Source organism: Plectropomus leopardus, chromosome 12 (assembly GCF_026936395.1).
Source record: "Plectropomus leopardus strain MGB_pleo_1.0 chromosome 12, ASM2693639v1, whole genome shotgun sequence".
Classification (NCBI taxonomy): domain Eukaryota; kingdom Metazoa; phylum Chordata; class Actinopteri; order Perciformes; family Serranidae; genus Plectropomus; species Plectropomus leopardus.
The window spans coordinates 5335345-6442500 of record NC_142187.1 but is presented as its reverse complement, the minus strand read 5'-3'; the positions used below and the strand labels follow the sequence as shown (position 1 = coordinate 6442500).

General features: G+C 38.5%; 5 protein-coding genes across 9 annotated transcripts in view; 2 read left to right on the top strand and 3 right to left on the bottom strand.

Annotated features, from left to right (window-relative positions):
- Positions 1-27249, bottom strand: part of xrn1 (5'-3' exoribonuclease 1) — a 41675-nt gene extending 14426 nt beyond the window's left edge. For 2 of the 3 annotated variants that reach the window (XR_015778233.1, XM_088085933.1), the window contains exons 1-35: positions 27023-27248; positions 24725-24957; positions 23971-24068; positions 22172-22281; positions 21918-22028; positions 21741-21826; positions 21529-21616; positions 20549-20717; positions 20248-20315; positions 19087-19224; positions 18841-18989; positions 18532-18621; positions 17161-17317; positions 16865-16984; positions 16597-16766; positions 14822-14939; positions 14512-14607; positions 12666-12769; positions 11702-11836; positions 11171-11333; positions 9756-9869; positions 8756-8854; positions 8475-8590; positions 8014-8160; positions 7288-7377; positions 6863-6998; positions 6590-6646; positions 5844-5976; positions 5591-5660; positions 4265-4460; positions 4049-4138; positions 3873-3944; positions 1570-1614; positions 1260-1340; positions 33-170 (exon numbers count right to left, since the gene is read on the bottom strand). Coding sequence is in view for 2 of the 3 variants with exons in the window: in XM_088085933.1 (XP_087942059.1) it covers positions 33-170; positions 1260-1340; positions 1570-1614; positions 3873-3944; positions 4049-4138; positions 4265-4460; positions 5591-5660; positions 5844-5976; positions 6590-6646; positions 6863-6998; positions 7288-7377; positions 8014-8160; positions 8475-8590; positions 8756-8854; positions 9756-9869; positions 11171-11333; positions 11702-11836; positions 12666-12769; positions 14512-14607; positions 14822-14939; positions 16597-16766; positions 16865-16984; positions 17161-17317; positions 18532-18621; positions 18841-18989; positions 19087-19224; positions 20248-20315; positions 20549-20717; positions 21529-21616; positions 21741-21826; positions 21918-22028; positions 22172-22281; positions 23971-24068; positions 24725-24957; positions 27023-27097 (4062 nt within the window). In the remaining variant the exon portion in view is untranslated. Of the gene's footprint in view, positions 1-32; positions 171-1259; positions 1341-1569; positions 1615-3872; positions 3945-4048; positions 4139-4264; positions 4461-5590; positions 5661-5843; positions 5977-6589; positions 6647-6862; positions 6999-7287; positions 7378-8013; positions 8161-8474; positions 8591-8755; positions 8855-9755; positions 9870-11170; positions 11334-11701; positions 11837-12665; positions 12770-14511; positions 14608-14821; positions 14940-16596; positions 16767-16864; positions 16985-17160; positions 17318-18531; positions 18622-18840; positions 18990-19086; positions 19225-20247; positions 20316-20548; positions 20718-21528; positions 21617-21740; positions 21827-21917; positions 22029-22171; positions 22282-23970; positions 24069-24724; positions 24958-27022 lie in introns of all 3 variants that reach the window. The other variant, XM_088085936.1, reaches the window with a different exon arrangement.
- A 1771-nt stretch (positions 27250-29020) lies between these two features.
- Positions 29021-52544, bottom strand: cop1 (COP1 E3 ubiquitin ligase). Of its 2 annotated transcripts, XM_042498335.2 has the most exons (21): positions 51803-52544; positions 51615-51674; positions 50208-50305; positions 49566-49630; positions 49317-49436; positions 44074-44142; positions 42722-42781; positions 42524-42603; positions 42213-42276; positions 40636-40750; positions 38948-39001; positions 37997-38132; positions 37696-37839; positions 35663-35771; positions 35062-35143; positions 34859-34975; positions 33850-33967; positions 32886-33010; positions 32496-32656; positions 31998-32042; positions 29021-30188 (listed from the first exon to the last, which is right to left on the bottom strand). In XM_042498335.2, the coding sequence occupies exons 1-21, from the start codon at positions 52159-52161 to the stop codon at positions 30171-30173; spliced, it is 2199 nt and encodes a 732-aa protein (XP_042354269.2). In that variant the 5' UTR covers positions 52162-52544; the 3' UTR covers positions 29021-30170. The 2 variants fall into 2 exon arrangements, with proteins under 2 accessions (XP_042354269.2, XP_087941482.1); XM_088085356.1 differs by lacking the exon at positions 38948-39001.
- A 7933-nt stretch (positions 52545-60477) lies between these two features.
- On the top strand, positions 60478-161664 carry pappa2 (pappalysin 2). Its single transcript, XM_042497715.2, has 27 exons — positions 60478-62531; positions 69895-70127; positions 71867-72094; positions 72791-73389; positions 83978-84126; positions 87649-87788; positions 88129-88282; positions 89551-89743; positions 91271-91404; positions 96538-96720; positions 98065-98368; positions 105406-105534; positions 105642-105727; positions 112879-113075; positions 117588-117701; positions 119696-119831; positions 119975-120149; positions 121520-121585; positions 121673-121769; positions 122329-122506; positions 126731-126944; positions 129083-129251; positions 130385-130517; positions 132666-132787; positions 140704-140775; positions 153678-153776; positions 160122-161664. The coding sequence occupies exons 1-27, from the start codon at positions 61541-61543 to the stop codon at positions 160245-160247; spliced, it is 5421 nt and encodes a 1806-aa protein (XP_042353649.2). The 5' UTR covers positions 60478-61540; the 3' UTR covers positions 160248-161664.
- A 1821-nt stretch (positions 161665-163485) lies between these two features.
- astn1 (astrotactin 1) lies at positions 163486-677385 on the bottom strand. 2 transcript variants are annotated; one of them, XM_088085587.1, is made up of 26 exons: positions 677293-677385; positions 674848-674909; positions 674033-674474; positions 592655-592836; positions 569118-569368; positions 568726-568868; positions 563460-563609; positions 540618-540725; positions 537982-538131; positions 530745-530912; positions 513258-513342; positions 507489-507563; positions 501047-501184; positions 487305-487455; positions 453709-453875; positions 445156-445350; positions 423871-423998; positions 386633-386737; positions 375789-375977; positions 229465-229742; positions 225201-225334; positions 224484-224635; positions 188758-188893; positions 184569-184669; positions 182041-182224; positions 163486-168166 (listed from the first exon to the last, which is right to left on the bottom strand). In XM_088085587.1, the coding sequence occupies exons 1-26, from the start codon at positions 677357-677359 to the stop codon at positions 167929-167931; spliced, it is 4179 nt and encodes a 1392-aa protein (XP_087941713.1). In that variant the 5' UTR covers positions 677360-677385; the 3' UTR covers positions 163486-167928. The 2 variants fall into 2 exon arrangements, with proteins under 2 accessions (XP_087941713.1, XP_042353456.2); XM_042497522.2 differs by having other exon boundaries at positions 540576-540725; positions 677293-677383.
- A 43734-nt stretch (positions 677386-721119) lies between these two features.
- Positions 721120-988877, top strand: brinp2 (BMP/retinoic acid inducible neural specific 2). Its single transcript, XM_042498336.2, has 9 exons — positions 721120-721856; positions 841760-842212; positions 892712-892902; positions 895984-896165; positions 912774-912879; positions 934206-934442; positions 977665-977887; positions 984706-985012; positions 986415-988877. The coding sequence occupies exons 2-9, from the start codon at positions 841827-841829 to the stop codon at positions 987234-987236; spliced, it is 2454 nt and encodes an 817-aa protein (XP_042354270.2). The 5' UTR covers positions 721120-721856; positions 841760-841826; the 3' UTR covers positions 987237-988877.
- Positions 988878-1107156: the final 118279 nt, after the last annotated feature.

Here is a 1107156-nt window from a genome sequence, read left to right as displayed (position 1 = left end):
CTTATGCATTGCTAAATAATCTTAGTGCTCACCATGGCGAAGGACTGTGGAGACAACGGGCCATCTGACTGGCTGGTGGGCACTTGTGCAGGAGCAGGAGGGGGCGGGGCCTCCTGGTTTCCTGTGGAGATCTTGAGACTGGCAATCAGGTCCTCAAATTCAGTTGTAGCCTGAGTGACAAAAAAAATGTGAGGAGACAGAAGTATGGTAGTGGGGACTTTAGTTTACACGTACCATGGGCAAAACTTTTATAGACTTTTATACTGCCTGTTACAGCTCAAACACAAACACAAACATTAATGATCCAGGGAAAAAGAGGCAAGGGGAAGGGACATTAAGCTTTCATTTTTGCCACTTTTTCAGAAATTTCTGGCAATTTGTAATATATTTCACAATTTTGCAGCCATGGTTTTTTATTAATTTCAGCTTTAAGCATCCACATGTATGTTCCACAGGAAATGAAATTTCTAGTTTTTACTGTTTTCCACCTGATTATGTCTTTTTTTCTTAACAACCATATTTGGCATATGGAAAAAATACATGCTATTCTCAGAAGGTGTACTGTCACAATCAATGTTGCTGCAAATCATTTGTCTGAGGCTGTAAAATTTCAAACAGAAAGTAACAAACTAAAAATCTACTTTGCATGTAGTATGTTGAAAATAATAATAATTTTTTCATCTGAAAACATAGTGGCATCACAACAAAAACCTCTGATATTTATGATTTAAAAACAAATTAAAATTAAATTTAAAAAATCAATTAAAGTAGAAAAATCCTAGAAATGTATAATATATTTTATAGCCTGATTTTGAAAAGCGCATTTTGTGTGCAGAGCAATACGAGTGAGTATTTTGAGTAAATTATAATGTATAAAAATCAATGTTGCTGCTAATCACTGACATATCCTAGGCTGTGATGATATATTTTTTTTCAATCTAAAAACATAGTGGCACCATGAAAAAAACCTGGCATTGTAAGGGTTAAAATTCTGAAAATTAATGAGTATTTGACATTTATGATTAGAACTGATGTTGGTTAAAAAATTAAGTCAATGAAAGTAGAAAATCATATTAATGTATAATATTTTTTAAGGCTTGATTCTAAAGTGTTTTTTTTGCACAGAGCGATACGTGTGTGTATAATATTAAAGCTGGGCCTAAGGGTGAATTATTTGTATATTTGTATGCTGTCTGTGTCTGTGTGTGTGTGTGTGTGTGTGTGTGTGTGTGTGTGTGTGTGTGTGTGTGTGTGTGTACCTTATTGGCTGTGTTCTGTGGGGGTAAAATGGAGTTGGCGTCTTCATTTTTCTTCAACAGTCTAATGCCACCAACTGGGGCCTACAAATCAAACACACAAATATTATTCTAACCGCACAATTACACCTTTAAATACATCATAAAACACACAGTCAATAAATACAGCAAAGGTCTGCTTCTAAAATTACACCAACACAGTTGTGAAACCGTCAGCCTCATCCTGTTCTTCAGCTGATGACCTAACATGCTGCAGTGATAGGCTGTCTGGCTGGTAAAGCCTGCAGGTGTGTGTGCGTGTGTGTGTACTTACAGCTTTGTTAGAGGGTTGATTCTTCCCCTGTTGGGAAAGTCCCTCCTGAATTGGAAACACAGTAACATCTCAGTGAGTTTGTTTCCAAAATAGTAAGTGTAAAATCTCCCACATTTCACCAACACTTTGTATCAATGATTGCAAAGTCAAGTTAACTTTAAACCTTTTCATTTCAAAGCGACTGGCTTTTTTTCTTTTACTTAAAGTCTCCTGTGGTCCCTGACACACAGCTGGGCTACCATGAACACATGGAGGCTCCATACAATCAAAGTCCCAAGTAGAATTTCTAAATCATACCAGACATGTATTATCTGATTTGTGTTCTCATTTATCAACACACCTGTGCTTTGCACATGTGCTACAGAAAGAACATTCTTTGGGTTTGAACATACATAACGCCCCTCGAGTTTTGATGTTTTCCCAGTGGCAGTTTGACTTAGCTGCAACTCATGTAATGTGTCTTAGCTATAGATTGAAAATAGATTGAGAGACTGAGATAGATTGAAAACAACCTAAGCAACTTTAGGTAAATAATTGTTGTTAGACAATGGTCTGTTCACAGCTTGATATGTAAGGAGTGCTTATGCGCAGATTACAAACAGTAGCAACATTAAGTTTCAAAAATTGTGTATAACTTTGCAGGTCTTACAGAACGTTATTGGAATTTGTGAAAAAGGGAAAAAATGTTCAGATTTTTTTTTTAATTATTATAATTATATTTCTAAAATTGTTATAGAAAGAAATCCTCTCTCTCTCTCTCTCTCTCTCTCTATATATATATATATATATATACTGCACTTTTTTCAGGTTATTTATATACTTATTTATCTAACTAGTTTTCAGGACATTTTTCTGTAACTTTTACAAATTTCTTGCTAGGGTTAGGGTTAGGGTTTGGGGTCATTTCTTCTTAAATTGCTAATTTCCTTTTTCTTGTGTTCTTGAAAGGAATCAGTTGTGTTTTAAAGGGTTAGACAAATTAAAAAAATTCTTCTGATATGACATGATGCCAATATGTCAGAATGAAGTGCAAGGGTCACAGTTTGCAATAGTGGGAGCTGATTAACAGCACGTACAGAAAAAAAAACGAAAATTGTCAGGACAGTTGTTTTGAACTGTTTTTTCAATCCAAAAAACATCTTGGGAGTGAGGGACTTCCACTGCCATGGCATATCCATCTCAGTGGAATTTTATGGCATATATCGATGGAGCAGATGATGGACTTGTAACATTATAACTTGTCTAAGGGAAGATTAATGACTGGCTTCAGCGAAGACACAACTGCATGTCCGGAATCACTCAAATTGAAATATTAAAACATTTTGGCACGTGTAGCCTAGAGATAAATTGTGTCTGAAGCAAGGGAGAATACATTCTTTAGATTAACGTCTGATGGATCCACTTATGTTAGTACATCTGAGCAGTTTCCCTGTAGCTCCTGTGACCATGTGCACACAAAGTCATGCACGCACATTTATACAGCACAGCACCCCTCAGTGAAAATATGTTAAAAATGTGGTTAATGAAATGTGCCCTATATTAACACATGACAAATTGTAGCAAATCCCAGCTTGCTAGTTGAAAAATAGGTGTAAATGGGCCCCTGAACCACAACAGAGCTGTACAATAATATGGAAACTTTGTAATAACTTGACGAACAACATACAGTATGAATGTACGTCCATGTATGTTTTCAAACACACATGTCACATTCGCCATTGGAACACATTCAAACTGCAATTTTAGACCCCACAGCCATCAAAGCATAAATACACACACTGTATTATTTCTGGGTGTCATTCTGGGCTTTTGCCATGGAATTTGTCATTTTTGATGTTTTCGACCTGATGACATGACCAGATTTTGCATATAGAGTAAATTCATGCTTTTTCCACTGGGTGTACTGTCACAGTCAATGTTGCTGCAAATCACTGACATATCCCAGGCTGTGATAATCTAACAAAAAAATCTACTTTACATAGTATAGTGTATTGATAGTGTATAGTGTATTCAATAGTATATTAGAAATAATTGTTTTTTTTAGTGGCATCTTGACAAAAACCTGGCACTTAAAGGGTTAAAATTCTGAAAATTCGTATTTGATATTTATGATTACGATGATGTTGGTTAAAAAAAAAGAATCAACTCAATAAAAGTAAAAAACAATATTATTGCATAATTGTTTTTTTAAGCTCCATTAAGCTCATTTTGTGCGCAGAGCGATTCAAGTGTGTGTAATATTAAAGTGGGCCCTAAGGGTTGATATTTTAAAAAGCCCCCAAAAAACAGTCACACAGACTTACATTTTGCCAGTGAGCAGGAGGTTTGAGAGGAGGTCCAGAGTTCTGCAGAGACTGCCACACATTACTGTACTCCTGAGGATGCAAAGAGAGACCGAAACAGACACAATGTTGGAGAATGCACATTTGTAAGGTCACAAGAATGAGAAGGTGCAACGTACATGTGACCCTGAGCTTACCTTGGCCTGTTGTTTCTGGATGGGACCTTTAGAGGGAGAGTTCCTGTTGCCCTGCGAGGCCGCCTTCACCACACCATGTTTGTTGTTATGCTACAGGAGCAGAGAGATGGAATGCACAAAGAAAAAGAAGAGTGGTAAGCCATCCAAGAAGACATTTCTTTTTTTTTTTTTCATTTCGATGATAAAAAATGTGGTTGTGTGGGGTGCTCCTCTTACCTGTGTGGGTATGAAGGGTGAACGTGGAGAGTGGTTCAGGCCGGACAGCTGGCGGTTAGAGTTGAAGTTTGCAGCTGCGGCAGGTTGAGGCTTGACGATGGCGGTGAGTTTGTGGGAGGAGTGATCTACCCGGGCTCCGTGGGAAAGGTTAATGAGAGCGCAGGGAGGGAGGCGATAACAACGAGGTGACGTACACCTGAGGACACAGGAGTCATGTCTGCTCAGAAATCGCTATGGTGTGGAGTGGGAGGCTTTTACAGACATGCCAATTATATTTTACCCATATATCATATCAGTATATCATGTTACATATATCATATATATCATATATCATGTTACAGTCACATTGATTCCAGCACAGAGAATTAAAGCAAGTAGAAATAAGTACCAGCATAAGTGTAATAAAATCTAAAATAATAAATAGAAATACAGTAAGAATTAACAATATGCACAGTATGTAAATATTTAAATATTTACAGTAAAGTATGTAAATATGCTCAGTATGTAAGTGTGGAAACATAAATAAAAATACAGTACAAAACGTAAAAATACAGTAATGGACAATCAGCACTAATATGTGAATATTTAAAAAATAATAATATGGATAATGTGCTGTGCCTTATGTTACGATGCCATGTATCAAACTAATATGCAAGTTGAAAATAAAAAAAGATAAATAGGTGTGCAAAGCTACAATCATGAACAAGATAAACATAAGCCAGAATAGCAATAAGAATATATAAAAAATATACAATGTGTAATATGTTAAATATGGCCTACATTCAAGAGTTGGAAAAATATACATTTATATATATATATATATATATATATATATACCTGATTAAATAAAAGGTTAAGTAATTAAGAAAAAGAAAGAGAAAAAGAGCAAAGGTAACATTACAAAATTATTCTCTTTTATAACTCACAAGGTTCACCAACAAAATAACTGTCTTATACTAGACATGTTTTCTCCACATATACAGAATTTAAATACTGTTAGCTAAGACACTGACATTTCTTGTTGTATAAATTAGCCTAGCAGCTAGCAGAGTTTCCCTCTACTCAAATGACGACAGGATGAATCGCACACAAGACTTAAAATGCTATTTTGTGGGGTTTTATTATCTTCACAATTTATTCGCTTATCTGTGAAATTAAGCTTCTGTGGTCTGTGTGATTACATTTCTGGAGAGGTGTATGTCGGTGTGTATTTTATAGGTATGGTGTCTCTTCAATGCAGAAGTATAAACCCCACTTAAAGAAGGCTCAACAAAACAGTGACAGCGGCAGCAATAAACACACTACAGCCTCACTTAGTGTAATTACCTGATGGTGAGACCTCCACTGAATTCTTCATCAAAAACCACTTCATAGAGGACCTCTGCCTCTCGCTCCGCTGAAGACACAAAAGCAGACAGAGATAAACTGAGATAGATAATGTGAGAAGATAAGATAAACTGTGAGAATTCTATGGATTTTTTTTTACATGTCATGCACATGCATGATACCCATTAAAAGTGAAATGATTTGGTAAAATCAGGATAGAAATTAGGATAAAAGAATTAAAGTGCGTCCTCACCTCCTTTGATACCGATGATGGTTCCTCTGAGTCCCAGGGGGACGGTGAAGCTCTCCCTGATGTTGATGACTCTGTCAAACAGGCGGTACTCTGAGTCCGGGTCTGGAACCACTCCCTGCTGCTGCTCAAGGGGCTACACACACACACAAACACACACACACACACACACACACACACACACACACACACAAAATTATATTCAATACGTTGTAAACGTAAATGTAGGTTTCAATTAGCACTTATCTTCATCATCATTCATTATTATGAATCAACCACTTTTTGGATTAATTTACTGTTTAGTCAATAATCTTTCAATAAAATACACATCATAATGTCATAAATCTCAAGGTGACATCTTCAAAATTACTTGATTATGTCCAAGCCACAGTCCAGATATCGTAAAGATGTCTGCCTTGTCTCCAATATAATGGAACTAAATGGCACTCTGTTTGTGGTGCTCAAAGCGTCACATAGACACATTTGAAAAACTCATCAGCAATGTCTCTTTCCCGAGATCATGACTTGGTTACTCAATATAATCCACAGACCTTGTTATGAATTGTTTCATGTAGGAAATATTTTCTTTCTACTGAACTACATCCAGCAACTTTATCATTGTGCAGGAGGAAGTGGAAGCATCTACTGTTAGCTCACCTCGCACTACTGAGCAAACTAATGTTACAGCTCAGCCGAGGAGGACGCCATTAATGTAAAAGCAATGACATATACATGCAAAATGTGCTCACCCTGAAGAGGAGATGAGGCTTGACTGTCACACGGACTTTCTTAGTGCTTTTCTTCACCTGAGAGAAAGATGATGAGAGTGAGAAAGCAGCAGAGGACACAGGGCATCTTTGAGTTTACTGGGGAACAGTGAGTCCACACAAAAAGAAAGAGAACTCGATATTAGTACATGAAAAGTGTTCTGTAGTTTGAGCCTGTGTGTGTGTGTGTGTGTGTGTGTGTGTGTGTGTGTGTGTGTGTGTGTGTGTGTGTGTGTGTGTGTGTGTCAGAGTCACCTTGGTTTTCTCCACCGCCTCCTCGATCTTCTCCACGATGGCGAAGTCCAGCACCTGTAGGTCACATGACGTCCTGCCGATGGAGCTCACTGGGTGGCTTTTCAGCCATGAGGTGATTTCGGCAACCTTCTCAGCCCTGTGGGGGGTGTCCATCAGTTATCAGGCAACATCATTAATACAACACCCATTTCAATCATTCAGAAGACAGATTTTGAACAAACTGTAAGAGCTGAAAAAAGTTCTATGGGAGGTGCAAAGACATCACATGCTTCGGAGCCTATTTAAGGCTGTCATGGATTAGTTCTTCATATGACAGGGCTGATAAATATTTAGGTTTTACTTAGAAATTGTGCAACTACATTTAGGTTAAATACTATCAGTGTGTATCTAATATGTGTTTTTGTGTGCATGAGTGACTGTTTTACCCATTCTGGTCGTCTTCGGGCCAGATGTCGTCTTCATAGAAAACATCATCATGACTGTTTCTGGACACTGTGTTGAATACCTCTGAAAATCTAGAAAAGCATAAAAAAAATTTTTTAAATAAAACAAAAATTCTGCTTTAGATTCTACAAATTTCAAACAAATGATTCAAAACGTTGCAATACAACCATAGACTGCATAAAAGAAGTGGAGGTAGTCTCTGTGTTGGAAGCCAATGTAGACGTGTCTTAACCTGCATTCTTTCAGACATTGATAAAGTCGTTACCCACGTTGGTACAAATGACATTTCAAAAGAGCAGTCCGAATTACTAAAATGTGACTTTCTCCATCTTTTCAACACCATAAAACAATCCCACTGCAGCATCATCACCTCTGATCCAACTCCCACCAGTGACAGTGGACGCTGCGTGGTAGTAACAAAATAAGAACAAATCATGGAAACAAGCAAAAATAAGAAGATAATTTCTTTGTTTATCATTTCTTGCATGACGACTTAGACCCTACCTCTCACTTCTCAAACCACAGTCCACAAAGTCAGGGGTGACACCTCAAAGGTAAAGTCCACTTCTTTTATACAGCCTATGAGCGCAACTACATTTTCAGTGCAGCTACTGAACTGTTCCACTCAAACAGCTGAAGGATGCAGGACTCCCCTAACAGCAGTATTGTTGTTTTTACTCTATACTTGTTTGCATATTATTCTGTACCTGTCCAGGTATTCAGCCAGCAGCTCCTCCACAGCAGCAGAGTAGAGCCACTCCTTCTCAGTCCTCTTGGTGTATCCAGGAACCTCCTCATTCTTCTTGTTGAACTTCAGATTCAGGCCAACATTAGCTTTCTGCTCCCCACAGGGACTGCAAACAATAACGAAGAAAAAAAAGCATCAGTGCAGAGACAATAGGAAAAGTCAAGTTTAGTGGAACTAACATGAACAAAATGAACATACATGGCAAAATGCAGAACAGTCATGTCAAAATAGGCCAATAATAATAATAACAAGACTTCTTTTAGTGCAACTGAAGGTTACAATCTCCAATGTAAAATGGTCTGCTCAGATTTTATTCATGATAGATTTACACAGATCATAACAGAAAAATTTGCACACTTTTACATTTCAAAAAGAAGATATAAATGTCAGAACAGTAAATAAATAACTTTGACCACATACTTCTTCTTAGAGCCTCGCCCGATGAAGATGCTTCCTGAGAAACGGGAGACGAGGTAGCTGGTGATGCCGAGACGAGATGCCAGAACATATCCGGGACTGTACTTCACACAGTACTTCTACAAAATACAAACATATGCAGGCATACAGTACATATGTCAGGCACAAACGGCTGAGCATGGGAAGTATTTACAGAATCAACATTATAGGTAGGTAGGTGTGTGTGTGTGTGTGTGTGTGTGTGTGTGTGTGTGTGTGTGTGTGTGTGTGTGTGTGTGTCTTACATGCTGATTCTGAATTAATGGCTCCAGCTGTGGTTCATGTGGCACACTGAAGACAACTCGTACCCGACCATCTTTAATGACATCACTGGAATCTTGCACCTGTTAAGAAAGTAAGGAAATATAATTAATCATTTCAATTAGCTGACAATTGGACGTGTTGCTCTCCAAAAATGATTAACAATAACAGAAAGAGCACTTGTCATAGCCAATACATACTGAATACTACTAATCAGGTTAACTTTACTGATATTACTGATTACTGACAAGTTTGAAGGACGACTCAAACTTCTGTCACTTCCTGATGTCCAACCAGGACTGAGAGTGGTTAAGTGTAATTATAACATTATTAAGTTGCATGGGGTTAATCCTTTAAATGCCAAAAAAACACAAGAAAATTAATTATTAATATACTACATAAGTAGTATAAGTAAAATAAAAGTACATTTTTCGGGTGATCACAGCCTGGGATGTATCAGTGACCTGCAGCAACATTGATTGTGACAGTGCACCGAGTGGAAATAGCATGCATTTTCTCCATATGCCAAACATGGTAAAAACGATGCCATCAGGTGGAAAATAGTAAAAAAAAAAAATTACAAATTCCAACCCAGAATCAATACAATGCATGTTTTTATGCTTTGATTGTTGTGGGATCCAAAATTGCAGTTTGGATGTGTTTCAATGGTGCATTTTTTGCACTTAACAGTATGAATGTAACAATTTTGTTTACAGTGTATTTTAAAAATATTGAAGGAGCTCAGCTGGAATTTCCAAGAGAATCAAAAAAATACACAATTTTGCCAAAATGTATGCGATATACATCAACACAGCCAAAATTAGGAAAATGAAAGGCCCATAAAATGCAAAAGTCCCTGAGGGTTAAATTTAGCTTCATTTACTGTTAAAAAAAAGTATAACACTTGTGAGTTCTTGTGTTTGACCGTCCGTTATTTCTGCCATGATGTGACTCTCTGACTGAAATAGAGAGGTGATGACATACCTCGCCCATGGCTCCGTAGTAAGGGTTCCCCACCATGAAGACCGTGGTTGCAGGAGGGAAGAGCTCATCTAAGCTCTTAAAGCAGTTCAGAGACGAGTAAAAGGCCTTGATGTCCTGAGAAACAAAGAGAAACAAGAATTGATAAGTGACATGGGATGAAACACTCTTTGGGATTATCAGCTAACAAGGTGTCTCAGATTCAGAAGTTGTCTGCACTCAGCTCAACATGGTGGTGGCCGATCCAGCGGCTAGCAGCTAATGGTGCTAACAGCGCAAACAAGTGCTATCAACAGCAACAGTGCCAGATCAGAGGGAAGCTTCCCCAATATCAGCAGTAACCATCATGTGAGTGCAGTGCAGAGTGCTGGTGATTAGCCAGCCAGTGTGTTACACACACAGGGATTGACATGCACGAACATGCATGTTCAACTAGACCAGCTACCACAACAAGAAACAGAGAAGCTCAGATTGTTTAAGAACATGAGATTTGCTGTTTGTTTTTGTTTTTTTACCGTGGTATCGAATTAGGTATCCAGCATCGCAGAATTTCACTGGTATTGATACTGACTACTAAATATCTGCTATCATGACATGCCAGGGTTTTTCTCACAATTATTAATTTGTGGCGACCTGCCACGATTAAAACATGTGCCGTCATAAACAGATTTTCTATTTTAGGAGCTGGACCACTCATTAGGAGTGCTGTTAAAATACATATACCATTTGGTTATTCACTGAACCTCTGGGAGTGCAGTGAGTACTCTGGACACAGATGGAGCTGAAGAACATCAGGCGCACTGAAAGTGAAACTTCATTGTTCAATCTGCTAGGTCTTGAAAGTTTGCATTCACTTGTAGCAGCTGCTCCTCTCATCCATTAATCTGATCTGATCAGTTCTGTTCGGATTAACATATCAATGACAACCCCCAAACTCACAAACTGCTACTGAGGAAATTAAAAACTAGATTCTACTATATCTCTATAATAAATAAAGGATATCTGATTATGGAGTGTGTGTGCTAAATTTCACTCAACATTGCTCATGTGACTAACAGACACATATTGTTTGCATTTGCAAGGTTTATTTTAAAGTTTAGACTGATTGAGCTCCTCTGAATTTTTCAGCTCGGGCAGTTTTTTCAGCATCCTTTCCAACCTGCTGGAAAACACAACATCTTAGCACAAAACCTGGAGCTGTGTAGTGCTACAACTAAATGTGCAGCAGATAGAAAATAAGTATGTATGTGAGTAAATAAACCTAAATTACAAGTAACTGTAACAATGACTAAAATCTTTTCCTAAATGTTGCCAATATGTTTTTTGTTTTAAACATACTGTATTCATGGAGCTTAACTGGTCACAGGTTCCCATGAGTTTTATCAGTGTATTCCTGTTCTGTATGTGTGTGCATGTACCTTAACCACTGTCTGGTAGGCGAAAGGGAGGATCTGCTTTGCCCACTGTTTCTCGAGTTCCACCACCCCGTTGGCCTTGGGGACGTATTTCCTTCCTGTCAGCAACTGGCCGTACAAAACCACCGATGTCTCCTTCACAATGATGCCTTTCCTCTTCAAGAAACTGCAAGAAAGAAAAATCACTTTTGTTATCTTTGATTGCTACTTACTTTACTTGTTAATGTAGTTGTATTTTTGTATTAGCATTAACATTGTTATTATTTTTTATTTGTTCACTTATTTACTACTGATTACTATTCATTTTTTATCACTGTTTGTTTCTGTCGTTATGTAATGTTATGTTGTCTTGGACCCCAGGAAGGGGCTGTCAGCTAATGGGGATCCTTAAAATAAACAATGGCTTTTAAGGTCTTTTGGCCACATAAGGGGGAATCAAAACGTTTTTTAAAAAGACATTAATACAAAACAATTGTAAAATAGCTGTTTTTTCCATATGAATTTATACAATAAAGCATCTTTTTTGTGCCTTACTGTTCAGTGATTCCCTGAACATCCTTCACCCAGTCCTTCTGCTCCTTGTCAGACAGGCAGGTGACTTTGGTGGGAGGAGGAGTGGAGGGCCGCTCATACACTCTTTGGACGCCAGGAGGTTCATCTAGAGAAAACCTGACAAACAGAGGTAAAGATTTCACCTGTAATAGCTAAATTAAAGACAAAAGCTTTAATAGCTTTAACCCTTTAAACCCATTTTTTGTGCAGCATTCAGATGCCTTTCACAAGCATTTAAACATTTGGAACAGAAAATTTGCATGAATTCTTTCAAAAACATACAGAAAAAGGCAATGAAAAGACTGCAAGAAATGACCTCCAAAATCAGCAAGAAATCAGTAAAAGTTATGAGAAGAATGACCTGAAAGAAAATTGTAAAAAGTAAATAAATAAATTTAAAAAAAGGAAACTGGGGAAAATTGATATATATTTATTATAATTATACATTTAAATCAATTTGTCATTACAATATATTTATATATTATTTTTGCACTTTTTTAGGTCATTTCCTTGTTTTTTTTTTGTTTTGTACTTTTCTCTTTCTGCTAATTTTTAGGAAATTTCCTTGCAACTTTTACTAAATTCCTGCAAAATGTTTCAAGTCATTTCCTGTAAAGTGGCACAGTGGCTTCTTATGTTTTTGGAAGAAAACAGCCCAATTTGCTCAGAATTTAAAGGGGTCACTTTGTGTACAATTTGGCACCTCCTAGTGGTCGTGTCTAAAAGGTTTGTCAGCATGACTTTTTCCATCAACATAATCTTTAATTTCAGTTCTTGTTGACTGATAAAATGCTTCAATGAAAAAAATGGCGAGAACATCGTACACTGACAGTTACCACATGGGTACAATTTATCCAGATTGAAAAAAAAACATAATTTCAAAACTACAAAAACTTTTAATGAGACATGTTCAATACATTATTTTTGGCCAAATGGTGACTCTTACTTGACGTCTCCATCTGACACAGCGATGATGCGCGCTTCCTCTAGATGCGGCCAGTTGACAAACACCGACTTCCCCAGGACTTGTGTCGCAACATCATCACATACCTAAAGAGGCAAAGAAAAAAAAACAAGAAAGAGGGAAACAGTAAATTTGATACTTACAGTGAAACGCAGAGTAGGATAAGTAGACAAGAACAAACCTAAGCTTATTCCTTCTTTTTATTTCTTTAACATTTATTCAATTCTAATTTGACGTAGTTTTAAAATTCTGTATCATTTTCAAACAAAACCAAAAGTGATTTCCACACATTCAATTCAAAATTCAATAACTGGTGAAAACACACTATTTACAGGTGTTTTAATCATTCTTTCTTCTCTAAAGCTTAGTTATTGTGTTGATGAGGAGCTCAAGTCCTGTCTCTATGTTTATTTATTTATTATTCATTTTAACATTTATTTAAAATGGGACAAGTTTGTAGCACATTTATAGCTATATAGCTAATTTGCTATGTCCATCCCAACATGGGCCTTTAGAATACATAAAACTTCACAACAAGTACACAAATTAAACAATAAATGTGTACACTAAGTTACAATAAGAAATTATAAGACAGAACACCAACTATGATACAATAAAGCACCACAAAACAAGAAGCACCAGATTATTCATGACTACATGACTGATCCCTCTTCAGAAGCAGTTTCAGTCTGAGTTTAAAATCATATCAGTCTGGATCCAGTTTAAGTTCTGCAGGTAAAGAATTCCACATGTTCTTCCTTGGAACATGAAACGCTGTTCATCTAAATGAGGATTTACGTAAAGTTCCCGTTGGATGCTCCAAGTTACTCAGTCTGCAACTCTAAATGGAAACACCAGGTCCCGAGCGCCTGATTATGTAGTCAATCGCAGAGGAGTTTCAGATTCGCAAATTCAATAAAATGATCAAAACTTTACATATTTGCTTTTTTTAAAAGGTAACTTTTTCAACATGGACCCTGTTTTCCCATGTTTTAGGGTCTAACTGATGAACGGAAACAACAGGTTTTGAAACTGGTCCAGTATTGAGCGAGAGGGCTGCAGCTGACGGCTTGGAAACAGGCTGCAATGTGACTACTCGGGGCATGTTCACGCTGTCATCTTATTTCCACTGAAAGTGCTTGCATCACTGCAGTGTCAGATGAAGACGCAGAGTAAGATCAGTACTGCAGCACTAATGATGTCAGAAGTTCATGCTATTATCAGTCATTTAAAAAAGAATGAAAGCTCTCAAAAATCCATTTTCAATGTCTGCAAAACATCTTTACCAATCTATCAGCCTTTTTTAACCCCCTGAAACCTAAGCAAATTGGTTTGATTTCTTTCAAAAAAGTGAGAAGGCAACATGCAACTTTTCAAGCAATGTCCCAAATATTTCAACAAGAAAATGACCGAAAAATTTAAAAAACGCATCACATGTGGTGACAAGTGTCCAAGTATTTTAAATACAGTTATTTTATTCTTTTTTTAAACATTATTTTAGATCACAAGACATAATTGCTAATAGAGAAGGAACAATTAATGACTATGAAAGAAAATGGAATACATTATGGCAATATTTAGAAGACTGATGATGACATGATGACTTTGGTTTTGTTTGTTTTGTTCTTTGCCTGTTTTTTTTTTTTTTTTTACTCATTTTGTGACATCTGTTTGTGGCACATTGATGGTTTGTGATGCGTTGGTAATACAGTTGAGTCTTGTGTTTACTGCTTTAATGTAATAAAATAACATATATATATATATATATATATATATATATATATATTTGTTATTTTTTTAGACCATTAAAAATCAAATGAAAGCTCACCGCCTCTGCCTCCTGGCTGTGCAGGATCTCCAGCATCATGTTCTCCCCTCTGCTGCTCTGCTGGAACACAACAACCCCGCTCTTCTTCTTAAAGAACTAAAAGTGTGTGCGCCCATGGACAAGAGACAGGAAGTTAGACAAGGAGTCCAATTTCAATTCTCTTAATTGCAAGAAGTCTACAATAAACGAACAGGAACTATTCATCGGACACTTTGCTCAGACTTAGATCCTTTAAATGTAATCCGGCCATTCAGCATCATGTATTTGTTGTTGTTTGTATTTGTATGCACACACACACACACACACACACCTTGTGTTTGATGTGTTGCAGTGTGGGGAAGCCGCAGAAATACAGAGCTGAGCGGTCGACGCGTCTGCTGACGTGGGTCAGTGATACGTGCCATGTGTCCATAGGGATGTCTGCTTTCCTGTAACAAAAAACACAATACAGTGCAGTGTACATCAGGCCGCATGGGCACTAAGAGGGTAAACCGGCTAAAGTGGTTTTCTTTGGTTGTGTTTTTGTGTGAAAGCATAAACAAACTAAACTGCTTCCTAAAACGTGCAATTTGACAGTAAAACCAGCAGCAAGTCAATGCTGCAAAAATCTGAAACAATGTCCCATTAGCTCTTCAGAACTTGTTTTTAGCTGTGTCTTTGTTGTTCTTTATTAATAGTCAGCTTGGCTTCTATATATTGAATACTAAATGCAGCTTTGTCAGAAAAAAAAAGTGATCAAAAAATGTTACATCTTCATGCTATACGACCAGATTTGATGACTGTACTTCCATCACCACGTATTCATTCCAGATCACGGTGTAAAACATGCCCATGTAACTGTTTTATTTCACAATAATCAGCATGAATGCTCTACATTATATACTGATCATATTCTTGCATGAACATAGGCGATTCTGCATTGCACAACTCTGTAATCTAACTTCCGTTTTAAAACAGAAATCGATTGTCATAATTTACTTTTGGTAAGTTGGTTTGGTAATTTGCACCAATTTTTTTTCAAGCTGTGAAGAGCTGCTCTGTTGAGCACTGTGACCTGCCGTGTAAACTATTATAAATGTCTACTCTCTGTTGTGGACCTTTGTCTACCCCCTCTGGCAGTGAGAGTTCGGTACAAAAACACTGTCAACACGTGCTTTTGTATGTGGACTGGCTGGCACACAGCCAGCAGCTCCTCACAGCAGCACTGAGCATGTTATTGTGCACTGCTACGAAAAAAAGTGCATGATCATTGATTGCAATCAAAGAAGTGGAGAGAGAAAACAGCTTAAAAACCTTCAGGGTTGGATGTTTGGACTAACATATTAGCGACTGCCTGATTACATCTCTGCTTTATTTTGGGGGGGGGTTCCAGTGAGTAGGATTTACTAGCATCTTAGCATTGAGGTTGCAGATTGTGTGTGAGAGGACTACAGTGGCTGATGAAGACACGTGAATGGTCTGATCTAGAGCCAGTTTGGTTTGTCCGTTCACAGCGACTGTAGAAACAACATGGCGGGCTCCGTAGACAAGTATGTAGATATAAACACTCATATTCTTAGGTAACAAAAAATCAGCAATTCTTTTCAGGTGATTATAAACTAATGTAATATCATATACCATTTCTGCCAATAGAAACACCTAAATCCTACTCATCGAAACTTTACTGGTCAACGAGTGAGAGAGTGAGTGCTCAGCAATAATAATTTAAGGTAAAAAGGGAAAAAATTATAATGACAAAAATAAAATAATAACATCAGTCCAATTTTCTTATGTTGTCTGCCTAGTCACTTATGCCTGATGGATGCATTACTGTAAAACCATCTGATAACAGTAAAGCTGCTGACTGTTACCGAATTTCATTCACCGTTCACAATGCCAGAAGAGAAAAACATTGCGCAGGACACCCTAAGGCCAATATATAGAATATAGAATATTCCTTCCTTCTTGTGATCTTTTGTATCCCACTACGTGTGTTTGCAGACTTAAATGGTGATATAAAAATATCATTTGACAAAACTTTTTTTAAAGTCACATTAAATCAGTGCCAGGGCCGGAGGGAATGTGTGTGTGTGTGTGTGTACCTACCTGACATGGCAGTGGATGATGTCTGGGAACAGCTGAGGCAGGGTGGAGGTGTATGAGACGTCTATTTCAGGGTCATATGAGTAGACTGCGCACTGTGTGTGACAATTCCTCCCCTTCTCCTCTTTAGTCAGCTTGTGATTGTAGGGCTCCATGGCTGCCAGCAAACACCTCTGTTCAACAAACATACAAACACACACACACATTTAAAAAAGTGTTACTTTTTTAAAATAACTGTAAAATGACTTTTCCTCCAAGTGTGCGTGTGTACCTCATCTATGAAGGGAATGAGAACCACGGCCTCCCATTCCTGTTGCTTGCCATTGAGGTCCGTTTTAAAGTCGACAGGGTAGTACTCAATGATGGGTGAGCTTTCGCTGGTCATCAGGTACTGAGATATTAAAAACAATATATGATCATTTTTATCATTTTATGTTTTGGTCTTGCATAGACCTGAATATCTGCTGCTTTTAAAATGTTGTTCCACACGTAGACAAATGTGATACTTGTGCCAAGTTTGTGCATATACTGTATATATTATGTGCATGTGTGTGAGGGTGCTATTACCCTGTAACTCTCAGGCAGCAGCTCTGAGCTGGCAGCAGGCAGGACTGCCAACAGTTGCTGGAAGGGCATGAAAGGCTTCCCAAGGTCAAAGGTCAACTTTAACCCTGATATGTTCCTGATGTCAGATAGGAAGGGAGCATAGTGGTAGGGGTAGTACCTAAAGAGCCACACACACACACACACACACACACACACACACACACACACACACACACACACACACACACACACACACACACACACACACACACACAGATGTAAGACAAACTGAAGACAGCAGATACAAGTGGTGCTCCAAAAGGCAAAAAGAGTGCTCCTATGGACATCCTCAATGTAAAATCAGTCATTTTTTCAGAGCTTTCCATAACTAAATGCTGCAGTGACTCAAAATATTAATTGTTTTTCTGATTCCTTTTTGACTTAAAAACATGGTTCTGAGAAACTAACATTTACTAAAGCTGGGCTTGCTCTACATACATGTAGCAAAATAGAAATATTATCTAAAGAGGTAGGAATTGATAATCAGATTCTTATGGCCTTAAGCTTATCAATTCTTTCCTTGAAATTTGATATTTTATTTTGTTCTCCTTTTTTTTTAATTTGGCATGTTCAAAATAAAGGTCTAACTACTACTAAGTTCTAGAACTGAGGGTAAATATCCTCTGGTATAATAACATAAGCACCACGCAGGCAGGCTCTTTTGTTGACAAAAAAAACCGAACACTAAAACGAATGCTGTGCAGATGCTCTCTCACTTCATCCATTTTAGACTGTCAGACAGACAGATGCTACAGCTAGCTCTTAGGCTACAGCCAACTCCACTTGCCAATAAGCTGCCCCTTTCATGCTTACTGCACAGGGAGGGAAAACGAGCAGAGAAAGGGCGAATGAAGGTCATCATGCGGTCGCAAAATTAGCAGTGAAAGATTTGGTCCTTTCTTAACAGTATGAGGACCAGAATTACCTGCTTTCCTAGAGGTTAGTTACCGGTATGTGTCAGTAGATGTATATTTTAATGTGGTATAAACTGAATGATTTCTCCTGGATACGCCTTTAACGGCCAATTAAATACAGATTACATACAGCAGCATGGTACAGTGTATGTTTTTTTTCCTGAGATAGGGGCTAAAACTTTTGCACACCTGAGTCACACACATGCCTTTTTTCTACTTGGTTTCTACGCCGTTTACAGACAAACAGATAATTTTTTTCTCTTCCGCAGAAAATGAATCAAGAATCAATAAGGGAACTGATAAAGAATTGAAACAAACAAACAGAATCGATAATGGCATTTGGTATGAATAAAATACTAATAATATGAAAAGAAAAGAAACAAAGAATAAAAGTGACATATATAGAAGCTGTTCTCACCAGCTCCAGGACTGAACCCCATGGTAATAGTAGTGCAGAATCCACTGGATACCTTCCACGTAACACCTTGCCTGCTTGGCTAGAAACTCACTGCGGATGAGGAAAAAAAACAAACACATTTCAGCGTCACCTGCACTTTACAAGTTGATGTATAGGCAGCAAATAATTTACAGTGGTGCATAATGTTTATAGACACATAATGTTTATAGTAATTTGTAGACTCTATATGTAATCAGTGTTTATATAAGGGAGCTCTGCCTCCTAGAGAAAGTGTGTTTCAGCATTGTATGTGTGTGTTATTACACTCACTCAGACACCACATCCACGCCCATCTTGGTCATATAGTAGGTGCGCTTGTACTGTCTGAACTCAGTTTCAAACATGTCGTCCTCCTCTTCTTCATCATCTCCTCCCGCTGCCTTTCCTTCTGCTATCACTCCTTCTGACAAGGTAGAATCCTACACAGACACACACAAATTACAAAAGTTATTACTTAAAGGATGCTCAAAGGATGTGTGCCTGTTTATGTAGAAATGCTCTGATAAAACAGCTGACCTCATTCTCGTTGCTGTCTTTGCTGGCAGCTTCCTTTTCTGCTGCCAATCCAGCCGCCTCGTTCAGATACTTGTTACCGACTTTACTCTCAAACCACTTCAGGTCCACGAAGACCTCGCTGAAATGTTCCCGGTCAAACTGGAGGAAAGAAGGAACACTTTCACAGACTGAAAAAAAAAGTATTTACGGTGGCTTCACGAAAATATATATGCCATCATGTAAAACTGCATGAAAAACAACTTAGGTTCTTACTAACTTTGTGACAAACATTTCTGCAGACTGAACTTCTCAAACCAAACATGTATAATATTAAGTATTATGGCACTTTAACCAACGTTAGTCTTAGTTCAGTCAAAGAGAAACTTTCAGTTGCATTTTTTATGTTTAATTTAAAAAAATGGTTATCAGAATCACTGCATTAAAACAGGTAACTAAAGGATGGGAAAAAATGATTCAAGAAGTAAAATAAATGGAAAAAGTGACACAAAATAAGGAATATGGGAGATGTGTTTGAGAAAAGGTGGATTTTGGAAGATGGGAAACTGTAACTACACCATTAAATTTAATTAATTTAATGTATAAAAATGTGCAAACTGTATTACTAACTAGAATCCAGTAGTCATTACCTCTATTAAATTGTCTGCATCTCTTAAACTTATTTTTTTCTTCTTTTTTTTTACTTTCTTTCTCTCTTTTTATGGTAGAGAAATTGGTTATTTATGTCCTTTAATATATATTTTGATTCTGACTGAAAAAAATGTCTTTTTAATGTATTGCAAACTGAAAAAAATTATGAAAAAGGTATGGGAAAAAATAAAGTATAAAAAACCCTATATATCAGCAATAAGGAAAAATAGGTGTAAGAAACAGCCAAGAGGGTGCTCTTGAATTGGTCTTAAAATTATCTGCCCCACTGATGTGAGTTATCACCATAATTAACAACAATCGCCAAAATTGGCAAACACTTCAATACCCTTTCTGTCCATTCTAGTTCTATGAGAAGAACATGCAGGCAGTGCGGATAAGTACAAAAAAATAGTACAGAAAGTGTAAGAACAATTGGTGCTAAGAGTCAACATTACAGCTGAAGGCATGACATAGATAGAAGTATCCACTATAGATCTGGTTTGAACAACAGATGGTGGTAAAATATTGTCTCACCTCTGAAAGTTTCTCCATGTATTTCTCAAAGTTTTTTAGGTTAAGATGTCCGTTCTCATTCAGGTAACCTGAGGAAGAAAACAGGATTCAGTCTGGGTATTTTTATAGGTGATGTGTATTATAGAGACTGGCTGGTCCAGTACAAACAATACCTTAAAAAAATTCACTTTTGAATTACTGCATCAAGACCATGAGAAATTCAGCATCTTGGTCATGCTTGACATTTGCACACAGTATTTAAAATCTTATTTGGAATAAGTATGTGGTAACAATGTTTGTTTGTTTGTGTGCCGTCTCTCACCCCCCATGCTGGGCAGAGCACTGATGTAGGTCTTGTACAGCAGCGGCAGAGCGTCATGACTGATGTGAAGGTGAGGGAGGTGAGGGATGAAATCGTTTCCCACCAGGAAACCCATCAGAATCCAGTCGTCTATTATTCGCTCCAAGTCATAAGCAGAACCGATCTGATTCTGTCAAAGCACGCACAGACAATAATCAGAATACACAGTGGATATGATACAGTAAAGTGGAATGCATCAAAGGGACAGTTCCCCTTAAAATCAAAAACACATATTTTTCTTCCCATCTGTAGTGCTATTTAACCCTTAGGGCCCTGCTTTAATAACACACACTCATATCGATCTGTGCACGTGATGCACTTTGCAGAATCAAGCTTTAAAAAAAAACATTAATATTATTTTCCACTTTCACTTAGTTCCGTTTTTAAACCAACATCAGTTCTACAATTATACCGCTCTGCATACAAAATACACTTTTTTAAATGGGGCTATAAAAACCAGTATACATTAATATAATTTTCTACTATCTCTGAGTTTATTTTTAATCAACATCATACTTAACCATAAATATCAAATATTTATTCATTTTCAGAATTTATACCCTTTAAATGTCAGCGCTTGTCACAATGCCACTATTCTTTAAAATGAAAAAAGAAAGAAAAAATAAATTTATTTTCAAAATACTACATGCAAAGTAGATTTTTAAAAATTATTATCACACACTGGGATATGTCAATGATTACCAGCAACATTGATTGTGACAGTCCAACTAGTGGAAATAGCATGTGTTTTCTCCACATGCCAATTATGGTAAAAAAAATAATAATAACAACAATACATTTTTAAAAAAAGACGTCATCAAGTGGAAAATAGTAAAAATTACAAATTCCAAGACAAAAGCCCAGTAATAATAATACTATGCATGTTTTTATGCTCTGAACTGCAGTTTGTGTGTGTTTGTGTGTGTGTGTGTATGTCTCACCCTGAGCTCAGAGAACTCGTAATCTATGTACTCCCTCATCAGAGACAAGTGAAGCAAGTGAAAAGTAGTCTCCTCTGGAGCCGTTATTCTGAAAGAGAAGAACAGAAAGGGGTTCAGAGAAGGACGTGAAACTGGTAGAACAGAGGATGACAGAACAGCTACATCAATAACATAAAACAAAAGGCATGAAATAAAATGGAGAGGAAGAGAACCTTTTCTGGTTTTTCTTTCCTCCGAAGCGGACCTCTTCTCTGAGCAGGGAGAAATTTGGCTCGTGGCTGGTCAGACCCAACATAATCTACGACATGGAGAGAAGGATGTGTGTGAGCATCCTAAAAAAAGGTTTGTGCAATAATGCACAGTCTCATGTAAGTCCATGCAATCCCTACCAGGTCAGCATCCAGGCCATACAGGCAATGTCGGGTGTTGGGGTTGTGACCCGGCTTGGCGTTCTCAGAGCGAATAAACTCCATGATCTTGTGTTCTCCCTCCCCTGGAGTCTGGAGGGAAGAGAAACACACACTTTGGTATGAGTGATGCTGAAACTTTAACACAATCACAGTGACTGAAGAGTGGCACTTTGCCAGCATGCCGCCACTGACACTGCAGTGGCCGTTTTCTTTTTAAACAGCTGTTAACACACCTCATGGCCGGACAGGTAGACGTTGACGTTCTGCCAAAGCTTGTCGGTGGAGAGCTTGTTGTGGACGAAATACTTGAGCTGCTCCTGGAGTCTTGCCATGAAGTCAGTGCCTGGAAGAGGAGGTGTGATTAAAGGAGATGCTGCCAACTCTCTCAGAACAGACACATTTTCATCAGATAAGTTTGCATTGCATCAAATATGTCTGTGTTCAAAACATTATTTTGCTGATAATGATGGTTGCAGTAGTCACATTTTTTTAAAAAACAATGCAGCTTCACCAAAGACATGAAAAATAAAAGAAAGAGGGGGAAAAAATGCATGCACGAGCACAGGCATGGCACTTGGCCGGCATTTTTTTTTTTAGCAAAACTGCATATGTTTGAGAAGAACTGAGCACACCGCTGGATAAATGAGACTTGGATTACAACACATGAGCTGTGACAGTTTGTAAACACACATTTTGATTTAGTTTTGCTGTTATTAACTTTGAAACTCATTCATTACATTGAATCTGTTTGTTTTGGATTCCCTTTTAACTGTTGAGGCAACCGAAACTTTGTTTTATTCATTCAATAAATATTTCAGCAGTAAGCAGGACAGTGAGCGGGAAATTGCACCCTCCTTGTTTGTTCTGCTGTTTTGTGTATGTTTCATTTTGTTTAATTTTTTTCTTCTTTATTTTTATCTTCTTTTCCTTTTTTAAGTTTTTTTTTCAAATGCACGAATGGAAACGGATATATTTTTTGAATTGGAATTGTACTGTTAATAAAAACAATATCAAAACAATAAAAACAAATCATTGCAAAAAAAAACAAAAAAAACAACTGCACCCTCCTTAGACGCACCTGTCGCACACTCAGGTGTGCAGAGATTCCCTTCAGGTATTTTGAGTTATTTAATATACAAATGGTCATTTTGGCGATGAAGTATGACTTTAAGTTAAGCAGAACTTTGACTCTTGTTAGGGGTGACTGGTGTGTTAGTGTAAAGGCCCTGACACACCAAGGCGACAGTAAGCCACTGGTCAATGTCTGGCCGTTGGTGAGCGTCCGTCGCTCTGGTCGCTGGCCTTCGTCATGTGTTTGGGCCTTGACATGTGAAATGGGTGTAAACTGAGCCGCGCAGCGATCGCAAATGAACATATTTGTGGCAACCAGGTAGTGGCTTGTTTTTTTATGTGAAGAAACCTTAGAACAGTTTTCAAACAATATGGAGTCCTAATTTTATTCATAAATGAAATATGATAACTTCTCATGGTTTGGAAAAAAAATCCTATCATTGTAGAGGTGTTAGAAAAAACTGTACATTTACATGATGTTAGAAAATGTCAAATTATTGTGTTTGTGCAACTCAAACTGGACTTTGAATATACATTAGTCCAGCTGAAATCAGACTAAATCAAATCTCTTGAAATCGGACTAACACACCAAGATAATTCCACTGGAAGTCCAGCTTTTGAATATAACAGCTTCAAATCCCCGTCAGTAATGGCTGTTTTGCAGCAAGGTAAATTGGTGAAAATATTCTAAATATCGCGTGGGCTACACTTAACCCTCTGAAACCTGGATCAAGTTTCACAAGTATTTAAAGCTTTGAACCACAAAGAAATTGTTTTTATTTCTATCAAAAGAGACAAAAAAATCTCTTGCAAACTGAAAGAAATAAGAAGATTTTGAATTTTAAAAAAAGCAATGGGAAATGTTCAGTCAACTAAATTCATAATTCTAATAATTATGTGTTTAAAATTCTGTTACAGAAGTGTGCTGTTCATTAGGTGTTATACTTGAGAGCGTTCCTACCAGGAGTGATACAGTTGGAGTCGAAGCGAGCCTCCGTGGGAAGCACCTCGCCTTTATCCAGAGCTTTTTTTATCTTTTCCTCTGCTTCTTTGGCAGACCTAGACATACAGACACCCACACACACAGACACAGACACAGACACACACACACACACAAACACACAGATATAAAAGAGAGCAGGTCAGACTCACAGTCTCGGGCTGTTATCTTGCCTCTAGTCTGGTTTCTTCAGTCCTTACCAAAGCAAATGTTGCATTTTAGCTCTAGTCTGGGGCTCATTCTGCCTTATTAGGCAGTACCACCAACACCACTGCTAAACCAAAATTATACCAGACATTGCATAAATACATTTGCAAATAAAGTTGTCATCTTGATCAGATAACTAAAAGAGAACGTGCCATTATTTATGCTTGACAACATGGGGCAGAAATGTCCATAAAATACCATCTCTTTATTTGGTTAACCTTAAGAAAAGCTACTGCAATGACCTAAATTTAACAATCAATTTTTTAACAGTCTTTGAGATTGAGAGGAGAGGCATTTATGGGTGAGAGGGTTGCAAATTATATTTTACTACGTGGTAAAAAATTATTCCTTAATTATTAAATAATAACAAAAGCCAGAAAGAAAACAAACATTTAAATTCAGATCTGTTCAAGGTCATTGGGAAAAATTAGGTGACCCGAGCTGACCCCATCTTGGATGTCACGTTGTACACAAACAGAGGTGAAATTTATGCCGTGTCCATCTCTACCTGAATCTCCGTCCTCTCTGCTGGTTCATCTTCGCCCTCGGTGCCACACCGTCCACCGCCATGAAGAAGACCTTACGAGGCTTGATGATCCTGAAGAGCACCTCCAGGTAATGGAAGATGTCGGCAAAAATCTTTTCCTCGGAAATGCGAAAGTGGACGTCCTCGTCATTCGGGTGGGAACATTGGTGGATGATCCCATTCATGTCCAGATAAAGATTGTCAAATTCTGGAATCTGAAGAGAGAAAGAAAAAAAATGCAGCGAAAATGTGTGGTGATTTGTAAAAATGTATTCCTGTAAAGAATTTTTGACATCTACTGATATTTCTGGACTGCCTGGAATAGCAACAGGAATATCACAGTTAGTTTTATTTTAACATACATCAGTGTGCCTGCAAGGGGGTATCCTTCACATGACATATTTTGGGAGCCACAAATGAAAGAATCAACGCTTCTTTGTTTTGTTTAATAGTGACATGCACTGACAACAGAAGAGAGAGAAATGTGGTAAAAACAAACAATGATACAGCAAAAACATGCACGCAGATGGATATCTGTGTCTGTGTGTGTGTGTGTGTGTGCGTGTGTGTGTGTGTGTGTGTTTGTGTGGGTGAGAGACAGATTGGGTTGAGTGTCTGTAGTGGGAAATGAGGATATAAAAATGTATGTAATCTACAGACAACTGCATATATACTATATTAGAACAGTTTTATGCATACATTGTTGTGTAATTATTTAGAAAAAAATGGAAACAAATGGAGGGGGAAAAAAGTAAAAAAAAAAAAAAAAATACAAAAAAGTCATTATTACTACTGTTATCATGAATAATTAGGTGTGTAGGCGTGTGTGTTGTAACTCATCTCTGTCAATCACCAAAACTATTGTAATGGAGTCTTCCAGTCTGATACAGACATAGAACCTAAACCTAACCTAAATACTCTCAATCGTGACACATTAAATTAACACCTAGAATTAATTACAGAGGGGCAAAATGTCATTTCTGTTTTAGGAACTGACATGACCTAAAAAGGCCCCATGTTCATTTTGAGGTTCATAATTGTATTGTTGCGATTAAAACATGTTTACATGTTTACATGTTTTTGTTTTTTAATCACAGTTTTTCTTGCACTGTCTACTTGAATATACCTCTATGTATGTGTCTGGCATACTCTGTTTTAGCGTGTGTCTTTTTAAGCCCCCTGAAGAAGCACAGACTGCTCTGATTGGTCAGTGTTTGTGGATCTTCCACATCTGCACCATAACTGCAGCCCAGGGGATGACTGTAACTGCACTGTAGCAGCACTTTCTGTGTTAATAAAAACATCTATTTTTCACTGGGATTGAATTGCTAATCAACAGCTTGGGTGCATGTTTCCTTCCTGTCAGCTGATGATACATGATACAGATAACAAGCAAAATGCAAAATATCAGCCTGGCCTAGCCGATAATCTGTCTACCCCGACAAAATACATAGAAATTTGACATTTTACAACATGGGACCTTTACGTATTAGACAATGACATACGACATTTTTTTTCATATCTATTGTCATGTAATATAAAGTGACTTTTTTATTGTCTTATCACACGTATCAAAGGTGGCTTATGCAATGAGAGTGACACAGAGCACATTCCAGCTGATGAAACTGCTGCCAAAGCAGTGAAACACTATCTGCCTTACTACACAGGGAAGTAGGTCACTAAAGTCAAATCAGGCAGCCCACATAACTGAGCCAAAATAACAAAGTCATTTAGGATTAACTCAAAATGTCCCGCTTAGTATCAACTACAGTCTGACTACGATAATATTACATTTCCAACAACTTTTACAGACATTGGAGAACAAGGTGAATGTACACTAGCTGGTAACAATAACTCGCTGCTGCCTCTTGTTAACGTCAAGTAGTTAGCTAGCTGTCTGAGAGAGGTTAATTGTTTTGAGAAATGTTCTTGTCCAACAAAAACCTCAGCTACCCGGTGGCAAAATGTTTACTAACTTATATTAACGCTGACCTGTTTACGGTAAATGTGTACACGTAGAGGATACCAAAACAGAGGGCGAGTTTGTGTTGGAATTACGCAGATAACGTCGCGTGTATGTTGAGTTTATTTAAATAATGAAGTCGCAAGTGAATGACAAGAGTTTGCCCTGTCGCCGGGTAAAAACATAGGTGAGCTAGGAGGGTTAAAAGTTCCACGGCCCGCTGTACTCGGCTCGCTGATAGCCAACAGACAGCTAAGCTAACGCTGCGGCTATCAGCAACAGCGGCTTGAAAGGCTAATGATATCACTGTTTTCTACCTGATGCTCCTTGACAACTTCACTCAAACAAGGATAGCGCTCCGAAATCCATCGGTAAAACTTCGGCACTCCCATTTTTACCACGAAAGTCTCGACCTCTGGATGAAATGAGTAAAAACCACTTCAGAATAGAGTCCGGTTTTGTTTCCAACGGCCGCTAACTAGCTAGTTGTCCGTGGTCCATCCGCTAAAACAACCCGCCGTTACCCTGAAGACACTCGTTCCATTTTTTGGTTCCTATCGATCGCTTCCTGCCCTCCCTTGTCTGTTTGGAAACCAGTTCCCGCCCAAAAATAAATAAGGGAGGGAAAACGCAAATAAAAAACTGAACTACTGAATGAATAAATAAAGAAATACTAAAAAGTCAAAATATTAACTTTTTAACAGAAAACCATACAATAATAAGCCAAAATGTTTAGACGCCATAATCAAAGCAGCACCTTTACTGATGTGGAGGACCATAAGTTTAACAGAAATTGTAATCAAGCATTTAATTAAATTATAAGCAATTGTAAAATAAAAAATAGAGATTATTTAATTAAAAATTTTAATTTCTTAATGTTTACATAGATAGACTAAATTACAAAGTAATTCATTACTTGATATTTTAATGGGCAAGTTAAAAAAAAGGTACAGAAAATAATTTACAAATAAAAGATAAATCAGTTAATTCATAGTTCCATTTAAAAAGCAACATAAAACAGCCATTAAGTGCCTTACTTAAAAATACAATAATGAATTCATAAACAAATTAAAGAACTTAAACAAATACATTTACAAATGAAGTTTAAAAAGAGATTCAAAAAATGAATTGAGGATAGTTTACAGATTTTTATCTACATCTTAAAACTAATTTTTACAGACTTGCTTTTATGTGATGTCACCTTCATTTATCTATTTATTCTTTTTTTTTTTTTTTTTACATTTCACCTCCTCTATTCTACTCTATTTGCTGCTCTGACTCTGTTTATCTGTGTTTTATCCTCTGATGTTCGGTTCTTACCATCTCTTCATGTTTTAATGCATTGATCTTAAGCCATCTCTTTTTCAACTGTTTTTTTTTTTTTTTTAAATCTTCTTATCTTTGTTTTATCTCCACTGATGTGATGATGTCTTTTAATATTATTCCTTATACTATTTTTTATCATCTTCATCTACATCTAAAAGAGTTCATTCTTTTATTTTCTATAAGTCATATTCAGAACACCATTTCAAGATCTGCCTGTTTTATTCCTTTTATTTGCTTCATTTTTGTTGACCTTCTGTAAATGCATAATGTTCTTGCATTTTTGTTTGACTTTGCTTTGTCTGTCAAAGCACTTAGAAAACAACTGTTTGCTATATGAAGTTATCATCATCATCATCATCATCATCATCATTACCTAAAAGTGCAGTGTCTTTTTCTCATCCCCTCATCCTTTTCCTATGAACCCTTAGATTTGCTTATTGATTTGGAAAAGGCAAGCTACAGAATAAGATGTTACATACAGTTTAAGAACAAATCTGGTAATTGCTGATACAATCTTGAGGCCTTTAATAATAAACAGATTGATGAGTAATTAAGAAACAAAATGCTTACTGTGAAATTCTTTTTTAAAAATTGGCAGTATCTCATTTAATTTATTTCATTTACTATTTTGACATTTCTCTCTGAAACTTTGTTCATATATTTGTTTCATTATAATAAAGAACAGTGTCCTGTTGCACCATTGACACCGCTAAACTTTTGTTTACATCGTTTATCAGGACAGCCAAAATTTCCAGAGTAAAACAGCCATCGTGAAAAAGGCACTTGCATTAATAGGCGTCACACATGAAGCACAACCAGGAATAAATTTCACATTTAGTGGCTCCACAGTATTTCAGCTGATACCTAAAAAAATAATGGATTACAATTTCACAGCAGGTTCAAAGGTCCCATATAATACCCATTACCATCAGTAAAAAATGCTTTAAAAGCCAAAAATATGTGATGAAAGCATGACAAACGCGACAAAATTGTTTCGAAATAATTTATTCAGTTATACAAATACAAAACACCTCTCTCACTCAGTTATCATAAAATAGGTAGGTCTTGGTGGTGTTTTTACCAAATCCTTATGATGTCACTGTTGTCAACATGGATCACCCCTCCACAGAAACTGACAGCAGTTGGCGTGAAGTTAAAAATGCAGATGTTTCAACCTACAGTATGTGAAGAGTAATTCCATTGCTACTGTAAAAGAACTAAATCTGATTGTGAGGTTCTCATTTTTCAACAACCAACAAACAGCTCGTGTACGTGTAGAAAACAATTATCCAGTTTGATGTGGCATTGCAGATCAGTGCCTTAAATTACACAAGAATCGCTGTGATCACAGACATACATGTCAAATCTTATTTAGTTCCAGCAGAAACAGAAATATCACTTTCTCAATATTTCCATGATCCATGAGTCTTCCTTGACTTCCATACGTTATCTCACATTCTACACTCGTAAGCTGGAAAAGGAACTGACAATACGCTTGACAGAATGAAATTCAAGTCATATTTATTAAAACTGGTTTCTCCCAATCTGAAAAACACAAAAAACTACACATAAACGGGAGAAAAAAACAGGTGGTTGACAAACAATGAAGGGGAGGGGTTAAAAGCTTCATGTGAAGACATTATTTTTGCATGTCATTTTGTTTGTGCTTTGGCCTTAAAAAGGAGAAAAAAATGCATCACACTAGTAGCATTTGGCTGGCTGTAGTAGCCTTGAGTGCGACAGCTTGATTTTAAAAAAAGGTACAAGTTTTGATTTGACCTAAAACCATAAAGAGGCGTCCTATTGTAGCCGATATAACTTCACTGAGAAAAAAAAAACAACAACCAAAAACTAAAATACTTTCTATAGTCTTTTGTTCCATTTGTGCCCGAGCTCAGTCCTCGTGTCTTTGCTGTAAAATGACAGCACATCTTCTCCTGCTATACTGATGCACTTGATCCAGAGTCTTTCGGCTGTAGCTCATTAAAATAAGACAGGTTCAGTTTATTTCGGCTCTCCAACTGTCGTCGGATATCCAAGTTCAGCAGGCAGCCTGGGCTCTCCCTGCGCCAGACTGATCCTCTGACAAACAAAGAGGCTGATGGTCGTTCCATCGCACACTGATGATGTGGTTGGCCTTCAGACGAGCTCAAGTACCTGTATGGAGGGGGAAAAAAAAACCTGTGGTGTTATCTGTAGCTCACTGTCACTGGAAACAAAGAGTTAAAAAAAAGTGCTTTGATAGGTAACAAAAGTGCCACGTGGCGGAAAATTTGAAGTCCAATATTACAGACTGCGTCATAATGGGACACAATGCTGGAAAATCCACTTTGCTCTGTTCTGTGCACTACCATATATCTATATACTCCTCAGCTAACAACATTCACACTCACATTTTTCACACTCATGCTGCCATCTCTTGTGTTAAGCCAACAGGGAATATACTTCATTTATTTGAGATTATTTCAAAATAAAAGCCAAAAAAGACATTTATTTCAGCTTTAATTTATCACTTTCTTGCTTTTACTTTGATATTACCTCTTATAAAAAATTACAATATATACGCTGTAGAGTACCACAAGAATGAGTCCTTAAACCTAGAAATCAGTTAGCATTTCAGCACTTCAGTTTCCTCATCTTGAAGTCAATGGGTTTTTGGTCTGATATTTGAAATAAGATCTGTAGTTAACTCAAGCTTAAGAGATTTTCTACAGTTATAAATTGCGTCAGCAAACTGCCCACCTGTGAAATTTGGAGGTTTTAAGCATCTTAAAAAGTGGTGATTGCTAATAAGTGGCTAAATGAGACTACAGAGGTTGTCGGAGATAATAACCGTCATCAAGCTCAGTGGCAGTGACACTGAAGTTATGCCACCATGGTGTAGTTTTTTTAAAAGCTTTTTACTTCTGCTGATTGCGTTTACGCGTTAAAGTGATTGATTGATTATAATATCTATTGCAGTAAGATGGAAGCCACCTCACACACTTTGCATTTCACATCGTTGTCTTATTCCTTGATGTTAATTATTTGAAAATATCCACAGTCGCATTCACAATGCAAAACAAGAGAATATTATGTCTCAGCATGTGGCAGCTGAGAAAATTAAAGCCAAATTCAGGAAACTGAATTAAACTGAAAACTTGTTGCTGTTTTTGTCTTTTTAGCTTTAGAGTTGTCCAGGTTCTGTTGGTGGGTAAGGGAAGATGGTAATAATAACAACAATAATAATAATAATAATAATAATATCTAACTGACACTGTATGCCATTATCAATTCCTTCTTCTTTGGTGTGAATAAAAAGATTTGATCACAAAAATGATTTGTTGAATTGTCAAAATTATCTTGCTGAACAAAATTGTGTACCTAAGATAAACTTTTGTTTGCCATACGGCTTATTTTTGGCAGTACTCCAAATTCCAATGAAAAAATCCCATAGACTTTTTGACAAGGGGGCCAGCTTGAGTTACAAAAAAAGTCATCCCTGCACCACTGTATAGACTCAACACATGAAATGTACAAGTGGGGCCACAAGTCCAACTGCAGAGTGGACTTGTAGCCCCCAAAACAACAGTTTCACCACACAGTGAAACTAAAACACATTAATACACTCTTTTCCCCTGATCACTGGTGCTATCTTGTTATGCAGATCACTTTGATTTGATGTAGTTTGGTTTTGAAATTTCTGTCACTTAATAAAGCTGCATGGCTTTTTTTGTGAACTCAAAGCATCCAGAACCTACATTTTACATACCGACTATTGTCTATATAACATACTAACTGTTACTAACTGTTACTAACTTTAGTAACGTACTAACAAATGTCAAAGGCATTGCATTTAGAGTTTTCTGTCAACTGGCAGATTGTCTCAGCTCTAATTAGACATCACATCTTCACAACAGTCTAACACTTGATGCAGTAAGACTGTGCTTACTAATGTGTTTTATGGATAACCTTCAAAACACAAACCTTGATTGTTCCTTGACTGTTTGCTGCAATCAGTACATTTGACTCCTGAAAAAAACAAAGTATCATTAATGAGACACAACATAGTTAACCATGGATATATCTCACCTGTATGACAATATTAGTTTTTAAAAACTAAATGTGACATAAAAATAGGATTCTCTTTGTCCAGTGGAATAAGACAAAGTGAATGTGAATGCGTTACTCATATGCCTGTGATCAGTGCAAAGGTTGAAAACGTTAATAGTTTTCATTAACTAAAACTACTGTTTTACTTGTAGCCAACTAAAAATTGACCGAATGTTAATGTAATACAATAAAAAATAACATAACATAAGGGACAGGGACATTTGACACTAGACTAAAACTATATATAACAAAATAGCTGACAAAATGAAAGCAATTTTGGTGACTGACCTTCTAATATAGCATTTATAAAAATTATCAGAACATGTAAAATGAACATACAACAACAATAGTGAAACAAAGAGGTGAACTCACTCCATCAGGCAGAGCTCTCCAGCAGACAGCACTGACAAACTCATTGGTGTCGTCCTCCTTCTTGTCCTTGTCCAGGACACTCTTCACTGTGTCAAACTTGAATGTTAACAGTGTCTTAGAAAGTCCTTTGTAGTACAGGTACAGGGAGTTGTTTTCACTGCCTTTACAAACACAAAAAGTTGATGTTCTATAAAGATTATGACCACTTTAAGATTGATATTTGCACGTGCTGAGTAATAAGAGGGAAATACATAATAAACACTTAGATTTTGTGGTACAGTGGTGCTTTTCTTGCAGTGATGCCCCTGCATGGCTGAGCACATAATATAAGGAGTGGGTATATGTATCAGAATTAGTCTAGTCTTTCAGTAATTTGGAAGGGATTCTTACCACAGGCAACATAGTCTCCATTGGAGGCCAGGCCTACAAAGTTCTTCTCATTGATGTGACCCTTGAAGGATCGCAGGCAGTGAGGTTTGTTGACGTTCCACAGCTTCAGCTGGCTGTCTGTTGAACTGAAAGAGCGCAAATTTACAGTGAGTCAAGAACTGAAAGGTATTTACTGACTTTTTAGCCTGTGAATCTGGAATCAGTAAACAGGGTGTCTACAGGTATCAGACACCTAAATTTAATGACTTTGAACCCTTAGGAACTGTTTGGTGCATTTAATGCACTTTTCATTCTTCTTTTTTTAAAAATTTGGCTGTGTTCATGCATATGTGTATTTTGTTTGATCCTGGAATTTCCAGCTCAGCGCCTACATTAAGCCTAAAATACACGGTATAAACAAAATTGGTACATTCATACTGTTTAGTGGCAAAAAAATAAATAATTGCGCCATTCAAACTGCAACTTTTGATCCCACAGCCATCAAAGCACAAAAACATGCATTCTATTATTTCTGGGTGTCATTCTGGGCTTTTGCCTTGGAATTTGTCATTTTTACTATTTTCCACCTGATGACATTTTTTTTTAACATATTTGGCAGAAATACATGCTATTTTCACGAGGTGCTGGAAATTAATGAATATTCAATATTTATGATTTTGACAAAAAGAAATTAAAAAAATGGATTCATAAAAATAGATCAAATGTTAATAAAAAATAAGACTATTGAAGTACTTCATGGTCTAATATTTAGTAAATTTAGGACATCTTAAAATTTTTAGGGACCTGTAGACACCCATCATATATAGTAGATAGTGTAAGAGTGTCTTTACAGAGGATAAATAAACTGGAAATTTAAAAAACATATATATATATATAATGAAACTCGGGATTTCTTGTAATGACTCTTGTACACTCAAAAATATGACGGCACAGTACTGCTAAAAATGAGACTGAACTGACTTACGCTGAAACAATTTCCTCGCCGTTGACAAACTTGGCGTAGGACACAGCCTTCCTGTGGCCTTTGAACACCATGATTGGCTGCTTAGTGTTCCGTAGATCATAGTAGTGGACACAGTGGTCTGTGAGCAAATAAAAAAAGAAAAAGAGATGCAATCATATAGGAGGGAACACCGAAGAAGAGAGAGGGGAGGGGCTGTTGTATGCGAGGCTGCTCAGCTGGTGTCCTTGATAACTGGAAAATACTCTCAGCGTCAGTCATATCAAGTAACCACCGAGGCACGCCGCCCCGCTCAAGTGATGGTGCAATGCATTTGTTTTTCCCACTCTTACAAGCGATGTGTTCTCCATCAGTTCTTGTTTTTGAATGAACGCTACACTGTGCCTGCTGGCTTTGACTCTAATGTCTGAGCTTTGCTCCAGACAGTAAACCAACAGCTTCAAGGTCAAGGAGGGGTTTCCTTTCACAGACTTGGACCTCAGAGACACGGGGAATGGAGTAAATAAGCCGGGGCAATTCACCGCTGGATAACACAGAGGGTTCTGTGCTGCTTGGCTCATCCAACGCTAGTCACTCAAAGGATTGTCTCTGTGTACAAGAGAATATTTCAGATTCTTATTTCTCCTTTGGGAAAGTAGCAAATTAAGTTTTCAGAAGTTTGTCTGGACCACCAGAGTCTGTGAAACCACAGAATAAATTTGGGGGTTCACAAGGACAAAAAGCAGTGTTGTGAGGTGTGTGCACCCTGTCAGAGCGCAAGTTTCTTTGCCTGTGATTTACAGGAGACACATTTTTATCTCATTGTTTACCCAATGGACTTTTAACATCTGGAATAAAATCAGCTGCTTGTATGCATACGGGACATGTTGGTGAAACGTAGTCTATAGACAATTGCACAGATTACAATAATTACATGTTTGCATATATGATTTTGTCCTCTACCAACAGTAGAGTCTTAACAGGACGAAGACAAGAGAAATCTCAAACTTGAAACCGGAAAACCAATTCTTACCCGCACAGCCGAAGGCCAGGTGATACCTGGAGGTGGGGCTGAATTTCACGCAGCAGACGTTGGCCTTGGCCTCGATGCTGGCCACTGAGTTGTCAAGATTGGTTGACCATAACTTCACTAAAATAACAAAAACACGCGAGAAAATTTCATCATGAGCTGGAATTATAAAAGGATGACTTACAGAAAAATCATATTTCAGTTACCTTTAGCATCATCAGAACCGGAGGCTAACAGTTTAGGGTCCATCAGATTGAAGTCAACGCTCCAACACCTTTTTTCGTGTTCCTGAAAAGATAAATATTCATTTTGATCATGTAAACCACACAAATAGAAAAAGATACAAAATCAAACAAAATGATAATAACACAAAATGGATAATAACTCATACAAAAATGTCAATGAAAACATTTTAAAAAGGCAAAAACAAATTCGCATTTTAAGTATAAACTTATTATTTCCTACCACTTTTCATCTAATCAGTTAATTAATTTAAGAACTTCATCTCACATATATAGATACACTCACACACTTACAGATATACAAACATATCAATCTACATATATATAGTACATACACGTATATATAAACGTCCCACTGAATTTACACATACGCGCATACGCATACATATTAAACATGACACGCATAGATAGAATACAACAACAGTGGAAGAAACATTATCAGTAAAGTGCCTAAATTTAGTGAGTGAGCCATGCAGTCAAAACTGTAATTCACCAGTACTGAGAATTCAAATGAAGAATGGAGACTGAACCCTTAACAAAGTGATGTAAGACCTGAGTATCATACCTGGTAGACTTTGGACCTCTGGCCGGTGAATCCATCCCACAGGATGACGGTGCCCTCATAGTCGCTGCTGGCCAGAAGGTTTTTGTGATAGCTGCTCCAGCTGATACAGCTACAACAGACAGGGTCGGGATCACTTTTACTTTAAGATCTAATTTCACAATTTGTCACAGTAAGTAATTTGTTCTTAATACCTGTTTCAATCTAGGGCTGCACCATATGAGGAAATTATGCAATTAAGTTGTTGAATATCACCATAAACATATTAAATGTGATGAACAAACTGTCTTATGTAAAACTTCTGGAAAGTTAAAGCAATTTCGTTAAATGGGAAAAGAAAAAGAATCTAAACTCTTCTTCCTCTTGTGAAGGGCTTTCCTTCCTTAACGGGAATCAAATCCCCTCCCCTGTCTCCTTTAACTATTATGGAACGAAGAGCATATTTAAATATAGTGTACACTTATACTGGTATTGATTTTTTTTTAGGTGGCTAAAATATGTTTTGCTGCAGCCCCGTCCACAGCAGGACATCCCTTTGCTTCCCTGCCGGTGTTGTGGGACTGTACTTTATTTTTCAGAGGATGGGGAGGGACTTTTTCATTTAAACTAAAAATAACATACTGCCTTTTCAAGTTGTACGTCCCTCACCTAAGCCAAAATAAAAAACACAAGACCCTCTTCAGTGCTTACATGTTTTTAGTGCTTTACCCATTTTGCAGCACTCCTTCCCCCCTCATTAGTAACGGACAGTCCGTTACCACCGTGGGAAGCCGGCACGGCGACTACGAGCATGCGCAGATTACCTAGTCCAGTTAGTCAGACTGAGGTGTTTACATGAAGGAATAGCTTGACTTCCAGTCGCATTATCTGAGTGTGTTAGTCCCATTTTCAAGAAATTCAGTTTAGTCCAATTTCAGTCAGACGAACACATTCACATGTATTTTACAGGTCCAGTTTGGTTGCACTAATACAATTATTCCACTTTCTCTAACATCATGTAAACGTACTTTCACAGATTACAACGGGATTGTAACATCATTTTTACACACGAAAAATCCTCTACAGCCGTCATTAAGGAAGCCCTTTTGTGGGGGAGAGAAGATACTTAAAGGGATATTTTGCTGATTTTTTTAACCAGCTTTGAGTGATAACAGTGTGTGTAGTACGTGTAAATAAACTGTGGTAAACTCTATCTAAACAGCAGCCTGAACTCTTTGCTCAGCTGAAATCTGCTGAATGACGCATTTCCTCCAGCAGATCTTTGCAGGCTGTTACTCGAACTGCATATTGTACTCCATCATTTCTGTTGCCTTGCCCACCACCATCAACACAAAGACTATAGAAGAGGATAGAGACAGAGCAACATTTTTTAAGTATTTGCGTCTTTCCACTGCATAGACAGCCTAATTTGTGAAAAGACCATCTTTCCAGCAGTGTAACACTTCTATGATGTATCCAACACAAAACACAGAGATAAACTCAAGCAAGAGTTTTAAAATAGCGGCTGCAGACAGAACATAATTTAACATGTTGTTACGATGTTAAAAAATGCAATACTCGAGTATTTCAAGATGTGTTTTGTCACTCAGGGTGGAATCACAATGACAATTTAAAAAAAATGCTGTGCAGGCCTACTTTATTGATGATTTCTTTTGACTCTGACTTTGCTTTCTAGAAAGATTTTGATTTGGTATGTTAAGGTTTTACAAATCTGAAACAAAAATTGGACCTGCAGAGGTCTGCACAACAACACAACTCATGCCCAAACAAAAACAGAAATATTCTTTTTTCCTTTGCACTGCTATTATGTGTCATGAAATGTCTGGTGTTTTCTGTCACACCATGTGCACATAAGAGTACATTTTATTTGAATGACGAATGCAAATGCTGTGGGGGGAAAATATCATCAGTACTGTTTTTGAATGTGTGCACAAATATGTGTGAAAAGCAGATCAGAACCACTCTAAAGGCTGCGCTGAAGGATCTGAAAACGACTGCTTTTCCCTTTATGTTTGGGCAGAAATGATTTCTCCTACCTGATTTTGGAATTGCAGGTCATCTCATTGACAGGGTAGTGGATGTCCACTGCATCCTGGATCACTGTGCCGTACTCAAACACCTTGATCTTCTTTGTCACACCGGCGATGGCAAAGTAGTCACAGTCTCGGTCAAACTCAATACTGAAACACAGGTGAGAATACAATCGATGTGAGTGGGATGATTAAGATTACACTGTTAGAAAATGCATCTGCGACTCATTATAATGAATAAAAAAATATCATAAAGCCAATTCTATACAAGATTTATAAGACTAAAACACATTTTTCCTTTTTGTACCTGGAGACGATACTGGAGCCGTTATAGAGGTCACTGGCGTAGGAGAGGGTGGCGAGCGGTCGCACAGAGTTATAGCGGGTAAACTTAGACAGACACTCCATAAAATCATCCAGCTGGTTCAGGTTTCTGCCTTCATCTGGACATAATAGACACACCATTAAAATACTGTTCACAAGGAGGAATGGGAATATGAACCATATATTGCATGTTATGAAAAAAAAAACTTAAAATGTAGCCACAGTGAATGTTAAAGAAGCCTTATATCATATGAAACCCTTTGAAACCTGAGGAAATCGGCTTAATTTATTTCAAAAAGATGGGAAGAAGGCAATGAGCAACTTCAGAAGAAATTACCCAAAACTGAGCAAGAAATTAGTAAAACAAATAAAAATAAACACAAGCCTGAAAGAAATCAACAAAACAAAAAAAGATACAGAACATACAAACAAACCTAAAAATTAAAGAAAACATGGCAATACAAATAATAACAATAAAAAGAAGGGAATGACCTCAAAAAGTTTTTTTAATAAATAAAATTAATAAATAAATAATAAATTTAAGAAATATATATGCCAAGTTGCTCAATTCCTTTTTTTCCATCTTTCAATAAGAGTTCAAACCAATTTGCACATTTAAATACTAGTGAAAGGTGTCTGATTGCAGTAGAGGAAAAATTACGCTGATCCAGGTTTCAAAGGGTTAAAAGTGGTAAGTTTTTTTCAAAGTTATACAATAAACAAAAATAAAGATCTTTTGTACTGTGTGTCTGGTGTCTGCTTTGTGTCTCTGATTTTTTTTTTTTTTTTTTTAATCAGAAACACAATCTTTTCAACAGCAAGCAGTGAAATTTTCAGTAAATGTGGTTTTCATTTTAGGAAACAGTAACTTCAGCAATAACACAGGGCCAAGGCAGATGCTGCCATCCATCCACCATGTGATGTGAATACCCACTTCTAAGAGCTGAAGCTTCCTCATGCCGTCCTTCATGGAAGTGTGGTCCAGTTTCTGCAGTGATGCACAGAATCAAACAGCAGATACGTAGCTGCCTACAGATGTTTCTAGACAAATTGCTTTTGTTCTGAGAATGAATAAGGCCCCCATTTACTGCAGGTTTTGGACCTAGGGTTAGAGTTGCTTTATGAACTCTGGTGTTGGCCAAATAACGTCAGTACTAAAATTCATATGAAATCAATTGGTGCCAAATTCTGGTACCTGACAATGCATCTGGGTGAGAGAGTAAGAGAGACCCTGTCACCCCTGGAGTTCGTTCAAGTCACAGTCAGTGCGTTTACGTGACATTAGAAAAAGTCGAATTATTGCGTTAGTCCGACTAAAACTGGACTTTTAAAATACATGTTTACATGTTAGTCCGACTGAAATTGGACTGACTTGTGTTTTTAATTTTGGCTTGGGTAAGGGACATACAACTTGAAAAAGTAGTATTTTAAATTCATTTTAAATAAAAAAGTCACACTCCATCCACCCCCCTTCTCTATAGATAAAGCGCAGTCCCACAACACCAGCATGAAAGCTAAGTGATGTACTGCTGTGGACTCGGCTGCAGCAAAACATATTTTAGCCACCTAAAATAATCAATAAGCGAACACTATTTGATTATTTGTTCTTCTTTACCTTTAACTTCTACAACAGCAGGTGGAGGCAGCAGCAAACCTGCCGTTCAGTGGAGTAAAATGAATGTTTTTCTTAATTGAGTTTTTGATATAACGGCTTAAAATCCCCATCGGTAAAGGCTGTCGTACAGCCAGACAAATTGGTGAAAATATTCTAAATATAGCATAAACTTAAACTGATATTGATTTTTTTTAGATGGCTTAAAGCTAATCAATGAAGGCAGAGTTTGCTCAGCACTGTCTGACTGTATGTCCATGACGCAGTACATGGGGTTTTCTACCCCAGAGGTACTGTAAATAAAAAGTTATGATTGTGATGCAAGCTATATCATAGACAGCATAGATAATATCGGCCTGTAGCAACTACGTAAAAGGGATTATATTTCTACCTGTTGTGTAGGAGTCAGACATACTTCCATTAATAAACAGATTCTTTCCCTGTGCTTGTATACTGTGACAAGGACAGTAGCCCAATTTAATGGCCTGATAAGAGCTAAAACTGTAGCTCAACTGTGACAGACTGGAAGTTGTGGGGGCAGATAAGAAAGAGGTTTTATATTGATAAGTGTGTATAATGTTATAAATAAACACATATGAGGGTAATAAAATAATGACACAGAGGATAGTATAGCATAGTCTAAAACCAAGATGTTAAACTCTTAAAGCTTCCCACACTGTCAACAGCAGCTGATACAGCTTCTCTCCTTCAATTCTTACCTTTCACAATAAAAGCCCTAGACACATAAATCGCATCACAGCTTACCAGTAGGTGCTTAGAATTCACCTGGAGCATTTTGCTAAGAAAATATGATACCATAAATTGTAAAATGTTCAAAATAAAAACTGCATCTTTAAATAGAGGATTTTGGACTTAATTTTATACCTGAAATTACATTTTTCTGTTATTACAGACACAGAAAGTACCGCAAAAAAAAAACTTCAGTGGGGTGCCGGTACTGAATTCAAGGTACAAGTTTGGTTTCAAAAGCAAACGGTGACAATGCCTACCTGTGATTCGTGACATTTTGTTGGAGAAGTAGCACTGCTCCAGATCCTCAAAATGAGCGGTCAGCCTCTTCCTCCTTGACGCCAGGGTGCTGTTGTACCAGGTCTGTCTTTTACCCTGGAAAAAAATAAAATTGTTTGAGTACAATCAAGTCAGTGCCGAAGTCATATTCACATTTATTATGTGAAACAGGACAAAATTTGAAAACTTTTCCATGACTTTTCAAGGAGCCATAGTTACTTTTTTAGCTACAGAAATAAATTTGCTTTTATGTTACATTACTTGGAAGGTAATCCACAGCAGATTACTGTAACAATTTCATAACATACAACCAAAATTCAATGACTTTTCTAGAACTTTTAATAATTTTAAACTTAAATCGTCATCATTCAGAGGCCTTTCACAAGTACTTTGAGCCCTGCGCAAATTGTTTTGATTTTTTTCAAAAACATGGGAAAATGGCAATGACCAACTTGGCAAGAAATGTCTAGCATATTGCAAGACATTAGTAGATTTAGTAAATGTAGAATAAATGTAGAAAAAATCCAGAAAAACTAGAATGATCATAATTGTAAATTGAAAACTTTTTTTGTTTTTTTATTTTCGCTAATTTATAGGTAAATTTCTTCTACTTTTTTACTTATTTCTTGCTAATTTTTGGGCAGTTTCTTCTGATAGATTTGCTCATTGCCTTCTTCCCATTTTTGAAAGAAATTGAGCCAATTTGCTCAGATTTCAAAGGGTTAATAATTCAATAACTTTTTCTTAAACTTTAAGGACTTTTCCAAGACTGGAAAACATTTTGAAATTCCATGACTTTTCCAGGTTCTCCATGACTATGGGAACCCTGGTTAAAAACGAATTTATAGTTTTCGATTTGAAAAGAATTACATTTATTTTGACGGTAAAATAAACATTCCAACCAACACTATCTCTCAAAACTTATGAGATCTCGTGTACAAAAACGTAACATTATCTTATTGCTTTGGAGGCAAAACAAATGGCCTTAATCAATATTATAAAACCTGTTTAACCCTTTAAAACCTGGAACAACATCACGTTGCTTGTGCTGCTTTCAGAGCCTTTCACAAGTATTTAAACGTTTGAACACTAAATGGTGTGATTTCTTTCAAAAACATAGGGGAGACTATGAGCACCTTGGTAAGACATGTTCCAAAAATTGCAAGAAATGAGTAGATTTCTAGGGGAAAACTATATTTTTTATTATCATAACTACATGTTTAAAATTATGTTACTGAATTGTTATATTTTAAGCACCTTATCAAAGTTTTGTTTTACCTTGTTTTTTTGTTATTTTCTTAGTTATTTAGTTTTTTCTTTTTTTGTTTTTACTAATATTCACATCATTATTTTGTTTTTTGTTTTTTATGATCTTCTTGCGTTGCTCCTTCTTCTCATTTTTTTTAAATTAGGCCAATTTGCTCAGGTTTCAAAGGGTTAAAAAGAGATACACAAGTTTACAAGTCATATCACAAGATGAAGAAACAAGATGTGACTTTCAAAGGGGGTTAGAAATTTAAAGGCGACTGAACAAACAGCATGTGTGTTTCTTACTTACCTGGGTTGTTCCACCAAATCCTGGAGGCTGGCTGTAGTCTGGTGGCTCAATAATACTGCTGCAGCTACTCGACAAACAAATAAACAAATAGATTTACAGACATATAAGGCACACTGTACGGCAATACAGGAGCCCATAACATCATGTTGATAAGCAACTGCTTCATGTAGATAAAGTACTTATTATTAAGAGAAACAGGCAGAACATTTTCATCAGTGAGGGCCATCTGTGCTGAGAGAGCGTTTCTATTCTGGTAAACAACAGAAGCTGAATGTAGTTGGTTGAACTGTGTGTACAAAGGTGAGTTGAACCTGGGTGCTGGTGAGGGAGCCTCAACATTAGGCACCGTGCACTCTGCCTCCATCACTGGACAGTACAACCCACTCATTTCCTGGAAAATGACACAGAAACAAGATGTTTAGTCTGTTGAAAGCCGTGATGACGAGCGGCTCCACTTGTTGCCGTCTAACAATATTTTTTTGTGCTCCTCTACCTTTCTGTTACTTTACCTCAACACGCTTGATGTCATCTTCAAGGAAGTTGAGCTCTTTCTGTAGTTGCTCTAGTTGCTGTTGGCAGAGCAAAAAACACAGATAAATATGCCTGCATGTGGACAGTTTTCAAAAGGATTTCAGGGAATATAGATTTTTATTTTCTTTTTTTTAAATTTTTACTTGAAAACTGCATTGTTCTTTGTACAGCAGTACAATCAGGGGTGGTGACAGATGCTGTAAATATTCGAGGCTCAGCTCATTCTGGGGGTCCATGGGCATGGTCCTGAAGGAAACTTTGCCTTTACAATGCCATATGCATTATCTTTCAATATGAGATAATAGTATGGCTAAAAATCTATACATAATTTGAGTAAACGTGACAGTTGCTGAGGAAAATTATCATCCTGTAAAGCCTACATCCTATTTAGTATCTAATTGTTCTCAAACTGTCATCATCATTCTGAATCAGAACACAACAAATGATGAAGATGACTAAAATTTACTCCAGGCAACAAAAAAAGGTAAAAATGTGTTTGATGTTACTATTTTTAGTCCTTTAAAACCTGAGCATTTGGTTTGATTTCCTTAATATATATATATATATATATAAATATATATATATATATATATATATATATATATATATATATTTATGTCTATATTTGTATGTATTTTAAATGTATAAAACTATAATATTTTTTTTTGCAATTTGAGGAATATTTCAGGTGGATCATTGCTGTCTTCGCCACATTTTTTTTTGTTTTTTTCCAAAGAAATCAAACCAATTTGCACAGGTTTTAAAAGGGTTAATAAGCTTGTGAAAGGTGTCTGAATGCAAAACAAGAAAAGTGATGTTCCAAGTTTTAAAGGGTTAAGTTTAACAACACAGGTAGAGTAGGAATTTGGCAAAAACTGCATTACAAATCTTAAAACCTTTTTTTATATACTATACCAAGGTAGAGCTCACAGAATGACAAATCTGCTACTTTTAGATCCATGCCATTACAATCTAGGCTGTTCTAATTACAATCAAGGATACCTAACAAAACTCATCATTTTGAGTCATTTGTTATTGTATAGAAACTATGTAATGCTGCAATTTGTTCTTTTCTTTCCCATTTATTTTATTTTATTTTTCTTATTTTGCCAGGGTTGGGGGTAAAAAACAAATGTGTTAAATTGCTTATGTGTATGTTCATGTCTCAAACTCAATTAAAAGAGAACCTCCAAGTACATGTGGTCTTCAGTATGCTGAATTTAATTTTAGGCCAACAGAAGAACATGAAGTAAATTATATTATATTTCTTCAGGGCAAAGCATATGAGGATAAACAACACGGGCACTTGCAAATATCTGAAAAACAGTACCTCTCTTTTGTTTCTCCGGGCCTCTTTAAGGAACTCCATGAGGATCTGTCTCTGAGCTGCCTGCGATTCCTGCAGGAGAGACAGACATCAAACATCATCTCACAAAACCACAAGTGAAGCTGCAGAATACCTTTGCTTATCCTCTGAATAGAAATAATAACATCATGTAAAAACATTTTACTTGCCAGCGGGAAAAGCAGATTGAACACTAAAGCTCTGCTCCTTCTACGTGTCTGTTTTATTTTCATTGTCAACATTTACTCAAAGTGCAGTTTAACTGACCATCTTTTCACTTTTATCTGGTAAATGTGCATTTTTGTATAAGTATTTTTACTTTTCTTGAGGGCAATTTCCTAAAAGTTGCAGTATTTTTACTGGAATACAATATTCTCTCCCTCTTTCCATCCCTGTCACTTCCATTTGAACGTGTTGCCAACTAAAGCTCTGTTGTGTCGAAAAGAATGATCAAAACTGGGCTTAATTTATTAGAAGCAAGTATGTTATTCAATTCAACTTCAATCCAGAACTCGAGGGTTTATGGGTGTTTGGAGATGCTTTCTGACAAATGTGGCTGGAAGTTTCTCATGCTTTGAATGTCTAGCATAACAAAATGAACCGAGAACAGGAAGTCAAGTCATATTTTGGATTGATGCTCGTATTTGGCCATTTCTTTATGCGGTCTCAACTAATGAAAATACCAAGGAAGGTAAGCTTCAACATCCACTGCAGATATATCCATCAAAGTCTGCTTTAAAGGCAAAAATCCTCTGTGAAACCCCAACAACAACATTCAAGCAAACTTGTTTACCACAGTGAGTAAGGTTTCTGAAAGTCTAAAAGGTTTGTTTACATCAGTTCTGTGTGTATATACTGTACATAAGTAATAGAGGCCAGTATTCCCTGTCATCTATACTGCTTGTGCAGATTACATGGTCAAACAAACATTTGGGGGAAAAAAAAATTTTTTTTAGAGAGTGTGTATTTCATTCAGCCACCAAAAGCCATCTTGACATATAGATCTAAAATTTCTCACTGATCACACCAAACCCAATCAGGTAAAAACTAAAAAAATCAAATATGCCCTGGGGCAAATAATTTGGCTCAAAAGAGAAGATGCACCAACAAAAATGTATCAAGAACATGACCTGCAAGAGAAATATGAGCAGCCGCTGAGGCCTACTGGCGAGACGAACAATTCCACCAGGAAGATGAACTGGTTGACCCGACCTTACACGTCATATTTCCACCAGGAAGATGAACTGGTTGACCCGACCTAACACGTCATATTTGGCATCTGAATCACAGCCACCACATTAATTGAAGGAAATATGAGAGGAATGACATGGAATCAAAGGAGTGGAAGGTAGCACCAGAGAGCAGGAGTACCAGCAGTTTAATAGATGGCAAATATTTGACCTGGTTGCTTTATTTAATATGGAAAATGAGAATCCTCCCTTGGAAGCAGCTTCAAGATAAATGAAACAACGGTGTTGGTTATTCAGAACATTTTGATTGACTGATGAGCCCTTGCACTCATCTAAATGTGTTCTTTGTTGAATCAAGCAACTATTTCTGTAATAATCCTAGAATTACCATCACTACTTAAAAGTCCCTAGAGGCTTCTTGAGAAATTGTAAAAGGTTACAGCGACCTTGACCTCTGAAATTCTACCCAGTTCATTGTGAAGTCAAAGTGGACGTTTGCGTCTAATCTGAAGAAATTCCATCAATGTGTTCTTGAGATATTGCGGTCACAAAAATGAAAAAGAGGATGTCACAGTGACCTCTGATCGATGAACGTCAAATTCGAATCAATTCATCGTTGAGTCCAGGTGGACGGCAAAATATCATGAAGAAATCCCCTCAAGGCGTTTTTGAGATACCGCAATCAAGAGAATGAGACAGACATACGTGGGGTGGGGGTGGGGGTGGGGGGTTGTATGATGGTTGTATGATGGTTGTATGATGGGGGTTGTATGATTCCATGTTTCACACTAAATATTGACTTCAGTCAGAAGAAGCCCTTTTGTTTTGACTTTTTTGCTGTTTTAAAACATTGTACTCTGTATTTTTTTGTATCTTCATAAAGAGACTAAGCAATAAATGTATATATTATGTCCTAATTACAACTTTTCTAAGACAAAAAAATCTATGGTGGCCCAAGATTTTTGCACAATACTGTATATCAGTTCAAATTGTCGCTATCAGTCTCATTTATTACTAATAATCTTTATCGTATTGGCCCTGAAAAACAAATATCTGTCGACTGCTACTAAGTACTTTCCACAACCATAGCTGAAGAAGTGTGATGCCAAATCAAACCCAGATTACTGTTTTTTTTACTTCCTGTAAGTAATGTCATGGCTGACCATGTAGCAAGAGTAGCTGCCAAATATATTCTTTTGTTTCTTGTGTGCTCACATCAAGGTGGGTTCAGACTGCAGGAAGTTCAAGTATATACGAGTAGTTTACAGGCTGAACTCTACTAGAAGATTCAACAGGGCCTTGATAACTTCATACATGGTTGACATCTGCAAAAATGTTTCATTACTCCCCTGCTTTCAAGTCATTGCACTCTGAATTGACTGAGAATTAATTCAATAGAAGGAATGGAGAGGACGTTTGAGAGAGAGACAACAGACTAGTGTAGACTCAAGGTTTGATGAACAACTATGAGGGAGGAAAGGATCAGTGGAATATGTCAAGAGTCGTCTACAGACGAATGTGTCATGAACAAACACAAAGAAAGAAGAGCTGAAGGGAATTTCCGTTCATGAGTGTTTCTAAGAACCTGACTCAAACACGATTTTTGTAATGCAATGTCCTTAATCCAATATTGGTAAAATTAACTATCAATTGATCGAAAAAAACCCCAAAAAAAACACACACAAAAAATGAGGAAAATAGCAAATTAATCTTTTCCCTAAAGATCACAGCAACATATTGCATATACTTTGACGTTATTGCACAGCCTATAGATTAATCGATCAAATTTCACATACCCGATTAAATTCTTAACAACCGATTAATTGATCGTCGATTAATGGTTATCATCCCTACTTGCTACCAGCGACAGGCAAATACACAGATATGCATGTGCTTGTGTGTGTGTGTGTGTGTGTGTGTGTGTGTGAAGGAGAAAGAAATATAGACGTGTTGGACAGAGAGAAAGACAAAGGTGGTGTGTAGTTCCCTCTGGAAGACTTAACAATATAAACAATGCAGTGCTCATCAATAATCCCACAGTGACTGTTTGCAGTTCAGAAGAAGATACTCAGTGAAATTTTACCTCACATTTGAGGCAACTAAATTTCAAAACTGGTTTGGATTTTCAATCTCTGTTGCTGCTGTCACTTAGAGATATTGCTGATGTGACAGGACACAAGTCAACAGGATAGGTTGTGGCTCCTACTTCTCTTTTCCTGTAAATTGTTTTCAAATCACAAGCATTGTCAAGACGAGAAAAAGGGGATGTTCTTGGCCATTCAGACAGAGAAAAGTCAACCAGGTTTCACTGCTGTAATCCAGTCAACACGCATATTTAAATCTAGCCTAAAGTAACTTTTTAGATACATCTACAACTGATGGAAGATGTAATTCCCCGCTCTATTATGACCCCATTCACAAGACTAGCTCGCCCACATAAACACTGATGATTCAAATAATCAGTCAAAAGCTGCCTGAGTTGAATCATATTTTTTCAGCTGCATCACTCTACACAACGCAATGCAGGATAACAACATGACACACCATAAACTTAAAAAAAACCCAACAGGATCTTATTGTCTCAAAATGACCTAATTACACAACTAACTGACAGAGCAGGAGAAGGGTGGTGGAAACAGAGCATGGTGTGAGACACCACAGTGGGATGTGTTTCTGTTGTCTTATTTTAAGTTTTATATTATTGAAAATATTTCTTACTGTCAAAATTATTGGTTATGGTCCAAAATGTATCCTTTGCAGGGCTGCAGAGAGAGGGGTCTTCCTGGTGTGTAGTGACAGTTCTGACCCCGGATTCCAGGGTTTATCAAATTAAATGTAAGAGTTTTTCAAGACCTTTTATCACCACATAGAGAGAATTAACACCCCTCTAGAAAACTCCCATGTGCAAAATCGACTGTGAACCCTGGAGGCTGTTCAGTCCTTTTTGTGAAGTGCCAAACACTGTTACTACTCTTGGTACAGTAGCTAAGAACCTCACTGACTTATAATAGGTAAGTGTTTATTTTACTAAAAACTGATTTTTTTGAATTGGTTGATCCATCATGCATTTTCCGAAATGTAACTGATTGCAAACCTACAAGATATTGTTACAGCTTAGAGGTATGTGATATAAATATCAATAAATGCATGTACTTCAGGGTATCCCACACATTTATTGATTGTGATATTGCCTTTTGTCACCACATATTGATTTTCTATAAAGGGCTGTTGGTACATATATGTATAATACATGTCCCTACTAGTTCATATGTTGCATCGGTACAACCATCTACTGCAGGGAGAAAAAAAAATCAAGACCTTTGACCATGACATTTAAAATATATTACAGTATACATATGCTGTAAAATGATTTTATAACATTTATATATATATATATATATATATATATATATATATATATATATATATATATATATATATATATATATATATATATATATATATATATATATATATATAGATATTATATATTTTTTTAATAAAAATCCATTTTTTATTTATAAATATATATGCATTTCTATATATTGCTAGGTTTTAATTTCTAGCACTCTCACATGTAAAGCACTTTGAGCAACATTTTATGTATGACAGGTGCTATACAAATAATCATCAGCATTATTATTAGTAGCAGTAGTAGTATTAGAGTTAAAAGGGGCATTTTGAAAGGGACCTCTGAAAGACTTTTTAAAATCTGCAGATACCCTGGGTTCAGTGCATCACCTACTTCTCAGTGTAACACACTGGCATGGATCTGCTGCAATCATGTGGTCACTTCACTGTGGTCAGAGTTAACTCATTAACGATTAATCCCTATCACCATGTGTGATCCTTGCATTTGGTGTGTGACTCTGTGTCATCCTCCTTTAATATAACAGGTTCTGAGTCACCTGTGACACAGAAATCACTATTACACCTTCTGTCATGGAGTATTGTCCAGCCATGTGTGAAGCTAAGCAGCTAGGCTGCAGATCAAAGACAATGAAAAGCATGTGTGATCACTCTCATACTGTTACTTACTGCCTCCAACTGCTTCTTCTTCTGGACCAGAAGCTCCAGCATCAGATTGACATTTGCCAGGTCCAAGTTCTCCTGGTCAGGACTCAACACGTCCTGGAACACCTGCCACCTTGACCCATTCTGAGGGTCAGAGACACCGGTCAGTTAGAAGTAACAGACTTCTCTAGTAAGCAAACAGGTGTGTGAGTTTTACAGGATTCTCAGGTAGAAAGAAGCAAAGCAGTTACAGGATGCATGTGTTGTACTTACAGGGTGATCCAATTGTAGTCTCTTCTCCTCCGACCTTTGTTTCTGTTTAAGGATCAGCTCATTTACTGGAAGATTGGGACATGGGGTGAAGTAAGTGGTGGGGGGGTGTAAATGAAAAAGGTGGAAACGCTTCGTAAGTATATGACCGAAACAAGACCAGTGTGTGACTTCAACAGTAAAGCAATGAGAGAGACACCTAAGTTGTGATATAAACATCAGAGACAACGCTATAACTACCAGTTTTGTTACCATAATGGGCGGCCATTTTACTTTCAGTGTACTTTCGTAGCATGACTGTAGCGTGATCAAATATTTATTGATAACACATAGAGTGTTCATGCTTTTGCTAACTATTTTTAGCTTCAATTAACTTCAAATGTATTTAAAATATACATCTCCCTTTTACTTTGTGACAAGCTACATAAATGCCAAATATTAAATCTAATGATGGAATTCTAAGACCATCATGTTGTATGCAACAGTTGCTATGCAACAGTTGCTATGCTAACTGTGTCTTGATATGTAAATCTGTGTGATCTGTGGCCCCTTCCATTTGCTTTCTGAGCATCTGTGAAAGCAGAAAAGACCTGAACAACGACTTTGACGTAAACACACTTCGACATTGTAACACAAAGTACCTACCAAGAAAGTTTGGGTAAAGCTGATCCACGTTGTCGACGATATAGTTACACTTTGGACACCTGTTGCTGTCCTCAAGACTCTGTCGGATGCACTTGAAACTGCAGGAGGGAGAAACAACTGAATGTTGTGGCCATAACTGAAACAGCACAAATATGAGGACAAAATAACACTGGTAGAGTATGAGTCACTAGCAATTAAGTCAAGTTGTTTGAGGTCGACTGATATTGTTTTTTTAGGGCCAATACCGCTACGGATTTATAGTAGTAGCTAAGACCGATAACCAATATTTGGAACCGATATGCGTTTACAATAAAAATGAAAATATTTCTGCCGAAATTTATAATTTGGAATATAACCAACTCCAATACAAAACTTTGTTTAAATGCTTTTAGCAAATGTTTAATCAAAACTGAGACTTTAAACATTATTTAAAGCAAGTTCCCAGCAAGTCTTTAAATAAATTTAAGTAAAAACTTTTTAAAAAAATAGCTCCCTGAAATTTTACAAAGTAAAAGTTCCTCTCATGCTGACAGCTTCTTTGCACTTTTTAATAAATTAATTTGATCAGCTATCACTAAAATAAAACAACGCCACAGATAATTGGCAAAATGCCAAATATCAGCCCTAATAATCAGCCAGGCTGATAAACTGTCGACCCTTACAAGTGTGCTGGAAGTGCTAAAATGCCAGTACAAAAGTTGTTACTTTGTGCATGTTCTTAATTTATCCATTTGTTGCATCATTTGTTCAAATCAGGGTTCACACACATTTCTAATGGACAAAAGTAACCACAATTACATCCTTGCAAAACCTGCATGCTGTTTTTTTAGACATGATTTTCACACTCTAAAAGTTGGCAGGAAATTAAGACATGTACAAGATGGCATATCAAAACGTTGATGCACACATAAGGTACATTACATCGACATGATCCAGAAAATTATTGTTTTGTTATGTTAGATTATGTTATTGATATCTTGTTTTTTTTTTGCTTCATGTGTCAATGACCAGCTCTCATAGGAATGAACGAAGCCCTGCCTCCATGGATGTATCCAGACTTTCTTAGTGAAAACGAGAATGTTTAACCTAAAGACAAAGCAGTGAAAATACTCTAAATATAGAAAACTTTTAGACTGATTTGTTTGATTTGGGTGGGACCTTTTTTTTAGGTGGCTCAAATACAATTTGTTGCGGACCCCATCCAATGCAGTACATTGCTTAGCTTCTGCGTCAGACACCAGCCTGCTTCTCCAAACTGGGGGCAAGCAGACTGACATCTACTGTTTGCAATACACTGACTACACAGAAATGCCTCATACAACCCCACTTCAGAATAAACAACAAAAAAGAACTATCCCTTTAAAACCCTTTACTGTGAAACAACTACCCCTACAACGGAACACTTACCAAAAACTGTGTCCACACTTCGTCATGTGTGCCTCCTCGATCATCTCGAAGCAAATGGGGCTGGAAAAGAAGACAGAAAAGTCGTGTCAAGTGCATGCCAATGTAGCTTTCACACTGTACCAACACTACATACTGCAACCACCATGAGAAGAGGAAAACAATGTCCAGACTTAGAAGAGCAAACTAACCAGACAAAGTCGTTGCTTTTATCCTCGTAGGAATTTAAGAGGCCGTTGTAAAGCGGTGCTTGATGGAGGGATTTCTTCCTGCTGCCTGAGGACGCAGAGGGTCTGCTCAGGGAAGCCAACCCGTTCCGGGACGACGGCACGGCGGCCAAAGTTGGCACCGACAAGCCCCCGTCGCTGGCTGGTGCCAAGGTCCGGGAGGGCACAACATTTCCAGAATTGTTCCCATTACTTGTGACGGCGCTGCTCCCACCGCTCCCGTTAGTGTTCCCGGTGCCTCCCGTGCTGCTGTTGCTGCTGCTACTTGTGCTGGGCACTGAACTCGCCCCGCCAGCGCTTTGCTGTGGCCGGTTGCTTGACATAATGCAAGGACGACTAGGAACTCCACCAAAATCCGCTGCGTTGCTGTTCAAAGCATCCGGACACTGCTGCTATTTGGCTACTTTAGCAGGTCGGCTAGCTAGCTGCTTTGCTTATGTGCTAGCATCCTGGGAGAAAGCAACAGTGGCCAAACATCCAGCGGATTTAAACTTGTCCGTCGGTGTCTGCCTCACTTTTGTCACTGGCGGCGTATTAGAAAATGACTGTATTATAACGGACAAGAAGACACAAACATTGAAACGGGCGATAAAACAATCACAAACTGCGTTGTGCAGGAGATTAGCCGGCTAGCTACTGTTAGCTACGGAGAGAAATCTCTTTTAGTTTCCTCGATTACCCAGGCACCAGCGCGCCCCCTGCTTTCAATCACCGCCCCCTAGCGAGAAGGAGTGTAACTCCTAATAATACCACAAACTTTGAATTATGGGTATTTATGATGAAGGGTAGGTCATGCATTTTCTCTTATTAATTCACGGAGGCTGAAGGAAAAATATTTGGAGCTCAGGGAAGGGTAATGATTTAAAAAAAAAAGTTTTAAAATGAAAAAAAAGTCACCCCCCATCCACCCCCTACTATGATAAATAAAGCACAGACGCTGAATTGATTTTTGAGTTAAGATCATACTGAATCCAATGCGCAGAAACTGAGTTAACACAAAAACCTGTAAAATAGTCATCTTCCCAAAATAATTTTGAAATAAGCATCTAGGTTCACAAAGGCATTTTGCATTGCATGTTTTTTGGGTTTTTTTGGGGTTTTTTTTTTCATAGAGTATCATAAAAGCTCTAGTCTTAAACCAAATTTATATCAATTTTTCTTTTAATTGGCAAAATTCCCAGTTGAAACTTTTGAAAAAAAACCATCAACAACCATGACAAAATTTTATAAAATAATACTACAAAATCAGATCAACATAAAGGCAAATGAAGGGCTTCCCATCTATTATGTTGTAATCAGTATTCTACACTGTAAAACCTGACAAGTTGATCTGACTTAAAATAATATTGCAAACTATCTGACTTGAAAAAGTTAAGTAAATATAACTATTCACCACGTTTACTTTAAAAGTAAAATAAACTTGTCAGAGTTTACAGTTTATAAAAGAAAATATATGAGCAGAGAACAGCATCAACAGAAAAGACCAGTAGGTTTTTAACAGTTGGCATTATAGCTCTAAAGCTTTATTAAAAATACAGTTTTATACGCCACACATCAGATGAATAATTTAAAAATATTACAAGACACATATAGTTATCCCCCCAAAGCTAAAAAAAAATGGCAAGTCCTTCTCTGGAAATTATAGAATTATATACATAAACATTATGTCTTCTAAGATCAAATGTACCTCAAAGCATATAGAGCACCAGACACATAAGTTCCTTTTGAATATCCTCTAAATATTATGATTTCAGTCCCCCCAGATGATATTGCCTTTACATCAAAAACAAGCAGGTAGGTCACCTCCACAAAGTGCAGCCAGCCAGCTGCCTGGCCAAGAAAAACAAGTGTCGTGTCATTCAAACATCCACCTGCAGCTCTGCAAATAAAATCTAAGGAGCACTAACGTATTCACGCTCACAGTTTATCCAGACTGCTACTTGCTTTTCCATTTTTACCTCCGCGTGGACAAATAAAGGGGTGCTCCATGTAGGCACGCGCAACATGGATTTTCCCATGTTTTTGTTTGTGGAAGAAGTTTATATGTATCATTATGGAGCCCAGTTAGGATGTGTAGTAAGGTTTTCAGCAAGGGGAAAATTACTGGATGCATCGAGGAGTAAGTTCCCTGGAAAGGACCACCGTGTACTATGAGATGTCTTTCTATGTGCTGCACAGGTTAATCATACTGGGCTAAATTTAATGTATAACTCAAAAATATGGTATGGAAAGTCAGTATGCTGACACTGCACATTTCAGTCTAATTGCATTTAAAATATTTTAAAATGTGAATCATATAAGTACTTATCAAACTACAAATTGGGAAAAATGTATTTATTTTTTATATATATATTTTTTATCTTTACATACCTATAAATATGACTATATGAATATGATGGATTTTAGATTGATAATGTACAGCCATGGATGGATTACTGAACAGGCCTTGTGGGTACAGGCCTTGGGGCCCAAAGTGTCAGGGGCCACCCTGGCCTTCAATGGCAAAATGTATCTCGCAGGGACACCAAATGAATAATAAAATGACTAAAAAAAGAGAGAGAGAAATAAAAAGCAAAATGCTTCTGAGACACAGAGACTCACAGCGAGCAAAAAAAACACAAAAACAAAAAAAAGACCACAAAATTACCCAAAGCAAATGCAAAAAATGCGAAGACACTCAAAATGGCAACTGAAAAACACAAAACAACTACAAAGAGATACAAAACCACAGAGATGTGCAACAACCTCAAAGAGACACAAAAAGACCACAAAGAGATGCGCAACAGCTACACAGAGACTCAGAGACTCAAAATTACTATAAAAAAGGGAAAAGCAACTACAGAGAGAAACAACATGACCACAAAGTGATCCAAAGCAACTACAAGAAGACTCAAAATGACCACTATGAGACACAAAATGACTACAAAGAGACAAACAACCACATAGGAACTAAAGCATAAAGAGATGCAAAGCAGCTGCAAAGATACACACAGAGACTCACAACAACTAAAAAATGGGGTAAAACAACCACAAAGAGAAACAAAATGATCACAGAGTGATCCAAAGCAGCTACAAAGAGATTCAAACTGATTACAGAGACACAAAATCACTTCAAAGAGACAAAAAGCAAGAACAAGGAGAGACAAATCAGTACAAAGAGAAACACAAGAACTACAAAGATACAGAAAAAGACTACAAAGAGATGCAAAACAGCTGCATAGAAGCACACAGAGATTTACTATCAAAAGGGGCAACGCAAACACAAAGTTACACAAAAAGACCACAAAATGACCCAAAGCAACTACATAGAGACTGAAAAATAACCATTAAGAGAAACAAAACGACTAGAGACTCTAATCCACAGAGAGATGCTTAACGACTACAATATGATACAAAATGACCATAAAGCAGCTCTTAGCAACTACAACAAGACTCAAAATTACCACTAGGAGACACAAAATTACCACGAAGTGACCCAAAGTTACCACAAAGAGACTTAAAATGACCACTAAGAGACACAAAGAGACAAAAAACTCAGAGAGTAACTGCTATAAAGAGATGGAAAAACAACAACAAAAAACTATAGTCTTGCTCCTGTGTAGGAGAGGTGGTGGGGCCTTCTGCATGTCTGTGCCCAGGGGCCTAATATCTCATTTTCCACCCATGCATGCAGTGCAGATTAATAGCAGGGATGCACAAATAAATAATTAATAATGGAATGAACCAAGATTTTAAGAAGTGCAAATTGCATATAACATCAGACACAAACATCAGTTATAGCTCATAATTTGATCACCTTAACTGCTACATATCCATGCAACAACTGACTCTGAATGAGATCCTTTGAGCCAAACACCTACATTACTATATATACACTGTGTTGCATTTGCCCCCCCTGCTATTTTATACCAGCGGTGCTGAAAAGCTCGCTGTCTTTCCCTTTCCCCTTTTCTTCTTTATTCCCCTCCTCATTTGTCCTGCACATCAGCCTGGATTTTCTCCCATTGGGTCCCCCGTCTTTTGCATGAGGAACTAGGTTGTGTGTGTGTATGTGTGTGTGTGTGGTGGGGTGGAGTTGTAGGGTCAGCGGTGTTGGTGCGTTGGAGGTTAGTGAGCGGCAGAGACGTGAAAGAGAAAGAGTGAGTGACACGGAGGAAATAATGAGGGTGTATATAGAAATGAATGAGTGAGTGAGTGGGAGAAAGTGTGTGTGTGTGTGTGTGTGTGTGTGTGTGAGAGAGAGAGAGAGAGAGAGAGGGGGGAAGACAGAGAGTGGGCCTCAGCCTCAGGGTTGGTGGGGTCAAGACCGACAAGCTCAGATGAAGGATAATCTGTGGAGGTCCTTTACAGCGGGGGGTGAGGCCCTGGTGGGGCACGCCCATTCAGACTCTCTCTCACTCACACACACTCTCTCACACACACACACACACACACACACACACCGTTCTCTTCCTCTCTTTCTCTTCTCCTTCATCCTCCCCTTCCCTCCCTTTTTTGTTGCTTCTCTTAAACCCACCCCTCCTATTTCTCTTGTTTCCTTTTTTTCTTTCCCCCAACACAGTTGCAGCTGGATTTCAAAGGGCACTTCGCCAGCAGAAAAAGCTGAATGTTTAGCAGGCAGATCCCTCAGTCAGGCAGGCTAGGATTGTGGAATTCCTGCCTCCCACTCTTTAGGAACCGTTTTTGCCCCTTCGGGGGCCCCTGCCATAACTGCCAGCGGCCTCCTCCTCCATCTCCATCTCCAGCCTCGAGCCAGGGCCCTGTTTGCAAATTGAGCCTGACAAAAATACTGGGGTCTAGGCGGGACGAAGGGGAAGCGTTTCAGAAGGTGTGGAACGGCAGCAGCTGCCTGCTGTAGCCAGTTTTTTTTTAAATAATGAGTGGCTGCATCATGTTTAAATACATGAATGAATTTGTCTGCATGTCATATGCATGAACACAGTTGCAATATCTTGCAAAAAGGTTTACCCTGAAAAAACATCAAGTGGTAAAACAAACGTCTACAAGCAGATGACAGAATATTGAAACTATAAAAGTTTTATAGCACTTTCAACATCAGCACTATAGGTTTTGTTTGCAGTGTCTGGAAACATCTCAGTGGGAGCACCTGTCTTTTGAGTTAGGAGGGCCTGCACGATGCGCCAAAAGCAATGTTTCCAAGTATTATTCATGAGTCCAAATATTAATCCCTATATGATAAGCTACTAAAAACACCACACAGCTTGGCTTGAAGCTACAAACAGTCAGGACATTAGGTGCTTCTGTAACTTTATAATGTTTTTTTTCTTTGTCTTTTCCTTTTTTTTTTACCACATGGAAAGGTCAGAGATGTAGAGTAACAATGCTTCCGGTGAAGAAGGTGGAACCTCAAAAGCAATAGCTGCATCTGCCATAAAACAGAAAGAAGAACAACCAACGATGCACAGTTGGGAAAGGAAGCACCATGACATTTCCACCATTAAGTCATGCAGTAAAGCAGGTAGAAATCTCCAGAGAAGATAAGTAAGTGGACCTTGAGTTAAGAGTTGTTTTGTCAAACAACCAGTGGCACCTCCAGGAGGGCGCCAGAGGGGCCATGGTCCCCCAATAGAATTGCTGTTCTTTGGATGTATAAAACTGGGTTATTGGCTAACCGCTGGAGTTAATTTTAGTTCAGTTAGTTTAGATCACGCACACAAAAATGTATATGTTTAAACTTTTGTCAATATGGACATACGACTCAAAAGAAAAAAAGCTAGGGGAAAAATGTCCAGATCCAAATGTCCAAATCTATCTGTCTCTGTATACACATATATTTATCATATTTAAAATTATTTAAAGAATTATTATACTTTTTAAAGATTTTTTTCAGGCCATTTTTCCATTTTTTTTGCACGTTTGTTATTAGTCTATTAGAGACTTTATGCATTTCTATATACTTCTTATTACTTTTTCCCTGCTTTTATTCTCCCATCTTACCCGACGCTTCCTATCCCTGTTCTTTTTTTTTTTTTTCAGGCCTAGCTCGGCCCACATGAGAGTTCCGCATAAGGCAGGTAGCATATTTGGATGATAAAAAGCTTGACAAAAAAACCTTTTTCATGTGCGAGACAGATGTTGTGCCTGTCTGTGTTGTACCAGTGAAGAGAGCCAGAGCATGAGTGAGTGAGATGGATAGTGCAAGAGAAGGAGAGGGAGGGAGGAAAAGGGGAGAGGAAAAAGAGAAACAGGGGTGGAAGGAGGGTTACTCAAACCTCACCTCCTTCACTTTGGTGTGTGTGTGTGTGTGTGTGTGTGTGTGTGTGTGTGAGAGAGAGAGAGAGAGAGAGAGAGAGAGAGATGAGAAGAAAGACAGTGAGCAAAGGAGAGATCAAACACACTTCTGTTACTGTAGCAGGAGCAAACACCCCTCCACCCCGATCTCAGCCACCTCCACCATCATTCATCCATTGCCAGGCTGACAGCAGAGCGTCCCATTAAGAAGACACGGACAGTGGTGGAATGAAACTCAGCACATTAAATCAATCACTGTACTTAATACGATTTTGAGGTATTTCTACTTCATTCAGTATATTTATACTTCTGTCACCACATTTCATTCGCAAGTACTTTTTTTGTTTCTTCCATTCCATTAAAAACCAGTTTAGCTCCAGCTTGACCAACAGTAAAATGAAAGTGCTGCTTACACATAAATGCATTAGTTTAAATAATTCAATATTATATTATTCAATTCAATAATAGGTTGTGTTGACATTATAATGTTTATAATAACACCAGCTTATTATTGTGCTAAATTTAAACTCAAATTCATGTTAATTAAGTGAAAACAAAACTGAAGTTTCAAACACTTTCAATTGCTTTTATGAAAAAAATTAGAACAAGTTAATTTTTCTAATTAATCAAATTATTTTATTTATTGATTTAATGTTTATTTAAAAGGGACACTGATTATTAATGAACATCATGAGATAGCAGGACTGCTAATTTATATCTGTGGTCCCCTGGCAGGTAACAGACAATAGAAAGAAAGAAAGAAAGAAAGTAAGTGAGTAAGAAAGAAAGAAAGAAAGAAAGAAAGAAAGAAAGAAAGAAAAAGGAAAAATAGAAAAAAAGTTTTTATGCTACCAACTATTAAGTGAGCACCTTATTAAAAGTACCTTTGATTGTAGAAGAAAAGATAATACCCCTAACTAATTTTAGTTCTTTGGCTGAACATGATTTCAGTTGAAAAAGACTGATACAAACCATTGCGTTATTTTATTTATTTATTTTTTTGCCCAAAAAATTATTCAGAGTGTGTACAGTTCTGCTTTACAACATTTTGCCATGGTTGTAGAAGTACTCAAATCAAATATATTATAATAAAAGTTATAATGCTTTAGAAAAATTCTCTATCGCAAGTAAACGTCCTGCACTAACAATGTCAAATACGTAAAGTAAATATTAGCAAAATTAACTTTTAGTATAAAAAGTAAAAATAAAATGTAAAAAAATGTCATATCATTTGTACACCTATAATGATAGTAATTATTAGTGATGCATTCATGTGTAAATGAAATTTAACAGTTATAGTTGGTTTAAGTGGAGATAATTTAATTCGTATGCATGGGACATATGTCCCCCTCATTATTTAGAACATGTGCCTCCCCAGTAAAAACATGACAGCAGCAGAGGGCTTTTATTAGATTCCATCACAAATTGATGCAAAAAGCCAAAAAATAATGCATAAAAATTCACCAGAATGCAGGAAACAAAGTGACGCTCAAAATTTCCAAGGGGGAGGACTCCCAAACGTCCAGTTATATATGTGTGCCTCCCCCAATGCTGTGAAAACAAAAAAACAAAACCTACACCCTTACTAGTGAAAGCTGTCACATAAGTAAAGCAAAAAACAATATTTAAATCTGAAATAGTGGTGTGGAATGAAGTGTAAATACTTAAGTACACAGTCTTAAAATTTTCAAAAAAACATTTAAAAACAAAATACTTAACACACAAATGAATTAAGTTTCCTCAACTCAGTTTCAAAGCAGTTGTGTTAATGGAACTTGTTAACTTGATTTGAGAAGAACTGAATTCATTTATGTGCTTCGATTGAAGTCGTCATTTTAAGATGGTTAACAATTTTCTTTTTTCAGTATGTTCCACCACTGAATTTCACTATTACTATTTTTTAAAATGGACTATTACTTAAAAATGAAGATTTTTACATTCTTGTATTGCGACATCTACTTAAATCGAAGTTCTGAATTCTTCTTCCTCGACTAGAGATGGATAAATGGATGAGATCAGGACAAGAATAATAAATACTTTTTTTTTTTTAAATTTACAATCTCTTTCCTTTTACTCCTGTGCATCAGAGGGATGTACAGCCCTGGATTTGGGAGGAGAATGAGGAGAGGATTTCCCTTGTAAAACACAAGTGTGAGGCAAGGGAGCAAGGCCCCCCCCTCCAACCCTCCCCTCCACCACCTCAACCGCACTTCCCCTACCGGTGATGTCAGGGCGGGCAGGGGCTCCCTGATAAAAAAAAAGAGGAAAAAAAACCCTTTGGACTCGAGAGAATGAGAGAGAGAGAGAGAGAGAGAGAGAGAGAGAGAGAGAGAGAGAGAGAGAGAGAGAGAGAGATGGAGGAGTGAATGGAGGAGGATATTACTACTACTGCATGGACCGGTGCAGAGGAGCAGCAAGTCGCTCTCTGAAGCGCACACAGACGCACAACAAAAACCGAGAGGAGCTGACGCGCAGACGCCGAACCATGATTTAATGGACTAATATTTTTGATGTCTTCTCTCAGAAATTATAGGAAAGCTTCTGCTCAACAAGTAGGACAGCTATTTTAGGGCTGGCACTTTGCACTGCACTTCACTTTGCCTCTGGAGTGACTTTTTTTCCTCCTCCTTATTACTCTGATTCACCTTGCAGCCATATTTTGGAACAAGGACGCACTAAATGATGCCGCAGTGGTCAGGTAAAAGAGGCTTTGTGCAAAGTCAGCATGGAGTGAAATGATCTCATTTCACCTGATTTATTCATGCAATTTCAAATATGGTTGTTTTTTAAACTAGGGGAACATTTCCTTAGTCATTAATTAATTCTGTTTGTTTATTTCAAAATTTAAATCAGCCTGGTGACGTTTAAAAATAGTTTCTTTACCTCACAGGCTTACTGAGACAGACAGAAGTAGTAGGACATTATTTTTCTACTTGTAAACAAACAAAGTGACAGAGGCTGCGGATATTTTGCAGACACGGATGGAAAGGAGGCAAAGCTTTGCAACCAAAGGTCCGCGCAAAGTGCAGGAGTGTGGAGATCCACTGCAGCTGCGCCAAAACAGGATTTAGATTAATTTAGCTGAAGATCTGATTCTAACTAAACTTCAACTTTATTCAAAATTACTACCAAACATATACTGAAAACCTCAATATGCAATAAGTTCACGTGAGAAACTTTGAATGTGATATATTAGTTTGATCTCTTTGGAATGCACTGATAGTTTTTATTTGATTATTCATAATTTGTTTACCAAAATAGATTAATTTTTATTCCAAAAACCGCCATCAAACCTCTCTTAAATGTGCGCAAATAAATCTAAAGTCTGGTGTGAGACCTCTTGCTGCTGACCTGGAAACCAGAGACAGACTTTTTAAGAGCTACAATCTTTTTTTTTCTTCTTCTTATCTTCAACAAAACCCCGCCAAATACCTTACCTAACCTGACACAATGTTGTTGATCAGACTACTGGCAATCTTCCTCGTCCTCATCACTAACACGTGGCTGCTCAGCCCGGTCAACTCGGACGCACTCAGCCGGTACAAACGCGACATGGCCCGGCGGGCAGACCGTGAGCTCTCCAGGCTAGCAGGTGAACCCTGCACCGTCTCCGGCGTCTGGAGGTCCCGGCGGCAACCCCGCTCCCTCTCTCCGTCCCAACACCGCCCTCCAGCGGCTCGTCCGCGGACGCACACGATCCGGAGAGAGCTGTACACTGTCAGGAGCGCTCCTGCGGTTTGTACGGGAGGGTGCAGGTTTGACACCGGGTTGAGCCGGGTCGCTGCTGCGGGGGAGGAGAAGCGAGGCTGGGGAGAAGCGGAGGATGTGGCGGTGGGAGCTGGGGATGACTACGCTTCATTGCCAGGACGGTTCTATGAAAAACGCTCCACAAACGACAACAGAGAGACGAATAATGTCAGTGAAAACACCACACAACCGCCCGGGATGTCTTTACTTAAAGACGCCGGGCAGACCGCCTCTTCCTCCGGCCACGCGCAGTCCCCTCGCGCCCTCCGCCACAGGTTCACCCGCAGCCTCGGCGGGACGTTTTCGAACGACGAAGACGGCAACTCCAGCTGGGAGAAAGTTTTCCCCGACAGTTCAACAGACTCCAGAGGGCTCCAGGTTCTTTACAGACTCCAACAGGAAGATGGAGACCAGCAGTCCTCGACTGGGACCCTGGAGGACGTTACCGAGGACTACTCCGGGGAGGTGGAAGAGGCGGATACACCCGCGAGCCTGCCCTTGGGGAGCGCCTCTCCCTGGGGCAGCCCCGTGCCGAGGGTGCCCCCTTCCTGGATGACCGCCCTGTACTTCAGCGGGCGCCGGGAGCAGCTGAAGCTGAAACCGGCTGCAGAGGTGGAGCTGCCGAGGTCCAAGTTCAGCCTGGAGCTGTGGGTGAAGCCTGAGGGAGGGCAGAGCAACCCGGCAGTCATAGCAGGTGGGTGAACACTGCTAATATATCATGGGCACCGATGTAACCAAGCTATGCCACTTCAGAGTTGGTAACAGTCATTGTCATTGAGACAGATGCCCCATTACAGCAATGGGGGGATATGTATATCAGTGGTTCCCAACTGGTGGGTGGTGGTCCAAAGGTGGTCCATTCTGAATGGACTGCCAGTGACTCGTGAATGTGCAAGTTTGACAAAAATCACTTTATTTTGAATTTGCGAGACAGAGCTTTTATTTTGAATAGGGCTGACTATTCGTTTTTAAAATCCTGATTAATCGCAGAATTTCAATAGTTAATCACAGTTAATTGCATTTTGTAGTCACGTTTTCAATTCCGTTATTTTGAATCCTTACCAGATTGTCTTGATTAGCGATTAAATTAAAACAAAAAACTACATTGGACTTGCACAAAGTTTGTATGTCTGTAAAGGGGAGACTCACAGTTACCCGTAGAACTCATTTTCATTCAAAAATGTTGAGGTCAGAGGTCAAGGGGCCCCTGTAAAAGGGCCATACCATTTTTCTGTCACCAAAATGTAACTTTGAAGTGTTATTTTGCCTCCTTTCTGAGAAATGTGGTTGGTACCGAAGGATTCCTCAATTCTTCTAGTTTCAGATAACGTCATCACTCGACCTTTAAAACTCTGCCTGGTACAGCCTCTTAAAGACAGGAATGTTGGCCAGCCATTAAAGAAAAAAAATTAATGTGTTAATTGTAGACCCTAATCGCATCACGATTAACAGATTGACACCCTAACACTGACAGCCCTAATTTGAGGTGATGTTTCTGTTTACTTTTGCCGTTTCATTTCTTTGTGTACTACGCCAACATGTTAACAACTTGTGAAATTACACTGAACATGTGGTAATTTATCTAATGCGCGGACCTTGAACTATTGACTAAGGAGAAATCTTGACCCCGTGGCTGAACCAGTTGGGAACCATTGGCCTGTTTTATTATTTTTCTCTAATCACACCGTCCCAGTATGAAAGCATATGAAGTCAAGCTCTAGATGTGACCCTCTGCATAGTCAATCTGTTTGTGTATTTATCAGTTTCTGCTGTTTGACATGTCTGCATATCCAGCATCTGTATTGCCTTATGTCTCCAACATCTTTCTGCCTGCTATTGCCTGTTCTCTGCCTCTGTTTAAGTAGCCTCCACTTAATTCTGACACACAAGGCTCATGTTGTTGCAAATAGCTTGTGACAGCTGTAGGCTACTCTATCCTAACAGCATTTGGGTTTTCCCTTTTACCAGCAATCTCTTGTGCCGTGTGAAGTTTGTGTTAAATGGTTTCCAAGAAAAAGATACTGCAGCAGGCTGCTGTTCACGACAAGGTCAAAAAGAGTTCGTCCAGGGTTTAGTCTGTTTGGTTTCTGCCACGGACACGGTGACAGTGACGACAGAAAGAAATGCAATGATCTGAACTACATGATGGCATTGCTGATTAATAGCTTAGCTGAATGACAGACAATCAACCATCAGTTTTGATAATCATTTATCATTGAAGTCATTCATCAAGCAAAATAACCAAACTGTTTTGAGTGTCTCAAATGTGAGGATTGCTCAGCTTTGTATGTTTGATTTTGTATGATTATATATGCAATATCTTTGGGATTTGGACTGTAGGGTAGACACATTTGATATTATTGGATGTCAGGTTGGACTCTGACATTTTTAATGGACATTACTTATCCCCAGTTTCTCAGTTTTGAGATCAATAAAGTATATCTATCTATCTATCTATCTATCTATCTATCTATCTATCTATCTGTCTTATTTCTGATACCCCCTGACACAGACAGTTGCCACTCAGACAATTGTCAGCTGCCACTGATGGCACAGAGGTCATGTTGTTATCAGATGCAAGACAGGTATGCTTCCAGAGCTGCGCCAGGCCAATATATCGGCTGATATATCGGCTATTATTAGCTTATTGCAGTCTGTATTCATGCGTGTACACTACAAAAATACAAACTATTTGTTTTAACTTAAAAGTAAGAGTCTGGTTTGCCTTAATTTTTTAAGTTGACTGGATTTTAGAAGACAAGCTGAATACAATACAATACAATACAAAATTACTTCAATTGTCTTCTCAAATTAAGTCCACTTAAAAATTTTTGGCAAAAAATCTAAGGGATCAGTCATATCATATCAAGATTGTATGATTAAGTGTTTATTTTTCTGGCTCCTCCTCTGCTTTTACTGGCATTTGCAGGAATCCACCACACATGAATGAAAACAACCAATCAGAATGAAGCAGTCTCTCATGCAGCTGTCAATCATGTCAGTCACTGCTTGTGAACTTTGGTCATACTGTCAAACTAGGCAGCGCTGATCAAATATGAATCAAGATTCTGTTCCTGCACTGTCTGCTTCGCATATCAGATGTTTTCAGAAACATATTTTAGTGTAAAGTTTAGCTGTAAAATGAGCCTGAGACAGGGCTGCTATGTTGAAAACAGACAAGCAAAAACTAAGCACGACCCACCAGCTGGAGACAATGTTTGCATTTTACAGCTAAACAGTGCACTGAAATCTGTTTCTGAAAACATCTGAGGTGAGAAACAGGGAATGCAGGAACAGAATCTTAATGCATTTTCAAAAGCTCTGCCTTGTTTGACAGTTTGACCGCAGTTTATGAGCAGTGGTCAACATGATTGACTGCTGCTTTAAAGACTCCTCAGCTCTGACAAGAGCAAACAGGAGTCTCATTTTACAATTAAACAGTACACTAAAATATATTTGTGAAAACATTCGAGAGAGAAATAGGCAATGCAGTAACAGAATTGTTTTGTATTTGACCAGCGCAACTGAGTTTGATAGTGCAACCCCAGTTTGCAAGCAGTATTGACATGATTGACAGCTGCATCAGAGACTCTTCAGCTCTGACTGGTTGTTTTTGATGTTCTGTGATCAATTCAAGCAAATGCCATGAGAAGCACTATGATAAAGAGGATGAGCATGTTTTTCTGTCTCATGTGCTGCTGTATGGACGTAGTGACAGTTTCAGCAAATATGACAAATTATTTTCATAAAAGTTACCAATTGCAGCTTCAAGGCGTGCTTGCTGACAGGTGTCAGCATAAGAAATAAAATGCTAAACAATACAGTTTTTGTTGTATTATTTTTTAATCATATTAATTACAACCAAACATTTATGTGCCGTCAAATGACCAAATTACAGACAAAACTATAATAACCACAGCTACAAAACAGCATGCTCTCATTGTCCCGGTTTAAACTCCCACCCTACTATAATTTAACCTCTTTGACCTTGGCATTTTTTAGCTTCTGGTTACACCCCTGCTGACAAGACTAATAATTATGATTACTATAATGGAGTAATAATACTGACAACAATAGTGCAATTATAATGAGTATGATGGGATAATGCTACTGACAATGTGATTATGATGACAGTGTTATAGGATACCCATAAATTGGCACAGTACTGATTCCAGGATGGTTATGATAATGATGCTCACTATTATTAATACATTATTAATGATAATGGTGTTGTTTAACACTTTTCTTTACTTAACTGTATATTAAATAAGCGATTCTAATTTGATTCTGTATTAGTGTTAAGAAGTAGCAAATAGCTTCCACAATAATCCATAATGAATTTTCTGAAGACAGCAACATGGTTTTAGGCCATCTTTTTGTTTTCTAAATTAATTTTTTATTCAAGACACAGTCTCTAAATAGATACGTAGATACATGACCATAAAAATTCCCAGGTTGTTTTTTATTCAGTCTCTTTTCTCATCGTTAGCTTGCCTGTGGGTTTCAAATGATTGCGAGCAATGGCTGCAGACACTTTTATCGATCCAATGAAACCCTTATTCAACCAAGCTCCTCACATGAAGATGAACATCCCTGTTTTTCTCAACATTACATTTGAAAAGCTGCACATTTGACAGAACAGCGCATACATCAAACAAATTGAAGAGGATAAAAGCGCTATGGTGCAGCACCACAGCTGTCCAGATAGTGAGGGAGACCACAAACTGTTACGTCCGCTCACATTTACTCTGATCAAAGATCCGACTCCATTACTCAACTTTTTTTCCCCCCTCATTGCTTCCTTATGTGAGGGCGGCATTTTGTGGCATGGGCCTTTCTCTTTGTAGTGTCCTGAAGGAATCTGACAAATACAGTGAAAAACAAACTCCCATTGTTCCTGCCAGACGTGACACTAACATTGCTTTGACTTCTGATGGTCACTGATGATCTTATAAATCTATTTGTTTGTGCATTGCATTCTTTATTGTTATGTTACTGTTTGTGTTGCCAAATGCTGAAAGTCCAAAGTGCACTTCTCGACAAACAACAATGATGACACTGATTCTATATATCTATACGTGCTGCATTACTATGAAATGCACTGCCATTATTTTACTGCGTTTTGGCGATACGAATGTGCTAACTGATTATGCAGTTGGCCGATAAAAATGACCAGTATTGGCAAATACATTGACAAACTCAACAAGAGTGCAATTCCGTACAAGGTTCAAATAGTTTGCCAAAAACTGGTTTAAAGAGCCTCCAGTGGTGCTATGTGTGTTTTAGGGCCACATTGCGTATAAAAAATTAAATAAGGTCGTAATATTAGGAAAAAGTCGTAGTTCTATGAGAATTAAGTTGTAATTTTACCAGAAAAAAAGTCTTAATTTTAGGAAAATAAAGTCGGAATATTATGAGTTGTAAGTTAAGTTGTAATATTAAGAGAAAGAAAAGTCGGAATTTTACGAGAATAAAGTCGTGCCACACGTAGCACCCACAGTCAGCCTTGGCTGACTGTGTGTGGCTCGACAGGAACAGGGAACAGTGGTTGCCAAGGAGGCTGCGTTCACTCATTTCTGTTTTATAGTTTGCTGGCAATATGTTTATATCTGTAATACAATATCCCCTTTCTTGTAAAATTACGACTTTATTCTCATAAAATTATTATTTTTTTCCCATATAAGTATGACTTCATTCTCATTATATTATAGCTTTATTCTCGTAAAATTACGTTGTTATTTTTCTGAAAAATAATATGATTTTAAAGTGGATTTCTTTTTTCTTTTTCTTTTTTTTTTTTTTTTTTTTCAAATTTAGGCAACTTATTAAATTTAGACTACATATTAATTATTAATTAAAATGTGACTTGGATGTAAACTGCAAGTGCAACTTTTCTGGTGCGGAAAATCAGCAGACAAACAAAGTTTGTGAATAGCGAGTATACATAGTGGAGCATGTAGCAGCTTAAGAACTAGATATTCCCCTCAGGAGTTGGTGGCAACTAAAACAGACTCAAAATGAGAGTGAATATTTCATTGCTAGCAACAAAAGGGCAAGTAAATGCTAATGTTGCTTACTGTCTGCTGAACGTGTAAATAGCCAGTTGATTGCAAACATGTTTGCCATTACAACTTTAGATGGCAGACAGTTTTGTTATGTCAGTGCTGTGTTTTCGGCTAGTTCCGCTGCCCCCAGCTGTTTACTGAATGTGTAACTAACTTACTGTTTGCTAGCATGTTCTCCATTACAACTTTAGACAGTAGATAGTGTTACATTAATAAGTTTTCGCCTAGTTTCGCTGCACAAAACAGCGGACAAAGAAAGTTAGTGACGTGAAGATAGTGAAGCATTTAGCAGCTAAATATCCAGACACTCTCCTCAGGAGTTGGTGGAAACTGAAAGAAAGTTAAAAAAAGAGAGAATATTGGGCTTACATTGACAGAAACATAAGGCCAAGTGAATGCTAATGTTGCTCACTTTCTGCTGAATGTGAAAATAGCCAATTGTTTGCTAGCATGTTCACCATTACAACTTTACAGTAGATGGTGTTATGTTAATGTGTTCTCACGTAGTTACGCTGCACAAAACAAAATAAAGCTAGTGACCAGCCATTAAACATATTGAACTATTTAGCAGCTAAAGAACTAAATAATCCCTCCAAGAGTTAGTGGAAACTAAAGCGGTCTCAGAATGAGAGTGAATATTGTGCTTACATTGCCAGAAATGTGATGCCAAGTGAATGCTAATGTTGCTCACTGTCTGCTGAATTTGTAACAAGCTTATTGTTTGGTAGCATGTTTTAAATGGTAGACAGTGTTGTTATGTCAATGTTGCGTTTTCTGCAACTTCCACTGCCCTGAACCCCCCCCACACACAAACACACAAACACGCACACACACACACACACAAACACACACACACACACACACACACACACATACACACACACACACACACACACACAAAAACACAGCTTTAAAACTAAAGTACCTAACCTAATAAAGCCTATGAATTATGGTAAACAAGTTAGACCACAATGGTGATGAATGGTAGCCATGAATTAATGTGCGGTTGTGCAAATGTCTCACAACATAAAGACCACATTTCCTGTAAACCTTATTGTTTCCTTTTGCAAATAAAAGTTGTCCCTTTTTTGGCAGAGTTTTTTCACCATCTGCCATTGCATGAAACTCAGACAGCTATAGATCAATTTGAGATTGACTGAAACAATGCTGTCTTCCTGTTGTGTCCTCATGTGCCATTAAATAATGTACTTGCATTACACTGTGCAGTGTAAAGCAATTTAGCGTATTTCCCAGGACATGACATTGTAATATACTGTAGATTTGGCAATACAATGCATGTAACTGCTGACTTTTAATCTCCAAATGCTATTACTATACTATTTATCAATGATGTTACTGTAGATATGCATAGATTGATACCAGTGCATTTGTGTAATTACATTTTGTGGTGCTGTATAATCTAATTCACTTGGCAAAGCTATATCCCCCTAACCGCTGCTTCCCTTAACTGAATTAAATGCTTAACCATGAAACTGGCTCACCTCCTTGGGGATGTTTTGCTACAGTTGCCCGCTTTACACACTCACGCACACATGTGCATGTAAACATATACACATGCACATACAGCGTTGAGGCGGGTGAAGGGGTTCCCTGACCCCTCGCTGTCCCAGTGTTACACATCTGGGAAGCAGATGTGGATCTGTGTGTGTCTGTTGCAACAGCAGATGGAAACATCAGGGCCTTGCCTTGGCTGAGTGAAATACCTCCGTCCTCCTTCCCCTCTCTGTTCTCTCCCGCTGTCTCTGGCTCTGTCTATTCTCCACTCTCTATATATCTGTGTGTCTCAGCCTCTCTGTTGTCCCCACGACTACAATTACTCAGAAAGATTGCTTGTTTGTGTGTTTATTTAGTCATTTTCCCCAAGGGCAATGGCTATTTGAAAAGTTGCTGTCCTTTGACTCTGCAGGATGATATTTGCATGTCCCCCCAAAATAATATATTTTACTTTCCCCAATTCCCCCTTTCTCATAGGTGTATTTGACAACTGTTCCCATTCACTGAGTGAGAAAGGCTGGTCGGTAGGCATCCGCACTGTGGAACCTGCCGGCATTAAAGACGCACGGTTCTACTTCACGCTTCGCACAGACCGAGCCGTCAAGTCCACCACCATCTATAGCCACCAGCGGTACAGAGCCAACGTCTGGACTCACCTGATGGCCACTTACAACGGCCACAACATGACCCTGTATGTTGATGGAGCTAAGGTGTGTGGTTTTAATGCATGCTTGAACGTTTGGTTCACACTATGGTTGTGTGGCTTTTAACCTCTTAGTTAAGCTGACCTACTGTTATAGCGCGATTAGGTATTTTCATTGGACTACTGTCCTTGTCCCAGTATACAAGCACTGGGGGAGAATTGATTAATGACTGAGGTATGTCCAGCACTGCCATGGTAGGTGGCGATATGCCCACTTTCAGCCAGTTGCTATTACGTCAAATACCAAACAAGTTAGCAAGCAGGTTGCATGTCAAACGGTGACAACATAGATAACTTCTTCACACTGTACATTTTGTACATACTTTATGCTTTACTCGGTACCTTCATCTTGTTTTGTTTACTTCCCTTCCTCCTCTTCTTCTTCTATTTTTCCTGGCTTTCTTCTAAGAATTTATGCTATTTGACTTCTGGATCAAAGCCCAGTGCAGGGACTATGGAGCATGCGCACATAACACGTAGTCCAGGTCCGATTGAGGCGTATACATAAAATAATAAATCAACCCCCAACTGTGTTATCTAGGTGTTTTAGTTCAACTTCAGCAAACTCAACTCAGTACAATTTCAGTTGGACTAACATGTCATTTGTCATTTGTCTTTATGGAACATCATGTAAACCTAGTGACTGAAATACAATAGCAATTCCAACTCAAGGTCCCCTTACTTAACTGTCACCCACTTCACATGATCTTTAATTTTCAAGGTCAAAAATGGTCTTTCATGCTTAGCCTGAAAATGCCATGGGTCTAATCTCAACAGCTACTGAGCTTACATGTCAACAGGCTCATCTTAATGATCTAACTCCATCTGATAAACACTGTGTAATATGGCTGAAAGCTGAGGAAAAACTAGTAAGAGGGATACAAAGGAGGTCTGCACACTGTAAAAGATCACTACTATTTTTCAAGATCTTGTACATTGCCGAAAAAAAATGAAACAATTTATTTTGAGCTTACAGCAGGGCTAAACAATAATGAATGCCTGAGGCAAGTATGCCAGATTGGACTAGTGAATCTATCAACTCGATTGCCCAATCGACAAAAAAAGAATCAAACACTTGTTTTTTCTGAAGCTGAAGATGGATGCAGCGAAGGAGTGAGTCATCTCGTTTTAAAATTCAGAACTGAAGAGGTTGCTCAGATGAGACGCGAATTGTCTTCAAGAAAGTCAAGCAAATCCCGTTGCCTTCTTTGCCTAGAGTCAACATGACCTGGATAACTGAGAATCTTCACCAACGTAAATGCGCAATGTTTCCAAAGTCAATAGATAATTGTGGTAAAGAATCGTGATCTCAGTACTGACCAGAAATAATTGTGATTATGATTTTTCCCATAATCAAGCCGCCCTGTTAATAAACATCCGTGAATAATCAATCATCAAATTCACATTTAAGCAGTTGTTTTGTCTTTTGAGAGAGGGCAGGACACCTGATTAATGTGTAAGCTGTTGCGGTGTCATCCAATCAGAGCATTCAGGGAATTGAGTGAAAATCAGTCTTAGTTGACAACCAGATGGAAAGCTTCTCAAGTGTCATTGCCACAACAGCAGCTGTAAAGCCTGGCTCATTAATGCTAAGACGTTCCTTTTAAAAAGTGTTATGAAATTTGGAAATTGTCTCTGGATTACTAAACCATCAATCATTTATTATATCCATAACATAATGAAATGAAGATATATTTTTTTGTTCCCCTTCCTCTCTTCTTGGCTGTCCTCTGCGTTTCCTCTCAGGTGGGAGAGAGCAGTCTGCAGTTGGGGAATCTCTACAGTCCCTTCATGAAGACGTGCAGAACCCTTTTCCTTGGCAGTAACCAATCAGATCAGGGACGCAGCTTCAGGGGCCATATAGGGGGTGTGGTCTTGTGGGGCTACGCCCGCTCACATGAGGACCTGCTGAAGCGGCCTCTTCAAATCGACAAAAGCGAGCCGCTCCTGGCGATGTGGGCCGACTTCTCTAATGTAACTGACCATATTTAACTGTAGTTTTTCAGAATTTACTTTTAGGGGTCAACAGATAATGGGCCTGGCCAATTATCGGATCCGATATTTGGCATTTTGCTGATTATCTGTATCAGCTTTTTATTTTATGATCGCCAATAAAATTAATTAATGAAAAAGTGTGCGTATAATACTCAACTAACAGGAGGAAAGGCAGTTTGCAATACCCTCAAAGAACGTGTCAGCATGGGGGGATCTTTTACATTGTAAATCCTCAGGGAGCTATTTTTATTTATTCATTTTTTATTTAAAATTTCCCTGAACTTTATGAAAAAACTTGCTTTATATGATGTTGCAAGTTTTTGTTTTTTGATGAAACATTTGTTAAAAGCATATAAACAAAGTTTCATGATGGAGTTTGTTATACTCCAAATTCTAAATTTAGTCAGAAATATTTTAATTTTTATTGTAAATGCATATTGTTTCTGAATATTGGTTATCTACTAATCATTGCTATATGTTTCAGCCCTGAAACACCAATATCGGTCAACCCCTAATACATTTTTTAGCAGTAATCATATTATAAATTATAATAAATTATGAAGCTTATTGGCATTATTAGTTTGATCACTGCATTTTGAAATTAGTTAATATAAAATATGAAATAATAATTAATATACAATTAACTGTAATATTCATTTTGCTTCTAACTTTGAGGTGGAAGAGCTGTGGACTCCATTTAAAGTTGGCCTCCACCCGACCATCATTACCACTCCTGTCCCTGAACAAGAAGTCGTCTCCTCATTCCTGCCGCCACCCTGTGGCCTGACACCCTGTGATAACACCGACATCATCTCTGGGTACAACATAAATTGGGAGCTCCGTACCAGCAAACAAGTACGCTACCGGATAGTCAACCTCTCTGACGACGATGGTGGGAACCCCACAGTGTCAGAAACCCAGATCCAGCTCCAGCACCTGGCTCTGACTGAGGCCTTTCACCCGTACAACATCACCCTGGACCTAAGCGTGCACACTGTCAGAAACTCCAGCCTCAGACAGCGGTTTATTCTCAGCAATTGTCGAATTGGGAAGATTGGGAACCGCCAGTGCGACCCTGAGTGCGACCACCCGCGGACAGGCCACGATGGAGGGGACTGCCTCAGACTGGGGCCCTGCTACAACTGGAAGAGACAGGATGGAGTTTGTAACATGGAGTGCAACAGCATACACTATGACTACGATGATGGAGACTGCTGTGACCCAGAGGTCACCGACGTCTTCAAGACCTGCTTCGATCCCGAGTCACCTGACAGGTGAGGTCAATAGACAGAAGTCATGTCACTTACACCGCTCTGCTGTTCTGGGGTTCTCTTTATAACAGAAATGTTGGTTTCAATTTAATAATAACTTCCAAGTGCTATAACATTTAAATTTTATGTCGACCCCTGTTAAGCTACTGTGAATGAAACTTAAAGGGACAGTTCACCCCCAAGTCAAAAAAGCATATTTTTCCTCTTGAATGTACTGCTATTTATCAATCTATATAGTTTTGGTGTGAGTTGCCAAATGTTGGAGATATCGGCTGTAGAGATGTCGCCTTCTCTCCAATATAATGACACTAACTGGCACTCGTGGGGCTCAATGTGAAAAAAAAAAAGACACAATTTGATTTAACCCCCCCCTCCCAACAAACTCAACAGCAATGTCTCTTTCAAGAAATCATGACCTCGTTACTCAAGATAACCCACAGACCTTGTTGTGAGCAGTTTCATGTTGGAACTAGTGAAGTATGCCCGCCAACTGTATCACTTTGCAAAAGAAAGTGTGCATCTATTCATGGACGAGGAGCTCATGTTCATGACAGCACAAGATGTGAACATTAATGGCGTCCTTATTGGCATAGCTGTGTTAGCAAGCTCAGTGGTGCTATATGAGTCAGTAGTAGATGCATGCTTCTGCACAGTGATACAGTTGGCAGTTGTAGTTTCAAAGAAAGAAATTTGTTCCTATAAGAAACTGCTCACAACGAGGTTTTTGGATAATCTTGAGTAATCAGGTCATGATATCTGGAAATAGACATTGTTGTTGAGTTTTTCATATGTATTTTTTTGATGCTTTGAGCACCACAAGCCAAGTGCCATCTCGTTCCATTATATTGGAGAGAAGTCAAACATCTGTAAGGCTGATGTCTTCAACACTCTGCATCTCACAACAAAATAATCTAGACTGATAAACAGCACTACAGGTAAGAGGAAAAACATGTTGTATTTAATCGAATATGTGAAATTTGATAAGTCGATAGGCTATGCAGTACTGTCAAAGTATATGCAATATGTTGCTGTGAGCTTTGACTAATGAAAAAATATATATTTGCTATTGTTTGACATAAGAAAAGTTTTTTTTCAAATAATGATTAATTGATTAATTGATTGTTAATTTTACCATTAATCGATTAAGGAAAGTGCTTTACGCCCTAGACTTAGCCACTATGTGAGAATTTATGGTAATCAAAACTCTAGGCAGCAAAGATCATAATTTCCATGAACAAAAGGGACATTAGTTGGCAAAAAATGGACACAGGGTTTTACTATTAAGGGCCTTTTGAGTAAAAATTTGAAATTTATTATTTATGTATATATATATATATATATATATATATATATATATATATATATATATATATATACATATATATATATATATGTATATATATATATGCATAGTGCTCAGTCTATCAAAGTAGCCTATATCAGTTTATATTAAGACAGAAGGAAAATGTAAAAGGCTCCATGGTTGCAGAGACACAGCAGAGAGAGCACCAGAGGGATACATATTTCAGCCAGTGAGGACAACATGTTTTTCCAGAGGCAAGAAGCCCAAATGGCCACTAATAGGACTATTTCTCCCCATGAGGTGAATATCTGCCGTAGCACGCTGCATTGTGCTTCAGCGGGATGTGCAATGAGCAGCTCGACATGCTACATGTACAAATTGGTCCTCTCACTTTCCCCAGTGGTTTCAGAGAGAGCTCTGTGAAGTGGGGATGGCGGGTGAAGAGGCCAAAGTACACACTTATTTTTACTAAACAACTGGAGCGGCAGCCCGCTGCCTTCCATTTGCTCTGACAGACAGGCTCATGCAGAGTTCCAAATAGCTTGCATGAAGTCTCGCCATGAAGTCGTCGGCCCTGCTTCTTAAAGACCTCCATCCTTAATCCAAATTCTAACCTCAAGTTTTACACTGTGCCGCTGGGAAACAGAACATGGGAACTGGAGATGTTTGTTCAAATGATTTAGCGCTCGATGTCTGGAGTTACAGAGTGTGACAGCTTAACACAGGGATGTATTAATGTTTTTTAAACCAGCAGAATAACTATTTCTTTCCATTTATGCTTTGGTCAGATGGACCTCTCTTTACCAATTTACAGGATTTGTTATTGCAAGTCCTTGTGCCATCATACAAATCCCAACTTTAGGGCTAAAGCAAAAGCTGAAATTTCTACCTTCAGATCTCTTAAAGACTCAATTGGTGTCTATGAAACTGTGATTTAATGCATGAAAAAAAATCCACTCTTATAATAAATTGCACTCTGTCTTTATGTAATACTTATCTTCACAACCTATTTATGGCTTCTTTTGGAATAAAGGAGTAAAATATAATAATGTTGAACATTAAGTTGGCTTTGTGTTGCCTGTTATCAGACAGAATTGCTTAAAAACTAAACTTTGTTTCAGTCTCACATTGTGTCAACTTTAACTTCTTTCCATTGGAGAGGAGGATTTGATTTTCTGAATCTGAATCCAATGTCATTTAAAGTCAACACCACTGGTGCATAGTCATGCCAACATACATTACTAGTTTTGATGGGTATGAAGAGTAGAGTGGAGCGAAGAAAGAATAAACTACAATGTCCTACCCAGCCCTAGTTTGGGGATTGCAATTCAGCTAATGCATTATCCCTCTCCACACGGACTGTTTACCTGCTGCTTAAATGTGATTGGTCAACACTATATAGACTACAACCACAAACTGGACTGCTTGCAATAAAAACTTATCTGTTATCTACAAATTCTGCATACAAATGGAGAAATCTGTTGATTAATAAGGAATCGGTAGCAAAGACCAGTTGTTGGTTCCCCTTCCCTCTGTCCAAGATACAGTATAACAGTATAATATAAACAGTATTTGGGTGACTGCTGGATGTGATAAAACCTTTAACAAGTAGAAATACAGTGCAGCTTAGCTATCTTGTTTGGGGTATTGCAGAGTAGCGATGTCTCTGATTTAACTACATTTCAAGTTTAATTTCGGTAGTAACTTTGTCAAAATTACGTAACTTCTCCAGCAGCAACGATTAAGTACAGTCATACAACAAAATGCCACACTGCAGAGTTTATTTTATTCTCAGGATCCTTTATGGCTGAGTGATTTATGATTGATTTCTTTCAAAATCATGGGATTAACATGTGCCCCCTGTCGTGTCAGCATTGCACACATTGCATCAAATGAACCTGTGTTGAACTGAGCACTTTAAATACGCTGCACTTTCATATTAAATACATGGATGTCTGTGCTGATATATATGCTGCTCCTGTATTGTTATTTCTTGTTCTTAAGATTTTTAGATCCAATTTTTAGCAAGGTTGTTTTTAACATGAAGTTTTTAGATAGGTAGATTATACTTATATAGTCGTATTATAGTACTGATAGTTGTTTCAATATATATACTTTGTTATTTTCTGTTGTACTCCTGTGCCCTTTGATGACAGCATTTTGTCTTTTTTTAATTTATGCAGATACATAAGAAAAATGACAAATAAACTGAATCTTAAGTCTTGGATAGGCAATGAGAACATTTCAAGACATGGCCCAAAAATGTGCAAGAAATTAGGAAACAAGCAAAAAAGAATACCTGAAGATAAACAAATAAAAACATTTTAAAATGAGACAAGATAACCTAGAAAGTGTTTTTTTTTTTTTATTTACTGTAACATAACTTTAGAAATAGAATTATAAGAATTATAACTATAGTTTTCTGGACATTTTTTCCCTTTTTTCTTGATATTATCTTACAATCTTCCCACAGATAACTTTCAAGTAATTATCTTGTTACCCTTTACTTTTTTTAAACCTCTCATTGCTTTTTTTCATGTTTTCAAAAAAAATCAAACTGTTTTTTTCAAGTTCCATAGGTTCAAATGCTTGTAAAATGCATCTGAACGCAGCACAAGAAAACTGATGTCAATCCAGGTTCTAAAGGGTTAGATAGTTAAAGTCATACCTTCTTCACTTACCTTAACCAAAACACTAGTTGTCCTTGAGCAATTCTGACTCTTTCAATGGCCAACAGAAGAAGGCAAGTTAACCAAATGGACATCAGTAGGAGACTGTAGTTGCAGCCGTGCAGCTTCCAGGTGTGAACATGAAACGGGCTGTTTCTGAAAAAAGTGCCCGGTGCTGGGTTGACTCTCCCTAAAAGACACAGATTAAAATAATGCTAAGATTAAAAAAAGGTAGCTTGCATGTGTGTGGTCTCATTGCTTGGACATATGCAGGAAGTTTTTTAAGTGTGTCATAAGTACATGTAAATTTATGTTGTCCTGTCACGAGCTTGGTGGGACAGACACAGCGAGACGGACAGGAAAAAAAAAAAAGAAACTGGTTGGGAAGTTGTTATGGTCAGATGTTCCCCTCTGCTCAGCCTTAGCTGTGTACCCTGCAGAGAGGAGATGGACACTAATGAAAAAAGCTGGACAGCAGACAGCACTCTGCTCTGTTGTTTTGCACAAACAGGGATTTCTGCTCCTTTGGCTTCAATTACATAAAACGTTCTGTGATTTATTCGAGATTTAATGTGATGGTTATTGCAAAGGATATTCCAAAGAACAAATGGAAATACATCCACCACACTTACCTTTGGGTAATAACTGGAATCCGTTTGAGTTTGATATACGGCGGGGGATTGGAGAGATCAATGTAATGTGTTGATGTCGATGCAAGCGCGCTTTTATAAATCATGGCTCTGGATTTGATCTGGTTTTGTGCAGAATGTTTTTGCATGAGAGACTTCCATAAATAAGGCCTCTGCTGTTCAGATTTTGAAGCAAAACGCTAAAGTCACAGTATGTGTGTGCTTATACGCAGTGATGTAACTCCTGCAGTGAATCTTGCCAGAGTTCCTGTCTATAAGCTCCTGACCCCCCACTTAAAACAACATGGACAGCCAATACACAGGAAGCCAGAGTGTAGTAAAACTGGGCCCAGTAGACTAACAGTAGTGTAGGTCTCCTGGAGAGGTCCTGACCCCGGCTTGTTGAAAACGTTTGTGTGTGTGAGCGCACCGACATGCCTGTGTGCATGTGTGCGTCGCTGGATCCTAACTTTCTCAGGCAGAGAGACAATTAATGTGAGGATGACATTTTTCTGTTTGTGGAGCGCTGAACCATTTTTATGTTTGGGATCTGGGTTTTTGATATCCCCCTTCCCCCTTTCTTTCTGAGCTCTTGGCCAGGTATTCCGATTGTGGGACCCTATATGTGTGCAGCTGCTGCTGGCCAGCACAGGGCCAGAGGGTTTACCGAAGCCAGCTGCTGTCACGACACAAATTTGTTGTGGAGAGCCAGTTCTCGAGCAATGGCCAGGTACGCTCCAGATTCTGGCGTTGCAATAAAGAAAAAAGGGAGCACGAAGGGGAAAGATGGACAGAGCCGGAGAGACGCAAGGGTGGAGAGGGAGTTATGGGGTGGTGGGGGACATCACGTTCATTTATGCAGAGACACATGTCCAAGTTTTTTGTCTGTAAATCCTGGACAGTGAACTTGTGTGCAAAGAGCCTCAGGCAACTCCCCTGACAGAACAATCCTGTTCCAACCTTGTTTGACGCTTTCCGTGAACGTGAATCTTAAGTTTTTTATTCAGGTCAAGTTTTATTGCGGTCATGTTTTATTCACTAATAAAAACATAACTGCAGTGTTTCCCAGAACAGTCAAGGCATCTTACAATTGATCTATGGATGTTGATGCTTGCCATATGCTTTCTATGTTTGCCATATGCTTTCTATGCAAGCTTGCAAGTCCAGCGTACTTGTTAGTTGGACACTTGCTAAGCCCCACCCCTGTTGTAGTTACAATATATGTCGAGCTTTCTGTGTTTGCATGACCCATATGCAGTTTACAACGATAACGCTGCCACCATAGACTGCATCAAAGAAGTGAACTCAGCCAACGTGACGTCACTCATTGGTTTGTGGACTACCAATTTGAAGCCTTGAATTTGGCAATTTGACCGCCATCTTTGTTTTTTGGAGCCAGAAGTGAACATATTTAGACAAAAGTGTGGAGATGTGGAGGAGTGAGGGATGGATCTGACTGAGAAACCCAAGGACACAATGCATGTCCACCTATACCAGCAACTTGACTGCACCTGACAATTGGCTTCCTGGTGCAAAGTGGCAATTAACATGGTTAGGTTCCATTATTAGAAGTAAACTCTCTGGCTAAGTAATCTTAGTCTTCTTTTATACAGCCCCATGGCAGTGCTTCAGCCTGATTGACAGATTGCCATAGCAGCGACATGTCATCGGTAGTTAGCCATACCCTAAAGCATACCCTGCTTTATCATCCATTTCACTCTAAATGGGACCACAAGATACAAAATGTACATCATGCTATATTGATAAAAACTGGAATAAAGGGACCCTCAACAAAACTCTTTAGATCACGTTTACTACACTTACTTCAGCCCCATATACTCATTGCTTTAACTTACTGAGAAAGCCAAAGCTTAGTTATGTTTTTAGATATGTCTGGACAGTTGCTTTCCAGGACGCCTCTACAAATTTGAAACATCAGGTGGACTTTCATTACAGATTTGCGCAAATCTGGAGCAATATTTTGAAATGTGGATAAAACACAGTTGCAAGATGACTGTGTTTCCATTGTGTGATGTTATGTGAGCTCTCTCACAATGCTATGTGACTTCTCCTCTGGTGAAGAAGAAGCACGGCAATGGATGTTCAAAACATCAGCAGGTTAATTTCTATTGCAGCCACCGCACTAGCCATCATTATTTCCAAATGAGGGCCATGTAGGCGTGTTATTCTAGTGTTAATGGAAAGACAAGCCCCTCATTAGTGGGAACGGCCACGCATGAGGGATTTCTGTGAAATGATTGTCCACGATTTCACAGAGGAATTGCGGGTTTAAAACTTCCAGATGATCTGCTCAACTTTTTGAAGTTATGCGATGCAATAACACCTCTTGGAGCGCCTGCTGCATCATGAGGGAGCCAGTTCCTACAGACAAAAAACTGTGTATAAGAAACTGAGCATAAAAACGTTATGCTGTTTTTGCAATAAATGAGAGTTTTTTTGAAATTGACATGTTTCTATTTGGCGTATTTCACATTCATAATTTCAGTTGCGCAGTTTGAGGGTCAATGGAAACAAGCCTATTGTTGCATGCAAATGTGACTACTGGTTGTAGGTGACTGGTTCTCTGTATGTGGTAGTACACTCTACTCCTGCACTGAAGGAGTCTGCGCTCCTGCAAGGAAAGTAACTTTTAATACATTACCTGGGAGTGCTGGTATCTTTTCCTAGCACTGCATTCATCAAGCGCTCAGGAGCAACTGTTTGGATTGTAGATGCTTTGTATTTACTTTATGTCAGCACCTAACACTGCATGAACATAAGTGAAGTGCACAGTAAAGTATATAATATATTCAAATGTTTGACTGCTGTTGGTGTGATATTTTTAGAGTCTGTCTTCTGAATCTTGAGGCTTCAAAGTATCGGACTCGTCAACAATAATATTTGATGTGGACACACATGAACACTTTTACATGGTGACAGCGCTTACGCTGACTCCGCTGTTGCTTCACGCTGTGCTCGACTCGCCCACAAATGGTAATTTTGTTAATTCATAACCATGGTTTTCACTTCAATCGTGCAGAGCCATTTATTTTTTGCCAGGTCTGACTTAGACTTCCATCGAGGCATCCTCTGAGTCTCAGAAGTTGAGGAGTCAACTCTTTAGTGGTCAACTTTCTGTCACTTGTAATTGCACAGGCCCGGGTGATGGATACTGCACGCAGCCTCGGCTGAACTCGGCTTCAGTAATGCAGCGCGAGCAGGGTTTCCCTGAAGTATCTTCAATCTCAAACCTCATTTAGTTGGGCAAAGTGCCTGAGAAAACACATTCTTATTTACAGTAGGCTACAACACATGCACTAAGGGAGGACTTGCATTCAGGGGAGGATTACAAACATGCAGGACTTTTGGCTGCTGAGTAACACCTTTGGACCAATTTAGAAGCATAGTGCTTCACTTAATGGCACATTGAAAGTAGTGAATGGGAGAACAGGGGATTGCTGCTTTCTTGTTTCATCCATCTAGATTTTTCCCGTTGAAAACTGAGACTTTACTAGCTCACCTGAGTATCCTTCAGGCTATTGGAACAATGCAAGCAATACTGAGCCAAAGTTAAAGTATTCCTAACAAGCAATTACATAAATTATATTCGTGATGATATAATGAGCACTTTTTAATCTCTCAAGATTGAAACCTGGTTAAGTAATATTCATAAATGTGGAGCTTACAGCTGAGCTTGATCAAAAGCATTAACCTTTTAAGAAACCAACATCATCCAAATCCACTCGAAGTGATTGAGGTAAAGATTAAAGTATGGCTTAGTAGATTTAATAAAGTTAGCCCCACAGCTGAGCTTGATCACATAAAAACCTCCCTGCTTGAAATGTACAACATTAAACAATAATCCATGACGTTATAATAATTGAAAAACACTTAAATCCCAAGCTTTGCCTGTGTGAGATGAAAGAAAACACGACTTCACAAACAACATTATGTATGATTCATACATTTAAGTTGTAAATATGAACTGATTTGACCCAACACTATAGTGATGCACCACTGGATGACTTGGCACTGTTGGTATTTATTACACTGTACATAAAGCAGACGCAAAGAAGTGTATACACACAAATAGTCTCATACAGGGACAGCCAGATTTTTTTTCCCCATCATGTGGTTGTAGTGCTCCAGAAAACCATAGGAGGCTCAGCTAAAAGCCTTAAAAGTCTGGCATGCACGAATTGGGCAGCCAGTAAGACCCCACTGCAAGCCTCTCAGACCATGCACGGCCTAACGGTGATGGGTGCAAAAGCTTTCCAGCTATGAAAGCAAAGGAGAAAAATGACATGTGACATCACCACAGCCGGGGAAAAACAAAGTCGGCTTCACACATCAAAGTGCCTCCAGGGTAATTTATCACAGTCAGAGGGGGAAGGAGGCGGGGGGCAGCGGTTTGAAGCACCCTGACCAATTCAAACAATTATGATTTGGAAGCTACACACGGGGCATGAGGAGATGGTGATGGATTAGAGCAAACTGTCGTCTGCTGAAGAGAAGCCCTGCACCAAGAATACATGTTCCTAAGTTCACTCTATCACTTGAACAAACACCAGGGTGATGAGAACTACCTTCAGTGACAGAAACTGTCTTTGGGAAAAATTTATTTGGTGTGTACTTTGAGTTTTTAGTTTGGCCTATGTCTACTCATTAACATAGAGAACGGGCTTGATGACCTATACTGCAGGCAGACACCAGGGGGCGATGCAGATTGAAAAGTTACACTTCGGAGTCTATGGATGTGATGCACACAGAAAGCTAGCTTGCCAGCTAATGTTAGCTAGCTAATGATGGATCATGGAGTTCTTTTTTTAAATCAACATCAGTCTGAATCATAAATATCAAATATTCATTCATTTTTAGAACTTTAACCCTTTAAAATGCTAGGTTTTTTGTCATGATACCAATATGTTTCATGATGAAAAAAAAAAACAGAAAAAATGAATTGTGTTCAAACTACTACATGCAAAGTATTTATTTATTTATTTTTGGATCACAGCCTGGGACATGCAATTAATATCATATATGCCAAAAAATTACAAATATGCCATATGCCAAAAAAATACAAATTCAAAGGCAAAAGCCCAGTATGACATCCAGAAGTAACACTGTGGGATCAAAAAATGCTGTTTGAATGGATTTTACTGGTGCATTTTTTGCACATAACAGAATTAATCTAACAATTTTGTTTACACAGTGTATTTTAGACTTATTGTAGGAGCTGAGCTGTAAAATGCAAAGATTAAACAAAAATACATCATCTTGCCAAAATATGTGCCATATGCATGAACACAGCCAAAATGCTAAAAAAAAAAGAAAAGAAAAGAATGAAAAGCACGTAACATGCGCCAAACAGTCCCAGAGGGTTAAAGTTGGTTCACTGGTCCACTTATCTGTTAAACTAATGACTTTAAACTCCTTCAGCATGACACTACATTGTATTTAAAAACTACAGCATATGCAGTGTATTTTTTAAACTAAAACACTGACCTAGCAAAAATATGTTATGAATGCTTTTTTATGTTAAGGTCCATAAACAAACTAAAAATATTTTCACTCAATATATCTGGTGTATGCCAGGCGTATTTTGAGAACAGTAACAGTAAACCTGGTCTGTAAGTCCAGTCTGTAACTGATCTGTAACTTTCCTATTAGCCCTCCATCTTAGTTTGCAAAGGATACAAGGAAAATATTAGTTTATTTCACAACAGTAGGTAAAACTTGTATACATGGTCACATTACTCAATGTTTGGAGCTGCTACTAAGTTTTGCTCTTGCGGTGTGCGGTATGGATTATTGAAACCAGGATTTACCAGGGACAGAGATCATTCTTGGATTCATTTTTTACACACATTTTACTTACATTTTCAGGTGCTGTACATTCAAATTTATAGTAGAGTTTAACTAATATCTAAAATGACGATATAAGTGTTCTAATATTTTCATGTTTTTTTTTCCCTTTTCCATTCCTGCAGGGCCTATATGAGTGTGAAAGAGCTAAAGGAGGAGCTACAACTGAGCGGCACTGACACACTCAATGTTTTCTTTGCAAGCAACTCGGTGCGAGAAGAGCTGGCAGGAGCTGCAACCTGGCCATGGGCGAAGGAGGCTCTTACCCACCAAGGTAACTTAAATGACATCAAACTATAATAAATGTCAGCGTCTGTTGTTTCTGTCTTTATTCCCATTAGTAGTTAAATTGGTTATCTATCATCCTCTTTCTTCTATTCTACTTTCTTTCTCCTTTCTTATATCCTGTCTTTCTTTCTCTGTTTCTTTCTTCAAACCTTTCCCTTGCCCTCCACACTTTGTTGTCCGCTGTGGCTAAATATCCAAATGAGATGGGGAGAGCAATTGGAGCTGGCAGAGATTTTCCCGGCACGTTGCCTCTTTCCTCTTCCAATCATTAGGCCCTTTCCACTGGAAAAGGCTAATCAACCCAACAACAACCAAACAAACAAACGGCAGTGTGGGCTCCGTACCATTGTTGCCACCCATGCCCACTCGCCAGCTGTTCTTTATTTATTTATGCACTTTGTTTTCTTCTTGTTCTAGTGCAAAGTAGTGAGTGGAATCAAAAGTAGGAGGCATGTGAGGTACATGTACTTCTAGTGGAAGTATTTATCTCAATGGAAGAATTCACATGTACACACATGTAGACCAAACAAACAAAATGTGTGAAATGCTGCTACCTTGGAGAATCTAGCGTCGAAATGTTAGTCAGTTGTAGATGGAAATGATGGATGTTTGAAAACTTTTCACTAGTTTTACTGTGTCCAGCTTTTGTTAAAAAAACAAAAAAACAAAAAACAAACTATAATTCCATTTTGGGTCAATGTCATCCCTTGTTGTTTCTTCATAATCAACTGATTATTATGTAATGTAATGTGTTGCAGGTCTATAGCTATAGCTATAACTATATACTAATTTAAATTGGGATAATTTGTTGCTACCAGTTACTGCATTGCCAGAATCGATGTTATATTTTCAAATTAGACTGTTGAATTTAGCTCTCCTCTGAATGTCTCCCACATGACATTTGTTTCAGTTGCTCAGCATCTGTCCCTGTTTAAAAACAAGTTAGCGGATGACAAGTCGTCTCCGGAGGCCCTGTTGTTTAGTGTCTTCGTATTTAATGTCTTCATTGTTCAATGTCTTCACCACTGAGCACGCTGTTTCTAATTAGAAAACCAATAACTGTCATGTCTGTTCTTGATTCTGCGATTATCAGCTCGCTGCAGAAAACCTGTAACTCCACTTGAAGGCCATTTTTGTAAGAATTCATCATAGCCCCCATAACCATAACTGATTTTAAAATGGCTTTATTTAATATTGTTAGTTAAGGATTTTTATTTTTTATTTATTATTTTACTCTTTTATTATTAGAACAAAATGTTGACCTTTTTTTTTAATCCACATCTTAAACTCCATTAAAATACTTAATTAGCAAAAATGCACTCTTACTCTTTTAAGAAATCATTTTTAACAGTCCAGATGCACACTTTTGCTATTAACTTTCTTTGGGAATTTGAATTGTGGCTTCTTTTTTGTAAGCAAGAATACAATTTAGATGGTCATGTACAGAGTTAGTTTCACCACTCCAACTTGTGTTAAGTCCAAGAAACAGGACTAAAAACTGATAAACAGAACTAAAAACACAACCTCCTTGATCTAGACAAGGGGCAGAGCATGCAAACAAGATCCAAGCAAAAAGGAAATACTGCAGGAGAGCTTTCAGCAAATTAATATACAGACTTAACCATGTACTTCAGAGCAGGGTCAATATCATTGTTATTAGAAAAGTAATTCAGTGTGCTTATGGAAACATCACAATGGTATTTTTCCACTCTGTTCTTCCATTCAGGCTTGTTAAAAAATGCTTTTCCAAGTAACTATTCATGGTTAGACGGAAGGCCTGATTTTCCTTCTGTTCTCTCATTATGACCTGTCTGTCTGAATCCAGCCTGTCTACCTACCATTTACACTTTGCTAACTGAGGGTCACTCAGACTTTATAACCCACCTCTTTATAAGTTAATGGCCTTAAAGTACTAACTGTATGAGTCCTTTAAAGCACTTACACATTGAAAGTTCTGCTGCAATTTAAAGGATTAGTTCACCCAAAAATGAAAATTCAGTCATTATCTACTTACTTTCATGCCGATGGAAGGTCAGGTGAGGTTTTACAATCCACAAAACACTGCCACAGGAAAAAGGCTTCAGTGACATTTTTCAAAACAACTTGGCATGTCGGGGCTTCAGGAAACTTGGGTTACTTCAGATGAGCAGTAAGAAGCATTTTACAATTATTTTTTTTATTACATTTGAATCTTGGTCACCATAATCTTCAATTTTTTTGGGAGGTGAGTGCAAGCCAGCTGTTTTGTGGATTGTAAAACTTCACCTGATTTTCCACTGACATGAGGTTGAGTAGATAGATCTTCATTTTTGGGCAAACTTTTACACTCTTACTTTAATATTTATGTATTATGCTTATATTCAGAATGTTACCATATGATTACCTGAGACTTTTTTCTCATTCATAGTATCCGTGGTATTTAGTAGTATATTTAAGTGAATTTTCAGTGGCATGGGTAAGCTCCAAGGCCATGAAACTTCTTCTGTAAAAGTAAGACTTACTTATTTACTTCATTTATTTATTATTTACTTTATTCTATTTTATTTTAATTTTTTTCTCTCTAATTACTTACTTATTTATTTATTTTTTCTTTTCCTCTTTTTTTTTTTTTACTCATTTCCTGCCTGCTTCCACCGTTAATACTGTTGTAAATACTTGCAGCTGTCAATATTGTAATTAGCATTGTTGTCATCGTTTTCATTGTTGTTGTTGTTGTTATTGTTGCTGTTGTTTTTGTTGTCTCTTGTGTCTTCCCCTCCCCTCTGTGTCCCCCAACCTCTCTCTTTTCTCTCTTCCTATCCACTCTAATGTTGTGCTGTCCGGTAGCCTTGCCAATAAATCTCAGTACGGACTGCAACAGGAGGAAGTATGTCAGACTCCTCCTTTGCAGAGTAAATCTGTTATGGCACCTCAAGGCATCCAGACCTCTCATACTGCATGCCTAAGCTGCCGAACAGGACAGGTTAAAAAAAAAAAAAAAAAAAGTAAGACAGTGATATTTTTTTTTAGGAAAACAGGCAAATGGCAGTTAACAAGATGTGCAGTTAGTTAAGACACTTTTGCAACCATTTAAAATACAAGCTTTCTGCAGAGCATTTCTCTATATTCAAAGCAGGAAAAAGCAGCCCATGTCCACCCGTAGCCACCTTACTGAATCCCGTTTCCTGTTTTGGGATTAAAGTACTCAAGTTTTACTTCATTCCTAATTGGTTTTAAATGACACCGGGCTTAGTCTTTTTACTGTGGAAGTCTGTTTCTCTTTTGGAGATTTTCTCTGGTGGCAGAGAATAGGCCTAAACCTGGAGTTGACTAGACACAGCTGGTAGTTAAAATCTGGACTTTCACAACAATACCACTCTTGTTTGAGATCAGTTGTTTTTTGTTGGGTGCTTCTGATATTCTTTCAAAAAATATTTGAAATTTTCTGACATAATAATCTCAGTGAATATCCAGTGATATTATGACGCATATTATGACACATACCATGAATATGATCTTTTGTCCTCAGGTGGGATGGTTCTGAACCCGTCCTACTTTGGTACCATGGGCCACCACAACACCATGATCCATGAGATGGGACACATCTTTGGACTGTACCATGTCTTCAAGGGGGTGAGTGAGCGGGACTCTTGTGATGACCCTTGTCAGGTATGTTAAATCTCCCCTTAATGATGCTTAATGTGATGAAGGTTTTCCTTATGCAAAGCTGTAATGTATTTACTTTTGGGGAATTTTAATCAAATTTATGTTGTTCTGTAGTCTTATCAAAAATGCTCCTTTGTGTGGAATAGTGTCTTTCTACATGCTTTATATCTATGCTTGCAACATGCTTTACCCAAAAACCGCTGATATTTACAATTATTTAAATGACATACTGGATGTTAAAGTAAAAACTAAGAGGGTGGTTGTCTGTTTACTCCTGCTGTCTGTAAATTGAAGACACTCTTCTGTGATCATTTACTAGTAGTTCGGTCATATGCACATGCAGGAGACCACCCCCTCCATGGAAACAGGAGATCTGTGTGCTGACACTGCACCAACACCCAAATCCAAAGCCTGCCATGACCCCGGAGCTGTCAATGACACCTGTGGAGTCGCCATGTACCAGGACACACCTTATAGCAACTACATGAGTTACACAGGTACTGTAAATACACATTATTTACAACACTAACTTGCAGACGTACAGTAAGACTAAAGAATGACCCGCAGAACAAGTTGATTACACTGTATTGTAGAATATACGCTTTACATTATCGGGATAGTGATGATAGAGGACATGGAACCAACAAATTGTAACATCATACTGCATAAATAGAAACTGCGATTTTTGTGCAAGACGAGATTCAGTTAGAATATAAACACATGGTTCTTGGTAACAAAAATTGAAATTGTTGTGATAGTGAATGGGTTCCGAATTTGCATTTTGGCCAATGCGTTCTGCCTCTTTTGCTCTCCACATGGACCTGTGTGCAAGCAAATCCTGCTCAAACGTGATTATTTTATATTACACGCACAACAGATGATGATCCTCATGTAACTTTTTGTCTGATATGATATGACAATGCACATATACCAGTTTGTGCGATATCTTACAAATTAGGTTACTATGGTTAGGTCAATAAAAAAAAAACATGGTGAGGACGTGGCTTAAAATGACTCAAAGTTCACATAGGTCAGAGCACCGGTTTCCAGGAGAAATTCACAGAGGGAAGTCCTGTGTTTTGTGACCCATCTCCCACCCCAAACTGCCTTCTAACTAGACTGCCTGTGACCACTTCCCTTTTTACTCCATGGAAATCTGGTCTGCAGTTTCTGGGCAACCAGCCCATAAAGCCGAGCAACTGCAGACCAGATTTCACTGCGCATCTGCTGTACCCTGGTTGTGTGATGTCATTTGAGACCGTGACTTTTCCTCTTTTGACCCTCCTTGATTTATTTCCAATTAGCCTATGTGATCGCAGCCCTCCAAAATACATGAATTACTGGGTTATCATTACATGGAACGTGATATGTATGAATTTTGATGCATTACTTTTTGCATGAAAACATATGAACAGTGAATGATAACAGCCTGATGTGGACTACAAATGAAAAACCAGAATACCTCCCATCCCAAATCTAAATCACCCATGTGCCGGTTAAACTTAAGAACAGAACATTATGATCAATTTAATCATTTCTATTCAAAATAACCCCTGATCTTAAAGTTTCATGCACTCTTAAAGGTTCATTGAAGACATTACTGTGTTCATGTGTACATGTGTTCATTGGGTTTTTTCTCACTTCCTCTCCTCAGATGTCTGTACTAAACCGAATTACTTCAACCATGTGATTAACACTGAGGTTCAATGAAGGCTAATGTTTGAATGTGATCCATGAGCTCTCTCTTTTCATCGCACCACGTCAGATGACAACTGCACCAACCATTTCACTCCCAACCAAGTGGCCCGGATGCACTGTTATCTTGATCTGGTCTACCAGAAGTGGCTGATGGACCAGCAACCTGTTCCCATCCCTCTGGCTCCCATAGTGACAGACCAGAGCCCAGACTCTGTCTCTATCTACTGGCTGCCTCCTATAAGAGGACCACTTTATCAGAGGTACGACTGCATGAGTTCAAAATCTTGATTATTTACCTCATCAATGGATACACCAAATTGAGGTTCGTTTGTCTGCACTGTCTACTTATTTAAATGGTTATTTTACAAAAAGTGTAATCCTAACAATCGAACACATATGTTCAGTGTTCAAATATTGTTTTTAAACTCATATGAGTAGAAAAGTATATGTTCATCTGCTCCTACGACTGCTTCAGTGAGAAAAGCACTTTTGATATCATGAGCAAGACGGAGATTATAGCTCTTGTAACTTGCCACGATCAACTAAGTTGACGGTACTGTTTTGCCTAAATAAATCAATCAATGACATCATACATGAAGCTAAATCCCAACTCATACACTACTTTTCCAAATGTGACAAGCCAAACTGGACCAGAGCCTGCTGATGCAGCATTTCATGTTATCTTCTCAACAACATGTTAAGTTAAGTACCTGTCATCAGGCGGTTGCTCCCAAATGTACGAAGTAGAACACTTGTGATAAAATACACTTCCGAAAAAAGTTAACAATAGAGATATCATTAAAACACATAATACACTACTGGTAAATAGTGTAATGAGCAATTTCCATGCAACACCTGGTGAGTCAAAACCTACTCAGGCTGCTAATGAGAACTATAAGTTGATGCCTGCTTCTACCTTAATTTGTTGTCATGTTTCGTATTTACCTGTACATGGTTACCACCTGAACAGAAATACAGCTGACCAGTGTGCAATGGATTGTGGGATTCTCAACATATTCGTATATATTCTCAACAATGGCTTGTATCTCCAAATCTAAGTGAAATAAGACTGCGTTTCTGTCGAGATCTTGAAATGACGTAAGCCTTGTTGGGTCACTGTAACAGCTGTAACTAAATAAACTACACAATTCATTAAATTGCCATTTTTTTACCCGAAACCGCAACTCATCCCTCTCTATTATTCTGTCTGTCTGCCTTGTTCATGGTGTTTCTGGATTTGTCCATTTAGAGTAAAAAAAACCTACAGAAGTCAAGAATGGCCATGTCTACAAGTGTTCTTTTTGCCTTCATCTAAAGATAATTATTTGTTAACTTGGTTAAAAAAAAAAAAAGCTTTGTCATGTCCAGATAATGAGATCATCAAACTGTTATTACAAGAACTTTTTTTCCCTCTTATAACTTAAAATGTTTATTTGGAGTGTCAAGCCAGTATGCGCAGATGCTGTCTTGACAATTAATTGACTAGAAATTAACCAATGTAGATTGAAAATATCTAAATATCTATTCAAGGAGCACCGTCATTGTTCAAAGCCTCACACTGTACCACATTTTCTGCCTCAACTTATGATCTTGACATAATGGCTGTAAACCCCCCCCCCCTAAAAAAAACACCAAGTATGGCTCTTCTTGGCTTCTGTTAAAATACAGAGCAAGCAGGTCTGAAATTATTGCAGGCCTGGTCTTTACAGAGGTACATTTGCCTTGTTACAAGCAAAAGACGAAGTGCAATGTTTCAGAATCAGCAACTCTGCTTCCTTTTGTCCCAGCTCCTCCTTCCATATGTCTGGAATCAACTGTGGAGACTGTGAGAAAGATGGAGTTTTTCACCAGTACGCGTCCGAGGCTACCTCACCTCGCATCTGTGACACGTCAGGCTACTGGACACCCGAGGAGGCTGTTGGTAAGTGAAAATACACTGTGTAGTGTGTAAAAACCTTTTTCTTAACATACATACAGCCCTTCTTCAAATCAATGTGAATATAAACAGAACGCAGTGTGAGATGTTGTTGGAACTGCACATAAAGCCACAGCCAAATTGTCAACACTTTGGGTTGAGGCTGGTCTGCGAATCATCGATCGTCCAGTTATTTCATTTTATCTGGCATACTAAAAACAAAAGAACGAGTCAGTATTTTATTTTTTGGGTTATTGTTTTGGTTTCTTTAAAAAAAATAATAAAGAATGCGTGTTTTTCTTGTTTTTGTCTTGAAACGGCTAATCTAATAAACATGGAAGCCAAAACCAAAGAGCGAGTCTTCATTCTGTTATTTGGTTTAGTCCTGTTTCTCCACTGTGCACAATCATGACTGATGTGCAGCGGGAACTTACCTCGCAGAAGCATGCACATTCAAAGCAAGCATATTTTAAATAGAAAATTGAGGCAAACTTTTAGAAGTCTGAAAAAAATGTTGGAAAAATGAATCAGAGATAATAACCAGGTTCATCAGTGATGAATGCAGCCTGTTATAAATGTAGAACTGAAGCTCACGATAACATATTACACAATGAAAAATGAAAAAAAGAAAACATGCATTCATTTTCCTTTTTAACTTAAAAACCTGAGCTATATCTGTTTGATTTTCTTTTGAAAAAACATGGGGCAAATATCAAAGAGCAACTTGGCAAAAAATGTCCCACAAATGGTAAGAAATTATTTGATAGAGAATAAAATATTAATATTTTCTGATTATCATTATTATATATTTAAATTCATTTTAACAGAATTATTATTATTATTATTATTTACAAATTTCTTGTCAATATTTCGGTTATTTCTTTTGAAGTTGCTCATTGCCTTCTTCCTATGTTTTTGTAAGAAATCAAACCAAATTGCTTAGGTTTCAAAGGGTTAAAGCGTACAAGATGTGGAATAAAAAAAGGCTGGTTGACTCACTCTTTTGTTTTTCATTTGCCAGATTAAATGGAATAAATGAATGATCGGATGATACACAGACAGAGGTTGTGTTAGTGATGAATTACTTGATCAAAATAGATTATTTTTTTACTATTGGAATTTATTCAAATAAATATTGGCCCAGTTAAAATGAAAACAGGCAGTGGCGCAGAGGCAAATTGTTGATTGCTCATATTTCATCAGCTGACTAACACTTCGCCCTGTACGCTCTTCTCTGTCAATGATTATTGACATTGAGGATTGTGGCGGTTTCAGGTTTGAGTTTGTGTCCTTGAGTTCTAACTTCTGTCTCTTGTTTCCATGGAGCACATCAACCCCCTTCCCTTGCCTCCAAACACACACACACACACACACACACACACACACACACGCACACACACACACACACACACACACACACACACACACACACACACACAAACACAGATCTCTTCCCTGTAAATTTCAGGTGCGTGCAAGGCTAATGGTTCCTGGAAGAGGAAAAAGTAGAAAATCATTAAATGATAATTGCCATCAGCTACAGACCTCTCTCTGTCTCTGTCTTGTTTTAACCAAAGCGAGAACAAGGATTATTAAGCAAAGTGTCTACTCTGGGTAATGTTTGGGTGCTATTCAAACATCGAACCTCTGTCATAAACAAAGAAGCATAAAAAATAGTGTATCTTGTAGCACTGTACTTTGAAACATTACGCCTCATGTAAGCACATGGTCCTTGTTATTCCAATCATAATTTCTGCAGAAGCCCGGTTTCCTTTGGCAGGATGCGTAGGATGAGGGTGAAAGAAACAAGAGAGAGAAAAAGGGGAACACAAGGAAGCAAACAAAAAATGCAAAGAGAAAGATATAGAGATAGAAAAGAGCAAAAAACCTCCTCCGAACACAATAACACTTTCCTTTTTCTTCCGTGGAAACTCTACCCAAATATGTGGAAATCCTCTGCTGGAATTTATGCTTTGAAAACAAGCGGCGAGGAGGGACAGGGGGGGATTACGGCTCCCTCTGTTTCGCTGCGGGATCATAATGATGATAAAGAGTCAATTACAGTCTTACTCTAAACAGTGGTATGCACACAGCTGAGGAGACAGCCAGTCTGCTGGCTTCCCTGGCTCCCTTTTCACTCTTTCCCACTTCTAAAAGACGATGATGCGCCGGGTCACTTTGTCAGCCAGCGGAGATGGGCAATATCGCCTTCAGCGGGGAAAGGGAGAGGGGGAAATTGGACAAATTCAATGCGGATATCACAGCTGGCAACACAAAAAGTTTTTAATGGCAAAACGGCTGTTGCCGAGAATTGTTGGCAAGATTGTCCTTTTTACATCCCCTGAAATGCTTCCTGTGCCACAGTCCTGACTGGTTTGAGTTTTCAGGCTGAGGGAAAACACCTCAGCCTGTTTCAGGAGCCTGAATGAATGTAAGATTACATTTGTTTACAACCGAGCATTAAAGCGCTTCATGATTCAAAATGAGAAAATTAAAAGCATCATTATATTGACTGTGCTGCAATTTGCAGAGTAAAACAAGGGGGTGAAAGGTAAAACACACGTGCAGGGTGAATGAAAATCCACATTTCTAATCCGACTGATGGAGGAAGATTGAAATGTATAATACCTGTGGAGGAAATAGGCTGTGGCAGTAGTAATGCAATAATCAGTGAAAATAAGTGTAAAGAGGAAGATCAAAACTATGCATGAAAAGCATTTAACATAACGGCAAAATATGAGAATTAGGAGCATGTTGCTAACAGAAAAAACAAACAGCTAATGCTTAAACTTAATATATGTTGAGAAATAAAAATATAAGAATATAAAAATAAGTCAGCATTAGCCCTGTTGTGCTGCAAACAAAGTATGACGATTTTATAATGTCTTGTGCTTTAATTGTCGTGAAATGTTGGAAGCTACGGAATGTCATCAGCCTCCAGAGTTCATGGTTTACATTTCGGCCTCATTTTACACCTGTCAAGGCCAATCTTGACATCATTCACCTGCGTGGTGTTCTTTGTCTGTCTGACAGTTTGGCAATTCACCGAGCCTCCACAGATGGCTAATCACAGTGGGTGTGAAATATGTAACACATTAACATTCTGATTTTATTTGACTTTCTGTGACACAGCTAATAATAAAACAAAATAAAACAACCGTAATGTGATTGCATTGTGTTAATTACTAACACTGTAACAACGAACAACTCATTTGGCCTGCTGTAATGGTGGCACTGCTGCGTTTTTGAAAGTGGGCCATGATTTTAGAAAGGGGGCATGACTTTTTCTCAACTGGAAATTTTTGCTCCTTCTGGTTACTGAGGATAAAAAGTTTGCCGGTAGCTTTTGAAATTAATACTGGGAAATGGGTTAACTTGGTCATTACTAAAGAGAAGTGGAAAAGACATGCTGAGGCAGAAAACCAAAAGAAAAGTCTTACTGGAGGTATTATTTAATAAAACTTGATGAATCTGCGTCATCAGGACTATGTGAGTGTGTTTAATCAGATTTGATTCACAGTGGCATCTACCTAATAATACATATTAGAAAACCATCCCTCTGTCGTATTCAAATGCTGCATTTTGTTACGTGCACAAAAACACATCATCTTTGTCCTATTGCGCCTCGCTACTTCAAACCAGCAAGAAAAGCACTGACAGAAATAAAATGCAGACATTTCTAAACTAAAATAACTAAAAGTGCCCTAGCTTTGACTGAAGATTGTTTATTTATGAAAGATCCCGTTGTTTGAGGACAAAGTTGGAATAAGGCTTCCCAGCTCGGAAAATACGACCCTCCATCATCACATGAATGCAGCAATAGTTACTACAGTCCTTTACAGCCGAGCAAAGAGCAGTTCCACTCAGAGGAGAGGATGTTACTCATATGTTCTTCCCAGACTTACAGGTCAAGAGGCAAAGGCAAGACCAGTGTGTTCAACCCATTAAGAAAGGAAGGGGTTCATGTTATTGTTTAAATGAACAAAACACGAGTCAGTCAGGTGCACGGATGGATCTGGGGTCTAGTCTGTCCACTGACAATGAAGACGCTGCAGGCTCACCACATTTTATCACCATGGCAGAATCAGGATTGTGAATGGGCTGCACAGGATGTGTTCCCAGCTCTGGGATTATGCAATGGATGAAGTCACTGAAAGCCTTTGCAATACACCAATATAAATAAAAAACAAAATCGAGCGCTTCACGCTGAAGAACTTTACTGTGACGAGTGGCAGCGTTAGATTGAATGCCACGAAAAAACATGGAAACCACATCTGAAATGGGGAAGAGCTGTTGTGCAATTGACTGTTCAAATAGATTCAACAAGCAGTGGGAGCGATCTTTTATCAGAAAGCCGAAAAGAGAAGAAAATGGATCACTGCAATTCATATCAGCAACTAGAATCCAGGCACCAGGACATGGATTTGTGGTTCCCATTTTGAATGAACTGTTCTTGAGTATCAAAAGTAATTTTCTGGCAATAAACTTCTCATCTATCAAAAGTACAAGTACAAGTAAATTATACATACATGTATATGTACATGTGTCAATAACCTTTATACTGTAAGTTGACTTATAATCAGTTGATTGTCTGATTTGATATTTAGCATTTTTTGATCATTGTTATCAGTTTTACTTTGTCCATGGACCACTGGTTCTAAGGTAAGTTGTAAGGATCATTGTCGAGTCCAGCTGCCCTAAATTTGAGCAGATAAATTGTTTATTTTACTCCCGGTTTCACTGTTTTCACTGCTAAACTCAGAGAGCATAAAAAATATGTCAATATTTACTGAACATATGAAAAAACATCAAGGATTTTATGACTTATCATAATTAACGTAACAATATTTACAAAATAACATTTATCAAAAGCATGAAGCCTAGAATAGAACACATTGCACCATTATATCACAATAAGGAAACTAACTGCTATCCAGCGGACTAAATTTCTTAAAAATTATAAACCACCAGTCCTACAGCTGTCCTTCAGTGTGTGGTGGTCAAGTTTTTGTTTTTGTTTTTGGCTTTAAATGTTTCTGCTGCCAACCAGCACCCGATGATCACACTGCCTGTGCACGGGGAGTTTTGTTCACATAAATATGAATGTTTGTGTGTTTGTGTGATGTCATTGAATCACAGGCCCACCTGATGTGGAGCAGCCCTGTGATCCCAGCCTCCAGGCCTGGAGTCCTGAGCTCAGCCTTTATGACACTAATGTGACCTCGCCGTGTCCCGACACGGAGGGCTGCACCCTCACACTAAAGTTCCTCCACCCTATCGTTCCACACGCACTCACCCTCTGGGTCACCTACATCTCTTCAGGTGAGTAACAAATTAAAACCATCAGTGTGACATGTGAGATAGCACTACAGTAAATATGGCTTCTACAAAGAGCAGTCACAGTATGTATAAAGTCAGCAGACACAAAACTGAAAAGATGAGACAAGAGCCTCCAGACCTCCAGCTGCTGATGCAAATCAAAAAAGAAAGACCTTTTTTTGTTTTTAGAATTAAAAAAATATTTTGGATCACTCAGTTCATTAAAGACACAAGTCCCTCCCTAGTGCTTACATTTTTCTTATTGCCTTCCCACTTTACAGCACCCTTTCTCCCATAAAAAATAACCAACAATCCCTATCTCTAACCACCAAGGGAGGCCAACACAGCGATGAGGAGCACGCGCAGATCACATAGTCCAGTTAAAGTTTGGATACGAGGTTTAGCCGATAGACGGCAGCAACAGGTCCTTTTGGATTTCTCTCTGTTGTGGAAATTGAGCCATAGCAACAAAATCTGAGCTCTAGCTCAGCTAGCAAAAGGGAACAGAATAAAAGTGATGCATTTTGTCTGCAAGTTTTACAGTTTTAACCATTGTGATTGGATGCTGCTCATGGAGAATATGATCCTTGGCTCTTACATCTGGCAGTTTTTATATACACAGTCTTTAAAGGGAACCTGCAGCCTGTTCTAACACCATACTTGTCATATAGCGCCGCTCTGTCAGCACTTTTGTTTGAAGAGCATGATGCCAAAAGCCACCTTCCGGATCCAACGGAACACGGCTGGACAATGTCAGATGAGAAAGCGCTCGGAGAGAACTAGTGGTGTTAATATAATGCGTCGTGTGCAGGTGTACAGAGTTCACTTCCCATGTGGCGAGGTGTTTTTTTTTCTCTACACCTTACCATGTGCCTCTTGTGCCGATCAAACCGTCTGTGACTGTTGTGTAAGGACCGTGCTGCTTCATCTCACAATGTGCATTTGTTGAGATCACTGTAACGGCATCCCGGAGTGTAAACAGCTGACGCAGAGGGATACGGAAAAAGTGTCATAAGCATACATGGGAGGTCACTGACAGAGCGACACCATGTGACGAGCTGAGATGAGAATGTGTTGAATACAGGTTTTCCAGCAGACAGTATGAAAAAGAAAGTGTTTTTGAACATTAAAGCATCTACAAGTAGAAACCCCAAATATTAGTATGAACCTGAGAGTGACCTTTAACCAAGAGATAAATGCTAGAAAACCAGTAGAACAGTACCACTGTCCATGAATAAGACTTAACTTCCAAAGTCCTGGCCTGGTTAAACACAGTTGAACATTAAAGTTCTAAATGACAGAAATAACAGCAGTCACACTAAGACGATCTGTATTTCCCTGTCACAGACAATCCAGCCGTAGCCAACATAGAGCTGATAACCGACACGGGGAAAAGCATCAACCTTGGACCCCAGCATGTCTTCTGCGACATGCCCCTCACCCTGAGCCTCGACACCCACAACACTGCTGTCGCCGCCATAAAACTGTGCACCTTCGATGAGAAGTTGGAGATTGATGCTGTCATGCTGTCGTCAGGCCCCGGCAGCGCCCTATGTGCCGGCTGCCAACCTCTGCTCTACAGGATCCAGCGGCAGCCGCCCTTCACCGGCAAAACCCCCTCACCTCAGACCCAGCAGACCTTCACTGACAGGTAGATGCCAAATGTTGTCATGTGTTTTAAAGGCAAAATCATTAATTTATTTATTTTTTACTTAAGTTCATTTGTACTAAAGATTACTGTGAGGTAGGGCTTCACAAGTCTTGCTGAAATGTTAAGCACAATTTTTCTCCCAAACAATTGCGATCACTATTCTCTCGCAATTTTTAGTTTTTCAACTAAAACATTTATAGCATGCTGAGCTTTAAACAGACATTGACAGAAGACATATCACAGTGGCTGACTTAAAGTCTCATGTAACAAAAAAAAACAAAAACAAACCTCAAGGCTCTTTTTGTCTCCTATTTAAGAACATAATATTGTTAAACCTAAATGCTACTGATTATAACAAAAAAGAGAAATATTGGGTTTTTTAGGTATCTTATTCATTTGAAAGGTAACATGAAACCGTAAAGTAAAGCAGATATCCAAAAGTACAAACAGCAATGCAGTTCAATACAAATATGTGACGATTTGTTTTGTTTTGTAAAGTTTTAAAGTTTTAAAGTTTGTATGGGGCTCAGCAGTATGTTGAGTGTGATGGCGGCATTCACGTAATATAAGATATAATTTTTTTGCGAACACTAGATATCTAACAAAAGAGAGACTGTGCACTGACAATGAGCAATTTGGCTTGATTTCTGTTTGATTTGGGTTTAAATACTTGAAAAAGGCATCTGAAATTAGCACACAAAAAATGATGTGGCTCCAGGTTTCAAAGGGATAACTTGCTGTGAGCTGTAATCTCACCACTTCTAAGCAGCCTCTCTATCTTCCTTTGCACCAAATACCTCCTCTGTGCTGCTGCCTGCATGTCCTCAACTGCTTGTACCAAAGAGTAGCGTGAAAGTCAAGAACGCTCACCCTGCAGCAAAATCTGCAGCAAAAAAGAGACCAAAACACCCCAAGCAATTCACCGCATAGCTCACTGACCAGCAAAAAACAAACAAAAAAACAAATGCTCGACTTAAAGCCTCATTCTGGACACACAGCTGTAAGTTCAGTGGCAGTGGGAAAAGAGACATTTAGCGGGTTTAAGTGTGTTTAAAAAGCCCACGTACACCTGCTAAGTACAGTTGGGATTAGGCATCAGTTGACAGAGGGGTCTCTGATTGATGATTTTAATCTCCGCCCTAGCAACGTCACCTGTGTAGGCACGTTATTCTGCAGCAGGTGAGTCAACACGTGAATGCAGCATGATAAGAAAGCATAGGGAAATAAGAGCAAGTAAATTTTCATCATTTAGAAGTGAGATCACATAGATGTATGAATCAAGATTTTGATTTTTTTAATAATATTGCAGACCTATGAGGTCATCAGTTTTATTTTGCAACCAAAGCAAATTTCATCAATCTACTCTCAGCTCTCTAAAGTCACTGCACATTTTGTAACAGTGATCCCAGATAGGGAATAAACCCCGAACAGGTCAAGGTAACCACAATGCATAATGGGAATTGACAGGTGTGCTGTGTTGCTGTCCAAACCACCCTAAAATACCACCTGGGGCAGGTTCCCAAGACTGGTTTTCTCTCAGGTGCAGATGAATATTTATAACTGTTGCCTGGAGGCCGCGCCAACTACTAATGCTGGGTACACACACGCAGACACACACACACGCTGCCTCAGACGTCGGCAGCTCAGGAGGAAATAAGACTGAAAAATAAAAGTTAGTCAGAGCTAATATGGTGTCCTGAAGCAAACCTCTGTGTCTGTGTGTTCCTCAGATCTGCAGGATCCACAGTTATCGCTCTCTCAAAAGTGTTTAGGTCTGTTTGAAAAGCTCCAAATGTTTCCAACACAGGGATGCCAAACTGTGGCTACTGATCCAAACGTGTTTCAACAAGCATACACTCGATTGAAAGCACGCTGACGTTTCGGGGCTAAGTCAAATCAGTTTGTACAGTGTCCTGTCTGATTACCAGAATCCAGTTGTAAAGCCACAAGCCTGCCGTTTCTATCTCACCAAATAGCTGCTAGGATATGACGGTCGTGTCACATGATTTGCAGATTATTTAAGGGCTTAAATTAAACGTTGCGACTCTCCGAGTAGCCTGAGAAGCCATTACCGTTTTACAGAGCAGGGCGGATGTTAGGTGGACACAGCTTCAAAAAACAGTTTATTTTTCAGGGAACACGTCTCCTGCGTTACACAAGCTGTGTCTAAGTGCAAAAAGATGTAAGAACCGGTGGGAATTGAGTTATGTGGGACTGAGGAGGGCAGAGAAGGGTTGATGTGAGGAGAAGAGAGTGTTTGAGAGCAATGAGTTTGGAGAGGGAGCGCGGGAGGGCGGGATAATAGGAAGAAGAGAAGATGAAAAAGAAGAGGAAAGAGCAGGGGGAGACAAAGGGAACTGGACGGGACACAGATATGGGAGACAGAAAAAAGAGATGTGGGAGGAAGGGGTTTGAGGGGAAGAAATGAAGGTGAGAAGCAAGGGATGAGGAAGGGTGAGAGGGGACAGAGGCAGACGACGGCACAGCTGAGGTGAAGCAAAGTAAGCAGACGCAGATTTTTTTTTTCTTTTTTGGAATACAAACAAAATGTGAGCAACAGAGGCCATAAACACCAGTGACTGCTTGGATCGGCTCCTCAGCCGTTTCCTCCTGCTGAACTCGCACTTTGGTCAGCACAGGCTGAATGAGGAGAGAGGGAGAGAGTGACGAGGGCGAGGAGAACTGCTCAAATAATGTAAACACTGACATACTTAAGTTTGCTTTGTTTACTATGTTAATCAGGCATTTTGTCATTGAACATTAACCCTTTGAAACCTGGGTCAACGTCATTTTTGTGTGTTGCTTTCGAACACCCTGTAAAAGTGTCTCTACCTCTGAAACCTCTCTCTTGGAAATTGTGGAAAAAAAAGGCAATGAGCAACTTTGCAAGAAATGTTCTGGAAAGTGTAAGAAAATAGTAGATTTGGAATTCAAAAAAGCTAGAGAAAAATGTCAAGAAAGGTATAATAATTATTTTCATAATTCTATATTCAAAATTAACCTACAGAATTACTATAGTCTTTATCTTTTTTCAGGTCATTTCCTAGGTTTTTTTGCCTCTTTCTTTCTTTCTCTCTTTCTTTCTTTCTTTCTTTCTTTCTTTCTTTCTTTCTTTCTTTCTTTCTTTCTGTCTGTCTGTGATTCTTTCTTTTTATCTCTTTTTTCTGTCTCTCTCTTCCTGTCTTTTTTTCTTTCTTTTTAGCTCATTTTCAGACAATATTCTTGTGACGTTTTACTAATGTCTTGCCAACTTTGGGTCATTTCATGTTAAGTTGCTCATCCCCTTTTTCTCAGGTTTTTTTTTTAAGAATCAAAAACAATTTTCTCAGATTTTAAATGGTTAAAGGATAACTGGGAATTATTTAAATTTTCAAACCACAAAGTGAATCAATGGATGCTGCACAATTGAAGTGACACAGAAACAGAAAAAAAAAGTCAGGACTAGTTTGTAATTCATGCTGTGTGACCACATCAGAATTTAAAAAGGTGTTTAAAGGCCGCTGTGTCGAAGTCTGTTTCCCTGTCGATATGTGTTTATCCTTACCTTGCCTGAACCTAACTTTATCCTGAATCGTGGAGTGAAAGGGGTAACAGACTGCCATCATACAGAGTGAGGAGATGCAATAATATTCTAGTATGGGGTTTTAGGACGGCGCACATTTTCACACTCCCTTGGAAGACATTTATAGTTTTGCACTTGGTTGTTCACATAAAAGGCCTCAAATAGTTTTGTAAAGAATGAAAAAAAGGGAGCGAGAGAGAGGAGCTGCTTTTCACCTTCGCCTGTCGGCCAATCACAGCGTGAAGTGGGTGTGAATGTCAGATTGTTGGGATTGTTACAGAATCAGTCAGACACAGACCCCCTAATCCGGCGTCGGAAAGGTGAGTGGGTAGAAGGTTTCCGAAGCTATTCGATCATCTGACAAGTGCTTGTCAAACCGCCTCGTCCACATCTTTTTGACATAGGAATGGGTGGAGGAGTGTGTGTGGGAGGGGTCGGGGGTTTGTGATATTTATGGACAGGATCCAAAGGCACAGCTGGGGGGAGAAAAAGGTCCTGTTTGGGGACCTAAAAATTGCATCTCTGCTCTTTGCAGATGATGTGGTTCTGTTAGCTTCATCCCACTGTGACTTCCAGCATGCACTGGGGTGGTTTGTAGCCGAGAGTAAAGTGGTTGGTACGAGAGTCAGCACCTCCAAGTCAGAGGCCATGGTTCTTTACCGGAAAATGGTGGATTGCCTTCTGTGGTTGGGAAGTCAGTCACTGCCCCAAGCGAAGGATTCAAGTATCTCATGGTCTAGTTCACATGTGAGGGCCTGATCACACCGAGACGCATCGCGTCAGGTGCAACCGCTCCAAAAACGCCTTGAAAGTACATCTGGAAAAACAGCTGGGAGTGCATGTGGAGTATTGCTGCGTGTGTGGCCAAAAGTGACATTGACAAGCGCTGTGACTCCGTGCCTTAAACGGAAAAAAAAGTTGACAATATTTTAACTTTTATGCATGCACAAAAACGCCAGAAAAACGCATTGTGCAGCAGCAACTGAGTAGCACCCAACAGGTGTGCTGTACCAAAGGAAACAATGGCTTTGCCGGTGATGCTCCTGTAGTGATGCGTCTCAGTGTGATTGGCCCCTGAGGGTAGCATGGAGAAAAAGGGAGCTGGAGAGAGGAGCTGCTTTTCACCTTCGCCTGTGAAATGGATTGACAGACTCTTTGGTGCGGCATCTGCAGTTGTGTGGGTGCTGTGCTGAACTTCCGTGGTGAAGAAGGAGCTGAGCAAGAAGACAAAGCTCTCAAACTGCCAGTCCATCTATGTTAAAACCCTGACCTACGGTCATGAGCTCTTGGTAATGACCAAAACAATGAGATTGCAGATACAAGCAGCTGAAATTAATTTTCTCTGGAGGGTGTCTGGGCTCAGCCTTAGCGATAAAGGGAGGAGTTCAGACATCAGGAGGGAGCTCAGAGTAGAGCCGCTGCTGCTTTGAGTCGAAGGGGGCCAGTTGAGGTGGTTCAGGCATCTGATCAGGGTGCCTCCTGGGCTCCTCTTGCTAGAGGTGTTCTGGACATGTTCAACTAGTAGGAGGTCCCGTGGCAGACCCAGAACACTCTGGAGGGATTATATATCTCATCTGGCCTGGGAATACCTTTGGGGTCCCCCAGGAGTAGTTGGAAAGAGTTGATAGGGAGAGGGACATCTGGAGTGCTTTGCTCAGCCTGCTGACCCCACAACTTGGCCTCGTATAAGCAGATGAAAATGGATGGATGGTACTCGGTGCAACACCACCCATCCATGTCCCAGACTGTTGTAGTGAAGAATGAGCTGAGCTTATTTGATGCTTTTTATTATGCATGTAAGACCCTAAATTACACATTAATAGTTTTTTGTTGATTTGGGTTCCCAAAGGCTTTAAAATGTCAATTGTGTACAAAAGCATCTTGTGTCCTCAGATTACATCTCCACACTCAGTGTTTCCAAACTATTACTTATGCTACACTACTGGCACATGAGTAATTGTAGCTATTTAGTTAACACACATTTTTTTGTACCAACGTGTAGATTTAAAGGACGTTTTCTTGGAAGTACATTAGCTCAGTCTAAAAAAAACTTAATTGCTTAATGATTTTTGTTAATTAAGTTCACAGTTTAAGAGGCAATTGGGCATGTCGGGAGGAAGTGTGGAGTGCAAATAGGGAAAGGGGAAAGGATGACCTAAGCCTCACCATAATTATCATGAAGAGGTCTCTGAGAGGAGAGAGGGAGAGATCCGAGCATACATGTATATCAAAACATAGATACAGATAAACAGGGAATTCGTCATTTCCTTCTCTGATCCATAATTAATAAAGGAAATTGTAGAGTCAGAAGAAGGCAGACATACTGAGAGATTTGTACGTCCCCGGGTTAACTCTCGCACCAGGCGGGCACTGAAGCGCAGGGAGGAGGCTCTTTTTATAGACGCACACCACCAAAACAGATCAATAGTCCTGACACTGGAGCCAAGATATCGTCCTTACACACACTTCCTGCTGCGTGGCATAAAGGTCACAGGATACTGCAAGGTTACAGATACAAGCCACTCTGAGTGCAAGTTTGTTGCTGCGATCCCATGAGCCAGCGCTTGCAGAATCCATCAGGAGGGATGCAGAATTGATTTGTTGGCAGGCAAATACAACGCTTCCTCTCTCCATGGCACACAGTATGCGGTGACTGCACCACACTGGCACTAACAACAGCAATCATTCTTTCAGGGTTTGTCAGGTAGTGAATGAGTCATCGCTATCAAAGATTATATGATCAGTTTGTACCACAGAGCAGGAGAAATCTCTCCCACTGCTCCTCGCAAGAACACAACTAACCTCCCTTTTGAACTTTATTATGCCAGTATTTATTTTCACTATTAAAACAATCACAAAACTGTTTTTCCTCTCCTCTCCTCCTTCCTCTTCTCTTCTCTCTCCACTCTCTTCTTTCCTCCGCTCTTGACATATCTTATCTTCTCTCCTTTCCTCCACTCCCCTCTCTCATCTCTGTCTGTCTGTATGTCCTCTTCTCTTTCCCTGTCTCCTCTCCTCTGCTCTCCTGTCCCCTCCTCTCTTCTTTGCCTTACTTTCCCCTCCTCCCCCTTCTCTCTCTTCTCATTCTCTCTGCCTCTCTTTCCTCTGCTGTCCTTTTTTTTTACCTCTCCTCTCCTCTCCTCTCCTCTCCTCTCCTTTCGCTGTCCTGTTCTCCTTTATGACACTCTGTCCTTTCCTCCACTCTTGACATTTCGCATCTTCTCTCCTTTCCTTCGCTCTCACCTCCTCTCTTCTCTTGTCTCCCTACTGTCCTCTTCTCTTCTCTCTTCCTGTCTCCTCTCCTCTGCTATCTTCTTCTTCTCTCTCCTCCTCTCTTTCCTCCACTCACCCCTCTTCTCCTCTACTCCTCTTTTCTCATTCTCTCTGCCTCTCTTTTCTTTCCTCCTCGCTTGTCCTTTTTTTTTTTTTTACCTCTCCTCTCCTCCCCTCTCCTCTCCTCTCCTCTCCTCTCCAGCTCTGTGAGGCAGGGAGTCCAGTACGAGTACACAGTCCAAGTGGAAGCAGACGGTCTCCTCAGCAATCCCTCCTTGCCGCTCCTCTACACCCATGGCCAGTCCTACTGTGGAGACGGCCTCGTACAGGGGTCTGTGCACTTCCGCCCATGTTTCAGCATGTGTAATTACATGTTGAAAAATGTAGAGGACATGGGAAATGAATGTCATAATGATGCTTCTGCTTCTCTCTGTGCAGGACAGAGGAGTGTGACGACAGTAATCTGCTGGATGGTGACGGCTGCTCGAAGAAATGTAACAAGGAGACAGGCTTTAACTGTAACGGTGAGTGAGTCCCATTTTTAAGATACCCCATCTTTGGTTCACACACATGCAGTTTGAAACCAAAAGCATGTGAGGCAACACTTTTTTTTTATTGTCACACATCAATCCCACCAACTCTGCCCTCTCATACATGCGAAACATGAACACCATATAAAGTTTTAGTGTGAAAGAGCTGAAATCTCTCATTTGTGCATGCAGCAGTAATAAGAAAAAAAAAATTCAAGACAATCAAATTTAATTTACAAGACATAAAAGCTTCTGGCTTGAACTCATTCCACAAACCATTAATGTAGCAACGCCGCAACGTAAGAGGAAACAGATGAACCGAAGGGTGAAAAACCAAGTTTTTGCTTTGCTAAGTCTTGTTTAGAAATCTGAAGCGTTTTGACATTCAGGCTGGCAGAGAAACACCAGAAAAACACTTTTCAGCACTAACTGTTCAGTCTCAAAACACATGTCAGGCGTGTTTGCTTTATTAAATAAGTTTGGGCCTTTATAAGATTTCAAGCAATCGATACAGGCTTGGGAATATTGATAAACGAAGTGTATTGGTTTGGACACGCAAAAATCAGCTCCCAGTAACAGTTGTTGTTTAGTCATTGTTGCCATTTTTCATTATATCTGATATGCTGTATCGAAAGAAAGTAATACGTTTTTTATTATAACAATCACATCTGCACAGTCAGCCAGCTCTCCCCAGCGAGAGAGATCATAACCAGCTGTGAAAGCCGTTGCTTCTGACAATTGTTGTACAATGACACCATAGCAAAGTGATCAGAGGCCACCTTGTAGGTCTGACCGCCAGAATCTAATCATGCGAAGGGGGATGGTGGGTTTCATTATTTCTTGTCCTTTCTTGGCAAAGTTTAAAAAAAAAAAAAAAAATCCCAACGAGAAGCTTAGAATTAGGAAAGAGCGACTGTGGTTAGAGTTTAGGCCAGGTTAACGTTTGTTGAGGTTTAGGCAAGAATGCATGATTTGTTCTTAGAATTAACAACCAGAGATTTATCGTGAGACGAGAAACATTATGAAAGAGCTGCTTTGTAGCTCAGTGAGTTATGTGGCTGCAAGAAAACATCTTGGTGGGTGTTCAAGATTTAGTTACTGAAAACAGATTCACCTGTTACGGCTCTTTAATTCTGACCCTAAGGCTCTGTTTTACTCAGGTTTTGATCTAATTTATATTTTTCCCTCCAATCTGTATCCAATTAAACATAAAGAGCTTTACAGTTTACAGTAACGCTGGATCAGTGCTGACACAAGCACTCTCGGGATCTTTACGGGAGCTTTATATGATATTCAGAGTCTGATTCAGATTGTCTGCACACGGCTCTCAACATGGAGGTGGCCTAGCTGGCGGCTAGCAGGACTAACAAGTGCGAACACTGCTACAAAACAACAAGAAGAGTCTTGACAGAGCTAACGGTGTTGACCAGGTGGAACTGGGGTGGTCACTACGCTTCCACAACAACGCTATCCAGATGTCAGCAGTAACTGGTGTATCACTGCCAGGGATTCACATGCACCAATGTGCACGCATGGCTGGACTGTCGACCACAACAAACAGAGAAGCTCAGATTACAACACACACAGAGGGAGCATGACTTTATGCTCCATTACTCAACTTTATGCAGAGGGCTTTGCTGCTTTTTTAATGCACTGAATGTCCTATACAGCTCCCTAAAGTTCACAGCTAATGTCCACTTCTCCATTATGTGTATAGAATAACAGTAATTGCCATGTACTGATCTACAGACCATCCTTGTGACAAGTCTTTGCAAAATATTTAAAAAAATATGCAATCCTTTTGTATATAAATCCCATATAAAGTTTCACCCATGAGACTGGGGCTGAATGTTGCTCAGTCAACCCTGGGCCAGGTGGTTAAAGAAGCAGTAAAAAGGACCAAAAACACACAGCATAACGTGGCAAAAGACAAACAAAGAAGCCACAGAGAGTGCCCCGATCGTTTGTGATCCCACCACAGGACAACAGTACTTTGTGTCTGCGCCCTCGCCCAGTCTGAAGCATGCAGACAGGCCACAACAGAAGCCTCACAGCACGACATGGAGGGGAGTTTACCCAAAACACTCCATTGTAAGCAGAAGGTTGAAGACTACCTCTGTCAACATGTGTTTTCTGACCTTGACCTCTAAATAGTGCAATGTGGTGGAGTAAAGCCAGACACACAGCATGGAGAACAGGAGCCTCATGTATGATTTGATCATGTAACATGGTTAGAATTGTCTGTTAATTCATGTGTACATACTTACCCACACTTATATATCCCCGAACACACATTAAACCCTTTGAAACCTGAACAAATTGGGTTTTTTCAAATATATGAGGAGAAGGCATCTTAAAGAGCAACTTGACAATACATAACCCAAAAATTAGCAGAATATATACAGAAATAAAAAAAGTGATAAAAAGTTACAAGAAAATTATCTGAAAAATATGCAAAAAAAGGAGTAAAAATCAGGGCGCCTAGTAGTTCACCTAGTAGAGCGGGTGCCCCAGGTACAAAGGCTGTGTCCTTGCTGCAGCAGCCGTGGGTTCAGATCCAAGCATGGCCTTTTCCTGCATCTCTTCCCCTCCCTCACCCCTTTTCTTTCTAATTATCTGTCCTTTCAAATAAAGCTGAAAAGCCTAAAAAATAATCTTTAAAAAAGTATAAATCAAAAACAGAAAGAGAACGAAAGAAAGTAAATAAATAAAATGACCTTAAAAAATGCTAATCCCCCAAAATGTATTTTATATATTTTGTCATATTTTTATCTGTAACTAAATTTTAATTCTAAAATTACTAGAACGTTTTTTTATATATATATATATATATATAAAAAGAAAAAAAGTATATATATATATATATATATATATATATTATATATATAAAGAAAAAAGTTCTAGTAGTTTTAGAATTAAAATTTAGTTACAGATAAAAATATGACAAAATATATAAAATACATTTTGGGGGTTTAGCATTTTTTAAGGTCATTTTATTTATTTACTTTCTTTCGTATATATATATACATATATGTGTGTGTGTGTGTGTGTAAATAAATACATAATACTGTGTTATATTGCGACGTCTCTCCTAACAGCCTCGTATAAATCGCGAGGCAACACGTCCATGTGTCTGTGATTGTCTATGTTTCTCATTGAGAGACTCGGGCTGGATGAGAACAGGCATTAGCCACAATGACACGAGAAATCAGCTCTACTGTTGTGGCGTGTGGTGTTCCTCCATAGGCCTTAAATTCATCCTCTGTATAGAGGAGTGTTCGCCCTGAATGCTCCTCAGACATCAGAAGCTAAGTTGAATGAGAATAGCTTTTATTTTAACCAACTTTATGGTGATTTCATCAGTATTCCATAAAAATGCCAAGATGACCTGACAGCTTGGTTTAGATGATGAAGTGTGTTAGTTTCCTTTTTAGGCCATGTGTTGTTTCCACCAGCAGCTGGATGGTACTGTAGTTAGTCATGTGTGGTGAAAGGGTTTGTGTTACGAGAGCTTGTTACGGGGCTAAAATTTCCATCATCCAGTCAATTTATTTGTCAGGGGGAAACAAGCGGAGACCAATCCCCCCCGTTTCTCTCCCACCAGGACTAGCCATGTCGTGACTGAAGCTATTACATCTCTTGTTTTACAATAAAAGACATCATGACTAGGAAGGAAAACAATTTGGCAAAAACAACTTTTTACAAATTGCAACACTTAAAACCAATTATTCAGTTGTACTTCTTAGTCATGGCCAGAATATTTGTTTGGGTTTTCTTGCCACATTTGCCTGTTAACTCCAGCTACACCAGAATGTCTTGCTCTGCTGTGTTTATAGAATTGATTATAGTTCGGCGGCAACCACACAAACTGCTTTTACAGTCATCGCGTCACAGGCAAGCTATGGACAAGCTGCGTTTGTTAAAGAATTGCCGCTTTCAGATTATTATTTTTTTTTTTTATGGTTTCTTTTTTTTTTAACTGCCTGATTAAATAAAGGTTAAATTGCACAATATGATTACAGCATGCAAACTTTAAATAAAAAACAGATGGCCTTAATAGTTAAGTCAACGATTGTCAAGTTGTCCTCTTTTGTGAGGCTTGATAAATAGACAGACTTGGAATTAAAAAGACTTAATCATTTTCACAGGTGTTTTCAAAGCAGGGGTGTGGTGTCGGCTGAGTTCACTCAGTGTAGCTTTGCCAAATGAACTCAGGGTGACAATATGGCATTGAATTGTTTAGGCCCAATTTGCCTTTTATCAGAAACATGTTTCCGTCGACTAATTGAAGCCAATTGTGCGGCGCTGACTCTCTGACACAGCTCTGTCTGTCTAACTTCTGCAGCTGTCCAGATGTTAATGAGGCCAAACTTCTGAAGTGTATTGATGTTTTCCGCCCTTTTTTATGAATAGCTGCTGCATTACAAGCTGTTGTTCATCTCATACTTCCCACTGTCTCTGATACTCTCCTGCAGCATAGTTTATCAATACGCTTACTCTGTTTCCATGTATTCATTGCTCATGGCTAAGGAGCAACAGTGTTATGGAAAATTTAGCCTATTTTTTTCTCCTGCTATAATTCAAATATCATCAATTACATCCCAAGTAAAGCCAAAGATTCATATGCACTTTTGCTCAGAAAAACAGCAAGACCTGATGGCTAAGGAGCACAGCTCATGTGGTCTTTACTATAATATACATGTATTTTTTAACCTTCTAACAAAATCTTAAAGCATCTTTGAGATTTTTCTATCTCTGAACAGTCAGACTGAGAACATTGTTGCAAGATAGCTTACACTAAATGAAACAATATTAAGCAAAAAAAAAAAAACAGTCTTGCTCCTGAAGGGGGGTGGGAGCACCCTGACACAACTGCTGGCCCCCCATACCCCCTTTCCACCAAAATGAGCACTTCTATGTGGGATTTTAAAGATGGGAAAACCCACTAGAATAGGATAGACTTCCTTTCCCCTTCCTTTGCCAGTAGAGCAGAGCTGTATCCCCAGCTCTGCAGAAGTCCGCAGCTCTGTGTCTTATTACCTAGTGTGTCACATTCACAGACAGGCCGGAAAGCAAGTTAGAAAGCAGTAAAAAGCAGCATGGAGGCCAGTGAAAATGTAATGATGGTTACTTCTTTTATAAATGTCTTACTTGTTCAGTCTTTCTTTCAAACATGGTGCAGATTTATTTGGAGCGATGTTTGAACAATACACGGGCAGACGGTATGTGAAGGTATTGCATTTCACTAGTTAATGGGCTAAAATTGACACGATCACCAGTCACCCGGGTTTTAACTGTCCATTGCTATCAATTGGAGCTGGAGCAGATAAATGCCCGTGACTATTGCAGAGTCATTTGATCCGGCCGGTCATGACTGCCGATTAAAACCTTTCCCAATACATACAACAGCCAAATGTTAGTGGATACTAGTAGTTGTATGTGCCGTAGGTAAGGGGCTTAGTAGAGGCAGACATTACTATCTTAAAGAGCCATTGGCATGCTCATTTATCAACATAGTGACAGTGGCATTTTCTAAAATAAGACAACATAAAGCATCCATTGATACCAACTAAGTTTACATAGCTTGTCAGGGAAAGGGTGTAAGTCATGCTTTTCATTCAGGCAAAATTTTGGCAATGGAACAACTGGTGTGAGATATCGGGATGAAAATGAGTCCCTTAGGTACCCACAAATCTCTAAACTTGAAAAGGGATGCTCCCAGTAAATGCTTTGTGTCTTCCAATCAATGAGGTCCTTTAAATTAAAATTGTATATTTGTCTGTTTAAGGAACCAGTACAACCAGCCTATTGGAAGAACAATGAATCGCCTAAGGTATACACAAAAATAATAAATTAAAAAACACTGGGTTTTGTCGACATAGTTTTCAACTATCCTATATATTTCAACAGCATAATCGAATTCCTATAATTCAGTTATGGCTTTTGGTTTGGGTGTGCCACCCAAAGAAGTGGCGCCATATGGCTACCCCTATCAAAATTTTCTGGAGGCGCCACTGCAAAAAAGTACATGAAAACATAATCATGAAAGTTATTGTCTTCTTCTAAACACAATTTTGATCAAGACAGAACCAAATAAACTTAAAGATGTTTACTGTCAAACAGTAAAAAATGCACTTTTGCATCTCGCTGATCTGTATCCATGACAAATGAGCAACCTCCATTCACTAGTGGAGACCATGAGATGTGGTGGAAATCCTTTGTAACACATAACATATCTTCATATACCATGAAAAGTCTTAAAAGTTGGCAAGTAGTTTTTGTGGGATGGCATTTTAACAATTATGTAATTCAGTGGAAACCATAAAAAATGTAATTCCCAATATTCTCTCTCAAAATGAATTCAGTCATGCGGAAACATCTGCGACGGAGCATATTTGTCCATCAACACCCTCAGAATCAAGTGGTCGACGATAAACATTTTATTCTGAAATGTCCAGTAATGACAAAATGCCATAAAAAAATGTGTTTCATGTTGCATGAGATTAAGTTTTACTACTCTGGCGTTACTTTCCACTTACATGGACAGGCTTTTATGGATTTATTTCCCCATTGCTCACTGTTATTGAACTTTTGAGAGCTGATTAAAGTTGAGTTGTTAAAAAAATAAAACAAAATTCAAAATTTATTAGCAGATACAATAATAGCAAAAGCAATCCTGTCTGTATTTTTATTTTCTACTAGACTTGGAACCGTATTTGATCATTGCTTTGACAGTTCTCTGTAACACATAATGCTGCTGTTGTTACTTAGATACCCATGGCCCATTGAGGTGCTTTTGGGATTGAACTCACAGGCCAAGTCACATATTAGGTTCTCTTTCTGCCTATTAACATTGCAAAACGATTGTGATCTTCAATAATTAATTGAAGTCAAAGTTCATTTTGGTCCATAATTTACAGACTGTTGACAGCGGAGAGAGTCAGGTATGGTTGAGTTGACGCGGCTAACATGAAAAGCGGCCAATGAAAATACGAAATAGACTTGCTCAGATTTGGTTCACTGACAGATAGATTTGGATGGGAGTCTAACAGTGGGGGATGAGTGCACACCCTGCCAGATTAAGAAACCAGGTTTTATATCTTTTCATAAATCCTCCTGTCTCATTCTCCTCTCCATCTCCCAAGGCGAACCCAGCCAGTGTTATGTTTTTGACGGTGACGGTGTGTGCGAGGAGTTTGAGCGGGGCTCTAGTGTTCAGGACTGTGGTTACTTCACACCTTTGGGCTACACAGACCAGTGGGCATCCACCGCCACCGCTTCTCACCAGGACCTCAACCGCTGTCCCGCCCATGCTGTCACTGGGGAGCCATCACTTACCAAGGTATGAAGTAAAAACCACGGGGCACATAAATGACTTCCAGATGACAATTAACTCTCTGTGGAGACCATTGTGGAAATCCTAAACTCTAGGGCAAAAATGTTAACAGCTGGCTGCATCTCAAACAACTAAAGAATGTATCAATCTCTGTATTATTTTTCTACTGGATAGTACAATAGGTATATAATTGCCCCAATTGCTTGGACTCAGGTATTGTTGCTTGCACCTGTCTTGTAAACTGCTCTTACAACAACCTTGTATGCCAAAACACGCTTCCTTGGGTTCTCAGCAATACACCTGGCATGACATAATGCTTTTTCTTCAACTCCAAAGACGTAGCAGGATCTAGTACAAATTCTTATGTATTTTTTTTACTATATTTAAAAAAAAAACCTAATCAATCTACCTTGTACCTTGTACATTATTGCATCCCCTAGCAATGCTTGAGTTTATGCATAATTTATATAGACTGTAAAAATAAAAGATATTGCAACTGTAACTTCACATGTTGCTTTGCAGACTCCCGTTTTGAAGCCTCAAGTTCGGCATTTTGGCTGTTGCCATCTTGTTTTTTTGGAGCTAGAGGTGGCCATATTTGGGTGAGAGGGTGGTGCTATCAAAGTGGCCTGACCTTAATTATACGTAACATTAAGCCTTAGAAAAATGTAATCAGGTGAATTATATAGAAATTCATCCCCTGTAAAAATTAGCTATCAGAACCAAAACTGTTTTTTTGTACCAGGCTGTAAAAGTAAAGTTGGGCATTTTGTCTTCTGAGTCCATAGGGATTTACTCTGTTTTGGAGCCAGACTCAAATATCCATTCAAAGAACAGCATTCATTGGCACTTCCATTTTGCGCTCATTTTTCAACCCCTGAGGCTGTGGCTATATAATTTGCTAACAGCTAACTCTTTGGAACCAGGCTGGTTGGGGGCATAAAAGTATTCATTCTGAACATCATTGATGCTTACATTGTTTGAATTTGCTACAGTGTAACATATTCAGGCTCATAGGTCTCACTTTCTTGTCTGTTGTTGAATGAACTGTAGAGCAATGGATGGATGTATAAAGAAGTGGATACCAAATTTGAGATGGGGCCCAGTTCTTTCCTATGAAAGTTGCTTGAAGCCAAAAAGAAGTTCCACTTCCTGAGTATAAAATTATCTGGATCTCCCACATGGTGGGAACCATAGAGCAAGTGCACGTGAGACTTCCAACAACCGAGCTGCTAATATACAGTTAAGCTCTCCGCTAACTTGAATGGGGATAAAATGATACAGTCCAACAGCTCTTCTAGACTTTCCAAATTGGACCAAATGGATCAAATCCCTAGGGTGAAACGAGTCATTTCGTGAGGTTTGTAGACATCTCTTTCACACTGGGGTATATTCAATGGATCCTTTGGAATTATATGACATACTCAGAATTTGTAATTCTGCGGTTTGGCCACTATGTCAAATTGGCTTCAAAGCACAGCACTGTTCCTGAGGGCTCGTTTCTTGAATTTATTGTAGCAAGCAATGGAGAGCGGTGTGGTGGTTTTCAGCGGTGAACAGTTTATTGGGGTTGCCTCTAAATACACTACACAGTAGGTACATAACACACTGCTAACTAATATGTCCTATAGATCTCAAGAGCTTACACTCAACACTGCACTTCCTTCAGTTCTCAGCAATACACCTGCCAATTTTGAAGTCGATGGATGAATGGTTGTTACTTAGATTGCACCTTATTTTCTACTAACGGCAAACTACTAGACTTCAAGAGAAAGATGGTTTTGCTGCAGAGCTTTGCAAGCCCTGATGCAGAGCTATTCTACTACCGTAAATCACAACAGATTACTTCCAGAAATATTGAAAACCAAACACACCAGAAAAAGGAGAGACATTTTTGGATTATTCATGTGAGTTTCAGGACTTGTAATGGATTGTGGATACAGTAAATTCTGTTAAAATCAATACAACCCATGTGCAGTTCAAGAGGGAGTATAATTCCTGCCTCACTTACTGATTGGAGTTCTGGAAGCTGTATTGCAACAGTCTGCTCTGAAAATCAATATTCCAACCACTGGTTATACAAACAACAGTTATACACAAGACTCAGTAGTTCTGCTCAAGCAGATATTTCCCAAAGTATAAAGACAAGTATCAAAATTTCAGTTTCTTTCTTTTTCTCTTTATTGATTGCTCTCGTTGCCTCTGTCAGTCCATATTTGCTTCGCTTACATCATTCTAATTTTCTGAACAATCAAAATATTCATGAGTCCAGAGTTTTTCTATGAGGGAAGAGCCTTGTTTTTACATACTCGAGACAAGCAAATTTGAAGAAAAGTGGTTTAGCAAGGTGATTCTTCAGGTCACAGTAATTTACACGACAGAATCAAATGGCAAGCCTGTGATGAGTCAGTGCATCATTGGTTACTGTAAAAGTATCTCTGTTTTGAGAGATGGAAGCTGAGCAGCGACTGGTAAGGATGAGCCTAAAGAGGAAGCACTTTGAACATAACTTTGGAGGACACCTTGGCAGAGCTTTGTATGAAAGCACAGCTCCCTTTTTTCTTTTACAACTTTATTAAAAAAAACCAAAAAAACCCCATCATTTTCCAGCTCCCATAAAATGTCTGCAATTACACGATACCCCACATAGCTTCCAAATTACGTCACAGTTTTAGAAACATGCTCTCATCACCCTCGCTCCTCTAGACAGTAGGTCAGATGCAGAGTAACTTCTGCTCAGCTGGGTGAAGAACATGATTTAAGCCACTTTTATCATGGGAGGATTGGTGGTTACAGACTAACTGGTTCCAGTGTCTCAGAACTGGCAAACCTCCCAGGATTTTTCGTGCTACAGTGTCCATACAAAGAAAGGTGCAATAAACAAAACAAATCAAAGTGTCATGTTTAAAGGCAGCATGACCTGTCAAATGTTTAACTACTATAGAATTTGGGTTCTTCTCAAAGCTCAAAATAAGGCCATTAATTTTATGATATTAGCGCAAAACCTGTAATTCGGATTAAATGAACCTTCTGTTGTGGAGGGTTCATGATGTGGAATATGTGATGAAGCCACAAATTAGACTGTGTGCCAGTACAACCAGTGGGATACAGTTCTAATGCAAAGTACTTGTCACAATTAAAGGTCAGCTAAAGTCAGGTTACCTTTTGGACAAGATCATTTAAGATTATGGTTAATGTTATGGATTAGAAACAAGATTACTGACAATTATATATCATAAAATCAGAATAGCAGCCCGTTCTTAGTCCGAAGTCGTCAAATATTGCCGCTTCGACAGTGCTTTGGCGTATAATCCCCATGCTAAGAGCCACCTTTTGCGTCCGCATGATATGCCCCTGGATGGCTTCAGTTGAAAACATGGACACCAACAGAACCGGTCGTAGTGTTATTATTCATTGCCTTATAGAAGCCTGATATGCGGACGGGTGGCATCTTTTGAGAACACAGCCATATGAAACCTGTCGCTTCTGTATGATACCCCACAGAACGGCATCATCTTGAAATGCTGCCAGTTATTATAAGGGGCACGAAGACAGCCAAGAGGGGCGGTGGATGGGTCCAACAAACCCCAGATTTTTCAGTGTTCGCTTCCTGCCTGAATGAGGGTTTTTTTCCTACACCTTAACATGTGCCTCTTTTACCCAATCCTTACCACCCATGCACTGTAAAAATCAGAAAAGATGATTTTACTTAAAAACACAAAGGAAACCAATTACTTATTACTCAAAAAATGTCAGTAAATATAACTATTGCTTCATATCTCTGTCGAGTTTAAATAAATCAGTCTTTTAAAGTTTTAGCAACTTCAGTGAACCAAGTTTACTTTGCTTTATATCTGTATTCCGATGGTTGAAAACTAGCCAGTCATATTTGTATATTCTTAAACAAACACTCGCAGATCTCCTAACTTCATCATTGGCAAAATCCTATTTGTCATGATCAAGTTAAATCAGACTAACTTGGTTTACTGAAGTTGCTAACACTTAGAAGGAACAAGGTAATTTTTCAAAGTTGTAATTTTAAGTTGCAACAACTTCCCAAAACTCACAGTACACAGTAACACAGTAAATTCAGCTTAATTTTGAGTAAATGTAACAATTGGATATAAAGTAAAGAAATTAAAATTGATAGTTATATTAACTTTCCCTTTTCAAGGCAATCGGTTTCCAAGATTATTTTAAAAAAGATCAACTTTTCAGATATTACAGTGTGCCCTTGTTGCCTAATCCTGACCATCTGTGCCAGTATTTACATTTGCTGATGTCACGGTGTCGGTTGCCATGAGCTGTTGTTGCCGAAACATAAGGCATATTCTATAGGGTGTATTCCAACCATGTGCTTTTGTTGACATTACATTAGCAGCATCCTGGAGCATAAATATCAGATGCAGACGGACACCTAGTAACGTAGGTGCAACAGTCCACTGCAAAGCGGCAACATGTGACAATTTGGGATGAGAACATGTTGAGCATTGTGTGTTTGCTTTGTTCTGTGTGAAGCTCTGCAGGTATCAGCACCTGGAGGTGAGTGAGAAAGTGCCCACAGGCACCTGGTCCCCATGCACAGCCCAGTCCGACACAAATAATGACCTGGAACATTCATTTTGGCTCAAGGTACGTGTGTGTTTGTGTATATGTATGTGTGTGTGTGTGTGTGTGTGTGTTCGCGAAAATACTGTATCTGTTTTCGCCTCCACTGAATGACTGTGGGTGGCTACTCTGTCTTCAACAGCTTCCAGCACTTTCCAATACTTTTTATAAATGGGGTTGAAGGACCTCTTCCACAGTCTGCTGGCTTTAAACGTCCACACACGCACACATTCCTAATGTTCCAACAACTGCATTATTCATACGATTCATTTTTTACATTAATAACTCGTTTTCCAGGACAACTTTGAATTATGAGTACTAATTATCTGTAGATGATTACAGTATCATGACTAAGCCTCTACTTATTCTCTATTTGCACTTGTGCTATTTTTTACCCAGCGCGCACTAATCATCAAAATCCTTCAATAATGACTGAGTTAACTCATCATGGAAGTGTTAACTCATCATTCATAATTAGTGCTTAAAATGCTCACAAGTTATTCAAATACTGGCATCTGAAGGAATAATAGTAATTTTGTAATCATAAATAGATCATAATGAATAAATAATGTATAATTATAATTTACTTTGGCTCCGGAAAATGCAAAGCAACAAAAAAAAAGTTAATTATCTGATGTTTTTAATCATTTAAAAGTGACTCTCAAACATTAAATATCATTAACTAATAGTTTATTTGTGATTAGAAAATGACATTTAGATTTGATGACTTTTGCATTTGTAGTCAAAGCCAGTGTCGGCAGAAAATTACAAAAGCAATCAGGCATGATTCGCATGCCTAATTGCCTTGCTTATCTTCGCAGCACCATTATTCTCCAGCCAACACAGATGTCTATGTGTCCGTGTGTTTGTGTACTGCACTGTATTTGGACCTGGCTTTCCATTCCAGGCCTGTGTCTGGTTCTCATATTTAGACGTTTTGCATTATTTACTCTTTCCACAGCCACAGTTCCCACAATCAGCTCTGCAGGTCCAGACTAAGCGTAGGCAAGCTGTTGATTTGAGTGATAACTTCAAAACCTTGTCCGTCGCACTCTGGATTATAGGGTCCTTAACAGTCATGCCTCTTTCCTCCCTTGCACACATTCATTCATTTTCTTTCTCCTCATCATTTCCACTTCGTTGTTGAATGACTCATCTTTCCATCCCCTGCTTCCTTTATGGATGCCCTCTTTATCAGACACACGTCTGTTACCTCTCTGGAAGGCCGCCTTCACCCTAAAGACTCTTTCACCCTCTGAAAAGCCTTCATGATAACACCCATTTCTGCCAGCTCTCCCCGAAACACCTCTTTTCCCTTGAAGTGTTCTTTCTATCTCTGAAAGGTCTCCTTCGCTCTAAATATCCAGTCTCCACTCTATCTCAAAAGTGTTCCCATCATATCCATCTCTGCCAGCTCTCTAAAAAGGCCTCAGTCTCATTTAACAGTTCTGCTTCTTCATTTGGAAACCCTTCCACATTTTCCAAAAGTGATACTCCAAAATCCATCTTTTGAGTATAAAACACTCACAGTCTGTAGGCCTGACAGGTGGCTGTGAAAAGTAGAACTTCCATCACAGGAAACAAAGGCCAGGGTGAACTTGGAATCTCAGCAGTCACATTAGATTTAAGTCACAACTACCGCATCGGCTCTCCAGCATAATGCAGGAGCACATGCATTGGTTAAGACGTGCTACAGCATCCACATCCACCTCCAAATTCTTGTCATTGCTAACACCTGTGTACAACTGCACACAGACGTGTGGCTGCCATGACACAATGCATTAATAGGCGCTTTTCACCTGCCACCAGGAGCTTCACACAATCCTCCAAAGCTCCAGCACACACTGTGCAGGTCACTGTCCAACCAGGAGTAGTCCTTGTCACTAGTACAGTTACAAGGACAAACATGAAGAGCCCTTAGTTGTAGAGCCCTACCCAACTCAGAATTCGGATATCTTTTGAAAGCCTTAGGTCGACATTTTTCTTTCTTTGTGTCTTTGAAATGATTATTGATCCAGGTGGGATTTGCCCATCCTGGAGTGGCAGCCTCTGTGATGGTGTACCTGGCTTCAGATGGGTCGTGGTCTGAGGAGCAGTGTCGGAGGACAGCCACCATCCTCCTGTCTGATACTACTGGCAAGAACCACTCACTAGGTGCTTTTTACTAGTATTGATTTATACGTATTGTGCAGTTTTTAAAGTAAGATAATGCCATATGTAAAGGCAATAAAGTACAGTATAAACAAACAGTAAGGTTAGAAGCTAAAGGACTACTTGAAACTTTTCCATCTGCCCAGGCACACATGACCTCTCATGCCATCGGAATCCGCTGGTGGTGAATGTGACCCACGACCTCTCTCGACCCTTCTTCATCACCGCCTCTGTTATTCTCCTCTTCTCCTCCCCCTATGTGGCAGTGGGAGGCGTGGCCCTGAGGACCTCCTGCCACTTCAGCACCTTCGCCCTGACCGGGTGCGCATCAGAGGGTGGGCTTTCCCACAACTACCTACTTAACACACACACGCATGCCTTCACACACACTGCAGTAAGTGTTTCATACAGTTCCTTTAAAGGGGCTATATGAACACATCTCATAATATTGAATACAAATAGATATTTAATGTTCTCATTTAAGCCATAAAAAACTTAGCATCTAAGTTCAAACATGAAGCAATGTCTAAATTAAAGATGATTAAAGGAATATGTCCATGCATCTGGGAGTTTGACACATCAGTTATAAAAACACAACTGTGTTAGTATAGCTTATAAAATATCATTATTGAATATAATAAAATAATATGATATTATTATTTCAATATTCATTCATTCATTAATATTATTATATTATTGACCAGACTTATGATGGACAGTTTAAAAAGAATGGAATGCGAAGCAGCACAATCACAGATATCGCCATTTCTATTCCATACATTCTTCTTCCTCAACAAAACCTGCTGCCTACATTTCCCACAATGCAACTCAACCATTCAATGAGAGCTCTAGCTAGTGTTGTGCTTATTGAGCTGCTAGGCTCATGCAGAGATGAGGAGCTAGTTACAGAGAACCTCAGTTCATTCTGGCTGAGGTTTGATACGTTGACTGACAACATGCAGAGCCCTCACACCAAGCGCAAAATATCTTGTCACGTTTTCTCGTGCACCTTCGCGCAGTGGACACTACACTAGACAATAATTTATTTGCTGACGCCCGCCATGATAAAAAATCTTCCACCACATATGGTATCAATATTTTCTGAGCTGGAGCCTTCACTAGGATTGGTAGTAGAATATATACCATTCGGTTATTCATTGCACCTCACTCTTGGAGCGCAGAACGTACTCTGGGCACAAATGGAGCAGCAGAATGACCGTCGCAGTGAAACTTAATCGTTAATTGCGCTGGATCTTAAAAAGTTTTGCAAACTTACCTCCTCCACTCATCCATTGATCTAATCTGATCAGCTTTGACTGGATCGACAAATGGATTGGCCACACCACCACTCAAATGTAACGAAGTGATGCTGAGAATTTAGAGTTTAGCTAACCCTGCATTCACACACCCGAAAAAACATCTGAATTTAGAGAGGGGACACAGAATGATAAAAAAGGGGACACACACATAGGATAAAAAAAAGGTTGCTACAGCATGCTGAACTGTAACCATAACAGATAAATTCCTCAATTGACAGCCTCCCAAACCCTTGGAGTATTCCTTTAATCTTACTTAATTTGCTTTCCCAAACACAACACTCAGTTTAGGCCTCCTAGTTGCTTCCCCTGTTTCTCCCAGCCTCTCATCTCTCGCCTTCTCCCTCTCCCTTTCACCCTCCGTCCCTGAAATAGCTGTTTGCGGCAGCCGTGTCAGATGGACAGCTGCAGTCCTCCTCAGTTAGAGCACGCACATGTCAGGTAAACCCACTGGAATGAAACACTGAACAATCAGAGAGCTGAAGCACCAAACAAAAGAACTATCCATATATCAGTGTGTCTCTGTAGGTGTACAGGAGGAGGGGAGTCCTCTCACTGCTCCGTTCAGTGTCACCGTGGGTTCAGTGTCTCCGTCCTCAACAGCAGGGGAACCCCACCATACCAGGTACACTATGTTGCACTGTTGAAACATCATACAATGTATACTATGCAAGAAAGTGATGGGTGGGTGTTGAGTAACAAGGCGACATCGACAGACACTTTTACTCTTTACTGCTCACAAATTCTAGAGTGGTACTGCAATCATTTGCTCCACTACTTGTAACATTTTGGTTTATTTTACTCACTGAACATTTGTGGTCGTATCCACTTTTGCTTCCAAAAAAGTGGGGTAACTCAATTACACCTCCTATGAGTGACGAGGGAAAGCAAACAGATTCTATGTTCTCAGTTTCACAGATGACACGGCATGTTAAAGAGGACGTCCAAGAAATTGTCTCCAAAATTCAGACAGAATTTAAGGAATCATATCGGTAAAGGTATAAAGTGTAAAAGATGTGTAAAAGGGATCAAATCAACAAATTCACTTCTAAAGATTACAAAGGGTCATTTAGATTAGTTGTACTTTTTTTGGTTATTTTGTGGTTATATTTTTAACTACAATGAGGATTTGATTGGCACTGTCTGTTTGTTTTTTTTCTCTCTCTCTCTTTCTTTATTTCCAGAGAGAAATGCACCTGCAGTGTTTCCATGGTTCGTGGGATCGCGTAGTAAGCTGTCAGCCTGTAGACTGCGGCCTGCCCGATCAGTCTCATGTCTACCACGCCATATTCAGCTGCCCTTGGGGAACCACCTTTGGCAAGCAATGCTCCTTCACCTGTGGAGCACCAGCTATACTACAAGGTAAGCAGTGAGTTTGTCTTTTCTGTTCCATTCTAGTTCTAGTCTTGCCTTGTCTATTAGTAGCATATTCTCTGGCTATTTTCTCATATGAACTTTGGACTAGTCACTTAATCGCCGGGGCGAGCTAGGGGGAGATTCAAGGGTCATCACAGTGTTTCTGCAGCAACGCATTTCGGCACTGGGATGGCTTTGCCGGTTGTAATCACAGAATGAGCACGGCGCCACTAGCTACTAACAGTTAGCTCCCACCAGACCCGGCTGGTGTGCAGCGCAGAGGGCCAGGAACCAGTGGAGACTCGAGGTTGAAAGGTGGGCATGCTCCGACATGTTACTGTAGCTGTCCGACAGTCTGACAGCAAAGCCAACAGAAAATTAAGTAAAAGTCAAGACATGCACATTGCAAAACATTCAAATTTCACCACCTCTAAATGGATAGTGCTTTGAAATGAGGTAGAAAAGCTCACTGAGGCGATGGAGCACCGGACTAAAAGGAAAGGCCTCTTGTATTATATGCTTTTTTACTCTTAAAAATTAACTACTTAAATAGCCAACAATCAGAGGCAGAATAAGGTAGGCCATTCCTTCACCATCGCAGGATTTGCATTTGGTTTTCCTTCTCCGCATGTTACTCACAACAGGAGATTGTTGTGTCAGAAGCATTCTCACCTACTGTAAATCTGCTTGTCTGGTTTAACTGAGGGGTGGTGTGGGGGTAGCCCTTCAGCCCTTAAAGACAAAAGTTCCTAAATCTCGTTATCATTCCAGTTCAACATGGACTTTATACTCAGGAGCTGGCAGCATGAAGTCTGTTTAATGCCCAATCCAACTTTCTCAGAAACTTACTTTAGTTCTCACATACAGCTCCTGCAGGTAATGTCTAGATCATTTCAAGTTTGCATTGCTTTGGTTGGATATCAATGAATTATGCACTTTCAGAATTTTTCAAAAAAATTGCCTTAATGCCTCAAGATTATGATACCGCTATTACTTTTTTGCTGCTGCTCTCAGTGAGGTCAAGTGAAATTCAATAAGTCTCAATCAAACTGATAAAAAAGCCATTAAGAATTAAAAGAGCCTGATTTGACAAACACACTTCTTGAATTTCTCATAATTACTCACATTACTGAATGATAGAGGTCAACAATGTGGCTGCAATTATTCAATAAAACAGAGTTTAATGAATGGTTACGAGCCACCTTCTGACACTTAAAGCTCAGGTTAGTGAAGTCAAACCACAGCAAGATGCTTCCACTACTTACAGTCCATAAAATGAAATGGACATTAAACCTTGATTTTACCCAATTACAGTTTAAAATTGGAGGCCTGTTTATTTTAACAGTGCGCATCCTGTTAGAGTTAAAGACAGTGTTTAAAACAAATTAGTTTGAAAAACAGCTTAGACAAGGAAAGCTAATCCACAGAGCTGCAATAAAATCACAGTGGAAATGCCATTTACAAAAATCACAACCATGTCTTCTCTCAGTGAGCTTCACTCCTCACAGTGCTTCTGTTTGCTTTATGGCCTTTAAAAGTGCGGATTGCTGCTGAAATCCAGGGCAAACACCGATAAAAACATAACCATGGCGTATTCCTGTTACCTTAACACACACAGCCCTCTACTCAGATGTCAACAATGTTTATAAAAACAGGACTTGCACCATAATTAGTCAGAACAAATTTAACCCGTGGCAGCCGTAATTGGGAGCACCACCACACATGCAGATATTCATAGTTAAGCACTAAAGCAAAAAAGCATCACCACTTCTTTGCAAGTTATGCAACACAGCATGCTTCTTGAAGTGATTAGATGGAACAAGCGTGATGTCCACACACTTGTTTGTGGTCGGAAAGCCACAGTGAACGCTCAAATGTCGTGGTAGAGTCAGCAGTAAGACCCACGTATTCATGATCTAAATACAGATTGCACAGAAATAATTCTATTTGTGGCTTTTGGTTTAGTGAAATATGTTCGAAGGCCATCATGTGTCACTCAGCAGTGAGAACACGCTACAGTTCACAGGGATACACGGTAGTACAGCTGCAATGGATTTTGATCATCACAGTGCAGCACAATGTTTAAATAGCTTATAAAAATGTGATGCCATGTTAAAGATTCATTACATTTTATAGACCCATTAAAAATTGGGAAAGGTTTAGGGTGTTATGATTCTCCACACATACCAACACTCATATGCTTCATGTGAGGCCATACATTGAAAATATTAGCTTTGGGCAACGTTGAAGATATAGTCTTCCTCTTCCCATAACTGTATAGAGCCATGAAACCAAAGCAGAATGTTTAGTGGGACCAAAATGAATCCATGCTGTAGACCTCCGTGTGCTTTTCTCATGTACCTCTTTGTGTTTGAGTGGTATAGTACAGAACATACAGCCCTTATAAATGGATGTTTTAGTAAGGCTAAAAGGCTATCCAGACTTTAAATGAAAGAATCATGGACTCATTCTCTTTCATGAGCAATGAAATGAACCCTCGCTCACCTCAACACACTCACGGGTTTTGGTGGTACCGCAACACTTAGTCTGGTACGACCCATGGACTGTATATAAAGATGGATGATGCGCTGCCACTTATCTCTGCTACACTTAAGTGAAACTAAAATATTGCAGATACGGCAGTTGCCATCTTAAGCTGGTGATGTCATTCAGAGACAGAGACTGTGCAGTAGTGACATCTGTGGAGGAGGAGTTCCTGCCAAAACCCCTGTCGACCAATTGTAAGCAAAGGCTAGCTTTGTAAATCAGGCCCCCCGGAAGTGCCCTGGGCCTTAAAACCAATTTTTGTAGCAACCAAACAGTGGAATTACAACTTCTAGATCTGTCACATGATGCCATTGAGCCCAGAAAGACTTTTTCTCATAGACTTACATTGGGAAAGAGATGTCTGTAAATATGTGGATACATTTTTTTTGAGCATCACAACCACAAAATAACTCATCTCACTATCAGAATTTGATCCATTTGGTCCGGTAACAATTGAAAAGTCCAGAAGAGTCGCAAGATTAAATAATTTTATCTTCATTCAATTTAGCAGAGTGCCAAACTTGAAGTAGCCGTCTGGGCTGGTGGAAATCTCCAGTGCACGTGCTCTATGGGCTCAATGATATGTAAGCAGCACTGATCATCCATGTATTTTGTTATTGTATTATAATTATTAATTTTTTTTTTTTTATGTTTTAAATAATTTTGTAAGGGTGTTTTGCCTTTTATGTAATAGGTCAAAGGACTAGGGGTCAAAAGTCAAGTTGTTCCACATAATGCTCCACCTAGAGGCTGGGGGAACTTCCATTGTGTTGCCTAGATATGCAGCATTTTTCTATTACATTTGTTTTTGGGGTTTGTGTTTTTGTCTTTGCTTTGTTTACATATTTGCAGCATTATTGCTGTCATATTTTGACTATTAGTTTATTTTGACTTTCTATGGCCTCTGTACATAAGGTTATAAAGTCAGTTAGGTGACTTTATTACTCTTTTCTACTCAGTGTAGTTACACTATACTTTGTTTTTTAAGGAAAAAGAAGTTAAACCACCAAGAGACATGCTTGTTGTTTCCCCTTTGTGGTTCAATTGCTCGCTCACACTCAGGCCCAGTCACTGTTTAGCAAATGTTATGTAGTCTCAGGAATAGTCATGTTCAATCACGCACTCTGATTCAAGAGCTGGCTAAATTTTGTAGAGGTGAAGTCAGATCTGTCCAAAAGTGAAATCTCACTCGAAATAACTCTATTTCTCTTCTTGCATTCACATGGTTGTTATGACGATGATGGTGCATGTAGATGCAGCAGACAGTAGCTCCTCAAATCCTTGCTACTTTTTTGTTTTATTTTTCTTCAATGGAAAAAGTTGTGTGAGTTTTTGGACTCAATGTAGCAGACTACGAGAGGATCTCCACCAATCAAAGGCATATGCTGAGCGGCCAGTCAGACCACATGGGAGAAACAAACCGAAATCGCCGGACAAAGAGAGGTGGAAAGAAGATTCTATGAAGATCCTGCTGCCATATCAGTGAAAACAGCATTACGAAGCAACATCACTAACGATAAATATAATGCAAAACAAATTCAGTGCATTAATATGGATTTATGCAGGTTCAAAATAATGGGGAAATAGAAAAATAGAATATTGTTCACAAAGTGTATTTTTCTTCCTCTGTCCAGCTGTACTCTAAAATCCTGTTGAATTGAAACATCCCTCTCTGCTCCTCAGGTGACAGTGACAGGTTGGTGTGTTTGGAGGACGGCCTGTGGTCTTTCCCAGAGGCCTACTGCAAGATCGAGTGTCCAGAGGTTCCAAACATACCCGATGCCAAGCTGCTAACAGCGGACTGTCTGGCTTCGGGGCACGATGTTGGCTCTGTCTGCCGTTACAAATGCAACCCAGGCTTCTATGTAATGGGGAGCCTCAAAAAGAAGACACCAAGGTGAGTGTTTTGGGATTTTTGGCAGCTCAGTGGACAGAGAGTAGTGCTACAGCTGACTGGGTTTGGATGGTCATCTATACTAGCATCACTTATATGAGATAATGTATGTATTTATAGCAGCATATGACACTTTGAATCATCTTTGAATCATCTGTATAATCTTATCTTTTATCTTGTTCCAGTAAGCTCTCTCTTCTGATTGACACCTTAAATTATCATTGAGATTTATTCTTTCAGGTATTTTATTTCTTTTTATGTACAAAGACATAAAAAGCCCAGCAAGAACAATGGATCAGATATTATGGGTTGTGCAATGCCTTTAAATATCAGTAAATCTGTGTAGACAGCAGACCAAAGTAAATGCAGTGTTTTATCACATATGCCTCCCTGCGTAATGGAGGAAATTCCTTCTTTTCCTTTATTTTACAAGATTCCCATTACGCACTGTTTGATAAAATTGAGATTTTATTTATCAGTTTTGACGTAGGTATTTTAAGCAAACAGTATGAGTACCCAAACCTCAAGGGCAAAGTCTAAATTTCAAAAGGTAGAAATTTAAAGAGGCGTTTTTCACTCCATCATCAACGAAACGGCATTCTGTTTCGGAGCAAGCTCACATCAGGGTCCAATAAAACACGTACCGCAGCTAACAGGGCCTCGTCATTACTTAGCCAATTGTAATCACTGGGTAACTGCTCATTACTGAACACAGTTCACATGCTGTTAATGAGGGTTTTCCAATAGGAGACGCAGCCTCTAGGGTAAGTTTACATCCTGCTTCAGATGGAGTCAGCTATCTTTCGTCACACATTTCATCAGTGTAGTCGTATACGGTAACGCTACATTTTCCCTGCTGTTTTGAATTGTAGTAAAAAAAATACAGTGTATCAAATAGGCTGACTTTTACTATCAAACCAGGGCGGTAATAAATATACATTTTATAGTTCTGTATACATTAAGTTTCCACCAAATACGGTAAAAAGGTATCTGATGTAAAAATCCATTTGCAGCTGTGCATCTTTATGAGTTACGCTTTCTCAAACATATATGTGTAAACATTTTAATAACCCCCGATGCTTTATTGGTCCAACATGTGAGAGTGAACAGCAGTAGTTATTAAAGAGCTTTAAACAGGACTTTCAGCCTTACCTTTTACACATGCACCCACATAAATTTATATCGTAACACATACTGTTGCATTTACACTCTACTGCATCACACCGGAGATGTGATTTTTTTTTTTTTTCTGCACTCTGTGTTTGTTATTGAAACAATAAAAATAAAATGGGACAGTGGAGAAGGTGAGTGGGGCTATGGAGTGCATGTGGTTCTACAGTGAGTTTGTTTATAATAAATCTCAACACAAGTGTTTCTTTAATAAATGTGTCCACTCAATACAATAAGGATGATCACCGCATGCTTGGGGGCCTCTTTTGCAAAATGACAGGGGCCGGTTGCAGAAGCCACATACGTGTTTCTACGATTTGAGGACATTTCTAGGACCTAAGGAGAATTTTAAGATGTTAGGATGTTCCGAGGATTTGAGGACATATCTTGGAATTTAGGATGTTTCTGGGATCTTAGGGACTTTCTAGGATTTTAGGACATTTTTCAGATTGTAGGACATTTTTCGGATTTTAGAACATTTCTTGGATTCTAGGACCTTTATAGGATTAGGACATTTCTAGGATTTAAGGACGCTTTAGGGATTTTATTACATTTCCAGGATTTTAGGATGTTTCTAGGATTTTTGTTATATTTCTCATTTTTTAGCACCAGAATTTCAGCATGTTAACAGGATTTTGACGCATTTCTAGGGCCTTAAAATGTTTCTAGAACTTTTGTTCCATGGACAAATCAATGGTGGCCCTTAGAAACATTTTGCGTGGCCTGAATGTGCCATGAAATGCATGCATTATATCTTAATCATGAATGAATCAATGAACTAGCAATGACGAACTCAAAACTCCAATAAAACCCCAAAAAATGTGACAATAATGTCTGGCCTCAAAACAGTTTTTTGCTGCTTGCAACTAAGAACTATTTTGAACTCTTTGAATGTAATTTAAACATTAAAAAATGTTTTGCTCAGAATTGAGATTACATAGAGATACTGTAATTTACTCTCTTGTCTCTAGAAAGTATTTCAAGTTGGAGTGCCAGGAGGGTGGGCATTGGGAAGAAACTAACTGTGAGCCGATATCCTGCCCAGCCCTGCCTGATGTGTTCCAGGGCATGTACACCTGCACCAACGGCCTGTACTACGACACCGTCTGCACCCTGCAGTGCCCAGATGCTACAGAAAATGTAAGACTTCAACAGCTGTCCATCTATTCCTCAGGTCAAAGAGAAACCACATCCTCATACCTAACAACAGATGGAGTAGTTTTGCAGTGTCCCCTAAAATTACATATACATTATATAATTACATATTACAGTTATTGGGGCTGATAGTTGGCATTTTGCCGATTATCTGTATCAGCGTTTTATATTGATAAAATTGATTAATCAAAAAGTCCAAAGAAATTGTCAGCATGGAAGGAACTTTTATTTTGTAAAACCTCAAATTCTAAATATTGACAGAAAAATTTTCATTTTTATTGTTATTGCATATCGGTTCCAATATATCAGTCTCATTAACTACTAATAATCGGTACCAGCCCTCATTACCAACATCTTTATCAACACAGTCATGTGCCCATCAAGTCTATTTTCAGTTGAACAGGGTGAGTCCCCTATGCTGGATGTGATTAAACTTGGTCATCAATATATTTCAAGACCAACAATCTTGAACATAAAACAGACTGCAGCACAGAAGTGCTCTAAATCTGCATTTTTAAAGTCAAAGAGTTGGACATGATCCCTTGCAGTCGTTCCTGTCAAGACAACGGACACCACATTAAGTGCATGCCCAGCAGCTGTGGCTTTAGCTGCACTCATGCAGCACTGACACCTTGTCATGTTCATGTTGCTGCATTATGGTAGTGTTTTTTTGCTCCGGACTTCGAGAGGAATCACTTTTTCGAAAAATCCAGTGGCATAAATTAAGCATTGGCTGCGTGTATTTGTATTTAAAAAATGCACACTTCAACCAAGTTTCCCCAGGCACGGTCAAAGCAGTTGTACAACATAATATATTTCCTCCAGAGAATGATGCTTTAAATTTCTGGGCGCCATCACTTTATTGAAACCACATTTAGTATGTGTGTTAAAAAGATTATGGGATAAAAGCATTTAAAGCGTTTTTCATTAAAAAAGGATGTCATTTCAATTCAGAGCAAGAAAAAATAATAATAGACTACCAAGTTATGATTGGAACTAAACTGACTAAATGAATGTTTTCCCAAAATGTTTCTGTTGAGCTGTCTGTGGCAAAAGTGTAGGCCTCATATACTTCATTGATGACCACAATGAATTTTGGTATCTGCGTTTGCTTCCAGAGGGAGATTCGCTGCACTAAGGAGGGTGACTGGACTTCAGAGTTCACTATGTGCTCCAAGCTCCAAGGATCGTGCTCCCCTCCTCCTGATCTCAACTCTGTGGAGTACAGCTGTGACCAGGGGATGGATGTCGGTGAGTGTAACCTTCCTTCAGGGATGAGGGTGTAATCCATCAAAAATAAACAGTCCTGATTATATTCTCTTCCCCCTGTCAAACAAAATAAAGCCATACACAGTAGCCTGCCTGGGCTTTGGCTTGTCTGGTTACACACTACTCGACTGAGCACACAAAGCAATCATTGGCAACGGAGCATCTTTTTGTCAACACTAATGCTTTTTCTCTTCTCACACTTATTCCTTCTTTTCTATTGATATTCTTTGGTTTATATTTGAGTCACTGACCAGCTCACACATGATCAAATACTTAAGTACAGTGTTCAAGTTTTAGTAGAAAGTAGTCATGTATTATTTATACAGCCATTAAAAAGCTTCTTGTCACAGCTTCTCCAAGAGTGATGATGGTAAACAAACGTGTTCGATTGCACTTATAGCTCTATTTCATCTGTTACACATATCCCATGACTGGTTATTGTGTGTATTTTGATGAAAATCTGAAACAGAGGCAAAGGAATAAAAAAACTAAACTATTTCTTTTGGTAAAATAACAACTATGGAGGAAATGGACACAGTCACACATGAGCGAAATTAACACTGGCTGTTCACGTTCATTTAATGCAAACAACTGGGCAATAAAACATTTGCTTCTGGTGTCAAAGCAATTTCGCATCGTCATACTTTCCTGAAATTTCAGCAGGGAATGCAATATATGACAATATAAGTGTGAGACGCTAAACCCGTTACTAGTAATCCAATTAGTAAGACTGTTCCAACAATCACCAGCTCTGGCTTGGTCCAAATAAATCCTTAATGACCCCATGCAGCATTTGCAGAGATTCATGCGCACTGAAGGGCAAATTCACAAAGAATTGATTGTAACTGCTAATAACACTATGAATTGTGTACAGCTTGCAACTGCTATCTGAACTGTCTTAGGCTCCCATACAGAAAAGATATAATGACACTGCAGTGGTACATAAAATTCTACAGCTGACTGCATTTTCCGTCTAACTGCAATTAACCATATGGCAAAGTGTAAATGAAGAACCACAGGCAAAACTATGACAGAAAGAAAAAGAAAAGTGAAATTTTCAGACGGTAAGCAACTAGTCCCGACCAATGTGATACAGAGGCAGTCCTCAAGACTTCAGGCATGGAATTTAAACATGATAGAAAAAAAACAAAAACATATTTGGGGTTAAATATCCTAGTCTGTCAATACGCTTCTCTAACCACCAACTCTCTCAGGAAATAAATACATTCACTGTAACTGCATGTGGCCAGTATATCTGATCTTTGTGAGTAGAACTGTTTTAGCAGTGAGGCTCGTTTGCATAGAAAGGGGCCAATTTTGTGTAAAATGTATGCATATTACCAAATTTAAATACATGCAAATAACACAGGAGCAACGAGACGCTATGTGCTTGGCAGCAAAGTTAGGGGTATACTTCATGCTTTGTGGGTGCTTTAATAATTACAGTTTCATACACTTGGTTGTGCAGGTTTAGCAGCCACTAAAGCCGCACAATCCTTTTGTGAATTCACCCACGAGTGCTTTGCACTATGTAAATACCGAATGAGACATTTTTAGAAATCTCATTGTACGGACCCAATGCAAATATAAATAAATGATATACTCTACTTACTTAATATAGTATCACATGAAGTTTGGAAGAGTTTTTGACATTGAGTGCCCAGTATAAAATTAAATCACTGCAATGCATGCTTGTTTGCTGAACAGCTAAAGTAACTTGGCAGCGTCAAACTGAAACGTAAATTATGATATTACACACTGGCAAGCTGACAATACATGCGTTATAGAGAGTTTGTTAAACTATGGTTGAATTACATTGACTTTATGGTAGATTGTTATAAAATGCCAGAAGGAGACTCCTGAGGACTCCAACACACACACACACACACACACACACACACACACACACACACACACGCACGTAAACAAACAGTAGCAGCCGTCTCATAGTGACGGTTGCCAAAAGTCCAGACCACAGATGACAGATGACGGTGTGGTCTGAAGTTATGTGGTCTGTTTTTTTTCCTCAATATTTGAACATGAATAAATTCATCAGATGCTAATGAGAGTTAGAGGTAAGTGTGATTTGATTTGTGTGTATTTTTTTTTTTTTCTTCCTTTTCCTCGCAGGTGCTGTTTGCTACCCAACATGCATTGTTGCTCTGGACATGGATTTGCGTGACCCGGTGGTTCTGCCCAATGACACCACGGTTGAATCTTTAAAGCACTGGATGCTACCCACCAAAGTCAAGGTGAGACGTCTGAAGAGGCGAGTCAAGTTCGGTTTCTCCAGTGATTTCCTTTGAGTTCACTTAAGGTTTCTACATTTGCCAGTAATCATATACTAAACAACTTAATTTTTCTATAATCTGTGTATAAAAACTGTAATGTAACCCAAAGGTATTTTTTAAACTTTTGAGTTATCTTTTATTTAATAAGCTAAATTTAAGCAAAACTAAACACTTCTAACATCCTCATCCCAAAAATTGCAAAAGCAGTCAGCCAAGAGGAATGTTTTCTATTACAGTTACACAAATAACACTGCCCCACAAACACAAATATGTGCAGGAGACATACTGTAGCAGCAGATTTTCTAGTCTCTTCCTTTGTACACTGATCATTTCTGCTCACTGGTTGCTAACACATCAGAGAGTTGCTCCTTTTACAACTGCAGCTAGGACACTGTCAGTCTGTAAAACCTATGTAACAAGCCTCACCCTGCTTTAAAAGTTTACCTGGCTGTTGCCTATCTATTGTACACTATTGTACATTCAACTACTATCTCCTCAACAGCCAGTTTTCTTTTGGTATGAAAGGGTAACTTGAGGAAATTGGTATTGCGCTTCCATAAAGTTGGAACAATTGAAAGAGAAGAGTTTTAAAAAGTAAATGGTGAAATCTGAAGCTAGAGCTTTATCCTCAAACTCAAGCATTAAAAACATGAGAGCTTATCATAATGCAATGCTGAAGTGTTTTTTATTAGACACTCCCTGCATGGGAAATCAGTCTCGCTCAGTTCCACGCTTTCTGTTAAAAATTTGTACTGAGCGAGCCCAATCTGAGATAACTCATTTAATGCCATCTAAGTAGTTCTCTCACACTTGACAAACATCTTATACAAGGATTTTCACAGGCTGAACAGTTCTCCCCGTGACTAATAAATGGACTTTTACATATAATCAGTGGAGTGCCCTGTTAAATTTCAACCTGCAGAACAGTGGATGACTTTTAGGGACATCCTGATCTGGTCTTAAACTTCGGACTCAGTGCCAATCAAAGCATTTTGTGACTTATCGGGATTGGAAATATTTAGCTTATAGAGCAACCTGAGCCTTTATTAATGTCAGCTGTCGCACAGGTGTTTTCACTTTCATACACAACAACATGGAGCGCAACCTTTGTCAACTCTCTATCACTCAGCTGTCTGTCTCCCCTCTGTTAAGCTCCTGTGTGTGTAAGAACAATGGCTGAGCTCTGTCTGCTGCAAAACACCCCAGAACATAAACACAAGAGGCAGTATCGGACAGTATATTTATCTTATTTACCAAAGTTATGAGCACTCGTTTTATTGAATCTCAGTGTTGCCTTTTGCCTTCAACTATAGTGCACAGTGTTTCTCCGCCCTGCTCAAAGGAGAGACAGACAGGGCTGGAGAGCTCAAACAACCACACTCACCACTGCAAGTATGCAAGCTCCACGAGCAAAAAGCCAACATGGCTCATGTATTAATAACGCATAATCTGCCCAAAAGATGTAAGGACAACAAAAATAAACACTCAAGGGAACCCAGTTCATTCAAGTAAGTCAGACAAAAACTGCACTGAAACAACAAACACTGGAGAATACTCTCTTAAAGGGACAGCTACAAGGCCAAACAGATTTCAGGGAGAGTTTGTAATTTAAACTGTAAAATAAATGCAAAAATAAATATTAATAATAAAATTGCTAATGTATTGCATAGCTATTTATTCGTGTTGTCAAGCATAGGCTATACATTAGATGGATTTTAAGTAACTTTAAAGAAGCCTACTTTAAGTGTGCACTGTGCAGCTGTATTATCTAGGAAAACTGTCGGAAAAAGTGTCAAATAGTGACTTGGTATCGGTAGATACTTAATATTAAATGACTCAGATCAGGATTGGGATCCTTTTAAATGTTATCATCCCATAATCTTATAAATGCAATTTCAGAGGATTTTTCAAGCACAAAGAAAGTAACATCAGATCCTTTAAAAAAAAATCCTTTTCTCATGACCATTTTGCTGATATTTTTTTATCATAAAAATGACAATATCAACCTATGGCTGCTTGAGTGCAGTTTTGCAAAGCAGTCTAACATATCTTTATAAACACATATCTGCATATGTAGATTTTGGAATCGGTGGTAAAAAAAGGTGAAACACACTGGCCAAAATGCAATCTCGGAACCAGTCGACTATTGTTTGACTATGACTTCCTATCAGCTTCATTACCTGGCTACTTGTTACACAATCTGGTCGTAAGCGTTGCCTGTCAGTTCCAACTCCACTGTTGCGTCTCAAGCAGCTAAAAGGACTGTTAAGAATAACCGGTGCATGGAGGAGAAAGTCTTGGCCTGGAAATCAGTTAACGGGAAATCCATTTTCTATACTGGAACTCCCAAAATATTGGCCGTTGCACCTGAGGCCAAATCGTCATCAGACTGATAGCAGAAGGAGTCTAAGATTGCTGTTTAACTGAGTCAGTATGGAAAAATCCATATTTGTCAAACACTACTTTCATTCACACACTGGTATGACATTTCTAAATATACTTATATGCTGTAAATCAATGTCCATTCCAATGAAGTACAGAGGCTGTACAGATCAGCTTGCACAACTGTTTGCACCTGTTGCTAAGCTGTTTCATGTTGCATGATGTGGTGAAATACGAGAACGCTTGATTGGTTTAAATCACCGCAACTGAGCAAAGGTTGTGGTTTCGCTACTATTTGGAAACTCTTGGCAGCTTTTGTAAAACAGTTGTTGTTTTGCTCACTTGCTGCCATGCGACCAGGCCAGAGCGCCATGAAAGCCGATCCGTTGACAAACAGTGCGGAGATTTTTACACAAAAACACCCATCAGAATGAATAATGCATCCAAACATCTGGTGGTCTGAACAACAGCGTGGAGTACACGGAGCTACTGCTCCAGACTGACTCACTGAGGAACAAAGCAAAGTTCACTGCAGTTTAAGACAAAGACAACTCGGGTGGGGGACAATCAACAGACAACACATAAAGGACTGGCTCCATGTGCAATAGATTTCACATCTCCTCATTCTGTTAGCTACCCGTTACCTTTGAAATGATTATATTTATTTTTTTGACGTCTTGCCAGGGCAATATTTTAAACCCAGGACATATACAATAGATGGGCCAGACATATGCAAAATAGAAGAGGACAGACATTAATAAGAAAGCTAAAAAGAAAGAGTTAAACTGAACCTACCTATGCTGGCAACAGTTTTCAATCCGGTCAGGTCCCATAGCTCTCTGTGAAACTCCTGACAGAGATGAGAAGAAAGGGAGATGGTTTACTTGGCAGCTTACTCCATACAATAAATATGTAGCTTAAAAGTTTTATCACATATCAGATTTAGGGATGCTGGGCCCCTCTGGTTTTGCTTCTAGGTCAGATTTGGCCTGCAGACCACCAATAGACCCTCTGAAACATCATTTTTTTTTGTGCTGTGTTTAGACACCTTTCACAAGCTTTTTAACTACATTGAAATCTGTGCAAATTGGTTTGATTTCTTTTAGAAAATGGGGAAAAGCCAATGAGCAACTTGGCAAGAAATGTCCCCAAAATTGCAAGCAATGCCGTGATAAGTTGCTTATCGCTTCTGCCAATATTTTAAAAAGAAATCCCCAATTTACTCAGGCTTCAAGGGGTTAAACAGGCTAGTATGAACCTTAGTGACACTGTCCGGTCTTGAAACATTTCAAGCTTTGTTTTAAAATGAACACAAAGTTCTACAGCATTAGAAAAGGATGGCACTAAGAGGATGTTTTTTGTTGGTTTAGAGTCAATGGTGTGTGAGAAAATAGATGAAGCAAGATGATGACTTTTCTTCCAATTTATCTTAAATTAAACAACATGGTTATGAGCTGCAACAAGGTATCCAGGTCGATTCATACCCCCTAAATACCAGTTACACTAAAATAATAAATAAATAAATAAATAAAGTACAAGTAAATTACAACCACATTCAAGTTTGAAAATGAGCTAACGCAGAACAAAAAAAATCCTTTTGAGTCATCAACAAATGCACTGTGAAATTGGTCAATGGGGTGAGATCATTTCCAGCTCTTTCTAATAAAGATCAATTATTATGCTTTCCTGGATTCAGGTCACATCCTTGAGTCTACTGAAGTGATCAGCCACATTGTCTGTACAGACGACGGAAAATTGCAATGGAAACTCGAATTATCTCATCAATTTAGCATTTAGAGAAATGTTTGTTGAAAGAGTGACTAAACCCCCAAACAGCCTTTTTTCAGTTGAAAAGCATTATATATGGGTATTTAGCTGTGTTGTTGTTTGATTCAGGTCCAACTCTTGACATTTGAGTCATTAAAATTCTACGTATTGTGTATAAATAAGCACAGCAAGTGCACTCTAAAAGTTGAAAACCTGACTACTGTAACTGAATTTTGCTATTGGCTGATCCTGGTAGCAGGATCCTGCTTTCATCACCATTCGAGGCCCCTGTCACCGTCCCAACGCCACACTCTCACCAACAGACCACTTTGTGTGTGTGCGAGCAAGGAGGTGCTGTGTTTTGAGAGGCAGCATGTTAGGGTGACTGGAAATGTCAGTTTGTTTGCCCAGTTTTGAGACTTTTTCTCACATTCCAGGGTGCCAGAATTGGGGGGTTTAGTTACTCCTTCAACAGCTTTCAAATTTAAGTAATATTTTAAAATGTGAAATGGACACACTTGGCAGAGTACAAGTAAAATAATTTACAAGTTCAGAGTTGATTTTTCATTTTTAAAAAAGTCTGTATTTTACTCATACTCATATTTTGTGAGTAATTAAATTAAAACGTGTGTTCAGAAATATGGTTTTAAGTACTTTAGAACACTTTAGAATTTCTCTTAGATAATGTGGAAAACTTAATTGGAACAAATTAACTTGTATGGATTATCAACTGAAAAACTTGCGTTCAGAATTATGGCAATTAAGTATTAAATTACCATATATATGAACACTCATTTTTAAGTTGATTCCTCATTTAAAAAAAAAAAAAAAATCTACATTATTTAATTAGGTACGGTTACCGTAATTATGAACACAAGTTTTTAAGCTGATTAGTAGTAAACACTAAATTGGTCCAACACATTTTTCCACATTATTTAAAAGGAATTTTAAAGTGTTATACACTTAATTACCACCATTATGAGCACAGCTGATTCCTTATACAATTATGTTATGGCAACTAATTTTTTCACATTAGTTTAAAGAATGATTTAATTTTAACATGTTAAACGGATTCTGTACAGGATTCTTGGAACCTTGGTGCTACTGGAGGGTGCTGCACAAAGCACAACAGTAGAGGCAAAATCACAGATTCTATTGTTTAGCTGTGAAATTTTGTTCAGATATTACAGATCTTTGTTTATACCCAAAAGCCTGAACCAACAAATTAGGTTTGGGAACTAGAACAGAGTCAGTTCTATGTTGGTGGAAAAAGGGATATTTGAATAATTGAGAATGCCAAAAAATGAATCCTTTTGTCAAATTGCAACAGAGATTTCTGAATTCATCACTACGTGCAAATTTGTTTCATATCAGATATTACTGGCAGGACGGTATCTTTCAAATTTTGAAGGTAAACATTTTAATTCCCATCTGCACCAGCCAGTCACACACTATCACACAACAACATTCACCTCGTGTGATAGTGAGTTTGTTATCATCAAGTGTTTTTGCATTACTGGAAATCATAGACAGATAGCAAGAGTAAAGGTTCCAGCTGACGTCAAGCCTTTTAGGAAATACACACACAGCGTATACAAGTCACAACAAACTCGAAGGAATGTTAGATTTTGGGTCTGACTTAGAGCGCTGTTGTTTTTCTTTAAAGGTAGGTCATGTTACCCAATATCATATCTTAGAAATCGCTGCTACGTTAATGCTGTCGCAAACACTGCTCCAGTTTTGCCTCACTTTTGGGTGGTCAGTCAGCCAGCCAGCCAGCCAGCCAGCCAGTTAATCCACCCTTGCCAAGGTCAAATAGTTGGACGGAGCTGTGGTTACTTACGCCATATCTCTGACACTGCCTTGTGATTTCGAGGCATTGTGTTATCTCTGATCTCAGAATCAGGTCTCCCTGCCTGGGTCAGGCTGCACAGGAAATCACAGGGGAGGATCCACTTTCTCTGTCCATATTTGTTAGTCAATCAGCTATCTGCTAACCATCTTGTAAATTCTCAGGGTCAAGGAAATATCAGAAGACCACAGCCTCACCCAAATTTCACCACAAAATTTGGAGTTTTGCATCCACTCAAGCTGTGCAAAACACTTATTGATCTCCATCACAAGGTTTTCATGCAAACAAACACTTGCAAAAAGGCAACAAAAACTCAAAATAGTCATAATGTATTGCATATGTCCATGAAAACAATATGATATCTGCAAGTCTGCAATCATAATGAGTGCAGGATGTAGTCTTTCAATTCACGTTAAGGGACGCCAAGTGCTAGTGAATCACTGACAATAGGGGACATAACAGTATTTACACTAGTCCTAATGTAATGTATTGTTTTGTATTTGAAATCCTAAACTTAGCATACATAGGGGGAAAGTGTGTGAATGTTGCATTTCATGTGGAATGGTTGTTTTAGGATACAGAAACAACAACCAAAAAAAAAAAGTATACAGTAGTCAGATTACCATAAATGTTGCTGTAATAGATCTGAGCCACTCACACATTTCACTGAATTTGAAACAAACACAGAGTAGAATTTGGTAAACAATCTAACCACAAGGTCCATTAGTAGCTGTACTGGAGCTTTTGTTGTCTTTCAAGTTGAGTTTGAAAATAATTTTCTAACCTCAGAATAACAATCTCACCACAAACATAATGTTCTCAACTTTAAAAAGTTACATAAAAATGTTTCTGTTCATGTATCAGAGTTTAGGTTCCTTTAAAAGTCCTTAATTTATATTTAAAAAGTATTTAATTAATCTTTATAAAGTCTTAAAAATGCCAAGACAAGGAAAGCAGGAACTTTTTAAAACTCTCTTTTTCTAAGGGTCACATTTTAAAGCAGTAAAAAATGTATAGTATATATAATAGTTTCTATAATTTACTAAATGCCTCTCACATTAATGTCACATTGGATAGTGGAACTAACAGTACTCATATTTGGTTTCTGGACAGAATGCTTGTTCAGAAGATCCACTGTCTGCTAGTTTGCTATCACTGTACCCTGGACAACATCAGAAAGTACAAATTCATGAAAATTGACCTTTTAACCAAGATTTTGCAGCATGAGTTGTGTGTATTTTATGCAAAGGGTTTTTTGCAACTCGGCTCAACGGGAATCAAGGCAAAAGAAACACAAAATCATCCAAAAAAGCCCCTATCAAATGCCAGGTATTTACCAAAAAGTAGTCATTAAGGTTACAATAAACATTTGCAAAATTGTCCCTTAGTATTTGATGTCGGTTCATGTTTTTTTTTTAATTCAATTTTGGTTATTTTAAAATTGGTCTTAAATTCCAATCCAAGTGGCATTTAAATTGTTTTGAGAAGTCTTAAATATAACTTGCTTTAAGCTGTAGGAACCCTGATCAGAACTAGAGAACAAAGATGTGATCTAATTTCTGTTAATCACCAATCATATCAGAACATTTTCTAAAAGACAGCAAAATAGATCAATTGGTGGTTCGATATTTTGATCTACATTTGGAGAGCCACTGGTTTGGTACGTGAGTTGGTTGGCATTATCCTCCACCTGTGGCCACTTTATAGATTAAATCAAAGTTTCTTCCTCGACTGGTGCTACTTTGAAGCCTCAGGCTCAGAGAACTCCCACAAAATTGCTTTTGGGACTGAAAGTGATATTGTTTTCTATGGCAAACACAGTGGATATCCATTTCCTGTGACCACGTTGCTCAATCTTACGTGCTTTGTTTTCCAGAGCATAGTCTGTACGGGGATGATGAAGTGGTACCCTGACCCTCAACACATCCATTGCATCCAGTCATGTGAGGTAAGAGTCCAGACAGCCAAGCAGCCCTGCATCAAATACAGGAGTATGTGCAAATACTTTCCATCCAGATATCAGCCTTACCAAGGTCTTTGGATCTGTTAAATGAGTGTCTATTTTAGTCTCGACTGATACTGTATCTGGCCAAGGACTAGAAAAGTATTTACTGCAGCTGAGAGTACCTGAGATTGTTTTTTCCCCCGTCACTGATCTGATTTTTTTTACTATTGTGAGAAAAGGTCAAAAAAATAGCTTTGTGTATGTTTTGTACCAGTCATTGGTGGTGATACACTGTTGTCCTTTGGTGTTGATTCAAGCTGACTTCGCAACCTGGAGCAACATCACTGTTCTCCTTTCACAAGTATTGAAACCTTTGAACTCTGAGTAGAAAATTGTCAATTTCTTTCAAAAACATGGAGGGTGGGGGTGGGGGTGGGTGGGGGGTGGGGGTGGGGGGGGGGCAAGGAGCAACTTGGTGAAAAATGGATTGGGAAAAGGTGATAAGCTTTTTTTTCTTTCTTTATTTATATACTTATTTATCTACTTATTTATCAGTTTTTTTAAACACATTTTAGGTATTTTTTTTTATAAATCAACTTCTTGTTATTTTTGGGTTATTTTTTTCCATGCTTTTGAAAGAAAAATGTCCAATTTGCTCAGGTTTTAAAAGGTTAATGTAACTAAGCACCTTTGTGAGCACATTGTTTGACATGTCTTTGCTCTGTTTTCACAAACATTTAGTGCCATTCATTTATGTCTATCATCTTCTTATGTTTGCTCTCAAAGCCTCGAGGTCCAGAAGATCTCAATTTGGCTTTCATCCTGTCATTATCAAGGATATTTTATTAATGTCAAGATAGGGAAAACTAAATCCTTAAAACAGTTACACCATTTCTGGGCATAACCACATTAAATTTACTGCCCCAGACAGACTTCTCCAATAATATTAAACATGAGGCAAAACATACTGTCTCTCTGTATCCCTGTTGTCATCACTTCTTAAGATACCAGAGCCAGTGAGCAATGTGCTTCATATTTCGTGATGACAAATCTCAGGGAGAAATATATTTATTTCTCACACTTAAAACTTTGCAAGAATTCTTTTCAAATCCGTCCAAAGAACTTTTTTTTTCTTTTTTAAACAAGAACCCTGGCTTTGTAAAATGGATTATCTGATAAAGGGAAATAAATTAATCACTGCATTATGTTAGATTATGATGAATTATTTAGGCTGACACAAGGCTTTGAAATATTTTTGCTTGGTTAAAGAACATGTTTACCTTGTGTGTGCTGGAACTCTTACTGTGTTCCTAAAGGAGCTGGATGAAGTTTAATGCTTATTGACAAGGTAACAAAGTCAGATTTCTTGTGAATTTACATGCATTTACAAGGAAAATAAATGAAATTTTTATTGGAAACAACACCTGGATACTTGTAGTCACAAACTTTATCTGGTTAGTTTGTACACTACTGCACTGAATATATTTTTGACAGACAGCTTATGTGTAAACAGTGGTAGCACGTCCATATAAGACAAAGGTGAATAATACAATAGGTTTAATGGATTTTTTCCTTGTTTGATGTTGTTTACTCACTGAGCAAACCACAAACAAATGGAACAAAGAAGTACAGGGGAAGACCCTTTGAATCAATTCCTAAAACTAAATCTTGACTATAAAAGATGACAAAACTAGATGTAGATCCTCACCATTGCATCACAGATTGTGTCACTATCTGCATCAGATAAGCAGTGAACTTTTTACACTTTAAAATTCATTTTAAATAATACGGAAAACGTTGTTGGACCAAATTAATTTTTACTAGTAACAATCTTCAAAATGTGTATTCATAATTATGGTAACAGTACATAAGATTTTAAAATAAGGAATCAACTTAAAAATTGGTGTTCAAAAATATGGTACTGAAATACCTAATAACCAGAATTATGAACACACGTTTTTAAGTTGATAACCCATAACATTTGTTCAAACTAAGTTTTCCACATGATCTAAAAGAATTTCCAGAGTATTATGTACTTAATTGACATAGTTATGAACAAAAATAAAGTTGGTCCAACACATTTTTCACATTATTTAAAATGAGTTCTAAAGTATTAAAATGTTGATATCCAACATTTTTTTACAGCTATTAGCTACATTTACATTTCGTTTTCTCTCTGTTTGTTGGAAGGCTAAACGTGTGATGATACAGCTCAGTAAGCCAGTCAGTCCACCCTACACACTCCCAAACAAGATTTTGCGTTGACGACTACAAATACAGCAAGATGATTTTTACAGTGAATTTGTGAACTACAGACGAAGCACCACTGTTAGTTTTAAAATTTCCCTTTCACCACATCTCTATTTCGTGAGAATAATGGAAGACTTAAAGGTGTAGTTAGGAACTTAAAAATAAATAAATATAAAACTTTGCAGAAACTATCACATTATCCACAGTCATTAATGACACAGTTAATCTGTAAAAAAAATCCTAGTTTTCATTCTCCTCATATTTTTAGAATGGCATTGCTGCTCTAACTGTCGATCATGTCAATCACTGCTGGTGAACCACAGTCAAACTAGACAGCGCTGCTTAAATACCAATCAGGAGTCTGTCATTGTTTTGCCTATTTCTCTCAAATGTTTTCAGAAACATAGTTTAGAGTACTGTTTAGCTGTAAAGTTGGTCTATCCAGTGGGTGTTGCTTGGTTTTTGCTTGACTGTTTCCTACATTATGGCAGGATCACAAACCTCCTCATATTGCAGTCTGTCAGGTCTGTCAAAATACTAAATAGTCTGTTGATATTAATGGTTTCCAAAAGACAGTCTGTTTCAACCAAATCATCTTAACTCAAGGTCCTCTTACTTGATTTATTCTGGAACACTTAATTAAGAAAAATCTATCTGTTGATGAATATGTAGTTGTAAGAGATAGCTGTTGGCTGGCTCAATTGTCATTACATAATCTGTTTATGGAAATGGTCATGTGACACCAGGTATTTGTGGAGGGGGTGAATATAACCACCTCTGTTTAAAGATAGTCTTTTGACAAGAGAGCCATGATGATAACAACTTGCCAAAAACCATCCACTGATTAAGACCCTGAGATTTCACTGAAAGCCTCAGGAAAAAGGTTCAAGTGGACTTTGAATTGTCATTTTTTTTACCTTGACAAATTCTAGTTGACCCTTGACCTTTGACCATTCGGCCAAAAACAAATATATGTACACAATGTTTAATCTAGTCGACAGATTAAAATGAATTTTCCTGGACATATTCAAGTCCTTTCCTCCAGCGTCTTCAAGATAAACGCTCTATTACTCGGATAACCATTACTGGTAGAAAAAAAATGGTCAGGACATTGATTGTTCAGTCAAACATATTGTGGAGGAAAAATAAATATTGCAGCCTCTAGAGGCCACTATAGCACGACTTAAAACATGGGCTTGTTCAATGTTATTCTATTTTTGCGTGTTGTAGTTCATATCATAATTGAAAGTTAGTTGCAATTTAATGTCTGTCTCTGCTCAGCAATTTTTAAGCAATGGCCGTAAATCATCTAAAATCATAAACCCAGATAGCTTTTATTTGGCATTCATCCGTTGGGTTCAGAAAAGGCTGGAACTACCGATGGAACACATAAACTGTTGATGTCTCACGGTATTAAAATATTCTCCCTACCTGCCAGCACTACATTTTCCCCTTCCACCTTCCCGTGAATGTTGCTAGGCAAAACAGTTGCTTATAACCCGTTCCTCCATGACAACACTGTAAATTATACCAGACCACATGTGCTGCATATACTCTATGCCAGATCTCATCCAGATGCCATTGCTCCCAATCTTTCTCTTATTGGGCCTCTTTTTCCCTTCTTTCTTAAAATCAGGTTGAGAATTAGTGTAAAAGTCAGCAAAAGATTCTTATCAGCACAGCAGCCCCTGTACAACTGTCAGGCTGAGACTATTCTGTAATGGTTTTATCTATTATTATTTTATAGCCTTCAAAAGAGTTGCATCTGCTGTGTAATTACTTGAGGTGCATTCATATTTTCTCAGAATGTTCTCAGCATGATATGAAATATTTGATGGACCAATGTGGATGAGGTATTCGATAAGAGTATGCAACACAAAGCCGATTAAAAACGCATTGACTCATGCATCACTTAATATGAGGCATTTAGGCAAAGAGGACAGAATCTATTCGAACCATTTGGTTGGTGGACGCTGTGTTAATCCCCTTGATCACATCATGAAGCACTGTATACTGTAGTAGCCTTCCAGTCTGACAAAGGTAACAATAAGTTTCACAATGAGGATTAGGGAAAGTTGTGTTTATGTCAAAATAGTTCTGCAGTTCAACAGTTCTGATTCTAACCTCTGCCACATAAAGTTCTTCACTGGCTCAAATAGGTGAAATGTTTGCTGTTTGCTTTAGATGGGAGATTAGGGTAGTTAAGACAAAGTGGACCAACAGTGAACTCAATCAATCACCACCTGCTGTAATTAGAGTTGCAAAACTTCAAGACTAAGGATAAAGACATCTTTTTTTTCCTTGCATGGCTCTATTTCGAATGTAATTTTTTCTGAAACACATGCTGGAGTTTTAATTGAACCAAAGCAAATTAACAAAAATGAGTCCCTGTAGACTAAACACAGCCAGAAGAGTAGAGGTTGTTAGTTTAGAAATCCCTAAAAGTTAGACAGCGAAATCATTTATGATTTTTGGAGGGATAAATTCACAGTTACTGAAAATAGGGTCCCATTCTTAGTCCAAATTGAGTAAAAGGAACAGATGTCTCCACAGAGCAAATAATTTGGTAGAGGTTTTTTTTGCTTTCCAAAAACAAAGCTTGCTAACCAAGAAAGAGTCAAGGATTCTTGATCAGCTAAGATGGAAACTGTCAGACTGTGAACACCTACACCAATCAGGTGAAGTGAATAACACTGATAATCCTATCAAAGTGCAATATTTGGCTGGTATATCTTGGGTTCTGGTATTCATGTGGATGCCATTTGGTAGTGCCCATGAAATAGGACAATGTGTTATACAATACCAAAAAAATACATGGTTTGAACAAAGTGACAAAGAACTTAAGGCATTGACTGGGCTCTCAAATTCACCTTATCCCAAACTGATTTAGAGTTCGTTGGATGTGTAAATACTCAAGAGCCAAGCAGATCTATGGTGGGGCTACTTTGGATCAGACTTGGCTCTGAGCTTTCAAGGCATGACCAGAGAACTTGTAGGAGATGTGCTGTGGTGTCTGGCACCAGGGCATTGGCTGCAGATCCTTTGATCCTGTCCTGTGATGTGGGGTATCGGGATGTTCAACAAAAGCATGATCAGATGGGATCTGGGGAGATTGTTGGCCAGGTCAATGCCTTGGACTCTTTATGAGTGTTTGCATTGTGTCAGGGCGCATTTTCCTGTTTCAGGGGCGGTGCCTTCAGGGAATGCTGTTGCCATGAGGGAATTAACTTGGTATGCTACAGTGTTTGGGTGGGTGTTGCATTTCAAGTGGCATCCACATGAATGTCAGGATGCAAGGTTACCCAGATGAACTTTGTGTTGTAATGATATGATCAGCGTTATTCAGATTTAGTATCTCATTGTTGGAAATGACAGACTTTACATGGCTGTAGCTTGCTTTGCTTGCTTGGATGTTTGTTCACCATGTCCCTTAATGTAACTATTGTTTCCTTCCTTTACATTGAGTACAATTCCCTGCTGTTTCCAGACAGCACACATATTTTTTTTCAAACTATTCACATCTGGGGGATTCCCCTGCTAACCAGCTTTCCATTTTCAGCAACCTTTGCGGGTCCAATTTACAGACTTAACAGAGCAGGCCAAATGTGAATTGCCCCAGCCACATCTTCTTGTCCCGCTGCGTTTGCGAGCTGTTCAGTGAATTTTATCTCTCCAGCATGTTCTGGGTCTTCCCTGGGGCCTCCCTTTGAATCTTCCTGTTGGACCCGCCTGAAAAATCTCCACAGGGAGTTACTTAGGAGGTAACTACTGGGAAAATCTACCCACCGTCTAGTTTCTCCTCGAATCGAAGATATATAGGGCTAAGCACTGGTGAAAGTCCAGAACTATCAACCCATGTTCCAGGACATTCTCTACTTCCTGCAAGGGCTTTTTGAAAATGTGTTAACCCAGGAGGGGGTGTTTGAAGCAGAAATTATTGTCGCTATTGAGGATTCTAACTGCTTTGGAGCTCAGAACCACCAACTGGTGCAGTGGTTTTTGAGTGAAGTCATGGGTCTTATGCTGAATTTTCATGCAGTCAGGACATGTGCAAGACTGTATTTCCATAAAACAGAATGGCGCCATTCACTGGGATGCTTACTTCAATGTGTTTTAGGACTGTTAAGAAACACCTTGACTGTAAAACTGCTGATATCTTTTGGCACAGACCAGGGAGTTAGTGTTCGTCAGTCTATAACCTCAGTGTCATTGATTCACAATAAAAGCCTTTCAGTGGTTCACAGAAGGAAAGGTAGAACACACCTACCTGCCCTACTATTTAAGCTGAGTGCACTCAACTGTGAGGATGGCACAGGGACATATAGTCAGCCCACTGCTGGAAAACATGCATTAGAAATGGTTCTTCCGTGAAACAGAGATTTTACAGGTGACCTGGTGACATATCATGTTTTAATACGGAAGTACAAGCAGCAATAGTTGGCAGTCAACTGGCAATGAGTGACATTTTGAAGAGCAGGCACCAGACTTCAGTCATGTGTTTATGTGCACTTAAGTCATCTGATTATTAACATATTTTTGGCAGTAACCTGACTTCTTAAACGTGTAAATGGGAAACCTGGTTTCCTTTTTTAAAGGTTAAAGGATTAAAAGAAATACAGCCAGATTTCTGAAACTTGACTGCTTGGCCACGCTAACCAAATTTTAAAGTTTTTTTTTTACATGCATGTGCATGATATAGACCAAAAAAAATAGTAAGTATCACTTTGTCAAGCTCTCACTTCTTGCTGTGCATTGTTGTTTGTGGAATAACTCCATCCAAAGTCTGACAAAAAAAGATCACAAGATCAATAATCTGGTTTCCACAAACATGTCTATTTGTAAAACTCAAACAAAGCAGAAACTGCCCAGAGTTTTTCCTCTCACTGTGTCATCAGTCCAATGCTCCAACCATAAATATACAAAATTCTTAATGAGGCAGTCAAACAACTTAACAGGTTTCACCACTTAACATGGCTCCAACAGTCAATAACACAATAAACCACAATCATGGTTCAAAAACACGGTAAGTGATGTTAACTGTGTTTTTAATCTATACTCTCTATCTTGCACATGTATACACATTAATCACAGTACAGTCCTACTGTCTTGGCAGACATGGGATGTTCTAAACAATAATGAGTTTTCTTTAGTATATAATCACCTGAGATTAAGAATCAAAGTGTTTTCGTTACCTTAGAATAAACCATTTATATCTCCATGAGGAGCAAGTCCTTATCTAAGGAGATCGTTATGTTGCACCGCTATGTTTCTTTAGCAGACTACTCAGAACAAACCAAACACTGGCTTTAGATAAGGCTGTTTGCATTGTTATGTCAGCCACCATAGTTAGCAGACCACCCATGACAAGAGCATCAGAAAAACACTCTTTTTTTCTTGTGAAACCAAAACGTTGAGTGTTTTTAAATAATTGGATCTGTTTGTTTTGAAGAGGGAGAGGCTTCCATGTATAATTCGACTCCTGGCAAAACTTACTAAATATTTGGATCTTAAGCTATCAGAGAAAAAATGTGAGAATGGATTGGCAGGTGCTAGTCTGGTAGCTAGTCTTTGACATGCCAAACAGCAGTCGAGAAACCCTGATTTGTAAGATCAAACTGCTTTAGGGTTTTGTTCTGTATACCTTACGACTACATGTTGTCATTTTATGTCCAGGTAACAGTAGCAAGATGTTTGGAGAGAATGGATATGGGTAACTTGGCAACACAACTTAAAAATATCAACATCATCTGTCATCAGTACTCAATTTCAAATTGAAGCTGGCAATAGACATTATCCTGACATTGAATTTTGGCCACTTGACGTCACAACCTAAATTTTTAACCACATTTAATTTCTATTGATGTTGGTGGCCAAAGGGGTTTGCAACAGAAATAAACATGTTTGCAGCCATGTGCAAAAAATGAGTTTGGTCTCTATAGCTAATTTCCTAGTTCATTACAACCTTACTGGGGATGCATTTTTTACATAAATCACCAGTTTACATTTTGAAAAAGGTCTAAAGTTATGCATAATTAAGGGCGTGGCTGCTTTGAGTGACAGGCTATATGCAACCCACTCCAAATATGGTCTCTGGCTCCAGTAATCCAAAATGGTCAAAGTACTAAACTCAAGTCTTCAAAACAGGAGTCCACAAACCAGTGGTTGATGTCATGATGGCTACGTCCATTATTTTTATGCCATCTATGCTCTAACTTATTTCTCACAGTGCTTTTCTTCTGAACACATAAAAATAGCCCATAATTGATTAAGTACCATGGCTTATATCCCATAATGCTATGGCACACTATGGTGGACTGTGACCTATACTACAACCACAATCATTAGACACACATACACAAATCTCCCTTGCAGTGATCAAGGGAGGTCTGCTTTTCCTACCAAAAGGAAGAAAAAAAACAAAAACCACTTTGAGTCATGGAGTGAAGAGAAAAGGGCAAACCTCACCCTCCCCCAACTGATTTTGGAGAGATCTGGGCAAGAGTGGCGAACAGGGTGAAGGAGGGGGAAATGATAAAATGTCTGCTATTAAAAGAATGATACAGATACTTGGTAGGAGGTGAAAAATAAATATATTGCAGCTTGACATATCTGTGTTTTATAATGTTCTGATGAAGAGCTTGGCTGCTGCTGCTGATGACAGCCAATGCTCCCATAGAAATAGCCAATGCTAGGAGGTGGAATATTTATGTTAGTGAGGTGTGGGGTTGGCTGCCGCTGCTTTGTATATCTCTTTTACACTGATTTAAAGGGAGTTACTGTATAATGGTAATACGCAAACCAGTTGACCTTTTAATTACCCATGGGAGACTACAGTGCACAGCCAACTCTGGCTGGTTTAATACTCTTCATGGGTCTGTGGAATAAGGTATATGCTGCCTGGAGGGGAATGTAAATAACAATTAACCTCAGCATGATCTCTGACCTCAAAATTAACCTCATGTGGGTAATGTGTGGGGTCTGCTAATTTTTAACAGTCTTGAGCAAGGAAAGATGTATGTGAAAAGGGGATCAAACCCACATTAAAGGTGCAGCCAGTGATTCCAATCCAATACAAATTTTTGCCAGATTCAGAATATGTCCGCTTTGTGTGTGCACTGAAAAAAATGTAGTGTTCATGCACAGCCCTGGCTTAGTAAATGGTAAACAAACCAAGTTGCTCAGATAGTGCTGCACAACACTAAGCCAACTAATCTCCCTCTTCCACGTAAACACCAGGTTCCCAGGAGGTGCACTGTGCTAAACCATGGAATTACAACTTTTTGAGTTTTTCATGTGATGCATTTGGGCCCCAGTAGACCTCAGTCCATTGACTGACAGAGGGAAAAAGACTGTGGATGCATTTTTTTGAACGTTATACTTGAGCTTGGGCAGTGTGTAATATTTCATACCTTCCTTAAATTTCCAAATCTCTGGGTATACAGCATATGACCCCCTCTCCCCGATGTCAAGTGCTCTTCTTTCTTTCAGCTTTTTAGACAAATAAATACACACCAGAAACAGAAAACAACTGTACACCCTTCAATTTCAACTTACGCTCAGTCACAGAAGACTGACAAGTCTTCATTGCCTATTTATTTCCTCATAAAACACGCTTCATTCAAACATCACAGGAGCACAATTAAAACTCATCCAAACCATCTTGGTTACACTTGGTAGTAATCTAGTAAGTAAGTTCACTGTCCCAACAATCAACAGCTCCAATTTGATAGAAATAAATCCTTAATTCACCAAATTCAAAGTAAAAACATGCTGTTATTCCCCAGGGTCTCTCTCTGCCTGCTGGCTGCTGGCTATTTACAGTCTTGTAACTTATCATCCCTCCACCATTAGATGTCGCGATGTCTTTCTGCTTAGTTGCCTGTTCCACCAGTAGAGACCAGAGACTGAGCTCTGGTGGTGCCTGCTGTCACTACTTACAATAAGTTTAACAGAAAGCGGAGCGCCTGTATTTGTGATGTTATTGAAAAACATGCCTTGGGTTTGTCTTAATACCCTGGTATACCATAAAACTGTGATACTGACCAAGCCAAGTTATACCACAAATAAAACAGCCCGTTTCACTGTCAGGATTTGATCCATTTGGGATGATCATATATGGCAAGTTAAGGAAACACACAGAATTTTAAAAAAAATTATCAATTAGCAGAGTGCTTAACTTGAAGTAGCCGACTTGGCCGTCAGAAGTCTCTAGTGTGCTTGCTCCATGGGCCTTATTGTGCAGAAGCAGCACTGAACATCTGGGTAATTTTATATGCAGTAGTTGACATTTTTAGCTTCATGCACCACTAAGCAACTTTCAAGGGACTGAATGGATTTCCACCTCCAATGCTGCATCCAGGTCTCCTCATACATCCATGGTTCTCACCAGTGAAGAAAACAGCTACACCATGACGGTAATAAAATGTAAATATCATCAGAGATATTAATGTAGCTTCTGAAGGAACGCTGACAGAAGTGGAGTATGAGTTTTAGTGTTGAGTTAAAATACCAATCATTCTCCAAAATCCCAGATTCCACCTTTAAATCTAAACTCTGGAAATATGTAGAATTCAAATAAAACTGACAAAGGGCTAAGCCAGTCTGTATTAAGCATGACTGCCCTAAAACTATAAAGGTAATTCAAAGATTTATGCACTAGCAGTAGTAGTGATTTGGGTGAGGCCTCTGGTGCAATTGCTGGTAAAGTATTTACTCAGAAACAGAACGATTAAATAGATTTATTTATGCCACGGCAGTTTAGTCGGGAAAGGCAAGGGGATTCGTCAAGTAGGGAGTTCTTTGAAGTGAAGAGAAAACTGCAGAAATGTTCTCAGCAGCTGCTCTCTCCCCCTGCGCCGCTTAGGTAGAACCCTAAGTCTTTGAAATGACTCCATCAGCTCATCGGAGAAAGCCAAAAGTATCTTTGGCACTCAGCGCTTATTTTCATATTGTTGGCACTTCAGGGAAACCCTCATGGTTTTGCCTAAAACATTAAAAAGGTTTTCATCATGACGTGTTTGAGATTCTCTGTAACTTAAATTCCACAAATTTACGTGCCACTCCAGAGTTTACTCAGAAGGACTCCCACACCGGCCAGAGCGTTGCATAAACAGTTTGAGGAATTGTCATTAATATTCTTAGGAAGGTGAAGCATAACAGTCATCAGTTGACATCTGTCTGTCTACTCTTTTTATCCTCATTTAAATAGAAGGTCAATGAGTTGTAAAAATAAACCTTTCTGGCTTAATTATACTGATGAGTTTGTCACATTGCTTATACAAAAATGCCAAAAGAAGCAATTTACACTTAATGTTTCTTTAAAAAAGACTTCCAAAATGAGAGCCATTTCTACTTCTGAGTTGTTTATCAGTGCATTCAGTATTATGTATCCATCAGTGGTGCTATAATTCAGGCCAGACTTTAAACAAATACTATGCCACTATTCAAATAACTACCATAACAGCCATATCACAACATAGCAGGGCGGTAATCATTTATTTTAAGTTTTTAACTTAAAGATTGGGGGGACAGTTTTCAATGTATGCCTTCTGCAAACTCACCCTCCAGGGGGGTGATTTGTTAAGGTTAAGCTATTATGATCTTTGACTTACAATGACACCTCGAGTTGTCACCATTCACATTGAGTATCTTCACTTGTAAACATATTTCTGGGTTTGTTTGTTTTTTATGCCCATATTCGGTCAATACTAATACAAATACAAAAAGACAATATTTATCATGTTAATATATTGAACAGTGGAACAACTGGAGCTGTTTGTGTCATTTTGCAACTTAATATCAACATGGGAGTTTTTCAAAGTTTCCTACCAGTGTTAGATTTCTTGGTCAGTGCGAACACAGATTCCCTCTTATATTCCTTCAACCACCTTCTTGAAAAGGTTGTCGCATAATTTTCAAAAGTAGGCGTGAGTTAGGCCAACACCTCAGCCTCAGTAGTGGAGTACAACATCCCGTTTGGCCTCATGATGTGCAAAAATGGAATGTTTTATGAAGCTAATGTGAAGGATAAATGGCTGATTTATCCAGAGAATTACACCAATTTAAGATGATCTTACCATTTAACCATTTAACACCAAACTAAAAATCCTACTGTCAGCCATTACAACAAATCATGCTAAGCTAGGTAGCACCCCAGGTAGTTTACCTGCTACATGTGTGTTGCTAATCACAAATTCAACACACACACACACACACACACACACACACACATGCATACAATATGCATGAGCTAAATAAATCACCGACCTGTTTGTGCTTTAAAGTGAAGACCCGCCCACCAGTTAGTTTAATGAGCAGAGATCATCCTCTTTAATTGGCTGTTGCGTAAGCTTTGTCAGAGCAGCCAATGAGCATGACACGGACTCTCTCCTTTGACTGAACGTACAACTTGGACCGGACTGGGATTATGCCGCACGGGTGTTTATTTTGATTTGTTTCATGGTCATTTGTTCCAAACAATTGAATTGTGTGACAATGTCAGCCACTTACTGAAAATCTCTTTTCTGGGAACAAGTCGTTTTTTCTTTTCTTTTTTTTTCTTTTCTTTTGGCCTCCTCGGCCTTCCATGCTGAGAGGTAAACTGATCGTTTTGGGGAGAACATTAACACAGTTTCTTGTTTATAACTTGTGTCTAGCCTTTTGGAGGGGATGGCTGGTGTGACACCATCAACAACCGGGCCTACTGCCAGTATGATGGAGGAGACTGCTGCCCGTCCACACTCTCCACCAGAAAGGTACACAAACACACATTTCCAGCGCTGCACCTCCTGTTTGCCATATTTACACAGGAAGAGACAGATTGATTTTCATCACTTTTATACCATCTGTTTTTGTTTTAATAATAAATACATATTTTTTTGGGGGGGTATTCTTTCAACACAAATAACTCACAATTTCTGTTCACTTTGTTTAAAAGGTGGCAAAGTGTTGTTTGGCTCGCTCGGGGGTTGCATCTTGCAATCAAGACGGAGCTTAGAAGCCGAAGCTGGATTCAAAGCCAGATTCTTCCTGTTTACAGTAGTAGAAATCCGTCTTCTTTGGCACGAGCACTGCGCCGCTACGCAGGAGACTTCCACTAAGCAAACAAACACAGATCCCTGCTACTTTCCCCTCTCTCCTGTTAACGACTGCGCCTATTTAGTCTCCCTCATCTGTACTTAAAACAACAGAGGAGACTTGTGCCCTCCAGCTTTTCCACTCAAATGGTAAATAAGCAGGTTTTCATCACCCCATGCTGCTGGACACTTTCTCACCTCTCAGATTAAGCCTGTAGAGGGGACTAATCGGGGTTCAGGACGTCAGAAAACACTGGACAAAATATACTTAATGAGATTTTCATCTATTACCCTCTTTAGCTAGTGGTGGTCCTTAAAATGTCCAAGCATCTTTAGACTGGGTTAGACCAAACAGAATTTAAACTGAGTTTAATTAATACAGACAAGCGTCATATCAAATTTGAAGTTATAGATACAAAACTAAATAAAAAAATAAATAAAAACATACATAGTCAGCATGCTATCTGGAGCCAATCCCAGCTGTCATCGGGCAGAAGGTGGGGTACACCCTGGATAGGTTGCCAGACCATTGCAGGGCCGACACATATAGACAGACAACCATACACGCTCATAGTCACACTTAAGAGAGTCACCAATCAACCTAAGCTGCATGTCTTTGGACTGTGGGAGGAAGCCGGAGAACCCACGCAGACATGGGGAGAACATGCAAACGCCACACAGAAGGGCCCCCGCCTGGACCGAACCCCGTTCCAACCCGGGTTCAAACCAGGGACTCTCTTGCTGTCAGGCAACAGCGCTAACCACGATGCCAGCGTGTAGCCCACAAATAAAGTTTATTATTATTATTATTATAATAAACTTAGCAAATCTTAATTTAAAATTATGCATAGCTCTGTCACAGTCATGAAAACTAATCTTGGTTTAGTAAAGCCAAGTTTATTTATTTATTTAAGCATAACTTAATTGAGTTTAATCAATAGGGACAAGCCTCATTTCGAAATAATTTAAAAAAACAATTATGTAGCAATTATGATCATTATAAGAATGTTTTTTCCCTATAGTTCTTTTTTTTTGTAAATCTACAAATTTCTTTCAATTTTTGGAACTTTTCTTACCCCATTGCACTTTTCCTTTTTGTTCCCCATGTTGTTTTACGAAACTGCACCAATTTGCTTTGGCTTCAAAGGTTTAAAAGGCTTCTGAAAGCAGTACAAGAAAAGTGACATCGCTCCAGGTTTCAAATGGTTAAACATAAACTGTGATTTAATCAAGGTTAAAAAAAAAAAGTTACCCCTCCTTGGTGCATCTCAGCCTTCGTGGAGATGTTCTGGCATTGCCGCTCTGCAGTGTGATGTAGGTCCATAATCTAATTTTAAAATATAAGCATTTAATGTGAGCCTAATCAGTTTGACAAATATGTCGAATATCTGCGTGTTTGTCCATCCTAACACACGCTCCCTGGTGATAGCTGGTTCGTGCTCGCTACAAATGCAAATGCATCACATTACACTAATTGCTCTAAATGATTGCTGTATATATTGGGTGGCTAAGAGGAATGGTATGAATAATAATGAGCAGGTTGGGCTGGTGGTGGAAACCAGGCCACTCATTCCCTAAACTGCTGCTACATAAACACATCTTTTTTTTCCTATTTTTCTGTGCTTTCATGAGAACTTCTCTCCCATGTGGACATTTGTTGGGAAGTAGCCCCCCCCCCGCCTCTCGCTATACCCTATTTGGCTACTGTACAGCCACATATTCATGACACTCATTCAGGGGGCCCTGCCTATTAATTTCTGGGGCCCAAAGTTGGCTGAGCCCCGGCTGTCTCCTTCATGTCCGCAGCACACCATGACTCACTGGCAGCTCCTTCCTAAAAGGAGAAGGAGTTCAGCGAGTGTGTAGCTGCCATCGTAATAAATGAGCTGCCAGGCTGCTACTAACTGCTCTTTTACAGGGGAAGGTGGAGGTGGAGGGTATGAGGGTGGGAGTGGCGAGGTGTCCGACGGTCGGCAAGTTTAGTCGGCCACTTTAAAACGGCAGCTCGGCGAGCGGGGGTCGTTCTGAGGAAGTGAACTAAACCGCCGTGAGAGTCAGCATCCTGACTGCCACCGCGGCTCCAGCAGAGCGATGAGGTGGGGGGGAGGGGGGTGAAGAGTGGCGGTTTGTTTACAGAACTCTCTGTTTCTATGTGGCTCGACTTGTGCAGGTGTAGGAAATAACAGGTTTTTAATACAGCATGGCCCACATCGCACATTTTCCCTGCTGCCACATAAGACAGTCTTGAAAGCTGGAATATTACATGGAAGTTTGCTGCAGTTTTGATAAATTTTCAATCATTAACAGGTCACAGTGAGGTAGGGCTATAATCAAAAAAAAGAAAAACCCGGTCGACTAAAATTCTACCACCTCTTCAACCGAACAATTGGTTGATTGTGTAAAACATCTTCACGTTATCACTAGATTAACTAAATCACGACAGATCACTGAGTGCTTACTACCTGGTAGTGTTGTGTGTCCACCAAAGTGTTTTCTCCTGTCACAGGGCTCGACATTAACACTTTCCAAGCGCAAGTAAACTCCATGTTCAGACAAGTGGGATACCTTGAGTGGAAAGTAAATGTGATGTCCAATGTATTTCTTTTATAGCAGTTTTATACAAAAGGAAAACAACAGGATAAGTCATATTTTTATCAAGAAGACAAGGACAGTATCTATAAAGAAAAGACAGTATATACTGTATATTAATAACAGCTATCGTAATGATACTAAAATAAACCCATCGCACCCCCTACCTTGCAAAAACGACAAAAAAAACCCAACAAATCATGACATTAGGGCAACAGCATCAGTACTTTTCACTCATCTTCACTGCTGTCTTGAGAGAGATATTCCAGCATAATATTATCTGACAATAAACTGCCAGCCTGTTCTCATTCTAAAGTCGTCAAATACTGTCACTTCTGAAGAGGTTTTGGTGTAACATCCCGAAAACCAGAGGCCACCTTCCACAGCTACATGATATGCCACCAGGCAACGACATTTTGGAATGCGGCCAGACAGAACTGGTCACGGTGTCATGATATGCAGCCATATCACAAGTGCTACAGCAGCATGATGCACAGATGTTTGCCGTCAGTTGGCCAAACAAAACCGCTCGCATGTTACACCACTGGATGGGGCTAGGTTGAATGTAACAAACTGGACACTATAGAAGTTTACTCAGGGGTTGACAATTTCATATATGACATAACGTTACTAACGTTAAAGATCTTAGAGACTCGCTATTTTTACCCCAGAAGCTGATGTTTATCATCCTATCTCTCCAAAAAGGATCTGGTGTGATTAGTGTCCCTTTCAGAAGCTTTTTAATCCAGCTTTGAACTGCAGTGTCTTTTTGGCGACTTAGTAAAATCAATCCATAATGATAAATCCAACACTGAATGTCTTCTATGATTACTTATCCATTTTTCAGATTAAAAATGAGATAAAAAAAAAAATGCATTGTCAACAGCCGTCCAATCACAGTGGAGAAGGGGCGGGACAAATACAGCAAAGACCAGCTATCACAGAAGACAAAAATGAGAGTTAAACAGCAATTGTTGTCAGCTGGGAAAAGAAACACTTTGGTTGACAAACAGTCTTATTAAAGAAACACCAGCAATTTGCCGAACAATGAGAATTTGGTAGCATGAGCACAATGACCAACCAATCGACCAACTGACCAAAAGTTTACAGTCCTATGATGAAGTGCAGTTGATTTCTTTTTACCTTATTTTTCCAGTAACATGGCCACCTGACAGTTTTCTCCATTATTTGGCAGGATAAGAAACCCACATCTGAACTGCATCAAATATTTGAATCAATATTTATATCTATTTGTGTCTGGATCAGTCTAACAAGGCCAGCTGCCTCCTTTTTATGGAGCTCAGGCAGTATTGGTTTTATTTACAGGGGTAGTTGTGGCGATGACAAGGGAGGAGGGATACACGAGAGATGATTCAGGTGGGATTCAGTCATCGGCCAACAGGGGAAAACTCCAGAAGAAAAGATCTGAGCTGCCACACCATCTATGGAAACACAAAATCTTCCTTTGATTTGTTAACTGGAGTCTGCGCTTTAGTCCAGCACAGGGCCAAAGCAGTAAAAGCAGCAAAGAACAAACAGGGAAGACAAAGAGGACATGTTTTTTTTTTACTTAACCCTTTGAAACCCACATCGACATCACTTTACTTGTGCTGCGTTCCATACACCTTTACATGTATTTGAACCTTTAAGATCTGAGCACTTTCGATAGATTTCTTTTGAAAACATGGGGAAAAAAGGCTATGAGCCATTTGGCAAGAACTAAATTGCAAGAAATTATTTTGAAAGAAGCTTAGGAAAAATGTCCAAAAACAACCCAATGTTACTATTATTATTATTATATTTCAAATTACTTTACTGAATTATGATTGTGCTTTTAGGACTTTTTTTTTGATCTTTTCTTTTTTAAAAATTCATTTTTTAATTTTTTTTTCTTATTTTCATGTCATTGTTTTGCACTCCTCAATTTCTTTTTCTTCTGATTTTTGAGTAGTTTCCTCTAATATTGCTCACTGCCTTTTAACTACGTTTTTGAAAGACATCAGGCCAGTTTGCTCAGGTCTCAAAGGGTTAAAGCTTTTGGTTTTGATTGCACGCAAGGTTGAAATCATCACTTTGAAACCTTTTTTTGTCACATGAGTTCTGCTCATGAATATGTTGCAGTAAACAGCAGGGAGGCAGCAAATCCAAACACTCCGAAACCGCCAAAAAGACTTTGGCTTTTGTTTCTGTGGATGGGGCAAAAACAAGCCCTTTCTTTGCATCCAGAGGTTGTTAGGAGGCATCAAAGGTGGAGTATTGCTTGGCTCGGTCTGCGCGTGCATCAATGAATCAAGATGAAGCTGTTAAGGAAACATTTAATGGGCGCGCCAATTCGTCTTAAATGGGACTGCTGGCATTTTGAGTGAAGCCTGGGCCTTCTGCAGCTTGTTGAGAGCCCTCAGCGAAACTATTACCCCGCCATCAACCCCCGTCTCCCTCCAAAACCGAGTGCAATCAGCAGTGAAGGCCGACAAGCTGCTACCTCCCACTCTCCTGCTCGCCTCGCTCCCAGTCATCCTTATTTTCTTTCTCTGCCTTCCACCCTCCCGTTCTCCCTCTCCCTTTTCTTTCTCCCAATCTTCCTCTCACTCCTTCCCTCCAGGAGCGAATGTTTACATTTCTTGCAACAGACTGCTTCGCGGGGCACCAGAGTTTATTTTGCAACCTGTGGTGATGGCTCGCTTCCTAGACAAGAGCTGGCAGCCTCTTGTTGTTGATTCTTAACATGTGTTCATCCGTTCACCTCCACGGCGGTGCGTTCCTCCCTCCGCCCAACCCCCCCATCCAAAGACCCTCAGGGTTTCTCGCCATTCAAAGGCCACGTCGAACTGTTTGACATCATGGGCTTTATCGGCCTCCGGGGGGCCGTTGGAAGCTCGCTTTTAAACTGTGAGGAAACACAACAAGTCTACTAAGACCACGCTCCGATTACTGAGAGCTCCTCACCTTTCAGCACAAATGCGGTGTAGAAGCGGGGGCGACGTTGTTCACTAGCTGCTCGGTCAGTTCAAGCAAATGTATTTTTTATTGTCTGTTTTTGCCATTCAAAGTCGTGCTCTCTGCTACAGTTGAAATGTAACAACCCCGCAGGGAAGCCTCCTCAACCGGTACATTTTTCAGTGACTCTGCTTTTACTGAAAGCTCTGATGTAATATTTCCTTTGCTGCTTTTCACCCTTTTTCTCTGCACTTTAGGTCCACCTCTTAACAGTGGAACAGGGAGTACATATGCACAGTATTTTATCGGATTTCATCAAACAGAGTCACAGGAAGTCTCAAACATGCAAACAAACCAAACGGAATGTGTGTTTTCTTGGTTTAGTCATCCATTAAAATATGACTGGTGCACCAGACAGACACATCTTGTGTTTTTGTTTGAACCCAGCCACAGATTGAAAGAAGCCGAGTGGTCAATGTTGTGCTTGTGTACCAACAGGTCATCCAGTTTGGGGCCGACTGCAACCAGGACGAGTGCACTTGCCGTGATCCGGACGCCGAGGAGAATAAGAGCAAAGCGAGGGACTCGGGAGGAGGAGGCGGAGCCGGAGGAGGAATGCAATAAGATTGAGGGATGAAAGAGGCTGAACTTGTGTTAAAAAGAGTCAAGCCGCAGACGATACACCACAACAAACAAACAAACAAAAAAAAATGACATTTTTAACATTTGTAATGCAAAGAATGCGATTGAAGTCATACAATAAAAGGCTGTTTTTATTTTATCATCAGTGATTACATGAGTCATTTTAGCTTAAAAATGTGATTCCTTCCTGCACAAATCCAGCCAAATATCCACACATGAATATATTCTTTTCCTGTGAAGAAGTCATCTTCACTGCTGGATTTGTGTAAGAGACACAAACTGAGAAAGCACTGATGTCCAGTTCAAACAGGGTTAAAAAGCAGACTATCCACTCCTGTACAAATTAAGTCATCATAATTGGATCAAATCGCTGTTGTAAATGGATTCAAGCACTTTTCTGGACTTGATTATTGGGGTTAAGAAACCAAAAGCACTGGCCGTGCATGAAAATGTTTTTTTCAGTGCATGCACAGACCTTACAGCAAGGGCTAATGCTGCTAACTGTGTTTACCGGAGGAGAAACATTATTAAAGTACCACCTTTAAATCACACCGAGCCAAAATAATTATTTTTTAACTCGTCTGATGGCTACACAAAAGCAAATGAGGACTAGTCGAATCTAAGTCAAGGGGGCAAAAGAAGAACTGCCTGATTTCTGCTCCACTATGCTGAAACATTAACCTTATCCCTCGTCGATGAAACAAATCCTCGCAAATCCTAAAATTAGTCACCGTCTTCATTATATGATCCTTCTTTCTGACACGTAGCTTGTTAGAGATGTAAAAGGGTACGTCCTCTGTAAAGACTAACATTTATAGACTAATATATTTGGATCACCTAACATATCTAACAGATCAAGTAATTAGTCACACAAGTCAACTCTATTTATATCACAGATCCAGTAAGATTTATCTGTAACATACACCACATGCACCGGGCTTTCCAAAAGTTTATCTCCTGTCTGTTTTTTTTTTTGTACTTACACAAAAAGAAATAATAGAGATTATGTCAAATGTTTGTCATAAAAAACAGTCTGTCCATATCTAAATATATCGACTGTACAAAGTTAACATTATGTCAGAAGTATTGTTCTAAAATGTTATAGATTTCCACTGAACAAAGAAACACTTCAAATTGGAATGTTGGAGTCAGAACAACAGTGGATAAAAGACAAACCTAAAAAATTAAGATAAAAAAGACTTTTGGGAAGCCTGGGCATATCTCTTGCACACAGACATCGAACTTCTCCTGCTTGCATGTTTGTATGTCAGGTTCTGGTATCCATTAGCCAGGAGTGATGAAGTACCCCATATTGTATCTATAAAAGTATAATCATGTTCTTTGTGATATTTTACAGTACTTTATACTCTATATGAAATAAATAGCATCTTTATATTGACCCTTATACTGTCTCGCTTTATTTGATTTATGTGCATTCATGGAGATGGTGTCATTGTGGGGTTTAACATGTTACAATGTTAAAATAACATGTGGTTGACACACACACACACACACACACACACACACACACACACACACACACACACACACACACACACACACACACACATTTTGTCTATTTTTGGCCTTACTGTAATGCTTTCGCTCCATAGATATTATGCAGTACATGACTCACAAATATAATATTGGTACATTCCAACCTGTTCTCATTCTGAAGTCATCAAATATTGCCACTTTGGTAGTGCTTTTGGCATAAGATCCAGACACCAAGAGCCACCTTTCACATCCGCATGATACACCTCTGGACGATGTCAGGTGAGAACTCGGCTGTCCAGTTGAAACGCTGCTGATACTGATGTAATGTAAGGAGCACGAAGCTCCCTATAAGGTGGGTGGGAGAAGCGGTACATGGATCCATCAAACCCTGGACTTTTATGCTGGGGTCTGGTGTTCGCTTCCTATCTGAGCATGATTTTTTCCCTTCCCCTAATCCTAACTACCTATGACAACAGGTGCTTTAGTTGATGTCCTAGCATTGGTTGCCATGTGCTTTTGCTGCCTAAATATAACCCCGTGCAGTGTTAACCCACCATGTGCTTGTGTTGAAATCCTGGTAGCACTATATCGGAATTCAAAGCACAGATGCAGAAGGATACCTAAAGTTCACTGCAGTGCGCAAGCGGCATTATGTGGCAACTTGGGATGTTGGCCATTCTCCTTAGCAAGTTTAAAGGGTCTGTTCACCAAAATTATAAAAACTGAAACAAATAAACAAAAAGATGTCCAATACTGCAGAAATTGCACCAGAACACACACATCAATATGAAGGTATAAATTCAGTATTATGACCACCTGCCACTGACAAGGTTACAAAGAAATACCTGAATCTTTGTTCCTACTGCTACTGAAACTTCAGTCATATAAGCCACGTTTCCATCAAATACTTCAGGTATGGTACATTTAGAACTGTACGTAACCCACATGGTTATGTTCCCAGACCCCATGCCATTAAGATTAGTCAAGTGTTTCTACTGTAGACAGTACTTTTAAATGTAGATGAGGTTGTTGTCACTGACTGCTCTGTCCAGCTCCTGTTGTATTTCCTCATCACTGCTGATGCAGAAGAACGTCTGTAGCTTGTTTATTGTCCTGACCAAGAGTGGTGGTTCTCCATTGACCAATCAATGGACTGCGGTGTGTCTAGCTCCACCTTTTGGTATCTAAGAGTGTGCTAAATACCCCAACAGAGGGAGGACAAGAAATAGGGACCGTAAGAAACAGTTCCATTGGTACCACCACAATTTTTCACAATCGTAAGACATGTATATGTATTTTCATGTGTACCACACATAACTGAAGTGAAACAGACTACTTGGTGAAAACGAGACTTAGAGGCCTCTCTCAATCTGCATTCTTGTCTGTACTTGTGTTCTCGTGGACTTGAGAAACATCATCACTCACAGCCCAAACACTGTTCCAATTCAAAGTCCACATCTAGCCAAGTGCAGTCCAAATGTTCTTGCTCTGCCCATTTTATCAAGACTCTGAGAGCTGACTTGTTTGGATTTGGGGTATCTAAGTATCACAGAATGCATTTTGTACCAACCACTGGTTATTGCAGAGATTTGAAGTCATGCTTAAAGCTTTTATCATTTTTATCACTTAAACATTAGAGCTGAGCTGTTGTGTTAGAGCTGCCAGAGCATGGAAATCTAGGCTTTGTTGGATAATGCACAGTTAAGGATCTCTACACATCCACTTTTCGTAATATATTCTTTATTGTTCTTTGAAGTAGCAAAGATCAAAGTGAAAAAGTTAAGTTTATGATAGCCACAGACATTATAGACAATAATATCATGCATATTGTAGATGGTTGGTTTCCATTTCTGTTAAAGTCCAGGAGGTCTCATCTTGTTGCTTTATTCATTTTACATTCAATTCCACTCAATTAGTTTGCCATTTTAATCTTTTTTTCTAAAGATATTTTGTTAATCACCAATCACTTACAGTTCATGAAAAGAGCCCAATTTTGTTTCATTAATCCAATCGCTAGACAAAGCTACACAGCAGATATTACAATACAATATTTGATCTACTAAAGCACATGTAAATGTTGTAAAATATCACTTGTTGTACATTTATATACAGAAGAAAAACACTGTACTGTGCTATTATGTGATGCATTTATGAAATACTTTGCTGCCTATACAAAAATCTACAAGTGTTCATTTTAGTATTCACATATGAGTTTTGTTAAAAAACAACAACCAATATACATTTGCATTTCTTTGACATCAATCTCCAACATGGCCACTGCACAATGATAAAATTAGAACAGAAGAAATAAAGTTCAAACTAAAGTGAAAATACGCTCACAATAAACACACATTAGTGGGAATATCAGATAAATCTCATCATTGATAAAACATCATTGCATGAAGTATAAACATACAGAGAAGCTGTTAATTTGCTGTTTCAAAACAGAATTATCACTATAAAACAGCATTGATTGGTTAGATTGTTAATTATGTGAAAACAATAAAAAAAATACTGTCAAATGGTTTGGCAGCTTTTACTGATCATGTAGATACAATGGGCTGATCTGTGTACTTCCTCTGTGATGCCTGTTTAGTAAAACTCCTTTACAACAGCTTTACTTATAAATGCAAACTATAAATACTACATTCAGCAGGTTATATCGCTAATATTTTATGATAATGTTATGTACAAGTTTGTTTTGAATGTTTAAACTTCTAAAATAACTTTGTGGAGACCATCCTCTCTTATCTTTACTTAATATTTTTAGTAAAACCTCTTAGACTGCTTACATGCTACCTTGCCTCTCTCACAGAAACATGTATAAATTCTTATTTTTCTGATGTTATCAACCTATTAAATGGCTGTTATCAGTTATCATGACTATTATAATTCTTCACATGGGGCACATTGCCCCTTCCACTAGACCAGAAGGTGCAAAGTAGCATAACCTTGGTTCAACGTTATCTCACAGAAACACATGCAATAACTTGGACCTCTCAACATCGCATTATGTGGTGGTAGCACATAATGAGTTAGATTAGTTAGATTTATATGTCACGTAACCTAATTTCATAAAGTGCATGCATCGTAAATTAAAAAGTCAAAATAAGTAAACACTGATTTTTAGTTTCATACAAGACATAAGCAGCAGTCTCACAGGTGAAAGTCCTGTGTTCCATATGGGACATAAAGTAATTCCGAAAGTCACATGAAATCGTCATGTAAAGTGACGTATCTACGTAAAGGACGCCAGTATTTATTGTCATAAGTCAAAAAGAAGTCAATGCTCACTTGAAATCCGGGACACATACAGTGGTCTCCTAGGAGAAAGTCAGGATAAAAAGTGATCGTGTGGACCAAATTCAACAATGACTTTTGACACAAACAGCTGTCTCACAGGTCATAGTCCTGTGTTTGGTTGACTCATTTCTCCCCTCCTGACCTCCTCTCTACATGTACATTGTCGTTCTTCACACTATGTCACCTGACTTCCTCCTTTGCACCTGCCGTAATTACAGTGGCCACTGATAACTGATAACAGTCATATAATGGGCTGATAACATACGAAGTAAATGGTAAAATACTGTCTTTTTCCCCAGTGTTGCTACATGACTTTTTTTTTTTTTTTTAAAGTATGTTCCATTGCATTAACTTTTCAAGTTGTTTGAATTACATAAGACAAAACTAGGTTTATGAGGACTCCTTGGACTTGTTCATGACTTAATATGAAATATGTTTAAAGAAACATGATATTTTAAACATGTTTTAAGCAACTCTGCACAATACAGCAGCCAGTACCAAATCACAGCAGAAGGAGATACATGACGTTTCAGCCCATGAAGAGCTCACCTTCAGGGTGTGCTGCAGTTATTCATAATAAATGCGTACAACAAGCATCAGAAGCTGTAAAATATTAACCAATGGTTGGAACGAACAAGTGAAACTGAAGCTACAATGAATTTTACAAGACCTAAGAATCTTCGATCCATCATTGATGTAAATGTTACGAGAACAAAACCTTGATTTTAGGTTAGAAGTCATGTCAAAGAAGCAACTAGCTGTATCCAGGTTATGGGATGGATGTGGGCACCCTTAAAAAATCACAATCACCATCAGTTTGGTTTCTTATTTGACATCACGAGTTGCCTTTTATCATTTTCTTCCAAAAATTCAAAAATATGACTAAGTTTGTATTGAAACAGGAACAAAAGAGCTCCTGTGTGACCCTTTATATTCCAGATCTGAACTTTCAATATTGGACTGAATAAATTAAATTGCACTTTCATAACTAGATTAGACCAGTAAGATGTCAAATATTGGCAACGGGGTGAAAGAAAGTGCCCTTTTAATGTATCAGTGTTTTAAAATGATGATCCTCGAGTCCAACAAAGAAATATATTGAAATAAAATGCATGGTCTTATGTTTAGTTCCTGTAAGTTATTTGTATTTCCAATAATTGCATTTAATGTCATGACTGAAAACAAAAAAGAAAATTGAAATAGCATATGTTTCACCATTTCCCCCCATTGTTTTACATGTCATTTTTAAAAATGCATTCTTTCATGCTGTCCGACTGCTGTCCTGCTTTAGAATGATAAAAACTGGAAAAATGGTAGAACCTTGGCTAGGGCTGGGCATCCTTTAAAAAAATGTTGATACCAGTACCTTTAAAATGATAACAATATCGATTGATTCCTCAATTCGATACCTATAATGGGAATTGAGTAATTGCACAGGCTTTTATCTGGTTTAATCACTAGAGAGAGAGAGAGAGAGAGAGAGAGAGAGAGAGAGAGAGAGAGAGAGAGAGAGAGAGAGATTTACAGCACTGGAGAATTACAGCACTGGGCTATACCGTCAAAACACCTCTTTTTATTCTCTTAAAACAACCTGGCTGACTACTAGTGTTGTTAGACATTGATATTTTGTTGAATTTGGGTTGAGATGTCTGGTGACCAAAGAAACTGAGGCTGCTGCTGCTGCTGAGTGTGAGCACTGTACCAGGGAAAGTCGAGGCTGCATGGCTGCACAAACACAGTGATCAGACTAACCATTAGCACCACGCAACTTTTCAACATCATGTTTAACAACAGAGTTAAGCTGGTTCAGTTTTGAAGTTTGTTGGGACTGTTTACTAACATAGAATTGGATGTAAAGCTGCTGCTGCGGCTGTGTAGCTCATGCTTACAGGGTAGATAGTTCACCGTAAGGATGGCGGCTAACGAGATGGCTGAAACAGAAAGAAGGCTGATGTGGCGGAGAGTTGGGATGGTTCGGATCAGACGGCCGGCACAAAAAGAACAGAATGCAGGTATTGTTTGACTGGAGAGGTTAAGATACCACTTGGCACCGAGTACCGATATCCAGCCCTAACCTTGGCATGGCAAAAAATCATTATTTTGATTCATTTGGGTTTGCCATGGTTTTTAAGTCAGTCCATCCCTGTCTTACAATATTTCACTGTGAAAAAATGTAAACACACACCTTTACTATAGCAAAAGCCTGAAGCCTTAGTGGTAAGTTAACATTTTTGTCTTGTACCCTGCAGCTGCTTCACTGAAAATGGCCTCAGTTATATTTCATCTAAAGTGCTTTACAATTTGCCTTTCATTTATCAATCGACACAAAATCTCAGTTTGGGGTTCAGTGTCCTCTGCAAGGACACTTTGAACATGTTGACAGGAGTTGGGGATTAAACCACCAACCCTGTGATTAATGAAGTAAAGTTTTACTTCAGTTTTACTTGCCTTGGTCCATAGGATTTTTCACGTATAGAAAAAAAAGTATGTATTATTATTACGTAGTGTTACAGAAAGAAAAAAAATAAGGAATTAACAAGAAGGCTCTTATTTTGAAGTTTGCGTTATTTTTTTATAATCATTGCAAGAGAGGAATGGACTTCAGCAAGATGTATGGATTATCAAAGCTACAGCCTATTAGATGATGATCAGGCATCAGAGATCATCTCCCACCTGAACGCTATGATGAGACCTTTTATTACACTTATGGTTTTTCAAATTATGTTTATCATTTGCTCATGACAGCATAAATGCATATAGCTTAAAGAAACAAATGTGAAACCTGCATTTTATTTCTTTCTTTGTTGGATCAGACAAGTTTCCCATATCCTGTGCACATCCAAACTAAAGCTTTTGAGTAATCTTACAGCTCCTTGGGCTCACCGTAGTCGTTATACATGACAGTGAGCGTCTGCTCGTCACAGGCTTTGTGGACATCCTGGCCCATGTCAGACCAGTTCAGCCCAAAGGCCTTGGTGTCGGTGTAACGGCAGGACAGGAACTTGAGGGACATCCTGCGGAGGCCAATCTTGGGCTCCTGAAGAAGACCCTTACACCATGGGGAGAGTTCATCCAGCTGGGAGAGGATGAGGCCTGCTTTCCTGTTGGAACAAAGTAAAAAAAATGATTAAAGTATGTTTTCGTTTGCTTTCAAATTAATCCACACACTTGTCAAGAGTAAGAGAATAAGAGCATAACAAATAAGTAAGACAAACAAAACAGAAAACAATAACTCACTACAGGTGTATTCAGTGCAGGATGCAACTATTTACCAGATTATTGGATTTTTTCTTTATTTCAAAGACCATTATGTGATAGTGCCTCTGTCAAATAAAGTCGCCAATATCAACATCATATTTTTCTCTTTCCTAATATACAGCAAGAAATCAAACTGTGGTGGATTTTTTTTATGCACTCAGTAGATATATTCTTCAAATTTTGGTCACAAATTTGTAAAATCGTGTTAGCAAGCACTTCTGAATTTTTTTTTTTTAAAGATTATTTTTTTGGAATTTCCGCCTTTATTAGGTAGGACAGATTAATAGTGTGAAAGGGGGAGAGAGAGTGGGGATGACATGCAGCAAGGGCCCCTGAGTGGAAGTCGAACGCTGTCGACGCTGCCTTTATTCATGGGGTGCCTGCTTTATCCACTCAGCCATCGACGCCCCGCACTGCTGAATTTTCATTTCACAACCATAAGACGTCCACAATGTAATTTCTCTGAATTTGGCAGTAGATCCAACTGGCCTCATAACTGCTCAAGTCTGTTGTGATGACAAACTGCAGTCAGGTAAAGACCCTGATGAGGACAGTGAACATGCAGATGAGCTCCCTGAGACGGTCTCTGACACTGTGCAGATTTCTTCGGTTGTGAAGGCCAATTGTTGCATTAGCTGTTCAGGTGGTTGGTCTTAGATGATCTTGTAGGTGAAGGTGCTGGAGGTTGAGGCTTTGAGCTGATGTGATTACAAGAGGTCTGCAGTTGTTCGACTGGATGGATGTACTGCCAAATTGATGTAAATGACATCAGAGACGTTTTATGGTCGTGAAAAGAACATTCGGTTTACAGGCAACAGCTCTGGTGAACATTCCTACAGACAGCGTATCAATGGCACACTCCAAAACAAAACTTGGGACATCTGTGTTGTGTGATCAAACTGCACATTTTAGAGTGGCTTTTTATTGTGATCACCCCAAGACACACCTGTGTAGTAATCATGTTATTTAATCAGCATCTTGATATGCCACATGCTTAGATGGATGGGTTATCTTGGAAAAGGAGAAATGTTAACTGACACAGATTTTAACAAATTTGCGACCAAAAATTGAGAGAAGTATACCTGTTGAGTGCATAAAAAAAAAGCTTGATGCTGTGTTCACAGCGAGTGCAATGTGAGCGTTTCGCATGGCGAGATTACATCCAAAGTCAATGCAAAGATTTGAAAAGATGCAAATTCATGCTGGCTGATGCAATGGACACCAAATTCAACATCTTTGTGTCCTCCGCTTGAGTTAAAGTGAAATTCGTGTGACGCTGTGTCGCAATAGCCTATCAGCACTGAGATCTAGCTGAGATTTTCCTGATATTACCAAAATTGAGAAATGGCAGACAAACAATTCAATACTGTACAGAGACAGAACAAATAAGGACTTGGAGGGCTTTGAGATCAGTGAGTAAACCTACAACTTTACATGGTGTGTTTTTAACATATAACTGTGACTTGTGTCAGTTATTTTTGTTGAGTTGCTTATTAGCAAAATGCTTTGAGTAAATTAAGTTGATCTTTTATTGTAGATAGTAAACAATGGAGGGTGTGAAGCGGTAACGCATGACAGGGACAGGTAATGACAAGTACTAAGTGTTTTTACTGTCTAGGTTCACTCTGCTTCAGGACACAGAGCCTCCATATTTACCTCCAGCTATCAGTTGTGTTTCACTGCAAACCAAGTTAGCAGTTAGCTGCCTCCCACAGTTAGTTAGCAAGCACAACTGATAGCCCAGCTGTTTTCATGAGCTGCATAATGGAAGCAAACACAAAGGTGTTGCCTTTTTTTGATCAGTATAAAAAAAATAGATGTTTGCATTGCATCCAGCTAGGAAGAGGCGTTAGCCTAAAGATGCAGGGGAATCAGGGCCCTGGTCTGACCAGGCAGCCAGTGGATTGTGTGAACTAACGTCCTCTTAACACCAAATTGCGCTGCAGCACAAGACTGCCACTGCACCTCCCCTCCTACTTTGTCATATAGGAAGTCATCCAAATTCCAAAGGCGAGCAGGCGAGGAAAAAACATTACTACACTACAGGGAACTGTCTCACTTTCACATCTCCTTGTGCTTGTATTGTGGCGTGCATGTAAACTGCCATATTTTGTTTTTAATAGAATGCTAAAGCAGAAAGACGGCTCAATCCTCCACACTGGTTGTTGAAAAGCACTAAACTGTGGGAAACACTTGTTGCCAAACATCTGAAGGGATCTCAGTGTTGATGCACATCAGCCTTCAGACACATTAGACTGTCTACAGTTCATAAATCTCACCATGGCTCTGCTGTTATTTTAGAATGACATCACTGAATGACAGAACTTAAAACCTACCCATCTACCACTGCTTGTGAAGGAGCTCAAAGGGTAAGGTGCACTGTTACTGACACATTCCGACTTTGACCCAAAGCACACAGCGGCTGCTGAAGGTCTGTGTGGGAATGATGGAAGTAAAACAGTGGAAAAATGAATGAATGAAGAAATGAATGACCATGGCGAGTAAAGAGCTGGTCCTGTGGAGGAAAACAGGCTAACGGATGGCTGTACTACTGCGAAGAGGCACAGCGGAGGCTATGAAATGCTTAGAGTTGTCCTTTGGCCAAACCAGGCCAGCTGAAAAATCATCTCCATTTGTAACATGATGCACAGCGTTCACATAAATACATCTCGTAGGGACACTGAGCGCAATAAATAACTATTAATCCTGATGCAGCCTGTTTGGCCCTCGCCATGAAATCCTGTCAAGTGTTTGTCTAAAGTCAGAAAATGGCAGCAGGAGGAGATTTCATTCATTCCACACACACTTTCTCCCCATTCTTCAGCCAAACCAGCACTTCTACAGCACATTGTCACCATTCTGCCAAGCCACAAGTCTGCTGGATGCACCAGAGTCACCAGAGCCACAGCACATTATACTGATGAACTGATGACACATCGGAGCACCCAGGCTACACATTCAATACGCACCAGTTGGAGGAAATTAATGACCGGACTGATAGAATGAACAAAGAGCATCTGTCTAATTGGTTAAGATGCTCTTTGTTCTAAGTGGGTCTACCTCTCTGTAACTCCAATTCTCTGAATTTCTTTTTCACATGTAGACCGCATTCAGATAATTGTTTGGTTTCTCGCCTGTGTGCATCAATTTAAATCAGTTTGGAATGCTAAATGTGCAGGTGCAAGCAAACCACTGTGAATTCACACCGTTACAATAGTTATCATGGGCACTCACCTGGTAGTAATGAAGCAGATCTGATGATGATGATAATGATGATGAACACAATGATGATGATGATGATGATGATGATGATGATGATGATGATGATGACTGGCATGCAAATGAGGATGGACAGTTTAAAATGATGAAAAAAAAATGTCACTGAAAAGGGAGATGATAGCAGGGAAAGTAATGGGGTTGATGAAGTCGTGATTCTAACTGGTGATCTCAACATGACTGGGTAGATTTTACAGATTTGCATAAAACGTAGCCAACATTTTTTGAAATGTTGATAAAAACACAATTGCGAGATGACTACGTTTCCACTGAGTGATTTTCCGCGACTTCTCCTCTGGTGATAACATTTCAAGAAGTCTATCTCCTTATACATATCTAATGTTGAGCACATACAAGTGTCAAGGCTGTAGCAGCAAAACCACTGAGTATATCAAATTATTAATGGTGCATGTTATTGCTTGTGAACTTTCTATTTGTAAGACAATTAATGTTTTTTTATTCTTCCAGAAGTTAGTCAGATTCAGTTGGAAGGTAAAAATATGAGTCTTATTTGAAGTATGAGATCTGAAACTGAACACACATGCACAAATGAGTATGTTGGCATGTACAATTATACTTTCAATGCTCAAAAACAATAAACAAAATATCACTACATAATTTAATAAGTGGCACATGGTCCATTTTGGATTGATTTGCAGTTTGCTGCGAATCTGGATCTTGATCCCGGATAAAACCAACCATCAGGAGTAAGTAAGAAAACATGTTTTCTATTTGTAAGTTGTGTGTTCCAGTCTCTGTGGCAAACGAATATCATCTTGTCGAACACCCAATCAAATGAAGTCTCTTTTCATATTTGAGATTTTGTTGATAAGCCGCAGTACTTTGGTGTTTTGAACTTAAAGTTGGCACTGATCAACACACTGTAACAATACAGACACTGTGTGGTCTGTGGCTTCAACAGGATTTCATCCCCCTGACTCCAAATCAACTGCTCTTCTGTAAACATATAGCACATCACCATATTCCCTGGTATGTGTTCCTGTTATTTCTGGAAAATGAATGTATGCTGTATGCCACAGTAGGCCACAATTCCTTTCAAATAGGCTAACACTTCAAGTCCAACATATTTCTGCATTGTTTTTGGCATTCCTCTCTAATCTGCAAACCATTTTACATATGTAGATACATGAGAAGCGACATCCTTTTTTTGCAGTTACCTGGCTAATGTAAGCACTTTGCACATGGTATTGAATTGGTTTTGGAATTAAAATGTATTCTGAATATTGTATGTACACATGGGGATGCTCAGCAGGACTGCATCCCCTTTGCATATGCATATCGACAAAGTCCTAACAGAAACTTCTACAGCCTCAGTGAAGTTTGGAAACTGCAGAGAAAGGAATAACAATTCTAATGATGTCAGTCTTCTTGGTCAGCCCGTCTGCAGACAAGAACGCCTGTCTTGGTACTAGTGCTGTGCTGCCATACTGTCATTCATATCATTTTTCTGAAACCTCTTTATGTTCCCAATACTTTGCCACAGATTTCAGTGGTTTGAGGAAATCTGGATATTTATTTGCTTTAAAAAATGAAAAAAAAAAAGTGGTTTGTTATGCTTATGTTTTTTTGAAAAGCAAAGGAACGTTTCACAGGTTCCAAATAGCAACAGTTGTCACCATAACTCCTTGTGCATGTATAGGAGTGGAAAATGGTCTCCAAGATACAGCGTGAGTGCCTCTTAAGGAGGCTCTCACCCCAAACTTTAGTGTGGTTTTCAATGTGCACATGCAAGCAGGGATGCAGGCGCCTGTGCATGGTAGTGTGGAATACACATATACTGTACAGATACAGAACTGCAAACACTTGAGGGCACACATTTGCATGGACACACACACACACACACACACACATACACACAAAATTAAGGTGATGAAAACCAGATATGCACAAATCATTTTTAAAAAAATAAAGATCCAATTCCAAAAAAACTGACAATAACCAGACCTAATCCAAAATCTACCTAGACAGACAGCTACAACACATTTTTCTCTTGTGATGATTATGATGCACCATGTGATCAAAGCACAAAGCGAGTCTCTTTGGATTCACCCTTTTAAAAATACTGACACAAAAGGCCTGCAGCAGAAGAACTGGAGTCCCTCAACCTTTGCAGCCAATTGTAATTTCCCTTTCCTGTCATCTCTCAAATGCAAATACCTGTTCAATAAAGGAATAAAATGACCCCAATATAACATTGTCTCCCGAGAATGTGAAAAAAAAAAGTCTCAAAAATTGGCAGGGCTAGGAGGGGGGCTAAGACATCACAATTACCCAACCGTGCTGCCTCTCAATCTGTAGCACCTCCCTGCACCCAGTCCATTGACACAATGGCGGATGGATGATAACAAGCGATCTGGTATTACAGTTAAACCGTAAGCTAAAACTTGAAAAAATGTCGAGTGATGTTCAGGGATGCATCCCTGTCATGACTCAAATGTCATTGAAACACTTTTTTCCCCGCGAAATGTTCCGGAATAGTGTGCAAGCCCACATAAGACCACACATTTTTTTTTTTTGCACATTTTTGGGACATATATTCTTGGTGTGAAACAGCTTTTAAGAAGCTGGAATCAGAGATGTTTTCTTCCCTTAAAAAATACTCAAAATTTATTATCAAATTAGTTGATAACACAATAAATTGCATCAGCAGTACTCGTTTTATGGTTTTTATAAGCTGTACAGGTAAAATACTAATAATTGCTAAAAATACTCCCAATACCTCTGTATGACATTTGAATGGAAGCAGACAAAGCAGCACCTTAGATCTCTTCTAGCGAGGACAGATGAGGCACTTTTAATTGCTAAGTAAACTCATAGCAATGTGTATACTGATATCAATAATGGGATATTTTTACTGGGAATTTCTATCAGAGTATGTAAATATTTTTATGTTGCTGTTCATCACTCAGTATCAACTAATAAATCACTGCTGGACGAGCAGCTGAAAGGCACTTCTCTGAGTGTATTTTTGTCCTTTCAACTATAAAAAGTCAGAAAGCAAAGCAAACAGTCTGCTGTGATTATGATTATGATTTCCTAAGAGAAATTCCAACCATAACAATACTTATTATCGCAAGCACTTGTCTGATTAGAGAGACTGTCATCTAAAAACAGAAAGAAAATAGGAGAAGATCAAATATGCTTCAGTTCATCAAAGGGCACCGAGTCCAACCAAGGACACTGTCAGGACTGAAATGGCTAGGATGGAGGACTTTCTTTCAGCTTGTCCAAAACATCTAGCAGCCAAGCGGCGTGCCTGAAATGATGGGTACTCCCTTGGCGATGACAAGGCCTGGCCCTCGGGAGAAGAAGTGTCAAGCCTTAGAGAGACAGCTTCCCGGTGAGTTTATGGTTCGAGTTAAAACGTCACGCGATGTTGCATGAAAAAGGCAACAAAAATGTCCTCCAGAGGATGCCAAAAGGTCTCGTCAGTGAGATTCGATATGTTTCTACAAACAGCAGATCTGGACGTCTGCTGCCGCGAGAAAGATAAAGCCCACATTTGTCCATTCATTTGTTTCCAGATATTGCTTACTTGGCAGATCAGAGTTTACGTTGAGTCGGAGCCTGAATGGAGTTCGTGTTATCTGTATTTTGACGAGCTAATGAAAATCTTATTCGGTCCTCGGTGTTTGTGACAGGGAAACTGAGGAATTCTCTTCAGAAAACATTGAGCTGATTTGGGGATATGAAACTGTGTGTGTGTCTGTGGCCTGCACATGTACAGTATGAGGTGGATGTGCGTATGTGTGTATGTATGTGTGTGTGTGTGTGTGTGTGTGTGTGTGTGTGTGTGTGTGTGTGTGGCCTGCACATGTACAGTATGAGGTGGATGTGCGTATGTGTGTGTGTGTGTGTGTGTGTGTGTGTGTGTGTGGCCTGCACATGTACAGTATGTGGTGGATGTGTGTGTGCTTGAGGGGAGCCTGTCTGCTCTGTTGTTTACTGTGAGCGGTACCACAGATCTGTGTTGTTTGGGTGGGAGAGGTATATTCCTTCTCAAGTGGCCAAAGAAATGGTGATTTAAGAGAAAACCACAAACAAAGGGGACTTAAAGAGGGGCTGTTATTGAGAACAAGGACTGTTGAGTCTCCAGGCAGATTTTGCTGTCCTGGATGTTATTTAAAGATTCCCTGTGGAGTTTTAGACCTCTAGTAGCTTTGTCTGAGTCCCCGTTTTGTTCATCCCGTGCACAAGGATACACATGGATGACACAATACCCGGTCCCACCAATTGTGTCATAATATTCCATTAATACACAGATAGCGATAAACGCTAGGATATACTGCAATGAGCATACAAAGACATTTCAAGCAAAATACAATTTGAAATTTTGACAGTTTCAAGCCTTTAGTTTTACTTCTCTCAGGAGTAGTTAAAGGTAACCGGAAACAACAGCTAATAAATAGCACCTGTGCCAACTGACTGGTCAACTACACGTGGGCTAGTGATGTCACATGGCTGTGATGTCAACACTTGAAAAAGTTGTTTGGAAGAACTGTTTTTTTTTTAAGATCATTTTTTGGCATTTTAGCCTTTATTGGATAGGGCAGAATAATAGCGTGAAAGGGGGAGAGGGAGGGGATGACATGCAGCAAAGGGCCTTGAGCGGGAAGTCGAACTCGAGGTCGCTGCGGCAAGGACACTGCCTTCATTCATGCAGTGCCTGCTTTATCCACTTAGCCACCGATGCCCCTGGAAAGTCTGTTCAGATGATAATAATGTGACTGTATCTATACTTCCATGTAAATCTGGGAAACATAGGACTCTGGGGACCTAGAACCCTGGAAATATGAGAATGACCCCATAATAATTACAATATTTAGTGTGTAATTTCTAATTCTCAGTGTGAATCAGGTTATGTTAATAACGTTTTGTGAAATTGCCTATTGGTGAAAAAAAAAGTTTATAGAATTTACATAAATCCACATAAATTTACAATTCATAATGTACCACAAAAAGAAAGTTCCAGTCTCATTACACCCTGCAAGAAAACTAAAATCACCACTTAGCTGTATGCCAACATGAACCAGTTACTTTGCAATTACCATTTACATCCATGTCTGTAAGAACATGGACACTTCACACACACCCTCCTCCTGCCAGTACAGAAGATTTCTACAATCAGCACAGTTTAAAGGTGGACAGCCAAGATTAGTGTCACCAATCCACTACCTGACCAAATGTCTCCTCTCTGTTCCAGACATTGAGTAATGACCAGAAAAGTGTTTCTGCAGAACATTATGATGTCACAGTGACTGAACTTTGATCTTTTGGATATGAATTTCATCTTTTTATCCTGTTAGACATCTGTGTGAAATTTTGTCATAATTATAATGAATTCCTGAGTTTTGTTCAAAAAACATGATTTGTGAGGTCACAGTGACCTCAACTTTTGAGCACCAAAATCTATTCACATCTAGCACCACATGAGTCATTCATACACTTGAGTAAAAAAAAAAAAAAGAGAAAACTGTTAATCTAAAATTTCTTCAAAATGGAAGCTTTAAGTTTCAATAATTTTAAGTGTTACAGGTTTCTATATTTACAACTTAACTGTTCTCCAGGTCTAACCAAATCCCATTACCTTGAAGCAGTTAGATCACTTCAAGTCACGTGAAACGCTAGAATCCAACCCGGATTTGCTTCATAACCTGCCCTGAATAGCTCCCACAGCTTTACTTCAACAACAAACTGTTCGTGTACAACCTGGTACATGGGTAATACTGGCTGAAGTAGGTGCTTGTGGGAGAGTATCTACATCTATCTGAACTGAAATTTGATTGGCTTCTGAGATTCAGACACTGGACATTTAGCCAAAAAAAGCAGAGGTGGAACCAAGTAATGGTTTTGCATGTCACAAGTAAGTCTGATGTCTCAAGGTATACCTTGAGTTCTGAGTCCTAAACAAGTCATATTGCGCTCTTCCCAAAATACAAAGTAATTTTAACTGGGGATGAATAGCATTACTGTTCCAGTCTGAGACCAGTTGCAATTCTTCTTTGATTTGTCAAGTTGAGTCTAAACTTATTAAATCTGTGACTCCACTCTCACTCTGACTAGAGCCTTAGTTGTGTGATTCAGGTCTACATCTCCGATAATAAGAGGAGAAATGGAAGAAGAAGACTAACAAGATAAAGACCTCTCACAACAGCAACAAGAACAATAAGGTTTCAGCACTGATGCTTGGACCTTAATGATTTGGTGGATGGAATAAACAGTAGTGCCTCGGCACATCCCTGATGTTTACCAGCTTGCCTCGCTGTGATACTCGATACCAACAAAACACTGGCTTTGAAAAATGCTCAAGAACCTCTTCCCTAATATGACCATGTTTATTCATGCTTAGACAAAAAAACAATCTGGATCAGACTCCACTGTTGGAGTCAGCCGTTGTTCAACTGAATGACAATGATCAAATTGATCTTAGGTGCTTTTGAGGAACTGGGCCAACATCAATAATGCATCCATAAAAAGTCAGGAAAATGATATCAGTAGTATTTTTGTCCTGGCAGCCATTTATCTGTTGCATTTGTTTTTCCCAACGGTCGAATAATGTCAGAGAGACAAAGTGTTTGACGCCACGGGGAAGTTGTCAGCACTTTCAGACACACAGTGGTGTAGCTGTGAGGCCATTAACCTCCCTGACTGGTAACAATAGAAAGCTTCAGCTTCAGAGTCGTTCCTCACACTGAACCAGATACTCAGGAAAGTCTAATGTTCATTTGATGACTTGGCTAACAAAACATGTTTATACTTCCTTCCCCTGTTGCCAGGCCTCACCTTGAATGCACTTCTCTTCTGCTTTTCCAGCTCTGAGGTGCCTTTATTCACATTAATCACCCCTCCCTTTAACTAAATTGGGGGGCTGTTAATCTAAGTGTATTTTAATGGAACACTTCAGAAGCAACTCCCTCAATTACATCAACTCTTTCCAGCATGGTCCCTATTAAAAACAACCTTTCATTTAGGGCGGGGGAACCCACAGACAGAGAGGGAAACAGAGAGAATTAAGGGAGCCTTGCTTAATCAGTTTCACCTGCCAAAGTGAAAGCGCGGACCACAGACTGCCGTTTATAGGTATATTTTACATCGGACACATGGCTCTGTTTATAAAACATTAAGCTACAATTTTACATTATGGGTACTTATCCAGAGTCTGGGGGGAACATTTGGGGCCCTCCCTGGTTGCGCGTTGCTAAATGGCCCCGGTGATGTCACAGAGGTTAAGCTCACTCGGCTTCCCGGTCAGTTTGAATGAATTTCCCCCGTAACTCTAATTCACACAAACAACTGGCTACAATCAAAGACAGCGCTTTGGAAGCTGGGAGCCGGACATCTGCCCACCTTTGAGAATCAAAATAAGTGTCGGACTCTGCTGAGCTTTAAATGGTGCTGATCCCATGGAGACTTGGCTGTGAGAGCCACTGTACAATGTGGTTTGGGAACAAATTACAGCAGTACTGGCTGAATTGCGTAGTGTCACATTAACACCATTTGTAGCACACATCAAACGTAACACATGCTCAGGGTACATTTGAAGAGGTGTGTCGACTTGGGAGTAAAAGTTAAAAAATTGCCACATTTCTATAGTCAAGATGGTTTGGGGGACTTTATATAAGCCCCTTTCACACACAGTTCACGGTAAATTACTGTGATAACCTTTCAGGCACTTTCATGCCATGGAAATGTCAAAATAGATGGACCAAGGGACAGTCCAGCACAAAAAGTCAACAGAAGATGGGGGCAGAAGATGTTTCTTATTATTTTCAAAAACATGTTCTAATCTTCTTGTGATATTTTTAATATTCAACAAGTTTACAAGATGAGCAATATTTTTTGTTGTTTTTTTGGGATCTATTTCAATCAGAAACAATTAATAGATTCAAAGACATCATCAGCGGAGTCTTGTAATTTGTTCGCTCGCTGCATTTGAAATCCTCTTTCGTAAAACTGACATAACCCTTTACTGTACATGGATTCTAGGATAGCGAAGGAATGACCTGCCCTACTTCTTCTATCACAGGCTAGTACTCGTTGCCTTTGTTGGTTAGACTGGTTGGGTTTAGGCAAGAGGAGTGGGGTTGGTTAAGTTATTGTAAGAATGTCAGGGCAAGCCAATCAGAGGCAGAGTAAAGGGGGCCATTCCATAGCCATTCTAGGATTTGCAAATTTGCTTACTGCATATCCATGTCCCTGCAGTATTTCTGCTTTCATCCACAACACAGCCATACCAGCATTTTCCCTAAAATGTTACTAGATTTTGAGGTGGTAAATTGGCGGTATACAGATTTCCCTGGATATTAATTTCTGCTTCCATTCATACATGACCCAATGCAAGAAATGTTTCTGAACATTACATCCGTGAAAGGGACTTCAGAAAACATTGGATGAAGGTGTTCAGTCAAGAATTGTACATTGTTGGCTACAATGCAATGGGGAGCAAACTGCTTGTGTCTCAAGGGAAATGGACTTTGGGCAGGATTTTGCTTTGCAATGCATCACTTTCAGTCGGTTGCCACTGTTGCTTGGCTAACAAAGCTAAAGTCAGCCCTCTCTGGTGAAGTTCCTAAAGCAGGGATGTTTAAGTTACAAATATGCCGTCAAGCATTGCATCAAAGTAAGGTTTGTGTGATTTGTCCAGATGTTATGGGGCAGATGTACTAAGGAAGAACTTAAATGGCCGAATAGCACCTTTCTGGACATGTCTGTAACTTTTGAAGTTTCTATGATTGGCCAGCTGTGCGGATGTTGAGAGAGGAGCCAAGGTTCAGATTTTACTCTTTAGCTCTCTATTTTTATTCTTGACACATACATTTCTATTGGTTTCATGTGAACAACCCTGTGCAACACTATGAATGTCTTCCGGAAGAGACTGTCTGAAAATAGGCATATTTACACAATACTGTATCTTCCTCCTACCTATGACAACAAACTTTTCATTCCACATTGGACTTTAACTGTTGGAACAACTACAAACACTGATTGTCCAATAATATAGTTGGACAACATGTTCTAAGAGGTTTTGATCAAGTGTACCTTAGTCCTTTACCCGTCTCTCAATACATTGCAGCTTCCATAACATGTTTGTAGCACTCAGCCCCAAGTCCATTCTGTCTTATGAAGACAGAAATCTGTAAAACTGATCACAAACTGGTCATATTCTTTGAAAAACACTAAATAATTTCTTACAACAGCTGCAAACATTGCTCAAACAGGGCAATGCATTATTTTTGCCAGTGGAATAATACGCATTTAATGCACTACAAGTGTATTTTCAGCAGAGCATGCATATGATTCATATATTGAGTCAAAAGAAATTATGGTCATTGCAGTGAAGGAACATCTTATCTGGAGCAACAGTGTGACTCACTGATGCATTCATAACAGTCCCTGAACAACAACAGAGCTCTCTGTCACAGAGGAAGAAGATACATCAGGCTATTGGTTTTGGTCTTTTTGGGGATTTGTAGTTAATGAGAAACAAATACTATCAGAAGAATTATCCTTTAAACTTGCCAGTCAACCTTAGTGACACAAGCTATGATTCAGTCAGCATACGTGATGGTATGTAGGAAGTCTTCTTTGACTAGCTGGGATTGTGAGTGAGGTCAATGACTTATTGTTTGGATGGGAAGAGTTTTGCATGACCAGTGAGGGGTAAAATGGAGCCTATATGTCGCATTAGTCCAGTCCAAATCTTCCATATGTTTTAACAGCATCTGGGTTTTCCCACATATTTGGAATTGCTGGCCAGTATTTCATTCTTAAAAGGATCGTGTGCTCAAATTCAGCTGTAAAGTGGTGTTCACACCAAACCAAGCCAGACCCTGTCTAGTTGCCACTTTTCTTCAATCTTGCAGCCAGGCTGCAAGATTGAAGGCACTGTTACTCTTCAAAGTTCAGAATGACAGATTGCTCTCTCGGTGGGAGGGTAACACACACAAGCACTCACACATCTCTGCAATTTCGGAGACTGACTACAGTGATCACAGTCAACACATTGTTAAAATGGCTCACTCTTTTAGTATTGTGTAACAGTCTGACTTAGGACAGAACTGCAGGGTTTTCCTGACTCAGCCTTGTATATGTATATAGGGTCCTTCTGATAAATTGACCATAAAGTTGATGATCAATTTATTGGAAGGAATGCATATTTCTGATCAGAGGTTATGCATCAGAGGCGTGGGTACCTCTAAAATACACAGTGAATTCCAAATGTTTGACAGTCTTTCACCATCTGTCATTTTCCTTCTTTGCTCACCGCAGATCAGAGCAAAATCTGCCTATAAGTTGATCAATTTCCATCTCCATTTTTTTTCTGTCTATGTTGTTTGTCTTTCTTTTAAAAAATCTGAGCAATTTATTTTTAAGGCAGAAAAATCTGACATGAAAGAAAGGGGTCACATGATCACTGTACCTTGGTCCCAGCTCATCCTCACACCTCCAGGTGAATTCCCCAAAGCTCTCGTAGCGCTGGTTGTAGTGGTAGAGCACGCGGTGGAGTGTGGGAGCGCCCAGATCCATCAGAGTGTTGTAGGCCGTCTGCTGCTCCTTCCCACTGGTGTAACCATTGAACAGGTTGTAGATCTTATCAGCTATTTCTGGAAGGGCAAACACAAGCATGGGTCAACCCTAAACAACCTCACATAGTATCTGCGCTCCAGCTGTTTCAGCAACTTAGCAAAATATTTATTGATGACCTGTTATGACTGCATGTTGCACAAAGAAACAAAAAGAAAAGCAGGAGGATGTGGGTTCACAAAGTTCCTTAAAGACAAGAGAAGTTAGGGGAATCGTACACTGTGTTAGGAGTCATCTTTTGAAGGCAAATTTCGTTCATTTTTGAGTCAACATCAGTTTGATAGTATCCTGGCGAATCTCAAAGACAACATCAGCAAGGACAAGATGAACTTCACAGTCATCGTCAGTGCCAAAGACCGTTTGGCAGTGTGCCTCAGGTAAAAGGTTGATGCTAGCATGGATGGTCCGGAGGGGCAAGGGAGGGACGCTCTGCTGGGATTGGTTATTATATCATCAGTTGACTCATAGCCATATGGAACACTGAATTTGATGAATGTGCTGTTTATCAGAATAGAATGAGACAAGAATAAGCTCATGAACCCCTTGATATCTCCGCCTAAATCCCCTCTGAAAATTTGCAAAGGAACGACCCACCCTACTCTTCTTCTAAATGGCTTGTACTTGTTGCCTTCGTTGGTTGGATTGGTTAGGTTTAGAATGATTTTGATTGTCAGTCAGTACATTTACATGCACATTTAAGTGGAGCTATGGTTATAGCTCGATTAGGCCATTTAGTTGGACTAGTGTCCATAAAAGCATCGGGGAAGAATCGATTTATTGATGGAAGTATGTCCAAGTCCACCACGGCAGGTGGAGACAAGCCCTCCTTCAGCTAGTTGCAATAAACCTATATGATATAGATCGTATCACAATCACAATGTTTATTTACAAAAACTTTGGGGTAGAAAGCTGCTGTACTGTATCTGCTATAGTTTATAATAATTTTCACAGGCTTTACCTTGCTGTGAGACAGCCCTTACCCACGGAGATTTGAAGCTGTTATATCATAAACACCAGACTTCATTCAATTGACTTAACCAAAAAGAAGAGTTATTGGTCTACCGCTGCCTCCATCAGCTGTTGTAGAAGGTAAAGAGGAGTACCGTCCCCCTTAGTTAAGAACAATCCTTATCCCTAACCATCGTGGAGGGCCAACACAACAACTAGGAGCACATGCAAAACGCCTAGTCCAATTAGTGACTAAGGTGTCTACACGACAGAATAGCTCCAATAGACTTGGGTGTGTTTGTCTGATTTTGAGAAATTAGTCAGATTTCAGTCAGGCTACCATGATTACATGTATTTTAAAAGTCAAATTTTAGTTGGACTTACACAATCATTTGACTTTTTCTAGCATATAAACAAAATGACTGTTTTCATCATTCTTCAAATTGCTCTGAAAGTGATCCCAATTAAATTGCTTGAGACTGTTGTACAGATGTGGTCTGAACTCCACCATCCACTTGAGTCAGAATTTGTGCAGAGCAATAGAGAAAATCTATGGGGTCTCCAATAGCAGAAATGTGACACTCTCCCCCTTTTATTTTTCTACTGCAGCCTGACTTTGCAGTTTAGATTAATAAGACAGATGTCATCCAACATGCACGTCTTGGTATTAATAACATTTTCAAATGAATAAATCGTTAACATATCCATGTAAAGCCAAAGTGGTTAAAGATTTCCTGCAAATAGGAAATCATTTTATCATCAGGTGCCCGAGTAGAATGCCCATAAAGTCTGTTCAAAACAGAGCCATAGAGTGAGCATACTGAATTTCACACCATTCATGTACTTCCAGGCATTAAAATCAACCGCCAGTAGTATCACACTTCACTGGTTGGAGTGTTTTTGCATTGACCGATTCAAATCAGAACCGGATCTGCAATAACATCCTTGCCATAAATCTCTCACTAGTACACAGAGTGGCAAAAGATTTCAACTCTGAGTCTTCTTGAATTTTTGACTATACAGAAAGACATTGTTTTATAGTCAATATCCTCATGGAATAGCAGTTTAGTGTCTATAAACAGCCCTACTCCAGAGAGGAAAACTATCTCTCTGTGACTTTACAACCCGCTCTATGAACTGATCTTTAACATCTGGTTTGTGAGGTCTTGAAAAATAACTGCTACCAGAAAGAGCAAACGTCTGCCCTTTGACTCAGCTATTTCATATTTAGTTACAAGAAAACACAGAAACATTATCTTCAGTGTAATCTCTGACCGCCTATATCCCTTTAATACAAAACCTAGATATAGACGTAGCACAGTGTAGATGTTGGAACACGGACCTCATCTCTGTGAGCCACCTGTGATGGTCGCTGAAAGATGATTCACCTTTTTTGACTTTAGCCCCATTCCTCACCTTGTGCTTTGACGTCATCCACAGTTGGACAGGGAGTTTTGATGGTGACCTCACTTGGACTGGAACGCCGGCCTGTGTTGTCTACTGCCCACAGCCGGAACCTAGACGCATAAACACATAAGAATATGTTTAGAAAAGTTGCAGCTGATTGTGAGTGATAAATCATTTTGTCCAAAACCAAAGACATATCCAGCAACGGTGTTTGAAGAATCTACTGCACCAAAATTATATTAGTTTTATGCAATTTGAGTACAAGACTCCCCTTCTTATGGAGATGAGAGCCTGCGTCATCAATACAGGACTTTAACCATTTGAAACCTGAAGTGACATCATATTTCTTGTGCTGCTTTCAGTTGTCTTTCCCAAGTATGAAACCTTTGAACCCTGAAAAATTGGTGTGATTTCTTTCAAAAACATGACACAAAAAGAAAATGAGGAAAACTTAGTAAGAAATGTTCCACGAATTGCAAGAAATTAGTAGAAATTAAAGGGAAAAACTATATTTGTAGGTATTACATTTACATATTTAAAATTATGTCACATGATTATACATTTTTAAGCAATTTTCTCCGATCTTTTCCTTGTTTTCTTTTAAATTTAATTTCATTTAAAAATATATATATATTTATTTTAAACAAATTTTCAGGTAGGTTGTTCTTTTTTATTTATTTATTTTCTTTTTACTAATTTCCTACCAAGCCAATTTGCTAAGGTTTCAAAGGGTTAACTTGTGCCTGACTGACAATCAGCACTTTTGTTCAGAGCTAATAACCTGTCACCACACTGAATGAATATCTCCACCTAGTGAGCAAATCTCAAACTGCATCCACCTGCAGCCCCAAAGATTGAGAAACGGTAGCACAGGTTGCAGGGAAAAAAAATCATCACATTTTTAGCATGGGCCTTGAGATATATATATATATATATATATATATATATATATATATATAGAGAGAGAGAGAGAGAGAGAGAGAGAGAGATATTTTCTATGGATTTAGCTTAAATTACAGATTAAATAAAACTACAGGTATGCATACTTACAGACTTTATATTTTGAGCAACAGATGTTAAACATGTCTTCAAAGACCTTTGATGCATCTGCAGAGCATGTTTCCTGTGTCATGCTTACATAACAGCATGTGCATACCTCTCCCCACACAATGCATTTTCCCCTTATATGGCATAAATCCCAAGCTTTGGAAGGGCTCCTTATGTATAGAAAATATAAGGAGTGTGCAGACAACTGATGAGTGCGACAAGGCCTCAACTGGAGATGAAGGAGATGAATAAGCTGCCAGACAGGATGGAGAGAGCAGGAGCCTCTACTGATGCCAGGATTAAAAAGGGCATGTGTAGCTCAGGCCGCATACATTCAAATGGCTTTCCTGCTTCTTTTTTCTAACTCATTCCCCTTTTTCTTATACTACCCCGATCTTTGCCTCTTTTTTCCTCAATTTCTTTCCCTCCACCTCTTGTTCTCTTTTAAGAAGTGTATGTGGCTTCCCTTCTGGCAGGCTGTCCGTGAGATAAGTGTCTGCATGTGTATGAGAGCATGTGTGTATCTGTGTGCTACATCTTGTTACTGCATTACATCGCACACACACAGACGGAATACAAAATTATTTGACTCTAACATGAAATAAATCCATTTTTTTTAATCATCTTATGAATTTGAAACGTCCTTGTGACTACAGATCCATTTAAATTATTTTTTTAGCCCCAGCCTTGTCCTAAAATTACTCAATTCACATTTAAACTCTACCCGCGAACACTGGAGCAGAAACTCACCTTAGCTATAACTCTTAGTGTAATGTCTAGCTCCTAAATAACCCTGAATTACCTTGGTCAGTAAGCATGTCACACCCAACACATTTAGTGAGTGGTTAGTACAGTATGTGAGGACTTCACTTGGAAATAAACTCACTCTTTCCCTGAGGACTATAAATACATGTGGAGAATAAATTGTGGTCACGAACTTCTGACTTAGCCCTCATTTGACCCACTGGCCTTGTCTGACTTATGATAAGGAAATACTGCAGAATCACTTTGGAAGAATTTAATTACTTGGAATACCTAAGGTAGCGTAGAAACCAACCTAAAGTGTTTAGGTTGACATAAATGGGTTTATAATATGGATTACATTATGTGAAGGTACATCAAAGGTACTATGATTTGAAATATTTAGCACAAACTAATGAAAATAAATAAAATAAATATACTGTTTAAGGGAATACTCAACCCCCCAGATGATCATTTGTATATCAATTACGCATCCAGTGGTACACTGAATACTATAAGAAAATGTTGTTTTTCTCGCATGCCTTCACGGTGAACGAAGAATCCAAAAAGGAAGAGTCTTGATGAATTGAAGTCATAGGGGGCCACATTTATTGACAGCAAAACTATATCATAACATCTGTTTACAAACTCACACCTAACTTGTGCAGTGCCATCCATGTCTAATTTATTCAGTGGCATACTCAGTACTTCAAAAATACATGCATTTTCATTAAAACTGTATTATTCAAAACACTTCAGCATACTTTGCACCAGCACACTACTTGTTTGTGCTGTGTTTTAAATAGGATGCAGTGTTTTAAACAGGAATATTTTAGTGTGAATGTATTTTTTGGGAAGTACAGACCATTCAACTAGATAAACAGGACTTATATTGTACTGCACGAGTTGTGTGAGACTTTGTAAATAATATTTTGATATTGTTTTGCTGTTGTTAAATGCGATCCCCTACTTGCTCAATACATCCAGAATTTTTCTCAATTTTTAGATTCTTTGTTTAGCAGAGGCATGCAACACACATGTTTTCTTTCCATATTAAATACAACACTGGGTGAGAACTTTATATACAAATGATCATTTGGGAGCGAAGTATTTCTCTAATAAATTTCTTACAATGTAGCCTACTTGATTTCACCCCGTTCTGTTGGTTGTGATGCTTGAAAGAGTAAACAGTTTTAGGGAAATTTGCTGGTTTGCTATTTTACCCACAGTCACATAACAAGATCAATTCCATTTGTTCAAGACAGAGATGGCTAAGTGAGGTGTGTAGCCTAGCTTAGCACAGAATGTCTATTTTTTCAACAACTAGCTAAAAAAACAAAAACAAACAAAAACACCCCAAACAAACAAAAAGTCAGAGATTACTTCAAACTGTCAAATTTGTGCAAATAAATTTTGCTACAAGTTCAAAGTGAATGCTAATGGGCTTCTTTTGGTCAATGTTAGCTTCACATGTTGAAGCAAACTACTAGTTCAAACACATGGTCTCTCTCTCTTTTTCTACATTTTTTAAAGACACCAACTTTTAAATGTGACACTTTGGTGATGTCGGAAAGCAGCTTTAAAGGAAATCGATTAGCTACTGTATTTCCCCCTGCTTAAATTGGTGCTAAATTTAGTTAGGCTAAACACATTAGCTAAAAGCACACAGAAATCATCTTGCGAGCTAAAGTTACAGCTAGTATCTGCTTTATCCTGTTTGTGGCAAATTACATTTTATTGTCTCCCAATTCCATAATACCATGGGAATTGTAAAATACTACAACCAAAAGTGGCCTCATGCACATATATTGTTTTTGCAGTTAGTAAACAAGAACTCATACGATCCCGTTTTATTCTGACAGGAAATGATGCAATTTGTGCAACATAAGGCGTCAATCAAACCAGGACTTTGACTGACACTGACAATTAAACTTCATAAAGAGAAAAGCAAACATTTTTCCAAAGATGATTCCTTGTTTGTACTCATTGGTCTTTCTGGAGCTGTCTCACCACATTCGCAATTACTCTAATCTCCTCCAGCTGTGTGAGTACATTTGAGTGAGTTTGACTATTTCCTTTGTGCAATGCATTGTGGGACAATTGCTTTCAGCAGCAGCACACTGAAAAAGCAAGTACTTTTAGTATGAATAGTTAACTTTTTGAGTATGCTTTTACTAACTTTCTACTCCTGAACACTATACAGCAAGAAATGTTTAAAACGATTCAACAACTATATTATCACAAATAAAGTGAGGCAGGGATTTGCTTTACCTTCAATCGAAACACATCTGACAGTGCAGGAGCTTCTTTTACAACTAATTTGGACTGAGATCTGGGAACTGGGTCTGTTTAGTTTATATCATGTTGCTTAGTTTACATGTTCATGAGAGAAAACAAGAGTGTGACTTACATGTATGTGGTGTCAGGCTCCAGGCAGCGAATGATCATACTGATGGAGGAGGACAGGAGGTTAGGGATGTCCCCTAGCATCACACATGGAGACCTGGCCCCAGACAGGATGTCATCCACAAAGCTCAAAAGGGTTTCTGTGGCAGAGAGAAACACATCTGTGTTGAGAAGTTATAATTCATCCAAGGACTTCATCTGAACATGATAAATGGACACTTAAAGAAGACACTTGAAATGTAATGATTAAAAGTTTAGGGATTTGTTCTCAAAACAGTTTTATTTCTTGTCTATTTTCTCGACTTTCTCTTTTTAAAGGGATAGTTCAGATTTTTTTTGAAGTGTGGTTTAATGGGGTATATATCCATAGAAGGTTTATTATATACAGTAGATGTCAGTCGGCACGCTTCCAGATTAGAGAAGCAGGCAGGAGTCCAACATGAAAGCTTAGCAATCTACTGCTGTGGATGGGACAACAAAACAAAAAATATTTTAACAATCTAAAAAAGTCCCACCTAAAACAATCAATATCAGTTTAAGCGTAAGCAAAATTAAGAGTATTTTCTCTGCTTTACCTTAGTGTCACACAGTGATTTCCAAATGGAAAACTATGCTGTTATGTCACTCTCTTCAAAGACAGACTCCATTAAGAAAAATGTAACTTATTTAAACACAAAGTCTGCTGGTGTATTGCTACCTCAGGAATATAGTTTGTTTGTGTTACTGTGTGACTTGGGCGTTTGAAAGGATAAGTTTGGATCCACCAAAGTCACACAATTACACAAACTAACAAGACGATCAAAGCAACCGTAGATCATCAGCTCCCGTGTTCAGATAGCTAAAATTACTGTTTTTTTCAATAGAGTCTGGTGGATTTGACAAGAGCAAAGATGATTAACTGAAGTAGTTAACAGCGTCCTTGCCAAGATGTGCTGTCCAAAGGAAAGGTAAAATGGTGAAAATACTATTAATATAGCGTACACTTAAACAGATATACATTTTTGGGGTGGGTTGTTTTTTAGGTTGTGAAAATAGCCTGTGTGTTGTTGCTGACCCCCATTCACAACCGTACATTGCTTCGCTTCTGTGTGGATCTCCAGCCTGCATCTCCAAACTGGAGGCATTCCGACTGACATCTACTGTACATAATACACGGACTATGGATGAGTAATCTATACAACCCTTCTATAAATCAGAACTATGCCCTTAAGAACTTTTCCACTAAGAGCAGTTTTGCCCAGATACAAAAATCTTAATTTACGTCAAAAGCTATTATTTCCACTTGACAACAGTATGCCTATATTAAGCAAACATTTTGCATGATTGAGTGACTTAACACATTTTAAGGTACTAAAGTAAATGCTACATACAGCATGTACAGGACTGGGATATGCCTGTTGCGTCTAGTTTAATACAGCTTGACATTAGACACTGCTGCACTGTAAACAGACACCTTAACGAAATGTAAAACAGGTGTTGTGCTCTACTAAGACACGCACACTGTAAGTACAGTTTGTACATGAAGGGCCTGTCTATGGAAGTGAAAATGTCAGGTGCTGTTTTTAATAGTTCTAGTGCTGATTTTTATTTCTTTTTTCATGGGCAGAGAGTCTGTCAACCGTGAAAATGTCTTCCTTTAATATCACGTGTGACAATGACATTTTATTGAATGAATGACCAGATACAAGCCTAGTCAGATACATTTAACAGCAGGAATCAGGTTGTCAAACACACTTGCTGAGTGAATGAAAGCCATTAACTTTCATTCACTCTGAGGAATGCAAAAAGAACAGAGTGTTCAGTGTCACACAGTCCATTCAGTGACCTTTACTGTTGCAGATGGGTGTTCAAGGGCACCTTAATGCTCGATGCTGAGGGAAAAGAGTTTTACTCATTCACTGTCCACCCACTTTACCCCAGCAGATTCAAAACACCAAACTTTAGCTAAAAACTTTTTTTCTCACCTCTAGTCTACCACCGTTTGCATAATCTGCAATCGTCTGGACAGCTTAAAAAAAAAAAAGTCTTTGACGTCATCTACAAGGTTATAAAAACAACACACACATTAAGTAGGTGTCAAAACCTTAAAAAAAAACCCCAATAAAATAAAGGTGAAGAGAAACTCTTGCGTAAAACAAATTTACAATACACTATTTTTAGTTTACATGTGTAACACGATTAAAAAAAGGAACTTTGGGCAAAGACACTGGGTGGTTTTAACTATCAGCATTATCTACCTATGACAAAAGGTTTGTAAAATAGAGACTGTTTACAGAGTAGTTTTCAGTTTAGTTTTATCAAATTTAGTCATTGCAGAGATGAGAGTAGCGTATATACACATGTACATAGCGACCACCCACCTCAGCAGGGGGGTTACCATATTACCAGTGATACCCCACCAACCACGTGCAAAGTCTGGCTCCAAGCAGGGTGCCAGGAGGCCCTCCAACCATTTTGTTATTCACAATGAAAATAAAGTGATTCATTTTGGGGTATTTTTTTTTTCTTACCTTTTGTATACATAAGCTGCCAGAGTGCATAAAAGACATCGACATACAACATTTTTGTTTATCTAAAAGAGTGCCCGTGCAGGATATGGGACCTAAAATCTTAAAAATGTCCAGAAATCTAGAAATGCCCTAGAAATGTTCTAAAATCTTAGAAACATCCTTCAAATTCTTTAAACATCCTAAAATCATGGAAATGTCCTAAAAAAAATCCTAGAAACGTGCCCAAATCCTAGAAATTTACTAAAATCCAAGAAATATCCTAAAACTCTTGAAACATGGTAATATCCTAGAAATTCCCCCAGAATCTTAGAAATGTCCTAAAATCCCAGAAACATCTTAAAATCCTACAAATGACTTAAAATCCTAAAAATGTCCTAAAATCTTAGGAAACTCCTTAAATCCTAGAGACATCCCCAAACCCTAGAAACATCGTAATATCCTAGAAATGTCCTAAAATCTTAGAAATGTCCTAAAATTCTAGAAACAGGTAAGGGGTTGCTGGTCTCTGGCCTCTTGTCATTTTACAAAAGTGAACCCCAAGTAAAGCAAGTTGATTACTCCTTCCATGTACCTTCCTAAAACTGCAAAATCCCAGTTACAGTATTTCATATAATCTATGGTATTAATTGCACATAGGAGATTTTTGTTCTCTGACGTTAGCTTTTTAGGCAGATCCTCCTTCACAGCGAATGGTTTAGTTCCCTGAGGAGATGCACTGCCTTTAAAAATCAACTCAGAAAAAAAAGCTCCTTCCCTTGCTCTTGTTCCATACCTTAAGCCAGGATCTAGATAATTATGCACAAGCACAACTAAAGATGTAAATGAACATACCAGGCACATTATTAAATTTTTTCAGGAAGATAGCTGCAAGCTAACTAGAGGGAAAGACGGAAATGATGACTATGGTGTAATGTTTGTTTACAGTGTTCATCGGCAGCTGAGGCACCACAGGGTTTCACAGTGCTGATCAATGCCAGACCAACGTTACCTCAACAGGTGCAAAGGTTCCAAACTCTTTTAACACGCAAGGTTGTCCAGTGGTGTTTTGGTCTGTGAAAACACCAGTGGTGGAAAGTAAAGCAGCACATTTACTCAAGTACGAAGACTAAGTCCATTTCAGGCTGTTTTGTATTTGTATTCCCAAACAATTCAGAGGGAAACATTGCATTTTTTTTTATCTCGTACATTCATGTAAAGTAGACTTCATTATTGATTCAGAGTGGATGTTTGTGCCAAATTCGGAAAAAAAATCCATCAAGGTGAGCTATTATGTTATGCTATATTATGTTCGCAAGTATAAACTAGCAGGAAGGTTACAGTGGTATGGGCTTTTGGCCCACCAAAATCTAATCAAATCTTGGTTGTGTCCAGTTGGATGTTTGGGCCAAATTTGAGTGAAGCAGCTATAGCTACATAGATTGTGACAGTGCACCTCATGTAAATAGCATGTATTTTTTTTCAATATGCCAAATATGGTAGAAGGGATTATAGTATTATTATAGTATAGGGATCATTTGGTAGAAAATACTAAAAATAACAAATTCCAGAAATAATTCAATGCATGTTTTTAAGCTTTGTTCAAAAAATTGCAAGTTGAATGGGTTTCATTGGTGCATTTTTTGCACTTAACAGTATGAATGTAACAATTCTGTTTACACAGTGTATCTTATTGTAGACAAGATTAAACAAAAATACACAATCTTGCCAAAATTCATGCCATATGGATGAACACAGCCAAAATTATCAAAAAACGAAGAATGAAAAGAGCGTAAAATGCGCCAAACAGTCCACAGGGGTTAAACCGGTGTCATAGTGTAGCCTTTATTACATCAGTGTGTTACTGAAGTAAAATTTCGATGCAAGAGTTTTACGTGTAATGAGGTACAGTATCCTTAAGTTGAAGGAGTGATGGGTACAGTATACCACCTACCAACCACTACACCACTGAATCAAGGATAACACCTGAGACTTGAGAGAGAAGCAACCCTCTGACCTCCAGCCCTCCTCCTCCATCACCTCCTCGTCAGGGCTTCTCTTCTGTTCCCCAGGCTGCTGGTGACACATGCAGCCAGCTATGTTTTCCCAGCTGGCACTGCGTACGTCAAAAGGGCATCTGGCCACCGAGGTGTGTGTTTCACTGTAAGGGGAAAAACCTTCTGCTTGGAAAAGCCAAGTCTGCGTGTGTGAGTGTGCGAAGGTGTTGTGAAGTGATGGGTGCTGCTCTGAGGTGGTCATCTGTGACCCTCTACTACACAAGCAGTGCCTGTCTATGTGTATTTACACAATATGTGTGTGAAGTGATGGACGTCCCGAGGTGGTCACCTGCGCCTTTCCTCAACAAGAGCTTTCCCTCTCTGTGTGCCTTCGTGTGTGTGTGTGTGTGTAAATATGTGTATGTGTGAGTGATGGATGCTCCGAGGTGGTCACCTATGTCTTCCCTGTCGACTCTGGCCGGTGTCACCAGCTGGTAAACAGCAGGCCGGGTGCCACGGAGTCATGGAGAGAGAGACTGAGGATGAAAAAAAGGTGTGTAGCAGCTGTCAGAGAGAGGTGTTTACCGAGCACAGAGACTGACACGCGAGTGAAAGATATAAACAGTGCTGGAGATGTAAATGAAAAGTGACATTGTGAGGCTTTGCACCACTTAGCATATTAATTGCAAAGCCGTTTGGAATGTCTATCTAGCGTGTAAGGAGGCGTATAAAAAGGAAACTGTTTGAAACTTCGCCGGAGAACGCAGTTTGGAAATATGTTGAGTAATTCTCTCAATATCCGAACAAGTTGAGCTCTGAATGGGAAATTGCGACTAAAATCAATCTTCATATTCAGTTACAGTCTGTCTGAGCAACATAAGCTATTCAGTTTGGATTTGTGGATGTAGTAACTACACTGTAAAATCTGACAAGTTGATCTTACTTAAAATAATCTTGGAAAGTGATTGCCTTGAAAAGGGGGAAAACTAGGCTATTAATCTTAATTTTTGTTTACTTTATATCAAATTTTTAAGTTCACTAATAATTTAGCTGTATTTACTTAATTATTTGTATTTAATTTTAACTTAAAAATGACAAGAGAAATAACTTTGTTCTTTTTAAGTGTTGGCAACTTCAGTAAACCAAGTGAATCTGGACTTAACTTGATCATGACAAAGATGTGTTTGCAAATGGTGAAGTTAGATCTGGGAGTTCTCTTATGTTAACATTTGTAAGAATACACAAAAACATATGAGCAACCAGCAGAATCCAGATATATATATATATATATATATATAGCACAGTTAACTTGGCTTACTGAAGTTGCCAACACAAGAACAAAGTTATTTCACTTGTCATTTTTAAATTGTAACAACTTCCCAAAATTAAGTAAACATAACTAAATTTAAGTACACCTAACAATTAGATATAAAGAAATAGATATATTTACTTACATTTTTTAAGGTAATCTGTTAGATGTTTTTAAGTTAAATCATCTTGTCATATTTTATTATGCACGGATGGTTAGGATTAGGGAAAAGACGCATCTGTTAAGGTGTAAAAAACAGACATCAAATTCAGGCAGGAAGCAAACACTGGCCTCCCACATGAAAGTCTGGGGATTGTTGGACCCATGTACTGCCCGTCCTCCTTTTATTACGTCATATTTGGCAGCAATTTGAGATGATGTTGTTCTATGGGGTGTCATGCAGACACAACAGATTCCGTCTGTTTTATCAAAAGATGCCAACCGGCCGCATATCAGGCTTCCGCGGCGGGTGCCATCCGGCCGCCCAGCAGCGTAAAATAACACTGGAACTGTTTCTGCCTACATCCAAATTCTCAGCTGATGCCGTCCGGACGTTATGATTTCGTAAAGTTGTTGCATCTTAAAAATGGCAAATGGAATAAGTGTTCGCAAACGTTAGCAAATTCAGTAAACCAAATTAGCTTGACTTAACTTGATCATCTCAAACTTAAGAATTAGATGTAAAGCAAACATAAAGTAAGACTATTAGTAATATTAACTTACATCGTTCAAGGTAATCGGTTTCCTAGGTTTTTAAAAAGTAAAATCACCTTGTCAGAGTTCACAGTGTACTGTATTTTGCACTGACTGTGTTTGCCACAACTGCCTCATTCTGCATGCCTTTATGAGGTGAACTAGAGGACCCGTAATACAATCAGTATAAGAACTGATGTACTCTTTTTCTTAAGCATTCATGGAGCAAATTCAGTTTCTAGCTTTTTATTATTTCCCCTCTCAGCTACAGCAGAAAACAAGAAAAACACAGGACAGAAAGGGGTTAAACAGTTTCCTGTGTTTGTTTTTCTGTCACAATTCACTGTGAGAGCGCTGATTCTAAGGGCTTGGTACATTAATAGATTGACAGCCTGTTTCTTTTTACTTCACCTCATGATCACTGCAGCTGAACAATGGAGCGCTTTTTGAACAGGGCTTTAATGAGTGAGCCAGCTACAGTATACTGTATTGTTTCTTTATATTGACCTCAACAGATGTTCCAATTTAGATGAAAAAGCTTGATATTTGATATGACCCCTCAAAAAAAAAAAAAAAACCCCAAAAAACAAATGCGTTTCTCTAATAAGGTTTCCCTATTGTCGACATTGTCTGTCGGATGGATGGGTGGTTTATTTACATTGTGATTCTCTACACTATAAAATCTGACAAGTTGACTTAATTTTAAAAAAAAATCTAGGAGAGAGGGTGCCTTGAAAAATGTAAGTAAATATAGCTGTCTAAGTCTTAATTTATTTGCTTTATATCTAATTGGTAAGTGTAATGTAGTCATATTTATTTGTTTTCATTAGGCATATTTTACATTCGCAGTTTCAATTGCAGTTTGAAAGTTAATGGAAATCCATCTAGTGACTACATTTTTTAAGTATGACATCTTTTACTTCAATATAGGACTATCTGATGGCTGATAGACATGAAGATTCCCCCAGTAAAAACATTATCGATTTTGTAAAGTTGTTGCAGCTTAAAAATGACTGATTTTATTTAATCAATCTATCTAAGTTTTAGCAACTTAAGTAAACCAAGTATACTGTGATAGATATATGTGTATATATTCTACCCGTTGCATCTGCCGGTTGTATTTTATTAACATGTTCACATAACAGAACTCACAGATCTCCTAATTTATTAGCAACTTATTATTGGCAAAAATCCTCTTTTTCATGATCAAGTTTAGTCAGATTAACCTGGTTTACTGAAGTTGCCAACACTTGGCAACACTAACTCTACTTACTAATCATTTTTCTTTTCAAATCGTGGTGGCTCAATAAAGTTTTGTCGTGTTGAATGGAAAAGCTGTTGATAAAGATGATATACTGCAAGCAGATTCTTAGGTTTAGCATGAAGCCAATATGAGGCTTTAACAGTCTCACTTACAAAACTCGAGTCAACTAGCAGGATGTCTCCTTCTGCTGCAGGGAGGATGGAAATGCTGTGCAAAGAAACATGATAGGGCAGTTTGTTGAAAAAAATAAGTAGCTTTTGAAGATGCGCACTCAGTTTGACTAACTCAGATTGCTGGAGCTTCGTATGAACGTGATCATGTTAAAAGACATCGACAGTTGGTCAGAGATGAGATGTAAACCGTCCTCTCTGGTGTTGAACTCTGATGCTTTTTACACCCATTCATTCACAACAGCCTCTGCTCAGAGAGAATACGAGCAGTCAGACTAATAGACAGGTTGTAAATAGACCCAGATTAGCCAAATTTATTAGGAAGACAGAATGGAGACGTACGGTGAATCTGATGTAAGCATCCATTACAGTTTACAGACTGGCCCCCTGGTTCAACTTTAACCTACAATACTTGTTCTTAGCCTGCTCGTTCAGACTCCACTGCAGCAGTGTCAGTGTGTTCCCAGATCTCAGAGATTTGCTGAGTACGAAGTGAACTAAAACATAAGACCCCAAGTCGTGATACACAGGAATTCTCCTGCTGTCCAGAAAATCCGTTATATTGCTCTCCTGAACCATATTTCATGTTTGGCTTCGCCTCAATCAGTGATGTCAAGGCACGTACTTTGCCTTTGGCAGTGTCAGACGGACTGTGATTAAAAAGTTGTTAGCCAAGTACAGATGGGTGATCCATTATCACATACTCACATCTCTGTGTGCTCTCACTCCCAAACCACTTTCCTCACATGTTGTAAAGTTGTGCAGGAGAAGACTCAAAAACCGACTGAACCCTTTAACAAGCTCAAAGTCACAAGCTCATTAAAACACAGCGTTGGTGCAGATATGGGTGTCTGAAAATATGAAAGGACCTTGGAGCCTTTGGATCTTTTTAGACTGTGGTGGACTCATAACATTATTACTCTGTGGGCTCAAAAGCTGCCATCCATCCACTCTTTATCTGTCCGATCTTTCCTGTCAATCCTATCTTCCCTGCCTATAAAAACCACCTGACGCAGCAGAACTCCAGTACCCAGCCCAGTGAAAACAGTTTGAGGATCCCTGCTGTGCACTGTCATGGCGAGAGGAATGCTTTATGTGGGTGGCCTGCTGGCCAGGAGAACATCAAGTGCACCTAAGTCGACTACATCAAATATCTCAGTCAAAGGAGACGTGTAACTCTGCAAACACTGTGTGCTGCCATGGCATTTATGGACACGACTCAACATCAGTTGGATCAGAAAAAAATACATAGAAACAAAATGTTTCTCTAGTGCCTTGATTGCTGACAGACAGCTAAAAAAATGAAATTGATTCTGGAAGCGAATCAGAGCAGTACTTCATCCTTGACGGCTGCTGACTTGGCCAGCGTGTGACAGGTACTGTGAACTTGAAGAAAACAGTATGTGAGGAATTCAGAACTTTTGCAGATTATTTCATTTATAGGTGTAATTCCTGAGCCGTTGTATCATTGTTAATCTCTGCCCAGGTTGCAAAGTGATTGTTGTGATTGCAATTCCTCTGAATAGATGCATAAACCTCCCCAAGAAATCTACAACTTTACCAGGGCAAAGATTTACAGTGAGCCACAGTACAAAAAGGAAATCCATTTCTCATTGTTGAATCGACTCTAAAGCCATTATTATCCATCAAAATCTTTATAGTCTTTATGTTTAGTGAGAAAAAAAAGTAATCGTATAAAGGGAACAGATTGTGGCAAAAAAGCAGCTGAATGACACCTTGAATCCAAAAAGGAAATTGGAGGTCTGATGATTTATCCCATCTTGGAAGAGACTGTTGGCGAGAAACAATGAGCACATTTTGCATAGTTTTTCAAAACATATTGAAATGTATTTTCTCTCAGCTGGTGTAACAGGCTGTGATTTCCACCATCCAAGGAACATGATGCCGCATTTAATTTTTACTGCGCAGGGCAGCCAGCTCATCCTGAGATGATCTGGTTCATAGGCTGTTAAAGGTTCCGTTGGTAGCGGTTGTAAATCTGTCTTTTCAGCAAAATCAGTAAATCTGCTTGGATAGTTACTGATTGGGCATCAAAGATTTCAGGAAGCCACTTTCTGAGATACTGTTAAAGTTCAACTAAAAATATGATACTGAGAAAAACTGTTGTTTGATCATTTAAAGCTTACAACTAAAGGCACAGATCTGCTTGTTTTTGCACAGGCTTTCGAACCAACAAAACTACTGGAAATCAGACAAACATCCATGAAATTGCTCCTTCATGCTACAGTTAGATTAAGATTTCCAATGTTGGGGTTTTCATTTGGAAAAGCAGTGGATGAATTACTGTGGCTCAGATCGGCTGTGGATGATAAACATTTAATGAAAGTAAATAATGATAGCAATATTAATTGACCACACTCTAAATTTCACTCTCAATCAGCACTGTTAGATCACAGCTTGATGACTGTAACTAGGCATGGCAGACCTGTCAAGCTTCAAATTTCTCTACATGGTATAAAATGTGCATGGGGTTCTAATAATTATGATTGCTTATTGTTTTTTAGCATTTCCAAAACCAAAAACACAAAAGTAAAACTGTAAGGAATGGATTAATCTGTGTGTTCTATCTTCTACTGAAAGTTGCAAACTTATTTCAAGTTATTCATTTTGCATGTCATTTGCCCAATGTAACCTTAAAGAAATAGAAATAAAGAAAGGCTGAGGTAGACGTGATAAATGTTGATAACTCATAGCAACTGACCTGGCTGTTTGAAAAAGAAACATTTAGATAGAAACTTATTTTGAGAAAGCTTGGGACATGAGAAAGGGAGCACTTTTCCACCAGGTGTACTATGTGTATTTAAGTATTTTTATTTGCCTATTTATTGAGTTTTTGAATATATTTTAGTTTTTTTTTTCTTGGTCAGCTGTAATTATGATGTTTGACCAGCATTACCGTAAGCAGTTTTATGTAATTAAACATGTATAGTGGATTATTGTTCTCTTTAATGTAAAGGTGTCTAAAAATCCCATGGCGGCTGGGCCACTAAGTGGCATGAAACTAAAATAAAATCATTAATTCATTCATACACTGAACAGATAGACCCAGGCACATGGGCATGCAAAGATATACAGAGATACAAACAGTACTAATATTACTGCCTTGTAGTTGTATGCCTCCGCTAAACAGACAAGTTGCATATACAGTTTACATCCATGTCTGTAAAAACGTGGATGCACCCGAACACAGGTTTTCATTTTATCATTTATTTAAATCATTTATGTGCAAATTAAAAGAGGCGTGAAGGAAAACACACCTAAGACCTAGAGCAGAAGATACAGAGCATGACCAAAGGTACCACCAAATTAATTGTGTCTTCAAAGATACCGGGTTTATATCAGGTGAAGTAACACTGAGTCCCATTTGCAATGGAAAATCATGTTATATGCGAAGCAATACGATGACACACACCACGGAGACCCAGTTTTCGTGGGGGAGAGCCACAACTCTGAGGAACTTGTCATTCAGCTGGAGTTGTTTACCCTCAGCATTCTTAAAGTATGATTTGTTGGAAAAACCAATGATTGCCAGGAGACTGATGTGAGTTATGGGATGTCTCACCTTTTGAAGTTCTGCCTGCTGTCGTCAGTTCAGTTGTGCAGACCCTAAGTGTGCGTGTGTGTGTAGCCCCTTCCAGCCAATCCACTGCTGTTTTTCTCTGCTTCTTAATGGAAAGGACAGGTGCTTTAAAGATGATAATGTTTTTACTGGGGGAATCTTAATGTCTATCAGCCATCAGATAGTCCTATATTGAAGTAAAAGATGTCACGCTTAAAAAATGTAGTCACTAGACGGATTTCCATTGACCTTCAAACTGCAATTGAAATTGCGAATGTAAAATACGCCTAATGAAAACACGTTCATTTAAAAAAAGAACAAAAAAACCCTCCTATTTATCACAAAGGTTTTTTTTCACTCAAGAGGTGGTATTTCTAGCAATTCAAAAAAGCTGTTTTTCACAAAAGTGCAATGGACACACCTCTTCTATGACTGTGCACTTGTCGGTAGGAACTGGCCTCCTCATGATGCAGCAGGCACTATAAGAGGTGTTATGCATCACATAACTCTTCAACTTGAGCAGATCATTCAGAAGTTTTGAATCCACAATTCCTCTGTGAAATCGTGAACTATCACCTCCCAGAAATTCCTCATACGTGGCAGCTGCATTAATCGCTGGCATAACACGCCTACGTCACCTTCCATTGGAAATAACGACGGCTAGTGTGGTGGCTTCTATAGAAATAAACCTGCCGATGTTTTGAACATCTATCACCATGCTTCTTGGAATGTTATTGCCATAGGAGAAGTAGGAAAACATCACTCAATGGAAATGCAGTCGTCTCGCAATTACGTTTTATCAACATTTCGAAAATATGGCTTAAGTTTTGCACAAATATGTAATAGAAACCTGCCTACTGAAATCCTTTCTTATATACTGTATGTTTTAAGTCGTGTCACTTTGTCACACCAAGCTTTTTGATAGCCTGTGAAGATGCTACAGCACATCCAAAATAAGTTAACAAACCCTCCTTATGATATTGTTTTTCTCAAATCCTATACAGTGTTTTGAAAGCCATTCATTACACTGTGTTTTTAACAGACTCGGAAGCTCATTTAGTGATCGCTGCAGTGTTCTTCTGAACATCAAAATGGCAACTGAGATGTATTTCATAATGTGACAAGGTTAACCATGCCCCAAACATGAATGCGGACTGCAATTTAATTTTTTTCTTTTTCTTCTTCCTGCTATGATAGCACCATGTTTTGCATTGAAATCAGTCATCCACTTATGCAGGAGTCAAGTTTAGAGAGGCAAATATCATGAACTCGGTGAACTAAAAGGAGGGGGCAAAACAAGAGCGAGGCACAGAGAGGGAGAGAGCTAATGGGAAGTTTACAGAGCTGCACTCCACACACACACACACACACACACACACACACACACACACACACACACACACACACACACACACACACACACAGACACTGCCTGTAATGGTAAACACTTCAGCCTAAATGTTCTCCACTCCTATAACAGGTTTCACTACAGGCTGCCTGGGAATTCATCCACTTCTGTTAAAGCAGACAGCTTCCTTGTAACTAGCTGTAATTGGCAGCTGCGCACACACACACACACACACACACACACACACACACACACACACACACACACACACACACACACACACACGCACACACACACACACAATTGGCAAAAGCCTTAACAAGCAACATCTGGATTTGGTTGTCTACCTTTCCATTGAATAAAAGGCAAAGCGAGCAGCAACACAACAACAACAGATCACCGACAAACCCGCCACTGTTGTTTCTTGGCACTTCAGCGCTGGTCACAACCACTACCAGACCATGTGGATTGGCCACACAGAGAGGACTGTTTTTAACTTTTGAAGAACATCTTATATGATATGAAGGGGTAATTGTGGAGGACCAGAAGGAGGAAGATAAGGAAGATGAGGACAAAGAACATGAGATGTCTTGAAGGTCTCTCAAAAAATGCCTTGTGTGAAAAAAGAAGGACCAACCCTCCAATCTCTGAGTGTTTTCTCACAATTTCTGACTGATATGTGTGCTGCCGAGCTGCCATGTGCGTCACGGCAATGTAATTTATAGAACATTACATCTTCAGAGAGGCGATAAATTGTTTTATAATTTGATAGAAGTGCGTCTGACCAAATTGATAGCAGTTGCTGTGAGAGTGCTTTGCACGCCAACCGTGAATTTAGCCAAATAGGTCAATAAAGGAATGAAACACCTTGGACAAAGGCGGATACAACAGTCTAATAGACAAGCATGGCCGTCATACCTTGTGAACAACTAAACAGTTACAAAACAATGAAACTAAACCTGCATGCCCGCATATTAGTACAAGTGGGTTATTTGAGGAAGGTCAGGATGTTGGCTTCTCTTTACATAACTGTTTTCTTTCATCACTCTTACTTCCTTCTTTCCCACTTTGCCTTTTTTTCTCACAAGTTGTCTAGATTGAGCTCCCCTCTCTCATGAGCAAATTACTTTTTTTTAAAGCGCTTCTGGAGTGTTTAGGCTGTCCGTCAGTCATTCGTCTCACGCAACCAGCTCCTAGTTCTACAAATGTGTCAGCTCACACCGATTTCAGTGAAGCACAAACCCCAAAATGAGTCACTCAAATCATGCAGATTTCAAGCTTTGTATGAACTCGTGAACTGAACTACGACAATCAATCCCGGTCCACAGCCTCACTATGAACTTTTCTGTCTCACTGAAGCTTCAAAAACAATTCCTGTATGCAGTTTTTTTGTCTATATAACCTGTAGTTTTGGTGATATTCCTTATATTAGACAGTGAAAATCATGATGAAGATGGACGCTGTCCTTTCAGCACCAAAGGCTGCTAAAAGGACAGCTACCTTTGTGGATAGTGATCGAGTTGTTATAATGGTTAGATTGCTTCTGTTGTGATTATACATCCTTCTTTTCATTCTTTTGACAATCCAGTCTTTTTATTCTTCCCTGGCAGTTAGTTAGAAACCACTCTAAACTCTTGGTTGAGCCACCAGACTCCCCTGGACCAGAGTCTGAGAATATTTTTGGGCTATCTTTTCCTTGTTTTGACCAGTGATTGGTGTGCAATGAAAGATACTTTTCTGTTCAACTTGCATTGTTTTTTGTGCAAAACAGCACAGACATGACGTTCAAGCTCACTGTTAACAGGTAACTCTTATTTATCTTTTTTTTCTCAAGACTTTTTAGCATACTCTTCACCAAAGTGCTGGAATGATGACTGAATAACGTTAGGCATTTTTAGACCTAATAGTTTTGGGGAAGAGGGAGTGACCACTGGATAACCAGTTACATACCTTACAGGGCTGTTTTCTTTAAAATTTACCAATATAAACACTGACGTTACTTCGGCCACCCTACACCTGTTTCAAGATGACAAGTCAAAATTGGATTGTATTTCCCTTGTTGCAATTAAGCTTAATTAAGTGTGGACTTCACTGTTGGTTTGTCTGTGTTTTCTTTCTTTTTTTTTGTTCCAAGCTGTTTAGTGAGTCTTATGTTTTCTGTTGTTTTTACAAATGGCATTCACTGGTGCAGCACTGGCTCATGAGTTGAGCAACTCTGAAAGTGAGGCAAAAAAAAAGTTCCTCAAAATGTCGTTTTGAGAACTACTATGGTTCCAAGATCTTGCACAATAAAAAGGAGGGTTCTTCCAGCTATCCTTTAAGCTATTAAAAGTTCTGCCAGTGTGAAAACTTTTGCCATCACGAGAGCCACTTGCCACTGCTGCAAACTTTTGTAATTTGTTGATCGTTATAATATTTTACTCCTTTTTTTGTTGCAAAAGACATAAATAAATCAATCATTTGTCACATAAAATTATATAGGGTACAACATGCAGTCCTGTCTGTTCCTTCAACCTGTGCAATTTAATTTAGCCCTTTTTTGCTTTTTCATACACTTGAGGCTGCTGCTTTGTAATTGTCTTGTTTTCAGACTGGCTGCAGTGTGTTTATGGCCTCCTGGATGGTTCTGGTAATCCACGGTCCCTGGTTGTGGAATTACTTAACTGTAGTTTCGGGTACAGTTACTTCTGTTGTTTTGCAAATTAAATCCACCACAGACTCCGTGAGTTCATTGAAGTCATCAGTAACGTTGATGGGGGTGTCCTGGAGCGTTCTCCAAAATATGATTGGCTCTGTCACTAGTGTCACTGGGGGCATATACTGTAGTTTGTTTACATTACTTGATCTCAAAAAGATGACCACATGACCGTTTTACCATTTATATTCTATCTATTTATTTGACTATGTTTTACATAAAATCAAGCATTTATATGCTGCACTCACGTCTTCAGTGAAATTGCTAAATTAAATCAAAAGGATACACTCATCATAATGCCCCATCCACACACACTACAACTACACCCTATAAACCTAGTAAGTATAGCAGCACTGGCTAAGATGAAAGTGCCTCAGCTCCAACACTCTGGGACTTTTCAGTATGTACAGCAAGGTTCAGGGCTTGTTGTGAGGTTAAGCTGTAAAACCTTGACTGGACAATGCTGGACAGTAACTCAACCCAACAATAATTCGGGTTTTATTTCTTGAATCTACTAAAACTGTGGAAACTAACACTCAAGATAAATGCAATGCAAGGCCCTCCTTTCCAGAGCATACAAGCACAGTGCGCTCTGCTGTTCATTTCCATGCACTGTAAGCGACGTTTGCAGAGGGCAACAATAAAGGTTCTTTGTGGTATTTACAAGAAGAGTAACAAATCCACATGGAGAATGATATAAGCCAGGCTGGAGGTGAATCAGACAGTACCGGAATGCTTTCACTGAAATGTTTTTCAATCATTTCCATGACCACGTGCCAGAGAGACTGATTTACCAGTGTGGTTTAGCCTCTGACATAATACTACATTTATCTTCTTCATGATTATACCCAAAGAGGCCCATCAGCTTTTCAATAAGGGTTTCAGCCAAAGTACCCCTTTGTGACTGGCAGTTCAAAGCTGCTATCAGAAACTACACAGCTGATGTACGTGATAAAATAATATGGCTTAAATGAATATTTCAGGTGTATCCAATGAAATCTTCTAGTTCTGCCCTGTCTTGATTAGAAGATTTTTCCCATCAGCTGTCTTTCCTTCGGCCTTTCAAGCCCAACAAAGTGGAAAGTGTGAATCTGAGTAGCCTGATATTGTCAATGAACAGCAGAGGAAATACATAAAAAAAGGAATGTATGTGCACATGTGTCTTTGTATGTATTAGGTCATTCCTTCATCCGGATGCCCAGCAGACAAAGTGAGACGCTGGCGGGAAAGCATTCCTCAAAGATGAGGTGTTGTTTCTTTCACCTCAGGGAGCTTCTACAGAGGAGGTTTCAAATACATCTTTGATGGAAACACAAGCAATTAAAAGGATGCAGTTATGGGTCATTGATAAAATTCTTGGATCTTAAATTGCAGGCATGATGAGGTAACATGGCCTCATACAGCATCGTATATTGTACTTTACCGCGACTTTTACGAGTTATCGAATCAACCTTTTAGTTCATTCCTCTATGGATTAGCAAAGAAACTGTTTGTAGCCCTCTCTAAAGGTGTAATCAGGAAAGCAAAAAGGAACAAAAGAAAAAGAGTTTTGGTGTAGTGTTTCTCCATAACTAAAGCAAGGACACATCATTACAGATTACATGAATTCATTATTTTAATATGATCACAGAGCTTTGGTGAAGAGTACAGCAATATTGGTTCTCTAGTTGAGCAGGCAAGTCAATGAACCAAGCTGTTTAAGGCCAAAAGAGTGTTACATATAGGATACAGTATACAAAAATATTTGAATGTAATAACTGTGAGTTGCGAAATGACCCATTAGAGGTAATTAAAAGCTCCCTGCAACAATATGTCTCCCTGCATCTCCCATGCCTGGTTAGTGCCTGGTGATGGATCCTGACAAGGGCAAGGGAAGGGTGTTTGAAGGTGGGCCTCGGCAAAAGCATATGCTGTGGTGCACTGAATGCAAACATGGAATATCATCTGTCTTTAGAGGGAAGGTGCTTGTGTAAGTCTGACTTCATACTGTTGAGTACACCTGCATCCACAGCTGATTCAGGGAACAAACTTATTGATAGCAGCTTGGATTTGTCCTAGGAAAAACACATTAGGTGGTGTAAAGATACCCAGTATCCTCTGATGTATAAGAGGAACACCTCCAGTTATGACTGTTGCAGTGACGGCAAAAGCTCCAATTCCTATCTGTTTATTGAACATTAATTCAAAGAACACAGTCTGTTTGGAAGCAATGGGTGGTTTCCTAGAGAGGGCTCCAATTAGAGTCTTCATAGAGACCCTTCATAGAGAAGGCGAAGGCAGAGAAACCTTGGATCTTAAAATGAAGTGATATTTTATTATTGAACAGCAATAGTAAAGGACTTACCAACACTATGAACAACTGTAAAATACTTCACAAGTGCTCGTGGCAGCAGAGCAGTAGGCCAAAGATCGATGATGAACTTTGCAGTCATGACATCAAATCTGATGCGTTTGTTTTGGACACTTCAGTAAAGAGAAATGCAGAGCCGTCAACTGATGACCACCTGAGGTATGTTGGATCAGATGACTGTGGAGGCTGCTAGAGTTGATAAACCTCAGTGTGAGTTGACTGTGAACTGGGCCCCTGTTAAGAGGATCCTCAAATTCTACCTTAGTAGGAACTTTTCTTGCATTGCAGGGTCATGCTGTGGTGTAGGGGATGATCAAAGTGGTGAATTGCCACCTATGGGTTGGAGTGAGTTGCTGCCCCAAAGGAAAGGTTTTCCAATCTTGGGATCCTGATCACGAATAAGAAGAAGATGCTTGCGCTAAAAGACCGATGGAATGTCCATAGTTGTGCAGATGTTGTATTACGCCGGTCCCTCCCTTACAATCACAGCCTTTGGGGTGATTGCAGATCAAGCATAAAACATGTTTCCTTTGTAGAGTATCTGAGGGCAATGTTAAGGACAAGGTCAAGAGCACATATTTTGGGCATAAAGATGAACCACATCTATGCATTGAAAGAAGCCAGCTGAGGTGGACCAGGCCTCTCATTCAGAGCATGGGTGTATTATTATATGTGGACAATGCATCACAAGATGACACGTATTCAGTCCAATGAGAATTGCTTGAATAGCGCTTGCGGGTTACATCAAGGTTACGCGGCCACAACGCACTGTTGTGTTTCTGCTGCAGGCCCCGCCCAAAAGCTCCTGCTTGGCCCGCAGACTTCACAATGTGATTTATAACTACTTTTCTTGGCTCGAGGCAAGATTTACAAAGAGGAAACCTCCATGGACTGAAAATTCAGAATAGAAAGAGTCATAATTAACCTTGTTTGCATTTTAAGGTGACTTTAAACAGTTTTAAAAATGTCTTATTTATTATGGTGGTCTTTGGAAACACACACACACACACACACACACACACACACACATATACATATATATATATATATATATATATATATATATATATATATATATGGGCTGAAGGGATTTTTTCATAGCAGTGCCGTGCACAGCCAATGTGAAAAATTCAGAGCACCATCAGGCGATGTTACTGGTGGCCTTATGGTTAATGGTGATGGTGGAGTGACAATGTGCCGCATTCAAGAGTACTCTGCGTTGTTGCTTCTTCTGCAACCTGACTCAGAAAAGAGGGAAAAAGTGGTTAGAATTAAAATTTCACCAATTTTTGGAGATTGCACTTACTGTGTTTACACTCAGAAAGGCAGAAATGAATGGACCAAATTGTGATTACTTAAGATGACACATTGCTGCGCTCACTGCAGTAAAGAGAAAGCAGGTGGGATGGGTCATGCAGTGGCAGTTCACAGGAAGTGACTGGTGCTAAGAGGAAGCTGAGCCTGGATAAAGTTTTGGGAGTGAGACACATTTTCCGGTCACATCCCGGTGTCTGTGTGTATGCATGTGTGTGTGATGTAGATAGGTGAGTAATGTGTTTATTGATTGGAATCCGTGTTCCACTGACCCTTGAGCAAACCTTGCCCTCACTGGGCGATCAAAGCTGTTACATCATCTGACTGCTCACAGCTCAGGGGATGTTTGTTTTCACAGTGAGACTAGTCCAGCCGAGCGGTGCCCTGACTTAAAGCAGACTTCCTATTCATGAACCTTCCACACATGTGCTGGGGACTGTGCATATGTGTGTGTGTGTGTGTGTGTGTATGTGTTCACTTACACTATGATCTCACCTTGTGTGCCTGAAGCTTGTTAAGGGAGAGATTACTGCACAAACAAGATGTTGTCAGGTCCAGATCTCACAGAGTCCTGGACGCTATAATCATCAGCTGTATGTATGTGGACTTATCTTGCATTACATAATCGCAAACAGGATTAAAAATACGCAAATGCAACTGTGCAGCCTTCAACAAGTATATGCTGTGTGTATAAACAGCACAGCTTTAAGGATGTTTTGTAGAAAGTGGGGGGGATATTCCGACATCTGTTTCTGATGAACCTTCAGAGAAAGTAAAGGGCAGATATTTGGTCCTTTTTTTTGTTTCGATCGCAGATGATCAGTAGTGTCTGTTCAGATCTTTTCCCGTAAATGGATGCTCTGTTTCGACTGTCCTTCTGGATTTTATCAAGCAAGCCATTTGGGGATTAATTTCAGGGAAGAAATAATATTTCAGATATTGAAGTAGCATCAAACAGTTTCCAAAAGTGTGAAAACAAATGATTTATACTGGGTTGACATGCAAATGGTAGTGCAAACTGTTGATGAAGAGATTCTACCTTTATCCACTTCTCTCATGTATCTATTTAACTTTCTCTACACCTCTACCATTCACATCAGCTTTTTTGGGTTGTGGCCGAGTAGGGAAAGAGACACAGAAGTATGATAACTAATCTAAAATCTAAAAAAAAGAAAGACATATTTCTGAATGTTGTACAACCACCATCTCCTCATCCATTGCATTTTCGCAATCCTGCATTTGGACCTGAATTTATAACAATGTGCTCTTTTTATCGTCTCCATTTAAAGTGAAAAAGTTTGATACTAAATTTTGAAAAATGAAAGAGAGAGAGAGGGATATTAAAAGTTAACAAAGCGCTGAAATAAAGCAGATTCACTTATCTGAAAGTTTAGGGAGGTTGATATCTTTCCCCTGTATTAAAATCCAGAGCCTCCTTCTAATCATCAGATTCTTAGTGAGCTGGCAAGGCATTTGTTTATTAAAATATCTCCCACTGATATATGTTCGCAACTGCAGAAAGCAAGTCCATATGTTCTCTTAGATGGATTCCCCTTGTCACTTATCGAGCATGGAGATTCCATTTGATCTATATTACCACATGACGCCTGTTACAGAATCATTATAGATAGCGCACAGATACTGCAATACATCCATCATAATTCCTACTTTTTCGCCTGTAAAACATGATGTCAAGACTGCAACCTGCATCCATGAAGCTGCTTCCACAGAAAACTACTTTAAGGCCTCCTAAACTGATGTCAATCTCGCTTAATTTTGCTTTCAAAAGCCAGACACGAATAACGGCAACTAACTAAACAAAAAAAAAAAACCCAAACATCATGTAAAATGACAAGAAATACAAGAGGCATTTCCTTTTATGCCACCTCCATATGGAATCCCACAGATGGTAGACGACAAACCCAATGTCATTTAAGTGAATGAGAGCAGGACGGTAAAATTAGGCAAGGACAGCTGAGAATACCGGCAATGGCACATGGCTTTGCCATCCAGAGTTAAGAAATGTACACTTTTTACCATCCACTGTAACAGAATTTTCACCCAGGTTATGTGTAGCTCCCACACAAGGAGAAAATATGGTTAATCTGGACAACAAAAATAATTTTAGTGTTACAGCACCCAGAACTGATCAAAAATGTAAATCCTGCTGATATGTTACAAGGAAAACGGACATATGGCAGGCAATGAACAACGCATAAGGGAATTTAACGTTCTTTAATTTTTAGAGTTAACAATCATTTTAAGTTTGCAACAGAAAATGCAGAGAAAGATTCCTTTTATGGCTATGTCAATTGCTAAAATAATCACATAAAATAATAAACATGAAATAATTTCAATAATTCAATAAATTTATTCAATTTTTGGACACATCACCATGGCAACATATAATGTCATGTGTCTTATATTTTGCTGTCCTGCCATTCCGTTGAATTTTTTTTTCCCATGCTGTCCATGAGGTGTCGCTGATCTGTCACCTAGTGTCTGCCAGATTCCATGTGAACACAACATTAATCTGGTGCTCCACTGACTCAGTGAGCTTTAGCACTGCATTACAAAGCGCTTGTCATTTAGAGGTGGTGACATTTTTATGTTTGTGTTCTACATATCTAAAATTTAAAAACAAAAAGTCTGTTGGCTGAGCTGACAAACAGCCGGCCAGCCCTGACAAATACGGATGTATGTGAAGACCTGGATACAGCATTTGCAGCAGGGCCCTGTTCACTGCTATGGATGTTGCTAAGAGGTGCATGAAGCCACAAGAGCTCCATTTCCACAGTATAAAATCACCCAGTTGAATTAGCTCTGTGTCACCAACGGACCCATAGAGCAAGCACACTGGAGAGACTCCCGCCAACCAAGCAGGCTACTTCTGGTTCAGCACTTAGCTAACTTGAATGGAGACAAAGTCTTGAGAGGGAAACAAGTCATTTTGCGGCCATTATGACGCTCAAACCAATGTATCCTATGAGTTAAAGATGTTTTTTCCAAATGTGAGTCTGTTAGAAGACAGTTTCTTGGGCCAAGTGGCATGAAGTGATGAAACCAGAAGTTGTAATTCCTCTGTTTCGCTACTCCAAAAATGGGCTTCAAAGCCTGACACGCTTCCTGGGGGCCTCCGGATAACATGCGCAAACATGTAGTGCCCACCGCCCACTATCGAGCGGTGAGCTAACATTCGCCTTGGCAATGCAGCATGGCACACCACCTGGATTGATGCTTGCTACTAGTAATGCTTTGCAAGTGCCAGAATGGTGTTGCTGTTGAGTCTCAACAGTGCAGCCAGATGTATGATATTTATTGTATTTGTATGATAATTTTCCCTCTGTACATTGTATGACCAAGAATTCCAAAATGGGCGTAATGTACACTAATTTGAGCAATGTGACACCTACCATTAGCACTTAGTTAAAATTTGGTGTGAACTAAACTAACTTCCTGGCTCCTTTATCTGTGTTCACGAATTTCTCTCATAATCTCCTTACAGCCAATAATAGCTTCTCTCTAAGGCAGTAGGTATGGGTAGATTTGAAGATGTGCCAAAAAGAAATTTAAATACTTGTTTACTAAAATTATAAATTCAACCTATTCGTTCTTGTAATTGGGAGTGGCATACGATCAAAATATTATAATTTTGAGCCTCTGGTCAGACAGTTTTCCAATCTGGCAGCATTGAGCCGCTAAAACCCTTTAAGATTGTTAACTATGTTAGTGCCACTTGCTGTGCTGACACTGCTAGAGGCACTAACAGATTGAACAGAAGTTAAGAATGCCAGAGGGGGTTTGCAGCCGAAAATCAGGGTGCTAACTGAGACAGGCAGGTGGACACAATGTTTCTACATTAACGCTGTTGGGGCGGGACAGCATTACAAATGGTAACCTCCGAATCAATGATGCTGCAAGGTTACATTTGCTTCCACCAGACCTGGGTGCCGTGTAGTGCAGTAAACTGAAAAATGGCAGAATTAATCAATAGACTGGTTAAAAGTATTCTCGATGCTTAACCGAGTAACTGTTGACATTCCTTTCCTGAGTGCAGTAATGGTTGTCTGAAAACTGAAGGCTAACTGTATGTTGTGTGGATGTTTTATCCAACAAATGCTGTTTGACCCATGTCTTACCCTGTCTTAGTGCCTTTTGGGAGAAGAAAACAGGAAAACATGAAAAAGGAGGGAAAGAAAGAGGAGGCCAGAAAAAAGGCCAAACTACGAGAAATAGGATGGAAAAGGATGAGAAAAGAGGAGGTGGTCAGAACAAAAGATTAAAAGAGAGGAGATAAGAATTTCAGGGGAAGAGAAGCGATGGAGAGGAGGAACAGGAGATGAGAGGAAAGATGAGGGAGTGGTGAAGAAAAGGCAAAGAGAGGGGGAGAGAGGCAGCCAAGGGGAGATCTGTGGAGAATTATACATCAGCTCATGTGAGACCGATTCCCTGGGATGACAGAAGACTGACAGCTGAAATCAAAACCACACCGTACAGGCGGATTTCCAGATCTTTCCATCTTTTTCAACCTCGCCACTGTCTTTCTGCTTCCTCCTTTCTTTCCCTCACTCCTCTTCTCTCCTTGGTGGTCTCCCCTTTGCTCTCATCTCCCTCGTAACTCAACGCAACATCCATGCCCAGCCATCTTTGCCTGTGTCTTCACATCAGGGTGCCGGTCTCCGAAGTAATCAATCATCTGCTAAAGATGAGATGCAAAGGCGGGAAGCTCCGATCAAAGCTCTCCTACATAAAGTGTCTTTTTTCTATTTCCCCCTTAAATGCAGCTGAACCACACCAACTTGAGCTGGATGACTTTCACTCAGTGTAATTAGAGGCGCGCCAGGCAATTTCGCACATCGGAGAGTCCAAATGGCACTGAAAGGGAGCTGTTAAAAAGTTTTGACAACTTCAACACCCAGAAGTTACAGAATGTGATCTCAGTAAACTGTGTAATCCTCCGATCTATGCGTTATCTTCTTGGTGTCTGGTCAACGAAAAGGAAGGTGAAGGGGTTCATATATATTTGCAAGTCTAGCTCTCTCTCAACCCTTTGTTCTTTAGGAGAAAGTTTTATGTTTGGATTTGTTTTCAGTGGGTGGAAAGGTTCGGATAGCCATCAGCAAACTTTTATTTGAATACAGAGGGTCACATATATCTCTCCATCATCCTCCGTCTATATCAGGGAAGGCTTTTAATTTGCAGTCATACTTTGTGATATATGCCAAACAATTGTGTGCACTTTGTGTCAGGCTAAAAATGAATGAATCATTTCTGCTTTGGCCTTTCTGAGGTCGGTACATATGGTCTGCAGGAGAACATACTGCTTCCAGCAAGGTCTCGCACTCTCTGACAATAACAAAACCTTAACCTTCTCCCTTCTGCTTGACTTTGCAATGAATATTAACAACGTTATTGCCAGTATTGAAAATGAAAGCATTACATTACAGCTGCACTTTTCAATATAGAATATTGAAAAATACCACCAAATAACTAATTTGTGCAAGTAGCATACAACCAATATTCACATTTATTTTTAGACGCAACTTCCAGTGGTGATAGTGATGCTGACGGTAGTCTTGTAACATAGTATAAAGACCGACAAAGTCCAAGGAGGGTAAGGTGGAGAAGGATTGGTCAAACCAAGCTGTTCCATTCCATTCTTATTTCATTAAATACCGATTCTTTTTTCTGTCCCTCTATGTCTCGTAGCAAAAAATATGTTCGCATATTTTTGTGACACACAGCTGAAACCCATTGTGACACATGATGAATGCTGTAAGACGGTCACAGTTAGGTTTAGGCGACAAAACTACTTGGTTAGGTTTATGCCACAGTTAAACGACAACAGCCCCGCTAAAAATGAAAAAGTCTTTCCTTTGAATTCTTAAAAAAAAATGTTCATATGATAACACTGAAAATTATCCTTGTGTACACAGATCCACAAAAACAACTGAAAACACTGTAACAATGCTAAGCCAGTAGTTTGCGGTGTAAATTTGTACTGACACACCATAGAAGAACACCATGTGCAAAGTGTGGCTGTGATGCCACCGTTCTCACAAAATCTGCGCATATCCAGCTTACATTGCAACAGAAGGGATTGCAACTTCAAAAGATAACACTCTGGAACCCGGTTTCAAAAGTTTGTATTTTTAGGCCCCCAACACACTTTTGGAATGAATGGCCAAACAACAACAAAAGTTTAATGTTTTATGCAAGAACCATTGCCCTGTAAACGGCCCCTAACAAAAGGGGTCATGATTGGGTTAACAGATCATGCTTTATGTTTATAGTTTGTTGCACAAAAATAAACTAATACAACGTAAGTGTGTCATGTGAGTAACATCAATGCACAACTACTGTACGTGAACTACATATGTTAAAACAACATTAACTTTTGGTTTCATGTGGGACACAAACTGTGGTCTCCTAAATGAAAGTCTTGTATGAATGTCACAGATTAACATTTGAATTAGTTGAAAGCCTGGTAAAGGCTATAAGAGGTGCCTTTGGCATCTATATCATACACTGAGGGAAATGAAAAAGGGTTGATATTTGGCGATGTGTCAATTTGAATGGACTGGTCAAACAAACACAGGTCTTTCATCCAACCATGATCTTTATTTCTAAACCTTACCAAGGAGTTTTGCTGCCTCAACCTAATCACATAGTTGGGTGCAACTGTGACCACTTAACTATGTTAACCACATGTTTAAAACTGCAGCTGTAACATACAAGCTATTCTAATGTTCAACTGTAGGGGTGCAAATTTCGGAAACACTCCTGTGGATCATACTAGCGGGTAGGAACATATTGCCTATGTGGTCCTATGGGTTGGAGGTTTTGTCTAGATCTTTATATTAAAAATAAAGAGGATTAAGGATTTGTCTAGTTCTTTATATCAAAAATAAATTAATGAATACATACTTTGAGAGGGTCTGCTCTACAGAGTGGGTTTAAACAGCTTTTTACCTTTTGTTTTGGTTTTCAGGCTGCCAATTCCATTGATTGAGTCTTATGGTTGTCAGCAGCCCTGTTTTCAGCTGCAGCAAATAGGTTTAATCAACCCAATCTGCTCCGCACCAAACTCTAGTCAAATAAGGGAAAAACTGTTGAACGTAGTAAGGCATTTAGTTGATAGTACAGATCTTGCCCCCAAATGTAAAAAAAAACAAAAAAACAACCAACAACTAAAAAGACGAGCAGAGTATAGAACTTAATGAAAAATGACTGTGGATAAAACTTCTGTGGCCATGTCCGTTGGATTTGTAAATTTCACCACAAGTTCATGATGACATGTCAATGAAGTGTCTATGGCTTGCTTGGCTGCACCCATGTGGTCTATAAAATAAGTTGCTACTGCTTTAAACTGGCTCAAAAAGTGTGTGTGGCATGCTTGTCATACCTGCTCTTGTACAGACTACTTTGTGCTGTCCAGACTTCCTATCAAACATGCCATATTACAACTGAATGTTTGGAAAGGATAACTAACCCTAAATTGCTATACATATATTGTATGTTCAGTACTTTTCAATACTGTTCCAGGACATGTTAGCAAGCCCTATACTCTTGTGACCTAAAATGCACTTTTTCTAAGACCTGAAAATTCCCCAAACATGGAGGAGGTGCACTTTGTATGTACCAAAAAAACATATGTTTTACAAATCCCAGTACAACAAATGCAAATATAATTGAACAGCAGTTCTAAAGTAAGGCCTCTTTTAGTTTCAAAGTAGTTTTATAGTCAAGAAAATTAGCATTGATATTTCAGAGGCAGAAACCTTTTTTTCTCTTTCAGAAAGAAAAACTTTTATGATATTTTTCCAAAAAAGGACCTCACATAAAATGTTATTTCCCATTAGAGAACCTTTGATGTGCTTCAACTTGATCCAAAGTGAAGAAACTTGGATGTTGGATCCTCCCTACAACAGCACAACAACAAATATCTCCGTATGGTCACAAAGTCAAAACAGCTGCCCCGCACTTTAAACAGCCCTCAACTGATGTGGAGGTCTTTTGCAATTCAGGGTGGACTTGATTCATCGCCAGCATCAATGTGCTGCAGCAGAAAGGTACGGGTCTTTTGTCTTTATTGGACCAGATGCTAATCTCTCACGTACTACTTCCAACTTCATCAGATAAAATCCTTAAGGAAAAGTCTAGTATTATAAAATAGTAGACAGTGACTTTGTCAAATACTGTTTTATAACATAATAACATACAAATCTTTTTTGATGGGTGGATTATAGCACTGAAATATTTAGTAAACGGGCATATTGAGGAGGTACTCTACTCAAAAGACTACAACTTCCCCCTAATAAAATTAAATATGCCTTGTTACCTTATTTTAAAATGGCCTTGGCTAATATGGCTAATATTGGGTTTTTTTGTTTTTATAAACCCAAGTTTAGGGAATTGAAAAAGGGTCTTGCAAAGAGGTCTATAATACCCTGAAAGAGAGAATTTCTAAAACTAGTTGACCTTATGTCAAACTAGAATTACCACCTCAAAATTATATGCCTCCACGGACCAGTCAAGTTAGAGCTACAATTTTATCTGTCTATGAAAACATGGATGATTCACACACATCTACCCCGCAGCAGCACAGAAGATCTATACAATCAGCACTTTCAAAGTGAACACTCAAGATTAGTATCACCAATTCAGCATCTGATCAAATGTCTCCCTTTCTGTTACTGAATTATGGTGTTGAATAATTGCCAAAAAAGTGTTTTTGCAGACCACTATGATGTAAAAGTGTAGTTGAGCTTTGACCTTTTTTGATATGAATTATCATCATCTTATCATTTCATCCTATTTGACATTTTTGTGAAATTTTGTCATGACAAACGTTTGGATTGTTGAGTTGTAGCCAAAACCATGTTTTGTGAGGTCTTCTTTAGTCCAAGTGGATGTTTGAGCCAAATTTGAAGTAATTTCCTTTAAGTGTTTTTGAGGTCTCATGTTCACAAGAATGAGATGGCTGCATGGTCACAGTGACCTTGACCTTTGACTAGTTAACTGTCCAAATTAACTGAGTCCAAATTAACATTTTTCCCGATTAAAAAAAAAATCCCACAAGCTTTTCCTGAAACATTGCTCTCACAAGACTGAGTCAGATGAGGTTACAGTGACCTTGACTTTGGACCACCAAATTCTAATCAATTCATTATTGAGTCTGAGTGGACGGCTGTGCATTTACAAGAATGAGATAGACATATGGTCACAGTGACCTTGAACTTTAACCACCAACCAAATTATAAATGCTAAATCACTGAGTCAAGAGGACGTTTGAGCCAAATTTGAAAAAAATAAAAATAAAATCCTACTCAGTTCTTGAGATACTGTGTTCACAAAAATGAGACAGATGAGGTCACAGTGACCTTGACCTTTGACCTCCAAAATCGAATCAGTTTGTTCTTCAGTTCAAGTGCATGCTTGAAGGCCATCTTGAGAAATCATATTCATAAGAATGATATGGACGCATTGTTAAAGTGACCTTGACCTTTGACCAACAAATTACCAGTATCAGTTTATCAATGAGCCCAAGTGGACGTTTGTAAAATAATTGTTAAAGTTTTTTTTGAAATATCGCATTCACATCAATAAGCAAGATGATGTAAAAGTGACCTTGACCTTTGATCTCCAAAATCGAATCAGTTCATTGCAGCATTCAAGTGGATATTGCAGAATTTGAAGAAATGCTTTGAGAAGTGAAATGCTTTAAAAGTGTAATTGAGATATCGTTTTCACAAGAATAGGACGGACAGATGGACAACCCCAAACCACAAGCCTCCAGCCATGGCTATCAGTGGTATGGCAGCATAAAAATTAAACTCAGTAGGCTGCAAGTAGAAGCAAACATCGTAAGGAAGAAATTACAGTGCATGTTGTACATAAAAGGCATCTTTAAACCCAAAGACTATGCAAACAGCATAACTAGACTACTTGTAGACTCAGCTTTTTGAACATTGCAAAGTCATGCATTTCTTACAGAGGAGAATGAACAAACTGGGGCTTCAGGCAACAAACGAGTAGAGGCTGATAAATTCATCCTCTGCCTCAATTCCGTAGTGATGAATTGGGCCTCCCAGGCAAGTGGTGTGAGTGAGTTTGTTTCGAAGCAATTAATGAAGTCTGTTTTCTCCAATGCCAACGACGCATAATATCTATGTCATCCTTAAAGGGCCAAGAAAGACTTGTGATTAGCTACGAAACTGGCTGGAAAATGTGAAAAAAATTACCCTGCTGTGGAGCTGAAGGGATAGTAAAGACGTTTCCTTGTGAAAGAAAGCAACCTTCATTATTTTAATGAGGATGGCTAAAGTGCATGACACCATGGAAACATGCATTGTCTTATTTAGAGTGCAACAGAATCGGTAAACTGGAAAAGCTCAGCATGACAGAAACAATCGACTGAGTGGAATATTCCTGTGCCACAGTTCCTGTGTTGCTTGCCCAGTACCAATACTAATTTCCATGAAAACACTGCCATCAGCTCAATGGTAGTTCCAGTATCTTGTTAGATACAAGAACTTTTGCTTTAAGACTGCTTATCTGATTGGAATATCCCTCACTATCTCCTCTATATCTCTGTATGAACCGTTAGCAGATAGCAACAAAGAGACATCAGCAGGTCATTTTTGCTTAAATGACTTAATCTGTACTTGAGATTTCAGCATTTCCTCTTGCGTCACAAAGAAATTATGTTTCTTTTGATATCGCTGATCGTGATTAACTCTTTCCAAAAACGTTAAACTTTGATGCTGTACCAAAGTACCATTCTGATGCCTGAGAGATTGACTTTGTGGCTCGATAAGAACTTTGTTTGAACTTTAAGACTGAGTAAACATTATATCAAGCCACTGCAGCCCCAAAATGTTCTCTCGACCACAGAAAGTCATGCTGGATACTTGAGCATCCACCGTTTTCATCTTCTGTGTTTATCGCTCTGACAGCACAGATTAGGGGATGGGACAAACATTTGTTTTGTTAGGGCAATGGAACACAGCAGTAATGGTGAGCTGACACAGACAATTTGTTCAAAGGGCACAGGAAGAAATTATGTTCCAAAATTCCAAAACAGAAACTGAAAGGTCACATTTGCCATTAAAGCGATATTTCATTGTTGCTCGTCAAAAGTCTCCCCTTGCATTAAAGTTGCAGTTGTCCTCCTGGAGTCACCATACGTTAGTACTGAAGTTCCACTGATGGTGCACTTTCCATCTCTTTACCCTAAGCTTATTGGCAGTAAAGCAGGATTACCACCCTGGCAGGGTGGCCAAAAAACTCCAGGGGCCACAAAAGCCCCATGTTTCATGTGCCAGCTTGTTTGTGGTAATTGTAAGTTTGTTTGGAAAAAACAGAAATGTGTACTACTAAAGCACAGTATCGGCAGCAAAATCTGAAGTCCCTCTAAGTTGGTCATGAGGTCTAGCCCTGTAAAACGTTTTTCCTAACCGTAACCACCTCCAACCCCTTGCCTAAACGTAATATTTTACTACTACGATCATTCCAAATTCATGATCCAAAGAATCATTTCATAATATCAGGTCATTAGCTAAAGATTAATCAACTGTTTAATCTCTTCCCAAGAAAACTCAATTAAAGTGTGATTTTGAATTTCATTCCTAGTCTTACATTACGTTTCTTGCATGCCTTTTCGTGCTTCTTAATTATCATGAATTCTGTGTTTTGAATTTATCATAAAAAGAAATTGGGCATTGACAAATGATCTGGTTGGCCTTAAATTTTATTCTAAAATTATTCATTCCCCTTTTTCAAAAATATTTTAAAAGTATTTTTTTGATTCAGTTTTAAGACTATTAATTTACTCTTTTTTCTTTTAATCTTCTGTCTCTTCTGCTGATTGTACCCCCCATTTTCCTTATTTTATAAAATTTCTACAATACATTTTTCACGGCTACCTCTCCTATATTTTTTTTCAAACCCTCACCACTTACTCCTCCTTGCCTAAACCTAATTTTTTAGTCTATTATGCATAATTTGATTTCATCATTTACACAAACATAGTAATCTACTTTTCCCCCTCTAAACTATATAATCTCTAGCAAATGGGGTAATATCCAATAATATACATGAACTATCATATTTTGTGCAACTCACAACACCTTATTGTGTATTGTTGTCTAGGCAGGTGATAATGTCCTGGCCCAGTTTCCAGAAGAAAATGTAGGCTTCGTACGTTACATTTCATACATATCATATTAATGTTTTTAAAGTGATGTAAACTAATATCTGACTTTGCCATCAGGAGGTGGAGGGGTGGGTGGATGTTGTGTCACCTTGATGAGACGCCTGCCAAGCTGCAGACCGCTGTTGGAGACCAATAAACAACAAAACTGATTGTGATTTAGTAAGTAATTGTTGGGGAGTCCGGTGGCTCAGTGGATAAGCAGGCACCCCATATATGAAGGCAGTGTCCATGCTGCAGTGGCCGTGGGTTCAATTCCACTTTGCGGCTCTTTGCTGCATGTCATCCCCTCTCTCTCCCCTTTTCCCGCTATCACTCTGTCCTATCTAATAAAGGCAAAAAAAAGTAAGTTGTTGTTGTGTGCTGTTTTCAGTGGCTTTTCAACCACCAAACATGTTTTTTTTGTAGTGAGCTGCTGCTGTGTTTCCAGTGGCTTTTTAGGCACGCAAAGGAGTCGTTTCTTTCCCTCGGACATTAATAAATCCTTGTGCTAGGAACGTGGCCCAAAACCAGTTATTATAAGTTAAAACATGATCTTTTTCTAACCATAACCAAGTGTTTTTTGTTTGCTTAACTTAATCCCATGTTAACCACAATGTTGAATTGTATAGTTTCAGTTTATCCACTGCCTCATGTGCAAATCTAATGTAGCCATGGTTTGCAGTGATGTAGCATGACAACATTTTCTTTTTCTCTGGTGACTGTGTTGAATATTCATACAGTACTACTATAATTCACAATTCAGAACTTCACTTCAAGATTCAAGGTCAGAACTGAAAAGCAATAGAAGAAACAATGTTGTAGACCATAAGTGTACAACAAAGAAAATTTCTCAGTATAAAAAAAGATATATGGATGCTAACATATTTCATTAATCACTGTCAGTTGCATCACAACTTGTAATGATACGTCAAAGTATCATTCAGCACCAATTCAATACTTCCATAGGAATGCTATGGATACTTTGGTGACTAACTGACTTGATCTCACTGGGCCATAGGCCTGCTAAAAAAAACTCCCAAAAAATGTCCCAACCACACCTTTGTGGAACCCTCTTTAATGTGTTTACAGCAGGGGGCAATAAGCTCACAGACAGCAGGTTGTCACGTCCAGCTGAATTCAGGGTGATCTGAGGTTGTTTCAACATAATTATACCACTACAGGCAGCACAGTGCGCTTCTGTTCAAATGATCAGTGAATGAGTGAGCAGGTAACATGTTGGGAAACCTAGACCCAAGTACAGTTAAGACAAAGACATTATTAACCCTTTGGGACTTTTTGGGCATTTTACCCACTTTTCATTCTTCAATTTTTGATAATTTTGACTGTGTTCATGCATATGGCATATATTTTGGGAAAATTGTGCATTTTTATGTAATCTTTTAGCTCAGCTCCTACATTAAGTCTAAAATACACTGTGTAAACAAGATATATACATTCATACTGTTAAGTGCAAAAAAAGCACCACTGAAACCCATTCAAGCTGTAATTTTTGATCCCACAGCCATCAAAGCATAAAAACATGCATCGCATTATTTCTGGGTGTCATACTGATGACCATAGTTGGCATATGGAGAAAATACATGCTATTTCCACTAGGTGGACTGTCACAATCAATGTCGCTTTAAATCACCAACATATCCCAGTTAAATATAATGAATATTTCATATTTGTGATTAGGACTGATGTTGGTTGAAAATCTACTCAATGAAAGTAGAAAATGATATTAAGGTATAATATTTTTTATAGCCTGATTTTGAAAAGTGCATTTTGTGCAAAGAGTGTTATGAGTGGCTGTAATATTAAAGCGAGCCCTAAGGGTTAATTACTGAGGTAATTAGCCTGTTTTGTCCCTCCAGCAGAAAAATATTCAAAACTCCTCCTTGGCATTTGATTTGAATATTCAAGAAACATGCATCTCCACAGCTGTGATGGGCAAAATACGGCTGCACGTCTTCATCATCAGGTAGGTTTAGAGTACTGTGAAATAGAAAATGCCCTGTGACAACTGTTTACATTATATTCTTTTGCATTACCGGTCTATGATATATACCGCGCTGCTTGCAATACAATTGTGAAGGGGAGGGAAAGTCAAGCCACTGTTATGTATATGCAGAGTTTACACCACACCGTTGACAATTTTTATAGAGTTGGTGGTAAATGTTTTTTATCTGCAGCCAGAGCTTTGAAATACCAACTTAAATAAATGCTTTAACTTATGGTACACTGTTTTGAAAAGAATATAAAAGCCCTCACAGCTAAAAAGAACATTACTGCAGAGCCTATAGCTCATATTCACTGTAACAGCAGCACTAATAAAGAAAATGCTCACCTGCTCTCCCCTCCCATCTGAATCCCCAGCACTGATTAATGATCCTTACTGTTCTGACTAATACAGTTTATTCTCTCATTAAGCCACAACAAACTTTGCTACTCACAGGGAACTGTAACAGTCTCCGTTATGGATTGGGTCATTACTGCTAAAATAAACTGCCCCTGTTTTGCCAGCTTCCGCTCATATAGCCACAGCCAAATAAGCTGTGCGCTCTGTTATGGATGACAGCGCTACACACACTCCTGCTGCTGCTGTGGCTGTTTATATGATTTCCTCTTGTTTAGTGGAAACTTGAGGGAAAACATACCTGAATAAGCAAATCATTGAATCCGTATGGATTAAACTGGGAACAAAAATATAAACCCCTTTGAAAACAAGCGCTTGGAAAGAGACGAAGAACTTTTACTGTAAAGTTTTAAACACCGTTGTGATGATGTGTTTCATTTTGAGAAAAGACAGGTTCATAAGTGTCATATGTCATTACCAGTATGATGCAGGCTCCCTTCCTGCAACACTGAATACAATTCTAGAAGTAAATTAGACAACAATGCACAGCTGATTATGAGAAACCAGTGTGGAACTGCAGTCCAGATTTCAGTCTCATCAACAAACTAAATCCTGTCAGCCCTCCATTATTATTATTACTTGTGTACACCATCTTGTGGAGGCCTCACAAACTACAGCTAAAATAGGCCTGTAACAAACACTGAGGTGCTTCCCCAAACCTCAGGGCATACTCTTATCATACGACATGAAATTCAAGTTAGCTTTTTGTCTGACAATAGGGGGTTGATACAATGGGTCCATTCAGATGCATACCAATATTCCACTACTATTGTGAATATGACAATATTCTGAATTCGATGAGGGTCATAAACAACATACTCCATTTAGACATTATGAATTAGGTCTTTTTACGAATTCAACATGTTCTGATTTGCCAGTGTATTTCTGGTATTAATAGCATTATTTAGACATGTATACAGCACACTGTGATTATTTATCTCCATTATTTTCTGGGGGAACGGGGGGGCAGGCTGTGCTCGTGCAACACATTTTTGCTCCAGACTCCTCACATTTTGTCGCATGTACAATGGATTTTTGTGTCTGTTGTTGACGTTCTGGGACACCACGTCAATTTACACCTGTTAAATGCATGTTGCCTATTCAAAATACACTTCCATCTTCGAGCAAATGTACAGTTTCTGTTCATTAGATGCATACAGTCTTTCAAATTAAAAGTACGACGGTACAATACTCCCCTGTTTAACTAATACACATGGTTAGTTTCAGAAGAAAAACAAAAATCATTATTTATTTACATTAATATGGGAAGCATACACAGGCCTCAAAGATAAAGTCCTGGAGTATTCTGTATATTTTGCATGTAAAGCCACTCAATGTAGTGCAGCCTTTGTTGCAAACTGCAGACCCACAGTACGATAAAGTCCCTCTTTTCTCACCTTTGGACTGAGATTTCTTCCAGGTGGTAGACTAGATAAAACAAATTGAGCTTATGTGGCCACATGGTGCTGACAAATTGGCGGGTTTCTGCTTTGAGCCAGCATAAATAATGAACACTGGCCAACAGCTGCCCATACAAAGCGAGGCCAACTGACTTACTCATTACCCATCTCAAAGTGGTGCACATCCAAAACATCAACAGTCTCTCTTGCTGGTTCAGTGACTTTTGAAAACACAGGCAGTGAGCTGCAGGAACCGAATGACACAAATCCAAGAGAACAACATCGTTTTGCACCTGTGCCAGCACGTGGATGGTGACATTTTTTTATGTACGTAGCATACGTAAAGTAGTCTAAAAGATATATTTTTCCTGTTTTTCTCAGAAACACTACTAAAGCTGGCATCACTGGTTGCCTGGCAACATAAGCCTTTTTCACAATGCTCCAACTGTTGGTGCCTGTTTATCATCAATAGCCAAACTCTTGATGTGGGCATTTCTGGGCCGACGTACCTGTCTCAACTTTGGAGTGGTCGGTCCTCTCTGTCACCTTCTCCTGGCTAATGAGGTAATCGACGATCCGCACGCCGATTGGCGGCTCCGTGTGGTTCCACTCCATGATGACCAATGAGCTGCTGGGCTCGTAGGTGTAAGACAGCTTCAGCCTGGCAACAGAGTGACAGAGATGCAAAACCACAGCCGCTGAGTGAAAGATGTTGTCAGCAAACCAGTCTCATTACCGTAATTGACAGCTAACATCATCCCCCTGCGTTCCGCAAAAGTGCAACCCAATGAAAACACATCCTGAAATGTCACAAACACTTCTGTCAACAGAAAATACAGCCATTTAGACCTTGATGTCTGACTTGGCTTCCTCTAAAGCAGGGATCTGCAGCTATGTAGCATTGAGACCCATGTGTACAGAGGTTTTCATGCCAACCGATCAATACAGCAGCTCATTTCATTGATTAGCACTCCCGAACCGGACAAGAGAGATAAATCAATGGTCGCTATAATCATGGATGCATTATAAAACTATGGGCCCCTGGGCACAGACACATAACACTCAGCAATCCATCCACGGCTGCAATATTTACTTGCAATAAAATTCGGTGTACACATGCATCCCTATGGCACATTACTTGAGATCAGTGCAGCGTGAGATAGAGTTCTGCCAGTGAAATGACGGATGGTATGTGCTCTGAGGTAATATTGTTCCAAGTTACTAACATAGGTTGGGGAAGTGGGGCGCAGGTGGGCAGCCCGTCTGTGCCAAAAGCGCTGGAATCACACCGACACCAGTCATCGATTACATCACCTTTCCCCGAACACCACAGCATGCTCATCATCGCCTCCTGAAGAGCCTGTGCAGAGAGAGAGACACAAAACAATGCTAAATTCAAAGCACATGTCATATTGAAGCACAATGTGGATAGCAAGAATGAAATTCTATCCTCACATCAACTATTTGATATCAAATTTTATATGAAATGAGGACAATCTTACTTTTATACTATGTTTTTTATTATTTTGGGGCATTCGGTGCTTAGCCTGGATACCTTAAAGAGATAACAGGAAATGAGGTGAGGGAGAATCAGCGGCATTGCACTTCATAGTCTGTGCCATGTTTTCTCATATTGTTATATGTGAATTTTTTTTTAATATGGACATTTTTTAGTTCACAAAAATTTCATACAATTTTGGGTTTATCACACATACACACACCCGCAATATCCGTGACATCCATCATGCATGTCTATCCGGACTATTCCTCTTAAACCACTATCAGACCACTATCAGTGATGGAAAGTGCAAAGAGTGCAACACTACAAAATTCTTTACACCCATGTTGCAGTGCATCTTCCACACATCATGATATTAACCCTTTGAAAACCTGGGTTGACATCATTTTTCTTGTGCTGAGCTCAGACACCTTTCACAAGATATTTGACCATTGAAAGTGAAATGTGTTCATTTTTTTAAACATAGGGCCAAAAGGCTGTGACCAAATTGGCAAGAAATGTCTCTCAAATCACTAAAAATTAGTTTTAAAAAAAGAGGAGAGGATTGTCAGAAAATACTCCAAAAAAGGGGTAACTGTCCAGAAAACTCTTTAAGTGTGTGTTAACACTTTACTTGGTCATTTCTTGTGTTTCTTTCACTTTTTTTGGCTTATTTTAAAGTAATTATATTAGTTTCTTTTTTCCTTTTTTTACAATCGTTTTTGCTCATTTCTGTTCCATGTCTTGTTTATTTGCTATATATTATTATCATCATTATAATCCATGAACATTAAAACCTAGGAGAAGACATCAGACAGACATCTTTTCTGTGTTATCACTCTTGGTTCTGGAAAAAGGATGAAAAATAAACTCTTCAGTTCGGGCAAAGAGTAAAATGGTCACCAAGAGAAATTTTTGTGTTGGCTCCATTTCGGAAATGTTCAGGGCCCTCAAGTGTACCAAGTTTTGTGCTTTTATGAGAAGGTGAACTTAATTTTCACATATCACCTGGACAACTAAATCTCCTCATGGTGACCTTTTTGTAATTTTGTCTGCCGTTTATATTTAAACTTGTATGACAAACAATGGATTATTATGTCTTATTTTGGGTTCCTCATGTGTACCTGATGGCCGTGGCCACACCCTCATAAGAGGTTAAGTGTAGGGCTGCAACAACGAATCGCTAAAATCGATTATAATCGATAAAACCGATTTTTTTACACATGACATGCGCGTTTGTCCGCAGAAATAGACAGTGGAGATGGTGTTTTGATTATTATATTGACTCTATGCTACCTTTTACTGCTGTTTAAAAATCTCTCTCTGTCACAGAGATGAGGAAATACAAAGACGGCTGTTCTACTCCAACTTCCTGGCTTCCCTTTCAAAACAAAAGCCCTCTGACAGCATCTCTGTGGACAGAATCCAATCAGTTGCTGATACAAGGCATTTTATTTTGAAACATTTACAGGACAGTGTTGTAAGCTATGCAGGAGCTTGCACGACTTCATAAATGAGTGGAATTTGTGCTATAAATGTGGAAATACAAAACTAATATCTGTGGGCCGTGACGCAGCAGCGATGTTGCCACGCAGCAGCAACAACACTGCATGTGTGAACACCACAAGCACGACACACGCCGCAGTTCAGCACGGCTGAAGTCAAACTGAACATACATCGTTTTTTGTCGTAAGGAAATTTAATGGTATGTTGTAAAAGCTGTCAACATTTAGTTTTGAATTGTTTCATATTGATTTTTTTAGTTTTTTATTATTTATAATTTAATATTATTTTGACAGCTCAGGGATGTTCAAGCAACCGCCTGTTTATGCATTGCACTTTTTGTTCTGTTGTCAATGATAATCTGTTTTTGAGCAAAGTGATGGGAGAAAACACATTTATTTTATTATTATTTCTATTTCTATTTTTTTAAAAATCTGATTCATCGATTAATCAAAAAAATCGACCGATTAATCCATTATCAAAATAATTGCCCTAGCTGAATGATTCACACACTCACCCACACCACTTATATGACATACAATAGAGTTTGTTTTGTTTAAAGTTACAAGCACATAAACGGCTCTCCAAAGTCCTAATTAGGAGTGGAAAATTTTGATGATACCCGAGTTGTGATGATTGCGCAAGATATTTAAGTTAAACATTTGTTTTTTTAACTTATTTTTAGATCATTTTCTTGTACTTTTTACTAATTTCTTGCAATTTTTTGGGTCATTTCTTACTTTATTGCTAATTCCCTTCTTCGCATGTTTTAGACAGAAATTGAGGCAATTTGCTCAGGGTTTCAAGGGTTAAATAACAATAATGTAGATACTTATTGTAGCAATGGTAGTAAGCTGTTCCACAGAGATGATCCTCTGTATATCAATAAATGTAAAAAAAAAAGCAAAAAAAAAAAGCCAAAAAAACTCATATCAGTTCATAAGAGTTGAATACATTTATGTACACACCTCTAGTAGTAATATGAAGTACAAGCCAAAAAGTAAAATATATATAATCAAAATGTTGCCTGTTCATGGTGTCTATAGCAGCAGCTGCACAGTCAAACACAGGCAACCTCCAAACAGCCTTTGTCAATAACAGCAGCTGTATATCTGCCTGAGCTTGTGGATGAAAGCCTGACCCCCCACGAGCGAGGAAAGCACCACGTCGACCTTTCTTCCTGCTTGAGGAGTAGAAGCGGTAACAACGTGCGGTATCGATGGAGTCAAATAAGTCACAGCACAGCACGGCAGTACGGCACAGCATGCTGCCAGCAGAGGAAGGCGAGATACTCCAAAAGGAAAAGACTTCACTGTTTCTATAACCTCGTTCATAATTTGGCCGCAACGTTTTCCAGCCCTGGTGGATTGTCTACATACAGTCACAAACGCACGGTGGCTCAATGCTAGGATTTTTAAAAATGTTTTTTTGTAATATTAGCTGCAAGTTAAACCTTTGAAATCTACACAAATTAACATGGGAAGAGCGCATTGAGCAACAGAAGAAGAAATGACCCAAAAAATAACAAGAAATTGGCAATCAAGACTTGATGTAAAGTGTTAAAAAATTATATATTTTGGAATCATAATTTTAAATATGTAGTAATAATTACACATATAGCGTTTCACCCTGTATTTTTCCTTTTTCCCTAGCTTTTAACTAAAAACAATTATTTCTGTTTTTAATACCAACTTGCACATTGCCTCTTCCCCATGTTTTTGAAAGACCTCACAACAATTTGATCAGGGTTTAAAGGTTTAACCCTTTGAAACCTGAGCAAATTGGCATGACTTCTTTTAAAAACATGGGAGGAAGACAATGTGCAAGTTGGTATTAAAAAAAGGTTCACAAACTGCAAGAAATAATCCTTTTTAGAAAATGTTTAAAAAGCTAGGGAAAAAAGAAAAAAGGGGAAAAGCTATATGTGTAATTATAATTACATAGTTCAAATTATGTTTCAAAAACATATAATTTTTAACACTTTTCACTAAGTCAGCCAATCAATAAAACTTTGCCAAAAAATTACCTTAAAATTAGCAATAGAAAAAGTACATAAACAAACAAGGATATGGTCTGAAAAAAGTGAAAACATTTTAAAAAATATTATATATCCTGAAACATATTTTGAATATAAAATTCTAATAATCCTAAATATAATTTATGGACATTTTTCCTTATTTTGGGGGGATACATTTGTTGTTATCTCTCTTTTTTTGCTCAGTTTTCAAAGGTTTAAATACTAATTTAAGGTGTCTGAATGCAGCACAACAAAAATCTATGTCAATACAGGTTTTAAAGGGTTTAAGACTTGTTAAAGTTAGATTAGAAAAATCCATAAAAGTTAGATTCTAAGACACAAATGCTTCTTTCACAGGAAATATATGGTCCTATTTTGAGGGCACCACAGAAAATGATATAAAGGGTTCTGTCAGAAATTGGTGTTGACATTAGACAGTTCCAGATAATTAAGGACAAAACACTGTACCCACCTGGTAGGTCTCATTGTTGGACACCAGTTCGTAGATGGGCGCGGCCTTGGTGATCTGCAGCAGGACGGGCTCGGACTGCTGCCGCCCCTGCACCACCCTCGGGCTCATGTGGCAGAGGTGACAGGAGCGCGGGCACTGGCCTTGACTGTTGCAGTCCATACGAACTCCTGCCGCCATGCGCTTCGCACCCGTGTCCAGCAGACTGGCGATGTACGCAGGGTAGGTCAGCGTCCTCGGCTCCTTGTCGCGCTCCTCCGACTCCTCCGAAGGCGAGTTACCTGATAGACGAAAATTGGTTGATTAGCACTTTTTTGTTTTATTGTGACCCCTAACATCAAATGTTTGAGACATAATCAAAAACTGATTTGCCCAAAACACAGAATAAAAGCAATAAAACATATCATGGGAAAATGTTAAGAAAGCAGATAAAGTAGACAGATGGTCACATGTTCCTAATGATGAGATCAGGGAGTGAGGGAATGAGCAAAAGTGTACTGAGAGAATATAGCAACATGGCAAATCTACAAAGCATGAATGTGCTCCCATATCTCCCGTCTAGAGACTTTTTTAGCTTCTTTACATCACAGGCAGAATACATGAGCAGGAGTGTAAATATTTGGGCCACAGCTACAAAGAGCTCCGTGTTCCCTCGAGCAGAGAAGGTGAATGTGGAGGCCTGTGTTGAACAATGAAACACTTACATTGTGTTAAAGGGACTTTGCTGTTAAAGGCTGTTATTGATCTTAATGATTTATTTCCCCGCTCAGCTTATGGGACTTAAATTTCGCTCTTCAAAAACATTGACAACTGATAAAGATACAATATTAACGAGTGAGATGAAACCAGGTTCTTCCCAGCTAGCCGGGAACATTTCCAGAACATTGGCTAACGTTACCTTCAAGTTGCAGCATTTTAAAGAAAACATTTGAATCTAGTGTTCAAAAGAATGTTTTAAGGATGTTTATCATTTCAGATAACGTTCCTGTAAGGTTAAATGCTGCCTAAGACGTAATGTCTTAACTGCAACATTCTGAGGACGTTTTGGTGAGAAGTGACTGATCATAGTGTTCTTTTTATAAAACGATCCCACAATGTTACATGAGAACAAAGGAAGAATGTTTTTGAAGCAACGTTCAGAACAAGTTATTGAGGACTGAGATTACAGATGTTTTTTTTAGATGAAAATGTAATGTAATGTGATGTATTGACTATATATATATATATATATATATATATATATATATATATATATATATATATATATATATATATACACATATATTTAACATTATTTGATGTTTGTCCGAACTTTAAGAAAAACATTCATGGAACACAAAGAAAACTTGCCATTTATAACATTAGTAAAACATTCAGTGGTTGCATTTAAATGTTCCCAGAACGTGTTTAGAACCAAAAATTGCTTGCTGGATTCTCCTTTTTCTTACAATACGTTGAACATACATAAGCCTATTTTGTATTAGTGAATGCAGAAATGTATGGTGGAGAACTACTTTTTGCTCCATAACATTTATGCACCAAGTTTAAATAGTAGTTTTGTTAGTCCATAATACTTGTTATGTACAAACCTGTTAGACAGGTGCATATGTACCGTAGCCTTCTTCCACCAGGATGAAAAAAAAAGTGTAGGTCATAACAATAAGAAATTTGCTCAAAATATCATAGTATCGCAAAAACAATGCATAATAAAATAAATAAAAAAATTACTGACAAAATAATCACAAACTTTTCCAAAAGTAATTACTTATCTGAAAATAACAATGCAGTTTCGCAGATTAATCACTTATTTTAAAATGCCTCAGAATTTCTAATGAGAAATGTTCTCATTAAGAGTAACTCTCAAAAATGACTTATCTCAAAATATTCTCTCCATACTTTTTCCCCATGCCCAGATCCCCAAAAGCAGTCAGTCAGCAGGCCTGATTAAGTCACCTGTGCCTTACTAGTCTAAGTGAAGCAGTCAGTTAGGTGTTTAATCTCCAGTCACCAGTGAAATGTCTCAAAATTATAAACCAGGTTTTGTGTTTGTTTGTTTGTTTGTTTTTTGCATTTTGTTGTCACCTGGTTTATGCCTTCTCTCTGCTTTGTCTATTGCAATAATATTGATAAAAAAATAAGAAAAGTAGTTGTAGCAGTTGTGCATGACCATCAGTGTGGTCTTCTGGTCCACCTTCTCCTCCCTGCTCTTTTTACTGTATCATTAAAGATTTAAAAAATAATGTGAAAATCAATAGTGAGCAAAAATTCTATGCAGAAATTAAGACAGAGTGGGTCTATTCCTAGCATGAAGCTAGCTAGCCGGCCACAGGTAACAATGACATTAGCATTTTCGTTTACCGAGCTTTACCGGTGTCGCATTAATTTGACATTATTTAGCGAACATTATCGACAGGCAGCAGCGTTACTCAACTCACCCGGTTTGTTCTGAAGAAGGAGCGCAGAGTTTGGGGCCTCTCGCTGGTTGGTTTGCTGAACATTATTTGAGGTACTTTAGTTAAAACCGTCAGTTCAGAGCGGAGCTGCCGGCGCACGTTTCAACTGCGTCATCATCACAGCAAGACAGCGCGTGCATGCCGCAGCACATTCATGGTGCGTTTCATGACCGCTCGGAAAAACGAGGTACGACATGTTGCAAATGAAGGACCCCCAAATTGGATTAGCCTCTGCTGCTGACCCCCTGCTGCATTTTTTTAAAATTACATTTACATTATAATGGCAACTATCAAAAATCACACACACATACAACTTCTTAATATATTTTCCTTATTTGATTAATAATAATAATCAGTCTTTCCTCATCAATATTTCTTGTCATTTGCAACGGTAGTATTAACAGTAAATATATGTTCTCTTTTGTTATTTATTCATTACATTCAGTGTGTCTTTCTTCTGTTGTGAACAGTCCTCGTCATTTGGGGGGTCTGTGGTGTCACTGTAATATCCGACGTTTTTGCAGGTCCGTGAATGCAGTGCAGCATGCTAAATTATTTTATCTCCTTCACAGCTGAATGTCACTGGTGGGGTGGATAATTGATCTGTTGACAAGTTCACAGCTGATCAAATCGAAGGATGAAAGAAGATATTTGCAGATTTGTGTATGTGAAAGACAGTTTTAGGCCCAGCAGAATTAATGGTTTAGTTTAACTTTTAAGGCGCCTTACGTTCTGCTGCATGTCTCTTACTCTACTGAATAACCTAACGGTTTATATATTTTAATACTACTCCGAATTATCGGTCCAGCTCCATTCATTGAGACTATGGTGGGACAAACTAAACTATGGCGGCCCACCATACTCTCGGTTATTTTTTTCAATATTCCCCCTTTTTTCCCACAAGTTTCTGCGGGCCCCCTAGCGCCCCTGGAGGCCCTCCAGGGGGTCGCGGCCCCCACTTTGAAAAACAGTGGTCCACCTAACTCCAGAGCCAGCAAGCCACACCAAGAATCCCACATCTTTGGAGTGGTACAGTTTGTAACTCTACGCAGTATCACAAAAATAAAGTCTTCTCTCAAAATCAGAACTTTCTTATAAATATAACTTGCTTATTGCAAAATAAATAGTAACTTACTTAAAAAAAGAAGAAAAAATCTCGTATCTCAATATATTGACCCAAAATGACTATGTAGCTCAACATAACTTAGTATATCAGAAATATATCTATCCAAAATTAATAACTAAATATCATTAAAATAATGACTTAATATCTCAAGAATATTGACTAAGCTTTTTCAACATGACTTAGTGTTACTTGTCATTATTTTGTTTAAGGAAGGCATCATTTTGAATAAATGTTTCATTATTTTGAGCCATTATTCATTATTTTGAAATGCTAAGTCATTATTTTGAGAAAGTTTATTATGTCTTACAGGACTTAAATATATAAAAAATATATATAAATAAAATAAAAAAATCACAATGAAGGTCATAAAAAATATATATATTTTTTTTTTTTTACAAAGGCAGAAATGGGCTTCCATACATCAAGAGATGAAATAATTTAAAAAGAAAGGATTAAGCTCCAACACACTATCAGCACTGACTTTATTAGGGACACAATGTTTTAGTCAAAAACCTTTGTCTGGCACCTGATGCCACTTTTGATTACCCTTTCGGCAAAAGTTTGTTGAGTTGAATGCAAATGTGTGAATCAAATATTTCCGATTAAATGTTGTTTTGCCTGAGGCAGAGTGGGACATCCACCCGCTGGAGAAGAGGGAAAAAAACATGTTTAATGTGGAACTTTGACTGCTATTTTTCTCTTTTAAAAGGGGGGAATTGCTCAGATTACCATTTTGGGAGACTTGCTTGGCTGGGAGAAAACACAGGCAATTTAAAAGCTCAAGCACCAATTAGGGAATAGACTGGTTGTGCGAGCTGCCTTTGATGGAATACAACTCAGGTTTATGAGCCATGGGCGAGCGTACCAGCTCAGGGACCAACGCACGTGTGCACAAGAATGAAGGTGAAGAGAAGGCAATTTTTCTTAGGATAAAATATAAATAATTCCGGCGCTTAAATGTGTACTTTTTGTTTTGCAAGTTCTTTAAAGTGATCTTTTGCACTTTCTTTTCCTGTTTGCTCGGTTGGAACAGATGCTTTTGTTTGTGAAACCTTTTGGTGTCAAGATGTATGCTTTGTAAGAATAGAAATCGTCTAAATAAAGGTTATTCTACTTATGTTAATTGAGATAAACATACAAATCCGAACACTCAATACCTCGACACAAACTCCATTTCTCATACACCTCATGTTTACACCCCCATCCACCCCATTTCTTGCACTTACAAATGTCATCAAAACAATATCTGTTGGACTTTGAAATTAACATTATAAGCAGACAACAATTAAAAGCCAGGAAGACGGCATCAGAATATCTCTATGGATTATCATAATGAGTGTGTACCTGCGTTGTGTGTGTGTGTGTGTGTGTGTCTTGTTTATGTCAGTGTGTGTCACTTGCCATTAAAAAGATATTAAGAATCGACAATAACAATATTCAGTGTTTGCTTCTGCGTTAATAAGGCCTAGTTGATGACACCTCGTCTTCCACACATCTCTGACATGTACACACTTCATTTTGTCTGACACCTACGGAGTCATTCACAAGTTTTCAGAGTCATGTCAAGATTATTACAGTGAATTTAATTCAACTCTGTAATGGGCGTAAAAGTTTCTGTAGTAAGTAAAAAGAAACACTCGAGAAAATACTGTATAATGCTTCAGACTTTTGGGGTGAATCAGGATCTCAATTCACTGAAAATACTCCTGTTATGACCTTAAAGAGGTTTATTTTACAAGGTTGATGAGATATTTCAAACAGACTGAGGAGGTTGTTAAAAAAAAAACGCTTTTTCTTTCTTTTTTTGTGTATGTTAGCCCAAATCAGTACTTAACCCTAACTCTAATCCAAAACTATCCTTAACCCTTTGAAATCGATGTCAGTTTTTTGTGCTTGCACCTTTCACAAGCCATTAAAAACTTTGAGCAAATTGCTAAGGTTTCTTTCAAAAACATGGTGGAAAAAAGCAATGAACAACTTGATTAGAAATGCTCCACAAATTACAATTAATTTGAAGGTTTAGAAAATTAATTTTTTCAAAAGCTAGGGGCAAATGTCTAGGCAAATGAAGAAAAAAAAGGCCAGAGAAAAACTGTACTTATCATTATTATAATTATATAATTAAAAAATATACTAGAGAATTATTAGAATTTCAAACTGTTTCAGGGCTTGTCTCTTTTTTTGTTGTTGCTTATTTTCAGGTAATTTTCTAGTACTTTATGCCAACTTTCAAATTGTGGGGTAATTTATTCTTAATTTGCTTATCACATTCTTCTCATGTTTTGAAATAAATCAACCAAACAACCAAGATTTCACAGGGTAAGATTTCTTTCAAACACAAAAATGGCAATGGGCAACTAGCCAATACATGTCTTACAAATTGCAAGAAATTCTTAAAGGGTGACAAAATAATAAAATAGACAGATAAAATAATTAAATATTATAGACTTTTTTTTTTTTTTAAAAAAAGGAAAATTTAAAGAAAACTGCATTTATGTTTCTTATAATAATGATTAAAATGATAGAGGGATACATTAATTTAGCACAGGTCATTTTCAGGTCTTTCAGGTCATTTTCTTGTTTTTTTTGTTTTGCTTTTTTAAAGTAATTCTCAGGAAATTGTCTTGTAAATTTTATCTTTTTTTCTTGAAAGAAATCAGGCTAGTTTGTTGGGGTTTCAAAGGGTTAACCTCTATGAGCTGATTTAGAAAAAATAGAAAATGCCAACTTTTAGCCCATTTATATATATATAAACCCATAGGTCAGATCTGTGGGACTTAAATATTAAAAAAAATAATCAAACCTAACAAAATCTAGCATAACAAAGAGAAAGAGAGACCCTGAGCCAAGCACCCACTGGCAGACTGGAGTACTGCCCTCAAAGCACAAAAAGATATGAAGGAAATAATAGAAATAAAGCCAAGAAAACCACTCAGAGCACATTAATAAACCAGCAAAGCCAACCAATGAATCATTTCAGAATGCTGCCAAGAAAAAGACCACAGTGCACCTGGGCCCTGGAAATAAATTGACAATCAAACTAAAGTACAGGCGAAAGTAAAATTCAAATAAATGCCACACAGGAGCAGAGTGAACACATATCAACCCAAAGAAATCTAATAAGCTAAACAAAGACAAATGACACCCAACCAGGGAAATTTAAAGGCTATTTTCTCATGTGTTTCTAAGTGGCTAATGGGAAAAACATTTTTTTAAATTGGTCTGGTATTGAATGAGTGAAAACAGGCTGCCATGTAACCACTTGGGCCATATGAGACTGTCAATTTACGTCCACATATAGTGTTTGATTTGTTTTTCTTTTCCCCGCACTGACAGGCTCACATTGTTAGACTAAGGGTCTGACACCATTTTAGAAAGGATCCCTACAGAGATAGAAGTTTTTGTTAAAGAGTAAGATCCTTTTTGGTTACCCAGAAACAGCTCCAAAAACGCTAAACCCAAAAGCACCAGACCCCATTTAGATAAACTTTTATTCTAGCTTGTATAGAAACACCATATTTTTGCATCTAAGTGGGTGAATTAAAACTTTATTTCAACCAAACCAGGGCCATGATTGTTGGAACAATGGAAAGATGAACCAAGATGGCTTTTGTTCATTTTAGTTTGTTTGCTTGACTTTAAATGAAGTGTCTTTTACAATGATAAAATTACTGTATATTTAAATGGAGTCTGGTGGGTTTGGTGACGGCTGTTTCTGGTTAAACGAAAAAGCTCTACCTCTATAGAAATTCTTTCTATAATGTTGCGAGACACTTAGAATAATATTGTGAGCCTGTCAGTGACAAAACCAAGCACTTTTAGTGGACAAAAATTGACAGTACACAATTGTCCCTAATGGATACAATGCAGCCTGTTTTGTCACATCAGCTGCAGTGGTGTCGCACAGTAATGGATCAGTTTGAAAATTTGTTGCTCCTATCAGTCACTTAACCTTTAAAAATTTGGTTTGAAATCAGTTTTCTTGTACTGCATTCAGACGCCTCTCACAATGTACTTCACCCTTTGAAACTGCAGATAATTTGTACATTTTCTTTCAGAAACATGGGGGGAAAAGACACTGACAAACTTGCCATGAAATGTCCTACGAAAAAAAACAAACAAACAAAAAAAAAGAAATTAGGAAAAGCTGACAAAAAAAAATAATCGGAATATTTCTTTAAAAAAAAGATCAAACAATAGGGAAAAACACTAAATAATTATTATAATTACATCCTTAAAATTATGTTATGGGAAAAAAAATCTCTCTCTCTATATATATATATAATGTACACATATATGTTTTTCTGCACTTTTTTACTTCCTTTTTTGGCTTATTTTCAAGTATTTTTAACATTTATTTATCTATTTTTTACTTTTTTGTGCCTATTCTAAAGTAATTTTCCTCTAACTGTATGCTCATTTTTGGGCCATGTCTTGCCGAGTTGGTTATTGCCTTCTCCCCATGATTTTGAAGGAAATCAAACCAGGCTAATCAAACACAAAACACAAAACAATAGGGCCCAGATCTAAAAAAAAAACCAAACAAAATCAAAACAAACCCAAAGTTAACATTTAACAGTAGGTGTAATGAATGACAGTCTGGAAACTGGTATTTATCTGTACACAAACACCACAAAATCAGAACATGCTAATAACATAGTTAATTTGTAATCCCTCTTTTTATTTGGGGGTCCCTTTGCATCTTGTTCCTGACCTTGAACTTGCAACTTCGTGGTCCTCTGATTGGGTCACTGAGACAAATCGATACGCCTTTACCACTCATAGGGATGTTAGGTAAATGAGGTCTGATAGAGGGGCGAATCACATCAGAGGAGAATGAAATCAAAGTCTGGACATTCACACATCTTGACCCCTGGGTGGCGTTGGTGTGTGCAGGTGCGAACATAAAACGTCTGAGTAGAGGCGCTCTGCAGGCCGTGACTCCGGCTGACTAATCAAAGGCGATAAAGGAGAAGATTAGGCTTGTATTTGTGTAAGTGGGTGGGTAGAAATAAATCAATGAGAAATAGAGAACACCCAGGAAAAAAGTCTAAAACCCCATCGTGCGATTGTGTGAGTGCACTGACGCTTGTGCGGAAAATATTTGCATTCACAGACCTCTCCATCCGTATGTTGCCAAGGATGTCGGCGTCCTTGCACTCCTGACCGGCCAAACTTTAAACTATCCCTGTCAAACTGGCTCACTTCCCGCTAATCAGCTCTCATCATTCTATCTTCACTTGCCACCTCCTGGCAGATGGAAATTAAATGTGGCAGTTATATTAGGACAGCTGGGTGCCTTTTAGGGCAAAGAAGATTGGCAATGATTAGTTCAGTTTAGTTTTGGTTTAGGTCAGTGTCAGCTGGGACTACGCGGGGATATTAAAACGGACGAGCAGCTTGGCCTGAAGACACCTGATGGCATAGCATACTCAGCGGCATATTATCACACTTAGCCCCCTGCAACTGACTGCATATTTACAATTTAGGGTAAGTATATAGCTAGATATAGAGATTTTATGTATGCACTCAAAGCAAGGCTGTTCTTTTTTAAAGGAGAAATGGCGCAGTAATACATTTACAAATTAAAAGTTGAACTCATAAGAAATACAATGCAATCTTACTGAATTTAATACACTATGACTGAATTTGGTCTGGACCAATAGCTGTTAGTGGTGATCCTTAAGACACCTACTGTAGCAGGACCTACTGTTGTGAGTACTGTGCCAGATGTTTATATTTCTTTCTGCGTGTCAGATTTTGTCACTGTGGCCACGTCACAATCAATGTAGTCAAAAAACTTTACAATTGTGTAGCTGAAATCACAATGAAGGTCAACTTTGAAAACAGATGTGGCCTGAGCAACGGCTGTTATTATACGCTGATGGATGGCCAGACGACACCAGGCACATCCACATGCAAAGCAAACAGTCACTTAAGAACACGGCCGAACGGAAACGGTTTTGTGCACATGAAATGCTGAAGAGCAGCGTCAGGTAACGATGCTACTGGTGACTATGTGAAGTAAGGAGCATAAATGCACTTATGGGGTGGATGCCACAAACAACTGGCATTTGTGCGGGACTCTGGAGTTCATCCAAATATGGGGAAAAATATATATAAAAAAACATGTAATTATCATAACTTTGCAATAAAGGCTACAGAAAAAATGATATAATAATTATAATTTTTATTTTACTTAGCACTTTTTCAGGTTATTTCCTTGTTTTTTGTTTTTACTTTTCTTTGTTTCCTTTTTTTCTAAAAATTCTGATAATTTTCTTGTAATTTTTCACAAATTTTCTTTGCAAATATTTGGGTCATTTCTTAAAAGGTTGCTCATTGCTTTCTTTCCATGTTTTTGAAAGAAAACCATTTTGCTCAGGTTTTAAAGGGTTAAACACTGACGCATGAAGATACCTAAAACGTCATGAGTAGATGCAGAAGGTCACTGACAGACCGTGTGACGAGTTGAGATGAGAACTTGCTGATACTTCTCTTAAATAGTCATAATTACCGTTGTTTTGCACATGACAACTGTTGTTCCCTTCAACAGGGAGGAAAAAATAACTCTCCAGAACATTTTGTGAAAAGCCTCTCTTGACCACTCAGACACAGACACATCAAGAGTCACTTTAGATTCCCCCAACCAGCTCCTTCGCTGGAGAGCTGGTGGAGTATTGAACTCCAAGGGTGAGTAACTGCTTAATGAGTGTTTATTTCTCCACAGGCTGCTTTACTATTTTATGAATTTCAATTTCTGTGATAAAGCTTATCTGAGGTGGCACTAAGCATGTCTCCAGCACCTGATAAGAGGGCTTTTAGACGGACTTTATGCTCATCACAATATTACAAAATTTAAAAAAAAAGGGCTACTATGTGAATCAGGCAGGAGAAAATACACCTGGCATTTATATGCACATAAATGCTGCTGTACATGAAACGCTGGAACACGTGGAGGATAATATGGGTTCCTTTGTATAGATATCTTCATTCCAGCTACTCGTCTTCTAAAGGTGAACTGTGGGTTGCTGCTGCGAGGTAAGAATGTTATTCTCTCTAATACTCAGGCTGGTTTTTTTTCTGTCGCACAAAAGAAAACAAGAGAGTACCATCTTCTTCTTTGAACTCCCCTTAATGTTTTTCTCCTTTCGTCATTCGCAGCTTTTCTTTGTCTCTTTTAACAGCGTCTCCTCTCTCTGATTCCTCTTTCTCTCTCTCTCCTACCCAGTAAAACCCAGTCACACCTATTTTCACAATGCATGTGTGGTATAGTGTGATGGAGCAAAGCTTCAATATTGCATTACTCTTCTGCATCTCCCTACCTAAAACAAGAGAAACAATCTCTCTTCTTTCATATTTCCTTGCACGTTCTCTGCTTTTGCACTTTCCTAAAACTCTTTGACTCACTTTCTCATTTCCCCCTTTTCTCTTCTGTCAGTCTTTAGCCTGTGTAAAGTCTACAAGGTCAATTTTCTCAGTTATCTAAGCATCTAAACTGCTGTCTACTTCAGCCCACGCACACAAACACACACCTGCTTTTAGGGGAGCCTAATGACTAGCAGTACATCACTTTGAAGAAAATACATCTCTGGAAAATGCAAACACACATGCACCAAGCTCATTAAATGTAATGCGTATCTGACAAGCCAAAATACAGAGAGATAACCTCCTTACCCTTCTCTGCTTTGTACTGTACTTTTAGAAATATAATTTTGGATGTGGACTATAGAGTGCGATTTATTTCTGACCGTAAGGGGTTTAAATCTACGTATCAGTCATTCATTTGTTTTTCAAAATAAAACTAAAAGAAAAAAAAACAAAAAACAATATTTGCCTCCAAGACCAAAATGATAAAAACAGATATTTTTTTTCCCCAGTCTCCGATTTTGTGCTCAAATTATTTTTTTAAAAAAAGAAAAAAATGTAAAACAAGCAAGTTTTGTGAAATGCTTATCAGTTTAATTTTTCATATCAAAAATTAAAAATAAAAAACTGGAAAATTAAATTCAGTTTTCAATTTTTTTTCTCGTTTGTCAAATCAATGTAGAATTGAGATTTCGAAGTCTTTTTTCTAATTTTGTTTATAAATTGTAAATTTGTGAAATGTTGGATAGAAAATTGAGAAATAGAAAATATGTCGTTTCTATTTTTGTGTCACGCTGCCTGAGAGGGCTGGCTCTATGCGCAAGATTCTAACTTGCCTCTGATTGGCTGGCCGTGGTGGCTTGTCCCACCTGCATTCAAGGATAACATTCAGTCATTTATTTTGGGGTTTATTTTGAAAAAAAAAAAAAAAGAACTAATGACACATGGATTGGGTTTTAGCTGTTGTTTTGTGACCCTATGTGTGTGTGTGTTTGTGTATGACTGAGTGTTAAGGGTTTTCAGTCCGTCTTTACTTCTAAAAGGGGCAAATTTGTACTTAAATCTTAAACTAGCTCAATGTTTACACAGAGGGTTACGATTAAAACTCAACTAATCAATATCATCAATATCAGCGATAGTTTAATGACAATGTGCAGTGTTACCCGTTATGTTTGTAGAAGGCAATTGCTATAACTCTTGTGGGAAATTTATTATATTTGTGGGATTATTACATGAAAAACTGCAGATTTGTATCATGTTTGTGGTTTATTACATAGGCGGGTGTTACAGACAAACCCACCCACGTGGGCAAATGGCATGGGGCCCTTACCCATGGACAATCTTATCAGCCAATTTACTGCCCACATGGGCCCACAAAAATGTGAGCTGGCTGGGGGCTTGGGTAATGACAGCAACAGGTTTTAAAAAGGAGGAAGAATGTGTGGTATAAAATAAGATGATGTATATGATTCTGCTGCATCAATTTGGAATCTATATTTAAATATTAGTCTGACAATATTACAATGCTAAATGACTGGAGCACTGTACAATAAAACTGTGGTGGCGGTGAGGGTTAACAGTTCATCACAACAGAAGGCTCAGATATGGCCCGAGAACCAATCTTTGATACCAGCTGAGACCTAATAGGCGTCACTAAACTGTAGACACAGGAGCGGTGCATGATGGGAAACTCGCAGCATGAGCATGTATTAGGATATGTGTTAATCCATGGGTTTGTGTGTGTGTGTGTGTGTGTGTGTGTGTGTGTGAAACTGGGGATTTGGTGCTGCTTTGACCCGTGCTGTACCAAGTGGAATGACTCATCATACACAACAGATGGAGCTCAGAGCTATTCAGATTCATATAATACCTCTCCATCTACCATTTCCTCCCACATTCCCCAGCGAGAGATGACTCCTGCTCAGCCACAACCGACTGACTCAAGTCGGTTCTCGTATTTACAGAAGTATACTTTCCAGTCTATAAATGTTTCTGGGTGATGGGGAGAAAAAGAGGAAGGAGAGACACAGGGGAGGGGGGAAAACATGTTTAAGCATGTGATCTTCACATGTTGCTTGTGTTAAAACAACATGGCGTTTTGAATTCAATTCGCGCAAAAGCGCAATTTTTCCGCTTCTTGCCAGCCCGCCGATCCTTTCTATTATATCGGCTTTCATCAGACTTCTTTGTGAAACGATGACTCATTAAACCATCATTCATCTTTGTGATCAAAGAGTGATGATTTTACCCTCTGACACCATCAGACTCATTTTTTAAAAGGAGGCTTTTAAACTAAATGCCTGACTCCGTGCTCCTGCATTTCCCAGCGTGAACCCATCTCTCCTCCACCATGTGCAGAATACCATTTACTGTGACACCACTGACTCTGGGAATTAAGTAGTACCTGTTTCTAGCCACTAGATGATGCTGGTGGAACACTGGCGAGTTTCAGAGCTATCAGTGTGCATGCTCCACTGTTCAGCAGACAAAAGCAGGGCAAATCCTACCTAACCTTTTTAAATGTGCTTGGCCGAGATGAACATTATATGGTTATGGAACGTAATCATGAGCCGCCGTTGATCTGAGAGCGTCGGAAATCAAAGCAGGCAGTAGCTTAGCAAATGGGAAAGCAACGAGATGGAAAACTGCATTAGAAAAGGGGGGAGTTTTGGTGGGATCCCGCCTATTGTATGTAGAGGAGAGAAATGATAAACAGAATTAGAGGCAGCAAAGAGGAAAGCGAAGGAGACGCAGATAAACAATACTGCTGTGTGTCTGTCCGCGTGATACATTCTCAACTCCAAAACCTGCGAAATGGAATACATCAGAGTGCTTAAACAAATCTGTGTGACAGCAAATCTTCTTAGATGTGTTGTGCACTTTTTTTTTATTGCGCGTGTGTGTTTGAAGCTTCCCAGGCAGCCACATGCAGCTTGTACCTGATAATTCGTGACAGCAGGGGCGACGCTCTGCCCGTATCCAGCTGAAGCAAATTGTAAATAATAATAATAAAAAAGTGTGCATCATTCCTCAGCTGCGAAGCCATGCTGAGATTCGGCGTGATTGCTTCGGTGTGGAGGATATGAGCGAGAAAGAAGGCCAGGCAAAGGGAAGACATTTGTTTGTGGTTGTGGTTGTGTTAGTGCGGGAGGCAGTGAGGGAGGGAGTGAGGGAGGGGTAGGAGCAGAGAGAATTTGTATGTTTTTCTTGTAAGAAAGTGATAAGTTGAGATGAGTGACAGAGAGATAAATGTGTGGGTAGGGTGGCAGGATATGCATTAGCATGTGTACGCTCTGCTCTGCAACAACACTTGAACTCCCGAGTGAATCAGTGTCAGCGGCACAATCAGCCACTTCAACAAGACAATCAGCACCGACGTGCAAATTCCCAGGAAGCGGAATACATTAAATATATCTATGAAATAACATATGCAACTGTAGAATTTATCCATTAAATTCACCTCTGGAGGAGATGACAGCCGGGGCACTGCACTAAAAATATATATTTTTTTGTAATTTTTTTATTGGTTATCTTTTCATAATCTATTCATCATATTTCCACTGTGCAGTAGGCACATTAACTCTTTGCAACATTGTTTTAACTCTACTATAATTGGTGCAATAATTCAACTGCTGCAATATTCAGTATAATATAGTTGTTTTTCTTTGTCTTTCTTAGTAATTTCTTTACCTGTTTTTTTCCAGTTTTGTTTGTTCCAAATTTTTAGTTTTTTTTTTCCTGAAATGTGCTTTGTGTGTTTTTGCGTATGATTTTTGATTCAACTGTGCTATCCTAGTATCCTAATTTATTCTTACCAACACTACTGAAATGCATATTTAACATTTGATGCACATATTGTACATATTTCTTATTTCTATTAATGTTTATATTGTGTTGTGCATTGTAGCATAGATTTCTAAACTTTATATACTAGTTGTATACATTGAAATATAACATTGTGCACATTGTAATTTATAGTTAAATAGCACTTTTAAAAAACAGAGTCTACAAAGTGCGTTGACAATCAAAACAAAGCAGAGGCATGAAACCCCAGAAGCAATAAAACAACAGAAGCCAGACAATAATGCCGAGCTAAAGCCAGACAAGAATTAAGGAAGAATTAACAAGAGATTAGAGGCAAAAAGATATTAGCAAAATACCAAAACAAAATAAGAGCAGTAAAAACAGAATATTAACACTACTACTACTAAAACACAAATTAAAAGATAACATCAAATAGAAGCAAGTCTATAAAAATGGGTTTTAAGAAGTGATTTTAAAAAGTTCACTGATTCTGAGAGCCTTATTCCTTGAAGCAGTTCGTTCCAAAGCCGAGGGGCCACCTTACAATTTAAGCATCGACTTTGGAACAGCCAGTAGGGCCCCACCCGAGGATCTAAGGGTGCCAACTAGCTAGTTTTATACACTGAAATGTAGCATAATGTAAAAACTTTCATATTTCTAAACTCTATATTCTAGTTTTGTACATTAAAATGTAGCATAATGTACATATTTTTGTATTTTTTTACCCACTTTACATGCTTAGTATATTATACATATTTTATGTTTTAAATATCTAAAATACTAGTATTTTATCTACATTTTAGCATAACACACATTATATATATATATATATATATATATATATATATATATATATATATATATATATATATATATATATATATATGTATGTATATATGTGTATATATGTGTGTGTATATATATATATATATATAACAGTGTCATTGTCAGCTCTGGCGTCAGCCCCTTATGTTTTATGCAACTTAAGTCAATAAAGATTTTAATAATAATAATGATAGCATAATAAGATAGATAATAAGATTGCATGTGTTTTGTTTATATTAGTAAAACTAAGATAACAAATACTTAATAATTTTAATCATAATTCAATAAAACTGGAGGGTAAAAATAACACAACAAAATAACAGTTTTTAAGGGTAAATAAGATGCCTGTGTGCACTAAAAAAAAAACAAAACTAAAACAGAACATAAAAATAGAACTTGTTCATTAAAAATAAAATAAAATAAAACAAAACAAAATAACCCCAGACCTCCAACACAAATCTGAGCTAAGAGACACCCCTGATGAATCTATCACAATATTGCCCTGGGGATCAATAAAGTATTTCTGATTCTAAATCATCATTTACCCAAAGACCTGAGTTTTATCCACCACTATTGAAGCATCCTCAAATAAGAAAACTGCTGCTAACTGGCTGACCTGCATCTCAACCAGAGGGCAAAACAAATTTCCCCATCGTATCAATTTACAAATCGCTAATTTGCTGTTGGAGCGGCTTAATTAACCTGGGATTTATCACTAACCTCGCATTAAGGCCTCAGAATGAAGCTGAGGAAACAGATTATAGTCATTTGCTTGATCATTTGCTGGTAATGACTAATCTGTTTGCTGCTGAAGAATGCCTATTTTGCATCAAATGGCAGTTTAATATATCTGCAGTGTACAAATGTACGGCTTTATTATTTTAAAAAAAAAATCGTGCTTTCAGAGGGAATATTTACATTAGCTGATTATTTATGTAAATATGTCAGAAAAAACAGAGCAATAACTGAGGCATATTTCAGGAAACTAAAGGAGTTATTCATCTACAGGGCATGCTGTGATATTTCTTGTTTGGCTGCTGGGTGTTTTCAATAGTTTTCACGAGGATGCGGTGCAGTTGGTGGAGGCTTCATGCGTGAATGGTGCTGACTGGACGTCTCGGACCATCAGGAGGTCCAGTGTGTTTGTTATGGGCCAGATATGCGCGATCTTCTGAGCTCAGTGCTGTGCCACCTGAGCAGGCAGAAATGATTTGGTTGGCAAGTGGTTTGTGTCGCACGCACAAATAAAATGAGCCATAAAACTTTTAAGATTTCAAAGGCCCCTGAAAACAGTTTAACCCTGTGAAACCTAGGGCAACACCAATCTTCTTGAGCTGACTTTAGTATTTATTTGACACAAGTATTTAAACTTTTGAATCCTGAACAAATTGATGTATTTTTTTGTCAGACATTAAAAGGCCAATCACTAACTTGATAAAAAAAATTGTTCCACAAACTGCAAGAAATAAGTAGATTTAGAAAATGACTTTTTTTTAAAGCTAGGGCAAAATTTGAAGGAAATATTTACACTTTTTTTTTTACAGAAGTTTTAAAGCACTTATTTGCCTTGTTATTCTTCTTTTTTCTCCTTTTCCTCTTTCCTTTTTGTTAAAAAAATAATAATTTGCAGATAATTTTTTTGTACATTTTACCCCCCCCCCCTTTTTTTTGCTAATTTTTGAGTCAATTCTTCTTTAATTGCTCATTGCCTTCTTTCCATGTTTTCCACAGAAATAAAGCCGATTTGCACAGGTTTCAAAGAGTTAATCAGCATCTGTGTATGTGCAATGGGATCAGACACGAAAAACACACTTTTCTGCCAAAATTAAAAGATTTTACTTAGTTTACATAAGGGTGAAGTTGATCGTATCTCATCAAACTATGGGGCATCTTCCTGGTCACCCTTGTGTTTTATGCCACCTTCATGTGCTACTTGGAAATATCATATTTACCGCATTTATGAGTTACGAGCACATGAACAGCCCTCCAAAGTCAGAATTAAGAGAGGGAAATTGGGAAATTTAAATGATATCCGGATTGCCGAGTTGAGATGTTTGCGTGATGTTTCAGAGCAGCAGAAATGGTGGAAACCACAGTCTACAGCAAAAAAATGTATATATTTTATTATTTTGTTTCTAGTTGCTATCATTTACTTTTAGTAGTTGCACATTTTAGTATAAAGTAACTATAAGGCATGCCAGGTTAGTATACTAACATCAGTAACAAGGTTATTTTATAATACGAGCTGCTGACTTGTCGTCATAATGAATACATGCATAAACATGGCGTGCAGAAGTCAATGTTTAGTCAATTCATGTATTATATATACATTTTTGCTCACATGTTAAGTGTTATATGGTTTTAATGTTAACTGCTGTTCATACAGAGTTACTTTGATTAAATAAAAAATATATAAAAATATAATATATAAAACACACACACACACACACACACACACACACATACACACACATAAAAATGCAAATAAACTGCAAACAGCTGTCAACTTCTTGTTTAAACACTCTTAGCATTAAAATGGAACCCACCTTCTTTGTAGCTTCCATGTTGAACAACTTTACAACCTCAAAGCTCATGAACACAACGAAGCCGAAAGAATGACTTCCCAACTCCGAAACTATGACCTTCTAGCATCACATGAATGCAGCATTAACCCCTTGCTCACTCCCTGTATTTCCCTGTCTGTATCAAAAACTTCACTGTCTGATAGAGGCAAAATCCCAAAAATACAACTCAAAAATATTAATTCGAACCACAAACAGTCTTGATGAAGCAGATTAGCTGGTGATTTTTTTTTAACTTTAACTTTGATTGCTGCCTGTGTAAATTATAAATATTTAATACTATAGAGAAATACTACCTGCAGACACATTTTACTAATACATACATATTTTATTTGTCATGGTTTATTGCATAAAAAAGGGGGAAAAAACTCTAAATAGAGACTCATCATAGTCACCATCGTTGTCATATCAAGAGTGGTAATGCATTTTTGAATCTATGTGCACTTTTGGCAGAATTTCATGTTGTATCACTGTCTGACCATGACACGTTTCCACCAACCTGCTTTCACGACTATTTTAATACTTTGTACAAAAAAAATAAAAATGAATGAATAGAAATACCGTGAGTTCAAGAAAAAATCACAAATACTAACATTTTTCTCATAGCTCAGTTGGAAAAGTTGGCATATTGATAAAAGCAAGGTGTGATAAAGGCTGATGGAAAGGATTTATAAAAAGGGTTAACAGTGAGATTTCGAGACCCGGTTTTGGCTTGCATGACTGAATGGATGGCAGAAAAAAAATATTCCCCTTGCTCAGGCATGGATCAACGGATAAGGAAGATGGAAACTATCTGACCTCACATCACAGCGAGGACACTACACAAGCTAAAGTTCCCCTAAAGTTCAAGATCGCTTTAGTGCAACTATACAGCTGCAGCGTCGCTCATCCCCCTTTACCCTTTTTACCTATGCAGGCTTTCTTAGTCAAGCCTAGCTGGGCAGGGCTGTTCAATCTGCATCACCCTGCTTTCCAACCCACCTACAAAACTGACACACACACGCACGCACGCACACACACACACACACACACACACACACACACACACACACACACAGACAAGTTATCTGCAGCAGCATCAGCAGACAAGGCTCGCTTAGCCTTGATGGAAGCTTTATGTTTAAAGCAGTATGTGAAGCATGGCATGCTGGGAGCAGACGCTGTTAGTCTAAGTGCTGATTATGGCTGCTGACCGCGGCCTGACAGACCCATTAGTGACATCTCCTTCATGGACGCTGAAGGGCCCCGTGATGCTGTCTGTCTGTCAGCGTGCCTCTCTGCATGTCGTCTGTACGTGTTCATCAGCTTCACTTTGGTAACCTTTCACTTTGTCTCCTTGTCCTTCTTCAAGCATTACCGTCGCTATGTTTTTCACAGTTTTCCTGCAGTAGCAAGGTCTCCTGTATATGCATATTCCCTTCAACTGACATAATCCGGCACAGAAATAATGGACCTAGGAGCTAATATCAACCATTTTGATTGATTTTCACTGTCTGTTAAAAGCAAAATCTGAAATAATTTGCTTTTATCCAATGTTGTCTTTTTATTTCTTTTATTTCTCTTTCATCTTTATTTCATTTTGTTTCTAAATCATGTTTTTTGTTTTTTTCCCCTGTCATTTGTGATTTTATAGCTTTTATTGCTTCTGTTCTTTGTCCATTTCTTTGTATTATTTTATATTGACATTTTACATATTGCATCTTGCATTATTTGTCCTCTGGTTTTAGTTTTATCCCAACTCCACCCTAATTTTGTCTCGCTTAAGTTCATTTGGGTTGTTTGGCTTCACGCTGTTGTATTGACATCTATGTTTCTTCTTCGCTTTATTTGTCAAAGCACTTTGTGAACTCCATTTTTAAAGGAGTTATTATTATTATTATTACCTCCTGGAGAATGACCAAGTTGGCATTAGCATTAGTCTTCTTGAGTTTTTCACTGCATTTCTTGTAACCTAACTATAGCAATAGTATGTTTTCAAGGAAAAGTAAAACACTTTTGAACAACATAATGTTATGAAACATATCTGCAAAAAGTTGATAAGCATAATGAACTTTTTTTTTAACTTCTCCTCTCATGATTCCAAGGAGCATGTTGATGGATGTTCAAAACTTTGGCAGCTTTATTTCTATTGCAGCCACTGCACTAACCGTCATTATTTCCAATCGAAAGCCACGTAGGCGTATGATGCAAACGATAATGAAAAGGCGAACCCCATATATGTGGGAGCAGCCGTGTATGAGGGATTTCTGGGATCTGATGGTCCATGAATTTCACTGAGGAATTGTGGGATCAAAACTTCCTGATGCTCTGCTCAACTTTTGAAGAGTTATATGATGCAATAACACCTGTTGTAGCTCCTGCTGCATCATTAGGAAGTCAGTTCCTACTGACAAGCACACAGCCATAGCATCAAGTGAGCTATAAAAGCCATTGCATTTTTCCATTGCATTTTTGAGAAATATGGCTTCTTTGAATCACCTGAAAGACTACCTCATGTGAGTGTAACAACTGTTTTTGCAATAAATGGGAGTTGTTTTCAAAATATTTATTAACATTAATATTTTATATTCGTAATTTCAATTTTCGCAATTCGAGGGTTGATAGAAACCTGGCTAAAAACAACATTTTAAAATCCAGGGAGAGCCACAAAGGCAGTATCTATGGAACCATAAAGACCCATAAATTACCAGTGCTTTCCAAAGGTTGCCAAGAAAATTGTATTGAACAATGTAAGAGCTTGTATTAACGCAAGCTTTTTTGGTTAACATCACATGCAGTTTGGCTTTAGAGCAGAAAATTCCTCTGAAACAGTTTCCTTACAGCTAATAGAGCAAATCATATCAGTACTGTAAGCTTGTATCCACAGTACTGTTGGGATGTAAATGTAACCACCGTCAGTGATGTTTAATTCTCTTATTTCTCTGTCTTTGCCTCGAGTACCTTTCTTTTTCTGCGCCCCATCTGCTGTTCAACCTACAACACGGTGGGTTTGTTGAGAGATCTTGGCCAGGAGCGATTCATCACTTTTTTTTTTTTTCCCCGCTGCATGCTTCCCAGTCAAACATTACACCAGCGGCTCTTTTCTCTCACAGATGTGTGAATTGTTGAAGGCTGTAATGCAGAGCTGTGTGAGCTCGCCTGCTTCTAAAGACCAGAGTAATGTAGTGTAGCAAAATGTTCCTGAGCTGATGGTGGTCTTTAGTCTGTCTCTGTTGCATCCATGTTACGGGACGCTTGGAGGCGTTAATGAAGCTCCGATCCAGGAGAGATACAAGTGAATACGGTTTAATGGAGTTAGGAACATAACATGAAGCATGACTACAGAAGGCCAGGTTTGCAATGGTGAAAGAGCGCCGCATGAATGTCTGTCACTGACTACAAAAGGACTCGTCTTTGACTAATGACCTTGTCTTTGCTTATATACAGGTTTAAATATTTCTGCTTTTTGAGTGAACGTATAATTCTCGAATAATGTTCTTAGATTCTGTTTTACTGCATTTAAAAATCCAGTATATAAAATAATAAGGAAGGAAGGAATATATAAGGAAACAGCATGAATTTTTTTTTTTATTCCATGATTTTAATTTGAAATATTGCTCCCCATTAAATTAACATTTCTCTGTTAAAAGAGGTCAGAGGTCAAAAGCCAAAGTTTAATTAAATATGTACTTTCATTCACAGTATAGAGATTAAATTTGCCATAAATTGAAAAGGAAAATGTCACAGTTGCACCTCTGAATAAGCGTTGCCACATTTAATGGCAGGTAAAAATAATAAAATAAAATGAAACAAACAAAAAAACACCACCACCACCACCAAAAAAAAAAGCTTGCCCGCAATTTTTTTTTTTAATCTCTATTTAGTGTAATAGATGTAAAGGTTATGGTAGACTATGGAATTAAAATAGTTTGGCATACAGTAAAGGGGAAAAATACATAATTGTACTTAACTGATCTGAAAAAACCCTTACAATAATAAATAGGAATAATAAATGGCATAAATAGGCATCCATGCCAGAACAAAGCAATGCATTATTAAAATCCATTATTATGAGCAGATAATGAGTACAGATTTTCATTACCTCCCACTTATCATTAACAAACTGGGAACACATGAAAGGTCACAGAGCTGCTGTGCTGTGAGAATTGCTGCTGAAATCGTGTTTGAAGTGATGTGAAAAGGCCACGATACATCAGAAAACTTAAGTAGCTCATGAAGAAATGCAGATCTGACTTTTTACAGCAGTTCAACATAAGAAGAAGGGTTAGAAAATCTCCACCGGAACGAAGATGCCTGAGCTCTTTTTTGACACTCAGCTTTTGATGATCGTAAACAAAACCTTATCATGGACCTGCGTTTGCATGGCTTTTTTCATTATTTGACCACTCAAAGTGCTTTCACACTGCGAGTCACATTCACCCATTCACACACCAAGTCATATACTCGTGGCAACCCAACCACTCCAACCAAAAAGAGCAGAGATAACTAGCCAGTCACAGGTGCCATCATGCTTTTGCCATCCTTCGAAAAGAAAATTTACTTCAGGGATGTGTTGTTGTGATGACCAAACATATTCTCCCCCAAAGTTGTCACATGTTGCTGCTTTGCAATGGACTTCCATGGCTACATGTTACACTGTAGGTATCCTTCTGCATTTGCTCTTTACGTTAAATGCTGCTATCATCAACACAAGCGCATGATGGGATTATGCTGCATGTGGTTATGTTAAGGCAATAGAGCACATGGCAACCAACGTTGGGATGTCAACAAAAACATATGCCTCCATGGATGGTTACGATTAACTCAATGAGTGCCATTGACGTATATATACGTCATTCAAAAGCCGACACTTAAGTGCCATTGACGTATATATACGTCAAAGTGTGTTTTCGGTGGCTGGCACAAGGGGGCGCTCTGACGCTCCCTGTGTGTAATTTTGGGGCTGCTGGGATTTGTAGTTCTAGTAAAAAAGACAGTAGATCAAAACATGAAGTGGAGTAGCCAGGATCAGAGAGCAGAGTGATCTGTATGGAGGTGATTTGAAACTACAGCAATGAAGCTACATCAATTCAGTATCGGCATAAAATGCCCCCCAAAAAATGAGAAGGGTCAAGTGGCTAGTTTTACCAGCGGATGCTGGAAGAAACTCTCATGGATCTCGAGCCCCCCCATGCTCTTGACTAAGTGTCCCACGGTGTGTTTACTTTGAAAAAATTTGAGTGTTCAAAGCAGGCCCAGGCGCTTGAATACTGTAGGTAGGAATAATGGAATAGGACTCCAGCTCTATTTTGTGGGTTTTCTCTCTCTGAACTGGGGCCATAATTTGTTGCATTGTGCTGTTCTTTGCATATTTACACAAAAAGATCACATTCAGACGGGAAGCAAACATCGGACTCCTGTATGAAAGTTTGGGGTTTGTTGGATGCCTGATGCCGTTCTGTAGCAAATCATGCAGACGTGATGGGTTTCATCTGGTCGCGTTAACAAAACTGGTTCTGTCTGGCCACCCTCAGCTGGTGTAGGCCTAGCGGCTTATCATGCGAATGTGAAAAGTGGCTTTTGGCGTCTGGATCTTACGTCGAAAGCATTGCAAAAGCATCAGTAATAGACAATGTAGGGATGAGAATGGGTTGTGTGACCACATTGAACACAAATATAAATTAAACTGCATTTTAAATCCACAAACAACAGCTAGGTTGGCAGAAATACGTAATTACGTATGATTGTCCAGCGAGGCAGCAGCTATTAGCCAGTTAGCAAGCTAAGCTATTTGCAAGAAAGCAGCAAGGGTGCTCATGGATATTCAAGTTACTCATGAAGAAAAGACAAGAGCAAGCGTCTGCGTCTCTTTCTCTGATGAAAATATACAAGCTAAAACTGTGATATCGCAACCGAGCCATATAAAAAAGCAATGACTATGCAAATGCTGGAGAATAGCTACGATCGTTCAGTTGTTTAGCTGAACAGAGTGATCAGATCTAAATTGGATCTTAATGTAGACACCAGACACGCAACAATCCCAGGTTATTGTCAGGTGAAATCATACACATTTTAATGCAAGGTTTAAAGTGCATCCCACATCCAAAATGTTGCATTCTTAGCTTACACAACACACTGCTCTAACAACCAAGAGAAAAAGTGACAAGGGAATGCTCAGCAATGATGAAACAGAACATTGCAGAGCAGTCATTTAAAAAGTGTAATTTCCATAATGACATACATTTATGATGGTCACTTAATACAGGTGGCTGATCTTTGCAGATTCCCTTAAAGGGATAATGTCCGTCTGTTCTGCAGTAAGTGACTCATCAAGTAACAAGAGAAAGATAGGAGAAAGAGAACTCCAGTAAAAGGTATGAAAAAAAGGATTCAAACTTAAAGCAGAGGAAAATATTAATATATGGACAGATGGAGGTTCACCTTATTTTAACATTTTGTCTTTATCACAATTGGGTGATGGCAGTTTTAAAGCTGCATTAGGCTGTTTGAGGACTTAATTACCCACGGATCATGCAAGGTGACATACTAGAATGTGAACTTTCAGATCCTTGAACCCTTAAGCTACACTAATCAGTGTTTTCCATAAAAACAATGGATCAGATCATTGTGTGGGAGGATGGAGGAGGCGTCATTATTTGTACAAAGTCCAGTTTTTTTCGGATTGGAGAGCTGTCTGACGGCTGTTAACAACACAGTATATTTCACTCCAGTGACCTCACCCAGTGGGACTGCCATTCATAAAATCTGTGCAAGTAAAATATCTTTTAGGCTAAAATATCTTTTAGGGTTGGGAATCACCAGGGGCCCCACTATACGATACGATACGATACAGTATCATACAGTACAATACGATACGATACGATATGATATGATACGATACGATACGATATGATACTCAAGTCATGATACACTATTGCAATTGTAACCATTTGGTGATATGCCGAGGATAGTTATAACATATTTTCCTTTTTTTCCATCTGCAAATTATTTCCCAAAAGAAAACTTAATGAACATCTGTTTTATGTAATAAAATAAAGTTTTTAGTCCGTTGATCTCACTTCAGTCACGTTGTAGAAAAAATGTATCTAGTGTACTAAAAAAGCTCAGTCTTTTTCAAAATAAACTTACAGCGTTGGTAAAACACATCATGTTTACATCTATTTCCTTGTGAAACTTAAGCTCATGGTTAGGTCTAGGCAATAAAAGCATGCAGTTAGGTTAAGAAAAAACATAATATTTTGGCTCAACGTGCATATGGAAAGTAAACAGTGGGCTTTCAAGTGAAAGTCCAGGGTTTGCTGAACCCATCCACCACCCCTCCTGTCCGACCTGTAGGTACTTCTCCTATTCCTTATAATATATCATTACAGGCAGCATTTCAAAGCGATGTCATCCAGCGGTGTATCCTAACGCTGCGACAGGTGCCTTCGTGCGTAGGTTTCTGATGCCAAGATCACTGACCAGGGGGTGGTATTTGATGACTTTGGAGTGAGAACAGGCTGTCTATTACAGTTCTATTTGGGGGTTTAAGGTCGATATTATTGTGTTTTTCCCAAAAAGTCTTAACTTGTGAAAACCACAAGACCACAAAAATCTTTGCAAAAATATAGCAAGTGTGTTTTCTGCTTAACAGTTTTAGTCCAGTGTATTCTGCTTTCCACTTTACATAAAAGTGACAGACAATGCTCTGAGTGCTTGTAGAGTTGATCTGTCAACACTGAATAACCGTGTGCTGCAGCTGCTGAAAGAAATGTGTCTCCTACTCATCAGCAATCCACCAAAAATAATTTGACTGTCAACAGGAGTACAACTTCTCTTAAGAGACAAAAAGCCCATGGCGCTGACAGCTTATTTAAGGTAATGATAGTTTTAAGGAGGTAAATTATTCTGACGCAACTAAGCCCAAGGTTCTGGTTCTAATTTTGATTACAAAAAATTAATCCTATTCCCTTCCTATTTAAGTACAACTGGAGGGCGATCACCCAGGACATGCTTACAGTGACTGCTCCAGAAATTACTCTCCACCAGGCTTGTTGGTTTGCCTCCTGGAGTTTCAACTTGCATGGGACAGACACACACACACACACACACACACACACACACACACACACACACACACACACACACACATACGCACACACACTCACAGGAGAAAAACATTCACCAATGAAAGGTGAGGACCATAAAGGTCGACGATGCCGTGGGGGATTTCTTTTTTTTCACACCGATAAAGATCAATTTGAGTGTCTGAGGCTGTTGGTAATAAGATATAAGATGGTTGTAGGGGGACTTGTCTGCCAAAAATCTATAGCAGGGGCCATCAATTTTACCCTGCCAACTGGGAGTTACAGTGAAGACTCGACAGCCAGCACACACATGCACACACACGCACACACTCACACACACACACACACACACACACACACACACACACACACACACACACACACACACACACACACACACACACACACACACACACACACACACACACACACACAAGAAATATAATAAAATGGTTTACACATGGTTCTGGTATTTTTCAGGGATCGACTGGTGTGGAGTTATGTGTTGGGATATTTTCCTCCGTTTTTAAATTTTTTTTATCATCTACATATTTCTTCTCTGGCTGTTATTTTGCTGTCGGTGTCCATGCAGGTGCATTTGGGGCTAGGCCCTTATCTTTCCAAATGAGACGGGCAGCTGGCATTTTCTTCACACGGAGATTACAGAGAGGGCGAGGGGAGGGAAAGTTTTCTTCGCACTACTTTTATCGGACATGGCGCTGACCTTCATGGCGGGGTCTGACAGTGTTACAACCACTAAACTCTTGCCTCATCCAAACAAGCTAAGAGAGAAATTGAAAACGGAGGATAAAAGTCGAGTGAAAGGCATCTGACACTTTTGCACCGTGGTGTCATTCTCTGCTATGTCATCCACATTTCAATCCCTGGTAATAGACAGAGCAGCAGTATAAAAAAATATATTTCTTAGCAAGTGGCATAATCTTATATTTATATTTTACCTTGTTTTGATGATGTAGTGGATTATTGGACTATACTCTTATGATTTTAATTTATTTGGGTTATTTTATGTTGTACATATGTCTGTTACAGATCATCCAAAGTATATTTTGTTCTTGGTACAAAATCTCTCATTTCAGCTTTCTTTTCACAACTATATCTTCTCAACCGGTCACATTCCACTGATAAAAACAGTACATCAGATGATTTACATTTCCTCTAATTTAATCAATAATCGAAAAACTACAATTTCCCTTCTCATGATGAACATAATATCAGCCAGCAGTTTGAGGGTTAATGGAAATCTACCTGATGAGATTCTACCTTTGGAGACTGTGAATATCTCAAGCTAAATGTGTCTCAATCCATCCAATAGTTGAAGAGATAATTTAGTTTGGACCAAACCTACCAATCATCATTGCCATCACTGGAGCCACCTCACCAGATGCCAGCTGGCATGGGAGCTCAGTGCTTCCAAAATTTGAAGGTCATGAGTTCTATCTTGTGTGTTTTCTTGTCTAGAAACAAGGTTAAAGGGAGCCGGTGGAGTTAACTTATAACATAACAAAAATAATGTTTACTCACCAAAACACAATGAGTGCATCCTTGAGGTCCAAAGAAAATGTGTCTGGTGCATTTCTTTCCTCATAAAACATTTACAGAGCCCAGTTTTTTTCAGGTATTTCAGTTCCAGCATTGTTTTTGACAGTCTGTTTAAATCTTAAAGTCTTCTTTTTCTCTGTATTTGCTGGTGCATTGTTGCTCATCTTGGTGCTTTAACACCATCTGGTGATTGGTTTGATACCATGACACTATTGTTGGGAATATATAATTGTGCAACCTTAAATGTGTGCAAGAGATAAACAAAATGATAGAAAGCAGCTCCATGGCACTGCTGGAGACTTAAAACTCCACGGGGAACCTTTAACAATCTTATTTTCAGTCATTTAATCTCCTCGTATTGAGTATTAATTGGCGTCTAATTAAATTAACTACAGTAAAAAAGAATAGCCTTTGATGGCAACCTGATTAATTTTAAAATTGTCCAAATTTGGCTTTTTTCAAGAAAATAATTCTCATATATAAACTGCTTTCACTTAGATTTGATGAACTGTGTTTGCAGTGTAGCTTGAAACTGGCGGCATTAGACGAGCTGGCAGTATGTGAAAAGAATGAAAGAGAGGGCGCGGGTTGAAAATATTGAGTTATCGAGTGCGTCATCTCCTGGCTTACATAGAGTAAACCTGTATAAAGTTCACAGCAGTGAGAGGAGAATCACTTTTATGCGGGGTGTGTTTCAATCACTTTTCATTACAGAGGCTCAGAAGCAGCTTGCTGAAGGCTGTTGACAAGCTATAGGGTTGAACATAAAATCTCTCGCTGTGTAGGTAGAATCAAAGCGAGGAGAAAACACACCTCCCCGGGGAGCTCACTTCTCCAGCAATTATCCTCCAACAGCTCATGTCAACTCACATATTGTACAAATTGAGAAGAATGGACTCACTGTCTGTCACTGTTAATTTGTGCAGAGCTGCTTTAAAGCCAGCCAAATCAATTGTTATAGTTTAATGTCAGATATAATTTAGAGCTTTGGGCATATGCACCTATAATGTATGCAGTTCGCATCGTTTCAGGGCATGATCTTGCGAGAATCGGTTTCATTTTTCTTACGTTTTCTGTTCTTTTTTTTCAATTTTCCATCATGTGGGACTCCATGTGATAATGCTGTGGTCAAGAGTGTAAGCACAATGGAAAAAGTTAATTCATTCTGGTTTTTCATATCAGTTTAGCTACTGATCAAACACATTAAAAAGTAGCACTGCGTGATTTCTCTGGAAATGTGGCTGTACATCATTATAATGGAGCTTAAAAAATGGAGAGTATGTTTTGTAGTTTGGTGTCATGTGGCCTTAGAATCAGAGTAAAGAAGACATTTTGTACTGACAGTGGATTGCAGCTTTACAATGCCTGCTAACTAAAATGTAGAACTGTAAAAACTCCTTTGAAATGTCTGTCTGTAGCTTGATAGACAGCTATCAAAATAGGGGAAAAAAAGCTTGGAGAAACATTAATGCAGAGCAAGAAATTATGCTACAGCCATCACAACCACTTGCCAGAAAATCTCCACCCAAATGAACACTACTGGGAGATTTTGGAATAGACAGCTCTCCCCTATTTTTTTTAACATCTGACACAGACTAGCACTGAAACTTTTTGACTCTCATAATGTAAGCTGTGTGTGAAATAAGAAATAAGATATTCAAATGATGCGGGACAGCACGTTTCTGCAACAAAGCCAAAAGAAAAGACAGGAATATTTTCAGAAACATGGTGCTAAGCTTGAGACTGAGACTGATGCAGCTGTACAGGTTAAATGACATATTTCTTCAGTTATCTTGAGAAACATTAACTGCTCCGAGTAACCAATATCAGAGCTCCCATTTCCCTCTGGAAATGATATCAGCGAGACGGATGTGTCACTCACTACTGACTGGTTAGGGCAGAAACACGCCACTGAGACTGAATAATTAAATGAAATGGCAAATGAGTCTGATTATCAGGCCAATAGGGAAGTGATGAGAGAAAGAAGGAAGACAGAATTATACAGCACAGAGGTATTGATGGGAAATTGATTAGAATTCGGAGGGCTTTAGAAGTTGAAAGGGGGAACAGAGGCTGAGTTGCCAGACCTCAATTTGTCTCACAGACACACAGACACACACACACGCACGCACGCACGCACGCACGCACGCACGCACGCACGCACACACACACACACACACACACACACACACACTATATTCTTTCTGCCTCTCCTCTGTTTCTGCCTCCCTGCTCTCTGTGTTCAACAAATTTTCTTTTTCTCTCTCTCACGCTCTACGTCAGCCTCTCTCTACCTCTTCTTACTGATTATAAATAACCTATGGAAGACGTTTCAGAGAGTGCAGCCTTGCCGCAGGAGCTGTCCCTGCAAATGGAATATAATAACCTACACTCGCCACCACCCTCCCCGCGTGCTGCAGGTCCAATTGCTGCAGCAGGAAATATCAGTAATTAGGCAGATAGAAGAGTCTCTCTGCAATTACTGCCTGATATCCGAGACATTTGTTAAGCTTGTTAGTGGGGACTGGTAGCTTCATTAGGAGAGGACTGAGTGGTAGCAACAGCAATAAAGTTGATTCATAGCCACAGTGCTGGTGACCTTTGTCGCACATCATCGCACATCCTCTTATTCTCTTATTTTCATCTGCTCTCGCATTAAATGACAATTTCATACAAAAACAATAATAAACAGATTTTTCAGAGAAATATGATTTCTGTTTTCGGTGGGAGGATGCTATTAGTGATAGGAAATATCATTGCATGGTGATGTATATAGAGGAATCTGTGCCAGTGCAGCGTGGTTAGTAATTTTTAGTGACATTGTATCTCAAATATGTCAACTTCTCATGAAATAAAGAAAAATGCTATTGTTTTAGGCAGCTGACAGCCCAAAAAGGCAATCTCTAAAGTTAATATATATTTTAAAATATACCTCCAAAATAAAAGCTTTTCAAGATAACCAACATTCCAACATAATAATCCAACATTTTCACCAAATTGAAAGACATTTTCTTAAAGTGTTCACAAGAATGAGACAGATGAGGTGACAGTGACCTTGACCTTTGACCACCAAAATCTTATTGGTTCATCCTTAAGTCCAAGTGGATGTTTGTTCAAATTTTGAAGAAATTCCCTTTTGTCATTCTTGAGATTTCACATCCACAAGAATGTGACTGATGGACAGATGGATGAACAGACGGATGAATGGATGGATGGACGTACAACCCAAAAACATAATGCCTCTAGCCTCGGCTATCGCTGCTGGGAGACATAACAAATAATAAAGTTGCTCCTCTACAGACCTCAAAATGATACAAGTAGCAATGAGATAAATGTATAGTTTATGTAGTATTTGAAAGAATATAGAGCAAATATGCTTATTTGAATGTAGTGTAGTGAATGTAGTAGAAATGTAAATATAGATGATGAAAAGAGTAAGTTAATTTTGCTCTTTTTATTAAAAGTTTTGCACACTGAAACTTTGTTGAGAGAACCGAGCCAATAATAAAAAATACTGTAAAATGTGGAATTTATTTGCCTGAATTTCAGCCTCCGTATGTCTGCAAATGTTCCCGAGGAGTGGAGAAAATCCATCTTTGTTACGAACTTTCTTCAGCCATCAAACTCAAACTAAATTATTTTTACTCCAGTGTTGACAAACCGTATGAATGCTTTCTAAGGTGGAGACACACGGCACGACTTGAGTGTAACTGTCATATAATGACACTCACTGTCAGTCCTACTATGGAGCGGAGACAGTTGATTCATGAGCAGAGGACAATGTGTATTCAGGAGAAAAAAATCTCCATGAAAACACAGCCAGGAGTGAATATTGGAAGACACAGAGAATTAAAATGGCCACTGTTTGCAAGCATTGATGAAGTCTTTGAAAGTGCTTCAAAAAAAAGCAATTACAGAGTGCACAAGTGATCATCAGAAAGAGGCGGCTGAAAATGAAAGCCCTGCAAAAGTTTGCAAAAATTGAGGTGGTGACATTTTGTTTTGCATTTTGTTCTGTCAAGCAATATGCAAATAGTCTCACGACGCACACTGCTCTGATGCTGCTGCTTTTTAAATTTTTTACAGTTTGATAGTTTATAAAAGTCAGGGGTAAAAAAATAACAAGGGATCAAAGATGGCAAAGAAAATCAATGCACATACAGAAAAATAGGAATTTGTTTTCCTTCTGTTGTGCAAATTTTCTGCAAATAAAGCCTTGCAGTAAGGATGAGTTTTACGCCCTGCTAGGCAGCAAACTCTGAAATTGTTGAGTATGACCGCTGTAAGCAATATAATGCAATGGGTGTCATCTGAAACATTCATTTTTAAAACTACAGCTTTAGTTTGGTCTCCCTGTCTCTCTAATGGTTTCTTTTACTTCTTTCAGGGGCGGAGCTAAACATTGCAAACATTTGGGGCCCAGCCCAAATCTAGGGGGGTATCCACCAGCATGCTCCCCATTGGAGGTGTTTAATGGCCTGTGATGGCCTAAACTACCCCATGAAGACTTATTTAACCCTTTTATACCTCTAAGCAAATTGGATTGATTTCTCTTTAAAAATAAGTGAGGAGCAACTTCATAAGAATAGCAACATGAAACATGAAACATACATGAAAATTAACAGAAAATGAGCCAAAAAAAAAAAAAAAAATCTCAAGAAAGAGCTAATTAAAGTGTGCTAAATATTCTTTTTTTTTTAATGGTGTGTAACATAATTTTAAAAACATGATTAAGAGAGTTATAAATATATTTAAAAAAAAAAAATATATATATATATATATATATAATTCCTTTCAGCTCATTTTCAGAGCCATTTCTTGTAATTTTTTTGGGGGGGTTTTTTGCAGTGTGTGGGACATTTTTTGTCAAGTTACTCATTATGTTTCTTTCCTGTGTTTTTGCAAGACATCAAACTAGTTTTCTCAGGTTTCAGAGGTTTAAATGCCAGTAAAAAAGCAGCTGAATGCAGCACAATAACACTGATGTCCATCCAGATGTTAAAGGGTGAAAGCACACATAGACTTACTTATCCATAATTACTTACAATAATGGCAGCAGAACAACCATAATGATCTAAATGATCACTCACGCTCCGTTAAATTCTTAACATTACAGCTCTGCCACTTTAAATGAATTTCCTGGTAAAGACTGAACGTGGATGATTAGTGTCTCTCTTTGGGCGAGACATTGGACAGCTCTGTCTATTTTTCATTTACGGCTACAGAGCCAGCAGACCATGTCATGGTTTTTTATTTTTAGGAGAGCTGATCTGGCTGCGGTTTTTGACTCCCGGTCACTGTGAACAGCCTGCTGATTCCTCTGTGTTCCAGCATTTTGTCAAACAGTATGTACAGTGACTGCAACAAGCAGCAAACACAGTTTCCAAAGCTCGGATGACACCTCTCAAATATTTTGCGAGTAAACACGGCAGCAGTGCTTCGCATACAAATGCACAAACAGAATACACGAGCGCACACATTCACATCGAGCCTGTCTCTTTGCTTACTCTCTCTTACACGGCTAATTTGTCGGTGATAATGTACAGGTAGTTAATATTCAGGAAGCAGAGGGCTGAAAGCCAGGTTGGAGCAGCCGAGTGGATCAATATACACGAACAAACACCAGCAAATCTGCTGCTAATGCATCCATGTGTCACTGGGTAACCAGCGGTAACACTGTCATTGTGTAGCTGTGGTGTCATGGGGAAGTCTAAAGACTGTTTGTATGAAGATTTTTCAATAAGCTTTTTTTAACTCTTTGAAATTTGGGTCAACATAACTTTTCTTGTGCTGCACTCGGACGCCTCTTGTAATTTTATACTTTTAACACTGAGTTAATTAGGTTGATTTCTTTCGGAAACATGAGCAAAACTTGGTAACACATGATTCACAAATTTCAAGAAATTGGTAGATTTAGGAAATTATTTTTCAATAGCTAGGGGAAAAATTTAATTTTTAAAGGACTATTTCCAGGTCATTTTTTTCAATGGCAACTATATATATATATATATATTTATATATATATATATATATATATATATATATATATATACATTTTATATCATGTGTATATATGTGTGTGTGTGTGTGTGTGTGTGTGTGTGTGTGTGTGTGTGTTTCTTAAATGCTGAACAGGTTTTTATTATTATTATTTATGTATTCTAGTATCTCAAATGGCTGAAAAAATAGTGAATATTAATAAGCTGCTGTAAATGGAAAAACATGCATGCAACAAGCATGCTGGTGGGACACCCCTGGGTTTGGGCTGGGCCCTGACTGTTTGCCATGAAGCTCCGCCCCTAAAATAAGTAAAAGAAACAGAGTGATAAGGAATCCATACTGAAGCCGTATTTCTAAAAAAAAAAAGAACTTTCCAGATGATACCCATTGCATTTTGTTATTAACATTGGTCATACCCAACAATTACAATCAATTTCTTGTATTTCCACAACTTAATTGCTAATTTGTGGGTATATTTTTCTTCAGTTGCTTTTGTTTTTTAAGAAATCTAGCAAATTTGCTCAGGTTTTAAAAGGATAATCAGTTAACAGTTAAATTATTTTTATGTATGTTTTTATCACTTCATCACTCTGGTTGGTGTTTTAAAGTCTTTACCACACTTCCATGAATACAGAAATGCTAAGGTCTGTATGTGTCCATAATTTGTTACGTCTAAAAGTGCTTAAATGTAAAGATCATGAGTATTAAAATATCAACCGATCAAATAACCAGTAGAATATGAACTGTCCCCTGGTGGTTAAAACCACAAGTTCACAACAAAGAAACCTAATACTGATGGCATGTCCTCAGGGTTTTTCATAACCCTTGACCAATGTCTGCCCTTTCAATCAGTGTTTCCAGGTGAGATATTTTTCTTCTGTCTCATCTACAAATTCAATCAGGATGCCTTAAAAGTAACTTTCGCTGCTAAATACAGAGCAACCTCTCATAGCTGTATCTGCAGCAGTTATGGTTACTTTGGGTTTCATGAGGTCTACAGGTTACTGGACCTTGATTTTCCATCTCCTACAAACTTTTTAGGAGCTTCAACCGACACAATTCAAGAGTGACCTCAGTTCACCACACACAGAGAGCTACTTGCACACATCAATTATTCTCAACATTTACATACAATTGAGCCGTGAGAGTTGATTTAATTTTGAGAAGATGCATGAGGAGGCAGTGGAGGAGGAGCACGCGGTTATATTTTAATTGGGTTATTCATTTCACACAATATATATATATATATATATATATATATATATATATATAAATATATATATTAGTTAACCCTTTAAAACCTTGGCAAATTGGCTTGATTTCTTTCAAAATATGGAAAGAATGCAAAAGAAACTTAAGAAGAAATTACACAAAAATTTAAAAGAAATAGGCATGACGCACTTGACTACCTGAAAATTGGCAAAAAAATTGAATGAGTAAATGAATAAATAAAAAATAAAGGGAAAAAATTAAAGACGTGACCTGAAAAAGTGCATGAAAACTATAAAAATTCTGTAATATAATTTCAATATTAAATATGTAATTATGATAATGATAAAATATTTTCCCTAACTTTTTCTTTTTTTTTCCCTGTACAATTTTTCTCTAGCTTTGAAAAAACAAATCTGAATATTCTAATTTATTTTTCTAATATCTTTCTAATATATTTTTCTGTCATATTCTGTCATATTGTTCGTTGTCATATAAAATACTTGTGTAAGTCACCTGAATGCAGCACGAGGAAAGTGATCTCGATCCAGATTTAAGAAGGATTTAAGTGTCAGGAAACATATGTTAAAACAAACAGATAATGCAGGTTAATGGTGAAAGATCAGATTCAGTATAGAACTTGTTTGCAACTAAAAAAAACTGACATGTTTTGGCTGATGCCACAATTAATGTGTGTTTCTGTTTGATAATTTGGGCTGTTTTAATGTGGCACATTGGAAAATATTACAAGATGTGAGTATTCACAGAATAGATGTTGAACTATCACCAAAATTACCACAAAAAAGTCACATTAAAGTCTAAATGTAGACTTTTTCATTATCTTCTCTCTGCTCTTTTTTGTCTGAGTCCAGTTTACTTGTGAATAATTTTCAGCTCTGCAGACGCGTCATTAGCAGCTTTCATCCAGAGAGGGTGTTAACTACAGAGGTGTCAAATGACTGCTTTTAAATAATGATGAAACCCCTAATCATGCTTTTTCATCCAAGATGATGTGAAATGCGTCTGGCACTCTAAATAAAAATACCTTCCTCTTGCAGACCCCCAAAAAGTCATTTACTGTATGACTAAATGCAAATGTCAAAATGTGTTATTAAAGAATAATTACCCAGCGGCTGAAATGATTCATTTTAACAAGAATTTTGGCAGATAAAATATGCCTTTTTGTCAGGTACAGGGCTGCTTAATTTACTGAGCTCATGAGGAGGATTCTATTAACCTTTATCCCCCAAAATGTTGCACACAGAGTGGACAGAGCTGATGTCATACAGCACTTAAAATATCTAAAAGATTATGTTTTTTTCCCATTCCATTATATCTTTGGAACATTGGTATCTATCTTGTTAAACATCGTAACCTCCTGAATCTGCGGACTCTCTTCTGTGTAGACCTCATCCCCTCTTAAGAGTTTACAATTAATTACACTTTGTGAGTATTCCATGTTGTTTCTGATGTAATTAATACATTTTTTTGTTTGATTATTATATATATTTTTTTCTTATATTTTTATTATATATATATATATTTTTTTCTTTATTTTAGTTTGTCAACCACCCTCTGTCTTTCTAGAAAATAATTAGAAACAGGTTAAAAAATGTTTCATGTGATGGAACATTTATTTTGAGTTTTACAAATATAAAAGCACCAAAAATTCAGTATAGAAAGTGTCATAATTTACTTAATTTGCAGCTCAAGGTGTCCTGTTCACACTTTTACAGACATGTCTTTTATAGTGGTGGTCTGAGGAAATGCTTTTTGAACTGCTGGGGATTTTTTAGCTGCAATACTGCAAGTGGCCACTGGGAAAAAATGTCTGCAAGGCTAAGCAGCTTTCCTGGGGGGGCTGGTAAGCGGCAGAGATCTGCACCCTACTGAGTGCACTTTTCTAGCTTTTACTGCTTTTACATCACCAAGTGAAAAGCAGCAGGAAGTAAACCACATATGTCAATATTTATACATATACAAAATATTGTCTGAAAGCATTCTGATATGTATATAGATGTCATGTGGGAAAAGGAAACAAAAGTTTAACTACCCGTGGCAAAATGTTCTCACTGCTTTGAACTGCATCCGTCCATCCTGAAGCAAAATTTCTTTTTGAGAAAATTGGGACCGTAATCAAGCTAAATGGTCATTTGGTCAACAGCCCTATTCAAACGCTTTAATCAGCCCTGTAAGTGAACACTGTTTGCTCTCTAACATTACCGATACAGTGCTTCAGTGTGCCAAGTCATTAACTGTGACTCCATTTCAGTTACTTCTCAGTTTAAACAACATTATTGACTGACTGCAGTCAAACCTTTTTGAATTATGCAAAGCTCAGTTGTGAGCCGTTTGGATTTTCTGAAACTTGTAGCTCCCAGAATAAAGTTTTTAAGTAGCCCTGTAAGCCAGAACGAGCCTCGCACACTTCCTCCACAGCAAGACACCATCCGCAACAGAGACAGTCTGACAGAGTTGGCCACAAATTGGATGGACGACTCACAGTTTTAGAAGCACATTCACATGGGCGACATAAGCAAAACCCAGTGGAAACATGGAAATAGTGGTGGCAAAGACACACAATCTGTTAAATATATTCTCTTTTATGAAGTTTATGAATGCATGGAAACAAATTAACTACACCGAGGACAACTTCTATGCCCTTTAGTGAGAAATTACTGAACAGGCGGCTATTTACAGCATCTGTGTGCATAAAACCCACGTTACATATAAATTGCTCTCTTTTGCAATAAGCAGCTAAATGTCAGTGAACTATGTGTACATATTGCACATTAGCATAATGTCTATGTTGTGGGCCATGCTGTACTGCATGTAGCTATCAGAGGATAAGGAAAAAGGCCAAAATCAAAAACAAGAGCACTACCTCATTTGTGTAAGAAAAGGTGTTGAGGTGTGATAGGCTTCCTCCCAATGCCCCTGCTCCAGTGGAATACTTCACAGACTCAGATGCTCCTGTCTGAATATAGATCCATCTTTTATGGGACCCCCCCCCCCCTTTTTAAATTTTGGCCGTGCACATCTATCCTGGCAGCAGTCATTTGGTGCACACTGTCACCGTGCTTTATTAATTGATGTGTATTCCCTCACACACATCAATGTGAGTAAGCACATACAGACCACCCCCGAACAATAATTTGTACATTAAATACTCAAATTGTGTAACATAAACGTAACATTTTAACACCTACGTCACACTATAACACAAAGTAACTGATAAAACTGAGGAAGAGGAGCAGCTCCTGTGTCCAAAGTGGTAAAAATAAACATTTTTTTCTTATTGGAGTCAAGCTCTGAAGGGATTCAGTGTTGCCAGATTGGAAATGTTAAACTATTGTACCAGAGGCTCAAAGTTATTGTTCTTGAGAAGAATGATCATATGCCAGTCATAAGCACAAGAAGGAATAGATTAAATGTATAACTTTAGTAAACAAGTATGTAAACGACTTTTTTGACACAGCTACAAATCTACCCTTACCCACTGCGTTAGAAAGAAGCTATTTCTCAGTCTACATGACTCAGCCCACAGCTGATGTCAAGTTTTTTTCCAGCGGGTGGCTGAGTGTTTATGAAAACAAACAACAGTGGTTTGTGCTTGACCCAAACGTAGCCTACACCTAATGTGATTGGTTGTAAGAAGATTATGTGAGAAGTGTATGTAAACACAGATGTAGGGGCCAGGAAAGTACTTAAAATGAGATGTGTAAACTAAAATAAGTGCTTATTGTAAGCATCCCAGTGGTCACATTAACATACATTACGGCAATTTGGAAATTATTGATCGTTCATTGTACAAAGGGGAAAATTATCGTTATCAGGCTATCTATAGCACCACACTGTCGGAGTGCAGAGAGCACTTGGGGCAGAAATGGAGCAGCAGAATGTCCAGCACATAGAATATGAAACTTGGTTGCCTATGACTTCAATTTATGAAGAATTTTCTTGTTTTCTGGGTTCTTATTTGAACATTGAGGCAGATGAGAATTTTTTACAAATTAAACATAATGCAGCAAGAGTCCGCATTAGAAAATAGGTGAACATATGAACACTGAAACAGTTTTAACTTGCTGTAGTTATTCCTCCTGTTCATGCTGGCCATTGAGAGATCCCATCCTAATGCGCTTTTGTATACTGGCACATAACTTGGATCAGATTGGCTGCGCTTTACCATGGTCTTTAATCCTAACTACCCCCAGTGGAGCTACTCAGTGGCTATCAGTGGAACTGTGGGGTTGTAACTGTCAGCTGCCAAGTGAGCACCTTGGCATCTGGGAGAGATTTATTGAGCATGCACACTCTTCGACGCCTGACTTGATATTCACCAGTGTGCTTGAGCAGAACCTGCATCCATCATGCCACTTGTAAACACCGCTGAATGGTAGAAGTGCATGCTGGGTTATTACGGCACAAATTTAGAACCTCTTGAGAAAACCGGAGCAAACATTGTCGTGACTCAGTTGCCACTCAAAAGTTTTCAGCTTTCCCTTCCGTGCGGCTGGGCGGGATGCCCATGAATGGTTCTGTGAACAGTTAGATCAGCTTATTTCTGCGGCCTATCCGGTCAGATGACCGGGATGAATCCAACTGAGCATCTGTGAGATGAGATAGAAAACGAGATACTCCAAGTGGAGATGCACTAAAAGCCTGGCTGGCTGGAGGGCACCTGAATAAACACAAACTACCATCCCTGTTGAGGAGTCCCACCTCGCAAAAACTGCCCTGCTAGCAAGACAGGATGAAACTCAATATTAGTGTGAATCTACAAGTCTTCATATTTCACCACGTACTGTCCTTCTTTTCTATATTTCCCTTGACCAGCTGTCAAACTTTTATCAAATTCCATATGTTTTCCCCTTTCTGCAGTATATCTATTTTTCAAGGTGTCCGCTTTTGTAATGCATGAAATTTCCTTGCTGTCGCTATCAGCTGTAAACCACTTTTGGCTGGGATAGGAGCAAGAGGCTCTGGGGTTATCTCATGCACGCGCGCACGCAAACATACACACAATCACACACACATGCTTGGCAGCCGGGGCCAGGAGTGAGTGACTATAGCTGTTATCTCAGACATATCTCCAGACAGCGGTTATCCAAATCTGTGCACTCGGCTTGGCACAGCACACAACCCCCCAAGCCTTTTAGACACACTAGTCTGGACAGATGGATAGGGTGGAGGGAGGCAGAGACAGAAAGAGAGAAAGAGTCAGTTTAGATGCATTACCAAAGAGAGATGGATGGAGCGAAGGCGGAGGGTGAGAAATTGTAAAGGAGAGGGTGTGAGAGGGAGAGAGAGGGGGAGAGTCAAACCATTTAGATGTGCCACGATGGAGAGAGAGAGAGAGAGAGAGAGAGAGAGAGAAAGAGCGAGAGAGAGAGAGCTATAGGGCAAATGAAAGGAAAATTCCTGATGTGGGCGATGGGGGAAGAAGATAAAGAGCAAGCGGAGAGGAGTGGAGAGATGATGCCCTGTCTGTATTAAGCTGCTCTATGTCAGGAAATTGGACACTGACCTGATGCTTCCTGACAAACCATGACACTGTCTGTCACAATATCCACCTTAACAAGTCATTTAGTCCAGTGCTGAGTCCTAAACTCCCCATTTACTAAACATAAGTGGAAAAAAAGAGCCATTTGAAGGAAATATTGCCACTGCCGGATAAGTGTCAGTACGATGAATACATTTATGAGATGATATGAATAGGAAACAGGTGATATCGTTTTAAAGAATTGAAAGAAGGGAAGAAAGGGCAGGTTGCTGCACCAGAGTAAAAGTGTCAACTGACATTTGATTTTCGGAAAACTTGAAACAAACTGATTTGCACTGAAGCAGGCTGAGGTTTTCTTACTGTGCTCCAAGGTCTGTTCACTTTGTAGTGAAAATGAGACTTCAAGTGCTTTATTTACAGAAATAGATGATTTCAAATATTTTTTTTGACAGTTTATATTCAAACATGCTGCAAAATGCTGTTTTATAAAAGCCAGAGGTTACACAGATATAGCTTTTGTCTCAAAAGAACCTCTATAACCCCTTCCCCACTGCACAAAAAAACCCACTAACACTTACTAACACCTGTATTTTTCAATGTATTTGCAAAGGTTACAACCGGCATTCACACCCGAGTCAAAAGACTTTATAGTAGTTCAACAGAAATACAACACTCCAGTGAATATGGTAATTTTAGTCCCTTTACTGGCAAATTTGAGAGAAAGACTGAATACAAAGAGTAACCACAACTAACAAAAACATTTTCACTGGCCTAAATGCTTCTGCTGCAGAGCTGTGTACACAGCCCCGACCTATTGGCAATGGGCAAACAGTATTGCCTATTTTTTTCTTTTTTTTTTGTTTAAAAAAACTGTGTACATGCACTTATTTGGTGGAAAAAAGGGGTATAAGACTGTTTTCTTGCATTGTGATGTGATGTCAACACTAAGATAGCAAGCTTAGAGGAAAAGCTCATACTTTCTGTCTCCTTTTATACAGTTTGACAGCACAGCTGATGTATATAGTACATGCAAAAAACATGATGTGGTAGTAGGTGGCTGCAGTTATGAAACATCACTACATTTAGACAGCTACAAACAGCTTGCTACTGTACCATCAGCTGTTATATTTAACATGCTAGTCAGCTTACTACCAGGTTGAGCTGATGTTATGTAAGCTATAACGTCCAAGCAGAAAATCAAAAAACCTTGTATAATTATATATGACATCTAAATTCAAGCACTTGAGCATATAACACAGGTGTGTACATGGAATTTGATGCATATATCTAATGCATGTTTCTTAAATGCACTGCAGCTGTCAGTGCAGATGGAGAACACACGCGTTTCATTACAAATGAATGAACTTCCATCTCGAGACAACAGACTGACATAGCTGGTGCGGACAAGGTGTGAGACAGGAGAGGACACAGAGGAAGCAGAAACTGGCTGCTGGTTTGACTCAGCGGTGACTCTGCAGACCAGGGGCATAGCCCCAAATTCTGGGCCCAGTGCGTAGTAAGTTTCTGTGGGGCCCCCTGCCCTTCCTGTATTGATCCATGTCTTTCTCTCACACGTTTTGAATTTTTTTTACAGTCAGTTTTCTTCTTTCTTTCTTTCTTTCTTTCTTTCTTTCTTTCTTTCTTTCTACACCATTTTACATCTTTAGGTGAGAGGGGCTTCAGGGAGGTTACACTATATATATACAGTATATATATAATCTTTTAACCAATTCATTCAGTCAATTTTAATTAAAAAAAATGGAAACAACTGCAAATGAAACAAAACTTTTAATAACTCATCACAATAACACACTGTGATTATAAATATTTTGCATGTTGTAATTGCACTACTACTGCTACTTTTTATACTATCTACTTTGTATTTCCAAAATCTATTACATGTCTGTCTGTCTTGGAGAAGAAACAGCTAATTTGTGTTGCTATTTCTGAGCCCCCTCCCCAATTTCTTTATTTATACAAATTGAGGGTCTAAGGATTGACTTGACTTGATTATATGGCAAGCTAAAATTATCACCTGCCAAGTGCCAATTTCATCTAGATTTTCCACTTGGCGAGTAAGTGTCTTCCACATTTTGTTTACGAGTGGGCTGCCTCTGTCTCGGCTTTCTTTACCAGAGTTAGACACACACAAACACACACACAAACTGGCACTACCAGTTGCAGGTGAAGACTATGATAAGGAGGTTTGGGTAAATTAAAATGTTTAAGCATTGAAATCTTCTTTTAAATTTGATCCCTAAGTATATTTAATAGTGAATATTGCAGTAGAATTTAGCAATCAAGACTTTATGAGTTGTAGTCAAGCTTAAAGCTTCAAACTATGCTTTTTCCTTTTTTTTTGAAAGGTCCATTATGTAAAATTTAAGGATCTATGTTGTTGTTGTTTCTACAGTAGCCCAGGACAGACGAACCAAACACTGGAGCCATTCACATTTCGCGGCAGCCACATTAGAAGCCCATCTAAAACAGGCAGTGATGGAGAAACTGATTTCTAACATGAAATTGCTTTAATCAGGTTTTTTTTTGTAGTGTAAATTGCTAACTCAATTTGTTTTGGAAAGTAGGGGGCCTCTGTGGATAATTCAGCTCCTGGTAGAAACCTCCTGAACATCTGGATCAGAAAAAGGTGAGCACACCTTAAATTATCAGAGAAAAGGGTTGGGCACACTATAGCATGTGGTCGGCAAGCCGCCCGTCTCAGAGATGCCAAACAACATTTGAGAAATGCAGATTTTTGACATCAAACTGTTTTATTTAGCGTTCTTACCTGTTCAAATACCCTGTTCAGTTTGTTTTGGAGAGGAAGAGACCTCTGTTGGTAATTCGGCTCCCAGTAAACAGTGAACACTGAAGGACTCAACAGTGAACACTGAAGGACTTCTAACCAAAAGTTTCAGCTTGTTGAAATCTGCAATTCACCATTATACCTCACCACCAAATATACCTAAATCTTCGTCGTTTGTTTTCAACTACCTTATTATCGTATTTGAATGTATTGAAACTACTGTTTAAATGACATAAAAGGCTCTTTGTTATTTTCTATAGTTTTATTTAACAATTCAGTCTGCCGCTGAGTCAAGAAATTAATTCCGGACACTGATGGCAAGATTTACAAACTTCAGCAAATTCTGAGAACACTCAACACAACCTCTCAGCTCCCCTCAGGCCTAAATGTCATCTTCTCTTTTGAAAGAAATTGATGGTGAAGATGGTGCTCTAATCTCTTCAGTGTTGGTAAAATTGCCCATTTTTGTCATTGTCAAGAGAGCCAAAAACCCGAACTGTCCTTTTAAAAGTCCATCAAGTGGCAGATCAGTCTGTTCTCCAAACAATAGAACAGTTTTGGCCGCAATGTCCATTCAAAAGTATACAACGTTAGCCATCCTCCTTCTTCATACATTCTGTCTTGTCTCTTTGGTTTTGTCCCTCTGTCATTAGAGCCACTTTCTGCCATACTCCCTCTATTCTTGACTTTACTGCCTTTGCTTTTCTTGCTTGTTTTTTTATCTTCCTTTTTCATCTCTCCATCATTGCATGACCTCTCTGTTCTCTCTTGCTCTTTTCCTCCACAATCATCATCATCTCTCAATCTCTCTCTCTCTGTCTCTCTCTCTCACACACACACACGCACACACACACACAAACACACACACTTGTGCAGACATGAAAGCATTGCAGACAGAGATCTATAATACATCTGGACGAGTTGGTCAGAAACTTTCCACTTTGTCAAGGCGGAGCAGATGGACGCTGGCTTAGTAATGACTACACACACCTACACACATGTGGCGACAATTGAGTGCACGAGCACACATGAGTAAAGCAAGTCTAGACACACACAAACACACACACACATGCACACACACACACACACCCCATAGATGTAATGATGTGGCTGTCATAGTGGTTCAGTATGGAAGGAGAAGAGCTATGCTGGCTGACAGACACTCTTCAGAGCCCTGCTGGAGACGGCTGGGCTCTCTGACACCTGCAGCCTCAGTGCGCGCGCGTGTGTGTGTGTGTGTGTGTGTGTGTGTGTGTGAAAGAGAGAGACAGAAAGTGACATAGTGGGAGAAAAAGACAAAGCGTTCCTGCGCATGTGTGTACACTTGAATTCAGCACTATATTTATGTGCATATGTACGGTTGATTGACACAATATACAACGTTTCTATAACCATTCTGTCTTATCATGCCTGCACTCCTTCTCCCATTGTCAGACTCGATAGACAATAGAGATCTGAACGTCACACACACACACACACACACACACACACACACACACACACACACACACACACACACACACGCACACACACACACACACACACACACAGACCTGCGCAAGCACACATACACTTAGACAGAAACCAGAAGGTAGTGTACATGCTTGGACTTCTGAAATCCATTTTCATCTTCTTCTCCTTCCCGTCATCTATCTATCCTGTCTATCCTGTCACCATCACTCACCCAAACTCCACTCACTGATTTACTCCACAGTCCCCTGGGACCGAGCATATGTGTGTGCCTATAAGTATATTTGAGGATGAGAAATGGATTTTGTGGGTGCCTGTGTGTGTGCGTGTGTGTGTGTGTGTGTGTGTGCATCTGTGGTGCAGACATCCATTTCTTTGCATATATGCACTAATAATTGAACTGTAGACTGATGATTTTTTGATTACACATTTGTGTGTAGGCGTGTGTGTTTCAAGGACTTCCGTTGAAAGGCGAACATGACATGCAATCGGGGCTACAAATGACGAGGTGCTGGCATGGCGTCATTCCTCTCGCTGTCACACGAGTTGGGTGTGGAGAGATGAAATGAATTCTGGGTAGTTTAATGGTTGCTTTGTGACCAGATTGTGTCGCAGCATAGAGTGCCACTGAGCCAGACAGAAGAGCGCAAACACACACAAACACACACACATTGATTAAAAAAAAAAAAAAAAAAATCATAGGGGTAACTTTGATTCGAGGGACTGCTTCTTTTCACAGCTACTCCTAACCTACCTGTCTGTTTTCATGTCAAGCCATACTGTTGTACAATGCAAAGTGCAGTAACTACACATTTGGTCCAGTTGAGTTAAGACTTGAAATGGGCTTTGTGATGTCTGTTCTGTCTTGTGACAAAATCTCCTGATTCACCTTTGTCCCTTTTCAGAGAAACAAATGCCAAATTTGCAGTAACTACAAAATCCAAGCGAATACCAACGCAAACCACAGTTAGTGATGTTACTGCATTCTGGCTTTGTTTCTGCCATTTTGACACAGCAGATAATACAATCTGCTTTGGTAGCCTTATCCTGAAGGGGATTCTAACAGTCCACATTATTTAGTTGTGTTTCATTTGCTCTTGAGGCTGTTACCTGAACTACAGGCTGTACTTCCATATTCCCATGTTGCCCTCCAACCATGCTGCCACACCATGATCAAATAGAGAATACAGCTGATCAAGAAACGCACTCGCCCCTCTCTCTGTCCCTAAAACTCAGACTGAAATCCTTTAAAACTAGGCAGTGCTGATCAAATATAAATCAAGATTATGTTACTGCAATGCCTATTTCTTGCTTAAAACAGGATGTGGGCGTCACACTACTTCCCGCAAAGTGAAAACGGACAATTCACAGTTGCAAACAAAAAAACAAAAAGTCTTATGCAACCTGTGAGCTGAAAGTAAGTGGAACAGCATAAAAGCATTGTGACCTTATGTGCCTAAAGAAGAAATGATCCAAATAGGGACCCACGTCTAAAACAACTGTAGCCTACCAAAGTTTTTTAACTTGACCACAGTTCCAACCATTTAGGAAGTTCCTGCTCCCAAAGTGCTTTATTTTAGTCATATGGCTACATTTGTAAGTTTCTGTGGCTTAAGCTCAAAGAAATATTTGAGCCTAAGCCCTACTAGCTATTGTTTTTAACCACATGCTTTTAACAAAAATAGATCATAAAACTTGTAATTACAACTACAAACCACACCATGTCAATTAAAGGGTGAGTCTTCTCTTCTTTTATTAAAGGTCAGTCAATTATTTTGTGTACCAAGACACTCTAACCTAAGGAGAATACTTAATATGGAGACAGAGACTGTGATGCTTGCTGGGGGTGTCAGATTTTAAAATAGCAAAGCTTTTATTAAATAAACCTGCAGCATGGTGTCGATTCAAGTCTGCTACAAACTGTGGCCCCTGAATGATTAAGTTAAGTTTATGTATTGTAGTTTGTGCCCACAGTAATGACATCTCAGTGGTAGTCTGGAACAGACAGCACCTCTGGGGCTCAGAGATAAGCCTCTGGGTATATGACAGATCATCAGCCTCAAAGGTTAACCAGGAGGGTGATAAAAGCCTTGTTATTTGGGTCATGTAGGGAGGGCAGTGACTGCCAACGTGCAGTCAAAAAGCTGCGGTAGGCACAAGCTCTTACAGGGTGTGTCCACACACCTCACAGATCCCTAACAGAGAGTGGTGATTTTTTTTTTTGCTTGAAATATCTTCCTTTTTACAATTTTTTTAATGATTATTCTGTAAAATGTGGCAGGATTGCTCATTGTGTTCTCAACAACTCAGAAAACCTATCTGGCTGGCAGCATGATGATTTATGTTTGGGGGGGTGTACTTTATATTTTAAGGATGAAGTACATGGAGGGTTCAATGCTCATCATTGGCAAAGGTTAGTCAGGAGGAGTAAAGCCTGTGTAGTGAATGTGTCCTGTCTCTTTAGAAAAATTATCTGCCATAAGAATTACACCACTTCAACTCTGTCTTATTCCCAGGTTGTCAGATAGGCCTACTGATGCTTTGTCAGGGTCCTCAGTGTCTGAGATCAATGCATTAAGCACTCTGTTGCATATGTACGAGACGCTCCAGGCTCTCAACTTCCTCCAATGGAATCCCATTTGCTGCAAAGTTAGACACTTAGAGCAACTGACTAAGTATAAAGAGCGAGAAAGTCAGTGTAAGGAGGGGGTTGATGTGGATAGATGGGTCAAACAAACACAGGACTTAGATCCAGGAGACTGCTATTTGTGTTTTGTGTGAAACCAAAATCCAACATAATTTTAACTGAAACTATGATCTTTTCCTTAACATAACGTAAGTAGTTATGTTGCCACAACCTAGATGTCTTGTGTACACAAATGTTCATTTTATAAAAAATAAAATGCATGTAATAAGTGGACATTAATTAAGTTGAGCATCTAAAACTAATGCCAGAGGAGTACGAGAGTGTCCCAGTGTGAAGTGTAGGGCTACCGACTAAGCCGCTGTATATGACAAGCTGGGAGTGAGAACATGTTGTCCAGTTTAGTGCAAATAATAAATGATAAATGACTGCATTTACAGCACATAGTGCTTTTTTAATATTAGCAACCAGTTGAAGACCTTAACATGATAGGCACCATTTACCCATTAAAACACGCATTCACACACTGGTGTCCGAGACCACCACAAAAAATGCCACTGGCTCATCAGATATCATTCACACACACTAATGGTACAGCTATCAGGAGCAAATTAACATTAAGCATCTTGCTCAAGGACCCTTCAACCTCCTCAGTCACGGCCACCCCACAACCTATGGGTCCTAATTGAGTAGTTTCTTGGATTACCAAAGCTCCATTGGACATGAACAAACAGTATGTTGTGTCATTTAATTTGGAGAATTCTAAGCAATTTTAAAGCAACATGGAATAAAATTATTTTTGGTTTCAGTTTCTTAATTGTTAACATTCTCTGGTTATATTAATCTTTGATGTTAGTAAACTCTTTGGGTCTTAAACCGTTGGCCGGAAAAAAAACCCAAACAAGACATTTTATTTATTTCAACAGACTGAGAATTAATAGTAGGTAAATTGCTAACAATAATATTTTTTTATTGCTGAAAAATTGCCCTATAGTGAATTTTTTTTTTACATTTAAGGAATGACTGAATTTCTTTAATAGACTTTAGCAGTGTCTTTGTGTTCCTAGATCTCAGCCATAAACTTGGTGTTTATGATAATACATATATATTGAGAGGAATAATGGCCAGAACCGCAGGTTGTAATACTAGTTATCCTATTATGTATTTTATCTAGTCTTGTATTAAGGGTTTAGTGGTAATGCATGCTGCTAAATTACATTGAGCCATTGTTAGTGCTGTGTCCTGCTAGCTGGTTGTTACATTTACAGCAGGGTACACTTTAAGTGTTAGTGCATGTATTAAATCAGACATATAATTTGAGTTAATATATGCAAATGGCTTTGCTTTGGGCTTGTGTGTGGAGGGAGACAGATGTGTGCAAGGTTTAAGCCAGTGTTTTTTTCCTCAGCATTTTAATAAAAAGGGTTTATTAAGTGAAATCTCTTAACATGTGTGCATGCTCTTTTATTTCCCTCGGCACCCATACATACACACTCTCACCCTCTGTAACCAGTAAAGGTCACTGCCATCTAACTAAACAACAGTTACCATCACCAAAGGTCACCTATTTGCTGTGTACATAACTGCATAATTAAAAGGTCCCTGATTTCAGCGTTTTAGAATTTATTTTGGGATAAAAAGGAAGATGGAAGGTTATCCCCACAGCAACGCTGTCGTTTATCATACATGCTGTTTTTTAGTAAATGCCACATCTAACAGTTCTGACAACTTATTTGTGAGTATTTCCATCAGTGGGAGCGAGCTGTTTTTCCCTCAACCCCACGGTTCTAGCTTTTTGTTCCAGACCTTTTGAAGTGTGAAAATTGACTAACGCCTAGAACGGTGTCAAAAAGAATCCCCATGCCGCCCACTCACGTCCTAAATGGTGAGCAGACTTTTAGAGGACAGGATACTCAGAGAAAAAAAAAATGTTCCGATTTACCCTTTCATCCACCCAGGGAAGTTTAACCCAGTGCCCCATTCACACTTATTCAAAGGTGGGAGCTCACCATTACAGCCCCCATCATTGAGAGGTAATTGCTTCAGTCCAAAGTGCACAGCAGTATTTCTATAGGGAAGGTCAATGCGGCAGCTTTACAATTTCCTATTCATACTCCATTCTCTAGCTTCTGTAATGATTAGTGGATTTAAAGAGAAGACCGTTTGATCAAAAGCTCAAGACCTCAAAGATACGTTGTTCCCCCGACATCCTGCCGTGTCAATCCTTGAAATGACATGTGGTGCGTAACAAGGGAGCGGATTATGGAACTTAAAAGATTTCACAAAGCTTATAATAAGGCTGAATGGTCAGTCACAGGTGTTCAAATGTGTCATTTGCCTTAGTACATTTACAGCACAGTCATTTAAAAGACAAAATAAAGCAGTTGAGTCAAAACTGATAGGTAGATTCTAAGGGTGATAAGGTCTTCCATAAAACAGCAAGGAAATTCTAACATCTTCTTACCCTGATTCCACCCACTGATCTGTCCAAACATTAGCAACAGGAAGTGTCCTCCATCACCTGTCTGACTTCCATTCAGTCAGTTCTGTCACTGTACAGCAGTTCATAAAGGGAATGATATATGAAGCCATTTGACTTTAATGTAACCACATCATGAACACTTAAAACTTCTTATAACTCTGCATCCAAGGCTTCCAAACTAAACCAAACTCAGAACCAAAGACCTGTAATTGTTCATTCTGTCCACAGGGCAAACTCGGAAAACATTATGTGAAGCTGACGTTAAGGCTACTTTAGTTCAAGGAATACCATGTCCTGCATGCAGCAACATTCTCTTAAATTTCTCATATTTCCACTTAATTTTCGTGTAAAACAAAATTTAAAAGACATCAAGATCAGACACCAGATGCACCAAACCTTCTTAACCATCTGAATCTTCTCTGACCACATGTGCTCAATGATGAATCCCACTTGATCGTAAGTCACCTATAAGGTAACGCCCCTTAAACACTATATAAGTGCAGATTTTGTGCTGTGTGCAAAGACTCTGTCACATTGCCAAGACTGGAGAAATGATACCAAACAAAGGTTGTAAGAAGAAGAACATCTGCAGTAGTGAAATCGATGCAGGCCTACTATTTATTAAATAAACATCAACAAAGTAAATGTCATTTCAGGAAAATGTGTCAAAGTACTAAAAGTAAAAGTATGCATGCAAGAACATTCAAATAAATTTAATGAATCAAAATTATTAAAAGGAAAAGCTGAGAGTCCATATACATACAGTATTTATGAGAAGCCGGAACCATGAACTTTTTTTGCATGAAAATTACTTTCATAATTATACAAATAACTAGTAATTAATTTTCTAATTAATCGATTGTTTTAGCTGCATTTGTATAATTTGGTTTGTACACAAAATCTTAATTTGTAAAGAAGTTATCTAATAATAGTAGTGGAGTAAAAAGTACAATATTTCCCTTTCCCTTAAGTGTAGTACAGTACAAGTAGAAAGTGTTATGAGATTAAAATACTCAAGTAATGTAAAATTTAATCATTTATACCGTAGAACAGGACTTGAGTAAATGCACTTTGTTACATTCCAGTCATTGGGATCAGTGCACCTACTGGTATTATTTCTTCAGCCCTGAAATTTAATAATCAAGTCATTATTACTCTAAAACATCATTTAAATTTGATTAAATTATATTCAGGCATTTTTGTGTTCACAATGTTCCCCAAATGTGAAACTATATGTTAAAATATATTTTTTCTTGTTTTGGACAACAATTTGTGGCCAGTGAAAATGAAATGTCTTTCTCTTACCTTGGTACGATGGCCTACAACCACTTAGAAATTTTTGTCTTACCTAAGGAAAGAGCAAAAAAAGGAAAACATTAGTAAATCCCACAAATCAATGGGTACTAACAAAATAAGAAGAAATCGTAGATATCAGCAACAATAAAATGAAAATCTGTTCATATATTGTTTCTTGCATGAGGCCTAATGTCAGTGGCAAATAGGATTTAATTTCAGCTGTCAAAGTCATACACCTTGTTAACCCATCCATCCACCATAAAACATCATCTTTCTTTTCTAAGTAAATGCAAAATTGCAAAAATTACACATAAGTAAAAAAAACCTCAAAATAAACAACTGGAAACAAAATAAAAAGCTCTAACAATATGAAAGACCACACATGTGGGTTACTGGCTTTGTCTCTTTCTTTCTTTAATATAACCAAATCAGTTTTACTTGATCACATTAAGGTCAATTAGCTAATGCCGCGGAGAGCCCTGTAATGAGTGCATAATAGAGTTCCAGTTCAAAATCACTAAATTACCTGCAAACAAAATTAACGAGGGCAAAGGTCAGAGTAGAAGTGTCTACAATACTCCTGACTCCTGACTCCTGACTACGGAACAGAGACGTGAGATTTGAGCCGTAAGGGAAGAAACAGAATTAAAGCCCAGGAAATATCCCATCTGCACTTCTGTTCTCTTATGCTCAGCTGCTGAAACGTTAAGAAAACAAGATTTCTGCTCATGTTTAAAACTGCCTGAACATTCAAAAGCGATACATACCTGTTCTCTGAGAGGTCAAGAAAAAAGTTTTAATTTAACCACAAGTCATGGTAGTTCAAGCAAAGTCTACTTGGTCTATATTCTGTTGTGCATGACATTCAGTCATTCAGGTGCAGACAGAAACACAACCCTATTTGGAACTCTATGGAGTTTAGCCCAAGAGCATGTTTTGTGAGGTCACAGTGACTCTGACGTTTGACGTTCAAGTACGACATCCTAATCAGTTCATTCTTTAATAAAAATGGCCGTTTGTGTCAGATTTGCCAGATATTCCCTCAAGGTTTTCTTAAGATATTGCTTTCTGGAGAATGAGAGAGATGCAAGGTGATAGTAACCTTTGAGCATTCACTTTTAATCAGTTCATCTGTGACCCAAAGTGGACATTTGTGCAGAATTTGGAGAAATTAAAATTCAAAGAAACCCAGGAATTTCATGCAGGAGTCCAGAGGTCGCTTCTCATCTTAATGTGATGCTTTTTTTTTTTTTTTACCTCGTGCCTCTTAATCCTAACTATCTTTGCCAGCATGTGTGTGTTTCAACATCCAGGTATTAGTTGTCGGGCTTTTGTTGCCTAAACATCGACTAAACATACCTAAAGCTAAATATGTAGACGCAAAAGTCCACTTCAAAGCTGCAATATGTGACGACTTGGGATGAGAACATGTTTTCATGTCCCCACCGTCCCCACAAAAATTCTAAACCTGTGGTCCAAAGACGCATTTGTTACCTAAAATAAATTATCGTGCAATTTTGCGCTTCGTGCTATTGATTGACATGTCAGGGATAGCACCTGAAAGAGTGCCTTAAAGTGTTGAAGTAGACACATCAAGAGTAAGTATCAGATACAGAAAGTGCTCTTTATGTTTCAAACTTCCATTTTCCCTTCAGTCTGGGCAACAAGGTGCATAATTCACCGAGGGGCAGAGACAGAAATGAAGCCTGCCACCTCGCGGCGTTTCATTCCCCTCATGATGGCTGTCTGGTGTGCCTAAAGATACTTTATCTGTCAAGTGCCATAAATCAGCCGGGCGAGGATGTGGCTGTGCTTTAATGTACATTTTGCTGTCAAGGTGGGATGAAGAACTACAGCGGGAAAGACCCCTGGAATAACAAAGTAGGAGGGAAGGTGAGAGGGATGGGGGATGGAGGGAAGACAGTGAAAAATCACCACAGAGGAGAAATGAGAGAAGGGAGCGTTTGAAAGAAAGGGAGGTTAGAATTAAAAGTGTGAATCAGAGGTGATGCATGGGTGGGAGAAAAGGTGAGAATGGGAATCACACGCTGGGTTCAGAACCACTTCCATACCGGAAAAAAATAAGGAGGAAGCCGCAAGTTAATGGGCAGAGGGAGAACGGGTAGGAGGTAGGGGAAGGGAAGTGAGCGTCTCCCAAAAGCAGGCCAGTGTGTAAGTGTGGCAGACTTAGTTACCCCGGGGCTTCCTTTACTCCCTTGTCTCCCCAGAGAAGCAATTAACAAAGAAATTATGGCGGAACAATTCACCCAAAGGCTCTTGGTGTCTCTCATGCCGTTTAAGTGTGCTAATCACTTCTTCCATTACAGTACGGAGAGAGGGAGAGAGAGAGAGAGGCGGTGTGTGACAGAGAGAAGATGACAAATATCAAAGATGAAGAGCATGATGGAGAAAGACAGAGAACATGTACAGATTGTGTACAGCCCTATGGTGCATTTAAGCCGATGACATACAGGCCTAATCAAACAGCATGTTATTAAACGTGATCTCGATATCAGGCTGCTGTCATCTTTCCTGTACACGACAGTGTATTTAAGCCACTAAGCTCATGCATTACTGTGCCTCAGGCCGATGTCATGTCAGTGCCAAAAATGCTCCCTATACACTACTGTACTGTAAACTTATGGCACACTTGGGCTGTAATTATTGATACTTAAATCACTTTTTTTGCCACCATACCGATTGTGTATTGTCTATGAGCCTTTTATGAGGCTTTTTTTCTGATCCTTCTTTTGTTGTTTTGTTTGGTGTATATTTGTGAGGGTCAGGCTACGACCAAAAACTCAAGATCCTGGCGGGAGTTCGGTTTGAGAAAACATAATACGATATTTTGTGACTAAAAAAACGTATACAACAGGGCTCTCGTGGGCAGAATGAATGCTGGCAAATCACTTTCATATTTTGCAATTCAATTTTCAATAGGTACTGATTAATAAAAAAAAAAAAAACAAACAAAAAAAAACCCTGAAGTATTACTTTACTTTATCTTTTCAGGCATTATTTTTGATATACAGTAACATTTCGATATTGTTTTACTGACTAAACAGTAAACTTAATTTATTTTGTCACACTTACATTTTAAAACATATCCTTTGTCATTAGCTCTGCGTTTATACTTCATCAACATCCATCTTAGTTTAACGTTCTTTTGCAGCGACTCAAACATCAGTTTCTGATTTTTTTTTACTCAGCATAATAACTGTCAGTCTGTGCTTCCTGTCCAGAGGCTCTACAGATAACAGGGAAGAGATCTGCCTGCCAGTCACACACCACCACTGCCTTATCTATCATTTACCAGCATGAGACTAGGAGCAATGGTGTGTGGCGGGACCTGGACTTTTTCAATACTTGATTAACAAATAGAATTGCACAGATAAAAAACAACACCCAAATGCCTAAAATACAGAAATTTAATTCACTAACTCGTAAATAGAATAGAAGGTGTAGTAGATTTTTTTAATGATATTCAGTAAAGGTGTACACGATTAGCCACTGTTAAAATGGAATTTTTCACATTTTCCCACAAGTATGTTTTATTATAATGTATTAGTTTAAAAGATTAATTATAGAATTAATCTTTTATCCTATGGCCATGCCATAATTACTACGGCCGTCTATGCTCCCAGTGACAACTGATAACAGCCATTTTAATGGGCTGATAATGGGCCATCTGAACATGCTTTTAATTGTAGCCAGCCCCATCTCTTAAAAATTCATAAAATGGAAACAAAATCTTAATGATGCATTATTTTGTTGTGGGCAATGGAAAGTCAATGCTCAAAATAAATAAAAAGAGCGAGAAGGTCCACACGGGATTGATGGGAGTGGTGGTGGATGGTTCAAACAAACATGGACTTTCAACCAAGAGGCAGCTGTTTGTGTCCTGTGTAAAACCAAAAGTCAGCCCATTTATGTTACTTAACGAACTTTGTAACTATGCAAAGTACTATGCATAGGTTATTTAGTTAACTATGCAAAGTACATGAGTTTCTGTCATTTGACATCCTGTGCGTAGTTATTTCAACCCTAACCACAATCATTTACTTAACATAACCAAGTACATGTTTGTTCTCTAAACCTAACCAAACTGTGATCATTTCACAAAGTTAACAATGTTAATGACATATTTGAAACTTATACTTTTTTGGAATTGTTTTCGTGTTGCCAGGAATTAATTTTAACACCTTTTGAGCCCACTACCACATAATGTGTTGCTAAGAGATTGTGTCCATTTCATGTACCCTGTGAGATTGTGTTGGTGTAGCCTTCTAACCCTTATCCATGAGGCTGACAATCACTGTTAACGTGAATACACCATAGCATATATGGAAGCTGTAGTGATGTATGAATTGTGCTGATAGCCATCTAATTACCAAGTGAATGTGCTGTGTGACATTTGACGGATTTTTAAGTCAAAATAAACTGAAAACAAAACTTTACCCAGGTGTTTGCACAACCTCTAAATAATGAACCAGTGTCAGAAATATCAATGTTAATTTACACAAGAAAAACATAGGAGAATTAAATCAGATCTATATGACAAGATTAATGAATGCAGGGAGTTTTCAACCAAACTGAACTTCTTTTTATCATCTACCTACAGCTCAACAGAATGCTGAATTGATTTGGATTAATTGACTTGGTAGGCCTCCGCTTGTTTAATAAGGATGCCTGTGCTGAGCCTAGAGTGCTGATGCTTTCCTCTCCTCTTGGATTTATATCTGGCCTCTGGCGATGTGCACTGTCAGAGAGAATGATTTCATATGCAATCTGGAAACGGACTGTTACCACACCTTGATAAAGTCTCACACAGACAAGCACAAGACTCACTTCTTGTTCCTAAAACTGGATATAGCTCACAAACAGTACCCAGGAGTGGAAATACAGCGGTGCACAGCACAGTGACACAAATACCTCACAGCTGCCGCCCCAGATTACAACTTCACTGTACAACCTGAGGAAGCAGCTCACATCCAACCAACCCTTCGACCCACACTCCTCTAAAACAATCGCTTGCATTCTAATTAAACCCAATCGAACTGAGCACATCTAACGTTTACACTAAACGAAGCTCTATAAATAAAAATGGATCTCTTCTAATTTAGGCATTCAGGCGTGAAAGGCTTTGCAGCACTGCCTGAACTCTTTTGCACCTTGCTGGAAGAAACAAACAAATTAGCCAGCTTTTATTAAAGCACGCCTGCTGCGCACGACAGGCATCTATTTTCAGGTTGAATATTTGTCTCAGATCTGAAGCTAGAGATGGCATTTCTCAAAGAAGTCGTGCAGATTTTTTTTTAACTGTCGGTGGCTTGGGTGTACTCGCATAATCCTCTGAAGAAGTTTGATTTCAAGGTAGGAAATTGGTTGTTGACTTTTTGGGGTTTCTTAGCCAGTCACAGCTTGGAATATAGGTCTGTATTGTCAAAACATGTAGGTTTGCATCAATATGCCGCTGAGGGCAGCCAGTTATTCTCAGTCCAGGATATTAGTTACAAAGGAGCAGACAGTGGGGGCATATTATGAATAAAACGGCTTGATTTCTTCCATTTGGTATAAATTGTCACAGGATTTTGCGATTTTTATGGGTGGGAGCTTCATTTATTTTTTTATTGTTGAATATAAAACAAGACAAAGGAACAACATGGTCTATCTTATCTCATGGTGTGACTGACACATCATTCACACAACAAAATCCCAGATTGTCATGGCATTTAGGATAAAATCTCAGGTTTTTATTTGTGTGTATGCACAGAGTCTGTGTGGGAGGGTGTGTTTTTATCCCCATACCCCCAGGACACCTCTGAGGTGTGAAATGGCTAAATGCAGCTTGGCAGACACCACCCCCAAGACAGATATGAATATGGAAACACGCATGCACAACAACAGATATGCACCCAAACATTCTCTCATCCATTTACAAACAGGTACAGAGTTGTTAAATACACAAAATGGCCAGGAATAAAACCTGACTGGTCTGCAAGTCCCCATCAAACACCTTTTGAATGATCTGGAACATTGATTACAAGTCAGGTCTTATCACTCAACATCAGTGCTAGACCTCACTAATACACTTGTAGCTGAATGGCAGCAAATCCCTGCAGCAAGATACAAAGTTGTGGTAGAATATCTTTACAGAAGAGTATATTTATGTGTCTTTCCAACATGTTCTCACTCCCGACTTGTCAAATAAAGCTTCTTGGTCAGCTGCCTTATGTTACAAACTGGGCACCCTCTGGCATTGGTTTTGGATGCTCAGGGACGCCATGTCAATCTTAACTGATTGCTCGCATTGCGTGTTTTCAAAAGAAACTTTCTTTCTCACATAAGTTTCCTAACCAAAACTACTTTAGGTTTAAGAAGAAAACTTTTTGGTAACTAGGTTTGGTACAAAATTTAAAAATCTAGTGTGTAGGATCTAGTGGAGTCTAGTGCTGAGGTTGCAGATTGTTAGCCAACTTAAACTTCCCCTGTGTGCTGATGCAGATGTGTGCAGATGTGAATGGCTCTACTTAAAGCCAGTGTTTGGTTTATTCTGGGCTACTGTAGAGACAGCATGGCAAGCAACGTGAAAAGGACCACTCCATGTGTAGATATTAATGGATATGGATTCATTTTCAGGTTTTTATAAACAAATGAAAACAGTCTGTATTAGGGGTGTTACTACATAATGGTACTGACCATAACTGATATTTTATCATGAAATATTGAGAAAAAATATTGTGTAAATAATCCAGCGCCTCTTAAATTATTACTTTTCTTCCTGTTCTTACTTTGTCTCCCTTCTCTAATGCTAACAGGTTACCTTTTTTTCTAATAAGTGCAAACGCTCTTTTTGTAGAATTTTGTAAAGTTATGGTTAACTGGATACTGGATACAGAGGTTGTATCCTCGCCGCAGCGGCTGCGAGTTCGATTCCGACCTCATCCCTTTGCTGCATGTGGCCCCCTCTCTCTCTTCCCCTTTCATGCTTAAATTGTCCCATCCATTAAAGGCAATAAAAGCCCAAAAAAATTATCTTAAAAAACAAAACAAGAAACTGGACACTCTGTCTACCTCCATTCACTTGCATTTTGAGTGTAATTTATTTCCCCAGAAAGGAGAAAATATGCATGAAATGCAAAGCTAAAGACAAATTTGACTTGCATTTTCTGTATAAATAACACAATAATGTTAGAATAGATTCTTTTGGCCACAATTATTGTGTGGCGAAAAATGTGATAATGTGCCAGCCCTATTATGAATATTATATTCCATTTCTACAAAGATATCACCCTAAATCCTATGTACCAGACCTTTATGTAAGTTAAATACTATGCCACAAGACATATGATGTGTATGTTATGAGATGTGTGACGTATGCCACATGACACCTATGCTACAAGATGCTAATTAAATTGTTTTTATTTTTAAATCACTATTTCATACAGAACAGAAACGTTTGTCTGTAGGGTGAAAGTCCTGTGTTTGTTTTACCAATTCATCTCCCCTCCCTCCTAAGCTACCCAGACTTTACATCATTGGTATAGATGGATTTACACTTAATTGAAAGCCCTGAACGTCCCATACAGATGCTCAAGGAGGCCTTGTGCATTGGTATCAGATGCTAACGAGCAGCTGCCATATTGCACCCAGAGAATGAGGACAGTCTGGTCCTGCGATTGCATATTTGTGCAATGATCACGTGTTTGTATTTTGGTGATATATTGAATGTCTCTTGCTCTGTCCTGATGGTTAAATATCACTGTGGATGGAACAATACCTTACAACATTAAGTGCTGATGCCATTCTGCCGTCTATGCTGTTTAAAGAGTAAATAAAGAGTAATCCAATAAACCTAATTAAATGACCAAAGGCTGATTCATTTATTCAGAATGATTAGAGAATAACTGCTCAGACTGGCTTTATTGGTTCATTTTTTATCCAATGCACAGCAGCTACTTCAGCTATTGCTTTCTGGCATCAGAAATTTGACTATTCTACCTAGAGCTTTGTAGAGTCTGTCTGTTTTTATCTTCATGCACATTTTAGAAATTAAGTTAGCTTCTCCAAAGCCTCACACTTAATCTTACTTTGTCTCTGAAACAAGGCACTACATTTGATTTTTTTTGTATCTTATAACCCCAGAATTGGAAAACTACTCGGCTCCCTCAAGGGCACAGCACTCAGGAAACCTTTGAACGCAATTCCATTGTAAAAGTACAACACTTTTCAAACCTTAATTCTAGGCTCGGCGGGGGATTGAACAGTTAAATCACAAGTCTCTAAACCATGGCGTCTTTTGATTGAAGCGGTCGTTTCCAAATGAGAGCGGAGACCAGTTTTCCCTCCATCCGCCTTGTCCATCCATCCTCGTTACAAAAACCCCTCTCGCCTCTTTGGCGACCCGTGCCTCAACACTACTCAACTCCTGAAACCAGCCAGTATTAAGACTGACTCTTCAATCCCAGACGATCGATGCCGTCACTTACCAAGCGAGTCACACCGCTGATTACAGTGTCCCTCAATTTACAGTGCTTTTGGTGGAGGAGGAGTGGAGGGAGGGGTGGGGTGTGGGTGAACTGCTAGATGAGCTGGACTCCCTGCTGGGCCAGTGTGGGTATAATAAGGCTCTGCTGTATCCAGGTGTAGTTGGTTGCAAGAAAATAACTTCATTGCTTACAGCAGCTACTATGAATGTTTCTTCTTAAATCATTTTATCCTTAGATGACTTGGAAAATAACACTGCCAGGAGGGCTTCACACTCTGCTACTCTGCTGGAAACCATCCATGTGTGAGCTAAGGTGTGCTCCAATGTGAGGAAGAATGTTGGTCAGTCTCCTGCTGGCTGATAATTACAATTTCACATGCGCATGCATGCCTCGCACACTCAAGAGTCATAAAAAAGTGAAAATAGATATCTGTGTTTTGATGTGAAAAACTAGGAAAAGGCGACGTTTTGTAAAAAGGAAGACTCCCCGCAGATTATCCGGGTCACACATAAACACATGGCCCATTACCTGCTGTCAAACAGCCATTTAAAGACAAATCGAACCAAATTTTTTTTACTGAGGATCACTCGACACATTTCTTCCCTGTGATTCCACATTAAAAGGAGGAAGCCGGGAAAGTTTAGAGACAAAAGGCAGCCGTTTCCTGACAGCTCTCATGTTGGATTACTGAGTGGAGACAGTGCCAGGACTTTCAACGGAGCGAAACACAATGCGACTCATTCTGTGCACTGTCTGACATGCCTCTGTGAGAACATGAAAAACATGAGTGGGAAGACATTAAAATGAGTGTTTCATAGCTCTTACTTGTACACAGCCCTGTGTGATGTTCTGCACAAACGACAACAGGATGGATAAAAAAAGCTGTTGTTTTATCTATCTATCTATCTATCTATCTATCTATCTATCTATCTATCTATCTATCTATCTATCTATCTATCTATCTATCTATCTATCTATCTATCTATCTATCCTCTACTCGACCTTCCCTCATGCTGTCTCATTGTCGGGGCCGATCTTCATCAGCCATCTTAATGAGTTCCATTGGAGCTCATTTAAAGCTGTGATTAGATTCCTGCTAATAAATGATGTGTGTTCTCAGCAGGTTGCTATCCTCGTGTTGGCCGCCACTCACTGCGCGTGTATGTTCGTGTGTTAATGAGCATGTTTCCTTGGGATGGAGCAGAGGCAGAATCAAAACCCGCTTTAATGCCATTTTCACTGCCTAGCTTATCGCTCCATATAAACTGATGTGTGTGTGTGTGTGTGTGTGTGTGAGTGTGATGTGAAAATGCCTGCTAGCTGCGTGCTGACAGATACATGACATCTGGTGTCTTCTTGGTGTTGATCATGAGGGAGGAGCAGTGCTTGTTGGACGGTGTTTGGAGGCATAATAATCATTAAAAAAAAACAGTGCCACTGCCACCGATTACAAGCTCACAATGGAGGCTTTTGCCCTGCGACCACACAAAACCACAGCTTATACAAACCATTATCCCTCGGAAATACATCCGCATTGGACAAATCCACACCTCACACTGTACAGTCAGTTGCAGCGTTCAGTGATTATGCAGAAAGTGGTGTGCCATTTAAGTGAGGTGGAAAGTAAGTGTGTGGAGGTCAGGGTGGCGGATGGTCATGCAGCATGTCTGACTTATGCGAAGAAAATTTCTGTCACAAACACTACCATTATTTGTTGACTGTAACCATGTTCTTTCCCTGACTTTGTGGTTTAATCACCTAATTAAAGTTTATTAGCCATAGCTGTGGATTTTCTCAAAGCTTAAACAGCCCAGTTGCCAGAAGAAAATGTTGGCATTGTGCATTTCTGCAAACCACTGATACATTACTTATGTACATGTCATACTAATCATATTAACTTTTAAAAGTGACATGGTTCTGGTTGCATGTATATGCATTAAGTTCTCATCCCAAGTCATCATATTTTGTCATACTGCTGTAACTGACTTCTGCGTCTACATATTATGGTCTAGGTATCCTTCTGCATATGCTGGTGATGTTCTGGGATGCCACTACCGTGATGTCAACAAAAGCACATGCTGGCAGGAATGGTTAGGATTCCGCAAAAGGGGCACATGGTAAGGTGTAGAAAAAAACATCACATTCAGACAGGAAGCGACACCAGATTCCCACATGAAAGTCTGGAGTCTGTTGGATCCATCCACTGCCCCTTATCATCACCCTATAGGGCCCTTCATGCTTCATACATCAGCTTGTTTCTAGCAATGTTTAATGTTGCTTCCCAGTGGTATATCATGCGAGTGCGACAGGTTCTGTCTGTCTGCATGTTCAACCAACGTCGACTGTAAATGTATCATGCTGCCATGGCAGGTCTCATCTAGCTGTCAGCTGGCACAAAATAACACCCTGAATTGTTCTGTTTGGCTGCGTTCTCAGCTATCTATACTGAATCACTGTTCTCAGTGACTGAACCAGTACCTTTCAGAAATGGAGCTCCCCACTGATGACTGAAAGCTCAATGGTGATAAGCACTATATTACTGGCTGGTTAAAAGCTTGTTGAATGACAGAAAAAAAACAGGAACGATCATAATGGGACAACTGCTGAGCTATTGACCTTATAAACAGTGCTGTATTGGCTATTTTTGTGTTGGACTTACAGTAAAACATTCTACTGAACTGAAGACAGTCAGAATAAGTGCAAAAAAAACAGCAAAAAAACATGGCATCAGAAAGGTGTTCACTTACTGTCATACTAAATATTACTGAACTCTACTTGAACTGTGATGTGATTGCTTAGCTTGGCAAAAAAGTGAGCGACCTACATCGTCAGTGACTACAAATCTTTGAACTGAGCAAAACTAATTATTTACACTTCTACTCTGACAGTCTCTCCTTACACACTATGGCAAGCCAGGGGTTTCTGTCAGAAGAACTCAGTGAGCAGAACTTTCCAGGTCAACAGTGTGCTCTATTAACTTCTCAGAGCAGAGCCTAGACACAGCAACAGACCAACTTTGCACTCACATCTGAAATAGTATCACAAATGCTATACATCAAAAAAACAGTGGCATAACTATATCTGCTTCTACACTGACTGACATATCCACAGATGAACTGAAGGAAACCATAAAGAATAAAATGTTAGACACAATGATACTGGCATTGCAGACACTAGCATATACAGTCAACCTGTTGTATGCTGAGTGTATCTCATCCATCCCCAGAACACCACAATATAGACTGCGGGGACGAAATATGACTGGATTTACCACTTCTTGGTTGTATGCCTGCAGTTTATACAATTTGCATCCAGGACCTCCGTGACCTTTGGCCACCAAAGTCTAACCAGTTCATCACTTGGTTAAGGTTGGAAAAGATTGTGGTTATAGTAAAAAGAAGCCAACACTGACAACCGTCAGGAGACAAGATAACTGCGGTCTCACAAGTCAGACAAACAATAATCTAACAGAGCTTACTCCCAACAAGATTTGTGGTACACCACTGTTACCCTACATCTATATTTGATTTTGAAAATGGATCAGGGGCCTGTTTTTGCACAACCAAATAATGAAGCCTTGAAGCTAAATGCTAACTTAGGTTGTTTTAAGCATACAAACAAATGACAAATGGAAAGAGAACATGACAAAAGTGGCTTCACTGGTATATGCATCAACTTGGTGTTCATGATTTAATATAGGCTATTCTTCATATCAGTTTAAGTAATATGTGTAATATGTGTCTTGAAATGGGATTCTGAAGTTACAATGTTATTGGGAAAGCGGACAGTCCACACAAAGACACAATTGCAATCAAAGCCCCGGCAACCGCCAAATGGCCCATATGTTGCTTATTCTTCCTCCTGTCAAACAAACTTAAAAAAAAAAACAACAACAAAAAAACCTAAACAAAACACAAGTACAAAAGAGGCAAACCTGCACCCTTCAAATCCTTGGGGAAAAACACCTTCCTAGAATAAATGTCATCATACTGAGGAAGTGCACATGAATGCAGCACTGGGACCGGGATGCTCAAGGCTGGGGCCCGTTTTCATTCAAACATCAAAGAAACATAAAAGAAAGAGACAATGACAAGCACACACATACACACACTCTCAGCTTCCTACTGAGTCGCTGAATCCCATCATACTTGACTCAACCTGGGAATACTTACTTAGCATACAATACAGCCAAAATCAACAGACATGACAGCGCTGCGTGGTGTGCACTTCTGCCTGTTTGAAGTAGTTACAAAAGGAGGAGATTTAAAAAAATGTCCACTACAAAGCGGTCACTGAGTATAATATCAAAGGAAGTGAAAGGGCTGATATAGAACTTCTGTATAAGCCTGGACACAGCAGTAGGGGGCTTTAAGAAAGGAGGGTGGGGGTGGGGGGCCAGTGATGGGCATGCAAAATATGAAAAACAGGAGGTCGACTTTGAATGCTTATTAGACACTATTAAAATACACAGCCGTTACTCTTTTGAGGCAAAATGCTTGTTAGATAGAACTAGTCCTGTACTACAAGCCTTCCAAACCTCCAAACAAAAGCATAAGCATGTATTGTAAGTGTTTTTGGACAAGTGTCTGCCAAATGAAATTAAGGTAATGCAGCTGTGTAATGTCTTCTGTCTGTTCTAAAAGGAGCTTTCCAAAGTAAAGAAAAATCCTTCTGGGAAATACCAAGCAGGAAACCTCCAAGGCTAAAAATGATGCCAACGTGGAGTTGCCAAAACTGCAGTTCACTGAGAGGCCACTTGAGGCTGGCTCCAAAACAATAAAGCCCCCTAGACCCCCTCTAGCTTAGTTCATTACCATACTATAATATCATTATCATTGCTATGCTGGTGGGTATTCCTAATTCTGCTATAATCGTATGTAGAATGTGAACATCTAATCTAATCTCACTCACCACACCATACACACTACTATGCTTGGATACTGTTCATAACTGAACTAATACCAGCACCTGAAATGGTCCAGTTTCCAGAGTTTCATGGTCCAGCAAACGTTCACTTTCATTGGTGCTAGCTACAGGCGTGGCAAAGTTAGATGTGACTGCTTCAGGCTATTAAACATGATACACTGTTCAGCTTTTAGATATGTTTTGTGTTTGACCAGGTATTTCCTCAGGTGGAGGCCTTTGCAGACCAGTCCTTATTTTTCATGTATTTTTTAAATTCATCATCTGATTAAAATTATTACACAGAGAAACCTTGCACATTAATTATGATCTGGCTATTTAATTACACTCTGCTGTAAGCATTTAATGGCTGAAATCTGACATCTTCTCTTTGTTAGGAACCCTCAAGAGTACCAAGTTTGGGTACCTAATCCTACACAACGCACAAAACAATATAATATGATATATTATATGTGGTCAGTAGTGATTCATAAAAATATCCTCTTTATTGGTTTAAAGACAAAGTTTTACTAATACAGTGACTCTTTTACATCTAATCTACACACAGAGCGTAGAGACATCTTGTCTTTTTAATTCTGCACAGTCCTTCTTTTTGTGTGTCATGCCTGAACATATATATGCCTTAATTAACCTTTCCTCTCCTGCTCATCTACATCTCTCCTGCAGACTGAAGTGGTTAGGAGGAGACCCATACTTTCAACTTGACATTCATTTAATGAGTCTTTTAAAAAGAACAGGTGATCTTACAATTTTTCGCTGACACAATAATGTGACCATTAAGTAGTTAGTTCCAATATCAGTTGAAACTATAGTGCTGCTGGGATGTTACTATGTAGAGGCCTTGTTCTGAAAGTTAATAAATGAATAAAACAGTCCTGTTGTTTATTAGCCCAGATTCATATCTCCTGCTTCCAAAATCTCCAAGCATCCCTCGTGGTTATAAGCATACTGTATTCATGTGCGCATCACCATTATCAATATTTAATACCTACAGAGACCACTGCACAGCTGCTGAGGAAGCCTGTAATGTGGCTCTGCAGGGGCTGAGACAGCGGGAATATCTGTTCGCTGCACATTCTTATTTATTTATATCAATACGGCAAGAATTTTTATTTTGTTTTTATCAGCTCGCATTAGTTTATACACAACAAGTGACACACAAAATGAAAGACAGTGCTGCATGCAATATGAACTGTGAGCCATGTTCATATCTGTGGCGTCAGCACAGCACAATGAGGCCTATTCTCCTGAGCCGCCAGAAGCTCCAGATATCATTGTCGGGCTATGATACCAATCCTGACGCACAGTAGGCTGGTGGATAGTATATTACTTCTTAATATAACAGCTTTGCAATATCACTATCTGTGCCATATTATGTTTGTTTCTTCTGCTCCATTGTAATGAAGAAATGTTTCTTTGTGTTTTTCTGTAACCCTTATGCAGAGGCATTGCTGAGTAGTTTTGCTTTGAAATCATTTTGCATTTAAATTCTATGGTGTTTAGATAACACATAGGGACTATTTGGTTCTAATGAGCATCCCCCTTGGAGCTGGAATGTTGTGAGGACCTGATATTGACCTCACAACCTACTCTTGTAAATACATTCACAATAAAAATGGTCTCATCCCTCCTTTAGCTCTTATTACATACCCACAATTAATTAAATGTAAAAATGAAAAGTCCTACTACCGAAATGGTGCTAAGAGTATAGCTAACAAAATGTACTTGAAGAATCAAAAGTAAAAGCCATTATAATTAAGAAGAATGGCATAATTTTGAAATTATTAAATGCCATATCATTAAATTATTGTTTCTTACTGATGTGTAAGTGTCATTTTTATTGTAGTTGGTGATTTGGTTTGTTTACTACTTTATAGACTGCTGGGCTTTCCGGCCCTAATAATTAATTGATCCAATTTTATTCTAATTTCATTTTCAGTTCTTTTGTTGGTTTTAACTTATGTGTCCTATTATTTTTTTAATTGGCCAACTGTTGGTCCTCATTATTATTTTATTGTATTTTATTTTAGCGTTACTTTTTTAATTGTATTGATGTTTTATTAATTATTAGTTGTTCATTTTAATCATTTTAATGTGTGTTCCTGCTTTTTCACATTTAGTATTTATGTATCTGTTTTATTTATTTATTTATTTTTTACTAATATCTAATGTTTTCTCCTCACACTGTCGACTTTGTGTTTCCACGACTCCACAGTAGCTCCTGTGTTGTGCAACACATTGTCCTTCTATCTCAGACTGTTATAAAAAGCGGCTTGAGCAATGTTCTCAGCATCACTTTAACAATGTTGAGGGCACACATTTGTATGAGATGTGGCGGATTTTCATCCAACTCTAATGTAAACCCATCTGTGTCGTCAGTAGACCCTCAGAGAGTGTATATGTCCACTTAGTGTTGACTTAAAGGGGGGTGGACTGGTCAAACAAACACTGGACTTTGACCCAGGATAGCCATAATTGACACCAAAGAACAACAACGTTGACTGCAAGGTTTGCAGATCTCAGAGCCGGGTGTTTCTTAGCAACATGCTTCTGCCTTTCAGTATGCATTTGTGTCACTTAGAATTGTGTGTCTTATCGACACATTGCTGCCTTTTACCGTTTGTGGCATACAAATCAGGTGTCTTCTGGCTACATGCAGCTGCCTCATAGGCTGCTCATGGAGCTCAAAGCCGGGTGTTCTTCAGCAACAGAGCTGCATTTCCAGCCACATTTGCAGCACTCAAAGCAGAGCATGTTTTAGTGACTTATCACTGCCTTTTCTGCCATGTTTGTGGCACTCAAAGCCAGGTGTTTTGTTATGACACAAACCGTGTGTGCTTCAGTGTATGACATGCTTTCCAGCTGTATTTGTGCCATTAAAATCCGGGTGTGCTTTCGCAACACACCTGCCTTTTCAGCTGCACTTGTGGCACTTAAAGCTCGGTGTTTTGGGAAACAAGCCACTGCCATTTCAGCCGTGTTTGTGGCAATCAGCTGAGTATATCTTTAGCAACATTCACAATCTATTTTCTAACCATGACCAACTAGTTTTGTTGCCGCCGACCCCCTCTTACAGCTGACCCCCCTGCGTAAAGACAAAAAAGATTGCTCCTGAAGTCATTTTAGTAACACCCACAGCTGCTGTTTTATTAGCTCATCATGTTTGGTATATGAAATCCTAATCATAAAGATAACTCTTAAATTCTGCTGTAAAAAGGAGCTTTCTGTTGCAACTAACTTAAATTACAAGCCAAGGCACAGCATGTTTGTTATAACAATGTATGTGCCCATATACGCAAAGCATTTCTGTGTGGAAAAACGTCTGAGTGATGCATGCTTTGTTTCCATGAAAACAGGTCACTCGGCTCTGCTGTCGCTCTGCTGTGTTTGATCCCATTGCTTACACCATAGCCTGCCACAAATACATTATTTAATGATTACCAACCACACCGAGCAAAGCTATCTCCGGATATTAAACTATAACAACCACAACTTTCTTCTCTGGCCATTCAATTATGGCTGTTGGTGTTGGAACGGGTCAGCCTATTAGAGAGCATGCAACACGGCAGCTGTTTCATCATGATTAGTCAGCTGGGAGAAACATTGTACTTGACTGTCTGAGTTTTTCTGAAAAGTTAAAACCATTCTCTGAACTCTTCAAGGCACTCTGCTCTGCCACAGAATCACTAGGTGTGGCTTAAGTTTTGAAAGTGATTGCATTTTGTGCTCCATATGGCAGCTTTAAGTTTGTTTCAAAGGGGTAGTTTGGGATTTTTGAAGTGAAGTGTATGAAATGGCTCTGTTAAGTCAGTGTATTATGTACAGTAGCCGTACATAATACATTGCGCATTATTATTATTTTTTTATCATATGACATTACAGGAACATTTTATAAAAAAATGTTCCATAATCTCAAGATTTACTAACATCATGAAAACATTTTCTGAATGTTGCATTCAAAATGTTCTTCAAAATTGTGGGAACATTTTATAAAAAAGAACATTCTATGATCTGTCACATTGCAGTTAAAACATTACGTCTTAGTTAGCTTTTAACCTTACGGGGGCACTACGTGAAATGATAAACATCCTTAAAAAGTTTTTCTTCAAAATATTATTACACTTTACAAAAAATGCACTGCAGGAATTGAACACCAACAGCAACATGCCCAACCAACCGGATGGAATTTAGCACACGTAGCAGGATCAAGGAAAAATGAAATTTCGTTTTTTAAACTTTGTTTGAATAAAGACTAATAAATCAGCCTTTTACCTTCAATTTGTAGGTACCATTAGCCTGTGCTGTGGGAACATTCCGTGCTAGCTGGGTACCTAAAAAAAATTTATATCAGTCTAAGTGGATGCTGTATTTAGAGTATTTTCACCACTACCTCGCCGTCACACATCCTTTTCCTTCGGCACTACTTTTCCCATCTGCCGTTAGTCAGCTGTTTGGGTCAGAAAGTGCTGTTAGCGGCCATTACACAATCTCACTGAAAGAAAACTGCAGGTTGAAAACACTATCAATACAGTGTCCACTTGGATGTATGTTGTATTTTTTAGGTAGGTATTTTTAAAGTGGCTAAAACAAATTTTGCTACCAACCTCTCTATAAAGCATGGTAATGCTGAGCTGAGGGATCCGCACCATATGTGTTTCTGCATACTGGGTGCATGCTGACTGCCAACTACTGTAATACACTGACTATATATAAGTATCTCAAACAGCCCTACTAAAACAATCACAAACTATCACCTTAAGTTAGAAAATTTCGACCAAAGACATAAAAGTGAAGAAAGGTAGAAGCTAAGTTGGTAAATGTTTGCTGTTACTTCTATTACTATTGCTCCTCAATGATATTCGCTAGTAATATCATTTTATTATCTTGAGTTCTTTGCTTAAATCAGTTTGCAAGATCGGTTTCAAGCAGCTAAAACTCTCTCACAGTCCTATCTGTGTCAGTGCATTAACCAAAAAGCATTTCACCATTAATCTTACTATGCACAGCAGTATATGTGCACACAAACACGCACATAATTCATCATGACCGATCACTCATAAAAATGTAATCCTGGGTGTTCTCTTACAGCTGTGAGTCGTGGCAAACTTTTGATCAATGTATGCTTGAGTGTGTGCGTCCTCACACGCTCCGACTGACAATTTCTGTGCGAGTTTCAGAATTAGCTGTCAAAATCATTAATCATGATGTGCTAATCAGGTCTGTTTGTGTTTGTTTGTGTCTCCCTCTGAGAACCATGCTGTTTCTAACAAATTAATCCCCCCAACGGGGTTGTGTGTGTGTAAATAAACCAAATGGTCCGTGTTTCGCAAGGTGTTGCTCTGTGTGATTCCTCCACTCTCTTTTGAAATCTGAAAATATGCCAGCATATCGCTAATGATTGCTAATAGAAAGGCGTACAGACGGCGCTCTCTTCATTACCGGCTTTTGATTTTTCGCAAATTTCCTCTCGCTCGGGTGTCGTTCTGCGTCTCTGTGGTGCTGGGTGAAGGAGAAGAGAAAGTGATGCTCATCGAAATTTGCCTTTTTCGCTAAGAAGCATCTGTTATCCCTCTACAAGAACGAGTACTAATCCTAGATCAGTGTAATCTGTTGCCTTATTTGATTGGACATTTAATGTATTTTGTAGATATCTAATAGTCATAAATATAGCCTGGCAGCCAGTACAAGAAACACTGTGGGCGCTTATCTAAAAATGCAGACAGGATGTAACTGGAGAATATAACAGATAAAGTTTTTGCAGAGGAAAGAAAAGCAGAGTCTGCAACGCGTAGAGTATACAGAACAACTTAATTGTCAGAACAGCGTGTTTTAGCTCACGGCCTTCATATATATTGTGTTGCTTAAACTGTGAATTATACAAGTTTTTCTTGTCTCCTTTCTCCATGCACTTAAGTCGGTGAAGATGTGCCATAAATTCCCTGTACATCAGGAAACAATGTTTGCCCTGGCATTTATTTTCTATTTCAGCCCCATCTCATTAATGAACATTGTTTTTCATGTGTAATACACACATTTTATCACTGATTCTTTCGCAGTCAGCCAAACTGTAATTGAGACCCTTGACCCCTTCTATTTACGTAACACCTATTGTGTGACATCAAATCACATGCATGTGAAAACAGATTTTACATGGTGTATAAAATGAGAGAGCACACACAACTTTGTGTTCAAAACTATATTATCCCCGACCACTATGCATGCATTTCAAAGTCTTTCCCACTCATTCATTTATTTGTGGCGGCCTGCCACAATTATTATATTATATAATATATATTGATTTTATATTTTTGAAGTTGGACTGTTCATTAGAAGCACAGTTGGAATATATATGCCATTAAGTACTTAATTGCACAACTCCCTTGAAACGCAGGGTGTACTCTGGGCACATATGGAGCAGTGAAATGTCAGGGGCACTTTACTGTTCACTCTACTGGGTCTAAAAATTTACATTTACACACAGCAGCTGCTCCTCGTTTCATCTATCAATGTGATCTGACCAGCTCTGAATGGATCTACAGGTCAATTATCTATCCCACAAGTCAAACTTCTGCTGAGGGAAAACAGGTACTAAGTTCAGCCTGTTCTGTATTTATGGACCTGAAAGTATGTCCAAATTTACACAGAACGATAGAAAAAGGAACACACACACACACACACACACACACACACACACACACACACACACACACACACACACACACACATGTACACAAGATATATATGTGTCTGTCTGTCACAAATTTTGGCCGTGCAAGTTGCAGTCACAAAACTGTAATGAAACTGAAATGAAGATTAGTTCAAAATGGGTGTGGTCCGGACAAAAATGAACAACCCTCTCCTAAATCCCAAATCTAGAGTGCTAAAATGTGTGATGTCATAGGGTAGAAAGTGTGGAGATGCTCCATGGAGAATGCATGGTGAAAGATGTTATAGATGAGCATAATGAGTATTATGGCACATTTTCTGTTTCAGAACTGAGAATAGTTGAATAAAAATCTTTTAGGTACGACAAAGAAACAAACATTCTGTTGGTTCACAAAATCAGTCATCACAAGTTTTCGACTCACTCCACTGGTTTCTGGTTGTGAGAGCAGGTGATGTTTGCAGATACTGACTGACAGCCAGTGTTACACAAACCGGTATGAACAATTGTATCCCACACAGTATCATTTCATAGTTAGTAAGGCGTCATTAAAGTTGATAGCGAGTCTTCAAGTTAATGCTGGCTTTCAGCTGTCACACAACTGATGTCACTGACGTCGACTCATGCTTAAGTGGCTTGAGGCTCAGATATAATAATACAGTTTCCAAAAATAGTTTTATCCTCTTTAGAAAAAAAAAATGTACAAGAGGTTTGGTATCATTAGAGCTTATATTTCCTTTAAGACAAAGTGAGAAGACTGCAAGTTTAATCATCCTCTAACAGGACTGACTTGTTTTTGATTGTCTGGTGGAAGGTCCCCTTGGAGCTCCATGCGTTGCTTCAAAACATGCTGCTTATGATGCTCAGATATCATTAAATTGGTTTAATTTAATATGACTAGAAGACAAATCATCTTATACAGTTCCTAGTAAATATCAGACTACTCAAAAGCATATGATCTAATTTATTCTTTAAACTCAAGGGTGCTGGCAACTGCAGCAGCTTTCAGAGAGACTGACTTTTGTATGATAACATGTCAATTCAGTTCCACTTTCCTGGAGATACAATCTGTGATATATGGGTACTATGTAAATAATTATATCAGTCTAGATTCACTGATGCATCATGGCAGTGTTTGGAGTGATTATTAAAAGATTTACTGTCCAGAGGTGTAATGCCATAAGTATAGGATGTACTGCGGGTGTGTGTGCTCAAGCACTTAATGTGGGTCTTAGTCGCTGCCTCCGAGCTGCAGGGCACGCCGTTAGAAGGTAGACTTCCTGCGGATACTATGCAAGAACAGGCTGAAGAGTTATCGAAGTGGTGCTGAAGAGATGGGCCTGCTGTTTTTTAAATGAGCAGTGGTTCCAAGGTTAAAAACGATCCATCTTCCTAAGGATGATGCTAAGAGACACTCCATATTAAGATGAAAAAGATGAACGAGAAAGTACTAAGTGAAGAAGAAAAAAGAAGCTACAATTACCCAGCTTTTAGTGGCCAAGTGACACATTTTATCTTAGTATTAGTAATAATAATATTAATAATACCATAAACACTTTTCTTGTGCTTCTTTCAGACAACTTTTACAAGTATTTAACCCCTTGAGACCTGAGCAAATTGATGTGATTTGTTTCAAAAACATGGGGAAAAGGATATGAGCAAATTGGTAAGAAATGTTCCACAAATTGAAAGAAATTATTTTTAAAAAGCTAGGGAAAATATCTAAGAAAGCAAAAAACTAAAGAAAAACTACTTATAATGATCATAACTAATATTTTAAAAATATGTTACAGGATTATTATAAGTTAATAAGGACTTTATAATGTCCTTTTTCTCAATTCTTTTTCCTAAATTTTTTGTTAATTTCTTTTGGTAATATTTACTAATTTCTTACTAATGTTTGGGTGATTTTTTTTCTTTTGTTACTCAATGCCTTCTTTCCATACTTTTGAAATCTAGCCAGTTTGCTGAGGTTTCAAAGGGTTAAAATAATCTTAAAAATTTGTAGCATGAGAAAAAGCTGCTGTATTTTTTTTTTTTTTCAAAAGATGCTGAACATCTTACTGACATCTCATTTATTAGCCGAAGGCTAATCTATCTGCTCATCCACAACACTGACCTCCACCTTCGATTCCCATCCAAACCACCACGCGTTGAGGTCACAGAAGGTCGGCCCTACGCTTTACTCCATTTATGTAATATATGAAAAGTGGGCACATTATGTCTCATAAGATAAACTGAATTTATCATAAGATCAGGCTGAAACTTGATTCACCAGGGCTATTTGTTACCACAAGCAGAAGAAAACAGAACAAGTTGCAGAGGGTTGTTAAGTGCATGCCAACATAACTGCCTGCCAAAGCATTAAACTATGAACAACTGTTCCAAAAGTTCCATATTTTCATTCCAAGGTCATTCTGCATCATTCATCTGTCTGGATGAAAATTTGCATCACTAAAAAAAATGCTAGCAATACTTCTTTACAACAATTTTTTTTTTTTTTTCCCTCCATAAAATAAATTCCAACAAGAGACCAAAACCAGCAATGGATTGATACTATGAACATGTACTGTGTGTATCAAAACCTGATATTTATAATTCCTATGTGTCACGGAGCTCCATTGTTATTCAAAAAGCTATTATCAAAGAGCCACACTGTTGCACTGTTTATTATTTTGAACTGGAGTACTTCTGCTTGTGTAGTGTTTGTTTAGAACTACACTGCCCAGCTGTTTTCAGAATGTTGATGAACAAGTTGTATATCAAAGATGTGCACATACAGTGTATGCAGTGTAAAAAAACTAAAAAAAAATCATATGAAAAATAATTTGAGAAACATATTTGTTAACATTTTTCCCAGTTTTTAAAAAATCCGGTCTTTGACAATAAGTGTGACTTTTCATGTCATCTAAAAAATTGAAAGTTAGATACTTGACCAAAATATGTCTCTATTTGAAGACTTTTGATTGACCTGAACAAATGTCGCTGCATCTTTCCTTATCTTTGGGCATACATGGGGTATTAAAGGTTCCATATTAAGTGACAAAATATGTCCATGACATCCAGAAAGACACTTATAAGTGCTTTCTCATCTGACGATGACATCACTTTTCAGATTACAGTCTAGGAGAAAAAAAACCCACTGTAAGAGAATAGTTCATGGTATAGGTTAAAAAAATAGTTTGTTATGGTTAGGGGATGTTTGCTGTCATGATTACAATAATAACCACAGTAAAGGGTAGGGAATGGTCATGTTAACCAACAGCAGCATCATCTGAAAATTGATCTCCTGTGCAAGTCTGATGTTTTAAGAGATTAACATTTTCTAAAAGAGCGTATTGAGTATTGAGACAACAAATTGTTGGCTTGCATCTTTTCATGGGATTTGCTATCCTAGAACCACCTAGTTTGGGGCCACTCAGTTCATGTTAGAACACCAGGGGACATTATAATAGCAAAATGCCTCTGGACACAATTGGGTGGAATTACAACCAATCACACCAACAAAATGTGTCACAGCTCTGAGCAATGTATGTGAGTTTGGGTGGTGCATGGTCCATTTTCAAATGGAAAAAAAAAATCTGCCTGGTAAAAATTCTCAAATTGCAGCTAAATAGTACACTAAAACATGTTTATGGAAACATCTGAGGCAACAAAAAGCATATTTGAGTGATGCTGGCTTGGTTTTTATGATTTGCGTTTCCTGAACCTGGTACATTGCACTAGAGTAGACAAAACCCAGTTACAACCAATCAGAGCAAAATGGAAAAAAATGGCCACCTGCTAAAAAACATTCTCAAATTACAGCGAAACAGTACATTAAAATATTTTTTTCTGAAAATATTTAAGGCAAATAATGCGCATTTTGAACAGCACTGCCCTGAGAGTATGATCTGACTGTTCGTGAGCCTGATGTATGGTGCAGGATGGAGGTGACTAGATGCAATGAAAACTGGAGCAGCAATATTTATGAAGCATTACATTTCAAATTTGGACCAGTGACGCTCCTCTGTCAATCACTGTATCAAACCTCGCCCGACATTAGATAAATGGCTGTGGCTGCAAATGGCCCAGGCAGGCTGGAAATCGAATAAAACATGAGCTCAGAATCCCAGATTAAGGATTTACTGACAATAGAAAAAAATAAGGAATAATGCCAGTCTTATTGTTTGATTTTTTTCGTTGAGGTTGTAATTTAATGTATGTAGACAAGAACAGATTTCTAGCACGATCTCATGACTGAAATTTGTTTCCAATCATGTTCTCTCCTAGTTTTTACTTCCTGACAATGCAAGTATTAATAAATATAATTCTCTTTTAGTGGAGTAGAAAAATAGTCCAGCCAAGATGATAACCATGAACTTAAAACGTGTGATGACTAGTTGCACTGTGCATAAAAGCCTTTACTTTCTTTGTCAGAGAAAGAGTTTACGCATTGTTAGGGTTCCTTAAGCATTGCCTATTTGTCCATGCTAACAGACACTAAATGAGGCGTTCAGGGCCACAACGAGAGCACATTCAGGCTGGGCTATCCCTTTGAGGACAACTGTAACATCTGCTCTTATGATGCGAGGGAGTTCCAAAGGTCATGGAAGTAAACTGGATTTTAACGGTTCAATTCGGAGCCCGCCCTTCTGAGACAGAATGTAGAGAATTGAGTTATAATTAGGTGAGATTGACAGCGTCTTTGAGGTAATTAAGCAGAAAGGGCTGATGAAAGTCCCCCAGGTGGGCAGGGGGGAGGTGGGCGGGGGGGAGTGGCAGCCAGGAAGTGCTCTTGAGTCTGGAATTAAAAATGATCATTGGGGGATGATGGGTTGGAAGGCGGTGAGAGTGAGCGCGACACAAGGCCCCGTGGGTTCCTCCCTCACTTATTTGTCATGCCTATTTGCTCCCATGTTAGTGCTGCTTACGCGACCTCGGAGCGGCCCCACCCCTCGCCAGCGCCGCCGACTTTATGATGCTATAACAGTTAGCCATGACAATATGCATCCAATTAACAGGCTTTATGCGATTAGTCAGCCTATCCATTCATCTAATGTGATTCGCCTCATTACCGGATGACTTCATAAGGAAGATGATCTGACTGCACACACACTCTGACAAAGACGAGGAGGAGGGTGTGTGTGTGTGTGTGTGTGTGTGTGTGTGTGTGTGTGTGTGTGTGTGTGTGTGTATATGTGTGTGGCGGAGATGATGAAAGCTCATTTAATCAGAGAGCCAATTCCATATGATGAGGGGAACCAATGTTTCCTCCTCTCAATGATAATGATTTGAAAGGACAAAACCATCTCGTCTGATAGCGCCGCATGTAAAAAGCCCATTTTAATGTGTGGAATATATGATATTGTCGCTTCACGTAAGGGCGAGCCGCAAAGACTGATCTGGCAGAGAGTCTCCAAGCAGTAAAAACCCGGACATGATCATTTATTTCAGCTTTTCAGTAGCTTTTAGGATTGACAAGCTAAGTAAGGCAGCTGCAGCCGAGGGATTAGAGAACTGGGATTCTGATTGGAAGAGTGAACCACCTAAAACCTGCGGAGGAAAAAAAAAAGTGAATGACTGCAGCCTGCACTGAAGTCCCAAGGTCTGTGATACCTTGCCTTCAATTTCCTCTGAGATGAATGCGTACGGAATGTGATGCAGGAAAGAGCCGGTGTGCTCAGTCAGCGTTCCCTTGATAAATGAAATGAAAGGTTATCATGTCGTGTAAAAAGAGCTTTCAACTGACTTTCAAAAGCCTGTTTGCTGAGCTGATACTGAACGAGGAAGCTGCCAGACAGAATGCTGGATGACTCCGTTGATGTTAAATGACAGTGTTTTATTTTAGCCGTGCCAGCGATGCGGCTCTATAAGACGGAAGCTCAGGCAGTTCAGTTTCACCAACAACTGGATTTATTGTTTTACATTTATGTAAAATATATTCCAGACCAATCCTTTGCTGATCCCCCTGACTTTTCATTAAGTGCCACTTGCAGATTGACATTTTCGGTTCAGAGCGAAATGTCTTGACAACTGCTGAACGGATTATGATAGAATTTGGTCGAGACACTTCAAGGTCACAGTTGAAATAAGTAATAAAGTTTGCCATCTTGTTTGGAATATGGAGCCTTTGTGTTCTTCTTTTATTATTCTCATGAGCACAACATGATTGGTCTTAGTTTGCATTTTTGAAAAGCTTTTAAAATTTGACACTCTTCTGAAAAAATAATGAGGCTTTTTTGCTGCTAATTGCTAATTAATCACGCATGCGCGCGCACACACACACACACACACACACTCACTCACAAACGCACACACACAATGCCACCACTGTGTAAAGATCTTTAGTCTAAAAATGTTTTTTTCCTTTAAATCTGCATATGGCAAATAGTTAACCCTTTGAAACCTGAGAAAATTGTTTTGATTTCTTTCTAAAACAAAGGGGGAAGGCTAGAAGCTACTTAACAAAAAACATGGTCCAAAAATTAACAAAGCATTATTAAAAAAAATATGAGACGTAAAATACGAAATTACCAGAAAACAAATAAAAAAATTAAATGGAAAACCCGATGAAAACAATTTTTTTTGAATAAAGTATTTATTTTAAAATAATTATAAAAAATATTTTTTTCTTTAACATATTTTTTTTCTCTAAAATTATTATAATTATAAATATAATTTACTGGCTAAATTTGCCTTTTTTATAGATATTTTTTAATAGTCCTCACCTTTTTTTTGGTAACATTTCTTTGAATTGGTGGGACATTTCTTGACAAGTTGGAGATTGCCTTTTTTAGCACGTTTTCAAAAGAAATCAAATCAATTTGCTCACCTTTCAAAGGGTCATATAGCTTGTAAAAGTTGTCTTAATGCCGCACAAAAAAAATCAAACACACATAAAAAAAACCAAAAAGACACGTGTGGATCCAGATTTTGGTTAAAGTAAATGGTTAACGTAAAGTTTGGCTGGTTTATTTTCCGATGAACAAAAAAAGCCAGCAATAACTGTTGCTCTGAGCCAGAATGTAAGACAGTCATACAGTACATGCTACATGCTCGTCCACCTATCTAATTTATACACCTGTAGGTCAAAGCTCTCTGTACTATACGGTGACACCACTTCCTGCATTTGCATGACATTGGCACTGCAGAATCAGACAATAAAAGTAACTAATTCAAAGTTAAACCCACATCTCCTGGGCTGTGTTGTATGTGCATGTTTGACCAGTACAGCTGAGTGTGCAAAAGGTCTTGAGACAAAAAAGTCAAATGAACAAAGTCACGGACACTGACTCTTGGAACATGAAGGCATGAGAGACAGTGAAACATGGAGGAACACGGTGCAGAGAGAGACTGGCCTTTGGCAAGTGCCTTCATCCACATGGGCAGCACACACATCCACTGCCAGACACACACTAAATATGCTGAAATGAGCGTCCAGCAGATGGAAAGCCTGGCTCCTCCAAAGGCGGCACCATACTGGACAATACCAGAAGTCGGAGGAGCATGAGGACGGATGAAGAGAGACACAATGGATTGAGGAATTAAACGTCTCGAAGTGACATGAGCCGTTTTTAGTGATGCAGATCTCGCAGTTTGAGAATGTGATGTCTGTCACTTTTCAGCGGACTCCTGCTTTGCCTAAGTAGCATCTTATTTTTGCAAGTCTCTATTCTTACCCCTGACATTTTAGTGTTTACGTTTGAGAACAGGACTCAGCATTGATTGATTGATTGCATCCATCCTCCATTAGTATTGTAGCAGTAACCGCTCACTTTGGTCCGAGTGGAAACTGTCGTATTTTTTCAAAAAAACCCACCATCTCAATCAACAGGTGTCCGGGACATTTCTTCTGATGTGAAAGCAAACAGCATTTTCCCTAACAATTGCTCTTTGGGGAGTAAAAACACAGAAAAGTGAATGTTATAGAAGTTTTGACATCAGCTGTGAGTGCCGTGTGGTGCACTTGAATTTGATTTTAGTTCCCAAAGGCAAGATAAAAAGAAAAACAAAATCGAATAAAAAAGAAAAAGAGTTTTACCTTCAACTACAGCATATCACCAATAGCATCAGCCTTTTACCCACAACAAATAAAATATTAGAGCCTTAATACACCAAGATATCAATAAGCAGGTTTTCATTACCCATAAAATTGCACAACTTGAAAATGCGAATATAAATAGCCTAATGGAAACACTTCAATTAAAAAAAAAAGTCCCATTTATCACAAAAAAGTTTTCAGGCTTGCATGAGGTGGTATTTCAGGCATTCAGAAAAAAAGCCATATTTTTGCAAAACTGCAATGGAAACACTTTTTTGGCTTTACAGGTCACATGATGCTATGACTATGTGCTTGTCAGTAGGAGCTGGCTCCCTCATGATGCAGCAGGAGCTACAAGAGCTGTTATTGCATCATATAACTCTTCAAAAGTTGAGCGGATCATCCGGAAGTTTTGAATCCACAATTCCTCTGTGAAATCGTGAACTATCACCTCCCAGAAATCCCTCATACGTGGTTGCTCCCACGTATGAGGAACTTGCCTTTTCCTTGTGCGGTGACTGCAATAGAAATAAAGCTGCTGATGTTTTGAACATCCATCACCAGGCTTCTTGGAATGTCATTTCGAGAGTAGAAGTTGCATAACATCACTCAAGTGATATTTATGTCAATAAACTATTGTGAGATGACTGCATTTATCAACCTCTCGTTTAAATGCTCTGCATTACCATGCAGCCCATCCTCTCTGTAGCTTCCATATTGTTCCCACTTTATGACCTGAAAGCACGTGAACACAACGAAGTCGGAAGAACGACTTCCAAATTCGGAAACTCCAACCTTCCATCATCACTGGAAAACAGCATACGCCCTTTACTGACACACACACTGACATGTGTATAACACAAAGGCTTGATTTTAGACTTGACAAAATATAACAAATTAATAATAATGTCTAACATACATTTGACTGTAACCAAGATGTATGCCACATGCATCCTCACTGGACAAAAAGTTATATTTGAGTCACTTATTAATAACTAACTTTTTGCAGTTTGAGTTTTCTTTAATACTTAAACCATGTAGGACGAGTGATCCTTGCTGTACAGGTTGATCATATTGTGGTGACTATCTGTAAAAAAACAACAACAAAAAAACAAAAAGAAAAACTCTTCTGAGAGTTTGCAGAGAACAAACTAAGTTTTCCTCAGCTGCCGAGGTGCTGGGAACCGTGCGGGCGCCGGGGAGAGCGGGAGGCTGCACCACCAGCCTAGAAGGGATCAAGCAGCAAGATAAACCAATCTTATTGCAAAAATAATGAGAAGAAAATGCAGCTTCTGACTGCCGATCAACAAATAAGGCAAACAGCAGCGGCGCCTGACTGTCACGCTCAACACAAAAGCGGGCCAAGTTAAGATAAATGGTTGGTTTTGAACTCCGGCTGCAGCATTGTTTCTGTTTATCTGACCTCGGAAATATATACATCGTAACTATAATACAATAAATTATTACAGTTCGGATATATAAATATATGAAGCAGAATGTCAGAGCTGGATACGGGTGTGTGTGTGCTGCTGGGCTTTGGTTCTAAAACCATCTAGCTCACTAATTAATGCAAGGGCACACCCCAGGGATACCACCGAGGAAGAATACAACAAAACATCTCTGGGCAAGGTGAACGCAATAAACACACACACACACACACACACACCATGAGAGATGTAAAGTGGCCTGTATCACCTACAGTGTGATAGTGGCGGGGTAGAGCCTGTGGATGTGTTCACTGAGCCGTCAGCTCTGCAGCCTTCACTCTGTGTCAGTCACTCTCTTGCCCGTCCTCTCTTGTCTGTCTCTAACACTTGTCTTTTCCTCTCCGAGTCTCTGTCTCTATGTGCTCGTGGAGCTCCGTCCTGCTGCTTTTTCTCTCTCTCTACCCCCCCCTCTCTCTTTCCACAGCCTTTGGGTGTGTCTATGTGTCAGCCATTGGAAGACGTTTTCTGATAAATATTCATCCTCACCCCCCCCAACCACAGCCCTCCCCACTCCCACCCCCCGCAGCCCACTGTGTCTGTTTGAATGCTAATCAATTTCTCTGAAATTTCCACTGGCCTACTTATGGTTTCAGAGCCACTGCTCCCTCCTCCACTCGCCTCCTCCGGTGCTCCTTTACTTTCCTCTCTTCCCCTCTCCTAATCTCTCCACTTGTCATCTCTCCCCTCCTTTCATTTTGTCTCCTTTCTTTCTCTCTCTCACCCTCTCCTCTCCTTTTTTGTCCTCCTTATCTTTCCACTGATCATTTCTCACCTTTAACACCCTGACATCACCTCTCCTTTCTTTTCCCTTCCTTTCATTTCCCTATCTGTTTACTGCTTTCATTTCTTTCCTAGTTTTTCCACTTTTCATCTCTCCCTTTCCCATCCCTCCTTTTCTTTCCTTTCCTTGCTTTTTCACTGTTATCTTCCCTTTAATTACCTCTCCGTTCCTTCTTTCCTTTTCATCTTTTTTTTTACCTTCCTTTCCTTTCCTTTCCTTTCCTTTCCTTTCCTTTCCTTTCCTTTCCTTTCCTTTCCTTTCCTTTCCTTTCCTTTCCTTTCCTTATCTTTCCACATTGTAAATTCTGTCAAGTTGATTTCACTTAAAAAAAATTTAAACCGATTCCTTTAAAACATGTAAGTAAATATAACTGTAAGTATACATTTATGTTTACTTCATAGCTAAGTTAACTTAAAATTAAGTTATATTTGTTTGATTTTTTAACCCTTTGAAACCTGGAGCAATGTCACTTTCCTTGTGCTGTTTTCACATGCTTTTTGAAAGTATTTAGACTTTACAACACAGAGCAAATTGAACTGATTTCTTTCTAAAACGTGGGGAAAAAGCACTGAGCATCTTGATAATAAATGTTTTACAAACCTAAAGAGGTTAGTAATCTTAGAATTCTTTTTAAAAAAGACTAGCGAAAGAACACTTTTGTGATTATCACACTTAGAAATATAAAATATTTAGCAAAATTATTATAATCTTAAGTATATTTTTAAGGTAATTAATGTGTTGTATAAACTTTCTTTTTTCTTTGCTAATTTTCTGGTAATTTTCTTTTACTTTTTCCTAATGTCTTGATAATTCTTTGGTAATTTCTTCTTTCATTTCTCATGACCTTCATCCAATGTTTTTTACAGAAATCATGACAATATTGCTAAATGGTTGGGTTGCAACTTAAAAATGACACGCCGCCCCTTTACCTCATTGTCTTTTCTTTCTTCTCATGTCCTCTCCTTTTCTTTTCTCAGTCCTTGAATTTCTTCTCCTGTCTTTTTCTGTCTCTTTCTCTCTTGCTTTTCTCTCCTTTCCCAGTTTCCAACCTCTTCTTCTCTTTTCTCATCCTTCCCATTCTCTTGCATTTTCTCATGTTTACATCGCTTTGTCCTGCTTTCAGCACACTCATACAGTCCTCTGTCTCACACACTCTTTGGTAAACCAGTGTGGACTTCCCTGCACACACACACACACACACACACACACACACACACACACACACACACACACGCACACGCACACACACACACACACACACACACACACACACACACACACACACACACACACAGGTGAGAGGAGACATAATCCTCCACCTTTCTCACACTCTGCCTCTCTTGCCCGTAGCATACAGATGTATATCACTCAGTGGACAGGAGCATGGGAGTGCGGCGAGCACGTGGAGGTTAGAGCAACTCTGAAAGCTTCAACAGGAGCTTAGGTGGAATGAAGAAAGGAGGCGAGGTGAGAGGATAGTAGAGTATTGCCTTTGGTGTAAATCAATGCTGTGAGATAGTTTCTCTTCCCACTGTGAGTAGGAACTGCTGAGCGTCTCATCTCATCCTGGCTCCAAAGGCCCCCGAGATGTGGTCGCCTGGGAAATGGCAGCATATGGAGGACGGATACAAGTGGAGGGTAAGGTACTTTCTACTAGGAATTTTCTTTTTGCGTTATAAAAATAATTTTAAAAAAAAGATAAATAGAAGAGTGTACTCGGCTTAAAAAAATGTTTTATCATTTTTAAATCAAAATGTGTAATTCATCTGTAGGGACTGGTTCACTTTAAAATAAGTTTACTTTTATTTTTTAAGTTCAATTAAGCTTTACAACCTATTCTGTGATCAAATATTTTTCTTTTAATCTATATTAAGTATCTTTAACTTGTCATTTTTAAATGACAAAACTTTATTTTTGGAGTTGAAGTAAAACAACAACAACAGAAAAGTAAAGCTACATTAATTTTTTTAATCACATCTAAATCCCAATATTTAATTTCTCTCTATGGACTGGTTAACTTTGAATTTAGATAAAAATAATTAAAATTTTACTTTTTTTTTTTCAATAAAGCTGTACAAACTCCTCTATGATTAAAATGTTTCCTTGGTGTATGTGTTAAGTATCTTTTACTGGTCACTTTCAAGTAACACAAATTAATTTTATGAGTTGAAGTAAAAAGAATTAACTTAAATATCTTTAATCACGTTTAAGCCAAAATATGTAATTTATCTCACCTTTAAATTACTTAACTTTTTTAGGTTTGATAAAGCTGTACAAACTTCCTTTCAATCTCTATTAAGTAGCTTTTACTGATCATTTTTAACTGAAACTGACTTAATTTACTGAGTTGAAGTGAGAGAAATAAAGTATAGCTAACTTAAATATTTTTACTCACATTTGAATACAAATACTTACTTAATCTTCAAGGAATGGTTCACTTAAAAATGTCTTAACTTTGGTAAGTTACAAAAAAACTCTCCAAACTCATATTATTTATACAAATTTTGCTTAATTTTAACTCAAAATTGTATATTTAAGTTTGCTTTTTTTAAACTGATCTAAAAAATTGCATAAAGTAGCTTTAACTCAAAATTAGTGCTGTGAGATTTCTCTTCACACTGTAAGTGAGAACTGCTGAGTGTCTCATCTCATCTGGGCTCCAAAGGCCCCCGAGATGTGGTTGCCTGGGAAACGGCAGCATATGGAGGATGGATGGATGGAAGAGGAGAGGAAGGAGGAAAGGAAGGAAGGAAGTAAAACAGAATGAGAAGACAAAAGGGGGGTTAAAAAACTCCAGGGGATAGAGTGAAGGAATGAGCGTCAGCTGCAGGACGGGCGCTTTTTTGAAATATTAACTGTTAAACATAAAAGTGGACACACAGTTTAGCATGAGGGAAAAAGAGCGCAGCGATCAGATAGGCAAACACACCTGGGATATGCAAATGTGGGCCAAGGAGAGAGGAAGGAAGGGAGGAAGGGAGGGGTATGGATGGGAGAAGGAAGGATGCAGGTTGGAGGAAAGAGAGGGAATAAAAGATGACCGCCTCGGAGGGAATCAACGGCAGCGGGCTGTGTGTGGAGAGAAAAGAGCTTCACAGTGGAACTGATTCTTATGGCTCTATATGGGGTCAGTGTAAGTAAAAGATATGCTAATGTATGGAGATGGGTAAGGAAGGTTGGAGGTAAGGATTGATGGGATGAGAAGAAAAAAGGACATGTCAAGGAAAAAAGCAGCGTGGGATTAATCAAGGCATTCAATGACCTGACCTGTTGAAGCAGTCTAATGTGCACCTACTGGTTTCTGTAATAACAGCTTTTTGTCAGCTTACTGTAGTGGCAGTGTAGGATTTACCCAAAATGTGTACAGGCAAAATTATGTAGAAAATTCAACTGCCGTCTTTGAGATTTTGGATGCACAGAACTCAATATGTTAATAAAATTCAAAAGAATTGCTATAACTGATTACATTAAAAAAATATTACAAAATCATTTTTTTAAGTTAAAGAAGCAATCTGCATTAAGTAGCTTTAACTAGTAATTTTTAAGTAACACTAACTATTTTTTAACTATTTAAAGTAACATTCCTGATCAAGTATTCTTAACTTTGAATTTTATTTTCCTGTCACAAAAAATAACTAAATAAATACATTCTAAAAAAGTGTAGCTGACTTATATATGTATATATATATATATATCAATTACTCTAAGCTGCTCTGGACAGGCTTAAACATAAATGGCTACAAAGTGTTGTCGATTGCATATACAGTAAGAACAGAGATGGAGGTAAGTGAAGAAAAGTATCAAATGATGGTATAAAAATTGGATTATCATGCTAAAAGAGAACGTTATTATGGCTTATTATCATCATTATATCTTTAGCACTACTGTCTGGATTTTCTTCTGGGTCCCCAACTGGACCGGGGTCAGAATATTGGGGATGGGAGGGGGAAGAGAGAGAGGAGAGGTATTTGGAAGAGAGGATCTGCTGAAATAGCCTGAATACAAGACAGTGTCTTTTTATGGAAATCCATCCATTAATTATCTACCGTATACCTACAGTGTAGACCCTGCACAGGGTTGTTCCTGGAGCCTATCCAAGTTCAATTTAGGTAAAAAATGGGGTTCACTCTGGACAGCTTATTAGTCTACCACCAGGCTGAGGTTATTTAGAGAAACCAAATAACCCAACCTGCACATCTTAGGAGGGAAGAAAACTGGAGCACCTGGGGAGAACGTGTAAACTCCACACAGACAGGCAGCAGTCTACTGGTGGATTCAACTCTGAAATATCTTGCTGGGAGGCAGCATTGCTAACAACCTCACTGCCACTTTGCTCCATTTTTAAAAAAAGATCATGCTAATCTAAAAAACTGAAAATTTACATATTCATGTCAGCCGGGCCTCTTTTATGACCTTCCTCCTGACCAGGGTTGGACACAGAAGCTGCCCAGTTATGGTGAATTGGTCTAGCTACCAGACTGGGAAATCATTTCAATAAAGTTTTACCCCTTGAAACCTGGATCAACATCAGTTTTCATGTGCTGGGTTTAGATGCCTTTTACAGCTATTTGACTCTTTGATACTGATAACTCTCTCTCTTTGATTTCTTTCAAAAACAAGAAATTAGTAGATTTAGATTTTTTTTAAAAAGCTAGGGAAAAATGTCCATTAAACTATAATTATAATTTCCGTAATTCTGTAATCATTTATTCATAATCATTTTAACTTTTGTTTTTGGCGCTGATTTTCAGGTACCACTTTCGTGCAAACTTTTACCAGTAACTATTTGTTCGTAATATCTGTGGAAGTACACTGCAGACCAGAGCCTTTGTAACACAACAAGCAGGTTGACAGCTGTCTCAAATGAATGTGTTCAAAGCAGGCTGAGTACACATCGAGTACACCCACGTCAACAGTAAATGGACCTGCATTTGTGTCGTGTCTTTCTAGTCCGAATGCTCTAAGAGCTTTTACATGTAATTTTCACCCATTCACGCGCTGTGGCTGCGGCTGCCTCCAAGATGCCACCTGCGCATTAGTTTTGAAACAATCACACACTCTCACACAAATGGCAAAGCCACTGGAAAAAAAAAAAAACACTGCCTGAATTGAACCACCAATCTTCAGACTGGTGGATGATCCGCTCCACTGCCAGTGCTACATTTGGCACCAGGTATATTGCCTGAAAAAGGCATACATAACTGTTGCTGACCACAGGCTGTTTTTCAGTTACTGTTTGTGCTTATATCCATAATACGTAATGCACAATAATAAATTTATAAGCCACATTATTGTGCCAGGAGGCTGTGATCACACGACCTACGCACTGCAGGCTGTCATCAAACAAACACAGGACTTTACCCAGGCGACTGGGCGTTGTTTCCTGTCTGAAACACAGAGGTGCTAATTAGTTATTTTAAGTTGCTAACATAACGTCAAGTCATCACAACACATAGTCATGTGCAACCATGATTCTTCTGCTAAAACTAACTTAACCCTTTGAAACCAGGAATCAACATCAATTTGCGTTCAGATTCCTTTCACAAGTATTTAAATCTTTCAACCCTCATTCTTTAAACAAATTGAGGAAAAAGGCAGAGAACAACTTGGCAAGAGATATCCCTCAATTTGCAAGAAATTAGTAGATATAGAAAATTATTAAAAGGTTTTTTTTAAAGATAGGGGAAAATGTCAATGTACATTCTACTGTAATTATGATTTTAATTAAGTTAGATCAGATTAGGTATTCAAAATTATCTTACAGAATTATTATTATTGCATAAGCACATTTTTTCCATGTTTTTTTTTTTTTTTTAACTTTTTTGGGGCATTTTTTCAAAGTTTTTATTTTTATATTTTTTGTGCTAATTTTTCAGTAATTTTCAGCCAATTTTCTCAGGTTACAAAGGGTAAATTGTTAAGGGCACAGATTCTTAAAGCTCCAGTGTGTAGGATTTAGTGGCATCTAGCAGTGAGGTTGCAAAACTGAAACTTCTCCCGTGTGCCAAGCGTGAAGAAGAATTACAATGGCTAAAACAAAAACGTTTGTGAACGTGAAAACATATGAAAGGCCCCATCCAGAGCCAGTGTTTGGTTTGTCCATTCTGGGCTACTGTAGATACATGATGATGCTGGTGAACTCCGTAGACAAGGACACGCTCACTATGGAGATATAAACAGCTCATTCTAATGTAACAAAACACCATTCTTATTTTCAGGTGATTATACACTAAAGAAAACACGCTTATTATAGTATATTCTGCCAATATATCCCCCTAAATTTTACATACTGAACATTTAAGACAACATCAACCAGAGGATACACTGCTGACCAGCAGCTGCTGTGGCCACTAGTGGCAGTACAGGATAATGGCAGGTAGAGTTTTCTTTCATTTCTGTTACTTTAAAAACATTATTTGGTAAGGAGCCATAAAGTCATCCAGCTGACTCAACCATGTCAGTTAGCTGCATCTGTAAAGCTTGCTAAAATCAGCCGACATTGGCAACCATGAGATTAAAGCCTTTCCTAAAGAAAATTAATGAAAAAGAGAGAGACGACTGGTTGCACTGTAGATGATATTCAAACATAGGTCAAATTCCCAAAATGTGAAAAACAAGGACAAATTAACATTAAAAAATGGTCATTACAGTGGCTAAATCATAAAAAAAATCCAACATGTTTCAACTCTTGGTTAAAAGGAATCTGTTTAATACTCCAAAAACCTAATCATAAAATGGTTATTCATGTCCGTGTAAATGTCTTCATTGTGTAAAAACAAAAAAATCAGATCAGATCAGATTTTTAATCAGAATAATTGTGATTGTGATTTTTGCCATAACTGAGCAGCCCAAGGCAGACGTGAAGCCAGACCAGAAGACACACGCTGAAGCTGAAGCTTGCTTTGTTCACATCTGCTGGCTCAATGGTTTCAAAAAATAGATGTAATTCTAAAATGAGCCTCATACTGTAAACATGCTTGAATGTAATACCATTCAGACATTCCTTTAGCGATACCTTATAGGACTCATTAAAAGAGTTTGTGTTTGACAGAGCCCTCTTGACTCTGGAGTAGGCGTGTGGTGGACTTTGAAGCTGCTGTCAGCCCCCTTCACCCAAAATCGGCCTTGGAGAGGCACCTCGCTGCTTTTTTTTAATAGGGAAACTGTCTGAAAAACTTAGCAGTGTGTTGGCGGCTCAGGCTAAGTTGTCACTGTTTATTACTGCAAAAAATAAACTTTTTAAAGAACACCTGCTCTTAGACAAACGGGAGCGGAGCTGATTTTTCAGTCTTCATTTTGATTTAACTTTTTTTTTTTTTTTTTACTTTTTCGTTGCACCTCTTGAGTTAGGGCAAACTCATCATCTTTGAGAAATGCAGGGACAGAGAAATGAAAAAAAAGTCTCAGTTCGGGACTGAATGTTCTCTCAAGAAAAATGTCAGCAACAGGGCTTCAAAGATGCAAATCTCATCCCAGCACGAGGTAGTACATCCAGCTCTTTAGTTATCTAATAGTCTGTCGGTGTAACACGGAGACCTACACCTTGTGTTCATCCACCGCATCTCGCCTATTAACTAGTGTGATTAATTGCCTTCTCACACCACTGTGCCAGCTTCTGAATCAGATCACAGCTACAGGACCGCAGATTGGACAAACGCTGGAAGAGGATAGATGGGAATGTTAATGAGCGGAGTGCCTGCCAGCCGCACCACCTACCTACTGCCCCGATGAGGGGAATGAAAATGAGATAGAGAATGGTAAAAAAAATTAAGAGAACATCACCTGAGCAGCAACATATGAATTAAGCTGTGGTTTTATTTTGTGTCTGGAGTACCTGTAAGCACTGATTAACAAGATCTATTATGTTTTTTATGCACTCTGGCACCTTCTTACCCTGAAGACTTTTTTCAGAACTAGAGATCCAGTGCTTTATGTGAGGGGAGGGGCTTGTGCAAAAAGGGAGAGACTTGTCAAATAATTTAAGCACTGGGGAGTGACTTTTGTTTAGTTTTTAATTTTGGCTTTAGGGGTAGGGCAAAGAGCTGTTAATGGTTTTCTATTTAATTTACCACAATTTTTTTTTTGGTGATTTTTTTCTTCTTTTAAATTTTTTGATAATTTTTCTTTTCTTTAAAAATATTTGCCCTTGTTTTCTTCTATTTTTTTGTGAATTAAAAGCTTTTTGCTGAATGTTTTATATTATTTTTCTTGAAAAGATTTTCCCCTCTATTGTCTTGGTTCAACAAGGTTTCCTTGAACATGTAATATGGGACAAATGCTTCATGCATTTTCTCCAAACTTAGGGTGGCTCAAGGAAAAATATTTGTCACTTTGGGGATTGCAAAAAAACCCCCAACAAAAACAACAAAGAAAAAAACCCAACAGCCACATACAGATCTGGGGCTTTGTATATAACATTCAGTGCTGAAGCTTCGAACACAAAGACCTAATGACACCACTGCGTAGTAGTTTGGTGCATGGAGCAGATATTTATTTTCCCCGCAAAACTCCAACTTTACTCCACTTCACCATGTTTCAACATGTTCTTTTTCTTGCTCTGTGTTCTGCTTTTCTGTCTGAATATGTTCTTGCTTCTTGAGATCCAAATTTTTCACTCTATTGAACAAAACAAACAAGACTGGAGATCCTAACTTAAGATTCTAGCCCAGACTTTTAAAATTAACCTTCACTTCTGCCTTTGTTCTTGCCTGACACGGTGTGATATTAAACTATGTGCATTGTGATGCAATTTGCATGAATAAACAGAGAGCAGAGTAGGTGTGTAATGACCTATGAGAAGGCTGTAGGCAACAAAGTCTGCACTGAGGTTTGTAAGGAGTCAGAGGGCATTCCGTGTTGAATAATTAGGCTGCATTATCAGGTATGTAAATGAGCTGGTATTAATATTTAATATATCTCCATATGATGCATTGAAAGAAGGCTAATGATTCTGTTACCAAGGATCTTGGCAAGGTCAGTGCTTAAAAATAGCCTTCTTATCCTCTTTGTGTCTTTGAATATTGCATACAGAGGTGCATAGACGCCTGCGTCTGTACATCAGAATAAATACCACATTAGCCCCGTATGTAAAGCCACCCTGGTTATAACACCCCCCCCCCCCCCTTATACATCCCTCTGGTTTCGGATTAAGAGCTTATAATGCTGGCAGGCTGGCATTACCAGATTTAAATGCATCATAATATTTTAACAATATAGTGGTTACGGTAAATCAGTCAAAGCAATATATCAAACCATAGTCTCTTTTGGATATCATTAACCCCCAGAAACCTCAGCAAATCGGCTTGATTTTTATGCAAAAACCTGAGAGGAAGGCAATGAGCTACTTATCAAGTAATGACCCCCCAAAAATAGCATGAAATAAGTAAAAAAAAAAGTAAAACGTAAAATAAAATAAGATAAATAAACAAAGAAATGGCCACAAAAGGTGTGTAAAATTTCACATTATTATAGTCTATAAAATGTTTCGAAATATATAATTCTAATAATCATCAATATAATTTCTAGCAATTTGCTAATTGCCTATTTTTCCCATGTTTCTTAAGATAATTGCACCAGCTTCTTAGGTTTCAAGGGTGAAATACTTGTGAAAGTCATCTGAACGTAGCGCAAGAAAAACTGATGTTGATCCAGGTTTTAAAGGGTTATCCAGCTGACTAAACTATTTCACCTTAAAGGCCCTGAAACTCTGCTTCATTTCTAAAGTCTTTCTCCCTGGTATTAAAAATTCATGACCGAGTAAACAACAAGTTCAGAAAAAAAATCCATAGTTATTACTTATTAAGAGGTGCTTAAAAACTTTGCTTGTCCACATGATGAGGACTGTGTTGGGGATTTGTTCACTTTGATTGACAGTGGTCTAACAACAAAAGCAAACAACCCCATAACTGTTGTCAGACTTTTGCTTTTTAATGATGCTTAACCGTGTTTGGTGTGCGGAATGATGCCACATCTTCTAACCAAATATAGGAGCAATGGTATAAAACACATATATAGAAATATCTTTCGTAAAACAGCACAGGACCACGTTGTTCATAGTGAGAGGCTGACTGAGAAAATACATTTTCAGGGTATATACTGGCAATGTGAAAAACCTGATTTTTCTGCGGTCATGTAAACACCATATCCTGAATATGATCATAACCTTGAGAAGCCACATAAACAAGTAATTCATGACTATGGAATCTGACTGACTGACTTGGGACATCATGCACTGCAAATTTTAACTGAAAAAATGTCTTTTAACAGTTGATTTTCTCAAACTTCAAATATAATTAAACTATAGGTTTCTCATCCTAGCATTTGCACCTCTTGTCTACACTTTTGCTATCTTTAAAGGTGTCTTTTTACTTTAAAAAAAAAATCATTTAGTAACCATTGGCCAATCATTTTACCTTTATATCTTATCTCTCTACTCTTTTATCCGTTATTGTGTTTTTATATGTTATTGCTTTGTAAAGCACTTTGAATTGCCCTAAAATGAAGCTGCCTTGGATTGTCAATAAGGAAGAAAAATAGAGACCATCCTGTGATGGGATCACTTCAGCAGCAATACAAAATCTGCAATTAAAATGAATATGGGCCGGGCGTGCAAAGTGTGGGGCCAAAGGGATCCCTCGCTGGGACCACACCCATCTCCAAACTAGCTTTTCATTTCGATCTCAACTACACATTTCTAAAGCTTCATGGCTGCATCTTTCACGGTTGCAATGCTATCACATCAGAAAAAAATCTGTCCACAGACAGACAGACAGACATATAAACACCGGTAAAAATACTCAAAACGACTTGTGGTTGTTGACAATAAAAAACGTATCACCAGGGCACAGGACATAGACTCATGAAGCGAAAACAATACTCGCCATTTTTACATTGTTGCAGCTGGTAATAACCGAAGACTGTACATAAAGACTGACAACACCTCTCCACTTATCCCTACTGAACAAAAATGAAGCCAAAATAGCCCAGAAATGTCCATTGCCATCTTACGCTGCTGATGTCATTTGGAGCCAGAGTCTGTGCAGTATTGATCTGCTGTGGTATCAAGTACCCGCCCAGACAATGTCCAGCCAATTGTGAGCAGTTTCTCTTCTGGAAGGTGGGGAAAGGGAAAGGGGTGCACCAGATTTATAGCTGAAGACAAATTGAGAGCAAAGCGTATGCTGCTCAATAACAGTTTCATCTCCATTATCTTGTTTTCACAATCATATTTGAAAGAAAATTGTGATTAATCGCCCTGCCCTACCTCTGCCCTCTATGGTGTCATGGCAACAGTCAGAAAAAGCTGAACTCTATAACCGTTTGTTACCATGCATCCATTCTACATGAACAATAAGTCAAAGAAAATGACCCAACATTTCAGAGAGCTTCACAAATGCTCAACAAAGGGTCAAAGAGCCAACATTTATATTACCATTGTGTCCAATACAATATAGCAAGGTCTCCTCATAATACAACTGAGCACATATCATATACACTATTCTGGCAGCAGGCACATGTTGAACAGCCCACTCACCAACACAGACACAGATGATTCTTTAGCATGCATAATGGTGTCTTGGACAAAAAGCGGAGGGAATTGAGTCAGAGATACACTATAAAACTTATAAATAAATAAAAGACTTCATGAATAAGAAATGTAGTGCAGAGATATACTGTCTCAAACCACTGCACATGGTACATGTACGCAACAGTTCAGTATACTACCGAGGCATCACTGATCATGATCAAGGTAAAGGTCACAAAGAACTACACCAACGGATTAAAAAAAGCGAGGAATGACGGATCATCTAAAGGGTAGCAGAGGTTCAGATCCAGATCCAAGGTCTGCTGAAGGTCTTCTGTCACAGTGGGTGTTTTGTCACCATCTCTGTGGCTCTGACACTGGAAGATGTCATCCACATTCTTGCATAAAGCTTTGATGGGCTTGGTTGTGTTTCCAAGAACGTCATCAAAAATTCTGACATGAGATACTATTTAGAGGTCTGGAAACAAATATCTATTCAGAGGGTTTCACAGTGTTGTGATGTCCATTTTTGGTAAGCAAAATGCTTCTGTGTTTATATTTAGCTCTTGCCACATGCTTGGTCAGACTGGGTAGACTGGGATTCAGATCAAGGTGTTATGAACACCAACTGGTATGACTCAGTCATGCTGGCTGCCACAGTCCACAGTCATGCAAGACTGCCACCGACTGTACACCGTCTGGATTCAAAGTGTTTTCATCTTGTAGAAACCATCTGGTTAATGTACAGTGAATGACCAGAACATACACTCCTGTATAGTGAAATTCAATAATGTTATGGTCATTTCCATCTTGACTGCCAACCTAGTGTAAAAAAGACACTGTGATACACAAGATAATGATGAACTTGTGCCAAAACCTCTTGTCAACCGCCCCAAATACCGCCAAGTACATCATGGAACATCTGTAGCACAAGCTGGATGCACCGCACAGAGGTACAGTAGTAGTCAAGGTGCACTAGAGATTATCAAACTATGAGGTGGTATAGGAGAGTGAGAGAGGCCATGTGGAGGAAGAGACATGAGGCAAAGATAGAGAGATAGATAAAAAAAACAGGACGTTATGTACTTTAGCCACTGATTACTTTAAGCAGCCCATGCTCATTCCGGAATTATCAAATGCCGACACTTTGCCTGTGAATTTGGCTTCAGACAACGACACCAGAAGCCAACTATTGCAGGGGTCAGTATTATCTGGGATGTGTGTGTGTGTGTGTGTGCAACAATGTTCCTTCTTTTCTTTAGCACTGAGGTGTGTCTGTGTTGAGTATTATTTGTTGACACAATGATGTGAGTCTTAATGCCATCAGTGTGTGGGTTAACATTACAAACATTAGGTGCAGGTGTTTTGACATGCGTCACACAACACCTGTGCTTGCTGCCCTTTACTGATAATGGATTTTGGGCATTGAGCTGTTCTTTGCATAGCAGCATAGCTTTATAACAACAACATTAATTGAAAAGAGGGAAATATGACAGGAAAAACAACTGACATGAAGAGTAAAGCTTGTGAAAATGCCCTCCAATCCTGTCACATCCGTATTCTTATATTCCCATCACACTGACACACTTCAGCAGTCCTGTTATCGCCCACACAAACAGCATCTGGCAGAAAGTTGGCTACTTAAAGCAAGCAGGAAGAATAGGTGAGGCCAGCGAGCTTTTTATGATCCCCTCACTCTGGTGCGGTCCACATGTCTAAGAGTTTCTCCGGTTGCGTAGACATGGCGAGGTTTGATCTTTACAGTGTAACCAAACCCTGTGGACCTCCAGCGCTCATCACAATTCAGGTGGCAGGAGGGAAAAGCATGAAATATGTATGCCTCGGTTGTTGATGTTGCACAGAAACCCTCAGAAATATCAAACAGCCACAGTCCTACTGTCAAACAAATGTGTAGTGATAAGGACCCATGCCTCTGGAGGAAGGTGTGTTCTCTGTTGCATGTGTGCATCTTAAGTGTGAAGTTCTGTTGCGTGTGTGTGTGCATGCTGAAGCCAATCTTAACACCAGCACATTTCTTTACACAATGCATCTTTTAAGTTGTGATTCTTTTCCTGTTACAGTTTTTTGTACCCTCATTCTCCACTTTTTTCCTCCTTAAATTTCATGAAACCTGGAGTGACATCACTTTACTTGTCCTGCTTTCAGGAGCTTTTCACAAGTATTTAAACCTCTGAACCCTGAGAAAATTGGTGCGATTTCTTTCAAAAACATGGGAAAAAGCAATGAGCAAATTACTCTGAAATGTTCATCAAAATAAAAAAAATAGTCAATCCAGAAAAATGTCTAAAGGAAAAAGAAAAGAGCAAGTAATATATATACACACATATACAATTAAAATTATTTAATGTAATTTTTCCAAGTCTTGTTTGTAATGTTTGCTTTTAAAAAAAAACAAAAAACCTTTTTACATTTTTTTTTTAATTTATTTTTTTAAATGTTTTCAACTATAAATTTCCCTGTTCTTACTGTATTACTGTCTCTTTGCTAATTTTGGAGTAATTTCTTGTTTTGTGGCTCGTTGCCTTTCCATGTTTTTGAAATAAATTAAGAAAACGTTCTCAGGCTTCAAAGGGCTAAAATACATTATGTAATAAATATAGGTTTAAATTCTGAATATAACTGTCTTATGTTGTATTTATGCTGCTCTATTGTACACTTCCATACATAACTTACATTTAAAGGACTCCTACTTAAAGTTAAATGGTACTTAAAATTGGAATTGCAAGTAAATACTAAATGCATTAATGGTCTTTCCATCAGCTCTTAGAAGTGAGATAAACAACTTTTATATTGTTTCTTATTATGATTTTTATCATTTTTTCTTGTTTCAGAGGCTTGGATTTTTAAACATTATCACAGGTAAAAAAAAAAAACAGAAAGAAAGAAAGAAAAAGGTCAGAGTAGTGCGCCGTCTTTGATGTGTGACTGACAGTAATTAGTCTAACTAGTACTGAGAGAATACCAACCTCTGAGGTGTTGAAAAATTCAAGAACTTTTAGAAGAAACTTTCCAAGTCAGGATGAAAACAAAAGATTTTTTGTGTGCATAACAGAATAAAAAACAAAGCGGGCTGGTAAACAAGATTCAGTGCACTAAGGAAGCATAAAAATAAGAGTTCAAAGAGCGAAAACTTCCTTATAATTACATTACATTATCTATACAGGTCTTATTATAGTGCATGTGTAACACTCTAGAGCCCAGTGGTCAGAAGTTGGCATTGTATATTTCTGCAAACCAATAATATGATATATTTTAGGGGATGGCAGATGACATGATACCTAGGCGATGGCTGCCAAACTGCAGGCCACTGATCCAGACCAACAAACAACAAAACTGGTTGTTTTTACTGAGACACTGCTGTGCTTCCAACTTTTTATGAACTACCAAACGACCATTTTTTTCCCTTAGCAGCAGCATGCATAGTTTAAGTCAAGGGTTGGATAGTTGATCAGTCAACGCGATCAGGGTTAATCAGATTGATAGATGAGAGCAACAGTAGTTTCTAGCAAAAGCATCTGTTAGACTCGGCGCAGTGAACGGTTTCACTATGCCTGTCATTCTACTGCTCCATCTGTGCCCAGAGTACACTCTTTGCCCCGAGAGTGTGGTGCAGTGAATAATGGCCCTAATGAACGGTCCAGCTTCAAAAATATAAAAAAAAACTGAAATGTAGTGGCAGATATTCATAACATGGCAGACTGCCACAAATAAATACATGTGTGGGAAATGTTGGGTACATACAGAGTATAAAAGTATAAAATTCATAGTGTGTTTTGTTGCTGAATTTATCCAAAATTGACCCAGAATTTGAAAGTGAACTGAGCTAAACCATAGACTTTGATTTCAGGTTTCTCAACGGCACAATCTTAAAGGGATCGTTCACCCAAAAATCAAAATTCAGTCATTATCTACTTACTTGCTTCAACTATTTGGGAAATGAGTGCAATGCCTTAAAACAATGAAACTCTGGCAGTTTTTTTCTGGAAGTATTTGTGGACTATAAAACTTAATCCGACTTTCTGTTGGCATGAGTGTGAGATAATTACTGAATTTTCATTTTGGGGTGAACTTTCCTTTTAAGCCTCAACCTACTACTTGTGCTGCATATGACAGAAATTTAAACTCTGTGATTGGTTATTTCTTTTCCAAAATGCACCTGGGGAGTCATGTTCAACATCTACCTTGAAGATTTTATGTACAGAGGCTATTACTTTTGACATTTTCTCAAAGAACCAGCTATTTTATGATCATTCTTAATCTTTAAGACTGATTATATAACCAGGAGAGTGTCATGGCAAACCAAGCCATAGTAGCTCCAACTGTGTCGTGTAACATTGAAGAAAATAAATGTGCTCTTAACTTCTGGTATCAAGGGCATTTCCATTTAATAGACATCATGACATAATTCAGAATAAACTGTGACTTCAAAAGCTTTTGACAGCAAACCACATCTATTTATATATGTAAAAAAGGAACACCTTTGAAATATTAGTGAAGACATGGTTGGTTTTGCATAACCATCTTTTGAGTTTGAAGTTAGATCAAATAAATAGAAAATGATGTTTTTGAATCTAACTACAAATTCTGTCAACTCTGCAGTCCATACAGCTGTCTAACATTTAAGCAAAGAAAGAAATACCCTTTTTGTATTGTTAGAAAAAAAACAAACTTTTGGAGTGTAGATAAAAGAAGTTTCACATAAATCTGAAAATCAATGTGTAAAGGCCTTTGATGAATGTGCGTTTTATTTTCTTACAAGGACAGACACAATCAAATTGACGGGAGGAATTTGATTGTGTTGTTACAGGTGCGTCTTTAATCGCGGTAAAACCACACACCTATTTGTTATAGTTGGCAGCAGTTTGTCAAATTCAAGGTTGGTGTTTTTAAAAATAAAACACAAAAAAAAACACATGACACACCAGAGCGCCTTTCAGAACAAAATCTTTGTCTTGTTACATCAAATTATCTTTTCACATTACTTTGGGAAAAACAAGATTCCTTTGTATAGAGTTTGCTTCTGACTACATCCAGCTGTCTGTTCAAACAGCTGCAGGCGGACGCTTTCTCACTCTTTTCTTTTGGATTATGGTGATCGCCGCCACCAAGTGGAAGTACCACCCCACAAGTCTGAGTCAATGACAAACTTCAAACTTAATCAAAACACACCTCACACCCACCCGCCCACACCCTGCACACACACACACACACACACACACACACACACACACACACACACACACACACACACACACACACACACACACACACACACACACACATCTCAGCTGCCATCTCTCAGCTCAAAGTTTGAGTATTCTGTCCAAGGCCAGACGGCTTGTTGGGATTCAGAAGGGGGACTCTTATCTAAAAGAGATTGAAAGCATGCTGATAGACACCTTGGCTTAGGCAGAAAACATTTTAGATTGTCATAAGTCATGGGGTGAGATACAAACCAAGTCTCAAACTTTTTTTTTAATGTTTACCTAACATAAAAAAAGGAAATACATTTTATTTTCAATCAAATGGGGATACTGTTTATGTGTGATAAAATCTGACCTAGTCAAAAAGATAATGTTAAATCCATCAAGCCAGATGAAAAAGATTTTGCAGGTCACATCTGTAGAATACATGTATCTTTTGTTAATAAACTCAAAACCTTTACCCACTGAATTAGAATCTATGACCCAAACCTCCCATTTTTTGTTTACTTTGTATTTGTGTGCCCCTTCTTTAATCATTCTGTGTCCTCTCTTTAAATTCACCTTTTTGTGAGTCAGTTAACGCAGTGTATGGCGGACTGTGGCAGTCCTTTTTTCCCCTCAGCAGGAGTTTAAGTTGCGGGGTGGATAATAAATCCATTGATCCGGTCAGGGCTGATCAGATCAGATCAATGGATGAGAGGAGCAGCTGCTGCAGAATGAAGTGAATGCAAACTTCAGACCCAGCGCAATGAACAATTAAGTTTCACTTTCACTGCATGGAGCAGCAGAATGTTAGGGGTATTGAGAGTGACTTTTAACTCTGCTGGGTCTAAAAGGCTGCATTCATTTAAAGCAGCTGCTCCTCTCATTCATTGATCTGAACTGATCAGCTCTGAACAGATTGACAGATCAACTATCCATCCCCTGAGTCACAAACTGCTGCTGAGGAAAAGAAAAATCATGGAGGGCGCCACTTGCACTGTTTTCATGGACCTCAGAAAAACCTCTGAATTTAAAAATGCAGTATTATATTGGATCTAAATGCGCCTTCACCTGTTTAAGTAAAGGTTTTTTAAGTGCACAACGCTCCACCTCCAAGCTAAAATCTTCCAAGCTCACACTTTTGTCACTTTCCATGCTAACTGTTTGCTTGTTTTTTGATAACAGTTGAGTGGGAGTTTCCATTTGAAAAATGTGGAAAAGAAAGCAGATGGACCCCCATTTAAGTAATTCTTTAACTTGATGGTCCACTGGATTATGTGGCCCAAACAGCCTCAAGATGTTACATTTCAGTCACATTCTTCTACGGAGTATAGCTACAGTATATCCTATGCAGCACGAATTACCATAGGAGACAGCTTCTGACACTAAAGCTTCCTCACTCGGCACACGCTATGAATGAACATTAGACATCCATGCAGTTTAAATACCCTCTAAATGTTTGTTTCATATCAGCTTTTGAAAGTCACATACAAAGTGTGTCATTAATGGACTATGACATGAGCATTTAGTTTCTGTGATGTTCAAAGTGGGTTTCAGTAAAACAACAACTATGTCTGAGTGTGTGTTTCATACCTATGTTTGTTTGCTCAGTGAGGAAAGCATTGCATCAGATGGGCTGCTTTTAGCTACACAGCATGTGGTGGAGATTCATCCAGAAACTGTCGGCTGCAGTATCAGAAAGTGGAGAACTGCAACATTCTCCAGAAACTGTTTGGTATACTGATGACTAAAATGCACTTCCTTCAGACAGCTGTCAAACATACAACATAGGGCAAAGAGAAGGGCCAGTGATTCATAATTGTAACAGATGACTATCTTTCATGTTGAGATGGATTTACACTGGCTGTTAAAGGAATTGAAAATATAACCTTGCTGTCAGAGGATGGTCAATGGAAGCACTCGACCACCTTTCTACTCAAAATAAGTTATCTGTAGCATAAGATACACAGCAACCCTTCTGTGTATATACTGTATAAATGAGATTTGTTTGCAGTATAAAATACTGTATGTAATTATGCTATTTCCTCTGAGTTACCTGCCATAATTTAATGCCCACATATCATATGTGCCACATACATGCAGACACACACCCATGTATCATTGACAATTAATATGTTAGCTGATAAATGACAAGAAATTGAAGTAGTGCAGAAATGCCAGAGATAGTTTTTGAGCATTGACACCATAGCTTGTCCATCAGAGAGTAGTGACAAGATCCTTTTTCAACTGTAAAATGTCTTGCCTGGTACATTTCTTGGTTGCCATTGTTTAAGAACTATATGGCAGGGCTTCCAACACATTCATAAATTTGTGGTGGCTCACCAGATTGAAACATCTGCTGTCACAAACTGATTTTATAGTTTTGGAGCTGGACCATTCATTAGGAGCACTGTTGAAACACATATACCGTTTTGTTACTGCATCACACTTACGGAGCGCAGAGCCTACTCTGGGCACAGAGGGAGCAGAATGTCAGGCACATTGAAAATGAAACTTAAGCATTCATTCTGCTGGGTCTTAAAGTTTGCACTCACTCGCAACAGCTGCTCCTCCGTTACATTGATCTTATCTGATCGACATCAATCTTCCACCCCCGGAATTAAAAACTGCTGCTGAGGAAAAAAAAGGATCACCGATGTGATATACGTTTTTTAAACATTTTAGCACAGACGCAGATTAACTCTAAAAAGCTTGTGTATATGGAGATTGTTTTATTTTTAAAATGTAATTTCAATATGAAAATGTATTAGTGAGGGTGTGGTCGAAATCATCCAATGACAATGTATGATTATAGATTCCTCCTAACTCCACTCTGCCCCCATATGCCCTCTGGGGTATACCAATACTTGAAGTGCACCACAATTCTCTCTGTGCACTGTCACTGTGCAACAGCGTTAAAGTGATAGTTAATGATGTGGGTGCACCACAAGGTAGATGGGTGGGTAACTGACGATGAAGTGTGCGTATATCCTTCACTACACTATTGCTGTACACATTACTGGAAGGGTGTGGGTTGGTTTCAGGCATGGAAACACATGTCAAACAGAAAATAAATCATCCAGAAGTCGTGATGTATTTTTCCAGCCCAAAGTAGTGTCTGCAGGTCTTCTCTTAAGTCTCAATAAAGCCCCAACAGCCTATGATACAAAACCCAGGGCAAATAAATCTGCAGAGCACTTGCGGCTGCTTGTTAAAGGTGCCCTGTGGAGTTTTCTTGTAAACAAACAGAAGTTATATTTACATTCTGTGTTAGTCACCAAACTGCTTTGCGTGTGTCCTTGAGCTCAAACAAATGTGTTGGATGTATTTTTCTCCTCATAAAACATTTGGAAAGAAGATTTCTAAAGTATTTCAAATCTTGCATTGTTTACATCCATTTTTACTACAGAAGCTTGCAGACTTCCTCTTCTCTGGCTTTGTTGGCACATTGCTGCATATATTTACGTGTTACCTCCACCTGCAGATCAATGTGACACAATAGGTAGGATTGTGTAGCGTGCCAACATCATCTTGTGCCTAAATGTAATGAATTAAAAGGTATTAAAAGAAAAACAGTGGCATCATGCTTCTACGGGTCTACCATGTGGTTCATGTATGTACTGCTGCAGTGACTTGCTGCAGTATTAAATTAGGTAAATGTCTGTGTGTTTGTCTGTTTTCCAATTTATCTAAAACTCCACAGGGAACCTTTAAGCTGCAGCCAGATCCATTTACTTGTGTAGTTGTAAACATAACCAGCATTAGCTAGCATGGCTAATGGCCTGACAACAGTTGACAAAGTTGTAAATTATACATTTGATCAAACACTTCCAGAATTTAGTAAGAAACTGGACCTAGACAATGAAAGTTAGGGAAACAAACACAGGGAAGGGGGCATGTACCAAGTGTAAATTACCCCCTTGCTTGACTGTACTTTCTGCTCTTTGCCTTGACTTTGACCCAAATATTAAGTCCAATAGGTTAAAGCTATAACATCCAGGTAAAGCTTATGATGTATTACAACTAGGGTCAGACATTAGAACCCAACACTTGCCAAATGGTGGTAAACTGTTGGCAGTGGTGGGTAAAATTGTCCACGGAGAGAGATTTAAAGAAAAAACACTGCAACGGTGAATAATGGTTCTGTCTTTCAAGCAAAAACTTTTCTGCATGAACTGGAAATTAGTGATAGAATAAGATAGAAGATCCCATAAACCAAGACCAACACATGACCAGGACCAGGATATATTGAGACAAGACCAAAACTGTAAAAGGGTTGAGACCAAGTTAAGACCAAGACCAGAGTGTGTCAAGACAATACCAAGACTTTGGGAGGTTGAGTAAAGACCAAGACCATAGTGTACTGCGACAACACTCAGACTTTGGTGGTTGGGTTAAACCAAGAGTAAAGTAAAGACCAAGACCAGTGTGTGTCAATATAAGACCAAGACTTCTAAGGAGTTTGAGACCAAGTCAAGACCAAGACCAGAGTGTATCGAGACAAATATTAGACCTCGATGGGCTGAAACCAAATCAAGAACAAAACCAGACCAGTGCAAGTCACGCACTGCATGACACACATATGATGAAATGTGGAACTTGCAAACCATAGGTACTCCTCAAAATGATCTGAAATGTCCACATTGCCATAAAAACACAAGCTGAATATAAAAAGATTCCTCCTCGTTAACCAATGTAAACCATTGTACCATACTGTTTATCTATGTATTTGTTAAAGTATACCATGAGAAATGTCTTAAGAATGAGTAATAATAGAGTTAAGTTTGAGACAAGACTGACACCATCAAAAAGTGGTCTTGAGAGATAGACCAATCTTGAGTCCCACATAACTGACTGTTAGTAGGTATACTTTGCATATACTCTTCTACCCCTGAAAAAAGGGCTCTCCGAGAAGCTATGATGGAATTCAGACCCTGGAATTTATAATGCGTGTCATATTTTTCTGTAAAAAGTAAGTATATCGAGCATCAAAAGACACTGCTTAACAACAACTGATGATCGAAGTGGGATCAAAATGTCACTCGTTTACGTAGGGCATAGATAACAAAAGTGGCAAATAAAATTCCTGACTGGCAGACAAACGAAAGCTTGACTGCCACAGAGACAGGCAATGAAAAGTCAAACCCCGATCACAACTATCAAAATATTAACCACATTCAAATCATAATAGTTTCCCCTTTAAAAGAGTGCTTGCTGGGGGCACCCAGACTGCGACAGGCTTTGCGGCAATGACCTTGTAATTACGGCACTTATGTAACTGAATGCCATCCTTTCTCCCCCTTCTCCCATGTCTTGCCATGAAGGGCTTAGGTTTTGTTTCAAAATTAGAAGGGACACATTAAAATGGAGGATTTGGGGGGTCCTCTACCACAGTGTCCCCCTCCTCATCTGTCCCTCCCTACTAAAGGAAAGATGTAATCAGAAGAAAAAAAACTACTGGTCATATGCTTTATTTCAGGCAGATATTGCAATGATAAATACAGTAAATCTGTGTCAGAAACATTTATGTGTTTCCAAAATGAGGAAACTGTCATTTCATCAAAAAAAAAGGAAATAAAAAGGTGTGTGCATTCACTATGAGTGGGTTTGCTTTCCACTATATTCATATATTCATTTCTGCAGGACACTGACAATATTCATTATCCAATCAAACTGATTCAGAAAAAGGCAGCCTGTGCCGGATTCAGACTGAGAGTGCACTGCATGCAAAACGAAATACCCTGGGAAGTCAAATGCCCTCTTCTTTTAGACGACTGTGTGCCCTCCCTTCCGCTGCCTTGTCTTCAGTCGTAATTAAACAAAAGAATAGAACGGAGAGCCTTGGCTCTCATTGCATTCTGCAGGGATAATTAAATGTGAAAATAAACTAGCAGGACTGATACAGCTCAGTTAGCAAACAAAAGGAGGAAGGGAGGGAAGGAGGGGATGGGGAGGTCTCAGGCTGTTACCATATTTAATATTCAGAATTCCAGGGAAATGGAAACCCCCCCAGGCTCTCTTACAGTACAATCACTCACACTACTTTTACTAAAGGTGCTATGGTTATTTTGGCCTGTAGGGGGCAATTTAGTAGCATGACACCGTGCTTGTACTAAAGGGTTTACTTGATTGTGTGTGTGTGTGTGTGTGTTTGTGTGTGCGCGCTAAGGTGAAGACTGCATGTGTGAAGCTTCTGTGTTCAATTCACATGATTTCCTGCAAAATCTGGATACTGAACAGCATTCGGCAGGAGGAGGTTGACACAATCCAACCTAACAAGAAATAATTAAAGGCGAACGGTTTTTCATCAACAAATTAATTGCTGCCTCAATTTACATATGGAAGTGAACGTTAATTTACCGGTGCGTGTGTGTGTGAGAGTGTGTGTGTTTCTTCTTTTCAATGGTGCCACGTGGTGAGGATTAGTGATGGTGGTTTTATTTAGTGTTTTAATTGAAATGCTGCCGCAAAACTAAGTGCTCTATATCCTAATCACACACACTTAACCCCATGAAACAGAATTCAGGGCTCCTTTATAGTGACGTGTTCGCTTTGATGAAAAAGAAATATGGGTGGGAGTCACTGCGGCATCTCAATGGCCACGCTGGCACAGCTGCAGGAACAAAGCAGCAATGATGAAATGTAACTGTAGGCAAACAGATTTTATCATCACACTTTCTCCATCCCACTAGGGAGCTTTGGAGCTTTTTTTGTGCTTGCATGCTTATGTGTGGTAAAAAAATGAACTAACAGAATTATGGATATACTTTACCTATAAAACAAGCCCTCAGCGCAGGACCTTGAGTCTGCTCTGATGTGTTAATCCAGATGCTCGCACACAAAGTAGTTTTCTGTTTTTTTATCATTATTTTTTTGCCTGCGTCTGTTTTTTTTCCACCTCACGATAACGTAAAGCCCTAAACAAACAAAAGAGGTAATTTCCCACTTCAATTCTTTCACAAGTCTCACAGCTCACTTGACAAGTTACGAGGAGTGGCAAACTATGCCACTCACACGGTGATGAATTGTCATGACTTCACAAACACGAAGATGAAACTGTAACAACACCCATCCCTTTCAGACTTAAAGCATTTCAAGTGTTTCTATAAAGTGATGTTTATTTCCACCTGTGCTTTTACTGTCTTGAGTCAAAATTAACTAATTAAAGGAATACTTCACCCATAAAATAATCATTTGTATATCAGTTACTAATCCATTGTTATTTTGAATTACCGAGGAAAACTTTGTTTCTCTTGCATGCTTCCACCGTAAATGAGGAATCAAAAATGGTGAACATTTTTGATTAACTGGAATAAATGGGGTCCTTGTTTAACAACAGCCAAAATACATTAAAACATCTGTTTACAAACTCTCTTATGACTCCAGTAGTATAATCCAGGTCTCATTTACCCAGTTGTGTGCTCAGTTCTTACTGCACCAGTTGTGCGACAGTTTGGAAGCAGATGTTATAATAAAGGTTTGCTGTTGTTAAAGGTGGTCCCCATAGAGTGCCAAAGGACTGATGTTTTTTGTAGGTTGATGCAGAAGTTAACTTCATCCTAGTTCTCTTGTTAAAAGGCCTATGAGATTTTTTTCATTAAATTTAGGCAGAAAATAAGCTCTGTGGCAAACAAATATTTATGGTACTCATAAATTTTGCTCAGCAAGATAGTCTTCACAAATGAACACCACTGAAGACTAAATGCACTTGCGAGAAGTAAAAAGGTAACATTCTACACTGAGGTGGCATGGCCAACAAGGCTGTGTGATGATGTTCTGTCGTCTCATTTAGCCAGTACATAAAAGCTTCAAGGTTTACAAGTTGGGTATTTACTGATTATTCTATTTTATGTTAGTCTCTTCAGCTTGTGTTAACCACAGACCTTATTTCTAGCATGAGCGAACTTGGGTGCTTAAACGCTAACTCATTTCTGGGTTTTAGGACTTACTCCTGGAGCACTCTAATGACTGAAACTCGGCAGAAATTTGTGCTGTTTCTGCATCCTTCATTCGCTGTTCTGACTTGCAAAAATAAACAATGTTTTCTTCATATATTTAAAGTAACGAAGCATTCCTTCTGTTTAAGTTTTCAAAAACTTTGCCATTAAAAGGGTCAATATCAGGGAGAAAAGATGGAGTTGGGGGAATAAGGAAAAACAAGTTATGGCATTACAAATTTAAAATACAGAATATGAGGAAATGTATTCCGTTACACTTGTTGTACATGTTGTACTGAATTCACTGCCTGTCTTGGGATTTGTTGGTTTTTGTTTCATTTGCACTAAAGTTCATGAGTCAATTCCCACTGACAGATTTGACAAAAAGAGTGCAACAATATGTGCATGCACAGAGCACTTGCCACATGGACCACACAAATGTGTTCCAAACGTTAATCAGAGCATTTCATATACATTTGAGTGATGAAATGGAAAGGCTAAAAATGTCATTTTATGACATGTTTTCAGTAATCTGTTGTGAGATTTTGAAGTAACCCCCCACCCCCCCAACACCATGGTAGCAATAATAAAGCGATTTGGGAGTACTAGATATTGCTAATATAGTCAAGAGGTATTCAATAAAATAATAGAAATTATGTGATTGTAAAACTTTTTTGCAACATTCAACCTTCATGTAATGGAAACCTTTGACCACATGTAATGGAAAAATTTAGGTGGTGGACACTTGTGTAATGGAGACTCTTTGGCCTTTAAATGAGGTGCCACAAAGCAGAAAGAATATAACGTAACCTTGCATTTTATGTCTTGTTCCTTGCAGTTTATGTCTTTTCAGGATTTCATAAGCTCTGTGTCTTACATGATGTTTACTCTTTGTCAGTGTGACAAACTGTAAGTGCTTCACTTGAAGGACATGACTAGATGAGATGGCCCAAATTGTTGTATCAGCCCTTCGGATGACGCTAGTTAAAAATAATGGGTAAATAATGCCTGCTCTGACCTACGCAGTTGTTGGTATAAGAATCTGACATCTCCTCCTCACTGTGTTTCACTCAGCTCATTCTCGACTGTTTGTTTTGAGTTCGTCTACAGAAGTCGAATTTAACTTAACAGAAAGACACGTTTTGACTCAACGTGCTTCAGAGAAACTGCCACCAAATGGGTCAGTCAGTAAGTTCTGTAAAGTGTTTAACCCTTTGAAACGAATTAATTCTCTTGATTTCTTTTGAAAACATGGGAAGAGGGTGATAACCAACTTAACAAGACATTGCTAAGACATTGGTTGTGCTCGTGCTGTGGCTGTACTGATACTGTACCCCCCACTCGCCCTGATAGGGCTCTGGTCCTGGTTACACTGATGCTTTGATCTTGCCTTTGGACACCTCCCTATCAACATGTGCATGAGACTTTTATCATTACCCTCAACATCATCATAGAGTGCAATTAATGATTTCACACCCATCGTTATTGTAATATGACATGCATCTGTTTCTACTATTGCTGTGCCTCTCTCCCCCTCTCTCAACCTCTCTCCCCCTCTCCTCCCCTCTCTCTTTCTCTTTCCTTTTTTGCCATGATTGTATTTAATTTTTTATGTTATTTACGACATCTATTGCTCTTCTGTCCGTCCTGGAAGAGGGATCCCTCATCATCCTCTACCGCTCTTCCTGAGCCCCCCCTACATGGGTTCTTTTTCAGGAGTTTTTCTTTGGGTGATGTGAGGGTCTAAGGGCAGAGGGATGTCGTACACTGTAAAGCCCTCTGAGGCAAACCATGTTTTGTGATAATGGGTTCTATAAATAAAATTGACTTGACTTGACATGGCCCAAAAATTTGCTTGAAATTAGTATAGAATTACAAGAAATTACCTGAAGAAAAAAAGATACAAAACAAACAAAAAAAAAACTAAGTAAATGACCTGAAGAGAGTGCAAAAAACCCAAAACACCACAATACAACCAACAACCAACACAATGTGCCACACATTTGACATCCCCCTAAAAATTCAAAATGTTCATTGGATGTCTAATAAAACTCTTTCAATAAAGGATTTAACGGGTAAAATAAAAATAAAAATAAAATGTTATCACCCACAGGGGAACATGAAAAGAGACTCAGGGGACTAACTAACATCTGTGATTATGTTTATCCAAAGTAAAAAATGCCAATTCCCAAAATCAATCTGCCTCCTCTCTTAAACCTGAATTACGACTAACTGGCATCTGTCGTAACTTTACATGGACCACAAAAGCATGCATCATAAGGGCCTGACAGACTGTTTTCCTTATTTAACAAAGTACCAGTCTCAGCTATGTTACATTAAACTTGGTTTCTGTAGTGAGGAAAAACAGAAATGGACAAAAAAAAGAATCCAAAAGATTTAAATCAAGAGATTTTACCTAATCTGATTGGATTGTCATAGGAGAAGGAAGTAGCACAGGTGTAAGTCACTTTAGCTATTGTTAATTATGAAAAACTTTTGTTTTTATCCATCGCAGGGATGACTGTTAAAATGCCGAGGCACGTTCCCTGTTGAAGACACTAAGCAGCCATATGCTCTGCATCCTTATGTGTTTTACTCTTGGCTAGATTTTCCACACACACAAAACTTTGCTGTGAAACATGGCTTTACATTCTGAATACATTTGAATATATTTGTAGAATGTGTGTGTTCAACATGAAACGTTACCTCCTCGTCTCCATCTGGTACATAAGCACACACCTCACACTCATCCCCAGCTTATCTCGCCACACAGCATGGAATGGGACAGAAACCCTATGTGTGTGTGCGTGTGTGTGTTTTCTGTTAATATGTGAAATCTTAAATTGTCGCAGTCATGCAGTCCCATGTGCAGACACACACATTTAGGCATGTCACTTTGAGGCTCCCTCGGCTTCTTTCCTGTGACAGACACACACACGCACAAGCACACACACCACACACACACATTCCCCGGGGCAGAAAGCTAACTCTTCCATTTATTCAATAATGCAGGAGGAGGAGAGAGATTTTGCCCCTGATTCTGTGGAAACAGGAAACGATCGACTGGCAGCAGTGACAAAAAGGGACAGAACAATTACATTCGAGTTCAAGTTACGTTTTTTTTTTTTTTTTAATGAAGGATTTGCAACATCTCTTCTCTTCTTCCCACCGTGTTGGACCCATTGGTTTGTGGACTGTCAGGTTAGAGCCACGACTTTGGCATTTTGTCCATCAATATCTTGGATTTCACTCAAAATGGCCACGCCCTTAATAATCCTTTGAAAACTAGACAGTCAGATTTCTTGTGCTGCGATCAGACAAGCATTTTAACCTTTGAAATCTGAGCAAATTAGTATGATTTCTTTCAAAAAAGGGGACTAAAGGCAATACGTAAATTGGTTAGAATTAGTAAAAAGTGACAAGAAAATGACCTGAAAAATAGCTGAGAGAGAGCAAGAGAAAGAGAGAGAGAGATAATCACTGGAAAATCATTCCAAAAAAAGGACAAAAAAAGAAGTATTTTCATAATTACTAAAAATATCTAACAAAAAATGTTACACAAAAATATGTTTTGATTCATTATTTTAACACCTTTTTCATTTCTCTTTTGTTTTGTTTGCTCGTTTGTTTAGTTGTTTTGTGTGTGCGTGTGTGTGTTTAATTTTTTTACTTTTCTTTTTTGTGTCAACTGTCAGGTAATTTTCTCGTAGGCCTAACTATCTCAATGTTTTGCCCATTTTTGGGTCATTTCTTAAGTTTCACATTGGCCTCTTTCCATATTTTTTTTTAATTTTGAAAGACATCAAGCCAATTTGCTTGGTTAACTATACATAACTTAATATAAAACTTGATATAAAAATTCCTTCCACTAACATGTTGTCATGAAAAGCAGTGCCCGACAAATTTTTTATAGGGGTGGCCATGTGGGTCCACTTAAAATCTTGGGGTGTCACACCAAAGCAACAAGTTATTACTGAATTTCAGGAATTCCATTATATTATTAGTATATAAAGCACATAAAGCAGTTGAAAACTATTTGAATATGGAGCATTGAAGAGTAACTAAACCTCCCACTTTTGACGTCAGTGCCTCTGCCTGGAATTTGAAAAAAATTAGCAGGCATGGGAGGCTAGCTTAGACATACCCAGTCACCAAATTGTGCCACCGCTTGATCCACAGCACCTCCCGTCCCCTGCACACACAAAAGTAGTTGGTTGGTGAGAGGACAGCGACAGAGGGCTTGTTTGGTGATGAAAGCAGGCTCCTGCTACCAGAATCAGCCAATTGCAAAATTGAATTGCAATAGCCAGGTTTCAACCTTTAGAGGGCAGTCACCGTGTATATTTATACACAATATGTAAAATTTTAATACTTCGTGCTAAAATGTCAAGAGTTGGACCTTAATCAACCCATACATACATAAATACCCATACATATTGCTTTTCAACTGAAGGAGATGGCTTGGGATTTAGTTACTCTTTAAGGAATCATGCACTGATTTACTTTTGTTTATTAATTTACAGTTAACATGACTAATTATTAAAAAAACAAACAAACAAAAGAACAAGATGGCGACAGCAAACACCCAAAATCTTAAGGGATGGGAAACAAATGGGTGATGTCATTGTAGCTACATACATTATTTTATACAGAGTATGGATGGTAGCAATAGATGGCTAATTTTACAAGATACTACTATCCTTGCGATAGCTTAAAAAGATTATTGCACCAAAGACTGTTAAAGACAGTAATATTATAAGTTAAAACTAGCTAAAGAGACCAAAACTGTTTTTTGAAGGCTGTAAACATGTTTATCTCTGCTGTAAAGTTGGGCATTTTACCATGTGTGAATTTATAGGGATTCGCTCGTTTTAAAGCAAGCCTCAAGTGGCCATTAAAGGAACTGCCGTTTTTGGCAATGTCGCGTTGGTTTATTATTGGTTGCTTTGATGACAAAGAAAGAAAAGACAGATCTATGAGTGAAGAGCAATGAGGGAGGTGGGAATGGCCTTCAGAAACTACACACACACACACACACACACTCTCACACACTGATGAAACCTCCTGAGCAGCATTGTCATCACTCTTCATTTGCACTGTGGATCACCAGAACCAGCTTAATATACCACAGTGCGCACTCACACACACGTGCACACGCACACACACACACACACACACACACACACACACACACACACAGACTAGTGCATGCACAGCTGCAGACACACACACACACGCACACACACACGCACACACACACACACATCATCATCATAATCTACTATCTCATCGTATTTCCATGTGACTCATCCATTATACTGTGTTCTATAACTTCAGCAATTTTTCATCCGTGACCATCTCAATCTTCAGCAACAAAAATGTCGCTGGGGCGTGAAGCCCTCGCCATATGAGCGGTAATTAAAATACTTAAAGAGCCAATCTGCAGCTCTGAACTTACTTAACACGTGGGCAAAAGGCTTTCACTCTAACTTTAATTAGCAAGGCCTGCTGGAACAAAGCTGGAGTTTTGACAGTTCAACACAAGTTTTGAATATGTTCATCTGCTGTCAAGATTCTGCTAAAATGATCAGTAGCCAAAGCAGTTACAGTTTTGGGTCAGCCAGGAAAAGGTGTTTTCTTATGGCAGTTAGATCACAAACAAGAATAACAATAACATAACAATTTGAAACTTGGAAGAAAGTTGAGTTTTCATTGTAGAAAAGGTTTTTTAAATATGAGTGACAGTGTCAAGTTAACACTGATTTATTTCAAAAATAATCTCATTGACTTATGGATGAAGCATTTATGTCTTACATACGTGATAAACACTGCAGGAACTGATGGAACAGAGCCCACAGAGCGAGTTACAGACATCCAGGGACAGATTTATGTAAACCAGCGTTTTATTCAATCTGTGCACCTGCAATTAACATCTGCTTCACCACAGCAACTGTAATTACAATCTGCAACTGGGGGCGTCTGACAGGCATGTTCTGTCACAAAGCAGTTCAGTGAAAGCATTCGTCAGAAATCAGAAATCAAAAGTGTGTCTCTGAAACAGGATTTAATAGCCCGGCTAGCAGCTCAGAGGTAGAAACAGTCTTTGTGAAGAAAACCAAAGTGTATGAAGTTGAGAATAAAAGTGGAAGTGAAGAAAAATTGTACTTTATAGTATGACTTGTCATGCTTATATGCTCACAATTACAGTGTTAGTTTGTTTTGTCCATTTTCTGTTACTTCAAAGGCTTACTTCTTTACTACATTTCAGAGGGAAATAATGTAATTTTTACTCCACTGCAGTCATTAAAAAACTTTAGTTACTAGTTATTTTGCAGATTCAGATTTGTGATGCAAAACCTAAGCACCAAATGAATGATGATGTATTGTTATGAATAAATGTACACTATTGATCTAAAGGGAAAAATTCATAAGTGACATGGCAGTACCATAAAAAATAAGATCCACCTTTACCAACTGCAACATTAAAGTACTGAATATATCAAAGCATCAATGATTATAACCAATATCAAAATAATCCTATATAAAATTTATTATGAGATTTGTAATTCTGCAATATGAGTAATTCTGCTTTTTTGCAGTAAAACCTATACTTGGTAACTTGTATTAAAAAAACAACAACAACAAAAAAACTTGTGATATTTGTTTGTCTTATTAAAATCAACTCAGACTCTTCTGCCTAATCTATTGCCATTTAGCACTTCTAACAGTGTCACTGCATGTGAATGAAAAGAAGAATTAGAGAAAGGAGTCTGTTCTGCAGTCAAACTGTCAAACGAGGCAGTGCTGATCTAATATGAATCAGAATTCTGTTACTGCATTGTGTTTTTCTAAACTTCAGTGTTTTTGAGAAAAAAACATTTTAGGATACAGTCGAGGGTGCCAAGCAGTACCCACCAGCCAGACCAGTGTTCTAATTTCACAGCTAAACCGTATACTGAAATATGCTTTTTGAAAACATTTAAGGCAAAAAATAGACTTGGGTGATGCACCATGTTCTAATTCTAGAAAATGCCTTTGAGAGAGTACGGAAGGACAAGCATATTTTGAGTGTCTGTCTCATGTACTTTTTTCAGGGTATTGTGAGAGGAAATATGACACTAAGTTATTTTCATAAATCAAACGTTAACAAATGCATTTTCAAAGAATACTTTTGTATTTTTTCTTAAGTAACATTTCAAATGCAGACCATTTGCTTCATAGCATTTTGACACTGTAGTAGTTATATTTGCAATGCTGCGTAGATGTTCAAGTGATTAACAGTGAAATGTAAACAAAATGCAATTAAAAAAATTCTCATTAGATCTTAGTAAACATCAAGTTAGTGTCCACCCAATAGTCTGATCACATTTTGTTTCAAACTCATCCGGCACATGTCCTCTGTGCCAATGTGCCACACGGTAATGAAATGTTTTACCCATCACAGCTATCCTATACCACACCTACACATAAACCTGCACCTGTTTTTGTAAGTAGAGAAATTTCCACAGAAAACAATCCTCAGAAATCCTTGATTCATTGAAAATCCAGCAGGATTGCATAAATCACTGTCTTTATATCACCTTCTTGTTACTTTTGCTTTTCATGCAATCCTTTTTTTTTTTTTTTAATTCAGGATGCACGGATTAATATCAGGTCAGCCTGTAGTCAAAGAAAGTGTAGAAAATGCAGTGCCTCAAAAGCTATCACAATCAATATCCATGATTAATATCTTTACATCGTTTTTGCATATTCAAACTTACAAACACTTGACCAGCGTTTCCATCCAACCTTATAGGTCCAATTCTGGCACTGCCTCTGATGCTGACGTTAGAAAGCATCCAGAATGATCAACTGTAGAGTGGAACTCTGACACTTGGAACTAAAGAACTTCATTTTTCAACCGCGGTTGAAAAACAGTGAAATAAAATGACAGATTGGGGCTTAAGCACAGGGCCCTGACGAGCTGTGCCGGATGGCAGAAACGCCTGCACAATGCCCTGACTTGGCAATATTTTCAACTATGACACACATCAACTCTGCTGATTATGAAAAGGGCTGCAAAAAACTAATTATATTATGCAAAATGTATTGAAAAGCCTGTGAAATTATGTTGTAATACATTTAAAGTGTGACAGTTGATGAATCAGCCTAAAGAATGTCTGTCTATGCAAAAGCACACAAAGAATTATTTCTCTAATTGTAGCTGGCTATATGCAGAGGTGGGACCAAGTCATTGTTTTGAAAGTCACAAGTAAGCCTCAAGTTTCCACTTAAGTCCAGAATCAAGTCCCAAGTCAAGTCAGGCAAGTCCAGAGTCAGGACCTGAGTCAGAGAGTTCAGAATGCTCTCTTCAACAGATATAATGCCTATTTCAAAACTTTTAGAAACCATGACTTCTTTTTAAAATGTTAATAATATAGTAAAAACGAGTCAGTTAAAAGTTCTTTATATGTTAAGCTATTAATATGAGTCTTGACTAATGGTTCTTTGTGCAACTTCAAATGTTAAACAAAACTGCTATCCACTTATTGTTGACCACTTTTGAGTGTATATGCAATTATCTTTGCCATCATTTTTCACAACTGTTGCTCAGCAACGTAACAGCAGTTCTCCATGGCTCTCCTGCAACTATACTGGATGTTGTTAGACTGGTTAGACCTGAGCGAATCTGTGGAATTAAGTACCCACTTGCTGGGAATTTTAGAGTTTCGACATTACGTGACAACCTTATAGGAATGCCACACTGGAGGGAAAAATTATGCTTTTTGCTGCTGCCCGCCAATCAGTTTCTGCCAGGTTTATGGTTTGTTAGAGTTGCTGTTCAATTAGATGCATATACTGACAAAAGGAGGAGATTGTAGATTTTTACTATTAGATATGGCAACCATCACAGCACACGTCTTTGAGGTGAACATTTTGTCAATGGTAAGCCCATATAAACACTATGTTAATTAACAACTTCAGAGACTTTGAAGAGTTAACGTCATGCTTGCTAAAATTAATAACTAGCACTCACCTTTTTGACTTTGACATCACAGGCCTATCTTTAAAATGTATCTTTTAACCCCCAAACTGCAGTATTATCGACCAGTCCAGATTGAAAATACTGTAAAAGAGGATTCTCCACAAAACAAATGTATACATCACTGAAGTGCAGCTCTGTTTTAAGTGACTGAAATATTGTTGCGGGTGCTGTAAATGGATCAAAAGTGCCCAAAATGTGAAGTAAGCTTTGGAGAGGAGATCCAAATATCCATGGCTTGAAACAGATGGAAAACTGGTTGGTTTGTGCGACAGTTCGATGGAGTTCCAAGCATTGGCTACCATGCTGGAATGCTGTTTTGCCCTCTCGGTCTCTGTGCCAGTCATGTGACTGTGAATTATGACCAAAAGCATTCACATTTGTTGATTCAGAAAATGAAGGGGAATATATCAATTCACATAACATTTTTTAAAAAGCAGACTTTTTTTTTTTTTACTGAAGTCACAAGTCATTGCTAAAAGTTCCTATTTTTATTTTGTCAAGTCAAGTCTCAAGTCATCAAATTTGAGTCCACAGCGTATATCCCCAAAGGTGCTTAGGCTTTTGTTATTTATCACCAAAAAGCCGCACTGGTTAACTACCTTGTGCAAACACATTTTGACGGTCATGTTGACACACGGACAGTCCATGGGATTCTACCCAGACAGAAGCAAGCTTTTCCCTGCCAACCTCTCCTGCCAAGCAATGCTTCCAATCTACATGCAGAATGTAGAACACTGCCTAATTAATTCCAGTTGCCAATTTGTCTGCATTTCACTGTGTATGTGAGGTCTTCTGTCTAATCACTGCTCGCGTTATAACATAAAGTGAGGAATGTATTCAACAGCAGGGTCAAGTTCCCCTGTTCACACTGCATGCTGAGAGGGAAAAGAACACAGAATACTAAAACTAGTTAACCTCTACTTCATGCTACATGGAAATCCTGAAACGTGCTCCAATGAATCACCAGAGACTGCAGTAACAGCCTCTTTTAATATTTATATAGACTCGTTTCAATGTGCCTGAAGCTGCTGACAACACCATACAGAAATATGTTTCTCCATTATAAGCCAATTTCAAATAAATAAATCATCAGAGTACGGCTTGCTGTTGTGATGGGACATTTCAATCTCTGCTATGTAAACACTTGTTGCCAAATCATGTTCAATAATGAATAATCAAATGGATTTCTATCCAGCTCATATGTTTATCTAGCCAGGGAATCTTAATATCAAAGTGTTTGGAAAGCCTTCTTATTTATCTGATGTGCTTCCATCTGTTAAAATTTATGTGTAAAATATCATGTAACAGGTTTAAATACTTCGTGTTGTGCATTCATCTCTGTGGTAGTGGGTTATTTGTTACATCGATCTAGGTCGTATTATCAAGATTTGCCTGCATTTTAAAAAAGAAAGTATTGGCTGAAAAAATAATGGTCAATGCTTAATTTCACCTTTAACATCATTTCATTCCACTTTTTTTGTTTTTATTATATTCATGGAATGTTGCCATTTGACAGGGAGGAAACTAAATACTGAGTGATTTTGAGAGTACAAGTAAGCAGCCAGTTGTTTGCTTTGCCTACATTCAATCTACATGCTTTTGAATTGCACACAGGGTGCTTTATCTTTTGTTTGAAATGAAAATGAAACTAAACTGGTGTCACACAGTGTTTACCAGCTATTTGCCTGCTTGCTTGCTTTGTGAGATACACTTCCGTAGTAATTTGTCATTCGGCTCATTGTTCACTGGACCAAGGGTATCAGAAGAAGAAAGAAGAAGAACAAAATGAAATGAATTGACTGCTTTTATAGTCTTACATCCACTTCAAACACGTTACAACACAAGCACCACTTGCCCATTCACACATAGATTCAAACACTGCTGGCTGAGGCTACCATACAAGGTGCTGCCTGCTTTTAGATGAACATCCACATGCACTCAAAGACTGACGGCTCAGCCGTCAGGAGCAATTGGGTGTTCAGTTTCTTTCCCAAGGATACTTCAACATGTTGACTGCAAGGGCCAGATACTGAACTACTGACCTTATGACCGACACACTGATGATAAAGTAGACTTAGACAAGGACAAACAAGAGGAAGATGAGGGCAATAAAGACCTTGAATTTAGGGTTCAAGGTCTTGCCCAAGGATGCTTGGATATGCAGACTACAAGAACAAGGGAACAGCCAACCCAGTGATTGACAAGTTGTCAATGAAGAAGACGAAGACGAAAAGAGATGAGGGGAAAGAAGAAGAGAGAGAAGACAAGGACAAAGACGAGGAAAAAAATACAAGAGGAAGAGAAGGAAGAGACATGAGATGAGGACAAAGACAAAGAAGGTATGCACCTATATACAACTGGCTTAGTTATCAGGAGCAATTTGGGGTTTTGGTGTCTCGTCTGAGGACACTTGGACATTTAGACTGCGAGGGTCAGGGATCAAACCATTGACCTTTTAATTGACGTGTTGAAGATGAAGAAGACTAAGATGAAGAGGATGAGGACAAAGTAGAAGGGAAAAGAAGGCAGAGGAGGTAGAGGAATAAAACAAGGATAAAGAAGACGGAGAAGGAGACCATAAGAAGATAACAAATAACTACTTTATTAAGTTGTAAAGTAAATTATTAAAGTGAAGTTAAAGTAGTTAAGAAAAATTATCTTTACATTTGCTATTTTTATGCTTCTAAACACACATATAAGCTGGGAATACAAACACATACACACAGAGGACATGCAACAAGTGATGTCAGAGTGATGGAGCTGTCGTAGTGCACAGCACAGCGAGCAGTGATGGGGTTTGGTGCCTGGCTCAATGGTACCTTGGCAGTGCTCAGGAGGTAAGTTATACTCCTCTAGCTAATACTCCCAGTTCATACTGACTGGTCATTACTGGACTTGAACTGACAATCTAAGACTTCACAGTCTTCACAGACTACTGTCTGTCTAGAGATTCTGCTGCTCCCAAAAATGTAGAAATAACATAGGCTAGCAAATATCATATGTTTTATATACTGTATATGTATGAATGTTAAAGTCCATCTAAAATTATAATTAGTCACATTTTTGCTGTCAAAAAGTATGTCTGTTTTTTTTAAGCACCCAAGCATGTGAGTGGGTGTGCTGCTGGCTGCATTTGATTGACAGTTGAGCTGGCAGGGGCCAAGAGGAAAAAACACAATACATAAAAAACTGCCCTTTTCCATGTTGAATGTTTCTAGGGCAGCTTGCCAAACAAAGTTGTAAGACAGGTAAAAGAAGAATAACTATGTATAGTGCAAGCTACTATTGTTGGAATGTTACATTTGCTGTTATGGAAAAGCCAATACCTCTGCAAGCTAAGTAAGCTAACTAGAGACACAGTAGGATATAGCTAGAAAGCTGATGTGCAGGTAATGTGTGGCAAACACTGCTGACCTATGGCAAAAGAGTAACCTTACTAATTTATGCAAATTAAGTTTTAGATAGAATGACTGCAAAGAAGATATGATACTGATGATTTAGGGGGGGCAGTGAGGTCAGCTGGGACATTTTTGCATGTTATTCTGACAAAAGATAACCTTCCATTACTCAGAGGCTACTTTAACAGTAATGAAACCAATTTAAGCCCTAATAACTCACAGGTGTCTGCTTAAAACAAATCCAGTTTTTTAGTGCCCAACCCAAATTTGAAAGGCAGAATTTTGGAAAATGTACAAGGTGTGCATTGAATTGGAATTTGGCTGTTTACCAAGCCTTTTGTTTTATATAGGCTATTGGATTTGTTTAGATATGACAAAAACAAGTCAGTGGCATCAACTTAAAAGTTAAATCATGTCAAAAAGCTTAACCTTGCACATTCAAAATATGCTAAGTGGCTGAAATATTGAAAATAAAAGCAGTTAAAGTAAAACCTCTAAATACTGTCCTCTTACTATCCTCCTACAACATCCACGTTCGAGAATCTGAGTTCATGAAAATGTTGACACTCATCTAAGTAGTCTCCAATTTACAGCCTACCATGTGCTCAAAGTAATGAGCTTGAGCCGCGGTAAGAGGTCTGGCAATATTTTTATCCACAGTTAATATTTTCCCAAAAAGATGGCAGAATTGAACATCAGTCAAAGACTAAAGCACGGAGGTCTTTGGGAATTGAGCAAGGGTGTTTACTATAGCTTATGGGTTTCCATTTGAAAAAGCAAGAATGTCTTATATAAAAGTGACATAGTCTAGCTTTAATAATCCTCCCGTACTGAGAGGAGGACAGAATGAGACTGTGTAGAAGTGGTGGCGTTTTGCTTTTGATAACTGATCGTCATGACAGTGAGGACTAAAAGAGGCAATTATATTACCGAGGTTCCCTTGTGTGCGGATACACGCAAAATCCCGTACAGAAAGGCAGAATTTGCAACATCACACACACACACAGCTCAGTAATGTGCCTTGATTGCAAATTAAAATGGACCCAAGTCAGGAAGCAGATTACAAAGCTGGCAAAGCTGCTGCTTTTAGACATTTGTGAAGACACTGGGGATGGCGATGGATTTACCACTAAGACGTCCCAGCTGACTTTACAGATATTTCTCCAACTGTCCTTGATATCTCTCTCTCTCTCTCTGTTCCTCCCTAACACTTTCCTCCTCGCTTCCTGTCTCTCTATGGGAAAGATATTCCTGTCACACGTCCTCATTAAATCACAGACCAGCTAGACTCTGTAAGTTGAGAAAATGTCTTCAAAGTGTGCACACACATACACTATCGTAAATGAACGTGCGTGCCACGCAGCACAGTACACAGTCAGGGCTTGCCTAATCCCTAGTTAATGAAAGCAAGTGGAGGCTGGGTCCAATAAACTCTTGCAGTTTGCCAGCCTGTACAAATCCACTGTGAAATTAATGCTATTTATAGGAAATGCCAATTCTATGATAAGACTGCGTCTCATCAAAATCCATCAAACACACTGACTTTTCAATATTATGATGAAAAGTAGAAATACAGCCGAGTGGTTGCATGCCTCTGCGTGCCCGTCAAGTTGCACTTACAGTTTATGTCATGATGTCGCAGTGAAATTGACCTTTGACCCTTTGGATATGAACTGAATTCATTATTATATCTTATTAGACTTTTTTGTTAAATGTTGTCATAATTCACCTTGACCTTTGACCTTTGACTACTACATTCTAATCAGTTCATTCTGGAATCAATTGTGTCAAGCTTAAAGATATTCCCCCAAGGTGCTCTTGAGATACCATGCTCCTTTAAATATGACAGACAGAGTCACAATGACCTTTGACCACCAAAATCTTATCAGTTTATTATTGAGTCCACATAAAACATTTGTGCCAAATTTGAAGAAATCCCTTATTTCACATTCACAAGATGGAGACAAATAAGGTCAGTGACCTTGACTTTTGACCGACGATGTTATATGATGATCTCATATATCTACTGAATCTAATTAACTCATCGAGTCTAAATAGACTTTTGTAACAAATTTAAAGACATTCTCTTACGAAGTTCTTCAGATGTCATGTTCACCAGAATGAGACAGAAAAGGTCACAGTGGCCTTGACCTTGGACCTTCAGCCATCAAATTCTAATCAGTTAATTGATGCGTCCAAGTGGATATTTGTGCCAAATTTGAAGAAATTCCCTCAAGGTATTCTTGAGAAATTGCGTTCACAAGAATGTAAGGGACAGGGTCACAGCGATCAGTTCAGTGTTAAGTCCAAGTGCCCATTTATGCCAAATGTAAAGAAATTCTTTCAAGTTATTGTTATTGTGATATCATGCTCTCAAGAATGAGAAGAGGTCAGAGAAGAGGTCAAAGTGACCTTCACCTTTGCCCCTCAAATTCTTATTAGTTTATTGTTGAGTCTAAGTGGATGTCTGTGCCAAATTTGAAGAAATTTGAAAGCCTTCTTATATATCTATCTTATATCTTGTAATGATATTGCGTTCGCAAGAATGGAAAGGACGGACAACCCTAAAACTGGCGCAGAGGTATAAAAAATAAAGTCACAGTTCAGTTGTGAAGACTTTTGTTTTTAAATGAAAAAATGAACTTATTGAAAAGCCATTCAGGTTGGGATGACCTGTATCCAACTGTGACTGGCCAATAGAGTCTTTTTTTTACTCAGCTAATTAAACAAAGCAGATTTACTGCTGTAAATACACACAACTTAGCGTTGAGAGAAGGAGAAAAGGGCCAGGGAGAGAGGTTTATAAATGAGAAAAGAAGTCACAAACACTGCAGTTTGGAGCTCGGAGCAGCAGAGGGGCCATGTTGCACAGGACAAACGGCCTGTTCGCTCATCAGCGTCAACACTGGAATGTCCTGGAGGAAGCCGGTGGTCGAGAAAATTGGGTTGACTGATAGTGAAGGGGTGTGGTGCAGCAGGGGTGGAGGTGGCAGAGGTAGGAGCACAGCAACAGACAGAGTTTAATCTAGTACTAAAGTGAGTCCACGCAGCAGGGTTTAATATTTAATATTCAGAAGACACTGTAGATTCCTCTTTGTATACCCACACAAATAACAAATGTGGGATTATTTGAAGCAATATGTGTGTATAGACGATGCAGAGAAATATATTTATTACCTGCAGCACTATTGACATTTCATTACCTCTGTCAGCAAGAGGCTTTCTTTTTTATATTTCCTGTCAGCACAACTCGTAAGAAGCAGCTATAATGTAACACCAGGCACTGCATCAATGAAGAACTCTTGGTCAAGGTTACCGTCACACTTTAAAAGCATTAAGTCATTAAAAACTTTAATGACCCGAGTTCAATTTGAAGCTGTCAGAGAACTTTTCACTTTTTGCTGAATTTGGAGTCATCCAATACTAAGAGAATTGACCTAACTGTACTAAACAAACTGAATTAGTCAGACTTAGGTTATGCTTTTTAGAGTTAAAGTAAAAGAAAAAAACCTTCTAGGATGTTATTATATAACAAATTCAGTAATTGCCTCCTGTTCCACTTTGAACCAGCTTGCTCAAAAGCACCATCTTTAAAGTGACAATAGAGTTTGTCTCTAGTGTCTTAATAGACCTTCTAGATTAGACCTACAATTTAGTAGGTACAGAATTTGCTTTGACCTTACACCAAATGACTTTAAAAGCTATTTTCATTGTTGCAGATGAATTTCAAATGTCTGAATAAAATCCTGAGTTTTCCTTCACTTGGCGCACCTTTTCTGCATGTTTTTCTCATTTGCCATTCCGACAAAGTCCAAAATGTTTCATAATTATCGCAAGATTTGAGTCATGCAAATGCTTAAACTGTATGGTGTGAAAATTGTCAAAAGCCAATAGGTGCACTCTCTTTAGTGCCAAATAAGAACATGAAGGGGAGTCTGGGGAGGTGCAAGAACATGAATAGGTCTGAAAATTGGTTGAATTATGGAGTAAACAAGAGTTTATATTTAATTTGGCATGTATCCGATCCACCAATCAGCACTTTTTTTTAGCATAAAACCCTAATTTTAGAAATAGTTTGATTCCCATGGTCTCCTCCCACTTAAAAAGTGCAACTAACTTCTGGAGGCTGGTAGCAAGTTGAGGCGACAAAATGCAAAATGTAAATTTTGTGTGCAAATAAAATGTATCTCGATGAATTATATTAATGCTAATTTGAAAAGACAACTGTTGACATATGACACTTTTTATCTTGTGTGTCTACTTTTTTGTTTTGTCTTTGCAGACACGTAAGGAAATGCTAATATGTCATATTTCTTCAAGAGAGTTTGGTTTAATGTGTCCACTAGGAGCAGGATGGGAAATAAACTCAAAAGGAATGTAATGTAAATGCAATGTAAAGTCTCGCAATATAGTATGTGACTTAAAACTGTGAGTTTGTCAGACTTCAGTCTTTTAAAAGTCTTTTCAAAGTCTTTAAGGTCTTCTGGCATATAGTAAGCGTTAATTGACATTCCCCTCACTCTCTTGGGACAGCTTACACATTCAGCATACACATTTCTACTGGTACATTGAGTTTGACGGGCTCACATAATCACCAGTTTAGCTTCACCCGACTTAAACCTGAATAGAGGCCTAGAATATTCAATCTTACCCTAACCTTAACCAAATGCTCTAAGTGTCTCAGCATAACCATAAAAAAGTTTAGAAGGCCTTTCTGAAATGAGGTCAGTCAGTATGTTTACATGCACAGTTAAGTAGAGCTTTGGTCATAACTTGATTAGACCATTTAAGTGGACTTCTGTCTTTGTCCCAGTGTAAAAACATCAGGGGAGAATCGATGCAATGACGGAAGTTTCTCTCACTCTGCCATGGCAAGTGGCAATGACCTTTCATGTTACATACAAAACAAACCATCAAGAAGCAAACAGGTTACGTGTTGAACGGTAAAATGTTGATAACTTTTTGGCGCTGTACATAAAGTATAAGTATTCTGCATCTTGATTTGTTTTCATCCTGTCTTCTTCTTCATCTTTTGTTTTTCTTGGCTTCCTTCTACAAATTAATGCTGGTCGACTTTCAGGTCCAGGCCCGGCTTGGGGACTATGGAGCATGCGCATAATGCCTCGGCAAGTTCAAATCTATTTAAAGTGACTCCAAACTGCATGGTCTATGCGTGCCAGTCTGAGAAAGTCTGAGAAAAAAAAATCGGCTGACATGTTTACGTGTGTTTTAAAAGTCCAGTTTTAGTTGGACTTACACAATCATTCAACTTTTTCTAACATCGATATGTACAATATGTCAGACAGAAACTGTCAGGAATCTAGTTGCGGTCTAACAAATAGTGGCTCTGCAAGATACCCAAAATTTGCGAAATCTTAAGAGTGTGTAAAAAGTTACGCTGTCTTTGGATGTGAGAGGGTGTCAGACTTTAGTATTTTTAAAGTATTTTCAAGGCTTTTCACAGTCTTCTAGTGTATGGTCAGCATTTATCGACATTCCCCTCACTCTGTTGGGGCAACTTACACCTTCAGCATTTCTATTGATACATTGAGTTTGGTGAGCTCACATAATCGCCAGCTTAGATCCGACCTGAACCAAAATACATAAAGTGCATGGGGCTTGTGTCTTGGGCCATTTCTTGATTGTGATCAATGTTGCTCTTATACCGGCTTATGTGCTCTAACTTAAGCACCAATTCAAACTCAAGAGGGACCCTGTGCACTAAGCTCTACGACATTGCAATTTATCCGCTCTCATAGGCCCCCACACTATAAACTCTTTGAAACCTAGAGCAGCATCACTTTTCTAGTGCTGCTGTCAGATGACTTTTACAAGTATTTAACTTTTGAACCCTGACTAAACTGGTGACTAAAAAAAATGGGAAAAAAGGCATGAGGCAAGGAATGCTCTACAAATTGCAAGAAATTAATAGATTAAGAAAATTATTTTAAGATAGCTAAGAAAAATTACAAAAAAATTATGCCACAATTATATTTAAAAGTATGTTGAATTACTTTAATTTTTTCAGCAGGGTTTTCATGTCATATCCTTTTATTTTTAACTTTCTTTTTACTCATGATTTTATTTTTTTTTTAACTTATTATCAGGTAGCTTTCTGTACTTTTTTATAAATTTCTTGCTAATTTTTTGAGTAGTTTTTTCTTTCAATGCAACAATTATATTAAAATATGATATAGTGTCTTGGATTGTGTCATTCATATTTCAATGGTAAAAATGTCATACTTCATTTCAAAAGAAAAGTGATTAAAACATGCACTCCAAACTATCTACATTGCATCGTATGTGTCATAAAAAGTTTAGTGTTCCACCCCAGAAATGTATCAACACAGCTCAGGTCAAAACGCAAAATGATTTTACTGCATGTCATGAGAAAAAGGAATAAAAAGAGAAAAGGATAGGAAGAGGCCCCAAAAAGTGACAGAAAAATGCAGGAGTGTGAAGAATGTGAGAGTTGGAACATTTAACAGAGAATTCCCTGCAGGCAGGACTTAGAGAGGAGAGGAAGGAGGGGAAAAAAGATTAGAAAATGAAAAAAATAAATAACAAAAACCTCACTCCTTGGAAAAGAAAAGAAAGTAAACAGGTCAAAATGCTCCTTTTCTGGCAAGAGCAAAAAAACCCCAAGAATAATAAGAGAGTGAAAGTGGTGAGAGGAGGGAGAGTGATGGTGATGCCAGGCCGGCTGCCGCGCCGCTCCTCCATCTCCTCCTCCACGTGTCCCCGCCAAGGAGAATAAAATGTTTGAATTTCATCTGCAGGACGACCTTGACTGGCTGAGAGTGGAATTAAATCTCCGTGGAGATGAGTGGATGTTGGAGTGGCTCGACTCAAACAGATCATGTGGGACATGATTAGAAAATACTGAATAACACAAGGAGAGGCTACAATACATAATGAATCACAACTGGCGCACCGCCTGTACTTCAGCGAGTAGTGCATTACAGAAAAGAGGTGAAGGTGAAGGGATGTCGGGCTTCGTCTCATCATGTAATTTACTTGAGTTTAGAAAAGAGCAAAGTGTGTGCTCTTATTACTGAGAAATGCCAATTCACTGCTTAATTTAAAGTCGGAGTGTGTGTAAACCAACAATAAAAAAAAAGATATTCACATTTTGTTTTTGTATTCTCAGTGCAACTTTGCTGCAGACAAATGATGTAAAAATAAACAATGCGAGTGTTCCTGACCGAACAGCATGATGTATAAAACATGTGTCCATTGGAACTGCTTTGCATTGAGTCAGTTATTGAACATAATGCAAGCCCCATTAACACAAAGTTGCTCGTCATAAAAGGAACTCACCACTTTGTATGTGGATGTCTAATCAGTGTTGATGGTAAATGTAGTCAACCAATGCAATAAATGTATCTGTGTGCGATATTGACAAAGAGAGTACGGTTTTCCTGTGCCTACATGTACCATGATGCATTGTGCATGAACTTCAAAACATAATGTAAGGTGACAAATATATTACAAAATTATAAAAGCAATTTTACAACATGTGTTTGAATCCTAAAAATAACAGTTTTTTTTTTAAATTCCTTGGGTCAAATTTGTATGGGAAAATGTGTTCATTTGTCTTTCTACATTTCTAACTTTAAAAGTCATGCTATTTTCTTTTTTTTTCTTTTTCAGGTTTGGGTACAGGATAGGTATAATAAAGGGTTAAAAATAAACCCCTATGGGACAATATTTCACCCTGGGACCCGGTAGAATGTTAAAATAAGATTAAGACAAAAAAATCCAACCTTTGCGTGTGGATCAATTAAGCTAGTGTTCATGTCAAGGTATAATTATTGTAGAAACAAAACCCATGCACAGCCATTCATAAGAGAAGCACTTAGTGCTGAGATGAAGCATTTGCGATGTTTTGTCAGCAACAGTATCTGTTTTTGCACATTGGTGGTACTTGACAGAGTACCACCAAGATTCAAACTTTAAAGGGCAAGATATAAGTATGTTAAACTGACTGACACAAAGGTGAATTATGTCCACAAATATTACAAATACACATTTAAGTGCTTTATCTTCAAGGATTAAGCATAAAAAATAAAAGTAATCTCTTAATTAATCGCGGCACCATTGTACAAAAAAACATCGATGCAGTCATCTGTGAATATATACAAAGTGCACAAAACAGCCTACTATATGGCACTGCATTCCATATATAATGTAACATAGCAATGCATTGCAACTTTGAATATACAGGATATTTTTCAAGACTTTATTAGACTTTATATGGAGCTGTGAAATACTGCATTCACACAGCAGCAGAGAGCAGGTCCCTCCCCAGCCTCTCCTTCCCCTCCAAACTTAAAATGCCCCAAGTTATCAAACACTAAGCTGACTCAGACAGACTATTCATTCCCTATGATATCTTTCAGGCTCCTACTTTTGATGAAATAAACCTGTCTAAAATGGCTGTTTTGCTGAGCAAGGTAAAAAAGACTCACAGCTGTCTGGTAGATAGCAGATTTAAGGCTGCCAGCGCTTGGTTTTTTTTTGTGTCTTTGGATATACGCGCACGTCTGTGTGTGAGCACAAGCATATGGGAGAAGTATCCATGCTTGTCTGCAGAACCGTAGGTGCCTGTGAATGCCACATCTGCACAATTCACAATCTGATTGAAACGTTCCATACGGATCTGATGAAAGTTTCTGCTGAGAGCCTGACTGGATACATCAATTTGATGGTTGGTCTACTCTATTAAACAGTCTATCGCAGGGCTATAGAAAAACACCCAAACAGAAAATACTTTGTTGTATTTTTCTAAAAAATACATAAAAAGAGACAAATGATTGTGTGATTTGTGCTTTAACTCTTAAAAACCTAGTTAAACATTAGTTTTCTTGTGTTGCGTTCAGACCCAATGACCAACTTGGTAAGAACTATCCCACAAATTGCAAGAAATTAGTAAAAAATGATGATGATGTAAATGACCCTGAACATTACTTAAAAAACAAACAAACAAAAAAAAAGGGTGAGGGGTATTTTAAAATGATCACAAACTAGAGAAAAATGTCCAGAAAATGTTTTTTAATCATTTAATATAATTTTCAATCATATATATATATATATATATATATATATATATATATATATATATATATATATATATAAAATTTCCTGCACTTTTGTTTGGGTCATTTTCTTGTAAAAATGATGATGATATAAATGACCTGAACATTACTTTAAAAAAAGGGGGTAGAAATATTTTTAAAATAATCACAAAATGGAGAAAAATATGCAGATATTTAAAATTATGAAAAATAATTATAAAAATTAACACCAAAACATATTTTTTATTTCCTGCACTTTTGTTTGGGTCTTTTTTCTTTTTCTGTGTATTTCCAAGTCATTTTCATTTTACTAATTTCTTTTTACTTTTTGGTCCATGTGTTGTTAAGCTGCTTATTGACTTCTAACCATGCTTTTGAAAGACATTAACCAATTCGCTCAGGCTTCAATGGGTTAAGTCACATTCTCCATCACTTTAGAGAACACATTGCTTTGAGAATCAACACAGAGACGATGTTTTTCTGTATCATAACATCTGAAGTGTGCACAGACCTGCGGCAGGATAATCAATTACCTAAAAACAAACAGTTTTGTTCTCATTTACACTGTTTATGCCCTACAGTTACATTATGTATATTTATGCTCCTAACGCGCCGCTCGTCCATGTTTATGAGTTGACTTTGAGACATATTTATGTACACTTTGAAAAGTCACATCTTGCTTGCCATATGAGCATAATTATAAATTGAAAAAAAAAACATGTGTAAATGACATTACTGGAAATCAAAGTGCATGCATTACAAGTGTAGATGGAGTTGTGCATCTATTGGTTTAGTGCAGCGCAGTGCAAAAAAAACCAGTCCTTTTTCACAGACTTCAAAAATATTTGCATCTGTCTACTGCATAAACAGCCTAGTTTTACAAAAAGACTATCTTTCCAAAATACTCTTTTACAGTACTTGAGTAAATATACTTGGTTACATTCCAACACTGCCACCTCATGCAGGACACTAAGTTCCGCTTCTGTCCCTATAATAAGCATGTCACACTTCCTGGAGTGACAAAGCAAATTAGTATTAAACATATGCTATATGAGCCTGAATTAAAACTTACTTTTAATTTCTCACAAGCCGACACTGAGCACATTTACTGCGCCAGAGTCTCAATCCTAATATAAGTCTACATTATGTAAAGAAGCACAGTCATCTCTGAAAGTATCAGTAATGTGATTAGTGACTGCTCAGCACCAGTAGCATGTTTCTTTGTCTGTCTTTATTTTCAGATAATCCTGTGCTAATGTGATTTCTGTAATCCTGCTGCATGTAAACTGATACACTCTTGGCTCTGTCTCTTCTGGTGAGCCGAGTTGTCTGTGAATGTGCTGACGAGGCTCGATATCAACCAGTTTTGTGGCGCAGCGGCCGGACAATCTGTTTCTCATCTCCGACTTCAACTTTCGCTGCTGGAGCGGTTCCACTTCGTTAGACTTGGACGACTTAGATGAGACTCTTTTTCTACCCTTCTGCTGCAGAATCGTACACACACACACACACACACACACACACACACACAAACACAAACACACAAACTTTCTTTCAATTACAAAGCTCACACAAGCACGCTCTCGACGCGTGCATAAACTAATGCACAGATTCGCACGCGGATCGTGGGACATTTGAGGAAGCACGTGGACGCAAGACTGCAGAAAAGGTGTTTTGGAGTTAGCAGACATCTGCTCCATGTCTGTCTGTAATTGTCTGGTGAACCGAACAAGCAGAAGACATTTATCACCCTTCCTCCGCCTCGGAGAGGCAGATGACATCTCCTCCAACACCTCCACCCACACCTCCTTAGATCTTCTCTGCTGCCTCCGTATCACAGCTGCTCCACTGTTCACCTCCTCTCCGCAACTTCTCTACTGTTCCTCCTCCACCTTGTCATCCCCCTTCTTTACTCTTTTTAATCTGCTCCTCTCGCCTCCTCGGCTGTCATCTCTTCTTTCTAATTCCCTTCTTATGGTCTCACAAGACTCCTACTCTTTTTTTTTTTTTGGGGAAGTCTGCAACTCTTCTGTCCATCTTTTTTCTAATGACTTCATTCTTTTTCCTCACCTCTTTCACCTTCTTCTCTGCCCTCACCAGTTTCTACTCTTTTTTCCCCCTGCAGGCTGGTGTGGACTCATGCTTTACTGTCACTCCTTGACCTCATCTGTCTCTCACAGTAAGTTTGTCAGGAGAGAAAAAAAAAAGAGGCCAGGAAAAAAAACATAAAAAATACAAGCGCAGGCTCTAAAATGTTCCACATATTGGTGTCATAGCCACACAGAGCATATCATATAGCATTTCAACCTGTATTAGATTTGTTGTTGATAAAGTAATGCAATGTGTAAATCACCATCCTACAAGACAGTAAACAAGTCAAATAAGTAACACCCTGAAAATGTGAAATTTACTGACTTTACTTATTTTTGCATGATTCAACTGCCTTTTGCTGCTGTTTTTCTTTTGTTTTACGCATTAAACATTAAACCTACATGAGAGGGGCTGTTCCTTGTCTCCGTAATCACGGTGGTCGACCTATAGATTTTTTCATTGCGTAACCTTTTGAAACTTGGATCAACATCAGTTTTCTTTTGCTGCTTTCAGATGCCTTGAAATGTTTGAAATGTGAACTATAAAAAAAAGTAAAAGGTGACAAGAAAATTAGCTGAAAATTGTCTTAAAAAGAGTCATTAGAAAATTATCAAATTAGGTTACAGAATAAAGATATACTTATCAATATCTTTATTTAGCATTTTACTCAGTGTTTCTGTTTTGCCTATTTCTTGTAATTGTCTTGTAACTTTTGATTAATTTCTTGCCAATTATTTGGTTGTTTCTTGTTCAGTTGCTTATTGCCGTCTTCCTGTGTTTTTGAAAGAAATCAAGCTGATCTGATCAGATTTCAGAGGGTTAAGAACCCACTTGCTCTGCCTTTTATTTCTTATTTCATGAAGGCAGACCTACGTCATGTTTGTAAGCTGAGAGAGGTTAGACATTTCATCAGTTAAAAAAAAGAATAAATAAATAACATAAAATAGGTTTTTATTATCATTATTATTAATATTATTATTTTTATTATTATTAGTAGCAGTAGTAATCATTTTATTTGTGGTCTTTCTACTTTAATTGTCATGTTTTGGTTGTTAAGGTCAGGTCATTTTCTTATAAATTTTGATTTATTTCTTGTTGTTCATTGCTGTCTTTCCATGTTTTTGAAAGATATCAAGCCAATTTGCTGAGGTAACAAAGGGTTAAGTACCCACACCCCCCGCCTTTTTGCTCATAATCTTATGTATCCAGACCTTTGTCTTGTTACAGTAAGTTGATAGGGTTTCAGAGAAAACTGAATCAGTTAAAAAAAGGAAAAGAAGAAAATAATTCACTGTCCTGATGCAGAAATTTGAATGTGTGTGTGATGTAGAAAACACTCCCTCCCCAAATATAAAACACTCACTGTATCTCTGCCCTTTTCTAACAAGCCATTCATCACAGCAATTTACTGCAGACCTTTGTGGCAGCAGCCACCAAAAAGTGGTTTTCCAAACCAGTTATCTGAAGTAATTGGTATTGATCTTTTATTATCAGTGCTCTTCATATATATTTTTCATAGTACAGTTTGAAACTAATAAGTGCAAATGCTGTAAAGTTAGTCTATAGTAATAAGAAATTACTGGACAAAAGTGCTGCTAAATGACTCTAGCTTATTGTAGTATTGTGTTATGTCTGCATTACATCACATGAATCAGTTTAGGGAAGAAAAAGAGCTAAAGCCTCAGATTCACAGCAGACATGCCCATTATATGAACCAAGGGTCTGCAACCTTTATTGACAAAACAGCCAGCTTTAACAAAAACAACGGTCTCTTGTCTGTTTATGGACTGCTCTGTGTGTTGTCATGGATAAGCTGTACACAAACCAAGTCGCTGGCAGTGTCCTGGATTGTGGCAGTGATGCATGCCAAAAACAAAAAACGTCCACATTTCTGGTCCAAGGAGAAACAAACCTACTTTTAAACGTTTCATAAGCTAAAAGGTTCAAAAGGTATCAGTAGATTTCTGGATATGTGCAAATATCGACATGTTCAGGCACATTAATTTGTATATGCACGGCTGCATGTAAACAGAAATATTAGTGGAACATTCATTTTCATTTGTCATAAAACCGCTCAGTTGGCATTTAACCTTTTTTAGGGAATAAGAGCAAAAACTGGACCATTTTTTTGCAAGTAAACATACTCACTGAAACTGATCGCCCTGTTCAGAGACAGGAAATTCACTCACAAATACAACTTTTAATAAAATTAAATATAGAAAAATGCAGCCTCGTATCAAATAAAGAAATGAAGAAATCCGCTCCACACTTTTGTTGGCTGTGAATGAGCACTGTGAGGTCGCGAGCGTTAAGACTCATACACAAAGCCAGCACTTTGAATCTATGTGTAATAAGTCTCACTAACATTCCTGCTCAGAGACTTTAACATTCATGTCTTGTCATTTTGAATTTAATCAGCAATAATCTGATAAGGATTCTATTAAAACATCGGCAGAAATATTGCTTCTGCAGATGGGATATCTTGTTATTGTATTCTGCGGTTATGGAACTCATTAAAGAAATTTCATGTTTGTGCTATGAGACAAGTTTTCTGACCTCTTTTGTTATTGTGTTAAGCGATAATTACAGTGATAGTGGAATTAAAAGTCCCTTGTGTATATCAGCTATGGCTTGTGGCCTATCAGAATACACAGTGATAAAAAAAAGGTAACATAAAATGATAAGCAATTTATTATTACTGCACTTTTCAAGCCTACACAAAGACTCATTTCTTCTGTTTATAGAGTGAATGCTGTCTAGTATCTATGCTTTTTACTACTGGGTATTTAAAGTAACCTTTTTTGATTATTTACCTGCTTTACTACATTAAGGGCTGTTTTCCTTTTGCTCCCGTTGGGCAACAATGGCAACGATGTTGGGGGAAAACTATCTGCTCCAGCATTCTATGAAATTTCTACATCTGACACTTGGGGATCTACTCTAAAAGACACCAGGCTAAAATATTGCAACAGCACGGCCTTGGAAGAGAAGTGCAAGAATCGGACCAACCTTTGGAGACCACGAGCGAGCGGTGAATGTGTGGAATATTTATTGTCGACTGCATAGCCTTAGGATAAAGGCTCACAATATGACATTTGGTCAGAAAACATCTCACATTTTGTTAGTCTTCTATCTGCCTTGACATGAGAGCAGTGGGAGTGCTGCAAGAGCAGTCAACAAACAGGGTAACACTGGACAACTGCCAAAGAATATATATATATATATATATATATATATATATATATCTGTTTTTGTTTGATAATGAGAAAAATAGATCCACATGAGGTTCCAATGAGCTTATATTGGGGTGGCAAAGAACTTCACTGAAACTAGTCCTGTCCTAATTTGTTACTGCCCATATCCACATTTCTTCAGCTGTTTAAATGTGTCTGCTGTTGCACGTATTGACTTCTGTTTCCCCGCTTGGAAAAAAACTACATCCTATCAGAGCTTTGCAGGTGGGATATTACAGACATAACAACTCTTAAATCAACACATTTCTTCAATCAACATGGCAAACGTTTAATTCACTGCTCCTAGCAACAGCGAAGGCGGCCTTCATGTCAGCTGAAAAAATGACATCAAGCGGACGGATATGCCACTCACTGCTGATTGGTTGGGTCAAAATATCCCAGCCTGCCAACACACTGTCAGTCAGATGAAAGTGTTAACTGTTCCATAGTATCCACGCCTATCTATACCCCGTTTTCTACATGTAGAGTCTTAACCCCTTTAGATAATTCAGTGTTCATTTAAAATTAATGCTGCATATTGCAGCTGAAAACCCTATAATCTGCACATATTTATTTCCATATGAATACTGAGCATCTTGTGCAGCTTTTAAGAACCTTTTACTAGTTATAATGTAATTGATCCAGACATATATATGAGATTATGCCAGCAGAACAAATGAAATGTCATGTATTTATGGATTAAAAAAATAAGCAAATACATTTTGAAACCTTTCACAAGCAAATCTGCAAACAGGTTTGATTTATTTAAAAAAACATGAAATAAAAGGCAATAAGCAAGAAATGGGTATAAATTCACCAGAAAAATACCTACAATTTTTTTTTAAAAAAGAGATAATTATGAGAAAATGATGTGGGTATGCAGCACTAAAGTAAAGTAAAAATATATTTAAGATAATTTAAATTAAATATTTGAAATGGTATCACAGGTGTTACGGGCACTGGCGTTGATTGTTATGTATATGGCGGTTGTTCCAGTGTAATTATTCAGGCAGCGTGACTGGGGATGGTGACGTCATTGGAGCTTAACCAAAACATCGGGGATTCCTTCCTCCCGTAACCTAGCATGTTCCTCTGCCCGCGGCTCGCTTCTCCTCCTCCTGCTGCATGCCTTTCTGCTAACCAATCGGGTGGTGCCACTTGTTCCACCTTCCCCCCTTATGAGGCTTGCTCCAATCATGTGTTTTCCCAATGACCATTTAAGTCCGCCATGCCTTTGGTAGCAGCGGTTGTGATTTCATGTGAGCAGATCGCCTCTGTGCTGTGTGCTCTGTATAACTATTCTTTGTTGTAGGTTGTATTGGTTAACTCACTGGTCACCCTTCGCCCTCTCTTTGTGTTCACATGTTGTCTGCTACTGCTGTTTAGCATAAACATCTAAACAATAAACGGCTTTCTGGCCTGTTTACCACCACAGCACTGTATTGGCTCCCTTTGTCCCTAGATATAACTTCTGTGGGTTGTAACAAAACAATATATATATATATATATATATATATATATATATATATATATATATATATATATATATATATATGTATATATATATATATATATATATATATATATATATATATATATATATATATATATATATATATATATATATATATATATATATATATATATATATATATATATATATATATATATATATATATATATATATATATATATATATATATATATATATATATATATATATATATATATATATATATATATATATATATATATATATATATATATATATATATATATATATATATATATATATATATATATATATATATATATATATATATATATATATATATATATATATATATATATATATATATATAATTTTTCCAAAAAAATCTTGTAACTTTTTACTTTTTTTACACTTTTTTTTTTTTTTTTTGTTGATTTTTTGTTTGGAACATTGATTGCTCAGTTACCCGTTACAGGAATCAAGCCAAATTGCTCAGATTTCAAATGGTTAATTAATCTAGATTTTAGTCCACATCTCTCAGCCCTACATCTTAGTAAACCAGCGTTGCTTCTTCAATCTTGAATTTTTTTCAGATTGCCACATGCGTGAGGAAGAAAAACAAGTATATATAGCAGTGAGCATTGCATGATCCCCAGCTGCTAACCAGGCAGGGCAGGTGGTGGCAGTGCTACTCTGAGGTCTGTGTGTTGCGTGCGGGTGTATAATGGTCACGCAGATCAGGGCCAGTTGCAAATAATTTCTTGTGCGGCTCTGTCCTCCCCCCTCCCCCGCTGCTCCTCTTCTTTGCCCCAGAGCGAGACTTCCTCTGCTGTTTCTTTGTTAAAATGACAGGCCCTAATAGAATAAATAAGGCACCTATTTTTACCTGGCTGCTGGCAGGGTGATCACACTAACACGAATACCAGCACGCAACGTCGTGCTAGAGGCTGGTAAAGAGCTGACGCCTGCTTGGTGGGGGAGGGCGCCGAGGTTGAGGAAAGAGGTCACAGTGATATAACTGAGAGAGAAAGTAAGGAGAGCCAGAGTCAGAGAGGAAGAAAAAGTTCAGTTTATACGTAGATAAAGAAAGAAACAGTAATAAGAAGAGATTAAAGCATCAGTGACACTCTATTTGCTGTTTTCTTACGTTTTCTGCAGACGAACCTTTGCTTGTGTCTGAAAATTTCTGTCCCCATACGTTATTTTCAATTCAATCTGACATTTAACAATTTAACAAGCTCCATAATGTCACCTTAAGGTGTTTTTTGAAGCATATTCAAATTCTAATTGCTGCTGGACTGTTTTGACAGAACTCTAAAGCATCTAATTATTTTCCGAGTAAACTGGTCTTTTTTTCCACGTGACAGTTCACTAAGTGAGAGAGAGAGATGAGGCGAGCGAAATAAGGCTAATCATATTCACGGCCGCTCTGTGTTTTCCAAAGGCACTTTGAGGAGCCTTTTCCCCATTTTATGAGTGTTTTAAAGAAGTTTGGAGGCAGTTCTTGAAACATTTCTAGCAGCCCACACAGTATTTAATGACATGAGTAAAACTATAAAGTATAGAAACATATAATCTTGAGAGATCAACATGTCCTTGCCTCTATTTTAAGAATTTTGAACAAGTTTGGATGCAGATCTTGAGACAGACTTTGTTAAATACACATTTTAAAATAACAGATTTAAAAATCTATAGACAAAGTGGCTTCAGCGCTCCTTTGCATTTTTTTTAAACCTTTGAAACTTGAGCAAAATGCTTTAATTTATTTCAAATCAGAAGCCAACAAGCATATTAGACATGGCAAAAAATACAATAATTACAAAAAAAGTAAAAAAAAAGTTACAAGAAAATTACCTGAAAACAAGCAAAATTAATAAGAAGGTGGGGAACAAACAAACAAAAAAAACATGAAAATGATCTATAAAGTGCTTGAAATTGATAGAAAAAAATACATAGACATATTTATTTTATATATGTTGTAACATAATTATAAATCTAAAAATATTATAATTATAATATAGTTTTCTAGACATTTTCCCCCATTTTCTAATAGTTTTACCCTCTTTTTAAAAACATTTTTTAGTAAATCTATGAGCAATCTTTACTTATTTCTTGCAATTTGATTGATCATAGCCTTTTCCCCCCAATATCTTTGAAAGAAATTCAACTAATCTATTCAGGTTTCAAAGGGTCAATTAGCTTGTGAAACATGTCTGAATGCAGCAAAACTGATGTCAACCTAGGTTTTAAAGAGTTACCATCACCACCAGCTTTGGTTACCATCTTGTCTATTTTTCCTGCAAGGCACATGCAAATCTGAAGAAAGCAATAATAATAATAATAATGTGTTATAAATAACGTAAAGGATATGCTATATGTGATATAAGTGATCTTATTATGATAAATAATAAAATATGCATCCCATGCTTCCAAAAATATGTCACTTTTGTTTATACTGAGGGAAAGAGATGAGCATGGATATGCACACGCACGCACGCACGCACGCATGCGCACACACACGCACACGCACACACACACACACACACACACACACACACACACACACACACACAGATAGAGCTCTATTTGTGGTCAGAACACAGCAGAGGAGCTGAATTGCTTGCTGACCTGCACGAAGAAATGCGCTTTTGGTGTGAACTGCAAGGCGACTGTGCGACAGATACCATGTCGGGGCGTGTACGTGTCAGTGTGAACATGCTGTTACACAACACTGAATATACGTCAGGCTGTGGATCAGCTGTACAACAGCATCAATACATGCTGCATTCAATTATTTTGTGACTTTATGAATGCTAACAATGTCCTATTACACAGAGCAACATGAGAATTCACTTGGACTCGTGTCTCTGACTCTGCATGCATATCAGTTTATTGAGAGCATCCCTTCATCAGTAGTGTTAATAATGGATTTTCATTCATCATGTGTACAAAGGGCAGTTGTTAGTTGCCAGAAAAACATGGTGTTGTACTTATCATGAAGTTTCCAAATTGACGCATTATACTGTATGTGCTGACCTTGTCACTGGAGGGAGGGGTGGGGGCACTGATGGTGGATGGCGTTTAACCTGCCAAGCTGCAGATCACAGTTATAGATGAACAAACGTTGATGTGTTTCCTGTATAGTCTCACAGATAGTGGTTGCATTTTAAAGAGGCATCAATGCATTTCCTGCAAGGATGGGGTGATGAAAAGAGTTGTTTTGTACTGAGACATCACTGCATTAAAAAAAAAAAAAGAATGAGCGCTTTTCGTGTGCCTTAAGCCACAAGCGCAAATGAGAGGTAATACTTTAAAAAAAAAAAAAAAAAAAAAAAAAAGAAAAAAGGGGAAATTCTAACAAAAAAAAGTGCTAGATAAGATTCAGGTCCAGGCGTTCATTTATGGGGCTAGGAACATTAAAAATACACCAAGGCCAATTGGCTTGCACCCTCTTCAAGGTGCAGTGGTAGTAAAAAAAAAAGCAAGCAGTTGTTTTTACTGGTATACAGCTCTTATCCTAATCCTTAGGCCCAATTATGATCTTTTCCTGACCACAATTAGTGTTTTTGTGCCTAAACATACCCACCCCTTAACCACAGTGTTTTTGAAATGCAAATAAATTAGGTTTTGACATCTTCCCTGCATGAAAATGTACATATGTGTTGTGTGTATATGTTTTTCTGGTGACTGGGGTTGCAATGGGACGAGATTATGGTATTGAAAGTGTTCTGGGGTTCACTTGTCGTCAGTGTGTAGTCCAAATAGTATTTACCAATCATGTCTTCCTTACATGAAAACGTATATATGTAACATATCTGTTTGCAAAAAATATACAATGCCAATATTTTTTGCCAACTGAGTTGCAATTGGACAATATTTTAGTATTGAAAGCTTTCTGGAGATCACTTAGTTTGTAGTCTAAGTAGCAGTTAGCGGCAGGTATACATTTCATGTGGAGAGCAAAGGAGGCAGAGTGCATGGGCCAAAGTGCAGTATGGTAACCTATAGGCTTCCCTCTGTCATAATGTATTCACATTTATATGTATATATCTATTTATTGAAATTAGCCAAAATGGCCAGTGCACCGAAGATGAAGTCTTGGAGCAGATATCTGCAGGTTACACCAGGACCTCTGGCCAATGCCCACAGAGCCTCATTATTAAGAGACCAGTAGCTAATGGGTCCCAAGATTGGTGAAGGAAACGCAGCACCACATCAGAGACTTTAAAAGTTAGATACGGAGGAGTTCTATGAACAGCATTCATTTCTAAAGTCCGTCCCAGTTAATGTGGAGTTTACAACCAAACTGTATTGACTGATTGTCCACATGGTAACTAAAGCTGCTTCTAACAGCCTTTAAAGCTCTTTAACCTTCCAATCAAATGCTTTCCTTGATGTAATAAAGCGTCGCGACATGAACAGAGCAGTGGTGGCTTTCTTGCTGTTCATGTCTGATCTGTGGCGTGGTAATTGAGGTCATTTGTCTGACAATAGGAAACTCATATCACAACCTAGTCCCGGGAAGAAAGCGCTATTAATCACCCAGACAAGGCATCACGGCCAAACACACGCATGCACGCACACAGACTGACCACGGTTAATGAGCTATGGCCCCATCTCTACAAACATGACTGATACAGCCATGATAGTCAGGTGCTGTGTGTATATGTGTGTGTGTGTGTGTGTGTGTGTGTGTGTGTGTGTGTGTGTGTGTGTGTGTGTGTGTGTATCCATCTAAGCTCCTGCCTCATTAGGAAACAACTGGTGTAAGTCTTCAATTAACTTTACAGACCGTGGCGGACTATTTGCTCCTTTCACCTGCAGAGCTGTGGTCTGCTGAGTTATAATTCACAGTCAATGCACAATTTGCCACAAAATATCACAGTACCTGGGATCTTTATTGATTTTGTATTAGGGTGAAAATCCACGCCGGAGGAGCGGTTGCTTTAGGGAACAGTGTCGTTTTGAATTTATAGGAATTCACAAAAAGCTTTTTCCCCCTTTTGTTTCCAGGCAGCACACACAATATTTGATTTGGCGAATGAGATTTTCCTCATCCTATACGCCAGATATTTGCAATTCATACAGATGAACGGCGTCGGGGTGCTGGAGTTAAACAAATGAAGGAAGCACAACAAACTCTCTGTTAACAGGAGAGCATCATTTCTCTATGCATGCAGTCCATATGCAGTAAAGTACGTCTTTTTCCTTTAACCCTCCTGTTATGCTCAACTTTAAGGAACATATATATAGTATATATTTTTTCCACAGAAATCTGTAGCTCAATTAATATAAATTTTATAATTGTAAGTGTAATCAAGTTTTTCACCTGTTACAGATCATAGTTTACTGATGAGAATTTTTCTTTTCCATTAAAAATAATTTCCAAACTGTTTTTTTTGCTTTACACTACTTAACAAATATACATTCACCACATTTCTTTCAACACATTTTTTTTTTTTCTGAACATGTTTTTAAAAAGGTTCTGTTATGGAGAAGTGTTGGTTGATTCAAATAACACAAATTTACATCTTAAAACTACTTTTTTTTTTTTTACATTTACAATTTTTATATCAGCAACCCTGAATGGGTTGATTAGTGTGTGTGTGTGTGTTAGTATGGTTTCAATCTCCAAAAAGCTGTTTAAAATATTTTTCCTGTATTTTTTAAACTTCATTCATTTCAACAGAAACATAAAAGGAATGTTAATTCTGTTTCCATTTGATACATAATCATTAACCATATACATAAATAAGCCTTGTAACTGTAGGCAGCAGCTGTGCCTGAGGCAGCTGAGATACAGCAAATGATCAGCCCAACTCCTCACTGAATATGGAGGGAGTCGGGCACATCTTGTATTTGGAGCAAAGGGCGAGGACATGGATCATCAAACTCTCCTGTGAGCTCATTACTCCCTCCAAAAGGCCAGGACGTTTCCAGGAAGCCAGGAAGAGATTAAGAAAGATGACTCCGATTTCAAGTTTTTTTGCCAATGGAATCTATTTCCACTCCTATAGAAAGGGATGGTCCTGGGTCGGGCCTTGAAACAGTTACCCACTTAAGATTGAATCATCTCGGATTTTCACAGCCCAATGTAATCACCGCGCTCTGTGTTTGTCAGGGAAAAATAGATTCTGGATGGATTTTGCAACAGTTCAGACAATCAGATTTGCAGTCCCATGAGCACGAAATCTGATGTTTTTATTGTTGCTCCAACATGATAACGACAGGAATGTCGACTGAGGAAAGTATTGTATGTCCTCTTGTTACTGTTATGTCCATAGCCTGATCAATAGCTATTGACAAAGTGTAAAGGTGCAGTAGAAGTACTTATACATGCATTTAAATTGTATTTATTTCCGTGGAATTAACTCTTAGCTTGTTACTTAACTTTGAAAGCATTTTGAATTGCTCTCGTGTATGAAATGTGCCATACAAATACAGCTGCATTAAATATGACTATTTTAAACATTTCATATACTTTACATTTTTTTTGTTTTAAATTCAAGAGTTGTTCTTTTACTGGCTTTCAACGTCTTTCATATTTCTTTTATCAGCCTCTTATCTGCCTATACTCTCTCAGTTTTTTTCTCCTTAAATGAGGTTAAATCTCTTCTCCACATTTTAAATATTTATCAGGAAATTGTATTTTTAAACTTGTACCCTCATATGTTTTTGTACACACTTTTTTTTATTATTTGTGTGTTAATGTGCTTAGTTTTGGTTATATCATTAGGGGGCAGGTGAAGGTCTGCATCGGTGTCTGGCATTTATTCTGTAAACATTTTTTTGGGGAAACACTTCAGCTTGAAAAGTGCTAAATAAATAAAGTTTATTATTATTAATTATAGAGAAATATTACCTATTTTTTGAACTTTAATTGGTTGAGTAGTTGAGAAGCACATGCAGAGGAATGTCCTTTACAGAACTAATCCATTCCAAGTAAACAGTCATTCATCATCAATTTATTGTAATCTTGATTCTCTGAACATGTTAATTCATATGCTTTCAGATACACAAATTTCACATTTTTTGCACGTTCAGCCGACCTGCTATGCACTGAGTAAAAATAGGTTACATGAGCAATTCACTGGAATTCATTAATTGGCTGCACAGCAACTGAAGTCTTTCCCTACCCAAAATCTTCCCAAAAATAACGACTTCCATATCAGGTCCTATCTAAAAAAAAAAAAACATAAGAAACTACAAAACATAAAAATAACCCCCCCAGAACTTGACTTCGAAAGAATAATAAAAGATAAAAAAGATAATTTGACAATAATCATAGGAAAGCTACAAAGTTCTGAACATTTATTTAAGCCTAATTACTTAACTTTGCAGCTGCGGAGAAATCGCCTTTAAACAACTAATCCACTCCCTGTAAATATTCATTCATTATTAATGTATTGTAATCTTGATTCTCTGAACATGTTAATTTGTGGGCTATCATATACACAAATTTCCTATTTGTGCATGTTCAGCCAACCTGCTATGCACTGACTAAAAATAGGTTACAGTAGCATTTCACTGGAATTCATTAATTGGAAGCATAGCAGCTGAACAAAGTCTTTCTCTACCTAAAACTTTCCTGAGAGTAACAGCTCCATATTAGTTCCTTTCCTAAAAAACCCATGAAACTACAGAATATGTAAATTAAGTGTTTCTGGATATTTGAAAGTAATTATAGGAAAAATGCAAGGTACTGACATTTTATTTGAGTTTATTTTTTGAATAAATTCTAATTTATATGCTTTTAGACACATCAATTTACGTAATTTGTTTTGCCAATCTGCTTACACTGACTAAAACAGGTTACACTAGCATTTGACTGGAATTCATTAATTGGAAGCAACTGAATAGTGTCTCACTTCTGAAAAAAACAACAGTTTCCCCAAAATAACAGTTTCATATCAGCTCCTTTCAAAAAATCTCATGAATCTACAGGATATGTACTATCAAGTATAACTGGAAATTGGTTAGAATTTTATTTTTGTTAGAATCTGTAACAAAAGATTTTTTGCTCACAGTAGCCTTTTCTTCATCTCTTGTCCAAAACAGCCTCGCCAGAGAGGAAATCTTATTTTGAATTTTCCTTTCCTGTGGGTATTTTTCTACTTTTTTTCCAGAAACTTCTTTGGAAATTTTATGATTTAAAACTAATCATGGAAATTATGAAGTTCTGAACATATATTTTGGTTTAATTAGTTTTGGTTTACCAGCAGCTGCGGAGAAATCTCCTTTAAACAACTACTCAACTCCATGTAAATATTCATTCAGCACTGATTTATAAAAACCTTTATTTTCTGAAAATGTTAATTTATATGCTTTCAGATACACATTCACAATTTTTGCATGTTGAGCTGCCCTGCTATGCATGGTTTAAAACTAGGTTATTGGAATTCATTAAATGGAAGGAACTGAACAATGTCTTTCTCTTCCTAAAAACTTCCCCAAAAAAAATCTTATGAAACGACACTAAGTGTCACTGGAAGCTGGTTAGGATTTTAATGATATTCAACATATACAGTCTTTTCCTGTTTTATCAGAAATAAGTTAGCTTCCCATTTGGAGATTATTCAATTCTGATCTGCTTTTCCAAAAAAATTCTAAAATTGAGCAGGCTCATTTATAAGCCAATGAAGTTCTCATTTGGATCTTACTGTTATCTCAAGAGTGCATTATTTAACACAAATATAGATTACTAAAGTGTGTGTGTATGAGTGAGAGAGAAAAAAAAATCCATTTTAAGATCTTAAATTAGGATCAAGCTGAAACAAAAGGAAGGCTGTTTCTCAGGGCTGAATTTAAGAATTATTAGAAAATGGTCAAAGTCTCAGTGATGCCATTTTGAGCTCAGTTACCTAAGAAAGAAGAGATCTTATTTTATATTTTCTTCTCTTCTGGGTATGTCCCAGTAATATTAATGGTGTGGTCTGTAATTTATTATATCAGCATTAAACACACTTTAATGAAATTTTTCTTTCATCCCTCCAAGTTTACTAATATAGCTTATGTCTAATATTCAAACTTGTATAAACAAACTTGTATAAAGTTATGTATTATCTTGTGGACTGCAGGGAAGTTGTTGAAAAGTGCAGGCTCACTCCAACAACCCAAGCAAAAAGACTTCAATTGAACATGAATCGTGGAAAGAAAAAAAAAACGTTTACAAAGAAGAAGCTGGAAAGGGGCAGCATGGCATTTTTTGATTCTGTTGAATCATTTAGCAGCGTCTGCAACCGGTGTGTCAAAGGCAGCTTAAAATGAAGAGTAATGCACTTTTCATGAGGGGTGAGAAAACTCAGTCATCTAATGCCATCTGTCAGTGCAGAGGTAACTGGGAGCAGACAGAGCAGCGCAGCGGGGGTGTCCTTGGACAAAGTAAGGGAGGGGAAGAAAAGTGGCCGAGGCAAACAAAGGAAATGAGCGCGGACAGTTTGGAGCAGTCGAGGTGAATCGGCAGGGAGAGACGGGCTATTACTCATCTCCGCTGCGACTCGCTGAGAAAACGAGCACAGGTAACAACAAGACGGATCGCTGACATATGCTGGCATTTTGAGTAATAAAACAAAAAAAAAAACAGACGTTGCTTCTTTGATTGTTCACTTAAGCAAGAAATGCTTCAAGTGCTTCTGGAGAGCGCTTGAGCAGTTTACTGTAATTGCCCGAGAAAGAACAATGCTGATTATAGCACCGCGCCAAACTATGATGTACAACACATACTTCTTCAGTGTGAGACTCAAACAGATGGTTGTGTCATTGAATGGTTTGTAATGTGTTTGACACAGAGTAGACAACACACAGATGCAACATGCCAACATATTTTGATCTCTTCTAAATGAAACTGATTAAAGCTTGTAGCTGTCATTTAGAGGGATGTCTATAATCTTTGTAATTACATTTAACAGAACTGCTGCTACACATGAGTGTTTATAGTGACTTTTTTTTGGAAACAGGTCATTGAGCAGGTATCAGCTGTTTGGCTCTTAGAGGTATGATTACCACTTTTAACATTTTTCAAAAATCCACTAATGAGTGGGGCCAAGTGTTGAATGGAATTCTAAAAAAGTAGTGCAAATACGAAAAACTTAACACAGCATAGCACTCGAGAAAATATTAGGCTCTCCAAGTTACAATGACTGATGTTAACATACAGTAGCGTGGGCCTTCCATATTCAGCTATATGGTCACTCAGGCAGGTGGCAGGTTTATTCCTAATGTGAAGATTATTTATTGTTGACTGTTGTCAATCACAGCACGCTGTAAAAAGCAGTAGTACTCGATCTGGCATTAAAACCCTTCCACACAGTGCTCATACATCCATCAGGTGCTGTGGAGACTTTACTGGCAACGCTTAAGTTATTGATAGTGGTTTTGGCTTGGCTGACTGTTCTCTTCAGATCCAACAGGGCTGCTGAAAATGATCTCCTCCTGATTGGCAAATCTCTTCCTAATCATTCCCATTTGGAGCCATGTTTGCATAGCCCTCAAACCGTTCAGTTTACCTTTGCCTACTATTGCAATCACAGTTTAACTTGTAACTTATTATGGACATATGCATTGCCCTAATTTTGATAAACTGACTATATGTCCAAGCAAAAAACATAGAAAGGCAAAATTTACTTCAAAATAAATTTCAGGGATCTCAAACCTTAAGATTTTTTTTCATTTCAAATATATTATATTGATTACATTATATGAATTTAAATTTGAGTTTTTTTTTCAAATCTAAAGTTTTTTGGAAATATCTGGTATAACACTACAAGTACAAACGCCATAGTTTGAGAACCAGGTTTTGTCATAAATAACTATATTTTTATGACACTAAACTTCGAGAAATATGATAATATTTCACAGGAAAAAAAATCAACAAAAGAAGCCAAAATTCACAAATTTCAAATATTATCTAAACAGAAGCAGCTGTAAACAAACTTTGACTAAATCAGCAGCTCCCAAAGGTCTTTTGAGAATGGCTGCAAAATGTGTCCATTTTTTACAGTGAACTTTCCTTAAATAGAAAAAGTAGAAATTTAAAACAATTTAAAAAAAAATTTTAACTAATAGCATACTGCACTTTTTTCTTTGTGTATTTTATGTGAAATGTCTTTCTGTCAGAATAAGCCTTTACATTATACATAATACTGATGTTAGTTAATACATGTTATATCAGTTTAAAGGATTAAATATTAATGAGAAGTGTACTGCTTGTTTGTGTGTGTTTGCAAGGTTTATGGTGCCCACATAACATCCTGAACCTCATAAAGAGATCTACCAAAGAAATATACGAGAAGTACTTCCATAAAAAGAAACAGAAAAAAGAAAAAAAAAGAAAAATAGATTTATGGTTCAGACAAGGACCTCCAGAGCATTCCTGCAAGGCTGCCACTCTGGGGCTCCATTACATTTCTTTACAACAGGGTAAAACCAAAAAGAAACAGAACAAGAGACCAGTTTTGTTACAACAGGTCCCAGGTGAGGTTTAAGCATTTCTCCTAGCAAGCATTTACTCTGCAAGTGAATTATGATCAAGAGTCCTGCCAATTCTAAGATTATAACATAGTAATCCAGTCCATCTCTACACACACAAAATTGTTTTCTTCCCTTAGGGGACCACTCACATTTTGCCTAGTTATGGGGTCCACACACAAATGCACAGCATTATGAGCCTCAGTGTACTTTCTGACACTCATGCTCAACTCACCTTTGATTGTCAGGGAAATAATCACTGTTCATTCATTCATTTATATCTTTAACACTCGCTTTTTGTGAGTGTGTGTCCTACCTTTGCTGATGTCCTGGTACTCCAGCCACAGCTGTCTCTGGACCTGTTTGTTGGGGTACCAGATGGTACAGGACTCCTGGAAGCCATACACCGCCTCCTGCACATAGTGGTTCCCAAACTCCCTGAGGATGGAGACAAAATCGCTCCGCTGCGTCGCCCCGTCCAGAGAATGAATGGCAGAGCTGAAAGCTGGGTAGATGGAGGAGAAAGAATACAGAAAAATGATGAAATGGAATAAAAAATAAATAATAAACAAAGAAAAATTCAGGTTAGGAGGAAAAATATAGGAATGTATTTTGTTTGCTCAGTCACTCCCTGTCTTCTGGTACACTCTGAAAATGCATCTTTGTAAGATGTAGGTTTTTTTTCGATTTGTCTTATCAGTAAGGCACACAAAGCTGGAGAGCCTCACAGGCTTTGCATGGATCACAGATAAATACTGGTGCTGCCTTGGTACTAACTAAAGGGAACTCATACTACAACTACTTCAATCTCAGAATAAGAAATTCAGCCGTGGAATTTCTGTATATCCCCACTGCTAATGTCCCACACTTTGTATATTCTCACCTTCTGTTTCTTTTATTTATCTTACTGGGTTACTATGTTAATTTGGGGTTACTTTAAATAAAAAAGTCTAAAATGTGAGTTGTAGTGCTAGCAAACAAAAAAAAATATGTCTGAAAAATATTTCACAAGCAGTAGATGTCGGGGACATTATTATTTTTCGAAGAATTGTGGGATCATTTTTAATGCAAATATTCTTAGCGACCAATAGATTTGTATGATTAACCATCTATTTTCCCCTTCTTTATTAACCTCTGTAAAACAATTTATTACAGTGTAAACTATAGTTGTATACACACACACACACATATATATATAGTCTTTCATGTGTGCATGATATGTCCTTGGACGGCACCAGCTGAGATTATTTTATGCCACAAGATGGCTGGATGGCCCCTGCCGCAGCAGCCTGAATCACGGACAGGCGGCGTTACGTGAAAACTTGGCTGAACGGAACCTGTGACATCTGCATGATACATGACAGGATCACATCAGGTTGAAGCGGTTCTACCTCCCATAATACTAACCATCTGCGCCATTGTTACCTTATCCTAACAATCCTTGGCAGCATGCGTATTTGTTTATGACCCAGTGCTGGTTGCCATGTACTTTTGTTACCTAAACATAACCATGTGAAGTGTAATTCCACCATGTGCTTGTGTTGACATCATGCTAGCGCCATCCCAGAACATTAGTAGCAGACGCAGATGGATACCTAGAGTGTACTATGTAGACATGGAAGTCCAATGCAAAGCGTCAATATGTGACGACTTGGGATGAGAACATGTTGCATGGCTCTAGACATAGAAAGGTCAGTTGTCTCAAAACATTTAGTCCACACTGAAATATCTCAACAACTGTTAAAGTGATTGCCACTGACTTTCACGCAGACATTTATCTTGATGTATCCTGATGATTTCTGGGGATTCCCTGACTGTTCCTGTAGCACTGCTAGCAGGTCAAAATTTTCACTTATCCAGGAAAATATCAAACCATCTACTAGATGGATTGGTGCATCATTTTGTACAGACCTTACATTAAGTTGCACCTAGTTATCAAGCTATACCCAACCTCAGAACCACCTGCTGATGAGGATTTAGCCTCTCTGGGCAAGAGCAAATATTCAGAGGTTCTGGTGTAGCCAGCAGATATCTGGATAACAGATATCCATGCCATAACTTCCATTTTCTGTTTGTTTACGCATTTCTATTTACAAATATCTGCATATACATGTAGACATGTTTCAGACAGCTTAATCATCATCGATGATAGCCGATGGGTTCAGGGGCTGTAATCCGGACAATACATTCTATCTCTTTTTGTTCTATACATGGACTGTTGAACTGCATACAGTCAAAGCCCACTCAGATGTGATTGGTCAATAATACTCTGGTCGTTTATCGAGATTTGGTTATACCTGCTAAACATCAGGAAAACACATAGAACACATAGATAACAATCCCATCAACCTTCACACTACTGTGACAGAAAGTTATACTCTATGAGGACATCTTGTAATATGACATGATGATATAAAGTTTAATTTCAGTTTGTCACATAAAGTCTGATGTTCATTACTTCATAGTAATTTCAATAATTCTCAGAATAATCTGATAATGACATGTTTTCAGTGCAATTTCTAGCAGCAGCAAACTTCTTAAGGGTGACAGATGTGAATATTAAAGACTTCAGTCATCCTTTTTAATCCAGGTTTGTCTCACTTCATTAACACATATTGCACATATTGCAGGTGTTTGGATTTACAGTGGGTAAAGTGACAGTGTCTGTCAGATGTCTGGCACTAAGTCTTAAACGGGTTTAGTTGACATCTGAGCCAGCTGCTTACTATTCATGAACCCTTTCAACCAAACCGTGCTGATTATCCACAGTGACCACACATGGACAGGAAGTAGCACTGGCTCACATGAAAACATGAAAAAATACACAGTGAAATCCTCTTGATTTTGGATTTATTTCACCTGATTTAGATCAGATTTGGTGTGACTAAATAAATAATGCAGTATGCAAGACTTGTGAGAGGCAAAAAGTATAGTACTGTGAGCATCCACAGTTTCAAACAGAATGCAAGAGTGTTCATGTTTACTATTTTACTCTTTATTTAACAATTCTTTATGTATTTTAAAGTCAGCAATTCTTTTTTTCCCCTTGTTCTACTTTGCAGAGGTGCGAAGGTTTGACAATGGTCAGATGTTAGTTTGGCCAAAACATCATTATATCTGAAACACTGAAAGCATTTGTTTGGGTTTGTTTATGTTTGACATTACATTTACCCAGGCACCAAGGAAGTTATGAGACTTGGAAGGCAATTTGACATAGCCAACGAACTAAAACTTCCAGGTCCATCACGTGATGCCATGGGCCCAAAAATGCTTTTACCATAGACTAATATTGGGAAAGAGACATTTTCAAATCAGTGAATACATGAACACCACGACCCATACGATCGGGATTTGATTCATTCAGTCAAATAGCAGTTTGAAAGAAGAAGAGCAGCACGATTAAATCATTTTATCCCCATCTGAGTTAGCTGAGGGCTAAAACGGAAGTAGCCAGCTTGGCCAGTGGAAGTTAGCCACTCTGCGAGTTAAGTCTAGTACGGTTTGTACAGGAGCTCGATGGACCCAGTGATGCAGGGCATCAGTATCACTTTTTTTGGCTTCATGTGGCACTGAGCAACTTTCAGAAGAATGAACAAGACCCCCATCCATCGTGGATCCCACTTCACTTTATACATCTGCGCAGTCACATCAGAATTTCCCGGTTAAATTAAAACTCTCGGCACATATTGTGAAGTTCAACTATTTTTCGTTGATTTAATGTTTAGCTTTCTCCAGCCCGGTCTCACTTCCAACTCATCAAATACCAAAGCTTGAGGTGTGGCCCTTGGTGTCAGACACTGGTGCACAGCGTCACCAGTAGCATTAGTATGATAGGCACCGAGCGACAGTAGTTCCTGACAACGCAGGCAACTATCATAATATAAAAAGCAAGAAAGTCTGCAAAGGGTGGATGGTCAAGCAAAATCCAAAAATCCACCCTGAGTTATTTTAATAACAATGTAGTGTGCTAGTATTTGTAGCATGCTATGCTTTCGGCATATGTCACATGATGTTACAATAATAAAAAAAAAAAACGCGTCATTCATCATCATATTTAGTTCATGGTTGTACCATACATGGATGTTATCATGTTGGGTTATGCTGATTAGCATTTATATAATTATGTAAAGATTCTATAAGTTTTCCCCTTCAAAGTGAGTGCTTAAGTACAGTATTTTGACAATAAGAGATCTGCCTTCAGCTGTACGTTTTTTATTCTAAAAAACAACCTGCTGAGTTTCTTTCAGGGAATATGATGCCACTTGTGTCACGTGCTGCCTAATTTCTGACTGGAAATGACAACACCAGCCTCTGCTGTGTAGCACAGAGACGTCAGAACGACTCAGAGGTTAAAGATTAGCTTTCCCCCTCTTTATTTAGACAGGGATAAGTGGCAGTAAAAACCTCAGGGTTAAGGATTCTTTTTATAGCTAATTTAGACAGCGACTCTCCCTTAGGGACTCTGTGTCCTCGGAGAGACCTAAGCTGAAATGACAGGTTTTTACCCACAATGGAGGAATAAAAGGACTTCTGCAAACCACACTGTAAAAATAATACCTATTAAAGAAAGTTTTTTTTTAAAATTGTGGTAACAGTTTGCAATACTTTTATTGATGTACATCAAGATGATTTTAATTTAATTAAAATGAACACAAATTTATATATTTGGATATACTCTCTAAACGTAACAGTCAATTAAAATGGCAATGCAACTAAATAACTTTAATTTTATTATGTCTGCATCCACTCTATTTTTTTCAATTTTAAGACAAAACAATTTTCTTTATTTTTTTTTACATCTTATCATACGCTTTTACATATAAAAGTTATGCATAAGTAGCAAATGTGCAAATGACAAGTAGCTGGGTGAAGGTAAAAAAGAAAAGAGTGTGGAGTGACTATAATTTGAGCAAGTTTGATTTGAATTTACTTATTTTAAGAAATTATGTAAAATTATTAAAAGCTGCCCATAGGAAGATGCTTAAGATTTAATAAAGAATAGCTATTATGATTTCCTTTAAGTCTTGATTATTGGGAGAGTAATAAAATGTAAAGAAATGGTTACTCATATATATTAAACATTTTCACTTAGAAATTATGTCTCCAAACTAACTATAGCACTATGGCTTTTAAAAGTGCATATATCTCTGTGGATTCTTATTGGTGACCAAATTGAAAACAAGTGAAGAACACGTCCCAAAATGTCATTTAAATGTGAGTGACTGACTGAGCTGCAGAACATAAAGTGCACGAGGATGCATGGTTGATATGATACATTGACCGCACTTGAACAAAATGACCATGTGAGCAGTGGGATTTCTAGCTTAGTAAATATTGGAAAGCAAAAAGTGCAATAGCAATTTATCATTATCATTTCCAGGAGAAGCAGTATTAATATCTCAGCACTCACGCTCCGCTCGTTCTTACTTCTGCTCTAAAATTAAATTAGGGGCTCACTGAAGTGAGAGACAGAGAGCGCAGTGAGGATGAGCGATGGGGGCTTTGCTATCAGACGTAAAAATCAGTAGCCTCCCCCCTCTGGTGGATGTTGAAATATGATGAGCTAAAGTGGGAAATTGGAGTAAAAAAAAAAAAGGCTGCCGAGTTGCTTCTGAGTGAAGGGAAAATAGAAACTGCATCCTCAGCAGACGTGGCAGCCACTTTCAAACCACAGCAGCACCATTGGAACTGCATAAGAGGTGTCAGTACAGTAAGGTGGCTGCCCCTATCAGAATGGAAACTATTAATGATGGCTTTATGAATAATGCATGCACTAAAAACATGACAAAAATCCAAATTGTTGAATGACATTCTCCTTTCAGGCAGCCAGGCAGAATAAATGAATGCTGTAATAATTCAACAGGTTTTGCTTTTTTTTTTACTTTACCCTGAAACACCGCCAACAGAACAACCCAAGTTATCTAGTGAGGCAAATAAAAAGAAAAGAGGCAAATATATTTTTCATAGAATAATACACTTAGTACTGAGAAAGCCGTTGAAATATTCAGTATAATCCTGGATGTGTCAGCAGCCAGGAGCAGCCTTCAGAAGAAGTATTGCTTGACTAAATACCTATCCACAGTTATCTTATTCTGTGAAGTTTCCATGGCAGGCGCTGTCAGAACGTGTTGGTCTTGCTATGGATACAAAGCTTTGTGATGTATGACAGGCTATCAGAGAGACAGAGGAAAAGACAAGGAGACTGAAATGATGCGCATAGTTCTGAAAGCAGACCTCATTTCTGTGATAGAACTGTTTGAATCTGTATTTCTCTGGGAAAAATGACACAGCGGCACACACTCAGTTTTCCACGCACATGAGTACAGAAAATAATGGATGTGCACTTATGAGAATGAGCATATGGGCTTTAATGTAATGAACTACCACTGCTGCTTGATAAGGGGACACACAGTACTGTGGAAAAACACATGAAAATGATAAAAACCCACCTGGGTAGTGTGTCTGTGCAATATCTCATTTCATTGTTTGTTTGCACAATACCAAACAGAAAGTTATGACAGGTTAAAACATAAGGAATCAAGTATGAAATGGTGATTTAACCCTTTGATATATATATATATATATATGTGTGTGTGTGTGTGTGTGTGTGTGTGTGTGTATTTATATCTATCTATCTATCTATCTATCTATCTATTGATCTATCGATAAATAGATATAGATATCATGATCATAATAACATGATCAAAATTATTTCCCTGAATTCTTAGCATTTTTAAGCACTTTTTTCCAGATCATTTACTAGTTTGTTATTTGTTGTTTGTTATTTGTAAAAAAAAAAAAAAGAAAAAAAAAAGGAAAAAGTGTGATTTTCTTGTAGTTTTAATTTATTGTTAATTTTTGGGTATTGTCAGTTGTATTGACATGAACAAGTAAAAAAAAAAGTTTGTAGTGACTAAAGGCTGTCATTGTAAAATTTCTGGTAGATAGTCTACACATCCTCAATGGGCTCCTTTTACCTCAAGACACCAAGGCGGTATTTAAAGATTTATACACTCTGAGACTGTTTTGGAAGATTTGGGGGGAGAAAAACAAGATTTTTGTCTGCACAGAGGGCTGAAATGAAGAGAAAAAATGTCCTTACAACTGTCCTGGCTTTGGGTGGAAGATTTCTAAAACATCTCTTCTATGAATGACACTTTTTGTTACATTGTAGGGTTTTTACCTGTAATACAGTAATTGTATGACATACAAAAAAAGGCCAATTATTACTGTTTCTTTATTATTTCATTTCATTTTATGGTCTTGCTATTGTAAAGATATCATATGTACTTGTGGTTTCCAGTTCAGCTTACACTCAGCCATTTTACAAGGAGTCATGCTGTGTTAAACTTGTGTATTTATAGGCTCCAAAAGCTAACATTTGTAAAGTGGGGGATGCTGTAATATAAACATTACTCAACCTTCTAAACTGACTCTTGAGTATTTATTGCTGCAAAGGCACAACCCAAGCACCAGAATGGAATGTTGGCATTGTAACTCTCTGCAAACCATGGATATGTAGCATTTGTATGATATTATGTTGGGGATATACTTAAACTATGTGTCTTTACGTTTCACCAATGCTGTAGTTAACATGTGGTTGGGAAAAGATCCTGTTTTGGACTAAAAAACTCAATTTTGTTGGTTCAATTGCTGCTAAAAATGAAAACAACCTGTATTGGTGGCGCAATCATGACTGGCAATGCTGCAAATAGTTTTGGTGACATAATTGCAGCTGAAAATGCTGCTCATGTCTTTAAAAACAACAACAACAACAAAAAAAACTACTGGTTTAAGAGTCAAAACTGCAGTCGAGTCTTTTTAAAAAGAATTTGATTTGGTAGCACAATAATGACTAGAAATGCCCCGAATCTGGAATAAACAGCTCCTTTTGGTGACACACTTACTACTGGAACTGTTGCCGATGTCTTGCTGAGAGAAAAACCTCTTTTGGTGGTACAATCATTAGTGGCAATACCACAAATGTTTCCTAAAAAAATGGTTTTGGTGACATAATTGCTGCTGGAAATGCCAACAATGTTTTCCTAAAAAATGGCTATTTTTGCTGCTTGTAGGTATACGTGTCACACTATCTATCATTCCCTTCCATATCCCAATACAAAATCAATTTAATACAAGTAATCAAAGGTTACTAGAAATGTTGTTATGATGCATGCAAATTTAACATAATTGTGGATTTCAGAAACATAAAATGCCAAAACTTTATGGAAACTGGATTGTGGCATTGTATTGAAACTGTATTTTTGAGCAATGCTCTGTTAACAATTTGTTTTCTACCCAGGTGATGGCATATTCTATAATCTTTAATTGTCTCTCCCCCTGTCATTATATGATGTGTTCATCTATTTAAGGCTTTTCTATTTCAGGTTAAGTAAAGAAACATTCATTCCTCCAGGCTATGACACTAACGACTAGGTATTTGCATTGCTCTGTGAGGTGCTAACCTAACTTTAGCATCCCATTATTAGGCTCTGGGTTTGGCTGCTCCCTGGAAAGCCCAGCTTTAAGTCGACTGCTGAATACCTGTGCATTCCACTTCAGCTTTCAAGCTGTAACCGAGACAAACAAATGTTTATGCCGGTTTATTTTCACCTTGTTTGGATACATCTGTCTTCACAACAGACTATGTGTGCCTCCATATCTATTGGATATTAAAAATGATTAGGAGTGATTATAAAATTAACAGCGGACTTGAGGTAGCAATTAGAAGTCAGTGGGCGCCGTGTCTTGCTGCTCTGTGGTCCTCTTGTTTGGCTGCGCTGCTTTTTGAGCAGCTTTTTAGTTTGTGCCCTTTTGAAGTGACATTTTGCTAATTTGTGATTAAAGAGAACTTGACCCCGACCCATTTATTGCCTTTCAGGGTTTGCTCGGAGTAGTGCTCTAAGCAGCAACAACCACAATCGCTCTGTAATTGACTGTTTCAACAAGGCTTTAATTTGATATAATGGACCCAACTTGAACCTTTAAACACCACACTGCAAAATTGCCCTGTGATGATGGTCTTTATGTGTTCAAGAACTTTATTACCATAAAACTGCTGCTGACAAGAACAGATTTACAAATGTGTATTCTTTTGCAGACAATTTTTTATTCTTTATTTTCCAACACTTCATGGACAGGGTCTCAAATCAGTGATGGGATGTAACTATGTACTTTTTCTCGAGCAATTAAGTATAATGCTGAGGTACTTTTACCTTGAGTACCATTTTATGCTATTCTTTACTCTACTGTTTAGTGCATTTTATGCACATACATTTTTGGCAAGATTGTGTGTTTTTGTTTAATCTTTGAATTTCCTGCTCAGCTCCTACAATAATAAATAAACTGTGTAAACAAAATTGTCACACTCATACTGTTAAGTGCAAAAAATGTGCCAATCAAACAATTAAAACTGCAATCAGAGTATTAAAATATGCATTGTATTATTTCTGGGTGTTATTCTGGGCTTTTGCTTTGAAATTTGGAATTTTTACTATTTTCAACCTGATGACATAATTTTTTACCATGTTTGGCAGATGGAGAAAATATATGCTATTTCCACTAGCTGCACTGTCATAATCAATGTTGCTGAAAATAACTGAAATATCCTTGCTGTGATAATCAAAAAATAATAATTCTTAGCATTTAGTATATTGAAAATATTGTATTTTTTGTGTTGTTTTTTTTTTGTGTGTGTGTGTGTGTATGTGTGGGTTTTTTTTAACCTAAAAACATAGTGGTATCAAGACAAAAAACTGGCATTTAAAGAGTTAATAATCTGAAAATCGATGAATATTTAATATTTATGATTAGGACTGAAGTTGATTGAAAAAATGAATGAAAGTATGAAATAATACTGATGTGTAATATTTTTGAAAGCTTGATTTTGAAAAGGGCAATTTGTGCACAAAGCCATACGATTGTGTGTAATATTAAAGCGGGCCCTAAGGGTTAATGCCAGCACTTGCCCCCAAAATAAGTTCCCACCTGACCCCATTTTCCAAGTGCACCTCTACTGCATCCTGGACTTAACACCAATCATGACGACTGTGAGTCGTTTATAGAGTAACAAACAACCCAGAGAATTGTTTTCCCCTTCGTGTGAAATAACGATGGGTTCAGCCAGACCTTCCTCCAGCACTAACGCCATGTGAGATAAATCCGGCTATGCAGCTTTTAAGCACAAGATATACATGCCTGCCAAACTGAAATGTGACAGCCTGCCCGTTAATCACATGGCTGATAAAAAAAAAAAGAAATGAAACAAAGTACCCAAACTGTTATGATGAGCTTCAAACCCTGATGTGTCACGTTAATTACAACGTGATAAATAATTGATAGCCGAGGGTGCTGTTTTTCTCCGCCGAGAACGTGAGAGTTTATGCCACGGAGGCCTGGGCCCGGTTTCCTCCAGCATCAATAAACTACCAGTAATAACAAATTATATATATATATATATATATATATATATATATATATATATATATATATATATATATATATATATATATATTAGTGCTGGGCATAGATTAATTTTTTTGATCTAGATTAATCTCACTGCAATCCTGTAGTTAATCTAGATGAATCTAGATTAAAATTATAGATTTGAATTTTGCCAAAGACATTCAAAATAATATCTATCTATCTAAATAATGAAAATGCATCACAAACTGCTTGAGAAAGCTGTACTACTATAATATTTGATACAGAAAAATAATGTTTCATAAGATTTACTTTGGTGTTTAACTTTTTTTTATTTTGTTAAACACAGACATTTAGGAACACAGGTTCTGTCTCCATGTGGAAAAAGCTTTTTCCTGCTAACTGGAATGAACAGCAGAGGGCGCAGCCTCTGATAACATGACCCTAACTGAACTGTGGGCCTACATTAGAGGTCATGAAGAAGACCATTAACAGTCAGCAGCTTTGTCACTCAGGCAGACCAGCTTCCGCCTTCTTCACGCCTCCGCGTAATTCGACCAGGTATACATCCGCGCTTAAACAACAAAGTGAAATTGGTGCCTTGCTCACTGTATAGACCCAACTTAGTGAATAGTTTATCGCGCGATAAGAATCCCACGTTAACGCCGTTAACGGCCCAGCACTAATATATATGTATATATATATATAATGAATAGCCAGAAGTGCAGAGTGATTTACCTTGAGAGAGGACCCACTGATTGAGTTTGACGTGGTACAGCACAGAACGAAGACTCCAGTGCTGAACGAGGGGGTAGCCAGACACCTCGCTGTAGTTCACCATACCTGCAATAACACATAAAAAAACACATTTATTGATATGGAAGCAAGCCTTGGAGCTAAAATATAGCAAAGTTCAGGGGAGATCTCCACCACACCTGTAAAAAACAAACAGAAAAAATGTACTATAAATGTGTTTCTTTACTCCTATAGAGGAACAGATTCCAGTCTTCGCCGCTAGATCAAAGGACGGCTCTACATCTCATTCTTGTTTACTTTACCTGAAGTATCAGGAGGAATATTTGCTAAATATTAATATTATATTAGATGGCAGGCGAGAGTAGAAAGCAAAGTCTCCAGTGTTAGATCAAAGTGGAGCCCCATCTCCAGAAAACACACACAGGAAATGGCAACATTAACATAAAATCTATTCAGAAATAGCGATATAGTCGGCTGAAGTCTTCAGCATTTGATGAAAGCGAAGGCCGACATCTCACTTGAACATACGGCACATTTATATTAAACGCAAATATTTTCAACCAGACGCCTTCAACTTTTCTCTCTTAGGAAATTGTGTCAAATCGAAAACCAATTTTCAGCAATTTCTGCAGCATCCTCTTTGAAGCACAAGGTCCCTGCCTGATACTGAATATGATCACATATAGATGATGTATAAAAAAAAACCCAAGTCAAAGACTATATTTGTAATAAAAATGAAGTCTGAATCTCAGATTTGACACCTCATTACTGTCCATCTTGTCTACTAAAAGCAATAAAAACACAATGAAATGTGCATGTGATCCTCAGCGCTTTGTCAACATTTAACAGAGATCATGAAGCGATCAAAACAGCTGTGAGACAATACAATGGCATAACAACGTCTTGATTTACAATCTACAACCTCTCACAAAGAGGACAATTTTCTGTGATTAACACTATTCACATTTTATCCCATATAAAAATATCCCACTGACAACGAGAAGGGCGTGATTAATGCATAATGAGGAGTAATTACGTTGATGTCACAGCCTCGGCTCAATCAGACACAACAGCAACAACAAGAAAGAGACGTCAATGAGGCTGAATCTGAGAGATTTTGTTCATGCAGTCTTTAGTGAATATTTGGTTTGCTTTTTCTTGATAAATGATGACTAATTATCACAATTGTTTGGGATTAATTTTTGTCAACTTGATCTGGTTCAAATTTGATTTCATACTCTCTGAGCTCCAAAGCTGACATCAAATCTCATCTCTCCTTGTGTATTTATATTACTAATGTTCATTACATTCAGGAAGCAGATTTTTCATTTTTAGCCAGCACTGATTTCCAAGTTAGGCAGTAAAAATGACAAATTTTGCCACCAGCGGAATATATCAGCTGTAGTATTTAATTTTACAGGACACCATTCTGTGACTGGGAAGAGGCAACACTGTCAAGACAAACAAAGAGATTTTCTGGTTTCACTTTTTTGCATTGATTTACATGTGTGAAAGGGAGTAGGAAGAAGTATAAACAAACTTAATCCTTCCCCTTTATTACATAATTCAACTGTTATCAAAAAACTACCCTATATAAATTAAAGGCTTGTTGTATATGTACCAACGTACACATACACATACCTATATCTCAACATTCACAATTCTAACCATAATATATACTACTTATTACACACAGAAATAGACTCTCGTTTATCTTATCAACAGTTAAACTAAATTATTACCGGTAGTATCTACAATATATACATATGCACATATAGATAGCTAAATTGGGAATCACCAAGATGATCACACATCATCCAGAGGGGTACATGAAGGTGTGTACCAAATTTCATGGCAATTTGCTAAACAGCTGTTGAAACATGTCACTCAAAATCACATCAGTGTTTAACCGATTAATCTCCTGGAAACAATGGATGTCTGAACCAAAGTTTGTGCGAATACATTTAGCAGATATTGGAAGATTTTGCAGGATAAGTGAAAAGTTAACACTAGAGGACAAGTCAAAGGATAATCAAGGTCATTAGGGTTTTTCCCCAGGATCAGGGGGATATTCCAGTTCCAGAACTGCTGATCTGAAATAGTTCAATCAACTCTGAGCATGTTCACCCTGAGTTGAGCACAACCTCAATAAAAAGCCATTATCAATGTAGCTCTGATACCTTGATTCACCATGGCAACCACTGAGAAAAAGAAACCAAGCTACTTTACCCCACTTGAACTAGAGGTCCTCATGCTGCCTACGGCGAGTATGAACCCATATTTAGAAATAAAAGTAACACCGCTGCAGCAGCTAAGGAGAGAAAAGCAGCATGGGAGAAAATCGCTGCCCGTGTCATTTGTGTCAATGTGTATTGAATGCACGTGTCCACTGACTTAATATTAACTGCACTTTATTAAAATAATAGCATGCAGGTGAAAAAGTGGTGGATTGAATACATTTTGATTTTCATTTAGGTGCAATCCCACAGGGGGGGAAATGCACTTGGAAGCAACTGAAGATGAATTATAAAAATATCATTCAGAAAGGTAAGACATAATATTTCACTCAGCCATGATTGTAGGCCGACTTTACTTTGGTTTTATTTATATTTGATGTTAAACAAAGTAAATATAGTGGCTATTTCAACATGTAGTCATTTAAAACCCCAACAGAATGCTGTTTTACCACATATATGTCCTCTCGCCTAATATCCTGCTGAGTAAATTATCGTTTAATATAAATATAAGGCACTCACCATTAACACAATATTAACTTTCTTCATGGAACTGAGAATTACTATGATTTCTTTCATTTAGCTAAGTGATATTTTATTATTGATTTTGTTTACTGTTTTTTTTTGTATGGTAGTATTTTAGCTTTTTGGATGCTTTCTAAAATTAATTTATTATTGGAGATTTATTTTATTGTTTTATTATATTTTGGTGGGAGGAGACAGGTTGAAACTCGGTGTTTCTTATAGAAATATAGACATACAGATATGTTCACAGAGTCAGTTACCATAGTGATTGATTCAGTTTGTCTTAACTCTCTCTCTGGAACAGATATCACAGAGTCCCCCTCATCTCAGGGTTAACATACTCAGAGTTTTCACATAAACTGCTTTCTGGAATGTTTTTTACATGGACTAGAAAGGTTTCAGATTCAATAAAGATTTGATCAAATCCATCAAACTGAAACCATAGGTTAGTTTTTTGTTTTGTTTTTGCACACATTTAAGACAGTATGAGAAGGTGAAGGGCTTTATATTCAAAAACAAAGACTAACATCCACTCTTTGGTACACAGTAACTAAACTCTGGCAACAACATTCTAAATAAGTTAAAGTTGTTCTTGAGATCTTTAAAAAAACAGCTGAGAAAAGACCATTACAGTATTCTAACCGTGTAGAAATGAAAGGATTAATTTCCCTATAGGTTATGCCTACATCAATCCTCTGATTCTTGCTATGTGTTTTAGATGGCAGAATGCAGACTTTGGTATTGATTTGGCTGTTAAAGTTAAACTCTGAGTGAGAGTTTATATCAAGATTCCTGACTTGATTGGTGGTTTTCAGACACCAATTCTCTGGAGATGAACATTAATATTCAGCCCTCCGGTTTTGTCTTCATTTAGCTGGAGAAGGTTCAGACACATCCAATCATTCATTTGTTTAATCCCCTTGAGAAAAGAATCAATGAGACTATAGTCTTTTGTGACAGAACAAGGTATATGTGGCTGATTGAAGCATATGAAGAGTATCATTTGGGGTTAAAAAATTACTATGCTTGTGTAGAAAACTTTCGCAATGTTGTTCTTAAAATGGGATGGTTTGATAATGGTATAGTTGGTGATCACAGAATTGTCTAGACCATAGACTGTACAAAAGTGGATGTAGTTAACGTGATTACCATAAATGTTGACAACATGACAGCCCCCCCAAATTGTAGTTTTTCAATCTCGATCGCCCCTTGGTACCTGGCTGCAGCAGAGGTCTTAAAGCCCGCCCCACCATGTTAGTGAATGGGACACAGGCCAAACTAAAAACTCAACGTACACAACAACTAAATTTTGGTTTAGTTGGATGGTTAGATGGTTTCTGTCACTAAAGGAAGTTCTCTCATTACCCTGATGTTTGTTCAAGTGTTTATTTTCACGATAAGTCCAGTTTTAATGAGCTATTAATGGGGCTGATTGCGATTGGTCAGACGGCGCTTACTCCCGCACCATGTATATTGCTACTGTGGTGAATGCAGCCCTCAATGACATCACCCCTGAAAGATGGCAACACCCGTATCTTATATATCTCATATTTTAATCTCACTTCAGAATAGCGGGGGTAAATGGGGGCACGTCATCCATCTTTATATACAGCCTAAGGTGATCACCCCTTGGTTTATGGTCTTCCCCTTTAAAACCTCAAGTTTGTTATTGTGGCGGTCAGCATCTTGGTTTTTTAAGTGGACCATATTGAGAAAAGAGGGCGGTGCCGTTTGTGAGGACATGGTAGCAACTCGTCAATCAGTAGATAGCCACTTTATCCCTGCTTTATCATCTATTTACCTCCAAATGGGACCATAATTTACAGAAAGAGCATCATGCTTTGTTGAAGAAAACCCACAGCTAGGGACCTAATGAGACCATAATCTCATTAAGAAAATGTTTACTAAGGCAATAAATCAAATAAGAAGTAGAGTCATTTTCTCATAGATCTCTATACAATCAACCTTTCTGCAACCGGTGGATTCGCTGTAAATCGTCACCAAACAGTTAAAAACATTTTTAAATAATTTTGTTAAAGAAACATGACTGCTGTTGGATGGAATTAATTGCTGCAAGATTTTTTTCCAAAGTTCTGCAGTAAATAGCAATCTAATGAGCCTTTTTTTAAAAACCAAATTCCTCCCATGTGAGTGCAGATTGGAATCTAATTTTTTGAACAACACTGGACTTTTAATGGTTGAGTAAACACTTTGAATTTCTTACAGAATAACTCAATAAACTTTCTGTGTTTGTAAGTAAAAAACGAGTTCAGATGGTGCGGGAAGATTGCTCAGCCTAATGCTGATGGTGTTAGAGAAGAAAGATAGCCCAATTCCAACTTTTGCATGTTGAATTTATCTTCAAAAATGCCAAGGTGAATTTGATGTTTTTGGCCAGGAAATTTGTCTTTGTGTTTTTTTTGTTTGTTTGTTTTTTACCATAGGATGACTAAAACCTTGCAGGTGTAATGACATTGGTGACATTCCCATTTTTGTGGTTAAAATGGTCTAGAGGATCATTCACTGAAGGGTAAATCAAAATGAAGGGTAGGGAATTTAGAGTTACCCAAATCAGTTTCTCAATCACTGCAGATTCCAATAAGATTTCACAAAAAAAAAAAATGCAAACTATTCAGTTAAGCTAAAGCCAATACTGTCATACTGTAAATATTATTTAATGTAGCTTTAACACTGTGTTCCTGTGAAGCCCAGTTTATTGATTTTGCTTTTACCAATACTTTCTCGAGCTCAGATCAATAATGCCCATCTCCGTTGCCTGAGGAAGTCACCCATGTAGGAATGTTTTTCACTTTGATGCACTGCAGGGTCTATCAAATGTTGCACATGCATCTTGGTCTGGTGACAAGCAACCTGTTTAGTGGCAGATAAACAACAACACATGGTGTAAATGAAACTGCAATGGGACACATGAGGTAGAGGAAACATTCATCATGCATCACAGTGGGAAAGACCAAGCTGTTCTAGGACAGGTTAGCGTTAAAGGACCAATCAGCCTCTTTTTTTTACCAGATCAATTATAGATAGAGCATGGAGTGATAGAGCACAGATTCTTAGTGAACATGACATGGAGTGAATAAATTATCTCCTTGCCCTCTCCTTTGGTTATGGCGTTATACATAAAACGATTTCATCACTGCAAATGTGACATTATGAAACCTAAGCCGGTAAAAGTGTCTGTCTTCATTTGTTCCAATTAGAGGCAGGAGCCTCCTCATTTTTTAATAAGAATGCAGAATCAGGCCTTTAACATTAACATCACTTATGTGGGGCCATTAGCAACGCTGTGAAATATAAATCATCTTGTCTCCTATGGCAACTGACAGCCGTGTCATGCTGCAGCGATGGGATTATAGCCATACATCACCATGACTGCCCCCACCGATTTCGCAAGCACATCCAGAAGGTATCTGGATAATGCTTGTAACTAAGACACATTTCCCTGCAACCACAGACATGAAAGAAAGGAAAGAGAGAGGAAAAATGAAAGCAATGTGTGTAAAGATGAGAGATTTCTGAAAGGTGTATGAGATACAAAATGTGAGACATGAAAATACGACAATATAAAGATGAATACAGCTCTGCAAACCTATCTAAACTCACATAACATAAGCTTGTGGAAAGCCAAACGCACCTTCTCACAATATTAATGAAAGTGAGAAAAATTTGCCTCAGCATTTGGATCTGCTCCAAATTGTATTTTTTTTTTTTTTTGTCTGAGCAAGACCCTCTCACCAAATTTTATGCATATGCGGTCAGTAGTTTTTCCGTAATGCTGCAGACAGACAAAACAGACTGAAATCATAACCTCCTTGGTTGATGTAATTATGCCTTGAACAAAATAAATCAGTTTATTAAAGCAGTAGTGGGAAAATATTATATCTGTAGAATATATATATATATATATATTCTACAGATATAGTGAAAATATAGATATAATGAAAAAATTAGGGTAAAATGTCCGTAAAACTATATTACTATTTCTCTAAATCACACATTTAAATAGATGTAACTGAGAAAATTTTAAAAAATACTCTTTTAGCACTTTCTTTAGGTCATTTTCTTGGTTTTCATTGTTTTTTTGTTTTGTTTTACTTTTCTCATCATAGTATTTTCAGGTCATTTTCTTCTTTTTAGTAATTTCTTGCTAATTTTTGGACAATTTCTTCTCAAGTTGTTTGTTGCCGTCCTCCCATGAAATCCAGCCAATTTGCTAAGGTTTCAAAGGGTTAAGCTAGAGTGATGATACTGGTATCATATGAAACTATGGAATCAAGTGGTACCAACCCTTTCATGCTAGAATGTCAGTAAGAGGGCTGAATAATGCTCCAAAGTTAGCTTAAATTTTGGCGATGGTTCAATAGCATGACCATTTTACAGGGGTCCCTTGACTTCTGACCTCAAGATATCTGCATGAAAAGTTGTTCTGTGTGTACTCATGAGTCTTCCCTTAACAGACATGCTCACTTTATACTAGTCCTAGTGCATTCTTTTGCTATCCTTAAGACAATCTGGTAAGTTTTGAAATGCAAAACAATGGAAGTGAAAACGTGATTTGAAGTGCAACTTGTTGCAATTCTGTAATCAATCGCAAATCAAAAATTGAAACATTTGACAACCAAACTTTCTACCGCACTACACCCACCCTCTGTGTCACAGTGCAGATGGAGACAAGTACCTACTCATGGACGAAAGGCTCTTGCTTGTGACGCGGCAAGATGTGAACTATAATGGCATTCTCCTTGACTCAGCTGTAACATTACCTAACTCAGTGGTAGCCAACAGTTGATGTACGCTTCCTTCTGCGTGGTGATACTGTGGGTGGGTGTATGTAGTTTGGTAGACAGAAAATAGTTCCTACATGAAACAAGGTTTGTAGATTATTTTGAGTAACTAGGTCATGATTTCTGAAAAGAGACATTGCTGGTAAGTTTTTCAAACTGATTTTTTTGGCTCTTAGGTGCCAGAAGCCAAGTGCCATTTAGTTCCATTATACTGGAGAGATGGCAGACATCTCTACGGCCAATATCTCCAACACTCAGCAACTCACACCAAAACTATCTAGACTGATAAATAACACGACATGTAAAAGAAAAAATATGTATTTTTCATTTTTGGGTGAACTGCCTGTTTAAGTCCAAAAATCTGAAAGAGATAAATATTAGTTCAGTTACTTAAGACAAGGCTTAGATGGGGTTGGGAATGGTCCTGGTCAAAGTTAATGGAAGTTGGAACAATTATCTAAAAAACAACATTAAATTGAGGTAAAAATGTAACCCCGTATGACCCATTTTGAGCATAAACATGTCGACACAAATTAGATATGAAGCATGATGAGTACTGGGATGTGAGCAAGGCCACTAACAGTTCCTTTGCAAGCATGCTGTGAAAATGCAACATTTCGCAGAGGCCTGACACCACCTATGAACTTGATGAATAAGCCTCTAAATGTGATGTTCCTGCATTGTCCTCACCTTCAGCTACATCCATTTATCCCCTCTTATGGGAAATGGCTCCCCGGAACGATAGATATATTCCCCGGCACCGAGAGAGCGAGAGCACACCACTACATAACCTCCCCATCCCCATCCCCATCCCCATCCCCATCCCCCGCCTCCCTCAGTGAAAATGAATAACAAGCCCAAAACATATACAGTAGCGCAGCGTATTCTTCTTCTCGCTGAAAGGCCTTGTCTCCCTTTTAGCCCTGGGGTGCTCTGCTCTCATTGTCTGACAGAATGATTAATTTGACTGAACTTCACTTTGCAAACATCCCAAGTTCACAGGCTCTCTCCATGCAGTCGCTGCCAGAGCCTTTTAAGGGAAGCAGCTTGGTCGGGGCTGTGCTTATGTGCTGCAGCTGATTTCCTTTGTGAAAAAAAAGTTTAAAAAGCCTCAAAATTATTATTATTATTTTTTTGCTTTAGAGTAGTTTATAATGGAGCTAATATGTAATATTCAATAATATAATATGAACATGTAACACTGTCATGAGCCTAACTGTGTTTCTGTACAGCTCTGGTGCAGAACAACAATAACTTTGGCTGAAGGCTGAAGGCTGAGTGACAAAGACATCTATTCAAATACTGCAACAAACCATATTTTGAGGCACTCAAACTGTACTGTGATTCTGCATTGTGAATATGAGATGCATCATTCTCCTTTGCACTTTATATTTTATGATAAATTTATGTTTTAAGTGCCTCTGGAAACAGAATTACAAAGGGCAGAGACTAAAATCTCCCCCTCTGCATTGGGACAATCCTTCCAGACCCTCAATGGATAAACCAGCTTAAGTGACCATCAGAAGCTGGTATGACCAGCTAAACCACCAAAAATTATATGAAAACATACCATATGCCAGTCAAACAAGCTGATCAATGAGTTTAACCATCTTCAGCTGCACATACTTTTTTCCCAGTGGAGCCTGCCAGTCTGCAATGAGGGGAAGGTAAAACAAATGCAAGAACTTCACTGCTGGACTTCAGTCAAATTTCAGGCATCAATCAAAGGAGGGGTCTGCAACATTTTTATATAGATAGATAGATAGATAGATAGATAGATAGATATAGATAGATAGATAGATAGATAGATAGATATACTTTATTGATCTCAAAACTGAGAAATATGTCAAAATGCAAGACTGTTATGCATGAACAGCAAAAACAATAGCATCAGATTTGTGTTATAATCAAATTTATATAATTAAATAAGAACAATTAAGGCTTATCAAGTTAATTTTCCCTTATTTAACAAAATGAAGGTTGACAAGAGTAGAAGATATTTATACTTGAAAATATTCCAGATGGATATAGAAATGGCTGCCATTGCAACATTAAGTAACAAGTTGATGAATTTGATGCATTATTTCAACGAGAAAATTTACTACGTATTTTAGTGGGAACACACCCCCTGTCAAAAAAAAAAATTTAAAAAATGACACACTGATTACCACAATAAATTATTTCTATTAGTTTTATAGTATTGGTAGTAGTAGTAGTATGTCTACTACTATAGATTGTATGTTCCCTATCTATTAATGTCTTTGCAATTTTTAAAGCTCTGGCACTAGTGGAGCAATGGGAGGGGATAAATTTGCCTCACAGTTTGGGGGCAAGTTGTACCGGGGAGACCATAGATTTTTCACAGACATTTGGAGGAAAGAATTACTTTTTTTTTCTGCAAAAGGAAAATAACTTCTGTTTTAAGACCTCTGGGACCAGGGTGAATTAATAGTGTAATAAGGTGAGTGTACACATCATTTACTAAAAAAAGGTGGATTTCAGAGTAAGTAACTCTTTGAACTACCCAACAGTCTGGCCTGTGAAGTTCTTTGACAAACAGCAACATAAAAATACCCTAAGCGACCAGAAACACCTGTGTGATGCAACGTGAAGCAATGCAATACAACAGCCATGTAATAAACACTGCCTTAAAAAGATACTTTAGTGGTTTATTTGTTGCCTTGTGGCTGTACATGTGTGGTGGTGTTTTATTGGATGCATTATATTGAATGGTTATTCTACCATGTTTAACACTGTGAACAATAAAATGAAAGATGGGACACACCTCAGATACTTGAATCAAAACCTCTTTTACAAAGTGACAAAAGAACTATATAAATAATCAGAAGTAGTTTCTATTCACTATTCATGCCAATCATGTCAAATGATTATGATGGATGTTATTGATCTGTCTGATGTTGAATTAGTTTTTGTTTAGTTGGACCACAGATTGTGTCTCCAACCCTTTTTGAGAATTATAAAGTTTTGAATTTGACAAAATTTTACTGTTACTGTTTTTCTTTACTGATCAGTATTGCTATCTTTTACCCAATGAACTATTGATGTTTTTGCTTAATTTGTTAAATAAGAACTAGGGAGACATGTTTAATTCAGGTGTTGTTGCTCCTTATTCCCAATTATTTTCAGTTTTTCAACTAAAAATTGGTTTGGCTCCTCAGACCTCAATACCTGACCCTATTGGCTATTGGACTGGATAGCTTCTGGGGGCAATGGCCACTCTTTCGGGGGTTCTGGTATAGCTGGGGGATATCCAGGCCAAGACTTGAACAGGTCCAGACAGCATTTCAATTAATCTCTCTTGCAGATAAATTGGAAAAAAAAGTTAATATAAAGCTAAGTCATCAAATGGCAGCCAACGGGTTCAAAGATAGCCCTTCGGCCAATGTATTACCCCTCTTTTGCATTAAACATGGACTGTGTACCTTCATGCAACCGAAGCTCACTCACATATGTTGGGTAAAACTACTCCAACTACAAACGGAAACCAGGATGCTTCTGATCTGATCCATTAGTTTATAGAGATTGAGCAAACCTAAAAATCATGTCAGGGTAGGTTTATTGCTCTGACTGACTTCCTTAACAAAAACAAGAAGGTCCTTTTTACTATTTGGAATGCAAAAAAGTGTGAAGCTCAATATCTCAAAACTGCTCAGGACGCAGATAGAACCTATTTTAATTCTAAGGTGGGCACATATTTATTGTATGGTACATAGGTTTTCAGAGTGAACATACTGTTTTTTATATCTACAATGAAAATGACATGAATTATACTTTTAAAATTGATCCTTTTTATATAGTTCTACACTTGAGCTCAGAGTGACTCAGAAAAACTTTTCCTCAGTTGTAGAATTTGATAAAGAATGGGCTACACTGGTCACAGCTCTACTAATGCAGATTAAATGCATGGCGGGGGAGTCTAATAAGGCTAACTGCGTGAATAATGGCGATGTTAAATGTAAAACTCATGAAGGGCACGGAGCTGCATGTTATACATGAGAGCTGAAAATTTTAAAAGCTGTTTTATTTCCTGCTGTGAATGTGTTGTCGCAGAATGAAGGCAGAGCTGTCTTCAAGCTTTATTTTCTGGACTCATATAGGCAGGACAATGCTGAGCCTTGAGTGCATAGCAGTTACATAAATCAAAGCAAAATCGGATCAATATTCCGGCTCTGTGAGAGACTATGAAGTAGTCCATTGGGATGTAAACTCTCCAGTCTTTCTATGAATCCCCCAATGAGGACCAGAGTTCAATTCTCAACTATTGGAGTTTTTTGCTTAGCAATCTGTCTTTGTTAGCCTGTCTGCTTTTTCATTGTTCAAATGGAAAGATAAAACACCAAGTTAAGCTGCATGAAAGTAGGATAGTTTTTTTTCCCCCTCATTCTCTTCATGCGCCTGAATTTTCTAATTTTCCAGCACCTTGTCACACAGAATGACTTTGTTGTGCAATTACATACAAGGTCCCGGAGGGGGGCAAGTCCTCTCCACAAAATCTCTCAAATCTCTGAAAAGTTGAACTAAATTGCTTATTCAAAATAAACAACATGTTCTTACTCCCAATTCGGCAAATGTGGCAGCTTGGTCAGTGGCGTTCGTTCAATCTATATATTGTAGGCATCCCTAGTGTCACTTTTGGACACTCAAGAAAGGCCTGTCAATTTCCTTTCATTCCATGCATATTTGCCCTTTCAAAGTAAACCTCCTTGTCTGCAAGAAATATAGATTTCGTCACTGAAACTACTTTAGGTAAAGGCAAATACAGTACTTTGTTACAACTGGAAGTAAGGGGTGCCCAGTTGCTCACCTGGTAGAGCAAACGCCCCATGTACAAAGGTCTATGTCCTTACCAGAGCGGCCATGGGTTAAATTCCATCTGCAGCCCTTTGCTGGATGCCATCCCCTCGCTCTCCCCCTTTCTCTCTAATATCTGTCCTCTCAAATAAGACAAAAAAGTCACACAAAAAAATACTTTTTAAAAACATAAAATGAGAAGTAAGATTATGGTTTGGGTAAAAAATAACTATTTATAATCAGTTCATCCTTGACTCCAAGTACAAGTTTGTGCCAAATCTAAGGAACTTCACTCAAGGTGCTTTTGAGATACTGCATTCATAAGAATTTGACTGATGCGGTCACAGTGACCTTGACCTTTGACCACCATAATTTAATTTGTTTATCATTGAGTCCAAGTGGATGTTTGCCAAATTTGAAACAGTTCACTTAGGGCGTTCTCAAGAGATGACGTTCACGAGAATGTGACAGACGAGGTCACAGTGACCTTGACCTTTGACCACCAAAATCTAATCACTTCATTCCTGCATCTATGTGGACATTTGTACCAAATATGCTGAAAATCCCTCATTTTTTTATTTTTTTGAGAAATTGGATTAATGAGACTGGGACAGACATCAAGAGAGCACAATGCCTCCGGCCACAGCTATCCCCAGCACAGAGGCAAAAAATTGTGTAGTAAGGTTGGGAAATATGGTATACACTGTGGTGTACACCATGTAGCAAATCAGGGCTGGATTCTTACATGATCTCACAATTCTCACATGATTTTGGGATCCCATGAATCCAGCTGCCTCGCAAGATGATTTTGGCAAACATGGAGAGTGAAGTTATGGACACATAAAACTGAAACACTCAAAATTATTGTTCTCAGTACCTTCAAGCTTCCATTTTGAAATTTTTTTAGTTTTTCTGTTGTGAGTCTTTTGTTTTTCATTCAAGTAGTTTCTCATCTGAGGAAGTTTTTTTTTCCTTGTATGAACGTTCCAAACGAAAGAAGAAAATATTCAAATATGATAAAGTATGGTACGGTTACTCGAAACCTTTTCTTGACTGAATTTACAGAACAATCAATGGTGCCATATATTGTTACAGTGATATAAAATTACAAATACTGAGGTAGAAGATGTTGGCCATACAACCAAAAGTTCCAAATCCTAGGAAAGCAAAAGAATGATTCATCCTGTTTTTCCTATGAATGGCTAATACTTGTTTCCTTCATTGGTTGGATTTGTTAGGTTTAAGCAGGAGGAGTGGGACTGGTTAGGGACTGGTTAGGGTTAGGGTAAAAATATCAGGGTAATGTCAGGTTTATAATTGGAGACAGAGTAAGATGAGTTTTTCCTTTGCTATCCTATGATTTGCACATTTTCCACCCCTACTGCTTAGTCTGCAGAGCATTTATGTAGAGGAGTTAAAAGTACACTCCCCTCTAAAGAGCCATGGAGTAGAAGTATAAAATGACATAGCATTGAGTGCTTAATAAAGAACAAGCACCTCAAAATTGTACTGAACTTCAATACTTGAGCAAATGCACTTGGTTAAATTTCGTATGTTACATCCTCTATCTATAGACTTTCTACTGAAAAAAAGATGAATGTTCTGAATTTTAACCCCACTCGACTAAACCATGACCTACAGTTTGGGTGTTGCCACAACACTATTAGTATGGCAGTGAGCATGATAATGGCAGTGAGTTTAGGTGTCAGTCCAGGTGTCAGTGTTCTGTCTGGTCACAGCCAATAGCGTGGTCACAGCCAAAGTGCTGATACATTTTTAACAACTGCTGCTAAATAGGCCAGTCAGGTTATGAGCATGCCAGGTAACGAGACTCCGCAAAACACACTGAGAAGCAGAGTTGCTGGATGTGAACCAAAATGCCAGCAAAAAAAAACAACTTAAATATCACTTGTGATTTCCATTGAGAAAAAGTTAAATAAAAAAAAAAAGAAAAGAAAAAAACTCCGACCATCTTTGCTCCAGCTCCAATTAGGCTGCTCGGGGAATGTACATTGAGTTCTCTTGTTAACATTTGTGACTCTGTCCCATCGGGAAGCTGGGTAGAGAAAATCCGACAAGTGCAGGGGCTTGCTGATGCTAGACACTGAGAGCACAGAGCTGATGGAAACAGTAGCCTGTCTGAACACCCAACAGTCCCCTGGTAACTTTGCCACACGGCTGGAAGTGGTTTGTTATTGTAGTCGCTTCTCTAAGGAAGATTCATAGGAATGAGCTCAGGTAGGAAAGTAATCTTATGGCTCATAGAACCCCATTAACTAGCCTGGCCTGTGCTCCATTTCACTCTCGGATAAGTCTGGGAATGAATGATTTAGTGGGGAAAGAGAGAGGGAAAAGTGAGTGAGTGAGTGAGTGAGTGAGGAAAAAGCAAAGGACGGGAGGGCGGGGAACAGTAGGAGTTATCCAGCAGGCTCTTTCTCTAATCTAATGGGAAACTAAATGTAATACAGCGCAGCACAGATTTCCTCCCCAGACAATCCTGATAAGAGGGAAAAAAAAATTGCTGGAACAAATGTTGGCCCTCAGAAACGATGAGCGGACACCATGGGGATGGTTAGGTTAGAGCCTAGGCCAAATGCTTTCCATAATTCAAGGAAAAGAAAAATTACTGTGAGGAATTACCATAATACAGGCCTTCAACACTTGTGCTCGTCTCTTTTCAGGCAGGTACTTTCCACAAAATGCTTACACTAATCCCAACATTACTGTTCCAATGGACCATGTTCAACCAGAAAATGTCCTTGGTGGCCTCTGAAGCAACATTTAGACCATGTCCAAAGCTAACATTAGTGTTGCTGTGAACTACTGTTAGTGCAAAAAAGACAGGATTTCAGCTATGTCCAGAGAGTCCTCTAATCCCTGCAGGCAGTGTGGTCCCTGTTCCTCTCACTGGCTTCCTTTCTCTGCACATTTTTATGTTATTCTTAGTTCTTTCAAAATAGCATTTATACAGGTGGCCACATCCGAGGTTTGAAAAAAATGACGCAGATACTGAAGTTTTCGGTAGTTCCTCTAATGGCCACTTGAGGCTGACTTTAAGAGCGAGTTAGTCCCCATAGATATCCATGTCAAAATGTCCAACTTTAAAGCTGAAATAAACATGTTTACAGCCTGGTATAAAAAAACAATTTCGTAGCTAACATTAATAACAACTGCACAGAAGTTGAATTTTATATAACTCACCCACTTTAATTTTTTAATGGTTTAAAGTTACACATAATTAAGAGTAAATGGTAAATGGACTGTACTTGTGTAGTGCTTTTCTAGTCTTTTCGACCACTCAAAGTGTCATTCACCCACTCACATACACATTCCCACAGTGGTGGCAGAGTACCACCTACTAGGTAGTAACCGTTCATATGCGTGCACACTCCAATGAAGCAGCATCGGGAGCAATTTGGAGTTCAGTATCTTGCACAAGGATACTTCGACATGTTGCCCAGAGGAGATGGTGATGCTGGAACAGTGTGCTATTGTCAGATGGGTCCTGAAGATTGAAAAATACCCAACTTTGCAGCAGAAATAAACATGTTTAGAGCTGTGTAAAAAAAAACAAAAAAACAAAAAAAAAAAACTGTTTTGGTCTCTATATATAATTTCTACATTCCTGTATGGAGGGGTTTTTTTTTTATCTCACCCATTTACATTTCATTAAGGTCCAAAATTAGGTATATTTAATTGTAGGGCCGCTTGAGTGTCAGGCTGTCTGTGAGGCCTCAGCACAATCTGCGAATGAGATCCACCTCTCCTCTACAGCAGCAACCTCTCATCCAAATATAGTCACTTCTCCACTACTCCAAAAAAAACTGATATGGCAATGGCCAAAAAACTCAATTTGAGGTTTTTAAACAACATTCCACAAACCAATGCATGACATCTCTGTAGCTATACCCATTATTTATGCAGTCCATACTCATTCCACATGTTGAATCTGGATTTGTCTTCAGGCCTCTCCTTTTGTCTGTCTTTCTCTGTTTGTTCCATTTTCTTATGTGTGTGAATGATATGTTTGAGTTTTGCATCTTATATGTTTAACCCGTCCTCTTTTCAGGGGACATGATGGAGAGGAGGGGATGTGGCTCACACTCTAGCTGTTTGGGGACACCTGGAAGCTGCTTGACATCCTCCTAGATACATTGCCATCCTGTGCACCATTATGTCATATGGATTGTCTGTACTGTAATTTCATTGTGTTGGTTATTCTGTACACACAACATCTATCGCACATCTGTCTGTCCTGGGGAAGGGATCAATCCTCAGTTGCTCTGAGGTTTTGTCCAATTGTTTTTCCTGTTTAAGGGGAGTTCTTCCTTATCCAAAGCAAGGGTCCAAGACTGATTGTCACAGGCTGTGCAGATCATAAATATTTGTGATAATGGGCTACATAAATGAAATGGACTTGAACTGACCTGACACTAGTGCCACCATCCAGAACCTTATCCAATAACATCTAAACATTTTCATTATTGGTTGACACACAACTTGGTACAGACACCATTGGGTTGACACTTTTTGTTCAGATTCAAAAGTCTTGACAACAAATAGGATGCATTGTGATAATTCAACTCATGTTTCCCAAAATGTAAATTGTAAAAATGTTGGTAATCCCTTGACCTTTCATCTTGTGCTACTATGTAGTATTTTGGTTTCATAACCAAAAACTGGCAAAGCTAATCACATTCCCATCAGTCTCATCTCTGTCTGGTGCTAATTACAGTGGCAGAAATTAGCAAGCAAATATACTAAACTATTCCGTTAAAAATGCTGAGCCTTACACTCAGTGAACATTTGCATGCTAAAATTATGAGTTCCCACTCTGGCATTTTGCACACAGCACCATTATGCTAACTGACCATTAAATTATACCTTCTGCTGCCTTTTGACCAACCTCATCTGACTGCTTTAGATCAAAATCACAATATATGTATCATAACGATGAGTATATGGAGTATGGCAGGTGTGGCTGTGTTGATGAGGCCATTTTTTTCTGACAAATATAGCTAACCACTTACAAACCTAAGTGCCAAACAAATTATCAATAAGCCTAAGCACGTGGTAATTAGGGTGGCAGATGTGGCTTGTGACAACTCAAGGTGACACGCTTTTCATTTCCGCTGCGCTGAAGGAAGGCTGAAGGGACCATCGTGCCAGCGACTCAAAATAAGATGCCAAAAAAGTTCTGCAGATACCTTTGTGCTTGCGTGGTCACAAGGCCATATGCTTAGACTTTAATTATGAGGGACTTGGGGAGAGAGGGACTCTGGGTTGAACTATGAATCACTGCCACACTGCCTGCCTCAAAATCCCCGTTCTACTGGATTTAAACACTGCCCACACAGGTCTCCAGCTCTCCTTATAAATAAACCCGGTCCTGATGCGTGTGTTAAACAGGCAGCTGACAGCACAGTTTGCTTTCATTAACACCTTTTTGTGGGCCTTATTAAAATCTGAAAATATACAAGGTTTACGGGTATGAGTAAATGAAAAGAAATGAATGTTGACATTGCACATAAAGCTGTACTGAACCAAGCCGACCCCACCTGAGCCAAAACCACTGAAGCATTTCATAAGCTGCTGGTGGTAGTCTTACTGACATCATGATTTCTTTCTCAAGAGGTGTATAATAAAACATGCACTGTTTAGGCATGTTTAAGATTAAGCAACAGCTGTATCAAAATCACAATTTACATAGACATTAGTTTCACATCAAGAGGAGATATTACAAGTGGAATTGTGTGTTTAATTTATCCTTCACACTTTAAAATGTGTCGTGGTGAATGAACCGTTCTTTTACTGTTCGCAGTTTTCAGTTTCAATTATGAATAGTTCAGTCGAATAAATGTGCAAACACAGACATTAGTTTCACATTAAGAGAAGATATTACAAGTGGAGCTCAAAAAGCTTTCCACAGTGTGTTTAATTTTTCCTTTGCATTGTAAAATTTTGTTATTGGAAATTAACCTTTTTTTTTTTTTTTACTATTCTCAGTTGTCAGTTTCAATTATAAATAGTTCAGTCAAATAAATGTACAAACACGCAGACATTAGTTTCTCATTTAGAGAAGATATTACAAGTGGAATTGAAAATACTTTCCACTGTGTGTTTGATTTATTCTTTGTGCTGTAAAATTTTGACATTAGGAATAAACCTTTCTTTTACGACTCTCAATTTTAAGTTGAATAAATGTAAAAACACGCAGACATTAGTTTCACGTAAAAAAAAAAAAAAAATTACAAGTGGAATTGGAATTACATTCAAATGTGTTTAATCTATTCTTTATTCAATTCTCTCTCTCTCTCTCTCTCTCTCTCTCCCTCATATTTTAAGGTAATTTTCTTTTAATCCTTTGCTCATTTTCCGCTCATTTTTGGGCCATGTCTTGTTAAATTGCTCTTTGACTTCTCCCCATGTTTTTGAATGAAACCAAACCAATTTGCTGAGGATTCAAAGGGTTAATTATCCCGTCTGTTTGAGTCCTCGGCTCCTGATAAAAATCTCCTGAACAGCAATGACAATCATCACTGAAGGAATTCTAACAAGACGTTTCAGCTGGTTCCAATGTGCGATACCTACCGCTATATGCCACTAAATCCCCCTAAATTGTACACAAAGGACTTCTGAGTTGAGTATAAATACAGGTTTTATCCAACATTGTGGAGTATGGCACAAGCGCTAGCTGCGACGTCACAGTCAGGTGGTGTCTCTACCCCATGTGATGGTGTCATCTAATCCCTGATTCGAGAAGCACTCACTATCACTCAAGAGCCAGATCATCCACTTCACCAGTACTTTATCCCCCTTCCTTCTGGACATAAGTATAGACTATCCATGTGCTTTGTTCTCACCGCCATATGAGCTCTTGTTCTGGAATTTCAGCCTGTGGTGTGGTCATATACCATTTTTTTTTTTTTTTTGACTCTTGTGATATGATATATTCCTGTTTAAGGATAAAGAAACTATCTATCTATTGTCTGCAAAATAAATAAATAAATAAAGAAAAATCAGCTTGCCTCTCTGGGCTTCCATACATTTGCACATAATACCAAAAATACCATAAAAAACTGCACATACAGTAGATCTAGCCTGATGAAACCCCAAGGGAATTAAAAATCAAAAAATACAGATATACTATACGTACTTTAGAAATTACGCGTCTCGGTCAGCTTCAGCTAGAGAATCAAAGCCTGAACTGTGTGTGTGTGTGTGTGTGTGTGTGTGTGTGTGTGTGTGTGCGTGTGTGTGTGTGTGTGTGAGGGAATAAAGACAAAACTGGTATAAGTGATGGGCTCTAGATGCCCTTCACCTTCCTCTAAAGACAAACAACTCATACTCAGAAGCCTTTGATAGAGAGGCTTGTTCCACAGTGGATCACAGGGGTCATTATTTATCCACCCAGCATTGTGCTGCTGTAGCACTTGAGTGGCCACTGCAGCCCAGTTCTTTTTCAAATATTAAAAAATGAGGTCTGAAGAGGAGCACTCTGCCTCAAACCTCCAGTCTCATTAGGTCTAAAACATGGGGACTGCAGGTGGCTGCACGGCAGGCAGGTCTGTGTCACTGGGACCCCCCAGCCCGAGCTCTCTTCCTCTGTTAACTTCCTGTGACCCCCCCAGCTGAATTAATTATCCCATCCAATGTTGTCACCTAATTAACTGACGTTTAACACAGGAAATGGCTGGAGCAATTCCACGCAATTAATCAGCTTCGAGGAATAAATTAAAAACCCCTCCTAAACGTGATTACCATTGAGGGTCTGCATTGAAAATTGAATTTTAATTTAGCTTCAGATGTTATATTTGAGTTATGGTTGAAAACAAAAATGGCCATGGCGACAGCTCATGTATTTACAAACGATTTCTATTAGAGTTCTTGCAAATGAAAAGGCACTCCTGACGGCAGATAAGAGCTTAAAATTCAAACTTGTTGACATTACTGATAGAAAACGTAATTAAGTTATAAAGGGCAGAAACAATTAAAACTGAACATTTGGAACCGTTGGACCATTAATGAGACGATGAGTTCCACTGATAATATAATATTTTAAGCACAAAGCACTAAGAAGCAACGTCCTTCAAAGCATTTTTTTTTCCTGAGGCCAGCATTTGTTTTCAATTCTTTGTAATTGGAGAGCCTTGCATTTACGCTGGACTACAAACACCAGCAGCGTGCAGGCCGCTGAGCATCTATTCTGTGCTGAGCTTTGCTCGTTTAGAGTTTTGCTTCAAAGAGAGAAAGAATTGAAAAAAATGTTCCACTTTGGGTAAAATATAACATTTTACAATGAAAGGAGAACCATCACATCTTACAGGTTCAAATGCTGAACAATGACAACGAAGGAGAAATATGTTATAAACTGTATTAATATTAACATATGCTTCCTTTCATGAACCACATAAGCTTATTCTCTTTACAAAGTTAAAGTTGCCAACACCAAAAGCCACCTTTTGTGTCCACATGACACACTGCTGGACAGCATAAGCTGAGAATATGATTAGACAGGATATTAACAAAAGAAGTTCAAGGTGATGAGGCAATATTCTAAAAAAATTGCTGGGTGAGATAATTTGATATTGTCAAAAATATGTTGTTGTTTTTTAAACTATATGTATAATTCTCTTAATATCTTTAAAATTATGTTACGGAAAGAGAAAAAATAGATTTAAAGCACTTTCTGAAAGTAAATTTGTTTTTTTTTTTTGTTTTTTTGGGGGGGTTCTTTTTTAACTTTCTTTTGCTTATCTTTAGATTTTTTTTTTTTTTTACAATTTTCTAGCTAATTTTATTTCTTACTCATTTCTTCTTCAGTTGCTTGTCACCCTCCCATGTTTTTTAAAAGAAATTATATCAATTTTTTTTAGGTTTTGAAGGGATAAAAAAAAGATTTAGCAATCATTTTTTTGTCAAAAACATAGTTAGTGAATAAATCATGGGATAATAAAATAATAAAATAAAATAAAATGCAGCTTTGTGAGCTTGTAAAAATATCAACAATACAAAAACAGACATAAGGCAAACACGTGCCTCCACAGAGAAATGACATCTGTATATTCCCTCGTTATGCATTTTTTATCTTGTTGTATACTCCATAAAGGTTTTACGTCGATGTACAACCACATAAATCCATTTATGAACATCAAGTCATGCTGTAGTAGGATGAATGCAAACAACAATGTCAGTACACTGAGAATACTAAGAGAGACTGACAGGGAGATGGCGAGTGGGACGCACAGGAGCACTTAGGAACAGAGACCTGTGGAGACTGACAAAGCAGAACACTAGTTCCTGTACGAAGAGTGAAGTGACAGGAAGTGTTGCACTGTTGAAACCCCCTTGGCGAGGAAGTGTGGCTAAAGTGCAGTAACATCAACGGGTCAAAGCACAGCACAGGCGAGGTGTGATGGCCGCAGCAGTTTGCAAACAGTTTGCATATGTGAAACGAAGTGTGAGCGTTCACGTCTGACCGTACTGTATGTATGTGAGGATGATTGATGACACAGAGGAAATATACAAAGCTATAAAAGCCCCCATGTCAGCATTAACTGTTTATTGTGTCCCCCAGTGGAGGGAGGGAGGGAGGGGAGGAAGTGAAGGGGAGGTGATGACAGAGTTGGTGAAATGATGGGCTGGAGATGCCCTTCACCAACCTCTGAAGATGAACAACTCAGATCGGAGGCAGTTGATGAAGAGACTTGTTCTGCAGAGGATCGTACAGATATTTCATCGTTTATCCTCCATCTGCCCTGAATTAGTACTGCAGGTGCCACTGAGGATGATTCCTCTTTTTTTCTGTATAAATCTGATCTAAACTCAAAACCTGTGTCTCTAAAAAAGATTTGTACACAGAAGCACGCTGATCGCTCATGTTAACTGCCAGGAAGAACACAAATATTAGCACTTACAACTAAATATGGGACAGGAAGTAAAACTTTGACTGCATTTGTATGAGTGATGTGTCTGTGAATCCAGTATTATCGCCTCAAGGAAACTCCCGGAACCCAACAATACGGCTAGCACTCGGTCATCAGTTTGTCATTTTTACTGTGCATACAATACACAGAGTCCTTTCAACTTCTGATAAAAACATACACATAAAGCAATTATAATTCTACTGTAATAGTATCACTACATTAAAGGGTAAACTTACCAACAATAATATTAAAACTGGATTTTATTACAATAATTTTAAGTAAAAGCTGCCTTATTTGCTTTTTTAGAGCACTGGAGGAATAATGTTATTAACCCTTATATACAGTTTGGCGCATTTTGCACACTTTGCATTCTTCACTTTTTGAGAATTTTGGCTGTGTTCATGCACATGGCATAAATTTTGTCAAGCTTGTGTATGTTTGTTAAGTCTAAAATACACTGTGTAAATAACACAGTTACATCCATAGGAAGTGCATAAAAATGCACCATTGAAACCCATTCAACTGCAATTTTTGATCCCACAGCCACCAAAGTATAAAAACATGGATTCCATTATTTTTAGATGTCATTTTGGGCTTTTGCCTAGGAATTTATCATCGTTACTATTTTCCACCTGAACATGTCTTGTTTTTTTTTTTGGGTGGGTTTACCCAACTGTGCCCCACATGAGTTATGTTAATGCTACCTCAGTGGGAATGGGCCCGAAATTGGCATCTTATCTGCTGCCCATTTTGGTAAACCCTGTGTGCAATTGGCATGGGGCTATTCTGGAACCTGTGGACAATCCCATATAGGGTCCATTTGTCAGCCCATTTACTACAAATACGGGCCTCACATAAAAACGTCGCCCGGAGATCCATTTTATATTGACAGGCACATGCCCGCCATCTGCACTCAGCATACCCCCATGAAAGTCAACTTGTTTGCCTCGAAATGTCTCCTGTAAGAAGCTGTAAAGCTGGTTCTAGGCTCATATTAAGGCCCTGACACAACAGAACTCAGGCTTCTGGTGACGTACGTCAATATCTCGGCAGTCAGAAACAGCTGATAAGCTGTTTGTCGCTCTCTTCAAACATGTTACGTCTGTCTCTGAAGACGTGCTCTCGCCTAAAGGCACAGACTAAAATATCTTCTAGCAAGGTTAGATATGTCATCTTAACACCAGCTTGGAGGTAGATCAAATCTTTTAGCCTGTATACCCTACATGCCTATTAATAATCCTAATTCCATGGCACTAAAATTTGGGTGATCATTACAGGCAAAATCAATAAAAACAATTTAAACCATAACTGTTACATGTGACTGTGGACATTCTCACAGACGTCACTGTAAGCTAGGACTCATTTTTTTAATTATGGCAATAATTGATGAGGATGAAAGGGCATCAGAAAGTGCATGCAATATGTTTGAAAAAAAAAAGTTTGAAATAGTTAAAAAAAAAAGTTGTCAAAAAAGTTTTAATATGTTATGCATTTAGTAACAGGTGTGTTTTACATTTTTTAAGAACGCCAGGCCTTCACCATTTGTGTGTATGCATGGTCTGAGGCAGCTCTAAATTTGTTCATAGTACAAACATTCAGGTAAGAAAACACTGATGAATCCTGGATTTCACCACCTTAGAATTATAAGGTTTTATCTGTGTTCTGAGCGGTTTCAAAAATATGTAATCTGATTATTGCGTTGATCATCCAAATTTAGTTCAAATAAGCAGTTTTGGACACACATTTGATGTGCATAATATTGCTGCAAGTCTTAATATTGTATGTGGTCTTATGTAGTTTGATGCTGGCTCTGCTGGCTGCATAAATGGTTGCTTTATTAGGATAATACAGCTAAAATTTAAAGTTAACTAAAGCTGGAACTGCCCTGTGTTCATTTTCTTTATTCATTTTTTAAATCTATATTTATATTAATGAAATATCAAGAAGACACTTGTATTGTTCCACGTGAATTAATCTGCAACAATAAGCACATTAACGCTTAACAATGATGAGCAAAAGCTAAAAATTAAATCTTGCTGCATATGAAGAGCTGATTGTGGCCTCTTGATTTGATGTGATACAGCGAAGAAATATGTAATTTGCAAAGATAACGGGATAAATTATAAGTTAAATATAAACTGATGTCACAAATTGAGAAAGAGAGAGAAAAAAGAATGTAAACCGAAAGTAGTTAAAAAAAGATATCCACTGCTTTCTGTTTTTACTTACACAGTTTTGAAATGATCTTACAGCTCTGGTAATATTGTTTCTCAAGATTCATGTCAGGGAAATCTCATTAAAGATGTTTTAATATCAAGAAAGGAGGGGAAGGTTGTTCTTTTTCTCCCCTTTTTTTAAATGAAGCAGATTTTTTAAAGGAATAAAAAAGAAGTGGTTGTAAAAGCTGCAAAAACTGTTGAACTGAGTGAACTTATCCTCTGTGAAGCATTCAAAAGACAAACAACCAATAAGGCTTTTTCTCTGCTGCGCCGCAGTCATATCACCAGACAACTGACACAAAACTGACTAAAAACTTTTCACATTTAATAACTTTCATCTCACCAAAAACTCCCAAAAACACACCAGCTATTTTCCCCGATTCTGACACCAAATCAACCCCACGAGCCATGACTGTTGTCGCGCTTAGGAATCCGCTCCAGAGTGTGCTGAATAAATTATAGCCCCCGCATGTTTTTCAAAGTAAATACATGCTGAATAATTGCTGCGCTCCGGCACCCGCTTGCAACTCCACTCCCCTTAAAAAAAAAAAAAAAAAAGCAGCACCGTCCTCACCGACTCATCTGCCTCATCGTGTCTAATCCACATCTTGACTAGAGGGCTGTTGTTTGAGGATTTTGTCTCGGAGAAAGCCATTGGGGAGAAAGATGAGGGCCCCCAAAGGCATGACCTTCCCTCACTGCCACCAATTATATCAAGGCCTTATAAAATATAGATTATGTGCCATCTCAGTGCTGACATATCTAAAGGCTGGTAGCATGGGGAGTGTGCGGAGAGGCCGTGGGCAGAACCCGAGGGGAGGCCAGGTTGAATATGACAAGACAGGGGGAGTACAGTTACACAAAGGATGACCTTGATGAGGAAAACTTGGCCTGCTGCGGCTATGAAAAAGAGAAAGACCCACTTGTGAAGGATCGTGTGATCAATTCAAATCCAGTCAAGGCTCTAAATATTCAAATGCACTGATTGCAATGATATTCATTACCCTAAACTGCAATCCAGACCAATAACCATGTATTATTAATGGACAGGAGCCGAGTTTGGAACAATTGGCATTTAACTTTGCGTCTTAACCTTTCAGCATAAATGTCAAGTCAAATTCTAATAGAAAAAGTTTGAAGTTCATCCAACAGTGATTTCATACATTTCAGCTTAAGAGTGTTTCCAGGGGGCTTACACACACACACACACACACACACATATATATATATATATTTATTCAAACCCTCAAAGGTGGTGTGAAAAGATATCAGGAATTAGATTTACAAACTTTCTTGGTAAGATTTCACATTTCATGGGGATGCATGATAGAAAATCATGAAAAAAAAAGAAAAAAAAAAGCTTTGTAAGTCTCGCCTTCACTTCCCCACACAAACACGCACACACACAGATACACATACACACACACATACACACAGGAAGATACATACCAAACACTGTGAATCACAGGAATAAAAAGATGTGCCGGTGGCAAGATGCTCCTGTGATGTAATCAGCAGCAGTGCAAGAAGACAAATCTTGTCTGGAAGAAAAGAGCCTTACTTCAAGAAAGTGAATTTTGCCTGGTGGTTTTGTAATCAAGTAGGAGGTGCTGCTATCAACATGTAATCTTGTGCGGGGTGCTACATACTCTTTTGGGGAGTGTCGGGGTTAAAAAAAAAAGAGGCTATTACATGATGCTTACAAGATAGGATAAAGACTCAAAAAGGTGTACAGCTGATGTGGAATTGTAATTACTTGACTAGTCTCTGCAAAATTAATTACAAAGCCTGTCGGGATAACTGCTTTTGTTGGAGGATATATTAACCATTACATAACTGCAATAAGTGATAATATTGTCATTTTGAGACCAATTCATGCCACAGTTTGAATGGATGGATGGATGGATGGATGGATAGATAATATAATAACATAATGATTCAAGTATACCCTTTTAAAGAGCAATGGACTTTAAATTCTTAAGAATATTCAAACATTGGAATTATAATATGGAAAAAAATGCTACAAAAAGTAGTTAATGCCTGTTATAAAAACAAATACACACAAACTTTGTGAGTAGCCCATAATTACTCAGTTTGAGAGTTAATAACAAAAACAAAATCATGTTATGCCTCCTGTGACAAATAGACAAGCTATGCAAAGCTCCGGGAACAATAAAGTGACCTCCAGAATCAGGTCGGTGTGCTGCAGTTGGCTTCTGAAGATAGACAGCGAAACTACAAATGAACAGCTACGACCTTTTTGTCTCATTGCCAGGGTTGTTAGTGTAACAACTGTAAGGACTATGCTGCCTTTACTCAAAGGGTGCAGCTGCAAACTACTGGTAAGCTACGCTGTGTGGTCTTTTAAGTGTTTTAGTTTTTCTTTGGACTTGTGCAAGTAGGTGGGGTTGGAGTAACAAAATGGAGAATTGCTGAACCCAAGTAATGGTCTGGAAAATCCTGCCGGCATCAGAACAGCTTAAACGTTGGCAACATATAATGTAAAAAAACAAGCCTTTAATCACAAGAGGCAATACTGGGGGGAGCAAAATGATATCCATATATAGCATCGTAAACCAATCATCAGACAAGAATTTTGCCGTTAGACAGTTCTGCAAACCCTAAAAATTCCAGCCTATATTGAAATTTTTGGTGTCTATCTGTGCAGAACGACTATAGCATGATAGAGTTTAGGGAAAAAGTTTTAGCAGAAAAAAAAGATTAAGGGACTACAATACTTGTTTATTTTAGAGAAAGATCATGGGTACAGGTAATGTAAAGGTAAACACAGACTGCCAGTTTGTAACGGGACACAATCTACAGTCTCCTGCATTTACGTCCAACTCGCCACCCTGACCTCCTCATCCCAGTTTTAATAATATAATATAAAGGGTACAAAGCTTTCTGCATTGCACATTGGCACTGGATATAAATCTTGTAAATGTAACTCATGAGATACCGGGCAGTTATGTCTGGGGCCGGATAAATGGCCCCAAGGCAAAAATAAGCTGTAGGCCTCTTTCTGAGCACCTCCACACACACATCCCCACATTTACCCAGAAACCACCAGAATTGGATTGATACCCTGCCACAGGTTTGCTGTGTCTGAGTAAGTTTGTGATTACACATATTTCTAATAATCTACACCACACCAACATAATATCAACCTCAAAAATATTAACTACAGTGTGATAGAACCCATGTACAAGACAGGGTCTAAAGATTAGGTAAAAATGTAGTAGACAGCTTAGGACACTTAACATTTCAGTTCTATAATAATCTATTAATGTTCAATTTTCTAATCACATTTGGCACACAGAGTAATTGCCTAAAAGAGAACCTCTGACACTCAATTCCCCTTGGTACTGGTTTCACACCTCGAGCTACAAAACTTAACATAAAAAGTGCCCTCCCCAAATGTATAAACTTCCAAAAAAACATCCAGTGCAGCACTCTTCATATCTGTCTCTCTCTTTTTGAAACTTCTCCTCTGAGCACCTAAACTCTTGTGTCAGCTGTTTCTCCGAACCATAAGCAGAAATCCGCGGCTTTGATGAAAGACGACGGGGGATCGGCTGCAGAGCGGCGGTGACTGTCAGGGGCGACTATTTCACCTTTGGCGCTCCTCTGTTGTGCTACATCCGTCTGAACACACAGCCACGTGGGCGCACAGAAAACCATTCAAAGACGCAGAGGTTGATGTGTGTGTGTGTGTCTGCTGCGGACAGCAGAGGCAGAGTCATTATATGGCTGCTAGCGGAGGATGAGGATGAGGTCAAGCCCCCCCCGCTGCCCTTTTAACCTTCGCTGATGGATTCCCTCGTCCTGGCTCTGCCTACTCTCTGCCTGGAGACTGCACAGACAAACGCCTGTCACTCATTCGCTTGTAGATTTTTGGCTTTTCATCCTTAAATTTTCCATTGTTTCTCTTTCCATCTTTCTTCCCCTCTGTCTTTTTTTCCCCTTTTGTCTTTCGTCTTTCGCTCCGTTATCTCCCCAGCTCCATCTTAGGGGAGATCTGCTCAGCAGCCTTGAGCATACTTGCTCTCCAATTAAATCAAGATGTATTTGCCTTTCAAAAGCCTTCGTTTCCTCACTCTTTCTCCCATCGGAATAATTGATGGAGGTCTCTGGCCTCGTGATGAATGGCTTCCAAGCCCAGAGATGAATAGGAAGATGAATGATTTCACCCCTGTAAGGGCCGGAGAAGGCTGGAACAAGGAGTGCTGACATTGTGACAAATACACTGACCATAGCAGCCCAACCTGGCCCAATCAGCAAGGGACGGAGGGGTGGCATGCGCCCATCGCGGCTCAACAGACACTCCTCTGGCCACCGCTGCTGCCGCCTCTGCACGTCTGTCTAACCCCACGGACAATTACCTGAGCCTCGCAATTAACTGTAGGCGCAGTGATAACGCCGACGGCCGTGCCAGCAGATGAGAGGAGGTGGCGGCAAGCCAGCAGGCAGGGCAGGAGAGCGCTGCGTTGGACGCCTGTGTGTGTGTGTGTGTGTGCGCGCTCGGTGGAAATGCGGCCAATTAGAACAGGTGCGGTAAGGTGAGAAGATGCCCCAGGTGACTCCATGTGGATGGCGCCACCGCTTTTACAGCCAAGATTTTGAGGCTGAGACAAGTTTTTGCTCCTGTCTTCACACGACTCGCTGTCACACAGCTGAGAGGGAGCAAATGTTTGGAGGAGTAAATCCAATGAGCGTATGACGGGCCATCTGTTTGAAAGGGCCAATGAGTGAGATTGTTACTGCCCTGTAGAACATAACGACTATAATATATCCACGCAGGGGGTGAAAGGATTCTTGATCAGTACCAATAACTCGATGATTATGTTGCCAGCTGGCTTTCAAAACTTTCTGAGCTTGAAGGTAAATTTGCTCCATCTGAGTTGAGTTGTATAGACTGAAATCTAAAAAAAAGAGCAGTTGTTATATTCTGGACTAAAGGAGAGACAAAGCTAGGAGCTAGGAGCCAAGTGAGCAAATTGGCCACCTCATAATCAAGTAATCTTTGTAAAACATGTGTTGGTCTTCTAAAACACAGCCCCTGATTAGTTATGCTTAAGTTATGCTATAATCATTTCTCTATTTTCTTTTTTAAATGTTCAAAAAAAATTAAATCAAATCTAAAATCTATTCAAAACAAACTAAACTAGGTACAAATCTGCCCCAAAGTATTGAGTAATTTATGGTGTCAAAGTCTAAGCTTTTCAAATAGGGATCACTAAATACATCACAAATCATCCTTCAAACCTCTCAGAAGAAACTGCTGGAGAAATACTCAAGTTTGTAAGTGTGTACAAATTATTTATAGATGTTGGAAAAATAAGTCAAAATATAATTTCAATTCTTGATGCATCTTGTAACCTTGATACCCTTTTGTAGTGTCTGTATTTGCCTTGTTAATATTGTTAGGGGAAAAAATAATACTAAATGTGATGACTATAACTATTGGTTGACTAATACTGGTTGAAATTATTTTGAGTTATCAGATAAACAATGAGGACTAATAAAGCCTAAAATGTGACTAAACAGCATTTTCCTCTTAAATCTGAAAAACAACTCCTGATCATATTGTCAAATTTCTTCCATTTGCCAAAAGCTATAGTTATTTTTGAGACTTACGGGAGAAAATAATGTGATTCAATTTTGGAAAATTCCTTTGTACCTGGGATTTAGTGACTTTAAATCCAATATTCCCTTTGCTGTGTATCACAATAGGCGGGTACACGTGAATCACACTGAATCAAATACAATCTATCAGTGCACGTGTGTCGGCTCTAACAGAGCTCTGACAACCAATCAACTCTTAAAAGCGTTTTTAAGGCAGAACAAAGCAAGTTTAAGGAACAAACGGGACACATTGTTGCTGTCGAAGTGGCTGATGCAGCCGTGTGATGTGGCAAAGGGAAGTGTTTTTATTAATCACGACAATGTGTCAAACACAGAAATATATGCGGCTGCAAAGATTCCCAGAGATAAAATAACTCAACACAGACTAAAGGACACTTAGCAGAACATGAAAGGTGTGTGGGGCTATTGTTCTTACCTGCATTATATTATAAGCTCTTTCTGTTATTCTGTTTACCCCCATGCATGAAAGTAAGTGCTCGGCCAAAATATGAACTCCACTATGTCACACATTTGTTATGCCTGAAGCATCGCGGAGTGCACTGAATGAATGCTTGTCAGCTTTCATGAGGCATTTATAAGACACTTACATCATTTCTGACAAGGCGGTGGGACACTGTCAGCTTATTGAGAAACATCTTAATATAAAACAGCTCTCGGGTAGTGCCTTCTTTCCTCACGCCATCCAACGCCGCATCCGTAACACTGGGTTACCGCGCTGTTGTCAGAAATCGGATCCATTAACATTTGCCTACAAAAGTTGTAGATGTATTGGATCTATAATCACGATGTATGCTGAAGCTGTTGCTGAGCTCTTGAAAAGTTATCACGCACAGACTATGGCATGATGAAAAAGTGTTGTGTGTTTGTTCAAGCAGAATTGCAGAGCTAGTCATGGACATTTAGTTTGAGCACCATCTTAAAAATGCCGGTTTGACAAAATAATTTTAGTGAACCTGATGCTTTAACATCTTTTGTGTCCTTATAAATACTGTTATGCTGAAGAATGTTCATATTAAACATTGCAAAAGTTTTGAAAAATCAGGTAAACATATGCAGAAGCAATCCTCGTTCTGAATAATCCGACTGTTTTATCTGCTCTCGTTACAGCAGTACGATTTGCCCCAGGTACGACACCGCAAGTTACATTACACAAGCCTACACTGCTACATGTAGTTCCATGCTAACGTCAGAGAAACATGGAATCTTGGTTGCGAATGTTAATACAAGAAATTTAAATTTCTGCTGCATCTAGCAGTCTGCCACAGTGGACAGTTTGTTCAGTTTTCAGTTTTCACTGAGGTTGTTTGTGCTTGGTCATGTGACGAACTGAGTTATCTCTGTGAAAAATCAGTTTAGGAAGACCATGAGATGTGCTCAAAAGCTCCAGAAGAAGAAACTTGAGTGAATAATCTTTAGTCATGCATCATTCAGTCTAAGTTTTGCTTCTATGTTCACCACCATCATGGAAATAAAACCCCCGCAGCTTTTACACATGGGAGATCTCACATGTTGCTGTAAAATCAATGGATCAATTGAATTAATTTTTTGCTATTGTAGTGAAAATTAATGTTGAGGAAGAACAAACAAAATAAAAAGAATGTGTGTGGCAAAATGTTCAACTTCAAATGCAATATCACGCCGCAGGTAAATATGTCTCAGTTCTGCATTATTAATTGTCTCGACTTTATGAAGCTTTTGATGAATATCGCGGTGTTCTTGTTGTTTGTTTTTAATACATGTAGAGAGCTGAGGGGAAGTTAAAGCCTCAGTTTTTATTTACACAGCAGAGATAACAGAGTGAGGGTGGTTATGATTTATAATGGAGAAATAACTTTAATGTTTAATGCTTGCACCATTGGTCTGGACAAGTTAATGGTCTAAGGTGTATTTCTTTAAAATGTAAACTTAATGAACCCAGGGTAACGGGTCGGGGTTTAACCCTTTGAAACCTGGATCAACAACAGTTTTCTTGTGCTGCATTCAGGCACCTACATGCGGGAAAAGGCAATCAGACAGATTTTTGGGTTATATCTTGTTAAGCTGCTCACTGCCAATTTTTTCAGGTTTAATAGGATTAAACTTCAAATAGCAAGTGTTGTATTTTATCTTGAAATATGGACAGTGAGCTCTATGGACATGTTTCACACTGAAGACAGATCAGAGGTTGGTCCAGATGTAGCGTCAGAACCTTTGCTCTCTACATGTACATGCTGGATTGTCACATCTTTCCACATGTCGTTCTCTTTGGACCACCGCGTTGTATTCTCAGTGCCCTTTCCAGCATCAGCCATCAGTTCCCTCCCAGCATCAGTTGGGAACAGAGTGAAAACTGCACCACTGTGCCCCAGAGTACACTGTGTGCTTCTGTGGCTCCCCGCTGGACGCTTTGAAATGATATCTCAATTCATGATATTACTCTTCAATAAAAGCCCACGGCTGCTGTGACAAAGGCCCCAACACAGATGTGAGAGAGGAGAAGTGCCACTGAGTCGGCCTCTGTTCTGGGCCGGGTGCACCGCGAGCCCAGGGGCGATGTAGGGGATAAAAAGGTTTGAGCTGTGCACAGAGAAAGCGGGGATGGAAGGGACAGGGGCTCAGGGACGTGACAGCAGAAGTTCCATTTAGATTAGATGGTTTTAATATCCTCTGAAAGTTCCAATAAAACGGCGGTTGGAAGCACGCCGCTCTGTCGTCATTTGATTGTCCATCACCTTGGACGTAACCTCAGATGATGTGGTTTTGAATCGCCGCCCTGACTGGCCTTGTATCTCCGCTGTTATATCAACAACAAGCGATAAACCCATCTTGCAATCTGCTGCTTTCCGCGCTGTAAGGCAATTCAGAGGCAGTTACGCAGGTGCCTGGAATAAGCTTAGCCAGCAGGCTGCCTGAATGAAGTATCTCCAGGAAATATGCTGAAATATAATTATTAATTCTACACTCTCTATTGTAGTGCTCTCTATCGCACTCCAAACATGAAGAAAAAAGGTTATTACTTATGCAGGCAGAGCAGGGGGAGGATATCCTCTCGATTATAGCCGCCCGCTCTTTATAAAAGTCCTGCATGTTCTACAACTTAAATGCCAGCACTGAGAAATAATAAGAGAAATATTATTTTTAGCTTCTGTCAAAGTGGAATGGTTCTTTTTCTTTATCCAACTAGTCAATCACACACTTGCGTAGATGATTGCTCTGCATAATTTCAAACATTTAGAGCAAACTAAGCTAAACAAAGTGAGGTCAAACTCAGCAGATAATGAGGCGTCCAGATGGACCGATACACATCTTTGGCCTTCTGGAATCTCTTGATATATAGCGAGCCAAGATTTTTCTTCTTATTTTCTCTCTCTCTGTCTCCGTATTAATGGCAGCTCAAACATCGGTGCCATGTGCTGCACCGGTAATGAAGAGAACAGCGAGATGGCTTCTGATGCCACCAACTAATGAATCCCGACAGTGGTGGTACAGCCCACCCAGCACCCGCCCCCTTCTCACACACTTTCCAGTTGACAAAAAAAGAAAGGGTTTTGCTAATGTTCTACCTATTCTACCTTACGCATTCATTATTGAGTCGGATGGCGAGCTGAGGAGTGTGAGCTGCCAGTAAGTTGCACTAAGAGAGACAGTAGACAGAAAATTTTTGGGTTATAATTTGGTACTTGGGTGATTTTTGCAGATAATTTATTGTTAAGATAAAGTTATACAGTAACAAATATATGAAAGAAAACATATGTGATGATGAGGATGTGATGGGGGAGCTGATGGGGAGATGCTTAAAGGGGAACTATGAGCATTTTCTTACATTCATACATATTATTCCTATGGTATAAGAAAGTCCAAAAATATTCATAAACATGATCTTTTGAAGACAATCATTGATTATATTGATTTGATGCAAATTTTTGTTCTGTTATTAAATATATTTATGTTTACCCCAAAAAACATATATAGACCAGCTATTTATGAGACTACTGCACTCTCTTTTATTTTTCTGACAATTTCTCACTTCACATGGCCATCCTCTCTTTCCAACCTGTAGAGTGCGACACACCCACCGATGTCTTCATGGTTTGCACTCCAGGTCAAGGAAACCCTACTATTTCTTTGTTCCAGACGAGAACCAATTTTTCCACTTCTGAGCAAATTTATTCTTGGTCAAAAAGCTCTGAATGAATCAAAATTAGGTGCAGAAACCAGAACAGAACCAGTTCCATGCTAGAGAAAAAAAGGGGTATGAGAGCACCTAGGGGACTGTTCTGAGTAACTAATTTGGATATAAAAAAGAAAACAAATATTCTATGGGTCTACAAAATTAGACTCCCAATTCATTCTCAGCTGAGCAGCTCCGGACTTTATACCATATGACATAACAACTTTGTGACAGCTAACTTTTTCACCACAATTAGCTTATGTGTGCAGGTTTTTAAATGCCATTACAAAACCATTACATGTAGGCAATAAACTGCTTTCCCATTGCCAGGTGATGAGAGCTGTGTACACGCATCTGCAGCAGACAAGTACTCCTCTATGGTGTTTACCGGTATGTCATGTTTGATGTCAAGGACAGGCTGGAAAACAGGTTAGTAAACAGTAGAAAGCAGCATGGAGGCCAGTGGTTGGTATTTTGTGGCGGCCATTGTATCATTAAAGGGGCTGAAATTAGGGTGTCCTACAGGGTGCCATATTTCAATCGCTTTCAATCAAGGTCGGTCAAGGCTGGGGATATAATACCTCTGACTACTGCAGAGTCGTTTGTCCCTGTTGTGAAATCTAATTGTAACATTTCCCATCAAATACAAAAGCCAGACGTTAGGCATTGCTGCAGCGAGAGAGTGGCTTAACTTCTCTAGCTTCAGGTTTTGAGAGAGAGCAGCTTATGTTCACATATATAAATTATCTTTCCTTGGCCATGGATATAACATATGGGAATGCTTAATTTAGGTGATGTTCCCCTTTAATTACCAGCAGTCAACTTAATTTCTGACAATATGTTTTTGGATATCTGACAACACAGCACTATGCTGACGCAGTACAATAAAGTACACACTCTGCAATGTGGGTCAATAGTACAAGGCTACAAGTGAAAAATCTGAATGCAGTCCAAATCACAAGCATGGAATTTCTGCTCCCTTGTGTTTTATTATGCTTCACTTCTGACTCCCCTGGCAAGACAAACAACCAAACTTAAAGCCAGAAAAACAAAGAAACATGCAGAACTGTGCCAAATTTTATATTAATGTTGCCAAGAAACAAAGGATCCTGACTTGTAACATGACATGGTTGTACAAACTGGCCTTTCAGTGGATGTGTAAACATGAAATCATCCAACAAGAAAAAGCTTACAAACTGGTGATTACAGAACCAGTGTGTAGGATTTAGGAGGATATACTGGCAAATATAGAATCTAATAAAATAAGTATGTGTTATTTATTGTATAATCAGAATAAGAATCACTGTGTTTTTGTTACCCTAGAATGATCCAATTATATCTACATAGGGAGTGGGTCCTTGTTTATGGAGATCGCCATGTTGCACCGCCATGCTTCTACAGAAGCCCAAAACAGACAAACCAAACACTGGCAGATAAAGCAGTTTACCTCTTTGCTTAATCCAATTTTGTTAGCAGTCCCTCCACACCAAGCAGCACTGGAACATTACTGATTTTAATGTAAAACTGCTTTATTATGCTTGCTTTACTATCCTAGATGCCACTAAATCCTGCTAAGTCTTTCACAAGGTTCCCTTTAAGTGTGGACACAATGCAACTATAGTAAAATCCTCACCGGTTTGAAGATTCCTTCATTAAAAATCAATAGCAACCCCTCCCAAATGTAACCATGCTAAAATACACTTTCAAAACAATGAGAGATAGAGACTAAGCCAAGACTACAGGCTGCAATTATCTAAATAGAATAATAAGCATGTACTGCAAGAGCAGATGTTGTAGATAAGAAAATGACATGTGGACGATTCCTTAATTCACAACATTTCTATTTAAATTGGTAAAAAACTCTGGGCAGTGTTATGTTAATTTTTCTTTCAAATGCATTTGCTGTTGCAAATTACTTGTATCTAAAAGGTAATTTCAAGGAGACAGGTTTGCAAATGGAGTGAGAACTCTAACACTGGCAGCAGCAGGGTGCTCCACCAATTATCAAGGAACCTTGACTAAAAAACTTTTTCTCGGCTTAGATTAAAATGCAGCATCACATCATTACTTCTAGAGTAGTCATGTCTAAAGTCTGGTTTAGGAGCCAATTGTGGCCCTTGGAGCAATTTTTAAATGGCCCTCAACTTGACTTTCAAAATATACTGTGGGCCGCCACACAATATTGTTTAAACAAACATGATTAATTTACATTTTTTTCCCCTACTTCTCACGGTGACAAGACTATAAAACAGCTTGTAGACATACATCAAGTAGGACCTAATGTGCTTTCATAAACAGACAGTGAAAAAGCAAACGAACAGTTACATGGTCACAGCAAAGACACGTAAAGTAGAAAGCAAGGGCCACTGCTTTAAAGAGCAGGAAAAGTTGGATATATAAAGATGAAACTGTTTGTCTTGTTTGTCTGTGATTTTTTATACATATTTGATGCAAGAAACAATCCCCAGGTATATTCACATTACATAACCTGACTCCCATTCAAAAAAGTTTGGACACCCCTGTTGTAGAGTATCTACTTAGATCAACAAACATAATAACACAAACATGCAAGACCTGTTGCAACAAGACCCTACCTGGTCCCAGTCCGAATTGGTTCCTGGGTCACAATGTTAACACAGTGGATCCATTAGGATATCTACTTTATACTGGGGCCCATATGATAAAGTTTGCAGCACTGGGTATGATAAATGACATCTTAAAAGTCAGAATGTTTAAGCAAACACCTTGGGCTACTCAAACAGCATTCCACATTGGTTATCAAACCCTGAGAAGTTGACTTTTTTTTTTTTTCTTTTTGAGTAATGAGGATTTCCGACAGGCTGGTGATGAAGTGCTATTGCACAGCTGCAAGCTAGCAGAGTGAACTATGAAATATGGTTTCATACCTGTGAGGTATTCTGGGTCGGGAATGGGGTCCGACAGCTCCTCGTGGCACTGCACCTCAGTTGGCACCGATGCCACTACCATGCCATCTGGGAGCTGCTGCTCGATGCCTCGGGCAAAGTTCTTCTGCCTTTTGTCAAGAGAGAGAAGAAGATGGGAGGTCCCATTTAAGCACTTCGTCATCCGATATAGGGAGAGGAGAGAAATGAGACACAAAGAGGCAAGTAGGATGGATGGGAAGAAAAGGGAACAATGATGACAGGGAGCTAAAAAGAAGGGAGAGAGGGGGGATAAAGGGCTACATTTACAGCATATCAAAGTCCTTTCAGTGTTAAATTCGAGGTTAATATATATATATATTTTTTTTCCAGAAGAACTCTGCTCTACTGACAATTTGAAGGCCACCTGCTGCACCAGCTCTAATGTGAAAAATCATGCTTTTGCATAACCAATTCATGGTACTCCTGTGACTTAGAATGTGGTTAGTTCTGTTTGTTCCAACCTCAGGCCAATTTACAAAACCCATGCATGCACCATTTCAGCAAATGTGCAGTGAGAATGTCTGTGCCTCAAGCATTCTTAAGCATACTTAAAAAAAAAAAAAGAAAAACATGAATAATAAAATACCATTTGTCCAGCTGTACGCCCATTTTACAGACCCTATAAACTATGATGCAAAATGTTTTTCAGCTAATGATGATTTGCATGTACATGTGATAAATTTACAATGCTATGGGTGGTATAAATAACAAGTCTTGCATAATGATTGCATGTCACCAACATGACACAGACAGTGGAAGATGCCTCTTTTTAGCCGTTCTTTTCATTGACAGGACTAAAGGCTTCTGGAGGAGGCAGCTGATGAAGGGTGCGGTTAGATCCATGGCCAGCTGTCGGAGCAGAGATCAGCTTCGTACATGTGCAACCAGTTTCACAATGGCTGATTTGTAAAAACAGCATTATTCTTTTGCACAAAGTGTTTAGAGCATGCTTTTCTTTCTTTGTTCTATGCATAGCAATTTAGTCACATGCCTGCAAAGTAGTTCATACATTTGAACCCTGGTTTCCAGACCACCAAAAAACAAAACAGTGTTTGAAGCAGTGTTGCAGTCAAGAGAATCTAAACTGAGACTAAGACATGTGTATCAAGATTAAGCCAACACCAAGAACCAATAAGTGTATCAAGACTGAGACAAGACAAACAAACTTTAGGGTTTGGACCAAGAGATGACAAAGACAACGGTGTATTGAGATTGAAACAAGACCAAGAATTTGAAGGGTTGAGACCAAGACGTGGCCAAGAGCAGTGTGTATCAAGATTAAAACAAGAACTTGTGGTATTGAGGCCATGACATGACCAAGACCAGAGTTAATCCAATTTGAAACAAGTGTTGCCATGAATTTGTGGGGTTGAGACCATGACTTGATCAAGACCAGAGTGTATCGAGATTAAGCTTAGAAAAAACTTGTTAGGTTGAGATTATGACAAGACCAAGACCAAATGCAATCAATACTGAAATGAGACCAAGAACACACAACAAAGACTAGAGCTCATCAAGGTTAAAACAAGACCAAGAACTTGTGGGGTTGAAGCCAATACTTGACTTGAGACAAAAGTGTATCGAGTTTGGAGTATGACCATAACGTCTGGGGTTGAGACAATGACATAGCAGAGACCAGAGCATATCAAGGTTAAAGTAAGACAAAGAACTTGTGGGGCTGAAACCAAAATATGACAGAGACCAGAGTGTATTGAGGTTGAAACAAGACCAAACATTTTTGGGTCGGAGACAATGACATGGCCAAGAGCAGAGCAATGATGATTTGTCTTCATCGGCCTCTTTATTTGCGTACTGTATATATGTGTGAATGTATAAGTGTACCATGGAAAATGTACTTCAACACTGCTGTGAAATAAGTAGAAAAATGTTATAAATTGTACAGTAGCACATTCCTGCTCTGAGACCCACTTTAAATTCAGTTTGTTTAATTATTTGAAGTTACGTGTTATTACAAGGTTTTACGAATCTGGATTTCTGCTCTGAAAGTCCCTTGATAGTCTAAAAATCCCATGAATCGTGGCAAGTTGTCTCCTACTGACAATATTTAAACCTCTTACTTAACATTGTACCATCATTTTAAAATATTTGTAGATGAAGAGGACATTGCATTTTTATACTGATGTACTCGCAGTTTGAATTTTACTCATTATGACTTTACAGGGACGTGTTTTCCCCAAACTAACAATTATTTCGGACAACCTTCATGAATGATAAAAGGTGAAGTAGTGAGATGGAAATGACTGGAAAGGATGAATGATGGCTAGAAGGACAGAGTAGATCAAATATGCATAAATAAGTGCACCTCTCATCAGCGGTAGATTGTTAAGCAATACTTTCTGGCACATCATTACGGGAAAATCAATACATAGCAACAATTATGCAGGATCAATTATTGAGGAGACAAAGTCTGACATTATGCATGCTGTTTTTCATTATGTTGCTTGTTCTGCTGCAACGTGAATTATCTTAGGTCTGAGAGCTGATGTCCTCATTTGTCTGTCGCTGCGAGTGACTCGTGGTTGAACTCGCTCATTTCGTCCACTCCATCATTCTTTGTCTCAATGCCAGTTAGGTTCACAACAAGGTTCCATAACTGAATGGCTTCAATAAATCAGAAAGTCAAGTCATTCAGGTGTCTTGGGACCAAAGCGGATGAGGATATATCTTTACTTTACTCCTGTAAGGATCCACAGTCCTCTGATTATTTTGATTGCAGACTCATCATCTTTAAATGTAATGAGCGACCTTGTACATTAGCAGCTGCATTAATTAAACAGCAAGGAATTATGTTTCATTAAATACTGTCACTTTTTTTCATGGCCACATTTGATATACCACAGCCTTTTAAAGTTGACAGCCACCAATAAGTTGGCAATCCATTGCCTGTTTACACATTAGCAAACATGGAGAAAGCTCTTTCAGCCCTGTTTTTGTCTCCACCTACCCCAAAGAAAGAAACAAAATCAAGCTCTTTATGGTAAATTAATTTCACTTGTCTAGTGCTTTTTTTGGTCTTCCGACCACTCAAAGAACTTTTACACTACATGTCACATTCACACACTAGTGGCCAAGGCTGCTGTACAAGGTGCCACCCACTACTCAGTGCCCAATCACATACTCTCACACATTGATGGCATAGCATTGGCAGAAATTTGGGGCTCAGTGTCATGCCTAAGGATACTTCCACATGTTGACCAGGGATCGACCCGTTGATCATCCAATTAGTGGACGACCCACTCTGAGCCACAGCCACCCCCTTTAGAAGTCACTGATGAAAGCAGTCAAAACACTCAAAATGTGAATCTTGCAGACCACAAAAAACAGCAAACCAAAGAAAATGCTAAAAAGCTCTTAAAGCAACCTAAGGAAAGCTAGATTTAAGACTTTTTAAAGACTTTTTAATGCCACTTAGAATTAAGTTTGAGATCAATGTACTAATAGGCTAAAATTGTATTCATCTCAAAACATAAAACATGACTTTTATGACATGCCTTTTTTTATTGAAAAAGTTAGACTGAAACATGGAAGATATGGTAAATATATCATCATAAAACATTTTTTTCTCTATTTATTTTCTCTATTTCTCTATTTATCTCAATTTGCACACAACATTATGATGAGTTTAAGGAAAGGATTTTATTGAATTATTTAACAAACAAAAAAAGATGCTAGGAATTACTTTGAGATTGTATAATGTGATGTCAAAAAAAACTACTTTTCATGTCTGAACAATTTTTAGACTTTTAAAACATTAATTTAAGTTAATATAATACTAAATAAGGCCTTATTTTTAGATTAATTAATTCAGTGCCTTTTAAGACTTTTTAAAAATCCGCAGGAACCCTGCATGATAATCACAATACAGGTCCCAGACAGATCTTTCTTCAACAGAAACTGATGCAGCTGGTTGCCAAGTGCCAACATATTGCAATAATCCACAGAAGACACCATTGCCTTAGTGTAGTGCTTAGCATACAACTGGTGGCTGATCATCTAAGTTTGCGCTATACAAGGTCAGATGCAAACCATCTCAATCCCCCACCGCTTCACAGCCTGCTTTCCTTCTGCTCTCCAAGTGGCCTCCATGTGACCTATACTGTTATGTAATATCAAGGGCTGTGGGTGAGTAAATGAGGGGACATGGAACTACAGGGCTCAGGAGGCAGAGCAGGTTGACTACTAATCGGAAAATTGGTGGTGTGATCTCTGGCTCCTCCTGTAAGCATGTCGAAATATTCTTGGATACTGAAACCCAAATTGCTCTTGATGGCTGTGCCTTTGGATTGTGACTGCATAAAACTGTCTAAACTGAGTAGCAGGTGGTACCTTGTACAGTAGCCTTGGCCACCAGTATGTGAATGTGTGTGGGTGAATGTGGCATGTACGGCAAAAGTGCTTTTAGTGGTTGGAAGACGAGAAAGGCTTTACAAATGTCAATTTTCCATTTCATGAAATGCAGTCTGTGTATTAGTCATTATATAAGATACTGATTAGTTCAGCATTAAGGGACAAGTATTGTTTATTATAAGCCCTTTTCACACAAAGGTCACACGATAGAGTCACTTCTTTTTGCCTCCTTTGCAGTTTTACAGAGAACCAAATGATGGCAGTATCATTCTGCACCAGTTTCTTATTATACACAGCATCCCAATCAAAAAAAGGCATGATGGGCGTGACATATAACACAACAGCAACAGTCTCTAGTGTGACATATGATATATGTGTCTGCAGTGCTTTATAAACAATAAAAATGGCATTGACTTGCCAATCACAATAATGAAGTGTCCCTGTTTTATGGCAGCTGATCTCAACCTCTGCTCTGAGAGTAAGGAGCTCCCGAATCTCATTGTTTTCCCAATTTTCTGATATTTACTGTTCTTATTCTTTGACCTAGCCGCTTTTTAAGTATCCTGCCATCGCCAACATAATATGAAATCAAAATATCACACCACCCCTCCATGGTTACGTCTAACGGCTTTACATTTTACACAGGCCTTGTTTTGGGGATGCTACTACCTCCATTCCCGGCTCAGAGGCAACATAACTCTGTCTCCCCTTTTCGTTATCATACGTTTTATGCAGAACTGTAAGGCAGCATAATGGTGTGATACTCTCACCTTGAACAGGCAGTGTAGAAGCGGCTACAATGTGGCCCACACTTGCATATATTTAGTCATCATTCCCACCAATTCTGGCAATACCAACCAAAAAGAAATTGTTGAGATCCATAAGCACTACAAAATCGCTACAATGAAGACAGACTGAACTATAGACAAAGACCTTTATTCAAATATCTACACCACTTGAGAGTCAAACCAAAAGTATGTGCAGACAACATGTTGATAATAATGACCCACTGAACAAAGTCGATCTGAAAACTCTGATGGATGTTTACCATGGTCAGTTTGGGTAAAAAAACTGATACAATGTGGATAGCTGAAAAACGGGCCCTGTATCGGACTGTCCCTGGGTTCCATGATGGCCCTATGCCAATTGACCACATGGATGTGTTTACCCAAATGGGCCCCGTATGAGTTATGCTAGGGCTATATGGAACCTGTGGACAATCTTATATATGGCCGATTTTTTTGTCAATTCAGCCCACATACAAATATTGTCTGGGAATTAAATTGTTAATGTTATTGGAAGGAATGCAAAAGAAAACTATGACCCCAGCTGGTGTACTAGAATTATCCTGTCACATACCATCAGTGCACGATACCCAGTACTATCAGGTTATCAACATGGCTGTCTATGATTTCCTCTTCCAACTGCACACCCATGGGTCAAGAAAATTAAAGAACAAGTGACTGGAAACATCTCTGGATGAATAACTCATTTGCAGCCGTTTATTTTACTCTCAAATTCCAAATACCCACTTCCTGTATGCTGAGAAGATGTCTTGCCAGTAACCATATCTGACACCAGCTATTAAATTAAGCAAATAAGATCTCGAGTATCTCAATTAGCCTAAATGGATGTACATCTCAGTTGCTGCCCCTTTCCAGACAAGTGTATTTCTATTAAAAATCTGTGATAAAAGCCCTGGCCCTTTAAAAAATACATAGCAGCAGCCATTAAACAAGCATGGGAGGTCGTCATGGTTCACACTGGTTTTCCTATTAATATTCTGTGCACCATGCATAATATACTATTTGATTCATGCAGTGTGTTCTGGGGCTGAGCTGTGAAAATTAAAAAAGCATATACAATCATAAACAAATCAGAAACTGTTGCTTTTGGGAAAGTCACAGCTTGAGAGCAACAGAAGCCACTGGCTGGAGTACAAACAACACTGGAGCAGTTGTGTCAATTACCGTCACTCAAGTGATATTTTATTTGCATGGTCATGGCGTGGCCAGGAGTGTGAGGGTAATAAGATGGAAATCAGGCTCATGAAAACAATGTAAGTTGGCTGCTGGTGGTGTGGAACAAAGTTTATCTGCCGATGTGGGTGGTGGGGTACAATGTCGAACAACACTGTTTCATGCATCCTGAGCCTAAGGGGCCAGATGACTAAAACTCTGTTGTACGTTCATAACTAAAACTGCAGTTCACAGAACAACAAAGATTCTTTTACATTCTTTTTGGAAGATTTAAAAAGTGGCATATACTACGCCACACTCTGTTTTATACATCATTTTGGAAGCGGGCAGTTTTTGGTAAAAAATTCACTTATTCTGAATATGGTGCCTGCAACGGGTTCCAAAAAAGTTGGGACATGGGCAACAAAAGACTGGAAAAGTTGTGGAATGCTTAAAAAACACATGCTTAGAACATTCCACAGGTTAATTGGTTAGGATTGCATATCAAAGGGGTGTAAGCAAAAGGTTCAGTTGTTCACAAGCAGGAACGGTCACTTTATAAAAAAAAATAAAATAAAAAAAATAATGTGGGAAAACAGTTAAACTGTCTAAAAATGTCTTTCAACACACAATTGCAAGGACTGTAGGGGTTTCATATAATCCTCAAAAGCGTTAAATAATCCAAAGTCATCTCTGTATCAAAGGGGCAAGGCTGAAAACCAATACTGAATACCTGTGTGCTCTGATTCCCTAGACAGCACTGCATTAAAATCTCACTTAATTTTATAATGGATATTACTACATGGGCTCAGTCACACTTTGAAATACCATTGTCAATAAACAGAGTTCATTGCTGCATCTACAAATGTAAGTTTAGACTCCAACATGCTAAGCGGAACCCATAAATTCGGAATATGCAGAAACGCTGCCAACTTGTCTGTGCTGGAGCTCATATGAGATAGTCTGACACAAAGTGGTAAAGTGTGCTGTGGTCAGACAAGTCCATATTTCAAATTGTTAATGGAAACTGTGCATATTATGTCCCCCAGGCTGAATAGGAAAATAATAATCCAGATTGCTTATAGCCCAAAGTTTAAAAGCCAACATTTGTGATGGTATGGGGGTGTGCAAGTTCCCATGGTATTATGGGTAACTCTCACATCTGTGTAGGCACCATGAATGCTGAGAAGTACATACAGGTTTTGGAGTAACATATGCTGCCATCCAGATGTCTTTTTCAGAGGCATCCCTTTTTATTCCAGTAGGACAAAGCCAAGCCGCATTCTGCACATATTCCAACAGCATGGCTTCGTAGTAATAGAGTGCAGGTACTAAACTGGTCTGCGTGCAGTCCAGACCTGTCTCTCATTTAAAAAAATATCACATTTATGTTTGGGGAGAGATGTTCACAAGTTTTATGTACATTCACATTATTCATAGGAGGGGAATATTATGGCAGCATGTCTACAGGTATGAGACACTTAAATATAATGCTTTTTAGGAAAATTTTAATCCAAATTAATAGTGGTTTTGGACAAAACATCTTTTCTATTTTAAGCATTGTAGGTATGTATAAAGTGTATAAGTGGTTCCCTGCAGAGGTAGGTTTTTATGTAGGAATATTATCATAATTAGTAAAGTCAATACACATTTTGCTGATGGAGAGGTGCAAGTATAAAAAGACAGTATTAGGTTTAGTGGGAACATTTTTAAGATCAGGACTTTCAGTCACGTCAGGCAGAAGAGCTAAACTCTTTGACAAAAGAAATTAAAAGATGGATATATATGAAAATATATATGTTTGTGGCCATTAAAACCTAAAATACACACAATAAACCTCAATACATTGATTTCAAGACATTTTCATGCTTTTTAGGGACCTGAAGACACCCTGTGTAAAGAAATGCAAAAAAGTGGAATATACAGTGTCACTGCTCTTTGTTTCATACTGTATATGCATCACCAACTTGGACTGTAACACTGTTTATTCACCTACTGATAGATTTGTTTTGCAGAAAGATAAAAAAAGCAAGGCTTGGTGGGATTTTATTGACTCTGAAGTCATTTTCTGCAGAAGCAATTAGAAATGTTGTCCGCTTTTAGTTTTCAAAAGCACACAGATTTGGAATTATGAATGGATCTCTGTTGTTCTGCTGGGGATTTTTGTTTCTTTCTTAGATGCACGCCATGTGGAAAACAGGCCCAGTGACTTCCTGTCACTGCGTTCACGTCTAACAGTTTTCATAGTTAATTTTGTTGTATGATGACATGTAACATTTAACAGCCATCTGGTGCTGTGAGGATGTAATAATTCATTTTCTTAGCGTGAAATCTCTCTAAAATTCAAAGAACTTTTTTGTTTAATTGCCGAAACTTGCCAAAAAAGACATTTCTTTTCCTCTGATGAGAGCTGAGGTTAGGACGCCACCTGTTTAATAAATCACGGCAATATGACAAAACTCAAGGACACTTGATTAACAACCTTTTTTTCCTGTTTTCCTCACAATGATCCCCTGAGTTCCTGACTGGGTAAACTCACAGCTTTCAATAAGAACCAATCTCGGCCCTCCGCATTCTCAGACACATTTCATATTTTAATTAACTGAGTCAATGAAGGTAATCCTCCTGAGGGGTGTGGTACAGTAAACTGAGGCGAGCCAAAAAAACGAAGAGGGAATACATTTTTTTAAAAAAAAGACATACCCGCACAAAGTAGTTTGGGTTGTCAGGTGGGAGCCTGGTCCTAATCATTGATCCTGAGCAGCCACCAGAATGAGAACAAAGGGCGCTAAAATATTCATTAAAAGCTGCTTGGAGCTTGTCGTGAGAGAGGAAGGGGTGGGGGTGGGGGGGAGGTGGTATGGAGTAATGGAGTAATGAGAGGAGGTTAGCTTTTAACATCTCATTACTGGTGTCCACTGGCTCCCGCTGAGACAGGAAGATAGAGACCCTGCCACTGAGCTCTGTAATATGAATACAGATCGCATCGCGCCCTGAGATGTCACAGCAATCGGGGCACGGGTGCTCATATCTCATGTTGTAACCAAAATCATCTCATGCCCCCACAGTTCTGCTGACAATGACAATGACACGACTGGATTTTACCTGCCAGGAAATCAAATAAATAAGCCTTGGAATGACAATAACATGTCTGCCTGTGAGGCAGGTAGATGGGGTGCATCCTGCACGGTGGCAGAGAGGGAGGGGTATGCCTCCGAAAAAACATGAGAGGCATTTGAGGGCTGCTGAGCTTGAAAGATGAAGCATGAGGGAGCCATGCTGGGTGGAGAGAATCAAAACCCGCTTGGTGAATGTGTTTGTGTGAGACGCAGCTGAAAAGGCTTGGCCGTGCAGCAGATAGGGGTCCACATAGCAGCCTTGGCCATGTGTGTGTAAGTGTTAGCACGCATTTACCTGCACACCTGAGAGGCTCTTTTCTTTTCTGTGTGTGTGTGTGTTTTGCCACTGGGCACCTGCTCATACCACTTGCTGCTTTCCTTTTATTCTCTCTCTTTGTGTTTATGCTCCAGAAGGACTAAATAGCAAAATCATGCAGGGGCCACAGAGAAGATCCTTTTTTATTCCTCAAAATAAATAAAACATTAGCTGTCAATCTTTCTCTTGGAGGGATTTACGATTTTCAATTTTTTTGTGGACAACAACGTGATTTTGAGCAATCAAAAGAAGTAAAACTTTGACTCTTTGCAATCTGAGCAAACTGGCTTGATATCTCTCAAAAATACAGAAAGATGGCAATAAGCAGATTAACAAAAAATGACTGAATAATTAGCAGGAAATTAGTCAAAAGTTACATTAGTGAAAAAGTAATAATAATAATAATAATAATAATAATAATAATAAAACACATTTCAGAGTACCTCTAGCCAAGAAGACACTTTTAATTCCCACTGCAATATAAGTACATTTATATGTACAAGTATATAAGTATAGATATCTTATCTGATGACTCTCTACCTTTTCAAGCCAATTTTCGGGTCATTCTCTTGTCACCTTTTTTTCTGTTTGGGGGGCCATCTCATACCAAGTTGCTAATTGCTTTTGTTTCCCAATTTGCTCATGTTTTTAACGTTTAAATGATTGTGAAATGCATCTGAAAGCAGCAAAAGAACACTGATGTTGATCCAATATTCAAAGGGTTAACAGACTGTCATAAACTAGTGGCATGATTTTGAAAAAAGAAAAACAACAACAGCAAAACTCCACTGATGATTACACAATATTCAAATTTTACTTTTCATCGTCACTGAATGACGAAGACAGATGCTTTGCGCCACCCCAGAGCAGTGGGATAGGGGCTTTTGTAGAAGTGCCAGTGAACATCACATAGAGGTTTCCTTACTATCCCTCCCTTCGTCTCTCTCTCTCTCGCTCTGTCTCTCGCTTGCTTCCACTCAAGGGCAAATGGTACATCTAAAAAGGATATGGGAGGACACAGGCCACAGAGCTGTTCCACTTGCATATTATAGTTATCAGTGACTAAGTCAATGACTGTTGAAGGCTGCACATCGCAACTCTGCACTTTTGCCTCGAGTGGCTGGGAAATAACAGAATTTTCAAAAGTTTGAAAGCTTTTTCTGACTGGAGGTCATTTAACCGAGTGGCGGTTATTTGCACAATCTTTGGTCCTCTGTGTTGCTGTCTAGCAGGAAGTGGGAGTGATTAAGAGATCCAGCCACTGAGTCCAGTGTTTGGGACAGACATTTCAAAGCCACAGAGACTTCTCAAAAGTAGAATTCCATTTGGGCCGACACATTTAGAAAGGGAAGAGCACTCTTTCCTGCATTTTTTTTAGATTTGAAGAGTGATTCAGAAATTTAGTTGAAGGCTCCTGCAATAGATTAGTTAAAACAAATTAAAAAAATCCATGTCAGTGATAACATGGACACTATACACATATCTTAGCCCCACCAGCACTCTTTGAAACCTGGACCGACATCAGTTTTCTTTTGCTGCTTTCAAACACCCTTCACAAGCACTTAAACCTTTGGAACGTGAGCAAATTAATTTGACTTCTTTCATAAACATGAGGGAATAAAGCAATCAGCAATGAAAGGTCCCGCAAATTAAAAAAAAAAAAAAAAAAGAATTGTAGAATTTGAAAAGAGAATGACCTAAAAATCATCTTTAAAAAAATGAGAGAATCATTAGGAAATTATTAAATAACAAAGATAAAATATCAAGAAAGCTATATTTATAATTATGATTATGTATATATATTTTAAATTAGGTTGCAGAAAATATATACATATATAATTATGCTTATTATTATTATTGTTATTGTTGTTGTTGTTGTTGTTGTTGTTGTTGTTGTTGTTGTTGTTGTTATTGTTATTGTTATTATTATTTTATGTTTAAATTTTATTTAAAAGAATTCTCCCTGTTTGTGTTTTTGGCAAACATTTTGGCACATTTGTTCTTTCCTAACTGTAGAGCAATTTCTTGTTCAGTTGTTCATTGCCTTCTTTCCATGTTTTTGTAAGAAATAAAGCGAGGTTGCTAAGGTTTAAATAGATAAATAATGGCCAGAAAACTGTTTCTACGGAATATTACAATGGCAGTGAAGTCATCAAACATTTGTTTGAAATTATGTCATAACTACAATACAAATTTTTGACTAACTGCCAAAAGCATGAGTGAAGTCACCTTTGACCACCATATTCTAATCAATTTATTCTTGAGTACGAGTGTATGTTTGTGCCGAATTTGAGGAAACTCCCCCAAGTCAGGAGTTAAGTAATATTGTGTTGATCAGAATGAGACAGGCGTTCACAGGTTCACAGAGACCTTTGACCACGAAATTCTTATCAGACTATCACTGAGTCCAAGTGGATTTGACCACCAAAATCTGATCAGTTCAACCTTGAGTCCAAGTGAAAATTTGTGCCAAATTTGAAGATCACTTCTCACCACGTTTTTACGACATCACATTCACAATATTGAGACACATGAGGTCACAGCAAATTTGACCTTTAACCAATGACCGCCAAAATCTAACCTGTTCCTGCCCAGTAGGACGTTTGTGCCAAATTCTCCCAAGGTGCCTGTGAGATATCGTCTTCACAAGAATAGGACAGACGGACAGACAACCTCAAACCATGAAGCCTCCGGCTACTGCTTCTGCAAGCATAGAGGCATGAAAACATAAAAAGTTGATGTATCAGAGGCCCACATGTCCTGACTTTTGGTCTCTAGTATGGGTTAAGCCCCAAAAACACTGGATCCCACATTACCTATAATAAGGGCAGAGTTCTAATAGCTGCTTCAATTTTGGATCCAATTACCATTTTCTTAAAGAGTAACAAATCAATTAAACTTTTTTTATTAGCAAAGGGCAATGTGCAAATTATTCAGGTAACATTAGCAACGACATTCGCTTCTACTGGTAAAAATGACAAACACGTCTGGCATCAGATAATGAGCTGCAGCTAATTTAAATTCCTTCGGTTAGTAACTTGGCTGTTGCCTGAGGCCTGTGCTACAAAGCAGGGTTTGGGGTTAGTGAGGTAACTTCAGGGTTAACTACCCTGGGTTTTCAGTGCCACAAAGCTGGTTCACTTTTCACAAGGATAAATCATTGCATTTGCTTATGCGAAACAACTAACACGCTCTGGAGTAATTGATCTTCACATCAAAACTTGTCAACACCCCGAAAAATGACCATGTTAGATCACTGAAAGAAATTATACCAATATGGACAGAAGTCCAGAGTGACACGCAGAAAAAAGAGAATCATTTTATTGTTCCAAGCTTTCTGTTTCCATTCTGGCTTTAAAAAAATAGCTTATAACAAAATGCTAAAATGCAAAATGCCAATCATTTAGGATCCTACACACATAATAATGATTTTAACAGCATTTTAATTGTGCAATTCAATTTTTTCAGTGATATCTGTCAGCGTGGCTGATGTTACACACTGATTCCATCACTGCAACTCACAAAGACACCGTTATGATGAAAACTTGAAATAAAAACCAAAGAAAAATAATCCACATTGTTAATTAGCTCCCGTGATTTAAAATGCAAGATTCGATCAGATAGACTCCATTAGTCATTAACTACTTTCCCACTCTTTACTTCAGTAGCACAGGCAGCCTGGCATTACTTTGAAGTGTTTTTATGTGACATATTCAGTAGTTTCTTCATCATTTCTTCATCCAACTAATTAGCAAAAAATACTCACTCTAGATTGAAGTCATATATAATAATACCTACATATATTTAAAGCCTTGGCCTTCTCCATCCTTTCTACATCTTATTCTATAAGCTATTATTACATTTTACTCTGATAATTATGAGTTATAGCTGACACTTAAACCAAACATTCTCGCAGGTGATTAGTGTCATGGTTCATGTCATGCCATATAAAGTATGCTTGTGATTAACAAACTCGCCTTTTTCACATAAACATGCTCGTGGCTGGATGGGAAAACCCAGCACTGCCAAAGCTCGTTGATAACCAGCTTCCTGAAACCAGTTATCCAGACACCAAGTGCTGAGATTAGTAACCAGAACATATCCTGGGTTTGTTGGACTTGCTTGCATGTACTGGCTTCTAGTCAATGGGCTGTCTGAAAGATAATATTTGTACTTGCCAAAATATCTGAGGGAACAGAGAAATTGCTCTGCATCACCAGTGAAAGAGCAAGAGTGCAGTCCAACAAGACCAACAAAAATGATCTAACTGATTCAGCCTGTTCTCATTCCAAAATTGTCAAAAAACTCCACTTTACCAGTAATTTTGGGGACAGACAGCGCCGCCAAAAGTCACCTTTCACAGCGGTATGATACACTGAATGTACACCAGCTGACCAGCCAGCAAGTGTAGCAGCAGCATGACACGTGTACAGATGTTGTCAGTTCATAACGTGGCCTGGCGGCACCTGTCTCTACAGTATGAAACACTGCAGGATGCCCTAAGATTGAGACTGTGCGGGTAATTATGTCATATAAGGAGCTGCAGAGCTGCAAAGTCCCTATACAGCGGGTGGTAGGGTGGGTGGATGGATCAAACTTTCACCCAGGGGCCCAGTGTTTGCTTCCTGTATGAATAGAATTCTGTCCACAGAGAAGGATGGAGGATACTTAGCACGTACGTCTAGACATGAAAGTCCGCTGACAAAGCAGCAATATGTGGCAACTTGGGCTGAGAACATGTTGAAGTGATCACCTTGCATCAGCAACGGAAGTTTGAATCTCAAAATTAAGCTATTGCACTTATCATATAGATAATTAAGCTTAGAAAAATAGTTTAGAAGCTGGCCTTAAATTAATTGGAAGAGGTTCCGAGGTTGTTGCTGCTAGCTGTGAACAGCTACTGTGAAGAAGTCTGGGATGACAAAAAGGTAATAATAAATCTTAAAACAATCATCAAGTCTTTGATTATTTATACATTTAGTTAACTGCAAATTTTAAAAAATCGAATTGATAGAGAATTTTGTTAAAGTAGGTGGATTTGATACTGAATTCAGATTAGATAAAATGTCAAAACTCTTATCATACTCACAATGCAGCCCAATATCGTCTTTTCTCAGATCCTCCTTGCCTGGCTAATGCCCATATCTGTCAAGCTTGTAATGCGGGCTCTCTGTTTAAAGTTTCAAAGGATATATCTTGACTAATTTTCTGTGACTTGAAAAAACGTCAGCCCCAGAAGACATTAAACCATTTAAACAGGTTTGAGCAGTACGCCCTATGACTAGAAAATTGGTATGTACAATCGGTCGAGTGCCCTTCTAACGTTCACTTAATATGTAACATTTTTGGTTCCATTGCAGCATACTGGAAAGCCTAATTTGATACATTTATAAATACAGCATACAGCCATTTGCTACAGACTAGCAGCACACACATTCCCACTGTGGGGCATTAAATTTGACATTTAAATTCCTTGGGGACAGATTTACCACCATGTACCACACACGTACTGCCAAAGGCTGCCTTTCACATGTTACATACACTTTCTGCTTTTTCATTTGATTTTCTAGTTTTAAAATTACTCCTAGATCGAACCCCTGACGGATCTTCCCTGTTCATTTGGAATGCTCTCTTTTGTTCATTTTACATTCAAACGTTCATCTGGTCCAATTAGATTCAATTTCAGCACACAGGCTTCTGGTCAGCTTTAATTCATTTGCTGCCATCTCTTATAATTAGGCCTTGCATTAACCATGCCTCCCAAAAGAGTCTCCCTGCCTCTTCCACCACCTCATCTGCACAGGAAGCATTCTGTGCTCTTCAAAGTCTGCCTGAGACCTCGCTCTCCATTCACAAGCACTTCCAAATGAGATCAGAGCATTTGAGACTTAGATTCTTGATGATATTAACTTTCCAGCTTCACCCATCCCCTCCCTCACTACAACTCCAGTGGTGGATCCCTAAGTGAGTGAGTTGCCTCCGGGCTGCGGAATCCGTGCAGGGCCTAAATTAAATTCCTGGACTGCAGATGACTTTGCTGACCTCCTGGCTTCCTGAGTTCAGTGGAAATGATTGCAGCGTGCGGACAGTAATAATTAACCACCTTCAAAGTGCTCCACCATCCGCATCGAACCTTGTGCAAATCATGAAAGGAATATGACATGTCTTTGGACCCACGTGGCTCAACATCCATAAGCCTCTCCAAAGAGGTTTTGCTTTTTTGGGGGGTATTTCCCCTCAGAGTTTTTGCCTGAGATTAGGAGAAATGTCTTGTGTTTTATAAAGGACAACCCTTGACAGCAGCAGGCTTTACTATCACTATCTTTTCTTTATTGGGAGGAAATTGACATAAAATCTAAGTGAAGCTCCTTTCTCCATAATGAAATAACCTTTAAATACACTGGTTCAATCTGATAGACTTTTAGGGCCTGTATTATTTATGCACTACAACTGTTTCCATTTTAACATTGTGTGATTTAAAGCATATCAACCTGAGAGAGGCAGAAAGGTTGAAATGCATAGTGCTTAGGAAACTAACACCTCTATCAACAGTAGTGTTGTATCTGGGTCCAATTCAATATGCCGTAACTGTTTGAATAGGAATGAAATTGAACATGAGACAGCAAGAGTCCCAGTGGAAGACATTGGACCGAATACTATTGCTTAGCTGCTAGCTTTTTGATGATTATAGGATACATACTAGAAAAGATTCAATCTCTACTCATCACAATGTGATGCTTGGACAAAGGGGGCGGCCTTTGCCTTTGGCACTGTTTCTTGATGCAGAGGTCTGTGGTTAGGTTTGAGGCAACCAAACTACTTGGTTTGGGATAGAACACATGGTGGTTGATGTTGGTTGCATCAGTCGACCCACAGGACTAACAGCTGACATGACAAAATAACTCAACGCTGGCTTTTAGTTTCTCATGGGACATAAACACAAGTGCCCCGAGTCAAACCCCTTTGCTTCCTTACCAGACGCTGCGGTGGACTTTCTGGTTCTTAATTAAACTACCTTTGCTCTGATGTTGATGGGTGTACATTGGAGTTGGTTGATAGCCTGGTGCACCTCATACTGATGCTAAAGGGTGCATTGTTTTTGAAGATTCTCAGTCTCCCATATTATGATATTTTTAGGTAACAAATCGTAGGCAACTGGACTTGCTTGAGCATCTAAAAGATGTTTCACTTCTCATCGAAGAGGCTTCTTCGGTTTGAACTGACTCCCACTAACACTCTGAGGCAGAAGCTCGTCCACGCCAAGCACCAACAGCCCATCCTCACTCCAAGCCTGTCAACTACGTCCTCTCTGTTAGTGCTTTTGGTGTATGAGCCTGATGCCAAAAGCCACCTTTTGCATCGAACTGGAACGTGGCTGGACAGTGTCAGACCAGAACTCATTCGGACAGAACCAGTGGTGTTGTTGTTATACACCAGCAGCCGGCCGCACGACACTAGCTGCATCACTTGAGAACGCGCCTGTTTAGATCCGACCTTGCTCTCAAGTGACAGCCTTGTGTGCATGAAACAGTGGCAGGTAATGACACTGCCGGTAACAGTGTGATATAAGGAGCGCTAGTGCATTTATTGGGCAGGCGCATGGGGGTGTGGATGGGTCCCACATACAACTGACTTGCATGTGGGAGTCCGGAGTTTGCCTCCAGTGTGGATGTGAGTCTTATTCTCTACACCTTACCCTGTGGCTCTTTTGCCCAAACCTAACCATCCATGACTTTGTTGCCTAATCGTCACCATGGTGACGGTCAGTGTTAGTTGCCGTGTGCTTTTGGGAAAACATCCCACCATGTGCATTTGTTGACATCATGGAAATGACATCCTGGAGCGTAAACAGCCAACGCATAAGGACATCTAAAACGTCATAAGTAGACACAGAAGGTCACTGACTGAGTTGTGATGATAATGTGTTGGCAAAAAAGGGGAAGTTTGTAGTGCATGAGTCTCAGTGCAGCCAGGAATGTACAGATCTGTACAGAGTTGAAACTATATAACCACTCCACAAACGCAGGGCACAGCACAGGAGTGCCAACTCCTCAGGTTGAATCTCAACCGACCATCTGAAGGGAAAAGGACATTCCTTCAAGGACAGCAATGTACACATCTTGGCCAGAGAAGACAGATAGTTTGAAAGAGGCGTGAAAGAAGCCATCTATGTCAAACTGGAACGACCATCACTGAACAGAGGAGGTGGCCTATGACACCACTTATCACCCACTTACAATGCAGTCCTGAGCTCCCTCCCCAGACAGCTTTACATCCTTTCACACCTGGATCCATCTAACCATAACGACCCTCATAATGGCCGGGTGGGTCAATGACTCACATGTGACCCGAACAACTCTGCAACTCAAAGCTCATGTGTGACCTCAATGACTCTGTTAGAGATAACACCCACGCAGGATTTAAAGCCTGCGCCTGCTGTCATGTCTGTTAGAGCTGAAGAGGCCTCTTGGATGAGGGGTGAAACATGTTGAAGAAACTTTAGCAAGTCCAGTTTCCTTCAATTTAGCACCTAGAATAAAAGATTGCATTGTACACTCATATTTGATGCAATGGGTCAATGCCAAAGGGAGAGCAGGCAGCTAGTAAGTAAGTATGCAAATTGTGTTGATCAGCAGCCAAATTCTAAACAGTGAACTTTAGTTAAATTATTTATGCAATACAATCTCCTTCAACGGTAAGAAAGCACATTAATGGTGCAGGGTTAAATGTTTTCCCATGATTTTTATTTTTTTTTGCTTCCCATGAATATAGCACTTGTTTGAAGACAAAAGCCACAGAAGCAAAGTCTGATTTTGATTACACAGCTCTTGAAAATTTATCATAAAACAGGGTTTATTCTTTTTTTGTGTGTGTTATTCTTTCATGTTTGCCAGAAAATTTGGGGGGGCACACCACCACTTCTCTATAAAAGTGAATAAAAGTGAAATAAAACCAGTATTATTTGATCGTTTTATTAAACCAGTAAATATTTCTGTATGATATTACTGGACCTTTCTATCATCTTTGTAATGCTGACTTGCAGTTATTATTATGCACAGTAGCAACAAACAAAAATGTGCTATCTTTCATCGTGTTGTTTTTGTGATTTGAGGCACCTCGGCACTATTGTTGGGCGTTAAGTTTTAATGTTTCGTCGATCTTATGAATCCAGCGCTCCAGTGCTTGAATGCACATTTGCACAGTGTTTCAGGGATGGATGTCCAAGTGCGTTGAGGCCACTTAGTTTTCATTGAAATATTTTGCACTCTTTCTCAGGAAGTAATAAGTACTAAGTAGATCTTGGAGAGAATTCGTGGCTCCTAACCAAATCCAAATTTCCAGTATTCAACCTGAATATTGAGCGATATATTTAAACTGTCCCTTTCTGAGAGTGATTTCAAGGATCAGACCCAAAATGTCTCATTATTCTGTTAATAACATCTGATTTTCATTTTGATAGGTTCTCTGGATAATGATATCTCATCACAGGCCTCAGGTCAGGGTTTCTGGAGAGTCAGCCAAGTTAGATAAAAGCTGGCGCAAGGAGGAGGGAGCCAGAACGGCAAACTCATTTTTTCCTGTCTTGATCTTTTATATTCATGTGTTACCCTTTGTATCATTCAGTGACCCCTCTTTAAATTAACATTTTTTTATGGGTCTGTCAACACAACCCAGGTGGAGCTTTACACTGTTCTTTTTTTCCTCAGCAGCAGTTTGTAACTTGTGAGGGGATACTTGATCTGTGGATCTGTTCTTAGCTGATCAAATCAGATCAATGGATGAGAGGAGCAGCTGCTGTGAGTGAATGCAAACTTTTAGGCTAAGCAGAATTAACGTTGAAAGTTTCACTTTCAAAGCTGCTGGTGTTCCGCTGCTCCAAGCATCTGTGCTCAAAGAGTGCGATAAATAACCAAACTGTATATATTTCAATAGTGCTCTCAATGAGGGATCCATCTCCAGACAATAGAAATTTGTGCCAGCAGATGTTTTAATCATGGTGTGCCGCAACAAATAAATAAATGTGTGGGAAACTCAGACGTTTTAATACCACACGGAATGCTGTTCAATACTTGTATTCACAATCATACAGAGAGTATGATGGAAAACCCATGGGGCCTATAATTACTTATTATTATGCAATTTTTTTCTGTATTTCCCGGGAGCATATAACAATTGCTAATGATATAATTACTTCAATTAAGGGATCATGATAACTGGCAAAAAATTGTATAAATGGACTAAGTTTAACTTGATTTTATGATATAATAGACATTTGCCTATGATGACACCATGAGCCTCCTACCCATTGTAGGTAGCAGTAACTGCTGTAGGTTTGATGGTACTGACTTAATTTCCACCAAAAAATAATTGAACTGCCTCCTGCACACACAATCCTCTGTCACAATAACACGTTCTTATCCCAAGTCAACACATGTTGACCGCCATGCAGTGGACTTCCACGTCTACATATTACGCTCTAGGTATCCCTCTATATCTGTTCTGTATGCTTCATGATGCTGATACCATGATGTCAACAAAAACACTTGGTGGGATTACTCTGCACGTGTTAATGTTTAGGCAACCAACATTGCAACCAATGCCGAGATGTTAACAAATGCGCATGCTGGCACGTTAGGATTAGGCAACAAGGGAACAGATGGTTAGGATTAGTGGAAGGAAGTACATGTTAGGGCTTAAAAGAAAAAAAATTATGCCGTTCAGTAGCGTTTCACTGTTGACTTTTGCCGTTGCAATGTTACGCCAAAAGCAATGTCAAAGCAATGGTATTTTAAGAGTTTGGAATGAGAAGGAGCTAGTCAAAACAACCCCAACTTTTATTTTATAGGTGCAAAAGTTCTCCAAACAGCTAAAAAATACTAATTTTATAAAAATCATTACTGCAAGAAGGCATGAGTAAATATTTTATATGTTTATAAATTAAATTTAAGACTTTAATACTTTCTAAGACCGTTTTAGGAAACCAAATTCAATGCTTTAAGTCATTTTAAGACCTGTAGATATCGTGCTGGCATTAATCAGCATTCTTGTTATCATGACTCAGCCTGAGATCAAAATTTACATGTGCAAACTTTGTAGACAAGGCATGTTGACTGGTGAGCAATAATGCCAGTCACTGGTCGAAAAAATAAATAAATCAGCGCTGCATCACAGCTTTACACATGCATTTCTCCTGCAGATCAGAGATCTACATTCACATAGCAGGTGTAAATGAGGTTCATATTTATACTCACAACTCCATCTCCAACTTTAACTGTGGACACATGTTATATACATGAGGCATCTGCCACTTCAGACTGTTTCACCCGAAGCACTTTAAAGAATGATGAGTGAAACACTTCTATCATGTATATCAGCACTGTGGGAGCTAGGAGCCCAAAACCTGCCAAACTGTTCTCCCTGATGAGATACAAATGACAGAACAATATCCCACATGCTCCACTTCACAAATGGCTTGTGTGCTTACCTGAACGTGGCCTTGAGAATCTGTCCGGCGGCACTCTCTTTGGTGTGGTTGTTGTATCCGTAGAACAGGTCTCCGAACACAGTCTGGTTAGCGGGGATGTCTGCTGCCTCCCCGCAGTCGATCCCCTCGGTGCAGGCCTCGGACAGCGGCAGGCATGACCTCCCATCTGGACCACGCTTGTAGTCCTCGATGCACCTAAAGTGACAGAGGTTTGAGTCAACTAACTGATTCATATTTTTCCATTTTCTATCCTAAATGACAACTGTGATATAACTTAATCAAGTTGTTTGTTGTTTTTGTACCATATTGTTTAACTTCCTTGATCCCCTGTCTCTGCTCTTGTATTTACTGGGGTGATACAGCTGTTGTCCTCTGGCTGCATGGACAACCACTGGCAGCAGGTTCATTTAATTGTAGCGGTTTAAGGTTGATTTTGTTAGAAAATCTTTGCTTTGTCTGGTCAATATGCTTAATTATTGCAGCAAGTATCTATATAATATCACACCAGCCAAAGATGGCTGATTTAAAAAAGAAACAGGATCTTGATAATATAAAGAATGTCTCGCCACTAGAGTGACCATCCTATTCATTTTTCTTTTTCATTATTTACATAAAGCTTTAGGTGGTTGCCTCAGGTCAATCTCTGACAGATTTGTGACATTTTTAAGAACTTTATATCAACGTTGTATGCACATAACCTTGAAGTTGAACCTGTGAGGCAGTTGGTCATGTCAGTGTGTGACCCTAAAACAGTCTGTGTAAAGTGATAATTAAAATGTGTTCTGAGTTTGTCACATAACAGATGTGTTATTAAACACCTGACCAAATTTGAATGACCAATTAGTAAAAGAAGGTCTCAAAATCATGAAAAAATGCACAGTATTCTCTGATCTGAAACGCTGGGGGCGTGTCTGTTGGAGGAGCAGAGGCCAAGCCCAGTCGAGGTACTATACCAATGATGCTTCTCATTTTTCTACTGCTACATTGTCAAGGATGGGGTTATGCCGAGTATACCTCCAGTGAGTCACCGAGCAATGGTTTTAGGCCCGCCCAAAAATCTTAAAACATGAAAATGTTGAAAAAACAGGCAACCGTCTAACTCCACAATTCAGTAATATATAGTATAGGGTCTTTGTAACATGTTTCAACAATCAGTTTCCAACATTTATAATGTGTTTTGAAACACATCTTTGAATTCACTTTACATGGACTTTAACAGTCATCCTTATACGACAGAAAACAAAGACTCCATCTTTAACCAATTGAGCTGTCAACACAGGCCAAGCAAAGACTTGAATTTCAATCAACCTGCACACCTCATGCATATTTTTTATGCTTCGAGTCCTTTATATCTGTTTTACACTCATAACCATAGTAAATACGTGCTGGGCTTTGTACATTGTCATAACCCAGCTGAACTGCACTCAGTGCTGTGCCAGAATGCATCCTGTGATGACACGCTGTAACATTATGTTCCCTCACACAGTGTCAGTGCAGAGCAGAGAACGGGATCATTACAGGTCATCACTCACGTACAAAAACAATGTCGAACGTGACTTAGCAGCATTTTTTTCTGGCCTTGGAGATATACACTGTTGAGTATACTAATGGTAATGGACTTGCTGTTGTACAGTGCTTTTCTAGTTATAGTTGTACAACCAGCGGAGTGTTTTAGTACTACAAGTTCCATTCACCCATTCATACACACATTCACACACTGATGGCTGAGGCTACCATACAAGGTGCTACCTGCTACTCAGTTTTTAACCATTCATAAACATCCACACACTGATGGAACAGCCAACAGGACACTTTTGAATATCCCTACTGTATGAACATATTCAGAAGCAGCCTGTCAGAAATATTTAAACCTTGTGATTGAACGGTTATTCTGAAATACTGTCTGCTGCAGTTGTACTGGGTTCAAAATATGCACAGCTCAGACCTGAAAACTCAACAGTGTATAATCAGCAAAATCTATTCTACTCAACTGGCACAAAACCCTCCATGTAAAAAAAAAGGAGCAACACTGACAGTCCTCTCAAGGCTCTTTCATATTGATGATGTTTTGACATCTCGGTGTATAATACTCTCTGTGAAATGAATCAAAGGCGGGCGAAGTAGAGGGAGAAAAATGGGGGATTGGGGGTTAAAGAGAGAAAGATAATCTGTCAGGGATTTACACAGAGAGAAGCTCTCTCTCTCCTGGATGCCAAATGTCTCAAAGCTAATGCCAGTCTCCAGTGGGACCAGTAGAGGATTAGCCACATCTGCACAGTGGAGAGTGACAACAACAGAATGCTGCTGAGAATGAAATAAAACAGTAGTTTGTATATACGCCGCGCCTGCAACATGGTGTTCAATGTATAGACAAAAGCAGGGAACAGCTCGTGCTCAATTAGATAACGGCTGTTTACAGGATCTGCTGATGTTTTCACAGCGGAGATCATCAAAAATTATTGTCTTGTTTTGTCACGTCTCTTGTAGGACACTCGACCATAGCTTCCACATCTATACAGTACATAGTCGTACATGATGAGATAACACAAATATGTGGCTCGTTAGCTGTGGAAAATATTTCTTGGGAGCACCTTTAGATTCTGGTGTCAGTGTTACCAGTTGATTAAATGGGTTATAAGTGGCATCATAGCTTTGGGTTAAAAAGGATCTCGCAACATCACTAGTTAGTTCAGAACGCTATTACCAGCACATTATAAGGACCTTTTTTTATTTTTACACAGAGCTTTGATTTTTAGCCTCAACCAAATTGGGCCCAACCTGACCCACCAGGGTCTGCCTCAGTCAGATTAATTTTTCAAAATTCCTTTGGGCTTGAATCAGTTAGAGTTTGCAAGATTGTGTCACAAATGTCTGTTGAAAAAAGGGTTTAACTGACTTTAACTAGTAATAAAGGTTTTAATATTTATTTATCTTTCAGTAGATATTTAGATTTTTAATCAGACTCGGACCTGAAACAGCTGCCTCGGGTTGAGCTTGGACAGAAACTATGCAGGTTCATATATTTTTGTTATTTTGTTGGACAAATCAAAGTCCTATAGTTGACCTGACATCTTGATCTGTCTTCACACAGTGGTTAGTATGATATCCTATGAATTAGCATCCCATGAATGACATTATGTTCTTGTCATACCATTAATGTAAAGTTTTGGAGATTAGGTTTAGGCAAGTTTCTGTGGTTAGGTTTAGGGAAAGAAACATGGTGAGGAGGTACCTTGAAATGACTTTAAAGTTCATTAAAAGTTCACACACACAATCCGACTTTTAACAATTTTAACTTTTGTTTTAACATGAAGTATGTCATCTCAAATGACAAATTTCACGTAATGTACTTATTTTAAGCCAAACCAGTGATGTTTTTTCTAAACGTTTCCGCATTTTCTTTGCACCTAAATCTAATCAAAGTGAAAGTGAAATCTAACAAAACTGCTGCTGATGCCAACAGGAATTTAACTTTCTAAAAAAGGCATCCTGAACCAACTAGTTGGTGTAGCAGGAACCTTCAAACCCATATCTATGATGGTGATAACCAGTAATATAGGGTGTTATCAGAATCTGAACACCCGAATTTGTGCATATTGCATGTAATCACAGGCCAGTAACTTGTGCATAAGCCATATATTTTGGAAGGGTATGATCACATGATGATGAAGAGTGAAAAAGGAAATGGACCAGAGCGATCTTGTTAGGAGGCAGGTTAGAGTGATGGATCAGTCAAAAACCACAGGATTTTCCTCCTAGCATTTCCTATGGATATACTTATTCAAATCTTTGTCAACTTAAAGTCATTTTAAGGTACAAAGAAAGAGGGAGAGGTTAGACTTGTTATTTCTTTTCTCATTAGGTCAAAACCAAAACATTCCAAGGCACACTTTTGCAAAAGTTAAAAAGCTTTTAATATACAGGCTTGACGCCTATGTGTTTCCCCTGAAGAAGACTAAGTTGAAAGCGTAGGCGTCAAGTCCATATATTATAGGCTTTTTAACTTTTGCAAAACAGTGTGCCTTGGAATCTTTTGGTTATGACTTATTGAAAAGAGAAACAATATAACCTCTCCCTCATTTTTGGTGATTTTTATCCTTGAATCCAAAGAACACCTGCTTTTGAAACCTACATATGTGAAGCAGCTCTCCTCAGCCAAACGTTTTTATAAATCATTGTAAAGTATGTCCTTGCCGTGTTTCTTTTTCTTAACTGAACCACAGTTACTTTGATTGCCTAAAACCTAACTTCCATAACTTTACATTAATTACGTAACTTTATATTAAAGATGTAATGTCATTTGTGGGACGCCATTTCACAGGGTATCATACAAACTGCTGTGCTTGCATTTTTGTAGAATATCATACAAATTGTTCTATGAAGATAGGTTGACTAATAACGCCCAATTAATCTAGACAACATTAAAAATTAGTCTTAGTTTAAAGACTTAGCGACCATGTGGGTATTCTCCGTTATTCTGGCTAATTAAGACTTAGACCAAGATTCAAGTTAGATGACACAATGTTGACATTTATGCAACATCACTAAACTCTGATGATAACAGGCGCAACACAAACAACAGGAGGCTGAGGAAGACATTAATCAGTCTGTGCACGTCCACACAGTCCTGAGAGGAGGTCTAATTACTTTAATGAGTGAAAACACCTGCGGGGCTTTAACATGGCTGTGCACCGGCTTTAGATGATACCGAATCTAACCACCTATGAACTGTAGCAGTGGACCTTTTTTTAATGGCCATTTTCACATGTGACTGTAGAAAAAGCAACGCCGTAAATAATAACATAACTACATAATATCTCTCCATAAAATGCTCACACTCCTTATGAAACAACTCTCTCAGGAGGCTTGTATTCACTTTTAGAATTCCATTTGTTAAGATGTTTGTTGAATTATGCATTTCACCTGATTCCTATAAGAATTCCCGGACTGAGCATTTGTTGAAAGATAACCGTATCCTAACAAATTAAATGTGAAAATGAATGCTGCTTAGTTACAGCACAGAGCATTCACACGCATCCTGTAGAGAAGTTTGGCAAAAACTGTAAATTTAATGTTAGTTTCTCATGGAGCTTGTATCAGCCAGCCTAGTGTTTTTAAGTCTCAGTGACATTGTTCACCATGATCAGTCAAACCATGTGTGTTTTTGGTTTTCAAAGACAGCTTATGTCCATTATTACTCCAGTGTGCCACTGGAGTAATAATGGACTTCTGACAACACACAGTCTTTGAACCAGATGTAGGAGGTGAACTGCATTGTTCACTTTGAAAAAAAAAATTGAAAAAAAAACATTTTTTTTTTAGAAGAATCTGAACTTTGTAACAGCATCCTGCATGAGCACTCACAGAAAGAAAAGTTACTTAGATTTGCAGCCACCCAATTTTGTATTTGAAAAAAAAAATGAGGGTTGAGAATTTCAGGTCGTACTCAGTGTTAAAAAACTTATGTTGTAAAAATATTGAGTGTTCCCCTTAGGAGTTTACACTCAAGGCCACACAAGTAAAAAAGTATTCAGACCAAATCCAAAGAAGATAAACTCTAATGCAGGTTTTACAGTCTTGTTAGGCCTGATTATAAAGAAATGCAGCAAGCTCATTTGTCGCCGTTAACAGTCTGCAGAGTAGTTGACGCACTTCACCTGGGAATTATGTAAAGTTACATCAGGCTTTGTGATCAAACAAAGTTTTTGCGTCTCCACTTCTGTATATGCACGCCTCCTCTGTAAAGATGTATTGTACAATCAAGAGCAATAACCATAATCACATATCCTGTTGTAACAATGGCCCATACAGGTGCTTTCAGACAGCCGGGTGCTTCCAGGTCCCTTTGATGCAGTGTAAAAAATTTGCAGAACCTGTCTTTTGCCACAATTACTGCTATATTACAAACATGTATATGTTTAAGTGACAAAAAAGGGGGAAAACATCATAAGGGAACATTTTACAAGTAAAAACTGAAGTCAGCAGTTTAATTTGGCATCACTGGGCAAAAATCCCATTGCAAACTTTCTGCAAATTTTAATCTAAGTGGTGAGATAAAAGTGAGTAAACTTCTGCACCTTCTCTTGGCTCTGTTTTCAGGCTTTGGAAAACCTATCCTGTGATGGGAGACTTTGGCCAATAACAGGTCATTTCAAAATGCAAATGCAGAGGCGCTAGCACTTCACTTCAGTAAAAGCTTGATTCATTGGCAGAGAATGCTGCAGAGAAAGTTGCTATGTGAGCATTTGCAGCAACTGCCTACTCCGCGAAGCAACCCAAAAAAGCAAGACGGACTAATCAAAATAAAATGTGTCAGTATCTACAAAGCATTTCAGACATGGAGAGAAAATGTTGCTAACAGTTTAGCCTTCTAGTAACCAGAGCCAAAGGCTCAGGGCTGCAGCTTCAGGTTCACGTATATGTAGGCCGGTTACAGTGTCATATCAAAGTGCGTCTCTGCTCCCTGACGGTGCATGCCCACCACAAACAACCAATTTGTCTTAATTCACCAGGAGAAAAGCATGCAGCAGCTCCACAGATGGACCCCCAGTCAGACACTGCTGCAACATGACTCTAACCAGGGCAACTAAATCCTGGGGGCTGACAGCCCAGCCTCCTCACTGGATAATCAAACTTTCTGTTGCTGCTGTTACACATGTTAGACCTAGCACTGCAATTCTAGTTGCTACAGCTGCAAAACAAAGGTCCGTCTATTGAGCTGCTCCCTGCTGTCCTGCAGAAGCAGTCTACAGCAGCGGGGAGTGAGACGGATGGACAGTGGGGCGTTTGGTTTGGTCATTCTCATCTCATTTGTGGTCTGATAAACAGAGAAAGAGAGCGGGGCAAGGAGGGACTCTGTGAATTAGCTTTGAATTCAATAAGATTCTGTAAATCAATGGATAAGAAACACTGGGTTATTATATGGATGTTTAACAGAGGTCATCTAATGGGAGGGGTGTTGAAAGATTGGTAAGAGATGCATAAGATCAGTGTATTTTCAAAGACTTCTGCTCACCCCAAGTTTGATGTTCTTTTATTATGCCTAATTTAATGGCAGTCCAACTTTTGCTCACTCAATCTAGCAGCTCCACTTAGGATGCTCTCTAACTAACAGTCTGTTTGCTTTGTTTTAACCAGTGTGAAACTAATGCTTTTTTTTCATTTGGTTTCAACAGGCAACATTCAGCTCTGCTCTGCGCTAACCGAGCAAATGTATTTCATTTATTTCTAAGGAATTTAGTGACAGTAATAGATATTTTACTTCCACAGTAGATGTAAGGATCTTTACATGGAACTGCACTGGTGGACGTGAGCAGGGAGTGAAAAGAACACAAACCAAGTGCCAGATGCTGGTCTTTAATGGATCATTTTTCAAGGGTCACTTACTATACACGCTGGAAGTACCCCTGAAACGCCTTAGTCATACGCCACTGTGTTAAGACTCTTGGGGAATTCAAGCATTGATCTCAATCCACTGCATTGAAAATGAAGCATATACTGTCATATTGTATATGAAATGTCACTGAAGAAGGCAAGAGCAAAGATATAAGTGACTTGAAAGAAGGTTCAAGGGCACCCACAGGGCACCAGGGCTCACTGAACGCTTTGATGAGGATAACAAAGATGGGAATCAGTTCCTGAGGCCATGACAGCCACCAGATCTCGACCCAGCTGAACACCTTCACACTGAACAAAGTTTAACAATGCTGGTGTTCACATAATGCATAGATTGTGCTTCCAAAATATTTATTCTTGCAGTTTCAGGTTTATCATTTAGGAGTTTGACCAGAGTGTTAACTCTTACGTCGTCTTAACTTTCTGTATACACCACTTGTCCTGCGGGTCAAAAATGATCCGCCTTCACTAAATCGCTAAATTAAAGTGGCTTTATTGAATTTTAAACCTCAAATATATTTTCCATGAAGGAAAATCCTGTCACTCATCACAAACATTGTGAATGTTTAGGTTTTACCTCTTCACAGTGAAGAAAGACTGCATTTAATCATTTTAATTCAATATACTCGTTTTTATTATAACATATAATTATAACACACCTGTCATAACTGTTTTCTTGACTAAAGTAGAGGTTTATTATTATTATTATTATTATTAGTAATAAATATATTTAAAAAAAAATGCTGCATTCCCCTCTCATAATTCTCTCAAATATATAAATATCAATATAAAATAATGCAAGGAAAAACACCAAAAACAAGTGAACCAATAAAATTAATAAAACCACAAATACAAGGCAATAAAGTAAATAATAAACCACACCTGCCATTATAGAGCTTATCAGCCACTTGGGGTGATTGTTGTAGAAATCTAAGTGTAGTTTAAACTTTTCAAACATTTTGACCCTAAAAGGGTGTCTCAATGAAGCGTTTGAGACTTACAGTGAGTTTGCAGGCATTATTTCTTTGCTTTACTATAAAAAGTCGCAAACATTCACATGACAAGACTCCATGCAAAAGACATTTCTCAACATAAAGAGGGTGATGTAGAATAATAATTGTCAACCTAAATATAAAGTTTGAATGTGTTCTTTCTTACCCGCAGAACATCTGGATGTTGTAGAGTGTCGGGTCATCCTCTAGAGGAGCCAGCTGCTGCAGACACAGCTGCTCACATCCTCCATTGAAGCCGTCGGAGCAGTCGATGCCAATGTGGTGGTCGTAGCACCCGGTCCCATCCTTCATAGGACTCAACCCCGGAGGGCACTGCAGGAGGAAGGAGAGTTTTTAAATGACTAATGCAAGCAATTACAGATTTTTACTTCATCCTCAGAGCTGCCTAAACTGCGAGAAGCTGCCACATTAACACTAATCCCAGATGGGACAGGTAAGCAGACCTGATAACATCTGTGCCACAGAATGTAAACAGTCAGATTTCTGTTCCCATTAGTGCTGCCTGTGCGAGCACTGAGCTTAGTCTGTAAAGCAGCACATGGCAAGATGTTTCATGTAAAATTGTCCTATTATCTGCCTAAATAACAGCAGGAGGCTGCAACAGAAGGAGCATCGGCACAGGCTCTTATCTCCCTTCAAATGAAGTGCACAAGTGGAAATCTCATTTTCTGAAATCCAAAAGTTACTTATGAATACTTAAATAACTCGTCCATCAATCAATAATAGACCAAAATATAATTATAAATATAACTATCCATTAATCATCTGAGACATTGAGAAAGGAAAGCTGGTTTCAAATTCTTTACAAGGTAAAACGAAGATTTAAAATAATAAATAATAATTATAATAATAATAATAATATAAACAATTACGCATACTTATTTCATAAGTATAATAATAAATAACACAAATATTAATAATTAGGATAAATTCATAATTTAATACAATTAAATAAATTTACTTGGTACCTTCCCTCTCCTAATATATTATATATAATATATTTAAGTTTTGGACAGTGTTGTGTCAGTCAGACCAAAAAGGCAAATGTGTGTGTATAACATTTAGTTTTGAAATTTTGTTTGATATATCTTAATTATTGTTCCATTTTCTGACATTTTATAAACTAAAATAATCAATTTATCAAAAAAAATAACCATAAGATTAATCAACAATCAAAATATTAAAGCCTCTGGACACATGGCTTGTAAGTGTCTCATTAAGTATCTACATAAATCTGAGTGAAAATAAATCTTCCCTACTATTAGAAAACTGAGTTGAGAACATTTGATTTGACTGTGTGGGCGTGACTGATTACATTTTGACTGACACCTCATCGATCCCACCTTTGTCAACTGTCTCCCATCTCCATGACAACAGCTATGGAGCAAAGCACAGTCTGCGTGGTACAGCTCTATCTGTTCAGCCCTCTGACTCTGGCTGCGTTCCTAAATCAAATCTGACGATCTGCACTAAAATGAGAGAGCTGCTGTTTGAAGCCATGGACCGTTGTTTTTTTTCCTCAATGAATTACGAATAAGTTCATTACAAATTTACTCTGTTCTGCACTTTGCTGCTCCACCTCCCCAGCCAGAGTGCCCAGAGTGTGCTCTGACACTCCCAGAAGGCGGTGGTCTGGATAACCATAAGGTACATCCCAACAGCGCTCCGAATTTACAAACAAGTGAGTGTTTTTGAACGCACCCTATTGAAAGGTGTGTTGAGGGATTTCACTTTGTCATGTTAAGTTCTTATCAACTGACACCTGGCTTTGAATTTTTGATTGTCTTTATCTATAGTACGTGATCTGGACCGGGTATAACCACGCCCAAATCAACCCAGCTTCAGGAAACAGTGAAAAACTAAAATGACAATATTTTGAATTTGGATTGAGGCTACTGTCTGATCATTTTTGATGCATTTTATTAAAGTTCTTGGTGATTTGGGTTCCCTGAGGCTTTAAATTAAGTATTTCTGCCTGACTGGATGCATTAGGGACTGTGACAACAGCATACATAAAAAAAAAGTGGTTTTAGTTTGTTATAATGTGACATGTGTAAGAATAGACTGGAGGGCCGAAACACAAAGGGAGATCTGATTCATTACTGGTCACTATAGCTTTGATCGGGCCTGAAAATCACATCAAATCTACATGAACCTAAATAGTTTCAATACCAGTCTAAACCAAAAGCAGCAGTTTTGGGCCCAAGCCCAATTAAAAACTCAATTTTCCAATGTAAAGAAACATTTTTTACAAGTTAAAGTCAACAAAAGGCCTTAAGTGTGGTAACCGACATTTGTAACACAGATCCTAAATATTCACACAGAGGTCTGAGGTGCATTCGCAGCGCTGTTGAAATACAGCATTTGGTTATTCAGAGCACCAGTGGCAGTCTAAAAAAACAAAAATTGGAAGATAAGTTTCAGAAAACATCAAGATTATTACACATGTTGTGGTAATATTGTGTCTCATTGCAAGGATAGTGCAGTGCTGCTTCCCCAGCTTTACCTCATTCCACATTCAGCCACAGTCGGTAAAACCTTGACTGCATAATCGATACTCAGTTTTCACAAGGGGAGTTTTAAAGTTTTATCTTGTATATGCTAGAAAGGAAATAGCCTTTGCATAGCACTGCCACATGATTATTTACTGTGGCGCTGGGAATGACAAGAACAGTGATGAAATGGCAGACAACCCGTGTCATCTATAATGAAACCCTTTTAAAAGGATCCGTGTTCTGGGGGAGGCAGATGAGGCAACGCCGTGGATTTAAATTCCAATTTCCATACAATCCAGAGAGGACTGTCTTCATATTTGATGAGTGAAATAAAATGCTTTCGTTCGGAAATGTGTGAAGCAGCAATAAGTGCCACAGATAAACTTCAAGAAATTAATAAAACGGCGACATTCTGATGGTTTAACACAGCCGTGGACAAGTTCCTAATTGAAATGCGCTCTGCCGGGGTGACTTCACAAAAGAGCTGCGAGACCTGACTTCACCCCGGTTCCCCTCCCTCTACAGTCTTGTTCAGTATTTCCTGAGTAATTTTTTTTTTTTTCAGGGGCCTGTCAAGTCAAATTCACATTATGTTTTCTGTCAGCTATTACTTCAAAGGAAACTTTGATGGAGTACATTTTAACAAGGCACTGCACCCTCAGAACAGTGACTAGGCAGCTGGTTTCTTATACATTCTGAGGTATCAGCAACTGCTTATTTTATTATTTAGGCCCACTGTATTCATCACAGGGTCCAGGTGGCTCATTTGGCTAATAAAGCTTGCACACTTGTTATGGATTCTTGTCTAATTTTGCGGTGGTACAGTATATCTTGTTTCTGTTGTGAATCCAGAACTTAACAGGAATAATTAGTACAAAATACCATATTTCTATTTGCTCTATTTGAAGTGATTTGTCATTTAAGATATAGTAGATAGATAGATATAGTATAATCTACACTTTCCAGGAGCCTGTTTCAGCTTGAATCCAAAAAAAAGAACAAATTTCACTTAAAAAATAAATTTAAGTGTTGATATAAAGTTTAAAAAAAAACATTGAAGAGTGATACATTTTGAAGTATTTTTGCAGTGAAAAAAAGCTCAGAAAACTCTAAATTGGAAAAAAAAACCTAAACAAAATAAAATTGGGAAAAAAAGGCCACTTTTCCACTACAAAACAGTCACGTTCGGTGCAAAAGTACTCAAAATTTGCTATTGTGAAACTTATTGTTCGTTTCTCTCTTTTTTTCAGAATAAAATGCCGTAAAGAGAGAATAATGAGCTTAAAAAGATGCTTGCTGGACAGATAACTGACTAACAGCCACTAACGTGCTGTTGCACTAATACACACATGCACACATATACACATACCACAACACAACATAAACCATTGACCCTGTTATAAGCTGTTCACCCTCAGGAAAACAGGAAAGGGAAAAATATGGAAGAGGATGGATGTGAATAAATTCTGGAAAAACAACACTTTCAATAATGTTAATTATAATAAAACCTGATATAATTTATTAGAATTAATTAATGGCTCCCATCCCTCATGTTGAATCATTGTAAATGATTCTAACACCAGCAGAGGGCAGCAGTAAGCAGCCAGGCACCAGGCAGCTGCGTTCAAATGCTGCCGTCACAGCGTCGGAAATATTATATGTAGCTAAATCTTGTGCCTTAATGAAGAACCAAACAAAGAAACCTTACATACAACACAAACATGAAATTTGATTTGACAGCCGGTTTCTTCTGTGTGACTTCTGATGGCGCGAAAATTTGAGAATATGTTCAATGCTGGCGACCACAACTGGATAATAAATAAAACTTGCGTGCCTTTCTCTTTATTTTATTGATTGACTTTATGCTTGATATTTGTCCCTGGTAAAAAGGACTGGGTGGGATATAATCTGTCAAATATAATCACTATGAATGAAATCAAGTCATTCTGAGGCAGAAACAGCCTTTTGGTGACAAGATAGGAGCTGCAATCACTTTTTGGAAGGTTGAAAAGGCGAATTTTTCTGTGTTGTATTGTTGTATTAGTAATGCCAAATAGCAATAAATCATGCGGTGACCGGTGTGAACACACAGGCACACGCACGCGATTTACTAGTTTGCCTGCACACGTTAAAAAAAAAAAAACACAAGAATGTCACCTCCCAGGCTCCATACATCTCCAAGAGATAAAAAGTAATTTTGATTGTAATATTTTAAGCATATGGAGGAGAAGTGAGCTCTGGAATAAGCAAAGCAGATGTTTCAAGTAATACAGTATATTTTTATAGAGCTGACATAGACAATGGTGCAGACTATAATACTTGCTAAATGCTACTGTAGCTGGTGAGCTAGCTCAGCCACAACAATGTGCCAGTGTTTAGGCAGGAGTGTAGCAGCTAGAATTAAATGGACCTTTCTAGAAACTTTGGTTACAGACTTACTTTGGGAAGAAGGAGGCAGTCTCACCATGCAAACAAATCCAAATGGCAAAAGACACCTGGCACCAGGTTATGTAGGGTAACAGTGACAGGTAGCTAGAGAACTTTGGGATGAAAGCAACACAGATGAGCAGGAATCAGGAAATGGGGAGCAGGTATGTGGGTGGGTGTGGTGATCAGGTGACTGGGAGAGGCAGGGACACAGTGAGGACATCAGGTGGAGAGATTGGGAATGACAGGGTCAGCACAGCTCAAAGAAAATGCAGGGCTGAGAGAAAACGGGGGTCCTTTCCAACATGGTAATATATGCGTCCTCCCTTCATATCTCCACCAGTGATCCGGAAATCGTTTCCCCTCTGCCATCTTGAAGGAACTTTCAACTGCTAAAATGCACCTGGAGGAGGCGAGGATGGAGGAGAGAGGAGGCTTCTGGAGGAGCCCAGAGCGAGGACACACTGATGTATCCTACACGGAAGTCTTTCATTGAGTGGCGCGACTACGGAGCTCCCCGAGGGTCTTCATGATTCTTCATTTGCGTTGTGTCATATATTTCCTGCACCTCCTTGCGCATGCTGTGGCATCACACAAATCAGCAGCTTATTTCACTCAGGCCTTTTTTAATTTCATTGTTTTAAATTTACCTTACAATAAATGATGCGTGGGTCAGGCCGCCCTCTATCAGCACTAATCCACCGACCGACCCGTTAACGTGCATTAAAAAATGACCTGAACCTGAACCGCACACACCAAAACTGTGTGTGTCTACACAGCACATCTGCACGAAGAAAACAAGTTCTCACCTCTTTCATGTGATTACATCTCCAGTTTGATCTCGTGCGCACAGCTGATATCATACAGAGGTTTGTTTATGTGTATATTTAATATAGCCTATTCAGTGTAGACACAGAGACGCTTCCTTGATATTAAAACACGCAGTTAGACCTTGGTATGTGCAGAGGGAAATATCTACTGGACATTATGACCGGAGAAATTAATCAAAATATGTTGGACTTGAAAAGATGTTCCTGCTCAGATGCAGAATAATGCAGCGCCGCAGCTGATGATGAAGCTGCTGCTGTGTGACAGCGGAGAGAGAAGAGGAGGAGGAGGAGGAGATGGAAAGAGGAGAGGATGAGGGGGAGATGAAGAGAGAGGAGAGGAGGAGGAGGTGGGGAGAGAGGAGGTGGTGGTGGCACAATATTGCTGTTTTTTATATACAGATTAATAAATTACTCTGAATCCTGTTCTGTCACTTTATGACCCACCCGCCCAAATTCTGTGATATTTTTTTTAATAAGGTCACCTGCAGGAGGGTCATCACTAACACACACTCTTACACAGAGAGGCTGTGTGGTGTATAACTGTAAGGGAATAAATGGTTTAAATAATTACAACTCTGATCCCTATATGAATTACATTTTAAAGGGTTCTTCTCTCCCTGTCAGTCTGACAGCTGATCAGCTGTGCAGCACATCATCTGTTACCGACGTCGCTTCAGACAGACGCAGTGGGACCGAGGATTTCCCAATTCACAGCTTCCCCTCCTCTCTCCTCGCGTCTCCTCCTCGACTCCTCCGCCCGCATCCTCTGTGGGAGGGACTAAGACGCGAGGAGAGGAGCCGAGTGGACAAAGCTTGGAGTTGGGTTATCGTGTTGGAAAGCGCCCAGGCAGTGAAGCTGACAGGGAAGAGAAGCATACAGGGCAAGGCTGACATCGGGCCTCATGCAAGAAACTATATACAAAGAAATTTCTCTTATTTTTGCTTGTATCTAGGATGTGTTCTTATTTTGATAGTACTCACTGATTTTTGGGATTCACCAATGTTTTGAGGAACTTTTAAAAATGCACTAATGGTGTATATATATATATATATAATGGGGTTTTAGAGGAATTATAATGACTGGATTATTAAATTTCAGGGATAAAAGGATACCTCTAATTTCAGTGACAGTGGGTCCCTCTGCTGACTAGACCTGAACTGTAATTAAGTACATTTATTCAAGTACTGTACTTAAGTACAAATCTGAGGTGACTTTTACATTACTGGATTATCTTAATTTCATGCCACTTTGCACTTCTGCTCCACTACACTTTAGAGTGAAATATTGCACTTTTACTCCACTTCGATTATTAGAAAACTACTTTACTAATTAAGATTTAAGATCAAAATATGAAAATATGCAAGTGCAGCTGAAACAGTTAGTCATTTAATTAGAAATTTAATTGGCAATATTTCTTTCGTTGTGTATTTTAATTTTAATACAATAAAACATTTCATATACACTGTATGGATGAGGAATTGCTGCTTTTTCTTTTATTTATTAATATTTAATTTATTTCTTTATTTCTTTTATTTCTAATACGTAAATGCATCTTCCCCAAATCACATTTACTTCCTTTGTGTTCCATTTGTGTTCGTTCCATCCCTCCAAATCATGGCCTGTTTTTCGTTACTGCTCAAAATTTACTGATCACTGCTTTGCCCTGCTGGCCACCAATGTCATTAGATGTTGATATTTGGTTGAATTTAGGCTGTAAGTCCAGCGTCTTCCAAATGTCTCATGTCAATGTCATTTTTATGAATAATAATGACATTTAGTTGTAAGATATGGAGAACAAAACCAAACATTTGCAAAACATCATAATGTTAACATTCACACAGGATGAAAGTCTAAATCTAAGTCATTAGACATTTTAGAACATCATCAACTACATAGGACTACAAACAGAAATCAGAATGCTTCTGATACCAGAATATTGTCGTGTTGTCTACAGATTCCGCATGCAAATCCAGATATCTCTTTTTTGAGATAACAGTTTGTAGAACTCCTCAACTGGACACACATTTATTATTTCTGTATTACAAGAAGAAAGGAATGACTGCAGGTCATTAGTTGACTACCAGTGTTTCTCGGCCAAGAACCCAAATCAATTGAAATGAGTTATTTCATCATGATCATCTTATTTAACCCTTTGAAACCTGAGCAAATTTGATTTCTTTCAAAAACACTGGCGAAAGGCTATGAGCAACCTAAGAACACATTGGCCCAAAACAGCAAGAAAGTTACAAGAAAATTACCTGAAAATAAGAAAAAGAGAAAAGTACAAGTACAAGTAACAGACAAACAAGAAAATGAGCAATTTAAGAACACGTGGTCCCAAAAAATAACAAGAAATTAGTCAAATGATACAAGAAAATAAGCAAAAAGAAAAGAAAAAAAAGTACAAAGTTACAAAAAAAGAAAGAAAATGACCTGAAATACATGCAGAAAAATTAAAAATTATATGTATAATTTTTTTTCTGTAACATCATCTTAAATACATAATAACAATCATTATAAACATAGTTTTCTCGACATTTTTCAATAGTTTTTGACAAGAACCCCCTTTTAAAAGCTATTTTCAAGTCATTTTCTTCATCAGCTTTTACTAACGCCTTGCAATTTGTGGAACATTTCTCTTGTCAAGTTGGTCATTGCCTTTTTCTAGGTTTTGAAAGAAATCAGATCGATTTGCTCAGGTTTCAAAGGGTTAATCCTACAGAAAAGGTATACCGTATACTGTGCTGTCCCCTTTAGGGGATTTTTTTCTTATACTGTATTTCTATTCCACTAGCAACAACTGTTTAAAAATGAATGTACTCAAAGTGCTGGGAGATGACTGATCTAACGAATAACTGCTACCTTACAAAGTAAAGTCCTCCAGACTGGTTATATATTAGCTGTGGCACCAGTACAGAATGGGGACATGTGTTAAAAGAGTGCTCCCTGGTCCTGCTCCCTGGCAAACTGATATTGATTGTGTCACTTTGTTAGGGGGCCATGGTGACAAGTGATTTACTACCTGTAATGTAAAGAGAACATGAGACACTGAATCACCTAACACATCAGCATCTTTAAATCACTGGAACTCAGTGCAATCAATGGATGTGAGGCTACGCAGTGCAGACTGAGAGGAATTTGTATTAACGGGTCGCTGCCGTGTTGCTTGCCAGCTACAGATATCTCTAGATATTGACAGCCAGAATAGGCTTCCGAAATAGCGGAATAGTGATAACTCTGGGCCATTTTCCAGCTGTCCATAGGATGATAATCATTAAGAATATGTGCCTGCCAGACTCTTTGTCTGTGGATTGTTATCACTTGAGATTCCCACAAATCTTGTTTATAATCCTGGGTAAATCATTGATAATCCTCTGTTTAAAATCACTCCCCAAGTGAACAGTCCCCAAATCCTTCGAAATTTCATCTGATTAAAAACTTCTCCTGGTTGTTTTATTTGGAACCAGTCTGTTGCTGTGAACGCTGGAATACTTTTAGTGACTCAGCATGAATGACATAATGAGGCAATAATCCAGATTAACACAAAAGTCATGAAAGGCTTTGGTGGGGGGAGAGTGCTTTCAAAACTTTAGCTTCAAGGTGATTTATTCACACAAAATAATGTAATATTGGTGTTTATCCAGTTATTTTACATCTTGCAGTCTCATCTATGGCATCCATAATGTGACAAATATGATACGATATTTCTGAGCTACAGATCATTTGCTCTCACTTGGAATTCGATGTCTAACTGAATTTTATAAAAAGAAAAGGTTCAGAACCTCAACATGGATTTCACTATGACTCAATCCCTCCAGGATAGGAAATATATGAACTTTCAAATCCAGCTTCCAATTCACAGCATTCTGCATTATTCAGGGTTCAAAAGCTCTCTGAGCAGGAAGCAGAAGCACCCTCAGACACAACACAGGGGAGGGGGATGACATAAAGTACCAGGCACTGAGGGTTCAATCATGGCACACATCAGCGTCTTTTCAAACCAACCAGCTTCTGTATTGTGGCCTGCTGCAGGTCAAAGTGTTATGTTGCACAATTCAAAAGCCTTTGAATGATTGCTGTAGAGAAGTATGTTCAGACGGATGCAGGTAGCCGACCTTCACAGGTCCCAATTGTGGACGTTCAACCTTTCAATCTCAGGTCAGACATTCACATTATGAAGCCTCTGAGCATCTGACTGTGTTCTCAAAGGGAAGATGGTCAAAGAGTAGCTGTTTTCCTCAACTGAATCAAGCAGATAGCCTGCAGTTTGTGGATGTTTTCTGCAGTTTTGATTGGCAACTGTGACTGTGACTGTATTGATCAGTATGTCCTAGTGAATCTGTAGTGAAAAGTGCCATTGTGGACCTTATAATATATATCTGTGATTGACTGGAAAGGGCATATTTCATCCCTAAATGATGCACAGGACACTAGTTAATGACCATCCACACTAGCAAAAGAGTCTTTGAAGGCAAAGCAATCACCATTTATCTTAGATCATTTAATAACCGGACACTGAGTGAGAGTACTGTCTGCTCTGCTGTAGAAGAGGCTCGCAGTACAAAGCCAGCTCTGGGAAACCCCTTGAACCACCATGCCTTTTAATCCTGTTTCTTAATGGAGATAAATTCCAGCTCCGCTTTCGAGGCTTAGGGGAATCAGTACTGTGCCATTGCCAAACAGCAACAAATCCCTGTGAGAGCACTTGGATAAGCAATGCACTTTGGAAATTTGTCTGATAGGCAGATTGGTGGGAACTACAATATTAGAGGACTGGTAATGTGTGGTAATTCATTCACTAGGGAAGTATTGATCATTCTTCAAAGAGTCCTGATCAAGAAATTACAAAAGTTCTTGTTTGGATTAATTGTGTTGAGTGAAATACCTCCGGAATTTAAGAAAGCACGCTTTCTGTTTTTGCTTTGGTTTAATACATTTTCTTTCACCCCACTATAAAGCTACTTTGGAGATAATGCTACTAATAAAAATAACATGCATGATATGAAGAGGATGATGAGAACCGACACAATTGCCCCCAAAAATATTGGCATTATGCCTTTCTACAAACCCTGGGTATGTCATGGATATGTTGAAACTATATGTTGAAACTATGCATTTCAACAATGCTGTGTAGTAATGTTCAGGCACAAAAACCATTTGGTCATAGTAAGGAAAAAATCATGTTTTGGCTGAAAAGGCAAAAATTTAGATGGCATCATGAAGGCTGGAAAAGCCGTCAGGTATCAGTCCCTTTTATTGGTACAATCCTTGCTACCACTTTTCATGGCACCATCCCAGTGCAAAAGCAGCAATGGATCCCGCTTTGTAGTTAGGTTTAGGCCCAAAAAACACTTAGTCATGGTTAGGAAACAATCACATTTTGACTGAAAAACAAGGTTTAGGTGCCATCATCAAGGCTGGGGAGGCCAGACAACAGCTTTCTAAACATAATCACAACTGGAGGTGCAGTCACAAAATGACATGAAAAGGTTGAGAACAGCCTGAATTATGACCTTTTTAATGGCACTACCCCGGCAGGAAATGCAGCAATGTCTAGGTCAGTCAGTCAGTCATTTTCTGTAACCGCTTGTCCTCGTAAGGGTCGCGGGGGGGCTGGAGCCAATCCCAGCTGTCATCGGGCGGAAGGCGGGGTACACCCTGGACAGTTCGCCAGACTATCGCAGGGCCGACACATATAGACGAACAACCATACACACTCACAGTCACACCTAAGGGCAATTTAGAGTCATCAATTAACCTGAGCTACATGTCTTTGGACTGTGGGAGGAAGCCGGAGACCCCGGAGAGAACCCACGCGGACACGGGGAGAACATGCAAGCTCCACACAGAAGGGCCCCCACCCGGACCGAACCCCATTCCAACTGGGATTCGAACCAGGGACCCTCTTGCTGTGAGGCAACAGTGCTAACCACAAAGCCACCATGCCGCCCGCGCAATGTCTAGGTAAATAACTAAAACTTTTCTAGGCACAATCTTGGCTAGAATCACAGTCAAATCTTGGTGAAAAATAATACCTTTTGACACGATCCCAGCAGGAAATACAGCAATGTCTCAGTAAAAACCGACTACTTTTCATGGCACTATCCCCCGGTGCAAAAACAGCAACAGGTCCCTAAAAAACACCTATGTTTCGTGTCTATATAGCCCCTGAAAATGTAGCAATAACTCACTAGAAAGTGACAAGTTTTGTTTGTTGGTCTCTAACAGCTGTCTGCAGCTTGGCAGGCATCTCTTCCTAGCTGTCACGCCATCCACCATCCCCTCCTCCTCACAAAGTCAGCCTATATGCTACGACAGTTTAGAAATGTAGATATGATTCGTATGAAAATTACAAATGAACAAATTTGTGGATTGCAGCAATGCACAGTGTCAATATTTTCTTCTGACACCGGGGTTCGGTTTATGGATAGTCCACAATGACCAGCAAGTAAATAATAAAAATATTTGAATTTTATATATTTTTAAACATATTTAACTTTTCTTACAACACTTATACATGTATGGTAAATTAAAATAACTTCAGTAACTTTATGTTGATATGTTTCTTGCTTGCATATTGCAAGAGCAGTGAAAAGGTCATATCCAAAGTAGCTTCAGGGTTTCAGCTGTATAGCACTGCCTTATTATGTTCCTATGTCTGCGCCTGACAGAATTTAGCTGCTGATGTTGGTGTTTTATTTCACTTAGACACTTGCCTCCCGAGAGACATGACAGCATTACTTATAAGTTGAAATGCCTATAGCAACTGGTGTTCACATGGACCAGACAAGGACCTTGTGTGACTGTGTGAATAATGACTGTTGACTCTCAGAGGCGGAGTTTCAACATCATGAATTGTACAAATAGGGATAACAGCGAGCACCTTCAGACAGTCTCTTTGAAGTGATGGAAGAACAAGTGTGAAAAATGGGAAAAAAACATATCTGATTAATCACTGTACCATGTCAATTGTCAGGTTACCAGTTTCAGAAAGTTACAAAACTCTCAAAGGGAAATTTCAGATGCTGTAATATGATCTGACAAGCAATTACTTCGACCCATAAAGAGGCCTTTACGCCACCGCCAAAGCTCTGAAGATAGGGGAAGGCCTCAAATGAACCAAGACGACAATATTTGTTGTACAGAGTGTCGTGCGACCATGGTGGGGGGCAACAGTTATCTTGAAAGCAGTGTGTACTGTGACTGTGATTATTTGACTGTACACTTGTAAAGTGAGAGAAATTGTTGTGAAAAGAACAAAAAAGGACAGAGGGATGTTCAAACCCAGTTTTCTTTCACACCCTCCAATAGTGACATGGGTATGCTTGCAGGACTTGTTGGTTTGGACAGGTGTGGGAGAAGGACGATTCAGTTTCTGTTGATCCATCAAGCTGTGCTAGCCTTTTGGTATTAACTGGGGGTATATGACTGAGACTATATTCAGACTGCAGGCAAATCACGTTTCTAAAGTATGATCTTTAAGACAGACTGTCAATAGATAACACACTTTTACTGTAAGATCACATCCAATATGTGCATCAAGACATCAGCAACCTTTTGGTAACAGCATAAACATCAGTAACTGTGGAGCTACAATGGTGATGTGGCTTTCTAACATGGAAGCATAAGAAATTAAGGTATATCACATTCACACTACAAGCAATCTCACTAACAAGCAGGTGTGCAGAACTCCTGGATATGCCAATAATTGCCTTTGGCCTGGCGGTCTGTACAAGGCATAAAAGATGGGAAACTGCTGTTTGGATCCCATTTCAACATTGGTGTCTTTGCTTAACCAAGGAGTCCAACTTGCCTAAATGTATTCAAATTTTAACCACACATTCAGCAAATCAAAAAATGATCATATGTATCTCGGATTCTGATTAAACTACATTGTTAGTACCAGTTTATATGAAATCCACCAGTGCCAAATCTCAGTGCTCAAGAGAACATCTGGATGAGAATGTGGGGTTCAGAAAAGAGGCCAAAGTGCCCTGGAACCTGGAAACCAGGAAGCCAACAATGGAGCTCTGAGTCCAGCAGCAAAGCTTCACAAAGCCATCAAGTTCAACTTCAGTAAGGAAGCCGAAGTGCCCGAAGCTGGAGTGGAGCACCACAGTTGCTCCGTCGACTTCCCGGCAAGCCAAAACTATCACTGCAGCAATCCAACAGGATAGTTTTGGCATCTGGTCGATTTTCTTTTCTATAATATTTAAGCCTGGAATCACAAAATGTTGTTGTTATAGAGAAAGTGCTCAAAAAATGTACTTTTTGTACCAAATGTATGGTACCCGAACCAGTACCAACTGTCATTTGGAATCTTGTGGGCTCTTGCTAATCACAAAACATTGCTCATAAGGGAAGGCATCAACAAATTACATATGTAGCAGTGTTATTGACATGACTTTTACACAGCAACATTGAAGAAGACGATGTACTTGTAAAATTTACAATCACAAATACAGACAAAACTGAACCATTAAAAAAAAAAAAAAAAAAAAGCTGTAACCGCAAAGGCTTTAACTTGACATTTACCGACTTATTACAACATGATTGTTGTGGTTCCATAAAGCAGTTTTTTGCTGTATGGTCAAGAACAGTATATCTCCTGGGCAATGCTTGTGTAACCACATACAGTATATTAAGGCCATGTATAACTCCAAGCTATAATGAAACCGCCTGTTATAGGTCTATGCATAGTATTAAAAGCTTATTGACTGATATATCAAATAGAGAACTGGGATGATATATTTGCCAGAACTTAAAAGGTTTTTCCGCACTGCAGACCAAAAAGCCCACAGGAACATTTGTGTCAAGTTCACAGAGAAACTTATCAATTCCGAAGAGGTCTGTTAGAGCAATCAAATTTTGTAGCCTAAAACATTATTCCAACATTTCCACTTTCCTTTCATGTTTCCTTATAGAGAAAGTTGTCTTTGGAGAGTTTTTCACAGGCCAGTGTGATGAGATAAGCTGTGTGGGTCAAAGGTCAGCTTATCCCAGAGCGTTCTGTTCCTCTGTCTGGTCTCCTGTGGACGTTATGGTGAGTAAAGCTAAGAGCAGAAAAGCTCGGACATTTAGTAACCCCTCTCACCTCTTTCACAGTAGAGTGCAAAACGCAAAACAGGGAGGGCGCTTAAGGCCAAATGGACACGCTGCAGCTGAAGACTCTTTTAAAAGAGAAAGATCGTGTTCTTATGACCCAAGTTCTTTTCATTAACTGAATGCTGGAGTTTATAGTGGAACACTAGCGTCGCTAAATATGACACTTTTCATCTCAAACTTTAATGATCAAAAATCTGTGTTGAACTGTAGGCTACTGCGACCATCAAAGTATTTCCATTCCAAAATGCAATTTATGAGTTATTTATTGATCTTAATGGACTTTAAGGTTATCTCTGTATATTAGTGTTAAGAAAACTTTTTTTGCTAACTAAAAAAAGAACCTTGTTACTGTGTGGAGAATGAAAGACGCTACATATTACTTTTAAAAAGACAAGCATTATTTATACTGTGTGGAGAGTGAATGCTGAAGACTGAGTTTAAGTTTGAAGCTCCTTGAACTAATGAGATGGTGCAGCCTTTCTGCTGTTTCCAGACACCCTTTGGTCTATGGGGAACCAGACTTTTCAACAGGATTATCTGAGGTCACAAAGTCAAATTCAAATACAGTTCAGGGATTGCTCCACTTGAGGCATATGCTAGCAGCGGTGTGCACTGACAAACAAGTCGGAAAATGAATCTTATAGCTGCTTACTCTTACAGTTCAGGGAAAAAAAAAACGTAAATATGAACATTTTTAAAATAATTTTAATGTTCTGAAAGGCTCACAATCAGGTGCATTACAAATTCTACAATTTTACAGGTCACTTAAATATTAATGAGAAGACATTTGAGAAGCCCTCCACAGCAGATATTTCTATTATCTAATTCAATTTACTTTATTTAATTTTATTTCATTTATAGTTTTGAAAAATATACATATATACTATACATTTTTACACGTACAGATGACATTTTTAAATACTGGTTCCATGGACAAACATTTCGAAATGCGAGGCCATGTGAACGGCTGTATAATTAATGGGCTAACCCTACTTAAAATCATCCTTTTTTTCATGATAGGACTCTGATATTGATACTGTATTTTCTACAGAGAATACTGCCATATCTTTGATTGATGTTCAAGTCCGGTGTCTTTTTGGGAAAATATTAATTAAATAAAAACATAACATGATAGTGACAACTTTCTTTATGTAACACAACTATTGCATAACCTCAGATTCACAAAGCTGTAGCTGTCACTATTTCAATTTGTCGTCAGTTCATGAAAGCTATTTTTAATGTTTCGATCACCTAAAAAAAGTGTTGTTTAGCATTAAGTTGTAATAAAAGACCCTCTAAGGAGTCGGATGTTCAGTTTTTTGGGTAAGTGCCTTTTGTTTTTCATGGTTTTCAGCCTGTTCTGTTCCTAACAAAAATCAGCTTCAGCATGATCAAAGCTAATTATAGCTTTAAACACAACATGCCAACCAAGGTAACAGCTAGCACCCAAATATGGTGACTTCTGGCTCCAAAAATCCAACATGTTGATGGCCAAAATGCCAAACTCAAGGCTTCAAAACGGGGGACTACAAACCAATGGGTGACATTAAGGTGGCTGCGTCCATTATCTTATAAACAGTCTATGGCCCAGAGTAAAGTTGTGTTCTGTACTTAAATACCATTTTGAGGTACTTTAGATGAGTATGTCCAATGTATGCCACTTTTTAAGTGTCCTTGAGTGTCTAGAAAGGCACTTTCAAATAAAATGCATTATTATTATGATTATACTTCACTTAATCTCAGAGGCAAACATTGTACTTTGTACTTCACTACATTTATTTATTAACTCAAGTCATTTGTTACTTTGCAGATTCTGATTAATAATACAAAATCAAAATCTAATAAATAATAACGTATAATCATGAATTAAGCAACCACCAGGCAACATCCTCTTAGGCTGAAAAATGAAGACAATGCAGAGGTGCCAAAAACTGCAGTTCATCAACTGGCCACTTGAGGCTGGCTCAAAAACAGAGTAAATACCCATAATCCTCCATGTTAAAATGCCCAGCGTTACAGCATAAATAAACAACCTGGCACAAAAAAATGGTTTTGGTCTCTTTGGCTAATACTGTACAGGGGGGGATTTCTTTCCCATAACTTAAGGGTGGGGGCTGCTTGAGTGACAGGCTGTCTATGAGACGTTGCTGCAGTCCGTGACTCAGATCCACCCCTCACCACTCCACAGCTCCAACCTCTAGTCCAAATAAAGTCACTTTTGGCTCCAAAAAAACAAGAAGGCCAAAATACTGAACCAGAGGCTTCAAAAAGTCCACAATTAAATGGATGATGTCACAATAGCGATGTCCATTATTTATACAGTCTATGGCTACAGCGCAGTACATGAAGCAATTAGAATTAGCTTTAACTTTACCAGCTACAACATTTAAGCAATGAACATACAATCCATTCAACTCCCCCAGTTCTCAGACTCACAATTTGAAAATCTTTGAGATAGAACAACCTCTATGTTGCCTATGAGACAAAAAAGTGGTTAAAAAAAGTACAAAAATCAATCAGTGGTGCCCTAAAGCCTCATAGCTTTGAGAAAATGGATATAATTAAAGCTGAAACAGGTGCGTGTATCACCATTTGTACTATACTTTTGTATTACACTACAGCTAGACAGTCGATGTAAACTGTTTTTTTTTTTTTTTTATGAAGGAAATCAAGCTGAAACAGTAAATGGGGACAAGAAAAGGTTTTAGAAATACGAGGAGGACATAGTGTAAAAACCAACATTTTTGTGAATGTATTTTAGAATTAATATATAATCCTGGATTTATGTCTGTCCCTGAGCCATTTTACCCTCATGTTACACTACAGTAGCTTCATGCCGATGGCATGTAAACCTTTCTTTTGAAGTAGACTCACTTGTTCTATTAAATGAGAACTACACTGTGAAATCTGACAGATTGATTATACTTAAAAAACTCTCGGAAACTGACTGCCTTGAAAAATGTAAGTAAATATAGCTACTGTTATTCTTAATTTATGCTTACTTCATATCTAATTTTTAAGTTTACTTTAAATTTAGTTATATTTACTTGATTTTATGAAGTTGTTGCAACTTAAAAATGACAAGTGTAATTAAATCAATCTTTGTAAGTTTTAGCAACTTCAGAGAACCAAGTTTACTCAGCTATATATCTGTATTCTGCTGGTTGCAAACTACCATTGTATTTGTATTTTCTTAAATATGTAAACAAAACCAAACTCACTGATTTCCTAACTCCATCATTAGCAAAATCCTCTTTGTGATGATCAAGATTGGTCAGGCTTACTCAGTTTACTCAGCTTGCTAACAGATAAAAACAAGTTATATTTACTTGTCATTCTTAAGAAACGTCACAAAATTAAATAAATATAGCTAAATTTCAAATAAACTTAACAGTTAGATATAATAAGTAATATAATAAGTACACATAACTCAAGATTAATAGTATAGTATATTAATAGTATATTTTTACTTATTGAGTGTAGTATTATATTTACTTTCCTTTTTCAAAGCAAAGCAAAGGTTTCAAAGATTATTTTAAGATCAACTTAAAATTTAACTGTGTACTTTGCAAATATTTTAAAAAATCCTTGAAAAACACATTTTATTCAACAATTCCCCAATGAGCTCTTACAGTGCGTGATGTTGAGCAGATGCTTTTCCCTCTGAGTCTAAACACACACTCCCATAAATCCGATGACCTGAGGAGAGAAACATCAGTAGTGACAATCTAATGTGCTCCTATTCCTCTTTAGGGCTGAGGTCTAGCTATATCTCTGCCAGGTATTGACTCCACTCAACACTGCTTAGTGTCCCAAAATGTGATCCCGGTCAAGATTGGTTTTCGCTGCCTAAGGGGAAGTACACCAATACAGCGTGGCAAGAAGAAGTGCTTAAGTCTGCAGCATACAGTATGGTGCTGAATTATTATTAAAAAAAAAGCTCCTGCTGTAGTGCTGTACATCACGTGTACTTTACATTGTGTAGTTTTGTGTGCAACTCGGACTACCATCGTGCTAATGGTCTATATGGGTTTGATGAAAGGCGACATGATCTAGTTTGAGATGGTAATGCCAAGTGGTGGAAAAACACAAACACATTTGGTTGATTACTCATTGTATTTGTTTTCTACTTATTTTTACGTCTGGAGTACCTCTTTTTTTCACAAGAGGACTCTTTAGTGCATTGGTTTGTGGTTTTCGGTGGAATCATGTAAACTATAGGTTTTAATTTGTGGTGATAAGCCGATAATTGTCCCAACAGGTATTGGGACAGAAGGACAAAATGGAGATATCACACACTTATTTTCTTTAAGCTGGAAGCCAAATGTTAAGGGTGTTTCTGTTTAATCAGCAAGTTTGGATAGCGAGCCAGTTGTCCTGGTTTAGTTGCTAATCCAGGGAGCTAAATTCTGTTTTTTTTTTTGTTTCATTTTGAGTTTGAGTTTTGAGATTCATGTAAAATCTGAGTTTCTAGGAACACATAGATGGCAGAGACCAGAAACACATGCTGAGTGAGAAGACTGATAATAGGTTTGGGTGATATAACAGTATTACGGTACAGCAGGGTGTTTAGAAATCCTAAAAGTATGATTTTCAATATGGTCATAACAAAAGGTGTTCCTCCTTTTAATAAACTCATTGTATGTAGTGCATAGCATCAGGATGTTCTTAGAATATGGCATTTCTACTTTCATTAAGTAAAGGATCTGAGTACTTTCTCCAGCTAAAAGTTTCAGCTGGTGGAAGACAGTGGCATTTTTCTGCCCTCTGCAATTCTGTGAATACAGAATTGAGTGACCAACATGTTCTCATCCAAAGTCGTCACGTCGCTGCGTTGTAATGGACCTCCGTGTCTACATATAACACATGAGGTATCTCTGAGGCCCAGGAAAAAGACAGCCTAAAGGTCCTTTGGAACAAGCTCGAGGAAAGGCTTGCACACCTAAGGAGAGCTGAAAGGATAAAGAAGCTCAGAAGCCACACAGAGAAAGCAAGGACAGGCTTCCGGGACCCCTTCAGATATGCCTGCAGCCTCCTGGAGTACAAGAAGACGGGGGACTTCCAGACCACAGAGCAGGAGCTGGAGCATCACCTCAAGGAGCAGCTGAGCGACAACTAGAAAGCAACACCCCTTGGTTCACCAGGCCATGTACCCCGCCCACCCGAGCCCTCCACTGAATTCGACACAACGCCAACCAAGTGGGCAGAAGTAAGGCAGGTCGTAAAACACACAAGAAAAGCATCAGCACCCAGACCAAATGGAGTGCCCTACAAGGTGTTCAAGAACTGCCCCTGACTCCTCAACCTGCTATGGAGGCTTATGGTGGCTGCTTGAAAAACCCAGTCCATCCCACCATCATGGTGTAAAGCAGTCACTACCTTTATTCCAAAGAAGAAAGAATCCAAAAATACCAAGCAGTTTAGAAGCATTGCACTGTTGAAAGTGGAGGGAAAAATCTTCTTTGCAGTTTTGGCCAGACGCATGACTAGCTACCTCCTGGCGAACAAATACATTGATAACAGCTGTCAGAAGGCAGGTGTCCCAGGGTTCCAGACAGCCAAACGCAGCAAGACGGACCTCCATGTCATCTGGCTAGACCTTGCAAATGCCTTCGGCTCAGTTCCCCATCAGCTCATCACATATGCCCTTGACTTCTTTCACATTCCATCACATATCCAGGACCCAGTCAGAAACTACTTCAACAATGGGCCTATATGGATGACGTGACCACCCTCCTCCAAACAGCAGCCTGTACATTCAGACTCCTCAAACATCTGGAGGAGCTTCTAGCATGGGCCCATATGAAGACCAAGCCCAAGAAGTCTCGCAGCCTGTGGATCCGGTAGGGTGTGAGGAATGACAACATCCTCTTCACTGTGTACAGAGAAAGAATCCCTCTACTGGCAGAAGAACCTGTGAGAAGTCTAGGCAGACAGCCGACCTGTCGGACAAGAGCATGGCCCCAATTGTCACAACTCAACTTCAAGATGGCCTGTGCAAGAATGACGAGTCCTTCCTGCCAGGGAAATTCAAGGTCTGGTGTTACCAGTTTACACTATAACAATGCCTCCTGTGGCCTCTGAAACTGAGTGACATCACCTGAACAACCATCCTGAAACTGGAGGCAAAAGCCAACAGCTTCATACGGAAATGGTTTGGCCTTCCTCGATGCTTTTCCACAACAGCACTCTTTGGGAGAAACACCTTACAGCTTCCACTGCAGTCAGTCAGCCCAGAATACCAAAAAGGAGGAGGTGAGCTGAGAGACTCACCGGACTCGGCTATTCAAACTGCCAATCCCTAGGTTCGAACAGGACACAAGTGAAATGTAACCCAAGTAGTAGACCAGGCAGTAGACTAGCTAAAACATCAGGAAGTCCTTGGCTTCACACAGCAGGGTCCATCTCGCCTAGGATGGAGAGCAGTGCCACAGAGATGGTCCAAAGCTACCAAGATGGAGAGGAAGGATCTTGTCATCTCTGAAGTTGCCAGGATGGAAGAGGAAGGCTACAAGGTCAGAGCTGTGAGCCCGTACCAGCAAGGCAGATGGACCACTTGGGAAGCTGTGACCAATAGGACCATCACTTGGGCTGACATGTGGTGGATACCCTTGGCAAGACTGAGTTTCCAGATCAGGGCCACCTACGACCTACTCCCTGGAACCTTTCCATCTGGTTCGGCTCAGAAGAACCCTGCCAGCTCTGCAACATCCCTGAAGCACATCCTCAGCTGCAAGTCGGCATTGTCACAGGGCAGGTACAGATGGTGACATGACAATGTCTTGTGCAAGCTGGCAGAGATACTGGAAACTCACAGGCCGGAGGCAAACATGGCCAGTACACCTACAGCGCAGAAGTGGATCCAGTTTGTCAGGCAAGGGAGAGAAATGCAGCGCTTCACCAAGATAGAGCAATCCCTCCTAACACTTGGAGGCGAGTGGCAGTTAGCGGCCAAAAAATGCACATGCTGGGATAGACGGATAGAATTAAGCAGAAGAGACACATGCTAAGGTGTAGAAAAAAGAGGGATTTCACATTCAAACAGGCAGTAAACACAGGACTACTGCATAAAAATCCAGGGTTTGTTGGATCCATCCACCACCCCACCCGCCCTATAGGGACATTTGTGCTTCTTATATTATGTTGTTACCAACAGCGTTTCAACCTGACGCTGTTTGGCACGGTGGACATGACAAGTTTCGTCTGACTGAGTCTTCAGCTGACACCAACTGACCGTGTATCTGGCTGCCATGGCAGGTGCTGTTGGCTGGCCGCTGGTGTATGATAACACCATTAATGGTCCTGTCTGGCAGCGTTTTCAGCTGTTGCCATCAAGTGGCAAATAATGCAGATACAAATGTTGGCTTTTGGAGTCTGGATCTCCTCTGCCAAAAACTCTGCAATATTTGATGACTTTTGAATGAGAACAGGCTGGTGTGACATGTTCTGTCCAATCCATCAGGGAGAAAACAAGATGTCATTTCCTAGACATTTTAGCTTTCTAAAGGTTGTGCATTTTGCTGTCTCTACAGCAGCATTAATCATGTGGTTGCATCAGTACACACAACCATTTCTTTCTCCACAGTATAGTTCTACAAAGCAAACAAACTATGCAAACAGCCACAAAATACATTAAACAGCATCAATGATGAACATTACTTCTGTACTATAAGTTCATATATCAGGCCTCACAAACACTGTACAAGCTGTTTGGACATCGCCCAGCTATCTCGTCATTCCATCCTGGTGGCAATCTGCTCTGCCTACAACACCCTTGTTTTCCACCATTTTACAGAGGAGAAAAGTGACAAGACGAAGCTAATTAATCTCACAATCATCCTGTGATTATTATGCTCTCACTTCCACAGGCGTCGCTCCCTGCCTCTCCCCAGGAGTCCAATACATCAGCGAAATGGAGCAGGTCGGTCAGCCGTGGACCGCCAGCATCAGCCGCCTCTCACACAAGGAAGGATATTAAACGCAGACAGGACAGATACTGGCAGCGTGGACTCAGACAAGGTGTTAATTGATTAGGGTGGAATCAGAGCGCTGGGGCCCAGCCAGTTTACCACCCTGATTAGACGGATGAGAGGCTCATTTATAAGCTTGACAGTCACAAGATAATTACTAAAACACACAGTAATATATGCAACGGCAGCTGGGAGCGGCGCCGTGCGGTGATGGACAAGACGGGGAGGTGTGCATGTGTGGGTGAAGATCAATGACTTGCAATGATGCTAAGAGGTGGTTGTTAGTTAAACAGCATAATGACATGTCTCAGTCAAACGGAATACCAATCAATTTAGGAACTGTGATAAGCTAAAGGATATCAAAATTAATTAAATCAGCAAATGTTCAGCGAGTGTGGCCATATTTCTGAATTTGGCTGCAGCTACACAACAATCTGCACGCCTCTTGAAACTCCTTTTAAACACACCTGCTTCTCCCAATTTAAGTCTCCTTTGTGATTTATAATTGTGTACATCCAAGGCCAGATTTACATAAATAAAAGTGCAGGGCAAATTTGTGCTGCCAATTTCACTCAATTTGTGCTCTCTATCTGTGTAATTACTGTCTGATTTACTAAGGCAGCAACAGCTGCATCTGGGACTGACTTCTAGGTAGATTCAGCAAATGAAGGAGAGCTCAGAAGAATGTGGTCCAGGACTTAGATTAGATCACTGAGCTCACAGAAGATGGTTTGTAGAGATACTTCAAAAGTAATAAAATTTCATTCATTTAGACCTCATTTCAAGTGCACCTGAGAAACTGCATTCCAGCCTTTATGTGTTGGCCTACTGATGTTATTTATGGACTAATCAGAAAATAAAAATGGTGAAAAAAGTGCATAAATTAGAAAAACAGAATTACCTACTCATGGTTGTATGCCTCCGCAAATTTGTCATTTTGTAGTAGTTAGGGCTGGGCGATTTGGCTTTAAAACAACATAGCAATATTTTAAAGCTATATTGCAATACACGATATATATCTCAATATTTTTTTAAAAAATCTCCTCTCCTCCTCACTAATGTAAACTACTAAAATACAAAATTATCGAATGAACTGCAGCTATAATAAAGTAGCTACTGTTATATAATAAAGTCAAATACACTACTATTACATTTAATAAAATAAGGCTATAGGGAGGTTAAATGAAGTACTTTTATAATGAAATTTTAAAAAGTATTGTTATAAATAAATGAATCAAAGCCGGTGCTCCACACACATATTCCCCCCAACAGCACAGAAGATCAGTTTCAAGGTGGACACCCAAGATTAGTGTCACCAATTCAGTATCTGACTAAATGTCTCCTCTTCTTGTCCTGAGTTATGGTGTTTAAAAATGAACCAGAAAAGTGTTTTTGCAGATCATTATGATGCCACAATGAAGCTGACCTTTGGCCTTTTGGAAATAAAATGTCATCACTTCATTATTATATCCCTCTAGACATTTGTGTGAAATTCTGTCATAATTAAAATGAATTCTTGAGATATGGCCAAACATATGTTTTGAGAAGAACCAGTGACCTTTACCAAAATCTAATCAGTTTACCATTGAGATGAAATGTTTGTGCCAGACCAAAAAAAAAAAAAATCCCTAAAGGTGTTCTTGAGATATTGCCTATTCAAGAATGAGACAGATGCAAGGTCACAGTGACATTCTGGACATTAGTGTTGAATTGTGTCCTTTGTGTGAATATTTGTCATATTCACCATCAATTATTGATTTATTGCCAAACATATGTTTTGGAAAGAACCACTGACTTCTACCTTTGACAACCAAAATGTTATCAGTTTACCACATGTCCAGGTGAACATTTGTGCCATATTTGAAAAAAGGTAATCTGGAGATACTGTTCTCTCAAGACAGATGCAAGGTTCTAGTGACTGTAATCTTTGACCACAAAAATCTGAAGATTATTTATATATTTATTTAATTTTTGACTTTGGCCTTTATTATTCATAGAACAGCTTAAGTGTGAAAAGAGGAGAGAGAGGGCATGACATGCAACAAAGGGCTGCAGGTCTGAATTGAACCTGCAGCCTCTGCAGCAAGGACCTAGGGGTGCCTGCACTACAAAGTGAGCTACTGGGTGCCCCCAACAAGCAAAATCTAACCAGTTCATCAGCTGATCACTTCACCAGTTGGTTCCATGTGGTTTGTACCAAATTTTAAGAAATTCAATCAAGGTATTTTTGAGATACAGACCAATGGGCTGACGGACAACCCAAAAGCGTAATGCCTCCATGGAAAATAAAATGGAAAGATGCAAAGATGCAAAAAAAAAAAAAAAAAAGAAAGAAACAGAGAGAGAGGTGCATTACGACAGAGCAGTAAGTCCACCAGTGGAGCAGGTGAAGGGGACAGGATGGCTTTGATTGATGTCTCATTAGAATACCGAGGTAAAGGTGGCCAAATGCAACTGATGTCTTATCAAAAGAATGCAATTACTGGCGTGTTCATGCAGATCGTAAACACGAAGCATAATGAGCCCATGAACAGAAAACCACAACTCCCCTCCCCCTTTGTTTGCTGTTATTCCCACTCACTTTGTAATATGATCAAAAATATATTTATAATTCATATAATTAAATATGTAAATTTATGCTCAGAAAAAAATTTCTACTCTATTTTTAGCAGTCATTTTCACTTTTGTTTTCTTTACTTGTATTTTTCTTTTCATTTTTTTTTACTGGTAATCTATTGTAACATTTTACTAATGTCTTGTTAAGATGTTCAATTTGCTCAGGTTTCTAAGGGTTATGCCATCCAAACCACAAGCTAAAGTGACGGTGTTCTGCACCAGCTCATCACAGGCAGGATCCATCAAGTTGACCGATCAACCTCACCCAATGTTTGCAATGTTTTATATTTGTGTTATCAAAAGTAATGTGAACATTTTTGTGATTATTTTAAAATATTTAATGAATTTCAAAAATGATTGCAATTCACACAGCTGCATTTGGTTTACTTCTCTCATTTTCCTTAAAAAGTTGCTGAAAATACTTTTGACAATGAAAAAAGAAGAAGCAAAGCCTAATCTAATTACCATCAAAGTAATTTATCTTTGACATATCACCTAAAAGCAAAACACTGTACCGAAAGTACAGGGGTTAGCCAATCTACAAAACAAAAGCGTGGTCTTCGTGAGCAAGTATTGAAACCTGTGAAGGGAAGTAATGCTTTGACTAAATGGATAGCTAAAATCTGCCACTTAATTAACTCAGTGGAAGACGATGGACTGTGAGATATCATTCGAATTGCATCTGGGGACACGTCTTATAATTTACGCTCGAGAGGAGCCATTGTGTCAAGAATACACACTTTGTATGAAGATGAGAGGCCGTGGAGGATGAACATGCTTGAGCAAGCAAAGGACGTCGCTCTCACAGGGGATCATTGGACTTCTGTGAGTAATGACTACTTGGGCATCACAGTGCACTTCACTGATAAAAAATGGAATCAAGGAATTGTTTGCAGTGACTGGAAAAAAAAAATCCAGGAGAATCTAAGTAAAAATTATTATATTAAACAATGATATCTATATCTAAAAAAATATACTCTATCAATTATTACAAGTTATAGTCTTAAGAAACTAAAATTAATATCTCAAGGTTGTATGCTGAACCAGTCAAATTGCTGTTACACTTTACATCAATGTCTGTCTATAATCATATGTAGTCATGCCAGTTGATAATGTGCATGTTGCTGCAAAGAAGCTACATATTCTAAAACATGGGTGCTTTGTTTACATCTTCCCCCTGGCAGCACAGAAGCTCTACACAATCACTTTTAACCCAGTTTTAGGATGGACTCCCGAGATTAGTGTCACAGATTCAGTATCTGAACAAATGTCTCCAATTCAGTTCCTGACTAATGGTGTTGATTTTGCATATTATTACGATGTCATGCGAAAGTTTACCTTTTCAATTTTGGATTAAAAATATCATCGCTTCATCATTTTATCCAGTTAGACAGTTATGTGAAGTTTCTTCATAATTAGGGCACATATTCGTGAGGTATAGACAAACCTGTTTTGCGAGGTCACAGCGGCCTAAACTCTCAGTTCGTCAGTAACTCCACGTGAATGTTTGCCAAATTTGAGAAAAATCTCTTAAGGCCTTTTTAAGAAACCACGTTCACAAGAATAAGATGTATGCCCTGTTGCTGTGATCTTTGACCTTAGACTACCAATTTCTAATTGGCTCATCCTTTAGTCCAAGTGAACGTTTGTCCCAAATCTGAGGAAATTTCGTCAAGGCCTCTCACTCACAAGAATGAGGCGGATACAAGGTCACAGTGACCTCGACCTTTAATACTAAAATCCAGTCAGTTAATAGTAAAGTGGAATTGGACGTTTGTGCCAAATTTGATGAAATTCCCTTCAAACATTCTTGAAATTTTAGACAAACAGACAAAACTGAAAACATATTGCCTCCCTCCTCGGCTTTCCCTGATGCAGAGGCATATAAAAAAAAACGTACATTGGACAGCAGGCCAACATGCAGATGGTTGAGCCTGTTTTGCCTCATTCCCACTGCAATTAGCAGTTGCACACAGGTTTTTTTAAACACGGGTAACCCCACTGAATGGCTTTATTCCCACTGCCACTGAACTTACAGCTGGAGAGCGAGTCGGCCTTTCTGTCAGCTGACATGTATATGTGTGCGTTGTCTTGTCCAACATTACAGACAGACAGGAGAACAGGTGAACAGCAGACTGCTGCAGAAGCAGAGTTCTCTGAAAACTTAACAGTTGTTTCTTCTCATTATTTATCTCTTACTTATTAAGTCCCCATTTCAAACTCACTGCAGATGTATTTGGATCGATGTTTCAGCGCTGCATTTGAGGACACAGACTAAGTTATTAATAATAGTGCATCATTGCATCTTGCCAGTGTCGTGCCAAAAAGTGATCAGCTAAAAAGGACTGGAGTGTTTTTTTCGGCAACAGAGCAGGTAATATAATGCAGGGTCATAAAGATAATAGCAGATAATACCATTATTTTTTTTACCCATCCGTAAGTATGATAGACTACTTTCCAAATGTAAACAAGATTTTATATAATATTATACATATTAAACAACCTGATCAAATTATAAATCGCAAACACATGAAAATTGGGTTTCAAGAAACATTTAAGTTTCACAAAGACATACCTATGCTCTTTCCATGGACATAAAGTTATGTGTATTATATGTACATGCTACGACTGTTTGATTCATGTGAGAGCAGCTGAGGAAGTGAATACTGGGCGATTCAGCTTTAACAGGCTGTGCGCGCTCCCGTGGATAGCAATCAGTTTTTGTCATCTCGCCGGTTAAAGAGCTGAAATTACTGCTTTCACCCGGGTGTTGTGTTCCCACCAATGCCGGAGGCAATAAAAACCCATGTCTACTGCAGGGTTATTTGACCCGGGTGTGAATGCCGATTATATCCATTCCCAGTGCATTAAAAAGCTAGGCGTTAGTGTTTTTTTTTGTGCAGTGAGAATGAGGCTTTTGATAATAAACATGCACAAATTCAGGTGGTAAATATGTCATGAACAACGCATAGAATGTGTAGTTCCTCCAATTTGTGTTAATGAGAAACATTCTCCTTGTTGTGATATGGCAACATGCACGCATTCTATCAAAGTGACAACATAAGGGATGAGGCATGGCCTGTTGTGCTTATACATTGTTAATAGAATTCACATCTGACAGCCTTTTTTGTGTTTAGGTGACAAAACTTGAAAAATGTCAGCCACAACATTTATTTGAGCTTCCTTGCTCAACATGAAATGTATTTAACAACTAATCTATTCTAAAAAAGTGTTTCAGGTCTCTGTGAAAATCCACCATGGTGCTCTAATCACTTTTCCCATCTTGTCTTACATGTCGTCCACCTCTTTCTCAATGAGGCGCTACTGAAGTGTGAAATCACAGAGGTATTTTTGGAATGAATTTCTGTTTTATTATCGGTAAGAGTGGAGCTTAGTAAACGTTCAAAAATTATTGGGGAAAAAAAGAAACAAAGGATAAGCTGTGAGTAAGTACAGACATTCACTTTGTTCTTTTTTCACAAATATTCTTAGAAATATATCACAGCATTCTCCAACATGCTCACAGGGATGGGAATATAACAGGACAATAAATAATTAATAGAATACAAAAGAAAAGTCTCATGACACCTCAAAGCGTTGGCAAGAAATCTTTTCACTGTTTCTTTTTGGATCCATGTGAGACTAATTTCAGGGAGAAGAAATTGGATTTTTTTTCTGATGCTTTTGGCAAGGATTTGCAACACACTGCAACATAAAGAAGCCACCCTCTAGATGCTGGTGAATACAAGCTGTTGTTTAAAAGCATCCAGTAATTATGGGTAAAGGAAGCATATCACTACAGAATATCTCTACTTTTCTTGTGCTCTCCCTGAAGAGGGAAGAGCGAGTGAAAAAATGTGTGAACTAAGTAGCACACAAGCAAATGCCCATGACACTTCAAAGCCCTAGCTCCAAATCTCCACTGTGCCATCTCTTGATACAAGCGGAAGAATTGGATGGATATTTTGGTCTCTGACATTCTAGTCCAATATTGTTGCAACTCATAGATTCCTTTCAGACTGTGTATAAAGCAATTTTAGATAGTGGACGGTGCTCACAGGGTCCAATTTATACTTACTAACGTGCTATACTAACAAGTAAGATATTTGTGATAGACCAGCCAGCGAATGGAAGGCACTTTCAGGCAGCATTAATGCATTTCTATGTGACATTTCCAAGCCCATGGGATATAAAGAAGGTGTTTTTCAGAGCATGATTTTTTTGTAATGGTGCTACCAAGCCTTCCAAAAGTTCAGAGGCATAATTGCATTAGCTAAGCACCAACAGGTGATGGTCAAGAAGCTTCTTTGTACCCTAGCTGTTCAAGATTCAACTTAAAGTTAAAAATACAATCCAGTGGCTGGAGGCTGAATGTCACTGTTGACAGTTACAAAGGTGTTTTTTGACATGCTTAATTTTGGCTGAAGGTATCGTTATGTCCTTTAGATATCTGCTGTTCTACCATTTTGGTCCAGTCTAAAATATGATATCCGGCCGCACGAGTGCTGACGAGGACCAGAGGGCGGGAGCATATTACACCGGTTTTAAAATCGCTTCATTGGCTCCCGGTGCGTTTCAGGATTGATTTTAAGGTTCTTTTACTTGTTTTTAAGTGTCTCAAAGGTCTTGGGCCTTCTTACCTAACTGAGCTGCTTTTACCTTATCAACCCTCGCGGACCCTGAGGTCCTCCGGCACTGGCCTTTTAACCATACCACAAGTTAGCTCTAAAAGAAATGGGGAGGCGGCTTTCAGTTACTATGGCCCCCGTCTGTGGAACAGCCTCCCGGAGAACCTCAGGATCACAGACAGTGTTGAGGTTTTTAAAAAGAGGCTCAAGACCCATCTTTTCAATCAGGCTTTTAACTAACTAACTAACTATTTATTTATTTATTCTACTTTTTTATTTTATCTTATCCCACTGTTTTAGTCTCCCATTTATTTATTTATCTAATTATTAGCGGTTATAACCTTTAAACTATTTTACTGTGCACTTGTATTCTTTGTCTTATTTTACTGTTTCAGTCCCTTACGTTCTTAGCTTTTATGTTCTTTACCTTATTTTATTGTGTTAGTTTTTAGCTCCAGTGTTTCCTCATCGGGGCCTACCGGACTGGGAGTGGTCTCTGGTCCACCATTGGGGGTGCTGTACCGTGGACTGTTTCGGCCCGGGTGGCTAGAGGGCTCGGCATCTTGGTGCGGGCACTCCTGTCCGCCCGGGTTGGGATGGTCTCTGTGGCGGCGCCCCGGCGGTGCTGGACCGTGACCTCTCTCAGTGAGGTTGGCCCCCAAAGGTGGCTTCTCCCTCGCCTCAGGTCTCAGTGCCTAGCCATGTCTCTTTAGTAACAATTGGTGTGTGTTGGTGTATGTGTGCGTGTGTGTGGGTGGTTAGGGTGGATGTTCGGGTGCCTTTGCGAATATGTGTGGGAATATCTACATGATTGTGTGTGTGTTGTTGCGTACGTTTATGTGGGGGTGGGAGGGTCAGGCTGTCTGTATTTTTCTTGATTTTCATTGATGTTTTTCATTTCTGTTATTGTTTTTAATCTCTGTGAGGCACTTTGTGTTACTCTTTGTATGAAAAGTGCCATACAAATAAAGATTTGATTGATTGATTGATCCAAGCAACTATTAGAAGGATTGCAATGATATTTGGTACATTATTCCATTATCAAAAGAGAAGTATATGAGAAATATAAGAGAAATACAACTGACTTTGGTGGTCACCTGAATTTTTATCTAGCATCATCAACTAGTCAAACTGCAATTATTCCAATATTTTTGGTATATGAACAAATAGACTCAAAAGCAACGACATTTACATTAGCCTATGGTAACATGCTAACATGTTGAACAAAGACATTACCTGCTAAAAAATGGAATTGTTAATACTGTTTTGGCGAGTATGTTGCCATTCAAATGTCAGTATTTGGCTCGATGCACCACTGTGTAGTGTAGTGTCCAGTCCAGTGACTCTCACCTATTGACATCAGCTTTGGGTAGTTACTGGTACAATGACATAGCGGACAGAAGCAGCCGAAATGAGTTCCCTCTGTATGGTGGCTTGACTCCACTTTGAAAACAGAGTAAGGACCTCAGATACCCGGACAGAGCTACACCCAGTTGGGCACATCCAACTGGAAGGAGGCCCAGAACAAAACCAGAACACCCCCTCCACCAACAGGATAAGCGGATGAAATCGGCTGGCTGGCTGCAAGGATGGATGGAAGGGTGGATGGATGGATATTCCACAGCCGAACAGAACTATTACATGACTGTAGACTCTCATGCACTATGTAGACTGCACAGATTTTGATAAACAGAGAGTGGAAGTAATTCATGCCAGAGAGAATCAATCATGGTGAATGCTGAATAGAAATGAGCTACTGCCCCTACTTAGGATCCACTGAGCATCAAATCTGGGATAAACTGGATTTTTTCCAAACTCTCCATTAAAACTGGGCCAACTGAAAGCATGAAGTGGACGACAGCAGCCCTCATAAACATAATATATTGTTTAACTCAGACAAAAGAAAAATTCACTTTAAGTTTTTTTTTTTCAAACAGAAATTTGAAATATGGTTTATAAGTATGTTGTTCATCATCATAATGTAGCATGCCCTTTTTACAACCCATTCTCCTCAAAATGTATTTTCATCAGGGGGCTTCATCTCAACCATTTTACTAATAACAGGATTGGACAAGCAAGCTACGCAAACTTAGCATCGCATTTTAGTCACGGTAACTGCCTGCATGAACTGTAAATCACCCAAAGCTGGTTCAACTTAAAAAACAACTTCCCTGCTGCTCAGGTTGAATAATAAGTTCAAAGTTTTCCTATGGGTTTTAAAATGTAAAAAAAAAATACTGAGTTCATTTATTTGAACTTAAATAAACAAGTTAAACATTCTTAAGATATTAACTCAAATCAACAGCTGTTCAGTCACACTGACAGGTATTACAGACATATATGCTTTCCACTTACATCTTCTCAGTTTAAATAGTCATATTTTTATTTATATTCTATTTTTTGGATTTAGCACTGTAGCACTGTTTTTATCATCATGAGCAGAAAACAGCCATGAATTAATCTTAACATGTGCTAATGACATACATCAAGTTTCCGTCACGTATGCTCTTCTCCGATGTAAAAATGGTTTCTTGAAAATTGCGAATCTCAAAGAAAACGTGCTGAGAAGTCTGCTCATGTGCTGATCATGTTTCTTTACTTTATTTAATGAGCTGAGCAGAGTCACAGTAGTTAATTCAAAATACTCTATGATGTTTCACAGTGTACAGAATACTTTAGTTTTAGCCTCCAGTCACAGACTTACTGATTAAAGTCAGATCATGATGAAAGAGCAATAACCAATAACTGTGCTTCATGTGTTTTACATACTTGTCAAAACAAAATTGACTTGTCTGTGCAAATCTCTAGCACACCACATACAATTGCTTGAAAACGCATGCATACACTGCAATCTATAAAATGAAACATTTCCCATTAAAAACATCTCACAAGCTGTTTCCTTCCCCTAAAGTTGCATTATAATAGATAAGATGAAGCAAAAATAGCATCCCCCCAGCCCACCTGAAAGGCTCTACTCAAGTGCACCGAAGTACTTGAAAAGAAATTAAATTGTTAGGGAGGGGGGTGCTTGACAGCTTATCAATAGAAGAGGGGGGGTTAGGAGAAGCCAAACACTAGCAGACGGTGCTAGGATTCTGCAAATAACAAGAACGGTATTGCTTGAGTCCGCGACAGATGGAGACGAAAACAAACCTGGCTGCTACATTTCCTAGTTGCTAAGCACCACCTGGAGGTAATGAATGTGTTGTCGGCCTAAGAGGCATATGAGACAAGAGGCGAAGTCAAACTGTCTGCTCAGACACATTATAGAGTGCTGGTCTGCTGCTTGTCCTTGATATGGGTCATCTTGGCCTGCAGATACTCTCATGAATATTTATAAAGATAGATGGACTTAAACGCTGATGGTCAAAACAGAATATTCATATACCATTAGACTATGAACCAACAGCGGAGAGTCCACATATGCAGGCATCAGATCAAACCATCCCCACGGCTTGGATCTGATGTGTGTTGGAGGTAATGCCTTTCAGTGTCGTGCACTCATACCAATCATAAAAGGATGTGTACAGACAGAATAGTATACTGCAGAGTACTTTGAATTTGATTTATATAGAAATCTAAGGGGAAGGTCATGTTCTGCTGTTGTTGCTAATGTATGGCAGCTTCCAGCTAGAAGCAAAGGGTTTTTATAAAAGAAAGATGACTCACCACACATCCGGAGGAATCCAGCTTTCGGTCAGATATGCAGCGGAAGTTGCGGCTGCAGCCTCCGTTGTCTTTGGTGCAGTCTCTGACGGGCCCGAAAGAGTCCAGGAGGACCTCCAGGGAGTCAAAGGATGAACTGATCATCAACTCCTCTCTGTGATATAGTGACAAAAAAGAGGAGCCATGTTTAGTTGTGTGCACCTGAGTAGCAGTCATCCACCAATTGGAAGATTAGTGGTTCGATCCTGGCCAACTGTCTTTGAGCAAAAAATAAACCCGAAATTGTGAATGGGTCAATGGTTCCTGTTGTAGAAAGCATTTTGAGTTGTCCCTAAGACTACAGAAGTGCTATATAAATATATAACATATACCATTACTAATTAACCCTGTTACTATTATATTAATGAATTGAGACCTGGAGCAACATCACTTTTCTTGTGCTGCTTAATGTGTTTAACCCTTTGAACCCCAAGCAAAGTGGTGCAACTTCTTTCAAAAACATGGGGGAAAAGGCATTGAACAACTCGGTAAGAAATGTTTGCAAATTGCCAGAAATTTGTAAATTTAGAAAATTATATTTTAAATAGCTAGGGAAAAACAAACATCTAGGGAGAAAGTTATCATGATTACATATTTAAAATTATCTCAGAGGATACTATAATTTCAAAATGCTTTTTTCCCAGTTCATTTACTTGTTTGTTTTTTATTTTACTTTCTTTGAAAACTTTCTTTTTCAAAAAAGGTTTTCAGGTAAATATCTTGTACTTGTAGTTTTTACTAATTGTACTGCTAATATTTAGGTCAATTCTTCTTCCGTTGTTCATTGCTTCTTCCCCTGTTTTTGACGGAAATACAGCTCAGCTCAATTGCTCAGGTTTCAATAGGTAAATACTAAGGACTGATTTGTGTTTTAAGCATGCAATACAACTTTTATTGAGGCTTGCTGGATGCATGAAAGACTGTCAGCTGGCTGGTACGGTCAGTAGTTTTACACCTACAATCACATCCAGCAAGTATTACATGGTGGACTGACACCATGGAGAGCACTTCTATATTATTATAGCAAGGTGAGAAGACAACATCAAGATTTTCAGATGGTGTTAAGTTGCTCTTTTAATAGCTTTCAGGGCCAGGTCAAACTGCCCATTCTCATCCCCACGTCATCAAATACCAATCCTCTGTCACACCAGTTGGCATCTGAAAGCAATGCACAGGGCATCCTTTATGGTTTCTATGTGACACATACCTAAAATACATTGTATAAAGAGGTTATTGTTGTAAAATGGCCATGTTTAGGTTTAAAAATGGCTTTGTTGGGTTTAGAAAAAGATCATGTTTTGTGTAAAAATTTGTTTTTAATTAATCTTTCATTAATTAACACAAGTGGTGGGGGCCCTTCTGTGCGGAGTTTGCATGTTCTCCCCATGTCTGCGTGGGTTCTCTCCGGGGTCTCCAGCTTCCTCCCACAGTCCAAAGACATGCAGCTCAGGTTGATTGGTGACTCTAAATTGCCCTTAGGTGTGACTGAGTGTGTGTGGTTGTCTGTCTATATGTGTCGGCCCTGCGATAGTCTGGCGAACTGTCCAGGGTGTACCCCGCCTTCCGCCCGATGACAGCTGGGATTGGCTCCAGCCCCCCGCGACCCTTTTGGGGTCAATCGGTTACGGAAAATGAATGAATGAATGAATAATTAACATAAGTCATAATATTTGGCTACAACAGATAAATCATGTCCCACTGGTATCTAATGCGATCTAATACTTTGAAGAAACAAAAAAAGGATTTTTCTGGAGAACAATCACTTCTTGATACACATAGTATAAGTTGTACCACCTTCAGACAACCTGATAATTCTGAGTAAAATTCACGATTCATTAGTTGTCCCTTGCTGTCAACAATATGCAATTTGCCCTCATTAAAATTGATTAAGATATCACATTTTTTTAGATCATTTTTCATGTGTCTGGAGGAGAAAAAATGAGCACCTATCAAAGTGCTGCCTCAACCTTCTGCTTTGAAAGACATTCAGTGACACCCTGCTCTCTATTTCACTTAATGAAGAGGTAACTATTGCCATGAATTACAAACACCTGCATGTTTAATTCATTCTGTGTAATCATCATGAGAAAAGCTATGACTTTTCATAGAGCAATTGCTATGCAAAGTAGGAGACTCCGGAGCTAAAAGGCACCATGAAATCATTGCCCTAACCTTGCTCCGAGCAGTCACTTTGTGTTTCTGTTATTTTTGTGTTCCCTGTAAAGCAAGGTCAATAAGCAGATCATCTAGGAGAGGGACAACAGTATAAGCGTTTGGGATTGGTGGAGATGAAAAGCGAAGCATGAGAGGACCTTAGTGTTTTCTTACAGAATCTAAATCACTGAGCTTTTTCTGCAGAAGAATAGTGCTGCTGATGATAAACAAGTACTTGTGTAATAGCATTGCCATGAACTTTGTCTTGGTAAAGAAAATGATGACCTCTCAGGCATTTCAATTTTTTTTTAACTCCCTGTTCTCGCCTGCTTTCCCCCTATGAGAAAATACAGCGAGTTTGCTTCTCTTACACAGTCAATGTGATGTTATCTTACAAACCAATTTTTCTTTTATAATTGCCCATTGCTTTGTTGTCATTTATTCAGAGGGGACCTATTGAACAGAGCCTCGGCAGATGATGAAACTCACAGCAAGTGTGAATGCTAAATTATTAGGGAAGTGCAATTACAGTCAGGACACATCCGATGATTGTGTGCAACACAATATAAATATCACGCAAACCAAAATACCACGTTTGGCAACTCTGATGATGAAGCTACTACTACGACAATGTTCATTACATTTTAAAGCATGGAAGTGCTAAGTGGATTTAGTCATTGACACTGACAATTTTGCAGTTGTTAGCTGTACCAAAAATATCTTAGTTTTTGAGTTATGGCAAAAAAACATATTTTGTAAGGTAAGTGACCCTGACCCTTGACCATCAAATTCTAATCAGTTCCCTGAGTCCAAATGAACGTTTATGCCAAATTCGAGGAAACTTTCTCAAAGTCATGTTGAGATACTGCATTCCAGAGAATTAGACAAATGGGATCGCCGTAACCTTGACCTTTGACTATCGAATTCTAATCAGTTCATCTTTGACTCAAAGTGGATGTTTGTGTCACATTTAAAAAAATTCCCTCAAGGTGCTCTTGGGATATCTGTTCATGAGAATGAGACAGATGCAGGGTCACAGTGACCTTGATCTTTGACCACCAAAATCTAGTCAGCTCATTGTTCAGTCCAAGTAGACATTTTGCCAAATTTGAGGAAACCTTTTCAAGGGTGTATTGAGATACTGTGTTCCAGAGAATTAGATGAACTTGATCACAGTGACCTTGAACTTTAAACATCAAAATCCAATCAGCTTATCCTTGACTCAAAGTGGATGTTTGCATCCTATTTAAAGATTCCCTCAAGTGTAACTGTTATATTCATGGTGCCTAATGGAATGATGAATCAGCCGGAGACAATAAATTTCTTCTCAAAGTTAAGTAAAAATGTGACCGCTAATTGTCCAAATATCTTAACCATTTGAAACATGAGTAAATTGGCTTGATTTCTTTCAAAAACAACAGATGAAGAAAAAGTGATCAAGTAATTAGAAAAACCTACAAGAAAATTACTTGAAAATTAGTTTTGAAAAATTAAAAGAAAAAAAGAAGATTAAAAAACAAACAAACAAGGAATGACCTGAAACAAGTGCTTAAAACCTATTCTAATTTTGTAGGGATACTTCATGTGCATGTGGTATTAACTTGTGATTATTATCTGGATTCTTAATCTGGGCAGTGACATCAGAGGCCTGTACTACCAAAAAGGATCTGTGGTATGTGAGGTAACTTCATGGTTAACCGTGAGCTTTCAGTGTTTGAAGCTGGTTTATTTTTTACAGTGATGAGAATCACAGCGGTAACTTATGCTGAACAGCTCGGAGGATCGTAACCCTGCAACACCCCAACCACTGACCAATCAGATCACTGTTACATTAAGCATATAATTTCATCAAGAGAATAATTGTATTGTTTCAGGCTTTCTGTTTCATGCACAGAGAGATCCTTTATGACACTGAACACATAATGATTTTAGCTGCATTTTAATTGTGCAAAGTAAATTTTATCCCTGCAGTAATATCTGACAGTGTGACTTTTTATACACTCTGATATCATCCATGCAACTCAGAATAACACTCGATACATGTTTGATGAGAATTAGAAATGAAAAACAAAAGAAAAACGCTGTTAATTGGCCACTGTAATCATAAATGAAACATTTCGGGCAGATTGACCTCAGCAGTCATTAACTACTTTTCCACTCCTTACTTATGTTGCAGAAACTGTTTTTATGTGACATATTCTGAGTAGTTTCGTCATCATTCTACTGATAGCAAAAACTATTTCTTACTGACAGGTAAAGCAGTAAAAATATTCCCAATTTAGTGTACGCTAAACCATTTTTTTGGTTTTTTTTTTTCCCCTGCCCCTCCAAGACAGTACACTGCTCAGCCTTCATATATGTGCTCCTGAGGGCGTACTGACCACCATCTATAGTATGTAATACAGTGACAATGGATAAGTACCTCATACAACCACTTCAAAAATCTAAACGATCGCTTTAACTGAGTTTTTACATGTAAAACTTTTTTTTTACTTTGACATTGCTTTTATAGTCATGAATATTTATTGTCCTTGAGACATTACTAAGAAATAAAGTTTTACAGGTTCTATAAATCAGAAAAAGTCTCATTATAAAGTAATAATTGGCTGTGGTGCTGAATTCACATGTACTTATTTAATTAAAATAACAGACAATTAAAATGTCTGACCTAACCGATGCTATAATCAGTATCAGAGTGCCCAGTCGCCTTATCAAATCATCTCAATGAGATACCTCATTTGACATTTTTTAAAGAAGTTAATTGCAGCAATGGAGATGCTGGTAAACATATTTCAATAATGGAAAATTTGCAGTTAATTGCACCACCTTGAAAGTAATTGTTTCAACTGAAAATTGGAAAAGCAGCTCTATTGAGAAAAATCTTCATTACAAACAATTTTGATTTAAAATAAGTAAATGTTGCACTTCCTGCATAGGGCATGCTTAAAATGAATGGGCAATTAGTACTACCTGCAATATATTTAACAACTGCCGCTGAAAGAGGCCATAAATGTAAGCTTCAATTATAGACACCATTAACATGAGCAGCTATCCAACAATGGGAGGGCTAGAAGTACATGTTTACCAAAGCAAGTCATATAAAGTACCATTTATTCAGCCTATATGCCAGTGAAAAGTACCAACAAAGGTTTAAATGCTAAGTTAAACCCTGTAATTTACTTACATTAGTTAGTGATTTGGTTCAGAGAGAAAGACGTGGAAATTAACATCAACAAGGAATAGAAAAAACAAGATTTTAATGTAAAGGTATTTCTAAAGCTTGCCACTTCGATATATATATTTTTCTCAATAATAACGCAGGAGCAGAGGAGAAATGGAACATTGAGTTTTTAATTAGTGACATATTTTGCTTCACTATTTAAAGAAACGCACAAGAGATCATCTTCTGTGCGCAACCTCAAGGAAATGCTACACAAGCACTAATAAACACATTATGAAAACAAAAACCAAGGCTGATTTTTGGTCTGCACTGCCGTGAAGCCACCAAATCAAAGAACGGAGATCAGGGATCATCTCTATTATCCATCTGCCAAGAAGCAAGACAGAGTGACAAATGATCATCAAACGTGGGGCAACGCAGCTCTGAAGCAGAGTAAATCAGCTGCTTCGAGATGCGTTAGCAGTGTTTCCTCGCCGCCCCTGGGGGGAGAGCTGAAGAGAGCGTTCATCAGATCCCAGATCAGAAGGAAATGAGTTATTTACACAGTGTCTTGAAGGAAGCTGCCAAATGAAAATAAAATGTTAAAAAAGAAGGGGGAATTGGAATGTGTAAACATGGAGTAAGGGGGGGTGTTGAAAATTGTAAAACCATGCCCAAAACAGAATCAATTTATAGTAAATATCATGCAGTATGTAACAGCGGGACCTTCAGCTAGAGAAACCAAACAGGAGTCAAATATTACAAAAAATACTGCATCATTTCCAAGAGCAATATATGTCAGGTACAGTAAAACTTAAAATATAAGCCTATAGTCCAAATTAGATGCCCAGTCCCTTTTACTCGCCTGGTGTGGCTCCACATTTTGACAAATACACATCTATCTCAATTAAAAGTTACCATGCAGGTTATTATGATAAAATGTCTTTGAATGTATAAAAGTCAGTAATTGGCTACCCACTGGAGCTAGTTACCTGCTTAGATCGCACATACAAATACAAATGTTTAAAATTTTGTCAATACGGACATGCTACACACATGGTTAGCTTGGTAAGATTCTCTACAATTTACACATTGAGTCCATTTTACTGAAACCAGGAGCCCCAAAGACGACTGTAACATCAGCATAGTAAACAGAAAAGATGCAAGAAGAGGTTTAAATAAATGCTTTGATTGCATTTCCTATTTTTGCTGAGCAACAGTTCAGCGATTTAAGCAAATAATAGCCTGAGCTATTAATTGTTTTACGGGCTCCTAGGAACTAGGAACTATACGCCACAACAAGGCTAAAAACAAGATGCCTGTGACGTTTTTCAAAACAACTCCAACTGAGCAATATGGAGGAATTTTGTGTTTTTTTTTTTTTTTTTTGAAAGCTTGAATCCTGTTCACCATTTGCTTTAAGTTTGGGAAACGAGTGCAGTGTCTTTACCCCGTGAACCTCTCGCAGTATTTTGTGGAATATAATAACTTCACACAGCTTTCCTTTTAGCATGAGAGTGCGAAGAAAATGACTGAATTTTCATTTTTGGGTGAATTATCCCTTGAATAAAGCACCACCACCACCACCACCACTACCACTACTACTACTACTACTGCTGCTACTACTTCTTCTTGGTTAATGCACAATTAACAAGCGAGACAAACATTGTCTTTCCACAATGTGGTCCCATGACAAACCTGAGGGGTCAAAATATGATTAAAGCAGAAACATAAGGGGGAAAAAATTAATGACATCTATCTTTACTTTTTGGACTTCTCTAAGTTTTAGAGAGAAATACAGAAGACTTTACTGTTGGGAAACAATGCTCTACACTCTGGCTTTTATTTCCTTTGGTTTTATTGTAGGAAGAAAATAGAAAATATGTTAGATGTTTGTCATCTTTCTATTGTCATTTTGACACACTCGAGCAATTTCGCAGATAATCCTGCAAACCCAGATCTTCTCAGTGAATGTCTCCAGTTGTTTACACTTATTGTACATTCTGAAAATTAGCATGTTGGTAATGTTTTATCGACATGTTACCTGTGGCCTCTGTGAATCACAGGGTAAATATATGGATTTGTCCACTTTTACCCCTCTTCTGAAAAGTGGTTTAAACCAGTAGTTGTGATGTCTCACACAGGCATGCACGCACACACACACACACACTCCTCTTGTAGCCTTTTGTAGTTCATGTTTTGATGCTTTATGCATTCAGATAATATTTAATGAATAACCACTGAGACATTTCTCCCACTTCAACATAGTGAGAAAAGTAAAATTGCTTCAGAACTATCTGCAAAATCATGTCTGAAAATTAATCAACCTCAGTAAGAGACAAATTAATCCAATTAAATTCTGCCCTTTTCGGAATGGTATTCAAGCTCAGTCTCATCCTTTAGCTGAGCTTCAGTTTTCACTTTTATTCCATGGTCATTCTTTCAAAATTGCCTCCAGTTTGCAGTTGGTGAGAAACCTTGATATTAAACCAGCTTTCAATTGCAAACTCATAGAAATGCCTTTCTCCAGGCTGCTCTCATGCACCGTTCGTTAACTTTCCTATAAAAGGTAAAGCACCACAGTTTGTACATATCCCACATGATCCTGAGCCATAATAATCTGCGTATAGCCCATGTATTTTGGATAGCTATGATCAAGTGATCAGTGTGCTGATGGTAGTTAATGGAAAGCAGTCCAGTAAGGACATAGGCTCGGGTGGTTGCAGGGTCAGAAACATTATGTTTGTAGTAGTTTTTGGCACTTCCACATTGGCTTCATTTTTCAGCCTTGTGTTTTGTCAAAAATAACTTTCCTCCGAGAGACCACAAATCAGAACTATGTGAAATATGAGTTCACCTGTTTGACTATTTTCCTAAACCTCAACGAGGTAACTTGAGTTTACTAAACCTAACCTACATAATTTTATGTTAAGTACATAACACCATTACTGGGTCGCTAATTTGTAGAATATCAAATTAAAATGTATAGGGATACATTATTTTACCTTGGGTCATTCAATAGTTACTCGTGACCTGTGAAATATCACTTTTTTCAAGGAGCTCAGGTATTTTTCAAGGGAGCTAAGACTCCTCTGGCCCCTGTTAATTCCTACACTGGGAGTTGAAGGCTGAGGGAGCAGGGTGCAAAACCGCAGCTGAGCCGTTCCGCAACGCGCATGCAGGCAGTGGAAATCCACGGTCTCTGCTGCTCAACTTGACTGTGCATGTAGTCGTATGAAGTGATGGAAACTCTGGCAATTTAGAGTGAAAGTAAAAATGCATGCAATTCTGTATTGTTAATATTGTAACTTTCCATGTTCAATGGAAACAAGAAAAATCTGTAATTTTCTAATCTTAAGAAATGTTACATAAATAGAAAGCCCAAGTAATGACACATCCAGCACATGTATGTCTCTTAATTTTATAGATGACAATTGTCACTGCCAGTCATGTATGCAACTTAAGAAGATGTAATGGCTTGGTTATAACCTGTGAACTGAACCTAAAAAGGTCTGCTGTGAGAGACCTTAGACATTAATTTGATAATTAGCTTGGGAAAAAAACACACACTGTTGTCTGGAAGCGTTAAGCACCAACAGTCGCATTAAATCCTGTTCTTCTAATCAGTGTTATTTCACAGCATTCTCGTTGTAGGTCTACTTCATATCTCAGTCATCTGAGTGTTTGGAATTAGCCACTGGCAGGGAAAGAAAAAATAAAAACTCCTTGAGTGTCTATGTGCTAATGAGAAAAAATGATGGGGATATTCATTTGAGCGAGACTAATTTTACCTGACATAATTTTCACAGGGCAAATAACCATCGGCAAATTGGGGCAGGATCTGACACGGTCGTGCACACTAACTTGTTGACAGGGCATGTTCCAGCATACACTAAAAGACAAATCCCACTACTAATTACATTAACGCACCTCTACTCCAAATCTAATCCTGTTCACATACACGTTATGCTGCAACATAATACTGTCACACCAAATGCAGTCATGTTAACTCTCTGGGTGATTCATAATGTGGCTGACCACTCAGTAAAGTAGGTCCAAAGTGGACAGGTCTGTCCTTGGCAAAGTTATGCGTAGATAGTAGTAAACCTTGTAACAGCTGGGACATGCAAAGGCAAAACTATTTTACAGCTTCATGTACAAGGTCTACAGAAAACACAGAAAGTTTAACTAGATAATACTGAACTCTGCACAGCTCGGTTTAGGGTTACAAACAGTTGCTATCGAAATGGTACCCCAGAGCCTACGTAAATATTTTTGCTTATTGTAATGTCATTTTTGGGGCATCTTTAAATGCTTTATATCCCTAAGCTAAGAGACCATGTCAGTCAATACATCATAATAATAAATAAAAGTATTTAAATTATGTCTTATACAAAAAATATACAAAATATACAAAAATTGGACATCTATTTTCTACGGAAGCCCTAAGCGTTTTCTTGAGAAAACGAACTTTGTTTTTTGGTTTGTTTTTTTAAACTTTATTGAATGAATGTCAGAAGAAGAAATGCGTGCAGGTTCTCGCCCCTGCACGTACCAAAAAGCACCGGAGCAACAGTATAATAATCTAGTTATGATTACTGATGAATTTGGGTGATGTGTTCCTGTAATAATCATCTTACCTTGCGCATTTGTCCGCGCTGAACACCGCACGGCACCTGCTGTCACATCATCCACCCGCCACTTCTTCTTCTGACGTTCATTCAATAAAGTTAAAAAAAAACAAAACAAAAAAAAAAAAAAAAAATTGTTTTCTCGAGATAACGACTTAATATCTCGGGAAAACAAAGTTCGTTTTCTCGAGATAACGAGATAATATCTTGTTATTACGAGATAATATCTCGTTATATCGAAAAAACGGATTGTAAAAAAAAAAAAAACACGCCCGCTTAGGGCTTCCGTAATTTTCATCCGATTTTTTTCCAAAACAAAAACACAAATCATGTTCATCAAAAAAAAAAATCTTTTGTGTAGAGACATCACCAAAATATATCTTAAAACCACTTAAATTATCAGATCTAAGTACATATTTAGTTTTTGAGATATCCTCAAAAGTTTAATGAGCAGGGGACAAACAAGTTCATAATGTATTCCTCTGGCACCACTGTGCCTTTTAACATGTTTGTGCACCTCACGTAACATAGTGCAATGATGTCATTACCAGCTCAGAACATGGATCTATTGCAGCTACTGGTGGTATTTCTATTTTCAAAGTATTAATGGTGCAGATTAATGTTGATTCTTTAACTGTTTTCTAAGAAGTTAATAATAAATAGTTATTGAACTGATCGGTAAGTTCAGTTCAATAACTATATAATATAATACTATACATAACTATATAATATAACATAAAAATATCAGTAGCTTTTCTGAAAAAAATGCTTTTAAAAATAGTTGCAATCGCAAGGTGGGCACTACTGCAGTGTTTTGGAAGTTAAAAACGTATTTATCTGAAATAAACACATATACTTGAGTTGCTTCAGTATCAAGAATACGGTGGCCGGACAGTAAGAAACAACGTCTCGGAGAAATCAGAAAACAACCTTAAACAGTCTAGAGGAATTGTTATATACCGGTATAGACAATAAATGTGATACTTAAAAATGAAAAATTGATTTTATGTTAATAATGTAAGTAATCCAGAATCTTTTACATAGTTTCCAATTGTCTCTGTCCTCTCCCAACAGTCAGGTCACCTATTACCATCCAATAAGTGTGATTGCTCTTTTTGTACGACTCTGTTCACTTATGATTCCAGACTGTCTCTCCATCTCCCTACACCACGAGTATTTTGTGGTCATTTATTTTCCAAAAAGAAACAAATGACACAGTAAACAAAATTAAGTTTGACTAAAAGAATAACTTTTTTTGTCAAGTTTTCTGCAGACATAGCGACAATATCATTATTGTGAATTCTTTTGGCCATGATTGTGTAGTGATAATCTGATACAGTTTATACTAATCTAGTATACTGTTTGTTTTCATTATCGTAATATAGAAGAAATGAACCATTTAAAAACAGGAAAAGACAGCACGTGTTGTCAGTGAATGTGTGACTTGAGAATGCTGCTGCTAATTAAACTTCAATCATGTTTTTCCTTTTTTTTTTGTTTTCTGTGGTTTCACAATTAGTTTTGATTTCTTCCAGCTGTGAGCAGCTCCCACATTTCCTTTTTTTAAATGATTTTTGGGGGAATGGTATCATCAAAAACACACTCAAAAATATCTTTATTTAGAATTCCCACTGAATGTTTTGAGAATGCATTGTTTTGTCACTTTTCCAGTATAAACACTGCATGCTCCAAACCTGCTTCAGTTAGTCTGTGGTAAGGAGTTCCAATCCCCTGTCTGTCAGCTCTGTTTGTGCAAAATCTATGTAAAACGTGTATTACATTTTGGCTCTTATGTCTATTTTGCAAGTAGTAGTTGCAGTTTTTTTGGCCAAAACGCAGCTAAACCCTGGACAGCAGCAATCAACCAGGTGACTCTTTTTTATATGGCAGTCTGGCAGAACAGAGGACTCTAGCAAGAGAAAGAGAGAAGGTGTGTGCTTTATGGTGAATAAAGACTGGTGTGATGGTGGGGATGTGAGGTGCTGTCTCATTCTTGCTTGCCCTGCGCCACAAGGGAAATAAAAACTGATTCACTGCAAAGCACCTTTCAGAGGTGGCAGGAGAGGGGAGGTTGTTGCCTGAGTTTTGGGGCGAGTGACCGTCCACCCATCTAGTTAGGGTCCAGATGTGTAAGATGAAACCAATTTCGAGTTTGGAAGACATTGGTTGGTTGAATGGTTGGTTAGGTAGGTAGGCACATAGGTAGGTATTGCGGGAGGTATGTGGTTAGGTAGGTAGGTAGATGGTTAGTTAAGTACATAGGTAACTAACTAAATACTAACTAGGTATGTAGTTGGTAAGATGCCTTTTATTGATAGGAAAGCTAAAGTGTGAACGAGGACAAAGCCTCCGTTCATAGGGCACCTGCTCTATCTACCAAGCCACCAGGCGCCCCAGGTTGGTTGACATTGACTGACTGATTGACTGAATGAGATGGATTGAGATTGGTTGTAGTGATGCAAAAGATGAGGTCAATCAGAGTTTGGAAGACACTGGTTGGTTGAATGGTTTGTTGGGTAGGTTGGTACATAGGTAGGTGTTTAGGCAGGTAGGTAGACTATTAGGTAATCACATAGGTAACTAGATAGGTAGGTAGGTAGATGCTAAGGTAGGTGGGTTGGTTGGTTGATTGATTGATTGACTGGCTGATTGATTGATTGATTGGTTGATATAGAGGTAGCACACATTGTGAGCATAAATGGTCTCAGTAATCCTCATTGTCCATGCTTTGGAATTGAGTATCTGAGTCAGAGTTTTGGCCCTATGGTAACATTAGAAATGAACAATGAGGGGGGGCACAGATCAAATCCAGGCCCCTTTGAAGTCTTTTTCGACAGAGCAGATTCCAAAAACTTCCCCATGCATTTCATAAACATCCAGTCATTAGTTCTTAAATTACCCAATCCAAAGTGTTGACAGAGGGAAATTTTGACCTGACGGTAGAGCAGGACAAAAAGTTTCGGCCTGAGAAAAAGGAACCATGAATTCTTTCCCCCTTTCATCACATGGAGGTTTTGTCACTATACAATGCCCCGCCCCTCTGCTAGCAAAGCCACATGAGTAAATCATTTTGTTGCATCACTGCTGTCAGCTGAGTCCAGTTTAATACTGCAGCATGTTTTGGCTCCGTTACGGCTCTCTCTGCAGCCCAGACACAAACACAGTCATTGCACAGAGAGCACAGGAGTTATGAGCCATTTAACAACCGAAACGCTGTTTACGGTTTTCAATCGCCAAGTAATTCTTTCTCCTTATCCTTCTTTTCACTGTGGTTTATCTGCGTCTTTATAATTGATTTTGTGTTAGATGTTAGAATTTTATTACCCTCTGAATCATGACCGCTAAGACCTCTGCATCAGCCTCACAAGGCTGCTTACGACTCACCGCAACAACAGTAAATAAAAACAAATGCTGATTAAGTAAGAATACAAATCTGTGAGATGAAGATACATTCTGGGGATAAAACATGGTCAGGAGGAATATTTATCAAAAAGCCAATATGCATTTTTTGGGAGTTGTGAGACTTCATCAGAAATAATGAAATACAAAATGGACAGAGAGACCTGGTAGTATTTCAGCGCAGAAATGCAAAGCTCATAGCGCACAGTTTGCTGAAGCGGCCTACACAATCCACCCTTACTTTTCAGCCATTTGGAACCTTTTATTTCTTTGGTGGGAGTCTCTATCATCATGTTTATAAATGTTACCTCGAGAAAGCAGCAGTGGGAAGTGGGAAGTGGTACCAGTAAATGTCATCTCACCGTACGTCCACTGCGTCCTCCATGACTGTCATGTCCGTCTTGCACTTGGCTGAGGGGTTGATGGCGAGCTCAGCAGGGGGGATGACAAAGCTTTTACTTAACGGCAGCCACATTCCTTCTCCTAAAGTGTATGTGAATCTGCAGAGAATGAGAGGGGTGGATCAGACAAGTCAGGGTACAGGTTTGGCTTTCTGAGTGTAAAAGAACAGCAAAGAAACAAGGTCAGGTTATTGGACTGTGGGTGAAAACGACAGTAGAAACAGGAACAGACTGTCATGACACTTCAAATGACACTAACACTGTTTTAATGATATACAGAGACCTAGACATGTACAGATACATATTTAACTGTAGTAACTTAGCAAACAATGCCCCAATGCAAGAAATAAGCAGAAGCAGTAGAAAGACCTTACAAAAGAAAATATACACACACATATATATATATATATATATATATATATATATATATATATATATATATATATATTCTTTTTTTTTTCCTTTAAGCAGAAGCAGTGTCCCACAAATTGCAAGAAGTAACTAAAGGGTGGCATAAGGGTGGCAATAAAGAGCTAAAATTCCTGCTTTATTATATTTTTAAATAGGAAAGATATCCAGAAAACAATACAATTATTGTAATTATATATTTAAAATTATGTTAAAGAAAAAAAAAAATAAAAAAATAAATATATATATATATATATATATATGTATATGTACACACACACACACACACACACACACACACAATACTATATATTGTATAACCCTGGAATACTCAGTAACGTATTTGTGGAGTTAAAATTCCATGAAACCTATGGCTGATAAATACAGCATGTTACATCTTATGTGACAGCTCTCTGTCCATGGTGCACTGACTTAGTGGAAGCAGCTACAGAATATAGTGATCACTTTTAAATTGTGTACTAAATGGAACAAATAGTTAGTTAAATCAAAGTCCTGTGTTGCAAGCAGAATGTGCATTTTATCTTGTGGCCATCTACAATTCTATGAATTAATTGAAAAAATAACAAGTAATTTAGGGTAGAATAAGTGTTTGTTTCCATCACCTTATAAATGCTTTCACCAGTAAGATATTCAGATTCAGGTACTAAAACACATACACGTGGACATCAGGACCAAGCCTCAATCTAACAACAATAAAGGGCTGTCTACACCAAGAACAACAACTATGACAACTATAAATACCTCGTAATGTATTCCTTTAAATTCAAAGTCGTAGGCAACTTGCTTGAGTTTCTTGAAGACTTTCACCTCTTATCTGTGATGCTCCTTTTGTTTTAACAGTTGGCTAGAACTGAAGGCTTCTTCAGGCCAGTCTACATATTACACTCTAGGGCTGTGTTCGAAATCATCCACTCATTCACTCACTCCCTATCCACTACATCGTGTATATGATGTAGTGAACTACATCATATACATGATGTAGGGAACGACGGGAGGAGAATTCGGACACTACACGGTAATTTCCTGAACGTGGTTGCGTCAGCAGATGCGCCATGGTTATTCAACTATAAATACCATCATACTAAAAAATACAAATGTAATGTTCAATCAGGAATGACAAATATGAATTCTGAAATGTCTTTTATTGATGAATATGCACCACTAGAATATATCCCATCCATGCAGAGCCGCATTTCTTCGGCCGGAGAACAGCTGGTTGTGCTTAACACGAAGCTTAATAAGCTTCTCAACATCTTCATCAGTCCCTTGGAACAAGAAACAGAAAAGCATTTATTTTTCTAACACACCGCCAATTGGGAAAAGAGAACAAAACGCTATGATCAGATGTGAGCGGGTGTGCGGGTGTCTGCTCCTAGCTAGAGCTGCAACTACCGGCAAGCCCTAGCATTAGCCTTAGCGTTAGCGTTAGTTCGCAGATACAAATAACAAACCGGATGCTTCTCCACCAACAAATCCGCTCGTTATGACAATTCGCAACCCTTAAAAGGCATAAAACCACGCCACTGAAGTATTACACGCATTAAATGTGTATATTGTAATGTTACTTAAATTTATATACAAAAGCGGCGGTTGGTGCGGCGGCCATCGTCTCCTTCTCCTCTTCCGAAACACGACCGCATTGCATTGTGGGATACGGAGCTCAAAGTAGTGTACATTGCTTGTTCACTCAATTTTGCGGTGCATTGTGGGTGTTTTCTCGTCCACTACATAGTGGATGAAATTAATCGCGGAGAATTCGAACAACACTACAAAATGGCGAACACACTATATAGTGCACTACATCCATGATAGGGGGTGATTTCGAACACAGCCTAGGTCTCCTTCAGTGTCTGCCATTGATGTTCCATGATGGGACTAACGTGGTTTAAACAAAAGCGCATGCTGCACGTGGTTATGTTTAGGCAACAAAAGCACATGGCAACCAACGCCAGGACATCAACAAAAGCACATGCTGGCATGGATGGTTAGGATTAGTCAAAAGAGGCACATTAGTAAGCAGTAGAAAAAAAACACCACATTCAGATGGAACGCCCACCCTATAGGGACCCTATGCTCCTTATATTACATTGTTACCAGCAGCGTTTTAGCCTGATGCCATCTAGTGGCATACCATGCAGACATGATACGTTCCCACCAGCTCCTATGTCAAATGACGCCACTCGTCCACGTAACATGCTGCTGCAGCAGGTGCCATCTGGCTGTTTGCTGGCATATAATAACACAGTGTATGGTTCTGTCCAGCCGCGTTCTCAGCTGACGCCATCCAGCAGCATATCATGCGTAAGCATAAGGTGGCTTTTGGTGTTGGGATTTTAGGCCAAAATCGCTGCAAAAGTGGCAGTATATCACAACTTCGCAATGAGAATGGTTTGTGACGGCCAATCAAAAACTATCCGCATTCACTGCCCACACAACTGGAGCAAGAAATTTATTCATCTGCATCCCCTGGGGATCATGAATATCTGTACAGTATTTCATGGCAAGGAGTGGCCAGAGAGGTCGATTGTACAACCAACCCAATGGCAGACTGACTTTGCTATCCCCGGGCTCTGTAATTGTAAAAACTGCTGACAGAATCTTTACTTTATGGCACGAAAACAGCTGACAAACAAACTGATGTTCATTTGTAAAACTGGTGCAGGCCCCCTTTAAGTTAGCGCTACATCAAGGTCTAGTGTTCCTGTTGTGTAAAAACAACCACTGTGTCAGTACAAAATGTCTACTTTTCAAAGATGAATGTATTCACTGCATCAATGATTCAGAATAATGGCATCAAACTGCTTGGAGGTTATTTATACTACCTTTGAGCAAAGTTATCCTTTTTGCATAACTCTTTCTTGAAGCAGAAGGACACCGTGTGCTAATGGACGCAATGCATACCAAATGAGAAACCCTGACAAAAAAGGCCAACAGGAGTTTCCCTGGAGACAAAACACAGCTATAAATCTGTAAACAACAGATGTCTGGAACACGAGCTTTAAAACAATTCTTTATTTGTGAGTCAATGAATATCATCAATTTTTAAACACTCTGCAGATGAAATGTAATACTTCCGAATTTAAGTTAAACAGTGCGCGCTGAATTGCATTATTAGCGCTGATGAATTATGCATGAGTACTTGTAGCACAAAAGGGGGGGGGGGGACTTGTTGATCAAATGGTTAACAACCATTTTTTATGCAGACTAAACACATTTCCTCATTCACAATTGTTTAATTTGCATTTAATAAATTGCTAACTTAGCATACGGAAAGGGCAGAAGATAGTGGGAGCTGCATGCATTACCAGTCAATTTAAGAACAGACTGATTAAACCTTTGCAGAAATGGAACACTTAATTACATCCATGCAATTACTCCCTTTGTTTCAAAGTCAAGTTTTGTGTGGATCAAAGTCTTTCCATTTCCTGTAAAACACTGGGCTCTAGCAACTTATTATAAGTCTATTAAAATGGTAATATACCCATATTCTTTTCCTGGAAGCTGTTACCACCTCTCCCATAAGTCATTTCAGCATCTCTTATGGGACTGTGTGCAGCCCGAGCACTGATATTCCCTGTGATGCGGCGTGACGTATATGGGTGACCACACGACAAATTAGCAGCCACTTAACGAGCACTACTTTATAATGGACAACTAGGGACTAGTGTGCTGCGATATGACTTATTTGGTTCACCCACAGAGATGCTGGAGGTGGAAAACACTAAGAGTTCCCGTGAGAAAACAGTTGTTGAGTGGAAAACATGTTTGCAGCCCTCAGAGGAACTCCCCGCGGTCGCGCGAACGGCATGCAGTTGTGCGTTTGAATGCTGACTCTCAGCATTTATCTCCTCCGACACTGGAGGATTCGTGCCCGCGTCCTCGAGTTTGCTTTGTTTCACTTTATTCTCCATACCACTGTGATTCTAATTGCCTCATTTGCTCCTGTGTTTAATGGTAATATGTGCTTTAGCAAACACGATGATGGCGGCGTGGCTCTCAGAGCGCTCGCTGAGATTCAAGGTCTTTTGCCGGTGCCTGGAGACGACAGGGTTGCTTTGGCGAAGTTCAAAGCTTGAGGCTGAGAGATTTAAATTAGGACGGATGGCTGGGTGGGAGCAGTCTGAGGACAAAGACATTTTAAACTGCACGGCTGGACGGAGCGAGGAGTGAAAGGCTTCTAGCAGGGAAGATCCTAGCAGGGAGGGCAATGTATCAAAGCACTTCCTGGTGACAAGAGCGCCATGCCAGCCTCCTCTGTCTGTTCCTAACGTAAACACTGGGCCAGCAGCTGTGAGGGAGGTACAGACAAAGTCTACAGGTTTCCTTTTTATTGTAAGCAGTGGCAAAAGCAGTCTTTTGTTGTTTTTACTATTGTACTGTCATGGAGGGACTCATTATGAAGGAAGTAGCACATCCTCTGTTGAAGCTGCTCTTCCTCAAACCAGGGAAAAACCACTTACGGTAGAAAAGCAACTCTAAATACACACTACTGAAAGTTATAAAATGGCTGCCAGTGAACACCAAAAAGGGAAATCAAATATATTAAATTAAAGTCAATTAAATATGCTGTGTTAACCCTTTGAAACCAGATTGGCTTGATTTCTTTCAAAAACATGGTAAAAGGGCAATGAGCAACATAAAAAAAGTAGCAAAAAAAAAAAGAACAAAAAATACCTAAATATTAGAATAAATATTAGAATAAAGTCAAATAAAAGAATTACCAAAAAAAGTGCTTAAAAATAATAATCATAATTTAGTGAAATAATTGTAAATATACAGTTATGATGATTATAAATAGACTATTTTTTGGACATTCTTTCCTATCTTTTTAAAAAATAATTTTCCAAAGCAATACATTTCTTGCAATTTGTTCTTTTTAAGTTGTTTATAGCCTCTTTTTTGCCATGCTTTCAAAAGAAAGCAAACCACACAGATTTTGAATATTTAAATATGTCTGAATGCTGCACAAGAGAAGTGATGTCAGTCCAGGTTTTACAGGGTTACCAGAGTCACCACAATGTAAAGTCTATGAGCTGAGAAGGAACTCAAGGGCAGGGCCAACAGGAGAAACACGACTGTGCATATTCAGTGGGCTATATACCCTGGAAATAAACCCAGAAACTTAAAACTTTTGGGGCATACGCACCAGAACAGCAATTCTCATTGGACAAATGGCCCCATCCAGGGGTCTAGCACCTTTGTCTTATTTGTGTCCTGTCTAACTTCTCTCAGAGGACATGTTGCTTCAGTGCTTACATGCACAAAATACAGAGTAATGTGTCATTATCAACTGTTTTTACTAACAAAGGCTTATCTAACTACAGCTGGTATTGCTAACTATATCTTGGTTTTCCAACATGTTGTACTGGAACACCATCAACTGGCATGTGATCTCATTCCCAGCTCTGACTCCCAGTGTAAAAGGAAAGCAGCCATACAATAGAGAATCCTTAATCTTTGATATGATAATAGAATGGTATATAATAATGATAACAAGCATCCTTTGGCAAATCACACATATGAATTAGAAATGCACTCAAATTGCAGAGGAGAATGAGAAAATTAATCGGATCAAACTTTTAAAAAAGTTTTCATTACCTAAATAGTAATTGCTGTCTGCCAATTGTAATCTCTTTTCCGTTTAATTTAACAAACATTTTTCTCTAAGATAAATCAGAACACAGTGATTACCTGAGCTGAGCTGCCAGACAATGAAGTACCTGTGCTCCTCCTATTGAAAGATCAAATCTTTCACTCCATTACATAAGACTTTTAAAAGTGACAGATGCAGCTACAGAAGGCACTCTGCATCCAGAGCTCTACAGCGTCACTTAATCATGTAGGAGAGATGAAATCAAAGCTAGTGTACTGGAATAAAAACAACTTATTTGCCGTCTTTTGTGCAGCGCGCATTGTGCAGCGCCACGGAAAATGTAGCCCTGTAAAAACAAAGTTTTGTGAAGTTCCCCCTTACCTGAATATGCGATCAGAGGGCTGCTCTCCCATCACAAGATCAAACCCGCGCTGGAAGATGGTGTAAGGCCAGGGACTGGCATGGAAAACAGAATAGATCAGAGGAAGAGACAAAAAAGAGGGGAGAGAATAAAACGTTGCGTTAAAATCAAAGCGAGAGAAGCGTTGAATTTTTCAGTGTACCCATCCTCCCAATCTAAACCCCTTAAAATCATAAGCCATGTTTCAGTGTCTCACTTCAAGTCACTCCCGCCTCCCAGAGCCCCGCGAATCACAAGCGGCATTACGATGAGTGCCATGTGTAAACACGCTGATTGAAAAATGTGTTCAGCGGCAGCTGACATGCAATGTGACTTTGGCTCGTATCTATTTACCAGGGGAGGGGATGAGAGAGGATGACAGGATGAGACAGAATGGGAGAAAGAGACACAGAGAGGCGGGAGGGAGAGGCAGACGGCGATGGAGAGAGCAGACGATGAGAAAACAGAGACAAAGAGTGAGAGAGGGAGCGAGAGGAACATCGAGGGGACGAGACTGATGCCAAGAGGCACAAGTGAGAGAGGGAGAATGATGGAGATTAATGGGGAGTGGCAGCTCGGGGACTAAACAGTCTGCAAAGTGAGAGCGCGAGGAGGAGAAGTGACAGTGGCCCGATGTCATTCCGAGCAAACTCCCACACTACTGTAAGCAAAAAGAACATCGAGGAAGAGGAGGGGGGTGGGCTGCTTCCATGCCACAGGCTGTGGTCATTAAACATTTAAGTCACCCCGGGGTGCCCACTCTGTCACAGTGACAGGGACACAAGGAGAGCACCAGGGATATGAGATACAGAGGTGCACAGCTGGGTGGGCTAACAGGACGACTCAGATGTCTTAAAAAATATCTAGAGCAAATAAAACCACTTTTTTGAACATGAGAAAATAGCATAACTGCGTCTGCTGCTGATGTTATAGACAAGAATTCAGCTCTCCTATCATATTTTATCGTTACCACTAATCTTCACCGCACGATTAAACCTTTTAAGGTGGTCGTAAACAGCGCATATTGCTTTTCAGTTTATCAGTTTCGCTGATGATGCAAGATGTGTTTGAATAAATCTAATTAAGGGGTGATTTGCAACCTGTCATCTAATTACAGATAAACATGATAAACGGTTCTAAAAAACAGATCTGTGGCACCTGAAATGCAGCATTGTAATAATATACCATAAATTTACAGAGACCAACTTTAAATGGTTGCAAAAGTAATTAACAAAGTGTGATTTAAAATAGATTCATTTTGAATTCCCACTTTTCATAAATAAAACAGCAGAATTAAGGACTTTTTACCATCCTTTTTTTTTATTTGATTTTATGTTTCTTTCTGTCATATGCTATCATAAACTTCATTTGTTTTAGGTTTTAACATTTAAAGTTCCCATTAAGATAATAGTAATAGTAAAAACCTTTATCTACTTTATTTAGTTGGAAATGAAAATATAGCAGTGGCTGCTACTTTGCTTCACTCACCAGCCACAGTAAATCAATGTTAATCTGTTGACTGGCTGGTAGATTTTGAAATCCACCAGCCACAGTGGCAGGCAGACAAAAAAGTTCATTTCTATTTTATAATAACTTTGATGTAGAGATGTGCATCTAAAGATCAAACGAAGTCCCTCCCACTGAGCAGCAACAGCTGGCTCTGATTGGCCAGCTGGATATATGCTGGGAAGAGTCATGTGTGGTTCAGATCTACAAGAACCTGTTGTACATGTGAAATATTACTCCGAGCTCCCAAAAAATGTGTTGTCATTTCATATTGAAATTAATAGTTGTCGACGTAAACTCCAGATATTAAAATTATATTAAAATGATGGACTACTTAATGTTTGGAAAACAGCATCAAATTTGTTACTTGTTTTACTGGTTTAAAATACAGCTGTAATAATAAAACAATTAATCAATTAACTGTAAACAATTAATCACTTACTAATTTGATAATTTATTAATATGTTTAAGTAATTTAAATGTAAAAAATTAAAATCATTCTAATAATTACAATTGAACTTTTTATATATATGTGAATACTTTCTAATTTATTTATCCATTTTTTTATCCATTTTACCTGAAAATTTTTGGGTAAATATTGGGCTTGGGGAAACACTGAGATTTTAGCAATTTGCAGCATAACATGTTTCCGATTAAATAAATAAATAAAAATAATAATAATAGTAGTAATAATAATAATAATAATAATAATAATAATAATAATAATAATAATAATAATAATAATAATAATTACATTTTCTAATGATTGCCATTGACTATGACTCATTATTTTTTAAATTATTTTTACAAATTTTGTTGGCTCTTCACAAACAGATGTCCTTAGCTCACTTTTTATCATACAGAGACAAAGCAACCAGAGATTTGAACATGTGTTGTTATTTTTTCTGCACATAAGAGGCTGTCAATTAGGAAAGCTAATACTCAGGTAAACACTCTGTATATACATTTTCCAGTAATTCAACTTAGAAAATCAGTTTATATATAAAATATCCAGTTGGAAATGTTTATGCAATAAAGTGCGTGATTAATATCACATCATCACATTAACTACATAAAAAATACATTGCAGTAATTGTAAAATTGATTACTCCAGACTAATACAGTAATAACTTTCTAAACAGGATAGATCGCGGTATAAACAGTATGACAACAGTAAGCCTCTGACAGTTAGATAAACATGTATTATAATAGATTATAGTAAACAGCTTGATCTGAATTTTTCAAAATGGAGAGTGCAAAGGTAAGAAACAATTTATGAAATGAATTATCTGATAATAATCCCACTGTAATCCCACGGTATGTGGGGTCACAAAGGGAACTGTCGACACAGTCTTTTTTTTTTGTTTTGTGAGTGAGAGTACTACTTTCTGGAACAGTAGCACCCCAACACATTCACCCTGAGTGGTCACCCAGTGGTTGGCACTGTGGCTGAGGTGTTAGCCAAATGTCAAGGACTTTTTAACAAGCAGATGTGAACCCAATTAAGCGTTTATATGACTTCCTGGGACCGGGTCTGAAACAGCATTTTTCACTGCCAAAAGATATCAAGTCATCACTTGAAATCATTATCGTAATATAGAAGGAGTGACCTTGCACCTAAAGAGATGAGTGGACCAAAAAGGCGTGAAGAAGCACCCGCAACTTTACTGACTCTCCATCAGCTGAAAAGTGATTTATTGGTCGCACTAAAATTCACACAACTGTCTTTTTAGTCTTTGGACTTACAGTAGTAATATTAAAAGATGTTGGTTGCATTGTGGGAATTGTAGGATTCAGGATTTGAGAAGTTTGAACAAAAATAGTTATATAATACCTCTGCGTCTGCTGCATTTAATTTTTACCCCTTCCCTCTTTAAAATAAACAAAAGAACGAATGAATACATAAATCTGTCTCGCATAAGCCCCTCCAAGTCTATCAAATAGCTGGATTACCCCTTTAATTCAGTCCATCAAATTAAGTCAACTGTAATTGTAGAAGACAACCACTTTAAAAAAGAAGAAAAAGAATGGCTTAATGTAAAGTTAGAACAAGACAGGATTAATGAAGAAATTCTTTAGTTATATTAAATATTAAAAGGACTCAAACACAAATGTAAAAGAATGGGTCTTTAGATCTAAAATTGGCAGTACATGAGTCAAATCTGACAGCTAACTGTTCAGCAGTCTGGGAGCAGCAATGGAAAAAGCTCAGTCACTGAACTTTGACTGGGAACATGATGAGTATCTGATCCGAGGATCTGAGGGCTCTGAGGATAGAAGAGGGACTGAGGAGATGTGCGCCGGTTTCAGTCAATGCTTTAAAAACAAATAAAAAGCTCAAAATCAAGTCTGTGTTTGTACAGGGGGGGATTTGGTATCTCCTCCTGATACCAGTGAGGAGTCTCACTGCAGCATTTTCAACTAGCTGCAGGCCACGTATGGATGACTCCCACATAAGTTAGTTAGAAGAGTTAGAGTAGTCAAGATGTGAGGTAAAAAAAAGCATGCTACATGGTCTTTTAAATCTCTCCAAAGGGGAAAAAGTTGGGATTTTTTTGTTGGGTTTTTTTTTGCTATCCACCCTACATTTATCATCATTTATTTGTTTTTCTAAGTTTAAAGCAACAGTTCACACCAGAATCAAAAAACGTATTTTTCCGCTTACCTGTCCTGCTATTTATCAATCTAAATTGTTTTGGTGTGAGTTGCGGAGTGTTGGGGATATCGGCCACAGAGATGTCTGCCTTCTCTTCAATGTAATGTAACTAAATGCCACTCGGCTTGTGGCTCTCAAAAACAGTCAAGACTGATGAATAGCACTACAGGTAAATGTAAAGGAAAAATATGCATTTTTGGCTTTTCAGTGAAGTATTTCACCTAAATAACATAAAACTGGGCCGTCTCTGCAATAGAAAGATGCAAATACTTTTGAAATTGGTGCTACATGATGAGAGAAAAAAGAGAAAAGGACCGTGGCATTGGCTTCTGCTCAAAAGGCAGAAAACCTACAACTACCACAATGCATCAGACCGATAAAAAGTCATACCCAACTAGTAGGTGATGTAATGTGCCCTTGTCCATAAGAGACGAATGGCGGAAGGCCGCATCAAGTGTTACACTTAAACAGCAAATATGTTTCTGAAAACATTTGAGGTGAGAAATAAGCAGCACTGTAACACATTCTTGATTTATTTTCGAGACAGAGAGAGGAGCATCAGCCCCAAAAGCCAGCGACGTCAATGACGTAAATTATGTCATTTGGCAGTGTTTAGCCGTGGGGTGAAAGGGTATTTTGGCACTTGTTAGATAAGTTCACCACAGTTCATCTACACATACTACCCACATTGTTTTGATACGAAGTTGGTTGAAAATCTGCAAATTATCCCTTCAAATCAAAGTCAATAACACACACAGATTTCTTATAGGAGTTTACTTTTTTTGATGATAGATGCCCAAGAAAATTTGACTTTCAGAACTTATCATTAACTCGCCCGTCTTGTAGACAGAAAACTGATGGCCGTCCAGCATTTGACACCATCAACACAACTTAAAAAAAACCATGAGGTAAACATGTCAGATCGTTCCAACACACATCCACACTGTGGTTTTGAAATAAAAGAGAAATGTTTGTAATATCGTAATGGGCTGTGTATAAAATTTGGGAAGTTGTTGATGTAGAATGTGAATGTATATATAAGGGTACAAATAAATAAGTGTGTACTTCTTGCTACTCCTTTTTGAACATGTGATATTTAAGTTTAAGCGGCTGGAGTATTTGATATTGAGACTGATGTATTGGTTTTGTATTTATTTTCGTTCATTGAACGGCTGTAAGGCTTGTGTGCTTTCATTTGTGTATTGTTTTTTACAAGTTTGAATTAAAGATTAACTAATTTATACATTAATTCATTCATTCATCATTCATACTCCAACCTGATCTGCTTGTATCTTTTTAAATTCAATAATTGAGCTGAGCACAATGTATAGCAGAACACTGTATTTTATCCATATAATACAGCTGTGTATTAATCTTCCAGTTTAGGTTTCCCTGTGGTTTTGTCTGATTCTGAATATGAAATGGTGTTGGTAGGATCACCTCTCTTTTTGATTAATCTGCTGAGCCGAGTGGACGGCCTTGTTTGATGTGTAGGAAGATTCCCCTGCCGTTAATTGTTTTCCAACCATTTTCCTCTGCCTGATAATGAGCAATCACAAACCATCATGGGGTGATTATCATAACTTACCCCTGATTGGGCCCCCACTCGCTGCGGATGCAGAGGTGCTTATGGACCGGGTCCTTCATGTAGCCGTCGAGGCAGAGGCATTCTCCTGCAAACAGGAGGGCAGCAATTCAATCATGTGTTCATTATAGTCAAGCCTTTTTTAATTCGTCAGAGATTTCCCCTTGCTGCTCTCCTTTAATTTTACTCCATGAGATCTATCCCCAAGATTATCCTCTTCAGGCGGTTAGAGGACTCTCCATAGCCTCATATTTTTAATGATACAGTCATGTTTTATTTGCAGCTACTTGAGGCGCATTTTTGTCCAGATTTCTTTAAAAGCTCACAAAGTTTTCCAGCAGGAGCTATTTAAAAGGAGCTGCTCTAAAAATGTCAGTTAATGGCCAATGGCAGCTAATAAAAGCGGTGGTCCTCCACGCTGTGCATCATGCCAGTGGATGGTTTTCTGACACGTTTGATTAGCACACATGTGAAACGCTGGCTCACTGCCATAACCTGACTGTTTGACTGCTTTTGGTTTTCTTGGATTCATATCGATGCTCTTCATTCTGCATGATGCATCTTTTGACCCTGCAGCAGAATTAGGCTGAAAAAACTTGACTCATGGCTTAGTGCTGTCTTAAACTTCTGATGGTAACAATGCAAACCAAAGACCTCCAATAAATGCTCCCACACATAAAACTACAACAAACACAAAACATGACAGCTTCTTTTTAATCACAGCAACACAGTCAGCTCACAATCAGTTCTTGTGCTTTATTGCAATCTCAGCACTTAAAAAAAAAACAGTATTTTGAGAAAAATTAAGTTAATAAAAAAGTTTTTACTTAATGTTTAGAGGTGTGGACTGCGATTACTCCAACTAACATGCAAGGAAGGGGATTGCACTTTTCTCTCTTTGTGCCTAATGGTTCTATTTTTTTATTTATTTATTTTTTTTTGCTAATCACTTTTGGAAATAAAGTCACAGAGAAGGTCTGAAAAGTTGCTTTATCTTGCAAGAAAGTCACCAAGTTAGCAACATTGTTTGTTAGGCTGATTAGCATTGGCATGTTCATGGCTAGATGGCATGATACTGGTTTGCTTTGACAGTAGTTTACCAACTAAAAATAAACAAAAAATAACAAATACAGCTAAAACACTTTCTTTTTGCCAACTAACTTTGGGAGTAGCCATGCTACCAAACCTCCAAAGCCAATTCATACATTTTTTTGTTGTTCGGTATTTCTTATAGATTTTGTTGCACAAAACAAAACTCATACTAAACATATTAATGGCTTTGTTTTACAAAAAAAAGTTTAGTTGCCCACAAATTTAAATCTCCAAAGCAAATATGTTGATTAATTAACTTCCAGTTGCATTTTCAGTGTTAAAGCAAAGACACATATCACAGTGAATTGAGGCAAATGACCATTGGGAGTCTGGATGTTTTAATTAATTTGCAGTCATCCTGAGGTCTATGACTCCATCAGTGAACAGAGAGAGCAGAATGGAGAGAGTTTGGAAGAAAATAACAAAACTTGGATTTTCTGCCAGAGCTGTCTCACGGAGCTGCTGCTTGTTTTCTTATTCCTTGTGGCCAAACAGCATATCCTGAGAAACTTTGTATTGTGTCTAAAAACAGCTTTTGCCTTATCTCTCAGTGAGCAACAACACCAATGTTCTGACTTTCGAAGGAACAACAGTTCTTTTTTCTATATGGTAAGCTTACTGGTGTTTCATAGTGAGCTCTCTTTTCTTGAACTCCACAATGCCACCATCATGTTTTTGTACTGCAGAATATTGTTCGACCAGTGACGGCCAATCAGAATGATTTTCAGTTGCTTCTTAATTGAAATTGCATCTAAAACCATGTGGTCACTTTTCATTATAGTGCCAATCTAATTTGCTTCATTTCTTGCCTAAAGTTCCTGAAACACCATAGACCCCAGCTGTTTCTCATTCCTTATTTGTACAAATAATGCCGCTCTGTCAGTGATTTGGTGTAAGAGCGCAATGCCAAAAGGAACCTTTCATGTGCGCATGGAATGCCACTGGATGTCGTCGAGTAAGAACATGAATGGACATAACCACTGGCAGCATTATTATACACCTATTGCGTCTGCATGACATGTGGCAGGATGGCGTCAGGCTGAAACGCTGCCTGTAACCATGTAACTTAAGGAGCACGAGGGCATTCATTTATAGGTGGATTGATTAAAAAAAAAAAAAAAGAAATCAGACTTTGTGCTCTCCATTTTAATGTGATGCTTATTTCTGCCACCTCCCATGTTCCTCCTTTCCCTCATCCAAACCATCCACACCAGCATGTGCATCTGTTTACGTCCCAGTGTTGGTTGCTTCTATGCTGTTATTGCCTAAACATAACCATGTGCAGCGTAATGCCACCATGTGCATTTGCTGACATCATGGTATCAGCATCCCGAAATGTAAGAGCAGACATAGAAGGATACCTAAAATGTAATATTTAGATGAGGAAGTTCACTAACAAAGCTGCAACATGTGATGATTTGGGATGAGAACAGCTTTCAGCATCATTTCAGTTCCTTGAGCTTAACTGCACAACGGACTAAAGACTACAGGACACAATTAACGTGAATACTGAAATTAACTGTGAATCCTCACTCTAAATGTCTTAGTTTAATAGACTCAGTTTGTATTTTTCAGTTATCTGGCTGCTCCCAGTAACTGAATGACATTCTCTACCTAAATGGGAAGTGATTAGATCAGTGATTAGTCTAATGAATAGACACTTGGCACTGTCATTATTTACTAAAGTAAAGCTTGTGTGGGACTGCGATTTCCCCAAATCCACTTAGCACTCAGGCCTGAGGCAACATTTTGGGGCAAATGCTAATAGGATCACATGCAACGCTGCTCAACTGTAACTGCATACCAATGGAGGCGCTGTGATCATCTCAGAGTGCTTGTAAACCCCGGGTTCAGGACCCCGAGCAGGATCATTTGATACGCAGACACTGGATATTTCCCAGATTGATCTATCTGTTTGATAAATCTAAAAACAAAGAAATGAAATGGAAACTCTGATCTTCAATGTCCAATAGCTCACCAATGGGACTAGAACAACTGGGGGGGATCAGGTGTGTGTTTTGCGTCGGCATCCTTCTGATGAGTGAAGCCTTTTAGCAAAAGAACAGTGAAGCATCAGCTTTTTGTTCTGCTGTCAGCGCCCACGAGAAATGTCGGCCTTGACTTTGCTCAGTATGACTGATGGGGCCTCACCTTTGGTTTCGAGGGTTACTCAGGGGTAACGTGTACAACATGCTCCGCTCATGCTCAATAGGAGGCAAGTGAAGGGCACAGGCCCTGGGCTTCTGCACCACTGTTAATGGAAAAGGTTAACTGTCAGTACCTGCCAGGATAGAAATCAGAGTTTCTGATTTTCATGCTCATGTTACTTGAAAAAAATAGGAAATGAGTAAGGCAGCTTGTGATTCTTCGAGGCCGTTTATCCTTGATAGCACATTTATATTCAAGAGAATCTTTGTGTGCTTTCCAGTTGAGTCCATGTCAGTTCTTTGGGGTTGACTTACTCAAGATCTAAAGTGGGTTTGAATGAGAGAGCAGGAAAAAAAAACAAATCCTACCCAAGATAAAGACACAAAGTGATAAATAACACTCTCAACAGGGCAGGAAACCTGGCAATTCAGATAATCAAGCCAACAGTTTAGCCAAATGATGAGTTCTAAATGACGGGGTCACAACAAGTATAGGTTTATGCGGTGTTGGCTAGCAGGCGGCTGTACTTTTAAGCTTTAAAGGTGAAGTGTGTAAAATTAAGGAGGATTTGGAAGTGTCTTGCAGTGATTTGCAGATTGCAACATCTCAAACTTCTCCCGGCCAGAGTTCCTATAGTTTTCATTATTTAGAAGGTTTTTATCGGAAGTCAAATTATCCACAGAGGGCTCTTTAATCTCCAAAACAAACAAACCAGGTGATTTAAACAGCTATAAACACTGAATAAGGCAGTTACACATTAGAAACCATGAATGTCTGCTGCCGTTTAGCATCTCAGGGAGCGGTAGCTCACTCCTTTTCACTCCTTAGTTAATGTGTGCTCACGTTTTTCTGATCCAGTTGTTCAGGAAGTTTTAATCATGAGCCCAATAATCAGGCCCAGTGATTTTACACTGTTTAAAAAACCCCAGAATAAACCTTTCTTAAATTTCTTAAATTAAACTTAAATATTCTTGCATTTCCAACATACTTTGGCATGTCTAGTCCAAAACATTCTCATGTGAGGTCAACCCTTTTTCTCCGATAACTTAAGATCCAGATTTTCAGGAGGCTTTCACCAAATTTCACTGAGGTTTTTGCTGTTGCTTTCGCTCCATAACAAACAGATCTGGTGAATTAAACCACTAGAAACACATTATAATGCACTTTTATGTTACAAACAGTCTAACTCTGGCGCTGTTCATTGCAGTTGGGTTTATTACTACAATGGCCGATGCAAAAACGCAAATGGCCGCATCTAAAGCCAGTGTTTGGTTTGTCTGTTCTGGGTTACTGTAGAAATCTGCCAGTTTAACATGGCAACATCCATTAACCAGAACCCAGTATCTACATAAACGGCTCATTCTAAGGTAATAAAAATAATAATGATTCATTCATTCATTCATACAAATACAAATCTAAATACACAGTATTAATTTAAATTTTAGGAATAGACATTTAAAAAAATGTTGGTTTGCCATTCAAAAACAAATCCATAACTGGCCAATAGAGCCTTATTGGATTTACAAGCTCTCTATCTAATCTCTATCAGTAAATTTCAATATCCAAGCCAGCATGTAAACATTTAATTTGCATTCCAAAACATAATTAACATTTAAAGTTTCTTACTTCCTGGTAATGAGTTGGAGTTCATTATGTCAAACAGTTGCTTAGCTACATTATTCAAGCAGATGTTCTGCCCTTCCAACCATATGTAATTATGGATGTAAAATGCATAATGTTTTTCCTGAAACATCACCTGAATGATGTGCCGCAGGAACAGAAAAACGCCTCCTCGGCGCTCTGAACATAATTACTACTTTGCTATTTTGTTAAATGTGCAGTGAAAGAGCTGAAATGTTTGACACTAAAAGGCAACTTTAAATGTTGAATGACAGCCTAAATTGTGTCCAGTAAAATAAATAAATAAATAAGTGAAATAAAAAAGTAGTGCTGGAGGAGCGGGGAGATGTCAGGAGCCGTAGCATTCCATTTAAATTTGCTGTAGAGCTGCTGAACAATGCTAAACGCCTCGTCTTGCTTTAATTGCTGTTTCATCGCGCTCAGAGGTCACAGAACTCAGCTCAAACACGTTTTACACTTGCAAGGTGTTACATTCCCTAATTGCTATATATGCGGCGCTCAGCCAGTCACACATTTTTTTTTTTTAATTTATACCACGTCCCACCTAGCTATTTATTACGTCTTTACAAAGTACAGGACTGAATTGTATTTAGGGCAGGCAGAATGTACAGATTGCCCTTAACCCTTTGAAAATTGAGCGAATTGGCTTGATTTCTTTCAAAAATATAGAAAGAAGGTAATGAGCAACTTAAAAAAAAAAAAAAAAGTCCCAAATGTAAGCAGGAAGAAAATTATCTGAAATAAATTAAAAAAAAAAAAAGTAGAAAAGAAAATGACTTTTCTGTAGCCTGAACTGAAGTAGTATTATGGCAGGTAGGATGCAGAGCTTGCCCTTAATAAGAAATGGCTTGTTTTCTTTCAAAACCATAGAAAGAAGTCAATGAGCAACCTGAAATTAAAAAAGTAGAACAGAAAATGATCCCCCAAAAAACGTTCAAAAACTATGATAAAGAAATGTTTAATTTTAGTTGATTTTAAATATATATCTATATCTATCTTTTAAATATGTAATCATGAATATAGATTTCTTGATTAACTTACTTTTTATTTTATTTTTTACAATTTGCAGGACCTTTCATACCAATTATACAATACCATTACTGATTGCATTTTGTCCCATGTTTCCTGACTTTTCAGAGGTGTAAATGCTTGTGAAAGGCATCTGAATGAACAAGAAAACTGATGTTTATCCAAGTTTTAAAGGGTTAAATAGCCCGGGAGCATTGATCTGTTGTTTGGGCAGCAAGTGTTTCCCCTCATGCACCGTTGTGTCACAAAATTATTCAGCTCATCAGGCAGATATCCACATGCTGATCCATTATGCAGTCGCATTAATCAGGCCAGTATGCTGTGATGTGGGAACATGTGTCTCCAGAGACACAACGCGGTGCTTTGTGGTTTATATCTACGTTCTAGAGAGGGGAAGACAGTGGTGAGAGCAGGCTGTAAGCACCAGCCCCCAAAGTGCCAAGGTTTAAGGGCTCTGCAGGAAGGGAAGAGCCACACGTTAAAACATCCAGCATCTGGTTTAATGTCGTGCAGGAGCAGCGCGGATATTGTTGCAGCACATTTCGGTTTTCATCAGTATCTCCTCCAGCAGGAATGAGGATTGGATTTTGGGCTATCTATAGCACCTTTGCAATCTCCCTGCAGCCCACACACACACTTTCACTCACTCCCACTGTCACACACACACACACATATGCAGAACGGTTTCATTACCAATGCATCTTATGAAAAATACAATGCAATTACTGCCAGTCCTGCTGGTCCATACGTCATTTGAAGGAGTGGGCACACTGTGGATTTGGATGTGTGGGTGAGTCTTAGAAAATATCCCAAGAAAAAGCCATGCAAGAGACACACTGGCCCAGCTTTTTTTTTATTCGTTTAAAGGTCTCAGAACTCACTGTGTGTTGCCCAGGGGAGGGCTAGGCTGCTGAATAATGGATGCAAAAACAAGGAAGACACTTCCTCCGTCTTTAAATGTGAGATTTCTGCCTGCATTCTGAATATGAGTGACGCACAAGACACCAGGTAACTGCAAAACGATTCATTCTATTTTTCTCGTCTCTATTAGGGATGTGTCAACAATTACGAAAACATCAATCTGATATGAATATCTCTTTAATGCCCTGTTCAACCGTTTACCACATTGTGAGTCACTAAATCTTCATGAAAAATGTGCTGGACTTAGCTTAACCTGAGAAGGCTATCTCTACCATTCAGTTTAAGTATGTTTTGCTAAAAATCCACTATATGGTGCTGTGTCTGTAAATAGTCTACCTTTTCAGGAAGTTAGTAACAAAAAAAGTCACTCCAGATATGAGGGCTCTATGTGGTGAAGGAAAGCATACTTTTCCAGCATGTTATAGTTTGAGAGGTCTCACTGTTCAGATTTATGTAACATTATATCAAAAATAAAAGTATAATAAAAGGTCAAATATATATATTTTTTAAACATGCTCTACCAAATGGTTGATTTGGTCTTTTATGGTAAAGGTAAGGGCACTAAGCTAATGTAATTGAAACAGATTATTTGCTGAGAAATAAAACAAACTTCTGATTATTCATTGTTGCTAAATGATATATTCACTGTTGGCCATTACATATATGATGATATGATATATATATTTATTTATTTATTTTTACTGTCCAAAGCCATGCTCAACCAGTTAAATTGTATTTTTTTTTGTAAAGGTTGTGATGCTTAGATAATAAATCTACATTCTTTATTAAATGGAAAATGATGAATATTTACTGTTGTTAACATCATATATCTAATGCTATTCTACTATGTATGTGATGAAAAAAATATCAATATCACTGATATTGAATTGATATAATTTTTTCTTTACCGTTTTGTAAGATGTTTTCCGCAGTACTGTAATTGTAAATATCTAGAACAAATACTGGCTAATAATACTAGTACTGGTAACACTATTGATTTCTATTGATTCCATGGTAACAAAATGAGAAAAAAATGGTAAACTAACATATTACAAGCATTTTAATAGTACAGGTTTTCACCTTTTTTTCTGGTTAACAAGTACCATGAAGGGACATCATCTCTTAGTGAGGACATTAAGGGGATATAAACACACTGTTAAAACAAACATATAAAATCTAATCAGTAAATATGATGTATCAATTTGCACTCAGTTTGTTAATGCAGGATTCATTTCAAGTCTTGAGTAAAGATTATCTAAATTTAACATGACACACTAAAAGTTATTAGATAAAGAATACCTAATCTTTTTTTAATTCACTGCGCAACTGATTACTTATAAAAAAAAGTGCAAATATCAACTCTTGATTGTAGATAGGCAATTGTTAAACTACTTGATAGAAAATAGTATTATCAATATGACTAATTTATCATGTAATTCAGGGAGGGTTAGCTTTACTTGAACAGTTGCCATTTACAGGAGACAACCATTCACACCTACAGCCAATTTAGTGTTACCATTTAACCTAAGATGCATGCTGGAGAAAACCCACACCAACATGGGGCACGGTGGGTTCCAACTCAGAACCCTCTTTGTGCGGGGCAAAACTGCTAACTGATCAGGTCTTTTTTTTGTCTGTGTGTTTTTTTGTCTTTACCAGATTTTTTAAAAAAATAAATAGGTACAAAAGGACCCTCTAAACTCTCAATATTCATTTGAAACTAAAATGTCTTGAACACTTCAAATGCAGATTTCAAGGTTTTTTGTTTTGTTTATTTGTTTTTAGTGATTATACCCTAGTTTTAAGTATATACTATTATTACTTTTTATATTAGTTATTTTTGTTAAAAATATATATGTATTATTTAACTATTACTAGTTACTTAACTTGCTAATTAATATAATTAAATACAATTTAAATAATATGAATGGGTTTTAACACCATCCACATTTTTTTTTTTTACAGTGTAGATATGAGCATTTGGGTCTTAAAATCAGTTTGAAAATAATGGAGACAATATGATCCTTATACCTTCAGGCTAATCGTTATTTTTAAGCAAACAACATGATTGCTGATCCTAATTTAGGACTTATCTGATTGAAAGAAAATTGCATCCTTTTTCATAAAGCATCTCATTTAAAGTTTTGTTGTTTCTTAGCCTTTGTTATTCACCGTACTGCCCTTTTTTTAATCTTCAAGCCAGGGCTATTTTTACATGTGAGAAGCCTGTTTCTGCTGTCGAGGCAGAAGTCTGCCATCAACGCCTCCACGGGGGACAGAGAACGTGTCACATTTAGCGTCTCATGTTGAAAACGTCCTCTGATCAAAACGTTTCAAAACTGAGAAATTAAGTATGACAGGAAATCATTTAAATAAGTGCATTCCTGGGAATGATTAGAAATGTGAACTTAAAGTCACTTGAACAATAATAAAAAGAGTTAGTGAATATTTACCCCACAGTGGCTCACATTAAAAAATATATGCTTACAAGTATTGGTGACATCTGTGGAGTGAGATGTACTCGTGGAAATAAAGACTTTTAAAGGACTTATTAAAACAACTGCTTATTCTGTGTCACAGGCGCCCATTTTCTTCATAGTGAATTTGGAGTCAGGGAAGATCAAAATGTATTCACTGGCAGAGAGAGTGATAAAGAGCTTGTTAAACAACAAAATGCTCTGCAATGCTGTTTTATCAGCACGCTGTTCTCATCATGTGGCCTTTGAATGTGCTGTGTGGCTTGAATAAAACATTATGTACAGTAGTTGCACATGGCCCTAATTCCACTAGTATTGCATATAATATTCGAATTTTTGTTTTGCGTGTGTGTGTCTCATGTGTATTGATGTCATATTTTTGCTCTGTAATAAAAAACTAGGTCAAACTGATTCTCCATGTACTTAATAACCATTAAACTCCTGTAAAAGAAAAACACCTGTCAAGGCTTACCCAAAGTAAACTGCTGTTCTTGTTTCACTTTTTGGTACATGCATGGTCTTATTTTAAAGATAACACTCTTAAGGTTTTTTTTTCCCAAACAATTAGAATCACTGTAAGTGCTTCTGTTAATGCGCTATATCAGCTTTTACACACTGAAACAAAATTTTTTTTTTTCATGCTTTAAATGTATTTATTTTATTTTTTAAAAGGATGCTGCAGGTGACTAGAACTGGAAGGTATTAGCAGGAAAATCCAATGGGGCCAAAGTATGAAGCCTCATGCAGTCCAAATTCACAGTCAATAACAACATCACTGTAAACAAAGCCCTTTCCCCCTGTTTTCTATGGTGACTTCCAGGCACCTTTCAAAAAAGAGGGTAAAACAATCTACTGAATGTGTTAATATGAGGAAAAAAATAATTAACAAGGACATAAATGTCTATCTAGGAGCTTACTGTATACAGAATCACCTCTAGAAAACCTCTTTTAATACATAAGAAAGACTGTTTTTGTCCCCTTCCAACAACCTAGGAGCCATTTGTTTATTGATGTGTATATGTACAACAGTCTGTGGTCAAATAAAGGGTTAAAATCTGTGGTGGAGCTCCACAGTGTCATTTACTACAAGACCCTCAGGGGGTCTCAGCTGAGATCTGCAAATCACTTTTCCTACCTTGAAACTACAGAAGCTTCTGCTCTTTACCTCAGGTGATGATTGGCTATAGGTCAGATCTGAGTGTTTATGTAGACTGGCAGTGTGTCATAAGGACCAGGTGAACTGAGTTGCCTTGGTGAGGTGGGTGTGGCTGATGCTGAGGAGTGGGAGACCAGGGTGAATGGAAAATTATTAAATGGGAGCTGGGTGACTGAGCAGGCAGAAGTGAGCATGTGCACCGTAACGCAGAACTGTGACAGTTTACCCAGCATGCATCATGTGGCATCTATCAACCCAAGGTTGCTGGTCAAACAATAACAGCCAAGCCGTTGCATTTTACATCTCCTCAGCTGGCAGCCTCTGCGAGCAACGTTGTGCAAAGGTATAAACTGAAAGCAAAATAATCACGAGTCCAGTAAAGATTAAATGCAAGACTACAATAATATTATACTACACTGGATTGACTTTCCGCACTTGTTTTTAGGTCACAAAGAAAAATGTACATTATGCAGCATCAGTCAAAAGTTATTGACATGCTGCTTTTTCTCAACATGCCTCAAGTATAATCCATTAGTCATTTCAGGCATAAAGCTTACAGTACATCTATCCCTCCCTCCAACCCATCGCTCAGCCATCTATAGTGTCATTTAGCAGACACAACAAACTATATCTAGAGTGAGAAAAAAAGAGGGATGTGTGGCTGTACTTTCAGATATCTGATTGTGTATGGAGTCAAATAAGGGTCAACTACTGTAACATAAAAAATATCAGCTGCAAGGCCACATAAAGGATAAAGAAAAAGCTTTTGTGAACATCTTACAACAGATTCAAAGCAAAGAACTGTGTGTGAAACTCCCCACACTGGAACCTCAGTGTCCCAAACTCTGTGTGACACTGCTACACATGTACACAGTGGCAAACACACATATTTAAAGTAAAAATAGGCAATGTTTTTTGCTTTGGCTTATCTTTATGAAGCATATGTTGATTGTACAATGTAATGGCTATAAAATAATGACATGACTGGTATCCTATAAGCCTCTTTTTGGCAATTCTGTCTGCCACAGGGTACATTCTCCCAGGAAAATGGCACAAAGAAACATCAACCACTGTGCAACCAAAACAGGTAGAGGACAGCACCTATCTTGTTCTTAATAGCTTTAAATAGCTATTTTGGTATAGCTGCCATTGGAGCAACTACGTGACCCCTACATAATATAGTCCACCATCAGCCCCCTTTGCCCCTAGGAACAAAAGCAGTAGCCGTGAAGAAAATGGTCAGTTAGCATTTAGCTAGCAATCAAGTGTTAGGTTAAAAGAGAAGTGGGTTACATCTTGTTATGAATAAGGTGATTTATGTCTTCATGTATAATGAATTACACATGGATTATAGCTACATTTGGCCTTGTATGTATTTACTACAGTGTCACATTGCAGCAGTTAAAATAACTTTGGTGGGTTCGTCTTGTACTGTGGTTTACAGGATACTAACAGAATGCGGCTGTAGCTATATCTCCGGGAGGATAACATAATTGTGATTGGCTGGGGTGCAAATTTTCTTTCTTGGGTTCTTGCATCGCCCCCCAAACACAAGCTCCCAAGCACACAACTAGGGGTTAAATTGTGCTGGGGTTTTCTCAGGGGTCAAAAGCGCTTAGCAAGGCTCATAGAAAATGAGTCTAACCTGCGTTAAAGCAGCAACAGAACGTTTGCCGATCCATGGGGGGAGTTGGAGAAGTCCAGGATTAGTTTGGGGCTTGTGCTGACTAAATTCAAGTTGCTACAGCCATGGGCTGCTGTCCAAACTCCACCTGCAACCAAAAAGCATCCCATCAGCTGCCCCTGATTGTTCAGCTGAAGGGAGTCACCCCATCCTGTGAACCAGACTGTGATCAGCACCACGGACAGCAGCCGAAATACCAGTTTTACCAACGCTGATCTAACAGCCTGCCTTGTGCTCAAACCACCACCTGATTTCTCCCAAAAAAAATCACAGTCTTATAAAGACCCCTGACAGCTTCTGGGCCCCAGTGTGCTGTACCTGTTACACCATCAATATTTACTTCTTGTAGCTATCAGAAGCTATCTCCGGTTACCAGAGTATGAGTGTAAGTTCTTCTCAGTAAATATCCCCAGTAGCAGAAATAGGATAAAGTGGAACAGCCAAAGGTGGAAACTCTGATAGTTCTGTGCTCTGAGGAAAAGATAAAATAGCACTGTTGTCTTTGCAATAATTATACCATATGAAATATGTGGAGGGAAAAGTTTAAAGGTAGTCTGTGTAATGTTAAGTTCTAAAGCTTTAGCAATTTTTCCTACTTGTAAATTAGATTCTCTTTACACTTACAAGTGCAAATTGCTCTGCTTTTACAACTGAGCGGGGGTGCACGCCTGTGGTCTAAAGAAATGATCACATCTGAGTTCAGACAAGATTAAGAAAGAGCAGTGGAATCTGACCACAATGCAGTATGCTAAATCTTTAATCTATGTTTCTTTTTAATGTAAACTTCAAGAAACAGAGGTGGAACTAGTGTATACCACGGCCTGGGATTAGGTAGATCAGATGATATATTAACGCGATAAATTTGAAAGATAAGCATCAATTTATAGTATATATGTAATATGTTATAAGCTGAATTTTAAAATATTCCTACATAAGATAAACAGTGCACAGAGAGAAGCTTTTTTGTAGCCAGAAGACCTAATTGCATTTATATGAGATCGCATGGTATGTCACAACTGATTAATTAAGGTAAACTGCATCAAGGGGGGAGTGGCTCAAACTGATTTAACATCACATTCATCATGTTTTCCAGCCTAGTCAGCCGTCCCTTTACCAAAATGTGACTTCACAGCCACATTACTGCAGTTTTAAAGAGCAGGGAGCAGATAGAGCCCAGTGGAAACAGGTTTTGGAGGTGCCGAGTCAGATGTGCAAAGGTAAGGAAATACAGAACGTACACTAGAGGAAGCAGAGCTTCGGCTATTTAACAATTTACATCCCCGTTTTAAGATTTGGAATCACCTTTTTTATTGACGTTTTTCTTCTTTTCTTAAATAATGACTATTTTAACAGAGATAAAAAGCAATATAATTCTGACACCAAATGTATCATTTAAATTTGATATAGTTTTGGCTCAGAAGAAGAACGAGTACATGAAGAAAACTTCCCTGTTGTCATGTTCTACATAGTGTGCTGGAGGGAATACTGTTAGAACTTGGATTTTGAATTGGTTCTTCAGTCCAGAAAAGCACCAGTGACCCTTGATTCTCACTGAACCACAGCAATTCGATTGGGCTCTAAATAGTTTTGGAACATTTTTTTTTTCTTGAGGCCCTCTGCTAAACTGTGATTTGTCTGTCCGTGTCCAACAGTGGTAACCTTTGACAAACCTTCTGTTCCTCTTGTGAAGTTCAGAGAAGAGCATTGCTAAAGCAACACATTGCATTATTGGCATTATTATGCACTTGACACTTCCCATTTAAATCTGCCCACATTTTGACGCTTTGAAGCTTCCAGTTTCTTTCACCATAGACTGGTGATACTTCTGTTCATATTCAACTGTTGCTCAGAGGGATCTTTGTCTCCTTCTGCCCTTTCAGATGTCAGTCTGGTTGAACTATTGTACAGCATTTTGTTATCCATGTACAAAACAAACCCTTCATACAAAATAACATCGATTTGTAAAGAGGACTTTGTATAACCCCTAAGCATGAAAGACCATACAAAAATACAGAGCAGTCCTCTCAGACATCTGACTGTACCCAATAAAGCAATCGTGGCAGGCGGGTTCAAACTTTTGAGCTACAGTGCGCTTTAGTTCTTAAAGCAGAATACATACTAATAATTTATTTAGCTGTGATTCAACTAGATTCTCTTTATCAAAATATAAAGGCTTGTATGAGTTGAAATTGTAATGCTGATGCCTTTACTGTGGTTGTGTGGTATATAAATAATAAATAATTGTGCAGTTCAGGCTGTTCTCGTGCACTGTTAATGTTTTTGTTTTGTTTTTTTTGCCTGATAATGCTTGTGTTTATGTCTGGGTATTATTTATGCATTGTGCTGTTGGATGATGTTGGATGAACATACCAGAATGTTTTGGTTTGTTATTGGTTAATGGGTCTGAATAATTGCACAAGGGATGGGGTCATGGAAATGTCCACCGATGAAATTAAAATATCCATCTATATCTTTACAAAAGGCAGTGCCTAACAATATAATGCACATTATCGAGCCAAACATTTGTGTATAATGTTATCAGGAAGGGTGAAATCACTTGACCAATGCGCTATTGAGAGTAAAGTAGTCAGCATAAGGAGGAAGATTGGGGTGGTGGATAGGTCACAAAACAAAGGACTTTATGGAACTATGTGAAACCAAGTGAACTTGGAGCCATTTCAAGATTTAATGTCACAGTTTTACGTAACTCATCTTGCCTAAACCTGAAGATGTCCAACAATGTTTCTATTCCTAAACCTTATCTGCATAACTTAATTGCCTAAACCTAACTTACATAACTTTACTTCCCTAAACATAACCTACGTAGCTTAACTTGCCCAAACATAACCAACGGAAATTAATTGCCTAAACATAACCAACATAACTCTACTTGCTTCAATTTACTTGCCTAAACATAACCTATGTAACGTCACTTGCCTAAACCTAACTTATGTAACTCCACTCGCCTTAACAAAATCAACTTCACTTGCCTTAAAATAACCTACATAACTTTACTTGCATACACATAACTTACATAACTTTTTTTTGTTTGTTTTTGCCCAAACAAAGCCTACGTAAATTAACTTGGCTTGATATAACCTACATAACTTAACTTGCCTAAACCTAACCTAAGTGACTTTATCTGTCTAAACCTCACCTATATAACTTTACCTGCCAAAAACTCTTATTGAACTTGCCAAAACCTAAATACGCCCAACAATTTGAACAATCATTCATGGAGTTCTAATTTATTAGATGTCCTATGGACCACTAAATTAGGATATTTTGCCCAATTACGAAGAAATGCAATTTTCTTCAGTTTTCCGGTCACGGAAATTGTTGCTAGGACCTCGTTGTTGTTGTTGCATTTTTGCTGTGACCTGTGCTGGACTGTTAGTCTGAGAGTAAATAATTTCATGGCTTGGATTCAAATGTTACTTAATCCATTCACGCAAAAACAATTACACTACAATTACACACAAGCTGAAGTGGCTCTGAGAAGTAAATCACATTTTGGCAAATTACTCTTTAACCTTTGCACAGTCTCAACCTCTAAAATAATTTACTCCCACTCCAGTGGCTCGAGACAAAAGCATTGCACATACCGCTTTTCATTTCCATTATGCTTTATCTGCTACAATTAACTTATCTATTGCATTTGGTACAAATTGCTCGCAAAACCCATCCAGTTTAAACTCGATGTTGTGTTCAGACTTCCTGCTGTTACCTAGAGTACAAATGAAGTTGACAGTGGAGACATGCAAACTAATTGATCAGCTCCGCAGACAGCTCCCCTGGGGAAAGCCAGGTCGAGTGCTCCAGACAATCTATTTTCCATTTCAGGCCCTGCAGTGTGATGAGCCACAGGCACGGTCACACCTGTAAACAATTAAACAGCTCCTTCATGCAGCCACTGATGGACTGACTGTGGCTGTGTTTTGGCCACTGGAACAAGAGTGACTGGTGAGGAGCCCACAGTGAGTGATAAACACTCTGAGCTCTGGGCAGCTTCTGTAGAACTGAGGCTCCACGGGAGACAATACCTTGAATGCCCCCGTCTGTCTCCTACCACAAAAGGTTTACAAGCCTTTAACAATGAGTAAATGAACAACAAAACCGTGCTCCATTATGCTATCATCCAGCCAGCTTTGCACAAGCAACTGCTTTCTATAAGTATCCCTTCAGCCGCAAGACGGAGCATCCAATTTTTCACTTAATTCTAAAATTCAAAACTGTACGGCCTTGATGAATGAAAAATGTTGAGATGTAGACAGGGAGTTCTTTTTTTTCTAATTAGAGCGAACACATATGATGAATTGAAGATGTGCTAATTCACTTTTTTTGCCAATAACTGTCACACTGAGAGACCTCTGCTACATTTATCCTCTGTGTCTGCTGCTCAACACAAATTAACTGATTTCATATCAGTAATGGCCTCATCCGTTTTCTACTCCCAAGTTTTTCCTGCCTATTAAATAAAAAAAAAATCTTCATTAAAAAAAAAACAACAAAAAAAAATGTTTCCATGGACATCAAGTATTACATCAACTATTATGACTGATGCACAGCAAAGACATGCCAAGAGAAGTGGGGTGTAATTACAGAATGCTTGACATTAAACTGCTAGATGCAACCAAATTTCATGCATATGGTTATTTTGGTTCTTTTGCTAATGTGTCTGACAAAATACGTGTCAGACAAACACAGCTCCAACAGTCAATCCTTATTATTCCTGCAAAGTATCTTTGAAACCTCTACCCTCTAAATAGATTCTGCTGGCCTAAGTTTTTGTTTGTGGAAAAGTGAAATCATGGTGAAAATGTTTATCGCCCATGGGTTGAATCAGGGTGGAAAAGGGGGTAGGCTGTGTAGCACGGTGTCTACCACTCCTCAGGCCACATTTAGACAAGAACGACCCTACTAAAAAAGGAAAAAGTCATTCATTTGTGTTTTTAAAAAAAATCTGCATTTATATGATAACACTGTGAAAACGATCCTTGTGTCAATCAAAATTGAATTGAATTGTGAGGTTCTTGACAATACCCAGCCCTAGTTGAAGCCCACTGTTATGTAAAAGCAGTTAACCATTAAACATATGGTAGGTGTTTACTGTAGCATTACGTTGGTAAGTTGGTTTAAGTTGCAAGCATAAAAAAGAAAGCAAACATTTTATTCTTCGCAATTTCACTGTTTTCTCAATTGAAGTAATAATAGAGGCTCAGGCTAATCAAGCCAGAGAGCCAACACCTTGTCCATTTCAAGTTAAAATTAATAAGGTTTCCATGGTAACAATCCTAGCTGGTGCAGTGCAGAATTGATACTTGTTTATGTTCTCAGCTCACCTGTCTCCAGGTCACACTGGTGCTCGCAAGGGTCCAGGAGGCGTCGTCCACACAGCTCGCTGACCCAGGGCCCGCTGGCATTCTGCTGGTAGTACAGCAAGATCTGGGCCGGGTTCAGCCAGTCTGAGGCGTCCAACTGGCTCCCCTGCAGCAAAATGAACCTTGATCCTGGAGAGGACAGACGAGAAGACACAGAGAAGACAGTCAGACAGTCAGAGAGAAGAAATGAGAGATGGATAAAAGGGGTTGAAGAGAAAGAGGAATGGGAAAGGAAGCAATGGGATGTGGAGGGTGGATGAACACATGGCAGGTGGAGGGAGGGTTTAAATGAAGTAAATAGCGAGACAGGAGGAAAAGGACAGTAGAAAAAAAGCATGTGTTATAAAACAAATAACTGTCATTTTTTATCAGTTATTAAAAATATGAAAAAAAGGACAAGGACGCAGTATAATTTGTTCCTTGCGACTAAAATACCTTTCTTTTTTATTTAAAGAAAATGAGCAGAATATTTTAATGCTCTTAGCTGAGAGGTGCTTCAGAGGTGAGGAAAAACTCCAACCCTCAGAGTTGGAAAACCTTCAAAATAAAATAGTTTGATAAAAGCAGAAAATAAATATTTGATCAAAGAAATAACGGCAGAGGATTTATTTGGCTCTGAGATGAACCCGGCCCTACAAACATCACATTAAAAGCCTCAAACAACCTTCTCAACCACTACTGTGGTATCGGAATAAGAATTATTAGCATGCATTATTATTAAAGTTGGAGCTGAGATCGAGCCACGACAACAAACCTTGACAGCAAAAGTAAAAGATGAAAATATTCAAACTGCGAGAATCATTTTAATGAAATAACACCTTTAAGACGAAGACTCCTGTTGGTAATTATCAGTAACCACAGGCAGCCACTTTGTTGCCCTGCAGCCAAACACATGTGCAAGTGAAGAAAATAGAGGTTTGAATTTTGTGTACACATATCCCATGGCGTTTGGATAAATATTTGCGAGGATTAAAATGGTGAAGGTTCACACAATGTCATACATAAATGAATGATGTTAGTTTAGTTTGGACTGCTTACTGTATGCGCTAAAGGAAGGCTTTTGTTTGGCTGCGGGTTTACTGATAAACCTCGTCTTCTTTGTCCTTCCCGTTGGTGCAGTGGGGAAATCGTGTTATGGACTTCTCTCCTTTTCATGTATTTCTTGCTGAGCCAATGAGTTTACATACAGTGTGTATTTAATTCAATTATGTTTAGGGTGATGGCGCACACAGATTAAATTGGCCACATGCCCTGGTGACTGTGACTGGATAGTAACTTGGTTAAAGTTGATGATCTGTAAGAAAATTCACTCCTCAAACTCTGAAACTGTAGACCTACAGGCTACTCTGCAGTTTTACATGAAAGAAACCATGTTAATAATGTCAATGAGTTTGTTTTTTTAAATAATTAACTATGCGATCAACAGTTTAACATTAAGTGATATTTTTAGAGTTGTTTTCTCCTCCAACACTTCCTCTGCATCTGCAAAGAGCCTTTAATAACCCTTTAAATTTAAATTTTCATGATCTAGCACTTAAAAAAAATTGTTGCTGCACATTGTAAACTACAAAATATTTCTTTCAGCCACTATAAAAATTATATGACTAGATGACCATTGATATGATAGAATTTCAACAGTTTTGACAAGCTGTACTGTACTGTTATACGGCGCATTTATCCAGATATAAATTGCAGTACAGAAGGGTGGAATTGTTACTTTAAAGGGACAAATCACCCCAAAATCAAAACAACATATTTTGCTTCTTACCTGTAGTGCTATTTATCAATCTAGATTGTTTTGCTATGTGCTCAGTATTGGAGAAATCGGCCGTAGAGATGCCTTTTCTCTAGTATAATGGAAGTTGATGGCACTTGGCTTGTGGTGCTCAAATAGTTAAAAAGAAAAAAATTTCTAAAACTCAACAGCAATGTCTCTTTCCAGAAATCATGACCCAGTTACTCAAGATATTCCACAGACCTTGTTGTGAGTGGTTTCACGAAGGAACTATTTTCTTTCTACTGAACTACACCGTCCAACTGTATCACGGCGCAGATGGAATAATGCATCTAGCTTAAAACATGCAAAGCTAGCTAAATGCTAACTTGTCATTTTCTTTAGGGTTTAGCCTACCTTTTCAAGAGAGAGGGGGGCTGATTATAAACCGATATGTAGATATGGTGTTTGAATTTGTGGCTGGTGAGTAAGTCACATAACTGCTCCAGTTGCGCCCATACCTACTCGGCTAGCTCAGCTAGCTGACAGTACAGCTGCAAATGCACTTTTTTGCTGCTTTGAGCACCACAAACTGAGTGCCATCTAGTTCAGTTATATTGGAGAAGGCAGACATCTCTACTGTTGATATCTCCAACACTCCACAACTCACAGCAAAACAACGTAGGTTGATAAAAAGCAGTGCAGATAAAAGGGAAGGGAATACATATTTTTGATTTGGGGGTTAAATGTCCCTTTAACTAACCTATCGCTAACCCCCATCCCTGTAGCTCACTCGGACAAACAACTGGAGCGCTGCCTAAACTATCATTGGTTGCTGTCATCGTCAAAGACATATCGGAAGATCCTATACAGAACTTTTGGGGAAAGAAGCTCCTTATTTCACACAGAAGAAATCAAAAAGTCCTCACTATGCCGTAGTGTTAGCGTTAGTCAGCCTTTGCTTTCTTTGTAACAATGCAGCTAAGTTAACTTTAATGGTTTTCAGTTGGGTAAGCTTCAACAACAACCTTTTGCAACAATTAATACAGATGTGTGATTTTCAAAGAACACAAATACTAAGTTGAACGGGTGACACAATGAGCTAACGTCACAAAGCTGAAGTTGGCAATAACGTTAGTGGCTATTAGCTAAATTAAACTAATGTTACCAAGCAAAGTTTGCTGCAATTTATACACGACGTTGCCAACATAATATAATGTATGGGGTCATATATACTTATCACTTTGCAGCAAATTTTGCTAACACTATGTTTCCTTACCTTAGAACAAAGGTAGACATCCTTGTTTCTTTATATTATTTAGGTGCTACATTGCTTAATCCAAAGTAGACACTTTGCTCTGTTTATGTGAGGTTTAGGTAACAGGATTAAATACACCTCATTATCCAGTCTCTCAAGATAACTTGTATCAGTGTTGCATTAACCTCATAATAATTAACTGCATAAATTTATATAAAACTGCAAGAAGATCTAAATTACTGATGCTTTTCTATGGAGGTCTACGAGCAGGATGCCTGAGTGCATTGTTTAGCTGCGCAAAAATTTGATTGGCTTGTGGCGTTTGAGGGCTGGACCATAGGTCAATTTAGCGAAATGAGACAATGACGACATATGGATTTAGCTGATGTATCTTCAGTTTGTCAGAATTCAAACATTTGTACTGGCTTTTTGCATTAAAGACACTTGAAATTTTCAATATTTCTCCTAAAGTCAGTTTGAAACCGCCTTGAAAAAGTGAGTTTTTAAAAACATGCAATAACTTCAAATTCAACCAGTCTAACAGAGGAGGGAAAAAACGAACACAGCCTTGGACACCTGACACAGCAGGTGTCACTATAATACCTGACACTGAGAGTTATCCTCTGTGTGATCTCTGTAAATTAGCAGCAGCTCTCATTGACCAAAGCCCTGTCCATTTGCAAACACGGGATGCACTGGGCATTTGCTAACCCAAGCATAGTTAATGACTTCTTGGCAGGCTCAGGGTGCCCTAGTTAGTGCCATCGCCTTTGATGATCCCTTTAAAACTAGAGCACACACTGCAAATGGCCGGACACATCTTGTTTGTTTAATTGTGGAGAGTTATAAAATTGCTCGTAAAAACTTGCAAGCTTTAGACACCAATCAGTGATGTTTCTTTTTTTATCGCACACTTTATGTCCTTTTTGATGTCTCTGGCAATTCAGGATATGGGATATTTTTGTTTTGGCATCATGAGATGGAAACACAAATTATTTGTGGATTTATGCAAAAAAAAATAATATACTAACTGAGTTCTGACAAAAAATTAATAGAATATGAAACTGGAGCCAGCTTGGTTCAGATATTCATCATCACCTCAAGTGTGAAGCTCACAGGCAGACTTCCACAGCCAGAATAGGTAAAGTGGGCACCAGGTTTAATAGCTGATTTAAGCACCACTGTACAACACTTCAGTCAGAGTCTGAATAGGGCTTCTATGCAGAAATTTAGCAATGAGATATTCATGAGTACATAATGTCCGTGACTGAAATACAAAAACAATGCAAAAACACAAACAAAAAAGACACAAAAGATGCAATCAAGTAAGAAGTTTATGACTAAAACTTTAAAAACACTGTAATTTTGTCAGTTTTTGTGTAATTGGTCTTTATTTGATACTCAACTGCAGAGATGGACAGAAAATATGGGAGAGACTGCACTATCGCACTTTGGTTCTTGATGGCCATCTCATGGAACCTTGACATTTAAGTCACTTGGCGGCTCATAAAGGTTGTTACAGGAAGAGTGTTGCAAATACAAATTAACCAGATAGTAGGCATTCGTCTTGTGGAAAAAAACAATGACACTGGAAACTAACCAAGTAACACGACTTATTCTGACCAAGAAAGGTCTCTTCCATTATGGGCGACTAAAACTATGTTGAAAAAAGATAGAGAAGGATTTATTCTGGGCCTCAGAAAATATGTAAATGGGTCCCTTATTTTATGCAGCACTATTGCTGTGATAATTCAATGGAAGAAACCTTTCATGGTCGATGTATCTCATGTTTTTAAGACATGCTAGCAATGAGGCTCTAGGGCAATGTCAGTTGGTTGTTCAGTCTCTGTTCAGATTTTCATGAGATTTTGTAGAGCATACATGGTTCCCAGAAGATGAATCCCAATGACCTCAGTGATCCCCAATATCATCTAGCACCACAACAACCTTATAGAGGTTTATGTGGTTTTGAAGCCCAGACACACCAAACCAAAATCAATGAAGTAGTGGCTATGAGGGGCGACCTCATGCTGCCTGTGTTCTAGCCAAAAGGTTCATTCTTTTGTATATTCTGCATCAGCTTGAGTAGAAATAACCCTACATACCAAACAGACAGCAGTACTCTGTAATTGTCTTTTAAAAAAGGGAAAACATAAAAGACTGACCCCAGATATCCAGGTAGCACATCAAGCCCTTATCAGCAAATATTGAATGGACTGCCATTACATTTGGCACAGATACTAATGTTCCTTTCCAGTGGAGCTGTAATAACTTTGGTGAACTTCAGGACACCATCAAGTTGCAACATTTTGTATGAATCAAATATAATGCGCTCACTCACAATGTAACTTTCTGAAAGCAGATGCTGAATCCTCAAAATGGATATTAAAACAGTCAAAATAGGACAGCACTCCGATTATAGTGTCACGTGGCAATATTAAAAGACACTACAATCGGAGTGCTGTCCTATTTGGACTGATTTAATATTTTGTATGACCAATTCCTACAAAATTAACACATCTGCTCTAGCTGCATTTTTTGTTCAATGTACGTTAGCTAGCTAAAAGGCTGAATTATTTTTCTAAACCTTCAAAATACCCAGAGGAAAGAAAATTTTAAAAATAAAATCCCTTCTTTGTCAAGCCTGTTTCTCCTGGACATAAGCTCAAAATAAAATCAATATGAGATTTGGACCACTTTCTCAGACTTCTTAAATTGAGTACCTGTGAAGTAGCCTTTCTCTACTGTCAATCCGATCCTAATTCAAGGTCTAAAAATGCTCTTTTTCCTCTCACACAGCAGTAATCTTTATTTGTCTCAAATAATCTGCTCTTTTATGAGTTGCATAAATACTACCTCACCGATTCACTACCATGGCTGTAGACTCTTTGTTTAGTTTGCGTTTTCCTTTGGACTGGTTTTCCCTCCTTATGAATCACAAAGATTGACCACCATTTGTATTTTCATAACTTCCTTTAAATTTTATGAGCTACTGAGACCGAAATCTTCAGGTTCTAGCAGAAGGCCCTGCAGGATGATAGTATCACAGTCCAAGAATGGGGTTGGGGATTTCATGCAACAAAGGTCCCCAACTGCTATCGGTATGGGCACATTATATCACTGAGCAAATGAGATATTCCTACTGATAGTTTTAGATTTAATTTCGACATGTCTCAGCCGAGACACAGGTGGTAGTAGGACACCTGTTTCCACAAAATACAATTTGAGATGATAAACCTCAGCCACATTTCTACTTTAGACTCCAGGTTAGTTATAAAGAAAAAGTCTGTCTGTTTTTTGTCATGTATTTCTAGAACAGCAGCAGATATTGTTATCCTGCATAAACAGACAAACATCTCAATTTGATTACTTTCCCTGATGTAAAAGGCAAAGAGAAAGGTGCGACTCCAGGTTTTGCGCTCTCCCTCACAGTATTTGAAGGCAGACACATGTGCAGCTGCTGGCATTAATAGCTTCTTTCCCCCTGTGGTAGAAACCAGATTTTCATCTGATTCACCATGACATCAAATCAAGTCTGATGAGATTGTGGAGACATTTATGGAAACATTCTAAATCGATCACAGTTTTGTAATTCAACAGGCGAATTCTCCATCTTTCATCTCTCCTTTCTAAGTTCCCCCCCGGACACCTCCCTGGAATTTTAATATCTCCCTGGCAGGCCGGCGTCTACCACCGGAAAGCAGTAGCGCTCCGAATCAAATCAGACCTCCACATGATAGATGAGTGAGCCTAGTCACAGTCTATAATATATCTGGACTGCCAGCTCACTTCTGTGACAGCTGAGAAATGCCAAAGAGCAAGCAGGAGCCAGTGCATGGCCCCCGCGGTGCTTTTTTTCTTCTGCAGGTGCTACATTGAAATTCATTAGCGAGGTGATATCAGAAAGTACAAGGGGAAGAGTGATGGAGGGTTTGCTGCGGGTGGTCACTGCGACCTGGCCTCAATGTGCTCTGATGCTTTGAGGGCACATCTGTTGTGTGGTCTCACATGGGAAACCCAGGGAGGGGGTAGTCGACCTGGCATTTACCTTTGTCTTTGAGAGAGCAAAGCAAATCAGCAGCTCAACCGCAAAACGCCGGCACGCCGTTTGAGAGAAATAGCGAGCCGAAACTCTCAGGAGGGTGGCGGGAAAATGCCAGCTCAGCCCCCTGGGGCTTTTCAGCGCCCACAGAGGCTCCATCTACAATCTGAGCGTAAAGCCTTACCGTCAGCGATGAGGTGCTCCGGCACATGTAGGATTACCCGGACTGAGAGGCTGCAGGACATGTGAGAGGAGTAAACCAGGCCGATCACGCAGCTGATGACACTGATCAAAGTCAGGGTGGTCTTATTGATGGGGCTCCGCGGGGAACCTGCTGCTGGAAACAAACGCACGGGAGGGAGCGGGGGGGTGGGGGTGGGAACAACAAAGAATAAAGACGTGAAGCAGTGACCACTCTATATTCCTCCACAACCTCTGCAAACCATGAACCCTTCCCAACTTGTCAAATACTGCTGCAAAATCCAACATAAAAAGGTATTTTTCACGGCAGTATGATATGCCATCACTTTATAGCGCAGTAGGATGGCATCAGATTGAAACGCCACTGCTATCATCGTAATATAAAGAACAGGGAAGTCTTTATAGGTTGCAGGCAGGGGTGTATGAGTCCAACAAACCCCGGACTTCCACTCGGGAGCCAATTGTTTTCTTCCCCTGTGAAGGATGAGCAAAATATTGATGTTCTTTTCAAAACCACATTTTTGTTGCCTAAACCCGATCATGTGCTTTTGTTGCCAAAACCTAACTATGTTCTTATTTGGCCTGAACCTAACCATCCACTTTTGTTACCTAAACCTAACTATGTGCTTTTTTCACCTGATTCTACCAACAAGCTTTTGTTGCCCCAAACTAACTACACGCTTTTGTTGCCTAAAACTAATGTGCCTTTGTTACCTAAACCTAACTATGTGCTTTTGTTGCCTAAAACAAAACAAGTAACTTTCTTGCCCAAAGCAAACCCATATTGTTGCATAAAACTAACTATGTGCCTTTTTTGCCATCCACTTTTGTTGTGCAAAGAATTAAACATAAATACAAAGATTTTTAAAGACTGTAAGCATATAAGAAGCGGAAACTGTAGATTTCCTGTGAAAATAGAAGTTTTTTTTTGAAAAGACAAAATGCATTTAACAGGTGTAAATTGACACGTGAACAATAGATGCAAGGGATCAATTGGCACTTCATATGTCGACATGAAATCCATCAACCAAGCGGCGATATTTGGTGAGTTGGGATGAGAACGTGTAGCACAAACATACATGCACACAGCCACACACATACTGCTTACACATTGAGTCATTTTGAAAAACAAGCCAAAACATGGACTTAGTGCCCATGAAAAGGACCTTTCGATCAAAAACCTCAAGCCTTTTGGGAGGTTTAGAGTCGGCATAGCTTGGTGGCACAGAAAGGTTTACCTTTGAAGAGTATTAACATCCACACTGGGATGTTCGGCGAAAAAAGGGACATGGGCTGAAATAGAAGTGGTTCAGAGGTTGTTTTGCAACCTCTTTCCTCCACCATTGCTCTCTGCCGGTGTGCGAATGCTTGCTTTATGACGTTCACACCAGAGTCCAACATAGAAAGTGTGAAACGTGACCCAATGGGGCATGCATACATACATGCACACTCACAAAAATCCTGCAGTGACCTTGAATAAAGCTACTCACACTTTGTTTAAAGAGGTTAGCACAAGCAGAATAACTCTAGATTATATTGTCACTTTTAAATTACTTGGGCAGAAACTTTTTCATTCAAAAGCTGCCCAAGGCAATCCTTTAAACAAAAGCCAGAGTAGAAAGCTGACCTATCGTATTATGTAGAAAGTTCAGAAAAAAATGGCTCTTGAGCATAATTCTACCTTTTTTTTCTAAAAAAGTTAATTTTCTCTTATTTTTATGACATTGCAAAAATTATCTCCAGAAGACATTTGGTTATTACATAAAATATATAATTCAATGTTCCTCCCCACCCCCTCCCTCCCCCGCCTCATCACTCGTCTGACTTGAAGAAATCCTTCCGTCATGCCTCATGAATCATTCCTCTCCTCTGGATGTAAACAACATAGTTAGGGCAGCGAGCACCCGCTTCTATTCTTAAGCCTCGCTTTAATTAAAGGTGTTGGCTTCACTTCTGGAGGCATCGCCGTGTTTGTGACACCTGTGCACATGACGCGGGAATAATTGGCTTAGAGGCGCTGTGAAGGCTTGTAACGCCTTCTGACAGCAGCTATTATTTTAGGGCATCGTCTCTTTATTTTTTTTATTTCCATTTTTCCCTGCCTTCTATGTCTCTCTTCCACACCCCATTACTGTACATCAAAGCTGCAAGGACATGGCATGCTGGAAGATAAAGCATGCTGCACCACTTCACTTTGACAGCATTTGCACAGGATCCTCCCCAGAAATAATATTTGGGTGTAATATTATTTCAAAATGTGTTTTTTTTCCCTCAAGTTGTAAGATGCAACAAAATATTAAACGTTGGAAACCTCTGATCTCATTGTCTTGGTTGATTTGACTCAACAAGATTGTATGCAGATGCACTGAGATCAGTGTCACATGCTCACAACACACATTTATGTGCATACTGTGTACACAAATTCCATGTGTTTCTTTTCAGAGTCACGAGCACACACAACACTGGAGCTATCCATCTGGTATATGCACTGTAAAGGTTACTTGTCATGCGTCGTGACGATGGTAAGACCATCAGACGGCGGGATCAACTGTCTGTAGGTGTACGAGTCCTCCTTACCCCCTGAGCCCCACGCGCTGTTGGCGTTACCATTTCTCATACCTCGACTCCGCCGGCGACTGCGGTTTGGGTCGGTGTAAAAGGCCAGCTGAGGCTCGCTGTCTGCCTCCGTTCCAGAGTCGCCGTCTGGGTTCAAGAAAGTTGAACCCGCTGTTGGATTCACACATAAAAAATAAAAAAATAAAAATAAAAAATACATCTAGAATAAGGGGAAAAAGTTCTGGGCCAACGGTGTCCTCAAGTTGGCCTCGTAGAGATGGCAGGGAAAGGGCTGCCAGACCCAAAGATGCTGGAGTCAGTGTGGAGACAGATCAGAGCAGAAAAGTTTTCTTCAATCAATAATTGAAACGTGGGCTAATGGAGATGGAAGCCAAGCAGAAAGTTAATCATATATTAAAGAAAAGTTTGAAGACAACTTTTACGCCCTTGGGCATTTTTAGCTTTTGCTTGAGCCATTTCATTTACTGAACCAACAAGAGGACAATATTACAGATCCTTGACTTGGACTGGAAGATCTGTTGTGGCGTCGTCATAGAAAATGAGGTCAGAAAAAAAAAATGTTACCAGCAGATGTAGGTTCAGAAATGTACACAGCTTATTGACTTTAAGATCTTTATAAGTGAATATTTTTTGTGTTGAAGAAGCCCTTGGGGAGAATGCAATTTGTACCTTACCTTGATCCGTTCATTAAAAAATTGACAAGGTTTGCCTTGAAGAGCGAACCTTTCACAGTGGATATTAGAAATATCCACAATGAAAGAAAACTGATACAATAATGTCAAATCAAGTTTGATATGTGTGTTTTAACAAATGTAAAACGGGAAGAATAGCTATTGACTATAAGTGTACACAGCCTGTTTGATATTTATGAATCAGTATTGAAAAAAGATCAGGACTTTTTAAATCACAGAATCTTTTTTTGTGCTGTTGAATAAAATGTATGGTTACAATCTGAAGGACTACACTGTATTGACGTCACTTTTTTGTGCTGCATTGAAATGCCTTTCAGAAGTAGTTATAACTCTTAAACCTGAGCTAATTGATTTTGATTTCTTTCAGAAAAACATGGGAAAAAATGGCAATGAGCAACTGGGGACAATGTACTGCAACTTGCAATAAATTACTAGATTTAGAATATTTAAAAAAAAAAAAAAAAAGGCATGGGAAAAAGATAATGAAGCTGTAATTATAATAATCATAATTTTTCTCATAGCATGAACTTGTTGTAAATTTTTCACTAATTTCCTCATCATCTTCTTGTTGAAATGTTTTTGAAAGAAACCAAGCCAATTTGTTCAGGTTTTAAGGGTTAAAACATACTGATGCTGTGTTTTAGACTCTGTGGCTAAGGATTTCTTCACATCAGCATTTAAAACAGCACATACTTTGGCAGGGTGGCCAAAATCAGTGAATTCGCTCGCAAGGAAATTTACACTCTGTTAGGTATGGGGACCAATGACATGGAAATTCTCGCCATAAACCAACTGAGACCTCTTGACAGTGCTGGCCTCATTCCCAACTTATCAAACCCCGCTTATTGGTCAGTGATTCAAGTGTCACACCGACTCAAAATGATGCTGGCTGGCACCTATTTTGGCAGTATGATATGCCACCAGATGGCCTCAGTTTGAAATGCTGCTGCAAATGACATGATGAAAAGTCTGGAAATGCTGGGAAGTCCCTATGTGATGGACAGGAGGGATGGTGAATGGGTCCAACAGACCCAAGACTTTCACCCAGGAAACTACTGTTCGCTTCATGATTGTTGAGCCAGATTTTCCCACAGAATGAGAATGAACGTGTGGCTGTAGCTGACGTGTTTAAAACCCTGGCTGAGCCAAACCACTGACTGTATGTAACTAAAGAGCAGTAATTGGACATTTCCTGTGAAAACGGAAGTGTATTTTGAATAGACACAGCGCATTTAACAGGTGTTAACCAAAACACTGTCCCAAAATGTCAATGGACAGATACCTAGTGCATCATAGACGTGAACAGCACTGAATAAGTGGCAATGATTGAGTTGGGATGAGGATGAGTTTTTTGGAAGGGGAAAACCCAAAATTTGAGGAAGCTCAAGAAGAACGAGGTTATTGTAGATTAACATATTTGCTGCAGTCCTAATCAGGTTTCATGTAACACTTTTCTGCCAATGTATAAACGAGGGTTGAGCCAAATAATTAAACAAAGCAAACAAGTATCTGGTGCAGGTAATGTACTTTTAACGAGTAACATCCAAGAAAAATATGTCAATATCTATACTTGTGATGAAGGAAAATCCTCTTTTGGGTAGTGTTCATCTTTTCCTTTTGTAATTTAAGTGATATAAAGCTAAACTCCTAAAAAGATTAGTTTAATTTATTTTCTTACAAATTATAAATATAGCAACTTCTGCAACCATATCAGTTCCACGCTGAAAATATCAGCTTCTGGTTATGTCCCTCCCCCTTCCAATGTAGGTCCCACACACTTTTGGGTTAAACTCCATCGATTCCAAATCCAGATACGGATAATATTGTTGGCTGAAAAGATACAGATGATGTATTCCCTCATACCTATTATAAACTACTCCACGAGAGAAAGGAGTAGATGCTAATATGCATAAATAAACTGTATGAACTTACTATGCTCATTAAAGCTCATGACTACTTATTTGTTGTGTATTTACTTCAGTGTAGGTTGTATTATTTCTTTATTTTTGATAAGAATGCAGGTGTTATTTTAAATTATCTAGTTCACCAAATTGTCTGGTCCACTGATGTTCTTAGTTTTTTCTTTTCTTAGTCAGATATGAAATGTCACTGCCACCTGACAGAGTCCTGCATCAAAAAAGAAATGGATTCAGAATTAGAAAACCAACGATGATTCTCATTTTTAAAAACTGTCCCCATCTTTCCCCATTTCTGGTCCCACTGTGGAGGAGCGCTGACATTTAAGTTCACTGAAAAACATGTCGATTTCTTTTACATTTACTCCATCCTTGTTTTTGTCATTGGCTTACAAAGTTGTCAGCATTTTTCAGAAATGCTGCTCAGTTGTGACTTTAAGCTAGACAGATAGACAGATAGTTAGATGGTTAGATAGATAGATAGATAGATTTATTGTCTGTCCCAAACGGTGTCAGAAATTCTCCTTTGACCGGCTCAATACAATACACACAGTTTGCATAAAAACTCAATCAAAACATCTTTCTATGGGCCACGGGCACAAATATGTCAGCACTGCAATTTAGCATACAGCTCTCAAGTGGAATAACACAGTTTATATACTGCTGGTGTAAAGTGCTTGGCACTTGTCCCTGGAGTTTCCATGGAAACACAGGGCCTTTGACTCTTGATATATTGATAAAAAATATCTAAACAATAATGAGAAAATTAATTGCTCCATGTTTATAAAGATGCACGGCGTCAGCAGCTCCTGCTGACAACCTTTCACTTTGCACAAACTAAGGAATGTTTAACCAATCTACTTTACTCGATTACAAGCTCGATTACATAAAAAAGCTTTAAATGGGAGTGCTGTACGGTCTGGTTCTTAATGTCTTATCACAGCTTCAACCTCTCATTCCAACTCTTTTACACTTTCACAGCTTCTCTGTTGATTTATGATCTTTGACCATGATGTAACACAGCCTCTCTGCCTCTATTTGGTCCAACAATAATGTTCTTCAGCAAGTCTCTCTTGATACTTCTTTAAGACTATGCTTGAAACATGTAACACTTCCCTGTCTTAAAATTATAATACATTGTACGAATCTACTGTATATTAACATTGGTGTTTACTCTAAATTAATTTCATAAAATCGAGTTATTATATATAGTTGTTTGGTCTAGAAATGGTTAAAAATGCTGTTCGGTGTTTCCCAGGGTCCAAGATGAAGTCTTTTAATGCCTTTTTTAGTCCATAATGACCCAAATATGTTTTAAAAAAGTAAAAGAGAACTTTTTTTCACATTTAAAGAGCAGAAATCAGAGAATTTCCATTTTTTCCAGTCAATTATAAAATTAATTCATGAATAATTCAACAGCTGGTAAACAATGAATCGTTCTAGCTGCACTGGATAGCAGTAGAAATTAATCATGTTCTACTATGAGTATTATGTCACCAGTTGTTTATTTTTTTATTTTCTTATATTATTCTATATTATTTTAATGTATGCATATATGTTTAATGTATGTATGTATATGTATGTATATATACATATTTATTTATAATTGGTATCAGAGTCAAAGCTTATTATCATGAAAATGTTTTTATAGATTTAACCCTAACTCAGCTGTTTATTCTTTTTATATTTTATTCAGTTCTTTTGATAACCAAAGGAACTAACATGTATAAACAAATCAGACTGGGAAAAAAAAAACGTCACATTTAAGAAAATGGAAGCACCTAATCAGTGTTTTTGTTTGATAAATGACAGATGAATAATTAATCATTTTAATTATATGCGATTGTTTTTCAAATTAAATTACTGACTGACTGTCTGAGAGCTTTTTCAGAAGGTAGGTTTGATGTTATCTTATCTTGAACAGAATATACACCTAAGCATCTCTTTATTTGTGGCATCTTGACCCAGCTTTGTGTTGAACACAGGTGGCAGTACTATAGGTTCGATGTGATATTTTATTACTTACAGGAATATTTTGGGGAAACATGGGGTATTTGACATTGGGGGAGGCTGCAAAAATGAATCCATTTAAAACACATAGATAGAAAACTGACATCCATGTAGTATGTGAGATGGAAAACAAACAGCCAAACACACACAACACATATTTGGCTGAGGTCTTTTGCTGGACAACACCAACATGACTCTTATCTTTTTCAGCACTTTTTCATGATAACAGTCATTAAAAATGCCCATACATGAGCCTTTATAAACACTTTTTTTCCACAGGAAAGAAAGGGCACAGAATAGATGTTTAAAAAAAAAAAACAAAAAAAAAAACACGGGGGGCATGCAAAGCTTTGTTTCGAAGATAATCCCACTCATACCATTTAATCTGTCCCCATTTGGCATTTGGGTAAAATAGTAAATGTCCCTTTCTGTCTTCAATGTAGGAGGCGAGTGAATGGAGCCTGACTGCTCCTTCATTTAAAGCCACAATGCCATTTTAAGCATGAGCCACAAAAACTGCTCTTACAATACAATACGTCTGTAATGCATTTCAGCCGAGTGTGTTTTAGCCGAGGCATTAGCTATATTTAGAGGGCATGTATTGAAGCTTGTCTTACAAGTGTTAGCGGATTGTGAATCACAAAGTGAGGGGGGGAAAATCCATCAAAGCAGCAAAGATTTGCTGCCTCAGCGGGATATACAGTATGTGCACTGAAACAAAATTCATGCTAACGTTGCTCCGTGACAAGAGCTTTAAAAATCCCCAACCAAGACGCAGTGTTTGATTAAACTGGAGAAGATCCCTCGGAAAAAAAATAAAAAATAAAAAAATAATAATAAAAACTGGAGGAATGAAAACACTGTTGGCAGCAATGTCAATGTGACGAACCGGGAAGGCCTTTTTCATGACAGCAGCTTCATCAGCTTTTCATATTGTTGGTTTTAGAACAATATGCGCCGAAGATATGAATGCATAGTGTAAATATTATTGGCAGCCATGACTATCTGACGGCACAGATGTTGCCGTCGCTTTACTTCACAAGTGGGAAGCCTCTTCTGATGACACCATTGTTTCAGCAGCATTTCACACGACTGATTTGATAATAAAGCAATATTCGCTGCACAATTTCCCCTCAGAAATGTTTACTGGCAGGGAACAAAGTCCTCTGGAACATTATTCAGAGTGCTGTTAAAACGCTGCAGCGGAAAGAAGACAAATAAAACCTCCACCCAGTGATTGGAGAAGACAGAGCGAATTCCTCAACGTACAATGTGTTCCAATAACTGTGAAATAAGAACAAGCAAAAGTAGATTTAAAGGGACAGTTCACCCTAAAATTAAAAATGCATATTTTCCATCTTACTTGTGGTGCTATTAATCAGTCTAGATATTTGAGTTGCAGTGTGGGAGATATCGACCCTTGAAATGTCTGCCTTCTCCCTAATATCGTTGAAGTAGATGGCACTCGGCTTGTCATGCCTTGAATGCCAAAAATATATATATATATATGAAAAACTCAACAGCAGTGTCTCTTTTCAGAAATCATGACTCAGACCTCAGACCTTGTGAGCAGTTTAATTTAGGAAGTACTTTCTTTTTACAGAACTACACCGTATAATCATGCAGAAGGTGGTGTGCATCTACTCAGTTATGTTATGTTACGTTGTTGCTACTTATTTTAAACCAAAACATTATGTTTCTTCTTAACCTTACGAAATAGTTTTGTTGCCTAAATTGTAACTGTTTCACGACATTAACCATGGGTCATAATGTGTTTCAGCTGTGCATCACAATTAGAGCATACAGGGTGTCACTGAGATGCCAAGGGGCGTGGCAAAGTGTCGGTTATGTGATGTTCATGTCCTGCTTGGCTGAGCTGCAATGTAAGCTAGATAGATAGATAGAGAAAATTAATCACTTATTCTTAATTAAATAAAAAAAGGTGTTAAATTTAACTAAACTTAAATTTAACTTGGGCTATCTGTACTTTTTAGTTTTGGTTGCTGTGCTGAAAAAAAATCCACTTGATGTCATGGTCTGCTCTGTGGGATCTGTGTGGTGGGAGTTTCAATTATAAAAAAGCATATTTTTCTGCATGTTATAGCTTCAGAGGTCTTACAGAACAAATCCATGTAAATGTATACAAAGACAAAAGTCTAACAAGGGTCAAATAATCTGTTAAAAAACACTCTTTCAAATTGTTCATTAGTAAAGGCAGTGAAGCTAAGCTAACACAATTTAAAATTGAGTATATATATATATATATATATATATATATATATATATATATATATATATATATATATATATATATATATATATATATATATATAATTGTGTAAGGTTGATAGAGATAGTCATGTAAATGAAAAAAAAAAGTTTTATGAAATAGAAAATAATGATAATAACATACATTTAATGTTATCGTTTACATATTTGACGAAAGAAATTATATCATTATGGTTTTTTTACCGCAATAGTAGGTACCGAAATAGTACATCATACATGGAAATAGCACTATTATTGGTAATACTACTAATTCCATGGTCACAAATTGTAACATATTATAGACATTATAGGACAGGACTTGTAATTTTGAGTGTTTTTTTTTCTTTCTGTTTCTAACATTACCATCTCCACAGTTTTGTAGAGGCCTTTATTTAAAAAAAAACTATGGTGTCTGTTAAAAATAATGGTCATAAAATAGGAATGTTTTTGTTATTCTAGCCCCAAGGGGAAAAAATCGTTTTGTTGAATTGTTTTTTCTTAGTGAGGGTTAAAAATATTGCACCAAAAATGTAACTAAACTATGCAACTATGGTGGAACAGAGACACAATGTGGGGAGTGGAGGAAAAGTGACTCATCAGTTTAGAAAACGTATGTTTTCTCCTTGGAGTTCTTGATGGGTTCTTAATGGTGAAAACAACATTATGGAGGTGAAAGAGTGACACAGTGGTTCCAGTGCTATTCAAGAACACATATGTAGCAAATCCATCTCCACTTCAAAGAATGAAGGCTTTGAAGGTATAGCTTTCAGAAGACAGTCAGCTACCAAGGCTACTTGAGACACTGCTAACGAGACACTGGCTTTACAGACACCAAATAATATTGTTGTGTTTCTAATGCTGTGCCTTAAGGCTGAATGGCTAATGAAATGGTGAATTTTAAGAGCAAGATCCAGCAAGCTCGATGGCGACTTTTTACAATTAGCTGACCAATGACCTCCTAAAGTAAAAATTACTGGTAAACTTCACTTTAAGGAATATCTGTCTCAAGGCACAGCGTTTGGCCACATTTGAACAAGATTTTGGAACAGGACAGTTTGTTCAAATATCTTCAGTGATGAAATGCAGACCTCAAAGTTAGACTGCCCTGATTTGGGACACAGATCACGTAAGAGTGTGTCCCCTAGACTGAGGGGGGCCAACGAGAGTACAGACTCAGCTGAAGGAGTAAACCAAGCTAAAGAACTCAGAGGCAAAAATGTAAGAGCTAGAAACTTAGATATTAAAAATCAGCCAGTATTAAGAAACTGTCCCGTGTAGGCAGGATCAGTGACAGGAGCACTGCAACACCATCTATAAAACTGACACTCTTGTGTAGTCCACAGGCAAATAAAACACAATGATTTGCACTTTCATTAGGTAAGTACCTAAAATCTGTCTGAATAAGTACAAATCCATGTGAGAGCTTTCAGAGTTATTTTTAATCAAAACAGTCCCTTAATGAAGAAAGACGTAACCTAACAGTGATGCGTGAACATGTAGCTCAAAGCACTGCCGTGCCTAATTACATCCTCACTAGCATGGCTGTAGGCTCTTAAGCTGCCAGTCAATTCATAATGTCTGACATGCCTATCTCAAAAAAACATTAAAGCCACTATTTTACTTTTAGAGTAATTATGCCATTTTACTCGAGAAACACTTGAGAAAACATTTTGTTTATTGAAATATGAGCCAATCTCACCAAAAATCAGCGCACACAGTCATTTTCAGCCTCTTTATTTCAGTGATGCTTGGTCAGATGTTAAAGTCATTGTTTGTATTCAGTTCTAATAGCAAAAACTTGTAACTATCACTCAGCGATGAGATCATCCTAACTAAACCACCTGTTTTTTTGGGGGAGCCATTTCCTTATAATTTCTGAGTTCACTACTTCAGGAATCGAGGCTTTTCAGTGGCTCTCTAAACACTTAAGAAGAGCAGAGCTGTCAAGGACGGCTTTGAGGCTGCGTGAGTTTCAGAGAAGAGAGAGCATAAAAGAACTGTTGGCTACAATGTAATAGTACTACACTGGAATAACTTTAGAGTGGTTCACAGTGCAACAGCATGTATTCTCTTTGTGATGTGCAAGAGGAAAAGTGTTTTTGGAGGTAGTTAAGAGAAAATGTACCTTGCAGCCTTACCTATCACAAAGCTCTGCAGCTGGAAATGACTGAAACGCAACTGTGGCAAAAAGGCATTTGAAAAAATATATCATGCATATCGTGCAAAAGGTGATGTCTGCACATCAGCTATGAAGGTTTACGACATTGTTGTCCAATTAGTGGGAAATGAGATGCTTTCCACAGTATCACAGGTTGAGCGTGGTGCTCACATGTAGTTAAGTTTGGTAATAGGACCAGGGATGTCTACATTTTCTTTTTCTGTCTGTATAGAATTTGAAATATAACGCTGTGTCCCCGCCTGGCTTACAGCAGAGAATAAAAGTGCCTCCTGAGGAATTAAGACTAAATCTCACACAGCAGGTTTGCGTCAGTTTTCACTGTTAAACCAAAGCCAAAAGGTGCTGCGCTCACCGCTCCCATGAAAACAAGACAGGCCCCTCGAAGCATTCACTGTGTGATGTTCACCCCCCGACTCAGCATGCACAGCAGGAACAAGTGCTTCTTAATAAACCAAAAAAAAGTTGCCCAGTGTGCCACGTCTTTATAAATATGGAAGATTGCTAGAGCTGAGTGTTAGAGAAGGTAATGGCACCAGAATGACAATGTGTGCTGACAGAGGAAGCATGGAAACATGACAAATAATTTAACAGAATAACAAAGTCACAGTTACAGATACAACACAAGGTATGTTTACGTGGAGCCTACTAATCTGATTAGAAAAGGTTATAAAGCCGAAACAGATTTAACATGATCCATATAAACACCTCACTCAGCATAGACAGGCCAAATAGATTCAAATGTCAGTCGGTTGCAGAGGGGGAGTTGAGAAAAATTTACATCATGTAAAGGATGAAGCTTATTCATCTGTGGCTGCGTTTTTAATGCTTATGCTTCGTCCTCATGTAAGGAGACATGACGACGTACGTTTCTCAGACAATAAATATCCATTTTAGCTGTTAGTTTGACTTCAGCTTTATTGGGGGCAGAGAAGATGCTCGAGTGGCTCAAGTGACTTGAGTAGCCCCGTAACCATAGTAACTAACTAATTCCTGCCCGGGCGCGCGGGAGGAGAGGGGGAGAGAGCGCTGTGCTGCTGTCAGAAGTTATCCGTTATTTATTTTTCACTGCGAGAAAATGCACTTGTGGCGTTAGAGTGTGTGAAAAGTGTCAACTGCATGTGTCTTGTGCTCAAGAGTCGGCAGCCCTGTCAAGTTACTACAGGCTGATTCATACATTTTGTGCATGTCATACAGCTGCTTCGATTACATGGAAATCTTCAGATTGATTTATATTAGATTGAAAAAAAAAATAATTACCAAAGCAGTGTGAATTGAAAAAATAAATAAATAACAGATTAAAATCAATACTGTTAATGTTTATCCTTAGTATATAAAAGGTGAGCTTCCTGCTCCAAGACAACAGGCACTAACTCACTTTACAGACAGTAAGTTCCTCTAACAATACATGACAGCTGAGAAAATGTTTCCGGAAAATAAGTGAAGTAAATATGTGGTCAATGCAAATGTGCTGCTGATTATCTCTTAATGATAGTTGATTAAACCATATGTGGTTTTAACTGTATATTGCTGCTGATACTTTATTGAAATTTGAATTTGCATGAGTGACTTTTATACTACTTCCTTCACTTTGATCAAATTCTTAAAAAAATCAGAAAGCTAGTGGATTAAAAATAACACTTAAAAACACTTCTTTTAGCCAACTGCTATATACTGTATATGAAGCAGGAGCATAATCTCACACACCATCCTTCTCAGTAATATTTTTTCTCCCCAGGCAGTTTGGTTGCTGAACAGTTGATGCATCCAAATCAGTGCACATTGTAGCTTGTAGATTCTGTACTTTACATTGCGGGTATTTATTTTGGGATGTGCGCTCTTTATGTAGGCAGAAAGTGACAAGCATTTCGCTGTAATTCATTACACACGACAATAAACTTGAATTTGATGTACAATGGAGAAAAATAATTTAACTAATGTGTGCCCATGAGGTAAATCAATAGAACTTGTTTATTATATTATTATAGAAGTTGCTTATTATGATTATATGACCTATTTGTGCAAAGCGAACTGCATGAAATCCAACAGACAGCATTACTGTTTTCTAAAATGTTCAGTGTAGCATCATTTCTATCCAATAAAAAAGGGTTCCAAGGACAAATGCATTGAATGTGATGTTTAATATTAACTGCAATACCAAAATAGCATGCCACTCACATTCTTTGTGCACCTCCCTTTTTGTTGTGGCCACATCCACATGAAACCTGTGTTTTTCCTGTTACAGTATGGTAATGATGGTTAACATTAATGCAAAAATAAACAGCAAATTGGCAATGAAGATTAAGTGTTCAAAGTACTGTTTAACTGACTGTTCTGTTAACAAACAAACTAAGTAATGCAAGAGCACAATTTGGCAAGCAGATTGTTGTTATTATTTTAATCAATATGCAGAATTTTGCCCTTCTATGACACTTGCTGGGCTCTCCACAAAGAAGAGAATATGATGTGGTAATAATAAGAGTGGACGTACAGATGCCAGTATTGCTGGGTTTATGAACAATTCATCTTAGGTTTGAGGAAACTGTTGAGGATCTGAGTGGCAAGAGAATGAAATTAAAACCGTAATTAAAAGTTTTCCTCATACAGCTTACAATAATGATTTGGCAGCATCCTTCACTTTGTTTTAATTAACTATTGGGAGTGTGAACAAATTCAACAGTGCAATATGTGACAGTATTCCTTTTTTTCATCTGGGCACCAAACGATGGCTCCTGATGAGTGTTATGGCAAGGAGGGCTCAAGACTCAACAATGCTTCATTAACATTGTCCCCCAAGAAGACATTAATCAGGTATGGAATTCTGCAAGTTTATCCACACTAAATGCACTCTGTATACACCCTCTGAATCCAAGATATTTCAGTCAAATTCAATTTTCATATGTAAATATTTTGACACGTTTCGTATTTCCAGATTTTCTCCTTGACAATAACTGTTGATGTTATTGCAGGATCCCAGATGTTTGCCAGCATTTGCAAAATATCTGCAAAATTTAATTGCTGGTGTGGTAATTTGCAAACAAAAACCCATTGTCTCAGCGTTGCAGCCTGAAGACAAGACAATATTTTGGGTGATTGTTGTCATGCCAGTAACGTTTCTGCCAGGATTGTGACACAAAAGAATTAATCAACCCAAAATATAAAAGATAATAGGATACTTCTGTCTTGAATACCAAGGACAACAATCACTTTTGTGCAAGAGACAAAAGAGGGGAGAATGGAAACGGAAACCTACAAAGGAGAGAGGTACTAATACAGTAGATAAAAGATGAATTTGAAGGTTTTTAAGAATTGCCAACAGATGGTACCTGTTGCCTCTGTCTAAGAAAGAAGGCAAGTCATTTTCCCTGGATTGCGTCAGCGGAACATTCATTCCAATTATTCTATTATTGTGTTGACTCTGACATTGAAAAGTATAGGACAAAGGCCATGGGAGTAAATGTTGAAATTCAAATTGAATAATAACATATTGTATGTAATTAAAGGAAATGCTCCAATAGACACTGTGGAATTGATCCACTTTTCAAGCAGCAAAAGTATATCAGGTGCTGCATGACAGGCTAATTTAAATTTCATACATGTGAAGTATTCGAGGTTGGAAATAACATGTGTCAAGAGCAGAATACTACCAGTGTTATCCTGGGAAAAGAAACACATTGTGACTTGCCATAGCAAAAAAACACTTATGTAACCAATTATATTAATGCCAGTTGCATCGGTTTACCAGTTTCAAGGTCCTTGTAAACGTAATGGATTACATCCTACATCTGTTTAGACAGATACTTGCTGGTATCATCTGCATACAATAAAATACCTACTGTGACAACAAACACTGTCTTCCTAAGCAGCTTAATGACAATTATTCAGAGCTTTGATTAGTTACATTATGACCAACAACTAACCAATTCAAACAAAGAAAGCTTAGAGCTGGAACCGACCGTTTTTGTCTGCTGCTGTGTAACAATAAATAGTTTACTATAACAATTAATCGATAACAGAAGCTAAGGACAACACAGTGACAGCATGCACAGCATTTCAAATAAATAAATAAAGGTTCAGACTAAATAATGCTTTCTGTAGACAGTTGAGCATGGCCAATGCACACAACAGTTACTTCTAATGTTAGCCAGTAAGCCTCCTTGCATCTTCTGACTCTCCTTGTGACACTTAAGCAGAACCAAGAAAATTATCCAGTGTCTTGATCCTGAAAAGTTGTTATTTCTAATTTCATCTTATTTGTTTCATGCCAATAAGTGTGTACTTTTATCCAAATTCCTTTTTAATAGCAATGGACAACAGCCCCAGATGCCAAAAGTCTCCACAGGGGGGCGCAAGAGGATGGAATGGGGGGCTAAGACATGCACAATGAGAGACATTATACTAAGATTCAGTGTATTGTGACTTTGAGTAAAAGTCTCACTCCTTCTCTGAGTCACTAACCGAAAAGTTAACACAGAGACATTAAACACATAAGGGATCATTCCTGACAATAACTAAAAAATAAAAAAAGGCTAAAAATAAACTCTGACGCTTACTGCAAATAAAAATCCAAAAATCAAGTTAGAAATAAGATGCTGTAAAACTTAACTAAAATTTATCCAGTTTTAAGTTTTTTGTCACAGTAACCTAGTGATTGTTTGTACATGCAAGTTACATTGCAAACTGCTTAGCTAATAGCTAATTAAGCACACATTAATGGTGCAAATTTGTTAAATTCAAACAAATACTGGGGGAAAAAATACAAATAGCTACATCACAACAGCCCATTTGATAAGCTTCTAAGGGGTCTTGTTTTTTTTCTGTCATTGGTCTGATTCCCAAAATAGGCCCACATGTTGGTGTTAGCATGTTTCCATCAATCACATTAGCAAAAATATGTTTGACTTCATTTTCACACAGACGACCAATTTCACAATGACCTGTGAAAAAAAATGAAAGCAGCTCTTTATGCTAAAAATAACAAAAACAAAACTGAAATCCGCTTTAAAACACAAGTACAGGATAAAATGACAGGAGGACAAGCAGATTCACAGAAAAAAACTGTGGTAATTGCAGCTGTAATTATTACTGGAGTGTGGGTAAATTATTACCCACATATTAAAATCACTGACCAGTGTAGGCAATGCTGAAATATCCCCAGGAAAGGAATAAATCCTGTCCAAATGGGGCCTAAGTTAGTTAAGGCAGCCTTTATGTGTAATAGATAAGCAGAAGTACAATAACTCAGCTTTAACCTTATCCACTAATTTAGACATCATCATCATGATTGTGCTTTACAGCTCACAACTCATTAGGAATAAATTGTACACCTGCGCAGCAATAATAATCATGAAGTACTGATGGGGGGCACACAGGCCTGGTAGCGCTCCCTTCACTCTCTCTGACATTGCTTTCTCCCATTTGGCAACTTTGGTACTTTTAGTTGCTTTTGAAGTAACACAAGAGTCCATTAAATGTGCTGACATATAGAGGAAAGAGAGGCACTTGGGCATCTTCAGCAAAAAGGGAAAGCGTCATTACCTTACCTGCCTCCTCCTCACACATGCACAGAAGTTGTCCACCGAGGGCAACAATAGCTCTGTCGGTGCATATTTTATGACAAAGATGAAAATAGTTGACTAGAAACACCAACAACAGCGGCTCAAAAACTGCGTGGAGCAGATCTAATTGCCTGCTTAGACAGCCTCATTTCTATGCAGCTGGCTTTGGAGAGTACTAACCTGTACCTGGAAGCACTGAAATTTTAAAATTGGTGTCTATGTGTGTTCCTTAAGTGCATTAGGAAGCAAATTCATCCATTTTCGTATACCAAGCTGATACAACTGATGTGACAATTATAATGAGTGTGCAGGAATCTGTTTTCTCTGTTACTTTTGTTATGTTGTGCATTGCAATGTTTTACATTCTTGTGGTCAAAATTAAGAAAAAGTAACTAAATTAATGAATTTCTGATTGTCGGGCTGTAGTGTCAGTGGGTTGGCTGGTTCCAGAAAACAGTAGACCAAAGGTTTGGCCCAACTGTCACCGGTGTATAGAGAGATGAGGACACAGACAGAATAGGACTACTTAATGGAAGCAACAAGAAGCCTCTGACACAGATATACTTTCAAACTACTGCTGGAATGCAAAAGATGGTTTATTTACCATCATTTGGTAGAGGTGATTTCTATTAGGCCATCAAAGGTCCCTGAATACCTACAACCAATGTAACCATAGTGGTCTGACACAACCAGTTGGCCATTATTTGAGCTAGACATTTAATGGATGCTCACTAATGGGTACTAGACTAAAAAAAACTGGATAATTGTTGTCCCTTTGCAAAATAGAAGACACTAGAAGCTTTGTTACATAGAGACACACTTTAAGTAAGGGCATTTGGCTAATTAGTATAGTGGCCAGGGTGACAGCTACTGTGCCTGACAGGCAGGGACTTTTACCATAGCCCTCTGCACTAACATATTTGCTAGCTTGGTTGTCTCCTCTGTTTTGGAGTCCTTTTTTCTGTTTTTTGAAATTTTACTATTGTCAGATTGCTGTAGGTCAACGACACAAATAATTAGTGCTGGGAATCATTTTGAAAAAAAATATGACACAGGTATCATTATCAGTACCCTTAAAGTAATACTGGTTCAATATCCCAGCTCATTCTCAATCTGAACTTGGTAAATACATCTACTCTGTCAGTGCTTTCAACGAATGACCATGATGCCAGAAGCCACATTTCACATCCCCCATGAGAATTCAGCTGGATGGCATCAGCTGAGAACATGGCTAGACAGAACCAACAGCCTTGTTATTTGTCATGGGGGATGGTAGGACAGCACCAGGCTTGTCCACATGATTCGTGCACGGTTGGTATCACTTCTGAACACAGAAGGACAGAACCGGTCATGTGTGTATGAAACATAGAAGGAAGCTGTCAGACTGAAACACTGCTGGTTACAACGTAATATAAGGAGTGCAGGTGCGCTTACAGGGTGGACAGGAGGGGTGGTGGATGAGTCCCACACAAAACTAACTTTAACACGGGAGTGCAGTGTTTACTTCCCGTGTGGATATGAAATATTTTTTCTGTACCTTATCATGTGTCTCTTTTGCCTAAACTGAACCATCCATGACTTTCTTGCCTAATAGCAACCATCATGATAGTTCACCCTGGTTGTCATGTGCTCATGTTATGTAAACAAAGATGCGCTGTGTCATCCCACAATGTGCAGTTGTTGACATCACAGTAACAGCATCCCATAGCATAAACAGGTGATGTTTAAAACGTCATTAGTAAATGCAGAAGATCACCGACAGAGCAGCATAATGTGACAAGTTGGGATGAGTACTGAAGCCATAATTTCAAAGGTTTCGGTGGCATATTGGCAAGCTTAATTGCCAAATCACCAGACTGTATGACTTGTAATGTTAGCTGCTGCTGCAGGAGTGCAAGCTCTGTGGTGCGTACAGTTGATATGTATCTGTTTGGCTGCACACGCAGTGACAGGACTAACTGTAAGCATCACACAGCTAACTGAACCTAACAGTTATTTACAGGTTTAACAACATAGTCAAGGTGTTTCATTGTTGGTGTGAGTTTTTTTATAACTGTTTAGTGAGTTTGTTATCGTTGTGTTAGTGCTTGCTAACTGCGGACACCTTGAACTGACCTTTTGAGATCAGCTCTGGAGACTACAGAAAGGTTTGCTGATCGGGTGCAGAGTCAGGGTGGTCTGGGATTAGACCCATGGCTCAAAAAAAAATCAGATGCAGGTATAATTTAACCAGAGACATTTCAATACTCCTACTTAGCACTAGGTTCTTTTGGTCAATAGCTCAGAGGTATGAGTCACCCAGCCCAACAAATGAATATGTTGAAATTAACACGAAAGGTTTTCATTCACTCACTTGACTTCTATGAGTCAAATTTCCCATTTTAAACACTGGTGTGACCAGGCCTTAATTGGGATAGATTTTTAAGTTAAATTTCAGTGGTGACCCACCAATATCAACAGGCCTTCAGACCTAAAAGAGGATCGTGTTAACAAAGGGGTTCTATTGCAGGGTGCTTTTTGTGAGATTGTGAAGTACAATCCAGGACGACCAGTTTGAATAATACATCAATGAGTCTTGAGACTTAGCAGGTGGTAGAAAACTGCACAGTAATGAAGTCCTCCAACCTAGATGGCAAAAAAGGTTCTAAAACAATCTCTCCGAGCATTCACTGATCTGACGGCCAACAGCGATTGTCAGTCCCTTTTATTATGCATGTAACTGATGTGACAATGGCTCATTACTGTTTTCTATCTGACACCTTTAGGGGCCGTGTCCACCAAAGCTTTTTTTTATTTTTCTTTTAGTTCTGTGCTTTTTATTCAGAGACTTGCAATGGGAGCGCTACGTATTTATAATGCGCAACTTCAGCCATTCAGTCATAGTGGAGGAGAGCTAAATAGCCTACCAGGAAGACAAACTGTCACATGTGACATGTCCAAGTGCTGAGCAACAACAACAACAACAACAGCAACAACATCAACAACAACAGCAACAGCAAAAGTAACAGCAACAACAACAACAACAGCAACAACAAAAAATGAGTAGAAATATGTTAATATAATGTATAAGTATTGTAAAGTATATAAAGTATACAGCCTATAAAACATTTCTTCTCATGAACCCACACAGACTGGTGGTACATCCTCTTTCCCTGCATGCTTTAGCCTTTCACTCATCCAGAGCAGCTACTCTACCTTGTGCCGACATATTTACCGCCGTGGATAATCCGTATCATAGCAACAAGATGCAGTGAAAACGTCTCAGATGAAAAAAAGACCGCATCTCCAAAGCCCTCTCAAATGCTCCCACCTGGACGTTTCCTGAAGAGTGTCCAACATTTTCAGCCATGAAAAAAATGGCTTGGTGGACTCAGCTTCTGATGGTGAAGATAGCGTTAGTTTAGGAAAAAAACTGTCAGTTAAAAGAAACTGACGTTTACTGTGGGTTTATGACAGGATGTGAACTGAGGACTCTAAAGTCGATGATTTGATACTCAGTCATCCACTCTGACCTCCCCTTTAAAGAGCCAATCACACTGAGACGCATCACACCAGCCGTGACAGCTCCAAAAACGCCCTGAAAAGTTGAAAATATTTTAACTTTTATGCATGCCCAAAAACCACCAGAAAAAACCCATTGTGCAGCAGCAAGAGAGGAGCACCTGATAGGCGTGCTGTACCACGGGGAGACAATGGTTTTTGCTGGTGACGCTTTTCTAGCAACACATGTAATCGGCCCTCATTTATGCTACTTATAACTTCTCTTCATACTACATCTGCATTTGCTTATAAGACACACTAGTCAGTCTGAAAATATACATGTACTGAGGCTATTTTTTGTGTTTGAAAACTCAAATCAATTTTTTTCTTCCCTTCATTAATACTTTGATGTACAATTTTAAAATATTAAAAGCTTAGATTAGCATTGCATCATTTAGATTCCAAAGTAATCACTAGGAATATGGGACTGCGAATATATGGCCGATGCAGCATGTAGCCAGATGACATTGCCAGACGACCCTACTTTTTTCATTTTTTTTTGCGAGAACCCCTGCTGTACCAACACAGTGATCTCATTAAAATTAATTTAGGAGAGCTTTTGTTTTGGACGCAGCAGTAATATGTGAACATGGCCTTAGACCTTTTGACTCTTTATTGCTTTGATGAAAGGCCGCACAGACTAGCTGTGAAGATAAACATCACAGTTTCCACTGAAACCATGTTACTGCCTAGGAATAGGCCGTGAAGTTTTTAATATTCCAACGCCGCCATTTGGAGCTGCCGACAGTGCCTAGTGCTGCTTTCTGCTGGGTGTTTGGGGCATTCACTCTTTGTTCTCACCCTCTATTATTGATAAAAGGGTTTGATTGAATGCTGTTTTCCTCCCTTTTGTTTCTCTGATTTGAGCTCTCATAGCTGGAAAGCCACTGTGGCTGCAGGTGTGCACAAAAACAGTGAAGGTCAGACAGAAAGAAAATCTGCTTCGTCCTGAATCAAGAAAGAAAAACTTCCCAAGAGCCGTGTTGGTTTTCCACAAGTTGTGAATGAAGCAGTTAACCCTTTGAAACCTGGAGCAATATAATTATTCCTGTGCTGCTTTCAGACAGCTTTCAAGAGTATTGAAACGTGTGACTCCTGAGGAAATTGGTGCAATTTCTTTGCAAATTGCAAAAAATGAGTAGATATATATATATTTTTTAAAGATAGGGAATAATGTCTAGGAAAAAAGACAAAAGCTAGGGAAAAAAATATATTTATAATTATCATAGTTACATATTAAAAATTATGTTATGGAATTATAATACATTTTTAACCACTTTTTCCAAGTCTTGTTTGCCATGTTCGTTTTTCATCTTGATCTTTTTTTTAAAAAAAACTTTCTCTGTCTTTTTTTGTTTGTTTTGTTGTCCTTGTTTTTTTCCACTATTTTTTGGATTTTTTTTGTCTGTATTCCTAATTTCTTGTTAATTTTGGGGTTGTTCCTTCTTTCATCTTTCATTGCTGTCTTCCCATGTTTTTGAATGAAATCAAGCCATTTTTTTTCAGGTTTCAAAGGGTTAAAATGAATGATTGCTCAGACAAATGCATGAGAGGGGACTGTGATGGATGAATACCTTCTGTTGTACTCCTGTGTTGCAGCTTTACAATTACAATCCTTCCAGATAGTTTAGAGAAAAATAAAACCTGCAATATGAGCAAAAGTGATAGTATTTTAGTTTGTAACTTATTTTTTAACTTATTCTTTTTAATAGTGTGTTTCTTTTTAAATTACACTGTAGCTTTCTGTCTTTGAAATATTTATTAGTATCTCTCTTTGTTTCTTGTTTGTTTTTCTCTGTATTGTCTATTTTTGTACAAAAGAAAGCCTTGTGTACCTGTACTGCCTGTACATATACAAATGGCAAATAAACTTTAAACTAAAGAAGACCTCTGAATTACTGTGCACTATGTGCTCTTTGCCAGACATAAAGTTTATTTCTGGAGCGACTAACACCACAGAATTGCTTTTAATTGGGCTGAGAATAAAGCATCCGCTCAGCCAAGTGTGGAGGAAAGTGAATTATGGTCTGAGGTCAATGGAAAATTTCCAAAATGACATTTCAAAAATGTCGCTGCCTTCTTTTTTTCTTGTTTATCATAATGGGATAATGTCTCTCCATTTCATCAGCTGTAACCTCTCTTTCATTTCCTGCATTCCTCAATCTACACTCGTGTAACACAACTCCTACACTCTACCCAGCTATAGCAGCCTGGTCGGCCAGAGGTGAACATGAGGAGAGATGGGAGTTTGTGATGATGACAGTGAACGCAAATGCACACAAAAATACTTTAGATTGATATGAAGTATTTGAGAAAGAAATATGGTTTGATTTCGTAAAAATAAAACAACAAACAAAGAGATGTATGTTGAGGTTTCACACTCACACCGAAACATTCACACCAAACATTTCTGTTGATTCATCGTTGGAAGGGCATTTATATGTCAGAAAAGAAAAAAAAAAAACATGGATCATAACTCAGGGTTTAGCCACAGTGTCCTACAAAGACCTGGGCCTTGTATTCTTTTACTGGATTATTGATAACTTTTGTCCAATGAGTTGAAAATATCTCAGGGTCCTTGGGAGTTTTACAAAGGGCATTCCTGATGTTGTCAATGATTAAACTTGCGTGGTGGCATTCAGTGGCTCTCTGTGATTTCCCGCCTGCTATAGAGCAGTGAGAGATACATTTTTATAGATAAAAGATGTGTGCAGCTCGGCATTGATCACAGTGCTGCTGCTAGTTCAACACCTAATACCTCTGCCTCATGCTTCATTTTTATTGGTATGTTTTCCTGGTGGCAGCACTTCATATTTAACCGTGTCATGGCGTTTGAGTTGATTTTCAATGATACTGAGCAAAGAAACAAATAACTTAATATTTTCTTGAGGCAGCAGGCTATGCACCTAAAAGTCAAACTGAAATTTAAATCAGCACGTGTCGCCATGTTCTGATGTTTTCAATCAGTTGCGAATTTTTGGTACTGACCAAACAGTGTTGATACTCTGATTTGATTGGAACAATATATGTGTGGATTTGTTACATCATTTCATTTGAAACGGACTAACAGGCAGTACTGAATGGATTACATACTGACTGAACCAATTGGTGGCCAATTTGTTCAGCAGCTGCTTATGACCTCCCGTTACTAAACTACATTTCAAATGTTGTAACAAACATTACTCAGCAATTTGGCCAAAAGAGCAAACCATACACAGATTCCATTCAAAACAACTACAGTCCTGAATCACAAAACAAAAAAAAAATCTCTTTTCTTTTTTACTTTATTTTACTTTACATTTTATTTTGTTAATTTTATTCTATTTTATTTTACTGCACTTTATTTTATTTTTTTTATTTTATTTAACTTTAAATCTTTATTTGTTTATTTTATTTTATTTAACTTTACATCTTTATTTGTTTATTTTATTTTATTTCACTTTAAATCTTATCTCATCTCATCTCATCTCATCTCATCTCATCTCATCTCATCTCATCTTATCTTATCTCATTTCATTTAATTTCACTTTAACTACAATAGTCCCATTCTGGACATGTTTTTTAGTGGACCATCACTCTCCTTGCACAAAATACAATGCATTTTTACACAACTGTTCATATGATATCCTACGAAAATCCACACAAATCCAACAGTTTGTATCATACGAATGAACACCGCACGAATTACGTTGCATCATCAACTTACAGTTACGTCCTTAACGAACAGTTACATAATTAATGCACAGTTATGGAGGTTAAATTTAGGCGAGTGATGCTACTGTGGTTAAAAGAAGTTAAAAGAAGCAGGGGGAGGATGTAGCTTGACCCAAAGCTCACTCGGTTCCGAACATGTGTCTCTTTGGGAAAGTCCTGGGGTAAAGTTGGGATTTCTGTGACCCACCTGCCACCTTACGAGTTCACTCGAGACTGCTTCCTTATTTAATCCAGTCAGCGCATTTGTCATATGACTTTTAAAATACATGGTGTATTTACAAATTTGGCGCATATTTTCAGTAGGAACAGCTTGCAAAATAGGTATGTCCTTATCAGTGAAGGTTTCTTCACATGCTGCATCACAGCCACTGTATCGATGAAAATAAATAAACACAAGAATAATCTCAAACTTGCGATCTATTTCCCTTAGTTTTACATGCATAGCTGCAATAATTGCATGTTGTGCTCTGAGCACTGGTGACCTACACAGTCAATATCGAGTCTGAACGTTTCCTGTGCAGACAGACATTTGAGTGAAGCTGCCGCTCTGCTTGTGCATGCAAGTATGAATGCTTGCATAAGACACCGTTTTATCACATTTTAAAAAATGTAAAGCTTTAATGTCATAATAGGATATAGTATTACACAAAATGTGACAAGATTGCAAATTTCAGTTTGACTTTAAGGTCCGTAAGGTATGATTTTTTTTTTTTTTATGTCTTGATTTATTGTTTTGTTTTTGTAAAGTTCTGCTTTGTTTTTCAGGTGAATTCAAATGTCTTGTATAAAATAAAATAAAAAAATAAATAAATAAAAAAAATAAACTAAAAAATAAAATTTCCCTCCCCCCCAAAAAAGAAGCAGAAATATTTGATTGTAGGGTAAAACTTTTTTCCTGAATACCACAGGAACAACAAAATTCCTTTGTGCTGCTGGTAGTGGGTGTTTAATGTGATCTATTTTGTTCTATTCTCTGTCAAAGGGTGGAGGTATGGGAGAGAGCGACTCACCACGGGTGTTGCTGGAGAGACGTTTGCGTTGGCTGGTGGATGTGTTGTGTGGTAGCAGGGTGTTCTGCTGGTGGTTGCTGTCGATGGGACTCGTGGCAATGATGTTGTCCTTGTATTTGTTCATTAGGGCCAGCTTGGTGTTGTCACTCACTGTGGAGAAGTGGAATATAATTACAGACACTGGGAAATAAAAGCTAGGAGGAGCAGAGGCAGCGACTAAAAGCTTTTTCTCTGAAATGAGTACAGCCACTGGGAGAAAAAACAACAATAACAACAACAACAAAAAACATGTTATTCTTGGCTGGGTGTTGAAGGTTTTAAAACCACAATGTAGCAAGCATTAAGTATAGTAATGCTAAGAAAACACACCCAGTATGTTGTTTACTGGGGGAGAAGTCAAACAGCCCAAATTAAAGAGTGGTGAAAGCTGGCATGAAATTAAAACTCATTAAGGGAATATACAGAACGCCGTCTCAGAGGATGAAATCGTCTATTTTAGCAAATATCAAGAGACGATGTTCCAGGAAAAACAATTTAAAAAACTTATTATCAAACATGATTTCTGTAATAAAACCACCACTACGTCCTCACTGAAATATATCTACAATTATGTGATGGATTCTCATTAAATCGTCCCCAGGGGTTGATTCCAAATGTTCTGAGAAGGTTCCCACTTTTACTGTTAATTTAATTCCTTATTTGCTCAGAAATAGATGGTAACAGCAACTTCTGTGTAAAACAATTAAAAAAGCAAAATTAAGTTCAGGAGAGCAGCACAAGAGTGAAATGTTTAAGTATTATTTAAAAGAAAATCTCATCTCCAGTCTTTTATAAACACGTTATATATAACAATAGTGTGTGGAGAAAAAAAAGGAATGCAGTGGGACGCAACTTTCATGACCACTGTGATCATCTGCAGCTGATTTATTGGATTTTCCCAAAAACAGCTAAAAGAAAATTGGGGATGCAGCGTTTGTCATTTCCGCTCTGGAACACGCTGCCTATAGATATCAGAGAGGCCACCTCGCTAAATATTTTTTAAAGAAAATCTATAAAATATATGTCTTCACTTTAGCCTTTAACTAGCTCTGACTAAACGTCTTTGCCTTTTGCTTTGCACTCTCGCACTGTGGCACCTCTTTAAAATGTTGTATTTCCTTAATTTTATGCATTTTATACACTATTTTTAGCTTTATTTTTATTAATTTTATCTCATTGGATTTTTTTTTTCCATCTTACATTTGCACTCTGCGCATTTTATTTTTATCCTTATTTTGTCTTACTTTTGCTAGTATTATATAGAGGGTTTTATCCATGTGAAGAATCATTTTTATCTATTCTGTTCTGATTTTATTTTATTTTTACTTGCAGATTTCATATCTTTATGTCTTCTATGTCTTTTAATGTGAAGCACTTGAAACTATGCACTATGAAAGGTGCTTTACAAATAAAGATTATTATTATATCATTATATAACTTCATGTGGGTATTAAATGTTATTCATGTGATTTTGCCATTAAAGATCAGCTTGTGATATGTGGCGATTTTATTTTTGTTAATAAAGTAACTGTATCGTTTTGTTTCATCCTGAGTGAAAGAGGGTTAAAATATTGGAACGTATTTTGTTTTAATATCTACATTTCATCTGTGAAGAAGAATGAGTTTAGGCAAAAATATTTCACTCTGTTCAAACATTCAAACGCATTTATGACACAACAGGTTAATGCTTTCAGTTTTATCGTGACCACTAATGGAAGCAGAGTTTCTCACACATTCATTTATTTGTGGCGGCAGGCCATAATTAAAACATCTGCCACCACATATTGATTTTACATTTCTGGAGTTGGACCATTCAAGTGGGTTTGGACCCAAAATTAACTCAATGATTCACACACATTGACAACTATCAGATGGATCACCATTAAATCCTAATTTTAATCACTTCTGTGATTTGGCCTTAAAAAAGTAACCACATTCTAAGACTCAGCTGTACTTTGTGTTTTGTGCTAATGCTAGCATGCTAGCAGGGTAAACTAAGGTAATGAACATGGTTAATATTATACCATCTTAGCAGCAGCATCTTAGCACTGTCACTGTGTGTATTTTAGCATGCTGACATTTTTTTCAAAGCACCAAAGTGCCTCTGTGCAGCATCAAAGAGCCAGAAGCATGACTGCAGGCTCTCAGGCTTGTTTGTCCCTAATTCCTGACCAAAAAAAGAGCAAACATAACCTTAACTCCCTAAAAACTGAGCAATTTGACTTCAAGTCAAGACAAGGCACTCGCAATGACTCAAAAATTAGTTATAAAATATATATTTTTCCTGAGCTGTTTTTCTTTCTCCGTCTCTGGCACTTTTTTCAATTTTCAGGTCATTTCTTTGTCACCTTTAACTGACTTTTTTTGCAGATTGTGCAGCATTTTTTGCCAAGTTGCTGATTTAATTTTTTTCCTGTGTTTTTGAAAGAAATTTAAACCAATTTGTTGACTTTTCAAAGGTTTATATACTTGTGAAAAGTGTCTGAAAGCAGGACAAAACTAATGCCGATACAGGTTTCAAAGGGTTAAGGGAGAGTGGAGCTTAAAAAGTTGTGCAATGTAAAGGCAGTAAAATCAAGGTAAGCTCTACCAACCTTGAATAAACTTAAAATAACTATTCAATCAATGTATTCCAAGTCTTAGTAATGTAACCATATGTTTCAAAGTACAATACATAGTTCTCTCAAAAGATGGACAAAAGGTACATCTGGTATATTTAAACTTTTAAATGAGACACTCAATGCAACAAAGACTTGTTTTCTTTTTGACTAATATATACTTTACAAATGACTACATGCATGAGTTAATTATTCACTTGTTTATATATGATTTCATTATTCTAAAAAGTAAGGTCAGGGAAGGCAGAAAAAACACGGTTTCCTGAAATCTTTTTTTATTTCAGTCCACATTTCCAACGCCGTTTTCTGAGTGACCTCTGCAATTGTTTACATTGTTCAGTATTCCATGCATGGCCCCCTGCCTGCATTTTCTATTGCTCTAGTCCATCGCATTAACCACCTTAAATGCATAATGCGCAGGATTACTCCGCTTCCATCACCTGGGGAGGGGCTGTTTGGATTTTATAAGAACACCGTGTGAGAGCGCTGATCCCTTGATGAATCTGAGCGGTGAGTGAATGTGCTGCTAATTGAAATTCAGAGGGTACACCTTCATCAAACCTGCTCCACTTCATACAGTAATTCTCCTGGGAGTGCTGCTCAACTCCAACGTCCACTGATTATGAAAAATAGGATCTTCTAGAACTAATTCATGGCAGGTGCATAAGCCTTTTGATTATTTCAAGTGTGAGGAATAAACTCTTTGAAAGAAAACCTGTAGTTTGATATTCCTATCTGGTATACCCTCTGCATCAATCACACAACTAATGTTCTTACATTGATAAGGAAAACTGCCGAACAAATGCCTCAATTTGCTGTTTTTAAAACTGTGTTGGCATTGACAGTGTTTAAAGCCTTCATGTTTGTGAAATTCAACCCATCAGCGTACATTAATTTAAATGATTACTTTACACCTATAGGAGAAAATAACACATATTACGGTATTTAATTGAAAATCCCATTACTTCTCTTTGTTTTCACACTAATTATCTTAATTATTTGATTGGTGTTGATGTAATTATACTGTTCCCTGCTTAAAAAACAATTTGTATCCTATGTCGTCCTCTGGTGAATGCAAACTTTTGATATACTGTCTTCTTGCTTTGTTTTTATTAAAAAATGTATGGCTGTGTAGGAGGAAAATAAATGAGGCTATCAGTGAGATGAGTGGAATCTTCCACCACAGAATCTAGTTAGTTTGTAATGTGAAATGATTAGAAAAGTTTCATATTGGCACAAAATTAAGCAGCACTTCCCTCCCCTGGTATCATACCCCCTGTTCATTAATTACACAAACTTTATGCTGACAACGCATTATTTTGCAATATTTCTAAGTCAAAGAATCTCAAATAATTAACACAGTGGTGGTTTAAAAAAATGGAAAAAAACATATACCTTAAAGATTTAACCCTTACACGGTTTCTGGGAGATGCACACCTTTGACAGGCTGTGGATGGAGGGGTGTTGGGGGTTGCTCTTTATATCATGAGAAACACTGAAGGGGGAGATGGGTCAACTACTCAGGTCATGTGACTTTACGGCAAAATTTAAAAATATTCTCATCACTTGTATCAAAAGTAATTCTGCGTGAACAAAGTCAATGGCCATAAGGTAGGTGTTGTTGTTTTTAATGTTAATAATATTTTGGGGGGGATTTTGTTTATTTTAAGGATGATTTTATATCTTCTCTATACGTTAGGTTTTGGCAAAAAAGTACTTGGTTAGGTTAAGAAAAAAATATAATAGATTGGGTTATATCACGTGAACTATGTGACATATCTCACAAATCTCAGGTGACACACATCTTATGTGACATTAGGTATGTGACATAATTCAAAAAAATAAAAATCCGCACTTCAAATGGGACACAAACACGGGGCTCCAAGGTGAAAGTCCTTTGTTTACGAGGACACTTACTGGAAATACGACATATTTTGTATGTGACGCATCTCATGTGACACGTTTGTTATGTGACATAACTATGTGGCATCATTATTTATTTATTTTTTTGTTTGTGTGTGTGTGTGTGTGAGGGGGTTCTGTTATTCTTTTTTTTTAAGCATTTCACATGGGCCACAAACGGTCTCCTGGGTGAAAGTCTTGGAACTTGGAACTGAGCCAGTGTTAACAAAATTTGCTTCACCTGTGTTTTCCTTGCTTGTCTCCTATGAAAAAGTTCTATATTTACTGGTTTTGTTCTCAATACCACCTGAGGGATTTATCTGGCTCTTAAGATGCAGGATGTACCACTTCTTTCTGACTTTTTCTGTCTGTGGTTTGGCTCGGGGCACCTGCATTAGCAGTCATTTGGGGTGTGGACACCTTACAAAGTCAGCACGACCAGTATTCACTCACTCACCTTTCAGCTCTTGTTTACTCCCCTTCGACTCCTGAGAGAAAGATTTGGGTATCTACATTCTTCACCAGCTACTTTCTGTCTGCCCTGTTTTTGGCTCTGCTCTGTCTCTCTGAGTTTGTACCTACAATTGACCCATTTCACATAGAATAAAGTCTATCTGATTCATTGCTAACATAAAAAGATTGATTAGTGGAGCTTCAAGACTGTTTGCTGTTTTCTGACCTGGCTGTTTGTGAATCAGTCAACTTACCAGGTGTGAGGTCCATATTATTCTTGTCATTACAGCCCTGGAGGGAGTCCAGGGTACGGGTGACTTGGCTGGCAAACTCCTCGCCACCATTCATACATTCCCGCTGCAGATGGTGACGCAGGTCGGTAATGTCGTACTCGTAACTGGGGGCGAGGAAGAAATCAATTAGTGTTACATTATCTTGAGTTATCTAAATCAGAAAAACACAACAAGCGGCTAACATGCTTGGTGAAGCAGTCGAGGTTTCAAAGTGTGACAGGACGTACTGATAAGGTAAGTTTTATAATCTTAAGCTTCAAAACTCATTGCAGAGTGCTTAGAAATGAGTGTCTTATTTCTAGTTTTTAACCATGTCAGATTACATTCCCCATGCATCCAAACCCTACATATACCCATCCAAAATCGGTGTCTCCCGGATGCTGAGGGTTCCACTGGAGTTCGGCCCCTGACCTCGGGAGTTCCTCAAGCTCTCCCGGGCCTGGCCTCCCATCAGCACTGAGGGGATGTAGTGGATCTCATTAGCCGCCTCAGCACTGGCGCTCTTCTGGGGCTGAGGGATGCGCCGGCGTTTACACCAGCGCCTGCGGGTGTAGAGGATCAGGACCAGACACAGGATGGACAGCAGAAGGGCGATCATCCCGCCCTGAGGGGAGGAGGGTGGCATTTGGAGCAGAGACAGAAAAAAAGGAAGAGAAAAAAGCAGAGAGAGAGAGCGAGAGAGTGAGAGAGAGAGAGAGAGAGAGAGAGAGTCAAAGGGGTGAACAGATTCAGAGAATCTTGCCAAGTCGAATACGGATCAAAGTCAAAGTCGTGCACCAGCAGCACAATCTCAAAAAGGTTGCAGATGCAATTTAACGAATAACACGTACAGTGTTTTAAATGACAGCAGCTCTCCTGCTACTGTGTGGTCATTTCACCTTGAGACAAAGGACAGGAAAGTTCAGAACACGGCTATTCACTGATTTGTAGTCATGTAAGGTGATGTGGAACGCTAGCAGCTATTAACTATATGCCTATTGAAAGAACAGAGATCAGTGCTCAGACTGTTTAAGGTATGGTTTGAGGAATAGTGGAATTAGGCTTTTCTGGTCCGTCATATGATGCCATTGGGCCCACAAATACATTTTTCCACAGACTTATATTGTGAAAGAGACATCCGTTAACTCAGCCAACATTTGTATGCAGGGCCCATGTGGGTAGTAAATGGCGAATAGTGGGTCGAACAGTGGGTCCTTATGGAAATGGGTGGAAAGGTTCCATGACAATTCCTGAAACGGGTGGGTTTACCCAAGTAGGGTTGGGAACCGAGAACTGGTTCCATATAGGAACCGGTTCCTAACATCCGATTCCAGAACCGTTTAGAAGACAGTTGGATTTCGATTCTTTTTTTCGGTTCCTAAATACCCGCACTAGTTTGTTTTCGGGGTTTTTTTTTTACTCCGCCCGGCCCCAGCCGCCTGGCGTGCTGTTTCCGGTGTTTGTATCAGTCCGCCTGCGTGCTCAACGTGCTTCACGTATTTGAACGTAAACTTGGACCGCAAACACCGCTCACAAATTTGGCTCCATTTCACGATTAAAAAGGAGGGATTCGCACAATGCAATGTATGTAATAAGCTTATAACTGCCAAGGGAGGATGCACGACGAATATGGCCAAACACCTTCGCCTCCTGCATGGCATTGAAATGAAAACCTGCACTGTATTTGACTCGTTGCGTCGCTCTTCTGCTCCCGTTGCTTCCTCCACCATCAGCCAGGACAGTCAACCATCAACCAGCAACTACTCGTTGGAAGGTACGTGAAAATTATGATAATTAATCTTAACAGACTAGCTTAATAGACTACCTGTTGCTAAAACTGTCAAATCTGTTCGTAGTTGTTGAACGCTCACAGACTCATGGTAACGTTAGCCAGTCGGAGTCTGCTGCTTGTTATGCAATGTTAACCGGCCAGCAACCCCAGTCAGCAAAGAAACAAGAAACCCCATTCACCATGGCAGCAAAGGGAAAGCTGTCAGCAGAGCAAATTGCCGAGTGCCACAGAAAAGTGACTGCTTATGTGGTAAAAAGGCTGCACCCCCTTAGCGAGGTTGACTCGCCGACATTTAGGTAGGTAAATAATAATAACGTTAAGCTAACGGACTTAGCTGGTAGTTAAGTTACTTTATCAACCCCTGACCTTGAGACTTGAAGCTCGTGAATTCCTGCTTGGTGTAATAGACCTCTTTATTGCAAGAAGGTGATATTTCTCTCGGTGGGTCTCGCTCTCGGTGTCCGTCTCTGAAATTTGTGAAAGTCCTGAAAGTACTAGCCCTCCAAAAGTACTAGCCCACATGTCTCCTCACTCTCAGTTCAGGTTTAACTTTATTGACAGTCTTTGGCACAGTGCTCGTTTCATTTAAAAGCATCACATGGACATGTGCTGAAGCGTTTGTGTGTAGTCATTGCACATTGCTTTCATGCTGTTTAAAAATTGAATGCTTTTTAAACTAGATATCTTATGTTTGTTTTTGTGTTTGCAGGGATATGATCCATTCAATAAACCCAAAGTACACCCCTCCTACAAGGGAGTGTTTAACTAATAGATTTATCCCAGCATGGTACGAGGTGGAAAAATCTAAAAAATAAACAGTCCAGACAGGAATTGTCGTGGCAGAGGAAATCGGCGACATCCTGAAAGAATTTGGCGTGTTTGATAAAGTAGTAGCTGTTACGGTGGATAATGCAGCCAATATGGACGTAGCCATCAAACAGCTGCAGTTTCTGAAGCTCGGCTGCTTCGCTCATTCATTAAACCTAGTAGCACAAAGCCTGTACTCCAGCAGCTTAGTGGCTCAGTGGACTGCAAAGATTCGTGCCATCATCGTCTGGATGAAGAGGTCGGCAATGGCCAAGGTGGTTCTACGGGAAAAGCAGGATCTCCTAAGTAAGAATTAATGAGTTTAATCGGATATTTAATTCTATTTAATTGGTATTAACATTGGTTAAACAATGCATATACAATGCATATATACATATATATATATACATATACATATACATATATATACACACATATATATATATATATATATATATATATATATATATATATATATATATATATATATATATATAAATCTATGTGATTACACAATATAAAAGTTGCATGTCATATTGATGTCAATTCTCTATGTATTCTCTATGTATTTGTCATTTTCTGGTTTGTGTCAGACCTTCCTCAACATTCACTGATTCTCGATGTGAGAACAAGGTGGAATTCTCTCTCTCTCTCTCTCTAATGATGGAGAGATTCCTTGAACAATACCCCGCAATACAAGCAGCCAGCTTGGATCCACGCCTGAGAAAGAATATTGAAAGGGACAGGTAGAGATAGAAAGATGAATAGGATATAAAAATAAAATTAGACAGTGTAAGAATGTGTTTAAGGTACTAAGAAAGAAGTTAGCACACTGGTTTGCTGTATTATGCAGTGGAATTAATTATTAAACTCACCTGTCAAATAGCACTACTTTTGTTTTAAACAGACAAAAAATATCAATATTTTGAACTGTATCGAGATGGGGTTTTTTTCGCACACAGTCTTGATCGGCTGACAGATGGTGATTTCACCAAGGCAGAAGACTTCGTCAGGCTTATGCGAGTTCTTTACACCTGCACACTCTGTGTTTCCACCGAAAAAAGCCCAACAGCTGGACAGATCCTGCCGATCATTCAAAAGCTTCAGAAACACTTTGCTGCTGAAAATGGAGACACCGCATTTGTAGCTGACTTGAAGAAAAGGGTCTGGGAAAACCTGTCTACTCGGTACAAGGTAATGACTGAGGCCATCAAACTAATGAAGATTAAAAATGTATTAAATACTTCTGTTTGTGTGGCTTGATGCAATAGTAGTTTTGTTTTTATTGTTTTAAAGAATGCTGACATCAGGTTATTTTTGGAGGAAGCCACTGCCTTGGATCCCCGCTTCAAAAGCTTGATGGACAGCAACACTGCAGTCTGGGAAAGGATCAAGGGGAAGATGCTTGCAAACTCTGAGGAGGTGAAATGTCATTCATACACAAATATACTGTCTCCCTCACTCCTTAACATTTTATATTTAACACTGTACTTTTTAGACTTTTTAATCACCTTAGTAGAACAACTCTACTGTTAATCAGTTCAGTGCATGCCTTTATTAGCACATGTTCTATTATAGACTATGACAACTGTCTGTACTGATGGCTAAGACTGCTGCTTAATTTTATTCTTACATTCTATCTATCTTTCTATATCTACCTGTCCCTCTTCATATTATGTTCGCTGTAGTCAGTGGCAGTCCATGATGGAAACCAGGAAGGTGTGGAGACTGAGGGCAAGGAGGAAGAGGAGAATGTAAGTAGATTGCTAAAATTATATTTTGTATGTTCTTCTCAGTCATGATGAAATATGTTGTTTTGTTTTTGTTTTTGCTGATAACTGTTCTGTCTTGTCACTGTGTTTGATCAGCAGCCTCCTTCTTCCAAACATTTGAAAAAGTCTCCACTGGAGGAGCTTTTTGCAGAGGAGGATGCTTTAAAGAGGACCGCACGGGAGGGGTTGTTGTCGATGGAAAGCCGTACTGAAAGGGAGATCCAGACGTACCTGGAAACAACACCAATCACCACATCTTCTGACCCTACAGCCTGGTTCTGGACCCAGAAACACACTTATCCTTTACTGTCATGTCTGGCCTTCTCATATCTATGTGTCAGGCCTCCTCAACCAACGGGTGTTTTCAACTGCAGGAAACACAATCTGTGCGGAATGGTCGCGCTTACTGCCCGAGAAGGCAAACATGATTATCTTCCTGAATAAGAACTGTTTTTGATGAGTAACAACTGTGCCAGGGTTTAAGTTTTATTTTGTTTCATTGTTTGCATCCACCTGGGCTGTGGCTCTTTTCTTGATTGAATAAATAAAATTTGCCTGTGTAAAGGCATTTGGAAGTGAAAAATTTCTTTTGTTTTTTTTCCCTCTCGGAATCAGAATCAAGAATCATTAAGTACAGGAATCGATAGCAGGAATCGGAATCAGAATTGGAATCGTTAAAATACAAACGATTCCCAACCCTATACCCAAGTGGGCCTAAGATGCACATTTTGAACCCATACCCACTTGTTACCCAGGTAGCCCTAGTATAATTCACATGGGGCCAATTTGGGTAAACTCATCCATGTGAGCAACTGGCATGGGCTAACATGGAACCCGTGGACCATCCAATATAAGACCCATTTTTCTGCCCATTTACTCCCCTAATGGGTCCTACATACAAATGTTGGCTGAGAATCAGTGAATACATTTTTTTTATGGTCATAACTCCCAAAAAATCTAGATGTGATTTCCTCTTTTTTTCTATCTATTCTTTTGTAATCCTTATAAAAATCCAAATGTAAAAGTCAGAAGCTGTGGTTGTATGGAGGGTTTTGTGTTGAACTTTGTCTTTGCCAGGTGCAGTATCTTCCATGAGACTACTACGCAGGTTGCCTGGCAACCTCATGGCTGTGACAAGCCATGGTGCATGGAGAGATCAAAGAGAGCTCAGCCCGAAGGTGTGTCTAAACGAACATTTGACATTTCTTTGTCTTGTTTTCTATATATTCCAGGGATGATAAATCTGGAGGGCACTAATACATTTATATACTGACTGTAAAATCAGACGGTGGCAAAAATTCCTCTCCCATAAGATGCCTTTCTTTGTCCGTAAAGTCAGATGTTAGTTGTTTTGACTGGCTCAGGATCGGCTGTCTCAGATATATAACATCATATCTTTGAGTGATTACAGTGACGATTATTGCCATTGCTTGTTCTGACAGATGTCATTTCTGAACTTTTGTGCCAGAAAGGATGATGTGATTCTTACACAACCAAAAACCACCTATAATGTCACCATTCTTAGTTGTAGTATACCTGCATGTTTTACACTTTTTTAGAATGTTTTTTTGGTATTTTTGCTTTTTTTTTACAGAAACACTGGAGACTGATGGGAAAAGGGATGAAAGAAAAGGGAAGACACACAGCAAAGGGCCGCAGGTTGGAATCTAACCTGGGCTGCTGCAAAGGACTAAGCTTCAGGGTTCCTATGCATTTTCATGGAAAAAGTTTCCAAACTTTTCAAACACCTATGATAAAATGAAGCATTTTTCTTGCCTCACTTGCCAGCATTTTTCATACACATCAGATGCAAAGTCTATTCAAACCTAATTTTGGTTAGCTGGCATATGAAAAAAGAGACAGAACACAGAGAAATATATGCAGAAACACGTGACAGTAAACAAATTGCCAAACATAGACTACACATCTATATAAAAGTTGCTGTTTTGTCACATTATGTGGGAGGGTATCCACAGAAGTTTACTCTCATTATTTCATTATAAACATCCATAACTTTTCCAAAACTTTCAGTGATTTTTACATATTCCATGACTTTTCCAGGGCTCTGAAAATGATTGTCCCAACACAATTTATTTTTCCAAATAGTGACTTTCATTTTGATTACTTATTTGTTCCATTTTAACAAGTTTATACGTGAAAAATATTAGGATATAAATAAAGTTCATGTGAGGGTCATTGCAAAACACAATGTCTGCACACTTGAAATGTCTTGTTGTTTGGAATTTCTATTTTTTTCCCCTTTTTTTCTGGAACATAATTTTAAATTCATGTAGTTAAGAGAATTATAAATATAGTTGTCCGGACATTGCCCCCTCATTTTTTGATAATATCTAATACCGCAAATTTTCTGATCATTTTCTCGTCGACTTTTGCAGCATATTTTTTCCCAGGTTGCTCATTTTATTATTTCAGTGTTTTTGAAAGAAATCAGACCAATGTCCTCAGGTTTCAGAGATTTAAATGCTTATAAAAGGCATCTGAATGCAGCTCAAGAAAACTGATGTAGATCCAGGTGTTATCGGGTTAAAACCTGTATGATGCGCTGCTTATCTTCCCTGGCTTAAGAAAGGCGTCATAGGGAAAACATCTCTGCTCGCAGTCTGTGGAAATATGGGAGATAGAAGTCGATTGTGACTGTGAATATCGGCTCCTGCATGTACTTCAGGAAGCACTGATACCAGATGACTGGGTCAGGTCACATGACCACATTCATTTTACTCATCCTCTCTGATTTTAATGTCTTCTGAGATGGTTTGCGGGGTTGAGTGAAGCTGCAGCATCCACACCAGCACCTGAGGGTGTTGAGGATTAGGAGTGGGCACAAGATGGACAGATGAAGGACGTTGAGCCTGCCCCGAGGACAGGTTAGCAGGGGGGGGACAGAGACAGAATCAGACGGAAACTGGAGAGAAAGAGACAGCGAGACAGCGAGCGGGGGAGAGTCAAAGAGAGATTGCGGAAAAGGCGAGAACAGTGTCAGAGAATCTCTGCCATGAAGCAGGATATGGATCAAAGTCAAGGCGAGTCAAAAGCACACAGCCTGTGGAAACACAGGAGAGAGACAGCCATTGTCAGTTTGAATATCAGACCATATCTCCACCATGAAGAAAGGCAATGAGAGCAGAGTTGTGGGCAGTTTTACTTCAAAACTTCCTTTATTTGCATTTTTAAGGTTACTGAATGGGATATTTTAGAGTAAGTGACAGGGAAGATGATATAACCTGCTGGCACATTGTAATTTGGACCCATAACGCACATGTTTAGTATGTGCAGTTTACCACATCGTCGTGCCTAATCTGATGCTACCAAGCTGAGAACAGAAATCAAAATCAGATACACTGTGCAATGTGGAAAATGTCAAGGTGACAGCGCAAAGAGAGAAAGACAGCAGGGATTTGCCTCTGGAGAAGGATTTAAAAGAGACAGTGAATGTCTCTCAGTAAGAAAGTCACATCTGAAATAAGACCAAAAGAATAGTTTAAGTGCTCCCTCCAGCCAGGTGTGTTGTTCCTTTCTTTTCCCTTTACGATGTGATTGGAGAGATACAAGGCAGTATAGAAAAAGAAGTTACAAGCTGATGCCAAACAATAATATTGGCAGGTCTAGTTTGGTAAAAAGAAAATAGTTCCTTAAAGAAACTGCTTACAAAAGAAATCTAAAATCTCACATTTCGCCACTTTGTTATTTGGTTTTGGTGTCTACATAGTACACTTTAGGTTTCCCCTGCGTCTACTGTTGATGTTTTGCGATGATACAAAAGCATGCGGTTCGGTTTCGGCAACATATGGCGCCGTCCAGCTGTGTTACAAACTGATGCCATCCACTGGCATAACATACTGCCTCGGAAAAACAGACAAAACAGCGCTATTCGACAACTTCAGAATGAGATCTGAGTCTGGATTATCTTGAGTAAATGTGTCATGATTTCTGGAAAGACACGTTACCCTTAAGTTTTTCAAAGGAGCTTTTGGGGGCTTCGAGCTCCACAAGCCAAGTGCAATGTAGTTCCATATTACTCCAGAAAAAGAAGACATCTCTACAGCAGATATCTCCAACAGTTTACAACTCACCCCATAAATCTAGATTAATAAAAAGCAATAAACGTAACAGGGAAAATATGTATTTTTGGTTTGGGGTTGAACTGTCCCTTTAAGTGCAAACTAATTTAAAAAAAAAAAAAGGAGAGAAAAAATCAATTAGAATTAAACTGTGTGTCATTTCAGTCAAACAAGCACAGTTATGGAAAGATAAGCGAAAATGATGAAATGAAAAATGGATTTTAATCAGTCGTTTACATAAAAAAAAATCCCTTTTGAAACATATTGGGAATTGTGAGGCTGAATAAAAATGGGGGTTTCAGTTGCTCACATTAATTTAAATTGGCAAAAGTGGAGGCCTATTTGCATAAGTTGTTTGCTCAATCTGCATAGTCAAGGACATTAACAAATGACACCATGATATGGGCCACTTATGCAGTAAATCTGCATGCACATGGTCAAAGAGGAGACAAGAGTCATTTGGTCTGGAATGATTAGGTTTTCAGCACTTTGAAAGTCACTGATGAAGTGCCCTATTCAAATAAAACAGTGACTGGGCACTAAATACTGTAGTATGTTACCACAGTACACAGGACAGAACTTGGGAAGCACACATGGTCTTCAGTCATCTTGTGACAAAGCTGAGCTTAATTACATGTTTGCCAAGTTTTCAAACACACAATAATCGAAGCTGCACTAATCACTTCTTCTGAATCAACAATCAACAACAATAACTTCATAATACAATCAACTGTAGTCCATAGTTTTAACTCCCCCCCGTTTTACTCTAAAGTATAAGGTAAGGTAACATTCTCGGCAATCTTGGCGAAAACCTCCTATTAAACCCAATAAAACCAGAAGCCAAAACTTTGACCACACCAAATGATGGAAATCCAGGTATTTCTGCCTCCAGCTGTAATCTTAAATTCATAGAACCATAGTTGTGTTTGTAACTACCACCTTAAATTGTAATTCGAAGAGAGGTTCAGAGCACGTGACCATTGGTAGCTTGGTCGCAGTTACGTGTGAGTGAAACACAATGCTACCCATGTGGACATCTGTATTAATTAACAGTGAGATGCATGGCAGAGTAACATGTCTGAAAATCGTCAGCTGTAGGGGAAACAGAGAGGGATGCTGCAGCACTGATGCAAGGGTCATGGATTAAAAATCTTGGTAAATATCTGAACAACAAAACACTTAAGAAATCCTAATCAGGAGTTTATGCTTGACACATGGAAGAAGCTGATTTCTATCCTCACTGCTAGATGCCAGGAAATCCTACACACTGATCCTTTAAGGAATTTTGAAATTAGATAACTGAGAATATAATACATAAGTATTAAAGCGCAGATTTGATGTTAAGTAGCATCATTGTTTCATTCATCTCTGGGTAAACCAGAATAAGATGTCAAATGTCAAGTACCTCAAATGGTTCTCAATCAAATCTACCTCAGTGACAAATGTAATTCGAACCCATCAACCTGCATTAGCGCCCATGTATGGAGGGGGCTAATACAGACCAAATGGAAAAAACTGTTTAATGTCAGACATTACTTGGAATCAAAGTGAGGACTAAGTGGACTGTGTCCTCTTCTAGAGCCAATAAAACCAAACCACACATCAAAGCATGCCAGCGCTGCAGCCCCATAATCCACTTACTAACGGATGAGGATGATGTTATAATGGCACTAGTGCTCCTTATGACTTACACTCCTGTCATGTAAGTCCTGAATGGAAGAGAGAAGACATGGCCTTTCTCAGTCTGACAGAGCAGGCATGGTATTAGAGCTGAGCCATCAATCTGTCACATCGTCTCTGGATGCGAGGCATTAAGACGCAGGAAGGCGGAAAGATCGAGGCTATCAGACGGCTACAAGATAGCAAACGGAAGTTTTTTTGCTTTGGATGTAATAAACTTTATCATAGCCAAAGGGCCACTGATTGGTTTTGGGATCAAGTTACAATATTAATGATGGAAATTGACAGATTCCATATGCTGAATCCTTTCATGCACTTGGTATAACTCCTGACGCCAGGGTTAACGCTGTCAAAGTATTTAATACCTACAATGAAACTCAAGTTGTGAGAATTACGAGCAATATACGTTATGATCCGGTGCTGATTTTGACATTGAACGGACGTGAAAGTCACAACCCCATTTCACACACGTCACACAGGGCTTTCTCCGCTGGAAATGAGTATTAATGACAGGAACGGTTTGAATCATTTGATTCAATTTGGCGTATTTCATAAAAGCTAATATAGCATGACGCGGTGATGGTGCTGGAGTGTGTGTGGTGAGAGGGCATTAATGTAAAACTGCAAGCGACATTTGTCATGTAAACATTTATTCTGTGGGAGTTAAACAAAGTCACTGGAGTCACTGAACTGTTTTAACCCTTTGAGACCTGAGAAAATTGGCTTGATGTCTTTCAAAAACATTGGTAAAAGGCAAAAAGAATGACCCAAAAATTAAACGAAAAAACGAAAAAAATGTAAAAAGTACAAGAAAATGACGAGTCAAAGAGTGTTTTTTAAAATTAATTTTAAATACATAATTAAGATAATTATAAACATAATTTTTGAATTTTCAAATTGCTGTTGCTTCTTCAAAAATAATTTTCCAAATCTAGTAATATCTTACAAGTTGAAGAACCTTTCTTCCAAAGTTGCTCATTGCCTTTTCCCCTGTCTTTTCACAAGAAATCAAATCAATTTGCTCCGATTTTTTTTAAATACTTGTGAAGATGCTAAGAAAAGTGATGTTGATCCAGGTTTCAAAGGGTTAAAGGTACTATATGTAGAGCTATTCAACTATTATGCATATACACTGGATTGATTTTGGGCAACTGTACTATCTTGGAAAAAAGAAGTGTTGATCAGTACTTTGTATCAGCAGATAATTAATATCAAATGACTTGTATCATGATCGGAGGAATAATTACTAACACAATTATGTTTTGTGAGTCTAGCTTGGTCTCTTCCGTGTTGAATTACACCTCCTCTTCCCTTTAATCTATGCTATATTAAGATCATTTTTGCATATGTGTGTGTGTATAATCCTATTCTGAATCTCACTTGGCACAAATGTTAAACCGGTTCAAGCGACTATCATTCCCAAAGTATCATCTGCAAAAATCCCCAACTAATTTCTGCACTCGCTCAGGTATGACTAATTCATTTGGTGGCGGTGAGAGGGGGGTAGCAATCCACTATGTTTCTACAAATACTCAGAAAATTAGACACGTGCAGTCGAACGCAAGGAAAATAATAGCTTGGGTGTTTTGCATAAAACCTTGTGATATTCAATTGCTGTTAGTGTATGGAATTGTGATGATTATAGAGTCCCTGGGCTCAGATAAGTCGAGAAGAACGTCTTGTCAGCGGGAACAGAATGTCGTGCAAATAAAGGAGATAATTACCTGAAAGGAACCTTTTCAACAATTTTCAAACCACCATCTCATCCATTACTCAAATCTGAAAAACATGCAGCTTGTATGTTATAAGATCACCCTATAGGGACTGCTAATAATGCTTTAGTGGTGTAAGTGGCCGGCATTAGGCATTAGGCAGGCATGGCTGGAAAATGGATTTGTATACTGAGCTGCCTCTGCATGTTTTTTTTTATTTTTTTTATGGCCTTTCTTTCAGTCAGGGTCATATGTAAAAGGAATTAAATTGAAGCTAAAAGACCATGGTCCATGTTCTGGCAGTATAAAGCCATTGCCATGTCCTATACATTGGCATAGGGACACTAAAGAAGCTGAGGAGTGTTTAAACATTTCAGCTCCGGCACAAGTCCACTTCATTAAAAGCATGCTGTCTGCTTTACAAGACACTGACCCTCACTAAAAATCCCAGCACAGAGTGGAAACGATTTGATGCTAGCGCCACATCCGAGTCCGACTGACTTCTCCTGTGGGCTCACTGAGACACAGGTTAAAGCACAACACAGACACAAGAGCGGAAGAAGCACATTAACAGAAAAATGATCTGGCACATTTACAGACGTCGTGATTTGGTCCTGTGACATCCGTCTTTTCAGACGCTGCTCAGAACAAGGATGTCAGTTACAGTTAATTTTGCCTTCAACAGGCCAACACCCATTAACCTGTAAGTAACCAACTAAGTTTTAAGAAAAAATAAAAAATAAAAGCCTTTTCTCATAGTTCTTCAAAGTCTGCCAAAGCTAACAGAGTCAATGAAGCAAGCTAGCAAGCTAACTAGCCAGCCACCTGCAGGTAAGATGGCAGTTTTGGACAGAGGAGAGAGAGGATTGACTCAGCAGCTTTGTATGTGGAACAGCCTGAATGTATTTAAACGAGGTCTGTCAGTAGCAGTGCATTAATTGCAAAAGGATTAAGGTCTGTACATAACACTTTTTGTTTTGTTTTTTTAAATCACATTATTAGCCACCCGACATTCCCGTCTTTAAGAGGCTGTACAAGATTAAACTTTAAAGCCAGGCTGAATATATAGATATCATTGGAAACTAGAGGAACTGAGGATAGATGTCTGAATGAGTCTCCCCCATACAGACATGCTCACTTTAGCTAGTCCCATGCAGTTTTTTGTTGTCATTGGATTCCTAACCAAGACAGTTGGGTAAGAAATGCTTCATCTTGTCAATATGAACTTCAAAACTGTTTTGTTATACAAAAAAAACTGAATTGGAAATGTGCTTAAAGGAAAGGAAAAGGGTCAAGAAAACTATAAACTATATAACTATAAAAATGCTATATTTAAAATTATGCTACAGAAACTAGTACAATAAAATATATGATATATATATATATAATTCTTCACTTTTTCTAGGTCATTTTCTCGTTAAGTTGCTTGTTGCTTCCCCTTATGTTTTTGAAAGAAATCAAAACAATTTGCTGAGGTTTCAAAGGGTTAATATTATTTTTCGGGGCTGGATTGCAACAACCTGCACAGCTCATGACAGCTCTGTACAGCCAAAGTCAAAGCGACTGCCGGCCACTTCCTGTTCAAATTCTGACTGACCTGACCTCATTTAAAATGAAGACCCCTCTAGTGTTTTTACACATGGGCCAGCCATGTACTGGGTTTTTACCTGGTCTTGTTCTGAGAAAATCTTGCATAGTAGCCTCTACCTATAAGGTGAACATGTTAGCAAAGTAATGTTAATATGTATATAGTTATACTTTATACATCAACACTGCTGGCACAGGTCATGTTTCTTGCCACCAAAAAATGTACCAGGAGCCCTTTCTATTATCCTTTTAACCCCTGATGAAAAATATTTCTCTTTAGCTTCTGAATGCTCCACTGTGCTTACCAGATGCTTCCTAACTGTGTCTGTCTGCTGTTTGGTTCTGAGCACGTACAGTGTACAGTGGGTTTATCTGAGATTTTTTTTCCTGAGACAGCTGCCTGCTGCTTTTGGAAACAAGGATGATGACATTAGAATTTGCGGGCCAAAAACAATGCGCTAAAGGAGTTTAATATGCTCCACAGAGTCGAGGGCAACTGTCGGGTTTACTGATAACTCACTGTGGGTTCCAGACCTCTGGGTTGCTGCCCACATCTTCTGTTTGTTCAGCAATTCAAATAGATCTGCTGTTATACCCGCTGAAAGCTTTATAAGACAGTTCAGGAAAGCAGGTGGGATTATGAGTGGGTGCCACCTTCTTCCAAATCTAGCTCAACCAGTTCTCATCACCAGGTGGTCAAACACTGATGCTTTGTCACATCCCTGGGTGTGTGATATTAACGCCAAAAGGCACTATTTGGCATCTTTGTAGCCTTATTCCCATTGCACAAAAAAAAACCGCTAACAGTTGTTTTTTTAATGCAATGGGAATGCTAACTAGCAGCATTCACTCCTGGAGCAAACGACTCTGCAGAATACACAGGTTTTTATCGCCTCCGACTCTAATCGGCATGATGGCAATACAACACCTCGGTGAACGCGGTAATTTCAGTTTTTAAACCAGCGAGATGCAATGACGCACCATTACTAATTACCGTCTGTTTCCTCATAAGCAGTGCTGAAACACAGATCCAAATTAGGCACATTTGTTTTAACATGACATTGTTTAATTAACATACACTCAATCTGCAATGACATTGCTCACTTGAGGTATTTAAAGCATGTTATGTTGTTACATAAAAAACGCACTTATTTTAACCCAAAACATGATCTCTGTTGCCTAAACCTTGACTGCGACCATTTCACAACATTAACCATGTGTTAGAGTGCGTTTATGCTGTGCGTCTCATCAAAATGCTAAAGGGTGCCCTGTTGAGACGCCAAGGGGCATGGAAAAAAACAGTCCGCATTTTACAACCTGGCTACCTATCTGCCTAGCTGCATTCCATTTTAAAATTTTTTGAAGTCAAATGTCCAAAAAAGTTACGTGGATGAAAATAACCCACTTGTACATCTCATCATGAAATGATCTGACTAACAACTCCTTTCTTCATAAAAAACTGCCTCTAGCAACGATTAATCCTTCAGTCGAATGTCCTATCTAGTTATGAGTGACATGCTATGAGTCACATAACATTTAGTCATTTGATTCATTGTCAATAAAAAAGTATTGATTAGTGCAGCTTTAATGTAAGAAAGTATGTGTTTTTTCTTCTACAACAGTGACTTTCATTTTGTTGTTTTTGTTGAAAACCCAGCCCATGGTGCTCAGTTGTCTGCATCAGAGATTGAGCAGCTCTACAAACAGGCCAGGCACTTGGGCTGTGTGCCTTCCTCTCAGCCCATAGGGAAGCTATGGATTGGTTTGTCTCGCTAGGCAGGCTTTTCAAAAACACGCCATGTTGTGATTCTCAGAGCGCAGCTCTGGAGGCTGGGATTCAGCCGGGGCTACTGCTTTACAAGTGGTCGGGGCTGCATTGATTTAAGGTTTATACGATCAATGCTATCAGCACGGGTTTAGGAGGGTCACCACATGAATGTCAATATCTCGCGAGCCAAGCTGTGCCACAATGACCATCTCCCCCCATAAACTGACTGACACTTTATATTGGTGCATGTATATGTGTGTGTGTGAATCCATGCGACTCTTCCTCCCATTATTGGTTCAGCATTTTTTAAAGATCACAGGAAAATGATCACAGTGTGAACTGAACAGTGGTACACCAGAAAGTGCCTCCACTATAACTGCTTTAGACTTGAAACAAAATTATGACTTTCTGGAATATATTTCCCATGTTTAAAGTCATACTTTGCATATTTAAGATTGGTTTTGATATTTTTAGACTCAATATAATAAAAAATGTAGCTAATTCTGGAAAGAACAGAGATAAAATTTGGCTTAATAAGGCTTAAAATACACTATTAAAAGGTCACAATTCTGGCCAGAAAGCAGCAATGTCTCTGTAAAAATCAAGTGCTTTTTGTAGCGCTATCCCTGCCAACGGACCACTTGAAAACACGCATGTCTGCAGCCTAAAACGCAAATGGAACTATAGCAATGACTCATATACTGTGTCACTTAAGACACTATAAAATATATTCTTTTTTTTTCCAGAAATGTAAGATGTGAACATTTTCTTCTGGCGAGTGGTTTAATATTGGCCCAACTATAGAATCAATATAATTTTAAATGTAAAAAAAGAAGCAAGCTAGTCAATATTTTGGGTGGGGGTGGGGAAGTTTTAAATATTTTCAAATCCTGGATTAAGTCCTGTGTACTTGCCATAGATGCATACACCCATAACATATCAAGAGATCCTGATAAAATATCCTTAAGAGGTTATGCTCTGAGACACACGTTGTTTGACATATTAATCTGGGAGCTATCGATTCATACAATTAAAAGCCATCCATTTATTTGTTTTGCTAATCCACACAGATCCGCAAGGTTTGGTTCTTGTCATGTAATGTATCTGACTTTCATGTAATGTATCTGACTTTCATTTCTTCCTCCATCTATTTTCAACACTTTGAAGCGTTTGTGCTTGAGGAGTAACACCCTCCTCCTCTTTAGGCAAATGAGAAGGTTTTTAATTATCCCAATACAGTATTTCCACATTTGAAATTTTTAGGTGTTGTGTTGAAATGGGTATAAACTGGCCATTGTCCAAAAAAGGTCTTTATTGGAAAACAAAAAGATGTTTTTTTTTCTATTGTTTATGTTCAGTTAATCACAATTTAAAATATTTTCTGTAAATCCTATTACTTAACATCTAATTGCTGCTCCAAACCTTCCTCGTACTGCAAGGAATTTATGTTTTATTCATTATATGTTGGCCTAAAATGAGTCAAAAAAAGGAAGAAAAAGTAATTAGAATTTCTTCATAATTATTTTAGTACAGAACACTGCCTAATCTGGTCGTCATTATGTTTCTTTCAAAACATATTTTCTGTTGCAAATAAGCATTTAGTGGGAACCATATTTTAGTAGACAGGGTTGCACATGTAATGTCTAAAAATGAATGGTACTAAAGCACTAATCTTTTGAAAGCAACGTGTTTTAGCATGAAGTCTTCTTCACATAGTAAAAAGATGCAAGTGCTTACGCTCGCCAAAGCTGCACCCCCCATCAGCTTAATACCCTGCCACTGCTGACACTTACAGCTTTGTCACATCATTGCTCCAGTGTTTCTATGTCTCTACCCCGGTCTCAAAGGGAAATGTCTGTATTTTTCATCACGTACCCAATTTCTGAAATTGTATTGAGTTTCCAGTATTGGAAGTCAGTGAAAGGGCTGGAGCTGGAGGCCTTAACGTAACTACTCTGGGTATTTGAGCACCATCAACTTCAGCCAAGGTCTTGATTTGGTCACCCAACCGGTTCAGACTAATATTTTAGGTGTCTGACGCCCACAGAGATGGACCTTTTGTCAAAGATTTAGCCATTTTCAGACTGTTTTTAAAGTGCAAGACTAAAGACAGAACACAGACAACAATTATAAACACCAACATAACAACAACACGACGTGACATAAGAACAGTGAAAACAGGTTAACTAGATTTCCAAAAGGGTTGCGGATGTTGATTTGACGTCGGTGCATCGTGTGTGTGTGTGTGTATGTGTGTGTAAACATGTGCCTACATTCTAAACCTTTCATTCTGGTATGTTGTAGAGAAAGAAATTGATTGATTAATACATTAAATTTAAAAGCCAGTACAATGTCTGGGTTCAGAGAATTCACTGAATTGTAACTTGTTTCAACGTCTCTCCTGGCCAGCAGAGGCCAATGTTTCACTCACACAACCTGAACCATCTATCTACCTGTCAAAGTTGAAAGCAGTAAAAGGGACTCCAGATTCTCCAGATCTTGCAGACAAAATTACTGCCTTTTCTCTGAAAAGAATGACATTTCTGTTGCAGGGAACACTATAAAATGGGACCAGGATCAATGCATAGTGCACTAAATGACAGTACACATAATGTGCTCAGTCAAAAAGTGGATTTAGTGTAAAGTTCTCTTTAAACCTACCATATATTTATTGAGGGTCCTGTTTTAGGACGGCAAGAAGCAGACAAACAATGGAGCAGCTTGGCAGTACTTGCTGCCATTAACATCACACACCATACGGCTGTGACAGACGCCACTGCTCCTCACCTTTTGGGTTGAGTGGGCACAGTGAGAGGCTTGTTTCACAGTACTGATCCACAGCAAACGTGTACCTCAATAGCTTCCACACAGCTGAGGTAAAGCAGATCTGGCCAAAAACTGTTTACCATCCAGCAAAATGTGGGCCCGACCACCGGGCCAATTTCATTTTATCTCTCTATTTGTTAACTTTTAGTCTTTGGATGTTAACAGTTTGGTTTGGGTTTCACTATGATGCTTGCAGATATTAAAAAGTTGTTTTATGGCCTCTGAGGAAAAAACAATAGTCCTAAAAGATTCACAAAACATCAAATCAAACCCCCGAGCCTGAAATACTGCCTTAGTCTTTCATATAATGTTATTGACTTAGTTTGTATAACTCCATACTGTATGTGCTGATTGGATTGATCCATTGAGGCCCAGTGGCAAAACAGCATCTGATTAAATTTTGGAAATTAAAAAAGGAGAATTGTGCATAGCATCGAGCTAAAGAGTCTCCATGGGTAAAACCAATCAAGCAACATTGAATATCTGATGCTCTAAATATACATCCCGGTGAATTTATTTGTCTTCATTTGGCTGGAGTGTTGGGATTTACTTTGTCTCTGCCTGCAGGGTTCAAGCTGAAGTTGAGGACGTGTATTTGAACTGCCAGTGCCTTGTCTGGTGTTAGTACAGGCATACACAAGGTTAGTCATCTATTATGGATGAGCAGCCTCGGCCAGTGGAGGACACTGTAGTCACCTTGTTGGATATGAATGCACAAGGAGAAGCTTTGAACCCTGCATGAGGAAAAGTCCAACTTTAGAACTGTGCACTTCAAAAATACAACAGTGTCAATGCTGAAAATGACTCACTTCTTGGTTCAAATGTTCTTTAAAGCATCTTCGATACTTCCTTTAACTGTCTCAGGTAAGATTAGAGCCAGGTTGGAGGAACAGACCTTTTCTCTGGCCTCTGACCCCAGCTTTGGTGCAGTTCATTGACCCTGATTCCCCTTTAGGATTATGCCCATAATAAGTCTGGCTTGTCTTCCAGTCTAGAAATGCTGGAGTCTCAACTCATCCATTAGGCATAAACAGTCTCGTGGTGGGCACGGTGGCCATGCAATGAACTGTGGCAGATTAGACGTCCTGCTCTCTGGCTGAACCGAGCTGGCTGGGATGTGCAGACCTGGGATCGTTTCAAGTCTATTCTATGTGTCTGATGAAAACATGGCAGCAGTGTTGTAAAACACAGTCCTTGAGATAAATATTTAATGGATAGGCAAGATTTTATTTTACATTAAAAACACTAGCAACTTTTGGCATGCGTATAGAGGAATGTAAATGCTTAGATATATTGTCATTTTATTGTCAATCAACAGGAATGGACTCTGGACTTATTTTATTATCTGAGTTTTTTTACAGCAAAAACATCAAATGTCTGATGGTTCCAGCTTCACTACTGTAAGGACTTGCTTTTTGGTTTTTTTTTCTTTGTTCTATATCAACTCAATATATTTAGCATTTGGATCGAGAGTCCGACAAAACAAGACATTTGAAGACCTCAATGTTGTGCTCTGGGGATCTGTGTTAGGTATTATCTCACTATTTTCTTTCTTTCATTTTATAGACAAAATTGGTGCTGGGCAATGCTAAAAAAAAAGGCAAGTATTCCAATATTTGTTGACCAAATACCTCAGTCCCGATTGTGCCAGTATTATAGGGTTGGCTATTGGTGCTTTATAGCCTAATAGCAGTAATGTGTATGTAATGACTACGTGGGTAATAGAACAGCTAGAACAATCTGGTAAATTCAAAAAACCACATTGCTTTACTGTTCTGCAGACTTTAAAACCAAGGAAAAGACAACACTTATGATATTATGATATCCGAAATCTAAGACAATATCTAGTTTTATATCACAGTGTTGATTTAACATCCAGCCCTGGACGAAATAATTATGTTATTAACTAAGAAAACGATTGGCACATTAATCAGTAATGATGATGGCTATCCTGTTGTGTTAAGTTATGGGCTCCGGATATATTTCCCCATTTCTCTCCCGGTGTTTTATCTCAATACTCGTAGGGGAAAAGGGAAAGAGAGTTTATCAGGCTAATGGAAACAGTTTTATCCATGAACTGTCAGTGATGTTAAGGAAAAAAAGGTTTCTTGATCAAGGTTTGGCTTTCTGCTTTGGTAGTTCCAGTCCGCCTTGGCCTCAAAGAACTTTTAAGGGTCAAAGGTTCAGGTCTTTGGCCTGTACAGAGGTCTACTAACAATATGGCTACATCATAGAAGTCAGACACAGCAAGACACATGGGTATGTCTTTTTCAACTTTGGCCCACCATAGTTGCCCTAGCTGTGCATACACAGTTTTTATGTGCAAGACCAGGTTATTACTCATCCTTTGGTTGCTTTTGGTTCTACCTTCTTCTCTTATTTTTTTTTTTTACAATCTTTTCAAAATATCAGCCATTTTACACTGAGTGATTTTAGGCTGTGATGAAGGTTGACATTCATGAAAGAAACTAAAAATTTTGTCACTCCAAAACCATGGTCCTTGACTGTATAGTGACACGTCAAACTAATTCAGAGCTTTGGCAACCAAAAAAAAAAAAAACCCAAAAACCTGCAGCCAGCAAAATTCAGTCAGTGTCAGAAATTAAGGGCCAAATTCTCACACTGTTAAAACCCACTTCTAGAAACCAACCAATCAGCAGGACATGTGCCAGTTTTTAATAAGATTTAGGCAAGACAGATGACATGCCTCTGCTTTTATTGAAGTTTTTTTTAAAGCTGAATGGTAGCATCAAGATTCTTGGCAAAACCTGATAGCCTCAAATTAATATCATACAGTCTGACATGCAGCCAAGGTTTTAAAACACTAATCTTGCACAGTGTGACATGCAAAAACTGACATGATCATTGTCTCATTGTCAAGGTTGCCCTTTTGGACTTTGTTAAAGCATTGTTCCCAGAGTTCAGCAATTACTCTGGTTGGAACAATGTTAATATTACCTGCAGATTAACTGAACTTAACCTGAGTTACTTTCAGTTTCATGCTGTTTTCCTGTTTCCTCCCAGCTGCTCATTGCATAAGCATATACCCAAAAGGCTTTGTAAGATGTTGAGACTTAAAGCAATTGAGACATCCACAGCTGTATCCCACTGCTTTCTTCGTCTCCAAGAGTGCGACCTGTGCTGACTGCTGCTGTTCTGCAGTCTCCCAGGACACACAATGGAAAGAGGTCCAGTGGCAGGTGTGCGGCTGAGCTAAAAAGCCCATAAAGCAGCCTTCACAGGACCTTTTTTGTATCCACAAGGAGCTGAACAAGTGACACGGCTTTGGATTTATAGGTCGGGGCCTCCAGCAGGGTGGCAAGCTGCAGCGGGGCCTGGGCAGCACAGCGGCAACACCGCTTCCATCTGTTGTCACGGTCTGCTCATATCTGCATGCTAATCCTTCTCTACCCACACCTTCATGAAAACACCCTTGTGGCAGCGCTGCCGCTGCAGCTCTTTCAGCATGAGGAATTAACAGAGCAGGGAGCACAAAGACACGGACCTGAGGTTGATGGGATGTGAAACGCAGATAGAGCGGGTAGTAAAAAATGTGAGATTAGAGGGAAATCAAAGAGGTAAGAAGCAGAACCTTTGTGCAAGCTCATTTCCACATAAAAATGTTGTCACCACTCAAGCCTGTGCGCCCAGTAGATTGGCTTGATGTTTGCTAATTCATGTAAAACATGCAGAGGGTAGTCAAGGACAGTTATATGTTTCAAGGTCTCAAGGTTGGGGACAGTCAGCAGGTGTCGAAGTGTGCCTCCCTGCCTCCGTTTAGTTGATGTAGCTGCTGGCAAAAGTCGTCCCCAAGCTGACTAATCATTTGTGTATGCAACTGTAATATGCTTTCAATGTCTGAAAATACAAATCATCCATCAAAGCACGGTTGTAATGTCTTTGGGCTGGAAAAGGGCATTGGGAGTAGGTGTGGCATATCTAAGATCTAATAAATATACATTTCCTCAGGCAAGAAGAGAAAGCTGTGAGATCTAAGGATTCATTTCCGACTCTGCCGCCATAGCAGATAAGGTTTGATACAGTGCAGGCATGCAAAAATCTACATTCTTCAACTGAAATGTGGAACTTTACAAATGTATGATCTGCACAAAAATACTGAATTTTCGCCACCTATAGTCAATGTCTAATGAAAAAAATCACGTTGTGATAAAAAAAGAGTAAAAAAATATATTTTTTTATGTTTTAATTACTAGGAAACCCACAGCTTCAATACAGGAGTCCACCACTTCCTGACCACATACTGTGTTGAACAGGCCCATTCTCATTCCGAAGTCATCAATTACTGCTGCTTTGTCAGCAATTTTGTTGTCAAACAAAAGCAAAAAGCCACCTTTTGCAGTGGTATGATATTGCACCGGGCTGCGTCACTTTGTTAAGGTAGACAGATGGAACTTGTCATGTTCCCATGATATGCCGCTAAAAGAGCTTGAAAATCTCTACGGTAGTTGGAAGGATGAGTTAGACAAATCCCAGACTTTCAGCCGGGTGTTTGCTTCACTTGAATTAAAAGCAAAACCCTGATGTTTTTCTTCCTGCCCAACCACATGCTTTTGTTTTGTTTTTGTTGAAACCTAACCATGTGCTTTTGTTACCTAATCCTAACTATATGTTTTTGTTGATGTCCCAACGTTGGTTGCCAAGTACTTTTTTACCTTAACCTAACCATGCAGCTGTAATAAACATTTGCTTTTGTTGTCATCCCTGCATGAAATACCACAAGCTTTAGTTATCTAAATCTAACAATGTGCTTTTCTTACCTAATCCTAACTATGTCCTTTTGTTGATGTCCCGACGTTGGTTGCCAAGTACTTTTTTTTTTTTTACCTTAACCTATCCATGTGGCTGTATTTTCCAATCCTAACCGTGCGTTCTTGTTGTCCTCTTGGCGTTGGATGTCACACGCTTTTGTTATCTAAATCTGACCATTTTGTTTTGGTACCTTAACCTAACAATGTGTTTTTTATTCTTGTCCCGGCATTGGTTGCCACGTGTTTTTGTTACCTAACCACATGCTTTTGTTTCCTATTCCTTACAATGTGTTTTTGCTGATGTTCTGACAGTGGTTTCCAAGTTCTTTTGTTACCTGAACGTAAATCTCACCATGTCCTGGTTGTGGCATCCTGAAACATCCACAGCAGATGCAGGAGGATACCTAGAGCGTAAAATGTAGACGTGGAGGTCCACTAACAAAGCGGCAATATGTGATGACTTGTGATGAGAACGTGTTGGTGGAACATGTCTGGGCCCTGTGGCACGCTGCAGAAGAACAGGCTGCATGTGCATGCCATGCCTTCAATATGTGTCCATTTTAAACAAATCTGCCAGTGGAGTGACAGTGGCAGGGCTTTTTTCGAAAAGTGTTTTGACTGAAATGTCGTGTACATTCAGACAATTTAGAGATATTATACCGGTGAGACAAATGTAAGACATTTTGTAAATGAAGCATTTTTGCCTCTAAAGCAGCCATTGTACCATGACAGTCATCTACAGGATTTATCTGCTCTCTAAAACCTTTTCTCTGAGAAAAGTGTGCAGTCAGCTGTTTCATTTGGAATACACAGGGAAACAAAAACAAGAGGATGGGATATGTTATCTTATCTCAGAGATGATATCTTTGACAGTGTTTCAGCTTCAGGGGAAATAACTCAACACTTAAATAACTTCATGTGTTTCCATCTGAATGAAACAGCAAGAGAGAAAAGCAATTTCTTTCCTTTATCATTTTAATTTTGCAAAAGAAAGATTTTAGCCAATTAAAAAGTTCTTTTGACAACATGTCAAAATATAAGATTGTAATATTAGACTTCAAAACCATTTCCATTATTAGCTGCTTTGTGAACAGTCGGCCCCAGAGCAGGAAATTTTACCATGACAGAGATGTGCAGGATGCGAAGCTCCTCCTTGGCAGAATCATTGGCCGGGTCTTCGGTCGGCTCCGGGAGGTTCAGGCTGCCGTCCTGGTGGTGGATGTGGAAGAGCAGAGTGCCATTCTCCAGCCACTGCTGCCTCCAGCGCACCAGAGGGATGTCCTCTGAATTCCCAGAGATCTCTGCCAGAGACAACAGACAAACAAAGGGGGCTAAATGAGAGGGCATTACAAATCTCCTCGCAACAATGGCCAAAATCATGAAAGAGATCCACTGGAATTTGGCTAATTAACCATGAAAGACAGACATCTCATGGTGTTGGTTTCATTTCAATAAATAAGATTTAGCATATGAATGGGATACAACAGAGTTTATGCTGTTGTTTTTCGGATAATTTTGTCCAGATTTCTTTGCATCTGTCAACCAGGATAGGTGCCCTTTCACACATTTAGCCACATTAGCTGTCGGTCCACCACTTTAGTCTGGAATGAAAGATCAAACAGCTGTTTGATGGATAACCACAGAATCTTGTACTGACATTCATGGTTCCCTGATGACAATTCCTTAGGATTTTCGTGATCCCTAACTTTTCCTTCAGTGTGACCACACGGTCATTTTCATTTTTCCTAGAAATATCTCAACAGCTGTTTGATAGATTACTATGTAATATTGTACTGACATTCATAGTCCCCTGATGACACATCCTTATCTTTTTTCATGATCCCCAACATTTCCTGTAGTGTAACTAAAAGGTTGATATTTTTGGTTTTCATTGAAATATGTCAACAGCTGTTTGATGGATTACAATGAAATAAGGTTACAACATTCATGGTGCCTTGAGGAAAATTCATTATGATTTTGGTGACCCATTTCCAATTTCAATGTATCCACGAGGCTGACATTTTTGTGATTTTTTTGTTAAATATCTCAACCGCTACCAGATGGAATAGCATGGCATTATGGACAGATAACTACAGTATGCACCCCAGAGGATGGTCCATTGACATTTTAAATAGTTTCATCAGCAGGCCAATGTATTCACTTACCCATTAAAATATATTACTATCAATTGGATGACTTGGATGGCACAAATTATGTCAGACGTTCCTGGTTCCCAGATGATTTATCCTATTGTCCTTGGTGATTCATGCTAGAGGGTCAGCTGTACTAAGTGTTTAGTGCCAACTGGCAAAATGTAGCATGCTAAAACACTGAGCATAGGTGGTAAACACTGTTCACTCTACAACTGGTAAAAAATGTTGACATTGACATTGTCAGCATCTCATTGTGCTGATGTTAGCATTTAGCTTAAAGTTATGATAATTCCTAACCGTCACTATTTTATACTTCTTCTACAAACAGTTAAGGTGCTAGGGTACATAAAATAAATAGTGGCCAGTGCCAGCTATCACCTCTGCCTACACCAAAAACCTCTCTATCAGCTGCAAGAGTTTATATCCATGTTAGGAAGAACAAACATCCCAAGAAATGATAAAACTCAAAAGATAAAGATGAGTAAACAGCGATTTTCTGGAAGCAGCCGAGCATATGAAACATTGTGCTTTGTGTCATACCTCAGTTCCTCAGACACTGCACTCCTCGCTGTTTGAAATATTAGTGATGTACGTCGCCAAAACACACACAGTGCAGAAATGGAAAACATTATAAATGCATGACAGAGCTTTATGGGTGGTTCTCTGTTATGTAAGTTTGAGGAGTAGCAAAGATGCATCAGGCTCATAAGTCATAAGAGGTAAGAGTGCTGACTAGAAGACATAAATCGAAACAGAGATCACTGAAAGTGCAAAAGGGATTCCACACTGACTCCAAAACGCAACTCTACTCACAAGCCACTTCAATGGGCTAGTGCTGTAATGAAATACATGCCCTTTCCTGCAAAAAGACAGCTCCTAAATACAAGGAAAAGAGGCAATAAAATGGGGAAAATATTACTTAAAATAAGCTAATATATCTGCCAACAGAAGAGTATAATGTCACATGCCAAGATTTTTCAAAAGTATGTAGTCTCAGAGAACCCAAAGATATCTTAAAACCAGCAAGAAGGCCATATGTTGAAGAAATCAATAACTTCCAACGGTCATAGCCCTTAAACCATTAGATATTCAAAAAATATTCAGTCATCGAGAGGGGGTTTACAATTTAAAGGGAACATTTAATTTAAAAACTTACGATGTTGTCACCACTAGGTAAATAATAATGAAAAACTAGATATTTGATTTGGGGTATGTGAGTGTATGCATATATGTTTCAGTAATTAGAGTACAGGTTTAAATTAATAAGGAAGCAGGTTAATTAAAATTCAATGACTTAAGAGAAGGGGTGGGATTAAATCAATTTTGAACTTCTTCTCACTCCTTTATGAATATGTAAATCACGTCAGATGTTTGTCCATTTCTTTTGTTTCGTGTTTTTCATTGTCTATAAATATTACTGTTTTTGTCTGTCTGCTTGTTTGCGCAGTCATTTCTCAAATTTCTTTTTTACATGTTTGAAATAAATCAAGTCAAGATCAAATCATGTGTTGTCTGAGGTTAAATTGTTGAAATCAGAAACATAACAGTTTCAGTCCTTGAGGAGCTCCATTAGCCTTAGCGACAGTGATGTACACTAGTACGCATAGTAACCTTACGGTACCCTAAAGAAGTGCAAAATTGCTTAGATGTCTTGATTGGTTCATTGGCTGTGCTTTAGATTTTTTTTTTTTAATTTGCAAAAAACAGAACAGAAAACAGAAATACAACAACAAAAGGACATAAGGTTGTGCAGGTGAGATTCAGAAACCTCTTATGAGGAATCTCTCAGCAATAAGGACAATAGACTAAAGCCATGTAATCCAGTCAAATACCGTCCCTTGGTCAGTGATTTTGGCTTCAAACACCAACTCCAAAAGGCATCATACGTGGTGTTAGGATAAGCCACTGAGAGACGTAAGTTTACAAAGCTGCCAGAAGGTGTCAGGTTAAAACACTACCAGTAACAATGTTCAATAAGGAGCTGAAAAAAAAATGGAACAAGTAACATCTGTACTTTTAGAAATGTCTTGCCTGCAATTCAATATGACTTTCTGCTCAGAAATCTCCCTTTTGAAATAAAAGCAGCAATCAGAATGATAATTTTGTTGTGTCAAATATATCAAAATGTATTACATTCACGCAATAATAAATTTGTAAATTTAGGTATAAATATTATTAAATAGCAGTCTCTTTGCCATATATGGTGGCTGCCAATGATAGTACACAGCACAGTACTTTGCATGTCATTTAGCCCTGTTTTTGTGCGTGTTGCTGAAACCCTCTTATGATCAAACTGTGAGTGTGCCCTACAATGTCAAATATGAAAACCAATAGTCTGCACCTATATAATAGGCCTGAGATGATTGGTATTAAATAACCGTGGTCCTAAAGGCTTCCTACAGTGGAAAAAATACCTGGGTTAATATGCAGAAATGACACATATAAATACCTCCTTTAGCAGAATAATGAGTTTTTCACATAGTGTGGAGAGTGGACAGCCTCTTATCTTCCTCCTTCATATAATGTATAAAGATGCACATTCAGGTTTGTCATCACACCCAAAGAAAGGGCCAACCGAGAACACAAGGGCCACATTTCTGTTTTTAAATCAATGTAGTGACATTGAAAAAAGGACTGTGAATGCTACTTGTAATACAATTCTGCCTGAGGACAGACAAGGGAGGACAGAAATATTTTTTAAGTTTTGAATATATGTAACTTTTAAACCATCACACTGCAATGTTAGCCAAACTTTGTGATTTTTGAATTTACAGATAAAATGACAGATTAAGAGGTCCTTGGCAAAACTGAAAAAAACATTTAAAGATAGAATCTATTATCTGAAAACTGAATTGTCAGAAAGCCGAGATGTTGGAGAACTTGGAGATGCCATAACAGAGATGAATGGTTTGAGAGTATTTTTTTTTCTAAATACTAAATTTCCTTAATATCACTTACTTACTATTGCTATTTTTTTTTTACAACTTTTTTTCAGCGTGCTATACTATGGCATTTATCAACACGCTATACTATGACTTTTTCCACTGTTAAAAACATTGACTTTTTCTGCTGTTTTTTTCGACGTGCTATACTATGACGACAATACAAGTGATATTGTGCTACATTATCTAACTTTCAGTTTATTTACATTTGTTTATTACCAGTTTACATTTCCATTGTTGGTGGCTTAAGTCTTTATTCCCTATCACATTTCTAATTAGGAATTTGCAGGTCAGATCAGGTCCTGTTTAATGCCGCTATACCATGTGCAGGATGGTACTTAGTGCACATCCTTACAATATTTATGGAACTATTTTGAACTCTTTGCTATGAAACAGACTATTACACTGATTGCGAGCATGACCCAGTGCCATACACAAATCCATTACCCAAATATATTGTGCCAGCTCCACTGCTTTACAAGCTATCAAATAATTTAAGCTCATTTTACACACGGATGTCACAATGAACCAAACAGAGGAGAAGTGCAAGCACAATGCAGAGTAAAAAAGATGGTGGGAGTGCGCTGAAGGGACACAGTCCATTAACGAATAGTCCATAATTGATCAAAGTCCATACTATGTGCCGGTTTATTCGTGCCACGGCGCAGCGATGCGGTTGCAGGGAGAAATCACTGCCTGTAAATAATAATGAGGATAGGCCTGATCAAAAGAAAAAGAAAAAAAAGCCAAGAACTGAGTGACTCCAGCAATAAGTAAAGGCACTTGTGTTAGCATGGGAGACGAGAATTAGGACGGGAACAACAAGGGCTGGGAAGCCAGGGTAAGGCGACAAAAGCAGCGCAGAGGTAAAGCATGAAAGACATCCAGCTCTCAATACACAAAACCTACTTATCACTACAAGGCTGTGTGTACAGATCTATATATAAACACAAGCTAACCCCATGCTACACAACAGAATTACACTCACTACTGCCTAAGATGTAGTTGCAAGCAAGATTTTAGTGCTGATCACAGGCTTTTACACAGTGGGTGAAACTTCAGGAACATGCGTCCAGATACACCACCTTTGCACCTGCACAGTGTGGTTCACATTGATTCACAGCCTTAAGTTATTTTTTTATTTGTTTGCAACATTTCATTTGTGTCAGTAATTTATTCTTTAACCCTTTGAAACCTGGATCAACATCACTTTTTCTGTGCTGCGTTCAGTTGTCTCTCACAGGTATTAAACCCTTTAAACTGTGAGCGAATTGGTTTGATTTCTCATGAAAAAATGCTGAAAAAATGAGCACCTTGGTAAGAATGTCCTGCAAATAGCAAGAATTCATAGATTTAGAGGATTATTTTTAAAGAAGCAAGGGAAAAGATGTCATAAAACTGTTCTTTATTTTTTTATAATTATATCTTTAAAATGATGTTGCAGAATTATTGCTGTTTTTAACCACATGTTTTCAAGACAAACACTTTCATCCAGGAGCCCACTGTTCACCTCTGGTGTGATACTGAATGACGTTCGAATGACCATAAAGGCATTGAGTAACTAGGTGAGTGATGTCCCACATTTTCTTTTTTAATATATATTTGAAAATATGTTTTGTTTGTTCTTTTAAAACAATTCTCCATTTATTTATTTACTTATTTTTTACTTACTTATCAGGTAATTTTATTGTAACTTTTTACTAATTTCTTGCAATTTTTTGGGCCATTTCTTATTAAGTTGTTTATTGCCTTCTTCTCAAGCTTTTGAAAAAAATCAGGGCAATTTTTTGCCAAGTTTTCAAAGGGTTAAGATGGAGACCACGACAAAAATCTTTCCAGCTAAACTCAACATGTTAACACTAACATGCTACCATGCTCTTATTAGCATCTAATTCAAAGCCACTGAGACTAACGCTGTGACCTGATATACCTGTAGACTTTGTTATTTCAAGAAAGAGCTTCTTTTCATCTCTCTCCGCTAAAGTAGCTAAGTGACGTTTTATATGTAAATTGCTCTCTTGCTCTATGTGCATCACCTATGTAAGCACTTACCTAGCTTAAGTATTCATGCTAAGAGCAGGCACCATTAATATTTTGTGCACACATTGCACATACATAAAAGTACAATGCAGTCCCAGCTTGCACTTAACTTCCCGCCGTGTGAGCGAACACCACCTCCTTTGTCAGACAGCCCATTACACTGATTACTCTAAACGAAACACTTGCATGCTGGAAAATAGCCATAACCCTTATATAGATTATAACCTGTTTACAAACCAAAACACTTCATTCGTTTCCTGTGACAGAGCAGTGTGTGTGTGTGTGTGTGTGTGTGTGTGTGTGTGTGTGTGTGTGTGTGTGTGAGAGAGACAGAGAAGCATAACAAGGTTTGGCTTGACAATAAGTGATGCCCTCATGCCGCAGTGAAGAGGGAGTTCCCTCTGCCCATAGATAAGATTTAAGAGTCCCGACTGGTTTTAACCTAAATGCAAATGATGTGCCAGAGTGTGACAGGGCACTTTTTAAAAAGTGTGCTCTCTCTCCCCCTGGGGACTAGTTTGCCATGAGAGCGGGATTAATGAGACCGCCGCCTGGCTGCGCAGGACCCTGTACAGTGCCACCCAGCAGAAAAGCAGGAGGGAGAGAAAGATGGAGGAAAAAAGAAAGAATAAGTAGGGAAGAAAGAAAATGCAGAGGTGATTCAGGGAGTGGTGGAAAGTGGCCACCTACCAGCATTAAAATGGATCAAAGTAATCTGATTAGGCCGCATTATTAGTGCACCTCCGCTGAATGCAGATTGGCTCGAACCATTTAGTTATAAGAGTTTCAATTCCTTTAGAATTAAATTGACGTAGCATCTATCTTAAGCATTCTGAAAGCCTAATCTTTAATCCAGGCATAAACAAGTGGGCCGGTCCACCGCAGAGCGCAGCACAAAGCATTTTTCCATTCCCTAATTGATTGACAGAGCACTTGCACTGCTAGAATGTGATAGATCACCAAGAATTCAGGGCACTTTTTTTTGTCTGAATCTTTGCTTGCATGTACATAGATTGTACTCTGCATTAAAGGGATTGTTCAGATATTTTTGAAGTGGGGTTGTATGTAGCACTTATCCATACAAAGTATATTACAAATAGTAGATGTCAGTCGGCATGGCCCTGGTTTAGAGAAGCAGCCTGTAGTCTGACATGAAATTAAAGCATTCTAATGCTATGGATGGGGTCCACAACAAAACGGATTTTAGCCACAAAAAACCCCTCTCAACTTAAACAATCAATATCAGTTTTATTGTACGTTATATTGAGAATATTTTCACTGCCTTACCTTAATGTCAGTGAGTGATTTCCAATGGAAAAAAAAGGGATTTTGCTTTCTTTAAAGTCAGACCCCATTGAGAAATCAGTGATTTAACCCTTTCAAAGCTGAGCAAATTGGTTTGAATTCTTTCAAAATCATCAGGCAACAATCAACTAAAAACAAAATGGCCCAAAAATCTTTTTTTTTAATAATCCTCCCATTTTTTTTAATTTTGTTTTGTTTTATAAACTTAATAATAGGTAATTTCGTTGGCACAAACAAATTTTTAGGACATTTCATGCCAGGTTGGTCATTTCATTTTTTTTTACCATGTTTTCAAAAGAAATCAAACCAGTCTGCATAACAAGAGAAGCTCTGCCTATGCAAGCACAACTCATGTAATTAGCAAATTCTCACAGGGGGGTTTACAATTAAAAAGAAAAAAAGATTTGATACTAACTGTGGCAAGATTAGCACAGCATAATGCAAATAAAGTAATCACGGTAAAGTAGTGTCTGATGCAGTTTAGGGACATGCTGTGCACATTTTTTTGAATCCCGCAATATATAACACTGTCAGATTTTAGCACCCAGTGGGGAGGTTTTGTTCTGTTCCAGGCAATAACATCACAGTGAAGTGTCAGTGGTGGAATAAAATCATCCATCTTATTGGCGAGTGCTTCTGGATAAGATGAGGGGCTCAGTGTTAAACTGGAGCTGCATCAGATTCATACAGGCCCGCTGGGACATTGAGGCTACAGCCTGCTGCTAACAATGTCACCAGGCTCTTTTTGTGCCTGCTGTCACTGCAGTGATGTATTAACTGGTCAGTTCGTATATTACAACAAACATTTCATAATTAACCTTTAGTGGGATCTATGCATGTAGGTTGTGGATTCTTTTGTCCAGGATATGAGGTTTGTGTCTTGGAGTTTTCTGCTGACACAGTAGAGGTGAATGGAATAAAGTCTTGACGTCATCTTCGGGCTTGCTGCTGCAACTCACTGCAATCTCTCGTTGACGTGTTTTTAATTGGTCTCTCCAATAATGTGAAGCCTGCTCCTGGACCTCATCAACACTTTTAGATAAATGAATATCTACTGCAATAATTGCTATCAGAGTTTGACCCAACAGTGACTTAACAAAGTTACACAACAATTTATCAGCATTCAAAAGAGCTACAGCTCCTCTGAAATATTTTCAGAGTGGTAGTGTGGACAATATTTAGTGAATTTAGACCAATGCTTGCAAGGGTGCAAAAAATGGAAGGACTAGCTTTAATGCTGCACCAGATGGACTAACTTCCATCCAGGACAACACACCTGGTGGGCACTCTCTCCCTCTCTCTATAGGCGGGTCTCCATTAGCCTTAAAATTGCCCAAAAAAAACCTCCCATTTATCCCCAAAAAGTTTTCCCACTCCCATAAAGTGGTATTTCAGGTGATTTGAAAAAGAAAACATATTTTGTAAAACTGCAATGGAAACACTTTTTTCTCACTTTTCTAGGTCAAATTATGCTAAACAAAGAATGTTGGCAGGAATTTGCTCCCTCGTGATGCAGCAGGCACTACAGGAGGTGTTATTGCATTGCATAACTCTTCAAAAGTTGAGCGGATCATCTTGAAGTTTTGTATCCAAAATTCCTCTGTGAAAGCGTGGACTATCACCTTCCAGAAATCCCTCATACGTGGCCGCTCCCATGTATAAGGGGCTTGCCTTTCGATTATTGGTCGCATAACACGCCTATGTTGCCTTCGATTGCAAATAATGACAGCTAGTGCGGTGGCTGCCTTAGAAAGGTGGCTGCAGGACTGTGAGTTCGGAGCTCACACTCCTGCAGCAGTAGTCTCGTGATAAACAGAAACACTATTGTGCTGAAGCAATGCACTACATGCAACTCTACAATGAAAAAGAATTCTACCCATGGGGGGTTATTGCTATAGTTTATACAAATACCAAAGTCCACAGTACTCATCCATAAGTACTCATGCCCATTCCCAAAAATTAATTGATGCATTTAGGGAAGGAATCCTCCCATATATTTTAATTGATTGCGATGCAGTAAATATAAAAAAGTATATAAATATGTATATGTATATGTATATGTATATGTATATGTATATATATATATATATATATATATATATATATATATATATATATATATGTATATATATATATATATATATTTATTAACAGTTTTTTATCTTATATATATATAAGATTAAAAAAAAACTGTTAATAAATAATTAAGTACCTGGAAGTGAAGCCAACCATATGAGATTGATGTTCTTACTTGTGGAGGATGACCAGAAAGTTCCAGTTTCAATTTAGACTCCTATTTCTTTTGTTTTGCTCAAAGCATTGAAAAGTTGAATTTTTTTTTTTTTTTTTTTCATAAAAACTGTTGTAACTGCAGATAATCTTGAGACCTTTTTGTCATCTGAACTTTTCCTTTGGTATGGAGATTTTTGAATTCAAATGAACCGATAAATCAACACTATCAATATAAATAATACATAACGATAAATTGAATAGAAAACCTCTAAATCGGAATCTCACCACAGAATGCAGCTTGTGTCTGAGTCTCCTCTCACAGAGGTTGAAACGTCACCAGTGTATTCTCTCTCCCTGAACTCTGTTCCACCAAGACGACGATAACAATCGTCACATCACGCGGTCACCAGAGGGCATGGCGATAAGCAGAAATTACTTTGGAGTTGTTGATTCTGAATTCCCCAAACTTAGCAGCAATAAACGCCTATTAAATAGAACACGACATTCTTGAGCTGAGAGCCCAGCGGCTGAGAAGGGAAGAGGGGAAGGAGAGACAGGGTACTAATTTCCAGATCATTATTCTAATGTGAACACATGGAGGTTGTCCTTCAAGCCTGTCCTCTAACTACACCAAAGTGAGGCTGATTTCTGAGGGGGCTGTGAAGTATTCATTTCACACAGTAAACACAACGTTTTAGCCTCGACAGAGGGTTGGGGATGACTTTCACATAACAAAACCTCTACATTTTTTAATGAAACCTTTACATTTTGTATATTTAGTGGATACATGATGATCTAAATATGTATTGTGACCTTTTAACGATGTCTTTTCTACAGCATCTTTAAGGGAAAAATTTGCATTAGGCTGTTAAAGCAAACAATGTGGGCAAAGAGTTTCACAGAAGCGCAGGTGCAGCCCGGCCCTTATCTGCAATACATGATTTATATGAATCTTATATCTCTCTCTTGGATGTGTCTGTTCACATGCGTGGCATGGACAAAATATTTTCAATATCCCCATGGAAACAGAGCTTGAATGAATCATGAAAACTACCACTCAAGAAGGTAGACCACAATATAGCACATACTGTTTTATCAGCACATCTCAGCTTTTATATTTGAGATTCTTCGGGACGGGATATGAGATTATTCAGATTATGGTAACACACCACCTCATAAAGTGCAAAATATATTGAATATAAAAGAAAGGAACATCAAGAAGGTAAACTGAAGCTGCAGTCTTTGTCGTAGCACATACAAAACATACATAGTGTATACTATGGGTCTGATTTTTGTCTTGCTGCGTCTGGCTGATATCACTAGCTATGGTAAACACAAGTTAAAGGTCTTGGCCCGAATCAATTCACAGAGAAATCCACATTTTGAGCAGCCACGGTCGGACAACTTCTGTGATGATATGTATAGAAAATCTAGGTGCAAAGTATGTAACAGATACTAACCTGCACAAAGAAACACATTTCCACTTTCAATGCAGTATGCGTACTGACTTTTCTAAGTATAGGAATTCTTGCTAGTTTTACAAAAAGTATCAGAAATTCTGCATCTACAAAAACTTTCAAAAATACCAAGTCTCACTCTAAACTCATCAAATAACGATACTTGATCAGGGGCCCTCGGCATCAGATATCGACACACAGAGGCACCCTTTAGCAACAGTATGACACGCACTGGTTGGCAGTGTTTTTTAAAGCTTAGAGGCCATGATATAATAAGCGAGAAAGTCTGCATAGAGTGAGCAGGAGAAGTGGTAGATGGGTACTTTGGGGTTTACTATTACTACTATTATGTGTAGCAACACTTGTATATGATTAATTATGTGTTGATTTATTCTACTTTTGCAAAAACCTGTTGAGGAATCATTAATTGTTCTTTTATGAAAAATATAATTTCAGTTTGTACAACACTGATGGGATATAGCTGCCCAGCAATGTTGTGTTTGGCTGTTTTTAAAAAGGTAAATCTGTTTTCCCATAAAATGTTAGTTATTACACTCCTGTTTGTGTACCTATTAAAAAGACTAAGATATAACACACTGGCTAGCTGTTAGCTCTCTGTGTCTCCCATTATACTGAGCAATATAAAACACTGAAGACATAAATAAGCATGTTTTCCAAAATGTTGACTAATCCTTATATTTTGTGACCTTGTGACCACAGTAAATATTTAAACCTGGCATAGAATTCATAAAGAGCATGGGATCAGGGCATATATTGTATAAGTGGTGTGTTTTTGAGCCTTTGACCGTAAATGGATTTTAAGAGTTACCTTTTAAGTTTGATTTCACCTTACAACATATTTCAGTATGTGCTGATCATCAGCCAACACAGAGGGCAGACCCATGCGGTGATTTGTACAGCTCAAGGTGTTTTATCTTATGCTGAGTCATTACTCAACACAGCATAGAAACCGGTTTCCCCGAGCCTGACAACAGGCTGGTCAGGGCAATGATGCACTGTGCTGTGAATTTTAATTTGGCTCCATCTGTAATCAGCATGTGGTCTGTTCAGCTGCTTTCCAAAAGATAAATAAATAAAAACAAATAAAGCTACCCCCCTCAAAAAACTGAGTTTTAAGGGCCTTTAAAGAGAAAACATAATGAGTAACTACTAAAGTCTGGACATTGATTTCCACAGCCAACTTCCCAATACACAACTACAAATACAAGGGAACTTCAGAAGAGCTGAAGAGAGCAGAATAAAGAGCAAAGGTCACTCTCGCTCCTTTTTTGTATTCTTGTCAAGCACTCCTCTTATACATCACAGATTACTAAAACATCAATATGTGTATTTCACAGTATAAACATATGGAGAGGAAAAAACACCTCCAATGCTCTACTTAACAATGTGGTCAAATTTCAGTGATGATTTACAACCTTGATTTCTGTTTGAACACCTGTTTCATTCTTTTATCCTCAAAACATAGCTGAGGCCTGTTCGGCTTGGCTTCACTGTCATTTCAGGGGCAGCAGCTCTACTGAAGTTTTGGCATTACGCATCTTGTATGTTTTTCTTTGCTTTTTTAGAATGTATTCTTACAAGTAACAGATGGCAACACTATTAAACATAAGACTCAATTTGCTTGTGTCCTTATTAAAAAAGGACACAGAGTCTGATGATTTTACTTAGACATTTTGGGACATCTAATCAACATATCATGCATCTGAGTGGTGTTTAGGATATGCCTCCCCTTGAAACATATAAACAAGTAATACTTTGAGGTTTATTAGCATGTCCCTCTGTAATGGTGCCAACCCTAGCTAGAATTTAAATACAGCATACATACATAATGCTGTCAAACACTGGCAAAAAATGCCATTGCTCAACTCATCGCACTACAGGATGTTTACTGACTCTGAAAATTTAGTATTTCACGAGGATGGGGTGGTTTTGCCAAACATGGCAGTACACACTTTGGCAAGCTCCATGACCATCTCAGCAAACCTTCTGGCACATTGCCAGACTGAAGTCATTTTGACTAAATAGCCAAACCACGGAATTATAACTTCCGGATCGGTCTTTTTTCCATAGCTTTCATTGTGAAAAAGGCATCTATATCAGCATTTTATCTATTGATTTTTTTAGCGTCACAACCCTCTGCAAAATGACTTGTTTATCCATTTGGTCCAATAATGTTTGGAAAGTCTAAAAAAAAAGCAGCATGTTCAAATCATTTTAATCCCCTTTCAAGTTAGCAGAGCGCTAAACCAGAAGTTAGCCGCTCAGCCAGCGGAAGTCTCTGATGTACTTACTCTATGGGCCCCAAAATGCAGAGTGTCAGGTGATTATATACTCCTGAGGTCAGTGCTTTTTTTTTTTTTTCATGCACCGCTAAGCAACTTTCAAAGTAATGAACAGGCCCTGCCTCCAATGCTGTAGCTGACTGACTCGCTAGATTTGTTTCTAATCTTGGAAAATCAGGCAAACTGGACTAATTATAACATACAATATTATCAGTTTATTCGATGCATGTCAAATACATGGTTTACAGGTTATGCAATGTGTGTTTTTCTGCAATTTGTATCTTTGGTCTGGGCATTGATTAATGGAAGATACTAACCCTTACCATATCAGAATACAGAAGTAGATGTTTGCTGTTGGACAAAATGAAGTCCATCTATGTCAAAATATGGTATCACTCTTAAGTTGTACATATTTTATAGTACAATGTCAAGACTGTCAGTTTGAGAGTGTAGGTATCAGCAGTCAGGCAAAAGTCATTTGGAAATCTGGCAGAGTTCTAGTTGCACTTGCAGCCCTGTCAGCAGTACAGGGAGCGAAATTTAATTCCATCCTTGCAAACAGTGTAAGTTATAGTTAAGGCTGGAGGTCTCGTGTAGAGTTAATCTTAAGGCAAAAATTAGGTTTTCAACTTTTTTAGGTTGCCGATTTGCTAGCTTACCAAAAAAGTGACAAGATGACCAAATGTTAGCAAAGGAGAACACAGGCTATGTGACAAAGGAAGTAAATCAATGCCTTAAGGTGAAATACTTCTTTGGATGTCCCCAATTTTATCTAGATCTGATCTAGTGCCATTAGCCTATGTTAGCTAATAATAAGCTAATAGTAAGTAGTGTCATCAAAGTCTTTGTTGCTGGGTAACATGCATTACAGATTTACTTAACTGGCTTGATGATTCTTCTATACATGGGCTGATTCTTTGGCTCTGAATTTTAGTGATGAATGTGAAACATAAGGTTGATGATATGAGTTTATTTGCTAGGAATAGCTAGGAATTCCCATGAAAAGACTAAATAAGAATGCATCTGTCTGTAAATACTTTCCAACCTCCCTTTCAGTCTGTGGCACTCCCAGAGCTAATTAAGTTTTAGTACTGTGGATGTAAATATTTAAGAAAAATGGACAATAATATTTAGTTTCAACTTTTAAAAAGGCTCAGTAATTTTTCTGGAACACAAGGGCATAAACATTCAAACAAAGTACATTTGTTGGGAGCTATTCTCAGCTGTGGATTGAGTGCTCTTGTATTTACGGCAGCAGGATTATGTGTACGTGGGATGGACTTAAAATAAATTGTCCATGTTCATAACAAAAAAAGAGCATGTCACCCTGAGCCTGTGTGACTCACTGATGTGTTTTTAATAGTTTTTGGATAACAGTGAAGCTCTACGGCACAAAGGATTGAGATATATCGGGCTTTGGATACACACAGAGCTTGTTAGTAGGATTCATTCATTTTGGGTTGCAGTTTTGGTCTTGGAAATTTCTCAAAAGCATTCAGATGGTGATACTTCTAACAGTTTGAAAACTGCCCAGAAATTCTGCAATGTGACGTCAATAACCAAACATTTATTTTTGCCAACCTGACTGGTCTGAAAATTTGCTATACCACAGAAGTGAAGAAAAGAGGCTACAAGGCCTGAATATTGTCTAGCTTTTCAGCTCGCTCACTGCTATTTTCACTCCTACATTTCCATTTGGAACTTCCTGTTAGGGGATAAGTGCCAATACCCGACCTGAAAGTAATTCAGGCATATAAGGTAAATCTATAAAGTGTCTGACTTGGGACTAACGGCATGCTCTTCTCTGAGTGGGCCCACTTTGTGATTTAGTTTGACAAGACAGGGATATTTTACCAAGCAGCAATCTTGAAAATAAAGCTAACATGAAAGTGCCATAAACTGCAGTTCCTCTAATGGCCACCTGAGGCTGGCTCCAAGAGTGAGTCAATTCTTATAGACCCCAATATTAGAATGCTCAACTTTGCAAAAGAAACAATCGTGTTTACAGCCTATTACAAAAAATGTTTTTTGTCTCTATAACTAATTGTACATAGGGTGATTTTTTTATACAACTCACCAATGTAAATGTTTTTAAGGCTTAACGATAAGTATTATTTAAATCATGGCCGCTTTGAGTGACAGGTAGGTGCTTTCCGGGGACAAGTCACTACCACAGCTCAAGGTCTGTTAGGTAACATAACCATTGTGTATCAGCAGACTGACATAGGCTTAGCCATAGCTGCTTTTAGATCAGTTCATAGGGTTAATTGTAATGTTTTGGTCACCCCAAAAGTCTTGTTCACTTGTCCTAAAACACCATCTAAGGAGTAGGATATATATTCTGTCCAGTTTCAACGGTCTGTTGAATCTGTTTTTTATTAGCAAAACAAAAAAGAATTTGCATTATCACCATTAACCATAGCTGTAAATGCACCATCCCAACCAAGCTAACACCTAGTTTATCTTCAACCTGTCCTCTAAATATACTCAATTATGGCTGGGTCCCAAGAAAGTGCAATGTGCTTTGATTTCAATTTTCTTAGTGAGCAAATGAGGAATAGCATCTGTCACATGATTTTATGATGCCCAAAAAGGCTTTTTCCCACTGACTTGCATTGCGAAGGAGACATTTTTTGAGTGTCCCCACAGCCACATATAACTCTGTCCACTATCAGACTTTTGTCTAGTGGAAGTCTCTTGTCTATCTGCTTGGTGCAAGTGCTTCATGTGCGACAGAGCAACTTTTAAAGGCACGTACAAGGCTAGACCTCCAGTGATGTGTCCAGTTTTCTTTATAAATCTATGCTTATGGCACCAAAAATCCGAGATGGCAGCAGCTGAAATGCCAAACTCAAAATGGGAGTCCATAAAGTAATGGGTGACATCACAGTGGCTACATGAATGATTTCATGCAGTCTGTAATTTTAATGCAACACCTAGTTTCCTGTTTTAGGCATGCAGGCATTGTGCATGTCTTATTAAAACCAAATACAACACATAGAGACAGCAAAACACAAGAGGCAAAGACAACAGGGAACACATCTGTTTTAAATTTAAGCATGCCCAAACTGCTGAGAGTTTAATGTGATGATATCGGCAGACGCTTGCAGAGGCATTGACACACGCAAACAGATTTGTTTTAAGGGAGATCAGCAGCTAAACAACGGTCTAAGAGAGAGGCTGTTTTTTTTTCCGAGGCCTGTTTGCCCAGTGGGAGAGGGAGAAGGGGGGAGGAGGCCATATGGCCACGGAGCTGTGTGCTTGTACTGGGATTTAACAGCAGCAGAGAGAGGTGTGTGAATGTGTGTGTATGGTGGTAAGAGGGGGTGAAGGCTGGAGCTATTCTGCTCACATCCTCATGCGGTGTCAGGGGAAGCTGCCCTCTCTTACCTCTCCTATCTCAGTCATAGCTTCTGGTTAGAGTGAGGAGGGAAGGGAAGATAGGGAAGAGGGGTGGGGGGCATTAAAATCGAAGTCGGTGTAATGGGATGAGTAGACGAGGAGAGCGGTGGAGTAGATGGTGAATGGGAGGACGAAGAACAGAAAAACATTTGAGTTGGGATTTTGATCGGAGGTCTAATCTAAATTCAAACTTCAGGGTACGAACCCACCACTGCTGCTATAACAACCCTCCCACCCCCCGCACACACACACAAGTTCCCAATCTGTGTACCACATAGGCAAGTATAAGCAGCAGCCCAAACATGTCTAGAATCCTTATCAAAGACCTGCCTACCTCCACCACCACCACCACCTCCACCACCAGTATCCACAACACAGTCAGCAAAGCCCAGCTGCCAAAAGAAACTCTGCAAGCGGAGGTGGAAAAACTTCGATTGCAATTTTTTCAGCATGACGATTCAGAGGATATTTCCTAGGAACCAGCAAGTAAACAGCATGCTTAGAGAGAAACCTTGATGTCAGTGCTACAGCAGACCTGAGGCTCATTAATAAAACACTTCAGCGGGGGAAACAAAAAAAAAGCCTCAAGAAAGAGTTTTAAAGACTGAAAAGGTGCTCTTCGTGATATTTGTCCAGTACCGACACAGCTGGGTTGCTTCTTTTGTTCCAACATCTGAGTTGAACTAAAGCTGTAGAAGTCATTCACAGACACACAAACATTCCAGTGTCCCTGTGGAACGCGTCTGGGCTCATTTTAAGGTGTTCGGCGTTCAGCCTTGCCAATTTTCTACATGAATGAGGGTAGGAAACAGCACAATCAATCAACGTCGGTCCCTTCCCTAACAAGCTAGCCAACACGGGACTCCGCATATTAACCAAGACAGCCGGGAAATGGTAATTTGTGGTAGCTTGAGAAGTTCTTCTTTTAAAATTTCATGTCAGATGATTATGTATGGGACACGGAGCGTAGAGGACGGAGGGGGACGGTCCGCTTCAAGGTGAGCCGAGATCACAGGAGGTTCTGCCAGCAGCTCGTGTAAAATACATGGAGCGCTTCAGTTTGATGAGATTCGACGAGACTGACCCCACTTGGCTGTAATTAGAAATTCCACTCGTGGAAAAGTCACACATCCTAGAGAGTTTCTACAAAAGCGAGCACCACGATGAATCCCATTAAAAGCGAGGCGGAGCAGATGGATTGTATTGTTGCCAAGATTGGAAGTTTGGAGAATGGCTTCGACAGGTTGCTAAGCTGTTTAAATGAAAGGTGCTGAGGTGTAATGCATGGCTGTGTGTGGAGGCAAACAAAATAAAGCTTGGAGTGCTTACTCTGCAGCTGCTTTTCATTCTTATATGCTGAAGATACAGAGTGGAATAAGTAGTTACTTACCAGAGCAAGACCAGTCATTCATTGATGTATACAGGTAAAACAACAGAAGCTTGTCAGTGTTTTCGACCGAACTGGGGTATAGTTGTGGCAGGAGCCAAGGCTGGAGACAGCAACCTTTTGTTTGGTTGTTTTTGTTTTTTTGTTTGTTTTTTGTAGGTCAGAGATTGCTATGCAGACTAAGCTCTCGATTCATTCTTTTTTTTCCTCAGCTGCAGTTTGTGACTTGCAGGGTGGATAATTGATCTGTTGAGCAGTTTAAATCGATGGATAAGAGGAGCAGCTGCTGCGAGTGAATGCAAACTTTAAGACCCAACAGAATGAAGGTCAAGTTTTACTTTCATTGCTACTGACATTCTTCTGCTCCATCTGTGCCCACAGTACGCTCTATGCTCCAAGAGTGTGGTGCCATGAATAACTGAATGGTATATATATATTTCAACAGTGCTCTTAATGCATGGTCCAGCTCCGAAAATAGAAACTCTATTTGTGGTGGCAGATGTTTTAATTGTGGCAGGCCACCACAAATAAATAAATGTGTGGGAAACCCTGCTTGTTCTGAGGAGACTATACGGGTATATATATACTATGTTTTGGATACATCATACCAGTTGTTCCCAACTGTTGAGTCGAGAATCAAAAGTAGATGGCAGGTCTACTCTTAATAAGTGTTTATTCTTGCAATACTTCATATTTCCTCTTGTTCTAAGCTAATGAGTTGTTTACATTTTGTGAAATCAAACGGAATATGTGGTTATTTGTGGACCTTAAATTAATGGACCAATTGGAAACCACTGCACTATACTATATATACACTATACAGGCTATCTGTTCTGATAATTCATGTAGTTATTTTCAATCCCAGTGAACAGCAACAGGTACATAACTCGGGTGAAGCAACTCTTTAAATCAGCACAGCAACATGAAAAGACAGTCTTCAGCTCTATGCAGGACAATTGTGCTGCATCATGTACCCATAATTGAGACTTCCAATGACATAAAATAAGACCTCCCAATGGTGAATGGGTAATATGTCCCCTTTTTCCATGAACAATGAGCAACTGTGTCACCCTGTACCATGAACCCAGGCGTCGCTTCCATGTAGAATGAGATTAACGAAACAGCTATTCAAACAGGACCGCCGCTCGCCTGTTATGTAGTCGTCTCACCTCGATGTTGACTTAATTCAACATGCACGTCAGCCTCCGCAAAAGAGGCACGCGCGGTGCAACGAACCAAACAAGCACCAAAGCCATTTGCCATCCTGAGACGAATAGCAATTACGATTTCTGTTACGTCTCATTGGTTAACCCATTTGTTCTTCTGCGGAGGCACGGATATGGAAAACAGCTTAATCTCCATGTGGAAGAGATGAAGAAATGTGTGTTGATGGTGGAAAAGATCTTAATCCCCATTTCACTCCCATTCTGTTTGATCAGCTTTTGTATGTTGTTCATACTTCATGCATTGTCTTGTCCTGTCCTTTTTTTTTCCACAGGCTTGTTTACAAATAAAACCTTGTAACCAGTTGTCTGGCGCTTTTTCATCCGTCATCAACTCCACAAAAGTCCTAAGTTTCTTTCCAAATGAGCAACTGCAGGGTATTTTGGCATTACTTCCCTTGTATTACCCAACCATCCCACTTGAATATTTTCCAGTAGCTTATACTCTGCCAATTTACCTGTCCATTTTTCATCAGGCACAACTACAAGTGCCCCGTAGTCCCACTTGAGAACAGAAAAGTTTAATGGCTGAGAGAAAACTGTTAAAGTGACCCCACTCAAGTCACATTGACTACTTAGGCATGGTGTTCCACGGGGATTGCTTGGCGCTCCCAAAAGGCAATTTAGCATGCCTGCCAAGTAGCACAAGTACCTCAGCACTGCTTGAATAACTAGTTGTTCTTCATTGTGTTCCAAAGAATATACAGTGTTAGCAAGAAGCTCAGGCTTCAATGTTGCTGGCAGTTTTGCCAATAAACTACTGAATAAACTAATATTATGAACCAATGCTTCCCGGGCTCCCTTTTGTTCCCTCTTTTTTTTTAGCAAGAACATCAGAGTAAGGGGAAACAGAACATCCATAGATAAAAGCACTTGTGGTATGTGACTCCAAACTTACAATCTGCTGTGGAACTTTTCCCAGCATGCACTGAGTAGGAGGCAAGGTAACACCCCGCCAGTCAATCGCAGACCATTCAATCTCATTTTCCACCAAATAACCACACCGAGGCCTATAAATGTTTCTGTCTCCATCCCTGTAAGCTGAGGAATGGTGTGTTAGTGCTGAGAATGTAATCTGAACCAACTACAAAAACATAATGCAAGACTTTCAGGTGTCAGGAGACTGATGCTGACATCTGTAGCCAGATGTACCTGAGGCTTGGAAAGGCAAGCATAACAAAAAGAAACCAAAGCCTGGGCCAATACTCAACTATGTCTTCATTTATTCACAGCTAGAGGTACAAACAAATCTGTCCTACCATAAATGATTATTTGTTATTATACTTCACATTGTGGCATTGTGGTGATGTGAGTTTCGGTACCTTAAGGTATCGAACTCACATCACCACAATGCCACAATGTGAAGTTGCAACTGCAGTCTGGACCAAACACTGTTGGTGGGATCATCCTTACTACTTTTTAACAGACTCTGGTGCTGGGTGACAGTGTGTTCAGGTGATTACAACAGACAGTGCTCGTCTCATGATCAGTACATTATCTGATGATAGTCTAGACAATTGTCTCACTCATTAAAGGCTTCCTGTGATTAGTTCCATAAAGTCTGGGGGCACACAAGGGACAGATTTTGAAAAAAGAATGACCAAAAGAAAAGCATCAGAGGCTGAGATTTTCAGATTTATATTTCTTTGTATGGATCAAGTTCATAAAACCCAATGGCAGGACAGCATGATAAAGGCCCACATCTTTAAAACATTATACCCACAGTATCAGGCTTTCTGTTTCTACTCTCCCAGCCCAAGCTGACATTTTCAGACTTTCTAAAGCTCATCCAGAGCCACAGAACACACTAAAAAACTGTTTTCACAAGCTTGTTGTCCTTCCAATGACACGTATACAAGAAGATACTTCTTGTAGGTGCAGTTCCTCTATTGGCCACTTGAGGCTGGCTCCAAGAGCAATTGCAATTCCTAAATTGCCCCATCAGAACAACTGTATGGGGGTGATTTTTAGATATAATATAATGCATGTTCTTATGCACTGATGTCTGTGGGATCAAAACTTACAGTTTGAATGGATTTCAATGGTATATTCTTTGCACTTAACAGTATGAATGAAACAATTTTGTTAATACAGTGTATTTTAGACTGTTTTTTAGAAGCTGAGCTGGAAATTCAAAGATTAAACAAAAATACACAACCTTGACAAAATGTATGCCACATGCATGAACACAGCCGAAATTATCAAAAATGAAGAATAAAAGCGTGTAAAATGCACCGAAGGGTGTTCAAGATTTCATACTAGATAATACTGACAATCAGTGCAACTAACTGTCTTCCACAGTTACATCGGACACACTTTATTAACTCTCATTAATATTAAAAGAGTATGAACTGAATTCGGTGATTCAGCTCGTGATGGCCGCACCTGCTGCCACACATCTGATTTAAAACATCCTCCACCTCAGTGTCCTTCTTCCTCCGTTCGCATGAATATTCAGTTAACTTCTCTACAGTCACACTTTGCTTTGTCTTTAAGTAAGAGGAATGTCTTATTCTAAGTTAATATATCATTCTAAATTATTTATAAATATATAAATAATTCATGTCAGTGAGTTATCAGTGCTGTGGGTGCTGCTTTCTGGTCGCTGCTGCTTAGATGACACCTTGTCAGGTTTGAGGAAAAGATGCACCCTCCCAAGCAAAGTTCTTAAATCCAGGAAGTGGACAATCAGAATGTACAAGTACCAAGTGCCCACACATTACAGGGGAAATCGGGGTATGTAGTTCTCATAGATTTTGTTTTTAGAGGATGACATTAGTGTGCTAGTGCTTTTGTTTTGGGTAACTGCTAGAACTGCTTCCATTTTGTTTTGTGTAGTGTTGCTGATAGAGTATGTCTTTGTTGCCCCTTTGTTTAAACATTTCATTTCCTTTAGATTTTTAACAATAAAAGTACCCTCTTATTTGTTATATGAGAGCTTTTATTGTGAAGCAGTCAAATGAGGAAATGTTGGCTTTTCATCAGCAGTGATTTAACAGAACGCTTGTTTCAGGGGAAGAAGGCAGGTCGTCGGGGGTTGAATGCCATTGGCAACAGCTTATCACAAACAGCTTGGAGACTTACCGGTGCACTTGATTAGTATAACAATTAATTTATTCGAAAATAAATAATAAAAACTTGTCTCATTAATGTCAACAGTTTTATTCCATCAACTTCTGTTAAAAACAATGACAATGTGCGATATTTTGAAACCAGTCTAATTTCCACTTTTCCACATAATAACAATGACAGCACAGTTGTGTAGCAGTTAATAATAATAATAATAATAATAATAATAATAATAATAATAATAATAATAATAATGATAATAATAATGATAATAATAATAATGATAATAATAATAATAATAATAATAATAATAATAATAATAATAATATATCTCGCTCAATTTATTATTATTATTATTATTATTATTATAGTAGATCCTATTTAATAGATGCCTGATCAGAAAAATACTGGACCTCAAACTCACAAACATTACTGTGACACATTGCAGTGCTATATCAATTTTAATAACTGTATATCACAGCAGCCATTACTGCATGGTTTGATTGGAAAAGGCCTTTTAGTGTGTTCTGTTGCATTCAGTTTATGTTGAATTATTATAGCCTAAGTTGTGTTTTCTTTGGCTGACCTCTTTCATGGACCCCGAACAGTGTGGTTTCACTGTCCATACATAGTAGTCAGTGTTTATAATTGGCAAATGTTACAAATCTTACGTTGTCTACCTTTGTTGTTCATGTTTTTAGGTATATGTCTATTTCTGTGTATGCACAATGAGAGCAGCAAAATAAATGGGGTCAAGTTCCTTGTATGCACACACATTTAAAATCCTATAACACTGATTCTGACATATTGGGTACCTGTGTTACCTACTGATGTGCAGTGGGAGATAAGCATCTTAACATGGGCAAGTTCACACAAAGCTCCACCCATGGAGAGAAGAGAATCTCTAACCCTTGTACTGATGCATTGTTCTATCCATTCTGTGTTATCCCACTTCAGTAAAAAGCAAAGATACAAGGAAAGCAGAGCGATTTGTATAATCCATGACTCTGGAGTCAGCTGAGCCCCCCTTGCTGCAGTTTGGCATGGCCATCCACTGGAAGGCTGGCTTTAGACAAAACATCAATGCCGTATGGATCGAATAACAATGTAAGCTGTTGAGTGTGGCGGTTCTACACGCTCAAATATAAAAGCCCAACATTCCTTATACTATTAAAAAAAGCAATGCAGGCTTTAACACATATTGATTGCGTTATAAAAGAAGCTGGTAGCATATTCCATTCCAAGTCAAAGCTTGCACCTTTTTCACAGAAGGTGCAAATCTATTTCTTCCTAAATCTATTCAATCTTGTGAAGTTCTTACGCCATGCTACTTTTCCAGTGATATACTGTTGCACATTCACAGAGAAAATGCTGGTTAAAAGGGTACTTCAGACATTTTGCACAGCACATCCATAAAGTCAGAAGACTAGAGAGAGTCAGATTAGCGCAGACGAGGCAAAGATGCTCTGACTTTCAGAGGCATTTACACCCTCAATTACAGTTTTATCAGAACTGTGATTGAATTTGCCAAAGGACACCTGAAGCAGGTGGTCTGGCAAGCATTTTGATCAGGGTGGAAACGCAATCCCTACAATGTGCCCACAGTCTGGAAAGTGAAACCTAACTCTGCCTCTTCTCATTAGCTTAAGCTGCTCAGCAACAGTTACATGTAGTAGGAGTTATCCTCACAATAAAAGTGATTAAAAAATGGATGACAGCCACCCATAGCATTGATTCCTTGGACCTGGGTGCGGGCAATGTATGACGACAAGTCTGCCAACCCGACCTAACTAACTTTCATATTGAGATGCAATCACAATGCAGGCAGAATTCAGGTAACAAAAACACTTATTTAAAGGTCCAGTATGTAGGATTTAGGGGGATACTTTGGAAATAATGGGATGCAATATTAACGGTTGTGTTGTCATTAGTACATAATCACCTGAAACTAAGAAACATTGTTTTAATTTGTTGACAATGAACTTACAATTTTTATCAAAGCCAAGAAGTGACGAACCAAACCGCGCTCCTAATTGGGTCATTTGCATGTTTTTGCATCCACTAAACTGGACTATTTTGCGCATATAAATGTTCTCATTTGCAAAGCGGCATTTTCTTAAAACTTGCTTTGTTTGAGTCAGCAGTCATCTTCTTCACTGCCTTTGTTTGTCAGCGCATTATTGCCATCTGTGCAGCTTGTATACATTTCAAATAAATCTTGTGAATGCATGTATATGATTAGCGGGAAATAATTAGCAGAAGTTTTACACTGCAGCAATTTGTCAATTAATAGATAAATTGACTGATAGAAACACCAAATGATGAATAGATTTAACAGAAAAGAATCAACAGATTAAGTGACGATGAAAATAACCATTAGTTGCAAAAATACAGGAATAATATATTGCTCCATTGTGCAAGGTCACAAGGCCCAAAGGGTTCCTTAAACCAAGCGGATCAAGCACTAAAAACTGGGTCATATAATTTCTTTAATTCCAAGTCAACAGCATCTTTCCCCTTTCTACCATGACCCTATACAGCATGTGATGTTTGTGATGATGTTTTCATTTATTTATTCATTTATCCATTTATTTATTTATTCAATGTTTATATAAAAAGGGACACAGCATATTAATGAACATCAGTATAAAATACAAATGTAAGTTAGCAGGACTGCTAATTTAAATCCTGAGTCTCTTGGCAGGTAACAAAGGAAAGAAAGAAAGAAAGAAAGGATCAAACGAAGAAAAAGGGGAAAAAAAACAATATAATTCATAGAGAGAACAAAAGTGCACTAACAGTAGCAATGTAAACCACATGGCATAAAGTGCATGGTGCAAAATGCCTTATCTAAGTGGAAAGTGCAAAATTCAACACCTTTGTGTTGCTCACATGCATCATGGATCACTGGGTAATTTTTGTTTTAAATTTGTAGTCTTCAACACTGAGCAGAGATAAGCCAGATGACATCATCGTCAGGGCTGGTTTCTCTTCAGAAAGCTCCTCCAGAGCTTCAGCAACAGTTGTGTGAGAGCGGGGAAAGGATTTATCATCCACTAACCCTCCCCTGATTTCCTCATCCACTTTAGGATTGGAGCTGCCAGTTTTCTGGATATATGAAGTTGTTTACAGCCTGTGTAAACACAAGTCATGTGACTATTATCCTGGTGTATGAATGCAGCATGCCGTCAATGTCTTTTGAGAATCCAAGCGGCATGTGTTAAATGCGGCAAACTTGTTTGCCTGTGTAATCAGGCTGGTAAATTAGCACTAAACACCCTGAGAGGTGGGAATGACAATCTGTCAGAACGCTGCAGTCTGACCAGCCGTAACCGGCTTACACTGGGGCTGCTGCCGCCGCTGCTGTGGCTGCTGCGGCGAGCTCCCGACGTGCCGAGGCTTATCAGGGGCACGCAGGAGGCACAACAATGAACTTATCACCATCCAGCCACTTGGCGGGATGTAGCTGCAACCCCGCCGCGCTGCTCTGACCACGAGCCGGCTCCGGTTCATTGATCATACACACCAGCAGAACCTAATCTAGGGACAGTGAGCCTTTCAAACCGCAGGCTCCGGCTTTGGACAGAGAAAGGGTGGGAAAAAAAGAAAGAGAAGTTTTGCCAGGTAATATAAAAAGCTGGTGGTAAAATGAAAAAAAAGGAAAGAAAGAAGTTCAATAACTTTGCAGGGACCTCCACACCCTGCATGTCAACTAGCTTCCAGGATTTTGATTGAAGCTCTGCACAAGCTCGCAGCAGGGCTTTTCTATTCCTTCTTTTTTTCTTTGTTGGGGAATCGGTTACAGTGCCACAAGAATACATAAAAGTTTTAGAAGGAGGGTTCCAATGAGGGTCAGAAAAAAAAATCTCTTTTTGGGGACAAAACCTCCTAATACAAACAAAGATGACTCTCTGTGTATTTGCTGGCTGTGAAGCTTTCAAGGCAGCAACAAAAGATGAGGTGTCAGACTGAAAATGAAGAAGCACCATCCCATACAGGCAATTTCTAAAGCATGCAATGTGATTTTACGTGCAGCATAACAAAACGCAGGGCTACCTTAATACCCAGACAGATGCATTACATTCTGACACAGTTACTGTCACCGGCATTAGATATTTCACGGCGGCTGCAGACAGTAGAAAAATCATTCAGGCTGAATATGAGAAACATCAGAGCCTTTTAAATGTGATGTGATATGATTTCTGGGCACAGTATCTTCTCTATCCGCATTTCTGCAATCAATTAGGCCAAGAGAGCGGCTCTAGTTTTATGCATGGCATGAATACTTGCAAACACATACCTCCAGTCATGTTCTTTTTCTAAAGGTAGCCCTGTTATCTGAGCCTTTTGTGCTTCCACACTGTTTGATTCTGCAGACTTTTTCTCCCCCCCCATCGCGCCAGACTCCCTCCGTCCTGTCTCGAGGAAGCATCGGAGTGATCATCACATCAAACGGAACACGGCGACTTGCCCCTCGCAATCTCGCTATCTGGAACAAATTGAAGGTGATTTTCAATAACTGCGCTGACGAGCGGCAATTGGCGGATCAGAGTCATTCTCTCCGTCTGACAGGCCGTAATAAGAGAGACGATCTGACGTCCGCTGTGTTTCAAGTGGATCATAGCTTAGTTTACGCTGCCTGCTTGAAGAGTGTTTTTTACCTGCCTGGACGTGATGGATACGGCAGCGAATGTGTGGAATGTATTCTGATAGGAGTCTTATGATAGCAGTGCTATTTGCATTTAAAGTCAGATTGAATGGGAACCTTGTGAAATTGGATTGAAGTCAAGGTAAAAGTAAATCTTTTACTTTTAGCCTTTGCAAACTCAAGAGTTGAAGCTATTTATCACATTTCTTCTGACTTGGCTGTGCAAAAAGAAAAAGTGAATGTGCATCATGATAAACAATATATGATCTAAAGCAATATCCATAAGTCATTGTTTATCTCCTTATGCACCTTTGATTGGATGTTTAATGATATTTTTTATTCCTCAGGATGATAATGAGAAGAATAAAACCTGCCATAGATTTTATCAGCAATTGGGTTTCTATAGATCATTTTTGTCTGCCCTCTCCAGTGGTGATTTCCTCTTGCGTTTTCTTTTGTTTCACTTTGAGCAGTTTCTTAGAATTTCATATCAGATCAGGTGCTACATTTCAGTAAGCAACTTTCACAGAGGAAATTATGATATATTGCAAATTAATAAGCAGTTAAATTTGGGGAAAAAAGGCCGTGTTCTTTGAGGTAGCTTTCACTAATCCCTCTAATAAAATATCTGAGTCAAATCAACAATAAAGAAGCCACAAAGGGAGAAGGAAGGATGGAGCAGTGAAAAGAGATGCAGCAACTAACAACGGTGCCATGACGTATAAACGGAATAATAGTGAGAAGCGTCAATGGAAGTGTCAATGGCTGCCCTCTACACCTGTATGAACATGACTAGATATTATTAGTCAGCCAAACAATTAATAAAGGAGCCACTGATTGCAAAGCATGAATCATATAGCGCAGCATATAGAATATCAGTGTTCTGCCTGAACTCACGTGATAAGTCCAAAAGCTTGTTTCCCTTTTTACCATCGTATGTCCCCTCTCTAAATTTGGATTTGTGATTGTCCCATGTTTTCATCATTTTATGTCCCGTCTCTAAATTCAACGTTCTGCAGGTCCATGAATGCAGCACAGGCAGAGCTTGACATGAGTTGGGTTTTTCTTCGGAATTAGCAGTATGACTCGCAGGGTGGATAACTGATCTGTCAATCCAGCCAGATCGATGGCTGAGAGGAGCAGTTGCAAAGAGATGAGCGCAATGAACAGTTAGGTTTTACTTAGGTTTACTAGGTTTCACTGCATCTGGTCTTCTGCTGCTCCATCTGTGCCCGAGTACGCGCTGCAATTCAACATTGTGGTGCAATGAATAAGCAAACAGTATATATATTCCAATAGCGCTCGTAATGAATGTTCAAGCTCCAAAAATTTAAAATCAGTATTTGGCGACAGATGGTTTGATCATGGTAAGCCTAGAGAAATAACTTACAGTGCAACTTGTCCCAACCCCATTCAATCCCAGCGAAGATATAAGTCACAAATATATGGTTTCATTGTTTAAAACAGATATTTCTTAAATCAGTGCACAGCTAGACACGGTTTAACGTTTTAAGCATTGTTAACATTACTCATTATCTAATGCACTGATGGCATTTATAGATCTATTTTTGGCCGCATATCAAGTCACATTTGGTGCTCTGTGAGTATATACGGCACCAGGATAGTGTATGTAGGACTGAGTCAAAACATGCTACACCGTGTTTGTATTGCTAATGAAGGAACATGTCATCTAGTGCAACGGTGTGACTCACTGATGTGCTTTTGATTTTTTATATACTCATTTTTGGGACAACAATGGGACTCTACAGCACAGAGAAATAAGATGTATCAGGCTTCGGTAGCACACAAAATACTTGTTTGTAGGATCAAGTAGAGATTTGTGATTAAGTTCAGTTGAGTATATGTGTGATTCATTTTAAGACCAGACATTTTATTATGCTGTTACTCAGCATTGTTTACTAAAAGCCTGTGTCCTTAAGACTTGAGAGAATGTTTTATGCTTTATGCTACAATATGCTCACATATTGTAACACCTCCTTTGATAAACCTCTTATTATGGGGTATATAAATAAAATCAACTTGATTAACGTATCTCAGCTCTGTCGTGCATTCAAGTTCACATTGTTCTTATCTTAACCTCCAGTGATAACTTATATGTCCTGTTTTTCAACAAGTTAGAAAGTGACAGAAAAAGTAAAATAATCATATAAGCCGGCAGCGTGAATGAAGCCTTTGGGAGACTCAGAACTGTATTTTTCTCCGGAAAATAGTGTTTCACGTTCCCCTGCAGACCGTCTCACAAGGAGAAAACTGCTTTATGGCAGGCAGTGTGGAAAAGTACCCACAAATCTCCCAGAATGACACTGGGGCTAAACAATCTTGGCTTGATCAGAGATGTGGGGTAGAGGAACATTTTGGCTCCAACATAATCATCATCATCCGACTCTTCCGCGCTGTGTTCTGCTACCTTTGAGGCCATCCCTGTGCCCGATCTGAATTTAAACAGTGTGCAGCACTAATCACCGGTCTCAAAATAATCTGTACTGTGGCTCACATTCAGAATGAACTCACCATGTCTAAACATATTAAGCAAACAGCTAAATCACACGCAAAGCTCCAGCCCACGACAAATTGCCAACAAGCTTGTATTTGGTGTTTGCCTTCTGTTTTGCTCAACTGGCGTTGGCCAGAAGCACGGTGCTAACAAAGGCTGCATGGCGGGATGCTGCAACAATAATACCTTACACAAAGATACCACCCCACTGTGTCAAAGTCACACACTCAACACGCTTAGCTGTGATTAGAATGCAAAGAAAAAGCATGTGACTTCTCTGCAGAACACAACCTCTACCTGACAAAATTCATTTGATTTAATTTTTCTCTTGTTGAGTTTAAAATGACAAGGTGGTAAAGGTGTAAGGGTAAAGGGTAAGTATGTTATTGTCTTATTTTTGTCTATGTCTATGTCTATGTCTTTTGTCTATGTCTATTGTCAATGTCTTTTTTTCAGGGATATGTAGGTCTTAATAAATTGTGATTTAAATGAGCATTTTACAGATTTTACACATTAAGAACAGAATTAGTCATTAAAGTTTGAACAGAAAGTCAATGTAACAAACAGGGGGCATGGAGAAGAGGTCTTCACAGGTCTGGGGCTCAGACGTACAGCGGGTTGTCCTCTACTCGGAAGGTCAATGGTTTGATCCCCAACTACTCCAGTCAATATGTCAAAGTACTGGGAAAGATACTCAGCCTCAAATTACTCCAAATGCTGCGCCATCGGAGTGTGAGTGCGTATGAATGGTTACTGAATAGCAGGTGATACCATGTACGGTAGCCTCGGCTACCAGTGTGTTAATGTGTATGTAATCAGCTGAAAGTGGCATGTAGTGTTACAGCGCTTTGAGTGGTCGGAGGACTAGAAAAGCGCTATACAAGTTCAGTCCATTTATTATTTACCTGGACCCTAGAACCCAAGATCCGACCCTGGACCCTTATGAATTCTGGTCCACATTTTATTATGGTCTGTTAGGTCTAGATTGAGTCCCATTTTATCACCGTGGGTCCAGGATCACAAAAATGACCTTAACTCAATTTCTATCTTGTAGATCATAGAAGTCTTTTAAAAGGAAAATAATTGTGTCAGTGAAGTGACCAGCATCTGGCCACAGGTGTAAATGCAGTCTGTTAAAATAAGCCCTTCTTATAAAAAGTAAACATAACTCTTGAAACTTTTTTTTCTGAATCTGTCTCAGACCCCAAACTTTATGGAGCTGCAATACCAAATCACTGGACTCTTTGCAATCCTTGTAGATAAATAGGCAAATGGATACAGGTACTTAATATTCTGGAATGTATACGTTTGGTTGATATGCAGCAGATAGAGATCTGCAGTCTGTATGCAGAGTGAGATTCGCTCTTAGACATTGTTTGACAAAGTCGGTTTTATGATGCAAATGGTCCCCCCTTTACTGTGTATAGGTAGACAGATTCACTTGTAACCAATGATTACCTTAATCCATCCAAAACACAAGCTGCTAATGAATTATGCAAATACTACATCTGTTTCTGCACAAATGAATCTCTGTGGAAAATGGCAATGTCGCCACAATGCAAGATCCATCCTCAGATGTCAGCCACAGACCGACGCTGACACAAACTTTGTGATGCATTCAATGAGCTCCTGGAGTAGCTGGGATGATGGAGGGCCATAAACAAAACTGCTGCAGCAAAACTGTATCTATACAGGACATGTGGTCAGTTGCTGGTGCCTTTAAAGAATGGGATTAACGAAGTGTGTACTGTAGTATGGAACTGTTTTTGTAAATGAATATTTTCATTTGCTATGATCCCATTTTGTATAAAAAACATTTACATTAAAAATGTAAACATGGTTATCAAATTATATCACAAACAAATTTAGTGGATCAACAAGAGTTAATGCCTAATGGCTGAATGCTTTTGGAAAGTTGCAGTTAAAGCTTGCAATTATGTCCGTGAAAACATGGATGCTTCACACACATCTTATCTCTGACAGCACAAGACGTATACAAACGACAAAGACACCCGAGATTATTGTCACGAGTTCAGTATCTGACCAAATGTCTCCCCTTCTGTTCTTAAGTGATGGTGTTGAATAATGGCCAGAAAAGTGCATTATGATGTCACAGTGAAGTTTAGCTCTGACATTTTGGATATATAATGCAAACATTTCATCAGTTTATCCTGTCTGACATTTTTTTGAAATACTGTCATAATTAATTGCGTTATGGCCAAAAACAGATTTTTTGAGACCACACTGACCATGACCTTTGAGCACCAAAATGAAATAAAGTCTAAGTGGACGTTTGTGCCAAATTTGAAAAATACTCCCTCATAATGTTTTTGATTTCTAATATTGCGTTCACAGGAATGAGACAGACAAGGTTACAGTGACCTTGAGCTTTGACCTACGACCACTGAAATCTAAATAAATGATCACTGAGTCCAGTTGGGCGTTGGTGCCAAATTTTAGGACATTTCTCCAAGGCGTTATTAACATATCACATTCACTGGAATTGGGCGGAAAGATAGACATATGGAGGGATGGACAGACCTGAAAACATAATGTCTTCAGCCAAGGCTATCGCTGGCACTGAGGCTAAAAAAAAAATCAAAGCCATCTATTAAAAAAAAATTTTGCTGCTGACAAGTTCAATGTTTTTTTTTCAATTGTTTTTTGTATTTTATTTGCTTGCTACTTAATGACTCCCCACCACAATTGTGTTCCCGGCAGTACTGGAAATACTAAATCCCACAATCAATTTCAATTTAAAACATCCAAATTTCATGCTGTGTCAAAGATGTGCTCCTCATACACACACCATTTACCCTGACAACCTGCTGTGTGGTTCAAGACTGAGCAGAAACAAGGCAGCCGTTATGTTTCTTTTACAGCAAAATGTGTTGCATATAAATCAAATTTCTAAATGACTCCTAGCCAGACACTCCCCCAAATTCCCACACAGTTCAAGGACATGACCATTTCAGCTAAGACCTCTTTAGATCCCCCTGATGCTTAAAAATGCAAAAATATCAGACAACTTAGCTGGAAAACACTGTCAGCGGGCAGCAGCGTCAATGATCCGTCAAGCAGTAATACATGGTATTCAGGTTTAATAATGTACTTACACCTGTAAATACAGAGGAGGCCTCAAATGACACTGAAACATCTGAAAATGAATGTTGACAATGTTAAAGGAACGTTTTCAAGGTGAATTTACTCTACAGACATCGTTCAAATCTAATCAGGTCTCTCTACGTCCACTGCCTGTCCCTCTCTCTGTCACTCCTCACTTGTCTCACCTGCCAAAGTGTATCAAAAACATTTGGTGACATTTTATACACCTTTTCTATTTCATCTTTTGTGCTTGCTTTATTTCATACTCGTACTCATACCACTGCTCGGATGTAAGCTGGTTCCTGGCTCTCCCTTTTTTTTTGTTTAGAACTAAATATTTGAAGTTATTTTACAAAATTACAATTTTCAAGGTAATTTGATTATTGTTTTGAAGTTGTTTTACTCTGTTTTGTTTTTTGGGTTTTTTTTTAATGTATTAATTTGTGGGTAATTGTCTTTGCTCATTTTTGGGTAATTTCTTCTTAAAATTGCTCATTGCCTTCTTCCCTTGTTTTTGAAATAAATCAAGTCAATTAACACAGGTTTTAAAGGGTTAATAAAAAGGTATAAAAAGAAAAGTCTATAGTGCAACATGTTTGGTATCAACATGCTTTAACCTTAACAAGCTACATTATCGCATTACGGCATTTATTAGGCATTTATTTCACACCTTTTTATATTCAATCCGAGAAAATACAGAGATCTAACCTTGCTGACCTACATGGCACATAAGACCATGAAAGTTAGTTATGTCTCTTCCTCCTCTTCCTTCCAAAATATCTGTGCCAGATCACACAGCAGAGAACCTTTCAGAAAAAAGGTTTCATCCAGGGTCTATTGGGGGAATCTAATTTGTCACCTTTTCATCCCCAGTCAGTTTTTTTCAAATCAGCTACATGCATGCTGACATCTATTTGCCGTACTGACCCTGAGCTTTATACATCGCTGACATTAATATTCCTTTGAACTAAATGTCAGGTTCATCTGTGTGGGACCCGACCCCCCGCTGAGGGGCCAAGGTGAATGTTAATTATTATGGGAGCAAATTGACTTTCAAGTTCAGAGGTTGTATTAATTATGGAAGATGGAGTTGACGTTGCATAAGCGTAAAGCGCTTTAAGAACAGCCCGATGGCTCCAGGCGCTTTCCCACAAGTAAGAGCGCAACCCTTGATCATGACCGTTACACGGCTGGAACATGGGTCCAGAGTGAAATTCAAGTAAAATCCACCTCTTTGATTTGTCTAATCTAGGTGGATACTACGATTCAAACGAGGATTAAACGTCTGGACCTTTGAGAAGTTAAATAAGTGTTCATGGTATTGCAACGGTCTATACTGAGCTTGGATTAGGAGGTGTCAAAGAGAGTTCTCACTGTCAGAACTTAGTCCTCAAAAACTCTTTTCATTTTAATTATGCAGGTGGCATAATTAAAATGCTGTCTGCCAGCCAGTAATTCCACCACTTTGGTCCATACTGAAATATATAAAAGCTACTGGATGGTCAAAATTTGAATTTGTTTAATACTTTGGTTACTGACCAAATACCCTTAAAACAGACAATTCCAACAGTGTCAGTTCTCCTCCCAAATACCACCACATGGGTTGTTTTCACACACAGAAATTACAACCTGTACTTATATTTTGCCAGATGCCTGTGCATTTTACATTGTAATTTTGTATTGCGCAATCTTTTACAATTTACTTTTTCTTAAATCTAATCAAGATGGAATAAAATCACAAAGTGAATCCTCGCAAAAGTGAAAAAAAGTAAGAAAATCCCTGTTCCTAAGTATTTTAGGACTCTTTATGCTCCTACACTTGACTGCTGACGTGGTAGGTCTGGTTTTAAGATGCTGGAGAAAAAGCAGTTGAGGAAACATATCCATGCAACCTGTCCCCTGTACCATGGCAGTAAATCCTCCTAGCCCCTAAACCTGTTCCCCCGCCAGCGCACTGACACTCCACTGTGGGAGAGTCATCAAAGAGGAGTGAGTAATAAAAGAGAGACACTGAAGCACCTTGCTGCAACAGCATCGCTATACAGGTTGAATTCCCTCAGGGGCCACCCAGAATAAAATGCATGCACTCACAACAAAACAACTGTCCAACTTAGTTTGAGAAACGTGTCTACTGATAGCAACATTCTATCCACATCAGTGCATAATGGCTTTAATCCAACTCTAATTTAAGTTAATTGGATTTGTTTCATCAAATCACACATTCTGCCCATAGTTCGATTCAAACAGCCAATCAGACTGACAAGCTCTCCTCTACATGCACATGTGGAGCGATTATTCAGTACCTTGTCCTACCAGTAAGAGTTATTCTTAGTGATGCTACATGATGTTCCTTGCTAACAGTAGGCCGGCGTCCACTACAGATTTGCACAAAACAACTTGCTGCGTTTCTAGCGAGTGATGTTATGTAACTTTCCCTCTTGCAATAATATTACAAGGAGCATGATATGGATGTTTAAAACATTAGCAGGTTTATTTCTATTGCAGCCACCGCACTAGCTGTCAATATTTCCAGTCAAATGTAACATAGAGATTTTATGCCAGTGACAATGAAAGGCAAGGCAAGCCCCTTACACATGGGATCGGTCATATATGAGGGATTTCTGTCAGGTGATTTCACAGAGGAATTGTGGATTCAAAACTTCTGGATGATACGCACAACTTTTCTCAAGAGTTATGCGATGGAATGCCACCTCTTGTAGAGCCTGCTGCATCATGCCCGAGGAAGCCACTTCCTACAAACAAGCATATATCCACATAAATAACTATAAAACCAAAATCAAAGTGTTTACATTGCAATTTTGTGAAATATGTTTTTTCAGAATTGCCTGAAATACCACTTTGTGCAAGTGAAAAAAAATGTTTTTGCGATAAATGGGAGTTTTTCTCAAAATTGATGTGGTTCTAGGCATATTCAATACATATTTTATATTCCTAATTTCAATTGCGCAGTTTGAGGGTTAATCGAAACCTGCCTAATTTGGCCATGGACACCCTGCATTGCATTTGCATTTGCTGCATCATTACAGAATTTCTAAAATTCAGTTATGGCTTTTGGTTTTGGTGTGCCAAGAACATGTTGGTTTAAATGAATTGGGTTTTTTTTGTGGAAAGACAGAAAAGTGAGGGCTAAATGCTCCAAGTTTAGCAATTCATCCACTCAATTTGTTCATTCACACCAAAACAAATGAACATTAGGTTAGAAAACACCCTCAGACTACCTTTAACATCTCTGAGGCATAGGAGCTAAGCACTAAAATTCTTTCAGTTACTCAGTTACGCCAGAAACTTACACCTTTTGCTTCTTTCTCAACTCAGCCAGCTAGCTTTAGCCTTAGGATACTTTGTGAATATGGCTATTGTGCGTCAGCTGAAAAAAATGACACACTTCCATCACAGTGCCTCAGTATGTCCATGCTATTTTAACCAAGGGACACCTTTTCCTGCTGCTTTCTGTTTAGCTCTGCAGAATGGAAAGCTCCAGAACATTTTCTACATTCAGACCGTCATGAACAGACCTTGTGCTGAATTTTTAAGCTGTGTGAGCCATGGTGTTCATGTAGTTGCTCAAAAAATCTTCGGTGAAGACCTTCGACTTGTTTCCAATCAATTCAAACACTTTGAATCAAATCAGAGGGCTTTCAAACCTCAAATAGATGCAATGCACTGCTTTATTGCTTTTTGGACAGCAACTGATTGACAGTCTTAAGTCCTCATTGTCTCACAACACCCCAGTAATCCTAATGAACAATTAAAAGAATGGAATTTCAAACCACCTCAAGTAATAACGTAATGGATCCACTTCATCACTCTTTCTGGATATTCAAACTGCAATCATTTAACAGTGAAAGGACTATAAAAGTAACAAATTGAATGATCACTTTAAGGGTCAGTTCATGTTTAGAGCTTGTTGTGAGGACAGGATGTGTTCAGTTCCTCTAATAAAGACTGCAGTGTGAGCGAGTGCAAAGTATAGAGGAGATAGCACCTACCTGCTGTTAAACGACACTTCAAGCCTGTCATTCTCCGAACAGAATGTGTGCTGTGCTCAGAGTGTTTGAAGCCGCAGCTATCTAAAAAGGTAATTTCATGCCTGTAGCACTTTGCCGTGTGAGCACACGTTCAATTATGATACATCTGCAAATGCTAATTGCGGATTGGTTAACAGTGCTAATCAGCAAAGTCATTATGATAAACAAAACAGCAGATGAGTGAGATTCTAATGGCGGGGGGGGACTTTCCAAAGTGAAAGAAAAACAGTTTTAATGAGGCATCTGAGAAAGTGAAAATCAGGTTTATTTCACGAGAACTGGCTGTTTTGGCTACTCTCTAGCCCTTGTAGTAACAGATAGTTATCTAATTCTTCAGTTTTATTCGCACTAAATTGCTCAGCACCACCGCAATTTTCATTTTCTTGGAATTTCAGAGCCTTGCTGGAGGCTCCATCATAGTAGTGCTGCTACCGAATGTGAATTTTTTCACATTGAACCTGATTCTGTGGTTTTATAAGTCATTACTATTGCAAGGTGAAGTAGGCAGCAAAAGGGAGCTGTCTAAAGCTTGCCGTAGGTTTTAACATTTATGAGTGATAATTTCCTATCTACCTAGATGCATGAGATTTTTCAAAACAGTTCTAGGTTTCAACACAAAATGATATATCTGACAAAAATGGCTTACTGTTCATTTGAAACAAGCAATGTCTATTGGCAGTAGGGCTAAGGACAGAATCAAATATTTCTGACCAAAGACCACAATATTACCATTGCAATCATCAGTGAGGTAATTATAATGACTAACAGGCTTTTCCATACACATATGCTGGCTTGTCTTGCCTTGTTGTCTACAGCTCTTTAGCTAACATCTCACTGATATATTTCCATTAGCACTCCTACTTCCTGGAATATTAGTAGATTTGTTTTCACTGAAGAATAGCCTTCGGTCTTGTTAGTATAAAATGAACAAAAACAACAAATAATTTTTGTAGTGGTAAACAATACTAACAACTAACACCAACTGAAATGCCAGAGAAATGTTCTTTTTTGTAAACGTATCTAACTAAGATCATAATTTGGGCTTTTGTATTTTGTTATAAGCATGAATAACAGTCTTGCTGAAATGGGATCGTAAAGGATTATTGTAAATGTGTTGTATTCCTACCAAAACACTGCCACACGTGCAGATTAGAAGATAGGAGTGTTATTAAGAACAATGGTCAAATATTGCAGATTCTTGCCTGACTGTTAGCTAGTATTTGGCTTGGAGATGAAATGCTGCAGCCTATTAGTTTGCAGCATGTGGCCAGGCATTACACATTGCACCTTCAATGTCCTCAGTGAGCTGTGTGTCACAGCTGCTGCTGTTGCTCCAACTGCTGACCGTGATGATAAGCAAGCCAAATCAGCTGTTGTTATTAGAACACCGGCATACACCTGTCTCTTTCACCTAACGCAGTACTTGATCAAATGTTCAGGTTGTGGTCAAGAAGTTATATTGGTGTTAGTACAGAAGTTCTATCAATGACACAAATACATGTATCATTTGCCAATTTTACTAGTGCCCATAATGTGTTGTCCATTTTAATCTGATGTTCAGGAATGGAGACGTACTAAAAAAATCAATATTTCCTAAAAAACTGCAGTTAAAGTTTTGAAGTTAACCTTTACCCTGAAGCAAACTTGCTGATTTAAAGAGAAATCAAGGCCAGCAGGGAAACATTCAGGTCCTGCAACAAGACTGAATGGCCACAATAGGCAGCTTGACAAAAAAAAATTGTGAAATCCCTCATTGTAGTAGAGTCACACGTGTACAGTACAAGACTGATCCTTCAGATGTCGAAGCCAAGAACCCCAATTTAGGTCTCTGTTTTCAACTGCCGGAGAGACGAAATAAAAACCCTCAGGGTGACGACATGTCAAAACCAATTATGCTTACGACAAAGGAGCCATGAGTCATCTACTTTAATAAAATTAAACATCTTTCAGACCTTCAAGCAGTGTGCGCAGGACCACTCTATTTCACATGATTTTCCTCGCTGATAGAATGTAATTATGTGATCTCTATTAATAGCATTCATTTAAAAAAGCACAATAAAAACCCATCAGTCAAAGGGAAATGTCTTGTACCCGGGGAGATATTTTGGCTTTCTGTGTTACCTACAATGTCAACAGTCCTTGTCCTTCCTACTTATCAGAGCTTTTACATCTGCTTTGCTAAATGACTGAATTAAGGATGATGGAGAAGATATGAGGATGACTGGTAGATGCCTGATTAAAATTGGCCAGCAGTTGGAGGTGGATAATTAAAGAGCACGGACATGAACTTCATAAATTTACTGTCTGTTAAATATCATATATATATATATATATATATATATATATATATATATATATATATATATATATATATATATATATATATATATATATATATATATATATATATATATATATATATATATATATATATATATATATATATATATATAATATATATTTTCTCTATCTTTATCTATCTAGGTCACTCTGGCACTCCGCCTACAGAGAGCATGAGAGCATGGTTACATTTCTGCAACATTTCCTTTATAACTCCAGCCTAAGCACAGTGATATTACTTGGCATCAGACTGAAATGGTCTACAAACAGTTGTCTTTGTGGGAACTACTTTCTACTGAAAAAAATAGCCTGTATGAAGGCACAGCGAAGTCTATTCACGTTATTGGTCCTCACACAAATTTCCACAGAGCAATTCAAATTCAAATTCAAACAACCTCATGATGTTTTTTTATTAGCCACTAAAAAAAAATTGGCAAATGAACTTTTACAACGATAATCTCATCGCTGGAGAAGCACAACTCACTTTGTTTTATATCACTGGCTGAACAACAATTAGATTTATGGATAATCACCCATACATATCAGAATCAGCCTTAAGAATTCCAAATACTAGGCTGATTGGTCCAGTAGTTTACAAGATTAGCTGCAGACAGAGAGATATATGTACGCAGAAACTCAGGCACACAGTTAAAATGCATGTTTGGGAAGTATTAAGCAAAGAACCGGATTATACTACAGAAGTTTTAAACAAATGTTTTGATATAGTGTTGCTGATGTTAAATCATCGCCCAATGACTTTTATTCACGAACAATGTTCACCTTTTTTGGATTGTATGTTCCCTGTGGAGGCATGTGAGATAAACTGTTCCTTAAAAATTCATGTAAACACGTGGAGAGTAATTGATTTACAATTGGTCATTTTGCGGATTAAGTATTCCTTTAAGTCACAATGGAATTCTTAAAGGCTTTTAAATGTGAATAAAAATAACATGTAGTTGTTGGACATTTAAAATTAGTACTTATTTCAGCCTAACTGATGAATACTGCAATATGGCATGTCAAACTAAATGAAGTCATATTACTAATCTGTGTTGAGAGCTTTATGACTCCTCAACGTGTCCTTGAAAAGTATTTTTTTATTTCCTTGCACCTCATCAGTTCACGTCTCCACGCCCCCTCTGAGTGACAGGAAGTGGAGCTCCACTCCTCTCAGCGACATCACCCAGTCTCCTCTCGTCTTGTTGAATTAAAGGAAAGCTAATCTTAATTGATGCTAATGGAAGTCAATGACGACCATGAGGAACAAGTGCTAATGTGCTTGAGTAATTAACCTAATATTTACTGGCTGCGGCTCTCAGGAGGTGCTAGCTTATGTCTGTCTGCTCGCTCCTTCCCTCCGCTCTGACATGATGTGCAACTGTTCAGTTGCTGAGAGAAGAAAAGACTGCCTGAGAACAATTAGAATGAGGGGGCTAAGAGTGAATCAAAGGGGAGAGGTGACGGTAAAAAGAGGAAAATAATTGAACAGACTCATTAAGACTATTCAGCCAACGTGATGCTGATGGCATAATTGCAAAAATATTCAAGAGTAGCTTTGACAAGTTTAAAATTTGGTCATTATAACACTGAAAAAGTAAAACTATTGCATTAGAATAAAGTTCTTAAAACTCATCATGTTCCTTTTTCCATATTTTTTCTGTTATCAACCAGCTATCTGTGTTTTTTTGCAAATATTTTCTGTTTCAGTCATAACACTGCCAAGCCTTTTCATCCAAAAGACACTTTTCAGTTCTTCAGCTGACTGAGTTCCCATCTCTTGATTGATAAGGACACAACGTAGCCATTGACTGAACTTCCAGTTCTTACAAATGTATGCAACCTTGGTTTTCACAACACAAGCTGACTACAGACTGTGCATAGACAGTGAAAAACAATGATCAACTCAAAGTAGAAAGACTAGCAGCAGTGCTGTGGTTAAAAATTAATAACACAAAAGCAAGAGTGAAAGCAGCAAAAGCAAAAAAAAAAAAAAGTTGCAACCCTCTTTAATCTCAGTTATGAACATCTGTGATAAGACAGACGTGGGAGCAAACAATGCTGACATGGGTTCAGCAATCCTCGCTCCCGCTCAGTAATGAAAAATAAAAATACAGAGCAACACAATAACAGAGAAAACCTCAGAAAAGAATCAAATAAGAGACTAAAACAAAGTCAAAGAGTCAGATATATTAGAACAAACCACTGTAATTTGCATTACAAATGAACACTTAAAACTCTATTTACCTTGTGATGAATTATGCAAACCAGCAGTTAACTGTAATGTGTTACAGGCCTTTGCATACAGGGGGAGTTATATAACAACAATAATTCTGTGGGACAACTGAGTGAACAATCAAACCTGAGAAAAAAAAAGAACTTTTATCCTTGCTTTAGTAAACATTTACTCCTCTCGTTAATTGCATTAGTTCGTTTAACAAAAGTTTCTCAACAGAAAACTTTACCGGTGTAGATAACTGCACTCAATCCAAACAACACAACACCGGCATATTAACTGTTACCTGTGACTAAACCTATCAAGTGGCTTTCATTACATGCATGAGGGAATTATGATATTATTCATTTGAAATTTCCTTTTAATAAGTTGCTCAGAACGGGTGGAATACAAATAGCACCATGTTCTCTAGTCAGGATGTTCTCATGCACTGTTCGTACGGATACCTATTAAAAGTAATGCACCACGATTCATACATAGCCAAAGCAATCATGAGCCAGGAATCCTCCAAAAACATATTAATCAGGAATGCTAGAATCATTTAACCAGTGCATTGACTGAGGGTAGAACTGAAATTTTGTTTAAGGAGGCAGGTTGCAGTGGATTGGTCAAAAAACCACAGGACTTTCACCCAGGAGACCGGTGCTGGGGCCCTTGTGAAACCAAGTGAACTTTTATACTTGCGTATAACCCACCTGGGTAACACCAACATATGTATCTGTTTTTGCATAAAAGGAACCTACATAGCTGAACCTGGGTAAACCTAATCTAGGTAACTTTACTTGCATAACACCAACTTGCACAGCAGTATTTGCATAAAACTAACATACATTGACATGACACAATTGACCTCAGTAACTTTACTTGGTTAAACCTAGCCGACCTAACTTTACTTGTGTAAAACTAACTTACGTAACTGTACTTGTGTAAACTGACCTACATAACTTAACATGCATAAACACAACCTACGCAATTTCACTTGCCTAGACCAAACTTAATAAATAATTAATTAAATAATTTTCTTGCCTAATACAAACCAATGTAACTTTGCATAAAATAAGTAACTTTACTCTAAGTGCGTAACATCAGTCCTGGAGCAGTAATTGGTTAGATTTCATATGAACTGTTAAATGAGAATACACTATTCTATACAAACACATTGCATTAATATAATATAATATAATATAATATAAACTGCAACATAAAGAGATCATGCAATAAAAGCGACATATTTCCAACCTCTATTAGCTATAACCATTAAACAATCAACCATGTCATTGGTTTCCATATTTTCGTCTTTGATATGGCAACAAAGAATCTCATTTCTTTTACATTTTATGTTCCCAATAGTTGGGTTAGAATTCAAGACCATGACCACACTGCAACTCTTTCTCAACCCTCTCTTTTTCTACCACACATGTGTTTCCAAATCAAGTCTCCAGGTTTTAGCTGCTGTGATTTTTAATGGAGGTGTGGATAGAGTTTGCAGCAGAAACAACTCAAAAAATAGCTCATAACTCATGCTTTTCTGCAATGTGTATATCAAAAGCTCATTTGTAAGTCTCTTTATTGGACCAGCATTGAGAAACATTTCCTGAAGAAGTGTTTTTTTTAAGGCAGCTGAAGTCAGTGGGCATAGTTTCCACAGCACTGCTACAGCTCCTCAACATTATTAAAATATGATCTATGCATTTGGAAGATTTCAATCTGCGTAATTGCTATACACACTAATGACTTGAGCTCATTTACACACAATGTCACAGACCTCCCAATTCAATTTCATTAACTTAGCTTTTGTGTAATATTTAAATTAAATTCTACCATTTCACACATCAGTACTAGTTATTTATCCATTTAAAAGAGTTAATTATGCAAATGACAGTGTGCCTTCTGCATTACATGGCAATAATGACAAATAATCAGCATTACTAAAAGCATACTTAAGTATCAAATCATTTATTATTCAGCTCATGAAAAGTATTTGCCTTGATGCAGCACTACAGTTTCGTGAAACAAAGGTTTAACCACTTCGAGCTGCAAGTTAGAACCAACTCTTTCAGTTCACTATTAGTTCAGGCATCAAGTTCAACTTTGCTTAACTCTCTCTATACAGTGCCTTGCGAAAGTATTCGGCCCCCTTGAACCTTGCAACCTTTCGCCACATTTCAGGCTTCAAACATAAAGATATCAAATTTAAATTTTTTGTCAAGAAACAACAACAAGTGGGACACAATCGTGAAGTGGAATGAAATTTATTGAGTAATTTAAACTTTTTTAACAAATAAAAAACTGAAAAGTGGGGCGTGCAATATTATTTGGCCCCTTGCGTTAATACTTTGTAGCGCCACCTTTTGCTCCAATTACAGCTGCAAGTCGCTTGGGGTATGTTTCTATCAGTTTTGCACATCGAGAGACTGAAATTCTTGCCCATTCTTCCTTGCAAAACAGCTCGAGCTCAGTGAGGTTGGATGGAGAGCGTTTGTGAACAGCAGTCTTCAGCTCTTTCCACAGATTCTCGATTGGATTCAGGTCTGGACTTTGACTTGGCCATTCTAACACCTGGATACGTTTATTTGTGAACCATTCCATTGTAGATTTGGCTTTATGTTTTGGATCATTGTCCTGTTGGAAGATAAATCTCCGTCCCAGTCTCAGGTCTTGTGCAGACTCCAACAGGTTTTCTTCCAGAATGGTCCTGTATTTGGCTCCATCCATCTTCCCGTCAATTTTAACCATCTTCCCTGTCCCTGCTGAAGAAAAGCAGGCCCAAACCATGATGCTGCCACCACCATGTTTGACAGTGGGGATGGTGTGTTCAGGGTGATGAGCTGTATTGCTTTTACGCCAAACATATCGTTTTGCATTGTGGCCAAAAAGTTCGATTTTGGTTTCATCTGACCAGAGCACCTTCTTCCACATGTTTGGTGTGTCTCCCAGGTGGCTTGTGGCAAACTTTAAACGAGACTTTTATGGATATCTTTGAGAAATGGCTTTCTTCTTGCCACTCTTCCATAAAGGCCAGATTTGTGCAGTGTACGACTGATTGTTGTCCTATGGACAGACTCTCCTACCTCAGCTGTAGATCTCTGCAGTTCATCCAGAGTGATCATGGGCCTCTTGGCTGCATCTCTGATCAGTTTTCTCCTTGTTTGAGATGAAAGTTTGGAGGGACGGCCGGGTCTTGGTAGATTTGCAGTGGTCTGATACTCCTTCCATTTCAATATGATTGCTTGCACAGTGCTCCTTGAGATGTTTAAAGCTTGGGAAATCTTTTTGTATCCAAATCCGGCTTTAAACTCCTCCACAACAGTATCTCGGACCTGCCTGGTGTGTTCCTTGGTCTTCATGATGCTCTCTGCGCTTTAAACAGAACCCTGAGACTATCACAGAGCAGGTGCATTTATACGGAGACTTGATTACACACAGGTGGATTCTATTTATCATCATCAGTCATTTAGGACAACATTGGATCATTCAGAGATCCTCACTGAACTTCTGGAGTGAGTTTGCTGCATTGAAAGTAAAGGGGCCGAATAATATTGCACGCCCCACTTTTCAGTTTTTTATTTGTTAAAAAAGTTTCAATTATCCAATAAATTTCGTTCCACTTCACGATTGTGTCCCACTTGTTGTTGATTCTTGACAAAAAATTAAAATTTTATTTCTTTATGTTTGAAGCCTGAAATGTGGTGAAAGGTTGAAAGGTTCAAGGGGGCCGAATACTTTCGCAAGGCACTGTATATGTACCAGTTATTTTACATCTATGTGTAGACAATAAACTGCATTAGTACAGATAATATTCAGCCAAAACCTAACCTTTGTAATATAGAGATGGCAGAACATGAAAAACACAAATATCTGTACAATGTAATACACTGCAAATGATTCTGTCTTAGTTGACAGTGCTGTAAGGCTCTGATATATTTCACACATTGGATAGAGGCAGCTGTGGCTCGTTTGTCCCTAGTGTTTTTGGACTGAACTGTGTGTAACAAGAGACCGGATTATGTGCAGTATGTGCAGTCAGCAGAGACATGCAGGCACGGAAACTTGTTTGCATGTTGACTATGTTACATGGTCACTTATGAGAATGTACTTTAATGTGGTAGTGTTGTAGTGGACTGTATTATCTTAGAGGTATTTTGCATATATTGTTCATCTCACAATTTCAAAAACTAGTCATAAAAATTACCATTAAATATCACACGAAACGTTATAAATTAAAATTATGAATGAATCAACTACATAAATATATTGTCATTTTATAACGTTGTATAGTGTTTTCTGTTTTATGTGGTGTTCTACAAAATATCAGTTTATTTAGGGTCCTTTAACAACAACTTCCTTGTTTGTTACTGACTTTTGGTTTACAGGTGTGAAACCCTCATCGGACCACAGTCCGGACCAAACCATTGAACCTTGGTCTGACAAAAAGAGGTGGTCTCAGTGCGGATCAAACTTAACTACAGTATGTTTGGTTGGATTATAGTTGGTTTGTGTTGTGACAACATTTTTTGGGGATTTTCAGACATCCAGACCAATTACAGAAAGTTTTGGCAGGCTATTCTCAACTGATAAGAGCAATGCAGGGTCTCAGTGTGAAGTGTGTGTTGTATTAGCACCAGAGAGAGTTAAGGTGGTTGCACTCAGAGCAGACAGGTGTTGGCCATAAGAGCAGAGGAGAAGTTATCAAGAGGCAGTAAATGTACAGTGTATGTTTCAGTTTGTCCAACAACACAACATAACAAAATAAGCTGCAGTAGTATAGGGGGAGAGGTGGAAACAACTTTATTAAAAGTCTGTCTCACACAGACTCACACACTTTTCAATTATTTTTGAGTATACGAAGGTACCGGAAAGCCTGTCCACACACCAAAAAATTCAGTTCATGTGGATAATGACGACAGAATATAGGTATTCCCACTAGCTGAAATTTGAAACTGAAAGCTAACATGATCAAACATATACTAAAAAATTAAAACTTGGTTTGGAACTTGATTCGGAATTCAGAGTGTGAAAAGGCCCTCAATGAAACAAATCTTTGTTTTCTTGTGACGTGTGACATTGACTGGGATTAAATGGGCTTGTCTGAGTAAGATTTCCCTGCCTCATTCAAAATCCACCCCTGCCATTTACTCAAGTACTGTACTTACAACTCTGAGGTACATCAATTCACTCGAGGTTTACCATTTGTGCATGTGTTGGCTGGTAACTAGGGGTGGGCAATATAGCGAATATACTCGAGGTATTGTGGCTGGGGTCCCACTTTAATTTATTTAATAATAAGAAAACTTTTCAAAATTAAATACTTTATTGTACTTTATTATCTTTATTTTAACTGCAGTTCATTCAATACTTTTTTTTATTTCAGTAGTTAACATTAGTTTAAAGGACATTTAAAAATATTGCGATACATATGGTAAATCGGGGTACAGCCTTAAAATATTGCAATATTTTTCTAGAAGTAACAGTAATAGTCCCTTTACCATATTTGTTTGATGGCTTAGGATTTACTAGAATACAATTTTATGTTAAAAAAACACATGGTCTGCTTATTAAATATGCTGCATTGTTGCATATTAAACAACCAATTAGTACGTAAATATATATATACATGTTTCAAAATCAGCTTCACTGTGACAAGCTACAATGTAAAAACATCGCCTCCATGTAAATGTATCAGTAATAATAGTCTAATACTCTAATCACACTCTGGAAGTAAAGGGGTCATTTTGTATAAAGAGTGATGAAGGTTTTGAATACAAGACGTTTACTTCTAACAAAGTTTTTTTACATTTAGGTTTTGCTTATTTACTTAAGATCTAAGTGCTTCTTCCATCACTGTGGTTGACAGTAAGAAAATGCTTTTATATGCTTTTTGTCTGACTGACTCACTTTCTGGTTGCATGTGTTTCTCCCTCAATATGTCCCTGTCCCTCTGCTTAGTACTTTCTGCATTTGCATTGATTTCCACTCAAAGTCGGCCTTCTCGTTCTACCAGTATTGCTCGCTGACCTTAATATTTCACTGACCTCATCAAGAAAGCTGTTCTTCCCACAGTGACGTCCTGCGAGCAAGAATGTCATTATTTCAGGCAATTATAGCTGTTCAAAGCAGGATCAGTATGACTAATAGGTTGGTAAATAATTTGAATTCAGACAGGCTGCTGGCGTCCTCTTTGCTCATTAGGGAGGAATGACACAGACAACAAAGATCAGCTGCTTTATTCTAAAGAGGATGCCTGAATTAGAACAAAGTCCCTCCTCATTTACTAAGTTCATTAAAGTGGCCTTGTGGAAAAGTGAAAAACAATGTGCAGTATGTGCAGCTCAAAATGGTGACATTCCACTGTCAAATATCCAAACGGCATCTGTTCGTCTTTGAGGACTCAATGAAAACTGTCCAAACTGTCACTTCATGGAAGACCGTGCATCTTTCCAAGTGACCGCATTCAGCGACTTCTTTGAAATTAAACTATTTTTTTCTCCATAACTGAAACCAAAAAATGGTATTGCAAGATTCAGTTGAATGTCCAGACGAAACAGATGCTGCTGGTGACACAGTGGTGGATTTTGTTGACGAGATACAATGGCTGGCAAGTTGATATGTAACAAGACAGCACTGGCCACACAGAATAGCCTGCCATCCATGGTGCTATCTGCCAGGGAGCAGCTAGCCTGATTGCTAATTGGACAGCAAGATGGCACAATTCATTCAAAAAACGTATCAAATGTTGTCTCACAATGAGTAATTTAAACTCTGGTAGATGGGTTGGATGAATTTGATTTTGCAATACAAAAACAAAGTCAAGTAGAGATAGAAGAAGTACTCAGAAAATCATTTTTAAGTAAAAGTAGTAGTACCACAGTGTAAAGTACTAAGCAAGTACTTATTAGGCAAAATGGCCCAGAGTATTTCCGAACAATGTATATTATATTATTGTATTATAATCACTAATGGATTAAAGTTTACATCACTTTAATGTTGCAGTGAGGCTAATTTCAATCAATAAAGTCTTATCTTAAAGTATTACATGTATCCTTATTTAACTGTTTGCATAGTTACTTGTGAAAATGAAAATACACATACATAAGCACCCCAGCATTGATGTGGTCACGTTACGTACTGAACTTAAAATTACAAGATAGGTTATGTTTAGGGAAAAAAGTAACGTAAATTAGGTTCTGAAAAAGAAACATGCTTGGATGTCGTAAAGTTACATAGGTTAGGTTTTGGAAAAGCAACATGATTGGTCATTGTAAAGTTACACAGGTTACATTAAGGACAAGAAAGCGTTTAGCAATGTGAAGTTACATAGGTTAGTCTTAAAAGAAGCAACATACTGTAGTTGGTTGTTATAAAGTTACATAGGTTTTGTTTTGGAAAAGAAACATAGCTGGGAACTGTAAAGCAATATAGATTTGGTTTAGAAGAGTAAACATGGCTAAAACATACAGTGCAACTTGGCTACATGGCTACAACTTAGAATAACTCAAACTTCAACTGGTTTAACATCGTCCCAAACACCCGTTCCTGGGTAAAGTCTTTTTTTAAAAGTTATTTTCTTTTCTCCCGTCAGCACACTGGTGTTGTGATCACAGGCTTCCAGATTACAGGAGTTATGCATGACTTACTGGCACGTGACTACGAATGTTATATATGAATTGTGATGAACAATGATGATCAACAATGATCAACAATTTCTATGAAATCAAATGATTTTCCTCTGTTATTTTCCTGCTTGAAGAGAATCTTTTTAATATGAAGATGTGGAACAGTGGAAAAATTTAAATTCATTGATCTAAAAATAACTGGCAGCATGACTTGGATATTAGCATTCTACTACAGGCCCAATCACTCTTATCCTAACCCATAAGTAGCAGAAAACTTCCTATATATATATATATATAAAATCAACTCAGCAGCAGACCTTAAATTATGATTTTAGTCATCTAGGCTGAGAATGTAGGCTAACTTTATTAGGCTAGCAATATACTGTACTTCTCTCATATAAAATGAATATCTTAAGTCCTTTATTTAACTGTTATATCACTGATATCACTGAGGTCTGCTGCAAAATTCGGGATTGTGTTTCACCCTGTAAAACTAAGATTCAATAAATCAGAGGTAGAAAAATGTGTAAACTGTGTCATTAAGGCCGACAAGTGGAGCAATAGCCAGAAAAAAATGGGTTGATTTATTTTACATGGAGCTAAAATCAATGCAGAATTGTCAACGTCTGTTTAGGAGCTGTAAGAAATCATAAATCATCCTTTAGAAGCAGTAGACGTTTACCATTAACTAGCTCGGGCTCCGTTACATGGAAGAAGTTTCCACCACTAGATGCCACTACATCCTACAATACGAGCTTTCATGCTACAAAATCCTTATCCTGTTAAATGCATGCAGAGCAGTCTCTTAATTGAGATGTTTCATTTCCTTACGTGTCGGTTAAGCCCCGTAGAAAATGCCACAATTCAAGCTACTTTGCCAGTTCCACAATGACTAAGCATCACCCCTGCTGCATTTCTGAAACTGCATTCATTATAGAGCCATACATTCTCATATAATGACTCACAGTTACTGTTTGGCAGAGCTGAGAGACAACAGTGGCACGGTGCCGTCAGCAATCAGCCGCCTTTTCAATTGTTTCTTGTGATTTCTAACGAGCGACACGCACCGCAGGCCAGAGTTTATACTCAGAAAAAAAAATGCGTGTATGCATTTTCCCATTTTGTTTGCATCACGGTGAACCAGGTTATGACTGCCCTCACAAAGACGCTAAAAAATAAAAAAACATATTTTGTTTGCTTATTTTCACAAAAATAATTCATCCCCCCTCCTTGGCTCGGAGTTTGTAGAAATTCTATCCTGGGGGCCAAAGCATGACTCGCATCCAGGATGATGATTACCATGCTACACATTTGCTTTCTCCTATGCGGGGAATGCTTGTTTAACTGTGACAGCCCAAGCCAAACTAACTCTGCATCCATCTTAATTATGTCTGCTATTTGTCATATTGCACAAATAAGTTCTCATTTGTCTAAGGCCTGGCCAGTCCACATACGCGGCAGCAGCAGTGTCACAACCAGATTTAACAAGCCACATGATACAAATCATAGCACAGGAGGATTCATTGCTAGTTGTGATGTGTTACTAATTTTAAAAAAGCAATAAAATAAAAAAGGCATTGATGCTCTCTGTGGTGCAGATAGCTTTTATAATGATCATATAGTTGTCATGCGTTATTAGAGAAAATAAAGCTGAAGATATAGTTGTTAGATCTAAAGATAAATATGTAAATGAAGCTGTGTATCCTTTTTCTTTAAAAAAAAAAAAAGATTCTTTAAGCATCTGTTGTGAACATCTCGCCAAGCTTTAATCAAATGTCAATTTCTAAGCGCTCGGCCTTGTTGCTCCCTTGCTTTTGTTTCACAGCTGATTTCTAATTTTACTCCAGTCCTGCTGGATTACCTTCATCTCCTTAATGGCTTCCTGATTGCGTGTCGAGTTCTTCTGTTAGCTTTATTAAAATTTCATTTCTGCAGTAATTAAGCAAAGCGCCACTTCTTTTCTTGAGGGGTGCTTGGGCTGCTGAATTGTAGGCGCATTAATTAAACGCGATGGTCTTGTAAATAAAGCAGGCTGCGGTTTAATTGCGATGTTGGCATATTGTCCGGAAAGAATGCTCGGAGATTGTGGCATATTAATAGAGCTCCGCAGGGACTATGAGGAGTGCTTTCTTGTGTTTGTTGATAATTTGATCCCAAAAAAAAAAACTCGGTCGTAGCTGCCGGAGTTGACAACGTGTGGCGAGCTGCGCTTTCTGTATACTTGAGAAATGAAGGCGTATCTTTTCAGTTAAGACCTTCAGTCAGTGCCTCTCAAAAAAAAGAAAAAAAAAAAAACTTGAAATGTTTCTTTCCTCCCTAAAAACAAGCCTCCCCGACAGTGAGGGAGAGTAAGCCGTTGTTATTGTGCAGGCAGCTGGAGTGAAACATGTGGTGCGGAATGTAAATGTGAAAAAAGAAAAAACACAATTTCTCAGCTTCAGTTGTGAAGACAGGTCGTCTGTCTTCCTCCTCTGGGCCAAGACGATAACATCTGTTAGCACATATGGCACATCAGAAAAGAGTAGGTTTGTAAATCTAACAGAAACAATGACAACAAGGCTGCTGAATGGAGGACAGAAATCATATGCTGATCAGAAACAGGCCTATACATCATGGCGCTGTCACTGTCCATGTGTGTATGTTTGTAGATGTGAATGCAATCACATGTACCTGACTGCTAGCAGGCCCTCCTTTTAACATATGTATCCCTCTAAAAGCTGCATCAGATAAGTCCTATTGAATTATAGATGTCATCCCTCCTGTTTGATGTGACATTCACATGCGGAAATGATACACTTGAATCTATAAATTAAAGCCAGATTAGAATCAGGAGGTGGATCCACTCTCAAAAACCAATATATGTGCAAACAGCCAGTCTGGAGGTTGATGCAATCCGGAGGGCTCCTTCTGGACCTTTTTATTAATTCTGTGGACAGATTATGTTATGAGGTCCTGGTAGATAAATAGGAATGGCCTCCACCTTCTCCTGCACTGGCATTCAAACAGCCTAATGGCCATATGCTTTGAGACCGGCAGATGCTCACTTAACCTTCTACCAATGAGCCACGGATTCAGCGCAAAGTCCATCACAGACAAATACCTCATGTTCAGGGACTTTAAACGCACCACAATGCGTCTCTTATGGAAGGGCAAAACAGGAAATATGTAGTTGATTTATTTCATGTCATTTCTCCCAAAGCAGTTTCTGTTATCTGAACCACAAACACAACAGCCAGGAGTGTATGTGTCTCTCAAAGGATCTTAGACTTTGTTTCCACCATGCCCAAAAGTCTAAAACTGCTGATATAATAAGCAGCAGTCAAGAACTACTGCACAACCATTTAGCTTCCCATTGTCTTAACCCTTAAGGCCCACTTTAATATTTAACGCATTCGTATCACTCTGCACACAAAATGTGCTTTTCAAAGTCAATCTTTAAAAAATTATTATACATTAATATTATTATCTACGTTCATTGAGATGATATTTTAACCAACATCTGTCCTAATCATAAATATTAAACATTCATTAATTTTCACAACAATCCTTTCGAAGCAATGTTTTTGAAAAAAAAAAAATAAAAATTGAATTCAAAGGGAAAGAAACTCAGATACATAATTTCAATGCTTAAATATTCAGTGCTAGGAATTCCATGGCTTTTTAACTTTAAAATCAGAAGGAACGGATTTCCTTTCATTACCAGGGCTTCTAAGTTTTGCAAATCCTGGTGGGTTTGGAATTCCATGAGCATTAATGGTGATCGGGAAATAAATTGCAGCAGTTTTATCCTTGAGGCTCAGTTTGGATTACAGCAAGTTCTCTCAGATTTACCTCTGATTCACCCCACGCCCTGACAGTTGGGGGAGACTGTGAGTGTGTGAGGGAAGGTGTGAGTGTGTGCATGTGTGAAAAGAGGGGGAAAAAAGGCAAATGTGAACTGCAGCTCTTCTGGCAAGATAACTGGCTGATATGTTTTTCCTTTCCAAACAGAACATTTTAAATTTCAGCTTGTGCATGACGCAGTTGAGAATTTTCAAACTCCTAATCTGAGCCCCACCTTCATTTTCAAACACATAAAAACTCAGGGTTGATCCCCCCCGCCCCCCGAAAGAGTGCAGAGATAAATACAGAATTTCGATAAATTTTTAAGACTCCTGTGGATTACAAGGTTGCACGGGTTGTCACTAACTTTCGAAGATTCCTAACAAAAGCTTATAAAGCTGTTAACTTGCACCAGATCAGTGGCTGAGTGTCAGGGAACATACAGGGGTAAAAAGGATGTACATAAAATTCTGGGTTTGAAGCTGCAGCTCAGGACATCAATTCACTGCTGTTGACAGTTGCCTTCCTGGGTGATGGTCTGCTGCATTGTTTGCCTGCTACAAAGAACCAAAGAACCAGAGTCCGCCATCTCACAGTACATTGACTCCTCCTGGTCTACTGAAAAGAAAACATCAGCTTGCATACAAGGTTCCTGGCAATCAATGAAATCTATTCTCTTCCCCCGATGAGCATCCTCTAAAAATTGGCAATTATTGTGCTTGGAGGTGCAAAGCTGTTCAGCATTTCTTGTTTTACACTGCGGATGTATGGCTACATGCAGTGCTTACAGCTACACCCTGCTGTTCCTGCTTCTTTAACCCTTTGAACTCTTCAATAGAAATGGTCCGCAGGTACCAGTAGTGGTAGTTTTGCTGATTGTGCGGTCATGTCTTGGAGTATCTTTAAATGCCTCATATCCCTAACATCTGTACTACCTAAACTAAAAATTATATCAGTCAATAAATCATAATGATTGATTAAAACAAAAAACAAAAAAAAAAACCAACATATTTTTTTCATCAGATTATATAAGCTAAAATTTTTTAAAGGTTAAAACATCAACAAAATATTTTTAACACTCCATAATTATTTGAATTGTGTACGTTACATAACTGTTGAGATTTACTAATTTTTTGAGCAGATTGCAAAGGCGGCATGATGGATTCTTCATTAATTCCTCTAGAGCTACTCTGCATTTTCTGCACCACAGGTAACATTGTCCAACGACGTCATTACGAGCGTGCAACGTGATGAAAGGAAACACTGAAGCCTCAGCTTCCTGCAGCAAAAACAAATGTTCTAGCTATCATGGTTTTAATTTTTGACTGATACAGACTGGATTTTGCAAACAACAATCTCCCGAAGCCTTTTTGGAAAATTACAAGGGAAAATTCAGATGCAATTCCATGTTTACATAAGGTGAGGTATCATAAATTGATGACTTTAGATAGGGAAGACAGATGTCTTAGCTTCCTGCTGCAAAAGGTTGAATGCTCTGGCCAGTTTGATTCTTATTTTAGATCAATTCAAACAGAATCATGCAAAAAAAAAAAAAAAAACTCCCGCAAGGTTAAATAACAAAATGCAAAAACATCACATAACTTCCTGTTTCTTGTGCCACAAGACCCTTTGACAGTTACTTTTCTTTTCACTCCAGGATTGTTATTGCTATTATATAAAATAAACAGAAATCCAAAAAAGTTTAACATAAAATTTGTCATCATTCATAACATTATAAGATCACTTTTACACCTGAAAATGCATATTTCCAAAAATCTATTAACAGTGGCTAGTAGAGATTGGAAAAAGCTAACCTTCAAAGAGCAACTTTCACTTTTTGAGTCAGTAAGTTAAATGTATAGTCCCTTAATTACACCGTCTATTGATCCTGACATCATTTTAGAGGGTTCATCACAGCATAAGTTATTTTCTCTAGTGAAAATCCATCCTATCCATTCCTATTTCTGCCAAATCACAGCACAAGAGCAAATTTTATGAAAATCTTAAATGTTTCTGCTGGTTATGCAAAAATAAAAAACATACCAATAGCAATCTTAAGCCCTCTTCTTAGAAAAGAATGTATTAGAAAGATTGCAGTAGTACTGACAAATAAGTTTAAAAATTTTAGTGGTTTATTGTCTATGTATATATCACAATTGAAATAAGCTGTAATTACCAGCAAAGCCTTGTTAAGACATAGTTGATTAATCAAATGTAGAAACCATAATAGAACGTATTTCCTTTTTTTTATGGCTTTCTAACATGTGCTTAATGAACTAAATATTCCATCACGCTCATGTGATTAGATTCATAACCTCAAATGTGCCCTCTGTGTGCAAATATGTATAAACTGAAAACAATTTACAGTTGCATGGTGAAATACGCCACTGTCAGCTCATTTGGATAGCATAATCTGCCATTTCGCATCGTGGAACTCGAGCTGAAACACATTAGAGGGCTCAATCAGTCGGAAGGCGAGTGTGTGAAGGTGACACACACACAGCATTAGGGCCTGCTGCAGTGAGTTCACTGCTGCTGAACTGTGAGATGGTAAAACTCAAAATACACTTATGCATCTGACAATCCCGATGGCTAAAGGACGGGCCAAAGCATGCCATTTGAGTTGGGTTGGTTCACCCAAACTACACTGGGAGTCATAACTAGTCATGCACAAAGTTGGATTGTCCACTGAAGTCAATATATACAGTTCACATTGGAACTTCTTTCTGCCAAAGAAATAAAACATAGATTTCAAGAGTCTATTCAATGCAAAAAGAGGATTAAGGGACTATTTACAAGTGATAAATAAACATGCAAAGACTTCATGAATGGAGTTCCAATACATCAATGATGCCATGAGTTGGTTCACACACTCCTCTCTGTCTATCTTTTAAGGACCATCTTTCGTCAGAGAAATTTGGGAAATTATTAATACTTAAATGATGCTTTCAAAGAGGCTGTCGTGGCCAGAGGAAGTGAGGGGAGGAAAATCAACTGTGGGTGAGTGAAACATTTCCAACCACTGCTAAAGTATACCAGCATTTGGCTTGTCGTTGGTGCAAATATCCCATTGCGAAGGGAAAGATGCCCACTCTTGGTCAGCCAGCGAAGGCCTGGGGAGTACAAAGAAAAGGACACTCAGGAGGTGTGCAGAAAGCATAAGAAGAGCAGGCTGCTTTGCCGAGAATGAAATAGAATTGTGCCCAGGTCCGCCACAAAGCTCGGAAGTCTTCCAAGCCTCTGACAGCTAGAGAAATATATCATGCCTTTCACTTTTTACCCACAAAGTTCCCGGTACGCGTGGCGAATAACTTATTCTTTCTGGGTTCTGTGCACATAGGCCCTTCTGATACAGCATGATTAAATGTGGTCCTTGTATTGTGTGTTTTTTAGGATACAGTAATATGCTTTTTTCTTGAAGGTCAGCACATTCTTGTAGTAGAAAATAGTTTGTGCGGTGTAATATACCGGTAGAGACGATGGTGGAATGCTTCAGTCAAATGGCCTATTACAAAGTGCAGGAGGCCTCGATGTACATGTAATGCTTTGGTGTGCTGTTCCTGCTCATTGACACGGCAGCGGTAAGAGGCTGTTAGTTATTTATGAGAGGAGAGGGGGAGGTGCAACATAGGGAAGGCATGTGAAATCATTTTATTAAATACTATTTAGAGAGTTAAGTTTGTGATATCTACAGTGATGCCAATCCAGGTGTTTAAGGATTAATGGCTTTTTTTTCCAACTTTAAGATTATGTTTTAAACTTTTGATTGAGCACGTTTTTAATCTAATGATCGCCGCCACACCAAGTTATTAGGTATTCTGGCCAGTGCTGCTACTGTTATGCATGTTAAGCTGAGTTTTATTTGGTATATACAGCATATTTGCAGTGACAGGTGGCTGTCACAAACCTATATTCTGCTGAAGTGCAGACAGCTTGTGTAATGATGCAAATTTGCTTTAGAAATTAGCTGTTTGTTTTGGTGATAACTCTCACTCTGTTCATTGTGAATATTTGGTGGGAATATAAAGGTGTGGGAATTTATGGTGGAGAAAGGTTTTGTGTATTTTCTCAGTCACTCAGGAAAGCTAAAGGAAAAATATTTATAGTTTCAGAGTGAGCCAAGATTAAAAAAAAAAGTCCCATCCCCTCCCCTGATAAACAATGAGCAGTGCCTAAATAAGAAATATTTGGACATTTGGAAATTGAGAATGAATGTATCTTTAGTATAATTACATTACAGCAGAGAAAAGAAAGCAAAGCTTCATCAGCAGCAGCTGCTGGTCCCAAAACCCACTGACAATTACTGCCACTAAATTACAGCCACTAAATACAAACTGATCGACTGGCCCTTCTCACACTCTGTTTGTCTTTCATCGTTCTCCTGATATCGTCCTCCCTAACTTCTTGCCCTGTCTGGTGTTGACCTCGTCTTTCTTTCACCATCTTTTCTTGTCCTCAGTCTTCTCGTTCTCCTTCTCTGTCACCATATCTCCTTCCCCTCACGTCAGCTGTCTCTCGCCACCTTGCTCGCTTGTCTCTTGCTGCCCTCACCTGTCCCCCTCGAGGGGTTTAATCATCAGCTTAACGTCACACCCTATTTAAAAAATGCCTGAAATACACACACACACACACACACACACATATTCAGCCACACCACCTCTCTGCTGGTTGGATGGTGGGTTACACTTCCAGCTACTTTGGCTTTTTTTTTTTGCAAGTAGCAAGCAAGTTGAAAGGCGTGCTCAACAAGACGGAGCCCCCCCCCCTCGCACAGACTGCCGAGCTCTGTTTGCATATGTTATATCCTCGATATAGTATGTGATAAATATATCTCAGTGCACAGCCGCTTGGGCTGCCTCTATCACTTGGGTGAAGATAAATGGCAGACAGATGTGAGGCTGATGCTTAACTTGTATTTGGAAACAACAGCGGCAGGCAGCTCTGCCATTGATTAGCACAGGGACTGACAGGCAGAAGGAATGGGGATAACAGGAGAGCCCAAAGAAGGGGCACGTAAAAGGTGGAGTCATACAATCATTTCTCAGAGGCAGAGCTGCCTTTAAGGAAGAACACAATCATCCTAATTTATGACAGAAGATAAAAAAAACACAAATTTAAGAAAACAATGCATCTTATCTATATTGCATACTTAAATGGCTTGTGTGTCAAAAAATTTAATAAACTTCAAACATTTAATTTCATTATTAATGAGTCAACAGCAGGTGATCAACAAGAAGAGATATCACCTCTCAGTCTCCAAATAAGCATTGTGTAGCCTTGAGTTTTCCATGCACTGCTATCTTGGCAGTTATTAGAAACCAAAAACTAATTTGATCAATGTCAAAGCAGTCTTTGTAAAAGTTTAGATGGAACAAGCACCAACACAAGAGGGACAATGATAGGCTGAGACTCATGCCCATCAAGCAAAGATACCCCAGAACCCATTTCTCTCACAGTGAGACTACCGTTAATGTAACCTTTTCAGAAAAGTGGCCATTGTGAGCGACAGTGTGTTTAATTTTGTTTCAGATAAAACAATGGAAATGTTCATTTGTGACATGGGACAAAACAGTGCAACATTAGCACAAGTATGGGAGAATTATAAAGTCAGCAATATCACTCAGTGAAATCATTCAGGCGGCAATATCTGTCTTAAATTTGGCAGCAGTGGCTACTACTAGCCACCATAAGCTTTTGGTAATACAAGACCAAGTGAAGCTGTAGAAGCGGGAAAAAAGTTGCTGTATATTCTCTCTGTTTCAATAAATTGTAAACAAGACACTTGAACGTAAGTGGGCATGGAATGAATTAAAAAAAAAGAAATTTTCTGACATCTATGAGTTTATATCACAGCAATCAATTAAAGTTGTTAATGGTACCCTTTGGTGTCTGACCACTAGTAGCACTCTGGAGCAATGAGTGGTTCCTTGGTTTTTTTTTTGTACTATGTATGTAAATGATGACCTGCAAGCTTACATGCGACATGAAACACATTTGCTGGTTTCACACTATTCAGCAGCTCATGATTAGACCCATCTATCCATGGCAGTCAGCTGAAATGGTGCGAAAACATCAGGGCTACCACTAATGATTATTTTCATAACTGGTTAATCTGACAACTATTTTCTGGATTCACGTATTATTAATTAAATTGATAAGATGTTAAAAAGCAGTAAAGCTTTAAAAAAAAGTTAATGTTTTATTTGATAACAACAATTCAAAACCCCAAAGATATTCACTTTGTGGTTATGAAGAAAAGCAGCAAATACTCTTATTTAAGAAGCTGAAATGAGGGAATGCTTTGCATTTTTGCTTAAAATAATAACTGAAATATATATATATATATATACACACACACAACAACATTTTTGAACAATTTTCTTTTTAAAGGCTAATTGATTAATTGACTAATTGTTGCATCTTTACAAACCTAGGTACTGTTTCACCTCATTTGAGATTAGTCCCCATGCACTGTTCATTTTATAACTGCTTGAAAGAGAACTATCACTTTTAAATGACCTGTTGGTTATGATTCTCTTACTAATCAGAATAAGAGGAGCTCACAATATGTTGTCAGTACACGTTCCAAGATTTCTTTTTCAGGTCCATGGCCACACTACTAACATTCGGCAATATTGGCTGACCTAGTAGATGCTGGGAAAAAACTCCACAGAGCACCTCTAAATCTCATTGCAATACATTTATACTACCTCATGTTTTTTGCAAAGATAGGACATCTGTGTATGATAAAGATTGTTAGTTTTTGTTCTTGGATAAGAGCTGCTTGCACAACTTTACAGTATGTGCACCAGCACCAGCTGTACCAATGTCCTGCTTAAAGTTAACACCTACATTTTTGCACATAATCTATTGCCTTGGAAAGAAATCTGGAAAGTCACAAATTGTGATTAAGTTGCAAACTTGGCCACAGTGCGATATAATAATCACTTTTGGCTCTGTGTCTTTCACCGTACTGCATTAATATGTATTTAAACATTTAGCTCATGGCAGTGCCTCCACAAGGTCTTGTTAAACTTTTGCCCCTCTTTATACCCAAACCCCTGTGTCATTGTCCATTTTATAGTAAATGGGCTCTATTTTTACCACCTGCATGGTTTATAGGTGATAAGCTCCCCCAGGGAGCAAGGGCTGACAAAATTGAAAATTCATGATCATGTAAATATTTCACTAACATGGCACGGCTGGCATGCACATTCACAGCAGTCTGGCACGGCCCCGGTGCCGGCCTTGGGCTAGTCTTGACATTGCGCAAAAAATAATTTACCCATTAATCCACAAGGTTTAACTTCCCAGGTGCTACATCGACTTTGATACGGTCGTCCAGGTGACTTTATGAGACACCGGGCTGGAAATGTAGCCGTGCTGTGCTCCACAGAATGAAAAAGGTGAAGAGAAAATGTGAGACATTCCCCCTACTGCACATTTCTTTTGTTTGCTCCTCGCGGCAGCTTAAGTGGATAGAAATGGGGAGAAACACACTTCCTGTGAAAAGTATAGAGCATTGTCTGTCTGATACCGAGTGCAGTATCAAAATGGGAGGAAGGGCGGAGAGAGAAAAGAAATCACCTCAGCGGTTGTGCAACACTCACTAAGAATACTCCAAAACTACTTCTTCTGTTGCCAACTTTTCCATCAACTTTTATGAGGTAATACATCCACTACATTCACACATTAAGAGCTTAATGAGAGTGATCATTTCTTAACTGCAAGACAATTTAAAACGGATAAAACGGTACGATGGCGCTGTGGCAATAAGGTCTCCAAATATTGAGTTATTAAGAACATGTCGGGAACTTGAGCATATTTTACTCTCTGACCAATCAGCTGCTGCCTTTGATCAACACCAAGTTTTAAATCTTCTTATCAGGGTGCAGAAAGTAGACAGCTCCTTTATCAGAACATATCTCATGCATGGCTGATAATGTAGTAATTTATTAACGCTAAATGTGTATGATAATGTGATGCCCGTCATAATCTATGTCATTTAGTTGACAATTAGGCAGCAGTCCCAATCAATACTACTGTGAGGGATGTTGATGTAGAGTCCCTAGGAACGCTGGACAATTTAAAACAAAAAAAGACTGCCACAAGTCTTAATCAAAAAGTGAAATAAATAACATATAAAACCGTAATTTTTGTTCAATGAGAGGGGATAGCTTTTGCAGTTTTATTAAACAGAATCTAACGGGTCATGGGAAAAATCAACATCCTTAAAATTAATAATAAATTATAGCAGAATTGGCCTGCTAAAAAATCTCAGATAAATCAGACATCTCAGTTTTACTAAGTACAACCTCCACTCAAAGCACAAGCCAGACTTGACATATGAAGGCCAAAGAGAAAAGAAATGAATGAGAATGTTGTCTTTCACCCCTGACCCCTGAGATCCCATAAACATTTTTTTCAACTTTTGTTTTTTTTTTACTGTGATGAGAGCCAACAAGAAGTCTGCGCCCTATTTTAGGTTCTGACTGATTGATCTTAAGCACCCAGATTTCCCTCGCTTCAGACGGAGAGACTGACATAACAAGGTCAGGAGATGCCAAAGGGAGACTGAGATGTGCCACTAGGTAGCTACAAATATCAAGCAAGTAAACTACACAGTAAAAAAGAAATGGAAAATGTCAGACTACTTGCTGAGCCTGTAATATAGAACTGAGACAACTGGGGTGATCAACAGTGTTGCAGTAAATCCGACATACTTTGACTAGGGTAAAACATGTGTCATATATGCTCATTTGTGGTGCTTGATGAAGACAAAAGACATGGACTTGAAGATAAAGATAAAAGTGGAAGCATGGAACACAGGTTTGGGGGGGATTATCAGGGCTGTCATCAACAAAAGTCTTGATCAACTGAAACTCTACCATGTCTTCAATCAATCGATTGGTTGATTGGGGAAAAAAATCATGTTATCTCAATATTAACTAAGGAAGGAAAGACTGAACATACACAAACATATCCCAAAAGTTAATCCCACCCCTTCTCCATCAGTTATTGGAAAATAATTGACCCGCTTCAATTTTTTATAGATTGAATTTTCTAAAAACTATATAAACTATATGTAACTATATTTAAACTATATACCATACATAACTACATGTGAACATATTTACATTGTTATTTACAGGATAAGAGAACGAGATAGACAAAGGAAAATAATACTATTAAAACAGTGCAAAATAAATAATTTTACAATAATCCCTGCAAACACCTGGTGACTGTCAAACGCCTTATTCGCCCATGTATTTCATGAATCATATCCTGTCCTTCCATATTCTATGCTGAATCATATCCTATTCTATCATGAATCATATCCTTGCACATCTTTTTAAATTGGCTCCTGCCTCTCCACCTGAGTGGTGTGTGAGAGTCTCATCCAACAGGACCGATGAGAAAAATCTGACATACTGTGGCAAAATAAATCCATAGCGATAAATCCAACACTGAATGTCTTCTGTCATTTTATTTATTTTTTTAAATTAAAAATTAGGGTTGGTAAACATGCAACTTTGGATAAAATGATGTACTCGTCACCGTCACCAGCAAGAATGGTTAGGACAAACACAGCAAAGATCAACTGTCAAAGGGAACAAATACAAGCACTTGAACAATAGCATCTGTCGTTTTCAGCTGTGAAAAGAAATACTTTGGCAGCCTTATTAAAGTTACAGAAGTGATTGTCCAGCCAATGAGAGTTTGGGCGTACAAAGGCATTACAACCAAACAATGGCCAACCCACAAGAAGTTTTCAGCCAAAGTGACTAACATAATATGCACTGGTCAACCTGGTCTCCCTCCCAGGGCATCAAAATATGCCATTTGGGTCCAACAAACACAGGACTTTGACACAGGAGATTGGGTTTTGTGTCCCATGTGAAACAGTCAATTTTGCGTTATTTTGTCAAGTAGTTAGTTATGTGAGTATTCTTTGTTTGTTACCCTGACCAAGTACTTTTGTTGCCTAATCCTACCCATGGATCTCATTTAAATAATTTGAGTTAATTCACACGAAGATGAAAATATTCTAAAGATGGACGCTGACCCACTGTGATTCAATATACAACGCAAAAGACTGCCCCTGTTGTCCTTTTAATAACGAAGGAGCTCAAGCCCAGGCATGAAAATGCAACCGGTAGGAATGAGATCATATTGGGGCTGGTGTAGTTCTATGGTGACGGTTAGCCAGCCAAAAAGTCTGGTGCCCTGTACGTTTGGCCTTTGATGAAAGAATGCTGAGCACGTGAGCCGAAAAAGAAGTCCTCCAGGTTTTTCATATTGTTTGGCCCACTGTACATGTGCATTGGTGTATCTCCCACTATAGACTTAACACCGGGATAGCATCACCAATATTAAAAAACATCTTTCTCATCTCTGGGAAAACATGTAAATCTAAAGCCTCCATGGATTCAGATTTCATAATAAAGTCTTATCATTGACTGTGACTGTGTCCCTGTCAAAAGTTTCACAGATATATTTTCATGATGGTGGTCTGTGGGGAAAGTGCTTTTTTGGTGAAGGGTTTTTTTTTTTTCATTGCAGTACTCTAAGGGAGGGGCCACTGGGCCAAATGGGCAGCAAGGCTGACCTGAGCTTTGTGTCCAGCTATCTAAATGCCTCAGTGGAATATGTAAATGACTCTAAATGTGCTCCCAGAATAACGATGAATAGCCAATTTTACATGTATTCCAGCCGCATTCATAATGAATGGTTCAGCTCCAAAAATATAAAATCAGAACATGGCAGCAGATGTTTTAACTGTGGCGGGCTGCCACAAATAAATGGTCCTGTGGGGAACCCTGCTTCAATAAATTAGTAAAATAAATACATTTAGATTTAGTGTGTCAATTAATCAGTGGTTAAGGAAAACGCAAAATATAGCTTTCTTGTGGTGGTTTTGAAGTTGAAGGAAAACTATAAAGCTTTATATTTTAATACTTAAAAAAACAATATTATTGTAATTGTTTAACTCATTTTTTTTTAATTTATCTGATAACCTTTTAGAACATTAATACCATATTTTCATAACAATCAACTACCATGAAATTTGGATAAGTTACTGGATGTTAGGGCTGTGCGACATGAAGAAATATATTGACTGGCAATTAAAAAAAAAACAATTGTCATTTTATGCTCTATTGTTTATTTTGTTTGTCATCTGATAAAGTTTTGAGCTCATCCATGTGGCCGAGGGGCCGTCTGAAACATGCAAAGCACAAAACAAACATGGCGGAGCTGGAAAGTGATACTGAACGTGGGGATTCAGCACAAGACACTGACATCGAATTGCCTACTCAAAACCAGGAGGAGCTCGCACTCAAATGAGGCGCTACTTCTTTAACTGTCTGCAAACCTAACATCCAACTGTTGACTGAAGATTCAAGTCCACAGCAAAAAAATCAACACTTCCAGCCTAAGATGAGTCAGGTCCTTCAAATTATAAGCACCGTGGGTTCTGCTTTGACTCAGTTAATTTTAACAATACTGTATTTTACTTTATAAAACAGCACTTTAACTTTAAATTTTACTTTATTGAACATTCTAAAATTATTTTATTTAACTTCATTATAACAGTAGTTCATGTAACTTTATATCATGGCATTGTAGTTCATTTGATAATATTGCATTTTAGTAGTTTACAGTACTTCAGACGAGATTTCAAAAAATAATAAGATATACATCCTGTATCCCAACATAGCCTGAAAATATTGTGATATATTTTGAAGCCAAAACGCTCAGCCCTATTGGATGTATTTACATCTTAAATCAAGTAACTCATATATAATTAATGCTGCATTTTGGTATTTTGTTTTTTGGTTTGTTTGAAATTGCTGACTGATCTAGTGATCAAGGTCACGTTGGTAATAAATGTATTTCTGACATCAAAGTTTAGTTTGGTTCATCACTTCAGAGTATTATTTCAAGAACATCAGGAGAATCAAAACTGGCTACACAGACTTCAATCACACCTAAAACTAACCAGCCCTCTGGAAAAAGAAAAAAAAAAAAAACGGATGTCGTAGTGCCTTTGAACTGATGTCCTTCTTGTGTGTAACACCTCTCCCCGAGGTTGAGAAACTGACAGATCGAGGCCAGCCTGTGATGACAGTAGCAAATTAAGATGTATTGCTTCTACCGGGGTGATGAAATCAGGACATCAGAGGGGGAAACCAAGAAACCAGTCTGCCGCTCTCACCACAAGATCTTCCCCACATGCTTCCTTAACGATACCTAATCTGAGAATCTGTTTTCTGTTTTCTCTTTATATGGGTGCATTTCCCTGTAGTTGTGTGTGCACACAATAACAAGATTCCTCAATCTTTCATTTTATTTGCTCTAAGAACTCTCGAAGGCCGCCTGTTCATGGGTCGCCATAAATTACTACGGCCTAATCTTAAAACAAGGATGAAAAATATTTCAAGCCAGTGGCTGACTGTTTGTCCAGCTCCTAACCCTCTCCCACTGGCCTCTGTGAGCCTGCATACAGATTACAGTTTCTTTCTCCCTTGATCACCCCCAGCCCGACAGCCTAATAAAACACATGTGGGCAGCAGTACCATTTCTGAAAACTATATCAACGAGCTGCAAGGCAGCGGCAAAAACTGATATATATTTGAGTATGACTTTCTGCCGTGGCCGGTTGCTGATATATGTGTTTGCTTGTTTTTTTTCCCACAGAAACAGACAGTATTCTTGGAAATCAGATTAAATCTTGGAAATTTTGATCTTTTATCATCATGGCAGCATTGCTAAGATTTAGAAGAATCTATAGTGCTCATGTTACTAGGGCTGGTGCTTCAATGAACAATTAATGAATGTGTTTGTAGAAGAAAACTGTCGAGCACTGAAATCTTGTTCACGCTTTTTTCTCTATGTTTTTTGACTTTTTGTATGGCTTCTTGTGTTTACACAGCATTGAACACTACATATGTTTGGTTGAAGAGAGACATAAGTGTTGCTGGATGTTTTTTTACACTGGTGCTGATACTAGTTCTGGCATGGATATCAACTAGAGATGCACAGATTTACTAGCCAAACATCCGTACTGGCAAATATTCACCTTGCTTACTACCAAAGGCCTATCAGCAAATAAGTCAACATCCGCTGATGGCAGTGGCCAATGTTTTTCTGCTGTGTCACGTCAATTTTGCTCAAGCAAAAAGCAAACTAACAGCATCGCTTTAGCAGGAGACAAAAGAAACCCTTTGGGACTGAGGGACACTGTTAAATAAATATAGATGCTTCAGGAGACACATCTTATTGTTTGCCAATGATGCTACATTGTGAAAAGCAAATCTGTGTTGGCATTTAGAGGAGGAGAGCTAGCTTACCTTATCTGTTAGCAACTGGTGGCCAGAGCTAACGGCCAACAGAAGTAGCATTGCTACATTACCGTGTTTCAGCTCTATTCAGTAAAAATGAGTATTGGGGGAAAGTAAATTATAATGTTATCGTGATGACTCCCCAATGGATGAAACAAATTATCTATCTATCTTTCTCTAGAGACATTAGTACATTTGGTATGATCTTGAAAAACAAAACCGATTAACTTTGTTTTAATGTAATTCTATCTTTTATACATAGGAAAATTCTTGAAATTGTACTTCAACATTGTTTTGCTAAAATATTCAAAATTTATACATGGAATAGAGTTCCAAAGTCAAATTCCTACTGTATCAGATAACTGAGATAAAGTTTTTAGTTTTATTTGATTTGATTTGATTTGATTATTATTTTGTTACTTTTCCGCTTTGCTGTAATGTTACATTTTCACTCAATTTACAGTTAAAATTTATTGGTTGGGTTGGGATAGCAGCTTAATTATGGGTCAGGTGCACAAACTCACAAACTCACTTGGGTTTTTTTTTTTTTTTTTGCCTCACTTTTTTGTTTGTTACTTTTTTTTCCAAAACCAAACAGTAAAGTGGAAAAATAAAACTAAAAATATTTGAGTGGCAGGCATCTTATTTTTAGATGGGTGCTGACCATTGCTTTGCTGGTAAAAAAGTCACTTGTGGCAGATTGCATCAGCTGTTGCTAATTAATGCTGAAAATGTTGGTTGTCTCATTAAAATGCTCTTCACAAGACAGTGTCTGTATTTAGCCAAAGAGCATCTGTGAAGTAAAAGAAGCACCAATCTGCTGCATCACTTGACAAGCATGAGTGGACTGTGTGTTTTTCTAATTCAACAAGACCAACAATGTGACTTTTGAATGTGAAGTCTTCTACAGAGAAATGATGGACCACATCAGGTGAGTCAGCTACTCAAAATTTCATGCATATTGTATCAATATTGTATAAGGTAAAACTATGTTACATTATGCAAAATGAGGTAGGCAACACCTGGCATTTCAACGTGCCTGACACATTTAATCATCATTTTATACCTTATGTTATTTACACTATTTGCAGGTTGTAGCTACAAGTTGTGAACATTAAAAAGGCTGCCACTCAGAACTGTTTCTGCCTCCACAGCTGCCAGACAGTCATCACTGATCTCTGAATTGTACTTATTTTTAACATTGTGCAAATGTTGAAAAATCTAATTAGAAAAACTAATTCAGTGAGGGATTCATTACATGAATGGTACTTGTTCCAATTCCTTACTTTGAGAAAGAAAACCCGTTCAAGTGTACAAAACACTTTAACTTAACCTTGCAAAAGGAGCCATTGTTTTTACATTTTGAATGTCTAAACACAAGCTACAGAAAGAGAATTTGGCCTAATTAAAATAAAGTGTAAACTTGCAGAGTTATGGTGCAAATTGGGAATTACTGGAAAATAGAATATATAATCAAGACTGAGTAGTGTGGACTGAAGAAATTATAATAATAAAAACAGGTACCAACACTAACATATTTTGACATAAAAATTCAAACAATCGAATTTGGATATTAGGCACACAGTTACCATGTATTTTTCTGTTTCATTTTCGGTTGCACTCTTTCTATTCACCTCTACATTTCAACACTGTCATTTTCATGGTGGCTTGTGTAGAAAAACTAGAGGATAGGAATGAGGGTTAAAAGTTTTAACTGAGACCATGTCTTCCCGACGGTTGACCCAACCGCTCCCAAGCTTTGATCATTGCCATGGCAATGGTAATCGCACATAGTTCATTGTGCATCAACATTAATTATTAGGACATTTAGACTTAGTAATAAGCCCAGTTCTGTGACTCAGACAGTTTGCCCACCTGTGGTAAGCTTGCAGATAACATTGGCAAGATGTCACAAAAGTCAACTGCGTAGATTAGTTTGAAAATATACAAAGTACCAGAGTACCAGATTTGCCAAAACAAAAAACCACCAATCTACAGCCAGCTTGGTAAATCGGAAAACTGTAAGTAACAATTTAGCCATCTAACAAAAGTTTTCTTTTTGGTTGTTTTTTTTTTTTGTTATGGCTAATGTTCCTGTACTCTGCATGCTAACAAAGTGGCTAAATGTAACAATATTTTAGATGCAACAACTGAAAACCGATGTTTCAAAACATGTCCTCTCGTCTCTCAACTACCAAAGCTTTCATGGCCCCAAACTGTACTTTGGGACCGCCCTGGTTGTCCCTGAGCTGGACAACACAATACAATAATTCAAGTTATTTTCACACTATTCAGAGAGTAGCAGTATGTGGAGTTAAAGGTGCCTCAAATGTCTCTTTGCCTCCTTCCTGTCTTCTCCTGCTGGGTTGGTAAAAAAACACCACCTTCCCTTAAAACTCCTGTCTAAGCACCACATCAAGTTGCCATGGAAACCATTCACTAGCAGCTATGTGCCATAAAGTCTCTCTTTTTCCATCCCTCTTTCTATCTATATCTCCTTGCTCTCTCTCTGTCTCATCCTGCTGTGCCCTCCTCCACAGTCCTCTGTCCTTGCTTTGCACAAACACCAAAACAGCCTGTGATCTCTGCTTGATGTTAATAGCAGATTTATCCTGAACAAAAGCAGAGCAGGGGTGATAAAGAAAGTGAGGGTTCTGTTTTGGTGACTCGAGGCACATACTGAGATCTGCCGGAAGCATACTAGGCATGACCTGCGGATTGTTGGCAAGATTTGGCAAAGATGAAGTGCTGTGGTGAAACACAAAGGTAGCAGAAAAGGACAGAACAAGAATGGAAATCTGGGATGCATCTCCTCATCTTCTATAGGGAGCATTGACAGATGTATCTCTTGAAAGAAAACCTATACAGTCAACTATTTGAATAGAGCTGTATTTACAGTTATTTGCAGCCACAAACACATTTAGCTTTCCCATAAAAATGCATAACACAAGTGACTCAGAAATCCTGTAGAGTTTCAGGAATGCACCTGGAGGGATTAATAATCCCACTGGACTTTATGAATAAGAATACAGGCAGTCCTGAGGGAGTTAATAGCAGCAGAGAGAGAAGAGAAATGTTGTGTTTTTATGGAGTTGTGTGTTCCACCTCACCAATGCTTCAATCCAAAGTTACCATCTGAATTCATATGTCTGTGGTGAGTTGCAAACTTGGTAACTATGTGGAGTATCTTTACTAAATCTCAGCCAAAAAGTTACAAAAGTTACAAAAGATACATTGAAATATATACTTGTTTTTTGACTGTTGTGTGGATGGACACAATGTCCTCCAATGCAGCACAGGGTAAGAAAACTGAAACAGCTAGTCAAGGCTTGCTGGGTACAGCTGAGAAAGGCCAATAATTAAGTCAATATTCTGGACAAAAGCTATGTGGAAAACGTGGACGAAATGCTCAAATTCCACAATAAAAATGGAATAAACTCTAAAACACAGAATGTATAGAATTTGCCAAAATGTAGATGTAATTTATAAAAATCTGGGGTTTTCCTACTATAATTAGCCTTTTTTTGTCGAAGCAGAAGGAAAAAAAAAACTATGCTGCTGCATTTTGGTGTAATTTTTGATGTCTTACTCTCTGTGTTTGGTGTTTTACCAAGGGCTGGGCTTTGACTATGCACTGCTTTGCCTGTATCTGTCTTTTGCATTAGCTGGTTTGACGATGGAGATAAGTGAAGGCATGCTTGACCATAATCCTTTCAATTCAGAAGAAGTGAAACAGAAAACATAGAATTCGGGGAAAATATCAAAATGGCAAATCAAGCAATTTAATAGGCTTTCTTTCTAAAAGAAGCTGCTCCTCTCATCGATTGATCTGATCAGCTCCAATTGGATCGGCAGATCTGCCATCCACAAACTGCTGCTTAAGACAAATCAAACTCATTAACAGTTCCACATGTGCTGCATTCATCCAGCAAAAACCTTAGAGGTGACACAGACTGATACACAAGGACACAAAGGAAAATGAAATGTAAACTTAGCGGACAGATTCAAATTCTGTGGGAAACACTGAAATTGTCATTTCAACCAGTATTTGTGTAAAGTATGGAAATGGGACACGGGTAATTCCACAAGTGGATGACATATGCTGGTAACAATCTCAGCACACTCTCACATCATTGCCTTGATCACATAAACACTCGTATTTTTGATGTGCATATAAATGTGTCTCCTACTTGAGGAATTGATGCCAACATTAAAGAGGCAATACTAACAAACAAAGATTTATGTGTAGCTTCTGGATGGAACTGCACCAACTGAGCCATGAAAACAGTCCAAAACACCAAAAGTAAGTGAACCGCCCCAAGCAGACAGGTGGCATCACTTCTGCTAAACTGCTTCACACGCCTCTCGTTGTCGTCCTCCACGACAAGTAGGAATCACCTGCTGCCAACTGTTAAAACGCAGCTAAAAGCGGCTTCCAACAAACAAAGCCTGTGTACTGTGGCGCTATTATATCAGTCACAGAGTGCAGGATAAGAGGTTGCAAACACCTGAAGCAGCAGTTTATTCATGAGCCAGCTAATTAGCACTTTTAATGACCGGGCTAAAAGTCGCTGCCTTTAAACTAGCAACTGTTAAAATCGTCAACGTGCAACCCTTAATGACAGAACATTACAGAATGTGCTGACCTGTTAGTGAGACACTGTAATCAACTTCCGTGCTCTGTTGTCATGTGAAAAGCAGAAAAGTTCTAAAAAGTTACACATTTGAAGTCAAAGATCAGAATCCTCACTTTGCAGACTAAGCTTTTGGCATTATAATGGGGAGTTTAAAACGGAATTTAAATAAGTGGATATAATGGAAAATGTTCTCTATCAACAAATTACAATCACTGATTTAATCCTCTGTCTACATTCATTGCGAACGCGGTCTAGACGAGAGCTGCAGACAACAGAATGATTAAAAACAGAAGAGAAAAACAGTTAAATACTATACAATTCAAACTTTTTTTTATTTTTAGAGGTCTAAAGAGGTTGAATTATCCAGTGGAAAAACAGCAAAGGTTAGAGGAAAGTCTGAAAATAATCAACATAATTTGGCGAAGAGAAAAAATGAATATATCATCTTATGACCCCTCAGATTTACCCTGCGACTGCTCGTGGGGGTGCTGCCAAACGTGGGAAGAAATTCCATATTTAAGCTGTAATAACTGGTTTCAATTCAAAGTATACTGTCTTTAAGTGCAAAGGGGCATTTCAAGTAGTTTGTCTTGTGGTCTTAAAACTCACCACTAGCTTTACCCCCACTTATATCTTACCGACCTCTCAGTAAACAAGGCTTTTCACAAAAAATGGAGGAGGATATCATGCAAAGCCATTCTGACTGTATATGACAGTGAAGCAGTCAGATGTACAACCTCATCTGACTGCCTAATTTTCACCCTACTCCTCCTCAGGACCCCCGCCACAATCTCTTAAAACACTTCTAAGCTGAGATAGAAGTTGCCCCACAATCTTGAAACACAGTGCAGTATGTCTCAACACAAAAAATATTAAGCTTAAAGCATGCATTTTGTATTAGAGGTAAATTAAAATTAAAGCTGTAGTTGGTATATCTTATATAAAATAACTTATTTCAACATATTTGTTGAAAGTGTCACTATATTCACATGGCACAAAATGAGAATAATAACAGGGTTTTTCCACACATTCATTTATTTGCAGCAGGTTTCCACCACTAAAATATACACCACCACAGCTAGATTTTTGGAGCTGGGCTGTTTATTAGGAGCACTATTGGGATATATATAAATCGTTGGGTTATCAATAACACACTTAGTGCAGAGACGGCACAGCAGAACCTCAGGCGCCTTGAAAGTGGAACTTTACTCTGTTGGATCTAAAAGTTTATTTTCACTTACATGATCTCCTTTTTAAAAGCATGTCAATTACAAAAAAACTTTGAACTACCCCTTCAATTTTACAATCATATAAAAACTGAAAAAATAAGTAAACCCTTACATTTAATAAGCTGGAACCAGAGAATTTTAAGACATTATCAGAATAGCTGACAATCAATTTTCTGTCAACTAAGTGAGTAACAACTTATTTTCATCCCAGTGTTCTGAAGATTAACAAACTTATTTTTCACAGCCTGCTTCTTATTTTTGTACCACCTATTACTAGTTATGATAACATGCTGTCTGTGCTGTCTTTTCACAACCTCTCTAAGCATCTCATCACCCATGGTCACAGACTTTTTGACTTTTTAGCAATGCTGCTGGCTCCCTAGATCACAACAGGGAACCAACCAAGAGGACTCATAACCCAAATTAATGCCCTGGTTGTACATCCCAGAACTTTGACCAGTCCTGGTCATAGCTGTTCATAAATTGGCAAGATTATGTAACTCACCTATGCTGAGAGAAAGCATTTCGGTCAGTGCAAAAATTCGATTAATAAATTAGTTGTGTGCTCACTAAGCTCTGCAAAGTGTCTCCGACACCCTACACACAGTTATTAGATTCCTCAGTAACATATTCATTATGAGTGGAGTACATGACGGCAGTTTAATTGCTCAGGGGAATGCAGCTCCAGCCCATTGTCTAACCCCATGCTGAACTTTCTTCTTATAAGAAGTAAGTGCGACTATTTGAGTTGTGGAAGAAAGTCATATTTTCAATGCAGCATTTTTTTTATCAGGTATTCACCTTTGCCAGAGAGCGATCAGTATTTATTCTATATTATATTTCTCAACCGAAAGGCCTCACAGGAAGAGTTGTTCACACTATGATTTCACTACCTGCATGTTAACATGATGACGCCATGGGAACACACCTTCATTTAACCTGTAACCCATAATGATTTTTAATTAATTTTCGTATTCCACAGCCATCTGTATGATGTGTGAAGTGAAACATCTACTGTTTCTGTCCATAGTTTACTATTAGTAATTTACATTCATGTTTGTGCAGGCATGATAAGTTGATTGATAAATGACTTCAATGTCAAGAAAGAAATGTTAGCTACACAAATGTGTGAATCTTTTTCATCATTTTTATAACAGTCAAATGATATCTCTGGATTGCTCATCAGAAAAACAAGCATTTTGAAGATAACACATTGGGCTAAATCTTGTAGAAGACCCTTCAAAACAACCACACAACTTTTAGTCTCAGTTTTGACAGTTTACGTCGGGCCGAAAATGATTTTGTAAAGACAGAAGCATGTACGCAGCTCTCTGTACCAAAGAGTAGTGTAGAGTAGTGTGAGCATTCACTCTGCAGAAAAATCTGGGGACGATGACTAGTAAAATGATTCCAGAGGTACACTACACAGCACACTGACTAGCAAAAAAAAGCATTAAAAAAACGACTGCTTGACTGGAAACAGTCTCAGTCAACTAAGGGGTCTCCGGCTGATGATTCAAATCTCCAACCTTTAAGGGGCAGCCTTGGTGGAATGGCCACTAGCTTATTCTTATCTCATTTGTGATCTGATAAACAGGGAGAAAGAGCGGGGCATGGAGGGGCTAAATGTGAATATGCTGCGGGCAATCTGGTGGCAAGGGCTTTGAACAGTGAGGAGAGAGCTACAGAAGGAGGGTTGATTTTGTTTTATTTTTTCAAATTATGCTATTTTTTGGTGGGGGGGGCTTTTTGCCCTTTCCAGATTTCTGCCTACCCCAGCTCCATTTACTCCATTTTATAAACTGAACTGACTGCTATATTCTGGTTTGTCAGGTTGTATCTGTCCAGCTGACAACATCAACACTGTTCAATTTTATCATTTGAGTAATATTCACACTACAGAATGGTGATGACATTTTCACTGACTACGGACAATAACAAGATGAAACAAAAACTGATGCTACTTTCAGCTTTGCTGCTCTTTTTATTTTAAAAAAAAAAAAAAAAAAATCGTTTTAAGAAGTCCACACTGCACTCAATGTGACATGTAAGGTGTGAGTATCAGTGGAGTTTAATGCCATTTCCACAGGCAACAATGTAAAACTTTCTATGGAATGGATCTGAACTGTACCAGCCAAATTATTGTTCCAGAAAGCTGATTTGAATGGGAGGCAGTTAAGAACTGACTACCCTCCAAGCCTCCAGCCCAGATGTGCAAATCACTGCCAGAGCAAATACAGCTTGAGTCTCTCCCAGAGGGCGACTTTATTACCTCACCTCCCGCACAATTTATGGCACAACGCCAAAAGGGTAAATTTCTAATAACGTAGCCGGGCTCCTCTGACACTAACGAGTGGCTGCAGTCCTGCAGCTAAAATTTACTGTCAGTCACGGAATCTCCCCTTTTCAAATTGCTTCTTAGATGCTTCACAGAGAAGCAATTTGGCGAGAAAAATGTGAGCCACTGTAAATGGTAGGAAAAAAAATTGTGGAGTTTAAATTGCACCCGACCCGCCACACACACACACAAGGGCATGTAAAACCAGATACAGTTTTTAAATGATGTTACTCTAAAGAAGCTGATGGGTTGAAGAAAATGAAAGAATCACAGCATGCCTCAAAACAACATTCCTTTTTTCTTTTTTCCCAAAATGAGGCATACAGCTTTACAGTTTGGCCTTTAACTAGAACATTGAGACCATCCCTTTAAAAGTTCTGATCTCTGTCTTTCTGAGGTCTTCAAACACTCAAATAATTACAGGGGGTTAGCTGAGGATGAGGTGCCCTGGTGCAGCATGGACAGAGATGGGAGACTCACTGCTGCTGGTATCAAGTGCACTGTGCAATAAGAGAGCACAGTACTGTATATCAAACTTATTAAAGCAGTCAAGTAATGATCAGTGATTTTTAGGGCTGATAATTAATCGATGATCAATTAATTGGCTGTTAGGAATTTAATGAAATTTAATCTTTTGGCTTCTGTTGGCTTTGTCAAATAAGTGAAATTTAAACTGATTAATTAATGGGCTGTGCGGTGCAGTCAAAGTCTTTGTAATATCTTACTTTAAGCTTTGGTTAGGGAAAAAACACATTGTGATTGTTTGAAATAAGCAAAGTTTTATCTTTTTTAAAAAATAATGATTAATTGATCATTAATTTCAACAATAGTGCTTACAATTTGCAACCCTAGTCGTTTTCATTGACAGACACTGCAGAGTTGAAGATAAGCTTAACTTTTGTCAATATCTCAAAACACCCACAGAAATATCTGAAGCCACTCCATTATCTACTCAATTTCCTGTCCATACTAGATATTCCAAACAGTGATATTTGTTCCAAAAATGTGACAATTACACTCCATTTAATCAGTAAAATGTAAATGTAGATAATGTAAAACATAGGTAAAAATATGTCAATGTAGAGGCAAATGTACAGTAAGCATTTGGTTGGATAATCAAGCATATTAAACAGCTGTGTTTTCAGAACTTTTTATAATGATTTCATACCTTTTGCCACATTACAATTCATAATGACGCTTTTTACATGACATTTCCAGGCCTGGAAAATGTGACTGTGAAATTCGATGACTTTTTCAAGTTTCGTATGACCTTGGGAACCCTGCTTTTTGCAACAACCTCTCAAAAAACACTATGGCTGGGACGACGCGTCACCGCAATCGATGAAATCGACAAAATCGGCCAAAATGATTATGTGAATACGTCAATTCATAACGTGCGTCTATGCATCGCACTGTTTCACACAGCGCCCATCGTGAGAGAATGAGCAGCACCGAGCATGTTGTTTTTTGTTTTCGGCGCTCATGTTATCAAGTTAGAGTGTGCACAATGCGCAGCGCTGAGCAGCGCTTGTCAGGCGCGTCTGAGCTGCGTGTCAGCTGCAGCACATCTAGAGAATCGGTGGTTCGCCTTTTTTTTTTTTACATGTGACGCTCGCGTTTGTTGACTCTATACCCCTTTATACTGCAGTTTAAAGTCTCTCTCCGTCACAGAGATGAGAAAATACTAAGATGTTTGTTTTATCTCAACTTCCTTGCTTCCCTTTCAAAAGAAAAGCTATCTGACTGTGTCTCTGTGGACAGAATGCCATCAGTTGCTGATACAATACATTTTATTTTGAAACATTTACAGGATGGGGTTGTCAGCTGTGCAGGAGCTTGTGTAACTTCATAAATGAGTGGAATATGTGCTTATAAATATGAAAATACAGCACTCATATCAGCAGGCAGCAGTATGCCTCAAGGCCCAGTTAAGGCTGGACTATTTTGATGCAGAAAGAATGTACTAGTTATAATTATTTCTGTTAGAGAAAAGTTATAGTGTTATTCAAATTGCACTAATTTTTCTGTAAGATGTTTTGTTGGACTGCTAGATTTGAGGTTTGTAACTGTAACAAAGAGTAACTGATTTGTTACTCCTCCTAAAAGTGACTTGAATTGTACATTGTTTTATTTATTTTGCTGTTGGATTGCCAAACATAGATTGCACTACATTCCTTTTACTTGAGTGGAACAAGCTCTTGCATAAATTTTTTTTGGAGAGACTTTCACAGCCTTACATGTAAAAACCAGCTAGTATGTGGTCTCCCTGAGAGGAACTGCAAACTGGGGAGCTGCCCAGAGAACTACACACCCTCAAGGGCTCTTTCCTGTTTAAAGCTGCACTGCCAGTAGGAATGCTGAAGTGACATAGTGTAAGCCGGCCAGGGGTTAGTACAGCAGTATCACTTTGGCTTTGACAAGTCAAAATGATGCTCCATTTTCCCCTGTTGCATATGTTATCAGTAAATCATTTATTTCACTGATGGCCCATTTGTCCGCCTTTCCTCCATTTTTGTCGAAACAAGCTGTGTTTTGGGTTTTGTGTTGTCTGTTCTTTACATGTGGAATGGGCTTTCGAAAATGACAGCTGCCTGTGCTGCATTGGCTAATGTGTTTGACCAATCACAATATAGTTACGTCAATCATGGAAGCTAAAAAAAAGTCTCTCAAAATGGCTTTTTAAGAACTATGAGACTTTTTTTTTAGGTCTTAAGGTTTTAAGTTTTACATTTCATGTCTTTATTTTCTGCACAAAATTATAGAGAGTAGTATCAATAAGGGTATTGAGAAGTATCAATACTGGTAAGCAGTACCACTACCTGTGTCTGTATCAGTATCTGCATTGACAAAATCCTAATGATACCCATCCCTACTGGTTAGATGGAGGGAAGTTTACCCTAGTTCATCTGCATATACTAGGGACATTGTTTTGACACAAAGCTGATTGAAAATGGGCAAAGTACTCCTTTAAACCTAACAAATGTTTTGCCAGTTTACCTCATAGAACTGCAATCAGATACAGTAAAGTTCTCCAAAACCCAATCAGATCATCTGAAAGAAAGCTGTGCTGCTGTTATATTCAGTCACAATTGCTGCAGAGTTGGCCTCCACCATGTGTTTACACTCAGACACACAGATTCACCTGGCATGATGTCCCAAAAAGCATTTACACTGGTGAAGAGACATAGAAATATGCTGAGAGGAACAATGTGCAACATTAATCACAACGAGGCTATGGCAGACTCAAACAGCCATGGAGAGGACCAGTTTGAGACGATGACAACTGGATCCTTAACACCAGCGAGGAAGAGTTTAGTGCTTACACAAACAGCACTGAGCAGGCCTCTTATCACAGTGCTGCTGGAACACTGGTTTAAATGTAATTACGGCTTGTTATCAATACAGCCACACAATGTTAACGTCAATTGATTTCCTGAGAAGACATACGGTTTATACAACAAGTGAAAGTTCGGGTTTGTAATTCCAAGCTGGCACCCCTTATTTCACAAAAGAGGTTTTGTTCGACAGCAAAGGAAATCAAGCAACAAACAAAGAAAAATAAACAAAGAAGGAAAAGTCTGCAGCTGCTCCGGCATTTATACTTGTACTCGGGTAGCAGCGATGCTATGTGCACACTCCGAATGCCGAATTGTGTTGGGCTCCCCAGTGTGAAATTTCATTAAAAGTTTTCCGTCCTGGAGTAGACTGCTACGTAAGGAAATGTCAAATGATACAAATTCAGGCTCATTAATATGCAACAGCTGTGCTGAGAGAACTGTTGTGCTGTGCATTTGCCTTCCCTTATTTCCCTTCACCCCATAATGAATTAACTGTTGTCTAAATTAGGCCTTTAAATAAACTATTCAAACTATTCAAAGAGTCACTGCAGCGCTATGGTGTAAACACTCGACAATACTGCAAACGTTATTAGGGACCTTCAGAGGACTATTCCCAAAATCCATACGTCTGTTAATTAAAACAGGTAGAGAAATGATTTTATATAAACTGCAGTGCATTCTGAAACACAAACAAATGCCATTGAAAATATCTGTAGTGATAGTGGGAAAAGAGTAATTCATGTTTGGAGACATGTAATAAGTTATATTCTTTAGTGTCTAGTTCTGGATCTTCCCACAAAAATAAAAAGAAATGGATAAAAAGAAAAAAAAAACACAGATGACAAATTCTGTCAGGACTTTCTCCTCTTTTGCTTTTAAGTGAGACAGCTTCTCCCGACTAGGGCTGGGTAAGAAAACTGTAGTTTTGGATTACCACACTAAATCTGTCTGTATATCAAGTATCAAAAAGCGTCAGATAAGTCATTTGTCAAACAAAGAAGCCAACACTCTACTAGTTACAGCATCTAAAATGTGAAAATGTGAAATTTGCTGGTTTTCTATGTTTTGAGTCATTAGCAATTGCAAAACTTTTTAGTTTTTGGACTTGTCTTTAGAGATTTTGGTTGCTTAAATCAATTAATAGATTAATCAAAAAGAAAAATTTGCAGGTTAACTGAAAATGAAAATAATGTAATAATTTAAGATGTCCCTAGCAAAGCCTATGGATCAGTATTAGGACAATCCAGGCATCTTTTAATGTCATAATTAATATCAGTATTAGCTCAAAAGAAATGTGATCCTTTCATCTAATTGATGGAACTCATTCCATGTATATTTGCTTACAAAGAATCAACTCATCTGTATTTTATTTATTTTATAAGAGAGACTTTTTACACATACTTCCTCTATAATAACATAATGCTTCAAGTATGAATTATGATAAAATGTTTGTTCAACCCCTCCAAAAACAACAACTGTCCTCAGCCTGCTCTCCAACAAGCAGGTCTTCTTTGTTTTGCAGTGTGAACATTTCACTGCATATCAGAATGAAAATAAGAGTGAAAGATTTGAGGCATACCAGTGAGTTCAATTATTGAGCTTGGACCAACAGAACAGTCACAATCACATTTAGCGGATAAAGCAATTAAAGTTGCTAGCAGCAACTCATATCAGCTGCTGTTTACTGATATTCATTCACCAAGCAACTTAATAACAGGCCAAAATGACACTTGCATGTTCTTGTATGTCCATGTGTTGAGCAATTAGCATTCTTTGCTATAAGAAAAAATGGTTATATTCCGCCCAAAAAACTAAGGTATTGAATAATTTGCCAAGATATTTGTACAAACTTAGGTATATTAGATAGTGAAAAACTTACAAACCCAATTTCATTTGTGTCTTGCAAGGGTAGGTGATGCTATATGAAAATTTTAGATTTAATGTACACAATACGTACACCTAAGGCTACAACGAGCGACTATTATTATCATCGATTTATATGTTTGCGGTGTAAAATGTCAGAAAAATGTGAAAGATCAGAATCAGAAATCAGTGTTTCCCAAAGCCAAAAATGGTGTCCTCAAAAAACTTGTTTTGTCAGTAATAACATAATCAGTTTACTGGCAAACAAAGTAAGAAAACTAGCTGCTCTAACAACCCATAATCAATTCCCCTTGCTAAGTACAAGCCACAGTTTGCATCATTACATGTTTTGTTGTTGGTGGTGGTGGTCGTAGTAATGTTGGGTAAAACCCTAAATGTGGGTGATTTTATTAACTTATGAATTCTTAATACTGTAGAAACTTAAGCATTAAATTCCTAATAATTTATACCTGCTGAAAAGTCAAATGTCCATGTTTTGTCACATTGGTCAAGGGGATTAAGATGCTGGACATGTGATCAGCTCAAAACCGGTCCGAGAGCTTATTTTCAGGCCATCTCCCTCGTTTATTTATCAGAAAGTTTGCACAGCATCTCTGCTATCCATGCCACTGTTTAGAAGAAGAAGTCTATCACATAATGATACTGATAACTACCAGTAAGTGATTAGTGATATATTTATCCAAAGCCCATATGTATGGTTAATGTAAGTGACAAACAATATTTTACACATGGTGAAAAACACAGATATAGGTGACATCTGACACAAATTAAAGGCACTACAGAGCAAGCCAGAAAATTACAAAAAACATGTAAAATACATGTATGAAAAGGCAAATCAAACAGCAACTACTTTCAAAAGTGACAACAAAGAGACATGGGCAGATGAAACAGCTCAGAAGATCAAACAACGAAAACACACACATACCTGCCATGCTTTTTAACTCTTTCCTGTATATTGCTGACTTGGCCAGGAGAACATTAAACTGTACAATCAGGCCCAGGGTCACAAGCAACAACACCAAACCCTCACTCAGACATCCAAAACACAAAGTTGACAAAACTGCAAACCACAGTCAGTGTGCCTCAGAGCTCTCAGCAGCAGAGGGACATTCTGACGGTGGCAGCAGCAGATCAGCACCATGGACAGCGGCCAGCTAACTTCCACAATGCAAACTTTTGCTGCTCTCTGCCAAACTCAATGTAGTTCACGCATGATTCAACGTCCACTTAATGTGGGCTTGCTTTGGTCTAAATTTGGACAAAGTTGGCTTTCTGAGGCATGAAAACTAATAACAAAGCGTTAAATGGCAGATTTGATTCAAATACAAAACATAAACGACACTGACACCACAAAAGTGACCCCACATCAGCAGAAAGAGATGAGCGTAAAAGTTGCACTAAAGTGAGAGGAGTTTGGCGGCTAGCAAGTAGTTCCCTACGCATGCAGCTAACTGAGCCACGTGTGTAAGCTAGCGTTAGGGATAATACACAAAAGGGGCGCTTGTCTTCCAGATGTAATATTTCTGGATACAAACAAATGGGTAAAAACTACAATTTTGATAGCATAAGGATGCTATGCGGCCTGTTATTGCAACAAGAAGTGCTAAGTGTTGATTTAGCCCCCAGGTGTGCTCAATAAGAAAAGCCACAGCAATTATCAGCAATTGACTGACTTGTAATGACAAATAAATGCAGCTAAATGCGTTAGCTTTTTATTCTGTTTGTTTTTAAAGCCAACAGTGTTTTTCAAAGCAGTGAAAACAGGGTTTGGAGCCAGGCCTAAGCTAATAGACAGATGCTCCGGTGTAATGATAAACATTGAGGTGGTATTAATCCGCTCAATTAGCTGCTAATGAACCGCAGAGCGCGTATTGTGTAAAAAACACTCACCTAAGACGAAGAAAGGGAGCTCGGTGTTTTCCAGGTCGTCCACCACCACGACGTCTCCGGGAAAATCGTTCCTAACGGAGAACAGCAGCTTGGGCTCGGAGGCCGACGGACTATGCATGATGCTCAGGTCGTTTTCCCTCAAAAAAGGCAGCGCCGACACGGTGACGCTCTTCATCTTGCACTCGGTGTCCTGGCTCTGGTCCTCGTCGCCGTTTAGACCGCGGACAATAGGCGCGAGGACGGCCAGAAAGAGCCACGCGAGCCCCGGCAGTAGCAGCAGCAGCGGTCTCGGCCCCATGTTGATGCTCGCCATCTCCGTCGCTCCGTTTCCTCTTCCCCTCCTCGCTGTTTCTCTCGCTGGCTGCTCCGGTGTCTCAGCCCGGCGGATGAGAGAGAGCAGCGGAGTGAGTGAGGGGGGGTGTGATGCAGCGGCGGGCTCTCCCTGTGTTGGAAACAAACCCTCCTTGTTGCTTACATTTGATCAATCACATGCTTTTGTACACATTGACTGTGTGGTTGTCATGCGTTTTAATGCTTTTGACCCCTTTACTGTAATTGATCGACAAAGTGTCCAAATGGCTGTGTAATGGCTTGCCAACAGGACATGCACCCAGCATGCGCTTGGGGTCCCATCTGTGAAAGCGTCACAATTTCTAATTTAATTGTACATGTGCCCCCTCATATACATTTGCATATCATGTACAAGTATCTTTAGTAGTTTGTCTGACCTCTGTGATTGCGTGGACACTCCACTGGGTGCATGCATAATTTCCTAATTGATGGTGTAGATGTACAAGCTGAATTTAAAAACTCACAGTGTGTAGTGCCGTCCCTGCAGATGTATAGGGCAGGTGATTTTTTATTGGCACTGGAAAACCTGGAAAGAAATGTTGTAAAGAGAACTGAGTCCATGCAAAGAAAGATGGAGTTTGCTTTTAAAAGTCCCATATTACGATCATTTTGAGATTCATACTTCTATTTTAGGTTTCTAATCTAATGGAACATGTATATATGGATTATTGTTCAAAAACACTTTATAAAGTAAATTGTAATACATTTTCCTCATACTTTCATTGTGCCTGAATGCACAACATATCCACATAGAATGTTTCTTACGATATCGTACAATAATGCACACACAGTGATTTGTATGATATCCTACAAATTGGCACCCCACGAGTGATGTTACTCCTTAGCATAAAGTTACATAATTAACGAAAAGTTACAGGCCTGCAATGTATCATCATAAAACTGTTGTAAAATCTGAAAAATTGAGATTACTTAAAATAATCTTGGAAAGCAATTGCATTGAAAAGTATATATAACTATTAATCTGAATTTATGTTTATCTTATATATATTTAGCTGCGTTTACTTAATTTTGTGAAGTTGTTGCTGCTTAAAAATGACCATTGAAATTACCTTGTTCTTTCTAAATCTTAGCAACTTCTGTAAACCAAGTTAGTCTGACTTAACTTGATCGTGACAGTAATGAAGTTAGGAAATATACATATGACTGACTAGTTTGCAGCCAGCAGAATGCAGATATATAGGACAGTAAACTTGGTTTAGTGAATTTGCTAAAACTTGGGAAGATTGATTTAATTAAACTAGTCATATTTAAGTTGCAACAAATTCACCAAGTTAATATTGCTACGTTTTCAGTAAACTTAACAATTAGATATATAAGTTAAGACTAATAGTTATATTTACCTACATTGTTAAGGCAATCCATTTCCTAGATTTTCAAAAGTCAACTAGCCCGACTTTTCGGTGTATTTTTGCTAAAAAAACAAAAATAAAAGCAAACACAACAGTTTTGTATGGCATTGTACAAATTAGCACCCCTTGAATGACATTATGCCCTTAAAGTAAAGTTTTTGTGCACAAATTACTGGCTCCTGATCACATGCGATAACGACTTTGGGTGCATTATCTTTAATAAGAAAACATGCAAACAGTTTATGAGAATAATGATTCCCTTGTCAAAAAAAAAAAAACAAAAAAGCAAAATTGAAGCTCTGCAGCAAACAAAAGCTGATGATATTTGCATGTTTTGTTCAGCAAAATAATCTTTACAAATTAACATAATTTCTTTATGATTTCTGAAGAGTAAACAAACTGTCTCCAGAGGCAAGGCTTTACCAAAAAAGAAAAAAAATACCCTAGAGTCACATGACTTCAATAATTTCACCACAATGAGGTTGTAAAGTCATATTAAGCATGATGACATCCGATAATCTCATTGAAATATTTAGCAACCTTGTATATTAGAAATGCAAAGGCTTCAGATTTTATGAGTGGGGTATTTACTAATGTATTTTATGTCATAGAACAAAACATGAACATCTCTTCAGCTTGTGTTAACCGTAGAACTTTTTTCACGCATCTATCCAAAAACACATTCAAAACACCCATTGACTTTGAGACAAGGGGACTGGTGTGCTAAAATGCTAACTTATTTCAAGGTTTTAGGACTCACCCTGAGGCACTGCTTATTTGTGTGTGGGGAAAAAAAATCGTGTTCTAATGATGATAAACTTAAATAGTTGTAAAGACCCTGCTCCAACTTGTAGCAAGTACGAAAACATAAACACAATAAAGATATTTTCTGTTATTGCTAACCTGAGTTCTGCTCAGGTTTTAGGGAGAGTGGAACTATGCTTATTTCATGGGGTCACCTTACTCTGTGCATAAGTAATAATGACTCCACCGTCATTACCCTTGTCACACCTAACATCCACTTGCTCCTAATATGTTTTTAACGATATATTTATGAATGCACTGTTTTTTTTAACATGTACATATCCAAATAATTCCTGTACAGTATATAGAAATGAATAGCCTACATGCGCATTCTCTGTACATAATCAAAAGAACAAACAAACAAACAAAAAACAGAGTACATTTCCTTGTATATGTACTTTGTGTGCTTGGCCTGTGGCTGATTGTGATTCTGATCAATCAGCTACAGGCCAAGTACACAAACAAAGCTAACAGGTGGACAAGGAGATGTTTAGATCAACTTTTTGAGCTTTACTTCTCATGAAAATGTAAAAAGTTTTAAATTACTTTTAGTCTGAAATGTTGTTAAATCATTTTGAGTTTTTCTAACTTTCCTCACTCTCCTCTTGGTCTTAGTTCTTGGAACATAATTGTGTTGCCACTTTGCTTGAAATAAAATAAGACAGCTTTGCTTTAATAAAGGTCAATTTAAAATACAGAAAGAATTAAGAAGTTCATTCTGTGATTTGGACTCACTTGAAAACTTGAAAATTTTGTTACAGATTCCGCCTTCGCTGTGCACCCCAGACAAGCCTTTTGACATCAGAGAAACATCTGGCTCTTCTCCAGGATAGAAGATGGTGCACGATAAAACAGTTGAGGCAGCTGGTCCAACAGCTGAATTTGAACAAGATATGCCAAGACTGACTTTGGTGATACAATATTATCTTATTTTCAGAAATAAATTATGTCAATGACCAGAGACACAAAATACACTACATTGTGGAGGGATCCAGTATGCAGTGTTTTCTCTCCATTAGTTACACTGATATTAGAAATAATTAAATTAAGGTGTCATGCATCGACACTGTCAGATGCATTTGTAGTCAGGATTGATTGTGGCTGAATGGAACATGCAATCATCTAGACTGTATTAAAAAAGAGCTCAATTAGATTGCTGCGGGTGAAGCTAAGTCGCACACTTGATATTGCTAGATCTAAAGTGGACCGCTGGAACATTGTTTACTGCTCAGCCCAGCGGCTCCCTGCTTCCCTTTTATGACTCATGCTCTGATTGGTTTGAGCATTTAAATGCTCAGCGGTAACACCCACAGCTGAAATTACACAATGTTCATTTGATGTCACATACGGGAGGGTGTCATCTTCACAATTCTAATCTACCATTCCAGTCATCTTTAAAATTGTAAATGCGGATCATGACCTTGGAGTTGTGCTTTATGCCCACTTCTTCAACGTTTGGTCACCAATAGCAAAATGGTCTCCAATAGCTTCCAGATATGGACTCTATGGTCATGTATATTTTTTTAAAGATATCTAAAAAAGTTCTGTAATTTAGTCTACAAAATCAAGCAGTCCTGTCACTGTGGTGGTAGGCAAGTTGATGAGATGAGCCTACCACTAAATAGAAGGGTAGGCTACAGAGGAGGAAGTAAATATACTCTTTTATATGTATTCAAATGGCTTTTTGGCTAATGACTTTGTGTAAAAAAGGTCGTCTGATGTCATTTGACTCGCACATCGTGCATTTTTCAGACTGTGATGACTCATTTGAACTCTTTTTCTGGGCCCAATTTTGGCACCCTCATCAGTATGGTGTCCTAAGTGGCTGCCCCTATGTCACCTATGGCAAGCACTACCACTGCCAACCAACTGACACTGTCATTCCTAGAGCCATTTGCCACCTTTACCAAGAATAGATGAGCTTCTGGTCACTTCTCTGAGTTTTTTTTAAACTATTATATGATTTAAGTATTTTTTAAACATCACTGAAAGGTAACTAGGTAAAGGTAACTACTATTCTATATACCATGTAGAGAAGGGAACCTTCTTCCCATTACACTTACACATTAGATCCATTGTTAAGAAAATAATATTGATCTGTGCAGCTTTAAGAAGTTAAGTCAACCTGTATTTTCCAGCCAGCTAAAAATCATTTAATTTAATTTAATTTAATTTAATTTAATTAAAAAAAAAATTCTACAGTGCATTTCTTTTTCTTTTTTCGGACTTCAACTGAAAAACAGACAAACAAATAGAGCAGAACTCTGTTGAAATTGCACTGGGACTAAAATTTGCAGAGAGCTTTCAGACTCTAAATCCCTTGACTGTTGTGTTGAGCAGACAATTGCCATTTGGATTTGGATGCAAAGCTGTAGGAAAAGAAGATTGTGTTTTCTGTGTCACCACTGTCCCTCCATTTAATATTTAAGCAGCTCTGTGGTCTCCTATTAATGCCCATTTCTCTGTCTTTCTGTCCTCATCAGAAACGGTTTTAAAGTCTAAAATAGGGCGATGTTTGAGATCAATGCTAAAAAAAGGAGCAAGTAGTAGGGAAGTGGACTGGTCACCCGCAGCGAAATATTAAAAAGTTAGCAGTGATTGAAGAGGATAAGTGGAGCAAACAGTGCCCAGACTATCACACATTCATTATTGATGGCGGACTGGTGGTTCCTAAAGACACTGGTGAAGGGAAATTCATCAGTATTCAAATAAGATCAAATGTACTTATAAAGTTTTTGCTTCTGGATGTGTTTGCCCTTTTGTACTTAATGCTTCTCTGCTGTTGGACAGTCCAGAAGAAATAAGTGACAGAAAGATAAGGACAGAGTGAAACTTTTCTGGTACACTGCCTTAAGGCCCCCAAGAAACTTTTTAAATGATCATTTGGAAGATTTTCACATGCTATGTCAGCATCTACTGACAAATGATACTTTTCTGTACAGTTAAGAGGATAAAACTGGTGGTATTCTGTGTTTTTTTTTTCTCATCAAAAAATCCAATGAAAAGTCCAAAACTAATAGTGATTTGATCCATCCGCAAGTATGGCCCCTATACTCAAAATCTGATATATCTTACTCAATACAATAGAGCTCCATTATCCAACGTCTCTTCAAAACACATTGAGCTGTTGCACCATGTGACATGTTTCTTTATGACACTGACCAGTGTGGTTAATGCTGAATCAATCCCGTGTGCACTCTCCTGCTGCTCACCAGAAACAATCAACAACTAAATATCAGCCCCACTAAATGCAACACTTACACCTGGCTGAGGAACATTTGCTCTAAAGTTCAGTGCCTGGCTGTTTTAGTCATTTTGAATTTTGAGGCACTTTTAAAATGAAAATGTATTTTAAATCTGTTTTCCATCTTTGCATTATATTGCCCTCATTTACTTTGCCCACAAGAATGATGATTGCCCAAAGGCAGAGAACTGCAATGATCATGTCAGAGTGTAGAGTGTCAACCCAGTCACCAGACATAAATGTTTACATTGCACATTTCTGCAAACCACTGATATGTTACATTTGTACATTTTTGGTGGTGGAGCCTTTGAAACCTTTTGTTTCTTAACAGTGCTCTAGTGGGGACATGGTTTGTTTAACCCTTTGAAAACTGAGAAAGGAGGCATTGAGCAACTTGGCAAAAAATGTCAGACTGCAAATTCCAAGAAATTAGTAGATTTAGAAAACTATTTTTAAAAAGCTAGGGGAAAAGTGCAGAGAACTAAAATGATAATATAAAATAACTTTACAGAATTCTAATCTTTTGAAACTGTTTTTCATTAGAAATCTCCTTTTTTAAAAAAAGTTTTTTTGCTTTTTTTTTTGAGTGCTAATTTTCCCATTATTTTCTTGTACTTTTTTTTTTTCTTTTTACCAAATTCTTGCAATTTTGGGGGGAAATTTCTTATTTTATTGCTCTTTTTTTTTTTTTTTTTTTTTTTTACAAAATAAGAAAATATGCCCAGGATTAAAGGGGTTATGCACAGAAACCACAGGTTGTGGTCAGTAAAATATCATATTTTAGCTTAAGACATCTTTGTCTAGTGGCACAAAAACTGCTGAATTAGCAGGTCAGTGAAAAACAACCAGGTTTGGTGGCTCAAAAGCCATCGGGAAATATTGCGATGTGTTGATGAAAATCACCCAGGCTCAGTAAACTTGGAAAAACACCACAATGTGATGGAAAAAACACTCAGTTTCAGTGCCAATAACACACCCAGAGTCGGTGTCACAAACATCAGTGGAGACGCCTCAAAAGATCCCCCCAAATAACAATTATTAAGTGGTTTTAAGTTTTGAACAGTGGTCTACAGCCATCCCCTTCCCGCCACCTCCTCATGTCAGTTGGCTTATATATTACATGCCTTTATAAACTTTGAAATGATACGTATAAAATCTGCAAGTGTGTTGTCCTCTCAATTTGCAGTTCCTATAACTCTTACCAATATGTAATTCTCTCTCATGTGGCAGAGCTTGGTACAACTCACTACCACTGAGTTTATGTCCTTGCTTCCTCACAGACGTGCTGTTAACATTTCCTCGTTTATTAACCATCACCATGATCTTTCTCTGGCATTGAGCACACTGTAATTGCACTATGCACGAATTATAGAAAGAGAGAATTTTAAAAAGACCTTGCTGCTAGATGTTGAAAATCTCATTAAACATAATGGGAGGTTTTGCAAAATATAAAAACAGACAAGAATCAACATTCTGGTCTGGATGTAGGGCTGTTTGTAATCAAGGAGGAGTAAATCTGTCTGGGCCACACTTTTTACTGTCCTAGGTAAGAACAAATACGCTTGATAGTGCAAATATTATCCACTGGGGCATAAGTAGGAGAGTCGTCTTCCTGTGAACTTGAGCTAACATTAGTCATGCAGACACTGGCAGAGAGGTTATCCTCAGGCAGCGCTGTAGCACTGACACTGTTTCGTACAGCAACACCAATGCCAATTGTTTTTTGTTTTTTTGTGAAACATGGTGAAGGATGATGTAGGACATTGTTGTTGCAATGCAGTATTGTCAATTTTTTGACACACTTACTGATTAATTAGGCACCCATTTCTCTATATTGACAGCGCAACTGACCCTTTGCTCAGTCCCGCCTCTCAAACAGACTGGCCAATCATAGTGTGACATCAGCCAACTCCAACATTAGTGCTACAACTACACAGCTATGGCCCATAGACTCTCAAGTAATCTTTTCAAATTTTCTTCATTTTCAGGCTGGTTTTGTGGATTTTGAGTAAAATGTCATCATGGGGAATTTTTTGCATTCCAAAACCCATATCAAATACTTAAAAGTGAGCAGAGTATGTACAGACTACTGAATGTATACCAAAACATTAAAAACCACTGATCATTTTGTGACACTGCAATGTTTTTTCTGGAAACTTTGGGTCCAACATGCTTCACCTGCACAAACGCCGTTCCAGGCCAATCCCCCCCATGGCAATGGCACTCCCTGTTAGCAGTGGCCTCCCCAGCCGAACATTACACCACGCTATATATATATATTAAAAAAAAACTGCTCAAGAATGGCCTGAGAAATGTGACAAAAAACTAAAAGACAACGCCCTACCCTCCAGATTCCCCAGATCCCAACCTCATCAAGCATACAGTATGTGGGATCTGGCAGTACCCCAGGGATAACTTCAATCGACACTGGGGCCTCCTTGGATTGCACTTGGCTCTGACTTGTTGAGGCTTTAGACACAGGACCTCTGAGGGGTGTTCAGTGGTGTCTGGCACCATGGTGGCAGTCCTGTGGATTGTGAGTTGGAGTACCAGCATGTCCCATGGAGGCTCGATCAGTTTGGGATCTGGGAATTTGGAGGTCAGGTTGATGCCTTGGGCACTTTGTCCTGTACCTGTGGCTATTCCTAAATAGATTATATGATCTGGCATGATGCATTGTTGAGCTGGGGAGGCCACTACCATTGGGCAGTGCCATTGCCACAATGGGACATACTTCATCTGCAACTGTGCGGACAAAGTATGGGCAGGTGAAGCGTGTCAAGTTGCATCTACATGAATACTATGAGCCAGGGTTTCCCAGCAGAACATTGCATTGCAACAAGTTGATCAACGTTATTTACTTCATCTGTTGGTATTTTTAATTTTTTGGCTGACTTGTGTATACACATTGCTATTGTAATAATAATAATCAATAAAGACCTACCCTACTTTACAGAAACAGCGGTAGGAAACAGGAACACTTTGCTGATATTCTAACCCAGTCTCACTCCGAAGTCGTCACATGATGACGGCCGGGCGGTCACTTTCCACATCAACCTATGGCGTTTTAGGTATCCTTGCCATGTCAAGCATTGACACTCCGAGTTTGGAGTGATAACAGGTTGGGTAAGCATGTAATGTCAGGAGCGAAGCGCACTTATAGGGCAGGTAGGTGGGGTGCTGGATGGGTCACACAGACAACCGACTTCCATGCAGTCTTGAGTTCATGTCCCCTGTGTGTGTGTGTGTGTGTGTGTGTGTGTTCTACACCCTCATCCCACCACATGTGCATTTGTTGACACCATGGTAACGGGCTGCGTCATCCTACCATGATGTCATCCCACCGCATGCATTTATTGACATAAGCGTACCGGCATCCCAGCACGGCATAGCTTGACGTGGCATGGCTACCTAAAATGTCAGGAATTTACGTGGAAGGTCATTGACTGTGCATCAACATAGGATGAGTTGAGAACATGTTGGCTATTCAACCAGCTGTGTGTCATCACAGTGTGTTTGACTTTCCCTGGAGTTCACCATCCGTCCTCCAGCAGAGGTCTGGACACACTGCAGGCTTTGCAAAGGGTCAGCTGACATTTGACTTTATTCAAACAATTTTTAAATGATACTATGTTTTCAAAATCAGATTTAATGTAATATTTAAAAAACAAAATTCTTTACACTTAAAGATAATAAAAAAGATAATAAATGTTGAGGCCAAAGGACCCTGTTGGCTCTATGGCTCTGAGCACATGACTACTGTGCCCACCCGGTAATCTGTCTATGTTGAAACTGAGTGTCACATAATGGGTTGGAAAGTCAGGAAGCGCTGAGAAAGGGGGAAACGCATTGTTGGTTTTGGTTTTTCCATGGGATTTGTTGACAGTCAGAAAAATACAGAATAATGCCAGCCTTACCCCTTTCATTTATTTATTTATAACAGGCACTGAAGTGGCTTTGCTTTTTGGCCTAGCTGTCCTTCAACCATAGGGCTCAGGTTAAAGCCCCGGTGTCGCCAAGCACCCGCCCCTCCGCAGTGTCCTTGAATCTTCACCTGGCTGTTCTGCACCTCACAGGGACCTCTGATCTCCCTGTCAGTATGAGCTGCAGCGAATCTCCCCACAGGGCTCCCTTAAAATATCTTATTCCCCTTCTCCAATTACTTCACGGGTATTTAGCTCTAAATTAGTCTTTAGACTGTGTTCAGCAGCTCACCTGAAACGTCCTTAATTCAGTGAGAACGACTGTAACGTCAACTCTTGCTGCAGAATTGGAAAAGTGTCTCCTCAGTGCATTATACAGCGATAAACAGAAAATGAGCGAGCAGCTTGGCTCTAGTCTGGATTATGCAGAGTTCCAGTGTTTATGATTAAAGGGAAGAGGGAGAGACTTGAAGAGAGAATGACAAAATAGGTTTCTGCGATTGTGTGTGTGCGGAGGGACTGGAGAGCGAATGTATGCGAGATTGTGAGACAGTGCGCATATGCGAAAAAAGTGATTGCAAGCGAGGCAGAGATGAAATTCCGACAGATTCGCTCGCATGAGTTCTGGGTCGCTGCCGATAATCAAAAGCTGTGAAAGAGGGTGGATTGGGGGGAGGTGGGGGGAAGAAAGACAGTCAGTGAAAGTTGAGAGAGAGAGAGGGAGGGGAAGAAGAGCGCACATACATCAGGGGCTGTGACTAGCAGGTGCAGCGATGGCAGGGAGGGCAGACCGAGGGGCCCTGATCAAGAGAAAGATCTCACTGTTTAATCTCGAGACACTTCCCGTTGCCAAACTAGCACGGCTTTGGCCCGCTGCGTGGCTTGTTCTGTGATCAGGAGCAAACAGATTCATCTTTTCAGCTCGCTCGCCCCTCAGCCTCTGCGTGGGCTGCAAAGTTGATTACATCCTAGAAAAGGCCTTTGTCATCACGCTCTTGAAGCTCCAATAACTGGTTCAAATCATCCTGCGGCGGTTACTGTTGCAGCCTCTTGAAAAAAAGCTCAGGCGCTCGATATAAACGTGCCACTTCAGACAAACAGGGCAAGATTATACAGAGCCTTTTAACCCACCGCTGGAGGACTGTGATGCACTGAAATTGTTGCTTACATGATCCTGTGCATGTGTTTGCCCACGTTTGTGTGTGTTGGCAGCTCAAAGGGTAGAGGGTGCATGGATTGGATGAAAGCAAAGGGCTCCTCCATCTGCATCAAGTGATGTGTAAATAATAATAATAAAACACATTTCCGTCCCAGAGAGCTAAATCCAAAGCTTACCTATGGATTTAAAAGCATGTACAGTTCAAGATTACTCCCCTTTCTCCACAATGCAGTAATCTGTGTTTATACTGTACTTCACTGTAATCAAAAGCAATGTATCTGTGTTGTCTTTATCATAAAAACAGTTATTAGAAAAGTTGGCTGTTGCAAATTGTTCAACTGTCACTAAGATAAGCTGCAATCTGTAATCTTCTGAATGAAAAAAAAACACCCTGAATTTTCTTTCCTTTGTGGTTTGAATTTATTTGATCATGTCTGGATAACAGTGCACCTATTAAATCCTCAGGAAACTGGGTCAAGATTAAACGGCAAACTTAAAGAAGTATTTCACTTCGGGAAAGATGGTCTTCGAAGAAAACTGGGCCGTCTCTGCAGTAGAAAGATGCAATTACCTCTGAAATCAGTGCTGCATAAACTACTGTATAGAAAGGAGTAAAAGGACTGTGGCATTTTTGCTCAAGAGGTAGAAAACCTACAATTAGCAAGATGCACTGCGCTACACCAGACCAATAAACGCTCTGGTTGGTAATGTGGGCTTGTCTGTTTGACCAACACAATCAGATCCTAAGTCATCTTTGTCAGTGGACCTCAGAGTCTACTTATCACACTCTAGATATAATTCTGCATTTGCTGGTGATGTTCTGGGATGGTGCTACAGACGCCCGGATGTCAACTAAAGCACATGCTTAGGATTAGCCAACAAAGAAACAGATGGGTAAGTGTAGAAAAAAACATCACATTCAAACACCCGACTCCTGCATGATAGTCTGGGGTTTGTCCAAGCGCTGCCCCTCCCGTCCTTACTATATAGACCTTCATACTTCCTATATTACATTGTTACTAGCAGTTTTGCAACATGACGCCATACAGCATCGTATCATATAATCACAACATGTCCCCCCTCAGCTGCGTTCTCATTTGACATTGTCCGTCTGAGTATCATGCTGCCACTGCCAGTGCCATCCGGCAGCGTATTATAACACAGTGCATTTGTTTTGATAAACAGAAGCTAAACAAGCATACAAACAATTACTCAACATCAGAAATTTCTTGCTAGGTTGTAGACTTAGCCACAGCAAAGAATTGATGATCAAGAGAAAGTTTTCACTTTAAGATGAACAACTGCATGGTGTCACTTGTCATTTGTATGTGATTGATTTTTAATAACCTGTATGATGCGAGAAGTTACCGCCAGGTATTTAATCTGGCCCCCATTCAACAAATGTTTGGACACCCCTGGGATAAAGGAAAGAAAGATGTATGATCAGGTTTAGAGAACCTGAAAAAAAGTTTTAGGAGTTTAGGAAATTTAGGGAAAGTTTGGAAAGATTATGGTTTTGGTTAAAAAAAACCAATAAAAAACGGCATAACTACGATTTAAGTGACATAGACTTATGTAAGCTGCATAATTATAGAAAGTACCTACGTAAAGTACTTAGATGTAAAATATCTTTGTAGAATAACTTGTGTAGTTACATAAAGTTGATAAAGTCACCTGACTATGACTTATGGTTTTACATGGGACATGAACAGCAGGCTCACGGTTAAAAGTCTGCATTTGTTTGACCCATCCACCACCACCACCATTACTGCCTAACCTACATGGACTTGCTTGCTCTTTAAGGTTAATTCATGTGTCCACCATGACATTTACTATTAACATGCTATGATGACGGCAGCCTGTGGCCCCTGAAATCCTTGCTATTTTGCCCTATTTTTCTTTTTTTTTCCCACACCATGGCCCTTTCTGCTGAGGCATAACTTTTCTACGACAGAGAGACACTTATCAAAATCAGGAAAAGTTGTGTGGAGTTTGGACTGAATATAGCAGACTGTGAGAGGATCCCCACAAATGGCATAAGCCGAGCGGCCGCTCAGACCAGAGGGGAGAAATGAAAACGAAAGCGCCAGATGAAGAGAGGGAGGAGAGCCAGCATCAGGGCGGGCTGACCCAACTTGGACTGAGAGATGTTCCTCTACCAAGCCTTCCTCTCATTAATGTCTAGTCACAAGGGTATAAAGTGGATGAGATTTGATAGTGGCTCACTTAGCAATGGGAGATTGGGGACTGCTCTGCACAAATCTTCACAGAGATATGGTTAACCTAACATCCTGGATCAAGCTGTTGCACTGGGTGGGTGGACCTTGTTGGGAGCCATAAGGACACAAGACTTTCATGCAAATTCAAAAAAATGCACTGCAAAACTGAATGATGCCATCAGCAGTAACATCACCAAGGAACCGGATGGAATCTTCATAGTAGCTGCTGATTTTAATCAACTCATCCTTCAGCTTATCCTTCAACTCATCCTTCAACTCATCCTTCAACTCATCATTCAACTCATCATTCAACTCATCATTCAACTCATCCTTCAACTCATCATTCAACTCATCATTCAACTCCAAAGATGTAGCAAGATCAAGAACAAATGTAATTTAAATCTACCTTCTATCTTCTACTCCGCATTGACATTTTTCTCACATTGCAGATGTGTAATTTTCTTGTGCTCACCACCGCATAATGCCTTGCTATGAGTTTGTGGCCATTTCACATATTTCTGAGAGCGGGCTGAAAAGAAGCATGTACATCCAGAAAATAAGACCAAAAATAAAACTGCCAGCTTTTTTCCCCCTACACAGTGAAGCAGAGCTTTGTGATGTTGGAATTAGCCTTTAGTCAGCAGATCTTTCAAAATTAGGTTTGAATGTGACACTGCAAGATGAGTACGTTATTGCTGCGCTCTGCAGTTTTGTAAAAGCACTGAATCAGTGGAGCTGGTTTTACATGAGACACAGGCCCTGGGTCTGCTAAACACTGACGCTGTTTGACTTTGACTAAATGGACATCTCTGATCATCAGCCCTAACAAGGACAGGCACGCATCGTGTCATTTCTATGAAAGACACCATTCGCATTAACCTAATGATGATAGTTGTTGACTATAAAAAACAAAAAAAAGTCCACCTTTTCCTGTGCTATCTGTAGAGCACATTAACATCATTTAGCTATTTTTGTATACATACAGTTTAAAGTTTCAACCGGTTACTGTTCACTCAACTTCTGACCAACCACTGCCTGAAGAGTGAGCGATTGCCATGGTAACAGGAGGCTGGTTGACTAGAGAAATTACCATAAGAAACAGATACTGTGTAAACCCCTGGCTAGGGAAATATTTGGAGAGCTTTTCTTCACAATGAGACACTTGAAGTATTCATGCAGAAAAGCACTTGCAGCCTCAGCATCACTGCTGCCGCCGATCCTGTTACAGAGTCATCCTGAAGCTTCTTCCATCATGATTCCTTCTTTATAACAGCATCACTTTCCACTGAATGAGTCTGGACTGAAAGTGAACTTGGAAGGTGAGCCACTAGTACCTGGCAGGAGATGCTTTATAACTCAGAGGTACATTTTGGTTAGTCATGCCAGGCCCCGGATTATTGTCCAATCCTATAATACGTATTACAGGATTAAACAAAGTGATTATAGTAAACTGCTTGCTGTCTGACTTGCTGGATCTGTGGCTGCATGTGCACTGCAAAAAGGTCAATGCATGAAAGCCACATTATGTTATTGTATGTACATATGTTCATAATTAAATCTGACTTTCTATAAATCAGGATGAAAAATTTTGTCATGCACCATTTACATAAAGATGAGCAAACTTGTTCTGTTTGGTTTGTGGTTTCATGCTTATATTTCACACATCTGAATGTCTGAGGTGGATTTGTATAGTGTGAAACAATGCATGTCTGTTACATCTATTGCAGCCATTTTTTCCCCATAAAATTATTGAATATGTTTTGAGTCATCTGCTCTCCCCCTCCACTGAATATTTATAGAGGCAATAGATAATAGATGTGCTAGATAAGATAACAATAGTCACTGTTTTCAAAGAAATAACAGGAATGGTATGATGAATGGATAGAAGGAATTACTCCTAAAAAGCAGCTGCTTTTACTATACTGCTGAAGTTGATATTAGCAGATGTTTTTGTAGCCCCTTTTACACTGCCTCTTCAGTGTGGGAATTTCACAGAGTTAAGCCGCCTCACTGCTCTGTATGAAAGGTATGATGAAGCCTGATGGCTAGTTAGGTCAAAATGTTGAAGACGTTTGAGAGTGGTGCACATAAGAGAAAACTGTTGAGAGAGAAAGATCCTAATGAAAAGGAATTGTTAAAAAAGATTCCGTAGCTAACGGGATTATTTAAACCAAATAAGAAGGAAGGAGAGTCACCCAGAAGCGGAGTGAAAAAAAGCGGCGGTGCCGGCAATAATGGCGATAATGGCACCATCCCCCCACGCCTTGGAGTCTATTAGGCCTAGAAAATGGCAGAGAGAATCAACAGACAGGTGAGATATTTGTAAAAAAAAACTTAAGGTTTTTTAAAGACATTCCACACAATTCCCCCTTAAGACCTCCACTCTGCAGCATTGAGCCTGCAGGAGAAATACCAAACACAGAGGAAGCAGTACAGCTCAGGGTGTTTGTACAGTATAAGAAGGAGAGCAGCACGTCGGCAGTGGAGTTACTGACACTATTAAAGGGAGGAAAACTCCATACAGTGTTTCCCAACACAGGTACAGCTCTATGGCTATTCCTAACTGCACCAGCGACCAATGCAAGTGGAGAGTGTTCCTTCTAATGGACTACAATCAAGCATGGTGCAAGACTGACTTGGTAGCTTCACACTGATGTCCACTAAGCATGACTTTTTTTCCCCCACTTTATTCTGCTCATGGAAACAGACAATTAAAATCAAACCACAAGTTTTTTGGTACATTCTATTCCATGATCGAAAAGGGGAATGAAGAAGAAAATCTTATTTTACTAGCCCCTTTTTCAAAAAATAAATCAACAAATAATAGCAGATGGTCCATGCTCCAGTTACTTAGAAGTCAATACGTATAGAAAACAATTAGAGAGAGAGAAAAAAATAATCACAAGCCATACACAGCAGCTCAGCCAAGAAAAAAATGAAACATTACTCTGGAACTTCATATTGTCTAATTATTATTTTATACATATTTTTAACTGAGAGACATTGATGCTACCCTTTAAATCATTCTCTAGAGAATCTCACAGTTTGGCATTCATCCTGAATTGGATTTTAAGGACATAATCAAGGTTTTTTTTATTTTTTTTTACAAAGACCAGACGAAAGCACTTCTAAAAAGGTAAAACAATGCTCTATTGATTGCTTTCCAGTTGCCTGTGCAGGTTTTAAATTGTTTTTAGCGTGCCTTGTTTTAATAAGGAATACCGAATTGATAACCTACATTTGTGTTTAATCCACTGTAACTGTTGATCAGTGTTATCGTCTGATACCTGGCATATAGGCCATGTGTCGCTGTCCATGGTGCTGAATCCTGTGGCGTTTCCCTTAGACATTTTTCCATACCTTTTTAAAACATTTTTTTTTCTAAATCTACCAATCACTTGCAATTTGTGGACAGTTTTACTTAGTTGCTCATTGTTTTTTTTTTTCTTTTAAGAAATTGCTTTCAAAGGTGAAAATACTTGTGAAAGGCATTGGAAAGCAGGACAAGAAAAACAATGTCACTCCAGGTTTCAAAGGGTTGATATGGGTAATCAGTGCAGACCGTGTTTGTCGTTTTGATTTCCTGTATGTCTCAGTTTATTGTATTGTATTGCACTGCAGACCCAAGACAAATTTCCCTTAGGGGACAAAAAAGGTTATCTGGATCTCGATATAGTGTGTTAGGAACATCTCGAGTTTGATGCCAACAGGCAACTGTTGCTATGTACCTTCAACTTCCTCCCAATGTACTAATCAATTCTCCAAAATTGTAGGAAAAAAGAAAGAAAGAAAGAAAGAAAGAAAGAAGGGTAATTTATACTTCTCAGAGATGCAAGCTGGTCTGGCAAAAACACAACTGGTAAAGCCGAGAAAAGAGTCACTCCAGTCATGCGTCTGGTTAACACTGGCACACTTCATGGTAGCAGTTGGAGCTGGAACACAGCACAGCCACATCAAATACTCATTAAGAGTGTCTCTACGTAAGTAAGCAAATGAATATTTAATTTAGAGGTAAAATCTAGTTGGATTTAAGGTGGATCACTGAGTTTAACTGTAGAAAATACCTAAAACACGTTGGGGGAGCATTATTAACTTACTTTTGGGATTTTTATAATTAACCTAAGCTGTATTAAAAGAAAATTTCATGAACTTTTATCTGGGATTTGTGAAGTTTATTCTTTGTTTTTACTCTTGAAATCTTTTTTTTTTTTTTGCTCATTTTCAAACAGCTGTTATGGACAGGTAATTGTCAGTGTCTGAATATTTATGCCAATAATTTTTTTTTTCAATAGTAATGTTCAGGTTTTAAGGAACATGACACTGAAATGGGAAAAAGAAATCCATTTAAAATCCATTTGTAGGCTACACATAAAAAATGATTAAAATCATAACATATCAGTTTGTAAAATGTGATACCTTTCTGTAAAAAAAATGGCTACCTGACCTACTTAAAACAAAATGTCATGTTGTAACTTTACCAAATGTACTTTTTTGTATTACAGTTTTCTTGTGTTTATCCCACAGTAATTTGTAAATTCTACAAAGAAATATCATCATTTCAAAATATAGTTATTTAAAATTGACAATTTTGTTTGATTCAGAGCTTCACAAAATATCACCATAATTTGCACACTACTTCATTGTTTTTCTATGTACAATTTCATGATTCCATGAAATTTAGGGACTTTTTTTTTTACAGCACACACAGAGGGACACTTAATTCTCTGACCCCTGATGCTATTACTCTATACTACTCTATACACTATACTTATGCAAATAGTGGTATTCTGTGATATTAATGCCCTGAATATCACATCCAGAACCTTTTAAGGACATAAAGTGCTCCAGAGTCACTGCATTCTTATGCTGGTTTCACTAGATCTTGTCATTTTAAGTGCTTACACAACTGTCAGTTTTTTTTGTTTTTTTTTATGCTAATATTTTTTTCACGGTTAAACAATGTTTTGATGGTTTAATTAATGGGATTTTTTCTGTGTGTCGATTTTATTGGCCACTTGTGCTGACTCCTCCACTAAAGCACTAGTCTTCATTTTGTACACAAAGGCCACCATGTATTGCGCCACTGGAATGATATCAGTTAGGCTACCAGATGAAAGCATGACAAGATGCACCGTGGCCCAGCATGACTGATAGTGATCTGACTTACACCACAAAAGAACAAGACAAATGTATCCACCAGAGCTTTGGCACCAGAAAATGCCATTTGCTCTTTGCAAAAAACATCTGGCTGGGACAAGAAAAGGTCACTTGGAAAAAGTTAATTCCATACTTGAAAGGAGGATGTCTTACGTGCAAAGCTTTTGTCATTAGGAAGACAAAACTGCAAGAGATGCCTTAAGGATGGCAAACAAAGCTGTTCAAAAGATTAAGGAAGATGACATGAGCGCAAATGGAAAAAAGACCCACAGCACAGTGGATACAGAGACGAGAGAGGAGTGTGTCAGAGGCTTCTTAATACAGCACAAAACAAAGAAGTACTTTCATGCTCTGACCAAACTTTCAGGATCCAGAAGCAGAGAAACAACAAGGCTACAAAGCATTTAAAGACGACTGCCAGATCCAGGTTCCCTCGCATAGCTAAAATTAGCCCTCCTCTGTCAAGCAACGTGGATCACCTCCAGGGATGCTCCCCCCGTCACCCCTAACTTATGCATCCATGCTGGGGGCAGCAGCAGTGACGCTTCCAGCTCCTGCACTGGTGTTCATCCCTGCGGAACCAGACTTTGATGAAGACCTGAGCAGGGTCGATTTTATTTTTGAACAGTTTCTCTACCTTGCAGAGATAAAATAAAACTTCTGTCTTTATTGGAGGCACAGACACTAATACCTTCCTAGAATGTCATTTGATGATCAAAAATAACAACTGACAAAGTCAAATGAATATCAGAAATAGTATTTCAATGTATCCAAATGTATTCTTCATTCAAAAACACAATCACACCAGGGGGGACAAAAGGCAACACCCTTCCCTTCCTCATGGGAGAAAAAGTATGCAGAGAGCTACTGATAAAATGTTGTTTAGGACAACATTAGGGGCACAGGTTAGTACAAAATTAAGATAAGACCACCCTATTATTACCTTATCATCGAATAGTGACCGACCAGTTTGGACTAGTGGGTTAGCTCATCTGGACATCTGATGTCCTTCACTTTATTCAGAGAATATTAAATATCCATGAATTTCAATTGAGGTTTCAATTTTCTTTGTTCATTTCCCTCTGCACTCACAGGGAGGTTTTAGACATGTTGCAGTGACACAGGACACCCAAAGTTACCCCAGTGTCAGGGGCTCACCAAAAAAACCCCAAAAAACAACAGTGTAGAAGTGGCTTGAGGCTTGTTTCAGACAAGTCCCCAACATAAAAATGTCCAATGTTACAGCAGAATAAAAATGTTTACAGCTTGATACAAAAAAAAGGATTACCATCACACTAACATATATAGGTGTAACAATAGCAGTTGCTATTTTGGTGTGTTTTCAGTTCATGAAAGTTAACTAACATTTGCTAACTAACACGATTGCCAAAAAAACACCCCACTGAAAAACCAGCTTGACCAGCTTGAGATGTTTTAGCTGGTTGACCAGCTTGATTGAACAGTTTAAACTATGTTTTCACAATATTTTTGATGGTTTACATTGAAGGTGGAGTGTTGGTGTGACGCTGCTCGTAGTGCTGAAACAGGACAGTGATAGACAGACATCATTTAGCCTGCTTGTTCTTTGTGGTTGTCAAGAGAAAATTTGGCCCTAATTTCTCCCCATTGTGGAAACCTGGCTGCAGGGACAAGGCAAAGAAATTATGAGAAAGAGAGAGACAGAAAGCAAGCACTGCAAACTGTTAACAGCTGTGTCTGTGTGTCTTATCCTGCTGGCTTTGACTGAACACAATACTCTGATTGATAAATCTATATAAGTATTGCTCTGTTTGTGAAGATAACGTTGTTTAGGTTTGTTTAGTTATAACAGCTTGCATCCATTCAGTCCTATATGTTGCTCACACCGTAGACTTTGATGAGCACACAAAATGTATCTACTGATTTATAGATGTTTCTTTCCCAGTATAAATCGATGCATCATGTGACAGATCCAGACGGTGTAATTCCACTCTTGGCCACTATGTAAAAGTTGCTCACAATTCCGATGCCCTTCCTGTGAATTTGGTTCTAGCAGTAACAAAGTGACTAATCACAGGAAAGGTGGGAACACTACTTCAGCCAGTTAGCCAACAGTTTGCATGCTAGGCAGGCTCCGATACAACTTTTACATAGTGGCCAAAAATGGAATGACACCGTCTTCCTGTGTTGCACACTGACCCAGGAAGACGGTAATCAGTAAAAAAAAAATTTTTGTGAGCGTCAAAACCCCAAGGAGACTACTTATTTCACTATGTAGATTCAAGCCATCCAGTTTGATAACATTTGGAAAGTCTAAAAGAGCTGCATGATAAAATTTTTTAGACTGCTATTCAAGCTAGCGAAGTGCTAAACCGGAAGTCAGTTGCTCTACCGGTGGAGTTTACCCACTTGAGCATTACTTGGCTGCCTTAAGCTGCTGTAAATCTTTAGTGTGCATGCTATATGGGCATGTAGATGCAGGTATTTTAAACCTGAAAAAAAAAAAGCTTTTTTTGCTTCGTGTGCAATTGAGCAGCTCTCAAAGGAATGAACAAGGCCCCTCCTCTATGATTGTATCCAGACTTTCTTTAATACATCCATGGCTAGCAGGTGTCAGTCACAACACAGAGCCAAAGTCATGGCCTTACTTCCTGTCTAGCCTTTGCTCTACTTGTTTATGTAACTCACTGCAATCTCTCATTCGGTATTTTTTCCATCTTTCTTTCTCAAAAAGTGTACTTTTTTCTTTCAGCTTTCCCCTCTTCTACTTCATCACTCTTTAGCATCTTACCAGTCTCCCTTTACTTTGCTGTTTACTCACCCTGGCATTTTGTTATCAGGACTACATCATTAATTCAATAAAGTATTATTGAGAATGATGGGTTCGGTAACTAAGGGGTCTCATTAGCTAACAGAACAATAATGGTCAGACAGTTTATCCAAAAGATGTCTATCATCGACTGTGGTCTCATAACTGTCTGCCAGCTAATTTCTCTTTCACAGAGAGATTTACATGCCGACAGAGGAGGTCGAATAAGAGTTGATGGTGCAACACAGCTAATAAGCTACAGAAGCCATTTGGACTCTCTGGTCTGTCAAAGGTCAGCACCGTCAAGAAGGCTTGCTGTAACTCAATCAATCACCAAAGCTGAACTCTTTATTTTCTATTAATTCTCTTCTGTGATTTGTTGGTGTTCGCAATGCTGGTTTGGCCGGGCCTTTTATCAGACTGTTGTGTGAAGAGGGAGCAATGTGTAAGAGCTGAGCTATTGGTACTCAAAGATATACATTCCAGTCCTCACCCATAGGCCACAGCTTTGGGAAGTGACAGAAAGAATGTGATTGTGGGTACAAGCAACCAAATTACTTTCATTCCTAGAGTGACTGGGCTCTTGCTGTTCGGACGAAAAAACAGCGCTGCATCTGAACAATACCATGGGCTACTTTGGTGGAGGCATGGGGAATTTAAGGTAAGGAAATGAAACATGGTCAAGAAAGGCTGCACAGCCTTGCATGTTTTCCTGTAGCTCCCAGTGGCGCCACCACCACCTTAACACAATTGCTGCCCCGCCCACTACCTTCACTCTTCCAAAAAAAAAAAAAAAAAAATCACAAAAAAATTGGACGCCCCTATGTCTATCCAGAACATGCAAGGCCTACCACTTATCTGCTGTGTACAGGCTAATACCTGTATACATTTGGAGTTAAATGTGTTACATAACTGGAAAATAAGAAAGCAAAGTATATCAGTTTGTGTGTCCTTAACTCTCATACTGACATGGTTTTCAACCAGCCTCTCAACAACAGCAGCATAATAAAATTCCTGATATTCAGTTATGGCCTTTGGTTTTGGATTGCCCCCGCATGAATTTCAGTGTTCATATCTGGCCACCCTGAAGAAAAAATGTCTGGGAGCACCACTGGCTATCAACTATTACGTTAAGATATTAAACACCATGACCTGTGGATGTGCTTTTATCTGAAGTAGTTACAATAAATGTTTGAGAAGCAATGTGTCAAAAGCCAAAGATTGCAACAATTGTAACATTTGCAACAATGGCACGCCAACGATCAGCGGTTCAACTAAGGGCACAAGAGGAAAAAACGGAAGTGAGGAAAGCAAACAAAGAGTTAAAGTCAAGAGGGAGTGAGGTCAAAACAAACTTGCGATACAAGTTGTGATCCTTTTTTTTGACCATTAAGCTTCTTGATGGTTTGTGTAGTTGTTCACTGACTCACAGTAAATATGCTTTGGTCTGTCACCATCAGCTTGTGTTGCTAATGTGCTAACTGGCATCAAGACTATCTCCCAGTTTTCCTTTTTGAATGACGATTACAGACTGATGTTGCATGACTTCCCAATTGGAAACTCGGAGAAACCTCTCCAACCCCAAGATCAACATTAAACATGGCTGCTCAGCTTGTGAACAGTAAACACTCTGATAATACAACATTTTTTTAGCACTCCTATATTATTTGTATCACATTAAATCAGTTGTATGCATGGTATTGCTCATATTCTATGGTTAGACGTGTTGTTACGATATTGGTATGTACGAGTACAACACAGCGTTGTTATTTTAACGGAATTGCTAACAATGGCTGATTGTTTACTAACAATGGCAAACCCGTGGTAATTTCAATGCGAATGTACAAGGCATTCACACTTCACACGGTCAACTTGGGTGTGACGTCACTCCCACTTCCAACCTCCGACTTCTGATGTAACTGGAACATATCATAATGTCATCTGCCGGTTTGGAGGGGTATTGCCTTTCCTGCAGGCGCAGAACATATGTGTTTGTTGGCTGTTGGTTGTAGTCATTGAAGTGTGTTCATGTGCAACTTGTTGACCGAGATGAGCCAAGACTAGCCGACACAAGGTGATGTATCAGGTGGCTTTCTTTGGCAACACAAGAAATTTTTGGGAGTCACCTGTGTCTGGAATGTAAAACTTTTTTTTTTGGACTCATTCTGGAAAGATGGCCGAAGAGAGACAAATATTTATTTAACATTCTGTCAGTAGCGGCCAAAAAAGCCCTCACAAGAAAATGGCTTTCATCAGAAAGCCCAACGCTGAACATGTGGATGGACATTATAATGGACATATATAGGATGGAGAAACTAACCGCAGAGGTGAATTATAAGAAGGACTTCGTTTTGCAATGGAAGAAATGGATGGACTACATCATACCATGCAGACCGGACTTTGATTCTCTTAATTTTGCATAGAAGATTTTGTATAGCAAATGCAATAACTGCACCTCACTCCCTACTTGTTCATGTTTATGTTTTTTTTTCTTTTCTTTTTTCTATTTTTGTTTGTTTGGTTGTTTGTTTTATTAGCATTATTAGAAAAAAGGACATTCAGGCTAACATACTGTTAATAATAACTGAAATGGATGTCTGTCAAAATTGACGCAGAATGTCAATAAAAAAAAAAAAAAGAAAAGAACCAGCTGAGGTGGTTTGGGTGTCTTAAAGGATCCCACCGCATGTCTTTTTGTGGTGGTATCCTGGATGCATCTAATGGGAAAAACCCTGAGTTGGGCTAGAACACACCAGAGGGATCATGAAATCACCTTTGGATACCTTACTGGGAGCTGGAGGAAGTGGCTTTGGGAGCGAGACATTCTGACTATTTTGCTCATTTTGTTCCACGACTTGGAACAGGATGAACCAGCAAAAACAGACATAAAGGTGTTTAAAGCTGAAATCACTGGTGGGCTTTGTCAAGTCTGGCTGTAGCACTGTCTTGAGTATTAAATGAACACAGTGTTTCCTGACTCAAGCCTCTGCTTCAATTATAAAAGAGAAAATCGATGTTTGGGATCCTTGAGCTGTGCTTCCTCTCCAGTTTGGGTCGACCTAATGGAGTGATATTCTCTTTAGACATCTTGTTTGACCTTTTGTGTGTTTTTGGTTTTACTTGAATTACCTTTGATTTGAATATCTCAGCTGTTGCTGTGGAAACAAGAAACCCTGCCACCTCCATATACCCAACAATAACAAGATTTCTTTTTTCAAAAACGTTGAGCTAACGACAGATTCCTTGAGACTGTAGAAACCCTCTTCGTACTGTAAATATTGCACACTGTAGACTAAAGTTATGATAATATTGCATGTGTATAAGCCTTAAACTATGGCCAGTTCATGCTGTCTCCCACATTTATGAATACATTTCTTGCCATCAGCTGCCTTTTGCTGAATTACTTGAGTCCTCGCATGACTCTACGACTGCAACACCAACAAGGCTCCTAGCTTTGTAAGCTTAATTTTTTCTCATTTGCCAAACAAAATGTATGACTCCCACTGTTCCACTTATTAAAGGGGGATTTAGATATTAAAAGAGAAAGACTTTCATCAGGATAAATAAAAAAAAAGACAGATGAAAAGGAGTGCTCGTCGGACTTTCACAGCAGGCTCTCTATAGCGCTAATTTGATTTTCAACCCTAAAACCACTGACTGTTGTGCAAATATACGGCTGGTAATCCTGCTTCTTGTAAGTGGTATTTGTCAGAGAGCTTTGATCTGACAGGGCAATTAAATATGTTCTTTATTCTTTATAGATATTTACAGTGCCCGGTACAGTGGGCGCAGCTTATGCGTCGTTCAACCATAACAAGTATGTCTTCGCAACTTCTTACTGCAAACACATCTTGTGCTTTGTTGCTAAGGTAGGCAGTGCAATTAGCAGCAATGACAGTTTGACTAAGGTGGTTGAAACGTTGTTAAGCAAATTCCAGAGCCGGATAACTTAAGTCCATTGATAATTTATCACCACATGCATAATGAGGCCTCCTGGCACAGAATAATGATATTACCATGGTTTGTGGGGGAGGGTAGATGGGTAATTTAGTACTTGAGGCACAGTCTCCGTAGCTCTCACTCAACAACTGGCAAACATGCTACGGGGTGTGAGATGCACTTGAGCTCCAGTAAGTACTCCATTTTGCGTACCACACTTTGAAAAAGCAAAACGAAGCGGAACAGAAATGAGGCACCTGGAGACTCTACCTCCTGTGATGGTGAATTCTGGCAAAACATGATGGTAATTAGCCTCTCGATGAACCTGATTCTCAGGAACAAGATAATGTTCAAAGATTTTCTGAATTTGGCTCACAAATCCACCAGATTAACCACACTTTAGCCAAAAGCCAATACAGACTTCCTTTTTTCACCACAGTGGGGTGTGCCAATTATTATACTTCAAATGTAATGCAAGGTAATCATATCGAAAGCATATATTGTTTTAAAACATGTTTTATACTTAAAAATGAAGTGCAACACTTTTGTTTTTGCTTCCATCTTTCACAAGTTGAAATACAGTAAGACATGTACTTTTTCTGTGCACACAAAAGGCTAAGTTCTGTTGTTAAAATCCGTGTTAGTGAGCACTTTGCCAACATAAACCATGAGCCATCCACCTGACAGATATGGCATACCAAGATGCCGATTAAACAGCATGAATACTACACAGGTGTGCCTTTGGCTGCCTTTGATAAAAGGGGACTCCAAATTGTGCAGTTTGATCACACAACACAATGCCACAGATGTTTCAAGTTTTGCCTTTGGCATGTTGTCTGCAGTACTGTCCACCACAGCTGTTGTCAGTCAAATTAATGTATATTTCACTACAAAAAGCCATCTCCAATGTCATTTCTAAGAATTTGGCAGTACCACCGGTCTAGTGAGCCAGCCTCTTCACCTGCAATATGGTCTGAGACCGGCCACAGAGATGATCGGCCATGTGACGTTTTCTGACAATTTGTGTAGAAATTCTTCTACCTCCTGGGCTGTCATGTTAAAATGTGGTCTAAAGTCTTGAGCAGGGTTCCTGCAGCTTAAGGGAAGCTAGATTTAAGACTTCTTAAGAGTTTTTAAAATTTTCGAATAACCAAAACCGAAGTACAATTTTATTTTACCCAAATGTTTAGTGTGACGTAAAACATGAAATGTCTTTGGTCCAGTGAAAAGATTGAAAAATGTTTTTTTTTTTTCAACTTTTAAAACATACAAAGAAAAACATGGAACACAATAAATATGTTATATTATCATAGACGTATCTTTTAGGTTTACTAACCAAAAAAGGGAAATATCTTGCATTTCTTGGCTATTTTGTGCTTTTTGAAAATACTTGATTCCCACCATGACAAGTTTAAGAAAAAAAAAAGAATTATTGGTAATAATTATTGTTATTAATTATTTTGACAGTTTTTGGAAGTTGAGCCACAATGCAATGTCAGAGATTAAGAATTAAATCCCACTTCCCATGTCTTAGCATTTTTAAGACTTTTGAAAGATGAATTGAAATCATTTTTATGGACCGCAGGAGGTGACATGGATGTGTTTTCTTTTTTTCTTTTAATGTGCACGCAAATTACTTAATCACACAGGCGTCCTTCAAACATGCATGCACAAATTACTAAACCGCATGTGTAACAAAAATGTGCACGCTTTTAAGTAAGAAGCCCACACAGAATACAAATTTTTATGAATACAAATTCTTACGAGCTGGCATCAGTTCTCTTTCAATTTCACCATGAAGGTAAAACAGGTAAAAGGGACTGGGTGGGCTATAATCAGTCAAATATGATCACTAAGAAAGAAATCAAGTCATACTGAGGCAGAAACAGCCTTTCAGTGATAAGACAGGAGCTGCAATTTTTCCATTTTTTGGCATGTTGAAAAAGTGCACTTATGTGATGTACTGTTGTATAAGTAATTTGCGCTTGCAATTTAATGAAACACACGCACAATTTAATAATACATGTGTGTTTTAGTAACACATTTGTTTTAGTAATTCGCATGCACATTTTAGTAAGACGCGCATGTGATTTAGTAATTCCTCTCCAGGGCTCTGTACATACAGTATTAATACCAATTAAGCCCTTAAATTTTAGATTAATTATATCAATGCCTTTCAAAACTTTTTAAGGACCCGCTTTAACCCTGTGTGTGGCTGGTTGGATGTACTTCCAAATTCACCTGATGTTACGGTAGATCCTTTAGAGCTTTGCTTTCAAACATCTGGATCCAGCTGTGTCAAGTTCTAGCTTCCCCTGCAGCTGCAGTTGACAGTCTGCTGGTATTCTAACTGCCAAACTATATACACACTATATATAACTATATATAACTATGTGTATATAACTATATACACAGTAACAAGGTCCACTGGCCAACTGCTAACACACATGTTAAACAGATTTAAAACAAAAGATAAGACAACCAGGGAAGAACAAGCACAAAATATCTGTTATCACACTAATCACAAATGACCTGCAAACAAGTTTGCAGTATGCTTTAAAAAAAAAAGCTACTTGCATATTTGTGGCACATGATTACTGTCAGCAATTATGATTGCCTTACTGTGAGTGTTGGTGTGGCACTGTCCGTAGCACTGAAACAAGGTGGAAGTACAGATAGACAGATATCATTTAGCCTGCTTGTTCTTAGTGATTCTAAATACAATAGAAAAAAAGTCCTAATTTCCCCCATAGTAGAAGCCTGGTTGAAGGTACAAAACAAATAAGTTACGAGAGAAATCAAGCGCTGCAAAATGCTAATAGCTGTTTCCATACATCTCATGTTGCTGATTTTGGGTGAACAGAATACTCTGATTAATAAATCTATATAAATATTTCTCTGTTTCTGAAGACAGCGTTGTTTAGGTTTGTTTAGTTAACGCCCATGCAGTCCGATATGTTGCGTAAATATCAAATGGAGACTTTTGATTTCCAGTCATCATAGATGTATTGTATCCATCTTCTATCCAAGGGTCACTTTCAAAAGAAACAGTTTTTGGTAGAAAAAGAAACTTCACTTGCAAGAAATCAATTATCCATGTATCAGACAGGTGCAACATAAAACACGATGTACATTTCAAGCAACCTAACACATAATCTGTGAGCAGCATGACTTGTTATGCATCCCTATTTTAAACTTCTTTGAGTGAGGCAACTCCCACAAATCTTTCTACTTCCTTTTGTACTGTTTTGCCCTCTGTACAAACTTGCTTACTCCCAGAAGTAACATTTTCCCATCTAATAGCGGTAGGAAGAACAAATAGCTAGGTTGAACTAATTACTGTAGGAAACCAGCCAAAACATCTCGCTCTCTGTCTCAACTCTTGCTCTGTGTGTGTGTGTGTGTTTGTCACGCACGCACACACACAAAACTCCACACACGCAAACACTCCTTTCCTTGTGTTCACTCTCCCTCTCTCTCTTTCTCCTGAGATGTGACCGCGGGGAGTGTTTCTATATGTCAGCTCTTTGCAAGACGGATGGGCGACATCTGCCACAAAGCCTCGCCGGACATATTACCTGAGACACCAAACAATAACCTCTACACACACACACACACACACACACACACACACGCGCGCGCACACACACACACACACACACACACACACACACACACACGGAGAAAACACACTGAAGCAAAGCCCTGCCTGGCCTTAAACGGCCTGCCAAGACCTGACCTTCTAGTTACGACCGTGATCACCCCCATGGGCACGGGTGGCATCTGGCTAGGTGATGTACACGTGTGTGTGTGTGCACCATGTGTGTTCTGCATCATGCATGCTTGTGTCCCTGCTTCCCTGCATGCTATTGCTGGCTCGCCTGTTTGCACGTGTTTATCTGTGCGTCCCCTTTGCATATGTGTGTATGTGTATATAGTTGGCATGAAGAGCAATGCCGCAAGGAGCCTGGGCAGCATCAGAAGGGCCGGCGTGCCCCCAGAGTTTGACCATCTGTGCGTTATTGGTTGTCATTAAGGTTTCTAATTTGGAGGTGTCTTGGGGAATAGCCAAACGAGGGCAGAAAATGTCATTACGCCGTTCCTCCCGCTGAGCTGCCGTGACCATATTTACATATTTATACACCTTAATTGTCTTTGCCTTGCTGCCGTGACATTGAGGCAGCCGGAGTTTAGCACAAGGAGGGGGGAGAAAGTGAGGAGGACACAGTTGAAGACAGTGTTGCACACAGTCAAATCAAATTTAGCTCCAAAGTGGATTTAACTTAACAAATTCATTGCTGCGCAGAAGAGATTAACAAAAAGCAGACAAGCTCAGAAATAAAACAAACAATAATTTTTTAAATTTTTCAAAGTGTGCAGGTTTTGAGGCTTGCATTGTAAACAAAGTATTGGAGCTACTGCTTTCTTTAGTTAGGCTTAATCAGTTTTTTATGAATGATGATCCATTACAGCTATTGTATGTACACTTTGTGTTCTGTATATTCTGTTTTTCATCTGATATTCTTATATTGCTTTTATATTTATCTTAGCTCTTTTGTTTTTTTTCTAAGTAAATTGTTTGGCATCAAAACACCAAGTCGAATTCCTTGCATATGGAAATGTATTTGGCAATAAAACCCAATTCTGATTCAGATTTTAAAGTGCAGCTGAAATTAAAGTCTTATTTTAGTGCTTCAGCCTGCAAATCTGCTCTGTAACGTACACCTTCACTCTTTTGAGAAAAAAACATTAACCTACAGGGAGGATTTATATTTTAAGTTCTGATATATATTTGACAGCCAGAGTTGGGGGGTAACATTAGTTAAACCACATTTTTCTGTAGCTTTCAGTAGCACATATTTTTCAAATAATGTCAAGAGAGGCTTGATTGTATGCAGCAGACAGCAGTTCCAGCAGACAGTCTGTCCTAAAGGACACACCTGAAGTAATATATTACACCAAAAAGTTATGTAAGTTTTTTTCTCTATGTGAAATAGCTTCAGTATGTTAACCCTTTAAAACCTTGAACATCAGTTTTCTTGTGCTGTATTCAGACACCTTCACATGCATTTAAACCTTTGAAACCCAAACAAACTGATTTGTTTTCTTTTGAAAACATGACTATAAAGGTATATAGATCTAAATGAAAGAGACAGATTAACTTTGATATTAACTATTTATCTATATAATTTAATATTTATTTAGTTGCTGTTTGTTGTTGTTTTCTTGTTCTTAACCTTTTTTCTGTTACATGTTTTCTTTTTTTCTAAATTTCACCTCATTTTCTTTTTTTTAATCAAGCCAATTTTCACAGATTTGTAAGGGTTAAGCTACTTCACTGATTAGTGTTTATTATTTCAAATATTTTAATTATTTAAATGTATAAATATTGCTATAGATTACACCTTGCACTAATGTTGCCTGTGATGTCATAATGTAATCATAGAAGAGGACCTGATATGCTTATTTTCAGGTTCATACTTTTTAAATACTATTACATACTATATACATTCTATTTAAAGCCATTCACTAAAACATGTTTACATGCTTAAATGGTCAAAAACACTTTATTTTCTTCAGACTGTGTATGATGAAACACCTGTATTCATTCTCTGTCTGAAACTCTTTTTAAGGCCTGTCTTTTTAAAGCTTCCAAAATGATTTTGCATCTCTGCAACGCCATAGAGCGGGATGACTTTTTATCTTTTTTTTAATTCAAAATGATTTATTTACGGGGCGGCACGGTGGCTTTGTGGTTAGCACTGTTGCCTCACAGCAAGAGGGTCCCTGGTTCGAATCCCAGTTGGAACGGGGTTCGCTCCGGGCGGGGGCCCTTCTGTGTGGAGTTTGCATGTTCTCCCCGTGTCCACGTGGGTTCTCTCCAGGGTCTCCGGCTTCCTCCCACAGTCCAAAGACATGCAGCTCAGGTTAATTGATGACTCTAAATTGCCCTTAGGTGCGGTTGTGAGTGTGTATGGTTGTTCGTCTATGTGTGTCGGCCCTGCGATAGTCTGGCGAACTGTCCAGGGTGTACCCCGCCTTCCGCCCGATGGCAGCTGGGATGGGCTCCAGCCCCCCCGCGACCCTTACGAGGACAAGCGGTTATGGAAAATGACTGATTTATTTACATTTATGGAGACATGATTCTGTGTCTGAACAACTACAGACATATCTGAAAAAAATCTTACCAGTGTAATTTTTTTTAAAGAAATAACAATTTGAGGCTATTCTGTTGATGTTAGCTCTGAACTGCTGGATGATACAATTTGGTTTAAGTGGTGGCGGTGGGGTAATCTGAGCCAAAAGGCCTGATGGAAGTTGAGCCAGTTGCCCCCCTCATGATTATTATTACCCCTTAGGGCCTGCTCCAATACCATACACTCTTATCGCGCTGCCAACAAAATGCACCTTTCTTTAAAAAAATATCATACACTAATATTATTTTCTACTTTCACTGGGTTGATTTATTTCACCAACACCTGTCCTTAATTTCCAGAATTTTAACCCTTTAAATGCCAGATTTCTGCAATGATGCCACTGTGTTTTTAAATGAAAAAAGAAAATTTATATTATAATTATTTTCAATATATTACATGCAAAGTAGATTTTTATTTTTTGATCATAAAAACCTAAGATATATATTAATTATTAGCAGCAGTATTGATTTATATATATATATGTATATATTTTTGTAGTGTCAAATCTCACAATTCTACCACTCTGCACACATGATACACTTTTCAAAAATATTATATATTAATTTTTTTTTTTTTTTATCATCATCAGCCCTAATCATGAATATCAAATATTCATTAATTTTCAGTTAAACCTCTAATTGCCATGTTTTTTCATAGTGCCACAATGTTTTTAGATGAAAATATAGAACAACCAGATATAATACAAGTCATGTTTTTATGCTTTGATGGCTGTGGGATCAAAGATTGCAGTTTGAATGGGTTTCAGTGGCTCTTTTTTTGCACTTAACAGTCTGAATGTAACAATTTAGTTTGCACAGTGTATTTTAGACTTTTTGTAGGAGCTGAGCTGGAAATTCAAAGATTAAACAAAAACACAGTCTTGCCAAAATGTCAGTCACATTTTATTGCCCAAATGTGTTGACTTTTGAATTGTAGACCTAAAATATCCGAAGATCGTGTCACAACAAACACAACTCTGGTCATTTTACTCTCTATACACACTCATCTAGGGTTTGTCAGGGCTGCCTGTACATTTATAACCAGAGTGAATGTTCAGCAGGCTAAAGGTGAGGGATGAGGGCCTACCTGTTGCCTCGCTGTCCTGGCCTTGAATCTTCAGCTCACTCTCTGTGATCCAAAGTTGCTTTGCTTCAACACTCCATTGACAGTTATTTTGCAGAGATTTAAACACGAATCAAGAATCAAGAAAAAAAAAATCATGGGGGGAGAAGGAAACTGCACTGTCTGTCCACCTCACAACACTCAGAAAACATTTCCTCCTCAGTGGAGCTCCACACCTGGTCTGAATCCTCTCTTCTGTTCCCCTTTCACACTCACAGGTTCCACCCCTACATAAGCCCAGCCCACTCAGCCCGACAGCCATGCAAGACAGCCAAAAAGGTGCCATGATAAAAGACCTCCAGAACTCCTCTTGTGGATTTGCATGGAGCCGTGGGAGAGGTAGAAAATGTGAATCCAACTTTTTAAATTAATTATTTTTATTTATTTAATTAATTTTATAATTTGTTGTATTTCATTAGAACTATCAGTGTTTTTACTTATTTAAAGTATTTATATATTTTAAGTTCATATTTTTATACGTTCTACCGGTTTTTCTACATATTCCACGAGCATCATAAATTTTACATTTTGCTGGGTTTTCAGTTAGAGATTTAACCCTTTGAAAACTGGATCAGCATCACTTTTCTTGTGCTGCTTTCAGATGTCTTTCATATGTATTTTAACTCTTAACCTGCAGTAAATTGGTTCAATTTCTTCAAAAAAGATTGGAAAAAAAAGGCAATGAGCAACTTCATAAGTAATGTTCCAGAAATTGCAAGAAATTAGTAAATTAGTAAATTAATTTTTTTTTTAAAAAAGGTTGGGTTTTTATCCTTATTTTTAAAGAAAAATTTTCAGGTAATTCCCTTTTTATGTATTTATTTGTTTTTTACTTTTTTCTTTTTTGCTGATTTTCAGTTAATTTAAAATTACTACTTTTATTTCTAATTTATTTTAAATATTTGCAAAAATATTTTACTAACTTGCTCATTGCCTTCCTCATTTTTTTTGAAAGCAAGCAAGTCAGTGAGCTCAGTTTTGAAAGAGTTACAACACTGCTTTTAGAAAATCAGCAGAAAAGGAAGAAAAGGCTAGGAAATTACCTGAAAATAGTTCTTTCAGAAATTACAATAATTATTGTAAATTACTGTAACATAACATAATCTATGTCATCATGATCATTATAAATAGAGTTTTCTTCTCTACCCTTTTAAAATAATACTTTTAATGTACAAATTTCTTGCAATTCGTGGAAAATGTCTCACCAAGTTGCTCATTGCCTCCCTTGAATGTTTTTAAAAAGAGCAAGCCAATTTGCTCAGCTTCCAATGAGTTAGAACACTGGGGAGGTCCTTTTAGAAATATTCAAGCACCTGCAATGTCGTATTTCTACCCCTGACAAGTAAATCATTTCATCACACAAATATGTTTCACTAGTAGTAGTGTTTCTGCATGAGTGCAATAAACCAGATGCATAATATGACAAGATTTTTGACTGAAATCTTTATTTTATTATATGTACTTTTACATGTTCGAAATAAAGTAAATAAACTTTTTGGAACTTGTTTGACAAAACTCGACAGTTTCTCCTTGCTTATAGCATTTGCACTAATTAAACCAAGTATGTACAAACCAAGCAGCCCTTATATAGCTCATATACACATACAGAATATACACGTTTTTGAAAAAGCGTTACTCCCTAAGCTACCACCTTATCATGTTGGTGGGGTTTGCATGTCCCAATGATCCTAGGAGCTCAGTTGTCGTGGGCTTTATGCCACTGGTAGTGTCACCCATGCCAAACAGGTCCTAAGGGAGGGACCAGACAAAGCTTAGCTCACCAGACCGTTTATGATGAAACACATACATGGTCCAAAGTTTCCCTCACCTGAACGTGGGTCACTGCCCCCCACAACCCCCCCCCCCCAGGCCTGAGGCTGGATAATTTTTAATCCAACATTGGACATTTTTTCTAGAAAGCTGAGAAAAATGCATTTTTGTGAAGGGGAGTCTAACAAGCAAAACAGTGATTTGAGTGTTATAATTTAGCCCTCAGGGCCTATCACCCATAGGAGGTGCCAAAGGGGTTGGTGCGATGTGAGCTGGGTGGCAGCCAAAGGCTGGGACCTTGGCGGTCCTATCTTCAGCTCTAGGGACGTGGAATGTCACCTCTCTGGTGGGGAGGGAGCCTGAGCTGGTGCGCGAGGTTGAGAAGTCCCGACTAGATATAGTTTGCCTCACCTCGACACAAAGCATGGGCTCCGGAACCAGTCTCTCTTCCACTCTGGAGTCGCCACTGGTGAGAGGCACCAGGGCAGGGGTGGCAATACTTACTGCCCCCCAGCTCAGTGCCCTTATGTTGGAGTTTATCCCGGTGGACGAGAAAGTAGCTTCCCTCTGACATTCTGGTGGTGGGACAGATCCTGACTGTTGTTTGTGCCTATGGTCCAAACAGCAGCAAAGAGTATCCATCCTGGGGGACTTCAACGCTCAAGTTGGCAGGGATAGTGAGACCTGGAGGGGCGTGATCGGGAGGAATGCCCCGCCCGATTTGTACCCAAGTGGTGTTTTGTTATTGGACTTCTGTGCTCACCACAGATTGTCCATAACGAACACCATGTTCAGGCATAAGGGTGTCCATGTGTCAACTTGCTCCATGTTGAGAAGAGCCAGATGAGGTGGCTCCCCTGGGAAGAGCTGGACAAAGTGGCCAGGGAGAGGGAAGTCTGGGCTTCCCTGCTTAGGCTGCTGCCCCTGGGACCTGACCCCGGACGAGCGGTAGAAAATGGATGAATGGGTTACTTAAAATTCACACCAGAAGAAGCAAATCCAATTGATAGCCAATTTATTTGTATTGTCCGATATGCCTGCAGCTGTTTAATTTTTAATCCAACATTGGACATTTTTTCTAGAAAGCTGAGAAAAATGCATTTTTGTGAAGGGGAGTCTAACAAGCAAAACAGTGATTTGAATGTTATAATTTTGCCTTCAGTGACATAAAAGACATCTGAAAATTGTATTACAAATATTATTTTATTGTAAAATAAATATGCAAAGTACAGCACAATGCAACAAATCATGGCCCCACAAAATACAACCGGAGTCCTATTCCATTATTCCTACCTGCAGTATTCAAGCGCCTGGGCCTGCTTTCACATATCCTGTCACATATCCATAACATTTTCTGAGAGTATCCTGGAAGATCTGATCCGGAGCAGATCCAGAGATTTTCCACATCTGATATCTGTGACATATCTGTTAGGATACCAGTTTTGTATATCACAAAGATTACAGATCTGGAAAAATACCATCAACAGATTTTCAACTGCAGATACAAAGAAATCTGAATGACATGTTCTGCAATACTGTTTCAGATGGCCAAAATATCAGATCATCTATGGTCGAGTACAGATCTTTACACAAGCATGTTAGGCATTACATGTTAAACATTAAACTAATTTGTCAAAGATGCTAATGTTGAAATAATTATCTATAGTATAATCTGTGAGAAATACAACATTAGGTATCCCTTACCCCAAAAATCTTACAAAGACAAAGGCGATTACAGCTAGCCTGAAAGATCCATGGTATACATTTTTATCTTTTACATATCCATAGATCATCTGTTGCACAAGCTTCTGGATATTTTCCGTATATATATCCTATAAGATACCAGTCATATATTGTATGAATATTGCACAGATAGATGTCATGATTCTGTTTTTTTTAGGGTCCAGTCCTATTTACGGAGATATGTACACTGTCAGAAAATGGGGTACATTCATGTTCTTTAAGGTACAACTGCTGTTGATGTACCATCAAAGGACTGTAGTTGGTCCATAAGGTCAGTCAGTCAATAAAGTACCTATCTATTTATCTATCTATCTATGTTCTGTAACCGCTTGTCCTCATAAGGGTCGCGGGGGGGCTGGAGCCAATCCCAGCTGTCATCGGGCAGAAGGCGGGGTACACCGTGGACAGGTCGCCAGACTATCGCAGGGCCGACACATATAGACAGACAACCATACACGCTCACAGTCACACCTAAGGGCAATTTAGAGTCACAAATCAACCTGAGCTGCAAACTGTCTGTACCATTTTCCAACATTTAGGGGTACAAATACAGAGATGTCAGTCTGTGACCACAATGTTGTTGGGAGATGGGATGGTCATTGTGCAAAGAAAATTGTGGAGTTCATGGAGATCATATTATCATTATTATTATTATTATTCTTTTTATTATTATCCATCTATTAGGCCTAAGTTCAGTGGTGGGAAAAAGGGCCTATGTTATTAGTGCTAGTAAACTCAGGGAAAATTCAGCATTGTAGTGAAAGGAACATTGGATTTCTATCACAAAAAAACCCAAAAAAACACTTACACTCTTGCAGAAGCATGTAGGTCTGCCATTTAGTTGGATCAAATCTGAGGACCAATAGAGTTACATTTCCACCTCTGAACTATGACTGTGGATATTTGAATGGGGGTGAGATGACCATTGGCTATAACGGCAGGGCACCTGGACACATCAGATGCACATCACTTTTGTGTGTTTTGAAGCGTAAATTAATTTGCCAGGGGCAAATAGATATTGTTAGGCTATACAGGAACTACATTGCAGTCACACAAGTTAAACATCACAACTACAAACACTGTAAAAACACGTGTAAATAAGATCAAAAAATATTATAAACAAATAAATCTACAAGTTCAAGGTCGACCCTGTAAAGCTGTAAAGGCGGAAAAGTGGGTTTAAAGAGCTTCTGTGTCTGGTGTGATGACGTCTCACGTCCCTGACAAACACCTTAGTCCCATTTAGCCATTTGTAAGAAATTTTTTTTAAGATGAGTAGAACCTTAAAAGTTCAAACACTTGATCTCACCTGATCTCTCCAGTGGAGATCAGGTGAGATCTATATATATGTAGATCTATATGATCTATCTATCTCTGTACCATTTTTTTCAATTACTTTGCATTTTAAAAAACAGTTTAATAATAATCATAATAATATAAAATGTCTATAAATGTACATTATTTTACTATCAACAGGCTATACAGTGTAATTCTACCCAAATAATGGTTCCGGGAAAAAAGCAATTCTGAGAGCAAAATTCTAACTTCTCATCAAATACTTCCTGGTGACACAAATATTGAAATTACATTGCAATTTTTTAGATTTTATTTTGGTTCACACAAATTAATTATCTTTTGGGAAGAAGTTATTATCTTGTGCACAATGTTAATCATTTTATGAGAATAAGTTACTACCTTGTGTGCAAAGTATAACTTGTTCCTATAAAATAATAAGTTGTTTTTTCCAATACAATAATTTGTTCCCACAAGAATGACTTGTGTCCACAAGACAATAACTTCTTCTCATAAAATAATAACTACATATACATACATATATATATATATATATATATATATATGTAGGGAGAGAGAGAGAGAGAGAGAGATACACACACACACACACACACACGTATATATATATATATATAATATATATATATATATATATATATATATATATATATATATATATATATATATATATATATATATATATATATATAAATAGTTTTAAAAAGCTTGAGGAATATAGATAGACCTTAATGCAAATGTTATACTATTTGGTGGCTAGCTGTGAAGTGAATTGTTAGCTAAAGTGAAAAGATATACTTAAGCAGAATTTACAGCTGCTGCTCGCTTAGTGTAGTGTAATAAAATTGTGCCTTTGATATCCACATTTCAAGCTCTGAATTATTTATTATTGTAAACTTTGATTGAACCCAATCTTTGACGTATTTGGGATCTTGCAGATCTGCCCCGGTAATGCTCAGAGCTACCTCACTCTTCTAATGCATGCTGTCAAACACACACACACACACACACTCACACATACACATACACATGCACTAACCAACAGGAAGGAAAGTCAATCAAACTCCAAGTGTTGACTGTTACCTTGAGGTGTACATTTATCAACGTGCAGATTTGTGAAACCTTGTTTGGTTTATCTTGGACTGTGCTCAAGAGGCTGTTCACTCACTTTGCAAACTTATTCAATGATCAGCCATCAGCAGAGCAGAATAACAGGGTTATTTCAGTAAATAATACCATATTTTGTGGAGAAAATATACAATTAATTTTATTATTTTTGCACGTCTGTACCTGTTTGACAGCCACAAAGTTTTCACAACTGAGTGAAAATCCTTCATAGCCTGCAGGCCCAGACTGCAAAGGTGACTTTACGGGTCTTTGCTATCAGAGCCCCAGGGTGAAAGGATAATTTGCCTGAGGCTCAAAGATTCACAGATTCACCGACAACTTTTTGCATTTCTGAAGAGCTGACTTTTTCTTTGACTGTGTGCAAATTCCGGCAACACTGTTGTTGCAATTTTTGCTTTTACCCTTTTGTTCATTTCTTTGGATGTCTGCGCTTTGTTATATACATTTTTTGCAAGTATGTTATATGCATATATTGATCTAGTGCAGAATTTGGCAGTTACCAACACCATGTTGCTATAAAATGTTAGAAAATGTAATATAAATCTCAAAGAGCCAAACTGCCCAAAACTCTAACACAAATCATTAGAACAAATCATTACATTTGAGATGCTAGATGTAGCAAATGTTGATAAATTACTTAAAATGATTAATCAATTATTTTCTATTAACAATTGATTGACTAAAAATTTTAGCACTACCTATTTGCAAAGGCACAAAATGTACTCTCCCCAGGGAGTTTCCCAAACATGAATCACTTAAGACCATCACATCACTGTAATAGTACCAGTGGACCAGAGACCAACCAAACCTATTTTTTTTACCTGATGAACCAGGGGCTACATTAAACTCCCATTTCCAGGAGCCAAAAAGTCTCTGCTCAAGGGGATTATTTTTCAAAATTTCAGACACTTTAAGTGCAGGGTTTGTTGGGCTGACCATCCTAGATTGGTCAAACACATTCATCATACTTAAACTTCTGTACTGAACATGGATGTATTAAAAAAAAACCAAAAACCTGGATACAGCATGGAGGCAGGGCCTCAATCATTTCTATGAGTGCTGCTCAGTAACTCATAAACAAAAAAACACTCTTTTTCTGCAGTATGAAAGTACTCCGATCTTTTGCATTATGGGGTCCATAGAGCATGCACAATGTGCCCAAACATAAATGTTAAAATATTTAAATAATAAAAATAATTTTAAAAAAAACTTTTTTTCTTTTCTTTTTTTTTTTTTTTAAGGTTTTCCCTTTATTTGATAGGACAGATAGCATGACAGGGCCAAGGGTGGAATTGAACCCCTGGCCACTATGGCAAGGACAAGCCTTTGTACATGGGGTAGCCACTCTATAATTTAATCCTGCAGCTCTTTTTGACTTTCCAAATGTTATTGAACTGAAATGATCAAATCTTGAAAGTGTAATGAGTTATTTTGTGGAGGTTTTGACACTCACAAAAATGTATTCATTGATTTACAGATGTCTCTTTCCCAATATTAGTAAATGGGAGGAAAAAAAGTCTTTCTGGGCCCATGGCATCATGTGACAGACCCGGAAAGTGTTATTCCGCTTTTGACCACTTTATAAAAATGTTTAAAAGCATGGCACTCTTCTTGGGGGTTTGGTATGGCATCATTCACAAAAGAGTAAATTCTCTTGTGTTGATATAAAGATGATGGTGGGACATTTCATGTTGGTTATTGGTGTTAAAAACAAGCTGTCTGCTTCACTGCCTAAAAAGAAAAGTAAAAAAAGCAAATGAGCTGACAACAGGAGCAATTTGGAGTGAGTCATAGCAGTTACCTTCTAAAGCAGAAAACCATCAGATTGTCTTCTGTAGAGATAAAGCGTGCACTCTCTAGTTTTCAGCCTCCTCCTCCTATGCATGTCTCCTTTTCATTCACTCATTTATTGCTTCTAACTCCAACATCTGAGTTACACAACGTTTAATACAAACAACAGGATTACTCTGTGTTGCACTTTCTAATGTGTAAAAATCGTGTTTCAAATGCAGCCATTCTTTTTAAATCCACCACGGATCTCATTTGCCTAATCTTCACGGTTCTTCAGATGAGGTGGAAACACAAACAGGAAATACTCAAAAGGGACTTTGAGTTTTAAGTATAGCTCCTAAGATGATTTCCTCTGGTTCCATATTTTCCATACACTCATGCTCTAATGCAAGAGTGGTACACTTAAGCAATCTTAAACAGTAATGTAAAAGTAACAAAAAATTATGCAATTGACTATTAAGCACATTTTAAGAAGAACGTCATATACAGCTACCGTTACAAGATGACTCATGCCATTTATTGACAGTGTCAAAGCTCCCACCTATTCATGGTGGTGCTCCAAATGACACGCTTAAAATAATTTTTTTTTTTTTCCAAAAACCAGCTTTGTGTCATATACACCACGATCTCCCTGCTCACCTTCCACTTCAACATTTAAGGATGAAACATTTCGCTGCTGCTGTTTTGCTTATTTCTTGCCTAGAAATGTCTTAAGAAACATATTTTAGTGCACCGTTTGGCTGTAATACGAGAATATGTGAAAAGGAAGTGGGCATCTTACTTTTTCCTGTATTGCAAAAGGGTGATTCCTCGCCTCTTGTGATTTTTTTTTGTCCCTGTCAAAATGAGAATAAACAAAATCACGTCTTATTCTGCATTTTTGTCACACTTACTAGACACCAAAAGTAGGGAAAAAAAGTATTGTCAAATCAGTCATTTTGTATAGAACATCACTTTCTATGTGTGTGTATGTGTGTGTTTGTGTTTTCTTGCTATAATTTCTTTGTCTCTGAGCCAGATTTTGTGTTCTCAACCCTATTTAATTTTGAGTTTGCTGTTGATCTAGTATTAACTTTTAAAGATAACTTGTAAGATATTATTATGTCTTTTTCTTTTTTTTTTCCTAAAAAGAACAACTGTCCCTGTAAGGGTTACTGTAATTTCTACCACAACATATCAAGTACAAACTGGAGAGGGATCTTTAATCTTTAACTCAAAGTTAAAGATTATCTGGCGTCAAAGGAGGGGAAGACGAGGACTGAAATATTCTACACTGTACAAAATGTTAATTCAGGGAGTTTTTATTTTTTTAAATGATATACTTGTTGACCACAGCAATAGTTATATGACAGGAGAGCATGTGGCTTGAAGACAGTTAGGGTCATGGAGGAAACTGAAATAAAAAAAAAAAAAATAGTTAAATCAAAAATATGTTTATTGGCTATCATTTCCAAACAGCTCGCGTTTCCTTTGAATGAACAAATATTAAGAAAAACAGCACTTTATGTTGTGTATTTTCTGTATATTTAATGCAAATGTTTAAACAGACATAAGCAATATGGCATATGAGGTACTTTGTTGTGTTTTGTTGTGTTAATAGAAATGACAGTGCATAATAATAATATAACAAAAATACTTGTGCTTTTGTTGATCTATTGACATTGGTTGCCATGTGCTTTTGTTGCCTCAACATAAACACGTGCAGTGCAATCACACCATGTGCTTGTGTTGACATCAGTGTAGTGGCTCACCAAAGTGTCAGCAGACGCAAATGGATACCTGGAGATAATATGTAGATGAAGATGTCCAAAGTGGCAAAAGGTAAGATAAAAAACATGTAGCTGTATCCCTAAACAAGCAAATTTGCATAAAGGGACTGTCTGATGATATGTAAAATATAGGAATGGACACTTTTAAGTTCGTAGTTGCATTAAAAGTGACCTCTTTTATGGCATGGTCAATTCACAGTGTGTGGTCATGAAATACTGAGTTTTTACAGACATTCACCTTGTTATAAAGTCCACAGAAGATTTTATTTTTGACACAAGTGTCTCTAACTTTGATTGTTTAAGGGGATCTGGTGAAAATAAGGTTTGGATTTGACTATTTCTCAACACCTACAAGTCTGCCAACCTCTATCAGTCTTTGGAGACATTTTCAGATTTTCCCATTTACACATTAAAGAAGGGGACTTATCTGATCGTGTATCCTGCTTTAATCTTCGTTTCAGTTCAGCTTTTGGCATTTCACTTTGGCACAGGAAGGGCATCTGTCTTTGTAATCATGTGAGATAACGGCCACCAGAGATTCCTGTGTGTGCATGAAAAGACACGTGAACATGCTTCAGCTGTGATTATTATTTAATGCATGAGGAAAATGTCCCCGCTGTCCGGTATTTAACATCATAGCACATGGCAGAAAAAAAAATGCAAATAATAATGAAAAAAAACAGAGATCAAGCTGAGCTCCTGAGTGGGTGTTGTACTTTCTAAGCGCACAGACAAAAGAAATACATATCCTGTGGATTTCAGTGAGCTGCTGTCATCCTCTTGCTCTGCTCCCATCACAGTCTTCTGTTCTAGACATCTCTGCTTTAATCCCTCATTTGTTTAGAGAAGGGGGGGTGGAGGTATGACAAGAGCGGGAGTGAGAGATCCCATGCTACATAACCTGATGAGGACACATACACAAGCACACTTGGCTTTTGCTGTGTTCCAAAATGCAAATGGTTCTGCTCTAACCTGGCTCATCCTGCCAATAAAATGTTCTCCTATAGCTGTCAGCGATGAGGGCTTGGCTCTGCTGCATGTACATAAAATGAGGTGAGAGGTGTATACTTAAAAATTTTGTTAATACAGTCAAATCTATATTTAAAGGGCTTTTAGTGTGCACATGCATCACCAATGCATCAAGAACAACAAAGCACGTGAATAGTTAGAGGCAAAAACAAGACATAAACAAACATTTTTTTGCAGTAATTGCCTGAGTGAACACGCACCTGTAAACATGGAAAGAGACACAAAAACAACAACGCCTGGATAGTTTCTCTTTTTGAGCTGTGACTGTTTTGACAGAAACAAAATTTAAATTTACATTGCTTTCTCTGCACATCTGATCCCATTCAGGCTTGAGACTCCATCCAATATCCTGGTCCCTCTGATGCTGCAAACCTTCGGGTGCATGCTGCAGGCGTCCATTTACTTATTGCTCTGCCAAATAGGCCTGGACGGCTCCTGTGATGTCAGTCCATATATATAACTAACTTCCTTCTGCTGGTTGCATACTGTGGTAGCAAGTCATATTCAGCTGCATTAGAAGTTTGAAGAGTTAAAAGGAACTTCTGTGCTAAATTAGAATTAGCTGATTTACTGTTTGTGGAGTGAATGTTGCATGAATATCACTGTAAATGCACAAAAAAGCTTTTTTTCAAGGCTGTGTTTAGACAAGAATTGCCCAACTATAAACTAAAAAGTATTTCCTTTGTGTTTAAAAAAAACTGTGTTCATTTGATCACATTGTGAGAACAATCCTTGTTAACATGGATATGCAAAAACAACTGAAATCTCTGTAGTATGCATGCCAGGCCAGTAACTGGTGACATAAGAACATGTGCTAATTGTAGTAGTGATGTCACCGTTCTCACAGGATCCGTGCATAGCCAGTTTACACAGTGACAGAAGGGGTTGCATTTTCAAAAGATTACACTCTGGATTTTGTTTTCAGAAGCTTGCATTTTCAGGCCTCCCAAAACGCTGTTATTGTGTCAACGAAAGGCCAAACCGAAACAAAGGTTTAACATTTCATGCAAGAACCGTTGCCTTGTAAACAACCCCTTAATATCCATAGCTACTTTCTAATGGAAGGCAAGCAAATTACAGTAACAAGGGTTGTAATTAGGTGTCTGTAGTGTATGTGCAACTAAATTGTACGCATGATAAACTACAGCCTCATTCCGGACTCATCAAATACCACTGCTTCTGTGATGCTTTCAGTGTAAGATCCAAACACCAAAACCCACCTTTCAGGTCCACATGATACACTGCTAGATGGCATTAGCTGAGAACCAGCCAGACGGAACTGGTCGTGGTGATTTTTATACGCCAACAAACAGCTAGACGGAACCTGTCATGTCCACATGATAGGCAGCAAGACACTGTCATGTTAAAACACTGCCGGTTACAACATAATGTAACAGTCTGGAGGGGCCATGGATGGGTTCAACAAACCCCGAACTTTCATGCAGGATTCTGGTGTTCACTTTCCAGCTGAATGTTTTTTTTTACACCTGCCACATGCCACATTATCCCACCATGTGCATTTCTTGACATCATGATAGCGGCATCCTGGAAAATAAATAGCAGACGCAAGAGGATACCTAGAGCGTAATATGTATACGCAGAAGTCCACTATAAATTGGTAATATGTGACAACTTGGGATGAGAATGTGTTGTAAATTTGTCATAAAGTAAATACTGAAATTTTTTACCAATCCCATCCTCTATTTATTTCAAGTTGCTTTTACTTGACTCGGAGGGATTTTGCACTTGAGCTGCTGGAAAGCTTTTAATGTGAGACATCTGTGCAAAAAGGAGTGGGTTTCATTGATGGTAGCTTAACAGTCAAAGTGAAAAAAAATGATGTCAAATATGTGTTAATATTAAAACAGGGGTTCAGAAAATAGGGAGGCTTCTTACTAAAATATGATCAAATTTTAAACAGAACATTAGAAAAACATCTCTGTCTTTGATATAAGCCTGTTTCAAATAAATGCCTGCTTCACTCTGCAGTTGACACAAATAAAGTATTTGAGAATTTACAGTACACTAATGGATGTAAATTTTTGTTTTTAATAATCTCAGTGTAAGCTATCTCTCCTTCTAGAATCACGGTGGCAGCCCTATTTTGCTCCTGTTTTGGCAATGAACTACATGAGCGGACTGCAAAAAACACTTATTGACAACCAGTCCACAGTTCCCCTATCAATAAAAAGTTCATGTCAGAATCAGTATCAGTATATCAAGCCAGAATTTACATTAAACAAACTGGTGCTCGAAGGACTTTTATTGTTTTGTGTTGTTTTACAAGGTTAACGTGTGAAATTTACACACTGTTCAATATCATCAGCAGACAGCTGAAGAATTAAGTTTCTACCTTCCACTTGTGAGAAGTGCTGCCATCATCCCAGTCTCCAAAAGCTGGAATTGTTAAAGTTACTGAGTCAATGAAGAAGTGAAATGTCATTTGAAAATGATAGTCACAAAGTTTGCTACAACAGAACCTTTTCACTATTGACTTTTGTGATTGTGTGCTGCTTTTGTTACTGTGGATACTTCACACTTTCACTTTTACTCAGTTTCACTTTCCAGCTGCTCCATGCCAGGCATAAAAGTTACACTCAGGTACAACACATACACAACTTTAACTTTAACTATAAAGAGAAACAAAATTTTAAAAAAAAGACACAATAACCTCAGAGACAAAAAAAAGACTATAAAGAGAAACAAAACGATCAGAAAAGTTGCATAAAAAATTATCAAAACAAGACGCATTTAAATCAGATGCAATTACATCAAATAGACACAAATTGACTACCAAGAGACAAAAAAAACCCCCCACAAAATTACATCAAAGAAACAAAACTCAACAACTAAAAAACACAAAAAGATCCAAAATGACTAAAAATGACCATAATGAGACACGAATACAAGAGAAATAAAACAATCAAATAGACACAAAATTACTTCAAAGAGACACAACATGACTACAAAGAGAAACAGAACAACAAGAAAAGACGAAAACCCGGCGCGAAGTTTGTATGTCTTGCTCCTATGTAAGAGAGGTGGTGGGGCCTTTAGCATATCTGTGCCCAGGTGCCCATTGTAAATATTGATGTGAATGTGCTGTGGATATAATGGTCTAAAGCCTTTTAGTGACATTTTTTTGTTTATATATCATAAAATAACAAATCGGTCTCCTGTGACAATGTTTACGACCCTCTGCCCTCGGACCTTTGAATCTCTGTGAGTGACTAGCTGCACTCAGGTGGTTTATCCACTGATTTGAGGGTGTGTTGGAGATTTGTTGATGTGAGCCTTAAAATAGCTGCAAATAGGTAGCTGCTGTGCCCGTGAGGATGCTCCCCAGGTGCCTTTCTAAATAAAATGCTGCCTCGCTTGCGGTGAGCATCTCAGTCTTGCATGGCAGCTCGTGATGAATGCTTCGCATGGCTCTGAGTTAACCAAGTTCATATTGAAACACTCCCCGGAGCGTCGCCATCAATCAAAGCCTCTCCCAGGAGCTGTCAAGCTTTTTTTCTTTTTTTTTTGTTTATGTGTGTCTGCCTTCTACCCGCTTACATGTGCGGTTGCGCCACAACAATATCCGGCCCACCTCATTTGCTCCCATTACAGGCTGTTACTTTATTTCCCTCTCCGACGCCCCTGGGCAGCATATTCAACATGCACTCCACTCTCCATCCTCCCCTTCAACCACTTACTTATTCATCACAGACTCACCGAGGCAGCTGCTTAACTGACAGACACCAGATTTTATAAAGAGAAGGAGACAGACAGACAGAAGCGTATGACTCTGCCCAGTAATTGGGGACATTGTCAGTATGAATTCAGTTTTGCCGCGAGTCAAAGCAGATTTGCGGCGGACAAATTTGGCTAAAGCACTGGGAGTGAATGAGAGGGTACAAAAAAAAAAGAAAGAAGCATTTTCACTTTCATTAGCCAGCCTGTCCCTTTGGGCTTAAACACATAGAGCTCAGTGCATGAACTGCCCCCCCCCCCCTTTACATGCACACTCATACACACCCTCACTGTTTCTCCTTCATCCTCCTTCCCTGGCACACTCTCCCTCCTCCTCTCTTTCATCTCCCTCTCCATCCTCTCCTCTGTCTCATCTAGGTTTATCTTCCTCTGTCCACTCTCCATCCCTCTCTCTCTCTCTCCTCCTCATCATCGCAGCGCTCACCTCCTTCTCTCTCCTCCTCTGCGGTCTCCAGCCAATCACTGTAGAGAGAGGTGTGGTTTCACAACAGGAGGATGGACGGCGCTCGTTGAGGAGAAAGAGAGAGGAGAGAGAGGAGAGCGCTGGTGGAAAAGAGACGCTTTCCTGAGGTACTTGGGAGAAACAACGCCAGGTTTGACACTGAGTGATGACCGTGGCGCGGAGAGATTCGGCAGACCGGGAATAAAAACGCGGAATAAAACACACAGAGAAAAAACGAGGAGGAGGGCGCATAGTTTGTGGATACCTGCGCGTATCCGTTGCGGCCGCAGGTGCGCTTCAATCCCTCTAAAGGGAGTTTTGTGGTCCGGGGAAGGAAATAAAGAAGGAGATATCTCCCTGGGATTAATGCTCCATCTTTTTCTCAATTGCGTGCCAAACTTTCTCTGGTATCGCCTGCAGATCTTAAGGAGCTTTGCACAAATCGCGGACTGTTCACTCAGACTGTTTCCAAACGCGGATTACACCGGACAGCATCTCCAACCAGAAAGGAGAATTCCTCTAAACTCCAAACTTGTGTCTGGTGACGCGCACCTGTGTATTTTTTTAATTTGAATGTGCACATGAAAAGGACAATGTCTGGATTATTACAGCTCAGCCTGCCCCGGGGAAGAGGCGAAGAGTGAGAGAGAGAGAAGGGGAGAAGAGGAGAGAGAAGGGGAAGTCGGTGGCGTTTGGCTGCCATCCACTAGTTCGTTAGCGCCTTTGCCGCTTGCACTCTCCCACCTCCTTTTTACTGGATACGCGGACACACGGCAAGAGACGCACGGGGAGGACCTGCGTTCACACCCTGGGTGAGTTTGCGTGTGGGGAATTAAAAAATAGACAGGGAGTGTAAAAGAGAAGGGGAGCTGTGCGTTTTTGTGCCAGACGCGTTTTTTTACGCGCAGCCCATTCCCGCGGTTGATAACGCACAAGACAGTAATGCGGGCTCGGATGGTCAGTTGCAGTGTGACAGAGTGTTGACGCATGATCGATGAGCAGGATGGAGAGCTGAGAATCTGAATTTAGATCAATCCGATCTCAACTGAAGCGGGAACGTGCTCTCTGGCGTCAATATTTGAGCCAAAAAATAAATGTTGTGCAAAAAGGGTGCACGTGCTAATACATATCAGAGGTCACACGTGGGTCTTGAGACATCAGCAGCAGTTTGGAGCAGGTCTTGTGCATTTTAAGTGCGTACATTTGAATACCTCCGGATGCATCCGTGCAGCCTTTTGCTGTGAAAGTGTGTGTATGTGTGTGTGTTAAATTGTTGTGCATTTACATACTGCAACTTTGCAACATGTTGCATTTTCCTCTTTGTGTGTGTATGAGTGTGTGTGGACCACAATGCACTCCTGCCACATAATTTTTCATAAAAACTGGAGCTTACTTGTCCTTCAACCTCTGCTTTGCTTCATCTTCCCAACATGTGTTTGTTTGTGTGTGTGTGTGTGTGTGTGTGTGTGTGTGCTGCTGCTGCATCTCTCCTCACCAATGAATACAGCCTGCCTCTCTCTACTCTGTGTGTCTCTCTTTGCCTCTATGTGTGTGTGTGTGTGTGTGTGTGTGTGTGATATTGTTGTTCCATCAGTCACCCAGAATGCTGGCTACGCACGGCGCAATTTCTCACAAATTCTCTGAACCATGTAAGCACAACATTTACCTGTCAGCTACTTTGTCGAGGGCTGTACTGTATGTGGCCGGGAGAAATCCTGGGAGAGGAGGAGCTGCTGCCGCTACAGATTTACACTTAACACCCACCGCCACCGCCACAGACCCCGGGGTGGGAGAGAGAGGTCTTGTCAAACAAATCATGGAAAAGGAGGAGGAGGAAGAAGAAGTCAAATCGTTACATGCACTCAGATGCTCCTACAGAGTGCGTCTGACAGTTTTGTCCATCCTCATCGTGTGCATTTTAATGAAAGCGAATCACGCTGACATTGTGGGCATCTCTGTGATATACTGTAGGTCTGAGAGCATGCAAATGAAAGGCTGAGTGCATGACACACACGGAGCTCCAGTGACACAATTAATGCTTAATGGCGGTGTGTACACATCTGTGACATCGTGACAGGAGAAAGGGAATATTCAACAGTCGATCCAGTGAGTGTTTAATGTTGCTGAGTGCAGGAGTGTCCTTTGTAGAACTTGCTCAGGTGCTAGTGATGGGGTTTAACAAGGGGGAACTTTGAAATACGTGAAATAGATGAAACTACAGTCAATTCCTGTTGATACAGTAAACTGTGTGGCTAAAGCAGGGCTTTCTTTGCTCTAGTACGTAAGTTCTAGTATGGAACTTTTCCGTACTAAGCCAAAGGGCCAGACAATATTGCTGAAATCAATATCATGATATTAAAAGACTTCTCCAGTGATTTAGTACTACACTTTCAAAGTTGGGGGACTTACGAGAAACGGTTTAAAAAAAGACTGGTACAAATCGATGCAGCATAGGCCAAGATATCCTTACATTTCTTACCTTGTATTTGTCAAACTCCAAAAATGCTGGATGCTACATTTCCCAAGTGTAACCAGTAGCCTCTTGTGTTTGATCCTCTCTTTCAAACGTCATGCCCTCAGTCTGTAACAAAAGCTTTCTGTTAAAATATGCAGTCTGCAAACGTATGAGATTCTAATACTTGATTGTTTCTCTCAGACTTGCCCACAGATGGCTATCAAGATGTGCCCCTTCAGTTAGAATATTTGAAAGCAACACAGATATTTCCACTCAATTACATTCAGCAAAACATATTTAATTGTTTAATTGTTCATTTAACAGGGATAGAACCCAACATCTGTATAAATCTTAAGGTGTAAACATGCCAGTTAGCATGGATGCAAATTTACTTCTATAGTTCCTAGTGGGATTGCAGCAGTATGGTGGTTTCAAGGTCTGCCATGTACATACAGTTATCAAAAATATTTTTTAAAATGCTATTGGATGGATAATCTCACCTTAATTTTGTCTATTTTTAAATAGAAGACTTTTATACATATCAACTTTCAGTTATAGTGATAAAACATTTGTTCAATCAAAATAGAAACCTGCTTTTTTAATTAATTTAAATGTCAGTTCCCAGGCAGCTAACAAAAATAGAAAAGTGACAACTAATAATACAGAAGCAAATATAGCCTACAATACACAAACAGGAAAAGACAAAATAATGTGAATGGCACGTCAAGTTAAATAAAAAGCAAAACAAAACAAAACTGCAGCAAAATTTAAATGCTCTTTTCCTTTTTCTTTCTTTTTTTTTTAGCTGTCTCAAGATGATTTCCCTGAAAGCTGATACTGCATATAATAATGCTGAGTCATTGGGGAAAAATGTCTCGTGAACTTAATTAGACTGAAAAGGCTTTGACCCTGCCTGGTCTACATCAGGTAAATGCAATGTAATCTCACAGAAGTACTGGAAATGACCAAATGACCAGTACATGGTGGTGGCATAGTTGGGTTAAGGCACCAAAACCGCTTGATATCCTACCTATAGTTTTGACATTAGCCTATTGCGTGACATTGTTGACTGGGGGATTTTTGTGATTTTAACACAATACGAGCCACCACCAGAGGTTTAGAGGTCATGGTTATTTTTTTTTCAGACCAGGTTTGGCAAAGGACTATGCACTTTTGAAAAGATAAGATAAGATAAGATAAGATAAGATAAGATAAGATAATCTTTTATTAGTCCCACAATGGGGAAATTTGCATTGTCACAACAGCAAGATGTGTACAAGATAAGCAAGCAAAGGAACGATATAAATTGTTTAAAAAAAAACATAAAGATGCAAGATTAATAAAACAGAGTGCAAATTAATCAATTGCACCTGGAGAATAATTGCACTTTAGTATAAGTCCATTTGGTATGTGGTCTACTGAGAACATTGCTGGTTGTACAGTCTGACAGCAGACTGTCAGACTGACAAATTCAACAAGGACTTGCAAAAACTTACCAAAGAAATCACCCCCAAAAAAAAAAAACAAAACACCCAAAAACATTGAAATGGAATGAAAAGAATAGGGCGGTTTTGCCTGATGAAAATACCAAAACTAACCCCTTGTATTGTTTCTGTACCTCTGATTCTTTGAGCTCCATTGTTGTATCCAGAACACACCAATGAGCCACATTGTTTCACTAAGTGTGCTCCCTCATTACCAGGAACACACACACACTGTAGTTTATTTTTGATTCAATTCCACATACACAGTCCTTCTGCTACAAATACTGGAGCACCAAGTGTGTATTCATCCACCGCTGAAAATGGTCCCCAACAAATGATCTATTTCCTCTCTTTTGAATGATGTTAGCTGAAAACTGCAGTGCCCAGCGGCAAGACATCCACACAAACAATAAACTTTTAAGATTTAATAAAGGAACGTACAAAAAGAGAAGTTTACGGGAACAGATAGTTTAAAAGAGCTATTTGAGGCTATTTGCAGAGAAAATCAATCAAGAAAGTTTTCCAGTTTTCATAACTCCCACCTCTTTTCAGCCTCTCTGCTCTCTCAATACAAATGTATCTCGGTGCACTTGCATTAGGCCGTGCATGTTTATTAAATTATTGCCCATCCCTACATGAGACCACAGACAGCATTAGACAACACTGAGTAGGAGGGAACTTGCTGAGACGAGTTCTAATGCTGCTTTTGTTGCAGCTTGTTGTCTTGGTTCAGAAACATAAAGCTGTCAGTTTCTGGGGTGATAGCCACAGTAGGTGGAATGAGACCTATAATTCACCGCCTATTTTTATGGATTCTCTCAGCACTGCAACATCTCAGCAAAAGCAATGAAATAAGAGAAAAATTAAACCACTTCTCATTTTGCTTAGGACCCCACGGAATCCATTTAAAGGCCCCGATGTGGTCCCCAGTCTGTACTTTTGGAACCGTTTGTTAATATAGAAGTGCAAAAGTACATCCCTCTGTATGGAAATGAGTTTATCTGCTTATAGTATCCCACAGCTGAAGTAGACGGGCCTCAACAGATACATTTAAGAGCTAACAGCTCCAGATAGGACCTCTTAAAGATGTCAGTTTGATTATTCTCAGTGATATAGTATAATTCTGCTGGTATTTCTGGCTTTCTCTCTTGAAAAAAATGTTTTCATAGCCAGGTGGCAACTGTGTTTTGTTGAAGTCTTTTTCTCTCAGGACTCCTGGTACAATGATTCCCAAAACTGAAGAGCACAAGTGTGTAATTTCTCCAAATTTACGGGAAGCAGCTGTGGTTTATGAAGTATTCTCCCATTCCAATAACTCAGACAATTGCAAAGTTCCAGCAAAAGCACACTCAGTGACAGAGAAGATAATATCCCTGCCTCAGTATTGTCCTTCTGACAAAAAAAAGAAAAAAAAATTCAACCTCCCTTTTTAGCTCTTATTTCTCCCACCTATTTTTTCTCACATTCTCTCTTACAGTGTCACTCAAGGTCACATATTTTCAGGATGCTCTGTCTCTGACCTTTGCTCCACTTCATAAGCAATCTAGAAATCGGAGCTGAAACCGCTGTTGCTCTCATTGTGAGTCACTCTGCGGAGAAGTGCATCAGCTAAGTCCGTGTATATAAATGTAAATGCGTGTCCTCAGTGTGTACGCTCTTCAGAGATTGACTGGTGCACACGATATGGCTGTGCCCTTCAAACTGCAAGGACATGGGGTGATGTTGAAAAATGCAGCCTTTTCAACGATTGATACATAATAGCAGGCTTTCAGATTTGCCACCAGTCTCATCTCTCAGCAATGTGAGCTGTCCTTTTCAAGATAAACGGTATACAAGATTCAAGATTCAAGTCAGACTGTGGAACCATCTTGGTATAATTGAAGTAATTCTTAAATGTACAAAGATGGCTCTGTCTACGGTGTGTGTAGGTGGCTTTGCAACCCATCTGTCAGCCAGCAGTGGTTAAGAATGGGTTTTATTTTCCCAGGGTGGGTTGAGAGAATATCCATCTTAAAGGATAACTGCTGAAGCGCAGCACGTTGGACATTCCATCATTTAGATTCATTTTGAGAAGTGTTGTAACAACTGAGCAATCAATCAATAACTTAGTTACCTGAAATCTAATTGAATAACTTGATAATTGGTTAGAGAACTTTGGGAAAAAAACACACATTTGCTTTTTTGCCACGAGTGAGACCAAAAACATTGATAGCACCCTCATGTTTGTGTGCCAAAATAAAGCTATCATTTGTTAGCTTGGCTTAGCATAAAGACAACATAAATATAAGCCACAATTTGTCAAAAAAATGTTTTTTGCACATAAAAAAGCAAATATATACAGTAGTGAAGCTTAGTAGCTTTAGAGATGCCATAATGTGGATTTTATGACTTTTTTTTACAGAGCCAGGCTAATTGTTTTACCCTATTTAAAGTCTTTGTGCTCAACAAAGTTACCCTACTGTCAGCAGGAGCTCTAGATATTCACTGCACAGACATGACGATGGTATCAATCTCTTAGTGAGGAGGCAGATAAACATATTTTTCAAATGATTGTTTTTGGAATTCTACAGTACTTTTTTTTTTTTTTTTTACCATTTCCTGACCTATTCACTAAACTAACTTAACTATCTAACTAACTAACAAGAATTAGCTGAAAAATGAAAAATAATTTTTGTTTCAGTCCGTGTTAGACCATTATGTACTACTTGGGCTGTAGGTCCTCTGGAGCTCTGTATGACATGTGATTGGGCTGGAAGGTGAGGGGACGGGGATTGATGAAAACAAAAAGATTAAAAATTAGACATAAAAGGTATCATGAAATAAGTGTCATTGGAATATATGCTATTATGAAATAAAAGGAAATAACATGAAATCACAAATTTTAGGTTCATGTCATGGTTATTCCACTGTATTACTTATTTGATATTGAAAGCTTTTATACAATAATGGCAGTACAATTAACAATCAAATTAATGGTGACATTCTCTCTAATGCATCTCAACTTGTATATATAATCTTCTTTGAAAATGTGTAATGTGTACATTTCTTATCAGTTTTGTATCACTTAGTGTTGAAGCATTCAATCAGTGATGATTTTTCTTTTTTTAATGACAATTGTGATTCTTTGGAAGTATCCTTATATGCTATTTTTGACTTCTAACTTCTCCTGCACAAAATTTCTAAATTCTAACTCTCACGTTTTAGTCAATTTGTCCATTTTCATTCAGAAAAGCGCAGCCATAAGGAGAAGGTACAAAGCAAAGTAAATAACTTGAACCTTGAGAATAATGTTCCTCCCAACCTCCTCTGTATTTATTTATTTAAAAGCTGTTGTTTCTCACCCCTCTGTGAACCATGTAGGAATGTTCAGCAGCCAACCTACAGCTATTGATTGGCCCACATGATGTTTTTATGTGTGGTATATATGTGGTAGTGAAAAATCTTTAAGCAATATTCTGAGGCTGGATCAGGAAGGCGTTCCTGTGCAATATGGTCCCCGTGTAACTGATTATTGACAAACAATACCATTGCACACCGTGCCCTGATACATCGAAGGCATAGACGACAGAACTGATGCGAGCCCACAGTCCTGTGAGATATAGACAGTAGGCGGTATCTTCTCTTTTCTGTGTCGTGACTGAACCTGCTGCAGGTTCTGACACACACTGTTCCCACACTGACTGAGTGTCCTGTAGAACAAAAGCCTGTCGGATTAGAGGTTTCAGCTGTAACCACCCATATAAAACTAATCGTATTATTCTGTAAAATAATAAAACCCGTTCTCCCTCAAATGACCAGTTTGTCATATCGATTTAATGAGGCTCATCATCTTGTAAAGGATACATCAAAGCATACTTGACATTAAAAAGTCGGCACATTAAAGTAACATTTTGAAAAACTATACCAGCAACATCTGTTTCCAAAATCCATGTCCTCATTTTTCTCAATGTTCTTGTCCATCAGCACAGTGCATCAGCATAGATACATTTTTCTTAATAACCACTGATTATGCATTATTTTTTATGTTGTGTGGTGGGATCATCTGAGTCAACCATACAAAAAGTGGAACTAAAGTGAAGGTAAATGTGTTAGACAAAGTTAGAATATAACATGATGCACATTTTGTATCACATGTTGCTATTTATTCCTCTGATCAGTGACATGAGACATGTTGACTGTGGCTGTTTAGAGTTGGTGAGCAGTGACTTTCAGCATTTACTGAAAGTGATTATTTGGGTTCTGATATTTGCACGTGCTCTGTTTGGTTCAGCTGGAAAATTCACCTCTAATGCCCTCAGTCAGTACTAATAGAGTGCTGCAGAGATTACATTTTTTTGTAGATTGATGCAGAAGTTAAGTGTCACTTGGTTTCCTTGTCAAAAAGCCTGTGGGCTTTTTTCAGGGTTTCGCACACATTTATTTGTGGTAGCCTGCCACGATTAAAATGTTAGCTTCCACAAATAGATTTTACTTTTTTTGGAGCTGGACCGTTCATTAGGAGCATTGTTGAAATATATATATTATTCAGTTATTTATAGCACCGCGCTCTCGCAACGCAGAGCGTACTCAGGGTATAGATGGAGCAGCAGAATGTCAGATGAAATGAAAGTGAAACTTCTCCATTCAATCTGCTAGATCTAAAAGTCTGCATTCAATCACAGACACTGCTTCTCTCATCCATTGATCAAATCAGCTCAAAATGGATTGTCAGATCATTCATCCAACCTGTGAGTCACAGACAGAAGTGTTGGAATTTATAGAGGGGTCACAGAATTTATAGAGGGGTCACAGAATTTAGAGAGGGGTCACAGAATGATACAAAGGGACACACAGGCATCATCAGCTACTGCCACACATTGACTCAGTCTGAGGGAAACTGTTTTTCATTGGCTTTTTGATTATGGCAAAATGAAAACCCTTTGGCAAACAAGTAATTGTAATGCTTGCACGATTTGTTCAGCAAGATAATCTTCAAAATGAACACCATTAAACAAACTACATGTCACCTGAAGACATGTTTGGCAGTTGACATTCTGTAGTCTCATTTTGCCACTTGTTAGCATCTTCTGTTTTTAGACACATAAAGGCTTTAAAATTTACAATTTGGGTATTTACTTATTTTATGTCGTCGAACACATCTTGAAAGTCTTTTTAGCTTGTGGTAACCACAGACCTTGTTTCAGACATTTTTCCAATAATCCATTCAAAAAACCCATTAAACTTAGACAAGAGGAACCGGGGAGTGCTAAAATCCCTACTCATTATTGGGTTTTAGGACTGTTTCTGCACAACTCTTTGCAACTATGCTTTTTTTTTTTTTTTGCAGCCAAGAAATACTGTGTCTGCCCCATCAAATATACATCAAAAATTAGCATGCACAGGACAACACACTGGACCACAAATTTCATAGTTCAGGAAAAATTTGGTGCCTATTGGCACCTATTGGCCCCTAAATTTCTCCTGGGAATCAATGAAGGTGTATCTTCTTTTATTGAAGTCATCTTTTAGACCTGCATGTATTGTCTGCTTTCTTATTACATCAAATTGAACATATTTCACCTCTCCAAATACACAATGACATTTAACAGACTTGGGGAAAAATAGCTTTCAAAAATGATGCTCATCTGCAATCTGCTGATCTGCCTGGAAGGTTTCTGAATCACAAAGCTGCAATGAACTGAAGACTTCACTGATGTCACATAAAGTTCAGGTTGACATAAAGGTTAAAGACTACTGGTAGTTCAGCCCAGCAGCCTCCTGCTTTACTGGTGGAGCTTTTGTAGCATTTTGGTCAATGTGCGTCATTATTACTGTCCGAGGTCCAGTGACCCTGAAGATGTCTGACTGCTGGTCACTTTTTTTTTTTTTTTTTGAATCTTTGTCCTCTCAGCTGGTATGAGGCTGTGGGTCAGTTGCCACTTGGTGACTTGGCATCATGTTACTTTATTTGTGACAGACAGTCCGATGTCTGATCTAATACATATAAAGCTACAACATCATCTGATCTAATTTGTGCATATTTTCAGCCTCTTTGTTGTAGTTCAGGGTGGAGGGGATAAATGTGGCACTAAGGCCCTTCAGCAGCCACAGAGCTGTTTACAGTTTGCAAATTTGGTGACTGTAAAGCCATTTATTTTACTGCTCTTCATTCAAAATTAGAACGTGGCTGGATTTTGACATATTTCTTATGTTTGTGTGAGTGTTTGTTTTGAGATCTCAGGGGAGAATATTGGATTTTTACCATTGTCAGTGGGAATGAAAATATAAAAAAGGCAAGGGGAGTGTGTCTCTTTTTTATTAAATAAGATAAGATTCAGTCCCCTTTTCACCCCAATCATTTTTGCACTGTCCCCACGAGTCTCCAATCTTTTGATTTCAGGCTTTCCACAATGTTGGAACCTGGCTGCAAGGGTTTGCTGTCCTTTAGCCACAGTACCATGACTATATGCTTCACACTGAAGTGAAGACCGTCTCTTAAAAAGAGATAAGACATTATATTATAACATTTTTTTTAAAAAAAATGCATACTTTATTTAAAACCTTTAAAACACAATAATATAACAATTGACCATGTATATGTGAAATATACAAAAATAATAATGAACATGTGTAACAGATTCTCAGTAAGCACCATGAATTTCCATTTCATGCCAAAAAAGGAGTAGGAAGAGGCAAACTGCTTGTCTAGTCTTACCTTTGCTCTACTATAACGAATTAATACACAGTCAGTCCTATCTGCATAACTACAGTAAATAAATATATAAATGAATAAATAAAAAATAAAAAATAAAAATGTGATTTGGAAACCATCTTGGGATGGGATCACTACAGCTGTGATACAGAGATTCATGATTTCAAATAAATGTGGACCGAGGGCTTAAAGTACGGGGAATGGCTCCTTCTCTACTTCTGGCCTCCTTGCTTGAATTACAGACACTTTCAACTCTGCCTTAGGTTTAATGCAACTGCAAACCTGTAAAGTTTTGTGACTGCGACACTTGTCATTGACCCTCAAATTGCACAAATTGTAATTGCGAAAATAAACCATGGCTAATGTAAAAAAACGTCTTTTCAAAAACACACATTTATCGCTAAAAAAGTTTTTACACTCATGAGGTGGTATTTCAGACGATTTGAAAAAGCCGTATTTGGCAAAACTGGAAACAATTTTTGGCTTTTCAAGGTCACATGATGCTATGGCTATGTGCTTGTCAGTAGGAACTGACTTCCTCGTGATGCAGCAGGAGATACAAGAGCTGTTATTGCATCACATAAGTCTTCAAAAGTTGAGTGGATCATGTGGAAGTTTTGAATCCACAATTCCTCTGTGAAATCATGGCCTATCTCCTCCCAGAAATCCTGCTGCTTCCACATATAAGGGGCTTGCCTTTCCCACATCCATCGTCTTGCTTCTTGGAATGTTATCCTGCAGAGATGTCGGCCAATATCACTCAGTCGAAACACAGTCATTTCATAACATTTGACATTTTTTCTTGGTAAATAACTTAAACAATGTCTCCATGATCACAAATCCCTATTAATTACCTTTATAGTGATCACTTTAAACACTGAATTTGAGATTAACTCCTATCATAAGTGGTTGTATTGTGAATGCGTCTTTTTCAGTGGTGCTGACCTATAAATCAGCGCTGCCAGCAGCTAGAAAACTGAGCTCTCTGAACTCCTTATCCAAAAGATTGGCACAAAAACAGGAAAGATAAAGAAAAATCTCAGTCATTAGAAACCCAACCTCAGGGGAAAAGAAAGAAAAGAAAAAAAAAAAGATGAAACAATAGCCCTAACCACCACCGCCACTGCCACTGCTCCACCGCTCCGTATGCCACTCGTGGAAAACCTCGGCGATGGGCCCGGCTTCAGCGGCTTGTTTAAGGCGAAAGTGTAAGTAGGGAGGGACATGAAAGGCAGTTAAACTCTTTTTCTTTCTGCTCGCTGCCCCTTCTCGCCTCCTCTTTGTACATCAAAGTGCTTGTCTCCTCTTAAGGAGACCACATGTATCCCACGGCAGCTGTAGTAGGAGGGGAGGAGGAGAACGGGCCTGAGTGAGCAGTGGGATCGCTCCATTGTTTCCCATATGTACATTAATCCTGAGCTTGGCTCTGACACGGACCAGAGCAGTCTGAAGCCTGGCTGACATTTCACAGGGGGGTAGAAGAGAATGACGGTGTGTGTGTGTCTTTTACCACTATATATACATACATATATATATATATATATATATATATATATATATATATATATATATATATATATATATATATATACATACATATATATATATACATACACTGTATATATATATAAAATTTATTTATTTTTATTTAATCCATTGAGGATTTCTTTTAATCTTCTTATGGCCTAAGCTGTTGAGTTGTGTAGAAAAATGTCTGTCTCATTAATGAGTTTTTCTTTGGAAAATCAGTGAAGGGATTGGCCCGTCTTTCCTACAAGGCCCGTGGAAATTGTTTTGCAGACACTTGTTTCAGAAAGGTCAAGCACAAAATGACTACTTTGTCTTCTTAGTTCTTTCCCTTTGCTGAAAAACTTGTTTTTGATGAGCTACACATGTCACAGAAAGCTTAGACACCCAAGTGGCTTCAGGAGAGTTGGATTAGATTTTAATATTAAAAAAAAAAATACACACCAATTTTTCTCAAATTTCCCAATGTTCTAGGTCCCAATTTCTGGACACCACCCTTTCATGCTCTAGTAAGAGGATTTGGGACGTCAGATGATGTGTATCATGAGATTATTCACACTTGTTAGAGTTTTTTCTACTCTGTGTACACTATAGGCTGGGAAGCTTATGATGCCACCCAATCATTTGTAGACTCCCATTTGAAGCCTCTAGTTTGGCATTTTGGTGATTTGGTGAGTTATTATGTAAATGTATGTGATTTTTTTCATGGAGTTTTGTATTTATTAATATTAATGACTTCATTTTTTCTTTAGCAATGACAAAAAGGTTCCTAATCCTTTAAAACCTGAGCAAATTGGCTCAGTTTCTTTAATAAACATTGGAAAATGGCAGTGAGCAACATAGGAAGAAATGACCCTTTAAATAAGTGATGAATTTGTAAAAAAAAAAAAAAGAAAGAAAATTACCTGGAAATATTATAAATTTCTTTAAAGTGTCTATTAATTGTAAAGGCAAAGGTTTTAGCACTGGTGTTGAAATTTGGGCCATATAGGCTATATTGAACACTACTGAGAAAGATTTACAGAATATTTACCATCAAAAAGCAAGTACATTGAAATTTCTAAGGTGTTTTTTTCCCTTTTTTTAAAAGCATTCCTACCTGGTAATTGTTTATGTAAAAGGTTTCATGCAATTGCTCCAGGGTGTCCTTTCGATCCTTCGCCAAAAGATAGAAAAAAAGATCTTTTTCCTTTTCTTTTGCTGAAACTTTCCATGCATGGTGCTCTTTTTACACCACCCAATTCTTCCGCCCATCCCCAATGAATAAATGTTGATGCTAAGCACAAAAAACCCAACACATTCTCGGCAGGAGCGATGTTTTGCAGAAAAGACACGGCCATGTTTACTAAAGCAGAAGCCCTTAAGGACTGCATCGGTTTTTCCTGTATCTGTCAGACAGAAAAATCCTGCAGAAGAATGTAGCGCATTGTTACTTTAAATTCATGTATAAGTGATGTTGAGTCGAAAACTTGTCATCCAGGTCCCCGTCAGACGCCAGAAGAGGGAACATTAAGGAACACCAAACTCTCTCAGCGCTTAAGCAGTACATTATTCATGGCTTCTGCTGCAATACGACGTCTAATGACTGCATCTCTTTCTCTCACCTTCCCCTCATCTACCTCCTCTTCCGCCGCTTCCGAGATGATGATTAGGAAGGACATTTAGTGGCGAGAAATACAATGATTATCAGTAGCCGCATTGATCTGCCTATTGAGCTAAATCATCCAGATTCATTAACTCTGACATCCAAACTCCCCCACATTGATTTTTACTGTTGCCGGTGAAGGAGATTTAACCACTGCCACCCATTCTTTCTCTCTCTCTCACACACACACAACGTGCCTTAAGCCAAACAGGTTATGCTGCAGAAATGTACCAATTGTACTTTCCTGACCCACTTTATCAGCATTCATGTGCTCGCTGCTTGCGCAAGCATTCAGTCAGTCCTCTTTGGTACAGGAGAGTTTGGATAGGAGGAGGAGAGGGGTGGAGAGAGATGGAGGAAGCGTGGTCACACACATCACTTTATATTCATGCTGTTTTACATCATGCATGGAGGCCAGAGAATTTACCAACCGTGCAAAGGTAAAAATAAAAAAAAAAAATCAAAAGTCCAACAGCGCTGCTTCACCTTGTCTCTCACATCAGTGAGATACTGGTATGCCCCCGGAATACATTTTACAGCCAAACATCGGCCCTATTCCCTTCAGATCGAGTGGGTTGCCTCGGAGTGGAATGAAGTGGAACGGCCGGATGCGCTTATTAAAAACCGATCAGACTGTGGCATCAGCCCAACAGGCTTGGACGGGACCATGTGGGAAAACGTCATAGTGGCGTTCCCGGCTGTTTAAATATGTCACCCCAACCCACACAGGAAGAGTGTGTCATCGTGGGTGCATATGTGAGAAAGTGGAGAGGTGAGATGTGGAGCATGAGGAGAAAAGATCTCATATTTTCAATTAGGGCCTGGGGATATGGAAGAAATCAAATATCACAATTTCTTTTTTCAAGAAACCTTGATATTGATATTGCAACAGTATTGTGTAATTATTGGTGCTTTCCAGGGGTGTAGTGGTGGTTGATAAATTTGGCATACTCTATGTAAATGAGTACTGAGGAGGAGGTGGATACCCTATATTCCAGAGGTTTTTTGACTGAATGGGTATACTGTAAACTGTAAACAGCCAGGAAAAAAATATTTCACAAAATATTTACACAATGAGATTTTTGATAAATAATCATCACTAAAGTGGATATAATGACTAAGTGGGTAAAGGCAAATAATAGAACAGCTTCTTAAGTCTGGTAACTTCAAAAAATTGCATCCCTTTACTGTAATACAGCTTTCAAAACCAAGAAAAGACAACACTTACGATATGACAATATCCAGAATACCGTCTAATATCATGATATTGATATAATACCGATATATTGCCCAGCCCTACTTTCACTGGTTCTATATAGTCAATAATTTAAAGCACTCAAAGTCTGGTAAAGAAGGAATAAAACATATCCAAAGCAAATACAATAAGCTCAGTGATGTACCCATAGAGAATTATCACCCAAATTCTGTCTCTATGGAGCTTTTTTGACCTCCAAATCAGGGGTCTCCAATGTTTTTTTTCAGCCAACAACCTTAGTTGAAAGAGAGACAAAGCAGGAATCCCCTACAACATATGTTGTAGAAAACTGAGTTGCATATCAAATGGAGTGTGTTGGGAAGTCTAAAGGGCCATGCATAAATATAACATTTTATCATGCATACAATACTATGCTCATGTTCATGTGCAATTTAATATTTTACATATTTTCATATATTTTAATCATATATTCTATTTTAATAAAAAAAAAAACAACAAAACAACAACAACTAATCACACGGTAATGTGGCGACCCCTTGCAGTAACCCTGATAACCTCCAGTGGGTCGTAGAACCCCTGTTGAAGACCCATGTCTTTGCTTATTGATTAATGATAGTTTTGTTGCAAAGAAACTACCTTTCTCAGGAGTAAGTAAAAAAAAAGAAAAGATATATAAAAAAAAGAAAAAGCACCAACTAGAAAATGGCCCTAAAAGTGCGGAAAGTTCTCAAAAAATGTCTATTCCCCCCCAGTATAGTTTTCTGAACTTAAGTTTTTTTTTTTTTTGGTGTGTGTGTGTGTGATCATAATTTGTAAATTATAATTTTTAGGTAATTTTCTTATCACTTTTTACTCTTTTTTTTGCAATTTTGAGACATTTCTTGCCAAGTTGCATGCTGCCTTTCCCCTCATGTTTTTGAAAGAAATCAAACCAATTTGCTCAGGTTTACAAAAAGCAAAAACAGCTTGTAAAAGGCGTCTGAACACAGCACATAAAAATTGATTTCTATCCAGGTTTCAAAGGGTTAAATGAAGTAGAAAATCATTTTTGTATCTGCTCCATGATTCAGACCTGCTCCAAACTGTAATGGGTCTTTCCTTTGCCCAGGCTTCACTCTTCCACCAGTTTTCACAAAAAATTGGACTGAGAGTTTTTCCCTAATCTTGCTCACAGGCAAACAAACAAACAAACCAAAAACATTACCACCTTGGTGGTGATTATGAAGAATAATTTAATGCTAAATGTGTGATTATAAAATTGTTTGCCAACATGCAGTGTGTTTGTGAGCTTGTGGTGGAGTTCTTTGGTCTCAAGTGGCCAAAAAAAAAACAGTCTGGGTAACTCTTTTTTGTTTTTGTTTTTGAAAGACTTCGTTTCCCAGAGATCATGTACTGTGACATCAACAACTCTTCTTGTTTTTTGTCAGGGGTGGAAGTCATTGACATTGCAAATTATTAGAGTCGAAACACCTCTAATTTGTGTCAGTGTATGCAACCAAACTCCCTGTTGCAGGCAATATATTTTTTACAAACTAGCCTATTACAGCTTTTTGCATCAACAGCAACACCACTGAAGTGCAGGGTGAGTTTGTTCAAAAATTTGTGTTCACATAATCCCTTTTGAAAATGAAATATCAGCAATTGTTTATCAGCCTCTCTTTTGTTGTTACAGGGAAATGTGATCCTTAACTAAGTGAAAGTCAAGTGAAAGGAGGGGAATGAGTTCCAAATAAGCGAGCCTCTGATAATGCAAATTTATTCTTTGAAGAGGCATTTTCCTTGTTCCATTGGCTCGGTTTCAGCAAAGTTACAACTCCAAATTTGTCTGGCTCAGTTTGCATGCCTGATTACATATTTAATTCATGAGAAGACATTCAAAAATGCGGGCTAATAACCCTCCCTCTCTCCTCTGCCTGCCGCGTTTTGGCTGACTAACCCAACGTGCGCCTTTGAACTTACTCGTGCGTGCGCTTTTGGAAAAGTGCTCATGCGGATCCCACTCCACATTTGACAACACCAAAGGCGAACACACGGATTTTCATTCCGCAGCGTGAATGTGGTGAAATTAAATGCTTGGGAGAAGTGTGTGTGTGTGTGTGTCCGTGTGTGTGTGCACATGCTATCCTCTCTTATATCTCTGAAATAAGTAAGAAGACTTTTGATCTCAATCAATATTCATAAATAATGAAGCAGTTAAGGGAAGAATTACACAGGCTGATACTTGAGATGTGCGCAGTTGAGAATTGTCTCTGAGCAGCTTCAGAACAAGAGAGCAGAGGCCGGCTAAAGGTACGATGGGGAATATTAAGGAAACAGGCCTCTTATCTCAAGTGCAATGTTCTGTAATATAGAATACATGAGACTTTCTACAGCACTCAACATACACAGAGCATCATGGCAGACTGGGCTTTGATTTCATTTACCCTGAGTTTAGCCTCTCAGGCTGTTGTTCAGCTCAAGAGTAAGAAATGTAGATAGCACTCAGGGCGGAAAACAGGGACAGGGTCTCCGGCTTCCTCCCACAGTCCAAAGACATGCAGCTCAGGTTGATTGGTGACTCTAAATTGCCCTTAGGTGTGACTGTGAGTGTGTATGGTTGTCTGTCTATATGTGTCGGCCCTGCGATAGTCTGGCGACCTGTCCAGGGTGCACCCCGCCTTCCACCCAGTGACAGCTGGGATTGGCTCAAGCCCCCCCGTGACCCTTATGATGACAAGCGGTTACAGAAATGACTGACTGACTAATATACTATGAGAGGGACACTGGAGTTGAACATGAGATCATAAATTGGCCCCCAAAAATAGCAAGAAAAATGTATCCTTTTATCAAACCATAAGTGAGACAATGTCACACTGTCTCAGGTCAAGGTCAGGGGATAAGTGAAGTAACAATTAAATTAAACTGTCAACAGCCAAAAACTACTTTCTTGGCAAAAGCAAAGGCAAAAAACAAACAAAAAAAAAACCCAACCACTCACACATTAGATAAGTTGAATATATCTTCAAACAGCACACACATGCTCTGTGTGCCACTGTCTGGCTCACTGGCCACATTTGTATGTTTCTCCGCTCCTTTTATACTGCGTGCTCCTAATGAGCAGATGAAGCACAGGTGTGCTCAATGCCTCTGCACAGTGAGGAACAGCTGAGTTGTCTCAGCTCTTTTGTGTGACATGCTCTTTTTTTTGGCAGCTCATTTCAGTGGAGAAGGGCAATGAAGTTTGGCCAAAAGTTTGAGAACCCAATGGAGTTTCAAGATTTAGTCTCAAGCTTCTTTTGTACCTTCCGTTGGTTAGATATTTGTTATCTTACATGCTTTCAATTTTGTTCATTGTTTTTAATTTTTTTTTTTTTTGCAACATTGTTCCAGTGTTTGTTCTATGTCAGTTGAACTTTTTAAGGTTTGTCCTTTAATAATAATTCACATCTGAATCCAAATTTTAGCCTTTGAATTGAATTGATCAAATAAGAAGCAAAACTTTATATAGCACATCATTCCAGGTGGAAGCACAAACTGAAAATAAATAGATTAATACTCAAAGTAGACCATTGGCCTAAAGACAAATAAAATAAAATAAAATAAAATAAAATAAAATAAAATAAAATGAAATGAAATGAAATGAAATGAAATGAAATGAAATGAAATCAAATCAAATCAAATCAAATCAAATCAAATCAAATAGTCACACCAGGAGCAGGCCAAACATTTTCCATCTTCCAGCTTCTCGCCTCCTTTTTTATTATTAACTTACTTTTTAAACAGTTGAACAAATAAAGTCATGACAATGTGGATGCTGGGAACTTGCAATGGGCATTTTTTGACATTTCAGATCATGGCACCATGCAAGCAAGACTGTGCAATATTTGTGCACAGGAAAAATGTAAGACGCTTTGCACAGCAGCTTGCCAATATTATAAATCAACAAAGTTCCTGAATTCTTCTAAATGTTACTCCAAGGTTGTGCTAAGTTAATTAAATCTAATTTAATTATAGAATAATGAGGTCCAGAAAAGCCTTCAGGCAAATGCAGGTTAATCACATTCTGTTCTGTGTGCTACCAGTGTATTTAAGACATCACGATGGATCCACTACACTGGGAAATCTTTGTTCTGTACTTCCTGCCTTCCTCCTTGTATCAGAAGTGGGTCCAAGTTTTGAAGCGTCGCTTTCAACTCGACGTCTCCACTGATCCTGCAGTCGGCTGCGATGTGCCAGCTCCGCTGAATAGCTTTAACAGGATTGGACCCTCGCCTCGACGGTGACACACTAAGCCAGTCAAGGTCACTAACAGCATCACATAAAAGAAGACATCAGTTCTTAATGAAGTCATACATCACATTTAGCATATGGTTCAATTAGAGGCTTCACAGAGATTATTGAGATTATATTATCCCAGCGCATTCATTAGCTAAGCTCCAATAGTCGCCCATCTGATTAAAAGCTGTGAGGGGATTTGCTGCTATTGACTGGGAGACATCCAAGCATGGAGGGAGATGGAGGCACTGGTAATGTAGCTTACATGTTTGGGTGTGTGTTTAATCGTGTAAATGTATGAGCTTTTATTTAAATACACATGTGGGTGTGTTTACATGTGTAAGCACCAGAGGCGGCAAATGAAGCTCATAAGTGCCTCTGTGTATATGTGCGCTGACCTGTGCCTGGTCGCCATATAATGAACTTTAGAGTGTCTGTGCTGTGTGTGTGTGTGTGTGTGTGTGTGTCTGTGTGTGTGTGTGTGTGCATGGTAAATTCAGCGTGATGGATAGAGAGGTCATGGATCCCCCGTTGGATGAAGTGATGAAAGCAGAGAGAGTTGTGTTGTATTTGTTGCGACGCGGGTTCTCGGTGATATGTGATGGAGCTCGTAGCTCAGTTTTCACACAATGTGCTTTTCCATCAGAGTGTCTTTATAATGGATATTTTTCATTGGTTGCCTGCTATGGGATTTCTTTTCCAGTTTATGCACTGTGATTGATTTTCTCTTCCCTAAATTTTGTTATGTTCAACCTTGAATACAAAGTTTTTCCCAAAGTTTTTGGAAATGTTTTCAAGTTTCAATATGAAATTAATGAATTGCAATATAGTTTTTTTGTTGTCTGTTTTGATGGTACAGCATCTGAAGCCAAAAGTAGTGTGCAACACCTGTGCCTTCATTATGGCTGGGTATTGGTACCTTCAAGGTATCGACCGGAATAACCCACTTCCAAGTATTATAGAAACCTGTTTAGTCAAACGATACCTGCATTTGATATTTTTTCTACCCAGATCTAGAAAAAAATCCTGGTTTTGCTTGCAGACAATCACTGCAAGTGTTCTTTGATTTGACGCAAGTTGTGATTGGTCTACTACTGTAACATTTGCAACCCATACAGTCTGTGGTGTGTTAAACTCAAGCAAGGTTTTTTGATGAGTGTTTTGGAGGGCTTTTTTTGCAGGAGCTCTCCATGAGTTCTTTTTTTCCTTAGCAGCAGTTTGTGACTCATAGAGGGAATAATTGATCCATCGATCCATTCACAGCTGATCACATTAGATTGATGGATGAGAGGAGCAGCAAACTTTTAGACCCAGCAGAATGAACAGTTAAGTTTAACTTAAAATGCACCTGATGTTCTGCTGCTTCCTCTGTACCCAGAGTACGTTCTGCGCTCTGACAGTATGTCACTATAAATAGCTTTAATATAGATAGATAGATAGACAGACAAACAAACAAACAGACGGATAGACAGATAGATAGATACTGTAGATAGACAAATAGATAGATAGATAGATAGATAGATAGATGCAACCAAAATGTTAAAAAATATGGAGGCATTTTGCACAGCTAAATGAGAGAACAGAGCAAGACATCTCTCCAATTCCATAAACCTGACATTTTTCAAGAGGTGCACCCCAAGTTATACACAAAAGGTTTCACTGTGTCACTGAGCATCATAGGTGCCTGGAGAGTCGGTCGATTTTTATTCCAGCCCCTCTTTTACCCTGGACAAAGGTGAATGTAGCTGCTCTTTGATGACATAAAAAGAGGAATGTTGTGAAAGGTAACACAGTTTTTATATCAGAAAATAAATAACTTTTGAAGGATAGCAGTTTGTATAAAGCAAATTTCAAAGATTTTGATACAGAACATTATAAGATATGACATTATACTGATACAGGTTATGGTAATCAGTCATCCTTACATGTAGTGGTTTTGGCCATATAACCACAATACCCCATACTGTGTTCCTGTGTATTAGGGATCTTATTGAATATTATGGTCCTGCCTCTCTTCCAGTGTTTCCTGTCTGCATTCAAACGAAAAGGTATATGACATACTCTATCACTAAAAGTAATTCATGCACTAATTTTCTCCAAACTTGATTATTGCAACTCCCTCCTCTCTGGCATTAATCATAGATCCCTCTCCTGCCTTCAACTAGTTCAGAACGCAGCAGCTTCTCACTGGTTTTAACAGACAACATTACATCACCCCAATCCTGGCTTCCTTCTATTGGCTCCCAGTTCATTTTAGAATTGTTTTTAAGATTTTACTGAATACTTAGAAAGCCCACCTGGGTCTGGCCCCAAGCTACATAACAGATTGTTGATCCCATTTGAGCCAGCCTGCAGCCTTAGATCTTCAGGTGGGGCCCTTCTGGTCATTCCAAAAATGACAGAGGATTTCCACCGCTTGAATGTGCGTTGCGTTACAACTCCGCTGCGGTTTTGCTCCTTGCTCCGTCATCGGTCAATCTCTACCAGTTGCGTTTTGAGTCCGGCACGGCGCAGCACCGCCGGATCAGCTGGAGTGGCGAGGCCGAGGAGTTCTCGCGGTCATTACAGAATCACGCACTGTATATCATTACAGAAAAAAAGTAGTAACTCCATTCACACCGTGGATTAATTATCGTGATGTCAATTCACTCCAATTAACTTCCAATAAATTGCTCCACACCATTTCCTTTCTATGGTTGTCCTTATAAAATGATGTGTGGTGTCATGAATAATTTTGTGGTTTTCCACCTTCTAAATTGGCTTCTCCTCGTCCATGTTGCCGGTAATGACCTCCGAAAACCTCTTACCTGTTGAATCCAGGCCTGGATCCGCTCATTTTGACGTTTTGTTGATGTAGTTAACTGAATTATGATCAGACATAAACACAGAGTGTTTTATTCTGAAAAGTAACCGGATGTTTTAATTTTGTATCACTGTCCGATTTCCTGTGTGCTCTGTGTTAAATTCAGCGTAATTTATGTGAAGTGATCCGGTGTCCGGCAAAAATGGGAGGTGTGCGTATCTGATCTGCAAGCCTCCGGACTGCCGGAGCTGGGACGGAGTCGATCCGCAGCCGGTGGCACATATACTAGAGTGCAATCTATTTGCCCCGTCTGCCGTGAAGGAGCAGAGCCCGAACACCCCGGATCTGGTGGAAATCCGGGGTGAGGCTTAAATCTAAAGGTGACTGTGCTGTTGCCATCAGGCCCCTAGGCTCTGGAAAGACCTGCCTGAAGAGATAAGGCTGCAGAATCAGTGACTTCCTGTAAATTACTTGAAGCCTTAAAACCCATTTTATTAACTTGCTTGTATGTGATGTCATCTTTTTATTTCCTTTTATTTCCTTATTTTATCATTTGTTTATGTACTATACTATTTTATTTACTTCTGTTCATTTATATCAACTATTTCATTTCGGTTTTATTTATTTAATTTATTTTTATTTGTGGTTTTGTGTTTTATCACTTTTGTTGGTTTTGGTCTGTTTGTTTGTATTATTTCATGCTGACATTATGCATCTTGCATCTTGCAGGATGCATGATCCATAATTGTCCTAACTAAGCACTTGTTTTGCTTTACTTGTTTAGTTGGACTGTTTGGATTTCTGTTGTTGTGTTGCCTTCCATACATCCCATTTTTAATTTTGCTTTATTTGTCAAAGTACTTTGTAAACCTTGGTTTTAAAGGTGCTATATAATACAGTTTTTTTTTCCACATTTCTGTTTTCATCACAGAACAATAAATGCATAAAAGTGCTCTCTTGGATTTCCCTCTCAATGATTAGGAAAATTGTGCCATAATGACTGTAACATACAGTCATTAACACAGAGTGACAGGTTCTTACTCCCTATTTGATTTCTCATTTGATTAGACTAGATAGATTGGTTTAGTGCTCAGGTTGAGTTCTATGATTTCTGGAGGTGAACAGAAACCCATATTGTTTTCTTTTTCTTTAGTTTTTCCTTTTTTTTTCATAGCTTGTATTTATATGTCAATCAGTTGTCTAAATACATTGCACCACTCTGAGTGAATGGTGCGAAAAACTAATAAAACGGTCACACAAAAATGATAAAAGACATCTTAAAAACAGTCAAAAGTAATATGTCTCTCCATAAACAATATCCTGGTGAATCTTAATAATCCACAAAATGGACTGTCAACTGAATTTATGGAGATTCCTTCTTCCAATAGTATTTCTAGTATTTCCAATAAATACTTCTCAAAGAATTTAGCTCAAATGTTAGATTTGCTGCTTCCCTTTGACAGATATGATAGTTAACTGAACACCTTTGGCTTTTGGAATGGTAAGATAAAAAGGAACTTAAGACATATAATGGGCATTTTCACTTTTTCTGACATAGACAAAAAAAAGCTAGAGATTATAACATAAATTTTGATTATAAAAAATAATGGTTACTGTCAGTATGACAGTATGATGGATACACGTCACCTTAAGGGGGAAAAAAAAGCCACGCTCTAACTCTAAATCTTTTTTAAATAAATGGTTAGTATACAATAAAACTTCAATTAACAGGACAGGGTATTATTTGCTTAAATCACTGAATTCAACAGGCTTAAATCTGGGGCAGTCCTCTATATGGGATGGACTTCTTCTTCTCACACAAAACTGTTGCTCAGCAAAGATGGGAATACACATTACTAATTTAACCTTTTGAGACCTGAGTAAATCAGTTTTATTTTTTTCAGAAAGAAGGTAATGAGCAACAAAACTAAAAAAGGCCCAGAGGTTAGCAAGAAATCTGTGAAAAGTTCAAGAATAATACCGAAAATTTGCTGAAAAAACAAAAAATCCAAAACAATAAAACAAAGAGAAAGTAAAAAAGAAAAAAAGAAGCAAGAAATTACATGGGAAAAAATGCTTAAAAATTATAAGAATTCTGTAAAATTATTTTAAATATATAACATCCAAAGACTTTCTATAAAAATGAACTGCATGGCAACCAGACCAAGGCCTGTCTCTCTTATTGAGACAGGCCTTTATTTGTCCAAATGTGTGGTCTAAAGGCTAGTAAAAGGGATAGGGTGTGTAATTGGAACTAGGCTTTTATCTGAAGTTTAACAGTGCTCTTGGTTAAAATTAAAGTTGAGAATACATCAAATAGTACACATTCTGTTGTCACTCTCCTCTCAAGAACAACATGTAATTTGTGCTATTTGGTGGAGTGCTAAATATAAGCAGGAAATCAGCCAGGACTGTTGCATCTTTGTAATTCTGGCTTCTAGTAGAGGCAGGTGAAGTGGCTGAGGGCCTTGCCTGGGCCAGCTGCTCCCTCTATTGGAGCTAAAGACACTGTACCTTTCCTGGATACTTACAGTTGTATTGCTCGACATAATGGGGCTGTAATCTAGAAATCCCTGAAAAAGCTGTAAAATGACAACTAATCTTCGTGGCGCAGGTGTGGCTGGATGTGTTCTCCTCTGTGTGATTGTACCGTGCTGTGGATTGCTCTCTCTTTCACACACATACACACACACACACACACACCCATATACAATAAATCACATCCGACTCCGCTCACCAAGCGGCCCATCCTATCCCGGGGTCATCTCAAAATCACCATTTAATGTTTAACGGCAAAGCTGGCTTTGATATCAGCAGCAGATAAAGTGGAATTTCTTGATTGCCTCGGTCAAAGAGGCTTCGCTTGCTGAGAAAATGATTTATTGGACGTGGGGAAGTCGGTGGAGATCAAAGGAGACGAACGAGCCTCCGACTAACACCTTGGGCCGGGAGCAGGCTGGGGCTCGTCCAATCACTCGCACCAGCGGGGCCCCTGTCACTGCTGTCACTGCTTTTTAATTGGCCGCAGAGAGAGAGAGTGAGCGAGAGAAAGAGAGGTGTGAGGAGGCAGAGAGGAAAAAGGGACGGCTGAGGGGCCCCGCAGGTCACCAGAGAGCTCAGGCTGGACCCCATTACTCAGTGAGCAGATAGGCAGGGTCAATTTGGGCGGAGGGTCGTGGAACGTTGATTACACTGCCGCGAGAAGGTTTCCATTGAAGTGCATGGAGATTACGCCGCTGCCCCGTCTTCTGAATCGAAGAGGGTTCAACAGGATGGAGGAGACGAGCAGCAGAGGTTGCAGCTGAGAGAGAAAAGGCAAGAGAATTAAAAGCATGGAAAAAAAAAACGAGGTATTGATTTTTTATGAGAGAGAAGATTTGCTCCCAAGATTGAGAGCAATATCATATTAAACCCTGTTGCTGGCCTCAGAATGAGAAAATAAAGCCTGTGAATCAACCCCACCCCCCAACCCCCATCCACCCCTCGTGTTTTTTTTAATAACTTCCAGCCTGAACTGCAGCACTAGAGAATTACAGTGCATGAGATAATTGGAAAAAACATCAGCGTTGCGAAGGCTTGGTCGGCGAAGAGAGGAATACGCATAATTCACCAGACCTTGTCCAGGTATTGCTGCAAAAGGGAATGAGGTTGTAAACATTTAAAGCTGACCTTTGACTAAATGGTCATTATAAGACTAAATAGAAATTCAATAAAGGCTATCCAACAGAATCTTTATACGGCACATCAGTGTGACAGCACTTTATACAAAAGATTTATTGTATAAAGGCTTTTCACACAAGCAAATAAGGGCTATAAGATGGATTTTTCTTCCCTTCCATCTCAGGGTATAACAGTAAAGTATGGTGATAATTTTAATATAATGTGTTAGTTATACAAGGTTATGAAAGCTGTCAAACAGCTACATATATGTGTTTTTTTTTCCTGTACATATATGTTTTAAGTGCTGAAGATATAAGGTTCTATGTATTCCTGTCAGAATAGATGAAAGAATAACACAGTGATTTTGTAAAAAGGCTGCTGGATATACCAACCAATAGCAATGTTAGTTTAATATGTTCAGATTTTTCTCCTCGGGAACATTAGATTTATTACAGAAGCATGTATTTCTCCATAATAGTGAAGTGGAGGCAGATGTGTTGAAATATTCATATTTATTCATACAAGCAGAACTAAGGGCCCTTATGCTAGTTAAAAGGCACATAATCTGGGTGCAAGATTAGAAGGGTCAAGGAGTTGTACTAAATCCTTTAATTAATCATTTGTGAGTTTTGGGTGGAACATGAATTCAATCAGTTGGAGTATTACCTCCAGTTCCCTTTAAAAGCCAGATGCTTCTACACCTGGTGCATTTCGATTTACATGGCAGATTTGGCAAACTGGTGGAGCCACTGGTTTTCTGCTGAAAGTAATGAAGTAAGAGCTGTGATGTCGCTGCAGTAAATACCCTGGGACATTTAAGCAGACAAATTGAACTCTGTAGCCATAGGAAAAAGAATTAAACTTTTAGCTTCTGAATATTCATTGAAGTTGTGTACAGTGAGTTGAACAGCAGCTCTGCTCTCTGCTATGTTTGCATTTTAGAGAGCGTTAGGCTATTCTTATTTTCCTCATTATTCATGGATTATTTAACCCACCTGCAACCCATCAGCATGTCCCTATATGTTTTACAATACGAATGTATGTCTGTTGTGAACCAAGCTATGTTGGCTAATCTCACTATTTGAATAATGCACATATTGAAAAGCAGGAAAGTACTGCTCACTCTGAACTCAAGACTAGGTGTTTATTGATCAATGGTTCACTTTCTGCTGCCTTTAAAATTCCAATACTCAAAAATGCACCTGACCACATCTCATTTCAAGACTTCTGTGCTCATTGGTGTACACATAGGTGTGATTACACTTGCTACTTACACAAAGTGGGCGCTGGCTGTGAAACTGACAACTGCATTGGTCTGTAACTAGTAATGACGGTTGAGTTGCGTTGTGCGCTGTTTTGAGTCGGGTGTAGGATAAGGCCATATGAGTCTACAGCAATGCTAGCAGCTCTGTGATTAAGTTCTTAGGTACAGCATTGCCTTGATCAAAATACTGCTTCAAAATAATGCTTCACTTTACTATCATGTTTACAATGACAATGCTAACATGCTGATGTTGTGTTACCATGAATATGAAGAGCATGTGAAAACAAATATACCTGAGGGGAACATGAATGTGTATGCTAAACTACTGAAAATGGCAATCCATCCAATATTTGTGGTGGCATTTCACAAAAAAAACCCCAACAAATAAAAACAAAAATCAACCTCATGTTGATGCCACAGGAAAAGTCAGGAGATCACCAAAAACATAGAGATTCATCCTCTGGGGACTGTGCAAGTCTGTTCAATATTTCATGGCAATCCATCCAATCTTTGTTGAGATAATTCAGTTCAGACCAGAGCAGTGGACAGACTGATGGGCAGGCTAACACAGCCATACACTCGGCCATCTGCTAGCAGGGCTAAAACAGGCAGAATAAATCTGCCACACTTGAAAACCTGTTATTTATTTATGAAATATTATAAATGTGAAAAACATGTAAGTGAATTACAGATAATAAATCGTTGATTCATGAATGGAATTAGTCTTAATAGATAATAAATATGTTAACTGAGAGCCAAGAAAATTCACAGGGGGTACTTATCTCATCTCTTGGTATTATTCTGTAAGATGCTGCATTGAGAATCCCATGACCCCTTCCCCTTGGGTCTTGTAAATCACCATACACAAGTGAAACCATTAATTTATTCTTTCACTCCTTTCCTAGTCCAGTTTTGCATCATAATTAATCTACAGTACCTTTTTTTGTCTTATTACAGAGAAAAAATAATGAAACTCCTCTTGTGTAGGCATTTGCAGCTTGGAATGGTAGAGGATATTTACTTCGGTGAAACCACACCACCCATGATATTAACTACATCAGATGTGTGTACCAGAATTAATGCTCCGAAAGATTTTGTTTGCATATCCTCTGCATGCTGGTTTTTATGCGGCACACTGACTGAGCTCACAGAGTGTAAAGAGGGACAGCAGAGAAATGGGGAAAAATGGAGATTAATGGCTTATGCTTAATTAAAATCTCCGGAAACTAATGGTGGGAAAATTGAAATGTTCCTTATAGATTAAATTTCCCACTACTGGCCGGTTTCATAGTACAGTCAAGCAGAGTGTGACCATCTCGTGATCTCTTCTATGTATTATAGAGTTTCCTGCATGTAATTGGAAAGTGGGAGCAGTCCAAAAGTTGTCAGCCACTAACACACATTCTCTCTACAACTCGCAGAGACCCTGAGTCATCCAGTTCTGGTGCAATGTTTCATTTTTTTCTCATAAGCCTGCACTCATTCCAGAAATAGACTCAGACATGAGAAGTGTGAACAATAGTAATTACCAACCTGGTAATTACAGCTATTCTAACTTTCGAACTCAACAGTCCTTTAAAGTTGGAAGCATATCTGTTGTAGGGTAGATCAATACTAAAAAATTGAATCAGCGTTGAAAGGAAAAGAAATATATGAATGGAGCCTACTTGTAGCCAAAACTGAGGTTTCTGTCTTTTGTAAATCCAATTATGACTACCCATCTGAGAGGTTGAACGTCGTCATAAATCGATCAATGCAATTCATGGAATAAGCGGGACTTCACAGGTTGACTCATTGACATTAATAATTGATTTCAGCAGTTGATGGATCAAGTGTCTTCGTGAGAACAGTGGGTTTGGAGTTAACTGAATATGAAAAAATAATGGAATATGGTGTGGCTTTTAACAGCATTGATTCTGACAAACGACCTGTTGCTACTGATAGATTTTATATTGTTTATCATAAAACTAGAATTCAGGGAATCTGGATTATTGCTTTATAGCACAAAACAGTATGGTTGTTGCTTTACATGTATTAATTTGCCTGGTGCTTACAAAAATTGTTGTTTTCTACTAAATTGTAAAACTGGGAGATAGGACATCTGCTACATCAGAGTTTCATTTAAAGCACAAAACAGGAAGAGGGTCAGACCTTTATGACCCAATTGTTCTTTTTGCCACTAAAGTTGCATTACAGTACAAAAAAGGAAGAGGGTTCTTCATTTTGGCCGAATGTGATTGTTTGCCACTTTATTGTGAATTTGGATAACATGAAAAGTCAACAGGAAGATTTTTTTTTTTTTTTTTGCAAAATTGCTTTATAGCACTAAAAAGTACCCAGTGTGATCCCATTGTTTGCCACTAAATCAGGAAAAATTGGGAAAAGCACGTTTCATGGATTGCTTCACAATTCTTAAAAGTAAGACTATACAAAATTGTATCTTATTGTTATTGGCAACAACATATGGAAAAAATGCTTCTGCTGGATGCTTTATGGCACAAAACTGAAGGGGTGCTGTTTAACATGCACTGATTTGGTAGGTGCGTATGCAAATCCTTGTTTTGCACTAAATTTTGAAATTGGCCAATAGGACATCAACTACCTTACATTTCCATGTAAAGTACAAAATAGAAAGTTAGTCAAACATTTCTGACCCAATCCGTGTGTAAATTTACAGTAAATACTGAAAAGCCAAACTTCTGCTTTACAGCACAAAACTGACAGAGGGCTCATACCTTTTTTTCACTGAACAGTGAAATTGGAAAACTTTCAGGATCAATGCAATAGTTTATTGACAAAATTGTGAAAAAAGACAGCAAAAAATCTATTGGATAGCTTTACAGCACAATATATATGGGTCGCTGAACTTTAAAACCTGAGTGAAACTCAAAAACAGGAAAACTGCCAGATTGATTGGAAAAAAAACCTCCACAAACCCATGGAAAACCTACACTAAACCAATACTCACAAATACATTCAAAGAGTCCCAAGAAAGATAAAATCCAATCTAAACAGTCTGAAGTACAATTAGACCCATTCAAAAACACCATTGAATCAAACAGGCCCAAGTAGAGCGATAACACCAACACTGGCAGCAGGATGACAGGGCATCAACAGAAGACAGGGTCAGAGAGAGCTGCCATTCACAATTCATAGTCTTTCCTCTCACCTCAACAAACACATTTTTCTCCTGCGGTGACTGTGCCACTTCGTGTTAAGAGCTCAAACGGAGCCCGCTTAGATCCAATATGAGACATATTGACACACAGAATTGATCTGGGTAGGGTCCCATTCTAGTAATGGGACCCTACCCAGATCGAATTAGATTTAATAATATTTGGAGCCTTTCTCACTTGGGTCCCGGGTTGAGTCATGGTTAGGAAGTAGTTCTTGCAATGGCAGATGGTGGAAAACGTGTTTTTAATCTTTTGAAATGAGTTGTTGTAAAAATATTGCCGATGTGAGATGAAGCTTCCAGTCACCTCAACTACGGTTCACTTATTTGTCATTTCACTTTTATTGGCAATGACACCGAGGTACGATAACAATCCATCTGACAATGATGTTTGGATCCATTAAAGCGGAATACTTGACGATGTTAGATTTGGAATCCTACACTGAGAATTTCTGAGAAACTGAACAGAAAGGAAATACTCAGAGCACACCTGGTCTTGCCCTTGAGGAGGTAATAAGAATTGGAGCAGCAGCTTATAACACACACCACATCACAACATATCAGACACCCGCCGTTTGGTGCCCCCTCATTTGCCCCCTGCACTTTGAGATGGATGTTTATCATTACCTACCCTCCCCTGGCGTCTGGCTGGGGTCCAGTGACCTTTTTTGGGGTGCTTCGCCATCAGGGATTACCAATCGATCAAGCGGTCCTACATGGGGAGCTTGTGAAAAATGTGTAGATGTGTATAGTGTCCTCTAAATGCTATCACCATCAAAGTGAAGGTGCATAAGTGATCAAGTGCGATTTGTGCATACACATGGAGATTGTGGGAGTGCATCTCCTTGACCGAAGTAATGGGCATATCAAATGTATGTGTGTGTGTCTCCTTGACCAGGGCAATGGGTGTATCTACTCACGGAAGGTATTAAAGTTGATGAGGTGATTTAAAGTGGGCAATGTGACCAATGGACTGAACAATGGGACTCTGAGGACACAAATGCACACACCCACACATTCACACACAAACAAGTAGGTTTTTAATGAGGACAACAAACTTTGATTGATGGGAAATGTGTGTCCCTTTCTCCTGATTCATGCACTGCACCAGGCCGTTACTCTTTTCTTTATATTGAGCTGTAATTTTATCTCTCTGGGGTCAATCATAGGTTGCTCTCTAGCAGGATCATTCCGAGAGCTCAATATGGCGAGTAATGAATGATGAGCTCCATATGCTGTTTGTCAAAGACTTAAGCAGCAGCACTGAAAGTGCAGAGAAGACAGGGCTTCGGCAATGCCTCCCATCGATGCACAAATCTTCCCTCCGCCATTTCCTGGTGAAATATGCCTCCACATTTGCCACAACAATTCACAATATGGTGTCATCACTGTCACGTCGAGATCTTGTTTTGGCCCCGGCATGTGTTCGGCAGTCAAAGCGGCCGTCCACAGTACCTTACTCCGCATGAATGTCTCTCTCTATCGCTTATTGATAAAACACAATAGTGATTCAACCTCCAGCTCGTGAACGATTTTAAACGCTCTGTTAACACTCTGGTGCACAGGAGGTGAAGCATTCGATATTTGAAGCAGCAGCCACAGCAGAGTGTGTGAAATAAATAGATTGGTTGTGCAGGAAAAAAAGAGAGGCAGTCAATTTTTATCAACAGAAATGGAAGGAATGCAATTGGATTTAAAGATTTGATTGACGAAAGATCGATGAGAAGTGGAGTGCACAAGCGCTTGAGCAGTGGCCGTGTATGTGTGCCAGAAATATCTCTAATAAATAAAAAAGGAAACATGCTATATACTATATATTTATAATGATCTAACACTCCATGACTATGCATTTTATGCCTGCCCCCTTAAAGCTGAACATTCAAATAATCAGCCAGAGACCCCTCAGTGAGCCTTATCTCATTCCCAACTCATCAAATAACCCTACTGTCACTTGTGTAGTGATTTCAACATCAAATAGAGATCCAAAAAGGCAACGTTTGCCAGGTGGCACAAGTTTATAATGCCAGCGGATGGTGTCCGTTTGAAACTCAGCCAGTTTGATACAATATTTACTTGCAAGCAATGTTTGTTTCTAAAAACGTTCTGAGGACAGTATAATTCAACCACTGAATGTTTTAGTAACATTTTTAGTGGTAAGTTTTCTTTATGTGTCCAGAATTTTCTTCTTAAAGTTCGAGCAGCATTCTCTATAAACATCAAAAAATGTATCACACATATTGCATAACATTACATTACATTTTCATCTCAAAAGGTCTCTAATCTCAGTCTTCAGTAACATGTTCTGAATGTTGCTTTGAAAACGTTTTCCTTTGTTCATATAACATTGTATGTTGTACATTGTAACATTTTATAAAACATTTTATAAAAGAACATTTTATGATCTCTCACCTCTCAACATCACCAAAACATCCCCAGAATGTTGCAGCTAAAACATCATGTGAGCATTTAACCTCACAGGAACATTATTTAAAATGATAAGCATCCTTAAAACATTCTCTGAACGTTAGATAAAAAAACCAAAACATTATTGCAACTTGTAGGTAACGTTAGCCATTGTTGTGGCAACATTCCCTGCTAGCTGGGACTGTACAAGCTCACTTAAAGCAAGCAGTTAGCAGCAGTCTCATGTTTTTTTTTTTTTTATAGTTCAGCATCAGAATTCACCCTTTGATAGTATCACCTCAAAATCAGACAAGTATATTATAAGAGCTGCAGTGTGTTTGAATTATTTCACCCACAGTAACTTTGTTTACATGACTTCATGTACCTTGTCATGGACAGTAAGTGTGCTATGTATGTATTTCTATAGCAGGACCTATTCCCTTTGAAATCTATTTCAGCTTGTCTCATGACTGAATAAGAAAATTATCGCTGTGCATTTGGCGTATTTATATTCGTTCATCACTTCATGGTGATCCCAGCGAGCAGAACATTTGCAATATAGTTGGCTTTACTGGATGCGTGTTACTGCAATGGGGAAAATAACTGAGCCTTTCTCCATCAGAACAAAAAACTCAAGCAGCCAAGGCTCACCATTCGCAGTTCTTGCACTCTTAATGAAGTCACTCCGAATATCCAAATATCGAAATATAAAAATACAAAATATCCAGGGTCTGCTACACTGGGTAACTTTTTAAAAAATCTCTTGTGCAGTTTGGTTGCAGTTCACTTGAAGTTGCCTGTGCACCCACGTAGTAAGGATTATAGTGCCACCGGCATATTTCAGAATACCAGTACATGCTTTGCAGACTGCATGTTTCCATTCTGTGGCTGTGTATGAATAGCTGTATTTCTTGCATTCGATTTCCAATATATGTCAGTTAATATTTACACCCCAAACACATACATAAATTCATACATATACAGGGATATAGTATGTATATAAAAACAAAGGATCTCCAGAATTAGTAAAAGAAAATAAAACATCTGCTTATTCCTTCTCCACTCATGGCCAATGTCAATTTGACAGTTTTTGCTCATCTGCAACACAATATAGAGAAAAAAAATGTTCTCAGGTTGTTTGTCTCATTATCCTTTCATATATAACTATAATGAATTGAATATTCAAACAGGTTATATATGAGGCAGCCTCATATATATATATATATATATATATATATATATATATATATATATATATATATATATGAGGCAGCCTGGCAGCCTCATAACTAGAAGGTTCAGAAGGCCTTTATCAGACCATTAAATGGCAACATAGTATAAAGAGTGATGTGGGGTTGGTGAATGAGTCAAACAAACAAAGGACTTTCACCCAGGAGAAAGCCATTTGTGTCACCATGTTAAACCAAAAGTCAACACTGAGTCATTTTAACTGGTCTACGCAAGTGCCATGTCCAGTCACTTGAAGTTACGTTCCGTAACGAACACACTCATTTTAACCCAAACAGTGAACCTTCCTTTTCCGAAGTCATTTGCATAGCTTTATATTCCGAAACCTTTTCGTCACTACTGATATAATAGTGGAGCTGCTCAGATTGCTGTTCTCAGATTGCTGTTCTGCTGTTCTCTGATCAATGTTTGTTTGGGTTGAATTTGGCAGCACACGAGGCCCATTTCATACATCCCACTGTTGTTCTGGTTGAAAGCTTGCTGGGCTAAACTAACTACAAATGTTATCAATTTAAAAAGCCCATTTGCTTTATAAGTGTTATTTTTAAAAGCAGCTGAGGAGGTGATCTTATCATACTTTCTGAAAATGTACATCACTGTGGCCTGCAACTATCTAATGTGTCGTTCACAGCTTTCATCTGTGTGTCAGATCTTCCTTTGCATGATTTTTGGCTTTCCTCAGAAAAAAATTCATTCTTTGAAACATTAGATCATTAATGCATTTTGACAACTTACATGTCTTTGTAAGGTTCACTGGTATCGGACAGTATTTGTTACCACTGACCTGAATTCCATCATTTTTCTCGTTTGTTTTCTTTTGCTTGTCAGTGCTGTGTAGCTGTTACCAGCAGAAGATTAATGAACAACAATGGAGCCGCTGCTTCAAATGCCAGCTTCAAACGGCAGCACGACAATATGTCTTTATCCAATCTTTTCCTTTTCGGAAAGCTTTGATCTGATGAATGACAAATAGACAATAACTTCTAGCCACTGACTGCAAACCTGCAGCTTGCCTAATGTATTAAAATTGGACAAAATGCCTGGTTCATTGTGAGCTAGGCACTACAGGCTCATTCAAGAAGTCAGTGTAATACATTAAAAGACAGAAAATTACCCTATGGAAGTGTTTTGCAGGATCAGGCTAAAACATTAATAAGAATGTTAAAGGAATAATAAAACCATTTTGATGAAAGCGAAGTCTGAAACCCACCTAGATTCATGTCATAAAGAAAAACAGGAGAACTGATTCTAAAGTTCTAAAATGTACCCAGAAATTCATTTTGTTTAAAAAAAATACAGTGAAAATGAAAAAGGAGACTAGATTGCACCATGTCTCAATATCTCTATCCCTCAGGCAGAGTGCAGTCTATGAGACTTTAAAAACACCTGCTGCACGATGGAAATGTTACAGTATGATCCTTGCAACAGCAGCGTTCAGGTGAGATATGACATGATGCAGCTATGTGGCAACATCAACACACTCTCAGAATACAAATCACAGCATGTGCTAAAAAAACCCAAGCTCCACCACGAGCCTGTCAGATGTAAGATACAATCAGTGTTCTCAATGAGAAAACACTGCATATGTTTTATTGAGCAAATGTGTCATCACTCTCATGCTTGTTAAAGAATTGTATACATTACAGGTTCCACAGCATGATGTCTATAATGATATATAGCCTGCTGAGTGCATCCACCAGTGTAAGGGCCTTGACACTTGGATAAGATTTATGCTAGAGCTTGAACTGCTAAATATTCATCCACTATCTAGATCATCAAAATAAGCTGCACACATGACTTCAGGAATCATGCCTAGATTGTGTGCCTAGTTCTAAACTGTTACAAAGCTGTACAAAGTAAAAAATACATACAAATACTGGATTATATCCATAAGTGAAACGCAAAGCAGTACAAGTCTGGGACAGAGTTTTCCCTACTGCATCAGAGGCGCGTGCTACAGAGCTGCCCTGCTATGTATAGACATCAACAATTCCGATATACTTGAATATTTGTGGCAAAACATGCAATGTCTTTTGTCTCTTATTTTATTGCCATAAAGCTGAAGAAATGCCCTTATCAATGGCAACTCAACATTGGGCCTCTGTATTCAAACCTCAGTCTTGACAAAAAAAAAAAAAGGCTTTTTTGGCTTTAGGTCACAGCTGCATTTTAAAGCAGCAAAGTTTCACAGCAATATTAAAACACTTTAGTAGATTTTAAATTCGCTTCTGGGGGTGTAGCAGGTCTGTGCAACTCTGGGTGAGTTCAGTTTTGGTGAACTATGACACATGAATTTGACCTATGACTGTTTAATTTTGCTGAATATTTGAAGAAACTGAGATCCAAGATTCCAAAATAGAGAAAGCAGTTAGCTAGCTAATTGTGAGTTGCATTTTCTTGGCTGGCTAGATGGTTAGCTCGGTGGCTACAGAAGTTAACTAACTAGCCCTGTAAATGGTCACTACATCACCGAGCTTCTGGCAACATTTGTTCTGCAACAGTGCCAACTGCTTCAGATGTTATCACTTGATTGAATGGCCATTATCCGTGATTATCAGCCTCATAGACATGGGTTAGAGGGGGCCTGCTACACCTACTAATAAGTTAAGAAGGCTGTTAGAAGATCATCAAATGGTAACATAGTATAATGAGTGACATAGTCAGCATATGGGGGATGTTGACGTGGTGGAAGAGTCAAACAAACACAAGACTTTCGCTTGAAAGACTGCTGTCTGTGTCCCATGTGACACCAAAAGTCAACATTGTGTCACGTCATGTTACATTTTGTAACAAATGTAATTATTTTAACCCAAAACATGATCTTCTTTTCCTAAACCAACCATGTAACTTTGGTGCCTATACCCAAACAAAACTCAAAACCTAACAAAAAATATCTCGATGACAACATAACAGCAATTTTATTGGCTTATAGAACCAGCCTTCTGAATCTACTAGTAGGTCAAGCGGGCCACATCGAGTCTATAACTATGGGGCTGATAACCACTGAAAATGTTTAATCTATCCAGTGATAACATTTTAAGGGGTGAGCAAAGGGATTTTGTGGTATGACCTGGCCATAAGACTAAATATGTCATAATTTATTTGAAAAAAGCTGAAAACGTTTCTTGAATTGATCTGCTCTGAGGTTGTTTGGTGTTAATTTAGGCTGGATTTTGAAAATGTTAAATTCTTGTAATTTTTTTTCAAATAAAAGTGTGATTTGACAACCCTCATTTTATTCTAACAAATTAAGGCTGTTAAAATTCATGTCATGATACAATTTACACCCCATGCCATTTCGTGATTGGTCTTTGGCCTTGCAGCAGGTGTAAATTTTTTTCTCTCCAAAACGAAGAAAATTCATACACAACGTCTTTATCCCTTGTCACCTCACCTTTGCTCTTCACTGTACTCTTCCTTAACCTTCTCACCTCCCTCCCTCCACTCGTCTCTGTCTGTCCTCATGGGATGTGTCTCACAGAGGTGGGTCTGATTTTGACAGCTTTGCATTTTGCCAGCGCAACGTCAACTTCAACTCTCCCTCCCGTCCATCACTGCCAACTGCCGCACCTATGCATTAAATATCAAGCCTCGCGGAAGGGCAGAGTCGCGGAATACGATGCTGGGCTTTGAGTTCACTTGGCAGTTCTGAAGGAAAGCTCTCCCCTGTCTGATGATTAAGCCCAGGTCTCAGACTATGTAAGCCGGAACAGTTGGTGAAGCAGGGAGAAGCAGTTATGGAGTAGCTTTTAATATTTCCCCGATGTAAAAGCACCATGGGAGTGTTTGAATATTGTATTAAAGCACACTGACTTTGACACGCACACTGTGGGCATACTCATCCCTCTGCACTTGCATGCAGACACAAAAACAACTGCTCTCGTCTGCGGAAACATACCTGAACTCCGAACACATTTTTACATACACATCGACAAGGTAATGCGATTAGCATTCTGATGTTCTTGGAAAATTGAAGGGTTGAGAGAGTAGAGAAAAAATAATAAGACTCCCATTGGAATTGAGCTGATGTAGCAGTGATGACACACTTTTCAGGCAGAGAGGGAGCGCCAAACATCTTCATACTTGCCATTTTTTTCTAAGAGTGAACAAAATAGGTGAAAAGGTGGAGCTTGTTTTTTTTTCTTGGCAAAAACCTTATTTTGCCCTCCTTCTGGTGCATTTTTTCACGCTCCGATGACACTGACGGAGAGGCAGGTGGAAGTGAGCTTGGCTTGATAATTGAGCTATCAAGTTGTGCTTTGATGTGTGTACATACAGGCTTATGCAACAGGCAGCTTAGCTGTTGACACTTCTGTAAATCTCTGCCTCTATTGTGCTTTTGCCCATAAATATTACATGAATATCCTGCCGATTTCTTGTATCTCCAAAAAGTCAGCTTTTCAGCCATTCACAAAAGAACTCTGTGGCATTTTTGACAGGTTTTAATACATATTCAGTAGTTTGGCTTGGTCCCAGGGTCATGAAGAAGTCTTAGGGACAATGTCAACTGTCAAGTGGGATGAAGGCAGAAATATAGAAAGACGAGGATTTAACAAGCGTGAGCAGCATCATGGCAACTGGAGAGAAATTGCGTGTTTACATAATATGAACAGATGTCGTCTTTACGCAAACAGATGTAACAATTGCATTAGCCCTAGTTTTACTACTCTAATTAAATACAGTGTTACTGCTACACTGCATTTTCACGGCTTAAAAAACTTTGTTCTCATTCTTGACGATCATGATGTGCCTGCGAGTTGATAGAGAGACACGAGTTTACTGTGACAGTTTCTTCCTTCTCCGACTGCAAGGAAGGATGGAGTTGCTGCAGCGCTAATGGAAGAATGGATGCTGAATTGATGCGTGATGGCTGACAGCTCGATGGCTACCAACACACATTAATATTCCCATCTCAATCCCCTTCTTCGTCATTATGACATAAGCCATTCAGCCCTAATTAAAATATGAGTTGTGAGTTATGTGCTTATGTGATATTTTGTTAAAGCATCATAAATAACTGATGGAAGTTGATGGATTCATCATATTAGTAATGCAGCAGATACTATAGAGACAAAGTGCCGGATGTGGCAGTGCTGTGTTACTCAGTGAGAAGCAGACTGTTATGTTGGCTCCAAATAAGCAACTAATGATGATTGTCACAATCACTTTGTCTGTTATTTGTTTTCTTTAGTAAGTGGTTAATTGTGTACTGAGTTCACAAAATACTAGAAAATGGTGAATAATGCTCTTCACAATACCGTTAATTACTTCTTGGACGACCCAAATCTAAAAACAACCTGGTCTCAAAGAAATATGCGAAATGACTGTAAACTCTGCACACTGCATTACATAGTGGTAGCACATTTTGTGTCGAAATTACTTTCCAAAATCTGTGCCAATGGAAAGTCAATTAATATCCATGAAGGGGTCCTTCTGATGCCATGTGTATAGTCGGGGTCAATAGGGGCCCAACATCAAATTGTGATCATTACATACTTTTTCCACCAGAAAGCACTAACAAGTTTATCTCTCAGTTATGCTCTACTCGTTTCCAGTCTTGATCACAAAAAAAACATGAATGTTGAAAAAAGGATCTTATGAAAATTCAGCATGGATCGGGCTCTAATTTGGAGTTCTCTCAAAGTTTGTCAACCCAGTGCTGGCTGCAGATGCTCACTATAGGAGGTCTACTGCTCTATAACACAAGGTTGAGTTTACGAATTGCAGCGAGAAGTTGCTCCACAAATAAACTGACAAAAACAAAGACAACACAGGACATAGCTTTGATGACGAAATAATACAGTAGGAATGTGATTTAGAAGCCACCCTGGTTACATTGTTATGGGACCAAAACAAGATGTAAAAAAAGATGTTTGTGTTTTTCCTCATATAATCCAAAGAGACAGAACAGAGAGACTGCTCTCTCCTAGCAGCAGATGTTGAGTATGGATGAGGAGGTGAAAGCAGGACAGCTGGTTGAATAAAACAACAACAGTCTTTGTGGATCCTTATGCATTCAGATACCTGATGGAGGGTATCGATTTCCTTCAGAGTCACTCAGAGATGACTCATCTTGATGTCACAATCACTCCATCAACCTAAGGTGGAAATATTCTGAATAGATAAACCTGAAACACTGAAAGGAGACTAAAAGCAGGGCAGTCATCGCCTATTTAACATTATTTTTTACCCTCTGACGCAACTCTCGAGGGAGATCTGTAAGAAATTCCCCACACAAGAGAGTTTTAGAATCTTAACCTCTAAACTGACCATTTTAGAGCATTTTTTAAAACAAAATTAGGGATTGTCAGAGTGAAGCGCACAGGGAAAGTGCACACACACTGACATTCCACAACATTTTTGTGGCATACTGTACTATGACTTTGCATAACATATTTTGTGATTTTTATGAAATATTTAAAATACCATTACATTTTAATGACATTTTTTTTTTTTATGACAAACTTTGACTTTTTCTGACTTTTTTTATAACCCACATTGACTTTAATGACATACTATATTATGGTACTCTAATGACATTTTTATGACATACTTTGACTTTTTATGACATACTCTATTATGGTATTTTAATGACATTTTTTTTTATGACACTCATTGACTTTTCGTGATATTTTTCCATGAAATACTATACTATGGCATTTAAACAACATTTTTTTATGACACCCTTTTAATGCTGCTTTTAATGATAGTATATTATTTTTAACGACATACTATATGTAGTATAGTATGCCTACTTTCTCTGCATTTGAAAAAAATAAATTAGAGACAGTACATTCTTTGACAAGGATTTTGCCCACAGCAGTCAAGCAACAGTCTACGGAAACACCACTTGAACAAACCAAATGCAGAATTGCAGTACACCATAATCAGTTCTTATAATGATAATACTAGCAATCTGTCAAGTTTATTTATTATTATTATGACATTTTCCGGTGATTAGTTCAGATGATAGTTGATGGTTGGTCGTTATTTTTTTAATTATTGGGGCTGATTTGAGTGTATTTGAATATTGGAGGGGGTGTGTCATTCACAGTATAAATTGTATTCAAGCCATAGATGAGGTGTCTTTTGGCCAAGGACCCATAAGCTGAAAGAAAAATGAAGCAGAGACCCCTTCTGCATATATAAAATTGAGTTGCAGATTAAACTGGACCTACAATAATGTGTAGGGCAGCCAAAGGGCCATATACAAACATCCCATTATATGGAGCATACATCACTAAGCTATTAGAATCATACCAACTGGGAGATTTACATCATAGATCCATTTGAAAAGGATTACCATTTAGCCTATCATAAATGTTGTTCAGTGTAAATTTAATGTATTTTAAAAACAGACAAAACTATCACCATTAATTATACATTGGATTCATGCTAATACATGTTTTCAGACATATTTTAATTTGTGGTGAAAAGAAAAAAATATTAAATGACCAAACAATAATTTGGCGGCTTTTCCACACTCCTACTAGGGGTCACAGACCCCCTGTTGAAGACCCATTGCCGAGACTAACAGTCCCATTCAAGGCTTTTTTGGTTGCAAAGCTGCCAAATTTATGAATAAACTTTTTTTTTTGTTTTTTGTTTGTAATACACTTCATTCCACAAGCCACTCTTACAAAACTCACAAGGAACAATGTTTTCTTTTTTTGTGATTTTTTTCTTATATTTTAAGGTAAAGTCTGTAAAATTCAATAAATTCACCTGCTCCCAGATCACAGCAGGGTCGATAGCAAAAAAAACAAAAAAAAAACCCTTCATCGCTTGATTTCTATTATCTCTGTACCAGGGTGTCATGTTCACTTTTGAGACTGTCTGGTGAGATAGATCAAGAGCACGTCAGGCGGTTCAAGGAGTTCAAATATTTGACACTTTAGTCAAACATTTTATTCAGGTCTGTCACAGAGATGTCGCTCTGAAGAGATTTGTCATTCCTTGTCCTTGTCATCAGAGGCTGACTGCTGTGACTGGGGCTGCACTCGCAATATGGTGGGTGGAGAAGACTCGAGTAGTGCTGCTATAATAAAGGCAACCGCTGCATTTTATTTTCTATATCATTTAGCAGCCCCCCTTTGGAAAACAATCTCATTATAATTCCTGCTTATCTACGATGTTCTTGTAATTGGAAACTAAAATGTTCTCACCTAGTATGAAATTGTATTAGGGCATAAGTGGATTTTATTATCATGACATGCTTGGCAGGGATATTAAAATGTAATAGAAAATTCACCATAGTGCCATGGCTGTTCTTTTATGCAATTAATGTGGGCATTGTTGTCTTTGTCATTACTCCCCATTCTCATATCTTATCATGGGCATAGTGCAAATCTAATTGTGTTTGTTTGTTATTATGACTGCAGTAGGCATGGCAGCTAAAGGTGGATCATTTTGGTTCAGCTATCAAAATGGAAACATTAAAATTAAAAAATAAAGGAAAAAATAAAAAGATAAATATATATAAAATAGCGTGACATCATTATAGGGCAGCATATGTTGGTGGGGGGAGGTCAGGAGGGATGGTTGGGTCATCAAAATGTCTGACTTTGACATTAGAAACAATAATATTTTGTGCCAACATTCAACTGTTGTAACCATGACTGGAAAATATATAGAATTATTGCTGTATTAAACAATATTTTTATATTAACAAGGATTCAAATGACTGTAAATTGTTAAAAAAATGTCAGTAGTGGTGAAAAACCCACGTTAAATTATCACCGCTTTTGCCGTTCCCTTTAGTAATACCAAGCATTGTAGTTTCTTTTCACTAATTGTTTTGATTTTTTGCAAATGCATTTTGCGAATGCTGTCTGCTGGATGCCTTGCTAGGCAATTATTTGCCTAAACATTTGCCATAAACAACTTTATAAGATATTGTGTTTTCAGTGTGTAGTGCTGCCACCTAGTGGCCAAAAATGTTCATGTAGCTTTAAACTATTTCCATTTTTTTTAGTTAATCCAACAAATTTTCCTTCCATCAACCAAGACGATTTTGCCAAACCCTAACTGTACAATTGTTGTTTTCGCCATATACATTTCAGATGAATAGAATAGAAGAGACATAGAATAGAATAGAATAGAATAGAAAAGATCTTTATTGTCCACCTGGTGGAAAATTGTCCTTGGCCCACCAAACACAGAAGACAACACAATAGAAAGCAGACAAGCAATTAGTAAAACAAAACACATAGACAGGTCATCATTTTGGACAAATAATGACATTCTGACAATAGGGGCCGACTATCAGGACATTTCCAGCAGTGTAATTTATAAAGGAAATGACAAACTACTATGTTTAGTTTGGAGGATGTCTTTCAGTACCTTTATTACACTAGCAAGTAGTATAAAGACTCAGTTTAGGACGCCCATGGTGAGTCTTACCTGGCAGTCCAGTATATTATATGGCTGTAATAATGCTGGACACTCCCCTCCAGTGGACACGTCGACAGTCTTATTCTCCTCTTCAACTCATTTATTATCTCCTCTTGTCTTTTTTCTGCCTCTTGTGCATTCCCTCGCTCTACCTCTCTTTTGTCTCTTTCTGTGCCCTCATCTGTCATCTCTCTGCTTTTTCTCTAGCCTTTTTGTATCTCTTTCTCTCTCTTGCTCTCTCTCTCCAATCCCCCTCTCTCTCCATCTATTTCAGCACGGCTTTGCTGTGGCCCCCGGGCCCTTCATTACTTTGTCGCTGTGCAGTGGCCACTCCTTTTGACCTGGCGCCACTCTGGGATTAGTGTTATCTCCATCTCTGTCACTTGCTTATCTATTTTCTAGACTCTTGAAATAAAGCTCGGCCAGACGTGTGATGTACTTCAGATTACCGGAGGCGGGAGGCAGGTATGGAAATCCTCCACCGATTAGATGCCCTTCCTCAGTCTGAGAGAGATGTGCACAGACTGCTGGCGAGCACCTCAGAGATACTCTGATACACTCTAAATCCCAAGTCCTAGGAAGGTGAGGGGAAGTTTGTCTTTTTGACTTTTTTTTTGTTAACTTTTTCATTTTTGCTGGTGTACCGAAAAAACTACCAACTATTATCATGACTAGAATGTTTTAGCGTTTATAGTGACTTCTGTTACATTTTATCGAACACTATTATAAACCACAACTGACTGAATTCTTTTAACCCTTTAATATTACACACACTCGTGTAACTCTGCACACAAAATGCACTTTTCAAAATCACTTTCTACTTTCATTGAGTAATTTTTTTTAACTAGTATCGGTCCTCATCATACATATCAGATATTCAAAAATTTTTTTGAATAAAAAGGTTTTTGTCATAATACCACTGTGTTTTTAGATTTAAAAATAAAATATTTTCAGTGTACTTTATGTAAAGTTTTTTTTATTATTATATTATTTATTTATATTATTTATATTATTATTATCAAAGCTAAGGCCAGTGACAATGCACCTAGTGGAAATAGCATGTATTTTCTCCATATGCCAAATGTGATAAAAAAAAAAAAAAAATTGGTCAGCAGGTGGAAAATAGTTCAAATGAAAAATTCCAAAGCATAAGACTAGAATGACAGCCAGAAATAATACAATGCATGTTTTTTAATGCTTTTTTAAAATGCTTTAATGGCTTTGGGATCAAAGAATGCAGTCTAAATGGGATTCAGTGGTGCATTTTTTGCACTTCATAATATGAATGGAACAATTTTGCTTGCATGGGGTATTTTTGAGTTATTGTGGGAGCTGAGCTGGAAATTAAAATATCAAACAAAAATACACATCTTGCCAAATTTATGCCATATGCATGAAGACAGCCAAAATTATCACAAAAAACTAAGAATGAAAAACGCTTAAAAGGCGCCAAACAGTCCCTAATGGTTAGTCATGATGGCACACTGTGACAACACATTAAACTGCCACATCGTGAACAAAAACTGTAATAATTAATTCTAATTTATCACCTAACAAAGTGATACCACAGACCCAATCATTGCTGTCCAGACTTAAGTGGGATCATTATGCAAGTGAACAAGATAGAAATATTAGCGAAGCCAGATAACAAATAAAGGAAGCTGATAGCTTGTACCATTAAACACTAAACACTGAAAAATCTACTTTCACCTTTGACAAGTCCCAAAGAAACTTGTTTTCACATGTTGTCAAGATTGGCATAACTTTATTTCTGACTTTTGGCATGAATTTGACCTGCAGGTTTACTTGTTTAATGGTAGACTTATGTTATCATCATCCAGCAGAGCAACGCAGGGACATTGGCTGACTTCCTGTTGTTTTTCACATTTCAGCTGCCAAATGTAGTTGCACATCTCAGCTGTACAGTTTAGATTTAGAATATCACAAATCTGCACTTACGATAAGGGCATAACAGAAGGGCTTCTCTTCATATAATCTTTCATTTTCTGTAAATAATAATGAAAAATTGTAGATATTTGATTTTGGGTATGTGTGTGTATGCAAGTATGTTTAGTTAATGAGAGTATATATTTAAATTAATAAGGAAGCTGGTTAATTAAAATTCAACGATTTATGGAGAAGGTGTGGGATTAAATCAGTTTGTACTTCTTCTCACTCCTTTTCTGATATGGAAACCAAGTTATCGTGTCTTTGATCATTTCTTTTGCTTTATGTTTTCCATTGCCTGTAAATATTATTTTTTTTAACCTAAAAGTTGTAATAATGTTTTAAAGAAAACATTTTAATCTCATGTTCATAGAACCTTTTAAGGATGTTTGTCATTTCAAATAATGTTCCTATAAGGTTAAATGCTAACTAAGACGCAATGTTTTAACTGCAACATTTTGAGGATGTTTTGGTGATAAGTGATTACAGATCATTGAATTATGTTTTATAAAACATTCACACAATGTTACATGAGATCAAAGGAAGAACGTTTTCAAAGCAGCATTTAATGTTTGTAGGATGTCGTTAAAGCCTGAGATTATGCAATATTTTTTTTATGAAATGAGATATTTTGTTAAACAAACAAACAAAGCCCACGAAGCAAACAAACAATAAAAAAAACAAACAAAAAACCCCAAACATGTCTGAAAGTTGATCACTCTTTTTTACACCTTACATCGTTATGTGACCAATGAATACATATATTCATTGGTTAGTTTAGCTTTAAGTTTTTTTTGTGTCATTCTGATCTGTAGATGCACCAAACATAAAATAACATGCAACAAAAGACATTAACTGTCATTGAATTGCTGCTTTTTAAAATAATTCTGATGTGTGTTTACAAAGGCAGACAGGATAGCAATGTGTCTTGATGTAGAATTTTGCATCAGCCTGTAATAATAGGTGTCCTCAGTGAACTGTGGGTAGTGTTGATGTGCGTCACACTGGTGTGAATTTTCCATTGCTACATTTTATCATTTTATCATTATGATTTTAAAAGAAAAAAAATTTGCATCATTTTCTAAACAATATTTTGACAACTGCACATTCAGCCTAACACTAGACTGCAACCTCAGTTATTTCCTTCATTTCCCAGAATAACTTCCACTAACCTCCAGGCCTAATGATGCAAGAAAATAAAAAGCAGGGATGAAAGAACGCCTCAGCTGATACCGAAATGGAAGAAGCAAAGATGAAAGACACATCACTAGAAGCTGGTTTAATATAGGTTTTTTTATGCGGATTTGTCATTTAAGTTACTTTTAACCCGCCCACATGCTAACTTATTAATGGCTAGTTATTATGTATTAATAAGGAGGGCTTATTGACAGTGACAGTGACACACCCACGCTGTTCTGCCTGCTTCTCTGTGTTTAGAAGCAGACTGGCTGAGCACGACTGAGCCGTAGCTACAGCCATCACTTTTAGTTCATGCAGCCAACACTCAGAAAGCCTGTTTACTGTATCTCATGTCACAAAATATTACTTTAAAGACAGAAAGGGCACAGTGTGTAACCTATTTATATACAGCAGTCACATAATGCTTTTAATATGTGTATAAATGTGTGTGTAGTTATAACTGTTATTTTGACATTTTTAGATAAAATGATCAGTAGATAAAGTGAAATAATATTTAGCAGATAAATGGATTATTATATAGAACAATTATTTGTAGCTGCAGGGATCTATTTCTGGTATTATGCTGACCTTGAGATATCAGGCACATCATCCACTTCATGCTGCTGGCACCCTCTGATTAAGGTTTTTTTCACTGGATGCATGTTGCCAGTGTGGTTTGCAGTGATAGAGGAATTGCTATAATAACAATATTAACAATACAACGGTATGACAAGTTTTGAAAGTTCCATATTCAAATCTTTACTGAAGGAAAAGTATAAAAGTATACGCGTCACAGTCACCGAAACTACCAAAAGTACTTAGATTTGTTATTTTGCAGTTCAACATGAGGAGCAAAACACAGAATAGCAGGCAGGCAGGTGGTTTAACCCTTTGATACCTGAGGAAATTGGCTTGATTTCTGTCAAAACATCAGAAGAGGACAACAAACAGCTTAACAACAAATGGCCCCCAAAATAGCAAGAAGAATTAGTAAAAACCTACAAGAAAATTACTTGAAAATAAGAAAAGAAAATGATAATAATGATGAAAATAATAATAAATAAAATAAGCCAAAAATAAAAACATTATTTTACCCTCTATGGTACTCATAATGATGCCTATTGGTTAAAAAAACAAAATGTGTGTAATGTTTTGTTTTTTAATTTGCAATAAATAAACATAGTTTAGAGACATTTTCATAAAAAAGTTTTGTTTTTTTGTGCAGTTTTGGTTGCATAACCTTAAAGTAACACTGTACCATAATATTAAGAAATAAAAAAGGGGGTTGATGTTAAAATCTTAATAAGATAATATGAAATACTTATGGAAGATATTAAAAATCATTTAACTTAACTATAGGTTAAGGTTAACTATAGGTTAATTTGAAAAGATTAAAAAGAGAATTATGATGCCTGTTTTGCTTTTTAGCTTTATATGAACCAAAATACACAATATTAGAGACTGTTGTGGTGGACAGCAGTTTTGCATTTCAGCAATCTTCTGTTGATTAATCTTCAAATTAAGTACTATAATTTTTTTTTTTAAATTTCCCCATGTTGTAAAATTACATTTTCACACCATTTTAATGGTGGTTAATAAGGCTGAACCATCCGTGGACAGGGACTCAACATGGCCACCAGAAAGTCATGTTACAATATGTACAGTGCTGCTGGTTTCCTTCGGACCGTGGCTCTTTTTTAAGGTATTGCAATATAATTGAGGAAAAAAATGGGAATGTTACCTTGAGGCAACACAGTACCATGAAGGTTTACATTTATAATGAGGAGAATAACAAATATAATTTTCTGGACATTTTTTGATAATATCTAATATTCTTCCCTTGCTAATTTTCAGATCATTTCCTTTTCACCTTTTATGTTTTTCTCATTTTGTGTTTGAGACACATCAAACCAATTTTCCCTAGTTTCAGAGGTTTAAATGCTCGTGAGAGGCGTCTCCACACACAACAAGAAAACTGATGTCGGTCCAGGTGTTAAAGGGTTAACTTGTGCAGTCACACAACTAGTGATTTTCTGCCAGTGTTGCTCTCGTCTTTATTGCGACATTGTTACTTTTTACTGAGATACTTTTTAAATATTCTTGAAAGCCGAAAGTCGGCGGCACATCTTTTGTGTGTGTGTGTGTGTGTGTGTGTGTGTGTGTGTGTGTGTGTGTGTGTGTGTGTGTGTGTGTGCTCAGAGCCTGAAGCAGAAAGCCTGGGTAAACAGAGACAAAACCACCTTGGTTGTACCTGTTATCTCTGATCGAGGCTGCAAGGTTTGTCGAGCCAGCTCAGTCACAGAGAGCCTGGCTCTGTGAACTGGCTTTGTGGTACAGGCCCCTGGCAGGAAATGCAACAGGAGAGAACACCATAAACATGTGAATCAACAGAGTGATGAACAAAGAGATGATTTCAGACCAACTGACGAAGGACAAAGGGAAAGATGCAGGTATACACACAGAGAACTAATCACGGGAACAAGACACAACTGGATGAGGGGAATACAGGCTAAAGGAGGGAAACACAGGGATTGGCTGATAACAAGGGTGTGGTAGGAAACACAAGGGTGGAGACTCTAGGATCAGGGAAGACTAACAAGAGGAGGCAGGTGTGACAGAAAACAGGCTGGAAACAGACAAAGACAGGAAGTAAAGCTTGACATTACACATAAGAAGACAAGGAACAAAATAAAATCAGAAAACAGACTGCATAAATAAGAGAAAAATCACAAAGTTCACAAGATAGACCAATCAAAGATAGTCCAAAAAAGTAACCTTTTTTAAATATTGTTTAAATACTTCTTTAAGAAACGTTTAATCAGTGTGTGTCTGAATCAGCATTAAAAATGTAACTGTAAGGTGATTAAACATTGTGTATGCTATTCATGCATGCTTAATACTGTGCAGAAGCCTTCAGTTAATTAAATCATGCAGCCATGTGAAAGCAGAAGGATACATGTGTGATAAATCTAGTGAGTAGTTCGTGGGTCACAATCAATATGGAGAGCATACAGATGCACAAAGGTGTCATGAAAAACAGCTGTTGGCCATGGCTGTTTGAAACACTTGCACTACATCAAAAATGTTAAACATATGTCCCAGGTGTCCACAGGTGTCTGGCTTCATATAAACTGATTTCCTTCCTTGTCCAATGTGCAGATTTATGGCTGCATGCTCCTAAAAGTCTGCGGCACAATTTATGTACCCCGTTTTATGTTGCCGATGATCGCAAGTGAAGGCAGGGAGGACAAATACGCCTGTGGATGAAAAAAGGGAGAGAAAGAACGTGTGAGCGAGAGGTGACAGAGGGATTCCAGCGTCTAAATTTAGGGTCTATATCCAACACCCACTCACACAACCTTTGTGTCTGTGCACATATTTCACACGGCAAAAAAACAGAGGAGCTTTTTATGTGGGAATTGACTCATCCTCTCATCCCCTGATTTATAGTTTTTCATCTGCAGCAGGATATTTGTTTTCCCAGTTTTCTCCGGCCCGCTACATGACTCATCATCTCCCTGTCCTGCTTCACCTACAGGCACACATCTTCAGGGCTCGGATTAAGCAGAGTGGAAGGGCGATTAAATGGCTTTGGCAACTGTCTTCTCATACATCTTAATAGAATTCACAAGTCTCTTCCCTCTCTCTGTTTAGGGCGAAATCCGGCTCCAGTCTTGGATGTTTTCTGTCTTTTTTTTTTTTCTTCGTCTTTCATTTATCTGAAGTGAGGGGCCTCTTTGAGTCGACAACTGGCTTACTGCGCTCATGGGCAGGGCAGAGCAGATTAGTCAATTAAATGAAGCCATGGAGGAAAAGGGGCTCAGTTTATGCTCATCCTTAAGCCTCTATTCTGTTGCTCTAAAGAAGCCGCTGAGGGAAATCAAATGACCAGATTGTCGGGTAAAAAGTGAAGAAGACAAATACAGCAGGCATGCCTCAGCAAACTCTGTAATGCCACAAATTGAAAGAAAAAAACTTCCAATGTTTCACAGAAAACAGCTCACAAACACCTCCTATAGTGAAGAAAGAACAGTTCTCTGCTCTATTGTCCTTTTACTTTATTTATCTGACAGCTTTAGAGTCTTTACATATAAAGATTTTCAATGACAACATGATTAACATGTAAAATACAATGCACATCAGTAGATTACCAATGGCAACCTCTTCCAAAAAAATCCCCCAAAAAACTGTTGACAAAGTATGTATGAGCTATTGGCAGCTTTCTACCCTCAAAAATTCGTAGATCAGGGGTGTCAAATGTACGGCCTGTGGACCAGAACAGGCCCATCAAAGGGTCCAGCGCAACCCTCTAAATGACTTTTTAAAGAGGGAAAAATTCAAACAAGTCAGTCGTACTAGAACTTGGACCAGCTATATTGCTGCCTTCATGTGCTCCTTGGAAATATTTTTTTTATTTTTGCGGGTGACAAGCACATGGACGGCCCTCAAAAGTTGTAATTATGAAATTTGGATGATACCTGAGTTGCCAAGTTGTGATGTTTGCGCGACATTTCAGGGCAGCAGAAATGGCGCAAAGTATGGAAACAGTGTCAACAACAGTCAGTAAAAAATTATGTTCCCTTACTTTGTTGCTAGTAGCTATCACTTACAGTTAGTAGTTGCACGTTAGTATCTGCATCTATTAGCTGTAGCATGCAAGTTTATGCAAACTTTTAAATATAAAGCATGCCAGGTGAGTATACTAACATTCCTGATGTTACACACAAGTTGCTGATTTGACATCATAAATGCATAAACATGGGAGGCAAAAGTCAATGTTTGGTCAATGATAAAGAAGTATTTTATTAATTAATGCATGAAATATCAATTTTTGTTTACATGTAAAGTGAAATATGGTTTTAATGTTAACCACTGTCCCATGTTTATGCATTTATTCCCTCAAGTTGGCAACTCATTCATATGAATTTTTCCCAGTGGGAAAGTCGTCATTCTGATTATCCTGACATCACATGAATGCAGCGTCAGCATCAGCAGAGTGCACATCTCAGCTGAGACGGTGGAGCCGAGTCAAGCAGAGTTAACAAACAATTACTCCTTCATTTTAACTTTTCAGTAAAACTCCAAAACTTATACCAATAGCATAATTCTTTCACTTACTGCCGTCGTATCGCTCATGCTTATCATATCTGTTTGCCATGTTAGCGAGGTAGCCTTACAGCTGCAGCTTGTCAGTGCAGTCAGTAAAGTAGCAGGATAAACTGTGGTCAAGCAATTGTTATGCATCCATATACCTACATTTAGGTGAGTTTCATTAAATAATGCCTTCTAAGGCCAGAGATATAGTCGCTGTTGACTACACATACACATGATGACTGCCCAGTGGACCCTGAGTCAGTTTGGCATGTCGGCTGTGCGCTTCCTCAAAAATTAACGCAACACACGTGCAAGATGCAGAATGTACGTAAACAGCAGGGGAATACAAATGGCGGAAAGCATTAGAGACACGTATTCCCCATTGTCAGGAAGGCTTGATTTAGAGGCCATAGGTACCACCAACGTCATAGTGGTTGCCTTTTCTGCTTTGATCTCAGCATTAACATGTAGACAGTACTTACACAGTTACCAGTTAGTTATACAGTAACCTCCTTGAGTGTTGCCATGTCAGTTGTTTATATCCCACACATCCAGTAGTGGTATACATCCTGAGCTCTCTAGTGTGGCTTCTAGAGACACCCTCCAATAACTAGCGTCACATATAGGCAAGTATATATACAAAAACACGCGTGACACAGCTGGACACGTATGCAAACGCAAGGTTAAACAGCAAGTATATCTCCGGCCAAGTGGCTCAGATTGAGCTGCCTTATAGCTACAGTATATATCATGTGAGTCTAACCAATACCTCAGTATCTGTAAGTAAATGTAAAGCTACAGTCATGCAGCCAATTAGCCTTGCTTAGCATAACAACTGCAAAATGTAATTTTTACACTTCAGTTTTTGTTTGTAAGAAACAAATGAGATAATAACAATAATTTGTGAGTTTTTCAATCTCTGAAGAACAAACACTGAATTGTTGAAGAGCAAAAGTCCCTCATTGTTGAGCACAATCCTTTGAAACTGATAAAAAAATGCGGCACTATATTACCGCTGAAAATTGAATTTGAAACATGACTATTCATCAAGCAGAGAGGTCAATATAGATTATTTACAAACGAGAATGAATTCTGATTCAAGTGGAAAATGACTCATTTTAATGCCAACTCTCCACCAGGAGCCAATGAGAAGAAGAAGAAGAATAAGAGGCTGGGTAATAACAGGGGGGATAATTACAGCCCTCTTTGTTGTCGGCAGGCAGGATAAAGCGGCATTGTTGCGGTAAAGATCCTGAACTAGCGGCGTGTCTAGCGACAGACTCGTTTAAAGGTCAGGCCATTGTGTGAAATTAGCGAAGACAGAAAGGTCATTGAGATTGTTCTCGGCTAATAGATAAGCCCCGAGGCCTTAATGGGTTCATGTTTTCCCTTTTTATCAAGGGAGGATAATGCACATGAGCTGGCCCCTTTCCTATTGACTACCATAAACACACACAGACACACACACACACACACACACACACATGCAGAGGAACACTTACTCACAGATGCAATACGACAGAGAAAAAATCAGCCTCACATAAAGTGTGTAAAACCAGGGTGATGAGGTCCCAAGTCTGAGGTTGAGTAAGTTAATGAATAAGAGATGAAATATAAATTATTGTACAATGGTTTGCGCCTCAGCTTTTACCGCTGTGGGTGTGTCTGTGTCTGTGTATCTCTGATTGCGATTTCAGGGGCTTTAAGCAGGGGAAAGATAAAGGATGTGTGTTCAGGAAGCTGTGCAGAGTCCTGGAGCAGCCAGGGTTGCGTGTCAGACTAATAAATCACGTCTTTTGTAAGCGCACAAAGAAACACAGAGCAAATGCAGACTCATTTCTGAAATCAAGACTCAAAATGAAAGGGGACCGGCTGATTCTATCAGATTTGCAGGGGCTTTTCATCGACCTGCAAGAGAAAACAACCCCTAGATTAGGCATGGCGGTTTTGTCGACTTATTTTGATATCTGCGATGGCTACTTAAACACACAAAACTTGAATTATGTTCTGTTTCTTTGGGACATTCTGTTTCCCACAGACTGTACCTGTGGCCATTTTATCTATTGAATAAAAGCTATTTTCTAACATTTATTGAGAAAAATAGAAGCAGTGGCTAAAATTATTATTTTTGTTCTCTCTTTGGTTGCTGCCCAGCAGTGGCATAAAAGAAATGTTAGTCTTCTGAGATTAAGTTAATAACCAGTGACATATGAATGACTGAGTCTGAAATAGGAGAGAAAATGAAAGATATTCAAAACAGGATGAAATCGTAAAATACTTGTAAGCTTTAACAAAAGCTATCAAACTGTCTTTGTGCTCTCTGTATTTCATTCAATTCTGACTTCATTTGAAAGAGGAGATATATAAATTATTATCTCGAGTGTGTATCAAGGGTGGCATAGTCGGAGAAAGAGTGGAACTAACTTCCCAGGCTAATATATGGAGCTCCTGCAAAAAGCCTGGAATAAAATTTCATTGTATTTGCAATTTTGAATTTCCAAATTGTAGGTTGTGCTATGAGATCTTTCTTAGGACAAATGAGTGCACAAGTTGCGAGCACCTAGCAGCAACCTCCAGGACTGAAAAATGAAGCCAAACTGGAAGTGGCAAAAACTGCAGTTCCTCGAATGGCCACTTGAGGCTGACTCCAAGAGCAAGTCAATCCCATTTGACCACTATATGTTAAAAAGTCCAACTAGGTTTACAGCCTGATACAAAAAAAACAGTTATAGTCTTTATAGCTAATTTCAAAGCTCATGAAAACTGTACAGGTTTTTTATATCATTCACCTATCTACATTAAGGCTTAAAATTACACATAAGTAAGGGGAGGCAGCCGTGACTGACAGGCTTTTTGCAGATAGTGTCCTCAGGGTTCTTATATCCATTTTCAGGGGGCCTTTTCTCACTCCGAACTCATCAAATATGTCTGCTCTGTCAGTGCTTTCAGCGTACAAGCATGACGCCAAAAGCCACTCTTCGTGTCCAACCAGAATGTGTCTGGATGGCATCAGATGTGAACGCACTTGCACAGAACCTTTGGCGTTGTCATTATACAGGTATGGCTGGCCGGATGGCACCGGGTGTGTCCACATGCAACACACACAGGTAGCATCACTTGAAAATGTATCTGGATGGAACTGAGAGCGTCAGATAATACACAAGTGCGCCTATAGGGCGGGTTGATGGGGAGGTGGATGGGTTCCACAAACATTTCACTTTTGTGTGTGAGTCTGGAGTTAACTTCCCATGTGGATGTGTGCAGGGTTTCTCTTTTACACCTTACCATGAGCCACTTTTGCCTAAACCTAACCATCTATGACTCTGTTGCCTAATCTTAACCATTGTGATGGTTGGTTGCGATGTGCTGTGCTATGTCATCCAACCATGTTTACATTACATTGAATAAGAAGGTTGAAGGTAGATTCATGATTCATTTTTTAAATAAAGTGTTAAAAAATTGAATTAAACTTGTCCTTGATCGCTACATCTTTGAGTTTAATTAAAGATCTCTTTCCAACTTTAAGAAAATACAAATATGACTATTTTTCAAACAGCAGAACAAAGACATATAGCACAATAAGCTTGGTTTACTAACATTGCTAAAAAATGTTAACAAAACAGAACTTACAGATCTTTATCATTAGCAAGTTCCTCTCACTTGGTTAGATTGGTAACACTTAAAAAGTACAAGGTAATATAAATTCTCACTTTTAAGTAAATATTTTTAAATTTTAAGTAAACTTAACAATTAGTTATAAATTAAAGATTTTTTTTTATTAATAGCTTTATTTTCTTTCTTTTTTCAAGGCAATCAGTGTCAGGATTTTAGCTAAAGATGCGAGACAATGTGGGCTGACCAAATGGTTAATTTAACAACCATTTGCAGCAGATTTTACTGCATGCACATTTGCATTTTCACACACCCTACAGTGTTTAAACAGAGTTTTTCATCTACATTATATTTGTATCTCACATGTACAAGAAGATGCTAATGCACATGCACAAGCACAGTCACGTCTTTCATGACATTGCACTGAGCAGGTGGCGATAATGTGTAAAGTGATGTAGCAATGTTTTGCAAAGGCTACAATTTGAAATATCAAGAAAATTGTGGAAAGTGGAAGGAAATGCATTTGACACTTTCAACCTCAAGGACACACAATGCATTTTTGTGGGAAATACTGAATGTAGCTTTGTATTCCTCCATAGGGCACCTTTAACATTTAGAGTGAACATAACCTGCTGGTGGAACAGGATTCCGATGAAGTGTTATTCAGGTGTCATTTAAAATGAAACACAGTAATCTCTCTTCAGTGGAGAGGCAAGACAATATAGCATTTTCTACCTTTCTGGAATGCCTAGGGCCATGAAGGAAGTTATGTTCTATAATAAACTCTCTCCAAGCAAACCTCATAGTAAAAGTATCACAGATTTTTTGAGCAATATTCCTAACAGTGGTACTGAGAGAAACAGGAATAGATGTTTTAGGAGTAAGGGGAGTAATGAAACTGCATATGCACAGAGCTCCCACTATTGGATTCCACTTTATCACCTCCTCTGCAGTATTATTCAGCTTTTCTAAGCCTGTAATATAAAGGATAGATGTTGACGCTGTTTGGAAAATGGATTTACAGTAGCTTATTATAGTAGTGTCCCGATCTCTGGCTTTCAACAGCTTTTTGGGGAAAAAAGAATGCTATTTTACACAGAGGAAATAACTTTTACCCACTGTTATGATACCAGAGGTATGGCCTCTTCACGACTGTGCAGCAAACTAAGTAACTTGTAGTGCCGTTTGCAGTTTGTAAGTGGCTGCAAGTTCCCTCAGTGCTTGATATAACTATGCATTTACAAAATAATAATAATAATAATAATAATAATAATAATAATAATAATAATAATAATAATAATAATAATAATAATAATAATAATAATTGCCTGCTAGTACCAATATTTTACCAGTAAGTTATTGTATCATTTTTTACAATAATTTATTGTTAAATCTCACAGTTACATCCTGTGAAATCCTGGGTATAATTAACAAAGATGCTGTGGTTATTTCCAGGATTTTACAGGATATGATTGTAATGCTTCACAATAAAGCACTAAAAATGATGCAGTGATAGATACAAAGATACCATGATTATTTCCAGGGTTTTACAGGAGGTAACTGTAAAATTTTACAATAAATAACTGTAAAATTGATACAGTAATATAGATACACTGCAAGATGTTTGACTGCATGTTCACAATAAATTATTGGCATATAGTTGCATTACTTTTATAGTAAATTACTATCATTTTTCCAACAATTAATTGTGAAATATTAGTTACATAGTGTGAAGTCCAGGAAAAAATTAACAAGAAAATCCTTCATTTTTTGTGTTTCTCAGCTGATTATAATTGAGAATATATGCCTGTTTCCTTCCCTATATTACTTATGTAAGCAAACCTTCAACAGCAACATTTTAAAAAATAGAATGAGTGAGATTCTGTTTTTATGTCCTTCAACAAGGATCAAAACACTTTCAACCTGCTCAGCAGAGACACAGTCTGTAGTGTCAAACTTCAGCAAAACACAAATCCTGGAGCAGCTCCACAGAATAATGCTACAATCCTGGGAGACAACAACTGTGGTGATTTGACTGGGATATGGTACAATTTCTGACTCACAGCTGGGAGCTCTACATTCAAACACTTCTCATTAGCATTTGGCATACAAAATATTAATTTGGAAAACTGATATTTTTCTATATATGAGGAGAATCCATTCATTTGCAAGCTTTTTCTGTTGGTATAGGTTTCTTCTGTGATGGCCAATATTAATCCATATAGGGTAATTAAAGTTCAAATGAAGGAGTATACAGTGTAAAACAGGGATAAACATGAAAGCTGATACATGGCAAATACCATTTAGTGCAATTCAAACTTTTCAGACGCGATTGCGTTCCACAGCAGTAAAAAGATGTAAGAAAATAAGGCACAAAAGAAAAAAAAAAATTTTGTTTCTAAAAAATCATTTGTTGGCTATCTCAGCAGAGTTTTCTGAGCCTGGATGAGCATGGAAAGCATTTCTTTTCAGGGCTGGTTAAAGCATCCATGATGCTTTTGTCATCATCATCTCATCCATGCGGTGCATAGAATTTTACATCAGATGTCTCAGCAGTGCCTCACATGTAGGAAAACGAGAAAAGACAAACAGTTGGCTGGCACTATGCCATCTGCAAGCAACGCCCTCATCCAATCAGTGTAAGCCACTATGAGCCTCAGACCACATACTAACATTCCTGTAGCTCCACCAAAGATGAGCTGTAAACAAAGGTGTGCAGAAAAAGCTAAATATTTTACATTTTTCTTTGTCAGAAGCAAGCACAATGCCAGGATTTTCATTTTGGATGGGCAAAAGTAATTTTAGCAACAACTTTTAATTACAGAGGTTAATACAGTTTGCCTTGGATGCTGTAGGCGACTAGTTCAATTAAAAATGCATAAATAAATAAATAATTGCAGAGAAAACATATTATTTACCTGCAACAGTTTATATTTATTACAAGCAGCACATGCAAATATATATTATTATATCAAATCATGCAAAAATGAAACACAGTATGCTACCTAGCACAGTTATTTCTTTGCTGTGGATTGGGGGACGGCCATTGTTCCTCCAGCCCGTTATTCTGAAGGCAAGTTTCATTGGGTCCAAAATATACACATCCCATATCTCCCAAACAGATCATCAAATCACTGGATTTTTTTTCCTACTATGGTAGTTTTCATGGTGTATTTATGAAAATACATGTTCTCCCAGGCTAATTAAGCCTTTGAAATGTGCGCATATTTGCTTTATTTCTTTCAAAACATGGGAAGAGGGCAATGAGCAATGAAAGAAAAAATGATCAAAAAGTTTGCAAGAAATTAGTAAAAAGTGCAAGAAAATTACTTGAAATTTAGAAAAAAAATTAAAAATTAAAAAACAAACAAACAAGGAACTGACCTATACAAAAATGCTTAAAAATTATGACAATTTTGTAACAGCTATTTAAAAGTAATTTTCTAAATTTACTAATTTCTTGTAATTTGTAGAACATTTCTTACTAAGTTGCTCATTGCCTATGCTTTAAAATGATGATTTTAAAGCATTAAGCCCACCCTCAACGCCACCCCTTGTCTGAATACATATAACTTGCAAAGCAACAAATTAGCCTGAGTTGACAGATATCTGCCATCATTCAACTTTCAATAAAGTGAGAAAATGGTCGAGGTACTTTATTTCCTTGTAAATCATGAGGGGAATATCCCACAAGTTACTCTTTACCCTTTTTAGCATTAAATGTAAAATCATGATCTTTGCCATCTCTCGTGCTGTCATTAATAACATTTAACTCTACCTCATGTGGGCTTGATATACATAGTCCTCCAGCTCATTATGCCACCAGTGCCCCAGCTTCATTGTGTTTAATAGGCAGTGGTGAGCAGCTGAGCAGCTCCTCGGGGTGCTGTTGCCCTCTGCTTTGCACAGAAGACTCACAGCAGGACGACTCCAGAAACTTCCTGGAAAATAAAAGCAAAGAAGCGGGTCTGTAGGGAATTATATAATGCCTGATCTAAAATAGAGAGACACACACACACACACACACATGCACACATATCTCAAGTTAGAACACTGCACATATACACATCTTTTACCTGACAGGCAGGGCATACATAAACCATGACATTTCTGAATGTCTGGACCCTCGGAGTGCACCATGGGAAATATGATAGATGGCAGCAGCCACAATGCATGACGGGAAATGTGATAGATGACTGCAATGACACCGGCCACGCCTTTTTGGTTTTTGCCCAAGAAAAGCGCGGTGATGAATGATTTACCTTTATGAAAGTTGATGAGGCCTTACAGCCAAAATGCTACACACAGCTCATAGGTATTCTATGGTATTAATATGGGGGTGGATTTACAAAGTACCACACTGCATCCTGTCTGTTCAGCTGACTGGAAAGAAAATGTATTCCTGCTTTATTACTATTAGTAGTAGTAGTTGTAATACGTATTTTCTGTTCTTGCAAAAAGATGACTTTCCAAGAACTCCCTATATTTATCACCATTTGCAATGTCTCATGAGGGACTGAAGGACTCTCTCCGTATCTAACAAGCTTCCTGTTAAACTGGTCTGGGAGTAGAAATTACAGGGTTTTGGTGTTGAGTTTTTGTGTCCTCAAATATGAGCTGGCATCACCTCTTTGTCAGAAAATGTAGCCCCCAATTAATTCGCTATAAATGTGCTGTGAGGACACACTTTAGAGTCACTGCCCATCTTCCGCCTTAGGCTAAAAAACAAACACAAAAAAAACACCTTTCAAGACTACACCTCAATAGCCCCTGCCAACACTTGTCTTACTTCTAAAAAAAAAAAAAAAAAAGGAAAAAATAAAAAAAGGAAAATAATAAAAAGTTATTTGTTTATCTACGGCTTTGGACAAAAGGGTCTGCCATATGAATGTGATATATTAACTATTATTCACACCACTTCACATACAACATATGTATATGCAAACTCATCAAAGCTCCTCGGGAAGCATGTGTATGATGTTTGTGGTTAGGCGATTATGCAAAAGGATGTACTTGTTTCACAAAATGAGCAGTTAAAAGAAGTGCCAGGAGTTTCAGTGTTTGTGCAACTTGAAGTTATTTTCTTAAACTAAAAGGACTGTAGTGGTGCACTTATTCTCACAAAAATTAATTTCATGATTTTATTACAGCGAGTTACAATTTTGATTCTCAGAGTCATTACAAAAATGCATTAAAATAATCTTGGCAGTATAACTACAAATTAAATCTAAATGTTAGTATTTCTTAAAAATCACTCATGTTTATTTTAGACTGGTACTGTGTGTTATTTATCTATGGGCTACAGGCTACAAATATTTACGTGTGCATCCTTACCTATGTTTTTATCAAAAATTGTGTAATTTCTTAATCTGTCTTTAGCTATATAAAATAACAGAGGTCACATGACCTGGACTTAAGTCAAAATTTGATGACTTTATACTTGACAAAATCAAATAAGACTTGCAACTCAACTTGGACTTTTAACACCAATGACTCGTGACTTAACATGGACTTGAACATTTGACTTGAAAATATTCGATCCCCTTTCCAAGCCCAAAGATTAAAAAGTATGTTTTGTAAAAGTATGTGCCACCAATCAGTCATCCCTCGATTCAATTAACATTAATTATTAATTGCAAGCAAGTCAGCATTTAATTCCCGAAATCCAGCTGGTTTGAACCAATCTGATAGCTTCCGACCAACTTACAGGAGAGTATTAATTTCTTAAGTGAGAGCCAGTTTCTCCAACACTTCTACCAATGATAATGTCATTCATGTACAAAATTATTTGGTAGTCAAAAAAATAAAATAAAATAAAATCTGTATGCCATACATGCGTGTCAAAAATTAGAGACAGAGAATCAACACCTTCCAACATCATTTGATATTTGCAGTTGCACAAAAAACAGTAAGTCGAGACTAATATTTACATAATTAGAAAGCTACCTTAGCAAATGCTAGCCAGCAAACAAACATTTGATCAAACAAAAAAGGTACATTTGCGAATGCATTCATGATTTTTGTGAGCTAAATATAATATTACACTGTTGTTAAAATGGCATTACATTTGTTGAAGAGCACAGTGATTTTTTGGGACTAAAACTCAAAGCTCAGGAATTTTAACTTGACTTGGGACTGCCAGTCTTGACTTTTGACCACCTTTGCTACATACCAGCAGAACTCTAATACATCAGTAGTGTATCATCATATGTACTGTATGATTGCATGTACGTGCACTTTTTATTCTTTTCTATTTGCGGTCTTCTTTTCTTATATTTTGATGATAATCCTAGTGATTCAATTAATCACAAAAAATAAAAGGGAGAAACTCAGAACATATGAGGTTTTTGCACAGCAAAACAGCATTGTGCATCTTGAGCATAGCCAGTTTATTCATGGCTGCCTGTCTCGCCTCCAGAAGCAGATTCTTATTCGTGCTGGCCGGCCTTCGATAAACAGGCCATCTTGTGCAATACACATGGCAGAGCTTGCTCCCGGCCAAGACTGACAGATTCTAAACAAAAAAAATGCAGGAAAACAATGAGCATAACAATAAATTCTTCTGTGTTTGACACTTTGCGTTCGCACTCCTTCTCCCTCCATCTGTTCGGCCTAAGATGACTCCCTGAACCCACGCAGTGTGCTCGTCTGCGTTACGTCGGATGCACACCCTTAACTGATGAGCCGCCCTCAAAACAAACCATAAAAGTAAATGTCACGCACATCCTGACATGCACAACGGCATATATGCTTGCACATCCCTTCCACCCTCCTGCTTCCCCTGCCATCTGATTTATTCATGGAGGCTGATTAGGCTGCAAGGCCAATATAAGCCGGTTGCATCATTGTGTGGGTAAATTGCTGTTAGTCGGAGCTGCTTGCGAGATTTACAGCTCCTTAATGGGGCAAAATTGGGGGAGCGATGGTCGGTTTAATTAACAGAGCTAAAAGAGCTGAAGAGTGGCTTCCGCAGCACTGATGTGTACACGCGGAGAGAGCAGGACAGGGGTGACTGATGAAGGGTAGCTAGGTGTGTGTTTACATGTGTTTACCATTATTTATTCAAGGAGCCTGCACTGAGCACTTCTCTCCTTTTTCCAGTATGCCTTTATCACCGTCACACAGAGTCACATATCCCCACCTGGGAGCTGCCAGGCTCTCCACTGAGCATCTGCCAAAGAAAATGAGCATTAAGGCAACTTTCCAACTACAAGCCAGAGTCTTTTTTTTGTACAGAATTTTAGTCATTTTTAAGATTAGGCTTGGGCGGTATCACAGTATCATGTCGTACCTGGTATTTAGAAATCTAGAAGGTATATTTTCAATACCATCATATTCTAGTCTATCTAACTCATTGTATGTAGTACACAGCAAGCACCACCTGAGCTCAGTCTCTACTGGTGGAACAGACAGCTGAGCTGAAAGACATAGACACACCTATTGGTGGAGGGAGAAGTTACAGGACTGTAAACAGCGGGTGGCCTGCAACACCAAAGAAAGATCACAGAGAGAGACAGCATCTTTTCACATCTAACTCGGTGAATTAAGGTTATATTAAGTCCAAACCAGAACTGGTGATTCTTGGAACACTAAATTTGTAAACTGGATTACTTAGGAGTGTAACCAAAACAGTTTGGGCAAGTTTTATTTTGTCAAGTTTGAATGAAGTGTGTTTTCTAATCCCAATTTGTCACATATTGCTGCATGTTGTTTAGTGGACTTTTGATGTCTACATATGACATATTAGGTGTCCTGGGTGTGTCTGTTGTTGACGTTCTGGCATGCCATGTCAGCTTGTATCTTTTCTTTGAAGAAAATGAATTGTGTCTTTTCAAAATACACCTCAGTTTTCACAGGGAATGTACAGTTTCTGCCAATTAGATGCATTAAGTCTTTTTCAAAATAAAAGTACATTAATAAAACACCTTGTATCAATGTTTATATTCATGTGAAACAAAAACACAGGGTTAGATTTGGTTAGTTTAAGAGAAAAAAAACATAGTTCGGCTTCATATTTTTTGGCTTTATGTTCATACAAGAAGTGAATAACAGCCTCACAGGTGAAAGTCTGTTGTCTGATGGACCCATCCACCACCCATCATACCCTCCACATAGGGACTCTCCAGCACAACTTTCCTTGAGTTATGTGTAAGAAAGAGTCATAGTAAACCAAAAAGTACCTCAAATTTGCTGGGACCCAAGTGTTGGGACTATAGGTGCCTGCCCAATTTGAGCAATAACTACACTCGTCTTTATTCCTCATGCAAGTTTTGGACTTAAGCTGTCATTCAATAGACTGGTCTAGTTTTCTTGGGCATAGGAATGATGGTGGACTTCTTGAAGTGGCATTTTTGCCTCTTTTCCTGGTCTTCTTACAATGTGGTCTGTTGCTGTAAACCATCCATGTTTCCAGACTGGCTGCAGTGTGCTTATGGCATCTCGGATGGTTCTGGTAATCCATGGTGTTTGTGGAATGATTTAACTGTAGTGCTGGGTACAGTTGCTTTTGTTGTTTTTCAGATTAAATCCATCACAGACTCAGTGAATACATTGACATCATATACATGCATTGATGGATACATTGACAGTGGTGTCCTGGAATTTGGTCCAGACTGCATTGTTGATTGCAGATTGCAGGGCGGCCTCTGATTGGCCTGATCATTTCCTCACCTCATGTGTCACTGGGGGCGTGCGTCCACATATGTGGATTTTTGAAAAATGGCTGCATAATTCCTCTTCTTGAATTGGAGTAGCAGATCTTCTCTGTAACCGACTGTGAACGGCAGTTGTTCAGCAAAGTTGATGTATGTGTGTGTGTGTGTGCAGTGTGAATAAATCCGCACGTATATCTGCCTTTAAGATGAGACGGAAAGATGTGAGATAACACCTGGAGGCTAAATGTAAAAAGCACCTTTCAGAAGTGCGTTTAAGATAAGGAAAGGAATGAGACAGCTTTATAATGCACCTACACACTCCCACACTTCTTGAAATCTGCAGCTGTGTGTATTCTGCATATCACTGCATTATTTGTGGCAAAGAAATACTGCCTGGAACCTTGTGAGCCGAGATGAGAGAAGAGATAGTTTGATATCTTCCCCAACACATTCTGTAGCTGCCTGGTAGAACTGTAGGGCCCAAACACTCTGTAGAGGGTTTTATCTTTTATTAAAACAATACTGAGCCTAGCTGTGTTTAGGCCAATTTATTGTTCTTGGCAAAAGTCAGAGCAGAAAATGTACCCCGAGATAGAGTGGAAGAAATATGTGGATACTGGACTACAAGGATTTATTGTGGCACAGCGGTCACCTCACACAATATATAATGAGGAGACTGGTAATAAACTTCAATCTTACAATAAGCCAGACAACATTACTCAAAGTATGAAGGTGAAGCTTTTAATAATCTAAAGTTGGATCTATCTGCTGCCATTTAGGTCTCTTAAGAGTTATAGTAGCATCATTAAAATTAAATAACCATTCAGTGGTAGAGCTGCTGAAAAATCACTTATATGATCACTTGACATATTGCATTCTGAAAAAAAGCATGCACAGAAGACAAATATCTTATTCATGCATAGGTGTAGAAGCAGATTTTTTTTCCTAATTAAACCCATTTCAACCATAAAGTGATGCAAAAAGTCACGAGTGTGGGCAATTAAGCGTTAGACACTCAAAATTTCCTGAGATGGAAATCACCACAACATATTATCACCAATTAATTATCACTAATCACTATTAATACTTCAGTCACGATGTAATATCTTTGCAATTTTAAACATTATACGAAATGCTGAGTATCACGATACATACATAAATTGCTATATATTGCAATTATTTTAACATGTTATTTATCCAATGAGCTAAAGCATTTAGTCTGTTCTTATTACTCCAATATTTTCATACTATGTTGCACCATGTATGTATTTCTTTTCCCATCCCTAGTAGACCCCTAAAACCCAAACTAACAAAGTTAGACAATATCAGATACAAAGTATGCAATTAGGATTAACATACCAAAGTAGAAAAGCAATTTACAAAAAATATAAAATACAACATAAAGCAAATTTAAAACTAAGTTTAAACTAGATGGTAGTAAGGTCGAAAAAGCACCTTATGCCCTTGTATCAGTGATATCTCTTTCTCTTATCTTAAAATCTGAAATTAAAGGCCAAAAAGAAAAAAGAATAATTTAGTATAAGTTATCATATGTGAACCTTATGGTTCATCTCATATCAAACAGTTTTCATGAGGTATAAATGAACATACAGGTCCAAGTAGTTCTGCAGATGTAGTACTCATGACAAAACACATTTACTGTACATGAAATACAAAAGTTTTATATGTAGCTTTTTTTATAAGGTAAACTTTACAACGGTCAATGTGTTTTGTAAAAAATAAATTTTGGTCATATTATACAGTTTATTTTAATTTTTTTATTTTTATTTATTAATTTGTTTTTACCAGGACTGTTGCCACTAAACCTTAATTCATGGCTTTTGGTTTTGGTGTGTGGTTTGGTGTGTGATTTTCAAAGGCCCCCTCTGGCCACCCAAAGTTTTCGGGGGGGCGCCACTGGAACTTTAGTATGGGAAACACAATCACTGCCTGCCATATGTTCACAGGCTTTTTTTGAGTGGATAAAGTGCTACATTTAGGTGCTGCATGCATGTCAGCAGAAGGTCAGCAGGGAGCGTGATCTCAGTTAAATGTCAAGACAGGAAACACATTGTATCTCGTGCTTGAAGTCGCTGTCGACTTCTTCAATATTTAACCAAGACCATGATATTTTCCTCGCCTCAAGCAAGCGCTGAATGCTAAAATATGACCATGAACAAAAAATCATGGCGTAGTTGCTATGAAATGAAATTAAACCTAACATTTATTTTCAAAATATTGCAATTTGGCAGATACATTCAGTAAAAGTATTTCATGTGGCATGTTGATTAAAGCATCAGTACTTTTCCTCGAAAACATATCTGCTCTTGCACATTTATTGAATAAAGCAGTGATTTGTGCAAAAAAAAGGTTGGTTAGTATTTCACTTATTTTTCCAGCAATATCCACTTCAGGCAACTGATGCATAATTAATGATTTTATGGTTATGTAAAAGCAACTCAGAACATTTGTTAAGGTCAGAGAAAGATTGTGGTCTAAGTTACTTAAAATCTTAAATACCGACAAGATGATTATTGCCACTGTTCAACTGTTATCCAAAACCCTTTACTTTTTCAAATCAGGAGCTGTGTCCCAAACTTAAAACATGTGGGAAGGAGGTCACAAACTCCAGTCCGAACCTCACTTCCGAACTTCTTGGAATGGAATATCCCTTCCAGCAATTGAATTTCCTTCAAAACATGTAGGCAAAATCATCATATAAAAATTTCGTATAAGGTAACCATTGGGGAAACTTGCTCCTGAAGAAGTCATTAAATGACTTTCACAAAGAATCTTCACACCATTTCCTCCTGCAGCCTGCAGAAGGCTGAAGCACTTGACATACAGTACTGCAGTGCACAGCAAGCACTTTAGGGATGATATATAAACCAATGCCACAAGCGTTTTTTTTTTTCTACCATGATCAATATGTCTACTGTTACACAGCTACAAGATCCACACTTTCACTGCACAAATGTATACTCTCACATGAAAGCATGATAGTAAAATAGCACAGAGATAATCAATACATTAAATTGGCGCCTTGAGGGGTAATGTAAGTGTGAGGATATGTTGGTTTCCTGTTTTATAGTGTATTTTCATTGTTTGTGTGTTTTTCTAGTTGTTACACTGATATACACTATATGGACAAAAGCATTGGGCCACACCTGTCAATCACTGAATTAATGTGTTCCATTCAGCCCCATTGCCACAGGTGTATAAAATCAAGCACCTAGCCATGCAGTCCACAGACACACTCCAAAATTTAGTAGCAAGCCATCCTAGAAGAGCAGGAAGCTGTTATAGCTGCAAAGGGGGGACCAACTCCATATTAATGCCTATGGATTTAGAATAGGATGTCATAAAAGCTCCTGTAGGTGTAATGTGTAGATGTCCCAATACTTTTGTCCATACAGTGTAGGAAATAGGCTTGGGTGGTATGTAATATTTCAAACATTTCGAAAATTTCACTGGGGTACAATGGTATATCATGGTGTAAGTGTGCAAGGGTGTCTTTCAGCTCAGCTCCCTGTTCCACTTGTAGAGACCACAGACTGAGCTTTTGTGGTGCATGCTGTGCACTACATACAGTGAGTTTAATAGAAAGATTAGTGCCTTCATTTATGACGGTATTTAAAAAAATACCCTCCAGATTTCTTAATACCCTAATATACCATAATACCATGATACTGCCCAAGCCTAACAGCAAACTCTAAATATGTTTCTAGTTTGAGTTGATATGGTTGCGCTTTGAGCCAAACACTTAAGAAATGTCAAAAGATAGCTAATAAATGGTTTCTTTATATTGCAATAGGACAGGTGGTCTAGTTCATATTTAGCTTTAGAACACTAAGTACGTATTTGAAAAAACCTTGAATTTAAAAACATTTTCAGCCTGTTTCTTTTGCCAAACAGGTGGTGATTATTCATTATTATTTTAAGAATAAATACACAATGTATTGTTCCCACCTACACATTCTAAAGAAAAAAATATCTTTTCACACTTGCGCTGAAGTTGTCGAGCCTGACACCTCGCAACTCCAAACAAGAGAGCTCTGTGTCAGATTGGCGTTACCTGAAGCAAAAGAAAGCCTGAGAGTTTACTGTCACAGAGGACTTCTGGGAAGGAGAGACTACAGTGGCAGCTGCTGCTGTATAATGAAGGATGGATGGATAACAGGGGACCTATCAACCCTACAGTTTGGAGCACCATCCTGAGTCCATGTGACGGGCTGAACAAACACTCTCCAGATCTCTCTTTGTCTGTTTATTTCACCCTGACATCCCATTCGGCTGCACGTTGCTGCTGGAGCTTGGAGCAAAATACGCTTGTAAAGCAAAGACACATAAAAATCTCCTCATTGATTCCTGTTTTTTTTTTTTATGTAATCGCTCTTCTGAGGAAAATCTAAATTTGGCAACCTTCATACCATAAATAAAGGAAATGGCTATAAACACATTAATAGGACAAGTACACCTGCATATATCATGTCAGACAGAGCTGATTGGACTAGAATATTCCAAACATTTAAACTCCTATCTCCCAAAACTGCCGCACACTTTTAATGAGATATGACAGCAGTGATACGCTTAACTTAACACTAAACACCATGACGAATTAACAGAGATCCTGACACAAACCGCTTTGGTGATTTTAATACACCACTGTCAGCCAAGACAGTCTGGTGCAGCTATGAACATGTTGTATAAGCAGTATTTTGTCAGTGTTATTTTCAAATTTAAAAACAACATGGAATTAATGGAAATAAATAAATAAATAAATAATGAGATTAAAATCAGGTATCTAAAAGCAGTAGTCATACTAGTAGCTTGCATTTTTGATTTGTACAAATTTTCCCAATACACTATTCCCTTTTTTGGTTGCTCCTCATTGTCACATCTGCTGAAGCCTAACTACGCTAAGCTAACAGATAATAAAGTAGAGCTCTGGCATGTTGTCATGGACCATCAGTGAAGATGGAGACTTTAGCAGAACTATGTTATTGCTTTTAGTATCAGCCAATAACATAGATGAAAATGAACATTGGTGACTATTTGGGGTGTAGGAAAATATCAGTACACTTGAGTATTATGTTTTGTGACACTATATTCATTTTTATAAACACTGTATCTGTCCTTAAAAGTTCAAACATTTCCTCATACAAAGGTTTGTTAAATATCTAACAAAAAATGCACATTCAAAATGTTGGATATCTAACAAATGAATGCCACACTAATGATGTTACATATAACATAACATTTCTTACTTAATGGTGATTCACACAGATTTAGGCAGGGTTTAGGCAAGTAGGATAAAATTACCCACATTAGGGTTCGGCAAGTACAGTTATGAAAGTTAGGTTGGGTTTAGGAAGAGCAATATGCTGATGATGTACCTTAAAATAACTCAGAAATTAACTTTGTTTCACATAGTTCTGAATATTTCCCGGGGAAAATCCCTGTGTTGTTTGCATCCATTACGCTGATCCACCTCCCTCACAGACTTTTGGTATTTTTACCACTTCTTTGGTTCCTCCCATCAGCACACTGGTAAGGTGACTGCAACTGTCCTGATTACAGGAGTTACGTACAAATTATTGGCTCATGATTATGTGGATTACGTTTGAACTCTGGTGCATAACATTTTGTGGATATTTGTGCAAACAGTGCATGAGAACAGCCTGACAGTTTACATAGAAACATTTGTGGCAGCGGCTCTTTTTTGTGGCTTGTTTGTTTGTTTGTTTTCTTTAAGACCTTCAGTGTTGTTATTGATCATCAGCTGTATGAGCCATTTGACTCTTCCATGCCAATGTAAAAAATTATTCCTAGAGTAAACAGAAACAGGCCTATAATCAGGATTAAGATCAGGAGGCAATAGAGAAAGGACACAGGCAGATCAGAATCAGATTCATAAAGGATGCACCGATTTAGAAAAATCGCAATATGTAACATTACTTACAGTATTACAAACCGAATCGTAAACCCTGTATTGTGGAATGTATCATATCACCAGATTCTTGCCAATACACAGCACTAGTAAAAGTGCAACTATGTTTCAATAAATTATTGATTACTGTCAGGTGTAATATGTAGGCTTTAATATTAAAATGGTTGAAATGAGGTGAATGGGCATTTCAATAGCTGTGTGGTAACAGTGTGGGGACTGGGGTATCTCTTTTAGAATGTATTTTTTTGGATTTGTGAACTGGGTGTGCTCAAGCTAAAATGCTATGTTGCTGTATAAAACTCTATTCTCTCCCTGGTGATTTAGTCTTTGTCCAAAATTGCTCTCTCTGTCAAAGGCAGTGCAACCCACCTGAAATAACCCACAAATGTAAAAACTGAATAGGTATGTCAGTGAAGGAACCACCTTGAACGTGAAAAAGTATAGTGATGGCATTGAAATTTCAGTTAAATATGTTTGTGCAGCCCAGTATCACATACAGCATCTGAGGCTGCACAGGTCTGTATCTCTCTGACATCAGAGATAGAGATTCACATCATGTTGCTCTAAAATGATCTCCGCTCTCGTCCGGTCTGAATTGCAAGTCATGAGCTATTTCTGGCGGAAGCTGTGTCAGCAGTCCTGCACTGAAAACCCTCCCTGATGAGCCAGGTTATGCTGCTGATGCCCATCTTGACTGGAAATGACTATCCAAAGTAATCATTCTACTGCTTTGCTTCGGGCTATTTAAAATATCCAACATCTCTGTCAAACACGCTCTCCTCACAGCTTAGGAATGGAAATGTTATGGCATTGTACACAGATAGAACATCCTAAAATGAGCAGCTGGTCTTTGACAGGGTCCAGGCATGGACATGTAATGGGAGCTTTATTCGGTTTTCCAAGATGGACCATAAGCTGCGGCAGTTTAGACTTATGCAGTTTTGGATGTGTCACATTTTCGAATCAACATACGAATAAAACATGACATGTTCATATGGCTTTTGGTGGCTTTTAACCATGTATTTGGTCCTAATGGCTGAAATTCTGATAGTTTGGATAATAACTTTTTTGTGTGATATGGACATCACTATTGGAATATTGATATGTACATGGATTTCTGCGTAGATTCAATGAAGGAAATCACTGATAAAAAGATGCCTACTCATACTGTATTTGGAATAACTTATTATGAAGCATAGTCTCTGAAAGAAAATGTTGGAGTTATACACGTCTGAAATCCACAAATATCTTAAATTTGCAAGTTTTTTATGTTTCATATTAATGTTTGCAAGGTGATGTAGTGTATAAGCTGGCTGTCCACACAAAACTGGTTCTGGTTCTGTTTCTCTCTCTCTCTCTCTCTCTCTCTCTCTCTCTCTCTCTCTTTTTTCTTTTAAAATTAATATCAAGTGATCAATAATAAAACATTTTTAAAAGCCCCATTTTCCTTTGGCTTTTGGCTTTTTAGCCATTAAATATGGGTGTTTTTTTGTGACACAACCCTGTTTTTAAAGCTCAAGCAGTTTTTGAAAATAGTATTTTAAAGACTAAACCTCAACAAATATGGAGAGGAGCAAAATTTGTCAACAGATAAAATCATTTTGTAAATTTTGGAAATGGTAACATCTATCGGACATTAATACATTTTGACTTTTGGACTTTAAAACTCTCTGGAGAAACTGCAGATGTTTGGATCACATGAGTATGCAGCCATCACCAGAATCTAATCCTACAAAGAGTAAAGCTTCACAGCATTCCAATGTTGATTAAAAATTTGAATGTCAGTGTTATAAATGAAGCTTCGAATCTCTGAACTATGCCCCATGTGACCTTATAACTTCCCTCCTTACTAAAATAAAATAAATATTGTGCAGATTTTATGTATGAAGTCCAAAAAAAAAATAATTAAAAGGAATAACAAAACAACAACAAATATGCCAATTGGTTAAGTTGTGAAATTTGGACAGACCTAAAAAATACTTTTTCAAACTGCTGTGCATAGAGCTAAGTTCAATCTCCAGTGGATTCGCCGACAGTCTCTGATTACAAAGTCCAAAAACTCTCTGAACTTTCCAAAATGACTTAAATGAGCATTTTCTGAAGTGAAATAACCAATACTGACAATTATTTGTTGAAATCATTTTATGAATAATGACGACCACGTGGAAACAGCATGAAAACAAAACATATTCACCACAATGCTGGCTGTGATACATGCTCAGTTAAGCTCATCTGTTCTGTCAAAACACATTACTGTCAGATCCTGACTACCACGATGGAAGAGACGGTCTTTGCCTTTTAGCGCTACTAAAATGAATGACCCTTTTAACCTCTCACAGGTTCCCACAGAGCCTGAAGGCTCTGTACTTCAACATATTACACAAGTTAACTTGCTGCAATTGATCCAAAACTGCAGTTTTAACATCTAATACTTCCTATTGGCAGAGCTAAATACACATATCTGTATCAGCAAGGTGGGAAGGTTAAGACATAGTGATTACTCTAAGCTGTAAAAAGATTGGAGTTGTACACTCATGTTGAGCCCATTTAAACATGTAGGCGGCATATTAAAGGTCCTCTGCAGAGCTTTTCCCTTCCTCTGACTGCTTTTTTTTTCATGGTGATAGAGAGGCAGAAAGATGAAGCCAGGAGGCTCAATAGGAGCCTGAAAATGATGTTGCTCCTCCATTGCTGTGAAGCTGAAAGAAGATTCCGAAAATGCCCGTGGATATAGATTCAGAGGACGAGAGGGAAGCGAGTTATGTGTGGGAGAGAGAGGGAATGAGAGCGATGGCCGGAGCCAGACAGAATAGAGATGAAGAGGAAAAGAGGAATACAAAGAGAGCAAGTAAAAAGCGAGGCAACTGACAGATACAGCAAAGACGGTATGCAGCCGCTGCCTCCATTATCTTCTGATACATTTTTTATAAACTTTTGGAATTTAAGGAAATTAATTTCAAACTTCCACCCCATGGGGCCACACTAAATGGAGCCTCAGCTGCAGCAGAAGGAGTGAGGCGATTCCTCTTCCCTAACATCCATGTCCAACTGTAGAGGAAAGCAATCAGGGTCTCTGTACTGTGGAGCCGAGCTGGAGAATAACAGCTTTCATTAAAAGGCAGTTCAGTAATCACTGCAGCCGTTAATGCTCAGTTAGCTAACCTTTGTGGAGTTAAGTGTGCTACTTTTTAAGGAGGCAAGTCTTTTGTTAAAATGTTTACATCACTGACACAAGTAGCAAACTGATGAAAGCAGCTGTGTTAATGAAAAAAAGGTGCTGAGGTGGAAATAAAGATTTCAACTCGATGGAAAGAATAATTGTTGGCATTGTATGTTTTGACAAACCACAACCATGTTACATTTGTATGTTGTGGATATATTGAAGTTTTACATTCAACGTTGTAGTTAATTGTGTTGTTTAGGCACAGAAAAACACTCGGTTGTGATTAGTATATGATCATGTCTCGGTTTTGCTGGTACAATTACCACTGGAAACTCCACGAATGCCACCAATAGCCATATTTTTTGTTGGTCTCGAACAGTGGTCTGCAGCTTGGAAACCTCACCTAGGCTCAGGACTGGAAATCAACAACACAAAACAACTGGGCTGAGCTGAACCTCAGACATCATCTGATCATTCCATTGTCTTTACATTGACATGATGTCACTTAGATATAGTATATAGTGTTTTGGCTGCAAATTCTAAACCTTAATGGTTTTCAAGAGTTATAATTGACCTCGGTTACAGTTTGTGATAATTTGTTAACATTTAAACAAGAGCATCTCTTACAATGGTGAACTATAGCATAGATATACTATAGGAACTGGTTATCAGATTCCAAGGTTTTTCCCCTCACAAAGGATGGCTGGGCTCACCAGAAACAGATTATTGAGTTAAGACATCTGGAGGGAGCTCGGACTAAAACTGCTGCCTTTGTGTGGATGGAGCCAGTTGAGGTGGTTTATCGTCAAAACAGGAAGACTCCAGGATATGATGGAGCTTTGGAACATCAAGAGATCCCCAAGAAGGACGAGGAAAACAAGAGGGACGTCTTTACTACCTTGCTTGACCTTATTTTGCACTTTGAAGTCCCATCTGTTATGTTGTTTATTATGTTGGTCCATAGTCTATATATTGGAAACTTGGGTATTGCTTTAACTACTTAGATTAACAATTTTAAACAGCCCTAGAGTGACGTTTGCATTTAATGTGAGTTGTGCTCCTTGTCACCTAACAAATGCGAGTCCAATATTTATTTTAGCTATGGTTTTGTCTCCACCACCTATCTAAGTATCTGCATCTTTAACTGCTGGATGTTCCAGCATGTTCAGCAGATCTTTGCAAGCTCATTTGCCTGTTGTTTGTTGCTAGGCAGGTACTTTGCAGCTGGTTTATCACAGTTTTTTGCTACTAACAGCTGCACACTGCTTTAGACAATGTCAGTGAGAACTTTTCATTGACTTTTAGTTCAAAGTCGATGGAAATAGCTAAAAGAGAGCTTAAAAGCCCTTTAAGTGACACATTTTACATAACGCATAGTCAATTTATCAATGGTAAATATTGAGTAATGTGGCTTCAAAGTAAAAAGATGAATTATTTTTTTTAATAAAATGCCAATCATCAACCCAATTATGTCACTGTACTGCTTTCATTTCAAACTGTTGATTTCTAAATGTCTTCTCTCACTTTTAAAGAGACCCTGTGGAGAAGTAACATGCAAAAAGCAACATAATCTGCAAAATAAAGTACAATGCTACTAATGCTACAGCTGCAGCAGGCCACTAGCTGTATCCATTGCCTAGTGCTTTCAGAGGCAGCAGCCAGCAAATTAAGCTCTCTTTTTGTGTTTGCTCTCTCTTTATCCCCCTGCCTTTATCGCCGTCATCTCTTTCCCTCTCTATCTCTCTGTGGCCAACTCTCATTGAGCATCAAGAACAGAGAGGTGTTTGTTTCTCGTTAGCTGTTGGCTCCATCCTCCCCGGGGACTCAGCTGTTTTGTAGCGTTGCAGGACACATGATTGGAGTTGGCATGGCAGCGTTGCCAGGGGCACTGTGCCTCCAGCATCACAGACCCGTTCCTACACTGAGAGAAGTGACGGTGGCCAAAAAAAGCTCAATGATTTCACCTTAAATCCCCTCTGGCAGTAATTTAAATAATCGCCTCTTCCCAAGTCTGTCTGACATGCTATTTTGCATCTTAATATTTTTTGTAAACATCATAAAAGACACCACTGAGTCACTCAGTAATTTTAAAGCAACTGACCTTTCTTCTTAGCCTGTGTCCTTTCTCTGTTGCCTCCTTTCTCCTCTCTTACCCTGGGGGCCAGTTGTTGGCATGACAGTGCTGCTCTGCACTGCGCTCCAAGGTTCAGCACCCAACCCACCTGCTCATAATTATTTAACACCACAGTTTGACATAGCTGGAAATAGTGCACGCTGGAGCCCTAGAAACATCTAAAATGCATTTGTGCTTGTATGAATCCAAATAAGTCATAAATGTACTCTGCTTTATGTAACATTGATAAACAGCAGGGACATCAGTCTCTCCTTTTCTTTATCCAACCAGGTAAAAGTCTCAGAGAGACTGAATTCTTCTCAAGAGGGATTCTGTCAAGAGGCAAGCACAAATGAAACACTGCTACAATACCTACACAACACAAAGAGGCTAGAAAAATGTAAGTCATGGCATAAAACAGAATAACCCACTGCAACATTGTGTAGTTGTATTAACTAGAAAAAAACAAGTAATTTTTTACATTAAATAAAATTGTCTTAATAAGTGTAATAGCCTCCTATTGCAAGTGGATGAAACACTATAAGAACACAGGTCATAGTGGTTTTGGTTTCTGAGCATAGCACGCATTCATTTCTTTAAGAAAAATGTTTTAAGGCACTCAGGCAGATCAAGTTACATACAAGTTATATCACAAGTCTTCATTTAGGCAGGTATAACAATGTTAACATCGGCCATTTTTATGTCACAGGGTTTGAAACATTTTAAGTAATTTATAATTTGATTCTAACTTAACTGCAAAGTTCTCAGTAAACTGGAACTGAGAAGGTTAACTGGCAATGCTCCACCACTGGAAGACAGCCTGAACTTAGACATTGGACTGTGCAACATCAGGAGAAGACTGCAAAGATTCCGGGGTCTGTGGAACTGATGAGGTAGACCAATATAAAAGAGTATCATCAGCATATTGGTTTAGTCTCTATTAGTAAAAAAGTACACATCCTTAGATTTAAAAGTGACTTAGACATTTTAAATATAGTTCTTTTATTGGTTTTAGTGATCTGAAAGGCCACTATGTTTAAAATTACGACTTTATTGTCCCCTAGTAATAGCATTAAAAATGGAACTGCATGCTGATAATCCCCAAAGGACTGACTTGTGGACACTAAATGAATTGGAAGGAACATACTGACTGTGTCCATTTTTTTAACATAAAGGTCTGACCTTTCTACCTCATCTCATAATCTTCATCAGCCAATAAAAATAGCTCAGGTGCCACCACAATACATAATTGTTGAAAGGCTTCAAGTTGATTTTTGAATTCAGACCATTTGGACACACATACTGTCCTAAAGTTCCATAAATAACCTTCATTCTCAAAATATATAGATTCCACTGGATTCATTGGGATTCTTCTTTTCTGCAGCAAAAATCTGTGCCAACATATTAAGCATAAAGATGCTATAATGACTTACATATTTGTGCACACAGGGGCTTCATGTTTTGAGTAACCATTTAGCAACAAAGAGCAAAGTTCCCAGGTAGCTAGAAACTGCACCAAACGTGTTATTTTAAAAATGTAATGGACAAACAGTGTAAGGAGATACTGAAGGGACATTACAGAATAAAAATGGATACAATTAAGTCAGTGGTTAAGGTTTTTCATAGGCTCACAACACTGCTGTATGTATGAAAAGGAATTACCTTTTTATGTAAATTAAATGCTACTGCTGCTTGACTGAATAAATGCATTCAATTTAAAAGGTTTCATGAGCTTAGAAACTGAATGCGCTACAGAAAACTATGAGAAGTGGTCAACCTAAGTGACTCTGTGAACATTTCTTTGTAGTTCATTTCAGTGCAGCACTATTCAGGGCGATAATGTTTTACTTTCTCCTGCTTTCTTGGTGCAGCAGCACTAATTAATAACCCTGCAATGAAAACAAACGTCCTCCACATCCTTGTTCATATTGCTATTTATTTTGAACTCTCATGGGGTCAAGTATGTGCTGAACAAGTTTCATTTCTCTTCTTCTCCCATCAGTCTCTCTACACTTGAGAGGTGGTGAAACTCTTTTTTTTTTGTCCAGAAGCAGCCTCTCTCAACCTCTGCAACCTTATAACCTCCCTTACCTTTGTCACACACCTGTGCTTGTTCTGCGTTTTGGGGTAAAGTACCATCAAAGCTCTCTCTATTGATCTGTCAGCCTAGGTTTTAATGGTCTCTCTAGCCTCCTCCCCAGGGGTAGAAATTGAAGTGGCAGGGGAGGTGGAAGGTAGTGTACCGTCTGAATCCAGCTTCCTAGTGTGTTGTTAGCAGAGTCACCGAAATACTGAGGGGTGTGTGTGTGTGTGTGTGTGTGTGGGGTGGGGGTGGGGGGGTGGGGGGGTAGAAGACACTTTTGAATAAGGGTAAAGAGCAGGGGAGGTTGACCAGGCGAGTTCCACAGGCATTTCCATTCAAGTCAAAAGAGAAAACTGAGAGGGGGAGGAAAATGCAAAATCTTGGGAGTACTGCAGTCCCCAGCTCCTTTAATTCACCAGAAACAATTAAACATAAAAGGTTTCAGAGTCGTTCAGGGTATTTTGAGTGCTTATGTAAAGATGCTGTTTTAGCCTCTGAAAAAAGGATGTCTTTGTACTTGTCCTGACTCCTAGAGGTAGAACACAATTTGCGGGTGAAAATGTGATGCTTTTCCATTCACAAAAGGTTCTTACAGGAGGAGAAGGTTGTCAAAGTCAAACAAAGATGGACAAATTGCCCCGGCGGTCTTTGTTCTCTACTTCTTGGAGTCTGTTTGTTCAGTGAAATGAAAGGCTGTACTTTGTTGTTACTGCAGTATCATGGGAAAATCTTCACTTTTCAGAGGAGCAGGAGATAAAATGGAGTTTTGATGTTGGTTTTGTGGCAATGCTTGGCCCCCATGCAAGAATTACTCATATAAACAGATTCATTCTTCACTGCCATGTAGAGGTAATTTAAGGAAACTTGTCACATTCACATTTTCTTAAAGATTTTTTTCTTAGACATGAACAAAATTCACTAGACTTACTGTATAAGTTGTAAACAGATACTCAACAAAACCTCCAAAACATTTCTCCAAATTTGCAGTTTTTACAAACAGAACTAAAAACCAAACGATATAATAAGGCATTGACGATACAGTGATTTAGACTGATATATCAATAAATGATCAACAATTTAACATCATCATGCAAAGTAACAGTGATTGAGTGGTACATATCATCTTTAAGAAATGCCTTTCTTTTATGCCAAGTATTGTCTGGTTGTCCAAACAATTGATATATCTTATCTTGATGATACGAGATACGACGTATCTTATTTACACCCCTTGCAGTAACTCCGCTGTACTTAACTTTGTATTACAGAGACAGCCAACTTGAAAGCTAAATCAAGATAATTATATGAAGAAAAGGCTTGCTGGTGAGATAGCCATGGCTAGCCTCAATTTGTTTTAGCTTTTACCTGTAAATCCAACATGTTTTCATCCCAAGTTGTCACACATTTCTGCTTTGCAGTGGTGTTCCACATCTAAATATTACACTCTTGGTATCCTTATGTATTGTGCTATTGACGTTCAATGATGCTGCCACCATGATGTCAACACAAGCACACGGTGGGATTATGCTCCATATAATTATGGTTAGGCAACCAAAACACAAAGTAATCAATGCCTGGATGTCAATAAAAGCACATGCTGGCAAAGATGGTAAGTATTAAGCAATAAGGGCACAAATGGTTAGGATTGGGCAAAAGAGGCACGCCGTAAGGTATAGAAAAAAACCCATCACATTCACATGAGGAGTGAACACCAGACTACCATATGAAAGTCACAACAGGTCCTGTCTGGCTGTGTTCTCTCCTGACACTGCCCATCCACATATCATGCTGCCGAAACATTATATAACTGAAAATGGTTCTGCCTTCTCAGTGTCATCCAGTGGCAAATCCTGTGGAAGTGAAAAGTGGCTTGTGGCATTGGGATGCTATGCTGAAATCATTGCAAAAGCGGTGGTATTCGGTGACTTCAGAATGAGAACAGGCTGGTAAATAAGGCAGCAGCTAACTCCTGTCATGATGGAAGATAAAATCCAATTTGAATTCAATGATAACATTATCTATTAGTGACGTAGTAACTGAAGCCAAAAGAGAGATAGATCTGATCCCTGTGACCTGTAGACTGTTTATTTTCTTAAGCAAACCAAAATAGCACTTCTCACTTTCATTTTGTTATGATAATATAAATATATATATTTGCATTTGGCCTTAAAATAGTCAGCATTATAGGCTGAAAATGAAGTTTCACATTTTGCAAGACTGAATCTCATGAATGAGCACCTCATACCCATCAGGGATTCATCTAATTGAAACCAAGACTTCACAATAGGTCTGTGCAGTAAAGGGCTTTATTGAATCAAAACTAGAGCACTTGTATAAGGAAACAAACCACAGAAAAAAAACGACAGGATAAGGGTGTGAAAATGTTTTTTTCATGAGCACAAATGCTGGTTTTGTAAATCCCATGGCAAATTAGCAAACAGATAAATATGTTTTTCATTCATATGGCCTGAGATATTTGTTGAGCATATGTGTAATAGGTGCAACTGCAAGCTCCACAGCTAAGACAGGACATTTTCATTTTTTGTCCATTAAAATTCAGCTGACCTGATTTTACTTAGTCATGCCCCCCTCGCCTTCAACACTCTAGCAATTTTATCTGAGGCCATCACCGAGCTCAATGTGGCACGATCTATTCTCTGATCTCATCTCTGCTCAGTTCAGCTCAGCTCGGTGTTATTAGAGTAGAATGAAAGCCCATGTACACAGCCACTTTACAACAGTATCACTTGGAGAAAATGATTTGTCAAATGGCTTTGGCAATTCTAAAGAGCCTGGGGAGAAGTTGCGATGTTTGCATAGTGGGAAATAAGCAGCCACGACAACCCCCCCCACCTCTTAAAGCTGCTTAAATCTGAGGCCTGGGAATAGTTTAGGTGATCAATTTCTCCCTTCCTCTTGTCTGCGATGCAGAAAAACAGCCTCTCACCGATTTCTGATAAGGCCCCATGAGCAGCCGCACAATAGTTTCCCTGCTCAAAGGTGCTGACAGGAAAAGGCATTTTTCAAAACTTTCTGCCTCACTAAGAGACCAGAGAGCAAACAGCGTGCACTCTTCACACATACTAACACTGCAGTGGCTCCGGCAGCCCTGACAGGCAGAATCGAGCTACTTTTACAGACCACAGATATAAATGACTTCCCCAAAGAAACATTCCCAGCCTTTAGATCTTCACTGTAGTCATTCATGCCAGCCTGTGTGTAATTAATTCAGAGCACTAAGCAGAAATATTGTTGTATTGATCAACAAAGTGCAACCCCAGAAGAAAAGCCAATACATGAGTTATTGATCCAAAAAATAGCGGCAGGACTTTGTAAGCTTGGTACATACTGCTCAAGCTAAACAGACAGGCAGAGTGGAAGATCACTCTATTAGTGACTCTCCACGTTCCTTAATACAAGGGTACAACACCAAACCAGGACTGCTAATTGGTGGTAAAAAAGACCTACAAATTAATCATGGCATTTTCCTCATTGATAATTTCCAAGTTAATCTCTTCAGGCAGTAAGTGCCATTATTTTCAGAGGTCGTATTGGTTTAATTCGTTGTGGCAAGTGCCTCAATGTGTCATCTTTTTAACCATCTTACCATGTCCTTTTTGTTCAATTTGAAGAACTTTTCAGTACCTGCTGCCTTTTCACTTTTTTGCTGATCGTTTCCTGAATTAACCATGCATGCAATTGTTAGAATTAATTCTTTAGTCTCAGAGTCTATCTTTGACAAGGTAGGACTAAAAGAAAATTACCTCATTAATATTAACTTAATAAGACCTTGGACAAAATCTGTTGCATTTAAAATAGGATTCTTTGAACTTCACATTATTTCAGTCCGTCCAACCGATGCGGATTGCCATGTAGCTGATACTGTGATCAGAAGAGCATGTATGCTGTGTGACAGAATAAGCATAGTACATTTCTTACAATTAAATAATGAGTTGTTCTATCACAGTGACTTGGTGGTATGTCATCTGAATTCTTTGAGGAGTTTTGGAGTGAACATGATCAGGTTGTGAGCTGATTGGCTTGAAAAATTGGGCCCTTTGTGGGATTGTCCATGGATACCATAATGGCCTCATGCCAGTTGCCCACATGGGCAGGCCTTGCATAACCCATGTGGGGCCCATTTGGGTAAACCCATCCATGTGGGAAATTAGCACAGGCCATTATGGAACCCATAATTCCTATTTTGGGTCCATTTATTACCCATATGGGCCCCTGGGCAGTCGGTGTTTCCAAAATCTGCCTTGTCCTATTCTTGGATTTCTACATTGCAAACACTGAGTTTAGTATTGCTAAGCTATTGGCGGCTAAAGGGACTACAAGCAAACGTTTTAGCCACACCAGCAGCTAAGGATTGCAAATGGTCAGTAAAGTTGGTTGATCTACCACTTTAGTCTGGAGTAGGGTTGGGCGATATGATGGTATATACTGTGCAACAGTAGATTTGTGTCCAACAATAGAGATTTGGCAATACCATTTTTACTGCAGGCTCTGTTGCAGATCACGACTGGATCTTGCGAATCAACCTGCCTCGCAAGGGAATGTGATTTGGGCAGACGTGAAGGAGGAGATGAATGTTGTATATACAGAAACCTGAAACACTGCTTTCAGGAACTTTAAAATTCCATTTTGAAAGTAGTTTCACTGTTTCGAGTCTTTTGTGTTTAACTACAGTTTATGAGGTTGTTTTGGATTTGTCTGGCATTCCAAATAAGAGAAGAAAATAATCAAATATGAGTAAGTAGGGTATGGTTATTTTAAACAATTTCTTAATTTACAGAACAATTACTAAATCATGCTATATACTATTACTGTGAAATTACATATACCATGATAAATGATTTGTAGCCATATTGCTCACCCTTAGTCCATACTCTACAAATATTGAGTGCATTGTCATGACATTTTTCATAGACATTCATGGTGGCTAATCCCAATGACTTTGGCAATTCTGAAGGATGAACCTTGATTGTTGACCATGGACACTTATTGTCCCACCCTAGACAAAAAAGCTGTGCAAAATCTATCATGACTCAAGGATGCCTTACAGACTTTTTCCTCAAGCCTCAACTACATTCCAAATGATGGTGCAAAGGATGGAGTTCAGAAAAAAATAATTCAAAAATAAATTCCACAAAGAAAATAAGAAAAAACTATGACAGTGAATTAAACTTCAGTGGGGGCCATGCCCGTGCATGTTACTTAAACCAACACACTATTTGAGTTAAGAGAATGATATATTGAAATGCCAGTAAATGCAAGAACCCATAGCACATGTACAATATCCGCATTAACAGTGAATGATGACAGTGTAATCCACATAGACACTGCACATGCACCAGGACACACTGCAGCAGAATTCATGTCACCTCTAATATGAAAACCTTAGCTTCCTTCCCACCCACAGGGAAACTCTACCTCTAAGCTATAAATGAACTCAGGCAAAATTAGAGCAATTTGCATCTAATGTGAACCATTAAAGACATTTCAGCATTTCCGAATAAGACTTTTTCCTCTTTATCCCGGCAGAAATAAAATCAGCAACGAAGCAGTAATTTATGAGTAATGTGTTTGACAAATGGGCTTCATTATCAAGGCTAACACATAATGAAGACATACAAAAGCATGGTGGTCTAAATGTGCTCGGCACAAAGTTGGCTTGACTGGTAATGTTCCTCTGTTCTCAAAAGGTGTTGAGGCTAAAAAATAAAATTATACCAAAGAAGCAATATGAACAATGGTAACAAAAGCAGAGAAAACGCAGAGGCATATTGAAAACCTGCCACCTGCCACAATATCAAGACAAATACCCATGTGCTTTTGTGAAATAGAGATACTGTTTAGACTGAACATAAACAAAGAGGAAAGGGAGAGAGAAAGGGAGCACCACAAAAGAAAACGATAGAGCCACAGTGAGGGAGGCAGTGATAACGGCAGGGAACAAGCAGATGATAACTTGGCCCTAACATTTTGGAGACATTTACAGTCCAGATTCAATCTTAACCACAACAATCAATTCGCAAACCGCACTGAGAATATCAAACATGTTTGATGTTTACAGCCATCTACGGGGTCTTGAACTGTCCTTTGCTATGTGGAGGATTACAGAGACTGCAGATATAGCCTAGCACTTCTAGCTAAAAGGAAAGGCAAGTGGATGCATTCTTGTTCTGATTGGAATCACACATCACAGGAGGTCTTACAAGATTAGACGCCTTAATGTCAGCAGATATGTCAGAAGGCTAAAAATCCTGTCAGAATTTTGAAGGTTGTTGAGTGGTAGCTAAAAAGCACAAGGGGCTATCAAACTTACTTATTATTCTTGGTATCACTGTTAGATTTCTCAATAACATAACCTATGAAGGCAATGCACAAGGGATTTGCAGGAAATGCCACACATATGTACTCGACTTGGTTTGGCCTGGATGCACATATTTCACATTATGCACCATTGTGAGCTCAGTTTTAATGTCGCGGCAAAATTTTTGATTGCTATGTTTAGCCTTTGGTCTTTTTATTAAAACAGTGTGATATGATGAATCCTCTTCACTCACACTTTGCTTTTGTTGTACCACAAACGGATGCACCGGTTGCTGTTCCCTTTGTTGCTTTCCTGCCACAGCAACCTCTCAATGCTTGCTGCCCAAATTGGTCAAAACATTTCATTGGATGTGGATGCTAGAGGGATGCTAGAGCTGTATTATTAAAACTCATTCACACCTATAACCACAGTGTTGCTAAATACACTGAGAGGCAAATTCACAAAGGGATTGTGCAGGTTTTTGCAATTGTTAAACCTGCACAAATAAAACAAGGAAAGGAAAGGAAAGAAATCGTGTAATTCTAAAAGCACCAGCAAAGGGTGAAATGGACTAAAAACTTTGCTAGCAAGCAAATAGCCTCTTGATAACCATAGGCTTTTTGCATACATAATATGCATGCATTTGTTGCAAAATTGTCAGTTTTCTATGCAGATGAGTTGCATTGCAAAAACAGTCTAATTTACAAAGACTAATAGACACATATAGTTCAAGTGAAGTTACTGTATTGTACTGAAGCACATTCATAAGGGGTGTCACACTCAGTGAAGGCTTTGTAATGCCAGGAATGCTTATTAACAATTATTTTATAGGACATTTTAGTTTTTATAATTTATTTGCCGTTGTTTTGCCTCCTGTATTTGTGGCAAAAAGGTTACATTTATACTTTACCACATTGCACATGCCACATACCTGCAGGATACAAATCCATTACTTACTTTCTTTAAGGTCTGTTTTGGTCTCACCCATCTCCTGAGAGCATCATCTGGCTCTAATGCTGCAAAATTCTTTACTATGTTCACCAGATAGCTGCTAATATTGTCTGTTTGCTATTTGGTCTGTAAAGTGAGTGCATTGAGGGATTATCAGGGTTTTTTTTTTTGGTGAAAACAGTTGTGTGCCTTTGCCATAAAGAAGATTGATGGGAGAAAGAGTGAACCAAAGAAGTAATGTTGTGGGCCATAAACCAAAACAAAGATCTGAAAAATGCTAAATTGCTCGTTTTCTCTATAAAGTTGACGGGAACTGCATAGTTGATATATCTCCTGTGGGTTAATTATGTTTTTCATTGAAAATTGGCTAACTGGCCAAAAAAATAACAGTTAAATCAGGCTTTAGTTGTTTGATACAGTGCATCTTCAAATTTTTTTTGGTTTTGCATCCTCCAATCTACTTTGCTCATGACCTAAATTGTCCCCAAATAAGGAAAAATGCAATTGTGTATGCATGTGTAGCGAGAGCCAGATGTGTGAAGAAAAAAACAGACTTCAGAAACATCATCTGCAGCAGCAGCAGGAGTGATGAGTGGATGCACATTGTAACCTGAGGGCTGAGAGGAATAAGACCGTAACAATAGTTTGTGCACACCTCATGTGAACCCACACCTCAGACATGTACAGCAGAGGCGAGGCAGCCATGCTGAATGGATAAATAAACTTGCTTGCATGTCAGTATGTGCTTGTAGGAATGAGAGCACACGTTTGACTGGCGAGATTAAACAAAATCTAAACGTCCTTTTTCCCCCCTCTCTTTTTAGCGTTAGCTTTGAGATCAGGGAGTGAACTTCCAAACGCTGACCGTATTGCTGAGAGAGAGGTGAGATATGACATGAATACTGCGGTGCAGACTCGCAGGAAACTAATTTCTCGTGTCAGTAAGAAAAGGTTAGATCAAGTCAATTCAAGTCAGTTTTATTTATAGAGCCCATTAACACAAAACATGGTTTGCCTCAGAGGGCTTTACAGTGTACGACATCCCTCTGCCCTTAGACCCTCACATCACCCGAGGAAAAACTCCTGAAAAAGAACCCATGTAATGGGGAAAAAAGGAAGAAAGCTCAGGAAGAGCAGCAAAGGATGATGAGGGATCCCTCTTCCAGGATCGACAGACATGCAATAGATGTCGTAAATAACAAATAAAACACAACTGTGGCGTGGGGGGGGGCAACAATAGTGGGGGGGGGGCAGCAATAGTGGAATAAGACGCCTGCCATATTACAATAACAATACGTAGGTGTGAAATTATTAAATACACTCTATAATGATGTTGAGGGATGATAAGTCTCATGCGTATATTGATAGGGAGGTGTCAAAAGGCATGATCACAGCATCGGCACAACCAGGACCAGAGCACTATCATGGTGAGCGGGGATTACAGTATCAGTACAGCCACAGCACGAACACAACCAAAGGCAGGATCACAGCACCAGCACAGCTATCACCACGATCCGGCACAGCCAGGGTTACGGCCAGGATCCGGGAGAACAATAAGGTGAATTTTCACAGATATCTTCTGTTGACGATATCTCAGGTTGCTTTGGGGGAGTGCAGCGCATTCACACAGAGAAATATTTGCCATGTGCTCTTTGGAGCAAAATTACTTTTATGTTTTACATCATTTTCTGTTGAAATTAGAATAGAAGTAGGAAAAGTAAACCTCTATGGGTCATTGAAACACAGAAGAATATATGGTTACCATGGAGTCTGTAAAGCTTTGCTTTTTAGCTGAAATTGCTGAGGTTAAAGTTTTCCCTTTATTTATACCTAATTAGCTCCTCCTTAAAATAGATCTGAGTCTTTTTGTCTTCTTTTGGTAAATTGTTCTCATAACAACCTTGTGTGTGCTGGATCTTTTCTGTCTTTTTTCATTAACAATGTCTTCCAAATATGCCTGCTTTTCAAGATTTGTGAGATGGCAGGAGTGTGCTTTTCATGCATCATTTTTCTTTTACTCCTCTCAATTACCTAAATCCTTCTAATCGGGCAAGTTTGTTGCATTTATACCAAATGCCTCCACTTAACGAGGTTGGTGTTTTTTGAATTAGTGTTATCAGCCAGCTGTGGTCTGGGACTGGGACTGTCATCTCTTTGATAATTCGGTTTTTAATTTTGTATTTTGCCCATACACTTATCTAAAAGACATATTAAATTTTAATTGGTTTTGTGAGGACTTATTCAGTGTCTGACTAGAAGTAGAAGATAATTAAGTTGTGTGAAAAATCTGATTTGTGAGACAGAGTTTCTAAACTTTTAAGAAATTACGAGATACACCCCCAAAACTTTCCGCCTGTACATGCATACGTACAAAAAAGACATGATATTAACATGATCACTGCTTAAATTTAAAGTAATGCTTTAAAAGAATTTCTTCAAATTTGGCACAAATGTCCACTTATACTCAACAATGAAATGAAGACATTGGTGGATAAAAGTCAAAGGAGAAGATAACTGTGAAGTTAGTGTTTTGGTGGCCAAAGTTAAAAGGTCACTGTAACCTCCATAAAAACTGTTTAGCCACAACTCAATAATTAAAATTCTGACAACATTTTACACAAATATTTTCCTTCGAAGTCTTCACTGCATATATATGTTTCTAGACATAAATATAAAATGCAACTTAGCTTAGCTTAGCATAAAGACTTGGAGTAAAGGGAAACAGCTCTCCTGACTCTGTCCAGTGTAAATTACAATGCCAGCACATTTAAAGATTTACATGTTGGATATTTTTGTTTGACCTACATGCAAAATATCAAACTAGGGTTCAAGGAGGGCTTATGACCTGGAAGGTTTTTTGCATTTTCCCCACCCACTTACCACTTATGTGTGTAGCATCTCTCTCTACAACAATAGTAAATAGTAAAGAGATATATCCATTGGGCACATGTTTTGGCCTGTGTGCAGGCATAATGGTTTTCACCCAGGGATACTGAGCACAGACACTGCAACCAGCTGTTGTTTACCAAGAAAAGGTTGCATCATATAACTCAACCTTAAACCAACAAAATTGTAGTTTTTACATTTTGTATTTTGTACAGATTAAATAAAGAGATACAAGGGACACAAGGTGTTAATCAGTGAGATGTCTAAAAAATATGAAAAGAAATTGAATTAAAGAAAAACATTTAGAGTATTTATTGGGTCATAAATTGTTTAAGGGTTAATTGCAAAGAGACTTTTATTGTTATTGCACCATGTGAATCCATTTAGCAGCAAAATCTATTAATGCTGAGACAAGGTTGAGTTAATGCAAAAAGAAAATGATAAAATTAACCACATTTTGTACCATGGAATAAAATTGCAATGGTGCTATTTGTATTCTTTACAAAAAAATAATAGTGTTTTCCTTGAATGACTAATCCAGCCTGAATAATGAACAAAGAGGATTTTTAATCCATGTTTGTTTTGAGTTTTGAAAGGAGAATATTATGTAGTTGTACAATGCACACCACTTGCAAACTATTGACAGTGGGGCCCCGGGCAACAATTTGCAAAAAGCCCCACCGACATGACACACTCTTTTTGTGATTTTGTGTCCCTTTATCACCATTTTGTGTCTCTTTGGATCACTGTGTGTCTACTTGTGATTATCTCAACATTTATTTGTAGTTGCTTCATGTTTCTTTGAGCTCATTTTAGGTCTAATTGTGCTAATTGTTTGTCTCTTTAGATAATTTTGTGTGTTTTTGGTTATTCATGTCTCTCAGTGATTGTTTATTTGTAGTCATTTTATGTGTCTCTGTGGTTGTATTGTGTGTTTTTGTAGCCACTGGGTCTTTGTGGTTGTTTGTGTTGCCTTGTGGTCATTTTATGTGTCTTTGTAGTAATTTTGTGTCTTAACAAGGTGCTTTTGTATCTCTTTGAGTTCATTCAATATCTTTTTGGTAGTTTTTGTCACTGTTGTATTTTGTGTCTCTTCGTGATTGTTTTGTGTCTTTTTGGGCAGTTTTGTGTCTTTTTGTAGTATTGTGTCATTGTCACTGTTTTGTGTCTCAAATTACTCAGAATGTAGACCCAAATGCAGAACAAAGAGTCAAACAGGTGGTACAAACAAAATTGAGCTAATGAAGCTGTAAAAATCATGGTGAGGACTGGAGTGAGGATAACAGCGGAAGTGTCGAGGAACAAAGGGAAACACACAGGTATATATACACACATGGAACTAATTACAAGAACAAGACACAGCTGGGGTAGGTGGACACAGGCAGAGGGAGGGGAACACAAGGGTGGGGAAAACAAAGACTAAAACAGAACAGGTGTGCAAGGAAAGCTCTAGGAGCAGGGTAAGACAAACAAGACTGATAAAAGACAGGTATGATATAAAACAGGAGGCAAACAGACAAAGGCAGGAAAAACTAAGGACACAGGAAAACCAGGAGGGAAAGTGAGAACAGGTGAGAGGACTGCACAGCTAGTGAGGGACAAGTGAAACTAATCAGGGAAACACAAAAGTGGGAATACACACAATGACAGGAAGTAAAACCAGACATGACACATGAAGGGCAATACTACAAAATAAAATAGGAAACAGAATATGTGCAACATGAAATTAGTAAAAAAAACAAAAAACAAAACAAAACAGAAAACCCCAAAACAATTGTGTCCGTGTTTCACTTATACTTGTTGTGACATAAGCCCCTTCCTTTAGAGAGTCTCGTTTGTCTACATGGCTCTTAAATCTTTCTCCCAAATGTCCAAGCTCCCAGGAATCACACGTTTTCTAATAGCGGATTTAGCTTAACCAGAGTGGACTCTATGTCAGCTCTGTGCATAATCTAAAGCATGTTGCAGAGTTTCCATGGCTGTATGAGTGGCTGCACCGACACTTTATGTCTGCAGGCCGTCGATGTATTGACTCTCCTAACCCAGAAACTAGAGTACTGCTCCATTAAACTAATTGTTTGAGAAGTGGTGGGGAACTCTCAAAGGGACAGACTGCACCAATTAAAAATGGATACACACAAACACATGCCTATACACTCACCTACATACAAGTGGAGAGTCAATAAGTGCTGGCCTTTGAGCATGTTGTGAGTGATTTTCTAAAATAGTGGTTGGAGTCATTTAGATATGTAAGCAGATGCAGTGCTATTGATCCCCTCTGTTGATCTTTGCCTCTCACCCACCCATCCTCCCACCTCACTCCATCTAAATCTCATACATGAGAGTCATAAAGAGATGACGGAGGAGTGCACTCATGTATTATGGGTACATGAGTAATAATTAGTAACAAGTGCGTGAAGTTGCTTAGTATATGAACTAGTTTTAAAGCCCATAGCACCAGAAACACGATGCATGGGTAAAAAGATTGTACATATGTCACTGTTTGAAACAATTTTCTTGTATTCAACCTTGCTGCTGTCATACCTGTAATCACAGCAAAGAACACCTTGGGTATCATTATGTCTCTTGGGAGCCATTACATTAAAAGTTCCAAGATACAATCCAAAGCAATCACAGTCAAGCGCACATGAATGCAGAAATTATGGGAAAGAAAATGACATAGACAGGCGAGGCTGTTGAGAAATATGGCTTTTTTTCCCAGCCAGCCAGTGGTATGAAATATATACTTTAACCTTCACGCAACACTTGTTTAAAGACTAGACAGAGTTTTACGCTTGCTTGGTTGTTAAGTGAATGCTTCAGTGGATTTTAATGTGTCACAAGTGAAGGACACAAACTGAATCACTTAACTAGAAACAGTATTTATAACTAGCTTTTACGGTTTCCATATATAAGGTGATTTCACGCCTAACCTGTTTGGCCTGGCTCATTTAAATGTGAAAGCTGTCAGTTGGACTGAATAATCAGACTAAGAAAACTTGTTCCAACTGGTCCAATTGGTGTACCCCTTTAATTATTTAAGTACAAGAGTCCTCTTTTGGCCTGTTTCTATGTATTTCTCACTATTTAGGGCATATAAGGTCCAGAGGTCTTTACCAATAATGCCCAAAATCACTTATTTCTGGTCAAATTCTTCAGAAAGAGAAAATAAATAAACATATAAAGTGCCATTTGGTTCAAGACTTCTGGTTAGCTTCCCACAACCACAATTACTTTTGGCAGCTATTTTAGATGTCTTTAGAGGAGATGTAGTTTTATTTGAATTTTGGGGTTTTGTCTTGTTTTTTCCTGGCAAACCGGATGTCATTTTAGTGAATGAGAGTAGGATGGTAAAACTAGGCGAGGCCAGCAGAGAATACTTGCAACAGCAACAGTAGATGACAGTGCTGTCCAAATTTCAAGTTTTTGCCATCCAGCATTCATGCCAACAGAATTTTCAACCGGATATTGCGTAACTCCCACACAAGTAGATAATATGGCCAATCTGAACTGCAAAAAGCTTCTAATTTTGGTACAACACCTGAAACGTATAATCAAAAATCTGAATCCTACCGAGATGTTACAAGAAAAGTGGACATATGACTTTTTGATAGAATTTAACTCTCATTACATTTTAGTGGGAATTTAACAATCATATCAATATAAATTCCTACAATAACACCAATGCACTAATTGCTCATATGGTCCAGTAGTTCATTTTGTCAATGAAAACAAAGCATTTGTGTCACAGATACAGATACCATAGATACATTTCATCATAGTTTATATTATCCAAGATCTACTTTTAGTTTGTCACTTTCTTGTCTTGGAAAAAATGATGTTGCAAATTTCTGTCATAGTTTTCGTTGACAAAATTAACCCTGCCCACAAAACAGATTGGTTTAAGGACGTCATATGACTACATAGCTGTAGTAGCTACAGCTGTAGCTACTAGCTGTATTTATACAAAATAACAGAAAATGGCAGCAAGTGCTAACAAAGCTTCTCTATTGACCAAAAATGACAAATTCATCACTTGCTACTGATTTGTCCACAAAGACATTGGCTGACATGAACAGGACATCTTATTGGATAAATTATGTGTATCATTTTTTCTAGCCCAGATATGTATAATTTTTTTCAAATCTAGTTTGAAGCAATTGACTTACAGTTGGTGCAGTCAGACCAGATTTTGCTTCTCGTTCATTTCAATGTGGAATAGGGCAAGACACACTCACTTTTGCCGAATGACCGGCCTCTTTCCTTTCCTCCACAATGCAGTCTTACTGTACTCAGAGAAATAAAATTCTTATGCGCTTCAATGTCCAGAACTTTGGTCTAAAGCATGCGGTAGGATTGACATATCGTAAAATATTGTTTGTTTATATAGTGCTTGACTGCTGTTGTTAGCTCAAGAGTCATTCTAGCGTCTGCTAGTACAACCCTACCCATGCTGTTTGCTGTCCCTCCTGGTTTTGGACACACCATAAAAGTACATTTTGGTGGCTTTAGGAAATATACACCAAGTTGTTTGGTATTTCTTTACAAATCTTGCTCATCACATAGAATTAATGCAGCTGACACCACCTCAAAGAACTCCTAAATATGTTAATTATCAACTGATACCGGAATTAACTTTGCTGGTAATTAACTATCTGAACTTTCTGTCGGGCTGGACACAGTTCAGAGTAAGTTCAGAGCAGCGGCGTTTCTCAGAGACAGCGTCAGAGATTTTAACGTTTCCATGAACGTTTATCCTCGTTACACTAATTACACTTTGGCAGGGTCACATAGGTAACCATTTGCTTAAAGAGTCATTTGTGAGGTATCATAAGCAGATAAGCTTGTTATTGAGCCCTTAAAGTGCATTATAATCCAATGAGGATACATTCATTGACTCTAAACAACATATGATCTCAACCAAGCAGCCTAATACATGGGTTTAACATGCTGATCATTCTCCCAAAGCATTGCAACCTGTCGTCATGTGGTCCTTTTCTATCTCTCACAGACAACTGGGAGCTATTAAACGATGCAATCTGTTTGTTACTCTTACATTTGTTCACTTTTTTATAGCAGACATTTCACTTAGCAGCCTACATACACACTGGGAGCCATTGCATAAAGGCCATTATACCCTTAAGGATGTGCTGTACTTGTCATTATGACTACTTTGGTGCTGCATCTGTCTAATCACATGAAGCAGTAACTAAGAGACTATCCTCCTGGGTATTTTCACTTTAATAATGCACATATTGTTCAAAAGAAATAAAATACAAGAGATAAAAGAGAGCCTCATTAGAAATTCCAATTAGAGTCATATATCTTGTAATACATGCATACTTTTTATAACAGTGTATAGATGCTTGAAGTATAAAGTATATTTAGCATTATGCAGTGGTAAATAATGTATTCAGATACTTTACTGAAAAACTGTAAAAGTACTAATACCACATTGTAAAAATACTCCAAGTAAAAGTCCTGTATTCAAAACCATACTTAAATAAAAATATGTAAGTGTCATCATCGAAATATAACTAAAAATGAAAAGTAAAAGTACTTGTTGCAGTGAAATGTTCTCTGTCAATATTTTACTATTATATCTGTTGTTTCTGGATAAATATTGCTGCATTAATGTCTATGTTGCATTCTACTGCTGTCGATTTTTCAAGCTGTGCTCATTTTAGCTCCTTTATATCGCGTTGGGTTGTTTAATCTACAGCAATGCATCATATTCTACAAGATAATCAAATGTCTGTAATGTGGCTATCCTGTGAGAACCACAAATCTGCAAATAGTCAGCTTTTCATGGTGTCATAAACAGCCACATGCTCAGCTGTGCAAAGACTTTTTTTTGAGACATGTATAGCTGCAACCATTATGCTCTTTGAATCCACAACACACCCCTACAAACAGCACCCAAAATCCACCAACCCAATGGTTATTTGAACCCTGCTACAATGAAAGGTTGCAGTAAAGAAATATATGGCCAAATGTATCAGTAATCCACTTCCTCTTTTAACTTTATTCATTATAAGTGAAGACAAGATTTATGAGATTTATCCCTTAACCTAACCTTAACTGCCTCTCTTTTAACCTTCACACTCCAAGCTAAATGCTGAGCATTTTCTATAGAGCTCCTACCTTTAGACCAAGCATTGCAGGGGGCTGATTGTGTATGCATTGTGGACAAATCATGAAGCTAGTGGTTTGGGTGTGTAGCTGCTATCAGCTGCAGCAATTTCCAGCTGACCAAAGAGGGTTTTTAAAGACTGTATTTAGCTCAGCAGTTGGAGAATCTTCTCAGCCCATAAAGGAAAACTTCATCATTCAGTTATCACAAACACTCAAATTCAAAATCACCAAATTTGGTGCTTTTCGGTGGACTGGAAGAGGATGGAAAAAAAGTGTAATCTGAATTGTAACTACAGCCATCAGACAAATGTGGTGGAGTAAAAAGTGCAATGTTATCTCTAAGATGTAGTAGTTTCCAAGCATGACGTAGCATAAAACAGAAGTACTGAGGTATGGTAGACAACCTCAAATTTGTACTTGTAATTAAGTAAGATTCCCTTTAAGCACAAATTTGAGTAAATGTAATGTATTATTTTAAGACAGGCATTTTTTAAATATATATATTACAGTATGAATGCTCAGGGGGCTTTGTCCTAATTGATATCACAGTAATGGACTAGACCATTAACTTGAAACCTAAATAAAGTGGCATGATTGCTTTCAAAAACATGGTAAGAAGGCAATGAATGGAATGAAGAAATTACCCCAAATTTTGCAAGAAATTAATAAAAGGGACAAGAAAATTATCTAACAACTATGGGGTTTTTTTATGACAAAGAAAGTTAAAACAAACAAACGAACAAGGACATGACCTTTAGAAAGTGCTTAGAAATGATAATTTTGTAACATATTAAAATTTTTACTTATTCTAATTTTTCATATTTTTTTCCGTAGACATTTTTCTCTAGCTTTTCAAAAATAATAATCTAAATCTACAAACTTCACTATCTTCACTATCTACACTAACTTCACTAACTTAACGATCAAGTTGCTAATTGCCTTTTCCCCATGTTTTCAAAAGAAATGACACGTTTTTTACCACAAAGTAGAGGCTGAAATCACAGGAACCCAAATATGTAACGTATGCTGGAGAAAAAAGGGCATTTAGCTCTGCAGCACTGATGTTCAATGGGGACAGACTTCTGGATTCGGGGATATCTGCTTAAATTTTTTAGAAACATATAAATCAATTTACATGGACAATAAATCCATGTTTCTGGACATTGCCGTGGGTACTGTCAAATAATTCACCCAGTGTCCACATTAAAACCAGGATTTATACGTCCTTCTGTGCACCAGCTTTGGGAGATGCTATCAGAGACTGTATCAGCTAATACTTTGCTTTTGTCTGTTTATCCTCTCTACAATCATGCTTTTGCCATGTACTATACATTGACTCTTAGCTTCTGTCTTAGCTCTGCATGTTGCTCATCTAGTGATAATTGGGTGCTCCTTGGGGCTCCTTTGTTACCGGGGCACCCAAGCAAGGTCCACAAGACCAAGACCCCACTGTTAATCTAACCATGCTCAAAGAACAGAACCGTGCTGCTAAATGGTTTACTGTAGATTCTCCTCAGGGAGAAGATTGCAGGAAGATAATGCTCCATATTCACAAACGCCAAATGATTGTCTGCAAGAGGCGATAATGAAGAGCGTGGCAAATCAAGCTTGGAGATGATTGCTAGGCCTAAGTATGGGATAGTACCGTGGAATTACACGTGTCTATCATAGCTGACATTTCTAATAATGACCTAAGATGTGTACTTTGTTCGGTAGCCACTGATGATTAGGGACACGCTTGACTGACAGCTATGTGCGTCAATTGACCTGATTAGATTGGCGAGATCTGAGAGCGGAAAGGTTAAAATGACCACCATTGTTCTGGTGGAGGTTAAATACGGCACAGATGCATGATGGGACATTTTTATGGTGCTACTACTGCAGTTTCTGCTCAGCAAAATGAAGCGTTACTGCTGTGGCCTGGTGAAGCAATTATAAGACCTCTTCTTGCTTTATTGAGGAGCACTGCTGCTAACTAAATGGTTTTCTATCGGAATCCCAGGGGAAGAGATCATTAAGAAATAGGTCTCAATTTATCTATGATGCAGGGCGAGATACTTCTAATATGTGTGTGTGTGAGGTATACATACCCACTGAGACCCAGGAGACTGAAGAACATCTGTTACAGATGAGGGGACTTCTTAAACACATTTCAATGAAGTGACTATAAGCTGCTAATGTGCTGCTGTAATGGAGGCAGGTTGCTGCTGATGATGTTAGAAGGGGAAATAAGCCTTCAATCAAACCCTCTCGTTCACTGTGGGCCAAGAGTGTCTCTCTCTTTTGGAAAACACGGACGGGAGAGGAGGGGGTACTTCCGTCCCAGAGGGCAACTCTGATGAATCTTATACAGATTAATCCACCCCGTAAAAAGGCCCTGAGTTGCTCCTTTTATTGATTCACCAAAATGCTAATCTCAGAAATTCAAATTCCGCTGCTTGTGGCTGACGAGATTCAATTTGCACGCTTTTAATACGGTTCAAATAGAAACACATGCTCCCCTGAGAAATTCCTGCAGATTATTTTCTTTGAAAGCGGTCCAAGATTGTCATTTTTTATAGATTTTTTTTTTATCTCTGCCCCGTCATGCAAACATCAGCCGACTGCATTATGGCTGAGGTGCTTGGGATAAAGAGTGAGTGACACATGTGTCAACATGTGCAGCCTGCTGGAGAGATGAGACGATGGCCTTGCAATTGGCCTTGATTACGCATAACCACCTGAAGCGATACAGTTACAATGAGGAACATATTTCTGTGATGACAGGGTCGTAGTGTTCATGCCCTGTCACACTCATTTCCCATGGTGATGAAGTGATAGTATAATACAAGCCCCTGGTGACTGGCACAGCCCACACAGAATTAAAACAAATATAACATGCTGCCCACACACTGCATAATACCCTATTCTTTCTTAAACTATGTGCTAGGACATACAATATTTCACGGCCCTACCTCTGCTGGGGTTTCCACATGACACTAGTGGCAATGAATAATGAGGCTGCGTAGGACCCATGGGATAGGATTACATTTTTCATTTTGGTCCAGAACAGAAGTTTTAGGAGCTCTGAATTATGCAGAAGATGCTCCACTCTTTATCAAAAGCCCTCAGATACTGAGGTTATTTGAGAGTGTTCCGAACAAAGAGATGTATCGTGACTCCACATCAAACCTTTTTTTCCTGCTGATAAAAGAACTCAAAGGAGTAGAACGAATGCTGTGTGGCCCATATGAGTCCAATGAAAAGAGCAGCTATTTGTCTGGCCACATGGAACTAGAACAAAGCAAATAAGAGATGTCTTCACAAAATACCAATGTAATGAAAGCAGAATGTGATGTTTACCAATGGTGACTGGTCTGGCCCCACACGCTTAGTAAGAGTACACCACACACTGTCTGGGCCCAAAATCTATTTGATATAGAAGACATTGATCACAGTCAAAGCCAGGATTTATCATTGTGTTATTACTGCAATGCAAGGATGTACAAATATATTAAGAAATCTGCCATTTGTAGACCTGTACAGTCTTGTTATGGCAAAGAAAAGTGTGAATTTGTCAAAGCAGTTGACACTTGCCTGGGGTCAGACACCGCACAATGTCCCAGCTTAGGTTAAAGTGCAAGCTACCAATCACTCAACAGCTCCCACAACTTGAAGTGTTCGGACAGATTGTGAAGCAAATGTTCGCCTTCTGTTGTTTGCACAAATTTGACTGCTGAAATGTTTGTGCTGTCTGTTTATTCACTTTAAACAGCCGATGCACCAATTGCAAAGACGCTCTAAAAGCCTACAATACCTGCTCAGCAGCAAACAGCAGATAGACACTGTTAGCAACTAGCTGGTGAACATTTATCAGCTAGACTGTCAGATGATTCCCTCAGGAGTTGATGTAAACCTTAGACAGCTTAATATAATGGTCTTAACCACCATGTCACCAATCAGTTCGTGGATTGAAGCCTCAAGTTTGGCATTTTTACCATCATATCTTAGTTTTTTTTTTTAGCTAGAAGTGGCAATATTTTGATGAGAGGGTGGGGATATTCTTAACGCTAACCTCTAACTCAGTTAGCACAGCGCATTTACAGCTATGGTTACCTGTGCCTGCTCTACAGTATAAAGATTTTCTAGTGGCCCCTGAATTCTGTGTAACTTTAACAACATTTACATGGGTGAGTTATATCAAATTATCCCCAGTACAATTATGAATAGGTACATTTATTTTAGAGAAAACCATTTTTCTTTCAGTTAACATATTTATTTAATTTTGCTGTAAAGTTGGGCATTTAACCAATGGTGTCTATGGGGACTGATTTGCTCTTGGAGCCAGCCGCAAGTGGCCCTTAGAGGAACTGCATTTTTTGGCATCTTGCGCTGGCTTCATTTTTCGGACTAAGCTGTTGCTGCAAGGTGAAAATCAAAACAATGCTAAAAAACAGCAAATTTTTTCACTTACATAAGCAAATGCTTATTTCCACTGCCCCCAAGAGGCCAGAAACTAACACTAATACTTTTTTACTTTAACTGTAGTTATTTATTGATTGTTGGGCTTTCTTTTAACACCATATGTTTTACTTTATAGTTTTTTTTTCCTTTTAAAGTATAGGAGTAGTTCGCCATGCATCAGTTTCACATAACTTTAAATAAAACAGACCCAAGTGTGAAATTTGCTCTGTCTACACACATCTGTAGATGGAGCAAGACATTTTCTTGACTTTGTTGTGCACTGCCATGGCTTTGGGGGAAAAAAATCATATGACAGGCCCACTTAAAAATGAAGTCATGTTTGTTTGGCTCTTGTTTTTCTCATTAGAGCAAACTCTTACTCTGTAAACCTTTTAAAACTCCACTTTTATGCAGGTGTTGTGAGGCTTGTTTGTTAATGCAGCATGATAAGTTGGAGGTGCATAAATCAGTGAGTTTTTTTAAAGAAGCACATAGCTGTTAGTTTAGTGATTGAGAGTCGCACTGGCATTAATTTTGGCTCTCCAGCACTTTGATGTTGATGTGGGACGCCTCTTTTGTCTGTTCAGACCATAATCCACTTGTAGTTTTGCACTCATCAGAAAATCCTCACCAGCATTTAATGAGGTGGGCATTGTTCATGCAGCTTTATCATTTAGTGGGGAGTCAGATACTGTTGATGCTGACACTATACTTTGTAGGTAGTTGTCAGAAAGCTGTGCTTCTCATACCTTATTCTCTCTCCTGTTTTTGTTGTCTTTTCCCTCATCTTATGGAATTCCCAGATAAAGTTTTGAAATTACTTTTTTGCTGCCTTACTAAGAGTTGGGTGAGAAGAATGTTATCAGTTATCTGTGCTTTCTGCTTTCGGGTACTTAGGTGACATGTTAAGCCTATCTTAACCAATGTCAAAGTGTCCCTTCAAAAGCTTTTCAGGCACTGAGAAAGCAAAGGTTTGAGATGGGTGGACTTTAGATTTGGTTCATTGTGAAGCTTTGGGGTTATAGTTGCATCTATTACTGAGTTGGTTACACATACGTTTTAATAACTTAAGTTGGTTATGAAACAATCTTTTAAGGTAGCCCAGCTATTCTCTGTGCCCCTGGGCCTTATTTTACACCCAGCACAAAGCAGTGCACAATGCAGGGCAACTGTCATTGCGAGTATGACGCAGTTGCCATTTTCAGAAAACCGCTTGCTTTTCTATCTCCTTTGCCAATCCATCATGTTTTTCAACATGAAATTTCGCAAATATCAGGTGTGCCTGGCTTTAAGGGAATTTGAGATAATACTCCTATCACTTCAACTCATGTTGTGCCCAGAACACACCTTTGATTAATTTAGAAACTAAATGTAACTTCTTAACCCCCCTTGCTTTACTTTGGGCCCAGATTTTGTGCCACTTAAGTGGCAAAGTATAGTTGGACACACCCAAAGGAGCTTATGCCATGCACTGTGGAACATTAAAATAGGGCCCTCTGAGTTCCTCTGTGTTTCAGCCCCAAGTTGTTTTTGGCTAATTTAATTTAACTGCAACAAGTAGTACATGAGCAAGGAATTAATTGAAGTATGTACTTTTAATAACTTATGTGAATCATTTTTATGTAATTCACCCACTTTTCCATGCTTTTTAAATCTTTGCCATAAGTGACAGAACAATTAAGCTTATATGATTTAATGAAAAGACACAGCACAGCTAAATGTTGCTATTATATGTTATTAACCTTGTCCATGATTGAGCGGCATTTCATAGGTCAAGCAAAGAAACAGTATGATTAAACTCTGGCTTAGCAGCTGCGTGGGTGAGTGCTGAATGAGCATAAACATGACAGTTTTAGAACGGGCTCACTTGCCTGTATAGGCTGCCAGACGGCCCCTGGCTCTCCACCTGCCTGCTCACCACTTATTGAAGATGAATGAGTTCTGGGCGGCCATTACTTACCTTGTGAAATGGCCTTAAAAAGGATGGCACAGCCCTTGTCAGCGCAAATGTGACCAAAACACCATAAAGTCTGACTCATTTATAAGCAGATCCATTATATTTGAGGAAATGTCGGCTCATAAAACACTTTAAATCCAGAGGTAAATAAAAAACAGGTTTCCATCAAGCACTATAGCATTAAAAGGTCAACAATGAAGAGTAACAAAGTTTAAATTAATAAATAAAGTAATAAAAAAATATTAGCTAGAGTGCTATAAAAAAAAATGTAATGTCTAGAGTACAAAGTCTGCAGCCTCTTCATAGACAATTAATTGGGTAAGATGTTGTAGATGACATCGAGAGCACCCAGGTGAAGTGTTTGGGTATATGGGAACATTTTCTGTTCCACAACTCAGAACACAACTCTAGAATAAAACTCATTTGGGTTAAAAAAAAAAACTTTCAGTGGGTCTACATAATCAGGCTCCGATTCATTGTCTATGGAGCAGCTCCAGACTTAATACCTTGAGGGCCTACCTTTAAGACATCACAAGTTTGTGAATTACTTATCTGGTTTCTGGCTTTGAGAGAGAGTAACTCATGTTCACAAATATGTATTAAATTTTCATATGGAAACAATAAGTGGAAATTCCTAATATAGGTGGTGTTCTCTTTAAATATTTTCACAAAAGCATATCAGCTAAAAGTACTCATCTACAAGTATCAAACATATTAGTTTTTGTTTATTAACATGCTTGTAGCTGGTTGCGAAAGGCTGATTCTAGCTAGTTTAAATACTCCTGAGTAGTTAAATCTGTAACTATATTTTGCAAACAGATTATAGATTTTGTATGTTGAATATACATTTGCAAAGTAATCAGTAACTTAAATTTTATGGGACTGCCCATGCGTTCCATAATGGCCCCATGTCAAGAGCCAGAGTGGGGCCCATTCTAGATGACAATTTCCGGGCCCATACCCATGCTAAATACTACAACGTCTCACTCTAACATTTGCTAATTAGCGTTAACTGCAGCTGAGGCTGATGGGAATGACTTTAGGCTGGCATATATTTGGTCATAAACCAAGTACTGGATAATTTAAACCACTGATTTGATCATGCCTATATGGAGCACCACATTTTGTGAATATAGTCAACTTCATTGTTGCACTAGAGGAAAAGTTAGGCTGTCACCAAAGTCAGTCGTATACAGCTACTGGCTGGGGATTACGACTGTCAGCACAAAGTTTTATCTAAATAGTTGTCTAGATATTTACATCTGGACCAGAGTAGTAGATCAACTGACCATCTGTAATCAACATTGCGATCCCTTGAATGAAACTGCTAGCATGGCTAAAAAGTTCAATATTTTCATCTTAGATGTATGGCATTGGAGGTATGACTAGAAAATGGACATACTTGAGTTAAGTACAAGTACCTCATACCTGTACAATAAGCTACTTGAGTAAATCCTTGTAACACACTCCACCACTGGCTGTGGATTCCTATAGGATGGGTGTTCCCTAAATCCCACCCACGGCCCTGGGTGGGATTTAGGAACTCTCCCTGTTAATTACTTTTTAATTCTTATTCAAATCACATATTGGCTGCATGTGTCCAGTGTCCAGTCACAGCAGCCTAAAATGACTGCCTTCCATAGAAATTTAGATAAGGTTATGGAGCGCTGATACAATATGTGCTGTTGGTATTAGAATTAGTCCACCTGTGTTTCCAGATTTGTCGATGTGGATCAGAGCAATCTGGCAAGTGGGAGCACTGAATACCTTTATCACTGGACTCATTGTAACACCATGGCTGGCCCATTAGCCCACATATGGCCTGCCTGGCAATGCTCTGATAGGCCATCAGTGCTCAAGCCAGCTCAATTAACAGCCAACTGTTCCTTTAGAGTATCCCTTTGACATGAACCAAGATACCCAGTCAGCAGTGTTTACCGTCCCAGTTCCATTAATTGCAACACTGTTACAGTACTGATTGTATTAATAGCTTAATGGATTTGTTGATGAACAGTGCTTTGGCAGCATTTTGTTGTGACTGGCCTGGAAAATACTACAACAAAAAGCACAGCGATTGCATGAGAGTATCATCATTTATTGGGGGAATGACTGCCAGAGGGGCTTTATTATGTTTTCATGGACCAGAACGACTGTGTGTGTGTAACAAAGCATGAGACATCATGGATTTGTTTAAGTAGAAAAATATCCAGCACACTCTTGATGTGGGTTTGCCTTGTCCTTTATGTCTGTCAGACTATCAGGAAGCTTTCGATGGCTGTTAGTGACCCAATCCAGTGGTAAATGACCAGCTGTTTGTTTGGTAATGGATTTCCTTTAAAATGCTATGGGCTCTCGGCTATGGCTAATTCTACTCGTTAATGGCTGTTATTGTCAACTTAGCAGTATTGGCAGATGGCGGAAGTGACTACACGGCTGATTAATGGATGCTGCCGGTCAACACTGTGGCCACTGCTGCCTGTCATGCATTGCAGTATCAGAGGCAGTGCAAATGTTATTAGAGTGACACTGACACTGAGGCTTTTAAACAAGTGGATCTATATTAATAGGAATTTGAAGCACCCCCAAAATCAATCAACCTCAAATCAACCTTCAAACTGACATGAAATGTGCCATTATCTATCAGCACTTCAATAACAAAAGCAAATTATTGCACAAAATCAATCAGCAGATTCATTTATGGATGAAAAGCTAACCCTTTGACTCTAACATCATTGTAATTTCATACTGTGATGGGTGCCTGGTTAGAAGGTATCCATTTATACTGTGTTTCTCTGAGGAGTGCCTCTGTATCATAAAACTACAATATTCAGTCACTCAAACAGCTGTGTGTCCACAAAAGCTACCATAAGCTCATCAATAGATGTGTTTGGTAGCCAATTTGGTTTCTGTTTGTGGCATGCGATATGTTCGGAATCATCTTGTCCAACATAATGCATGTTAGCCCAGAAATTATCACAATGACATTGTGGTTAGTTGGCGTTTTGGTTGTGAAAGCCCTTTTAGAGGGATAATCATTACAGCTACATTTGGACTACTTCTAATTGCATGTCTGCCCTAAAAGCCTACATGGCCAGACTGGTAAACATCTGATGGCCCCAGAAGGGGCCGAATATTTGTTCAATCATGTGCCGAATGTTTCAAGATTTCACTAGGCTGTGGACGACTCTGCTAAAAGCTTCTTAACATTGCTTGTGAGCTCACTGTTTGTTGTGTGGATGCAGGCATTGATTATATTTAGCATCAGTAATTAGGAGCTATGATACTGCTATGTATGCCATGACATTTTAATTTTGCTTCATTATTTCTCTCCTGTGAGCTTGTGTACTGGGACAGAAGTTTAGAAATTTACCCTTTCAAGGCAGTTAGTGTTTTCTAGGGTAACTCATTTAGCCAACTCCAAACCTACATAAAGAGTTTATATAAGGCATGAAAACAACAGCAACAACAGCATTTCAGATGACTTTGTGAAAATACACTAAATAGACCTCAATGCCTCTTTGAGACATTGGTTTTCTTGTGCTGCATTCAGGCACCTTTGACAAGCTATTTAACCCTTTGAAACCTGAGCATATTGATTTAATTCCTTTGAAAAAAAAACAAACCAAAAACATGAGGACAACGGCAATGACCCACCTGGCAAGAAACATTCCACAAATTGAAAGAAATAAGTTAAATGTGACAAGAAGGGCCATGTGCTCTTTTGTTGCTCATTGACTTCTCCCCATGTTTTCGAAGGAAATCAAACCAAACTTGTCAGGTTTCAAAGAGTTACAGCTCCATTAATATATTGCATGAATACATTTTTTCCATGTGAGGGCAGTGAAACAAGATAAAACCAAGCCATAACCTCCGAGGCTGAAAATGAAGTTGATGCAGAAGTGCAAAAAACTGCAGTTCATCAAATGACAACTTCAGGCTGGCCCCAAAATAGAATCAATCCCTATAGACTCCCATATTAAAATGCCCAACTTTACAGCAGAAATAAACAGGTTTACAGCCTGGCGCAAAAAATACTTTTGGTCTCAATAGCTGATTTTATATATATATATATATATATATTATATATATATATTTGATATATATATAACTACAGTATAACTACATACTGCTGCATGGGTGACAGGACACAGTCTCCGATAGTGTGCTCAGCTTCCAGACAGACAGATCCGCCTCTCGCAAATGGCTGAAATGCCAAATTTGAGACTTCAAAACAAGAGTTCACAAACCAGTGGGTGAAATCATGGTAGCTACGTCCATTATTTATACAGATATGAATGAACCACAACATTTGCATGTTGTCTAATTGTTATGGCTATATACATGTTTATCAAATGTAACAACATAGAATTATTTTCAAGATGTGTGTTTGACCAGCTAACAAACAGTTGTTTTTGTTCCGTTTTGGTTTCCACCGAGTCCTGGGGAAATGTCTGACTCTTTAGCTGCTAATGCTACCTAATATTAATCTCTAACTTCGACTTTATGATGTTTAGTGCTTGGACACTTTTGTCCAAACCAATATGGAAATTTAAATGCAAATGAGATCTATCAGAGCAATGTTTGCAGACTGTTACACCAAACCAAAGTGCTGAAAAATGCCAAAATGCTCTCTGAAGCTAAGGGTAACCTCTAAATGAAGTCTGAGGATTCGTCACTACAAGCAAAAAAAAATGATCTCCTGTTCCTCTCGTCAGCATGTCGAAGTATCCTAGGGCAAGATATTAAACCCCAAATTGCTCCTGTGTGTGAGTGTGAGTGCATGTGAATGTTAAACTGATAAGCAGGTGGCACCTTGCACGGTAGCCTTTGCCACCAGTGTAAGAATGTGTGTGTGAATGGGTGAATGTGGCATATAGTGTAACGCACTTTAAGTGGTTGAGAGATTAGAAACGGGATATATAAATACAAGTCAATTTAGCATTCAATCTTGATAAAAAAAAAAAATGTCTTTTTCATTTTCTCCAGAAAATTTCCCCTGGACCCTGACTTAGGTTGTTTCCAAAATGTGCCACAAAGGGCCACTCAGCATCATTAACTATGAAGAAAGCAGAAAAGTGGATTGTTCATGCAAATGTGTAAATTGGCATAATTTAATCTCAAATATATTCCAAACATAGCCTCAGGTATGCCTTTAATACTGTATAGTAGGCTGTAATTTGAGTTTCCCTTCCCCCCACAGTCCTTTCTGCTTCTGCTGGCAGAATATCAACTGAATCCCAACTGATTTGGAAGGGATTAAATTGCAAGCAACTAATAAAGGAGATGTTGCAATATGCATATGGGGACTGTATGGGGCTGACCGACTAAGTAGTGAGCAGCTTGTGTAATTATCAGACCCATACATGGAGAGAAATGAAAGCTGGAGGAGGAATAGGTTAGGAGAAAGATGAGAAAACATGGGAGCTGGGAGATGGAGGAATAATGCTGTGACGGGAGGAGGAGGGAGGGAATAAAGGATGAATCAAATGCATAAGCCTGTTTTATTTTAGAAATTGGTATTTACGTACGGTAAGTTTCAATGCTACGTGTTTCAGTCCAAATTTATCACTTTAACCCTCTGAAACCTGAACAAAAAAGGAAAGAAAGATGGCAACTTCAAAAGAAATGTCCAAAAACAAAAAAAAAATTGTAACTGTAACATAAAGTTAATATGTAAGACTTATAGACTTAGATATATTTTCTGGGCATTTTTTTCCCTTTTTTAAAATAAAACAAAAAATCTCATAATCGCCCTCAGCATATTTTCAAGTCATTTAGTTTTTTTGTTTTGTTTTTGTTTTTGTTTTTGTTTTTGTTTTTGTTTTTGTTTTTGTTTTTGTTTTTGTTTTTGGTTTTGTTTTTGGTTTTGGTTTTAATTTGCAGTTCCAGGTGTTGTCAAGGGTTAAAATATTTTTTTACGAAGAGATAAACCGTGGATGACCCTGGCAATTTCAATGTAATCTGGTGAAACTCAAACTAACAATGGAACCATTGAAAGTCATCCATTGATGTATTCATCATTCAAAATTTCAAAAGAGAAAAAAGCAAAAGTCAAAAGAAATAAAATCAGGATTTTTTTTAAAAAAAAAGATCAGAAGTAATAGAAATGTTCCTTAATTTTGATGCTGATGTTGAAATACAATGACACCTTTGTAATATAACCCTAAAATAACACTTCTATACGAATAGTCTTTTCCAACAGAGCTGATAACCAGGCTTAGTCATCTTACATGCATTATGCCACGAGATGCAATTAATACTTTACAAAAGCCCCTCTAAGCTATCACCCGTACATTCAGAGGCCAATTATTCTGGCTATAACTGATGGAAATCAGATCATTCTCCTGATTCTCAATACCACTTTTAGGCAGGTAATCAGTAACTTGCAACTGATTGCATTTTTAAGCTTCCAGCCGACTGGTTTTTCATTAATTATTGAAGCTTTACTTCAGTACCTGTCAACAAACTTCCAGAGGATTAATGAGAAGGGCCGCTGTCTCAGACGCTCATATTTTGGGGGAATGCTAGTCTGTGGTTGTACCTCTGCTTCTGTCTCACTCAGGCTTACATGTGCAAAATGGGGACATTATAAATTGATATCGTGTAGAAAATATGGATTGTGACCAGTGCCTTGTTTTACTTTGTGATTTATTGTAGTCACAACATTGACACCAAAAAATCAGGGTTTATTTTTTATTTTGTTATTGGTTCTGTGGCTTTGAGTACAGATTCATTATTTAAGGTTTTGGAGGAATAAACAAAGATAAGAACTCAAACCATACTTAGATTTGATGGTCACTTACTGTATGGTATATTTCAAATACTTATACTAACGCTTTTTGGTGACCCTCAGAGTCTGATGCTGATAGACGGAGGCACTCTTTACCGTCATTATGACATGCACTGTGGCACAGCATATAGACAGATAAAGAAAAGACAGGACTTCCACCTGGGAGACATCTGTTTGTGTCCCACGTGAAGCCAAGTTTCAATACTCACTTATTTTAACTATGTAAGGTGTAATGTCTTGACATGTATGTATATCTTACATTAAAAAATGAAAGATTTTTGCCCTAACCATTATCGAACCACTTTTCTTTGGTGCTTAGGCCTAAAAAAAACAAAAACATTGGTTTGACTTTATTATGAAAGAGACAGTATATGCATGTAACAAGTGGAAACTATATATTCCCTTTGAAAACTGCAGATTTTTACATTTTTTTTAAAGATAACAAGCGCAATCAGATGCCATCCCTGAGTGTATTAAAGCTCAGCATTTTACCTTTGACTTTTTATTCGACTTAAATAATTTTATTCAGTTTAAGCTTAAAAGAAAAATGTGCAAGATATGGTCAGAAATTTGGTTTAAACATTCCAAAAAAATGTGTTATCAACAGAATGTGAAGAAGAAGCAGTTTTGACATCCATGTACAGTGTTGCAGAAATGGATGGATTGATGGATGGATGGATGGATGGATGGATAGATAGATAGATAGATAGATAGATAGATAGATAGATAGATAGATAGATAGATAGATAGATAGATAGATTACTAAATAACGTTTGCTATTTTGGGAAACTATTGACACAAACTGTAATTTTAAAAAAATGTTCCAAATACCATACTGGTTTTGATGTGGCTGCTTTCTTGCAACTATGGTCTTGCTTAAACAAAGCAAAGTCAGCTGTAGAATTAACAATACATGCAAAGATTGTAAAATAGTAGTGTTATTTTGACCAACTCGTGAAATTTGGTGGAGGTGAAATGCTGCCTCCTATTAGTTTGTTGCATGTGGCCAGGCATTACAAATGGCATCTTTAAGGTTTGTGATCAAAACTAATGTCAGTCTGAGACTAGACCAAGCACCAACCAGGCATTAGAAAAAAATGAGACCTAAACCAAAAGTATGAAACAGTGCCCATACTGTACATATTATAAATTCTTGTTAAGGCATGATTTCTCCTGGGAAAACGTATTTTAAAAAGTACATCTGTGGGTTTTTTTTTTTTAGCCGGTAAAGACTAATTTGCAATATCCCATTGATGCACAAAAAATAAAACAGTTTAGCCATGCAAACTCTTGAAAAAACAGCAGATTATGACTTTCTAACACTGATGAGCAGGTGGCGTATGTAAGGCGGTGGGGGGGCGTTGATATGATTTTCCGCAGATCGTGCTGCTGCTGACAGGCTGTGGTTTTCTTAATCATCAGCTGGTACGGATGTTAACAGAGGTATTGATGGGCCTTAATTGACCATATGACTGTTTGTTTGTCTAGCTGAAGACTGCCCACAGAACACACTGATAAGACAGTAGCACACATGGATGTAACATGTGCTGCACACACACACACACACACACACACACACACACACACACACACACAGCCAGCACAGCATATAATTAGTCGTGGGTACCAGTTCTAAACCACAGCCCATCAGAGTGTTCCTCCCGACAGTATCGGCATTATGCTGACATTATTGCTGGCTCTGCTGTTTCACATTCAGTCATGCTTGCACGTGTGTGTGTGTGTGTGTGTGTGTGTGTGTGTGTGTGTGTGTGTGTGTTTGTGTGTATGCATTTCTGCACGTGTATGTTTTTGAGATGGGTAGCTTTCTTACCACCTCCCTGTTCAACAAACAGATGCAGCCTGTAGGCGTGGCAGAGAGAGAATGCCAGTTACACATTTTTCTTTTTCAGTTTTTTTTTAAAATCAGATGCCCTTTCATGTCCTCAGCTGATTAATCCAGTCACGCTTTAAAATTGGAGAACACTTGTCACTACACACTTGTCCTCAATCATTCTTCTTTTCCTGGATTGTTACATTTTTGAGGCGAGTTCAGTGGGTGAGGTTGTGGCGTCCTAATCATATCTGCAGGTTTTGAGAAGGACTCATGAAATATTGACGGCTACATGTAGGTGTTAGCCTGAGCACAGCAGTTGACCTTTCCCTTCTTTAATCATGGAGTTTTTCTCCTTTTTTGAGTTTGTCAACATGCTGGTTTTAAAGGTCTTTGCCAGCCCTAAAAAATATTATATTATATATAGCCCCATAAATCAAATATTTGGGGAGTTTAAAATTCAAAATAAATCTTCACCACAAAAGATCATTTGAGGGGGGAAATGGATGAAACCTCAAGATGAGCAGCTGAGGAGGGATCTATCTCCCAGACAGACAGATGTGCAATAGAAATTCTTAGTAAAGAATAGATCTGTCACTCTCAACCAGGTGTCCCAAGAATAGAATTATGCTATTATGTTATGCTATGCTATAACTATAGAATTTTGCTATTAATCATGTCTATCCCCCAGATGGACATCCTTGAGGCAAAATCTTATCAAATGAGGGTCTGTTATCTAATTTGTATCAATTTAGGGGTCCTTGACACAAAGAAATATGTATATATATATATATATATATATATATATATATATATATATATATATATATATATATATATATATACAATTGGCTTAAAAGTTATTGTAGTGCAGAGAATTGTCATAGAGTGAAAAGCTGTTCATAATGTTTTATTGGTTTTATTCTTTAATTGATTACTGGAAGTCACATCTACAGGGAAATCACTGTCATTTATTCATTAATTGCATGCGGCTGTGGCTCAGGAGCAGAGCGGGGCGTCCTGCAATTAGAAGATCACTGGTTTGATCCCCAGCTTCTCCAGTCTGCATGTCTAAGGGCAAGATACCGAACCCCCAAACTGTGTGACAGGAGCAGGTGATATGTATGGTAGCCTTGTTACACATAGGTTAGGAATATGTTTATGAAAAGGCGAATGTAAAAAGGCTTTCTTGGGTTGGAAGAAAAAGAACGGCACAATACAAATGCAAGTCCATTCAGTCCATCTGCCACACATAATATGTGAACATGTATGAAAGAGATGGATCCAGGAGACTGTCGAGCACACAGCCTCTTCTCCACTATGTAACCTGGATGGAGAAAAGGCTACAGAAACACACAAGAAGCAAAACTGAAGCAGCTCAGTCACACACACAGGAGAATATAAACAAACAGACACAGAGAGATAGAGAGAGAGAGAAGAGGAGGCTAAATCTACTGGAGGACAGAGATCCAGATCCAACATGTGGAATGCAGTGCTGACAGCCAGGAGAGAGAGAGAGAAAGAGAGAGAGTCCCAGATGGTCTGCAGCACAGCGAAAGGCTGGTTAAAAGAAAGACAGAGAGGGAGAAAGGCTTGTGGGACACAAACAACAGAGGGTTATTGAGAAGCAGAGCCTTAAAGTTAATATTATTCTCGTTGGCAGGACTATAAGGCTTAAATTATACATAGAGACTGAGACCGACCCGACAGCTGCAGAGCGAAAGAATAAGCAGCTAATTGTATGTTAAGGCAAAACAGACAAGTTTAGATATAAGTCTGAACATAATCAGACCTTCTGATGTCTGTAGGAAGATTATATCCCAGGAAGTTGCCTGCTGACTTAAACTCGCAGTATTCTGAGAGCAGAGAGTCCTGATTGGAGTATAAGGTTTGACCCTTTGAAATCTGTATTGACATCAGTTGAAAACATGTAGGAAAAGGCATCTTGGCAAGAAATGTCCTGCAAATTGCAAGAAATTAATAAAGAAGTGAAAATGACGTAAAATTAGTTAAAAAAAAAAAAAAAGAGTGGAGGATTATTAGAAAATTAACAAATAAAGGATAAAATGTCCATAAACCCATTTTTTAAATAATTATAATAATTAAAAATTTAAAATTATGTCACAGATATATATATATATATATATATATATATATATATATATATATATATATATATATATATATATGATAAATATGTATATTTTTTCATTTTAAGCACCTTTTTAGGTTGTTTCCTTGTTTGTATTTGTTCGTACTTTTTTTAAAAATCGAGAAAGAAAGAAATCAAATCAGGCAAATTTGCTCTGATTTCCAGAGACCAGACAGGTAGGAAAGGGGATTCCAAAATTCAAAATTTTGTAAGGCAATCAGAAGCACCTTAATGTCCAATCTGCATGGATCAAATAAAGGGAAGCTTGAAAAAAAAATGTTTTATCAAGTTTTAGTTAAGATTCTTGACTAAAATTAGAAAATGTGACCATATTACACAAGTTTTAACTCCTCTTCATTGGCTCCTGATCAAATTAGAGATGGAGATCAGTTGAAGTGGCTTAATGTGATGCAGGCAGATTGCAGATGTCTGTGAAGAGATGCTGAGTGTCATTACATCAGGGCGAGTGTGTTTGCCTTGGGTGAGTGGGAAGACTCGGATGGATTTTGGGTTCCAGCCAAACTTGTCAAATGTATTTCAGAATATTTACAGTCAGAGGCTCACCGCACACTGACAGATCATGTTACTGAGCTCAGTGTTTATAATTATGAGACTTGTCTGAGCAAACATAACAGGGCATAAGTCTTGTATTATTCCATTTGAAAGTCATGTTGGCATTTCACAATTGAAATTGGCAGAATCACTTGGCAAATATCCCTTTATGCAAAGAGGAAAACAATGTGATACATGATACTGAACATTGCAGCTAAGAGCAAAGATGTGGCAAAGCAGTCATACATTAAGAGCCAGGAAATTGCCATGAAAGAACCCCATGTGCACACAGACACACAAGTTTCTCCGAACAGCTTAACATGCCAAGTCAGCCACTTGATCAGCTCAGGATTTTACCATGTAAGAGTTTTTTTTTTTAGCAGTTTTGAATTTTATTGGACTTAATGGCATTTGTAAAAAACACAAATTAAAAGAGTCATTTGTAATAACTGTAAAAATTTAAAACAAAAGTGGGAATCAGTTCTTTACTTAGGAGAAGGGGGGCTCATACACATGATAGCAGAAAAATCAGTTCAGGGAAATCACACAAAAAAACAAAGTCTGAAAATCCAAGCAGAGTCAAAAAACGGGGAATTAAACACAAGAAGAAGGCTGAAGAACATGAAAACACTGCAGAGACAAAGACAATCTGGCAACTGCATGGAAGAACACTGGGCTTTAAACACACAAGGGCTGATCACTGAGTTAACACAGGTGAGTGACACAGGTGAAACACATGAGCTAATCAACAAGGCCAGAAAACCCAGGAAGTAAAAGTAACACTAAGCACAAGGAGAGACCATTTCAAAATAAAGCAGGAACTGGCTATAACAACATTAACATGAACTTAACAGCATTTCACAATAATATTTATTGTTTTACATTTATTTCTGTTGTTTTTCAAGATCCCGTGTCATCTCCCAACAGAGGTCCTAGCTAAGCCGCCTAATGTCCTAAAATTCTAGAAACACCCTAAAGTCCTAAAAATGTCATGAAATCCTTGAAATGTCCCAAAATCCTAAAAAAAGAGTCCTAAAATCCTAGAAATGTCATGAAATCCAAGAAACATATTAAAATCTAAGAAATATCCTGAAATCTTCAAAATGTCCTAAAATCAGAGAAAAGTCCTTAAAGTCTCAAAATGTGTTAGAAATATATATGGGCTAGAAATGCCCATATATCTTAGAAATGTCCAGAAATCCTAAATGTCCTGCAATCCTGAAAGTTTTCTTAAATCCTTGAAATGTCCTAAAATCTTACAAAAGTCCTAAAATTTTAGAAATATCCTAAAATCCAGAAATGTCCTAAAATTGTCCAAATGTCCTAAAATTGTACAAATGTCCTAAAATCCTAGAAACATCCAAAAATCCTCGAAACATTCTTAAATCCTAGAAATATCCTTAATCTCAGAAATGTCTTTAAAATCCTAGAAAGGTCCTAAAATCCTAGACATGTCCTAATATCCGAAAAATTCCTAAAATCCTAGAAACATGTTTGTGGCTGCTGAGACTAGCCCCTGGCCCCCTTTCATTTTGCATGAGTATCCCTGCTATAAAGCAGTTGGGCCTTTTATGGCAGTGATATGGAAATTAAATAAATGAGACAGCTGAATGTGAACAGGGACAAGACACAGGGACAGGACAGACACATAAAGTGTCTTGCTGCACAGGTCCAGTAAATTCTTCTAGCCTTTTCAGAGGTCAGAGCAGAGAACAGTGGCCTCCACTTTGAGCCCTGCAACCAGAGTTTGCTGGACACCCCTCAAAGACCGAGCTGCCATCAAAATGTAGATGTGATCTCCTCTGTGCCTCAGCCATTCCATCACTCTGTTTCATCTCTGCCTCTGGATTCATCCGTCTCCCCTTCTGTCGCTCCGTCTTAACCTCCCGGTTTGTCTCTCTTTGACTGTCATCTCGTCCCGTTAGCATCAATCCTCCTCTGCAAAGCTTTGGTCCAGCTCTCAGTCCTTGTCTCTGTCACTCTCTGTTTTCCATCTCCCCCCTCTCGGCCTCAGTGTGCGGTGATCCTGAATTACAGGGGGGTAGCAGGTGTGCCCTGCTGCTGCTGACTCGCATAAACGCTGAGAGGTGAGTAGTGAGCTGCCGGGGGTTGAGGAATACAGCTGGCCTCCTAATGCTGATGGACCTCCCCCCGCTCTAATGTTTGCCAAGGGCCCGGCCAGGTGCTCGGCAGCATATGCACACACACACGTGCTTAATCTGCACAGATACACATGTCCGTGGCTCCAAACGGACACACATGTGATGTGTCAGATCTAATAAGGATTTCCAGCTGCTGTAATTGCACGACTCGGATTTTGAGCTGATGAATTCTGCTGCAGGTTCATGTTCTCTGCCGCAGAGGAAAAATGGAAGTTGTAATTTTGTCTGACTCAGAGAAGGAAAAAGGCGAGGACACCGGCTTCCCTGTATTATTTCCCCCCTTTCCAACTGGAGCAAGATTTACTTCAATGAGTCAGGAGACTGAACCACTTTCACCTCAGCTCAGTCACTAAGCGGCGGGGTTAGAAGTTTAACCCTCTGAAACCTGAGAAAATTGGATTGATTTCTTTCAAAAGCATGAGAAGAGGGCAATGAGCAACAAAAGAAACAATTACCCAAAATTAACAAGATATTAATGAAAAGTACAAGAAAATTTAAATTAATTACCTGAAAATTTGTTTAAAAATAAATAAATGAAAATAAATAAGTAAATAAGAACATATGAAGATAAATAAATAAATAAAAACAAATAAAAATAAAAAAGGGAAATAAGACTTGGCAAAAAATGTTTAAAGATTATATAATGCTGTAACTTAGTTTTAAATATGTAACAAGGATCATTATGAATATATGTTCTTCCCTAGCTTTTTTTATCCCTAGTCATTTCTCCTTTCGGCTTTTTAAAAATAATTTTCAAAATCTAGTAATTTTTTTCGAATTGTTGAATATTCCTTACCAAGTTGCTCATTACCTTTTTTTTTTATTTTTCACTATGTTTTGACGGAAATTGCACCAATTTACAAATGGTTTCAAAGGTTTGAATACTAGGCGTCTGAAAGCAGCACAGGAGAAGTGATATCGCTCCTTGTTTCAAAGGGTTAACCCTTTGATTTTTGAGCAAATTGGTGTAATGTCTTTCAAAAACATGGGAATGACCAATGAACGAAGAAATGAACCAAAAAATTAGTAAGAAATTAGTAAAAAGTACAAGAAAATTACCTGCAAACTTAACTTTAAAACAACCGACTGAACAAAGTGCTGTAATAATAAAAATAATAATAATAATAATAATAAAAATAATAATAATAATAATAATAATAATAAGTCTAAAATGAGGCATGAAATTGCATACAATAAAATTAATAAAATAATAAAACAAATTTAAAAAAAGACAAGGAAAACCCATACAATAAAAACAATCAGATCACCAATAAATTAAGAATAAAATAAAATAAAATAAATAAAATCAACATCTCACAAAGGCCAAGAAGAAGAGGTGGGTTTTAAGACGAGATTTAAAAATAGGCAGAGAAGAGGCCTGCCTGATGTGCTGAGGGAGCTCGTTCCAGAGTCTAGGAGCTGCGACAGCAAAGGCACGATCCCCTCTGAGCTTCGAGCTTTGAATGAAAGAAAGAAAGAAAGAAAGAAAGAAAGAAAGAAAGAAAGAAAGAAAGAAAGAGAAAAGTTGGGTTAAAAAAAGAAAATGACCTGAAAAAAGTGCTTTAAATGATAAAAAAGTGTATATATCCATTTAAACTGATAAAAATTATAGTCATTTTGTAACATAATTCTTTGTAATATGATTTCCCCTGGCTTTGTTTTCCCTAGGCATTTTTCGCTAACCTTTTTAGAAATAATTTTCTTATTTCTTGCAATTTGTGGAACTTTTCTTGCAAAGTTGCTCATTGCCTGTTTTTCCCATGTTTTTGAAAGAAATCAAATCAATTTTCTTAGATATTTATTTTCAAAGGTTTATATACTTGTGAAAGACATTGAACAGCAGCACAGCAAAGTGATGCTGCACCAGGTGTCAAAGGGTTGAGGAGGGGGTTCTGGTGGGAGAGACCCAGCTGCATTCTTTCAAGAGCTGTTTTCTCGCTGAACATGCTGTCAATCTGTGTGTTCTCAGCTTTCTCCATGTTTCTCATTCCCCCCCTTCTCCCTTTTTGTGCAAACATGGTACTCACTCTTTGCTTGCTAAGCCTGGTGAAGGCGATGGAAAAAATCCAATAAACATAAGCCGCTGTTCCCCCTTGACTCCGCCATCGTCCCTGAGATGTTATTTAAGGGCGACACGTGGTCGATTTTCCCATTCCACCTGGATGCCCTCAACCCCCTCCTCCTCCTCCTCTTCCTCCTCCACCTCCAATATGGATTCAGGATGTTCATACCCTCTTTTTTTCTTACTCCTGCTCCTCCAGGTTGGGAGAGAAAAGGGTAAATACGCAAAAGGGTGTGTGAATAATGCAAGGCGAACACTAAATGTCAGCGCTAAAAATTCACAATTTCCCCCTATTGTCTCGCTGGCATTCGCCGCATGTTTTATGCATTTTATAATTAGCGGGGGGAGTCTCGCAGGAGAAGGAGGCCTGGCAGTTACAGGGACCGCTTATTTCTGTGAGAGGCGGCGTTTTAAGAAGTTACAGAACATCATTTGAAAGGCAAATCTTGCAGCTCCTCGGAAGTGATATTGATTCGGAGAATGATTCCCGCTATGGTTTTTCCCGCTCCGGCGTGTGCGAGCTGCCTCACATATGTGCTGTTTATTCATTAAAGGAGGGAAGAAAAGCAACACGGTTTTCACTTTTATGATTGCTAAGTGTTGAGATTGGATGGTTGGAGTTTGGGGGGAAGGGTTGGAAAAAGAGAGAAAAGAAACAAAAAGGGGAAGAAATGGGAAAAGATGGCAGAAAGAGAATGGCTGAGGGGGTGAAAGGAAAGGGAGGATTTGAAGAAAATACAGAGGAGAATATGGGCACACATTCAAGGTCTTTTGCTCCAAAACATTTTCCACTATAGATTTTTACTCTACCCTGTTGTTCTTTTCCTCTCCTTAGCACTTGTCACTTTTTCCTTAATATGCTTTCTCATGTCTTTTGTACCTTTGATGTCCCCTCCTTTCTTTTCTTCCCTTCCATTGTTCAGCTCACATCCATATTTTTCTTCAAAAAGCATCCTAAATGCTTTGTAGTGATTGGCAGAGTCTTCATTGATTGTTTCACAGATAAAGTACATTCAGTCTCATTTTAATTCTTACATAAACACTCTCACACATTATTTCACCAATAAATGCAATTTATTTTTAAAAAGCACTGCACAATTTATTGTTTTTTGGTTTTCAGTTTCACCCAGATATTAGCTATAAACCATGAGTCTGATAGACCATGATATTAAGAGAAACCAAAATGTTCTGGCCAATTAATAAATCAATTAGTAACACATCTTGTGAGACACGAGATATATAGGGTTTGCTGGTTGGCTGGACTGCACTGTTTTCAATAAAAAGAGAAAAACAATAAACAATGGCTTTACTTTTTTAGTCACAGGTTTTGCACTAGAGACTAAAATTTTGCGTGGAGGTTGAAACTATTGCAAATATGTACTTGTTTTGTATCTTAATATTGTGCTTACTCTGATTACAAAGCCAGTTTTTCTCGTTGCATTGAGGGGCGGTCACACCGAGACACACTGCGCCAGGCACGGCCGCTCCAAAAATACCTTGGACGTGTATCTGGAAAAACAGCAGGGAGTGATCTGCTGCTCCATTTCCCCAGACAGAGTGCCCACAGCGCGAGCACAGTTATGTGCTGTGGACAACCAAACGGTACTCTCCATCAGTCCAGTTTGTGCCAGAGTGTGCAAGAGCGAGTGTTTCCACACGCCCTCTATTGAAAGGAGCGTTCACTTTGTCATGTTAAATTAGTATTTTTTTTATAAGTGACACCTGACTTTAAATTTTTGATTATCTTTATCCGTATTACGTGATCTGGATCGGGGATAACAACGCCCAAATCAACCTACCTAATTTTTGATGTTTTTTTATTATGCATGTAAGACCCTAAATTTATATTAAGAAAATTCTGGGGTGATTTGAATTCCCAGAGGCTTAAACATTTCACAAATGAGCAGAGCAGCAGTTTCATTGATTAATTTGACTTGTCTGAATGCAGCACTTTTTTAAAAAAAAGTTCTGGAGTAGTGACAAACTGAGCACATCTGTTGTATGCTTTTATGTGTAAACTCTCTTTATTTCGTCTCAGAGGAATCATTTTATTACCAGCACACTAAGTCAAGATGCAATTTCATAGTGTTTTTGTTGTTTGTTTTATTAAATTTGGTAACAGAACTTATAGGGATGTATGATTGTTTTATTCCATAGTATGTGATTCTGGCCCCTCACAGGACATAACAAACAGATAAATGAGATATCCACCAGGCGGCACATTTTTTAATGTGCACCACTTTTACCTCTGGGTCTTACAGTACAAGGAACAACATCAGCATACCATCCCATTCATCAAGTTCTCATCCTGCTTTTAGTTGCATAAATACGTTCGTTTGACAGATGACTTTGCTAATTGCCTTTTCAAACTGCGGTAATCTCCGGGTACAGCGAGCGAAAATTAAAAATGCAGTGCCCTGAGTATTGTTTTTTCATGTCTGAGCCTGCATTTATCCACCTGAAATTAATTCTCTAATTTGTTTGTAAGACAAACAGGGAATACTTGGGATCCCAATCCACTTAAAGCATCCTCTCTGCTACTTTACATATCCGTTCTGAAATGCTGATTTGTCTCTGAAGACTTCACCCGGCAATTCTGCTAGTCATTAACAGCGAAATGAAGAGCAAGCCTCGACTTTTCTGAAGGGCGCTTTAAAGTCTGGTAAAGTGTCACCTTAAGGAAAGTGTTAATACAGTGTGTGTTTTTGTCTGCGCCCACTAAAGAAAGGCAGTTGGAAGTCTGGTTTTAGACGCCGAGAATTCACACTTGAGCTGCAGTGTGATTTGTGCTGATGTGTGTGTGCCGTGAACGCCCCGGATCAGTATGGAGGCGGGTGATGACATCCCTGTCCAAACACACAAGCATCCTCACACACATGCTCCTCTAAAGACCCTCCAATCATTAGGAAACTTTAATGAGGTTGTAAAAAAGCTGTTTTACTCATGTTTAGCAGCATGTTTAGCTTTTAACCCTTTGAAACCTAACCATTTTTTTTCTTTTTACTAAAACAACTTGGCATAATATGTCTCACAAATTGTAATAAATTAGACAAAAAAATTACCTAAACATAGTATTTTAAAAAGAGGGGAGGAGTATTAGAAAGTGAAAAAAGCAAGAAATGTCCAGAACACTATATTTATACTTACCATTTTATATTTAAAATGATGTTACAGAAAAAAATATAATAATAATAATATTATATATACAACTTTTTTGGGTGGGTTTTTGTTTGGTCTTTACATTTTATATTATATACATATATATATTATATATTATATATATATCTGCTTATTGGTTTCTCCCCATGTTTTTAAAAGAAATCAAACTAATTTGCTCACATATTAAAGGGACACTGATCTTTTTTTTGCTGCATTTCTTGCCAAGATGCAACAGAGATACTGTCATAAGTTCTTCTAAGATCTTTTCCTAACCATAATTAGCTGTCTTTTGCACCTAAACAGAACAACACCTAAAACACAGCGTTGTTTAACATATCTGCTGTAAAATAGCATATAAATGTAATGTTTCCATAGTTTCTCAACACGGTCTCACCATGTGACAATATTCAAAGTGAGAACTTGTTGGGTTTTTCAGAGTGCACACTGCCAACATTTATACTGGTGATTGGTTTGCTACAGTTCAGGGTAGATTGTGAACCGGTCAGTCATTGTCTGTCATCAAGGTAATTTTCGAATAATACCGCAGCTCTACGATAAGCTCTCATTTGACCTTTATTGCTACGAAAACAAATGATTACACTCATGAGGAAACTAATTTGCATGCAAGGACATATTTGCACAACCACTGACAGTCCACCTGGCAGACATTAATGAGTGACGGACCACAGTTTATCACTGACAGACAGCCCACAGCCATGGAAACAACCATTCTTGTGCTTTTACTTGTTACTGAAAGTGCAAAATTGAACACAGAGTAACCTTTAGTCCTGTCATGTACAGTACTTCAGTCACGGCTAAGTGGATAAAGGATGTGGTTATTGCCTGGACGTTTAGTAAAGGCATTGTGGGGAATGGAGGAGCTCACTAACTGAAGAAGATGAGGCAGGGAGTGCAGTATGAAGATTCATTATAACACAGAAATAAACTGAAAATCATATTTGGATGACAGGGCAGGATAAAGCTGCAAGGGGTTAACAGGTTCAGATGTGTTACCACTGCCTGCTTATGTGCAGTAGTAAAAGAAAGGTTAGTAAATCACAGAAAGAAGCATAGAGTTAAGTGTCATGTAGTTAAGTATAGTGAGATATTCTGAAAGCACACTTAAGTTAAGTGAACTTAATTTGTCTTTTAATTGAACTTTACCTATTTATTCAGTGATTATTTATTTATACATTTTTGTCTTTTTGACTGTATTACTAGTATATCAAAATTGACTAGTATATGAATTTCTTATTACTTATACTTTGTGCTATTATTCTTTTATTTACCTTTAATCTACTATTTAAAATATTGTATGTATTTATTATTATTATTATTATTATTATTATTATTATTATTATTATTATTATTATTATTATTATTATTATTATCTTTTTATCCTTAGATTTTATCCTGCCTCTGGTGTTTCCTCACTTTGAGTAGCATTTCCTCAGTTCTAGTTTTAATGAGAGTGTGTGTGCGTGTATAGGAGAGGGGACTTCTGGTACATACATATGAAGTCTAATTGACTGAGTAATTAAAGTGAAAATGTGATGGTAGTTACTTTGTTTTTGTATCTTATTCTCTCTCTTTTTTAAACTTGGTACAGACTGATTTTGACCAGTGTTTGACTGCTGCTTGGGCGGAGGCAGACGGTATTTTGTGTTGGCGTGTCCTTGCACCTCGCTGGTACAGGGGCTAAAATTAGCATGTTCACCCAGGCGTTGTGTTTCCATCACTGCCAATGTGAGCCCATCCGAACCAGAGCTATAAATATCCGTGACTACTGCAGAGTCATTTGATACAGGTGTCATTGCCAATTGCAACCTTTCCTGTTACATACAATAGCCAGATGTTAACGGGTGTTAGTGGGTTTTTTGTGGAGTGAAAAAGGGTTTACATATGTGTCAGTCTGGATTTTGTTAAACCTGAAATGACAAGCCTTAAAGGGGGCTAAGAATAATGCCCTCATCACTAAAATTTAATTTTTTAGGAGAAATGAAAGCGATGCCGGTCTGATTAATGCATTTAATTAATGCTCATAGTAAAAAATAATTATATGTCTCTGACATGCAGGGAGAATACCTTTCATGTGCACAATCAGCACAGACATGAAAACAATCACTCTCCTGTGATTGATGTCAACTTGATAAATACCACTTTTGGGAGACATTGTGGTGCCTTCATAATTTTAGACTGTAATCACAATATGTGGACAGAAATGTCCATCAAAGACATCAAAACTGTGAATTAAAAGAAATCACTCACCATGAAATTAAAGCCAAATCTTTCCACCTTCTTTTCAGGCCATTGGGAGGTGACTGTCAGAAGAAATGCCGGTCCTAGGTGCCCTAGCACATCACCACCTGGACCATGGCGACTCTTTGGCCGATGAGAAAAGAGAGGTGCACCCATGGCTCCGCCTGCCTTGCTAGATGGTCGGCGTCATCCTTGATGCTCCTATGGTTGCCGTGGGCGTTGCTATGGCTGCCGTGGCCCAGCCGAGCTGAACAAGTGGGCGGCGGGGTGCACAGCGGAAAGGTGCTTCACGGTTCCCTGTCGTCCCCATCGTCCTCGTCATCGTCCTCCTCCTCCTCGTCCCCGTCCAGTTCGTCAGCTTGGGGCTTCAACACAAGGCAGAGTGGGGGGCAGCTGGACTGGCTGCTGTCGGAGAAGGGACCTTTCCACCGATGTCCGGAGTACACGGAGTTCAGAGAGAGGTTCCAGCAGGGATTTTCTACCAGATACAAGATTTACAGGTGAGAAGGGTCAGCACCTGTGTGTGTGCGCTCGCGCAAGTGTGTGTGTGTGTGTGTGTGGGAAACAGAAAGAGACTGTGTGTTGCAGGATTTGGAAGCTCACCAGGTGAGAGGAAGAGGTGTGCTCTCACTTATATCTCAAGCTACCTGCCCGGCCTCTTAAGTATAGTGCTTCGCAACCTTTCTGGCTTATGACTTCAGGGTACTCCTGTGATGTATTTCTGCACTTTTAAAAAGACAGATTAAAAGAGAATAGTAAAAAATCAATGCAGCAGAGGCTGAAATATCCCGACTTTTAGTCCTTAGAACAGACCAAGCTCCAAAGATATTGGATTCCCCAAAATGCCATTTGTCAGATTTGTTAGACCCTCTATGCCAGACAAAAGTCCACATGAACAAACTTTACAAGTGTATCTGCCAGCAGCCCCACTGCACCTCCATGCCCTCCCACTTCTCATCCACTCCCCCAACTTGTCTAGGTATCTCAGCTAAAGTTAGCACCATGGACTTAATTTAAATACTCTCAACTAAAATTTGCTGGCCACTGTGGACTTCAGTTTATCCAGCCCCCAGGCAATGTTTTGGAAACTGGAAATTTGGCTTTGAAGCCAAAGTTTGAAGTGGCAAAACAGTTGAGTCACAACTTCCAGGTCCATCACGATGCCATTTGGCCCCCACATTTATCTTTTTTCCATAGACCTATTACATTAGGCGGGTTTCCATTTACCCTCAAACTGCACAAATTGAAAAATTGAAATTGCGAATATAATTTATTCGTCAAATGGAAACAACATCAATAAAAAAAAACTCCCATTTGTTCACAGTCATCAAGCAATTGTGTTTTATCTATGTTTCGAAAATATCGCTCAAGTTTTGCACAAATTTGTAATGGAGAGAGATGTTTGTAAATAAATGGATATACTTTTGAGTTTTAAGTGTCACAACCCCAACAAAAATAAGTTGTTTCACAATCAGAGTTGATCCATGCAGTCCAAAAACAACTTGAAATCAAGTCACGATTTATTCATTTTGTTCCAATTCAAGTTAGCGGACGGCAACAATTGGGGTTAGCCACTTGGCTCGCAGAAGACTTTGGACTTTCTCCCTATGTAGGTGTAAACGGCTCATTCTAAACAAACAAAAACTTGATCATTACACATACAAGAAAACATACTTTTTGTATTATATTCCATTTCTGCAAGTGTATCCTGCTAAATCCCTTAAAAACTGAACCTTTAAAGGAAATGTTTAGCCATAGAGTTACAGCTTTGAAGGGATTAGAGTCATAGATATTCATTTGTCCAAAACATACAGAACAAAGTTAATATTCAGCATACATGAAGGCGTCAATATTTCCATTTCACTATTGATGTTGAGCAGCCGAGTATTATTAAAGCACATATCACTCAGTGAAATATATTAAAAATGTTGCCACACTGTACTCAAATGAAATAGAATGAAAGGTGAAAAGAAGATGACATACAAGCAGAGAAACAAACACTATAGAGGTCAATGTGATGATACATATCTTTTCAGCTTTGCCTTTGCAAATACAAGATGTTGTTTATCCAATCATGCAGCTCCAACACTAGAATTCCATCAAGCTCTGTCTGCGTATGAGAGTGTGTAATGAAATGATGTATCACTTTCACTCCATACACGCCTTATTGTCAGACGCAGCTCATCAGTATTAAAATTTGCCAGATGGGTAGAAACTGAAATTGAGCCGCAGGATTATTATTTGTGTAACAGTGGGACAGCAATGTCTTCTTCTCTTTTATTAAAGATGGTTTTTTTTTGTTTTCAATGCTAAAAAAGAGAGGAAAGAAATATGTGAAACTCTGGTTTGGACATCTCATTAGCTATTTAATTGGCAATATTTTTACTGTTTTTGTGTCTGTATTTTGGGTGAAAATTGATTTTACAGTAAGCTTAAAACACTGCTGTGATTGCTGTGATGAGGTTCTTTGCTAATTTAGCAAACTAAACTGTGTTCAAAGTTGGACTCTTTAAAGATTGACCAAACAGGGATCAGAGGGAATGCTAAATGTATTTTGTCTGGAAGATTAAAGTCAGAGATTTAAATACTTGCAGTGTAATTTGTGAATGGATAAAAGCAGAGCGGCTATTGGTTCGGAGGGGCAGGCACTGAATAGAGTGTGAGAGTGACTTTTTGCTGATTCTTTCTGTTCTGAGTTATGGGGGGGGGGCAATGTAGTGCAGAGCTGAATGAGTTGAAAGAGCATTTTATGATTAAGTGTTATACAACTTGTAATACAAAAAATATATAGTGGATATTTATTATGGTCATAGAAACATGACTGTCCATACATTCAGCTTTCAGTTATCTCGGGCCACTCAATTTTAAGAGGGCCGACAGCTCGTAACTCCAAACACATCAATCTGACAAAAATCTTTTTCTAATTCTAATTTCACTAAAAAGTTCAACTTCTGAACAGCTGCAGCATTTAAAAAGTAGAGTGACATCTGCAATTTATTTCAAATTTAACCATAAATTAGTGTCAAAACGGTGAAAATCACATTTGCCTGAAAGCTGAAATATATTTCACTTGTCTTCATAATTAGAATTCAGAACAGGTCACAATTACAAAATTAAAATAGACGGACATGATATATGATACATGATACGGTATAGTTTAGTTTTTTTTTCATTACAGAAGTTTCAATTTTTTTCTGAATTTAAACCCATCTAGTCAGATTATATGATAACTGAATTTCTGTTGTTTTTTTTCCAATGTGATATTACTACCTTGATCTCATGCTCCAGCTGCCTCTATTATAGCACTTATAGAAATGCAAACGAATGCATATTATGGTATTTTTATGGGTAAAAGACAATTTAATTTAAGTCATTATTAGAATTAGGAAAATTAGCAATGTTGCGAATTGTATTGAGTCCCTGATTGATAAACTACTCATTAGTGCTGGGACAGTAGTAGTTGTGTGCTCCTAAGTTTTGTGTATATCCAACCTGTTTGTTAAACTCTTTCAGTGTCTACCGACACCCAGGGCACCCTTTTGCTCTGTTTTAGAGACATAGCAGTGAAATATGCTGTGTTTATCAGACTCGTCCACTCGATTCTTCAATTGCTGTGTTTGTGATGTTACAAAAATATGTGACAAATAACATTACTTGAAATAATTCAATGTTGGGCTTTGATTTCACACGGGACACAAACAGTGGTCTCCTTGGTGAAAATCCTGTCTTTGTTTGACCCGTCCAACACGGAGACCTCCTCCTTTTGCAGACTCTCATTTTTGTAAAACTTCAGTTGCTCTGAGCATCAAATGTGGTCACAGACACTAGAGGGCGCCTTGTGCATCATCATCCCTTGCAGAAAAGTGCTGGTTTTGGACAACATGGGAGAGAGACCAGGCTGATATCCACACAAAGTATGTTCATTTTTAAAATACCATGTACATGTTGAAATGACATTGTGAACTGATCTTTACACACACACACACACACACTGACATGCTTAAACAAAGGCAAGTGGCTTAATGTCTTTGTCTTCGTCCTATTTTGGTCAACAAACAACAAACCGTGCATCACAGCCAACGTCCGGTCAGCTTTGAGACAAATAATCTAGTGACTTTGCTGAGCCTCAGCTGGTTAAACACCCATTCTGTCCCCTTCTGCTTATTCTGATCGCCTATACTTATTTAATACAACTGAACTGGCATTTCACTACATATTTCTCTTTTCCAGTTTATGCTACCGACTGAAATCGTGATTTGATCAATCAAACATTACCTGTTACCCAGGCAAGAGATAACTCTTTCATTGCAGTGACATTGCAGTGAAGATATGGTTTAACAGTCTTATTTAATTGCAAACTGAACAGAAAAAAGACAGGAAAAGAAACAACACAAGTCAGCCTAATTCTCCTTCATGCATGTTTCAGGTACTCTGCTTTTAATACTAAATTGAGTCTAAAGTGTTATATATATATATATATATACACACACAAAAATCCAATCAACTATTCAAAAGTCTTTCAGAAACATATTTTAGTGTTTAGTTTAGCTGTAATATGAGAGTTTGAGAGTTTGAACTGGAAGGTGCTGCTATACTGTTTCCTGTAGTGCTTTGGCTTAATGTTTAATTGTAATTTAACATCATTTGTCATCAGCTGGCTGCCATATTGTTTTCAGACATTTTTATGTTCACAGCCAGTTTCATGAAAAGATCATCACCCCAGCAGCGAACTGTTTTAACTACACTGAATCACAGCTCTTGACCAGGCTTGCAGAGCCAAGAGCCCCATTTTCAGGTTAGTGCAGACAGAGGGCCAAAACAGACAGTACAGAATTAATGTACAAAATTCGACCAGCTGAACCTGGAAAAAAAACCAACAACCCTGCCGTCATTTTTTATGTTTTTGCTTTGTTTTTAAAGACAATTCCAAAGATTCTATATTTATTGATTGACTAAGCTTTTTCTTTTTTTCTGATTACTTACAAAAGAGACATGTACAGCTGAGGAAACAAAATTAGTTAATACAATTATGAAGTTAATGATGAAATATACAATTATTTGGTTAAAACTTGACACTTTCCCTGCTAGTGAGGACATTGTGAGCCAAGACAGAAAGTGTCTCTGTGTGTCCAGAGGCTGTTAGCTGTGTGGTCTATAAATAATGCAGTGCAGCCTGCACCAGGTCCGGAGTTCATGTCGGCCCCTGTCACCATTATCATTATTCCAAACTTAATACCAAATGTGATAGATACACTCTGCATCCGCTGAGGCTGCAATTTGAATTTCCATTTCCTGAGAATTTTTATCTTTCGTTACCTTCCTTCGATGAGCTCTTTTAAAAATAGATCCTATTGAAAGTTGCCATGGCCGTTTGTACTGTCAGGAATGTAGACTTGCCTGAAAACTATACAGTATGTTCTAATTATTTGTGCTATTTTTTTTTCTTCTCTGTCCGATACAGGAGTTGACTGTGACTACTTTTCAAAAGATTGTGCATGGAACTTTTGAAGTGAATCGGCTCACTTTCTCCCTGTCTCTTCCTGGCTGCCTTTTGTTAACTTTTATTCTGGGAAAAGTCAGCCAAGCGTGTGAGGATATGTGACGGCCTCACTTGCAGTAATACAGTCTCTTAAACTCTCGGCTGGTGTCTGTCTTAGTTCTCCACTGCTCCTTACTTAGAAATGTCACTCGAAATGTCTCATTCAAAAGAACTTGTAACATTTCCTTAAAGAGTAGGTCTATAGTAATTTTTAAAGAGATTGCGCTATTGGGCCACTATGAAGTCCCTTCTTTATGCCTACTTTACATTTTTACACAAAATGAAACAACGATTGCATCGTGTTGCTCCAGTGTGGGATTTCAACACATTTTCATGCCAAGTCATCACATATTGGCACTTTTCAGGGGACCACTTCATGCTCTTGGTATCCTTCTGCTGTTGATGTTCTGGGATGCGACTACAACACAAGCATATTGGATCCAACGCTAGGACGTCAACAAAAGCACAGATGGGAGGTTAGGCAACAAGGGCATGGATGGTTAAGGTAAAAGGGCACATAGTTGTGTTTAGAAAAACAACATCACATTCAGTCAGACAGTAAACTCTGGACTCCTGCATAAAAGTCTGGGGTTTGTTTGACCAGTTCACCTCCTGCCCAACCCCCTATAGGGACATTTACGCTCCCTATATTATGTCGTTACCACATCATTTCAATCTGACTCCACCCTGCCTCATATCATGCGATGTAACTGGTTCCATCTGGTTGCGTTCTAAAATGACGTCACCCTTTCATGTATCATGCTACCGCTAAAGGTGCTGTCTGTGTCCGGTGGCGCAGGCTCTGATAACACTGCAAAGGGTTCTGTCCAGCTGCGCTCTCAGCTGACGCCATCCAGCAGTGTATTTATGTGGATGCAAAACGTAAATTCCTGTGCTCCATCAGATATGCATTTAGATAAAGAGCCTGGTTGAATGGTGCTGTTGATGATTTAGCCAAGTTTCAGTGATTTAAAGGATGTTACAGTTCCTGATATCCCATTGGAAACTGATGTGTGGTATGGAGGACATCCACTTTATTATCAAATGCCTAAACAATGGCTAGCAGGATGCTAGTTTGGCTGGTGACCATCTTCTCCATCTTTTCTTGATGTTTCCATTTGATAATCTGGCTAGCTAGCAGCTAGCTCGCTAAAAGTCAGCAGAAGGAGAGTTTACAGATTGGTGAGTTGATTCCCTCACTGAGAGTGACTCTCAACATCCAACACCAACCATAAAAAGCTCCACCAAGACTTGCAACATAGACATAAGAGCCTATATTTAGCTCAAATTTAGCAGCGCTGACAGAGAGGCGATTGAAAGCCTCCGCCCCCTAAGTCAGGATGCATTCACGAACTTTGCTGTCTCTCTTTCCTTTCCGTCTCCCTCTGCCTCGACTTGAAACGAATGTAACTGACAGCAACACTTACAGATGAGGGGGAAGTGTAGTGTGAAATGACAGGTGAAGGTTTTGTGACATAAGTGGGACAGATTGTCATATGACTCTGCTTTTAGCTGCGGGACACTTCCAGTGATCACGGCGAAGGCTGCATGGCAGACTCCTCCTGCTGTGTTTCTCTCTCTGCTCAACTTTTCAGATACTTAGTTTTTGGCTAATATCTCTTTTTTTATTTTTAAAGACAGAAAAATGCAAAATGCAAAACACTCACTAAGACAATGTATAAGGTAGCATCAGTATGGACCATGTATGGGTGTCACAGAGCTAAATGTGCCCTGCTTATGCATTGTCTTTCTGAAGACAGCATGTGAGTCATCGAATTCAGATGAGCGCCTTATGTTCCTTTCACTGCTCTTTTGTTTGTTTGTTGTTTAGCTAATGCTCATTTAATGCACGTAGGCAGCCAGCAACTCCACATGATCAATATGGTACATGAACACCTGCATGCAACCAAAAGAATTAAACCACATTTATTGACATATGATTAGGGGTGATTTATTTAAATCCCTGAATGTTATTTCTCTGAAGACTGAGATTAAATCTCGGCTGTATTACCATGCTGTATTGTCAATATCTTTAGATGAGACGAACTTCACTCATATTGTGTCATGACAACAAAAGCAAGTGCAAGAACAGCTACATAGCTACACACACACACACACACATATATATATATATATATAGTATATTATGTATAGTATGTATAGTGTAGTATATTATAAAAGTATATTATGAGCATCTGCTATATGAAGCACTGATAGGGAAGGTTTTGTACAGTATACACCATAAATAATTCATTGTAATTCTGAGCTGAATTCAGCACAAAAAATGAGTAATCATGTGTATGCACATTTTGGCTTCCCCAACGATGATCACTAAGGGATTGTATGCAAATGATTGGGGTTGGGAGTGGTGGTGGATTGTCTGATTTGTTCAAGCCATCGACCAGCCCTCCTGCCTGCCCTATAGGTGTTCCTAATATTGTGTCGTAATCGGCAGTGTTTTCACTTGACGCCGTTTGGTGGTGTATCATGCGGATGTGACAGGTTCTATTTGACCACTTGTCAGGCTGCAGCAGGTGCTGTCCGGCCACATTTTCAGCTGATGCCATCCAGGGGCACATCATACAGACGTGAAAGTTGGCTTTTTAGCTACAGGAACGTATGCTGAAAGCACTGTCAAAGCTGCAATATTTGATGACTTTGGAATGAGAACGAGCTGGGGCATCAAATCAGAAAAATATTCATCTTTTGGATCTTTTGGAGGGCAGAACAAAGAACAAAATGCAGAACTTTGACACCATAGTACAGGGTTCACATCCTGTTTGTGGTTAGGTTAAAAAAACAAAAGCACTTTGTGGAGACTAGGTGAAGATTAATTTAAATGTTAATTAACATGGCTTCAAGTCAAGTCCTAAAATATAACCAATAGAAATTCAATATCAGATAGTTTGGCAGAAAACAAATAAAATATGTTGTCAATGAACGCATTTGTTTAGTATTAGCATTCTACACCTTAACATTTTCTCATTATGTTAAAAGCAAACGTAATGCGGGGACGATGACGTTGAGACACGCTGAGTCATTCTGAGTCACTCTGGCAGTGGGAGATGTTTCTGTCAGAAGTCTTTGTGCACTGAACTCCTTTTTCTAATGACGCGTTGCTGCAGACTTCCGTTTCCTCTCACAGCTGTTTACTGTTTGATATAAAGTTGTCCCCAGTTACTAAGTAACCAATCCAACAGATTGTCTTTCCAGTTGGGGTGCTGAATAAAGTCTCTCCTCACTGAGTGAAGCCTTAAAAGCTAACGCTGCCTCCATGTGAGATATGATCAAGTCATGACTCAGCCATATGTAACCGTCTGCCACTATGTCAGAAACGACTGCTGCCTCCTCTTCGCAATCAGATTCACAGCCGGCCTTTGTGTGTATGTGTTTTGTAAATGCATTCCTAAATTTCTGGGATTGTTTTTTTGTGCTTTTGATTTGATTGCTGCATCCCCCGCTACCCACAACAACAAAGCACTTGTGCATTTCAGCCAACGCGTCCTACTCAAAGTATTCCTCAAGAAAGCTGGCACACTTCCTCCCAATTTGTATGAAAACAATGACAGTGGCTGTGAAACAAGGCCAGCAGGGGCCTGACGACATGGGCTTCAAGAAACACTGCCAAGCCGCAATGAAATAGCTACTTTTTTTACAAGACAAAAGCTCAAAACAAGCCTATTTAAAGCTTTGGATCCAGACAGTCACATTGTGCATTGAGTTTATCTTTTTTTTTAACCCTTTAAGACCTGGACCATCATCAGTTTCATTGTGCTGCATTTAGATGCCTTTCTCAAGCACTTTAACTGGTAGAACCTGAGAAAGTTGGTTTCAATTGGAAAAAAAAAATCAAAAAATTTCCAGAAAACTGAATTCTCTTGAATATATATTCAAAATAATGTTACAGAGAAAAAAAAAAGGAAAACAATATTTTTTGGCACTTTATTGAGGTTATTTTCTTGTTTTTTATATTATTGTTTTTGTATGTTTGGTTTTTACTTTAAATTTTTCTTTTAATTTTTTTGTATCTTATTGATTTCTTGCTAATTTTTGGGCCATTTCTTATTAAGTTGCTCACTGTACTCAAATGTTTTTGAAAGAAAGCAAGCAAATTTACTCAGGTTTCAAAGGGTTAAAGAACCTTTTTACTTGTTTTTTTGTTTTGATTCAGTGCATTTATTGATTTATTTTTGTATTATATTATATTCTAAATAATAAACCTTGATTCACAATATGAAATATTCTCCATTTTCCGTGTAGTGATGGAAATGCTAATCGTTGGAGTAATAATGGACATAATTTCAAACATTTGCCAAAACCTGATCAGTAAAGATGTGTGCACATGGCTGTCCAAATGAAACTCATAATATTACAATTAGACCATAATTATAATTATAGTTATTTAGCATGTCATGAAAAGCGAAACCTGCTGTAATGGCACAGTCACAGTGGTGAAAACAGTGACTCTGTGACATGCGAAAAACATCTCTCTCATGTTTCTAATTACACTCATGTGACCTCAACAGTGCTAATATCTGATTATCATTAAGGAAAATAAGCGCCGGCAGTCTTTTCTCTGAATTAGCTTTCCACAGAGCTACAACAAAATTAGCTGCTCTCATTAGCTTTTAATAAGGGGGTAATGGAGATGGGAATACATGTTAGCCACCTTTTCCCGGGCTAACCCTCATCTGTATTTCTTTCATCTCATTATCGCACAACTTTGAGAAGATGCCACAGCTGCAAACAAGCTGGAAAACTACCTGTGTATGGATCATGATAACTGCATTTCCATTTTCAGTGTAATGGCTGTAGTCCGTGGAGAAACCCCCCTTTAACTCATGAGAGGCACTGTGGAGGCATTCCATTTGTGGCAATGACATAAATCTAATGTACTACCATATACTTTATATATATAAATTGTCAGACTCTGCTCATGCACTGTTGGTATGTTTCTCTACAAAAAGTAATGCATCAAAATTCATACATATCCCATGTAATCACGAGCCAGTAATTTGTGCATATGCCATGTATTTGGAAGGCTGCAATCATGCACATGGCACTAACAGGAGTAGGAAGGAAGCTTTCCCAAGCGGTCCGGTCATCTATCACCATTTGTAAATCCAGTCTTCAGAATGAGTTAATTTCTGAAATTCCAAGACTCATTGAAACCCCTTGAAACCTGAGCAAATTGTTTTTAATTCTTTTTAAAAAATATAGGGGGAAGGCAGCAAGCTACTTAACAAGACACTGCCCAAAATAATTTGCAAAAAAAAAAAAAGAAAAAAAGTAACCAGACAATTACCTGAAGATAAGAAAAAAAGCCAAAAACAAACCAGGAAAGTCAGTTGACAGAAAGAATATTAATTGGCAACAATGAGTGATCAATTGCTTAAACCAAAAGTTTCTGTTTTTAGGATTTTTTTCCCCATGACAAACTGAAAATGTTGTGGTTTTGGGTTGTTGGGAAAGCAAGACATCACCGAGGATTGACGGAAATTGTGATGGGATTTTTTTTTTTTTTTTTTTACATTTTTTTTTAAAAAATGTGTAGTCTATACACTTTGGTGATTCAAGAGAAAATAATACATGTAATCATCAGTTAAAGCCAAGGCTGAGTATCTTTTAAAAATGACGATACCAGTACCAATACCAGTATGCTTAAAGTGATACCAATATAATACTTCATTGATATGGAACCATTGAATGGAAATGGAACTAGCTGCATTAAAAGCCACCAAGAAATCATAGCCATGTAGTAAAGCCATACTTCATCACACAAACACCTGGGTACAAAAGAATCAAATGCAGGAATTGTTTGACAGAAAAGGTTATGATTGTATTTGGTACTGGTTTATTTTGGTCAGCACCATAAAAGGTATCAACTAAAGCCCCAGTTTAAACCCTTGTATTCAGCTATCACGTTTATTATCTACTGTATGAATGTTGGGATCCTAATATTGAATTTTTCTGGAAATCCCTGTTTCAAATATTAGAGCAACCAACCAATTCTATTAACCAGTTCAATTTTTCAGTTTTAGGTTCCTAAAAACTTATTAAATTGTTTTTTGTTTTTTTTTGCTATTGGGGTTTTTGCACTCGTTTGGTTTAAAAAAAGGGGGTGAATGTTTAACAATGACAAGGATGTGCAACTCACTGACTGAATTTATATCATGATGTGTGGAACTGCATCCAATCTTAAAAACATGCAATCAGTCCAATGGACCCAAGTCCCCGAACAAATCATTCAAACTTCTACCAGGGCAGCTGTTGTTGTTTATCCAATCGACATGACATCACGTCAAACTCCTGCATAGAAGTGAGGGTACATTTGGATGTGGAAAAACACAGAGCAGTGGGGAATAATCACACTCTTCTCAATTTTCATCTGTCTGAAAAGACAAAGCAGACCTGTCAAGCACTTCTAATAGAGAGAGGGCCCTGCTGAATTTTCACTTCTACTTCTGCTGGACTTGAGAAAGATTGGCTGCTGATGAGACGCAGGATGGGGGTGGAGGGAGGGAGGTTTGTGGTGGTGGGGGTGTTGGGGCTCAGACTGCAGGCTTCTTTTGTGGTGTCCACAACATCAGAGACACAGAAAGCAGAGCAGCGGGGCAGAAACAGGCCTGTGGCTCTGTGATGGAAACAGTCAGGAGGCAACAGCCTGCATAGCAGGAAACACTTGCCTGTTGGGCACAATGTGTGTGTGTGTGGTTGCTGACCAACATAATTCACTAAAAAAAGGAAATAACACAAATGTGGATCACACTCTGCCCTTCCACTCACACACAGAGGTTCTGTGCAGTTGCTGTTTGATATTTTAACCTCTCGATTTCATAAGGGGAAGAAACAAAAGAAGCGCCAACTGCTGAGCGCATTACCACTGGTCTCAACACCAACTGGGTGCAAACACACAGAGGCATACAGGGAGAGAGCACAGAGAGGCACACGTGCATACATGTTAGTGAAAGAAGGAGGCTGAAGGGCAGACTTATATCTAGAACTGTGTTTGTATATTGCACAATAATAAAAATCATGCTCATGTATTATCCTTCATCATTTTAGAACCGTTTTAGTCCATTAATAGTCACCACATTTAAGTCAATGTGGTTGTATTCTTGTAGCTACAGGACATATGTCTGTCTCCTGCATTGTGTTTTTTAAGCCAGTTCTCATTCTAAAGTCGTCAAATACATGAAACACCTCTGGACGGTAAGTCAAGTCAGTTTTATTTATAGAACTCATTATCACAAAACATGGTTTGCCTCAGAGGGCTTTACAGTGTACAACGTCCCTCTGCCCTTGAACCCTCACATCACCCAAGGAAAAACTCCCGAAAAAGAACCCCGGTATTAGTTGAGAACGTGTACGGTTGCACTGTCACAATACATCGCTGGACGACCGAACCTACCACGTCCTCAGGGTACTCAGATGGGCAGTGTTCCTTGAGGTCGCAGTCGGATGGAAGCTGTTGCGTCAGCATGATATGCAATATATACAGCATCAGGTTAAGACCCTGCTGGTAACAACAGGCCCAACAAACCCTGGATTTTTTATGCATGTGTTTGTATTGTCTAAACATAATCACCTGCAGCATAAACCCACCATGTGCCGCAAAGTACACCAACCAAAGTCAATTCACGAGATTTCGTATCAATCGTCAGAGAGACTAGGTTGAGAATATGATGCATTTTTAATGTCCATGAGCCCATCACTTACATTTTAGTCACATATTGTTCAACATAATTGCTAGAAACAAAAAATAAATAAATGTTGGCATTGTATGTTTATGCAGAACACAGATACATTACATTTCTATGCTATAATGTAACAGATATATTAAAACTTTACCTTTTTTTATGTTTTAACACTACTGTGATTAACATGTGGTTAGGCTTAGGCCCAAAAAACAATTTGGTTATGGTTAGGAAAAGATCATGTTTCAACTTAAAGTATCCAGTTGATGGAGCATCTGCTGGCAATGACGCTATGGCCAGGTAAAGAACAACTATTTTTTTGGCATAATCCTCATAGGACATGCAGCAATTACTCTGCAAAATATGCTTTTTGTGGCGCCATCCCCAGTGGAAAACAGCACTAGATCGAAGTTGCAGAGAACACAGTGACAGGTGGTTGAAAACAGATTTGGTTTACTTGTTGGTATGACACAATGGTCTGCAGCCTGGCAGGCATCTCGCCAAAGTGTCACACCATCCATCATCCACCTCCTCATGACTGACCCTGCTTTTTTTACTACACGCTGTCAAAAATTAAAGAACATTTCTTGTCATACTTTTTGTTACCCTGAGTAAAGCTACTCCTGAACTTTGGTCTTTAAATCAAAATCTTAAGGTTGCAGTCTCACCTCATTACTTGAGACAAAGAGAAAGCGTACTAGTTTCAGTTTTTTAAGCCACTGAATGAATCTTTGTGCAAAAAGCACAGGATAAGACTTCCCCTGTGCACTGCTTTGATTTTATACAGAAAAAAAGATGACAAGAACATCAACAACTGTTCATCCCCAGAAGTAATAGTTCAGTTCTGTCAGCTTTTGAATTTCCTAAAGAATTCAAAACACAAATTAGGGCTACATCAGGGACTCATGTAATGAATTAACCTATTGCGCTCAGGGAGAAAGCCGTAATGAGTGATGTATTACCCTTTTAAAATGAACCCAGCAGAGATTGTATGAAATAAAGTGTCTGTAAAGCAGCAGGTGAATATAAAACAGACCTTGTCCTTAAAAAGTGAATAACTACAAATTGATGCAAGGCTCCCCGAGAGAGAGATATTTCACATTAACCTTTAATACGAGCTATTTGTCATCAAGAGGAGGTTTGGCTATTAAAAATGGGATGCAAAGCTAAATGTGTCATAACAAAATGTTTCTGGAAGACAGACTGAGCGGGAGAGATGAGTGTGTGGGTGTATGTGGCCTCTATCCAGTTAAAAATCATAAAATAACTCAGAGTACAAGTCTTCACTAAATTGCCATGAGGTGTTCCGCTCGGAAAGTTCACAAAGAGCAGAGAATTTAAAGAAGTGATCCACTGAAAATCTGGTGAATATCAAAAGCACAAAAGGGGCCTCTGAAAAGTGCGTAGTTCACGTCTTTGCAGATGACACTCAACTTTGGATCCACAGGCAGCAGTTGCAATGGATTCCAAAGGCAAGACAGACTCAATCGTTTTTAGAAATACAACATCTTATTAAAACTGATGTCGGACAATAACAATCACAGTAAAATCATGGAATGTCTCAATTTTATTGACAGACTCACGTGGATAGATAGGCTGAAGTGCTTTATTAATCGTAGACACTCCTCTCAGCCCCTAAATATATATTTTGTCATATGATTGTAATACATTATGGCTGATTCTACTTATTTGTTAATTCTGTGGAATTACAATAGAGCCAAGGAAACATATGAGCTCCATCAAGACATTTATTTGCATCTGAGAGAGCCATGGGATGTCCTAAATTAAGTATACGCTTGCGGTCTTAATGGGCACTTGGGCACTGTGGCAGTTGCCATAAATATGACACAGAAGTAGGGGCTTAACTGCTAGCAAATAGTAGAAGTGTGGGTATTAGGACGGACCCTTAGTCCCTCTGGAACTCTACCCAAACATATCTGTGACTGCTCCAATTTCGCTGTAATCAAGAAGTCTGTTAGAAGTCTGCTTTTAGAAACTACTTTTAATGCTCTAGTTTGCACTTGTAGTGTTTTCTTTCATTCGAATGATATTTAAATTGTCATGTGAAGCTTTTTAGGAAGATGACTCAAACACTCTTCAAAAACAAAAACAAAAAAACATTGTGGATCAGAGGCTGGGGAAACAGAAGCAGATTGAGCACATTTTTTAGCTCAGTCTCACTGTTTCTGTCCTTACTTGCAGTTTAATACTATACACCTGATTTTGATCGCAAACACCTGCATCACAGGTGTTTGTTATATTGTCTGGATAATAGAAATGAATCCACATCCAATTAGAATGGAGAATATTCAGAGGCCACAGTATAAATGGGCATATGCACAAGTGGACATTCTTTTAAACTATACCTATACGATCTAATGCAATCCAATACAACTGGTGTGTGTACTTTAAGATGCCATGACACAGTGTTTGTTGACACCATCATAGAAGAGTGAATTTAGTTAAAACTTTTAGCAGCCCAGCCCCTAGATAAAATGTTGGCATTGTACATTCTGCAAATCACAATTATGTTAAATTTGCACGTTTTAAACATATAATACGCATTTCCTAAGTGACTTAGTGTTTGGGCATGTGGAGGTGGAGGGAGCTGGTGGATGGTGTGACACCTAAGCAAGCTGCAGACCACTGCAGATTGGGATTCATCACCAACTAATGAAACTGGTTGTGATTTAGTGAATCAATGGTGTTTCCAGCACATTTTTGGCACCAAATATAGATGTTTTGTAGTAAATTGTTACTGTTTTCCCAAGCTGCGTTTTTGCAACTTAATACTGTGTTCCCAGCAGCTTTGTAGGTACACATCACAGCTGCGTTTTTAGGTAACAAAAACAGCTGTTTTGAATTCACTCATCACTGTTTTTACAGCAACTTTATAGGGACCTATCACTGTTTTTACAGCAGCTCTTTTAGGTAACAAATATGGGTATTTTGTAGTGACCTGTCACTGTTTTTCAGTGGCGTTTCAGGAACCCATTAATGTTTTTCAAGCATCCTTCAGTGAGCCATCGCTGTTTTCAAGATGCTTCTTAGGCTTTTACTAGCGACTTGTAGCTGTGTTACCAGTGGATTTTTAGGCATGAAAAGTGGAAGTTTGTTACTGAGACAATGTTGCTGTCACTTGTGGGGTGGCGGCCAAAGAAGCAATTGTTTTTTGCTGAAACATCACTGCTTTTCCTGCTGGAACACTGGAATGAAAAGTATTTGTTTTTTTCATAGCAGCATCGCTGCCTAACCACACATTTACCACAGTGTTGTTGAAATGTAAAGTTTCAGTATAAGAGCTACATAATGATGTGCGAATATACAACATGTCTGTGATTTGCAGAAATGTACACTGTGAATATTTTTCGCCAGTTTGCTGGTGGGTGGTTTTAGCATTTATGTCAGTTAGTAGGCAGGTGATGTTGTACAGGACAGCAGCATAAAGAGAGGTACACTTTAAGTAATGAGGGAACACTTAGATGACAAGTACAAAGCATTTTAACGGGAGCTTTTTCAGTCTGAGTTCAACAGTAAAGTGCAATTTGCATTTAATGAGTGAATGCTTCCCCAAAAGCAGCGGTTGTATTTAAATGCTCAATAATCTCCCTTAAATGCATTCTTTGTTTCACTTTAACTGACTTCTTTTTGCGATTTGTGAGCCAGAAACTGAAAATTGGAAAGATACCAGCGTTCCTGCTTTGCAAACACATTTTGCACCCACATTAAACTGCATACTGACTAACCAGAAGGTGCACAAATTGTATGAGTGAGTGAGAGCGAGTGAAAAGAGTTGCGGGAACTACATTTCCTGGTTTTGATGTATGGATTCCCAGTAGGACCTAGTGCGAAATGTGGAGACTTCCTTTACCAAGTCCCTTTGAGAACAATCAGGGCGCATACACACATTGCTAACACACATGTGTGGCTTGGAGAGAGGGAGAGATGTGGTGGAAAAAAACTTGGAGCTACGCAGACAATAAAACATCAAAAAGAGCTTTCTGTCAAAGAAGATTACGTTAGATACAACACTGATGGGATGGAAATCCAGGCAATATTTTTCTCTTTTTTCATCATCAAAAGATTAGGTTTTCTGAATAAAACACTCCACCCCCCCCCCCCACCCCCTCAATCTGGAGCTCAGATAACCACAGCAGCACAGAATCTAGTTCTTTCCCTATGGCCTCTCTCTGTGGATCTATCTCCAACAAACACAAGGAGTAGGAGAGCTGATGAGTTCAAAGAATCAGCCGATCTGATCAGTGGAGTTTGGAGAAATTTGATTAGCGAGTAGCTCACATGCACAGAGAATCAGGCTCTCTGTTGTGAATGTCAATGGGACACACAAAAACATCAAGAAATTGGACTCCACTGCATGTTTGTCATATTTCTTCTCAGATTTTTATTGAAATCCCTGTTTTTTTTTTACAGGGGGAACTTGTTTTCACCAATGTTTTTATCCCTACGCCTCTTAGTGGTTGTTGTGTTTCTGCAGCAAGAAGACGCTGCTTCCTGCTGTTTCAAGTAATGAGGTTCACATGACACAGATAGCTCAGGGCTCATATTCACCAAGAGTCTAAGAGTAGAAAATCATCCCTAACTGGCCAAAAACTCTTATACTGTGTTCACACTATGAGCGACACAAAAACATTTTCAATGGAAACCAGTGACATGAAGACACTTGTCACTGCTTTTTTTTTTATATTATTATCATTGGCAAATTGTGAGGACATAACACATAACTCAGAACATGCACTCAAACACGGACCCAGGCATACACACACAACCAGGAGGAGAGTTACCGGGAACTAAACAAAGTTCATTGTAACCATGTGTCTTAAGGACATGAGCTCATAACACCACTATTGTCCACTGAAGCTAGGGTTGATGTAAACAAAATAAATACAGAAATACGGGATTGGCTACAAACAAAAGCTGAGCTGGCTGAGCTAAATTTAATTGCATCAATCAAACATGTGGTTTGGTTTTAGTTGTTGCACCAGCCTGACCTCATTCAGACCTTGTAAATAAGCGCTTTGTTGTTTTTGGTGTAAATCCACAGTGCCAAAAGGCACCCTTTGCGCGTACATGGAATGCCGCTGGATGGCATCACAGGAGAATGCAGCTGAACAGAACTTGTCATGGTTTTATTATGCGCTGGCAGACAACGACACCTGCCCCGTCCACATGAAACACTGCTGGATGGCCTCAGGTTGAAACACCGTAACGAGTGTGTGTGTGTGTGTGGGGGGGGGCTGTGCGGCACTTCTTCTGCCACTAGACGGCAGTACCTGTGACCAATCACACCTTAGACTTAGACTTAGACTTAGACGACTTTATTGATCCCCGGAGGGAAATTTAGTTGTCACAGCAGCTTGTCACGTAAGACATACAGAGACATACATAACCTGAAGCACTTTTTGCACTTACCAAGGGTTTTTTCCTTAAGTCTAAATTCTTGCTTGTGTTGTTCGTCGCTTTGGATAAAAGCATCTGCTAAATGAAATTGTAGAAATTGTATAATTGTAGAGTGTGGGCTGGAGGAGAGGTTGATGGGACCTTGTACTGTGGTGTTGGAATCTGGTGTTCGCTTCCCATCTGAATGTGATTTTTTTCATACATCTTAACATGTGCCTCCTTCCCTTAATCTTTACCATCCATGGCAGCATGTTCGTTTGTTGATTTTCTGGCATTGGTTACCATGTGCTTTTGTTGTCTAATTACGTGCCACGTCATTCCACCATGTGCATTTGTTGGTATCACAGTATCACAGTAGCGGCATCGTGGAGCGGAAGATGCAGAGGGATACGTAAAACATCGAAAGCTGCGGAAGTCTTTGTTATTGTTTTGTGTCTCCTTTTGGTTATTTTGTTTCTTTTTGTGGTCCTTTAGGTCTCTAATTTTATGTCTTATCAAGTAATTTTTTTGTGTCTTTAAGGTACTTCTTTTGTCCTTTTTGGTCTTTTTCTGTGTCTCTGTAGTAGTTTTGTGACTTTCTGTAGTTGTTTAGGTCTCTTTTGGGTAATTTTGTGTCTTATGGGGTCATTTGTCACTTTCGGAGGTACTTTTGTGTCCTTTTTTGTACATTTTCCTGGACTTTGTAGTCATTTTGTTTCTCCTTGTGGTTGTTTCATATGTTTTTATAGTCCCTTAGGTCTAGCTTAGGTAATTTATTGTCTCATCAAGGTAATACTGTGAGACTCTGAGGCACATTTGTGTCCTTTTTGGTCATTTTATGTTATCTTGGAGTCATTTTGTGTCTCTTTGTAGTTGTTTTGGACACTTTGAGCCCCCTTGGTATTTGCCCAGTAGGCCAATTCAGTAATCCATCTATGCATAGCACCACAACTCTTGAGTGTATTGACCATTATTAGGGATTTTCATAATTCAGAACAGATCCAGATTTGTTTCTCAACTGTAGACAAAAAGTCTTTACTGAGCATTTGTTTGCACACTAGGATCCGTCCAAACTGCGGATTGAATCCACAATATGTATCCATGGCAACACTGTCCATCAACTTCTTAAATACTCAAAAATGTATGTTTTATGGCATCATATCCAAAGTGGCTTCTAGAAGTTACTGGGATGAACTCACAACCACTGTCTGAGTTAAACTTGATGGTATCTTGTTTTTTTTTACCACACCAGACCTCAACAACAACAACTTTCACACTTTATGTGACGTACCATAGAGGCCGTCTCTAGGGCGCAACAGCCTCAGGTCAGGACAAGAACTCTTCAATAATTCCAGCTTTAAAAACTTAAAAATAGGTGTTTGTGAGATGTCTGTAACACAGGAGCAGCAGGCAGCACAGGATAGCTGCAGCTAACTGGCTTAATAAACAGCCTGCTGATTAGTGATTGGCAGCGTGCAGTGGGTGGAAGGGTTTGGGAAGGTAGTATAAACCAGAGGGGAGTTCCCTCATGAATTTTAAATTGAGGGAAGTGAGAAAACATGTAGATGGGCGAAAGCCAGGAGGCAGAGCCGAGGTGGAGTAATGAGTCTTCCTGATTTAACTTTAGCTAAGATCCATTTATCTGATTTATAAATTCCAAACTCTTGCCAGTGGACACACAATGATTTGGAGTCTGACAGAAATGCTATATTCCACCAGTAATTTATGTGAGTATGTTGCCTGGTTTATGCATTAAAGTCACTGACATGGAGTGCGGCTGTAGTAAATGCCATTAGAGGCACTGAAGTATGTTTATTCTTTGTGGGATAAAGTTCTTGATGTGCTCAAATGATCAATCACCACCCTGCCACTGCAAAGGAAGAAAGAAATGTGTACAGCCAGAGGCAGAGTAGATGCCTCACACAGCTTTATTTGTGACATCGCAACTTTCCAAACCTGACAATCTGACATTCACACCCACTTCAGGCAGCAGCTGGCCAGCTTTACAGAGGTGAGAGACTAAGATGTTTTTTTTTTTCAAATTCAAGCTTTAAAAAATATTACACATAGATATTCTTCATGCTGGGTAGATTATTATTTTTTGATTATCGCAGCCTATGATATGATCAATCATCAGTCAATAATTAGCAGCATCATTGATTTTCATTCATACATTTTTGTGCAGTGTCAAATACTCACACTCATACCGCTCTTCACACAAAATTTCACTTTTCAAAATCAGGCTATAAAAAATATTATACACAAATATGATCTCCTACTTTCATTGAGTTTTTCTTTTTTTTAACCAACATCAGTCCAAATCATAGGTATCAAACATTTATTCATTTTCAGAATTTTAACCCTTTAAATGCCAGGTTTTTGTCAGGATGCCACTTAATGTTAAGATGGAAAAAATGAATAAATAAATAAATAAATAAAATAAAATAAAAATGAGTTATTTTCCTGCTTCATGCAAGTCAACCAGCAACAGTGAAGTCAACAGCTGTGCACTTGACTCAGAAGCACGTTTCAGAGTTTGTTTTTTTTTTTTCATTCAGTATCCTCTGCAGTGTAAGGCTGGAGGATGATCTGACTTTCACTCACTTGCCTTTTGAAAACAGGATCTGTTAGCTGATTTACTAACTAAACTGTGTTGCTGTGATTTGACCAAGTTGACATGGGCTTTTTTAAAACACATTTCTGAAATGTGTGTGTGCACCGGAGCACACAATGTCTTTTGCACTGCTCTGTATTCTGTGTTTTACTGAACATTCAATGTGAGGCTGTTGGTTAAACCTTTGAAACCAGGATCGACATCAATTTTCTTGTGCTGTAATCAGACAGTTTTCACAAGTAATAAAACCTTTGGGCTCTAAGAAAATAAGTTTTATCCTTTGGAAACATGAGGAAAAAAAGAAACTGAGCAACTTGGAAAAAAATGTCCAGAAAACTGTAGTTACAATTATCATAACTACATATTTAAAATTATGCTACAGAAATAGTTTGATTTTTCTTTAGAACTTTTTTTCAGGTTATATCCTTTTGTGAAACCTTCAGGCTTTTTTTTGGTTTATATGTTTTACAAATTTCTAGGGTCATTTCTTTTTAGGTTGCTCGTTTTTTTCCCCATGTTTTTCTAATGAAATCCAGCAAATTCACTGTTGAAGAGTTTCACTGAACATACTGAGAAATATTGTTTAACAATAAGAAATGGTAATACTATTTTTGCACTGCCATGTCTGTAAACTTGTATGTATGTAGAATCTGTGGGCAATGATGCATAATGGTAGTAGTGAAAGCTTTCTGGTTCCAGCTTGCAATTTAGAGTAGCATGGACCAATCACCTTTCAGCTTGCTTTGGATACTTGCAGGTTAACAGTCAATGTGGAGAGCAAAAGAAACAAATGTATAGGGTGACATTTTGCAATTTTGGAGCCTATAGTCTATATTCTGACACCTACATACCTTTTTTCTTTGGTCATGAGATGCAGAGCAGGTGGACCTAAAATATTAATGTTAAAAAATAAGCAGATCAAGTAATAATTTGGAATGAGAACATTTTGAAGAATAATTCATGATATTATCCTGATAATCAAGATTGCTTACAACCCTTAAAATAGCACTTAAACGCACTGAAATCACTTTATCTTAAAAAAAAAAAAATATTATCAAAAAATATTATATATTGAGCGGCCAGTCAGACCAGAAATAAAACCGAAAGCGTCAGACGAAGAGAGGGAGGAGAGCCAGCATCAGGGTAATGCTGACCTGACTAGAACCAAGAGCTGTTCGTCTATCAAGCCATCTTCTGGCTGGTGTCCGGTCGCAAGAGAACAAAGTGGATGAGATTTGACTGAGGCTCACTCAGCAATGGGTAATCAGAGACTGCTCTGCACACATCTTCACAAAGACATGGTTAACCCCTAACATCCCAGATCAGTCTATTGTGCTGGGTAGGCAGACCTTGTTCAGAGCTGAAAGACAATAGACTCCGATTTGAATTTAAAAAAATGCACTGCTTGAATTGAATGAAGCCACCAGCAGCAACATGCCTGAGCAACCAGATGGAATTTTCATAGTAGCTGGTGATTTTAATCAACTTATCTTTCAACTCCAAAGATGTAGCAGGAGCAAGGACAAATTGTAATTTATTTTTTTAAATTTTGTGTAAAAAATGATTAGTAAATCTACCTTGTACCTTATGTTCTGGGAACCAACTATCGCAATGTTAACATAAGCACATGGTCGGATTACGCAGTATGGTTATGTTAAGGCCTCAAAAGCACATGACAACCAACGCCATGTGCTTGGTAAGGATGTGGGGTGGAAGGCACATGTTAAGGTGAAGAAAAAAAAACAGCACATCCAGATAGGAAGTGAACACCAGACTCCAGCACAACAAGTCAAAAGCATATCACCCAAATCGGTCTAGCCATATTCTCTCCTGACACCATCCAGCGCTGTATGATGTGGACATGAAAGGTGGCTTTTGGCATCGGGATCTTATGCCAAAAGCACTGTCAAAGTGGTGTTATTTGACAACTTGGAAATGAGAATAGGCCTGCTGGATATGATATTTATGACAATTACCCATAAATCATAATGGAAATTCAACGCAATCATCTTATTGTGAGTGTTAGCAGGATCAGGGGTAGGGTCTGGGCACATATACGTAAATGCAGATGGACAAATAACCAAAATACTTCATGGATGAGGGTTCACTGGCCATCACAGTGCAGTAATAAGTAGTAAGACACTCTTGTGTTGAGATTAAGAACCTTCACTAAGAAGTTTTTAGAGAAAGTCAGTATTCTAATACAGTTCTGGGAAAAAGTCAGCACCGACTGTGAGCTGTTTCTTAGCTAAAGTTCGAGGATCAGTACATGTCAAGCCTGCACACATCATTAACCACTAACAGTTATCATTTTTAGATGGTCAGTCGCCAGCTTCATTTGGCTGCCTCTCGCCCGTCTCCATTTTTGTCTTAAATCCAGCAACAATTTCTCACTTTCTTCACTCACACATTTTTAAAAACCTTACAGTGTGTGCATTGGTGTAGCGAGTCTGCCCTGGCCTTTAACAAATACACACTAAGTTTCCAAGAAAAAAGAGGCCAGCATTGAAGTCTTTAGTTAAGCGAGAGTGCGATCAATGTAACCATTGGCAACCATAGTCTGTGTGACAAACTCCAGTCGGATATTTCACATTGTTGCCATGCTTGCTGGCATCTGATGTTTTTTCAGCAGTGTTATACAAGCAGGTTGACAGGATTTTTTTGCTCCCTGCTGTATCTTGCGGCAGGATGACTCACGGTTCTGGCAAACAGCAAAATATATCAAGACATGATTTCACTGACAGCAGTGTTTACATCCTGTCTTCAATTTTCTTGTGATATTTGGAAAGTGATTTATATACAATTAATCAGGAGTACAACACAACATTGAGTTTTGAGCTTATCTATAACACTGTCACTGTAATTTTTCTGAAGTTACCCTCGAATCAACCTCAGCGTCTTACAGGAAAACCCACTTTCCTTCCCATTTCCCTTCCATGTATGGCCTCAACTTATTGCTGAAATCATGATTTTGCTGCATTATGTTTGCTTTGTTCAGGCTTATCCCTCACTCCCATGATCCACAGACAAATCTCTGGGCGGAATAAACTTTCTGGTGAAGATAGCAGAAGGCAAACGGCTTACTTAGCAACTGACTGTGAAACAGCAGACAAAAGAGTTTCCAACAGCAAGGCACGGAGGCAGCCGAAACACTGACTGCTGTCCAAATATTACCTGGTTGTGAGACTGAGATGGGGAGCTAGAGTGGAAAGCAGGGAAAAGAGGGAAGTGAAATATAAACGGGGCGGAAGGGAATTAACAAGAAAAAGAAAGAGTATTGAGAACAAGATAAAACAGGAGTTGGGAGGGCAAGAAGTAAAGGTGTGCGTGTGTGCGTGTGTGTGTGTGTGTGTGTGTGTGTGTGTGTGTGTGTGTGTGTGTGTGTGTGTGTGTTTGTGTCTGCTCGTTTTCCCTTCAGTGTGAGAGCGGAAGACAAATTGACCATATGGATAAGAGCAGACGGTGTCCAGGTTGTGCTAAGAACCAGTTAGTTCTACCACATTGTGTTGTTTGGCAGTTAGCCTAATGTTGAGCACACTGGGAACTGGCAAACTAATGGAAACAAGCAAACTGCCACAGCACAGACTTTTTAAGGCATCTAGGACGCTGCAAGGTGCATTTTCTGGCACAGATCGACCCACTAGAACTGCAGAGCAATGGCTGCATGCAAATGCAGTATGATAATGTAATTAAATAAAAATGTTATGTAGAGGACGCCAACACAAATAGAGATACTTTTGAACTGTGTTCAGTGTTGATTTGTGGTAATCCAATAGGCTCTGTTTGAGTATCAAATAGAGCCAAAATAATGTAATGGTGTGTATCTGTAAAAAAGAGCATGCTTTGAACACCTTTTAGTCAAATGCATGAAATCCGGGAATCAAATTATACAACCCTTGACTTAAACTCTCTTAACCCTTAGGGAACTGTCCGGCGCATTCATTCTTCATTTTTCGATAATTTTGGCCGTGTTCATGCATATGGCATATGGCGAGATTGTGTATTTCAGTTTTCAGCTCAGCTCCTACAATAGGTCTAAAATACACTGTGTAAACAAAATTGTTACATTCATACTATTAAGTGCAAAAAACAAAACAAAGCATCACTGAAACCCATCCACCCACTGAGCCATCAAAGCATACAAACTAAATTACTAAATATAATAATTTTGTAAAAAAAAATTTAAAAAAAAAATGCCGTAGATATTCTTGACATTTTCTCTAACTTTTTAAACTCACTGCTAGAAGTGCACATGAGACTGAGAGCTGCTCAGATGAGTGTAAGAATATTTTTATCAACCCAGATCTCTTATCTGGACGACGGTGAGTGGACAGTAAGAGGAACAATACAAGAGAGGCATAAAAAAAGGATTCTGAAAAGCCCCAGTTCCATCCCCAGTGGAAAAGTGCCCTTATGACAATGGACGTATTTTTTTGGGTTGCTGCTAGTTGTTAGGTGTAGGACAAGGACACCAGAGCCATCCCTCTGAATTGTTCCACAATACACTGCAGCATACAGTGTGTTAAACTGGAAGTAATGTAAGAGCGGCTGCTTCCTATTAGAGGACGATGTATTCATCAGCACTGCCATCATCTGCTTCTAATAACTGTTATAATCCCGAGTCCTTTGGCGGCTCAGGGGCAGCAGACAATCTTCACCCCATACCAGCACACCAGAATTGGCTTGTAATTGGTCCTCATGTCCACATGTGTGCACGTGTGAGTGTGCCGGCAAAATGGCATCGCAGCAGGACATACAGTCAACAGCTCACAGTTATAATAAGTGCCAGTGGATCTGTGTTTTAGCACGCACTGATTCAATTATTTCATCCCAGCTGGACAAAAAGAAGCCACAAACAAACTCATTCCTTTTGATTCTGCTGATTTTCGGTGGGGAAAAAACCTCCCAGGCAATACAGTAGGAAATGGAGTAACCCGAATTTGCATGCTTGCCACTTGCACGCTCTCTTTTCATTTAGCAAGAGTCCATTTAAATTACAACTCTGAAGTTCACTCTCTATTCGCTAAATGGAGGGTGGGAGTTAGTGGTGGAGGTCAGAACTTGGGGGAGGGGGGTGCACTGGTATCTCTAACAATGCCAGCTCTCATTTGGTTGAAATTGCCCTCTTACAAAATAACAGAAACAGACAGCAGCGCTCTGTTTTGCTTTTTGTTCTGAGGCTGACTTATTTTATTTTCTGATGAAGCAATTTGGGTTTTTTGACAGGGTGTGTTTAAGTGGCAGAGGAGAGAGAAGAAGACGTGTGAGGACATGAAATGGACTTTTAAGGATGAACCAGAGAAGGAAAGGCACAAATGTTATAAAAATAAAAGTGCTGAAAATGAAGACATTATTATATGTTGATCAGATATGAACAGAAAGGGTGCTATAAATACATTTGGAATGAATGGCATGGCCTCTGTGTTTATTTATTAGCATAGTTAAGCCTTTGAAACCTGAGCAGATTGGCTTGATCTTTGAAGAACATGGCTAGAAGACAATGAAAGAAGAAATGACCCTAAAATTAGCAAGAAATTAGTAAATAAACAAAAAAATAAAATAAGTAAAAAATAAATAAATTTTAAAAAGTTTAAAAAGGAAATGGCCTGGTAAAATGTTTAAACATTATAATATTTCTGTAACCTCATTTAAAAATGTAACAGTGATGATTATTATATAATTTTGCCCCTTATCTTTTCTTTTTTTTCCTTGGACATCTTCCCTAGTTTTTTTTTTTTTTTTTAAATAATTTCCTAAATCTACTAATTTCTTACAATTCTGAAACATTTCTTAGTTGCTCATTGCTTTTTTCCCCCTTATTTTGGGCGGGGGAAATCCCAATAATTTGCTCAGGGTTCAAAGTTTTAAATACTTGTGATAGGCATTCGATTGTAGCACTAGAAAAGTGATGATGCTCCAGGTCTTAAAAGATTAAAAATGGCCATTGGATTTTAAATGAGGTTTTTCATACTTGTGGAGCAAACCTACAGGGAAAGCTTTTTTCAGTTTAGACAATTATTTTCTTTTTGTTGTGGTGAAGATCAAATACAAATAATGCTTTTCTATTTGATTAGTTTGGGTACATGGTTAAAATAATAAGTATTTTGTTCACAGTTAAACCTATTTATGTAGCCTATGTACGAGTAGTGCAAATGGCATAAGAAAACAGACGGATAATAAAACAACGAGGATTACTTCTAACAACTCGTGACATAAGCCCTTTCCACCTCCAACAAATGTTGCATCATAGATATTTTTGTGATACAGTTTATAGCTTTTCTTTACACGACTACTGCAGACGATAAAAAAGGATAGCAGTGACAGTGATGAAGAGAAGCCTTCTAAAACACATCCCACTGAATATTTAACCTTCTTATGCTGCATTCAGACGCCTTTCACAAGTATTTTAACTCTCTGAAACCCAAGAAGATTGATTTGATATGGTACAAGAATTTGGGGGGAAAAGGCAATGACCAACTTGGTGAGAAATATCACGCTTGCTTTAATAAGTGAAATGTGATGAGAAAATTTCTGAAACTACTTTTAATTAATGAATTTATTAGTGTTTAATTCAAAAGTAACTAATTTATTAAGAAATGGGGGAAGGATTTTTAGAAAACTATTTTTTTTTAAATGAGGATAAGTGACCAAAAAAACTATTTTTATAATCATCAGCACTTTTTTGGGCCATTGTCTTGTTTGTTTTGACCTTTTTCCTCCTATTTTTCAATTAATTTTCTTTTTTTTAACCAATCTGTTGCTCATTGTGGTCTGCTGGTGTTTTTTTTTTTTTTGCTTGGGTTTCAAAGGGTTAATCATCTCATCATTAAAGCTATGGCTGCACAAAGGAGGCAAAAAGAAACTGGAGCTAACTGCCCATATCTGTTCTCTAAATCTTTCCATTAAAGATATGCACAAGCATACGCCTGCAATCTATATAACCCCTCTGTAGTGCATTAATTCTTCCACCATAAAAACTTTGGAAACTTTCTCAACGTGTGATACCTTTGCACATCAATAAGTAATCTCCACCTTGCAGTAGGAGTTATGAATAATGCAACTGCCCGTATAGCCGTGCCTTTTCACACACACGTCAGTGAAAAGTCGCAGAAGTACCACACAGTGACAGACAGAGCGTATCTCAACAAATTAACGCCGGCAGGGCACTTTATATGTCAAAGACACCCAAGATATTTAATCTCAGTTCCTTTCAGGACAATTATTCAGCCTGAGAAACAATCAAATTGAAGCGTTCTTGTTTGAAATGGATTCATTTTAATGCAGACAGGGGTATCACGCTGAAGTGATAGACCTCGTCTCTCTTTTGGGGACTGGAGGAGTGGATACAAATATTAATAAACCCAAAACCTAGTTTTTCTTTTAGTGTTGAAGGGAAATAGGACACATCAGCCTCCTGTCTCTCTCTCTCTCTCTCACACACACACACACACACACAGGGAGATTGGCTACAGCGCAGCTCTCAAAATAGCTAAGAGAAATTTAACAGGGAAAGTGAGGCGTTCAGCTCCTTGATTTCTACGGCATGATACTAATACAGGAAGGCAGGTAGGTTGGCGAGCAGATTCAGAGCACGTCACGCATCCTTGGGGTTAACTTGTTTTTTTTTTTATTTTATTTTTATTTTTTTAAGTCCTCCTCTGCAAAATATGTTCAGAAAGCATATCTTGGAGTAACGCTACAATAAGCTTGGCACTATTGAATCAACACCTTGTCAAGCTTATATTGTTTCAGTATGAATCTACAAATGAAGCCAATATATAAGGCCACTCTGCGGCACACATCGTTTAGAGAAAGTCAGGCATTATAAGAAACTCGCACTGCAGCTGCTTGAGAGAAATTTGTTATAGTTCTGCAAGTTTATGTTCTTAGAGTGCTTAACTCTGGATAAAACCTTTATACCTGTACACAACCTTTGCATTTTCTAAAGGATAAAAACATACCTATAGGAGTGTTCTGGGTATGCAGTGAAAGTTTGGCAATCAATTAATTTAAAGTGTGCAAAGTAAATGTTGATTGTTTGGCCTGTAATTTAATGCCAAATTATGAGCCTTTCCAAGAAACTTAACAGCAAATTATATGACATTTATAGACCTGTAAAGTAAAGTGTTACCCAATATAGAACAATTAAAGCATCCTCATTATTGTTCTCACAATGTATCAGTATTGTATTATGAAATGTAATGTTACTGGATTATTATTATTGGTGCATCAAGATGTAAACAGCAATTTAATTTTGTAGTGTGCACCTGTCAGATAATTATTTACATGTCAAAAGTAGTATGTCCTTCTGGAATCATTTTTTGTATATTTGATCAGGGTTATTACTTACAATTAAAATTACAACTTCAGTACTTCTCAACCTCAGGATTTAAGTGTTAACTGAGAAGCCGTGTACAGTTATATACATAGCACTTACTGAAGCCCAGAACTAAAAATGGCTCCTCCAATTTGCAGCAATCATGTCAAATCTCAGCAGTGTCATTGACATATATTGTATAAAGTGTGGCGTCTTAAGCCAACAAGATTCAGCTGAAGCATGACAAATTTTAAAAATAGCTGACAGAGACACTCAACCTAGATACGCCAGCCTTGTAAGTAGGCAGGTGATGTCTTGTACAGATTTAGGACACACTGTGCAAATTTAACATTACCACACATTAAATTGGTTTGACTTCCCCTCTGTAATATAAACTCCAAATCTGCTAACTTGAAACTTCCCCAACAAACTTAACTGTATGTGCTTACCTTAAAAAATACTATTGGATCAGTCATATAGTGACAGATAATTCTGTCCACAAATAATCTTTAGCTTTCCCTTCGCAGCTCCCATTAGCTGTCATAATGGGATCGCCGTTCAGGGTCCCTTGCAGTCAGCTTCTAGTTTAATTCCTTTCAGGAGATGTATAATGACTCTGGTGGGAGCAACTCAGACATCATTAAAAAATCATGCACTGGCTTCCACCCTCCAGGCTGGGTGGAGGGTCTATTTCTAGTGGGTTCCCAAAAGATAGGAGGGAGTTTTAATGAACTCAGATCCCAGGACAAGAGAATGGACTTTGGCTCTCAGGCTGAAAAAGTAAAACAGCCCTTGTTGCACAGCAGTGGAACTTCATTTATTTAGATCATTTGGGAGTAATAACCTTTGCTTGAGTGTTTGACAAGACAGTTTGACAAATGTAATGTGGCAGCTTCCAGGTTCAGGGGCCATATTAATGAGCATGACCTCCTAAAAGTAATGAATATGTCACTGCAAGGGATGTTTTCATGTTAGAGTAACTCACAAGTAATTAGTTTGCAAGTTAGCACAAAAATCCAGCCCGTTTTCATTCAGAACTCACTTACCAGCGTTTGGTAAGTGATTTTGGCATCAGACATTTGAAGCATTGCTGGTAACAACATAATATAAGAAGTGAAGTCCCTCAAGGGGCTGGGAGGAGGGAGGAGCAGAGGACCGGTCCGAAAAAATCAGAACTTTCACCCAGGTGCCCACTGCTTGCTTCCGATATGAATGTTGAGCCATATGTTTATTTCTTCTAAACCTAACCCTTTGTTGGATAAACCTAACAACTTCCACTTCGGTGCCTACACCTATCCCATTGCTTTTGGTTCAGAAACTTATCCCCCTACTTTTGTTCCCTAAACCTAACCACATGCTTTTGACGCCTAAAGCTAACCATGTGCTTTTGTTGCCTAAGCCTTGCTATGTGCTTTTGTTGCCAAAAACTAACTACCTGCTTTTGTTGCCTTAATGTTGCTACAATCTTTTGCCGTTAAAACATAACCATATGCTTTTGTTGCCTAAACCTTTCTATGCACTTTTGTTGCCAAAAACTACCTGCTTTTGTTGCTTAAACCTAACCACATGCTTTTGTTGCCTAAACCTTGTTCATGCTTTTGCTGCCTTAACCTAATGATCTGCTTTGGTTGCCTCAACCTAATCACTGGTTTGTATTGCCAAACCCCACTACATGCTTTTGTTCCCTAAATTTAACCACATGCATTTGTTGCTTAAATCTAATCACGTCCTTGTTTTGCACAAGGAAACAAATGCAAATATGAGTTGTTTTGCTGACATTGAAGTTTATTTAGAAAAAAAACTGTATTCATCTGTTGAAAATAAACTGTAAATTTCCATTTAAAAAAGTGCCTTTTGAAAAGACACAATGAATATACAGGCGTAAACTGACACAGCATCCTCGAAAGTCAATTACAAATGCAGGAGGATATCTAAAATGTCATATGTAGATGGAGGCTGTGCTCTTGGGATGAGAATGAGCTGTAAAACCAGCTTTGACACCTGTGACCTGGGATTTGGAATTTAACAAATCACAGAGCTATCAGTAGCTTCTGATCTGATGTGCTGGTCAATGTTTCTGAAAGATTTTTTGATACTTAGCTCTCAAAAAGACATTATTTGTAAGGCCTCTTGTAGATTTTCTTGTTGCAGCTGATGCAACAGGTCATCAAAGAATAGCTGTTCATTCAGAGAAAAACTTATGAATTCAACAGCACAGAAAGAGTTCTGATGGCAGCATAATCATGCACTTGACCATCAAGGTCAGTCTGACCAGCTTCAAGTCCCAGCAGGATGCCTCTTCCTGCACGCTGTGGCTCCTTACATCTAAAAAGAAATGATTACATGGAGGCTTGCAAAATGTTTCCTGGCTATTCATTCTGATAAAGTCACTTTCCTTTTAGAATCGGAATCAAAGCAGCTTAACTTTTGAATGAAGCACAAACATTTGGAAACACTCAACATTTAATAAAAGGGTAAACTATTACCCTGTATAGGTGTATTTTTATCCAAGTTGCCAATCAACCAAGAAAGCAAAAACTATGCATTTTGTCTCTTAGTTTAATGGACTATATAAACTGTGTTTGCATGTTTTAGCACCTTAGCTACAAATGGTGTGTGAATAACATCTGTGCTGCACATTTCTGAACATGCTGTGCAGTTTTACATGATTTCCTCTATCCTTCCAGGGAGCTCCTGATCTCCATTGTTTTCAGTACAGCATGAAAATCCATTAGCATATGCTTGAAACTTGCTTGAGTGGTGTAATCAGGCACAGTGAACGCAACACGTGACTTTAACTTTTGCCAATAGCACTTTATCATTATGCACTGTACAAAGTCTTTTGAGTTTACTCAACTGTAGGGCCAGCAGCAGTAGTTGTGTCAACTCAGTCTGTGTGTTTACATGATGTTAGAAAAAGTCCAATTATTTTGTTAGTCCGACTAAAACTAAACTTTAAAATACATGTTAACAGGTTAGTTTGACTGATACCGTACTAAGTCAAATTTCTCAAAGTCAGATCAACACACTTAGATAATGCAGGTGGGGTTTGAGTTACTCATTCATATATATGCCTTAATCATACCTGAACTTGCCCATGCTCTCTGTGCATGCTCCATATTCCTTGTGCCTAACATTTTGTCAAATAAAATATATGTCATTTGTCTATGGGCTGGCCAGCCTGTTGTCATTCCGAAGTCATCAAATACCGCGTTACCATGTGCTTTTTTGCTGAATCTTAACCATCCATGCCAGCATGTGTTATTGTTGACGTCCCAGTATTGGTTACCATGTGCTTGTGTTGTCCAAACATTACCACATGCTGTGTCATCCCACCATGTGCATTTGTTAATATCAGGGTAGGCATCCGAGAATGTCAACAGCAGATGCAAAAGGATACATAGCGCGTGTTGGTGCAGAAAACAGGAACATGTGACAACTTCAGATTACAACATGTTGGCCTGGCACCTTGTCCTCTAAAATTAGCCGTACCTCAATAGCAGCTGTTCATCTTGAGTTTCCCCAGCGAGGCTTTCTATAGGAGGAGTTCAAATATCCCAGGGTGTTTTTCACGGGTGAGGGTAGAAAGGAGCGTGAGATGGACAGGCGGTTTGGTGCGGTGTCTGCAGTGATGTTGGCACTCCGCTGGACCATTGTGGTGAGGAAGCTGAGCCAGAAGGCAAAGCTCTCAATTTACCAGTCCAGCTACATCCCAACTCTCACCCATAGTCATGAGCTCTGGGTAGTGACCGAAAGAATGAGATCAAAGATACAAGGGGCTGAAATTCAGAAAAGTAAAAGTCTCAGAAGAAAACAAATAGTTGATTCATACTTAATAGGTTTTGTTAACCTCATTATAAGGCCCCAATTTATGTCGCAGCTCCAGTCAAAAATGGTTCTTTTGATGGCAAGGTTGCTGACCCCTGACCTACTTTGGTCACTAATCAGGCACTAAGTCCAATTATCTCTATTTTGGGGTCATTTGCACTGAGTCAGAGTAGGGCCATCTCAATATGGACTGTACAACACATCTAATACGATAGTTTACTACGTTTAGGACTTTCCCGATCTCCGTTTCCTCAAAGGTCAGCAGTATAAAGATGGTTCGCAATTGGCCAATAGAGAAAACTGGAAATCTAATATGATGTGTATGCAAAAACTCTAATCAGATTTTCTTTACCGCTGCAAATCAATGTTATCTATAAAAGACTCCAACGGCTGCCTGCCATGGTAAGAAAAAACTATTTACAAAAAATGTTTGCACACTGTTATGTAGAGTAGCATGTGATTTATAGCAAATAAGCTAAAACATGCAAACCCTTAGGTTGGCCTCTATGTAGCTGTATACATATAGTCACAATCACATATTGAATGCAATTGTAGTCCAACTCTCAGTGAAAATTACTACATGAAAAATGTCAAATCTGTATAAGACAGCAGATTGTTGTGGGTTTATGTAAAAAATAGAACACTTACTATTTCAGTCTCCATTTATTGTATCTTTTATATCCTCTCTGCTGCAGTAACCAGCTGAGCATAACAAAACACTTTGAACTAGAGGTACACTTGCAGAGCAAAGACCCCCGCCAAGGCCAATTGTCCAGTTTTCTATTTTAAAAAAAGCCTGCAAGTGCAACCACTAGAATTATATCAAAATATGGCTGTGCCTGGCTGGAGCCTCTTCAGTTCAGCTGTACGTGAATGTATTTCAAAACTAAAAATATATTATATACTTAATATACATTTGTGGAAAAACAGAAAATGTTTTAATAGCATGTACATTAAAAAAAAACAAATGCTAATGAAATAATATCATAATAATATCATAAACATGGAAGCTTGTTATGAAAAGCGGTTGTTACAAAACTGTGTGTTGACAAGGAAGAACATTTTACATGAGTCAAACTGAAATTAATATCTCTGGTGTGGTTTATTGCAGAAAAATCATATGGGGTTGTGACTAAGGGTATAATAATTTACATAATATGAGTGAATTTTGGTTTCCACAGTCAAACCTTAGTCTGAGAAAAAAGAGCCACTTTCCCAGAGTGCTTCATAACAACTGCATTCTGTATTGAGTATGAGCAGCTATGTGTGTCTGTTTATTGTGGAATGGAGACATAGAATTTCATCATATATGTTTTGTCACAACTGAACATTACTACTATCGATTTAGCAGTCCAAGCAACAACCTCTGAGGCTCAAAAATGAAGCCAATGCAGAAGTACCAAAAGATTGCAGTTCCTCAAATGGCCACTTGAGGCTTGCTCCAGGAGCGAGTCAGTCCCATCAAACCCACATATTAGAATGCCCAACTTTACAGCAGAAATAAACACGTTTACACCCTGGTACAAAAAATGCTTTGGGTCTCTAGCTAATTTCTTTGCTCATGAATTTTGTATGGGGAAATTTCTATATAACTCACCAGTTTAAATGTTTTTAAGGCTTAAGGTTGTGTATAATTATGAGGATTAGGATATTGGATATTTTACTGATATCCAATATCATGATATATGCTAATATATAGAGCAACTAATCTGGCTGATAAGGATGACGATAACAATAACAGTACTGATATTGTTATCTCCACTTTTTCACCAACTAATTTTAGTAATCATCAAATTTCTAATGCAGTTGAATCAACATCATGTTAAGCATACTCTTATTGTGATCGCCCACCAGAAGATGGAGACATAAAATACAATTCTTTTCAATGTATGTATAATTCATTCATTGTGCATGTTCACGTTGTGATTTAAAAAAAAAAAATCCGTTTGTGATATCGGCAGATGCATGTTGGCCAATTTCAATATTTTACTTTAATACCAATATCTCCTGATACAGATGGCGTGTCGATATTATCATGCACCCCTTATAATTAAGGATCTGGCCACTCTGAGTAACAGGTGAATGCTGTCTATTCACAAGTGGCCACTTTAGCAACAACTTTGGTTAGGTAATGAAACCATGTCATAACCCCAGATTCAGAGTATAGATGTAGCTGTTGCTAATACATTGTGTCTTCATTTCATGGAAGTTAATTGTAGACTTTTGTCTGTCAAAAAAGTCTTGTTCAACATTTGATTTTACTAAAAGACAATTTATGTAGTGGGATGTTCAGTTTTTCTAGTAAGTACACTTTGTTTTAAAAGTTCGAAACGTATTTTTCAGTAGCAAAAACTACCATTAGCATTGTCACAATTAACCATAACTGCAAATGTACTGCGCTAACAAAGCTAACTGCTAGCGTTGGGGTTAGCACTACCTGCTCATCAACAAAATGCAAAACTCAAGACTTCAAAACAGGAGTTACCAAATCAGTGGGTGTCGTCACAGTGGCTGAATGTGTTACTTTATATAGTCTATGGCCCCATATTAAAATCTTATGGGAGGTAAAAAAATAATTTGTGTACTGACAATTCAAATCTGCTCCAAAATTTAATGAGTTCTTCCTTGAGTCACATTACACCTTTCCACCAAGTTTCATGAAAATTGGGCCAGCAGTTTTTCCATAATCCTGCTGACAGACAGACAAACAAACAAACCCAGCTGAGAAAACATGACCTCCTTGGAGGAGGTAATGAACTGGTTAGAAAACACCCGCCCCCCCCTTCTCATGGATCAAGCCTCATTTCCATGGAGGATTGGCTGTGAGCGGCGAAGCCCAATTTTCCCGGAGCAACTTGAAGCTTGTGCTCTCCACCAACCACCAACTATTCAGAAATAGTATGTGGGCCACCTCTTAATGATAGGCGAGTCTGTACCTGATTCAGGTGAAAGTGCTCATTATAAAGTTTCAACTCTGTTCACTTTCAACACCACAAGCCTCTCATCATGATTCCTAGCTCAGAACAAATGGGCCTGTGGTGTACTTTGGGGTAGAGTGCAGAAGTGCAGAAAGTGAACTGAACTTTCAGTTCTACCTTTTATGTTTTATCTGTCTCTCACGTTTTCTCTTTGTTGTTGTCTCCTATTTTTTATGGAACTCTGGAGCCTTGTGGAACCTTGTGTACTTTCCAACCCACATAAAGACCTTTTTTTCTTTTAAATTTAACAGTAATAGAACTCATAAATTCTATTGTTATTGTTCACATTAATAGTGATGATGAAAAAACTCAAATTTACTAAGCAAATATCTGATGGATCACTTTAATCACAAGGCCTGGGAGACAGCTGAAAATGGCTTCTGAGAAAATGTTACTGCTCTGTTGCTACACTGATCCTTGGATGTTTAGATGGAACGATAACTCAGAAGCAGGGTGACGGATGTCGAAAAACATTGCCCACAGCCTGCTATGTTGGCACTGGTGCATCACAGGCATGTTTGCTGTTGAATCCACACCTACACTACATGTGTTAAAGCAAAAATGGCATCTGGTAGGTGTAACAGGAAAGTCACGGTGAAATAAAAAAGTTGTATAGAAAGAAAAGTGCCATGGTATTACAAAAATATATTATATATTATAAATTTATTATATAAAATTATATATTTTTTTATAAAAACACAGAAAAATTATTATACACACATTTGTCAGAAAAGTGAAATTGAAAGTGAAAAATGGCAAATAAATTAAAACAGGGTTATGGGATTAAGGCTTAGAAAATGTATTCCATGTTATTTTATTTTGTCTTCAAAGTGGCGATAATAATTTTTACACCACTACTCTGGTAATGGCTGCGGCCGGAGGCATTATGTTTTCAGGTTGTCTGTCCCATTCTCGTGAATGCGACATCTCAAGAACACCTTGAGGACATTTCCTCAAATTTTGTACAAATCTCCACTTGGACTCTAGGATGATCTGGTTAGAATTTCGGCTTTTGCCTTGGAATTTGTAAGTTTTATCTTTTTACAACTGTTGATGTCATTCTTACCATATTTAGCATAAGGAGATATTGCATGCTATTTCCACTAGATGCACTATCACGATCAATGTTGCTGTGAATCATTGCCATATCCAAAGCTGTGATGATCAATTGATAAATAAATAAATAAATCTGCTTAGCATGTAGTGTATTGAAAATAATTCTGTTTTTTTTTTTCATCTAAAAAAAGTGACATCATGACAAAAAGCTGTCATTTAAAGGGTTACAATTCTGAAAATTAATGAATATTTGATATTTATGATTAGGACTGAAGTTGGTTTAAAGAAATAAACTCAGTGAAAATTGAAACATCATTATACATATTAATTTATAATATGAGATTAATGTATAGAGCCTTTTTTTAAAAAGCACATTTGAGCAATACAAGTGTGTGTGATATTAAAGCCGGCCCTAATGGTTTAAGATCATGTCTACATATGAATGTTTTTTAAATGAGGCTCCGTTAAACATAGATTTAAGTTTGTTAATGTATAGAGGACATTTAAGACATCAAATATATGGTAACAACTAATTATTGCTCACACAGAGGTAAACATTCTCACAGACTTTGGTTGAAGACCTTTCAGATAATTCCCTCTGCTCACAGCTGCACTGATGTGTGTTTGGTAAATACCTTCACCCTGAGAGCCGGCCATTTTTCTCTCTGAATCTGACCGCTAATAACATCCAGGTGTTATTCTCGAACATGCTGCCAGAATATACATCCAGGGAAATTTCTGCATAGGTAGAGTTTTTGCTGTTTTTTCCTTTTTTTTTGCTAAAGAAAATACAAAAATTCCCTCAGCTTCAGCGAAACCAAGCGCCAGAGCTGCAGGTGCAATCAGCGCTGTGCTAAAACCTTTTAATTAACACCATCTATCATCATTAGCCAAATAGTCAGCCAGCAGTCTCGCCGTTAACTCTTCGAGAACGAAGCCAAGAGAAAAGTAAATGATGCACTGCTCTTCTTTGCTCTCCGGCCCGTCGCCGTCAGCTCTCCTTCCCCGTGCTCAGTCACTGTGGAGCGGCTCAGAAAACACATCAGTCTAAATCAGCTCCAGTTAATCAGTGTGCAACTACTGGCCGCCGTCCTGCGACTCGCTGGACTAAATACTAAGCTAAAACTAATGCGCGCTGATGCATGTGATAGCTGCAGACTAATTGTTAGAGTTTTCCGCATTCAAATGAGATTGACCTTTTGTTTGGGATATTTGTCATGTAACTGCTGCTGCAATTAGAATGGCTATATTTGTTCTAAGCATTGTAGTTGAAATGACTTTGGTAATTTTGTTTCACTCCAAGTTGTAAAAACCTTTAAATGTCATTTCGGAATGCCTTTATTTGACTTGTTTCTCAGGCTGCTTGCTTGGTGATTTTGCAGAGACCAAAAGAATCGCACACAGTATTCAGGCTGCAGAGCTACTGAGTGATTCAGGAAGAGAAGTAGGACAGTCAGTGTAGGATGAGGTGTTGAGTCAGTAAAATGATAAAAACTGATGCTTTTAGAATAACTTCATTCTCAAGACAACAGATGGAGTAGGTGGTGGTGGTGATGATGGTGGCTCTAAATGACCACATCAATTAAAGTACAGTGATACTGTCCAATTTCATAACTATTTACAGCAGATTAAAATCACTTAAACTTTACCATGATCATGTATCTGTGATCACTTTTTTTTAACTCCTATTTTTACATTTTAACCCGGCCTTGATTTCCCATGTTTTTGTGTCTAAATGATGGATGGAGACAACAATTTATTGAACCAGTCCAGTATTAAGAGAGCACTCGAGCTGGAAGCAACAAAACATGTTGCAATGTTACCACTCTGGGCATGTTCCCATTGTCAAACTCACATCCACTTAAAGTGCTTGTTAGTATAAATGTCTGATAACATTTTAGGGGAAATATCCCTATAGAAAAATACCTTTTTAAAGACTCTTTTTTGTTTAACCTGAAAAAAAAAAACTTAAAATCATGCTCACTACAGCCACCAGTCTCCTTAGTAAAGTTTAATAAATAACAATAATTCTAGTATCATGACAAAAGGAAAAAAAAGTCAACAGAAACAAAATGAGACACAAAAATGATCTTGGCTTGTTTTTCCAGTGTTCCAACAATCACCAACTCTGGATTTAGTGAAACAAACCCTTAATTCACCCGATTACATGTGAAAATATGGTGGCCCTACATACGAAATTTACTGCTTATTTCACCCTTTGAAACTGTAGCAATTTGGTTTGATTTCTTAAAAGAAAAAGGCCAATGGAAAAAGGGGGACGAGCAACTTTACAAGAAATGGCCCCAAAAATATAGCAAGATATTAGTAAAAAGTTACAAGAAAATTACCTTCAAATACGCCAAAAAGACAAGCAGAAAAAAACAGACATGAAAGAAATGGCCTCAAGAAAGAAAAAAATCTAAAAATCTAAAAATTTAAAATACTTTTTTTCTTCAACATAATTTTAAATATAGAATTAAAATAATTAGACATATAGTTTTCTTGACATATAGTTTTCTCCCTTAAAAAAAGATATCTAATAATCCCTCCAACAGATAGATTTTTGTGCATTTTCTTGTTACCTTTTGTTATTTTTATTTTTTTTTCAGTTGTCTCAGGTTTCAGTGATTCAAAAGGTAATAAAAGGTGTCAGCAGCACACAAAAACTGATGTCAGTCCAGGAGTTTAAAAAAAAAGGGAATAAATGGAATCTTATGACTTTGGCGATGGAGATTTCAGTCCTGTCTCTAATAATACAAAAACAATCAACTCATTTCCTTAAAAAAGGGGTTTGTCACTATAGAGATCCTTGCCACAATGTTGTTAGACACTTTAGATAACAATCTGAGCCTGTCGGTGGCAAAATGTAACTGTGGCTGCAGCTCAGTGCTGGACCAGCTTCAAAGATTAATGCTGCCATTAGTCACCGAGACACAAATGTGAGAAGGTTAAAAAATACCAAAATTTCCCATTGATGTAATTCTTTCCTGCACATACTCTTCTAGTTTTGTGCATGCTCTTTATTGCACAGTGTTGGATCAAGGGAATAAAAAAATTCACGACACATTATACTTGTATAATAAAGTATGTGACAAATAAAGATTGATTGATTCAATCAGTTCATTTCTACTTTGGGGCAATGGATGCTTTATAATAGCACTGTTCTTGTCAACCTTGGATTAATTACTTACTTACTGCTCGTACAATCTGGAGGAGCAGTGCCCCAGTAACAGCTGACACCAGTAGCCTTAACCCTTTGAAACCTGGGGCGACATCAGTTTTCTTGAGCTGCATTCGGACACTTTTAACAAGCTGTTTAACCCTTTGAAACTGGAGTAGATCGGTTTGATTTCATTTGGAAACATGGTGGAAAAGGCAATGAGCAACTCTTAAAATTTAGAGCCATGTACGTATATATATAAATTATTGACATATCCCAGGCTGCCAAAATCAACAAAAAACAATAAATCTCCTTAGCATGTAGTGAATTGAAAAAAAAAAACACTATTTTTTTTTAAATCTAAAAACATAATGGCATCATGACAAAAATGTGGAAAGTATTAATATGTAATTTTTTTTCAAGCTTGATTTTGAAAAGCGCATTTTGTGCTAGGATTGATATGAGTGTGTGCAATATTAAAGCAGGCCCTAAGAGGCCCTAAGAATCTGCTGTATGCTGTAGCCCTATATTGTGTATTCCATAATTTCTTTTTGTAGAAATTCTGCATGACGACAATAACAAAATATGTAAATCTGTGTTATGTTACAGTTGAAATGATGACTCAAATGCAGAACAGCAGGCAGGTAGGCAACAAAACCATGCAGGAATGACATCATCAACACAGGGATGAACACAATGATGAACACAGGGCTGAAAATAACTGATCTGACAAAGAGAAAGTCATAGGTATATACACACAGAAAACTTATTACAAGAAAAAAACACAGCTGGAGGAGGCAGACACAGGCTGAAGGAGGGAAACACAGAAAATGGCTGACAACGAGGGTGTGGCAGGGAACAGTAGGGTGGAGCGAATGAGACTAAAACAGAAACAAGTGTGCAGCAGGAAGTAAAGTATGACATTCCACATGAGGAGCTTCACTTAAAGAATTAAACAGGAAATGAACTGAAACAAAACATCAGATCATGATGATCTGGTTGGCATATTACAAAATCTATGCTCTGGTGTCATTGTTCTACTTCTAAGGAAAATGGCTCGCAGGATAAAACAGGTGTATGACTTTGAAAGAAATGTCCTTTATTTCACAAAATGATTATAATGTAGACTGCATATGAATTTTCACATTAACCCCCTGTGACTGTAAAACATATTCAATGAAACAACAGTATTGGGAATGTTAGATGGGAAGTTTAGTGCAGCTACACTGTGTGACATGGATCTTAGTAAAATCAGGTCCCACATGAAGAAGAGGAGGAGGAAGAGAATGCAGACGTGGTCTTGGCTATATGGAACTTGGCATGCCAATTTTGCAATGAGAACTCAAAATAAGTATTAGTATCTATTGGCATTAAACATTGTTGTTCTAATCAGTGCGTCATTCCATGCTGCATTTCTATTGGTCGGTCAGTAGACGAAGGTCTTATCAACAGTCACACAGTGAGATTCTCATCCCAAATTTTTGTCACTGTCAGAAAAATCTTACAGTGTATAATGGGCTTTGCAAGATAAAATTAAGAGTTGCATTATTGATAGGACGATATTCTGTGATGAAACTGAGGAGCAGAGACACCGGTTGAAGCTTCAATGAGGAAACGTTTATTACGAGCTCTCGGGTCGACACAGGAACGAAGGGAACATGCACGTGGCCGTTCGACAACGAACGGAGAAAAGACAGCGGTATTTATGCCGTTGACTTGACATAGATGGTTGGGATCAAATTCTAACATCTCAGGAACTAAGGTTCTTCTGAGAAGTGAGGAATGTGTTTATGTTACTAAATCTGCTGGCACTGGTCCATCTCAGGTATCTATGGTCAACATACTAAGGCTTCACTATATATGGGTAGGTCTTTACTCGAAGTAGACATAGTCTCGAACTAACAATGGAGGATGCATAATCCTAAAAATACATACTTACAATTATGGTAAGTGTAAGATAGAGACTTTTTTGCCTTCAACCCCAGAGCAAATAATAGCAAATAATATAACAAATAATTATATGACACGTTATTTGTTACTGTGTGCATTGTTGATGCAGGCAGTTTGCGAAACACGCAGGCGTATGCTTGCAGCACTCGCCATAAAGCGGGGTCGGTGTAATGGATATACAGCAGCAGAAGGAGCAGAGAGCACAGAGCTGCTCTATTGCAGTGAAAAGAGAGATACGATAAAGTTATCTGCCTGGATAGAGTAAGCTTCCAGGAGTGACTGTAATAAAAGAGTATACTGTACAGGCAGGTGGAGGAAAAGTGCATTAAACTGTAGATGAAAACCAGCACAGTTATTACTCATAAGCCAGGAGTGGGTGTTCAGAAGTTATTCAAAAGATAGTGATGTCAGTCTTCTCTCTTTAGCCCTCTACATGAGTGAGTCATATCAAACAGCTACTAAACAGAGTGTTTTAACGGGAAAATATTGCTGTATTATTATTTTATTACAAGAATATTCATTCATCTTATTGTTATTTATTTATTTATATTGACATTTTCAAACATCAGCCGCTCACCTTTTTTGTTTTGCTGTCAATTTGTTGTTTTTATTATTACAGTAACTAAATATCATAATTGGGAGCATTTTGACGTTTTAGACAGTTGTGGTCCAAATACTGTGATGCAGATAATATACAGTAAACCTCAGTACAGGGGCGTAGCCATCAATTCAGAAGTGAGGGGGACAGACTAGTCAGGAATAAGCCGACTTTTATTGACTTATTTAACATATCCTCTCAGATTCAATTGTGCCTCTCCTTAGCTGTTAAAAGAACCAAATAACCACAAACAGCCAAAGTATGGCACCCAGGGACCATCTCAAGTTCTTTAAAAAAGTATCAAAATCACACAACTACTAACCCCAAAGTCATTCTTATTCTATAGATATATTTCCCTATAGCCATTGGTTATAATCTCTACTCACCTACGAAGCCTCTCCCTGACTGCCAGTGCTGCAGCCTGTTCTCTGTGCTTCGTGCTTGCTCTATATATTACAAAAATACAGATAAAAAAAGTATGAAAACTGCAAGGCAAACATTTTTAACAGAACTGAGAATAGCAGATGTGAAATTGTTCTGGAAATTAATCTCAAAGTCACTTTTATGCTACAGATTTATTTTCTCAGCCAGTTATAATCTCCCCTCACCTGTGAAGCCTCTCCCTGACTGTCAGTGCTGCAGTCCGGTCTCTGTCCTGACCACTGCGTGCTGCCTTCTCCTCCCTGCGCTTTCTATTGCAAAAATACAAATACAACAAATAAGAATAGTTGTGGCCTTCCGGTCCTCCTTCTCCTCCCTGCTCCTTCTATTGTAGCATTAAAGATGAAAAAATGTGCAAAACAATAGCGAGCAAAAATACTGCAAAGAAATTAAGACAGAGTGGGTCTATTCCTAGCATGAAGCTAGCTAGCCGGCCACAGGTAACAATGACATTAGCATTTTCGTTTACCGAGCTTTACCGGCGTCGCATTAATTTGACATTATTTAGCAAACATTATTGACAGGCAGCAGCGTTACTCAACTCACCCGGTTTGTTCTGAAGAAGGAGCGCAGAGTTTGGGGCCTCTCGCTGGTTGGTTTGCTGAACATTATTTGAGGTATTTTAGTTAAAACCCTCAGTTCAGAGTGGAGCTGCCGGCGCACGTTTCAACTGCGTCAATATCACAGCAAGACAGCGCGTGCATGCCGCAGCACATTCATGGTGCGTTTCATGACCGCTCGGAAAAACGATGTACGACATGTTGCAAATTAATTGAGTGGTTGTAAAAGGTGCGGGGGACAGAGGGCACAGATACGGAAAGTGCAATGGACATGTCCTGCGTGTACCCTGCTACTACTACCCGCCTGCCTCAGTAGAAATCATAAGACAAAAGACGTATATTTGCATCGTAAAATAAAACACATTTAAGTGGTAAGTATTCTGTCAAAAGGGTCTGTGTATCATTCACTTATTCAAGTCCATGTTGCAAACTAAAAAACAAAACAGCAAGTGAGAATTTAGTTTATTTGTTTTTCTGTATAAACCAAATATGGTAAATAAGAATATATAAATAAACAGAAATAAAGTACAATGTAAATTTGACATGTTATTTTTGTTTTTGTTTCCTTATTTATTTGAATAAGAAAAAAAATAAAGCAGCTGATGAGAAAACAATAGTCTTTTTTCAATATTTCATATATAGAAAAACATGAAATTCTCACTCATTTTTTGGGGTTTTTTTTTTCAGATGGACAGACCCAAAGCTGTACTCTATTCACCACTTCACCCTGATTTGTTTAAATTATTTGTTTCTGTATAGGCTATAAATAATTGCTTTTGTTATGAGCAGGAAAGGGTAATTTCCCTCATTAAAGGGCGTTCCAATAAAAATAACATTTGGTTTAACCATGCTAAGAAACACTCCTTTATTAATATCAGGCATTTAGTCCTTAACTGCTTCAATATTGGTTGTGCTGGTGTGGAGATTTTGTTTCGGGTAGTTTTGGGGAGATGAACTATGAGCCCTGAGGTGCAGTTGGAGATCCATGACTTTAAAGGCTTATTAAACAAACTCTACAGAGCAGTGTATAATACTGTGAAACAGGCTTTAATCACAAAGTTATCACAAAGTCAATCATTTTATCCTCCGTCACAGTGATTGCAGGTAAACAGTAGAATTAAGCTGTTCATGTTGCAAAGTAATCCAGGAATATGCATTTGTACACACAATATAAGCCTATTCATTGAGATGTTTAACACACACATATGTGACAGGCAAGCATAATCCATCTCCAGGCAAAACCGTAAATTGGGGGGGGGGCTAAAAATTGAAAATAAAATGTCTATGTTTTTTCTGTAGCATAAATTAAAAAGTTGATTGTGGGTCGATCTGGTAGTATTGTCTCGGGGCTCCAGTCAGGCGCTCGCGCTCCTTTCCAAGCTCGCCTGGGCGAGAGCTGCGCAGGGGTCTCTTCATGTCTTTCAATACTGTTCACCCTGTTTAAGGTAATTTCCATCCATAAAGAACCACCGTAACTTTGTATAAACGTTACAAATGAGTTGTTATCCCACATTGTTTTTCCTTTTAAGAGAAATTTGCGCATTTTGAGCGTGTGTGTTGTCGTGTGAAAGTATGTGGCTAATGCTGAGAGTGTTGAAACTAGCTCCTAGAGACTTCAAGGTCCTGCTGTCAGGTCTTACTATTTACTCTGTTGTTGTTGGGATTGAAGCTAGGTGCTATTATCTTCACATGTATGTGTAAATGTTTATCTTATCACTGTTAGTGGTCTGTTAATGTGTAGAGTGAACTAGAAATTTAAGATGTAGTTTGTTAACGAGTCACTATGTTATAGTGTATAAGGCTTCAACTAAATATTTAGCTATCTAAGTATCCATTAAATGGGTAGGCATTTGGTTTTACACACACACACTCACACACACACACACACACTATATGGACAAAAGTATTGGGCCACCTATATATTACACCTACAGGAGCTTTTATGACATCCCATTCTAATATATATCTTCCATAATGAGGAAACACAGTAACATTTAACAGACTGATTTACAACAACTGATGCAGATTGCTGTCCTAAGTAAATGTCAGAGTTATTGTCACACCCGCTGCCATGCAGTCGGAGCTCCTTGGTGTCTCTCTCTCACTTGACGCCCTGAAACTGTTGGGGGTCAGGATCCCATCTCATCCTGTCCCTCATTTGTGAAGCGTACGGTCCCTCCCCTCCTGACGGTGAAGCTGTGAGGTGCACCCCACCCCCCCCAGCCGACCGAAGCTCCAATTATAAGCTGATGATTGATGATGAATCTCCGGGGGATAGAAAACGGTTTTTGGGACAGCCCTGATATCTCATTTAAGCCCGGCATCACCAGTGTTTCTTGTTTCTTGTTTAAGAATTGGATGTCCAAAAATTTGCAGCAGCTGACTGACTCTAAATCAGACAAAATAACCCCATTCAATGCCAGTACTACTACCATTAACATGTCTCCTGTAGTCAGTACATCCAATCACATCAAAACAAGAGTGGTAACCCAGCAGTCATCTTTGCCTTGGTGCTGTCTTTTACCAGTACAAAATGTGTTGACACTGGTTTAAGACAACAATCTTTCTTTCCTTACTTAAAATAACTTAAAAATTTGCAGTTTGCAAGATGATGTAAATAAACTGATGGAGCAAACAGATAGGCACTGAGAAAGCAAAGGTTGCTCCGGCTTCTCTTGTGTCTTCAGTCTAATTATCTTTTTACACATTTTGCTTGCAGCTCCAAACTGTGCCCTCAGACTCAGCTCCCCCCTCAGCTGCCCTGCTTTCATGAAAAAAAAAACAATGCAGCCATGAGTTAATGATAGCTTGTACAAATTGCACTGTGACTGTGGCCAGGCTACAGACATTAATTGGTGCATTATGTGAGAATGAACCTCCTAATGAAGCACTAGTTTGACCATATGCTCCTGGGGCCATTCCTTCTGAGGAAGGCTTTGTCATGGTTTGTGCTAAATGGTTACAAATCTGAGCTCTCCTTTGAAGACGAATATGCAACGCAGCAACTACAAACTAATTACAGCCCATTGCTGTCTTTACACTGGTGCCATCTGTATGACCCTATGCATATCTATTATGTATTATTAAGGGACTTGGCCCATTGTGTGTATCCCAGTGTTGTCACAATGCTGTCAGCACAATAATTACAGTATCTTGTTGCCGGTAGTAGTAAACTATTGACCACAAAAAGGCCCTGTATGAGCAGCCAGTGAGAAACTGAGACAATGATACAGTACATGCACCTCCCCCTGTGTATGTTTTGAGTACTCATGGGAAAACACTGTGTCACTGCTGGTATTTTGTTCGGAGGTACCGCATACATAATGTGCTAATATTCGACGCCTCTTGTTTTGCTAGCAAATTTATGCAGATGAGGTGGATCTGTACTTTTCTGACTGTATTTGCATAATCTTCACATACCTTGGGGTGCCGCTGTGGCAAGAGTGAAGTGATGAAATGATTATCAGCTACTTGAAATGGATGAATTTTCCATCTCTCTCTCTCTGTCACTGTGTTCTGTTGACCAGCTGAATTGAAATAAGGTTCCGGTTCTGCACGAAACATTGAAAACTATATTTGTCTGGACAACTAAAGATCTGGGTGCACTAGAAGTTAAGTCATTTAAAAGTCATTGAGTTCCATAGTATCACATGCTGTGACCAGGAACAGTAAACATAAGATGTTCTTTAAGCAATTAATTTTTATTTGTTTCGGTCATGTAAATGCTCAACAATCAGATTTAGATTCAAAACCACTCTAATATGTATTCCATGAATAAAAAGGAACAGAAAGAAGAACAAAATCTTATTTTACCTGCCCCTCTCTGAAACCCATAGGCTTCTTCATTAGGTACACCTGTTCAAATGCACGTTAAGGCAAATATGTAATCAGCTGATCACATGGCAGCAACTCATTGCATTTTTGTATGATCTGCTGAAGTTCAAACCGAGCATCAGAATGGGGAAGAATTTCATTTGTAATGCTTTCTGCTAAAACATTTTTAATTATCTCCTAAAAAAAGAAATAGGGCTGGTGATAATTTATATGCTTTTTTATTGTCAAAAAATCCACCTTAAACCAACATTAAATCTACTCAGCTAACAAGTGTTTGTGCATCACAGCCTGATGTATCGTCTTCCTTTATGCCACTGTGCTACATTATTACATTGGCAGACATGTTCCTTCATTTCCATGAACATGGGCTATGAAAATAATTGTTGGGTTTGGATTTTGAGTGAAAAGCAAATACACTGTGCTGCTGCCATAAATATTCATTATAGCACCTAAAAATAGTCCCTTGTTTAAACTTATGTTCGGAAACTTTTCTTAAACCCTACTGCCCAGTAATTTTTGTTGGGAATTGCTGAGCCTTTTTTAAAGCAAACAAACAAAACAAAAATGTATATCTGTAAAACTGACTTGTTTTAAAGATAAGATAAGATAAAGAAGAACTAGAGTCAGATGCAGTGTAGGAAAGTCAGAAAGTGTTAAGAACCAAACTACGATATTGTTGGTTTTCACATTTTCATTGGATTTAAGAAACATTGACAGAATAATTAACATGCATAGAATTATGCCAGCCTTATCTTATCAGTTTTTTAGTTTTCTCTCTCAGTCTTGAAGTCCTTTCTCTTTTTAATCCTTAGTATATTAATATATGTGTATGTTCATTGTGGTTAACATTAGTGTGGGGCCAATAGATTGCTTTTTGGTTAAAACCATAAGTCCTTCAGTCTTGTTCACCTATATAATTATAGATATTATGCATCTATGTTTAATTTTTGCACATTGTTATATTGAGGCCAATGGCCATTGCCTTGTCTGTGTTATATCTAATTGCATTTTTTTGTAGAGAAACAGTATCATTAATTTAAAGTCATGCTTCTAATAGGTACAATATTCAATCTCTTTGAGCTCTGTTTGGGGTCTCCACCACCAACTCCTAAGGGAAAAAAAAAAAGTTTTTTGATGCTAGGTGCCCTATTATGTTCACCAGCAATTTCATAACTTGGACACAGTGGATTAACAGGAGCTTTTTTTTCTGAAGGTAGCTCCCAATTTTCATATAAAAATCCTGTTTATTATAGCTCTAAAAGCTTTTAACTAAATTATGTCTAGTGCAGCATTTCAATGTTTCATGACAATAACTGATTTAAAAAACTCCTAAATATTGATACCAGTTATACCACCAGCATAAGGAGGGAATCAGCTCAGATTTTGAGAGCTCAGGTCTCTCTGGCAACAGCTTAACATCAATTAATGATGACTACATTAGTTGTGAGACGTGGAAATAAATATTAACAAATAAGAGCACCTCTTAGAATACTGACAGCCTCGTCTGGCCTTTACACTCCTTGTTTATGTCAGCAAGTGGGTTGGAATTTGTGGAAAAAAACTAGTGATGGATTGCTTTTCTTTCCAGCACAAAATGTCAAGAGAGCGCTATGTTTTACAGCACAAACAGAACTAAGGCTAGAGCAGAAAGAAGCAATATTGACCTCATTCACAATGAGCCACTTCCTGAGTTGGCCATCTTCTTAGTTAGCTAGCAGTCCATGTAGTCATTCTGGACAAGTCATTCATGTGTTTGTGATAGCTGATGTATATTTGTTAGCTGTCCAGCTAGATATTCCTCCAATTGTTATAGAGAGATTCTGATTTTTTTTTTGGCAGAATCTCTCCACAAAAGTGCAAGATTTTGGTTTCAAGGCATTCTGCTTTCTTTCGTATATGGCTGTAATCTAAGTTTAAAGGTTAATGACTACGTTGAGCAGACTTTCGTTGCCTGCAGATAAATAGTCCTTGTGGAGAGCAACTACAGTCTCCAAAACTATCAGCTGTTGTCTGATAGCAGTATAGTTTTTTCTCTCATTTATCTACAATAATATGCAGATATCTGTTTATAGAGATCAGCCAAAATGCTGTCTGGACCTGTCTGATATTGCTAGTTGACCTGGTAACAATTCCCAGTGCACAGAGGAGAAAGTCCTGGCTAGCATATAGACTACAGAATCCTCGATGTGTTGGTCATTGACCCCCAGAGGCAGTATGCATCACACGATTGCCAATGTGTTCCAACTTGTTCTTATTTTAAAGTTTTTGGAAGTTACCAGATGTGCTTCAGGTGCATTATTAACCCCGTCTGGGCTTGAGTTGTGCTCACTCTAATTTGAACATAAAACCAAGACAGACTGCAACTAAAAAAGACGCATGTGTAGCTAAGAGTAAACAAAAGTTCATTAAAATGTTTCTTGAAGGGAAATTAATTAAAGGGCCCATTCATTTTTTTGGCACAATCAACAGGGTATATGGGACATATGGTCATACATTTGTGACAACTGGACAGTAATGTTTACAGTATGTAGCCTTTTAACCCTTTGTAACCTGAGCAAATTGGCTTGATTTCTTAAAAAAAAACCCTGAATATTAGTCAACAACAACAACAAAAATTATAATAATTCTGTAAAACAATTTTAAACATGTAATTATAAAAATAATAAATATACTTTTTTCCCTTTTTTTTCCTAGACATTTTACCCTAGCTTTTAAAAAATAAATACATTTGAAAGCCATTTATTTCGAGCAATTTGTTGCTTTCATTGAATTGACATTCTCCCCATGTTTTTGAAAGCAATCACACCACTTTCAAAGGTTTAAATACTTGTGAAAAGAGTCTGAATGCAGCACAATAAAAGTGATGTCGCTCCAGGTTTCAGAGGGTCAACTTCCTCTTAATTCTGGCTATCAGATGCACTTTTTGCAGCCTCTTTTGGGTGTGAATGTTTCTACATGTGGTCTTAATCTCTCCTTCTTCAATGAATTTTGAACTGTGTGTTCACCTTTTAAATGTATTCATAATTTCAGGGAGTTCAGCCACTGGAAGGTGAACAGCCTGGCAACAGAGAAGAGAGATTTCCTCAAAGCTCCATTGCCCTTAGCGCCAGAGTTCCTACGCAACCTGCGGTTACTGGGGCGACGGCCAACCCTGCAGCAAATCAACGAAAACCTCATCAAGAAGTACGGGACCCACTTCCTAGTCTCTGCTACCCTGGGAGGTAAGGAAGGACTGCAGGTGACACACTCACCGTTATTCTCTGGTTATGAGATGTCAGGATACACCAAAAATAGAGGAGCAACTCATTTTAGCTTTCGGAGGAGTTACATCCATGTTACTTTAGGATTTTGAAGTTTTTTTTCTGTGAAAAATGTAAAGTAAAAAGCAGAAAATACAATCATACAACACCTGCACCTGCAGCATTTGGCCAAGGTTGTTTTCCTCAGTAATTTTCCACTCATCCTTCCCTCTGATGAACATTGCATGCAGCTACAAGAGCCCTACAAAGCAGAGGAGGGATTAAATTGACCCATTTCTCAGCATATGTCTTTTTTTATTGGATTTCTTTTTACCCTCCATCTCCGAAGAGAGTAGTAACTCACAAAACAGAATCGCCAGTGGTATTGATCGCGCGCGCCTCGACAAAACACGGCTGAGACCTGTGTTACGTTCAAAGTGATGACCTCATGATATTGATACACTGCAGATCCCGGGCTCCTCGTAGCAGCTCAGATACAGGAGAATGTTTTTACAGTTTTCTGTTTTTTTATAAAAGGACGTGTGGAAAATTGATAGAGAGTGGAAACATCTTAGCATGTGAGCATTCATTTCATCAAAGACTTAGAAGACCAGTGTACTTCAGGCAAACTGTATACATTGTAAAATCTGAACAGCTGATCTTACTTAGAATACTCTTGTAAATGTAGATATTCATATCAATTTATGTTTAGTTATATCTAATTAGGTTTACTCAAAATTTAGCTGTATTTACTTTGTTGTTGCAACTTAAAAATAACAAGTGGAATTACTTTGTTGTTTATAAGTGTTAGCAACCTCAGTAAATACAGTTAGTGAAATGCTCTGTGATGATCAAATTAAATCTGACTAATGATGGAGTCAGGAGATCTACGAGTTCTGTTTTGTTCATATGTTTAAAGCCTCTGGGAACCCAAATAACCAAACACTTTCTGAATATGTAATTTAGGGTCTTGCATGCATTATAAAGTCAGTCATTTTCTGTAACCGCTTGTCCTCGTAAGGGTTGCGGGGGGGCTGGAGCCAATCCCAGCCGTCATCTGGCGGAAGGTGGGGTACACCCTGGACAGATCGCCAGACTATTGCAGGGCCGACACATATAGACAGACAACCACACACACTCAGTCACACCTAAGGGCAATTTAGAGTCACCAATCAACCTAAGCTGCATGTCTTTGGACTGTGGGAGGAAGCCGGAGACCCCGGAGAGAACCCACGCAGATATGGGGAGAACATGCAAACTCACCACAGAAGGGTCCCCGCCTGGACCGAATCCCGTTCCAACCGGGTTTAGAATCAGGGACCCTCTTGCTGTGAGGCAACAGTGCTAACCACGACAATGCCAATGCATTATAAAAAGCATACAAATTATAAGACATTGGTCTCAATCCAAATTTAGTATTTTCAAAGTTCCCTGAAGCTGGGCTGACTTTGGGCATGGTTATCCACGTTCCATATCACAAGTCACCTTAAGATATAATTAATTTACTTGACATAAAGTAAACGTAAATTAAGACCAATAGTTATATTTTTCAAGGCAAGTGGTTTCCTATATTTGTTTAAAGTAAAATCAACTTGTTTGGTTTTACAGTGTAATAAACAGTAAATGTGTAGAATTACAGAAGATACTGACTCACGTATAAGAGATATTATTTGACGCCAGCATAACCCACACATCTTCTAAACCAGGCCATGATCATCACACATCGTCCACATACAAGACCTGTTCTTCCAACAGCTCTCTGGTATCTCAGAGATGCATTCACTTTGCGTCCTAACTTTAGCACCACTAATCATTGGCTGTATGCACTGGAGCATCAGCGTGGGAGACAGAGCAGAGATGAATGCAGCGGCAGACTGATAGTTAGACTCTATATGTAATTAACAGCCTCAACTAAATGGGCTGAGCCAGTCTGCATACTGATTAGACTGCGTCTGAGCGAATGCACACATCGCCCGATCTCATTTTTCTTTCTCTTTTGTTCTACGGTTTCCATCTCAATCTCGCTTGCTTTTCATGGCCGTCTCACCAGCCACGGTTACATCGAGCTGTGAAGTAAATTTAGCTGGTTTTAAGCGAACAAATGGCCTTGATGACTCAAAGAAAGAAAATAAAATACAGTCAGTAAAATTTGGGAAGAAATAAAACATGCTTAGTAGCTTAGTAATGATGACTTACATTTAAAAAGTGATTTTGTCATTGTTCATTTTGGAACTTAACTTGTCCAAGGCTGTTCTCACTTCCTCATTCTCTCACTTACTACATTACTCCTTAAAGACACTGATAGCGGGGGTCCTCTATGTATTTGTTATATTTAATCAATCAGTAAGCTACTTGCTTTCATGAAGAACATGATAAAAATGTTCAGACTCTTCAAGTTTATTTTTGATTTATTATTTTGTTTAAACAGGTTGGTCCCATTGGGTTTAACCATCTTTTTTCAAGGGAGACCTGGCCAAGACAGTCAGCGGTGAAAACACAAAGTTGCAGACAGAGACACAAAGGGAGACAAAATACAACTCACAGGCACTAAAATTTGCATGAAAAGAGAACTATCTATGAGTCAAAAAAGATTTTTCTGGGCGTCAGTTGCACAATGAGGCAGGCTAAAAACATTAAAACATTATAGTGTTTAGTTAATTATCCTTGTCAATTAGCCAGCACTTAAAAAATACAACCTACAGTGGTATGGCTTTGTTAATGATTCTATAATTGTCTGATAAAAGTGAGCGAACCATAAGCAAATGATAGATTATGTGCATCACTGCAGACAAACCACAAAACCACTGTGAGAAAGTTTAGCCCTGCCAAAGAAATGTCAAATACAGAAGCAGAACGTCACTTTACTTCCGTCCAAGAAAAATATTTGCCTGCTGCTGTAGCACAGTGAACTCAGTCATTTTCCCTTTGTAAGCATGTTAAAGGGAGAATTTAGCACTTTATGCCATAAGATTTTGACAAATATAGAGCTTTTGCAAAGATATAACATAAAGTTTGGGTGATATAAAAACTGATGACATTTATTGATTCATCATTTATCCACAGGAGAGGAGTCTTTGACCATTTTTCTGGACAAACAGAAGCTAAATAAGAAATCTGAGGGAAACAGCAACAGCTCAGTGGTGTCTCTGGAGCTGCTCCATCAGTTGGCCGCTTCTTACTTCACAGATCGAGAGAGCACCCTAAGGCGACTGCACCACCTCCAGATTGCCACATCTGCTATCAAGGTACTGTACACATGCATGCAGCCAGTGATTTAGCCTTCTTACAGCAGACATCCACACACATAATCTTGACTTTCCAGCAGTGTTGGAAAATGTCTACTTCAGTCTATAGTACCTGGGCGAATACACTGTTTATTTGCTTTACTTGTGTGTGCAGTTCTCCAGGTCCACAAACAACCACCCATCAAGGTAGACACGCAAACATTAATGCTCCTATAAAACTGTCCCTTTTGGATGGATTACTCAGCGCCGCACCTGTAACAAATAGCTCTGCTTGCTCTCAATGTATGCACACAAACAATCTTTTTTTAAAGATTATTTTCAAGGTGCATCATTGCTCAAAGGGCCGGGGGAGAGATGAGAGAATGCTCGCGAGGACATTTTTTTAAATAATGGCCGGCTGGATTAAAAGTACAGTGTATGCACTGCCGCCCACAGCCGCTCTTAAGTGAGGCAAATGTCAAGTTCCTTTAAAGTCCCAGTGGGAAAAGAGTATGTTTATGCATACTGTTCTCTACTGTATGCCATCTGGACTGGGTTATAGGCCCCATGTGTGCTCTGCTGTAGGCGTGTCTGCACTTGCATCATATGAGGGTTAAAGACATACTTTGGGCAATTTTCAACCAGCTTTGTATCAAAACAGTGTAGGTAGTATGTCTAAATACTCCTCAGATGATGCAAATTAATGCAAAAAATGTAATCTGGCAGACTTTTGCTGGCTCTTGGAGCTCTTGCTCATTCTACATGCTTTACTCCCGTATTGTCATATTGCATGCAACCCATGTTGCCACTGCAGACACCAATACCCCTTTTCCGCCAAAATTAGTGTGTGCGTTTGGTTTTTTTTTAATTAACGAGCATTCAGGCGGGTAAACTTCGAGCACACCTGACATGCTGCCCAAGATCTCAAGATTTGGCAATCTAACTGGATTTTTGCAGTATTTTTAATATTTCAAAACAGGGTTTTAAAAGCATGAATTGTCTTAAAATACTTCAGATTTAACCCTTTGAAACCTGGACCAACATCACTTTTATTGAGTTGCGTTCAGAAGTATTAAACCATCAGGTGAGAACACGGTAGGACAGAGCTGGTCTTGTTTTTATTATACACCAGCAGATTGCCGAACAGCACCTGCCGCATCACTTTAAAACATGGCTGAAAGGAAACTGTTAAGGCCGTATGATACGCACCTGGAAAATGAAACGCTGCTGGTAATGGTGTCATATAAGGAGCTGGAAGGTCCCTAAAGGCCTGCTGGGAGCAGGACTGGTTCACTGGTGTTTGCTTCCCGTATAAATGTAGAGCCAAACCATTATGTTTTTTATCTAAACCTAACCATGTGCTTTTGTTGCATAGTCCTAACCATATGCTTTTGTTGACATCCTGGTGTTGGTTGCCATGTACTTTGGTTGCCTAAACATAACAAGATGCTTTTGTTTTGTTTGTTGATGTCCTGGAGTTGGTCGCAGCATGCCAGAATGTCAACAGTAGATGCAGGAGGATACCTAAAGCATAATATGCAGATCACTGACAAAGCGGTGATGTGTGACGGCTTGGAATGATATTGTGTTGGCAGCATCAATTTCAAAAGCATTTTTGTCTCTTGACTGTATAGACATCCTAGTTTTCTTAAAAGGCCATCTTATCAGCAGTGAAATACCTCTGTAAGAAGCCGGGAAATTATCATCTTTTTAAAGCTGTTTAATTCTGGCACAAAGTGGCTCTGACTAGAGAATTTGAAGTGGTGTAACACCTTTTTTAGCACGTGCCTAGGTTCATTTATTTACCTGCACACTCAACACTCAACTCACTGTGACATGGTGAATCGTCTTTTACCCAAAATCCACCACCGGGCTTTGGTTCTTTTCATCATTAATTGCAAAGATGAACGGTTTTGTTGAGAAGCCACTCAAAGAACAGAGAAAAATAAATCCCATTATTTCCTGAGCCTGGTTTCACCTTGTTAACATCCCTTTTTTCTCCTCCTGACGACTGGAATCAAAACCAAGCAGTATATTTTTCACATCGAAACAGATCTGTTGGCTCTCCTGCGATGACAGCAGGTGTGTGGGTGGGTGGACTGTGCTTTCATGCTCCAACTTAAATAGAAAATATGATTGAAATGAATAATTGCTACGTGCCAACTCTGTATGTACCTTGAATAAGGTGGCTCATTTCCAAGTACCGTCGCTGAAACGCTGCATGTGGCACAGTGCAAGAGTGAGATTGACCATTTAAGTTGCCAAGAGTCACTTTAAAAGGGACACTGAAGCACTTGATTGCACGAAAATGTATTTTCCCACAAAGCCTTGAATGGTTCTATATGAGAAACAGAGAGCAAAAAGGCCTCCTGGACTCAGCGCAAATTGCTTTCACCTGGAGAGAAAAGTTTGATTAGTGTAAGAACATGAAATTGAAATTTAATGACTAAAAACAAAAAGTTTGTTAGCTGTTTGTTAGCTACAGGGAGAGAAAACAGCGTCTAGAAAACTATGCTGCAGTGCAGGCTGAAAAATAGATGCTGTACAGTTTTTACATTTATTGACAAGCTTTATCTCACCAAAGCAACGCTTTGATATGTAAGCAAAAGTAACAAACAAGAATTTTCTTGCTTGCTGAAGTATGAATACTGCATCTCATAACTGCTACAGCATAAGGCCACAGAAAACACATGACCTGCTAAGCCTGAATTAATTAGGATGTGAAATCTTGCTCAATTTGATACATTTGTGTCTGTGGGGAGAAGCTAATGAGTGACTGTTGCACTGAAACAATCCCTTATCTTTTGCAAAGAAGTCGATGATTGTAAATAAGTAAACGGCAACCATTAAGATCTGTTTTCCGCATCAGTGAGCCTGTTTTCAATCCATCCAGTGATATTTTGTGAGATACACTTTGTACAAATTCGGCTGCTCATTGCCATTCATGCTTATTTAAAAGCATGCCTTCAGTTAGTTTCTGACTTTTTGTCAGATACTGCAGTTTGGTCTGAGTGGAGCTGTGTTTGCAATAATAATGCAAAATTATGTATGATATTAATGGGATGTAAGTGAGGTTCAAAAAGTTAAAAAACATTCAATATGGTGAATGACATTTAAAGAAGTGGAAAATACAGATATCCTTAAAGTAAATGCATAATAAAGTAAGTTAAGTTTGAAACAAATTATTATAAACTCGGCAAATGCCCCGGGTAGGAGTCCCAAGTTTACCTAATGTCAAATGATTGTGCATAATACCAATTATTATGCCTTTTTCAGTAATTTTTGCCACAAAATTCAGTTAGAGGTAGAGCTGATAGCAACATTCAGAGTAAATTTATGATTCAGAGTCTGAGCCAGGATTGTCTACACTCAATTCTCAAAATGGAGGTGGCTGAGCTGGCTGCTAGCAGCTAATGATGCAAGCAGCCACTGGTGCTGACAAAGCTAATGGCGTTAACGTGGGTAGGAATCATAGGGTGGGTGTTAGCTTTCATGACAATGCCTTTGCTATTATTAGGGCTAACCACCAAATGAGCGCAGTGCAAATGTCAGTGATTAACTAATCAGTAGGATACAAACACAGGGCTCCTATGCACTAATGCCTGTATATAAAGATGGACGATGCTTCTCCACTTCCTCCCATTGTACAATATGGAGCTGAATTATCCTGGCTGCTGCCATCTTGCACTGGTGACGTAATTTATTGCTAGGGTTCACATAGTAGAGAACTGTGCGTTTTTAAGTTCCCGCCCATACACCCATCCAACCATGAGCAGCCCAAGGATTGAAAGCATACTGGCTGGCACATGTCAGTCATGTCATGAAGCTTTGTTTTGGTTATTTGATGCTTTTAAAAGGGGGCTTATCTGAAACACTTCAACAGACATCAGAATGATAAGAACTAGCTAAAATGACAGAAAACATCTCTAGCAGAAATGTATTTGACGTGTACTTTCAGTTTTTAGTTTGGCCCATGTCCCATTAACTAACTTGGAGAAGGCGGTGTTTGTAGCCTTTACTGCAGCCAGCCACCAGAGGGGGATCAAAATGCTTTGGCTTCATTTTTGGGGAGCTGTTATGTCATCCATCTTTATATGTAATCTACTAAATGGATGCAGGTTGGATCACTTTCGAGAGGAAAGAACAGAGAAGCTCTGATTACAACACAGGCAGATGTAGTGTGACTTCATTTTCTGCTAAGGACACCATTAATCCACTATATCCGTACATAGCACATAGTTGTTTCCTGCTATGTTACTGCTCAGGATGTTGTATGGGGTACGCTTAAGGTGGATCCTGCATTATTACTTACTTACCCTTACTGCATCCTCTTAGCCTCTATCCACACTCTGTGTCATGCTTTTTGTTATATTAGTGTGTGTTCAACTTCAACACCCTGACAAATGTTCTCACCCGAAACACATTGGTGCCAGCCATGTAATATTAAAACCATTTCATTATACTCAGGACCTTATAGTACCTTGGAACTTTCTTTTATGTTTTCAAGTGTACTCCAGGGTGTGTTAGTACGGTACAGCATGACATCACTGTTAGGGGTATAAAGGTCCCATGGAGCACCCTTCTGCACACATCCAACCAAACTCATCAGTGCTAAAGGTAATACAATTGCTGGAGGCTGGATTAGCAACCAATCAAAGCCCCATAGCCCCAGTTTGTCTATGTAGCAATTACTTTGTGGTAATTTGATTAATTACAATTTGGTTTGCCAATATGCACCACTAGCTTTCTTTTCGTGCAAGGCTTTGCCCTTGTCAGAAGTTAATAAGTTAAATCTAAAGATTAATGGGCAATGCGCTGAACAAGTTTTGGGAATAAAATATTGGCTTTCTGTTAGATTCCCATCCACAATTAAAATGGAACCAAAACAAACTTACAGACTCTAGAGAGTATCTTTAATTTCATGCAACAAATAGTTTATTGTAATCAATTATCTATACACATTCAGATTATGGTGGAACTTCTTGGTCACAAACAGCTAAGATGAAATATGAATCTGCAATAATTACTAGACAGGAAGTGGGTTACATCTCACCACTACCATGGTCTTAAGAAACTGAATATGTCTTGGTAATTGTTTTCTGGTTCAGGGTTTGTGTTTCAGAAACCTAAGTTGCATTGCAAAGCATCTGTTCCGGGGGACAACATGAGGGACTTAACACCCACAGACCTTAAATTAGTATATGACCAGGATCACTTAAATCTTTTGAAAAGGGAATAATTTTAATGTTTCGTGGTAATTTTACTCAGTCATTATATATGTCCATGTATTTTCTTGAGTCTTGTGTTTTTTGAAAGCCTGTTTAGGGACGGCATTAGAGTTTGTTTCATTTTCCAGTATTGCTGGTCAAGTCCAGTTTACGAGTTTAAAACAGTTTCATTCTCTGAAAACCACATTTGTCATTATGACACGTTCAGGCAAAGTAAAAAAGTAGCCTACATTAGCAACCTGTGCTGATGGTGTCACTACATTGAATCCAACTTCTGTCGCATTACCAATAAATAATGACAACATGATCAATATAATATTATGTTTGTTCATAAATGGACAAAATGAGAAACAAGCATCTGACAGGCCGTGTGCAATTTACTGCCAAGCTAAGCTCAGCTAACATGAAGGACAACAGGTTTCAGTAAAGATGGGAGAGCAGCGCATGTTGTGTTTGTTTATTTGAAAGCTTGTATGTTTTTTGGGGTGATGAAACGAGAAAGTCTCTACAGAAACTAAAACTGAGCCAATATGGCAACATTTTGGATTTGCTGATGAAACAGTTGTCCTCACTGTTCATAAGCAATGCAGCACTGCCATTTTGAGTTGAACTTTTGTTGAACCCTGTGTCTCTAATATTTCCGTCACTTACTTACTTTACTTACGTTACTTTGAAAGGTCCTCAGTGGACAAGGAACAGGTTAAAATGAAGAGTATCTATAGGATAACATTACCTCCTGGATTCATTGCAGAAATATTAATAAGGTGGCAGATGGACATGTGGAGATCACCAGGGACCTGAAAGTTTCTGGCAAATGACCATCACTAATAATGGCTGATTTGCTGTTGGCTATATTGTATGTCATTTCCAGCTGATATATATCGTGATGTCCATTTAAAAAGTACAAATGTAGAAAGATAGCAAGTGATAGGTACATGCGGTATATGCCATTGGTTCTTGCTAGTTGCTGTAAAAATACACACGTAAATGAAATAAAGCAAAGCACAATTTATTTTTTTTTCATGGCTCCACTGCTGTTCTTGATTTAATTTAGTTTTCAAGAACAAAAGTCTTTAAGGTCACTTTGCTAAATCACCATTTATGTGAGCACCTGTCAGGAAGTGGAGAAAAAGAACAAAAAAAGGAAGAATTGATCTAAAATGCATGATGGCATATTTCTACAGCAGCCACTCTACTTTTTTCTCATCTCTGCTGCAGTGTGTGAGTAACACCAGCTGTCAGCAGCAAGGACACACCAATGACTCTTTGAAAGAGTGGAAAGTCATCACATTCGTCCACCTCATACATTTCTAGCAGTTTTCTGACATTAGTAAAAGTAACACTGAAACGGGGAGAGCTAGATGCAACAGCATAGCTTAAGGCAGGGAACCGTAGCTACTCTAGAGGTAGCGTCTGTCTACAAAGGCAGATACAGAGTTATCACAGTGCCAGGCTCAAGAGACTCCGAAAGGAGGAAATCAACTTCAATTGCAATTGAAATGTTGCTGCTGTCAGGTGAAAACATTTCCTCCCAACAAAGTCTGAAAAGAAGAAAAATACACTTTAAGTTTAGCAAGCTGGCATGTACGGAATTCAGCATGTTTGAGTTTTGTTGTTCTCAGCAGTGCTGCCACTGGGGCTTAAGTCTGTGAAACATCTTAATCAAAAAGGACAATCTGTGCAAACAAAGAATTAGAGTATAATCAGTTGTAACACTTGGACACCACATGCACGGACTGGGAGTGTGTGACAGGTAGTTGACAAAAGAGCAGAAAAGATTAACTGTTAGGGAGAAGTAAAGGCGATGTTACCTAAATATCCAGCTTCTGACACTTAAATGTGACCAGACCAAGCATATAACATTGACAGTTCAAGGATCACTGTGTCTTTACAAAAATCAATAACTGTATCTGAAGTAGGGTTGCAGGGAGAGCAAGCTGAGCAAAGTACTCTAGATGTCCCTCTCCCCAGCAACACTTTCCAGCTCTTCCTTGGGGATGCCTTCCAGCCAGATGAGATATATAATCCCTCCAGTATGTTCTAGGTTTGCCCCGATGCAAGTTCTGCATCAGCAAAGTTTGCATGATCACACTCTTCTGCAAACCAACCCAGGATGGACACCAGCTTCAGGTCTTGGTGTAAGGAAGCCAACAGAACCATGTCATCTGCAAAGAACAGACTTCAAGAATGGCCACTTTAAATTAACAGTGATTTTGTAGCATCTTGGCTGGCATCCGAAAATGGCATCTTGCTTCAAAAATTCAAGATGTGGACGGCAAATATGCTTCAAGGCTTCAGAATGGTATTCAACAAACAAATGGGTGACGTCATAGTAGCTGTATCTACTTCTTTTATATTGTCTTTAGTTTTGGACATTTAGGATTTTTGACTTACTCGACTTTTATACTCAATGATGTTCAATGTCACTTTTCCCATATTAGGTGAGGAGTTTAATAATTATGTCCAAAATGGTTTACACCTGATGTCATTCATCACAATAACTTTAGGAGAATCCATGCTTTAATCTTAGTTTTTTACACCACAGTTCCTCTCCAATCACAAAATGATTTAATTAGAGTGTAGAATGTGTAGCTGCATACATTTGCATATTAATGATGTAAAAGAACAAAACAGTCAAATTGTTTCTGGAAACAATTCAGTCCCTTAATGCTTTTAAATCAGCCCATACCAACTATGTTCTGTGCATATAGACTGAAAAATATGCAACATATGTGTTTATTTATTTATTTAATTTTACTCATTCTCATTAGCATTTCTAAACCTGATTACTTATCCATGATGACAGCTATAAAGCAGCTTTCCTCCTGAGGACTGACGGGCAGGTAAATGGTCTTGTTTTTGAGCAATTGCAAACACAGTGATTTTGCACACCTGTTCACACACACACACACACACACACGCACACACACACACACACACACACACACACACATACATACTTATAAGTGCAGACACAGTCACTCCCACTTGGAGTTGAGCATCCTTTACATCTTTCTGCTAAATGAGGATCTCTGGTATGCAAGCCACCTGCCGTGCCGTGTTCTGCCAGACCAACTCATCACCCGAGAGGAAGCGACACTGAGTGGAATGTACTTGACCTGTGTCCATGTACGCCTCTGGGCTCTGTGTCACTGCAGCACCGCGTAGGAGGTGGGAGTGAAATACATTATCTTTATCTCCAGCAATAAAGTGGAAGAGCCTCGATCACACATCCAGTTTAGACTGCAGTTTTGTGAGATGAAAAAAGAGCTCCTGTAACAACTGTGTTAAATCTGCTGTTTGAAAATGAGAGAGGCGGTGGCTCTGTATGGCGCAAAGGAAGGCAGATTATTTTTACCCAGGCGCTGCTGTGCCAAAATCAGCAGGGAACTGCAGTCAGACACTTTACTATAAAACCTCATCATGTTGTAAAAAAACATTTTGCACAAATTAATTTTTTATTGACCAATATACTATTAAAAATGAGAGAGAGAAAAAGTAAAAGCTCTATGCTCCTGAAAAAGTAATTTCAGCATTAAATCTCCACACCTTTACGGTAAGTCTCTCATAATTCTTAGCGGTGTCAAAATTATATGTGATGATTTCATATGACAGTAAAATTACATCTGGGTAATGAATGTAGCAGTTTGTGTTTGGGATGTGATGCAACACAGTCATGAATTTTCAGGGTTCTATATTTTTTATGATGTCAGCTTATCCCATGAAAAGACCAAAGCTGACAATGTGTCTCTCAATACTTTACAACTTCTCTAACCTGTCTGTGGCACTCAGTCCCAAGCCCATTTTGTCTGAGTGAAAACATTTATCTTTTGAAATCTGTCACAAATACATAGTTTCTTTTTTTAATGAGTCATTTCCTAAAAGAGTTGGCCACTGTTGTTTTATTAGTTAAACAGGAGGAAATAGTGTATTTAGCAGTTGATCAATACTTATTTGTGCTTGTGAGTATTTACTGCAGCAGTATGGTTGGTGTTGGAGTTAGTCCAAATAAACTATGATATTGCATTTTTTGTAGGTTTTGGTCTTTATCTGATATATTGACATTAAGGAACACAAACACAGTGGCCACTTAATTAAGAACACCACAGCAATCAACCATAAATTCTACCTTTACAAAGTTTATAATAAGTGTTTGTTGGCATGGTTGGAAATGTGTTAATTTTATTACATTTTTTAAGACTGAAGTCACCAGAAAAGTAGGTATGGGAAGTAAAGACAAAAAAGGTAAATTATGCCAACGCTTGTGCCCACAGCAGCGCTTGTACTTCATGTCACTCCTGCATAAGTCAGTGGCCCCCTTGGGCCATCCCACAAAAGTCTGGACTAGCCACTTTTAGTAATGCAGCCTTACCTATAAAAAGCGTAACTTGTGGGCCTTGGGATTCAGATGAAGGAACCAATTTAAGTCTATTCTGAGTAATAATTTTAGTTTTGACTCAAAGGGAGGACAAGTGCAATTTTTTGATACATGCTGCATCAATAATTTGGCGTAAGAATGTAAATAGCCTGGATTATGGTCCTAAAATCAGTAATTATAATACCACTGCTGAAAAAAAGAACAGTTGTGCATTAGGGGGTGTATTAAAAAAAGTTTTAGGGTCACAAGAAATTACACACCACTCTGCCATGTTTGAATAATGCACATTGTTGAATAAACATTAAAAACAAAATGGCCCAGGTTGAACGATCCACTCTGTGAAGGGCTCTTGGGAGTTTTCAACAAAGGCAGAGAAGGGGGTGGCAGCTCTCAGGTGGATTGTCATTGAAGTTCCTCACATGAGTTACAAACAAGCCCAGCATGTATTCGGTGTAACACAGCTGAAATCTCTCAGCTCTGAGGCTTTAGCTATTCCTGAAAACAAAGAAAGTCAAATATAAAGTGAAGGCTATGGGAATATAGATTATAATAGTGAACATCACAGTCATTATTAGCACACAGAGATTGAGTAATAAAGTAAAAATATATATGCAAGTCTTGCATGAAAGTGATACTTGCAACATTTACAGTATCTAACAGTTGGAGTTGCCGGAGCTGCAGGCATTTTGTCCAATTGTATTTAGTGATCTTGCCTTTTTTCCCAAAAGTTAATCAGTATTGTGTTGCCATGGCACAGTAAGTAGTGACCCAGCAGGACACAGTAACAGCTCTGTGCTGCTTTAAAGCTGGAGTACTGGTGTTCAATTATGGACATAACTACTGTGAGCCAAGCTGTTTTGGCCAAACACTTTATATGACCCTGTGCATTCCTTTGCATGTGTTGCCATGAGAGCAATGCCCGTTCAAAGCATATCTGTTCAGAACTGATTGATTGCTTGGCTTCAGATATGACTGCTTTCAGCTTTCACAAGAGCTGCTCATCTAAACAACAACATTCATAAACTGTGCTTCCTTGGGTCCAGAGCAATCGCCTACACTTGCCATGATATATTTGCTTCCCCAAGCAATGTTAGAGTAAATTTGCTAACAGCTACCTATTACTGTAGCGAGCCACAGAGAGCAAAACTTACCCACAGACGTAAAAAGAAAACCAGGTACAGTTTTAGGGGTAGGCCCCCACTCATTCCAATGAAAGTTGATCAGTGGCACACAAAGTCTAAAAAGCTTGACTTCAAGGGAATAAAATTACCAGGATCTTCTGCATCATTGGGCCCATAAAGCAAGCGCACTAGAGATTTCAACCAGCCTTGTGGCTACCTTGCCCAAAGACAACAGACAGGTTCCACCCGGTGACGCCGCCCGTGCATGTATGTGGCAGACATGGCAGGTGCTGTCCGGCTGTATAAAACAACACCGCAACGACTTCTAGTATCCTGCTGGATTCTTACCTGATGCAGCAAAGTACCTTTTGGCGTCACACTCTCACCCCAAAAGCACTGATAAAGCAGTGCTATTTAACAAGTTCAGAATGACAATGGGCTGTAAATACCTAATTTAATTCAGGACGTGGGCAGCATGTGTGTGCTAAAGTGCTGCATGGAAGGCAACCATTATGGCTTTTGAAGTTCCCAAAAACATTCTGTTTGTACTGAACTGAATGGGAAAACAGAAGTTCCTTCTAATAACATTACCATGAATAAAATTAATGTATCATCCTGTAAGTTGTAGTCAAACAACAATTTGCAGTCCATGTCTACTTGCTCCAAACAGCCAATGTACCAAATGCACAGACATTAGCTGTAGCTAGCTAGCAATAGTTTTCTCCAGACAGCTGTCATTTTCTTCCTGTCTCTGTATGTTGATGAAGTTCAAATTTTCTACTGAAGTTAAGGCAGTTTTCTACATCTTCAGTTTAATTTGCAACACCTAAAGCAAAACTGTGCCTGTTGGCATCCACTTGCATCTTTACATTGACTATATAGGCAACATGCTACCTCAGAAATTCCCTTTTAGATCAGTGTGAACATACTGTTTGGAGTCTGAATTTAATTTGATCACAGAACTGATTTTGTTCCACAGTCTGTACAAAACCATGAATGAGATGCAACAGTTGAGTCTTTTTCATTATTCAAGCAGGGATTATCTGCACCCACATCTTTTAACAACAACCCAAAATGGCCTCTTTCCCCCTCAGCTAATCTCCCTTTGCTTCTTGCCTTTATGTCTCGCTAATCTTTACATCTCAGCGACGTCGCTCTCCGAGATATTTGAGAGATGTTTGAGATGTGTATCTTTTGTAGCGCCTTGAAGGCTAACTTCCATTTCTTTTGATAATAGATGCAATCTTAATGCAAGGCAGAGTGTGAAGATGTGAGGAACAAGAGTTTTTTTTTTTTTTTCAGGATGGCAAATTCGTACAGGATGCATCATTTGCCAAATTGCATGATTTAGCTGGAAAATGGCTTTCCAGAGGCCATATCTATCTTCTGAGGCTAATTGTACTATCTTGAACACTCATTCCGGAAATTGACTATTGGTTTTATCTTTGCTCATTCTGTCTTAATGTTCTTTGCTTTTTCTGTGCTCTTTTGGTACATTTCAATCTCTTCAGTGCTTGCCCTTTGTATCCTTTATATACTTGACTTTTATCTACTTTCATTCTCATTATGTTATCTGCTTTGCATCAGTTTTCCTCAATCAGCAGCTCCACAGCATCTTTAATAATGTGTTAGTTAGGATGTTGTTTGAGTATCATAATAACCATTGCACTTATATAAGAAACACTTAAATCCAGGTCAGATGTTTGTGCTACAATCTAATTACATTGACGTTACAGTTGAAATGTCAGGGATCGCTCTTCAGCTTAGACACAGAAAAAAATAAGGGTTGCTTTCCTTTTTTCTCTTCATACAGAAACACAGAATGGCACAGTAAGAACCACTTGAGGCTGTTATAAAAAGACAGCGGCGCTGACAAAAGTACAGAAATACTCAATTTTTAAGAATATCAAGCAGCGGAAATTGAGTCTTTTCTTTCACAACAGATCTATAGCAGCTGTGTCTATATCTTAAAGTGGAGAGTGATATAAGACCTTTCCTCAGTAAGGGGCGTTTCTACTTTGATGTTTGGGGCATAGAAGGAATTCATTAGTCAAGGACATAATGCCTATAGTATTCACCTGTTTAGGTTGATTAAAAAATTATTCCAATCTAAATATCACAAACGCATTATACCAGATTCTATAAGAAGTGAGCATAATACACAACAAAGTGTCCTCCTGATATAGACAATAATGGATGTGGTAGAGGCAAAGAAGTCCCCTTCAAATCTATTTTTAAGGAATGCTTTGTGTGTGTAGTCAGTGAAGCGTTTTTTTTTTCACCAGTTAGACTGAGCTGTGCAGCCTGAAGTAGATGTATGGTTGCTATGGTTACCTGCAGATTGATATTGCTGACAGATTTTGAACGCAGTTTAAGGAGACTGTCCTTCAAAGAATGAAACCATTAGTCATTATAGCAAATGTCCCTGAAAAAAAACCATTCATGTTTTAGAGACAAAGCTGGTAATGGTTGCAGTAATTATGATGGGAGAGGAAGAGGAAGTTGGGTGACATTGTTATAGAGAGACAGAGGGCAACACATTCTCACTTCAAATACCAATGCTTGTACGGTGGCCCCCTGCGTCAATTTGGGATTTTGAGGGACAGACAGTGTCAATTTACACTTGTTACTTAAATTTGCTCTATCTCAAATTAAACTTTTGTTTTTACAGGAAATGCGCTATTACTGCGTCCAATATTTTTTAAAGTAAACTTAGATGATTGTAAGTGAAAAAATCTTTAAGCTTTACTGCCTTTGGTTCGGACAACAAAACAACATGGTTAGGTTTAGAAAAAAATGTGGTTTGTCTTAAAATACATATTTCTGTTACCAACATTTTACTGTCCATTACATACATCACGTGACATACTTCACTAGCATAGTATGTTAAACACACTATCACATAACTTCATTATTAAAACAACTTGATTGACTTTTGGTCGCACATGGGAAATGAGCAGCGGGCTCATCGGGTCTGGAGTTGCTTTATCTGTTATATAGGTATCTCAATATGAGACCAAATATCACCAAATATCATCTAAAATTTTTGGAGATTGTAATATTGTATGTTTTGTTTTCTTCTGGTTTTAAAAGCTGCATTACAGTAAAGTGCAACAGAATTTTAAGGAAAATTCATGAAACAGCTATTTATTGATGCAGCGGTGGCACGGTTTGGTAATACAACTTTGTTAGCCTTAGAAAGATGTGTTTTTCATTAAATAATGATGTGTTATGTATAGAACATCAGTTCATCATAAAATGACATAAGTACACAAGGTGACATGACATAACTACATATAGGGCATAAGTACATCATGTTAAAGTCAGTATTTACTTTTTTTCACATGGGATACAAACAGTGGTCTCTTTTTTGACCTCTTCCTGACACTGCTTTTTATACTGCCTATGGGACCGTAATGTTGAGCGCTGACCATTGCTTGACGTGGTTGAACCAGGGAATTCATATGTCCACCACGACAAAGGACTCAAAATGACTTCTCACTTGTTTCCATGGCGACTTTTATGCATTGCAAGACACCAGCAGTAACACTGTGTGAAAGGTAACTTGTCATTTCATGTATTTGTGAGTTCTCTAAAGTGATGTAATTTTCTGAACATTGTTCTAACTGTTCTATTTTTTGCCTTTACCCACATAGTCATTATATTCACATTGCCAATTATTGTTTATCCAAAAATAACATTTTATAAAGATTTTGTGAAAGCATCAACTATAAACTCTACAATATCATCGCAATATTAAGGTATCTGGACAGTAATATTGCAGTTTTCCTCATATACCCCTTTCTCACCAAAATTAGCGCGTGCACATGGGTTTTTCAAACACAGGTAAACGCGCTATATAGGTGATAGACTACGTTCCCACTGCCACTGAACACACCGCTGCAGCAGATGAGTCTGCCTTTCTTTCAGTTTTTATGTATGCATGTGTGTGTGTGTGTGTGTATGTGTGTGTGTGTGTTGTGACGTCACAGACAGGCAGGAGAATAGGTAAACAGTAGACAGCAGCAGGAACAAAAGCCTTTGAAAACTTTTCAGTGGTTCTTCTCTTTATATTGTAGCGACTCACACTGACGAGGCTACCAGGCGTTCTCTCGTTTCTCCGTTCTTTATTTCTGACACAGAACACAGGTTACTGTAGGCCGTAACCAACGCCAAAATAACAAAAACAGCCTGTCTACTGCTCCGGTAACACAACTCATCAACTCTTAACTTTGCCGCCGTCTTTTCCGAATCACACACACCACGCTCTCTCCAGGAAGAATAACAACCAACCCTCCTAACTTTCTGCCAATCACAAGTGAGTCTTCTCATGCAAATCACTGTGATAGGCAGCAACAAGAGACTGACAGGCTTAACGTCAAAGCATCTCATATTACAGGCATGGTGTGTTCACTGACCTGAAGAAAACTGGTAACTCTGAACTCTCTAACTGATCCCTTCCTTAATTAAGCATAACTGCCTTAACACTGTGAACCTGACATCACAATTAACATAAACATGTCAGTCAGTCCGTTACACTATATTTCTTAATTATTCAGTCTCTCTTTCAAACTTGGTGCAGACTAACTTGGAGTACTGTTTTAGGAGGAGAGGGAGGGTAATTAGTAATGGCTCGTCATTGCATCTCGCTGGTTAAGGAGCTGAAATTAGTGCGTTCACGTGGGTGTTGTATTCCCATCAATGCCAATAGGAGCTGGAGGCGGTAAAAACCTGTGTCTATTGCAGTCATTTGCGACTGTGAATGCTGATCGTACTTATTCTCATTGCACTGAAAAGCCAGAAGTTTGTGGGTGTTACTGTTTTTTGTTTTTTTGTGCAGTGGTAATAAGGCTATATCAACCAGACTTTATTGCAAATATGTTTGTATTTACCACAATACTAATTAAAATTTAAAAGGTAAATCTGGCTTTTTTTGTGTAAAAACCTTCAAGCTGGGTTTTATGGGGGGACCTGGTGTCAAAAGCTAGTATTAAAAGCTTGATTAATTAAGCAGATAGTGAGTTTACAGGGCGCATAGTATTAACTACTTAATCAAATTACCACAAACTGTCTGACATCAGACCTCAGGTGGGGTAGTCTTCCGGATAAGAAGCCCTTGTTAGTTTCTTGGGTTCTGGGCAAAATACAGTGTGTCCCTGACACTGTAGTCTGCTGTTTGAACGTGATGAGTGCTTAAAACATAATGAATGCTTAAAGACAGGACACATTTACAATGCAAAGGAAGTGGGAAGAACTGTGGTCATAAGGGCTTACATTTGCCCATGGTACAAAAAACAGCATTGTGGTTTAAACAAAAAATACTTCAGAAATTGTAAAAATAATTAAAAGATGAGGCAATTGTAAAGCCAACTTTCCTGTGGTGTGACCATGCAGAACAAACATCAAATTTCATGCTCCCTCTCTCTAACTTCTTTAATATCTGATGAACCCATAAATCTGGTTGCTTTCAAACACACTCATGCAACAATAGTAATCATCAGACCGAGGCCCTCTGCTTAAGGTGACCTTCCCTTTGCGTCTCTTCAAACTTTAAATCCTCTGTTCTTTCACAAACACCTGCGCTTGCTCTCTCACATTTCTCATCCCTCTCTCCCTTCCTTCCTCGCCAGACAGCCGGCACATTGCAGGCAGCTGTGGCTGCAGGTGTGGGAGTGGGGCAAAAGATGGCGATAGTTTTCTCTGCTGTCAGAGGGCTTTGCCACGTTGTGTCCTCCGCCTGCCTTCACACGCTCCGCCTGCCACAAGCTGTGTGCTTGACTGCCAGAAATGGGAACAAACATCTGCCTCATTCACTGCTAATGTGGCATTTTATTAAAAAAAAAAACAACAAAAAAAAAACCCATATATTTTAAATAGATGTGTCCTTCCCTCTGTTTCCTAGGTAACCGAAACGAGGACGGGCCCTCTCGGCTGCAGTAACTACGACAGCTTGGATTCAGTTAGCTCGGTGTTGGTGCACAGCCCGGAAAATAAGATCCACCTAAAGGGTAAGGCTGGAGAACACACAAACACACACACACACGCACACACACACACACACACACACACTCATATTCACTTGCCCACACAGAGTCATGAAGAAAAGGTCCGCTGAAGGATTTTCCGCACACACACACACACTTAACACACACTCCATGCCACCTCCATCTGCCACCCTGCCAAGCCTCTCACCTCCTGCGTGTAGTTGTTGGCCGGGATGACCCTTTACTTTACGCTGCAGTAGTTTATATGTCTGTTCTGCCTGACTGGCTCTAGGCCTCATGGGGAATCTGTTTTCTTACCAGGCTTTAGATGGACCGTGTCTGGCCACACTGACCCCAACCTAACCCCTCCAACTGCACCTGGAACACTTAGTACACAAGTAAAGCTCAAGTGGTAATCCGTGGACTGGCCTTCTTGTTTGATATGATTGCGATGGAGGTTATTGGTGGAGCGAGAAACCTCTCTTTGACATCTAATCACGCCGTAATGATCTTGGCTTAATAAGCATATTGGCTCTGCAGCACTTGGTGCAGTTCAGTTTAATGTGCATATAATGTTTTGCAGTGATACATTATAGTCCTAACTATAGCTTCTGTATTTGGTATGTGGCCAACAAGCTAGTGTCACAAAGTTAGCTTCTAGTTATAAACTGTTAACATTCAGCAGGGCTCATATAACAACACGTTGTGTGAATGTGTGAAGATCTATTTTTGTCTCTGGGGGTGTTGATATTTTTGTGAAATGTGAAAAAATTGTGATCATGGCTGTAAAAAAAGTGTAAAAGAGCCCACTGTTGCTTTTATTAGTGAAAAGACAATAATCGCAGCACTGAGGGAGACATTTTCAGTTCGGCATTCAAGGTTAAAAGAGTGGGTTGGAGTATAGGTGGTAAAGCTGTGGGTAGGGGGCTGAGTGTGTAAATATGGATAGCCTCCTGAGACCCTGAAGAAAAAACAACAAACAAAAAATCTCAATTTTTAAAAACAAAATTCAGGTAATTAGGATGTATAGTACATAATCAAAAATAATTTTTTCACATTATGCCCCTATACTGCCGATACCTGTGGCCGGAGGCATTATGATTTCGGGTTGTCCATCTGTCTGTCCACGCGTCCGTCCTATCTCAAGAATCTCAAGAATGCCTTGAGGGAATTTCTTCAAATTTGGCAAAAACGTCGTCTTGGACTCAACAATGAACTAGTTAGATGTTGGAGGTAATAGGCCAGAGGTTAAAGTAACTTGGACCTTGTCTGTCTTTCTTGTGAATGTTATATGGGAATTTTAAAAATGTATTTGGGCACAAACGTTCACTTGCACTCACTGATTAACTGATCAGATTTTGGTGGTCAAAGGTCAAGGTTAATGTGACCTTCCATATGTCTGGGTCCAGTTAATCATGTACATGTAACAGCAATCTGTGTCATATCCCCCTCAGAGGACAAACATGAATGGCCTGGTCTCAGGAGGATAGGGGTATACACTATTTACGGTTGCAGTAAGGAGCATCCATTAGCATGGTAAAGACAGAGCACTAATGGTTGGTGATCTGGGAAATGAGGCTGTGTCTCTGAAGTATTCTGCCACGCCTGCATCTGCAGGTCAACTTGAAACAGCCTTATGAAACAGCCTAACGGCATTTAGAAGGAACCAAACACCTCACCAGTCTGTCAGCCTCCTATTGGAAACCCAATTTTTTAAAAGGCAAAACTAAAAAAAAAAAAATCCACAAGATAAGCTAAACACAGCAGCACTGATTTATATTTAACTTGTACCACTGATGATATGATTCAGATTCCCTTTGAGGAGAGCTTGTGAGTTGCACACACAGCTGGTGATGGTTGACATATATGCCAAGATGGAACAGGAGGCGGTCAGTGAACAGTGAACACTGCACAGCCAGTGCATTAAGGGCTCGGTTTAACACTGAATACTGAGGGGAACTAATTTCCCTGATTTCCATATTTAATATACTGCTAGGATGTGAGACCCCCACATCCTCCAAGATAATTGTGCCTATGGTCGTTACATAGGGTATGAAAGGACATTTTTTGCTGAGCTCTCTATCTAAAGGAGTGAAATCTTTACTGTCTGTACATACTAACATCAGGTGTTTGTCATTAAGTAATGAGTTTAATTTTACATGGTTTTGAAAGAAACTCGAGTTTGACACTTCCCCTACTCCATATGTGCATACACTCTCTCCTGACGCTGCTGTGCTTCTGACACATTCACTGTGGCAGGTGTCACAAAAACACGGTGCGAACAAAGGATCCGCTGACTTCTGAGTTAAATTAATAAAGCTATTTTTACTTTATGGATTCACTCATCTTTACTGAGTGCATTTGTGTGTTAAAGTCCCTCTCCAGTTAAAAATGTGCTTCTCCTATTGCTGATTCACTTGAGTGTTTGAGCTTCACTGTGCACGAAGATATGTGTTTTCTGCTGAAGCGGGGGAAGTGCTTACCTTAAATCACTGCAGTGTACACAAGTGTGATGTGGAAAATGTTGTTCAGAGCAAATTATTTTGATATGTTTTAAAACATGCCCTGAGTGAAAGTATATTCAGTCTTATTTTCCCTCGTTAAGTCGTATTACTGCCACTTATCTTTCCGCCGGCACATACCACATGCCAAAATATATTCTGACATTATTTTCTCTCTCTTGTTGACATCACAGTATCAAAGGGTCACTTCAAAAAAAAAAGTTGGCTCCCAGGGTAATGTCCTTTGGATTTTTTAATGGAATCTACATTTCCAGTTTTCCTCTTGGCTAAATACCTTATTCACATTTTTCTTTTAGACTTACCTCTGAGGCAATCTTTCGTGGATTGTACCACTTCAGGTGTTAATAATTCAGTAGCAGATACTTCTACTTCTATTAATACTACTGAAATGATGATTGCAACTTTCTTGAGATTGCTTTATAAGAGAACAGGCTTGTGGGCAGACTGTCTAATGGACAAAAATATTAAAAGAGCATAACGAAAAGTATATCAAAATACTATTATCCTCCTTGGTCACCCAGCCTTTTCGTTTCCCTTTAAGAGAATAATCACCGGCACTGATCTGTAACCTCTCCCAAAAAGGAGACAAAGGGGGACCAAACTTTCAAGTCATTTCAGTTTGTCCTTGAGACTGTACCTAATCCCGGGTGTGAAATATCACACATTTCATTGGGGTGCTGCTTCACAGTGGGTACTTCAGATTTCTCTAAAGCTCAAGTATAATTTGCTTTTCTGTTGAAAGGCTAAGGCCAAAGGCATTGGTGTTGTTGGAATGCAGTCCGTGTGCCCTGTGCCTCTGAAGTGATGAGTATTATCAGCATGGGATCTGGCTGCAGTGTGGCGTCTAACAAAGTAAGAAAAATAGCTTGGTTTCAGAGCAGCAGCACCATGTAAAAACTGCAATTGGAGCAGGCATTGTGAGGCATTTTTCTATGTACGAATGCATTTTAGACTCATTATTATGCATACTTTAAGGTTTGAAAGCCGGGGTAGAAAGTTTTCTAGAAAAGGGGAAAAAAAACTCTAGCACAATGTTTAATCTTACTTGTTTTTTGTAATCTGTAGTACTTAATACAATGATCTGCACAAGTAGAAATTCATCTTAATCCTCCCAATCATGATTGTGATCCCGATGCCAATATAGAGAAAGTTTTTGTATGTATTTGCATTTGTTTGTTTGTATGTTTTCTTTGCAATTGCATGAAATGTTGCTGTAGCTAATAAACATGGCCTTGAGCTTGAATTAGCTGCAGACATGAGCCTTTTGCAACCGTTAACAAAAAGTTTATGTAACAGCAACCCTTTCTCAACATATTGACACCTTTTTAAAATTTTGTTTTGGTTAGACTCTCTTTTAGGCCCTCTTTGTGAAAAATCCATCTGCCTTTTTTGGGTTGCCTCCCACTGTGGGGCAGCTGTTGCAAATGCTGGAATAGTAACTTTTTCTGCAGGATTTCTCATCTTTGATTAAGGCTTTCACCATCTGAAGCGACGTGCCAATTAGTGCTTATCCCAACTCGTCACATAATGCTTTGCAGTGAATTTTCACTTCTACTTAAAAGTTACGCTATCATTCTGCGTCTGCTGTTAATGTTCTGGAATGCCACAACCATGATGTCACCAACTGCACATAGTGGGATGACATGGCACATGGTTATGTTTAGGCAACAACAGCAAAAGGCAACCAATGCCGAAATGTCATCAAACGCACATGTTGGCACAGATGGCTAGGATTAGGTAAGATGTAGGTGTTGAAAAAACTAACATCACATTCATATGGGAAGCAAACACTGGACCTCTTAACCTGACACTGTCCTGCTGTGTTTCATGCACAAAATAGGTTCTCTTCGGCTGTGTTCTCAAGTGATGCTGTCCGTGCATGTATCATGGGGCAACTGAAGGTGCCGTTCGGCCATCCACCAATATAACAACACCATGACGCCATCTATTAGCATTTGATGCGGGCCTAAAAGGTACCTTTTAGCGTTGCGCACTTATGCATTTGAAGAACAGCCAATAGGAACATCCTCTCTTTGAAATGACATGTGATCGACCAAAGTCTCCTATCATAGGCTGGGTTCTCTAAAGCCTGAAAACAGAGCCAAGAGAAGACACAGAAATCTAGCTTTCTCTCAGACCACATAGATTACAAGTTACATGCTACAAATGGCCCATTCAAACAACCTACGACTTATAAGAGAGGCAGACACATATGACAGTCACAGGGATATTAGATGCAATGTTCTATAGTAGGTGATGTTACACTGGAACATATAACAGATGATGATACTAGACAGAGACTTGCATGACCATCTGACTTCCATAACAGATTTAAACCTCTCTGGATTGTCCTTTGTATCTGAGAGAAGCTCTTCAAAATTGGTCCATGACAAAAGTTTTCGTACGTGTCATTTAAGAAGGAATCTGTTTGAGCAATTAGCAATTCCCTCAGGAGTTGGTAAAGACTGAGACTGAGCAAGACATTTTAAAAAAAGCCATTTTTGATGTATATATGTGGCCAGAACCACACCTCAGAGTCCAAATCTTCTGTTTGTGAGTTCTTATTGGTGCATGGAAATACTTGACATCAGCTTTTGCCATTACAACCCCACCAATTTAACACCAGTCAGAGGAGGACAGGAAATACACTTATACAGACATCTCCCATGTTGTTGTCCCAACAATAGTGATGGACAGACCATGTCTTTTCACAGTAGTTCCTTTGAGTTGTTGCAAGTAAATTTATCAAAAAAAGTTTTTGGTTTTATTTGGATTGATACATCTTTGCAAGTTGTGGTGCCATATGCAAAATATGGGGTCAGTTTTCTCCGTGATACTCCATTATGGTACTGTCAAGTTCAGAGGTTTCATCTTGGGTGCACCTTAATCTGGCCTCATTAACCCAATGTAATAGGCAGCAAAAGATTTGTTCTTCCATGTTTGCCCATCACTTAAATTACCAGTGCTGTTCAACACAACAGTGTGTTCATTCCATTATTTACATTAAGAAGCTGTTAAGAAAATACATTTAAAGAGCCTTCAAAGTTACACGGTCGGTCATACGTAATCAGTATTAGTATTTTTTTTTCACAAGAAAATGAGTTTTGCCATCTCATTTGTCAGGTCCAGTCTTTTTTTGTGGGTACACTAAGACATTGGTTGTAGGTTGGCTGAAGTTAAATTTTCTAAATGTGCTGTATTAATCCAATTTATTGTCTTATATTATATTATATTGCCCTCTGCTACAGAACTAAACTTTCCTTCTATTTACTAATGGTGTAATGCATGATGTGTTTGTTGTATGTTGATTTTGCTGAAAGTGCCAACCACAGCAATGTCCAGGGATAAACTCTTCCTCTAATTCCAGCCAATTAGCCTAATGGGTTCCATTTAAGTACAATTTCAGAACTCTTATCCTGGCAGCTCAATCAACAAAAATTAGACCATGCAAGTTGTTCCTGGCTTTCATAGCACTAAAGAAAGTCTGTGTTTTAGCTGTGTTGTGTAGTCGTTTGATATGGAATGAGTACCTAAGGGGGAAACGGGTATTTCTGTGGGAAGATTCAGTCAAGTAAAACTTGAATGTTTGGTATTCGTACTTCCCAATAATTCTTTCAATTCCTCCATGTAAACCTTTCCATTGTAACAGGACGAACTGCTCAAACTACACAGCCTTTTTTTGTTGGAGCCTCTGCACCACTGATAAATGATAAAAGAAAAAAAACTATATCAGAGTTATAGGACAGAAAAGTGTTACATCATTTTGTGGTCGAAACTCTAAAACTCTGTGCTGTACATTCTGTAGTCAAGTTGAAAAAGTCTCTTTGTATTTTCTATTCCCCGAATGCTTCAACACTCCACTGTTCTTACTCTCTCTGATCTCTGACTCTGATTGCATGCTTCTCTGTGTGTATGTTGTGTACCTTGAGGCTTTGCCTCGGTGTTTGTGTGTATGAGTGCCTCTGTGAGATGAAGACCACTGTGTCGGTGCCAACAGTGGCAACTCTTCTCTCATCATTAATGATTGTCAGAAACAGCCTGACTTGAGCCTTGACTCTGAGCCATGCTTTGAAGTGGAGTTGCAAATTCATTATTATTTTTATTGAATGTTTTTGCAAGGCTTTTTGCTTTCAAAATTAAAACCTCTTCAGTTATTAGCTGTGCAGCTCTATTGTGCATATGAATTTGTGTTTGAGTGGGTGGTGTGCTTGAATATGAGTGTATCAACAACACATCAGGAGTCCAGGGACAACAAGTCCGGTAGCAACAAACAGGAGCGTGGGGAGAGATGTGGACGCAAAATACAGAAAGCACTGCACCAGTTAGATTAAGCAGCATGTAGTTTACATAATTGTTCTCACAAAACCAAAGAAGAAAAACCCTGCTCCCACCACAACGCCCCATTTGGACTTTGTATTATAGAGGACAAACTTCACCCGAAGACAAGTGTACTCAGAAATACAGACTCAGAGAATACAGTATTTCTATGATTCATCCCCTAATCTCAGTTTCACTTCTCCTGACAGAAGGTTTACTAGAACCTGCAGTGACATCATTCTCTGGCAATGTGTTGGAACAAAAATAAAGTGCCTCGGCAGTCCCCAAAACCATCCTTTAAAAGGCCTTGGTCACACTGTAAAGATATCCCCATAATTTAATTATTGTCTCTGTTTCAAAACATATTATACAGAGCGACATAAAGGTCTAGTGTGTAGGGTTTAGTGGCATTTATTGAGAATTCAGATTGCAGCCAACTGAAACTTCTCCCATGTGCCAAGCCAACATGTTCTCATCCCAAGTCATGACATATTGCTGCTTTGCAGTACTTCCGTGACAACATATCATGCTCTAGGTATTCCTTCATGTCTGTTGTTGACATTCTGGGATGCTGTAACAGTGATGCAAACAAAAGCACATGGTTGGATTACTCTGCATGTGGTTATGTGTAAACTACAAAAGCACAAGGTAACCAAGACAGCAACACAAACAAAAGCACATGCTTAGGATTACAAGAACAAGGGCATGAATGGTTAGGATAAGGTAAAAGAGGCACATGGTAAGGTGTAGAAAAAAAAATCCCCTGTGGCCACAGAGGAATTTTCCCCATAGGACACCAGTGTAAAAAGGTTTCTGAAGAATTGTTGACAGTACAGAACTTGTAGGCGGGGCCAGAGGGAGAAACACTGCTGCACATAGTCAGTGGGTGGTACATAACAGAAGTAAATCCAGAAGCTCGAACTGTTTCAATGAATGTGCCAGGCGAGCAACTCCATTGGACTAAATAGGCACCATCTTTGGTCTCGAATTTATATATTACTAAAATCTATGCCAGCTCTGTATGTAGAAATGCCCCATTCTAAAGTAACAAAAACACCGCAATTCTTAGTTCTAGATTACTATACAAGAATGAAAACACAGTTAGGAATAATATCATCCATTTCTGCCAATGGAACTTCCTGAATCCTACATAATTGACCTTGAACACTCACTTAGATCTTATTTTTATAGGTTAGTTATTGTTCCTCTCTTTAATTACTATTACAGCCCCATTACTGGTTTTCAGTAGAGGGGGCAGCCTACAGACCCTGAGGCAGACATAAATGTGTGGGCAGACATTCAATTTCCGTGATTATGTAATCATAATAGACAGCATTGGCACATGTTTGTACTGATTTTGCCGATTATACAATTATAATTCTTCCTATTTATCAAAAACTATATATAACATAGGCTATACGAGTCACTCAAAGTCATATGTTGTATTCCATTTCCTTGGCACCAGGCCAATTTGCCATGATCTGAAAGCAACATACTGTTGGATGAAGTCTTAATGCATATAGAATATTAATATACATTAGCAGGTCAGTGTAAGTGCAGCCCACCTGGACGGCAGCCCTGGAAATGGAACACAATTTGGTGGACACAATGTCCCACCAGCAAAGAGATACAAGTAAACATGACATTAACATTGGGGCTGAAGGCCAAAAAATGGGGCATAGACATGCCATTGGAATATATAGGAGAGTATGTTGCTTCCCTCACGGTAACTTACTCCTCTACTTAGTAGTACACCCACCTCATCAAATACAACTACACCACCGATGTTAATTTTGAATGAAGTGGATCCGATAATCTAGCGACGGCATGAAGAATGAGAGGGGCTGAGGGGTGAGACTGAATGGGGCTGAGCACAAGGGGAACATATTTTTGAACAGGGACTGATGATGGACATAGGTGAGGAAAAGTTAGGATGAGAAAACCCAAAGAGTGAGATTACTTCATCCACCTCCCATGGTTTCTGTAATGAGAAAGAAGGAGTTGAGGAGTTTAGGGCAAAGACAATTGAATAGAAGGCCCTAGTTTAGGCATCACCAACTGGCAGACCGCGGTCCGGATCTGGACCAAAACTTTGTCCTATCTGGACCAGTGGCGAAGGTGGGATAAAATGTAAGAATGACAACAATATTTTTTAAGTAGTGCTGGGCAGTTAATTGAAAAATATTCTAAGACATTCAGCAACTCCCACGCATCTGCTGTGCATCTCACGCTTTTGGGCTCTGTCTCACGCTCTCATGACACCGAGGAAAATCTCATGCCAAAACACAGTGAGGGCAGAAGTGTTGAACAATCATGTAAAAAAAAGGACCGACTTTGACTGTAGACCAGCTCAGTATTTGACAGCCACAGCATTTCATTATTGCGGATTAAACACCTGATAGTCCGCCAGCAGCACAGTGAGACAGACAAACAGAGTGCAGCTTCTCCTTGAAGCATCAGTGTCTGAAACACACAAATTTTCAGAGGTGAAAAGTGACTTCTTTAGACTTCTACAGACTACTTTGTGTGAGTTTCAGGTTTAATCAGACTTTGGATGAATTATTTAGAAACACCAGGACGCATTGCTCTGTGTCTTATTCAGCCACTCACGCTGACCTCTAATTTTTATTACTAGGGGCAAATGCAATGTTTTGGGGGCCTGGGGCCACAAGCACATGACCTTATTTTCATCCTGTCTCTAACTGGGAATGTTGGCAGGCTGCTAATAGCTATAGGAGAAGTAGGCCTACTCAAAAGTTTTTAATTCCTGAGTGAAATGTCTAATAGCACAGAAGTTTCACAGAAGGAGAAGTCAGAATCCTGCAGTCAGGAGAGGTTGGCCTATTATCACCACAATGTGCTTAAATTTACCTGAAGTTTGTTTAAGATGGAGCTTTTTTTTTTTTATAATGCTGGAAAGTTTAACAAATAATAATAAATCATGTGTTTATTACACTCCAACAAACCCTGGTCACATGAAACTGTATCAGTGAACTATGAGGGCAAAAAACAAACCACAAAAAGGCAAAATAATCATTCATTAATCCTAATTGAGGTAAAAATGTGCAATTATTTGTGATTCTGATTTTAGGCATGAGGTTCAGACCTTTGCTGGGGGGAATTTTAGCAACTGGACCCCTTTGAGTTTTCATTGAATACCCCTGCTCTAGCTACATACAGATAGCACAACAAATCTGATCAGATAACAAGTTGCCTTTGTTCTTGTAATAATACTTTTTTTTATAACATATAAAACAATAACTAAACAATAAACCTAAGGCCCATTATAATACCTGGAATTATCCTTTACAATTACTTTACATTTCACTTACCTCCACATTGCTATGAAAACAAGTCAGTCCCTGAACTGTTTCTTCTTCAAGTGCAGGCTTGAATATGTACAGTTTAGTTCTCTAGAGAACATAATGCCTGCTCTCTCACACCACTCTTGACTGCATAGCAAGCCCCTCAACCTTAGTCAGAGAACAAATACTGCTTAGTTTCAGCTACTTGTCCCAGAACATGCTTGGTAACTTAACCATACTGTTGGATCAATGTGTGCTTCAGAATGCATTTATTTACTGAAATGACCCTTTAAGTAAAGCTTTACTGTAGTTTTTCTGGTATGAGCCTTACTATGTTCCTGCCTGGTGACCATGATGTAACAATCCGGCATCCTGGCACATAACTGTGTTGAATGGAACAACAGGGATGAATGGAGATTTGGTCAGTACTCACTTCCATGATTAGAAATATCTCTGCTGAAACACAAACGTTCGCTACCACGCCTAATGAAGTAATCTGTATTATGACCCTACTATTTTGTAGAAGACTGACAGAAAGCAAAACTATTTTAGTAAAACCAAACTTATCAACTGTCAAGAACATCAGCATTCTACAGTATCTGGGCAGGGCAGTTACAGTATGGTAAGGCTGGGGGAAAAAATGGTGTTAGAGCAATTCATCAAAGGGTTGTCGGGGTTAGAAAACTAAAATCTTTAGCTTAGGGAAACATTGTGCTAAAAGGTGGATGTTAATTGTGATTATGTGACCGGAGGCGAACACTCTTGTCCTGCATGAAAGTCAACTTTGCTACATGCCCACCCAAGAACCCTTCCTTCGCCCCTTTATTTTCCACAATGCTGCATATAGAGCACACTCATAGACTCTAAAACAAAAGTGAATATAGCCATTGTGAAGTCACCCTCTGGTTTGTGTACAACCTTTTTTTAAATGACACCTTGATTTTGGTATTTTGGCCATTGCCATCTTTGGAGCCGGAACTGACCATATTTGGAAGGTGATGCTGTGGAGGAGCGACAGGTGGATCGGACAGAGAACCCAGAGTTGGCTACTGGTAGTGACTTGTTACTTACTTGGTAGCCACACCCTAATGCATACCCTGCTTTATGATCTATTTTACTCTAAAAAATAAACAAAATAAACATCACGCTGCCTCCCGCTGACCAATACAAAGAGTGCAGGTTTGAGGCACCTCCATATTGGCTTTACTTTTCAGAACAAGAGATAACTCCTTGGATACACTACTTCGCACATTAGCAGTGGACCCTTAGATGTAAATTGTGAATGACATACATAATTCCTGGGGATAAAAGACTGATAAAAAGACCAGTTACAGATATAAACCTACAACAATAAATTTTATTCCACTTGCGGCTTGGAGGCGCAGAATCCACTTTGTTAGTCCACCAGACCCTGACCTCTCTCCTGTACTGGCAGGTGCAAAACAGCCACTTTATTCCTCCTCTGAGACCTCTAGAAGTACTTTCGGAGTCTCCAGCACACAGAACTGATGCTGGAGAATAGAGGCAGTCACTTTATTTGTAGCCAGGATGCTACCCTCAAAGGATGTTAGCAACAACCACATCCATTTGATGACTTGGCTGTAACCTTGTCCCCTATTCTCTCCCTACTCTGTTTCTGCATTCTCTTGGAAAACCCTGAGTACTTAAATGGCACCTGTCCTCTTTTAACGTGCATCTATGTAGGCAAGAATCCTTGAGTCTGTCCATTGCCTCATAATCAGTCCTCCTACATTTCCACTTGTCCATTCTGGTTGAAGACGCCCTTTCATACAGACTTCCTCAAGGCTTCATGTAGTCCTCCTACAGCCTTTACAATGTGCTTATTATAATCACAATATCCTTAGTATATGTTTGACATTGAGAGCTCTGCATGTCAAAGAAAGGTTACAAAATAAACCTGCCCAAACTTTAGAAAGAATGGTTCTCTTCAAACACAATCACCTGAATACAAAACTCTTACCTACAAAATAAAACTTCTCTCCAACTTAAAAAGCTCATATAAAACACATAAAGTATGTGTGACGAGCATAGTCAGATTTATTTTCAACAATCAAACATTTCCCTTCTCTATCAAGGTCTGTTCAGGATCCCAGTGATAGAAATTTGAGTCTAGAATAAATGTCCCTGGAACATAATCTAGGTTTTCTTCCAATGTATCACACAGTCAGAGTTCTCTCTCAGTGTATCAGCTAAAAGGGTTTTATAATGCAAGCACAAAAATGAATCTGAGGGCCCCCCTTTTAAGTCAGAAATGACACCATTGCCTGCTGACAGCTGCTCCATGGCCTTCTCAGAGGGACTCCAGGAAAACCTCTAACAGATCCTCCCCCAAAGCACCCCAAATGCGCCTTTAGAACTCTGTTGGAATTCCATCAATTGCGGTAGCAGAGCCTAGGGACAGATGCTGTACGACACTTGTGAACTCTGCAGGGTGAGAGGTCTGTCAAGTGCCTCCCTCTGCCCAGGCCTAACTCTGGGCAGTCACTGAAACAAATTCTCAGCACACCACCTGTCACTGTATAACACGGCATATAAATTGCTTGCCAAATGCCTTATCGGTGCCTCTTCTGACATCACAGCCCTAAATGGTGGTCTCAAATGTAAAGGTTGTTTAAAGAGCAGGTGAGATATACAGGGGTAGAGGGAGAGTACCAGATGAAACTTCATCCTTTGAAAAAATACTTGGGGCTCAGGAAGCATTTCAACGCATAGCGCATATGATCAAATTCACTCAACCCGAGCAGGCCTTATCTATTCCCAACCTTCCTGCCCTGCATTTTGCATACATCCACCATGTGGCTGAATGTCTGTGAAAGAACACAAAACTATTGCAAGACAGCACAAAGCCACCCGCAAACCCCAATGGAATAAAAAGGTGCATTTCATCCTTTGTGACTATACAAAATTCAAGTGACAGTGATATGGAAAGAAAGAAAAAGACAGGCAGGCATGGAGAAACGCACTAAGAGAGATGGAGCAAATGTGTGATACAGCAAAAGTCTGTACCAGCCTGTGCCATGCTGTTTACCGTATATTGAAGCTGAGACACTGCCAAAGCCTGAGGCTCTGAGAGATCCCCACACCGAGGGTACCAACACCATCTCATCTACAGCAGAGAGTGCATTCCAGTGAAGTTGACAAAGCATTCACTAAAGCAAAAGGCTGAGTGTGAACACACATGCACTTGGACACACACTGATAATGGGGGGTGCTGATCATAAGGTAGGCTTAAGAGCTTCAAATTGCCCAAAATGGGAAGTGTGGTCTCTGCTGGAGATTGAGACATAGGAAGAGAGGGAACCATGGGTCTGTTATTTCTGGTCTACTGGGGTGATCTAAATCTGTGGCTGGATGAGAGCAAAGCCTGGTGAGTAATGACCCTAAAAGCCCCCATCAGAAGGAAACATTGACAGGTCATGAAATTCATGGTGGGGACTGGGCTCGGGTGCCTGAAAGAAAAAACAGCTTTTTTTTATTTTTTGTCACCTCACAAAAACACCAATTATCCATAATCTCCAGCATCCTTTTACAATTGGAGAACAAATTGAGCTCCAGTGTGTGACACTTTAACGCTTTATAAGAACTCCTGATTCCCTCACCTACATGTACACCTGACCCCCACTACCTTATATGCTAGCTCACTCTGCTTACTTTGCCCTTGCTGACAGATTACCTGTCGCCGAACTCTGCTTTGAACTCTTACCAACTAAACGATTGATTGCTTTCAACTGCTCTGCCTCTGAGTCTTGCTCACAAGTCCACGTCTCTGTGCTCAGAACCGTTACAGTGCGGAGGATTGAAGATTGATTGATTCATGAGTGATTAAATGGACGTCTTAATACTGCCTCCACAGAGCAGTACGTAATTAATAAAATGACACCAATGTTAGATTAATTATAATTCAAGTTAAAATGGGCTATAAATCAAAAGCAACCTGGAGGTGTAATAATGAGCGACTTAAGGAGAGAATTTTCTGTTTTATCCCTCTTAATCAGCATATGTGCAGCACTTCTAGTGATATTCAGAGAGAAGTTTAGAGCTTAGCTTTATTGACCAGTATGATTATCTTGTTAACCTCTCAGAGCCACAATGCCCCAGCTCCACATCATATGTAAAACACAAGCAGTTCTGATCTTATTTTATACACTGTAGTAGGCAGGAAAAAAAAAATATTGGGAACAAAAAGAGTCAGCTGATTTTAAGATACCCTTTGGAGTTTCTCTTGTATGCATTTTTCAAGGATACACAAATATCTCCAATTCATACTTTTCTTTCTAAACATTTGCAAAGCATATTCTCTTTCAACATTATGATACTTGCAGTGATATATGTTTGCTCAGGTTCCCAGAAAGTTGAGGCCAATTTGACATTTTGATCAAACTGTGTAACTACAACTTCCAGGTCTGTCACGTGATGCCATGGGCCCCTCAAAAAAACATTTTCTCATAGACTTAATTGGTAAAGAGATGTCTGTAAATCCATGGATACATTTATTTGAGCGTTACAACCTCTGCAAAATAACTTGTTTAATGATCTGGATTTAATCCATTCCTTCCATTTCAAAAGTCTTTTCCTTTATTCATTTATCCTTTATTTATTAGAACTGGATACAAATTTGAAGGCGGGACCCCGGAAATTTAGTTCACAAACTTTGACTCATGAAGCCAATAAAGCACTATTTCCATGGCATGAAATAACTACAATGAGCTGCTTTTACATCTCTGGGCCCATAGTCAACGTCACACAAGAGACTTTCGACAACCAGGCCGGCTTCTTCCAGTTTAACGCTCCGCTAACTTTAATGGAGATGGAAATGATTTAATAGTGTGACTTTTCTAGATTTTCTAAATGTTATCAGACTATATGGATTAAATCTTGATAGTGAAAGGACTAACTTTGCGGCAGGCTGAGATGCTCAAAAAATTTTTCATCCCCAAAGCAATTCAAAGGGTCTTTTTGGGACTAATGGCATCATTTGACAGACTCTCGAGTCCATTTCCTTGAAAATGGACTACATAGTTCAGCACACTTCCTGGGGACCCGATCAAATAATTTCATCACGCCTCCAATGCTGTATCCAGTTCTCTTGCAAATCTTCATCTTTTTCACCTTTTGCTGGTTCATTGACACATTACAGAGTATATTACCACAATGTACTAATCAGTGGAATGATGTTACAACAGTTATGTGTATCATGCATGGACATACAGAAAATCGTGTCCTTTAACCTCGGTTTTACTAGTTTTTGTAACTTGACACAACCTGTCATTCAGCATTTCTTTAATCAAGCTTCCGGAGCAAATGAAGCATGCTCGTTTGGTGTACTTTCTATATTCACAAATTGGCACCCACTACAGCACTTGTCATAAGCTAATGAAACATTAGCAACGTTAAAATGAAATGGCTATGTACAAGATGGCTCCATGCTGCAATATCTTGGCTGATGTAACCAAAAATGTCACTGAAATCATTAAAAATGCATACAGGCCATAGTGTTCCAAGTTCTTAGCTGCCGTTTGAAAAGGCTTTCATTAAAATGACCCTTTCAGAGTTAATGTGTATCTGGCAATTCAGAAACCCTCATGGTGAAGGCCTCTTTTAACCAAAATAAGCCTGCCATAGAATTTCCATCCCACAAACAGTCATAGGCTGCATTGTTTCAACTTGTGTGCCTTCCAATGATATGAAATGCCAAAAATGGGTTAATATTCATCCCAGACACTTTGTGTGACTTATTGAAGTATTTTTTATTTGAGATCAGACAATGTGAGTTGCATGATAAACAGGACGAGCACTTCGCCGAATACTAATGTGCCGCTGCAATAAAGACGCGTGTCAAAGGTGGAAAGCAGCAAGGTGAGAAGAGGAGTCACCAACAAGTGTTTCACTCTGCCTGTTGAATAAATTGTCCTCATTTCCACTCTCCACTTTTCTTATGTATTTTAAAAGTATAACAAGTTGTGTTGAGATACACAGAACAGATTTCCTCCTCCATAATTCTCAGACATAACAACATGATTGCTATGCTAACGACTGGTGCTAGAAAATGGTTCCAAAATATTAAGAAAGAAGAAGAAAGGTTACACAATAGTTTGGGATATCATATCAAATCTCATACAGAAGTCTCATGCAACTTAAATGCAACGCAACATAAATTGAGACTTTTGGGGGAAAAAAACATGCCTTCCATAAGAAAGATGTCTAACTTACATAAATACTGTGTTGATGCTTGTATTACATTATATAAACTCTTCATTCAGTCATTTGTTTAATTGAATAAAACATAGTTCGCATTAGATAAGGCACATTTGGGGTAGTCCTTATTGCAAGCATACAGCTGATAAACCCTATGTATGTATTTGCTTTATGCAGTTGTCCATTCTGATTGTGATGAGCAACACTGGTGTGTTTTCACTATTAGAAGAGGTGATGATATTTTGCAAGTCACAGCTAAGTTTATATATATTTATGGTAAATTTGCATGGCAGAGGTCTATTTGTAGGCCTTTTAAAACAAGCTGTTTGGAAACTTATTCAACAACTTATTCTGAATGCCGCTGATAGGGTCCTGACAAAAACTACGAAATATGACCACATTACTCAGTTTCAAAAATCCTTACACAGGCTACCCATCACTCAGAGAATGGATTTTTAAAGTCTTGCTGTACTCTGGCTCAACCACCAAATACTGTAGGTGCTGTGGCCAGCCTACTGACCATCCTACGATTTAGAACAAAACATGGTGAAGCAGCTTTTTCTTATCATGCAGCAAAGACTTGAAATAACATCCCAGATGATGTTAGACAAGCCCCGACTCTGACCACTTTTAATTCAAAGGTAAAAACGTTCCTTTTTTGACACTGCCTATTTCATATGGTAATGACTGCAAACAAATTTTTACACTCAATTTTAAATCATTTTAAATAATCTTTTTATCTTTGCAACTCTTGACTGCTCTTAAACTGTTTTTTACTATTATGCTATTTTAAATAGTAAATCATTTAATAATTAATTTGACCTTTTTTTCTTTGCTCGACCATTGTAAATCAGAACCCTTTATTATATTTGATGCTGCTTTGTAAAGCACTTTGAATTACCCTGTTGTATGAAATGTGCGATACAAATGAAAAAGCCAGTGACTTAACAATCATAGAAATGAGTCCTTGCAGATCACAGGAAACAATCTGCCTGTTTTTGTTATTAGCATTAATGTCTATCACATTGTCATTGTCCGTTACTTTAACAATGCTGCTCCCTCTTGTGCTTGTTTAACTGGAACAACAATTTAATCCATTTTAATCCATCACAGTTAAGCCTTTTGGTTGAGACATCTTTCCCACAACTGTATCTGTAAAGACTCAGAATGCTGCCAAGCTTCCTGACATGCTTTAAGCCACCAGTCAAAAAAGAAAAAAAAGAATTGCAATGCTTTATATTTCAAAATGAATTCATCATGTTTGATGTACTTGGGAACATTTTTGATAAAAACATAAATTACGGGATGCTCAGGAGGATAAAACAGAACAGAATCAGTGATGGTTATTGCATTTTGTTTGACTTTAAAGCAGCTGTAGGCTATACGATTGTATTCAAACTTCAAACCAAAAGATCTGAGTCTTAATACTGATACTTATTTGGAAACTACTTACTACTGCTGTAGCAAAAAAGGAATCCACAATCCACAGGACCATTACCATGCCTGCTTCCCAAATGTGACAGAGCGATTGCAACTTAAAGAGAGAAAAAAGACAGAGAAGTAGAAAGACAGGTCATCAAACAGCGATTGGTGATGGAAAGAGTGTTATTTAGCTGTCTCCCAAACTGAGGAAACCCCTGCCAGATTTGCAACTTGTACACACACACACACGCAAAAACCTCAAAGCACCTGCCAAAGCATGGAAGAGGGAAAATGTGACTAATTACATCTCTTTCCAAGCCATTGAAAGAGTAAATACCAAAGAAGAAACATGCATATTCATAGCAGGGCACAGCAGGATTGACTTAGTGGTTGAAACTCATCCAGACTGAGATTGTGAAAGTGAGGAGAGAGGAAGCTTTTGACACAACAAATCAATGATTAGTTGACAGACAGACGTGGACCTGCAGACGGATTCGGGGAAGCAGCATGAGCACCACGCGACAAGTGTTCTGAAAGCTGCCCGCTGGTTTCCAAAGCATGATGATGCACTTTTAAGATCACACATCAGCTTTTGATTTGGTTTAATAGACTAAACTTTGGCACCGTAATTAGCATATCACTGTATTATTAATATAATTTCAATAATGAAGGCTGTGAAATTGAAAGTGTGATGTTACCCCGCTGTTAAAGGACATGAGGACGGACAGTGTTTCCAACAGCTTCAGAATTTATTGGTGTTTGACTCTGTGACTTGGATCCTTAATTAGTAGCTTACAAGATTGGTATAATAAATTACTGGTATGTAAAAACAAAATCCATTATAGTGTGTAGCGTATGGAATAACCAGTTCTTAAATAGTATTCTATCCTCTGTGCAGTTTTGCATGTTTCAATTTGAATCTGTGTAGTTATACAGGCTCACAGGTGTTGTCTTTCAGTAGGTCAATGCCACCAAATGCGTTGAAGACTTTACCAGTAGGTCTGCCTCACAGCGTTTTTGGCTGGATCATAGTATGTGAGACCAGCCCTATTAATGCAAAAGTGATGGATGTTTTTATTTGTTTATTTGTTGTGGAAAGGTTGTAGTTTTCTAGTTGGGAAGGTGTACTTTCTGCAGCCCTGAAACATCATTTGGAGGGTTGTTCATGTGCTTCTTACTTGTAAATACGTTAAATTTGATATTTCCAAAGAGCACATGAAGGCAGCAATGGTCTTACTCTTTATGGACAGCTTTTTTTTTAGGTTTTTATATGTCTTGATAGGGTGTGTGCTTTTCTGTTTGAATGCCACAGCAGGATCAATGCTGTGAGCAAAAGTCTGTGACTGAGTGAATGCCACAACTTCCTTTTTTTTCAAAGCCATCATTTGAAATCATACAGGGCTTAGTCTTACAGGCTCTGACCCAGTCTTTTTGACTTGGCAGAGCAGGAAAACCACAGGTGTGACTGACATCGTCAACAATGGCTCTGTTCTTTTCCAGTGTGCCATGAAGGTGTGACAGCATAAACAATACCAGGACCCTGAAACCCAAGCATTTGATTGATTGTTTACACCTGTGCTTTTGCCTCTGTGTCAAAGTGTCTGCTGTGATTATTGCCTGCTCATCACAGATTTTCCTGTGCTACGTTGTTAAGTTCAGCAAGTCTGCAGAAGTAACAGATACTAAGTCCTCTGTGGCAATGTGTCAGCTGGTGTGACTTACTGTAATAACAATTAGAAGTTAAAGGAGTTGATTAAATCCATTTTACAGTGCTAGGGTGCTCATATATGACAATAGAGTGCACTGCACTGGGGAAGCTTCCTTGTTATTGTGCTAAAATCAATTATTTACTTTTTGTGGTGTTGTGGGCCTAACACCTGGAACACACTGCCTGCATGAGCAGCACTGGTCAGGTGCATCTCAACTCCTAGCTTCATCTAGAGAAATGGTAGCTTGCCAGTTTTTTCTGTGTGCCACATGCAGTTGTCAGCAGAAATAGACTGTGAAAAATGGTGTTTTTGAGTTTTATTAGCTCTATGCCAACTTTCTACAGTTTCAATGTCTTTATCTGTCACAGATATAAGGAAATACAAATATGTCTGATTTACTCAAACTTTCCTCTTTGCGTTGTATTTGTGTCTTCAGATTAAATATGACTTGATTATGAAAACAAGGCTCAACATCCATCATCTCCAGAACTATTTCACTGGGCACTGTGTGCTCTTGAATGGGGAAGGATGAACAAAGTAAAATGGCATACCTTCATATTGTAAAAAAAAAAAAAAAAAAGTTCTGATGAGTATTTGAGAATCTCAATTACACAGCAGGGAGAGGAAATAATGAAACCTGCTGATAGGAAACAACCTGAACATGGCGGGCAGGAACAGCAGGTTGTTTATGATGACTGCAGAACAGGTGACAGTTGCTACTGATAGCTTCCAAAGCCACGAAAATATGCTCCTGGGCAGACTCATAAACTGATTATGTATGCATCTACAGTACCTGCTGCAAGAGCTACCACTGAAACTGATACAAACAAAGCTGCTCTGAAGAAAACCTATTTTCTTGTCCTTGTGATAAAAACACCACATATGCATAGTTAAACTCTCTTTGGAAGTCAGTTTGAGACATTTGAAATTTGAGTGAGCACCCCACATAATACACACAGCCAGATTATGAGCTGTTGTCTTTGCACATGGTGTTATTTTTTTGGCCTCAGCCATGACATGTTATGAGTGTCAGTAGGCGGGTTTCCAATTTATATTTGCACAAAACTTAGGCAATACTTTAGAAATGTCAAAAACACAATTGTGAGATGACTGTGTTTCCACTGAGTGATGTTCTGTGACTTCTCCTCTGGTGATAACATTCCAAGAAGCCTGGTGATGGATGTTCAATTCATTAGCAGATTAGTTTCTATTGCAGCACTAGCCATCATTATTTCCAATGAAAGCAACGCAGGCATAGCTTTGCAAGCATAACAACTTTTTTTTTGCAATGAAAATAAGTATTTTCAAAATTGACGTTTCCATTCGGCTTTTTTTTTTTTTATCCACAGTTTCAATCAGCGCAATTTGAGGGTTAATGGAATACCACCTAAGAGCATTTCATTAGCTTATATTGAGATGTATTGAAGATTGAATTAGAGCTGTCCTTTTAGTGTCAGAGACATAATTGAATACTATGTTATATGTTTAAAAACGCATCCCCATTCAAGGAAAAAAAAGCCAGTTTGTGAAAAGAATATTTCCATCCAAACTGCTTAGACCACAACTATTGTTGCTTTTGAGGAAATATAATTTTCAACACTCTGATGTGTTAAAATTAATGCTGATAATCCTGTAAGAAATTGTATGATGAGTACAAATGACATGCTAAGAATTTGCTTCCACAACATTTTTTAATGCATCAAACGCATTTATTCATTTCATGTTCCAAGGCTACTCTTACTATTACTTTCAGCCCGACAAAAACAACACATGCTTTTATGTGGAACCAGCTTGTAAAAAAAACCACTTTATTTTGAAAATGAATAAAGTGTTAATAAAATGATCTTTTTTTTTCGTAGGCTTGCAAGATGTCCTGCCAGAGTTCCTGCGTGGGCGTTTTGTGGAGGCGGCACTCAGCTATGTGGCATGCAACTCGGAGGGCGAGTTGCTCTGCCGCAACAACGACTGCTGGTGCCGGTGCTCTGCCCGCTTCCCGGAGTGTAACTGCCCCTTTGCTGACATCAAGGTCATGGAGGAGAACCTGGAGAAGAGCAAAGAGGCCTGGGGCAACTTCAACCAAGAGTTCATGGAATCAGGTACAGCCTGGAATTGTTAATATGAAACTCATTGGGATGTCAGTGGGGCTGCAAACTGCTCATGATGAGTATGTGTCAAATTTGATTTTAGTTAAATGCATTAAACAGTGGCAGAGATAGACCAAGGAGTTTCAACCAACAACTGGAATAAAGTTTGGGTTGTAGGTTGTGTTGAATGAAGCTTGAGTTTAGCTTAAAGGCTTGGAATAACTTTCATAAATTTCATACTGTATGAGTTGGCATGACTATTGAGGGCAGAATAAATCTCAAGATATTTATGTAGATAACTTTAATAAGTACTATAAAACTTCAATTAGTAGCCCAGGCTATTATTTGCTTAAATCATTGACCTCAACAGGCTTATATTTGGGACTGGTACCTATATGGGACAGGCTTTTATTTCCTTTACACGAAACTATTGCTCAGGAAAAACATACAATCAAATCATTCATTAAATCTTTTAAAACCTGGGCAAATTGTCTTTATTTATGTCTTTTTTTTTAACATAGGAAGAAGGCAATGAGCAACAAAAGGAGAAAGTACAAGGAAATTACCTGAAAAAGACTAAAAAAAGACTTTAAAAGAAATATTCAAAATTGTAAATAAATAAAATAATTTTAAATATATTACTTTGATAACTACGAACATGGATTACTGGACATTTTTCCTTAGCTTTAACAAAAAAATCTCCCACATCTGCTTTTTTTGTGTGTTTCTGTTGTTCGCACAGCTGATATTACTGTCTTCTTTGGTGTCAGTAACATTAACTGAATGATTGAATTGTGGGGAATCTTACCAAGCTAACATTGTGAGTAGTATGACCATACTGAAAAAAGTTTCGACATATATACATATTTTTATTCATACTTTTTTTTTTACCTGAAACTGTTAAAATGTTAGCAGATTCTCACAATATCATAACCTTGAAAGTGCAGTGTTTTCAGCTAAGCCTAAACACTCCGTGACTACTTGAAAAATGTTGTTATGGGGGCTTGAACTTGATATAAAATGATACTCATTTGATAATATACAGTTATTGGTACATGGCAGTGTTCATTTTGGCTCAGAGGCAGGCTGAGGAATGTGTTACAGTAAATAAGAGACAGGAGCTGTAGACAGTTGGGCAGTGACTGTGTTACATGTTCCAGTTCCAGATGTAGCAGGTGTGATGTTGGTGATTTATAGCTCCAAGCTGGATGCAGTTTATTCTCAATAACACTGTTTATGCAGCGTGTACCTGTGAAGTCCATGTTCCTCATCACAAGTGATATTTCCTGACAAACACAGTGCAATCATCGATGGTGTGTGATAACCTACCTGGATTACAGCTCAGTTGATGCAGTTTTTCTCCATAAAGACTCCATATTTCTTCATATGAAAGCTTAATGAGCATTTAGTAACCTCATTCTATTATATGCATGTTTTATGTTGTGTCTGCAGGAGTTTTAGTATGAAAAAAAAAAAAACTCTGGCAGAGCTGTTGTCCTATGGGAGATAAGAGAGAATAGTGCCTTTCTATACATTTTTAGGTGATAGTATATTTCCCAATTAGGTTTGAGGGACAACAGGCAGCTGTTTCTACCTTGTATTTCTGCTGGGATGCTCTGTTAGGCAACTGAAGTGAATCCAACATTTCCCTGATTAGCCGACAACATATGGGTAACGCTATAGTGACACTCGCGTCCAACCTTTCAAGCAAGACCATTTAGCATTTGTTGAACAATGGCCAGAAGTTATAATTATGGGATACGAGCACATGCACAGTGTAATAGATGCACAATTAGAGAGGAGTCTTAAAGTCAGCCAACTCAGGACTGACAGCTATAGAGCAATATCCAGCTATTTTTTTTTAAATTAGTCACCATGCTACTAGTCATACCAGACCAATTAAAGGCCTATACACACTGGAGGCTTTTTTTCATGTGAAAAAGCAGTGTGATTATTATTATTATTTTTTTTTTCAACAAGGTACATTTTTTGTTTAGCTTTTGCAACATGAAAAAAGGCATCAGCCAATCAAGTTGCGCATTGTCAAACAACAACACAAATGCTTTGTAGTCCCCACCAAGATGAAAAAATGACTACTTCTTTCAACCTTGACAAAGGTTGAAGGCATACAAGATCCACTCTTTTTGTTCTTACCTTTCACAATAACAGCCGTAGTAACCAGAGTAACCAGAGGCAGCTCAATTTTTTTTCCCCATTAGGCGTATTTTTTATTTGGAATTTCAATCTCCGCAATTTTAGGGTTAATGGAAACCCATCTACAGACAGCTTTGTTTTCCACCTTTTCGTTGTCTGATGGCAGTGTTAAAAGCAGGATCTGAAGCTGTAATAATATGAGTAGTAGTAAATACTAGTAAAAAAGAGGTCAGAAAGAATAACAAATTGTAGTCATTTTATTATTAATGGTTAAAGCTAATATTTAAGAATAACTTTGCAGAAAAAGTGTGGAGGCCTTTTCCCCTTGTGTGAAATTAAGAACTTCACAGCAGCGCAAAGAACTTCTTCTGAGCTAAGCTGTCTTATGAAAGCTGGTAATTAAAGAAAAGTTAAATGGAGGTTCGGTATTGTCTCAACTTATTCCTCTTCTAAAAACACACAGCTTATGTCTTACGTTATTCCCCAGTGGAACTCAGACTGTTTTCCGTTTTCTTACATTTTGAACCTGCTGCATTTTTATAAATTAATCAGTTCTGTGTGGCAAAGTTTAAAGCCCATCGTGTGAAAGTTTTGTCTTGGCAAGCTGAGCCCTAGTGACGGAAGACCCGTCAGGTGTACAGTCTCACTCTTGTCAAATCTATTTCCGCCGAGCCAGGCGGCTTTATCAGAACTATTCATCACAAAGAGCGAGACACAGGTGTGTGATGTAATGGCGGCAATGATGCAGAACAATCCAGGTCTCACTTCCCAAATTGGCTGAAGCTTCGTTTTTGTTGCTACATCTCAACACATCACCAGCTCACTTCTTAATGACTTGGAAGGTGTAGGCAGGATTTAATTGGAGACAGGTTTCTGGCAGCTTCTCTTAAACGATGTGGGTGTGTTGCGTTTCCCCTGCAGATTCAGGTGTGTGTTGCCATTTATTTGGAAATTGCTTAGTGAGTGACACAATGGAGGTAAACAGCTTTCCTGTGCATTAATTTAGCCTCATTTTGACAGCACCTGACTTTGCAAAGTTGCCTTTTTTTTGCTGAATATTAAATCTTTGTAAAGATGCACTGACAGAGTGTTGAAAAGAGACGAGGAAGATGTGTAATTGCGAGGCTTTTCTTGTTCCGCTGACATTATGGTTTTTGTCAGGAGCTTAACTTTGTGCTGTTTGTCATAAAAAATGAGGCCTTTGGTTGTTTCGGAGGCTTGTGTGTTTGAGTAATGAGCTAAAAATATCATGAAAGGCTCCTTGGTTAGTCTCGCACAAGGACAGACAGGCATATACTGTACACCCGCAGGCATGCATCCAGGGGATCATCAAAGTTTTATCTTATTTTAAGGAATCCACTTACACATTCACACACTCAGACACAGAAGGCAAGTCGGGATGAACAATGAACGCGGAGAGATGAGAGGAAGGTAATCTACATGGCAAATATTGTTTGACTTTCAAAGCTCCCCCTCTCTCTGTCTTCCTATCTCTGTCCCTCCTTTGCATCTTCTCTCTTTTTCACACACTCACTCTCACACACACATACACACGCGCATAGTGGCTTGTTTCGCTTCTGGGGGTGCCTAGGAAGTTGGGCTGAATCTCGTCTGCTGGGATGGGCTGATAAATTTATTGTGGCGAGGGGGAAAACAACTGCGAGGATAGTGTGTGTGTGTGTGCCAGACAGATTGTTTATGTGTGTGTCAGAGAGACAGAAGGAGGACAAGGAAGAGACTAAATCATTCTGTGTGTCTCCGTGTGAGAGGAAAGAGGAGAATAATACCCTCAAACCTCAGCCACTCACCATTTCCTCAACTAAACACCCAAAGCTACACACACACACACACACACACACACACACACACACACACACACACATGCATACAAAAAAATGAGAGCTCTCTGCTATGTGGTTGTCCTTTTCTTTTCTTCTCTTTTCTTTTCTTTTTGGAGGTGCGGTTTGGGAGGCAAGATGTCCTGGAAAGGTGTGAATAAGTTGCGTCTGGAACATCACACCTTAGGTTTTGTGAAATTGGAAAACACAGCCAGCTTCAAGGCCTGGCACTAGATTCCCTAATACCTGCGCGTATAAAACTGCAGAACCACATTCCAAATACAGAAATCCGTATTCATGTTTCTCCTGTCACAGGCTTAAAAGTTCTTTGTGAGTCTTACCCTCCCGCCTCAGGTGCAGCGATATGACTTTTTTTTCATTTTTTTTCATTAGTAACAAGAAGTTTCTGTATACAGTATGTGGTTTAACAGGCGAGACACAGACATTAAAAATGGTAGATTACATCTCTCAAACTCAGATGTCAGTGTTTCCCATAAGCTCTAGCAGACCAACATGAAATAGACACCCTCATTTAAAACAAAAAGAAGTTTCTCTAACAGGAGGATATATTGCATTTGTTACAAATGTTGGCATTGTACATTTTTGCAAACCACAGATACGTTTCATTTGTATGTTTCATACTTATCACATCAATGTTTATAAAGTGCTGTAGTTCTGTTTTCATGTATATGAGCTGAAGAAGGCACTGTGGATGGTTTGACACCTTGCTAAGACTGCTGCCAAAACTGATAATGTAGATTTTATGAGAATGAATATAACAGAAGTAAAATGTGTCAATATCAGCACTCCTGATGAAAGAGAATCTTTATTCAAGTGGCTGTGTTCAATCTGTACTCTTTTGATCAAAAACTATCTAAAGCTCAATCCAAAGATTTTTCTTTAAATGGTTTTCCTTGTGAATAGAAATGTAGTAACTTCTGATAAACCCAAGTCAATTTTAAACTTAAACTAACCACTTCTGGTTAAGTTCCACTCACTTTCTATTTAAACATAACCCATTTTCCAGTTTAAATTCTGCCCAGTACAGATACACATACAGATAATTTACTGGTTGAACAGACACAGACAGATACAGAAAATACTGTATTGCTGTTCCCTAGTTGGGACATTTCCAGCTGTGTTTGTAGCAACAATATCAGGTATTTTAAGCCCAAACAAGATGTTTTCCTTAACCCTAATCAAGTGGGTTTTGTGCTTTCACCACAGCACAGTGACAACATAAAATTAAAAAAAAAAGAAACATAAACTTTCTACATAGCTGCTAAATATTAAACATACAAATGAAACATAATAATCATGTCTACTTAAAGTGACATTTTTATTTTACTCAACTGTGTGATCTGTGTTATGTAATCTCTGCCTGGATTATTTCAAGAGACAATTTTTCTTTCAGTTAATGAAATGCTACATTTATGTATGGCTGGATGGGGGAAATTACAAAGTGCAGGACCAGAATCATGGGTTTACATAAGGCACTTTGTTCAAGATTAACTGATTTTGGTTAAATGATAATTAAAAAAAGGTGCAAATAAAAAAAAAAAAGTGTTGTTACTAGGAGGGGACAGTGTATTGCAAAATTGCTTCTGTTGACTGTAAAACAAATGAAATATGTTGTCATCAAGATATTACTCTGTAGCCTATCAACATTTTTGCAGCTTTCCAGGTATTAGCAATATTTTCGAATTATGTATATATAACACATAATTTGCCCTTTTTTGTGTTTCTCTCAAATGTATTTGCAGTTTCAAATTAGATGTACATAAATGTTATTTCTAGGAGACCTTCATCCTGGTGATTGGGTTGCATTTGGTGATCTAGGAGCATTTCATGCAGCAGGACAGCATATGTTGGACGGACTTCAGGTGAACTGTGATGTTCATCACAATTAAGCAACCAAAACCTCAAGACAAACAACTTCATATTTTGAGGTAAATAATGACTTGGACTCACAGTAAAAAGAATAGGCTACTCAGTGACAAATTATAAATGCATACATTCAGTCAGTAGTATCGAGTGGGCCAATACTTCACCAGCGAGGCATCACTATGACCGATGAGCAAGGTTCCACTGACCTGTGCTAAGTCCTCATCCCTAAGTGTGGCTTTAGAAGTTAATTAACCAACCTAAGCCGTCACGGGCTTCACTGACTCACAGGTTGAGCTGCCAAATTTAGGAGCCAGTCTTATAATGGAATTGTGATAGGGGTTAGAATTACCATATCAGTAGCATGTTCCACCCAACAACCAAGCCATTAAGCTGGATCTTTTGGATATTACCTCAGCCGATGTGAGGGACGTTAAGTTCTCAGCCACCATACATGTTGCAGCAGGTGAGGAGAGGTGTGAGTAACTAATGAGGTCACTCATACATGAAACATAAGATGGAGCTTCTCGGTAATTGAGATTCAAATCCCTACTCCAATAGTGGGTAGGAGGTAGTGTTAACTCCCCACTGAGAGGAAGACAGGCCACGGAAAAAATCCCAGATTCTTTTTTTTCAAGAGATAGACTTTCATCTTCTTTTTCTGTGTTCAGTTCACGTTGGTCAAAGTAGGGAAGGATATACCATTGAATATAAAGTAATAACTATCAGAACAATCCTTGATCAGTGAGGTGCATCAAGTCATACCTTAGTTTCTTTGAGTGGGAGCATGCAAGCACAGACTGTTGGCTTGTTTTTCAATGGTTTCAATGGTTTTAGATTGTGAATAGTCAGAGAGTTAATAGTTTCATTGTCTTTGAAGTGATATATTTCATTAATATGTTTGTTCAGTAATAGAGTGATAGGGATGACTTGCTCTGTCAGCCAACCCAGATGTTTTCATTGCCCTGGTTTCTTGATAAGCAACCTATGGGATTTGTCCATTAAATTTTGGATTACTGCAGAAAATAAACTCTGTGGCAAACAAATGTTTATGATACATAGGCCTAAGGTTTTGTTCAGTGAGATCATTTTCACAAATGAACACCACTGTTGTGACTTTCAAAGCATTAATGCAACCACCAGAAGTAAACTGCTAACCTTTTGCTTTAAACAAAACTACACCACAGTAGCAAGACTTCATCGTGGTTGTAAAGCAGTATGAGTGTGTGAAGACATTGTATAGTGTCATTTAGCCTCTTACTAGCAACCTCCTTTTTTCAAGACACACTGAAGCTTCAAACTCACAAGTGGAGTATGTGATGATGGATTTCATGCTGTAGAACAAAACCTGAAAATCTCTTAAGCTTGTGTTAGCCACAGACCTTGTTAAAGACACCGTAAACCTGTTGACTGTGACACAAAAGAACCGGAAGCGTGAAATGCTAACTAATTTCTGCGTTTTTACTCAATTTGCATGCAGGCTAGTATTAGCATACTAAAATGTCCTACTAGGGTAGCAAACATAGTAAATGTTATCAGGTAAGCATCAGTATGTTAGCATTGTCACTGTGGGCATGTTAGCTTGACGACCACTACTGTCACAACCATTGATGTAGTACTTCTCAAAGCTAGCCAGTCTGCTGGGAAGCACAGTGAATGTTCCATATAAATAAACTTTTAACCTCAACTTTTATCCACCTTGAAATTTGTCTTTACAGTGACATATAAAGCCTCAGAGAATTGTTAGCATGGCTGCAGACTTTTGTGCCTTTATCTAGTGGAACAAGAACAGCTGTATATTCTGTTGTCCTGTTAATTGGTGGACTAACAATTAAACACTCTTGTTATTTTCACTATATATTGACAACGCCACAACCTTCTTCAGCAGAAATCCAAGAAGCTGCTGTACCTGCTGCATCACAATGCTCAACACCAATCACAAAGTGTTAATTAGATGCGCTTTGCTTGCCAAGCAGACATTGAATGTCAACATCCAGTGAAGAAACAGGTTGGTAATGTGACCATTAGGCCAGCTAGTCAGACCATCAGGCAAAGTACAACATTAGATTAGGCAAACAACACCGGGTTTTTTTTTTTTTGGGTTGTGACTCACACACTTAGTCATGGAAACTCAATCTGGCCATCACAGTGGCAGGATGCACTGCAGAGCACAGCTTGGTTTGCAAGTCAAAGCTCATCAACAAAGATAGAGGAACACTTTTAACTATTAATAGCCCTGCAATGGCACAAGTACAAGAGCAACTACTGGGAATCATTAAGTCCAATAATTGCTCCACATGGTTGCATTGCAGCAAAGGAATATGAAGGCATTGTATAGGAACAAATAGATCCCATGATGCAGACAGTATTCCTTGTTGGGGCTCCAGTATACAAGGTCAAAGTCAGTTTGTTGTCAAAAGCTGTCAAAAAACACCAGAATACCCATTAAATGTCCATCTGTCTGTCTGTGGTAGAGGATAGAGTGAAGGAAGAATATTAAAAACTGGGCTTAGTGCCTTCTTTTAGCACTTTTGTTGCAGGAAATAAAAAAGTGTTCATTGGTACATATGCACAAGAGAGATGTGTTGGCCTAAGCAGGGCATCTTATGGGGTTATAAATTGACTGCTGTCTCATAGAAGGAAAGGCCCTAAACTTATTGCCTGTTTTAACCTGAACCTAACCCTTGACTGACTGACGTCCAGTCAAAGTAAGTTTATTTCAACCATGGTCATAATTCTTTGTAATTCTGACCAAGTGTTTTTGGTACCTAAACCCAACCACGGTTGAAGCATAGTGATGGCAGGGCAGAAGTGTCATTCAGTCGATAAAGGTGTCAGATGAGAAAATGCTAACATGGGTAATTTCTAGGGGTTAGTTAAGATTGGAGGACTTAATGAAATTAGATTCAACAATTGCCCAGAAAACTAAATTTATTCATATATTTTTTACCCTTATGAAGGATAGGGCAATATGGAGAAAATCAAATATCACAGTATTTTTGTCACTATCAATATTGCAACGATTTTGTAGCATTGACTGTTGGTGCTTTCAAAAAAATACTTACAAAATAAGATTTTTGATAAATAATCAATAATGTGAGTAATGTGGATATAATAACTGAGTAAAGTCAAATAATGAGAACAGTCTGGTAAGCTCAGAAAATTACATCACTTTGCTGTAAAGCAGTCTTTAAAACCAGGAAAAGACAACACTTAGGTTATGCAATATCCAAAATCTAGTCTCATATCACAATATCGATGAAATGTCAACATATTATTCAGCCCTACCTTCATGTCACATGATTACCAGCATACATGTACAAGGTTGTGGCCATTATCATCCTTAATAATCACAAATAAACATTAATCAAGGGCTTGGTTTATTTGCATGATAAATAAATCCACTTATGTAGCATTAAATTAAATCAGTGCCTAGAAATTGCTTTAAAGGGCTTCATCTGGACAAACTAAAGGTTATTTTCTCACCTTCATCTGTTGTGTCTCATCATGCAGGTAGTTCTTATTTGTCCAGGTTTTGTTATCTGAGATATCTGCCTCTGACTCAATACAATGAAGGTTAAAGGAATTTCACTGATGTCAGTCACAACCTTCGGAAATACTATTGCTACTATTCAGAACACACGTCCTTTTCAGTGGAACTACTTTCTAGTGAAATAATAGTCATTATTAAATTTTATTCACTTACATTGTATAATGGTAGAAGAGCATCTCAGAAATGGATATCTTAAAAAACAAAACTATCTGTATAGCTAAATGTCACTTGAAGTAAGTGATAAAATATGTTTTGTTTTGTTTTGTTTTGTTTTTCATTTTGGTTAGCTGACCCTTTTATCAGCTGACAGCCTGTAGTGAGCATTTCTGTGTGTGATTTTGAATGCCATTGGTAACAGCTGACTCCTTTTTCTGATTCATTATGATATCAGTAATGTTAACAGGATTGTTAGTGTGTGTAAACTTTACTAAGTGTTCAGAGTCTTTGTCGAGTGGTACATTTAGATCCTTGACAGACAGCACTATTTAACCATTACGAGATTGTTACAACTGGCAGCCATATATCATGGCTAAATCCATAAATCCAGATCATGAATGTTTACATCTTTCTCTCTCTCTCTTCTCGTCTTCTAATAGTTTCTTCAGTGTCTCTGTTCTGCATCGCATTACTCCTCTTGTAGTTTAGTGATGCAGTACAAATCGTTTAATTGTCTCTCTCCCTCCATTATGTTAATTAAAAAGCATCCCTGCAAGCTAACAGGAATCTGTTTGATACTTGGTACCACCTACAAATAGTCCTGGCACGGATTCCACTCAACGCTATCAGGACCCCGCTGCTTTGAATCTCTGCCCATTTCCGTCTTTATTGCCGTCATAAAACATGCTGTCTCAGGGTGTAGCTGAAGCACACGCACTTCCTGGATTTGTCAAAACAACAAAAGAAGGAGGGATTATTTTAGTCCCAGAGATGGATTTCGCCTCGGCTCAAGATTTGGCAACACTTCCTCCCCCTTCTCAGCTCATTTTCCTCATTTATTTCACAGGAGGACTGAGTTTGGCACAGGAAGTCTTCTTTATTTTTTTCTTTTCTTTGTCTTTCTTTTTCTTTTTCCTTTCTCCTCATCTGTCTGTCTTTGTTTTCTTACAGCAGGAATCCCGAACGAAATCTTTCTTCCTGCATGCTTTGTTGTAGCTGTTGTTAACATTGTGTCTCATAGTACCTTGTGAGAGAAAGCAAACATAAGCATGTATTTTTACTCAGGATTAAGGGTTTCATTACAGTCCAGTGTGCTCATCTTGCCAGACACCAAAGCATGGGTGCCTTTACATTGTGACATTGTTTAGAAACCCACACACAGAAACACAGAAACATAATCATTCAGTGATATCAATTCCAGAGGATTTATTCACCTGGATTGATTATTCAAATTACACTTCAGCAAGCAACACTCACTGCACATATTTCCAGTCTATTACTTTTTACTTGGAATAAAACCAACATTGATCATTCTGTTATTCATTTCATGTATTTTAGAATTGTGTGTTTAGAAAAAATAATCTTGGAAAGCATTCAGATTGTGAGAGCTTTTTTTCCCAGTGAGACCAGCAGAGAAGGAAGGATTATTATGAATTACACTTCTGCATTGATTATTCTGTTTATCCAAAGGAAATGTTGCACTTAGTTCCTAAACTCTAAACACTTGGCAACACAACTTAATGAATCTTCCTCAGAGGCCAAAGATATGCATGTAGGCACTGTTCTAATCTGTTATGTAAGAGGCAGGGAAAAAATTGTACAGTCTGTCCTAATACCACAAGGCTATCCTGATCTGTGGCTCCAAAGAAGACAAAAATTGAATTTAAAAGCATGTCCACAAAGAGGACAACCTATAGTGAGAAAATAGTGTTAACCAATATGATATATATCTTACAAGTACATATATTGAAAAGGAGACGGAGATTAATGGGATGAAGAAATAAAAATAGGATTACAGATTACTGTACAGGATTAGAGTACTAAAATGTTATTAAAGAACCCAAAAGTGAAATAGTAGACCAAATCTAAGGGCCTCAGAATGGGGACATCTCTGTAAATGACATCTCCCTAATCCAGAAATGAGAGGAAAACTACTTCAAGCATCCTCCAGTACAACAGTGAGTTCTATTTCTGTGTTTAAACGCCAGGCTTGGGCTGCTGGCTTTGAACCAGGTGCCAGGCTTTTTTTTATTTATGTGACTCTCTAAAAATTAAAACTGTTGGCAGGAAGAATTATGTCATTTTTATTTGCATAATGTACTAATTTAAAGTTACAAGAGTATCTTTAAGTGCATTAAAAGGCAAGATGAAATTTATTGGCTGTTAAATGAACACAATCAGCAATACTGTATAAAGCAGTGTCATCTGCGTAAAGCTGTATTTGACAGTTCTGCAGAAAAAGGACAGGGCTCAAATGGGTCCCTACAGCAAATTCTTAATGACCTGCAGGCATTTAGCTGACTCCTAGCATTTTTAAAAGGGAAATTTGTTGGTTGTTTTTAAGATCACTGCTATATCTATTTGTATACACAGGGACCATCTGAGCAAATATTTAAGTATTGTGGACTATGCAAAAAGTGTTGGGAAGATTAATTATTGTAAAGTGCTCTGCATGATTGTAAAAGAGGAAGAGATCTTAACCTGGACATTTAAAATTGAGTGCTGGTTTATACTGAAAGGTTTCCTGAGAACTGAATCATGGTTAGTACCTTTGAAGAGTTAAGGATGTTACTTTATTATGCGTCATTTCGATTGACTTATTTCTGAGACTCTTTCATTTTTTTGTGCTGTAGAATGTGGTTTATTCAGTCATCATGGCTGCTATTGGGCACTGCACTAAAATGTTTGGTCATTTATCTTCCGTGGTTTTTTAAATGGCTCTAATGTTATGGGTAATGTGGGGCTAGAGCATGCAGCTTGCATCAGGCCAATAAAATTGTTAAGTGCAGGAGTGACAGACTTACAAAAGTAACAAAATCCCCAAGCACCAAACTTGCAACATTTAAGAACTTGGGAAGTGTGAGATGCATTACTAAAGTGAAACGATTTATACACAACCTGATTACTTGGCATTCGTCTGAGATAAATGGGTCTTTGTTGTCATTAAAACCAATGATTCTGAAGGCCAAGTAGCTTTTGATAGTTTGACCATAGACATGTCTATTTTTTGGCTCTGGCACAAGAAAATGATGTTACCATTCATATTCACAGCTTCGGATGGCTCTGTTGTTTTTCAACCAACAAAACAGCTATCCATGGGCACAACACCAGCTCGATTGGAATCACTTAAGAAAAATAAGATGTGGGTAGCAATTCACAAGTCTGCAACCAGCCTGCATGCCAAGCTCGTTCACAACTCAAAGATGGGATTACCATTCGGACTCCATTCAAAAACATGGGGTGAGAAAGAAGAGGGACATATACTAAAGATCCATTCATAATTTACTGTTTTACATGTCATTACTTTTACTGCTCTGTGAGTTGTTTATCGACATTAGTCACACATGTAACTCACATGTCAGAAATGTAGCGAAAAATTTCCTCTATATATAGTTTTAATTAGAGATTAATTACAATAATAAACGTTATTATAAAAACTGTATTTTGACAGCATACTTGTTGTGGCAAGCTAACTTCTGAATTATCCGTTCCCACCAATGCATTAGTGCAAACACACACACTCACACACATAAATTTTAAACATTAATTCACATCTAATGGATTTCATGAAGCCTTCAGTGAAGGTCGCCCTCACCCCATCATGTTGTTATTCAGCGTCTGAGTGGTAAAAGATTAGGTGTCTTCTATTGCCAGGCTTGAGCGGCTGGAGAATCACATCAGAGATCACAAAGGAATACTGGCTATTACTGACTGAAAGGGAAAAAAAAACCCAGATGAGTTAAAAGCTTTTTATATATAAGTCAGGGGGTGTATTGAATGGTAACATAATTTTATTTTCAGGGGGGTTGCCATTATTATAATAGGCCTCATTATCAAAATGCAGTCATTTATTTTCGCATGGTAAAATGTAACAGCATAGTCAAACAGTGTTTGAGTTTGCAGTGTAAGCCACTTTTTTCTTTGAAGTCTGTTCAGTGCATGTCAGGTTTTTAGATGGGTTAAAGTTGTCTCTTCTCCTACATCATCAACTATTGTCTGTTTGGATTAGCCATGTCCATATAGCAGATCATACAGCATAGATTATACCTGATAAGGGATGTCATGAGAAGTGATATTTCAGTGCCAAGAGGATGCCAAAGTTCTAAAAAATGTGACAGTGCTAATTTTTCTAAAGGGGAAGCAGGGGCATCGTATATGCGGGGCACCGTATAAGCTTAGAGGACTTGTTTTCTGTTGTTAAATGCCAAAAGAAAAAGAAGTATGCCTACCAGCTGGGAAGAAGAACACAGCAACATGTTGAAGACATTGACAAGTGAAGCTGCGGCAACAGCTTCCACTCAATTTGTTGAAAAGAAAAGTGGTTTAATGCCTTCACTGCGGTGATAGCTGTCGCCGGAGGTCTGTCCATCTGTACATCCGTCTGTCTTATTCTCGTGAAGGCAATATCTCAAGAACAGCTTGAGGGAATTTCTTTAAATTTGGCACAAACATCTACGTCTATTCAAGGATGAACTGATTAGAATTTGTTGATCAAAGGTCAAAGCTTAGTGTGACCTTGTGTCCATGTCATTTCGTGAAGGTGATATCTTAAGAAGGTTTTAGATTTTGGTGTCCATAAGTTAAAGGTCATTGTTTCTCCGTCTGTCTCATTTCCATGAACACTGTCTTAAAAATGGCTTGCCCATCAGGGATGAACAATAACATTCACTTGTTTTAATAAATTCATTGTTTTATTGTTGTTTACTGTGGGATTGTATTTGGTATTGGAAATCATAGAATTTCACTGGTATTGGTATCAATTACGAAATTTCTGGTAGTGTGACATGCTGATGGTCCTACAGTGACTAAGTGCAGAACAAAAGTAATAAATTAGTGTTTTATTAGAACATAATATTGCAAAGAAGTCAGACTGGAACAGTTACACATTGCTCTTATGCTTTACCACTGCACAAAAAGTCAAAACACATGATCTTTTAAAGTTGGTTGCCAGTGGTAACAGGCAGATACATTGGCACTTTTCACCTTACCTGCCACACTCGCTCCTGCCTCTGTATCAAATACTCTGTAACACAGCATGCACATCGCTATTGATAGTTCTGGCCCAAGAGAGAAAGAAGAAAAGAAGCATGAGTATAGAGGCGTGACTGGAAGTTATGGCTAACTGTGGCAAATGTGCAGGTTGTTTTATGGTTATGATATGGCCTCCTAATGGCATTTTCTGCTCCTTTGTAGTTCCTCAGTAGAGTCTGTGGGTGGGGTAGGAACGATGACAAAGCAGCACTACACTTTTGCTCAGTATTCCTGATGTGTCCAGTATGGATTTCAGTGTAATGAAAAAAAGTGTTCTTGAGTCAGTAGGCAGCCTGCCTATAGGCCCTTGATGATTCAATGTCAGAATCCAGTAAGTACAAAGAGAGCAAACACTGTCAGCTATTCCACCTTTTCCTCTGTTGTGCTACCGTCATGTTAATTAATACACTGTAGATATAGCAGCAAATCTTTTTCTGACGTTCAACAAACATATGATAAGTTGCTGTTCTTCTAGATTGCCCTTATTCCAATACTTTTGGACATCATTCCTAACAATATTATTCTCACTTGGGTAACTGCTGATCACTAAAGTTGAAGCATTGCTAACATTGATGAGTACTAACTATCCCTTTTATCTTCTGTCTAGCTCCACTGTCAAAGCATTGTTTCTCCTTGGTCTCTTACGTAGCCTGTTATTTATAAAAGTGTTTCATGACATTTGCTGTGGACACGCTTCTCCCACAGAGGAGGATCTCTGATATTTTGGGTTAGTCCCTGACCTTTCTTTTAGCACCACCATCAGACTTTAGGGTTGGACACAACAAATAACTACCTCTCTCAGTCATAGAGTGGCATTTTCTGTGTATACTTACTGTCCCTAGATGACAAACCCTTTTCTATTTTCTTGTTTTTAACAGCTGGTCTTCATGTGCAGTTGCTTCACCATCTCTTTAAGCGTCTAAAATCCAGATGCTCCACTGTTTATGTGCCACAGCTAATTAGGCCACAGCTAATTAGGCAAGTACAAAACTAGCATATTTGAAGAGAACATAATTGCAGTGTGTTTATTCTTTTATTTTGGACTTTTTGTTGGTGTAACACACACAGGCCTCATGAGGTCTTTCATTAAAATCAACATGTGTTCTTAGTTTTTGTTTTGCTTATGCTGACCACTGGTTTGATTATCTAGGATCTAAAGTTTACTCAGATGGGTGAGAGCTCAGTCCCAAACTCAGCCAAACAGTTTGCATCAATCTTTTTTCAGTTATGACAGCGAACAAAATCATGTGGAACCAATACACTATATTGAGATGGGGAAATGACCTTTTCTTCTACAATCAAAGGTATGTTTAAGTAGCGCTTAGTAATTTATAACATAAACACAGTTTTGTTTTTTTTTTATTAATTTCTAAGTTTATATGAAATCATACTCATGATGTAAGAAATGTTTAAATTTGTTTTCTCGATTTTGGTTTTTGACCAAACATTGGATCATGGAAAAACGTCTCTGAACTTCTGTTTTCTCGTTTAATGGTTAAAAACAAAAAGCATTTTCATTTGTTTTCTGGTTTTTCATGCAGTTCAGTCCCGTCTGAAAATGGATTATACTTTCACACCCTGATCTGTATGGGCATGGTTGCATGTTACATGATTTGCAAAACACCACAAACTAGCAAGAACTGTTCACATTTTGGAAAACAATGTTCCAAACTCAAATTAAAAAGCTGCAAATTATGACAAACTGCAAAGCACCTGTTGGTGAATACATAAATGGAGAGCAAAAGTTTTTTCTATAAGAAAAACAAAAGGGTAAAGGCATGTTTTTTTTTATGTAATAACATGCTGATGTTGGCTAAGCTTAAGGTCTTGCTAGTTTCTCACCAGCCTACATGTTTAATGCTAATCAAATAATTCTAGCAATATTTCTCTCTCTCAAATTAGTACAATTTTGTTTCAATGCAGAAATAGTGATCTAAATCATATCCTCTTGGTCTTCTGATTCAGATATTTAGCCTTTGTGAATAAAAAAAAATATATGGTTGGTATGGTACAAAGATTCAATTGAACATTTAATCAAAATGCAGTAGCTCTTTAGAAAATGGCCAAATAATGGATGTGGCTTTGAATAGCCAAATCTGTTGGAAAAAGTACAGAACAATCATTTAGATGTAGTGAAAACTAGGATAAAAAGTTCCAGACTGCCTGGACTACTCATGTAATCTCTTTAATAATGCCTTCATCTCATTATATGTATTTTCTTTGTGTCTGACTTCAGAGGTTAGGGGTTGTATCTATCTGCAGTCTATCTCTTGGAGTACCTTTCCACCCTGGACAACAGCATTCTTAACTCCCACCTGTTAAAAGCTCTTCTTAAATGCAGCACAAATGAAGGCATGTAAGGCGAAAGGCTGAAGAAGGAAGATCGGGAGGACAGAAAGAGTGGGCAGTCACTTTCTTTGTCTGTTTGTTGTGGTGGGAAAAGATGGCCTCCCAAAAGACTTGACCGCTGGCATTGGCTAACCAGCGCAGATGTCTGTGGAGGAGGTTTTAGCAGCATTAGTGGATGGAAAGGATGGCAGATATAGAAACACAGAGGCAAAGGGATGTTCTGGAGTGACAGTCATGGATAAGTAGTGGGTAGATAAATAGTTATTTTTGACAGAAACTATAGAGCCTGAGGCCAAGTGATGGGGACAAGAGCAACAAAAGACCCCAAAAAATAGAGTAACTCATCAGAGGCACTCAATATTCTCCACTCTTCTCTTACTTATACCACATTAAGGCCTATAAATAGCCCAAGGGCATGAACCACAAGCTGACAAATAGGCAGTCGGCAGCAGTTCATCTCAGGACGGTGCTCCGGGTGAGAGGAGGTGACGCTGTGGCTCTGCAAGGCATAACCTGGTAGCTATTAATCCTTCAACACATGTAGAGGAGAAAAAAAAGATGAGATGGAATTGGGGAGGAGAGTAAATCAAGGGCGAGGGAGGGAAGAGGGAAGTGGAGATGAGGAGAAGAGAGGACATGAAAGCAGAGTGAAAGAGATGAGATTATAGGGAAGGAGGGGAGAACAGATGAAGAGAGAGCAGAGGGGAGGACAGGAGATGATGTAAAGGGGAGGGAGGAGGGTAAATCAGAAAAGAGTAGAGGAGAGAAGGGGGGAAGAGATGAGAAGACAGAGGAGGATTTCTAGTCAGAGGTGTTATTCACCTAAAGGAAAGAGCGTAATATAAAAATGTAAGGGGAGGAAATGACAAGCAAAAGAAAGATGATCAAACAACAGAGAGAAAGATGTTCAGAATAGAAATGAGGAGAAGAGTCAAGTCAGGTGATTTTGTGACAGAGCCTGCAGGGGAGCTATGATGTTTTTCCTTATTTTCTGTCCAATATATGTTACAATGTCAGAGGTTCATATTATACATGGCCAAAAGTTCAAATGATGAGGCAAGGATTTGTAAAAGTTATCCATGTGAGCAAAAACCTCAGGCTTAAGACTGTTCTGAATATTTTTCCAACTGCTTTTCTATTTTGAGATAAGCTCATGATGTCATTCTTCAAATGGTCATAAGCTCCAGCCATGTTACAGCAAGTATTTACATCCTATAGTCCTTAAATGCTACATGTAGCTAAATGTTAACATTAGGGAAACGTGTTATCTTTCCTGCCGCTGTTCATTTCTCCCATATGGCGGAAGATATTCCTGCTGGAGCATGTGAAGATTTTTGGTTTAGAGGCTTTTTTGCTGATTTTTCATGTAAGAAAGTGTCACTATAAGTCTGTTACAATCATTCTCAAGTATACTGCTAATTATACCTACATGCTAACATAAGGGGAACATGTAACCTTGGTTGCTGATATTGATTTCTCCCTGATGTTAGATAATATTCCTTGTGGAACAGGTCTGGTTGTTAAAAATTTGGTCCAGAAGCTTTTGAGGAAATTTTTAATGGTGGAATTCATTCATTGTGAAATATGTCCATTTGTGAAGATTTTGGTTTGGAAGCATTATTAGTGATTTTTCACGGTAGAAACTGCTGCTATATGTAAATCAATAACAGTCTTTTTTTCAGCTGCAAGTACACCGCTACATGTAGCTACATGTAGCAACATGTTAACATCAAGGAAACATGAAGTCTTGATTGTGGATGTTAATTTTTCCCCGATTTTAGATCACATTCCTGCTGAAACAGGTCTGGTTATGAAGACGTTGGTTTAAGAGCACATATTGGATATTTTTTCATGGTAGAAAGCACCACTATACATTACTCCATTACAGCACTTTGTTCTACATTAAATGAATGAAAAGTGTTCTATAAATAAATAAATGAATAAAGTTTCTAACCGTAAGTACACTGCCAAGGGTAGTTCATGCTCACATCAGGGAAACATGTAATCTTGGTCGCTGATGTTATTAACTTGTCCCAGATTTTGAATCATATTCCAGCTGGAGCAGATCTGGTTGTGAAGAATTTATATACATTTATATACATTATAAATATACATTTGGTCTGGTAGCTTTAATTGGTGTTTTTCCACATTAGAAATGTTAATATACATTACTCCACTACAGTCATTCTCTGACTGCAAGCACACTGCTACATGAAGCTACATGCTCATGTAGGAAAACATGCAATCTTGGTTGCGGATGTTGTCAATTTCTCTCAGATTTTGGGTCATATTCCAGTTGGAACAGGTCCCTTTTTTGGTTTAAAAGCACTTATTGGTGATTTATCACTCTTGAAAGTGATGCTATATGTAGCAACATGTAGGTACATTATCGCATTAGTGAAACTTGTGATTCTGGTTGCCAGTATTTTGGTTTAGCAACTTTTGTGATTTATCACAGTACAAAGTGCTGCTATGGTTGTGCAAAGACGCTGAGTAAAGGAAGACTCAGATACACTAACCAATCCAAATAGACTAGGCTATTTTAAGAGGGGGCCTGAAAGAGGCAGCGCTAAAATTGAGCGTCTCAAAGAGAGGGAAAATACAGGTCTTCTAGCACAGGCAGTATGACATAAAGCGTTTTTGAACATTAAAACATGTAAACATGTTTCAATAGAAACCCAAAGCACAAGTATGAACATGTAGATAATAGGTTCATTTTAAAGTTAAGCAAGCTTTGGGTCTTTTATAGCATCCTGGGTGGGTTTTTTCACAGCAGGGGATAAGTGTAGACTCTTTGCTGTAGGATACACACTCGCAAACACTAAAATACACACAGACCACAGACTCTACCTTTTTTTTCTCTTGATCCCTAACCTCTACTCCTCCCCAAGTCTTGAGGAAAAACTCCCCCTTTGCTTGGAGATAGAGATAAGAGGCAAAGGAGGAGGTGCCTTTCCTCCAGGGGGTCAGGCGGTGTAATAAACACTCTCTTATCACTCCGCCTGCCTCACTTCCTGGAGACGACCTCGGTGAAGCGTAACTAAGACGGTGGTATAGAGGCTGCTGTGGGGATACATCACTTCCCAGGTTACCGCCACAGTTGGGGATTGAAGATGGTGTGAGTTTGCTGAGATCTCTCACCACTACACCGAAACATGAACCAGACAGACAAACAGAGATTTAAACCCACAAGAGTTTATCGTGACGTTGTTAATAGGTAAACATGCACTTTAAAGTTAATAAGGGAGTTTGTTTCTTGTTTCCTAGGGACAAGGAGAGAGCAAATTAAAAATTTAGTAAAGCAAGAGTAAAGGATTCTGGGCTATGTTGTTGTTGTTAGGCTCCAATAACAATGAATATAAATTAGCATTTAACTTTTATATTTTTTTCATGCATTTTGATTGAAAGAATAAGTCATCTAACACAGTAATTGGAGCCTCTATATTGAATAAGCACTTTAATCTGCACCAATAATACTTTTATATCAACAAAAAATTGAATTGCTATCTGTATAAATCGATTAATCAATCCTCTATTCCAGACTCAGAGTCCATATAAAAATGAATTACGAAATAAACAATCATAATGTGATAAGGATCACTAATAACAACCAATGGACAGAAAAGCAGTTCCTTTAAGCTCTACAGACATTTGTAGCTCATTATTTTCTGCCCAAACACAGCCTCATTTCCAGCAGTAGGCAGCTGTTGTCAGTAAAAAGGCTCTAATGAACACACTGTACATTACCTGCACAGCACCAGGCCAAAGACAGATGGTAACAATTAGCTAGCCATTGAGCTGAAATGGCAGATAATTTTCTCAGGAGTTGGTGGAGACCAAACAAAAGCCAATAGAGACTGGATACTGGACTCGAATTCATCAGGTGGCCAGAAACATGACTTAATGAATCCTAATGTTGGTCTGTGTCTGCAAGATGTGTGAATACGCAAACTTTTATTAATAGATCTGACATATCAGTGACCAAAGTGACCAAAAAATGTGCACTTTTAGCTGTATTTATAAGTTTCTCAGTGATAAACACATAATAAATGTACAGTTCTAATAATAGATCAATTTTAGAATCATTTTAAGTATTCTTTTAGTTTTATGAAAAGCAGTACAAAACTTCAAGAGCAGCTACCTTTCATTAACACACTGAAAATCTGTTGAGTTACCATAAGTGCAAATTTGGAAAAAGTAAAAGCAGCGCGTTATATTGATTATTTTGAAATCATTAGATTTATTTTTACTTTGTCAAAGACTGAAATGAAACTTGCAATTGTAAGATGTATCACTACAACTCACAAAAAGTGACATCCCATAAAATCTTACAAAAAAGATTTTAAGCTTTGTAGACTCTCTAGTTCTGGCCAAATGGGTAAAACAGTTCGAGACGATCTTGGGCCTAAAAGAGGCAGACTAAACAGTCAAAAGTATAACAGCTTACTTGGGTACATTGTCAGTAACTAAATAAACAAATACAGAGCCAGGAGAAAAACTTGAAACTTGAAAAATCTCAAATTCTCTTGGAATTTAAAAAATCTGAGGAAAAAAAATTAGAAATCCTCTAAGATTAAAGTCACAAATTTTAGAAGAAAAAAAAAGAAAACCTCTGAAAAGCAGCAATAAAATCATATATCTAAACAAAAGTACATTAAAGCTGTATGAGTAGCCATTACTAGTTCTGTTATTAAATCATATTACTAGATATAAGTTGCTAATTAATGCACAGATTTGCAAATATAAATGAGATAATTCAATGCGTACGATTTTATCGAAGGAATTTATTGACTGTTTGACTGCATTTTGGAGTTTGAGTCTAGTCTAGTCTAGTCTTTCACAGTGAGGGCACTGGGCTATTCCACCTTGTTGTTAGCCTCTGGACAACCAAAACTGTGCATTGATTCATGAAGCAGTAGCAAAGTAGCAGCTTATTTGTTAATTGAGAACTGTAATGTAAGACTGATGCTATTCTAATTATTATAACAAATCTGTTGAAATCTGTCTGCGTCATGACTTACCTCTTTTCCTGTTCTCCTTCTCCCAGGGTGTCTGGGGAGGGTATTAAGAAGCGAGAAGTTGGTTGAGAAGGTTTTATTGCCCAAATATAAACCTAATAAATACCAATAAAAGTCTTAGATAAATAAATACACTCTTGGCCAAATTTGTTATAAAGTACAGCTTATTTAGTCATATTAGCGTACCGTAAAGTAAGATGTGGCCGAGGCAGTGTGAGAGTTTCTTGTTTTTATTTTTCATACATTTGTAACTTTAATCTTAGGTTTTTGAGCTTTTCCCCCAAATTGCATGACTTTATAACCTCAGTGTATATGTGAGTTTCTGCTTTATTGATTTATTACGTTAACCTCTCAAATTGGGAAGTTCTTATTTTTTGGCCATTAGCAATGGCCATGATATGCTTGACTTGAATTATTTTGCTCTAAATAATGAACAAGATAGACAAATTAAAATTAATCAGATAAAGCTCTGGCTGAGTAAGTGAATACTTCTGAAAAGCGAACATTGAGTAGAGAGCATGTTGTACCTCGCTTTCATCGTGTGTTTCTGTCTGCCGGCCTGACTGACTGGACCAAGGCTTTTCTGGTGCCAAGTGCCAACACGAATCACTGGAGACTCAATTAGACCGCAGATGCACAGCCTATCAAATGTCATCACAGCATGTGTGTTTGTGTGTGTGTTCAGTCTTATGTAATTGCACAAGTGTTTTCACATCTGTGTGTGTGTGTGTGTGTGTGTGTGTTAGGGTGAGTCACAGCTGCATACGACCATGCAGACAGGCCTCCCAGTTAATGAGGTGCTCATTAACGAGCCTCTACAGCCAAAGACAGCTTCTTTTTTTTATTTGCAGGGCCTTGTAAAGTTCATCCTCTCTGGAATGAACTTTTACGAGGTGACGAGTTTGAGAGTCAGACAAGAGGACATACACCTTTTGTCATATTTAAAATAGATGCCTGCTCAGATCTATGTTTAGTCCTTATGTTGCCTGATCTGAGAGAGAGAAGTAAATGAGTAAGTTGTTGTCTCCCCAAGCAACTACTTTTAAGGTGCCCTTTTAATAATGCACCTGTATTGAGTTTTTCTCAACTTTACTCAGTGTGATCAGATCACATGTCATTGTATTGCATTTCCCGACACATGCTGCAATATACCCTTTGAAATATTGAGGTTATTTTTACATCAGAGGATGAAAACGACTCGATCTGGTCAGTAAAAAATGTGGCTAAAGGGGGTCAGCTTTTATCCCTGGCCAACAGAAAATGTGGCACTCTATGCATGTTAATGGGTTGTGCTCCCATGTGAAGATCCTAGCTTCAAAGATTAAAGCCAAATAATCCACATCTACACAAAAATGTAATATTTTTTGCTCCTTTGTTGCATCAGCTTAAGAATCTGTGTCTCTTTCTAGAATGATTTGAATTGTGTTGCAAAATCCTCGCCTCAGGACAGCACTGAAGATACTGGCTCAAACACCAGTTGCAAGGATGCACTCTACTCCGTGAGTGAAATACAAAGCGTCTGCATTTTAGTGTTTCAACCTGTTCTCTGTCACAGGTTGTCAGATACAGATGCTTTGTCATGCCCTTTTTTGTCTGATATTGATGCACAAAGCACACTTTAGCATCTGTACAAGATGCACCAGGGTTTCAATTAACTTCAATGTAAATCCATCCACAGCAATATACTGTCGTACTCACATGAAATAAAGATTGTGAAAGTCGACATAGGGAGGTCAGGGTGCGTGGATGGGCCAAACACACATAGGATTTTGAACAACGGGACTGTTGTTCATTTCCTGTTCAAAACCCCCATAAGTCAGCACAAAAAACCCAAACCTAAGCAAGTGAAGTGAAGTTTATTTTGACACTGCATGCATATAGCCACAGAAACTGACTAGACATGTAATGATATTAAATTTTCATATCACGATTATCGTGACCAAACTTATCGCGTTAATCATTATTAATGCAATAATGTTCAAATGTGCTGGACAATGTTCAAAAAGTACCGATACACAAACACAATATTTAAAGAACTCAGGAATTATTTCGTCAATTATAATTATAGGAATTATACGCGTCAATACTACTTGTGTTATTTTACCTTAAAAATATCTTAACTTGAACAGTCTGTACATATCCCATCATAACCCAACTAATACTTTTTCAGATTGTATTAATTATTGGAAGCTTGCGCCCATCTATAAACCTTAATATAAGAAGCAGACACTCTGAAAAAAAAATCTACATTCACTGTCTGTTCCATCATCAGCCGAGCCAATTTTAATGACAGCTTTAAACAATTAGTGTCTCAGTCATTCAGTAAGCTAGGGGTTTCATTAGTGAAGCCACCAATTCATTAAACACTTTATATCTGTTTACATCAGCCAGTAACTCAGTCAGGTTAGTCAGCAGACACAAGTCATTACGACAGGATGATCACCTTTCATTTCACACCAGATGACATCAGATATTTATAACCCCTCATTATTCACCTTGGCACTGACACCTTATTGGTCGGGGATAATTGGGACCAAATTTGTTATTTATAAATTCACAATGGGATCGTCATGGGGATTTTTAATTATTTCCCTCTATGTAAAAGGTTAAGCGTGGGAGGAGGGAGGAAAGTCTATTTCAATTCCTTAGCACAAGTTTAGCTTCTAAGTGACCGATGCTAACTCTTGCCAAATCGCTTACAGCGATCTCTATCTCATCCTTTTAAATTGGACTCTTCTCCGCCCGACCCACCAGCCCCCACAGGGAACAAAGCAATTCCCATTGCTTTAGTATTGAGAGCTCAGTGCAGCCTCAGCATCTTGCAAACATCTCCTACCTTTACTTTGCCCTGGGCCTCAAACATCTTAGACATCTTGCAGGAGAAACTGAACCACTTCTTTACTCCTGCTGAGAGAAAAAAAGATTTATGACTCACTGCAAGCTCTTCATTGTGGAGAGACATTTTCACCTGTAATTGCTGACGAACTTGCCATAGGACACCGTCTACTAGGCAGCCTCAAGGCCACCACTCCCGAAAATAAACGCACTGTGATCAATAAATCGTGGCTAAATTTGGCATCTCAGTACAGCATGGACAAGCTTGCATGTGCACATCCGGGCTATAAACGTTTCGATCGTCATATCATTGACCATCAAGGGTAAAGAGGGTGATTTATGTTACCAGGGTGTGCTTGTGTGTTGTGCCCATAGAAGTCCTTTCCAGAGGCAATCTATATTAGAGACTGCATTAGTGTCTTTTCTTATTTCTTTGACTGTGGGGGGTTGCTGGGGATTCAAGTGCAGTAGGTTTTGCAAAAGCTTTACTATCAAGCAACAGATAGAGGTTAATAAAAAAAAAAAATACATCAAATATAAACTACAAAGACAGAGCGTGAGAGAGATTTCACCTCTTGCGTTCAAAGGCGTAGTAATTTAAAAGCACAGCTTGTAAGAATCACAGGGTGACTGCTCCCAAGGATTGAAAAACAAAATAGCTTTCCTTAGGCTTGAAGAGGTGAGATCCTTTGGCTCATTTTTCAATGAGTCAGCTAGAGAAGACGATTCTTCAGAGAACACTTGAAACACAAATGAAAGACAAAGAAACAAGACTTGCTTCTGATAGACCTTGACATTGATAAGAAAGCCAACAGTTGAAATATTTTATATATTAAGTTGTTGCAATAATAATCATCTCACCTGTACCCAAGGGCTAGGATGAGAGCAGCAGATATTAGAAGTGTCGGCATATAAAGCAGCATCTGAAAATATGAACACACAGGCAGCATTCCTGGCATAGCAGCTGCCTTTTGGTTGGATGTAAAGTGCCAAATAGGATATACAAGTCTACAGATACGCTAGCAGTTCTGTGAGGGTATACTCAGGGAAAACTGATTTGAGCTAAATGCTAGTTTACTTTTACAGTGCAGAGGTGAACTTTGTGTTTGGGCAAGTGAAATGTCTCACCACAAAGAATTGAAAAGGACTGACAAGAGAGGTCTTACACACTGAACACTATAGAAGCTAAAAGGATGTCAATTACAACCTAACATTATTAACGTTAAACATCTCTTGAATGCGACATACCCCTGAAATCTAACCTTAGCCATCATGTCATTCTAACGAGGGCTCCGTTTTAATTGAATCCTTTTCAGAAATTTTGTAATCCAGCCTTGAACTGTGGTGTCTTATTGGAGAGTATATAAAGTAATTCCATAATGATAAATCCAACATTAAATGAAGATGTTTATTGATGTTGCTAGCAGTCCATGACGCCTTGAGTCTTTCGACCAATTAGAGGCCATGTTTCTGACTCTTTGACCAATCAGACACTTTTTTTCTGACCTTGTGGCAGCTGTTATCTCAAATGCACAGCCCAGTGAAGTGACTGTCTTGTTTTAAATATGTCTTTAGACTGCTCCAGCCATGTAAGTTTTAATCAATCATCAATTTTACCTTTTAGGACACATCGTGTTGGGGCTTTCCCACTGATCTCAACACAGATCAGTTTAATGGGTGAAGCTGTCGCCATCACTGCATGTCACTGCATTGCGCTGTTAGGACCTTGTCAGTGGGGGAACAAAGTGTTAAGGCAAACACAGATGAAAATTAAAGGAGCTGATATGCAACCTTTCTTTGCATATCTGTCCAATGGACAGATACAGCTGTCCAATGGTAGGGCTAAATCGGGGCTAAGGCTATGTCTCGCAGGGCTGTAACCCAACCAAGCCCTACCCTGCTATCGCCTATGCTTTTTAATCATAGTTATATGGTACTATGAGTTTGGTATTGAAAATAAACCATAGTAAGACATCGGCATTGAAAAATGCGAATGGCAATATCATCTAATTTGCATGTGTTTAGTCATAAACCAAAGTGCTGTGCAAGAAAAAAACAAAACGTGATGATGTCACTGAAAGACAGGGATTTACCTGAGTTATTGCAATTATTCCTATGAAGAACATGAATATGTGTACCAAATGTCATGGCAGTTCGTCCAATAGTTGTTGAGAATGTCTACACAACCTTTTGTGCCCATCAACCTGGCAGATGTAGAATGTGAAACTCCCTAAAGCCATGTAGTGAACATGGTTAATGCACACTGTTGAATAAAACATAAATCTTTCTTTGTCACAGGAGATAAATATGCTGATAAAAACAAAATGCTGATAAAATATGCTAAATATTTCATATACAAATTCAAACTACAGCCATTTGACATTTTAGACTGAGCTCAAATGATTTACAGTTGCTTTAACAGAACATATGAGTTATTTAAATGTTAAAAGTGCAGTTTGAAATGCAAATATTAACATATAAATTAGTTCCATTGTAAATAATTTTAATAATGCTCTTTCTGCAAGTGCAGTCCGTTCTGCTTCACAGGAAGCCCACTTATCCATTTGGCTTCCTAACCTTCACACAGAAAGGAACTCGGTGATAATGTAAAAGGTGTAAAAAACATAAACAGAGTGCTGCTGTAACTTGGGATCGTTTGCAGCTTGAGCAGGCGTGCCGTTAAAATCCATCTGTCTGCAGACAAACGCGGCACTGGCCCATCTGGGTTCCCTTTGGTATCTGAGACCTTGGGAGTATTCAAGGTTAATGCCCCCTTATTAGGCCTAGCCATCAGACCCCGGAATGCCTCCCCCTTAATGTATGAGGTCTGCATGTTAAGGAACGCTTTACAGTGGTTAAGTAGGGGTTTGCCATCATGCATCTGTCCTCCATCTATCCTTTATTAATGACGGGGAGGCAGCTGCAGGCTTTCTCACACGCTGACAAGTATAGAACCAAAAAGACTTAGCTTTTTATCCTGCTTACAGCTGAAAAGTAAGGACGCAGTTTCTAAATTCCTATGGGTGAACAACGCATCAACATAATTGCAATACATTGAAGCACAATGCATGCTGTGAAAATTGTTAATTGATGACTGTGGTTGTATGCCTGTGTGTTTTGAGGTAATGATGGCTTGTTAAAAAGAGGGGAAATAACCATAAAGACCATTAAAGACCAAACATAAACAAGCAAACAACAGTAAGAGACAGGAATAAGAGAAATTACAGCACATTCTCTCATCTTTTGTTGCCCCCTGTGTAGTTATAAAATAAAAGGTACACAAGCTCACATCAAGAGAGCCAAAGGACTAATTACTGTTTACACCACCTCCGTTTACAGCTTATCAAGGTTGTGATTTATTAGAGTTGATTATTTGTGTTAACAAACCAGTAATGGACAGGAAGACATTACTCAGTAACATGTTACAAAAATGATTATGTTTAGGGCTGGGTTATACGCGAAAACCAGTGGTTTATAGTATTTTTTTTTAAAACTTAACTGCCATAGAGACGGGGGAGATGGAATAATGTTTGAATATGAGACTTACAGTGCTTATTTTTAGACAGCTTTTCCATTTGTAGTGTTTCACTCGATTGTTCACATAAATTAAAATAGTCATGCAACTAATGACAAGTGAGAGCTTTACAGTAGAGAGGCTGTCTTTTTTCTTTCTTTTTTTTTTTGCTGCCATATTGGCTGTAACACCACCAATACTGATAATCTTTTGTTGTTTTGGACTCTTTAAGCAGCTGGTATTGTAATTCTGTTAAACAACAGAGCAGTTCAAAGACTAATAGCTTAATAATTAACTTTAAATAAAGGACCGGAGCATCCCTTACTTGAGAAAGAAGTTCAAGGGGAAGGGTGATTGGAGGTAATTAGCTTGTACCAAAAAAATAGGAATGCACTTCACGAAGTGCATTGTTGTTTCATTGACATCTCATGTTAGCTGGAAAGCAAGCCACTGGTGAGCCATCTTTCAGGATTCACTGAGGACATACCTCCTGGATGAGGTCCTGTCTGGAGTCACTGGGCCTAGGCTTACTGTCAGTGGCTGATAAATACCTCCAAACTAATGGCTAGATACTTGTTGCACCCAATTGTCATGTTTTATTTTTAATACAGATGATGAAAGTTGCTTGAGGGGGCTTTAATTTTTTGTTGAAAACACACTTAACAGAGCAAGGTTGAGTAACAGGAAGTAATGGGTAGCATGGCTAAAGACCTCAGTGTTCTTCAAACTCAATAGTTTGTACAACAGATCACATCTACAGGCACATTTCAAGGCAGGCAAACAACCTGCTCTCAAACCGTTTCCTGGCTCCCTGATCTTTCTGTATATACTTGTATATCTTCATGGTCTCAGTGTAATGAATTTTATGAATGGGGATCATCCCAATAATTCTTGCCTTAAAGGCATGTGTGATGTTGTACTCAGCTGTACACACCAAAAATGACAGTTTTGAGAAAACAAGATGAGTGTGATACAAGCTACTGAGATTGTCAGACATAGTCATAAAGGGGGTTTCAGCAGCTGTTACGAAGATTTGTTAGAATACATGTTTACATTTTTGCAATAACTTGCTTAACAATATACACACCTCAGCACATCCATACTTTTCATTCTATTTTATTCATTTATTTATAAAAGCATAGATGAAGTGCACAGGCTGTCTGTACTGTGAAAACCAGTCTTGTAGCTGACTTGTGATAACAACTGCAACATTTAAATGTTTTTCCCAGGGAAACAGATTGATCATGTTTTGTAGCTACTTATATAGTTTACATCAAAGATGTCAACCTGGCATACATAAAAAGACTTCTCTTTTACAAATGTTGTCTGCGCTAACGCAGTGACATTTAAGTGTCAGAAGAGATGAATGAAAATACATATGGAAAAGGTAACATTTCAGCCCCCTTCCTACCTCCTCAAACACACACATACACACAAATCAGTGCTGCCTGACAGTGATTCCCCACATCCTTCATCCGAATACCCTCCAATTTATTCCCCACAGCGACACCCTATAGTCTGCAGGCAATAATACCCTGCAATGTCACATCTTCACACAATATCTCAATCATGGTGGATGTCAGGGGAAGTGAACCAACAAGGTTCCCCTGTTCTTTAGCAACCGCTGTTAAAATGTCCTTGAGCAACCTCCAGCTGCTCCACTGGAGCTGCTCAGTGGCCGACAGTAGAAGACTGTGGTTTTACAGGGCTGCTCCCAGCGGCTGGCCGCGCAAGGCTGCGGTTTCCCGGACAGCTCCCAAATGTGAAGAAGCACGCGAGTGTGAAGCAGAACATTGCTTTAAGGAGCATATGTGTTCTGTCAGCCCTCCACAGATAAATAAAAAAGACAAAATGTGTGAGAGGTTTTTCCCTCAGGTGGAAGCAGCTTGAAAATAGCTTGCTGGATATAAACGACTGACCCAACCCTCCATGTTCACTTAAATCCATTATCCATTTCTGATCTCTCGGCAGGAGTCATTGAGGTAGTTCATCTTCAAACAGTTATGTGAAAGGCACAGTGGCCTCCTAAGGTGTTTGTTTCAGTCAGGGTTAGCAGAGTTTGACCTGGAGGATAACATGGCACTACTTTGCCAGTAAAAAGTAAAAACTGGTTATTTACTCATGCAGACAAGAAGTAGGCTACGGAAGTCCTGAGGCTTACTGTGTTGGGTTCCACTGAGATGTAGACTGGTTACAGGAGACATATATAAACATAAAATATTCAAATTTGTGTTGTCGAGAGAATTGCTGAGTCATAAAGAGGACAAAAAAGCAAACAAATAAGCATGGGATACTGCAATTAAATTAAAGGGTGGGTTCATTATTTAAGCGTTTTCTTTATTGTTCTTGCGGTCTTTGTATAATTACATAGCCTTCCAGTAGTGTTCCTTATATATTCAAATGTGGAATTCAGATTTCAGTTGAAGTTTGTATGTTTCAGTAATCAGGAAGGCTGCTATCACATATTCATTGCACTGACGAGAGTGAAGGAGAAAGTAGCGCAAGACCAAAAATCTGCGTGAGGAGACAGGTTGGGGTGGTGGATAGTTTAAAAAAACACAGGACTTTCCCCCAGGAGATTGTTTTTTAGAACGATTTTAAGCTTCCATGTGCTACAAGGTAAAATGACTGTTTTGGTCAAAGGAGTCTTTTGACTTTGAAGAGAGCAACATAATGACTTCAGATACCGGTCAGAAAGGGCTGTCTAATGACTACTGCTAAGTGCAGATACAACCCCACTTCAAATGATTCAAATTAACTCTTTCCATTATCAGCGTTTTAACCTTTGTCACTGCTTTTTAGAAACAGCTGGGCGTTCCCTTTTAAAAAAACAGACACGACCGATGGATTGGCCATTTAAGTTGAACTGGGCTAGACAGTACATATTAATAGTTTAATGAGTATTGTCTTATGGAGTGGATCTAATGCAATGTTTTTGTTGACAACTGAAATGGTTACATGTTTGACAATCAGTTTAACTTTTGAAATTTTCATTGCTCTACATTTTAATTAATATATGCAGTCAGGTTTTTGACTTTAGTATTGATGACCCAACTGCACCCCTCTTCCTGTCACTGCAGTCAGATAGAAAATTGTACCAGGCCAGAATTATTCACACATACTCACCCGCTGATACCACCCCCAAACCCCACTCATGCAAGTCTTTATTCAAAACTCTGACACGGTCCCCCACTAGACAAATCTCTGAGTAATATTTCCCCTTTATACATCCTTGAAACTGTTCCCAGTGCCTATGGAAAGACTGTATGTTCTCTAAACATTTTAGTCAATAAACTCAATGTATTCATATTTAGTTTGAGCATTGTTGAACCAAAGGGAATAATTATTAACTTTTGATGGTATAGAACTGAATTATAATACAGTAATTGCATCTCGAAGGCTGCTGAGGTCTTACTGGATTCTCTAACTAAACTTTATAATTATACTTTTTCTAACTTCTGGCACAGTGCAATGCATATTTTTCACTTTTTGACGCACAAGTATAATTATATTAATATAAAACTCTGCATGCCTTCACTTAAAAGGGCTTATTTCTATTTTTTTTGACTTGCACTGACACTCTGCACTCTGTATGGTTTGTTCATGCACTGATCTATCTATCGATCTATCTATATATACAAACATACATTCATTCTTCTTATTCTGCTAAACTCAATAAGTTGTCTGTAGTTCCTTTTGCACCACCACCACAGAGGAAGCTGCATGGTCAACATATTCTTATAGAATGGTTATCCCACCAAAATGAACACACAACAGTTCATATGATATCCTAAGAGTTAGCGGCATTCAAAGTACTTTATGTCCTCAGCATGAATTTATATAATTAACGTAAAGTTATGGAGTGTAGGTTTTGCCAAGTAGATTTACCATGGTTAGGTTTAGGAAAAGAAACTTGGTGAGGACATACCTTAAAATGACTCAAAATTCACTTGAAGTTCAGAGTTATGAACATGTGGGAAAGTTCTTGGGGAAAGTCTGTGGTTTTGTAACCCATGCACCAGCTCAACCTGCCTCCTTTTACAAGACCGCTCAGTACTGCTTACCTGTTTACTCTTGCCAGCGCAATGGTCATGATTGCAGCCTTTCAAAATACATGGATTACGCATGAATTGCTGACTCATGATCACTTGAGATATGTGCAAATTTGGGTGCATTGCTTTTCATAGGAAAATGTAAAAACAGTTTATGAGAACAGCCTGTCATGTTACAAAGAGTGTGATGCAATAAAAAGTGCAGTAGATCCAAAATTAGTTTTTCATTCCCCAACAAGTGGAATCAAAAAGGTCTGTGGTGATTTAGGATCAAATTCAGCTATTCTCAACTCTAGTATACATATGCTTGTATCGTTCCAAGCGAACCCACACAGATTCACACAGTCACTGACACTGACAATAATTATTGAAGGCACTACACAGATTTCCATAATCACATTGGGATTGTAAAATAAGCCTTTCACAGTCAGTGTAGATATCTGATGTACTGTATATACAGGCTGTCGGGTTGTTGGTGCTTCTGTTGAGCCTCCAGTTCAATGTGTTAGCAGAATTAACCCAGTAACATTTCACAAGGACCAGAATAACACATCTCAGATCAAGGGAAGAAGAGTTGTGTGTGATTTACTGAGTAATGATTGTGCTTTTTATATGTCTGCACGACAGTAACTATGCAACTTGCATCATAAACATTTTCACTAATGTGTGTTTTCAAAGCAGCCATTTCTCAACAAATATGAGCTATAACCAGCCTGTTAGCGGTTTCTAAACCCACAAAGATGTCATACTTGCTGCTAGCTTCCTGTCTCTGGCTTTCACACCTTCCTTCCTAAAGCATTTTTATATTTCTGCCTTGTACGTCAAAACAAGGCTTTTATGCCCCCTCGCCAACCTTGTACGAGAAGGAAAATGGTGCTTCCAGTTGAGATTGATCTTCTTTATGACTTGGTGAAGGCTTAGGGTACGACACCAAAGCACTTTTTTTCTCATGTTACAATCACCCACCAGAGTCCAATAAGAGCACACCCTGATAATATTCTGTGCTGTGCCTGTGCAAATGTTGGCTTCCAGAAAAGAAATGATTCCCATTTCTCACTTAGGCGATGGGTTTGAGAAGGAACGCCAGGGGATGTGTTTGAGATGCCATGCGTAAATCTGTCACATATGTTTGGATATGTGTCTGTGATAACATGTCAGGTTTTACTGAGACATGCTTCAGTTCCATTCAGCTGACGCCACGCAGGGCAAACTAGGTTGTCTTTTGTGGGTTTTAGTTGGATAAAGTTACAATTCCTCAGCTTGGGAAGCCAAACCTCCCCCGCAGCTACTTCTGACATGGAGGGAATTGGGCTGTCATTTGGTCCATTTGTATTCCACTGAAAGCTGTGGCTTAGTGATCCGGGTGAAGAATTTGAATCACAGCTGTTGGTACATGGTGTCCTATCAGCTCATCAGGGGGACTGACATAGCAGGACAGCTACCAGGATTGACAGGAGACTTATGTTACTATGCAAGTAATGTGATAATAGAATCTTTTAATTTAGTGTCATGGTGACAAAAATGTCTGTAAAAGAATTAAATCTTGATTACACTTGTGTGTAATCAAGATTTAATTCTTGTGCTGTTTTCTGGCTGTTCTTTGCCAGTGACTGTGTACATTGCTGTTAGCTTAAAGGTCTTTTAATAGACCTTTTCAAGGCATTTTTCAGTTGCAAGGAAATTACATCTTTGTTCCACTTAGATTTCAGGTCCAGCCGCTACTGCATGTAAACAGCAACTTAGGTCCTCCAGAAATTAAATTGTGGGAAATGGCGAATGTAGTTTCTGGACCTAACTGCTCAATGGTAGATTGTTCCCTTGACAAGGTACAAACTTGATGTCAGAAATAAAAATCTACTGCTTCGCTAAAGAAATGAACCAGTGCAAAGCATGGATAGCACCAGTCAAAGGAAAGATGCAGCACTGGGAATCTCCAGGGTCTGTAATGTTACTTCATTGCCTGTAAGCAATTGATTGCGAACAGTCCAAAGAGGAGCATTTGTTTTTGTATTTGTGTGTGGTGTGTATCTGTCTTGTCATTTTCATTCTCTCAAAAACGGTGAAACTTACTTGTGATAAAATGAACGCAACAGACCCAACAGCATCCAGTTATTTTGTTTGACTGCTGCAATCCAAGCTTTGTGCTGGTTTGTTTCTTTAAGAAAGTGGTATTCTATACATTCCTCTTCCTTGTGAAAACTTTGCACCTGCATTACCCTAAGTACAACTTAACGGCTGACTGTTTTTGTGGTGATACACGTGTTATGCTAGTTGAGGTCAATGCAGCTTTGAGCAGTTATGAGGAGCAGGCTCAGGAAGTCTAATAAGCTCACTTCTTTCTAACTCTAACTCCAGCCCTGTCAGATTTTATTTTTCCAAATGATGATGATGATGATGATGACTCAAGTGACATCACTTCAGGCAATTTATCAGTTTTATTCAGCTCCCTTTAGAGCCAGAAAAAGCTTTGTACAACTTTGTTTTTATATACAGGTAGTGCTCACAAACACCTGAGAACGCTAAAGAAATTGCCTAGTTAAATTGGGAGCAGGGCCATACCTTCAATACTTCACTTTCACAGCCTTCTTGGGGAAGGCTTTGGCTCAGAATGTAGAGCTTGCCATCCTCTAAACGAAAGATTTGCATTTTCATCCCTGGCTTCTCCACTCAACATGTCGAAGTATCCATGGGCAAGATACTGAGTCCCAAATTTCTCCAAATTTGACTGTTCCATTGGTGTGTGAATGTGAATGAAAAAAAGAAAAAGGTTAAAAACTGAGTAGCAGGTAGAATTTTGTACAGTAGCCTTGGCTACTATTGTATGAATGTGTGTGTGAATGGGTGAATGTGATTCGTAGTGTGAAAGCACTTGAGTGATCAAATGAATAGAAAAGTGCTATACAAGTGCAGGTTCATTTCCCATTATGCCTCATCCACTTACCACCCTACTTAGTCCCTCCACCTCTGGCCATCCCTTGTCCTTTCATTCATCTCTGGTTATTCAACCCCGTGTATATATCTTACATATATCTCCCATCTCTCCTTTTCCAGATACTTGATGTAATGTGTAATTGACTCAACTCCAGAAAAGGATCCCCCTTTCTGAGTCTCCTCTACCCTGGCCTTCATACATCCTTCCTAGACTGGCCTAAACTGACAGATTCCTCCTCGACATTCACTCCTGTCCTCACATTCATTCATCCATGCTCAACATCCTGTACTTGCTCATGTCATAAAAATTTATAAATCACACTGCTGTGGCATGGCCCTTGCAAGTGACAAAAAAAGTAGCAGCTGGACTTTGAATTGATTTCACCTGATTGTATTTTGCCCTGTATTGATATCATAATCTCCAAAAATCCAAATATTTAAAATGATAATTTTAAAAAAAAATTAAAAACTCAATTGTGACTTGCAAAATGATATTCCTTTTCTTCTAATGTTGAAAACATATTAATGTTATTTTGTCTTCATCACAGTCACATTGGACAAGGCATAAAGCATGAAGCAAGTATGGTTAACCTGGTGTGTGCTTACAATAACATGTCATGCAAACTATAGTTTCTTTAATTAAACCAATGACTAAATAATGAGATTATATGATGTTAAATAAGCACCAATGCAGTATGTAGGTAAGTTAGACATCTTTTTTCTTGGAAGGTATGTTTTTTTGACCCTACTTCTTTCCTCCAACAATCTCCATTAATGTTCTCTATGTAAATGCACTGACCACATTTTTTGCATTTGGAGCATGGTGTTCTAAAAATACTTAAATTGAGGTCGGCACTTGATCTACAACTGAAAAAAGTCAGTCAGGTCATATTCTGAGGCAACACTCATGTAGAAAGTCTGTAATTGCTGGGAGTTGAAATTTAATGTGAATCTAAATGTAAGTTTTATAATTCAAAACATTAGGAAAAGGGGGCTGAGTGGCTTCATAAAAAAGGCACACAATAAATAATTTCTCCACTCCAACAGAAGTCACTTCCTGTATTATATAAGCTGCTGTGTGTATAGTACTCCTGTTATACACCTTATTAACAACTGTGAGTATTTGTGTTCTTTATTTTTGTGATGTGCATGATAAAACACAGCCTTAGCATGTTTTGTAAGACTAGCAAAGCCTATGTCCCTGCAGAGATAAATGCAACTTTAATAATTCTGTTAATAATAAATAGTTCAGTGTATAGTTGCTTATGAATTTATGAGTTCAGCTCAAATAAAGCACAGACGGCGCTCTTGTCCTCTTGAAGGATCTTCGACTAATTATGGAAGACGTGTCTGGAAAAACTGAAAGTCCTAGGGGATTATGGGCTAATCTGAAAACAAAAAGCTTACTTTATTAAGAAGCAAATGTAATTAGAGTGTATTGTGATGAGTCACTCACTACTGAATGAAAAGGACCAGTTTTCTAATTTTCCCCCTTTTCTACTGATCCTTTTTGACAAATTCACAGATATGGATGTTTGACAATAGGTACTTTTTTATCACTTTGCATAACATTTACACTTTTCAACATGTACTGTACATCTCTATATGGTTTCCTCCTGATCAAGACTTTTTCCAACTCTTTACATTTAAAAGTGATAATTTTTGCAGCCTCCCTAGAGTGTTTTGGCACTATATTTTTAGTACTTCATATATAGAATCTAAATTCTCACATTTTCTTAAAGGATTTATGCTCTAGGTAAGTAAAAGTAAAGTATTGAGCCATTGTTCTAAGAGATCAATCAATCCACTGAGCAGTGACCGACTTCAAAAAGTACTTCAAGTCTACTTTTTAATACAGAGACTCTATAGAGACTGCCAAACATAAAATCCTCCCTGCTAACTATTGTGTGAGCAGTGTCAGCCATGTATGATGGATGGTGCATTTAATGTGGTACAGACACTTTGAAGTGATAGAGATAGCAGCTTACTCGACAGCTCTGGACCCTCTGTTTTCCGCTCCGTCTCTCCCAGCCGGCGTTGCAGCAGAATAAAAGAGGGAGAACACTGCTGCCGCACTCGCCTGAAGACATCCCAACTCCAACCTTATTGTCTGTCATGTTTGCCGCTGAATTAAAGGCGCAGAGGAAGAAAGATGATTATTGAAGTTGTTGTTGCGAGAAATCATGTGGGATTTAATGAGAGTATCTTCACTAAGATGTAACTGACAGACAGGGGCATTGCGCAGGGAAAAAAAAAAAAAAACGGCATCTGAAGAGAAAGGAGATGTTCCAGACAGCGGTGTTCACTGCTACATGTGACAGGCAGTTGTAAACCCATCAATTCTAATTCCAGCAGTGACTGAGACAATGACAGTGAGTTTATGCAAGGGTTAGAACAGACGTACATGTTTATGGCAGAATATTTTAATTATACATATCAAGCAGAAACCCCATCAATATTGAAGCGAAACTGCAAAAGAAAAAATATATTTCAGTCAAACGTTTATGCGATGCATACTGAATATAGGAATGACAGGCCATGTGATGCTGTAATATAATACGATTCAATCATCACAAGTACAAACAGCAGGCATGGCAACAAATATGTACACTTGAAGATTTACATTATCCCCTCAAAGCAAGGTGAGTGTTTTTACAATGAGACTAGCTTAGAATTCACATCAGACACAATATGAAATGCCAGCACCCTATAAGCTCTGCTAAGGCCTCCATCCCTGTGATCCTCACAGACTCCGACGAACATTTCAGAAACAAATATGTTCACCAGACTGACTGATGTTAGAAAATCAGTGGACAAAACTGTTTTAAGCAGGCTGCATGAGAAGTGCACAAAGATGGGAGATTTGTGTAAACTGAACAGATAGAAATGGTGCCAAAATGCGTCATCTGATTACCTTGTTAACGTTCAATGGTCTATCTGTACATCCATCAATAATTTATAGCCACTTATTACTTTTAAGGGTTGCCTGAGGGCTGGAGCCAACCCCAGCTATCAGTGGCTAAAAGGGAGCCTGACATTGCCAAACCACATTGCAAATTTAAAAAAGTTTGCAGCCTGTTTTTCATTTTCAATTTTCTAGGGGAGTTATCAATGGGCAAAATGCCTCTTGACCCAGCTGGATAGGCCTACAATCAGTTAGAGCAATGAAACATGATGTAGCAGCAACCAGTGACCAGGTCCACTCATACCCCTTTTCCACCAAATTAGCTTTGGTTCTTGAACCAGTTCCATTCAGGATTCTTGGAATGCTGGTGCTATCTAGCGAAAAGGTTTTGTGTTTCCACCTGTTAAGGGATAAACTATTTTATTTAAGGATATCAAACTGATGGAGCTCACTGAACAATGCACAACTGTGCATTTGATTACAAGTACAATTTTCTGCTGGGAAACCTTGGATTCTCGCATCCATGTGGATGTCGCATGACATGCACCACCCACCTAAACACTGCAATGGCTCTTGCTATTGGCAGTGCCCAATACCACACCTCGAAAACTGCTTAGGAATTGCCCTAGAAACTTGAGACAGCGCTCCAGACGTCAAACTGGCCTCAAATTCCTCAAAGATCCAATTCCAGATCCCAAACTGATTGAGTATCCATTGGACTTGGTGGTACCACGACTTGTAACCTACAGGACTCACAGGATCTGCCACCAACATCCTGGTGCCAGACGTCCCTATAGGTCTTGTGTTCATGCCTCTACAGGCCAAAGGCTCCATGTTTGATCAGACTCGCTTAGACCTGCTAAGACATGGATAGAGGACCTTTAAGGTAGTGATATGTCCAACATAAGCAACACAATGCCTTTTTTGGTTTTCATGCAAAAGTATTCCAAGAGTTGGACCAACTTACCGACATTGTCATCCCTAGAGCCTCACTATTGGCTCCCAAACACTTTAAGTTTTGTTGACTTCAGTCAGCACACTATATTGTATACGACTCTTCAAATCCCAGCTCAGACTTTTTAATATCCCATGCCCTTGTAGGGAGTTAAATAAACAGGCCTCAGCCAGCCAGTCACTTAGCTGTCGTCTCGGCTTGATGATGTCATGAATCACTAACTCAGCCCAGAGATGGAGATTCCAGGGCGGCGCGGTCACCCATTATGGAAAAGAGAGAAGAAGAAAAAAACAGCCTCTTTATCTGATAGATTTTGAGTGAGCCAAATTGTCCATAAATCTGGGACATGGAGTCATAAATGTCAGGAAAGGGAGGAAAACAGACAGACAAATTCCTCCAGCGTGATGGCAGTGCTAATGATTACTTCCAAGAGTGTGTGAGGAGAGAGAGAAAGAGGCCGATGGAATAATGCTACAGGAGTCTTAAAGGCAGATTGAGAGAGCGAGAATGATTTAAAAACAGGGGAGAAAAGGTTTAAGAAATAGGTGGGAGGTGGTTGGCAGATGTGTATGAATGTGCATGTGCCACTCTGTGTGGGTTAATCATTGTTAGAGGGAAAGAGAGATGAAGATGGATGTAGGACAGAGGAAAGGAGAGTGTGTTAAGGGATGTGGAGGCATTGATCTCACTGGCTAATGGTCGAAGTAAGACTGTGCTGACGGAAAAAAAAACCTACCCTTCAAATAGAAATCACATGGGACATTTTAATGAGTCAACTCTGTTAATAAGAGGGTTTCAGATGAGGTAACACACCATCTTGGCAGCCATATTGGAGCATAGTAGCTATGATTAACAGGTTGTTTTTCCATATTTGCAGAAAAGAACAAGAATGGTGACATTCTGTGCGGTTTTTGACTGATAGCTGATTAGCTTGGTACAAGAGTCTGTCGCTGTTATCCAAATTTGTGTTGTGCTCGAATCCACAAAAGTTTGTTTAAATTTGTAGCTGGATTCCAATGACACTATGTACGTGAGGCTGAATTTTAGGGAAATCTCTCTTAGCATCACATGTCCAACCTTGATATTCAAAGCCAAATTCCAGGCAAACTGAAATGATGCAATAACATTTAAACAGAGACTAAATGAAAGCTGAATAATATGGAGTCTTTCTGCAGAAGATTTCATATATATGGAGCTGTGTACATTAGCTCATTAGCCAAACTCTGCACAAACCTATAGGTTTAAACAATAGGATCAAGTTCTTTGAGTGGAGAACATAGCTATTTTCAACTTTTTGCTTCATGCAGACACAAAAATATGCGGGAAGTAGGCCAAGAGCAGCTTTGTAAATAAGAGAATGTCAATGTAAAAGTCTACCCAGTTTTAAAGACAACCAACCCCAACATACAGGATAAAGTGATGATTAAGGGGCTTGCAAATAGTAATCTTAATACACCAGAGTCCAGAGCATGCAAACACCAGGAGGGTGCTTTCTTATATAATACATCCCCATAATCAAGCACAGTCAAAAACGTAGCAGGAACCAGACTTTTTTAGGCTTTTGCTGCAAACTGCCATTTACAAACGGTAGCTGACAATTCCTGCATAGTATACCTTGAAGGCACCTAAGTATTCAAGTATTTCTGCACTATAGTTATAACAGCTTAACCTTTTGGGTAACATTACTTAAATCATCCAAGATTTTTACAATACAGTGTTTTAAAATTGACAGTTTTTGTGATTATGGCCCTGAGCTGAAAAGAGATGGATTTTGTTCCGGTGGAGCTTGAGCAACTTCCACTTGCCTTCCATTATTTTTACCAATAATACGGTGGCATTTGTATCCTGTGCACTCAGTCTTGTCTGTCCTCCACTCAGCTCAGTGTAGCTTTTAATGCTTTGTGAAGATCAATAGAGGTGATATGAAACGAGCAGTAAAAACAGGCCATCTGAGGTATTAACCCAGCAAACAGAGCAATAACAGAGTTAATGTTGCCCTACTAATTTGGCCTCATGTCCATACAGAGAGGCTACAGAAATAGATGAGAGAGCACCAAGAGATGCAGAAACAGACTGACAGGAGACAACTCAAGAGGGAATGCGAGACAACCCGGACTCGCTAGTCCAGAGGAGAAAGATCACAATGCAGGAAAGAGGCAGACATACACAAAGAGAAGGATGGAGAGAGACAGACCATTGTGTCATCTGGGATCACTGAGCACTGTAATAGGCTTGAGTCTCATCAGTTGGGCTCAGCTCAGGTCGGCTTGGCTGCAGATTTCCTCTCTGTCTCTCTGCCAACAACAGCACATGGGAATATGATTCTCCAGCAGACCCAGAACAATCCTAGAAGGTCTCACTTAGCTGGCTTTGGGAGAAAAGGAAATAATAGGTTCAAGTTTCCCAGAGGCTTCTTACTGGCATAATATTTGCCCGCTGCTTCATAATGGAACTTCAATGATCTTAACACTGGAATGCTCTTGGCAAACCCAGCACAGGGTATGAGCTGTGTCCTCTGTGCCGATATTATTCTCAGTGTAATTTACTCAAACTGTGTCCAATCTTTTCATGTTGGAAATTGTACTCACCTACTTGTGAAATAATACCCATTAGATCTAATGGCAACATTTGTACGTTTCTCTTCATTTTGGTGAGGCAGGAGACCCGAAACCCTGGAAGGTTTCTCCTGTATTATAAACCAAAGTTTCCATATGCAACACAAATGCATCTAATACACACCTATTGGCTATTAAATGGCAGTAACAATTTTCTTAATTGTCACATTTTTTTTTTAAATCAAAATTCCAGTATGTCTTTCTGTGTGGAAAAAAACACATAGACTTGAAGTTCCGACAAAGAAAAACATTCACCAATTTTTTAATTCTCTCAAAGTGCCTTTTTCGTGTTCATGTTTATCATGTTTCAACCAAACATACAAGATAGCAAACTGCATAAACAAAATGTTCTCACTCGGTCCAGTTGCCAGAAAAATGTTGGCATTTCACATTTTTGCAAACCCAAAATTCATTGCTTTATAAATAGTTATGTAGCAAATATGTAAACAGTTAGACATTTCTATTATAAACTCTCAAGTGTTGCCTGCAGAAAGTCTTGACTTAGGACATGGAATCTGAAGATGCAGGCGCCTGCCAGGCAGGTCTAATGAAAGCATGTGCCCCTTTAACATATCAATTTATTGGATTTCTCTCTAGTTCTAAACTTTGAGACCTGCCATCTATTAGGGCTGTGTTTGACATCAGTGCTCTATTTAATTTACTATGTTTTAAGTCCCTGCTTTGTGCCATTATGAATAAATGCTTTAATGGCTTTGACTGACATTTTGTTGGAGGTGGTGGAGGTGATGTTAGGTTTGTATGAAATGATCGTCCTTTGACAGCTGAAATTATAAATTTATGTAGATTAAACCCTGCTTTCTGTGTGTGTGTGTGTGTTTTTTATGGTTTTGACACAAACTTGCTGCGACAGCTGCAAAATTTGCTGTGAATTACATTCATAACTGCTTTTTGTGCATTTGCATTTCAGAGCAGAGCGCCACCGAGATAGAACCTCTCACCATTTTATCACATGCTCTTATTGCTCTATTCAGCCTATGATTATCTCTTAACTTGTTCCGGCCTCTAAAGAAAGAATTGCGTCTTAAATGACAATGTGCATCTATATGTGACACAACACTGTCAGTCGTTGGGTAACTAGTGTTTCTAAATGACAATGATGCAAATGATGCTACTGTGAATGTGATGAGCTTCTAATGGTGAGGTGAATGAGTATAACTGCAGACTGAAGCACAGGTGTTTACTTTGTAATGGCAATTCATTAGAACATAACAGCTTTTTTTGTATTCTAATGACACATGAAACTCCCCCAGCTCCTCTGTTATTATCTCTGCATGCCACGGGGGATAAAGGAGACTGTGGTGAATAGGTTTGCAGTGCTCAAAGGGGTATTGTTAACATAAATGACTTGAGAGCATCTAATTTTGTTTTATTTTCTCTCTCTCCACCTTCCCTTTTTCCCATTTCTGGCCCCCTCCCTCTGCAGATGAATTCAAAGCCCTCCTGAAGCGCCTGCCCACTGACCGCTTCTTGAATGTGTCCATGATCGCCAAGTTCTGGTCGGCTGACTTGTCTCTCCAGAAGCGCTACACCCAGCTGGAGTCCAGCACTGCCCTGGTCTTGGGCAAAGCTCAGAAGGTCGTCAGGAAACTGTTCACCCTGAGCAAACGCTGCCCCAAACATCCTCGCATCAGCCTGCCCAGAGAGAGGTAACCCGCTGGGAAGCACTGGAAAGAAACAAACCGAATGAAGAAGACATAATTTGTGATTACGGGGGAGTTTTGCCGGCTGCTCCATGCTGATTCATTACAGCTGTAGGCTCTCTAACAGCCCGCCGCGAGTGGGGCACGCTGGGAAAACCCAGAGCTATCTGTCTGGAATGAGCTCAGCTTTGAATTGAGCAAAACCCCAAAAGTTATACACACAGGAAGGTGGGAAACATGCCAGTGGGGTACACAATTGCTCCCTTTAAGCTGATTCCCATCCAAAATGTGTATTTGTAGATTCCTGGCATTGTGATTTCAGCTGTTTCAGCTTTGGGCTGCCTCTGCTGTCAACAGATTGTAAATATGTCTAACTGTGTAAAAAACTGTTGGCATTATGACAGAGGAGTAGCAACACTGTAGATATCTGTAGCCTGTATGCACCTGAAAGGATCATCTGTATCAATGACACAGCGCTCCCAGATAGAGTGGCCTAAAAACAACGGCATGCACAAAGAATCATCACCATTATATAGTAGTGATCATCTGTTTAGATACTGCAATGACTGAAGCAGTTTGTGGAAGCTTTTACATTTGTTAGAGTCAAACAGATCTAGTGTCTAATGATGGTCTGTCCCTTAGGGGTGGAAGCAAAAAAAATCATTCAGATATGCCAGCCCATTTTCATTCCCGAGTTGTCAAATACTGTTGCTTTTGTAGTGATTTTGGCATAACATTCTGATGCCGAAAGCCACCTTTTGTGGTTGTGTGATACCCCACTGAGTGACTTTAGTTGAGAACACAGCTGGACTGAACTGGTCCCAGTGTTAAGATATGCTGCCAAACAGCACCTGCCACAGCAGCATGATATGCAGACGGGCAGTGTCAGTTGTGAACACAGCCAGATGGAACTTGACACGTTTCACAGTGTCAGGTTGAAACGCAGCTGGTAACAATGTAATATAAGGAGCATGAAGGTTCCTTTAGAGTGGCAGGAGGCATGGTGGATGGACCCAACGAACCTCGGACTTTCATGTCAGCGTCCAGTGTTTGCTTCTCATATGCCTTTGTTGCCAAATCCTAACCATCCGCATTAGCATGCGCGCCTGTTGACATCCCGGCGTTGGTTGCCATGTGCTTTTGTTGACATCATGGTGGCGCCATCTCAGAAAGTCAACAGCAGACCAAGAAAGATCCCTAGAGCGTAATATGTAGATGCAGAAGTCCACTGCAAAGTGGCAATATGTGATAAGAGACAGAGGGTACACTCAGAACAGATACAGACAACATCTGTAGTTTTGCAGTAATACAGATACAAATCATATGTTATTATATGATTAATTCAGGGACTTGGTTAAAATATCTTTATAATATCTGTAACTTAATGTTTATAATATCTGTAAAAGGCAACACAAATTAGAGTATTAACAACTTCTGGTATTAGCCATACTCTCTTACGGTATAATTACTGATACAAATATAGATATTTCTGTGACATAAACAGATCAGCCCATTCTCATTCCCAGGTCATCAAATATAGACACATTGTCACCCCTCAGCGTGTGATAACAACAGAAAAGATTCCCTTCGGCATCTCAGTCAGCAAACTACAATGTTAACCCACCTTTTAATGCAGATAGTTACCATTGTAATCAAAAGCAGAGCGAGAGCGAGAAAGTCCACGTAGGTGCGAAGTAGGTGAGATTGATGGCCCAAACAGACTTTTAGCCAGGAGACCATTGTTTGTTTCCTGTGTGGAACCAAAAGTCAGTATTGTTTTAATATGATATTATGTTATTTACAAACAGTTGTGCACACTGACCTCACTCAAGTGTCATATTTACGTGATGTTACGTACTTCTTTTATCCCAAACAATGATATTTATTCCACACAATCAAGTAGTTTCATCGTTGCAACTAACCGTGACTGTTTGATATTTACCAGGTGTTATGGTAGGTTTTAGCTGTATGTCTCACACAGTTGCTAGAGTTCTCTGTGCATCACTATAAGACAAAGTGTTAGTATATTACAACCTTGCAATGAAAATGGGTTTAAACATTGTTAAATTGCATGCCACTTATTTTCCCTTTACAATGTTGCCCAGAGTTGAAAGAAAACTACAGCAATACATATTGTGACTTGCCTTCAGAGTTTTCGCTCTTGGTTTCATCTATGAAAACACTGTGATGCAAAAGTGCAAACAGCTGACTTTCTCTTCATGTGGCAATTCAGAACAACTTTCAGTGACTTTGCTTTCCAGCACAGTTTAACAGCATTTCCTAAAAGCTATTCATTTTTTTTTACCATGACCCAGCTGTTACTTTTGGCCTCGCGAAATGTCAAGCACAGAAATGTTCTTCTCAAGACAGCGTCAAAAGTTCCACCAAGTGCCTAAAACAATATGTGTTTATATTCAATAGACAAAGCCCTCTAGTGGCTGTAGCAATTATCACAGGAGAAAGGAAGGGTGTCAGGTGTTACAGAATGCTAAAGTCTGACGTAAACACAGGGGACCACTGTTTATTTCTTAATTTAACAGTCAGTGTAAGGTTTGTGAGGCAGTCATTTTAACCCACATCAGGATGCTACCTAAACCTAACAAAATTGTTTTTGTGCCTAAATTTACCCAAACCTTAATCATAGTGATGTCATTTATGTTTCTTTCGACAATTGCAAAAGTTTAGGGAATGACGTTGCACTGCTGTTAGGGCAATCAGACCAGAGCACACTTGTTATTAAAGGGAACATGGAAAAACAACGTTAATTGTCGTCCAGTTTGGAGGACTTGGAACGAGCGCTCTACTTCGTACATTGGCACTGAATGTTGGCAATGGATGTAAATCGTGAAGTGCAGAATCATCCAACATGGATGTAACTCCCACAGACACCAGGCAAGGTGTTGTAATGCCCAAATGTGCGGGTGTTTGGAAACAGACCTCCCTGCCACTGCAGCTGAACTGTCATAGAAACCAGCACCACTTGTTGAAAACATTGCCTCGTAACGATATGACAGGCTAACTGACTCCCTTTACCTGAGTGAATTCTACACCTGTGGTTGACTTGTGAGCAAAGTACCCTTGTGAGCTTCACTCACCTGTCATTACGTGGCAGTTTTGTTGCTGTGCCGAAGGCAAAAAAAACCCAAAAAACAAAGACAAGCTTGTGAAAAGCAGGTGTAAAGACAGGGAAGGGAGGCTGACTAAGAGGGATGTGAGAAGACGCAGGAAGAGTAAAGACACAGAGGAAGGAAAAGATGGAAGAGAGATAGTATGATGGGATAGAGAGAGAGAAAGGGAGAGTGGGAGAGAGATGAAGGGTCGAGTTACTGGTGGTGAGACCCTTTGTGCGGTAAGGTACGTGGCATTGTGGCATGCTGTAATCAAGTCCTCTCCCAGGCCGACAGCTCGGCACTTGTTTACAGAGAACTTTAATTTCCCTGACAGTCCTTTCCCTTTACCCATCACTCCATTCCCCTCTTCTCACACTCTGTCTCACTTTCTGTCTGCATTTCTCTCCATCACTCGCCCTTGTGTTGTCTCTCTCTTTCGCTCTCTGTCTCACCCTTGTCACTCAGAGTCTTAACCCACCTCGTCCCGGCAACAACAAGTTATCAGGGGCTGCTCAGCTGCAAAAAAAGCTCCCCTGTTTTCCTCCGCACAAATCCATTTGTTTTATCATCATTCATTTTTGTCTATTTACATAGGCCTGAGGGGAAGGAATTGCCGGAGCATTTGGGCAATGTTGTGTGTGATTTCCTGAACTTAGCCCGGGGATAGAATCTCTGCAGAGCCAATTTTCAGTCGCTGCTGTTACCGCACCAAAGTGGATGGTAATTTATGTATGTCTGCATTTTCATCTCCACTGCAGTCATACCAAACACCCACACTTCTGTAAAAAAAAAAAAAAAAAAAAAAAAAAGGATGTCAAATTGCCGTAGATAAACAATCCAATTTTTAAGTACTATGGAAGGAGCAGACTGCGAATTACATTTTCACCTATGGAAAATTGGATGCATATGGAGTAAACAGCACTGTGGTTTAGGAGAAATCCTTGTTTAAAACTCTTATGCAAGATTTTTCTTAAAGAATACCCCCGTAACCTGTAGGTTTTTACTTCCTGAGAATGTTTTAAAAGACAGGAGGATAAGAGAATAAAAGCAGCACATGGAATTTAAACTGTGGAAAGGGTGCTACCCTTATATAAGGAGACAATATTAATGCCAAAATGAAAAACAGCCAACTCTCCAATCATAGCTTGAAGGCGGGCCCATGGGCTCCCAATACTTACTGAGAATTGTGCCAAGAACACCCTGTTAAGTGTCTGTTTGTACAGTTTTCTGCAGCACAATCTGTGCCTTAAAACTGCGGACAGTCAGTCACAAATGTAACTAAATGTACAGCCAATAGCAGTGTCTCTGACTGTCTGTCCAACAGGGAGCCATTTTAATGTGAAAGGCTGTCTGACATGAATGCTATTAGTTTGGGGTTCCAACTCCAAGCTGTAATTTGAGAACTTCAGAGTATATTTGTGCAACAAAGATCAGACCAACACATTCTTATCCCAAGTCGTAACATATCGCCACTTTGTCAGTGGACTCTTACTTCTCCATACCACGGTCAAAAGTATCCTTCTGCATCTGCTTTTGACATTCCAGGATTCTGCACCGGGACATAAACAAAAGAATATAGTTATGATAAGGCTATAAAAGGCACGGGTGTTTAGGCTAGGCAACATAAGTGCGTGGTTCGGTTTAGAAATAAACATCATGGTAAGGGAGGCAAACACCCGGCTTACGGGTTAAAGTCCAGGGTTTGTTGGACACATGCACTACTCCTCCTGTCTGCTTTATAGGAAGCTTTTAGCTCCTTATATTACATTGTTACTGTCATCATTTCAACCTGATGCTGTCTGATGGCGTATGATACAGCTGCGACAGGTTCCTTACGGAATGCGTTATCAACTGACACTACCTGTTTACGAATCATGCCATGCCAAGTGTCATTTGGGTTACAAACTGATGTTGTGTATCATACTGCCGCAAAAGGTAGCTTTTGGCGTCTGTATCATATGCCAAAACCACTGACAAAGAAGTGGTACGTAATGATTTCCGAATGAAAATGGACTGTGCAGACTGTGAATTCTGTCCCTGCACTTCCATTAGAATCACTTCATGATGGGATCTCCTCACAGCTAGTCTGAACGGGGGAAATGATGACTGAAAACAAAAACAGGTTTCATTGTCAGATAGGCACCGTACTATTGTTTAAAGACTGACACGAGAAATTGTGAATCTATCCTTTAAACAGCACTTTTTTTTAAATCTTTTATATTAAAGTTTATGAACAGATTGGGCTGCTTCCCTCACAGCTCCTCACATGACATTTGTATCGATCTGACTTTCAGAAGGAATGGAAACTTTTACTTTAACTCAAGCTGTACATGTTGTTGTCAATTTACAACAGTGCTTAATTTGTCTAGCTCTGGCAGAGGACGATGATGTCCCCATCCGTCTTCACTGTCAAGGGGTTCAGCCCCTCGGACACCAGGACATTCTAACTTTCCTTTTCTTAATCTGGACCACAAAGCGTTACATTGGCTGTTAGTTTTTTCAACTGTGGAAACAGCTGTTAATGAATGCAGCACCAGAGCTGTATGTTTGGCTTTGAGATGCAGGAGACAATTTAGAGCTCTTGAAATATGATGAGGCTTTACCTTAAAAAATGATTTTTCATGTTAAATAACAACCTTGGTGTCAAAATAATTAATTTCCCCCTTCAATGCTATTGATTTATGACACCAATATTCAATTGTAGATTTGAGATCACTCTATTGTGTAACATCTCAATTTTTCTTTATGACCAGTAGGGAATGGCCCTCTTGGTAACAGTACAGGGTGACTGGGAAAATAAGCATGAGTAACATAAGAACAAGTTAAAAAGCTACTTAACAACCTTTTATATAATATTGCTGGCTTCCAATGGCTGAACGTCTTACCTTGATGCAGTGATGTACAGGACAGGACATTGAGTTTTGATGTCCCTCTACCTTTTTTATGTATCTATGTGTCATATTTACATGTGAACAGCTCCTCTGTGTGTTTTCAGTAACAGTCTCTGGCAACAGTTGTTGAAGGAAACTTTACAAATATTCAACCAGCTCGGTCACTGCAGAGTAATCAGTGTGTGCAAATGACCGGTGTTTGGCTACCACTGCACTGCATGAGCCCCAAAGCTCCCCATTCCTATGCCAGTGGATGTCCCATGGACTTTTTGTGCACACACTGCTGACACTGCAATGACACAGAGCTGGTTGAAAATAGCCAGGTTCACTTTTATTGACCAAATCGTCATTTTGTAAGCTACCGTAGCTATCCTATTTCACAGAGACAGACATTCAGTGGCTGGACTGAGGAAACTTTCCAGAGAGAATGAGGTGGACTGTGGGTGGTTACATCCATGGGTGCTCTAGCTGGCTATAGCAGCAGTATCTTTAACTGGCTCACGCTAGCAGTAGGATGGCAGCCAATCATTGGACCTTTCATGCTGGCTTTCACTGTGCCTGAGTAGGCATGGTTTCATCTAAAGTGGAATGGAAAAACAACAGACACCTCCAGAATGCCATAACATCATAACCACACTCATCAATTATGCTAAGTGTGTGGTCAGAGGTGAAATTTGAAACTTTCAACACACAGAGAAGTGAAACACTGGTTTTCACACAGGTGTGAAATTGCTTGTTACACAGGTACCTACATTTTTTGGAATATGTTGTAGTGTATGCAAAACTACATGATTATGTTGTGTTTCTTTTCTCCCCTCTGCAGGCCCGTTGGGTTTTGGTTGCGGCGGGCTCAGTCTCTGCTCTACTGCAATGAGCACGGAGTGCTGGGCTCCTTTTCTGAGGAGGTGAGGAGCTGCAGCTGCCCTGTGGAGCAGCCCACCTGCCAGGGAGTCATCCCCTGTGTTGTGGGCACCTCCCCCACCTCCTGTTCCTCTTGCGCCACTGACAACGCCACCCGATGTGGATCCTGTCACCACGGCAACATCCTCCATCTGGGTTCCTGCAGGCCGAGCATCGCTGCATCCCTGGACCACTACCTGAACTTTGACTTGGACATGCCTGATGCTGAGGTTCTCAAAGTTTCTTATTATGCATTGTATTGGTTCTCAGATATCTGTGGACCAAATAATAGTACCTCTGATTACACCAAAGATCATGACAAAAATGTAAAGACAAACTGAGAAAAGTGTTTTCTCTGTTTCTGGACACATCTTCAAAAATGATAATAACAGCGAGTGAAAGATCATCACACAATGGCATACAGATGCCGCAGTTCTAAAGTGCTGCAAAATCATGCAATCTCTGACAGGAACAAAAATGAAATATGGTGGTATGAGTTGGTGCTGTAGGATGACCGTATTTAATTTTCTTTTTAATTAGTTCTCCTTGTCTCAGACTCAGAACATACTAAACATGCAAGGGAACGTACACAAGCTAATAATAAAGCAATCAGTCAAGCAAAACCTCGCAGTTTGAGGGACACCAGAAGGGAGTCTGAAACACAGATCAGGCTCAGAATCCATTTTGCTGTGACTGCAGTGTGAGAAGAGAAGGCTCTCACAAAGTCACATAGTAAGAAAGAGTTATGAAGGATTTAATCAATTCCATTTTTGATTCTTTTAATCAGTCTGATACTTTATGCATTTTTACTCCCCTTTGATGAATGGCAGAAAAACAATGTGATTACAAATTTGATGCCATTAAAATAACAACATTAGTCTTTTCCTAGACACGCATTCCCCACAAATACAACATGGTAACTCTATTAGCATAATCCTTTAGCATTTTACAATATATAATTTAGCCTAGCAGCTAACTAGGTAGCTAGTTTTCCTTGACTTATTTGGAGCCAGGAACCAACAGCAGCATTTAACAAAGGTAATTTTTCAAAGTAGCCCGCTGATATTTTCTTCTACTCATATGAAGCTGGGATACATCAAACACAAGATGCTGTTTTGTTGGGGCTTTATTGTCTTAACATTGTATTGTTTCTTATCTGTGAAATCAAAGTAAATAAAAGCTTTGTTTTCACTGTGGGGAAATCATTTTCAGCATCTTAAAAATAAACAGGAGGTCAATATCACCACAATGTTGAGTTACATTTCTACAGAGGTGCATGCCAGGCAATGGCATAGGACATGCATCTATGCAGAGCCTAAAGGTATAGCATTAATTAAGTGCAAATCCCAAATAAGTGGGCAAAGGCATATGCTGGACCAAGTATCAGTCTGGTATATTCAGAAAATGACAACACTTCACTGTAGTACAGCATTTAAAACCAGGAAAAGATAACACACAATATTCAAAATCTAAGAAAATATCTACTGTCATATGATATGTATATAATATTGACATATTGCTCAGCCCTATATAAGTATGTATGGATTGAGAACCAGTGTGTAAGTGATCTATTATTATCTGTCTCCCTGTAAGAGTGAATGTAATCTCGCTGTCCTTTTAATCCCTCCTCAGGTAAAGTACCTTCTTCAGCGCCTCGACAGCAGAATCGAGGTCCATGCCATTTACATCAGCAACGACGTCCGCCTGGGGAGCTGGTTCAATCCTGCCTGGAGGAAGAGAATGTTGCTGACACTCAAGAGCAACAAAAACAAGTCCAATCTCATCCACATGCTCATGGGCATTTCTTTCCAGATATGCTTGACTAAGAATTCAACACTGGAGCCTGTGCCCGCCATTTATGTAAATCCTTTTGGGGGGAGTCACTCGGAGAGTTGGTTCATGCCGGTGAACCAGCCCGACTTCCCCGACTGGGAGAGAACTCGACTGGATGCCGTCGTCACGGCGCAGTGTTACAACTGGACGCTGTCTCTGGGCAACACATGGAAGTCCTTCTTTGAAACAGTGCACATCTACCTGCGAAGCCGCATTCTCACAGACGACCCAACGGTGAATGAAACTCTCTTCTACGAACCCTTGGACCTGGATGACCAGACGTCCAACATGGGGTACATGAAAATCAACACGCTCAAAGTGTTTGGATACAGCATGCACTTTGACCCCGAGGGCATCAAGGATCTGATCCTCCAGCTGGACTACCCTTACACGCAGGGAACGCAGGACGCCGCCTTTCTGATGCTGCTGGAGATGAGAGACCGGATTAACCGTCTGTCTCCGCCAGCACCGCAGCCATTGGACCTGTTTTCTTGTCTGCTGCGCCATCGGCTCAAGCTGTCGGCCGGAGAGGTGGCGCGCATCAAGGACTCTCTGCAGATCTTCAACTCCAAGCTGCCCAATGCTTCTCCCGAACCCGAGCTGGCCCAGCTGTGCAGCTAGCTAGCTCAACACTCAAGGCAGGTTCAGGAGTGATCATAGAGATTGGAGTCAGACTGAGCAGGGGAGGTCTGACTAAGCTAGAATCTTGGACCAAAATCCTCTGAACACCCAACTGTAAAGGCCGACTGCTTGTGGTCACTCTCGGCTAGTTTTCTGGTGTCTCGTTTTTATCAGAAATAGCCCCCAGATCCGTTTGATGAACAGTCATGTTGTGGACTTTCGGGAGAACAGCTGATACCTGGACTCTCCTTCAGAGGCTCTGCTGTAGGAGCCTGGAGGCTTACTTTTGCTATTACTGCCCCCATTTTGGCAAACTGTATGACTGGATGGATTTAAGAGACTCTCTTACACCGACAGGTTTTGTGATGTGGAACCTTACAGAGCCGATGTCATTAAATATACCTAAGACATCTGCCTTGCAGAGATAAAGGCGATTTTGATATGTAAAGAGGAACTCTTAAGGGGTCTTCGAAAACGAGCGAACAGAAGAGAAGATTTCCCCTTTTCTAACCCTATTTTCTTTGGCTACAGAACAATCTCGTGGGAAGGGGGAAATGGGATAATATTATATACAGTATGTGGTGAATGAGTTGTTATGTTATGCTTAACAGTTTAAAAATTTGATAATCCTGAACCCTGTTGCTGTCTTTGAATATTTCTTTTTAATCCCTGCCTTCCATTTTATCTGGCATTTGAAAAACGTGTAAGTATCTATGCTTAACATCCGAGTGAGAAGCCTGTTAGTGATGTTCTGTCCTTGGTGGTGTGTCTATACCAAAAGACGGTGAGCACATTGGCAAACTGAATGACGAAAATATCTTCAGTGTTGATTTTTTCTTCTTTTTTTTCTTTTGGAAAATCATACGGAAATCTTCTGATGTGGTGACTAAAAAAAGGTTCCGAGGATACAGCGCTGTAAATAACGCTCCATCTAACCCCAGGTGTGGACAAAGTACACATTGCTTTTTAGATAACCGAGTGCAAAGACCAAAAAAATGTTTATAACAAAAACAAACTCATGCCTTATATGGAGAGTCAATGTTAAGATAAGAAGCACATTTAGTTTCTGTGTTTGATTTCCCAGCAGGAGGCTGTATCGCTTTTTATATTTCAATATTTCTACCAAGACAGAACAAGACAGACACATTCTCCAGAGTACGTGGTAATGTAGCTTTTCCATGTAAATGCCAGTCACACTTTCTGCAGTTACTTGTTTTGATTTGGTGTTGTGAAACTTTTGAGTCACTATTCACAGTGCACACCAGTACTTGCATACTGTAATTGTTCTGCAAAATCCTTTTATCTCCAATTAGATGAGCTCTAAGCAACTGATTGAACCTGATAATGGTTTTTTAAAAAGGGTTTAGTCTCAGGTCAATAAAAAGAGTTTGGTTTTTTTTTGTTTTTTTAACATGTGGGTCCAATGTCAGCTGCCAGTTACCACGGTGACTGGAGTTATAAGGTTTCTGCAGGGCAGCGATGGTCCTCCTTGAGAGCTGCAAACTTACCGGGATGATACTTGATATGATTCTACATTGACTTCACCAATTTCTCACTGAAAGTCAGAAAAACCTTGTATGTCATTTTCAGCAGTTCTTCTGTGCTCAGCTTGCTTAAGTAAAAAACAAAGTGATTTATCTATCTGGGATCCTTTTTTTTCTTGTTTGATTTCAACCCCTCACTGTTATAACATGTGTGCTATAAAATATCTTATTGGTATATATTACAAAGCAGGTTGTCTTTGGTGTTTTGACATCTCAAGAATCAGATTTCCATTGCTTTCATCATGTTAGAAGCCGGTCCAGACACAGAGCCAGATTTACTGAGGAAAAAGAGGGGAGATAGTGTTGATACAACTGATGTTTCTCTAGAATACAGAGAGCGATGCAGCTGAATGCTCATCAAACGGAGAAAAAAAAGTATTTTCCAACAGTTTATTAAACATCAAATTCAAATGCAAATTTATGAACACAAAATCCCTTGCTGTTGTAAAGCACTCAGGTGTTGTGCTCATTTACTCAATTAGTTTAAAAGCCTTTATTTTTATTTGTCCATTTAAAAATAAAACTTTTTTTTAATAGGCTGATAAACCTAATTAGTAATTAATTAGTTTAATTAACCTAATTAAAAAAAACAATGCAGTGCTCAGGACTGGAAATTGAATCCAATGTTGTGTATGTAGAAAGAAAAATATTTCATTTTAGTTAAATATTTTTTGTAAATATACATATTAGCTAACAAAAGTTCTATGTAGCTAAAATAAAAGTAGTGATTTCACAGGCTGTCCAGGCTGTCACAGGAGTCCCATGACTTGGACACAAGTCAGACTTGAGTCACATATTGGATGACTTTAGAGTGGACGTGACAAAACCAAAAATGACTTTCATCCTAACTTTAAAACCAACAGCTCATGACTTCACTTACACTTGGCCTTTTGATCCAAAAATACTTGATACTTTTGCCCAAGCACAGAGATTAAAATATTTTTATTTAAAAAATGTGACAAGAATCAATTTATTTTATGGATCAGCTAACATTAATGATATTCATTTCTGGCAAATCAACAGATAATTAACCAGATCCATGTTGTTTGAACCAATTCGACAGTATACAATCCCACTGCAGAAGAAAACCAGGAATGTAATGTGTTTTAGCACCAGTTGAAAAAAAAATCGATTTGGAAGATAGCAAATAATTTTGTTAATGTAAAAGGTCAACAAAAAATGAATTCCAGTATGCAAAACTTGCCTTTCGGCAATTACAGATGGAGACACACCTTCCAATTTCATTTGACATTTTGAAGTTGCACAAAGAATGATAAAATTAAACGCTTTGAACAAAATGGCTAAATTTTTTCTCAAAAACATGACAAGAAGGAAAAGGGCAACCTAAGAAAAAATGACCAAGAAATTATATAGATATTATGTAAAAATTATATAAATGTAAATGTATAAATGTATAAATGTAGTGTAGTGTAAATGACCCCCTAGATTTATCTTTTTTTCCCTAGACATTTTCCCCTTCTTCTCTTTTCTTTTTAAACTTTTTTTTCTAAATCTGCTAATAATCTTGCAATTTTAAGAACATTTTTACCAGGTTTCTCCATGCCCTCTCTCCATGTTTCTGACAGAATTTGCACCATTTCACTAAGAGTCCAAAGGTTTAAATACTTACGAAAGGGGTCTGATGGCAGCACAAGAAAAGTGATGCGGCTCAGCAGCAAAGGAACCTTTTGACAAACTTGTTTTGTAACCAATGCAAATTTTAAAAAGCATTCATGATAACTGTAAATTCAGTATTTGGCAGGTGAAGAGCACATTATGACTCGTTTAGCACCCGAAGTTCAGGACTTGGGATTTGTAAAAAGAAAGGCTCCAAAAAACAGATCAAATGATAAAACTTAGCTGTGCTGATGAAATATGAACCAAGATTCAGTTACTGTGTGGCCTTTTTCTTACCTCAAATGCTTTCAGAATATTTTAGTGTACCGTTTAGCTGTAATGTTTTGATCATTTGTTACCAGCCTGCCTACCTCTCGAGCAAAAGTGTTTTTTTCTCTGGTCACGTAGAACACAATTTCCAAAGTACCTGTGTCTCTGTGCTGCATAGACAGCCTTGTTTTGTAAAAAGGCTGTCTTTCCAGCTATGAAATAATCCTTTAACTCTCACTGTAAACCACAGTGAGACTGTATGAAGAAGGGACATGGATAGACTTTTTGAGGGTCACTTGGTCAATTATTTTTGAAAGAACCCACTGTATCACCCCCACAACACCTCCTGGTGTTGGCAGACTTTATAAAAACTGATATTTCAAAGTTGCTCTTGGTTTGGGGAAATCATGGGCGTTCACTGGCAGAAACATAAAAAAAAAAGGTGAGATGAGCCGCAGTAAAAATCCAGAAAACACACAATGCAGGTCAAAACCTTTTCTGCTTGTTGAAAATTTTCCACCTCTCAGACACACACCGTGCTCACCAGAAGTGTGTGACAGCAGCCACCCACGCAGTTTGAATGCCCAGTCACATTATGTTATTGTCTTAACAAAACTTTTCATAATTGCAGTGAGTTGATATAAAAATAATAGTCAGAATAAGAAAGGCAGCAGTGGTACAGAATTGTTCTATTATTAATAACTATATTTTTATCACTAATAATCTGAAAGTACATGGAGAAAAGGTGAAAATCAACTTAACAAGACTTGGCCCCAAAATTGACAAATACAAAAAAAGGGAAAAAGTTACAAAAAAATTACCTGACAACAAATAAATAAATAAAAAAACAATGCTGGAAAAAAGCATTTGTTTTACATATTATGTTATGTGGGAGTTTTTCTGTAACATGAGTTGAGATTTAAAATTAATTTCATTACATAAACAGTTTTCTGGACATTTTTCCCTATGTTTTTTGATAATTTTCTATCAATCTTCCCCGCTTTAAAAAAAAAATCTTTAGAAAATATTCTTTTCCTTGGCCTTTACTAACATCTTGCAATCTGTGGTCATTGTATTTCCCCTGGTGTGTCTTAAAAGAAATCAAACCAATTTGCTCAGGTTTCCAAAGGGTTAAACAGCTTGTGAAAGGCATCTAAATGCAGGAAAAAAACCTAGTGTTGATCCAGGTTTCAAAGGGGTAAATCATTTTGAATGGTAACTGTTTTGTGTTTTGGATGTGTTCTTCAGTTGGTCTCAAGCCTTTTTTTGAAATTTTAGACTGACACTCAACCACTTACTGTAGCTCCTCCTGACATCTCAGTGTTGCTTAGATTTGAACTTTTCTCAGACTCGTTCAGAGTGGCCTTGACTACAGCAGCTCTGTGGATGTTTCTGTGGTTTTGTGTCTAATTCATACTTTTTGCAATCTCCCCTGTTGCTTGTGTAAAAATTCCCACAATTTTCTCAAAGGCAGAGAATTTTCTAAGCAAAAACAACCTCAGTAACTCCAACAAAATACTTCAAAAGCCTCTGATAAAGTGATACTTTACCCTCCAGATTTGTATATCAGTTCTTCACCCTGTGTGAAATCAGAAAGAAAGTTTTTGGGTTTTTTTGTTTGCCTCCAGTGAACAACAACAAAAATAAAATTTGAAAAAAAATGCTGAACATTCTTGAATTAAAACTAAAGGAGTTTGCATTTTAACATCAAAACTCAGTCAATGTATAAACTCTCACACAGCATCTGATTGTATGCTCAATACTTCCAAACACACACTTAAACAGCTTTTCAAACACTTCTGCTTTGTTTGTACAGAAGTTTAATGTATAATAAGGGTTTAGTGAAAAATGTATGTATTTTGGAAGTACTGAGCATACTCCTGCACAACTGAGACCTGAGTCCTTTACTACAAACCCAGCACTAGTTACCCAGGTATCTTTGTGTTACCTGGCCTAACTAACTGTAACATTGGAGTTGTTAATTACAAGAAACATCATTAGAATCATGAATGAAGCAAGTCTTATTGTGATGTCACAAAAGGTGAGTCCTTGAGAGGAGAAACATTCCCTCCTAGCAGTTGCAGCATAACTACAAACCATTATGGCATCCAGTAAAAGACTACAACACCCACAATAAGCCAGAAGGCAGGAAGCTGTGGCACTGATTGCTGCCCAGCTGAAACAAATCAGCTGACGTTCTTTAACTCTCACTTTGAAACCTGGGCAAATTATTTTTTATTTATTTTCAAAAACATGACAAGGCTATGAGCAGCTTATAAAATTACCACTAAAATTTTTTAATTGAAATTAAAAATAAAAAAAAACAAAACACAGGAATTTTTCCTGAAAAACACACAAACACACACACACACACACACACACACACACACACACACACACACACACATACACAAAAATGTTGTATTTAAATGTGTGTTAAATAAAACAAATCGAAAGCAAGAAAATAACCTGAAAAAAATCATAAAAAATTGAAGTGATTTTAAATATTTAATTATGATAATCATAAAATAGTTCTATGAATAATTTTTCCCCAGTTTTTCTAAAAATAGTTTTCCATTTCCTCCCAAGTTGCTCATTGCCTTTTTCCTCATGTTTTTTTCAGTTTTTTTTCTTTTTCTTTTTGAGAAATCAAAACTACTTGCTCAGGGCTCAAAGGTTTAAATACTTGTGAAAAGTGTTTAAGCAGCCCAAGAAAAGTTATGCCACCCCAAATATGAGAGGGATGAAATGCATTTGCAATAAGGAGACACGTGCAAACACTTACATAACATTTAAACTGCACAGGTGTCCGTACGTGCAGCGCACTTGTCGTGGCGAACAACGCGACCAATCTGCGACTAAAAAAAATGCTGCAAAACCTCAGTAAATCTGGCCCCTCAGTACATCGCCGAAAACGAATGCATAAACTTCCAATTACCCGCGGCCCCTCATAATAAGATGAATGTCCTCTAATACACGGAGTGCAGTGTTTTTTTGTAAGATGAAAAGCCAATTTCCTGAGTTGTCAGGGAGCAAACAAGAACCAAACGCACACTGTCACATTACATCAGGCTGCTGGTTTATCTGCTGCAGGAAGCAAGAAAAGGAACGCAGAGAAAGACAGGAAGAGTGACAGAGACACAGAGAGAGAGAGAGACACGTTGGCCAACTTGCCTGTAGGATTTTTTTTTTTCTTCTCCCGACCCCATAATGAGGTGGGAAAGGAGTCGCTCTGCATCGGGTTAATAAACAGTTATTCATCTTCAGCATGGCACCCAGGAAACAGGAGTGGGTTTGCCCTTGGGCTAATCTTCAGGCCCGTGGACGACAGCCAATCCATCAGAGCGCTATTTAGACCGCATACTGCAAACTTTCAGGACCTCCCAAAGAAGCGAGGTGAAGAGAGAGAAAATGAGAGAGTGATTGAAAAGGGAACAGATGACATAGTGGGAGAGATGGAGGAGAGATAAGGCTGGGAGAAAGAGGGAGGAAGAGGGAGAGGTGAGAGGGGGTCGGGCTGCTAGTCTCGCGGTGATTTATGATGTTTAGAAAGTCGGACTGTTTGAATTAATGAGGTAGAATTGGTGAAATCGACTGGCACGTACATGTGCGTGCGCCTGTAGGTCATTTGACGCAGTCATCAATAACCGTGTAGATTTGAGGGCTTTGAAATTACTTTCAAATAACATTATTACAAATGTATCACAAAAATGATTCATGTTTGGAGGCGGCACGAGACGGACGCAGGAATGCAAAGTTGTTTGACCTTGTGTGAGAGAGGCTGAGGCAAACTGAGTTCTCATAAAGGCGGCGGATTATAACTTTATCAACAGCCGCGTCATGGCCGACACATCTGAAATTCAGGTCTTCTAAATAGCTCGTCAGTTTGCCAAGACAGCTCCCCAAAAAAAAAGATCATAATTTATTCCTCATATTGCTTTTCCAAGACTCACTTTGCAAACTCATTCATTACCTTCGACCAAGAGGAGACAAGGTCACATTAGGAATTCAGTGGTGTTGCAGCCGAGTTCTTTCTTTGTCAGCATTTTGAAGACAAACCGTGGAGGAAAAAAAAATGCTTGTTATTCCTGAAAGTATTACATGTCTGAACATCCTGCCATCCATTCAGCAAAACATGGGAAAATAAATCATATCAACAACTCTGTAATGGCATATTTTTAGAGGAAGCACTTTGTTCCTCTCTGTCGCAGGTGACCTACAACAAAGTGACACGAGTTCCGCATTTCGTCTGCAAGCCTATAAAGAGAAATATTGTCGATGTTACCATGTGTAGCAGGGTCTTCACAGTTACAGTTACAGGACTAGTAGAGTGGAATTTAGTGGGATTTAACAGGAGGAACTTGTAAAGTGATGGGCAGAATTAAATGAAACTCAGTACATGGAAAGTGTGAGGGAAAGGTGTCATGTATTACTGGGAAACAACAGAAACAACAAAAACACAAGACAAAAACAATTGAGCTCAAAATATGAAGAGTATGGTCATGTCTTTGAACCGCTGTTCAAGAAACAGGAACAATTACTTTCACACCAGTGATTAAATTCACTTATGCTCCCTCCCCATACACCATACATCACATTCATTAGTCACATCATGAAAACCCACATCACATCCCTTTACTTCAATTCCCTTCCAGCACCAGAAATTGTGATCCATGTCCAAGGGTACGAAGTTCAAAAATAAAGAACTCAGTCAATCCAACAAAAAAAGGGCCAAGAGGTTGGGCTGGGGGAACACGTGTTTGTGTGTGTGTATGTGTGTGTGTGTGTGTGTGTTTGTGTGGGTGGGGGATTGAGCAAGTGCAAAGTGAGGGGCACAAAACCCTCATTTAGGGCACATCCGACCACACAGGCGGAAGCATTAGGGTTGCAGCTGGTTCAGTTCATGGATGGCTGTGCTATTTCCAAACACAACAATTCAACTACCAAAATATCTACTATAAAAATATCATACTGTCACATAACTAGATTTAAACAATCATGATTGAAATATGAATGATATGAAAATTGTTCTATAGCAAAATACTGTGTTCAGGATCAGCATAATGTCCAGTGGAAGCTGGGATGGATTTTATTAAAACAGAATGGCATACATGTATGAATAGGTGAGAGTGCCAGGAGGCTTTGACTCATTGTTGAAGAAAGCAACAGCTGCTGTGTGCAAAACAACAGTTGCTATGAGTTTGATTTGCAAATAAAACCAGTGGCCACAAGCAGCCATGATGCGTGTGTGTGTGTGTGTGTGTGTGTGTGTGTGAAACACAAACATGCAGTGAAACCTCTTTTATCCTGGCCACTGCGAGCTAACTATAGTCGCTTGTTTATTGTCAGTAAGTGAGCGGCAGTGCCAGACTTAGCCGTATAGTTGACTTTGACAGCGTCCTGTAGTGCTACAGTTTCTTGTTTTTTCCATCCAAACACAATGTTCAGATGTTCAGATGTTCAGTCGAGGGGTTGTAAAATTAAAAGTGAGACCGATATCATATGAATTTGAGTGGAAAATTCTCAGTCTTTTTATAAAAAGAACCACATGGGCCTAGAAAAAAAATTTACCCTGCAGTATTCAATATGGATATTTACACCCATCCATTACAACATCCAATACAATACAACACTTTTTTTTTATGGATTCCATTGCATGCTGTGATTGGTTGGTGCCATCATCTTGACGTTTCGATGTTGGAAGGGGTTTAGGATCAGGGCAAAGAGGTCATTGTTAGTGCTAGGCAATCATGGATATCATAAGAGATTAAAGTGGTGAATTTACAAGTAACATAAAACTCACAAATGAAAATCAGGATGGCGAAACAGCGATACAGGGAGTCAGATGTGGTAGATGAATGACTCAAACTCAGGATTCTCACACAAGAGACTGGAGGTGTGAGTCAATGCTGGCTTAATTTTAGACTAAGCTGATTTATTGTTTTAAGTTTTTAGGATGAACAAAGCTGCTGAATGCAAACTGTGCACATAAAAATAAGAATATCTAATTAACTAGTTTGCATTAATGCCGTATTTCAGCATGCTATTACACCCAGGAACAGCCACAATTGCTACTCGCAGGGTGCAAATAGTGTTGTTAGCTTCTGGAGCCTGGGTGTAAATATCATAAAAGAATTTTTTTTTTAAATTGGATGCCAGGTATCACACACAAAATCATCTCTGGAAACAAAACTTCACTTTGGGAATACAGGTTGTGTTTTCTTTAGTTAAAACCAAATCTGTCTTTATGAAATTAAAAAGGATATTATATAGCATATGCTCCTACAGGAAGTGTGAAAATGATTAGAATCTGTGTGAGTGGAACATAAATGCTTTGCAAGCACCGAAGGCCCAGGAGGCTCCTCTACACACTGACCCTTGTGACTAATGATCCTGAGCAGTAAATGTTATATGCTTGGTAGTTTCAGAACCTAATCTCATCCGCTTATTTAAATTGCATTGCATCCTTTATGTGTTCCCTCCTCCTCTTTCTGTTTACAGAATTAAGGGCCATTTACAGAGACTCACAGGAAATACATTAACTTGTGTTCAAATGTGTTTTTCTGACAATCGCCCTCCTGTGTATGTGCATTAAAAATCACTGCAATCGTCTCACTTGCAACAGTAAGAGATAACCTCATCCTCAACCCGCAAAAATTTATTCAAAGATCTTTTATTAACACTGTTCTTTTTATCTTGTAGTAGCCAGCACCTCCAGACCTGAAGTACATTCTGTGCTCAAAGATTATTTTTTTCTTTTTTTTGTTGAAGAAAACCTTTTTTTTCCATAATGGAGAGCATGGATTATGTTGCTTCTTCAAACCTTGAAAGCAATTGCCCAATCCCCTTACTTTAACCATGTAGTTTCTCAGCCAACATTTGAAAGTATGACCCCAGCCTGTTCTCATTGTGAAGTCCTCAAAAATCGTCACTTTTGCAGTGCAGTGTCAGCTAAGGTGGTCGGCATCAGTTGGGAAATGGGGCTGGATGGAACCTGTCATGTCTGCATGATACACTGCTGGATGCTGCTGATAATTAGTGTTGTAATCAAAACCATATTAACTGAGACCAGTGTACCCACTCAAGACCAAGACTATTAATATACATATAGTATTTCCCTCTGATATACTATAAAGGGTGGCAGCCATTATGAGTGTCAAAAAAAGTCTTACTACAAATGACTCATATGATTGGCAGGATTTAAAGAAGAAAGTTTTGCATCCAGTAACAGTAATTATTTTAACAAATAAAGCCGTTGTGGTCTCAAGTCTCCGCTATGTCAGACTGAGACAGGACCAAGTCAAAATATGTTCAATCTAAAAATGAGACTGAGACCCTCTAAAAGTACTCTTAAGACCAAGACTGATCTTGAGTACTAAATACTTAATAACCTAAAATAAGAAGCGCAAAGGTCCCTATGAGGCGGATGGGATCCAACAAACCCAGGACTTTCATGCAGGAGTCCTGTGTTCACTTCCTGTCTTAAAGTGATGTTTTGGGGTTTTATTCTTTTCACCTTACCATGTACCTCTTTTGCTTAAACCTAACCATCTGTGCCCTTATTGCCCAATCTTAACCATTTGGCAAGGGCTTTTTTTATCTACATATACCCACGTGCACCATAAATCCCACCATGCACTTGTGTTGACATAACAGCAGCAGCATCCCAGAGCGTCAATAGCAGATGCAGAAGGATACCTAATATGTGGAACAGGATTCCATTGTAAAGCAGCAATATGAGAGAACTTTGGATGAGAATGTCTCAGGGGCCCATGTTGGGGGTAAATTAGGTGAAAAATGGACACTACATGGGACTGTCCACAGGTTCCATAATGGCCCCATGAGCCGTGCCAGGGCTACCTGGGTACCAAGTAGTGCCAAAATGGGCATCTTATCTGGGGCCCACTTCGGGTAAATTCACCCATATGGGAAGTATGGGGCCAATATGGAACCCATAAATAATCCAATATAATAACAATTTTTAGACTATTTACTACTTATATGGGCCCTACATATAAACTTCATCCAGGCACATGTTGCCTAAACCTATGTAAACCACATATAGATGGTTCAAATGCAGACTCAGCTTTATAGTGGGACAAGAGTCTTTCTCTCAGCCATGGCACCACCGCCACTGCACAGATTTCCATCAATTTCTTTGCGATTTAAGAGTAAATAACTTGTCAACAGTGTAAATAGTAAAGAGGCATCATGCATTAGTGAAAGCAGAGATAAAGGGTAGTATTTGATATGTGCTGCAAACCAGGGATCAGAGTACAGACAGGTCTTTAAGAGATTGAGAGAGCTTTTACTGCAAATCAAGCAAAAATCAAAGTATTACAGAAAGTGCCTGGGAGTGTACAATAGATTCACCAACCTGTCCGTTAGGATTTAGTTTGATTCGATCAATGCATAGAGGGTTAAGAACTCGATGTAAAGCAACAGGGCCAAGTAAGGACATCGAATAAGGCTGATCAGCACAGGAAGGCTAGACCCAATCTATATCTCATTATGTCCAGTTCTCAAGTCCTAAGCAGTTTTATATCTGTATCCTGTTGGTTTTAAAAACCATCACCTTCCTGCAGGCAACTTGTGCCGATCCCCCACAGTAAAATCTAAGTCTTAGTGGCTATTTAGTATTAAACTGCAGCACAGTTTTGATTCATCCAAAAGGCGATTTAAAGTTTGCTCTGAGCATCGGAGGGAGAGAGACTCCTTAAGCCAATGGTGGGAAAAGCTCCAATATGGGTGCCCTGCCAACACTAAACCTGTTAGCTGCTGGTCAACTTATGAGACTGAAGACATTGAATGTAGTTTGTGTTCCCAGATACTAACGGTCTCTTTCAGGACACTGGAGAAAAGTGTTGGACAGTGTTTTACAGTATAAGGTGAAAGGGCAGACTTATTTCAAAAGACTTGTGTGCTTCTTTCTGTTGAGTTGGTAAGTTTGGAAGCTCAGAAGACCTGTCTTTATCCACAGATGCGAACCACAGATCAATCAGAAATAAGAGGGCGTGCTTTTATGTGACTTCACTGTCAATTGAAAGGACAATTTCAACACGGACTATGTTACACAGCTGCTCAGGACTGGCCTCAGGTGGTCTCTACGCAGCTGGTTTGGATCCATCTTGCAGGAGGTCACGCTTCTGGCCACCCCCCCACCACAGCTTTAACAGACTGACCTTTACGACCAGTGCTCGGGGAGCTCAGGGACTCCATCTTTAAATGCATGGCTTTTTCTGTTCTTGGATCTTGAGCAACCATGGACTATATCATACGCATAATATCTACCATACCATATCATGTACACAGGTTTGCAGTACACTAGATGCAAGTGATAGCAGGCAGTGTTCCATGCATACTCATTAACTTTGAGACTTCAAAAATGTAGAGGGTTTTAAAAACAAAATCATTAGCAGACAGCAACATTTGTATATTCCAATGCAGTACAAATCTAATTCAAATGTATTTATAAAGCACATTTAAAAACAACAGTTTTTAACTGTAAGAAATAAATATACAATTATATATATATATATATATATATATATATATATATATATATATATATATATATATATATATATTTAAATAACAGAAAATAAAAAATGACACAATAAAACATGGACGATATAAATTAAAATAAATAAGTAAAGTAAATGTGCAAAATAATAAGAATAAGAATATCTCGAATTCTTTTAATTTTGCTTTTGATTATTGGGGGAAAAAAGAATAAATATAATTCTCTGACATGGACTTAACTCTGGCATAAAATAACATCCATCAGTTTTCAGTCATTAATTCCTTTTATTGTGTCATGTGGCCAGGAATTCCTCTTTCCAGGAAATCTGAAATTTGCTTGAGCATTTTTTGTCTCTTAGTTCTCTCCATCGCTCTGGGGATGAAGCACAAGCAGCTCTCTTCCATGTGCATAACGGGTGTAGCTGTATTGTTTTTCGGGTGGAAATAGTAACAATTTAGAGTCATAGGGCTTTGCTTAAACTGCCTGTTCAGTGCCATAAAAAAAAATGACAAAGCAAATGAAAAAAGTGAAAACTTGCCATAAAACAGAAGAAAAACAAGAGAATTGTGACCACAGGAGGAAACTGTTAGGGGGAAAGGGAAAGTAGGAGTCTCCTGGAATAGCAAGCACGGTTGTGTGTTCCTGTCTTGCGTCATGATGGCACTGTTGTCTCACTGTAATTATGAATGAATACATACATCACTATGGAAAAGCTCATTAACCCTTTAAATCCTGGACTGACATCAGTTTTCTTGTCTTATGTTCAGACGCCTTTCACAAGCTATTTCACCCTTTGCAACCAGCGCAGATTGGTTTGATTTGTCTTGATAACATGCAATGCAATGAACTTGACAAGAAATATCCCAAAAACTGATAAATAACTAATAACTAATAAAAAAATAACTTGAATAAATACTTTTTTAGTCTCTATTTAAGGACATTTTCTTTTCTTTTTCTATTTTTTTGCGCTTATTTTCAGGTTATTTTCTTGTAACTTTTTTTTTCAAATTTTTGTCAAATGTTTGGGCCAAGTCTTGGTTAAATTGCCCTCTCCCCATGTTTTTTAAAGAAATCCAAACACTTCCACCTCCTCTTGCAGGTGGTGGGCGGCAATGCAGCTCGTAAGAGGGCTGCCTCACCTGTGCTGATGAGCTATCAAACCTACAAAGCCGGCCACTTCAGTCTGCTTCTCTTGTTTGCAGCTCCCACCTGGTCCTTTGTGTTGCTTGATTTGTTTTGTCTTTCCTTTCAGCATGCAACATCTTCACACACCACTTTCCACTCACTCTGGCACTCAAACACACCACTGACAATACTGACTGCTCACATATTATTCATTTTCATTATTCATAAGTTATATTTGTTAGCAGCTTTTGCTGTGTTAATGCATAAGCCATGCATTTTGTCAAATCAGTGTTGTTAATTTGACATGTGCCACATTGTAGTATTCCAAAATAAAAAAGTATATAGTATTGTATATAGACACTAATTAATCTTTTTTGTGTGTGTTTTTATTATTATTTAAAAACATAGAGGCATCATACCAAAAACTGGCATTTAAAGTGTAAAAATCTTTGAAAATGACAGAATTTTTGGTCTTCATGATCAAGGCTGAAATTGGTTAAAAGATTTAAGCCACTGAAAGTGTGACAAGTTGGACATTTCAGAGACCCAAATGTTGACACAGAACAGGAGACGAGGATTAAGGTGAAACAATAGTGCGATTTATTTACAAAGGTGATTGCGCTGAGTGGGGCAAGGGTGAGTGAAGTCGAACTGTCCTTCGGCTGTGGGGGAAGCTCCGTGTGATCTCCACGTGTAACATATATCTTTACGTGTGACGAGTGAACACCACGACAGCTCGAGCAGGAAGCAAGGAGTAACAGCGACTCTGAGACGAAAGGTAAAAGACACAAGGAACTGAGCCACACAGGCAAAAACTCGGAAAAAAAACTCTGAAACAACAGGTAATACTTAGAGGCCATGAGAAACATCAAGCACTTGGCAGGAGTAATACTCCAGTGACAAGTAGGTCTGAACAGCTTAAATACTCCACCAGCTCATCAGGAGATTGCCTGCATCTGGCCCAGCCTATGGAGAGAACAAACCACGCCCACACTCACACACACACACACTCACACACACACACACACACACACACACACACACACACACACACACACACACACACACACACACACACACACACACACAGGTAAGGGCACAGAAGGGTAGCTGACAGGGAGAACCACACAAAGGAGGAGGAGGGGGAGGGGCTGCATGGCAGCCAATCATGACAGAAAGTGGAAATAAATATTAACATACAGTTTCTTTAGAGCAGTTTTGGACAGTGGACATTTTTGTCCCTAAAGATGCTAAAGGGAAATATGTTTTTTTTTCTAAAGTCTGGCACTGCACAAAAAAATAAAGATGCACCCAAATCAGCATTGTTGCTAATCATTGGCATGTCCCAGACTGTGAATAAATTGGAACTGTAGTGACTGTTTGTGTTATCATAATTTACTCCTTTCATTCCAATAATATGTGGAAAGTCTGGAAGAGTTATAGCATTTAATAATTTTATTCCATTCCCCACAACAACACAAGTAAGGTGGTCAAAGCTGAACCAGAAAGTCTGACTGTCAAATATGACCATTTAGATTGTAATTTGGCCACTCACCTTATTATTATTTTTTTCTCACATTGACAACTCTTTGGGTTTATCTTCAGCCTGTATGGTCATCTAGTCATCGTCATACTTGTTCCCTGGTTGGACTGATTTTTAGCAATGTCATTATGTTCAGAAATCTCAACATTTACTTCGAAGATTACACTGTTTTCATAAAAAAAAAATCCAGGAAGGCGGGCACACACACACACACACACACACACACACAGACGCATGCCACTGTAGTAATGTGTGGAAGTGTCCATGGGTAACATGACTCTGTGCATCAGGGTGAAGATCCACTATGGAAACCTTTGAGGTGACACCAGCATGATGCTTTCTGACAGCGAGTGGTTGCTGCTGTCTCAGTTGATGATGAGTCAACTTTTTCCGACTTGCCGCTGTGGCTCACACTGTGACCATGGTAACAACAGACACCACACTGAGGGAAAATTATGTAGAGGCTGATTTTGCTGGTTTCTGAGTTTCCTAAAAATGATGTCTCTTCACCAGCAGTGAACAAACATATGAATGAAGAGAAACAGGCTAAAAGCAACATCAGCTTATCCAGTCTGGACCAATGAACAATGTTTGTTGCCTCATATCCAACAGAATTGTCAACTCTTTATAATCCATTTTCATCTTCAGCTCACGCTAACCGATTTCTGTAGGGGGAAAGGGAATAGACCTCAAATTGCTCCAGACCAATGTATTCACCAGAACTTAGTGGTATCTTAATTCCACACTGATGCAAAGCGATGCTGACATACTTGTATTTCTGGGGTTTTTAGAGTGGAGTGGAGCAAAATACAACAAACTATGATGTTGGGCAATATTTCAAGGATGTGGATTTAGAATCTTCCCAACACATTCTCATGCCAACTCGTCAAATGATGCCGCTCTGTCAGTGACCTTCTGCATCTACTTATGACGTTCTAGGTAACCTTCTGCCATTACCATGTTGTAAACAAATGCACATGGTGGGATTTATTTGACGTGTACTTTAAATGTTTAGTTTGACCCATGTTCCATCCACGAACATTGAAAGGGTTGGGTTTGTATACTGCAGCCAGCCACTGGGGGGGGGGGCATTTAGATATTTTGGCTTCACATTTGGGGAGCTGTCATGTTGACCAGCTTCGTATACAGTCTAGGTCCGGACCAATGAAACAATCTCTGTGCTATCAGGTAGAACGACAGTAAAAACGGTCAATAAACAAAAACTTGATTAATTTTTAAAATATTTTAGGCTACAAACCTGCTCAATTTTGCTGCCTGATGAGATCAGAGTTTGTAGCAGCTACCTGTGTGGTTTGGTTCAAGTCAATGGTAGCCAAAAGCTGCCAGCAGGGGAGATGCACCCTGCCATCAACACTTTTAAAATACAGAACCTCAAAGTTGCCTGGCAGCAGATGCAGGGGCAACTGCTCACTGTCTGAAAGCACCTTCGCTGAGAAGATGTTCCATGTGTAAAACTACCCAAAAAACAGAACACTAGAACTCTACAGTACTGAAGCCTGAGAGGTTCTTTGGAGGGGCTATTGGGTTGGTGTTTTGGATTAAGCATAGTTTTGTTCAGGGAACCAATAAACACAAATAGCGGCAGGAAAGATTAAGTTTGTCATCTTCCTTCAAAACGATCCTTTGAGACTTTCCTTTTGTCATACAGGTAGCCTGGTTAGTTCCTGGTCCAACGTTTCTCATCTCCATACAGTGAGAGGATGAGTGACAGAAGGAATGTGCTGGGTAGAATTCAAAAATGAAATACAAGAAAATAAGACAATGAACGGGTGACGAATTGAGACAGGGAAGGAGGCAGACAGCCTGGCTGACATGCAAATATTCCCCAGCGGAAGTAGCTGTCCCTTGTGATAACCATCCTGTCATTTGAGCAAGAGCCTGAACAGAAGCGGACGGCCTACAACAGAACAGGACAGTTTATCCTGTTGGGCAGAGTGAAGGGACTGCTGAGGCTAACAGACCCAAGCACAGAGATGGAGAATATACATTAGCATCTGTTAGCTCCTTTTTTAATTATTGCTTTGGAAAAAATGTTGCTCTCTTTCATAGGAAAATGTTTGAAGTGTTATGATGATTATGAACAATCTTGATTGAATGATTGATAGTTAATTGAACAATTTTGGGCTGTGGATTGATTGAAGTCTAAAATTCTTTCTCCAATTTTTTCTTATGTTGATGTCCTTGGTAGCCTATAACTTAACAGAAAAATGAGGGTCTATAGGTGTATGTTATGGCCAGCAACCTGAATTATTTCAGCTTTGTTGTTAGAGAACCATGTTTTCCTCATCCATTGGTCTCGACAGATGGCTCCAAATACTTTAATACCCATGAGCCCTTGCCGCTTGTGCTATGAGGAAAACGCTAGTTGGAGTAATTGGGAATTCCAAAAGCTTTGTTGCTGTGGATGAGAACAAAAGCAAGATACCATGGTTGCCAATTTCATCTAAAATTGACCCAAAGTTTTCATCATCATCAACAACAAAACAGAATTTTAAGCTCCCTTGTTGGATTTGTCTGATCCAAATGCATTTTCAGAGTTGTAAACATACATTTTTAGTTACACAATCTTCTACCTTTTAATTTTTCATCAAAGAACCAGATATTTTCTAATGCAGTTTCAGATCTTCTCTTCTGGTGATTCAACTAGAAAAACAATTTCACTTTACTTTAAAAAGTCATAGAAATTAATTAATAGATCTTTGAGTTTATAATTGATCTTTGTTTCTGCAATTTTAATTTGGTCTCTTTTATCCCTATTAATTGCAAAGAAAGGCTCATAGTGTGCAGTCTACCATCCAAATCCTCAGCCAAAACAGACAGTTCTTACATTTTCTATTTCTCATTTGGGTGCATGTAATCAACCTGCAATTAATTATAAAAGACACATGAAGCCAGTTTTTTGAAGTTGTTTCTGCTGTATTTTTATGCTGCAAAAATGGGCCATGGGTTTCTAATTGATGGGTTTGAGACCGTCCGGCTCCTGTCTGATCCCCTTATGACTGTGCCACATTTAAGTCTGGATAAGGGCAAGATGATAAATTTTGTGTTTGGCCTGAAATGTTTAAAAACCCCTGACCTATCAAGTGTAAGAAGGGAGCACTAAATCTGACAAATGCTTGACTCAAAGGTACTGAATTCAGGAGTAAATCTGTCAGGAGGGCTGATAACAATGTAAACAAACTGAAAAGTTAAACCAGTACACACAGAGTAGAAAAAATACTGCTGCTCTTTCCTTTTCCCCTTCAATTACAATTTAAGCATGTACAACCTGGTGACTGATCCTCAGTTTGAAGGTCTCAGTGTTTTAAAGGCTGCAAATGTTATTATATAACTAAAAATGAAATATCTGTTTAACTTTGGTTTTGTGTAATTAAATGAATTTTTTTTATTGAAATGAATTTCATGTTGAGGAATTCAAGCATGTATGGCCCATACTTATTAAATGTTTGGTTGGACAAACTACTTGAACAACATAATATAATACATACACAGACAAAATGACATAAGGCTACACGTCAAACTTCTTAGTTGGACAGTGATTGGGCTAGATCACATGAGGCTCTGCAGACATCCCGGCTGTTGTGTCAATGCCATAAATCTCACACTAAAACAAACAAAAACACAAAAAACTGGCCCATCATAATTTATAATAAACATACAAATTGTTTACAATATTTATAACATAAAAATTAAAAGAATTCATTAATTGTCAATCAGTAGGATATACCAATTGCCACCCTTTTGTGAATGGTAGGGATTTGAAAAAATATATATATTTATTTGTTTTAAATTGTTTTACTCAATACTGATCCAAGTTTCTTTAAGAGAGACTTTTGCTGATTTTCAACCCACCGTATTTCATTGCAGCATGGGCAGCATGTGCAGTGTTTATCTCCCCCCTTGTGCTACGAGTGCAAGTTTCCTGACCTTCAACATGCAAGCCTGTATGGTGAAATGCATCTTCAAAGTCCGCCTCTAAATAAGTGGGGAGTTCACAGCATGTCGGAGAGCCAAACATGATTCATCCGCACGCACTTCCCACACCATGATGACATGAACCTGGATGAAAATCAGCGAAGTTTCTCTTTAATATTGCGTATTTGCCAGTTCAATCTGTAACTTATATTTACCCAAAGAGTCATTAAATATGTATCTGACATATATACCACAATAACAGCTGTAGCCAACTAAAGTTGACATATTTTTAACAAGCTGGGCCTACAAAATTTTTTGAAGGTCCTAGTTCAAAACTATAAAGTAATTAACTGAATGTGACCTTATGTAATTAGCTAAAGATTTGGATGTTTCACTTTGTTGGAGTTGTTGACACTAAACGCCTGTTACCATGTCACTTACAAAAATACTGCTAATTAACGGCAGCTCTTACAGTCTTATTTGTGATTTTAACCGCTGAGAGCAATGACTAGCAATGGCTCAAAATTAGAAGCTGCTAGCTGGCAAACATCAATAACCAAACAAACTCAAATAATCAACCATCAATAAAAAATATGGAGGACAAGATTTGGACATGGGTCAATCAGAGGATAAATAGCTAAATAGAAATGCTTATAGGGCGGTTGGGACAAGCGGCGGATGGATCCAAAAAAACGTGCAGTCTGGTGCTCACCTCCCATCTGATTGTGAGGTTTATCTCTGCACCTTACTATGTGCCTCCTTCCCCTAATTCAAACCATCAATGCAATCCGAACATGTACATTTGTTAACATCTCATTGCTGGTTGCCATGTGCTGTTGTTGCCTAAACATGACTTTAGCATAATGTGGCGCCATGTTCTTGTGTTGACATCATTGTAGCAGCACCCTGGAACACGAACACAGACGCGGAATTCTGCAAAGTCGCAACATGTGACGACTTGGGATGAGAATGTTCTGATGAAACTGTACCTCTACTTTGTGAAATGAGCTTCAACTGAAGTGGAGGCAAGGTACAATTCTCTCTCAATGTTATATCAATCCAACACAACTTTTAATTATGGCAGTGTACAATGCTCTACTCACTGTTTTGCTGTACGCCTGTCGTGCAAACGCTGACGCGAAAGCTGCGCTGACACCTCCACACCAACAAGGTCAGCTTAGATGGCAAGCATCAACAGTGAACGTATTCTACCTTCACATAATGATCTATCCTGTTAGTTGGCTGACCAATCTGTGTTTTTGACAAAAAGTTATCTGATAATGGATCAGTGCCACGATTGCATGTTTCTTTTTGCACCTGCAGATTGGTAGAAAACTAAAATCCCTGAAGATGCAATATAGGAAAAACCTTCTGCTCACAGCCGCTAAAGATTTGATTTTCAAAGCCTCTCATTGCTCAGGACTTTTATAGCTCTGTCATTATTTTTTTCCAGTGATGTCTCAGTTTCCCCAGGCCTGGTGCCAGACCTATATCTCAAATTTTGTCAAGTGATAAAGAGTTTGGTATTGCTCTTGTTCGGAAGGAAAGATGAAATCCACTCGTCTCAGCTAGACAACATCTTATCTCTTTGAATGATCTTTCTCAAAAGGCTGAAACATTTTCTGAGGTTCATAGTGTTTTATATTCAGTCTATATAACTCAATGTGCAATCTAGTGGCTTGCCAAAATTGAGCACTCATTATTTTAACCCTTTAAAACCTGAAACAACATCCTTTTTTGTGCTGCACTCAGGCACCTTTCCCAAGGTATCTGACCCTTGGAAACCTAAACAATTTAGTTTGATTTCTTTCATAAACATGGAGGGGAACAACCAACTTGGCAACAAAATTTAAGATATTAGTAAGAGGTGTCAAGAAAATTACCAAAAAAATAGTTTTATTGAACAGTTACCAAAGACAAGGGAAAAATGTCCACAAAACTATGTTTATAATAATTTTATATATACGATTATTAACTTTGAACATGTGACCATAGCTTTGCAAGCATATTTTGGATTTAATTGCCTCTTAATGTCAAGAATGATGTTTATCAGTATAGTATCAATCTTTCAGTGCTATGCAACCCCTACCTCTGCTCAGGTAGTGTTTATACCAAAAACAGCATTGTGTGAAGAAAATCACAACCCGCTCACTGTTTTCAGGGCTCTGCCAAAAAAACCCAGGATTGTATTTCAATGTCATCTGGCACCACACTGCACTGGCAAACCAAATATGTGCAAGTGCACATTTCTGCTAGATTTCTTTCTAAAGTGAGGAGGCTAATTCTACTGTTTACCTTGCAATCATTGAGATGGGCAAAGTCATTTGTCACTGTAATGACTTTCCAGAGTTCCAAATTGCACCTTGTACCTGAAGAAACTTACCTACACAGCTCTTTGTGTTTTCAGCCAGGCTGGCAGTGTAGCTCTGAGGATGGCAGTGTTGATCTGTCAGTTCACCACTTTGATCCATACTAAAATATCCTAACCATTATTGACTGGATTGTCATAAAATCTGCTACCCATGGTTCCCCGCGGATGAATCCATATGACTTTGGTGATCTATAGGGAAATTCCTTGACATCTGTTTAATCGATTGTCATAACATTGTTACAGCTGATGCTACCCATAGAATGGGTTATAATAGCTGCCGATCCTCTGACTTTTAGTAATGCTCATCACTAGGTCAAAAATAAAATCTGGTTAATAATATGGTTTATGACCAAATACTTAAGCAGTGGCCTTCCCATAAAACCTCAACAGTAGGCTACTTTTTAGTTGCAGATTAGCATAGCGTGCTAACATGCAGAGATCAGCAAATCTGGAAAATATTTTAGATGTAAAAGAGAACTGGATACAGCGTTTGAGGAGAGGCCCATTCATTCCCATTAATTTGCTGAGTGGTGTATGAAAACAAAAATTTCCATTGTGTAATATTATCTGAATAATTAGTGCAGCCTCCGCATCATCGGGCCCATAGAGAGGGAAGCTTGTTGACCAGCTTGTTTGACCAGCTTAAGGTATGTGGTTTAGCTGGTCATACCAGCTTGTGATGATCACTCTGGATGGCTTATCCAGCGTTGTTCATACAAAATTGAAACCAAATCAATGTCTTTGAGTTTGGAGAAACAACAGTGTCATGAGGGGGAAGTATGAAAAGCAAAGGACATAAATCAGTTAAGTGTGCAGCTTGACAGGTTGGTCACACCAGCATGTCAAGCTGCACATTTGCTCAAGTTTTGCTAACCATAGCCATTACATATTAATGACTGGTTAGGTCACATCCTCTCCCACAGAAGAGGGCAATAATAAAGTCAATGTCAGGGTGAATAATGAGTGGAAACAAAATGGCCTTTCAGTCTGAATATCAGGGTGTGTTTTCCCTGAGCTGCAAGAAGATCACTCCTGAGTATCAGCAACACCACAGCGCCCAGCTTTATCAGTCTTCCTAAACACCACTGGCACACCACTTTTTACCTCAGTCTAAAAGAGCAATATTTCTTGTCACAGTGAAATAAAGTTTAGAATGGATTATTTACCCCTCTGCCAAAACTACTTAAAGCTAAAGAACAAGTCAGACAGAGAGCGAGCTGAGGGAGACGGAAAGTGAGGGAGAAAGCAAAAATTGGCATGCAAGCATTTGTCCATGGTCGGGCAAAGATAGGTGAATCGATAGGCTGATGGAGGGCTGACAGAATGACAGCTCCATGCCGATCGCTGAAGGACATCTAGGAAAAGCGAGAGAGTCGGAGAGAGAGCAGGAGGTAAAGAAACAGAGTGTTAGCAAAGGTAGGAGAGAGGGAGGCTGACAGCTAGCGGTAATGAATGATAATTGTTCATCAAGTGGACGCACTCAGTATGTGAAGGGAGCGTTCAGTCATTTCTTCAGCCTTCTACACATCAGCATCATGCTTGTCAGCACACACATATTTTTGTCAAAGGGGCCGGCACCTACTGACAAATATGCATCCAAATACCTGCAATGGCCTAGGCACGCACAAACATGAACTCGATAATTTCAGGTTTTTGAGGAATGTTTTTATATGCTGATCAGTATATGCTGGTCAGTATATGATGCTCAGTTGAGACGTTTGACAAAGTAATGACACAGAAAGTAGCTAGTCCCGATCCTGGAAATTTTTAATATACCACATGATCGTCATCAGCAGATGGAATTTTGTCATGGAGTCCTTCTTTTCTGAGCAATTTATGACTTCTCTTACATATTAATCCTTAAGACCCACTTTAATATCGCACACTCATATCACTCTGCACACATTTTCAAATCAAGCTTTGAAAAAATATTATACATTAATATCATTTTCTACTTTGATCAAGTTTATTTTTTTAAACAACATAAATCCTAATCATGAAAATCAAATAGGCATTAATTTGCAGAATTTTAACCCTTTAAATGTCAGGTTTTTCTTATGCCACTATATTTTTAAATGATTAAAAAAAAGGAACTGATTATCACAGTCTGGAATATGTTAATGATTAGCAGCAACATAATTGTGACAGTGCACCTAGTGGAATAGCATAGCTATATATTTTTTCCACTTGCAAAATATGATTTTAAAAAAAGAAAAAAAAGGCATAATGGAAATGGAAATTGGAATTTGTGTAAAAATTACAAATTCACACCAAAAAATTACACAATGCATGTTTCTATGCTTTGATAGCTGTAGGATAGTAGTTTCTTTTCCATAGAAGAAAAAAATAAGTTTGTATTGAATTCATGTTTATAGCCTTGACTACAAATGTATTTTAATTAATTTTTCATCCATATAATGGCAATATGCCCATCTACCAAACCGATCTTCTCTGCTTTGCACTGCACTTATTAATGTCACACTACTTATTCCATTAGTACTTAATGCTGCCAATGAATTTAAATTGCTTTGCATAATGGTTGTGAAGAAATATAATTAATAGGAGAAAGGTTTGGCCGCTGGGTGTCCTCCAGATAACTCTCATTTGGACAATACAACAATGCTTGATTAGCAAGAAATAAGAGGAGAGAGAAACTGAAGATTTGGAAGCCTGTGATGGATTTACATTTTCTAGATCTGGTTGTATACATAAAAACCTGTCTTTACCAACCTTTTATTTGAAGACCCATCAGAACCATGAAGAGAGATGAAGAAGAAAAGTCAGAAAGGTTTGAAGGATATAGAAGGTAGATAAATGAGGTTCAGCCAAAACTGTTGAGCAGTTGCACATAAGGGGAAGTGAAATACTTACAGAAGGAACTAAACTCTGCCTTACAATAAAGGAAGGATGAGACTGGATAAACCAAGACTGTGAACAGCTACACTGAGAACTAGCGCTGTCAGAAACCAGGGAGCAAGCAGAAAATGGGAATGCACAGGGAATTGACTCACCATATCCCTAGGACATGAAGTAGAGAAGAGGCTTTGCACTAGCTGTCTTTAAAATAATAAAATAAAAAGAGGAGGAATGCTGACCTAACTTGATCTCTACAATCTGCTTCAGGCTATTGCACACGGAGTAAAGAGGACCAGCAGTGAGACTTCTGTTAATGGGTACCACTCATTTTGAAGCTCAGAACAAAAGGTGCGGAAATCTTTGAGGTGCCTCTGAGGAATTTTAAGGATGTAGAAGATGTGTAAGTTTGTACTTTTGCAGGATGTTTGCCCAGCGTTAGATGGTGTAAGGTTCAGAGATGGAAGGTCTTAATCAAAGCTTGGCAATGGGATGTAAGGTTTTGGCACGCACACAATCACATGGTTAATTACATCCGTTATCCACCTGCATGCACGTGTTTGCAAAAAACTAAGACTGTTGTATAAACTTCATGTTTTTTGGCAATACTGAAGTGGGGTTACTAATGTAAAATGTGGCCTATTTAGGCTGATTGAAATCTTAAGCTGGAGCATATATTCATCAAGTCGGTCGACCTTAATTGGCATTTGTGTGTAACTGAAGCAACATGATTGCATCAGGCATGAAGCTGAGTTTTTTGTTGTGTTGGGGGATACAGCAAAGCAAGAAAAACTATGCATACCTAAACTAAAATGTGCTTCCTTAGTACTATAACTACATGTTGCAACCATGCCACAAGGATGCCATATGAACTGTGACTGGTCAGCCTGGGCCAACGATGTCCTCCAAACTAAATGATAAAATACACTGTATGTAACTGCCATAGAGAACAACAGATGGAAGCATTTTCTGATCTGACAGCAGTGTGACATCACCTATTTGTGCCTTCAAAATCATCATTGAAAGTGTTGTTGAAAGATTACATTTTGTGATGTGAAACATTTTGGTTGAGGGTTAGGCATATCACCATAGGAAGTGGTGCTAAAGTGACCCATATTCAAGGTTAAAGGTTTCTTTATCTGTACCCAAGGGCGAATTTGTTGTACAGAAAGGAAATTCAGCAATCCAAATCAGCCTGTTTTTACTGAAAACATGCTACAATTGCTCTGAAATGTCCTGATTTTCTTACCCTAACCTGGACCAGTCTCACTACTAATGCCTCATTATTACCCAACCAACCAGCAAAGGCAATGAGTACTAACCAATCAGAGGTAGAGGAGGTTGGTTTATGCATTTGCCATAGTTGGAGGGTATGATGATGTCATTCTACGTGATAATTAGCCATGGGCTTCTAGGAAAAGTGTGGCATATTTTCTTAAAAACTGACATTCCGAGCAATGGGAGTTCCAATGGGCTTTCAGTCAGTGGGACATTTTTCGGACTATTGAGCTTCGGAATAATTGGCCGCCAAGACAATGCCCTGTAGTGCCCCTGGGAAATGCAGTTTATTTAGGGCCATTATGACTCACCCTGAGAACCTGACATGGAGAGGGCAAAAAAAAGCTTGTGAAAGGTGCTGATGCACAACAAAAAGACCAGCTTGGTCGTCTGTCTTTCCTCCAATGCAGCCAGTGATTGTAGTTAGTCAAAAAGTAAATAAGAGGGCAGCCATGGCTACTTTGGCAATTGTCATTTGCACAGCAGTTTTTAAATAAAAGCCACTAGATTTTGAATGACTTGGAATTCTTCTCAAACCCAAAGATTTTAAATGTTCTAGGGAAGTGTGAAGTGAATCAACTCTTCATTTTGCTGACATCAGATATACTTGATCTGATCAATCTGGCTGCAGACAATTACATAGCACAAGCAGGAGGGAAAGGTGCGTTTGGCAGTGCAGACCAGCAGAGAGATAACGAATAATTGGATTATCACAGTGGGGGGTAAAGACTCTGCTGTGATCAATTTTCTCAGAAATCACAAATGATTGCACTTGTCCCAGCACACACACATCGAGGCACACCTGATCATTTTGCTTTTAAATGTTACACAATTAATTTAAAAGTAATAAATACCTTTTTCAAGACTTTTATTATATTTCTTTAAATTGACCACACAAACTGCAACTCTGATTGAAAAATGTAAATGCTGTTAAATTTGGTGAAGGGCGCATAAGGAAGCACAACACAAAGTTGATGACTAGGACTCGACTAGGGATTTGTTGGTGTTGAATTGGGACTAGTTGATGCAGGACTTTATAGACTTGAGACTTTCTTTACGGTTGCTTTGCACTACTTCTTTTGGAGAGTTTGCAACCAACCCAATTAGTGTTATGGCAGTGTTGTCCATTGGTCAAATCCTAAGCTAAATTATTTAAACTATGCTTTAGCCCAAGGAATCTATTGTGAGACCACTGTGCACTTTGATATGTGAGTAAAAATCCCCCTGGCTGAAGATTTTCAGCCAGAGGATCACAGAGGCCCTGAGGTGTACCAGATTAAATCTCTGGCTGGGTTGACTTCTTTTGAAAGTGAGACTGGAGCTGAGCCTGTAAATCCATGGAGGTCCAAAGGAGGAGATGTTAGAGAATAGTATTCTTTTTGCTAATGCGGGCTCGCCTAAGCCACAAGGCATTGTTCAGCAGTTCCATTTAAATACCAAAAGCTTTTTTAACTCAGTTTGAGTGTCATAATTACAAAAAAACATTATCTTAGTCATAATGTTGTAGGAAACAGTTGTCCTGACATGTAAACAAGTTAATTATATTGTGGGAACAAGTTACTTGTGTAAACAAATGTGACCTGCCACCAGAAAACCAGCAACAATTCGGCCCGGCACAAGTCGTGTAAACAAAGAAAAAAATTTTCTTTTTTTTTAAATATTTTTTTTGTCTTTTTTGGCAGAATATGCAAGTTGAAATCACAAAGGAGACATTCCATGCTTCAAATAACAGTACTGGGGGTCTTAATACCATATACTTTGTATTTGAATTTGGGTTGTTTTATTGGAAAAGCCAGCTCCTAGTTGGGGGTCTGGTGATACCGCAGTAAATTAGCATACTGGCTTTCTTTGGCTATTCATGTGCTTTTGTTCCTTTTTTTGGCCAATCAGCTGCATGTTAAAGAGGAACCACATGGCTACTTGAGCAGCTGCTCCTGCATTTAAAGTAGGCTAGTAAGTTTTACTGCTACTTCTGGAAGCTGTGTGTGTTTTCATCATTGAATGAAAATGGAGCAGGAAAAAGGCATTGCAGAAGAACTAAATCAGGGCTGTTACAGCGCAAATCTTTGGCAGTACTTCTTCAAGAAGCCAGATGCTTCTGGTCATGCCAACGGCGATCTCACTTCTGACTCTGAACCCGAACTAGATGATGAAACTGAAGAAATCGATGAGAGCAAAATGCTCCAGAAGAAGAAAGGACAATTCTCTCCTCGGGACACAGTCGTGTAGCCATAAACTTTCTACATAATCCATCCGTATGTATCACATACGGATGGATAAACTTCGAAAGAAAGTGGCAGGACATGAGAATAAATGGACACCTTGAGGCGAACAGGTGTACGGTAGTTACCTCTGAGATGACTACATCCACCAAGAAGCCTGTGACAAAAAGAAAGTGCCCCTGAACTTGTTATCTGATCAGAGGCAATGAAGTCTACATGTTTGAGGAGGGCCAACATTCAAATGGCCATCTTCTTCAAATATTTTCAGATTTCCATGTGTTAGACGTCATTGGAAAGCTTAGAAACTACACTTTCAGAATCTGTAAATAACTCAAACTGCCCCCCTGGCAACTTGTTCCTTTATTATTGTATGTAAACAAGTTTTTATCCTGTGGAAACAACTTATCATGTCATGTGAACAAGTTATTTTGTGCACACAAGTTAATTATCTTGTAGAAACAAGATATTATGTTGGGGGACCAAATTATTATTTTGGAACAATTAATTATCTTGTGAGGAAAAGTTATTAACATATGGGAACAAGTTAGCATGTTATTTAAACAAGTCATCTTGTGCACAGAAGTGAATTTCCTTGTTGGAACATATTATTATCTTGTATGAACAGGTTAATATCTTGTGGAAACAGTTATCCTTAGGGAAACGGTTATTTTCTAGTGGGGAAAAGTTATTTTCTAATGTGCAGGATTTTATCTTGTGTGCACATGCTCTCTTGCACACAAGTTAAAAAGCTAACTTCTTCCCACCAGATAATTAACTTGTGCACTCAAACTTTAAAAAATATATGTATCGCCTTTTGGGACTTTAGGGGCACCATACAATCCAAAGCAACAGGCCAACAGTAAAATCGCAGAGAAAATTGTGACATGGCATTAAATTAAAAAAAGAAGAAAAAATCTATGATGAAAATGTTGGGGGTTTTTTTGGATGCATTTTCTGCTTTGACCTTAAGAGTGTGCATCTCCTGTGTGATATTTGCAAATAACATAGTCCACTACAACATCTCCTTGGCCTAGTCCTTAAAAAGTTTCACAGTTAGGATATATTGCAGGGCTGCTATGGACTGCAATATCATCCAAATCCTCAGACCTGCAATAAATTTGCACTTGCTTATTGTTGTGCTTCACAACAACAATCTGTGGCAGACACTTGGCCTGTAAAAAAACTTTGTTCTGGGAGTAACTTGGGGTTCATGTTGGGGGTTTTATTACCAAGTTCCCCAAAGAGGAAGGACAGACAGATCAGTGCAAATCATATTTCAGTCATCATATTCCATGTGTTCCCTGTGAACAATGAGTCAGATCTTGCATCAGTATAAAGTTAAAATATACATTAATAAATTGATTAAATCAATAGTTTTAGATATTAAAGGATTCAACAGCAACACACCACACCTCAGAGACCTTATAAAAAGACAACCCAGTGAACAGCACACTGGCTACATGCTGAAGGTTACCAGCAGGGAATTGGCCGGCATATGGCTGGCTGGTCCACCACAGACACTTCTGGTCAGCAGTCAGCAGTGTGGCCAAAGTCCTGCTGTTGATGGAAAAACTCCTGATGCAAACGCAGCAAGTTCAAATAGCTTTATCAACCTGTCTTTGTATGCAATACATTTATTCATTCTGTGAGGTCAGTGTCAGTGGAGGTCCTCAGAAAATGCAGGCAAAAGTTTTAAAAGTCACAGAAGAATTAATCATAAAAAAGGTACAGAGAAATTAATGTACTGATTGGGTATGAAAGCAAACAGCTGGTGAGTTTGATCACTGGTTGACCAACAACCACAATCCAGAGTCATAATGACACAGATGTCAATTGAGATTCAACATGCTACACAGAAACTCATGTGGCTTAAAGTTGTACCCAGCAGATGATTCAGATCCATGTTTTTTCATGAAGAGGACACGGGCATGGTTAAATTTCAAATTAGATAGCAAAAGTTACATAAAAGAAAAAGTTTTACGGCTTTAGATTGTCATCAGCACTCTGATCCAGCTCCTGTGGTAGTCAGTGTCAAATCCTAGTGATTCAAACTTTTTGACTTTCAGACATAAAAAGGCAGCCGTGAGCTGAATATCAATCTATCCACCCAGTGAACTAACCGAGGTACAGCCATGCACATGGAGAACATGAGAACATAAAAAACTATGAACTTTTCATCATGTATTTTCAACCATCTATATTCAAAACCAACACATGCAAACAAAACATGTTGGTACGATACAATTTTCATGTAAGACTTGTTTAATCTTGTTGGCTAAATTGCACTTCACATACAGTCATCAAAAACAAAAACTTTTCACGCATATATTAGTGCCCACATTAACTGGCAGACGGTCTTATCATTGGATTTTAGATAGTGTACAAGAGAATGGTCAATACTGTTGAAATATGTGCTATAAAAGCAGAGATCAGAAACTGGAGAGAATGTTGAATTTTGAAAAGATAAAGACAGATAATGTTTTTAGGCTCACCAGTGAATGTAAGTTACAAAGTATGAGTTCTAAAACCTCTGTTTTTAAACTTTTCTTCTTCTATTCTTTTTTTATTTTGGGACCAATGCAAAGGACAACGTTTCTACATCAAAGTGAACCAACATTTCCATCTCCATTCATACCGCCTCTAGGAAATAGCCATATGCTTTCAATCTACAGTCCAATGTAAGAAAAGTTCTCGCCTTCTCCCTCCCACTCAGCTTTATATAATACCAAACTAACTGCCAGCTATCAATACACAGAAGCAGTATATCATAACATAACATTGTCAGACTCTGTTTTTTTTATCATCAACATTGATGCAACTGAAGAGAATTATCAAAACCTGGCCCCACATTACCCAAAATGCAACTCGACCACTGACAGTTTGGTTTGTGGATTCAGGCGTGTTATGCAACTTTCAGCCCCAACAGATGCTGACTCAAGTGACATCAGCAGGGATGGTAATATTTGACCACTGACCTTTAGGCTAACTGACAATATGAATTCGAACCAATTAATATTATCAGTTTAACAGTTGTTAAATATATAATAAACTGGTGCTCTGGTGAAGATGATAAGACAGGGGAGTCTGCTGCTGTCCAGACTGGAGTTATACAGTGCTGCCAGGAAAGTGCCATGATGTTGCTTTATAGCACAGTAAGACAATTCCCCCTCATTTGATACTAATCCTCTTCCCTGGTAGAAAGAAGCAACAAACCCTCTGTTATTGTCAGTTCAACGTCTCTATGGTCAGCATAAGCTAAAAAAGCAGCAGTGGCTAAATGCCTTGACACACCAAGCTGAAGTTTGGCTTTTAGTCATTGTCTGGCCCTTGGTTTGCAGTGGTTTCTGTTATTGTTAACCGGTGCATGAAAAATATGCTTTGGTCTTTCAACACCAGAGACTAAAGTTTGTGTGTTTAGTGTATTTCTTTCAATGCACTAGTTCTGTTGTGTCAGTTTGGTGCATCTGGGTCTTAACATCCAACATACCTTAAACGGCCAACAAATTGATACAAATGCTAAAACAGCTTGACTCTGTGGTTAAACCTGTTAGGTAACATTAGACATGTAATGCCTACAGTACATTTTGTGTGTGCAAAGCAGACTCTCAATGTCCCTGGTGTGGAGCTCACACACCTGCAGCATCCTCTTTAAATTGAAAACACACACACGCACACATGCGCACATGCACACATGCACACACACACAGTTATTGATTGAGGGTTAATGATTGGTTAAGAAGGGTCAGCTACAGGTAACAAAATATATAGCATTGGCAACATTGGTCAGCACTGGTTGCATAGTTGTTGAAGGTCATTTTTAAGAGCTTGCTCCTTGGTTTAGTTTGTTAGGAGGGCCAGGATATAGTAACCCAGTGTTGGTGCAGTTACCCCTGCTGTAAGGCTCCATTGAAAATACATGAAATCATGGATCAGCATGCTATGGTGCACATTAAGCATGCTGAAAAATGCAGTGAGATCATGCAATAAGAAGCATTCTTTATAAACCTGTGAGTTATAGTCACGGCATGCTATAAATTTATACCACAAAGATTTGTTGGACAATTTAAAAAGTAAAGTGCATTCGATGGGGATTTACCCTATATTTCAGCCCAGAATGGAAGACCTCATGTGTGAAAACCACGTTTAAAGTGAGTGGACTAGTGTTCTGTTCTCTCATGATGAACTAGCAGTGTAACTAAAGTGCTTTAAAGTGAGTTATCTCATGTCATGTGGGAAATATTTATCAAAATGGATGTCCAAATGTGCTTCAAAATGAGATTGCCTACTCTGTTAATTCCATCAGGTGGTTATAAATGTGCTTAAATCTAAAGTGTCTCATTCAATCAAGTGGAAGAAAGCTATTGAAAGTTGATAAAATGAGCTGCCTTGTTTAAAAGCACATTTTTTCCTCTGGTTGTCTGTACTGAGAGAAAATTTCTACCTGAGTCAAAGACCGAACTTTTCTTTAAGGGAACATTTCCTTCTCATCTGTTCTGATCGAAGATACTTTTCTTTAAAACCCATCTATGTTCCTAGCAGTCAAGATGCACAGAGAGTGAGACCATTGAGTGAGAGTCAGAGAGAACAGTGACAGAACTTAGACTGAAGAGAAATCACTGATGTGTGAAAGCATATTCCACAATCAGGGCTGTGCTTTGTGACTCAAAGAGAGAGGAGACAGCAGAGGGGAGAAGAAAGGAGCAGGGGGTGTAAGTGATTTTCTAGAAGCAAAGAAAGCATCTGAGAGTTCCTCCAAGGTCAGAAATGTAACCCCTGAGCAAGTGTGGAAGTCACCACTTGATGTTTCATAGGGCTCTTTGTACTGCCGCTTGCCTTCTGACAAGTATGTGCATGCTGTGTGTACACGTGTAGAGCTTTGTCACATGTCCCCATGTAGTGAGGTGGCCTTTAAGGACAAAACACAAAAGCATGTACTTCAAATACTGACAGACATACAAAAGGCAAATGTGCACCCATTAACGGAAATATGTGCTTCAAAACAAGAAAGAAATAAATCTTAAAAACCACATAAAAAAAAAAAAAGAAAATTATGGAGTTCTGCAAAAAGAGGAAAAATGCAGAGCGGTACATTGAAGTGCTACAGTGCTAAGGGGAATTTTGTTTTGGAATTGGACTTAATGGCATGTTGTTTCTTTGTTCATGTTAGACATTTTCTATTTGGTGGGTTTTTTTTCCCTAATTAATTAAGCAAATGACATATGTGTCCAACTGATGAAATATTTAGTTGACCCAGGGTTGGTATTGTTTACACCTTTTGAGTCTGTGTATCTCTATAGCTCCTTTTACTCTGTCTATTCAAAGAAGAAAATGCCAGGCCATTATGCCGTCTCACCGTTTTTTTTTTGTTTTGTTTTTGTTTTGGGTTTTTTTTTATAAAAGTTACTTTCGTATAACTGGGGGACAGAGTTGTCTCACCTTTGATCTGCCAAGGGAGAATTTTAACAACTAAGGATCTGTGTCAAAGAGACAGCAACATGAGTTGGACAGGCATCATGTTTTGATGGCGTGTTATGTGTGTGACTTACTGATTTAAAAAAAACATTGATAGCAGTGAGCAGCTAACAAAAAAGGAAAACAACAGCTAAAAATGTCTGCAAATTGAAAACATAACATCTCCTTAAAGAGCCACATATAGGAGCCAAAGATCATATTTTGAGGCACAAATAATTGTTTCTCTATTTTAATGGATTTTACCATGGTTTTTAAGGGTAAAAGTTAGGGCTTGATGGTGAAAAGTTCAGGGGAAAACAGAATAAAAGGTTGACAGCGAAGTATGAACTAAATTTCTTTTTGACATGCTGACAACCCAGAGATCTGAGGTGGGAAGATAGTCCTTGGCATGACCTTTTTGTGCCTGTTTCACCCTCTGACCCCCCTCAGCATGCCTGACACAGTTCACTGCTTTTTTACAGACTTCAAGGTCCCCCATCGTGCTGCTGCCTGTCACACTGCTGCTTGTCACACTCTTCAGTTTGAAGCCAGCTACCCTACCTTTCCTATATCTGTCTGATCCTATTTTCACATTTTCACTTTCCAGATTGCCCTCACTTATGCCGTACAATTAAATAAATAAATTATTTTCCAACAACTACTATAGTTTTTAGCTCAATTGACTTGTTTAAAATTCCTATAAAGAAACAATGCAGATTCAAAATGCATGATAAGACCATATTAAAATTAATGCATACATACATACATGCACAAATTGGGCATGTGTACAGGATTGCGGAGTCAAGAGGGATCCTTGGCCTAAAAGGAATACCACACTAAGTTTGCATCACGCTGGTTTATCATTGTTGAATTTAAGATGAGCAGTTCCAAAAAAGGATCAAAATCAATGCATGACATATATTTTTCATAGACCAGACCGGCAGTGAGCCATCAAGTGCCAAACGCAGAAGCTGAGTTCTCTTTTTTTTTGGGAAGAGAATTGTGCTGTCACATGAGGAGGGAAACAGGAAAAATACAGAAAAGCTGTTTTAATGGCTGGTAAAACAAATAAACATAATAATCCAGATCTGATATGTGGCGCAAGATTTTCATAAATATTCATAGTCAGCGTGGTAAATGGGTAAATGATGCTGTTGACAGTTACTGCTGATGGATAGCTAGCTTGAGTAGGAGGCTGTTGCAGTAAAATCATACAGTGCAGTATCATCAGACAAAATTTCACCGAGATCAAACAGTTGGGTATTAACAAGTTGGTTATTTACAGAGATACACAACACTTCTCATAACAATACCTGTGATTCAATCAAATATGTACAAATGTTCGAATAATCCGGTAAAAAATAGGACTGCACTCCAACTATAGCAAATTTTTCAAATTATTGCCACACAGACATTTTGCTGGCGCATTTCTACTACATGATATCGGTTCTGCTCTACTCTACTCGCCTTAGGAAAAAGGACCTGGTACCTAGTAGCACCTTTTTTGGCACCTGCTCTCCTGGGGTTCCAAAAAAGTTACTTTGTGGTAGGTGACATGAAGCACTGCAGACCGCTGATTGGTCAGAGAGAAATGTCACAGCATCATCAATGCGCGGCATGCACGGAATACGCTGAACAGTGCAAACAGCCAAGCTATTGTAGCAGCCGCAGTTTGGTATCATTTTTTTTCTTTCCCAAAATGGTAACCAGAAAGGTCATGTCATGGTCGCTCGAGGAGGTGCAAATGTTCCTCACCTTGCTGGCCGACGAGCTAGTGCAAGTCATTGTGTATGCATAGTTTCGATTTATTGGGAAGCTAATGGGAGCTCGGATCCCCAGAGACATTCTGGGGAGCTCTAAAAAATAGTTCACTTTTGTGTTATAGATTATATATTTTCTGCACATAAAGTTTCCTGAAATAATAAAAAAATAGAAGTAATATGTCAATGTTATGTGTTTATTCGCTCATTACATTCCATTTTCGAACATCTGTCTGTGCTATTTACTTTCCGTGTTTATTCCTGCTGCGGCCATATGTGTTTGAAGCAGTGCTGCGCTTGTAAAGGATGAGTGGATAGGTGTAACAGAAGACAGCTTGTGGGTAGTTTTCTGGCATTTATTGGCTCATGCAGAAGACAGAAAACACTTTTAAAGTCTTCTGGACTCTCCCATCTGCACGTCCACCCCCTCAGCAATGCAAAACGGCACTGTCAGAGTTACATTTTTTTCTCAAAATGCACATGAATTCATCATCTTAACATTATGTTACATTTTCAATCATTTTACATATTTCTCTATCAAGAGTTATGAAATTTTACTAGAAAATCTTTTACAAATAACATATTTCAACAGTAAGCATCCTAAAAATCATGGAAAATGTCATTCAAGAGGGACAACACTGCCACCCTGTGGCCGAACCGCAACAGCGTATGTGGGGGGGGTGATTTCACAGAAACAATAAAGTTTTCAACTTAAGAAAGGAAAACACATACCTGCAGAAGACATAAAACACTTTTAAAGTCTTCTGGACTCTCCCATCTGCACTTCCGCCCCTAAACATGCCAAACAATTATGTTTACATAAAGAATTACAAGCTGCGCTGCAGTCATGTGACACGGAGCGTCCACCATAATGCAAACCGCGCCAAAAACAGTAGAGTGGTGTAGACTAAAAACGTCTAGAAAACTTAAATTAGTTGTGAAAACAACACAAAAATAATCAGTAGCATAGTAATATTCAACAGCAACAATATGCATCAAAGGTTACAACGCAATTTGCTCATTTTCCAAAGAAAACAATATAATACGGCGGCAGCATTTTCCACACAACTTACCCTCGGCAATGCAAAACGGCACTGTGGGGGGGGGGGGCAGGAGGTACGGAAGAGGCAGAGTGCAGGGAGACAATTTTCAAAGGAAAAAAAATAATAAAACGACAGTAAATAAATAATTCATGGAGATAAAATTCACAAACACTCAAAAGAATTAAATTAATCAATAGCTTTCAGATTCACAATTTGGAAATAATAATAAAGTGCATTTTTAACTCTGTTACACCCTCAAATTCCTACATTTGAGTAGTCACCTCAACTCCTCATCATCCAACAGAAGGGATAGAGAGGAAATGTTACTGGCGGTGTTAACTGCTTACAGCGATATTAGTACAATCTTTTTCGCAATAATCCTGTTATCGACAGCATGCTGCCGTACACTTTATGAGTGTGACGTGTTTAGGGGTGTGCACCTGAAAATGGGGCACCCCCAAAAGCCACTGTGTAATTAGAACCCTCTGCTTATGTGTTTGTTGCGTTGAAACTGACTACATGGAAGTGTCACATGACGTCGCTATGACGACCAGCTACACTGAGGCGGTACTATCTTCCTATGGAAAATGACTCCCTGAAAAGTACTTGATACCAAACACAAGTAGTGTAGATTAGAGTAGAACTGGCACCATGTAGTGGAGATGCGCCAAAAGAAAACTCACAGGTGTAGTCCATGTATGATTTTTTGTTGTTGTTGTGTTCAAATAAGCAATATTGGGCCACTGTGTTAGGTCATTGATCCAACTGGACAGGAAGACTGAAGAGACATTAAAGCAGACAGATCAAGCTCAGTAAAAAAAAAAAAAAAGAATAATACAAAATGACCATTTGTATAGCAATACTCAGCACAGTATACTGAATTTGTGATAAAACCCCCAAAATGGTTCAACTTTGCCTCCAAGTTGAAAATCTAAAAATCTTTAAGTTCCAAGATGCTGCTACCGTGATGTATCATGTGGACACAGTAGGTGCAGTCTGCCGTCGTATAAAAACACAGCGACCACTTCTGTCTAGCCGCATTCTCACCTGACGCCGGCATTTCCTGCACGTTGAAGGTAGTTTTTTGCACAGTGCTCTTACACCAAAAGTTCAGAATGAGAATGGGCTGGATGTTAATACAGCGCTTGAACAGGCTAGTTTTGTACTAAACTAAACATGACAGCCTGAGCCAGCAGTAAACTGTATACATTAAGACAGAAGCAGTGCTGAACATCAGACTGTATGAAGGGCTATACTTGCATTTGTGTACTGAAGTACCTTGTGACACTGATGCATTCACTTACTGACAAACTACAGTGCAGTGAACACTTAGCTTGAGAAAAAAGGGAACAAATGACTTTCAGTGTGTGTGTGTGTGTGTGTGTGTGTGTGTGTGTGTGTGTGTGTAGATTTTATCATTCTTTGATTCTGTATATCTGAAGTGACTCACTGTCATTAGTGAAAACTATCATTAGCCAGTTTGCTGTTAAATAGCTACTCAGATTTATAGTATATCTGACACTTGTATGTAAATTTCTGGTAAACGTAGATCCCCATGCCCCACTTTGAAAATCACTGTCTCAGACTGTGAAAGCTGGCTGGCTTCTCTCCCCAGCTGCCAGCTGCTCCAGGTTTGGCAGCTGTCCTGCAAAAAACGCTTTCGAAGAATCCTAACAACGTGGAAATGAAACATATCCTGGTGTGAATACCCGCATTCATAATTACAGTTTGTTATCTTCTTTGAAACAGTTTTCACTGTCAAAAACAACTTCCATGGGTGCTATTAAATGACTCATTCCTTTTCTTGCTGCAGCTTATGGAAATAAATGAAATGGCTTTCATGCACTTCTGAAAGCCTTTTCTTTGCATCCGTGTTGGTTTACACTGGCACTGAAAACAAATGCTGGCAGAAACTGCTGTCAATATTCTGCAGAAGCTAAAATGCTGGCATAAAAAAAATCTTTGGACGTCCTCAAAAAAAGTCTTAGTCACAAACTGACGGCTGTCTTTAAAAAAAAATCCCAAACTTCCCCCTTTGAAGCCTGCTTCAAAATTCATTGCCTCTCTGAAGGCGTTCAAAGCTTGTTTACCCAAATACCTACAGCATATATTCATATATCAGCAATTCCCAAATAAAGAGTGGTGGCGGAAAGAGGAAAATACCCCTGTCAAGAAAATAAAAGGTCAAAGAAAGAGAAAGGGGAGAGATAGAGTCGTAAAACTATACAGTACACTAAGTCTGTCATTTTTTTTCTCTGCAGGGTATGATACAGTGGGTTCTTAGCACACAATCCTACACACAGAATCACTGTTTCCTGGCAGTGTTATAAAAAGAAGGAGCAGAAGGATATCTATACCTAGTTCTGTCTCTCTATTTGTGACTTTTAGAGGCAAAGCTTGAATGTTTCCCTGTACAGTACATTTATTTCAATTCTTTAGCAGGCATCTCAAAAAACGTCAAAAAAACCCCAAAAAAGCCCTGCCTTCGTCTTCTTTGAAACTGCTATTTCTAAAGCAATGTTGTCTCAGTTGGTTACCAATAAAAATATGGTGCACTAACTCATATGATAACCACCTGTTCTCATTTCAGGGGCCCTCAACATTTTATACTAATGTACCAAAACACCGGCAGTATGTGTCCATATGACACATACTGCCACTTTATCGGTGGACTTTCGTGTCTACATATTAAGCTCTAGGTAATTGCCTGCATATGCTGTTGATGCTTCTGGATGAATAAACCAATGCAGGGATGTCAACAAAAGCACATAATTTGGTTTAGGCAACAAAAACACATTGCAACCAACACTGGGAGAATGGTGAGGCTAGTGAGGCTGAGGGCAGTGGATGTCCAGTGTGGAAGACGAGACGAGTGACTAGACAACGAGGTGAGAGGCTGGGCGGTGAGGCGCTGGAGCTTGACGGTGGGAGGCACAGGAAAAAACAGAAGAACACAAGTAAGTACAGAAATGACTTTCTTCAAGAGCAAGAAATTAACATAGGAGAAATCTTAGGAGAGATGGCCGATCTATTGTGTGAGGTGGAAAACAATCTGGCGCTGAAGAGGAGTGAAGCCAGAGTTTTTATCTAGCAGAGGGATGATTGTAGATGAGGAACAGGTGAGGATGTGTGCCATGAGCTCCAGCACCAGGAAGCCACACCCAGTCCCTGCAACACAGCAGCACAAGGAGAGACACACCGCAGGCATGCAGGCAAAACAGTCACAAGCATACCACATAAAACACAGATCGCCACACTTTTGTTGTTGTGGTAGACACGAGTTAAATTGTAAAGAGCGAGAAATTGTGTGTAGAACGAAATACTCTTTCACTTATTTATTTGGCTCACATCACTGTAAACAAAGGTTTACACATTTTGGCACGAAGACTTCATCAGAGCGCTGCAGTACTGTGTAGGTTCATTTTGGCAATACACAAAAAAGGGCAGAGAAAGCTCACAGCTTTGGGTTGGACCAAGTCATTTTCCTTTTCTCATGCTTATATATGCAATACTTACTCTCATCACTTTGTAGATTATTTCATCGTAAAAACAGCTTGTTTTGGACAGCTTGAAAATGCCATTGTTAAAATAGTCCACATGCTGCCACATTCTTTGTGACAAAGCGCTCTGCAAAACCTGACACTGTCACATTTAGTGTCTTTGAAACACTACCAAAACTTTATTTTGCTACATGTGATGTTTCCGGTGTCTTTACAAAAAACAACTTTTGAATGTCAAAAAATAAAAATAAAAATAAAAATAAAACAGGAAAAAAGAGAAAAAAGGCAAGAGAAATATTATTATGTAAAACAAGAGGGTTACAGATCCCATCGAGAGGCGGAACAGAGATAGAGAACTAGTCCAAAGGAGAGAATAGAGAACAGGAGGCAGACACAGAAGTGATGATGCAAAAAAAAAAAAAAACTAGACAGACAGGTGGGGAATGATATGAAAAACAAGTAGGTTTAAAATTGCATATAACTTCATGTGGTGGAAGTGGACTATGTTTTGTTTTATAATATAACACTAATAGGAGGTGCGTGCAAGAATCTCATCGTCTTGAATCCTTTCATCCCTGTCTGCATTTGTCCCAATCAACCAGTGGAAGGTGCTAGTGCAGGAAAAACATGATCGCTCATCAGCTACCCATTCCAAAAACACTGCCAGTTGTCATAGTACTGCCACAAGAGTGACTTGGACCTGGGTCTCTGCAGAGCTGGGAGCTTTAACATCTGCTGTTTGATATAGTCTGCTGAGTTCCTCCCTGACACAAGTCCTCCACTGCACAGAAATGATCTTGTGGCAGAAGCCGCAGTTTGTTTGGAACTAAAAGGAAAATTGAGAAAACATCATTATCAGAGACATCAACCATGACGAAATAAAGAAAACAGCACCGCAAACAGAAACTGTCACTGAAATGAATACAAACCGTGGTTGAATTGATTCATAGCTTTTGGTGGAGCATTAAATTTAATACAAAATGACTGAATGACAAGCAGTGTAGCGCATTCTCAATGTAATATTTATCTAGTTTTGACTGCAATCAACACTATATAATTGTGATTGTTTCACCAAACTATTTTTTTCTTCTTTAAGTCATTTAGGGAAAAAATGTGCCAGCTGTGTAAAAGTAAGATGATCTGGTTCAGTAAATCGGCTGTCAGCTAGTCCTTGTCTTTGAATCAGGTAAGATGATTCCCTGCTCCTTAACTAAATTACAATAAAATGTGTTTTTATATGGTACTTGGGATGTAATGTGGACCTGCCCTATCTTGATCTTGGTTTAGACTTGATCTTGTTATGTATTGGTGACCTTGCTGCCTTGGTATTGTTCAAGACTTGATCTTTCCATGAGTTGATCTTGGCTAAGACTTGATCTTGCTCTGCCTTGGTTTTGGTCTAGGCTAATACTTGCCTGCCTTGATTGTGGTCTGGACTCTCATCTCATCCTACCTTGGTTTTTGTCTTGACTTGATCACATCTGGCCTTGGTCTTAGTTTTGACTCAGTTTTGGATGACTTGGTCAAGACTCAATCTCATCCTACCTTGGTCCTGTCCTTGACTCAATATTGCCTGCCTTGGTTGTGGTCTGGACTCCATCTCGTCCTACCTTGGTCTGGTCAAGACTCGATCTCATCCAGCCTTGGTCTTGTTCTAGACTTGACCTCACCTGCCTTAGTCTAGACTTGATTTTGCCTACCTTGGTCGACACTCAATCTCACCCTACCTTAGTCTTGGTCTTGACCTGCTCTGAACCTCTTGAAAGTCTTGGCCTACTCTAGTAAAAGTTTAATTTTCAACCTATGGAAGTACAAATCAGTACTCCTTTGTGTGTGTGTGTGTGTGTGTGTGTGTGTGTGTGTGTGTGCAGCCCTGCATGTGGCATCTTTGATCAACCATTTATAGCCTGAAGGAACAAGTGAAATACTTCAGTAATAACCTCTTATTGTGACTTTTTAATGTCCAACACTTAAAATGGACAGTGAACAAATTCACAGCAGGTATGGACTTTTAATGCGTTCTCCTGGGGACGGCTCCAATTTGGTATTCTAAAAATCTTCTCTGCAATCAATTTCAAGGTGAGAGCTCAGCATGAGACAAAGGTTCGTTCCTTTAATATGACTTAACTCTGACATAACAGAAACAACTCACTGTGATACCTCAAATGGTTCTTTTTCTATCGTAATTAGCTGAGGAATTTAGAGCACTTGAGGATGCAAAAAGAAATGTGCCTTCCTTCATCTTAGTTATGAACAAAACCCAAATCTATAAGACTGTGCAGAACACATATGTATACAAGGAGCATAATGATGATCCTGTTTAATCTGGATCACTTCTGTACGACTTTCTTCTGCCGATGAGAACTAAAAAAAAAACCAAAAACAAACAAACAAAAAACAGGCTCCATTTATCCACAAAGCCTGTCCCCCATTAATTGCCAGTGAAGAAGCTCCAGGGTTTGTTTACTGGTGCTGTTACCAAGACATTTTTGGATCTCTCGTTTCTGTCTTTTGGAGAGGCTTGTGTGTGCTTGCAGATATTGATTAAACTGCCTAAGATCAGGAGAGCCATATGGATCTTCTGTTTGGGGAGAGAATTCAGAATTTATAATCCCACTGATTCAAGTCAGGTGAAGAAAGAGGAATATGAGTCAAATTCACAGCTAAACAAGGCCTCTGTTTATCAGAAATCCACTGTCTGATTCAAAGTAACACAGGCAGATCTATGAGTCCGTGTGCAAACACGCTTATGCACTCTGCAGGGAGGGCATGTTTAGAGATGTTACAGGATCCAAACATAAAATCTGTGCAGTGTATATGTTATCTGTTAAAGTCCTCTGGCTCATAAAAAAGGTTTAGTCTTTGGAGAGTTTATTCTATTCTTACGAAAAGACTGTTAGGTTTTTTTTCTGATATGGCACCATGACCACAATTATTAGTTGAATGAGTTTTTTCTACCATTTTCTAAATAGGGCAGCATTATCTGTATACCAAATCCAGAAAACAACAACACATCAAGACCAACATGAAAACCAAGTTCAGGCTGTTCTGCAGGGTACTTGTGAGCACTTGTACACACCATGACATCTGTGTATGTTTTCCAATGAGTCCACACTTTTAGCAAACCATTGTTAAAATAGTCCAAATGAAAACTTTTGAACCAAATTATTCTTCAGCATGTGCTCACACTGCAGTCTGCGACCAATAAATTAGCCTCCAACTGAGTCCAACAACAGCTCCTCCTGGCTGGTTGCTATCCTCCACCCACTCGCATTTTCTTTGCATCAACAGCCATATATTACAGTGATCATATAGGAAGAAAACATCTTTGTAAAACATGCTTTGAGGACAAATGAACAGATGTTTTCTCACTGGGAGCCATAGTAAAAGAGGGATTTGAATCAGAGATGGATTTTAATGCACAATAATGTCACATTAAAGCAGACAACTGAGATTGTGTAACAGACAGAAGTAACTGTGATTGAGTGGAGCTGGCTATTCTCATGGTGTGGCTTCCTGAGGGGAGATTGCTGTCGGATGGAGCAAGTTGCCTTCAGTGAAGTTTTGTGTGATGATCTGTCTTTTGAGGGTATTAGGGGTGCTGCGTGCTGACTGCACTTTGCTGTAGGGAACATTGGGGGCTGTTTGGATGAAGAATGTGTGAAATCAATCTCCAGGCTTGCTGTTGCTCCTGGGCAACAGCAGTGGCAGCAAGATGTAAGACGAGATGATGTTTAGTGTTTCTGTGTTGTAATCAAATGCATTATCTAAAATGCTAGAGTTGTACCAGATGACAAAATACCATTATGAAAAGACTTAATGAAATAAAAACACTGTGTATAGTCAATTTGTTTTCATAACATGTATCGTTATTCCTTTATCCAAACAAAGGTAGGTTATTGGAATAATAAGCCCACCTGTCCTGCCCACCATTTACATGATTCACCGACTGTCCAATCCGCTCTGACAATATTGCCACTCTATCATTACTCTCGGTATATGAGTATGACACCAAAAGCCATCTTCCACGTCCACATGCAACATGCACAGGCAGTGTCACTTGACAACCTGGCCAGATGAAATCTGGTTGTGTGCGCCTGGAACGCTGAAGGACAGCAGGAGGTAATAAGGCTACTGGTAACCATGTGATATAAGGACCACCAGTGTGCTTATTGGTTGGGCAGATGGGGAGGTGGATAGATCCCACAAACAACTGAGTTTCGTGCAGGTGTTCCGAGTTTGCTTCCTGTGTGGATGTGTGTGTGTCTTTTTTTATGTCTACACCTTACCATGTGCTTCTTTTGTCTAAACCTAACCATCTTTGACTTTGGTGCCTAATCCCAACCATTGTGACAGTCCCTGCTGTTGTGTAAACATCGGGACTGTGCAGCATCTTCATACCACAACATGAGCATTTGTTGACATCATGATAACAGCGTTCTGGACCGTAAACAGCTGATGTACAAGGATACCTGTTAGGGGCTTTAGGGGCTGGTGGTCCACTGACTTTGCTGACGTTACTCGCACTGAAGCACGTTAGTTGCGAGCAAGAAAAAACTCCACTGAACTCCGATGTAAAAGATGACAGATGACTGGTTTATTCTTCCACAGGCGAAATCTTGTTACAGGAGTAAATTATATTTCTTCGAATAAAACTATAAACTTGGCTGTTCGCCACAAATAATGCTTCAGCTACGGAAAGAAGACTGTATGCTCAGTGCAAATTCACTGGTGAACCCCCCCACAGACAACCAGCACAGCAAGAGTCCCTTAAAGGGCCAGTAGCCCAAAAAACGAACATGAGCTCTGAGCTAAATAAAGGAGTTTCCTAGGCTAATCTTAAATAAACATGCCTAGTGCAAATATATCCAAAGTCATCAATATAAACATTAATTAGAGACTGAGAAAATACAATAATGTAACATACAGCTAAACTGGGTTTCACCATTCAAATTAGGCTATGGCTGTAGGCAAACAACCTATAGAAATAAAATAAAGGCCTATCCCATAATAACATCCAGGGTGTTTTGGCTCCCACAATACCTAAAATGTCATAGGTTGTCTTGGAATGTTCTGTCAGAGGAGCACCATGTGACAAGTTTAGCGTAAGAACGTATTACACCAGTCCACCATCAGTCCCCTTCACTTCTTGGTCTGGAAATTAAAATTGTGAAGAAAATGGTAAGTAAGAATTTAGCTAGCTATTTGATGGTAGGTTAAAAGAGAGACAATTAAGGTTAAGATCTGGTAACGGTGGTCACATCTCTTTCTTAAAAGGTAAATAACGTCATCATGTTTAATGAGTAAAGTCTATGGATTATTGTTACGTTTGGCCTTATATTTAGTCACAAAAATGGGGTTTTAGTTCAACTTACTGTTGTGTTGGAGGGTTTGTCTTGTGCCCGTGGTAGGTAAGGTTTGTAGAAGGTGTGTCATTCATGTTACAAACAGAATGTGGCTGCAGCTATACATGTTTCAGGTTTCCTCTGAATTATTCAACATCTTTAAGCAGCAAATACAGGCCATTGATGCCTACACAAAGAAGAAGGTACAAAGGCACATGAGAGAAAGACATATATTTTATTCATTACCATAGGGTGCTAGAAGGACTCTTTTATCTTACTGCCACAGTCATTTGTGCTCTCAGGAACTTAGCAACTGATCTACCAGTGGCATGGTCTAAATGGAAAGAACAGAAACATGAATTTAGATGATTTTTTACGCAAATAGAAGTGCCAATGTGAAGGAAATACACACACATATTTGCAGAAATACCTAGGATTAATATTGTTTTTCCAGCTTACCTGCACAATGTGAAAAGCCATCTTCCACTGTTGAGTCAATCTCTCCTGGTTAGAAACAAACAAAATGTTACTGTATAGTTGTTGGAAAAAAGTCATAGTATGGTTTGTTAAAAAACCTAAAAAACATTATACTATAATATGTCGAAAACTAAAAGAAAATCAAAGTATACTGAAAAAAGTCAGTGTATCAAAATCATACCATGGCAAAAAAGTAAAGTCTCATAAAACATACATAATATGGTTTGTCAGAAAAAAGAAATTATAATCTTTGTTGAAAAAAACTGAAGGAAAATCATGAAAAAGTCATAGTTTGTCATCCAAAAATTTTTAAAAACTTAATAGTATAGTATGTTAACCAAAAATTGATAAAAATGTCATACTATAGTATTTTGTCACAGAGCTGATAAAAACATTATAGTGTAGTGTATCAACCAAAAATTGATAAAAATGTCATACTATAGTATTTTGTCACAGAGCTGATAAAAACATTATAGTGTAGTGTATCAACCAAAAATTGGTAAAAATTTATAGTATGTCCTCCAAAAACTGCTTGAAACATTATACTATGTTGTCTAAAAACTGATTGAAACATCATACTATAGTATGTCGTCCAAAAAATTGATACAAATGCCATAGTATAGAATGTCGTCCAATATGGCATGAAAACGTAATAGTTTAGCATATTTTCACAGTATTCATAGTATGTTGTCCAAAAATTGATTAAAATGTCATACTATAGTTTTTCGTCCAAGACTTGATAAAAATGTCGTAGTATAGTATGTCATCATAAAATCAATAATAAAACTCATAGTATGTCTTCCAAAAATTGATAAAAAGGTCATAGTATATTATGTTGTCCAAAACATGATAGAAACATCATAGTATATTATATGGCCAAAAATTCCTGAAAACATCATAGTATGGTATGTCGACCAAAAATCGATAAAAATGTCATAGTATATTATGTTGCCTAAAAAAATTATAAAAATGTCATTGTATATTATGTCATCCAAAAATTGATAAAAACATCATAGTATGTAACGTAAAAATTGATGAAAACATAATGGTATAGTATGATGTTACAACCCAAAGATGTAAAGCCCAGGGACAAAGGGAAGTTACAAAGCGCCATGATGGTAAAATTGGCAGGTAATCTGTTTATTTTTCAATGACTGACTGAAACAGGCAAGCAACAGGCAGGCAACACAGTGAAGCAAAAGGAGAGGGATTTGGGTGGCAGCAAATCAAAAAACAATCAAAACAAATCCTATGCCGGACCAATCCTAACCCCAAGCTTGCTGTTTGTGTGTTAAAGATGATGTATTTAAAGAACCTAACCACTTGTCTACTCTACTCAAGTAAGAATACTTGTGCAAAAACACAACCAAAGCAGCCACCCATAAAGCCTTGAGTTCTAGTCAAATAGTTGCCTATGGTGTGGTGTGATAGCAGAATGTGTTCTTGATTTTTTTAGTTCACCTGATAGACATTAAACTAATCCTTTAAAATATATTAATGTACTGTCAAACCTCTTTTTATTTTCGCACAACTTTATTGCTATCCACAAATAAATCTATGTGACTTTTGTTTGTGTTTCTCCATATCTCCACACAGTTTTCTTTTAATACTGTGAAATCAGTGAATAAAATGTGGAGTGATTTGTGATCCAGTGCCTGCTTTGCTTTTGGCAAGAATGAAATGCTTCTCGGCAGTTTATCCTGTATGTGTTAAATGTGAGGTTCCCAGCAAATGTTGTTGCCTATTATCACACCCTTTCAATAATTATACCATTCATCTCTACCTGTTCCAAATAACATGATTTTTGTTTTGCACAGATTAAATGATTTGTTTTTTTCCAACCATTTTTATTTTGATTATTTCTGAAGTGATCAAGACCAAAAGTTGCTGTAAATTCTCAACAGAACCAAAAAAAAGTGAGTTGCTTTGAGATCCCATATATTACTCTTTTAAGTTTTTTCATATCTATGTCATTACAAGCAATAGATGTTTTGTTTTTACATTAATTAACAGTATCTATAATTTCTTTTTCATCACCTGCTTTAAGAAACATTGAACTAGGATTTTTGTCAATAAAATGATCAATAATTTTGTCAGGAGTCACTACATCAGGTATTTTTTCAGCCATGTTTGGTCTAACACTTCACAAAAATTAATTAATTAACCATCTCAACCACATTATTAATACTCTTATTCTCATTAAAATATCTGGGGTAATTAACCTGTCTAGAACCATTTGTAATAATGCTGTTCCATATATCCTATATAGCTTTCATAATATTTTTTTATTTTCTAAAATGTTACTATAATCTTTTGTCTTACATATTCTCATAATATTAGTTAACTTTCTTTCTTATATTTATTTTCTGCCTCTTCTTTGTTTATAAAACAGTTCTATGTTCTGTAAATTCTCTCTATAGTTTGTTTTTCTTTTTTACACTCATTTTGTAATACTGTTGAGATCCATGGACTATCTGCATATTTTAGTTTTCCGCTACTTTGTTTAATTGGACAATTTTTATCGTACAATACTTTGATTATTTTTACAAAGCCATCATATGCTCTATCAGCACCTTCTTAAAATAAATAAAATTTCATATTAACGTCATGGTATAGTATGTAGTTCAAAAAATTGTAAAAATGCCATAGTATAGTGTGTTGTTCAAAAAATCATTAAAATATTATAGTGTAATCCCTTGTTTAAAAAAAATCATAAATATGTCATATTATAGTATAGTAGGTGGCCTCTCAGTGGTTTTTGGTGGTGAGGCTGGTCGTCTGCCCCCAACTCACTATCAAATGGAGCCACGGGTCGGTATGTTGTAAGTTGGTCATGGAAGGGCACCACCACCCGATTCCTCTTGACCAGCCACACCCTGTACACAACTCCCATCAGTCTATCAAGAACAGTGCATGGTCCAACCCAGTGGCTCATCAGCTTGGGGGGGACCCTTCTTCCTGTCAGGGCTGTAGACCTACACCTGTACCCAGAGCAGAGTCTTCCCCTTTGCAGTCGTAGGCAAATTTCTGTTGGTACCCAGCATCTGAGAGGGCCCACCTTGTCATTTTGTGCACCTTCCGGGATGGTTCCCAAAGGTGGTATCAGTATTCTAAGCCAGGCTCACCCCCACCTCTGGTTCAGGAGGGGAGCTAATAGCAACTCCATAGGGGTGTGGAGTGTACAACCATGAGGGCTGCAAGGATGCCCTTGGTGGAATCCCGGACCACTGTCTATTATGCCCACAGGACCAGGGGCAAGTGCAGGTCCCAGCCATCATGACATGTCTTGGGGTGAAGGCAAAGACCTGCCTGAAGGAAGGCGTGAAAGACATCCCTTAGATTGGCCAGCACACGCTCAAAGTCTGCAGCATGGGTGAGTAGCTCATCCAATTACACAACACAGCGGCTCCAGGGTGTGCTAGCAAAGACCCTTTCCATACAGTCCACAAAGGTGGCAGGGGCGCTGCAAAAGGCTGGAGGACATCACCTTAAACTGCCACAGTCCTTGGCCATTGGAGAAGGTGGTCCTTGAGTGTGCCTCTGATGCCACCTTTACTTGCCAGTAGCCACTGCAGAGGTCGAGGGAGTTGACCAGCGAGACCCAGCAATGTAGTCATCATCAAGTTGGGGCAGCAGGTAGGAGTCTTTTTTGTACCTGCAGTTAGAAGGTGGTAGTCAACTCAGAAGGGCCAGGTACCATCCTTTTTCTTGACATAAACCACCAGAGAAGCCCAGGGACTAATGTAAGGCTTGACAATGCCTGCAACGACCATATCTTTGATCTTCTGCTCTGCCATGGCCTGCCGGGCAAATGGTTGCCGACGGGGGCAGAGGTGGTTTATGCGTTCCTGTATTTAAGGTGCTTCATTTAATTGCTGCAAGAGAGAGGCTTTGTCTGGAGCCCTGAGACTGACAAAAAGTAGTAAAACATGTCATAAATTTAAAAAATGTAAGGGATTTTACTGTTAATTAAATTTACAGTGTGTAAGATTTAGGGGGATTTAGTAGCATCTAGTTGTGAGGATTGCAGATTGCAACCAGCTTAAACGTCTCCTTTATAATTCCTTCAGTGTTCATTGTTTGTAAGTTTTTATCGGGAGCTGAATTATCTGCAGAGGTCTCTTTCTCTCCGAAACAAACCGGCCAGGTGAATAAAACTCGTAAAAATGCTGAATAAAGCAGTGTCATATTACAAATCAGTGTTTCTCCCACACTTTTTGGCATATTAGTTACCCCTTAGGATCCCGATGTTTGGGAGGCTTTTACTTGGAGCCAAATTACCCTCATAGGTCTCTTCCTCGCCAAGAGGAAAAGGCCAGGTGATTTAAACTGGCAAAAACACTGAAATAAAAATTTATTTATTTTTTTATTTATTTATTTACACTCTTGTTGCAGAGGCTGCTAACTAAACTGGCCGACATGAAAATGCAAATGGCCCTATCTATTAACGAAAACACTACTATTCTTAATTTCAGGTGCTTATACACTTTACATTTTTATTATGATATCATATTCTATTTCTGCTAATATATAATCCCAAATCCTACACACTGGACCTTTAATTTTTTTTTTTTTAAAAGGTATAAAAAAAACATTATATTTACTTTTATACCCTAATTTGAATATCTACCTTTTTTCTTTTCTTTTTTTTTTAATTGAAGTAATCAGATATATTTCTGACTTGGCTGGTAAACTTTCACTAAATTTGGTCAGTTTGGGGTTTAAACAGCTTTGTCATGTTGTTTGCTTTTTGTTTTTTTGAAAATTTAATAAAGCATGTTTTAGGATTGCTGCACCAGATAATAAATTTACTCTCTAGATAATGGTTTGAAAATACTAATATGCATGTGGCTGAAATAAAATGCTGACTGATTTGTACTGTTTGATCTCTCTTCATCCATCTGGCTGTTTTGTTGGTTTTTTTTTGTTTGTTTTTTTTTTTTTTACATATCAGGGGGCATTCAGTAAAGCAGGTAACTCAAAAGAAAATAACTCTCACAGCAACAGACTTTCACAGCTGCCTCTAAATCAACCTTGAAAATCTGTTTGTGCACGTTTTTCAAACTCTGCAATATGATGGGCCTGAAACACAGCATTTTCAAGGCTGCTTATTTTTTTGTGGATTGACTGCTTTAATATGAAAAAAGCCTGAATCTCTGCTACTGTATCTTAAGGCTCCCCACTCTCAGGGTCATTTTCTGTCTTACAGTTGAGGTCTTTAACCCTATGAAACTGAAGCAAATTATTTATTCATCTTTTTTTTTAATATTGGAAGAAGGCAATGAGCAACTTAAGCCCCAAAATATAGCAAGTAATAATAAATAATAGCAAGAAATAATTTTTAATAATTTACAAGAAAATGACCTGAAAATACTAAAAACAGAAACAAGAAAAAAAGACCTTAAGAAAGTGCAAGAAAAAATATAGAATTTGTTTTTCTACTGAAACATCATATAAAATATATTATAAGAATTAAGTAGTTCTAGACCCCCCTTTTTTCTGGGTTTGGGCAGGGGGGAGTATCTAAAATTCTCCCCACTGTTCATTTTCAAGTAATTTTCTTTTCTTGTCCATGTTCCTGATTTTAAAAGAAACCTGAAACCTGTTTTCTCAGGTTCCATAGGTTGAAGTGCTTGTAAAAATTGTAGATAGCTTTTAACAAGGTTATGTCTGCACACAGCAGTGTTACCAGAACTCTTCCAAGATGCTAAAAACTCTCTATTCCCATTGTCCAGTGTGTTCTCCATCATTACACATTTACTGATTTTCCTTTGTTTGAGGACTGACTTGCTCTCTTCTTCTGCAGTGGTATTGCTCCATCTGATTGGCGAGTTAGTGCCGCCTACTGAATGAACCTAACAGTGGTGGATGTGCAATAGTGCAAGTGCAATAAATGTTCTTTTGCTGATTTTCTGAAAATTCTCTTAAAAGCTATATTTTGAGGGAAATTTCTTTCTGTCTCTCTCCCTTCCTTTCTTTCTTTTAACTCAGTTTTCTCTGTGCAAGACCATCTGTCATCTTCAGACACCCCCCCCCCCTCTCTCTATCTCTCTCTCTCTCTCAAATCCAAATCAGCTTTATTGGCATGAATGTTTGTCACATTGTTGCCAAAGCAAAACAACAGATTATTAAACGAAGAAATACATACATTTTAGAAATATATAGATACTGTTTTAGTTACATAGAAACATTTAGTGTAGAGCTTGTTTTTCTTACTTTGTGACATTGGTTAACATACAGTTTATAGCAACTAAAACTGCACTCTGAATTTTTCTAAAATGTAATATGTAGACGCAGAAATCCACTGCAAAGCGGCAACATGCAATGAGTCGGGATGAGGATGCGTTGGGCTCGGACTCAACACCTGGATGCTGCTTGACATCCGTCTGGATCCATCTATTTCATATTGTTCACAATCATTATATATTGCAATTTTTGTATTAAGTTGGTCTATTTTTCTTCCATTTTCACCCCATTCAAGGGTTTTTGGGATTGGAGTTTGTCCTTGTCTGTAGAAAGTGTGGAAAAGAACAGAGGATGTAGTACACTTTACAGATTGTAAAGCCCTGTTGGGCAAATTTATGATTTTTTATACTTGGCTAAATAAATAAACTTGCCTTGACTTGAGCTATATTGTTCCACAGCCAAACACAGTTTGAGTGCATTAGCTTTAGCTAGGCGCAGCGGTGGAAGAAGTACTCAGAAAATTCTTTATTACAAGTCTTGTAATCAAAATATAACATCAGTAAAAGCACAAAAGTATAATCAGCAAGAAAGTGGACTTCAGTATCAAGAGTAAAAATTATATTCTTCAGTCAATCATATTCTGCAGATCACTCCAGCAGGAAATATCCACCCACTTGTTTCTTCACATCACAAGAAATTGATCCTCAGATTTTCTGGGAGTGAAATTCATATTTCTTCTGTTAGCTGAAGAGAGAGACAGAGAGAAAGTTTTACAAATGACACAATACATTATCATAAGTATATGACAACAATCAGCAGAGGAAAACGATTTTTGTTAAAGAGTAAGACTCGTTTTATTCAATCTGAAACAGCCAAGAAATTACTATCAGCAAACCTACCAGAGTCCATTCAAATAAACATTTTCGCATCTGAAACACACCTCATTAAAAGTCAGCCGAAACAAAATAAAACTACTTGGTCCGTTCCCAGTGAGATGTAAAAAGATGCTGTCACTACATGCTTGGTGATGGAGATTTCGGAACTGTTTCTGCTTAAACAAAAATAATCTTACACTTGAAGAAAAAGGCCTATATCTGCAGTAATACTAGCCATTATGTTTTCAAACACGTAACAATCAAAGCCTGTCAGTCGCAAAAACATGCCATTTTAGTGGATGTAAAATGACACTGAACAATTGCACCAAGTGGTTACATTGCAGCTTGTTTTGCAGCTGCAGCCCTCTAAATCAAAACTGGACAAATGTCAAAAGCTGTTGTCTCCATTAGTCACTTAGACACAAAAACATGGAAAAGAAGGGTCCATGTTGAAAAAAAAGTTAAGTAAAAAGTTAAAAAGTTAAAGTAATTTTGTGGTTCCAAACTGAGAGGTCCAACCAGTTGTTTTATGTAACTATTTCTACATTTTGGTGAAATCATGTGAGAAACTGTGAGTGAAAATATCTCTCTGTTGGAAGTACTATGGTCTCATGGGTATCTGAAACAGAGCAAGGGCCCCAGTGCCTTTTTTAAGGGATTACAAGCCAAAAATGTTCAGATGGTTTGATCAGGAACAATGATTTTTTTGACATATCATGGCAGATGAAGTAGGTGAAGTCTTGAACTGAGATGCAACTATATCTGTCATATATAGTGGAGTACAAATGAAAATATAGTGGAGCAGAAGTATAAAGCACAAAGTGGAAATACTTAACATACACACAACACTATAGCCAGAAGTGCCTCACTTGTCTTAAATTTTGTGCCCACGTCCAAGCAGTTGTCAGTTCACCGACCTCGACTGAGATGAAGGCAGCTGCCCTCTCCTCCGTTGCCTGCAATTTGCAAGCTGTCTCAGACGGCTTATTTTGACATTTTCCAAAGTACAGAAAAGCACGTATAACAGCACAACTTGACGGATAACCCCCACCCACTTTTTTATCATCGCGGGAGAGGGTGAAGTGGTGGGTAGGTAGTGAAGTGTTAGTGAGCAAGTGCGATCGCATCCAGTGTGAACAACAGCAGAGACACATTCTGTACATGCTGAGTGCAAATGGAATCCATCTGAATAATATATAGATAACTCGGTGGCCTCTAGTTTGGAGTGCATTCAGGACACATACATAGTGACTAACGCAACAGCAGCGTTTAAGACTGTAGGTCTGTTAATGTGAAAAGGACCTCTTGGGGCTATGCAAATTCATATTTTAGTAGTAGTGTGACATCGTTGGAGCACATATTAACCTCCTAGGTAGGAAGTCAGTGTGGATGGATGGATCAGGACAGCATGTGACACATATGGCCATATTAATTTTACAATTTCTTACCAAGAGTCAGCTTTAATTTTACTCAGTGTTAGGCTTTAGCTACAGTGTTTAACATTAGCTACATAAATGTGAATTTAAAGCCACAGCTGTTTGCCTTTGGCCCTAGTTAGCAGAAGGCCAAGTGTTTTTTGTTTATTGTCAGACTCTCTTTTAGTACGTCTTTCTTTTTTGGGTGGTTTTGCAGTGTAGGCAGTCCTTGCCAGTGCTGGAATAGCAACTTCCTCTGCAGGACTCTCTGCAATCAAATAAGGCTTTCACCGAGGAGAAATTAATGCACACATGTACTTGTAAGTCAGCCAATAGGAACACCCTTTCTCTGAAATCACCTGTGATTGGCCAAACTCTCTCATCATGAGCTAGATTATCTAAATCCTGAAAACAGAAGAGGAGATGAAGAAGTCTAGTTTTCTCTCGGCCCACTTTAATTACAATATACTCAAGGTTTATTATGAATTTTGGCTCAGTGATGCTAAAATAAAAGTGCTTACCCTAGTTTTAACCTATTTTTTTTTCTTTTTTTTAATCCAAACCACAATCTCTTCCTGACTGCGACCAAACAGTTTTTGTGGTTAAACCTAATTAAACATTTGAGTCAACACTGATTGAAATTTTAATATATGATTACCTCCTGTTACCTGAGGATTGCTGGTTGTGACAAGCGACCAGAGAGTTCATACCTGACTTTGCAGTTCATCTTAGGTCTGTCGGATAATTCAGCTCATTTTTTTTGGTTTGACAGCAGGCAACTTCAGTCTCACTGCTCTGGTTAACCTTTTTTTCAGCAGCGGGCAGCTGTTTTCTGTGAAAAAGCTCTAATAAACCCACAGTACACTACCTGCCCAGCACCAATCAGCAGATACACACAGTGAGAGAAGAGCTGGTGAACATAATGGAGACTTTAGCAGCTAAAGAGACAGATATTTCCTTCAAGAGTTGGTCATATGAAAGATATATATTTTTATCCTTATCATTATGTCTTTATCTATGCTATTTTTGCACAGGCAAAAGCCATCTAGTCAGTATGTGATCTTTTGTTACTGTACTTAGTTTGGAGGATTAGTTTAAAAGAGAGGAACTTCTCAGATTTAAAAAAATTGAAGTGTTGTCAAAACATGCTGTTGGCCCAACCAAACAGGGAGCTTTTTTTCACCATTGCATTTCAGTCTGCCAGCTCAAATGGAATAGATTATTTTGTGAATGTAGAATAAATACATTGTTGATCTTTGCCGTCTAAACTCCGACCTCATTACTGTCTATAAGTAAACAGCAGGCTCAGCACTGCAGGCAGAGGAGAGTGATGATATTAACTTCCCCCCGAGGGGAATGTAGACTCACAGCCAACAGGTAGAAAGTGAGGTGGAGGTGCAGTTTTTTGAAATGCTGTATTAAAATGTTTAAAAACAGGTTTTGTTGGATGTATACAGCGGTGGGGAGTATGCCATCTAAGTGTGGACTTCAGTTTATTTGTGGTGTCCCTTTCTGGATAATTTAATGCTATTTTGTATGCCTTTTATGCTTTTTTGCCGATTTTTATGTCAAAAATGTGTTTTATTTTGGTGAACATGACAAGGTGGACAAGACTTGGCCACCACTATGCAACATTTCTGGGGACATCACTTTAAATGAGTGTGCTTATTTTCTCCTGAGCACTTTCTTTGCATTCACTAACACAATGAAAACAACAGAAAAACATCAATGCCACCACTTATTGTTTTATTTCATCCATCCATCCACACTCCCTCTCTCTGTGAGAGGGGCCAGAACCTCTCCCAGCACACATTGTTTTATTGTATATGCAAAAGGCTGAACCTTTTGTTCTTAATTTCAGGCCATTTTACAACAGCCAACAGCATTAAAAACTAGATTAGATATAACTTTTGCATGTCTCTTTTAATGTCAGAAAAATTAAACCGAATGTAGAGGCACTCTCACCCCCTTGCAGTCGATAGAAACATAAAACATCTGCCCAATAAAGTAGGGATTTTATAGAGAAAATAATGAAAAGATAGTAAGTTAGAAGTCAGCCCACGCAATACCATAAAATGAGGATGAGAGATTTTTATTCGAGATATAGATTTATTTTATTTCCAGACAAAAAAGGAGCAGGAAAAACTTCTGCTTAACGACCACCTTCACTTCATATTTGATGAATCTGAAGTAACAACTGTATAAGTCACTGCACGAGCCTGTTGCAAATGGCCCAGCGTCCAAATAATTGAAACAGTTGCGTTTATCAGCCACCATAACCGTCTTTCATTTTGATACATTCTCCTTTTATTATAGTTAACTGTCCCGCTTGACTCCCGTTTCTAATACATAAGCTGTCTGTGTGTACATTATCACCCCTGTGAGGATCTTTTTCGGCTTTCGCATCTTCAGATTCATAACTTGTGTCATTTGCGGCCCTCTGTTCAGCATTGCATGTAATATACTGTGCTGTTTATGGCCACACCGTAAAATAGAAAATGAAAGAATCGCCTGTTGGATTACCGCTAGCCCAGAACAGAAAACAGATATTGTTCCACACACACTCACTCCGACCACATGATATTGTCATTTTTATGACTTTTTCTCTCTGTCTCTCCACAATAAACAAAAGAAATATGAACTTCATTCCGGGAGAATCCTAGCTTCAATTTCCCCTGAAGAGATTGCGGTGTGAAGGAGCGAGCGTATGAATATTTCCTGCTGGAGTGGGTTGTTAAACTGACTGTGAAATGGGTTTCTGAACAAGGCAGCGTCCGGCAGATTCTGCGTGGAAAGCAAGGAGTGGGCAGCGCATCTAAAAGCCACCTACGATCTTAACACCAACCCCTGATGTCAAGGGTCCTCAGCTCTGACGCAGTCTAGTTGTCAATCCAGCCTGAGCTCATGCCAAGTGTGCATCACCTCACCCTTCGTCTTTGTGTCTTTCTCCCTCCTAAGTGCTGTAATAGCCTCGTACATCTAAACAAACCTCATTATCTCAACCTTTTTCTCATCTCCTACACCACCTACATTGAGTCGTGAAGATATTCTGCAGTGATACTGTGGCGCCGCTCAACAAAAAAGCAGGGATCTTTGGCGGATCTAGTCAGTTGTGCTGAGAGAGAGAGAAAAAAAAGTGAAGCATCAACCACTGGGTGGGAGCGAATTATCCACAGGGGCCCTGCTTTGCACCGCGTGAGGTCATGTGAACCCAGTGGTAGGAAACAGCAGAGGATAGCAGTGAGGAAATTACTGCTGGGCATGAAAAAGTGGAGCAATGAGAGCGAGAGACGGAGTAAAGGAAAGGGAGAGAGCGAGGGATCAATAAAGTAATCTTTAGTCATAGGCAGAGCACAAGCTCAATGCTCAGGATTACTCAGTATGGGGCCATTACATGGAGAGGCCAGCAAAGCAATTATGAGTCTTGGGAGGAATTGACAACGAGATCCCCACAGAGAGAAATGATAGCGGCTAAAAAGATGGAGAAGGAAGACGGTGTGTGCAAGTGTGTGTTAGCCTGTGATGGAGAGCTGAAGAAGGAATATCTAATAATCATTACCTGGCCCTTCCGTCCCTTCACCCATTGCAATAAACCTCATCTGCTCCAGCAACCCACTGCTTCATTCACGCTGCCTGCTCACATGATGTAACACGGGAAACACATAGAAAGCTTTCCACCTAGTGTTCACACTGAGAATAGAGGCAATGCACAGAGCGGCGTCTTTACTTCTTTGCTGAGAGAGCTGCTGTGACTCCACTGCAGGGAGGACTTAATAAATACATTCAAAACCATCGGCTGAAGGCATGAAATGTCATGATTTCTATTGCCTTGCAGTGTGAACACACAACCTGCAGAAAAATGTGACAGCACACTGAGCAAAGCATTTCATGTGGTCACTTTAATACCCAAAGAAAAGTACTTCTTTGTGGAAATAAAAAAGGCCTTGATCAAACAAAAAAAAGTATATTTTATGCTTTTGGTTTAATGATTATGCCACTAGAGAACAGAAAAATGTAATTAAATGTGACCGATGTTAACATTATATCTAATTTAAGTTTACATTATGTCTAATTATTATGTTATTTAACATGTATTCATATTTGATTCATTTTGTGAAATTGTTGCAACTTAAAAATGACAAATTTTATTTAATCAAATTATTTAAGTTTATTGTACTTTACATCTGTATTCTGCTGGTTGCAAAATAGTTATATTTGTATATTCTTAAATATGTTTCGGAACAGATCTCCTAACTTCATCACTGGCAAAGTCTTTATCATGATTAAGTTAAGTCAGACTAACTTGGTTTACTGAATTTGCAGACACTTAGAAAGAACAAGGTAATTTCAATAGTCATTTTTAAGATGCAACAACTACAAATATAACTAAACTCATGTGACCTGTCCAAGTGATTTTGGAGGATCTGTGGCAGTCATCAATTTCCTTGTACTTTCATTTTCTCATACAGATAGTCTGGTATTCTTTAAAGGGCAAAAAAAACTCAGATTTGATCTGAATTGATGCCTTTATGCAGTTTAACCCTTCAGTAGTTGATTGAAAATTCACTCTGACAGTTTGCTTTAGCAAGATGGTTTTGGCAATATTTTTATGTGGGGAGTAAATGGGCTGAAAAATGTGTCTTGTATGGGATTGTCCATGGGTTCCATATTGGCCCTTCAGCAATTGCCAACATGGGTAGGTTTGCCCAAGTGGGTCCCAGATAAGATACCAATTTTGGGCTCATACGCACTTTATTACCCAGGTAGCCCTAGCCTACTTGGGTAAACCCACTCCTGTGGGCATGTGGACATAAAGGCCCCATTTTTCAGGCCATTTAGGGCCCCACATACAAATGCTGACTTGGGCTTTGAAGACACATCTTAGTTTGTTATTGTCTCAGGTCCTCTAATAACTCTACTGACACATGCTGAACTTGTTTGTCAATGTGAAATGCTTTTTTTTGCTCTTTGGCATTGTTTTTTGTGAATGAAACTGGTCCACAGTTGGAGCGGAACAGGAAGCCTCGTTTGCAATTTTCGAGTGATTGATCATGCTAATGATCAAATCTCACAGGCAAACATCTCATTGTTAACAGGTGGGATTCATCAGGCTGAAACAAACAGCAACACTGGCTTCCTCACTCAGTGGCTTAGAGATTAAAGGAGCATTTCCATAATTGCTCTCCGGCATTACTACTCCCTTGATGACCTGCCACAGCAATCTGCTTTTAATTTTTTTTTTTTTCGTTTTAACTACACATTGATTTGGCACTAAAACATCTGTTTCAATGGCATCTCTAATCTATACAGGTCAGTCATTGTATCATCTTGTTTGTGGCTGTCTTGGTTCTTCAGCCAATAATATACAGTAGGTATACATGCTGCCTCCATGTGGTTCTCAGCTCTCTCCTCTGCTTCACAGGTTGGCACAGTTTAAATGGAATAGATCTGTTTTCTGTAGTTTCACTATTTTCTCACCTTTTATTTACATGGCAGGTACAGTAGCAGCTTCCCTCACCTAAGCTCAACTCGGCTCTGTGCTGCCACTACACATACAGCCTGTTACACTCTAATAATACACACCATAAGCCTGTCATGCTGTTCTCATGCGCTGCTTGTATGTTTTTCTGCAAGATGTAATGCACCAAATGTGTATCAGTTTTGCAGGAAAGGGGGGAAGAAGTCTCTTAAGGAGGCAGGCTGGGGGGTTGGAGTCATTTTAACGTATGCCATCACCTTGTTTCTTTGCCCAAACCTAACCACAGTAATTTTACTTGCCTTGACTCAAAGACACCCATTGTTTCTTTTCCTAAACCCTAACCTCCATAACTTTACATTGCAGTATGAAAGTATGAAACTTTGAGCCAGTTCTCATTTCAAAGTCGTCAAATACGTCTGCATTTTTAGTGCTTTTGAGGTAAGATACCAATGCCAAAGGTTACCTTTCGCATCCACATGATACGCTGCTGATGGAATCAGCTGAGAGCGCAGCTGGACAGAACCCTCTGTGGTGTTATTATACGCTTATTATACGCCACATGGCCAGATGGCACCTGCCGTGGCAGCATGACACACACATGGGCAGCGTTAGCTGAGAATGCAGCCAGAAGGAACTTGTCGCCTCAACATGTACGGGGCTGGACGGTGTCAGGTTAAACCACTGCTAGTAATTAGATAATGTAAGGCACAAAGGGCCCTATAGAGTGAACAGAAGGGGTGGTGGGTGGTTCAAACAAACCCCGGACTTCTGCATGAAAGTCCGGGGTTTGTTGAAAGTTTGGTTAAGACCAACTGCTGCTAATCATATCAAGTACACTGATTCTTTCCAAAGTTAAGGACCTTTTTTCAGAACTTCCTCAGTGCAACACTATGTAGAACAACCAACGGACCATTTGCCCCAGAATTAGTAATTTTTTAAACATGGAATCTATATTTAAAAAATCACAACTTTTGTTGGGTCATTGTAGTTAGTTTTTTTTTTTTTAATCATTTACTCATGTTACATATTTTCTCCAAATGAAATGTCCAAAACCCAAGTGAGCACATATCTCTTCAACACAATGCTGTTGTGCCAATGCACCACCGGGACTGGACATGACTGCAACAAAAAAAAAGAGACAGAGAGAAGGGCAAGTTTCTATGAATCAAAATTGAAATGCATGGGAGGTATGCTAACAAGCGAATACTGTTTTTGAGTAATGCTATTTGATGAGATTATAGTCAAAAACCACCAATCACTATTTAACTGATCTTGACTTGAAAAAGTTGAATACATGAGGTTTTCTAAGACTTTCAAAATCGTTTGCAAACTGACAAGTCTTTCTAGATGAAAGATCTGTTGATCAGATTCAGCTGATTTTGAGATTTGATACTGCAGCTCTCACATGCATTTCTCATTAGTGTTAACTTTTCTTTTCCCTCTGTCCTGCCTTTAAAGCTTGCCCTCACAACCTTACACTCTTATCATCTCTTTGCTCCTTTTTCTTTTGTGTTTCCCTCCCAGTTTCTTTTATTATCTCACATTCTGGTTATTAAAACATTTCTCTCTTTACTTCTCCCTTAATGTACCTTTTCCAGCTCTCGCTATCAACCTTACATCCTCTCACTATTCGTATCTGACTTGCTCTTTCAGCCATTTTTGCTGTAACACAAGCTCTTTCTTGTGACACATTATCCACCTTTACTTTCCTGTGTTCTTGCCTTCTTTTTCCGCTGCACTCTTCTACGTCCTCCCTGTCACACTCTTTGTTAATCCTCTCTTGCTTGCAATCTCATTTTAAAGATTTTTCTATTTTCTTTCTATCCACTTTCTATTGCCCTGAGCTCTCAGTTTCCCACTGCCCCTCTTTTTTCAGCCTCTCGTCTTCCATTATAAAAATAGAGGAGATTGTTTGATTCTTCCCTCCTGCTACCCTACCTCAGTGTGAAGCAGCTAATCCATGAAAAATGGGTATTTTTGTGCATGTGTGGGTCAGTGTGTGTGTGAGTGACCATTACAATCACCCAAGGTCATTTCGTCATACATCCATTGTGCCCCTAAGAGATCTTTTTTTATTATAATTATTTTAATTACATCTAATCATAGAAAGTTAATTTGGTTTCATTCGGTCACTGAACTTCCGACGCCTCTGTGTCATGTCATCAACAACACTGCCCTGATTTGATTTAAGTGTTTGAAGTTCTTACAATAATGGTCCTTGATTTCAGACAAATGGAGACAAAAAGTAGCTTATCATTTGAGATTTTCTCAGCTGAAATGGAAAGACTTTATCAACTAGCTAATTAAGTGGACATTTTGCAAAACAAAACCCATGTCAAATGTCTCTTATTCAAACCAACTATGGAGCCAGCAACATTACCTTCTTTCATATTATTAAAATTTATTGCGCAGTCTCCATCTTTTGCCACAGTATTTCAACCCAATGGCTTGGATACATGCTGTAACTGTAAGTTTCTGCAAACCACGGTGGAAGATTTGTACATTATGTCGCATATATGTTGAAACTTTACATTTCTACTAATTTTAGCAACACAACGGTTCTATTTAGGCTCAAAAACACTTGGTTAATGTTGGAAAAATATCATATTGTGGCTACACCTCTTTGGTGACACAGTCTTGACCAGAAATGCTTGTTGGAAAAACACCCCCTTTGGTAGCTCAAATGCAGCTGGAAAGGCAGTGTTGGTTCACGAAAAATCACCCACTTTTGGTGGCTTGATTGTCACCAAAAAGAAAGCAATATCTCACTGCAAACACTCACTTTTGATGTCACAATTGCCTCTGGTAATGCAACGATGGCTTGATCAAAAACATCCACTTCCAGTAGCTCAAATGCAGCTGAAAACGGAACAGTGTCTCGCTAAAGAACATGAACTTTTGGTGGCACAATAGCCACTGGAAATACATCAATGGCTCATCAAAAAAAGATATGCAGTGACTCAATTACAGCTGGAAATGCAGTGATAGCTTACAAAAAAAATAAAAAAGCACTGACTTCTAGTGGCTCAATCCCAAGTGGAAATGCAACAATGTCTTGTCAAAAAAGTTTAGTTTAGTTTAGTTTAGTTTAGTTTAGTTTAGTTTATTCAGTCATGACAACACCAAATATTGTACACAGTATTGACATTTCACACAAAATCACAAAAGCATTAACTCAAGAATCATGTGTTGAATATTGACTGAAAAGGCATAGGCAGAAGCAGACTGCTTATTAAAGCCTATCCTATATTATCAACTTTTAGGTCCACCAACCTCCAGAAAAACAAAGAAGACACAACAGATAATTAATCACACTTATAAGCTTCAAAAATAGCTTTACAAACCATTTTCTTAAAAACCAAAAAAGAATGACATGTTTTTAAATTTATGTCGGCATCATTCCAGAATTTAACACTTCTCATAATGGAGACACATCTTCTTTTCATACCTTTTTTAGCTTTTTGTACAGTAAACTTGTAAACACCTCTAAGATTATAAGGACTGTCCTGAATTGAAAAGAACCTCTGTATTGAGTCAGGGAGCATTTTTGATTTTGCTCTGAACATAATTTGCATTATTTTATAATAAAACAGATCATTAAATTTCATAACATGAGAATTTAGAAAAAGTATTTCTGTGTGTGCATAATAGTCAGCATTATTGATGATACGTATAGCTCGTTTTTGCAATTTTACAATTGAATTTATGGTGGTTTTAAAGGTGGATCCCCACAATTCCACACAGTAAGACATATAGGGAACAATCAATGAGTAATAGATCAAATGCAAAAGCCTTGGAATTCAAATACATTTCTGGATTTATATAGGATTGCAAGTGATTTTGAGATTTTCCCTTTAATATACTCAATGTGTTGTTTCCATGTTAGCTTTTGATCAATGACAACCCCAAGGAATTTAGTCTCAGGGACTCTTTCAATGTCAATATTACAGATTTTTAATTTAACATTACAGTCACTTTCATTTGGATTCCCAAATACCATAAATTTTGTTTTCTTAATATTTAAGGATAATTTGTTGACATCAAACCAAGTCTTGAGATTTTCCAGCTCCATTTCTACACAACACAAAAGTTCCTTTAAATTCTTACCCGAACAAAACAAATTGGTATCATCTGCAAATATTACATATCTAAAAAATCTGTTACATTGCAGATGTCATTGATATAAAGAATGAACAGTATTGGACCAATCACTGATCCTTGTGGTACCACATGTAATCTTTTCTCAGTGCTGACATAGTATCATTAATTTGTACACTTGGTGTCTATTGCCTAAATAACTTTCCAGCCAAGAATGAACAACCCCTCGTATTCCATACATCTCTAATTTCTTCAATAACTGTCCGTGATCTATGGTGTCAAACGCCTTCTGCAGATCAATATACAGACCAATAGAACACTCACCATTTTCATTTGCATTTGCTATTTCTTCTACTATTTGCATTACTGCAAAGGCAGTAGTTCTGCTCTCTCTGAATCCATATTGATTTTCACTTAATAATTTATTTTTATGAATGAACAAATTTAATTGTTTCACAAACAATTTCTCTATAATTTTAGAAAATTGTGGCAAAAGTGATATTGGTCTGTAATTTTCCATATAGTGTTTATCTCCATTTTATAAATTGGGATCACCTTTTGCCAACTTCATGTCGTTAGGAAAAATTCCTTTTTGGAAAGACAGATTACAAACATAGGTCAAGGGTCTGACAATATAATCAATAACATCTTTAATAATCACAGTATCAATGGAATGTATGTCAAGTCATCTCTTATTTTTAAATTTTCTTACAATTTCAATAATATCAGTTTCATGTACCCCACTTAAAAACATAGAACTAGCATTAGTATTAATCAAATTATTAAACATATATTTGTTGTCATCAGGTACAGTAATCTGTTTTGCCAAAGAAGCCCCAACATCTACAAAATAGTCATTGAACTCGTCAACAATACTTCTTAAATCATGCACTTTATTATTAACTTTATTTATAAAGAAATCTGGGAGTTCTGAATTATTACCTTTATTCTGTGTAATATAATTGATTACCTTCCAAGTTTTTTGTATGTTATTTTTACTGTCCTCCAACAATTTACTATAGTATTCCTTTTTTTGAGTCCTCATAATAGTAGTTAGTTTGTTCTTATAGCGCTTGTATTTTTCCTCACTATCACTAGTTCTCAGCTGTAAAAACTTTTTGTACAGTTGGTTTTTCTTATTACATGCCTTTTGCAGACCTTTTGTAATCCAGGGTTTACTCTTCATATTGATCTTTTCAAATACACATTTTATAGGACAATGCTTATTATATAATTTTAAAAATGCAAATAAAAATGCTTCATATGCTAGATCTGGATCATCAACATAAACCTCGTCCCAGTTACAATTTCTAAGATCCATCTTTAAGGCTTCAATTCTTTCTAATGTTGTCAATCTCCTTAATTTGTAAAGTACTTATTTCATTTGCACAATTGCCCCCAAAAATGCAGTGATGGCTTGCTAAAGAAACAACAATTTTTAGGGCCCAATTGCAGCTGGAAACCAATGTTTTTTTCCATATGAAACACCCACAACTGGTGGCCTTTACCGAAATACAGCAACATCTTGCTTAAAAACACTCACTTTTGACAACAAAGTCAGCTCATGCTTTTAATCAGAACTATGTCACTTTAGAAACACTAGTTCGACAAATATAACATATCCATGGTTTGCAAGTACAGTATCTCTTGCTCGGCTGCATCAAATTTGGATCCTGATTCTGCCTACACATCCAGCTGGTTAAGCTCTATGTGATCTAGCTCATCTATTTCCAAAAACACTCATCTTGCTCTATTTGAGTCTCAAAATTGCATCCTCCACTTCCTCTCTCCCAGGAGTGTCATGCTTATTTCCTTACACAACATGTAAAACTGAATGTGCATGCTGTGTGTGTGTGTCTGCAGCCAGTGATGGGACTGTGAGTGACGCTAGTTTAATGGGATCTTTGGGAATATCCACAGAGTGTTTCTGGGGATGCACGGGATGTGAGTCATTTTGAGGTCATGTTATGAAGTCGCCATGGGAGACATTTCACCGGAGCACCGCAGATCTATACTCGCACACAGGGGAGACGTGTAACACATGTTGGGCACGCAGCAACCAGCGCTGAATAACAATGGTAAACCTGCATATATCAGAAAGCAAACACGATGCATGCAGCTCACACAGCACAGGGTGCTCCGTCTCTGCTACATGTTGCTGTAATATATGCTGTCGCGGTTAGGCAGTGTGAGTATACACATTTGGGTAATTGCATTCTCCTTCTGTTGCCTGCACCCTGCAGGGAGGGCTGATGGTAATACAAAGTAGCTTTTAAAAATATGGCCAATGCTTCAAGAGGCATCAAATACATGTACCATGCTGCAGAGTTGTTCAGGCTAAATTGAAGATTCTTTTTTATATTCTAAATTTAAAGTATCCTTTAAATTGCATAAATGCCCGACATATTGCTTCCTCGGTTTGGATAAAAAACATGGCATGTGGTTTTGAATGCTAAAGCGTTCTGGAAGTGCCTTGAGCTTTTTGAGTTGGTCACATTACCCTAACCTTTTAAACGATTTGATGGAACTGAATAATTTGCCATATCCTATTAGAGCTCTCTTTAATCATATTCTTCCGCGTCATTTAATAGATTTGATAAAAATCCTGGAGGAAGAATTATACGTGGTGCTTTTTTTTAAAAAAAATGTTTTAAGCACGACACAAACTCATTTCTCTCCATGGTAGCCTTTTTCAGTCTTGTGTTGGCCATTTCTGACTCTAAGGCAGGGAAACTCAACTTGCTTTGTCTCTTTTGCCACTTTAACAAAATGACAGGGGGGCAGTCGCAGCAGCCCTGTACATGTTTCTAGAATTTTAAGACGATTTTAGGATATTTTAAGGATTGTAGAACTTTTCCAGGATTTTAACACATTTACAAGATTTCAGGACATTTCTAGGATTTTAGCATGTTTTTATGATTTTTGGCCATTTTTAGGATTATAGAACATTCCTAGGTTTTTAGGACATTTCTAGAATTTTAGGAAATTTCTAAGATTTGGGACATTTCTAAAATGTTAGCACATTTGTATTTGTATTTTGTATTTATTTATTTAGCAGGACAGTGTGCAGAGACATTGAATATTCTCGTAGAATATAAAGATGGCTGCACCAGATTTAGCGTAGCGCTAATTTCCATCTGTAGTCCTCACATAAAAGACAGACAACATAGTACAAATCTAAAAATTATTACAATAGATAAATATACAGAGTAAAAAATAAATAACATGTACAAGTATAAAATAATACGTCAGACCTCCAAAATGCATACAACCCTGATATCAGAGACATTAGTGCAGACATGTCTGATTGCTCAGTATCCAGTCCTTGACTGCGCATGAGAAGCTGTGATGTTTTGTAATGTTTTTAAAATTTATAGGACTTATGCAAGTTCCCAGGATTCTAGGACATTTCTAGAATTTTTTGATGTTTCTAGGTTTTTAGGTTGTTTCACAGATTTTGGGACATTTCTAAAATGTTAGCACATTTCAGATTTTCGGACATTTCTAGAGTAATAAGATATTTCTAGAATTTCAGGACATTTCTAGAATTTCAAGACATTTCTAAGATTTCAGGACCCGGCACCTTCCCTGCGTCGCCAATTGAGTATCACTGGTCGAGGGGCCTAGAAAAAGTCAAACATCCTGAGGCATCAGTTGCCAGTGTAAAAACACGAAAACATGTGCACACCGGACCACTCCCACGCCGCTCATTTCATTGAATAGATCTTCATTTAAACCTTTACTAAATTGCCTATTTTGACCAGGGGAGTCATTATGAACGAAATCATTTGTAATACCTCAATTACAGGGACATCCATCCCCCAGTGGGTAGACACAGCGCCTGAGTAACACACAAATACTTTAATTACCCACTAAGCTCAAATTGGTAGGGGGTATGTGGGTCACAACTGAGCCCCAGGCACACTATTATGCACATGTACTGCTGTTTTTCAAAGCACAGGTCAGGACCCAAAGGTGGGCCGCAGGAAGATTAAAACAGGGCATCAAATTATTCCAAAGATATTGCTATCAGAAGCTACTGGCTGTATTAAGTGGATGAAGCCGTCCCCGAGTCCCTGTGTTACGGGAAATGCAGAATCGGGCCAACAGACCAGTTAAATCCTCAATAAGTAATGAATAAAAACATGAGAAGCACTCGATTTGTCTTATCTTGCAAGTGAGGAGTCTACTTTTCGTGCGTGTGTGTGGAGATGAAGTGAACTCCACAAGTGGAGATATTTGACTTAATTTGGAAATGCCTTATCGGCCAGCTGCTGGCAGCACTGAGCCTGTGGCTACAGAATAAATTATCTGCAGGTGCGTAACACTTGTAGGACCAAACACTTCACAGTAAGAAGGAATGTTTATGAAGACAACTGAGGAAGATGTTCTGACAGGTCGCTTCAGTGGAGTTTTTACTGTTATCTATATATCATTGTATATCTATATTGATTGTTATAATTTATAAATAAATATGTGGGAAAAATGCAGCTAGATGATGGAAACTTGGATTGGTAGATTAGTAAGGATGAACAGATGGAATCTACAAGAAAAAACAGAACTTGAATGTACATTGGTTCTTCCTCTTTGTGATTATTGGGTTTTGGCTATATGTTAAGAGTACATACAAGAGGAAAAGGACATTTTATAAACAATAATAACTTTAAATAAGAGGTAAGCTCTGCTAATAACCCATGCCTCAAACAACAAAAAGTGAGGACATAGTTTTTCTGGAGCATTTTGAAGAGACATTGTATTGATATGGCACACTGATTAACAACAATATTTTTTTAAAAAAAATATTGTTGTTACTTCTTGTCAAAAAACTGGCTCACTGAACGTTACAAGGAGAGAGTTCACACAAGAGGTTTGGTAAAAAAAAACTATTATAATGTATTAAAATAAGACACAAAAATGAACAAACCATACAATGCAGGCTGGATGTGTGCTGACGAGTCAACACCTGGACCTGCTCTTATAGCTGGTAAAGCCCAGGTGAGCCTGATCAAGCTAACAAGCCTCCCATGTCAGCAAGCTGCCGGATGAGGTTGGCATTATCAGCCTTCAAGACAAGTGAGAGGGCCAAAATAATTTCAAAAAGGTTGCCGACCCCTGGTACAAAGAATAAATCATAATTTGTCCTTCAACAAGGGGCGGATGTGGGTTTAAAAAAGAAGAAGTCCTTCAAGGTTGGAGCCACAGCAGATGAATTTAGAAAAACTGGGTTAATGACTCCGAGCATCCTGTTGTAGCCCCACTAAGACAACTTTAAACTGAACAAAAAAAAGGATTAGGATTTTGTCAGTATTTTCTCATTTAATTCATCTCATAACATGTGAATGTAGCTTTCTACTTGATCTGAAAATATATATTAAAATATGTTTACTTTAAAATGATCTTAATCAGCCTTTAGAGCCAACCATGTATGTGTGTACTTCTATAATAAAGCAACCTCCTTGTGTAAAGTTCATCAGTTAGTTTCTATTTCTGTGTCATGCTATTTCTGGCCCATCCTGTATGGGATCACAAGACACCATCAAAATTAAAAACATGTGTCATCTTCCTTATTTGTTTTTGGTTTTTTTGGGGTTTTTTTGCAGATACTAGCAAAATAGAAAAATAGTTGCATAAATTTAATAAAGTTAAGAAATAATTTATGACCAGTATTCTTACAAAAAATAAATTGTACAGTGAATTTGTTTTGGGTTTTTTTTTTCACTGATTCATTAACTGTTAACCAAAGATAGCACCGAAACCTCAGTGAATGCAACACATTAAAGTTCAAGGCACAGTATCGAGGTTATGTGTGATGGTAAGGGTTTCAATTAATCTCATTTATCAAAATGTCCATTTAACAGTCAAACTGACAATTTTAAAGAAAGAAAAGAATATGAGAAGATGGTTTAAGATTCTGAGAAATAACTGCAATAGTTTTAGAAGTGAATATCTAAAAGTAATGGTTCCACAGTCTCAGAAAGCAAAGGAAATGACACGTCATCTCAAAATATGGAGGAAAGAAAATCACAGTTCTGATGTGGAAAAGGGTTTATGTGGCCAGAGGATGTTAAATCTGCTCTCTGAAATACATTTTTCTGTTCTGGTTTATCTACAGGAGTGATGATGTGTAACACAGTCGTTTAACCTCCTTTAACCTTGCCTCACCTTCTGTACATTTTTACACCGGAACATATTTTAAATAAAGGGTATCCTCCAGAGTCTAGTAAAGACTTTTTCAAACAATTTGAACAGAGTGAAGGTTGGTCACCTTTTCTCCTGCATTCAAAAGACAGGCACCTTTGTGCGATGTATAAGCCAGGGCCAGTCTGCACTGAATAAAGTCACTCAGAAGAAGGAAAAGAAGGAGTCTGGAGTTGTGAAGTTGGGTGATAGTTTGGGGAGCTGTAATGTTCACAAAACAAAATACTTTCCCCCAAGAGACCGGTGTTTGGAGCTGTGTGAACTTTGAGTCATTAGGATACGTCCTCACCATGTTCATTTCAACAGTAACCAAAGTTACTTGAGTTGCCTTTGTGTTAACACTCTCACGTTAACTTAATTATGTAACTTTACATAGAGGACTTAATTTAATTTGTGGGGAGCTAGTTTATAGTATATCACTCCAAACTTGTCAAACGGTGACGGTTGGTCAGTGACCTTCCATGTAGGAGTATGACGCCAAAAGCCACCTTCCCCGTCTACGTGCAACAGGCGCGTCTGACAATAATGAGGCCAGACAAAACGGGTTGTATGCACCTAATAAGCTGAAAGACAGCATCAGGCAATAGAGCTGCCGGTAACAGCAAAATATAAGGAGCATGAGTACACTAATAATGCAGGTGGGTGGGAAGGTGCATGGAGTGTGCTTCACGTGTGTGTGTGTGGGTGTGTGTATGTGTATGTGTATGTGTATGTGTATGTGTATGTGTGTGACTGGTTTTTTTTCGACACTTTACCGTGCGCATCTTTTGCCTTGACTTAATTACCTGACAATTTTGTGCCTAATCCCAACCATTGTGACGGTCTGCGCTGTTGTGTGAACATAGAGACTGTGCTGTTTCATCCCACCACACAGGCATTTGTTGACATCCCTAAACATCATAGGTTGACACGACAAGGATATCTAAAACATCATAGGCTGAAATAGAAAGTCATTAACTGAGCCTCACCATGTGATGAGTTTGGAACATGTTGTATAAACTGTTGTTTAAGCATTTTTTTAGGATTTTTTACAAACCATTTTGTGAGGGTATGTTGCAACACACAAGTCTGGTCAAATAACCACATTTTATGAATGACATAATCATCCAACTCATAATGTGACAGATACAGCATGAATATATATAAACTTGACACTGAATGTAAAGTTTAATTTCCAGGTTGACTCGTGCAATCAAAACAGAAACGAGTTTTCAAGACACAGATGGCGATCACTCACTCACTACTACGTCATCAGTTTATATCTTCATATCATACTGACGCGACAGGTGTGTTCCGGCTGTATTATAAAATGACTCCACCAATCCGCATTCATTTGGTGTGAGGTGCCGTCCAGCCAACCGGCAGCGTACTGTAACGCCTCACAGCATTTCATACGATTGCAAAAGGTGGCTTTTGGCGTCGACATCTGATGCCGAACTCTGACGAATCAATGGTATTTGATGACTATGAAAATAGACTGCATGTCCAGCAATTCCCTTTTTTTATTCATTTACATTATATTTCTTCACACACTCTGAAGCCTAATTGTGGGATATCAAGATGTTTAATTTAATCTAAGTGGTTACTCTAACACTTTTACAAAGAGTGGAAACTGAATGCAAATGACTTTATTACTTATTTCAATTACAAAAAAAAAAAAATCATATTAAACCCAGGTAGTTTTAATCAGTTGCTAAAATATGAACACAGAATTTTAAATTATCTAATGTCTCTCTCCCCCCACACACAGGAAATAAAGAAAGGTGGTGTCTTATTTGCTGGAAGCTTTGAAAACACTATATTTTATGTGTAACCTCTTATGCTATATTCCTCAATGATGATGATTGCTATTTCTTCTTCAATCTGTCCTTTGAGGGCTGACTTTGAGTGTGTGTCTGGCAGAGAGAAAAAGAGCGAATGTAAGAGCTCTGCTGCCGCGTCTTTCTCTGCTGCGTCTCTGAAGCTGCCTGCTTTTTGTCTCTCATGTCTTCTCTGTTTTGAACTCGATCATTATAGTCTGATAAGCATATTGAATCCAGCTACTCAGCTTCAATACAATTTCATACTCGGCATCAAATTGCATGAAGGAAAAGAAAAAAGAAAGAAACAAGTGATGCTGGGTACTGCAGAGCATCTTCGCTAGCACTTTGCACCAGCAGTTTGCACATCATCTTGCAATGAGGAGAAAGTACAGGCTGACAAAAGCAAAGGCCTGGCACAGGAGAGCAATCTTCTGATGTACTTGCACTCTTTGGAAAGTATTCATTTTAGTTTCTATGGAGGGGAAAATATTTACTCTTGCGCTGACGGAGGTGATGACCTCTTCTGCTGCTGCACCGGCTGAGACTGCAGGAGGATCCACGCAGCGGTGCCTCCTGTGTGGAATCTGAAATCCTCACGGCTTTCTGGGCTAATGAACCCAATATTCCAAAACACGACACATGACAGTACCTGCCAGGAGTCTGCTCCCCGCCGTGTGCTTGTTTCGGTCTGCTGGGACATTTTGTCAGACTTTGGCTGAAATAAATATTTTATAAAAAAAAGGTCAAAGAAACCCCATGGCCTTTGCAGCTACTCTGCGATAATTCTCATCTAAATGGTGCATCGTTTAGCATTGTAAAATCAATCATTTATTACTACATTAATTTGGAGGCATTAGTGTAATTACCATAAACAAGCAAGGCCATCGCCAACAAGGTTGGCAGCCTTTCCTGGCCCCGACGGTGCATTTTCGATTTGTGCCACAAGGTCGGATTTGAAGGCAAATGTGTTTTACTGATCACAACAGGAAGAGGGTGCCGTTCCTTCTGTGGAAATAAAGACAGGACTCTGAGAGGGGTAACTGCAGACTGAAAGGAATGAATTTACATTTGGACAATAACATTCAACATGATCATCTGTCTGTTGGAGAGAAAAGCCAAGTAACCTTTACACACATTCACAGTTTGCCATTTATCAAACTATGCTGTTGTGTGTTTAAAAAATATTAATGTCCTTTTTCTTGAAAGCCATTGATTTCCATTTACTGTCATATGGTATGAAAACCAGCTGTCAGTTTGGTTCAGTTGGTTCATCCTTTGAAACCTGGAGCAACAAAATGTTTCTTGTGTTGCTTTCAGATGGCTTTAACAAGTATTTAAATCTTTAAACTCTGAGCACACTGGTGCAATTTTCTTTTATTGTTTTTTAAACATGGGGAAAGAAGAGAAATGAGTAACTTCATAGGAAAGGTTCCACAAACTTCATAAAAATAGAAAGTTGAGAAAAATGTTTTACAAAAGCTAGGGAAATGTCTAGAGAAAAAAAGGGGGAAATATATTTATAATTAGTCATTATTTACATATTTTAAATTATATTACAGAATTATTTAAATTTATTAAGCACCTTAAAGTATTTTCTTTTTTCTTTTATTACATTTAATTAAATTAACGATAATTTTCTTGTACCCTTTTTTTAACGTAATTCTTGCTAATCATTGCCTTCGTGTCATGTTTTTGAAAGACATCAAATAAATTTCGCTTAGATTTCAAAGAGTTAATCCATGTTAGCTAATACATTCATTCATTAAAATGTACACATTTTACTCATCAAAATAAACACCACATTTGCAAACCATACATGGACATGTCAGGCCAAGTAGAGCTCCAATTTATCTGCACAATGATTTGAAAAACAAAATGCTGCTGCTCTTTGTGAGCGGTGTGTGAGCAGTAAAAAATGAGCCGGTGTTACTAACAGCGTTGCAGGAGAACATTACTTCATGTCACTTATAAAGAGCCCAGTTCTGCTGCTGTCTGTGAGTCAAACCTGTTTCCCCTTTAACCAATGTAACAGAACACACAGACACAAGACATACAAGGATATAAAATGTGCAACCTGCAAAATGTTTTCTAATTTTTCCACCGTGCAAAATTTGACTGAGCCATGTTTAACAAATAGTTAAAAGGTACATTTGAGAGGTTTGGGCTTGCAGGGTCAAACATATCCTGCTGCACATTTGGATACAAATGATGTCTGATTAGATGGAATAAATATGGAAATAGGGGAAGGAGAACGGCGCTGTGATGCTATTATTCATTTGCAGCCAAAGTGGCCGCACTGTGGAAGACAACTCATTTGCATAAATGTTTCATTTTCCCCTCACACATACACACACCTCCTTGCCTTCACGGACACATCCCCCTTGATATCTGTCTCAAGAGGTCGGAGCTCAGACCGACCACTTCACGGCTCATCCTCAGACAATTCATCACACTGAGTCCCGGCTGCATGCTGGGGTAAATAGCCACATCTTAATCCATGCAGATTGAAGAGCTGTAGATTCCTCTTTTTCTCCTCTCCTCGACCCTCCCCTTCCTTCTTTATATTAATCTTGCCCTGAAGCATGAAACAAAATGCCTGCATGGCAATGGAGTCCAGTTTTATTCATGATGGAACTCTCACAGATGAGACATAAATTCAAAGAAATACACACATTCTCATTTTCTCAACTTTTGCCTGATGTTGTTTATTGGGCAGTTTTTGTCATTTGTTTTTCTTTTGCATGTGACGAAAAAAAGGTTATTAAAAACAAAGGAAATTGAAACTGAAAACATGTGCTAATATATATTAATATTAATATTAATATTATTAAATAATAATAATAATAATTTTACAATATCGTTTTTCTGCAACTTGATTGCGATATGTAATTATGGACATTTGGACATTTTATAGTAATCTTCTAAAATGCTCTTCTCTTTTTTTAAAGCTAATTTTCAGGTAATTTTCTTATCACCTTTTAATAATGTCTTGCAGTGTGTACAACATTTTTGCTAAGTCGGTGATTCAGAGGGGGTTCAGAGGTTTAAATGCTTGTGAATAGTGTATGAACGCCGCACATTAAATATGATGACAATGCAGGTTTTAAAGGGTTAATCGCGACTAATGGCAGAAATTCTACAATTAATTGTGTTTTACTTTCCTTAATTTTGGAATGTTCTCATCTAACTCTCCACCAAAAATACAAAGTAGCATATTTCCCCAAAACAGCTCAGTGTTCCTTTAACATTGCATTGAATTTTTTATTTTTCTATTTAAAGTTTGTGTACATAGTGGAGTCAGAGCCAGATGAATGTAAAGTTTATGTAGTGTTGCAAAAAAAGGGGAAAGCTTTTGATTACATTAAGAAAATGTTTAATTTTTCTCCTTTTTAACACTGTCCAAACCGTCACTTTGCTGTGATGCTGATTAAATGTCTGAATCTGATGCTTATGAGCCACAATCTTTAATTCATAAGAAGCATCTTTTTTGTATGATTTTTAGAATTAACCACTTTAAAATTCAGCTGATTATACCAGAGTGTGTGTGTGTGTGTGTGTGTGTGTGTGTGTGTGTGTGTGTGTTTTGATATGACTGAGTCATGACTCTGGGGATAAATGGTGTGATGTTTGCAAAAATTTGAATAGAGTTCAGAGTGCATTTATTGTTGTTGTTATGTTCACCAGCATCTCTGTGAAATACATCTTTGCTCCTCAGGATGAACAACACGTTTAAAAGACTAAGATCTATAAGATCTATAGAAATCCTCCTTTTTCCTTCCATACTCTCCTTTTACTCTTATTTATTTCTCACCTCCACCTCTCTACTCTCCACCTCCTGCCTTTATTTTTTTCCCCCTCTGCCTCTATCCCATCCTTTCTCAATCTTTCCAGCCCGTTTCTTCATCTGCAGAGTGTCTATCGCTGCAGAGAAAAAGACCATAGTGCTCCGCTCTATTGAGTGCCAAATGTTGATTGATTGAAGAGCGAAGGGCTGGCGGCAGGTATGCGGCTGACAAATGTATAAGGCCTCGGAGATTGGAGTTAAACCTGGTGCTAACAGATAGCCAGATAGCATGGCTGAATGGACAAAACTGCTGCCAACACACTCGCCAAACTGACAACTTCAAGATTTGCGGTTAATTCTGCTTCTTTCTCTTCATGTATGTGGTGAAAAACAGTGTTCTTGCTGTCAATTGGATTTTCACTTTGGATTTAGAATGAAAAATGAGTCCTTTTTTTTATCCATCTGTTAGGCTTGCAATGTTTGGAAGCAGTTCCTATTAAGTAAATGCCAGTTTTGTACACACTCTATATTATTATTTAAAGAATTAAATTCTAAATATCAACTGCATGCTCAAATTTCTAATCTGTCAAGATAAGTTTGAGACAGAAGTTCTGATTTGAGAGTTAAGTCTTAACTGAACATATTTTTGACTGATTCTGTGTAATTCTGCTTCTTGACCTCTTGAACTTCCTTTTCTTGTTGGATTTTTTTTTTAAGTGGAATACATGCCGTAGCATTACACTGACATAATTCAGCATCATTCAGCACTTCATTAAAGGTTTATGATGCTTATATCATGTGAAATATTTCACATAAAAACACCATCACTTTTATGCCCACGTGGTTGCAGCAGATGGAAGTATATTAAAAATGTCTTGTACAACATTTTTTATGAATTTCTCTTGAATTAAAAATGATTTCAGTTTAGGAGATTTGCATTTGCATACTCTGCAGGGCTCAGGAAGTTGAAATGGACAACCCAAGACCACATAACAGGCTGTTAATACTCGATTTCACATTAGGGAAACTGTCATTGTTTCTGCAAACTTTTGGACTAAAAATGTAAAAACCAAACTTCAGTCTTCAGCTTTGAACAGGTGCTTTTGTTTTGTTTTGTTTTTTTACATCCAGATGATTTTTCAAGTACAGTTAATGAATTTTCCAAACATACCAAAACTGAGACATGTACCTGTGTTGCAATCTTACTACAATAAGCACATTACGCCATTGTCATAAAGGCTAACCATTAACCTGCAGTTACTGATTGTCGGGTTCTTTTGTAAACACTGCATTGATATGAAGTATCATCACTTTTTAACCTTTAAACTTTTTTTTTTTTTTGGAGCCAGAGGTGAGGTTGGAGCTGTTGAGCAGTGAGGGGTGGATCTGACTAAGAAGCTAAGGACACTAGAAGAGACATCCCTCCTCAGTTACTCTTATTGAGGTTTCAGTGTAAGCTGAGAACGCAGCCGGACAGAACCTGTCTTGTCCACATGATACACTGCTGGACAGGATCAGGTTGAGACGCTGCCTGTAACGACTAATGTAACAAGCACGAAGGTTCCTATAGGGCAGGCCAGAAGGGCACTGGATAAGAAGAACTTCTTTCAGGATATAATGACAGTTTCAATAAATATAATACAAAGGTATTTTCATAAAAATGACAGACTGTAACCTTAAGGTTTAAGCATGCTGTGCAGTTACTAGAACAGGCCTGGGATGTGTACACAACCTTAAAATAAAACCTCAAACTTTAATTCAGCATTTCTTCCCATGGTGACAAGTAGCCTTAATGCGGGACTAAGTGATTAGCAGAACATTAGCTACTGACATTACAGTCTCTGCTTACCCATATCCAGGCATCACATATTGATAACAGTTTGTAAAGCTAATCAGCTTATCACCTAAACATCAATAAGCTGTTGATCCTGACAGATGCTTCCCCCTGATTCCTTTAGCAGAATAAGTGAGAAAATGATTTTTCACTGAACATCACCAGCACTTTGAATTATTGCAGTGTCTTTAGAGTTGCATAAAAACCACTTGTTTTAAGGTTGTTTTTACATTTGCATTTAAGAATGCCTGCTAAAAAACATCACATTCAAGACAGGAAGTGAACACCAGACCTCCGCATTAAAAGGCTGTTGTTTGTGGGACCCTTCCACCACCACTTCCATCCTATAAGCACCGTCACATTCCTTATATTTTGTCGTTACCAGGAGGGTCTTAATCTGGCACGGTCCTGCTGCATTTCATGCCCGCACAACAGGTTCCATCCGGCTGAGTCCTCATGTGACGCTGCTCATGCAGATATCATGTGGATGCTGCTGGTGCTGTCCGGCCGTCCGCTGGCATATAATAACAAGGCGATTAGTTCTGTTTCACCTTGCACAGTCCAGCTGCTTTTCATGAGCATGTGAAAGGTGCCTTTTGGCATCACGCACTTACGCCGAAAGCACTGGTAAAAAAGGGCTCTATTTCCCAAATTCAGAATGAGAATGGGCTGCTTTTGCGCTCCGCTAGCTTGAATTGGGATAAACTGATATAATTGTGTGTCTCTTTGAAGCTTTCCAAATGTTATCGGACCATATGGATTAAATTCTGAAATCATTTCTTGGGTTTGTGACGCTCAAAAAAATGTGTTCACTGATTTAGAGACACCTTTTTTAAAAATCTAAACATACTAGATAAAGTCTCCTGGGTTCAATGGCATCATGTGATGGACTTGGAAGTTGTAATTCCACAAGCCTGGCCTCTATGAAATTTAGCTTCAAAGCCCCGCGCACTTTTAGGAGGGCTGGTCTAAACACTCATTTAAGAGTGATGCATAAAGCCTCTGAGGTTTTCTCTTTGCCTATAAGAAACAAACTTAAGTTTAAAACCTTGTAAAAGTACCTACCTAGAAGTAGTGCCTACCTACCTAGAGGTAGTTAATGCAACCAGGCACTGAACTATCCCACACCCTTTAAGGAAGATAAGGGCTACAGTGTAGTCTCAGATTCTGAGATCCTGCTCGGGGACTAAACCCCAGCTGGAAATGCCCCCTGGCTCTTGCTCACTGCACCAGCTTAATTAAACCACCTTCATATTGACATCTTGTTTAAATAGTGACAACCCTAAAAATACAGTTTTGGATGAAAGGTCCTTTTTATTCCATCATATATGAGCAAAAAATAAAAATAAAATGGAAAGGAAGCCAGATCAACTGTGTTGGAGAAAACCTGACACCTGACCACTGTGTGTTTACAGGTACAAGCACAGAATGAGTAACTACAATTTCCAATAGCACTTTAACCTCTCCTGCTGCTATTGATGGAGCACATCCAGGGTCATCCTGACAATCGATTGGCCATCGGTTTCCAATATTCCTCTCTCTGCAGGATGAACATCTTGCACCCTGACACATGTCAGATACAAACACCTTCATCTCTCGGGTATGTTCAGACAGCTTCATTTACTCTCTGCCTCTCCGACACACACACACACACACACACACACACACACACACACACACACACACACACACACAAACACACACACACAAACACACCTACCACCCTGATCAGAGACATGCTCCACTTCTGCTGCTTGAAGATTGTCTTTGGCAACGTGCACAAACTCCGAAATCAGTATCTGTACAAACAAAACTAATGTCAAATGTCTGATGATTAGACACAAAGTGGTAATTTATTAACAAAGCAAAATGTAGATTATGCGCAATTCCTACACAATAGACAGCAGCTATTGTTAACTCTCAGACATTTTTATTTGTCTCAACTGAAGAAGGAAGCTGACCTTTATTAAGAACAGGCCCTTAGATAGATTTTCTCTTTACATTGATGTATTTCACGATTTTCTAGAAAGAAGGTTACCAGTGTTGTTTGAGCACTTGCTCCACGTTTCACAATAAAAGCTTTCCAGTTGAGGGGGCATGATTCCTTTTATTCCCTTTAAATGCTTGTGTGCAGGATTTACGAGCATCTATAGGCAGAAATTGCGCTCACTGTGTTTTCAATAGTTTGTAATCACCAGGAAATTAGAATCGCTGAGTTTTCATTACCTTAGAAAAAGCCTTTATATCTTATCCCACGGAACCCGCCATGATGTTCTATAGGCGTCCAGAATGGACAGACCAAACACTGGGTCTGGATAAGGCCATTTGCATTTTCACATTGGCTACTGTAGTTCTCAAACATGTTTGTGACATAAGATTGTTTGGTTGGTTGCAATCTGCAAACTCCTGCTAGATGCCACGAAATCCCACATGCTAGACTTTTCACTGCTGGCACTGGACGACCGTATGACGACAGAACGACATTGGTTCATGAAGTTGGACAGATGTTAAATTTTGAATGATATCTATGGAAAAATATCCGCTTGAGAATCACTGCACTGAGACAGATAACTAAAGGGTGTAAAAAACCCAACCCCCAAAATTCATGGAAAAAAATGACTTACAAAATAAGGAAAATGGAAGATGTGTTTGAGAAAAGGTGAATTTTGGAAGATAGGGAACTGTGCTTACACCATTAAATTTAATTAATTTAGTGTAGAAAAATATGTACAGTTTTCAGCCAGCTAGAATCCGGTAGTCATAACCACTGTTAAACTGTCTGCTTTTTTCCTTCTCTCTTTGTTTTTTTCTTTTTGGCAGATATATTGGTTATTTATGTATTTTAATATACTGTATATATTGAATCTGTTTGGAAAAAGTCTGTAATTTATTGCAAACTAAAAAAAAGTATGAAAATGGTATTGGAAAATATTTTTAAAAATTTAAATTTCATGTTGTGTGGGCATTAACAATATGACATTCTGCAGACATCATCTTTTGTTCTTCATACCTTACAATTAAATATTGTCATTCTACATCATGATGACAATTGGCATGAGACTTTTGGAAGACACTGGATTTTCTGTACTTAACAACACAACTTAAAACCAACAAAATGTCACCTGTCATCAATATTCTATGTCAAACTGATGTTGGCATTAAACATTGTCCTGACGTTGAATTTGGGTTACTAGATGTCACAACTTAATCCCAACTAACAAATTTCAATGTCTAACGCACATGTGTTCAGCTGAGTAAGGCTTTTATTGTTAAAAAGAAACTGGAGAAAGTGCTAAATTCCCTTTTTTCCAGCAGGGAAATATTGAGAAAGCGTGATATGAAGTAAATTCATAGGAATAAATTCACAAATACCAAAAGAAAGACCTGCTGTTACGAAGTCATCAGATTGTAGAAACACCAGTTTGGGTTTCTGTTTTTTCTGTATTACTGCAGTGGAAATGTGCATTTTGATGAATTTACTTTAAGCATTCTATTGCAGCCATCAATGTGGAATCAGTGTTGTTCAGTCTGATGGAGACTTTTTGGGACATTGCTCTTGTTTAAATGCTGGCTTTTACTGCGATTTTTGTGGTACACACACACACATACAGTACATATGGGCCCTTCAAGAGCATTAGTTACATTTTGTAGCTGGGTGAACACAACATGATATAACTGTTTTATGCAACATAATCCAACATTGAGTACAAATGTTTAGTTAAGAGATCAATCAATTATCAGATGATATACATGGAAAGAAGACTTAAATACATGGCAAGCATCCGGTTGTTGTCCTAATTTGTGAACAGACGTTTGTCTGTACATTATGACAAAAACACTCATATGCTGTATGTTCTTGATGTAAATGTGTGTACATAACACATTTCAAATGCAAATGCAATGGCAACAGCACTGTTGGATGGTCGGTGGATTAGTCTGTCCACCATCTTGGTGCCAAGAATGATGGCCCATATGTTTGTTTTCTGATATTTTTCTCACTTGCGGCAATGAAAGCACACCCACATAAACCTCTTAGAATTTAAACAAACCCTTTTATTCATTTATGCTTATTTGTTCCACTTTGATTCTGTGCACTTCAGCTAGCTGAGTGAAGAGTTCATTTGCAAACAGGTATAAGCCATTCTTTAAATGAACAAACCAGCATTACCTTAATTGATATTCCCTTAAGTGCACAATACAACAACATATCTGAATCTGCAAATTAACCCTGCATATTTCTTTTATTTTTTTCCCAAAAAAACACAAAACATGCAAAACACTAAGCCCCATATTTAATCTTACTTGGTTGATCTATGGTGGTCTTAGGTGTAAAAAGCTTCATGATGATTTTCTGTTTGTTTGTTTGTTAGTAGAACCTCCTCCTACCCATTCACCCTGACACCCCAATCACTGTCCACTTCCCAGACTAAATGAAGTATTGTATCCCACAATAATAACAGAAAGAGACTACTTTGAAAAGCCATGAGAAACTATTGTGAGTGTGTTTACCACCTAAACATTGTAAGATATTTTGCAGAAAGAAATCAAAAAAGAGGTGTTGTATTGCTATATTGTAGATGCAATGGACATTTTATTTAGCCTGCATAAACCAAATTACACAGCAGTTCAAAAACAATAAAAATTAATATGCTTCAAAGCAGGCTGATACTGGTTTTGCTTGCTTAATTAGCTGAAAGATGTACTATGATTTTAGTACAGCAGAGCACACAATTCAGAGAAAGGGCAGGACTTTGCAGCTGTTGCCTCATTGTAATCCTCTTTGTTGTTATTGGAATCTTTACTGACATTTTAAAAAAGGTCCTTCAAATATCGACATGAACTGGCTTTATTAATGCAGTAGCTGCATTATCTGGAACGCCATCAGCAATAGCCATGCTGGTGTTGTGGTGCCATGTCAGGCAATGTAAAGAAAAGTGTGTTGAGAGAGCGAACAACATTCACATGATTGCTAACTGATAGGTATTGCCAAAAATTTTCACCAAAAATATGAGCACATTCATTGAGTGCCATGCCATGCCATTGTTTCGAAGATTCCATTGGATTATAAGCCCTTTTTTTTGGCAGGTGCACCCAAAAAGCCCCTTCACGGAGCAGGGACTGCCCATTGTGAAGACAGTCAAAAATTCAGAAGCCCCGTCAGTCTGAAAAATGTCCCATTTGACTAAAAGCCTATTTTTCAGACAGCCTTTTATCTTAATAACAAATAGCCATCGGCTCGAAATTTTGGTTCTGCAAAAAATACACACTTTCTGCAGTTAGATTGCTTTCCCAGTGGTGTCTGATCAACCCATCTTGTGAGATTTTACATTTCGTGGCATTTCCCAGCAGTGTTTTCAGCTACCTATCCCATATCCAACCCTTCAGGGCATTAAGACCTTTGAGCCAACAATCCTGAGTGTTTTTACCAACCATTTGCAGCCATTCTCAGTAGGCTTTGAGCCCACCCTGGATGTTTTTCACAGACAAATCCCTGTTTTTCTAGTAACTAACGTGCCATTAAATGTAGGTGTTTTTAAAGCATAATATGATTTTGTCTTATCCATATATGTTTGGGGTTTTTTTGCCTTAACCTAACTAGTCATGCATTAATGTATCCATGGTATACAGAAACAATTATCTGGTGATTGGGTTGTACAACAGGGTTGTGTTGTATATTTTTTGGAGGAATGGGACTTCCAAGCAATGGGTGTTTTTTTTTCTTTTTTTTGGGATGAGGTGCTGTCAGATAGAGGGGCTTTCGGTCCAATTGGATATTTTTTGGACTAAGTACGTAGTAAAACTTTGGACTTTTTGGCTTTTTTTAGCACAAACATGATGGCCAGAGACTCAGTTCCAAATTAATGCTAATTCTGCTCTGTGTTGGCTGGATGAATCAGCAGGCACCTGCAGCACTTTCTTCAAAACAACTTTATAAGATTTAATAAAAAAAAAATAATAATAATAATACAACTTTACTCACAGAGGACAACTTTGCATGACTTGGAAGAAGTTGAAAGTTATTTTTCCCTTCATTTCGTTCTCTTCACCTTCATATCTGTGGCTGTTTGAAGAGAGCAGCGCTTCCTGCAGTCACGCCGGAAGATAAAGGGTTTCAACGGGGGAGTAGAAGGGAAGGAACATGTCAGGAACAGAGCCTGAATGCCGCTCAGATGCCTTTTCAGTATCACCTCAACATACCAGCACAAACACCCCTGCAGAGCCTCTCTTGTATTCATCATCCAAGTCCGAAGGTGTATTTTAGTCATATTTGTCTTTCATGTGAAAATGTTTTAATCCTGACAAAAGTGTGAGAATAACACCTGTATCAACACGATAATGAGAAGATGGAATGAGTTCAGTACCTAATATGGAGTTGAAGTTAATCTCCATGTAGACTGAGGGAGAGAGCGAAAAGCAGAGCAGCTTTTCTTCCTCACATAAATCTCTCCAAACAGCATACTTTTCTGTTATCCACAAAGGAGTTGGTACCTTTCTCAATATTTTGGTGTTCAGCCAGTCCCTCCACTTTTAATAGTCTCCCCCAAAAATGCATTAAATGTTTGGTCACTCTGTCCTGAAACAGAAAAAAAGGAAGCTATGTGGAAGTTTTCCTTTCAGGTTTTCTCATTTACTTAAAAGTTCAGAATAAAAGCTTTCTGTAGGAGGAATACATCTATGGCCAAAACTTTTATATTGTGTTTTAGAAAAAAAAAAAAAAAGCTTTAAGTCGATGCTAGTACTCTGAGAAAACTATATTTAATTCTTTAAGACTTTTCTTCTATAACCCGTCCATAACAAATGTTTCAGAGCAGGCTTTTTATAAGGAAACAAGTTGAAAGGTTTGTTCACCCAAATTATAAAGAAACACATTCTGACTTTCCCCTGTAGCCATGCTGACAGTTTTGGGGGTTTGTGCAGTTTGGGGATATTTGAATTCTGCTGATACCTCAAGAAACTGAGCTTAAAAGAATGTAGTTTGTGGTATTCTCAGTAATGAATTAAAAAGCATTTTTAAAAAAAGCAAGCTATTATCATTATTTTTTCATTATTAAACAGAAACAAAAACTCTGCATGGCTATTGCACTTGATAAAAAGGGAAGACATGTTTCATAATCTAGCTGGATATACCCACGTTAACTACGCTGGTCACTGCATTTCCACAAATAATAAATGTAGCCATGGAACGAGACTAGAGATTTGAGAGTTTAAAATATCCAGTAATACATCAGATGATGATTGTTTGAATTGTTGTACATTTTAAGTAATACTCTGTTTGCTTTCTCAGTAGGTGGGTTTCCATTAATCCTCAAATTGCGCAACTTTGCGAAATTTCGGAAATATTGCTCAAACCTTGTGCAAATCTGTCATCAAACCCCATCTACTGTGGATTATATAAGACCAATACCACTCTACCACCTTCTTTAGACTAGCTAATTGGATTCGAAAGTGTCGTCTTTTGTAACTCACAACATGACGCACAAAAACAACAGCCATTGAGCTTGCCAAATGTCTCCCGGCACATTCTAAAATAGGCAAGCACACATATAGTCAACAAAGGGCAGAGGGCTAATTGTTCCTGTCAGTCAGTTCTTCATGGATGGCACCACACTTTTACCACTGCAAAGGCTGCAGCAGGAAACACTGCAGTGTATATCAGCCTCCAAACAAACTCAGCGACAGTAGCGCCATTTTGAAGCCTAAAGTTTGACATGTTGGCTGTTGACATCTTGGGTTTTGGAAACCGGGAGTGACTGTATTTGGATGAATTCACCCCACCGTGCAATTGTCATGAATGTTGAAATGAGCTCTAAAGACCAAAACGTTTTTTGGACCAAGCAGTGAAAATGTTTATTTCTGCTTTAAAGTTGGTGCGATCTGTGGGGATTGACTCTGTTTTGGAGCCAGCCTCAAGTGGCCATTCAAGGAGCTGCAGTTTATGATACTTGAACACTGGCATAATTTTTCAGCAGTTGTTTGAGACATGCTGATGTTAATCAGCTTTTATAGTACTATTAACACTAAATATAAGTGTAACGTGAGGGTTTGTCGGTGATAAATGGACAACTCTTTATGAGACAGCAGGATGGAGACGGATAAATTCTTGAGCAGTAAATTCTTGCACGGCAGCTTCACAACAACAACCTCACTTCCTCAAACATAGCCACATGTCACTAAACTAACCAATCAGGAGTTAGCAGGACCTGAACAGGTAAACATAAGAGATTCATTAAGGCAGACTCAGCAGAGTATTAGCTTCTTGTAAATATGCAAATGTACACATATGAATGTGTAAGTATGTAAATTATAATTCTGTAAACATAAATATGTAAATAGTTAGCTGTTTTCACATTGTAAATATATTTTTAGCAAATTAACAAAAAAATTAATTAACTAATTTTCTGTAATATGAATTAACTTTACTTCTGAACCTTACAGAAGCATGAATTCGGAAAAGCTGGCATCTCCATGCCGGATTTCAGCCTCCTGGAGCAAAAACTGGCTGCAACAAGACCTCCAAGCCGACTGACCATCCAACGAAAAAGACAGCTGATAATGCGGGCTATAGAGGTGCTGGTCGCAGTTGATAAAATAGTCTTGCTAAATGTATTAACATATATCAAAATATATTTACATTTCAGGTTCACATAATAATTAAAGTAGCAGGTTAATAACTTATGGTTAATTTCTACCTTACTTCTACCTTTACCTTTTTCTGCTACTAAGTTTTTTAAGTTTTGTTGGTGTGGATTGCTGTCATGTGTGTTTTTGTACTTTATTAAGAGGAGGCCTGCAGGGGTTGCTGCAGGTCATCACATCAACACCTTGATCCAAAACCACTAGAAGTTTTCTTCAAGTCTTTTATTCTTTCCCATTCTACTGTCTTTGTTTTGTTCCCCAAGGTCTGGACTTTCTTCTTCCTTCGGCTCTCCTGAGATTCATAATAAGATCTTCCCTGCTCACTGGAAGCACTCCAATCTATTCTCTCCTTGTACCTGACCCAAGAGAGAGAAAAAAACCTTTATTATTCTGTGGGCTTTTTTTTTTTCTTTTTTTTTAACCCTTGCTACTCTTTCATTCTTCTTCGGCCACAGCTACTCAGTTTTATTTCATCCTGTCTTCAGCAAAGTTGAGCTGATGAGCTTGAGGTCTCTCATATTGATCTTTAAATGGATGATGAAAAAGGCCACTGCCTTTTGGCCAATTGGCCTGCCTTGGCTCTATTGGCAGAGTCCTCTGTGATTACGGTCCAGGGTCTGGAAATGTAATCCACTTTTGGTGCCACTTGTCAGCAGGAACAGTGGAGGCAGGCTCGGAATTGAATTGAGTTTTGTCATTTTCAAAGCATCTACACAATTTTATAAACACACTTGTTCATGCACAGAGACCTCACCCAAGCCGATCTTTCAATATTAAAAAGTCAAGGTATTGAGTGAAGTATTCTAAATTAGAGTGGAGTTCTCCAAACCTGAACTGTAAGATCTTTTGAGTAATGATCAGAAGAGACTGCAGGTGTCATTGTGGCTTTGTTGTTATTTTTGTGATTGTGGTTTTATTATTAATTTTATTATTTTCATTGTACTAGTCTCTTTCATACTGTAGCTACATGAGCTCCTCTGTGTATTTCTTGTGGTATATCTGTCATTCAAATTGCTGTTAATATGTGCTGTGTTATTGAAGATTTATTCCATGGAAGACGTGTTCTCGTTATCTCAGTTCTGCACTATTGTCAATTGATCTCTACATGCAAAGGAAGTATGCAAAGCTGGAAGACTTGTAAACAAACAAATAACATAGAAGCACAACTTTTATAAGCTCTACCAAATATTCTTTTGCAAATAAAAAAGTCCTATGCAGGTTTTTCGGGCTTGCTTGAGACAGAAAGAAGAGGTGAAGTTAGGTGACCCCTAACTTGTTGGATGGATTTTTGATTTAAGAAACTGGCGAAATTGTACAGACTTACGCCCAGCTGAACTACCTAATACAAGCTAGACTAAATCTAGAGGTGATCAAATAAAATTCCAATTGCAATGCACATTGTGCATTGCAATTGGAATAGCGCTGTCAAACAATGATGTAGAAATATGTTCCCCTTTTTCGAGTTCTGTATGCACTGGATAAGCTCTGATATACGGCTGGTATATATGATGTAGGCTCTAATGCAAATTTTACATGTGGCCAAAAGTGAAATTACATCGTCAGGGTCAGTCATGTGAATCCCACTCACCCAGATAGATTTTTCCTCGTGGACTGACACTGGGAAATAGACATCTGTAAATCAGTCAATATTTTTGTGGGAGTGTCAAAACCCCTGCAAAACAACTCATTTCACTATCTAGATTCAAGCTGTCCGTTTCAATAACATTTGGAAAGTCTAAAAGACCCCCAGGTTACATTTTTTAGACTGCCGTTCAAGCCAGCAAAGGTGAATATTTGAAGCTCTTTTAAAGGTGCCAAACAGTCAAGCTGTGAAAGCTCTATGTTCTTGTGCAATATGCATTTAAAGCTGTTCTGGTCCTGATATATTTACCTACATACCCTGCAACACTGTTTCAGACACCTACAATGGAAAAGATACCATGGCCAGGTCCTGGCAATAAGTGAGAGGCAGTCCGAGAGAAAAATAAAAAGATCCATAATAAAATTATTTTAGGCCTCTGCTCAGCACCACAATGCAAAAGAGCAGCAATGCAACTACTTTTTTCCCACAGTTTGGATCTCTCTGTTTCTTTCTGCAGCCTCCAGCTTGAAAATTTAAGGTTTCAAGGTTTTATTATTGCCATCATGCAATACAGAATTGCACAATGAAATGTAAATGAAGCCCCCTCTATCCTTCATATAGAGAACATATATAAACAGATATTCAAATAGGCAATAAAATACATATTATAGAAGCACTACAGGAAAAAAATAAAGGAAAACTAGATTATATACACAAGAAATAGCTGTGTATTTATATTTATTTATATGTATATACACTGAGCTAAAACAATAAAAAAAACTGACAGATGTAGTTAATATCATCTCATGATCATCTCGTTATATTGCAATATTCTGCTTTAAAACCTATAGTGCTCGAATTTATGTGGATGCCACTTGACACACACCACCCTCCCAAACACTGTTACAGAAAAAGTACCCCCCTCATGGCAACAGGCCCCTAGCAAGACAATGCAACATGCCACTTTTTAAACAGTGCTCACAAATGGCCCGAAGAACATGATAAGGAGCTCAAGGTGTCTATCTGGCCTCAGAATTCCCCAGATCCCAATCTGATAAAGCATTCATAGGACATACTGGTAACCCACCTCACACCCCACAGGACGTAAAGGATCTGCTGGAAACTCCCTGGTGCTAGACATCACAAGACACCCCCAAAGGTCCTGTGTCGCTGCCTCTACAGGTCAGGGCCAAGTTCAATCCAAGGTGACCCCATAGTGGATCGGGGGTACCTCTGGGGTACCAGCATGTCCTGCAAATGCTTAATCAAAGTGGAATTGAGAGGCCACATCGATCCCTTGAGCTCTTTAGGCCTGTTACCACTGCAGGAACTCAGATGTAGTTTTACAGGGTCTCACAGATTGGTGTGTCTCCACTGCAGGAACAGCCCCTGTAGGGCAATTTTCACAAACTTTTACAGGGGCAAAAATCTCCCTGCTTCAGGGTATCTCAGTGAGGCCCCAGTAAACCACCGGTGGTCTGCATTTAGACTAGACACTGTAGACTTTATAGGTACAAGGACCATGCTGACTGTCTTGAAGTAGGTGGGAACATTCTCCTGTGACAGCTATTTATTAAGATTTTCAGTATTTTTTTTCAAAGAGTTTTCAGGAGTTTACCAAAAATCTCCATAATAGATTTTTCATATCTCATTCAATCAGTGATGTTTTTGTTGAGCTAAAAACATCAGGCTTTTTATTGCATGTCCTCACAAACAACCTTCTCTTTGAGGGATGAATGCATGCCTGCAGTTCAAAAAATGGTTACTAACATTTAAAGCTGGAGGAAAATTTTGTTTTGCCCCATGCTAAATCTTTCTTAGCAGCATTTATACACACTCAGGCAAGTCACCAGAGGAAAATATTGGCCTTGCATGCATCTGCAAACCACATATTACATTTGCAGGTTTTATGTGTATCATATCAATGTTTCTAAAGTGATGTCATCAGGAGATGGAGGGGATGGAGCATGGTGCGTCACCTTCGTGAGATGCATGCCAAGCTACAGCTCACAGCAGACTGACAACACCAAAGACAGTTGTGTTTCAGTGAGTTACTGCTGTGTTTCCAGCAGCTCTTTAAGTATTTCCAGCAGGGCCATAGAACATCACATTGAAAACTGGCTGGGCAAACTCCACATTAGAGATTTTACCATGTTTCTCAAGAAATTTGCACTCAGCTGGAGTCAAACGTGACATATGTGTTGGGACATAACATTGCAGAGCCTTTGTGCAATGAATGTTGGGCATTTCCGTGTGTGTTGGTGAGTAAGCCAGTCCAAAAGTTTAGACTGCGCACAGATTTTTGCAAATTAAATAATATCACAAAGAAAGATTCTCATTCACTTCCCTGTATGGTGGAGTATGTTGATCTTTTGAGGGGTTCCTGGCAGGTGCTCCTGTCAAAACCGGCTCAATACTACATTCATAACACATATGGGCCTTTATTCTTACACTACAGTTTTGGATGCAAAATGCACCGGCTACATTTCAATGGTTGATGAATAAGGCAGCCGCAGGGCTAGAGGAAGGTTACTGTGTTTAGATGATGTTGTCATCTATAGTGAGACTTGGGAAGATGCATTTCCAGCTGGGCTTATGCCACCAGAACCAGGTATTATAAGCCACAAAATGATCTCTTGCTAAAAACTGATTTTTGTACCTAACCACAGCAGTGTTGAAATGTAAAGTTTCATCTTATCCGCTGCATAACAACATACAATGTAATTTATTTGTGGTTTGCATAAATGTACATTGCCAATATTTTTTTCTGGGGATTGTGTCAGCAAACTACATAATATCTTGCTAAATTTGTGGGGAAGTGAAAATGTGTTGCCATAAGGATAAACTGTGACAGGCTAAGTAAATATCACGCAAAGGCTCAGGCGGTTTCATCTCCCCAGCCATCAGGATTATATTAGTTTAGTCCTGTTTAAACCATTTGTTAACTTTTTACACCTGAATTGACATTGGTTTTCTTGTGCTGTAATTAGACGCCTCTCACAGTCAGTTAAACCTCTGAAACCTGACAAGATTGGATAAAAGGAATGTCCAGAAAACTACATTTATAATTCTCTTAAATATATATTTGAAATTATGTTACAGGGAGAAATAAAAATAATTCAAGCACTTAAATTAGGCTTTTTTTGTTTGTTTGTTAGTCTTGTACCTAATTTTTGTGCTTATTTTCCGGTAATTTTCTTGTAACATTTTCTTTTTCATGTTTTTTACCAATTTCTTGCTTATTTTTTAGGCCATTCGTTGTTAAGTTGTTCTTTGCCTTCTTGTGTTTTGAAAGAATTCAAGCCATACTGCACAGTATAAACAGATTTGCTTGCCCATTTAGTTAATTGTATCTTTATACAAGCTTGTTGTGATGCTTTTGACATTTTACTGTTCATCATGTGGTGTGCATATAATAGAAAATGATCCTTGTATTTGTGAGGGAAGTAAAACATGCATGTTTGATGATTTTTCTTAGTTGCCTTAGTAGCCCTTCTTGGATGTTACAATTTCACAATATTTGAATAAGACTGGTGGTTTGAGTTAAATGGTGGCTTTGCAGGGTGTGAATTGAGGAGAGAGCTGTTTGGGGAAAACTCATTTGGTAGTATATTTTCAATGGTTAATGCACAAGAAAAAAAAGAAAAGTTAGACCAAAGTTAAAAGTTTGCTCATTTGCAGGCTCACTAATTATCTGCTCCCCTGTTGGAGTGCATGGCGGCAGAAACCACGACATGCTGCTGTGTTCATTAGCAAATAATATGTTGGCCAGTTATTATTTCGGAGTATTTAACCTGGCAGTACATAATGTGCTATGCTACATTACGCTGAGATTTCTCTGGGGAAGACGGATGATTTTGCAGCATTCAGTAATTGCACTGACATGAACAAAGGTTCAAAGTGCAATCAGTACAATCGCTCAAGTTGATTTTTGCCATGTGGTTGTTAGCAATTACAATGAGATGGCTGCAGCCCAAACACGATCCCTCGCTTTCTGTTGGAGACAATATTTAACGTGTCAGCTTGAGTGCACTGAAAATAGCTGACTGGCTCTGGAGTCTGGAGTCTCCCCACTGGCTGAAGATCAAATCGCACCAGTGCTTTCATTCTCAGGTCTCCCCTGCTCTGTTTCACTATCTGCTTCCCACTGTGCAAATCAATGGAACAAAAAAGAAATGATAAAAAAGGTGTTTGTACTGCCCACTACTATTAAAAACATTTTAGAAATTTTGCAAGTCCACTTGTACCGTTGGGAACATGTGCTCAGATGGCGCTACATTCAATTAGGTTTAAAAAAAAAAAAAGAGTTACATACTTTGAATTAAGCAGCAGGTGAACAAGTAGAAGCTAAAGAGATAGTTTGGGTTTGAACTGGGCTTGTATGAGGTACTTATCCATAGACAGCCTGTTCCCTTTAAAAGGTACTCACATTGCCTGCATCGCTGCATTTAAAGAGACATTATTGGCACTGGCATACCCACCCACTTCTTCTGGCAGAAACTTGTATTATGGCACCCGCTTGGTTGTACTTAGCCTGGTTCCAGACTTTTGAACCGGTGCCCATGTCTCCAATTTGCTCAGTGATTGAAATGGGTCTGGTCTTGTGCTCAACAGTTGTTTCCGTAGTTTGGAGAAACAACAGTGCCAATCAGAGCTTTGTAAGTGGAATTTAGAATGGGGACATTATCTTCCAATGCCAGCGCCAAAAAAATGGAGGCCAGAAAAATTTGTGATGAAAGCAACAGGGATTGATAAGAGTGATACATGTTGTTGTCAATCTACTTTTAGGACCAAATCTTAAAAAAACAAAGGCGAAAAAAAAAATGCTCCAAGCAAGGACTACTCCTTTCAAACTGAAAATTATACAGATGAGAATAATAGATTTTGTTTTGGCAAAATAACAACCCTCCAAACAGAAAAGTCCCTAACAAAAGGTACAGGCCCTAACAAATGCACAGTTGACTTCTGCATGAGCGGAATTTGCTAAACACTACAGTGCCTATCTGTTTTGTTTTGTTTTGTTTTTTTTCAATGTACTGTTTCTTTGCATGCATGCCAAAGGCATAATGTTTTCAGACGTTCTGTCTGTCCATCCATCTTGTGAACACGATACTTCAATAGAGAATTTCTTCAAATTTGGCACAAACCACCACAAGGACTCAATGATAAACTGATTATAATCTGGTGGATGTAAGTCAAAGGTCAAGGTCACCGTGATCTCATCTGTCATATTCTTGTGAACGCAATAACCCACAAACACCTTGGGGAAATTTCTTAAAATTTGGCACAAATGTCCATTTGGACTCAACACTGAACTGATTAGAATTGGTTGATAAAGGTCAAAGGTTAAGGTCACTGTGACCTCATAAAATATGTTTTTGGCCATAACTCAAGAATTCATACACTAATTTTTACAACATTTTACATAATGTCTCATATAATGATGACATGATGACATTTTATATCCAGAAGGTTAACTGTGACATAAGAATGATCTGCAAAAACACTCTTCTGGTCACTGCTTACTGTCATAGCTCAGGAACAAAAGAGAAGATATTTAGTTGGATACTGAACTTGTGACACTAATCCTGAAAGTGTGCCGATTGTAGAGATCTTCTGTGCTGCCAGGTTGAATATGAGTATGAAGCATAAATGTTTTTAACAGACATGGCTATAAACTGTAAATGCAGTTTGACTGTTTCACAGAGGCATACAACTGCAAGGTGGTAACTCTTGTTTTTTTCAAAAGATTTGTTGTATCTAAAATATTAATTCTTGTCAGCCAACCTGTCAATGGCAGAAAAAAATGAATCAAGTTTTCATGTTAAATGTTTACAAAAAACACCTGTCTGGTTTCTTTGAATCATAGTCAGGCTTTGAAAATGCCAAAGCTAAAGTCTTGTTTTGCGCAGTATTGAATTCAGCCTTCAAAATGATTTTCTCTGCAATTCAGAAAAGCAGATCATCCACTGCACCTTGGATCACACTATACTACTTTGACTCAAAGACATGCAACAGTATATGTGGCACCTCGCATTTTAGCATTGACATTATTCAAGTGCACTTCCCATCACGCTGTTTATGTGTCCCTGACAGCAGGAGCATCTCTGGAGTGGTTCTTTTGGAGTGCCGTTATAGGAATACTTCAACATGTCAGCTTAGAGCACGCTGTATGTGATCATGTATGATCATGTACATCTCTTCAGAAAGAGAAATACGTGTTGACTACTTCTGCCTGTCCTTTGATCCTGTGTGTCGCAGCCAGGTAGTGTCAGCCGTACGCTTCTTTACTGAGCTTACTCCTGGACAACACACACACAGCCAACACACAAACCTACCTGCTGGGACATCAAAGGCCTCTTCACCGACTCATCAACACACTATATCAAAGCACAATGTGCTTGTGTCACCCTTGGGTCCCCCCTCTCTTAAACATACCTACTGCGGTGGTGTCTCAGCCCGCCGCTCTGCTCTTCAAACATCTATATTTCAAACTACTGACACCTGTGTCTTTTCCCCTCCAATGTAAACTGGCTGCTCTATCAGACTTCTGCAAGAAAGTAAAAGGATAAGTCACAAAATGTGACATCAAAATAAGCATTTTTTAATCAGATCCAACATCTTACTGCTTTGAGAAAAGATTGTCTTGGTAAAAGTTTGTAAGCAAATTTTTGTAGGATAACAATCTAACAATCTAATCTAAGTAACATATACTCTGTGGCATGTGATGTTTATCAATATTTTAAAGTTTTGCGAGGATGTTTTAACCCTAAGATGATGGATGGTGAATATAACACTGTCTCCTACAAGGTATGTTTGCAAACAGTATTATAGATCTATAATAAATAAAAAAACGCTGAATACATTTTTAGGAAAGAAAATTTCTGTATAATTTATTGAAATGTTATTTATTAGTCAAGGAAGTGTCCTCTATACAAGTATACTGTCCAGCAGTCAGAAGGCGGGTTTCCATTACAGATTTGTGCAAAATTTAAGCGATATTGCTGTAATGCCAATAAAACACATTTGCGAGATGACTGCATTTCCACTGAATAAGGTTATGCAATTTTTATTTCTAGTGCAGGCTCTGCATGAGAAGTCATTATCTCCAATCGAAAGCGACGCAGGTGTGTTATGCGAGCAATAATGGAAAGGCAAGCCCCTTATATGTTGGAGTGGCCACATAATGGGATTTCTGGAAGGTGATAGTCCACGATTTCACAGAGGAATTGTAGATTCAAAATTCCAGATTCAACTTTTGAAGAGTTATGCAATGCAATAACACCTCTTGTAGTACCTGCTGCATCATGCCTGAGGGACAGTTCCTACTGACAAGCACATAGCCACAGCATCGTGCAACTATAAAAGCGAAAAAAGTGTTTTCATTGCAGTTTTGCAAAATATGTCTTTTTGGAATCATCAGAAATACCACCTCATGTAAGTGTAAAAACTTTTTTGCAATAAATGGGAGTTTGTCAAAATTGACTATTTTCATGAGGCTTATTTTATATTCAGAATTTCAATTTGCACAATTTAAGGGTTAATAAAACTTGCCTACTATGTGATGACCTGGGAGGAAAGATGAGTGAAGATGAGCAAAGCAGAAACTTTAATCCCTGACTTGGGGATTATGTGCGTGATGCCTCAATTTTTTTTTTTAAATTTTTTTTTTAGAGTTTTAATCAAAGTTACCGCACTCTTTTACTTATTATACATATTTTGGTTGCATTACCTAACAGGTCAAGTGAAGAACACCTCATCTTTGGTTATCTAATAATTGTAGGCTAACAGTATCGGTTTCCCTAACCCGTTGCAAGAACACTGATATTACAAAGCTCTGGATAATATTGCATGTCAGCATCTTTAAAATTGTTGCTTTCTACAATATTAGGGGTCTAGCTAAGATTAGAGAAAATATGATGTCATGGAAAATTAGCAGTGGCTAAGATATGATTGGGCAACAACACTAGGTTAAAGGGTTAAGGCAGCTACTCTACATGCACTACTGCTTTCCATTTCCTACTTAAACTCATCCCAGAATAACATACAAGTCATCTTTTTTCATACACACAGTGAATGTTTTGTAGAAATATTGAATATAAAGATTTTTCTTTGCCACTGGATAGTTTTTGTTCAATATACATGCTTCCTTGTGATATTGATAAAAATGTAATCCCAACAGAATTATTTTTCCTACAAAACCCACCTGCTAATGCAAGTTAATTGTGCACAAACCTTAAGTTTCAGGAGGAGAGGTTGTGTAAATTATGAATAATGCATAAAACACTCCAAAAAATGCTCATATTCACTTCGAAAAACCCAAATGGATTTCACAAGATGCAAAAAAATACAGCCTCACAAACAAAAATCCAACAACCATGTCCACTGCACTGCAAATCCCTGCTGGGACCTCGACAGACAAGAGCAAAGCGTGGAATCTGACAGGCTGCAGTCTGTCTGGGCGAGACCTCACAGCCATCATGCATGATATTGACCTATTGCTCCATTCATGAGAGGGCCCCAGGCATTTTACACATTTGTCAGCATGTATGGATGCTCCGAGAAAAGCCCTAAGGTAAAATATATATGGACTTTTCTATATGAGTTTTGCTGCCGTTTGTGTACGTGCAGATGTATGCTGTTGAAACACCCTAAGCAGCACACATTTCCTGAATAACTTGACTCACCATGAATATTTCCAAATGCATCAACATGGGACTCAATGCATCTCCCTTTAGTGCACACACATAGATGCACACTCACACACGCTGCCATCTCTGATGTGTTGGCTGAGTGTACCACGCTGTTCCCCGTGGATAAACATGGATGGGACGCATTGTGGTCTCCCGGAGCAGAAAGTGTGTTCCACAGCTCTTGTCAAGGTGTCAAACTCACGTTTGGGGTGGTATTTTTAACCCTGATATTTTTCGAGTCAGAGACCCGCTCCCTTTTCATTTTTGACAACTTTTCGAATTGTAAATGCTACACACAAGGTCACTCTGTGTGGGGTTAGAGCACTGGGGGGTTGAAGAGTTTCCTTTGCAACAAAGAAACCAAAGCTCAAGGCACGACAACAATGCCAAAAAAAAACTTTTTTTCTTTTTTTTTTTAGAACATAGTGAAAGGTAACAAATAAGACAAATGTAAGTGTATCATAACGGGCATAAAGGAAAAAATATGCATTGCACTGATGAGGATAATGGAATTTGGAATGCATGAAGTCAGTAAATGGTTTCAAGATGGACTCTGAGTTGTGTACAGAGCTGATTATCCAAAAGGCACTTATCTGCTTCCAAAATCTAAACTGTCAACCAGGCTCCAGTTCTTTTGGTCTGTAAGTGGATCAGAACTTTTCAGACATACTCTGAAGGTCAATCAAGTGATGGGTCTGGACAGAAAGATAAATCAAAACATCAAAAGTTTCAAAGACAATGCCTTTTTGACAGGGAAGGTTCTGTTTTCCAAAGAGTGAACTCTGGTATTTCTTCAGACCTACAGCTTGAAAGGTCACAGTGACATGCTTGATGACAAACGCCTCGCATATATGAGAAAAAAACGCAGAAAAGTTGATTGCTTTTAAGGGGAGTGCGTCTATATTACTGGCTGATGTACCGCATGCTCCTCAGTCGGCCATGAAGAGGCCAACTGAAAGCAAACATTTCACAAGATCACACCCTTTCAAAGAGCAGGATGTATAAATATAAATTGCCTCCTTCTATCAAGTGGTGACAGTACATCTGATTGGATTTGCAGCAGCTGCACTTTATAACCATCGCCTAAATAAGGAGACAAGGGATATAGACGAGAGCAGAGATGAGTCTTCCAGGAGCCAACGACATCTGAGATGAGTCACTTCCCCTGCTGCTAATGTTCTTTGCTGACTATTGTTACTTTTAATATCTTGAGGTTGCTGTGCTAGTTAGATGTCAGTGAAAAAAAATCTTTTTTCTTGCAGTCTGATTGTCATAGTTTCAGTCAATACATTCTGCACAGCTCTGTTCTGCTTCCGTGCTCAGACACCCATAAACCACAGTCAATTATTCTGGTGTAAATTTCCTCTGAGACATGTGCAGAATGGGGGGAAAGTAAATTGATATTTGCTGACAATTGGTATTTTCTCATTTGTGGAGTCTTTGAGAAACAGTCGAGTGAGCTGAGCACGAGCAGAGACAGACAAAAGGTCGGGTTGAAGCAAAACAAGACCAGATGCAGGGGCGCTGCGGGTTAACTAGCTCCTCACCGAGGGGCTACTGCTTCCCGTGCGCCTATCAAAGCAGCCCCCGGTCTCCAAACTGAAGCTCATCCAGAGGAGCAAATAACCCAAGCAATCTGGGAGCTCCGAGAGCAGAGTAAACAGTGACAATACAACACACACTGCTGGCAGGGAGAGTGGGTGAGAGTATTAGAAGAGATGGAAACAGAAAAAAGAAATGGATGCAGATCGAAAAAGGTTAGAGTGAAGAAGACTGAGGGGACGAGGCCACCACCTCAATACAATGCAGGTGCTTGGAATTGTTTTGAGTTGTGCAGTATATAGTATATATGCACTATATATTATGTAATGTGCAAATACAAAAGGCTATTTCTGCCAAAAAAATATAAAAATGTATTGAAATCACAAGGTATTGGGCTTCATGCAAGTGATGGACAAGCAAATGTGTTCTTATTTTATTTTGGATGCTTTTTGATGCTTGGGACCCACCAGTGTTTTCCTTATTTTTTGCTCCTCTCTTAGTCTAAGAGAACATTTTACGAGTGGATGAGAGCACACTGAACACAATAAGAAAAAAACATCTTGTTTTTAAATTCCATGTTTTAAATTACGGGAAAAAAAAATATGCATGATATTCATACAGCTGAATTTAGATTATTATGTTTTCAAGTGTGTTAGTATGTTTTTGAGTTGACCTCTCTTTTTTATTCTCGTAACAGAATTTTTAAAAAAAATTTTGTCAAGCCTAATTTTACCTGTTTCTTTACTTTTATTGGCAGAAAACTTAACTTTCATTTTAGCTTCCATTGAAATAGAATGAAAATGCTACAGCTGGTCCCAAATGCTGACAATAGAGGTAGACGGGACAGTTCAGTGATTTATTACCGAAAGGAAAGTTACAGGAATGGGTTGCAAGTCTAAACAGAATCGCAGTGTGTAGGATTTGGTTATATCTAGCAGTGAGTTTGCAGTTTGCACCTAACTGCATGAACCTTCACTCAGCCCAAGCTTCTACAGCCATTTATGGCTGCCTTCAGGTAACTAACACAATGTGAAAGGGCCTCTGTAGAGCCAGCATTTGGTTTGTTTGTTGTGGGCAGCTGTAGAAACATGGCGTGAAAGCGAATTCACTCATGAAACAGACATGACGCGCTCTTTCAAAGTTGATGAAAACAAAACAGTTCTTAGTTTCAGGTGATTGCACTCTGAATAAAAGATAGTTATAAATATTGCACTCTGTTTTTGTGAATAGATGCCCCTAAAGCGCATCAGATTTTTAATTCCACAGGGTGGAAGGAACTTGATCAGAGAAAAATGAAGGCACACTGGTAGGTACAGGTGCAGTGTTTAAGCCAAAGTAAGATTTGGGTTCTGGTGGCTTTTAAGTAAAAGCTTGAAGGAACATGGCAGCTTTGACACTCTGGGAGGGAATGGATGGAACTGGGCTGACTTATGTAGAGAGGTTGATGAGGAAATGAGATGCAGGTGAGCAAGTGGACGGGGAGGCAACTGCAGAGCTGATGACCAAAGTGAGAACAGGTGTGTAGATTGGTGAGGCAGTCAGGTGACGAGAAAAGGTCTGAGGACATCTGGAGGATGGATGGAAAATAGCAATGAAGGGACCTGTACTAGGGAGTATGGCTGGAGAGGAGGGGCAGGGAGATCAGCCTGTTCTCGTTTCCAGGTTATTATATATACAGTGACTGAAGACAACCTATGATGTCTCTATGAGACACAACAGTTTTTGGTTTTTTTTTTACCAAACTCCAATGTAAAGCCACTCACAGCAATATTTGATGCTGAAAGCAGCAGACATGGTATTAAGATAAAAACTACACATCCGGTTGGTTAGAGTGTTGGTGGAGGAATCAAACATTCATTCATTCATTCATTCATTCATTTTCCATAACCACTTGTCCTTGCAAGGGTCATGGGGGGCCTGGAGGCATCCCAGCTGTCATCGGGCGGAAGGCGGGGTACACCCTGGACAGTTCGCCAGACTATCGCAGGGCCGACACATATAGACAGACAACCATACACACTCACAGCTCAAAGCAGTAAACATTTCAATGCAACCATACGTAGGTGTGTCTGATGTAAAGGCAAATTTAACATTGTTTTTATATAACATTACATATTTTATGTAGGTACATCCTGTTTGAAAACAAAATGCAAACCTTCCACTATACCAAACATTGGGCTGCCCAATGTAAAAGCAAAATGTAACATTGCTTTAACATAGCATTTTGTGACTTGTGTTGGTACGTCACATGTGAAAGCAAAAGTAAACATTTAAATATGACCATCTGAAGATTTGTCTCATATGAAAGCAAAATTTAATATTGTTTCTTTAGATTGTTTTTGTTTTGTTTTGTGTTTTAAGCTTTTTGCCTTTATTTGACATAATAGCTCAAGAGTTCAAGGGTAAGAGAGAGGGGATGACATGTAGCAAAGGGCCATGGGATGGGTTGGAATCAAACCAGCGATCGCTGCAAACAAAGTCTTTGTAATTGCAGCGCCCGCTCTACCAGGTGAGCTAGAAGGCACCACAAATTTAGCATTGTTTTGATATACAATGGTCTTACGTAACTTTCATAGGTATGTAAACTACTAACATCACTTACTTAACCTATTTACATTATGTAACACTATTTTAATCTACACCATGATCATTTTTCAAAACTTACCAAGAAGTTTTGTTGACTAAACCTAACTGCATCCCTCTGATAACATTAACCATGTGTTGCAACATCCTGCTTGTGTTGCTTGTGTTGTACATCGCTTTAGATAAAAGCGTCTGCTAAATGAAATGAAATTGTAGAACATGTAGAATTGTAGCAACATGTTTCTGTATGTCAAACAGGCTCTAAATGGTGCCTCATGAATTGATTTGAAATGCTGAGGGGTTGTGGTAAAGACCTGCGGATGAGAAAATATGATGAAAAGAATTCCATGTTTTATTTTCTTATCTTGGCAGTAATGATCTTCCATACAGTCTACTTAAATCACCACCCACACAAGTCATATCATAAGTAATTTATTTTTTTTATTCATCTTTTTTATTTTTTTAATCTTCTACTGGCTGCCATGGACTTCCACAGAACTGACACCTGAAGTCTGCTGGGAGGTCTGAATTAATTTTTGAATCACTTGTGCTGGTCAAGGAAACAAATGAAAAAAAATATACACAAATCCATTAATGGTTCATCATGTCGGAGACACACAGTATAGTGTGAAGTTAAAGGCTTGAGAGCAGAGTGGAGAACACAGGGAATGTACAAAGTCTGTCTTCAAAACTCTTTCCTGGCCTCAGTGGTGAGGAGGGTTGCTGTGGGTGAAGGCTTGTTGGGAGAGGCTAATCAAAATGAGCAGTGAAGGCTTTTTGGACGTGTCAAGGTCACTCGCAGCCATACATACAAGTGCTGCGTGGGCAGTACTGTATGTGTATCTGTATCTGAGAGAGCGGTCAGAATATGAAAGCTTTCTTGTTTGTGGGAGTGCTCAGAATAAATTAAAAAAAATAGAAAAAAACAGTGCACAGTAAATAAAGGGTAAACTGAGCCCAGTTTACTCAGAAATACTGTAGGACTGTCAGTGGACTTGTTGTCCGCCTGTTGCTGTACATGTCAACATGTATCCAACTACCCATTAGGCCTCCATGCTGTCTCCTTTTAACTCTCCCTGCACTTTGTATGGCAGTTTTGACATGTGTGATGGAGGGTAATCGTCCTGTGTGTAATTACATTGTTTTAAAAAGATGGAATAAACTCCATACATATCAGGCCTGAGAGAGCAACATCCAGCCGCTTGTAATTTGGCTTTTCACTGCATGTTTGCCCTTCATAACAGAGACAGTAAAGTCTCTTAAGGAAAGCAAAGACTGAGAAGTGTGACCTATATATTGTTATGTCGTACACATCATGATTAATGTTACCCACCATGAAGTTGTAAATTGAAATCCTCAAAATTGAGGACAAATTAGCATCCACTTGCCATTAAATGTTTTAAACCTTTCTTTTCATTTTCTTGTGCTGCATTAAGACACGTTTTACGAGCGTTTATGAATTTAGGTGATATAAAAAATTGCTTCTAGTGTTGGTGCACAGACATTGTCAGTTGGAACCCAAAAAATCACCCCCAGCAAGAGTGAGTAAAGCTTAAATTGTTTCTTTTTGGTTATTACAGTTTTGACCCCAAGGATAAACCTACTGATTTATTACCAAAATTATTTTTCCCTTTGACAAGAAAGCACCTTCCAACTTAGTAAAGCTCACTGCTGTGAGCATAATCTATTGGGTTGGGAATGTATTCCCCATCCATTTCTACTCTTCTTGATCATTCCATCTGTTTGAATTGTCATCACTGAGTATACAGTAGAAAAGATTAAAGAATATGGCTATGAAAGGGAGTTGTCTAACCCCATTATGCTATAAAACTCTTCAATCACTTGCAATTTAAAGTGAAGTCAATACCATAAGGTGACACATAAAAGCTTAAAACAACGACAAGTAGCTGTTTCCCTGCATTTTGCATTTTCTTTACCTCCAGTGTGTATTTAATATTTGACACAGATTTTGCATTACCTCAGAGACACACTGTGCCTGTATCAAAAATAAGTAAGTGGTTATAAAGTGGCTCAGATTGTTTTCCCAGTTGCTTTGGTGTAAATTAGCTGGAGCTTTAACTACATTCTTAGTTTTATCGCACCACAGCAGCACATACACCTGGCCTCATTCACCAAACCATTTCTTCTTAAAAGCCACAGTTTTTTAAAAGGATTATGACATTACGACGACATTGTTTTCTTAGTCTTAATTATCTTACTATAACTTACTTACTTATCTTACTATCTTAGTTAAGAACAAAGTCTCTATGCACTCTCAAGAGCACTCAAGAGACTGCTGACATGTTTGTGCAAAATAACTGGCTGAAAAGTTTCCTTCAGTTTGACAGTTGTATAATATCATACTATTGAAATTCCAACTTTGTTATTCTATAATATATTTTTAGCATTTATAATATTTTTAACATTTTTAAAATCATTTTACAAATACTCACAAATACATTAACAAACACTTTAGTTTACATCAGTAGTGTTAATTAGGAATCATGTCATCCAATATCTAGGGACTGATCATGTTATTTACAGGCTTAAAGAAGGCCTGTGTCTACACTAGTCGCGTTTATACAGTGTTCACATAATTACTGCTGCTGCAAGAAGTTGCAGATCACACCCTGAGCAGGGAACACATCTTCCAGGACCATGTAAATCTCTTTGAAGAGTGATGATGGTAAACCTGCGTTGCGCCAGTGTCAATGTATTTTTTCTGTGCTAATTTATATCCACTCCTGAAGCTTTCACACATGCTAGAACTTTTAACGTTCACTTCCTACAGAGGCACTTCCACTTCAGAACCATTGGAATTTTTTTTAAAAGTTTGGAGTCAAATGCCTTACCCTCTTTAGACTTTCGTTTGGGCATTCTTGACCTAATTCTCCCAACCTTTCTTTTCAGTGTCAGTCTGCACCATCATGCCCTGCAAACTTCTGAATCCTTGGATAGCGAAGGATTGACCTGCTCTATGCTTCCTATGATTGGCTCGTACTTGTGCTTTATTGGTTAAACTGGTTAGACTTAGATGAGAGTGAGATTGGTTAAAGTTAGTTTTCCATTCCTCTGTTATCCTAGGATTCGCAAATTTGTGACCCGTTATAGGGATTGGGCAAGCATTAACCTCTGCAAATAGGATCAACTGAAACACACCCTCAATTTACAAGGACAAGGGAACTCATTAGAACACAGGTGCAAACTATTCTGTGGTTTAAAAACATCATGAATCTGACTTTGTACGACCTTCTTCAAGAACAAACTTGAGAGAAACTTTGAGAGATCTTTGGTGAATGAGGTGCATTATTGTTATTCCGGACAATGTTCCCGTTTTGCAACATTAAAAGTGCTGCGCATGTGCTAATATTTACTTTGGGGTATTATTTAGAGGATTTAGTTAGAGTTGTAATTGTGTTCAACCTCAGACTAAAACCAAATATTTACAATGAGGTGGTTGAATTTCAATAAGGGGGATTAATGGGAATGTTGTTTTTTCGTCAGTGTCTCAGGACACGCAATATTATTTATTAAATGTTCGGTAAAGATATGTCAAAAAGCTGCTGAAAGACAAACAAAGGTAGATGGAATGGAGGAATTACAGACTTTAAGGGAAAATCAGACTATTCAATCACACAGGAATGGAATTTAAAAATGTGACCAAAGTTTGATGAACTATCATCGGTATCAGGTTTTGCTGTCATAAATCGACTGGGCTGTGTGGTAATGTCGCCAGGTGAATCACCTGTAGACAGGCTTGTTTTGCATCCTGACAGAATGTGCTGAAGTGAAGCTATACCTCACCATAAAGGCCCTGTTAAGTCTTATCATCCACTGGCCTTGCTTTGCTTGTAGGACCACCCAGGTTGCTATTTTCTGATCTTCATGTGTGGCGTTTGTGTAAAGTTTACTTTATAGCTTATTTACCTCAGTTTTAGCAACGCCACATTAACAAGAAAACAGTCACATCACATCATTTGAAAAGTTTAGCGCGAGCTGTAAGTCTACAGTTTGTGTTGTCATTAGTTCCACTAAAGATACATTTCGGTTAATAGCCAACATTAGATGTTACTTACCAGTCTAAAAGAAACGTTGTGAGTTCAGCATCAAATTGCTTCTTTTTACTCTCCAAGAGCTGTCTCCAGCGTTGGAGAGCCACACCAACATTTACTCTAGTTTTGCTTCTCCTTACATCACTTCTTTTCTTTGGTGTGGAACGTTGCTTCTTTCGAGGAGCTGCTTGTGATGGGGATAACAGTTGTTTTCTTGGAGCTTCTGCCATTGCTGTGTTCTCATGTACTAACTCATTCACTGAGACTGTAACTATTGCACTGTATCAGTTAAGGGTAATCCACTTGAAAGTTTATTTTTAGACATTAAACACAAGGGCAGATAGGAGGAAACCTCACCGTCTGCCTTTCTCCCAGCACTCAGAAACATTCCTATCAACTTCCAATTTACGCCTGGTACAAATTGTCCCTCTTCATTACCTCAACAGGCTCTATGCATAAGTGATCCCAACTCACCTAACAACCATGCAGGATAGCCAATGGGAATGGTGTGCCTTGACCTCCTATTAAACACTTGCCTAAAAGGATAGAGAACTGTGTAGTAGCTTTCGACCAATATCCATACTTAATGTAGATTATAAAATATATACCTCAAAAATTTCCGAAAGATTTGAGACATTTATGCTCGACATAGAAGAGGACCAGACTGGTTTCATCAGAGGGAGACAGGCACAGGATAATATAAGGATCACAACTCATATAGTAGAGGGGGCTCAAAAGAGGGGAGAAAGTGCACTTTTAGTCAGCATGGACGCAGAAAAGGCATTTGATAGTGTGTGGTGGACATATCTGTATAATGTCTTAAAAAGTTTGGCTTTAATGAGATGTCTGTCAAATGTATTGCATCATTGTTTGACAAGCCAACAGCAAGAGTGAAGGTGAACGGTAGTCCAACTGGTCGGATAAAGTTAGAGAGGTCAAGGAGGCAAGGCTGCTGTCTATCCCTGACACTTTTTGATATCTTTATCGAACCACAATATTAAGGGAATAGAGGTAGGAGGTACAGAACAAAGTGTGCCTATTTGCGGACGACGTGATTGCATATATAGGACAGCCAGATGTGAGTTTTCCAAGACTCATGGATTTACTGGAGGAATATGGACACTGCTCAGGGTACAAACTTAATGTGACACAAACACAGTTATTGGCTCTAAATTATACACCAACAATAGGGATCAAAGATGAATGCAAACTTAGATGGGACATGGACAAGATTAAATACCTAGGGGTAAACATCACAAAAGGGGTAGACAAATTATATAATGCAAATTACACACGGACCAACCACAACATCAAGAGGGACTTAGGAAGGTGAGCAATGCAGACCCTGGACTTCAGCTCAAGAATTGAAATAGTGAAAATGAACATATTGCCAAGGTTGTTGTACCTTTATCATTCTTTACCCATATCTGTACCACAAAGCCAATTTTTGGAGTGAGACAAAGGGATCTCAGCATTTAGTTGGGGGGCAAGAGGCCCAGAATTAGACTTGAGACTCTACAACTACCCAAGGAGAGAGGAGGAATGGCAGTGCAAAATCTCAAAAAAAGAGTATTACTATGCAGCACAGATCAGGGCCGTAGTATGAGGACTATGTAGCCAAATGGAAAGATGATGAAACTAAGATAGAAAGCTATCAGATCTAAGCACTACTAGGGGACAGAGAATTATATAGGATAGAGGAAAGCTTACTAGACCCAGTTACCAAATTCACCCTAAATATTTGGAACATAATAATAAGGAGATACAAACTAGAAAAAGAGACAAAGATTTTAAAGTGGTTAACACATGATAATACATGACAAGAATGAAAAGAAGATCAGGGCTTTAAGAGATGGGCCAGAGAAGGCATCACAGCAATATGTATTATGATAGAAAAAGGGGAAATGCAAAGCTTTCAAAATCTAAAAGATAGATTTGAATTGGACAGAACCGACTATTTTAGGTATCTACAGGCAAGGGATTATTATAGAAGGGAAATAAGAATAGATAAGAACACTGAACAGAATGGGGTAATTAAAGTAATTATTGATGCATATAAAGGGAAAATGGGTGGGGTGACCTCGGCTCTGTACCAAGCTCTGTTGAGGAGTAGGGAACTCAACCCTGTATATAAAACAAAAGTGGGAAAGAGAACTTGGAATTGAGATAACTGAGGAAGACTGGTATAATGTGTGTCGGGTGCAACATTCAAGCACCGGGTCAAGAGTGTGGAGGGAGTTCGGTTGGAAGAATATTGTACAGTTCTTCATAACCCCAAAGACAAAAGGGAGGTACGCCCCAAACAGAATGTGTGCTAGAGGCTATGTGGACAGGAGGGGGCGGACCACACACACATATTTTGGAAATGCCAAAAGTTAAAGGAGTACTGGGAAGGAGTATGGAGAGTATAAAGGGGGTATTAGGTTATGAGGTACCTCAGACTGGCCTGATGTTATATATGGGGAATCTGACACAGGAAAACACTCAGGGCTGGGAAAGATACTTGATAAAGTTACTGTTGGCAGCCAGCAAGAAAACCATAATGAGGACATGGTGCAGAGCTGACCCACCTAAAAAGGAGCAATGGCTGGGTGTAGTAGAGGAAATATATGAGATGGAAAGATTCACATTGAGGATCTAGGAGGGGAAATTTGAATCAAAGAGGGAAAAATGGATCAAGTACAAAAGAAAAGTATATGACACTACAGATTATGAAATCTAGTTTCAGATCGGGGCAATGCAGCACAAATTTTTAAGCGAGGGCACCTTCATGTCACCAGGTAGATTTCTTTTATAGTTAATGTTGTTGTTGTGGATATTATAATTATTATTTTTGTGGTTAAAATGACATGTTTATTTTGTATGTCTCTATGCAAAGGTTGTTTTTTTCAATAAAACATTTAAAATAAAAAAAACACTTGCCTAAACCTAACCTACATAACTATGTTATGTGGGTAACTTAACGTTGAGTTTGTAACTTTATTTGCGGATGACTAATTCTTGGGGTATCATACACACTTGATGTACCGTACATTGTTACGTCCCTAGACATTGTCATCTTCTGCCTTGCTTTTACACATTCATACTCCTCTGTTAAAATGGCTACAGGGAGCTCCGAAATCTCTTTTTCCAAACTGGGCCACATTGCTGAGGCAGTGTGCATCATACAGTGTCAAAGGACAAAATAATCGTGCCACCAGACTTAGCTCCAGGCCACCACAGTTTGAGTTTGCCTTAAAGGCGTGACGCCTCTTTGCTCTTAATGCCATCCACTACCTGCTGTCTCAACCCCTGGATCTGCTCCTTATCACTACCAGCAGCATCATACCACCCACTAAACATTTAACTGACTTCTAGAACACTGAAACTGTCTCCTCATTTATATTCTTACAGATACTTCTGTTACTGAAAAGCTAACCCTTAAAAAAATGAATACTTTTTGATGTTTCTGGCTTAACCTTCATCCCTAGCTCACCTTAACCCTCTAATGTATATGTTATGATTCATTATATGCATGTATTGTATAAAATGATGCCGTAGCTCATTCCTATTTCTGTGTTCTTAAAAGTTGCAGTTTTGAGGTCCTTTTGCAGCAATGGCTGAATGACTGTCTGTAGCCTTCCTCCACTGTCCTCTGAGTTGCTTTCACTTCGATTTAAAGATTTTACAAGGGGTTGGACCTTTTGTATTCCAAATAACGAACACTGTAAAAGGCTATTTCCATCCCCAAAGGGCATTTAAGTCCCCAGAAATGACCTGACTGAAGTTAATTTTCCCACAGTCTCACCAGCTGACAATGTTATCTGTGCAAAACCATGCATGAGTTGGCCTTTCCAGCTCTGCAAAATTAAAATGCTGGTTGTAAGATCGTTTTCCCTCACATAACCTGAGGGAGACAGCAAAATGTCCTCTGTAGAATCAAGGATTCAATGAAATATGTAAGCAAGCTTCAAGGGTCAATACCAGCCAATGAGAACAGAGGGAAATATATCTGGGGCCATTTTAATGCTGCCAGGGGCCTTTATTTACCTCAAATGCAGAGAGAATCAGGCCTTTATTGGAGACGTGTTAAACTAGAGATAGGCCAGCTGTGTTTTCCTCATCTGTTTTCATTTGATTTGTTAGTGGTGCTTTTAAATTGCTGCAGACTCTTCTTTGCTACCTTGACAAATTCAGGTTAATGTATATTTCTACAGCACCCAAACTAGTCAGTACAACACAATCATATCAGACTCAACACACTCTGAGTTTCTCTTGCACTACACTATATTCAGCATGTCTCTAGGGATGGCAATGTCAGCTTGTCTTTCAGTCTATTAGTCAGTTAGGCAGTTGGTCCACCACCATGGTCCTGACTGAAATATTTCAAGAGCTATCTGATGTATCACTGTGAAATCTGTATCTGTGTAACATCACCTGAAACGCAACAGGTGAAAACGCTTATTTTAGTCCTTCCTGCACTAAGTGTGATGACACTGAAATATATAAAAAGAATCAACTACTGTAACATTTTCACTATTTATGCAGAAAGGGGTATAAATCATGTTAAACCTACGGTGTCACTTACCAATTATTTTCTTCCACTTTGGTGTTTTTCTATTCATTGTTGAGTTACTGTGCAAAATCACCTCATCGTTCAAGCACCAATGTTTCAAATTAAAATCCTTCCAGTGGCTCAAAGAATATAATACTTACCTTTGTTTTCAGCTTTTAACTGTGAAAACCAGCAAAGGTTTAATTTTATTGTGATATATTTAACACCAAATTGTAATGAACAGTGTGCATGAACATTATGAATAGTATGTTTGTAATTCCTCAGGGCAATCAAGTAAGACATATTGTTACATTAATGGGATTAGTGCAACAATATACCACAGAAATATACAATATTCTTTACCGTGAAACCCATTGGTAATTCCACCCCCGCTGTTTTCTACAGTGAGGTCTTTATTGGTTGGGCAGGCAAGTCAGTTCAGTTAACAACAGTTAACTTGTGTAGTGGCAGCCTGCAGTAATGTACTGTAAAGTCAAAGATTATGCACTTCAGGACCATTAAATGTATGTGTAAACAGTCCTCTTTGTGTGCTGCCAGTGAAATATGCCCCAGATGTCTGGAAATAACTTGTGTGTTAATGTAATACAGTGCTGCTAAACAAGCTGTTAAGTCCATTCATTGAACTCGTCTAAAGAAGTAGCTGAATTAGTGCATGGATGAAACCGCCTCTCCCTCACAGACGCTCGTATTGTAATTGTTATTGATGTCGTCTTTCTTCATAACAGATTGTCACATAATCCGCCCCCTGATTCCTAACAATCCCCCCTCCACTTTGCACCAATCAGAGCATAAAATTTTAGTAAAATGACATTTAAATAAATAACTGTGCCAGCATCTGCCACAACAGCACGCAGGAATGTGTCTTCAAACTGAGTGAAAAGGATCAAGCAAGGGAGAAAAAAAACAAAAACATGTTTGCTCTCATCTTTCTGCATATGACGGGAGTGTTGAGCTGTCAGTAAGGGGGTTTAGGGAGGAAGAGGATAAAGGCAAGTCTAAGCTTATTAAAACACGAAGGTGTTGAATAGCCAGATTATAAGAACTCCTCCCTAATTTCACAAGCAAAGCAGAAACAGTGCCGTTAGTGTAGAGCAGATATGCCGCAAACCCGTATTAAGCTTCTATCATCATTCAGCAGGCCGCTTTTCCATTTGCATTATCTCCTCCACACCAGTTAGACGAAAGAGGAAAACTCTCAAGGCATCTTTTTTTATCCCCTCTTTGACGTAGCTTGGTCCATTTTGTCTCAGTCCTTCCCATCCTCACCTCTCTGTCTCCTCTCTGTCACAACATCTAAATCAGACAGCGAGCAGCGGTTGGTGCTTCAGTTAGCTGTGTCTGTAACTGGAGGCAGAGATGAGAGCAGCCGCTATGACAAATAATTGCTGCAAACTTTTCTTTCAGTTTCTTTGGTGAAGTCGCAGTGAGAGACAGGAGAGCTGCAGCTTCAGGGCTCCTACAGTATCATCCATCATGGCTACTCTGTGCCCATTAAATATAAAACCCTTCTTACACTGTGAAGTGAACGCCCTCAACACTTTTAAACCTAATGATATGCACTTTGATTTCATTATGCTGGCTCCTGATATTTCTGAAAAATGCTGAATATGCATAAAGGTTTTAAAATGTCTTGTTATTCCATTGTTATATGGTCCCATTGGGCCTTCGGAAGTTGTTTCTCTGCTTTAGCATTTGTTGTTGATTTACCATATTCCCGTTTTACATGTAGGATGGAAGTCTTAAACAACATCTGGATTTTATTTGGATGCAAGACACTTTATAGTAAGTGTGGCCAAAGTGAATACTAGGGATGCGCCGTTTTATTGGCCCTGGGACATCTTCAGAAGGAAAGAATGCAGTAAACTCATTATTGACAAACCAGGAAATGCACCCTGTTTTCAAAAATAATGCTATATTGTGAACAATGACTACGACTTAAAATCAGCGAGAGGAGAAGTAATTATCATTAACTGTTAGACACTCGCCTTTTACTCAGAATGGACTGCAACCCACATTTGGACTGCAACCCACCACCTGGGAACAACTGTTTTACATCACTCAGTTAAGATGAAACATAGGCTAAAGAGGACAACATTATCAGCATTTAAGTTGAATTATCCATGCAGAATTTGTAGGCTGCCAAAGTAAAAGTTGCCATTTTCCGCCTCGTGTTTAATGTTTGTATAATTCTCTAAGACTGTAACAAGTGGGGGAAACAAACTTCTGCTAACAATGTCAATTTATAGACATTATAGTGCTTCTAAAGCACCCTGCTGTGCATATTTTTCCTTGTGTGCTTGTCTACTAGTTTGTGTGATTTTATATCTGCTAACACAGCTGGCATCGAAATTATACCATTAACGAGTCCTGTCACAGGCAGATATTGCACATGCCTCTCTGTCATAGGATTCTATTATCATCTAATATCATTTAAGACATTAAAAAAGGCACACTGCTGCACTGGCTGACATATTCCTTCATTACAATAAACAGTTTATTCCACCCAGCTGTCAAACTCACAATACTAACTGGATCAAAATTGCAGTCACATAGTTGTAAAATAAAGTGGCCTTGCTCATTGTAATGAAGGACCACAACACCCAATGCAACAGTATATGGCTCTTCTAGGTATTTGTAATTGTTTTAGGAACAACAGTTTAGCTCTATGGCATGGAAAGATAAGCTATATTACCTGTCAACATCAAATTAATTAAAAATATAATTGTATCTGCTCATAGAGGTAAAGTGAATGGCAGTATGGAGCCTAATAAAGACCACAGCATTTTAATAAAAGTGATACACATTTCTGTGTCTTTTCTATCACTTCACAAGGCTCAAGGGATGGCAGTGACGGTTGGTCTGATACGTTTGTTGAAACTGAATTATCTGAAAAACTATTGAACTGGCAGATGTTCTTGGTCAAAAGAGGAAGAATTCATCTGTTAATACAGGATTCTTATTTATTCCATTTATGTATCTTTTTTACCCTTTGATGTAATTGAGAATGGCTAGTTGTGATGCAATGGAGTCCTCATACTGCTGTCTCTTATTTGTGGTCTGACGAGTCTGTAGACGGATATTTGCCTTCGTGACATATGGTGTTGCCAGCTGCCCTTTTGAACCCAGACATCTGTGCTGGTGGGTGAGTGCCATTATTCCTGCCCAAGCCAGTGACAGGGCATTCATGACATGGGGGACAGCACAAGCTGTAAAACACTGTAACCACTGTATGTCAGTTAAGGTTCATTAAAATCCACTGGAAGCGTTGGGTGGTAAATAATCTTAAAATTGTGTTTATATAAATGTGTCTCTGGAACAGGTGTGCAATGTTGCCTGTGTGTGTCTTTTTTGTTTGTCTGAATATTACCATCTGTTAATTGCACACATGCACCTGGCTATGTGCTCGTGTGTATTCTCGTGTATGGATGTACCCAGATGTTTCTGTCTCTACATGTGATGAAACTGATCAGCCTCCATCAGCATTTGCCAGCAGCTGTAGTTTCAGAGAGTCTTACAGAGAGCTACACATGATGTGAGGGAGGATATGCCTTCACTTTCAGTAATTTACCTGAAATTGATTTTTCATCCTTAGTTCATCCTGGGAGCTATTGGACAGGATTTAAATGTCTAGAAGGTGAAAAGGTGTAAATAGATCGTTTTTATGCTCTGACCTGATATAATGTTGATTTAATGTTTCCACGCTGCACAGCACAACCTTAGTGACATGACTATGTTGCTGCTTTGTCAGTGAACTTTTGTGTACATATTATGAGTTAGTCATCCTTCTAAGAAATGAGCTGGCCATTAACCCTGCCGTTCAACTTGTGATGAGACCGCAAACAAGCCTGTCCCCACAACTTTGAATGTCAGAGCGTGACTGGTAGTATTTATAATGCAATTACTGAATTTTGAACTTTTTGCAATATGATGCAAAAAGCTGCAGATAAAATACTTATCTATAGTCACCACATTGTCAAACAAATTAGGGGGTGGTTGTCCCTGTCAGAATTAAGAAAAACAAAAACACATTTCTTTTTCCTTTGTTCTTTTTCTTTTTTCTTTTTAAATTAAATAATAGGTCAATTTTTTATAATATAAAAATAACCTTCTATGTGTACCTTTTGGTGTATTTTCTTTGTCTTTGCCCCAGATTTTTGACATTCAACCCTGCAGTGTTATATCATTGGGAAAAAAAGATAAATTTCTCTAATCATGTGTTAAATAAAGGTTTATAAGAGCATCTGTGATGTGACATCAGCTCAGTTGAGTTTATTTATGCCTGTAAAACATGAAAATGTTGTGAATTCTATATTTCAAATGTGTCTGCTGAAGGACCAACATTTTGCTTCTGAAAAGTGTCTTAAGGCCACTAAACCTGCAGTTGAATGCTGGATAAACTCACATATATGAGGTCAGTGTGGATTGTAAGGCAAAAAAAGCAAAGGGCTTTGACATCAGAAACTGTTTAACTTGTCCAAAAATGCTTTAATATTTCATTCAATAAAAAGTAATGCAATGGAAAGATTGTGGTCTTGGTTAAAATAGAAAAAGTGAACATGTTCTGTCTATTGCTTCAGGTCAGCATTGACCTTTTAGAATTAAACCAAATATGCTTTTGGCAAGAGTTCACAGTCCAATAACACGTTTGCTGTTGTGCTTGACTTTTTTTGTTGTTTATTTTACTTCTTGTATGAATGTTGCCTAGAGAGAGAAATAATCAATACAACTAGATAGAGAGCAAAGTTTCTGACCATCAGTTTTTATCAGCGGAGCATGTCTGACTGCACCGTGAGCTTCCTCTTTTCTCAAGAATTTCTCAAATTCAGCAAGAAGTTGAAATATAAAAAAAAAAGGGGGTAGAACTTGCTGACTCATGCAGCTCTTGCAGATTTTTCAGTGGAAGTGTACACTTTAAAGATCCCAGTTCCATTTCATATCAAAAGAAGCTCTACTGGGATCCAGGATCTGGCAACTGACCGAAAGTCACTGTTATGTATTGAGGAGTTTTCTGGAGGGGTACTCTCCTGTTAGCTTCAGCTGGACCCTCAACTCATTAAGATTGTATTTTGGCCCTCAGGGCTGTAGTTGAGTAGATGCTTTTGGTTCATCACACCAACCTGGGTAACCTTCAAAGCAGTAGAAGGGTAATCCAGAGAAGGTCCTCTGTTTTTGTGAAGGTAAACTGGGTGCATGCAGCATGTGTAGCCTTGAAAGTAGCCTTGCTGTAAAGCACTGAAAGCATCTATACTGAAACTATTCGTACTTCCTGTTGTTGAATCTTACCAACATTTTCTTACAGAACAGGGTGTATGATATTCTATGGAAATGCACAAGCAACATTTGATATGATAGGAATACTGACCTATGAATGACTTTACATCCTTAATGTACAGTTACATATTTAACGTAATGTTACGAAGGTTTGATTTGGAAAAGTAACATAATTGCTTGTCTTTAGGTTAAAGCAAGAAAGTCAGCATGATTAGGTGTAGGAAAAGAAACATGGCAAAAACATACTTAAAAAGGACTCAAAATTTACTTTCAATTCACACAGTTTTGTGCATGCATTTCAAGAGGAACATCTTGAGGGAAAGTTCAGATTTTTGTGATTCATCTACCGCTGGTTCTTATTCCGATGTTGTTGCTTTTTCAGCCATTTCGGCCTAAGATCTTGATGCCAAAAGCTACCTTTTGCATCCACATGATACTCTTATAGACAACATCAGCTGAGAACATGCCAGAACTATACACTGTGTTATTATACACCAGCGGATGGCTGGATGGCAGCATGATACGTGGATGGGCGGCGTCAGTTTGAAATGCTGCTGGTAACAACATACAATACAGAGCACTACAGTCGCTACAGGGTGGGCAGTGGATGGCTCCAACAAATATCAGATTTTCATGCAGGAAGCTGGTGTTCCGTCTGAATATGATGTCTTTTTCTACACACTACCATTGGCCTCTTTTGCCTAATCCATCCATGCCAGCATCTGCTTTTGTCGACATCCCAGAGTTGGTTGCCATGTGCTTGTCTTCATGGTAGCTGCATTACAGAATTTAAATAGCAGATGCAGATAGATACCTAAAGCGTAATATGTGGACATGGAAGTCCAGTGCAAAGTTGCAACACGTGACGACTTAGGATGAGGATGTGTTATAATCCACCCTTCTCACAGACCACTCCTGGACTGGTTCATTGTTTATTCCGGCCTTCGCAGCCTTTCAAAAAAACATGGAATATGAATTTTGGTCCATTACTTTTTATGAGAAAAAGTACCAACAGTTTGTGAGAACAGCCTGATCTTACAGAGCAGCCCTCATTCAAACAAAAGAGTCAAGGACTGTTTACTGAGAGTTCTCAAGCCAGGCTATCACCGTACCATCAAACTTTAGCTCGCCGGAGGGCACAGCGCAGCAGAAAGTGATGAAAAAGACGGGCACGCGTTTGTGTGAGTCCATGCGTGTTTGTCTCCCTTCACTCTTCCTGTCTCTTTGTCTTCAGGTTTTTGGTCTTCCTCTCCTCTTTCACGGCTGCTCGTCCCACTGTTGTGGCAGCACAGCTTGAATCTTCCGCTTCCTCTCCTTTTCTCTTTCTTCCTCAAAGCCTGGGAAAGATCGATAAGCCAGCACACACACAGCTTGATGAGCCAGCCTAAGAAGTGTCTTTCAAGAAACTGTAAGGGGTAGCTGGCTCGCTGCCGCGTACCTGCCATCCCATAATTCCAGAAGCCGGCAGGGAATTAAGGAGACATGGTAGGAATAAGGTACAACCACACTGCAGTTCATTCAGCTAAAGAGTTTCTTTGAATTCAAATCTATTTTTAGCTTGAGGAGTTAGTCAAGCCAGTTAAGGAGGAAATAGGAATGATAAATCATCACCAGATGAATTAGAGCAGTTATATCCACCAAACTCTGTGCTGCCGTTACACCCTGCCAGACACACTGAACCCCCACTGAATCAATAATGTAGATGCATTTTAAGTAGCTGGTCCACTGGTGAGCCTGTCCATTATTTTTACAATCTCACATTTCTGTAATGATCAGAAGTTTTGTTCGCTACAGCTTTCTAGTGAAAATGAAACAATCTGTAGCTTCTTATTAAAAAATTGTTAAGGTTTGCTAAATTAGTTGTTTATCAAGAGTAATGCTTGACTTTCTAGGTTTTCTGCGTAAAAAATTGTTAGTTACAATAAAAACAAATATTGGTACATAAATACAAATTTATGCATGTCTTGAGTGGGTGTGCTTTTACCAAACTATAGCATTAAAAATGCAAAGCACAAAGCATACAATAAAATGTTGGTTGCTGAAGTTTAGCCGTGAGTGATATACTCTACAAACACAAACCACCATTATGGGAAATGTTGATTCTAAAACTACTAAATAAATATTATCTAACATAGAGAAATAAAGAGTGCAGTTTGACCTTCTGCCGTTGAATTAAATTAAATCAAAACTTTGGTACTGAATACAATTTCTGAAATTGGTCCTGTATTGAGAGAGTGCTGCAGCCAACGCTGTAAAACAGACTGCAATGTAATCCCTGTGGGCAATTGTGCACCATCAATTTATATCCATTAAAAGTGCATGCTTTTTGCAGCTGACAGGCCCAGACTGATATTATGATTGTCTGACAATGGTCTTGCTACGTGCAAGACCTTACAGAGAAAAAAAAAGATTTACTTCATGCATATCTAGTATTTATAAATGTGTGCAACCAAGTGTCACTCGAGGTGAAGTCTTGTTCTGTTCTCATAGACTTTTCCACATTGTCAACATCAGCTAAATACCATGCCATGACACTGAAAATCTAAAAAAAATAACAAGCTACCCTTTTGTACTCCAAACCAACAAACTCTTCCTGGCACCCCTCTCTCCAATTCTCACTTATGTTTCCACTGTTGTTTTTACTGTAACAAGATACCTCTCACAAGATTTCAGAACAAGATTTCTCCTTGAGCAAGATTTGGTTACACGCAGTAACAAACAGACCAAACAGAACATTTCATTTTTCTGTTGGGTCCTTTCCATGCTGCTATCAGACTGTTAAAATAACAGCTGAGTCTGTCAGTGGCAAAAACAAGTATAAGTACAACAGTACTTTTAATGGACGTAAATGGATGGAGCACAGTTGTCCAAAGGGATTGCTTTGCAGCCCGTTTTGCCGATGTCGTTCCCTCAGTACTGGACAACACATTCTCAACCCAACTCGTCACATGGGGCTGCTTTGCCAGTGACCTTCTATAATCATGAGGTTTTAGGTATCATTCTGTGTCAGCTGTTTACACTCCAGGATGCCACGACCCTTGATGTCAACAAATGCACATGGTGGGATGACGTCATTATATTTACAAAACATGAGCACGTGGCAACCAATGGACTGTCAGCATGGCTAGGATTTGGCAACAAAATCAGGGATGGTTAGGCAAAAGAGGCACATGGTAAGGTGTAAATTAAAAAAATCAAATCTACACAGGAAGTAAACTCCAAACTCCTCAAGTCTATTGTTTGTGGGACCCAACCACCACCCCTCTCACCTGCCCCAAAGCTCACTCGTGCACCTAATTGATGTTGTTACCTGCAGTGTTATTACCTAACGCTGTCCTTCAGCGTTTCATGCACACAGGACCAGTTCCGTTTTCGTCGTTCTCAAGTAACTCCGTCCATGTGTGTTGCATGTTGAAAGGCTTGGTGCCATCCGCCATCCGCCATTGTACAATAACAATGCCACTAGTTCTGTCCTGCTCTATAGTCACGTAACACCTAGCCACATTTCAGGTGGATTTGGAAGGTGGTTTTTGGCAACACGCTCCTACGTTTTCAGCTCTGACAGAACAGACGCATTTGACAAGAATGAGAACAGGCTGGAACTGGACCAGTTTCAAATTGTTGTCTCCTTTAGTCACCTAAGACAGAAAATCATAGAAAAATATGGTCCAGGTTTAAAATACAAGAGTATTTCCTTTAAGAGAACTTGGGCATCCTGAAGACTTAACCTACTTTCCAAAGGGTGTGTTACAAATAATTACATTTGTTACAAACTGGACATACCTACATCATTTGGTTCTGACTCTGCCTCTGTTACATGGATACTGCTGTGGACTGTATTTTTTCCACTACAAGGTCACCATTTGACATTTAGGCCTATGTTTTGTCATCATGTCCAGTTTGATATTTTGTTTTTTATCTACCCGCCCCCAAAATTGTCCCTTGGAGATAAATAAAGATTTTTAAACTAAAGTGCTGTGCACCTGCATGTAGATAATTATTGTGCAAAGCTTAGGGGTGTGTGTTTGTGAGTGTGAGTGTATTTGTGTGTGCAAAGTGTAAGGGAAACCAATGATGAAAAAGCATACAGTCTATAGTTGGTTTTACTAATACCCACCTTTTTTGTAGTTGTGTAAGATTAATCCCTGTTTTACCTTCTCGTTGCCCATAAACAGCATGCATTTTAGGTATTATTACTATTTTAAATCTTGAGTACTTATTTTGACACTGTAGTATCAAAGCTATCAGTTGTATTGCTCTTATCCTTTCGAATAAACTTTTGTACAATTGCACACACATCTTTGTGTTGACCTATATGGCAGTTTGCTCTTGGAGGGGTTACCAGGTTAAGGTGTAGGTTAACAGTGCTTTATTCTTCAGTTGGGCAGATCACAAATGTTTTAGTCCTTGCGTTTCACACTTTCTCTCTTCCTGTGGCAGGCGGCCAGTATCTGAGACTGAACTGTTTTTTTTCTAGGTCTCCTTTGAATTTTTTTTTTTTAAATCCCAAGATACACGTTTATCTTGCAAACCTGTCTGTCCAGCCTGTGCAATCTCGTTTGGACACACACACAAACACACACACACACACACACACACACACACACACACACACACACACGTCATCTGAAAGACGAGTTGGGTTAAACTAACCTGAGGCTACGCCGTGCGTAGATCTATGCCTTTAGTGTGTGTGTGTTTGCGTGTGTGTGTGTGTTTGTGTGTGTGTGTGTGTGTGTGTGTGTGTGTGTGTGTGTGCGTGTGTGTGTGTGTGTGTGTGTGTGCATGTGCATGCGCGCAGCAGGAGGCTCTGGCTTGTGGAAAAGAATAAAGTGATGCTCAGCAGGCAGTTTCTATCTTGTCCATCACTCCCTCCTCTAGGTTTCACACAGATGCTCTGTGGTTAAACGTGTGTTAGAGGACACAGGTTGTTAGCAGGAAATCCTGATGTAGCCACTGTAACATCATCTGTTATGGCAGCAAAATAAACAAATGAAATATGTATTGTGCAGAACACTATGAATATACATGTATCAGGGCTGTAGTCTACTTGCCAGCAAAGTCAACCTGGAAATGTTGAGTACCCCAAAGTTTTATGTTATAAATGCATAGTATGGGTCCCAAACATAAGGAAACTGCCAGATGCTAACTTGCTGGGCATTTTTCATAATTTACCTAGTGTGTTCTATTCATGTGTCTATAAATATAGTACTATGTCCTCTAAAATGTCAAAATTGTATAAAAATAAATTCTAAATCATCCCAAATGCAGTTAAAATATGCAGACATCTGGTTTAAAAGATACATTTTGAATTTTGAAATATCAGAAATGGATTCAGCATCCTAAAAAAACCCCACACCACCCAAATGCTGTCCAAAATGGCCAAGCATTAGGCAAATTATGCAAATTGCCCGACATATGCAAGTTAGCATCTGGCAATTTCCTAATGTTGGGGAACCAAACTATGCATGTATAA

Bases quoted from the DNA above. Each gene is read 5' to 3' on its own strand.
- cop1 (XM_042498335.2), bottom strand. From the start codon at position 52,161: ATGTCAAGCAACCGGCCACAGCAAAGCGCTGGCGGGGCGAGTTCAGTG. The intron at 39,002-40,635 runs GTAGGCATTGTC...GCATCACTGCAG, and splicing joins CAAAATGTCACGAATCACAG to AAACTGGACCACACTTCCAT. The intron at 37,840-37,996 runs GTACAAAAAGGA...CCTGTGTTTCAG, and splicing joins GGCTCCAGTATCGTCTCCAG to TATTGAGTTTGACCGAGACT.
- pappa2 (XM_042497715.2), top strand. From the start codon at position 61,541: ATGTTGTTGATCAGACTACTGGCAATCTTCCTCGTCCTCATCACTAAC. The intron at 117,702-119,695 runs GTACGTGTGTGT...TTATTGATCCAG, and splicing joins AACATTCATTTTGGCTCAAG to GTGGGATTTGCCCATCCTGG. The intron at 121,770-122,328 runs GTACACTATGTT...CTTTATTTCCAG, and splicing joins GGGGAACCCCACCATACCAG to AGAGAAATGCACCTGCAGTG.
- astn1 (XM_042497522.2), bottom strand. From the start codon at position 677,359: ATGTCAAAAGGCTTGTCTGGGGTGCACAGCGAAGGCGGAATCTGTAAC. The intron at 445,351-453,708 runs GTAAGAAAGAAC...CTGTCACTTTAG, and splicing joins AACATCCAGATGTTCTGCGG to GTGCATCGAGGACTACAAGC. The intron at 375,978-386,632 runs GTAAATCACTCT...CCATCTACCCAG, and splicing joins TCAGTGGGTCCTCTCTCAAG to CTTTCAGCTCTGCCATTCAT.
- brinp2 (XM_042498336.2), top strand. From the start codon at position 841,827: ATGGCGACTCTTTGGCCGATGAGAAAAGAGAGGTGCACCCATGGCTCC. The intron at 842,213-892,711 runs GTGAGAAGGGTC...TCATAATTTCAG, and splicing joins ACCAGATACAAGATTTACAG to GGAGTTCAGCCACTGGAAGG. The intron at 985,013-986,414 runs GTTCTCAAAGTT...ATCCCTCCTCAG, and splicing joins TGGACATGCCTGATGCTGAG to GTAAAGTACCTTCTTCAGCG.